Source organism: Alligator mississippiensis, chromosome 8 (genome assembly GCF_030867095.1).
Source record: "Alligator mississippiensis isolate rAllMis1 chromosome 8, rAllMis1, whole genome shotgun sequence".
NCBI classification, from domain to species: Eukaryota; Metazoa; Chordata; order Crocodylia; family Alligatoridae; genus Alligator; species Alligator mississippiensis.
Genome location: NC_081831.1, coordinates 74,995,025 through 76,148,457, shown reverse-complemented (window position 1 = coordinate 76,148,457; position 1,153,433 = coordinate 74,995,025). Strand labels below are relative to the sequence as shown.

Genomic DNA, 1,153,433 nt, shown 5'->3' with positions numbered 1-1,153,433 from the left:
CGCAATCCGGACAGCTTTCCACAATGGGGAACATCAGTGCACAAAGTATAAGATCAGGCTCATTATACAGATACATACAAATCCGGCTGTTGACTGCAGAATCCCTGTATCGCCTTCAAATTCACTTTCTGCTTTTGCTGCCTGTTAAAAAAAATTATTGCCAAAGTAGAAATCTTACCTTACTCTTGGGAATGCTCTTACTCAAGTCAATGGGACAATTGGTTTAAATGCGAAGACTATCATCAAATTACCAGAGTGGGAGTATCTGTTTATTCAAGATTTGTATCATGCCCAACACTGTGCAGAGCCATATACTGAGACAGACAAGTAATATTAGTCTTGGAGTGCCTCTATGTATGTCCAGTTTGAATTAAACATTTCCAGAATCCAGGGCAAAGTACATTTAAGCCTGAGTGTTTAAGCAGCTAATAAAAGCATTAGGTGTTTCTTCTATAACAGTAGACTGAGCATAATATGGATGCAAAACGCTATATATAGTAGCCACGGTTTGTTCTCAAGTCAACAGGCAAGTAGTTTAAATATTAAGTCTTATTTAACTTTGATGGTCTCAGCAGAATTTCATATATCCACTACAAACAGCTGTCATATGGTCTGATTCTAATTAAGTGAGCAATTCTATCGGGTGCTTATTTTGTTATTAGTGACACGAAGGGGCAAAATACAATTTAACTTTTAAATGTTAGGACAAATTTGCTCGCTGCCACAAGAATTAAGAACTCTCAAAACTGCAGATTTAGCAGAACTAGCTTTAAACATTTGCCAATTTTAGTGCACTTTAACATTAGCATATGAATGCTTTGAAAGCAAGAAAACCACTAACGATTTTACATCCCAGAAAAATGTTCTGAAGTTCTTTTCATTCAATGCACTAAATTTTGTTGAATGACTTCATTAATGTTTGCACAGCACTTTAAAAATTGCTATACAAGTGCTAAGCCTTATTATTAAAAAGAAAAATTCAAACTTTATTTCTTGCATAAATAAATTTACAACTTAAAATAGCCCAAGTTATCACTCTCTTTAGTACTCCAGGTGCAATAATACTTTATCTGGTGTAATTTATCTGGTGGATAAATGCCCTACACTTTTCACATATACCTGGTATTTTTGGGTACCAGTCATTCTTTCTCTTCCCCATTTACCATCTTATGGCCCAGTCCTACAGATTTACACATAATTAATTTTGCTAAGCCAAGGGATCAGCTTCCCTTTACTTACATGGAATTGTTCACATCAGTAAAGTTGCTTGTAGGTGTCTTTTCAGGATTGGGTACTGAGTGTCCAATGTAACGAACCTCTTCTCTTCCCCATTTACCATCTTAAGATGGTAAACTTAGCTTTAAGATTAAAACTTAGCTTTAGAGCTGAAGTAAAAAAAATGAGGGCCCCCCCCCCAAAATATTGTCTTGAACCCAAAAAGCTATTTTTAATATACTGAAGACTCAGTTATCTATTAAAAAATCCAATAACATTGTCAGCCAGCCTTAGGTATGGTACGTGAAGCTTGCTTACCCATCTATTATCTATGTACTGATTACAGAATTCAATTGTTTTTATTTTAAAACTCCTATGATTCACGTTAAAAACTTCCTAATTGTAAAATATTTAAACAAAATTGATTTCCAGAGTGTGAATTGTTTCCAAAATTGTACACAAAACCGTTCTGTGGGCCAATCCAAAGCTTACAGAAGGCAAGAGCTGTTTTATCCAATGCCCACTTATATCAGCATAAAATTCTTTGTATTTAATTAAACAATACTCCAACAAGTTCAATAAGCTTGCCTAAGCAAGCCTCTACAATTCTAAGACTGTAAATCTACAGACCTTAGAGTCTTGCACAGCTCTATTACTGTAGTATTAGAGCACTTCCCGTCATTAATTCATTTATCTTCACCAAACCCTTGTGAAGTAAAGGAAACCTCCTTATCCCCATGCTAAAGCACAGAGAGAGTAAAGCCCCGAACCTGAAAGGTTATTATGTACCTAAACCCTATGGAAGGAAATGGGGGTTAGAAGTGTAAGTAGCTTTAAAAATCTAGGCCTAAATTGCTTACTTAAGACCACAGGGAAAAAAAGCCTGTGATGGAGCAGAGAACTGAACCTCGTGCTCACCAGTCCTGGATGAGCACCCTGAACACTGGATCCTTCCTCCGTTCCTTTTTTTTTTTTAATTTAATCTTGCAGGCTAAAAAAATCCTCCTATAATCTCATCCGTGATAGCTACCTTCCACTGAAGTCAAACTGAAACAGAGTTTGGCACCTCCTGATTTATGCATGTCAAATTATTCAGATTTTACCAAAAATTACTTTTTTCAGTTCACTGCAGAAAAAAAAAAAAAAAAAAAAATCAACAAAGAACACTTCTGCATTACCTACCTGGCATAAAGCCCCAGGAATTTTTATACAAAGAAACTTCAAAAATGAGCTGTTTTTTTTTCTACATGCCTTCTACCTTTCAGTTCCACTGTGAAAAACCCAGGAATGAAAAAGGGGGGAAAAAAAATCTTTTTTCTGCCCTCCAGTGTCAACCCGCTTTAATGGTCTGTCATTACCAAGCTCTCTCAACATTAGCAGTCAGCCTTGAGATTAAAAAAAAATACAGTTTATCACAGAAACATTGACCTAACAAAGTGTCTCTCAGGAAAAATTCACCTGCAGTGTGGAGGAAATGTGTGGGCTTATACAGAAAGAAATCTGTGCTTTCCCGGCATCTAGCTGTGGGCACTGGATAGCTCTAAAATGCAGGCAATTCTCAGAGAAATTACATATTCAGAAAGCTTCAAATGCATATGCATGTACCAGTCTGATTTCTCCCCCTCCCCCTATCTTAAGCAAGGGAAAATCTTACATAAAAAGGAAAGTTAGATTTGGACTATTATGCACAAATGGTTTGCAGTGCTGTATTTTCATTGCATCCCACATGAGCCACCTTTTCATTATTATTTCCTGTAAGGAGAAAAGAAAGAAAAAAAAGCTTTTTTGGGTGCAATACCAGAAGGAGCTCACAAAAGAAGGCGTTTCTCAACTATGCTTGAGTTGCTGAGTTTCAAATCAGGCTTTTGACATGAAAATCCCCTTCCTCCTGCACCAGAACAATAATGAAATGCATTACCAAGCTGGTTTCTTACACAGATGTGTAAAGAAGTCAGTTGTGATTATATGATCCTTATGCTGGCCATAACTGTAGAGCCAAGAGACCATTAGCTAGTGAATAATAGCTGGAGCACAGTAGTGTTTCATCCACGTACCCCACTTTCAACCCGCAAAGCACCCTCCGTACTCTGGACTGGGGAGAGCATTCAGAAAAAAACCCCACTCATTCAGCAGCTGTACAAGTTTATTTCCACCATTAAATGCCATCACTCTAAACCCATTTTAAGCGTAGTTCACTGTGCATTTTAGACTTGCAAATTTCTCCATCACCCTAATTCCTATTCGCCCCCTGAACATTGCTATCTCGCGCCTTCCTTTGGCAAGCACTGGCCCAGCTGTTCCTTCCTGCATTTACTACGTCTCCCCCTCATCAAAAATTGAAAACGTATCAGCTGCTATGATCTTCCTGAGCAAGGAGAGCGGTAAATGAGATCCAATTTATATATTTATTGTGTGCCTTTGCATCTGGAAAGCAGTCGGCAATTTTCGAGCAAATTGAGTTCCCCAAGCATTAATACATACAGAGAAGTGTCACTCCACAAAATCAAAATCCACAGTGTAAGCTACAGTGCAGGTAACATGTGCTGTAATTGAGAAGATATGTCTTGTGTTGCAAAATCCATAGCACACTAAGGACCATCATAATCTTTGAGGGAATAATTGTTTCACTGCAGGAAGTTCCTTTCATGCAACTCTTTAGCACGACACATTTTAAACTCACCTGTCTTAAAATGTCCACAGCAAAATGCTCATCGAGTAAGAAGTATTTGCATCTCATACATCTAGCCTGTACAATTCCCATTTTTTTTCCAATTGAGACAGATGGAAGTTGTGTAACGTTAACGTTGCTCAGTTTTGATTGTGTCTAGTTAAAAGAAGATAGCAAGAAAATATTGGTAATATGAAACATTTTTAATGGATGAGGGTCACTGTGGGCTTGTAGTGGAAAACATTTGCTAGTTTGCCATGGGTAGCCCATCACTTACAGCCATGAAGAAAAAATGCTAGGGGTGAATAAAATTTTCTGGCTTCCTATCTTTAAATACGTCTATGTGGTGGCAGTGACAAAGACTCGTCTGTCTAGCAACATGGTCAACCAGGCTCCTAGGAGCTCTCGCAGGTAAAGTAAAATATTTGGGCCATGTTTTCAGCTGCTATAAATTGGCAGATCTCTGTTAACTTCAGTGCAGCTACAGCCATTCACGTAACTTAAAGAACTCCCCTCCTCATCAAAAACTTATCACGATAGTGTCTGAGTTCACCCTGGGATCAGCACATTCTCAAAAATAGGCTAGGTGCAAATTTGAAGTAGGGCTGGTGGGAAATTCCTGATGGAAGTGGTTTTCTAGCAAAAACACCTTTTTGATTAAACCAAATATTTCTCATGAATTCATATCAATGTCCATGGCATTACCCTTGGAATTTTCTCATTAAATAATATGTAGGGGGGGAAAAATCTCTCAGAAAATTTTTGACATTTCTGTTCAAAATGATTCTTTCTGCATACACACAGCACTTCATGATCTGTTTTTCCCCATATTTGTGGTTGGCTAAACTTCACAAGATTTCAACATCTCACCTATGAGCTATACACAGGCATGAAGAGACAGATATTGTCAGTCACTGTCAACACAGGCAACAGTTATATTATATCAGTACCTGGATCAAGCAAATGTTCCTCAAGGCAGGAATATTCCTGCTACCATGATCTCATCTCCTAGACTGCCCACCCCCCTGCCTACTGAGTCCTCATTTTTTTGTTTGTTTTTTTTTGTTTTTTTAGAGAAAACAACCTTCCTTCCTGCAAGCCAAGTGCAGGAAGAATTAAGAACTGACATTTATCCCTGAGATGCTCATCAGTGGCCTGGCAACTCATGACAACTCTTCGCCTCTGATGCAATGGTACTATTCAACGAGACCCCAATAAGGATAAAGCTCGTCTGAGGGAGATAGGGCCAGTCTGAGACTGCACAGAAAATGCTTCCAGGAACTGAAGACCACCACAAATCTCCCCACCTTCCATATGCACTTATTTGACACAATCTTCTTTTACATAAATATATAGCAAGATGTATATTTTAAAAGCCTACCAAAAGAAGACACTCTGCTACATATCCTCATCCCCAGTAAAGAGCATGAGAGAAGACCAATCAGCTGGCAACTGATTTAATCATCCTAGTTAATCCCCCATTAGACTATGCTCAGATACTACAGGGATAAACACAGTGTAAGAACTAGAACACAAGAGCTACAGCCTGCCCTGTAGGGCTGTGCAAAACAGCTATGTTTCGTTTTGGTTTTGGATTCGGTCGTTTCGGAGGATAGTGATTCGTTTCGGATCACTGTTCTGTTTCTATTTGGCCAAATCTGTTTCAGAGTTTTGGCACCGATTCGGAGATTCAGATTGTCCAGGGAGAGGCAGGCACAGCTGGGCAGCTGCAGGTTCTCCTGCAGCTCCTCCAGCTATGCCTGCCTCTGCCACGGCGGGGAGAGCTGCAAGAGCAGCCCCATGGCTTCCTGCCTGGCTCCAGCCCCTGCCCAGCCCCAGCCTCCTGGCACTCTAAAAGGAGGGCTGTGGGGCTGTGCCAGACTATTGCCCATTGGAGCCTCCAAAACATTTCCAAACCTTTTTGGATGGCTTCATTTCATTTCAGGGATGTTTCAGAGCCTTCCGTTTCATTTTGGATTTGGTGTTTTGAGCACCAAAATGGGCCAAAACACCTTCGAAATGAAATGGCTGGCAAAATTTCACACAGCCCTACTGCCCTGTTATCTTTTACCCACCACATCCGTTCTCAATGGTGGCCGAAAGAAGAACAACGATGGCCTCAAGTTGCAGCAAGGGAAGTTTAGGTTAGATATTATGAAAAAAACCTCTCATGAGGAGGGTAGTGAAGCACTGGAACAAGTTACCCAGAGAGATGGTGGAATCACCATCCTTGGAGGTTTTTTAGACCCAGCTAGACAAAGCCTTGACCTGGATGATGTAGTTGGGGCTGGTCCTGCTTTGAACAGGGGGTTGGACTAGATGTGACCTCCTGAGGTCCCTTCAACCCTCATGTTCTGTGATTCTATAGGACAGGGCAGAGCTACCAACCTGTGGCACGGGGGCTACAAGTGGTACACAACAGATTGGGGAGGGGATAGGCAAACACAGCAGCAGACAGGGGAGGGAGTATAAAGAGTAGTTGATCAGGCAGGGGACAGGGGGCAGGGAGCAGAAAGCAAAGCAACAGATCAGGCACAAGGCAGGGCAGCAGAACAGGCAGGAGCACAGGGCAGAAAGCAGCAGGTGAGGCAGTGCAAGGGAATCTGAGTGGCACTCAGGAAAACAGCAGTGCTTAATTCATGGCACGCCTGCCAAAAAAGCTTGGCCTCCACTGGAACAGAACTTGAAACCTCCTCCTTCTCCTCCTCCTGTCAAAGCACAAGGGAAACAGAATACCCATGTATTTCATGAGGCAAGCTAGTCTGGCAGACTTCTGTTGGCTATAAAAAAGTCAGGATTGCTTCAGTTCAGGGAAATTTTTGCACCATGAACACAGTGCCTTATACTATTTCTTTGTTATGCCTGCATTTAATGTCACACTTGCCTGTTTCTTAGTTTAATGAATAATGTGTTATGTGTTTTCAGTTCCCGCTTACCAACAACCCATACTAAAAACCAACCACTTTTTTCTCCCCTTTTTTTTTTAATTTTATGCTTTGCAAAACATTGAGACTATTTAACTAATGCCAAGATTTTTCACATGTAGTGAATTTTCCTCACAAAATACCTATATCCCAGTCTCACAGTGAAAACCAAATTTGCATAAGAACTTGCTCAGCTGCTAAGTGTTGTCTGATTTTCTATTGCATCGCTCAACATTTATTTGAAAGCTATGAGATTAAGTTATCCTGAATTTTAACCTAGGGGTTTGTTCACTAATGTTTCTAAGCTTGAGAGTAATTAAATATGACACAAGGTGATATCAGGTTATATTAGCTTCAATGAACTACAATATCCACAAAAAATGCATTTGTTCATTTTTAATGGCAACCCTTTGTCAAGCTTTTTGGTACCTTATATGTAACATCATGGCTTATATCAACAGATTTGAAGAAACAATGTCAAATTTACACACTGCCGCAACCCCTTGAGTTCACCTGTGCTACACAGGAAAGCATCCTGACCTATGGCATGCTGCAACAACTAGGAATCAACATTTATCAAGTTACCTCTTCATTTATTTCCTCTTCTGAGTAAAGGGAAACACTGGTATTTCTCATGCCGAAGGGTTTGTGACGTGGGTAAATGCTGATGTTTTAATGGTGAGCAGTGTATAAAACTTTTGTCTTAAACCTAATCCTTCATATTACACTACTGAACCAAATCACAAATTACCAACAGGGAATGTTCTTGGAGGTGACAGCAACAGGCAACAACCTACACACTTTTTTTGCAAGAAACATGCTAAAAGTGAGTGTGGAGGTTACGGGTCCCAGACACGAATAAGAATCTTTCTTTAATAAATGACTAGCTGGATCTCTCATTGCTCAGTCTTGCTGACAAGATGCTCTAGCGCACAGTGCAGTAGGTCTTAGGGGGCACTGGCCTGAACATTTTTCACCTTTCCATTCAAAATCATGTTTTTTTACCCATTTATATGCTTTCCTCGCCATTGCTAAGGGCCATTCCTTGAAAATGTGGAACGTTTCTTTAAAATACTTTAGACCTGCTCTAAACCAAAATCAAATAGGTGTTCATTGGTCTTTTGCCAATACTTTCATGTCTGAAAGTTGATAACATTTTCTTTTACTGGGATTAAGAAATTAATTTCTGTATGCCATTGGCCCTTCGGGTGACCCCGGCAAGTCACCTCATTGTGTCCCAGTTTATCTCCTTTGTAAGTGAGTTGAGACCTATAAAAAAGCTACGTAACAGCTAGTAATTGGTATTATCATCTCCTCCAAATGTTAAGTCCTGCCCTGAGAGATCGGACAAACTCTTCCAGCTGTTTCCCCATCTAGTTTAACTATTAGGAGCTCTGACTGAAATGAGAAAGCCACTGTGATGAGTACAGAACAAGCACATAGTGAATGAGAGTCCTTTCCCCAAAGAACAGACCTTCTAACCTAGCAAATGATGGGAAGAGAGATCAGACTTGCCCTAGGCCATGTAACATGGGGGGGGGGGGGGGAGGGGGAGACTACCAACCAAAACACTGTGTACCTGCTGGCTGGCATCACTCTGCCTGGCATCGGAAGAGCAGTGGCCATCAGGACAGAAAAATCAAAACAACTGAAGATGTGAGACACCTGCTGTACAACCATCCCAGAGCACACAAGCACCTGAAGTCACGCAGGAGCTTCCTCACCAGCACCCCACCTCTTGTGTGACCCATGAAGATACGACTACAGATGTGGAACGCAAGGCTGAAGAAAATACCAGACAGTGAAAAAATGTACATTCCAGCAGCCGTGTCCTTACCACCTGGGGCTGATGAACCATGGGAAAGGTGGTGATGTCCCATGTGCACATTCCAAAGAACTAATGAAGAAGCGGGGTTGTACCATTGATCCGGCCACCTGAGACTGTGGCATGGAGCCTCAGACTATGCAACACCTGGTGCAATGCCCGCTGCCCCAGGGCAAAAGTACAATGAAAGCTCTTGCAAAATACAATAAAACAAGCACAAGCACGTGTAACAAAGTGGTCAAATGTGGTGTACAGACATGAGAAGTAATAGTGGGAGAGCTGAAAAAAATTCCAGACCAGTTCCCCTAATCAGAGTTCCACCAGAGCATGCTTACCAGTGTAAGAAAACGATCCCTGCTTAATGGAAGTTCAACAAGGACAAAAGAAATCTTTTACCTTTGAAAGAGAAATTGTTTGGGAAAGTATAAGACTATTTCCAGGTGCATACAAGTCTGCTAAATGTAACTACTTTCCTTCTCCTCCACCTCAAACTGCGATTCATACATATCACAATCCAGTATTTTGGTAAAGATTATTTCCCTAAGATTTTGTTCATTTTTTTTAAATATACACACAAAATTTAAACTGTGCTTTACTAAGTCCACAGAGCATAAATGTGCGGCTTTAGTCAAGGACTAAGGAGACATAAACGCTAACTTGTTAGGGAAAGAACAGCATTTTAGTGAGTCCTGCTTTCTGCATGTGCTTCAGTTTTCCCTATGAATATTTGGAAGTGAATATCTGCATGCAATAATGACCATTAATACAACACCTGCAAAAACACTTTTCAAAATCTGCTAATGAGTATTCCATCCAGATGGGTTTCGAAAGAATAACTAGCAACTAGAAGATCTTGTTTTTTCTCTTGGGAAAGTGTCTAATAAGCTAAACCACCAGTAGAGCTAACTTTTAAATGGTTGCCTTTCTTCCCACACAGTATACAGGAGAGATCAGATCATTGTTACAGGGCCTTCATTAATTGGTCTTATGTACCGTCTTATTTCATGAATTAAAGGTAATAACTGAAGTTGAAGATTAAAGGTTAAGTATGTGAGTATCTTACAAATCATTCCTGCTGTTTTAGTGAATATATTTATCTGGATTTCTACAGCCATATAATATAGGGACTTATCTAGAGACTTGAATGAGCTATGAAAATAAGAACACAAGTAAATGACAGTTTGTTCTGCACCACACAGTAGACTTGAACCCAACTATAAAGAACTCAAGTCCCCTCTCACCACAGAGACCTCACAGAAATCCCAAATAGTCAATAGACAAAAGACATTTCAGACCAGCCATAGAGTTTATTGCAAGGACAATCCCCTCCTACCAGCACCCTATTTCTTAACTTGAGGGGGTTTCAGTTCCTGTGTATTCATGGTCACACCAATGCAGCATGGCACTAACAGAGGAAAGACAGAGTAACATTGAGAAGACAGTGCCGCACCCTTCCATCCTCCACATGGATTAACAGAGCGGTTGGGCCAAGGTTCATAAAACTGATGGATCTATGCTCTAGTTTTGCAGATCACCCCTCTGGATGCCACCAGGCTGGAAGGCTTTAAACAGCACATCCTCTGTTTCTATGGAATCCTATTAAAACCCAGGAATAGAGTGAAGGGAGAAGGGCAATGTTAGTCGGGGCATGTTTTATTTCCTGGAGGATGGTCACAAGAATCTTGCAATGGCGAGCAGTTAACATATTCATCTGGATTTCTACCATTTAGAGAGTTTAGACTGGACATTAGGAAGAACTTCTTCACAGTTCGAGTGGCCAAGGTCTGGAACGGGCTCCCAAGGGAGGTGGTGCTCTCCCCTACCCTGGGGGTCTTCAAGAGGAGGTTAGATAGACATCTAGCTGGGGTCATCTAGACCCAGCACTCTTTCCTGCTTATGCAGGGGGTCGGACTCGATGATCTATTGAGGTCCCTTCCAACCCTAACATCTATGAATCTATGAATCATTTTACCCTACACGTGCTAAAATGCACAAAGCCAGATGCATAGAATTTAATGCTCTTTGTGGAACCTATATGCCATGATGATCCGTGCAGTTAGGATGGCTTCTTTGTCTGGTTAGGGATAACGATGATCCTGCCTCAGGCAGGGGGTTGGTTAGATGACCATTGGAGGTCCCTTCCAGCCCTACTTTTCTATGATTCTTTGGTTGCGAGCACTACCTGTGAACCCTGCACCAAGGGTATTAAACTATTTCACCTGAGCTGGATGGAAAAAAAAAGGAACAGCAACCTTCACTGAAAATGCCCTGTTGTTTTACCCAGGACAAGAGCAATGACAGGTTCATTACTGATTGCTGCATGTCACAGGAGGAGAAATAAAGAAGAAAGGACAGTCCCTATCCCAAGTGCATAAATAAGAAAAGATAGATTCTCTCTCTAAAACAGAACAAACATACACATTTAATACAACTCAATATTAAGCTCATAATAGATTTTGAAGAAAGGGCATGCATTTATGAGAACAGGTATGCCTGCAAAATGACTTTACGCCTTTTTGTGGGGAAAGGGATGTTTTAAGTGCCTTATTCTTTATTGTGTTGAAATTCACCTACTTTCATAGGATGCTATTTGTATGCCTATTTATCAGGTTTATAAATGGAGAGAATATAGCTTGTTTCTCTTGCATTAAGAAATAAGCATCCTTAGAGAGAACACATTTGCTCAAAGCACATTAATTATTTAAAATTTGTCTTAAACAAACAAACAAAAAAATTAAAAAACTCTTTATTCCCTGCAGGTGTGGCAGTTAGTGTGAGGGAATCCATTTCAAGCTAAATCAATGTTACCATGTGCTTCCCTCGAGCCAAAGCAGCTACTCTTAGATCCATTTTTATTTCAAATGCACTGGAGTCTCCCTGTTTACTGCAAATCTGTCATGCGAAGGGTTGTGCACAAAGACACCAGCCAGGGGGGAGGAGCTGGGTTGGCAGGGATATATATATATATATATATTTTTTTTTTAGATTGTTATTTTGGTACAGGAAAACCTTTTTCATCTTTAGCTGCTTATTTAGGGTTTGGGTTTGACTTGACCATGCACAATGACCATATGAAGCTGGCTTTGGGAAAGCCACATAGCAAGGGAACGTTTCCATGCCATTCAGTAACTGTCTGTTCCCAAGGGCTGCAGTGAAACTAATGGAAATCTGTATGTTGCAAAGGATGCTGGTCCCCGATTGGTGAAACTGCAGTATTACAGATGCAGGATTGGGGCCTGTTTCTTTTCTGCAGCTGAGATTTACTTGACACACTTTCGGGAAGGGGCCACCATACAGCCAATTATAGCTCCGTAATTCCTTAGCCCAACTCCAAAGTTACAGGACAGACTAGAGAAGCTGAAGGCTGAAGGGATGCTCTAACTTATACCAACCATCAGTGGCTTGTGTACGACAACCTACTACCAAGGGGTAGCTACAGCATGCAGCGTTCCAGTAATATTGCTCAACTCTCAGCCTCCCCATTTTACAGCTGCCAGCATTGAGGCTGGGTTAGAAGCTATCAGCATCTGAAGCTCGCTCACTTCAGATGTCCACATTCCAGGGAAATCTCTGGCTGGGCAGATGCAAGGCTGCCTGAGTATCACGGGGCTAGGAATCTGACTCTAGACTTGACTGTCTGTCCTATTACAATATTAAATCCAACAAAAAGCAGCCTCATTACCATGCAAGTGCGTCATTCTGAACTGTATTGAAAAGTTTCATTAAGTGTGTGCTAATTTCACTGATCTTTTTTCAGCACTCAGGAAGAACATTAGCTCTCTGAACAAAAAGTTCCTCTCCGTCCAAAAAAGCATATTTAAAAGGAAGCACTCTAGGCTGAAACTCGTGCAATATCGTCACAAGCACGAAGGCGGCAGACCACAGAAGGTCCAAAAAACTAACTGAGAAGAATCAGGGGAGAAATTAAATATCTTGCAGTGCTTGCATGCATCTCTGTGCAGGTTTCAGATCTCCAGAGTTGTCATTAGGCCACGAGTGCCTGGTGCCTCCTGAATCTGGGGGGGCACCCACAGATGTCACCGACCCTGTCAAGGGGGACACCAGCCTTACCGACAGCATCAGTGTTGGCCATCGGGGGGGCACATGCAGCCCCTACCAGTTGCCTATGCATTAGGCAGAGATTCCCCGTGACACAATGTTGAAGCTTAGCCAACTCTTGCCAAAACTAGAAAACTCCTTTTTCAGCGTAACTAGAAAGAAGGTGCTTTCAATGCTGATCCAGATATAAAGATGAGGTTGCCAGGTAAAAAATCTCTAAGGCAAAGTTACCAGTCACATGGGTCTTAAGATAGCAGGGATGGTTGAGACAAGGTTAAGATGTTGTCAATCATTTTTATTCACCAACACAACATGATGCTCTGTGCAACAACAGAGGCCCAGGAATATCATCACTGGAAAGATAAAAGTGAATTAGGTAAAGGGTCAAAAATACAAGGGGTGAAATTATTCCTGTTCTCCAAACAGGAGCAAAACCATGCATGGGCTTGATGCTGATCATTGTATCAGGGTAAATTTGCCCATGGAAACAACAAGGTGGAGTAATCCTGTACTTAATCTACACTATTACACTTCAACACACACTTTGTTTATTGGGAAGCATTGGTCCTCTAACAACTAACCTTCCCCTGACACAAGATCTCATTGCTGAAATTTGGTTCACGGTGAGCTCAGTAGCATTATTACCTATTATGTGTCATTATTATTGGCCCAAAAGACATGTGTTCCACCACATAATATGTTTTCATTATTGATTTGGTTATCGATTCTTTTCCTTTCCAGTCTTGCCAATGCATTTTGAGTGTTGGAAAAAGAAGGAGCCTGCAGGGGTTAGTCCTTCATTAAATATTCAGTTAGAAAACAGGTAGTGTGATATAATTCACAAGCAAGAAAAAACAGTCCCTGCAAATCAAATTAAAATGGCTTCCTTGTGTCTACTTTACCTCTCAAGATTCAGGGCTGTATGAACAATTAGCAAGCTGTTGAGTGGAAAAGCAGTTATTTTATTTTAATTGTTGATGTGTTACATCATGATTGCACATGATGCATTAAAAATTAAAAAGAAAAACAAAATCATTTGCAAAGTTAACGCATCACTGAAAAGAACCACTGCTCTTTGCCAATTATTTTTGAGAAATGAAGCAGGAAGAAATGGATAATTCTCTCCATCGTTTTCACAGTTCTGAGTTTTTCTGGTGTCCGATGAATATTGTAAAAAAGATGTTTAACATGAACTTACATTTATATTATGAAATCCTAGATGGATAAAAGTACCAGTATTTAGAAGCAACTAAGGAAAGCAATGTTACTTAGCAAAGGAAGACAACATTTCTGTTGACACTTACACTCTCCAGAGACAAATTTTCAATCAAAGCAAGATATTGATCTATAATAAAGTATTCTTCCTTAATTAGATTTCTTTTATCTACATAATACATGTCAAAGCACTTCTTAGGAGAAATAACTATCTGCCTTTCTAACCCTTACTTTGGTGAGCATGCTTCGTTACTTCCTGTTAATTCAATCTCTATCTGATTTGCAATTCTTTTGTCAGCCTCATATAAGTTAGAAAGGTTTCTGGGGACACTCATGTTGGCAATTATGATTAAGTGAAGGAATCTCAGTGAAAAACCAGGGAGAAATGCATTTAATTTGCATTAACAACTTCACTGCCAGAATTATCATCAAGAAGGTTTACTGTATTTGGAAACTGTAAATAGATGAACAGGCCCAACTAGTGGGAATTATTCAGCCCAAGCAAGAGTTTACATCCTGGCCTGTACAACCAGCGCATGAACAACTGAAAGGTATGACATGAGAATATGTCAGTACAACAACTATTCCTGAATAAACACAGCATTTGGTTTATGAAAAATAGACTTGTCACCTGATCCAAAATGCACTGAAGCCAACAGATCATCTTCAGTGGACTCTGCCTCAGGGCCCTGTTGCAGAAGGAAAGAATAAGATATTCCTTGCACATGGCAGGAGCACAGTTTGAGAATGCTAAACACTATGGCCAGATTTTTAGAGGAGATGGGTATTTTTATGACTATTACTAATTCTTGTTCTCTGCATATTAAGTGCAAAGTAAACGACTCTACTAGAGGGGAAAGAGAATATATGTTATGTTATAGCAAATGTGACAGTCATTATGGTGCTGTAATTAAAAAGATAAATATTAATAGCCTAGGCCATCTCCTCCTATAGAAAACCCCCATGAGAGGCAGCTTTGAAAGAGAATGCCTTGGTGAAGATCCTCTAGCTAACAGATATGCTCCCTGTATTTGTCCTCCCTCTTTGAAGGGAAATATTCCTTCCCCGCAGAAAAAGCCCATTTGGGCTCAGGTGTTGAAGCAGTCCCAGACAGCACCCAGCACTCAGTGTATGCCGATTTGCTCTGCAGGGTCAATTAGCTCACCTCCTCTCCCCGTGCCGAGCCCTGTGCTTTTGCAGCTATCCTGCTACAAGTGCCAAAAATAGTGCACTTAAAAATAGCCCGGATGCCTCTGTAGTACACTGCAGTCTGCAATACAGACATATCCTCTGTGTCCTTCATATCTAGCTCTAGAAAGGATGACCACAGCTCAGATTTAAATCTGCTTGACCTGAAACACACAAACCTCATGCCGTAATTTTGGCAATTTTTGTTTTCGTTTTTTATGGGGTGTTTTTAATGAGCTTTCTGCCCTACAGCTCCTTCCAACTATTTGCATAATGCCCATGGCCCTAAACACCTTCCTTTTCTATCATACAATTTCTTCTTCTACTTCATAACAGACAATAGAAAGCTGTTAATGGAAAAAATAGGAGAGCATAACTTGGACCATTTTAGAAACTTACATTCCTGATTAGTATGATTTTAGCAAGAAGCTTAGCATATTGATTTTCTAATTGAATTAATGAAGGAAAATAGGATTTATTAAATAAGACTGTCATTTAACCATGTCAGAAAATTACTTTTGTGTGCATTCTGACATTGTTCTATCTTTTTTTATCATGAGCCATGTCTATCATGACTCTCAGACTTCTAGCCCCAATTAGGAAATTTTGAAATAAAGTGTATAGATTTTAGACTGAGAGAGCGATTTTTCAGTCTATGCTGTGGCAGCAAAAGAGCTTTCAGTCTGTAGTACTCTTATTTATTATTAGACTGATAAGCTCTTCCAGTTCTTCAACCAGTATGGTGTTAGAGCTAGGATGGTTTGGAGATGTTGGTCTATAAGGAAATACAATGACTGAGTACGATGCAAGTAGAAAAGACCTCACATTGTGCTACAAAATTAGACAGAAATGCTGTAAATGGTAAAGTTTAAATTCACTTTCATAATATACCATAAACAACCCTTTAGCAGTACTTAATAGTCCTCAATGATTCAATGTCTAGTTGGGAGGAGGCATCAAATGGGCTTCTCCAGTCATCTGACCTGGCTCCGGTATTGTTCAGCATCAACATTAATGATCTGAACAATGGGATTGAGTGCACACTGAGCAAATTTGCAGATGACACCCCATTTGGTAGAACTGTGGACACTCCAGAGGGCAGAGCTCAGATCCAGAATGACCTGGATAGACTGGAGAAAGGGGTCCACAATGAACAAGGTGAGATTCAACAAGGTCAAGTGCAAAGTCCTGCATGCACAAATACAGACTAGAAAATGATTGGTTAGGCTCCAGGACTACAAAGAAGGACCTGATGGTTTCAGCAGACCATAAACTGAATATGAGCCAACTATGGACTCTGGTCACAAAAAAGCCAACAGCATACTGGGTTGGGTGTATTAACAGGAGTGTAATTTGCAAATCAAGAGAAAGGATTCTTCTGCTCTATTCAGCACTGGCGAGGCCTCTCCTGGAGTCCTGTGCCTGGTTTTGGGCCCCACACTTCAAGAAAGATGTGGACAGTTTGGAAAGAGTCCAGAGTAGGGCAACAGAAATAACTAGGAGCCTGGAAGGCAAGAATTATGAGGACAGGCTGAAAGAACTAGTTATTCAGTCTGTAGAAGAGAAGACTGAAGGGGCATGTGGTAACAGTCTTCACATACCTTAAGGGTGATTATAGAAAGGATGGAGATAACAGGTTTTTCCCTGTGGCTGTAGGGAACAGGACTAGGAGCAATGCCCTCAAGCTTTATCCGGAGAAATGTAGGGTGGAGAGCAGAAGGAACTTTCTGACTATGCAGTAGGGTCCCTAGAGAAGTTGTGAATTCTCCATGCTTGGAAACTTTCAAAAGCAGGTTAGACAGACATTTGACCAAGATGGTTTAGTCAGGAATGACCCTGTCTTGAGCAGGTGGCTGGACTAGATGACTTTGTGAAGTCCCTTCCAGCCCTACTTTCCTGTACTCCTGTGTTTAGGCTTACTTTGTACCACTGATTACACAGTCATCAAGAAAAGAAAAAAGCTGTTGCTGATACAAAAATGAGTTGATGGGAGGGGAAAAAAAATGTTTCAGACTTGGAGGTGAATATGCCCAAGCCTTAAATTTCTAAGTCTGGGTTACAACCACCTTGATCAGTTATTTCCATACATTAGCAGTGGCATAGGTCAGCCTTCCATGCTACAGTTCAATTTTTCCTTTTTACACAGCAATTAAAAACTATTATCATCATAAGAGTTGGTTAGTAGCCTAAATGAAAGTCAGACGATTGTCCTGTCACTCCCCCACCACAAAAAAACCATCTCTACACCCCAATAGCTGTAGTTTTTGAGAGTCTCAGGGGGAAAAAAAATGTTACCAACAGGAAGAACTTACCAGACTAATAAAGAATAAAAGCACCGCAGTTCAACAGATTTTTCCATGCTGCACCATTTACTGGAAAAGCTATGAGCATGATGGTGGGGCAGTGGGAAATACTCCTGCCTTAACTCTGTGGCTAGAGTGAAGCTCTCTTCCACGACTCAATCTGCACTGCTTATAAGCAACGAAATTACGCACCATTATAGTAACACTACGCATGTTAGTAAACCTCTCAGCTTACTAGAGCTACTTACTTTGCATTCCCTGCTGGTCATGGCTCTCTCCCTTCATTATTGGTATGTCTATGATTTGTACATCAAGTGAAAGAGCTCAGAAATCAGTCGGGAATTCAAGGACAACTTGACTCTGATAAGGTCCTGAAGGAATTAAAGGACATTTTGTCCATGCCTGTTAGAACTGAGATTGCATGAAGTGGAAAAAGTTAAAGCAGAGTCTTGTTAAGTTATAGCCCATGGCTCATTATCTTCCATACAACAGAATCTTGCAAAATAGAAGGGCCTGAAGTCACTTGCCCTTACACTTAGAATGGCAAAAAAACCTCCCAATATCTGGGCCTTCTGGCCAGTAGCAAATAATTTACATTTCCCAGTGCCTTCTCACTAATTTTACCTTTGTATGTACATCTTGGACACGGGTGTGACGTGTATTCTGTCCAAGTTTGCAGATGATACTAAATTGTGGGGTGAAGTGCACCCTCCGGAGGGTAGGGAATGATTGCAGGCAGACCTGGACAGGTTAGAAAGGTGGGCAGCACACAACAGGATTCAGTACAACAAGGACAAGTACAGAGTGCTGCACTTAGGGCACAACAATATGCAGCACACCTACTGGGTGGGGAGTGACCTTCTCAGCAGCACAGAAGCGGAAAGGGATCTCAGAGTCATAGTGCACTCCAAGATGAACATGAGTCGTCAGTGTGATGAAATCATCAGCACAGCTAACCACACTTTACCATGCATCAGCAGATGCATGACAAATAGATCCAAGGAGGTGATACTTCCCCTCTGTGTGGGATTGGTCAGACCGCAGTTAGAGTACTGCGTCCAGTTTTGGGTGCTGTACTTCAAGAATGATGTTGATAGACTCGAGAGGGTCCAGAGGGGGGGCCACTCGTATGGTCAGGGGCTTCCAGGACAAGCCCTATAAGGAGAGGCTGAGGGACCTGGACCTCTTCTGCCTCCGCAAGAGAAGGCTAAGAGGTGATCTTGTGACCACCTACAAATTCACTGGGGGGCACAGCAAGGGATCGAAGGTGCTCTGTTCAGCAAGGTGCCTCTTGGGGTAACAAGGAACAATGGTCACAAACTGACAGAGAGCAGATTTAGGCTAGATATCAGGGAAAACTTCTTCACAGTAAGGCTGGCCAAAATTTGGAATGAGCTTCCAAGGGAGGTGGTGCTCTCCCCTAGCTTGGGGGTCTTTAAGAGAAGGCTGGATAGGCATCTGGCTGGGGTCATCTGACCCCAGCACTCTTTCCTGCCCGGGCAGGGGGTCGGACTCGATGATCTGTTGAGGTCCCTTCCGACCCTAGTATCTATGAATCTCCCAGACTTCAATGGTGTTATTAACAATTTACATCAGTACTAGTGAGGTAGTAATCCAGCAATTCCCTTGAATACGTGCAGAAAATTAACCTAATATAGTGGGGCAAGGAGAAATCTAACTAGTTCAGTGACATGTGGCCAGGTAGAAAAAGGACAAACATCTAAACAGAAATGCTTTAGACATTTGATTTAAAATAAAAGGGTTCCTATAACGCACTTCTAGAGTGTCTCCACATAAATGAGAAACAGAAGCACGGTGACAAAAGGAGGATAGCACAATGGACAAATGATTAGTTGATATACTTCATGGGACAACTGATAAGAGCTAAATATGAAACACATTTATGGGCTATTTACAAAAGATAAAAGAAATGGAGAAGACAGTAAAGTTGGGCTACGTTGGAAGATGTGGATTTGAAGCACTTTCATAGAGGACGTTCAAGGAACTCTGAGTAGAATTATTGTCTAAAATAAAATTAATGGTAAGAAATGGAGTATGAATTTGCTGTAGGCTACTTGCTCAAAGGGAAATTTGAGGATGAAATGATCATAGAAATCATAAAAGATCTGTGAAAAGAACAAGTCAGTCCCAATGAGAGCTTTAACTTGTAAGTGGGAGGAATTAAGTGACCTACATGCTGGGGGGAAATATTTACATGCTGTTTCCCTTCACTATATATTAAAGAGTTAATTACCCGAGACTGTCATTTTATGCAACACAAAAGACATGATCAGCACTAAACAGATAAAAAATATCATTTAAGGAATAGGAGCTATAACCTAATTAGGTAAGGCCTAATTGAAAAACAATAATGCTAGACTTCATCAGTGAACATTTTAGAATGGTCTTAAAATGCTGCCTGAAGCAAAGCAGCATAAAGCAACACAGGCAAAAAGGACAGAGAGAAATATGGAAGTGCTCAAAAATAAAAATAACCATTGCCTAACGGTTAATGGTAGCATCCAGCTACAAATGCAGTGGCTATTAAATGGCCAGTGTGGACAAAATACAAGTATTCAAGTGTAAGAAGGTCATGAATATGGGGCACTAAAAAGATTAGAGAATTAAAATATGACTATTAAAAAAAAATTAGAAAAGGAGAATGAGAGGTGAATCCAACACCTCCTACAGCCTCAGCTGATTTATGCTTTTTGCATTCAAGTAGCTATGCCTAAAACATAGGGGGCTCCTATACACATGCAGGGAGGCTGCTCCGACACACTAATTACAGCACGTCAGAGCAGACTCGATTAATTGAGTCTGTTGGAGTATGGTAATTACCACACCAGTAGACTCCAGCATCACACGTATCAGGATCCCCATGCTGAAAAATGGCAGCGGGGCGCTGTAAACTGCAGCTCGTTTAGAAAGCTTTAGTTCAAGTGCCCCTGCCACCATTTTTCGGTGCAGAGGCGCTGATGCACGTGACACTGGGCACTTTAATTAGCATGGCTCTCAGAGCTGCACTAATTAAAACGCCCTCTCCTGCCTTCAAGAGCACGTCTATAAACACCCAAGAAGTGTACACATCTTCCAAATGGGTAAAACATATGCGATTAAGTGTTTAGTCGTGACATGGCTTGTTTTTGACATGGCATAAAAATGGCTACTGGAACACAAAGGGAGTGTATGCAACCTATAAGGTAGCTACAAGAGGCAGAAAGGAGCCCACCCATCATGTGAAAACGCCCCGCAGTTCTGAGAGGCATGGACTCCAACACAAGAGGCAAATACATAGGCAGCTTCACATTACTGCTGCTGCAAAATTTTCCCAGGTTTAAATCTGCTTGGTCCCTTTCTCCTCTCCCAACTAATGACAAATGCTACTGAGATTGAGAGCACCTGGCAGACAGATGCCCTTAGGGTGGCTTTCACACCTCCTTTGCAGGTTTAGTACAGACATGCCCGAAATATCTTGCTTTAGCAATGGGTCTAAAAAGATTGCCTCACATATTCAGACTTGGACACACTGCAGCTATAACACCAGTATTAGAAGCTGGTCATGAAAATGTCATGCTAAGTACTGATGCCAAGAACTATTTAGACAGAGCAATGTCCGCTCTTCGGATCTCTGGGCACCTATACATGAGCTGGACGTCTGCTCCAACACGTGCTAATTAGTACACATCAGAGCAGATTCGATTAATAGAGTCTGCTGGAGCATGCTAAATATCGCGCTCTGGCAGCCTTGTCGTCACGTGTATTCAGTGTCCCTGCACTTCAAAATGGCAGTGGGGGCGCTTTAACTAAAGCTTATTGAATGAGCTTTAGTTAAAGCGTCCCCACCACCATTTTGAAGTACAGGATGCTGAATACATGCGACGCCGTAGGCATTTTAATTAAAGGGGTTCTTGGAGCCGCACTAATTACAGTGCCTCTCCCCTGCCCTCCTGACCCTGGAGCATGTGTATAGACACCCTGTTAAACAGGCACATTTTTGCCAAACCTCAACAAATGCATATTTCACCTAAGTCCTTCAAAAAGGGTGTTAAGACCAGGACCACACACTTGCCATACACTGAAAGAAGAGTTCATGAGCCTTTGAGGAAAATCTGAAACCATTAAATTCAATTCACCATTTTAGTAGCCAGAAATTAACTGAGTAGCCAGAGGCTCCACAAACAATTCTGAAGGACAGCCAGATATCCTGGAGCAGGAGTGCTAAATGCTGGTGTATTTTAAAAAGGTCTGAAATGGGGCAAAGCTTCAAACTTGGCTTTGAGTCTCATCTGGACTCAAATCAGAATTTCCCCAAGGTTCAGGATGTTGTCACACCAGATTTTGGTTTGGGCCCCACATAAAACCCATAGAAAAGTAAGTTGGAAGGGACCTCAGGAGATCACATTTAGTCCCCGAGGACAAGGAGTAATGTCCCAGTCCTAGCCAGAAGACAGCTACCCCCTGGCCCAATGCTCCTTGCCAGCCCCTGGACTACCACCCAAGGGTAGCCTAGAGCTCCCCCTGGGGGTAGCAGGGGCCCACTACTACACGGCCCCAGGAAGTGGGAGCAGCTTGCTGCCATTAGCAGCAAATCTGCTCCTGCTTCCCTGCATGTGTAGACACCTGCCCTGGAGTGTTTACTCATGATTAAACTGCTCCTGGATCTAATGCACATGTAGACACACCCAGTCATAAACAAGAGATATGTATGCGAAGGCTGCCAGGTTTAATTTACCTGAACTATAGCAAAGCCTTTAACTCTGATCTGCAAGGTCAGTATGCTACATGAATTGAGTTATTTGAATGGATTAAGAACTCATTTCATTGTCAAAAACAGTGTACTTCTCACTGCTGGTGATAATAATTCTGGATGGAAGACTTTTTAACAAATCTATCTGGAATAAGCTATTGCCTCTGTAACTTTGAAAAATTGCTACTATGCAAATGTATCAAGACCGGTACTTTACCAATAATGCACTCCCTGTGAAAGCAATGCAGTTAGCAGCATCGCTTGTCAAAATATGTATTTAAACAATAGATGGCACTGGTTTGTAATGTCATCAATTCATTTTTGAAGGACCTAAATACAATTTTTGCCAATGAAGTGAAATAGCTGAAAAGGAGCTGTTATGGTCCAGTGGAAAGAAAATCAACTCTCACTCCACAGGACCAACGACAATCTCTCACAGCAGCTATCACATATTTCTGAGAGGTTTCCTTTCTTCATCTTGCCCTTTTCCTCTAAGCATAAAATAAAACAAAGAAAAACCATACATCAAAACACGATGTGTGTCTAACATACTCAACCAACAAATGAAACGTAATTCAAGGTTAAAAAAACCACCTGTTCTTATCCTTTTTTATTATTACTTCTTTATCATACAATGGTAATATGGCCATCATTACCATGGTAAATGATGTGACTTAGAATGGGCAGGTCAGTGGGACCTTCAGTATGCCCCACCTACCTTTGGGGATTGGAGAAATATGACACTTCTCCAATCCCACCACCATTTCTTTTATACTTGTATGGTACAGTTCTTGCCACACAGATGCACATAACCTTGTTTGCGTGCCATGTCTTTACTCCTGCTGTCTCCAGATTAGATTGCCTATTTTTAAAATGATATTTAGGCCTATGAGGAAAAAGTTGTTATTCAGAATCCTAATCTTAGAATTCCAGTGAATTTACCATATTTACCCAAATCCAAGGTGGGTTAGAATTTAAGATGATCCTGCAATTATTAGATTCTAGACACAGAAAATTATAAAATTTTCTCAAAGCACATGCCGCTCCACCATGTGACCACTACACTGCCACACAAGCCACCCTGGCCCCAGCCCAGAGCAGGTAACAACTGCAGTGCCAGCTCCAGATGCAGCTCTGGCTTTGGCCAGAGCCCACAGCAGCCGCTTACTCTGGCTCAGTGCTAGAAACCAAGATGAATGTTTTTTACCTTCCCTAACCCCATGCTGAATAGGAAAAAAACCCTCATCTTAGATCTGAGTAAATATGGTACTTCTGGGTTTACTCTGTTGTAAAAAAAGCAGAATCAAGTTCCTGGATTTGAAGGAGCTTGTAAACCGATTTTAAACTTTGCCGTGTTTTCAATATAATTTTGCATTCCAAACTATAATATTAATGAGACGTGTATACGGTGCCCTTTCTTGCTAATCCTTCCTAAAGGTGCCACTCTTATCTGTTCCTAATGCCTCTCAATGCAGCACTATGAAACCACCAACATAATTACTTTTTTTCAGTCAAAACTTCTCCAACCTCCTTAATCCCATTCTGAAATCATGATTAATTATCTATTGAGTCAATTTCAGATATAACTTTCCATCTAATAGATTTCCTAGCATCTATGGAGCAGATTCCAACACAAATTCATTTTTTAGTTATATTTAAAATATTTAGCTCTTGGCGGAATAAGGTGTTACATGCAATTTTACATTTTTCACACATATTGAATCCAGTATAAAACAATTATGCTTTTGAAAAATTTGCAAATGGCTGTTAAACCAACAGGTTATGCAGCGTGAGTGGTTACTTAAACTGTTGATAGGTTATTTATTCCATGCCTACCTTTATTTTCAAAGCTTTACATTATGTGACAGTCCTCCAATTCACAAATTTAGCTAGCATTGAAAAAGGAAGGTTGTGAGTTTAGAAGTACAGAATAGGAGGAGACATACAAGTACCATACCATATTTACTATATATAAGGTATACTTTCTAACCACTAGGAAGTCACTCTCATGGTTTTACATGGTGATAACTGCAGAACAAGAACCTAAATAAACTGCTAGACCAAGGCTGTCTGACTTTAAAGCTGCTGGTGGATGGAAGCTGTGCAGGCAATGCTAGCAGGGGCTACAAGTATGCCCTACTGCACTGTGTGCATGGGCGCTCCCCCATGCTCTCCCTACTGTTCTGTGCCGTGTCAGTCTCCACACTCAGCTCCCCAGGCCGAGGCTCCCCCAGCACCATGCCACACCACTCCATGGGGAATAGGCAGGAAACCAGAGCAGGAGAAGGGGAGGTGGAGCCCTAGATGAGAGCTTGTGGGGGGGTTAAAATTCAGAGAGAAGAAAAAGCAGAATTGGATCCCAAGAATGCCCTGGTGCCATGACCCCATCAGGGTACACCGACTATAAGCCAAGAGAGACGTGGGGACCTTTGAGAATCAGTCCTTCTTGGTGCTAGTGTCACTTACAATTGAACGGATGCCTTGGCAAAGTCAGATTGCTCATATCATCTCCATGAAGCAGATCAATGAGAGCTAAGCATGTGTTACTTAACATGATCTGGAAATATTCCTCCCACAAAAAAGTTGTTATTTTGCTACAATACAATCACACTTAGCATATGTTTTACTGCTTGCATGTATAGACACTCACATTTTAAAAGCAATTAACACATCCTAAGGCTAAATACAGAGGGCCAAAAAGCCCAAGGCTGAAACAATTCAATCTTCGCAGGTTAGTCTAAGCCGCATAGATTGAACCGATAAGCAAGTGAACAGAGTTTCACTTGTGATTCCAGAAATGCAGCCACATGTCTGCCCAGGCCAGAAGCTGAAGGTGCTAGAGCACGCCTCTTTGCTAGGATGGAGCAGACAGCTTAGGCCAAGGCTAGCCCATCCCTCCCACCCCGTAAGAGGAGGGGGTTGCAGGGGAGGTGCAAAGCATGCTGGGATGCTGGAGGACTATGAGTTAATAATTTGGAGGGCATCTGGGACAGAAGTTCAATAAACTGATTTAACCTAAATCAGTGAAGTCTGGTACTACATCCATCCAGGTTTATCTTAAACCGGTTCCAGGCATTTGGAAAGCAGTTTATGTGCACTGAACTTCTGTTGTGTTACAGATGTGAACTGGTTTCTGATCACTTATACCAGTTTATGTGTAATTTCTGTCCCTAGCCTTAGTGTGCAATATGGCCATTAGGCTAAGTTATGCGGGTTGTTTTGTAAACAGCGTAGTTTAGATCAGTAGTGAACAGAACATACCTTCACCCTTTGATGAGAGGGGCAAATCTGAAACTGGGTTCTGCCATTTTTTAACCAGTCTATGTGTGCTAAACTTCTGTTCTGTTATGGGTATAGATTGGCTTCTGATCACTTATTCTGGTAAAGGTGTAATGTCTGTACCTGGCCTTAGTCACTAGCAGACTTGTTCATGGCTCAGGAGCATGCCACCATCTCCACTGCTGTTACACCTGCAAACTAGCTACAACATGGGAACAACTCTGGGAAAAAACATGGATCTTTTTCACTGAATCATACCTAGAACTCTGAGCACAAGGTCACCTATTTATTTTAATTGAACTCCACCTTGACTTCAGATAGAGGAGAGAAAGAACGAATTTCAACAACTTTCTCCATCACTGAAATTTGGAGCTTCAACTGCAAGCTAAGGGTGTTGCTCAATTATGTACCTTTGAACACAAGGGCCCAAATCTTTTTTTCTGCCTGGTAGCCATTTAAGAGACATGTAGGCATCTAAGCATCTAAGTGCAAGTATGTGCCACTCAAAAAAATCCTTAACAGCCATTAACATGTCAGCTTTTGTTCTTCTTAACTTTAAGGCTAATTCACAAAAAGCCTCAAGGAGGAAAACCCACCTATTTTTTTCATGACTATTTTTTCAGGGATTTAAGCAAAGTAGACTAGGATTACACTTAGACAGCAAATAGACAGAATTGAATCTGGCCCTGTATATAAACTGTGCTGTTGAGAAGATAAATAGTTAGATTCACTAAGGTATTTAAACACCTAATGATGCAGTTAAGTGCCTACTGGGATTTTTTTTTTAAAAAAGCAAGTTAGGCAACTCACTTGAAGGGAAAGTCTTCTGTAAATCTGACCCAAACAGAGTATTAATGTCTTTCCTCAGTCCATCTCCTCACAATGGGTCTCAGTGGCTGCATTTCATTAGGAGACTCATGCATATTTAGTTTTATACAGAATTTATAATATACTAACCACTTGCCTGGCAGTATAATTATATTGTGAGCTCTTACCAGATATAAATTTTTACCTCTTATGAGCTTCTAAGAGATTATTTTTATTGCAGTATTCTAGACAAAATTCAAACAATATCACAGCGGACGTTCCTGGGTTGGATAATATGATCAGCTCTAATTCCATTTAAACAGGACTCATTAACAGGAACAGGTTTTTATTTTTTTTTTAAATATATTTGAATGTTCTGATGATAAAGCTCATCTTTTTAGTTTTCTATTGAGTACTTTCAACAAGTTCTCTCATTTATGGTAATCTTTCCTCCAACATGCAAGGGATGGATTTACAGTGCTTTGTTCGAGAAGAATAAATATAACAGTCTTGTCCTTTACAAGTCAACTTAATCCATCTGAAGCTGACACTCTGGAACAACTCATAAAATACCTTGTCAGTGTATATCTTATCACCCTAGAAGTAAAGTGCTGATGGTATTTTATCTAACAGACAATTGGCTGCCTTTGTTAATTAAGCCACAGGTGTTTCCAAGGAAAGACTCTTCAAATTTTAAAAGTGCTTTCATTTTTTCTAAATTAAGCGAGTGCGGGGGGTTAGAAATGTATATTCACTAGTGGGGACTTTCCATCACATGTTATTTTCTAAAATTGCCAATGTACCTTCATGGGCTATTGGCTAAATTCAATTCTCATTTCCATTGGAATAAGACTGGAGTACCTCCATTGATTTCAGCAGAGCCGCTTCATATTTATCCCAGTGTGCCTGACATCCGGGTGTGGAAAGCAGTGTGCTTTATTTTAGATTGTAGATTTCCCATCCCCGACTACAAATATCTCCGTTTCAAATTCACAGAACCAAGGAAGGAAAATAAGGTACTTTTTAACTATACACTTCCCAGAAAACATAAAAACAGCTTCAAAGGTGAAAGTCTGCTCTCAAGTGCCCATGACTTACAATAAAGTCTATGAGCTGAATTCTGCTCTCACTGGTACATGTTTAGAAAGACTTCATAACATTAAGTAGAGTTATTACAGGCTTGCATCAGTGCATGAGGGCAGAAAGTAGAAAACAACCCACTTCATACCTTCAACTACCATTTAACTGGCAACGTGTTTTTCTGGAGAGGAAAAAAGGGATGCATCATGTGAAGGTAACTTTGAAAGAAAGTTAGTACTAGTTCCAGCTGCATTCCTATTACATTATTAGAGTATCTTTCAAAGTGGTTAACTCTTCAAAAATGTGTCCATCTCTGTTTGATAGCAAACAGAAATCCAAACAGAAGTCGAGGCCCTCTTTCAACAGACTCCCCTGCCCTTCTCACGTCTGAGCCAGCCTGTGGACAGATCTGGAGCAAAAATGAATAATAATAAATAGAATTAACAATTGATTTTCAAGTTATTTCAAGGAAAAAGCTGCCATTTGAAGGAAAGAAGAGGGAGGAGCTCTCACCTAAGCCAGTAAGAGGCTTCTAAAAAAAACAGGGGGGGTAAAAATCTGTAAAATGAAGTTAATAGTCATGATCCAAAATATATATTATTGCTTTAATTTTTAACAGATGGCTTTGTGAGTCACTGCTCATCCTGGTAAAGGTTAATATTAACATTTGGATTTTTTTTAAACATATGTTATTATTTTTCCAATTAACTTTTAAAATTATATTGAAAGCATTTCATACTGATAGGCTATCATTCATATGAAGAAGAGTATGTCAGCATACAAAAGCAAGGAACCACACATTATCTAGATAACTCTCACGTTAAATTGTTAACTGTGCAGTCAAAAGTACCTAATGCTTTAAAAGGCAATAGGATCTATTAAACCAAGTCCCATTGACTCTGAAGTCATGTAAAAATCCTATATCAAGTATTTATTTCATATTGGGTACATCCACATGTTCATTAATGCACCATAATTACAGCACATTAAGTTTTAGTACATGTAATCACTTAATGCGCTGTAATCGGTGCTACTGAGGAATAGCACTGGGGCACACTTTTTTGTGACACTAATGCATGGTAAACTAATTCTACTGCACATTAGCATGGTTTTTGCCTGCTGCACCAATGTGCAGTACAATAGTCTACTGCGCCTTTAGCACCCTGTATAGATGCACCTGCTGTGAAGCAATGAGTCTTCTGAATTCATTTCTCACCTTTACATACAGGCCAAGTACAGACAATCAAAAAGCCCAAGGCTGAATCCATTCAATCTTTGCAGGTTAGTTGAAACTGTGTCAACTGGATTGATAAGCAAGTGAACACACATTCATTTTGATTCTGGAAGCACAGCCACATGCCTGCAGTGGCCCAGGCCAAAAGCTGGGAGTGTTGAGCATGCCTCCCTTCTGGGATGGAGCAGACAGCTGGAGCCAAGGCTAGCCTGCCCACCCTCAGGAGTGGAGGGGGGCTTGCAGGGGAAGTGCAGAGCATTCTGGGATGCTGGGGGGACTGTGAGTTGACTTGGATCTGGAAGGGATCTGGGACAGAAGTGCAATAAACTGATTTAACCTAAATCAGTTTTAAGTAAGTTTGGTACTACATCCATCCAGGTTTATCTTAAACCAGTTTTGGTCATTTTGAAAGCAGTTTGTGCACACTGATCTTCTGTTGCATTACAGATTTTAGCCCATTTCCCATCACTTATACTGGTTTATGTGCAATTTCTGTCCCTCGCCACGAACACCAACATGCTTCTTTTTGAGTTAAGGTACAAAGTTATTTGAAACCTCTGGGGAAAAATGTCTGTCTGCATGGAATATTTCAGCCTAAAAATACAAGTTCATTATTAAGTTAAAAGTGTCGGGGGGCGGGGGGGGGGGGGGGGGGCAGCGCTAAGGAATGGAAACTTTTCTGCAATCCTAACTATGACTTAGATTTTATTGGATTTCTCAGATTCTGTGGACAAAAGTCAGGAAAAAAAATTAGATTTTATGCCTTAAATAGTACCTCATCCTTTCCTTCCTAACAATACTTCAAATTTCCACTAAATGCTTCATTTAAAGGCCCACAGCACCAGGGAATGTTAATTCAGCCTCACAACATTTGAGAGGCTGCTATAGTTGTCTTCCTTTATTGATGAAAAAAAATAGAGAGGTTAAGTGAATTGTCCAGGCTGAAAACCTATAGTTCCTGTCACTAGCCTCAGTTTCTAGATCAAGCAGGTAACTGTTATTTAGTTGTGGCTCCTATCAATAGAAATTGCCATAAAATTGCTTTTCTCTTTCCAAGGTTTCTTATTTCCATTGTCAACAGGGCAGAAAAGAAAGCACTAGGAACAATTTTATTTCTCCCCTTTCCCTTTGCCTTCCTTAAGTGCTGAATAACTAAAAAATAAAAATAAAAGGTTTGGGTCCTAACTCAAGTTTTCTTTGTTAAGAAAATTACTTCCTACCTGCTGATTCTAATCAAAAAGCTGTGAAACATTTCAATAGCTGTGTCCAGTTGGTAAGTGGTAAATAGAATTGTAAACAGGTTTAGTACTGGATGGGCATGTCTACACCAGACACTTAATGCGCAGTAGCCTAATAACATGGCGCAGCAGTGTGCCGGGCAAAAATCATGCTAACATGCTACTGTACAATAGTATTAGGCTACTGCGCAGTAAGTGTTACTAAAAAACTGTGCTCTGGTGCTACTGTGCAGTATTCCTGTGCATTTAGTTAGTACTTCATTAAGCAAGTACTAAACTAAATGCACAGTAACTACTGCTCATTAATGAACATGTAGACGTGCCCAATGAGAAACAGGAGTCACAAGCCAAATGCTCTAAAGTGGTGATGAGCATATAATGCAGGGAAATGAAAGAGTAATATTGGCTTGTCCCCACTCATGTATTTAACACTACAGCACTGCCACAGCTCCTGTCTTCAGTTCTCATTTCATGTTTTCATAACTTTAACACAGACTCATTAAGCATCATATTGGAGAAGAGAAATAACTTGATAGCAACACTTTAGAAAACAGATGAATCTAGATCAATACTGCAATCAAAATGACAAATTATTCCCCCACTCATCTTTAATTACTGCTGTTTAGCTCAGGTACCTCATTTCATATCCTAAGGTGTGGCACAAAGCTAAAATCTGCCACCACTCTGGTGCCATGCAATTATTTTTCAATTCTGGTTTTTTTTTTCCCTCCTGCTAAAGGGACTTACTTGCCTTAGTATTTTTCAATTTCTTATCAGAGTAATGATGCAAGAATCTGATAAATGTTAATTTAGCAGCCTTCTGTGCATATTAAGTGCTCATAAAGCAAAATCTGTCACCAAACAAATCCCCTGAAACCTGTTAAATTTAGGGATATTAAAAATATGCACTTTTCAAATGCTATGCCCTATTTCAAAAGTTCAGTATTTTTTTTCCTCCTCTACTACCTGATGACATTTTGGTAGGGAAAAAAAATCCTTCAAAGAACAGGCTTCATGTTGTGAATTATAAGCAGTACATAGTCAAATACTGTCCCAACTAACAAACAACCATAAAAATGTTCAGAGCGCTTCATCCAGTTCTTGCTTTTTTGTGTAGCAATCATCAGATAATGAAGGAATACGATGGGGCACATAAACAAGGCCTGTGTGGTTTGGGGTTTTATTTTTTTTTTACTTTTTGATTTAATTATAAATCTGTTAAATACTTCCAGGATAGCAGTAGAATGGCTAGGAGTAAAGCTTTCTCCATTAAATATCAACACCATATATTTTGTATAATATTATGAATGGTAGACAGTTTCTCCTTCCCTTTTGAATAATATATTCCCTGCTTATTCAGTACTACTACCACGTGCTGTAATGAGAAAGGTTTTAACAAAGCATAAGAGACTCATTTTGTATAGTGGGTAAGATCCTTAGTGGATATACGTCAGTGCAACTCTTCTGCTAAGAATCTGGCCCAAAGAAAGACTGCGGTATTTACCATTCCATTATCGAACGGATTAGCCTGGCTAAGAGTCCAAACAGACAGAAAAGGAAGCACAGACATGGCATCATTTTTCTGAGCCAATAACTCCACTGGACGTGGCAATTGTTGTGTCGATTCATAGCGGGAAACATTATAGCTCACGGAAAACAAAATCTAAGTTATCCACACCAAACTGCAAATGCTTTCTATTAGTATAGATAACAACATCGAGGAGAAAACCTTACTGAGAGCTTTGAAGCAGTATGTCAACTCTAACTACCGATAAGCCTTATCTTAGCCACACTGCCACTTACATTAATATTAGCATGCAGAACCTATTTTAGTATAATCCCAGTCTATTAAAGACCCTCTTTGTGATAATGGGCATGTCAGAAGGACCCACTCATTTGGGAACCAAGAGTTCAAGACTAAGTGTCTGCATCGGGAACCAAGACAAGCTGCAGTCAGATTTAAATTGTATTTATAAAATGAAGACACACCTGCTCAGGAAGCACCTGCTGGCAAGAATATAAGAGCTGCCACTTACTGGGTCAGACCCTAGGTCCATGTAGCTCAGTATCTTGTCTCTCAGTGGCAGAGAGTGGATGTGATAGGGAGCATAAATGGGCCATGTCAGAGTTTTCTACCCTTTACCCCTCTTCCCACTCTGTCTTCCAGAATTCACAGGTTTAGTGGCCCTGTTTCAGAGACTGCGCCTCTACCTATCATCTTCAATATCTACTGATGGATGTTTCCCCCCATGAATTTATCCAGTCCCTTTTTGGACCAAGCTAACCTACCAGCCTCCACAACACCCTGTGGCAATGAGTCTCCCAAGTTCATTACATGCTAAGGGAAAAAGAACTTCCTCCTGTTGGTTGTAAACCCATCATCTATCAAACGCATGTTAGGTTCCTGGTTCTAGTATGTGAGAGACAGTATGATAAATCCCTATTTACCTTCTATTCACCATATATTAGTCAATAAACCTACAACCTACTCAGCAGATGCAAAAGGTAGAAATGTATGCAACATTTTCTCACTTAGGTCATGGAAGGAAGCACATCCATGTTGGATACAAAAGTTAATGTTTCTTAGATTTCCTTTTGATTTTCCTTAGATTTTCCTTTTCATGGAACTGGGACAGGCTCTTCCCTCCATCTTTTTTTTTGTCTCATGGATTTTAATGTGTGGTTGTATCACTGGCCATCATTCCCATTACCGTTACATGACAGCCTTGGAAATCAAATCTACTCGTGCACTGCTGCTTGGACTCAGTTTATCTGCTGAGAAGGACAGCTTCAGTTTGAAGAATCAGCACAACTGCTAGCTCTCCAGCCCACACAGCTGGGATAGCATGGTAGCAAACAGATAAGGCTGCGTTCCCCTCTGACCTCATGTAATCATTGCTGTGATGCAGTTTACACACAAGAAAACTGTATTAACCTCCAAAGTAAGGTTACTAGAACACATTTCCTAACACAATCACTGAAAGTCAGGAAAACTACCAGTTATGCCAGTCTGATTAGCAGATCGGCTTCAAATCACATGCCTCAAAATCTGCCCATCACATTACTTCAATGCACTAGGACACTTCCCATCTGTAACCAATATGTTTCCAACATACAGCAATACACAGTGAAAATATTCTTCTCTCCAGAGTCAGTCTTAATGCAGAAAATTTTAGGTGATGGCAACAGATTACAGATTTCTAAGACCAAAGTTGTGCTGTTGTTAAGTCTGAGGTTCAGTTTCCAGGGTTAAAGCTATGTCATTGCATGTAGGATACTGAGCTGGCGGGGAGACGCAGGCCTCTGCCAGGAAGATGCAGGGTAGGACCAGGGTTCTGGAAGGGACAACCGAGTCAGGCTCTATCGTAGAGGTGATATGAAGGAAGCAGGATTGTGGCAGATGGCTAGGATGTAGACTGCGGACCTACCACAGATGCATGGGGACAGCCTGGGAGGAAGCACAACTATAATAGGATAGAGGCAGAGCTGAGGCAATGGGTGAATACAGGGCTTAAAACAGGACACGTCACACGGGAAAGCAAGACAGTGGCAAGAACAAATAAGATCATGTGGGGAGATGGGACAGTTCTCCCCAGATCCTCTCTCTCGGGATCATGGACCAAACAAAGACTTCACTGGACATTCCTCTAAGGCAGATGTTGAACTGGGGTCTTAGAAGAGAAGCCTCCCTCCCCAAAAGGGGAATCAAAACACTAACATTTTATTCACTACCAATCCTGCCCAACAACTGAAAGATCAAAAAACCCGAGCCTGCGCTGTAGCAAACTCAGTCACCGAAATGCCAATTACTGTCTGCAGCACTCGTCTTACTGAAGATTTGCCATATTACACATTGAGCTCATGCAAAGCTGAGGATATGAAATTTCTGACAGACAGCAGAAGACCACTGGATCTGGCTAAGCAGGGACTCTGCTGTCATTCTCCCAAACGTCTGCTTCTGAAACCTGCAATGCTGAGACGTGAGAGAAGAATTCAGCTAGAGTAAAATAACTTCTTAGCAGTAAAGACCTTAACATACGATTAAAATTATCCTGCTTGGGTTGGAAGTACTGTGTATGAATAATTGGACTGGTGATCAAGCAGTAAAGTCAAAGTTAAAGGGAGTAACATAATGATATTCTAGTTTAGGTCCAACTCGGACCTCAGAGGGAATCTTAAAAACACAAGTTACCTGTTCAGACTGAGCATTTCTTATTTATTGTCTCCAGACCACTTCTTTAAGAAGTGTTAGTATATTGCTATTCAAATTATTGCAATATAGTGAACACGTTATTGAAAGCTTTGAAGTAGTATGGTAACAATGAACTTTATGTAAGCTATGTTGTCGCATACGTTGACAAGAAGCCAACACAATATAAATTGCACTCGTGTGTTCAAAGTCTAGTTCTCAAATTATGTCAAGCAGACAAACTGCATCAATGACAATGTTCTTGTCATATGCATATAATCATTTTAATGAATGATAAGTTTCCAAGTATGAAAATACTGAGCAAAATTACTCTGACAAACTTGTTTAACAAAACTGCAACCAGTGGGATACAAATCAGGGTAGATATTACTGCTTAAATGTTAATTTAAGTTTATAGCATTAATTGAATTTGGCGTACAATTGAGTTTGGTGTACAACAAAGGAGGTTTGGCCATAATTGCATGAATCTTGTGGGCTGTTTTTGTTAAATCAGATAAACAGTTTTTCCAAGTATAGCCTTTCCTGTAGTGATATACTGTTCCTCACTTATATCTGAATTATTGAAAATTGTTTGATTCCACATGCATACAGATTAGTTGTTTGGGACTTTTGTATTCAAACTGCATTTTTGGTAAGTTTGTTACTGATCAGAAGTGGGGGAAAAGGCAAAGAAATTAACCAGCTCTTAGTGAAAAATGCTTCTAAAAGATAGGAGGCAATGCACTGATCAAAAGGATGAAAGCAGATCAAAGATAAATACAGGGCTCTGAGTGCAAGGGTAAGAGGGATGGGGGCTCAGGTGATATTCTCCTCAATCCTTCCAGTCAAGGGAAAGGGCCTGGGCAGGAGCTGTTGAAGAGGGACTCCTGACCATAACCCCCTTTCCCAAGCATGTGCACTTTGACAAGAGGATTTCAAAACATTTGCACTTTCCACCTCGAGAACATCATTGACCTATTAATGCCTTTGGGACTTGTGCAATGCATATCATTCTCAGTGGGAAAACTGCCTGAGACAGCGTTATCTGATAGATGGAATGCCATATGCAAAGTGAGAGTAATGAGTGCAGAGGCAGATGAGATGTGTGCACCGCATTATGATTGGTGTATGTTTGGAGTGACACTGATCGGTGTGATATAAAAGGTATGTGAGAGATAGGTACAGTCTTCATGAGATGATTCCATTGCAACTTTGAGTGAAATTGTGCATCTGGGTGAGAGAGCATGATTCGTGTGGCGTTGTCTGTCATATGTTGACTGGAGAACGTCATGAGTCTGAGGGAGTGGTGGATTATCGGTACTGTGGAGTGATTGGTGGGTAGATTTGGCTACCGAGGAGACTTCCCTTACGAAGAGGTGATCAACCACCTATTGAGGTGGCAGCACCTGGCAGCACAATTTGGGGAGGAGATGAGCAGCCAACAGTGGTAAAAGAACAGGTCATGGACTACTTAGAAAAGCTAGACACATACAAGTCCATGGGGCTGGAAGGGATGCATCTGAGGGTGCTGAGGGAGTTGGCTGATGTGATTGCAGAACCACTGGCCATCATCTTTGAATACTCATGGTATCTGGGAGAGGTCCCAAATGACTGGAAAAGGGCACATATAGTGCCCATATTTCAGAAAGGGAAAAGGAAGATCCAGGGAACTAAAAACCAGTCAGCCTCACCTCAGTTGCTAGAAAAATCATGGAGCAGATCTTCAAGGAATCCATTTCTAAGCACCTGGAGGAGAAGAAGGTGATTAGGAGAAGTTAGCATGGATTCACCAGGGCCAAGTTATGCCTGACCAACCTGATTGCCTTCTATAAGGAGATGACTGGCTCTGGGGATGCAGGAAGACTGGTGGATGTGGTGTACCTTGATTTTAGCAAGGCTTTTGATACGGTTTCCCACAACATTCTCACACGCAAGCTAACAAAGTATGGGTTGTATGAATGGACTATAAGGTGGATAGAAAACTCACTGTATCATCAGGCTCAGAGGGTAGTAATCAATGGCTCAGTGTCTACTTGGCAGCCGGTATCAAGTGGAGTGCCCCAGGGGTCGGTTCTGGGGCTGGTTTTGTTCAATATCTTCATCAATGACCTGGAAGATGGCACAGAGTGCACCCTCAGCACATCTCTAGATGACACCAAGCTAGGGGAAGTAGTAGACAGACTGAAGGGTAGGATTAGGATTCAGGGAGACCTAGACAAATCGGAGGATTGGACCAAAAGAAATCTCATGAGGTTCAACAAGGATAAGTGCAAAGTCCTGTACTTATGGCAAAACAATCCCATGCACCAGTAAAGACTGGAGGGAGGCAGGGCTCACTGCCTGGGCAGCAGCTCTGCAGAAAAGGACCTGGGGGGGTACAGCGGACAATAAGCTGAATATAAGCCAACAGTGTGACCTTCTTGCCAAGAAGGTGAATAGCATCCTGGGCTGCATTGGTAGAAGCATTGCCAGCAGATAGAGGGAAATGATTCTTCCCCTCTATTCAGCACTGGTGAGGCCACATCTGGAGTCCTGCGTCCAGTTGTGGGGCCCCCACTACAGAAAGGATGTAGACAAATTGGATCGAGTCCAATGGAGGCCGAAGGAAATAATTAGGGGGTTGAGCACATAACTTATGAGGAGAGGCTGAGGGAACTGGGCTTATTTGCTTTGCAGAAGAGAAGACAGAGAGGATAATTACCTGAAATGTGGTTCCCAAGAGGGTAGAGCTGGACTTTTCTCAGTGGTGGCAGATGATAGCAAGTCATCTGCCACCACAGAGCAATAGGCACAAGTTACAAGAAGGGAAGTTTAGGTTAGATATCAGGAAGACATTTCTCATTAGGAGGGTAGTAAAACACTGGAAAAGGCTTCCCAGAGAGGTGTTGGAATCACCATTCTTAGAGGTTTTCAAGACCCAGCTAGACAAAGCCTTGGCTGGGATGTTCTAGTCGGGGCTGGTCCTGCTTTGAGCAGGGGGTTGGTCTAGATGTGACGTCCCGAGGTCCCTTCCAACCCCCATTTTCTATGTTTCAATCATTCTACGATGCTACTCAACTCAAAACCCATTATTCTTTTATATGTCACTGCATTATCATCATATCTGCAATACGCCTTTAAAAGTTTTAATATTTTTATGGAGGCCACCGAAGAGAACAAGATGTAAAAACATTTACAAAGTGTATTAATTTAAATAAATGGCTATTATTCCATAACTGATAATTTTGGACCTAGGACAAAAGCAATTAAGTCTATTTTGTATTGCCGATTCTTCTTTGCCCTTAAAATTTTTATTTTCTTCCAGCTGTTAAAAATTATGTTCCCATAATACAGGGATTAATTGCCACATTTCATAATTAGCAGACGCGGATGATATTTATAGCACCATTACAGTACACAGCCCTATGTATGATATGGTCTTTTACAACTTTTCTTTCTTCATTATAGCCACAGATTGCTCCCTTTCAGGCCTTCAGCTGGCCTCAATGTTACTTCTGTGACTGGACAGACTGGGTAAATCAAGACACAAAGACAAGAAAGATGAAAAATAGTGGTCGGGTACTTTCTGAGTAAGAACACCAAGAAAGGGAGAAAGGAGTGTATGTTTACAACGATAAACCCCACATATAATGAAGTTCAGCCGCTCTAAGCAGCAATGATTTAAGGGTCGCACTCTGAGCTGTCATGCAGTGTGACAGGGCAATTAGGTGCAGCATCAGCCTTCAGCGATAGGATACAGAAAAAGGAGAGATAATGGGTAAATGCGAGAAGCAACGTGTTTGAAAAACATGCATGTCTTCACTGAGCAGGACTACAGCTAGCCAAGCAACAGGATGCATGTATTATGTCTGTGCTCATTCCTATCTCAGTTAGACTTGGCCAGGATGTAGCGTTCTTACTGATTTCAAAAGACATAACTGTGAAGGGAGTAAAGGAAAACCCCAAAATGGCAAATATAATTCCCTGCACTTTAGAAGAGGATAATGCTTTCCAAATGAGAGATTGTGGACAAGTGGCTTGTATTTCATGTCCTCTCCTTCAGTTTGGAAAGGGAGGAACCAGCCTTCTTTTCCAAGAGAAGGGTCTTAAATTTCAACACTGCTTCTTTCCCTTTATCAGGCTAAGAACCCACCCAGCTTCCTCCTCTTGGTCAAATATAGCCCCTACCTGGGGACACATCACTAACTAAGAATGACTTCCACAAGCTCACGAGAAAGAGAGTTCTTCCACAGGTTTTAGGTGTTGTAAGGGTAAAGCTGGAATACATTTCCCTTTCTTAGCCTTACTGGTTAGAGCGTTTACAGTTTCCAAGTTGTTTTGGGACTTGGATCCGGATTTTTGTAAGGTTCAGATCCAGCATTTTAGCCATCTCTGCCTATCTAGGGCTCCTCATCAATGTGAGATCTGAGAGCTAGCCATAATGCAATTCCTGGAGCCTATGAACCTTTGGTTTTTAGAAAACAGTGCTCACGGGACTGTACAACCAGCAGTTCTCACTGCAGCATCTGGTCTGATTGTTTGTACTGTAATTTCTTGTGTTTTGTTTGGACTGCTATGTAACATGCTCACCTATAACATAATGCAGGGCAAATAACAATCTTATAGGTCACATTTGCTTTAGTCACCTAAGATATTTGGATCCTGCTTTCTGTTGGTCATTCATAGCTTTGCTAGTTAACTTGATTAACTCCAGGTGGTGTCTGGAGTAATTTTTTGGTTTTGTTTTCTCTTCTTTCAGTTTTGCAGCATGTCTAACAAACACTAGGCTAAAAATATAAGCAGAGCAGCATGACAATAAAGTGAATCACGTGAGATTAACACCTAACTTGCTTTTCCTCTGGTGCATTTCAACTGCCAAACCATAGGACGTACGGGTTTATAATCACAGAGGAAGGAGCAGACCCCCATAGTGCTAGTAGAACTTTGCAAAGAAATTAACTTTCCTCCCATGCCAGTAGACAATACTCTCTGTGAACTTTGGTTGTGGTCTTGGATAAAGAAATCATGTGCTGCAGAAGTACAGGCTTCTTGTTCCTAAACAGAACATGCATATAATGACTATGAAGTTTTTGCACTTAGGGTGCTGCAAGAAGGCACAGCATTTTTAACTGATCTCTTCTGAGGACTCCTGTCCGTCCTAGTATGTCTACATGGTTCAGTGCAATCCTGCCACCATTTAAGTACCAAAAACTGTATAACCACATTACGGCAGTCCTCTGCCAGGACTTATTAGCTTTACTAAGATTGTGGCTCTGCTACACCCAGTACTTCAAGGTAGCCTATTTCTTCCGAGATATACTTTCCCCACTGATCCCATCACGTCCCCTAATCCCCGGTACCCACCACTGTCTTACCTTTATCCTTAACTCTCATTCTTTGTCTCTGTCACCATACCCGCCTGTTTTAGTTTCTCTCAACTTGCAATCATGCCCACTTTGCCCGTATAAATTGGTTAGCTAGATTTAGACGTGTGCACAATAATGTGATCATAAACATGCCAACAGATACTGTCACAGACACAGAAATAGAAACCCTTTTAAAACCAGCTGGCTCTCATTTTCTGTATTGTGTATTTACCAGAGAACTTCTCTTTGCCTTTGCATTAAAAAAACCAAACTTTTCTTTAAACAAAAAACCCTTTGAAATAATTGATCATGAATCTGCAATGGTCTTGGAATAGGGACTACTGATAGCATGCATCCCTGAAGTAGAGAACCATGTGAAAACATGAATGAAGTCTTTGCTGATGCCTACAATTGGTCCAGTAAAAAGTTATCACCAAAATTCCTTTATCTCACATGCGTTTCCGGGACCATCACTGCTACAATACTCCAGCCATCCTACAACAGGTCAGTGATTTGCGCAGCCAATGAAAAGTCTTTATCTTTCCATGGAGGATAATATTCAAACCCATTTTTTATCTTCCGTAAATCATTAGGCTTGGTGGACTAAGCTGAAAGGTTTTTGCCCTAAAGCGCTATGGTAAATTCATAATAAAACAATACTCTTTTATAGTGTCTTCAATCCAAGAAACACAAAGTACTTTTTTTGCAGCCATGATATTAGGAAGGATAAATAGAGCTAGCAAATTGCAGGAAGATTCCACGCTCAAAGGGTTATTTTTACCTCCAGACATCATTAGTTTCCTGAAATCAAATTCAGAATCATCTAGTTTTGGTAGAAAGAAATGCAAATATGCCCAATAAAAAGTTCTCCAGCAAGTCCTGCTAAACTTCTGTTAGCTTTTATGACTAAGAAAAGCTTGAAAGTTTCCAAACACGGCTGATTAGTGCTAAATGTGTTTAATGCTTTGCCTTTGATCTCTTGGTGATCTTGAATGATCAATTAATGTTAATGACACATCGAACTCATCCAGATGACTGAAAGCTGAACCTCCTCATATCTCAGGTTCAGTTTCACCACTGACATCCATCTCACGTATTCCTTTGCAACTGTGCAAAGTGGTTGTAGAAATGACCATTTTGGCAATGAATGGTGAGTCAGGGTCCTTACATTCACACTTGCAGAAAGACGCAATCAATGTTCCTCTCACCTCCACATGCACATACAAATTTTTGCCTATTATGGACATAGCAACTGTCATTCCAGATTAGACCAATGACATCTCTAGTGCCTTGATGCTGAACACTAACAATGGCCAATATTTAACATTTCACAGAAAGATAGGTTGTAATATCTAACCTCACATAGTCAATCACACCATCCTATAGTAGGAAGTAAATTTTAAACTCAATCATGACAGACTCACAGATTATGCCCTATAGCATGAGATTTAATAATCCTTGCAATTTTTCATTTATTTTAAAGGTCAATGCTATTTTATTCCAATATATTCACAACCCCTTTTCAATTTACCTAAGCCATTAGCCCAATAACATCAAGTGCCAGTGAGTTTGAAAGGTTAAGTATACACTGTAATTTTTAAGTGTTTACTGTAATCCATTTTACATCTGTTGTTTTTAACTTGATAAAAGTTTCCTGTGTTTGCATACTGAGAAAATCTGTTACATTCACTGCTTTGTTTTTCTTGATCAATAGCTCCTCTCTTTTTCTCTTCTAGCACCTAAATAGATCCTGTGGCCTGATTTTCAAAAGTCAGCAATTTTGAATTAATTTTTAGTTCATCGCACTGGACATCTTAAAAGGTACCTAACTTTCAAAGGCAGATGCTCAGCATTTTTTTGAACATCAAAACTACTTAAGGCATTTCAGATCTGTTACCCACAAATTAGGGCACAGAAGTCACGAATCATTTGAAAATCTTGATGGTGGTCTTTTAATCTCTATGGAAATGAGATGCTCTCTCACGCAATACTACTCATTTTTCCTGTTCTTTCCTGAAACTTTTCTAATTTTGCTGTACTTTACTGACAGACTTGTAAAACAGACATGTTCATGGACATGTACATCTTCAAAGATGGATACGTACATTTTCAATGTCATGCCAACATAAGTCTATCCATAGCATTGCCAACCAGTCCCAACGGTTAGTTATTATCACAACTTTATCCTGTAATAATTATTCTCTATAGCACCTTCATTTTCTTTGCTCTCAGTTGATGCTGGTGGATTGAGTTCATCTACCCAGAGATGAATGGCAGTAGCACTAACAACAAATCAGAGCTTATAAATCATGACTCTGAGTGACACACAGGAATAGACTGATGGAGGCTCTTCCTCTGCTGCTGCCTATATGATACCTGCTCTATCAGACAAGGATGGTCAGACAAATAGCTTCCACGAGCGCTACCAGCTTGGAATTGAACACTCTGGTAGCATTTGAACATACAGTATCGAAAACCTAAAGCATCAGTAGCATCAGTTATTCCATTTTGAAATCACGCAGTAAGGATATATTTTAATTTAAAAGATTTTAGATACGTGCAACATTCAGGGTAGTTAAAATCTGGGTTTCCGTTTTGTTCTTGGCTCTACTGCCTCATTAAGAAATGTGATAAAGGGTTTTTGAAGGCACAAAAAGGCCTGGAGACATGGGGTTCCCTGACTGGGTGGGCGGGAGCTAGGGTCAGGATCCGTGGGGCTGCGCCCAAGCGTGGGGGTTCTCCTGGGCTCAGTGGCAGGTGTGTGTGTACGTCATTGGATGCTTTGTGACAGGGTGTGGGGGCCCAGGTCCTAGGACTTGTGCAGGAGACACACAGACACCTCCCCTGCCCCTGCCGCCTGCCTGCGGCTGACAAATGGCCAGAGACGGGAGGAGTACTGGAGGGGGGGCGAGATGGTGCATGCATGCTTGGCCCAGGGAACACACAGGGGCAGGGCCTCCTGGGCACTTGGCTGGAGCAGCCAAATAGAGACTGAGCACTAGCACACCTCCCTGCAAAGGGTAGGGGATTGTGGGAAGTTGCAAAGGAGGCTGGGATGCTGAAGGACAGAGATTTAATTTGAATCAATAGTTGATCTGGCATAGCAGTTTAATTCACTGATCTAACCTAAATCAATTATACTTAAGTGCACATCGAACCAGATCTATTTTAGATGGGGATCCATCATTTTTAGACCAGTCTGTGCATGCTGAATTTTTGTACTGTTACAGGTTTAGAACAATTCTCCATCATTTAGACCCATTTGTGTGTAATGTCTATATCTGGGCTATAAAATATCAATTACTTTAATTACAGAATAGCTAAAAAAAAGGGTTTGTATCCATTTTGTGTGAACTACTCCAAGAGATGTGTGGGGCATGAGTGAAGTTGGCATTTGTTTGTAACAGAAAAAAAAATCATTTCTACTGCTTGGGTTGAAACAAGTGACTAACAGCGATAGAATGCCCTAAGCAACGGGTAGGATTCTTTGAAAATTTTAATAAAAGAATAGATAAAGGCAACCTGGTGGGCATAATTTACTTAAGTATTCAAAAGGCTTTGATAAGGTCCTTTCAGAAGAAATTATTCAAGGAAATAAATAACTATGGGATAAGACGCAAAATCATAGCACAGATCAAAATCTAGTGAAAATATGGGAAATATAGAGCTACAGCAAGTGGCAGGAGCAGAAAAGTTAATAGTGAATGAATCTTTCTTGAAGTATTATTCAATATATATATGCCAGTGATTTACAGATGGACATAATAGTGATTTGGCTGCTAGTGACATTACATTGGGCAAGTCACAGTTCAGAGTGCAAGAGAAATTGGTAAAAATGCATCTAAGCTCTGCCCAGGATCCCACTGAAATACTGAACAAATGAAGAACAGGACTAGGGTTAAGGCAGTCAATTAACTATTGTTTCTGCCCATTTGAACACCAGCACAACACTTCTGGTATGTGTGTATATGTACAATATACTATATATATACACACCGAGGAAGAGTTCAAGTGCATTATGGATGTCATCATCACATATATCATGATGATGACATCCATAATAGACTTGGGCTCTCCTGCTCCTATTTAAAAGATTTTAGATACATCAAACATTCAGGGTACTTAAGATCTGGGTTTCAGTTTTGTTCTTGGCCTCATTAAGAAGTGTGACATAGGACTTTTGAAAGCACAAAAAGGCCTGGAGACCCTGACTGGGTAGGCAGGTGTGTGGGACCTGGGGGGTTCATGTGATTTGGTCTTTTTTTATTTACTGAATTATAGAAAGCAGAAGGATGAAAACCTTGCGTCTACAGATAATATTACTCCACTTCGTACACAGCGATCGGTGCAAATGAGATCAATATCATCATCTAAAAATGCCTGGGAGATCTCTCAACTGCAGTTAAGATTGTCACAAAATTATAAGCAGTTCTACAGAGGTATAAAGCACGTGGGCTACAAGTACACACAGTTGTGCTCTTCAGACAAGCTTTCCAAACAAGCAATCAGAGACCTCTTCATTTATTAGGAATAAAAATGCGCATTCAAATAAATCCTAATGGACCATACCTACCAGTTGTGTGATCCCTCTAGTAGCTGGTGGAGGAGATGGCAGCTGTGATGGCCACCCATTGGAGCTCACACTTTACTCAGGCAGCAGAATCCCGTGGTTTGGGAACTCACCATCTGCTAGGTTGTATTTGGCCACAGCCCACTGAAAAGCAGCACATAATAAATGTCGCCATTAATAACAAAGCATTTCATTTCCATTCGCCAGATACGTTTCCCCAATGATTCTCTAAAACAAATTCCCTATTTGCTTTTCTCTCTCTACTGGAGATGAAGAGTGTAGATAATCTCTCCCAGAGTCCTCTGAAGTTATGCATTTACATATGTAGCAACCCTTACTCATTTTCAGTTTAGTGACTCAAGAGTCTTACAACTTTTTCCCCCCCATCACCAATTAAAAAAAAATTCTTCTACAGCATTTCACAGGCTGTTCTTAGACTCTTTTTTTTTTTTTTGTCAGCACATTAAAGATTTTGCAATGTTTGAGGTTGACAAGTATGAGTACCCAGATCGTTTACATTGCTGTCGAGGTATTCATAATAAAAGGTTGAAATAAAAACTCAGAGGCAATAACATAATTTTATCACTGGGCTGAACTTATACAAATGGAAATCAAGGCCTGGGGAACATTTTTAATGATAATGAGCAGAATAAATTATTCAAATCAATGCAAAAACACTTGTGGAGTATGTTTAAAGGAGGGGAACGTTTGATTGTCATTTTGACCCTTTAATGGTCAAACCATGTGGAAAACCACAGGAAAAACATCCAATAAGATACCATGCAATGAAAATACAGGTTTGAAAGGGGAAATATTTTTGTGGTTTCCTGCCTTTAAGATATATTTAATATTGAATGAAACCTGTAATTTAACATAGGACTTACAAACATTTAATCTTCATGAGGCTTCCCAGCCTCCTTCAGTCTTACTCTTACACAACATAATAATGGAAAGCTATTGAGAAGTCTAAATTCCACTTTATGACCGTTAGATTTCAGTTCAACTCATCTTCACCTGATGATTCAGATAAATGTATCCCATGGTCCTCACCCCACCCAATCCCCTTCGCAATTCTCCTTTTCCATGCCTTCTTTTCTTTCTTTTATTTTTATATATGAATGACTTCTATTGAGTCCTTGCAGACAAGACTCTTAACACTTCTTAAGTGTTAGGGACAGAGCTAACTTCTGTAATTTAGTAGTTTCTGTAATTTAAAGCTTGAAATAGTATCCAGAAACAGTGGCATGAAACACACAGAACATTTTCACTGTACTCACTGTAACTTCAGGACATTTACTGGATTGCACAGTGTGGCAGAAATGCCACCGTCTGTGTCTCTCTCCGGAGATCTGTCCCAGTCAGCTTGGGACACTGGGGTCGAATTCCTAAGGGAGGGGGGATTTCCCTCCCTGCCTACGTGACAAAAGGCTGGTGCCACGGCTGTGGTCCCTCTGGTCACCTGAGTGGGAGGGAAAAGCCCCTGGCTCATCTGCCCAGGTAACCAGTGATGCTTTTTAAATTGGTTGGCTAGTTGCCAACACTGCTGGCTTCTATTGGACTGGGCTGCTGAGGTCAGAAAGGCTATACAAGGGCCTGGTCCAAGAAAAAGAGAGAAAAGCTATTTTACCAGCATGGCACAAGCATCAGGACACAGGGAGAGAGTGTGATCCAACTGAAACACTCTCTCTGGAAATCTCTGAGCCAGATCTCTACCACCTTCTGGATGATACTTGTAAGTATTTCTAGAGAGCTAGTCAGCTCACAGTGATGCATTTGCATATCAAACAACTACCTTAGCCAGACTGTTTTGCTCAATGGTAATCCCTTGATAGTGCTCTACCTCTTACCCTATTCTAACCCTACCCTTTGTAACCAATAAAGTTCTCCTTTGTGACTGGTGTAGGAGACTTATTGAGGGGCGGGTTTAATTATGCCTAGGAGGCCTCTTAGGTCTGCGGACTAAGGGAGACTATCCTTTTTGGCCCCCCGACTTAGAGAGGAGCCCCAAGTTCTTGTATTGGGTCAAGTACCTGTAGGACTATTAGGCCTGTGTTTCCCTGAGTACACAGAACCTAGAAGGTCCCCTCTCGGGGTGGTGGCAGCACACGTTACCTCCGGACTCTGCGGTGAGGTTTGAAAGGGGGTCTGCCAGGGCTTAGGCGCCCCTGGGGAAACGCATGGAGTCCGGTAGGTGGACGGGCATAGTGAGGTGGGAGGCACAATGCAGGAGCTCCCCCTACTGGCCCGCCACACACAGGAACGTGGGTGACATGTTCTAGAGGCAAATCACCAAGAAGCAAGGAAGAAGCAAAAGCATCTGTTTCCCAATAGTAACAATGCGCATCATGAATATGTTAATTAAACCTCTCCTAATGCCTCCACAGAGGAAGCTTTCTGTTTATCGATCTCATGCCCCTTGCAAGGAATGGAGGACTATCAGCTGCCTTCGAGACACCATTCTTCTTCTCGTCATCCCCCTCAACAAGAGGAGAACCCACGCAGGGAAAAGATCACAGATTAAACATCACAAGGTGAGGCTGCGGGAAAAGTCAAGCGAAAAAGGCAATGGAAGTAGTCTTGCTTTGTTTTACTTTTATCAGAAAAATCTGTTTTGCTGGATCTGAAATGGTCATAAAAGCACCCAGATGTTGAAAAAAATTCTCATGGAAAAGAATTAGACTAAACATTTTTGTTTAAAAAAAAAAAAGAACTGCAAAAAAATTCCTTTAAAATTGAAACAGCCTTCAGAGTTTTAATTTTTTCTTCCATGTTATTCATATTTGCAATTCACAGTGCATAGGATGCATACCTACCATTATCATATCAGGGAATGGCATAATTAAGCTGAAATATTCTATATATCTATACAGACAGACAGACAGACAGACAGACAGACATTTCCTCCTCAAATCACTGAAGGGAGTAGCTATGTCATTTTGATTGGAACATCTTATCCTCTTTTCGAGATCAACAAATCTGCTGTTTATATGGTAGAGGCACAGCTTGCTGCATGTAAAAAGGTCTTCCACGTCAGAAAAGAAGGGGTGATATTGCTGATGCAATGGGAAGTCTGGGTTTCAACAAACTCTAGCCACATACAACACTCACATGTGCTAGGAGTGGAAACTGGGTAGGGCCAGGGGCACACCTTCCCACAGCATGCTATGGGGCTTCCCAAGGAAGTGTAATGCAGCTCCAGAATACACTTGTAGAAATCTGCTTCACCTCTGGTTCTTGATAATGGCATTATTTGGCACATGCCTTCCTTTGCAACTGATACAAAGGACAAAAGTTAGGTGCACTTATGTTATTTTTACATAAATCTGCCTACCTCTTTTCACTCAAGCAGTAGAGATTCCCAACCTCAATATTGCTACAACTTCTTATATTGCAAAAAAAAAAAAAAGTTACTCTGAACCGAGACTCAGACCAAATGTCTAGTATACAATGAGATAAGTGGGCTGCCTCAAGTTAGCAATATGCCTGTTTAACCCTCATAGCAAGTTTAGCTAATCAGTCTCTACGATTGTAATGGACAGATCTAAAACACAAAAAACCCCACAAAAAAACAAAAAAGGAGGGGAAATTAAATGCTGAGAATATTATTGAAGAAAAGCCACCTGAAAAATGTTTGAATTGGTATGAAAGCAACTCACGGACATTTTATTCTAATGTGCCCTGACAGGGAATGAAGGAAACACCATACATTTCAGAATAGACAACATACAGAATAGACAAATTCAAAAATAAAACTACACTCACAATCTTTACAGATGCAGCAAAGCATACACTGTTTACACAGGTGCAAAACAGTACTAAAGGAGAATTGGTGCATCCTGCACTTACAACAGAGGGGCATATTGGTAGAGAATCAGGCCTGATGCACTTATCATCATATTTAAGAGGGTATTTCCATGCATCTCACAACACTGTGGTGGTCTTGGGTGACAGGGATCTCATTCACCTGGGGGAATTCAGCACTGCCCTGAAAGCGCTCATCCAGGTGCTCCACATACCACCAATCTTCTATAGTGAGCTATACTTTGCCCTTCAGTTTCATTCAAGGATCCTTATCCCAGACCCTCGATTTCCCTAATCAACATAAAACTAAACTATTAGTCACTGTTAGGTTTTTTAAATTGAAAGGTCATACACTAAACGAAACATGAACAGAAGAGTTTCAGCTCTCACCTCAATAAAAACGAACCAGTAGCATTCTCATTAAGCAAAAGAGGTTTTCATTGGAAACCTTAGAGACAGTCAGAAGAAATACTTAAAGTTGGCCTCTTTTCATGATTTCTCTTGGGATTTAAGGCAACCTGTGAAAGCCAGATGCTCTAATTAGCACAGCAACCTACAGGTTTGCTTGCAAAAAAAAATTATTTTTTTTTTTTTAACTTCAATCTTTCATTTCTCAATAAAAGTATATTCCCCAAACAAAAGAGAATATGGGAACAAAGGAGCATGAGCAGAGCTTATTTCAAAAAGCTTCAGTTTGGAAGAGACAAAAAATAGTTTAATCTGTATTAATGATCTGAATAAAAGGTCTGGTTGGAATATTAAGACAATTACAGAGACGAGAGATATCTTACTAGCAATTTTAAAATTCAAGCTATATAGCCATGTAGCATTAGAATGGGAAAACTTTCTGAACACTTCAAACTGATTTGGGTTTCTTACATAGATATTTGAAAGTTTGGGAGTGCTCAAGTCAAGTCAATGATACCCTCCCAAAATGGTTTGGACGTACCAGCTTTGTCCTGGGCTCACAAAGCAATTCCATTAACTAGAAGAATGGGTCAGATGATTTGGGAAACAATAGCAACACTGGTGTTTTAGCTAAATAAGAAAAGGAGAATAATATGCCAGGAGCTTCTTCAAATGCTAGGGGGAGTCAGAGATTTATTTCTGTTGTGGTTAAAAATAACTTCGGAGACTGCAGTAACAGAGAAATCAAAAGAAAAAACCACTTTCTTTTCCATGTTATTTGTTTTATAAATTGGGTAGCACTTAGTGCACAGCCAGCCTCTCTGTTCCACTGGCGAGCTGCACTTCCGGCCTCAGATTCTTGCCTCTGGGCAGGCAATGGAAGCCATCCGCGCGGCTCAGTCGGCCTTTGCTCAAGGAGAGTCTTGGGTGGGATGGAAATGCTAGACCACCCACTCCCTCACCTCTGCTAGTTAGGGCAGGTCTTAGGCCAAGCCCAGGACTAAAGCTGTCCATGACACTGGGGTCCAAGAAGGTGGCTTGAACCCAGCTAGGCACACCGCCGGCCCCCTCGTGGCCTCCAAATCTAATTCTAGCTGATGCTCAGCAGAGTGAAATGGTACACAAAACCGTAACCTTTATTTTGTAAACGTAGGTGCTGTTTTTCATGAGAAGAGTTAATTTGCCGAAAGAATGCTAATTCTGGCTGGAAAAAAAATGAAAACTGAAAAATTAAACCCTATTCTACCCATTAAGTACCTATATGGGGCAAGTATGACTATTTCAAAGAAACGTTACTACAAAAAGTGGGTTGGTCTTTCTTTTCCTCATTGCTTTGTGTGACTGCTTTAAAGCTTAAATGATGGCACCTAACACAACTAGATGCGTTGGCAGGTTTTCAGGGAACAGGAGCGCACCCCTAAGCAGTGGAAGAGGATCTGATTTGATGTCCTCAGGAAATGTAACATGGTACGTGGAGCCATTTACCTCAAGGACACAATTTCATATTTAGTCCTGGTCAATGCTATCTGATGGCTGGAAAGAGATCAAGGAAATCTCTTACCTCTGAATTTGGTCCCTCTAGAGAGCCTTGAAGTCCACTGAGGAAGGAGTATGAAGAAGATCTCTATATCACTGTCTATAGCACGTGACAGTATTTGTTCTGTGGTTAGCCATATACAGCAGTCAATAGAGCACTGTACTGAAAGACAAGTTAAAGGAAAGATCCATTCCCTTTCAACACGTAAATAATACTTAATAAAGAAATGATGTCTCTCAAACTCTAACTCTATCAGGCCCAACATCCTTCAAACCCAGCACAGGTATTACAGACCCTCCCATTAGTCATAGACATGTAGAAACAATAGACAAATCCTGTGTAGGAAGACAATGTTACACTTCGATTGAACATAAAGGTTATGACCTGTTAAAACCAGGATGCAATTAGCCTTGTAAATGTATAGATGCAACTTTCCACATCCTTCCTGAAAAGACATGCACCAGCTTTAGAAAGCTTATAGAAGAACATCAAGGAGTCTATTGATAAAACATAGAAAATAAAACCACAAATAAAACCATCTGTGGCAAGATGCCTGCAAACTGCTTGACAATGATCAGTCAATATTAATCAATCTCTTGCACTGCTACTCTTTCCTGCTTCTGTCTTCTTGTTGTCATATACCTGTTCTCTCATCTTCCTCTATTAACTCTGAAAATAATACTTAATACAGGGTCACTGAAGTGAATGGAAATATGTCCATGGGAACAGCTTCTACACTGACCTTTAACTTTGAATGCAGCTGGAAATGCACCCCACAATAATAAATGAAATCAAAGATATGCCAGACAATTATAATCTCTTTAAATCAAGGTGCTTCTCAAACCAGAAGCATCTGAAAATGCAAACATACACACACACGGTTGATATCTATGAAGGCCATGATTTTGAAAACCAGCCACCCATTTAACGCCCATAATTCTGTGGATGAAATTGCTTGCAAATGCCAAGGCTATCAGATGTCCGTCTACCTGACTGAGACGGGTAACTAAATCATTCATTGTAAATGCAAAATGGGAGGCCCGATCTAAAAATTAGGAGCTAGCACCATCAACTCTCTTAGATTCACATCCCCAGAAATTAACAGGGGTTGCCAGCATGGTCTTAGCCCAGCATCTAACCTTTGCTGAAAGGCAGGATGTGACATGAGTAACCGAGTAATATGAAAGCAGTTGTAAACATCTTTAGATAGGTACCTTTAAAAAAACCAAAAGAGGACAATACCACCGATACCACTTATGAAGATAAAGGAATTGATAGGTTTTATGAATTCCTTCCTTCCTTCTGATGATGATCATCTGGAAAGCCAGATGATCACCTTACAGATCGTTAATGGCATTTGATGCCCTCCTGTTCCAGTCCGCAACTGTCCACGTACGGACAGAAATCAGAAGTTGACTGCTAACTACCCAGGTTCAATTCCCCTGCTCTACAGCTAATGGTTGAACAGCACAAACACATTACTGAAGTAATTCATTAGTGCTCTCCCTTCTCCTCTCAGGAAGGGACACCCACACACCTGTTGTATTTCCCTAATAAATGTGAACACTACTGGCCAGCTGGGAAAAACAGGATACACCTTTCTATGTCTATAGATGCCAGACAAGTACAGGGCACTACATACTAGTGGTTTTTTGTTTGGTTTTTTTTTTAAAGAATCACTGCAGTCTCTTATTCTCATCGTTCCTCTTCCATGGCCTCTTTCACCTTCTGTGTATGGTACTGAAGTTAATGTTAAGGCATGTGACAAACTCAAGCTATCATTTTCAAGGAAGCAATTCCAGTTCTGATCTTATGAGCTACTTAAGGCCCATCTAAATCCCACTGAAGTCCAAAGAAGCATCCACTGAGTTCACTCAGGCCATAAATATATTCACCTGCAGTAAACTACCAATACATGAAGGTATAGGGGCTCTAGCGATCTGTGAAATTTGCAGGTTTAATGCACCTCGCTGTGCTGATAAGATCTACCTGATGATGAGATCTCATTATACAGGGGTTAATGGAATACTAGAAATTGCAACGCTCTCATTTCCTTATTGATCTTTTCCCCCCTGAGCTTTCCAGCAAGCGCTTACAAGAATGTCAAGTTTTCCTGTTTGCTAAACTAATTACCTACTTCTTATCCTTTATATTTTCGAAGCGTCTGGTGGTTGCTGCTGTTGCTTTGTTTTGTTATTTTTAAGCAACATGTTTTAATGTAAAAAGGTAAAATGACAAAGAAAGGGCCAACTTGGAACAACTCTTCCAAAACAATGCAAACAAGGTTATACTTGGCATGTTTTATTTAAGAAGGCTGGTGCCTCTAGAGCCATACCTATCACTATTGGTCTAGACCCATCTCTTCTCTTAAAAAAACAACTGTGTTCACTGCAAAGATTGTAAAAGATATAGCCAGATAAAATGTTCCTTAGAGAAAACTTCTAAACTGAAGTGAAAACTTCAGAATTTTTTTTATCAGTTGTAATAAGTGTTTACAAGACTGTAAATAGATTGAGTTTTTTAAATTATTGTAAGCCAAGATAAAAGTGATACATTATATTTATTTTTCATCAGTACTCTAAAATATTAAGCATAACTGACATGAAACTCAGAAGAGAAATTAGAGATACTTTAATCATTCATCATTTTCATAGTTCATAATTTAATAACATACCAAAATGTTTATTATTTTAAAAGGGTCGAAAATGTGGGTCTTTTTTTTTTTTTTGTGCCAAACCTAGAAAAACATCCTTCTGATAAAATCTGCTACATTTATCTCTCCTGTATAATTTAACTAATTTATTTATTATTAAAGATAGTTGTGCACATACACATTTCTTGCAGGATGTGTGTTTCATGATGCAGGAAACAAACGTCGTCATTGGGATTATTTGATTAGACGTTTTGAGATTTATATGAATAACTTGTAAATTATGTACAATAATTCCCAATTAGTACATCCCAATTACAATCTATACTGACCCTAAAGAACTATCTTCACAGAAATAGGGATCAGTGTATGAAATAATCTAAAGTATGTATTCCATTTTGTATGCACCACGACTGGAACTATGAACCAATACACCTGATCATCCAACTATTTCCACACTGGCCCAGCCTACTCAAATTATCCAACCTCTGATACAATCTCTCTCGGAAGTTTAAAAAACAGGATTTTGTCTTTATTTCCATTTTTGGACAAGAGGTAGTATCTAATCTACAGCACTAAGGCGAATGTACCCAAGCATCTGGCCCCATGAGCTGGATGAGTGGCACGGGGTCAGTCTGGAGGTGTGATCCTCAGTGGGGATCCCTTTTCACTATTGCCTCAGTTCCTCTTAATACCCCAAGATTGACCCCAGTCTGTATGGAGAATGCTTTGGCATGTCAGTTTAGGGACAATATTGTTTCTTCCATATAAAACGGAAGAGGCCTAGAGGGAACCAGTATGTTCCAATTAAAATATGTTTCAAGGCCATGCTATTTAAAGTTCTCTGGTCTAGTGTATAACATTTCCTCTAATCACATTCTTGTAAATAGATTACCTCTCACTCAAACAGTGCACCCTGCATCATATTTGCAGCCTGGAGCTCATCAAAAACAACATAAATGATTTAACCCTTCCATAAATCATTCAGAATTTATCAGTGTCTCACAGAGAGATGAGAACCATTGACCAAGGAACTCACCATCCAAAAATTAATTTTTTCAGAAGTTTGCTTTGTGTCCCACGGACAGTAATGAAAAAGAGAGAGAAAATAAAGAAAGAGTCCATGCACCCGAGAGAAAAGGAAGCTTGCTTAAGAAATCAAAATAAAATTAGTGGAAGGCAGCTTTACCAACATTGCTTGCTATTATCATCCAATATATTTTTGAAGATAAATAGCAAGAAATTACTGGTAGAAGAAAGAGAGAAAGAGAAACAAAAAAACCTCAGAAACAGATTAAAAGGAGGTTGGTCACAGCAATGCACAAAAAACAAAAACAGTGGGATACAATTACTGAATGCACACTGAAGGTTAAAAGACAGTACGGTAACTAAAATTGGCAGACGGGAACATGCTTAGCTTCATTACAGGGAAAATGTAGTTAACTATGATGGCTTTGCTTGTCCAGCTAAATTCATCGGCAAACCACGTACTGAAATATTAATCTGACAACTCAACATGGGGGAATGAGTCCAACAAGCTGACCTCTGGCATTCAATAACCCAGCCAAGATCCAGCAGTGATACAGAAGACCCTCAGGTGCCAAATTCTCACGACTCGCTTACCACCTGCTAAAGAGAAGACAAGTCATGTCCTCGGCATGTGCTGAATCCTGAACCACAATTTTCTGTCTGCTTCTGTGTTGTGGAAACTATATTCTGAGAAAAACAACTCTTTGATGGCACAGAGTGAAAAACCGGGTTCAGAGAAAGCTCCCACAGCTTAAGGAAAAGAAACTATTTAGCAGATGATTAAACCCTGTACATTGTAAGAAGGCAGATACTAATACTAGACAGCTATAGCTCTTAGAAAGTAGAAATGATTCTGTTACAGGATATGATGAAACATGGTAAAATGTGGCAATGCTTCGACAGCGTCCATGCCTGGTGGGAGTGCTAAAGGCTTTATTGCAGGGGTGGACAAAATGCGGCCCGCGGGCCAGGTGCGACCCACCAGGCCATTCTATTCAGCCTGCAGGGCCCCTAAAATATTTAGAAAATTAATAGTCATCTGCCCCTGGCTGCCTGTCATGTGGCCCTCGATGGCTTGCCAAAACTCAGTAAGCAGCCCTCTGCCCAAAATAATTGCCTCCCCCTGCTCTATTAGTACCTCCTCAGTAAGAGCTTTGGGTGCCTATAGACATGCTCATTCGCGTTCATGTTAGAACACTTCAGCGTCATCACACCATCATGTGTAGTGTTGCCAGCATCACCTCACCATCATATAAAGCCCCCACACATTTCAAAATGTCTATGGGGGTGCTTTAGCTAAACCTCTTTGAATGAGCTTTAGATAAAGTGTCCTGCAGCCATTTTGAAACATGCAGAGGCTTAATACACATGATGGTGAACCATTTTAATTAGAGTGGCTGTCCAGAAGCCACTCTAATTAAAATGTACCCACACTTCCAAACATGTGTATAGGCAGGCAGCCCGTGTGACTTATTTGCAGTCAGATCTAGGTGTAAATGTGGGGCAAAAGAGGGCTTTTGTTTCTCTTTACCTGCTGGCCTCCATTTTGCATGAAGAAAGCTGAATTCTAGGTTTTCCATATCACCATACCTCCTGCAAGTGGTTCCTCAGAAACCAGCTTTTTCCTGCTGGAAATGACTGATGGCACTTGCTTTGTCACATAGTAAAACTTGTTTTACAAATGGTTCACTATTCATTTCTAAATAGATTTTTTAAAGTTTGCACTCCATCTTGACCTTGAGTATTTCTCCTTCTCGGGAAAAAGGGAATTGGCAAAGTACTCAATGTTTTTATGCACATCAGTAAATAAGTTCCATAGTGCAGGATAGTTTCTTCTTGTTTTCAAAGTACATTGGTATTTCCCTTAGCATATTTTCTTTTGATTGTCAATTATTCTTACTGTTCAATTTTTCCAGCTTCTTTGTCACATTATCAGTCAAATTTCAACAATAAATATTTGCAACACCACCGTTTCTATTGATAGGTCTAATTTATCTTAATAATGGAAAACCCTATTGGATCCAGTAAATGCATTGCATGCTGAACCAAGAGGAGATAAAACTAACAGCATGAGCACTTCATATCATTGCCAGTCGATGGTTATTGCTTTATGTGGAGACACCCTGCTGCTTAGCCAGTTCCCTGCTCTGTCAGTGCCTGTGCAACTGAATTGAGGAAGATGACAGCATGAATTAGTCAGAAGAAAATGAGCACTGCTCTGTGATTTGGTCTAGGGAAATGGTTGAAACTAGAGTTTCATCTATTATACACCACAGCTAGTCATCGAATGCTTTGCGTGGATGAAAGTAGCTGTCAGAAGAATGCAACCTGGAGGTGGTTGTGGCCTGACTGGTCATAATAGGGAGACAGATGAAATGTCCTCAATCTGGATACCATACTTTGATCTCACTCTTGTCTTCATGCATACTTCAGTGCTGTCCCTTATATCCTGGTTCATTCCCAATCTCTGGCACACAAAATAGCTGTGCTTTCCCATTCATTGCTTTCCAGAAAGCTCACAGTGCCCAGCAAAATATGCAGAAGTAATTCCCAGATTAGACCCACCATTTGATTAAAGATGCTAAGCCCTGCTAGTGCACTCAATACTGCAAGAGTGCAGAAGGCAGGTAAAGATCCTGCAACCAAAGATAATGCACAATAGTTCAGACACAAAAAGCACTACAAAAAATGCAGGTTGACAAGGAGAAAAAAATGTCATATTCTAAGAGGCAGCCACAACCTAGGCACATTCAGATCTCCTAAAACCATAAGCAAATCGAATTACTTGAGGGGCATATTTCTTTTCACCTCTAAACTTAGAAAATAACCTGTTCATGACATCTGCCATTATTTTGCTGCTAATTCAGATATCATCCATTTTATCTCACTGACACAGGTGGAGATTCAGCAAAGACACTAGAGGCTATTGAGATGCTGCGACAAGATGGAAGAATCAGCTGAAGAAGAGAAAGTTGGTGACTGTAGATTTTTCTTTTAAGTTTCTTATTTTATGTTATTAAGTAACTGTCTTCCAGAAAGAGGTACTGGCACGGCCACGTTGCACCATTCAGCCATGAAACGTTTCCCCACAACCACTGGGTTAGAACTCAAATCTACCTACTTCAGAAGTCCACAGGACTAAAGGAGGTGTTCACCATATGTTCACGATAGAAAGCCTCAGGCAAACAACTGAGCAGTTGGTAATCTGTTTAGCTAATTCTTTACAATACCTCTTGCAATGCATTCAGTTCTTTCAATGGAGTAGTGTTTTCATCACACTTCCCACTCACCCCCACTTACTAGAGGACCTAGCTAGGATAAATGACTTAGTTGTAATTCAATAACTACATTGGAGTGGGCTCGCAAACCAAAACACCAGCTCCAATTACTATTATTTCTATACACACCTTTTCCCAAAAAAACCCAGACCCCCCAAAATTGGGGTGCATGTAGTATGCAGAGAAGCTAATTTTCTGCCCAGAATAGAAGTGCTGTGGTTTGCTTCCTGCTTTACAGTGCAGCAGCTGTGGTTTTACTGTTCAGGCAACTGAGGGAGCCAATTGACTTAATGCCTCATTATTGTTCACTCTACAGGGGTTAATGAACATCTTTTGTAATAGTCTTGATGTTCCACTAATCAAACTAACCTTTCTTTGGGCAATTTTGCTGTCTGCTAGCTGTTTCTAATCTATTTCATAGTCTTTAGCTCAGAGCTCTCTTCAGCTTTTTTTTAATCATAGATCGGCCTGTGGAGACCAGTCTTCAGCAGCAGCTAGGGATTCAGCTTTAGTTATGAAGAAAAGGGTGGTTGAGTCATGTGAAGATTGGGCTCTGTCTCTCGTCTATGCACCCGTAGCTCTGGAAAAAAATGTTTTCTCTTTATTCTGCCCTTCAAAAACAAGGTATAGATTATATTTGGGGGTGTATCCCCATTGGACCCAGCGACTTTCACTGCACAAACATTTTTGCATAGCTGGGCTGGTTAGAACATGCCAGTTTCTATAGTCAATGGCACACAATAGTGTGATGTGACCACTGGGAAGAGCCTGAGAGCAGATATGGAGCTTAAGCTCAAGACCCTTTATGCTACCAAAATGCCAGGCTTGGAAACCCAAGAAGCAGAATAGAAAGGATGAGGCTCAACTGGGAGGCAGTAAAGGCATGGCCGCTGAAGTTAATGGCAAAAACCCCAATTGCTGAAACAGGCTCAGATTCCATCCCAGGATCTGCCTCTTTGCTTTAGGGGACAGGAAAATTAGTTCTGAAACTTCTTCCCTCCTTTTCCTCCTGTGCTCCAGACACAAAATGATCAAATCTCATAGCCAGACAAAATTAACTCAGGTAGCATCTCCCGTAGGCACGTCAGCCAGAATGAAATATTCAGATGGAGTTAGTCACTCTCTTACCCTACTGCAACAGTTGCAAATACGAAAAATGAAAGGATACCACACAAAAGGAAAAGAGCATAAAACAGCCCTTTTTAAATATAGGCCCAAATTCCTAAGTGATGTAAATCAGAAAATCTCTATGGATTTAATTAGCACTACATTGATTCAAACTACTTGGAAAAAAAAAAAAAAAGATCTCACCAGCTGTTTCTTTTTGGGAACTATTTCCTCCCTCTCTCAGATCAACAATGACCTTTTGTCCTTTAAAGGACATTGCCCAACCCTTACAATTCATTCTACTAGGACCTAGGACTCTAATACACTCAGTTTTCAGCAATTTCACACAAGCAAGTTTCACTCAATTTCCCTTTCGTCAGGAGAAATTAGATTTAATCATTCGGTTCCTCTCAAGTTGTGCTCTTCAAAAAACATTTCAAATTTTTAAACACATGCCAGCATCCAGAGGCTTAGAGCTTGTCACTATTTCATACAAAATTTCCTCGGAATCACCGGACAGCTAAATAAGCTCTTCCTTCCTCGGGTGCGGAGGGCTATCATGCTGAAGGTTTGACATATCCATTTGACTGCAAAACTGTGCTGTTTATTTGTTTCTTTCTAAAGTAAAACAACAAGGAACGCAACTTCCAATTGCACTTCAACTTCTTCATTAGAAATTATGAAACATCCCCACGGCATGAGAGATTATTTACTCAGTTGGGATATGGGGTTTTTTTTTTAAGCCTGCTGACAAAATAAACCTCTGCTTCTGAACCGTGTGGCACAGCTTGCATAAAACACTGCAAAGGAAGAGCAAGCTAAGAATAAGCTAAGAATAAATCATCCAGGTTTGGAACCATTTCCTAGCTTATAGTCTCCAAATGTATTTTTAGGTTGAATGCCTGCTTTGGGAACCTTTCTGAATAATGAAATGCACAGTCGTTGCCAGAGATAGAGCACTGTTGCTAACAGATCTCTTCTGGGGTATCGAGGCAACACTGTACGACACAGTAAATCCTGCAGAGACGTCCATACACACCAACTTTATAAGCAGAGTAGATGCACCAAGGGCAGGTTACGTCTACGCAGCACAACACAGAGATACGTAAACTGGCAGTGAATGAGCTAGCCTGGATACCGGGAGCAGCATACAGCCACATTAGTCTGAGCAGAGCACCATGGTAATGAGGCCCTGGAGAGCACTGTGCTAATACCTTTCTGCTGCTTACAGGACCTGAGCTAGCTCAAGCATTTTTGCCTGGCAATTCATTGTACCATGTGAACATTTCTCAGTGGGACAACTCCTAGCACTTACAGACTTAATACATTAAGTCTGCAGAATCAGAGCCCATTTACCTGGCCATACGATGTGATGGGATAAACATGCATGATGAATTTCTCTCCCTCTCTTGGCCTGCAACTCTTTTCTATTTTTTTTGCATTTGTTCTTAAGTCACTTTATTCACAAGCAACAAACTTCAGAAACTGGAAAATAAAGTCACACAGGGAGCAAAACTTTAAACAAACAGCAGCACGAGAACAATGCACCTGAAAGGAAAATACAATAAAAGAATTCAGAAAGGTTCAGTCAAGGCTGTCTAGACTGTATAGCATAGGTTGCCATTAACTCACTGCTGAGACGGTTGAAAAATATCTGAACTTCTAGAAACTTTATAGAAACAACACAAGCCATATTTCTATTATTGTTTTAATGCTTAGAGATCAGATTTAAGTTGTATAAAACCAATAAAGTCTATGGATCTAAAGCCATTTACACCAGATGATCATCTGGTCCTAATGTTTCTCTTTTTCACTTCTCTCAGTCTCCTGCTGCTTTCATTCACACAGGACCAGTCAATAAGCAAGAAAGCCTTCAGGGATACATTTTCAAAGCATTGATTGAATATGCACACTGATATCTGTAGGCGCGTAACTTTTCTGTGAACCCAGGAATGATGCCTCCTTTTCAAAGCCCTATGGACACATGCTGGCAAACAGAAAATTTGGTGGGTGGGGAGCAGGGTGGGGACAGGGAAGATGGGAAATATATGCTTGGTTTGGGTGCTTGCTTGTACATATGTACATAGATGCACACATGTGCATGCGCATACACAAACGCACACACACACTGGGCTCATCTACACATTCATTAATGTGCTGTTGTTTGTGCACATTACCTGTAATAAGTTTAGTACCTGCAATCAGCACACAGCTTATTAATGATATTAATGCGCACTAGACTAATTCTAGTCTTAGCACATTAGAATGGCTTTTGCCGTGACATGCTAACGCGCAGTAGAATTAGCCTACTGCGCAATTAGTGCCTCACATAGATGTGCCCACTCTTCTGGGAAGCTACAACTTTACACAGGGACATGTTATTGCCCATTTATGAGCCCGTAGCATCCTCGGCCCTCTGCAGTAGGCTTGTAGCTCACATACAGCTTCACTCAGCATCTACACATGCAAAAAGCATGGAACCTGGAGTTGAAATAGGGAAGGTCTAATCCTAGAGTTGAAATAGGAAAGGCCTGTGTACCTGGGAGGGAAGGAAATAAGGGCTGAATCTTCTTTTCTGTCCCATTTTAAAAATAAAGCAGTTTTCCTAGGTGACTTAGTGAAGTTTCCCCAAGCCCTCACATTTGTGAAGTTTCCTGCTCTGCAAGATGTAGATAACAGGGGCCCTGTCATTTTCCCAGCCTACTCCGTACAATTCACCATGTAATATGGTAAAACAAGCATAATTCCATGGGAAAGGTGTGTGGGACATGCAAGAATGCTATTTTTGACGCTGAAAAACAGCACTTAAGAGCCTAACACAAAGTCCAGCAAAGGCAACAGCCACGGTAGTCTAGTTAAGGGGAGATTCAAACCTGCCCCATCCTATGGGGAGCAGAGGTAGACGCTACGTTTCAGAAAGGTGCTGCATGGCCACACAGCTCGATGCTGAATGCAGAATGGGAGAGGTGAGTGTTCAGTCCCTTTAAAAAACTAAGGGCACCTTTATTCAGGGCCTAACGATGGGTCTGGATGGCTAACTTCAGGCATCCCAGTTGGAAAAGTTGGCCACATTTAAACTAAGCATCACATGCATCCTCCTTTTAGACCATTTACAAGGGATTCCCCAACACCAGACTCTTCCCCACTCGCAGCCCCTCCAGAAAAGCGTTGCGGCTGTTTAGGAGCTGAACACACGAAAAACAAACCGGCACACAATTGTAAGATCATGTCGCCTGTTTGGGTACTGTACAAAACCTGCTGTTTCTCCAGTGCCAAAAATTATTTCCAACCTCAGATGAAAGGCTTTTTTGAGACAGCGTGATCACACTGGTACTGCTTTTGGACAGCTGATATGCATTTTCATCAAGGAACTATTTAAAAGGCTTTGTGTCTCTTTCTATATCGAAGGATGTGACCTTTGATGACAAGTAACTGTAATTACATTTGTTAACCTGACTTCAGAGCTAAACAAAGGAGATATTCATGATAAATTCTCCACTGCCAAACAAACCATACAATATGTCATTAGCAAACGCAAAACTGGGACTAGTTAAACAGTACAAACTCTTTGGAAAGAGTGCTGAGCTTTCCAAATCACAGCAGCTTGCATCTTTTGTACTGTGCATCAGTAATTTGTGGGCCTGGTGTTTTCCCTGGCAGCTGCCATATGGACAGAGCAACACATGGAAGGTGCAGGACAGAGTGAGGTTGAAGGAATGAGCTTCTTCCACCAGAGCTCAACTTCCCAAAAGCAAAGACAAAGTCCCCCGAGGCAGAGAAGGTGGCAATGCCTTTCTGCAGCTGAGGAACTCCAGCCGCTGAAAAGTAGGAATGGTTTCCCCAAAGGATTCTTCAACACTGGCTTCCAAAAGAGCCACTGGTATAAACAGAGACAAAACACACGATGTCTTGAATTATGAGCTCTCCCACCCCCAGCCCTACCTGATACTTGTTATGGGGGCAACAGCCACGGACACTTTGGAGCGATCAACTCCCTATGCTCATTTTATGCCCATGATGGTTTCAGACTGAGACTTCAAATGAATAGGTATCTGATTCTGTTTCGAAGCAGCAGAAACAATCTGGGAAAGAAAGGGACAGGGATAGACACATATTGTGAGCAGGGCCCTCATTCTTATTAATTTATGTAGATTAAATAAAGGAATAACAAAAGGCAGAGAATTCTTAAAAATAGATATAAGAGTGAGGCCTAGTGGCCCCCTTACTTGGTGCCTAGCTTTCTTTATTCTCTCCTTTTCCAGCTCTCCATAAACTGTAAGCTCCTCTCAGCAAGGACTGCCCTGAATATCTGCAAAGTTTAAGTATGCTGGGGCCAAAAACAAACATTAATATAAATTTATACTGGTCCTAATAACAATCCAAAGATTGTATTATTACTGAGTTATCATATGCAAGTTCCCTCACAAGAAAGCCTGCTCTGGCTTTCTCAAAGCCCTACACAACACAGTCCTTCGAAAAATATGACCTGCACTAGCAAACTGACTGCAAGTTAAGCTAGCAAGAGGTTTTTCAGTATGTTCTGAGAAAGGGAAATAAGATTAAAGGCCTCTTTTCAGGGAAGAGAACTGCATTATTTCAGAAAGTGATCACATACTGAACGGTGCGTTCGTGCTAGAGGGAAAATTTTGCCGGCGCACGGGACGCAGCGAGGCAAGATGTTTAGGCAAATGAGCCATTCGTTGAAAAATAAGAGTTTTGTGGGGAGTGGGCAGGAATCTATTTGTGAAAAAAAAATCAGGGAAAAGAATGGAAAATAATAATTTCAACACAACTGAAACAGTACACTTTAGACATGGGGTGTTTACTTTCTACATTTCCAAATGCAGCTTTGACTCTGCGTTTCAGGCTGAGCAACAAAAAACTGATTTCCTCTTTTCTTCATTTTGTCTTCTATTTCACTTCTATTCGACCTGCAATTTTCTTCCGATTTTTTCAGCTGGGCTGCTGCAGACAGAAATACAGGATTTGCTTACCTCTAGTCCAGAAATGCAAAGGTAATGACTGGTGTTTCACAAACGGGATCCCCCTCCCTTCATTGATTCCCTTATTTTGCGGGGGCAGAAATTCCACACTCGCAGACACCGCTATCTAGCTTTAGTCCAAAAGCTACACATTTACATACCAAGATAACAGTTCGGATATTTGGGCCTATACTGTAAGCTCCCAGGTGTCGCACACATCCAGCTTCCCCTTAGCCTCACCATCTGGGGATTTACGAATCCTGGTCAGAATATGATCTCTGCTTTCTTAAAAAATACTTAGCTCATGCATAATCCAAACACTAAACATGCCCTCTCACTAGAAGCAGGTTTTCCGGGGGAAAGGGCAGAAAGTACATAACTTAGCCAGAAGAAGGAAGCAGGCAAGCAAGCAAAGGGGAGAAGAGAGTCTTTATTTACTTCCTTTTCCATTTGATTATTTTATATTTTTCTCACTTTGCTGTTTTGTACCCAGACAGAGAATACCGTCCTCCTGAGAGGTGCTGGAGCATTCGAGCTCCACAGAACAAGAGCCTAGCGACCTCCCACACATGCCTCCACGACCACTACCCTCGACACTTCCCGAGATGGGTACATCTCTCCGAGTTCCCCTGCCAGTTGAAGGTCTGGGCAGCAATCTCCACAAAAAAGGACAAGTCTCCTGCTGCCCTGCTTCGGATTTCTACATTGCTCGCGTAACTCAATTATGAGCGTGCTGCAGGTGCCCCTTTGTGCCAATTCAGTGAAGATCCACATTATTACAGCCCCCAGCTACTATGCCAACAGTTCTTTGCATCAAGCTGCAGGAGCACATTTCAGTCTAGAGGTCCCCGGTTCAGTTCCCCTTGTGTCGGCACAAAAGGCAGTCATCACACTTGAAGCCAACAGTATCAGCGCTGTTTAAAAAATGTTAAGGCAGAGACAAACCTAAGAAAATGAGCAGTCACTCCATGGGTGTGATTTCAGAAAGCCAAGAACACCATAACGTGATGGTCAATGTCTAGGACTTTCTAACACACAATAATTTCCAATCCATTATTAGGAGCAGCGGTAACACCAATGTAGAAAAAGTGTGGAGAATCACTGGGAATGTTCCTGCCCTGTTGTCCAGTGCTGGTCTGATTATGGATAACATCACCGTGGTAAAATGCTAGTCCCTTGTCTCAACAAGATTTACTGCCGTGGTGTTGGATCAGGAGCAGCGCAAGGGGAAGACAAAATTAAGAGAGGCTGCAGAAACAGAGCAGGGGGCCGAGTCCATCAGTCCCAGCCGGGGAAGCGGCAGTGGAGAAGCAAGAGCAGTCCGTGGTAGTTACGAGTTCCCTGTTGTTCTCCAGTTTTCGTGCTTGGAGAGTGCGAGCCCATTCATTCGGAGTCTGCTGAGAGCTATGAATGAGCCACGCACTAGATGTTGCTGATAAAGCAGAGCAAAGCCTCTGCCTGGGATAAACCGTTTTTCTTCAGCCTTGCACTGAAACAGAAGAGTTCCTGGCACTAAGTCAGCATGCATTTTGAAAAGGGGCATCGTTTTCATAGCGCAGCTCTGACCTTCCAAATTTCAACATGTTTCTCTAATTAAGCTCTTCATCCCTCTGATTCAAACAGCTGTTGACAGCTTCTGCAAATGGATTTGTCCCCTAAAGATGTTCACAGCTCTGCCAGATACGTAAGGGAAGAACAAGATTTTCACTCTGCACAACTGTGCCTTTTCTTCTCTCCAGTTTTGTACTATACCTTGCTTTCTCATTTGACTATAGAATGGAAAATGTGGGAACTATGATATCTTACCTTTCAGTCTTTTCTTGATATAGATTAGACAATACAATAGAGCCAGGCAGATATTTAGCACCAAATACCCAACAGCACATATAGTCAGTGCCGATACTGTCTGCCTGCTGTTCTCTCCAAGGATCTGGATTTTCCATTTGCCATGAAAAAATGCAAAAAAAATGTGGATTTTCTTCTTTAAAGGAGGAAAAAACCCAGAAGCCATGGGTTTCCTCTTACAGACTGTCAGCGTTCCAGCCTGCAAGGGGCTGCTGGGCGCTGGGGGGTTGGGATGCAGGGGGGGCCATGTGCATGTGTGCATGTGCACACATGCACATGGCAGCAAGGCAGCAGTGGAGACCAGCTCCCACACCTTCCTTCAGGTAAGTCTCTGGGGGTGGAGCACAAGCAGCACATCAGGGGGTGCAGAAGAGCACAGGGGACATGTTGGGGGGTTGGGGGGGACACATGATTTTTGCGCCAGATTTTTGCGCCCACAGTGGGATGCGCAGGGCCTGCCCAGAGCTGGTTTGGCCTGGCTGCAGCCCCACATCCCCCTCCTGTGGGTGCAGAAGTTTGGGGGAGCACATGCCCCCCCACCCCCAATGTACTGCCTGTGTCCCCCCACCCCGTTGCCTGTGCCCCCTGCCTCCCCCAATGTATTGCCTGTGCCCACACCCAGCAAATTCCCCATATACCCACCCCCTTCTTCACACACTGAGGTGCTTGGGGCAGGAGTGAGGGGCACCAACAGGGTAAGGGGGCTGTGGGACAGGAGCGAGGAGCACCAGCAGGGCTGGCAGGGGCTGTGGTTTGGGAGTGAGGAGCAATGGCATGGGCAGGGACAGGGCACTGGCATATCAGAGCTGCTGAGTACCACAAAGCAGCAAGGGGGACAAACCTGCATCCTGGTGGGTGATGGGGCCAGGGAGAGCTCTGATTTTCCATGATTAAAAAAAAACCCAAAATCAAACACCAAAATTTATAGGTATTTAGAATTTATTTTATTATAATGATTGAGGCACTGAGACTTCCAAATTGCTTTAAATTTAAAATGTTGTGTTCAACTGATACCTATCTATAAAATGGTGTTTCATTTCAAATCAAAGAAAAACATGGACTTTGGAGTTTTTTAATCAGAGAATTTGCAATTTGTTTATCAAAGTATTTGTGATTTTTAAAACAGAGAAAACCAGGATCCCTGATACCTTTCAACAATAGTGTTAAAATAAGCAATGGATTTTTCCACCTATATGATGCCAATTTATATTTAGTCCAGGTTAATGGCTAACTGTTTTGACCCTCACCCAGTTGCCTCTGTGCCCTGTGAACATGCTCAATGGCAGACACTGATGTTTGCTATTATACAAATGGTGTGATACCAGCTAACATGGACCTTCTGCATTTTCATTTTAGTCACAAATTAGCACCTGCTAGTCAAATATGTGAATCCTTTAGTAAACTGCAAATTAATCATCACAACTGCAACAGGGGCTCTAATTTGTGCTCACTAAATACTGTTAAAAGTACCTCTTGATAAATCAAGATTTTTAATATCAATGTACTATTGATGTTTTCATTTTAACATCAATGATAACATATTTTAATGGCTATTAGAGTCTCATGTCTAGACACTGCTTAACTACAAGGTAACTAGAGCAGAAGAGATGAGTCTTCTCACAGTGGGATCTTTATTAGTTCCCATATTCCTCAAAATTTGAGAAAAATTGTGTTGCCTTTCACATTACACACACACTTGTTCATTTGCTCCTGGTGGAGAATTGCTTGTTATTCTGTACAAAGCTGATTTATCAGAAATGGGTTAAATTACCAAGAAAGGAACTAAGAGGTTCATTGGTTTAAAGGCTTTCTTGTTAACTTTCACTTAGCGAGTCCTGGATTCACATCTCATTTTACTGTCTCTTTTTAACCACTATTCCCCAAACTGCCACAATCTGATAGTCGTCAGTCTCAGCTCAAGAGAGGAGCAGAGATGTTTAAATCGGGACCAAAATATTTTGATCGTATTGTCTGGGAAAGCTTGTAAGGCACTTGCCTGTCTCAAGCCAAGGTTAAGGAACCAAAACTTGACCCAAGAAGGTGTTCAGCTGGATTTAAAAAGCCACCTTGATGGTCTCCTGATTCTGACCAAATCAGGCAGTGCAAATTCGAGAAGGCTAAAGAATGGAAGGCAATAGTTTTTGAGCTGTTATGTCATCTTGGCAACAGCTGGAGTTTTCATTTTTGGAAAGGAAACACTAGAAGCATCTACACAAGATGCTAAAGGTGCAGTAGAGCATTAGGGGTGGTGGGCAAAACCCGTGATAACGCACTAATGCACGGTAGAATTAGGCTACTGCACATTAGCATCACAAAAAAGCATGCACCAGCACTAACGCTCAGTAGAACCGATTACAGAGCATTAGGTTAGTACCTGGTACTAAACTTAATGCACTGTAATTAAGACACATTGATGAACATGTAGATGTGCCCACTTAGAGGCTCATTGAGCCATTTTTCAGCTACCTGGCAGCAAAGAAGCTATCACCAACAGACAAAAAAGAGCAAGGGTCTGAGAGCGTTTGAAATACTCACTCCATCTTGTTACTGCTCGGTTTGGGGTTGAGGGGAGGGCAATGTTTCCTTTATCTAGCTCGCACAATGGTTTTATAAAATACATCAGCAATCACATGTCTCAGCTACAGTGTCTTTGTCTGGAAATGTCCATGTTTTCTTTCTAAAAGCATAAATTGATGGTAATGAATACACCAAGAATATCATAGAGATGCCAGAGACATTGAGTTAGATTTCTAACCTAAAGTCATAGAAAGAACAACAAAAGGAACAGTAGTTAATGTCACTGTAACTAACCAAGGATTTCAAATTTTATTAAAGGTCTTTATTTCTCAGTCAGCAGATGGGCACTCAACTGATGGAGCACAGTCATACCTCCGAGGCTCACTTGTAACATTACTGCCCATTCAAATGGCCTACAGTGACTGCCCTTTAGATTTAAACCATTAACCTTCCCTCTGTGAACTAAAATACCTAGTTTACTAGCAAGAGCCGACTCTCAAACATCTCCAATGTTGTCCACCCACTAGAAGGGAACAAACCACATTTGGCTACTACGTGACATGCTCATGCATTATCATAACCTTACTGATTTCCACTGCCGGTAAAAACATCAATTGCAGAAGATGTACAAAAGTTCTGCTTATCAGTAAAGGAAACCGTGTGTCAATCACAACAGTTTTTATAATGGTAACGGCTCTTCATTTACATTGAAAATTGAAGTGCTGGTACCATAAACCTTTTACCATGCTGAATCCTTCCAGTATATAAACAGACTCGTCTTTTTTGTTATCCTGAGCCAGCACAAAAATCAGTATTCCTCCTTCAACTCCCAAGTTCTCATTTCAAGGCAGAAAGTAAAGACCTTGTTTCCCTCTTCCAATGTTCGGACTCATCTTAGCCGAAACGCTTAGAGCAAAATCAACTGACAATATCTGAGATCTCTCTGATGAATGCACAATGACCAGCAAGCTGCCTGTACTCTATTGTTATACAATCTTTCCTCCCACACCATTTATTTGTCTCATCTATCTTGCGCCAACCTAGAGGGTGAACTCTTGAGTGGGTGGCCCATCTTTTAACTCCAGTGCCTAACACAATCGGATACTGTGCTTGACTGGCGCTTGGAGATATGGCTACATTGCCAATAATAAAGAGGAGGAGGAAGAGGTAGGCAAGATGCTGCTCAAAGCTCAAACATAGGAGAGAACTGACCAAATTTCAGCAAGGTTATGATGCCCGGCAATAACAAGAATGAGTGCACTAAACATTATGTAAAACTAACCATGATATTTAAATGCAATACAACGCAGTGGAATAACAACACGGAAAACACACAAATCCTCTGAAACATTTATAGCAAACATTATTGCAGCTTCTAGTGGGATGAATGAGCTCAAGTCTCTTGTGAGAGCCCATTAACAGGAGATGAAAGCCACATCTATTCAGGGAGACCTCATCAATAAGTAAGTAGGAAATTGTTCTGATTCATCATTTAATCATAACCATGCCCCACCATACTACAAGTGGGCCCTTTTCTTTGCACCATATAACAACATTACCAGAGCTTCTTGCTGAGGGCTGAGTCACTGACTGATTTAGAGAGGTCTTCACAACGTAGCTAAAGCACTTCAAAAAGCAGAAAATAAACCGCAAGCTTTCAGAACACGACCACTCGGGTCCCCTGGGAATCAAAGCGGGACTTGGAACAAACGATGGTAGCAGAAAGAAATATAAAATGGTCTCGTGTGCTTATATCGCCATTTGGATAAGTCTCATAGTCGCACCGTGGAAAAGATAACTTAATGTCAGCAATGTGTCATGGACACACAAGAAAAAGCAGAGCCATATTCATAGAAATGCAGGCTGTTCTCTTCTTTTTTTTTTTTTTTTAAACTGCCTAATAACCTAACTGTAACAGAGCTCTCTCTCAATGTTGGAGAGCGCTTAACAGTTACTTAATGTAAAAAGACACCAAAAGTAAAGGAATTTTATAACGTTAGGATTTAGGCAAATTTTTAAGTCTCATTCAGCCAGATGGTGCAGTCAGTTCAAATGTGCAGTGCAACTTTGGAAGAATATTCTTCTTCTGACAGAAGTATTGTAATACAAAGAACAAATCCAGGCATGTATGTTTGCTTTCCACGCGCTCTCTCCAGTGCTTTAACGATGATGAATTCAACATTCTTCTGTGCAGTGCTTTATGAGCTGATTAAAGTAACACAACTGCTGAAAATGAGGAAATAAAAGCCAATATAAAATGCAATATCTTGCTGGTTTTTTATTAAGTTGTAATGCACTGGTAGCTCAAGTTGATGTAAAATTTCCTAGCATTGGGAGATTCTACGTTTTAATTTAATACTCTGTACATTACTGGTGCTGAGGTACTGAATTTCATTTTGGTGGAGGACAAAATCTAAGCTCCTTTAAGGGATACATTAATGACAAAATTAATGATGAAATAAATTATACTTGTGTCTCCAGCCTGGATGATACAAAAGCACCTCACTGATCCCCATTTTGGCATGCATATGGTTAATTAACAACCTTTTTTTCATGGAGGTTTTTATTAACCTGTAGATATCCTTTTTTGCCTGGCCTGACCTCATATCTATCTAGGCAGTAATGTGATCCTTGACACAGATGTACCCCTGTATCCCATAATCATTCACAATGCCCATAAATTAGAAAACATTATGCCTGTATATGAACATAGATTAAAAGACTTGCCCACGGTTACACAGGAAGTACATGGCTGGACTAGGAATTCAATCCATATCAAGAATTCAGTCCAAATATTATGCATCCATTGTATCATATTTTCTCTATAGCAAAATCTTGACCCCATATATTCAAAATCTTCCTGAACTTCCTCACACAAAAAGAAGGGATGGTTGCAGAAGTAAGGTGCTACTTGGCGTGAGTAGGGTTATTGCATTCTGTACCATGAACTGTCATACAAGCCATCCCATTGATTTCAGTAGCATTCATGTGATTAAGAGTTTGCATTGGACCCCACTGCAGATCTGTCTTCTTCTAGATTTAATCATAACAAACATAGGTGCAGAAAATCATTTGTGCAATTGTTATTCATTAGAGAAAGCTTGCGAGCTTTAAAGATTCAGAGAGATCTTCCTAATGATTTAATACCTCCAAACGAGTTCCCATCAACATTAGCTGAATGAGTTCTGTTCTATAATTACTTTTGGTTTGATAAAGATTTCTATTTACAGACCTAGGCTTACCAGACCTCAGCTTCAGATCTGGACTAAGTAAATCTTCATCCAGGCTTTCTGACATCCACAATTAATTACATTAACAAATCTAGCCAATTTCATTCAAACAACGTGAAATCGATTCCACATATAAATGCATTTTCTTTTTCCAGGAGACTGACAATGCAAACACTCTCTCAATGCAACCACTTTATCAGTGAATGGAACGATCATCTACAATTCACTGCTCTGTTTGATAAATGATTACACTTACTACAAACAGAGGTGAGAATTAATAAAACTTAATTATACAGGAAAGAGACAGATAATCCTTAGCCTTTAAAGGAACTAAAGACTTTGTAGGAGGGCCAGTTTTTACCCTGGTGTAAACTGGCATAAATCCACTGACTACCTTGAATTTTGAGACAGAGTGTTAGCCATAGGAAATCAGGGTCTAAAAATCTGAAATTCTGGAAAAGGAACAGCCACAGTAGCCATGGGAGGCTTGTCAAAGTGAAATCATGTCACTTTTCCAAGGGTCCTTCTCCACCTACAGTGTAATAGTGATACTTCCCCAACCACTGGCTTTCTCCTCACTGTTGCATCAATTTAGCAGGCTTGCCAGAGTAAGTTGCATATATTATAGTGGTCTCACCTGCTTTTGATTTCCAAGCTTCATGACTGTATTTGCCTTAACTGAACTCTCATTCCTGGCAGAAATTTTGGAGGAAGGATGATCACTTTGCACATGATAGCAACATTCACTGCACACAATGCTGGGATTGTCCTTCTCCCGCTCTAACCATGGATCTTTGTCTTGATACCCACCTTAGATGCATTGTGGGTCTGTCTCCTATTAGACTTTCCTTCTCGAATACCTTATGAAGCATCAATTTCTCCTGGTTTGAATATTGCAGGTCTAAATTGCCTTACATCATCTCTTAAATGGAGCATCACAAAGCTCCATCACCGACTGTTCAAACCCTCAGGAGCGCTTCATTGCTAGATTCAGTCTTGCAAGATCACTTAGGTATCTCCCAGCCCTTCTTTCTCCACTCACTCTGCTCTCTGTCTCATTTGTCTGTCATCTTACACCTTAACTTCCACTGATACTTCAAAGTATGATTGAATTCCTCTATGATCAAAATGTCCTGGGGGTAAAATGTCCTCTTTGTTGCACATCTCCAATTTCAGAGTCATTTCCTCTGGTTCCGATTTTAAACCCTGCTACCAATATACCCTGTATTTACCTCAACCCCAGACCTCCCTTTGCCTTTCACATCTCTCTTGTCTGCAGCTGTGCTTCACATCTCCTCTAAGATTTGCACTTCCCTTGGCTCTCAATCTCCTACAGCTTCCCTTAAAAATTAACCACTTCCTTTCTTTAGTATAAATTAATGTACATGTACTCTCTGAAATTTTAAACTCGAGTCCTGGATCCAACTCCTTTCCTCTCCACTATGCCCTACAAAGGCTTCCTATCCATTATTGAACATTTTCAAATTGCCATCATGACTTTCAAATGTCTCCATAGAGTAGAACATCACCTTCTCTCAATTAAGGTCAATTCACATACCTCCTCTCTACTTCAGTCTTGGATGGCCTACCCCTCGCACTTTTTTCCTTGACATACTTTGCTGCTGCTTCATTTATTTTTTATATTTTATTCATTTTATTGTCTAAAATACAGGGAGCTCTTTCCTCTCTCTCTCTCTCTCATAAGCCACTTCCTCACTTTAAACCTTGTCTTAAACCTTCCTTTTCTCTTTAGCTTATGATTGATTATCTCTGTAGAGGATTTGGTAGGTATTCGGGACACTATGAAAAGAAAAGGTATTGTACCTTAATACCACAACCTTCAAAATGCCCACATTAAGATAAACCCTATCTGTCACTGATAAAATCCTTTGTTAATGTCTCTTTCATCTTTTTTCTCTCTCCATGTCATTAGAGTATAAGCTACATAGGCAAAACACATCATTCAACTTATTCAGCACAAAAGCATAATCTGAATAAAAGAAAGAGGCTATTGGCCACGTGATCCATCATGGTTTTTTCACTTTAATAAAAAAAAAAAAGATTGGTTCTCAATGCCTCCAACTCAGAAAAGGTGATTTAAACAGATAATTGAAAGGCTTTATAGATTTGTTTGGGTTTATTTGCTCCTGATAATGACTAAATTTCCTCCTAAAAGGTAAAGCGCACTATTAATATTCCTTCAGTAGATGAAAGATTTTATGTGCACGATTCCTACAGACCTCTAAAATCTCACTATGTAGTTTAATTTCCCTTCAACAATATTTCTTTGCCATTCATGTTCAGCAGCTGCACAGGATATTACTGTTAATATGTATGCAAAGAATGCTTGGGGTGCTTTGATGGAATACATGCCAAACAGGATGCCAAGTCTATTAGGGAGAATGAACCACTGCCATGCTTCCATTCCTCTCTCTAATAAGGTTGACCTCTCATTAGACTACGAATTCCAGCTGGACCAACTGCAGGTCCAATTCCTTTTGTTGGGAAAGCAGGTATGTAGCACAGCTAGGTTGTTATAACACAGCCCTATCTGTGGTCCCTTCAAGACACCTTCCCCCCCACACATACCCCTGCCATACAAGTCACAAATTACAGAGGAAAGCAGAAATCATTCATGTAGAATAGCAAATAATAAATAGGGAACATGCACCAAAATGTAAAGACCATGTCCCCAGATCCCAAACTATTACGAGGAACAGGTTCTGAATGCTGTAAATTTAGGATGAGCAGAAGGTAGCATTTAGAGTATGACTGTCTCCTCTCACCTTTAGTTTTTCCTGCTTGCTTAGCAAGTCCACATACAGGTCATGAGCAGGGTTCAACCTAGGACATTGTGGGCACATCTACACTTGCACTAATGCACTTTAGTTAACACTCATTAAATCTAGTACCTCCATTGTGGGGTACTAGGAAAATGCACATTAGCCTGTCGAGCATTAATTAAATAGTATGGGCACCTATACATGAGCACCAAGGCTGCTCCAATGCACTGAAATTCCAGTATGTCGCAGCAGACTCGATTAATCAAGTCTGCCGGAGCGTGGCAATTGCCGCGCTCCACCGGCCTCCTGTGTCTCAAGTATCAGTGTCCCCGCATTTCATAATAGTGGTAGGGGTGTTTGCACTAAAGCTCATCACATGAGCTTTAGTTCAAATCCCCCACCACCATTTTAAAGTGCAGGGTTGCTGATACACAAGATGTGGCGCTTTAATTAGAGTGGCTCTTGGAGCCCCTGTAATTAAAGCGCTGTCCCCCACCCCCAGAGCATGTGTAAAAGTGCCCCATGGTTTTTAAGTTATGCTTAATGTGCATTAGCCTATTTTAATGCACATTAACTAAACAGCATGGGGTTTTTTTAGTGATGCTGTAATGCTCATTAAAAGAGGCTAATGTACTTTAAAGTGCATGTGTAGATGCCTCCTCTGTGCTCTGTTTTTAGTTCATGCAATCCCATTCAGAGGTAAAGCTCACTTAGCTAGATGGGAATAAGTAGGATGGACCACCAGCCCTCCATGAAAACCCCAGATTTGTAATACAAGAACACAAATGGCTAAAGTATGGAGTGCTGTTGTTTCTATCAGCCACTTTGCTCTACCCAACCTGTCTCAGAAAGTGAGAAGAGCAAAGGGGTTCTCATCAAACAAAAGTGTCATGGAAGACTGTACAAATTAATACATAATGCATAGCAAAAACCTTTTCCCTTGTTCCTTCTCCCAGTGGTCACTGGCCTATATAATTGTTTCCTGCTGTCTCTCTTGTGTGAAATAAAATCCTGGAGGAGGAATATCTATATGCAGGTGCAGCACAAGTAGAATTAATGAAATTATTTCTTTCTTTACGCAGAGAATAGATTGCATTTCAGCTGGCAAATTTGTGCCAGCCTCTAGCTGTGCATATTTATATTAAACACTCATCATATTTTTCACCCTTTGCTCCTGACCTTCAGAGTAACGAACTGTGGCTTAAATGGGTGGGAAACATGAAGGATCATCAGTTAAGTATAACAGAGTCCCTACAGGTTTAAACTAATGAGATTTCTTCTCCAACTTCTTGGGAGAGCAGTCACTTGCGAGCCAAAAGAGGCAGACCAGCCTGGGTTTTCTGTATACGTTATTTAGCACTGTTCATTTATCATAAGTTCACAATCACCCCTGGCTGTATATTTGCTTATTAAGGTTGAAGCACACATTTACATGTAAAGTAAAACTGGCACACCCAGCTGTTTTTATTTGCACAGCCAGGGGAAGAAAGAAGGAAAACTTATTTTCCTTCCATCTATCATCAGACATCAAATGTTCATTCTAATCACCATGTAAGGCCACACACACAAATGTAACGTGAACAATTGCCTTCTGCACCACAGAAATCCTCCACACCTCAATGTGGTAGGCAGGGGGCTTCTTCACAGAGATCCTGAGCAAAAGCCAAAAGAAATCCACTTTCTGCTGTGCGGAGTCCCCATAGCACAGAGGAACTGTATATGGCACGTGGAGGGCAGCCCTGTGCCACTGGCATAACATAAGCTAAGCACAGAGCCATTTGTTCCCATCATGAGTTTCAGGTCAACAATTAGACTTGATACAGCTGTGATAAAAGCCCAGACGTTTCACATAGCTATGGGAATCACCTTGATTTCCCAAAACACACAAAAGATTTAAATTCAACTTAGTTTGATGGATGCAAATAATTTCATGAAGATATGCGGGTTAGAGTGTCTCATGTCAGTGGAATCTGTTTACCCTGCCTGTGACAGCCCTTGGGCTCTACCCCTAGCAGGCAGTCCTGCCAATGTGCATTTAACCCATAAATTCACCTTAAATGATCAAATCAGAACCAGAAGGTATAGCTGAAAACAAGACAGATTTGTTTTCTTCTGTGGAAGGAAGCTGGAATGGGGTGCTACTAATTTGTTAGGAAGTACTAGCAGCAACTACACCCAGTCTCTACCTGCTTGTAGAGTACCACTAGACAAACAAATGTATTTGGCTCTCTCAACTAAGTTTAACAACCTGAATTTGTCCACAGTGCTTGTGTACAACAGTGATAGGCAGGCTAAAAATAGCCAAGGTAGGCAGGGGGTAGATAGTTGGAAAAGCTATTAAATAATTGGAAAGAACAGTTATTGTTCATTGATTCCTAAGAAGCAATTCTATTATACACAGTTTCCTTCTTCCTATGAGCATGCAGACCTGTGGAAAAGAGCTCTAGAAGCCACAATTTAGAATTGTTCATCATTTTAACAACAGTTAAAGGGAAAAGAAAGAGCACACACAAGAGATTGTGCACTTTTATTTTCAGGTCGCAGGTTATGACCCTGCTCCATTCAGCATTCTGAAAAAAACGGTCCTTTGCTTTATTAAAAGGTAAGACATTCAAATTTAAACCCATTACAAATGGTGTTGTGCTTTATGAACATTTAGCCACGCAGATGATTTTCAAGACATTAAGCACTTTGTTAACGTTCTTGTCAAGTTGAGGATTCACGGCAGATTTTTGATTTGTTTAAACTCTATTGGCATTTAAGCCAATATGGCAGAGTGACAGACAGACAGCCTGTCTTCATGCACTATAATGGTTTTTACAATAATGGAGGAGCCGATAGGGTGGAAAGGTTGAGACAACAGCTCCAAAACAATTAATACCATTGGGCATGAACAATTCAGTGCCCTAAATGTGATCAAATAATTCTGGAAAAGACTTATTCTGTAGAGTCTCATGTCCATGCCAGGAGGATCCAATGTTATATCAAAAACAGCATTCTGAAGTGCTGGAAGATGCACCATGTCTTGCAGTCTATTTGTTAAGGTCTCCATTTCACCCAAAGCAAATTCTTTTCAAAATTAAAAATAGGAAGCTTGATGTTTCCTGCTAGATACTCTGTTGTTAATTAGTATCTAAACTGACATTATTATAATAGCTTATAATTATGTATTAACATGGACCTATTTGTCTGCAAGGGCACTTTGTCAATGTATTCATGGAGAAGCAGTCACCAAGCAGGGGGACAGAACTCAAAGCTCTGGAGAGCCTGCTCTAGAAAACTGGATTATCCTTTAAAAAAATAATCTCTCCAAAGCAGAAAATAAGGGAAGAGGATTTGCAAGTGTGAAATTTCAAATAAAACAAGTGTGCAATTCGCACATGTACAATGTAAACATATTTGTGAAGCCCTCTCAGCCTCCAGCAGTGGGAATGCGTTTTATGTAGTCGTCCTGCACATCAAAGAAAAGAACATTTCTAACAAAGTGAGAAGAAAATGTGTAAGGGTCTAGACTGGTTATTGTCACAACCCAAGGGTGTGATTTTTGTTTGTGTGCGCTTCGGCACTGCTAAATTATTTCCCGCCACTCGTAGCTTTCTTTGCAGGGTGCATCTAGGTTGCACAAGAGAAATGCACGGTGCAAAGAGTTCCCACCATTCGTATGCGGATTTGTGTCCCGCTATTGGCCAGTTCTAAATTATTCCCACGTGGTGGCTAGCGATTGGCTTGCTAGCCGTATAAGAGGCTTGAGCGGTTTCCGCCCAAGTTGGAGGACTCCACGACTATCAGGAGGAAGAGAACTTCACGTCTCGTGAAGATCTCTAAGCGCTGCAGAGCCTATTGGACCCAGCGTGTATATCAAGAAGGCTACAGGGGTCTGATCAGCCTCTCACCTCTCCCCGTCGCCGCCTGATCAATCGATGTACCTTTCCCTGCGCGCAAATTCCACGAAGCCTAGCAAACTTCATGTGAGTGTATCCAGAGCTCTGTCCAAGTCGAGTGAAACTGCAATGTAAGTGAAGTTTTCCTGGAAGTTTTCCAGCCTGCACTGCGACCATCTTCGGTGTAAGTAAACAATCTTAAATCAACCGCTAAGCTTCCATGCCTAATTCTAGCGCACCGCCTGCCTTCCCCGACCCGGCATGTCCGGGCTGCTGGCCACAGCCCGCCGCGTGAAAAAAGGGCCTCGGACCGCTCCCAGCCCGCACTTGGCGACAAGGATGGGATCAGGGGAAAGCACACTGGAGCTAGAATTAGTTAAGAACTGCCCTTGGCTCAGTGGAAAACGCCAAGTAGAAATCTTTATGGAACTGGAGGCAAATATCGCTTACCACCAGGCGGGCGGAATGGGTGAGAGATTTATCAGCGGACGTCTTTCGCTGAAGGGAGAAGAGGGAGCTTCCAAAGACGGAGCCCAGAAAGAGAGGGAAGTGTATTTTCACCCCGCGGCATTCGGGTGTATAATGAGTGATGAGCGGGTCCTGTTCAGGCCCCTCGACACTGTGTCACTCGCCAGAGTCAACCCGGCAGGCGCAGTAAACCCAACCCTCACCCGGGAGTGTGCCCATTGCCTAAGATATGCTCGGGAGAGTGAAGAACCGGTGCCGATCGGCCGGTTCTCCCCCTTCATGCTGGCGTCTAGATTAAGGGGTCGCGAGCTTCCATCCAAGCTCCGCGAAGATCTAGAGATGGAGGAACATGCCGCGGATGAGTGGGCGGCCCTACAATACGACAAGAGGGGAGTGTTAACTGCAACTTTTTGCACTGTAACCGATCTAATGCAAAAGAATTTAAGTTTGAAAGCCCAGCTGCGTATGGCCGTTCAAGCGCTCAAAGAAGAGGCTGCGAAAAAGAATCCTGAAATGCCACGACAAGATGGTACCAAGCAAGAGGGAGACCGCGTGGAAGAACCGGAAGAGAAGGGTGGAGCTTCGGAGAAACCCGCGAGAGTTGGGTCAGTGACCCCGCCCACCGACGCAGCGTCGCTTCCGGCGACCACGCCTTCTTGCCGATAAAAGGGAGAATTGAGCGGAGGAGTGCATCCACCCCTCCTGCCTGAAGCAATAACAGCAGCAGTGACTCCCGCAGCAGCAGTTCAGCCTACAACAACAACTAACCGAGTTGTTACTGCCTACTATGCTCGCACCAGAACTGAACTACAGGATTTGTGCAGAGAATCAAGAATCCAACCCGAAGAAACTTTAGCGGTATGGTTGGGACGTTTGGTCATGGAACTTGGATCCGACCTGCTGAACCAGGAAGAAGCAAGCTTCTTAGTCAGACAAGCTTCGTGGAGTAGAGGACATGTCACTGACATCGACATGATAGCAGTTAACGTCCACTGGCCTATTCCACTGCCAGTGCTTGTTGCAGGACTGATCGGTCAGAAAGCCCACGTATGGCATGATGGACGGACAGAACATACCGGCGCAGAACATCTCATGCTAGCAATCATCGAGTCTCGTACTGTGCCTGGAACCCCAGAGCATGTACGCTGGGACTGACATCACTCCAGCAAATAAAACCGTGGCCTCACCGTCATCTCATAGATTTCATAGACATTAGGGCTGGAAGGGACCTCGGAAGATCATCGAGTCCAGCCCCCCGCCCAAAGGGCAGGACGTCAGCTGGGGTCATAGGATCCCAGCAAGATAAGCATCCAGTTTCATCTTGAAGGTGTTCAATGAAGGCGCTTGAACAACCTCCGGCGGCAGGCTGTTCCAGACCTTGGGGGCTCGGACAGTAAAGAAATTCTTCCTTATGTCCAGCCTGAAACGATCTTGTAGTAGTTTGTGACCATTCGTCCTCGTCATCCCTTGGGGCGCTCTGGTGAACAAACGTTCCCCCAGATACTGGTGGTCACCCCTGATAAACTTGTAGGTGACCATCAGATCACCCCTGAGCCTGCGCTTTTCCAGGCTAAAGAGCCCCAGGGCTCTCAGCCTGTCATCGTAGGGTCTGCTTCCCTGACCCCTGATCATGCGCGTGGCTCTTCTCTGGACTCTCTCAAGCTTCTCCACATCCTTTTTGAATTGTGGAGCCCAAAACTGGACGCAGTACTCCAGCTGCGGCCTCACTAAGGCCGAGTACAGGGGGAGAATGACGTCCTGGGATTTGCTTGAGAAGCATCTATGGATGCAAGCCAGCGTTTTGGTCGCTTTACTAGCCGCAGCATCGCATTGCAGGCTCATGTTCATCTTGTGGTCAATGATGACCCCCAAGTCTCTTTCTTCCATAGTGCTAACCAACATAGCACTGCCGAGCCTATAAGGATGCTGCGGGTTTTTCTTCCCAAGGTGGAGAACCTTGCATTTATCGGCGTTGAACACCATCAGATTCTCATCCGCCCACTTGCTGAGCCTGTCCAAGTCAGCCTGGATCACCCGCCTGTCTTCTGGCGTGGATGCTTTGCCCCAAAGTTTGGTGTCATCGGCGAACTTGGCCAGTCCGCTTCTGACTCCAGTGTCCACATCGTTAATGAAGATGTTGAACAGTATGGGTCCAAGGACAGAGCCCTGGGGGACCCCACTGGTCACAGGACACCACGATGAGTGACTTCCATCAATTACTACCCTCTGGGTCCGACCCCGGAGCCAATTTTCCAGCCAGTGGATCGTGGGGGACCCAAGGCAACAATTGGCCAGTTTCTCCAAGAGACGATCATGGGACACCAGATCGAAGGCTTTTTTGAAGTCAAGATAATCTCATCTCCCTTGTCCAGGTGATAGGTCACCTGGTCGTAGAAGGAAATGAGATTGGTCAAGCAAGACCTACCCGCAACAAACCCGTGCTGGCTATCCCTTAAGATGTTGGCGTCCGCCAGTCCATTAAGGATGGCCTCCTTAATAAACTTTTCTAAGATCTTCCCCGGGATAGAAGTCAGGCTGATGGGCCTATAGTTAGCTGGATCCACTTTCCTCCCTTTCTTGAAGATAGGCACCACTTTGGCCTTCTCCCAGTCTTTAGGCACTACACCAGAGCGCCAAGAGTTTTCAAAGATCCGCGCTAGAGGCTGGGCTATGATGCTCGCCAGCTCCTTGAGTACCCTGGGGTGAAGATTGTCAGGGCCGGCTGACTTGAAGGTATCCAGCTTCTCAAGATGTTCTCTACGAGATCCTGGAACCGTTCCAGTGACCGTTCACAGCTTAGACAGTTGTCTTGAGGTTTATGGGTGAAAGAACATCGTCGTCCTCTGGATTCTGCTTAACCCAATTGTGAACCAACCCGTGAGTAACCTCCTTCATCAGTTGTCCCGACTGCGTATCCTGGTGGAGCCAAGATTATCCAGCGATCGGGAACGTTGACACCCGACCGAGATTCAAGGCACAAGACATCACGAATCCGATCTCCCATCATTGCCACAGAGAACACCAGAGGAGCAATATATGTTTGGATTTCTCCTACAGCGTTCTGGACTCAATAAGCGGCAACTTCGGATTTTAGGGGATGCAGGCCAATGGCAACTGGCCTATGAGTTAGGTTTCCATTACCTAGAAGAACTAGACGACGGCTCCTTGACGATTTCATCTAGTTGAGTGTGCAAGAGAGGGTAGTTTGAAGTAGCAAATATTTGTATTATATGTTTTAGAAATAATAGTATAGTTCCATGGAAATTTTGTAAATATTTTGAGATACGTTAACTTATTTTTTTTTGAGAGTTTTGTTTACAGATCCGGAATTCAGAGTGTGTGGTGAAGAGAAGCCCCAAGAAGGATAACATCATCGAGGAGTGAGGGCTTGACACGCGACTTCGCCATGACGCCCACTGAAGCCCTGATCGTGCAGTTTTTTGTTATGAATCCGATTATGTGTATATGTATTTGTGTTGGTTATTATTTGATTCGATCCCTAGAGGATGAACTTCTTATGTTAGCGAATGTTGTGTTTACCCATTTAGTTCAGCGACCCATAATAAGAGCTCTTGATCACTCGAGTGACGAGCGTGCAGCATAATTCAGCAGTGCCTTCAGCAAGGGGGGATGTCACAACCCAAGGGTGTGACTTTTGTTTGTGTGCGCTTCAGCACTGCTAAATTATTTCCCGCCACTCGTAGCTTTCTTTGCAGGGTGCATTTCTAGGTTGCACAAGAGAAATGCACGGTGCAAAGAGTTCCCACCATTCGTATGCGGATTTGTGTCCCGCTATTGGCCAGTTCTAAATTATTCCCACGTGGCGGCTAGCGATTGGCTTGCTAGCCATATAAGAGGCTTGAGCGGTTTCCGCCCAAGTTGGAGGACTCCACGACTATCAGGAGGAAGAGAACTTCACGTCTCGTGAAGATCTCTAAGTGCTGCAGAGCCTATTGGACCCAGCGTGTATATCAAGAAGGCTACAGGGGTCTGATCAGCCTCTCGCCTCTCCCAGTCGCCACCTGATCCCTCGACGTACCCTTCCCTGCGCGCAAGTTCCACGAAGCCTAGCAAACTTCATGTGAGTGTATCCAGAGCTCTGTCCAAGTCGAGTGAAACTGCAACGTAAGTGAAGTTTTCCTGGAAGTTTTCCAGCCTGCACCGCGACCATCTTCGGTGTAAGTAAACAATCTTAAATCAACCGCTAAGCTTCCATGCCTAATTCTAGCGCACCACCTGCCTTCCCCGACCCGGCATGTCCGGGCTGCTGGCCACAGCCCGCAGCGCGAAAAAAGGGCCTCGGACTGCTCCCAGCCCGCACAGTTATGAGCAGAGAAAACACTGGGGAAAACGCAAGGAGGGGGGAAATTAGGTTTGCCTCAATTACATATTTCTTTAATTTGGGAAGGTTTTGAAAGACTGCGACAAAATCCGTCAGACCAGGTGCGTGAAAGTTGGACTTTCATAGAACAGCATTTTCGTGAGGACATGCCTCCAAAGACAATGTCAGACTTGCCTCAAGGGAGTACATCTTGACTCTACCGGATCAATTAAGTTCTTTTGTCACCGACAAAATCCAGCCGTTCAATGGCTGCACGCATCTCCGTATACGGGATAGGAAACAGCAGAACAGTTAACCAATAAAAAAAGACTAGGTACAGAGCAGAGTCCAATCTTCACTCCAGCTACATACCACACAGCAGCCCTTGGTTATGAAAGCTTAGAAAAAATCTCCAGAAAATGGTAACCTCCAGAAACCTCAAAACTAACCAAAATAACCTTGTTATTATACTTTTACCTTACTTTTAAAAAATAAAAAAGCCGGCATCATATTCTTTTACTAGGTTTTAAGGTCAATACCTTACAGAAAAATGGGACAAGTATTAGATAAGGGAGAAAAATGCATTTGTTTTGATGTATATGAATGATAAACAGCACTTAGGCTCTAGGTTCCTATTTCAAGATACTTAAAATACAGACCTTACTATTAATTCCACCGCCATTAGAACTCCTTCTCCATGGCCGTAAATAACTCTGAAAATAATCAAAAGGAAACAACATAATGATTCACCAGATATTAAGTACTCTTGCACTCACCATTACCTAAAAGCCTGCAAATAAAACAGCTATGCACTCAGATGCTCCCCAACAGAGAGACCTGGAAATTTGCAGGATGCTCTTCTAGCTGCAACCTACAATATTTACTCATCCAAGCTGTCACCAGCTCTGCTGAAAATACCATTTAATTAGCACTAAATTCTCCAAGACTGCAGATTTAAATACTGCAGAGCGACTCCAGAACGGGTGTTATTTATTTAACTGAAAAGGTTTAATTGGTTTTTTAAGAGCTTCAAACTCTCGCATTTCAAAAAGTTCCCCATAATCAAAATTAATACAATTGTACAGATAATGTCCCTTGGCAATCAAAGAGAAATGTTCCAATATATTCACCTGTTTAAATGAAGGGGGATGAAAAGATAGAGCAAGAAAGCTGAAGTCTCCTTAACCTAAGAGCAAGTCCTTAAAATTAGCAGTGGTTTTCAAATTCTCCCATAGAAGACCTTCAGATACAACTCTAGCACTGAGGCCAGCACCATCATCCACTGAATTTGAGTCTAATGTCTCCATGAGTGGGTAATATCTAATGCATTACAGGCTTCTGGGGAGTCCAGAATGAAACAGCATACATGCTGATAGAAACCTGCCTTCATATCCCTGTCTCCTGGTTTCTGTATTAAATCAATCTGCAAAGTGACTGCACTTCCTAAAGCATGAGTCCAGCCCTGAAGAGGAGGTTTTCAGCAGTGTGACAAGCATCCTTCTGGAAACATGTTTTTGACCACCTCAAAGTCTTCTAATAGCATCATAACAACTCATTCAGCAAGCTTTTTTTTTACTGCTGAGAGATGCTCCTGCTGGGATAGGAACTGAAGACAAGTGACTATAATAGCAGGTGTTTGAACTAAAGAAGAATCCAAAATAACTATGAACACAAATGGTTTTCAGATACTAATGGGCAAGATTGCCACAGCTCATGGAGACTTGTAGACTTTTGTTTTATGTGGTACAACTTCAGTCTTTAAAATATACTTGATTCCTCTTTCTGTGGAGTAACGCAGAAGTTTCTGTGGTCCCGTCTTCAAAAGATGTCAATATTAGATGCTTAGGACTAAGTCTGGCACATGTGGCCTAATACATCCTTGCAAGGTATCTCCTGCTAACTTTTATAGCTGGAAACTGATATAAACCTGTCAGAGCTAGATTTTAGACCTCTGCCCAGACTTTGTCTTTTGTTTTATTTTGTTTTTTAACTGAAATGTATTTGTATATTCTTGTTACAGATATGAGCACCCAGTGTCTCTTCACAGCCCACTAAGCTTCTGGCTCCATCAACACCCTGTGGCAATGGGTTCAGCATGAGCTGTAATGAATTCACAGCAAAAGGCCAACAGCCCCAGGTTCAGGGATGCAGGAACTATCAGCCTCATCATATTCTAAAAATATAGTTAAAAGGAATCCCCAGTAGTTTCAGCAGTGTTTTGTGCAGCAAAAATAGCATTTCCATATGGCAAATGTATCTGCTTTCATCGCCTAAAGAGTCTCTATGGAGGAGCTACCTTGCAACTGGGACTTTGGTTTGGGTTACAATAAGATCAGGCAAATAAAGTGTCCAAGAGTATATTAGCATTTACACTCATGAGCTTTGACTGCCTTCATGCCTATTTATACTTGTCCCTGAGAAATGAGCCAACTAGAGGAAATATTTGTTGAAATTGCAAAAATCTTTAAGAGATTCTGTTGAATAGTACCTGGAATTCATAACGTGGTTAATCCCAAACCACAGCCCAAGTCTGAAGTTACAGGCCTCCAGCGGGGAAGAGCACCTGCCCGTTTGTCCGACCAAAACTTGTCACATTTCACATATCCATTATCCCACTGCACCGCACAATGTACAGATCAAAAATCCTTTACAGAGGGTATTCAGATCATCATTTTGAATGGGGACTACGCTGAAAGGACTTGAGATCTTTTCATGAACATAAAAAGGTGAAATTCAGCACATAAATCATTCATTAGAAATTACTCACTCGGCTCATTAAAGCTGATAAAAGTAGCCCATGTCGTAAAGCCATTTGAACCAATTTTAATAGACCATACTGTCCTTATAGATTTGAGCCTTACAAGTACATTAACTTGGCTGCACAAAGCTCACACAACCACATCAGAGAAATCCATTATATTCATACTCATCATTACACTTCTGCTAACAAACAGTACATTATGGCAGGGAAGGTCAATACCATCATCCAACACAAGGGGAAAAGCAGGGTTCCCCCTAATTTGCTAAGACATTACATTGTTGGTGTTCCCTTACCCTCTAAGGTCCTTGGTTAGGTTAATGTCTCTTGAAAGAGTTTCTGAACCATCATCTTTGGTGGTTCTGCTCATTACCTGCACTTCCAAATATATGAAAAATAAGGTTATTCATACCATGATAATTAAATACTAATGATACTTTAAAGAAAATTTACTGTTAGACAAATCTAAGAACCTGGATTTATTTAGAAAGATATTTGGGAGAGATGTTGTAAGCTATATTGTTAGTCCAGGAAGCTTCAGCTGGTATACAACTGACTTCAATTGGGCAATGCCAATTGGGACAGATCCACAAACATCCTGGGCTTATTCACAGAATCATAGACAATGACTGTTGGAAGGGACCTCAGGAGGTCACATCTAGTCCAACCCCCTGCTCAAAGCGGGACCAGCCCCAGCTAGATCATTCTAGCCAGGGCTTTGTCACACCAGGTCTTAAAAATCTCTAAGGATGCAGATTACACTGCCTCTATAGGTAACCGGTTCCAGTCCATCAGCACCCTCCTAGTTCTTCTTTCATAGGTCATTTTAGGATTACAACATTCATAGATTAATGTCTAAATTTGACAACTATTCAACTGCTTCGGGGGTAGCTTCATGGATTGATTTTAGATGGCCATTAAATGATCTAACTGGGCAATCGTTTATGATGTGTTGTACCATCTGGAAAATTGCACCACAGTCGCAACCCAGACTCTCTTTGATTCTCCATTTATGAAGCAGGTGTTCACATTTTCCATGAAGTGTCCAGATGAGATTCCCTCCTAGTGAGAAAGCTTTTCCAAATATCCAGCCTAAACCTCCCTGGCTGCAACTTGAGACTGTTGCTCCTTATTCTATCATCTGCCACCACTGGGAACAGATCCTCTTTGGAAGCATCCTGCAGGCAGTTGAGGGCTGCTATTAAATCCCCTCCCAGTCTTCTCTTCGCCAAACTAAATAAACCCAGTTCCCTTAGCCTCTCTTTATAAGTCATGTGCCCCAGCCCCTGAATCATTTTTGTTGCTCTCCACTGGACTCTCTCCAGCTTGTCCACATCCTTTCTACAGTGTAGGCCGAAAGCTGGACACAGTACTGTAGATGTGGCGTCACCAGTGCAGAATAGAGCAGAATAATTATTTCCCTCAATATGCTGGCAACACTCCTACTAATGCAGCCTAGTATGCTGTTAGCCTTCCTGGCAACAAGGGCACATTTTTGGCTCATATACATCTTATTGTCCACTGCACCCCCCAGCTCCTTTTCTGCAGAGCTGCTGCTTAGCCATTTAGTCTCCAGCCTGTACCGGTGCATGGGATTGTTCTGTCCTAAGTGCAGGACTATGCACTTGCCCTTGTTGAACCTCTTGAGATGTCTTTTGGCCCAAAATGTTTTCTCCAGCTTGTCTAGGTCTCACTGAATCCTATCGTTACCCTCCAGTATATCTACTACACCCCCCCCAGCTTGGTGTCATCCGCAAACTTGCTGAGGGTGCACTCCATTCCATCTCCCAGACTGTTATTGAAGATATTAAACAAAACCGGCCTGAGGACTGACCCATGGGCACCCCACTCAACCTACGGGGTGTTCCCTCAACCCACTCAATATAGGATCCCTTACACTGTCCAGCTATTTGACTGTTATGCTTTATTTTGCATTACTCAAACTGTTTCCATTTTCACCGTGCTGAAGGTGTTCTGCTGACAATGAGCAGATTATGCTAGGCAAAGCCAAAGCATGAGGTTTTCTTATTCTAATCAACAGGAAACACTGAATAATTCAAAACAATCCCTACCAAGCACCTTCCTATAACCTGGAAAGGCAAAGAGTAGTCCTCCATCGTGGACAGCAACACACATGTCCATATTGTTCAATGCTCAGTCACCAAAGCAATGACTGCTATGGAAAAGCAAAGACTATCCCAGCTTGGGTCTAGCAAGCTGAGCACAGATTATTTCAGATATTGGTAAACCATCACATGACACAAACAAAGTATGTCCAAATCCAACAAAGCTCAAGTGGACTGGTAGGACAGGTCATGATGGCAAAAAAAAAAAAAAAAATCTATAGGTGTGCTGGCGATTCCCTCTCCCTAGGTGCAGCCCCTTGCATTTGTCCTTGTTGAACTCTCTCTAACTACATGGTAGAATGATAGGTACAACCCTGGCCCAAATGAAGCCTCTCAGGTGGAGTGGGTGTTCTGCCACTGATTTCAGAAGGGAAGGTCCTTCCCTATGTATTCAAGTTCAAAGCAGGCAAATAAAAGTGCCATTTAGTCAGTACAATGAAGAAAAAAAAAATCACAAGCTTCTTTTGAAACTGGACCAATTCCAACACTTTCTTCCAACTTTCTTCCAACTTCAGCTAGTAGCAAATTTAGGGGGGCTTTTGGTTTGTTTTCTGAGGTATATATACAAGCATTTTACTAAAGTAGGAATTATCAAGAGTGGGCGCACCTATACATGCATTAATGCACCATTGCTACTGAGCATTAAGTTTAGTAATATGAAGTATTATATAATACTAATATAAGGTATTACCTTCTATTACATACAATACTTTATATCATACCTTATTATATATTATACCTTATATATATATATTATACATTATACCTTACAATACCTTATATTATATACAATACCTTAATCAATATAAGGTATTATATAAATGTGCAGTAGCCAGTGCTAAAGCACAGTAGCAACAGTGCATGGTCTTTCTGTGACACTTAATATGTGCAGTAGACTAAATCTACCAAGTATTAGCACAGTTTTGCTATGACATGCAATAGAATTAGTCTACTGTGCATTAAGCATCTCGTATAAACGTGCCCAGTGAGATATGTCAGAAATAAAGCACATGGACCTGAAATCTGTGCTAGAAAGCTGCTAGTAAATGAAAATGAAGTGTTCAGTGTCTGGAAGAAAGTAAGGGGCATATTCTGATCATTTCACAGTATTCATCTGTAGGTCAGGGTCCAATGAGGAGTGGAAAATCTGTTTGCAAGGTACTTGGTGTAAATAGTACAATGGTCATATTCTAATTATAAAGACTGTGATTTGAGTTTTGCTTCAACCATCTAGGTCCAGACCAAATATTACTCCTGGAATGGGAAATTTTGCAAAGTTACCATTTCTTAAAACTGCATTTCTTTTTAGCAAGACTGATAATTGTCATAAAATATCTCTTCCTGTGAAACAAAGAATATTATATGAATGGACACAAAGTAAAGCTATTGTCTTGACAGAGGAAAATGAAAGGAGAATTGAGAAAATGATATGACATTTCCACCGATACAAAAACCACCTATTGTGGCAATAAATTAAAAAATAAGTAATGCACAAGTGCTCGTGTGCTGTGATTTTGTAAATGCACAATCCAAATCAATTATGTTCTGTGCACTTCAGATGCATTCACATTTGGCTGATTCACAAAAGTTTACATTATTGTAGATGGCTCAATTTAAGTCCTTAACATCCTGTAAAATGCAAAAAAGACAAGAAAGCCATTTAGAGAGAGAAAAACATGTTGGCTGCTGACAGACTTGAAAAATAAAACCAAAACAGCACTTTACCAGATGAGGAAGCATGTTAGTTTGACCCGTATCCGCAGCATTTGTTTAGACCCGGTGATTCAACGCGGCTTTTTGGCACTTTTATCTAAAGCTGATTCAATCAGCTTTAGATAAAAGCGCCAAAAAGCCCAAATGAAGCACGCTATCTATACAGACTTGGGTGAGTTGGGTCAAACTAATGCAATGCCTGTTCTGAGCGTGCACTAAGTTCAGGGCAGAGATGTGCCGAGCTTAACGTGCAGCACCGTTTGGTTTTCTTTTTGATGTCTGTAAGCAACCGTTCAGATTATTTGACCTAATTCTTGAATAAAGTTGAACCTATTGAAAAGCACATGAAGGATGGTGTCCTGTTTCATTAAAATGTTGCAAAACCTAGTCACCAAGGACTTTTGAATGCCTCTATGCAAGGCCCTAAAGAATGCATAATCAAGACAAGACAAATACCAGGAAAGACAAATATATAGTCTGGGGAGGAAAAGTCCAATCTTTGTTGTGGCAGCAGAGCCCTGGCCCCTTCCCTGCTATCTGCTCCAAGATGCATGTGCACCCGCTGCCAGCAATGAGCCAGGCCGGGGGCTCTACAGACCCTGGTGCAGCCGTTTGCAGCCTCCTGGCTGCCTGCCACAGCTGGCCCAGGCTCTGGGTATTCCCCTGCTGCCTGCCATGGACCTCAGGTGGCTTGCAGAAGGCATAAGGAAGGCGGCAGGCAGCTGTACTGGAGTCCACCAAGCCCTGGCCCAGCACTTTGCTGGCAGCAGATGCACGTGCACTTTGAGATGGAGGACAGGGAAGGAGCCAGGATGTGCTGCCACAACAAAGATGAGGCCTCTTGCAGCTTCCTGAGGCATGCATGCCAAGCAAAATGGCTTTGCATGCCACACACTGGCACACGTGCCAGGGGTTGCCTACCCCATAGTTTCACAGTAGCTAAGGTGAGGAGGGACCTGAACAGATCATCTAGCCTGACCCCCTGCCACAGGCAGGAATGAATGCTGGGTTCGCAAGACCCCAGACAGGTGATCATCCAACCTCCTCTTGAATTTGCCCAAGGTAGGGGCGAGGACCACTTCCCTGGGAAGCTGGTTCCAGATTTTGGCCACCCTCATTGTAAAATATTATCTTCTGGTCTCTAACCTAAACCTATTCTCCATCAGCTTATTACCATTGACCCCAATATAGACAATATTTAGTTTATTGGTCTATTCTTAAACAACCACACACGCACACAAATCTGGAGTTAAAGAGAATGCAAATCAATATACTCTATGTTTAAAAGAATGGATGAGACATGAAGATTTGAAGACCTTAATTCTAATGATGAAGTATAGAATCTAAAATATAAATACAAGCAGTATTAAAACTGCACGTGTTTATTAATGTATTTATAACCATGACTATAGAGAACATTTGCCCTTTTCAGATTAGACTTGAGAGAACTGCAACCATATTCAACATTTTTTTCACACTTATTTAGTGTAGAAAGAATGGTTATCTAGCGGAATGCTCTTCTCTTGTCTTGTTTAATGATGTGCACATATGAAAAACCATTACACAACCATTAAGGGAAATGAATAAAGGGATATTTTTCATCAATATTACTGACCCTACATTCTTCCGTCTTCAAACAGCTCTTAAGTCCTGGAGGGGTTGGATTATATGCAGCTTTTCATCTCTTGTTTCTCTCAATCACAGCTGGAAATATTTGCTGGATCATCAAAGAAATTGGAGTGTTCTGTTTGATCATCCATTATGCCCCACCATTTGACAGTTAGTCAGGGTTTCAGAACAAAACATACACCCAGTGAACAAAAAAAGAAATGCAAACTCAGAACCACAGTTATTTTTACTTCGTGCATCTCCATTAATAATGTTTGATCAAAGGAGAGGAAGAGCAAAGGTGGAAATGCTTAGGGTACATTTTTTTAAAGAAAGATAGCCTTTTCAAAAGTTAAATCAGCTATTTTATTTTTTTTATAATTTTCTTGGCTGGTATTTAGCCATCAGACCTTGGGCTTCTTCAGAAAAGAAAAAAACCTGTTCTTTAGCATCTTGAAACTGGCAGAATGTGATAATTTACAGAAGCTAAGTTATTGCAATGCAATATAAGTTGGGTTCCCAAAGGGCATAATTAGAAATAGGGTAGTAATTAGAGTTATGACAACAACCAGTTGGCATTTTTGTAGTGATACTTATGGAACTGAAAAAGCGGGAACGTGCTTTCCAGAAACAGTCAGCACAAGCAGTTTCCAAACCGATGGCTTCAAAGGAATTACTGTGGATCTACACTAGTGAAAGTGTAGAGAACAGAGTTCAGCTCATTAAGAGGATGATGCGAGGATGCCTTGGGAAAAGATATGGCACGCCTATAAAAAGCACTCAAGGGCAGCATATGCAATAATCTTTGGTGGCCAGAAGAGATGCATTGCATAATTACTGAAAATACAGATGGGGTCCAAAGCATAAATGATTTGTGGTAATTTGTGACATGGATGCCCAAGGGGATGGGATTTGATGACTCAGCAGGCCCCTTTCATCACTATGTTCTTCTAAGAAATTACAATCTGGTCCCAACTGGCCAAAGTATAGGCATGTTCCCATACAGGATTTAGGATTATCTTGTTATAGATAGGGGGTGTGCAATTAGGCCTGACCCAGATCTGAGCCAAGGTTCCAGGGTGTTCAGACTCCAAGTTTCGGTTGAGGCAAATCCCTAACCAAAATCATTTTTTTGCCTAGGAAACAGGCTCAAAAAGCATCATCAACAAACCAATAATAGATTAGCTTTGTTACAACTAATTAAATTAATGGTGCTGGTCCTCCCTGAGTCAGAACTTCTAATAGTGTAAATCATCATAGCTTTGAATTTAATTTTCTCTTTATTTCCCCTCTAGCTATGGCCCCCGAATAGTATATACTTAGTCAATCAACATGCCAGTGCTTCTGCATTTACTTGTGAATGGCAAATAGCAATAGAGCTAGAACCACAATGCACTTGGTCAGGCAGCAGAAGAGAAAACACACAATGGACATAAATAGAGAGAGAACCAGAGGGATGAGAGAAAATAATTCATCCGCACTGTTTGGAACTGAACGACATCATTTGCCTGCACTAAGCACTTCACTATTGTTTGTGGTTTAACCTAAAGATGCTTAAAATCCCTGTTTTCCTCTAATGTCGCATATACAAATGTTCATATAATGCACCAATTCTTTGCTTAGCCAAGATTAAGTGAAGTGATTGATGATACTGACTCCTAATGTGTTTGTTTCCATGAAACGTTTTATAGTCTTCGAAGACAGCTTTATTTATAATGCATTCAAGCTATGTCAGCTTTTTTTCCCTATCGACTCTCACTACTAGGTATGACAGGCAATCAGAGGCAAGTGCTTTTGATGTCATTTATGCTTACCATGGGAGATTCTACACTGTGCTGCACAGTGTTATCAAAACAATGAAAGTAAAGCTTTTCTAAAGAGGATACACTAAGCTATTAACTTAGAGTAACAACTCCATAAATACCGATATCTAACTTTCCATTCAGGCTCTTAAGGGTATCTATAATTCCTATTTATTTAGACAGGAAATATGACACTTAATAGGAACCCCATTAGAAGCTGTGAGTAACTTTGAAGATACTCATTTCTGAACTGATATCATCCTTGCCCTCGCACACATTGCCAAGTGTTGTTTTCCAAATATCTGGCACCAACTTTAGTCCTGGCATAACCGTTTAAAGGACATTCAGTGACTGGATTCATTCTCTGTGTCCTGTACGTTGTTTCAGCCAAGATTTGGATCTTAACCATACGTCTCAATGTCAGCACTTGTACCTGGTATGAACAGAAAGTACCATGGCCGGGTCACACAGACACAAGGTAGGCACCGTGTTTGTAGGGCTCTCCACTGAAGTCAATTTTGATCTATGCAGGAGAATAAAAGGAGTCCTCCCATACAGCTTGTATTGTGGGATGTAAGCTTAAATTGGTAGGTGTCACACTTGATGGGAGGCCATCTTTGGCCATTGTATAGCCTGAAGAATAACAGCTAGAAAGCATAGAGACCTCTGAATGTGTTCACTTTATCTAATCCTTTCCTTTTGTACAAATGCTATTAAAAACATTTCCTCTGCTCTATCCTTTCCTGTAAAGATGGTCTCCACCCTGGAAGACTTCACAAACAAGCTAGAAGTGGCACTACAGCTTGTATTGTAGGTCCAAAAAATTCCCAGCCAACTCCAGTTTTGGCAAGTTTGGCATAAACAAAATGTTCTGTGCATTTTTTTTAAGCAGGCATGAATATTTTTCATGAACATTCACTGCCTCACAACTAGAGGGACAAATATTCACAAAAAAAAGGTTCATGCACAGTGTAAGCAGGCCTAAGGATATAGTGAGTCTGAAAATGATCCTATGGCAGCATCCAGGACTGTGTAAAGGGGGCTGCAGAAGAGCTGCGGGGATGGGCTCACCCCTGCCCCAAGCTTTCCCCCATCCCCAATGGGCATTCACTCCCCACAGTGAGAGCAGAAGTGGGGGACTTGAAGTCCTCCAGGTAGGTAAGAAGTTTACTCCCCTCTTCACCCTCTGTTCCCCTTTGTGTTCAGCTGAGATCCTGGTTTTCTCTGATTAAAAAAAAACCCCAATTTTTCAATTTAAAAAATGAACCCAAAAATCCCCGTTTTTCCAGGATCAAAATGAAACATCACTAATGTGTGTGTGTGTGTGTGTGTGTAACAGTGTTTCATTTTAATCACAGAAAAGTGAGGTTTTGGGGTTACTTTTTTCATCCAAAAATTGGGTTTTTTTTTTTTTTTTTAAACCAGAGAAAACCATGATCCCTGGCGTTCAGCAACACTTGACCTCCTCCTTATTTCCCCCTCCCGCTTCCTTACCTGCCACTGCCACTGGCCCAGGATGCATGGGGGAACTGCTCCAGCCAAGCTGCACAGAGAGCTGGGGTTGGGTGGTGACAGCTGTGGCAGTGGTGGTGGCAGCAGGTGGGTTCCCATCCCTGCTTCCTGCTCCGAGGCTGGTAAGGAAACACCCGGGAGGAAATGGAGCCGGTAGGAGGAATCCACCCACTGCTGTTGCTGTCCCTAGCTGAGTCCAGCTCCAAAAAGGGCCCAGGTGGAGCAGGGCAGGAGCAGCTGTAGAGTCCCTTCTTCCTCCCTGCAGCAGTGGGAGTCAAGAGAGTGGGAAAATGGGAGGGGATGAGACATGCCATGGAGAGGAAAGGGAAGTGGGAATTCTTTCTTCACAAATTTAGGAAAAGTCCTATCCTTGCAATGTCAGCTGAAAGCACAAGGTACATCCGTGCCTCTGCGCCCCCTCCTAATCTGCCCTTCCGCAGAGGCTAGAAGTGATCAGAGACTGGGATAGCCATCCTACAAAAAGTAGACCCCTCATAGGTAGGCCTTTATAAAATCAGACTGGACAACAGTAAGGGTCTGAGCAACAGGCTGATCTTCTGCGCTTCTGGCTGGCTTAGAAGGCCTAACCCTGACTCTGGTGTTTGATCTTGGTTTCCAGCCTCTGACTTCGAACAGCCACCAAAAACAGTTCAGAGTTGTAGACAAATTTGAGCATGTAAATGAAATATTGAAGAGTGTAAGATGTCTCACAGTGGTGAAAAATCTCTAAAAGATAGTGGAGGGGGTTTTGGGAAGGCGAGTACCAAGCATCTGAAATAGAAATGATAGGTAAAAGTACAGTGCAAGGAATAATAAGGTTAGCATTTATGATTTAGATTTAGTTTCAAATTTCATCACAGTTTTTTTGTCTTTGTAAAAGCAAATCATTTAATGGGAAAACTTTTCCTATTTAATTTTTAAACCATTTTACTTCATATTCCTCATTACACTTCATCAGTGGAATCCTTTGTACTAAACTGCGTTAACATACATAAGGGGAAATGTTTTGAATAGCTGAAGAAGATTAAGGAAAGAGTTTAATACAACGGTACGGTATTAAAACACAAAGTACATTCACATAAAACAGGTTGATAAACTAACAATGTGATTTTGGTAATAAGCCAATAGGGTATAGATACTTCCTCCAGGGTGCCATTTATTTTGTATTACTCCAGTTAAACATTTCCTGATAATTATGTATTGTTCCTTTTTTTTTTTTTTAAAGATATTACAATGCATAAATTATTTGATCATTTGTTAGGCACTGGAAAATAACATAGCTTCTCAAAGGGAATTGAGAAGACTGCCTTGAATATTTATTAATATAATTTCATACAGCACTTTCAAATTTAAAAATGTAATTAGTGCAGAACACTGAAAAGAATAAAACAATTATGGCCCAAACAAGTTAAGATTGGTAAACGATAGAAAGTGGCAAACACCCACAATTCAAAGTTGCCATTAAGAAGCCCAAACCAGATACAATATATTTAGACTACTGTAGGGAAGCTGTCTTAGTACTGGTTGATATTTTGGTTAATATGCCCGTATTATTTAGTAGCAAAACATAATTAAATGAATTAAGACCTGGCTGACAACATACCCAAAGCAGTAGATGAAAATCATCATCAAATAGGACATTTCCAGTGGGGTCCTTAAAAAAAAAAAAAAAATTAGCGCTATGCCTAATGTCATTTAATATCTTCATTAATAATGTGTAAATAACTATAAAAGCACTGGTGATATATATTTTTGAAGATGACAAATCACTGAAAGAGTGGTAAATAATAAAGACAACAGGGCTGTCATTAAAGGCCCCTGCTACATGTTACATATATTATGCAATTTAGTGCTTAATGGCATAATAAATTTAGACGGGCCACATATGCGAAGTAAGACCAGCAACAAGTGCAAATTAATTATCGCACAATAAAAATGACAGCCCAGCTACAAAAAGAGCCAACCAGCTATGAAGTTATGAAGTTAGTGCTTGAAAATATTCATATAGAGCATTACTCATTTGGTAACACAGGCTTGTTCGCAAAAAAAGAGGTGGGGGGGTGCTTTAATACAGCTAAATGCAAAGGCATACGTTTAGGAACAAGAAAGTCAAGCCATGTTTGTAGAATGGAAACTGGATTTTGGAAAGAATCTAGGAGATGCAGAGGGCAAGCAAGTCACTCCAACTGTCCAAATGTGATACTACTGTAGAAAGGATTAATATATTCCTTGTGTGAATAAGAATCATTTTTATCTATTATAAAGCACTGGGAAGTCCTAGACTGAGCACAGTATTCTAGCATGATGAACAAAAAGTTTCTAAATGGGAGGACACAAAAGAGCCAGCAAAATTATCTAAGGATTGAATAAAGTACTTTATAATGGGAAATGCAGGGTATGGACATGTGATCAGTTTACCACTAGACAGAGGCTTTACCACGTGCCAGCTGCCCTGTGGCATCTGCTTGTGTACAGAAACTTACACAGAAAGAAAGTTGTTAAAATGTTTCCTGCAGTTTAAATAAAATATATGATTTTAAAAATCCCCTTTATTTTGTACGGCAGTTATAGATATGAGTGAAATTTGATTGTACAAAGGAAACACAGTGAAACTTTTAAGAAGTATAAATACCTGCAGGAAAATTATAGGTTTTATTCACTTCTTTGTACAAGCAACGGGCGCCAATTTCTCCTCCGTTCTTGCTTATCATATCTCCTCACCAGTGCAAACCGTTGCTACCAATAGCAACATAATAATATAGTCAAAGGTGTTCTTTGTACTAAGCAAATGGAAAGCGTCTTCATTGCTGAATCAGATACAGAGAAAAGAAGATGGGAGTGAACATTATTCAGGGAAAATGGTCAAGCCAATTCCTGGTTTGATGAGTTTTTTAAATCACCTCTTTCACTTGCAAATTTTCAGTAACCGGTGCTTCCAGAGTTGACCATTTAGCATGTGTTCATATTAACATGCCACTTGGCACAGTAATAGCATTTACATAATAGTCTCTTAAGCATCATCTGTTTCCATCTGCCTTGGATAGTTATTTCTGCTTTACTTGAGTGTCAATGAGTTCAGTCAGCCCATAAAATACAACTCTATATATCTTTGTAGGGCCTGAAACAGATATACACTTCTGCGAGTATTTGTAAGGTGGAATTACTATGCAAAATACCTTTCTGCAAACAGCTGTCAGCTCACAGCTGAAATTACAGGCTGCAGCTAAAGATTTCTTCCATTTTCTCTATTTTCTGATTTCCAGGTATTTAATAAATATGCAGTACCACAGTTTAATATAGCCATTTACCAAGAAGAGAAAGTTGGATTTAAATATCTCAAATAGACTGAGCTTTATGAATATGAGTCAGGCTTTATGAATACAAGTCCTGGAACACAGGAGCAAATGTACATGCAACTAGACACATACAGCAGCAGCAGGTTTGATGCCTATCAGCATGGATTGCTTTTCTTTTTCCTAATGTAGCTTGAGTCCTTGCAAAGTATCACTGTGCCTGAAAGCAGCCAGAAAAGCTCATATTTCATCAAGCCTCTTGAAATTAAGCTAATACACTAAAAGGAGTCCTTTTCTCCACAGGATATGAAGGCTACTGGCATTGTGATTGAAAGGCAGTTGATGTTTTTAAAGCACTTACGGATATTGAGTTCCTCCAAGTGAACTGTTTTGCACATTGTCTTAATCTTTCAGTTTGTGAAGATGGATGAAAGAGTGAGGATTCAGCAGCTGCACAGATTACTGGTCATGTTCACTCCACTCCGGCTTTTGAGCAGTTGTCATAAGCTGGCACTTAACTTTCGTTGCAAAAAAAGGAGAGTCCCAGCAGCGCCACAAAAGCCTGCTGTTGCGAGGCTCTTGCCACTTTGGAGAAGTTCAGTGGAGCAGTCAATTCTCACGGCAACGTGTACTTACAGGTTTCCAACCATTTGTCCTTTAAAAGATACGCATCCTCTGAATTGATCATGACATTTCTTAGGTATTGACATTTTACACCTTTTCCTCGTTATGCTGCGAGCACCTCAACTATTTTGGGTTTGAGTAAGTGAGGCACAAATCAGTGTTAAATGGCATGCATTACTCCCAAAATCTGCTGACCGTCACCTGCAGCTTTTTCACAGCTTAGAAACTATTTTACTAGCCCTGAGTTGGCTGCTATAATGTCTTCCCTTAAGCAGGTCTTGAATAATTTTTCTAAAACATTACTCCATTTCTTATAAAGAACTATGCCACCAGACAAGCATCTAAACACAAGAGCTGTGTTACAATAACAGGCTTTGAGTATTCCCGTTAACTGTACCCTTTCATGTACCCAAGAGCAAAGCTGATCTCATTTACAAAGGTAAATCTGAAGCACAACCATTGAGGACCCATGAAAGTACTCACAAGTAATATATAAGAATCTGGCCTGAAATAATGAAATATTAAAGAGAAAAAGCTACAGTATTTTGTATCACTAATGAGTCATGGCCTCTGTAGCTCTTTAGAAACCATGGAAATCATCATTTCAACTGTTCAGTCCTGAATTTAGACTAGACCTACCCCACTGCAGCATCAACTACCAACACTAGTGATGGTCTCCTTTCTGCTGGATGCCATAAAATTCCTTTAAGTGGTTTTCATTTGGGACTTTTCAGCTGGTATGGTACAAACGGGATTCCCCCAGTTTCCCCCATGCACAAAATCCAATTTAAACAATTACAGCCAGTCCATAACCCAACTTCCATTTTTCTTAGGCTGAGTTTCATGTCCAAATCTCGTATGAGGTTGCTGAGGCTAAATTTCCAATTCCTGAATATTGAATTTGAGTAAAGAGCACAGGCACAAGCCCACAAGAGAGTCTCTGAATAGCTTTCTCTCTTCCTATATGTCATCATAACACCTGCCAACTAGGCAGGCAAGCTTCTTTGGGTAGATGTGATATCTTTTATTAGACCAACCGAGTAGTTGAAACTTTTTTCCAACTTCTCACCTGAATACTAGCCAGATTAGGATATTTTATTACAGACCTTGCCATGACAGCCCCATCACAGCAGCAGGAGGTGGGAAGTTGGGCAGAGAGGGGAGGGGGGCAAAGTCAGTTATCTATCCAAACTACCTGTGCTGATCAGGCTGTTTTTGATGTCTTCATTTTACAACTCATCTGACAGAAGGTAATAAATACAAAATACTGCATTACCAAATTTCAATTTAAATCTCAAGCATCTAATGACTTTTCACAAGGTGCTCAAACTAATAGTCTATAATTTATAACATCATTAAAATTTCCTGATTGTAATTAATTACCCATCAATAAAGTCCTTAGACTTCACTGAACTGCTAATAACGTGGACAGCATTTCATTATGGAGCTCACATGCCGTACTTTTTATTTTTAAAACATACAAACAAAAATTAGCCTCCAAATTTATGTTCCGATCTCAGTGATTTCAAGTCAGCACTTTCCTTATACAAGACATGAAGACTCGGAGCTCTTATTAAGTAGCCGGTTTGTCTTAAATCATTGTCATAAACACCTAGATGACAAATGGAAAACTAAGGCTCAAAGATAACTCTTCGCACAGAATTTAAATTATGCTTTAACTGCCTTGAAAGAATGTGATTTTTTCCTTGAGAACATTTCACAAAAAATAAATGTTTCATTTTCCTCAACATTTTTACTTGACAAGTTTTCACTGAAAAACAATAAAACAAAACCATAGTTTTCATTCCCCCCCCCAAAATAGATTTTATTCCTTGTTTGGGAAGTTATTTCCACTTCACTGAAGGTGCAGTTCCTGCAATTTTTTTGCAAGCTTTCTTAAAAAGTGAATAATAGTACAGTACACACTTCGGTTTGAGTTTGCATTAGTCACGTTGAGATGCATAGACAGAAATTTCCTGTTTAATGAGTGGGTGAGGGGAGAGGCTGGATGGTCTTAAAATAGGGAATTTCATGCTGCTGAGAATTCATTTTCTGCAGTCTGCCTTTAAACCTCCTATTCCAAAATGCTGTGCATCACAGAACACGCAGTGATATTAAATATTTCATATCTCTTTTTATTTCAGTGCATCTCATACACTGGATACAAGCCATCCCAGTCACTCTTACTGTTTCTAAGGTGGGACATTTTTCTCGTACCTTAGGAGTCAGTGAATGGGTGAAGTCCACTACTTTCCATCAAAATTATCTTTGTTCAAAAGACACAGAGTGGAGAGATGGTTATTTTTTTCCTTCCCTTAGTTGGTTAGTTCTCCCCATTCTGAAAAAATAGAAGAGAAAAAACATTTTGCAAGTCAATTCCAGATTTTCTAGTACATCATATAAAGCAAACCACAAGTCAGCATGTTCTCTTGCTGTATACTCTGCAGAGTATAGTCTATCTCCAACCGGGTTACAACAAATTGTATACTATGCAATGTCTATGTGTTTTCATCTATAACCAAATCACATTTTGTACCACAGAAAATTGTTTTTTCAAAATGTCCCTATTGCTAAGCACCCTTCCTAGCCAAAAATCAAACATGGCCAAGAAATACATGCAAGTATCTCCAAAAGTTACTGGTGAATGGTAGCCTTTGTCTTAATTCTTTTTATGCAACACCCCCATTAAAGCTACCATTTCTGATTGCAGAAATGTCTTCACTATTTTATGAAAAGCAAACACAGACCTCCAGCAAAGTGGATGCTGTTACAGTGTCTGAACAATACTGTGAAAATATCACAGCTTTTGTAGCAAAGGCAAATCAGAAACCATAGGAACATTTAATTCAGTAGTAACGTACTAAAAAGCTACTTGGCAAGGAATCCAGGGCAGCAAAGGAGTTAAATTTGTACCACTATAACACAAGTGAAAAAAAAACAGTAAACAGGTTTTACTTAAAAGGGTAAAAAATCTGAATGATGGCTGATTGCTGGTCATTCATTCACTTCTCTGTCTCAGGTGTTAAAGCTTGAACCGTTTTTAACTTCTGTTTCTGTAACAGGGTGGACAGTTTGTCTGTGTCTAACCTTGCTGCTAAGCCAATATTGCTGCACCCATTGCTGACACCCATCGTCAGCAGTAGGTCATTTCCCCAGATAAGTCCTTGTTTTGTCCAAGCCGATTTGCTCATACTTAGGAGCGACGTGGCACAGTGAATGCAGGGCTGACATCATCTCTCTAGGCGTTTCTAGCAGCATTAGGTTAAAAACTTAACACTTCTTGATTAGGCTCCTTATTCAAGATAGCAGCAGTCAAGAAGGGATCCATGTACAAATCGTGGTTGTTACACTTTAGACATCATAAAATGGCACATGCCTTTTGCTGGCTTGCAAAGACAATTAAAGAAAAGGGAAGCCATAAATGTAGCATGGATTTTCCCCTCCTTTCCCATCTGCAATATATTCAACTAGAACTTTTTCTCTGAGAAAATTCAAAGGACAAAGGCTTTGAAAAATGAGCCCTGAGCTCAGCCCGTGGTAGCAGTGTCAATGCCTCCTGTGATATAATCTTGTTTCTATGTAGACGGCTGATTCCATTGGGAAGGTTTATTTCATTGCCACTTATTATTAAAAAAGCACAAATGCAAATGGAGTAAAATATGTTACCCCACCTTCCCAGAGACAAAGCAGCTCTTAGAAAGCAATCTCAAGGTCAAGAGTGAAGCTTCTTTAAGATATATGAGGTCAAAAATACGTACATTGCAGGTCCCAAAAACATAGAGCAATAACAAGATGGAAATGCTAATTAGTGTTCAGGCGGACGGCCAGGATTTTTATTGACTTCAATAGATGGAGCTATTTATTGCTCCAGTAATTCCAGGGTAATCTCAATATTTAGACAGCTCAGGAAGTCAACTGACAGCTATTTAACCCTCAATTTCTCTCTTAAAGCAGCAGATTTTATCTGTGTGTAGGAATGCTGGGATGATGCAGCTGGCTCTCCATGCTGCCATCTATCATGCATACTTCCCCTTCTGTCTGGGACACTGACCCTAGCCACCAGTGACGGTCGGGTGTTGAAGAAGGCTGACTCACTACCCACCACATCCCTTAGGATTGTGCAACTCATCACCAACTACAGCTCTCATCTGGCACTTCCTGCCATCTGCCACTCCAGATCTCACAGAGCTCTGCTTTTTCCAGCTCACTTTCCTAGCCAGCCAGGTCACTCCTCGCAGGTTTTCAAAGTCAAACACCCCTATATAAAGCGGAGAAATTCCCAGATAACGTTGGTCCTTGATACCACTCCCCTTCTCAGAGTAACAAGACCCAGGGCTTCATCCTGCAGTCCCCAGCAAAACTCAAGGAAACCAAACTTAAATAACTTTCATTGACCTCTGAGCTTCCAATCCACCCTGAGCTCCCCTAGTTCTTCCATATTGCCAGGGTACCACCTTGCAGATAAGTTATCTGACACCTCCTGGTGCAGACAGAAAGTACTGACTGTGCCTAAGGAGGCTCTCATTAACCCTGCCAGCATGTATACGGCCCAAATATGCAAAAAACTGACTGGTGCAACCTGAAAGAAGTTCCCTGGGTTTGATAGGGAGTATTTTTTTTAGTGGATATGTGCTCTGTAGGCATCATTAAGTCATGGTCAAGATTTGCCCAACATCTATCTTGGCAATTGCTTGGTTTCACTAGCAACACTTAAACCTTTTAAACCCTTTTAAAAGAAGATTCACTTTACAGATTGTATTTATATTTGAGTCACCAATCCCACATGCAAAATAGAAAGCAACGCCCCTACACTATAGAATAGCATTTACTTCAGAAAAGTGATTTGGAGAGAAGGAAAGAAATCCCTTAGTTGTTAACATGCTCTGAGTAAGGACGCCGATAGAAAGCTATAGTGATAAGAGTGGTACAGATGTAGAATCAATGCGTTCTACAATGAAGGCAATGAAAATGGATCAGGGCCTGGGGCACTTGACTTCTGAGGAGAGACTAAGAGAACTGGGCTTATTTCATCCAGAGAAGAGAAGACCAAAGTGGGATTTAATAGCAGCCTTCAACTCCCTGAAGGGGTGTTCAAAAGAGGATAGAGCTGGACCGTTCTTAGTGGTGGCAGATGGTAGAACAAGGAGCAATGGGCTCAAGTTGCAGCAAGGGAAGTTTAGGTTAGGTATTAGGAAAAACCTCTCTCACTAGGATGGCAGTAAAACACTGGAATGGGTTACCCAGAGAGGTTGTGGACTCTCCATCCTTCAAGGTTTTTAAGGCTTAGCTTGACAAAGCCCTGGCTGGAATCATCTAATTGGGGATGGTCCTGCGCTGAACAGTAGGTTGGACTAGATGACCTGCTGAGGTCCCTTCCAACCCTAATTTTCTATGATTCACGAAAATAGATCAAATATGAGTTATGCCAATCTTTCCACAAGAAGGCATCCACAGCCAATTTCCCATTGCACCAGGAGTTTCAAAGAGTAACTCATGAGTTTGGAATTGGGAGCTTAGCCAGTTCTTAAGACACTGGCTTGCTTTTTGTCTTAAAAGCAGAAATCTTTTTCACATGTGTTGTTTTAAATGAATAGTTTTCATTGGATTATAAAACACCAAGACCAAACTGGCTTTGAGTCTCATATCCCCTCAGCTGGAGATGGAACTTTTGATTGAAAGCCTCAACATGAAGGATTTGTGTGTGTTTGGAGAAGAATTAACATCCACAAAGATATACTGCTCTGGTTCTGAAAACAGCATTACATCCTCAGACTATAAATTAAAATTTGCTTTTGTCATTAATCTGCTTGTTTGAGAGCCTGTGCAGTTTCAGATTCAACTGGGAATGCAAAGTAACCTGGGAAGGAAGTGAATGGGTACATTTACAAGGATGAACTAACCCAACAGCCCAAAACCTTTTTATTGCTCTTAGGAAAACCCCTATCCCAGGGGTTTCATAGCATTCTACCACCAAAACCTCATAAAGCTGTACAACTACTTCCTTTCTCTCTCTGTTAGAAGGGTTAATTAAGTACCATGTTATTGCAACTTTTACCAGTACAGTCATGGAAGGTCAAGATAGGTATTCTGCCTAATGCACCACTAAAACTATAAATCGCACTTGGCCAAGCGATACACAGCCCCTTCCTTATTATCTACTAGGGCTGTGCAAAGCTTCAGTTGCTGATTTGATTCGGAGGAGATTTGGCTTGATTTGGTGGCCAAATCTCCGAATCTGCATTGAATCAGCAGACCCATTAATCTCTCCGAAATGAATTAGAAGCCTCCGAATTGATTCAGAGAGATGCAATGATTCGGCCATAGACACAGCTGTATTTGTTTTTTCTGCGTACCTAGAAATACCAGGCATGGCTTGTGAAAGCTGAAATGGTGAGGCAGATGGAACGTCCCACAGTAGCATGGGGCGGTCCCCCATGCACTTGGCAGTGGATCCAGAAGTGGACCAAAAGTACTTCTGGGTCTCCCCCCACCCCTGGCTCAGTGACTGGTGCCTCATGGGTCTGGGGGGGCACCCAAGGTCCCCCTGTGGCTAATTGCTCAGCAGGCAGGTCCCCACGTACTTGGTGGCAGACCCAGGAGTGGACCAGAAGTACTTCCAGTCTACTTCTGGGTCTGCTGCCAAACACACAGAGGTCCCCCCCGCGCTCCCGTGGGGCGCTCCATCTGCCCCATCATGTCAGCATTCACAAGCCATGCTGGGACCTTGAGGTATGTAGAAAAAACATATAAAGCTGTGTCTATGGCCAAATCACTGGTTCTCCAAATCATAATTGAATCTTCAGATTCGGCTGAATCGAATTGGGACAGTGATCCGAATCAGCGAGTTGAATCCCCAAATTGGGCCGAATTCAAATCCAAATCAAATACCAACCACTTCACACATCCCTATTATCCATGTATCCTATAACTTTTCATCTCTTCCCGTAGTCCCTGGTATCTGTAAGCAGGTTTTGTCATCTCTCAAGTCTTGCTCGGTTTCCTGCTCTACAGCCCCCTGCCTTCACAGCCTTAAAATAAGCTGTCTCCCAAAGCTGCTCAAAGCTGTTGTACCAAAACTTTTCTAGACTAAAAATGGGTTTAGAATGGAAAGAAAACAAAACAAAAAACAAACTTCTGATTTTACAGCAAAGTAATGCATTACCATAAGTCAAAAAACCTAGTCTTCCCAAATATTACAATAAAAAGTCAAACTCAACACCCTACACATTTTATTTTTCTCCTTCCTTTTCCTCTCTCTCTTCCTCAGTTTTCTTAACATTGGTGACTTGGGATTTTTTGCCACAAGATATTTATGTGGTAAAGTTGATACAGCTATGCTATTTTAAAAGAAAATATACTATATGTTTCAGGAGCAACACCGGCCCATTTTCAATGTGTTGCTAACTAAATGTATAGTATGCAATATAATTCATGAAAGAACCAATTTGGGGTCCAAAGAAACACCATAGTGGCTTTTAAAAAAATAACTTTACCCTGGAAAGTTTTGAGATGGCTTAAACAGCCACATTTGAATCCTCATTTCAAAATCTCCAAATCAGACTGTTCGGATCCAGGTTTCAGTTTGATCAGGTAAAAAAGTGGTTAGTTATAAATGTAGGTGTGAATTTCAAATCTTGTGCAACTTCTAAGGTTTTGTAACTCCTAAGGTCTTCAGATCCAAGTTCCTAGCATAGTATCATTGTTACTTAAAACCTTCACCGAGTTACCCAACTAAAAGGAGCACCTGATAACTGACATTTACACAACACTTTTGATCGATCCAGATATTCTGAAGTTCTAACATGTGCTACAAGAAGCCTGAATCACCATTACAATAACTGATTATAAATACAAATCTACAATTTTTTCATATGCAGATGCTCACAAACACAAAGACAGAAACACGAGCAGCAATTATATATGCACAAACAGCCATATCGCTGATCAAATAGAGTGAGCTGAACTAAAACAAGAAGATGCACTTGGAAAAACCCTGCATGCTATATTCTCCTTTAAAGTTTGAAATTTCTCTCCGGTCCTTTTGAAATACCTGGCTTTGTCTATAGTCACTTCATCCATCACTGAAATCTAGACCCGTGGTGAGATGGAAAGTTTTAAATCATGTATAGCACTGCCCAAGACGTACAGAAAGTGAAAAATATGCCTCCCTAGTTTGAATAAGGTTTTAGGTCAACAATAAATGAAATTCCCAATTAGAAATGAACCAGGGCTCCAGAGTGATGCACTTTACATAAAATGAAGTGATTTGGATTATTAATAAAGGGGGGAAAAAAAGAAGGGACAGATAGATGAGGAAAAATGGCCTTGAGAACAACAAACGGGTACTCAAGAGAACAGTGAAGAAATGCTTATTATATCCAATTCACCTAAACACAAAAAAGTCCCTGAAAGCTAAAAACATCAAATGATGTCCCTTTACTTCATTACTGCTCGTTATGATAATATGCTTTGGTTTTAATAGGTAAAAGAATGCATTGCTTGGTAAATGTTTATTTGTGTCACTTTCCAATTAGAAATGAAGTGTAGGATTAAGCCATCATAATCATCATCAATGACTTCTCCATACAAATGACTTAATTACATTGCCTGAAGCTGACTTTGTAGAGTGGTTGCTGAAGTGTGCAAAGGCTTCCTCAGAAACACAGGGCTTGAAGATACTGCAAGGTTTTCTTTTTCCTACATTATGAAGGATAGAGATGCCATTGTGAACAACACTAAAATGCAATGAGGATGTACTGATGTATTGTCTTTCCCTTTGGGAATGACATACCATGCAGAAATAAGTTGTCAGATTTGCACTTAGGGCACCGACAAAAGTGATTTTTTGTTGCATGATCAACCCCCCTGAAAGTACTCTACAGCCATGCCCTGGCAGAAGTACATGGCTACATAACGCTTTAAAAGTGCCCCATCACATTATAAATAAACCCTCATATAATGAGGGTTCAGATGAAGGTGCTCCAACGTGGAGCACCTTCATTAACTTCTGTCAGTTCTGGGCATGAGCAGGAACAGCCTGCCCTGGTGCTATCTGAAGGATGGGAGGGGGAGAAGGCAGGGGAAGGAAGCTGCAGATGGGGTTTGCCCAGCCTGCGTTGGAGTGGGGAGCAAGTGGATTGGAGCCCCTTCGCTCCTGGGGAAGGAGGCTTTGTGTGAAGCACCATGAGCTGCAGCAGGGATCTGCATGTCTCTCAGTGCCCTCAGTGAGTTCAAAACCCCCCTGGGTTGGTAAAACATATACACTTGCAAAACATTAGGTGCTAGTAAATACACCTAAACTTTAATTAACATAATCAGAGTTCCACACAAACCACTCATTGTGGTAATTCGTCCAGTATAAGCAGCTAGCACTATTTCCCTAAAATCGTCTGTGAAGAAGAAATAAAATAAAATCATAGGTAAATAATATGAGCAGACATCAATATATGAGAACCAAAAGGAGCATTAAGGGTCCTAGTTAAGCATTTAGGATATCCAACCCAATTTTGAGCAGGTCAAGGACTACAGTTGCTTAAAGAAAGAGTCTCTCTCAGTTTTATGCATTTTATTCGACTTTATTAAATAAATAAAAGCTGGAAAATATATCACCCAACCTAAGATACTACTAATGATATTAAAATGCACTAAAAATAAAAGCAATACAACTCTCAAATCAAGAAATTTGTATTGATTATGGATTAGAATTAAGTCATTCTATGAGTCAAATCAACTTAATATTAAAAGAAACGGTCAATCTTCACAAATCCTAGGAAGGGATCTAATGAAGTGACAGTCTCTTTGCTTATCATTTTTTTTAAACTAAAATCCATCTAATCTGTAAATTAGAGCTAATGAAATAATTTGATATAGATTTCAAACTGCAGTTGAACATCTAAGCCACTATTTTGATGATTTAGATATCAATTGCTATGTGATGGTTTATACTAATAACTTTTCACCAAAGGAGATGATACAATAAATTACACTATTAAAGTCCTAAAAATTAAAACTTTTATATGCAAATTGTAGTAAATAAGAGCAGTCAAACTTTTGCTTTGACAACCCTTGTATACCACAGTTTAGTAGGGCTGTGCAAAGCTTTGGGTGCCGATTTGATTCGGCGACCTAATCTCCAAATCCAAATTGAATTGGGAGACCAATAAAAAGGTCCTAATCAGTTCAAAGCCTCTGAATCAATTTGGAAAAGATTTGGAGAAAGATTCGGAGATTCAGGCTGTCCCTCCTTGCCGCCACAGGGAGCTGGACCCAGGCTCCATGCTGGTAAGTAGGGGGAAGGGACCAGGGAGGAGCCCCTCTAGGCCTCATCCCCTGCCTGCTCCCCCAGCCCTCCTGAAAAGCCCCGACCCCTGCCCGCTCTCCCAGCCCTGTCAATGGCTGCCCCATCTGGCCCCAGTCTCCTGGTGCATAAAAATGACCCACACTCACCGGCCGCTACAGCGGCCATTGGGGCTTCTGGAGGCTCATGGCACAGCCCCCCCACACAGCATGGGGCAGTGGGAGCACTGGGGATTGTCCTCCTGCCTGGCAGGAGCTGGTGAGTGAGGGGCTTTTTTTTATTTTAATTCAATTTTAATTCAATTTTAATTAAAATTAAAATTACTTTTAAATTACTTTTATTTGTATTTATTTATTTATTTATTTTTTAAAGAGCCAGGATGCTGGGGCCAGGTGGGGCAATCATTGATGGGGCTAGGAGAGCGGGCAGGGGGTGAGGCCTATTTGATTCAGAGATTTGGCAGCAGCCAACTCTCTGAATCAGATTTAGCCAAATCGATTCGGGACAGTGATTCAAATCACCAAATTGAATCACTGTCCCCCAAATTGGCCAAATCCGAACCCGATGTGAATACCAGCTGCTTCACACAGGCCTACAGTTTAGATACACTGTCTAAACCTGGTAAACATTCTTCCTCATGCTTTCCTCACATGGACTTTATGGTGCGGTGATGTATAGATGCATGCACTGAAATTCCAAAAAAAACCGTGAAAAGCTTGTGATGTTTTTTAGCCAAGTAAAATGAGAGAGAAAAATAAGATGTTAAAGATAATGAGGATTTATAAATCATTTTGTTTCTCTCAGTCTTCCGAACTATCATGGGATAAAAACTGGAACTGGAGTCCAGCTGCTAGCAGCTGGGTTTTTGGGGGGTTTTTTTTTAAAGCTACAGGGAGGTTAGCCAAAGTCTACCACAGCCTGTTGGCTGATGTCCTGACAACTGCTCCCCAATGTGGTTAGTTCTGCATATTCAGGAATCAGGTGGGTGGTGGACCCAAGAGGTGAGGCTTCCCAACTAATTAGGTGTAATACTGACCTTGCAATTATGCAACTTGTTCCAATCTGGTTTGCTAAATTCATCCTTAGCAACTATATGAAATCTCCTGCTTAAGTTAGCCACTTGAAAATAACAGTGTTTGGGTACCAGAGATACCTTGAAGAAGCTGATAAGTTTTGCTGGGAAGAACAGTTTCCTGTCCAATTCTACTTGGAAAGTCCCTAATTCTCCTATTCTCCATCCATATAAACCTAAGGCCTTTCATCATTTTTCCTCTAAAAGGAAAATGTATACCACCTGTGACTGGCCAATAACCTGGCACATAGATCATTCATCTGGGATTTTCTATACTCAGGATGAAATCCTTACTCTGAAGTACGTTTACACATTCTTCTGTTTTCACCACATATTCCATGCTGGATCCAACAGCCCTTTTCCAACGAACATTTAATCCAAACTGGACCATTCCCCAAAGTTCCAGTTTTGTTGGATCGGCATTTTCTTGCGACAGTTTGCCAGAAAATTCCTGACCAGCTCTACTGACATGGTCTCATCGGGATAAAGCAGTTCTTGAGATGACATTATATCAACAATTTATAGACAGTTTGTTCCATAAATCCTATAAAGATTATCAATTGAAAGGAGTCTAACAACAACCAGCTACTCAGCATTCATCCATCAGCTAAATTAAAAATAAGTTTGGACATCTGATGACACATCATCATTCTTCTCACAAACCAGACAATTTAGAGTCATCTTCCTGCTTTATAACCAAGCTATAAGTCAAACAGCTTTTCTCTGAAAACTTCTTGAGAGAGAGAGAAATCATTTAAAAATATTTCAGGCTCTCTAAATTAAAGTTTATCTGTATATCCATGTTCACTATTTTCACGTATTTCATAGTCAATAAATAAAATATCAAAAGAATCCATCTTGGCAAGAAAGGCTGGATTCCTTTGCAATTGATTAGTTGTGTCTAAAGTATTAATTCATTGCTTGGGGTTTTTTTTCAAACTGAGAATGAAAATAGCACACAATTGCTAGTCTGGATATCGATGCTGAGCTGCTTAACAGCCTGAGTCTTGCTGGTATAGAATTAGACTCACATTTACTAAGATACCTGGTGCATCCAGCAGGATACTTCACTTCCACAGAGGTTGGTGTTAGGGTTTACAAGAGATAGCATACTTGCACCCCAAACCATGTAAGAAGTTTCCAGGAACTGCATGCAATAAAGCACAAACAGCCTTAGCCACCCAACAACTCGTGAACAGCATATTATTCGGGTACATGGGAAAGTACCGGTGGTACAAAGCCATTCCCAAATGCCCCAATTCCAAAAGAAATGATAGACATTTAGGGTTGGAAGGGACCTCAGGAGGTCATCTAGTCCAACCCCTTACTCAAAGCAGGACCAGCCCCAACTAGATCATCCCAGTCAAGGCTTGTTCTAGCTCAGTCTTAAAAATCTCCAAGGATGGAGAATCCACCACCTCTCTGGTTAACCTGTTCCAGTGTTTTACTACCTTGCTGGTGAGAAAATTCTTCCTAATATCTAACCTAACTTTCCCTTGCTGTCACTTGAGCCCATTGCTCCTTGTTCTGTCATCTGCCACCACCGAGAACAGTCCAGCTCCATCCTCTTTTGAACCCCCCCCTTCAGGGAGGGGAAGGCTGCTATTAAATCCCCCCTCAGTCGCCTCTTCCCTAGACTAAATAAGTCTGGTTCCCCCAGGCTCTCCTCAGAAGCCATGTGCCCCAGCCCCCTGAACCATTTTCACTGCCCTCCACTGGACTCTCTCCAATTTGTCCACATCCTTCCTGTAGCAGGGGCCCCAAAACTGAACACAGGACTCTAGATGGGACCCCAATGCTGAATAGAGGGGAATAATCACTTCCTTTAGCCTACTGGCAACACTCCTACCAGTGCAGTCCAGGATGTCGTTAGCCTTCTTGGCACCAAGGGCACACTGTTGGCTCACATTCAGCTTATTGCCCACTCCAGTCCCCACAATGACCATAGAATGATCCACTACTCAATGGTTTGCCAATTAAGCCACAGCAATTAAACAAAGGCTGCTGGGATTTGCTTTTTCAGCAGACCTCATAGTGTGTGTCAGGGGGTGGAGGAGATGGGGAGGGGGGAAGAGCAGGGAAAAAAGGAAACAATCAACTAATAAAAAACACACCACACCAAGGAGCTCCTAGCTGGATTGGGAAAATGGCAGCCTAACTTGACACTGTTCCCATAACCTATGAGACAAGCAATGAGACATTTCGCCTTAAAGGACTTGGTCAGATTAAGGAACCCTTGAGTTTGATAGTTACCAGGGATCTACAGCTAAACAGAGAGCAATAAGAAATGGAAGATCCTGCAAGGTTTCAGCTCAGAAACTGTTACCTGAGCATCTCTTGCAAATTAAGGGAAACTATTCTTCTACTCTATTTAACACTATTCAGCACTGCATCCAGTTTTTGGCTCCATACTTCAAGAAATATGTGGACAGATTAGAAACAATCCATCAGAGAAAGATAAAAATGACCAGAGGCCTGGGATGCATAATTTATGAGGAAAGGCTGAAACAGCTAAGTTTATTGAGTGTGGAGAAGACTGAGGAGGGATTTGATAATAGTCTTCAAAGTACTTGAAGGGTGCTTAGAGAGAATAGAGATGAGCTTTGCTCTGTGGCTGTAGGACATGCTGCAATGGCCTCAAGCTGCAGCAGAGGAAATTTGGGTTGGAGATGAGGAGGAACTTCTCCGACTATGAGGGTGGCCAAGCATTGGAATAGGCGACCTAGAGACGTTGTGGACTCTCCATCCCTGGAAATATTCAAGATGTCAGCTAGACTGGGCTGGGACAATGTAATCACGGAGGATCCTGCATGGAGCAAGGGGCTGGGCAAGACCTCATGAGGTCTCTTCCAGCACTAGTTTCCTCAAGATCCTAAGGTCTGCATCCACGTTCAGATCCAGCCACCCACTGGAAAATAAAGGGGCGACTTAAGTCTAGCACACAGCTCCATACCTTCCTGGGTCAGCACATGGTTACAAAGTCTAATGGCTGTTTACTTGCTCGCACAACATAAGTAAATGTTCAAACCAGTAACAGCAGATTTTCTGCCCAACCGAGCACTTCCGCTTCCCTTTGATACCAGAACAGGAGGCAGCATGATCAGGCACTAGTTGGGAGTCCAGATACTTGGATTCTGTTTCCAATTCTGTTCTCATTCTACTGCATACTTTCGGTTAGGTTACATCACATCACTTCTCAGTACCTTTCTTTCTCTCCTCCTGCCCTTTGCTTTCTCTATTCAGATCACAAGCTGTTTAGGCATGGGAATTTTTCCAATTGTGTGCATTTTATAATGCCTAGCACATAAGGCAAGACACCACTCCTGTAATAGAAAATTAATAACCAGAGAGCCAGGCCCACAGAGTCTTACTTTGGGTGTGGATTTAAGTGAAATCCTGGAAAAGTAGTAAAAAATAAAAATAAAGGCTAGTTTCAAAACATGCACACTAGGGGAAATGCATCACAGTTAATTTCAGCAAGACAAGATCCTCCACATTATGAATGGCGAGAGAAATACAGCAAGACGTTTAAATATCAGGACCTAATCCAATGCTCCAGTAAACCAGGATATATCAGGAATCAGTGCACCAAAGCCAGCAGAGTTATTAGGGTAAAAGAATAAAGGTCCTTAGAGAGATCAGTTCAATTCACTTAATCCAAGTGATGCTCGCAAGCAACTGACTGCATGTAATACTTGAAGCAAGATGACTACAGTGGAAGCAAAAGAAAACTGCAAAGAAAACAGGAATTCTACCAATAACATAAAAAGACGACAACTTTAAATATGAGAAGGACCAAGGGACTGCCTGTGACCTATAACCATATGCATTTAACGGCAGTAATGAAATAGGTCTTAAGGGGCTCACTGCTGTAAGTAGAGCCCTCTCTGGTAAACTCCTAAGTACCAAGATTGACTGCATAATGGCCCCTTTCTCTGGCAGCAGGCTCAGGCAATAACTCTGAGTGAGGAAAATAACAAAGGGGAATAAAAGGACATCTGCCATGTAAAAACAGGGCAGAATAATAAATCCCACCATCTGAATCTAATGTGGAAGGAGGAAAAGACGATAAGACTGTCAAGATGTTGAGAGTATGAATTAAATTAGATACGTGAGGTTCTAAAAAAAAAAACCCCCCCAAAAAAAAAACCACCTACTACACTAGAAGTAAGTATTAAAGCTGGCCATGTTAGTGCAATATAAATTGAGATTCCTTCACCCACTATCATTTTGACTTAATATTTAATGGATTTAGAGGGCTAAACATTTTTTCAGCCTGGATGTTTAATGGTGGGATTCCAAGTCCCTCTTCTGGCATTTAACACCACAAAGATCCTATGGCTTAGACCATGGCTAGTTGGAAGGAAACCCCAGAGATATGGAGCTATAGGCAAATCAGAAGGGCCTGAAAAGGCCAGGAGGTGTGGGCACAAATGGGTACAGGAGGCAGCCAGGAGGTGTGGGTATCAATGCAGCCTTCAGAAGGCAAGAGCAACTGTTTTGGGACTTCTCTAACAGCAGACCAGATTTAGCTAATAAATGGACATGACATTATCGTTCTTTTTAGGGAGGCAGAAAGTTTAGATGCAACACCTGGAGTGTCTGTCTGTTTTAGACCCGACGAATTGTGCCTTTCCCCAGCGTCTCCTGGTGTATCCTTCCCGGCAGCCACGAAAAAGGCAGGGAGTTATTGCCTCGCCCCTCATAAGCATCCAGTGTCACTGAAAGTGCAGTAAGACATTTTGTTTATCCCTGAACCTGCCAAGGGTCTGTTTCCCTTCTAAGTTTGATCCTGCACTACTAAAGTCATTTGCTATATGCCTAAACAGTAGCTGGATCAAACTCAGAAGAGCCATGAGCAGACTGTTTTGGAGTACAAAGCCTGAGACTGACTTGTGCACTTTGATTGCCTGTGCACTCCCCACCGCCCCTCATTATCTGGGTGACAAATCCAATGGCTCGCACCCCCACCGAGCTTGACTGTGAATGTCTTTCGCTATTCAGTAACTTGAGATTGGATCCTGCACTTTTCCTGTACTGCTACTGCCTAAAATCGCACAGACCATGTCAAAGCACATTTCCTTCTCTGCTGTCTCAGGGATTTCATTTGAATGAACAACCCTGCCCTCAATTTAAAAAAAAATCTGCCTGTATGCATAGCCCACTTATTTATGCCCACTGCCCCTTGGTGTCTTATACAGCTGCAGGGTGTTTGCACTAACTTTATGGAGAAGCAATAACGTTCTCCGAGACTCCGAAGTTCTGCCTCTCCTTATGTTATTCTTGGGACATGTTAGTCTGCTACAGTACAGCAGATTTGGCTAGACAGCTGGATGGACAGGAAACTGCATGGAGTGCTTTATCAGCCACCTACCAGTCTCTGGATGGCAGTTGCTATTATAAGTAGTATATTTGGTGACAGTGCAAAAGTAAGGGGCACAGTTCCAGTGAACATGCACAGCACAGACAGGAGGAGACAACGGGCATTTTGCATCCAGGGTGTTTGCCTAATTCAGGCATGTCAGACATATGGCCCATCTGTCAGATCTGGTCCATGAAGCCATGTGATCCAGCCTGAATAGCCCAACTCATTGGTCCTGGGCCCGCATGCTGAATGTAATGTGCGAGCTTGACCTGGTGCCGTGCACCCTACACACAGCACAGGGGGCCAGTCTGAGGTTCATGCTTTGTGCAGCACACCCCCAATCAGCCTGCGCACTGGCTTTTCTTGTCAACACCACGGACTTGGCTACTTACCTTCAGTTCCCATGACCTCATGCTTACTGGTTCCCGTGAGCAAGTCCCATCTAGCTCAGGACCAGCCTTCCCCTTATACCCTTTACAATAAGTACTGTCCTTTCTCTTTCTCCATATACAGTCCCCTGCTCTTGAGACTCTCCTCTCTCAGAGGTCTCCGGTGGGTTTCCCACAGGGCCCATCCCCTCTCTTAAAGTTCCTTACAATCCCAGGGTGTTTGCAGCCCCACTCCAGTCTCATTGGGGCTGCAATAGAGGCAGGGCTTCTGTGACACCTGTGCCATCTTTGCTGACTGCCCAGAGTGCTACACTCGTCGCCAAACCCCCTTTGTTGGCAACCCTTGCCACAGTGTTTTGGGCTTCCTGCAACCTTCCCCCAGGGGTGTGGTTTTGTGTAGAGTCTTCTTTTTCTAGGTCCCGATCTTCCCCCCACTCAGTCTCGATCTCACCTCTTAGAAGGACTCTGTGTCTCCTTTTGCTGCTATGGAGCTGTGGCTGGCCACACCTTAGCCTCTTGGCCTCTAACTGCAGGATTTGGCTCTTTAAGGCCACTACCTCCACCTCTCTCAAGCCTCATACTGGGTGGTAAGTCTTTTAGCTCCTTTCTCAGGCCTTGAGTTACCTGTTGGTGCCTAGCCTCCAGGTCCCCAGACTTTAGGTCGAGCCATTCTAGTAAAAGTGATCTTCAGTACTTCCACTTCCCGTGTCTTTCTGGCACCCTGGACCGGCAGCCCCAAATGGAAGCATCCCCAGATGAATTCCAAACAAGTTTCGGAGGCCCCTGTCACATGTTACTTTAATGGCATAATGGGAACTGACTCCCAATCCCAGCAATCACCCCTCCCCCCATACCACACGCAAATGGCAAGAGCTTTGATTCTGGGATCAGACATTCGATCCCAATTGCTCCATTACTACTTTCCAGCACAGAAGAAACTTTACCTGCAATTGAAAGTCCTCAGTGAGGGAAGGTCAACCCCTAATTATCAAAATACATATAACCGTTGCACTTTCAAAGCTCCTACTTTTGCTCACGTTCAGTAGGGACCTCTGACTGACTACAGAAGTACTGGCTTGCGGAAAGCAAATCCAGGCAGCTGCATTACGACACGTTGAAAACTTTAATTGGTGGAGCTCCAGTTGCCAGCTTCACATGCTAAGAGGTCATCTGCTAACATGAGTGATGAAGTTCTCAGGAGTTACAAGGGGGCTTTAATGGTGCGATCCATTGGAGAGAGATAACTGGCATGAAAGGTGCTAACTGAAGTTTGCATTGTGTTTTTAAATAGTGAGAAGGAAACTGAATCCCTTTAGCGACCCCCAAAGCCTAGGAAAATTGTATTTATATAAGAAGGGTAAGAGTAGCAAACACATACGAAACTGGACTGTTTTTGCTCTTGCATATATTAACGAAGTTTAATGCTATAATTCACAACTAGCTGTAGCAGCGAAGAAAGTAACACTAACTCCCACAATGCTTTATGGGAAAAGTTTAAGATGACATGATGGTGAAATGCATGAGTTCCACTTACTTTTGCTGAGACTAGGTACATCATGGTTATGAAGTTTGTTAGCATAGACCCAGGCACTGCCTGCTAAATAGGCATGCAGAGCGCTGAGTCATCCAAGAAATTTTGCCTGCGGTTGCCCTAATACAAAAGATTAGTGATGCATATTGATACTCCCACCCTCAAATTATATTACAGTGACAACATGAAGAATGTTCACTTTTAAGCAACCCACAAAGCAGGACCTCTCTAAAGTAATGAGACCAGATGGAAACTTTTTTCATTCAGTTTACCTAAACAGAAAACTTATTAGGATAAAGCCAAACCGATCAAAATAGACTAATGTTCTGTTTTCTATGTTTTACAGGTACAGCTCACACCTAATAGAATAAAAGAAAGTCCTCCAAACTAACTATATAAACTAGGGTCTACACTGAAGCTAGAAAAAACTTTTGCTACAATAACTTCCCAGACTGATTTACATAGCCAATAAACTTGAGTTTACCAGCGTGTCTGAAGTGGTTGGCACCATGAATGATTTCTTCGGAAGATGTATATAACAGCTTCATATATTTCATATTATATGTGTCAACAAAAAAGAATTAGGGGCAAAATTATTTTTATATAGGGTTTTTGCTCAACGGAGACAAGTACATTCAAGGGAATCAAAATTTCAATAAACAATTCTGAGCACAAAAAAAAGATTATGAGAAACGTAATGTTTAAATTCAACAATGCAACTAAGTTATCCATGTCTAATCAATATACATCTGTGTAAAAGTAAAATGTGTGCATATACCAAGACAGAGAGAAATAGACACTTCATATTACAGTCCTACTTTGATACCTATTCTTCAGGATTTCTAATATCAAGTGATTTCTGGTTGTCACACAGAAAAAGATTCATTTGTAAAGAACAGCAAGTGATAGTTCAAATGTAAAACAGCGTAATATTTTAAAGTAAAATGTTTCCTTTTAGACTATATGAAAACACTTGGTAACCAGTTTGTCTTTAATGGGCATGCAGAGAATGTTTTTCAGAGAAAATCTGCAACGTGATATTCAACTGAACACTATGTGATTTTCTATCATTACTGAAGAACTACACCCCTGCATGATAATTGCATGAAATGTCTCTCCTTTGACCTCTTAAACTAGGCATTAGTCACCATAGCTTTCCATTTTGAGATGCTCATTACACTCTGCTCATGAACTACTTGGATTTTGAACTACTCTATTGGGTATCCATCTTTCTTGTTAATTTGATCTCCACGCGTATGGTACCCAGTATTGTAAAAGGTGAAGATCTTTATTCTCCACTGACTTGTACCTGCTGCAAACCTTCCCCTCTACATAAAGGGAGTAGAAATATACAGGCCTGATCCCACTACATTTTATACCTCTTGTATACATGTGTTAATAACTGCAAAGGGGCAAGATAGCAGGCAGTCAGCCTAACAGTTGGTTTCAGTGGGACAGACGGTCCATTCTAACTCCATCCTTGAGGTTAACTTAAATCTTTTAATTCATCAGTGGAGTTTTGGATAAGAAGCAGAACAAGAGTGCACCAGACATGGGCAGAAGATAGGAACATATACAGTATTAATCAAGGCACAAATATTAGGAAAGGGGTCCCACTGAATTCACTGGAATTGCTCTTGGTGATTAAAGTGGTGTAGTACACAAAGGAGGCATAAAGTGCTTTACTGCATGCCGTTGTTCCCACATCTTACTTTAAGCCACGTAAATGTAGACCAGGAGGGGCATGTGCAGCCATTTGCCATTCCTGGGAGCCTCGCAGGGAAACTCAGTGTGGAGAGGGAAGGGCTTGGCGGGTTTGGGGGGCGATGTTAAGAGAGGGGTTAGAGGATTAAAAATAGTCCAGTCAGGGTCATAGAAGTGGGGCAGGGGGGGATAGCACAGCTTCAGGACTATGCTGCTAACATGTGCAGATGTTCACAAGATCAGGTTAACCCAACCTTGATTTAAGTTAGTGCACCTCCTCAAGTGAATTAACTTAGATCAGATGCACCATTCTGGGGTGATTTAAGCCCACCAGACGCCTGCACAATTAGTCATTTAGATTGACCTAACCCTGGTTAGGTTGACCTAAATGTAACGCCTGCACATACCCAAAAGAATAACAAATGAGGGTTGGAGAAGAACCAAAGGAATCTAAGCATGTGGAAATGCAGCTAGGGAACTGGAAAATCAGTTTTGTTCAGAGCCTGAATGAAGGTTTGCTGAGAATGAGTGGGTATTGATGATTATTATGGAGGCTAAAGCAGCAGATGTGACAGCAGTTGTCCTCTATGCACTGTTTTCATCTAATGTTTTGCCAGTTTTTAACAGTGTTTGTATAATTGAGATACGTCCCGATACAAATGAAGATCTAAGAGGGTGATAATTTCCTGGTATAGTCCAACACAGAACTCACTAAGCATTTCTGAAATACTTTTCTTGATATGGCAAGCATCATCACCCAAAATACTAGTGGGATTAGAAGCAAAGGGTAGGTTGAAAAAAAAAAAAAAAAAAAAAAATCAGCAGAGAGCGCTATGGTGATGAGACTGAAGGTACCCCCCAGAAAATCCCAGCTCTTACTTTTCACTTGGTTTTGGACTACAGAAAAACGATAGAACAATTTTTTTTTTTCTATTACAAAGAACTCAGAAAGACCGCAAGTCAGGATGCTTTTAACACTATGGATTCCTATATGAAATCTCTGGGTTTCTTGTACGACTCATGTTTGCCAATCTAACAGTGGTAATTGCATGGCACCCCACAGCACCCTTGAAAGGACCTCAAGGCATCTCAGGGTGTGGTCGCTCTGGGTGTGAATCACTGAAATAGATCCATATCAGTCATTTAAAATACTGCAGATCCTCAAGCAAAGATTATATTAACTCTCAATTTCATTTTTGCAAGCAAGTGGTAGGGCCAGAAACCATCTCAGCAGCACAGGATGCTCCATTCCAGAACTCATCTTTTTTGTATACTCTTGCATTACATATATGCTCATAACCATCCCCAATCCCCTCTGCCAGGGACACTTTCAGAAGGTTTGAACCCAGAACCATCAACAGAGGTACACATACCTGAGCTAGTCCCAAACTGCTGCTCTCTAAGAAACAATTAGCAAGCGGCAGCAATACAGTATTATCCTTCAGCCAATCGATTGGCATTTGATGCAGTGCTATACAAATGACCAATAAAATGTATATGATAGTCATCCCTCTTTTTTTTTTTGCTGCATTACTGCCAGCAAAGCCACATTCCTGCTCCCCGCAGAAAGCTACATTCTCCCTAGGACGTAACTTTATATTTGACTGTATCATGACTATTTCCCTTGAGCATCCTTGTTCCCATACAAGGTGATGCTGGAATACATTCATATTCCTGTGTAGCCAAGCAAACTCCATCTCAGTTGAGTTCAGTTTATCTCCTGTCCTTATCCCATGATTCCTCTTCTTCACCCCAATCGACAGAGCAAGACCCTACTTCTCCCATTGTGATACAGAAACAGGCACTTCCTCTCTATGCCAAGTAGATGAAGAATATCTCAGGCCTCTCCTTGTTTGCTTTCTCCACCCAAAAGCTTTTAAGCATACAACCACTCCTCGCCTCAAATCCTTTGTGCCATCATTGCAGCTACTTCATCTTCCTGGAGACATCCACACCTCCCCCGCAGCTGGTGGGACCAGCATTAAAAAGGTCTGGGGTAGACTGCATCTCCCAGTAAGGAGAGGAGAGAAGGGAATGACTCCACCCAGACATCCATGTAGGTCTCCTCCTCCCAGCCGCTGCACTTCCTTGATGTCTTCTACGCACGCATCAAGTATTTGCCATCGCTCTTTGATAAATTCCCTTTAAATCTAACACCAAAAAGGGTTAAGGCCAAACTGAAGGTAACAGCAGAAGAAATAATCTTTAAAAAAAAAAAAAAATCAAATGGCAACAAGAGAGTGGGAGATGCCAAGTCCCTCTAATAAGGATAACCCACCTAGGATTCATAATGGGCTAAGAACACGAGGCTCATTTAAAAACTACTGCCTTGTGCTTCAACATACTAAGCTTGCCTAGAAAAACTTGGAAGCTGCTGCTGCATATTGAGATCCCCAATAATCTTAAAGTGGAAACCCAAAAACTCATCTGAACTATGATCTATGCTTGGGAGCAGCAATACAGCCCCATGGCTCTCAACAGAGCCAAGCCAGGGTAGATGCACAGAGGACTTGACCCAAAAACTCCATTCATCTTCCCCCTCCGCCCAGCTGCATTTTCTTGTTTATTTTCCATGCCCAGGAATCATTCAGCTTAGTTTCATCCTATGGTTTTACTGTCACTCCTAGACAAAGCAATCTGATTTTGCTGTTTCTGGACCCCGGGCCCTCCTGCCCCTCCCCCCCCTCCCCTCGTCAGCAATAAATCAAACTCTCTCTTAAAATATTAGCCACATCCCCTTAGAACAAAACCAGAGTCCCTAGGGCATGTTGCAGCTAGTGTAATCTCAGGAACAGCCACAGCCCATCAGCTGGGAGAACGATTTTCTTCACCGACATTCTTTGACAATTTAGATCTTCTGTCCTGCCTACGAGCTAGCAGAACTGAACTGCCCTTTCAGTGGGCTGGAACAAGAAGTGCAGTCTATGTGGAAATGACCGGGGGGGGATTAGTACATTTAGCATAGGCAGTCCCATCCACCAGTTGTGGTTTATACTGAAAATGGAGTCAAAGAGCACTGCTGGCATTTTGAATTAAGAAACTTAATTAAACATCACTTTACCAATTTACTATTAGGAGTAAACATGGCTCCTCCAAAAGTATAGTAAAATGTCCCACAATACAGAAAAGGTATTTGTGATTCACTGTCACAGTCAATGCAAGCCATGGTCTTTTGGAAATTATATAAGAGAAAAGGACAAATTTGAGCCCAGTAAAGAAGGCAGCACTCTCCCATTGTATTTGCAACCACTTTTACCACAGTGAATTTGGTCCAATGTATTATTTTATCAGTTCCAAACCAAAAATGATGAAAGACAATGGAAGCAGAAGGGTTCCTCATTAGCTCAAGCCCTCCAGGGACTTGAATTCATCCTTCTTTTGTTTTTTAGTTCTCGATTGTGTCACTTCATTCTCCAAGGTAATGAGTGAAATGTGGTAGATGTGCTTGGCTGAGGGCTGGAGATATTATTGATAACATTAGCTCAGCGGTGCTCCACTCATCCAGCCCAGTGATTCAGATGAGCGGAGTGCAGGATCTGTCTGTGGGCCTGACCCAGCCCATGGAGCTGCTTCATTTGGGCCGTAGAGCTCCCCATGGCAATTAACACTGCTGCCACTCACCCTGCCTCTGAACTCTCTCACTAGGAAGGTAGTAAAGCACTGGAACAGGTTACCCAGAGAGGTTGCAGAACCTCCATCCTTGTAGGGTTTTACAACCCAGCTAGATAAAGCCTTGGCTGGGATGATCTAGTTGGGGACGGCCCTACTTTGAGCAGTGGGTTTGACTATATGTGACCTCCTGAGCTCCCTTCCAACCCTCATTTTCTATGATTCTAGGGGTAGGAAATCTTTTCTGTCTACACACCAGAATGACTCGCGCTGGGTCAGAGGCAGGCAGGCAGGCGCTAAGACCTGGCTCCCACCAGCGCTTGTCCCCAAAGTAGCACAGAAAGAGTGTGTGCAGTCAAAGCCTCCCACCCCTAAATGCTGTCAATGCCCCACATCCTCAGGCTGAACTAAGTGGTCCCAGGGATGGATCCAGCCTGTAGGCCAAAGATTATCTACACCACATAATGGAGTTCAGCCTAGAGATACCTGAACTCTGGGTAAATTAGCTAGCATAGAGCCACGTGCTATCACAACCAGTATGCTTCTGGTGCCCAAGGTAACCTGTTCATAGATAACTCAATATTTCTATTCTACACCGGTGTATATATACCCTGAACTACACAGAGCGAGCTGGAAAGTCACTGACTACATCATCATATTATCTCTGTACATGAGTGTTAAGGCCATCTTCAGATTTATACAGAATGATGAAAAAAACCCACAAATGTATCCTGAGGTACAAAATCCATCAGACAGCGAGGAAGAGGGAAGTCCAATCTGCATAGGTGCTTTCTGTACAGCCTAGAGCTAGAAGGAGAGCCATTATGAAACAATGGATCAGATTAATCAGAAAGGAACCAAGGAGATGTGATAAATTAAATACAAATGATCTGTGCCTCTAATTAGACTGAGCAATTAGATTGCATTAATAGAATTGAACACCTCAACAGGCCATTCCCGATTCTACCTTGACCAAGTCATAGAATTCAAGAAACTTCTCAAGAAAAAGGGAAGACAGATGTGAGGATAACAGAGCCTAATCATATAACCTCTGCCCAACACTATAGAAAGACTCCTCTTGACTCAGACTCCCGCATTTTGTAGAAGTCCAGGGGTTCCATCGTCTGGAATATCAAAACTGTCTTGGTTTCAAATGAGATTCCAAAATTGGTCCAAGCTGAAATAACGCTAACCAAATAATGCGCATAGAGATTTATTATCCTAATTTAAATCAGCACAGGGCAATTTCAAATCAAATCTTTAGGGTTAATGAATAATATAGGATTGCAATATACCAACTTACTGCATTAGCCATGGCTTCAAAAAATCTAGCAAATACCTGAAAGGTTAATTTACACAGCAACACACAAAATAAAATGAAAAGGTGGCTTCTTCTTTCCAGATATTAATATAAAAATGCACACATTATTTTTAAGCAGAAACGTAAACACCAATGTTGTGGTTATTGTTAGCAAAACGAGCATGATGAGTCTCCTGTTGGCAGCCCCAGGTCAGCGTCAGTAATTTTCCAGAATCACTGGGCCTGTGTAGATGAAACAGGGGGCCCTAAATTGAAGCAGTGGGGTTTTTAAAACACCACTTCAATTTAGAGACTTTTAAACCCCCACGTTGTGTGCCCACACCCGAAGTTACCTGCCTCTCCAGCAGCAGAGAGGGGAGGGCGAGCTGCCAGCAGGCAGAGCAGTCCCTGGGCTGCGGGGTGGGCTGGTGCTTCCCTCCATGGCAGCGGTGCCCTCGCCCAACAGGTGGCACCCACAGGCACCCAGCTCAGGTGGTCCCAGGGGCCACCGCAGCCACGGAGGGAAGCACCAGACCCCCACGCAGCTCAGGCAGGCAGGCTCGGGGGGGGGGGGGGGGAGGGGAGATCTTGGGTGGAGCCTGCCTTCCTGGGCTGCTGCCAGGCTGCCTGCACAGGCTTCCTGCAGAGCCCCCAAGCTGCATGAAGTCTGATGCTTCACTCTGTGGCTGTAGGGCAGCAAACTAAAACTCCTCAACCTAGTTTTAGTTTACTGCACCCCAAGTCATTTAAGGCGCATTACGCCTCCAAATTTGCTACAGTGGCTGGAATTACTGCGCAATATGCCACTGATGCACGCAAACACCAACACCATTAACGAGGTGCAAAAGCATTTAACCCTCTTTAAAGTGTTGCACACACATGCCCTTCATTTCGTCTACACACAGCCAGTGAGAGCCATCAAGTGATCTTAAAATCCTGTAGTTGAAAAGACCACCTATTCCAAACCCCTTCAGACATGCAGGACACACCGGACCTTCAACTGAAAATCCCTAGTGAAAGAGATTCCACAACTTCACGAGGAAGTTCTTCCTGATATTTAATTTAACAGTTTAAAATGCTTTGTTGCAGACTCAACCCACAACTCCATGTCCTGCCCTCTGAAAAAAGGAAGAACGGTTGTTCTCCTTCTTCTTTATGGAAGTCTTCCAAATATTTGAAATCCCGTACCCCCTCAAACCCATTCTCTCCAAACTATACCCACTTAGTGCTTGCAACCTCTCCTGATATGGCTGCATTCCAATTCCATTATCATCTGTTACTCGTCTCTGGATCCTCTCCAGTTTCTCTACATCCATCTTAAAATGTGGAGCCCAGAACCGCACACAATTCTCTCGCTGCAGTCTACCTAGCAGCAAGTAGAGTAGGACCAGCATTTCCAAAGTTTTTAGATACAAGTCTTCTCTTAAGGTAGCCCCAAACTGCGTTTGCTTAAATTTGTGCTTTGAGGTTACAGAACCCTGGCCTTCTCTTTTATCTTTTAAAGGTAAGCTAAGAAAGTGTATATATAAATACATTGCTGCAACATTAGAGAGAAACCCTTCCTTTCTGAAAGGCAGGTGATGCAAAGGTGAAGGCTGAATGTGCAGTTTTCCCCTGGATCGTTTGAGAAGTCAGTTTTCTGATGCAAGAAATCTGTTGGCATCATTCTGTATGCTGCAAATCGGCCTTACACCTCAGGGACAGTATTGCTGAAAGCTTTTTCTGCCTGTGGGCGTGCCCCTATACTGGGCACCGGGACTTTCTAGCAAGGGAACGCTTTGCTGATTTATTTCAGCTGAAGATCAAGCCCAGCATACCTAGGAAGCAACAGTCCCTGTATTTATTCCTAGAAACAGATGTCCATAAGTTAAACATTTCTGGTAAAGTAAGAACTCATTTCAAGAGCAGTTTAACACATGCTTTCCAACAAACATAAAACAGATTATGTTATTTACTTCCCATTCGCTCACTGTTCTTTCCTAGGACCCTGTGTTTGCATTTCATTCACATAACTATTAAACCAATTACCCTTACCTAATCCACCAAAGCCCTGCCATACCACCAATTAGCAACATACAATAACGAGAAATCGTCACATTGTTGCAAATCTATTGCCTTGTTATCTAAACAAGCAAATGCTGTAAAACAGATTTATTTTTCTGTAAACCTATCAACATGATTTCCATTCAACACCCCTAACATATAAAATGTTATACAATCCACCAGGGCCCCAACTGGAATGGCAGTGTTCATGAAAATAAACACGTGCTGTGCAGAGCTATTATAAAAGCTAGCTTGCACAGAGTTAGATACTTTTACAGTTTAATAGAGCATCTAACGCTTCATCTCAAGCTCCAAGGATATCGTGAAATCCATGGTAGACGATGTTGTCACATCTTTCATTTGATCACACAAGCAAAACACATTAAAATGCCCTTTGTTTCCCCAGATCTTATTCAAATTGTGAGAAGGCATGTCAGGGCTGTAACACAGAGTAACCTTAAAACAAATGCTTTTGATCTATTCTAGTTGCATTGCTGCCATAGTATCTGGTTGAGTCCCTAATCCAGGCTGGTGAGAACTAGTTCACCACTTCTAGTACAGAAGTCCTCCTTGTTAAATGCCTCAGGCCAAGTACGGACATTACACTTTTACCAGTATAAGTGATCCGAAACCAGTCCATACCCACAACAGAACAGAACACATTTATTTGCGCAAAAATACAAATATATTCAAGGGGAGAAAAGCCACTCACTAATGATAGTGAATCTGCTGCTTCAGTATTTAGTTTTATACTAATTACAAAAAGCCCCTTTACGGTCATTTTGCATTATTTTTTTCTCCTTTATTAAGACTGAAAACAAATTGTAATTTTCTCCGTTGACAGCAAGGATTCTGTATCACTTTTCTTTTTAGGCCAGGTCTCTAATGAAAGTGTAAACCGAGAACATATGCTTGTTTTCAAATAGAATATTATTTCTAACAGACACATTTCGCAAACTAATCAAATGTAAATCATATTACAGTGCCCAGAATAAATTTGCTAAATAAATGCATTAGTAAGAATGAAATCATGCATAGGATAAAGAATAATTTCTCATTGCAAGACCCATAACAGAGGCAGCACTGGTTTTACTTCTAGATGACATATAGGTGCTTAGTAGGGGTGTGCAAAGCAGGCCCTATTCAATTCAGATTCGGCCCAAGTCAAGGACGGTGATTTGATTCGGATCACTGTCCCCAATTCGATTCAGCTAAATCTGAATCTGAAGATTCAATCTGGATTGTGGGGGGGTGGGGGGGCAGAATTAAAAAAAAAAATTTTTTTTTAAATCAACAATTTGGACATAGACACAGCTTTAAAAGATTTTTCTATATACCTTGAGGTAGCAAGCGTGGCTGGTGATCGCTGCGATGCTGGGGTGCATTGAGCATCCCTCAGGAGTGGTGGGGGGGCAGCCCTCCACATGCTCAGCAGCAAACCCCTCCCCCTCCCCCAACCCAGAAACACCAGTCACCGAGCTGGAAGGGCGCCGGGGGGAGGCCTCTGCACACTCCCCAGTAGAGCCAGAAGTGCTTGTGGTCCACTTCTGGGCCTGCTGCCAAGCGTGCTGGGGAGCCCCCCACACTTCTGTGGGACACTCCATGCACCCTAGCATCGCAGCATTCATGAGCCACCTGCTACTTAGAGGTATGTAGAAAAAACATTTAAAGCTGTCTCTATGTCTGAATCTTCGAATCTTTGCGAATCTCTGTGAACTGATTTGGAGGGTTCTGATTTGATTCGGAGATATTAAAGGGTCCTTCAATTCGATTCAGATTTGGAAATTCAGCCACTGAATCAGGCCAAATCAAATTAGGGACCAAAGCTTTGCACTCCCCTAGTGCTTAAGAAAGGAAGTGTAGCCAGGGAATACAAAATAATGCACAATTGCAGAGATGAAGGGGTGCTAAGTTTTCACATTAGAATTAAGGCTCTCAAATGAGTGCATATGCATTTACAATGGGGGAAAAAATGATTAAAGGAGCATTAAGTATGTATCCAAATACATTTCTGTGAGGATGATTCTAATGAAAAATGACTTCATATGAGTGGTAACCAGTGGAGAAAATGAAGAATATTGTATCTTTTCTAAGGGTCCATCAAGACGCATGTAATGTTAACATTGCAGGGGATTAACTAACCAGGGACAGGACAAGGGGAAAATAAAAGAAAGGTAAATTCCAAGGGAAAAAACAGACTTGTATTTTGTAAAACTCATGTTTTTGGTTATAAATAAAATTTCATTTTTGTAGATTGTTAAGGAAAATCTTCCTGCTAAAAATAATATCACAGCATGCAGTCTGGTCAGTTCAATATGTCCTGAAAGACTAAGTAAAGCATCCATTTAACTATTACATTTTCTCTACTTATCTTAATAAGGCGTCCTATTCAAAGTTTGACTTTGAGCTGGTCAGTATTTAGATATTAAACTAGTTTGTTCAGAAGGGGAGAAGAAATCCCTATTTGCTTTGTTGATATTTAATAATACCATCTTTATATCCTTATTTTACAAGCTGCCATGTGCCCTTGACTCCTAATAAGACAGAATCAGATCCATAATGATAACCTTTTCTTATGGTAGCACAGGTCTTAAGAAATGTAGCCCTAATTCAGGATTTGTGTCTTTTCTTTCTCTCTCCAGGGTAGTAAACATTCCCTGAGTTTGCTCTAGAATTGGCTGTTTATGGGGGAAAGAAAATAAAACTTTGGGAGGGACAGTACTGGCAAATTTTAAACTATACATTGCTTCCCATCATATCTCTTTCCTGTCATGTCATAGCAAGCAAATCTTCAGGAATTTGGGCTCTTTTGTTATTTACTGAGAAGAAGATGGTGCTTTGACTGTGTCGAAAACATTGCAGGCGTTTCTAAACCTTTGAAAACCGTAGACAAGATCAGAACAAAAAGATACACTGTGAAGATCTAAAGAACCCATCTCCAGAAAGTTATCTGTCTCCGCTGTGACAGGAGGCATTTGCTTTCCTATAATAACCTATTCCCAAGGACAAAAAAGATCATACCCAAAAACTAGATATAATTGTTAAAGCTGATACTGTGAAGAGAAAGAAGTGTGATTCCATTTCCACTAGCAAGACACAGTATTGTTCAAACCAAGAGGGAATGAAAGTGCTGCACTGAGTTCTCAGGGAGGGGGGTCACCTGGCAGTGCATCCAAGTTAGCATTTTATTGCCGATCTCAACTACTGCTCAGTGGGCACGTCCACACATTCGTTAATGCACCTTAGATACTGCGCATTTACTTTAGTACTTCCTTAATAAAGTACTAACTAAATACACTGTACCTAACGTTACTGCGCAGTAGCACCAGCGCACGGTTATTCAGTGATGCTTACTGCGCATTAGCCTATAACATCATGCAGTAGCTATTAGCACAGTTTCTGCCATGACGCACTACTACGCAGTGCAATTAGCCTAATGCACGGTAAGCATCTCGTGTAGACGTGCCCTGCGAGTAGCTATTTGTGAACCTACCCAAATAAACAAACAAGCAAACACACAAATTTATCACTGTCTTTCTCTGTTAGGCTCATACATAAATGAAGTTAACAGCCTTCCCCAACTGCAAATCCACGTGGAACAGATGCCGTCTCAGTTTGCGTCTTGTACAATAGCGCTGCCCCTAATCAAGGAAAAAACAATCATAACAGCAGCAGTACTAAATCACAGTCTTTGGCTGCCCTCTCTCTATACCTGTCAGGTCAAGACCAAGCTGATTGACTCCAACGTATTTTTTATTGCTGAAGAACTCAATCAAGCAATTTAGTTGGTAAGGTCATGGTCATCCCAGAATATTGTTGTGTGAGCAGGGATTTCCAGCTTTCAAGGAGTATTTCCTCAAGTACCTGTATGAAAGACACTTCTCACTAAAATGTTATATCTAGTTTTGCACTCAGACTGGGGTTACAAGAGTGAGAAAAACAAGTAAATACTTGAGTAAAAGACCAACACTTCAATCCACTCTAAATCAGGTCCCTTTGTGCTGGAAATTTTGAAGATATAAATAAGTTTGTACTTAGAGCAACTCTGAACCCTAAACTTAGGTCATGTATTCATCTTGTGTGTGTAGGAAACTAACTTGTGGGGACAGCCAGGTAGTATGACTTCTAAGCAGGCTAAATTAAAGTACAAATCATTGAAGACATAAAATTTCACCAGCTCTCAGCAGCTGAAAAGAGAGAGAGAGCAGGAGTCAGCATCTCACTACAGTAATGCAAGCAAAAGATACAAAACCAAGCCAGAAATCTAAGTCCAAACCTTCCAGAGCGGCCTGGTCTGAACTTTTAGTTCTTCCTTTTGGCAAAAAGGGGTAGATGTAAAGTTTGGCCCCTTGCTTCTTCCATCTCAACGATGGTTGAATATGGGGAGCTGGTTCATCCTCACTTTCAGCAGTATTGTATATATGGATGCCATCATAGCTCTCCGATGCAAGCAACAACATCAGAAAATGTGGGCACCCTTGATTTATCTAGGCAAAAATCCAGATGGCAAGCATCTAATATTTAAGGCAGCAAATATTAAGCCCTGAGTGATGGCTTACCAGAGGATAAAGAAGGATCAGAAAACAACACTACTTCTTCTCGGCAACAGCCACACAGAGCAGCCGAGGTGAGAGAAACTCTCAAAGTTTTAAATTAAGTTTCGAAAGAGAGAGTTGCCATACAACAAAAAGGCGACGACAAAGAGATGGCCCAGGCACTGCAGAGGCGTGCTGCTTGCAATGAAGTAAGCATGATTGATCATGTTGTCATTCCAGAGTAGACTGCTCAGCAATAACTGTTTTTATGAGTGAAATATCATTGACTGATTACGCTGCGGAGAAAAAACATTGCTTAAAAACCAGGGTGGGGGGGGCCGGGAGTAAAATGGGTGGATATCATAGTCAAAGCAAGCTGTCATTTGGGGATAAATAAAAACCACTACTTTTAAGACTAAGGTGGCACGGAATTGTCTCATTTCAATTAAAAAAAAAAATCATTTTCCTTCCCCCCCGCACCTCCCAATAACATTAGCAAAACGTGGCAAAACGATTGCCAGTCAATAGCATGCATCATCTTCACTGGACTGGGTTAACAAATGTTCTAATAATTCATGTTCATCCAAAAGTTTACGGTGCTGTCTGAAAGAAAGGGACCAGATTTAAAGGCAGCCCTGTTTCTATGCCCATCCATCCTTGATCCCTCTGCCGAGACTTCCACTAAAAGAGCCAATTCAAGGATGCTCCATCCACCAAGAACAAAACTGAGCTCACCAGTTCAGCTTCACACTGAACAGCTCGCAGATGCTAGCATGCTAGCTCCTCTTGGTCACTGCTGACAGGGGGCTAGAATTTAACCTGTGGCCTCCAGCTGAGACACCCAGGGTTGTAAGCAGCATGCCCAAAATCCAGGCCCTCCTCCAGCTGTTTCTTTCTCATTCTCAATGGCTTTCGTTTGTATATTATGCCCCACTATAAAAACGGATGTTAAATCAAAGGAAAACTCCATAAATAACAGTCCCAGATTCTCCACAGATTCATGGCCAACTAGAGTCACCTGGAACTGGAAGTGGTCTACACCAGGGGTTCTCAATTCTCGGACCACGGCAGGTCGGCTGCTGGTCTGCAGCTGGACTAGAAGTGGCCATGGACCGGCAACCTGCAGCCCTCCAGAGCCAGGTGGAGAGGCTGTGGCTCTTCCACAGAGCCCACGGCAGTCCAGGGTTTGGCCCATCCCCTGCCCAGGGGGTGGAGGTATCCTTACCCGTCTTCCAGCCAGAAATTCCAGCCATGGTCAGTTGCGACTGCTGGTCCATGGTTTGCTGGGTCATGACATAAAAACTTTGTGAACTCCTGGTCTACACCGTTCTCAGTACAAGTAAATGTAGTCCCTTAACAGGAAGCACTGAACAGGCTAATTAGCTGACCGATGCCCTGGAAGCCAAACTAATTAAAGGTCAGCTGATCTGGAATCTATTTTCCCAACCTGGCCTCACATTTCAGAGACTATTTGGGGACTGGATCACTGCCTCAACATTCAGGAATGTCCAGGAAGATTCAGGATTTAAATGGAAGAAGCAGTAGTCAACATAGAGAACACAGATTTGGTACAGAAAAATTTACAAAGCAGCTGAGAAATCTGGCCCCATGGACAAGTTCCCTTTGATTCTTTCCTCACATCTATATGTGTTTACCACAGTACTACTGTCATTATAAATGTATCATTCATTTCCTTAAGCTTAAAAGCTGCCGGTATGATTCCCTTCAAATCCAGTCCATCCACGCAGAAGGCCAATGCTTCCTATTTAATGTCACCTTGGCCTTTAGATAGTCAAATACCAGTGTCAAATGGGGATGAAAGGCTTTTCACTCAGGCACTAGTAAAAATGACCAGGTGCAGTGCAAAGATAAACTGAGGCCTAAAACTTGCATATGCTTAAAATAAGGTAAGCCTCTAATTGTTCGGTCCTGTCCTCTCTTGTCCCTTATAAACAAATCTCTAACTTTCAAATAGTTAATCTATGTTTTTTACTATAAAACCGTTTTACTTGCAATTCCAATGAAGGATGATTAGATTACAACATCACCGTGTCCTTATAATGGCCGTTCAATTAACATTTTATTTCTGCCCATGAAATATATGAGAAGAATAAAACTTCAGTTAAAGGGTGACTACGCAATAACCTTTCTTCTGCTCCAGGACATTCCAGAAACCTTGAGGAAAAATGGAGAATACTGTTTGCGACTGCAGATACCGCTAGGTGTTCTGAATAATTGAATGACGTACTGCCCACCTATTGCTAAAGCAGGCCTACAGGAACAAAAGGTTCTTGCAATGAAAGATTCTTCCAGACCAACGTATGCAGTTCACAAACCGCCGCGTTAAACAGTTAAATGCAAGTTAGGATGTGTGAAGTAATAGCTTGGGATGGCACGGTACAGTCTCTCTACAAAACCCACAAGGAAGATGAGTGAAATATTAGAATTGAAACGCCTCAACCATCTTCGCCTTATTGCCAATGTCACCTTTGATTGAAACCTGTTTTCCCAGAGTGTGCCATTTCTTTTTCAGCTGTCATACCAAGGTCAGTATTAACATTTTATGAAGGAATTTTCTCGTAGCCATAAATGCTATGTAACCTGCCTCTTCAGAATGGAAGTTATTGTCTTATTGGCATTGATGTGCCATGACCTCTTCACTCTTAGAAAACGAGCAAAGATCGAGAAGATGCTGTCAAAAAGTTATTACCTTGATGCCCTCCTACATTCATGGCTGATAGCATCTCATGGGTAGGAGGAGTGTATATATGCCTTTGGCATTAACACCCTGATCTCTGCAGAAGTCTCCCTCTATTTGTCACATCATGTTGCATCATACTTACTGCCATTCTCGGCCATCTTCCAAGTCTCTGCTAAAAACTGATGTGACAGAATTACAAATTGTGAGTCCAAAAAACTGGCTTTACACATTACACCACAATAAAAACACATCAGGATCCAGCTATTTAAACCACTGGCTACAATAATTTTAATTAAGATGCACCGGTGTAGACATGTGTTATCATGCTATTCTATTCTCTTTCCACCTGGAGGCAAAAATGGGGAACAAACCCAGGCCACTTGATTAAGTAGTATAATTACCCAATTACTACAGTAATATCCAAAAGTATCCTAACAAGTTTGGGCTCTATTAAGCTAGAGGCTGCATGACACAGAGTAGAAGTATTTGCCCAGATGAATGGACAATCTAAATAAGAAGTGGGCAAAATGACAGATTCAGCCTGTGGTGGACTCCATTTCCCAGCAGCCCTTGCTTATGTCACTGCAGTTGATTTCCATGGAGACTCCAAGAGGGGTAGGGCTGTAGTTTCCATGGAGATCAGCCCCACCAGTGCTTGTAAGGCATGCAGCTGGATAGGGAGCTACTATGGGGCTGGGCCCAGGGTTTTTTGCAGATGATAGCATCTGGGAGCCAGGATAGAGCCACTATCTACACCCCAGGTGGGGGCTGAAGACAGCAGATTGCAGCTCTGCCATGGCTCAGAAGTACTTTTTTTCAGAAGTAATTCCTGCTGCAAAGTAATCCAGTTGGCTATTTTTTTAATACTTAATTGCCACATCATCATCCAGATGAACCATTTACAAGGAAATGGATATATCCTAATTTTCCACATGCAGAAGCCCCACTAATTCTCCAAAAATGGTACCCTTTTACCTGTCCCTTAGCAACTGTTATTTTTGCATACATGTCCAAATTAATTACTCAAGTCTTCTTTTTTATTACTCTAAGAGGCAGATTATGCATACACATACATACACACTCATATTTATTTACATACACCCCTATATACCTACATATATACCTATATACATATATATGTTTCATACCTGACTCATCATCAACTCGTCAGTGAAGTCAGAGTGTTTTTGAGGGCACTCAGCATGTGTCAGGAACAGTTTACTACCTTCTTTCTTTAAGCCTCACAGCAAAAAATGAATGCAAAGAGTCCAGCATAAAATACACAAATATTAGAAAGCAAGCCCTATTTCCAGGGTAGTTTCTAGCCCTTCCACATCACCGCTCTGATGATGGAAGGGTTCTAAAAAAAGTAACCGGATCCCCTCAGCTAGATTTCTCCAGGGAATCTAGCACAGCATTAATATGGCATTCCCTCCAGCATGAACCATTGCAGGGATGGACAGGATGTGATGTGTGGTCCTCTCGGTATTCTAGGATGAGCAGCCTATGGGTTGTGTAGGAGAGACAGAATAGGATTACAGACTTCTGAGTAGAGCCATGAACAAGGGTCAGCTCCAACTGGGAATGAGAGATCTGGAGCTAAGATTGTAGCTTCATTTTGTTCACGTTGTCAGAATATTTTGGCAACTACAAGGCAATCACCTCCCTCTTTACCTTCAGGATCCCTGTATGGACTCTGCTCACACCAAGCTCTGAGAGCAACAGTGTAGATTGCTTCTAATGTATTTTTGCAGATGGCCACATTTCCTCTTCCACAGTTAGTATGGGGCTAGCATGGCTCAGTAAGCAGTAGATATATTGTTTCTGGATGACTCCCTTAACTGGTGGATGCCAGCCTTTGCAGACATAAATAAAGCTTTCATTTGAAATGATTTTTACTCTTATAAAACATAAGAGGAAGCCTAATTGGGTCCCTAGCAGTGTGAGACAGCAACTAGGGAGTTATACGGACTATAAATTTTGTACATTGAGTAAGACATATAAAATGTATACATCTCCCTATTAGGCCTCTGGCAGCTTCTCCAATATATGACGGGATGGGCAATAATGTTGGTAAATAGTATTTTACCTAAGCAACCTACTGGCTGTTTGCTCAGAAAGGCTTAAACTAGGCTATTGTTATAAGCAGGGTGTTTGGGTTTGTAGTTGAATCAAATTTAAGGGGTTCAGGATACAATTTAGTGGCTTCAAAAGTTCCCAAGTAGGCCTTGAGGTCAGTCCAAAATGATGGAAATCTCATAAGATTTAGAATATATTTTGACCACAATATCAGGACTAGTTGGATCTTCTCTGTAACAAGGGGTTATTGCATTCAGACCTGAACTGTTACCTCCCACTTAAGATGCCATATGTTGTTTCATGTTTGACCTCTCTGAAAAATCCTTTAGCAAGCGGTCATCAGGCTTTATTGCCAAATTAATAATAAAGTTGCATGACCTTGAGTCCTGCATGTTGGAAGGACTCTCATTCATAGCATGTTCCTTATGAACTATTACTGACCCTGGGGAGGAGTAAACAAAATGGGAATCAATGATGTCAAGAAGACAAAGGTGAAAAAGAATATGGTTCATTAACTAGAGAGGCTCTGTTGCTAACGTATAAGCTATGGCTGCACATAAAATATTGCACTTCACATTAAGCATTCAGATTAAAGGAATAAACCTGGGCATCTACAACTGCCACAAGTGAGTCCATAAAAACAAAGATGACACTGTTCAAATCCTTTAACCTCACCCAACTGGCTGCTTGTTCTAATCCATGCCCATTCCCTGCAGAAACACCTACTGCTCTTGACCCATACAAACATACAGTATGCCTTGAGGAACTTTACAAGACAGAGGAGGGTGGGACAAAGGAAGTAGTCTCATGCCCTTTATACCAAAGGTAAATGGTGAACAGAGGTGAAAACTCCTTGTTCTGCAAAGATATTTAGTTACCCAACAACTATTCATTATAGTTCATTGAAAGCACTGAATACCATTTGGAGATCTAAGCCAAAGACATTAAAACCCAGCTGCAGAAAGGGACTTGGACATCACCAAATGGAGCGTTCCATGTCTGACTTGTGGAGATCTCTCCCTCACAGTGGATTCCAGAACCCCGAAACAGATGTCTAGGCTTCCCATGAGCAGAAAAGGGGTGAGGTGAGGTCAAGCAGAAGGTAGACCAGACTAGCACCTTTGGGCATCTCTACATGTGCTATGCAATGGAGTGGGGCACTTTAATTAGAGTGGCTCTGAGAGCCGCTGTAATGAAAGCGCCCGCAGCATCATGTATCTTCAGCATCCCATGCTTTAAAGTGGCAGCATGGATGCTTTAAAGCTCATTCAACAAGCTTTAGTTAAAGCGCCCCACCGCCATTTTGAAGCACAGCGATGCTAAATGCACGATCCAGAAGCTGCTGGTGTATGTTCATTAGACCACTCCAGCAGACTTAATTAATTGAATCTCCTCCAATGCGTGCTAATTAGCACGCATCAGAGCAGAGGTCTGTCACACATATAAGTGTCCTTGAAGACTAACAATGTTCCACCTTCCCCTGACTTCTGCATATATAGTGATATGGAGAGAGTTCATCACCTCAAAAAGGAACAGACAAAACTTCAAAGCACTGATGAGGACATGGTCTACGCTAGTGAGTGAGAGGAAATTCTTATCCCACATCTTAGACCTGACCTCCCTGCACCGTAAGCACCTTCCTTAAGGCAGCTCCCTCTACTCTGGATTCACAGTCCATAAGCCATTCCAGAGGGACGGTCTCAACACACCCCATCTCAAAAATAGCTGGAGGAAAAGGCAAGTTTGGTGATCCCTTCTACACCACAGTATACTGATGAGCCAGAACATGGCAGGCCAAGGTTCGATCTCTTCTGCTACCTGAGAAGATTCAAACCCACATCCTGGGCGAGTGCGTGAACCATTAGGCAGATTCTGGGATGGGGCGACTCTCCCTTCTGCTGACAAGCTGCATTGGGCATAAGTGAATTAGATTCAGTGGGCTGGAAAAAGGGAGAAAGTATGATTGATTGGACTGGATTGAACTGGAAAGAGGAGTCATGAATTCCAGTCCCTGCACCCCAAAGTACTTCCATATTTCAGTCAATGATTACACCAGCATATCTGTGGCAGCATCAAGCTCATCAGAGATTAACTATACACTTAAGTTTCTCCCACACTGATCTCCATGGTGCCATAGCTACACTGCATTGTGAAATGCAGTAGAAGCATTGTTAGGCGATTAAAAACTAGCTTGGGTTTAAAAACTAGCATAGGGCATTCCTGTCTCAAAGGAAATTAGTAAAGTTTTGAGCAACTTAAAAAAAATTGTATAAAAGTTACATTTCATTGTTTAGTTCAGTAGGAGCTATAAACTGCCAGTGTTGCAAGAGTATCTGAGAAAGCATTGGCAAATAGTAAGTTTAAACCAACAGGAATGTGTTAAAGATCTAGCAGTCTTAGGCTTCATTCTACTCCTTGTTAGGCTCCAAGGCTTCAAATGAGTTAAATCTGGATTTATAACAGTCACAGTGTAATTAAGAGCAGCATATATGCTTCTGAACTCCAGCCATGGCTTGGTGTCTTACCCATAAGGGGCACTAATAACATATTCTGTTTCTTAAAAGCACATACAAATTTAGCAGATGAAGCTCAGTGCTTTGTAGAAAGGCTACAGCTCATATAATCCTATTAAAACTCAACCTTCAGGTACATTCTGTCAAAAGCCATCATTTTTAAGTACAATTTATCAAGTATGTGAATGTGTTGCAGCTTCATTTTCTCCAAGAACCTGATTAGCTGGTATTCCCGGCCAGTTTGTGCATGCCATTATATAATAGTTCAAATAACACTAGAGCTCTTTCCAAGGACACTCAGTTTTCCAGTCTTATAAAGAAATTCTTATTATCTACATATCATGGGAAGTGTCTTCCTATTAGGCCTCCTTAGTAACTTAGGAAACACTAGGCTTTTTGTTAAAATAGGTTGATAAAAACATTAATTGCTGCACTTCAACTTGAGGATCCCAACCTGTAGCCCGTATCACTGGTAGAAACAACTTGTCAGTGTATCTGTCAAATATACTTCACAGTTAGACAAACAGAAAGCTAACCATGGCTTGCTTAATCAAAAAATAAATGGTTTTTCCTTTGTGTTGGTAAGAGCTATTAAAATAGGCTACAGGAAAGGAATGAAAAATGCCAAGGGCAATGATTACTGTTGTAATTTATGTTTGGAACTAAGGTATTGCGCAAAGAAAGGGAAGCGGAAAGGGATCTCGGAGTCATAGTGGACTCCAAGATGAACATGAGTCGTCAGCGTGATGAAATCATCAGCACAGCTAACTGCACTTTATCATGCATTAGCAGATGCATGACAAATAGATCCAAGGAGGTGATACTTCCCCTCTATGCAGACTGGTTTAAAAATGGCAGAGCCCGATCTAAGATTTCTCCACCAGTACCAAAGGGGAGATGTGTATTCTACTACCAATCTGCTAGCATAATTAGTGGTTCACTACCAATCTCAACTACACCACTTATAAAATACCAAGCATCTTAGAGCGATTCCACCTCTGGTTTTTTGAATGTCTGTACCTAGCCTTAACATCACTTGCAGATGAACATAGAAAGCCAAATCCTGCATCCTTTCTTATCTTAATGGTAAAACTTCCATTGAAAACAAAATGTGGCTAATTTCACACAAGGGGTTGGAGAATTTGGTCCCAAGTGCTTTGCCTGAACAAGTATAAACAAAGATTGCAAGGATTCTCCCGACCCCCCCACCCCCACGCGCATCCCAAGGTTATAAATATATTACATGTCTAAAAAGTAATGGTGGCTGTTAAAGGGAAAAAATGAGCAAAACTGTTAGTTTTCAGAAGGTTCAAAAATAAACTCCTTTGAAATCTGGCAGATTTAAATATACGTATGTACATAGTTTTGAAAGCTACACTGATACCAGGAAAAAGAGCATTAATAAGAAATAGATTTGATATTTTAAGAGTGGAAATGTTTTGCCAAGATTTAGTTTGCTCTTTCATAGAAATGCTATTCATTTTCTTTACCTCTATTTAAAATCATTCTGCCGGAGCATTCTCATGCTTCAGATCTACTTAAAATGCTCAGCAAATCTATTTCCCACCAATGTTTCTGCCAATCCCTGCTGGATACTATTTCCAAAAGTCCTCTATCCACTCCTCCTCCTCAAGTAGTACACTACAAGTTTTGTTTCCTCCTGGTTTATAAGCTTTCATAAGCCTTGAGTTTAAAATAAAGCCAAAGAAACTCAGTTCTATAGATCAATGTGTTTTTCTGACAACCTAAATCCTATCTCTGTGATGTTCTCATTGTTTTTCTTTCCCCCCCTTGGATTCTGAAGCTCTGGAAAAGAGCTTAAACCAATAGTCCATCTACCTCAGTTTATCAACCCTGTACCCTACTCCTGCCCATCATTATCTCTAGGTCTTAGTTATTTCCTCCTGTCTTCTGAAGCACCAGAAACTGCAGGATGACTTGCAATTAGTACTTGCAATCAGATATCTGATGGCAGAGTAGGATTTTTTTTTTTTTTTTTTTTTGCAGATAAAACTAGCTTCCTGATTACAAATAGAAGTTAAACTGTATATATTCCACTTTCCTGCTGACCTCCATAACCACTTATGAGGAGAAAAGCTCTATCCATTTTCTCCTTCTCCTACACTGAATGCCTACACTCAGGTCTTGGGCAACACGGCAGCCACACTGCCATGCTCAGGCTCTTCCAACACAAAGAGCCTGACTGTGGCACCTGGACGTGTGCTTAAAGTTGGGTGTGCATAGTGAGTGTGCACGACGTTTCCTCGGGGTGGTGCCAGACTCGGCAGAAAGCCAGTACAGAAACAGCTTTCACATTCATTTTTAGCATTTATCACACATTGTGCAAAAGGCTTACTATAGCTTTCAAGTTACTGTATGCTTTAAGAGAGCAATGGTAAAACCAAATTCTTAATAAATACGTTATGATCTTATAAATAATCTTGGCATCAGACTTCTTCAATTTGAGTGGCTCCCTACGCTTTGGGCATAATTAGTTACAAAAAACAGAAAAAAAGATGGCTCCACTACTAAATGAATCAAGAGGTCACTAACTACATAGAGATGTTATATGTTACCAGAATTGCAAATAAGATTTACAGGGAATAACAGATGGATACTTGCAGGAGAGCTGAAAGTTGGCTTAAACTGAAGCTCTCCCTAACTTCCAAGTGCTTGACATTGCAAACTTACTTGTGCTCTTTTAATAAATCTTTTTGGTGTGCAATTATATTCAAACTGGCCCTAGCTATCTCTGCTTTCATCTCCTTTTGTTTCTCCTAATTGGGTTAGTTATGGCTGTATGTCAAAATCAGCTGAAACAGTGTATGTATATTCCACTACGTTTCATTTGAACTTGTGAAATGAAACCTATGTAAAGGTACACCAATGTGGCATGCGCTCATTTAGGGGCTCCCCAACAAACTGACAACACTGTCTCGTGTTTCTCACTGTACATACACATTATTCCACATACTGACTCGGAACTGAAGGCTGAGATTTCAAAACTGCTTGTGCAACTTGGATGTTTAATTCGCATTCATTTCAAATGTGTTTAGCCTCTGTTTAGCTTTCCAAGTCTCACGCTAAACTCTTCAGCTCTGTTACACAAAGGCACCTTCGTACTGTCACTTGCTACTTCCAATGAAGTTGTCAGAGGAAAAAAGGTTGTCTTATTATTGCCCTATTAAAAAAAAATCAGTGGAGTTACTCTCATAAGCAAGTTAAGCAAGCTTTGGCCAAGGAGTTGCTTGTTCAGTCCAAATTAAGTGACACTGTTGAAATTTATATTGAAATTGATACAATTTTTTTTTTTATGAAGGGTATAAAGAAAAACAGTATAAAATTTAAAACTCCAGGGAATTCTCTTAAGTGTTGAGAGATATTGATTTGAGATGACAATAGAGATAGTAGATCACAGACATACCCAACAACTGAGCCAAATACTCTTTCTGATCTATTTTACTAGAGGAGCCTGGAAGGCATGTGAAAAGAATTTCAAGTATATGTATCATTAAAAGTATTATGCTAGCAGATGGCTCCTGTTCAAAAGTTGGCTGCAACTCTCAAAACTGCAAACATACAAGAAGTCAGGCCATTACATCCTTGTTATAGCCCAGTTTAAATTAGCATTTATTGCACGCATTTGCTCTAATGTCCATATTAACGGTGCAAAAAAAAAAAAAAAAAAAAAAAATGTTGCTTTATCCACTGTACTCGTGGCCTATTTGTGTCAAAGTCTACAACTTCTTGAGCTGAGCTATGAAAGTCATGTCAAATTTATTCCCTGCATAATTATCACTCTTTAGAAAATACTTATTAGAATTGTCTTAGAAAGATGCAATACAGATAAAATGGCTGTAATTCATGGACCAGACAAAATATTCAAAACAATTAGAAATTAAAGCAACACTTCCTTGCTCTCTTATTTTTGTATAAATGGAAAACTATGGAGCTCTGCTCCACACAAGAGTGGACAGCAGTGGTAACATTGAATTAAATGCATCAAAAAAAGGAATGTGTTGTGAAAAATTGGATGGTTCCTGGTGAGATCCCAGTGGACATGTGTGTATTTATAAAAACATGACATATTATGCTGACACACCTGATGGCATATTTCTCAAAACTAAATTATTCTCTCACCTCAGAATGCTTCTTTTCCAGCCACAATGTAAGTCATAAGCACAACCAGGTGGAGAAGATCACATTCGTGAAGTTTGGGTTGTTTCTTTTCTAAAAACAACAGCAATATTTCATTTTTATATACTGTTTTCTGCTCTGACTCTTCAATAAAGACAGTGTCCAGTTTCTTGGAACTGGAACCCCAGAGGCTGATCCTCATGTTCAAAGACATGAATAAAACTGGTCCTGGTCCTAGAGGAAACATCTTTCTCCCCTCAACTTCCTCCCCAAGGATACATCTATCTGGCTGAAACAATGAAACTGAGAAGTAGGGGTAGGCTTTATATAACAGCATGAAGTCATCCTTTTCTTCCATCCTTTTTCTTACCCTTCATTTCATCCTGGCTAGAAGTAAAAGAAGTCACCAGATTCTGTAGGGTTTTTATTGAATGATATTCATTGAAGGAAACAGGCATTTCTGAATGGCTTTAGTCTAGATAAGAAGCCTGATCCTACTGTTTGAAGTTAAAGGGAATCTTGCTATTGACTTCAATGGGAACCGAATTGGGCCACGAAGCTATCAGAAGTATAGCAAAAATAACATAATTACATGTATTCAACTGAGCACAATTTCACAAGTATCCAATTACTGCTTAAAACAATGTTCAACATGCATGGCAGTGTGCCATTGAATGCATCTGCCATTAGAAGCATAACAGTGGTTTGGTTTCTTATTTCCTTTCTATATTGTTGTTTTCAGCTATGCCAGATGAAAACTGGCATAACAATTATTTGGAGTGCACTGCTATATTACCTTGTCAGTTTTAAACATCAATCCACAAGACAACCAGCCATCAAAATTTACTAACGATCTCACAGGGAAAATAAAAAAAATAAAAAAAAATCAATGTAAAAAGCAAAGTTTAGGGGGAAAAAAACACCAAAACTAAAGAACACGAACATCAGAATTAATCGCTGGCCTATACATGGGCAAAATATAAAGTACTCTGAGACCTATCCAACTCCTTTCCTTTCCAAATATTGTCCTTCCCTGATTTCATTCTCCCGAAATAGCACTTCTGCCACTGAAATATAAAATTATGCTTAAATGCACCCCAGGATAAAAAAAGTTAATCAGCAGCATAAGAAATGATTAGCATATGATGAGATATATTCAGAATATTCTGTAACCACATAGTGCTTTGCAATGGGTAATTTTAAAAACTCACTATTAGTCACTTGCTAGTGATTGCAATATTGCAATTCTAAGTGTAGGCAAATTCTTCAATACAGGAACAAGTCCAAACACTTGCACTAATGTAGGTCACTTGCTGATGCTGCCTATTACACATGTATCCTGGGACCCAGGATATCAAAACTATACACTAAAAGCAAACTTGTACATTTTCATTTAAAAATACATATTTCAATGTGATATATTTCATTCTTTTGCAAAAATGCTCTGAAGTCTACAGATAAAAGTGTTATGTATGAGTTAGGTATTATTATTATTATAAATAAATCACAAAACTTTTACTTCAGAATTTCCTTCAATTTTTTTCCCTATTTCTCACGTGTATTTTGACAGAAGCTGGGAATTTAAAATGTTTGTGACACTTTTAAATAAATCAAAAGAAAATATGTTTTCAGTTATACAGCAGGGAAGCAGGTGTTTATCTTTTGGTCTCTTCTGCTTAGGTCATTGGTACCTCAGCTGGAAACGGATTCAAATAGCAATGTTTTTCAGACTGAAAAAACTAAAACAGAAAGGTGAATTGTATCACCTGGGGAGACTATTCTGGTCTCTACCCTTTCGATTTTGGGAAGCATAGCCAGAAATAAAATGTTGTGAAATGGACCAAAGAAAATTGAAGATGGTAAGAAGAAAATAAAAGAAGTCGTATGGACTTCTTTGACCTATAGGACTATGGAACAATCTCGAAAGAAGAAGTTGCAGATGCAGCAATACTTACTTCATTTAAAACAAGACTGGACAAAACACTCATGAATTATGGAGATGCTATTAGGGATGCCACACAGTTAAGGGCTGCCCTGAGAGCTGCTGCTTTTACGGGAAGTTAAATCTTCTTTCTGAAGAAAAATCATGTGCTTTTACACCAAACCTATATCACTTTATCTTAGGGCTTGTCTTAAACTAAACAGCCTAAAACACAAAAGTCTTTTGTGACCAGCATTGTGCCTTTGGACACAACGGCTGACGGGGTCAACTGAGGTTATGGAAGGAAAGATTATGTGTAATCAGGTGTCCTGAATGGACCTGGAACCGCAGGAGGACCTACTCAAAGGGACTAATCTAAAGTGGCCAACATAGTTACACCTGAATCACCTGCATACACAAACTGGAAGATCAAAAACAAACATGATCAAATGGGGCTAACTAATGACATGAATACATGCGAGTGTGAAGTGCAGACTACGGAGCACCTGCTTGTTTGCCGACTCCTTGATGAGACCGGTCCGAAGAAAGACCTTGCTGTAGCAACAGAAAGAGCCATTGCTTGTGAGTGATTCTGGAAAAAACATCTCATTTATGCCAAGGACACATGAAGATGAAATAGTAGTAGTAGTGTTGGTCTTCATAGGGTAGTTATTGCACAGTAAGCTAGAGTATTTACAATGTACTAGCTTGTTTGCACCAATTCAAATGTGCATCTCAAGTCAAAGTTACATCACATATACTACAAAGTATGTCTGCATGGGGATCTAGCACAGACTGTCTACCGCACTGCAAATTAACGTGTAAGTTTACTGTTCTCATTTACTGTCGCCTTCCCATTAAAAGACAAAAGCAAGAGAAAAACGCAGAATTTCCCTTCTGCTGGAAATCACAAAATTGCCAACGTTAATTTTGTTCCGGATCAAATTGGAACAATGCTGAAATCTCCTACAGAAAGAATTGGTTTTTTTAAACCAAGTTTTTGGTCGATCCAAAACAATTTGTTTCAATAAAATGATGCTTTCTAACAAGTAGAAAATTCTTAACCAGCTCTATTAGTGAAAGATTTTGGGGGGAACCTTAGGATTCAGTCCATTCAGCCTTTGGCAGATGGGAAATAAAAGTCATTCCTGCTAGGCAAGTTAGACTTGGTTTTTTTTTCCCAAAAAATCTCTTCAGCTGCCATATGGCTTACTTCTAATAGTCAGACACAGGCTAGGTTTTTGCTTCTTAAGAATAATTATCACAATTAGTAGCTTTACTTGTTCTAGCAATTTTCATTTATACTAGAGAATGGAAATTGCTAAATAAAATTTCAAAACCAGAACTGGTTTACGATGCTGACAGTGATGAACTGAAGTACGCACCTATTGTATTCCAAAACTCTCAAAAGCACACCCATGTTGTTGAGTTGGACAACAAATGATTTTTTTCCCTGCAAAACACTGATAATTATGTCAAGAAAACATCCTGTACACACACAGGTTCATTAAAAAAATTCTGGGTGCAAACCTGAATATTTTTTCAAAATTTAAAATTTTGTAATAAACACGGTTTTCAACAAAACCCCATTTTTCCCGGATAAAACAAAATAGCCGAGCCCCCCTCCCTACTTTCCCCCCTGCCACCTTCAAAGTGATTCAATTTATGTGCAACCTCAAATTTTTAGGAAGCAATAGGACAGTCCTGCAGGGAAAAGAAAGTCATGTCTGTCAATAAGACGCGTTAATTTGGTGTGAGGTCAGAGTCAGGGCTGTATCCGAGTGAAACTGAGAAGCTTCCTGTATGTATCCTGACCTGATTTATGAAAGCTAGCACAGGCTGTATTTGGAGTTTTGAAGTTTGGGTGTTAAAGGGATGCGAATTGAGTTTGGCTTGGATTCTGTTGGCCTTACCTGTTACTATTCTTGATGCTTAATGATTCTCTTCCTTAATTCATTTAGGAAACCTTAATAAACATATGTTAGCAACATTCTTTGTGTGGGAATATACAAAAGAGAGAGAGAGTGAGTGTCTATTTGATGAGACAAAATGATCGATCTCCTTCCCACCTTGTTTGTTTGATTTTTTATTAAACAAAGACTTGATTAATAAAGTGAATAAGAACTGATGTCCAAAGCAAAGAGACCAATAACAAAGTGAGCTTGTCTTTCTCCCACTCTAGTAAAAAAATGCAAGGTCCTCAGTTGGTAGAAAAAGATCTAGATCTGTTGATTTTAAGCAGCTTACATCAGCTAAGCTTCTATCTCCAAATATTTAATTGTCAAATTCCATTTTTAATATTGTTTGGGCCTCATTTAAGAGAATACCTCTGAATCGGTATGCCTTGCTAGCCCATCTCTTGGTCATCTCTCTCATTTGCTTCCTGGTGGTTTTCGTCTTCCTCCACCATCTAGCACCCAAGATGCTTGAAGCCAGGGGTCATAGGCAATGCATGGGGGGACACAGAAGGGCATGTGCCCCCCCCCATGAGATTGGCGGCCACTGAAGCTGCCGGCAGCTTCTGCAGGTGATTGCCGCCCATACCCACCCCCCCACCCTTGCTGCTGATGTGGCCGACGGCAGCTGCAGAGAGTCCTCACTTGCTGCCGTGGTGCCCCCTAGTCGCTGGAAGCACCAGTCATTCATGCCAGGGGTTATGCCAATGTATATAAATTGAGGTCCTAGCTTAATGCAGCTTTCAGAGTATCATCACTGCTTTGCTGCTGCTTACAGGGAACTACAAGACACTGACTCGCGGCATTTTCTAAATGACAAAGGAGCCTTTGTTTGCAGGCCTGCTGGTGTGAATTCAATGAAGCTGTCCTGCACAAAGAAAGGAGACTATTCAAAAGGTGATCGCCAAGTAGGAGCTAGGAAGAAGATTTGATTAATCAGTCAGAGAACAAGTAATCAGGAATGCCAAACACCTTGTTTTACAAGCATATCAACTCCAGGCATACAGGCAAGGGACCTTTTAGAGATGCTGGCTTTTCTTATTAAACCGATATGAATTCAAAAATATTCCCCAGTAAAAGTTCATCTATTAAATGGCACTTGCATGTAAATATTGTGAAATGCTAATGCTAATTCATTTAAAAGAAACTAGGACATCAGCAGCTACTAGTTCCACATAACTTTGTTCTGTCAAGACATGAAACACCTATGCTAATAGAAAAGATGATGTATGTTATATACTAATGTTACTAAGTCCTATTCACAGGAAATGCCATCTCGCTAGGCAAAACACATCCATCACAGCATTGTTGACTACCTTGCACATATAAATGAAACACAACAAGAATCACATTAGAAAAACATTATTAAAGTCGCAAACTCCAGTATGATAAATACTATGCAAATACCTTAACCGGCAGACTTTCCTCTCTTTTCCTGAAATCCTTTGCCTCATTCACCATATATTTTGTCACTGGGTGACAACGATTTGTTGACAGCAGAAAAACAGCAGAAAAATCAGGAACCTGTGGCTCCATGTTCCAGAAGGAAGCATGACATAATGGGCACTAATTTGTCTTCCAGTATAACTCTTATGCTCCAAATGTGTGCCTAATTTACTAATTTAGCCCTGAAAAGGGAGATGTTTATCACTGCATTCAGAAAAGCAAAGAGGAATTACTATAGTTCTCCAATGCTGGGTATATTCCCTGCCAGGAATCGGTTTTCAACAAGATTCTAGAGATCAAGAAAGATGAGAAGAGCATGACTGTGGTTAGAAGTAGCATATTCTTGTACTCCCATGATAACATGCAAGTTTGACAGCTAAAAATACCATAACTAGGCCAAAACTGAACCGCTTTCATGTGGTCTGACCTAGTGCAAAGTCATCACCATCCTATGTGTAGTACTTAACATCTACTTCATTACAGTATGACAGACTTCATAGTATTTCAGCTATAAGTGCAATATATGTTCATCCAGTTGGCTCACTGGATTTTAGGATTCCTCAATCCCAGACATATCTTCTCCAATACACCCAGAACTATGGCACATCATAAAAAGTAGCTGATCTCTTGTAATAGGTGACTCTTTCTCCTTTCAAGTTGAAAACTTTTATAGTTTTTAAATGATGTGATTATCTAGCATTTCTTTTTCCAACCTTGTTCCAGCGTTTTGTTTTATGTCTGTTGACTAAGCACCACATTAAGAGGACCTCATAAATGATAGAACCACTACATAAAGTCAAATTTTATTTGAGCCTAAGTTTTATCGAAAATTCAAAAGACCTTTAATAGTTTCATGGTCACATACTTCAGCAGCTTTTGTTTCTTACAATAATTTACAACCCAGACATAACTAGGAAGTACTGGAAAATTGCACAAAATGCAGATCTGATTATAAAATCTTCATTCATTTATATACATTTTGGCTGCTTTTTCTATCCACCATACTGTAGTTAAAAAAAAAAACAAACCATAACATTTCCACCTGAGAAGAATTTGAGTTAATGTTTTTTTCTTAAAATCTCTGCATAAGATTAAAGCAAAAAATAGAAGAAACATTTCCTTGAAAATGAGGTGCTTATGAACAAAATGTATGTAATGCCAAGGCAGCAGAAAAGAAAAAGGCCAAAAATAACCCTATCTCCAAGAATCACAGAGCCTTGACCCTAGCAGATGATTCTCATTTAGTTATTCAGAGGAAGCCTCATCATTTGCAAGGTCCTTGCCAAGATGTCACAGGATATACAGCTCCCTTGCCATGGATGCATAATTACAACAACAACAATGAACTTCAGGAATTAATTTGAGAACTGTGCAAGAGATCCTAGAAACAAGGGTTTTTTTTTCTGGTGATCTCTTAAATTGAACCGCCCATACATCTGGGAAAGATGTTACACAAGCTTTTGTGCACAAAGCATCCTTTTCAGTTGGTCCAATAAAAGATATCACCAAAAAATCTGTTCCTCTCACACATTTCTTTCACAACCGTGGCTAAAAGACCACTCCAACCCCAGTACTCCTAGCAACCTCCTAAGTCAGGTGATGAACGACTACAGAAATCAACCCAAGACAGTGTTGGACTTAAGCCTAAGGAGCCTAGACCCAGATTTGTTCATGTCATAAGACTTTTGGCGTTAAGATTCAATTTGTGATTTCCATAGAAAAATAGGTGCCAGTCATGCAGATCAATCTAAATGCAAACTTTTCCCCAAAGGAACCAGGATTTTGGTTTGGGCTTATATTGATTTAAACAAATTCCGAAGTCTTTGTTCAAGGTTGACTCCGAGTGAGGTCAAGGGAGATTTGGGCTGTCCGAGGCTATGGTACTTCCCATTAAGCTACAAGTATAACAGTACCCAAGACCTTAATACCAGAACAAGTACTATATTAAACTCAATGTATGAGCTTTGAATATAATAAAATTTTCCCTATCTCTCCTTAATCAGCCATAGTATTATGTAATAGCAGTAAAGCTTTAGCTGAATGATTTCTAAAAACCATGAGCAAATTAAATTTCACAAGCAAGTTGCTTAGAAGTCCAAGACTTGTATTGAAGTAAAGTTTCATTCTTGCTCAGTCAAAAAGACCAATTTCATCATCTGCATTGCTTCCAGACACCATTTTCATTTATATTTACTAAAACAAAAAGCTATATATAAATGCAGGCAAACTTCCCCTTCCATCCAAAGAGACCTGTGGAAAATAGATGGAGCCTAAACACCACCCACACCACAAATCTGGTGTCTCTATTTTCCTTGCTTTCTTCCTTGCAGATGGGCCAGTTCCCATACATGTTCATGGGTTCTGAAAGTCACTATCCTAAAACTTTAAATCAAAGAAAGAGAAAGGGCTATAGCAGACTTCAAACTGTAATAAAAGGAAAATGTAAAAATAATTTAAGAACAATTATTCTAAGTGCAGTTGTGGCTTTTCTCTTGTCCTACAATATTCAAAGGAGAAAAAGTAAGAGGTCTAAAATCAACTGAAAGTCAACAAGATTTGGCAGCTGTTAGGTCCCTATGAATATGTCTATAGCATACCTCCAACACATCACGGCTAAGTATAGACAGTCAAAAAGCCTAAGGCTGAATTGATTTAATCTTCACAGGTTGTTTTAAGCTGTATAGATTCAATCAATAAGCAAGTGAACAGAAATGCAGCCAGATGCCTGCAGTGGCCCAAGCCAAAAGCCAGGGGGCACTAGAGCATGTCTCCCTGCTTGGCTGGAGCAGACAGCTTGGACAAAGGGTAGCCCATCCACCCTGGGGGTGGCGGGGACTGTTGCAGCGGAGATGCAAAGTATCCTGGGATTGGGGGGTGGGGGGGACTGAGAGTTAACTTGAATCTGGAGGGGATCTGGGACAGAAGTCCAATAAACCAATTTAAAAATAAATCACTGAAGTCTAATACTACACCCATCAATGTTTATCTTAAACCAGCTGGCCATTTTGAAAGTGGTTTATGCACAATGAACTTCTGTTATGTTACAGATTTGAACCAGTTTACATGTAATTTCTGTCCCTAGCACAGAGGACATATGGTTCCAGTTATATCCCAGCTACCTTCTCACACTTGCACATGCCAAATCTGGATATGTAGTGGAGAATATACACTGGGGTATCCCTGCTGGCCAGTCATAAATTGCACCTCCCTGAATGCATCTGGAGGGCAACCACAAGCAGATCCCTGAGCAGCTTCACCATCCCATTCATGGTCTGCCATGTGTGAGTAGCAGCAGACAAGCAGGGAGTGTTGAGCACCATCTCCTCCAAGACACACCCAGAAAACAATGTGCAAATACCCCCTGAAACAGCCCTGGTGTTCAGGGAACACGTGGCACTCAGTGGGACAGAGATTCCACATGTTTTCAAAGTTCTACTGCTCCCAAGTTGCGAGTCTCCCATTGGCCTCAGAGATGCAAGATCAATGGGAAAGACCCAAAAAGGAAGTCAGCAGCCAGTCATTCTCAGCACAAAAGAGCCACTGGAAGCATGACAACTATAACAACTGTACTAATCTGATTTTTCCAACAAGCTGGAGCAGGGGCTATCACTTGTTGGACACAAAATACTGGGTAATTCACCATCTGATAAATGTTTGACTGGCATGATCCCATTGCTGTTGTTCCTGCTTTTTGTTTTTGCCAAGAATAGCCCATAACTTGGGCTTCTGAAATATGAAAAGTATAAGCATTTTTTATTCACTCCTCATGATAAAGTTTCTTGGGAGCACAGATAGTCTCATTTAATGATTCGGTAGAGATAGGGGAAGTATGTATGATGCAAATTTGTTAAATATTTAGCATCTTCTTTTAACCAAATCAGACTGTACAAGCTTGAAAGCTTCTGTATTATAATACCCTATTGAATGACCTTTTATATTTATTCTCTGGAAACCGTGCATTAGACTTAATAACCATACTCTCTCATTATCATTTATTCTGACCTAAAGACTAATTTTGCAGTCTGCAGGGGAAAACTTTTCCTGATAATTAGTTCTCCTTGGTTGTAGTCCAAGAGAAATGACAAATTTCACCTTGTTTCAGATGCCTCCTGATAACAGTTCAAGCCAGCTGAAAAAGCATACATAATTTTAATGTGCAGAATTGTTTCTCCTGCAGTTGCCCCACAATTCCCACCCCCATTCATTTTCATTCTTCTCTCCTTTGGTAGCTTTGGTCAGAGAACCATCAGTCAGGTCTTCTCCCCCTTTTTTTTCTGGACAAACTCTGAGTTTGATTGGTAACATAATAAAATGTACCAAGTCTTTAAGACCTCACACGCCATCTCCAATATTACACAGAAGAAGGCTCAGAGCATTCATACCCTTATCATGTTACTCAAGAAGTAATTTTTAAAGGTAACACCAAAAATGCGCACACGTGCTTGGGTGCTCAGCTACATGTCAAATCCTTTACAGGCACACCACCAGGAGCAGGATTGAGCCTACAAATTCAGCAGAATTCCCCATTTTCTTCAAGGGCAGAGGTACAGAACCCCATCCTAGGAAAATACACATGCAAAACAGGAGAATAATGCATAAATGCTTGATTAATTTGGGGGGGGGGGGGTGCCCACAGCAAAGGGTTCTCTACAATTGTTATAGGTACATTTGAAACACTGCCTCATTTGCTAAATGCCATTAACTAAATGTGCTAAAGATAAAAAGACCTCCTTGAAGTGACTAACACAAGCAGAATGCAATTCATACACACGAGGAAGACACGAACGTATGCACAACTCACATCAAGTTGTGCAATTCATACATACGAGCAAGAGACTTGAACATATGCACAACTCCCATTTGTGACCCACATGAGACAATTCACATGCTTAAAAGTGGCCATGTTTTCAATGTTCCTGCTAAATTAGAAGCTGTATGCCATAGCCTCAAACATTCAGAGAAAATGCTAGCGCACAGGGGTGAACATACAAGTAAAGATCAATAGATCATAACAGGGATCTTAGAGTTTGTGACAAAAAGCAATGGCAATGTACTCTTTAGGAGAATCAAACATTTTGTTTCTAGTTGAAAGTTATCATTCTCTTTTGACTAATGTGCAATTCCGACTACCAAAATTTGAAGGAGAAAGACTACTCTAATAATGTTTTCAGAAGTAGATCACAAAGTGTAGTGCTCTCAGATCTAGGATAAAGAATCCATAAACATAAACCCCCAAAGGAAAAGGAAAAAAAAAAAATCTATTGGTAGTGATCAGAAAAGAGATTAATGAACAAATCCACAGAAGACTTTGTTGTCTGAATTCAATCCCTTTCTAAAGGGATTGTTACTTTATGTTACTGTATGTAATTTCAGATATGATATGCCAGTATACAGAGCCTGGTAATGTGAGCGTGGAGACCCGCTATCCTTTTATCCCTGTTTTAAAGCCAAAAAAACAATATCCACATAGATTGTTAAAAAGATACATTCATACATATTCATAAAGTACTTTTTTTCTGTTGAAGCTACCATAAAAACCCAGAAATCATCATCAATTTGTTTGACAAAAAAATGTGATGATACTTTGCTGAGGCTACACTTTTCTTCCCATTTATTGAGATACGTAAAGGCTATGCATCACAGAAGTCTTGTGAGTGGGGGATAATCAGGTTGAGGTGATGCTCCTAGGGAAGTGGTCCTCGCTCCTACCTTGAGTATATTCAAAAAGAGGTTGGATGAACACCTGTCTGGGGTCATGTGATCCCAGCGTGTGCTCCAACCAGTGGCGGGGGATTAGACTAGATGATCTATTCAGGTCCCTTCTGACCCCTAACTACTATGAAACTATGCCCGTGTCCAGATCATGGGTGGTGCCAAGATACTTTGTGTTGAGTTTTCATGTTGAAGAAAGAATCCATTATACGTAGCTAATTACAAGGACACAGCTTGAGCAAACATTGTCTGCTTTCACTCATTTTTCTGATACTATTGGAGCCCAGTGAGGCCAGGCAGTGTGCTTAGCACCAATTCTTGCATTGAAGTCCCCGAGCAGGAGGATTTTCTCATTTGGTGAAATATTACTGATTAAGGCACGAAGCTCATCATAGAAGCAATCCTTTGATTTGGATGAAGTGGTGAGAGCTACAGCGTATGCACATAAGAGACTGAGAGGACCAGAGGCAGTAATGAGCCAAAGCACCATTAATCTTTGTTTGGGAGTTGCATTGCAAACAGCAGTTTATTTTTTACTGCAAAGCCAACACCACGCTCTTTGATTTCTTAAGGCTGTTTACCACACCAGAAAAAGGCATAGTTCTTTTCTTTCAGGCAGCCAGTGTCTGGTAGTCTGGTCTCCTGGAGAACAGCAATATTAATATTCAGTCTCCGCAGTTCTGCATTGATGACTGGAGTTTTGCCTGCGTCGTGAACAGTTTGGAGGTCATTGGATATACCTGGGTTCCAATCTTTAGGATTGAAAGATTTTTCCTCGCATTTTTTGTAGTAGATGGTGGTGCATGATAGAAATCTGTTTCCAAGTTGATTCTCTAAGCTCCAAGCACCCATTGAAGCAGTAGGTTATAGTAGGAAGACACCTTATTGGCTGGGGACTGCCCAGCTTGAGGGGGGCGGTAGTTTTCCAATGAGGTGCAATGATTTCTCCCCACCATCAGAGATAACCCCTGGCACCTGGATCTATGCCAATTGATCCATGGCTTATTACCAGTAACTGTTGACTCCCTTTTGTTTCAACACATTGGCAAAGCCTGGAGTAACATCTCCAGGGCACAAAAGCCTGGGCATTTTCTAGGTCATCAAGAGTTACCCAAATGTCAGAATCACCCTTTTGGCTTTGCCGGTTTATCCATTGGAAAGGTAGAACTAATACGGGGAATGTTGTAGGAGCTGCCAGGAAGAAGACTGAATAATTGCATAACTGCCTTAGGAGCTCCACTGCAGATTCTTTCAGGGTTTACTCCCTTAGCCTTCATCTCTCCCGAGGCAATCCACAAGGTAGTGGTTGTGGTTATTGTCATCATCTTCCATCAGCTTTGCCATTTGGAAATATCCTCTTCTGCCACAGCTGCCATTGTGGTAACCAGAGGGCAGCTTTTAATAACGAGAACTGTCCCCCTCTACTAAGTTCAGCCCGCTGATGAAAGCAATTGTCCAAGCTGTGGCACATGGAGCCATTAGTAAGAGTGGGATACAAGTGAGGACCAGTAATCCAAAACCACTTTAACAGGTGTTGCCTTTTGAGAAACAAACGTTCCACCCCTCCTCAAACACCCCACGTGCCCCAAACCCCAAACACCCTGGCAGAGCATTTGTTAATCATTCAGAAGCAGGACTGCAAAGTCTCATGGATCACTTTTCTTGTGCTTGTGAGGATTTCGGTCTGACCATTAGCCTAAAGAAGATAATAGTCATGGGTCAACAAGTTGACCACCCTCCTAAAGTTAGAATAAATGATGAAAGCCTGGAAATGGTTGAAAAATTCACTTACTTGGGCTCCACTGTCTCTCAAAATCTTGGCTGGGAAGCTAAAATTAATGCTTGCATTGGAAAGACAAGCAACTCCCCATGGCTACACTTCAAAAGAGTTGGAAAAACAGAGTGCCCACTCAATCGACAAAGATGTCCACTTACTATACTTTCATACTTAGCTCTCTATTGTTCAGCAGTGACACATGGATTCCTTATTTAGAGGAAGAAAGAAAACTGAATAGTTTCCATCTTCAATGTCTCTGCCGTATTCTGGGCCTAACATGGCATGACAAAATCTCCAGCTTTGCTCTTCTGGAATGGGCCAAGGTACCCAGTATGTTCATGCTCCTGAGACAAAGATGCCTCCATTGGTTAGGACATGTGAATCATATGAGCGCTGGCCAAATCCCCAAGGATATACTCTATGGTGAGCTGGCCACTGGCATACATCAACTTGGATGACCCAAACTCTGTTTTGTTGACATCAGCAACAAAAACCTTCACAAGTTGTGCACTGATGCCCAACACTGGGCATCAATTTCTTTGGACCGCTGCAAGTGGAAAGCCACTGTGAAACAGGGCATACACTGCTTTGAGATAAAGAGGGTCACCAATGAGATAAAAAAGAGGTGTCAGAGGCAGGCAAGACAAAACGGTACTTGGCACACCAATGCAAGCTCAACTGAGTCCATATGTGCATCTTGGTGGAGGGTCTGCTTGTCACGCATCAGACTCCTCAGCCACTCAAGCTGTGGTGGTACCCAGTAACCCACCAAAGGCGTAATCTCCATGGTCTCCTGACATCAATGCATGCCAATGATGAATAAAAGGATATGCAATGTGGAAGTAACGTGTGTAACAGCAGGTGGAACCATGGAGCAGTCTGCAGAGTTATGAATTAGGACTGCAAGGCCCAGACACCCCCAGAGACTGGGAGGCCAAAAAATATATAAGGAAGAGGAAATTTGAAGCTGGAGTAAGGGGAAGAGAGAAGACCATGTGCACATGGAACCTGGTCAGCCCTACACAGAGGAGCTCACAGTGGAGCTGGAGATCTCTATCAGCCAGGACTGTGAACTAAAGGAGCTGAACTCTGATTTAGGAGCAGCTGCAGGCTACTAAAGACTCTAGGGAGTAAAAACTTGTTTGGAGACACCTTCCGGAGGTATGGGGTGAAATTAAGGTGCTGAGTATATATTACCACAGTGCTGATGTTTCTTTACCTTTTACCTGGTCCTTCCCTTTGGCCCGTTGGCTTGTGACTCTCACTCCTATGATTTTCTGTATAAAAGTGAGAACTCCCCCTTGTTTCTTCTGCCAGTTTCTGGGGTTGCAGGGTTGGCACAGATGTTTACAGTAGCTTAATGGCACATTTTCTTCACTTGTTTGACAATTTGATGTTCCAGAATTCATGCTGGTTTTTCAAAGTAAAATCTACCACAAACTGACCTTCACATCAGCTTTTCAATACGGTAGATGTTTCCAAATGGATTACTGAATAACACCAATAGAGTAGACAAGTTCTTGATTGACAGTAGAGATGAAAATGAATCTGCAGCAAAGTAATTTACTCAAGAAAATCAGCCTTTTTCTATTTCCCTCTGTTTTTTCAATTTTTTTTTAATTCAACTTTTTCCTCTACAGATAGAGCGCTCAGGCTTTGTCCAAAGAACCATTCCAAGAAAGTGAATGAGAAGGCTACTGCAATATTTGATCCCTGGTTGCAGAGTTCAGATGTAATGCTCTCTCATATCACTCACACCAAGGAATTGAGAGTTTTTGTGCAGTCTTGGTCAAAAGCATGGGCAAATCACTACACCCCAAAATACACCACTTTCTAGAAAAGTACAACATTCAACTTGAAGGCAGTCACACAAGCAGCACAGAACTCAATATTTACAAAAGCGAAACAAGGTTGAAGAGACTGTGAGTTTATCTTTACATGAGTGAAACACAGGGGAAAGGAATTGAAAAAACTCGCATCTAAAACATTGCAGTTGGCCCCATTGGATGGATGGACATTATGGGTGAAATCCGGACTTCACTGAAACTAAAGTCAGTTTTGCCACTGACTTCAAAGGGGTCACAAAAATCTATGCTTTCAATGCTATTTAGTTTCCTGTCTTTCAACATCATCTTGATAGATTACCGTGAATCATTTTAAGACACCAAAGCTAGGGACACAAATGACACAAACTGGTATAAGTGATCAGAAATTGGTTTGAACCTGTAACAGAAAAGAAGTTCAGGGGACATAGACCAGTTTCAAACTGGCTGAAACTAGTTTAAATAGACCTGGATGGATGTAGTATCAGACTTCACTGATTTAGGTTAAACTAGTCTATGGAACTTCCATCCCACATCCCCTCTGAACTCAAGTTACTTCTCAGTCCCCCAGCATGCCTTGCGCCTCTCCTGCCTACCCCCAATCACAGGGGGGTTGGCTTGCCTTTGCCCCACTATCTGCTTTCCCCCCACCAGGGTGTCACAGAGCTGAAGAAGCAAAGACCCTGCTCCCCAGCCTAGATGGTGGAGGGCACTGGCACCAGGAAGGGGATGGGGGCGGGGGAAAACAGAGCCTCCCACCCTGCCCTCCCCAGCTGGGTGCTATGCAGCATGGGGGCCCCACAGCAGGGGGGTTTCCCCTGTAGCCTGGCTTTCCTCCCTGCAGCCAAGCTGAGATCTGCACAGTGTGGTGCTTTCCTCCCCCCACAGCCCAGCTAGGGGATCACCCCAGCCCTGCCCCCATGCTAAACCCATCCTCTTAGCTGTGGGGGGCAGGGGTACGAGTGGGGTAACAGAGCCCTCCCACCCCACCCACATCCCCCCCAGCTAGGGTCTGCACAGGACGGGGGGGATCCCCTGCACTGGGGGCTTTTCATCTGGTGCCTGACTTTCCTCCTGACTATTGCCTAGCTGGGCCGCGGTGAGCAAAACCAGGCTATGGAGGAAAAGCCTTCACTGCAGGGCCACCTGCACTGTGCAGACCCTAAGTGGGAGGGCTCTGGCTGGGGGGGGGGTCTTCTGTTCCCTTCCTCCCACCCCTGCTCCCCCCCGGGACTGCCATGGCTACCAACTCTGGAAGCCGAGGGCTCAGTGCAGGGGAAGGTCTGTGGTGCCAGCAGAGGATTAGGGTCATGTGTCTGACAGCCATCTGGGGATAGTCCCGTTCAGCTATGCTCAGCTGCCAAGCTGGATGTGTGCAGGAGCACGCCCCTGGCCAGTAGAGGCATTTGCTTTCTTCCCCCACAAAGACGAATGTGTGTTAAGTTTGCTCACGATCCAATTTTCATAGCTTAGAGAGACCCACAAAGGTTGGATCAATTCTGCCTTGGGCTGTTTGGCTGTACTTAGCCGAGAAGGCTTCCACTTCAAAATGGGTGATATCCCTGTCAAATATGCAAAATAGATTATATATACACAAGACAGATCAGAGCGGTACATTATGAACATTGGCTATAACCGGTTATTTTCATGTTAATCACACTATATAATTCAGTTAAAAGGACTAAATAAAATATTAAGTTGCATCATGTTCTGGGTTTGCAAAGAGCAATTTGAAATACAAGCCTAGTGATGTGGCTATCAACAAGTTAATGGACAAGGAAGGTTGGGAGGGAACAAGATATTTTTGAGTTTACTTCCCTGGAACAGAATGTCAAGAAATTAAAATCAGATTAGAAAAGCTGTGACAATGTTTCCACCTGGTGGAGACAGATGATAATTAGCAGCTACTCTCAGCCGTCCAGCTTTCATGTGCAGAGCCAGACAATTAATGGTAACGAGGAATTTCTTTTCATTGAGACGGCAAGGTCATATAACTGCACATTTTAGGAGGGGGAATACATCCATTTCTTCAGAGTACAAGGGGCAAACTAGAAATTGCTGGTCCTCTTGCATATTCATCATGACCTGGGAGGAGACGGTCTCTTCAGTGGTACTATGAAGCGGTCTCCCAGACAGACCAAGCGTATGCAAGTCACCACATTGTGCATAATAGGACACCTGGAAAACATTATAAAACTGACTCATACACACATGGGTCTCCTTCCTACTCAAGGACCTTAGGAAGTAAAATGGACAGTCAACTAAGAATCCTGACCCAACCAGCAAGAAAAACATTTACATGTGGTTATGGTCATGTTGTCACCAAAGTTATAGCTTCATTCCTCTTGCCCTGATGAATGAAAGGTTCTCCAAGAGATCTAAAAGAATCATGGAGAACTCTAACGCTGCCATGAAAGTGATGGTTTGGGAATCCCAAAGTCAAATACTGCAATATCATCCTGTTCCAGAGTCTAGGAATATAATGGCATCACAAAGTGACATTTTGTGAAAAGGAAATACCACCACCACCAGCAACCCACCCACCTCAAACCAAACCTTTTCACAGTACAAAAGTAGCCATTGCCTAAAGTCACAGGGATCAATTTGTTTGGAACCAACTGGGAAGACCCCAGAATCTGTCTGTAAAATCCACTTAAACCCTTTTTTACCACACCTTTTAAGACTGGGAGATCTCCCCTACTGCTACTCCAAATGGAGAATACATTATACCCGTCTTCTGTTGTATCCTCTTGCACATTATTTCCAGATAACAAACTGCACTAACGATAAGCAATTTAGTTTACTAAAGAGACTGTTCTATAGGGCAATTGTGGATTTTAAGACTGCTATTTCTCACTGAATTGTACATGTTTAAGGCACTCAGCAGACTTTGGAAAGGCAACTACAAACAAAAAAAAATAGTCCACTTAACGTATGGATCCAAGATTCATTAAATCTTCAGCTGCATGTACTGAAGGTTCAACAGGACTAATATCTTGTATTACTTATCACAGTTACGTTAAATCAAGGCACTGGAAATGTAGAGAACCTAGCTGAGCGAACGTGCAAAATCCACAAAAACAGGCAAGACAGTTTGCCCCCAAATTGCTGAAAGGCTTGTACAAGATGTCAGGACTGGACTGAGACAGAGAGAGAGAGAGAATATACCACCACACACTGAAACCTGTGTGTGATCGCTTGGGCTTTACGTGCTGCACGGCCTGTCGGGCGCGTAGCCCCTCCCCTCGACTCGCCTGCCATGACTTGGATGTTAAACTATCAAGAGAGGGGGGTTTCAGTGGAGATCTTCCCAGGAGGGCCTCCCGACAGACAGCAGTACTCACAGTTGCTTGGCGCGATGTTCCACGGGGCTCCACCTTCCCTACACCCCATCCACTCGCAAATACGGGTGGATATCCGTAAATGGTGATTTTCGGCCCTGTAAGATGGCCCGTGGCCTGCCTTCCCTAATCTCTTTGCTTTTACCCATTTTGGGGGTTTTTTTCCCCCTCAGAAGAAATATTCCCCTGAGGAGGAGAGGGCTGTGGAGCCGTCTCCTTTACCCCTGCCTCCTCTAGGGGGCTCAAATGCCTCCTCTGCCCTGCTGCCTGCAGGGAACTTAAAGGTTTCCTCTGGCTCATCTTTAGCGGGGAGCTGGAGAGCTTCCCCTGCTCTGCCTCCTGCAGGGGGCTCAAAGGTTTCCCCTGCGCTGCCTGCGGGAGCCACGCAGGCTGTCTCGCTCCCTTTCCGCGCCAGAGCTGCAGCACGCCTAGCGTGCTGTCCACCAGCACTCTCTCTCTCTGGCTCTCTGCCCACCCTGGTTCCGGCGGGGCTTTTAAATTTTCCCGCAGCTGCCTGTACGGCCACCATGATTGGTCTGCCTGTTCCCCGCACAGGAAACAGCTGATTAAACAGCCAGCATAATGCCAGTTCAAGCTGCTGTGGCCGCGGTCCTGGCTCCTGCTCTGGCTGCCCTGTGTGAGGTAAGTTATCTCCGCTGGGGATCTGTTTCTGGGGTTTGGGGCCCGCAGAAATTACCCTCTCCCCTTCAGGAGCCTGTGGTGGTACCTTGCCGCCACACTATGACTGAAGAAGAGCCGCAGAGAGCAGCTCTCACTTCCCGACTCAAGCTCCTTTGATTTCCTTCTCTAACGTTCTGGTGCAGAGAATAACAAATCAAACATGTATAGAAAAAAATTTAGCCAATTACTTTATTCTCAGTTTATGTCCATGCTTCATTCACCCACAGACACTGACACTTATTCTTTAGTATTTGAAAATGTTTGTCTGCTTTATGCAAACAGATTTCAGCTTCTGGGTTGTTACCAAATTATTTGCTTCAGCTATTTCTTGTGTGGGGCTTGTGTCAGGTCATCTAACTAATCTGGCATTGTTTCTGCTCCTGGACTGGATGGCAAACTTTTTACAAAGAGAAATATTCAGAGCACAAATTACACCAGCCACATATCCACTTGCAAGTTAAAAGAATGCCTCCACGCAAAGAGCCATTTCCAAACCTCTGTGCAAACAAAACCCCGTTCCCAGAAATGTTCCTGGAGAAGCAAACACGAGGAGGGATAAGGACAGCAGATTCAAAAAAGAATTCGGAATTTGCCAAGCTATTTGAATAATCTTCCCATCTATTTACCCAGCTCTGTTGCAGAGCCTGGACCACAGGACAGCGAGTATCAGTACCCAAGTGATAAGGTGTCTAAAAGAGCAGCAGTGATGACACCTGACTGACTTTTGAATCCAAAAAAAAGCTTAACTAATTGGCTTAGTATAATCTAAAAGGAATAAAGAATCAGAAATACTAAGTGCCTTGGGGTCAATCAAATCATCCAGCAGAGGATGAGTTTGGACTAGCGACCACCCCACACTTGTCAGAATGAATCCATGCTCATCACTGCATTGAGCTTCTCCTGAGATGCCGGACCTTTTTACCCGTATACCTCCCATTCAACAGCTTCACTACTTTAGTGAACATTAACCTTCTGGACATGCTGCAAGCAAACTCCAGCTCTCTATCTGCATCTACACAAGCAGCGGATTGTGAAGATGTTACTGCACAGTCATTTAGTACTTGCATAAGCATGAGCAAGTGCTATCCCTGTACCATTTTTTGCACATACAACTGTGCAGAAGCAATGAGATTGCCTCCATGCCCACCTGTGCCAAGTGTGCTAGAGTTTGATGATGATTAGAAAGAATAGGCGTTTATAGATGTGCCCCGCCTATGGGGGAAGGGGAAGCTTTAATTAGCGCGGCTCTTAGAGTTGCACTAATGAAAAGATTCTGGAGTGTCACATGTATCAGCGTGAACATTTATCACTGAAAAATGAACTTTAGTTTAAATTTAGCTCAAATGAACTTTAGTTTAAAGAGCCCCGCTGCCATTTCTCAGCATGGGGACACTGATGCACATGATGCTGGAGTACAGCAGTTTCCGTGCTTCAGGAGACTTGATTAATCAAGTCTGCTCCAGTGCACTGGAATTGCAGCACATGGGAACAGCCGCCCTGCACGTGTATAGGAGCCCATGAATGCTTTATTTGAACCTGTGTAAATTCTCCGAGGCATAGGGCAAGTTTTAAAATGCTCTAAAGAGACAAGGGTACCACTTTTCACTTTTACACTGAATTGGCATTTTCAATTCTGTGAGGTTATGTCAAAACTATTACCTTTGTTTTGATGTGTAGTTTCGGAAACATGCAAGGATATTTGGCCCATAAATGAATTGGCTATCTCCTAGGACACATTTACGTGCCTTGTAAAAACAACAATAAAGCATGAAGACCCCAATCTAACGAAGCCAATGGTGCTTTGCCATTAACTGACAAGGCACAGGTTGGAGTACCGGAAGACACTTAAGAAAAATCTAACCTGCCACAACACCTCAGTCAGGGAACAATCAAAAGGAAAAACACAAGGGTCTGAAGGATCTGCTCCAACCAATTAGATAAATAGGAGACAGACAGGGAGTCAATGCACAAACAAGGCTCCCAAGTGATCAAGAAGTTATCTGAACCCAATAGCACTTGTACTATGGCTTCCAAGCTGTGAGAAAGGAGCGCGCATCATGGATCCCACCCAAATTTAACTTCGTCATTCCTGAGAGAGAAATATATATTGTGCGCGCATGCTGAATACCCAACCTAACGTATCTTGGATAATTAAAGGCAAGATTACCGAGTGTAAGCGATTGCTTTGTCAACCGAAGCCTGTGGTAGATATTTGCAACAATTCCCCCTTACATTTATTGAAAAGCTTTGCAGATATAGTAAATCTGACTTGCTGTGCAAAAACGTTTCCTTTTCTGAACTTTACACATTGTCAAACAAGTTAAAAATCTAAAATCTGAAAATGTAAAGGAGGGGAAAAAGTAAAAAGCAAGTTGTTCCTGTCATACACAGTAGGACTTTCACTTATCTGAAACTGCTACGTGATCTTCAGCAACTGAACTGAAGCAATATCCTGCTGCTAGTGTCACCAATGCTGTACTTAAAAGTCCCAAAGCCTCCTCTGATGTAACCAAGCTATGACAGCACCCACTTAACAGCCATCTACCAAAAAAGAGACCTATGCAATGGCTCTCTCTTCCTCTTGGAACCTATCATCAAAAAGCAGCATATAATCCCAGACTTTGCTGGCAGTATGTTGGTATCTGAACCCCCTTGGCAGCATCTTCTCAGATCTCTGCAGCAAAAGACATCAAAGAAAACCTTGGGGCATGATCCTACAAAACACTTCCACGCATACTTAACTTCACTAGTACTTCAATGGATGTACTCACAGAAGCAATGTTAGTTGTGTTAGAAGGGGTTTCCAGTATAGGGATCCCAGTGGGAAAAAAAAAACCCCAAAAGGTTGGTTGAAAGGAGACCATATTTTTTCCACAAAAATGCAGATGTACTCTTCCCAGGTTTGAAAAGGAACAACAGTTTCATCTCCTAAAACTATTAAAACCATTTTTTTTGGTATTTTCATTTAAAGATTTTCATTTAGTCTCTTCTCTTCCATATTACTTTATTTCTCCAGATTTCTTATTTCAATTTTTGCTACTAAAATATGAAGAGAAGCAGGAGAAATAAGAAAAAAAAAAAAATCACATTTTCTTCTCACCAAAATTCCCCTCAAAATTAAAAAAACAACAACAATAAAACACACATGTAAAAATAAAGGGCTTTCTGTCAAAAAAAAAAAGTTGAAAATAAAATATTTTAGCCCACAGTAGAAAACATTTGATTTATTTTTATAGAAGGACCTGTTGATGAGAAGGGCATGTCAACTGATGACACTTTTTATTAGAGTAGGAGTCCCAATCAGTCAAACCACCTCTCCCATGAAAGGGGCTGTTGAATAGGACATCTTAAAGACTGCGGGACCAAGCTGACCTAGTCCAACTCAGAGCAGACTAGAAGCCTAGCTTGGGTCGTTGATTGACGGACACAAAGGTTTTAAAACAACCTGGTTGCTATTAAGAACAAAGGGACACAAACGGGTGACACAATACCAAATAAAGTCCAGAGAGTGTGAGGAGACCACAGCAGAAATCCTTCAGAGGCTGCTCCCAATGGCAACACGGCGCTGCGCTGCAATATTGCAAAGCAACGGCTCTTACTCGCACTCACTCATGCATAAGATAGATACAGGCTGCCTACAGACGTGCTCATTTGCATTCTAATTAAAACTCTCCTATGTCACATCACTCATGTATTAAGCCCCTCCCCCCCAACTTTTCAAAATGTCCGTGGGGGCACTTTAACTAAGCCTCATCGAATGAACTTTAGATCAAGCATCTTTTTGAAACACACGGGGGCTCAATACACATGAAGGTAAGCCGTTTTAATTAGAACAGCTGTCCGGGAACTGCTCTAATTAAAACGCCACCCCCAAGCACATGTATAAGCAGGGACAGACACTAACGGAACAAGGATAGACACGACTTATACTCGCACCTCACAATACTCACTCAAGACAGAAGGCAAAATGCTACTTAGGGAGAGAGATCCTTGCTCAACTGATCCCCAAGTAGTACTGGGATCTTCTCGGGTTTGCTCAGACACAAAGACAAGTGCAGCAAAAAGACTCTCAGACACAACCACAACAACCGCCACCGCAACAACCACAACTCCACAATCCACCACACCAAATCCACAAAGCCAACTCACACCACAGCTCCCAGACCCAAAGCCCAAACAGGGTGCTCTTGTGACTCACTTTTATAGGGCAAAATTTTGCACAACCAACCCACTTCTCTCTTACAAGCAAAAAAAATTACGCACAATCACCCCACTCCTGGTAACCAATCATCTGTCTCTTGCTGTCAAACAATCTGTCAGTCACTCCTTGATACATTTATTTACTCTTCATTACTCACATCAATCATGCCACACTTTCCTGCCAAACTCGCATTAACACTGTGCATGCTCAACTCTCAAAAATAGGCCAAAAGGTGGAATTGTTCAGGCCTTCCAGAAAAATGCAAACTCTGGGCTAACTGTGCGTGCCTTACATAAATGGACTAATATCCAGAAACATAAATGCAATTCATGAACTGTAACTAAAACCTGAAGCATACAGACCTAAGGTTAGGCTTTGCTAAGCAAAAACAAGCTAATTTAATTGACTCCGAATCTGTGTGGCAATGGTGCCATCTAGATAAGAATGAAATATTATGGATTAAAATAGGTTTCCCTTATTTATGAAAGTGATTCCAGATGAATAAGGGTAGCAGGAGCATAAAATATTTAATTCACCCCCCAAGAGTAGGAATTAATCTAGGAAACAATCCTTGATATTTCTTAAGAATATAAATACACACACACACACACTTTGTTAAAAGAACTTAATTAAAATAACATGGACAAACACTCAAAAGTTAGAAAATTTCTAACCTCAATTTAGTCTCCTGTATATATGCATTATGACAATCTTTAATAATACAATCATATATTGGTTTTTTTGACTGATTGAACACACACACACGCTCAAATAATAGTCATCCATTTAGCACTGTCACTCAGAGAAGACAATTTAAATCAGGTCCCTGCCAAGGTCTCTCCTGGGCATAGTTCTGTTGAATATATTCATTAACAATTTGAATGAGGGAATAGAAAGCACACTTAAAAACTGTGGTTAATATACAGCTGAGAGGGGTTACCAGGACTCTGTAGGACAGGGTTTGACTCCAAATTGATCTAAATAAATTGGACAAATTGTCAATAAGATGGATAAAAACAAGTACAAACCGCTACACTTAGGAAGGGAAAATTAAGTGTAAACACAAATGTAAAATTTGGAGCAACTGGGGAGACATCAGTAGTACAGGAAAGAATCTGGGAGGTATGGTGGACTACAACCGGAAGACAAGTCAACAATATGAGAAGGAGATAGATAGTACATGTTCAGTTTGGTCAGTGCTAGAGGCTGTGAGACTGGCGTATGCTCAACAAGAAGGGAATTTCCAAAACTCCAGTAACACTTAGCTGAGTACATATGACTTGATTTTTCACAGGTTTATAATCCAGCCAAATCTACGTGGTTTTTCAGAGGGATGAGAGAAGGCGCACCTCCGATTCAAAGCCTGTATACCCTTGACAATTTGTTAGGCCTTACACCAAAAAATGAGATACTAGCACATGTGAAAGAAGAGGCCTCAGGCATTTAACATGAGTAAAATAATGCATTCTTCTATAGTCTCATTCTTAGAAACTGAATAATTTGGGCTGAATTTTGCCTAAACACTTTTGAGACAAATATTCTCCATGGAAAATGTCAGCCCCAAGCAGTTAATTTGCAGTTATGACCAAATAAAAATGGGTTCTTACAATGGGACCTGTCAGGCAACCTTAAAATAGGATACATTATGAGCATTGGCTATAACAAATTTCAAACTTTACTAACTTTGAAAAGCATGAGAAGGTGCCCAGCACATGAAACGTATTGCTAAGTTCTCCTGTCTGGCTTATACCGTACCTTCTCTTTAAAATGTTACTGTAGCACAATCACATCAAAACAAGATGGTACCATCAAAGCGACAGTAAGTCAGTGATAGTCACTGGATGCAACTTGTAGTTGTATGAAGGTTTTGGCATGTGAACTGGTGGGAAACTCGCCTATGAATATAGCTCATTCCTCATCAGGTATCATGTCAATTGCTGAAAGGAATGATTATTGTTAAATAAAATGCACACGCTTTTATGGTTATACTAAGTTACCATCCCTGTAGTTTATACCATTGAATTTGTTCAGCCTCTGTCAAGTAAAAGATCTCTTTCAAATCCATTTTATATTTGATTTGTATTGCTGCTGCCATCTCAGCCAAAGCCTGCTCACAAGGTGCACAGAGTTTGCTTTTTAAGCCAAACAAGCTAAAATACAATTCTGGGTCTAGCCTGTTGAGCATCTGCCACAAAGGGTTCACTCCTGACTAATTTATGTGTTACATAGATAAGGAACATAAGTCTCAAAAGGGACCTCTTGGTTCATCTAGTCCACACTCAGCACAGGCAACTCAGTCAAAAAAAAAAACAAACAACCCTTCATAAACTTGTTGAGGTTCCAACTCAAAATCACTTTGGTTTCTTGATTCCCCACTACTCCTGCTGAAACACCATCACCTACCCACCCCCTAGGAATTTCAGTCCAAAGAGGTGGTAAGAAGGGAGTAGAAATTTGAGAAGTCAACCACAGGCTTGTCTGCACCACTGAGCTCTACTGGCATCGCTTCGTCAGCTAAGAGTATAAGTCGCTCCTGATGTAGGCAAAGCAATGCCAGCACAACAGTGTTTGTTCTGGATTAATTTACTTTATTTTGGGAGGGAGCATATCTATGCCTACAGGAAATACCCTCCTGTCACCATATGAATATCTCCACAAATGGGCTCTGCCATGACAGCTAAGCCAAGGCAGCCATATTGGCAGCAGTTATGCGCCATAGATGTGTCCTTACAATCTATGCAGCGGTTGTGGTTTGACAGACATACTAGGAGCTCATAACTGTCCAGCTTAATTTCTGATTGGAAAAAACTGTCACATGGGCTACAAAGCCTACCTGGATTTCGTGGTTGTTTCATATCTGTCTTTTATATTTCATTTTTCAAGACTGGCCCTGGTTAAATGACAATTGTTACCTTACAAATCCACTTTACTTGCAAGGGGGAAAAAATCCCCACATAGATGCTGTTGATATAAAGAACACTTTACAGCTGAAATAAGTTTCACAGATCACCACTAGCAAAAAAATCCATTTTACTTTGTTCAGAGACAAATAGAACCTTTTAATTTCTCTTGTATTTCACATGTAAGACCAATGCTGACTCTCTCTTCCCCTCCCCCTAGTCACCTCTTCAAAAAGAACAGCCCAAATTCAACAAATTCAGTCAAAGGGTAAGCAATTTTAAAATTAATTTAGCTCTACATATTGCTCATTATCATCTCAACCAGTGGTGCTCAACCTTTTTGGCTGGCAGGCCAAATGGGCAGTATTCAATCCCGCTGTCGGTTGGATCAGCCAGTGGGCCCAATCCAGTGCCCAGGGTGAACATGGAAAGGCCACATCTGGCCACAAAGAAGGCAACAGCCTTTATGTAGACGTGCAGGGAAGGGGGCTTGGCCCAGGCCCACAGAGGGGAAGGGGCATGACCTGGCCCCTACCCAGCCCCAGGGGGTGAGGAGGGGAAGAGTGGCCTAACCCCATGTATGGAGGGGGTGTGACCCAGCCCCAAACCAGCTACACAAGGAGAGGAGGCATGGCCCAGCCTTGCGGGAGGGAAAGGTTGTGAGCCGGTCCCACCTAGAAGGTGAGTTGGAGAAGCGGGGTGCGTAAGCCTTCAACCAGCTGCACAGGGGGAGAGGATGTGTCCTGGCCCCAACCCAGTTAAGAAAAGGGGAAGGGGCATAGCCTGGCCCTGATCTACCCATGTCGGGGAAGAGCCATGGCCTGGCTTTGACCTGCCCCCCCCCGGGGCTTGGGGTTTTGGAAACAGGGAGTAGTGGCAGTACTGCCACTGCTCCTCTGCTATCAAATTTCCCAACCCTTAGGGAGCCCCATAGACTGGATTCCAAGGGTCTCTGAACCACATTTGGCCCACAGGCCGGAGGATGAGCACCCTGATCTAAACTAGTGAAAACAACAGAAAGGGGAACTGGTAAACTTACTAAATGGGTACTGTGATTCAGTCTTTCACAAGTCCCATGGGACGCCCCTGCCCATTATGGGACAGGGACGCCTGAGTAAGGGTGGTTCCTTGCCCTCCATCAATGCTGATCTCATGAAGGAACACCTTGAGAGGCTGGACACCTTCAAATCAGTTGGCCCTGACAATTTACACCCCAGAGTACTCAAGGAGCTGGCCTGCATCATAGCTCAGCCCCTGGTGCTCCTAGCAGTCTGGTGAAGTGCCCAATGATTGGAAGAAAGCCAATGTGGTGCCTATCTTCAAGAAAGGGAGGAAAGTGGATCTGGCAAACTACAGGCCCATCAGCCTGACCTCTATCCCAGGGAAGGTCTTAGAAAAGATTATCAAAGAGGCCATCCTTAATGGACTGCCCAATGGCAACACCCTGAGGGATAGCCAGCATGGGTTTGTTGCAAGTAGGTCGTGCTTGACCAATCTCAGTTCCTTTTACGACCAGGTGACCTATCACCTAGACAAGGGGGAAGAGATTGATGTCATATATCTTGACTTCAGAAAAGCCTTTGATCTGGTATCCCAGCATCACCTCTTGGCAAAACTGGCCAACTGCGGCCTCGGATCCGCCATGATCCGCTGCCTGGGAAATTGGCTCCGTGGTCGGATTCAGAGGGTGGTGGTTGACAGAAGTCAATCATCATGGTGCCCTGTCTTTGGACTTATATTGTCCTTGGACCTATATGGTTCAACCTCTTCATTAACGATGTGGACATTAGTGTCAGAGGCGGACTGGCCAAGTACACCAATGATACCAAACTCTGGGGTAAAGCATCCACACCTGAGGAAAGGAGGGTGATCCAGGCTGACCTCAACAGGCTTAGGAAATGGGTGGATGAGAACCTGATGGTGTTTAACACTGAAAAATGCAAGGTTCTCCACCTTGGGAGGAAAAACCTGCAGCATCCTTATAGGCTTGGCAGTGCTATGCTAGCTAGCACTACTGATGAGAGGGACTTGGGGGTCAGGATTGATCACAAGATGAACATGAGCCTTCAATGTGATGCTGCAGCTAGTAAAGCAAGCAAAACCCTAGCTTGCATCCATAGAAGCTTCTCAAGCAAATCCCGGCACGTCATTCTCCCGTTGTACTCAGCCTTGGTGAGGCTGCAGCTGGAGTACTACATCCAGGTTTGGGCTCCACAATTCAAAAAGGGTGCGGAGAAGCTTGAGAGAGTCCAGAGAAGAGCCACGCGAATTATCAGAGGTAAGGAAAACAGACCTTACAACAACAGGCTGAGAGCCATGGGGCTCTTCAGCTTGGAAAAGTGCAGGCTCAGGGGTGATCGGGTGGCCACCTATAAGTTTATCAGGGGTGCTCACCAGAGCGCCCCAAGGGATGACAAGGTTGAATGGTTATAAACTCCTGCAAGACCGTTTCAGGCTGGACATAAGGAAGAACTTCTTTACTGTCCGATCCCCCACAGTCTGAAATAGCCTGTCGCTGGAGGTGGTTCAAGCACCTACTTAGAACACCTTCAAGAGAAACCTGGATGATTTTCTTGCTGGGATCGTATGACCCCAGCTGACTTCCTGCCCCTGGGGCAGGGGGCTGGATTCGATGATCTTCCAAAGCCCCTTCCAGCCCTAATGTCTATGAAATCTATAAATGCACTTTACGTTTGCTTGGATACATAACACTCTGGTCAAACTCTGTTTATTTTTTCTTACATATTATTGACCAATTTTCAGTAGTCCTGGCATCTCTGCCCCTGTCTAAAACAGAGAAAAGACTGCCTGGTCAAACGCGAAAATAATGATACACCTGATACAACCAGAGATCATATTTACTGCAGAAATGCTCTATTAAGTTAAGTGTTCTGCACATAGTAATTTCTTCCTCCTTTCCCTGGGCTACTGCATGCAGGTCTAGTCAATCTTATGAAACTACAGAGGTAATATATATTTCTCATTTTCCTTGAGTGATGGTGTGTGACTTTGCTTTCAGTTCAGCTGGAGACAAAACGCGCATAAGCTTTAAAAGAGAGACCGACAGAGCAGCAGCAAACACGGTGACCAAAAGAGCAGAAGCCAAAAAAGTCATTTCTGGGATCAATTGAGCATATAGGTAACCTGTTCCCTTTTGTTATCAGTCTATTCAGCCAAATTTGCTCTATGCCTTTACAATAATACTGTAGAAAAGGCTTCATGAAGAGAGATCAGGTGTCATAGAAAGCAAGAGTCACCAAGAAAGGCATTTATTGTAATGCAACATAAAGGTAGTATTCAGTCGAAAGTGCTTGAGGCTTTTTAGCGGAGTAGAAGTTAGAAACACCCCTGTGTTTCTATCTGTGCTAAATAACCCAGCATTGTATATCACTAAAATTTATACCAGGGCTGTCCAATTTCTGAGTGCCAGGAGCTGCAGGTCCTCCTGGCCGCATGCCACGGGGGCTCTTCCTTGCTCCGTGCCGCACTGAAGCTCCCCCACCTCAGAAGCCCCCTCTCCAGCCATACAGGAAGCGATCTCCACTGCACCGTACCGGATCCACCACGTCACGCAGTCCCTAAGCGCTGCAAGCCATGCCATCCCACCCTGTGTGCAGGGCTGGGGCAGGCAGCAGAAGCTGAAGGAGAGAAGGAAGGGATCCCAGAGACCACAGAGGCAGCAGCATGAGAGGGTGGTGTGGAGAGCAGCACCCAAACAGGGCATCTGGAGACTGCAGGTCAACCTCTCCAGGGCTGAATGAGGCCCACCAGTTGAACAGCCCTGATTTACAAAATCCCAAACTCTAGACAGCTCTAAGCACGGCACTACCCCATTGTATGCTATACTGTCCCGACAAGACCAAGAGACCTTATGACTCATTTGAACCATTTACAAGTGAAAAATCCTCAGCCCCACCCATCAATTATGAGCTTCAGCTTCCAAATTATGGACCTGCTTCCAAACTGTGGGATCACAAAACTCACTCCAGTGCCAGAGGGAAGCAGAACTGCACTGAGACTGCACTGCCCTTAGCACTGAATTGAAATGCAAGGCTCGGAGCCCATTCCTCAGCTTTTGAGAAATAACCCACGGCCTGATCAATGCATAGCAACTCAGTGTGATTTTATGAGAAGAGATTAGTTTCCACTATAATTAAGAGGTTTCTTGGACAAAACAGCCCACTTTGATAATGAGAAGAAACCTTGAAGCCACCTTGAAGACTATAGCATTTAGAAGTGAGAATGCAGTAATCTGCTCCTGGTCCTGAAGTGTTTCACAGGAAGCAGTATCCTTAAGTCGAAAGAAGTTTAAATGAGCTAAGGGAGCAGTAAATGCACAATAAAAATGGCAAAACAGACCATCACTGGTAATCATTTCAATACTAGAGGGTTAATCTTGAGGTTAAATGAGGAGCCCAGTGGTAAACCAAACATAATTTAGATTAGAATTTCCATAGGGAGAGCGTTTTTTCTTACAAACTTAATATCATACTAGTAACGAGCTGTAATAAGGGCTAAAACAAGTAAGTAAACTCATCAGATAAAATCAACATTTAAACAACTTAAAGCTCTCAAATGTATTCATGAGAGGAATCTTTAGCTACTGCAAAAAATCCAGCCTTAATGTACATTGCTTGAGTGCCTTAAAAATTACTTATTAAGCTATCAATTGTTAGAGCACCTCTGCCAGGCCTGTGACTGTGCACGTAACACAGCAGTCAGTGCAAACTAGACAAAGATGGGCTACAAATAGTTTTTGTCTCACAAATGCTTGAGATTTCAAAAATGTTTCCCATTCTGCATCAAAAGAAACCCAATGCCCTTTGCAGTTGGTTTTTGGGGTTTTTTAGACAAAACATACAGGCCTCACCAACCCAAAAGAGCCAATGGTCTGGGGGTGAGAGGTAGAAGACAGAGGGACACAGTCATTGGCCTCAATCAGACTGAAATACATCCTCTCCTCAGGTCACCCATACAAGGATGTCATGCACACACTAAGCATATGGACAAAAATATATTATTCGTATGCAAACATATCTGTGCAGACACCAGATAAATACAGCATTATACATCATAATACATACACGTATAATTCCTTACTGGAGGTTCACCATATAGTTTTTTTGCAGCTGTTTCAACGTAAGCTTTCACATCAATAAAGTTGCTCTCTGTAGTTCTTTACGACCCTTTTTTGGCCATTAAAATCAAAAATAAGAAACCTGGAAAATAGAAAGGTAGTGGTATGCCCCACAGTTGCAAGCACCAGCTTTAGTACTAGTGAGAACTAGGATGCGAGAACTGGGATGTTCATTCTGGCAACATGAAGGGGGGTTTTTTGGGGGAGGTTGGGGGGGGGTTATATGCTGACCAAAACAAGGCCTGGAAACCCCAAACACTTGCACTGGGCTTTTCAGTTTTGTTCATGCCTGTACCATGCCTAAAAATGACCCAGCTATTATCGTGCACCAGTTGCCCATGGATGCTAGTATCTAGGCTGGTTTATGGACAATAAACCTGGCTGAGCTTTTGTTACTAAAAATCAAAACCTGTGGTCTTTTTCTTGGAATAACGAGCTCATTAGGGGCACAGCATGATAGACTTGTCTCCTGACAAATATACATACAGACCATTCAAACTGAGGAAGCCAGATGGACTGGGAATACCTAACCCCCAAACACCACTTAAGGAGTCAGAAACCAACACGGATGGAGTCTCAGTGGTGACCGCTGCCTCGGAGGTGTTGAGTGCACTCGAGCCCTGTTCCTTTGGATGAAAGTTAAGAAGGGTGCATATGTCACGCACCACAGGGGGACTTCATTACTTGTACTAAAGCCAAGGCTGTTGTGATGGGAGTATGTGAAATTTGCACTAATTGATTTTAAAATTAATCACTTCATTTAAAATCTATTCAGGCTGGTGTAAATGAGCATTTATCATGCTGGCAACCCCTGTGCATGTAGAAAGTTTCCACTAGTGGCAATTAGTATATGAACTGGCTAAGGATCACTGCTCAGGAGGCTTTTAAAGAGATTGATGCCCTTCTCATGGAATCAAAATGTCATGCATCGTTAAAAAATTAACACAGACTGATAGACATTTTTAATGAAGAGCTAAACTGGAAACACATTTCTAAAATGCTCAGCTCTGCTGATCATCTTCATATGTAATGACAAAGAATGTTAATGAAGGAGCAGATTTTGATGGAACAGTGCTGCTCCGTATTTGACCTTTAATGGTAGCTGTAATAGAAATACTAATATAGCCCTGTGTAGACCAATTATCCAGTGAATACTACAAAAGCATTTCCATTGTGATGAAGAGATCAAATTAACAGGGAAAATTAAAGAAAAAAACCTCACAATCCAGCAAACCTGGATGTAAAGAATCTGGGGTAGGAAAATGCACCAGAGCAATGAACAATGTCATAGTGAAGAGCAGCGCAACTGTAGAGAAAGACTGCAAAGAGCTCTAGGAACAGGAATGGATGCTGGCCCTCATCTTGGCACAAGATCAGTGTTTTCAAAAGCGAATCTGTTTTCAATGAGATGAAGTCTCATTTCAGTAGAGTCAAAAGGCAGTGTCGCTTTTATTAATACAGAAAGGCATCCAAGGAGGAACTTTTCTGTTACATTGGCTGCTCCGAAATACTTTGATGGAGCTGAGTACAAAAGGATTTGTATTTATCCCCAATGCTCTCAGGCAGCGGTGGGCTTTTCTCCTTATTTTAAACTTTCTGTTCCCAGCAGCTGTGCTCCTAAAAACACTGTTACGGTTGGCAGACTCCATCCCACACTGGAAGCAGTAAAGAGAAGTCCATGCCAACAGCTAACTGGCAGAGAGGAATAATTGGTATTGTCATCCAATCAGTGCTTTTGCAAGGAAGTTTGGCACCCAGGACAAAGTTTGGCACCCAGCCCTGCAAGAGCAGCCCGCCCTTGCCCTGTGCACAGATCTGGGGGCACACCCCCCACCCATGCTTGCCCGGCAGTGCACGCAGCAGCGGGAGCCACCCTTCCCCCATCCCCACACCCCCCAAACGAACCACTCGCATCTCCATCCTGCACCCTGCCCTGGCTGGGCAGCACCTATTGGTGCTCCTTCACTTCAGCACCCAGGGCAGTCACCCCACTCACCCTCCCGCACCCTTGCTACAGCCCTGCATCCAGTGCCTTGCTACACACATTATGAAGAAGCAATTAAAATGCTTCCATTTTAAGGAAGCACCACTTAAGGCTTGAGGGAGCAGATGCGGGGCAGATAGCTTAAGACAGTGATTTTCAACCAGGGTGCCACAGCACTTTGGGGTGCCTTCAACCAGGGTGCCTTTCAAGGGGGTGGTAGGATGACATTGCTGGGCATGTAAGCATGATTCACATGATAAACCCAGAAATTTCAAATAGGAATCCATAGTGTCCAAAACATTCTGCCCTTTAGTGGTCTCAGTTCTTTGCAACAGAAGGATTGCTACTATTTTTCAGTAGTAAAAACAAAAACACAAAAAAAACCCAAAAACCCCAGAAAACAAAAGAGCTGGTATTTTCCAAAGGGGGCCTTGAATCTATCCAGTTTTAAAAGGTTGAGAAACACTGGCTTAACAAGACACACGGAAAGTCTGTGCCCTACTGAGAGCCGTAAACCTGGGCTAATCCCCCGTTTCGTTCTTCCTTGCTGGTATCCTATATCAGATGCAGTAATGAATGCCATCAATAATCCTCCAGAGCTTCCATGACTCCAAATACCATGATAAACCCAAAACCAACTTGGAGGGTATAGATCAAAGCTGGACAACTGTTTCCAAATTACTTATCCTATTTGCAAATTAGCAAGTCTCTTCCTCCCTTCCCCTCTTCCCTCCTCCCCCACCACAGTTAGCTCAGTATTCACAATATTTTTAATCATATTCCTATCAGATTGTATTCGTTACTAGCTCTTCAAGCCACGTGATTAGCTACATTTCTTACATTGTATTGTTTTTGTTCCTTGACTGGATAACAAAGAAGACATTTATAAAATCATTTCAAGTTCAAATCTCCATTAAAATACACATTCAGATAAATGGGAGCGAGATTATTCCTTTCCAAAACAATTCTCCTGGACAAAAGAAACACAGATAGGTATGAAACCTCTAATGGATCATGAATACAATGTAGCAAGTTGACGGGTTTAATTTATTTGAATTATAATTTGTTTCCTAGAATACTTGCCCTGCTCAACTATAGACCAGCCCTCCATTTCTTGAGGTATAACATTCCAAGGAAAGAAAAGAGAGAAATATTTTTCCCCCCCACTCATAGCTTTGAAATATCTTGGCATGCTACCCATTAACTTTTTGTGAGATCATGCTCAAAAATAAGAAAAGTGAAACATTAAAGACAATTCCCTTGAAGGGAGTTAAAAAGATTGCTTAGTGAAAAAAATAACATTTTTTTTCTGTTATGTCTGCTTGGGGGGGGGGGGGTTAGGGAGGAAGGGGAGTAACGATTTAAGGCAGTGTGGGAGGCCAAGTTTTTAGGCAGGAGGGCCAAAAGTTAGCCCTGCAGCCTTCCCAAGTGCCTTGATCCCCTTCCTCTGCCCCATCTGCTGCTGTGCTTTCTGCTCCCTGTTCTGTGCTCCCTGCCTGATCTGCTGCTCTGCTTTCTGTCCTATGTGCTGCCTGCCCCCTTCCTGATCTTCCACGTGCCCCACAGGATGCCCATGCTACTCATGGCTCATGTACTGCTGGCTGGCCAGCCCTGATTTAAGGCATGCAACATAAGAACCAACACCGCTGTCTTCAGTTACGCTAGAAACTCTGCAGTACCCTATATTCATTTATGAATGAGCGCCAGGGGCGCTCTCTTTTACAGTTTGCTTTTGCTAACTCTTTTCACCCCCCAGGCAAAATTCAGCTGCTACAAGGATCTGCTTGTGCAAGTGTGAAATGCCTGTCGATGTCTCTGCAGCACAAGGGCAACACATTCGATAGGTCGCTCTTGCTTTTTGGAAGATCCGTGCTGGCAGATGTAGCTGTTGGCAGCCTTTTCGTCTTCATCTTTTCAGTTTACTACATGTATACTTATTGATAGGTCTCTGAGAAACAAGGAAGGCATAACTGTTTCATAAAAGAGAGGGCTAAAAATAAATGTCACCCCCTCCCCTTAGTTTTTTTTGCATGGGACTGAAATTTTTCTGAAGAGATTCTCTCAAGCAATTTTTAATGTCTTTCCATAAATGTGTTTTGGCAGTGGTGCCCCTTAAGAAGGTATATATGCTGTTGCTTTAAATCCACAGCAGAAAGCAAGGCACTCAAGGGATTAGTGAAAGATCTAGGAAGCAGCTCTACAGTAAAGCAACAAAAAATACAGTAGCTTTAAGGGCAGAAACATTTCCCTTAGTGTCAAGGTAAGAGCGATTAATTCTTTACTACTGTCATATGAAACCATCCACAGTAATTTCTCCTATTATCAATTAGATGGTGTTTTTACAGATGCTGTCCTCCACTGCTATGTCTTTTAGCAATATCACAGGCTAATCTGATTTTCCACACATCTTCTGTCCTTTTGCAAAGAGGCAGAAATAGCCTTTCAAATACAAGCCCTGTGCTGGTTTCTATAATGCATTACAGGTAGGAATGAAGAACTTGTAAGGGTCATTAAGTTCAGTCCCCTACCATTGTTAATCAACATGTCTCACAGTCTCTTTCAGAAACAGATGGAGATCTGTTTTAAAAGAAGTTTCCTTCTAAATGGGTAGCTATATCTCCCTATTCTTTACGAGAGCTTTGGTAGCATAAGAGTCATGTTGTAGCCCTGCTGGTCCAGAACATATGTGAGAGGCAAGGATTACTTTGCATATCTAATGGTACATGCAGATGTTCCTGGGACCTGATCTATGATCACACAGCTTACTTTAAGCCATGTGATCACAGATTAGGTCCCACGTGCAGAGGCAGACATCTGCCGGTGCCAGGAGCCACGCCAGGGATGACATCTAAGCTGGGATGGGGCAGCAGCAGGCAGGATGGGGGTGGGGGCAAGCAGATCTGCCAGGGGGGTCCCCGTCCAGAGGCAAGGGGTAACAGGGGCTAAAAATAGCCCAGTCAGGGTAGGAAAGTGCAACCCTGGGATCGGGACAAATGGCTGGGCTTTCCCCACCCTGGAGCTGCACATTCAGTATACCAAGTTAACCGTGCCCAATCTAGCTTAGTACACCTCACTTAGGTGAACCAAGTTAGATGGGGCTGGCCATTTTTTGCTTGATCTAACTGCTCTGAAGGTTAGGGTGGCCATCGTAGAGGACAGTCTAGATGTCCTCTATTGATACAAAACCTGATGCACCTTTATGTCCTCTACTTTTCTCTTGAAGAGAAAAATAGAGGACATAAAAGCATCGGGTTTCATATCAATAGAGCACAAAGGACAGAGTAGCAGAAAACCAGAATGTCCTCCATGATGGCCACCCTACTGAAGGTACGAACCGATTGGCACCCTAGTTAGGCTGATGTTAGTGTAACCTCTACATGTACCTTAAGAAACTTCCACACAGGAACAGTGAGAATGACTCTAATCCCTTTAAGCCTTGATCTCCCAGTAATCAGCATCTTCATTTCTGCCAGTTGTGGGTGCAGACAGAAGTGACATTTTTTGAGCAATCTAGCCCCTGAAAGTGCTCTTACAGCCATAACTTAACACAAGTTAATGGCTGCAGAGCACTTTTTAAATGGCCTAGCACACAAAAAAATGAACCCTGGTTAAATCAGGTATTACGTTATGAGACCCAAAAGCAGAACATCATAGGAAACGTGTGTTCCCTCCAGGGTTAACTTTTTATGGGATCGATTATTTGTCAGGGGGAGGTAGAGGGAAGGGGAGAGAGGGAGCCAGCATGGAGCTCCCGTGATTTGAATGGGGAAGGATAGAAGGAGCCAGCACAGAGCTCCCAAATGGTTTGACTGGCCAGAGCTGAGGGGGAGGTGGGAAGAGAGGGAAATTGGGCCCCCTCACCTCATGGGCCTGACCCAGCTCCCCCCAATACTCCAGCAAGTAGAGCTGGGGGGGGCACAAGGGAAGCAGGCCCCATTCCCCTTTCCCCCCAGCTCTGGCCATTCAAATGAGCTGGGAGCTCCATTCTGGCTGCTCCTGGCTACTGAATGGCCAGAGCTGGGGAGTTGGAGGGGGGGGGAGATGGGGAAAGGGGCAGATCGGCAGCCTCCTCAGAGGCTGCTGGAGTCCCCCTGCCTGCTGGCCAGGGTTGGAGCATTCTGGCTTCAGCCCCACCCCCCCAACATCCAACAGGCAAAAGTCTGCTGAGTCAGGGAGGGGGCTCTAACACATGGTGCTTTATGTAAAGCGCTGTGAGTTAGAGTGGGGCCTTAACAGCTCTCGGTGCCCTGTGTGTCTGCTACTCCTGAGAATTTTTCACTATGCTGTACCTGGCTTCCTGTGATCAGAGACCTGACAAAGAAGATCTTGCACTGAGAAGCTTGTCTAACTTTACCCCAACAATATAGTTGGTACAAAAAAAAGATATCACCCTAAGACATCCTTGCCCCTCACCAGACTTTTGGAGCAGCCAAAGAAGTGCTTGTCCTTAAAGAATCCTTCCCACCCTTCAATCACTACTGGTGCTTATTCACAGAAGGAAAAGCTATTAGCTCTATACCCGAATACTGGAACATGGGGCCTTTCCTTTAAAGGACGGCCTAGAACATAGGGTGCATCATTATTTCTGCAAAACTGGCAATTTTAGTGTAATCTGGATTATCCATAGAAGTCAGAAGAACACACATGCACATGTTTATATATTAAAAATAAAAAAGAAGGATGTGGCAATATGGATCTTTGAAGTGAATATTTACATATGAAGCTGCTATACTCCCAACTCCAGTGTGTAAGCACCTAAAGTAGAAAAAAAAACTTTTAAAATGGTGTCTTTATTTGGCTATATAAAGGCAGTAAACTACGCCATGGTCCCTTTAAATCCAGCGACTCAGTTATTCAGAAGTAAAAATAAAAAATGCAAAACTGTACTAGTCCTAAAATTATTCAGGTATGTAGGTGGTAAACAAAATAATGAACTGCCCAACAAAAAGCCTTAAAGCTAAAATCTAATCATCAATATAGACATTTTAAATTCTTACATCTATTGAATTGCAGATAACAGATCACTACCAAAGATTCAAATTTAGCATTCTTTAGCGAGGCAAGCAAAGAATGATAACAATTTGAATGGACAGTGTCATTTCACTGATACTTTTCACTTGCTTAAAGTTTAGGACCTGACTGCAATAAATGAAGGTTCTCCGTGCCTCCTGCCTTTCTTTCACCATTTTTAATTGTATTTATTTTTCACTGCACCCACCAGTTTCATTCTATATTTCATGGTGACTTGCTTTTTAATTAACCTGGCTTCTCACCACAGCATACAAGGCTCACATACACAGTCAAGTAGAATCAATTGAAATGTGTCTATGTGTATGGCATTTAGTAAACTTTCCTGGAATAGCTCTAATATGTATGTGGATCCTTTTTAAAAGATATGCAAAGAAACCCCTGTTCAGTGGCTGTCCTATCATTTGCAGTGTGGAAATAGGTATCTAAGTTACAGAAGGTGCAATTAGTGCACCTTCTCAGAAACTGCATTAGAAAATATTTAATTTGAAAAAGAAAGACTAGTTTAGGATGGTACTGTGCGGGCCGGGTCAGGCCCCGGGCCCTTTTCGTCGCTCTGCACGCAGGCTGTGGCCGGCAGCCCGGGCAGGCCGGGTCGGAGAGGGCGGGCGCCGAGCTAGAATTAGGCACAGACACGTAACGGTTGATTTTAAGATTGTTTACTTACACCGAGATGGTCGCAGTGCAGGCTGAGAACTTGCTTGAGTTGCGGTTACAACAGAAAACACGAACACACGTGGAGTTTGCCAGGCTCCACGCAGACAGAACTCGAACAATCACGTGGAGTTTGCTAGGCTCCACGTAGACAGAACTCCGCATGTCCAGGACAAGCACGCATAAAACTCGTCAATACGTCTTATAGTAGGCTCCGTTCGAAGACGGGAAGAGGTGGGCGGTGGATCAGGCCGCCAAACTCCTCTGAGCAACACACAGGGTTTCTATTACCCTGCCGCGCACACCCAGAGTCCCCACGAGATGGATGCGGAGTCCTCTTCGGCTTGGGCGGAAACTGCTCAAGCCTCTTATACGGCTAGCAGGCCAATCGCTAGCCACCACATGGGAATAATTTAGCACTAGCCAATTGCGGGGCACAAATTTGCATACGAAGAGCGGGAACTCCTTTGCACCGTGCATTTCTGTGTTGCAAAGGGAAATGCACCCTGCAAAGATCGCTGCAAAGTGGCGGGAACTCTCTCCCTTGCACGCGGGTTCTCTGCGCAGCAGAACTCCTCCGTGCAATGAAATTGTAAACCCACCGGGATAATTCTTAGTGCCGAAGCACACACAAAAAGTCAGACCTTTGGGTCATGACAGGTACTAGATGGACTAGTTTCTTATGATGGAAATTAGAGAGGTCTTTGGTGCAGACACCTTCTCCCCACAAACATTTGTTTAGCTGGTATCATTTCACTAGTCAGGTAAATAGTTTATACGAAACATTTCTATACAAGGCTTCAACAAAACCCTTGCTAACTGAAACTTAGAACGTCAGCATCTTCTTCAAGCACTTAAGCATTTATGCTATACTCAAGCATTTAAGTGATACCTGTAAAAACCAATGGAACAATGTGCTTAAAGTTAAGCACATGCTGAACTACCAGCATATCTGCTGTCTTACAGGGCTGAGCCCTGTCTAACTTCACACGTGGGATTTGGCAAGAGGCAGGGGGAATTCAACGTGAGAACAAATAATAATACCAATAGTCACTAGGGATCAATCTTGTCAGCTACAAACAGCCTATTGATAAGGGAAGAAAGAAGGCTCTCCCATGAAAACATATCACTCCAGGTCTGATAAGAGGCACACTGACTTTTCATTCTCTGCTCCTTCCCTCCTGAAACAAAACCTTACATCAGGAAAAGATTTAAAAACAAGATGTGATCGTTTTCATTCACCTGCCTGATGTATTCTGGTTACGTGAACCTTGATCTAGCATTCCTTACATTTCAGTTGCAGTAGTCAACGGATATCTAGCTTCAAAAAAGACAGAGAGAGAGGTAGCAGAGGCAATTTTTTTCTTATGAGCCCAGGTACAATACAGACAGCGACGAGAGATCAAGCTGTGCATAATTATACTATATTTATATCGTTTGTGGTATGCTTTCTTTGCATATAATATGATGTATATAGCATGCCCATTATAAATAGTCTTGCAATTGGCTTCTTCTTACACACAGATGCACACAGTCACTGTAATTGAGACTTCCAAGAGGAAATCTTATATCATTCAGTCGGATCATTCTTGTAGTCAGATCATTCAGGCTCCTCACATAGATAATAGAGGGAAGCAAAGGCCAGCAGGAAAGCCTATTTTAAAAAAATAGTTCACTCTTGCTGCATTTGTGAAGAATAAGCATATGGCATTTTAACAGCATGATGCACAAAGCACATTCTTCTATTAAAATCCCACTTGAGATGGGAACAAAGATGGTCACCACAGAAGGCTCTTTGCAGCTGTTGTTAAAAAGTACCTACTTAAAACTGGAGAGAAGGGTCAGCACTAAAAATAGCTGACCTATTTGGCTGCAGCCAAAATAGCCCATGGGTAGCTGTATCTAACCTAAAAAAAAAATGATGCTTCAGTATCCCACCTAATCGTCATAACAGAGGATTGAATGGAATCATTTAAAAGGAAACAAAAAATAAAGACAAGAGGGAAAGCACTCGTCCTTGTGCAGACCGTGTATACGATTCTTATTCATGCTGTAAAGTCACAGGGAGAAACTCACAAATTAAAACTGAGATCATTCAAAACTTAATGCTGCAGCTAGTGACTACTGAATATAAGCATTCACTCCAAAGAAAAACAAATCACCTAACTATCTTCATTCCCATGAATTTTCTGCTCAATTACCATATTATCCCATACAACACTCCCCCAAATACAATATAACTTTGGTTTTGGAAGGGAGAATTGACATTAACGGTTTAAGAACAATCTTCAGACCAGCCATTACTAACCCTGGAGTAGGCAGCATGTGACCAGCAACAGCATTCAATGGACCTGCATGTAGCCTGTAGGCAAACTGCCAACAGAAGGTAATACTATTACTTAATGAACAGTTCACTCAGCTCTACCCGTTGTAACCCTTGAGAGCTGCAGGTCTAGGCTCCTTTTCTGTCTCCCTTCTGGGTTGCTTGAGACAGATTTATGAAGGGGCATTGATATATCATAACGAACTAAATAATGCAACTGAGTTTATTCCACTGTAAATTGTCCCTATGTGGTAATCAATGATCATATCAGAGTAGCAATGGTTACCTCATTACAACTATGCCAGTCAAACTCCACAGACAGATTAGCTCTAAGTGCACCCAGCTCAAATATGGTCAGCTTTCTCCTTTCCCTTCCAAACAAATTACACAATTCTTTCACTTGGGGTATGTGCAACAGATGCTTTTTTGCCATTTAAAGTGCTTTATTGACATGACTTAACAGAAGTACATGGCTTTACAGCACTTTAAAAATGGATACAGTGCTTTAAATTTAACCCTTGTTAAATGAGGAATTAAATCTGAAATACTGTATAACCTCCAGACAAATTTCGAACTTGTGAAGTCCCAGGAGGCTGCAGAGCATCTCCTGTCTCCAAGCCGGGAAACAGCAGGGAGGCTCAGAGGCCCCCCACCTAACACTGAACTTCTGTCATGTTTAAGAGCACTGTAACTTTGTAGTACTATAAAAAGTGGTCTAAATTACAGCCCTATAAAATATGCATGGAGCACTTCTGTACACACCTTGTTGACCAGGAATTGGCTAGAGCAAACTGGTGTACATCCATCATTCATTACCTCGCATATACAACTAGGTCTGGAGTACCAGCAGCTCCTGCCTTTAGGAACCTCTGTTAGAAGACTCCACTGAACGTAGTGGGGCCTCATGCAGGATGTCTGTCCATATAAAGTGGTTTGTAGGATAGAAGACCTTAGTGTTTAAAGAGACAGGGTGACACTCATTTTGATCCTAAAACTAAGCTTTTCTTTTCTTTTTTTTTACCCTTGTCATCAAAGCAAATTCTTGCAAATTAAACACTCTCTTGATAGGCATGTAAAGTGTTCCATTCATCTTCATCATGAGCAATTGGCTCCCACTATCAAAATTCCTGGCAACAACAGATGCCAACCGCATAACAGCATTCTATATATAAAGGGCTTAGTCCAACTGTATGCATGTCTGTCTGTCCATCCATAATGCTTTTGGAGCACTCTGATTGGCTGCCGAGACAACCAATCATAATGCTTACTGAAACAACCAATCAGAGTGCTCCACAGGGAATGGTAGGGACAGAGTGGGACAGTGGAGCACCGCCATGACAGCAGGGACAGAGGGGATGGAGTGGGGGGGGCAAGGCCAGAGTTTCTGGCCTCGCCCCCCCCCACCCCAGCCCAGCCTTGTTCTTTGGAGGTGGCAGCAGCGCGGGGTGTTGGCAGAGGGGGACAGAGGGGATGGCAGGGCAAGGTTCCCACCCCCCCCCCCCGCTTCTGGGAGGCAGCGGTGGTACAGAGCAGTGGGTGGTGATGGCAGCCACCACATGCAAGGTTACCCCCCCGGCCCTGCTTTGTCCCCAGAGTAGCAGCAGCACAGGGCAGTGGGTGCAAGCTTCCCCCCTCCGTGTCCAGGAAGCTTGCATGCAGTGGCCACCACCAACACCCACTGCCCCGTGCTACCACTGCTCCGGGGGTGAAGCAGGGCCGGATGCAGAGTGACAGCAGCATGGGGTGGTGGGCGGTGATGGTAGCCACCACATGCAAGCTTACCCCCCTCCCCCATGTTCCTGAGAGGTGCAGGGCTGGATGCAGAATGGGGGGGTGGCACGTGGCTGAACATGGAGTGACAACAGCAGGAGGCGGTGGCAGCCACCACGTACAATCTCCTCCCCACCACACCCCACCCCACTTCTGTGAGGTGGCAGCAGTGCGGGGTGATGGATGGCAGCGCTCTGTCATCCCTCTCCCCCCATCATTCTCGACAGGAAATTTGCTTGTTCCTTTATAAAGGCATTCTGTAACCAGGACATCCACTGGAACCAAACCAGTACTGAGAGAGGCAGTTTTGGGGTACATGATGATTACTAATCTGATTTGGCCATTTCATACAGCTGGGGGGAAAGGGGGCAAGGGAGACAAAAATCAAAAATTTCAATCCATTGTTTTCAGCCTTCCTCACTGCCTAAATTTCACAGGCCTGTAATAAAGTTTTCATGTTAAAATGTTTGTAGAAGCTGTCTGCTCTAGTTCCAATCAGGAAACTTTGATTGAAAGTTCCATTTTGCCTCAGTACAGAGAAAAAAAAGTCAAACTCAGCATAATAGAATCGAGAGAAAGTTTTCCATGCTGCCAACACATATATCCTTCCTCATCTGATAATAAACATTGTTAACTTTATGTCACTTTCTATTAGAAAATTAATGCAGTGGATTCATTTAAATTGAGAAACTACAACATACTATTAATTGAGTTGATGGGTGGATTTTGCTCTTGGACAGTGAACAAGAATTTAAACCTGTTAATATGGAGTACCTCTATAAGCAGGCAAGCAGAAAGGTCCTGAATTCTTCACTATTGGGCAATTATAATTTTAACTCAAAATCAGTCATATTAATAAGTAGTTCTGTCTTGCAATATTCTTCCATTTGAAAAGGAAACACTTCGAACTTTTGTGGGGGGAGAGGGGGAAAGAATAGAAAGCCATCAGAGGTCATACTGGACAGTAAAGCTGTACAAGTTGCTCGTATAATACATACTGCTCCACCACTTCCTAGAGAAGCTCAAGAACTCCATGGCCCTCACTTAGTAACACATGCAGGGTTACAGATTACGCTTAGACCATTCCTAATATGTGGATGCTTAAGACCTCAGCATCCACATATTAGAGGTTATTAACTCATGCTAAGTGCCCTTTGAGCGTCTCCAAGTTATGCCATTTCAGGGGAGGGTTAACTGTGCTGTGCTACCTAGCTCATGTTAGGGTAACTTCAGCCTGCTCCATGGTAATAAACTGCAGTCCTCCAGCACCCCAGGATCCACAACCCCCAGCATCCGTTCCCTCCCAAACAGAAATAGAGCCCAAATGCACTGGCTGCTAGTCATGCCCCTACTTGCCAGCACTTTAGTGACAAGTCAGAGCTGTGAAAGAAAGGAATGGCATTAACTCTTAACATGCAACTGCTCACAGCATGTTCTACCTTGAACATGGCTTAACATTAGACAGGTTTAGCATGGCCATAGTGTAACATGCAACTTCATCCTCATCATCACACATTCTCATTAGATAACATGGCGGTTCCAGCTCTCATTGCTGCATCATTCAAACCAAACTGTTATGCCTCTAAAATGCAAATTCCCATGCAAATCCTTGCTTGTTTTAATGGACCTCATGTAAGATATCAGCCTATCAATCCAAACACGTGGAAGAAGAGGCGGCAGAAAATGAAGACTGCTTCATTAGTTTTTAATTTTACATCTCTTTGAACATAAACATGCTCAAATCGGATTTATCATTTTTACCACTTTATGTTTCCTTGTAATTATTACAATTCATAACAGTGCTTGCCTTTGCCAACAGCATGAAGGTTTAATTCCATAGAGAAAATGCTAGCTCGAAGGCTGATGTGGACATATTTTTGATGGTGACAATAACGTTTTGCTCAACAGAACACGTTTAAGAGTATAATTTTGTTTGGCTACAAGCAAAATATATCACATCAGCACAGAAAAATATCTTCTTTCAGCTTGGTAAGTTGAGAAACACCTGGTATCACAGCCTTTTCTATGACACCTGGAAAACAGCACAAAGGTACAGTACAGGAGTTAGTCTCAGAAAGGCTCAGAGCTGGTCTAAGGACTGACTTTTGGGCTCTCAAAGCCTACAACCAATCACCAAAAGCTAATGATAAAAAAAATTCAATAATGCAAATCCAAGCATTCAAAAATCATGAGTCAGCCCCTTCCACCCTCAAAACCATGAGATTTAAAAATAATAAATTTGCCTTCTAGAATTGCAATATCCTGGGTTTGCATTTTCAATTATTTTTTCCATACCCATGAGCACTAGAAATTTAAATTTAAAAAGGAGGAGGAAAAAGGGGGGTAAAAAAAGGAAGGTGGGCTTTTTGAGATAATTTCAATATCTGGGGCTATAAGAAAAGTACCATAGAAAACAAAGCTAGGGATAAAATCATTGCGTGTTGGCAGTAATGGAAACAGCAAGATTAAACTGAGGTGGGGCTGGGGGAGGGGGGTGGGGTGTTAAATTAGTTTGTAACACTTTTCTTAGTTTTCAGCACACAGATCTTAGTTAACTTGAAAACAAACATTGAAATGGTCTGATGATGAGAGTCTGTCACTGTCCCTAAGGATCACAGGTTGTGCATGGCCTCTGCCCTGCAACCATCTATGCTAATCTCTGGACCTTGTGCAACCCCCAGCCACAGCCTTAAGAAGTAACTGGCTAGGGAGCCCTGACCTACATCCTTCCACAGCCTCATCACCCTTCTATCCGAAAATTTCATAAGCATTAAGGACTTTATCCTAGCAACCTATGTAGTAGGGCAGTATTTATTTTGTCTCCATTTCACAGTCTGTTGCATAGGGGTAGGTGACTTGTCCAAACTCAGAGATGTCAGCTGAATTCCAGAAACTCATCACCATGCTTGCCAGATGGTGGAAGGGGGCCCACAGGCTTAACTGTCTGCTGCAGCTGAGCAAGCCCATCTGCTGATCAGCCTTTAGCCACAAGAACAGGCAAATGCAAGAAGCAGAAAGGTCTAGTGACCAGAGTGCCAGGGACTGGCATTTAGTTTAGGTACAAAGAAATTAACTCATGTGCTCTACCACTACTCCTCTGAAGTGGAGGTAATAACACTATATAACTCACATGGTGATGGTGATGATAAATAATTAATGTCTCTATTGTGACCAAATTTATTAAACTCTTATGCTAGTGGGGGCCCGGAACCCAGGTCACCAACTTACCTGAAGAACTTACCCTTGAAGAGCCTTGTAGTCAAACTTCAACACAAAGAGCACGGTTTCCCTTTCCTGCGACATGAGCCCAACTAGAGAGACTTCCTATTTTAATTCAAGTTAATACCTGGATGTTCCCCCTCATCCTGCCATTGTTTATGGAGTTCTAATTATTACACACAACCATGTCCCAGTTTAATCCATTTTCTGCACGGAGACTTATTTCTCGTGTATGTAGAGCCTGGCCTAAAGATCACTGAGATCAATACAAAAAGCTCCCATTGGCTTTGATTGGCTTCAGACTGGGGACTAATGATGAAGTTCTATCCTGAGTTACATCTATGTCACAAACAAGGACAGACTATTGGACCACAGTACCCATACTTATAAATATGTATATACATGTCACTTTAATATTTATATATTTGTCATCTAAAATATTTATAACTGCATTCATGCATATTATATATAAATTGGTGAAGTTTATAATGCAAATAATTGTTTATTAAATATTTACTGTATATTAATATTTTATTAACTTTACTGTACACACAGTATGCGTACAACATGCATAAGATGAAGAACTGAAGTCCCTCTTAACAGTGGTTTTCAACCTGTTGTCCACAGACCTCTGGGCCAGCAGACTATGTCCAAGGAGTCCATGAAAGATGATTACACTCAATCAAAAGTATGTGAATACCCACACTTACAATTCAAAGGGGTCCACACCTCTATTCAATTTTTTTTAGGGGTCTGTAAAAGAAAAAATTGTTGAAAACCACTACTTTAAAAGATTACCATTAGCACTGTCAGTAGACAGCATTCAAAAGGATCGCTTTGACCTGTGAAGGATCTTTTCAAGATCTTACTGGTTTCCTAGAATAAGGCCTATAAGGAGATTATACAACTAAGCATAAAGGACCAAACTACCTATGGGCATAACTGCACAGAAGACAGTGAAATGACATGAAAGAGAATTCAACTCATCAGCAGGAATTACCAGCTCATGCTGATTTCAAAGGAATCAAAAGGTATGAAACATCAGTGGTGGAAGCTCTAGTATTTTACTTTGAACATGTTTGAAACCTCATTTTTTAAACACCAATAGGGTTTTCCCCAAAGAATACCAGGAGACATGGATGAAAACATCTCTACATTTTGAAAAGTTTCTCAAATCCAGGAGACGCTTGCTTTTGAACACAATTTGGAACAACTGCACCAAGCAATGTTAGTTGTGAGGAGTAGAAGATGCAACTCTCTCTAAAGAAATTTAGTCAAGTGCTATTTAAAAAACCCTTACAATTTGTCAAAATCATTATTTGCTAATAATTTCATCCCTTATCAGTCAACATAAAGATTCATGTAGTCACCAAACAATTATTTACCATTTCTTTCCCTTCCACCTGAATAGAATACGTTTCCTTTTCTTCCTCACCAAAATATTCCTCAATATGGTATCAAAATGCTGTAGTTTGCTTCGCTTTCTGTGTTGCCATAATTTACAATAAAGCTCAATTTTGCTGCTATGTTCAGAAAACTACAATATTTAGTGAATTCCCTCAATGACTATGCTAGCAGAAGACCTTGTCCTGTATTTGCATTTATTAAAGCCCTTGGAATAATGGATTTTCTATTAACTGCCAACATTATTTTGGCTATAGACTTCCAGGAACAGAAGATTTTCAGTTCAGCAAAGTATTCTCCAACTTCAGATCTTTTTTTCACGCTTACGTCTTTCATAGCTTTCACAGATGTTTAGGGTCGGAAGGGACCTCAGTAGATCATCTTTGCTTCTATAGAATATGTTCATAAAAGTATGAGAGCTCGTGCCATACCCTGTGGATGAAATCTAGATTTGAAAAAAAGAAAAAACAAGACCATGTCTCCCCACAAATATTACAAGCTTTAAAACTTCACCCAGCAGTAACATCCAGAACGCGTGAAGCCAAATGCCAAAATCAGGATGAAAAAATTGCGTTGCCTTTTAACAAAGAGATTTTTAGGTCCTCTTCATAATCAGTCTCTAAGAACAAAGCCCAAGGACTGTATAAACTCTGTTGCATCCCACCAGACCAATACTTATATCCCATTAGGTGACTATAATCTGTACCCATGTCAGATTCAAATCAACTGTGCATTTCTGGGTCTTAAAAGAAGCTGTAAAAATAAAACACAGAGAAACATCAAAGATTGTCCCCTCAGCTCCTTTTCTTAGTATTACCTTCTTGGGCCGCCACATTTAAATGAGGTTGGGTGAAGATGCACAAGTGGCCATTGTTTGACAGCTCACAGAAGTGGCCTCAGATAACTATGAACACATTCTCCAGCTGGCTTCAGTTAATCCCTAACTCAGAGTCCTCTAACGACAACCCATAAAATAAGAAAGTTAATGCCAGAAGGATGCACAGTACAAATGCATTCCTCGTTTATATTTTTATGACAACTTGATATATCGGCAGCATGTTTATACCAAAGGGCTGTATGAAAAACAACACCCCTTATGGCACTGAACTTTACCAAGAGCATGGATTCATAACCTTTTAGTGCTGATTAATGTTCATAATAAACTCTAATTTTAGCATAGAATGTGCTATATTCCATAACATGGCAATTCTGTTTACAGGTTTAAAACACTTCCGTGTCCGTGTCTTTTACTCTTCCTGACTTGTGTGAAGGGGAACGAGGTAGTAAGCCTCTCTGCACCCAATATCTGAAACAAGTGTTCTGGTTTTGTTGCCTTGTAATTAAGTGATTGCCAGGGTGGGGGGATTAAAAAATTGTGTTGCCTTTTAACAAAGAGATATTCAGGTCCTCTTCATAATCAGTCCCTAAGACTGGACTGTATAAACTCCGCTGGCATCCCACCAGAGCAATACTTATATCCCATTCCTGGCTAGAGATAAAATGCTGTTAGCTAAAAAGGCTAAAAAGTGTGTGTACATCACTCAGATTTCATATGTTGGCCGTGTGGTTTTATCACTCTCCAGGGGCTAAATAGCCATGTGACCTCCACTTCCAAGCTGAAACCTGGACCTTTGGCTCAGTAAGGAGACTCCAAGGGTATTTATACACATGCTCCAGGAGTGGGGGGAGAGGGCACCTTAATTAGAGCAACTCCAAGTGCTGCTCTAATTAAAGCACCCGGAGTGTCTAGTCTATCAGCATCCCCGTACTTAAAAATGGCAGCAGGGTCACTTTAACTAAAGCTTGTTCAGTGACCTTTAGTTAAGGCATCCCCGGCGCCATTTTTCAGTGCATGGACCAGAGCTGATCCAAGCAGGGTGTGGGGCCCGGGGCAAATCAGCCCATGTGGGGCCATGCCCCTGCTCTGATCTGGACCCCAGACCCAAAGAAGTTGCTGCTGCCAATGGTGGCAGCGGCACGAGCAGTGGGAGGGAAGTAGCAAGTGGCTGGATGTGGAGCCACCACTCCACCCAGCTCCGCAGGGCCCCCCAAAGCGCGGGGCGCAGGGCGGTTGCCCCGATTCACCACCCGCTAGGGACAGCCCTGGCAGGGACGCTGATATACAAGACTTCATAGATTTCATAGACATTAGGGCTAGAAGGGACCTCGGAAAATCATCCAGTCCAGCCCCCTGCCCCAGGGGCAGGAAGTCAGCTGGGGTCATAGGATCCCAGCAGGGTAAGCATCCAATTTTCTCTTGAAGGCGTTCAAAGTAGGTGCTTGAACCACCTCTGATGGCAGGCTATTCCAGACCTTGGGGGCTCGGACAGTAAAGAAATTCTTCTTCATGTCCAGCCCGAAATGGTCTTGCGGGAGTTTATAACCATTCTACCTTGTTGTCCCTTGGGGTGCTTGGTGAACAAACGTTCCCCCAGATCCTGGTGGACATCCCTTATAAACTTATAGGTGGCCATCAGATCACCCCTGAGCCTGTGCTTTTCCAGGCTGAAGAGCCCCAGGGCTCTCAGCCTGTCGTCGTAAGGTCTGTTTTCCTGACCTCTGATCGTGTGCGTGGCTCTCCTCTGGACTCTCTCAAGCTTCTCCACATCCGTTTTGAATTGTGGACCCCAAAACTGGATGCAGTACTCCAGCTGCAGCCTCACCAAGGCTGAGTACAACGGAAGAATGATGTCCTGGGATTTACTTGAAAAGCATCTATGGATGCAAGCCAGTGTTTTGCTTGCTTTACTAGCTGCAGCATCACACTGAAGGCTCATGTTCATCTTGTGGTCAGTCATGACCCCCAAGTCCCTTTCATCCATAGTGCTAGCCAGCATACCACTGCCGAGCCTATAAGCATGTTGCAGGTTTTTCCTCCCAAGGTGGAGAACCTTTCATTTTTCAGTGTTGAACACCATCAGGTTCTCATCTGCCCATTTCATGAGCCTATCAAGGTCAGCCTGGATCACCCTCCTGTCCTCAGGTGTGGATGGTTTACCCCAGAGTTTGGTATCATCGGTGAACTTGGCCAGTCTGCTTCCAACTCCAATGTCCACATCATTGATGGAGATGTTGAAAAACACAGGTCCAAGGACAGAGCCTTGTGGGACCCCACTGGTCACAGGGCACCATGACAATTGACTTCTGTCAACCACCACCCTCTGGGTCCGACCTGGCGCTGGAGCCTGCTGGAGCATGGCAATTACTGCACTCCAGCAGACTCAATTAATTGAGCCTGCTCCAAAGCACTGTAATTACAGCACATTAGAGCAGCCTTGCTACTCGTATATAGGCACCCTAAGGCAGCAGGAGCTAATTTTTCTGACATGCATGACACAAGGTAGACCCCCTGCCGAGCATCCTTCCAATCCACGATTCATTGCTCCAATCCTACTCTATCTTCCACTGTTCTCCCCGCTGGATCTGCCATGTGCCACACAAAGTGGCTGCACATGCCAACTTGTGGCATGTGTGCTGCAGGTCAGCTATTCCTAGTCTTCCTGCTCGAAGGCTCTTTTGCTACAGCTTGCTTCCTGACCTCTGTTCCAGTGCCGACAGAGTATGCCTTGCCCTGCCCACTCAGGAACATCAGACACCAACCATTCAGCAGAGCCATACGAACAGCCAAGATGGCCTGTGTTCCCCTTTTAACCTCAGTGCTGCTCTGGGGCTCTCGGGGCCTTTCCAGGCCACCTACTCCGACTAACTGCCAGTCTCTAGTGTGCCCAGAGGAAGTAAATGAGCACACAACAGACTTACTTTGTCAGCAGCACTCGGAGTTGGGAGGGAAGCTAGAAAGATAGCCCTTAGCAGTCCCAACATCCAGTCTCTATAGATACTACTCAGGGATATCTTCAGAAGATACTAGTCCGTGGGGCCCAAGTTGTTTAATTTAAAATGTCTCAAACTTGCAGAATCCAAGACAGGGTTCCCACGGAGCCCAGGTTAGATTCTTTAAGGGGAAGTGGGACAGGCTCAGATGCCCATAGGCGATGCGTATGTAAGGGGGGCACCACTCTGTGCTGCTGCTGCTGGATGCTCACTCCAGTCAGGCTGCAGCCCTGCGCCTGCACCCAGCCCTCAGCACAGAAATCTGGGGTAATGTGCCCCCTCCTGACACATCGCCAGTGCAGATGCCCTAAAGCTTCTGAGTGAAACTGGGGGGGGGGGGGGAAACGACAAAACACAGAGGTTATTGCTGACAGGTCTTACAGTTTAAGCCTGTTTGAAGGGCAGAAACAAAAAGGGCTTCATCTTTTTGAAGTATCACGGAGCTCTTGGGCACTGGGCCATGCTGCAATTTCCAGCATCGCTCGGTTTGCTTTTTTGTTTTTCACATGCAATTGGAGACTGGCTCTCACCGTCATATGTAAAATCTAACTGCAAATTTTCAGGTGTCACTAACCTCCTGGGTGGCCCCAGTTCAGGAAAGCCTGTGATCACATACTTGGCTGTGAGTACCTGTAGCAATGGGACTACTGCATCTGCTTGGATTTAAGCACATACAGGTTTCCCTTGATTTATGCAGGTTCTTTATATACAAATTCACTCTTATGTGATGAGCCTATTTAGACCCATAATTCATTATATGCAAGGCAGATTCACTCTTATGCGATCAGCATAGATGCCCCCCCACAAGCAGGTAAGTCTCTGGGGGGAGTAAAAAGGTGCTGTGGCTCCACTCACCCCAGCCCCGGCTGCAGCCGACGCCAGCTGCCTGCATCAGGGGACGGCGCAGCCCAGGAGCAGATGCAAGTGGGGACAGGCAGAGCATGGTGCAGCCCTGTGGCTGCTGGCGCTGGCCGCTCCCGTGGCTGCTGCAGCTGGGACTAGGGTGAGTGCCACTCTGTTCCCTCTACTTTGCTGCCTTGTGCAGCCCTGGGGCAGCACCCCGCCCCTTCCCTAGTTCCAGCCTCACTCTCTCCCTCCCTCCTTCCCCACCATAAGAACCTATCCTTATTTGTTGCATTGTAAAGTGGGTTCACTTTATGCAAACTCAATTTATGCACCGTTCTCTGGGAACACATGTACAGCATAAATTGAGGGAAACCTGTACTTAGGTACTAAACAGCAGCCTTCATCATTTCAGGTACCTGTTTTCAAGTTTCACGCTGAGCCCTGTGAATCTTGCCCGTGCCCCAGTTATTGAACTACAGGGGTGGCTGCATTATATCTGAATGAAGTATCTGTAAAAATCTGAAATTAAAGGCCCCACGTTAATGCAACCGATACAAGACACAAAAGGAAAGTGTCAAGCTCCATCCATTGCACCTTCAGCTGTAGTGTCTGTAGGCCTTCTGGACTCTTCACTCTTTCCCTTGCTAATTATCGCAAGAAGTACGAGGAGTTTTACACGACCAACAGCCAAGGTCAAACCCTACACTGGGAAGGTTCATGACCTTGCCATTACTGACCCTGCCAGGTCAGTTCCAGCCATACACGTTAAGCATCTCCAATGACCGGAGGATACGCATATTGTATTACAAGGGCTTCTTTTGTCATTTCACCGGGAAACATTTTAAATTGAATCTCTCGCCTTCATTTCTTCCCTCAGAGAGTTCTTGAACAGCCCTTGTTTAAACTGAGGTAGGAGATTAATGAGGACACCCAGGGCTCTCATGCCTGCCTAGCCATTAGTTTTGATAGATGAATGTTATTATACCTGTCCATGCTTAATTGTTTTCTACTCTGGCTACCTATAAGCTCATTAGGAAATGACTGCTGCTTCTCACTTCCACATGAATGATATAATCCTGATTACAGGGTTGCAGACAATGGAGGAAGGAGGGTTCTTTCTAAAGTATACCTACTGAAGTTTATTGTGCCTCCCGCAGCGACTGCCTCCATGGAAAATGTTAAGTAATACCAAAGATGTAGTTATCTCCCAAAGTGAAGTGCAGCGGGTGTTGCCTCACAGGTGGGTATTTGATTCACACTTGTTCTTTCAAACATGCCAGTCTCAGACCCAAAATCATTTAAAAATGTATTGCTCTGGGGAGAGAGAGTACTGTCAGGAAAGGCTAGAAACAAGGCAGCTTTGATGGCATGTACCACCTATTGGAGACCGTTCTTTCAGAAATGACATTAAGTCACAGACAGAAGGCAGGGTGACAGGTATTCCTGGTGCACTCTTCGAATTGCTCAAACAATCCCATTGAGGAAAAGCAAGCTTTCAAGAATAGATGCAAGGGGCAGGTGAAGAGAGTATGAAATCTGTCCCTTAACAACCAGTATATATTGTACTTAATACAATGGGAATTCAAAAGAAAAAAAAAACCTGTTCCATTTACTGTGTAAAAATAGAACAGGTGAATGAGGGCCACACACAAAAAAAAAAAAACAGGACAAAAAGCAAGGAGTATGCTTAGCCAAATTGACTTGCCTTAATGAAATTATGATTGCAGATGAAATAACGTTGCACAAAAATGCTCAGCTGCTTCATTTTTCAACCCGTTCTTTCACGGCTCAAAAATCCATTGCAAAAATCAATCATGTTTCAGATCCGTTCTTTTCATAGCAAGTGTATTATTCATGAAGTAATAGACAGTGTAGAGAAGGCGACATGTAAAAGTTAGGAATCTCAAAAGCTCTGGTGCATCCACCTCAACTCCCATGTATTAGCGGTGGAGCAATGTAATCAGAGGTGCAGAAAACACTGCGCCCTTAATACTGCTAAAATTCAAAGCAGTCCTGCTACCCACAATTATAAGCCCCCACTGGCAAGGTAAAAACCTCCAAGGGATAAGATACTAGTCCACGGCTTATGATGAACAGCAGATTAAGGTTCATGTTTAAATTTAATTTCAAAATCTGGTTTTCGCATAGCCTGTAATGGTGAAATTGCAGGAAAGCAGACTGATAACCACCTACCATCTGTGGGAGTTTTGACACTTTTTTGACTTTGAAATAGCCCTGCTTAACAAGACACTTTCCCACCAGTCTCCGTACAGTCCTGAGTGCAGCTAATGTATAATGGACACAAGAAATGAGGTCTATAACAAAAGCTAAAATCTTCCTCAGCTGGGTGCCTAAGCCCTGGCTTGAAAGTGCTGTTCTTGAAGTTTAAATAGATAGAGCCTCTATGGATTTAATCTAGCTGATTAACACTAACAGTGACCTCTAAAGAACTCTCAAGTCATTTACTAATCCACAGGAGAATTTATATACACGAGTACAACTGACCTATCGCATTATTGAGAGCTACTTGACTACAATCCCCGTACACTGATCAGAGAATAAATGCTGCGTGAAGTACAAAAAGACATAGCAGCAGCCAAATGGGGCCAGAAGACAACATGATAGTGAAGGGCAACAACAAGGTTTTCCATCCCCGGTGCGCCTCACTCTCACTCTGCGCTCTCCTGCGACTCAATAGGAAAGCTGAATCACTTAGCGATGTTTTGCAGTGGTTCATTTATATGCAGATTCTATCACGATTGTAATACCTAGTATAGCCTGAAAAAGAATAACGCGTTGTACTGCTTTTCATTACACACATTCCTAGAGACATGTTGCCTTGAGAAGAAAAACACAGAAGAAAGAGAGAGTGAGGAAGAAGAGACTTGCTTGAGATGCTCTTTACAGCAAGGTCATTTTTGTTGCTCTGCAAAAAATACTTTTCCTCTCGTTCTGGAATGCCAGCATTGCTGCAGACACCTCTACAGAAACAGAAAATCTGCCGCTACACAAGACGTCCGGCTCTTCCGGCTCTCTCGGCTACTACAAAGTTATCTCTTGAATTCCTAAGGAAACACCAAAGCAGGGCTGTGAAACTCACCCGGGACTCCAAGCCAGATGACAATTGCTGGGCTCCCCACCGACCAGATCCAGCCCAGGGCAGAGGCAGCTGCTGTGGCTACCACAGCTGCAGTAGGTCCAGAGGTGGCAAGCTCACCACCGATAGCTATGAGCAATGGGGCCAAAGGGCCCCAAAGTCCATGGCAGGCCACACTGCCCTACTTCCAGTAGTCCCCTGGGATGGACAGAGTGGATCTACAAGCCAGATCTGGCTCACGGACCATATGTTTGACACTCCTGCACTAGAGGACTAGTTTTTCAGAGCGGCTTGAAGCCCAGTTACCGTGATTACCTGATTTTCCATGAAACTCCCCAGTTATCAGGGAGTCCAGACAAGCACAATGAGCACGCTTCCCAAACCAAGTCCAGGAGAGCTCAGCAACGTGCTGAATTTTTTAAAAATCAGGCCAATTGCTGTGTACCTGCTGAGGTCTTGGAACATGCCAAATGTCCAAACATCCATTCTTTTCTCAGTCAGCTTTGACTTTGATGGCTTGGTCATATGTGGAGAATGGGTGATGGCCATATACCCAAGGATCTCTTGTTTGGAGAACACCTTATGGAAAGAAAAATACGCAGGTATCCTTACCTCCATTTCAAAGATGTTTGCAAGAGTGATATAAAGTCAATGAATATTCAGTCAAACTACTGGAAGAAGATCACTGAGGATCGAAGTGCCTGGAAACAGTCTATCAAGCATGGAATGAAGGCCTTTGAGGAAAGAAGAACCCAGCATACAGAGGAAAGAAAAACCCTGCACCACATTCAGGACTGTTTGATATGAACTTCACATGTGATAATGCAGAAGGGACTGTCATTCAAGAATTGGGCTCTACAGCCACGCTTGCAGATGTTCAACAAGATGCCTCAGTTTGTGCAAATCTATTGTCACATGAGACAGACAGATGCCTATCCATCTATTTACCTACCTACCAACCTGGGGGCCGAACTCCTCTAAAAACGTGTCCCCGTGTGCTGTGAACCTTGGGGAGAGAAAAAGGCAAGACGGTAGGTAATAGTACTCTTTCAACTACTTTCAACATAACACAGTACTGTTAAGCAAAACAGACCAGGGACAGACTATTTTAGACTGTCAGTAATGCTTTGAGCAAAAATTGTCCTACACGGGAAAGACAAAGTTTTAAATGCCTTTTAAAACTCCATAATCCAACTAACCTGTAACCTTCCCATGAAAGATCAACATTACAGTGCTTATGTTCATCCATGTGAATCTATGTAGTTAGTCACAAGTAACTGACAAAGAACAGAGCAGTCATCCGCTTTTGCTCATGAGATGACACTAATACATCCCTGGTCAAATTATCTGCTTGTGCAGAAGGTCAACAGAATAAGAGCAGCAAAGCATTTTATTCTTGCTCTTTACAGGTGGTTGACTTCTAAATAAAGACACAGACACAGACACATGCCTGCAATGCTCCTTTTGCTGTCTCTTAGCCTTTTTTTAAAGGCTTTGGTACATATAGTCCTCATAGCCCTGAACAGTTACTGAACCATCCTATTCCACACTACATAATTCTTGGGCACAACCCGTCTTTGATTGATACACTAAGCTTCAATGTCTTACAGAGTGAGTCCGGTTTTTTGTGGTTAACTGAAAGACAGATTACATGATATAAAGCAGAATATTTCACAGGGTGCATTTAATCAATGAGTCCTTTAGCTTTTATAGTCACCCTGGTCACAATAGCAGATGACCTTGGCATTTTTACTTCTCAAAATCAAAAGTATGCATTTCTTAACATTCTTTTTTCTTCAATCTTCTAACTCGAAATCCTACCATCCCAGAGTTGTATTTTTATTTGCCAGTTACCTCAAAGAGATTACAATAAGTGATGTACGTATATATATGATCGATATGCCTGTAAGGAGATGGAATTCATATTGATCTTCAGTCATGCAGCACATATGGCTTCTTGTCATAATCCTTTTGCCATAAACACAAGCATTGCTCCTACAAGCTGGATGTTTTTTCTCATTACTGTTACATTGGACCATTCTGTCTTCTCAGCTTTCAGGTCACTATTCTGAAAAGCAATTCACCTTTGTTTCCATGCTTTTCAGAAGAGAAGTAGCACTCAGCATCATACCGAAACAGCAGCAAGATACAGCTTGCTTCCATGGCCAGAAGGGCACTGCTTCCTAAAGTAACATTATTACATTCTTCCCAACATTTTTAATATGTAGTCCGGTGTCTAATAATAAGACATTGGCCCTTAGAGTCCAATTTTCTCCCATTACTATCAAGACAGGCTATGAGTGATCTTGCTTGCTCACCTGCTTCGAACAAATAACTAAACCAGTGGTAATATGCAGTTGCCCAAACTTTTAATAAAGCATTTCTTTCCTTTGCAATGCTAGGTGTTCTCAACCCTCTTCATTTCTCTACTCTCAAATGCTGACATACAAAGATTTTTTCATGTGAACATGTATATCACACATTACATGGATGAAAAATGTTAGCAAGCTGCTACAGTGCGTTCAAATCCCAGCTAATTTGTTCGCAGTTTATGATCATCGTTTGAAAGAAGCGAAGAGATCTGATGCTCCTGACTTGAGCTATTTGGGAAATTTTCAGCTGAAACTTTTTTTCCAATCAGAAAATGCCAGTTTGTTACAACCGAATTTTTTGTACAAAATTTTGCATTGGGAGAGGTTTCTCTGGCTTGCATTCAAATCCCCGGTCTGAATCGAGTCTCCTACACCTCCGGCATATGTAGGTTAATCATGCCTCTGAGGTAGATATTTCTGTCTCCCTCTTCCTTCAAAAACCTTTGAAAAGTCTTGGTTTCATCCTGAAACCAAAGAAAAGCTTTGAAAAAAAACTTGAAGCTTTCGCTGGTTGGGAAAGCAGTTTCCCACCCACCTCTTCCTTCAGATTATGTGCCATCAAATGCTCTGATGTGCAGTAATAGTGCTTGAAGTACTATTCTTAGCTGTATCAAGTGGGATGAGTGCTGAACGTTGAGAAAAATGCATTAGCTTATTTGTTTCATCATGTTTGCAGAAAGGGTTGTGTTTTTGTCTCCTCCTAAATGATTCCTCTCTGGATGGGGATTTAGTGTCTCATCTATATTAGTAGTCATACCCCGCACTGAAGCTGACGCACTTACACGGACAGCTTTACTTCCAATCATTCTGATTCTCATAGACTTACCATATCTTGTAAAATCGACCAGTAATGAGATTTTGTTTGCTGTGAATCAGATGGAGGCTTTCAGCCTGCAATAATTAACATCTACATATGGGTTTATGGGTCAAGGCATTTCCAGCAGTCTCTGATCCTACATCAACCTTGACTCTTTGTGATCTTTTGCAAATAAATTAGTGTCCTGATGGGTATGTCCCATACTCACTGAACAGCTAAAACAGTACCTACCAAAATCTCTACTTTCAAATAAAAAACTTCTGATAAAATGGAACTGGTAGCTACCTATGCAAAATGACTTAGCACTCGGTTTTAAAAAAATCAAAGTATTCTTGTAAGAAACGATATAAACTGTCAATCCTCCGGATCATGGTGTACGTACAAGAGGTCTAGGATCATCACACCAAGACTTTGACATGTACACTTAGGCAAGCATATGGAGGAGTAGAGGCTGCTCATGACCTACCATTCCCCGTTTAGACCATTGAGACAGAATCCAAAGGCCAGACCAAGTTCAGATGTTCAGTGCCTCAAAGGTCATAGCTTTTATCAGAGAGCAACAGATAAGAACTGCTGCTGACAGCTTAACACCACAGCGAGGTGCATTTCTTTCAAGATAATGCCCCTTAGCCTTTCTCCAACCAAAGAGTACCCACAAGGCAGTGGGGGCTAGGGTTTTTGAAGTGCCCTATACATATCTTACTCTGGGGACTGCAACACTGATATTTTATAGACGCTACCGTGCCACAAGTAGCCCCACCAGGTTGCCACAAGGCCCTCCAGTCACGCGCAGTTTATGGACATACCCTATACGGTCTCATAAGATCATACACCGATCAAATGGAGACTCAAGGTAAAATATACACGTTCTACCACGTGCCTGTGCCCAATACAAAAGCCAACCCAGGTAGTGTTAGGACCTTAAATCTGTTACCTTCTTGTGGCTGCTCATCCACAGAAGCAAAATGAGTTCTCTCTCATTGACTTACCCTTATATTAGCACCAATTTTCACCAGATAGCATTCAAGCCATGCAGCAGGGTCACTTGCAGTGTTACTCACCTTTTCAAACAGAGGAGGAGTGGGGTCAAAGATATGGCCTGCGAGCTAGATCTGGCCCCCAGTGCTGGGCACAGGTGGGGCCTGAGCAGGACCTTCTCCTACCCCCCACATGCTGGATCCAGTGCCCACAGAGACTGGTCTAGGACTGCGCTGTATGTGGCAACCACTCCAGCCAACCTGAGGCAGGCACTGCATACAGCATGGGTCCCAGAGCAAGTGCTAGGTCCACTGGATCATCCAGATCAGGCACTGGCATGATGGGGGCTCCATGGGTCCCCTGCGTGCTAGAGCCAATGCCTATTCCAACTGGTCTGGGGCTGTGCCGCATATAGCACCTGCTCCAGCCAGTCCAGGATCCAAGCTGCGCATGGCATCTATCCTGTAGGACAGGGGAATTGGTCCATGGGTCTGATCCAGCCCATGGGGCCATACCTGCACCATTCATCTGGCTCATGAACCAGTTCTGGGCCACAGGCCAGGTGACACCCCTGATTGAGAATATAGGCCCACCTGTTGTTCTTTTTAGTATCAGGTAGCAGGGGATTTTGAGACCTGAACCAAAGGCCAAGGTATGAGCATCACCATTTCTGCATGCTTCTGTGTCGTCCAACTCCAGTCCAGATCAACATTTCATAGGTAATAGCACCTACCAGACTGCTATCTATCCTCTCTTCAATGGTCCTATCTGATATGCTCATCTAACAGCCTCTTGAACCTGCTGCCCCCATGTGCAAATATTTTGATGAAGCCTTATTAGATTGATTAACAAATTTTAGACTGGGTAAGGATTCACTAGTAAAATTCCAGTGCAGTTATTAACTCTTGATTCATAAATGCTCGCTTTGGAAGTGTAAAGACTAACGTTATGTCTCCATAGTTGACTGACTTTCAAATAGTACATACAGTGGCACACACTTTCCTCACAAAATAAAACGTCTATCTATTACATACCATAATAGAGTCTGACCTACTTCCTAAGTACGCTTCCAAATACTGCTGCTGTGGCCTATTTGCATATAAACTTCTCCTATCAACAGCAATTAAGCAAGAGTCCTTTGAAATATCATGTAATAACCTAGCAATAATAATGAAAGCGGCACTGTTGTTAATGTGAGATGGTAACACTGAGACAAAGACTTAATGGAATTGCTTATGAGAAAGAAACTCAAGAAAAGGCCTTTAGGAATTTAGATAATGATTGAGAGGGGAATTTCAGAAGTTTTTCTTCAATGAAATTTTCTCTTTCTGCTTTGCTGTGCTTGGAAAATGAACGTAATAGGGCTTAATAATAGCTTCACTTTGTAGTTACAAATGTGCAGAATATTTTTCTAAGTACACTGCCTTCTGTGCTACTACATTCAGTTCCTTTTGGGTGCAGATGATGGGTGAATAAAGGGAGGTTAGCTACAGCTCCCTCTTCCCAGAGCTAGCTTTATTCAGTGATGGCAGAATTTAGAGTACCCCATAGGCTGCTCCACTCTCTTCACCTAATTATGACTCTCAAGGAATCATCTCTCAGGTGGGTATATAATGCCACCCCAGCCTCCTAAGCCAGGAGGTACACAGGAACATGCCACATAAACTTGCTAGACAGGATGTATTCCTCCCCAGGACAAGGGGCATGGACATTTTCTCCTAACCTTTCATTACTGTAGCTGGCAGCTTCATCATATCCTTACTCCTATGCTAAAACTTGCATTGACTGCAATATGCAGGATCAACCCTTTAGATACAATTGGCAGCTACCTGTGGCAAAATGAATAGCTAAACTGCAAAGAAGGACTCTTAGCCTGGCTTAACACCTTACTTATTGTAATAGTCAGAGCACAAGTCCTAAATAAGGAACTCTTGACATTTAAGCCTTTGTATTACTCTACAGTAATGCAGTTTAGAGGGGGAAAAATATTGCTATGGCAACAAATTATTGCTGCTCTCCTTTAAAAGGAATGTCTATTGATTTTTTACTCCGATACAGAATCTTCTTACACATCATAAAAGTGAAAGGGAAAAGGTGATACTTCACAGCATTACCAGAGTCTCTGACTTCCTAATTCAATTGAATTTTTAAAGCTTTTACAGCAGAAAATAAAACTAAGGCCCCATCAGCATGCTTACTTTTCTTAGAGCCCAAACCATTTGAAGATGAGTGATAAATTAATATTTGGGGACTTTATCAGAAATGCAAAATATTAAAAGGTGGGGAAAGGCCTCCAACCTAATGGCACACACCAGCTTTTTCCTAACCTGGAAGGATTGTGAAAAAAAACGGGAAAGCAGGTCCCCAAGATCCCATGTCCTATTCTCCAGGTCCTTCCACAAAAAGGCAGCAAAGAAAGCAGCCTTGTAGGATTCCTTTAGCTTATGGCATTTCTTTGGCTGATGCACGAGGCATCAGAAACCAGCCAGAAAGATGTGGCCAGAGTGCATGACTTGCCAGTAGTTCCTCCAAGGTAATGGTCGGTCCAAGAATAATTTTGCTCAGCTCTACCTGCTTACGTGCTTGAACTGGTCACCAAGACTGAGGAAGGAAGTGCGAATCCCATCCCTGCATCAAGGGCAAGAACAGAACCCAAACTGTAGAGCAAATCTGAGAAGTTTCACAACCTGTTTGATATATGTTCTTCTTTCTATCCCAGTTATTCATCCGGATTTCATCCCTGATCTCAGAACCATCCCTACCTCCTTGATACAGTAGCTTGAAGAGAAAAATAAAGAAAGCCATTGAGTAAAAAAGCTGCCAGAGGAACGGAGCAGCAGAAGGGTAAGAGGGAAGACACTGTTTCTCTTAGCTTCATTTGAGAGAGGCCCAAGAGGGTGCTGAAAATAGCTGCAGAATCAGAAAGTGCTTAGAAGTGTGGAGCACAGTCATGTAATTTCATCTCTGTGAGCTCAGGGAAATGCAATGAAATCATGGCAACCTTTCAGAAACCATTCTTTACAGAAATGGCCAGGCAGGAAGCAAGACACTTTCCCTGCTCAGTTCTGAGGGACTCCAAGAGAATTATGCAAACTAAATCCACCTCCCTAAATGTGCACTGCTGAGTTATAAAACGAAAAATGCTACTTCTCATACTAGACTCCAGCCCACCTCCCAGGCTCCTCTACACCCTCCTTCCACTTCTGATCATTGTGCCTGGAAAATACATTGTGATCAAAGTCTTACCGGTATTTTACTTTATGCACCCAAGCGGCATTTCTCCAGCTGCCTAACCACCATTTTGCACCTTTACCCCCAGTTTGCAATCCTATTCTACATACAGTGTGGATGCAGTGTGGTTGCATAAGCATCCACAAAGCTGCTGAGCATGGACAGTAAGGTGAGCATGGAGTGAGCAGGCATGCAGGTCCAGATCCACAAAACTGGGCATAAGTCCTGAAACTGTGGCCCAGGAAAAATGGAGAAGGCAGGGTGGGGAGAGGTGGGAGTGGGAAGGGATGGCAGCCTCTCCAGTATTTTAGCCCACTGGTTAGGGCACTCGAACTATCCTTCATCCTCTGCTGACATCGTCACCATTCACAGATTTCCATATTAATGAATTATTTAGTCAGATTCTCTGAGGGCAAATGAACCCTTTGGATGCTGCTTCACGAGCCATATCTGCGGAAATGCTGTCCTTCTCTTGAGCAAATCTCAAAGGTGGTTTCCGCTTCCTGTGACTTCCGCAAACCAACGTTCCTTCTTTTGTTTTTCCCTTGTAAACGTGCAAAGAGACCCTTAGCTCTCTAATACTGCAAATAAAAGCTTAAATAGAGCAATATGCAGTGGGCAAAGTTAAGCGCTTGCATAAACCTGTATAGGACGGCAACCTGGGTGTTACTCTTTCCAGGACTGTATCTTTAGATTTTAGCCCCGTGATCCCAATAAAAGAATTTCCCCCTTTTTATAGCACTAAAAGAGTACTCTGTCACTGTGCTGAATCAGGACACTGCCTCTCTGCAAACATTATAGATGAGTGTTATATATTACTAGTTGTTTGAGGATGATCAGGATCTATCTAGGTCATAAAGTAGCCATTTCCTTTACCCTTTTAAAAAACTCATCAGCCGACAGAGCTAGTGTACAAAAACATAAATAACAAGCCCTGAAAGCACTGGAATTGCAGCGATCGCCATTTCGAATGTCATCGTTTGCTACCTGTCACCACCCTGCGTGTTTGTCAAACGCAGGAGATAATTGTGCAACATCTACAGGAAAATGCTGGCTTTTAATAGCAACTAAGATAAAAGCATGAAGTCAACAAGGAAAAAAAAAAAAACCTGATAAATCATGCAAATACGAACTCCAGACCAAAATCTAAGCAGCCAAGCAAAATCTACCGTTGATCCAATGTAGCAAAACAAACTTCCGAACAAGCGTTTAGAAGACGAGCTGAGGCGGAAATGCAAGCCTCCCATATGCTATATTTATTGCATTCAATTAATTTTTGCAAGGCTTTCAATGGAGCTCTCTTCTATTATGATGATTATTACACTGTACTTGACAGAAGAGACAGCTGTGAGAATCACAAAAAAAACAACCCAAAAAAACAAAAAAAAGTATTCGCTAACATCACTCTTGGCAACAAACGGCTGCATCTAATGAAAAAAAAAATTCTCTCTAAAGAAAAATACATTTCAACTAACTTTGGTTTCAGCTTGTTTCCATCACGTCAGTCACTTGAGAGAGGAGGCTGTGAGGAGCCTCTGAGGCCAGAGGGACCATTTTCAAACTCGAATATAGACCCATAGGGACTTCCCCATAATGAAAGCAACAAGCAGACTTAGGAACACCAACAGGAACAAAAGCATCAATCTTTCACTGGCTACCGCCCAGCACATCCACACAATTTCATCATGATCTTCAAATACACATATTTCAGGCAGAGTTTCAACAAGTCAGCACCTCCCCATGCCCTACTGGCCTTCTACCCACTTAATCCTTCAAGGAGGGAGGAGCAGAGGCACATTTTGGAGGCACTGCTGCAGGTGGCTAATTAGCTCCGGCTCTCAGCACAGCTAATGAGTTCATTTGCATTCACCAGACTCTGCACACCTAATTAGTCCAGGCCTGTGCCACATTCACATGGTCACACTGCTTCTGGGTCAGCCTCAGCCGACAGAGGAAGACCTGCCTGGTGCCAATCCAGGCCCAATTGTTCCTCAGGGACTCAGTCGTGAAATTTGGGACTGTTCCAGATCATTCAACATAGCTGGTGGCTTTAGCACTGTGTCCTGACACAGCAGCTATAGACACCTTCACCCCATGGGAAGATACTCATCAGAGAGTGCCTCTGGCTTTGCCTTTTCTGCTAAATATCCATGAGCAGTTCTACTGTAAAATCCTAATGGAGACAGGGCAGTAGAGATTTCCTGCAAGGTCAAGTTTGGGTGGGGGCACAGCGTTGCCTTCACCTAACAGCCCCATGGTAAAAATCACAGGTGCCTCACCCTCAAGAGGCCTTTGCAGTAAGAGGAGTGGCATGCATTAGCTCCTACACTGAAAAGAAAAGTAAAACCATCATTAACAAGGCACAGCTCAAGACAGCTCTCTGGACCCAGTGCCAGGAAAAGCAAGACAGATACCAGGGGTGTTTCTAGAGTCAGCTACCCCCAGCTTGGTTCAACACCAGACAGGCCTGATCCTACAGAAGGATTAGGAAGTCCTACACATAACACCTTTCCAGAAGCTGTAAGAGGAGCCTCACAGGAGAAGGAGATCCCCATTGTAAGACATATCCCCTTGCACTGCTGAACTGGTCACTCTCACCTGAGGCAAATCCACTGGCAGAGGAGTTGTGGGGTCCCTTTGATTCAGGGGTGCAGGAGCTGCTGAGCACACCCTCCCACCATTTGCAAGCAAAGCAGGGCTGGTGGCATCCTGCTGCTTTATAGCCGCACGCAGCACCCCACGGTGGCAGGATTGCAGTGGTGCACGTTTCCTCTGAAGCAGGGCAAATCTGCTCTGAGGCTCTGAAAAGGGGCTTGGAGCAGCAATTGCTAAACAAGCTAAATTGTGTTGTGAAGCATTGTGGCCAGCCCCAGGGCCCTCCAGAGTTAAAAGCATGAGCTTTTTCAGCTGGAAACAAAGAGCTAAACTTTGGAATTGGGGACTGTAACAAATTCATATCTTCTGTGGCTTGGACTTGAAAGGTGGTTCAGCTAGATCCCAACGTGTTCAAACATCAGAAGGCAAAACAGGAAATGAGTTGAAAGCTTCCAAGATGCACAGCAGGAGCTCCAAAGCAAAGGGGTGGGAACAGACCGACTCCATCTACTGGAGATGAAGGCAGACGGCTCTAGAGGGTGCCCAGCACCTTTTGAAGCTGAATGGCTGAAAGCTCTAGGGCCCAGAAGCACCTTGCCAGCATCGCTTTCCAGAAAAGGAGATTTTAGCCACCAGATCTTGTTGTTTCATTAGATCTTTTTTTTTTCCTTTTCTTAATCCCGGATGGGGGAAGGAAGGAGAAAGTATTTGAAAGACTGTACAAATGGAATGAACTATTAGTGCTCATTACCAAAATTATACATTTCATGTCTAGGCGTACAGCACCGTAGATAGCACTTTTTCTTACTTGTACAAAACAACATTTTCTTTTTCAACTGCCTTTTAGCAATGGGTATAATCATAATCCCTAGTGACATATGCAGTGATAGCAACTGACTACTTGCTCTCTCTCCAGCACTTTATTTCCAGAGATGCTGAGTTTAATTAGCTCCACAGTATTCAAAGGAGCAAGCGGGTCACCTTAATGTCAAATCTCTAGTAGTCATCTTCTTTTTTCCTCTCCCCTTTTTATTTTTCTTAGTGTTTTCCTTTTGTCCTGGATTCTGTGAGCGAGTTCCTTAGTGTCAGATCTCTCTGCTGTGGTACGTTACTGAAGCACCGCACTCTAGCTAAGGGGGCAAAATAGATTTGTGAACTGTAATGTTCGTAGTGTGAGAGGATGGGAATTTCAGAGACATTCAATGCTCAGAATGAATGCCACCAGCATTATCTGGCCAGAGATTGTTCTTACATATTATAAATACTGCAAAATATTGAGACAGTCAAAGACAAGTAGTAGTCTATTTTTGGCTAGACGTCATCATCTGGAGAGGCGGCCCAACTCTTTTCTCTTTCCCACCCACCAGTTTCTCCTTTCTATTTTGGGAAACAAAAAAAAACTCTGTAACAAATGGAAAGATCTGTCATGGGCCCAACATGCCAATATAACGCCCAGGGACACTGCCAAGCCCAATAGCCTTCAAAAAAGACCTGGTCAAAGTTTGGGTTCGCAGGGAAGCATGTACATATGATGCTGATGTGTCCAGCATAGGGTGTTTCTATAAGGTTGAATAGTTGCCTGTTCCTAAAAGCAGAACAGGCAGGCCAAGAGGATAGCACAGGCTGTCACATCCCAACTACACAGCAGTATATTGCACTGTTCAGTTGGAGACAGAATCCAATACCAGCGCTAAGAGCTGGAATAATTGATTCTCTCCCCACCTCTGCTGTCTGATCGGGTGCAGGTCCTTGAGTTTCCTCTCCTACCCCTTGTCTTTTAGAAATAGCTGCCAATCTCTTTAGGCAGATCTCTACCACAGAGATATTTCAACCCAGGTCCGAAGCCAGGGACTCTAGGTATTAGCATAATGTAAAGAACAAAGGCTGCATTTGGAAAGTTTACATTTCAAACTCTCTTTCTGCTGCTGGAAAAAGGATGTTTTAGGAAAGTTTCTGCAGTGACCCCCTTAGCTTTGTCAGGGTCCCTTTTGATTGCAGTATTCTTTAAGCATAATTACATACCATATAACACATATCCTACATATTTCGGATCTGCTTATTATCACAGTCATCTCATTAGCACAGAATTGTGTTCAAATGAATTGGATATATTTGGGTTTATAACAAGAGCTGTTCAATGGATGCAAAGTCTAAGTAGTTTCTTGTTTAATTAAAGCCAGTGCACTCCTCGTGAATGATGCTGGATTGACAGCCTCAGAGATAAAAGACTGGACTCTCAGCTACTGTAGATCAATGTGATTCTGTTGGTTTCAACATATGTGCCCCAATTCGTGCCAGCTAACTCAATAGCCTGGGTTTCTCCACCGGTCCACAAGACAGCTACAATATGGGCAAAGACAAATTTAAGTCTCTCTCGCAATGTCCTATCTGACGCCCTTCTGTAGACCCTAGGAAAGAAACTTGCTTTCACACAGCACATAGCCTGACCTTCAGTTCTGAATAATGTGCTCTGAACCAACTGCTTCAGAATTTCCTGGGTTTGTAACCTACCTTTTGCTTTCCACAACCTGAGGGAAGTTTAAAATGCCCTATATTCATTGCACTCCTTTCAAATGAGTAACATCTTTTCCTATGAAGAAGTACTTGTTACCATTTTCCCTGTACCTAAGCACTTCATTAGGCCTTTTGGGACCCACAGAATGTAGGGCATAAAATGTTACTTTAAAAAAATGAAAATATTAGCTAAAAACATGTAAACCTAAATGAGCATTCTATATTATCTGATAAGGCCAATCACAGGCCTGTGCTATGTGTGAGTTGTCATCTTTGATCATTACTGTTTTCCCGGATCCTTCCAGTTAACATTGGCTGGTGTGACGTATAAGAACAATCCACTGGAAAGTTTGGGATGTTAGTCTCTTTCTTTCTGTGTGCATTCAGATGTACAAAGGAAATTAGTTGTTATAACATATGCAGGCTTTGGGCTGTTTCGCTTAAACCCTAGGAAATCATACCTTTGAGCTTCCCTTGGTTTGCAGTCAAAGGTAGGACTACACCGCGGTTGCAGAGAGCTGTCACTCTGCCAAGAAAATAAGCCCTGCCAAGAAAGTAAGCCCTGCCTGCCCTCTTCTGCTGGTGAATCCTGGAAATGATGTGGTGAGAAAGCACACTTCTCCTGAAGTGTGCTTACTTTGGACAATGACAATGGGAACAACTGCACTGCACTCACAGGGCGCCTCCAAATGAGCCCGGTCGTGCGGTGTTCTCCATGCTGCAAGGGTGTGCTGCCCAAGCGTGTGCTGAACCGGGGTTTTTTTTCCATAGGGTCAATATCCAGGGGTCAAAGAAAACTGTGGGGGGAAAAACCCGGAGCAATGCATGCTGGGCCAGTGCATGCTGCTGAAAAGTGGGGCCAGGGCATCCAGAGCCATGCTCTGCTGCCAGCCAGGCTCCATGCAGCAGAATTGCTGTGGCTGCAGCCCTGGGAAGCCCCCAGAACCCCAGGTAAGTCTGCTGAGGCCAACCCAGTGCTAGCCCCAGCCTCCCCTACCCCACCTGGGGCAACTTGCCGCATGCCAAAGTGCACGTGGCATAGGCATTCCCCTGGGACAAGTAGCAGTGGTACAAGGTGCACCACTACTACTGGTCCCCAGGGAACCAAACATCCACGCACGTCTGGACATGTTCACAAAGTCAAACAGCAGAGTAAATGGTCCAAACTGAGCTCCATGCTGCTGCAACTAGCCAGGTACCGAGAACCAAGCTATTTAGGTGAAAACTGCATCTCTACACTAACTTGTGACCATGCAGTAGAAAAACCCTTAGCCGAAACAGAGATGTAGAAGTCACTTTAGGAAGGAACCTTCCTATAGCTAAATAAATAAAATTACCATTTATACAGGAAAACAGGCCCCATTCTTCTCCCATTTGAGCTGATGGAAATTTTGCCATTGACTTCCAGCAGAGAAAAGACTAGACCCTGTACATCCTCAGTTCTGAATATCACAGTGTGCTCATTTCATCAGATACAGGCAACTGAAGTGTGCAGTTTCAAAACATAGATAAGTACATTGTTGAAATCTTGCAATCAGGTTCAACAACAGCTCATTGTTTCTTGTTTAGGGTTAGGCAACAATTGGAAAGCATTATGCAACATTTGAACTTTACAACTTCCTACCATTTTAACAATGATGCTCTGGGTTTTGTGTACTGAGCATTTTCCTCTAGACACAATTTACTGCCCCATTTTTTGTAATTTCAGGCTTTTTTCTGCTTTGTTGAAGAACAACATTTGGGGATTATTTTTATAAAGGGAAGGATGTGTCTCACTGACTTGTCAAGATTCTCTTTCTTTCCCTTACTCTTTATTTCTGTAGTATGTATAAAGCAAGCAATAGGTGGCATCCAGACCCACTGGCAGGTAAATGATCCTCTGTTAACTGTTGTCTAAGAATAGTGCACCCGGCACTCAACTGTGTAACCCCTTCAAAGGTGTAGGTTGCAGCTGTGCTGGTCTAAGGACATAGGCAGACAAGGTTCTTTGGGTAAATCCAATATCTTTTGTTAGAGCAACTTAAATTGTTGGGAAAACTATTCTTTTCAAGCTTTCAGGTACAAATACCCTTCATTAGGCTGAGGGAGCATTTGCAGTTGGTCAGTGCTCTTCCTGGATGGAATAGTAAAAAAGCCAAAAGCCAGTATGTATGCAAGAAAGCCAGTCAGTGAAAATGTAAATTAAGATAGCCAAGGGGTGAGAGATAGGTGGGTGGGAAGGAAGGGAGTGAATATAGCTGTTAAATGATAGAGAGGTTACCTGGGGACTCAGATGTTAGGCAGGTTATAATGTGTCATAAATCCAATGTCCTTATTTAGTCCATGATTTTTTGTATCCAGTAGGTTGATGAAGTGAAGTTCATAGGCTCATCTGTGAAAGGTGTTTTGTAAATTCCTGCCTGTGTAACCCCATTCAAGGCATTTGTGAAATGAAAGAGAACTGTCCCTATTAGTTTTACAGCACAAGTTGTCTACCTAATAAAAACAGTAAGGCTAGGGACAGACATTACAGATAAACTGGTTTAAGTGATCAGAAACTGGTTTAAACCTGTAACAGAACCTATGTTCAGTGCACATAAACCAGTTTGAAAATGGCTGAAAACCGTTTGAAATAAACCTGGTTGAATGTAGTATCAGACTTAACTGTTTTCGGTCAAACCAGTTTATGCAAAGTCTGTTCCAGACCCCTGAGAAGCAAATGCAAGTAAAGGAATTGCACTCACTTCCATTCATAAAAGTACAGTAAGTGTGCTCTAAACATCCAAGCCACTCCGTTATTTATCAGATTAGCACAGCGTGGCTGCCTTTATCAAAGGGCTAATGTGGGTTAGTGGTTTGCCCTTGAGATTGAGATTCATCTCTAGCCTGGACCTTTTTATGACACTTAATGAAATTACTGAAATCTCACATAACAGCATGCATATAACTTTCCATATGGGATAAGAGAAAAGGTTCTCGTTTGGGACGGGTCATGGTGAATCCCAGTGATTTTAGAGCATGGTAGAGAAGAGGATTCCTCCCACCCTGCGTTAAATTCAGCAGCAGGAAGACAGCGATAGGAAGCGTTTTGGGGGGAGAGCACATGTGTGTGCTTTAGGTAAGATAGGTGAATAGTTAATATGGATGATAGGATATTAATTGTATGTGCTCTATGAGTATCCTTGGAGCACAGAGAGGGGAAGCAGGCAGAGAGCTCTGCCCTGACAGATCACCCGTGTCTGTTTTATCTGCAAGTGCTCTGAGTCAGGGACTCTCTCCTTATTTGTTTGCACAGTGCCTCACACAACACTTCCCAGCTTCATTTACAGACTGGCAATGCAAAGAAGAATAATGCTCCACAGAGCCATTACTTAACGGTTACAGCCTGAGCTATTTCAGATGTAACTCCAGCTGAGACCAATATTAGCGCACATCAGTGGAAAGAGAATGAAGGTAAATATCTCACTTATAGAGGCTTTCATTGCTCCAAGGCCAGATGAAACTATGATGATCTCCGAGTCTGACCTCCAATGGGAAATAGTTCATAAAATTTCTTCTCCCGATTCCTGTACTTAAGGCTATTAAATCTCTTAATCAAAATTCAGTGATGCAGGATCCACCATATTTGTGGTTAAATCATTCAAACCAGTTACTTGCCCTCAATTTACCAGGCAGACTGAGCCAATGTTGGAAAAGAAAAAAAAGAATTTAGGACTTTGGAGTCTATTAACAGAGTGGGGAATAAACAGTACAAGCCTCTGGATCTTGAGTAAAGGTGTTAATTTGGTAAATTATCCCAAAGTGTCACACCCAGGAGAGTTAAAAGAAGAGAAAAATTGCAAGAAATAAATGAAAATCATTCTTTAACCTTTTTCCTTCTTCCTAACAGACTCTTCTTGCCATTTGAATGGAACAAAGACAAAAGAAGATGCATAGCATTAGAGAGACCAAATGATTAAGAAATGTAAATCTTGGGGACAAAAGACAAGACTGAACAAATGACTTTGCCTGATAATTTCAGGTCACTTCAATCACAGCTATGTGTTTTGGCTTAGCTCCTGGTTCTAGGACTTCTTTTGCACAAGTAGCCGAAGTAGGTTTCTATCTGCCATCAAGATGTTGAAGGACTGAGGTTTTAAGTTGATACCATTAATTATCCACAGTAAACAAATATAGATCAGTATCTCCACTATACATGCACAAGTGCAGGTCTGAATCTCCTGGACTTTTATATTCCAGCTATAGATTTCCATTCTAGATCATCAGACATATTCACAAATAGTTGTACAATTGCCATAGAGAATAAGTGTTCTTACCCTGCCTTTTTTTCAGTAGGAAACTTATGAACACTTTTGGCATCTATATGTCAAAGCAGATGGCAGATATATTTTTTTCCCTTACACTTGTAACTTTTATCAGTAGAAGAATTCGACTCCATTTGGAAGGTACAAAACATGGCATTTCCTCAAGCAAAATTTCCAAGGTGCCCAACAGATCAACTTCTTCCATGAACCAAAGTATAAGGGGATACATCTACAGATGGTATAAATTGTTCTCTGGGTGTTTCCCCATTGCTGCTAATGGAACAATGTGCCCCTGATAACAGTTGAGAATTTGGCCTGGAAAGTCTAACTGAGATGGGAGAAAAGGGAAGGAGGCAGCTAAGCCAAGCAGAAGAGGAACTGAATAGAAAAATATAAGATAAATGTTCACAACAATTTAGGAAAACAATGCTCCTCATGGAGATTCAAATGTAAAAATTCCTATAGGAAGGGTATGCGGCTGACTGAATAAATCATCAGAAGTACGGCATATCTAACTAAATGCACATCAGAGTGGATTTAAATCAGATGTCGATCACACAGTGATTTTTAGACATATAAAGCTATTGTGAATGTTAAAAAAAAAAGGAGAGAGAGAATTCAGTGATCTTGGTAGAGCCATGAAAAAAATACTAACACCACATGACTGAATTCACAACCATTCTGCTTTACACTGAAGAAACAGATTAGATGACTTTTTTCCTTATAAACCACTATTAGTGCTGAATTTATGCAATAATCTCAAATGATTGGGACCGCTACACCCATTACAGAAATAATTGTCTTGGAACACATTATGAAAAGAGATAAGACATATATATATATATATATATATATATATATATATATATATATATGTACCTATAATGTGTACAGCTCAAAGAAGATCTGTGATGTTTTAAAATGGAGCTAAGTACTTAAAGCATTTGAATCATATATTCCTTTTTCTTTTCTCCTGCTCTTTTAGTAGCATAAAGCCATTTTGAAAGAGGAGTGCATTTTAAAATGGCGTGGAGTCTTCAGCAGGTTAGGGTTAGGACACTCAGGACATGAATGACTGTTAACATATCTACTGTTATAATACGTCATTCTCTTAGCCTCAACACTAAGTCACAGAAAACAGCAAACAGGAGGAGTTTTGCATTGTTTTCCTGGGAGTTGACCTGTCTTTTGTTGTTTCCCTGGGACTTGAGAAAGGTAGAATATGGTCACACATCAGGAGGTCATCTAGTCCAACCCCCTAAGCATACTGAGCTACCTAATGGGTGGAAAAGGGTCAGGCCCTAGGCATCTCTCCACCTGTCTCACCTGAGATGCTAAATCCACTAGGCACTCACAGAGCATGCCCAGCTGAACCTTGCTCAGTTGTTGAATGAAAGGCCATGGATATTTATCTTCAGGAGAGCATTCAGAGCCATGAATTCCAAGGGGAGGAAAGTATCATAGAAAAATTGGGCTGGAAGGGACATCAGAAGGTCATGTCATCCAACCTCTTTCTCATCCCTAGATCCCAGACAAGTGTTTGTTTAACCTGTTTTTAAAAACTACCTTAAGAACTATCGGGAACTATGCCCAAAGATCAAAAAACACCTTAATTTGTAAGCCTCCCTTTATTGTGCAGTAGCATGCCTAAGATCCAGAGTAAGGGCAGATCTCAAAAACATGCCTGTCCTCAGCATTTATATGGTGGCTCTCAACAGCTCCTTGCTCAGGGTGACAGCTAATCAAAGGTATTTCACTCTCCCTATATATTATACTGGGAGCTCAAGTGCCAAATACAGACCTATGCTTCCTGCTCCAGAGGTCAGGCACCTAAGGTTTAGGTGGTACAAGACTCATGGTGGTCGTGTCTAACTCTTGGGGATATCAACCTAAGTACCTACATGGAGAACAAAGCATTGATAGTGGGATCTTCCAGTTAGCAGATAAAAGGTACGATATAGCAATATCCACCGGCTGCAGATTGAAGCCAGACTAGTTCAGACCCAAATTAAGGTAAAACATTTTAACAGGGATGGTACCGGACCAAAAAAAAACCAAGATCCCAAGACCGTGATGCATTTAGCATAATTTTAAAATCAGGAGTGGGTTGTTTTTTATTCTATCAAAAAAGTTCTGGGTCAAACAAGAGCAAATTCAGAAAATTCCTATTGCTGGTGTTATCTGAGGGGGTCAGACGAGATGACCACAGTCATCCCTTCTGGCCTCATATCTAGGACTCTTCACTTGAAATTATACTATGGACCCACCTCAGGTCTCCATTGCCAGAGTACACTTCTGCTGTGGTTTTGAGGGCTGCAGCACTATAATGACATTTGACTCAGTATAATCCTGCTTCTATGCCATGAGGCAGGAGTGGAGCTGAGGATGAATTTTGACAAATGATTCAGGAGACTGACAATGCTCAGAAATAATGTTTAACGTCTAGTGGCCCAATCTGGCTCCTATTAGTCACTGGAAAGCTTTCCCTTTGAGTTCTGTTGGAGGTAGCGCTGTTACAGATCCAGAGCATAAGCTGTAGTTTTGCTCAAGACTCATGCTAGAGGCAACCCAGCTGTAAATGGGTGTCTGCTCATTTGGGCTGGGGGTTGAAGACTGCTAGAAGTCACATTGTCATTTGGGTGCCATCAGCTGTAAAAACTGGCATGCTTTAACCATGCTAGCCTGATGGGCTGCATGGCCACTCGTGGCTGAAGCTGGTAGGGCTTACGGCTGTTGTCATCTGTTGACTGCTTGGTGGCCTATGTTACACTCCTAGGAACAACACTCCCAAGTTTGCCCCACCTGCTTGCTCACTCATTCCTGCCCAGCATGCACCAGGTCCCAAACACGAGGCTTCAAATGGCTCTGAGCACACATCAGTAAGCATGCCCAAGACTAAGGACCTAAGAGCAGCCCTAGGCAGGTACTCACTAGCCTCCTAAGCCAGCAATGCTGCCCCATTTTCAAGAGCTGGTGCATACGGAGGGGGAAGGAGCGTGCTCCAGGGCAGCACTGCCAGGACTGGCATCGAGGCAGTTTTGACATGCTCTAAATCATGCTTTGGGCATGCTGGAAAGGATGCAGGGGCAGCGGTCACATAAGCTCAGCTCTATACGTTTCATGGTTAAACAAAAGATTCTGTTTCTTGGGGCCTGTCAATCTCTCATACCTCTCTCAGCCCTCAATTAAAAAAGAAAATCGATTCTTTGCATGCCTCCAGGTGCAAAAGCCCACACAATTTTTTTTCACAGAATTGAGTTCCAGAGCAGTTAAATAAGAAGGATATGAAGGAAAACTACCATATTAAACATGATTTAACGCTCTCCCACACTTCTGCTTCTCCTCCTACTCTACAATCTCCCAACCCCACTTTCCAGGTCCCAAACTATGGTTGCTTATACAATGGGAATGGCAAACTGGGCTAACATCTAAAAATGTGGGTTTTTTTCAAATGGGGAACAGCATTGCAAATAAATTTATTTTTCTCAAAGCATCCCTCCCTGAACATGTTATAAAGGGCATAGAAGCAGTCACCATCTCCTTCAAATCGCTGCAAAACTCTCACCTGTACCACATCATCAGTGAAAAAGACATTGATTGAAACTGGGCTATAAAAGCCAGAGTGAAGCATCCCCAGTGGATAGAGCATTGGACGGGGTCAAAGGAGCCCTAGGTTCTGGTTCTGCATCCATCCCCAGATGACACTTCATCTCACTGTGCCTCATTTTCCCTATCCATGAAACACTTCTTCATCCTGATGTCATGGTAGGGAGATCTACTGATAAAAATGATATAGAAAGAACCCGATATCATTATTATATTTTGTTAAGTAACAAAACCACCAAGACATTCTCTTAACACCATCAAATAACCACGCTTGTAGATGTACTTTTGCCCCTGCATTATTCCCTTTCCCCTTTACTGGTTGCTGCTGCTCACTGTTTCATACCTAAAATTAGTCTGTAAGAACTATGGGCCAAAGAGTATACTTTCTGTATGTCCAGAGAGCACATTAAATATTTTTGAGCCTTGCATAGACTATTACATACTAAAATCATTTTAAGGCTGCCAAATCATGCACTCAAAAGTTAAGATGTGACAGAAGTAGGCCAATGGTCCCCTTTTGTGTATATGTTATAAGGAGGTCTTGACTGACATCAGGCAAGAAGCCTGCTCCAGAGACATGAGCTGGAAGCCTGCTCTGGGCTTCTGCTGTAGGTTGCCATCAATCATTTCAAGTGCTTTGAGATCTTTCAGCATGAAAGGAAATATGTACAAGTTATTAATGAGCCCTGTAATTTCTCATTAAATGAAACAGCAGAATCCGTGATTGTCCATTCCGGTATGATACATAGCACTCGATTCACAGAAAGCTTGAATACTTTCCAAAACAATGGTGCCTTGTCTACCCTTAATGTGAACTTCCATCTTCATTAAAGGCCTGAACCAACCAAACAAGTTAATGGGAGTCTTTCCATGGACATCAATAGCTATCAGGCCAGACCCTAAACGCAGTTACTCTGTCTCATGAATGTGGCACCATGGATAAAAGGCGCTGCTAATCCTTTTCCAGGTGGAAGGATAAATCTTGACGTTCAGGCAGTGATTCAGTGTAGGCCCTATGCCTCTGCCATCCCTGGTGCAAGAGTTGCTTTATGGCCAAGAAGAGAACAAGTTAATGGGAAAGTATATTGCCGTACGCCAAAGAACACTGCTCTGTCAAGAAAATGATAGTACTTAGCTTTCAGGTGTTGCCTAAGTAAGTGAGTTTTTAAATTGCATAGAAGAGGAAAAATCTTCCACTCGGGAACCCATAATAAGGGACTCTCTACATGTCATTTTGTAAAATGCCTATTGTATCAATAATTGGCTTGATTCAAAATAATCTACGAGTTCACTCCAGCACTTCTCTGGATAGTTTTTGGACACAAATCATCTAGGGAAACCACATTCTTAGGACACGCTATATGCATCAGTTCACTCAGCATTTCACCGTACTTAATAACTCTGTCCTCCTAACTTTCATGTTCCTTGATAGATTAAGCCAATTCTCTTACAGATACCTATATTGCTTCTAAAACTCCATCTGAATATTGCCTTAAAGTCACATCTACCCAACCACCAGTGACTTCAAAAAATACTCAGCTCCCTTTGGGAATAAGCACTGGACTGAAATCCATGGTGTCAAACAACAGAATGGAAATTCTTATATGGCTATTGAATAATTTAATAAATCAAATATCCCTATCCAATATTTGTCCATGAACTTGACTCACCAATTTTAGACATCAGATCATTTTCTTTTCTGTTAATTTTGCCCAATCAGGTACATCTCATCAATTGTATTTCTGTTTTATTCAGGCTTTTGTATGCAGTCTGCACTCCATCCCAGTGCAGAAGGCCACTTCAGCATGCTGAATAGGTCCACCAATTTTCTGTTTGGGTGCTCATAGTTGACTGTATGGTTTGGCACCTGGCTGAATCAGATCTTCTGTCAGTATTCCTTCAATATATCTACAAAGTGTTTTTCCTTTTTTTTTTTTTTTATCATGTCAGAATAATTTTGACACTAGAGTACCCAGGCCCAGCTTTCCCCATTTTGCAGCTAGGAGCTAACACTAATTTTCAATTTTAGCATGCAGCTGAATGCCAAATAATTGGAAATGCAATCCAGCCAAAGCTGCAAAAGAAACCAAACAATAACTAGGAGGAGGAGAGGGGAAGAGATACAAGAATTAGACCTGATTTGGTATTTGCAGCAGATGTTCCCAATTTAAACCAATATTAGTAGTAAGTCAACCTCCACCTTGTACAATTGAAAATACTAATTGGTACCTTCCTTATTATAAATCATTAAAAAAATGAATTTGTCATCACAGAGTGTTATCCAAAATCACAGAACCTGCTTTGATTGTAAAGCAGCAGAGGAATTCCAGTCGAGTTTTCTACCAAGACATTTTGATTATTCAGTCTATTCCGGGAGGAACACAGCTTTTCTTGTATAGGGTTTTTTTTCCTTTTCCCTCTAAAATGATTAAGTGGCTCAGTGCTCTCTAGGGTCTGACCCTGTCGCTCGCTCCAATCAAACAGGCCCCTGCACATTCAAGGAACTGCAGTGAGTACAATGCTGCACGTCCCTCCTGAGTTCATTTCGAGATGGGGGTCTTGGTAGACTTCTGACATCTAGTCAAACAAAGGCATGACACCCCAGCCCTTGCAAAGGGAAATGATTTTCATTTTTCTGTGCTTCCTTTTTTGGCAGCAAAGGGGAGAAGGGTCTTTGAACAGGCAATTAGACATTGAACATCAGAGTAAAAAAACCTACCTATTCTGAAACTTTTGCTGGCTTTTCAAACTGAACTCAGATGAAATCTTCACCCGTGTTAGATGTCCAGGTCAGCCCTCCTACACAGCCTTCACATTTGTGTCCCCCATCAACCCATTCTCCCTTTCTGCATCTTGTCCCTCTCCATTCTCAATGCTGCTAAAAGTCTGAGTGATCTGTCTACTCTGCCTAGAGATTACCTGCCAGGCCCCTTTTACTGGTATTTAAAGTATACAGGGCTCTGGGGCTGAATGGGAAGAACTCTGATCTCCCATGATTAACTTCCACAGTAGTTAAGAGCCTCTACTAAATTGGGCCATTTGCTACTTTAAGTTTCCCATGTGCCTTAAGCTAGCTCTGCTTACAGGTTCTTGTGATGTGACAGTAACAGGGAGAGAGGTTTATCTGTTTTTCTACTTCTTTAAATGTTTTCAAATTAAGCTTTTTGTCCTCAGGCATCAATAGTATAGGATGCATAGGAGCTACTTCATTTCCTGACTCTGTTTCTCTTCAGGCTCATTGGCCCAGCTCCCTAGGGTGAATCTCAGAATATAGAGCTGATGGGCACTTATCAGCTAATAGAATTTGGAGACAGAATATACACGTATTTCTGAAATATAATCTCCATATAAACCTCTTACAGCTTTCAACATCATTTATGTTGACTGACATTTTTTCCCCATGCTGTATGTTTCACAAATAAATCACTGTGTAGGTTGTTAAGATGGGAGTATAAGTGCTATCATTTAATGCTGGAGGTGCACTTCAAGGTAGGTGCTTATTCCAAGAAAGGAAGCACTGAATTGTAAGGCTGCTTGTTAGCCAGTTCCAAAAGAGGTTGAAGGGATGACAATGCTATTTGCTACCTTCCCTAAAACTAGGCAGAATTTCCAATTCCTTCCACTGTTAATTCCCCAAACCTACCTTTTTCCCCTCCTCCTGCAGAGAGTTTATGGATCAGACTGGCCCTACTAAGCACATAAACCAACTCCCACAAACTTCAGTGAAGTCAAGAATTTGATGCACCTGTTCCACATGTTCTTGTAGTAACCTTGTTGGCTACATATACAGCTGGAATGGAGTCAGGTAAATGATGCACCAGCTACTAACGACCATCCCATCACTTTTTTTATTGTACTCCCATTGCTAGAACAACCTACACAACACAGACGTGCCCCTGTCACTGGTCATTCCTCCTTGTTGGCTGCCCATTTGCTGTTGATCCTCTTGAGCATAGGATTGCCTTCATTTCAAAATTATTTCCAACATGCCTTTGTAAGCTTGGCCCTTTAAAAGTCAAGCAGGAAGAATGGAAGTTTCCCTGAAACAGTCAAACTAAAATCAGCTGCTGATTTTTCATCTTTTCTCAAAAGCCAGTAGTTTTAAGTTCTCCAGTTTCTCTTTCTGAAGAGCTAGCATATGCTTATTGGAAAGTTAGAGTAGCTACTACAATCCTGTAATTTTTAAGATAGAAAATGTGATGTTCTTTGTTTTGTGCTATGCCATAACACGTATCAGTATCCATTCCACTGCACAAGGTGTTTTACTGTTGACATCTCCCTGTCACACATGCAGGACAACCTGAGGCTTAGTATCCTTTTCAGGCCTTCTTCTGGAGCCTCATCTGGCCCTCCTGGTTGGGCTGCATCCCTTCCTGTTTCCCATCCCTACTAATACCCCTTCCCACCAGCATTTGGCAGCAACAAGAAAGACCTTCCTGGGAGCCTGTGACTAGCAGCTGATTAAAGTGACCACAAGCAAATATCCAGTCATCCAGAGTTACAGAGAAATCACCAACAAGTCTGGCCTTACCTAAACTGGTGCTTTCTGTGCAAGCGTGCTGCTCAGAGAGACAAACCACGCTACTGGAGCTTCGTGACAAAACTGCAGGAGTTGTTAACATCCAAGTGATTGTTACTAATTAAATTGGAGCATTTTATAATTGAACCTAACTCCTCCACCCCCAAGCCCTTGAACCCCCAAGGTGTCGTAGGGGCTCTGGAGATGCAAAGAACGTGCCTTCACAGACCAGCCCACATCACCTGTCCATGACAGCAATGACCAAGCAGGATAAATGAACTGGTTGAGGTCAAGGGCATGCCAGTGACTGCACAGTATAGACTAGCCAACATACTTCATATCAAGGAAGTATTGGCCAATCGGCCAACAAGCCACCGGTTGCATAAGCTGCACAAGTACTTTACCAGGTTTAACCCCTCTGCTTTCTAGGAAGGCCACTTTTAAACAGATTGCAGCTTACAAAACCTAGATACCAACCCATAACACTTTTACCTGTCAAAAATGTCTTTGTTAGTGTGAGTTATAAAGGGACTCTACTGGAGCAAAGCCGTGGTGGAAAACCCATTAACTTCCAAAGATCTAAGTGTTCAAAATTGAGTCAAGCTCTGGTAACCAAAATTGTGTGTGTGTGTGTGTCTGTGTGTGTGTATATATATATATATATATATATATATGTATATATATGTGTGTGTGTGTGTGTGTGTGTGTGTGTATATGTATATATATGAGGAGTCCTCCTAAATGTCTCATAGGAAGCCTGTGGGTTTGGGTTTTTCCAGGGGGGTTCTTTTTGCTGGGTTTTTTTTTTGTTTGTTTTGGGGGTTTTTTTTCATAAGTGATCTGAAAAGGCTATGAATTCAGATTACACAGTGTAAAATATACTAGGACAGCTCCTCCGCTGAGGTGAATCCCTCAGGTCAGTGGAGCTGTGCTGACTGACTCCAGCAGACTGCAGATTTCTTCAGTTGCTTAGCAATGGCTTCCTCCACACGAGTAGCTGTCATGCACCGTGCTTCCTCCGTCTGTTCCAGTCACCCGCCATTAACCCGTCCCGTAGTCAGGCAGTTCAGGAGCTGGAGCCAAGCATTTGGAAGGACTGAGACGAGACTGGGTACTTCTGGCAACATCCACAATTAGACATAATAAAGAATAGGTGTTCATGCTGTAAGGCATACACAACCACAAACTTGCTAGAAAGAATCGTCTTCGATGAAGAGTGTGGTCCCTGAATACTTTTCCAAAGGGTTCTGCTGACACATCTGGTACTGGCAAATTGCAGAGACAGGATACTGGACTAGCCAAGCGTCTCACTTGATCTGCTGTGGCAGTTCCTGTGGATCTACTTCCTACGTCTACAGCGTATCTTGGGTACCGTTGCTCATAATTTGGTCATTTGCCCTTGCTGGAGGATCCCTTGTGGGGAGAGATGTGTAATAGCTTCAGTTATAATAGATGCTCAACAACAATGCCGGCTCTAAGCAAACATCATTTTAACCGTGCTAGAAATTAAAAATAACTAGAGAAATATTGTGACAGATGGCATCCCTCGTGCTGCCTTAACATTTGGGCATGTTCTGTTTAATGCTACTTTCATCCTCCCAATTCAGAACAGCAAATCCAATTAAACTAAGCATTTTGTATTGTTTCCGACAGTGTTTCTTTGGTTTGTTCCTCTTAAATGAGGGGACCAGTGTATATTTAGTGCCCAGTTTGGGGGAGGAATCGGGTGCTGGGGAAGTCACATGCCATACACAGATGTAACGAAGGCGGCATTGCCGTGGTGTGAACAATCGCTGAAGGCATAACATGTAGTCTGGATTCTGTACTTTCTCAGCCTTGTGCCTCTTGAGGAAATGCAGTGAGTTGTGCCAAATATGTACTCTAATGCGGCTAATGATTTCCAGGGAGAAAAAGATAGAAGTCACTGAATTTATTGCTTTTTCTTTTTCTCTTTCCCTCCCCACCCCCACAAACAGGCTTTCACCTATGAAACCGTGTCCTTCAGCTTGATTTGAAGAAGGCTGCCTTTTCCGTTCGGGATTGCACCAATGTTTGCTATCAAAACTCCTGTCTTAGAGTACCTTAGACTCCTCACTTGGGTCTTCTGGGCCATTCTTCTGTTTTATGTCACAAGATTCCAGTGGAAATAGTTTAAATCACTGCTCCCTCCCCTCTCCTCATTGCCCTCGGGTCAAGCCAACTTGAAAGCTGCTGTTCCAAGAAGGAGAGCAATATAATACGCCTATGTTCCAGTGCGTGTGTGCATGCACAGATGTGCTCTCACACTCTCCAACACATGTGATTTCCCCAATCATGGAGTCAATGCTTCCTTTTGGAAATATCTGTGCTTGGAACTCATGGCTGATGTAACTTGTGTTACCTTGGGCATGTATCTCCGGACTGAATGGTTTGGCAGTGATTATAAAGGAATTAAAACTTTCACTCTAGACGTGAGCTCTTCAAAGTCTTTCTAGATCATGGCTCTTTGGGTGAATTCATTCTCAGCCCTGTTACCAGAAAGTGATAGCTGAAGGGAACAGCCTGCACGTCCATAGTGTTAACAAGGCTGGAGTACGAGAGACAGCAGCAGAAGGACAGTAGAAGAGCAGTGACCAGGGGGGCAGCAGCAGTGGGCCATAAGAGACAATATCACCTCCGTCCCTCACAGATACCACCACAGCTATACTACCCGGTACCTCTGACTGTAAGTTAGCTGTGTAGACTTGGAAGTTACACAGATGGACCGAGCTGGCAGGACAGGGCAGACTAGGGAGGTGCCTGCTGCTGCTGCCACATCTGGACCCAGTTTTCCAAGGCTTGTCAGTTTTCTCCAACAGTATTTGTAAAAGGAGGAAAGAAAACCTTCTGGACAGCTGCCACTGGTGTCTGAAGTCTGAATCATTACAAACTTGTGCCCAAATGGTGGGCTGAACTCGTGTCATCTTCAGATACTGGTCATTGCACTCAAGGATGAGTTGGGCATACCTGGCAAACCTCATCCAGGGAAATCTCCATTTCTGTCCTTATCTAAAGGTAATATCTACCTTTCTCCATATGGAAAAAAAACATTTTTTTCCTAAAGTGGGACTAGCTTTGCTTTCCATTCCATCCTCTGCCTTTTAAATAGGTCCCAGAGTAGCACTGGAAGACTCTGGGGATAGGTGTTTACCGCTCTCATTCCCATTTGCCAACTCAGCTGACAATCCAATTTGAAAACCCAACTGTATAACCCTGACTCTGGGTAATGAGCCCTTACTATTGTAATTAGTCCCTTTTGTAATTAGATGTCAGTGGGTTACTTGTGGGAATAAGTGCTCACAGTGGAGACACAGATCCACATCTGGGGCCCGATCATGAAAGTTTCACCTATCCCCTAGCCTAACAAGACAGTCCTAGTTGTGATTCCTAGGTAGAGTCACTGTTTCTCTGCCACATGTTGCCTATAGATAAGGTAAAGGAAATATTTGCACAGAATATAATGAGGTTCTGTGATCAGTACAATGCCATAAGTGAGGCAACAAGCCATTGCTGGATTCCTCACAATCAGCCTGTGGGAATTGCAGGCATTAGAAGTTTTGTGACCCAGCTTCATGTCTTCTCAAAACAGACAGCAGCATTTTACCTTGAGATAACTGCTGTGTTCTCTATACAAAGTGACATCTGAAGACATGTGAAGGATTCTGGAAGGTTTTACATCTTTACCTCTGCCTTTCCCCCAGGAGAGTGAAGTTTCATTTGGTCCCAAATAAGACAGTGCTGAAAAATGAATAAGTATATAAAAGTACAACAGCTGTTTGACAAAGGATGAAAATAAATAAAACTTACATCTGAAACTCAGACTTCAGTGCCATAGATGTGTTCTACATGCTTGAAACAGAACTAGGAAGGATGCGGTTTGAGTAAGCTTCCTTGGATCGTTAAAGGAAAGATAAATGCTATTGATAACACTGAAACCAGGGACTAAAACAAGGTGGGTTGTATTTCATAGGCATTCTCCTTGCCACTTCTCTTTTTTGCTAGGTAGTATAATGCACAAACTTGTGCCATGTATTCCATAATGGGCCAATGTACAAGCCTTGGCTGCAAAACACTTTACTGCTACATGGTAAAAATCAAATAAGGAGAAAAAGACACCTTTTAAAAGAGGTTCTCTTAGAAGTGCTCCCATGCTACTACTAGGGGAATTCTTATTCTCTAGATTTCTGAAACACTGGGTAACATTTCACATGGCCAATACAATTTCATTCTGTCAAATCAAATGAAAACTCAGCCCAGGGAAATCTAAAAATACAAGGTTCTCCCCTAGATAGAAGTGGAGTATTCTTGAATGTCGATGAGCTGCTTTCTCAAACCTGGCAGGCTTTAATTTCAATAGCTTGTTCCCTAAGGACGGCAGTTTTTGTGAAAAACTTTGGGTATGTTATTGATTTTTGTGTTCACCTTTTGATGACTGCTTTTGCTGCATATTTTGGCAGGTCAGGGATTCAGGAATTTCTGCTGATTTGTGTTTCTAGAAGTACTGTAGTGTCTCTAATTTTTGTAAATACTTGCAATGCAACCTATTTGTAACAGCACGCTGTATGAACAGATAAAAATCAATGTGCGTAGACTGGCTTCCAAACCTGGACCTCCTCTGGGTCTGGCTCTGTGGATGTAGGGAGAACAGTGGAATTGATAGAATTTAATTTTTTAGCAAGGCTTATGATATAGTCCCCCACAACATTCTCACAAGCAAACTAAGGAAGTATGGGTTGGATGAGTGGACTATAAAGTGGATAGAAAATGGGCTGGATTGTCAGGCAAAAAGGGTAGTAATTAATGGCTTAATGTCTAGTTGGCAGCCAGCATCAAATGGAGTGCCCCAGGGGTCGGTTCTGGGACCAGTGTTGTGCAATATCTACATCAATGACCTGGAAGATGGCATAGAGTGCACCCTCAGCAAGTTTGCAGATGATGCCACGCTAGGGGGAGTAGTAGATACATTAGAGGGTAAGGCTAGGATTCAGAGACCTAGACAAATTTGAAGGATTGGACCAAAACAATCATAGAAAATTAGGGTTAGAAGGGACCTTCGGAGGTCTCCAACTCCCAAAGGCATAGGCTGCCTATGGCACCTGGGATTCCCAGGTGGTCTCCCATTAAAGTACTAGCCAGGCCCAGAACTGCTTGGCTTCCAATATCAGATGGGATTGGGCACATTTTAGTCAGGGCATGCCATAGATTTCCTCATAAGAAATCTCATGAGGTTCAATAAAGACAAGTGCAAAGTCCTGCACTTAGAATGAAACAATCCCATGCACCGGGACAGGCTGGGGACAAACTGGCTAAGCAGCAGCTCTGCAGAAAAGGACCTGGGGGTTACAGCGGACAGTAAGCTGAAGATGAGCCAGGAGTGTGTCCTTGTTGCAAAGAAGGCTATCGGCATCCTGGGCTGGATTTAGTAGGTGCATAGGTCTCTAGCTAACCTAAGTGGAGTAGAACATTTCTTCTTCTATAAGCTCCTGAGACTCTGGAGGTACATCCAGATGAGCACTCATGTGCAGTGTGCGGTACCACACACGCAGGCATTCCCCATGCTGCAAATTAGCAGCATGGGGGGGGGGGGGGGAGGATTGACACTGGGAGACTCCACCATCATGTGGCAGCAGTGTGCACCACCCAAAACCGGAGCCCTGGCCAGAGCCACACTGGCTGCCGGCCAGACTCCCTGCTGCCAGATCACTGCCGCTGGAACACCAGGAGGCCCCCAAAATCCCAGGTAAGGCTGCTGGAGCCAGCCCGGGTGCGGCCGCAGCCTCCCCTACCCCACATGGGACAACATGCCACAGGCCAGATTGCGCATACACAGGCGTTCCCCAGGGACAAGTAGCACATATTGTGCTGCTGATCTTTGTCCTCAGGGAAACACATGTGCATGCTTGTCTGGAGGTGTCCAGGGTGTTTAACATCATGTGGGTAATATAGAGAAATAGAGAAGTAAGGCTGGAAGGGACCTCCAGACATTATCTAGTCCAACCCCCAGCCTGGGGCAGGATCATTACCATCCCATGCAAACCATAATCTAAACTCTACATAAACTAAATCCTGCATAAAACCATCAACCTTGACACAATATAGACCTAACAAGCTAATCTACCACAGGAAAGCAGAAGAACGACAGCAGCCAAAGCCATGCTTTTATACAATGTTGTCAATATATGTTAAAGAGATCACAGGTAGATGGCTATGCCCCCCACAAAAGAGAAAGGCAACTTCCCCTCACCCCCAGTCTGTACTAATTTGACCATGGGGTGAAACCTCAAATAAGGCAATCAGTCTGACACTGAGCACAGGGACAAGACCCTGCAGCCAGGAACCTCTGCCCTGGGTCCCAACAGAAGCATTGGCACATCCCAGTCAGAGTCCCCACTTTGGCTGTAGCCAACACCCAGGGCCTCTGAGGAAGGCTTTAAAACACCCTGACACGTAGCAGAAAGGGAGGAAGAGTGGGGCAGGGACAACCAGCAAATCCCAAAAGCATGGGAAATCCTCACAGTAGAACCATAGGCATCACTATACCTAGATCATCCCCAACCTCTTCTTGAATACCTCCAGTTCCGGAGAGTCCACAACTTCCCTGGGCATCTATTCTACCCTTCTAACAGTGAAGTTTTTTGGGATCTCTGCTAGCAGAAAAGGTAGAGAGGGGCTTGAGCAGGAGCAATATGCTAGTTCCTGCCCACAGGATCAGCACAATTCCCCTTGGTTTTCATTTTCAGCCCATGGGAGCTCTTCCTATACAAAGACCCACAAGACTGAGCACAGAGATGGCTAAAACTCACCTAGAGATTGCTAGATAACTGAATCAAATAAAAGAAAAACAGCATAATACTGACTCTCTGAATGTACTGCATTCTGCAAAACATAATTTTCTTTGAGCAAAAAGGATCAATGTAAAAAAATTAGGAGAAATGGTTAAAATTAAGAGAAAGTGTTAACAACAGAAGAATAATTAAGACATAAGACAAGAAATTGTCTGTTGGACATGCACAATAATGTTTTCTTTTTCTTTATTTTAATGGAGTTATCCAGAGAATTCTGCAAAATCTAAAAGACTTTTCTGGTAACCAGAACTAATGTGTGACAGGTTTTGTTTTTTTCAGAGGCCTCAGCTTTCATTAAAGATCCAGCTCAGGAATGTTTCCCCAGTTCCTTTTTAACTGCATTTCCTTTATTGTTGCTGAAACATTTTGAAGCATCATGCTTAATTATTGGGGCTGCTTATGCACTGCACAGCTACCCCTATTACAAATAATTGTCAAAGCTGTCAGCTTCCCCATCCAATTTACTAGAAACAAAAACATCCAGGTGAATTAGAACTTCAAATATCTGAGTAATTGTCTCTTTGAAATGTGTTCTTATAAAGTAGATGGAGAATTTTGTTCTATACTCTAGGCTACAATCTAAATGCATATATTGTTGTATTTGACTCCTGTCACAGTGATTGGATTCAAAGTATCATCCTGTACCTGGTGTTTATATACTGCAATAAACTCCACAGCCATAAAAAATTGGAGATGCAATTAAAAACGGGTTTATATGCATAGTCCCTCAAACCGTTTCCTTCCTGGAGGATGAAATTTACAAATAACCTTGATTGATGGGTATGAAAGGTAGGATTGTTAAGTTAGCATACCAGCCCTTTCGAAGCAGAAGGAAAATATTCATTAATGAAGCAGAACACGTTGAGTTATCACTCTAATAATACTATTGAAGCACTAGACTGGCCATACCTAAAGCAAATCTCCTAGAACTGCTGATAGGATTTGCCTTTATGGAGGAGTTACTCACCATCAAACCAGGGTGGGACTTCATAGCGTTCTAGATACTCGACATGCACTCCCATGTGGACAGTCTTGAGGCTTACGAGCAGAGTTTACCTTTTGTTTACTATGCACTAACTCCTGAGAAACCTCTCCTGATGAAAGTTTCCTCAAAATCGGTATCTTCCTGCCTCAAATGTTTTAACAACCACACACTGCACACATGTTTTTATCAGAGAACGCTGTGACTGGTTTCAGTGGGAGTGCTGCAGCATATTTATAGGATCACATCAAGCACGTGACTCACTGTATTTAGATTTCTATGTAAAATTTGACCAGAAGCAAGGCTGAAACAGAACACTTGTAAATGACTATCTATTTTTTTTCCATTTTTAATGGAGAGATACAATAGTCAAAGCAAGTGGAGGGGATAAAAATTGTAGCCTGTAAGAGTGGGAATTCACCCTAACTGTACTAAAAAAGAGGGAGAGTTCAGGTTAAAAAGGAAGGGACTAGGACAAAGTAAGGAACACAGTATTACCTTTTCTGGTTCTCAAAATGTGATCAGGTTGTTTCTTTTGGAACTGTTATTGGACCACAGAAACAAAGTTCCATAATAGCAATCGTGTTTTCATTTATGTGATGGCACCGGGCAAAAACTGATTTGGTTTCATGTCACTGCTTTGTTCTCTTCAATTTTAATTGTGCTCTTGGTAATTGTGGGTTAGATTTTCCAACTGTGGTGAGTTGTAGGGTCAGGGAAGGGTTACCCTAGCTCTTGGTGGTCACATCTTTCTCTGAAATGGTGGCTGAAAACATCTGCGAGGCATGGATGTGGGTGTTGAAGTGGATGGAGCCCACAGTTAGCTAAGGTGATGAGCACAAACTCTTCTCTCCATGTGGTTAGAGGCTGAAGCCTCCCCTCTCATACTGGTGCCCTAGTTATGCCTCTGGGAGGGTAAGTATTAGAGTGACCAACTAGGGGGGTAACTATTAGAGTGACCAACACTCTACAACCTACACCCCTGTAAGTATTAGAGTGGCACTCAGGAGGGGGACAGAGCTTAACTTGTAGCACGCTTGCCGAAACAGGTTGGCCACCATTTCTTTGAAGTATGGGATATCACAGGGAAATGAGGTTACTTGGACTAGATAATGGGGGATAATCCCACAATAGCCTAAGGCCAGAACAAGAGCTGCATTGTGAAACAATGGTTTATGTTAGTGAGCGTTTACTCCCATGAGTTAAAGAAGTCCTCTTGTTAAACTCAATGAGCCCAACATGAGGTGATATAGAAGATTCTCCATTTGCTGTCCGGAGTATGGCCTGTTATAACATGGGATCCATATCCAATTACAGAAAAGCAGCATGGGCCCATTAAGGGAAGAGTTTTGCAAAAGTAGCCCGCAAGCCTGGGCTTAATAAACAGCCTTCCAGTTAGGCTAGTTGATAAGTCACTTGACTGAGTGTGGGCAGGGCTTGAATGCCATATAAGCCTGGACCTGAGCCAAGTCATGCAAGCCACTGGATGAAGAGTTTCTGGCTAGGAAGATGGTAGGGGCTGACTTTAGTGCTGCTCTAAGGGCTGCCAGCAGAATACTGGTGCCTTATGGAGGAACACAGCCCAGGTAAGAAGTAGCCTTGCTGCAAGATAGCAAGCTATTGTTGGCATTTGCTATATCTAGAGCGGGTTACATTTATGTTACAGCCAGTGTGCTTGTTTTCTTTGTTACAGTTGACTACTGGTGGTTTGGGTGGGACTAGAAAGGGTGGCGGTTTCTGGAGGTCTTATTAAAGCCTGAGGGCCATGTAGCTGCCTTGAGCCCTGCCAGGGGTCAGGGTCCAGGCAAAGGCAGGGCCAGGAAGCCCAGCATTGCCTGTGAGGGGCAGAAACAGGGCTAGAGAGCCCACAGCTCAGGAGGAGCAGAGCTAAGAGCCTAAGTGGGGCAGAAACAGGCTTAGAGAGTCTGCAGCTTGGAGCTGGGCCAAGATATGGACCAAGGGCCCACATCCTGAGGTGGGAAAAGACAAGAGCGCAAGAAGGTAAGACAAGGACTGGCCTGATGCAGTGGGTCTAGGCTAAAGGGACTAGCTAGAGCAGAGGGACAGAGACCAGGAAGACTGAGGTCGCAACAAGGGGGTGGAGGTCTGAGCTGACCTGTTGGTTTGGGGTGAAGTGCCCACTGAAATGGTGATTGGAAACATCTGCGAGGCATGGGCATGGGTGTTGGGGTGGATGGAGCCCACGTAGTTAGCTAAGGTGATGAGCACAAACATCTATGTTCATGAGTGTGAGAGCAGGCATGGGACTCTCTGGGGCAGCTTCCCTCTTCCAGCTGGCAGGGCGGCATGCAGGGCAGTGGGCAAGATGGCAAATGCCCCCTTGTCCCTCCTCCCCTCCAGGTCTCTCTGCCAATCAGCGCCAAGGGGCACAGCTGCTGCGATATACCTGCAAAATCACTTCTGTCCACTGTGAGCAGACTGTGAAAAACCTTTTGTCTCACTGCAGTTTGGGTAGGTCCCTACTCACTGGGAGTGTTAAGTTGAAAAGAGCTAATTATTGGTTATACCACTTTTAGTTCGGTTTTTTTCCCTTTAAAAACAAACTTTTCTGTGACTTATTAGAAATGGAGCCTTCTACAGTAAGTCTGCAAATGCTCTTCCTAAATCTGTCGTCTTGGGCACAATGTACAACTAGCTATTTTTATGTATAAAGGATGCTTCAGCCGACTTACCCTTTGGATGAATGAATGCCTTGTTCTTCTGCATGGGAACTTTTTTTAAAAAGCCTATGTGTATATCTGTTTCATATATTTCACCATATTGTCACTGCTCATTATACATTAAATGCTTTCAAATTCTATGCATATAAATATTTTTACATTCAGCTTTATTTTTAAGGGTTCAGAGGAAAGGACCACTGGCAGTTATTTCATTATCTAACCTAATTTCTTTAAAATGAGCTCTCTCTCTCGCGCGCACGCTCTCTCTCCCTTTGTGAAAGTGACTCCTTTCCAGCACTGTTACAATGAGTACAACGTGAGCTAGAAATGCTTAAGATATCCCATGAATATAAATCGAACAATGGATATTCATTTGAGTCAAAGTGCTGCTCTAACTCTGGTATCTATCTAGATATTTCTAAAGTACCTTTTGCCCTATTATCAGCTTCTCAAGCCTCAGAAGTACATGAAGCACAATGACATTACCAGTGAAAAAGAAAAGATGTAGCTAGCAGATATAGTAAAGGATTGCAGGATAAACTCAGCAGGCATAAGCAAGTGCAAATCTAATAGATGTGTGTCTACCTCAGGTTTAAAAAATAAAGTCTTATCCAGGATCCTACATGAACAATGTATCCTCAAAATCTTCCATATTAAGCTTAAAGTGACAGTTCAAACTTTTAAGACCTATTGTTTCAGGCAGACATCCTTCATGCTTTGTTCATATTTGCAGCTACAAGAGCCCCAAACACAGAGCTACAGGACTTGTTCCTAATCCAGGGGACAAGATTGCCCTATGTGCATTACAGATGGTATAATTTCAGAATTTAACAACTGGAAATGGAGTGTGTGGTGGGGGGCAAGTAAGCCAAGGGCTGGGCATTAGAGCTGCTTAACAAATAGTTTGCTTAGGGGTTTGGTTAGGTGGTGGGGATTGTTTGGGGGTTAGGAAGGCAGAAGAAAAGAAACCTTATGGAAAACCTGAATTTTGGGGGTGAAAACCACAAACTGAATGTTTAACAAAAAACAAAAATCCCCACATTTTTGACTGAAATGCAACATCTTGGATACTGAGGGCGCCATTTTTTCTACAGCCTGGTCTCCTGACTAGACAACATCTCCTAATGAGGATCTTGGTCTGCCCTCTTGATGAACCACTGTTCTGCATCATAGGAGATGTGATCTGGATGGGGAGAAAGTAGTCTTGGTGATCCAGTAGGGTGTTGTGGCAGCATTTCCAAAGACAGATTCAACTTTGGGGGTATGTCCAGTTTTCCAATGAAAAGTCACAATTTTAACAACAGCAAAAAAAGGTAAATGGGTAACCCACGTTTCTGAGGAGGGATTTTCAAGAAAACTTTTTCCTACCAAGCAAAGTAGTCTTCCTTGTGCTCCAGTGACTTACTGTGAGGAGCAAATATGCACAGGGAGTATCTACACGAGATGCAACTACACAGTAACAATGAGCTACTGTGTGCACTAGCTCATTGCTACCGCACAGTCGCATTGCCGGGCACTAACTGTGAGGTGACAATACTGCACAGTAGTAATGAGCTACTGCACAGTAGCATCGAAAAAAAGAACATGCGGTGATGGTACTGCTCAGTAATGCCAGTTACTGCCCAGTCATTTAATACTTGCTTAGGCAAGTACTAAATGATTCAACAGTAACAACTGTGCAGTCCACCACTCATGTAGACACAGCCACAATAAACTCTTTCGGAGTATCACAGACGCTGCTCCCATGGAGTTAAGTACAGCACTGTATGGACTAATATAGCACAGTTTCACAGAAGAAATAAAGAGACTCCAAATACATGCATGCAAACTGACTGTTTTTACCCTATAGGCGAGGCTATTTTTGCCATAGGTTACCATACCATAGGCTTTCAGCAGCATACTGCACAGTTTCCTTTCGGCGTAGGAAGCCAATTTCCTTCAAAATGAACAGGAATTATGAACATACACCAAAGGGAAGGCAAGGGGGAAACATGCTGTATCTAGATAATGTCTTGCAAAATTAGTGCTACCAGCTCTGCATACGTCGAATGGAGTTGCTCATAACAGCTGCCTATGGCCAGACTGTTCTCTTTAATCATAATACACATATAGGCAATCAATCAAGAATTAATCTTACTGTTGTTCACCAGAATTCCAGAAAAACCTAGTGGCACCCAAGACCTTCAATTCAGGACTGTCTGTACCGTGCCTAACACAAGAAGGCTTGAGTTATGATGATGACCTTTTATGATATAAAGATATGAAATGGAAAACACACATTGCCTACAAATTTCTAAATGTGTTTGGCGATAATTTGAAATGGTCTAGAAAATTAATAAACTGGATGGAGACCTAGGTATTTGATAATGATGAGCAAGGCATTTTAACAGTGAGAAGTTCTTCTAACTATCTGATTTAGCCTCTACTTACTGCATTTTTAAGGCTTAGATGTGATTTTTGCCGAATGAGATTGGGATTCAATAGAGAGAAGGCTAAATACAATACTTGTTAATTAAAACAATCACATAAAGAGCTTCCATATACCAATTTCTTTTTTCTCTTGATTTCCTGGCAACTCGAATCCAGCTCATAGACCACAATTTATGGAGCTTAATCAGTTGAAAATGTTCCTTAGTAAAAACAATTCCAAGAAATGTCTTGGTTACCTCCCAGCCTTTTAATGTGCAACTTTGAGTGCTTGTAGCTTGATCCTTTAAGCTTCAGTCACTGATTTTAGAATACTATCATTTTCATCAAACTTTGACACTTCAGAGAATCTGCCAACAGTAATAAGGAATTTCAATATCAGTACTCTGTTTTTACTTGTAGAACTGCTTGAATTCTTTTTCATATTCAATTTTCAACACAATAGTTTAGCCCAAAAAAAGTTTTAGTATTGTCAAATTTTAATTTTGATTTGAATCTCTTATTTTTTATGAGGCAAAAAAATGAATCTTCTTCTATTTGGGCACATCTACACATGCAGATTTACTGCACAGCAACCAAAATTACTGCACAGTGCAGGCACACGTCTACACATGCAAGTAAATACTGTGATTTATGCCAACTTGAGTGTAAATTTGATACCTGAATTATGCAGGTATCAAAATTATGCCCGATTAGTTACTGCGCAGTAACGCACGTGTAGACGCCTTATTGCACAGTAACATTGTGTGTGTGTGTGTGTGTGTGTGTGGACAGACTTGGGACTAACTTTAGTCCCAAGTCAGTCTACACACAGCATTAATGTGCTTTAACACCTGCATGTGTAGATGCCGGCCTATTCCTGCTTACTGCACAATAAATTTAAGTCAATGTAAATGCACATAGAGGCACACCCTTTGGGTAGGAAAAATACCTTCTTCCCTCTTCTACTTCCTTACTTCCTTCATCACTACTTTTCTCTTTTTATTATAACAGCCTCTGTAACATTGTACATGTTTTCAGACAAAATTATTTTAAAAAAAATTCATGCTGAAGCTGGTATTGGGGAAAATAAGCTAATAAATTAACTCCCAAAATAACTCAGATTATAGCAGCCAGACCCATATACAGCCCAATAGTTACAGACCAACCAATTTAGCAAGAGAACAATGGACACAAGTAGAGCTTTTTGGAAATTCTATCCTTCCCCCCCAAATAAATCTAATTATTGAAAGAAAAATGAAAACATTTCTCTGAATTTAAAAAAAATCTATTTGGAAATATAACTGAGGTGTCTCACTGAATGCTTTTCATGCCTCAATCTTGCCTGGTCTGGACTCAGAACTAGACTATATCTCCCATGATGCAACAGTCTTCCCTTGCTAATGCTGCATCAAGGAATTCCCCTGGCCTTGAAGAGTATTGGAGGTGTAGGATGGGTAGGGAGCTGGTGTTTAGGAATGGAAGGAGTTTGCCTGCATTGATCTTGCTTGTAAGAAAAGTCACAACGTCCCATTGGAAGCAGATGCCCTGCAAGAAATTGTCAACCATATTTTCCATTGGAAAACAGTTTAGGCTAAAAAATATCCCTGCATTAGCCAATAGGACAAATTCTCAATGGAAGCCTAAATGTAACTCAAAAAACTGTTCCCTTCCAAAATACAGCCTTGTATTGAGTAGGAAGATACTTTGAAGAGGACTTCTGGCAAAGTGGTATGGTTCAGCTTCCATTGTAAACAGTGGGTTTAATTGTATTAATTTTATTAGCTACAGTGGGTGCAGGATCAGACCTTCTGTCAGCAAGGGAGATTCAGATATATAGAATTCAATGACAGTAGTGTTTTCACCTGGCATTTTTAAGATAAGACAACTAGGTGATGCAATTCAAATTTCACTCGGTCAACTGCTTGTCACTAATCCTTCCTGCTGCTTGTATGGATGTTTCTTAAAATGTGCAACTAATTTGTTCATTAATATGTGTCATGATTAGCAAACAAGTAGCCTAGAGGTAGTCTAGGCAGTGGGCATCATTCTCCAGGAGGGTGGGGAGAGAAACCACACATCATGTAAGTGAATACCATCTGGTATACAAAACCCTTTTACAGTTCACCACAGTCATTGTATAACTCCAACAGAAGTCATAAAAGTGTCTTTGAGCTATTATGATTTTCAGTGTATTAACATGAATCTTCACTGGGCACTCCATAAAGTAAAATAATGGGAGCTATATCTCCGTGGCTATCTGGGAACACTATGATAAGGGAACATGTCCTTATTTCCATTCGGTATAAAACTGTCATCCTATACTAGCTATCACAGTAGACAGTACACTAGGAATTGGCAGACCTCAGATCAGGGATAGAAAGCACATTCTGTAGACGGGTTATTGCTGACAACACAAGGAGAATAAATTAGAGTCAGGAATAAACGAAGACATTAAAGCCCCCATGGCACCATCTTAAAAGAATTTAATATTTGGAGATATTTCAATTTCTAATGTTTGTACATGCCATTTATAATCCAGACTGTGTAATATGCAGGAGACAAATGAGGTGTAATTTTCATGCTAATTACACTGGATGCATTTATCCCTTTGTCATATTTATTTTATATGGTATCTTTTAAATTATAAAGAGACAATGATATTAAAACACACAAATTACATTTTACCATTTTATTTTTGTTTTCAGCATTACTTCTGCTTTTTTTTCGCACTAATTCCCAGAAGACGTTTCATTATTTTACCTCAGCTCTCAAATGACAGAGATTTATTCCCCAGGATTTAGCCCAAAGGGCTTTATTCACCCTTTTGCCCTAGCAGACCTCTGAGTGAAATCTACAGGTGCCCCAAGTAAGGGAGGGTGGGGAGCCTGATGGCATGATTCTAATCTCACTTACAGTGGGCTACATCCTGAGCATCTTCTATGAAATCAAACATCAATGTAAAAGTGGTGTGAGCAAGACCAGAGTCGGGACCACAGACTTCAACTGCCAGTGTCCGTACAGCTTTGTAAGATGTTGAGTGATTATATCATTCCCTTGGATGCCATATGCTGCTGACGCAGGTTAAAAGCTTAGATTAAACCCTCGGAGCAGCTCCTGAGTTAGCATATACTTTCACTCATCTTAATAATGTGTTTCATAAAGGGAACCAAGATGAAAAATGCTGTTTGATTTATTTATCAATGTTCTTTATTTCAGGTTGCTCAAATAATTATTTCATACAATCATAGAATCATAGAAGTAGGGTCAGAAGGGACCTTGTAGATCTTCAGGTCCGACCCCCTGCCTGGGCAGGAAGAAAACTGGGCTCAAATGACCCCAGTCAGGTAGGCATCAAGCTGCTTCTTAAAGACCCCCAGGGTAGGAGCCAGCACCACTTCCATTGGAAGTTGGTTCCAGATCCTAGCTGCCCTGACTGTGAAGTAGTTCTTGCAGATGTCTAATCTAAACCTACTCTCCTACAACTTGTGGCCGTTATTCCTTGTTATCCCGGGGGGCGCTAGGGGAAACAAGGTCTCCCCCAAACCCTTCTGGTCCCCCCTAGTGAGTTTATAGATGGTCACCAGGTTCCCTCTCAGCCTTCTCTTGTGAAGGCTGAACAGGTTCAGGTCCCATAGCCTCTCATTGTAGGGTCTGCCCTGCTGTCCCCATATCATGCGGGTGGCCCTCCTCTGGACCCTCTCAATGTTGTCCACATCCCTCTTGAAGTGGGGTGCCCAGAACTAGACACATTACTCCAGCTGTGGCCTGACCAGTGTCACATAGAGAGGGAGGATCACCTCCTTGGACCTACTTGAGATGCACCTGTGGATACACGATAAGGTCCGGTTAGCCCTGCCAACCGTGACCTCGCATTGTCGGCCCATGTTCATCTTGGAGTCAATGATGATTTGCTTTTGGATTTACTATATTTACTTAAATACAAGCATTTTCCCCCTCAAACCCACATTCCAGGTCAGCAAAACCATCCATGTTGAAAAGCACCTGATTGGTATCTCCCAAACCACAAGAAAAAAAATTTCAACTACCAACAATCACACCTTGGCTAGATCTCATAGGCTCCAACACTCAATACAGCCCATTTGAATAAGATATATGGTAGTAACTATCCCCAATGCTCTTGGTCCCCCTCAGCACTAATTCTTTAACAAGTCATGGTGAGCTACTACACTAAATACGTTGGCTTCCTCTTCAGACCCATAGCTGAGCTGTACCTTTCTTTTCCATTTCCAATGATTCCTGTTTCATCACCAGCCTTAAATGTCTGGCAAGCATAATCAAATGTAGCCGCAAACAGTTCACCCAGAATCCCTCTGTTGCCCCTCTCTTAGCCTGTTGCATATGATTAGCGTGGCCATGTCCTCCATAAGGTGAACCCAGACCAGGTTGCCCTGCCCCTCACTTACATATAATTTTTTTGGAGAATCCCAGGACTTGACAAGAACATGTGGTTCCAGTCATAATTAACACATGGGTACTTTGTGAAGGGTAACTGGAGTGCACACATATACTGAGCAGTGCTGAGCTGTGGGGTTACCATGGCTTGAAATGCTGTTGATTCTGCTGAGGCCCAGCCCAATGAACAGTATGATAAATTATGAGCATTTTCACTATAGACTAATAATATCATGCACTGTTTGTATATAATTAGGTATACATGTGCTACTTAAAAGTGTGTTTATGGAGTACCTGTGCTACAACTTGCAGCAGTTTAAAAAAAAGTGCAATGCATCAATTCTAGATTAACTAAAATTATGGGTACCCATAGTAATTTTCATACATGTAAATTGCTACAGGCATGTTTATTTCCAAGTTATTATTTCCAGATTTCCTTTCACTTCTATGTGCCCAGGGAGATCAAAGTCTGACTGTAAAGGTGAGAGAAAGGACTGCAAGGGGAAGAAATTGGCGAGTCAGTGAACAAGGAAGCCATCTGATCTCTTCTCCCCCCCAACATTTATTTTGCCTGGTGTAGCAGTGGGAGGGTGACAAATTCAAGGCAAACCTTCAATAATTAGATTCAATATATGGGAAACTATAACAAATTTATACATTTTCCATATATAGAATCGAATTGTTGGGGGGGGTCATCTTATATTCAAGTAAGTATGATATTAAATATGCCCGTCATTTTTTGATGCCAGTGTTCTGGCACTTTGTCTCTGGACAAATTCACATTGAACTGAAGTGACATCATGTTAGGCTGAAAAGAACCTTGTCATGGAGAATCTAGGCAGGCAAGGTTCTTTGGGTAGCTGCGATATATTTCATTACACCAACTAAATAGATGGAAAAAGTTCTTTGCAAGCTTTCAGGCACAAACACCCTTCCTCAGGCATAGGAAGCACCGTAGAGAATCTATCTTTACAGTCTGCTTCCACAGGAATCACATGCATCTTTTAGCATCCCCAACAAGTGGGTAGATTCAGACTCTGTCAAACCAATAGGGGAACAAATTCCAGGGTGGGAAAACAGGGTTTTCTTCATGGCAGATCTCAGATGCTGGAATAGAGCATAGAGACAGAATAACTGTTTTAATCTCTGAAGCTCTAGGTGATTTGGGTCCTGGCTACTATGATCAACACATGGTGCAGATGTACTGTCCATAAAGAAATGCAGCCATGTAAACAGAAAGCTTCTGTGCACAAAATCATGACCTAAAAATAAATGTCCAATAAGGCTGTAACATGGGCATCTAGTTAGTCATTGAGGTTGATAAACTATGCCAATTGACAACAGCAAGGATCTGTCCCAATGTGATGGAAGATTTTTGCCCCTATAGAACCACTTGTCCCCTTGCATGTTGCTAGGAACTTCCCCTTCTTAGCTCTACCTTAAGTAGACCAGTTGAGGAAGTCCCAGTCTCCACTGACACAAGGGATTTTAACAGACTGTGTTGCCTTCAGTAACTCTGCCTTATTTTCCCCTTCCCACAATGTGCACACTATTGTCCTGGCATTTTTTGAAGTTATCAATATCCCCCTTTCTAGCAGGACTGGTACAACATGCAGGGGAATGATGCTTCATTCAATATCTTCATGAATGTGGTTCTTCAAAGGTATTGCTTCAAAATCCAGCAGTGAAGGATCTGAGTCATTGGATTAAATTAGACCATTTCTCCCAGGATTTACTCATGCTCTTATGATCAGTGTTCACATCCATGTTTCTCGGCATATATGTATTATGCCAGTGTCATGTAAACCTTCATACATGTTCCTACAAGGCCAGTGGCACAACTAACAAATATCATACCTGAGATGCAACATATTTGGGACAGCCTATATCAAGTAACACCTCTCAGTACCAAGAGCTCAAATGAGCTGTAATACATGGATAGCGTTAGCTCTTGATGCATCTTATACAGTACTTCCCACATTTGTTTTCCCTCCCATTTGGTAGCAGATTTCAATTATATATATCATCCCTGCCAGCTGTCTTGTACTTATGACTGTGGTGACTTGCTCAACTAACCAGCGAACTCTAAACAGATGTTGTGCATGAAGCAGGAACCACTGCACTTGACATATATCACATGCCAGACAGTGGGGCAAAATGACTCAACTTGACGTGGGGAGGAAATTGTGTCTGACATGTCCTTCAATTCAATGAGTAGGATGTCACTTCTGGCCCATATCTTCATCTGATCCATCTAATGTTATTTGACAGGACATGCATCTGACTGCTAGTGTTGAGTGCCAAGTTATATACACATAGTATAATGAAAGATGCAGTGGCTGTGTAATGGGGACAGCAGGACCTCAGCCGTGGACCCTGAAATATATTATCTAAATTATGTACCAGGTTTTCGGGGCACGTGTACTATTTAGTTCTGACATTTTTTATAAATACGTCCAAAACCATCTGTGAGCACATTTTTTAGAGAAAATTGCCAGTGGGCAACCGATTTTTCTCCCCCCTACTCTCCCCTTCCTCCTCCATCATAGATCTACCTCCAGTGGTGCTGCTTACAGCTGGCCAGACAAAGAACATTGTTCCAGGTAGCAACAGTATAAGGAGCGTATGAGATGCAAACAAGCCACAGTGTGCGATCCAAGGAGAATGCTGAGCTAACCAGGTTTCTACACAAGGCCAGGCATAATTTTAAAACCTCACCTTGTAACTAGGCTCCCTATAGATAGGACCTGATTTAAATCAGGATTTTGCATTTTTTGTAAAAATCACAAAATTAAGTGATTTTCATGAAAAATGCTATTTGTAACAAAATGCCATGATATGGCTGCTTGCTAGGAAGTTCCCATTCCCCAGGCACCGGCAAAAGCCTAGCAGCCCAGGGGAGAAGGGAAAGGGTCACAAAAGGAACAGGGAAAAAACAGAGCTTGGGGATGGGTAGGGGAAGGGCTGTTTGCAGGTCCTCCAGGTGGAAAACTAGAGCGTGCAGGTGCCTGGGGTCTGCCTTGACAGATGGCCCTGGCACTGGGTTGGAAAGGGGCTCTTCTGGGTGAGAAAAGTAGGACACTGGGAGTTAGGGGCCAAGAGGAGAAAACACAGCTTTCTATGAAATACTAGTGCTCCAAATTGTGGGCCCAGCTCACTAATATTGTGGCCCGATCAAGGCAGGGGCCAGTTTTCATGCCCAGGGGGCAGGTTAAGGGCTCCACATGAAAAAGCAAACAGTCCCTCCCCTACCCAGTGCCAGGAGCATCTGACAAGGCAGTCCCCAGGTGCCTCCTACCCCCATGCCCCATTTTTTTTGCCTGGAGGAGCAAACAGCCCCTCCTGTACCCAGCACCAGAGTCATCTGCCAAGGCAGCCCCAGCGAGGTGAGGGGGGGAGAGGGGGCATACATGGGCTTTTCAGCAGCAATCAGAGGCTTTGGGAGCAAGGTCTCTGCTGCTGCAGTTAAACCTGGACCTCAACCTGCCCCCTTGGCCAATCAGGGGTGTGGGGAGGAGTGCCATGATCTGGGTGCAAAAATGGTGACCCCTGCTGTGATCAGGCCACAGTATTAGTGAGCTGGGTCTGCAATTTAAACCAGGCCTTACGTATAGACATGATGGTTCACATTCTAATTAGAATACTCCAGTATTGCCTCATTGCCACGTGTATTAAGCCTCCCCATGTTTCAAAATGGCTATGGGGATGCTTTAAATAAACTTCATCAAATGAGCTTTAGCTAAAGTGTCCCACAGCCATTTTAAAATGTGGGGAGTGGCTTAATACACATGATGATGAAGTGTTTTAATTAGAGTGGCTCTCCAGGAGCTGCTCTAATTAAAACGTGCCCCTCCCCACCACCTCCACCAAGGCAGCCTAGGGGCCTTGTTACACCTTACATTGTGAGCCACACAAATGTTGATGAGCATTACTGCTAACTCGAGTTTGGAGCAGTCACACCCTTGATCTAGAAATCTTCTCTGACCATCCCCCACCTGCACAGCTATGACATGCCACTAGAGACCTGGTGAGCAGGGGTAGGGCTAGGAGCTATAGTTGTGAGTTGCTGCTACAGGGTTGGTGAGCCAGGACAGACTTCTATTGCTGCTCTATGCATGGGGGTGTGAGACATCCTGGGATACTGGAGGACTTCAATTTGGGTGGCACATCTATGGGGAGTGGCCCACCTTAATGGAATAGGATCTGAGTAGTGCAGAGCAGAGATAATCCTGCCCTGGAGTGGTGTAACTTTATACTTGCATTAATTTACTTTTACTAATACACATTAACTGTAGTACCTCAGATAATAAACTAATGTATATTAGGCTGCGCTAATGTGCAGTAGCACAAGCTCATGCTTTTTTAATGACAATGCACAGTAGACTATTCTACTGCACATTAGCAAGTTAGCAAGGTTTTTTATGCACTGCTTTAATGAACAGTAGAATAGGCTACTGCACATTAAAGTGCACATGTAGACATGCCACTGGGTGCTTAAAACCATTTTATGGTGTTAATGTGTGAATAGTCTAGGAGTTCAGAGCTCCAAGGACTGCTCAAAATTACAAGGCCCTAAAATAAACAAGATTTTTTCTACTCCGGGTCAGCCTTCTGAATGTGTGTAATCTCTGCCCTGATTCAGCACAGTCCTCCAACATATGTTAAACTTCAAGCAATTAGGCAGTCTCATTGGAGTCAGTAAAACTTGCATCCTTAAAATTAAACTGTTGGTGTAAATGCTTTGCTGGATCTGGGTCTCAGTGACATTTTAAAATATAGTTTCCTTGCTTCCTCCCAACCCTTCAGCCTGCAGATTGGTGAAGTATACCATTTTATTTCACTACATAAGAATTAACATTTTGGCCAAGGGAAAATTTCAAAATACTTACCGACTTTATCAGCGCTTCTCTCTTTTGAATCAGATTATAGGTCACAAATGGCCTATAACAAAAAGAGAGGCTGGGGGAGGAGGTCTTGTGCAGTGTGCTTAAGATCATTTGTATTCAGGTATTGACATTTTCCCAAAAGCTTTAATTATCAGGTATCCCCAAGACAAATGCAGTGGAGTGCCGGAGGCAGATTTACAATGCTAACAGGAATTATTATTGGCAGTGCTGACAGTATACATGCAGGCAGGAGTCCAGTAGGTGCGGAAGATTCTCTTCTGTGGAATTACCCATGCTCTGAAGTGAATCAAAGTTTCATTCTTGATCCCAGCTCTGCAGCAAAGCAGTTTGTGCAGGAGTAAAGTTTGATCTTGTAGGTGAACTTTGAGTAATGAGAACTAGATGCTGGTCCTCTCCTGTTAGCTACAAAGTAATGACACTATGAAGGAACCACAACATCCCTAAAGCCAGGAGATAGCTAAAAACAAAGGGCAATGCCACCTAGTTCTAGAGTCTGGGGTGTGGGGTTTAGGGCTGTGTGGCTTAGGTCTTTTGTAACTACATAAACAACACTCTTCCATTAAATAAGAAGAGGTTAGCTTTCTTACTTGGTGTGTTATGTTAATCACTTCTTGACCTTACTGGGAGAACAAGTCAGCCCACTGGAAGCACAGCAGTGGTCACGTCTACTCATGCACATTTACTGCACAGTAACTAAAACTACTGTGCAATACGGGCACGCATCTACACGTGCATGCCCAGACTGCATAGTAAATATGGCAACTTATGCTGACTTGAGTGTAAATTTGATAAGTGCATCATGCAGGTATCCAATTTATGCCCAATTAGTTAGTGTGTAGTAATGCACATGTAGATGCCTTACTGTGCAGTAACACTGTGTATGTGAACTGACTTGTCCTAAGTCAGTCCACACACAGCATTAACACACTTTAATGCCTGCACATGTAGATGCTGGCCTTTTCCTGCTTACTGCACAGTAACTTACTGCGCAGTAAATTTAAGCTGGTATATATGCACATGTAGACACACCCAGCATGCATCTAAAATCCTGCAGAATTGGAGTACTTCCTAATCAATGGCAGTTATCCAAAATATGCCAAGAATACATGCCCTTGTGATATCATAGGAATCTAACTGTTGTCCTTAAAAAGCATTTGCCTACAAAACTATGAGGACAAGTACAGCAAAACATGCAGGAGAGGAACCGTTTCTCAACAGGAAATGGCACCAAGGGAGTAGCAGCCAACGTTCAGCCATGCTGGTCACCACCTAGTGCAAATGAATCTACCAACTGTTTGTATCTGTCACCTTTGCTGTGCAATGTCTGAAACAACAAAGTGGTCCTGAGGTGGTGTGCAATGCCTTTTCTCTACTGTTAAAATTTGGTTTTGAATAGATGTCAGGTAGTTACTGAAACATTGACAAAGATTAGAAATCACCTTTTCACAGGTGTATTTCTGCTAGTTGGGAGACTGCTAATTCAGTAACATAGAAAAATGAAAGGCTGAAAACTCTCCAAGTTATATGATCTATTTTATCTGCTAGGTTGGATCATGTACTTAAAAACTACTTTTTTATTATATCATACAAAAAAGCCCAAACTGTTAGACTATGTACTGAAGGCATGACACAAGCTTCATCAAAAAGATTAAATTCAATAAAGGCAATGCAAAGTGCTACACTTGGGAAATAACTGACTCTGGTGATCAGGACACTTGGAATGGGAGAGTTCCTTGCACCAATAAATATTTATTTATATGAAGCAGAGCAGCTTTGACAGCAAATATTGAGTCATTCATATACAACACTTTATAGCTCTGTGTTGTGGGTAGTCACCACAGGCAGGATCTCAGTTCAACTCTGCTCCATCACACCCAGTGGAGTGCTTTACACAGTGGGCTATTAGGTAAAAGAGAGAATACCATCTTTTCCTGTAGCTATAGTTTGTGCAAAACTCCGATCTGCAAGATCTGCTTTGAGAAGGAATCCTGGGTCAGACCCCCAGATAAAACAGGTGAAGGAAGGGCCAGTGGGATTTAAGAACCAGGATTTTCAGTGCAGTCACAATTAAAGTAGTTCTGCATATCCAGTACAGGAATGTAGGTGCCTAGGGGACTTTACTGGTTGATACTTAGCACCCCTCTACACATTACATTTATGTCACAATGAATCTGTTAATTATGGCATAAATGGCAATGGTGCTACATGTGCATCCAATAAAAGGAGCCATAAAATGGCAAACCAACCATAACAATATTCCACATATAACATTTTTATGGATGGGTTGTATGGGGCCTTCACTTGAATGTGTACCATGTATTCCCAACCCCAGCCCTGGCCCAGACCCCAAACAACCTAGGGTCCTGAACAAGCCTCATTGTGGTCCCAGGGCTGCGACTGACAATTAGCCCTGGCTCATGCTGGGCTATGGGCACTTGGCTTTTAACGTACCAGTGCTGGGGGAGCCTGGGATCATGATCAAGTAAAAAGGACTCAATTGGGATCTAATTCCTGATTCCCAAAATTGTGTCTTCTGCCACACAGGGGTTGGAATCAATTGCAATGGTTGTGATCAGGGATCAGATCCCATAGTGCCTTTTAAATGAACATGTGTCAGGGCCCTTATACACATAGTGAATTTAGCTACCTCCTGAGATAGGTGGAAGTTGAGTGCCATGGGTTTTCAACATCTAAATTTTAGAGTTAGATGCCCAAAGCCCTTTATGACTTACCAAAGGTCATAAAAATATAACAGTAGCAGAACCAGGAATGCAATTCTGGATCCCGACATCCAGCCCCATCCTTTTCTGTCCATCAGACAGTTCCCCTTGCCTAAGTCCAGGATAAGCTTGACTTGTAGCTATTTATGGGATGAAACAGAAAACCTTAATTATAATGAATATTTCACTAGAGTGGAAAATTGCTTTTAACTGGAAAAAAACCTGGAAGTGATTTTTTACTGTGGGTCACTGAAATGTCACCAAACTCCTGCTAATTCACACCAGGGAGATACCATGGCATCTACAGTAAAACAGAATGCTTCGATGCCCTTTATGTCAGCAGTCAAGGGAAGCCTTGGAGCAGGGTACTTGTTGGTGTTATAATGGCTCCAGGGCTCTCTTTGGACAGAAGCCTTGTATGTTTTTTTTCCTGAATCCACCCGCCTGCCCCCCCTCTTTGTTTTTACTTGCCAAAAGGATTGTGATATTGTTACCAAGACTTTTCAGTGCTCCCTAAGGAAAGTAGATGATAGGGCCCCGGTAATTTATTCTGGATCAACTGCCAACTTTTGTGTTGGAGAATTTTTTTAAGCCCTCACTAATAACAATTGCCAAAAGCATTGGAAAAAAAAAAACCCAAACCACTTAAAAAACCATCACTTTGCGCCAAAGGTTTTTTTAGATGAAAATATATATTTTGTTGATTTTAGTGTTCCCAAATGTTTCAACTACCTGAAAACATTGTTTAGCTTAAATATTCAAAAAAACAGTGAGATAAATAAATGCTGAAATCTGACAAATATAAAACTTAAGAAATCTAGTGGTGACTGCTGAATAGCCCCCACTCTAAAACATAGGCCAGTGGCATGTACATCTTAAATCAGTAAGCAATAGTATGATAAATGCAGCAGATTGCTCTTCCTTCTGTGGTTCGAATCCTGCAAAACACTTGTTCACTGGGATTACACATGTGCACAAGAGTTTACAGGCTCAAGCATAGTTCATCATTGAACTAGTGCTCTAATTGCCTCTGAAGTCAGGCAATTAGGAAATGGCCAGCTATTGTATGACAGCTTGTTCTTGCATTCATGGCTTGCGTGTTGGCTACAGCCAAGGCTGGGGACTCTGACAGGGGTGTGCCAATTCTCCAGCTAGGAGCAAAGCTGGAGTTTCCAGGCTAGAGGGTCTGGCCCTTCCACTCAGAGTCAGACTAACTGTCATATTTGGGATCAGGAAGGAATTTTATCCCATGGTCAGATTAGCACAGACTGGGGGTGGCAGTTACCTTCCTCTGTAGTGGCGGCCTCTACCTGGGACGTCTTGAGCATATATTGACAACATTGAATGGAAGCAGGATGTTGGCTGCCATGATTCCCCTCCTTTACCTGTAGCAGGTTAGGGTGTTAGGTCTATGTTGTATCAGAGTTGATAGTAGTCTTACACAGAGTTTAGATTATGGTTAGATTAGATCCTGCCTCAGGCAGGGGTTTGGACTAGATGACCTCAGGAGGTCTCTTCCAACCCAACTTCTCTATGATTCCATGACTTTTGTAAGATCTCCCTACAGAAGCATGTGCTGCAATTGCCCGTGGTCATACTTTGCTTCGTGGTAGCTTTGTATTAAAAACCTTCTTGTCACCTTGATGCTCCTTTTTCTTCTTTTTTCTTTTCTTTCTTCTTTTTTTTTTTTAGCAAGAATGTTCTTTCACTTTATATAAGGTCCACTATCAGTGCTGGGGACATGGGTGCCTAAAATATTGGAATGTATTCTATGCTCTGTCCTTGTTTCCTTGTTTATACCTATGCAAAAGAAAATGTTACTAAATGAGAGCAGCATGTGGTCATAGTTTTCCTTGGAAACCAATATCATATCCATTGAAGGCCAAATCTTGCTCACTTCAATCACTCAGCTGATAGGGCATGTAGGATTGGGATCTGGCTACTTACAAAGTAGATGTCGAACTCCACTGACATACATCTGCAACAATGAATGTTTGGGTCTGTTCCAGGTTACTAAGCATTCATCCCCCATTCCATAACAGCTCCAAGAATCAAGCGACTGTGGGTGAAATGGCATCTTTTATTTCAACTGCAGTTGTTTGTCTGCATCCTCTGGGTATACTTCTTTTAAAGCCTCAGTGATTTGATTGCTTAATGGGATTCCCTGTGTGACTAAAGCTTTGCAGGTCAGGACCTTTATTTACATATGAAGAAACAAGTCCAGTATTTTATGCTTGAAAATTCCTTGCTCTCTTCATTCAAAAATGTGCAGTCCTGGCTAAAAATGTGCAAGTCAGTTTTCATCCCTGTGGGACTGTTATTGCTGAGTGACTATTAATATTCAATAGTGTAGGCTATTTGGAAAATAAGACAGTGTATTGTGTGAGACCTAACATTTTTACTAAGGCATATTTTAAAAGCAAGAGCAATTGTCTGACTTGCTAGAATACATTTTGCTCTTTTTCCTAGTTTTGTGCCAAGTGTGTATGATTGGGAACATGGATGGTCTATCTCATGAGAAGAGACTAAAAGAGTTGGGCTTACTTAATAAAAGGTGATAGGAGATATGATTGCTATCTGTAAGTACATTACGGAGAACAAGTACAGCAAAGAAGGAGAAGAACTATTTAAGCTAAAAGGCTATGTTGATACAAGAACAAATGGGTATAAACTGGCCATTGATAAATTTAGGCTGCAAATTAAGGAATGGCTCCTAACCATTAGAGCAGGGCTGCACACAGTAAATCCAGCGGGGAGAACAGCAGCAGACAGGGCAGGCAGGAGAGAGGAGAACAATGGATTGGGGAGGGGAGGGGAGGGAAGGGGACAGGACGGGATCGGAGTGGCGGACTTACTTTGTAGAAAGTCTCCCAAAAAGTTTGGCCCCTACCGCACTGGAGCAATCAGGTTCAGGAATGACCTTCCCATGGAAAATTGGGGGGGCAGGCAAAACCTAACTTCTTTTAAAATTAAGCTCAACAGGTTTATGAAAGGGATTATGTGATGTGATACCTGCAATAGCAGAAGACTGGATCTGATCATCTAGGCGGTCCCTTTCAGTCTTATTTGTTTTTTGGAACGGTACTTGGCTCTTCCCAAGCTAGTTTGTTTTCAGCCATGTACCCTGCAGGTATACTCAATCTAAACGTCAGAAATAAAAACATTCAGTGCCAAAACATTAATCATCAATATCCCTGCTCTATGTTTCCTACTGAATATTTATAGAAGATGACTTGGCATTTTAAATAATGTTCCATTAGTCCTAATAGGGTCAACAATGTTCATGCGCATAGTTAATAACACTATCCTCTGCAGAGGCCCAGCACAAGGCCTATATACAACGGAAATCCCACTCGAGGTCTAGTCTGAGGATTTAAACAAGGCTTCCATGTTGCATAGGTTTGAACCATGCCTCTTTGCAGGGATGAATTCAGCTCTAATGGTATGTCTGCAATGCAACTGGATGTATGATTGTAGAATATATGATCTAGCTAGAGACTATGTATAGATTGGCCTGTAATTCCAAGGATGTAGTACACGTATCCATGTTCCATTGGAATCTGTATGTACTTCTTGAAGCAACCATGGTTTTCCCCTTTCTTTCTCATTAAACATAACCACTTGGCATTCTTAGACTGGAGAGAGGCATGGTAGGAACAAGCAGCACAAACATGGAGACCTCTGCAGACAGGACCGCCACTGCATCTCAGTCCTGACCTGTCCAGCACCAAGGTCCAGCACCAAGGTCCAAAAGGCTCATCAGCAGAAACTGGCATGCCTAACAGACAAGCTTCATGGAGGAGTAGAACAATGTGAACAAACAAATCCACTGAGAGATCAAAGGGAGGCCACTAAGCTCTTCTTCAGCTTTTGTCATGATGTCAAGACATAACTCTCAGAATGTGAGATGCTAGCCAGCTGTGTTAGAATCATAGGAAATTAGGGTTGGGAGGGACCTCAGGAGGTCACCTAGTCCAACCCCCTGCTCAAGGCAGGACCATCTCCAACTATATCATCCCAGCCAAGGCTTTGTCTAGCTGGTTCTTAAAAACTTCCAAGGATGCAGATCCCACAATATCTCTGGGTAACCTGTTCCAGTGCTTTACAACCCTCCTAGTGAGAAAGAACCTCCTAATTTCCTTGGAAGTTCTTCCTAATTAACTTTTCCAAAGTTACCTTGATTATACTCTCCACCATGGCTTCTCAGAGACCCAGTTCCTTAACCCTATGCTATTTGCCTGTATCTCTGGTCCTAGAACTCAGCAGTCCATGAGCCTCCAGTTTTAGATGCATTTTTTTCTGACAAGCCAATATCTCTTGACCAGCATGAATAAAGTCATGTGAGCACAGATGGGTGACTTTGAAAACAAGTTTCAAACTTGAGCTTAGCTCACAAGGATAAAGTAACAATTTAAAATCCCATAGCTTTGGCAGGTTTGGAACAGAGCCTCCTCACAGGCACTGACGCATTTTGCTTAGGGCATTCAAATGAGGAAGTTTTGAATCAAAAGCCAAAAGATAATTTTAAAAAATACTGGATCTCAGGCAAGTATGCAGGCTTTATTGGGTTTTTTAAAAAAGCTATATACCCTTGCAAACCTAAATGTGATGTTATTTTCAGCATCATTGGAGAAGACCGCCCCCAAAATATGTCTGTTTCACTGCATATTTAATAAAAATTATAGGATATTTAACCCATGCTGCAAGCTTTGATGTAGATCCAGTGGAAACTGTGATTATTTATATATTACATTAAAAAGACCAGGCATCATGTTGTAAAAACTGTCTGCTCACAGCTGCTTCTTGGGTGCAGCATCTTTGGGCAATGCAAGCTGACCATCCTACGCGAATGATCCCTTAACATCTTTGCAAATGTAACAAGGTTTTCATGAACGACCATCTTAAATTATTATACATGCTTTCATGGGGATTTTCTTTTATTTTTTGTTTTTTAATAACAGTAAAACACGATGACAAATATAAAACTGAATCTAATGTCTTGTGTCATCTCTTTAGAGTCATGGTTAAACTGGACAGTTTAAGACCACCTGAGGTGAGTCAGCTCTGACAACCTACCTATAAGAGGTGAATCAATCTAATTGTTCTGTCAATGCCAATGTGTCTTATGATAATGCTGGAGAGCTTTGGTATTAAATTCTGTTATAATATGTTGGCAAGCCCTCTGGCTCTAAAGAAAGAAAGAAAGAAGGTTTTTACTGCTGACAGTGAATGCATCCAGCCTGCAGAGGTTGAATTTCTGAATGCTCCTGGTCTGCAACAGATTCACCTGCTGGGGTACAAGTTGCACTCCCCTACAACCCAAATGCAGCTGTATCAGAGTAGGGATTCAATCCCTGAGGAGGGAGGGTGCTTGCAAACACAGATAAGCTCTGCAGTGTTGCCTGAACTGGCACCATGCTGCTCTGCCTTAGCCCTCTAGTGTAGTTTTGAACTCTCCTAGAGGACAAAGACTACTTCCCTCCTCTTTGTTGTATCTGCCACCAGTGAGGATGTAATTGCAAGAAATTTTAGCTCTGATTAAGCCAAATCAGCACAAGAAAGGACAACAGCAGCATTTTCATTGCTGGTTTCATTAAGACCCATGGAAATTAAGCTATTTTAATGGCACTTTGTATCATAGCGCATATGTTGTGATGCTTGTTCAGTCATGCCTCAGTAGCTATTGGAGAGCTAGTACTCAGTTTATTGTGTAAAACCCAGGTTTTATACAGTAACTTAGCTTTTGTTCTGAAGATCTAAGCCCTGTGGTCTGAAACCCCTGTGGAGAAAGGAACTTGCTGCTAATCCCGACTGGTCAACAAGAAGAAGAGTGCCTCAGTACTGCTTCAGAACACTTGTTGAAGAGGGGCTCCAAAAGGGACAGGATATAGAGTCATTCTGTCTTTCTCTTTGGATCAATGAATCTTTAAGTATTTCATACAAAGGCATCAGCAACAGGAGAGATTAGGACTGTGCATTCCCAAAAGACTTTATTGTTCGGTGGTTAGGTTAGGGCATTTCCCTGGGAGGTGTTAGCTAATGGTTCAAATTCCATCAGGTTCAAGGTAGACCTTGAACCAGGGCTTTCTAGATGGCACTACTGGTTAAAAGGCCATGTTTCCATCTCTTCCTCTCTTGTGAATCTTGCCCCTTGCATCTTGTACTTTTATCATAAGTTCCCGAAAAGCAAAGTTCCCTCATTTGACCTAAAATGACACTTTTCTTTTGGTTTTTTTAATGAGAAAAGCTGAAGAATTTTTCATTTGGGTTAGATTATCCTGAAATTTATTTTCAATTTTTCAGTTGGGCCACCAAGCCAAAAAATCAATTATTCACGCAGATTTAATAACTACTTCAGAAAGGGGCTGGTGGCTTAATTAAATAATAATTGCATAGTGATCTGAAGACTCCAGAAATGCTGAGTTAGTAGCACTTATAGTCACTTCTCCTTTATTGTCTTGTCACTTCGCTGACAATAATTTATACACTGAAGGCTGCTAAGGGCATAAACACCTTGAGCTCCCCCACGCTCAACCCCAGTTATCAAGGGAGATGTAATCAAAGAAACATGCAACATAAAACAGCCACTGTTCTGACTGTAAAACTGCTAGATCCACCCATGCCAACACAGCAGCCGGTCCTATTAATGCCCTTCGGTAGGAGTCATCGGAGGTGCTGAGCTCTGGTCCTCTAAATCTGAAAACCAAAGCTTCTACTGCTTGAGCTAAGCTGTTAGCTTGGCATTATTCACAGATTCAGACCTCTATGCCTGACCTAGCTATTTAAGAAGTATGAAGGGTCACAGCTTGTTATCTGGTTTTATACTTAGTGCATTGCAGCTAGTGAGATTTCTGCCATCAGACTTGGATACAATCAGGATACAGCCTCTAATAGGTGCTGAATATCATGGAGCTGTCCCTAGGCATTGTATATACAACACTTGGTCTTTTATGAAGGTTACACTACTGGAACGCCAATTGGGATCAGGTAGCTCTTTCCACTTCTGGTAAAATATTCTGCTTAGTGGTTTCCATGCCACGTTCTTTGATGCTACCCAATCTCTCTCTTTTGCCAGTTTATCATACCTTCTTTCCATTTCTGGTGACTAACAACAGGGGTGCTCAACCTATGGCCTGCAGGGCAGATGCGGTGTGTAGAGGTGAGTCATCCAGACTGCAGGGCTCATCACAGGTCCTGAAATTTGCAGCAGGGGAGTGGTGGCACCTTTAATTGCCCTAGTGGAGCCCAGAGCTACAGCAATTAGCTAATGCTGCCACTGCTCCACCACTGCCAAATTTCCAGACCTATGGAGAGCCCCATGGACTGATGACACAGCCATGTGTGCTGGATCACCTTGAGTTGAATTGATCAGGAAATATTGCAGGAGTGGATTCATTATGTGATTATAAGTCATCTATTCTTGAGTTTTAAACAGAAGAAAAGAAACAGTGGTTTTCAGCTGCTGAGAACTGAATAATATTTGGTATTTTAATGCCAAAATCTGGGTTGTTTTTGGTGAAAAACCAAAGCATTTTGACAAATTATTGTTCTCAAAGAGCATACCATGGCAGAAAAAGGTATTTTCTAGCCAAAAGAGGTTGGGGGGGGGGGGGGGGGAATGCTTTAACAAGAAAGCAAAACTTCTTTACAGCTAGGGTGTCTAGACTGTGAAATAAACTCCCCCACAGAGGTGGTGCTGTCACCTACCCTGGAAATCTTCAAGAGGAGACTGGAAGGTCACCTTGCTGGGGTCACCTGACCCCAGTTATCTTTCCTGCCTAGAGCAGGGGGGCTAGACCCAATGATGTTGCGAGGTCCCTTCCAGCCCCTAACAATCTATGAATCTATGAATTTTCTGTTTCCATCCCCAGTGTTTTACTGCAGAGGACTTCCCTTTTAAGAACGATTAAAAAAAAAGGGGGGGCTATGCAATGAGTGGCTTTACAAAGAGCGGCAAAATTGCCCTTCACTTTTCACAATGCATGCTTTATACCTGGATTCTGCAGTGATAAATGCTTCAGAAATGTTCCTATGTTGATGTGATTGCTTCAGACAGGTAACAAAGCAATTGTCCAAAGACTATAAAAAGTTACAATTTAGTTGCTAGTTGCCATTTAATTATAGAATTCTACAAGAGACAGCAAAAATTCTCCAAGAGCCAGCAAAAACCGAGCACGAGGAAAGCTAATGAGGACAAAAGAGGGTTCCACTTTTAAAAGTTGTGCTACTTGGGCATAGATTAAATAGTATAACTGCTACATCCTTGTAGCATCCTTCCATCTCTATGGAAAAGGAGATGCTTCATTTCATCCAGTCAAAACAACAAGAAAGTAGATACTATGTTGGATTAGGCAGAAACTCGAATAGAATCTCAACACTGTCCCTATATAGCTGTCACTGTCACACAGAAAGGCGAATTATATATATAACTGCAGATCATTCTTTACTTTTACATCCTGGTAAATGGGAATGTTATTCTTTGATAGTAGATAGCCATGTTGGAAGGCAGGGTAGATTATTTGCACCTTACAGAGTAACCAAAGTAGATACATATCTACTTATCACTTCAGATGAAGTGAGCTTCAGCTCATGAAAGCTTGTATAAATCTATCCTGTGTTCTTTGACATCCCAAATTTATCACAAATTGCTATCAATAAAGCTTATGTTCTTTCCCTGGAGCATTTTATGGTTGCATGAATCCTTACATAGATCTATCCTTTCCGGGTATAAACAGAAAATCCTAGCTTTTGCTATGGACCAGGATCCGAAGCAAAATTCTGTTTAGATTAGTCCTTACTTGGGCAAGTAGCACCATAACAACAGGAGGAGCTGGCAGGATCAAACTAATAAAAATGATCCCTAAATGGTCAGGAATGTGAAGAGATGCAGAATTCGATAAGAGCTATCATAAGGGGCTGCAGAGAGCTGGGCAAATATTTGATTTTCTTGGTTGGTTGGTTTGTTTGTTTGCCTGGTTGAATCAAAAGAAAAGAAATAAAAGTCAAATCAGTTTGGCCTGAATTAAATATTGTGTTTCACATGAAAGGTTTTTGTGCTTCAGGTTTGTGTCTGTCATTTTAAACCTTGCACATTGGCTGTTGACATGTCTCTAAACAAAGGTGTCGTTTCAAAATAAAAAATATGAAACGTCAATTATTTCCAAAAAAAATTTCAGCCAAACGTCTGCACTGAATTTGGCCTGAACTCTTTGAGTTTCAGTCACCCCAGATCTCCACTTTATTTGCTCTAAATAAACTGCTGAAATAATTTCCCCTAGGTCTAATACAAGACAGATAAACAGGATGCTGTGAGATCATGGTGCCTTTTGCATTGGCTCAGCAGTAACAGATCAAGACTGCAATGTGTGTATGAAGTGGGAGTCAGGGCAGAGAAAGCAGAGCAAGTGTGATGTGATTTAGTCCTCGACAGATGTCTGGCTGACAGGGGCACAGTGCATTCAGAGGAAGGCAAATGTAATAATTGACCCTGGATGAGAGTTGCAGAATCAGCCTTGCTAAGTGAATCCCTTTTTTTTGTTGACAGTATTTTTAGAGGCTGAAAAGCTGACCAAGTGTAGCTACCATATGCTGAGCAAAAGAAAGTACAGGGTCAAAAATAACCCCAAGACACTAAATATTGTACTAACCATGTATATTCATCTCATCAAAGTGCAAACACAGGCACCTTCTTTTTATTCACTCAGTGCCTGCAAGCAACTTTGCTTCATTCAGTCCTACCTAATTTCAAGTCAGTCTGGATTGACTTTCCAGTAGGCATCTAGGCCCCAGTACAGCAAACACTCATGCATGTGCTAAACTCAGTTACCTTAAATACAGTGACTACAATAGAAATAGTATTAAAAGGAACATTAAGGATGTGGGAAGTTGTAAGGTGGGAGGGAGAAGGAGAAATGTAGTCCATGATATCTTCTGTCTAGCCAAAAAAAACGTCAGCTGTTCTGCCTGATACTTTTGAGGGTTAACCTGTAGTGAGCTAACCAAACAAGTTCCCCAACTGAGCCTTATAGATTCCTGTATGAAACTGCTGGTGGAATACCACTTTACACTGGGGTTCAGCTGAAGAGCAGATATAGTATTTTGCTATGGCCTGAGAGGTGTAGGTTTGAACCTGGCTCAGGCCAAAGGTTACCACCAATCTACCCATCTAGTCTTTGGGGAGTCAAAGACAGTTGAATGTGATGCTGTCACATCACTCCCTGGTGAGTGCTGGCTTTGGAAATGGTTGTGCTGTAATCCTGCTAGCTCAATGGTCAGGTGTTATGCCTGGGAGAACCCTTGACTTTGTGGGGTGCAGGTGAGCACAGTTACAAGCTGGGCATCTGAATCAAATCAGCGCTTGAACTAGCTAAGCCGTTCTTTCCAACAAAATGCAGCAGTGTGAGTGCACACTTGGGAGTGAGCAGATGGCTACCACTCCAGTTCTTCACCATGTAGCCCATTCAGTTGTGCTGCATGAAGCAAGACAGTAATAGAGACAGACTAGGCTCCACCAACAAAATCTTTCAGGAGTTCAGGTGTGTCTAGATTTGGATCTGCATTTTGCAAATTGTTTCCCTGTTTAGAAGAGGCTATGCCAAACTTCTGGATCTCACCACTCCAACATGCTGAACTCTTTGAAATCCTGATCCTCATGTGATGGCTTGGCTTGGTTTGGCTTGGCTTTTGGCGGTCCTTGTCTCTAGTAATAATTAGATAATGAGAACCAGACATCTGCATCCCAAACCCAACACTTTCCTTCAGTCTTTCCAGTTCCTGAATTCAAACCTCAAAGCTTGTGACTTTCTACCTAAAGAACTTTTCCCCAAACTTTGCATCTGAACCCCTAATTCAGTTCAAACAGGAATCCGATCGAAACTTGGCAGTTCAATCCCATCTCTAAACTGGGAGATCTATTGTTTAGAAGGCTGGGAAAGCAGGCAACCAAGATCCAGCACTAACTTGGCTTTCCTAGGTAGATTCTCATAGACATTAGGGGCTGGAAGGGACCTCATGAGATCATTGAGTCCAGCCCCAAATGAGTCAGCATTGAAAGAGGCCACAGGAACTTATATTCTGATCCCTTGCACAGGGACACATTTTGCAACTTAAACCATCCAGCTTTGTCATGAAACCCTCCAATGAAGGAGATTCCACAACAACAAGTCCTTCTTGAGATTTAATCTGAATTGCTTTGCTGTAGTTTAAATGTGCTGCTTTGTGTCCTTCTCTCTAGCAAGAATATGTCTCTTTGTGGCAAGAGAAAGCAATTTTTCTCTCTCTCCTTTATGCCACCCTTTCAAGTATTTGAAAACAGCTATAATGTTTTACAATATCTCCTTTTCTCCAAAGCACACGTTTCTCCTTCTTCCTATGGTTTGCTTTCCAAACCCTTTATAACCTTCACTGCTTGTCTCTGGATCCTCATTGGTTTTCTTTGCATCTTAAAATATGATCCCCAAAACTAGATGCAGGACTCCAGCTGAGGCCTAACCAGCACTGATTAAACTAATAATCACTTACACCTCCTGTGTCTTGCACCAAAAACTTCTGTTAATGGAGCCCAACATCATATTTTCTTTTTTTTTTTTTTTTTTGCTTCAGCATCACATTGCATGCTGAATTGCTGTGTTTGTGACCCATAATAATTCCCCAAACCTTCTCAGCAGTACTACTACCACGCCAGTTATCTCTAATCCTATCTGTGTGCATTCAATATATTTTTGCTTTCTGGGTGCCACACCTTACATTTGTCTCTGTTGAATTTCATTTCCAATTTGATCACTAACCTCTCTATATATCTGTATCCAAGTCACTAGTAAAAATGTTAAACAACAGCAGACCTGGGATAAACCTGTGTGGAATCCTCCTTGGGACCTCGTGCCAGTCTGACATCGATCTGTTACTAGTTTACATTTTTCATGTGGTTATTCAATCAATTAGATAAAATAACCATTAGGTGGATATACATATAGCCCACATTTCTCCAGCTTTCTTGTGAGGATGTCACAAGGGACTATATCTGCAGCCTTACTGAAACCAGTTACATTATATCCATCATATTCCTCTCATCCACCAAATTCTCCTGCCAAAGAAAGAAATCAGGTTGGTTTGGCATAATTTGTTCCTGACAAACCTACACTGAATGCTAACAGTCATCTTTTTATCCTCCAGATATTTACAAACTGATTATTATAAAATTTGTTCTCGTAACCTAACCAAGCATTTAAGTCAGGCTGACTGGTCTATAATTCCCCAGGTCCTGATTTATTTATTTTTTTAAATGACCACTATCCCCTAAAATCACTGACTGTTTGAGAAGTTTTAATAATGGAAAAGTCATCCTGTCAAGTCAATATTATAGAGGGGAGAAGGGGGGAAAAAGATGTTTACTTAGCAATTTGGTGGAAATACTGTTTTCCCAGAGATTACAAAAATCTCCTGCCTCCAAACCAGAAAATTTGAGCAACATTTTTTAATATTGAAGGAAAATGCAAGTTGTATGAGCTAACAATAAGAACAAATTTGGAATATATTCAAAATCTAAAAGCACTGATGGGTAGAAGATAGTGAGTTGTGTTTTATGCAGAGTTCTGAGGAAAAGGCCGGGAGGTGAATTTCTTTAGACAGAGTTGAAGAAACACCAAATTTTAGCATCATCTGAAACACAAACGAACTGCTGGGTCTGAAAGGAAGAGAAGGAAAGAACACAAAACTCCTGGACACTGGACACTGATTTGTGTGAAAGAGAGCACTGTTGATAGAAAATAAGGATCTGTCTTTACATATATTTTAGGGAATTGGATACATTGTTTAAATGTTAGATTTATTAGATAAGTTGGATTAATCAATACAATTTTTTTTACACAAAAATAATTGGCGCTGTTAGCTCTTCCCTGGGAACCTCACCTCTCATTCATGAGTTTGTGAATATTACTCCCAGTGGCTCTGAGATTTCTTCAGCCAGTTTCTTCCGTGCCCAGAGGTGAAGCCCATCAGGCCCTGCTGACTTAAACTCTTATATTTGTCAAGCATTCTCTGATGTGCTCTTTGCTTTTCATCATCTTTGTAAAATTCCTTTCTTTGTTTCTAATAGTTTTGCTAATTGGTCTTCTCTAAGACCCACATCTTCCCTGGGCTTACATCTGTTGTTGTCTGTACCATTTCTTGCCAGCTATGGCTCATTTTTCAACTTTGCTTTCTTGACTTCTTAGGAAATACATTCATGCTGTTCCATTTTTCAGCACTGGCTACTTTCTAGTCCTTAGAAAGATGCATTTCCTTCTGTCTTGTGTATGCACCGCTCTTGATTTTCAGATCATTACAAATTGCCTTGTGTAGCCACATTGGCCTCTTGCAGATTTTATTGTTCCACTGTTACAATAGCTCCATGTTGAGCCTCCAACATCATGTCCTTAAGGAACTGCTGGCACACCTGGTTTCATTTTTCTTTTAAATTGTTCATTTGTGGAACTTCACCTACTGTCTTTCTGAGTCACTTCAAAATCTGCCATTTTGAAGATAAGCATCTATGAGTTTTTGGTGGTATAGATTTGGTTGGCGGTTCTTCAAAAACTGGACTGAAGTAGGGTGATTCCCCCAGGCCCCTTGGGTATTAGTGCCAATGTCCAAAGAAGCCCCCACATCTTTTTAAGATGAATAATGACCTGAAAAATCATAATTGGGGAGGCTGCAGGAACACTGCAGCATGTGACTTATAAAGACACTGATAATTTTCTTTCCCTGGGACTTCTTCTGGCTTTGTGACAGAAGCAATGAACTTAAAATGGAGTGAAGGGAGTGAGGGGGATTGATAAAAAGGATATTTCATTTGCTTCAATGAAAGGTCAAGGATTTTCAGGGTGACATTGAAAAACTTTCCAGACTCTTGACAAACTCTCTGGGGTGTCTGCAGTCTTTATATGACCATATTAATAATCTGGATGATGGTTCTGCTAGTTTTTTTTAAAGGCCAGTAATTGCTGATGTAGACCTATTCATTCTCATTTGCATGCTTGTTTCTTGGTGAGGTACCTTTTTTGCCTACATCCAGACATAGCTATCATATTTGAACTCTGCTGCACATAATCATTAACTATTCTCTTCTCCTCTGAGGATTGGGCTGATATTGCTTATGCCAAACTGAAAATTTAGAACTGCTGGGTACGTTTCACAAGAGCTCCATCTGGTGTCTTGTGTTCCTCTCCTTTTGCTTTCTGCATGTTGTGCAGGGAATAAAATGACTACATTGGCTTCAGATTATTGAAGAAACGATTGTCCATGTATAGGGGCAGAGGATTCACTGGTGTAAATTACTGTAGCTCCACTAAGTGGAGCTACAGTAATTTATACATGCTAAGGAGCTGACTCGTGATGTGTATGCCCGTATGTGTATATATGTGCATGCATGCATTCATGCGTGCATGCATATGTACTGCAGCATTCATGAGCTCTGGTTAAAGACCAGGACCCATTGTGATAGGGGCTGTGTAAAAGCAACTTCTGGTGGAGCTTAGACTCTAAGTTGAGAGAGGATGGGAAAGACTCAAACCAGTGCTTATACAGTAGTTGGCACAAACACAACAGGAGACACAAAGAACTACCCAAGAAGGAAAAATTTTCTCTCTCTCTCTCTCTCTCTCTTCTCTCTCTCTTATACACATGTGCATATATGTGTGTAAATGCATATGCATGCATATAAATGAAATTAGAAATTGTAAAATTTGCCTGTTGTAGGGGAAGTGCCATTGGAGCACAATTACAGGTTCGTCTTTTGTGCTTTTATCTATGCTTAGGCACTTTAAAAAGACATTGGATAGGTGTTTAAATAAGGTATTTACCAGGTGTCACTGCAGCAGCCTGAAACCAGCTGCCACTTTCTCTGCCAAGCTAGTAAGGGAATCCTTAGTGACATGACAGAGGAAACAGGCCTTCATTAGTCTCTGAAAATATTAGCTTTGAAATGATCTTCTGCTTTCTTTTCCTAATGTAGCAGCTTAATCACAGGCCAGCTTTACAAGTTGCTTTGGGATGGTTAGGGTATTTTTCATCAGCTGTTTTCAGGTTATCAGGAGATTAAAACAAATCTTGGGGTTTTTAATGATGAAAACCTTTACATCCCTTCTTTGCCCTCCCCAGCCATCACACATGCTCTGAACTCTCCCATAGTTCCTATGTATAGAAGTGAATGTTCCTCAGACATTCTGAAAGGAATTCACCTTTGGGTATTGCAAGCTGGGGTCCAAAAGCAACACTTGTGTATAATGTATATGCATGTGTGTGTGTCTAGATATATATAAAATCCATCAGAATCTTCTGTGCCTTATGCTTATATTGTTTATATAAGCAATATAGATAATATAGTGAAAGGTGATGTATGTCCCAATTTCAGAAAGCACTTAAATACGAAAAATACAAAAAAGCACTTAAAATGAACTGCATAGTTTAAATGAATTGCATAAGTAGAGGATAACTCACTATGGTAGTTGATAGCCCTATTTCACATACCTAGAGTTAATCATACGCTTATATTATTTCCAAGATAGTGAAAAAGGTGAAGGAAAACCTGCAAATAACTTGGGGACTTACTCTTTCTATTTCTTTGAAGAGGTGAAGTGCCATATGAAATATTCTGATGATTTTATCTGCAGCTGATTGCAAAAACTGGGGAACTGAAAAGCTGTGGAATAAACAGAAAATCAGTGTCAGAGACAGTGAATACTACCTTAGGCATCTTGGAAATCAGCAGGAAGGTTCACCCTGCACTCTTAAAGCCAGATAATACCAATAATCTATTTAGCAGGTAGGTTCATTGAAGGCTGGATTTACGCTGGTGTAGCTGAAAATGGTCTTTGGCTTACATAGCCAAAGTATTGGCTAATCGTTCCATCCTAAATGCACTGTTAGGTTTTGGTAGGTTTTTTTTCTTTCAATAAAATCTGAAGAAGCCTTTACAAAATCAGAGAAAACTAGTGTAGAAAGGAAATTCAAGAGGTGTTCTAGTCCAACCCAGTAGGTAGAATTATCTCCGCCTAAACCATCTCAGACAAGTCTTTGTCCAACCTGTGCTTAGAAGAGGCTGAATGTCCCTTTTCACTACTCTATTTCAGTGTTTAATTGCCTTCGTGGTTTGAAAGTTCTTGCTAATATGCAACCTAAATCTCTCTTGTTGCAAGTTAAGACTATTACTTCTTGCCCTGTGCTCTTGCCCTATTCCCTGTGCACACAGAGAATAGTGGATCATCATCCTCATTATAACAACACTTTCTGTATTTGAAGAATGTTATCAAATACCCCACAGTCTCTCTCTTCTCCAGACTAAATAACCCCAATTCTTCCAACCTGTCCTTGTCTATCAGGTTTTTCAGGCCTCTAATAGTTTCTGTTCCTTTCCAGTAGACTTTTTCTCATTTGTTCACATCCTTTTTCAAGTACAGTGCCTCAACTAACCATAGGACTCCAGGAAAGACAATGTGCATATGACACATAGGATACATCCCAATATGCTATTAGGTTCTTAAACTCAATGAGTCAACTGCGTTATATTGATTTTGTTAGTGTTCCACTATCGCCCCCCGGTCCTTTTCTGCAGTGCTCCGGCCGAGCCACTCATTCCCTAATTTGTATTTGTACATTTAACTATTCCATCCTAAGTGCAGTGGTCCATAGTGAATTTCATTTGATTTATTTCAGATGTTCCCTTATATGAATCTGTATTTAAAATGCTCACAAAGTTTACTTTCTAGAAAAAAAAAAGATTTTTAATAACATTTACTGGTGTAAAAACTATATGATAGGCAAAAACGTTGATTTTCTTCACCTCAAATGTGCAGTAAGTAAAGATCTCAAATTGTGCTCCAAAAGATGAAGAAATTATATATTTGAAGGATTTCTTTGGCAGAAGAAAAACTCTGTTGTAAAGTTTCTTATAAAATGTTCTTAGGATCCTGTGGGAAATAAAGTAAGAGAGTATGCTGGGAAGGAGGGGGAAAAAAGGAGGAAAGCACATTTCTTCTTCAAATGTATGTCACTATTTTATTCCAATCTACAGAGGCCGCTCACCATTTGATATCATGTCATAAACCCTATTCAAGGGGAGAGAGCACCCCCAAGAGGATCAGTTTTGAACTGATAGAAGGTTGTCAATTAACATTCAGTGGAAGTATAGCATTAGATCAGTGTAAGGAAACAGCTAATGATTTAGCTCTGCCACTTCTGAAAATGAAAATCACCTTGGTGTGAATAATGACGGTTCCTAGGTAGAACAGTAACATTGTTTAGGTAGCTAACATTTTAATGCATTTCCTACAGCTGCCTACAGCATCAGTGCATATTTGTCATTGTGCATCTTGCAGAAAACACACAGGGAGGGGTAGATCCCATTTCATTCATTAGACATTTAAGTGGCATTTAGCCTAAGCGTCTTAGTGCCATCCTTCTCCATCTTATTCAAATCCATGAAAAATTATTAACATGCCCTGTTTTGTTGTGTGTCATTGTCCCAGCCTGTAACAGGACAGTGCCTGAGAGCCACCATGATGCCCCTAGTGGCCCTTCTTCTCCTGCCCAGCTCCTGCTCCAGCCTTCCAGGCTCTCACCCTTTCTTTCCTGCCAAGCCTTGATGTTGAAAGATAGGGAGGGGAGGCTGGGCTTGGAGGCTGGTGAGCCTATGATATTTGCTCTTGCTCTCTCTTTTCCTCCCTTTTCCTATCCACAAACTATACACCCCAGAGCTAGACCCATTCTGGTAGTCTTGTTTTTTCCCTGGGCACTGCTTCCCGCAGTAAGCTTCCCTGCAGGGCCTGGACATATAGGAAGGCCTGGGAGTCCACACTTTCAGTCACACATACCCCTTCCACCCAGCCACACTTGTGGTTTTTACTGTCTTAATTAAGGGTCATCCTGTGCTCCTGCCACTCTGTCCTCTGCAAGTGACAGGATCCCCTGGCTCCCTCGTGCAGGTTTCCTCTGCCTGGACCTGGTGCTTCAATCCCCAGTCCTCTCCCAAATGTCTTTCCCAGTCTTCCTCTCTTGGATGCCATCTGCCCAGGCCACTTTGGCACATGTTCTGGGTGTACTGATTGAGTCTTCCTCCCCCTTCCTCATGTCTGAGTAACAGGGTCCCCTGTCACTCTGCTCTTAAACTGAGTCCCAAGAATCAGCAAGGAAGAGAACTGGACCGCAGTTTAATGCTGTATTTGGACCAGTCACTAGTCTGCTGTTTCCCTACCATGAAATGGATATCCAGTCCTAGGGGTAGTAGAGCCTGCCCACCTAGGAAAAGCGGGGAGAATGTCCTTTCTAGGGGTAACATAACCATTCCCATTAAATCATTAAGGCAATGTCAAAGCAAGTAGCTGTAATGGTTGTAGGCCCTGTTTCTTGGAGAGTATCAAAACCCAGCTGGCCCTTCAGAATGGTAAGTCCTGATTTTAGCACATGTCTCCATTGCAGTGAACATACCCAACTTAGTTTTAAATCCACTAACTCAAATGCCAGTGCTAGTGTAGCCACAGCAGTATGAAATGCAGCATAGCCTCACTGCTGTACGAGCCCTGCTTCTCAAGCGGGTTTTGCATTCTGAGTCAAGCACCATGCTACTACTGCTAGGATATGTCCACACTGCTTCCTGGGATGCTCCAAGCATACACTGCCTACTCATTCCTGTTCCACATATGTCAAACCCAGAAACGAGGTGTTGAAGCCATGCTAAGGGCACTGCCTACTGCCTACTGCCGCTTTGGGGATCTTGGTCTCCAATGTGCTTAAGGGGATGCAAGTGAAGCAATGTAAACCTCTCTCTTAGACTGCTCATAGCACCCAAACTAGGCAGTTTAGCAGTAGTGGCATCTCTCAGCACTACGCTGCAATAAAAGCAGTAAGCAAATCTGAAGTGAAAAAATCATAAAAGTCCATCTGAGACAGGGAGAGGTGGGAGGCCAAAAACCTAGAGGATATATGCAAAGGGACAGAGACACAGTCGGTTCAGGGACTGGCAAGCCTCTTTTTTTATATTCACAATTATTGGGGCTGCTACAGTATAGAAGACAAGCCCTGAGTCCATGTTACAGCCACGTACTGCCACATGAGATGCATATACCCTGCACTGGCCTCTGTTCCAGTTAGAGAGTAGTTAGCAGTGGAGCCTAGAGAAATGATCAGGGTCTTGGGGGACGCTCTCCATACAACTGACATGCTGAGGCCAGTGCTGTTTCCCTGAGCAGGGCGGAGAGACGAATGGATTTTTAACCGTTTCCTCAAAGAAATACCTTTGGGCAGGCTGTAGGTGACCCAGTTCATGCCCAGAGCAGAACTGCATGTGCAGCATCTTCTGCTGCAGAGGGAGTGGGGCTACAGGAAGCTTGTGAAACAGAGGGCAGTGGTTTAGCCTGAGTGGTACATATTTTGGTGGATTTCCACACTTTCTCCGCTGGCTGGACCAACATATCTTGATACCCAAGAACCTCAGTGCTTCAGGAGGTTGACGCAACATTGTCAACAGGAAATGATGTCCACTCAATATTTCTGCAGGCAAATGCAGTAAGCAAAAAATAGCAAAATGCAATGATATGAACCAGGTCTTTCAGATACGGTGGTACAGATAAGGCAGGGTGCTCAGGCACTGTAAGTCAGCATGGCTCTGCTGACTCTAGTTTAGAAGAGCTAAACATCTCGCCCTTACTGGCTTCCTTTCTGTTCTAGTCTGGTAGCAATATTGTGATTGCCCATTAGAGTCAATAAGCCAGATTCCAGTGATAGTCCTTGTAAGTGGCCAGCTGTCCGGTTCTGCCGTCTACATCCCAGAATTCTTCTGAAATTCCAGACGGAAGAAGAGCTTGCAGCTGCTCAGATCAGCAAGCCACTTAGTGCTTAAAATCTTTTTGCATTACAGGTCAGGGGAACTCTTTAGTCAGCTTTTTTATTCCTTACCTCTAAACCAGCACAGTAAAGATTTCAAAACATGTCACTCAGCACCAGAAACAAGCTGCTGACCTGACTAGTTACATTTAAATCTGGGTCTTCATGAACAGAGTATCCAACAGACTTCTTAATTTGTTATGCCACCTTGTTGGCTTCCAGTTCTGAGCTGTATTTAGCAACAAGGCCGAACAATTTTGCTGCCACTCTTATTATCTATCATGTAGTACTGTACTAGCTCCAATTAATGGTAGTTTGCAGATAGCATATATGTTTTAAATAAAAGCAGCTAACACTCCACAGAGAAAGGAAAAATAGTCTTGTGTTTAAGATACCAAGGAGTTGTGAGAAATGGGTTCTACGACTCATTCTGCTACATACTTCTTGGACAAAATACTCCAAAGACTTAAAAAAAAGCCATTGATTATGGTTGTATCAATTGAGGTGTTCAAATGTGGAGGCCTATGTAATCCTTACTGATGCTGAACACAAATAACTAGTGGAAGCAAGAACTACTGGTACTCAAAGCTTCTGGAAAGCTCAAGTTGGGTGCCCAAAAATGGTGACTGCTTTTTGAAACATGGCTGGTAGCATGCATGTGTGTGTGTTCCTTACAGATCTGCCAGACTTAACCCATTACCGATGAGGGGGGTTGTGACTCCTGATTTTTGTGTCTTGGCACTTGAGCTCCAGGTCTAGCAGTTCATGGCTTTAGGTCTAGTGGCTCCTGCTCAGTCCACCATGTTGGCCAGAGCATGTCACATCTTTGCCTCACCTTGCTGTACACTGTGCCTTGAAAGCACAATCAAGCCTGTTTGTCGACAGTTTCAAGTAGGGCCCCTTTGTCCTCTGCCAGTTGCCTGTCTTCTTCCAACACCCTCCCGTTTCCTCCCTCACATCTCTTCACCAGACCCCACCTGTTTGTTGGCCTCCTACCCTTTCCTTCTATATTACCTCTCCCATCACTTCTCTTTCTATTAGCTTATCTCTTCACCACTGAAACACCAGCTCTCCTCCCCCAAAACTATAAAACTAGCCGATTATTAACCACTATTATATTATTCATTCTGCTTTTGTCTTTTCTATCCAATTTCCCTACCCTGTGTGTCTATCTTGTCTCTTTAAATTGCAAGACCTTATGGGGTAAGAGGCTATCTACCGTTCTGGGTTTGTTCTGCCGCTAGCACAGGGAGGACAGAGCATTCTTGGACAGTCCCGAGGCATTACTGAAATAAACATGATTAATAATAATAGCCCAAAATGAGAGGCACAGAGAAGATGATAGCTGTAAAACTAAAAGAACAAAAGGAAGGCTAAATTTATTTGAGAGGAAGTTTTAAAGGCATTTGCGACATATTTCTTTAAAAGGGGAAAAGGGCAGAATGGACTATTAAAGGCCTGCATGAAAATTGCAGCTGTATTGTACTTTCGGCAAAGAATTCAAAAGGAGTTAGAAAAAAGAAGCTGAGTGGGAAGGGGAGAAGAGGGGCTGTGCTATAAAAATCAACATATTGGTTGGCTATTTGAAACTCCTTACAGATGTTCAGGACTTAATCTACTACTGATGAATCCTATTTTTTTATAATTGCAATTCATTTTTTAAAAATAGAAACATCAATCTGTCTTCCAGAAAAAAAAAAAAGCCAGAAGAGACAACTCACAATATTAATCTTTAATCTTCCTTTCAACACAAAGGTCACTCTTCAGGGCAGATTTTTTTTTAAATGATTGATATGCAGCAGAAATGCTTCACAATTAGCAAAATGCATATTTTAACTCCTCTTCATCTAAGCAGATGCAAATAAAACCAGGGGAAGAATATGACTAATCGGAGCATTACTTCGTATGTTATAAAATTAGTGGCCCAAAAGTGGCCTAAATGCTGTGGTATCGACTCCAAGCATTCAGTGCCTGATGCAGGCTTCAATGAAAGCAAACATCCAAACTCCATGTACTGTGCATTGGGAGCATCTGGTAATAAGGGAAGGATCATTTGAAACTGGATAACTGGGGAGCTGCATGAGCTAAGCAGTAGTGGAGTGTAGACATGGGGGGAAAGGAAGGGCTTTAGGCACAAAAGCAGCTGCTCTAAGCAGAGAAGTGTCTCCTTTTGGCTCCTAAGCCTTGAATAGTTTTCTAGACTAAGGACACTAAAATAGTCCATAGCTTTGTTGCTTGAGTACCTACTTGAGATTTGGAAACCAAGATACAAATACCTGGTCTCAAGAACACATTCAACACCCACGTTCCAAGTGCTCATGGATTTTTTATGACAAATATCAGTTATTCCTGCTAATATCTACCCAGTTTAGATAAATACATGTCATCTGCTTTCAGAAACATATACACAGACAGTGATGTACCCTAAAAGGCAGACATTCACACTTAGAAAACCATAGGCTACTTTCTAAAATTGGGAAATGAACTAGAAGTTATAAGTGGCCCACTTGATGCGTAGCGAACCAAGTGCATTCTGCTCTACGGCAGCTGATATTCTTAAATATTCTTCCAGAGTAACTCCATGGAAAGTGTAGGTCTGTGGAGTAAAAGCAACCATGGACGAGGTTTTGCCCAGAAGAAATGGCTCAAATAACCCAATCAATTACTGTGGGGCAAGGGGAGGATTTGGGAGGCACAGATTCTTGGTCAGCTTCTAGACGTCCAATTAAATGCATAGATTGTGCAACAGATACATAAAGTGTCATTAATAAAGGTGGGCATACTTTCTCCATCAAAGATATTTCCTCTCTCTTATAAATGCTTTCCTTAACCAAGCGGAGCCAGCTTTGCTTTGTTGTAACTTACCACGGCTCTTTCTATCTCAACCCAGTGCTCTGAAAATAGTGTCTTTCCATGGTCCATGAAGGGTCACAGAGCGTTGTATTTGCAGCCCACCAAAGCACTACAACCCAACCCAAAACACCATCTTCCTCTCCTCATCTCCTAGGGCTTTGTTACCTGTTGATTTTAGGTGGCTCAGAGAGGTCTTAACCTCTGGACTGTCCACATATTAAGACGTGAACTAATTTTAACCATAGTTTACGTGTCTTAAAGTTACATCGCTCCAGGGCAGATTTATCTCTGATCCATGTTACCCAGCCCATGATGGGTCCCATGAGTAAGTAGCCACTCCCCAGAAATACGCCACCCAAGTTTCAGTCCTCTAACATCCCAGGATGCAATGTCCCTTCTCCTCACACTCCTGTTCTGCATGGACAACTCACAGCTGTAGCTCCTAGACAGGCCCCTGCTCAGCAGCCCTCTAGCAGCAAATCACAGCTGTGTAGGTCAGGGCCAGTCAGAGAAGATGTTCAGCCTGAACGTGTAACTACTCTAAACTCAAACTAACATTAAAGTTCATCAACATTTGAAAAGCTTAAGGTGCAACATGTAACAAGGCCCTTGTATACTGAACAGGAGGGGTAGCAGAAAATATAATGAAATAATGAGACTCTCCAAAGAGCAGAACCCCAAAAGCATTGACAACAGCTGAGATAAAGGCAGTCTACAAATGTATCACGAATTGTCTAAAAGTTAGTGGCATCAAACAAACCGCCGTAATATAAACTGTTGTAAAAAAAAAGGACAGAATTGGGGGTGGGGGGGTACGGTTTACAAAAGAGTACATGATTAGACTTAAAGAATACATTCCCAGTTTAGTTAAGTTTACTTTAGTTTAATTTAGTTCAGTGTGGATTCAACACCAGCAATAAAGGCTGACTACAATAATGTCATTAACATTATAACCAATCATATTACCATATTTTTACCACAGGAGACAAGACGATGTTGTTTATAATCTCTAACATATATTGAATAAAATGTTCAATAAGATCATTCCAAACATGTTTCCTCTGGTAGCTATTTTATTACATTTCCTACAGATGATGCAATATTCAATTATCTTTCTTGTTATTATCATTATAGCCTCTGGTTCAGAAGCCAAAATCACCATTTACTGGAAGGAAAGATCACCTTTTATTTTTCTTTCATAATCCTAACAGGATTAAAAACTTTTCATGACAAACTCAAAGCAAAAGGGACACAATGAAAAATTCCCAGATGCACTGAATTTTCCAGTTTTCAGTAAATCTGTAATTAATTGTGCTTAAGTCAATCCGTCCTTTATGTAACAATACTGCCAAGCAATGGGTATTGTTAGTCTATCAAAAAAGGGAAAACCATTTTCAATATTGCGTCCGCAAAAGGTATAATTAGTTTGTTTAATGTGAGTTAAGGATTTAAAGGCTCATGACATGGTTTTGAGAGAAATGCAAAAAGCAAATTGAATAATCACCCGTTAATTACATGCTTTCACCCAGTTGATAGGAATTTCTTCATCTGAAAACCATGGGATGATAGAAAAGAGAATTTTTGTAAGTTACTTTTTGTTTAGGTTTTAAAGCTTTTTTAAAATATTTATTTTATTGGCTGGCCATACTAAAATATTAAACCTGATTTTTTTTTAACTTTGTCTAGCAGGAATTAGTCAAAACAAAGGCTAGAAAACTTCAAGAAAATAAAGTTATGGTTTTATTGGAAAGTTAAAAGAGGATATCCACTGTTTGTGAACAAGCAGTATTGTCTGATAGAGATTACCCACTGTTCTTATGCTCAGGAATGGAATACTGATTTTCAATCCAAACGTTTGTGATTTACATGTCAACAGTTTTGAGAAGAGAAATGCTATGTTTTATCTAACTCAGATAAGATACAATCAACATCACAGTTGTAGGGATCTCAAATATTGACTAACATGCGTCTCTCTGATAATAGCTACTGAAAAACTCTGTAATGACTTTCCACAATATGCTTAGATTACCAGGCCAATAAATTAGGGTTCAAATGTTTTAGGATAAATCACATCTTTTGATCTGTAGAAACTCAAGTAGAGTTGTCTGGGGTTTTTCTTACTTTCATTGAAATCATAAAGCTTTCACTGACATCTACAGGAATAGGATTTGTCCATTAGAATTATCACCAATTAAAGCACTAAATGGTTTGCATGTTGTGTACTTTGGGTTTTTGCTAGTCATTGAGTGAGTAGGAAAATGAGTCTTTCTATTATATCTGGACAGAACAAGAAAGGCACTGTTTCACTAGCTGCCCACTTCTACACAAAACTGAAAATTGTGAGGAGGGATTCTAACACCACCTCCTAGGGAGGACAAGATATGAGAACAGACACATCAATAGCATTTTCTTGCCTGTCATTCTAACTTCCTAAGTCATTTTCATTTTAACATATATCCCCAGCACTCTCCTAATAGATTCTTCTTCTCAGCTATGGTGCATTCTTTCTTTATTTTTAGGGTGCTTATAGCTATTTTCCCCCTCAGTAAATACTGTCTCTGAATTATACTTATTAAACCACAAGTTTAAGGTTGCAAACTGTCATGAAAGCAAACAAAGCCAAAGACTATGTCAAGTATAGCTGATCAGTATATAGTCACATACAACAAGGCTTAATAGGCCCATTGATATATTGCCCTGTTGGTCCCATACTGCTCACATTAAACACAGTGGCAAAACTCCCATGGACTTCATTGAGTATAATCTGTTGCTGTTGTCTGATATTCATAAACCATAGCACCTAATCAGACTTGTTCAATATACTATATCCTAGACCAGTGTTTTTCAACCTTTTTCCATTTGCAGACTCCTAAAAATTTCAAACGGAGGTGCAGACCCCTTCACATACTTTTGATTGATCATAGTCATCTTTTTTGCAGACCTCTTAGACAAGGGTCCACAGACCATGGGTTGAAAACCACTGTCCTAGACCAATGTGAAGACACGGTCCCTGTTCAAAGAGCTCACAATTTGAGAAAGCCTTTTACATGATGCATTTTCCAAACCCAACTGGCCACGTTAAGAGCAAAATATTAATCTTGTTTTAATTTTGTGGGTTGTCAACATTTAATCTTATTCTTTCTCCCTTATCATCAACCTGGAGGTCTCCTCTCCACTTCTCCTCTCCTCCTCTTCATCTCCTCTCCACTTCTAACCCTCCCACCTGCTCTGGTGATTCCATTCTGTCCCAGTTCCCTGTTATGATGTCCCCTATATTCACCTCCTTCACCATCCTTTTCAACTTCACATTGCTCTCCAACTCCTCCTTCTCTTAAAATAACCATATCCCAGTAGTTCTTATTTTCAGTAAGGTGCCCCCAGCCATACTTGCCACTTTACCTCTGTCCTATTTCCATCTTCCATGTCTCTCTAACTTACCTAGGTAAATTCTTAGCCTTTACTTCATTGGCATGATTTCACCCACTGTGCATAAAATTTACAACTGGTATATAGAATTGCTTTCCTCTGTGCCTGTCCATAATCCTGTCCTTCCTGACACACACAAATGCCTTCCAGAAGGGTCTCCAATGACCACTTCAAAGCCAAATCTCAAAGCCTCTGCTCTAGTCTCAGTGTTCGTGACATCTGTGCCACTTTTGATACTGCAGATCATTCTTCTTTGACTGCCATTTTATCCTCACCGAGATTAACTCCAATCAACTTAAGGCACCTTATTTTAAGTCTACTTAGTACGGGATACCTTTTTTGTCACCCTAATTTTATCAAATCCAGAGAAGAACTTTCTATCTTCTCTCCCCAAACTACATAACGCCTTGGTTGTTACTGCCAACAACAATCATCCTCCAAATCACTTGGACCCATAGCCTCAGGATTATATTTGACTCAACTCAAAGAATAACATAAATAGGAGCACAATTGATTAGCAGTAATACTTCATCCCATCTAAAACCTTTTTCTGTCTTCAGCTATCCAGTCTCACCATCCTTTCTCTGGCCAGGAAAATAAATAAGCCCTCTTTTATGTTCTTATGTAGTGCTTACAGATGGGCAAAAAGTGTTGACTATTTTTTTGCTTGACTAAGTGACATAACTAAAGTAGCTGTTATTCTTTACAGCTTGTTCTTTTCATAAAGCACAAAGCAAAGTCCAAAATAGTCTCAGCTCATGTAAATTTGTAAAATGTACTGCATTTATAATGTTTGGAAGCTACTCTACATGAAACTGTCAGATTACTTCATTAAGAACCAATTCCTTCACAAGTTAAAATGCCTATCATCATATTGTCATATAAGAACAACTGGTCCCCTGTGATGCTGATTGATAGATGTGTCTCTTCCTTGGAAGTGTTACATAATAGCTGCACACACATTTTCTTTTTATCACTACAGGCTTTTTCCCTGAAGTAAGTTACTTCCTTCTGCTAACTGCAGACTTATTTCTCACTGTTCATCAGCTCCCTTTCTGTCAATATCAGAACCTGGTTTAATAACAGTATGGCAGAAACCTCTGACCTATAAAAATTTTTCAATTTCTAGGTGATTTACTGTGAATATTGTGGTCTTTTGTAATTGATTCCCCAGGTCTGCCCTCCTTTCATATGGCTTTAGGAGCAAGCGCTATCATCAAAGGTTTAATTCCAAATTCCCCAACCAGAGCAATGCCCAGTCTACCCAGTTGGGATAAATGCATATCATCCACATTCAGAAACAAAGGCACACAGTGGCATACCCCAAAAGAGAGGGATTCACACTTAGAAAACCCTCAAACTTATATCTGGGGCAGGATGTTATTATGTGCTCCATGGTTTGGTCAGGCTTTCCACAGTCATAGCCAAGGTAGGTTTTTAGGCACCACTTGAACATTAGGTGGCCACACAAGCCATGTCTGCCCTGTGTGTGTGTTAGAGGTTCAGTAGAGAGCAAGTATTGTTTCCTAAACTCTGTACTGTAGATATGTCCTTTGAAATTTGAATCAAAACTGATTATATAGGTGATTACTTTTTTGCTCCGTCATGCACTTGTGAAGGTGCATGCTTAGGCTCCGAAGAGTAATTGCACCAGAACAGTGGTATATACTGGTGGTGAAATCCTGGCCTCACTAGCAGTACTCCCAATTTCTTCAATGAACTGAAGATTTCAGTGCTACGGATTTCAGTGCTGAGGATTTCAGTGCTATGAAGATATTAAGCTTAACATACTGATGAACATAACCTGAGACTTCTTTAAGGAGCAATACAAGCCTTGAAGTCACCATAGGATTTTGCATGGGTGCAGCCTACTCGCACGAAACCTTATACTGGACCTTGGAGCAAATGTAGTGGTTAAGACAGGTGATTAATTGGCATTTCAACTAGTGTGGAAGCATAAGAACTCTGCATGGGTGTCTATTTTTCTAGCAGATCCCCTAAGAACCATGGTTTTGCTTCTTCCGTGTTCCAAATTTGTCCTCCAGCCAGCCCCAGGAGATGCCCCGCCCAGTGAGGTAGCAGGTGATCATCAGGATCTATAGTGCTTATAACATAAACCTGTTTATTTTCATCCTTTCTGAAAAATATGCTACATACAAAGAGAAAAATGATCCATTTAGTGAATGACACCTCTTTAACATACAAATCAATGATCATGTCTGACATCAAAATCTTGGAGGACTGCCAAGGCTTTTGTTAAAGTGTGAATTGCTAATCCAACACCAATGTTTTGACAATGATTTTAACAAAAACAAAAGATGTTGTATAAAGCAGGGGGACAAACAAGTTTTGCTGCAGCATATGGTAACCTCAAGCTAGACGACTCTGAAGTTCTCTCCGTCACATTCACTTTCTTTTTTTGTTCTTTCTCTACATAAATACAAACATTTTCCAACACAGCTAGCATGTTGAAAATGTTGTTCTGCTTTTTGAATGGGTGTTGCAAATTTCAGATGCTAGATTTTTATTAATGATAACTTCTATTGGAAACAATTCTGTTCCTTTACATAAGTGAAGAAGTAGATGCCAAATATACAAAAAAGGAATCCAGGAGAGATGGATATGACAAATCCCATAAATATGCAATACTTATAGTGCACTCAAAATGTGTTAAATAATTTTTCTCTATAACCAAGGTACATTCCAGGATCCCATTATGCTCAGGGATTGGAATCACAGAAATATAATAAAGAATTGTGTTGCAGCAACTTTGAAAACTATTAAAAAAACAAAATCCTCAACACACACAGTTTTGCAAGTGCAAGAATTTTTGCAAACATATGAGTGAATTTGGTAATGCAGCTAAGCTTGAAAATCAAGTATTTGGAAATCTGCATTCTTTTATATATGGATGAAAACTTAAAGGCTATTTCTGAGTCTTTTTAAGGTACAGTATTACTCTTTCTGAAGTTATTTGTTGTTTCAGCAACTTTAACTTGGTTGCATGGTGAGGCGCCCCCTGCCAGCCTGGCAATAACTGGTGTGGCAGCATGGAGTTGTGCCCTTCCATTGCTGCCAGGCAGGCAGGCAGGGGGTGTCTTGCCATGATGGCATGGCTGGCACAGGGCTTCCAGGGATTGGGGCGGCAGTGGCAGACCTGAGTATCCCTGCCCTGCTCCATCCCCCTACACAGGGTCCTGCCTGCTGGACCTCAGAAGACCCTGGGGGGAGGACAGCATGGCAGGGAGCCCCAAGCCGCACAACAGGCAGCCCACACCTTTCCTCCACACACCACAGGCTACACTCAGCTCCACTCCAGCCACTGAGTGGCAGCCAGGGCTCTGGCACTGTTGGCTGGCTACAGCTGGTGCCCACAGAGCAGGAAGTGAGCAGGATGATCCTATAGTCCTAGCAGCTGGGAACTGTATCTGACAGGGCTGGGGAGGGGCAGAGGGTTATGGGTTGAGAGTGAGGGGTACCAGCAGGAGTGGGGGTGGGAGTCTGTGGGTCGGGAGTGAGGGACACTAGGAGAGACAAGGGGCTGTGGGTCATGAGTGATGGGCACGAGCAGGTCTGGGGGTGGGGGGCTGTGGCTTAGGAGTGTGAGGCAACAGCATGGGCAGGGACAGGGCACTAGCATATCAAGGCTGCTGTGCACCACAAAGCAGCAGGGATGGCAACCACAGCTGAACCTGCATCCTGGTGAGGGAAGGGGGCACATGGTGCCACGCCGCTGTCAAAGCAGCAGCAGCAAGGTGCACAGCCAGGGAGCAGGCAGAGCCCGGCCCATCACTGCATCTGTCCTTGCCCCATGCAGAGATCTGGGGCCACGTGCCCTGGCCCTTAGCTCCCCGACACCGCGTCTCTGGAGAAGCCGCCAGGCTGTGCTGGGCTCTTCCCAGGGCAGGGCAGGGCAGGGCAGGTGCATGGGTCCTGGGGCCTGTGTGTGTGTGTGTGTGTGTGTGTGTGTGTGTGTGTGTGTGTGTGTTCCTGGCAGGGAGAGTATGTTTGTGTGTGTATCCATGTGCAGAGAGTGAGTGAGAGTAGAGTGCACACCTGTCTGTGTGCACGCCTGTGTGTTTGTATGTTTGGCCATAACAAGACGGGGGGCGGGGAGCAGAGAAAAGAGTGGGGCATGTACCCCCCACCCCCAGCCTGGCAGGGTCCTCCCAGGCTCCCTTGCCAGAACCAAGAGGGGAAGGGGCCCTGCCCCTCCCCTGCAGCACAGATTCAATGGGGGGAGGGGGCCTCCAATTTTGTGTTTGCCCAGAGCCCCAGTACACGTTAAGCTGCCTCTGGCCATGGGGTCAGATGCAGAGCAGTGGCGGGGGAGTGCAGAGGGGGTATGGGGCCAGACACAGAGCAGCAGAAGTGGGGGTGGTTGGTATGAGGCCAGGTGTGGAGTGGTGGTAGCACGGGACAGTGGGTGGCAGTGGTGGCTGTCATGTGCAAGCTCCCCCACCAGTTCCTGGGAGGCATTTGTGGCATGGGGCAGTAAGTGCTGGTGCTCTGTCCCTGCACCCCTCCCCACCCCCATCATTCTTCACAGGCAATTAATTGGCTAGTTAAAATATATTGTAATAACAATAGTGCTTTATAAATATTTCAATGTACTGTAGCAAAAAAAAGAATGGCAGCAGACCTTACTAGGAGTTGCTATAAGTTAATTTGGGCCAAGTGCCTCAAAAGTTATTAGTTCTAAATTTGTCTAGAGCTGATAATTTAAGCCATTTGTATTGTGTGTATGTTCCAAACTGCAGAAAGATGTATTACCTATTCTGGAACAAAACGATATTTTCACATTTCTGTGTATTACCTTGCACTGTAATATTGTAATGGTGCATGTTACAAGACAAATTGTCCTTGGGGGTCCTCTTGTGGTAAGACTTAATTATTGCACTTAAAGTCTGGATTAGGAGTTCATGATCCACTTTTTCAAACTTTGCTATGTAGCTTGTGAGGCTGCAGAAAAGGAAAGTTAATGCTAAATATTTTTGAAAACCATAAAAACACTGATGAGGAAAATATGAGGAAATAATATATCAAAATACCCACCGTGCATAAAAGTCTGTGAATGAACATATGACTGCAATGTCAACAGTGGTGTTTCCTGAAAACAGAACAATATGGATCTAAAAATATATTAGCCTTTGCTGAAAATAAAACAGAAATCAGGACAGAAATATAAAATATAGTTTGATTGCTGCTTTGATTCTTTGTACTAGTACTTTATACTGAGCACATCTACACATGCACTTGATCCAGGATCAGTTTACTCACTAGTAAACTGCTCACAAGTAAACTCTCCCAGGCAGGCATCTACACATGCAGAGAAGTAAAAGCAACATGCTGCTAATGGTTGCAAACTGCTCCTGCTTCCAGGATCCCTGCAATGGGCCCCTGCTGCCACCAGAGGGAGTACTAGGCTACCCCTGTGGGTGCTAGCCCAGGGGCTGGCAGGGAGCACGCTGTCTTCTGGCTGGGGCTGGGACATTACACCCTGCCCCCAGGGGCTGCTGCTGCCCGGGTGGGGACAATGTCCTCCTTCCTCAGCAGCAGGGAGCTCATGGCCCCAGCCCCCTGACCAAGGGCAGGGGACTTGGAAAGAGCTTCAGGTGAGAGGCAAATCCCAGGCCCTTGCCCCAATCCACTGGTGGGACAGCTAGCAGCTCTTTCAACCCATGCAGCTCTTTCCAAGCCCTGTGCCTCGATCACCTGATTGGGGCATGGGGCTGGGACCTGCCCCAACCAGGACAGTTCCCAGCCCCACCTCTGAATTGCAGGAATGGGTTCCTCAGCATCTTCCCTGCTCAGCTCCGCAATCATGGAGCTGGGCAGGGAACAGGATCCCTAGCCCCCACCAGCAGGGAGCTCGTGACTGCAGGGCTGGTGCTGGAAGATCCTTATCTCCCAACCCAAGCTCTACGGTCACAGGACCCAGGCTTGGAGACCCTCATCTCCCAACATGAACTCCATGACAGTAGGGCCAGCACTTATCTCCCAGCCTGAGCTCTGCAGTCACAAGGCTCAGACTGGGAATGGGAGATGAGGATCTCCCAGTACCGGCCCCATGCCCACGGAGCTGGTGCTGGGAGATAAAGGTCTTCTGGGCCCCTGCTCCCCAATGGTGAAGCAGGGGCTGTAAGACAAGGATCTCCTAGCCCCCATTCCCCAATCGTGATCTCAGAATGGGGGGCCTGGAGCTCTCTGCTGCCGGGGCAGGGGGACATAGTCCCTGCCCGGGCTCTGGTGATGAAGCCTGCCCCAGCAGCAGGCAGTTCCCAGGGACAAGGAGCAATCTCCCACGCCTTGGTGGCCAGCTGACTGAGAGCAGATTTGCTCCTGGTCAGCCATCTACATGAGCGCTACTGCACCATTACTAATTGAAAGTAAATTTGCTATTTGCATTTGCAGGTAGCAAATTTACTTGCAATTAGCAAGGTTTACTGTGCAGTAAACATGTGTACATGTAGATGTACATGCTTATTGCTCAGTAAACGATGCTACTGCACAGTAAGCTGTCTTGTGAAGACGCGCCTACTGTTTACTGCCACAATACTGGATCTCATTACTGTCTCCTGTAACAATGTAGTAGAGTAGCACAAGTCTTCCTGATTATAAGTGCTTGTAAAGGTGAAAGACCTTTGAAGGACGTTCATAGTTATAAAACCTATTATATTAATCCCACAGTATTAACCATCATAGTTAATACAAATAAATTTAAGGCCATATAAAGATAGCAACATATAAAACCTTTCAAACTATAGGACCTTTACTACCTGACATGCCTGGGAGTTTTTCTATGGATCACAGACAAAGTTATGTGATCTATCCAGATTATTCAACTAAAAGTGCAATATGTTCAAGACTGGCAATATTCAGTCTCATTAAACCTACATATCAGATGGAGATGGAGTATCTTGTTTTATGCACAGCAGAAGGCAGTATTAATATTTGTGCTTTATGATATCTCACTTGGTGGATCTTAAATCATATTTATCCAAATAACAACCCTCAACTTACCTTCCACTCCACATGCATTTATGCAAAAGGAACGTTTATGTCATGATCAATGACTCAATGATTTTAAACCCAGACTTAAGTGACACCAGCAATATAATTTTGCACTATATAAAATTTTCAAAACTAAAATTAAGAGTATAATAAACATAACTGTGGCAAGATGAAGAAATGTTGCTATGTTCTCAAGACTGAGCACAGCTCTAGAAGTTAGAAGCTCTTCATTTCAGTTTTGGCTTTGCCAATGACTGCGTAGTTCTGAATAAATCACATAAGACTTTTTCAAAACCCATTGAAGAAAATGGGGAGATTACAATAGACTTTGGATCAGCCCTCTAAACTCTCCTGTCTGCTCTGATGAATGAACTTGGGCCTTTGTGTATCAGTCCCCTCCAGTGACTTAATTAGGGCGGGAGGGCGCAAAAAAAAATGGCTGCAGCTGCAGCAGGGCAATCACACTAGTGAAAGTCACAGTTTCCCCTGTGCCCCAGGTGCCCTGCCACATGATTTCCCTCTGATCCCCTCTTCTCTAAATGGAGACAAGAATGTTTGCCTCACAGGAATTGTGAAGGATTAATCAAGGCTTGTTTGTAAAGCCTTCTGAAGAGAGAAAACATTATTTTTGTCTTAGATGTTAGTAAACAGCCTTATTACAGGTCATATCTAAAACAGGAAAGAGTAAAACATATGGAAGAACCCTCAATAAGAAAAAGGGAAGATGGTTTAGAATATTTCACCTACTTACAGAACTGGAGCACCATCTGGACTGGAATGTCGTCAGCCCTATTTGTAAATGCTACATAGATAACTGAACTCTTCATGTCAATATCATCCTTTCCATTAAGAAAAAATAAATGAATAATTAACTCGTGCAAATGTGTATTTTAATAAAGGAATGCTAGCTATTAGTCTAGAGAGGAATCCAATTTGTGACACCAATATGCTTCTCCTGCTGGTGAAATAACACAGGACGCATCTACACATGCAATTAATGTGACGCGATAAACTTCAGAGCAGTTTGTACCAGAATACACTGTTCCCAGGTGCAGTGTCTACACATGCGCCCAGGACAGCAGCATTCTGAGCCAGGGCAGAGCAGCCATGGGCTGCCAGTAGTCTTGGGGAATCAGCCCCCAGCTCCAGGTGGCAGCATCAAGTGGTGGAGGGGCTGCCTGGGGAAAAAAAGTGGAGAAACTGTGGAGCCCTGTGGCTGACCCCCTGAATCTGTTGCCAGCCTGGGGTTGCTCCGCCCCAGCTCAAAGTGCTGCTGTCCCAGTCACCATCCATATGTATGTTGCAGTGCAATAGATGTCAGGGACAGTACTATCTTATGACAGAATTAATTTACTGCACCCTAATACTGGTGCTAATATAGACAGTGACACTTTACTGTGGAGCCAATTAGTCAACTCCCCAGTAAAGTGCACACATAGATGCACCCACAGAGATTTACGGTATTTAAGCTCCAGGAGATTGAAGTATTTGTAGAGTTGCATGAGAAACAAGTAAAAACCCATGAGTAGGAGATGAAACCAAATAATATCAAACTGGTAAAACTGGATGTGATAATTTTGAGAGAAAAAAATCATACTCAGCACCAACATTAAAAACAATAAGAGAAAACATTGGAATCTGGAAATAACAATCCAGAAATAACAATAAAGATTCTGTATGATCCATTATTCACAGAAATATACAACTAAAACAGATGAGAAGGAAGCAACACAGTGAAAGAATTGTTTCACAAGGAAACAGTATCCTGATGGCGTGTCAGAGTTAAGGCCTGAAAACAGTCACCAGTGCATACTCCAGGGCATTTCTTATAAGATAAAAACATTTTCTTGAATTGCTGAATTCAATAACCTCATGCAGTTTAGACTCCTACTGTCATTTCTTTTGTCTTTCATCTCTAAAGCTGACGACTATCTTGAATTATAGCTGCAAAGTGAACAGAAGTGGTAAATCCAATAGGTTTTTCCTAAAAAGCCACTAGGATTACATTATACTCTAGAAGACCAAGAACAAGTGGTAGAAAGAAATGTTTATACAATAGCAGAATGTGTGGCAAAATAACCCTCTACTTAGCGTATACAAAAAAGAAACAGGGAAACAGTTAACACAGAAAGCAACAAGAATGCCAGGTTTAACTAAAGTAGTCAAAACTGTAGTACAAAACTCTTGCATAGTGATTGCAAGCTTTACTCCTGTAGTTTTACTATAATGTAGAATATTACTTGTGTCATATAGAGGACATACGATATTTGTTTGTTATACTTAGGGTGGTTATTGCTTTTGGTTTTTTGTGATGATTATACCTTTATTATTCCTCACCTATAGAACTACAAAAGTAGTATATTGTAGCACAATTTTGTCAGGTATTATCTCAAGTGGTTTCATGTAACTTGGGTGGAATACCAAATTGAATAGATTTAGATGAATCTATCTGATTCTGTTGGTTTACTTTGGTCCCAAATTCTAGTAACAGGGTGATGCTTGCTAGTCTTCTCTCGTGAGGTTAGTATTGTTGTGAGAATATGGAGAATACTTTTTTGCCATAGTTTGAAATATGGACTTATCTTTCCCAGGTGGTTGTTTAAATGAAGGTTGCATACTAATGTTTTCAGTATTGTGGTATGATAGAACTTCCAGCTGCCACTGGGTAATGGATTACCAACATCATCAATTTTTTTTTTCTATTTTTCCATGGCTTAGAGATCATAACTGCTTCTTCCAGATGCTTTGTTACCGTATTGTATGCCCTTATCACTTCATGATTAGATCAGGGCAAAGCACTTCTCTTGGGACAACATTTTAAACTAGCAAAAAGTATCTGAAGTTGGGTCAAAGTACGGCAGGTGTCTTAACAGATAGTGGACCTTTCCATAGCTGTGCTCAGCAAAGGTATGCCACCTTTAATCTTCTGCAGAAAGCTCTCAAGTTCCAGACTTATTTTCCACCTTGGTCTCAAACTACAGGAAATGCTTCTAGGTTAACATCTTTACTCAAAGAAAGGCTTGGTAAAGGCTTGCATTTACATGTAATGCAGGGTACTGTCAGGGTTTAATTTAATCTCTAATGATTAATTTCTGGTTTGAGAGTATGGAGAAGCTGTAGACTTTATCTTTCATTGAGGGTGTCTACACGATTGCACAGTTGTTACTGCGCAGTCATTTAGTACTTGCATAACCAAGTACTAAATTACTGGGCAGTAACCAGCATTACTGAGCAGCAGCATCCCAGCATGGTTGCCTAGCGACTCTTACTGCACAATAGCTCTTTACTACTGTGTGTGCAGTAGCATCATGTCATGGTTCATGCCCAGTGATGCTACCGTGCAGGAGTAATGAGGTATTGCACAATAAGCATCTCATGTAGACGTGGCCATTATGTTTTAGTTTTAATCATGTCAGAGGTTCCTAGAGCCCAAGAAGGGAGTTATTTGCATGCCTATGTATCTAGAAAAGAAAAGAAAATGAGTGGGATCAGTACGTAGTTAGGTGATGTAAGGGATGTGTGGGTGCTGCAAAAAATGGTGTTTGAGTCAATATATGGTTTTCATCCTTTTCTGAATGAATGCAGTAGAAGGGTGTTAAGGACAGTGCTGCTGATGTTAGTGGTTTTGTAAATGAACTGTTAAATCAAGGTGTTGTCTACGTGTTATCGTTAAAAATCTTCGTCCAATTTCTACCTAAATAGTTGTTTGCAGTAGTAGTTTTACATTGCCACGGAGGTAGCCAGACCTATAGGAAGAAAGGAATAAATACCTCACTGTGGTTCTACAAGATAGTGTGGATCCTGCCTTAGGAATGCCTGTACACCATGAACACAAAATTGTATATCTTCACACAAGTGTCTGTTAGAACCACACATGCATCCTGTATTGCCTTGTGCCTCTGTGAAAGGGTATAAAAAAGGCTGCAACCTTCCCTCAGTTCTCTCTTGATGAAGAGCTTGTGGTAGCCAAAGACCCCCGAAGAAGGGATTGATTATTGGATCAGCGCAGAGCCCTTTCTTATACCTTACATAATGTAACCATTTCTTCTTCTTCAAGTGCATGCGACTGTGGATCTGACAAACAGCATCCCCTTAGGGTAGCAGGAATGAATTCAGCTGCATCATTCAAACAGTGAGTATAGTACTCCTGTACTTGCCACATGACCCACTCATTAAGTCCAAGGAACAGCTCCTAATAAAGGTTGTTGGCTTGCTACATGTTGATGTTTTTACACATCTCCCATATTGGCACACTCCTGGCCAAGACTGGCTGAGGCCAGGCAAAGAAAGATTCCTGCACTCCAGTGGAGAAAGTCCTGATACTCAAGTTGGAGAGCTAAATTAGGCAGCTTCTAAACAGCAAAATTTGTTGTGTTCCTCTACTTTGAAATTCCCTGAAAAAAGATGTCTTCACCTTCAGGACATCCAGTTATGGATATAAACAGAAAGGAAGACAACCTGAATTGTTTAATCTTCCCAATATAATAAGGTAAAATCTTAGAAATAGATCTCTGAGGACATATTCTGATCCACAATCATTAGGAGCTCTAGGAGCTGCTCTTAGAAGTCAGAAAAAAGCCAAGTGTAATGCTTTAGGGTTAAAAACCATCATGGCATTGGTTTTGGGCAACTCACTGTTTTTTCCACTAAATTGCCTGCCTGGACGACATTGATATTCAGAAAAATAGTGAGTTAGACACTTGCCAAGTCTCATCTCAGTGCCACAGGCAGTAAGAGGGAACCATAAAGTGTTTAATAGCCATGTGCCCTTGCATGGAAGCACCACATGACAGAGTGCACATGCACAGCCCTGATGGATGCCCCTACCAGGAAAAAAAAATCTCTGAGCTTTAACACACATGGCACACTTGTACTTACTGTGAAATCCTCACTGACACATACTCAAAGAAGAAACATTTGTCAAGCCTAAAACTATTATACCAGTATATCATTAAGCCTAACTTCCACACACAAGCCTTTAATAAAAATCTTTCCTGAAAAAAATTGGCACTGTTACTAATCTTTTACATACGTTACACTTTTTATTTGCATTTCTGATGAACAATTGAACTGATGAATGGTTTTGCTTTATCAGGTATATAGCATCTTGTCAACAGGATTAGGAACCTTTTAAAATTTAGCTAACAGCACTTTTTTTCCCAAAATGATGGCCATCATCTCATAAACAGGTTGTTACAAAATTACCTCTCCCAGGTTTGATCTGGGCATATGAAGGATGGGGAGAAGTTCTTTTAGACTACAATGTGAGGATGATGGGAAAGGTATGTGGGTATTCTTTTTGACTAGTTTGGATACTCAAGACAAATAGCATCTCAGCTCATTCCCAACTTAGAGGAAAGGAATGAGAAGGGACTTTTCTCATATATTCCAGGAATACTTAAGATATTTCATTTGAGACTACACTGATGAACAAAGACCTTTGGACAAGTTCCCAAAAGTAACCCAACTCATTTCTTTTGATGAGACAGAAGGGTATTCCAAATGTGCCATGCCAGGAACTCACTCCCACAAGTAGGTCTGTGTGAAATTTCACCGAGTGTTTCATTTCGAAGCTGTTTCAATGTGTTTCGAGCTCAGAACAGCAAAATCGAAATGAAACAAAAAGCATTGAAACAACTTCGAACAAAATGAGGGCACTCGAAACATTTCAAAAGTGGTGGTGGAAGGCAGGGGAGACCCGGGGCTGCGTTCCGATCGATTCCACCAGCCTCATGGAGCTCAGACCAGTGGTGGGAGGCAGGGAGAGAGCTGCGCTCCACCTCCCGTCACTGGGCTGAGCTCCATGAGGTTGATGGAGCTGATCAGAGCGCAGCCCTGGCAGCAGGAGACGTGCAGACCCAGAGCTGTACTTCACCTCCCGGCTGAGCTATGTGGGGCTGGCAGAGCCCATCGGAGCGCAGCCCAGTGGCAGGAGACAGGCAGAGCTGGGGCTGAACTCCAGTAGGCTCCGCCAGCCCCACAGAGTGCAGCCTGGCAGCAGGAGGCATGCAGACCCAGGGCTGTGCTCCGCCTCCTGGCAGAGCTGCATGGGGCTGGCAGAGCCGATCGGAGTGCAGCCTGGCGGCAGGAGACGGGCAGAGCCAGGGCTGCACTCCAATCGGCTCCGCCAGCCCCATGGAGTACAGCCTAGCGGCGGGAGGTGGGCAGGGCCAGGGCTGTGCTCCGCCTCCTTCTGCTTGACTGAGCTTCATGGAGTCCGGCATTGGGCATAGGCTGCACCCAGTGCAGTCCCAGGTGGCAGCGGCAGCTTCATGTAATCCAGCGCAGATCCGGAGGCCTGCACCCCCGGGAGGAGTCCGGCACAGCCCCGTAGCCCTCCTGGGGGTGTGAGCCTCCAGATCTGCATGCCGGATGACAGGAGAGTGCTGCTGCCAGTAAGTGTCACAAATTTTGCTTTCAAGACTTTAAGGTGCAGTTTCTGAGAAACCTTTACACCTATCTCCTTGAAACTTGGCAGGTTTCATGCCCTCAGAAAGGGCTACGATCCCTACAATTTGCATCTGAATCAGGCAATAAATTACAATGATTTAGGAATTTTCATGATTTCCCATTATAGCCTATGGGTAAAACGCTGAAACAAGTCAAAACAGCGAAACAGTTTTGACAAAATGAAACAGGACATTGCTTCGAAATGAAACAAAACAAATGGAAACACTGTCCCGGCGAAACAGACATCGAAACAAAATAACGGTGTTTCGCACAGCCCTACCCACACGGTGTAAAGCACTTCTGTGAGCATCACCAAGCCCACAACAAATGTCAGACAAGAATCCTTGGCTCCTTGCAGAATCAAGTCCAAAATCTGGATTAGATAGATGAGCTAGAAGTTTGGTGAAGTCTATGAAATAACTTAAAAAATTGAAGATATTTATAGTACTACCACTGAATTTTAAGTAATATGCTATGGTGACATTGAATCATTAGTATATTTTGCTTGTTTTCTAATGTCTGGATGTGTTTTACTTCAAAATAATAATTTTCACTTATAAACAAAAAGAATCTTTTACATAACCATTGTAATGAGGATTTTTGATTGTGTCACTACCTATTTCTAACGAGTGCACTGAAGGGGGATATGAAGCAGCCTGAATTTGGAAGCTGTTTTTCATTAAGTGCTCTTTTATTGGGAACATCATATTTCAAAAGTGACAGACAAGTAGGGGACAGTTCAAAGGAGAGGGACAAAATGGTAAATAATTTGGCAAATAAGATCTCAGAGAAAAGGTTAAGAGACTTAATCTGGAGAAAATAAAACTACAGAGGCATAACTGCTTGCAAATATGCAAATTGGAGTAATAAAGCAGACAGGGATTAAATACTGACTAGGCAATGGGGGCAGAATTAAAAGTAATGAAATTAAGCCATAACAAGAAATTTTTAGGTTAAGCATTAGTGATGATTAGAAAAACTATACCGTAGCTTCCAGCTCAAGAAAAGTTGTGAAATTATTATTACTTGAAATCAGTCAGAACTGAACTAATAACCCATATATCCTGTATGTCATAGAAATAATAGAATGAAAACTTCAATGATACAAGAAAATAGATAATTACTGGCAAATGGTAATATTGTTTAGACCTACCTAAATTAGAAGAATTGTTCCATGTCTGATTGTCATATCCCCAGCCCAAGGGCTGGATCCATTCTGCCTGATATATTTTCTACCCATTGTACTTCTGAAGAAAACACAGGCAAAACAAGCCTAACTAATGCAATGTTGCCCTTGAGTAGGCAAGAAAACCTGAGACAACAAATCAGAAGTATATATACAATGCTCCAGTAAACATCCTAGGTTGTGAACTTGGAGGACGGAGTTAAGCACTAACAATGCAAAAAGTGCTGTACCTCAGGAGACAGTATCTAGTATTTCAAAAAACTTCAGTTTCTCTCTGAAGCCAGATTCTTTGGAGTCCAATACCAGGAACTGTTTCAATTTTTCCTTTTTGCCCACCCACACTCAAGAATCAGAAAGCCTGTGATCTAAAGTCAGGATTTTTTTTTCAACTCTTTTTTTTTTTTCAAAGTTAAGCTTCTATGCTATGATTCCCATTCTTTAAAGCAAATCAATTCTACCACAGCTTTGTTTAAACGGGGTTCTGCGGGGCATTTTTTTCCAAAAAAAAGTCATTGTAATTAATGCTTTTTTTTTAAATCCAGCATAACCTAACAGATCAAGAAAAGCAGTGGCATGCTTTCCTGTTTTAATCTCTTCCTTCCTTTGCCTATGCTTGGCACTAGATAGATTTCTAAATATATTATGTTTACTAAACTCTAGTCTGTTTCATAGGTTGTCTTCACTATACCAACTCATCTTTCAGTGCTGTCATATGTTTCCATATAAATTACATTCACTGATAATCCACTCAAGAGTTCTTGTGATATTTGTCCCAACACCTAGAAGATACTTGTGCTATTTTTTAGTTTAATTTTTATGCATCTCACTGGAAATTGCTAAATGGAAAATGTGAATTAAAATATACAGTATAAAGGGTAGCTTTAACATATGCAAACATTAAAACAAGAAAAGGAGTCCATGGAATTCCGTTTTATACATTCATTTACTGGGTAATGAAGTATACATATCCTGCTGTACAATACAAATACCTATGCTCTTTCCTGAGCAAAGATGATCAACTGGATTTACTGGTGGTTTATTAGACTTCATCTTCAACGTTCTCTTTTCACAGTCTTACTATCTGAGTCTCAACTGGAATACAGGTAGGATGTGTTCATGACACTTCAACGGTAAATAAACTAACTTTCATGATCATTCAGTATTTACAGATGAAGGCACTCGTTCCCAAATACCAGAATTCACACAAATCCACTTTGTGTGAACAAAAACTAGAAACAGAAATTCTGATGGAAAAGAAATGAGGAAAACAATGCTGCCAGATCAAACTAAACATTAGAGTCAGAAAAAGTATCCACAGACATTTCTGCAACTTCCCAGCTATGACCTGGGAATACTGTATCATTCCCTGTTAGACTGCTAGGAACAGGTATCAGCTGTGGCACTCTACCTCACTAGCCTTGCAAGACTAATGAATTTGGCCTGCTTAGATGCGAAACGGGGAGTTTTCCTCTCTCAAACAAAATGGACTTCAGAGCATCTGACAAAGCAGGCTTACAAAAGCTCATGCCTCTCTAAATGAGTTACTTCAAAATACCACGTTGCCCTAATTTCTGCCTAACTTCAGACTAACGCAGCTAACTACCTCTCTAGGACAGTGGTTTTCAACTTGTGGTCCATGGACCCCTGGGGGTCTGCAGACTGTGTAAGGGGTCCATGAAAGATGCTTATGATCAATCAAAAGGATGTGAATACCCACACTTACAATTCAAAGGGGTCCGCACCTCCGTTTGAAACTTCCAAAGGGGTCCACACCTCCATTTGAAATTGTAGGGGTCTGCAAATGGAAAAAAAAGTTCAAAACCACTGCTCTAGGAGAAGATAGCATGTGACCATATAATAGAATACTGCATCATGATACTTATGCACAAGGGGCTCAAACTAAAGGTGCACAGGTAACCTTAATTTTGGTATTTCCTATATTGCAAGTGCTTGATTTTGCATTTATAACATTTTGATATGATTTGTTTACAGTTGGCCTACATCATCAAGGTATCTTGTGGCTAACATTACATAGCTCTGATTTAGTGAATCATAAGCATCTGTTTTACTTTTAATTTTCAATACATAAAATAGTAAATCCTAGTCAGTGGCTAAGTTGTAAGGAGCAGACTTTCCCAACCTGTTCTAAAATAAACCCACACATCAAGTACTATAAAAAAGTGCTCCTTCCTGATTGCTGCTATCCCTTTCTGCCCTGTAGTTCTGCAGAGAGAATCAATCTTAATAAAAAGTATATAGATCAGGTTTCAACCCCTTTCTGCATGCAGATGTGGTGCACAAAACATATTTAAATATAGCACAACCTATTTTTTTGAAGTTCTGTAGCTTGCACTATTTAAAACCAACTGGCATGAACATGACATCTGCATCTGGAATGGATTTTAGCATGGGATGCCCATGCAGTCAACCTCACTCTCTCACCTTCCTTCACCTGAAACCCTTGGGCAAAACAGGGCCAAGACAGCTAGAGAATGGTCAGCTGCAGTTCTTTAGGAAACATATACCTCCCAATGAATCAAGACCTAAATTGTAATCAGGGCTTGTGGACAGAGGTGATATCTTTTATTAGACCAACTGTCTAATAAAAGATATCATTTCCTCTAGACCAATATAGCTACAACCTGGATACCTAACCAAACTGTGGCATCTCCTTCGCTGCTGTTCTTCAAAGAGGCTGAGCAGGCCTGTCTGGGATATTTTAGGAATAACGTGGCTCACATCTGAGCAAAAGGTTGGGCTGATCACCCGTGACATCCCTCCACATCTTATAGTTTTCTGATAACACCAGCTTTCTAGACAGCTTGGCTACTGGATTTACCCAGATGACTGCTGGAGGGCCAGGAGGTGGGGCAGAGAGACAGCCTTTTGGTTAGGAATCAACCACGTTCCTCAAGACTAATTCCCTGGCATCCCCCAAGGCTGCACAACTCACCCATGGTTCCTAACAGCCCTAGTTAAATTAGATGCTATTACTATATATATATATATATATATATATAGATACATATATATATACATACATACATGTATATATATACGTACATGTATATATAAAAACAGAACTTAAAGCTCTTTTAAAAAATGGAAATGTGTTATCAAAACTGGGAGGCTACCAAGCTACTACCTGCCATCACAAACTGCAGGAGCAACCGTCCTTCACATCTACCTGCATTCAGAGACATGAGCTTTCATAGGCTATAGCTTGCCTTGTCAGATGCTAGAAAGTCCATTCCATCTAGGAGAGGAAAACTCAGTTTCAAAACTAACCCCTATATAGAAAATGCAACCGGTGACACAGTGGGGTGGATATATAAGAAATGAGGGAAGGAATATAAGAGCTTCCCATGAGGGAAAGAATACTAGAACTTAAATATAATACAATTTTATTCCTATTTAATTTTATTCCTAACCCCTCAGGATTGCTGTGCTCAGGCAAAGTAAATAAATAAATAAATAAATAAAAAGATGCCCCTAACATTGTCTCACCTAGCACTGCCCATTCCCCTGCTCTCTCCCTCTCCTCGTTTTCTGTATCCTAATTTCTCTCTTCATGCTGTTTCCTGCAAGGCCTTTCACAGCATGGTGAAGCGAGCTGGGGTCCACAAAAGCATGTGCTCTCTCCCTCTATGTATAGATATATAGATCTCCATGCGATTACGTCTTCCGACTGACTTCAGGTCCCGAGTTTATTACAGAACAGTCTGTAAATACCGATCAAATTCCTCTTCATCATTTACAATGGCAAAACTTACATAGCTGAAGCCAAAAATGCAGTTTTCCCCAAACTTTTCACTGGACCCAGAGTGAGGTATCCCCTCGCTGCGAGCCGGCAAGGTTCTTGGGAAAGATGATCTTTTATTTGACCAACTAAATAGTTGTAAAAATTGCTCGTTGCAAGCTTTCGGGCGTAAACGCCCTTCTTCAGGCACGCAGAGTCACCTCACCGCCGTGCGTGCAGCAGTGTACTTCAAAAAAAGCTCCAGCTGGCAACATGTTTTGCACTTGAAACACTAAGTCTCCTCTGTCCTGTCGCTCCTGACCCTCGTGGCCTGTCTGGCACCTAAATAATATTTCTAAATGATGTATTGTGATTTGATTTCCCTTGACATAAAGAATAACACAGTTGAAATAAAAGAGGTCTGACTTCAGACGAGTGCGTGACACCCTGTTTACACCTCAGCCTAGCACGTGTCACCCCGTGTGTATCTCAGACTAGTGCATGTGACACCTGTGTGTACAGACTAGTGCGTGACACTTGTGTGTGCCTGACTAGTGTGTGACACCGTGTATACCTCAGATTAGCGCGCGACACCCGTGTGTACCTTATTCTAGCGCATATGACACCTGTGACTAGGACATGCAACACTCATGTCTACCTCAGACTAGCACATGTGACACCTGTGTGTGCCTCAGACTAGCATGACACCCGTGTATACCTCTAACTAGCACGTGACACCTCTGCATATACCTCAGACTAGTGACACTTGCGTGTACCTCAGACTAGCGCACGTGAGACCTGTGTGTACCTGACTAGTGACACCCATGCGTGCCTCAGACTAGCACGTGACACCTCTGTGTATACCTCAGACAAGTGTGTGACACCCATGTGTACCTCAGACTAGCGCACGAGACCTCTGTGTGTACCTGACTAGTGTGTGACACCCATGCATACCTCAGACTAGCACGTGACACCTCTGTGTATACCTCAGACAAGTGTGTGACACCCGTGTGTACCTCAGACTAGCGCACGAGACCTCTGTGTGTACCTGATTAGTGTGTGACACCCATGCATACCTCAGACTAGCACGTGACACCTCTGGGTATACCTCAGACAAGTGTGTGACACCCGTGTGTACCTCAGACTAGCGCACATGAGACCTCTGTGTGTACCTGACTAGTGTGTGACACCCATGCATACCTCAGACTAGCACGTGACACCTCTGGGTATACCTCAGACTAGTGTGTGACACCCGTGTGTACCTCAGAGTAACACGAGACACCTCTGTGTGTACCTGACTAGTGTCTGTGACACCCCAGCGTGTACCTCAGACGAGCACACGTGACCCCCCGACACCCCAGCTCGGAGCTGCTAGCAAACCCCCCTCCCCCACCGCCAGGCCGCACACCCGCCGCCATGGCAACCCGTCTCCCCGGGTCACCGCCCCCTCTTCAGGCCCCGCCCGCTCCTGATTGGCCGCTCCGCGCGCTCTCCCATTGGCTACCAGCGCGGTCACTCACCAGCGGGACGGGCGGTGGCGGAGGGCGGGGCTTCACCCAGCGCTCGCCGGGTTAGGTTGCACCTTCCCCTCACACGCCCCCCCTCCCCTCTTCCCCTCCCTCCCGCCGTTAACAGGGAGCGGCCCTCCCTCTCGGTCACGTGACGCGGGTCGAATGTTTACCTTCGAGGCGGGCGCCCCCCGCCCCTCCCCCCCCGCGCGCCCGTGACCGTTTCGCTTTCATTTCCGGGCAGCCGCGGGCCGGGGCCGGAGCCGGGAGCCGCCCCTCCCCCCCACACACACCCCGCGGAGGCGGCGCCGGGCCCGACGCGACATGGAGGAGCTGGTGGTGGAGGTGCGGGGCTCCAACGGGGCCTTCTACAAGGTACCGCTCCGCCTATTGTCGGCCGGGCCCGGGCGAGGCCTGCGGGGCCCGTGGGGTGGGCCGCGGCCTAGGCCTAGTCCCGCGTGAGGCCTGCTGGGCACGTGCGCCCTGTGGGGGGGGGGAGGGAGGGAGAAGGAAGAAGGGAAAAGGAAGGGGGAGGGGGCTTTTTTTTGTTGTTGTTAGAAAAATCCCCCCCTCCCCCCTCCAAAAAAAAAAGTTCCCTTGGGTGGATGCTAAGGGGGATTTGCCTCCCTATTTAAACCCCTGAGAAGCCCCCAAAATGTCCATCCTCCCCTGGGGAAAGGGGCGGGTGGGTTGGGGGAGTCGGGGTGGGGAGGGAAATCTCCCGGTTTTAGGGCTGCGAGTTAATGAGCACACGAGGGTTTTTTTTATTTGTTTTAGGGTTAATGACTGCACGAGGGTTTTTTTTATTTTGTTTATTTCTTTTTCTTTTTAGGGTTAATGAGCAGATGAGGTTTTGGGGGGTTTTTTTAAATTTTTTTTAGGGGTGCAGAAAGTGAAGTTTGCGAGGGGTTCGCGCCCCGACGCGCTCGTGAACGGTCGTTTCGAGCGCTGGTCAGATTCGGGCTTCGAAAGCAGACAGGGTTCGGGATCAGGTCTCATTAAATAGCGGGGGGATTTTTCTCAGGGAGTTTTCGGGGTCGAAAGTTGAGGGGTTTCCTAAAAAAGCACGAAGCGTGTTCTTGGCGTGAACAGCTAGCGCCGGGATAGAAAGTTTGGGACGTGCGGACTTCACGTGGGTTTGTCCGGTTCGTGTCCTCTGAGAATCGGCGAATTAAAAACGCGCGATTTCTACTTTTCCATTTTGCTGGTTGAAACCTACAAGTCTTCCTGTTAATTTCACTGGGCGGTTTAAATCATGAGCTGAGTTTGTTGTGTTGGTAAGTATGAAAGCTTAGTTAGCCCATCCAGGTTTATTCATCTTTTGGCTAGAATATTCTTCTTCTTTCCTTTTTACGTTTTGGAGTACGTTATAGTTTGGTTTGGTGAAGAAATAAAAATGTAAAGGTTAAATAAGGGGTGGGGGGTTGGAAATGGCAAATAGGTCTCAGCCGTCCTCCAAAGGTGGCTCAGCAGAAGCATCACATATGCTATAACAAAATCAATCAGTTCTCTAGATTTAAAAAAAAAATGTTTTAAAAGTTTTAAGCATCTATAACCAAAATTCATAGTTGATCCATTCAGGTGAATAGTTTTCTTTTCATTATAATACCTGAGCACTGCACAAATATGAATGCATGTGCCTGGTTCGGTGTAACATGAGCCAGTATTATTCTTATCTTGGTGATTAGGAAACTGAGGCACAGAATGAACTGTACTGGCCGGCATCGCGCAAAGTTTGCAGCAGGGACAAATTCTGGACCTGAGCTTCAGTTACATGACTGAAGGGTAAACTGAAACATTTCTGTAGGCAATATCTTAGATGGATGCTTTTAGAATCATAAGAGTGTAAAAATACTCTTTATCCAATTTTATTTAATGGTGTGTTTATCTCTAGCCTTTGTTGTAAGGGCTTCACTTTCTTTACTTGCATCAAGGTGTAACAGCGGTATATATCTGTAGAATTTCAGTAAGGATCTTGAGAGTCTATTAAGGCAGTTTTGCAGTATGAACTTTAAATGCATGTCCCCGCTGCCTCTGGACTGCTACACTGCAAAGGGGATGTAATATCTCAGGGATGTAGTATCTCTGGCATGTCTATTGGCACATGTCCAAAGCCACACCAAGTGCCACATTACATCTGTTTCAGGACATAACACGCACGCGGAGCCTGTGTCCTGTGTTTCGCTGCTGCGCATCTTGTTGGTGTAGTTTAGCTGTATGCCCTTACAGTTGGTACTGTAAAATGGCCTTCATCCCGCTTTTAAGAACTGTAGCAAAATTCTGTGAATGTGTGCTGCTACTGTATTTTGGTGTAGTGTATGGGCAGCACAAGATGAAGCTCCACAAAAGGGGATTCATCTTGACCTGGCCACCTAACTTCTGCATTAGGCATCTCAGTCCAAAATTTAAATCCTTCAAATTCTGCCACAAAACTCTTCCATAACCCTTAAGGAGTATAAAAAATCTAGGCAACTAAAGTTCTGGTTTTTCCTGTACCCAGCAGCACCTCAGTCTTGACAGTACTTGACAGTTCTGAGCTTGACTTGTGTCTAACCATCATTGGGGTTAGTGGACAGAGGTGCTTCTTGGCAGCCTGTGATTTAGTTAGGTTCTTGACCCCTCCCAAGAAGGTGGGATTTAAGACCTCCTATCCTCAGCACTTCCTGTCACCCTGTTTCAGGTACTTCCCTGCTAAGTGTTCTAATGTATCTCCCTTCCGAGGTACCTAACTTTCCTCGGGTTCCTGTTAAGACCCCAGATGCCAAATACTACAAGGCACTTAAGTGCCTAACAGACTCTGCAAATGCTCATTTACCATGCTTAAGTCCCTTCTGGATCTAGCACTTCCTGGCATGAGTTGGGGGTGATCACATTACTCATGAATGGCAAAGCCACAAAGCGATATTCAGGTCATCCCAAATAACTGGGAGGACTACTGTCACATAGTAATAGTACTTTTATGTATTGTCTGTTATAAAGACAAATGTTTTAGAAACATTCTAGGGAGCTTTCCAAAACTCCTGGTAGTTTTTCTTCTTCTACCAGAATCTAAAATTGTGTTGATACCATGACTGATTGCATTAGTGGAGGGAAAAGAAAAATAAATCTAGAAAGAATTTTGATTGTACAGTGACTTTTGAAATGTAGCTGTCATCTGTTCACCCTGCCTCTGCTGCTGCTACTGTAATATAAATCTCAGTTATCTAAAACAGCTTTTATAATCTTAATATCACAAATTTAAGACTGCATGATACAGGGGTTCTGGTTTTCTCTGTTTAAAACTCACAAATTCTCTGATAATCTCAAATTCTGTGGTTAAATTCCTCAATTAAAATGAAACACGACCATATATATCTGTTGATCTATAGATAGATATAGATCAATTGAACACAATGTTTTATTGATATATTTACAATCTTAAGGCAGTTTGGCAGCCTACCAGTGCATCAGTCACTGTAATAAAATGCAGTCTAAGTACCTATAAATTTTGATGTTTGATTTGGGGTTTTTTATTATGGAAAATTAGAGTTCCCCATGCCCTCTTAGCTCACCAGGATGCAGGTCCGGGGTTCCCACCCACAGTCCTGCTGCTGCCCCTCGCTCCCTACCCATAGCTCCCCCCACCCCCTCCAGCTGTGCCGGAGGAGTTCCCCAGCTGCCAGAGCTACGGGACCTGGGTCCGCTGCCCCCTGCAGCAGCACCTGAGCCCTGGCTGTTGCCTGCAGGAGGTGGTGGCTGCTGTGGTGGAGCGGAGTGCAGAGCCCACCTCCCCTTTCTCCATGAGCGGACTGGAACCCATGTTGGGGTGGATATGGGCTGCCTGTTGCAGGCTCAGGGCTCCCCACCTTGCTCCTATCCCCTGGGTCCTCCGGTGCTCCTTGGGCGGGACCCGGCATGGCAGGGAAGCTCAGTGCCACTGCTGGGAGCTCCATGCCACCATGGTGAGGTGCTGTCTGCCTGCCCAACAGGAGTGAGTGGTACAACTCCATGTTGTTGCCTCTGCTGCTGCCGGGCAGGCAGGGGGTGCTTCGCCAGGGTGGTGCGGGACTTGAAGTGACAAGGAGCTTCCCCACCCAGCCCCACTCTGCCCTGCCACGCTGGGTCCTTCCTGCTGGGCTGCAGAGGCCATGGGGGAAAGACCACATGGAGGGCAATTTGAGCCTGCAGTGGGCAGCCCACCCCTGCCTTGCACTAGATCTGGGGAGCATGTGGCCCTCCTGGGAGTCAGCTCCGCTGCCTGCTGCACAATCCACCCATGGCTCCATCCCACTCCCCGCCAGGACCCTGCAGCTGCACATTCTGGCCCTGGGCCACAAACCCCATGCACTGCCCCAGCTAGGCAGCAGCCTCAGCTCTGCCCAACTCCCTCCTTCTTTCCCTCCCTCCCTCCCTCCCTCCCTCTTGAGGCCTCAGTCCTGCTCCCCACCAGACTTACCTGCTGGAGCTGCTCTCCAGGCTGCCTGGCAGCGATGTGCATGTGTAAGCGCACATGTGCCCGTGGCATCCTCTGCCTGACTGCCCTTCTCCCGCTCCCCCCTAGCCCCTTACAAGCTGGAATTCTGCCACCCTGCAGAGAGCTCACTGCAAAAGTGCAAAATCTGCGTGTTTCTCCATTAAAATGAAAAATCCACGTTTTTCTCGGTTAAAAGGGGAAATCTGTGGGTTTTTCTATTTTTCCATGGGAAATGGAAACCCGCATCCCTGCTGATAAATAATATGTTTCTAGCAATGGCAGTGAGCTAAAGTGATCTGGCCTGATGTTTCAGAATTGCTGAGCATGCTCAGTCCATCTTTATGGTTAGGATGCTTGTTCTTAATTCTGCTTGTTCCTAAGAACTGTAACTTGCTTCTCCTGGGTCTCGTATTGTCATCCAAAACAGTTTAACTTTCGATAAAAAAAATTATGAACTTCAGGAGTGTTTGAAATTCATCCTTTTTTTTTTTTTTGTAGCCCAGCCTGAATCTATTTGGAACTTTAAGTTAATTAACATAATGAAGGTAAAACTGCCAGAAGTGAGAGGGAAACATCATAATACACCATACAAGTATCATTAATATATGTACTGTACAGTTTGTTTTCCACTTTTCAGAGGAATACTGGGGTAAAATTAAAATTTAGGATTCTCATTTGTTGGGATGTCATGAATCAGAATTTATATCTAATACTAGGAAATACTGTGGGTAGTAACCACATGACTTGCAACCTGATACACCAACGAATTGATGCAACTTGTCTAAAATGACTGTCAGTCTTTTATGAAGGAAAATGCATAACCAGCTCAGTATAATGGCAATAGTTTCATGAGGGGAATTGATGGTCAGAAGAAGAGGAAAAAGTGTAAAGATGCTCCCATTAATAGAATAAGAAATTATTTCTCTTTAGTTTAGTAGTACGTTTTAGAATAGTACTTTAGGATTTTCCTTTTTAAACATGCATGCAAGCAGTTACCATGGAGCATCTTATGCATGATAAATCCCTGCCCCTTTTCGCCTCTCAGTAACTTGTTTGTGTGCTCATGCCAATACAGCTACTAATGAACTCTCTGAAACCGGTGCTACACAGGTACATCAAATTTATTGTTCCCCTTTTAGATAGGAGGAAATTCACATAGGCTAAGTGACTTGCCACAGACCATTTACAAAGTTATTGACACAAATGAGATCTGGAAATAAGGAGGTGTTACTTCATCTCATCAGTTTCCAGGACCATGATGTCTATCTAAAAATATATTTTGACTACAAATGAAATAAGAAAATTATCAGAGTTAAGTCTTTTTTACTAGATAGTCTTAAAGCACACTGTAAAACTGTAACTAATCTCGTTTTCTCACAGTGTTGTTCTCTAGATGTAAAACTTCTTAATACAACCATGTTCATTAGAAAGTCCAGTAAAAGATACTATGTAACAAATCTTGCTTATGTGATACGGACATAAAAGTAGGTTTCCCTTTTTCCTGAAGTAGGTTTATTCCAAGACTTGTGCTATAAGAACAAAGTAGTTGCCTAACAATACTTGGAGTATACCGTGCACTTTGGGTATAAGTTAGAAAATGCTGTATACAGTTATTTAAGGGGAGCAGTCAGTGGGGTTAACTGAATACCTTTCATGTCCGATATGCTAGTATTTTCACTAACCAGTACCTCCAGTACCAACAGCATATTCTTTGCGTTGATCACCTGCCTGCCTGTCTCTGGAAGTCATTTTTTGACCCTACATCCACTTGTAGTGGAAATCTTTCTTTCTTCCTGTATACAATTTGTTGAAATATGCTGCTGCTTTCCATCCAAAAAGCTAAATTGTTTGTCCGTTATCCCTTTGGCATTATGGATACTTCATTTGTCTCCATCCAGACTGCTACCTTTGAAATAATCCATCCTTCTTGTTTGTTCTGTTCACCTCTCACCCTTCAGAATCTGTCCCCACTGCATTCTATAACGGTTTCTTTGTTTGCTTTCAGGATCCTGCTTAGTTCATGCCCATCAAATCATCAACTTTGTCATCTTTTATGTTTATCTCCATCCCATCCATCCTTCTAATGGTACCACCTTGGACATCTCCTTTATTTCATTGTATGTGATAAAAGTATACTGCGCTGACTTTTTCACATGCTGCACAACTTTTGGTATTGTAAAATGTAGTAGAGGCTGGTCTCTTTCACATGCTAAAGATTTTTGTGCTCTCTGGCAATATAGCAGCAAGGGTAAAAAAAACTATTTGTTGTGCTCAAAACCTCTGGAAATTTTTAATTTTTTCGGATAGCATCTTCTTTCAGTCTAAACGTTACTTTGTTTGTTCCTCTCATTCTTTTTATCAAACATCATTATTTTAACCCTCTATCCAAATAGATTACTATAGTAGGAACTGCTCCCAGGTTTCGTTGTCAACTCATCCACCCCCAGGTATTTTTTCATGCATTTATCTTGCCTAGTCCTCCATCCCTTACTTATGACCTTGAGACCTGACGTGCCTCTGCACCTTTATATTTCCTTCCTTCTTTTCATCTTTTTTTGCAGTTTTTTGATCTCTAAGAAGACTGGGAAATCCCTACATTGTTCTTAGAAAGAAAGTCTACTCTTCTTTCTCTACTCTTCTACTCTGTACTTACTCAAATCCAAAATGAGGGTTGTTTTTTTTCCCCTTGGTCGACAGAGGGAAATTGGGTCTTGTCTTGGGTTTGAGTACCAGCACGGCAGCTTGGCCCTGAGGTCAGAGCTGGGGCTGCTCTGTGGCTTGGAGACATGGGATCAGCAGCACTGCAGTGAGAATGGGTCAGGGGCTGGGACTAGGGATTAGGATGGGACAGTAGTATGAGTTGGGGATTGGGAGGGAGATGGGGCAGCAGTGTGTGTTAAGGATCGGGCAGCAGTGCATGCTGCTGATGAATTGGAAGCATGGGTCAGGGAATGGCTCAGAAGCACAGATTGGAAGAAACTCTAGCAGTGTGTTGGGGGATGGTGCAGCAGCACAAAGTGGGAATCAAGCAACAGCAAGGGTTGGGGATTGGGTGGGGGGGGCAGGTGGCAGGGGAGATGCAGGTCAGGCATAGGCGGACAGACTGGGGGCAAATTTAAGATGAGCCTCCAATAAAAGATGCTGTATCTGGAAAGTTATAACCAATTTATAGTTTTCCTTGTGTAAAATCTAATTATTCCAGTGTTGTCTTAAATTCAAAGTCATCTTGGAATCAGGTAAATATGGTGGTGTTTTGTTAGACCATGACTTTACCCTCACTGACCTCTGGACCTGGGCTTATGTGCCAGTGGATCTGGCTTTGCATTTTAAATGCCTTGTCACTTCTGAGCAAAACAGATATGTGCACGTGAACATGAGCAGGCTAATATGCCAAGTACATTTCAACGAATTCTGGCATTATGGGCAGAAAACTTGTACATATATCACATATCTTCACTGAAGTTCACCATTTTATCCTGCATCTTTCTCTTTGTAAGTACCATAATAGAGGAAAATATAGCAGTGAATGCTATTGTAAAAATAAATTATTGATTCCTATGACTGATGCTAACTCTGTAGTGTTCAACTTCCCTGGCTCCCCTTGGTTGGAACTGGACCCAACTCTAGCAACTGAGTGAGCAACGTAAGGGAGCCTGGGGCCTAGCATAGTCATTACTAGCCCTACCGCTGCCAAAATACGTCCCCATAGGAGTCCATTCCCCTGAATTCAGTGGTGGTCTCCCCTTCCAAGTACCTGGCCCCTGGAAGAGCCCTATTGGCTATATTGCACACTTCCATAGACCATATTTTTTTTACTTTCCTGCTCTTGCTTAATATGAACTGAATTGAATATGTTACATTAGTTTCAAGATTGCCTGCTGTTGTGCAGGTACAATCAACATTTAATTTTATACCAGCTTCAGGACTAGTTTTCTCTTTTGGACTGTCTGTCAAAGAAAAGGAAAATGGCAAAAGATATGAGGCATGTATTGTGTAAACCTCTGCACTTCTTGCTTCATTGAACATCATAGCAAGAACAGTCAAATTTATTGCCACTCCTCATTAGTGTTCCTTAATTAAATTATTTTTCTTTTGAGGCTCCAGTTACTTTGAAGACCTGCCCTATAGGAAAATCGGGATTTTTAACTGGGCATACCCATGCAACCATCAGAAGAATGGATGTAAAATTTGTGGTTATATTCAGCATACCTGGAGAAGCTGGGCAACATTTTTTCCTCGGTGATCGTAACTATGGCAAAGGATTTCCATGTGACCTGCCAGAACTTTGGTTTAAAGGATGACACAAAGAAAAGATCACATTCCACCAGAGATTATTCTTCTATTTTCGCTGTTTGTGTAATTTCTTTTCCCAAGAAATGCATGCGATAAAGAATCCTGAGTTAGTCTTCAGTTTAGGTACCCTGTTTCTGTGTTTCCCTTTCTGATAACACTTGGTCCATTTCAGCCAGGAGATGGTGGAATTAACACGCATACTTATTGTATCTCTGTAGTGAGTAGGATTCCAACCCAAGGACTAGAACATCAGTGCTAGGTGCTGTACAGTGGAGAACAAAAATGTGACATTGCCCAAAGAGCTAGCAGTTTTTAAAATGTTAGTAGGTATTCAGTTTGGAGGTAAGAACTGGCTCTACTCGGTATCATCACCCAGATCTATCCCAGTTCTACCCCAGGCCTTTCACATCTTAGACTACGTTCAAGGCTACAGCGATATGTGGCACTGCAGCTAGGAGGAAAGTTTGAAAAGACAAGTGATGGTGGTAGAAGGAATCTAAATGCAATTTGGAAGAAGTGGAGACTTCTGAGTTTTGATGTTGATGTGGAAACTTCATTTTGAGGTGAAGAGAAAAAGGCTGAGGAGGCAAGGGTATGAGGACAGGTGTAAAAGGCCTTGCTTGGACTGCTTACAGTCAAAACTGTAGAAGATAATTCTGTATAATGTGGTTGACATTCTACGTTCTCTTAGTATTCTATACCGTTCTTTTTAAGTAGTGAATAGAAAAGAGTACAGGCATGATTGAAGCTTTGTTTATGCCTATCTCCATGTTGGCACCCATGAACCAGATGTCATGGACTTTGTGACTTTTGCCTATTTTAAAGTGAAACATTGTTAAGTAGAGGACAGTTGATTTGAGACCTGATTTAGTTTTTTCATTTTCAGCAACAATATTATGGAAAAAGAAGTCCCTGTTCCCCCCCCCCCCTTTTTTTTTTAAACCAAATATCTGTAGTGTCTATAATTCTATTAATTCTTCTCCTACAGGCATTTGTTAAGGATGTGCATGAAGACTCCATAACAGTTGCATTTGAAAACAAGTAAGTGTAGCGCTGATACTGGCTTTGTACAGACTTTAGATCTCGAACCCTATGGGTGACTTATTAACACAGGAATAACAGTATCTTTTAAAGCCTATTTTGTAGTACCTAAAAATGAACACTTAAAATACAGTCTGTCATTATGCCATGGCTTTTTAGAATAAGAGCTGTTGTAAAGAAAAGCTATGGTAAACAAACCTTTTTGTAAAGGTAAAAATAGACATTGCCTAGATATTACAAGCATGATTCACAAGATAAACCCAGAGATTTCAAATAGGAATCTATAGTTTTAAAAACAGTGACCTGTTGTGGTCATTCAGAGTTCTTTGTAACAGAAGAATTGTTCTATTTTCCTGTAATCAAAGAATGAATGAAAACTAAGAGCTGGCCTTTTCTGAGGGGCCTCAAGTCTAAAAAGGTTAAGAACCACTGCCTTAGTGATATTTTAATTCTGTTAATTTTACACATATAACTGCATCCTAAAGAGGTCTTTCTGCTGTATTTTCGTTGTAGATTGTATTAATTTAAAGTTCTTGAAGTTTTTTTATAAGCTTTTGGTAAAAAGCTTCGATGGGAGCGAACTGGTGGAAGACACTTATGGTCATACCTTCAAAAAGAAAGTGAAAGTGCTTGAATCATTCTGCGTGTTTTTGTTTTGTAGCTGGCAGCCAGAGAGACAAATTCCATTCCATGATGTGAGGTTTCCTCCACCTACAGGTTATAATAAAGATATAAATGAAAGTGATGAAGTAGAGGTATGTATTCTGTTTTAAACAGTCCACTTTTTAGAAGGGGACAGATGTGGATGGGGGGGAGAAGTGTGTCACCTAAGTAGCTGGAAAAAAAAATTGCAGTGTGGCGTTCTTGTTCTTGATGTGCCTTCTTACTGATTCCAAGCACTGCACATAATGTTGACTATGGTTTAAAGAGCTTATTTAGACAGTTGTAAGCCACATCTGGGATGTTTTAGGGATTAGTGTGTTACAGTTGTTTCCCTGCTCTCATGGAGCCCTGTTTGTGTTATCAGCTGGCTTGTAAAACAGTGCTTAATTCCTTTCCAAGTCTACATTAATCAAGGAACCTGCTATTGTGATGCTGGCAGAACGTTCAGATCATTTTAGCAAGAACTGGTGTAGTTGATGTATAGGTCTTGTAGTTTATGTAGGAGCTATAGGTTAATAAAACTTGAAGATAAATGAGCAGCTCTATAATAAGTACACTTCGAATGTAGCTGTAAGATAACATTTGCTAATTAGAAATATCCCATTATCCATGATGTTATACCTGCCAGTTCCGTTGGTCTGCGTGCTCACAAGGGATTTTCAGACTTTTCCATAGGTCTGGGGGTGGAGGAACTACCTGTAAGTTGTCTATCTTCCTCATATCCCCAGTTAATTGATGTGAACTAAAGAGATACGGCCATGTGGATTATGGAAACAAAATAACCACGTAGCTGTGGGGCCAAGTGACAAAATTATTGATGCAGTGGGGTGAAGCGTGAATTCACCTGTGGCTGCTGGAGCACAGGATGATTTAATTGGGAGGTTTGGGGTGGGAAGTTGGATCCCTTTTTAACATTATGTAATATTTATGCAAAATTATCTGATTCTACACAATATAAAACTGTTGTTCTTTACAAGATATTGGCAGGGATGGAATGGGCCAGTAGTATATTTTTAAGGGCGAGGGAAGCTTTTGGAGGCACTTAGAGCAATGGTCAGCAGGAGCTAGGCACCTAATTCTTTGTGTCTTTGAAGCCAGAGTTAATAATTGGCTGATTCAAATATAGTTCCATTACTTTGTTTTTCTTTTTGCCAAATGTTAATTAAAAATATAATAATTATGGTCATTGTTTTGATTCGAAGCATTAAAATTGAAAAATAAGATACTCCTTCCTTAAGGTTGCCCATGCTTAATTTTTGCTGGTATATCAAGTATAGCTTATTGCCATTTAGTAAATAGGCTATACTGACAAAACCACACTTTTTTGTTAGTTTGTGTTCCTGCATCAAATCTTTGGCTGTATAACTTTGTTGATTGGAAGTAAGATGTCATCTTCTTTTAAACAAAGTTGGGCCAGCAAAACATTTGAATGTAGCTGTGACTTTACCTGTTTCTGTTGTGTTAAAGAGTCTTTGTGTCAGTCTGACTCCATACCATTGTGCGCTTATGGTATCCCTTCAGTACTTGCACAGAGTCAGGAAAGTTACAGATGAAACCATTTAGCGTGCCTGGAATGCTAAATTATTGCATCTTCCAGAGTATGTCTGAAATTTTATATTTCATGTGGTATTTGAATACGTACTTTGGGCCAAATCCCATTCCACTTACTAGACATTTAAGGGCATTTTTTTAAAAAGTGGAGGCTTGAAAAAGCTTTAGTTAAAGTGCCCCTGCCACCATTTTGAAGCATGGAGGCACTGGTACAGGAGATATGGAGGCTGGCTGGAGTGCGCTAATTAACACACTCCAGCAGACTCAATTAACCTACAGATTAATCGAGTCTGCTCCTTCACACTGTGATTACAGAGCATTGGAGCAGCCTCCCCACATGTGTACAGGCACCCTTAGCATCTAAGTATTATCCCTTTCCACTGTGCTTGAGTGCTTGAAAACGCATTACTTTTATAATCCCCCCTTTATCTCCACCTTCAGACTAAGTCCCAAAAAGGAGAATGATGCATTTTTGCCCCCCACCATCAACTTTTTCCATTAATTGTTTCACAGGACTCATGTAGACTGAAGAGAGTCTCACTTAAACACCTTATGGGTGGAATGGGATATGGCCTCTTGCTTCACATTTTATTGAACCTGTATAATTCAGATTTTCCAGTTAAGTCATAGTATCAGTCTATTTTGGTTTTTATGATGTGTTTTTATGTTAATCCTACACAGGTTTCCTCATTAATTTAATCCAGTTCTTATTTTAAATGTTGCACAACACACCTTTTTTGTTTAGGTTTATTCCAGAGCCAACGAAAAAGAACCATGTTGCTGGTGGCTAGCTAAAGTGAGAATGATAAAGGGTGAGGTAGGAATATACTACATATTTCATTTTTCTTTCATAAATATGTTCCCTCTTGCAACCATTTCAGCATTGGATTTGAAGGTGTTTTTCTTTATTTTTTTCAAGTAATTTTTAAGACTATTTCAGCGTTAGAAAGCTTGATCAGGTCCCTCTTAATTACCGTAGACTCTTACCTGGCAATACAAGAAGTGCAGGTTTTTTGCACAATTTAAAAAATGCTTTACACACAACACAATCATAGCATAATTCTTTTTCTTGTCATTAAACATATGGCTTGGATGATTTTATTGTTTTTATATCAGTTTTATGTAATAGAATATGCAGCCTGTGATGCTACATACAATGAAATTGTCACAATTGAGCGTTTAAGATCTGTGAATCCCAACAAACCTGCAACAAAAGATACTTTTCACAAGATCAAACTGGAAGTGCCAGAAGATTTAAGGCAAATGTAAGTACAGACTTTTCTGGGTTTTTTTATTTTGCAGTATTGCTTTTAATATTTCTTTTTGGAACTAGGGAAAGAAAGTGTAAATACATTTGTTGTTTTGAAATGTGTATTTTAATGTTTACTGAGTGAAAGTGCAGAATATATAGACGTCATTAACAATACAGTTTAGATGCAGAAAAGGCAAATTTCTTTGAAATGGTAGTATAAACCTGAAGAATTTAACAGATTTTTCTGGGGTTTTCACAGTCCTAGACAATGTAAAACTGGGTCTTCTATTGACTCTTTGTTTGTGACCATGCTGTTTACAGATCCAAGTAGATAAAACAGATGAACCTCATGAGACCTTTAATATAATTTTTATCAACAAAAAACATGAAGATACATGCTTACTTTTTCAAGTTTCATTAATAAGCAGAGTATATGACACCTGGCTGTGAAATTGTAACATGTGGATTGTATTTTTTTATAATAGATGAAGAATAGACATATTTGTGCAGTGATCTCTGACATGAGAGAAACTATTTTATTTGTGGCTTTCTACTACAAAACAGATGTGTCAGTTACCTGAATGTTTTGGAAACCGTTATCCAAAAGTGTTGGTTGATACTGATTTTTTGGCCGGGGAAGGGGTGGAGTGTTTTTTTTTTGCTGTATCATTTTAAAAAGTAACCTTGTACAGGATTGGAGAAAATATCTTACAGATGCTGTTTGACAACACACCCCAAACTTCAGAATTGTTGATTTAGAATATTCTTTAATGGCTAACTTGAGACATCAGTTTCTGGTGGCCTTATGGTGTTATAGGTCTGAAAGGAAAAAATAACAGATCCTGAATCTTGCTCTGGGCTCTTTTCATCTAGCTTAAAGGCTAAATATACGGTTTTGTTACTTCTTACCTGTTTCTTGTAAAATGAAGTGCTTTTTCATTTTTGAACAGCCAGTATATTGTGTGCAATGTATTGCTTAAATCGTTTACTCACAAATCAAATCATTTAATCACAGCTGGTGAATCAAATTTTTATCTGAGTGCCCCTAGATATAATACGAGGTACATAAATACCTTTACTGATTAGTTGTTCTTTATATTTCATTAAATAGTTACCATAATGCAGGAAAAACTACACTTACAATAACCTAAATGAAGAAAAATTAGTAAATATTTTTTTCACATTAATGTTTTAAAGTTCCTCTACTAGGAGGAGGGAATGGTTAAAAAAAAATTAAATCAGTGTTACAGAAATAACTTCTTTAATAGTGAATGGTGGGGGAACTGTGGAAAGCTCCTTGTGAGAAATTGTGTCAGTTTATTCCAGTGCAGTAAATAGAGGGGAGACACCATGAAAACTTTCCTTTTCTTCCCCAGTATTTTATAGGTTGTTAAAGTCTAAATTTTAATTACAGAAATATGGTCACATGACTATTAAGCAGGACTGTTCAAAACAAAAAAATGACATGTGGAAGAAAATGCTGAAATCATGGCACCCTAAGACATGTTGAGGGTTATAGCAGTACTTTGTAGAAGTCATGATCAACAAAGTAACATTAGTAAGGTTTGGGGTGAAGGTGCATTGAAGTAGGTGTTTAATGTGTGTCTTTTAATTCTGTAAGAAATAATCTGGAATTAATAATTCTTTAATTTTCTTTAATAAAACAAATGTTTCTACTGTCAGCTAAGTAGAAATTTATCTTCTGTTTTGTTGTCATTTCATGATAAAACAATAGCCTTTGTAATACTTCATTTAGCACGCTTTCCCTCTTTTGAAAAGAAATCTTTGACAGTAAAAATGGCAAATGGTTCTTCTTAATTTTGCTCAGCATCTGCATAAACTAGTATGTGTTATATCACATATCTGGGGGGAAAAACAAAGACCTGGAATAGCTGTTTTAAAAAACGTTCTATGTTTCTTTCAGAAAGAGATGGTCCCTTTTCTCATTGTTTCTCCTCTTCGTTCTTGAAAGACTATGACCTTTGCAGAAGAAAGGAGTTTATCCCCTTTAGTAACTTAAATCCTTTATTAAAGAAGCTTCTTACCATGTTTTCTCGTATACAAAGCACCCTGGAGTATAATACCCACCTTGTTCTTGAAAGGCAGAATGAAGAAAAATATTTTTCCAGAGTTATGGCTGTATAGAGTAGGGACAAAGCCTAATCTTCAATTGACCCACCCTCCTTTTCCTGGTTAGGCTGTGGAATAGGAAGAGAAAATCCAGGAGCAGCTAACAGATAGCAAAATTGCCTTAAGAAAGGTTAGCTTGATTAGTGGAACATCAAGACTATTAAAAAGGAGAGGAGAGTGTTAACACCTGTGAAGTGGAGAACACTGAGCTGTTAAGTCAGCTGACTCTATTAGCTGCCTAAATAGGAATACCACAGCTGAGACATTATGGAGCAGGAATCAAAGTAAGGGTGCATCTGTTCTGCATTGGAAATCAGCTTCCTCTTTTAAAACATGCACTCCAATTTTGAGGGGAAAATTTGCATGTTGTGCACAAGAAAATCTGGTATTCTAATTATTCCTTCTGAAGGTGCTAATTCTGTTTATCCTATCTACTCGTTCCAGCTGAATTAAGGTTTGCAGATAGCAGCTTTTGTAGGCATACTAAATTAATATGTGAAGAAAATATTTTACCATTAACTACCAAAGCTGATGAATTTCATGGATGATCTACAAATGGGTCAAACGTTCCGTAAATATGTAATATTTTTATTCTTAGGTGTGCCAAAGAATCTGCTCATAAGGACTTCAAAAAGGCAGTTGGAGCATTTTCTGTAACATATGATTCTGAAAATCATCAGCTCATCATTTTGGTAAATAATACAGTGGATACAATTAAATAAGTATTAGTCCTGTTTTGAAATGTGCATTTGTCACATTTTCTTCTCTTTTTATGTAGTCAATTAATGATGTTACAACAAAGCGAGCGAATATGCTTATCGATATGCACTTTCGAAGTCTTCGTACCAAGTTATCTCTGATATTGAGGAATGAAGAAGCTAGTAAACAGCTGGAGGTATGTTACTTATCTGCCTCGGATAAACCTACCTATTGTCTTAATCACTTGTGTGTATTTATAGTTGGCGGGATTCTCTTTTTATTTCTTATTTTTTTTAAGTGAAGGTAGTGTCATTAAATACTGATGATATTTGCAGTCTCTGAAAGAGGAGTTCACCCTTTGTATCTTAATATTTTAAAATATGACTCTCCTCCAGTTTCTGTGGAGTCAGCAGGATGAAGTATAAGCATACATGTATGAGCATTTGTTTTATAGGGTGACCGTGACATAACACCACTAGTTGAAGAAAACCTAGACATTTGATAATTTTAATAAACTTGTTTTTAAAACAAGTGGGAAAGGTTATGGTATGATGTTAACATGGATTAGTGCTAGTAGAAGAAGAAACAGGTTTTCATGAAGAATTTTTAAAACGTTGAAAGTGAGAGGTTATAACACTAAAATAGAAATTCCTAATTTAGAGGGTGGCATGACAGAAAGCACAGTGATGAATAGGAGAAGGAATTAAAGGAAGTGGTGAACCACAATTTGATTGGCAGTTAACCTCTGATTAAAAGGTCGGTTTTGAATGGTAGGAAGCTTATTTTTGCTTGCACGTAGAAAAAAAGTGGGCTAAGGAATATGTACATCACAGTAGAGTAGTACGAAATAGTTTTCTTATCTATAAACAGTGGTTGTAAAGAGAGAACGTGGAGATAAAATAACGAGCTAAAGCGACAGTGTTATTACAATTTGACATTTTGTACTGGCACTTCTTTCTATTAGAACCTAGTGTGATTTGTTTTTCTAGTTTTCTTAGCTTAAAATGGGGTGAATCTTGGCTCTTACGAAACATTGTAGTGCATGTCCTCACAACTCATGGGATACAGGTGAATTTATAAGAAGGTACCTCTTGAGTTACACCTCACAAATCAAGAAAGCAAAGTAGCAGTATGATTTTAAGAGCACTAGGAGAAGGACAATTTCCACTTCTCCTGGCTGGCACTTTTTTCTGAATTGTGGTTCTTCACAATAATGGTCTGCTTCCCTCTCTTCCTTGCCTGTGCAAATATCCTGCTCCAGGAGAAGTGACATCTCCTGAAGCACTGCTTGCTCAGCTCAACTACCTGGCTGGGATCGTTAAAAATAATACCCCCTTCCCTTCTTGCTAGTTGCCCAGTATGAGCATAGATAACCAGCTATTGTTGTCCTTCAACTCCCACCATAAAAACTGGCCATTGTTTTTGCTGTGACTCTGAGTCTTCAGTTACCACTACAGTTTTAGTTGCATTGCCTTAAAGGCTAAGTACAGACAGTCAAAAGGCCCGCGGCTGAATCGATTCAGTCTTTGCAGGTGAGTCTAAGCCAGTGGTCTCCGACCTTTTTAAGTAGGAGATCACCTTTTGGCATTTAAAAGCAACCCAAGATCTATTGTGCGCAGCCGCCCTCTTTCTCCCTGCCCAACATATAACTCTGGGGGAGGGGCAATTGAGGCAGAGGGAGGAAAAAGTTATTTGGGGGCGTGCCTCCCCAGTAGGTAAGTCCCACCTGGCCCGCGCCCCACTCAACTTATCCCTGTTCCTGCCTCTGCAGCACTGTCCCTCACTGCGGGAGCCTCAATCTAGCCCCTGCCTCTTCCCTCCCCCACAGACTGACCTGCTGGGCTGAAGCACATGTGTGCGTGCACATGGGCATTCAGCCCCTTACCCCAGCCTCAGATCGACTCCCAAGAGGCTCTGACAACTACCGCAGTAGGCTCCAAGATCCACTGGCTGGTGACCACTGGTCTAAACCGCACAGATTAAATTGAAACAGAAGTGAACAGACATTACCTTTGATTCTGGAAATGCAGCCACATGCCTGCAGTGGCTCAGGCCAGAAGCTGGGGAGCGCTAGAGCATGGCTCTCTGGCTGTGTGTTCACTTCTTCCTGCTGCCCCTGAGGTCTCTGGGATTTGCAGTCCAGAATTACAGCAGCAGGCCTCTGCAGGGTTGCTTATTACTTCCTCTTCCTGCTTCTAGGTGCCTCTGGGATTTGCAGTCCACAGTTGCAGCTAGAAGTATGTTTGAGCAAGGAAAGGGTTATTTAACTCCTCTCCCTGACCCCAAACCAACTGGCATCTGCCTGGACCAGGGCATTCTCCTCCCCTCCTCCTTCCCCCTCCCCTCCCCCTGTAGACTGGGCTGAATCCCCAACCAGTCTTGCTTCCCACCCCCCCAACCCCTTGTCAGGTAGCCCTTGCTGCTCCATCTAGAGAGCAGAGGGGTGGAGCCAGCCCTGCTCTCTGGAGCAGACAGCCCAGCCCAGCCCAGCCCAGCCAGGGCTGGAAAGCATGCTGGGTTGCTGTGATTTAATTTGAACCAGGAAAGGGTCTGGGACAGAAGTTTCATTAAGCTTATCTTAAACCACTTTCAACCATTTTGAAACTGTTTTACGTGTGCTAAGCTTCTGTTCTGTTACAGGTTTAAACCAGTTTCTGATCACTTAAACTAGTTTATGTGTAACTTCTGTCCCTAGCCATAGAAAAGTGGGGGGGGAGTGAGAGTATAGTGACTCTGCCACTAGCCACTACCTGAGTGAACAATCGCTAACTTTTTTCCCCCGTGCTCCAGTAGGGTGCACTTCAGTGGGTTATTTCTTCTCTTGATGTTCTAGGTGGAAAAAAGTTGTATTAATTATAATTTCTTTCCTGGTACTCAAAAATCACCTGCCAAATAAATGGCAGACAATTACTTCCTGCCATTCAGTAACTTATCTAGCCAATGCAGAGAAAGTATGGCAAGGGTGACCAGCCTGCAGCATGAGCGCTTCAAGTGGCATGGGTAGCCTCCACATGTGGTAGTTGGCAGATTAGGGAGACAGGATAGGGTAGGAAACAGAAAGCAGGGCAGCAGGTTGGGCAGGGAAAAGGGTTTGGAGTGGCTCCACACTTGAGGAAGGTGTAGGGCTAATTTGACCCCCACTGATGTATGGCAACTCAAAATGTTATATAGTTTCCAAACATATTGGTACGTAAGTATTATATTCCTCAAATACAAACTTGCAGAAATCAATATTTATAAATAAATAAATTTATTTTACTGAAGGGTGACCTTTTGTTCTCAAAAGAAATACGTCTTTTGAGGTTATCATTCTTCATTCACCTGACTTCAAAATTTGGGGAAGGCTTTTGTCAATGTGTGTGGTTTAAGGCTTTAGACACAGCCCCACACAACATTTTCAAGTAAACGGGAAATGTGGGCTAGATAAAATTAATATTAGGTGGGTATATCATGGGTTATTTAACCAATAACAAATAAACTATTTTAAGTGGATCAAGGTCACATTAGCAAGAGGTGTTTAGACTGTTCTGTTTCAGTTTTTTGTTAATAACTTGGCTACAGGATCAAGTTCACACACAAGCAGAACTAAGAAGTTGCAAAGACTTCTTGGAGGATACAAGTAAAATTCAAATGGATCTTGATAAATTGGGGAACTGGCCTATAGATGACAAAAATATAAGTAAAGACAAATGCAGGTTGTTACCTTTAGGGAAGAGAGACTGAATATACATCCATATCATAAAGGGGATAACTTCATTCCCAAGAAGGGTTTGAGCATTATGGTGGGTCATAAATTGAGCTGGAGTTACCTCTGTGGTGCTGTTGCAAAACAGAAAAAGCACCCAACAGATATCGTTTGAGGCTACATTAATAGGTGTACTCTGTACAAGGTATCAGAGGTGCTAGTACCACCTTGCTCAGTGCTAATTGGGCCTCAGTGGAGACTCGTGTACAGTTCTGGAGCTCCTCATTTTAAGGAGGTAGAGAAATTGAGAAGGGATCCAAAGACAAGAGACAAATATGATGAAGTGGTTAGAATGCAAACTGTATGAGGAAAAGTGGAAAGAACTAGGTATGTGAGTCTAGAGAAAGAGATTAGAGGGGGTAGGGAGCAAGATAGCATTTTTCAAACATTTGGAAGGCTGCCTTAAAACAGGGAGAGTAACTGTTCTTTCTTTTCATGTGAGGCAGGAAACTAAGAGTAGATTTAAATTGCCACCAATTCAATTTAATGCAAGTCTCTGGAACTGCCAAACTATAATAAACACATGAAAATGGCACAGCCTGCCCAGGGATGCTATAGAGTCTCCTCCCTGGAGGGTTTCAGGAAGAGCCTGGTTAGGCATCTATCTGGGATAGATGGCACTATTCCTAAACCTTAGATCAGTGATTCTCAACCTTTTTCACATCAGGACCCATTAGTATAATTTTCAGCTGGGCATGACCCACAACGCCCTGGCCCTGGTCCACACAGTCTCCAGGTTGCAATCCATGACCCTTGAGGTCGCTTCCTGTGATTCTTTGCATTTGGGAGGGGGCATTTTGGTTTTTGTTGCTGTTTTTGTTTTGTTTTGCCCGTGTGGGCTTGGAAATCTCTCTAGTTTAGAGAAGAACTGCCCTGGAAAAATGGGAGGATGTCCTAGGTACCTGACTGAGGACTGTGTCACTTAAATGACTGTAAATTCCATAAGACTTATTCCATAAAGGTTACTGTTTTTTTGCCTTTTTTTTCTTTTATTTTAGAGCTCGAGGCAGCTTGCATCACGATTTCATGAACAGTTTGTTGTACGTGAAGACCTAATGGGTCTGGCCATTGGCACTCATGGTGCTAATATTCAGCAAGCCAGAAAAGTACCTGGTGTGACTGCTATTGATCTTGATGAAGACACCTGTACATTCCATATTTATGGAGAGGTAGGCTTCCAAATAAGACTCGAGCAGCCTGTAAAATGTACCTAGTTTTATCCAAAAATAGTGCATTTCCCTTATGTCTCTTTATTTCTTAGGACCAAGATGCAGTAAAAAAGGCTAGAAGCTACCTAGAATTTGCTGAAGATGTCATACAAGTCCCAAGAAATTTAGTAGGTATGTTGGTTTTGGTGTGTAACTCTGAAATGATGGAAACAGCATTTTTTTTTTTTTTTTTTTTTTTTTTACCTTTGAGGAGCAATTCAATTAAAAGGGGAAAGCCTGTTCTCATTTTAGTATTTTGTGAGAATGGGCTTCAAATTATTTTAGAATTTGTCCACTCTCTGAAATATTTTGGTAGCAATATTCATTAGAAAACATAGCTGCAGTGAGGAACTGGATCCTTAATATCTTACTCATAAAATACAATAATTTACCCTGCCCAAACGGTAAGAAGCTACTGGTCAAAATGGCTAATGGCCAGAACATAGCATGGTTCTTTCAGAAACATCCTACTAACTGCAATTATTTAAAAAAAAAAAAATAAGAATAAATACAGTTAAACTCACTATTTATTTATATCATGTACTCAGTTGTCATCTTTAATGCGGTTTGACGCTTGTTTTGGTATACTGAAAGTAGACAGAGAAGACTAGTAAAAGCAGGATAGATACTAGTTTAAGCAAATGATGTAACTGATGTATTGTGGGAAAGTAGATTCTGCTATACAGAAGATTGATGAAATTACACACAAGTATTATTTTTATAAAGGCAGATATATTAGTAGCATGTTTAATAGATGTTCAAAGAGTGAAATTGATTTTTGAAGTGCTTTCTCAGCTTTCATACATGTACTTCTTTTTGAGCATGGTGCTTTTCTGTGGAGTTGATTTGAATATAGTAAAATTACTCTGAATTTTTCTCAGCTGTATGTTTTGTGGATGCTATGTAGAAATAGTAGATTTTTGGATTTAGCTGGGTTTTTAATTCGTTTTTGCTTCATGTATTTGGAACTTGAAGAATAAAAAACATGAAAAAATTCTGTATTTGATACAAACATTTATTTTCATTTTTGGAACCATAAAAATAATACCAGTGTCGTTTTTCCTACTGTCTTTTAAAAACATACTTTGAAAACAGACATATTTTGCCAAACACAATCAAAATGGAACTCCCCGTCTCCCCCTGAGGATTTAATTGGCAGTACTTTCACAACAGTATATATTTATAGCATGTAATATAACTGACTATATTATTTTCAATATGAACAAGTTAACAAATGTACAATCACATAAACATTTTTAAATTATTTACACACAGAATACAAAAATGGGAAGCTGAGTATTCAGGACGGGTCACTTCAAACAAGATCTTTAGACTTAAGTAGCATTATCTTTGTAGATTTAAGTCACAGCCATATTATGCAAATCAAGGGATTTTGTGATTGAATTTCCTTTGTTCTCTTCTAGGACTAGTTGAGAGAGTTCTGTTTGTTTTTCTATGTATAAATATATTTTTAACTTGAATAACTTAATACTATTTATCTTATTTCTGTTGGTGCTTTGGAGTGGTTACCTCTTGAAGTCTCAGATCAAGTGTAATATATAGGTTTACTTAGACATTTTAGTTTGTAGCTATTTGTGTTATGAACTTTTGGATCACTTGTCACGTCCCTTTTATTAAACCATACTATTATAGTATGGTAGTACTTTCAGGATGTGGGGGAAAAAGCCTAAAGGTGCAATGTTCTGTGTGTTCTTTCTGTAGGAAAAGTAATAGGAAAAAATGGAAAACTGATACAGGAGATAGTGGACAAATCGGGTGTTGTGAGAGTGAGAATTGAGGCTGAAAATGATAAGAATATTCCACAAGAAGAGGTATGTTCATAGTAAATGTGATCAGTGTATGTGTTAATTGGTGATCATGTTTTAAGTGCACCAGTAAAAAAAAAAAAATCTTCCTGAGAGTAAGACGGTGCACTCAATGTTCTGATCAAATTATTTTTTCCATACTAGAGCAGGGGATCGGCAACATACAGCCCACAGGCCAGATTTGGCCCCCCAAGCTTGTTTAAGTGGCCTGCCAAGCTCCAGGCCCCTGCAGACTGCAAGGAGCATCCTGAAGTTCAGAGCGCTTCTGGACATGCAGGGGAGGTATGGCAGCGGCGCAGTCCATTCTGCACCATGTGCCATGCTGCTGCAGCAGCAGGGACTGGGACAGGGCGCCAGCACGTCCCCAACCAGCCTGGCATGTGGTGCAAAACGGCTTCGGGATGCATGGGGGAACCAGGACCGCCGCGTGCTGGGTTGGTCAGAGATATGCTAGCACCTCTGTCCCAGTCCCTGCTGCTGCTGCTTTAGCTGCAGCCTGGTGCATGGTACAGGATGGACCACATGGCTGGGGCCATTGGTCCTCCATGCATTCTGAAGCCATTTTACACCATGCCCTCAGCTTTACAGGGACATGGCAGCACCTCTGTCGTAGTCTCTGCTGCTGCAGGTGCTGCCCAGCATGTGGTGCAGAATGTGCCATGCAACTGCCACAGCTCGTTCACACATTCAGAAGTGTGCTGTGTTTTGGGACGCTCCTTGTTTGTTGCTGGGTCCTGGGGCTTGGTGGGTCATGCACTAGTGAGCAGCTGCAACAGCAGGGACTGGAACGAGCTCCAGCATGTCCCCAACCAGACTGGGACTGGCAGAACAGTCAGGTAATATCCATGTGGGGCTGTGCTCGTAGATCGCAGCAGGTGGGATGCTTTGCAAATAGGAACCTTTTGCTGGGGTTTTGGGTGCAGGGTGGGACCTGCCTTCAATCAATGTACGAGCAAGAGCTACCTGCCCCCAACTCCCCTTTGGTGTGCATGGCTAGGGATGTTTCTCTATAGTGATAGGGGTGGCTCTTGTAGGTGCTCTATGAGTCTTTCCCGCTGCTGAAAAATGGCAGGAAGCTGGCATGAGTCCAGTAGTCCTTGTACATGTGCTTAATGAAGGAGCCACCTGCTGTCCAATTTCTGTTAAATATCGCCCCCATAATAAATTATACACTCCAGCCCTCCTTGTGACTGGGCTGTGTTAATCTGAAAGGTTGCTGACAACTGTACTAGTCTCCAAAAGGAAAATTTCATCTGATACCAGTACAGGTTTTTATGACGTGCTGCTGTTAGTAACCTTTTGTGTAAATCTTGTTTTTCAGCTAATATAGAAGTACACCTTTTCAAAAATATTTTTATTCCTCTTAAGTAGCGTTAATACTGTTCTAGGAAATTAGCAGTAAGTTGTAAAATACTCTGTACTCTATTTTTGTATTCATTAACTATTTGCTTTAAATTTGGTATCTTTTCCCCAATTATACATTTTATTATTTTTGATGAAGCAGTAAAGAGGTTGGTTGCATTTTTATTACATCCTTTTTCCAGGTACTATATTTTAAGTTCATAATAGAATAATGAATGAATCTGTAGCTTAAAAATTTTGGTTATCTTGTTGTTGCGTGTGTCAGGTTTGCCTAAGAAGAGTATGTAAAAGGTTGTTCAAAACTAAAGGACTGTGTTGACCTGGTATAGGGTTTCAATTAAGCCTGGAACTACTTAACTGAAAATTGCACTTCCTCTCCTGTTTTTACAAAGGAAATTTAAATCACAAAAACACCTTTTTTTTTTTTTTTCCTTTATCTGACAATTTCTACATAATTTCCAAAGTTAACATCAAGAGATTTTCATGGTTACATTTTAAGAAAAGTTTAAACTGCCTTTTATTTATCCAGAAGTTCATGTATCTACCAGGCAAGGAGTCTTCACTACTTTGAATTAGATGCGAGTTATGTACATATACTTTAACTTTCTGGAAGGCCATGATGGATACCTGCACACTGAGATTGTTATGCAAAATAACATTAAGCTAATTTCCAAACTCCTATAATAGTGTATTTTAGGCACAAACAAATCGGTACAATAGTGAATGGTTTTGAACTATGTTCGAAGGCTGTACAAATGCTGTTTTCTCCAAATGTAAGTTGTCAAAGGTCATATTCTATGGATATAGCAAAACCATTTTTAAAAGTCTTTAACCAAAAAATAATACATTGCATGCAGCAGAAAATAGGAGACTTAGGCTGTTATATAAAGATAGAGTTACAGTCTTTAATTATTTCACTTCTGTATTTTAAATGGTGGGATTTCCTTACTTTCTTTTATTTTGGTTAACTTCAGCTGTAAATTTTCTGAGTTGCTTATTATTTAAATCAGGGGCACGCAACCTTTTTTGACGGTGGGCTTCAGTGACCTACCGAAGTCAGAGTGGCAGGTGCTAGGGCCTGTGCACCACGTCCCCACAGCAGCACAGGGAGAGCACCCACAGCTGGCGGGTCACATACAGCAGTTCCGTATAGACTGTAGGTTGCTGACCCCTGATTCTAAGTTATGTTGTTTGGAGAATTATGAGCACTCAGTTCATTAGTTGTGACTATAGTCTGAGCTTTGTCTGAATGAAGGATCTTGTTTGCCTTTTAACTACCATATTAACCTCAATCCAAAATTACTTTGAATTTTTAAGGTGCCCCTCCTCCCATAATTAGATTCTATACGTGGAAAATGTATACGTTTTGTTAAAGTATTTCAGATATAGAATCTAATTATGCGGGGGTCATCTTAAATTTGTGTCTTGCCAAACAGCAAGGGGAAAGGGAGCACGGGGGTGACTGCAGAAAATGGGAAGGCACTGGGGGAACCAAGTGGCCTGACCATTGCCCCCTGCTGCCTGTTCCCCAAGGGCCAAAGCTGCCCCACTGCTGCCACTGCAGCATGGCCAGGTGGGGTCTGGAGTGACCATATGCTTGGTAGCCTGAGGTGGGGAGGGGATTTGCAGAGTGCAGTGAGCTGAGGTAGTGGGGGAGAGGGGGCAGCAGTGCTGACCCTGAGCCTAGGTTGGGGTAGGAGTTGGAACTAGAGGAGCTGCCGCCCCCCTGCTCTGCATTTATACGTGAATCCAAGACAAGGGGCCATTTTCCTCATAGTGGAGGGAAAGGGGGTTGTCTTAGATGTCAGTAAATATGGTATCTTTTTCATGCTCCACCCCTGCACTGTAAATTGAAGCAAGTAGGGAAAAATCATGTATGTGGAAGGTCACTGCATGACTGAAAAGTTGTGTATCATTAGAGGGAACATTTTTGCTAATGATTCCTTTTATGTAATTAGAAAAGTATGAATTGACTACCAAAACACAAGTTAGCTGTGTAATATTCTTAATAAAAATTTTTTAGCTAGGCACAAAACCTATTTATCACCTTTATTTTTCCTGTTGTTGAACACAAGGTGATTTTTATTTTCCTCTTACAAAGCAAAATTCACCATTAGCGGAATTTATGAGGTTATAGTTTAAAATAGCTGCAAGGAAATAATTGTGGGTTTTATTTTTATCTCTATCCATATTATATTGGATTGTCCAGTCCGCGGCAAATAAAATTATACTATAATTGGGTCAAGTAATTGCCCACCCTGTTACCAAAATTGTTCCTGGGTTTTCTAGTCCTGCTTTAATATTAATTGGGCTCACTTTGCTGTATAAATGTTTATAGAATATATCATTGCTTTTCAGGGAATGGTACCATTTGTGTTCGTGGGAACCAAGGACAGCATCACTAACGCAACTGTGCTTTTGGATTATCACCTTAATTATTTAAAGGTGAGGAAAATATACTGCCATGAAAGCTTTTGTAATAATACTGGTTAAGGAAGTTTAAATCATGCTTTTTTTGAATTAGTGTTGTTAAGTATTTGAAAATAAAAACTTAAACTTTGAATGTTCTCAGCAAATAAAATTTACTTGAATTCTTTTAGTCGGTTATATAAAAATGTATCTTGATTTGCTTGAGTGTTTGGGTTTTGCTTCTCTTAGATCTTCTTTTACCTCTCAACTACTCATGCAAGTTAAGGAAACCAGCTTGTTGAGGGGTTACCTTAATCATATACTGAGTAAACATGTATCAGTGTCTAGTTTCCTAAGAAGCTTCTTTAATTTTTATAGCCATATTGAAGGTCACACAGCAGCTGACTGCAGATAGTACTACACTGACACAAGTGGTTTGCCCAGTGTACGTGCCATTTTTTCCATATAACTTGGATTGTGTAAGTGGAAAAAGATAAAGCAACTAAAAGAGGGGACAGCAAGAATGTGAAATAGGTGCAAAAAAGAATAAAATATTTGGAACTGATAACCAGATTATAGTTGATGCATTTTTTGGGACCAATGTTTGACAAATTTGATATAATTGTGGCTAATTATTTTAATTAATAATATAGCTGAAATTAAAGATTAAGTAGTGGATGTAATCAAGGATATAATCCTTGTTCTTTTTAGAATGATAGTTGATAATGTCACAGTGTTCACCTCAGTATACTGGAGTTGCTACCTAACAGAGTAATGGTGTCATGGCTAGAAGTCTGGCTGTGGAACAAATGGCAATAAGTGATTTTAAATAGCATGTCTCGTTTGCATTCAAGTTAGGTGCCTCATGATTTGTTGTTACTAATCCTGTTAAATCCATTCTTTTAAAGGATGAAGGAAGAGGTGTAAAATATAGCCTCCAAAGGCACAAAACATAAGATTAAAAACAGTGAATAGAATACATTGTAATAGATAAAGTGAAAACAGAATTTCCTTCACACTTTTCTCATATAGATGCCATTAGTACCACTGCATTTTGTGAACTTTGTAAAGCAGTGCACACTTGGACCATAAAGATCCCTCTTACAGCTTTGAACTTTCAGCATCAAGGGTATGAGTCCGGTGGTCCGAATACCTTCAGTTCCTCCTTTCCTTTAGTCAGCTGCAGACATGATCTCCTTACAGAGCAAAGTTTAAGTTTGTTTCTGATTCTTCCCATTTTAAATGTTTTGCAGTTTAGCTTTAGATGTTGTTTTAGTTTTGCAACTTCATAACGTCTCCTCTAGTCTGCAGCACTGGGTTGTCATTTTAAGAGTAAAACAGAAGGTAGCACGCAAGTTGTTTCTTTAATAGTCCATCTGCTTGGCCATAGCCCTTCCTCTCGTTGCCCTGATGCTCTGCCTTTGGTGGGAGGACTAGAGACAGGCAGCAAAAATTCATTTATTTCATTGTCAATGCACTTACAACTTACTCTGGTGAGAGGATAATGGCTTTTATTAATCTTCTGTTCTTCTCTTTGAAACCATGAACAACTAGATACTGATCCATACTGAACAGGAAGTATTATTGGTTCCCTTTCTTTTGGCTTCCTTGTCACTTTATACAACAAGCACAATAAGACTACAGCTCTGAGCTTGCTGGTATAAACCATATAACCAACTAAATGAATTCAAGTACATTTTGTTTGAATTTGTTTGAATTTCGTTAGAGGGAACACTTTTGCTAATGATTCCTTTTACATCGTTAGAAAAGTGTGTCTTGACTACCAAAACACAAGTTAGCTAGAATAAATGTTATCTAGCCTGACATAGTAATGTCTCCAGAAATAGTAGTTAGAAGTCATGCAAGTAAACATTTAAGGGTTTAGCATTACTTTCCACGCTCTTCAGTCTGCAGTCATAAAAGCTGGTTGTGAATGAACTTCCTCCTTGTTTACTGTGCAACTTGTGAGTCACTGGCAAAGTACTTGCTGTACTAGATGAGCAGTTTGAATAGCCTGCTTATGCCTTTCTATCTAAAAATTTTTCAGAATATTATGTTCAAATTCAGGGAAATGCAGAGAATCAAAAGGTAGTGTATTAGGTTGGTCAGTATTAAGCAGTATCAAAAATTAAAGGTTTTGCAAGCTGTCTTGCTTCTGGAATAAGAGCCTCAGATCCTAAAATTTGGGACAGGACTGACTTTGTAAAAAATCAGTTCTGTTACCCAGAAATCACTTCCTTTCCATCATGTGTAGTGCATGTTGTCACATTAAATCCAAATCTGTTTGAAATGTATTGCATTAAGAAAAATGAAAATTAAGTTACTATCCAAACATTAGGAACAAATGAATATGCTCATCTCTAATTACCAAAGGTGTCAATGTTTGAAGGTTTGATGCATTTGCTATAGACTAGAGGCAGGTAGCCTTTTCCAACTGCAGGCTAGATGACCTATCCTGGGTTGGAGGAAGGTGGGCGCTAGGACCTAATCTAGCCACCGCCATGTTTGTCCATGGTGGCACAGGATGAGCACTCAGCAGAAACCTGCCCTCAGCCACTGAAAGCCACTGGAGCTTCAAGTCCATGGGCCAAATGTGGCCAATGGGTCATAGGTTGCCTGACCCTTGCTATAGACAAATCAGTCAACAGATTTTGACTAATTACAAACTGTGTTCCCAAAGCCAAACCGCTCCTCTTGTCTTTTAATATTACCCTTGGCAAAAATATTTCAAAGATGAGAAAACTTTGTAGTAGGTTTCCACATTTAGTTAGAGAGGTGGTTAGCAGTGGTTTTTTTTTCTAAAGTCAGGCAGAAGGTTGAGCAAGGCAGCACAGAGGCATGAGCTTTCATAGACAACAACCCATTGTATAGTATGTCTCTGAACCAGTTACAGCAAGGTGTCACCTTAGAGCAGGGGTGGGCAAATTGCGGCCCAGGGGCCGGATGTTGCCTGCCAGGCCATTCTGTCTGGCCCACGGGGCCCCTAAAAATGTAGAAAATAATTATTTATCTGCCCCGGCTGCCTATCATGCAGCCCTCGATGGCTTGCCAAAACTCAGTAAGTGGCCCTCCACCCGAAATAATTGCCTGCCCCTGCCTTGGAGACTACTTCCTGCCTGTAGTAGTAGTAATTGAATAAAGACTCTTCTTATGCCTGACAAAGTTGTGTTTGTGCCCAAAAGGTTACAAAGAATAATTTTTCCAACTATTTAGTTGGTCTCATTAAAAAATATTGCATCTACCCAAAGAACCTCATCTGCCTATATTCTTAGACCAATATGGCTACAACCAACAAACCTAATGGTTAACGATAGTAATTTTTCCTATTTTTTTTTTTGTTTTTATTAGGAGGTGGACCAACTACGTTTGGAAAGATTGCAAATTGATGAGCAACTCCGACAGATTGGAGCTACTTCTAGACCACCACCAAATCGTACTGATAAAGAAAAAGGGTATATGACTGATGATGGTCCAGGACTTGGACGGGGTAGTCGACCCTATAGAAACAGAGGACACAGCAGACGTGGTCCAGGCTATGCTTCAGGTAGGGATCAGGAGTATTCCTGTAATGTAAGACTGACCTGCTGGATAATCTTTTAACAATTAGTGCTTTGAGCTTTGAATGTTGCAGGGAAGGGATAGTTCAGCTGATATTAACCACAGGGTTTTTAGTATTTGTATATTATCCAGTGTCTTGTGTGGGGGAACCTGAGATTTAGTTTTCAGATGTCCTCAGACATATGACTCTTGTCTGCCTCCCAATGTCTGTGGGAAGAAAAAAGAGTAAGCAAATGGACTTGAAAAACTGAAGTAACATGCACACTGTCAAGAATTTGCATGCAACTCGTTCACTGCCAGATGTGTTCACTAGTACTGTCAGTCTGTTTTTACCAAAACTGAGAGTGCTACTTCTATGACCCAACTTATACTTACTTATGGTGGGACAAGGCTCCTATATTTTTTTAAAGTTCACCTATTGCAACTTTGTTTTGTTCATTTTTTTTCCATTGCACCAAAAACAGACCATCTATGTTTCTTTTACCTTGTTTGGTAGGAACCAACTCTGAAGCATCAAACGCTTCTGAAACAGAATCTGATCATAGGGATGAGCTTAGTGATTGGTCATTAGCCCCAGCAGAAGAAGAACGGGACAATTACCTTCGCAGAGGAGATGGGCGAAGACGTGGAGGTGGTGCACGAGGCCAAGGGGGCAGGGGTCGTGGAGGTTTCAAAGGTAATTTAATATTGAGTTTTTAAAGAGAGGAAATTCAGTGTTAGATTCTTGATTCAAGTAGTTTTCTGTATTGACTGTTTCATTTTTATATTATGTTCCCAAGATGGTGAGATTTGACACACTTGGGTGCAAAATAAATAAGTATAAAATAAATTAGTTTTACTAGACCAGTTAACTTATATAAATCAAACTGTTGCTATACCTTACCCTTGTTAATTGTTAAGTGGTAATAATAGTATAGTGATTGCTTTTATATCCATCTTCCTTGACTTCTTAGTTCATATGTTGGAGCAATCTGAGATATACAACCTTGATTGAGGATTTGGTGCATTCTTAATTCAATGTTTGTAAATTGCTTTGAAGGGGAAAAGTGTTAACTATTAAATTGCTTTTTCCAACTTTATCTGAGGTTAGAGAGAATACTCGCCACTCAAATATATGCCAGAATACTAATAATCCAAGAGGAAAGATGCATCATGGATCGTAAATTGTATTCCCACATACTGGTTATGGACCATATATCACGTTTCAGTCATGTGTTCCCCATACCAGCTGTATGGCTTCACTCTTTCATCTGGTTTAGTAGGAACTCCATTGAATCGGTCACCTTCCTAATATAGCTCATAGACTATACCTTTCCCTCTAAGTCTAATTCAGCCGCATCAAAGCCAGTGGAAAACTTCCAGTTGACTTTGGGGGGCTTTGGATTATACACGAAGTCAGAGCAAGTTGTCCTGCCCATTGCTACAGCACAGTACCTACCATAGCACAATTATTGCTTCATAAATCCCTTTACCCATCTCCTACTCTATCATGTGATGCCAGTATGTAGTGTTGTAATTTATTAATGCCAGTGATTCTCAACCTTTTTAGACTCAAGGCACCCCTCCCCAGTCACAAGGCATTCCTTCATAAATGTTGTGAATTGAATGACATCTCATTTCAAAAAAGGAATGTATTTATCACAATGCTTACCTCCTTGCAGTGGTGGTGGGTCCAGGCAGGGAGAGGCTGAGCCTGCCCTTACTTGTTTATCTGCCAAATTTAGTGATGTTCTCTAGAAAGGGTAATGCTGAATTTAGAAAATACAGAAGCCATTCACAGAAAAGTCTAAATATATAATGCCCTCTTTATATATATATTTGTAAGAGAAATATCTCGACTCTTTAGCACCCTCCCATAGATTGTCTCTTGTCCTTCCCAGTATTTTTTCTGTGTGCTGTACTGTGGCCCACCAGGAGTCATTGAACCACTGATCATTCATACCATAAATAGCAGTTTATAGCACTGTAACTGCTGTTATGTTATGTAACTAAAGATTTACTTCTTAAGCTAAAACATCTCCATAGTGAATGTATACATTTAACTTGGGTAGAGAAATACAAATAAGTTCTGAAGAGTAACCGCTGCTTACAGGAAATGACAGGATTTCTTCTTACAGGAAACGACGAACAGTCTCGAACAGATAACCGTCAGCGTAACTCTAGAGATACTAAAGGGAGAACAGCAGATGGATCACTTCAGGTAAATTTTCTTTTTAGATATGTGCACTATCTAAATATCATAGAAGCACCATTTACCAATATCAGCCAGTTCTAAACTTCAGGTAACACTCACTTCCACTGAACGATCAGTGGATTCCCTGTTCTCAAATCAAGTTTATAAGAATGTCATCTTTTTTTATCTTGCAAGTTGATATGGAGGCAACTTGAGCTTATATTTTACTGTGTAAATATACAGTCTTGTCATATATTTAGAAAATTTAAAACGTTTACAATCTCTTAGCCCTTTAGAATATTAATGAATTTGATAAAGGTGTCTTTAAAGATGAGAGAGAAACTTGATCCGTGAACGTAGCTCATACTGGCCACATCTCCTGCATTGTCCTAAATTATGACTAAGCCTGACCATTACTTGAGTTGTGACCCTGTGGTTGGGGTCTTGTCTCGTTCAGTGATAATTTCAATTAGTTTTTAATCCTTTTTTTTCCCAGGTTTTTTTAGTACCTCTTCCACTTACCACAGAGGTGGTTAGCCATGCTATCCTAAAGTCAGGTAGAAAGTGGGACACGGGTAGCGCCTTAGCCATAACTGGTCCTGAGAGGCAACAACATCCTTTGTCAGATTCTGTGAATGCACTGAAGTAGGCTATTGCCTATGAGAGCTCCTGCCTCTTGGAACCGGTTAGTCTCTAAGGTGCCAGCTTGCCCTACCTTTCTCTGCTGAGTGCAAGGACAGACATTATTTGTAGTATGATATACCCTCTTATGATCATTTTGTGTAGTGTTATACAGCTGTTTGAGCTCTTTGTAGTGTTATAAAATGAGACATCTTTTACAGAGGAACTTCTTGGTAGGACTGTATTTTGTAACAAGGTGTGATGCCTCTACAGTTACTTATAGCATGACACAAGTCTCTAGGACCCTTGGCATCCCCCAGAGTGCTTACTGCCACTTAAGCCTGGCCGTAACTGGAGGAAAAGATGAGCTATTGCTGTTTCCTCCCACTTGGCAAAATGGAAAGCCACTGCATGGAGAATTTGAGACCACACTTTTGTTCTTTCAAATACCTTCCAAGGAAAGGGAGTATCCGAGTCTTGAGCGAGGCGAAGAGCTTTTCTGGAGTTAATGCCCAAAACTGGAGGTGCTGTTTGGATGATGACATACTGTCTCCTACGTGTACCTGAGGATATACAAGCTTTATTTGCAAAATTTTGATACAGCTACACAATTTACAAATGCATTTCTTTTCCTCAGTAATACTTGTCAAGAAGATAAATTGAGATAAACCGAAAAAATGTTCAGTCGGGAGAAACTAACTTTTTTATCAGCATATCAGGAATTTTTACTATGCTGAGAACTCTTACTAGTCATAATGCTGGGGAATCCTGTATACTGGCTGATCAGGAGGTAGATAATTTGTAACATTTCAAATAGCATGCCAAGAATGGCCTGAAGGGTTTACAACTATCACAGTAAAAATCTTACATTTAAGATGCTTCTGTAAAATTCTTCTTGACCACTTAGAAAGCCACATAAATCTTCTAGATGGATTAAATAAAATCTTGGCAGTGTGTGGCCAGTTAGATTATGTAATGTTGACTGCCAAAAATAGTTCATTATATTATCTTCAATCATGAAACCTGAAATAATTTTAAAATCTTACTGACTTTCCAGTATACACAGTTTTAATTTCACTTCTTCCTTATTTAGCAGTAAAACTCCAGCACACTTGAGTTTTACTTTCTGGTTCTCCTGCACTAATAGAATGCTTTGCAGTGTTTGGTTTCCCAGTGATAGATTGAATGTGGACTTTTAAAAACAGCAGATGATGGATTTTAAAAATAACCAAAGGCCATTTTAGTTCATGTCTTTTCAAATCTAGCTCCCTTTTTAAATACAACCTGAAAGGTAAGGCCCAAACTACCAGAGATTCTCCCTTTTAAAATTGTTAATCTGGGGAATATTTAATGGGTATGCTTTATATAACTCTGACTTGTTTCAGATCAGAATTGACTGCAATAATGAAAGGAGTGTCCACACTAAAACATTACAGAATACCTCCAGTGAAGGTAGTCGGATGCGCACGGGTAAAGATCGTAATCCGAAGAAAGAGAAATCGGACAGCGGGGATGGTCAGCAACCATTGGTGAATGGAGTACCCTAAACTGCATAATACTTAAAGTCATATTTCCTATACTGTTTCAGTAATTCTTATTCCACGTTAGAGAAACTTGTTAGGCCAAAGACGAATAGCAGGCAAGATGGCGCAGGGCATGAAGTGAACATAAAAGTTCTGTTAGCCTTTTTTAACATCACCAGTATGCAGTTGTTTTCAGAATAAGAAGTTATTCAAATATTTGCATAAAAATATCTGAATTTCTGAAAAATGCTTTCAAGTACGTATTGCACTTCAAACAATGAAAGATTCTTTTTTGTTTGTTTTAAAAATACTGAGCTGTGCATTGGTATACTTTCTGTTCAGTTGTACCATTTTAATGCATCGGGTCAAAATCACTGCTCAATTTCAATTTTCAGAATAAATAGTGTTTGCAGTAATCAAATTGGGCTTCTGTTTTCAATCTAACTTACAAGTTCTTCATAAAATGTTATGTTGTTTTATGTCCTGTGTCAGTTCACGTTTTGGTCCACTTTTTCAGTATTTTAGTGGACCCTGAAATATGTGTGATGTAACAATTGTCATTTTCATTAGCAAAAAAGTTGTATGATCTGTGCCTTTTTTATATCTTGGCAGGTAGGAATACTATATTTGGATGCAGAAATCAGGGAAGATGAGTTGGAAACACTAAATGTAAAATATATGTAGCAAACCTTGTCAGACATTAGTACTTTATAGAAGAGTGCATGCTTTCCATAATTTTTTCCTTACATAAACATCTGGTTAGGCAGTTATAAGAATAGGAAATTTATTTTGCACTGAAGATTTGGCAGATAGTGTTATTGAGACAAGGGTGTAATTTTTTTTTCTTCGTAGTCAGTACAGAAGTTTTTTAAAAAACCTTTCCATTTGTGGAAAACTAAAAAATTCATCGTTACTGAGGGAACAAATGTAACTTGTTCACAAGATAGTAGTGTGTGCCTGCTATTTGGCCAGATGACCAGTTAAAAATGCTAACCTGTTTCATCTTCCCACGTGTTTAAAAGTTTAATTTTGGGGCTTATCTCAGGGGAGATAGGAAGAAACTTACCATGTGTGATACCCTGTAAGGTGCAGGTGTAGTGTAGCTAGGTAACATTGGAGGCAGGATAAATTCATCATAATTTTTGAGGTACAAGCTCTGATTCAGAAGCTAGTTGAAAGGTGTTGCAGAACTTGTTACGAAGTACAATAGTACACCAGGAGAGAGGGGGTAGAATTTAGAATTGTACTTTTTTTTTCTTTTATTTCTGATCATGAATTGAAATTTATTGGGCAGAACTGTGTGAGGACCTTCATTTTAATCCATTTTATTAAAATTACTCCAATAGGAGAGCCACTGATTATGTACAGAACTGTACAAACCTGACCTTGCCTCTGATGTATTTTGTGAGTTTTGTTTCTTTGCTTTTTTTCCTTTGTTTTTTTTTTTCCTTGCATACAAGTGAGCATATAAAAATGGCAACAAACTGCACATGATATAACAAATATAAAAATGTCTTAAAGTATTGCCAAACATTAATGTTGATTTCTAGTTATTTATTTTGGGAATGTATAGTATTTGAAAACAGAAATTGGTACCTTGCACACATCATCTGTAAGCTGTTTGGTTTAAAATACTGTAGATAATTAACCAAGGTAGACTGACCTTGTAATGTAACTGCTCTTGGGCAATATTCTCTGTACATATTAGCTACAACAGATTGGATTTTATGTTGACATTTGTTTGGTTATAGTGCAATATATTTTGTATGCAAGCAGTTTCAATAAAGTTTGATCTTCCTCTGCTAATTGATGTTGATGCAATCCTTATAAACGATTGCTTTTTTTAAAAAAGTCAACTTATGGCAAGTAGAACTTATATTTCTCTGTTAAACTTTAACTGTAGTTATTGTTTATTTCCATATGTTGTAGAAAGCATTACCAGATTTCAAGTTTGGCGATAATGCTAAGAATATGAAACCTCACTGGTGAAACGGTACAATACATGCTGAGCTATTACACTATATGCACTATATTTTTTACACTCAATAGTTGAATTCAATAAGGTGCTAACTAGGATTTATGTGAAATTGCTAGTTACTAATTACTAAAATTGCAGTTTGATAGGTTAATTACATTCCATTTTCAAGTGCATTTTGGGGGTAATGACATTTTACAGTATTTCTGTGTGCTGAAGTTGAACATGTATCCCTTTCGATTCAAATTCCACTGTTTTAAATGTTAGCAAGTTTCAAAAACATAAATTGTAAATCTAAATGTAAAATTTTATTTTGAAAAAATCATGCGTTGTTACAAAGCTTGAAAGTGCAACAGATGTCTGATGCTTGGGTTCAGATCCTACTGGTAACTTATAAAATATGGTCTAATGAATTAAAATTATTTTAAAAAAATAAAGGTTTTTTTTTTAAGATTGAAAGGTATTTGTGAATGATGATTAGGATTTAAGTTCCTAGGATTAAACACAAATTCTGTAAAGTAACAAAACATCTATGAAACCAGGGAGAAAAGTTCCCCCAACTCTTGCTTCTTTCTCAGTATTTTTCTTTTTGGTTTAGGGGAGATTTGAAAAGGGTTGTCAGGGTTATCATTAAGCCTCTCCAAGGTATTGGATAGAGAAGCAGAAGACTGGGCAGATGTTTTAGTTATAGCAGATTCCTAACCTAGTAAAACAGGAAATAATGCTACTCCAGCTTAGTATTTTTGCTCGCAAGAATCAAATATTCAAGGTGAGCTTCTGTTCCTGCCCAGTTTGCATCTGTGCTCCAAGAGATTATATTTAATGCCTTTGTCAGCAAGCCATGAATGGGATCTAAATACAGAGAGTGTAATATGATTATTAGCATAGATGCCTCATCATTCATAGAAATTATCTTGAAAGACTAACTTATTCCCTGATTCAGCACACTATGCAGCTCTCCAGTGTCAAGTCTGGGATGAAACTAGATTAATCATTCCAGCAAGTATTCTGAAGTACACCAGGAACCTTTATTTAGCTTTGCAAAATCCATCTTCTTTATCAGGCATGAATTAAAATTGGCTTACAAAAGTTTTACACTTAATTTTTTTAAGTTACTGACGGGCTCCATAACAACAGCAAGGCTAGGACTGATTTATTAGAAGAGTTGCTCAAAGAACTATTCCTTTAAAAATAAAATAAACATTGGGTCGTTTCATGCATTAAAGAAACAAGATTCAGCATAAAATTTCTGAAATATCTGATCAGTGATAAAGGATTTATTTTCTTAGTCTACATTAGAAATTAGAATTTAGTTTTAAAATTACTAGTAGGATAGCATTTTTCCCTGGCTTCAGTCACAACCAGGAAAGTCAGGACGTTCAGAAAGCTTTACTATTTTAATGGTGTTAGGACTAAATTAGCTTAATATTGTTCAAATCTGTGTATGGCATTAAGACCAGAGGTCTGTCCAACTGAGCTCAAAATTCGTCCGAGTGGGTCTGTGATTTACAGTACGTAAGGTTCAGGTATCTTGCAAATATCAGAATGTGCTCTCTCAGTATGGCCTTTGAATCAAACACCCAGTTCAGAGGTGGAACCTTGCCTTCACTTTCAATTAATATTTTTCAGATCTGTCTTCTCGAGGGCTACCTCTCTACTCGTGTGTCTTCTAGAAACACTGATGTGGTCAGTTCTTGGAGGAGATAAAAACATGATAATGGAAGTGGTGGCTCTTTGAATTTATTGTCTGTATAGATGCACGCTTATCTCCAACATCTCTCACGGTTTCAGATGCGTACAAAGGCTTTCCTGAACATTTGGAAAGAAATACAAAGCAAATGGCTGTCTTCTGCTTTGTAACGTTTCAATCCTGTGTGCAACAGGTATCCAGGGGATGCAGCTTTCTGTGGGCACTGATAGACATGGCGGGAAAGAGCGCCTTACCAGAAGCAGCAGCAGATTACTTTGACCCAGTTCTGCAGTATCTGTAGATTGGGGGCTTCTGCAGGGCTTTTTGGTGCTTATATGTAGGCTGGTTCAATCAACTGTTAGATAAAAACCCCACTAAAGTGCCTGATCTGTACAGGCATTGGGAAAGTTGCGTCCAACTAATGCATGAGGGCCAGAAATAAAGTAAAGCGCCATTTTTGTTCTTTTCCACATCTGCAAATAGCCTGTGAAAGTGGGTTATTACAGAGGCTTTGCACACTGCACTCTTCCAGAGTATGGAACACATCTGGCTCTGGATTTGACTCTGTAGGTTGAGTTGGGGATGTCTTTGTCTCCAGCAAAGGCTAAAGCCACTATCAAATGTGGCTTGCTCCAGCAGTTTCCTCTTCCAGAGCCTGCAAATGCTCCTCTGAAGTACACTTAGTTAAAAATCTTGCTTTATCCTTTCTCTAGGCAAAAAAGAAGAGCCAGCTGTAGCTGGGTTCTGCAAAAACAGCATCATTGTTAAGATGTGCATGACGTAAGGCTGGTGAATTTAGCTTCAGTCATCAGTAAAGAACCTACAATAAAATGAGGAAGATTCGAGAGCCTAGAATAAAAAACAAAATGATCAACACAGCTAAGAAGTAAGCAAGCAGAAAGCATAGGGGTGACAGTTATTTATTAAATCTTTGTGTCTTTGTACCAAGATTCATAGATCTCTTGCAGTGGGTTCTTCGCCTGTTTACAGGTTGGTGGCACACTCAGTCTTGTCACATGACAAGAGGGGAAGGCTCTGTTACCTGAAGTTGCCTCCAGGTTTTTCTCTCTCATGACAAGTCACCTACCTAGCCTGATCTGTGGATTTTCTTCAGAAATCTTTGTGTCTTTTAGACAAAGGAGTTTAGCTTAATATGTTTAATTCCCAGCTCTGTGTTGTATTTGATTTCTGGGGAGACTGTGCCCTCAGCACCACTCCCGAGTTGATTATAGCTTCTTGCTATCGTCTTCCACATTTGTGCTAACACCAGTTCCCTGCCTTTGTCTAATTTTTAGTATCTTCCACCCTAACATCAGCACTTTTTTACAATAGATTCCTGGAAGTTGTCATATTTGTACCTAAGAATATAACCAAATAAGTCATCACCTTTTACAAAACTATACTTAACTTCAGTAACGTATAACATGACCTTTACAGTATGGGGAAGGGGTCCAAGTCATCTATTCTTCCCTCCTAACTTGTTTGTTGGGTAGATCTATAGCTTAGGATGAAGCTTCCCTCACAGGCCAGACTGGTGAGGGATGACTTGATTACCTGCCCCTATCTAGGAAAGAAGCCAGACAGAATTGAGAAAGCTGGGCCAGCAACTGCTCTCCCCCAGCTCTGTCCTGAGTATGAATCCAGAACATGCCTGAACCGCTTGTACTAGGACCTGCCCTCTGGTTGGTGACCTCCACTACCATGTTTTACTCCTTCCCTGCAGCTCACGGATGGAACCTATGAAAAAAGGAGGATACTACCAGCACCCGAGTTTGTAGTAAGTCTAATTGCCACCTCTGTCACAGCCGCCAAGGGTTGCTCCCATCCCAAGCTGAGGTTTCCAAGAGGGGAGACCTGTTTGAACCTGGTGATCCCCATGAAATAGGGCTGCTGAGGAGGCCAGTCCTGAACTCCAGGCCCATCCCTTTGAGCCAAAGGGACCTATGTGGAGGGAGACATATCTGCCTTCTCAGGGCAATTGGAGTAGCATCAGCTGAATTCAGTTGAAGGTTACAAGGAGATATGGGGAGGGAGAGGGTGGAGGTCTGCAAACCGAAGCCCACTGCTATCTGAAGTGTTTCAGACACCTACTACAATGTACATCACAACTGGATCCATGATGGAAATTATTACAGGGAGCAGCAGGTCAACTACGGTAAGTCTGGCTGTTTCAGCAAGTGGGGAAATGGGAATCTCCCTTTTATCCTATTCTACTAGTGCTACCTATCCAAAGCTAGCCAAGTTATTTGTGTTCTAAATCATTGGGGGAAAAACTCCATGTAGTTGCATTTTCTTTCAAGATGACATCTGGTTAGAAATTGTGGTACGCCAGTGGGGAATGACCTTTTTGGCAGACCTTTGGGGGATGCCAGGGCTGGAAAACCCCTAATTTAGGCCCCTGGCGGATGTTACAGGTAAGTGATTAATCTGTTAATCACACCATAAATAACCCTGCCACATGTTCAAGGAATTAATGACATGACCAAATGGGAAACGCACCAAAAAATGTTCTACAGATGTGTATCGTTTTTGTGGCTGATTTCCTTCGCACCTTAAATGAAATGTAGGGCAGGATAACAAGAGCCAGCTCAAAGCTCAGGTGCGTCTGTAACCAGCTCTAGTGTATTCTCAGGGTTAACTGTCTATCTGAGCCCTAGGACCGCAGGTGTCTCAAAATGGTCTTAGGACCCTGGGCTTCACTTCCCGAGGATCCTGGGCTCTCCATGTGCTGACTAATAGTAATGACACCATTGGGATTTGATCCTGATGTGAATGTGTAGCCTGGCAGGAGGAGCAATTGTTGGGATTGGGCATCAGATCCCATTGTGCAGTTAAATAAATGTGCGCCAGGGCCTTAGTCTCTGCTCTCCTGGTGACCCTTTTTTTGTGGAGGAGGAAGAGGGTACATCCATGAGACACATCCCAAGCATCTTGTTCATTATGACCTATTCCACGGCTAATAGAGATTCCTATTGTGATGACTGTTGTTGTCTCCCTATCCTATATCACTTGCTATGCTGTCTTTCTGCTGTGCATGAGCTGCTTGACTGGGAGATCTCTAGGCACCATCTGCTTGCACCTCTTATAATGACTTGCGAGAAGGTTTGATGGGAAGAAAAGATCAGTATTGTGGGGAAATGCGGGACCTGCTTTCACCCTTTCCTGACTCTGCCTTTTCTTTTGTTTTCCCTTCTCTGTCTGCTCTGCAGTTTGCATTATATTTTGTGAAATATATTCAGACCCTTGATTCCCTTTAACGAATCCTGTGGCATGTCCCAAAGGAAATGATTTCACACAAAAGTCTTAGTGAAGGTTTTTACTGAGAAGCAAAAAAAAAAAAAGTCCACAAACATTTTTAATCTCTTCTGTAGTACCCCATAGAAAAAATCCATCCCATTACTCAATGGTTTTTGTAATCCTTTAGAGCAGAGCACTTGTTATATAGGGCTTCTGTGCTGAGGGTACAAACAGATTAAATGTCAGCTCCCTTTTCTGTGTGTTTGTACAGCAGTTAATACAATAGGATTCAGGTCTGGGAGCCTCTAGAAGCTACCACAACCCACATGATAAAAAGTGAGATTGTTAAAAGTCTGTCTCGTTATCCCAGCATGCTTTAATCTTGTTTTGAAAAAGATCTATCTGAATAGAAGAAAACAAGTAGCTTAGCCAACTCAGCTGTCGCATCCTGCAGAACAGTCGTGATGAAACTTTGGTGAAAACCAGTTGCATCCCAAGTGGCTAAGCACCGTGGGACCTTAAAAGACTAAAGAGGATGATTAGGGTCTCATTTTATAGCTGTGCGAGAGAGAGCGAGCGTATTCTTGGACTACATGGGCATGTGGTCTGACCCGGGTGGCAGCATGTTATACTTTCATCCAAAGCACCACACATTCTGAATGGATGTGAACAGGTGTCTGGTCCTGCAACTAACTCTGGATGCTAAACCTGAACTAAAACCTTTGCCAAGGTTTTCAAGAAGTGGCTAGTGATTGATTGAGTTTCTCAGTTTTTCAGTTCCCAACTTGAGACATTTGAAGTAGGTTTGTGTTCAGAAACTGTTAAGCAAGTTCCTGACTATGGGTATCCCTTTTAAGTGTCTCGCATTGAGCACTCCCAAGTTAAGGCATCCAGAACCATTAATCACTCCTGAAAAAAAAATAACTACCAGGTCTTGGGGTTTTGTTTTTTAATGGAGGAGGATCTTGCTGGATTCTTCCATCATGCACAGTCCAATTCCCTATGCCCTATTTGCTACAAAAAGACAAAATCAAAGAAATCAAGAAAAGCTATTGAGGTAGTGTTACTTAAATGCATCTATAACTCTGTCTTTGATTTTAATGTAGTAATGATGCAGCTGGCAACCGGCAATCAGTTCTTGGGGAGCGGCATCTTTTTGTTGTATCATATCATCAGCCCAAGTGAGTACTGCAAAGAAAAAAAAGTTTTTAATAGCAGCAAGCGATTTTACTGTTAAATATATCTACCCATCAGCATTGTTTTGGCTGCAATACAGAATGTGCTATTGACATTATGCAGCCTCATTTGAAATAAGTGAGTGCCGCACATATTAAATTTAGAAACATTCAGATTTCTCTCCACAAATTGTAATTTCTTTTGTGTATCTGACCAGGCTTTTGGTAGGAATCAGCTGTCTCCCATCTGGCATCATATCTCACTCTTTTTTTACTTTGTTTAGAAGGGATTTTTTTCCACTTCAAGGAAATAACGATAGTGTTTCTATTCTACAGTTTGCCTCGGCCCGTTATTTGGGTGAAATCAGGAGTACCACAAAGTCTGTTAAGAACATGATGAACACTGTATAGCGTATAGAACAGAAGCTTTAGCAAGAGATCTGGCAAGCTGAATTGTAAAGGGACATGTGGCTTGAATACAAGCAAACATTTTAGTTGTAGTGGTCTTAAGCATGAACATGCAGTTTATGGTGCTGCAGACCCATCTACAGCACTGCAAACTGCACGCACTGCACGTGTAGGCATTCACTGCACTTCTAATTTGCAGCACAGCAGGGGTTTTTGATACTGGGAGATCTTGGTGTCAAAAAAACCGGGGGCAGAAAGAAGTGAGGTACGCACCACCCAAACCTGGAGCCTGGCTGGCCAGAGCCACATTCCAGCTGCCAGCCAGGCTCCGGGCACCTGGATTACCTCACTGGAGCCTCTGGAGGCTCCCAAATATGTGTCACTGCTATTTGTCCCTGTGGAAATGTATGTGCATGCTCATCTGCACACGACCCTTAAAAGGAAACACGGTAGAGCCTGTTCCTCCTAGGGGAATCCCATACTTCTATGAAGTAATAGCCCATCCTGGACAATCCCAGTGCATTCCAGGAGCAATTTGAGCAGACTACCAATGCTCTGGAGAAAGAGTTGTTAATTACTTTCATAAACTCTTGCTAAGTTCAGTATCCTGTCATGCTGTAGTCATTGCTACTAGCCTGGGCAATTCACTCTTTATTTGAAGAAGTCCTGGGCTTGACTCCAGGACTGTCAGCATTAAAAGCAGTAATCCCAGCTCCTTGACTTCAAGGAGTAAATCCATATACTAGTAGCAGTGATAGGATCTTGTCATTATGGACCAGCCACTGGAGTGTGACATATACCAAAAGTATTGAACCAAAAGATTGGAGTTTTCGATGAAATGGCAGCAGTTTTCCTTGAAAAATGATCGTTAGCCAGCCAACATTTCAAGAATATCTACTGCTAATATTTCAGCTCTGAGGTGCTGGAGCTCACTCCTGTATCAAATGATGAGTCCAGGTGGTTCCTCTCATTTGTCTCTTAGGTTTTATCCCTTCTCCCTTTTGAGCCTTCTGTTGGTGATGGTCTTATTCTTATGTAAGGTGAACTTCTTCTTTACCCATTATTAGTCCTCTTGTACCAAGAGAAGGGACAGTCTTTTGGTGAAGGCACTGCCCAGAATAATCTAGGTTCACTTCCAGGCTACAAATTGCCTGCACAACCTTAAGTCACTCAATCAAAGAAGGGGCTGGTGTTATTCCTATCTCTTATTCCTGTCTGTCTTGGCTACTTAGAGCGTGAACTCTTTGGGGCAGAAACGTGTTACTACATGTCATTACCGTGTCTGTTGCAGAGAGATCTTGATCTCAGCTGAGGCTTTGGAGTGCTGTTATATAAATGATGAAAAGGAAATACATCTTTATTCATATGGTACATGTTTCAAGAAGTCTACAGCTTGTGTATGAACAATAACGCTCTTGGTCTTGACAATTTCCAGTTGAAAGGATTCTTTAATATAATTTAAATTTCACAGCTATAGTTCTTTGCTCATTTGGTTCATGAAGCAAATTTAAGTAATATAATTGAATACAACAGAAAAAGACATTTATACTTAACCCTGCTAGCCATCAGTAGACAAAATTCATAATGACTATAAATGCCGTCGTAATGAAAGATAATCAGTATGAAAATGTCATTGCATTTAATTAATTATGGATATTTTGATGATAATGAGCTAATCATTATGAGCTTTCAGGTTTTGCATCACCAACTCAGCATGTTTTAAAAAGAAGTGAAGTGGCACCCAGCAAACCTAAAATGAAACTAGAAGATATATCAGAAGCTCTGTTAAATTTCTTCAACCCAGTGAGTAAGTGTTGCTGTGATCACTGAATGCTGAGAAGAGAGATTATCTGAAACCTTCAACCCAATACCATAAGACTTTGTTAAAATGTCACTTAGCAGGTTGCATTATATTATTTCCACATAACATTTTATTCACATTTGGAACAAAGGCACATTTGTTTCCGCTGCAGTAATGCCCCCTAACAAAGTCCTTCATCTTAAGTGACGTGTTATCCTCAGCCAGTTTATGCCGGACACTTTCAAAGCAATAGGGGAAAGAAAATAGTGGTGTGATACAGCCATGAGTTTTGCTATAGACACGGAAAGCATGATAATTGATACGACACGGTCTGATTCTGCATTCTTCATGCATCCAATACTGTTTTGATCCCACCAGGGGATGTTAAGGTATGTGAACAATGTAGGATGTGAAGGGGATGTGCAGAATGCAAGACTAGTTCCATGATGACATCAGAAAGTCATGGGGGAAGTGAAGTGACACTAGATGCATAGGTCCTCGGACGGTGTAAACCTGCATAAACTGTTAAAGTTGATGAAGCTAAACCAATTTATACCTGCTGAAGATTCATGAACAGGATAAGCAAGTATCTGGCATCATTAAGTGCCTGATTTCCCCCAGGGTTTAATTGACTTGGACCTTTACCATTAAACTGAATGTGTGCATGATCGAAGGGGTGATAAAATGGACTATGGCTGGAACCAAATAATCTCCCAGAATCGTAGGGAAAATGTTGTATAAATAAGGGGAAGGGGGTGCATTTGTACTATTAAACTTTAATAGAGATGATCCAAATAATAATTAAATAGCAATATTTTAATTATATTTCACTATTACCTTAGGTTCTTGTTACTGCCGTTGCAAAATTACTACCTTTTAAATACAAGCAATGAGTGGTTAACACTGAGACAGACAGGTGCAGCATGCCACCATCAGTTAGTTAAAATGTGTAGGATTTTTAATTTTCTTTTATTTGAGAAGCTGTCCACTCAGCAAACTAAATTTGTTTTCCCCATTATTTTTCAAATCTGTTAAAATTAGGAAAAACTCAGCTAAATGCTACTTAGATTATATTTTTCTGAATAGCTTATTAATATGGTTATTAGTGAAACAGCAGCAGCAGTTTAAAAATGTCTCATCTCACATGATCTTGGCTTTTCCTTTAGCTTTAGTATGGAGTTATTGTTCCACATCCAAAAATTAATCACTTAAGAAAATGAATGACATTTTTTGGGCAATGTGCCCTATCAAAACATAATGAATAAGTTGAAATGATAAGTTTTCTGTGTGTCAAGACATTGTTATATAACGGTTTGATTGAGCATTGTTCAAAGAACTGAAACATTCTGGTTTTTTGTAAGCTTGTCGCCCTAAAGAAGATCAAGCATTAGTTGCGTGCCCTGCAGGAGAGAATATTAACAAGACGACATGCCTGGAAAATAAATGCTGTCATTCCTCCAAAGGGAGGAGTGCCCTGAGTTGCTACATCCCACTCCAAGATGGTAAGTGTGCTTGTTCTGTAAATTGCTAAGAATCCTTTTAGCCAAATGTTTCATCTGGTCAAAACCTGGGATTTTCTGTTCAGTTTCTTCCCTTAGTTTTTCAGTGTACCATTCTCATCCATGTAGTGCAGCACTTATTGTAGTATTTGCATATAATGTAATATAAAAGACAATCGCTTCTGCCAAGCAATCTCAATTACTTGGGAAGCTTGGCAAAAGCAGGCAATGAGCATTTCAGTACAATTGAACATAAGGTCATATATCTAGGAACAAAGAAGGCAGGCCCTATTTGTAGGCTAGTGGAATCTGTCCAGGAAAGCAGTGACTTTTAAAATGATTTGGGAAATTATGGTGAATAATCAGCTAAACCTGAGCTCCCATTGAGATATTGTGGCCAAGAAGACTACTGTGCTCATTGGGTACTTAAAGTAGGCAATATAATTACAGTAAGTAAATTATATTACCACTTGGCAGTAGATGACCATTACCAGCATAGAGCATCCAGTTCTGGTCTGCTCTTCAAGAATGATTTTTTGAGTGTCTCAATTTTTCCAACATGACAAGTACTATGTTATACTATATCTGTTTTCATTCTGCAGAGCTTTCAGTGGCGCACTGGGCCAACGGGAAAAAAATCTTGCCAAACCCCAAATTTAAATGTATAAAATAAGCTATAAAAAATAACTTGATAGGCCAAATCTTCAACTGATATAAACCAGCATACTTCTTCCATGGTAATCCACTAGTTTACAGAGGCTTAAAATATTGCTTCATCTTTCCATTAAACCCAAAAGAAATGTTCATAAGTTAATATATTTCTCATTTGATTTCCACTTATTTGAAGACATCATCACTGTAGTAATCATAACAATGGAAACAGCAAATCAAACGTAGGGCCAAATTCCAAAACCTTTACTCCAAGTGTGTAACACCACCCTCCATTATTTTCCATTGGTATCATGGGAGTATCCTTGAGTTAAGTAATGTTCTAAATGAATCACACTGTCAGACCCTGTCTATTTGCTAGGGGCAAGACAAATTCATAAAGCCTTTAAAAGCCAACTCATAGAATGAGTTTTATTATGTTGTGTAAAAAGACATTTAGCCACAGCAGAGAGAAACTGTGTAGTGAATTATAGCTCTCCCACTCAGTTTAGGACATGCACTCAAATAAATGTTAAAATTAAATATGCTTATTCAGCTGCAACTGCTTGATTCCTCATTTCATTTAAGCTTTTATTGTTTGGAAGTAAACATCAAGGGCCTACTATTTTACCAAATTATCTGCTTATAGATTAATTAGCTACTTGAATGCTCCAGGATGTACAACATATGTCCAAAGAAAATGCACACACTTATTGCCCTGGGAGCACATGCTGTGTGCATCATAACAATCTGTTGACAAAATACAAGCGCTTAGCAGACATTTGACTCAGGGCACTCACATTTCTATAAGATGGTCTTTGGCTGCATACAACACATGCTTGGCCCTGGGAGTGTTGCCATTGACTTTAATGGGAACAAGATCAAGCCTTTAAAACAATGCTACAGAAGTTCCAGACATCAATATTGCAACATTGAAAGGTAATTTCTAGCCAAAGTAGACCTGAGCTGGAAGTTGCTTTAAGTTTCGAGGCCAATTAATGGTTTTACATATCCCAATTTTGGGGGCACCTTTAAAGGCACCTGATTGTCATGCTCTGGGTATACCTGGCCACTAATGACTTTTGAAAATTGAAGCCTGCATCTGACCTTAGTCAAGTAAGTATCTGGGCAGTCTGGATTCAGATCAGATTCCAAACCTGATCTTTCTGACCGGTGCCCATTTCCAACATCTGCATATTCTGTTCACCCTGTAGCAGGATTAGTTACACACCTAGCTTGCTCAATAGCTGTTCTCTCTATCAGCAAAGGAGGCTCCAATTTAGCTCTCTAGATCATGCATCATTAATGCAGCCTTGCATCAAACCAACAGCACCCCAACAGACACTGCGACTGTTTGGCCTTGGATTTGGAGGAGTGGTTATTTTTGGATGCCTTCCACTTTGCTGCTGTACTTATTTGCAGAGAAGGTAAGAAATTACTACTTCATGCCAAACTGGATACATGCCACATTATTGAAATAATTTGGAAGTATGGGCGGTTAGACAAATTTAAAAGTGATGAGAGGAAATACAACAGAAAGAAAGCAAAGGTCTATTATGTAAACATCAAAAATGGTGGGGTTAATTTGACTTGGAAAGAGGTCAGGTATCAAGTTCAGGCTTCTCTTCCAAAGACCAGCTATATATCATCAGGACCTAATCCTGTAATTGTCCTTCCTTGGAGGAACCTGCCTGTCATTTTGGAGATTCATTGACAAAAAGCAGCTCCAAGCAGGCACAGAGGTCAGCCTGATGACCTCAGGCTCCTGTTGAAATACAAGCCTAAGCTACACTGACCAAAACTGAGTTTTGCCGTAGGCAGGTGTGCTGGCATGTTGAAACCCGGTTTTAGATGGGTTTGGTCTCCCGACCCACCTTTGGTTTAGCAATCAGTCCCCTCTCCCAACTGTATAGGCTCAACTATAGGTGTTAACTATTAAAAGCATCTTGCCCTTGTTCTCCTTTTTCATCTGTGAGTAAAGGGGCAACAACCACTACCAGTCATGAACAACAGAGGTATCAAAAAGTACTAGAAAAAAAAATAAAACAGCCCACCACTTAGTCCCCTTGCAATGCTTCAGGGTATCTCTGTTGCTACAAATGTAATGCCAGGTGAAGTTGTATGATGGTATAACTAGCAACATTCACTTAGGCTGCCCAAAATGCTACCTCCTCGCCAGAATCTTAGATCCAAAGGAAAGTGTATAACACCAGTAAAAGTGAAGGAAAAATAAATACTTCCCACAGGTAACAGTGCTTCTTATCAATTTATGATATACAGGGGAAGAGAGGGAAATGAGGACTAGCCCTCTACTTGCCCAGCTCTCAACTTGCTGGTAGAGGGAAAACAATTTTTTTACTTTCATCACAGTCAAAAGGCATGGTGAAATTCTTGCTCAGGAAATCTGAGAAGAAAAGAACGAAGAAGCAAAATTGACTTGAAGAGGGACACAAACAGAAACCTAGCGCAGGATAGAATAAAGCAGAAATTGTATCATGAGATCCATGACAGGAGGGAAAGCTAATAAAAAGACTGGAGAAAAGAGCGACACATAATGAGAGTGGCTAAGAACAAAAGTGGAGGAAAAATTGTGTCTAAAGCTACCAAATACTTCTGTTGAAATGTATGAAACCTTAAAGCTATCTGAATATTAGTAAGTCACTGCTTTGCAGTGTTGATACTACTGTGTGTGTGTGTGTGTGTACATATATATGTGTGTGTTTACATGTATGTGTCCATGCATACATACACACACACGTCATGATAATGGGGATAGAGCAAGGTACACAACGTCAGTCATCATTAAACTAACATTTAGCATCATTTTGATTTATTTTCCTAGGATGGAAATTACTGAATAGCTAATCCTACAGGTAACACTAGTAGCTCAGTGACAGAACTGCTACTGCCATTTTTTCTTTACAAGAGTGTTTCTGAGGTGTCTGAGTTGGTGAACTAAAAAGATGGCAAAAGAAGTGCCCGTGCTACACGCACACATACGCGCGCTCTGCTAATATTGCTTCTCGCCAGATGGCTATTTGCAATAGAGTTCCACATTCAGACAAATCCTGCTGTGCAAAATGCCACATTGCAACTTCCACGACATTCAGCAGCTGATGTTCAGAATGCAGATCGCCAGCCTGAGCAGTCAGTGACTCTGAAAACAGGAGGCAAAGAATTAGCATGAAATTATCATCAAAAAATTTCTGGAAAATGAATTAATGTTGGTTCGTTTTGAGAGACTTCCCATTAATGTTTAAATGCTCATCTTTGTGGGGGTTTTTTCATTATACAGTGCAACTAGGAATATTGCTGTTGTGCTATGAGTTTCTTTTTAATGCGGTGATTAACCAGATGCTAAATGGTTTTAATTTCCAGCATCATATATTTGAGTTCTAGGAAAGAAACAAGCCCATAACATAGTAACTTTGAGGGAGTTTTGCTAGTTTAAGGAAGCTCTTGATAGAGGATGTGGTTTTGCAAAACTTTCTTCTAATGTCCTTAACCTTGGTAGTGGGGAAAGAAGGTCTCTTGCTTCTGTTGTCTCAGTGACCTGGTTGGGCAGTTGTCAGTTTGTTCCTGCAAGTCATATTCAAGCCCCTTGGGGAAAATGTTAGAGCTACAAGCAGTGGCTTCTACTTCCTCTGTCAAGACTCTTGGACCTTTGTACAGTGCATTCACTCTGGGCATCCCATCCCTGACCTCAGATTCATAAATGTTAGGGTCGGAAGGGTCCTCGATACATCATCAAGTCCGACCCCCAAAGTATGTGTCCCTAGACCAAACATCTTTAATAATCAACTTGAATGCAAAATTGCAGAACAAGACATCTTCTACCGACTGGACTGTGTTAAACCATAGTTTAAACAGGGACTATGGATTCTTAACTCATTACCTGGCCTACCTGTTACCTCTGGTGTTCCTCCAGGTGTTAACTGCTTTGTTCATCTCAACTGCTCTGATCGACCCACTTTACTACCTCTCCTAGCAGTGTCCCCTCCCGCTGTCCCTTCCCCTCCTGTATATAATCTTTTCTTCCTACAAGTCTATATAAGAAAATAGGTTCTTGTCTACGGAAGTTTATTGCTTTGAGTGGTCTCTGAGTCACTGTCCTACCTCCTTCCTGGACTCACACAATACACTTTTCCTCTAAGCCTCTTATAAGCTTCCCATAGAGTGCATAGAGAGTGAGCTCCTGCAGAGGTGAACTATTTACCACGCAGGGGTTTTGCAGGAGTTATGCACCCACCACACTGCATCTACCTCAAACTCTGCAACCCACACTGCAGATCTGCATCCATGGATCTCACAGCCCACAGGTAGAGGGAAAGAGCAAGATTAACATCTCACACTTTTTCCTTCTTGAGGCACAGGTCCAGTTCTTGTTCAGCTTGCCAGTTCACTGGCTCTTTTGCAAGATCCTACCTTCTCTCAGAACCACCAAGCAGTTGGGCATGGCTAGAAGTGCTTGCTTGTCTACTCCAAAAATGCCCTGGACTGGAGATAGCAGAAGTTGTTCTCAGCTACCATAGTTGCAGTGGTTCTTGAGGAGTTACTTCAGGAGCCAGAGACCACTAAGTGGAAATGTACTTTGGTTGCTGGCCATGCCATCCTATTTGGGGAGGGGAGACATGCAGATCCTAGATAATTAATCAAGCAGAGTTAATGAGAATCTTCTTTTTAATTATTTTTTTTTCCTCTTCTCTTTTTTTGCTCCCATTTTATCAGTCTCTTCTGGATGGACTGTGCACCCATATCTTTGGAATTAAACTTCTGGACTCATTTTGCTCCACCTGATTCAAAATTAAGCAACAGCAATTTGATCATCCTAGTTTAAAGAAACTTATAATAACTTAAGTAATTGATGTAGATGACTCTGAGATGAGACTGGTAAGAGACTCAGCTAGTATAAAGCAGAGAAGTCCTTTAGGTGAAAACCTATGAGAGGGGAAGTCTTATCCATGTGCTTTTCCAAACCTGAAACACCTTCAAACTCTAGTGGAAGGTCTAGAAATGAACTTTTGGCTCCACTGAATCAGTAAGAGTTTTGCCATTCCCTTTGTGGAGCCAGGATTTCATCCTAGATCTCTATAATCTTTGTCCAAGTTCCTTCTTTGGAAAGCACCCAATTTCAGCTACAGATTTAATATCTTACAGTTCTTGTACCAACCCTCTACGAAGACCAAACAAAGAAGTGGAGGAAATTGTGAAGAAGCAGAGAGAGAGGCGTAAAAACATTGGTAGTTTTTTACTGAATTTGCTTAAAGAAGATGCAGAGGATCACAAGAGCAAGAAAAAAGGTAGCGAGTTGACCTCATTTAGTAGTTAAGCTAAATGATGGTTTGTTTAGAGTACTCTGTGATTCTTTTTGCTTAATATTATTAACTAGGCACATAGATGATATCCAGCTAGTAATAAACATGGACAACAGGCCTCTGGTCCAGTAGACCACACTTTCCAAATCACCCCCGTTATTTGGCATGGGAGAGAAGCTGGATCTGCAAGGTCAGAAGGGAAAAATCCTTTCTGACCCCTCAAGATAAAGATTAATTTTAGAGCAAATCCATGGCTACTAACGAAGCCCTGAGTCTGCAGTAACTCGTAGTACTCCTTCAGGTAGATGTGTGCACTGTTGGACTTATTGGTCTGCCCCCATTCTTCCTAGTCAGCAGTGACATAATAAGTACTTTCTGTGCCCTAGGCAGCCACGGCAGCAGGGTCCAGGTGGGCAGCGTCAGCCACCACCCCTCTAAATCAGTGCCCCACAGCCCCCACTCCCTTGTTATACTACTGCTGGTCAAGTGCACCTCTGCGTTTCATGGGTGCATGCATGGCACAGAGAACTGAAAAGTCAGGTTTAGCTGCTCGCCAGAGGTGAACTAAATTTTGCCACCTTTACTCAACAGTCTGGAGAACCTTACTCCTTAAGTAACTCCAGTAAAACGTAAAGGACTGCTTGCATCATGCTACTCACCAGGGATGTAATGGTGTCAGAATTGCCCAGAGCATCACCTGCTCGGATGAAATCTGGGATGGAGCCACACTCCAGCTCTAAGACTGAAATAAAACTAATGTCCTATATCCAGGACTTGCCCCATGTCTGGATGTTATGTTGACACAGGCTTCTGTTACACATGGTGTTTGGGGCTGCATCTCCTGTATGTCTGAGTGCATGCGGGTGCTCTTGGCACTATACAATTTAGCCCCATGGCCCTGCTGTTACCTGAGCACGAGGGTGCCAAAACATGGTCTCTCCATTTAACGGTGCAGTACAGTGGTTTTCAACCTGTGGTCCGCAGAACCGGGGGGGGTGCGTTGCAGACTATGTCTAAGGGGTTTGAAAAAGATGACTATGATCAATCAAAAGTATGTGGATACCCATGCTTACAAGTCAAAGGGGTCTGCACCTCCAGTTGACATTTCCATCTCCATTCAAAGTCTTTGAGGGATTTGCAAATGAAAACACATTGCAAACCACTGGTGTGGTAAGAGAGGTACTACCACAGCCATCAGACAATGAAAACGCACACCGAGGCAAGCAATGGCTTGTAGCAGTGCAGATTGTAGAATGCTTCCTGAGCTCTGCCTTTACAGCCTGTTTTATCATTCTTCCTCCTTCATAGGAAAACTACCTGCTGATCTTTAACAGCATGGACAAAACGAAGATGCCAGGATCACCTGAGTGTTCAAAAAGGATGGGTTGGGGGGGGGTTTGGTATTGGGCTTCTGTAGTATCAGCATCCGGTGATAACTCTGTGTTGACTTTTTGCACCAGAAATTCTTTGTATTTGGTAACCATACAGCATTATCAGATTACCAACCTCTCTCTCATTTAAGTATTGCCTTGAAGAGGCACCCTTAATCCTAAAAAGGCATACGCTGTCGGTGGCAATTCCTCAATGCTAAAAACAGTCTTTTATTAATAAACTATAGAGTCCTCTTGCCTTTATGTGGCAAGTAAGGGTCCCAAGGAAGTGGCTCTTCCAGCTAAGAGATCAGCTGTATTAAAATGTTGCCTTGATTGGGAAGTGGTGGCTGCCATTCATTAAACTGGCTGCCAGCATGACAACCTACTTAAACTCATTCTGATTGTTGTAGATACTGTAGTAGTAATGAGGATCATCCCAGTAGTTATATTTAAATAGAGGATTAAAGCAATTATATTTATAAGGACTAAGGTCTGGCTAGACAAAGCCTTGTCTGGGATGATGTAGTTGGGGCTGGTCGTGCTTTGAGCAGGGTGTGTTGGACTAGTTGTGACCTCCTGAGGTCCCTCCCAACCCTCATTTTCTACGATTCTGTGACTACAGCAGAGATGTTAAAATTTAATTGTAAACCCTTCTCACAATAGAAAATGATGGTCATTCAATGGTGATGCAAGTATTGGTCCTGTTTCTGGATATTTACATCATTTGGTTTGTGTACGGTACCATAGTTGCCAAGATTTTGGTTCTTTTTCAGAAGGAGGCTGAACAGTTTTCTTTTTACCTCTCTGTTTCTACTGGTGATTCTTAGAGACTCTGAATGCTCACTGATTCCTCAGATTATGAAATCACAGCCATCATGTGAGTGGGCACTTCATGAATAGGTGTAATATAGTGGTGGGATGGAGTACACATCTGGGTTGCTTTAGTAAGGAAATACGGCCTGCTGAAATGATCAGGGATCTTACTACTGATTGTGTACAGCTATGAACAAGACCTTTAAAACATGATGTTGCACGACTGCTGGTACCAGGTGTGTTACTGTTGTCAGAGATGTTTTTAGGTGTTAAATAGGGAAAGAAAGGAGCCTAGTTTTGGTGTCGCATAGGGGAGCTGGGGCGGAGGGGGATAGGGGAGGGATGGAGGGAATGACTGAACCAGACTCTGTTTGCGTTTTAGATCTGACTTCTCCATAGTGTGCATGCTGTTGCTGGACGCTGTTTACATGAATTGTGATGTATGCCTCTGGGTAGCTTGACCAAGATAAAGAACAATCCCTTAGTACCTGAATTTAGGGTCACTGTCGTAGTGAAAAAGTATATGTGACAAATCCTGGTGGCTGGTGGTGATAATGGAATACAGATCTGCACTGTGGAGAAAGTCAGGCTTTCATTTGGTGCTTTGCGATTTTCATTTGAAGGGTGATAAACTCCTTTTGTTTAGATATCATTGACAGCACGACTGCTTTCCACGTCGCACAACATTTTGACAAAGAGAGACATGCTGGTAAAACAACTGTATTTAACAGCAAAACAAGCAGCACAGCTGCAATATGTCTGGCAGCACCACAGTAAAATTGATGTAAGCAAAAAATATGGTCCATTGCCAGGCACTACAAGGAACAGGAACATGGCAGAGCTGAACTTCTCTCTCTCTCTGGACTACAGTCTGGAGCACATTGGCTAGGATGGCCAGGAGAAGATGTACCAGTCCAACCTGTGGGGTCCTCATTGTGGGGAGGTGCACAAGGCCTCCATAAATTCTGCGCAGTTCTTGCTGTCTTGGCTCCCTGCCATGGTAGAGATATTCCCCCACTGCTTCCAGTGTCTCATCTGTTCTGACACTTGGCTGCCTGTAAGTAGCCTATTCCAAGCCAGTGAGGACATTTAGTTGCAGAGCTTCCACTGAAATAGTCCTTGGTCAGTGTTCATTATCAGCTCCATGGCCCTTATGTTCCCTGGACACTCTTTGCTGGTAGGGTACAGTGTAACAACTCCACTGCCTCCATTTCTCTCCAAGTCTTTCAGCTATTCCATCACACTTCCAAGCATCTTGTAAGTCAAGAAGTGCGCAATACAAGGTAGGCGGTACAAGTTTCACCTATTCCAGGTGACCCAGATTCCTAATGAAGCATAAGGAAATGATCTCTGGCCCTGCCAGGCTCTGTCCTCTGCAAACTCTGATTACAGTTACCATATGTCCAGGTTTTCCCAGACCTGTCCTCGTTTTAGGTCCTCCTATCTATGTCTGGATGTTTTTTTAAAATATCAACAGATGTCTGAGATTTTGCTCTGCTCAGTATTGACCTTTTTCCCAGCACTTCCCAGTTCGTCCTAGCAAGGAGCTGCTTGGGGCTGGGAGGAGTGGGTGGAGGGCAATTGGAGGCAGGGAGCATCATGTGCATTGGTGCATACACATGCACGTGGCCAGCATGCAGCCAAGCCGAGTGGTGGGAGCAGCCCCAGCAGCTGGATGCAGGGAAGTATATGGGGGGGGAAGGGGTTGGAGGGCCAGGGCCTGGGGACTGTGGCAGGGTGTGTGTGTGTGTGTGTGTGTGTGTGTGTGGAGGGAATAGGTGGGGGGGGGGGCGGATGCCTGCTGGTGCTGGGGCAAACTGTCTGGGCACTGGGGCTGCAGCAGGGCAGGAGAGGTTCCTGCTCCTTCAGCAGCAGAAGGGGTGGGTGGACTCTTTGTGGGCAACAATGAGCTGTGTGGCTGAGCCAGTGGCACTGGGGCCAGTACCTCTGCTTGCAGGAGCAGGGCCGCTGGGAGATGCTGCAGGGTTGGAGGGAGCAGGAGGCTGAGGGTTGGGAGTGAGGGGCACTGGGGGGTCAGGAGCATGGGGCACAGGCAATGCCAGGGGGCTGCAGGTCAGGAGTGAGGGGTATCAGCAGGGACAGGGGGGCTGTGGGTTGGGAGTGAGGGGTATCAGCAGGGACAGGGGGGCTGTGGGTTGGGAGTGAGGGGCACCAGCATGGTTTGGGGGGCAGGGTACTGTGGGTTGGGAATGAGGGGCATATGACTGCCCCCCCAATCATATTACCCCTCCCCACAACAGGTATCCTCTTTTTGGAAACTGGAAATATAGTAACCCTATCTTCGATCCTCTCAATCTCTGCAGAACACAGAGGAAATAACTGCTGCTGCCCTGCCTGGGCTTGAGACAACCTCAGTTGGCCATTGGCAGTCAAATGAGACCAATGTCCTGCCAAGCCTGTCCCCTTCCTTGGCTCCCGCAGTCAGAGCTTGAGGTCCTCTCCTTTTCTTTCAGCCTCTCAACTGAGGGTGTACAGCCCCAAACTGTACTCCAAGCATAATATAGAGCTAACTAACTCAGTTAGAAGCTGCAACACTAGCAGGGAGCTCTGTGCTGGCTAGATGCTTCCAGCAGTTAGAGCCAACTCAGGTGTCTCTGCACTGCACTGCAGTGTGCCATGTGGACATACCCTGAGCTGGTCTCCCCTTGCTTAGCTCCTCTCTTTGGATAGTTGCCTCTGGCATTGCAGGGCAATTAACAGCAGCTCATTAACTCTTTTGTATACCCGTTTGAGGGCTAAGCCCCTCAATGCAGGCTGTCTCTTCAGTTCTCTAGACTATACTCCCTCTCTGGGATACGAGAAGGAAGTCCCCCTGCACACCCTTACTTTTTTTGTCCTTAAATTGCTTACACTCTGACAGCATCTTGAGTTACAGGGTGGCTGTTGCTTTCTGCTTGTTGATGGTTTGCTGTGTACAGTGGGGAGTAACTTTCCACCTTTATATCAGTACAGATTGCGACACCTTTCCCAAGTCCACCTGTTTCCAAGTTGATAAAATGATTTCTATAGATTTGTATCTAAGCCTCCTTCCTGTTAATTATATCATGTACACGGGTAGTCCTCTGGGACATGCCCACACTTACACAAGCTATAATATCTTTATTTAGAAAATCATTTTCTCCTCACTTGTGACTGCTTTGCAAGTTTTAGCTTCTAGTAACTAGCAAGATGTTTTACAGAAAGCATGCTGATGTCACATGCCTTTCCTGTCTCCTAATTTGGGGATCCATTATCCCACTTTCCTCCCCAGTGCAAGGAAGAGTTCCTAGTAGTCTAAGAGTAGTAAGTGCTACACTTGTTTGGAAATGTATCTGCAAAATCTGGTTCTCTATTTCAAACAGCTCCATTATGCAAAGGGTCTTTCTATGCCTGTTGTAAAATTGCCTTGGCCTGATTTTGACTTTATCATCTTAAAATGTCTTGGTTCTCTAGATCCCTCTGTACATCCCAGAACTGTTGGTAATAATATCAGTTTACCTGCAGTCACAGCTACTCGTAACTGTAGCATGCCCTTCTTCCAGAATTGGTAGGTGCAAAACTGTGTGGCTAAACCAGCCTGCTTTCTCTGTGCTTTCTCCTTAAAGAACTGGGTACAGCTCAGGTCAGCAGCAAAGACTATACTTGAAGCATGTACATTGACTAGAAATGTTTCCTTTCTCCCTTCAAGACATTTTCCTCTGACCTTTCTGTGGCGGTTTGTGTCAGAAACTGTACAGTGTCAGGTGTGCAATTCCCCAAATACAGTTTTGTACGTCACCCCCCAAGAGCAGAGCTTTAGTCATGTGACTTTACAAGCATTCAATAATGCCTTTGGTGTTAAAATTAAGCACCACGAGATGGCACTGTAGGAAAACCTTTTTTTCAGGGTTTTAGTTTTTCAGGGTCCAGTGCTAGTCTTGAGCAATTGCTGCTGCTCTGTTTTTTTAAACTTCTTTATTGATTTTTTACCTTTTACAGTGTGGTTCATCAAGTCACAAGAAGGCAGATATTGTACAGTAGAGCAATGGTCACTCAGTAAAAAAGACAACATAATACAGTATATGATGACAAGGCTTTAGAAGCCTTACAACTTATACAAACCTTTGCTTGTGGTTTCAAGTCTGCCCTGGGCTCTGCTGGATTAAAAAAAAAAATGAAACAAATTCAAAGACTAAATAAATAGACAGCTAAGTAAGCTATCTATCTTCAGAGTAGCCAACTCTAATCAGCACTCTTCATTTTATAATGTTGAGAAAAGGTTTAGAGCAAAGTAGCATCACTCTGTCACATGATAAGCAACTATGTCAGGTCTTGCAAATATTGATTTTTTTTTTATCAAGTTCCAGCTCCTGGAGTCAGGAGACTCTCACATCTTAAAACATAGGAAAGCACAATTCCCAGCCCTCAGAGTTGCGAAAATAACTTGCAAAACAAACTGTAAAGGCTCAAAAATATAGTGACAAATAAAAAGACTCCCCACCCACCCCCCAGGTCATTATTTTTAAGACATCTTATGATTTGGGGGGGGCTGAGACATTTTTCTTAGCTTATTGCACCAACTTGGATTGCTTGCAAGTTTAGAAAAATCAGATATGGTAGAAGAACACAGTAACTGGCACAACATAAGCTGGAAAAATATTTCCTGTGCCTTTGTTTTAATGAAAGGGATACAAGTTTGGACTGTTATCAGCCCCTTGATCTTTTCCTGGTGCAGGTGGAGATCACTATAGAGGTGAGATGCTCAGGCCCCCTGGAAGTGAAGTGTTTCATGTTCCTCTGCAATGAGCACTCTGGCAAGTGCAGGGATAGTTTTTAGCATCAAATTCTAGAGGTGGTCAATAATGTCAAGCTGCCATTGGCTACAGGGACTCTCCTAATGCAGAGACCTAAGAGAGGTGGGAAATGCAGATGTCCTCATGGTCCATGCGGGGTGTGAAGAAATGTAATAGGGGGAAGATGTTAAGGTAAAGGATCTGAGTGATCATGTCCTCCAGTCCCATACCAGTCTGCTTCAATTCAGTCCCACCCTCTCTCTTCCTCAATGTTGTCGTTAGTCCTAACTCTGTTTAAAATGCCGATAACTGACACACCGTGACAAAATATAATTAAAAAGAAATACATAAACAAACCCAGCCTGGATCCAACCTCATTTGCACAAATGGTTTGGCTGCTTGCACTGCCTGTCATGCTAAACTGGAAAATGCAAGAATTTGGGACTATTATTTCCTGCAGAAGCTTGGCCTCTTTATTGAAAATAGTTCTGACCCTTGAACCCTGGATCCAAGCACTGCCATAATATGATCAGCAGCTGAATGTCATGATGAGGGTTTGTGTGTACACATCACCTTTTGTGTGCACACTCCCCCACTGTATAGGTGCAATCTCATCTCACATGTCCACTTAAATATCCATTCACTTTTGCTCTGGGTATAACATTTGCCCACTAAATGATGAATAAGTGCAAGAGACTACAAATTCATGCTAAAAAAACCCACATCTTCCTTTGGCCCCATGTCCTATTGGAGGGATGCTTCCTTGAAGGATTTCAGTCTCCTCTTATTGTCCCCTTGGTAACTTGTGAAAAGGCAGGAGAACTAAACTGGACCCATGATTTGATCGAATATGTTATTTTCATGTTTCTTTCTTCCATGGCTCCTTTATATCCACCCTGTATGTCACTTCCAGCACTGGATGGCATAAGAATTAATTTGCAATTAACAAATCTGAAAATGCAAATGCTTTTGTTAAAGTGCATTCTGCAGCTGTGATGGAATCTTTAAAATGCTTTTGATAATTAAACCATCTCTGCAGTTCACCTTTAAAAGAAGGTGATGCTAATTTAAAAAATATCCCTCTTCATTAACTGGTTGCTGCTTTGATTGGCTTATTTGTATATTAATCCCAAATTTGGACAGATAGTACAGCTTCAGTTAATCAACAGGAAAAAAAAATCAGCTAAGTGTTGAAATAAAACACTATTTAGAGATGGAAAAATCAAAAGAAATTAAACTGGGAAAGATTTTGACTTTTTCATTTTTTCTCAGGTTTTCTAGCTGACAGCTATTTGCCAAATTTGACCTGAATTTGCAAATAGTTTTGAGTGACTGAAAACTGCCTTTTTTTTTTTTGATAAACTATTTATTAAAAAAACCCCCAGCATTTCCCAGCTTAGGTTACAGGCGTCTATCACCTTTCAGGATACAGACTTTCATTTTTATTACCCAACACAGAAACAATCATTTATAACAATACATATGAATTGCTGCCTACTTCCTAAGACTCCAAGAGTATGTAAGCACCATACTAGCAGCCTGTTCTGGCAAGGCTGTTTCCACCCATCTACTACACCTTGCTCTCTCCAAACCTAGAAATACAACCTCAGTCTTCAGTTGCTAGGTTGACCCTGGGGCAGCCTGAGTGATATATAGATAGCCATGTTTGAATCACATGAGCAAGAGCAAGGATCTGGGGCAAGCTCAGGAGCATCACAGCTGGACCATGCTGCCACTGTGTAGACAGACCCCAATTTTTTCAAGCCATTTGTGGCTTGATTAAATTCTGCCATCCTTTTGTTAATTCTTTGCTCCATTAGTTGTGAAAGAAGTTGTGTGGCTTGGTTGCTTACATCACACAGCATTATTTCTGTTCCTTAATTGAATGAGCAGAACTTGTATCATCAGGTGCCTGGTGTGTGAACATTTACAAAAAGAAAGCAAGTGTTTAAGTCCAGTGTTTGATTGATTGTTCATAGAGAGCAACCAAAAAGGAGCAGGCCAGAGGGAAGTCATTTAAAAAAAAAATAAAACAAGCACAATTAAAGGGGAGAAAACATTTGCAGTGTTCAGCCACCTCTAATATTAAGACTGGTGACATTTGCTCCCATACTTCCTCCTTCACAAGCCCTCAGGCAGCTCCAGAAACTGCAGATTACAAAGCCTGATGTGATCTGCTACCTCCTTGGTAGTACACCCAAGACTTTAGTTTTCCTGCAATGTTGTTTGTGAAAATTGAGTTGTCCTCTGTGCTCTCCTGTGAGATGTCTTTTTTTTTTCTCCCCCAAGACCCCAATTGGTGCTACTAACAATTTGGCCTGTTTTTCAGATTGATATTGCAAGCCCTCCTGTAATCATACCGCAAGTAAAGGAACATTCCTAATCAGATCTCCATGTTTCCTCCTGCACAGACAGGAAAGCAAACAGCTCCAGGCTTTAAACACAGCTGCAGAGTCTGTGTATTCCTTCCCTGTGGTCCCTGTGACCACTGGGATTGCTGACAAGTTGGGGGGGGGAAAGATCAGAGAAGCACAGAATGGGGGTACCCAGCTCCTAGTCACTTGTGCAGAAGAACATGTCACCCACTCTCTATGTAGGAAGGTGAGGCCAGTAATCATGCATCTACTGGCTACCACCCCACTTATGTTATGTCCTCTGAGTCTTACTGCAGATCTTCCATGTCCCTTCACAAAAAACATGCCTGCCCATCCATGTGATACCTCCCCAGAAATCTGGCCATTGCTCCTCCCACTCTTCCCAGCCTGCCAATAAGCCAGACAAACTGTATAGAAAAAGTGAAGCATAATTCTGCAGTAGTTGCATCCTTGCAGTGCCCCAGGGTTGTTTTGTAGGGGTCATTTACTTCTCTTCTTGCAAGCCTTGTCTGCTGTGACCAGGGGTGCTCAAGTCATTCTGTGATGTGGATGGAAACTCTGTGGACGGCTGCCCCAGAAATGATGAGGGTGTTGCTTTGATTCGTATAAAAAGTCCTGCTGCATCCTTTTCCCCTGATTTCCCGGTATCTGATTTTAAGCATGTGAAGCTAAAGGTATTCAATATTCTACCAACTGTAGATCATCAGCAGAGATGAAATGAAATGGAATGAATAAAGCAATCTTACTTTAGAGAAGCAGTCTGATCTGAAACATATGCCTGCCCTGCCACTTAACATAGAGTCCTTGCTCATTCTCCAGTACTGATTCTTATTGACTCTTCAAGCTTTTTCCATTTTCTTAGTCAATGTACTAAATCTAGTAGTTGCACTTAAGATCTAAAACCTGAATGAGGAAGGCAAGACTCAAACAGTATAGATAGTGTTCTGAGTTAAGGACCTGTACTCAGCTGGAAAGTCTGCACCAGTCAAGCTAGGCTTACTACACTGGTGTGGACTATTTGCTGGAGTAACTCCTGCCTCTTTAAGCCTCATTGTGCACAGGGGCAACCAGGGGACCTGCAGTCTGGCTGCCCCCGTGCAGTCAGTACTAATGCAGCCAACACCTAGGAAACTCTGATGGTGAGGTTGTGCCAGGTTGTGGTAGCATCAGTGCAAGGCAGTCTGCTGAATTAAATGTAAACTGATAAACAAATGGCTAATTGCATGAAGAAGTGATGGGCATAGAGGGGGCAGAGGGTGAGAAAATGACCTTCTGTGGAGGGTGTAACTGAAGCTGAAAAATATATAGGCCAGCCACCTTATTGGGGATTTCTGAGTAAGCCCCACTCACCCTACCCACATCTACTGCTGGGGTTAAGACAATGGGATAGTTATGAAAGTAAGCCATGGAAAATGTGGCTCACACTCCCACAGAGGCAAGAACCGAGATGCTGCCTGCATAGGAAAGCCAAAAGTCTGTGGTCCTAGGAGCAAGGAGCCTTTGCCTAAAATGGAAATGCACGTGACTCCTTCCTGCATCGATAATGCCAAGGTGGCCTGCCCCTTCTGAGGCAGGGGGCCCTGGGCCAGGCAGGTCTGCTGTGAGGTGGAGCCCTTTAAGAAGGCATAGGTGGGATGATCAAACCCAGGTGATTGATGAACACCCAGTTTCTATCAAGTCTCAAAGCTCTGTGTGAGAAAGGTGCATCCTGTATAAAGGGGCTGTAGGTGCACAGGGGAGGAAGCACCAGATGCGGGGAAAGCCCCTGGGTGGGGGGGGGGAAGGAAAGTAGATGTTGACTTGATGTTGATCTGTGTTGTTTTGGGGTTTGCTAATGACTGTCTGTGCACCCATAAAAGGCAGCTAAATCATCCTTCTTGTGCTGCGAGGGGAGGCCAGAAGCTTTAACAACAAGCTTTTTCATGTGCAATGAGCAAGGCATCTTCTTTTCTTTATTGCTGTTATGGTACTTTCATCCAAAAGGATCCCAAAGTGTTATGGTGGGGGGAGCTTGTTCCACCTGCTGAAATATAGCTCCTTCAAAAATGGACTGCATCAGCTAATTGGCTTGCTTTACAGCTATAGCAGGAGAGAGAGAAAAATCAGGCTCAGAGCACTAAGGAAAACATCCTTATGAAAATCGTAAGAGGTGGTTTAATGATCATACAGAATGAGGCAGAACCTTGTTTGGGGGGTTTTTTTTAATTATTATTAAGGTCACACTTAAAAGGCTGTCACCATGTACAATAAGATCTGATCATTCCTTTCACCAGACTAGTGAAAAAGCCAGACCATGGAATTAATCATAACTAGCTACTGCTGCTAGTTAGCTAGCAAAAGGTTAAAAGCAAGCTCAATTTTACTGGTTAAAAATGCTACCAGAGTAGCATTTGCTCAAATGGTTGTTTTACACATGCAGTGGCGTCATCCAGTTTAAATCCTGCTGTGCTTCTTTGCCAACAACTGCTAGTGAACATTTGCCCACCTTCCCTGCTGCTGAGCAGTATCAGGATTAGATGCAGGGAGGCAAGCAGGCTTACAACTTCATCTGTTGGCACCACAGGAATGCAGGAGCAGAACAGCATGTCAGTAGGAAAAACTTTCAAAATCATCAATTTTCAGGTCTTACCTTGAAATGGCTAGCTTCTGGGCTGGGGAAGGGGAGGAGGGCTTGGGGAGCTTTCCCGAACCACAAAGCCCTTTTCCAATAAAGACATCTCAGGTATTTTATTTATTATTCATCCTGGGCAAGTGCGTGGATGGAATTTCTGCAACGCGGCACCAGGAAATAAAAGCTAAAAACGGATTTTGATTTTGGAGCAGAGCTGGTTCCTGTTTAGGTATTTCTTGCAACACTTTAAAATGACTAATAATTTTCCAGGAATAAGTATCCTTGTACCCCTAGCAAAGGAAGCCATGATTTCCATCTCCCTGGGGGGGTGGGGGGAGTGGAAATCTCTTTAATGACATGGATGTGGAGGAATTTTCTTTTGAGAAAGGCGACTGCTTGAGAAACAAAGAGCTGGTGGTTCTGAGCACGTGTGTCAGCTTCCATAAACACTTGGAAGTAGGTTAGAGCCAAAATCCAAGCTAGGAGCATAGACCCAGAGTTGGGCCTTTTATTGGATAAATGGTAAATTTATTAAGAACTGAAAATTTGGAGAAAGTGGAATCATTTGGGTCCAAATAGGGCAATGCCTTAAGTGGGAATAAAAAAAAAAAAAAAAGAGAAGTTTTGAAATATGAAGTTTTTCAAACCAAAAAGTTTCATTTTGAGGCTTTCAAAATGCAACTTCTCAATCTTGCATTTCAAAGCAGAAAATTCCATTTAAAAATCCTCTAAATTAAAAAGAGACATGAGAGAGAGAGAGAACATGTTTTAAAAGTATACTGTAAATCATTTTGGAATTAAATCTTGCTTTGAGGTTAACTGAATGTTTTGGGTTAACTGCAAGCTGAGTGTTTCAGTTTTATCATTTCCCTGAAAAATATCCAAACTTTCCATTTCAGTTAAACCCAAACCAATCTTTTCCTCACTTTTTTATCTCATTTTTTCCCCATTGAGATGAACCAAAAACCCAGAACTGAACAAGACATGGTCCAGTGCCCCACAGTACAGGACACGCTACTTTTCCAGTTCACACCATACCTCCACCTCATCCAGAGAAGCGACTTTGAAAATGAGCGGTACGTAATGCGTTCCATTTTCACACGTGCAAATCATTTCTGATACTATATTTGTTTAGCAAAAACACATTAAAATAGCAGTAGGTCATTATTACATTATCTGAATAAACAGTTTGTATTTTCTGGGGAGACCATTGGGGTCATCACCTGTGAAGAGGCGAGCTGTCTCTGGAAGCAGAGATGGGAATAAATTGCCCTGGTCACGGCAGGACGAGGGTGCTAAGCATCTTGCACAACAAAGTTTAGTTCGGAAAGAGGTGCAGTATGGGATACGTGTCTGAAAATAGCTACACTTGGCTATACAAACCTAGGGATCACCTATCTCCTCTTTTTCTGAGATGCCATGTGGGCAGAATTCGCAGCCTCGGGAACATGAGAGATGTAGGACAACCAAGTGCTAAGGAAGTTTTGATCTTCGCAGATGGGGCGATTGGCAGGGGTGGCAGTACTTCCTGCTGGTGTTTTCAATCAGCCGAGTGCGGAGGTTGGAGAGGAAAATGCATCCTTTTCTCTCCCAGCCTCCTAACCCTTCCCAGCCAGGTATCCTCCTTTATACATGTGGCCAGCGCCCCAGTTATTCGCTTTAAAGTGTGGTCCCCTTTCTAGAGATGATGTCTTGCCCCTGAGAGCTGTTATCCTCTGCCCATTGCAGCCCTTTCTCCAGCAAAGCCAGAGTGCACCATCAAGCCATGCACTCAAGCTGCCTATTGGGCCCATAAGCAGCCTACAAAGCAGTCAAATCTTTACAGATTAAAAACTCTCAACTAGGTCGTGACAAAAGAGACTAACAGCTCCAAAGCAGCCATTATGGTCTATAGTGTCAATAACACACATTAAAGAGCCCCTAACCACATATTTACACAATAGACCTAATGGCTCCAAATGAGCTGTTATGGCCTATCAGTTAAACAATATGCATAGTAAAGAAGGCACAGGCTAGGCCCAGAGGAGTTACTTTGATCTGCTGTGGCAATTTTCATATTCTGTTATCTCAATAAAATATCCTACTTAAAAAAACCAAAAAAAAAAAACCACACACCTTGTTTTCCTATTTGTTTTATTCAGTAGACAGCAAGCAAAGTAAAAGGCAAGTACTTGAAGGTATATTAAGAATCTGCCAAGCCCACGCAAACCTGAACGTTCAAAGTCAAGCCTAAAACTCTATCCTTCGCTCATTGTGTTGTGCCAAGGTATTTACAGCACACATGGCAAGTGGGATTCCCACAAATGTGCTGTCATTTAAAGCTGTAGTTAACGAGTGTACAGGTAGGTGAATCCATAACTCTGAATTTCCCCTCTTTTATGTATTTAGGCCAGGGTATTTACAGTTACTTTAACGTCGTCTTCTGCAGTTTAATTTTATCTCTCTATGCGGCGGGGTACTTACTCGCACATAGACATCCGGCTCATATTGCTTCCTTGTGACTCATTAGTCGTCTCCTATGAGTCGGGTATATGATTTACTCCTTCCCCCCCCCACCCTTTATCTACCATAGAAGCAAATTCACTTGATTTAGTTATTGAGAGTATAGCAGTCTGATCACAAAGAAGAAAAAAAAATGGGTGGATCATCCTAATCCACAGCACTTTTTGTTGACAAAAAGCTTTACAAACCTTATCTGAGCAATAAGGGAGCTTTGGTTTCTTCCTTCCTGGAAAGCAGTGATGGTGCTGCAATGATTAGCAGTGCAGGGCCCAGTCCATTGCCCTTCCAGTCTTGTAGTGCTTTGTTCTGGGAGAATCTGAGATACTTTAGAGTGAATATAGTTCCCATGGAAATGAAAGGATGGCTCTTGGCACCCGCCAGATAATATGCAGGCAGGGATCATACACTAGTCTTGACCTAGTTATTCCTAGTTTCAGTGAGTTTATGGCTAGGACACCCTGGTAGATCACCTAATCTAATTTACTGCCTAACTCAGGCCATTACATATCACTTATGACCAATAATTAGCCCAATGATGTCATTTAACCTAAAGCTCTTCAGTTCTAGAGACCACTGCGTGTGCTAGGGCCAGAGAAGAGAGGCCTGGGTAAAGATAGTGGCCCTTAGAAAGCTTGTAGGTATGTGACCATGTTGGCTGGAGTGAAGTGGAACACAATGAGGCATGTGGAGCTGAGTGAGGGACAATGCACAGCTGAATCTGATGTAAAAGGCTATTGTAATCAAGCCTTGGTTTAGGGATGGATGTGGGCTGCAATCTGGTGAACCCAGCTGGAAGTAATCAGCACTAAGAGGACCCAGAGCCAGGTAACTTCAGTCCCACCTGTGGGAAGCAGGAGAAGCAACCCCAACTCCTTTATCCAGCCCAGCTCCTCTTGCAGAGCTTTCCTGACCTTTTGTCTCCCGTAGAACTAGCTGCTTGTCCTAGCCCTGCATCTCACCCCAGGGAAAGAGGAGCAACCTCTGCAGCATGGACTGGCCCCTTCTCCAAGAAAACCTCAACAAAGGAGGTAAATATGAGGTGAAGACAAGCCTCTTGTAGGGTTCTGCACTTCCTGCAGGGTTCCTGGTGGTGAGCGGGTACAAAGTGAATCAGCCCCTTCAGGGTACAAGGCAGAGGCTGGTGGGGTGATAATGAGCTCTCCTGAGAGATCTGTTTGTGTAGGGACTGGGAGATGAGCACAGACCCCAACAACGGGGCAGAGTTGCGGTGAGAAACCCTTGGTAGATGGGGTGGGGAAGGTGCAGGGTGTTCTTGCTTCTACATCAGGGGTTTGGGAAGTGGGATCCCACATGCAGGCATATGTATGGGGCAAGGCTTCTCCCTAAAATGTGGGGATGCAACCATGTGGGTGCTCAGTGTTGCAAGGTTTGGCCTCTCCTGCTGAAACAGTATGGTTGGATCCCTGGTTTTGACAAACGGGTCTGCAGCACCTCTGCTGTGTTCATTTGTGACCCTATTCTTCCTGCTGTGTGCGCTTGGGCCTCCAAAAATGTCTCCTGAAGAGGATGATTTGACTCTGGGGATGCAGCAAATATCAGAAGTGATTTTTAATTGACAGATTTGATGCATTGTTTTGGGGTATTTCAAAGTCCTAGTGTGGCCAGTTCCTTTCTCTAGTGACTAAGCTGCTATTGAAGGCTCGGCAGTCTGTTTGTGCTTCCAGTTCGTTCGGACCGGCCCGTTAGCCAAAGCCAGCCCCAGGTACTCAAGCCTTTAGAGCAGAGGCTCTAGATTCAATCCCTCCAGCGAACTCAATCAGGGACTTCACTTCGGTTGTATGCCCTGTGATGTGCACATGCCCCAAACCTCCGTGGAAGTGAATTCTTGCTGTCAGTGTTTTCATGACTTTAAAGCTGCTTCTCAACAAAGCATCCAAATTACTGCAAATGGGGGGTTTGGATTTAGATCCAAACTATTTATGACCTGACACTGACATTGTAAACCACTTATGAAACATTTATTCACAAGTTTGATTATAAAAAATAAAAAAACCCACAAAAACCAAAAAACCCATATGCCATTTACAAAAGAAATAACTTATGGAACCATCAAATTTTATACTGGGGGGGGGGAAGGTTTGAAAACAAGACCACAAATGACAAAACGTACTATTTAGAGCCCAGATGGCGGCATAAAATAAATAGCCATTTCCTCAGTGGAAGCATAGGCAATTTGGCTGTGTGAAGCTGCAATTCCAGCAGAGATCCTTGAAACAGATGTTGATATTGCTTGTGCATCAAAACTTTAGGAAAAAGCAAGATGTTCAGGTAGCATGGATGTACAATAACTGACAACCTTAGATGCCTTTATCTGTATGAGAGAGACTTATATTTAAAGCCAAAACATGCCTTTTGGAGCTCAGAACAAACAACTTTCTGCTTTCATGCTATGATGCAGAAATATGATGTGCTATGATACGTCTGTCTGCAGTAGTCAAGAAATAGCTGTATTTTGCTTTTTAAAAATGATCCCGCTGCTCTACCATTTAGGGCGAGAGGAGAAAAAGGGAGAACTTGAAGAAAAAAATCTTAATCTTTCTCCATACAACAGAGAAACAGGAACTAATTCTATTCAGATCTTTTACATCTTCTCTTAACTAAAATATATTGGACAATTTTAACCTCTTTTTTTTAAGAACATCCAACTAAAGTCACTTACTGAACAACCATGGACTAGCTTCTGACATGGTTGGTTGGTTAATAGTACCCATGGCTATTTGGGTACAACTCGTCCCAGGCAAGCTGTTGGCTTTGGCCGGCCATGGGAAATTTGGATTCCAAAGGTAATTTCTGAGACAATTATAGGAAGCAAACGCGTGCAATTTCTGCATGGAAGAGATTCTCTCCACACAGCAAGCAACAGGAGTGTCAATTCTTAAACTGCTATGCCCTAAATTCTGCTTTGGTTTTTAAAAGATGCGCATAATTTACCCTAAATCAGTCTTTTGGTTCATTTGACAGCAGGAAGGTGCGTTGCATCCTGTTTGAGCTTGTATGTCATTTAGTCAGTCACTCCAGTAACAACGTATTGAGGTTTGCAGAGATTAGGCTCACAGCCGTCATTTCGGAATAGCCCTTAGGTAGTTAGAGAGCTCCCCAGGGAGGTGAGGGGTAGGTGGCCCTGCTCCGTACCCCACAGCGGGTCCTTGGAGTTAATTCTGACAGGGTCAGCCTTCATTCATTCATTCCTGCTTCCCCGTTACTATGTGACCTTCTTTGGGATGATGCCTGTAACCCTCACGGTAGCTACAGGAGAAAAGCTTTTGCAGGAGGCACATGGTATCTGTCCTGTTGGCTCTGTCTCACTCCAGACCTTCCAAGATCTAGCACAAGTCTCGGGCAATCCATGATTGCTGAGAATGAAGCCCATGAGCAGTTCCCTAAGAGTATAGATCTGGCTTTATTTTCCTCCATTGAAAAATGATCATTTAAAAAAAATTTCCAAGTGCAGTTTTGCTGAGTCTCATAACCCTTGAATGGAGGCATTTGAGTAGGGCATGGGGTTGACCTATAGCAACATGGCACAGATTTATTATTATTTTGTTGTTACTTCTGTGTATTCAGTGGCTTGCAGTAATTTTGTGCACCCGTCTAAATTACATAATGCTGTTTGAAAATGATTAATAGAGCAAAACCCCCTTCCCTGAAACCTGCCAATTTATTTAATTGCTTTAACAGTCTACGCAGAGCATTTTTGCCCTTACACTCTGCTAGCTAAAAGCATTGAGCTGTACATGGGTACCAGCGATCCCACTGTCTGCTGGATGAAATCATAACTGCTCCTGTTTCATGCACCCTGTAACTGCAACTGTTCTCCCTTAAATGCAAGGAGCAGAAGCTTGTGATGTGCAAGGATGCCCCAGTCCAGTTCTGAGTGATCCTGTTATCCAGCCCGGTAGCAACCATCACCCCCCAAAAGGTCACAGTTTGATAGACTATTTAAAACGTCTCTAGTTTTGGGAGGCCTCAATACCTCGTGGCTAGAATCGGGGAATGGGAGTCAAGAATTGTAACCTGTGGTCCTGAATCATTAACTTGTTCACTGTGAGATGTTGGCTGAGTTGCCAGACCCCTGTCTTGCTTTCGGAAGGAAGTTGAGATCTTTCCGTGAAAGGCGAGTATATGTATTTTATCCAAGAAAAGCCTCGAGGAACTTGCTTTCTCTTTTTGATGGTAAATAACACTGGCCCTAATGCTGTGCTGTACTGATCTTCTAATGCACACCTAAGCCAGCTGAGTCAACTGGCTAAATACCATACATCCTAGTATTAATTTCAATGATCTTGACACTCCTGTATCACAGTGTTACACTTTTATACTCCCCTGTCAGCAGGTAGTAAATGTGACAGTGTTGTCAGCCTTCACCCAGCCAAGGCCTTCTCTCACAGAAGTGTATTTAATAATGTCACTCCTCCACAGGGTTGGCTTTTATATATGCAGTACATCACCCTGCTGGTGACTGGAGTTATCAGTGTTATCAATTAGTAATAATAATATTAACTAATTAGTTCTGGTGATGTGGGTTTCTCCTTTCAGAAAAATCCTTTTGTATTGATTTAAGGTAAAAACAGATTGGGACAACCAGACCCAGGATAAACCCAGGCTTAGATGCATCAGAACAGGCTTGGGAGAATCCTTTACCGGGGCATCTTGAATGGCAATTAACTTGGATGAGCTATGATTGTCCTGGGACAAAGTGTTATCTGAGATACTTCACAGCTACTTAAAGTGGGACAATGGGCCTGTAGGATCCCAGGAGAAAAGGCTTTGCCCTAGGAGAAATCCCACATCTGTTTTTTTTTTTTTACCCTGGGATCATGAAATCTGAAGATACAGCCTATTTTCTCAGGAGGCTTGCACCATGTCACCACTCACCCTGGGAGCACCTCTTAACGCTAGCCCCCACAGAACGAGGAGACTATAAAATCAAAGCAAAATGAATTTATTTGATAAAGATAAGTAGATAAAACCATAGAAAATAAAGTGGGAGAGAAGTAAATTCTCAGTCCCATCCACAGCTGTTGTTTTAACAGAATTGCCTTTCCTCCCGAGAAGAACAGATGCTCCAGGGCCTCAAACTGCCTCAGTCCAGTCAGTGGCTCCAAAGCAGGGGCAAGACCTCCTTTAAAAGACTTGAGCCCTAATGAAATATGGCAGGACCCTTCCAGGATGATCTGCATACACGTGGGAAACTGAAGCGTACCTGACATTGTCTACTAGAGGTGTCACGGGCCTGAGCCTTAGCCGGCAGGGAGCTTGGCCATTTTGTGTATACAGGTATTCAGGTTGTAGCCGTATTGGTCTAGAGCAGCGGTTCTGAACTGGGGGTACATGAGATATATATTTCATACATTGTCTAACACAGGTCGAAGGGCCTAAAAAAGTAATTTCCCACTGGAAGGGGGTACGTGAAGTCTCACTCTGAGTCCAAGGGGTACATCAACTGAAAAAGGTTCAGAACCGCTGGTCTAGAGGCAAAAGGAATTGGGAATCATGGTAGAGGTAATATCTTTTATTATATCAACTAGATTTTTGCAATTCTTGTTTTTATTTTTGCAAAATTCTAGCTGGTCTAATAAAAGAGATCACCTCTCCCACAAGCTCTGATTCCTTTTGTGCATATAGCTGTCTTTCAGGCTGCACTTGTGTACCTCCAGTCTGCTCCAGGGCCAACACATGTACACCTGCTTTTCTGGCATTAATGAGCATTAGAGTAAAAGTGTGCGTGTGGTTTATGCTCCAGGAGTGGCTGAAAATCAGGCTTCTGGATGCAATGCCTCTCATTTTCCTATTGGGCCTGGACATAAAAGTGGATGTGTTTTTATGCTTATAACTAACTAGTAACAGGCACAATCATAGTACTTAGATGCTGATGCAACTCTTTGAGTTGTTGGGTTGGGGTTTTTTTTGGCTGTTTGTTTTTGGGGGGGGTGGGGGGAGGTTGCTGAATTTACTCAGCTTTATGTATAAGGAAAATTCAGTTTTCCCTCAATGCATCACACACTGATATGCCTAGATTTTCTACCTATAAAATGGGGATAATGATACCCCATGATCTCACAGAGGTATTGAAAAAAATAATTTGAGTGCGTTAAGTACTTGGATACTACAGTGATGAGCACCGTAGAAAAGCCCACAAGGAAATAATCATGCCATCTTCAGAGTAGGTTTTGAACAGTATGCAATAAATGGGCCTGGGACTGCGTATGGAGCAAGGAGGAGAAAAAATATTGAACTGCTGCTCATTAAGTGAACGCTGTCCATCCACTGAACTGTGTGTGGCCGGGGTCCTGTGGGAGAAAAATAGTATGTGATCATGTAATTAAAGGCTGTGTCATAATAGATGCACACAAGGAGGCCAAATTCAGGTTGCACAGGGAACCTTAATTCTGTCATTTCTTAGAATTTTCAGTGCTTGGCTTTGCTGTCTTGATTTTTTTAACTGTATGTGTGAGAGAGAGGGGAAGGGCCAGTTATGAAGGTTTGGGGTTTTTTTAAGCAAACTGAAAAAGCAGAAGCTCCATGATAAGAAGTTGTCTTGAAATGAATATGCCACAGTATCGGTTCACCACAGAGGCTCTTGAGCTCCTAGAGTAACTACTAGTAGTAGGTTGTCATCCTCAGGACTACAGTGGGGGGATATCTGATGCACAGAGGGGTGCTACGGCATGGGACACCCAGACTCCAGTCCAGGCTCCGGAGGGGAGTAGACTTTAGTGGACACCGTCTCATCTCCAGACTGTCCCTTCTCATGCCTTGCAACAACCAGCTCCTTTTTCCACACTTCAGGTGCCTGCAACTTGCAGTCTGTTTTCTCATCCATAGTCCCAGTCCATATCTATTACATGGTCTCTCAAGTCCTCTCCAGCTCCTCGCCTAGACAGTCCCAGTTCCCTCCTCCTGGCTCCTCAACTGATTTCTCTAATATCTGATCTCCCGGCCTCTCCCGGCCACCTTCTCTGTCCACGTTTGGTTCCAGTTCTAATCTTTCTTCTCAGCTAGGTTGGCTGTCTCATTCCCACCTTTGGTCTTATTCCTGTCTCTTTGCCCAGACCTCCTTTTTCTGCATTAAATATGTGCCCTCCCTGACCATCTTTCACGCCCCAGTCTTTTTTCACTGTGAAGGAGTTTCCACTCTCCTGGAAACCTCCAATCTTCCCAAGTTGCTCTACACCGATTCTGTCCCTACAGTTATTATCTCTGCTGCATTAAGTTCAGGCCATTATTTCCTCCTCATGCTGCGTACCCAGATAGGGAAGACTTGAGAGCCCAGGACAGTGTGATTAGAGAAGTGGAGGGGGCTTCTAGGCAATTGAATCTGATCTGCATCTGCAGGCAAGCATTAACTAGGAATTCTGAAAATCACCTTCTGCAACGTCTACACACCCTAGTCCTAAAGCATATTCAGAAAAGAGTAAAGCCTACCATGCCCCACAGGTAAAAAGTGAGGGAGACGGAGTCATCATCAGTGCAATGACAGGAGTATTTTGGGACCTGGACCTGGATCTTGACCCAGCAGGGCCAGCAGTCATTATTGCAAGGAAAATCCTGCTCAACCCTTGCCTTTAGCATATTGAATGCAGAGTCTTCAGAGAATAAAAGGTCTAGCATGTTTCTATTGATACAAGTTGTGCTTTCTTTCAAAAGTTTATAACGGGGCTATATTAGTTAGCCAGATTCTTTGCCAGGACAACGTAACCTTTGGGACGGGAACTTATTTTACCTTCTTGACAGATTTTAAAAACTGTTTCAAAATATAAGTATCTTAGAGCTTTAGTGCTGGCAAAATTCTTTATTCTTCCCATTTTTTAATTAAATTAAAATGAAATTAAAAAAAAGGAAGAAAAAGATTAGCCTGGGATAGGTATGACATGGGAAATTTCAACTCAAAGGGTTAACATTTTGCCAAGTTACCAGCATTTGAAAACAAGATGTGAAAATGGGTAGTGTCAGGCAACATTAATAATAGCTGGTACCATCCACCATATTGTACCAGCTATTATTTTTAGATAGAGGGCTGAAAGGCCAAAATAAGAGGCAAATGTATGTGATCATCTTTTACATTTTAATAGGCCACATTAATGAGGCTGGCATGCTTTTGCAAATGCGTTTAATTTATTCTTTTGATTAAAAAGTGGAAGCGTCTCAGCACAAACCATATTATTTCTGCATTTCATACTTCTCCACTACATAAAGCCAATTCATACTGATAGAAACCAGCAATTCTAAAATTATTGTTTACGCTGCGCACAATTTCAGCAAAACTCATTGTAGATTTACTTCATAATTGGTTTACTCTGGTTTCCCTATCGGACTTAGTGAGCTTGACTCGAAATTGGGGAAATTATCTGGATGTAACTATTTCAACTTTTTTCTTGTTTTGTTTGTTTCTGTAGGAAGAAAAAAAATAGCTTCCTATACTAGAGAGAGAAAATGAATTATTTCCTTTTTTTTTTTTTTGTTCGGTTTCATGCAAGAAGATCTTTTGCAGCACGCTGTTTTGATTCACCACCAGTGCTTTGGCTAGCCGACAACGTTGTGGGTAGCCTTTTATTTATTTATTTATATTTTTACCCAATGGAGCACATTTGGGAAGGAGGACATACTGTGACAGCTTCTCTTTCATGCCAGGTTCTGTAATTAGTATCCTCCTCCTACTTAATATTTTATCAAAATAGTGAGTAAATAGTGTTTTTGTAGCCAACGCTGCATTCATGGATGTGACAGGGAATCAATATAAATAAATGAGAATGTAGTTGCTCCTTTGGATAAACTCTTATTTTTATTTTTTTTATCCTTATTTACTTCACCATTAAATGATGAAATTCTCTCCAGACCAGTGGTTTCCAAAAGCTTCCCGCATTATTAAAGCTCCTGTGAGCCCTGTGATAAGGCTAAAATCCTCCCGGCGTTCACCCCAAGAACCTCGGCTGGACCCGAAGGCGTTCTGTCTTCCCCGCTGCGCTGGAAGTGGTTGCAGCCTGCTGCTCCTTCCACGTTTTCTCCCTTTCTTGTGAGAAGAAGAGCATAACCTACATAGTCACCGATCTGTCTCTTCATCCAGCCCCTATTTTGGCCAGCTCCCAAGTCTCCTCTGAAGCTTTTCTAGGGAGCTGGAAGAAAAGGGGAGATGAGAGGTGTGGGCTGCAAGAATCCTGCCTCCTATTTGCAAGATTACAAATGTCCTGCTTCCTCTGCTCATTTGCTCCCCCATATACAGCCAGAGGGATGAAGAGAATATGACCATAAGGGCTTTTAAGTGGCATGGTTGGCCTCAGTATTTTATGCTGGCCAGAAGTGGACTGCTGCACGGGTCACAGTCTTTTATGCTGCCCAGCATAAAAGACTGTGTGACCCATGCAGCAGTCCACTCCTGGCCAACTTCTTTTGCTTGCCCCTGTTGGCTGGCTGGCTGGCTGGCTGGCTGGTTGGGTGGGTGGTTGCTAGAGGAAAGGACAACTTTAATTCTGGAAAGGCAGGATAAGGCCCGGCGCATCTTGTTGACTAAGTAGAGCAGATGGGAAGCATATAGCTTTGCCCTTCTCAGCAGGTTAGAATCTGGCTGCTTGTAGATGAGATTTAATGTGGCTGCGAATAGATGCGAGAGAGGTATTTGCTCAAACCCAGAGTTTACAAGATTATTTGTTTTACTATTAAATCGGCCCGATGCTGTATTTTTTTTTTTTCTTTTTTCTTTTACCACTGCTGTAGCTACGAGTCCTGCTCTGAGGGACCGTGTTTGGAAGTGCACTCCTGCTCCCTCCTCCCCATTGGCATTATGTCTCCCAGTTTTACTAATACAGAGCCTCTCTCGGGTGAGAAAATAAATTACTAAAATATAAAGGATGACCAGAGAGAACCCATCAAAGCAGCGTCCAGAACTCTGAGTGGCAACGCTATCTTACAAGCCCTATAAATGCTCGGTGTCATCCCGTGCACATCTCCCTGGGATTTTGCATTTATTTCTTCATACATTATACACCAACATGGGTAGCAAAATATGAAAAAGAGGAGACAGAGCAGAGATTAGGGGGCTGAAAACATTTTCACAGCAGTATCTTGTCAGCTTTCCAGCACACTCTGACTTATCGAGATCCAAACACTCACAGCTGGTGCATATTTTAATGCCAAATGACTGGCATGGCTGAAATTGGAATTCACAGTCTCTCGATGCGCCTTACCAGCGCATTTAGTCAGCACATTGCTTTGTGCAACTCTTTTAAAGTTTAAGTTACATTTCAATGAGGGCATTTTTACGGAGGCGCTGTGAACTTGCACGGAAGAGTGTGTGGCTCCGTGCGCCAAGTGGCTGTGTGTCTGATTAAAATTAGAAGTAAAACAACATGAAAAACCCTGCTAATTTACTGCCCTAAAATTGTCAATTAGAGATGTGCCAAACAGTCTGGCAGCGTTTCCCGCTCCTCCAAAATGTGGGATACCCGTGCCAACTCCAGAGCAGAGGAAATATTTTGTCTACTCTATCCAATAATTGGTCACATAATAATTGGATAGTAAATTTCCCCAACCTGAAACATTTTTGCCAGTATTAGGAACAATGCCTGGATAGCAGTGGTTGTTTTTAAAATTTCCCAGACAATGCATCATTTCCTCTGTGCTGCTATCTCCGGCGCATTGCTGTCTAACTGACGCTTAGTTACACATTGTCAGGCTTCTTGAATGCCAGTTAAAACTGCTCACTGCATAATGATACAGTCTGGGAAATTTTAAACACCTATCCACTTCTTATGAATCCAGGCCTTCTAGAAAGAAGAGTTTGGAAAAGAGGATGCTTTTAACAGGAGAGGGCCAGCTCCTTAGCGGAGCGAAATCCCAGTCATCCAATTAAGTTCAGGGGACTGATGCTAATTTAAGACTGAGCCCCGTGCACCCCGAACGATGGTGGGAGTCATCGGCTGCTTGGGAGGCATGCAAGTCGGGGAGCTTGCGAGGGGATACCAAATTGAATTCAATGGATGTGATGGTTGCCTCTGCTCTGGGGTCTTGACATCCGCTTTAAAGAAGTAAGGTGGGATCAGGAGGCTGTAACAGCTCATTATCCCCCTGGGAAGGAAGTGTCTCTCCATAGGAAGTGAGGGATGCAGTAAGACAGCTGTTTGAGGGCCTCCCAGCTGTGGTGGAGCAAGGATATGGGTGGGAAGGGGCCACAGATGATGTGCAGTGGAGACTTGGTACGGTGATATAGCCAAGCGGGGACAGGCTTCCACTACTGAGGCCAGACCCCAGAGCAGAGATGGAGTAGCCCAAGCTTAAAGCCAGGAGAGCCTGTCCCGATGACTAGGAGATGTCTTGAGAAACTCGGCACAGAATCCCCTGAACTGAATTTGGGGGCGCTAAGAGCCATCCGTGTCATCCTTGTGCACTGCCAAGGCCTTAGAAAGATTTCTGGAAGCAACCCAAACCTATACATCTTTAAACAATTGATACGCTGGATTAATGTGGTGTTTTGATACCAGTGATGAACAAGGCAGCCAATATGAATTTGTCAGAATTCCTATTAAAACCCTCATTTGGAGGGATTTATTCTCCATCTGCTGGTAGCCATTTTTCATCCCAGATCATATTATTTTTTATATTAAATGACTGAACAGCTGGACATAAGAGATGGGCAAAGTATTCTGCAGTTTATTATCAGACTTGTGGGTTTTTGGGGTGTGTTTGTTGTTTTTTTTTGGTTTTTTTTTTTAATGTTCATCTAGCAGCTGACTAAAGGAGAAATATGGGTTTGGGGGGGGGGGGGAATATCAGAGCAGAAAAGGTAAACCACTTGGCTGCATCAAGAAACTGGGGATGGGACAGAGTTTGGTTTGATACAGGGCAGCAAAGTGACCAACTGGTGAAAGGAGGCGAGTTTTGAACAGTAACAGAAAGACGATGAAACCGCTGAATGGGCAAGGAGCGCCATGGGAGGAAATTTAGCAAGTATGCTTAGTGCAAGAGTGACTCTTTGGGAGCTTACTCGGGGTGCTTGACATACAAGCTACACAGCCAGTCCATTTTTTTGATGTTTTTACCTGATCTGATCAACCAGAGATTGTTCGAGGTCTGTCCCTTCTGAGCCCCAAATGCCCAGGTTTTGACATGTAAATGCAAAACATTAGGCTGCTCAATAAGTGACCTGGGCTTTGCCTTTGAAATGTGTGAGAACTTTGCCGCTGACCTCGGTGGAAGCAAGAGCAGCTTTATATACTGTTATGATTGAACATCTCGCACAGGTACCATATGGAAAAGAAAATATAGATGCCATAGCAGGTAGTGCATAACCCACATTACAGGCTTCTGCCGCTGGTCTCTAGGATGGCAGAACAATTAGTTAAAATACCAAATGGTGATATTAAACTAGCAGATCATCATGAATTTGACCTTTTGTGATTTTTTTTTTTTAATTATTATTTTTATTTGTTTAATTTTTTTTGGAGGTTGGAAAGCTGTAATAGCACAAGGAGAAAAATCTGCATGTATTTGGTCTAGAATCAATAGTGCGTTTCATGCAAATCTTGGAGCCCTATTGCCTATATCATTTTGTCTGAATGCCTACAAGGTGTACTGGATCAGACCTATGTGAAAGATCCTGGTCTGGCAACATGTCTAGGCGATGAGTTCCCTGGAATCAAGACTGGGCCTGTGAACTACTTAAGACAGCATGCCATGCATCGGGTCAAGTGTCATACTATTAAATTAAATAATCTCTTGGCTTCGGCATTTATGCTTAGTCTCCATACTTTGATCCATGCTGGCTTCATAAAGTTTCCATCTCCGGGCTGATTCACAGGCTTGGTATATTCCAAATATAGATATTAACATTTCTGTAGTACTGTAGCTATTTAATTAGCTTTAACATAATTTATTACCAGTAGAGAGCAGTCTGAGATTAGAATTAATATCAGGCATTGCTTAAGAAAAGTATTATATTTGCACCACAAATACATTACACGGTGCAAAATTAAAGTGATTGATTTTAAGCAAGCACAATATGTACTTGTAAAAGTAGCTTATTTTGGCAATTGATTCTCTAAAGAGCAAACGTTTAATACTTGTATTTGAATGTAACCTAGAGACTTAAAAAAAAATAAAACAAGGCAGTGTTCTCTAGATATAATTTAATTTGAAAAGGTTTGAATACTGGAGGTGATATTTAATCTTGCATTTTCCCCTTATGTCTTGCTTTAAAACAGCATCTGTTGTAAATAATGTTTACAATGCATGGCATTTACTTTATTTCCAAGCTTGAATCTGAGGGGGGAAAATATATATATATATAAAACATGCTTTAATGTTGATTTAACAGCAAGAGCTGTATTATATTGTTGCCTTTGTTTCAGTTCACTTAAATTATTTTTATTAATATTCAGATTATAAACATAAAGCCTGTTTTCCATCACAAGCTCCATGCAGAACATATCATTCATATTGCTGAAAGACATGGTAAATACAAATCATCGCACAAAACCAATAAGCTGAAGTATTGATTTTCAATTGCATCCTGTTTAGAATGCATTAATCTACATATTAAAAGAACAGCTTTCAAATACAGCAGTCTTACACTTGTGTCCATCTTATGTTTTTCATAATAGTTGTCCCTCGTCACTAATGACTCTAATCTTTTTATGTTTGACGCTTTCAAATCCCATTTTTCTTTTTTCTGTTTCATCCTGCAACATAGTCATACTGTTGGGTTTATTATAAACCTAACTAATGGTAGCGGTTAATAATCTCATAATAACTTCACTACAGGATCCAATAGATAGATTGGCCAAGAGGGAGAAATCCCAGTTAAAACCCAAACACCTCTAATAGTAATAGGAACAAGTAATGGCTTTGTTTAGTTTATAGTAGGGAAAAAGTTTATAGCTACTAAGGGAAAGTGGGCTCCAGTTTGATTGAGTGGGGGGCAGTGGGTGGGATAGTTTCCCTTCTTCATAGTTCAAGTGACTGGAAATGCATCTGGGTAGGTAAATTAGCTTAGCCAGTCCTACATCACTGGGCACATCTACACGTGCCCCTGACTGCACACTGCAGTCATTTAGTAGTTGCTTAAAACAAGTACTAAATGCACTGTAACAGCCATTACTGTGCAGTCCCGGCAGTGCGCGGGTCGTTTCCGATCCTACTGCGCAGTAGCTTCGGCATTGTGATTGTGCCCCTCAATGCTATGTAGAGTGTCATGTAAATGCGCCCACTGAGTCCTACACATACTTTTGTGTACCTGGGATCTCAGCCCACAGGTCTCGGTGCTGAGACATTAAGCGTTCTTCCCCAGTAAACTCAGTCGCGTGAGACCTCGCCTGCTCCTTTGGGGGGAATTGCGAGTGGGGCATTGGAGGCCTTTCCACACTTTCAAATAAGCTTGCATCCTCCCAGCAAAAGAGGCAGGTTCCAATTTAAGCTGAAGCCCAGCTTGTGTTTGACCCCATCCCATCTGCCAAGCATTGGGTTCAAAGAGCCTGCACTCATGGGAAGTGTTTGTGTGTGGATGGTGGTCAGGTTTGAGAAAAACACGCAGAAGCGTAGGCTAAAGTTACAGTGTAGACGTACCCTAGAGGCCAAGTAAATGAGAGCGAGAGCATGTACTGCATGCTCTTTCATTAGCATATGAACAATCAATAGGGCCTGACCTTCCACCAATCTGTCTCGCATCTAGAGGCTTTTAAGACCTTTCCTACAGAGGTTTGTTTCAAATTTTATTTGGCACCAGGAGACCAACACAGGTTTGAAGGAATATGTTTCTGCCCAAGTCTAGTTACTGATCCCGACCACTTCTCTAAAATGGAGTCATTTAGCTTGAAAAACGGTGGCAGATTTGCAAATGTGGGGCCTGGTTACACTACTAAAAATCCCCTTTATGCCACTGTGGCAGGGCAAAGGGGTCTTAAAGTAAGCAAGTTAAAGTATTTTTATGGTGCTGTGGTGATGTAGAGAGGATAGGAGTCTGCTTCGCACTAGGTTAAATACTCATGGCACTGGGGACTTCTCTATACGAGAGTATGTTAATACATCAGGAAATGAGTAGCACATGTCAGAGCCACTTATTGTTGAGGAAGGATCCCCTCCTTTTTGATTTTTCTCTAGCAATGTGCACCCAGGAAATTTAAATTTGGGGTGCGGAGGAAGGTTAATAAAATACTGAGGGAGCACAGTTCACATAAAGGACAACCCAGATATTAGGGGTCCTATTAGAAATGGGCCCAAACTGAAATGCTAAGCTTGATTAGCACTGGGTTTTGGGAAAAATTCGGTCCCAGAGGAATAGCTCATGGCTTGGCCTCGTTTCTCTTTCCCGTGGCACTTCAATACAGTACTGTTGCACCCATATCCAGCTGTCTGCTTGGTTTTAATGTTAAATTAGTAGGGTTATAAATATCTGCTTGGCCTAGCATTGTACTTTTGGTGGCAAAGCATCTCTTTGCAAAGAGACAATGTGGCAGAGGTACTGAGACTGAAAAAAAAACTTTAATTTTGTACTTCTTGACACATTTGAATTTTAACTGTGTGTCCTTAACCTTGCCCTAATGTGCTTATTTGCATTTAATTAGAAATTAGTTTGATAGGGGAACTCTTACCACTTCCTAACAGTGTATCCTTGATGTACTCTGTATTTTTAAAAGAGGATTAACTAGATAATTACCAACCACTTTTGCTGCCAGGTTTTCTTTCTTTCTTTCTTTCTTTTTTTTTTTTTTATATATGAAACCATTTTCCTGTTGAAGAGCTCTTGAATGATATAAATAACTAAGCCAGAGACCAAGCTGGCAGAAGCATATCCGAGTCTTTATCGCAGAACAGAAGCTGTCACTTCTTGGGTGCAGTTCACTTGTTTCTTTCACGTATTTCTTGCTCTAGCGTCAGCCAAGCCTCATCCCTTGAGATCTTGTGGTTGCTGTTTTTCTCAGTGCTTCCATATCTCGGGTTCCAGGGTTAGTTTTAAGTTGTTGGATTTTTTTTTTTCTTTTCTTTTCTTTGCCCCACTGTCTTGTTGCATTGCAGACTCCCCATCATATAGTGAAGCGGGATGTCATGGAGCTATGGTCCAGACCAGCTGTGGAAATATCCCAGCTCGCTGTGTGTGGGGGAATTGGTCATTTAAAGACAAAAAGCTTTCCATGATGGCATAACACATACATGCGTTAGAAGCTAAAAGTAAACGTTACGTTGCCCAAGAGGAAATGAAAGCTCAAGAATATCCATATTATTAATCACTCCTTGTATTATTTCTCTATGTGACGAAAATAGTCTTTCTGTTGCTGTGCTTGGGTATTTACATTTACAGAAAAGCAAAGGCTTGTTTTAGCCCATAGCCTTCTAACGGTCTTGCCTCTTTAATAGCTATCATGTACTCAAGATACCTGTATGAAGGCCTAGCCCTGATGCCCAGAGGTTCGGCGGTAATGTCTCAGGCAACAAAGAACAACGTTTATAAGAGGAATTTGCTTTGTAGTGCTTGTGTGAATGGGTTCGGAAATGTGTTTTTATTGCCTTAAAGTCCTACTGTTTTATACGTAGTCTCTCAAGTATTTTGAGCAGGGATTATTTTCCATGTCTGTCTGTATAGCACTTAGCTGACCCTTACCCACTATTGTGTTATTAGGCAAGCCACACTACAAAAAAAGAAATAATTTAATAATGATATGTGTATTAAATGCAATTTATACTGATGCTCTAGCATTGGTATTTAATTATTGGTGCATCATTTTTATATTAATTTGCAAGACACCCAGTACCACTGCCTCTTAGCAAGCTGGGAAAAGTGAGATGACGCTCTTTCTGTCCCTTAGTCGGCATCTCCCAAAAGAAATCTAAGCAATTGAATAAACACTAAAATAATATCAGTAAATAGCATGCTATCACATAATAAAGGGTGGTGTAATATAATGCATATGCAAAAGGAAAGAGTTAAGGTTTGGTTTTTTTCCTGGCTTTTGCATGCGCCATGTTCTCTTAGCTTAGCATGCTTTTGTGTGAGACCTCGCACATCATGAAAAATGTTGATTTACAGTGGAAACTGCTGTACTCAACACTTGAAACAACCATACCGGTTTTGGAGATGTAGGCTTGACCCATCTCAGATTTGGAGAACAATGATTTTCCTTGCAAGCTGAGGGTCAAGTACACACCTCAGGATTTTTTTGTTCTCCCTTTTCTGTATCACGGGTCTGCTGGAGGCCTGTGTTCAAGACACTAACAATGCGCTCCCTTACGCTACAGGTGTGAAGGGGAGCAGAGGAGTAGGCAAACCAGCTGCCCGGGTCCTAAAGCTTGCGGGGGTTATGGCTGCATGCCGCGTGAGCTGGCAATGCCTCTTCAGATAAAGAGCCCGTTTAAGGACTCGCTTGCTTTGGAGGAACGTAGCAGGATGAGAGGAAGAGCAGCTGCTACATGTGGCACGCTGTCCTGGCAACACGAAACGTTTCTGGGAAGAACTATGCTGGAGTCATTGCAGCAGTAATGTGCCGTATGGCTTCTATCCCTTTCAAAGAAGGCCAGTGTCTTTCTCCTTCAGACACTGTCATCTGCTGGCCATCGGGGTTTGCTGTCCATTATAGAAGCCCATCTGCCTCTATCTTCCCCCACATCTATCTTCTCTTGGCCTACTGATAATTTCCCCACCTTGCATGTTACTGTTTCTCTAAAGCTGCCCTCCCATGCCCCCTCCCACACCTACTTGCTCTTTCCGAAGAGTCGTTCCCAATGATGGATAGAAACAAGAGGCCGCCTGAGGATGGCTACCTCTTCCATTTTACTGCCAAGAACTAGGGCTTCTTACTCGCTGACCTTGGAGCAGCTTTATTTCCCGTCTCGGACAGCTGATGGTGATTGGCATACGTGTGAGAGGGCAGAGGAGAAGGGCAGACAAAAAAGAATAAATATTTCAGCTCTCATCGAGGGATTCAAAACAAGAACACAAGGAACCTAAGTCACCTATGCTGGTTGGCAAGTCTCCAAATAGCTACCCATGGAGGTGTGATTGCTCCGTATTACTCGCTGTGGGTCGGAGTCACAGGGTGACAGAGCTTGCAGTCAGATGCCTGGGGCTTCCTCTTTCCACAAAAACTGCAGGGAAAGAAACAAGTTTTTTCAAACCAGAAAATTACAGGGTTTTTTGGTTTTGGGGTTTTTTTGTTTTCTTTTTCCTATGAGCTTATCTTAAAATGTTACTTCTATCGGTATCAATGGAGAGGCTTGAGTAAATTATGGCCATTTCCAAGAGCGTGCACTTATCCAAAGGGGTTCAGCTTCACTTTTTCATCGAGTCCCTGCTGACAAAACTGCACTGTATAATGTCAACGTGTCAATCACCGGGCACTTTGCAGGGTGAGGAAACCAGCTCCGAGAGGAACTGGAGTAGGATTTTTCAAATATGAGCAGCCTTGAAACAATCCGCTAGACTCGTTAAGATTTTCACTTGGTCACCTTCCTTTACTCCTCGTACTTAACTCTGCACCAACGTGTGTTATTTAACAACTTGGAATCGCAACTTGTTTTTCTCATTGCTATTTATATTATGCTCGTCTTGATGACCTCCACAACCTCAAGGTGCTGTGACAATGTTTAAGTGATCCTTACAGGGAGCGATCCCTTTTAGACTGGTGCTTGACCAGGTGAGAGCTGTGCTGGGTAAGTGATTTGTCGAAGGCCGCACAGTGATATTACAGCTTTGACTAGCTCTTGGATTGCTCAGCTCATTAGGCAGCGCTGCCAGCCCTCTTGTGTAGTCCACTATCTGGCCCTTGCCCCTGCGATGTGTAGAGTTCAGTGCAATCTTTTGACTCCTGTGTGTGGGGGGGGGGGGGGGAAATACTGTCTAAATCCTTCTTCCCAGCACTTGGTTTCAACTTCTTTATCTTTTCCTCTTGACATCCCTTTGTATTACTGTGACTGTGGGCATCTCCCTCTGCTCTCATGAAAATATACGTGTCGTGCACCAGAAGTCCTTGGTGCCACACCATAGAAACACAGAGAGAGACTCTGCCTTAGAAAGCTAACTCACTCCTTTTGCCTTTGTTGCTTTTAGCCCTGACCAGTAGCCTGGTCTACCCCATCCATTTATTTGGATTATTTCTTCTTTATACCTCTGAGTCCATTTCAAAGAGTGGCAGAAAAGCAAAGCTCTCGCTAGCAGTGGCTCTCTGTAATAATGGCCAACAGGTAGCCACCATCACCCTCCCTTTTGTGAGCTTCAGTCCCTCACCTCTGGATTTAAAAGCATACCACGGTACAAGGGCTCAGACTAAATTCCTGAATCGGAAGATGAGCTAGGCTGTACCTGTGTCTGTTCCAAGTATGAAAAGTTTATTTGAATCAGTTAAACTGACTTCTTTTGAAATGTGAGAAGCCTTTATGTTGGTCATGAGATAGTCTCTTCTCTTCACAGCTAAATTTTTTTTTTTTTAACCTACTCTTATTCTGAGCGCTGTATGCAGAACCCTTTCGAGAACAATTATATGCTATCTAAGGTAACATGACAAATACTGGATATAATAACTGGCAACTTATGAAAAGCATGAATGCCTCCTTTCTTGGTGTCTTGTATTTCTTCGAGCAGCTTTAAATCCTGATGGGTTTCTTCATTGTCACTGCACATTAAGCTCAAACCTGTGGGGATTTTTTCCATAAAACCTTTTAACTCTTTCTAGATAAGTCTTAACAGTCATTTCCGTCCAATTATTTTCCTGTTACTACTGAAGATATCCCTCCCCCAGCTCACAACTCCCCTATGGCTCTTGGTAACTCATGGTTTTTTCCCTGGCCCTTGAACATGATGACGCCTTTTCTCGCTGCATGAGTTGAAACCATTCGTCCTCGTTCGAATCTTCTCCAACGATTTGCACTATCTCTGATTCCCATTCATAATGAGGGCAAGTCTCCTTTAAATTCCAAGTCTCCAGCTACCCGTGACTGCTGCAATGGAGTCACAATTATGTTGAAGGTAGTGGCCTTTGCCATTGTGTGATAGCTGTTTTGCAAGGTGGATTCTTGTCTGCTAGGCAGAGATCACCTCCTGGTTTGTTTAAGTCATTAGATGACAGTGCTGGGACTGCTGTTTGCCTTACTTTTCTGTTATACGTATTAAAAAAATTAAATAAAAAAAAACCAACCCCAAGGGTCAGAACATAACGACTTAATCTCGCTGTCTAGATGTTTATTATGCTTAATCATGGATGTGACAAGGGTTTTTAACTATTAAAGGAAAACCTAACAGTGCTCCTCTTGTCAAATGCACATACTTGAATCTGTTTAAAATCTAGCATGCCTTATTGCTAAAAGTAGGCAGAGTCTGACAGCAGAGAGAACTTCTGTATACACTTAATTTAACCAATTACTACTTTCCCAGTGCTGTCCATGAGAAGAGCTTCCAGCGCTTTGAGTCCTAATTAATTAAGCCTCTCAGCATTCCTGTGAGAGACAGAAACTTTTTTCCCCCCTAGATTGGGAAACTAGAGCCCAGAGATGTTAAACAAATGGGTGGAGATTACAGAGTGAAGTGGTGGCAGAAAAGGGAATTGAGCCCGGATAGTTTAGCTCGCCACCCAAGTTTAGCCTGAACCGTGATCTGCCAGGCGCTGCCTCTGCTTAAGAACATAAATGTCATGCTAGGTCAGGCCAATGACCGATCTAGTCCCTTGGAGTTAGGGATGACATCTGCCAGGCTTGATGGGTCTTTACGTGACCAAGGAGCCTGATTTCTGGATGCACACACTCTTTGGCAATGGGGGCATGTGATTGTGCAGGGGAATGGGATTCACAGCCCCGGGTTGGTCTCCTTCTCCTTACTCTGCCACCACTGCTCCTCCTCAGTATCGAGTCATTGGGCCTCAAGGTGGCATGTGTCTTAGTGGACCAGGAAGGTTGTTGGCCTGCAGCTTTCCTCCACCTGCTCCGCCATTGAGGGCTTCTTGGACCATTCTTTGTCTAGAACCTCCCCCTTGACCCTTACCACCAGGAGTGGCCCTACCAGAAGCGTGAGCTCCAGACGGCATCGCTCTTGGGGTTGTTGGAACATGCAAGCCTCTCCACCACAACAAGGTGACGATCCTCGGAAGGGTCTAGTCTGGTATCCTATCTACAACAGTGCCAGTAGTAGATATTACAGAAGGAGGACAGGGCATGTATAGAGTAATCCATCCCTGTCATTTCCCTGGCATCAACCATCATTGATTAAAAGTTATCAGAATACACATCACCCACTTTCTATTTAGTTTGAATTTGCTTCTCATTCAGTTAGTCTATAAGGTGTATCTCTACCCTGCCTTTATCAAAGAGAAATAAGGCTGGAAGGGCCTCCAGAGGTCATCTAGGCATCTTCTCTTATTGTCACTTTTGCTGTTTACCTATGTATCTACTCCATGGGGCTTCCCACAGATTAGAATGGGACATGGTCCCTTGCCCAAGAAGTTGACAACCCAGGCTTAAGGATGTTGGGGAGAGAGGAGGGAGAACATAAAATACAAGAGGTAATCTTGCAAGGTCAAAGTGAAGGTGGACATGAAATCAGCTGGCTCTATGCAGGCACAGCAGCTGTCATGGGGGGGGGTTTGCCAATAGGGGGCCTAGCAATTGGGCATAGCGCACTTCATGCCAAAGAGTGTCATGTACGCATGACTCTTCTGCCACAATTTTCTGACAAAAGATAGAGCCAAATTCTATTTGGCACTTGCACAGGCTTGCAATTTTGGGAAGGTGAGATGGAAAGTGGTTTAAAGAGACTCCCCGCCTTTCATTAAAAGATGGCCAGGACTGCAACTCCATTGCTTGGGGGGCTGCTACTGAGATGGTCCTTATAGGGGAGCATGGTGTTGTGTTAAATACACTGCATGACTCGTTGCAGGTAAGGACTGTCCTATTTGAAACTGTCACAAAGTATAATGGAAAATTGGTATTTAAACTGGACCCTCCTGCTTTCACAATGTTACCTCCCTGCAAGGACTGTGGTGCCCGAGTGGTTTGGGTATACTGCTATGTACACAGTCGCGAGTTCAAGATGTGCACTGAAGGTTACACTGGCTGATGTTGGTGTAAAGGGGTCATTTTGTCTGCCCCAGCCTAAATGGCCCATTAGGGCAGCTTGGCTAAGATACTCCTGATGTTTCCTTAGGGAACAGTGCACAAATGACTGATGGGAATAGTATTGTGTCTAGCTGCTTTTGACCCTCCAGCTCAAAAGACCAGGTGCCTATTTACAACTGGGGTGACTCCAGAGAAACCTAGAGTAAAATTTGAACATGCACTTCTGGATCTCTCAGGAGACATCTTAATCATTCTGCCAATGTGTCCCATAGAGGGAAGCAAGGGTATGTACAGGGCTTTTTAAAAACATCCAGCTCAATACTCCCTAATTGATTTAAGTGATGATTTTTTTTTTTTTTTGCCTGGTAGGTAAGATATTCACTGAACAACCTTTGTTTAAAACTTTAATCAAAGTTTGGCTGGAATAGTTTTCCTTTTGTTACTTCCTTCTGTTTGTATCAACCTCCTAAATGCCCCTTGGGTTTCAGCCTTTGCTTAGGTCTCCTGGAAATTCTTGATGTTGAGTGGCAGGTTTTCAAGTCATCATCTGGGCAGTCTCTGCCAGGACAGGAGTCAATCAAACAAAATTAAAGCCTGATTAAATTCAAATGCAGATATTCAAGAATTAGTTATGTAAAGTCCAATTCCTTCTTGACAACTGAATAAGTATGAGGAAGTAGAATTTCTCTGCACAAAGATGGTAAAAATAAAAAGGTGTGGGGGGGGCTGTTCTTCTCTTGTCTCAAGAAACACAAAAGCTTAAGTGATAGCACTTCTGGCTTACTTCTAATTAAAAAAAAATCAGGTTCTTTTTATTGTATCATGACTATCAAAGAAAGTAGGTTCTCTAGATTCTAGTGGTGACTTTAGGCATCCACATTTGAGAACTTCACTAAACAATTTTCTCCTGTTTTGGTCATCTTGGTAAGCGTTGGGGGGGGGGGGGAAGAAAATGTGAATTGGGATTGGGTTTGCCCTCAAAAATAACATTTCTGTGGCTATCACCTCTTTGATGACATATAAGGTCAGCGATCATGTTGTCTTTACTGTTTGCAGTCATTTTTTGTATCAGTTGGATCCCCTTCAATACGAGGTTTAACGTGCTTTCCGTGTATTCTTCCATCCAGCCTGGCAATTCTTCTGGTACTCTTTCCCAGCAGGGATTAGGTTCTCCAAGTTTTCCCTCTACCAATATATTGCTTTGTACTTTTTGTGAGCTTAGTTAACTCGCCAGACTCTTCTTTATGGCTGTTTATTTTGGTGTCAGCCCGATCCAGATGGAGCTTGCTTTTCTATAGCTCTGCTGTCCAACACAGCTAATTTCTCAGCCACAGTCTCTAACCTCTTTTTCAACTGAGGTTATAGATTTTTGCAGTCAGCCCATCCTGCTGTGACGTGCCAATATGTTTTCTCCCAAGGAATCTTCTGGCTTGTCCTCCTGCCTTGCTGCATGTCTGCATCTGCAAAAGATGATGCAGGAGAATAATTTGGTGGTCCAAAGACCTGTACCTGGAGTCAAATAAACACCCATTTGCATCCTTTTCTTTTTCCCCGTATCAAAGGTGCAGATTATGTTTATGCCACACCTAGTTTGCTCCGTCTGCTCTTCAGCTACATCGTGAGGAAATTAAGTTTTCATAGATATTTAATTGCAGATGCTTGGCCTTGTCCCCTCTCATTTGTTAAGTTCTAACCTCCAGCCCTTCCCACATACTTGTACCATCGAACACAAGGTGAAAAATGACCTCCTGTTATGACCTCTGTCAGCCACCCCTCCCCAGTCAGAAATGGTTTGATTTCCTTGCTGATGGTGGGTTGTTGTTTTTTTTTAATCAGTGAAGGCTTGTTGCAAAAGATTTCTGAAAGACATTGGGGTCAATGAACAAGATAGTGGATTAGGTCTTGAGGACACCTGATGTCTCTTCCCAGCTCTGACACTGCCCTTTCACCTAATGTTTTTCCCTTACTCCTGGTTTATATTTTAAACCAAGACTTTTTCTTACTACATGTTTGTACGTCATCTAACACAAGGGAGCCTTAACCTCAATGAGGGGCCTCTCCGCACTGAAGAGTACTCACGGTTTGCATGAAGCACTGCTTGGGGGGAGCACAAATGGGTGCGCTCCATTGGGACTTTTAGCTGTAGTGGTCTCGCTGAGGACTGCGTTGCCTGGATCGGGACGAGGGGGGTCGAGGCAACCTGTGAGCCAGGCTTTGTGCGGGGGCTGATGTGTGAAATAAGTGCTGGCCAAGGTGCTGAAGCTGCGGCCTAATGCGGAGAACGTGTGAACGTGCGCTCTTATCCGTGACACAAAGTTAATGGCTAGCACACATCTCTTCCCCACCCCGCCTCGGCCCCAAGGTAAGGGCCTTAAAACCAAATTGTTCGAAAACATTTCTAGAGCGGTTAAAATGTTGGAGTCAGGAGGTCTACCATGAAACACTGAGCAAGAGGCCCACGGCTGAGAAATCTGTCTTCGTCAACTATTGGGGATCTTGAAAGTTTTCAAAGCAGCCCATTTCCCCTCTGAGGGAATAGGAGCATTGGTGCCCAGGTGGCATTGGGTGTGATATGTGGCATTGAAAGGGGGATAAGAGGCAGCGTGCTCTTTACTTCCTGCATATGCCAAGGAGATGTGGGAAGCTAATTGTGACAGAGTCATGGTTCATCTCCTGATCCTTTCCTGAATGACCCAATTATGCCTTACTTGGGGGAGACCTCAAGGAGCCTTTGTGAAGATGTATCTGGTGAAAAGACAATATTCTTGCCTAGATTCAGCCCCTTTTCACTGACCTGATTTCTTTCTGACAGTCACAGGAAGTGCTCAGTGAGCACTTGTGGTACGTTCCTAGCCCGTTAGGAATAATGCTAATTTTTTCATGGGATACATCATTTCTCTTTAAGATACTGAAATTTACCTTTTTCTTGCTTTCTCAAGATGACTTTTTCTCTGGCTGAGGACCGATTCAATGATATTGTTCCTTGAAAATCTTTCTAATTTTTTTTTGGGGGGGGGGAATTGGGGGGGTTGGTTTTTTGGTTGCGGGGGGAGGTTTGCAGACTTGACTCTACCATGACACACTCTTTTTTGCAGACTTGACTTTGGAATGACAGAATCCTGTTTAAAAGAGTAAATTTTTAGGACTTTCTAGACACAAATAGATGTTAGAAGATGTCACCCATACAGCCTTTCTGTAGCTTGTGTAATGGACCTATTCTGTTTTTTATGGAGCGCTATTGAATTTATGAGTCTCTTTTTTTGTTCAAATATCAGGTGACTATATAAAAATCCTTAAGTAGCTATTCATTGAAGTCACCAAGTCTAATCCTTTGGCTAATTGATTAAATAGCTCTACCATTGTATATGATTGGAGTGCAGTAATGTTAATAAGAGCTTGTAAATGTTTAAGCACACACAAAAATCCACAGCCCCTTTTGAAGTAGGAAACCAGAATCATTAAGTCAACGGGACTTATTGAAGGATCAATAAGTCAAAATACAAGTCAGAAAAATATTGACCTACAACTCTGAATTTGCTTTCTAAATAATTGTGCATTTTTTCAGAAGGTTGAAAATAAATTTAGTAGTGTCAGTAGATTACCTCTGTACACCAACTTTATTGATATTATTACACCTGTTACAGAAGCTTCCTTTAAAGCACAAAATAGTGAAATGACCTTCTTCTGTCAGTGAATCAGTAGCATAGGACCCAGGTGTCTTGGTTCTTCAACCGCCCTCTTTACTAATTATGTTACTTCATAATGAGGAACAAATCTGAGAGCTGTAATTTCATGCAGCCTAGCTGATAATGGTCATTTCTTGATGAGTTTATTTATTCATCTACTCTTTTGTCATTTCATTTATGGTTATGCTTATTTGTAAAAATGAGAAAATCAATAGAGTATGGGGGGTGCGGAAGAAATCGCTTGCAAGTACTACAATAAAAGTATTACAGGGTGGAGAACTCCAGGGATGAAAGCAGATAAATGCTCAATGATCAGTCTAAAGGCAAAATTTGAATGATTCTTTGACTTCCTGGGTAGACAAAACTTCTTGGCTGGCGTCATCTAGTTGGGGCTGGTCGTGCTTTGAGCAGGGGGTTGGACTAGATGTGACCTCCTGAGGTCCCTTCCAAACCTGATTGTCTATGATTCTGTGACTCGCTAGGTATTTTTCTGTAGTATTTATAAAGAGTCTGACATATGGCTGCTTAAAGAGCAGATATCCTGATATAAAGAGAACTTTACAGTTGCCATGAATTTCTACACCTTCTGATGGTGGAGCACAGCAGTCCCTGGTGAAAACTGGAGGACTGATTCTGTGCAAGCACATGGCAGCAGTGGGGGGGTCCTTTGTTAGCTCGTTTGGACATGGAAGTTATCCACCATTTTTGGAAAACCCCTGCTCAGCCATGGCGGCTGCTTTTTAGTTCTTTCAGCTAGAAGAGAAGAGAGCTGGTTATGATTTCTGAAGGAGGCCTGAGGCCATCATGCATTTACACTTGCAGAACTGCAATTTCTGTTTATTGCAACTGCCTCTAATCACTGGAGGAGCAAACAGTCCCTTCATTGAACAACTCACAATCACAGTGGATGAGAGGTAGCAAAAAAGAGGGAGAGATGACTGAGAGTGCAGCCTCCACTTCTATATCAACCTTGGGCTATGCCCAGGGATCAGGCCCTGCCCAGTAGCTCCCAGTTCCAGAAGTGGGGCAGGGGATGATTACCCCAACACTGCTCTCATCATTGGATGTGCACTCAGCCTGGCTCTTGGGCAGCTACATCACCGCATTTTGGGGAGCTGGCACAGAGAACCTGAATGAGCGGGTTCCTGGGTGCAGCCTGGAGGCAGCGTAGACCTATCTGGAGGATGGTTGGCAAAGATAGGTAGCTCCCTGAACTGGTTTGTACTTTGTTCTGATGTTTTAAATCTTTCCATGGGTTGTGCTGGGTGGGGATGAACAGAGAGGGGTCGGTGACAGTGAAACGGGGCCAGGAAGAACTAGTAGCAAGCATGGAGGGAGGCAGGAGCTTCCAGTGTGAACACTGTCCGAACAGTCGGACCTCCTTAAAGCCACAAGGCCCTGCCTGAACTGCTTGTGCAGCTGCTCTCCTGGCTTCAGTCTCTGGCTCGTTCCTCCATCTACTTCTCTTCCCCAGGCCCATCTGGAACAGTTGGTGGGTCTTGAGAGGAGGAGTCTCCTCTGCTTTGATCAGAGGCACAGAAGGGTCCCCAGCTGTGTCCCAGTTTAACCTCTCCCCTCATGCTACAGTCTTCAGTTAAGCTGTGAGGATGATAATTCCCCCTCTGGCTGGTGTCGCCCTTCATGTTCCTGCCGTGAAAGGTGAAAGCTGGGTGCTAGATGTGTATAGCCATTTCCTTTTGAAGCAGGTGGCATGCGATGAGCAAACTTACCCCGCTGGAGGGGGTTTTCTTTCTTCTTAGCTCCTTTCTCCTCATTATTTGTGCTTGGCTTTTATATAATAAACTGTTACCAGTTTATGGATTGGATCGAAGAGGCTGTTTATTTTGATTGCTTATGCGCCCTGATTCCACAGTTGAATGAAGCTCCAGCTTTCCACAACATTTAAATTGGATTTTTATTTGATAGCTAAATAGTATAGAGGTTTGCTTTCTTCATCGGCTACTCCTGGCTGGTTGTGCGGGGCAAGACTGCCACTTGGAGTGACCCAGGTTGAAGAACTGGCTTCAGCAACTTGTATGAAGTTTGTCGGGTGATTGCAACGCCAAAGATTAGTCTAAGCTCATGATTGCACTTTGCTATCTCTGACTGCAATGCTGTATCCCCAAACAGCCCTCCGGGTTTATGCAAATTAGAATAAGGTGCAGTAGCTGCAGCGAAGAAATGTAGACGGCAATAATACTCTTGTTATAAACAAAGAGTTCTTTACAAAGCCATTTTGTCTCATTGTAGGCTATGCCATGAAAGCACTTGCCAGTTCCTGAGAGAGACTCAGTGTTTTGCTGTCTACTTTACACAGCGCTCAGTCTGCACAAAGACTTGGGTGTCGACAGAAGGGGAATCTCTTGTTTCATTGAAAAGCGCATGAATTTGGGATCAACCAAATCACAGGGGGCTGGATATCGAACGTAATGCTGAATATAAGTTCTGTTTACTCTGTGGATCTGGATATATGTTGGGCAATACCTATTTTTGCTCTTAATCTGGTCAGATCCCTCATAGCTAAGAAAAGGAGTTTTCCATAGGATGATGGAGAGATTCCAGGGTGGAAAATATTCCTGTATTGAAACTTGAGAGAGATTGTCATCCCATCTCTTTTCCAAACTTATATAAATCAAAGCCTACTGTTGCTGCTTTCTCTCCCCCCAAAGCCTGAGGAAGAAATTCTCCTGATGACGTCTCTGCACCAATTAGTCGATATGCAGAAGCACAAGGAAGCAAACCTGTTCTTTCTGTTTCCTTGGTGTTTTCACCCTTTTCCCTCCCCTCCATGACTCATCTTCCTTTATTATTATTTTTTTTTTTTTTTTTTAAAAGCTCCTCTCAACTCATGGTGACCTTGAAGTCTCTGTTGGGGAAAAGCTACTTTGTTTTGCATCCTAAACCACAGTAAGTGTCAGCTAGTCTCAACAGCATGAAAACCAAATATATACAAGAAATTGGCTATTACTTGGATGTGTCCACAACGGAATAGCTAGGTGTATGGTAATTGAAATTGGTATATATGAATGCCCTAATGGGGAACTCGACCTCGCTTTGTAGTTGCCAGGTACTATTTCAGATCATAGTTTTTCCACATTACGATATTAGTTTTGATAACCATGCAGAGACAGATGGCATTTTGTCCGCTTTCCAAAGCAGAGAAATAATTTGCTGAGCTGTAGCTAGTGTAATGAGAAGCCATGTAAGTTGAAGATGAGGTAAAACCAAAGCATCTGTCAGTCCTTGTGTGCCAGTTTTGAGATGCTGCAGACAAACTAATATTTCCAACAAAAAAAAAAAAAATGGTAGAGATAGAGATTTGTGGAAAAGATGGGGTTTGATAACAATGCCACAGCAGATGTCATAGAGTCCGTGCTTGATTTTTTTTTTTTATTTAATTTTTATTTTTTTAGTACTGCTCTGTGCCTTTCTGGGAGAGGTTTGCTCTGCACAGCTTGTATGGAGTATATTCATGATAAAATTGTATTTTTCAGGAAACAAGAAATTGGAAAATTTGTAGCTAATCTGTTATTGTCACCCTTTATCCTGCTTCCTTAGTTGCTGTGGCAGAAGGGTATGTTCTTATTTGATTCCTTTCATGTCGGACAGGACTATCTTACATATTGTACATAATATACTTTTTTTTAAGAGCTATCTATTAAAGCACAATGCAAAATTTGAGGTTGCTTGCATTATCCAATATTGCATTTTTCCCATGTGTGTCATGGAAAATGTATAATTATATTTTACCTGTTCAAAGAAGTCCTTCTCTTACCCTTAATGCTGTTCTTTTTCATCTTCTTTGATGAGGGAGAACAATGTTTCATAAGTTCCCCTTTAAGAGTGTGGTATGTTTTAAAAAAAAATATATATATAATATTTTATTATATATAAATATAATATATATATACATAAAATTGTGTGTGTGTGTATGTATGCTTCTTGAGTAATAGATGCTGTTGCCTCCGTAGAAGAAGTTGCTGTCTGGGATAAAAATGATCCCTGGCATGCACGTCTCCTTGAATATCTCTTGTTACCTGTGCATAATGTTATGGTTAGCCAGATATATTCTGCCCAGAACATTATGTGTAGTTAGGTGTATGTAGCAAAACACTGATGGCAAAAACAGGATCAAATTGTGAACTGTTGCTTATAGGCTCCAGGTTCTTCCTGCTTTGGTTGTCCTTCAGGAGCACTTGTGCAGATGATGTTTTCTTGGCCACTGGAGTTGGGACAGTTGAGAACGCAGGTGTGGCCGGTGCTTGTCATGCTGCCTTACCCGGAAAATGAGTAGCCACCTTCTGCTGTAGCTGAAGCTTGTATGTAAGGCTCAAGGGTAGCCAAAAACTGTAAGGGTCTGGATTTGAGATGGAGAAGACAGCTGCCAAACTATGCAGTGGTCACACTTGAGAGAGAAGGACGCAATCTATTGGCTAGCAAGATGCAGTGCAGGTTGCGGTCACTTGTGTTCACCCGGAAACCAGGACTAGGTAAAAGAAAGACCTGGAGATTATAACCCACTTCAGCCATCAGTTGGCAGGCGCTCTGGGCTGAGGGAGGAGCCCTGAACCTTGCCAGGATACTTCCCTCTGCCAACCGGCACCACCTTATCCAGACTGAGCCTGAACCCGCCATGCTTTCATCCAGGTCTGTATTTCTGCCAGACGCTGCAAGAGCAAGGACATTTTTCACGCAGTGAATTTGATTCACTGACTTTCTTCCCTTTTTTATGGCTTCTGAAAGGGTATTTAAAACACTTTGTTACTGACTAAAACGAGCACATTTCAGACACTCATCATTCTCTCTTAACTCTATTATCCTAATAAAGAAAGAGCTGCTGTTTTCCAAACTCCACAGCCTTTCTTGGTACAGTAATATCCGGTGCTGCTTATAAATTGCTGGCGCATTGTACGTTCTGCATACTCTATTGTTTTTATTGTGGTTTAATCTTTACAAGTGTGAAACTCTTATCTCGCATTGTGTTGAATGATAATCCAAACTGCTTTTGGAGGACTGTTTGGATTGTAAATATTAGTATATAGAAAACCCACTAATGTGTAAAAATAAATAAATCAAATACATAAAGTAAACACATCTGAGCCAGGGAGAGAGGAAAAATAGCAGCCAGCTTTTTTTATTGCAGCCTCCACGCAAGAAAATCTGGCTCATCTCTCGGCCTTTTATTTTGCCTGAATGTTCATTCATTCAGCTTATCATTTAAAAGAGCCTTGGCTTTAGCGATGCTTCGCCCAGGCACTCTGCACAAAAGTCTCCACTTGATAAAAGCACCATTGATAGCAGGCTGGGGATGTTATCAGTCGGGGGAGTTTTTGCATGAAGCAGTTTAAGATTGTTTGTCTACCGTTCCAGCACACAGCTGTTTAGAAAACTCATGCCTCCCGCAGTATTTCTGGATTTCTCTGAGCTTAGTTCATTCTCTTTTCATGTATGTGACACAGTTCAACACAAATAAATCTACTTGCGAGCACCAGAATACAAGAAGATATCGTGTATACTGATGGTAGCGGCTCCAGTGCAGTGTATGCCCTCTGCCTCCCAGAGCAATAATGGATTTAGCGATCATGTTTATGCATTTCAGGTCACGGTGTGACGGTTGATTATTGCCCTGATTGTGCAGGTGTTGTGGGGACTGAGGGTGTGGACAGACCACATGATTACACCAAGAAATTTATCCTGCATTTTACTTTGCTGAATGTTTATTCCATAGTAAGGAGCAGCAGACACAGGGGAGGTTCTCCTAGATGCCTGCAGTAGGTCCTAATTAACCTTTCATGTTACTCTTCACATCCCTTGCTAGCTGCAACTCCAATTGCGCTTTGGCCTTCCTGACTTCATCCCTGCGTGCCCGAGCAATGCTCTTATGTTCTTCCCTAGATATTTGTCCAAGTTTCCACTTCTTACAAGCTTCCTTTTTGCGATTTTAGTTTACTGAGGAGTTCCCTGCTAAGCCAAGCTGATCTTCTGCCAGACTCGCTAGTCTTCTTGTGCATCCAGATGGTTTGTTCCTGCGCTCTCAGTAAGGCTGCCTTAAAGTACACCCAGCTCTCCTGGACACCTCTCCCCCTGTCTGGCTTCCCAGGGGATCCTGCCCATGAGTGCCCTGAGTAAGTTGAAGTCCAGAGGCCTTACTCTGCTGCTCTCCATCCTTCCTTCCCTCAGGATCCTGAACTCAATCCTCTCGTGGTCACTGCTGCCCAAATTGCCATCCACTACTACATTCCCCACCAATTCTCCCCTGTTTGTGAGCAGCAGGTCAACAAGAGCACGGCGCCTAGTTGCCCACTCCAGCACTTGCACCAGGGTGTTGTCTCCAATATTCTCCAAAACCTGGATTGCATGTGCACTGCTGTATTGCCCTCCCAGCAGATGTCGGGGGATTGAAGTCCCCCCATGAGAACCAAGGCCTGTGATTTGCAAATCTTCTCCTCATCCATCACTTCCTCCTGGTCTGGTGGTCTATAGCAGACCCCCTCCCCCCCTATAACCCTTGTTGCTCTCCCCTCTGACCCTAACCCAGAGCCTCTCAACAGGCCTATCTCCAGCTTCATACCGGAGCTCTGAGCAATCGTATGGCTCTTTTACATGAAGTGCAACTCCTCCTCCTCTTCTCCCCTGTCTGTCCCTCCTGAACAGTTTGTACCCATCCATGATGGTGCTCCAGTGCCCTATGCTGCTACCTTGCAGCACAGGGGGGCTGGGTTTGCATTGACCCCCAGATCTCCTGGGGTCAAAAAACCCATGCCAAAGAAAAGCAGGGTGGCAGTGCACACCACCAAAAACCAGAGCCATGCTCCAGTTGCTGGCCAGGCTCCCTGCTGCAAGACTGCCGCAGCTGCAGCTCCCTGAGGCCCCCAGGTAAGGCTGCTGGAGCCAGCACAGTTGCTACCCCCTGCCTCCCCTACCCCACATGGGGTAACCTGCCACGAAGCAGAGCACACGTGGCACAGGCATTTCCCAGGAACAAGTAGCAGTGATGCAAGGTGTGCTGCTGCTGCTGCTTGTCCCCAGGGAAACAAATGGCTGCACTCGCCTGGAGACAGCCTCAGCGTGCTCTCATCTGGACACAGTCTCCTTCCTCACAGAAGGACCACATCTAGAGTTCCTCTGCCTGTAAGGTCAATGGCACTGTTATTTATTGGCATTTTCATAATGCCTACAAGTCACAGCCAAGGGCCAGGGCTTTCCTGGGAGTGGAGGCTGCACAGCCAGAATGGAAATTTGGCCATGACTTGAAGAGCTTATAGTCTAAGCCAAGTGTATACAGAAAGACAAACCTGGAGGCGCAAAGAAATGCTGAGATGATAGGCAACTACATGATAATGCTTTCAGTACTGTTCTTTAGGACTTAAAACATAGGGTGGGCTGCAGGCATGAACAATAGTGTGATGGATGGGAGATTGTATTGGGATGGAGGAACTGGAGGTGCAGTACCCGGGTTGGTTCCTGACTTCCTGACCTTGAACAAGTCACTGATTTTGTCCTTTTGCCACCTCTTTTTTTTTTATCTGGAGATCAGGGATTTTGCTTTCCTATCTTACTAGGCTGGTGTGTGAAGATAAAAATACATGAATGATTTTAAGGTGTATGGATATCGTGGTGAAGAGGGCCGGGTACGTACCCTGTAGCAGGACACGAAGGTGCCTGCTACTGAGAGAGCCCGGAAGGCTCCTCAGGTGCGGGTTGCCAGGGCAACGGGAGGCAGCAAACACCCCACACCTGCCAGCGGTCAGCTGGCTATAAGGGGCAAGGCCTGGCTCTTATGAGGGGGGAGCTGAGGCCAGAGGCAGTTCCCTACCGGCAGCCAGGACAGAAGGAGCTCCCTGCCAGCAGCCAGAGAGAGAGAAGCTTCTGGAGCAACGATGTGAGGAGAAGCCTGACTGCAGGTACCGCTAGCAGAGTGAAGGGGAGCAGCTCCAAGATGTCCGAGCAATGTCGTTACAGCCAGGTGGCTTATGTTTAAGTTGTAGCCAGGACGCTTGAGTTTCTGTATCGTTTTGTTGTTTAACACCGGTGGTTTGGGTGAGGCTATAAGGGGATGGAGGAGGCCTCATAGGGGACTCACAGTAGAGTGAGGACACCAGCCCCAGTGAGGGCACAGAGTTCGGGGGTACAGACCCCAGCTCCAAAACAGAGCCCGGTGAGGGGGTGGCACTGCAGAGGGAAGAGCCCAGCGAGTGTGCGGAGAGCCCCAGTGAGAAGGGCAGCAGTACAGAGAAGGCCCTCGTGAGAAGAGCGGTGTACAGAGAAGGCCTGCAAGGCTTAGATATGCAGGACACCCGGAGCAGGAGAACCGTGGCCAAGTGGAGGAGAGGTAGCCTCCCTATAAAAACACAAATATCATCAAAGTCGTGGCGGGCGAGAATAGGAGGGTGCAAGTCCGAAGCTTGGCACAGTAGAGGAGGCGGCAAGGGCTAGCACGGAGACCCTGCCGTCCCTCCTGTTACATACCCAAACAGAATATATTGGTATCTAGAAATTCCTGACGTCTCCAAGTCTTCAGGTCATAGTCCCTTCGAAGGAATTATTTGAAGACACAAAGGGAATATCAGTAAAAAATACCTATGTTCCAGTAGACAGCATCTCTTATCAGGATGGGGCTTGCAAATTTACAGATAAATGATTAGATATTTTGTGAGGTCTGAAGATAGCGACACAAAGATATCTTGCATTTGGTATCATTAACAATGGTCTGAGTAACAAGCTAATTTAATTTTGTTCTGTTTCTCCAACTGCTTGGCTTTAACACTGAACAGTAATTTATGCTTACATCGGTAGCATTTCATAGATTAAATTTGTTAGAATAGTATTATGGTGAGCTAGTTGTTCACTGCCAGCTACAAGTAGATTTAATCCTTTTCTTGAACTCTTTGTTATTTTTCTGCATGTTCTCCACTGACCCCTGTTTGCTAATGATACATTTTATTAGTGCCAGTTAGAATAAATTGGTCTGTTAGGTTTAGAGCAAAGATGTTAATGGTGTTTTCAACCTTAACACAATGAATATCATGCAAATTGCCATTCATGCACTTCAGGATGCAAGGCCACTACCGTTTTTGCAATTGGTGCAATTTGGGAGTTTTGCACAATATTTTATTAGAATTCTGTTGATAAATACGTTTTCATCGCCACCATGCAGCGGATGGCGTCTTTCGTTCCCAGGAGTCTGCTCCGCTTATTCACGAGTTTTCTTTTAAAAGGTGATAGTTATGCACTCCATTTTTTCTTCCCTTACTTGCGAGTCACTGATATCAATATGAATAACGTGAGCAAGATTTTTGCCCCCTCTCTTCAAACGTTACTTCAGGAACAGTTATTCTCGTAGGAACATTTCTACAGTTCATTTAAATCCATTTACTTCAATGGAGCTATATACATTTACACCAGTGGAGGATCTGGCCCACTAGTCCTACCCTTTGCACGTCGATCTTCTGAGGTTTACAGTAAAATGATGCAACCTCTGTAAAAAAATAAATAAATAAAATAAAATAATAATGATCTATATTTTTAGTCATTAAATTTGTTGTAACAAAATAGGACAGAAATATTTGAAAAAAATTTCATTTGCTAAAGGAAGGATGGTGCGGGAAGTCTAAAGGAGCTCTCTTAGGCACTTTAAGGATGTAATCAATAAAGTCATTCATAAGGCAGAGCAATAATTCAATTCTTGTTTACCAAGAGGGAAAATACAAACCAGCTTTTTATAACTGAAGTGGTTTGTGTCTAGAAATTCAGATAATCTGCTCTCAAATTCTCCAGACAGAAAGAAGCCCAAAGCAGATTTGTCAGGGCTCCTAACCCAGAGCACATCTGGGCCGCGTCCTAACTTCTACTGAACTTGACTCGTGCTGGTTTTTAATTGTAGTTTTGGCAGTAACCGGCCTTTTTAATAAGGAATAATTTCTGGTTTTGATCAATTTTGTAACAGTTGTTACATCATGTAATATATTATCTCTAAATTCCTGCCTTTAAGGACCAATTTACAGTAGAGGATCTCAGTGCCCTGAAAGTCCAAGGCTATTTGGGGACATGTCCCAAATATTAATTTCTGAGTTTTAAGAATGTCCTGTATTAGTCTGAATCCAGTGCCAGACACTCTGGCTTGGACCTATCTCTGATTTTTATGGTCCTTTAACATAAAGAAGTTTTCAGAGGCATTTATAGGTAGCTCATAAAAGGCCAGGAGAAGACAAAGATCCTTATTATAAAAGAATGGCATAATGTCAGCCTGAATATAAACATTGAGAGCTTTTGCTAACAAGAGCTACTAGACGAATAGTTCTATAATCTACAAAATTATAGAGGACCATCAGGTAGGGCGGGCATGATTTTATCCTAATTTACACTCCAGGAATCTCAATGGGGAAAGCTTAAAATGGAGTTGAACGGGATCCGGGTTGAATTTGGCAAAAAAAAAAAAGAAAAATGTGTGCATTCTGAATATAAATTTGTTTGTCTCTTTTTTTTTTTTTTTTTTTTTTTTAATCGGTTACTGCTTTGATGGAAAAAACTAAGTATACTGGGCCAAATCACCAGCTGGCTCAACTTGAATAATAACATTGAACAGTTCTTTTGGAGTTTAATGTAGTGGTGCTGACTTGCTTGTGGGGATACCTGATCTTTAAGTTACAATGCCATTGTTCAAAGCATTTTAACAGTTATTTTTTTCCAGGTGTGGCTTATGGCTTCTACCCCAAATGTACATGGCTGAGAAGTTGGCTCCATCTCAACTGACATCTGTGGATATGTCCTTCTGGGAACTGTGTCAGGTAGGAGCATCCTGCTGCTTGTATCTCCCCTCGGCTCTCACATTTTATGTTTAAGACCACGATCTTGCAGCCCTGCCACTCCAGATGCCATTCTTGGATTTCAAAGTTAATCCAGGCCTGAGCAATTGTGTAGGTGTGGACTGTGTTTTGTTCTGGGATGAGACTGTAGCCCCTGCTACATAAAGGTTGCTGCACATGCAGTACTAGATCTCTGGCATCATATTTGCTCTCATGCCCATCTGTCAGAGTGGCATCATGCCCACTTCCAAGGTACTATGCCAGTTTCCACAAGGCACAGGTGCCAACCAAACATAGATTTAGTAAGATATCCTGCAGAAGATCCTCCTGGTAGCAAGTAATGCCAAATTAGGCCCACATGCTTCATTATGAGGGATCACATCTGTTGAGGCTTGTGGGCCTTATACCATCAATTACTGCTTTTATCTTCTCTTTCATTTCCCTGAATGCCTTAGTGAATAGAGAATTAAATTTATGAACCAATGAAAGGCCTTGAGTAAAATCAGGATTTTATTTTATTTTTTTTTTGGTGGTCTCTCCATTGAAATCTCAAATTTCAAGTGGCTGCAGTGTATATCTCACTGTTATGGACAGACTTCTAGCACCCTGAAAATTCACAGGGCCACTGCAAACAATAGAGATATCTATCCTTAAATGAATTGTCTTGATACCTGCTGGACCCCAAATCATGTTATGCTCTGGAATCATCATCTAGGAGGAAGAGATGGCATTTGTAGTAAGTGGTAGTCTTAATTTTCTGTCCTCGGGTCCTTCATTCTCTCCAGGGGCTTTTCATTGCAGCGTATAAGCGATCGCAGCCACCAGGCAGCCGGTCGCCTCTGCATCCATTTCACATTTTGAAATGCAGTGTTTAGCGGGCGACTACGTGCATGCGATGGTAGTAAAAGCAGATAATCTTCCTCTCTCGGAGGAGCTGCGGATGCATATGGAGACGGGTGTGGGTACACCACATTTTTCGGGTAAAGACCTGAATGGTTGGGAAAGTTTCAATACCAAAACTACAGCTGCAATTAGCTGTGCCTGCATGGACAGCTAATGAGGTGCTGCTGCCAATGATGGTTTCTGGGGATTTGTGAAGGAGCATAAGGAAGTAAGGAAAGTTGATGGGAAATAGGGCCAATTCCTATTTCCACGTTAGAAAAGTCTCCCCCAGAATCCTTAGCTTCCTTCTTGCATTTAAGTGAGGGTAGAAAAATAGCAAAAGCCATTTTTCAAAAGGCAGGCTACAACCCCCTGTGTATTTTTGCCGTGATGTGTATGGCAATCATTACTTCTGATGGGAATAATTTGAGACACGAATTTGGATCTCAAATGTCCCAGACTGAGGGGAGTAAGGCCCGGAGCATTTGTTTAGACCAGTCTTTAGAAATTAGAGAGAGATCTGAATATTGTAATGCTGGTGATTGCTGTTAATATTGTACACCTCACTAACATGGTTCCACTCATCAGTTCTCAGTTGCTTGTGTCTCGGTCTCGGTCTCAGCTCAGGAACTGTTTGCTGGCAGTGTTAGAAACCTGAAAAGAGCAGTAGTCCAATTCCTCTAGACACGTGGCTGCAAGGGTGGCTCATTAGACTTCATTTGGACCATAAGGAAAACTAAGGGGAAACTAGGGTCTGCAGCAGACTGATCCTGAGGCATGAACCCCTATGAGAAACCAGACGGGGGAGTTCAGTTAGGCTAGGGCTATATATATATATATATATATATATATATATATATATATATATATATATATATATATATATATATATATATAAATGTGTGTGTGTATATGTATATATATATAATTCCAAATTAATAAGATATAGACAGATGCACTAATTAATTTGGAATTGCTTTTGGTTAATAAAACTTGAATTTTTATGATTTCGTTGAGTGAATCTGGTATCTTTTATTAGACCAACTTAAATAGCTGGGGGGGGAAATTTTAGCAAGCTTTTTTTTTCCAATTTTTTTTCCCCCCAACTATTTGAGTTGGTCTAATAAAAGATATCAGATTTTCACAAAGAACTTTGTCTGCCTGTGTCCTTACACCAACACAGCTGCAACCTACACCCCTGTATGATTTTAATTTGATTTGGAATTTTTATTTTATTAAAAATTGTGCCCCTCAGGAGCAATTTTATTTTATTTTACTTTTTTTTGTCTGCGTATGGGGTTTCTTCTGTTTTTTAGCATCTGGTTGGGATTCCACTGGCTAACTACACCCATTTTAAAATGCGAGTCATCCAAGAAGAAAAGAGGAGCTTGCACTGTAGCAGCACACCATAAGTATTGACCAGTTCCTCATGACTATGTAGGCATTACTCATTCTTTAACTGCCAGAAAAGACCAAGTTTTTTACATTACAGGCATCCTGGCAACATGGAGGCCAACGGGACCACAGGCTTGGTGGTCTACTCGGTAGCTTGTGATACTTTCTCTGCCTGATGCATTCTTGTGTTTCTCCTTGTAGCACACTAAAGGGTGCCTGCTGGTTTAGGGATGAGGCTGCCTGGCTAAAGAGCCCTCTTCAGTCTGCAGGGCTCTCCAGCTGCGGGCTGCTGGGGTAACGGCCTAAGGAGGGAATGGGGAACAGAGTTACATGATGGGCTGGTGGCAGGGTTTTGGCCCAGATAAGCTACAGCTGGGGTCACCAAGGACAAAACCTGGCAGCCACCAGAGAGAGAGCAAGCTCCTGCAAGTGGAAGTGGTTGGAGAACCAATGCTGTCTGCTTTGTTCCCCAGGGCAGTGGCACTTACCTAGGAACCTCCCAGGTACTTATGCTGGAGAGATTGCAGGAGAGAAGGGGCATAGTACTTGTCTTGTAGATGATGGGCAACTTACAGCCTGGAGGCTTTTGGTTTGTGTTTCTGTTTGCATCCGGAGGACTGGGATGAGGCTAAAAGGAGAGGTTTGGACACCTCATTTTGTGCCCTAGAGCCAGAGGGGTTTGGATGCAAGGGTACAGGGAGGCCCTAGAGCCAGAGGGGCTCAGGGATGGTAGATAGGCTTGCACTTAGGCTGGAGGGGCAGTCCAGCCCCGGCTGGGGAAAGAGAAGGATCCCCCAGGTGAGTTGCAGCAGAACCTGGAAGCAAAAAGGGGAGCCCTGGTGAGCAAAGGCTGAGAGTTTTCCTCCCTACTTTTTTCTCCCTGCATAGGACCCAGAAGGGATAAAGGGTTGCTGTTCAGGGCCAACTTGGTTGTGAATGCCTGGAGAGGTGGTAGTTTTTGGTGGAAGGTGGTTGCTTGAATTTTTGTTTTTGTCCAGAAGACTGGAAGTGACTCTGAAGGGAGGTGGAGTTCACGTTGTAGGTGCCTTAGAGTGCCCTGGGTGTTTTCACCCCTTGTGGGCAAGGGTCATCCACTAAGGCTGGGAGACCCAGAGGGCCCAGAGCCTGATGGTGGAGCCTAATTTCCAGCTGTGCGGCTGCTACCAAAGAGCTGAGGCCAGGCTAAGTGGGCCTAGGTCCAAAGGGAGCAGCTAGAGCAAATTAGGCCCCAGCCAGGAGGGTCAGGACCTGGACAAGTGTGAAAGGGGAAGCCAAGTGCCTCAAAAAAATCCCCCTTCCGCTCCAAGTCTCAGGATACCTCCTGCATAATTAATTCCCTGAATGCCTGGCAGATGAGAGAGACATCAGAAGCCCAGAGGAACTAGTGAGTGGAGGGGCAAGACAAGCTAGCCGGCCACTGGGGTGTATGACCTCCCGATAGGGCTAGGCCTGCCACAGGCTCTTTCTTAGGTGTTGTTTCCGCTGCTTTTTTAATCTGCCGGCAATCTCCTCTCAGGATATGTCTAATCGGGATATGTGTGTAGTTTTAATTTCCTTAAATTGAATGATTGTAAGTACTTCTTGGGCAGTAATCTGAAGAGCACAATCCATCTAGAATGACAGAATCTACATGCGACTCTCTCTGGAGTGGCTAACGTGACTATAGACCTGTTTGCTTCAAAACCAAACATTTGTGGAGTGTCCAGACTTAGTATTTCCCATCAGGTGAGGGGATTCAAATGAGTTGGTGAACAATGAGCTTGAGTTGCAACAGCAGTAAAAACACTAGTCTGTCTTCAGAGTCGGAAGGTGTTGGTTGTTCCCGATTCAACCCGTAAGTCCGCTAGAAAATAAAATGCAGCTTTCCACCCTCCTGCCTACACAGTGTCTGCCAACTAGCACGTGGGGGCACAGTTTGAGTTCCAGACTCTGATCTTTCAAGTGGTATTGCATTATGTGAACAGTGATTCATGCTCCTTTTGTCAGACGGGCAAATCAGGCTCAACGTATTCCAATAATATAAAGCATTGTAAATGTTATGGTGTTTATTCCATGCTTATATCATTAAGTGAAACATTTTTTTAAATCCTGGTGATTCCTGCAGATTGAATTTTATTTTCATAATGATACAAATATTGATATCTGAACATTCTGTTATTTATGCATCGTTAGGTATTTTCCTCGCAGCCTCTTCCCGTGCCTTTCCATTTAAACCTGGAAAACATATGCTGCAGTACACTTCACCTATTTATTCTTTAAGAGTTAAAATAATAAAAACAGCACAGTGGGGTCTTGTCCATAAACAATGGCAACGTTGCTCTAAATTCAATACTATTTCTGTTTTTATTATGTGATCGCTTTTTTTGTTGTTAATCACTTGCCCTACTTAATTCATTCATTATACTCAAAAGCTTTGAGATTAAACCCCCAGGCAGGATAGCTTCATATGAATCCTTTCTCTTTTTTTATCTGTTCCAAGTTAGATTAAGCCTAGGTCCTGTTTAATGAGGTGCCACTTGCTGGCTTTTCATGCAGAAAAAAATCCTCCTACTCTGTGGTATGTATATACCATATAAATTATAAAATATTTTAGATTTTTCTGAATTTCTGACTAACGCATCCTGCAGAAAACACTATTACTACAAGTTCCCTGGGATCTGGGGAGCTAAGTATCTTTCATGTGATGTTTTTTTTTCCCTTAGGTTTCTGTAAAAGATGTATCTTGTTTTTAGTTTATTTCATTTTATAGGAAGATAGTTTTTTTTCATGTGGTATTGTGTGTATTATTCTGCATAGTAGATAATGCTGTCCTAATATCTACAAATTGTAGCAGCAATACTGCGATGGCACTGATAGCATTTTTATTTGTCCACATGGCCTCACTTCAGGAAGGTCATGCCAAGAATGGCTGTATCCACCCTATAATGTCAAAGCTGTGCCCCAAGTCGGTCTTTGGGCCACACCAGTTCATATAATCATTAGCACTCAGACTACTCACATAGACCTGGAATCGCGTGTAGTTTCCTTTGACTCTTCAGCCCAAAAAGCATGATGTCATGGGAGCCACATTCAATTCACTGGAATGGAAACGACTGCTAAGTGGTTGTTTCAAAACCTTGCATATGTCAAAGATAAAATTCCCTTTGAAAATCAGTGGTATAATTTCTCTAGGTGGTAAGACAACATGGGACTGATGGTCTAGATTCCTTGCTTACCAGTTCCCAATCATAGGACTCTAAAAGCATCTTCTTTTGGTAGTGAGCAGTCTTATAGTTGAATGCTTCCACTATAAAATGCAATATAATTCAATGATTTGACTTGGTGTCATCTGGTTAGCACTTTTGTCACTATATGGTGTTTTCTACTACAATAACTGTCCATTCTTATAGGTTTTTTTTATTATTGTAACTCCAAGGTATTGTATTCTCTGAGTTCGGTTTTCATTCACAAGGGTCTTAAGAGGACATTACATCTAGAACTGGGCAGGAAATGCGTTTTCCCATTGTAACTTTTCACAAATTACAAAATTTTCCCATTCTGCATTGGGATAAAATGGGGGGGGGGGGGGGAGGGCACGGGTCTGTCTTTCTACAATGAGCCTGAGTTCATGGCACTTCACATGGCATATGGGAGATCCAGATGCAAGTTCTCCGGTCTTTCTGATTCCGATCGGGGGCCTAAGCATGGACCTTGGGTCTTCCATATCTTACATGAGTGCTCTGACCCCCAGAGCATTGTCCTTTCTGAGGCGGGCCTCTCAGTCTTTCGTGTTTCAGTTGCTCCACTTCGCATGATTTAAATATTTATGGACTCATTGGCTTGAACCTGGTTTTCTAACATCCCTGATAATTGCCCTACTGATCAGGCAATAGAAAATCAGGCTATAGAGGTATGATCTCTCTGATACGCTGAACGTTTAATTGTTGATGAAACCATTCTGTGTGTTAACAGGAGAGGCTCAGGGAAACCTGACCTGTCCTGCATGATGGCTAGGGATCCTAGCTGGGATGTATGAAATTCAAATTCAAGTTCCCTTCTACCTGATTTCGACCAGGCCTTGACCTTGGTTTCCCACATCCAGAGGATGACCAGCCAGTCAACTTTTCTGGAAGCCTCTTTCTCCTGGTTGGTGTTGACCTGAAATCCCATCCTGGGTTGAGAAACCTTTTCCAAGAAAATTCTATCAAAATGGCCATGTTGCCATGGCATGTTTCGATTCTGACAAACTGGTGTTTTCTGATGGAAATTTTTTTTTTGCTGAGGAAACTTTTGTCCACCTGTCATCACTGTTTGTATTTCCATGCTGTGGTCAGTATTTAGACAAGTGCTGCACATGATCTACCTGCCTGAAAACAGGGCCTGTATCTATTTTATGCATATCCATGGCACACAACTAAGAAAAAAACACAGAAGCTCTTAAGAATTCTGTTGAAAGCAAGCTAGTGGCTTTGGTTAAGGATGAGAGCTTTGCCCTGAGCTGCATGAAGCCATCTTGCACAAGATGTCTGTAAAACTGTTCAATTTTGTTGTAGACTGTAAATGTGCACCTACCTCTCAAAAATAGGGAGCTAATGGCACTGTCATGTTGCACATCCACATTCTGATTTAGTGGACCTGTGCCAGGCCTAAAGCTCTCTGGAGCAGAGGTGCTAGTTATAATGAACTGTGCTGGGTGATGCCATGGTTTTATGCCATGTGAATGAGGATTAGCTGGAGCCACTTTCAGTTGTTAGAAAGTCAGAATTTAAACATGCTGATCTCAAACCAGGGCATCTGATGTTCAAAACCTTCCAGTACACACTCAGTTACACAGATATGCAAGAACTTGGCCATTGGTCATTCTTTTAACACAGCTGTGTATTGAATTGTTGCAAACTATTTGCAAAAGCTCTCCTGAGGATCTATACATGCATGAAAAATGTGGCTTGTTTCTCTATTCGCTGCTTAGACATCTCTGTTCTGGCATATTTCTTGATGTGGTGTTTAATGGTGACAAACACTGGTTGAAAAGATATTTTATAGCCAACGATGTAACCAATGGATAAAAAGGGAGTCTAACTTCGTGACATGCTTATAAGCAGACTGTGATAGCCATGAATTTGTTTGAAAGCATTCAGCAGTTGGGGGGGGGGAGGGGGGGATTTATTTATTTATTTGGTACTAAAAGAAATGAATTAATGGGCAACCACAAACATTTGTCTAACATTAGTCTTCGCTATTGGAGCTACATTGGCTATTTGGGATTGGTCAAGTAATTCATGTTGCTGCTGTTGTGAATTGGAATAGTATATGATCATTTTTAGAGCAAATAACCATGACTTTAAAAATAAGTGTCAACATGTGACCTCCTAAAGACATTTATGTCAGTACCATCAGCTTCAGTAAGCAAACTCATTAAAGATCTGAGTGTGTATTCACAGGAAGATTATTTTGTACTATTATCCTAGCTCTACTTGTGATGGTAGGAAGAGGAAAAAATACTTCAAAGCATCACTGAGAAAAATTGGTATTTTTTTTCCTTAAATTGCGGTCCAAGTTAGTTCTGAAGATGAGAGGGAGGAAAAATAAACTTTTTAATTATATTATAAATGTTCAAATTTTAAGGATCATATTGAAACCATGCATCTGGGAGACCAAAGTCAAGGTTGTGAAAAGGCAAATAGTATCTTCAGCTTACCTTGCACAAATGGGTGCCCAGTTAATTTGAGTAGAACTTTGCATTTCTTATTGTGGTGCCCTAAGAAAATGAATATGAAGAGAGCTTGTGCCCACCCGATGGTTCTTGAGAGAATTTTTCTCAAGGAAGGGGAGAGAGTGAGTTTAGGGTTTATTCTGCTCTTTTTTTGAGGTCTGCTATGATCAGCCATGATGATCAAATCAGAAAAAAGTGACTTAATATGGGAAGGGGGCTGCCGAAGTGACAAATGTCTAAGAGGACCAAAATTGCCATTTCTCCCGGGATGAGCAAGATGTCAAATGGTTGGCTGTGTTCCTTGTTCTTCAAATGTTTTATGGTATTGCTCCTGGAGCATGCACATTGTGATAATGTAACATGGCCCAACCTAGGTCAAGTTTGGGTAACATATGATTTCTTACAATAGCTGTGCTGCTTAAAAGAAAGAAGGGTACTAATGAGAGGACACCATGGTCTGTAAGCTCCTGCACCTACTGCATCTCCAACACACCTCTACTTCCTGAATCATCAGGAAGATTTGCATTGCTGTCCTTGCGCTCCTCTTTCCCCCTTACCCCCCACCAAATCCACTGGCTTTCTTACTGCCCAACATACATGGCATCTCCTATAGATAATGACACAGTCTGCTAGTTCAATACCAATAACAAAGGAATTGCATTGCTTTCAGTTCTCTGTATTGGTGGCACTTCACAGTGGGCTTCCTCCCCCACTACCAGCTTTAGAGAAGAGATCGGCAGCTTTTCAACTGCATAGTGTGATGTTATCAAATATTTTGAACTGTAATCTTGCAATTACTATTAATGTTGCATTAAAAGATTATTTAATGAAGGAGATCATGCAGAGAACAAGCATTATAATGGCTCCAAGCAGGCTGCCTCCTACATACCTGGAAAAATTCCCTACTGTTACAGAGGGAGGAAGAACAGTTAGTGCCATTTCTAAACAATAGGCTTCACTATAGATCTGTTAAGACCTGTTGCTTTTGGCAACAGAAAAGTGACTAAAGGCATGAATTTAAATTTAAAAGTGGTGCTTGGTGATTAAAGACAAGCTTGATAGAATATTCTAGGGGTTTTAGTGTGTTTAATTATTATTCCAAGATGGCTTCTAAGTGGTGGGCTGTGGAATAGTCCTCTGCTCCACATCTCCTTCAGCCTATCAACCACACTGTGGGGCTTGGCTTTGCGCTTGGCTAAACCCAGGCTAATCAAGAGTTTTATATCAGTTTAGAACTTGTCTAAGGAGCAGCAGAATCAGTCCCTTTGTTGTGTTTTGGTGGTTAAACTCAAATTGCTTGATTTGTTAAATGTATACCTCTCTCTTACCTGTGTGTTTCATTGGCAGGAACCTAACGTAGGGTCTGTCACCGTAGTTTCTGAAGCAATGACTGTGTGCCTTTCCCATGGTCCTTTTGCTCCGTTTCCTTTTTTGGAAGGCACAGAAAGGAGCAAACAAAATGAAGTATGACACTATCGGTATAGGCCCAAATCCAGAAAAGTATCATCTGCACTGAGAAGCTCTGCCACAGGACTCCCAAAATTTGGCCCATAGTAAAGAGCGTGTTTAATTCGTGGAGCAGGAATTAGAGACTGCAATTTATTTCAAAACATGATGCAAAAGAAAGATGATGTTCGCTGTGAAAGATGAGCCAGCCTCATCAAACAACAATAAGGCTACTGGGGACAGAGGTGTACAGTTCTAAGTACTGGAGTCGGCATACATACTGAATGCTAGTTTTTCTTAAATTGTGATAAAGTAGATGTGCAAGACGATTAATATGGCCTTTGCCTTGGAAATGGTCTTCCGCCGAGGCTGAGAATTGGGTATTGGCCACATTTGAGGCCATGCCACCAGGCTGTGATTATTCTTTTTGCAGCTTGCTATGGTAATGCAGTAGCAGATTTGGATCATCGAAACTTGCTTATTGCTGTGATCTGGGATGGTACATTGGGTTTTCTTAAAGGATGATTTGAGGCATGCAGCATGCCTACAGTAACAATCTGGTTGAGAATATGCATACCCAGTCCTTTTCATCCTGCATTGGCGTTTATTGGTGCATCAATAAGTGGGACCTACTTACTCCTCTTCATGTTGAAGAGGACATAGCCACTAAGGCAATTCGGGATATTTGGGTATCCTGATCATTGGGTACCCTATCCTGACCTGGTACTTTAAATTTGGAGCCAGCTCTTCAACATGAAATGCAGAATAGCAAATATTGTACCTTTTTAGTTTCTGCCTATCGAGTGTTCTACCTTTCTACATGAGAAGGCTCCTGGGTTGGGTTTGGTTTTTATAACTTCTTCCTACCTTGCACTAGGCTGTATCTGTTGTATCTATGTTTGCAATTGTAAGACTCCTCGGCTTCAATCCTACAATGAATTCCTGCCAGGTGCTTCCTACTGTGCTTCATGCAGCTCCATGGACCTCCTACTGGTTATTGATCATGGCTGTACTGCAAGCTCACTGAAAACTCTGGTATTTTACTGGCATGTATCTTTTTGGATTGGGGAAGTATCCTTACTCTCCTTAGCGACTATGTGCTATTTAAACAACATTCTATTATTAACCACCAGAAAATCCCACATCTGACACAACTAATTGTTTGACTGGGGATTTAAACTAATTGGAGATCATATGCATTTCTTTATGCACATTTAAAGTTCAGTGTTTTCATCCAATTTATTAAACAATAAGCCTATTTTCATCTCATCGTTATTTGCGGTTGTATTTGCAAGTTATGAATAATTAGGAATAATATTTGAAACAAAGGCCTTTTGGGCTGTATGAATCGAGAGGAGAAAGTTCCTCGTGAAATTTTATATGAGTGGAACTGTCAATGAAAAGATGTGCGCCCAACACATGAATTATTTAGGAAGAAAAGGTAATGAATTTAGCTTTACGGCACCTTTGTGAAATAAAGTGGTACAATTAGAATAATTTTACACAGGAGGAGATGGTGTTCTAGGAGTGAAGCCATCCACCCTACCTGTCCAACTAATAGGAAGCATCATTCAGGTGCTCAGCTCTTTTCCCACTGGCTTGCTTTGGATAAAGAGTCCAGAACAATTCAGAACCTCCTTGCATAAGTAATCTGAAAGACCGGGTTGGCTATCCTGCTACAGCTAGGGTTTTCCATAATCTCTATATTCCTCTGGCAGAAACAAATTGTCAACAAAGACAGAGGCTCACGAGCACAAGAGATAGATATTTTCTCCTGTGACGGGCCAAGACTGTGGAACACATTGCCATAGGTGGCAAGAAAGACCATGGGCCTCAGTGTGCAGAGACTAAAAACTGATTTTTGACTTAGCCTTTCTTCAATAATTTATTCACCATGAACAACTCACACCTGTACATGCCCTTTCTCTCTCTGGCACCACGTACACCTAAACAAGCCATTATTCTTGCAGGTGTGAAAGGTGAAATAAGTTTCTCATCGTTTCTGTTTTGTAAGAAGGTGCTAGCACACCACAGCGATAAAGGTCAAGTAAATATGTAGGGAGATGGACGGTTGCCCATAAAGCCGATGACAGAGCTAAGGGATAGGATTTTGGTCACTTGATTCCCAGCACCCCACAAGACCTTTTACGGGAAACTCGGATAAAGCCCAACACTTAAAAACCCAATTCAGTCCAGCCACTTACGCGCTCCTCAATTTACAAATTTTCCACTTCTGTTTTCCTTACTACTCGGGCGTTGTTACTATAGTAACTAATGTCATGATCATTCCCTGTTTGTTTGTTTGTTTGTTTTTTGGTTGTTTTTTTTTGCTCTTAGTAGCATTATCAGTGAGTTAGTTGCATTACCTCATGCATGTTATTTTTATCCTTAATTTATTTTTTTTACCAAACCTTGTTTTAAATTTTGTGACAGAAAAGCAGTGGGCGTGCTGGACAGCTTGGAGATTTATATGGGTGTATGAAAAATCACACTTTGCCAATATTTTCACTGATTAGGAATAAGCAATAAAATGATGAATACTACTTATTAGTTGAGCAATATCCTTTTAAATGCCATGCATTTACTATGAAACTAATTTAGATATAGACAGAAAGTAGCCCATTATAGATATTTAATTTTTGCAAAAATTGACTGAAATCCATTTTCACACTAATACATCTACTCATTCTTCTTTATAGAGGAGAAGCAAAAATAGTCTTCCTTCCATTTCTGCACCAAAAATATTTTAATTTAACTGCATTAAATTCTAATTCAGCTATAAAAGAGAGAAGTTTGCAATTAGACCATATGGGTGCAGAGATGATCAGCCCAATTTTCATTATTATCTACTATTTATAAGTGGTATGTCTTAGTAATGTTTATTACTGGCTACCAAATACTACTTAATTACACAATTCAAATAATGTTTTATTTGAAACATAAATCAAAAGTTTGTGTTCAGACAATGTTTTTAGTCCATTTTCATTATTTAATCCATAATTTGTGGGTGTCCTATGTCTGACAAAGAGGCTTTGTCCTTGTTTTTACTTAAGAGTTCAGCAGCTGAGATGCATAACTTCGAGTTATCACTGAGAGTTATGTGCGGCAAAATGGATTTGCTGACGTGCAAAACAATGTACTTTATGCACAAAAGCCTTTAGCATAATTTTAAATTCAGGAACGTTACAAAAGAAATCTAGTTTTGTGTTTGTGTGTTCTTACTTCTTATACATTGAAGCTTAATGCAATGATTACAGTTATTACATTAGAATCGTTAAAGCATCAATAAGCCTAATAATTGATATGGTAACACAGAGTGCTTGAATGCTTTAAGTTTTTATGCATGATGCAAAAGCGAGAGCTGTTAAAGTTTAGCTATATGTGATTTCTTTATTTTTTTTCTCTTCCACCCCCCAACCCCCCTTTCTCCTTTTCACATAAGACAAAAGTGGATAAGATGATATGGGCAGAATATGGGTTTATTTAGTTCAATCAGTTACTGTTATAACAGCCTTAATAATGCTAGCTGTCTGCACCAGTTATTTTGGGTCCTAAAAACAAGTGTACTTGTAACATAACATGGATTTAAGTTCAAATTGGGCCTCTACACTGTATAGTGACACTTGTTATACTAAAGTAACAGAATTAAAGACTTGAAATATTGTCCTGGGTTTGTGAGTTTTATATGCTTCTCTTTGTGAAAAAGGTAATCGTTCTGGCTTTGCAGCCAACTGCTTTGAATTCAATCTCGTGGTGAATGTCTTCCTGTCTGTAAAACTGAGGAGATAATTCTTCGTTTGCATCAGCAGCTCTTTTTTACTAACTGGAGTCAATCTAAGACTCCCATAATCATCATTGGGCATCGGACTGGGTTTTTAGAGTGGCTGGCAATTAGAGCTTGTTGGAACCTGGAATTTTTTCAAATTTTGCAATTTTTGTTTTTCCTACCTGAATTGGAATAAAACTTGGAAATTTTGAAATTTCCCAATGGAAAGGGAGCTTCTGCAACTTTGCTTTGAAAATTAGAAGAGCCTTCTCTCTCAGACTGAAACATTCTGACAAACAGTTTTTCTGTTTTAAAAGAAGGAAGTAATGAAATCAATATTTGACAAATTGTTTGCCAAAAGCAAAATATACTCAAATTTGTAAATGGGAAATTGTGATATGAAAAATTTCAGCCAGTTCTATTTCCCTTCTCTCACGTATGAGTGCAAGTAGTGAATTATTCCAAGTTGGAGATGGACTGTTCTTGGTGATGGCAGACAACAGAACAAGGTACAATGGTCTCAAGTTGCAGCAAGGGAAGTTGAGGTTGGATATTAGGAAAAACTTTTTCACTAGGAGGGTATGAAGCACTGGAATGGGTTATCTAAAGAAGTCGTGGAGTTTTTTAAGACCCAGCTTCATGGGATCCCCCAGCGGCCAATCACCGACTCCGGAAGCACCAGTGGCAAACCAGAAGTGCTGCTGGAAAAACCGGAAGTGCCACTGGTGCTTCTCTGGGCGGGCGCCAGCTGGTGGGGACCAATTTCGGGGGGGGGGGGTATGTGCCCCCCCCCATATCCCCCTTATGCATCACTTATGCCTAGCTTGACAAAGCCCTGGCTGGGATGATCTAGTTGGAGATGGTCCTGCTTTGAGCAGGGAGTTAGGTTAGATGTGACCTCCTGAGATCCCTTCCCACCCTTACTTTCTGTGATTCTAAGTTGAGGAATTTTAATTCAAGTCACTAACATTTTTAGAAAAAATACCTCTTTTTGTTTTTTCCCCTTTGCAGGGGGCACAACCCCAGTAGCCTCTAAGATGTCTTGCATATTTCCAACTGCTTCTTCTTTATAACTTCTTTACTCTCTATCATTGGCATTTATTTTAATCTAAGTAGCATCTTGCCCCTTTTTACATTGCTGAATAAAATTGTGCACAATAAAGCAAGAAATCTGAATAGCCAGACAGAAGACTGAGTATTTATTATAGTAAATAGCTTATTTGTCCCTTTCGCAGTAAGATAATTTTATCCTGTGAGGCTTTTGTGCTTTGTGAAATGTCACCACTTAAATTGTGACATGATTTCCCACAAGGACAAGTTGAAAGGGCCTCTCCTGAAACATTGCTTAGCAATGTAACCTACACATTTTGTCTGTAAACTAAACTGATTTTATTACACTTATAAACTGGATGACTACTTGCACAATGGAGGTGGTTCACTTATTCTATTCTATTTTTGCTATGAGGGTCGGTGCAAGATGCAACAGGGCTCTTCATTTTTGATCTTGACATTTATTTTAAGTCATTTGGCCATTTCTTGAAAGCACGTTCTCTGTCATCAGCATTTACGTAGCATGGGCTTAAATGTACCTTACTTTCAGCTGCCTCTTTGTAGTGATATACATCCCATTGAAATAGAAAGTACCGTATGTGCCATTTGTTACCTTGAACTGAACAATATCGAAGCCCTCATGAAGTTTAATTGTGCCTTGGATCCTGCCTGTGCACCTGTAAAATTCTCCAGTTTTAAACATAAAAGATTATGGAACGTTCTTGTTGGCATTAATGTTTTGTTACTGAAATGGAAAAAGAGTGGGTTTTCCAAGGCCGAAATACAATGTACAGAAGTGTGTGCATGAGCGCAACTTTTTATAGATCTTTAATTGCATAATTATAGAGTTGTTTAAAAATCATTTTGGTGCAGGCACCCCCCGCTTAGCATTCCTAATTGGTTCCTGAAAAAACGAGCGTTAAGCTAAATGAGCGTTAAGTGAAACCGAAAGTATTTGACCCAAGATGGCAACCACGAGCATTATAATGAAACTCGCTGAGCGCCAAGTGAAATTGGGTATCAATTTCAAATGAACGTTATAGCAAAACGGCGCTAAGGGAAACGGCGTTAAGCAGGGATTGGCTGTACATGTAATGAGTCACAAATAAATCAATAGAAAGGTCATTAATAACTTACCAGAATGAATTGACTTGTGAATGCATTCATTTAAGAAATAAATAGAAAGCTTTCTAGGAACATTTCTGAGGTGGGTTGGTAACATCTGTTGACCTCTTTCTGGGTGAAGGTCCACATTACCTGACCCTGTACTATCCCCATTGCAGTTGCTGCAACTTGCCAGCTTTGTTGGCTGTCGCAACAAAACACTCAAAGCCTGATTAATAGGGGACACTCTGTTTATCAGGGCACCCCTCGGGGTTACCAGAAACAATGGCCACAAACTGAAAGAGAACGGATTTAGATTAGACATAAGGAAGAAACTCTTTACAGTAAGGGCTGGCAAAATATGGAATGGGCTTCCAAGGGAGGTGGTGCTTTCCCCTACCCTGAAGGTGTTGAAGAGGCATCTGGCTGGGGTTACTTTAACCCCAGTGCTCTTTCCTACCTGGAGCAGGGGGTCAGGCCCGATTTAATCTACCAGGTCCCATCCAACCCTAGAAATCTATGAATAGGCTGGAGAAACCAAGCTACTTACTTATTATGAAGTGGATGAAGTTCTTGTTCTGTTGTTTAAAAATCTGTAAGTTTTTTCACATGGAAAACATTTCATTCAGTATTCCCAGACCTTGCTTAAGGCATGCTGAAGGGGGAATGTGGAGAGGCGAGCACTGCTGTTAGCTGTGCTTCTGGGGGAAAATGGACCCATTTGCAAGACAATTGCAGTCCATCAGAGTTTTTTCCATTTCCTATAACTGGACTGGGATCAAGCCAGTAATGAAGTACAATGAGTGGCTGTCAGTCATATTTGCAAAGGACATGTGTGGACTAATAAGTTGCAAGAAGCACATGGTTCATATTGGCTTTAGTTTGCCGTTAGTATAAACAAATGACAGTGGCATTTGTCCCTGATACTAAATGAAGAAGGAATGAACCTGCTTTTGCTGATTTTCTTTCTTTTTAACTTGACAACAGAGTAACTGAATAATGGCCTGTTAATCATTGCATGAAAAAGACATGATTACTTGGTTGTACTAATTGTGGTGCTATCACTTGGCTTAATTTTTTCGTGTCAGATAATGGAGAAAAGTGTTATTTTTATAAATCTGTGATGTTTGTTTTCTGTTGTTCCTCACTTGAAAGCCTAGCAACTTGTTTTCTCTTGCATCTGATAAAAAAAGCAGAAATAGCTTTTGCATAAGCTACGGAAATATGTTTAAATAGATTAATAAAATAGCTCAGAGTGAAATTTTCCCAAGAACAGAGTAACATGTTTGCTTTTAGAGTAATACAGATCTACAGCATTGAAACACACCCCAGTTGGTTCAGGTCAATATATTAAAATCGGCTCTAGATGTGCCTTTAGGAATCTATTTTCAAGTGCATTGGTTCCAGTAGAAAGACATACTGGCCCAGTTTCTGGGGTGCACTTTGGCGCTTTGTGCTGCTTGGCTGAGGCTAGCTGGTCCAAAAACCAATTTGGCAGGTTACCCTTAACACAGTGATGGTGTAGGAACCATTATGTTGGGACTACTTTATGTTCAGCTCCTACACTTGGCATAGGGGATGTCCAAGGGGAAATAAAGAGCCAGCTGAGCCTTCCCTTCATCTTGCTGATCACTGGCAGCTGCTTTTGGCAACCAAAGCAATTTAAGATGCTGCCAGGGGACTGGTTTGGTATGCAGTGCCTTGTGCCCCTTCTCCTTTTATGCACTCCCTAGCTCCATTGCTTGATCTGGACCACTGTTTTCAGAATATATAATGACTTTAAATGTGATAGACTGGGTCCCAAAAAACTAAACTTGAAATGGGTTGATCTCAGTAGAAATGGGCTACTCTCAGTAGCATCAATTCTGTAAAGAGAATTAGCTAGAAGAAAAAAATCCTAAACTACTACATACCTACTCATAAGCTGCAATATTGTATAAAAAACGTCAGTACTGTTGTCAGCATGAACAGCATTACCCAAGCTAAAGAAGAGGAGTCAACAGAAGCACAGTTAGACGGGGCATTTAGCTCCGACACATGCCTCTACTTTATTTTTTCTTCTGCAACATTGCATCTTTAGTGACTTTTTCCTTCCCCTAGCAATGTTTGCTTCATGTCTCTTGTATCGCCAACCATGTTTGTTGTTTCCTTCCTCTGCTGTATCTTCTAGAATAAGAGTGAAACTATGATTACAGCCCCAAAAGAGATTTCCCTTCAGTACCTTAAGTAAATAAAAGTTTGTCTGACATGCTGTTACTGTTTACTGTTTCGGTTATTAAATATTAAGCCGTGGTGCCCACCTCATTAATTTTATAGGGATTTATTTATATATTTCCACACTCTTCGAAGTACCCTTAGCTGCAGCTCTATAATGCTCCATGATTATTATGATTTCAGAAGTCTAGCGTTTAGTTGCACACCTCCGTCCCAAAAACAAATACTTGGGCAAATACTAACCCTCTAGCTTCAAATGGGATGCATATTCAGAATCAGATGTGCATTTTTTGGTTGTCATAGCCTGTACTTTTCCATGGGGGCATATTTTCTAGGATACAGATTTGCAGAATGAAATAAGCTATGAACATAGTTTGTTTGTTTTTTCCCTATAAAGTGATTTTTTTTTTCTATTATTTCATATAATGGTATGCAACTTTAGGTAGTGTTTAACAGAGATTAGAAGTATAAAAGCAAAATGACAAAAATCACTGTTTTCGGTAAGACCCAATAGGCTAATGCTCCCAGCCGAATGGTGGAACCATCCACAGCATCGGGTTCAATGAAGTTAGGAAGGGCCTTCAGAAAGCAGTGTAGGGGAAGACTGGTGGACTAGAGCACATAATGTACAGGGGAATTATGGATGGGATTTTCAAAAATAACCAGTTCCCATTGAAAGTCACTGGGATTTGTTTTAAATCACTTAGTGTTTTTTGACGATCCCGCTAGATACCCATAACATCCATACACGCATTGTATGCAAGCCTCTGGTTGTTTCAGCAGATCCTCAGCCTCACATTCCCACCTACCTGCAGACCTCTTAAGATAAGTGTATTGATCAGTGTATGGTTATGGAGAATGTGTAATTTAATCGTTTTATTATATTTTTGTTACTGATTTCACCTCTAACCTTATAATGGCACTGGCCATCTCGGGAACGTGAGGTACTGGATGAAATATGATCATCTTTCTTTATAATGTTCAATTTTAGCTTTTCCAGGAAGGACATTTTCTGTTAGTGAATGAACTAATAATTTTGTGTCTCGTGCTGCTCTCACATTTATCAATGCACTTACATGATGGGCCAGATCTTTAGAAGCCTGCACCTGATTTTCATTTGCAGAATATATGTGGACATGCAAGCACAATTGCATTCATATGGAAATAAGGATTTCCACATGCAGGTGTCTGTATGCAGGTGTCCATATGCACATACAGTTACCAATTTTGTGCATGCATATATTTGTATGCACAATTTGGGTACTGAGTACTGAAAATTAAGCCTGTATTTAAAAATAATTGCATCAATTGCTATCCTCTAAATTGCAGTCTCCCGTTTTTCTTTCTTTCATTGTATGCCATTAGTTATTTCCTGCTCATGTGTAGGTGGATTTTTATGGGTTCACTTGTGGTAAAAGAGGTACCGCTGTTCTTCTTTACTTTTTTCCCTTGCATTTCTTCTTCTATTCTCTTCTTGAATTTATATTATTTATTGGTTGTTTTTTTTTTTCCTGCCGGGGGTCTGGAATCTGTGCGCAGAACAGCAGTGATAATGCCACTTTACTCGAGCTGCAAATCTACTGTTGAATGCAATTGTAGGCCCCTTATTTTAAAGGGAAACCAAAAATTCTGTTCCAAAAACCACCCCTAAAATAGAAAGGATAGAGGGCAGCGACATCTTGGCTTAATTCTCCTTTCAATGACACCCATAGTAAGACTCCCATAAAAAAGAAACCTTAGTGGAACTCCACTCTGGCAGTGAACAAAGGCTGTGAAATGCATCATATTTTAAGCAAGCGAATTGATGTTGCAGAGTATGACAATCTAAAAAAAAAAAAAAAAAAAAAAAAAAAAACTGTTGGTATAATTATATTAAGATACCTCAGGAAGTGTCACGCACTTTGCCAGTCTGAATTTTAAACTGTTGATTTATACTAATAAAGATTCAAGAGTTTGTAATTTGTTTATTTATTTAAATCGCATGCAGTCCGTGTTTCCAACTAATTGAAAAGTATACTTGTGATACAGAAAGTATTTAATTTGGGCAGGCAAGCTACGAGACTTCCAAATAAAGATGATGAATTGCAAATTCCCAATCTTAATCCCCGTAGGTTGACAGTTACCCCTTTAAAAGCAGCACTTGAGTGATATACTGTAGCTGGTAATAGCACACAGCTGCAGTGTAGGAAATCCCATTGCTATTTTGCAAAGCTTTTATTTTGCCTCGTTCGTTTATTTTTTCAAAACGATATTTTCCTCCTTTAGAATCAGAACTTCTGGCCATTGTGACCAGAGCAAATTTTTAACAAACTATAGCCTGTTCATTTGCAACCCCTTGCGCACACAGTGCATGATTTACTAGGGGTCAGGCAGAATTTGCTTCTCTGGTGCGTGTTATTTTGTGTGTAAGTGTATTTGTAATTGCTTAACCTTTTCTTCCTCAGTATGTAAAAGGACACCTCTCTCTCTTAAGCATTCTAGCATTCGGAATACCAGATCAGATGCAGAGAGGCAGTTCCTGTCTTTAATGTATAAAACATATGTCCAACAATAACAAAAAAAAAATATATCTGTGCCAGAGGAAGCTGCCTATAGTGAAGCAGTAATTTGTGTGTCTGCACATTATTCTGTGTCTCTGCTCATATTAACCCTGGTATACAGTAAATTGTGTTACCATGGCAGCCCTTACATGGAAAGTTTATACACTGGGTAGCGTATTTCTACGAACCACCAATAGGGAATATGCGTGTACCGGCAAATGTAGAAGGGTGTCGTTTTTTCTCGGCAGGAACAAGGCTTTGTACTTAAGGATGGGGAAAAATGGGTGGCAGAAAAGAAGCAATGGTTCCCATATATGTCCCATATTTAAAAAGGGAAAAAATGGTATATTGTAGTCCTGTTTTGAGCAGAGTTTAAATTGAAGTTATAACTGATTCTTATAATGACCATGTTTCATGTAAAGTTTATATGGGAGGTTTTACTGGCTTCCCTGCCTGTATTGGGGACTCCTTGCTCCGTCCAAAAGCCAAGCTTATTATAGGCATGGTGGTTATCATGACCTATGCTTAAGGCCCTCCTGTACTCCCCTTTCTAAGGCCTTAGTTTTGGTTATTTACAACTTGGCCAAACCGTACCAATTTGGCCTGAAATTTTTCACGTAGATGTTTTCCTTAAGCTACCCAAAATGTATTGGATGTGAAGCAAAGGGGCTCATCCATTTCTGAGGATGAGAGTAGGAAGAGCCACGTTATTTAGCTCATGGTATAAAACATATCAGTTTTTACTGCACAGCTCTAGGATTTCCCTAGTTTGGAACAGAGATGTGAAATCCTGAAAAGAAACTGCTGCCATTTCCCAAATAGCAACACGAAGTTAAATGAATTGGATTTTAAGAAATGGCAGTAATGGAAGGACAATGTGTCATTGTTTTATTGTACAAAAACTGAAGTTGTGCAGGGTGAATTTAAGGTCAGCACTTTGGGTGAGTCATCAGTGGTTTAGAGGGGAAAAAAAGATAAGACTGATGCACCCAGGGAGCATAGGCTTTTCTCTTTGGTTGAAGTTTAATGGAGAAACGGTGCTCTTGTCAGCTAGTATACTACATAATAATGTTAACACTACTACAAACAGGTTGTGGTTTATTGCTTCAATTTCTTATGTACTGGCAAGTGAATTAACAAGATTGATGCATTGGGATCTTAGATCTCAGTCAAATTAGGTGACTAAGAGGGTGATGAAAAAACACTTGTTCTTTGAAGGAGCATAACTCCATCAGAAACTTGTTACATCCTAGCATCAGACCATTTGATGAGCTGCTGATTTAACAGCACACTTAGCAGGCAGTAGTTACATTGATAGGGGCAACTACTTAATCAGACCTTTAAAGATATTACATTCTGAGTGATTTAAAGGGATATTGTGCCTTAGCAAATGTGCCATGTGTATGAATATGGCCCATAAGAAATGAATACAAGAACGTATATGCAAATGTCATCCATGCTGTCGATATCTTGTCAGTTTTGGTTTAAGTATATTTTAGGAGGTGCAAAAGAAATGCTGGCATTTGGAGAGTGATGCTTACATATTTGGTAATCAGAAAAGAGTAAGAAAAATAGATTAACAGCTATATATAACATTATTGACATGCTGTAGAAGAATAAAGAGAATAAAAGTGTTATCATAAAATATAGAGGAGCAGATTTGTTTCCAAAGGCACAAATGGAAGTTGAAATACTAATTCCCATCGACTGATGGCCTTCTGCAGCCTGGAAAATTTCCCGTGTCTCTACTGATACACTCGGGAACACCACCTACGTTTCTGTATACATCTTATTGTATAACTGGCTTACAAAGTAAATCCTATATACTCTCCTAAATCCAAATGAGCAGATTGAGCGTAAGGGGGGTCTTTCACTGTTTGGGACAAAATATGGTACCTGACCAATGGCTGATGAGAACCAGCTTGGAAATGGCTTTCCTGAAGTGTCATAGAGAGTATGTCAAGTGACAAACAGGAAAAAAAGAGAAATCCTTGTAAAGTATTTAAAATCTTTGATGTCTGGATGTCAGGAAACAATTGAGATCCAGAAGCCTTTGTGTCCAAGTCACTGGTTCAAGACCAGTTTGAATCAGGATTTTAAGGCACCACCGTTCTTTGGGTGTTACTGATGTTTTATTGGGCATTGGCTACAAGTGCCTGCATCTCCCAGTTTGCAGCTCCCCCAACAAGTGCCTTGTCTAATATCATGCTTTATTCTGCTATTTTGTCATCAGTCCCAGCAGAAGGATTCAAAAAGAGAGAATGATTGACATAATGTGACGTGTCCTCTCTTCCCTAGGGTTGATACTTTCCAATAAGACTTGGTCACCATCGTGAAACAACATGGTGTAGCCCCTAACTATAACATGCTACGTGTGTCCTGAAGATGAATATAGAATTAAGAGTGTCCAGGTTGTGACTGTTTGAAACCTTTCCCTAGCACTGAATTCATTAACTTTTTTAATTGATCACATCTGTAAGGCCCATCACATTGAGCACAAAAATAAAGGGATAAAAATAAAAACAGGCTTTGCCTAGGGTGTGGGGGCTATTCATTTTGTTGAAGAGAAAATGAGGCTAGGCAGAGTCATTAGGAGGGCTTCTTATGAAAGCAGAAGTTGCTTGGGAAATTACAGTGCCATTGACTAGAATACATTGAGTACAAAAGGGAGATATAATAAGAGAAAAAGCAGTTATGCACCTAAGCCCTGAAAAGTAACATTACATCCATCCTGAGAGGTAATCATTCCTGTCATTACTAAGCTGTATGATCACTCAGACCTAGCATAGTAGAAATCCAGGAGCTCAACACATCAGTCAGGTAGATTTTCATAACTCTCTGCTTATACGGTTGAGCTGAGCCACAGAAGTGGCTGAAAAAAAACATATAGAGGTATTGAGGCAGTCGGTCATCCTGATGGTTTCCAGCTAACCTTGTAAGTAATGACTTGTAGGCTGCCTTAATTGAAATAAATTAAATTTTCTTTTCATTATTGCTTTACAAAGTCACTTAAAACTGCAGTGTTCTTGCTCTGGAACTGACCTACTCTTATGTGCAGTGGTGAACTTCAAAACTGAAATGTTCAGGATCATGCGATATATGTGAATACATACTTCCGGCTCCACTTACCGCTCCTCTCTCTGTTAATTGCTGTGGTTGTATATTACGGTGTTTATATAACTGATTTCGCTCCCTTGCTTTATTTAATCGGTGCAGATGCACACTACCATAGTTAGGGACCTAGTTGATTCACAATTTTATGGATTTTGTAGAGAGCGTGAAATCGGGCCTTGTCCATCAAATTGGGTAATGCTCACAAATTGCATCAACCCCCCCCCCCCACCCCAAAACCTTACTAAAATAAAATGCAGCGGGAACGGGCAATCCTCCTGGCTGCAGAGGCTCAGCCGCACAACCCGCCGCATGGGAAGGGGATGCCAGCACAAAGGGGAGAAGCTAAGATGGCTGCTGCCACTGTCTCTCACTGCTATTGGCTGAGGGGGCTGCCTCGTGTGGCCCCACCCCTCTCCAATCAGCAGTGAGTGGGGGGGACTGCAAGACAGACAGTCCTGTTGGCCAGTCAGTGGCGAAGGGCAGGACAGTACGACGGACAACCATCTCGACCAATCGGCGGTCAGGAGCAGGGCCACCGGGGCCCCTCAGCCAATTGGAGGCATGGGGGAAACCCCACTGTGATAAGCCCATGAAAATGGCGGCTGGTCCTATGATCTGCCTGCAAAATCATCTGTCTGCCTCCTTGCCGTGGGTCGGTCCCTAGCCATAGTGGACTGGTATTAGAAGTCATATTGAAACCCACGGCTCTGGAGATGAATACAAACTGAATGTAATGCACAAAGTCCATTGGGCCTTCCTTCTGCCCTTGCACACGCTAGTGACTGTCTTAAAAGCTAGGAATCAGGGGACTCATTGCTACCAAAAGCCAGTGAGGGTAATAATTTAGGAAGGTTCAAAAAGAAACTGGACTTTTTTTGCTTGGGAGAGTGGATGTAACCTCAGTGAAATAAGTGGGTGCAACAGGAGCCCTTCATTTAGGTTAAATGTAAACTTTAGACCAGTGGACCAGAGGAGAATGAAGGTCATGAGGAAAGGAAAGCCTGTTTCTCATCTTCTTTACCCCTTGCCTGCTTTCCTTCAAGATCATGGCCTATTTGATTCACAGTTGGGATGTTCTTTTGATAATTTTCCAGTGTAGCAAAGGATAACTGATTAAGGAAAGAGTTCCAATTCCCTGCCTGGAAAGTGCAGTTAGTTTTTTATTTGTGTTCAGCTGCAATCATAATGCCGTTATATGCATTATGAACACGTGAACAACCTGCCATGGAGTAAAAAGGGTGAGGCTTAACCATGTGCTAGCTGCTCCAATGCAACCACCTATGCACTTGCTTTTACCTTGTGGTAATTGCTACCGTCATTATTAGGTCTCTCTTTCATTGAGGGCTAAGCTAATATGGTTTAGTATCCACTTACCACAAATAAAGATGTACATGCACACACATAGTCATTAGAAAAGCTGACCCCCTGGCAAAGCCCCAAGCCCTTTTCCAATTTTGTTTGTATGTGGACACCCTAAGTCTCTTCCTATCTTGCATCTGTGAACCAACCTGAGAAATCAGAAAAAAAATCAAAACCTGTTTGTAATATTTTAAGTTTGAACAAATTTAAGAATATCAAAAGATTCTATATAGGATAAAACATGGGCAATTCCTGCCAAATAGGCAATCTTGGAGAACGGAGATGGAAAATTGTAATGTGTCAGCTAAAAGACTCAAATTAAGGCAAAGAAATAAGGAAACTAAATGGTGGTGGAAGCCGACTTTAGCAAGGGATTGAACATTTGTTCCCAGAGGATATGGAGACTTTACCAGAAAGGAGCCATTATGATGATCTCATCTGACCTGTTGCATAACACATTTCATGCACAGAATGTCATCTTTTTATTTTCCTGTACCAAACCCCAGCTTCAGCTAGAGCAGATATTTTAGAAAACAGTCTATTTTTAAAGACAGCAAGTGGCAGTGTCCACTGCATCCTTAGGCAAGTTGTTGCAATGGGTGTTTTAAAAAAAAAAAAAAAAAAAAGGCAGTGTACCTCATTCCTCATGTCTCATAAATTTATCTAGCTTCTGTCTCTAGTTATAGGGGCTTGTTACATCTTTGTCTGCTAACTTAAGAAGGGCCTACTAATGAGAAATCCTTTCTTGCATACATTACATTTCCTTTTGTTTCTCTTGGATAAATTAAACTGAGTTTCCTTAATCATTGTCAGATAGGGTTTCCAGACCCTGAGTCACTCTCACAAAACCATTTCTGGGTCCTCTCCTGTTGACCAACAGCTCTTTATTTAAAGTTACAGACTAAATATTTAGAAAATTTAACTCAACCCCCAAACTGTCAGAAGGGCAATTTACTGGTTTCCTAATCCTGTGACTCTAAATGTATGTTTGTTTGTTTTAAGTGAAGACCCAGTTGTGTCTCAGAAAGAGAATACAGCTCATTCAAGACTTGCATACCAGCAAGACAAAGAGGGGATTTCAATTTTTCACTCACTTCCTCTGAAAGAGGAAGAGAAATATACTGAGAACTACACCACCAGAAATGTAGGTGTAGGTGGCTCTGGGAAAGGAAATTCATGACTGCATTGGGTGTCTGAGCTCACTGTGTCAAGCCTGAGGAGAGCTAGGTGGCTCTGGTTATGCCTGTATTACTTATGGTTCAATTGTTCAACACTGGAGCTCAGGACGGACACCTAGCTCCCAAACTGGGTATCTACCTTACCATCATGCTGCATATATACCAATCTGCTCAAGGGATTTAGATGGAAGAACAATTTGAGCTTTCCCATACAGACTTCAGTGCGAGAGAACCAGCAAACCGTTCTTCCTCGGTTCTGGGCACGGGAGGATGCAGACCTCGAGGTGCTGAGGGAACTTTATAGTGAAAACAGATTTCATGGGTCTAAAGGCATAAGTGAGGGCTTGAGGTTTGTGCTTGTGGACTAAGTTTCACTAAAGTCCCATTTCAAATGCAAGTCCTTTTGTGAATCTGGGTCTGAGGAAATAAAAGGCAGGAAATGGGAGCTGCTATGTCGTGCTCAAAATAAGTCCAGATTGCAAACATAGAAACTTCGGTTTGGAGTTAGGCCAACGTTGGGGTTAGATGCGATAAGAAAACACATGTCTGTGGGGACTGCAAATCAACAGGCGGGGGCTGAGTAAAATGAGAGCAAAGTGAAGAAGAACCAGAGAGTAAAGAGGAACCTAGGACTTAAAGCTATCTCCTTTCTGAGGAACTTTGCCAGCAGTTTCTGCAAGTGCAGCCTCTAAAGCCGAGCTCTGAGGATGTCCTGTTTTCTTTAATTTGGTAACAATTTGGGGTTCTTTTTAGGCACAATGAATGTTGGAGATCATCACATGGCACTGAAATTGTTCACATGTGGGCTGTTCCATGCTTTTCTTTCTACAGCTGCTTTCTACCGCCGTGGCTAATTAGATACAGCCATGGAATGTCTGTCTTCTGTACTGTGCATTAATATTCTGGTTCATGGATTTTGTAAACTCCATTTCCCATTGAGGTCACAACCCACGTTTCTCACCTAGTTGGCAGGAAGGGGCTCTAATCTAGCCAAAAATGCCCAAGAGAATTTTTCTGTTGGAGGAAATCTTCATCCCATGTGCCCTCCTGGGCTGCTATCTGACATCTTGCATCTCCCATTATCTGACATCTCCCATTAGGGCTGGGAGTGTCCCTGAGATTCAGGGAGCAAGAAATCCCTGAGAGTCCCATTCCCCTCAGTCTGATTAATCCAAAATGCTGGAGAGGACCTGCTGGAGAGAGAGGGATATCTTAAATATCACCTGGGACTAAACACTTAATTCTTGAAGGAGCTCAGGGGTTATGTCATACTGGGGGACATTGTAGTATGGGCTCGGCGCTTCTGGTCAGAAAAGTGCAGAGCCCTCAGATTATAATGTCCTTACTCATGTTGGATGGTATCTTTACTCATAGGAATTACTCATCCTTACTTATGTTGACACTCGTTATATCCTTACTTGTGTTGACACCACCAGTTGTCTCTTGACGTCAATGGAAGTCTTCCTAGAGCAGGGGCAGGCAATTATTTTGGGTGGAGGGCCACTTACTGAGTTTTGGCAAGCCATCAAGGACCGCATGACAGCCAGCCAGGGGCACATAAATATTAATTTTTAAAAAATTTTAGGGGCCCTGCAGGCTGGATAGAATGGCCTGGCAGGCCGCATTTTGCCCACCCCTGTCCTAGAGTGAGACAGTGCTCAGATCGCAGGCCTCTGGGGCAGGGTTTGCAAAATGCCTATAAGTGCTGGGAAATACAAAGCATATTCAACACAACTTGAATCTGGTTTTAGAGAGGAGGAGCAGTGGATGCCCCCAAAAAGCAGCAAAAAACCCCCTAAACTGGCCCCAGGAAGGTTTGTTACAGAGCGAGAGGAAGGAATGTAAAATAGGAGGATCAGAAGGAGCAGATCAGGGCTCCTGGTCTTTTCTGCCCGCTATGGTAACTGGTGGAGGAAGGAGCAGTGTTCCTGGGATCGTGTTCTGGGACTCGTGAAGGAAGAGCGGTCTCATCACTGGTCGTATATAGAGGGAAAGAATAAAAAAGAGCCTGCACTTTGGCCCCCTGAAGCTGCTCCCCTTTGGATGACAGACAGGTCATATCTACACTTTGTGGACAATCGTTTTAGAAACGCTCTAAAATTAATGATCGTCCATTAGTGTCCTAGTCTTCCATGTGAGAAACTCCCTGCACTATTTTTATATCAGTACAGGTTCTTCATCAGTCAAGTTCTACATCCTGGTGGAAAGGGAAGGGTCACCGGGGAGAAGAAGTGGTTATCCTATCCATCTCCACATGCACGATACATTTGTTTTCTTTGCTCTGGGCCTCCACAGCTCTTTTTAAAATACCTCTCTTTGCTTTGTCCTCTTCTCCCCCATGCCATGCTCCATCACCACATTGGCACAGTCTATCACAGCTGCAATGACAGCCACCAAAATTGTGGAGCTCTCCCCTTCCTATCCTGATTTACATTAAATACATCTCTGCAGCCCATGGAGTAAAACAGCTGGGCTGTCTGAGAGATTTAACCATCACCAGCAGGTTTGATCCTTCAAATAAAATATGGCAGCTATCTGTGCCAGTGATCTGCTGACGCATTTTATCATTACAATGTGCATTTCCTGTTCTGATAACAGCAGCATTGCAATTGCCACGGTACCACTGAGGGTGACGAAAACAATTCATTTCCATCCTTGCTAGGTTGGCGGAGCTGGGTTTTTTTCTGTACCGTGAACTATAAGAAGGTTAATTGGCTTGTGGGTATCTTAAAGAGATGACAAATCTTCAAACCAGATATCCTTTTGTTTCCAAATGCTTTTCACAGGCTTGACTTTGAAGTAACACCTGCTTACTTTTCTGACGTACTGTATTTTATAGTCTAAGAAAACACCTCTTCCCAAAGCCACCAGGGGAGGTTTAAACAACTGGGTAATAGAAAGAAGAGGTCGTAAGGTAAATGCTTAACCAGGGGTATTTAAAAAAAATACAGAAGTGTGCATGTGTGGTATCATTAGGAACTGTTTGAGTCCATTTCAGGTTTTTCTTATTTTATTTTTTTTTCAATGACTGCACACATCATTATATTTGTGACCAAGCACTTGGGAGCAAGAACAACTGATCCCATCCATAGGTAGGGAAGTGTCAGTTGCAGCCCTGGCTCACAAAAGTACAAGATGGAAATTCATTTTACAAGCAATTAAAGGAACTTCTGGAGTTCCCACACATGCTCTGCAATTTGGCAGCGCAGAGGAATCTGAGAGATCTTAATGTTAGTGCTGAAAGATTGTAAAATCATGCCTTGCGATGTAGAAAATGGAAGTTCCTTCGAAACCTGCATTAATGAGCTCATTTTACTAAACTTCATTAAACCAGCCATATAATCTGTGCAAACTTAGGCTGCTTCTCAATTACGTGAGACTGGAGTGAGCTATGAAGAGTTAGAAATCATTGGCCAAGCCTGAGTGTGGTATGACAGAGTCTGAACAACTGCAGAGGTCCTGTTTTTTAATTATCATTTGATTCGAACATCCAGGCCAAGAACTGTTAGACCAGGGATCTGGCAAGTTTATTCTAGATTGATTAGAGGTTCAACATGCGTGTGTTGTGGAAGTGACAAACGTTAAAAAAAAATGTTCAAGTGCAAGTTTAATGCTTTGCTCTACGCTAGTCATAATCTATAGCAGGGGTGGGCAAAATGTGGCCCACGGGCTATTCTATCCGGCCTGCGGGGTCCCTAAAAAATTTTAAAAATTAATATTTATCTGCCCTGGTCTGCCTGCCATGCAGCCCTCGATGACTTACCAAAACTCAGTAAGCGGCCCTCCCCCCAAAATAATTGCCCGCCCCTGATCTATAGTCTACAAGACACTGGGCATATTTACATATGTGCTTTAATGCTCCTTAGCCTATTTTAATACACATTTTAAAGCCTCACAAAAAGATCTCTTTAGCTAATGCACTTTAAAATAAGCTAATGCACATTTTTTCTAGTACCTCACAATAGAGAGTGCCTATACATGAGCACAGAGGCTGCTCTGGCTCACTGGAAGTCCAGTGTCAGAGCAGATTCAATTTGATTAAGCAAGTCTGTTGGAGCACGGCAATTGCTGTGCTCTAGCAGCCTCCTGTGTCACGTGTATCAGCATCCCCACACTTAAAAATGGAGGTGGGGGTGCTTTCTTTTTAGTTCAAACACCCCTGCTCCCCTTTGAAGTGTGGAGCCGCTGATACAGGAGATACAGCAGCGCTTTAATTAGAGCGGCTCTTGGAGCCATTCTAATTAAAGCATGCCCCCCCCCCCCAAGCATGTGTAAAAGTGTCTGAAGGTACTAGATTGAATGTGCATTACCGAAAGCACATTAATTGAACGTGTAGATGTGTCCTGGCGCTTTGCAAGCATAACGGTACAAAGGAATATTCCCTCCAGCTCTCCTAAATCAGCTTAGTAAAGGGACAGACCCATGCTGCTGCCTGTATTTCTTAGGCATATGAGAAGCTGGCCAGCAAACGCATCACTGGAACGGCAGTCAACCGTTTTTACAAAACTGAATACTTGATTTCTTTGAACCCTTTGTAGTTTGAGGTCTCAATTGCATGTCTTCGGCTAGGCCTGAGTAGGGGTCAGCGCACAGCTGGGCAGCTCCATGAATAGAATAGGAACTGCTACTCGCACACCATGCCTCTCTGGTTACTCTCTTGCTCCAGGGAAGTAACCTGTTTCAAGCACTTTACATGCCACCCTGTACTTTCTCCCAAATACTCCATCTCTGCTGCTCTCCCAGCATGTTTAACTGGAATGGAGCCTGTTTGGGGCATTTGAGGAAGGCAGGGTCAAAAAAACCTCATGGAGATTTCCTCCCCTGCTCCCCTTTGTATTGTAACTTGGGCTGGCCAGGAATTTGTTTTCAAAGAATGAATGTAAGGAAGGTTGATCTGGGTGAATCCCCAATTGGCAATACTTTTGGCAGATTGAGGTTTTTTTGAAGCAGAATGACTTTTCATTTGGAAAATGTCATTAAATTTAGACTAAACGTAGGGAAGTGGATTGAAATCAAAGAAACATATTTTGCTTGACCCTAGCTGAACATTTGATTTTTTTTTTTTTTTTTTGGATGACTGGCTTTGAACCTTTTTGAGTATTCATTTTATTTTTATTTTATTTTATTTTTGGCCTGATCCAGGATAGGAAGTGTTTTGCTATTTCAAACTTTCCATGGGAGAGGGAACCCATTTCAACCAGTTGTAGTCCATGACGTGGGTAATCCCTACATTGGAAGAAAGGGGTGCGTATAGTCCCTTCTCTATCTGTGCACATCTGCAGGGTAAACCACAATCTTGAATTACTTTGAATGAGTCTTTAATTACCTGCTAATTTTAAAACTAGATTTTTTTTTTTTTTTTTTTTTTTTAAATCACTAGTCACAAATGTCTGTTTGTCAGAAGTAGATGCAGTTTGCCTACCTGCTGTTGGTCTTAGTGTGTCAATCTGTCCTGTTGCATCAACCCTCTGGTCTTCTTCTAATCCTGTTCCATGCTGCCCCATTTGCCCTGTGGAAGGCAGCACGCTATAACAATTTAAAACCAAGGTATCAAAGCTGGCTGAGCTTTCAGTGGTGGGGAGGAAGCAATCTAAATGACAAAATTGTAGATCTGGGATACCACAAGAGCTTTCCTGCCAAACCTGATGGAAATCATGCATATGCATGAAGGAAGACATTGGTTAGATTTCTCCCCCCGGCCCTGACCCCCCCCATCATATCTTACTCCAAGATTCATAAATCAGACTTAAAAGGGGCTTGCGTACAATGCTTGTATGGGTGTTATGGGTATCTATTTTGAGGGCCTAATTTAAGGATCCAGGGGTGGAAATATCAGAGTGTACTGAGCATCCATCCTTTGAAAAGACAGGCTTCATATGGTGCCTCCAGCTCTTCTGATGTAAAGAGGTGCTGAAGGCTAGCTGGCAATTCATACTTGCAATGGAAACAAGTGCTACAGATCAATTAAAACACTGCTGGGAAGCCCGGATGCCAGGTTTCATAGTTTCATAGTTGGTAGGGTCGGAAGGGACCTGAGCAGATCAAGTCCAACCCCCTGCCATGGTTCAGGGCTGCCAAGCCAGTTGAACAACATGTTTAAGAGAAAAACTTGAAAGAACCAGCCTCTATAATAAAGAACTAGGAGAAGAGAAGACTAAGGGGGGATTTGATAGCAGTCTTCAAATACCTGGAAGGCAATTACAGAGAGGGGGGAGATGGGCTTTTATCCATGACTGTAAGGGGCAAGTCTCGGAGCAATGGCCTTAAGCTTCAGAAGGGGAAATTTAGATTGGAGATTAGGAGAAACTTTATGAGGATGGTCAAGGACTGCAGTGGGCTACCTCGAGAGCTTGTGGGCTCTCCATCCTTGGAAGATTTCAAGAGCAGCTTGGGGATGGCTTAGGGATGATCCTGCTTTGAGCAGTGGGCTGGACTAGATGACCTTGTGAGGTCCCTTCCAGCCCTACTGTCCTATGCTCCCCTTGTAGGCTCATTGTACGCTATAGCGTGTATGGCTTTACACCATGTTATTGAAACGGAGGCAGAAGGGTATGGATTGTTTTTTCTGATGCAAATGCTTAAACATGAGCCGGGGTCATGTAGGTGCATTTGGTATATCTGTTTTGCTTGCATTTAACATAATTTGTTCTAAGCAGCTTCAGCTCCAAAGGAAGGGTCATATCTGTAAATGAGACTTGATTAAGTTAGGAAGAATAGGAAAAAAGCAGCATTTTAGGCCCAGTGAGAAAACTTAACACAGTGCTGTGCAGGTCCACAAGATGCATAACATTGCCTTTAAGTAATAAAGACAGTGACAGCAACACTGACTTTTAAAATGCCATCATGCAACAGCTGTAAAAGTAAAGGAGGGGGAGCCCACAATATTGTATGTGGAAGTCTAGTTTCCTTTGTAGTCTGGCCCCTTTGCTCTACTCCGTTTTTTTAGGAGCCATGGAGAGCATGTTTGGGAGTGGCGAGGAGTGTGTGCACTGGTAGGTTTGCACAAGAGGCTTTCATAAGAGCTGCTCTAACTTGTGTCCTTACCAAAACTGAAGCTGGCATCCACTGACCCAGCAGATCAGGGAGCGGTGACCAACTTCTTGGTGCTGCACATCCTGAAAACAATTTGCCCAAGGCAAGATTTGTCTCTTGTGATGGTGCTAGTCCATCAGCTTAAGAGATGAGAAAAGTCTTAAGTGGGATTGCTTGTGGTAGGAAAATACGAGAGGAGGGTAGACTGAATTGGGCTGTATGATGTTGTGCCATTTTCTGCAATATAAAATGGATGTTAAATTGCTCTCTGTAAAATAAAACTATCGACAACTGGTAATAGTCCAGGTGAGAAGACCTACTTAAAAATACATCCAGATTATTAGCACAAACCCTCCTCCACACATGACTCTATTAAAGGAAAAGCAATAGTAAATGCAATGGCAACAGCATAACAGGAACAATTGTAATGGTGTAACTAAGGACTGAGGGTGACTAAAATCTGAGCTCTTCTGGGGCAAGTACAGAGCTTGAGAAGGCCTAGTAAAACATTAAAAAGCAACAGGAAAGATCATCTTCCAATTTTTCCCCATTTCCTGCTGAAGTAAACTATTTTATTGTATCAGAAGCACTTGGTTGGAGAAGTTTGCATACGGAGAGGTGGAAGAGCCAGTGCAGCAATTTATTTTGAAGCCCAAAAAGTGCATTTTTCCAGGCAGTGACACTCAAAGGCTTGCATTAATAAGCCATTAAAACACTTCGTGGGTGGCTTGTGACCCATTAATGCACTCTGTCATGTCCTTTGTGCATAAATGGTTCATCTCGCCAAAGAGTCTAAAGTTTTTTGTTCAATATAAATCCAACTTTCTCCCCCTTCCTTTTTATTTTTTAACTTGAGTGTGCTGTCCTTTTGTCCACCTTCATTTTTGGATCATTTGATTATCTTTAGGGGGAAAAAACCCAAGAAAAGGCTTAAATTACTGTACCAGTGGAATATGAGTCAGCGTTTAGAAAATTCTGTTCCAGTCGAAAGATTTAAATGAAATGCTTTCCCTGAGGCCAGAGGACTTTAAATGATAGGTCAGTTTTCAAGATGAGTCATTGGGGTTTGGAAAAGGCTAACCAAAGAACAATCAAATCATGCTGCCGACGCAGAAGTATGCTCACAGTGATAACCATTTGGGGTTTAGAAATAACAAATATATTTTTTTAATATCCAACATTCCCCCGCCCCCCCAGAGGGCCATATTAATAAATCATAGAAACAGGATCTTTTTGGTAACTTTGTGTTTCCCCCTCCCCGCAAAAAGCTGTGACTTGGTATATCGCCACCCGTATAAGACCTCATCCCTTTCTGTATGCATCAGTCCTTCTTTTCCCCTAATCAATATGAGCCACATCCAGCAGAAATACAATTTCTTGAGGAGCTGGCTACGGTCGCTTTGTTCCTTATCATGCATGGAGCACGATCCTACTTCAAAGAGACGAGAACTTTTCCTTCCTCAACCACAAATTGCAGTCCTGCAGCTTCCTCTTCAACATCGATGAAGGCTCACTTTCTCGCAGCAACGATCTGTGGATGTTGGCAAATGTTTCGGGGCACGTCAAGGGCCTTCATAACAGATGACTTGTGACCGCCAACATGGACTGAAACCAAGGGGAGGAGGAACTGGGAAGGAACCTTACTTTGAAGTTACGGGCCAGTTGAAACCCTCGCATCCAAAACAAAACTCAGGCTGAGCTCACAGGCGTTGTCTAGCTGGGGTTGTTTCCTCCCTGGACTGTTGTCTAGATCAGCATTTCTCAACCCATGGGTCGTGACCCAGAAGTGGGCCACAAGAACATATGCAAGCATTGCAAACCAATTTGTAAAGATGAATCAACACATTTTAAAAATGGATTCTCCTTTTAAAGGAGGAACATGTGGGAAACCGTGGCTTTTCCCTTGCAGGCTGGCAGAGATCCAGCTTGCAAGGGGCTGCCTGGGGGCCCCCCATGTCCCCAAGCAGTGCCCCCCATGTCCCACCCCCAATGTGGGGGATTGGGAACAAGGGGCACTGGGTCAGGACTGGCCATCAATGTTTACAAATGGGTCCTGGCCCAAAAAAGGTTGAGAACCACTGGTCGAGATGAACTTCTGTGCAAACATTTTCTATTCTCGCTGAAAAAGCTTGCAATTGCTGGGGACCCTCGCATCAAATCCTTCCCTAGATTTTAAAACCCATGATTGCCCTTCCTTTAGGATTATGAAAGCTTGGCTTAGGGTTAGCAAATGAATGCACTGCTCTGGTAAGGGGTGATGCTGATGGACTTGAAAAGAGACTGTAACCCATTTCAGCATGGCCAGAAGGATCCTGGTGGGGAGGTAGAGATTAAAGGAGGATGAGTACTGAATCAAGCTCAGCATGCCCCAAGAAAAATGAAAGTTTCCTGGGGAGTCAGTGGGATGAACAGGGCTCTTTACCTTGTGAACCTAATTTTGAGACTCCTTCCTGCTAGCCTATTTCTGTTTGAAGAGTAACTCCGCAGTTAATTTTAGTCTGCTGTTTTTTCTTTGTTGCTTTACTTTCACTAGCATTGCTGAGAAACCTACTCCTCTAATAAACAATAGCTCAGCAAGCCTTGCATTGTCTGTCAGCAAATCTTTTAGTGCCATCCGGTTCATTTCCAAGACTCCAGTTTCTCATTTTGGTTTATTATTACATTTTACTGTTCTACAAGACGATGTAGGTAATTTTGCCGGTCCCTTAGCTAACGACAAATTCTGTTTTAGCTTATTAATCATGTTGAAATTGTCATAGATGTGTTGCACTATTTTGTTCAGAAATAAACCTTTAAGTAGAGATTTGCACACAGTGGTTCCGGGCTGCCCTGTGGCAACAATTAAAATATAGCACTGTTTGATTATATAATTGAAATTGCTTCTATTTGATGAGCTTGGATTCTTTCCATAAACATAGCCCATCTTTTAGACGAACGCAGCCTTTGTGCTGCAGTTGTGCAGTGAGAACATTAATGAAGACATTGCCGTAGGCGTGAAAATTCAGGGTAGTTTCAACACACAGGTAACAAAAACATCTACTCTAGTGCTCGTAAATGGAAAAAATATATGTTTTGTTTGCAATTAGATGCCTGTGCAGGAATTTTAGGAATTAAGGGCTAGATTCACTTAATTACTTGGTCTCTTCACCCCCTAGCTTTTATTTCTCTGTGGTTTTTAAATATTAAGTGACACTGAAAACCAGATTTCTCCCCATTTCCCCCCTCCTACAGGTAAGTAAATTAGCTGTTAGGCTGTAAAGTCACATTCACTCTTGTGTGCTATCTCTAATGAATATTGAATTATTCCATGCAAAAGGCCCTAGCTACCGTCTGATGGTTCAGGCACTCCCCTGGGAGATAGGGATTTGAACCCATCTCTTCTTCGAGCAAAGAAGGGAATTGAGCCCGGGTGGGTGTCTTGGGTAAATTTTCTAACCACTCGTCTAACCCAGGTGGGTGTCTTGGGTAAATTGTGACTTAGGTAAATTGTCTAAGCACTTAGTTGTAGGGTAAAATGAGATGTTCCCATCATCGTGTTTTGTATGCCGCTCCTCCTTTGGGCGTGCTGTGAGCATGCCTCCTGGATTAGGCCTTGCAGGCCAAAGGGCAAGGGAACAGCTAGTTTATCAAGCCTGATAGGGTTTAAATATGAGGCAGGCTCTGAGCTGCACTATCAAGACTCTGGTGCTTCTTGGCATACCCCACAGCAATACTTTTTGTGTCTTAGGAACATCACTGGTGAAAACAAGCCCCTATGGACTTTAATCACCTGTAGACATGGCCCGCAGTTAAGTGTTTGGCTTTGGGGGGGTCTAATTCTGAAATTAGATAGCAGTTAAGCACTTAAGTCCCATCTAAGACCTTTTGGGCAACATTGACAAATTGGAGCCAGCACTGAGTGAGCTCTGAAGCTATGAGTAGGTGGGACAACTAGAAAACAATGGGTTACTCAGTGGATGTGATTTGCAGTGAAGTGGAGCTTATCCTGCGAAGGAAACTTAACACAGTGCTACATATGACCTGTGAACACATGAACGATATAAAACAATTTGACAATAAAATCAGTCTGTGTTTTTTATGGTTCTGTCAAATTATATTTGATATACAGGTGGAGCCTGCTCAATGCAAAGATATTCACAGAAGCCCAACCCCTCATGGAGATTAGGAGTTACTTTAAATGGAAGTAGCAGGGAAGCAGCGAGTCCCAAAATTTCCATTGTTTTGAGGAGTTTATGAAAAGTTCCAGTAGAATTACACTGTAATTCACAGCATACAAAGCATGACATTTAATTAAAGCATTGATTAATGAATTTATGATTTAGTAGTGAATTGATGCAAACAGCAAAGCTAAAATGTAATGAATTAAAAACCAGCACTGTATGAATGAAATTCAATCTAAGTTAAAATCTAATGAATTAAAATGTCAGGGCCATTCTTTTAAAATTAGAATTCAATAGTTTAAAATCACTTAATCATTTTTTATAATTATTATAGGACACGCAAGGGGTCAAAATCCAAAAAGCAGGGCCATAATTTGGATATTGTAAATAGTTGAATTAGCAAGGCAGGCTGAGGCTCATCTCTTCGACTACACATTAACCACCTTCAGAATTATTAATTCTCTTGTTTAGATAAAATATGCTAATCATCCAGGCAAGACAGTTTTCAAAGGAGCAGGTGACTGGTCCTAGGAAGAGTGGATTAATTGGTGCATAATCCTTGTCGCCTGTCATCCAATATACTTCAGGGCAGAATTTCAATTTCAAATTGTTGTTGTAAGGTTTAGAGCTAAATATTTGAATTCAGCCATTTCAGGCTTGATTCTGCAAGTGGTTCAACAGTCAGTTGGATGAAGTCCTTACTCCTTGGGGGCCGAACTGAGCTCTTTGCCCTGTGCAGGCTTTCTCCATCCTCTTTTTGGTTACAGGATGCCACACACCAATGTTGTCCTAGCAGAAGACTTTTCTTTAAGTGTTGTTCTCTGGATAATGTGATGATTTTTTTTTTTTTTTTTTTTTTTTTTTTTTTTTTTTTTTTGGACAAAATTTGTTATTGTTGCTGCTGAGGTTTTTAGTGAATAATAGCTAACCAGGAAAATAATCTGATTGGTTTATAGATACCATATGGTATAAGCAGTATTAATCTCCTACAGAGGAAACCAGTAAAACCAGAGAGCACAAATACTATACCTTGACATTTTAATCTTTATAGAACCAGTCATCAACAATTTACATATCTAGGAGTTGCTTGCGATATAGTGCAGCTTATAAATGTATCGCAGGATCATAGGAATTAGAGATGGAAAAGAGCTGTTATCCTCGTGCCAAGAAAGGATGGTTCCCTACGTTATACTTCAAGCGTGAGGCCCTGTTGGCCCATTCTGAATGACTTGATATTGATGTGAGAGTAATTTTTCCTCTTAGCCAGAACGGTGCTCTATTATCAATAGAATAGATTATATTTCTGCCAATAGGAGAGCCTCCTGCTGAAAAGCTAAGTAAAACCCTATATGTTCTTTTAGGAAGAAAAACAACTTAATTATAAGCCTAGAAAATTACCATAGAATAATTAATAAGCCTGGTATTTACACTTATGCAAGTGCTTATATTAAATAAAATACAATATTAAATTAAAATCGGCTATACTTATTTCGGTTACTATAATAGCCACCTTTTTTTTTTTTTTTTTTTTTCACCATCTCTTGTGGGACCTCTCCAACATCTGTTTGAAGAAATGAGACAAAATCAACCCACAGTTTCTGCATGATCAAATTGTAGATCTCCAGTAAGTTCTTGGGCTCCATCCAAAACAACGCTAGCTCCAATTTTTCCAGTTTTCCTTGTGCTGGGAAGTCAACCACCCATGTTATTACTGGGAAACATGACCCCGTGCTATGTTCCCTTGCTGAGGTCTTTGAGTCAATAATCCCAGCAGTGCCTCAGCTTTTTAGAAGTCCTGTTTTCTTCTTTCAACACGCTTTATTCTAGATCTGGTGCCAAAAGTTATAATAGGTTAGAAAAGTGCCAGAGTTACAATAATTAATGCTCAGCGAGCATCAGAAAGGATATAAAACTCGTGCTTTGGGGTTTAAAACAATTCCCAGCTATTAAGGAATAAGATGGAGGGGGGAGAGGGTGAAAAGGGACAAATGGGTTTTTGTTTTCTTTTTTCTGCTTTTTAAAATGTACCCAATTTGTGCTTTCTTGCACCTTCATCTGAAGCATCTGCTAGTGGACACTGTTGGCAACTATGTAAACCAGGATGCTGAGCCATTCCAGCAACTTGTTTGTTCAAAAACAATTTTTTTTTAAATCAAAATCAAATTAAAGATCAAGTTTTCAATAGTTTAACAGCTTAACTAATGACTTAGCTACTCAAATTAATTCTGGTCAAAAGCAAACACTAATTGGCACATACATGGGTCCATATCCCTGCAGGCATAAATCAGTATCGGCTTAATTAGAACCAGTTGGCCTAATTTTCTCCGCTTAAGCACATGGTCATCTTTTATTAAGATTTAAGATGTTGCCTACCCCCGCGGCCCAGTTGTGTGAGAGTCTATGTTGTCCTGTTCGGAGAGGTTTCATTCGCAACCATTTTGCCTTCAGAAGTAAGATACGGATTTAATGTCCACATTACTGTTTCTAGCTATGAAGCCCCAAATGATGTTTCAATTAAAACACCACCTTTATACATAAGTTGAACATGTATCTGCTCCACTTTGCACTATTTCCTTTCTGGTGTGGCATTTTGCTGCACCTCCCACCCCATCCCTCTCAGACCAAGCATGTGTGAATGTGGTCTCGGCTCAGACTACCAAAAGTCCCCTCCGTCTTGAATTTAGGGGGTGGGTTAATATCGTTGGAAAAGATTTTGTTTGATTTAGAGGGGGAGCTCCAGCTGTTTTTCAGCAGCGAGAAAGAGGCTGCGACCCTCTGAGATTTTGGCTGCAGAGTGAAATTTCCTCTTCATATAGGAAACCACAGGAGAGACCACTTCTATAATACTTCCATTCAAATGAATTCAGGTATTCCAATAATGCTATGGTCTCCAGTAAATGCATCAAATAAACCTGTCATAGACTTTTCCCTTGGATGTCTAGATACTGTGTTCTTTCACTGCTCACCCATGTAATGTAGCATAAAACAGTAAAGGCCGTGCAAGGTTGCACTTCTGTGGTGTAGTCTCCGTGGCTTGGCCTAGAACAAGACAGTGGTTTCACTGTGTCCTCGGGCTGGTGTTTCAAGCCCTCTCTTGCTTAGTTAGCAAATGGCATCAAAAGCAACTTGGCATGAAATGGTTGGATAATTTCTTGGGTCCTGTGCCTCTCAAAGAGGACATACTTTAAAATATGATGCAGTCAACATTAGAACGACATCATTCACGAATTCGATTTGTAAGGTAAGTTTTACTGCATAGAAAAGGCAAAAGTAATAAGGAATAACCAGAAGCCAAACCATTATAACTGCCTAACAACACTTTTTGGCTGGTGGAGAAGGGTTTGCTGCAGAGAAAGATAAAAGACAAAAAATCAATAGCATTTAAAGATCTTTACTTGGAAACCTCCTGTTTGAGAAGGCAGCGGGCCTGCTCATGCTGTGTGCTAGAAACCAGTGTGAACCTCATGGCTCCCTTTTTGTTCTAAGGCTCAGGGCTGATCCCCCCGCTTTTCCCTTCAGGGTCTAAGAAGCGTGGTCTTCACCTCTGCCCAGCCTCCCCGGTGTCAACCCCGAATGTATCGTACTTTTTAATACGCCAAAGTTTAGATGACAATGGGCAACTGTACTGAATTCTGCATCCCAGAAGGACATCTTCATCCTTTTGTTTGCAGCTCACCCTCACAATGTAGCATGATAGATTCAAGCTCTCAAGATATTTTAGACAAAACAGAGATGAAACCCTAATGCACTGGTGAATTTTAAAGGCATCTCAGCGATACCATGGTCCCACTTTAGATCTGACATCCAGTAGCTTTAAAAAGTTAGGATTAGTTTGGAGTGGCAGATTTCTCATTCAGCTATGGTGTATCCTGTATCACTTCTGATATCGTTCCCCCTTTTAAGCAACTCAGAAACACAAGACCCAGTTTAAAGGATAAAGTTAGTTGATTCTTTCCCTATTCCCAGTGACCCAAATTCATTTCTAATGGGCAAAAGGGATTGGATCCACTGTGTGTGTGAGTCTCATTAACTCCAGTGGAGTTGGATGGGGGTGGCTTGGGCACTAAGGTGCACGGTTGAGAGCCCGGAGGTCACAGGGAGGCCTGTCAGATTTGAGTGAAATCTGTGAATACCGTTAAATGCCTTGTCACGAGGACACGGAAAAGGAAAGAAGTGGAGTTGGATGAGGGCTGGATTTCACACCTTCTGTTGTGCTAGCTCTTCTCTGAGTAGCAATATATTGCTTTACACTGACATGGCTTTTAATGACAAGAGGCATCATTAATTTACACACCTATAATGTCTTTCATTTGGGAGTGTCACTGGAAAGCACTTCAGAAACATCAATTGATAGCTACAGACACTTATTAATATGAATTTACATACAGGCACCTTCCTCTTGGTAAAGTTTCATACATCTGTAGAAAACCATATAGCCTGCATGTACTTAACTGAAAGAAATTCAGCACTGTATTGGTGTAAATCCATATTCAGGAAGCATTGGCCAACCACATATTTGAGCATTAATTTTGCATACAGGAAAAGAGATTTTCCTTTTTGATTATGTAAGTTACTGTAGCGGAGAGAGAGTATACACAGTCTGAGCAAGCCGTAGTATTTATTATTGTGAAATGGGCGGGAGAAATGGAGTGACTTCATGGGTCGATAAGAATTCAGAGCAATGGCTTCATTGTATTATAATTCATTGCTCAGGACATGTAAGCCTTATATCTTAATAATATACAGATGCTTAAAAATAACCATTTTAGGATTATTAAATATATTATCACAATCGGACGCTTCTGCATGCGAACTATTGTGAATTAAATCACACCTAGTTGGGCGGATGGCTGTTAGCCTTCGGCCTCATGTTTAACCACATGCTCGCTTGAATTAATGCACTGTAATTCTCAGCCTGTCATATCTTATTGCTTAGCCATACCACTGGTCTGCTCCTATAGCTGATTGAGCTTATATCATCCAGTAGAAGAATAGCCTTGCTCTCAGGCCCACCACATCTAATATTATGTCAGCCACCCGAGAGAGAGATGGAGAACTCTCCTTGATATCAGTTGTGCTATACCTATAATGCTACGTCCATCTGCATCATCTTGATTTAGCTTCAGTGGTAAACATGCAAGTTATGCGAGTTAGATCTGCTTGGCGGTTCAACTCACAACTGTTGAGTGTTCATGAGTCGGGGTTGTCAAGCTGTGCCCCAAAACTTCTTGAAGACAACAGAAAGAGCCCGGAGTTTGCATCAAGCCCTCTGAGTGGTTATGAAGTACAGGGTGAGTCAACCAAAAAAGTCAAGGATATAAAAGAGAGAAGCTTGATAGGTGTGGTAATAAATCTAAATAAATAAATGAAGGTTGCTGCAAGACACCGAGGTAGTAGTTTTGCTGAGCTGTGTTGGAAGAAAGCCCTGATATTCTGCCAAGGCAAGGGAACAGCTGTGAAATGCTGGGGTGTGGATATACAGCGGTAATCTGTTTTAACCCTGCATATAATGATATAATGCAGCACCCGGCCCATGCTCAGTTAGTGGTAAAACACTTTCAGAGGGTGCCACACAGACACTAAATATGCGTAACCCACTTCTTGCTTTCCAGAATAATTGAGTTAAGTCCATACTGATTCTTCTGTCCATACGAACTACAAACCCCAGAAGATCTTGGACTTTTCTTTCAGGCTTGGAGGCCTTTAAGTGTTCTTTCTGCTGCATAATTTTAAGTTCATAAGCTAACCTTTTCTGGTCTGGGATACTCATTTTAAGTTCCTACATCCACATTTTCAAGTGCCTAAATATAGTTTGAGACCATTTTTAGAAAGACTGGCTATACCCGGACCCGTTCATGTTAATGGGAGCTGAAATGGATTCCCCCTTTTGGAAGATTAGGCCTGGGTCTTTTTTACACATGCATGTGCCACCGCATAGGGTGCTTTGCAAAGTACCCAGCGCCGCGATGCATGCAGTTGTATAAGCGGCGAAAAGTGCATCCGTGTGCAGAAAATGGTGGCAGTGCGCTTTTGAATTAAAACACCTCAAAGGTGTGTGTCAGCTCGCGGGCGGAGAGGACTTGATTAATTAAGTCTGCTCCGATGCAATGGACCTCCGGTGTGTCACAGAGGTGAAAAGTATGTGTACACACGCCTGTTTAAGAATTTATATAGGTTTTAGGAGTTGCATATTAGACATTTGGGTTTGAAAAACTACTTTGTTGGCTTTGTTTGAATGCATGTTTGAACTCATTTAGCATCCATCGACAAAAGCCTGAGACCCATCCGTTTGCCGTGTGTATGTACACGTATGCAGCTTCAGTATTTCTATTTACTGGGTGAAGCAACTGAATGGCTCTGAGCTGAGTGAGATTCTGTACGTGATTTGAAGAAATCTATGTTTAATTTAATAGGTCATGTATCTGTCTCAATGGGGATTACAATATCTAGTTTAAAGTGATGTATAGTACCAGGCTTATTATGTAGTTTTTATTTTTAGCAAGGAATTGGATTTAACAGTTGACATTGCTGGTTAAGTATGAAATACATCAGACTTACTACTCAGGCTGGCCGCTGGCTGTCCTAGGTGAACTAGTTTTACAAGCAACATGGGGACTCCCGTTTTGGGAGCATAGTTAGGGGCATTGTGAAGTGACGGGCTGCAGGGGTAAAATTGCGTACGGTGAGCTTTCAGCCTGGCTGATTTATGGAGCAGCATTGACGGTGAAGTTAAAAAGCCGACTGGAGGAAGGGCTGATCATTGCACTGGGAGGAAAGTATGGAGCAAAACAGGGTGAAAGGTGTCAAGAGTGAACAACTGCCTGTGCTCGAATGCTGTGGATATGAATGCCTTTAGTGCTCCACTTCATGTTTGACATTAGCTAGCAGTGTTAGTGGAGGGGCCACTACAAACGAGCACTACAGAAAATATAAGCAAAGGTTTAGGTTTTTTTATTTTGGGGGTTTTTTTGAGGGGTGGAAGGGTTGGAAGTTAAGAACGGCACAACCATTTCGGAAGTAGAGAGGGTTTTAGTTTGAGGATTGGTTTAAAAAAAAATAATAATTCAATGATTTGGGCCTACACATTGTGCAAACGCTAACATATATAACCCCAAGATGCTATCGCTGCTACCCTTAGCTTCCCTTATCTACACGCCCCTACTACTTTTATGTTCATCTGCTGCATCAGGCTTCCCGTCAGGTGGGAGCAGTGCTTGTGCAAGGCTTGCAGGAAAAAGGAAGTTCATCCCAGCAAATGGAGATTAAATCACCGCTGCTCCTGACATAGCTACGTTAACCAGATAGGATTGTGAAGAGGGGTGTTCCTGGACCTGCATAGCTGAAGCCCCCAGTGTTAATTAAATTAGACATACAGTGAGGAGGCCCTAGTGTTAATTAAATTAGACTGGAGAAACCACATTTCTGTACACCTCGTTTTGTTGGTGAAGCTGGTTTTACTGTGGTGGTACAAAGTGCACCTTTGCTTTCATAATTGTGTTCATATTGGAAGTAGAGTATAGTATACTGATATCCCTCCAGGTAAAAGGCTTCCAGTGTAGACGTAACCTTGGTTATTGAGATTAATTTTGGATTTTTTTTTTATCTTAACTCATTTATATCTAGTTGCAAAATCAATATCTCATGACCAGAGGTACAGCTATAAAAATTCCAATAAATCCATCCTAAAGTGCAATTCTGCTCTAGCAAATGATGCTGTAACATTGTCTTCCCATTCATTGCCTCTCAGCGACTCCAGACCATGTTTGCTCAGCTTACACCTGAAATGCGTTCTTTCTGACTCGCAGCCGTGGAAACCCAACCTGAGCTCTTGTGGTCCAATTGGGTTCTTTCCTTCTCATACCTCTTAACTCACAAAAACGAGTTTGCAAGTCAGACTATGTCCTCACTTGCACTGAAAGCTGGTGTGGTTGCACAGATGCAGTGCATGATGTAACATAGAGGCAATGGGTTTATTCACAGGTGTAACCAGAGGCATAATTTGGTCTTCAGGTTCTTAATTGCTGGTTATGATCTGTGAGAAAAAGCAAAACTGTTTTGATTGTCAGAGCTCAGACTGAGTTTTCAGGTTTGGCAGTTAGATTTTTTTTTTAACCTGTGCAAAGCATACATGTGATGTGGATTTGCTGAGACACGACAAATAAGGAACCCCACAATGCTATTTTCACAGAATCACTTTTCAAAGAAGAACTTCACTTGAACAAAATTGATAGTGGAGATGACTTTAATCCCGTTTGTTCCTTCTTCCTCAATGCGTGAACCTCTGTCCTGACAGCTAAAGCCTTGTCCTGAACCCTGCATCATCTGTCTTTTCGGCAGCAAATTGGTTATTTCTGAAGGTAAGGTTAGTGGCATATTGAGACTGCTAAGCAGGAGATGTCCAGGAAAGTTTAATTGGCTCCCCACAGGTCCTATACTTTCAATATCGCTTTTGTAATAAATCCAAAACATCACTTGTTAAATAACCCAAGACCTTTCTTGTAATCACACAGGATTACATTAGGACATTAAATCAGACATAATTGGACTGTCCCATTTAGACATAATTTTAAGGTAAAAATAAAAAAAAAATCAGACAGAAGTGTATTATATGTAATGAGAAATTTATTGCAGTTCCAAAAATATCTTCACTAAAAGTATAAAAGAATTTATGGGGTAATTTTTTTTTACTGGAAATAAAAAGGACTAACTAAAGTGTTTTAATCTGCAATGACTGAAGTAAGCACTTTTTTTTTTCTTGCACAAAGAGTTTGCTTTTACTAACGGTAATTAGATCTTAAGCCATGTGTGGGAGAAAATATGGAAAGCTTCTGGTCTTTGTTGGTCTCGTTATCAATTTTAAATTGCACTTTTCCCTGAATTGGCATCGACATAACTTCATTGGCTTGGATAGTGTAACATATATAATCAGTCTCACAGCTGATTCTCAAACTGATGAATTCAGAGCGAAACTGGAATAGGTTGAATTGGGATAAATACAAAGCATCTTCAATCCTTTTTTTGGAAAGCGTTATTATCGACAGGCTAATACTACCATTGCCAGGGCTTTGGGCAAAGGAGGGACTCTGAGGAAGAGTTGCAGAGCGTCAGCATTGCCTCTTCCCAGGCAATGCATATATCTTGTCTTTGCTCAGAGAGGGTTTTCAAAAGGCTTCCTATCCTGAAGCTGCGAAAAGAATTGGGGGCAAGGAAACTATGCGTGGCCAGGCACGCTTCCTGCCACACTGCAACCCCTGTCGTCCTTCCCTTGCCAAGTCACATTATGTGGGTGTATATAGGATGTGGGTAGGTGAAGAAATCTATACAGGATGCAAACAACTGTTTCACATCAATGGTATGTCTTTGAGCAGTTATTACTGGGCACTCTCATATACTAATACAGCTTCAGCCTGCAAGTTTGGAGGGGGGAAATAGCTGCAAAAGTACTGGATTTTGTCATGGGTTCCCATTGTGTTGTACAGGGTCAGATATCCTGAACCTGTACTGCATTCATTCATGCACCTAAGCTTTTATTTAAAATGCAATAAGAAGTATAAATGCAACTGGAATTTTTATCCCCCAGCAAATGTTCCATGGCTTTGGCCCTTTTTGTGCTAAGACCTACTAAAGTGTGTATATACTGTATAAAAAAAAAAAAAAAATCAAGTGCAGTTCACAGAGTTTGGTTTTCATTTCTTGTGCTAGCACTTTCTGAGATACCCTGGTTGTACTTTAAATCATACAAAGTTTAACCAGGTTCAGAATTTACTTAGTGGTGTTCTTTCATCCATATTTTATTGTCTGAAGTTTCTAAATGAATACGTTTCATATTTATGGCACAGAGGACTTTAGCAACCTTATGCTATTATCATTTGCTTTAGCTTGACATAAATCAGGAGCCAAACCTTACAGAAAAGTGTGAGGGGAAACAGGGTTTTTTTGTGTGTATTTAAATAGTTTGGCTCATACTGTTTGAGGCTCTTCATGACTTTTGCTTTAAAAATATCCTTCCAGCTTCATTAAACTGTCTTTGGCAGGCAGCAACTTATTTTGCACATGCACACACGCACGCGCACACACATACACACGTATTAATTTTAATTTGGACTATTTCCCTTCAGTCTCTGATAATCAAGATTTCTGTCTGGGGGAATGAATTGTTGAAAAGAAGTAAGAGGCCATGAGGCTTTAAACCCAGTGTTCGGGTTCATCTACTAAGAAATTAGATAAATCAAGTTCAGGTTTAAAAAGGAAAGCAAATTACCCTTGGGTCTTCACACAGTGGATCAGAACTGACTTGACATCTTTAATTGTATTGCAGGTTTTTGCCCTTCTAAAGAGAAATGAAGCACTTCTCTACCACAACCAGGTAGAGAGGTGACAATGAGGTTATCAGGCAAGCTAGAATTGTTGCAACAGCTCCTTAAATACATTGAATCACATAGATGGGACCTGGTGATAATGAGATGTACTTGTATAAATAGATTAACACCCAGCCAGCCAGTAACAATCATAGTTGGCCACTCCCTGGTTGTAATTTTCAGTCCGTAGTGAAGGGGGACAGGAAGAGCAGGAGAAAAAAATGACTTCCAGCAACATGGAAAGCAGGAAGCTGTGTAGTCTTGTAAGCCTTGAACAAAAAAGTGGTGTTTTCTAGATGGCATGTCACCATCTCTCTGTACTCTCTTAGATCTACGTTAGAGAGAGATGGATTCCAGTATTGTAAGTCTTAATATGCTAAGTGTCCAGAGAAGAGACCATCTTTTGAGTATTCCAGAAACATCAGCGATGCAACAAATGGATGTGGTTTCATTGTTCCCAACTCTCCTATGATCAAGGTCCCATAAACAGATTACAAATTTTGGCTTCCAGATGGGGAGTTGGTTTTTGTTCTTACTGAATTGTTTCATATCAAAATGTTTAACTAATCATAGGTGTCAGAAGGCCAGGGCTAATGGGGTTCAGCCCTCCCAAATGCACTGCCTCTGGAGCTCTGCAATGCCACATGCATCTCGCCACTGGGTGGGCAGGGGTGCAGCACAGCCCAGCAGCAGCAGGACACACATGGCATCCTGTCACTCCGGGGGCAACTGCAGTGGTGCACCGAGCCCAGTGCACAGTGGCAGTGGATAGGGGGGGATGTGCCCCCTGGGCCTCCACCAGGGTGCACACAGTGGCAGGAGTCCCTCCACCCCTCCCACACCCGTGGGTGAGCCGCCCAGGCTCTGATTGTCGCATCATCCCGCCCGGCTGGGACCCCATTCACCCCAGCCTGTGTCCTGCTCCCTCCCTCATTGTGGGGGCCTCGATCTACCACCCCCACCCCTTCCCCCACAGACTTACCTGCTGGGCGGGTGCATGCTTGTGCCCATGTGCATGCTCAGCTCCACCCAAATAATTTTTTCTACCTCTGCCTATGTAACTAATAGACTCCACGCATACATCTCTGTAGATTTTCTTTATGCCTATTATAGCCACTTACTCTGTAATAGCCATGCTGAGAGAGAAGAATATGACAGAGAAGAGAAGAACATGAGTCTAGATGAAAGGGTGTTTATTAGGGCTGTACAAAGCTTAGGTCCCTGATTTGATTTGGTGGAGATTTGGCCCAATTCAGTGGTCTAATCTCTGAATCTGAATTGAATCAGAGAACCTTTTAATCTCTCCAAATTGAATTGGAACCCTCTGAATAGATTCAGAGAAATTTGGAAAGATTTGGTGATTCGGACATAGAGACAGCTTTAAATGTTTTTTCTACATACCTTTAGGTAGCAGGGGCTTGTGAGTGCTGCAGTGCTGGGGTGCATGAAGTGTCCCACAGAAGGGTTGGGGGGCTCCCCAGTGTGCTCAGCAGCAGACCTGGAAGTGGACCAGAAGCACTTCCAGTCCACTTCTGGGTCCGCTGGAGAGCGCATGCAGGGCCCCCCCCCCCATGCCTCCCGGCTCGGCGATTGGTCCCTGGGTCTGGGGAGGCACCCGGGGTCCCCCTGTGGCCAATTGCTGAGCCAGGGTATGCGGCGGGGCGGGCCCTGGCATGCTCGGCAGCGGACCCGGAAGTGGACCAGAAGTGCTTCCGGTCCACTTCTGGGTTCACCACCGAGCACGCAGGAGCGGGGACATGCTCCTGTGAGATATTCCATCCCCCCCAGCATCACAGCCATACCTGGTACCCCAAGGTATGTAGAAAAAAACATTTAAAGCTGTGTCTATGGCCGAATCGCCAATTCTCTGAATCTGCATTGAACCTTCAGCTTCATATTCAACCAAATAGAGTTGGGGACAGTGATCCAAATAGACTCACTGTCCCAGATTCAGGCCGAGCCAAATCGAATATGCCCGTTTCACACACCCCTAGTGTTTATAATCACTAGACACAGGCTATTACATTTGGATACCAAAACTCACCTTATCTTTCAACTTTTTAAAGTGAATTAACCTAGCCACCAGCTGGCAATAGTTTTGGAGAGTAGACCAGAATTGTTTCTGCATTCAACTGCTCAAAGGAATTTAAAAAGCAGAATTTAAAAGTGTTTGTGTGTACAGTTCAACAGAAATATAAAGTGCCCTCTCAGTTCTGTGGCTGAAGCTTGGCTGAAATGCAGGTAAATTGCCAGTGTTTGTGTGTGGTTATTGCTATGCATTGTATCTTTGACAGCTCACTACCAGAGCCTTCTAAAGTTTCAATTACCTCCTTATTAGACACCTGTGTAAAGTGTCTCATCTGGCAACTGACAGAGTGTATCTACACTCTTAGAGTATATTTTTGCAGTCATCTAGAGCAAATTTATAGATATGATTCATTTGCTAGTTCAGTTGGTCACAGTGCTCTATTATGATGTATATTATTGATTGAAGCAATGAAAATGTCTCTGGTAACAACTCATTTGTTTTGGGTCTAAGGGAAGAAGAAACCAGTACACAGAGTATAAACCCATATTTCTGTGTGCACACCAAGAATATCCAAGAAAAATCAGGAGTAATTGTGTAACTTACGGTGGTTTAGACAGTTCCTCTCAAAAGACGACATAGTCCTCCAGCATCACTTCTCCCCCCTGCTCCCCCCCCCCCCCCAAAATATATTGTGTCCCTTGTTGGACTCTGCTGTTCCAGCAGAGAGCAGAGACGCCCCCGCCATCAATCCCCACGTTACGTTACAAGCAAATACTGGCTGGTCATGGACAGTTTGGCTCAGCCAATCTGGGTTGCCCTATGCACTGCTGCTATCTGTCACCAGGCAGAATAAGGGAGACTACAAGGCATGCTGAGACGTGTGCACAGCCCTACCACCCAGCTGCACAGTGTCATCACTGGAAGCTCTTCACTCTTCAGGGCCCCAGCGTACAAATATCCGTACATGCAATCCTGGGCATGTTTTGTACCAGGAGAACAAAGCTGGGAGAATTCTTCCAGATTATTTGAATGTGTGTACACAGCCATTTTCCACCTACTTACACCTTAGGATAATCATAAGCTTGTAAACAAGCTATGACTGGGTCCCTCACCAGCTAGTGGTGCGGTGCTTTAATACCACCTACTTCCAGCTGCTATCCTAGAATAACTGATTTTTTGTCTGCTCTGGATGCTGGAATGATTTACATATATAATCAGCATATATTATCAGTGTAAATTATCCCAGTGTTAATGTGTTGTGTGTCCTGGCCCTAAATTTTTTACCTTACTTATGATCATAGGACGCATGCTGTTCAAGTACACAATAAAAGGAAACCGAATCGTCCAAAAGCTACAATCCACAGGGCTTAGAGATCCCAAGCATAGCAACAGTGTCCAAGCAGAACCAGCAGTTTCTAAACCCCTTAAATATCTCAAGGAAGATCTGGATAAAATTAGACTTCAGAGAAGTAGGAATCAAAGCAGTTTCATTGGTGCTAGTGGGAACTTTAGGTAGTAATCTACAGCTCAGGAGAACAATGTCTCAAACATTTGTGGTCCATCCACTGACACACTTTAACACAGAAATTCTGGGAGATTAACTTAACGGTCTGCAGTAATATCTTAACACTAGTAAGAAACCCAAGATAGTATCAACAGGCCAGCAGTGGCACCATGGAAGGATGCACAAGTAGTTTCAGCTTGAACTTTAGATGCTGATCTCTGACCATAATGACTGGGTACAGTAGGAAAAGTTTTCTCATCATACTGAGCGGACCTCTTGACTACAAAAATAAACACAGATATAGCTGTTATGCCTACTGTGGAGCTGGAGTGCTACTGTCTTTGGAAGGAACAGACCCCTGTACAGATTCACATGGAAACATGTGAATCAATGCTATGCCCGCAATCCACACAAAAGTCTATTCCTATGGCAACAAGCAGCAACAAAGATGGCTCCCACACTGTGCAACAGGATAATGAATAAAACAACAAAGTGCCAACCAGTAGGTGAGACCTGCAGTATCACAGATAATAAATTGGAGAAAGAGAGAGCGGGAGTGTGCAGCTTGAATGGCAGATACCAATATCAGAACGAATAGCAGATGTGGATACTTTGTGGGCTGTGGATAAAGGGCCAAATTCTGCCTGCCTCACTCATGATCAGAAAGAGTAGCGGACAACAGAGTCAGAGGCATGAAAGATGTACCCCCTTGTGCCTTCATGGAAGTAATGCTTGCCCGAATGATACTCGCCTGCGATCAAAGAGTTCTGAAATTCATGCCATAAGCATGATGGACGCAGAAGGCTGGTGGGGGGAAAAAAAGGACAATTTGGGACATTCTTTTTACCTGTTGTCTAAAGTATCTTCAAACGGCTGAGGTTTTTTTTTTTCTTTCTCTATTCAGAGATACCTTTGAATAGCATCTTCTTTTTAAAGTAAAATGGTCTTCTTGTCACCATTTAGGGCTATATCCTTCTTGCAAGTGCTGTCTTTGGCTTCAAAGTGATAAGGAAGAAAATAATGTTTGTTCTTATTGTATGTTTGGTGCTTCCTGCATGTTCTGTATTATTGGTGGCGAGATTGCTCTTTTTTGTTTTCGAGTGTAATGTGTATTCACACACGTAGAATATGAAAGCTACTAGATGTCTTCCTTTTTCACTACTTAATGGCACTTCTGCTTTCAAACTCCCCATCAGACTGTAGGATACATGTTCTTCATGGAACACTTGAGTTAGTGATTTTTCTCTGGCAATGGAAAGAATGTTATAATTGTGCGACAAAATTCAGATGGGAAAGAAATACTTCACAAAAGCATGAATTAAACATCTAATTACAAGTGTTAAATCTAATTTGAATTTTGTTTAAAACACTGAAGACAAAAAAAAAAAAAAAAAAGCAGCATTCTGCATGGAGAATATAATAGGATTAAGACCTAGTTAGGTACAAGCATATAACTGATGTGATGAGTTCAAGAAACTGTTTATTTATAAAATAAAAAAGGCAGGCTTTTTGGATACTGGAGGTGTGATTTATGAGATATTTGTAGTAGTAACTGTTTATGAAACAAAATCTAGAGGATTTGAATCGTGCTAAGGCTGCATGTAGAGCAACCACATTTTAATTATCAGTAGCTTCCTTCCTGCTACTCAGCAGATGATACATTGATATGTGATTCCCTGATCACACCTTTGATTTTTGAGCTGTAGGTTTGTAAATAGTTGTCACATGGTCTGATATAATCAAACTGATGGTTTGAAGTGCAGGTTTTGGGGATATTAATTTGCCCTTTCTATCCCGTATCTACTAAACAATGTATTAAGATACCGGCTCTTTTATCAGGTGAAATTCCAAAACGCAGGCACAGAAGTCTGGGAGGTTTGCTTCCCCCTGTCCCATGTACTGTAATTTTAGTAGGGTATTATTTTTGAATAATTTTTCCATGTTGCATATTTACTTAAATAGTACCAGTGTATAGTGTATGACCCAGGATTATCCTTTCTTATCCTATTATGTAGCTGTACAGGCTAATATTTGCTATGTAAATACAAAATGCACTGGAACAGTTTAATGGCTTAGGCCATTTTATACAGTTGTGAAGAAAAAGCTCTTCACCTAATTATAATTTAAATTCAAAATGTAGTAAAAAAATATTAAAATTTATCTGTACTAACAAAGTTTTGCTTAAAGTGAAAGCAACCTGTTTTCCTTGCCTCCCTCAAGGTGGGCTGTATTCTGTCAGAAGTTTATGCAGACATACCTTCTTTAAAGGGCTCTGAGCACTGGACCTTTGCACGGTGCCTTTGGTTGTCCTTGTTCTGGGTTTCCCCATAGCTTGCAAAGACCTGGAGGTCTTTCTTGGGACACCAGAGAGAGACACGGTGAGGCAGGCAGTACCAACCTAGATTCTGCTGCTAGTGGGTAAGTACAAACAGTCAAAAAGCCCAAGGCTGAATTGATTTTATCTTCACAGGCTAAGCTAAGCTGCATAGATTGAACCGAGAATCAAGTGAACAGACATTCATTTTTTCATTCGGGAAATGCAGCCACGTGCCTGCAGTGGCCCAGGCCAGAAGCTGGGGGGGGCACTAGAGCACACCTCCCTGCTTGGCGAGATGAGACTGCTTGGGCCAAGGCTAGCCTACCCACCCTCCTGGTGGGGGATTGCAGGGGGAGGTGCAAAGCATTCTGGGATGTGGGGAGACTGTGAATTAACTTGAGTCTGGAGGGAATCTGGGACAGAAGTTCAATAAACCAATTTAACCTAAATCAGTTCAGTCTGATACTACATCCATTCAGGTTTATCTTAAACTGGTTTTGGAACGTCTGTTGTGTTACAGATTTGAACAAGTTTCTGCTCACTTATACAGGTCTATGCATAATTCCTGTCCCAAACCAGTGTGTTCATTTTACACCAGTTTAAATGGAACTGTGGATGTGATCCTGTTTTCATCTGTCATATTTGAGTTCAGCATCTGGCCTCGTAATATATTTTCAAGTGTATGCCTTGACTCTGCAATGGCCCTTATGCACAGGTTACTGCTGAAATAACTGATGCTTCTTGTGGGAACAATCTCTATGAAAAGCTGTGCCTGACTTTAAGGACATGTGCATGAATGACGTGTGCCCCGGCGGCTGGGGGGCCACGGTGGTGGCGGGAGTGCAGCAGCGGTAAGTGGCAAGCTCCTGCAGACAGTGCCGGCGCCATCAGTGGTGTTGGGGTGGGTGGCGAGCACCACCATCGACACTGTTGGCAGCGCCTTTTCGTAGGGGGTGCACCCCCATGCTCAGGGGGTGCACGTGCACCCGTGTGCACCCCCTACGCGTCGCCAGTGGCTATGTATATGCTAACACTCATTTTGTAGTATTTATGTGTAATCCACTTCTGTGGTAGGAAAGTTTCACCCCACGATTTTACAAAGCTTTTATTTTATTTCTTAGAATTTTGAAGGCTTTAATCATTTCATTGCTAAAATACTGGGTAATTTGGTCTATGCATCTAAGGGTAGAAAGAGGAGCAATTCAAGGTTATCATGGAAATGCGACATGCATTTTGCTTCTATTTGACTGAAGTCACCATTATAGATACTTTTGACTTTTAAGAAATCAGTCTAAATTAGGACATACGCACCTTATAGCTTAAGTACTGAGAAAGCTCTTACAATGGTTTTTACATGGTCTGCAGGTACTAAAACCCAGTGGGCCAAATTCTCGGGTTTATGCTTTGCATGTCTGTGAAAAGTGAGTGAAACTACATAGTGGAACAGTTCTGCCCCAGTTGTTTTTTTTTCCTCCAAGAGAGAGCACTGCAGCTGCTGATAGCTGAGTGTACCAGTGTGTGTGTTCAGGAATCGAGCAGAACAATACATGCATTTCAATAAGTATGCCCCCCTTTCTTCCCAGAATCCCACATCGTCTTCAGTTCTGTCTCTGGATGGAACAATTAGCATGCACGGCTTCTGGGAAGCTCTGAGCACCTGGATTATGGGTGCACCTGACACTGCAAAAGACGCTTTCTCTGAGGTCAGGATGACATTTGGAGCTTTACTTACGATGTTCTTGTAAGTTTGACTCCGCATAGGGAATAGAAAATAAAATAAGTTTAACAAGTGTGAGTAATGCATGTGAAACCCCTCAACTGATTTGATTTGGTATTATAAAAATGTGTTGGTCGGTAGCTGGAAATCAACATCCAGCCCTTAGATTTCAAGAGGATAGGATTGTGTTCTAAGAAAAATCAATGAAATATTTAAGGAGAAAAAAGTAATTGTGCTTCTTTGATTTAGAGTTTGATAGCAATTGAAAATACATTTCTGGATTCCTTAAAGCCCACACAATTTCTCATTCACTGCCAAAAAAAGTCTCATTATTCCTAAACACAAGAACAGAATAAAGTGGATAGTCATTTATTCAATATATTATTGTGCAGTAATGTTGTAAAATAAGAAGTTTAGGGGACTTGCAAATACAAAGCATTGAAGCATACCAACAGCAATATTAATTTGCCACTGAGCAGATAGATCTGAGTATAGGTTGGCAGATTGAACAGAAAGAAATAGCAGGTTGGATAACAAAGAACAGCAGCTTAGCAATATATATATAGTCGCAGAGAAGTGGCTGAAATTAATCAAAACATGAAACTGTGAAGGCTAAGGGGGCATATCTTGAAGGAGGAGGGAAGAGGGAGGATATAAAACTAGAACTAAATAAAATGGGAAATAAAGAGTCTGAGGAAGCCAGGGGATTTCTAGAAAAGGGATATTAACACCAAGAATCAAAAGAATGCAAATCTATTCAGTCTAGAAATCTGTTCAATTTGGATATTTATTTTCCCTGTTTCAATACACTGGGGACAGGACCCAATTTACTGACTGGCCAGAATCAGAAGTTTTCTGGGAGTGCGTGTGCATGTTTCTACTCGGGGCCCATGTGCAAATAAACAGGTTTCACACGTGCCCATCAAAAAGAAAGCAGCTCTGCTCCTGTGTGGCCACCTGCATCTGTGTGTGTGTGTGTGTGTGTGTATGTATGTATGTGTGTGTATATGGGTGTGTGTGTGTGTATGGGGGGGGGTGTGTGTGTGTATATGTATATGTGTATATATATATATGTGTGTGTGTGTGTGTGTGTGTGTGTATATATGTGTATATATATATATATATATATATATATATATATATATATACATACACACATAGAATGTAAACTTAAGACAGGGCAGTGCTCACACTACAATATATATCCACACACACGCGCGTATATGTGTGTATGTGTGGATATATATTGCAGTGTGAGCAATGCCCTGTCTTAAGTTTACAGTGGAAGCCCTTATTAAGCTGTATAGCTGATCAGATCTTTGTTTGGGTAGATAGTACGTCCTGTTTCTCAGATAATGTTAATGGCAGGGCTTGCAGAATAATTATGCACATCCTCTCCCTTTTTTTCCCCTGCTTATCCCAAAGCACGGAGGCCTGGACAAGATAAGATTTTGGTAATGGTTCTGAAACGAGATGAAGATTGGCTATGCTGAATTCCCTGGCTTATCGCTAGGATTTGATTAAGAAAATCCATGATTTAAGTTTAACGCAACCCCCTTTTAAAATTGCTTTAAATTTAAATGTGTGAAATATTTGGAAGAACCGTAAGTGACCAAATGTGCAAAAATGAACATGAGCTGACACCAGTGATGAATTCAGGCCAATGTGCTTTAACTTGCGATAGCAAAGACAGAAATGTAGGACTACAGTTAAGTTCTGTAGAGAACAGTGTTAATATTTTTTGTAAGCAGGGCACTCGTTTTGCTAAGAGCTTTGTACTGTATTAGAGTTTTAATTTCACCTTAAAGTCTCATTTATCATTAAGAAAAACATAAGCGAGTTTAATTTTACTGGTAATAGTTTTTGCTGGGACATATACTGCTGGAATTGCAATAGCCAAATCATTATAATTTTAAAGAGTGAACTTCCCCCATGCTTGTATTTCAATGGTGGAAGACAAAGGTTAGGAGATGATCTCTGTTCTGTTGGCCACACTTTGTATTGGGAACACTGTGAGGATGTTGGCTGTTAATATATTTGCAATTGAGAATGCATTGATCGAGAAGCAGGGCTGGAAAGGGCCTTACAGAGGTCATCCAGTTCAACCCCGTGTCTGATGTAGGATCATGCCTATCCAAACCATCCCATACAAGCCGTAATCTTAACTCTATATAAGACTGCCGTCAACCCCGATTAGAGGGAGAGCAAAACATTTGAACTATGAAAACTGTACTGGAAGGCCCTTCCCACAGAGCATCAATCAAGAAAAACACGATGTGATATAACAGCTCCAGAATTTAAAGACAGATTTGGAAATAGGCCATAAAATTCAGGGCAGGATCACACAAGGAAAAGAATCTAAGGCATTGTCGTGCTTGGGGTGTCTCAGGCAGGATGGTGTAGGCATTAGCAAAAACTTAAAAATTCTCAAATGCCATGTTTCTTTTATTATAGCCTTCCTTGCTAAGCTCACAGGGGTCCTACCTTAGGGAGGTTTAAATTTAGATTATGCATATCTTGAGCACTTCACTGACTTGGGAAGACCAGCAGTTCATTGAATCTGGCGGTGGTTTGGTGGCACTGGTTAGACTAGTTACATTACTCTGCAAGCTAGCTGTCCAGAGAAGAACTCGCTCTGCTGTAGAACAAGGGGAAAAAATGGGTGTTTCTGAAAGTTTTAACTCTCTGCACAGGATTGTGTCATGTGGCTGGACCTTATTTCATGACTGGGGTGTTCCTGGGACATCTCACTCATGCATCTATCCAGAGAGTAACCAGACTAGATGTCTGTCAATGTAACAGAGAGCAGAATTTTGCCTAGTTATTCAACCACGGGCATCATTTCAGTGATTTCACACAGATTACGAGACTATAGAATTACATATTTTATCTATTTTTTTTTTTTTGCTTTAAATTGAATTGAATAGATCTTGTATATCATGTGAGTCATGAAGCTAAACCTTTATAACCTTGCATTAGTGAGATGCCTCAAAACTCGAATCCAGCTGATTTAGTTGTTCACGGAAGCTTATCTTTTTCTTGTAAAATAAAAATATCTTTAATACATATTGGATACTTAGTATCCGAACACCAGGATACTTAGTATCTGAACGCCACGACATTCATATATATTCAGCCTGAGGAAAGAAGGCAACTTAGGTGTCAGAGAGGGTATAGAAGTTAATTTACATATGGGGGCACCAAACAAGCCGGTGACTAGCTTGTTTGACTCACAGAGTCAATCTTTGAAAAGAGAGGTAGAGTTTGGATCTTAGCAAGAATTTCCTTCCTAAATTATTGAGATAGGGAGCAGATTACTCATGCAAGATATTGCTGTAGAAACTACATTGACTTCACTGGGATTTCTACGCTCACTATTTTCAGGATCAGATACCTAGGTGATGGGCATATAAGAATTCACATAAGACTATGGGAAAAAATAATAGCAGGTAGGAAATAGGTGAGAATAGGCGAGTAGATCTCTCCTTTTTGAATTTCATGTCTTCTTGAAATACTGTGCACTTTTGTAGGACCCACTTCCCTAACACGCCTGCTTGACTGTGAAGACACTGTAGCAATATTTATGCCCTGTATTAAAAACTGTATTAAAAAAAACTTTCAGTTATTTGAAGGCAGAATACTTTACAGTATTTCCACTTCCCCAGACCATGCTAGTGAGAATTGGAGATGGTTCACTCTGTTTAGCAGCTCAGTCTCTTTTAGGCTCTTCTTAAAATGGATTAGATACTGAGGGAAGCCTCATGTGTCACTGGCTGATGAGAGAGTAAAGGCTTTCCAAAATGCTAACATCTGCTCTAGGGCTCCTTAGCCTGTGAGATGCGGAGTCACTCTAGAGTGGTGCTGAGCCTGCTTCAGTGGGGTTAGGATCGTGCCTTCCACGGCAGGGGAGTTGTTCAGCACCTCACGTTTATGGCAAGGCAGAAAATGAATGCTTTGCTATGAATCACATGGCCCCAAATCAGGATGGCACAAAATAGTGGTACTTAAAGGATACTTAAAGGGACTTGATGGGGAGTACATAATGCCAGTAATGGAATAAAGCTTAATCAACTGGAGGAGTTTTGCATTTATGTAACAAAATAATCTTGAAAATTGTCAAAATATTTGGTTAAAGTGAGAACATGGCCCATTAGCAGCAGGGGAAAAAAGGCTTAGTTTGTTAATTAAATCCCAAATTGTGTTTTTGCATAAAAAGATTTAGCTTCCTCTTTCTTTCTTTTGCTTTAACCCCGAGTTATCTGGAACTGCTGAACCGCATCACAAAAAGAGGCTCCTTTTTTTTTTTGATCCTCATAATTTCCTGTTTGAATGGCTAGAGGCATGCAATATGTCTCCATATTCAGTCCTTTGGCACTGTATGAAGTGCTAGCATGTTCATTAGCTCTTGGAGCAGTGTAGACAACCTAGCCACTTGACAAAGCTGCCAAGGATTAGTGGTTAGTGTAAAAAATGTCACATTGTCATTTACTGGTTAATGCCAGATAGGTGGATATAGGCATAAGGCCTAAATTGATGATGGCAGAAGGATGGAGGTCTCCATACGTACAACCTGTGGCGTACTCTGGTTCTGCTAGTTTAAAGGGGAAGGCAAGTACTGCTTGTGTGACTGCTCCTTTGCGTGATTTAAGAGAACTACTGAAGATGGTTAACTGGGGCACCTGTGTGTGTAGAGAGAGACGTCCTGAGGCCCACATAGCTAGTAGATATTGCATGCAGATGTGATCACGATTTACTGAGTGAAGTCATGGCGAACAAATGGCCAATTTTTAGCCCATTGCTTGTATGAAGCAGGTAATAAAACTGCTTGCAGTATTGTAAGTTGATCTGATAAGTGTTTTGATGTTGTGTTGTTTTGTTTTATGGCGCTGGTTCAAGTTGTTCGTTAGGAATGGGTATACTAGAAGCCATGTTCAGTGGCAAAGGTTTGAAATCCTGAACTGGCTATACTGCTTATGGAAAAATCAGTTCCCTTCTTCATCTGCTTAGCTTGTCAGCCATCATCTGGACTTTTCTGTGTATGTGTTTGGGTGTAACCTATAACAGTAGGTCTCAACCTCCGGCCTGCCAAGCTGCGATTTCCCACAGGCCCCGAAATTTGGTGGCAGGGAAGCAGTGGCAGTCAGGGGTAACCACCCTGGGTGTCAATAGGGGTGGACAGCAAAACAAACGGCTTCAGTTGCAGTTGTGTGGTTGTGATCTCAGCAGAAGCAGCAACCAGCAGATGCTTCTGCCCGAGTGCAGCAGCTTCTCCACGTACCTGGCCACTATGCTGCTAGTACCAGTGTTAATTCCTGCTCCCTTGCTGCCAAATTTCCAAGCTCTGGGGAGCCCCACGGCCTGGATGATGTGAACTTGTGCTGTGCATTGTGCTGTCATGTTTTGGGGCTGAGCCAGCACATGGCTGGATCCAGGCACACAGGGCCAAGCCAGTCCCACACTGGATCTAGCCCATGGACCAGCCCCTTGCCCCTCCCCTGGCCTGCAGGGCTAGAAGATTGAGCACCACTGATCCATAATATCTCTTTAAACATTTTTGTAATTATTACTTTCCTGCAGCAGTAAAATAAAAAAAGGTAATGTTAAATATCTGTGCTGGTTCAGCATACTGTTTAAGCATTGTGCAGCGAACAATAGGAATATGCAGTAATGACATAGCAGTGCTTGTCTGATGAATGGTTAAATACTACTTGACATCTTTTGACGCTAGAAGTTGTATGTTCCTTATGACAGGGAACGGTAGACGTGATGTTGTGAAAACAATGGGTAGATTTGCATTTGGCAATAAGGGATTGGTTTGGAATAATGCTTTGTCTTAATGAATACAGTGGAGTTATTAAAACTAAACATTTCGAGCAATGAAAGTGGTGAATGTAACTGTGCATTATCATCAGCTGTGTCAATAGATTCATCATTTAAGAAGTCAAAGAATTAAATCATGCAGAAAGAAGCTTTAAAAGTCAATCAAAATTAATTAATAAATTATAAATCAATCAATAATGCCCCAAAAAGTCTTGTAATGACCTCATTTACTCTGTTTAAGCATAAACAAGATAATCAGCTACATTTCCTGTCTAGAGATAAGATCTTTGCCAATTAACTTAGGACTTAATTAAGTCTCTAAGGTACTGAACTTTAGATGCATCACATAGTGTGCTTTAATATTATTATTACTTATCACAATAGCTCTAGTGCCTTCTTGATTTATTGTTGTTATTATATTACTATTACATTTACACTTACGATGCTATTAAAAACAAAGCCTTCAGTACTAAATTAAAGTTAATGCTAGATGAAAAGGACAGTGGCATTAAATAAAAGCTGAATTAAAAACACAAGTTAAGTTTATATTTGAAACCCTCCCAAATAGCTTTCTTTCTTTTGCTGAAGGTATCAACACAAGATCTTGCAGAACTTTTCTTTGTGTGTCGGGTGGTATCAATTATCCACCGCCCCACTCATTGCTCCTTGGGTCTTGTCATCAGATATTGGTTTTGCCAGCCCTTAGTCTTGAACCATTTTAAAGTTTCAGGGAAGCCATGGTACAAAGTAACAAAATTAGTCCCTCTTTCATATTTGTCTCTCTAGTAACATAACTGGACAAGCAATGGTCTCAAGTTGCAGCCAGGGAAGTTTAGGTTAGATATTAGGAAAAATTCTCTCTAGGAGGGTTACCCAGAGAAGCGGTGGAATATCCATCTTTGGAGGTTTTTAACACCTGGCTAGACAAAGCCTTGGGTGAGATGATAACGTTGGAGACAGTCCTCTTTTGAGCAAGGGTCTGGACTAGCCCTCCTGAGGTCCCTTCCAACCCTAATTTTCTATGATTCTATGATTGCAAAAGGTCTCAGTTTTTCTTACGATGTCCCAACAATTTCCTTCCGGACACTTGAAATGTCCCAGTATTTTTTTTTTAATCTCTTTCCTCTATATTAATAGGTAGGAACCCTTTTTTCCAAGATTCACTGGTTAAAAACTGTTGTGTTTGCTAGGAACAGACAGTCCAGTGGAAGCAGTGCTCAGGGTGCTGACCAGCAGAGTGAAGTGAGAGCACCACTGAAGGTGAACAGATGCACACTTAAAGCTGTTCCTTTGCTCAACATTAGTTGTTGAGTGGCTTATGACAAATTTGCTCAGAATGGTAAATATCTAGACCTCTCCACTACAAAGACTATAGAAAGGTGTAGTCTGTTCTCCTTTTGGAAGGCATTACAGTTTTCGCCTGGTTCACAATAGCCAAGGACAGCACCCTCAAGGGATACCTTACCACTTGAACAAATGGGCTACTAAAGTCAGTAGGGATTTTAGCACTGGTTTTATTCAAACCAGGATTGAATAAATAGTGACCTCTTCCTTTTGAATGAGAGAATCATTTTCAATGAAAAAACACAACAAAACATAACCCTCTTGATGTCCACTTTTCAGAAATAATATAAGGGCTCCATAAAATGCTTCAAATATGACAGCTCGATGGTAGTTGGACGTAGAACATAAAGGTTGAAATTTAAGAAAGAATCAGACTATGCTGAGAAGTTTCTGATAGGGTGGTTACCTTTCCTTAATCTTATTCTTGCTCTTAAATCTCACTGTCTAAAAATAAGTAGTGTTGTGCATCTGTGGCTTCACGTATGTGCATGATGGCAGTTTCTGTGGTGAGGTTATCCTGTGCTAAACTACATTTGCTGTATGCATCTAACCAGCTCACTTGCTTTCTGCCCTCTGAGCCTATCTCAGCTGGGAGTACAACTAATATCCCCAGCTTCTCAAATCTCTCACAAAGTTGCTATTTAAAATATTTTGTCACCTAAATGTGGAATTTCACTTCAAAATCACGTTGGTCTAAAGCGAAGCATGGACAAAATACACTTCTAAACTAGTCCGAAGAGTAAGTTTTACAATATTTCTCAACCAGAGCTAGGAATGGGGGCTTTATACTAAGGACTTAGACAAGGAAGCTAATTCAGTTAAGAAGAGGCAGACAGTAAATTTAAGACGGATGAGCTATTTCTTCCAAAATGGCTTAAATTAATTTTGAAATGAATTTTTCTTCTTCCAGATTGACATTGCCCATACAGGGAAATAACTGGGAATAGCTTTTTCCAAAATAACACCAAGGCCAGGTACAGACACTTTTACTGGTATAAGTGATTGGAAACTGGTCTATACCCATCTGAGACCAGCACACAAAATCAGTCTACACCTGTAATGGAACAGGAGTTTGGCACATGTAGGCTGGTTTAAAAATAACTGGTGTAAGATTTGCACCTCTACCCCGCCGCAAAACCAAAGAGCAAATGTGTATTCTGTTCACTACTGACCTAATTATGCTGCTTACAGAAAACCACATAACTTCTATTAATTCTGTCTTGGGCTTTTTGAATGTCTGTACATAGCCCACATGTAGACAAGTATCAATTGAGTGCTAAATATCTGCCCAGACCTTGACTTATGACTGTGGCTTCTGTCCCTGATAAAATGTGGAGTAGTTGGCCCTAAAATTGCAATCTGTTGTTTTTTGTTTTTTTTAAGGCTATTTTTTCCTTTATAACTTCTTTTTCTTCTAAGACTTGTAATGTTTGATTCAAAGGGACATGGTGGCATTATGCCGGGAGGTCTGCCTTCTATTCCCTTGCAGGAGGAGAATGAGTTATGATAGGGGTGGGCAATTATTTCAGGCAGAGGGCTGTTTACTGAGTTTTGGCATGCCATCAAGGGCCGCATGACAGGCAGCCAGGGGCAGATCAATATTAATTTTCTAAATTTTTTAAGGGCCCCGTGGGCCGGATAGACTGGACTGGCAGGCTGCATCCGGCTCGTGGGCCGTATTTTGCCCACCCCTGAGTTATGAGGATCTTCCCTTAGTATGCCATTCCTTCATGGCACTGCTCTATTCAGAAATCATAGGGCATTCCTTGCAAAGCAGCGTGATGATGGGTACATATCTGTTTTGCTTTGTGTTTGCAACCCAGTCAGCAGCAGCAGGATCACGAGTAGTTTCCCTTTAGTGTTGCACAGAGAGACATGTGCCTCTCAACCCACCAAGAACCAAATGTGGGACACTGGAAAAAAAGCTTAAACAGGGGACACAAAGGTAGGCATTTTTAGAACAATAGCAATTCCTTCCTTCTGTGGTCTGAGTTTCTTCCTCTAACCCCAGTTTAATGATGCTTTGTCTCACAATTCTCAGTGATAAATCCCAGGCTGTATTTCTGGGACCATGAGGAGTGGTGATGCTCAAAACTGTTGGGGGGGAGGTGGAGGAGGAGGAGGAGGAGAGTGGACACTAAGGTGCATGATTATCAGTTGAAAGATCACAAGTTCGTAGGTTCGCTTCCAACGCATCCGTGAATTCTTCCAAATACCTTGTCCCACAAGCACATGAAGAAGGAAGAAAGGAAAGACCCATTGGGCCAACTCTCTACTGGACATCTTACCTAGCTTTGCCTCCTTGTCCTGTGAGCTACGTAGTATTACTCTCACTTTGCCTTGGCTGCTTGATTTAGCATTTTTAAAAATGCTTTCCTAGTACCAGTTGCTAATTTCCAAGTGATACTTTGATCTCATTCTTGTAACTATTACTGTTGGGAAACATGCCTTGAGGAACAACTAATAGCAAGATCAGCTGGGTCAGTTTAGCCATGGGCCTCCAACCATCTTCTAATGGTCTCTTCCCTTTTGTTCTTCCATAACACTGAAAATAGTCACTATGTTATAATCCAGTCAATTGTGAGAGATTAGAGCAGGAGTGGGCAACTATTTGGGCTGAAGGGCCACTTAATGAGTTCTGGTGAGCTGTTGAGGGCCACACAGATAAAATTACTGGTGTTTAATAACACCTATACTTAAAAAATGTTGTGGCATTTATAGTATACAGGATCCTTCATGTCATTTCCACACTTAATCAAAATAACAATACTTTATTAACATACTAACAAACGTGATACAGGTCTACCCAAAACTTATCTGTGGGCCAGACAGAATCAATTGGTGGGCCACATACAGGCCATGAGCTGCATTTGCCCACCCCTGGATTAAAGGGGGTTGCCTTTTCCACTAGAATGAGATGGTCAATCTCTTCAAACCTGTTTGTGATGATTTGAATACGCCCAGTGGCTTTGTGGGTCTGATCCATGGTTCAACTGATGTCTAGGGAAAGACTTGAATTGATCTAAATCAATTCATTTAATCAATGGATCAAAGTCCATTTAATCAATCATGGCATATTAACAGTTTGCTTAATATGGGCAAGAATACAGGTGCATACCTCTGTAGTATCCCTCAATGGGTGCATCTACATGTTCATTAAAGCACTTTTTCTAATGCACGTTATATTTAGTGCCTCTAATGTGAGGTACTAAATAAATGCACATTTGCCCACTAATGCACAGTAGCCTATTTTTACTGAGCATTAGCACATTAGCATGGTTTTTGATGTGATGCTTTAATACACAGTAAAATAGACTACTGTGCATTAAAGCGCACATGTAGACATGCCCACTGTTTGTAATACCTGCCAGTATTATCTTGTTCCCCCATCCTGGCTGGCACCAGTAATATCAAAATTCCTGAGCAACGGCACAACAATTACTTCAGAGGCTACAACAGAACAAGCGTTGGACAAGAGATTAACCTTAACCCATGTTAGATTTGGTGAGAAGAGAACCCGCAGCGACAGTGGTTGTAACAAGAGTGCAGGCTAGTAGCTATTAGCAGCCTTTTTATTACCTTTGAAAGATTGACCCACATGAGTAGCTGGTAACTCAAACAGGAGAGATGAAACTTCAAAGAGATAAACTGTTACTGGGGGGAAAAAACATGAAATGTGTGACATACTTCAATGATGAGATTATCTTGGCAGTTTGTGAATGATACAGTGAAGCTCAGACACTACAGACAGTGTTATTCTACAGGCTGTGATATAGGCACCCATGTTGAGCCCATACATATCACAGGATCTATCACCAGTAATGTATCAGACTGAAGCCTACTATTGCTAAAAAGCAATCTGACAGCAATGGCAGGCATGGAGGTAAGTTGCAGCAGTGTTGGCAACTTTTTTCTTGCTTCCTGACACACAGTGTGGATATAGTATGGCAGGGCTGGAGGGTTGGTGTTCAATTCCCTGCTATCCTACATCTTGTGGAGTGGCTTGCACCAGTGTAAAGTGATTGCAAAATGAACTCCGGTTTTAAAAACCCACTTTGCAATGACAGAAGTAACTATGCGAGTTACAGGGCAATGGTCGATGGACCCTTTGTCTGTAAAACACATCGGATGTTAATGTGGACACAAGCATTTTCAGAAACAAAACAAAAAAAGATCGTTTGCTTGAAAGCTCCATTAGAAAACTCCTTGTATTTCATTATTAATTTAACAAAAACAATCTCTTAATATTCCTTTTTGTTTCTATTCAGTAGATGTGATTCACCCCCACCCCTCCCCCCCAACACCAAATTCCCCAGGCTGCATTAGCACCTTGTGTTTAATTCTCTCATGTTAATGTTGCTTGGCCATTTTCAAGATAAACTAACCCTATCTTTTTTTGGATAAACACTGTGTGCTTTCCATGAATCCCCTGTTATTCCTAAACTTGCTATGAAGTGATTTATGGGTGACTCCATAACTGAAATCCAGCACATGTAGCTATTGGCACAATATTTCACAGTTCTGTTTCTTCTCTGGAAAATATATTGGCGTTTAGTGTTCAGAGTAGCGAGACAAGGGACGCTGGTTCGAGCCAGGTACAGAAGAGGTAAGCAAGAACTCAGTGTTCAAATTTATGTGCTGAATGTACGTCACTTCAAGCGTTAGCTCTCCATAATACAGAGTTTGCCAGTTGGGCCAATTTTTTCATCAGTTTTATAATGAGAACAAATAATTTAGTCTTCATTCATTTCCATTCTGATGGCTTCTCAGGCAAGGCATTTTCTGGTACTGAATGGCAGAATCCCTGCCATTTCCATGTGATATTAATCTTTAGGAAAGAAGGCCTAGGCTTGACTCGCAAGGGAAACAGTCATAGATTTATAGATGTTAGGGGCTGGAAGGGACCTCTCGAGATAATCAGGTCCAGCCCCCTGTGCTTGGGTAGGAAAGATGCTGGGGTCAGAGGTGCGTCCAAGGTATGTGTCCAGACACTGTTTGAAGATATCCAGAGTAGGTGATTGTACCACCTCTGGGGGGAGTCTGTTCCAGACCCAGGACACTTGAGTTGTCGAGAAGTTTTGCCTTATGTCCAAGCAGTCTTCTAGCAATTTATGACTGTTAGTCCTAGTTTTCCCTTGGGGAGCCCTGGATGAACACCTTGCCGGGGTCGTTTGACCCCAGTACTCTTTCCTGCCATGGCAGGGGGGCAGATTGATGATCTGCTCAGGTCTCTTCTGACCCTACAAACTATGAAACTATTATAAGCTGCCACCAAGTCCCCCCTGAGTCTTCTCTTCTCCAGGCTGTACAGACCAGGGCTGTGCAAAGCTTCGCTCACTGATTCGATTCAGTGAAGATTCAGCTGCCGAATCTCCAAATCTGAATCAAATCAGGAGACCCTTTAATCTCTCCAAATCAAATCGGAAGCCTCCAAATCAATTCGGAGAGATTCGGAAAGATACGGTGATTCGGACATAGACGCAGCTTTAAATGTTTTTCCACATACCTCAAGGTACCAGGTGGCTCGTGAATGCTGTCGTGGCGGGATAGATGGAGCATCCCACAGCAGCATGGGGGGCTCCCCAGCACTCCCGGCAGCAGACCCGGAAGTGGCCCTTCTGGTCATCTCAGTGTGGACGCAAGTTTAGCAGTATGAACCCTCTCATTCAAGGGGCTTTCTACCTTTGAAATCTAAAGATGCCAATTGAAATCTCAACATCTGTGTTAGCTACCCAAGTCATGCATCTATCCCCGATCCCTAATACTGTCTGCTTCCTTCTACATGACAAATGTTCTGGCTATTCCTTTTTTTGCTATTAAATCCTCAGTTTCTTTCTTCCTTCACAACTTGTACAGTGCATTTCTAAACTCTGGATACAAAAAAAGTATGCCTTATTGAAACTTTAGAGACAGAATAAAATAAACTAAATTTAACATTGCTATAAATAACACGAGGGGTACCATGCAACGGTTTGATTTATCTTTGGTTTATCATAGCTAATATGCCCCTCGGTGTCTATGAATGCTTAGCTCTTCTGCTTAATAAAATTCCCTCCAGCCCTAAACTGTTCAGCTGCTATAGGATGAACTATTCAAAGTCGGGCCAAATGATATCAGAAATTAAGGTTATCTAAAGTAAATAATTCCCCTTCACGTCTCTAGAAGTCTTTAAAGGATTTGGGCGCACGTAAAATAGAGATTAGCATAGTACATATTGTTATCGGAGAGTAGAGTCAAGCAATCAATCTTGGATTCATCTCTGGAGTGCACTAGCATTTCCTTGCACATGGGTGCTTTTCGGAAAGCTAGTAAATTACCTGTTTAGAGAGATTAAGTGAGTCGGTGTAGTAACCTGCAAACTTTAATTTAAAGGGTCAAAAGCCTTTTTCTCTTTTTTTTTCCCCCCTCCACTGAAATTAAAAACTGCAGTAGCATAACATTTTTTGTACTACTGCTCTCTCTTCAGTAAAATATACTTTATTACTATTTGGAGGCTTTATCCCTTTACGACAACCAGTACCAAGAGTAATATTACACCAATAACTTGGTTTGCTAAGTATTAATACACGGGAAATTATGCTAAGAGCACTGTGTGAGTTTAATTGCAATTCACACTTCAATATTTTGATGCAGCTGTAAAAATCCAGAATGAGAAGCATTACAATTCTATTAGATACTAATAAATTGTGTTGTGGAGGAGAATATGAGCTATTCTTGCTATAATGAGGAACATTGCACTTTCCATCTCTGTGTTTTGATCTTGTATGTGTGTGATTTTCATAGGAAGATTCAATCAAGGTCCTGTAGGATGAGGCAGAAGTGAATGCAAAGAGTTATATATTTTTATTTCTAATAATCAGAAACAAAGTGAAAATAAAGTAAATCATCTCACTCATGAAGTGCCTTTATCAAACACTTCATTTCCTTTATATGAAATATAAGATACTACTGAATGGATCTTACCGGGTTTTTAATTTTTTTCCCCTTTCTGGGGCTTATGCTTTTCTGATGTGGATGTGTCTAATAAAATCGCATTATGAAAAATATTCAGAGATTCACTGCTTTTCATTTCTTCCTAATGGGAGTGATATTTTTTACTATAAGGACATTTCTCTGCCACCTTTGTTCATAAAAGTGGATTGCATAGCAGAAATAATGCCTCAGTATAGGCAAAATATTGCAGGCCTTACATCAATTAGTCTCATTTGACTCCAATGGGGCTAATCACGTACACAAGGCCAGCAGTTTCAGATTCTAGATCCTCATACCTATATGAGGGCATTAGAAGTTAAATACCGTATATGAGCTGAGATGCTGACTGAATGAATCTGCTGTAAATTGTATTATTCCTATTGTTAATTACTTGTAACCCAGAGAATCCAACCAGGATTGGAGACCCATTTTGATAGACACTAGGCGCGTCTACACATGCATTTGATCTGAGATCAGTTGACTTGCAAGTAAACTATTTGTGAGTAAATGCTCCCAGGCAGGCATCCACACATGCAGGGACAGGGCAACAGATTTGCTGCTTGGAGCAGCAAACTTGTGCCACTTCCTGCAGCCCTGCAATGGGCCCCTGTTGCCACCAGGGAGAGGCCTTCCACCACCCACCCAGGAACACCCTTTTCCCTGTGCAAACTGTTTACAATGTGGTTTGTGTGCTGTCCTGGGGTTAGGGGCCACAAGGTGGGGGCACCTAAGAGGCAGAGCCTAGGGATAGGTGGCCAGTACCCTGACCTCTGGCCATTCCCCCATTGGTGTGCATGCTGGGGGGACTCACCCAGGGGCGACGGCAGCAAGTGGTCCCCCAGTGTAGGCGGCTCCTTGTCCAGCACCTGGCATCCAGAGCCAGCGTGCAATCCTGGCCCTGCTGCAAGCAGCTCTGGCTCTGCACCTGCCTGCAGCTGGAGCAAGCAGTGGGAACAGGCCCAGGCAATGGGGCTGGGTGGAGGGGGGACCTGGGGCAGGGTCCGAGGCAAGGACTCCTGGCTGGTGGAGGCAGTGCTGGACCTCCATTCAGGCCCATGTGGGGGCCTGCTTTTGGGTGCCAGGCGGGGCTAGGGTTGGGGGCGAGGCAGTGGGTAGCACAAAGGCGATCACCAGGGCCAAGATAGTACCCCGACCAGGCAGTCATCCTCTGTGGTCTTCGCTGCCTTGCCCAGGACTATGGTCTGCTCCCACAGGGCCTCCATCTGTTCACACTCCAGGGCCAGGAGCTGCACCCAGAACTCCTGGTCTGCCTGGTCCCATGCCTCCACTCACCGGTCCTGAGCCTCCTTGTGCTGGTCTCGTATATCCTTGCAGGCTACGTCCTCCACTCACCAGGCCCGTGCACCCGCCAGATGGTCCTCCAATGCCATCACCAACCAGTCCAGGAGGGGGGTGCGGTTCTGGGTCCTCCTTCTGAAGAGCTGGTACACCTGCAGGGCACCAGCTGTAGGCGGTGGTGACCCTGAGGCTGAATCCACATCCTAGCTGCCAACTGTGGCCTCTCCCCTGAATGCAGCTGCAGGGCCTTCAGAGCCATGAGAAAGATGATGTTTGTGAGAGTAAACTACACTACTGCACAGTAAAGCGTCTCATGTAGATGCGCCCACTGTGTGAGTTGCTATCTATTTCTAGATATAAATATATAGACATGGATATAAACATACTGCATGTATAAAATATAGGTCCCTGGCAGATGTTATACTCAGTGCAACTAACCTGTTAATTCTCCCATAAACGTTAATGCTGCCACACGTTCAGAGAATTAATAGTTCAAGAAAGTGGGAAACCAGTCACATACATTCTGTAAAATATGTGTAACTTTTTTGTGGCTGGTTTCAGTTGTGCCTTATACGTATGCCTTGCATGTGGCAGAGGAGCCCCTCAACAGCCTTGCTCCCTGATGTCAGGGTCCCCATGCCCTGGGACCTTTAGAAACTGTGCGCATAGCCTGGCTGGCTGCAGTTTTCTGACACCTGTGGCACACAGTGATCTGGGGATTGGGGAAACTCTCCCTGATCCCTACATCCCACTGCATTGGGACCTTAAAAAATACAAATGTAGCCGGAATGCACATAAGGCTTTCTGACATTCCAGTTCATGAAGCTCAAATCAGCCTCAGTGTGCTTATGGGGTGGAGACTGACAATCGGCTGATTTTTGGTCCCAACCCTGGGACCTCATTGGGTCACACCAGGCTGCAGGCACCTGGCTTTCACTTTGCCAGTACAGGGGGAGCCTGGGAATATGGTAAGGCAAGTAGTAATGGCACAATTGGGATCTGATCTCTAATCCCAAAATTGCACTTCCTGCTATGGATGTGTGGCGTGGGAAGTGACACAACTGTTAGGACAGAGGTGGGCAAAATGCTGCCCATGGGCCAGATGTGGCCTGCCAGGCCATTCTATCTGACCCATGAGGCCCCTTAAAAAAATTTAGAAAATAATAGTTATCTGCCCCTGGCTCCTGTCACGTGGCCCTTGATGACCTGCCAAGACTCAGAAAGCGGCCCTCCCCCCAAAATAATTGCCCACCCCTGTTTTAGGATCACATCTTGTTGCACCATTAAATGAATGTATGCCAGGGGCCATATGGTCATGTCTATTATATAAAGGATATGATCATATATTATATATGAAAAAATGGGAAGTTTCTTGAAGTAGGGATCCTCTCTGTGTGTGTATATGCAAAGCATGCATGCATACACACAGGTAGTGATCCCTACCTCAGGAAACTTCCAGTGTACATAGACAAGTAACAGATTAAAGAGCAGAAGGGAATATGCAAATACATGCACTTTTTATATATGTTGCACATCCTGAAACACACACACACACACACAGTGTATGCTTTTATGAATTGAACAGCAACTGAAAGAAAATTAAGATGAGAAGCACTCAAAGAAGTTAGAAAGTAGTCCTGGGAAGTGGGAGAATCACTGTGTGACTTTGATCAAATCACTCAGCCTACTCTGGGTTTCAGTTTTCCTAGGGGCCTTATTAGGATTAACTATTTAATAGTAACTAATAGAATGCAAAGTACAAATTATTTATAATTATCAACGCTTTGGTGTCCCATTGTTATTGATGATGTTGACACAAGACTTAATGAAATAGCTCGTAAAGAAACAGGTCACATAATCAACTCATGATAGTTGATGTAGCACCATTGAAGTCAATGGTGTTCTGCTTGTTAACAGGAGCTGATGATCTGGTTCCATATGCTCAGCACACCTAGAAGAAAATAGATGCTAATAAATGTTTTAAATTAATTTTACTTTGAATGAAAGTGGATTATGAAAGAATGAAGGCCTAAGGGTTATAGCAAGACAAATTGCTGCCTATTAATTTGTATTTTTCTCAGAAATAGATATTCTCTGAGCATGCCACTATGCCTTCTACCAGCAGTATTTATCTGGTCTTTCTGGTTTCAGTCCCAGAACCCATGGAGTCCTTCCATTGGCTTCAGTGGACTTTGAATAAAGGACGTTTTGCAGAACTACTGATCTGCAGTTCAATTGTGATTTCAGTGGAAGTTTTGCCTGACTGTGTCCTTAGACATTTTCCTGCTATGTGCATCATTGGATACCCCAATACAATTTATTTCTGTTCTTGACACTTTTTTCCTTATACAGCCACTGCTCTTTATTTGATGCTTTGTGTTACCCACATCCCTTTGTGTTTTACAGGACTAATTGTGTGATTTTTGTCACCAAACTCATCCATGCATCTTGAACAAGCAACTTAGTCATGGATCTTCTCAATTAAAATGTTCAAATACTGATTAACTACCTAACTAATGGTAGAAACTTCAGTTGAAATAATTCAGTAACGAGACAAGCGTTCATTGTCTTGCAGAGGAAAACATATATCTCTTGACTCATAAATTAGATGGCCATATGTATTATGATCAATATTTTAGCAAGACTGCATTTAATTCTGTCATTCTTGAGTAATGCAGAATTACCTTAATATATGAAAGTGAGTTATGACACATTTCACTGGACTGAGTTCTAGGAAATCTTATTGAAATCTTTATCTATACACCCACTGTATAAAGAGTTGCTGACTCCAGTTTTCTAGTCCTGAAAAGTATCTATCTTTAATTATTAAGGAGAAATCAGATACAGGCAAGTAAAACCAACTAAAACTGTATCTCTAAGGACATATCCCCAAGAGCAGGAATGTGCATTTTTCCAGGGGCAAAAGTAGTGGCACGTTGTGTGCCGCTGCTACCTATCCCCAGGGAACACCCGTGCATGCGCTCTCTGGCGCATGGCAAGTTGCCCAGTGTTGGGTAGGGGAGACTGGGCTGGCCCCAGAGTCTTACCTGAGGTCCTGGGGGCTTCCAGGGGCTGCAGCTGTGGGAATCCTGCAGCAGGGAGCCTGGCCAGAAGCCTGGTATGGCTCTGGTCAACCAAGCTCCGGTTTTGGGCAGTGCATGCTGCTGCCACGTGCTCTACCCTTTTTTTTTAGCTGCAGGCTTTTCTAACACTGGGCTCTCCTGGTGTCAAAAAACCCCCTATGCTACAAATCAGCAGTGTGGGGAACACCTGCATGTGCAGGGTGTACAGTGTGAGGTACCACAGACAGCTCTGCAGTGCTGCATACTGCATGTTCCCACTCATCTGGACATGCCCTAAACTGCTGTATTGTGGGCTAGGAGAAATGACCTGGATTATCCTGAAGTCTCTCAAATTAAGATTTGTTTATATGTATAGATTGAGCAACAGCTACCAGAACTGCTAACTCGGGCTACATAAAGAAGTAGTACATTTGACAAGCATATCCTCGTTTAAATAGTAGCTTTCTGAAAGATAACTGCCTTATTCATACTAAAATGAACACCTAACTCTTTAGGTAAACTTCTCAAGCTTTTGAACTAGCTGCTTTAGGAAATGATGATAATAAGCTTAGTCAAAGGACTTCCTCATTTAAGTCAAACTTTTAAAAAACTCCAGTTACAGCGAATACCCAGACCATGGACTTCTGACAAGGATTTTTAATTACCTAAAGTTCCTAAAATCTGGTATAAGCACCCACGTTTTTGTTTTGTAAGTTCATGGTAACTTCAGGTGCCTAGAGTTAGGTTTATAAATCCATATTAAGGACATCTACTCTGAAATTTGTCCTCTTGTTTTATGGCTTTTGGCAAGTTTATGTAGATTTTACAGAGATCAGCAGACATTTCTTTGCTCTATTCCAAAAAAAAATAAAATCTCCCTATACATGGGATGCTAATTTTTCCATAGTTGAGTAATCAGTTGATTACATTGATCTGCAGTTGGCTTTTTCTTCCTTACAACTGATCTGCCACCCACTTTTAAAGCTGCAACTAAGGTGATAGATACTGTTCTATATTTTCAATATCCTTGGGCTATAGTTGGCTGTTTTGCTGTTGACTAGTCTCTTTTTTCTTTGTGTCTAGTAAGTGCCTAGGACTAATTTACAAACATGGCCATTGACACAGTGGCTTTTTCTTTACCTTGATGTTTAGTGCTTAAATGATGGTTTGTGGGTTGTTTTGATTTGGGGGGGGGGGGGTGGAGGGGGGAATAAGGGAAATTGTTTCTTTTCTATGTTTAAGAGAGACCCTAGCATTCATGAACATCTAGACTGAGATTTTATTAGAAAGAAGTTTGGTCAACCTCAGTAGAGAAGAAAAAATAAAAAGCAGTGGGAACTATCAACAGAACGGTCTGTGAGCAGCTATATCTTATGCTTTTTTTTTTTCAAGCAGCTCCTTAAATAGGTTGATGTTGGTTTCCATAATAAGCAGTGACATGGTTTTGGCCACCTTTTATCAAGAGCAATGTTTCTGTCTCTAGCAGTGGGGATTAAAGGCTTCTCAGATGCTAGATGTTCCAGCACTGTAGTCAGCCGATGGCTTGCTTTCATTGCTTGATAATTCTAGCCTGGTCCAGATACATTTCTTGCATTTCCCCTGTTTTATATAAGACTGATGTCAGAGAGATCAATTATAATCTTCTCGTTACAGTTGCGTAAATACTCATCTGCTTTTCAATTCCTTGCCAAGCGTGTCTATTTCACTCAAAAAGTGAAATTCTCCCTTTGTCAATATCACTTCCCTTAGGTAGGACACCGTTAATAATCTGCTGTAGGTAACAGGGAAAAAAAATCATATTAACTAGTTTTCTTGAAAGATAACAGGCATTTAAAGATATTTTCAGAAATTAGGTCAATTTAAATCAGCTCAGCAAGTTATGGTATAACATTTCTACTCAATCATTCTTAATTAGGTAGCCCTTATTAGGTTACATTTTTAGAAGTCTGGACAGTGGCTCACAATTTTTCCCCATATCACAGTCTCATTCAAGTGGGTATCTGTTGCTTTCACAAAATGGTATGACATCGCTTAGCACTATGTTCTGGTTCTGTTTAAAAAGCAGGGTATTAATGAGCTGTGGGGATGAGCTTCTGTGGCATTTTCCCACGGTGCTTACTTCTAGTCCAGGGGATCATTCTCCTCCTCTTTCAAGTACTGAATTTAACCAAAGTCACCTAGAGCCAGATCCTTGAAGGTCTGTAGGTATGTACCAGAGTCTCTGGACTCTATTTTTTTAGAAACAAGTTTCTGCTTTAACAAAGATGGGAAGTGCCCCAGTTTCTCCCAGATCATCATCACTAGTGCTCTTCCTATGTACCAAGTACAGAGACAATCCTACACATCTCTTAGGTCTTGCAGAGACACAGGAGAAAAGGCCACTGTTGGGATTATATTTTTTATCGTTGCATTCGAGCCAGTGAAAGTTTCTGGAACTGGATCAATCGAGATTAGTTATCAAGTTAGAAAGTCCTCAGGTATCCAGGTTGTAGCCATACTGGTCTAGAGGAAAAGGCAATCAGGACTCATAGTAGAGATATCTTTTATTAGGCCAGCAAGAATTTTGCAAAAAAATTAGAAAGTCCTGAGCAGTCAGACGCTCAGATAAGCAGTTCTCACCCCTATATATATTACTGCATTATAGTAGCAGGTATGGAGGGGGGCAGTTTTCAAGCATAGTTCGGCACCATTTATAAAAGCTCTGCTGGTCCTCTGATGTCTAAGCCCTATTGGCTTGCAATGAGAATTTGGGTCCTGCAGTGAATCCCAGCCCCACTAAATTCAAAGTGTGCTATGTCATGGGTTTTACTGGGGCCAGTATTTCACCTGCAAGTGCCTGTGCCCTCCTTTGAAAACCCTGCTCTGTGTGAGGGCCTAGTCAGAGCCCCTTCATGCTCTCAAGGAGCTTTAACACATCTCTCCATTCCCCCCATGGACTGCTTTTCCCATTGCTCCCTACCCTCACGAAGGGTAAAAGTCTGAGTCTCCTTCTCCTGATTCTTTTACCAGGCCTCTAGTCAGTGCGTGGTATGAACCCTCGAGACGCTGCCTTCAGTGCTACAGCCCTTTCACAACTCACCTGGCCCCTTTCCCAGAAAAGCAAGACACGGTCATTTAAGCTACTTGCCAGGAAAAAGGCTGGATAATTCTCAGTCTAACTATTTGTTTGGGATACCGGTTCTCACTTTATGAAATAAATACGCCAGGCGTTCATTTCTTGAATGAAAAGAAATGATGGTAAGGGTCTGCTATTGTTTTCTGCAGAACCGTCACAGCGCCTTCCAAGCCATTCAACTGAGCATCTCACATACTCTCTGAGCCGAACGCTGCTGTCATACTGGGCATGTACCCGTCTCACCATGCCTTCTAGTCTTTTGGATGGACTGAATGCCACAGGGACGCTTAATGTGCAGAAGACTAATTCTACTGTGCATTAGCACGGCGGGCAAAAACCATGCTAATGCACAGTAGGCTTAGTCTAATGCACATTTATAGTCACAAAAAAAGCATTCATTTGTGCTAATGTGCAGCAGCGCCAATTATGGCACATGAAGTTGGTCCCTGTTCTTACAGGTACTAAACTTAATGCGCCGTAATTACGGTGCATTAATGAATGTGTAGATAGTCTCTTTATCCCCCTTCTGGAGCTGGCTCCAAGTATGGTCTTCTCTTTTCAGTATTGCCTCTTATCTTTGACTTGGTCCAGAAAAGATTGTTTTAAAACTTCTCTTGGGAAGTTACAGTATGTCTGCCAAAGAGTGTAAAGAAGCACAGATATTTGAAATGTTTTATATATATTGCAATATTTTTTTATGTCCTTGAAGAATAAGTGTTACAGATTTGAAAATCTTTATCCTTCCAGAATGTTGTTATTTTCTTCCGTCTGAGCTAAAGCCCCTTTGCTGAAATGTATTTGAATACTGGATGACCTCTTGCACTGTACGCATGAATTATTTTGAACTTTCATGTCTTGCTTGTACTATCTGGCTTTTATTTTATTTTTTTTAACTGCCCTTCATTTCTTACAGCATCCTTTGTCTAATATTGGATATCTGTAGTTATATGATGAACATGGTTAGGTTATATTGCTTTGGTTGATCTAGAATGGCTATCGAGTAGGTACTCGCACAATATATTTGTTAGCAAGTTTGACTTCAGTCTTGCCTCTCTGATAGATTCACATTTGTGAGCCATCAGAAACATGAAAATATATATTAGAAGAAGACAGGAGAGGATATATAATTCTGACATAGGGGAATCATACAGTTGAAGCTAAAATTATGAATACAATAGTACAATCTTAGTAAAGCAATGCAAGTAACGTGAAGGTGAAATACCTGACAAAAGAGGGTCTCTCTCCTTTCCAGGCCAGACAGTATTCTTGCCATTTCCTTTGTAAAAAGGAAAGTCTGTTGGCTCTTACGTTTCTGCGAAATGCATTAGTGAACATCGTCATAAAGATCGCTGAAGGGAAGACAACATTTCAGCCACTAATGTTTATCTCTACTCTGGAAAAGTCTAATATCCTCTGAAAATAAGAGCCGTCATGTCAGAAGATGTTTTTTCACCTTGACTTTGAATTTCAATTTCCTGGATATTTTTATATTTAAAATACGGTAATATACCTTTATTATAAATGTGTTATATAGTCATATACAAAAAATAGATTTTGTTCTATAAAAATTAAACACAATTATATGATGATGTACATTTAAAATATGTCTTTTTTGTCTTTATGTTTTTGTATTTAGTTGGGTTTGGTTTCACGTGCAAGTAGGAGGTGGTCCTACAATTGGTTAAAAAGCCGCCACATGGATTGCTGCTGTATGCCAGGCCAGAAAGCAAGTTGGAGCTATGATGGGGCTTTAAGTGATCAGTTTGGTTAAAGGAACGGATGATAACAGATGGCTTGGTGCTTAGTTGCTCACTTCAGCCATTGTTTACAAGTAGATGATAGGCACGAAATACAATTTTGTTCTTTCAAATATGCAAAGAGTTAACCTGCCCATTTAAAACCCACAAAACACCCTTGATAGCACAGGGAAAAGAGAAGGATCGGCGAACAAGTTGTAGTCGTCCAGAAGTTGCATTTTCGACTCAAATGTCTATAATTGAAAGTTTAAATGAGTTTTCCTTGCTTTTAAAAATTACAGCTATGCTTGGCGTTTGTACCGTCGCACATCAGGATGGCCACTAGCATTCTTGCTAAAGTCCCCCATCTCGCCTGAGTTTTCTGTTTGATCTGCATCCTTTACAATCTTATTTTCTCAATTAGCTACTTATGACATTTGGCTCAGGCATCATTGAGAAACCAACTGCTTGTGAGGATTTGAGCTGATAGCACAGAGGAAAAGGATACTACAACCCCAACATATGTAGCCACCCAGAGGCCCTATGTCCGGTGCCATGCAGTGTCACAATGAACTAGCTCAGGTACTAAAAACAATATAGTCACGTTAGCACAGTGTTCTGCCTAGGGCCTAGCCTAAATAAGTCCTGCTGAGAAGCAGGGAGTATATGAAAGTTATGAAAGAAGTGGGGATATGTTTATGGAGGGGATATGGAAAGGGGAGTTCTGACACTGCAGTAGAGGTGATGGCTTGAGTTCTGCTTCCTGTCCCCAAGTTTGCAGAGGAGAACAGAGGGCGTTTGGTTTTTTCCCATGCTTCTGGGCTTTGCTGGTTGCCACATAAAGCTGGGATCATTTTTTTTTTTTCCTCTGCCTGTTGCTACAGGTGTCATGGCTTGGATTTTTTTTCCCCTTCCTTAGAAACAATGGGTGTTGGCTACTGCCAAGGCTGGGGATTTTGACTGAGGTATGTCAATGCTCCTGCTAGCGCTAAAACCTGGAGCGTTGGTGGATAGAGGGTCTTGCCACTCCATTCGGAGTCAGACCAATCACTATATTTGGGATCATGAAGGAATTTTATCCCATGGTCAGATTGGTACAGACTGTGGGGGTTTTGCCTTCCTCTGTAATGAGGGACATGACCCTCTTCTTCGGATCTCCTTAAGTGCATTTGAACAACTTTGGCAGTAGCACCTTGGCAGACCTTGTCCTCCGGCTCTACCTGTGCCAGGTTTGGGTGTCCTCCGGCTCTACCTGTGCCAGGTTTGGGTGTTTTGGGGGCAATATACCTTGCAGCTGTGTGACGGGGTTGATCGTGTAGTTTTAGATGAATAAGCTAAGTAAGCACGTGTATCAGAGGGCTTAGATGGGGCTGATCCTGCTTCAAGCAGGGTGTTGGTATAGATCAGTGGTTCTCAACCTTTTTTGTACCAGGACCCATTTGCAAACATAGATGGCCAGTCCCAGCCCATTGCCTCACTCTTGACCCACTGCCCCCCACCTGTAGGCCCCAGCCCCCCCAGCGTGTGGAGCAGGGGGAGTGTGTGTGGGGCATGGGAGGGAGGCCAAGAAACCCCTTGCAGGCTGGATCTCTGCCAGCCTGCAAGGGAAAAGCCACAGTTTCCCACATTTTTCTCTTTTAAAGGGGAATCCATTTTTAAAGTTTGTTTGAGACCCTTCCACATATTCTTTTGACCCACTTTTGGGTTGTGGCCCATGAGTTGAGAAACACTGGAATAGATGACTTCCTGTGGTCCCTTTCAGCCCTGATTCTGTGGTACAAGCCTGGGCTGAATGTTGCACTAATATAGCTATACGATTTCCAGTATAACTTGAGTATTGAGCGAGTTGGGAATTTCTGCCTGGCACTGAATTGAGTTGTGCAGACATACTCTCAGTTGGCCCCATTGCTCTCTTGTAAATGTTAGAACTGTAAAAAAAACCCAACATTTATACATTTCACACTCTTCTGGTTTTGGCAGCCTCTAATATTATTTTACTGGGCTATCCACACCTCACATGATTTTGGCAAAGTTGCATAGGTTTGCTGATTGTATCTTGACTCTTCTGTGGTTTTCCTGAAGTCGGTTTTGGATACTTGTGGTGGGACTTGCATGAATTTGACACCTTGCTACTTTTAAGGGCCAGCTTAGAAAAAGTTACATCTGCATTTTTCTAATGCCTACCAAATCCTATAGAAAAGAGCGCGGATTTTGAGAACATTGCTCCTGGCCACAGTAAGAAAACTTTGCCAGAAAGTTTTTGGAAGTGGTATGGTCTTGAATGATTCACATCTCAAACATCGGAGCATCAAATAGAACCAGAAAATAGTTATGCTCCGTTAAATAAACCACATTGTGAATTATTACAGGCTTCACGTAAAAATGACAAAAAAATAAAGGTTGCCTCTGTGTGTGTGTGTGTGTGTGTGTGTGTGTGTGTGTGTGTGTGTGTGTGTGTGTGTATGTGCTTGTGCGCGTGCATGCATGCGTACACATGTGTGCACAGTCTAGTGATGACCTGCTCTCCGCAGCTAAAATTCCTATTAAATTCCAAGTGGAAATTTCAATGAGGGCGGACGTGCAACATGGGGCCTTATGCAGCACATACGTTTGATTTGTTTATTTCTTCTGAGCCACTGTTTAAGGTAAAATGTGACTTAAAAATATAAATTGCCTGGTTTCATTGACCCACATTTAGCCAACTTGCGCTGTTCTTGGGTTTATGTTAATATTTACATTAATAAACCATAGGTTAAATTATCTGTATGCTTTATCTAAGATGACTTAAACTCTTGGTTTATATAAACTTACATGGTGATTAGTTCAATATAAATGAGACACCAAATGAGAAAATCAATCATTTCCCTACCGAGAAGTATGAATTCCCTGAGCTTCATTTTTCATGTTCAAGTTGCTCGTCCCTTTCTTTTCCCCTTCATAAAACCAAGTGTCGTCAATGTGTGCGTTCAAAATAGGACTGGTTACACATTTTCCATTAGGAAATATTTCAAGAGAAAATAAGGTTTTTTGAGTCAATGCAGTTTTTCATGGGGAAAAAAAGTCTACTTTCTGTGGAAAACCTTGATTATTTTTTTTCATGATGTGGTCAAACACATTTGGTGCATCCTGGAAAATTCAGTTTTGTTTCCTCCCGCCCCCATTATCCTCTTTGGGCAAGATTACCTTGTTCGACCTCTTCTCCTGTGACACGCTATTGCTACAGGGTCCTATAGTGCATGAACATAGCAGAGACCTTGGTTCATTATGGGAGGCAAAGTCCATCCATTCATTCCTATCTATATAGGCATGAGAGACGTGAACAACAGCTCCCACAAAGCACTACGGCAACCTTTCCAGATGGAAACATTTCAGCCAAAATGTAGGGGTATGCAACCGTACGCACATGATGATTATTTTTTTCTACTTGCTCAACTCAACAGTGCTTTCCTAGACCTGGTAATGAAGCAGAGCACCTGGTAACTTAAATGCCCTTCAGTGTACTTTTGATTGGAGAGGTAGTTGTAGAAGGGCTTTGTTAGCCCTTGCCACTTAGCCTAACGCAGAATCTCAGTCTATGCAATGTAGGAGTTGTCACTAAGGTGAGCAGTTTCAATGAAATTCCCACTTTACCCACTTAGTGCAATATTTTGATCCCGAATCAGGCTAAACAAAAAAAAAAGGGACCGTGTTTCTGGCAGTTCATTCTCAAATAACGGATGACACTGCAGGTGACAAGGAGCTTATGGCTCTTAACTTCCCTTGCAAGTTGATTGCGTGTTCAGGATGGAGCTACTGCAATCAAAGATGTCTCTGGAAAAGCTTAAGGGAAGAATAAGGAGGCTGGGGGGTAGAAAAAGAGCCATCCTCTTCCTCCTCCTGCCCCTGACAAAGGACAGATTTTTTTTTTTTCCTAGTCCTGTCTCCTGCTCCCTGACTTCAGTCTAGCTCTTACTCTTACTCTTCAGTTACTTCTTCCACAGCCTCATCCCCCACCTCACTGCAGCTGTGTGCACATTTACATACAGACAGTCCCTCAGTCAGGAAGGGCAACCAGGAATTCCTCTCCTTACTGGACCTGCCTCTCCCCCTTCCTCGCGGTTTATAACCCCGTTACCTGCTGCCAAACCCGAAGAGACAGAAATGGAAGAAACGGTGTAGGATGGGGAGCTACCAGGAGTCCTCCCTTCCATGCAGGTCAACCTCCAGCCACTGGAAGATGCCAGTATTGTGCAGCAGGAATGAGGAGGAACGAATACCTGAGCTGAAATGGGCCCCAGTTTTTGGGGGAGAACCTGGGACTGTGGTACAGGAGGAGCATCAGGCTGGACCCTGCAGTCTGGTAGCTGGCTGGGGAGGGAAAAGCGGCCAAGTAGGCAAGGGAACACTCCCAACAGGGCTCTAAGAGATGCTCTTATATCCAGCCTCTTCCGTGGTGGCTGTTAGAGCCGTTGTGCTCAGCAGTTTCACTTTCTGTGCTGTCTCCAGCCCTAGTAAAGGAATCTGCTGTTATTATGATGTGTGCCACTGTTTGTAGGAACCTGCTGAGGACTGAGCCCGGTGTTCGCCTCAGAGGCAGTGCTTGTTTGAGGTTCACGGAGAATGCTGCTAGACCTCTCGAGGGGACTAGCAGCAGCAGCCTGGCCTGAGGTTGGTTGCACTCTGAATCATCTCGGTGCTGCCTGCCTTTGTTGTTCTGTGCAGCTGCTTTCAGTCTCCACGAGAGCTAGAGTTTGCAGGAGATCTGTCCACACAGACCAGGACTTTGGCTCTTTGTCTCCCAGAAGCCTGTGTTCCCTCCTAAGCACCCCTCGTTCTGCTGCCATCAGCCTGCCCGGGCCTCAGAAGCGCCAAGGGATGCTGGGCACGGAGGGGCTGAAGCTGCTCGAACAAACAGGTCTGCCCCCGGTGACAAGTAAAACTCCACCCTGCTAAACCTGCAGCACGGTATCTGATGGGTACATCTACACATGTGCATTTACTAAGCAGTAACTGAAATTACTGCACGGTACAGGCACGTGTCTGCACGTACATGCCTATACGGCGCAGTAAGTATGGTAGCGTAAGCCAACTTGAATGTAAATTTGATACATGCATCATGCAGGTATCAAATTTACACCAGATTAGTTACTGAGCAGTAATGCATGTGTAGACTCCTTACTGCGCAGTAACACGGTGTGTGTGACCTGACTTGGGACTACATTTAGTGGACAGATTCCCTGCAAACGAACTTTAGTCCCAAGTCAGTCCACATACAGCATTAGTGCACTTTAATGCCTGCATGTGTATACAGCAGCCTGTTTTCACTTACTGAGCAGTAATTTATGCATGCATTTATGATGGCTTAAATTTACTGCACAGTAATTTACTGCACAGTAAATTTAAGCCAGCGTAAACACATGTATAGACATGCTCACTGAGAAGTAAAATTTGAGGTGTGGACAAACAACTTGGGAGAGATGTTAGACATACTTTTGGATATAAAATGCCCTTCCTTAGGTCAGAATGACTCATAGCTGTGGCATTATTAATGGAGGTGAGCCCCAAAGATGAGCTATTCCCTACCGATGCCAACAAAAAGGCTGGTTCAGGAACTAGCCTTCTAGTGCACTGTAGAGAGGCTGGCAATTCTTATAGTTTCAAGAGGTAAAAGTGTAGCCCCAAGGGGGGACAGGTTGTCTTTTATATTGACCTTAATAGGAGTGACAGGGTGGCCTGCTGGCACTGGATTTTCTTCTCCCTGTCTTTGATACAATCCCTTTTGAAAGCCTTCTTAGAGACTATTATATGTTGAGTTTCTAAAGAAACTTGAAGGAAGTGCTGGCCCCTGTGCCTGGGAAGTGTTTTCAACCTGCTGCGCAATAATTCTGTTCCCAAATGCACTCTCTTTAATAGCAGGTCAAACCTTGCTATTTGAATAGAGCGGAGTCAAGATGTTACCAGCTCTCACCCATCTTGTGTTACTTGAGGTTTTTGCACACCTTGGATTCTTGTGATTAGGTGATATTGTTCGCATTCGTTTAAAAAAACAAAGTTTTGGCCCATGTCGTTGTGAAGGAAAGCTTTGAAAAAGCTGGTACAGCTACACCTTTGTGCAGCTAGCAAGCTCAAAAAGCAGAGGACAAAAGAGCCCCCAATTTGTCATTTGAAAAAAAAAAATCCCATGATTTTTTAATACAGTCTCTCAATTTCTTTTTTCTGAGTCCTGAGTCATAGTTTTTGAAAGGCTGGTACTGGCAGGGAAGTGCCTGGTTGCAAGGAGGGAACAGACAGGCACATCAGAAGGAACTTTTGCATTCACCTGCTGGCCCGCAGCCAGGGAGAGAAACTGCCCTGTTTTTGGGGGTTTTGTTTTGTTTTTTTTTTTTACAGAGTATAACTGTAATTCAAAGTCAGGCACACCAGTTTTGCTTCAGTACCTTCTTTTGAAAGGCCAGCATGATGGCAAGGAACTGAAAGCTCAGCCTTTAGACAGCCCTAAATATGATTCAGAAGGCCCAGGTAACAGCAGAAGCCTTGAGGAAACCAATCTGCAACTCCTGTTTTCTCTTGGTCTGCTCGTGTCTTAATTTGCTAACCCTGAGGTCAAGCCTTATCTCTCACTGATTCTCGTGGGTCAAGGTCAAGCTCTCAGTTCCTTTTATTTCTCAAGGCAATAAATGGTCTGGGTCGGCCTCGCACTGCAAGACCGTGAGTACTATTGATAGGTTTGCACCTTGATACATTGTCTACTGTAAAGGGAGGCTGCTTCAGGGCTGGACAGAAGACCCTGGAAATGGCCTTTATCTGGAATTAAGGACCACTCCAGATGTCACCACTACTCAGTCCAGAACAGCCCATAAGCACTCGAATAATGTAAGGATGTAAGTCATTCTTCTGAGAATAGGGGCACAACTGCATGTTTATTTGGCCTTGCCTTCCTAAGTACCAGCTGAAAGAAAACCCCGTTAGCAAAGTACCCCAGGAGTAAAAATGAAGGACCCCCCCCACACACGATAGATGTGAATCCCTGTCGGATGTAGGTTGTAGCCATGTTGGTCTAAGGACGTAGGCAAACAAGGTTCTTTGGGTAAATACGATATCTTTTCTTAAACCAACTCAAGTAGTTGGAAAAATTCTTCTTAGCAAGCTTTCAGGTACAAACACCCTTTGTCAGACTGAGGAAGCATCTACAGATGGTCTGGGAGGCATTTGGATAGGCTGCTGATGGGCAGAGTATATGAACCAGCAGATGCCTCGCAGGGTTTATTGAAAAGAAGATCCAATCGGAGCATAAAACTCCTGTTCTCCTCTTGCTGGGTGAGACAGGTGAGTGGGGGCATTGGTGTGGGAATTGTCTCCAGTGGGATGTGTAGGGGAGAGAAGGGCTCTTTTCCAGGCCGGTTATCCCACAGGTGAATCTAGCATGCCGCCTCCTGTTAGCTAACCGTTAGGAGTGCAGAAAAGACTCCTGCTCCGGTCACAGACCACCTGGCTGGACCAAAATCCCAGAATTGGAAAAGTGGGTGAAAAGTCTGTCTTCCATGTCAGTTTTTAAGCAGTGCCTGGTTTTGTCTCAGCCCCCACCTGCCCATTAATACTTGTCCAGCTCCCTGAGTCGGGCTAGCCCAGTGCCTCACCAGTGCCTCCCCTGGACTACTTCACGACTTGTTTCCAGGTTTGCAGGAGCCTCATTACAGGGAACCTCTTTTCCCCTCTCTCAGAGACCAGCTGGGACACTCTGGAATTAGACCTTATTTTTATTTTTTATTTTACGTATCCCAGGCCAAATTAGCCAAAACTAATCCCAAATCCAAGAGTCCAGAACCATAAGTGGCCCTTCTCCCAGCAGACATCCTCCACCCCCATCTGGGGCTTCAGATGTTCCCAAAACCTTTGGCAGGCATCCTACTTGCAGGCCCAAGCCCGGAGGCTTGGTTTGGATGCCCCTGAGTTTTGCTTGCCCTCAGCCCTAAGGCCTCAGGGGCAAGCCAGGGAGAAATCTCCCATTTCATAGATTTCATAGCCTTCAGGGCTGGAAGGGACCTCAGAAGATCATCCATAAAGTGGGCTTAAAGCCAAGACCTTTCCAGTCCAGCAGCTAAGTGGGAGGTTTACTATACATTACCTGAGCCACGCTACTATACATACCATGCTAGGTGTGCAGCCTTCCCCAGTGTAGCTAGGAAGACGGCCTCCGTAGTGGCAGCGTTTCCCTCGCCCAGCAAGCACAGACTACACTTGATCTGAGCCTTCAAGAGGCTGCAGATGCTGCAATGCCTGGAGCTCTCCTGCGCGCTTTGCACCCCCTTTTCTCTTGCACAAAACTTCCCGGAGAGGGGTGCGGGGCGGGGGGGAGGAAAGTGCCTTCACGAGAGAGAGCATAAAGCCTGCCAAGAGCCAACAGGCCCCTGCCCTCTGCAGCCACCAACCTCCCCTCCTTCAACAGCTGATTTCACCAGAGGAGGAGCCCAGAGGCTGTCAGGACTGGTGTTGTTCGGCTCTGCCAGATCCTGGAGATGATAATGTGCTGGCTCCATGTCGTGGCTTCTGGCTGCCCAGGCTCCTCCCCTTGTGCTGTGTGTGATGCTGATGCTGCTGCTGCTGTTGCTGCTGTGCCTGCCTCTCCCAGCCAGGCAGCCAGCTCGGCTGCTGGCGGCGGCCGGAGCGAGCGGCGGCGGCGGCGCCTCTCCTCCCGCGGCGGGAGCCTCCAGCCCGGCTCGGGGCAGGGGGGACAAGTCACCTAATGCAATCCCTGCACTTCTAGCCGGGCTGGGGAGGGCAGGGGCACCCCTTCTTCGAGTCTCATCGTTATGGATCTATTCGACTTTTTCAGAGACTGGGACTTAGAGCAGCAGTGGTAGGTTTTAATTTTGGTGTGCTTTTTTTTTTTTTTGGTGCTTCCATCTTCTTCCCTCTCCCCCTTTGTTCCGTGGAGGGGGGGGAGGACCAAGCTCCTCTGCCTTGAAACCCCGCTTTTGGGGTGGAGGTGGCGGGGGAGGGATGTGCCACGCGTGTCCATCCTGGGCATGGACTTTCTCCGCTTGATGCGAGTTTCCACCGGAGCCACCAGCCCCCGCGAGGCATCGCCGGGCACGGATGCTGGGGAAGGGAGTCAGCCCCCCTGCTGCACCGCCTGGCCAGGCAGGGACCCTGCCATCCGGGGGTGAAGTTTGAGAGCCGGGGGGTGGGGGTGCAAAGCTTTGGAAAGGGGGTTGTAACAACCATCAGAAGCAGGAGAGAGACGGCAAGATGCGGTGTTTGCCCAGGATCGGGGCTGCAGTGATGAGCCGGTGACTGGTGTCAGTCCCTTCATTAGCCGCGATTGTCATTGGGGGGGTCTGGTATGTTTGGAGTTGCATGTGTCAAGTCGCATGTTGCAAGATGTTTCAAGTTGCAGGTTTCAAATGAATGTTTCAAGTTGCGAGCATTGATGGGTGTGTGGTTGCCTTGGGCTGGGGTGGGGGGGTTGTGTTGTCTTGGGTTTTTTTTGCTGTTATAGACAAGGTAAAGCCTCGTTGAAGTTAGGCTTGGAAGTGGCAAGATCAAGTCGCCAGGATCTTATCACGCCAGATCTGACACTTGGGGGTGCGGGGAGCAAAAGTAGGACTTGAGGGTTTTATGGCTTTGCACCTGGGAAGGATGGACGGGAGATGTGGCTGAAATATTGTGAACTTGTTGCCAAAAAAGTGGGGGGGGGGGATGCTGAGGCATTTTGCAAAGGGGGGGGCGGAGTAGCAAAAAGTTGGTCTGGGGGCAGGTCTTGAACTTGTGTGGCTTGGCATGGGCTGGTAATAAAGCGGCGTTTGCTTGTTCTGGTGCAGTTCATCTTTCATTGTACTTCTCGGGCTAGCAATTGGTGGTGATTTTTTTTTTTCCATGTGTGGAAGACTTCAGCTATTGATGACGGGGTTCTTAAATGTCTGTGCGGTTGGCAAACAAGGAAAAAAGAATCGGATCCTGTATGTTTTGTCAGTCCTAATCTCTAAATGCCACCCAGATTATATAAAAGTGTGCATGTGCACTGCTTATTTTGCAGAAGGCTTCACTTTACTTTGCTGATAATTTAAGCAATGCCTGTGCAAAAAGATCATGTATTTAGTTAATAACTATGATTTTGCCAAACATACTGTAGCTGCTCTGGTTGCAAATCCAAGATAATCAGAACCCAAATACCTGTCAGGTTCTATTTTATAGCAGTTTAGAGGAAATCCTTGGAACAATAAATTACACTGTATCAATATTCATCTGTAAGAGGCCGTTTTGGATTTCCTGATGTGTTTTATCAGCTCTGCATAAACCTTTGCCTTACAGGTTTTAATAACCACGCTGTTGTTATTTAAAAGTAATAATCACAATAAAATTAGGGCTCAATTAAATATTATGCTTCTGCACACTATCTTTACTCTGCTACACTAATTTATTTTCCAGACAACTGATAAGCACTGTATTACTATTCAAATAGTATTTGCATACAATTTGCTTAATTTATGGTGTGGGTAACATCATTAATTTAATAGAAGCTGTTACAACTGAATATGTGGGTGTAGTTCAGATACTAAGCACATTACAGGTATTGAGTTTTAACATATGTTTAATTACTTATTCTTATCTGACTATAGTCTTACATACATTTTGTGTTGTGTATCACAAAGAGCAAAGTACTTGTGCCTCTGTTTTTGTATAAAATATTTGTATATTGCTGCTTGTTCTGCAAATGTCATTCACTTGGTTTCTTACAGTGAAAATTATTGTTTTAAAGGAAATCTAATGTTCTTGGCTCATTGGATCCTAAAACATGTTTTACTCTTATGATTGTGTTTGTTTCTAAGCAGTCGCTATCTAGAGAAACTCAGTGTATTATAGATAATATACTGTGCATGTATGTATATGTACATGCCTATATGCACACACAAACACATGTGCATGCACGCACACACATTTTTTACACACACACACACACGCAGAGTAATTGGTTCATTATTATGCATAAATGTGCACAGTGGTTTGTGTGTGTGTGGGTACACACAACTTATATACACATACATAATTATATTAACAGTATTGTGCATTTGAAATTGTATGTTATTGCATGTCTTAGTCATGCAAATAGTTCTTTTGCATGAGTAAGGAAAGTGTAACTGGCCCATCAGTATATTATTTACAACTTGTACACCACATAGCTGTGCCCAGTGACATATAGAAAAAGTTCTGTACATACATACAGTAAGCTACCTACCTAATATGTATATACTAGAAAAAGACATTATTGTATGTGTGTTCATATATTCTGAAGTCATGCTTCTCCTTCACTGTAGTTTTTTAAGTTTGCTTTTCCTAAAGATATATTTAATAAACATTTATAAGGCAAATAGGGACCTAGTCTTGCATTCCTGAGACCTCTAAAGCTTCCATTGATCTCAGTTAGAGTTCTGAGTCCAAAAGAAAGCAAATTTAGGCCTACAGTTTGTGTATGTTATCTAGGTACACAAGCTAAAATGACAAATATGACAAAAACAGTAGCTTTAATGCGTGAAATATAGAGATTGACAGTAGTTTAAACAAGCCTGTTACCAAGTAGCATGTATGGACAGTGCAAAGGTGATTCTTATGCCTATCCTCTTTGCAAAAGCAACTTCCACAAGGATTTGGGGAAGCCCAGAAAATGCCATTTTTTATTGTTCCTCTCTGGGAGGTATGTCTCTGTGTGGGCTTCGCTTCGCCTGTTCTATTAGGATGTCAAAGCTGTAACGTTTGCTGCCACTGGACATGTTTTTAAAGTTATTTGTAGCATAATCAGGGGGAGCTTTACCTGGATACAAACTCCAGAATTGGGGGGTTTCATTTTTGATGATTAGGAGTAATTGCAGTAGCCCAGAAGTTAGGGATTTCAGGGCAGTTTACAACTGTTGCAGCGTGTCTTATTTTTTTTCAAATAGGGACCCCTAAATTAGCGAGATGTGCACTGGAAGGGCATAGATGTCCCAGAGGACATATTGCAGATCTCAGATACTGCAAAGGATACTTTAGCTGGGTCTAAACTCTGGCCTAGATTAAAGCTAAAGTCCACTAAGATTCCTGGATGAGTAGGCAACATTCACCTGGGTTTGCATTTACTAGGAGGCATTCAATGAGGGGAAAAGGAAGGGAGATGGGTATAGCGAAAAGCTCGAACGCCTGTGTGTACCAAGGAGACCACTTGCTGTTAAAAATCAAATTTCATCTTTTAAATCACTTTCCATGCTTGTCTGTGGTAACCAAGTAAATGAAATCTTGAACTATCCTGGGACCATGTGGCTAGATTTGAACCTGCTTACTGAAGAAGGTGATGCCATTAATCAACATCTAGGAAACAAAAACCCCAGCATCCCTTCCCCCTCCCCCCATCCCCCCTACAACTCCAGAATATATAGCCCTTCCATAATACAATCAAAAAAGCAAAGAAATACATTGATGATATTATATTTATTGTCATTGCTATTAATACTTGTGAAGTCTTGGAAAAACTAGCAATGGAAGGGGAGAAAGCATTCTAGCAGGAAAATGCACGGCCAGGTATATAAAATAAAACCCGGCAAAGGGATATAAAATCGGCAGGTAACTGCGTGGTCCTGATAAGGGAAGACTTCACGCTGCAGAGAAATGAACCTCTTGTTTTTACCTTTTTGTATAAGATGTATTGCAAGTAGCCTAATTACAGCAAAACCAGCAAACTGCCAGTTATACAGGAAGAGGCTTAAACTCACTAAACTGTTATATAAATAGCAAGTTCAAAGGTCTGTTTGTGGCTGACAAAGCTGAGAACAGGCCATCTGCGGGCCAGGTTTCTCTCCTGTATGAATGCAAAAACATACTGCATGCCACAGCAGCATGCACTTTTAACATATTTCCTCAACCTGGAGGGGGTGATCCTGCTCTCCAGACAAAGGTGAACTGTTTCAGTTCCAGGCTGTGTTCCCCCCCCCCCGCTTTTTTTTTTTGCCATGTGCTGCTGCAGAAGACCTTCTCAGTTACTGTTCTTTACACAGAGGTCTTTAATAGCTTGTTAAATGAAAAGTCTTCTGAACGTTGAAACAGTGTTGTGTTTCTGATGGGAATGTGTGAAATGGAGTAGATAGACCCTTTGTGAATTGGGGTGAATTTTATGGGAGTCTGAACAGAAAAAATTTAAATACTGAATGGAATGTGCAGGCTTTGATTTTTTTTTTCCCCCTCCTCTCTCTTTCTCTCCCCCCCCTTCTTCTATTAAAAAAAAATACAAAGTTGAACTGCAGTTATGTTTTGGATTATTGTTGCAGGCATCCCAAAGTAATTACTTGGAAATGTTTTGTTTCTGATTTGCTTTTAAAATGCAAGGAGACGAAGGCTGGAGCTGTTGGTTGGTGGGTGAAGGGGATTAGAAGCTGTCAAAACAAGCAGCTGAGAGAGACCAAAATATGCCTGGGGCCAAATCCTGCCCTCAAGTACATCCTGACTTCCTAAATTTTGTCCTGGTTTATAAGTGTAAATCAGAGGAGAGTTCCGGCCTTTGTGAACATTAAGCTTGTATCCATTTGATGAGGCAAAATGATGATCTTATGTAAGAAATCAGTTTAACAACATCTGAATTGTTTAGCTAATGATTCATTCAAGAATTTAATGACTTTTTAAAATATACAAATCAGAAGGGAGAATAGCCCTTCAGACATGATTCAGCCATTGCAAAGCCAAAAAGAACTCCAAAGCTTTTAAACACTTTGTGTATGTATGCAGATTATATTGTTAGGGTTTGGGGTTGGGGCTGCTTCTTCTTTTTTTTTTTTTTTTAAATAAAGATGACTTTATAAGCCTTTCTAATGGGATCAGTCAAATAGAGTCTCTTCCTGCTGTTGCTGTGACAAGAATGTCACTTGAACCTGAAATTTAAATAAATCATTTGATTGGAAAATATGACATTTAGCGAAGTATTCATTTAAATAAATACACAGTATGATCTATAAAATATAAACTGACATTCTCAGTCTCTCTCTCTCTCTCTTTTTTTTTTTGACATCTCAGGACTGTTACGTTACAGTTCAGTCTTTTGGGTAGTGTATTGGTTGCAGTTCTTTCATCTAATAGGACAGGTTTTGTTCTCGTTTAAGTGAATAGTGAAACTCTCATCAACCTATAGGTGGGACAGGAATTTGGCCCTAGGCTTAACAACTGCACTTGAGTGCTAAGTCAACAAGGTGAATGAACATGGGCTTAACTTTAAGCACATGAGTAATTCTACTGAACTTATGCGCTTAAAATAAGGCATGTGTAAGAGCCTGAGTCGCAGCCTTGGGGATGCTCAGGCCAGTTCCACTGGCAGATGAAAGATCCACTTTTTTTGTTTGACACTTACTGAAGGAAACTGCTGGGTTTGGCTTGGTAGTAATTCTTTGCTTGAGTTATATTCCTTGTTGTCCACAATTGCACAAATGATTGGCAGTCAGAAACAATACAAATGTTAAAACTGTAAATTGAACAGCTTTTTACAACAGAATGACTTAGAATGGCTACAACAACCTAGTCACATGAGTGCTAAAATCTGGGAATTTGATACAGATTATAAATGTCTAGATATAGGCTTTGAAAGACTGGTTTGATTTATATGTGACTTCATTACAGTACTATAATTTCTATCTGCACAGCATTTTGGGATTCAGGGTTTAAGTCCTCATTAGATGTGTATAGTCAACACTGGAACCGCCCTGGGACTGCTGGAGGCAATGGAGGGACTCCCAACTGGATTAGACTTTATTATTCCCAAGAATCAGACTTTAGGAAATGTGGAGCAACTTTCTAGGGCCCAGGTTTAGGAAGATACTTCAGTGTGAGCCTGGCTCCAGATATGTGAGAAGCCCCCTTGAAAAAAATGCTGAAGTTTCTGCAATGCAAATTTATAACATTAGCACCCCCCCCCAACCCCTCTTCTCTTGGTTGTTGTTTCAAAAGTACTGGTTATAAAACCAAACCAGCACAAACCCTTTGAGAGCAGGCTTCCAGGAATGATGAAAAATAGAAATCTGAATGTCTTAAAAATTTCTGCATGTTCAATGAAGGAGGGAAAGTTAATTCAGTAGCATGTTAAATTAGGCTAACCTCCTACTCCCAAACTTCTTAGAAAATAGTTATAGTTTCAAAGCAGTGACCTGAAGAGAAAGGTGCTTTAAACCATATCTTATTCAAAAATGGTCTGCATTGGTGCCAGGCAATCAAAACAGTTGTTTAAATTGTCTTAATATCTCCTGGCTACGGAGCCTCTGACCCTAATGATCTACTGACTAATGGGGAAATCTGGAGATAAAAGGATGACATAAAATAGGAGGAAGAATGGTAACACGGGATCACGTGTCAGCAGGATTTTAAATGCCGTTTCAAACAACATCTAATGCTAGGGTGAGCTAACTAAAGCTTCTTACCAGGAGTAAAAAAACACCAAATTGTTAGGCCTGAGTTTCTTAACCAAGTTGGTGAGTAATTATGCAGAGTCTGCTCTGGAAAACAGTGTGACGGTGCAACAGTCTACAAACACTTCAAGCTATAGCATTTAACACTGCAAATTGCCCACCGATGTCCATGGTTTTTTGTTAATTGTGCTCGGTAAACAGGCTCACAGGGCTGGGCTCCTCGGGCTGCAAAGCAATGTGGCATTGAGATAAGGGAGGGAACCCAAACTTCTTCCAGTGAACTTCCCAACTAGTAGGAACTGTGTTTTTATCTTGACGAGGCTATTTTTCAAACTCCGCCAGAGCAGCTCCACACCATAAATTATTATGACTGTTAAACAAAGGTCTGGCCACTAGCCCCTTCTTCTGTAAAACTTGACATCACATTTTTAATGAGATTTTATATACGTGATCAAAGCACGACAAGCTGCGCTCTACCAAAAGGCAGAAGTGCTCTCCCTTGTTGAATAATCTTCCCTATATGGGACTCGAGCCGCTGGTCCGCGTGTCGTATTTTAAAAATCACCTGGGAGTCTGTATTACGCGTGATTTGAAACTGAATAGATTGATACCGTCCTCCATCCCGCATAAAATATAGGATCCGATTTCTGGCACGGATGATACAGAGTATGGGAAAGCACCAGGCACTGTACACGGCATAGCCACCCTGCTTAATGAGTAGCAAAGGTCAGTGATTCAAACAGAGCCTGACTTAGGTGCTGCAACGGTTGCTGGCAGTTATATTGAGGTGTGAATATGCCACTCTAATTATATGCGTTTAAAAGGGACAAGCGTTAAAACCAGCAAAGGAGAGGGAACAAGATAGAGAACTGTGTTTAAAAACCATTCAATTGTTCCTCTGGAAAACATTATAGCAATTTATATATATGGATGTGGGTGTACGTGGTACTGCAAAGTAAACTCCCTGGTGCTCTGGTGCTTTCAACACTAGCTTAACCTGTTAACATTCACTGCTGATCACAGTGCTTATTACTTGTGGAAGGCATCACTTCACCCAGGAGGGAGTGGGTTCAGGATCAAGCCCTCTCTTACTAGTTTCCTCAGGGGTCATTCAAACTACAGACAATGCCCAAATGACAGGGTGTAGGCCTTACCGGGTTGGTAATCTAAAGCAGGAGCGAGTCCTGAATGCCAGGTTAGGAGGGTACAAAACCCAGCACCGGGTAGGAAGACTAGCAGCATCATGACCGACCGTGTGAACCGTTTCTGACGTGAAACGTTGTTTAGGCTCAAGACGGTCTCCTCTCTAGCCCCACTTCAGAAATAAAGGCCCCCAACCCAAGCTGACAGTTTGAGCACTGGCTGTGTTTGGTTTTATTTGGCACAGCAATTGTACTTGTAGATTGTCTGGTTAGACAGCTTGGCTAATGTAGGGCTTTGTTATTTTGTTCTGGTTAGTAAAACAGTAGGGAAAGCAAATACACAACTTGACAATCAAATTCATTTAAAGATAAAACAGGAAACAAAGTCTACTGAGGTGGTAGTTTGCCATTGATTTAAGAGACTTCTGCCACGAGCGGAATGGAGATTTGACAATAATGTGGCTGTTGTGTATTTCTTTGCTGCTTTCATGGATCTTTTATATAGATAGATAGATATAGATAGATCTCTCTCTCTATAAGATAGATATATATATATAACTGGAAATGGGATACTCAAGATTTCCAGAGCGAAGCAGAGATTAAAATGTTGATTTTGGAGATACCGGTTAAACGGACTTGATTTCTAGAGCATGAGTGTTCAGTCCTTCTAGAAATTTGGCCCAGCCTCCTCCCCTTGAGATGTTTCAAATTGCATACACAAAACCCGGTGCAACCAAAATCAGTGGTCACTTAAGAATCTTCCCTGCTATTTTTAATACTGTGAAAGGCAAGGATTTTTATTTTTTTTACCAGCTGCATAGTTGGAATAGAGTTAGACAAGCTTTTGATTGCAAGAGATTCTTCCTTAGGTTTAGAAAGCTTGTCTAATGCTATCCCAACCATGCAGTCGGTCCAATAAAAGATATCACCCTAAGAAATCCTTACTTCCCACATCATTCTTGGCCCCATAATTCTTCCCACATAATTCATGGCTACATCACTCTAATGCTACCATTTTTAGTACTAGGATTTTTTTTTTTCCAGTTTCTGAATGTGGAACATTAAAGAATATTTTTCCTGGCATATCCTGTGAGAAGTTATGATGAGGAACGAGTTTGGCCATCTGTAGGTGTTTTAAGAACAGCACTGGTAGATCCAGATCAAGTTTCCGTGGGCGTCATTCAGTTGATTGTGGGGTGAGTGGATGGGGCCCTTGAGCTGGTGGTGGGTGGGAAGGTATACTGTGCAAATGCTATGTTGAAGGTTTTCATTGATCTCTGTGTGACTGGACAATGGAAACTGGAGCTTATATTTACTCCCAAAGCTGCCCTTTGATTTTCATGGCTTTTATGTTTCAGGGTACTCTTCAAGGCCCATTTGTTTGAACTGGCCTTTGAAAAGGAGTAGGTGAATTGAGACATTGATGGATGTTTGGGGATGGCAGTGTTTGAGGATGTGCTGTGGGCTGGTGGGGAGGATGAGCTGATCATCTTGCATTCTGCTTTTGTCATTTAAATAATTGGCAGGGGGCTCAAGAGTTTCTAGGAGGATGTTTTGTATGTACGCTGAATCTAAATTTAGATCTCTCTCTCTCTCTCTCTCTCTCTCTCTCTCTCCCTGTGTGTGGGGACAGATATTGGTGAATGTGGCCTGGGTTCTGTTTCTGACCCTAACACCAACCAGCTTTGTGACCTTGGGAACAAGGCTTTTTCTTTCTGCCTGATTTTCCTCATCTCTAAAATGGGATACTATTTGCCACCTTTATGGGGCACTTGAAGACCAATGGATAAGAAGTGCAATGGAAAGGCAAAGTGTACTGGTGTTTTTGGCTTGGATGTTCAGTTTGTCATTTTTATGCAAGACATTTATGAGGCATTTCTGGGTGTATGTCCTTGTAGGGGTGTGCTTCATTCTAGTTTTCCTCTCCAGAGCAGGCTTCCTACAATTGCATCGTGTACAGTGTTAGAAAATCTGTTGATATCAATGATCCCTGATGCGTCTGCTGCAGCGAGATGTTACACTTTGAGGCAATGATCCTTGGTGCATTTACTGCATTGAGATGTTACACTTCGCGGGTATGTGAAGGGTGGCTTTTGACTAGGACTGTAGACCAGGAAGCAGGAACCCTGGGCGATTTAATAACCTTGGGGCCTGAGATCTTGCTTCAAAATGGGACTAATAATACCTAGATCTCTGCACTAGTGGATCCTAAAGTTCCTTTATAACACAGGCCAATTCCATTACCACTAATTTTGCAACTAGGGAAACTGAGGCACAGAGGGAGGACGTGACCTGCTCAAGGTCACCCAGGAGGGCAGTGGTGGAGCAATCAATAGACGATAGGTCTACTGAGTTCCAGCCCAGTAGGCCATGCTGATACATTGTACCTCCTGCCTGCACAGCCATGTCACCAGGGCACATATATAAAGTAGGAGCCTACAGTGGCAGGAACATATAGTTACCTACACCAGCTATCAGCGGCAATGCAGGCTAGGAGCACGTGCATAAGGAAGACCATGCAGCGTATGTAATACAAGTGTGGCCTATATCTTTTGACCAGTTCTAAACTGGACAGCAAAGGGCTACCGTAGCTGTTGACCAGTATGCCCAGGAATATTATAACCACACTTTTTCAGTAGCATTGTCATTTTCTGAGCCAGTTGCCTTTCCAAGAGACTGCTGTTTTGTTGGCTAACCTAGGGCATGGGTTTTCCTCACATATATTATTAAGCTAAACATATTTTCTATTTATACCACAGGAGGACGTGAATTACTGCATTGTATTTAGCAAGCACTAGGAAGAATGTGTCTTTATAATATAAAGAATATAGAAACTGCACTTTATGTACCGCACACACGTACAGGATTAGGGAGGCTTCCCCTACAAGATTCTAGGAAGCAGGTGATTCTCTGGTCTTTGGATGGGGTACAGACCCAGGAGTAAGCAGGTTTTCAAATACATGATTTTATAGTTTGGTTCTGAAGCTGAAAGCTAAGATGGGCTTTTAGCGAATGAGATGCATGTGGCAGAACCAAATATTATAGCTTTAAGGCAATTGGAGAGACCCATAGCAGTAGAACAGTCGTTTCCCCAGTCCCTGGTTATAACTGGATTTGGATCAGTGGAGTTATGGTAAGGGACTAATTCAAAGGCCATTGATCCTGGCTTCATTGGACTTTGGATCAGACCCCAAAATTATAGGCACTGTTGAATCCCTCCCATGGGACAATCAGATCCCCGGCACTCTCCTTCCTGTTCCTGCATCCTCACCTTACTTGACACAGTTGAAAGCTTTCTTGCCTTGAAAGAGAGTTCCTAAAAGGCCCCAGTACTGGTGGCTATATGGCCATTTCCCCATTTGTGCCATTTTCATTCAGCCCTTCTCTCACTGAGAATTTCCTATTTTATACCTGCATAAGTTCCTGGGTCAGAGGTGAGAAGGCAGTCCTACAGTAGAGGTGTCTGAATCCTCCCCGTTCCCATCTCACCCCCACGCACATCCTCAGGTGGGAATTAGAAGAGCTGCACGCGGCAGGGTCCCCTTGTTACCCAGATAGAGGCACAGTTAGACCCTGTTGTTAGAGGTTGCAGCAGTGATGCACAGTGATAGGCACGAGAAAGGAAAAATATCTTTTAGGTCATCAGACCTCTCAGGTCGTTGTTTGTAGTCATGATTGTGCAGCACCTAGCACTGTCGGCTACTAAGCCATGAGTAGATAGGCAACCGTTGATTCTCTGGATCTGTAAGAGGCCTAGTCTGGTGCCTGCCGAATCAAGCCCGTAGTTGCTATAATAAGGCATCAGGGCAAACCGGCTAACATAATAAATATCAGTTCATTTGACTATCACTTCACTAGGGCCTCACTCATTACCCTGGCAAAACTCCCACTGTAGTACGCCAGGAATTTTGTCCACGTAAGGGCTGTGGAGGACTCCCATAGTCCATCACAAGCGCAGAGGCAGCCAACAAACCGGACTGGATCCTGCATAAATTATGCAGCTAGAACAAGCACAGCAATCGTATAGCTGAAAAAATATATTAGAGCTCCATCAGTAACCCTGCACTCCAAATGATTCTTTATTGTAAATCCATAAATGAAGTGCATTTTGTCAGCTGCATTGCAGTCAATACATCAGAATTATTCTAGATTTTATAACAATCCTCACTTATGTAGACTTGCACCACCTGAATGTCAATTCAGCTGCAAATGATAAAAGGTCTCTCATAAAAATATTGAGGCAGCCCGGAGTGTTTGGTTAAGATTAACATCTTTCTAAGTAATTATAATGTAATGTCAATACGCACTCTAATGTCTACAGAAAGAAAAGGACATAAATGATACAGTTCTGTTGTACCAGTCCTTTGTAAACAATTAACTGTTACTCATATATCTGAAGCAAAGGATAGAGAATTGATAAACCTATTCCAAAGGGCTTGAAAAGTTAAAGTGAATTCTAAATGTAGATTAGTAGCAAACGATGACAGCCAAGCCAGCATTACCTCAGTTGATTAATTTATAAGGATACTGGTCAATGATTTTAACCAACAGCTATGCATAGTAGAATCCTAATGGGATCTGTCTGTTAAGATTACATAAAGTAAAGCATTTGATTTATTTCATAGTTTTCTAAAGCTCCACTTTAACTTCATACAAATAATGCATTAGTCACACTGGATAAAATGGTGTATTGAATAAAGTTGTGATTTTGTCTGCTTCTCATAATCTGATTTTTATAAAGGATTAAATCTGTTTTAGTAGTTTATTCATATCATAAAAGAGATTGTTGGTGGAATGAAATCTTTACATCTGCCACTTTCTCTCTCATTAGAAAAGACAGTAACATAAAGTTCCTCGTTTCCTTCCAGTTTGCTTTATCCCCAAGTGTGTCTAAGTGTCTACATTGCCTGTACATTTGTGTATTATAAAGGCTGCATGTTCTCAAACCTGTGGTTAAGGTTATACCACAATTTCCAGTTTCGGGGATTTATATCTCCTGGAGATGGTAAAAATTCGTTTCAGACTAAAACCTGGCAAGGAAAGTATGCACCCAGCAATGAATGAGGGATGCGTGTGTGTAGTCTTTCAAAACAGTATTTTTGACATTTGCTAACTTGCCCACCGCTCTCTGCCCATTGCAAGGGATGCCTTTGTCTAGAACTGAATAGGAAGTGCTTAAAAACAATCCCGTTCTGCAGCAGGATGAACCCAAAAGTTTTTAGAATCTCTTTTTCCAAAGGGAGACACAGACACAGACCTTCCTCTTCCCAGAGCAGCCTGTACCTCGTTAATTAGGGCAAATTCGTGGAATGTGGGAGACCCTGGGGTATGTCAGCAGCCTTGTCTGATTCAGAGCTAAACTGGGATTTTTCACTTCCTATGGAAAAGTGTTAGTTTCGACAACATTTTTTTCTGACTAAAAACCTTTTTGTCAGAGAATTCTTGATCAGCTGTAGATCTGTTGCGTCTCCTCTCCATTTTGTCCAAAGTTTTAATTAGGACCTCGTAAAAAGTGAAGACGTGACACTAGTCAGCCATGTCATGTTTTTGCTGATTGTCTCATCAAAGATGAGCTAATTAGAAGTTGTCTTTCCAAGATCATTGCTCAGAGGTTCTTTATCACTCATCTCCATTGACTTCTTGTAACGCCCAATGTCAAAGTTTCAAGTTTAAGTGTTTTAAGAAGCTGAAATATTAAAAGAGATGACAGACTGTTTTTCTTTAAATGGTATTTGTTGAGCTCAAATTACTAGGATAAGGAAATTCGTTTTTTTTTTTTTTCCTTCAAGGCATGCCTCTATGACCTTTAATCGACAATATGGACAGGATTAGTGTGTTTATGTGTGTCCTCTCACTCATTTTAACAGGTTTAAGTATAGACATATGCATACAGGTATTTATAGAATAAACCTGTCGTATGCACAAATACAAATTTGCATGTGCGTACCAGATGATTGGCATATGTGAAGTTGAAATGTCGCACTTGTGTATATGTGTAATAAGGAGGAGGATAGGGTTTAAGAGGTATGAAGGAGATGTAATGTAGTGGTATACATTTTTATCACAAGGCCACTTACAAGAAAAAGAAAGCTCTGGTTCAGAAGATATTCAAGAACTTGCATACATTTAAGTATGAATATTCCCATTTATTTCAATGGCAATGCTCCACATTCTTGAAATTAAGCATATGCTGAAGTTCCTTCCTGAACTAGGGCCAAACAGGACAAGACTGTTTGGGCAAGGTGTATTACCTGTGTGAGCTTAAAAGTAAATTCTCAGTCATGACTTAATTGTCTGGCTGCTGTCCAAAATCACACTCTTTAATTTAAATGGCTTGGGTTTTTTGTTTTTATTAAAGAAAGTACTTGATGGAGAGTTATTGATATCCAGTGCAGTTCTGCTGAAGGAATGTTAGTATATTTAACTGTGCATTTTATTGCTTAAAAAAACAACAACCATGCATCCAATGATGCTGCTATTATGACTGGTTGGGAGTAGTTTTCACTGACCCCTTAAAAAGTTAACCTTTTGTAGGCCCATCATATGCATGTCCCACACTTTTAGAGCTACTCTTCTCTTCATGTCTTATTTAATCCTATAAAACACTGGTTCTCAAACTTTTGGGACCCATACCTTCAACTCTCAAATTTTATCACGCACTCCAACTTTTAATTAGAAATACGATGCAGTCCATAGACCAGGTACTGGCCACTTCTCCCCGGCACTGGTGGTCTGCCACTCTCAGCTTGGGAGCCATTGCTACACAGCTTACAGTCAGATTCTGCCAGGACTTTTCCTGGAGCAAAGTGCTGTGTGCTGCATTTTGATTGGCTGCAGAGTTGTGGCTTCAGCTTACCTTTAAGCACATCTGGAATCGGATTGGTTATTTTGATCCAAAATATGCAGTTAGCATATTTACCGATATAAAAGAGGGTTTTCTGGCAGAGAGACCTGGTCTGAAGCAGAATCCCCAGTGAAATTGGTAGAGTGGTCTACCCTCAAGACTCTCAGTGCAAGACTGGGCCTCAGTCTGGATTGAAACTGTATGGCTAGGGACAGACATTACACATACACATGTTTAAGTGATCAGAAACTGGTTTAAACCTGTAACAGATCAAATGTTCAGTGCACATAAAGCAGTTGGAAAATGGCTGAAACTGGTTTGAGCTAAACCTGGTTGAATGTAGTACCAGGGTCAAACTGGTTTATGCAGTGTCTGTCCCAGACCCCTTCCTAGTTGGAGTTAAATCAGTTCTCCAGCAATCTCAGTTGCTTTGCAACCCTGGGCAGGGCTCTTCTCCCTGGGTGCAGCTCTGGCAGAGACAGCAGGTACAGCGGCGTATGCCTGGCTTCTTCCTGGCTCCCCTTCCCCTCTGCCTTACACAGACACCTCTCAGTATTAGCTAGCAGACCATGTGCTGGCTATGGTCCGTGCTGTGGGAGACAGGACAAAGGCAGACAGGCTTAGGACTTTTTGGAGCTAATCAGCAGGTAGCTAGTAATATCCCTCTGTTCCTTCCTTGGAAAAACGTATTTAAGAAGAGCTTGAACTAATGAGTGAGGCTGTGTTTTGTCTGATGGGCTGATAAGTGCTAACAACTCTCTGTGCAACTCCCTGCTTTGTAACTCAGTGATCTGTTATCAACAGTGGTGGGGATGGGGGTCTCCCTAATCAGAGCGTCCTGCTGGGGCCTGGCCACGCCCCCCTCAGCTCAGCAGTGTAGAAGGGAAGGGAGGGCTGCTCTAGCTCCCCCACAGCTTCTAGCCTGAGCTACTGCAGGCATGTGCCTGCATTTCTTCAATCCATAGGGGTTGTCTGTATGGTTATAAACTGGTTCAGCCTAGCCAGGTTAGACTAACCTGCATAGACTGAGCCAATTCAGGCTCAGGTTTTTTGAATGTCTGTCCCAGCCTATAACACTGGCCGATCTCTGGTTCCAACCAGACATTTTGAACCCAAGGCTTGATGGAAGTCACTTATTTCTATTTTATCAGTTTGCCTTTTGCCTGGCTTGGCTATCTTCTCTGAGACTGTGGCTCTGTTGATCAGTAGTGGCAACGCTGAGTCATGGCAGAGTCACTTTTGTTCTAAGTTTGTTTTTGCTGAAACTCAGAAGAAACATTTTGCTAGTGATGTGTCTTCTTAGTTAGTAAATCACTGGGATATGGAACATTTCTAAAAAGGACAGGTTTGTTCACTGAACAGTAGGTATTCCCACAGCTCCAAAAGTCGGGGCCAAATATGATGTGTGTGAGAGTTGGTTTTGCTCCTCAAGTTTCTATTTCCAGCTGTTGAATGAACAGTACCTTAATTTTCCAGTAAACGGAGCTACCCTTTATAGCAGTTTTACATAAATGAATTTAAGTACTTTATTTAATATTTATGGTCTTGCATGAAAAATATGTAGTCATAGAACGAGGCCTAGAAGTAGTAAGATGAGATGAACGTCTCAGGCAATGCAAGGCATACCTGTTCTGTGCACCCAGAGGTTTTAGATTCCAGGGCTGTCAATCTATAATGTTATGTACCATGTTCATTTAAAAATGTTTATATATTGCAAAACTATTTAGCTATAAAAATGTTTGAGAAGTAAGACAACATATATGCAGTAACATAAGGGTATGAGGCAGGTGGTAATTATGTACACTTAGCTTCTATCCAATAGTATAAATTACTGTCAAAACCATTATATTGCAATATAATGTGGACTAAGAAATTCCAGTGGTTAGGTCACAAATTATTTTCTGTGCTTGGCCCTAGGTAACGGCCATTGCAACAAATACAGTTTGAAGTATTTAAATATGAAATAACAGGGCCGGTTTCTGTTTTTTGTGAGGAGTAACTATCGGAGGGATACACAGACAACAGCCTTTTTATGGGAGATTTATTGTATTTTATTTGGCAGCTGCTTGTCCTAACAGGAATTCTTCAGTGGCATTTACTGTATTTCACGCTGGTAGCAGGGAGAGCCAGAGCAGATTTTGAGCGCTTTTACTCGCTTTCCTCATTTTGAACACGAAAAGAAAATATCGCTCTATTAATTACTGTTCTGTCTTATTGGCAAAAAGAAAGAGATCCTGTGATACGAAATTACTAAAAGAAGAAAGGTTTCAGTTTTCTCATTAGCACAGGATATTTTGCATCTGTTGTGGCTTGTGAATGCATTGTCAGCACTTAAATAATAATAATGACTCAGTAATGAATAATAAAAGCAACAAATAGCCATATGAGAGTGCATGCATCCAGGCACCCTCCTGTGTTTGTCAGGAGGTTTGGAGGTCCCTCCAAATGAGCTGTTCCAGTGTGCCCATTCACATTTTCTTAGATCACTGCACAGCCCTCAGATTCATTTCATTGCTGGCATGGATGGGTTATGTACAAGCACTTTTGTCCTTGGGTGTCAGCACTATAATGTTAACGTTCTCACTTGAAATGGAAAATGTACATTTTTTCCACTTAAATACATCTAAGCCTTCCCCCCCCCTTTTGGTGAATAGAGTCTTAAGTATTTCATTGTTCTGAATTCATGAAAACATCAAAGCTCTGAATTTTCCTGCCACAGTCTTTCAGGCGTGTTCTTGTAAAAGTAGCCTGAAAGCACCTTCGCTAGTTCAGCTCGGTTTGTAGCAAATTTCCCCCACTTGTATAGAGTCTACTACAAAAACCCCACATTAAAGTAATGTTAGGAGTCTGTCATAAGCATACAAAAGCAAAGGAATCCAAAGTTAAGGCCCCAAATCCAAATAGACAGTCAATTCATAATGCTGTCTGTCATGTCTGTGTATTAAGGCACTAGTCTGTACAACAAGCTATGCCATGCCATGCATAGATTTTATATTTCTGTAAGGACAGTGTCTGGCTGGATATGAAAGCTTAACTCTGCTTTTTGCGTTTTCATGGGACACCGTATAGACAAATGATGTGCTCTCCATTGTTAAAGGAGCAGCTGGATTTGCTATGTATCTCAACATACTGTATAGCAGGATTGGTTTCTTCTGACAATTTATTCTTAGGGAAGAGGGGAAGGGGGGATATCAATCATCAAGTTGCTTTTGAGTTGCAATTTATTTGTAATTCCAACTTGTGTTTAACTTTGTGGCCCAGAGAAAAGCAGGCCGCTTTCTGGAGAGGTGTCAAATAATTAAAATGCGAGTTTAATTTTAGGTGCTCAGGTTTTGAAAACTAGTGTCGGAGCCTGCCTTCCTGTAGTTATCTCTAGCTACCGAACATCTTGATTGTAAAATGTAGAATTTCACATGCCATAAAATAGCACTAAAATCTAGAGAAACTAAAAAAAGACTTGTTTACCAAAAATTGTCCTTATTGATTCATAGTGGTTCTCGCTTTATGAAGTCAGCATGTGCAAATGGGCACTTTTATAGCTCGCGTAGGACAAAGCGAAGCAAATAAGATTTGTTTTATGTTAGTTAAAATTATTCCTTGGTCCAACGATCCTTCATGATAATGGCCCAAGCAGAATAATTTGTGTGTGTTTAAAAACAAAACAAGACAGACACACACAAAAAAAAAAAATAAAGCAAAAACCACTATGACAAAGAAAACCTTTGTGCTTGTCCTCAAGTAAAACAGTTTAGCTGTGGATAAAGCCAACAGAAATTGGTAAAGCAAGTAGTTTATCAGCACATGACCCGTAAAGTACTTAAAGTGATCTGTGAATGGAAGCTACCCTAAGTCTGCTTCTTGTCACAGTAATTTGTCCGGCTTAAGGGGGAAGTGGGTAGTAAAAGAATAAATAGATCGCCAGGTAAGATCAGATAGACGTCTCTGGCGGGTAACGGCAGCACTACAACAAAGCTCTTCCTTGACACTATTTCTGTTGCTGCTGCTGCTGTTAATAAGTGTGTTAATTATTAGGAACCTGATAAGGCTTATATTAATTATCGGAACTAAATGTAAATTCTGGTTAAGCAGAGAAGAGTTTAACAGACTTGACAGGTGCTGGTTTGCCTTAGCTACTGTTTTAGTGTAAAAATGTATTCTAAAATATTTTTTTTTAATCATTTTTGCCATGTTTAACCCTTGAATCTGATTTAGGGACGTTTCTTTTAAAGTATTGTTTAAATAAAGAAACACAACGTTTCTCATCATCATCATCTTGTGGAATATCGGGGCGAGGGGGGTATGTGAAAATGTTATCAGGTAGTGTTATCAGTCAAATCCAATACATACCCCTAGCATTTCCACTGGATTAAAAAAATAAAACTAATACCCATGTGTCTGGACCAGTATTTGGAAGTTGTGCATGTGTGTTACTGTAGTAATATGTCAATGCTTTGTACCAGGAACAGCCATTTACCGTATTTTGCACAGTGCCTGTCACTGGGAGGCCCAGCCTAGTTGACCTACAGGTCCTACTGCAATCTGAACATGAAATAATAAATTAGCAGTGGTAAAAAAAATGAGTGGTCAGTCTATGATAACAATGATTGGTTTGAACTGGCTATACGATTAAAGCAGACTTCTTGATTTTTAGCCATAATCCTACTGTGCCATAGGGACAAGTTATTTAAACTACCTTTTTCATCAGCTTCCCCACGTACAAAATGGATACCATGTTGGTGAATCTCTGTGGATGTTGTAGGGGGGTTAGGTTGTAGCCGTGTTGGTCTAAGGACATAGGTAGGCAAGGTTCCTTGGGTGAATTTGATATCTTTTATTAGACCAACCCAAATAGTGGATGTTGTAAGCATTCATGAATACATGTTGAGGTCCTTGAATGAAAGGTGTTATATCAGTGAAAAATAATATTCTTAAAGTCTTATTTGTGACACAAGGCCATGTGTCTGGGTTATTGGAAAAGAAAAGATTATTTCTCTTTAAGTGCCAAATGATTACAGAGTATGGATATGTGAAATCAGAATAGCATACCTCGAGGAATAAAAGGCACAAATAATCTTTAGTAATGTTGGTGTATTTATAGTATACTTTATGGATTATATAATTAGGCATTGCCATTAGTGCACATGACCTCTCCATTTAATTGGCAGAAGAACTGTCAGACATGCTGCTGCAAGAGCCATCCTTTTTTTTTTTTTCATTTGTGTCAGCGATATTTTTATCACTTTTTTTTTTTATGGTTTTAATTTTTGTCAATGAATTTAAAGTCCATGAAGGCACTGGGCTGACAGTTGCGGAAAGTGAAGCTCTCTGTTTATATAGCACAGGGGTGAGCAAAATGCGGCCTGCCAGGCCATTTTATCTGGTCCATGGGGCCCTTAAAAAATTTAGAAAATTAATATTTATCTGCCCCTGGCTGCCTGTCATGGGGCCCTCATTGGCTTGCCAAACTCAGTAAGCGACCCTTCACCCAAAATAATTGCCTGCCCTGATATAGCGGATATGCTATGGCAGGGCAAGATGCTTCTGCCGTTCTCCAGACTCAACACCATAGGGTATTTTTAAAGAGTGGAGAGAGTTTCTTTTAGTCATCTTTCTAGTCGTATATGCTACCTGTTAATGCTTTCCATCCTCTGGTCAGGGGACAAACACCAAAGTCTCAGAGGTCCCTTCACCCAGGAGACCTGGTGTCAAGGCAAAGTTTTGAAGACCTGTGTGTTCAAAATGTGAAGTTTTGAAGACCTTGGCTCTAGCACAAAGCTTAGCTTTGCAGGCTTTCCCTTGATACTGCTGTTCAGAGGAGGTTTGCAAGGAAAGGAAAGGCTGGGGGAAGGATAGTGCATGCATCAGTCATTGCATCTTGCATGAGTAGGGTATGGGGAACATGTGTGAAGAAGGTTATTTTAATCCCAACTAGCCTTGTTCCTATCAGGCCTGGTTTTCCGTTGCTGGAAATCACGGCCAGGGCACCTGCCAAGCTGATCAGACCGCAGACTAGAGTAAGGACCCGAGGCTTAGCATTCAACAGTTGTCCTCTTAACCCAGGCGTCCGTCCAGAATACGAAATCTGAATCTTGCTAGGTACAAGCTGGTTCTTAACACGCTTTTACAGCTTGGGGATAGCACAACACACCCTTAAAATCCTTCAAAGGATAATGCTATCTAAACCCAGCTCTTCCTTATCTTGGACAAGGTTAGAGTAACACCCTGAGCCTTACTTGGAGGCTCACATCGTTTTTCTGAAAGTGAGAGACAAAAATAGCTTAACACTTTCTGTGTTGTGTGCGCCACCTGTTCCAATGAAAAGAGGAAGCCCTACTGGCTTATAATGGACACGAAACTGTCTGCCCTGCTCTGAGAGCTACAGGTGCAAATTGCTCCCTATTTTTAAATATGCAAGCTAACACAGTGGCTGTTGAGAAATGAGAATGCAGATGAACTCCTTTGCACTGGGAGGGTGAATATTTCTCTGGCTTCTCCCTTTTCTATCAGCGCATGGTAATTACTAGACATTACACTTTATTTTGCATTGCAAAAGCATCTTGTGCTTTTACTACCATACACTTTTCTGTCAAAACCATCATGCATTATGTCTACAAAGTAAAAAATTTATTTGAGAGGAAAATTACAATTGCTTCCTGCCTGGGGAACATGCTTCGGGGCTTTTTTTCAGTTTTGTGTTCACTAATTTACTGTTTGTTCTAGAGCGGCAGTGAGTGGGAGTTAAACTTTAAATGCACATTTGGCTCTTTAAAAAGACATTTAGTGTACAATTACTGCTGTTTACCATCTTATAATTGTTGTGTGTATAGGCTTAGTCAGGCTTAGGAAGATGGGTATCTGTAATCTTCGAGGGCTAGGACTCCCCGTCCTAGTTTTTACAGAAGAGGAACTAATTGTAGATATGGAGATAGATATAGAGATAATGTAATGTTTTGTATGTTTGGTGCTCTGATATCTCACTGATTAATGTGGTATACATGCCTGGATAGATAGAGAAGTAAATGAAGACTCCACACATGGTGGTGTGAAGTCAGGGATTTCCATCCCGGGGACAACATGCAGATACAGATTCCTTGGATCTAGAGTTGCCACCATAATTTTCTGTGATGACATCAGGGCATAGTCCTGAAAATGTTGAGGTCCATTGTTTTGCTTGCAGTTTTATCCATTGAGTAGAATTGTATGCCATGACTCATGGAAGTGGAACTAGCCAAGTGCCAAATGCAGCCACCCATCATCCAAAACAAATGGGGGCAGAAGTGGGATCCCATCCAGTGATCTATCTCTGCGCTGAAGTCCCCTGACCTGTCCTTCTCCATGGAGAGAGTGGACAAATCCCATGAGTAGCACATGGGTAGGGAAACATAGCATTTCCTAAATTGCTTGGGGAACAAGTTATACAGTAGAAAGTTGGAAACTATAAGCTTTGCATTTAGACAGGAGATTGGTCAGTGGCAGTGGAAATAAAAGGAATTTTGAGTTTTCCAACCCAGGGCAGTTCAAAGTATGTGGCTGAATGCCATTTTACTTTGTCAAAACTGGGGTGGGGATAAAACATAAATATATCATTATTAATCTGGTAATAGAAGTGACAGACACACAACCTTTGGGTGAATGTGTCTATCTACGGCAACAGCATTCATCTTTAGCTAAAGTAATATGTAGACATAAAATGTGCATATGTATATATATATGTATAATGCATACGTAAAATGTAACATCATTTCCAAATGTATGCCGTACTAAATGGCAGTTGCACCAGGATCTCGCAACATTTTGAAGAGATGAATGAAACAAGCATCACAGCACAGGTTCAGGTCAGGTAGGAATTAATGTTTCTATTTCATGTCCGAGGGCACAGAAAAGTTCAGATTTCCGGGATTTGGCCAAGTCAATAGCTCGGCTCTCTGCTTTGTCTATACTTTCTTCATAAATAAATAAATTGTAAAAAAAAAAAACAAAAAACAAAAAACCCCCTAAGTTTTCACCTTTATTCAGTAATTTAAAAATAGCCCTAGAAAATGTATCATCAATTGTCTGAGCTGATTTTGCATTGAACTTCAGTAGAAACAAAGACATCGGTGAGAAAACAAAATGTAATTGAAGCCTTTCATCTAACACACACAACTAGAAATATAGTAGTGCTTGAGAGGCATGAGAGTCAATTAGTTCAGAGCATGATAAGCTGAAAAAACATCCTCCCCCTCTAATTCCAAGACTTATCTTTGTTTGACCCATAGAAATGGAAAGATATACACACCAGACCTGTGGTTAAAAGCATTGCTATGTTTTTTAAACAGTGAAATCTCACATTGTGTTTCAAGATATTCACATCCAAGTTTCTGCTTTCAAACCTAATGAATGTTTTCAGCTCAGTTCTTAAAGCACTGTTTTTGGATTATAGACAGACACATTGGAGAAACAAATCTACCCGAGGAAGGCTGCTGAGAAAATGTAGTTATCATTCAGAAAATAGTGAAAATAGTCTGAAACTATTAATACACATTATACTTATTTTTCTTTTTTAGTTTTTAAACACAGAATACAAAAGAACAGCTTTTCCTTTCCTTCTTAGTAGATGAAAATAGTTATGTGAGCCCTTTCCCTCTTTTCTTCTGCATGTTTTCTTTTTAATTTTATTTCAATAAAAAAGGCGAATGCTTCCCCGATCGGGGGAGGCAAGCGCTGGCAGTACTGTGTGTTGGTTATTTTTATAGCTGCCATTTCACGGCTGCTGTTGTAAGACTCAAGCCGTACTATTTCAGTTTTTTAAAATAAATATTTGCATGTGTTCAGTCTTGGTTGAAATCCACTCCACCTCCATGGAGCTTGATTCGTATCTCTCTAAAGTCAGTGGAAGTCTTTTAACTGACTTCAGTAGCCTATCGATCAAACCCGCTCCGTGTGGGTGGAGTGGAGAGGGGTCAGGGAGATTAAATCCACCCCTCCTAAACAGAGGCCAGAGCTGAAGCCTGTTGCACTGCCCTCCTCCTCCCCTTCCTGCTACTCTGTCCTAGCTGCTCTGTCATTGCAAGAGTCATTGAGGTGTCTCTGTCTGCAGAAATGCTGTTCTTCATCACGGGTGAATTTTTCCAATGACATTAAAAGAATCCTCTCCTGTATGCCACTGGCACGCTCGCCTACTCCGTGCTTTTCAGTGGTTTAAGGGAATTTAGCTGTACAAGTTTTTTCTGTTATTTGAAATTTAATCCTTATGTACTAACTGGAAGCACATGCCAAAATCTATGATTTATTCAACATGCACCCTTAAAAATCTATGGCAAACAGAGTAATTAATTAACTTAGTCTAACCCCTAGAGCTGGTCAAATACCAAACACCTATTTTCTTGAAAAGTCGAACAGTTGAGTTTTGTTTGTTTTGACATATTTGAAAGGGGCCTTTTTAATTTTTTTAAATTATACTTGTCTTTTTATGAAGTTTTTTTTTTCATGAAGGCTTTTTTTTTCCACCCCAAATATAACTTTTCAGCAGTATCAACGCTGTGAAACATTTCTTTTTTGAAACAGGGTGGTTCCTTTCCCCACCCTCCCACCCCCAAACAAAGCTTGGGATTGAGAATATCCCAAGCTACTGTCATAAGCATCACGATTATTGTGTTTGTTCACCTGACTATATTTCCATAAAAACGTCCGTTTCCACGCAATCCACAATAGAAATGCTGCGGCGCTCAAGTGTCTTCATGCGAGTGTCTCCCAAGGCACTTTACAATCTGTAAAGTTAACATCAGAAATGCAGCACATAAAACTCCTTAAGACAATTCTTTTCTTTTTCTTTTTTAATGCTGAATAAAACATCTGAACTGTTAAGTTTGGATTGAAATGGCCCAGCAGTTGGTGCCTTATTTTTCTTTCAGTGCAAAATGTGTTTGAAACAAATGGCTGAGCTGAATAAAAGCTCTGTAAATAATATGAGTTCAAATGATATTCATGAAGGCCAAACTCTGCCATTCTCCAGGAGGAAGTCTAGGCATGCACAAAGTTCAGCTCTGTTAATTAGGAGGGAGCAACGCTCGGCAGTGAGTCAGAACAATTTTATAAATCCAAATGCTGCGAAAGGGGACTCTCGTCAACCTCAAAATTATATTTGTTTTATAATCACTGGGTAAAAGAGCTATGCCTTTCTCTCCTAGTCCAACCCAGTCTGATAGTACCCCAAAGCTGCAACCGCCCGATAGTTGTTTGCAAGCCAATGCAGAATAACTTGACTTTCTGAGCAGCTCCCAGCGTCAGCATCACAAATACCACCACCACAACTGGCACTAATTAACACCCTTGTTGGATGCCTCAGCAGAAGAGGCCTGGCTTGGAGTCTGAGCTCCCTTTCCAAAACTTGCACGGTTGCTGAGCCTTGAGTCTGTCTCTGTTCTGTGATTAAAAAGGTACTTTATTTCACTGACTTGCCACGACGCTGATTCATATCTTGAAACCCCAGGGTCTGCTTTCCCCTTCCTGTCCCACCTTCAGATCTGGTGGGAGATAACATACTGTTAATATTTGATACTGTTTGGCAGTCAATGGGTGAGCGAGTGAGTTGTATTGTAGAAGACAGGGTTGATTGGATTTCCAGGTGTTTCTTGTAATATTAAAATAAATAAATTTAGAGAATTGAAACACCAGCAGCAAAAAATGCAGCCAACTGATAGCAATGGAATACATAAGAGAGGAAAAAACGGATTATGTCGTCTCAGAAACAGCCAACAGATGTTCAGGGCGGGTTAGGAAAACAACATGATCAACGGTATGAAAGCTGCCGACAGATCTAAACAAACCCACAAAATAGATACAATTCTAGAATCAGCCTAAAAATGAATAGATCGTTACAGTCTTTGGTCTCTGGTCTCCGATAAAATAGGATTGAAACTTCTCAGAAAGCGAATTGAGACTGAGGTAGGATAGCAACAGCCCTTTCAGGTACCCCTGCCAGCAAAGGTAAACTGGAAATAGGGCAAAAATGAAGAGGATATTCCTTAGCTAGGGAGGGGACTTGAAGGAAGGGCTTAACTGTTGACCTCTTAACTGAACAAACATATTCTTAGGAGTTGGGAAACGCACTTAGCATATACTTTAAAATAGGCGTGCTACCTTTTGATGAAGCTAAGCTGGAAGGAAGTCCAAACACACGGTGAGGCATGCATATACGGTGACCTGCTTCACCTTTGATGGCTGCGGCTGACTTTTTCATCAAAGAAAAAAGTAAAGACTTAAGGAAACCAAATCCCTATTTGATAATGTTTGGGAATGAGCAGTTCTTGAACTACCAGCTTTGGATCACAGCTGTACAATCCAAGGTTCGAAGCGGTGTGATTGCTTGACTTACTACCCCCCTCTCTTCGGGCACCAGAAAAATAGCTTGTTCTGCCAGACCCAAGGGCAGGCCTTCGTGAAGATACGGGATATTACAGGCCCGATCTTGTTCTCACTGAAGTCAATAACAACACTCCCACTGACATCAATGAGATCAGGAGCAAGCCCTGTGTGATGTATTTAATGGTCTGAGGCCTTTTCACTGCCGCTTCAAATTGTTTCCTCACCTTAAGTGCCACTTAATGGGCCAGATGCTCCCCCTTGAATTCCACTGCATGGAGGGGAGTAGAAGAATAACAGGCTTGAAGACAGGTAGAGAGAAAGGAGAGCTTCCTACTTGCAGGACTCTCTCTGCATTAGCAATGGCACAGGTAGATTTCTGGATGTGATTAGCAGAAAGAAAGGATCAGGACATGCCGTGTGTGACGAGGACCCCCCTGCACTAAGTACAGGCAGTCAAAAAACCCGAGGCTGAATCGATTCAATCTTCGCAGGTTATTTAGCTGCGTAGATTGAACTGACAAACAAGTGAACAGACATTCACTTTTGATTCTGGAAATGTCCTGCATGCCTACAGGGGCCCAGGCCAGAAGCAGGTGGGGGAGGGCTAGAGAGCGCCTCCCTGCTCAGCTGGAGCAGACAGCTTGGGCCCAGGCTAGGCCACCCACCCTGCGAGGAGGGGTTTGCTGGGGAGGTGCAAAGCATCCTGGGATGCTGGGGGACTGAGTTTAAATTGAATCTGGAGGGCATCTGGGACAGAAGTTTAATAAACTGATCTAACTTTAATCATTTAAGTCTGTTGCTACATCCATCCAGGTTTATCTTAAATCAGTTTTGTCCATTTTGAAAGTGGTTTATATGCACTGAACTTCTGTTGTGTTATAGATCTGAACCAGTTTCAGATCACTTATACCAGTTTGTGTGTAATTTCTGTCCCTAGTCCTGGTGAGCAGGTTAAACTGTAATACGACCTTACAGAAGTTAATGGTGTTCTCGCCAACATTGCCACACTCTGGCTTTAGCCTCTGTGGTTTGGAGCCACTGGTAGTGTTGCTCTTGAGGGGGCCATTTATTTCTGCCAGGGAAAAAGTAAGGCCCCTTACCAGTAGCACAAAGGGAATAACCCTCTGAATGCTGCATTCCCAGGAAGACTTTCACCAGGACTTTCCCCCCCGCACCGCCCCAAATCTGGGAGATCAGGAAATGAAGGGATGTGAGGATGCAAGATGATTATTATGATGCAGGATGGGGTGCCTCACTTGAACACTGGGGATCTGTCAGGAAGCTGGTAGGGCAGCTGCTTTAATCCTACAGAAGCATGTGTTTTCTGACCAGCCCTAAGCCTTTCATATGCATTGAAAGCATCACTTTATAAAAGAGCACAACTTCACCAAATAAGTGTCGTCTGGTTAAGTAAATTTAGGTTTTAATGAGACACCTAGACTATTGCTTTTTTTTTTTTTTTTTTGCAGTACCACTGGAAAACCACCAAATTCAAATTTAGATTTAGAGTGATGAGAGGCACAATGTACAGAGTGGTGCCGGTGTTTTGCTTTGGATTTTATTTATTTTTTTATAAATCTTCCTTCCCCCTTCCCCCCCCTTTTTTTGGTAAGCCGCTAAGTCACGCTGACAGTGACTCCCAAAAATATCATTTAAGCACGTTCAGATTGCTATGAGACCTATACTGTCATGCCTTTTTTAGATTCCAATAAACCATATAAAAATGCTAATTATTGAGTCTACATTAATTTGTATAAATTATGCAAATTGAGTAGCAATTAAGCACTACTGTGGTTTAGGTGGATCCCATGCTATATTTAAACTTAATGTTGGACTGACATGGATTTTATTCACTAAAATAAATTGTTTTATTGTGGAGTGTTTACAAAGCAATTGATGATGGTAATTGGTTGTAGGCGACACTATTGTGCACTCTGTAAAGATTTATTTAACAATATGTACTGCAATGGAAAAACCCAGAAATAAGGTCAGTGAACTTGATATGGCGTTTTATTCGGGACAAAAAATTGCATTAAAGTGACAAATGCATGCCTAGAAATGGCAATACTTGAGAAATCTTTCTGTATAATTCTATAGGTAGGTATTTTAACAGGCATTTAAAACATCAAACACCGTATTACAAAAACCCACCATTTATTTTCAGTTTCCTGCCACCAGGTTTATGATAGTCATAAGCTGGTCAATTGACCGATCAAATATTGTCATTTGACTGGTCAGTTAACTACGTATTTTTTGGCTGGTCAAAACTTACAGCAATTTTATAAAAACAACCCCTACATTTTATCGTTTTCTTGACAGAAATACGATTTTTTTAACTGGTTTTGACACATTTCTTGTGCTTTTTCTAGGTATCATTTGGATGTGTTGGCATTTTTTGTTACCATTCCTGACCGCTATTTGACTGGCCAAGCAACCAAACTTTTTTGGACTGGTCAAATACCCAACCCTAGTTTATGAGGCGACAGATCATGCAGGGGCCCAATCATGCAGTATCAGGACCTAATTTAATATGAGCCTCAGTGCACCCATTTTTAATTTTGATTCACTTTGCAACATTCTTTCATTGCCCGCTGCTTTCGTGTAGTTAGAGCCGTGTAGTATTACTCTTGCTCTGCGTTGCTGAGCAGAATCGAGCACTTGACATCTGCTTCTAGAAAGAATCCAGATCCAGTTTTTCAAATGCAAAGGTTAAACACTTTGACACAGGGTAATTATAAAAGGAAAATGAATCTTTTCTTGGATCAAAAATTATCGTGTAAAAGAGTGCGTAAATTATGGTGCACAAGTTAAGTAATAGCTTTTCTACTGAAATCTGGAATTACTATGATGAAGGAGATAGTGTCAAACTGCGGTAATTTATTTCATTTTAGTTTCTCAGATCTGCAGTGAATTTAGGAAATTCAAATTTATAGCAAGTGGTCTTTCTAGGAATTTCTCTGAAAGAAAGGGAATACTTTATGAGACTTCCATTGGGGTCATATTTATACCATTATTGTAACTAGTGCTTTCAGTTAAAAGTTTGAACAGATGATTTGTTTTACTGGCTTCTTTAAATGGATTTTGCAAACTCTTTTAAATAGCACTTTTTTTTTTGTTTAACTTAAATCAGTAGACTTCAGTATTTGAATAGTAAAATGATGATGAGTGTCACACGGCAATTTTTAATAAATTGTAAATCTTCCTAAAGACTGCTCCTTTTACTCCGTTAATTTTTTTTAAACGGTGTGGTTTTAAAATAAAACTTGAAGTCAGTGGGTTTTCTTGCAGACCATACTTAATTGTGGTCTTTGTTATTGCACTGATGTTGCTGGAGCCAGATTTTAGGTTTCCCTGGAAAGAGAGTTGAGGTTTTCAAATAATAGTTGTCTTTTTGAGAGCTTAAGTCACATTAACTGCAATGGGTCAATTTTATCCCCAGTAGAGGATGGTTATGAATTGGTCATAAATGCAATTCACCTTCCAGTCAAAACACTTCACATAGAAAGCTATTGTTGGTGCTGAAAAGTATACACTCAGGCTTGCTGCAAATCAAAACCTGAGGTGTGACATCTTTTTTTGTGCATGTTTAAAGAACGGAGTGAGAAGACTATATATCTGCTATATCCAAACCCTCTCTTCTGTAAACAGAGAAGCTATTTTCTAACCTCTTAGGGGATGTTTCTGGTCAAAGATAATGCAGACGGGTCCCTTGCAGATACACACACACATGAGCTATCATGAAGACTTTTTTTTTTTTCACTCATTAAAGGCAATATTTGTGTTTCAGCTTATTGTGGCATAAATATCATTCAGCAAAACTAGCTGAAGGAATTGTTTAAAATACAAAAGATATTTTGAACTGGCCTAATTGTCTGCTGAACAGCCAGTAACTTTGGGAATTGTTCTCCGCATGAATTCTAGATACAGATTGGGATGTTGTCACATTTGTTTAGAACAGATTAAGCCAACAGGAGAAAAAAAAAAGGGATCTTTGCCCATTTTCACTGAGCAGTGAAGTTTGAATATACAGCTTGCAATGGAAACTATTTTTCCAAAGCCTTTGAGGGCTGTTTCTCAGTCTAGTGTAAACAATTTATTGTTGAAGTCCTAGAATATTTGCATTTTAATTAAGGACAATTTTAATTAAATACAAAACTTTAATCAGAAAAGCAGAGTTTAGGCAGATAGTGTGCTTGCATACTAATCAGGCCTCTCTGAGGGGACCTGAACTCTGTGTAAATCTAGTTTGGGGGTAAATTAAAAAGAAAAGTGGCAAATGCATCTTTCCTGAGTAACTCACCTGAAAGTTGTGTTCTTCCTCTGGCATCTTTGCCTTGCAAAGAGATACTCTTCCTATAGGTATTTAGTGGGAGGGAAAGAAACAGAAGCTTACACAGCTGCAATGAGTGTACAGTGAGTTGACCTGAACTGGTAAGGGTAAGTTTAAACATAGGTGACACATGGGAGCATGGGGGGCCCTTGCCCCCCCCCGAAGCACTGGTGACCCCCCTGACGGCAGCGAGTGCTCTGGTGCTGGTAGGGGGGCACGGAGAGTGCTTGTGTCCCTGCTAAAATTGGCTCCACTTGGTGACTGGCTGCTGGGGGCCCCCCCCCCCAATCGACACTGCTGGCTGTTGGGGGACCCCCCCCCCGGTCATGCCTCACTGGTGCCGCCCCAGACTTGGGAGGCACCAATGACCCATGAGTTTAAATGCACCCCTTAGAACTGGAACGGTTGAATGTTTGGGGTGGGAGGGGTGTTTGCTTTTTCTCTCTCTTTTTTTTTTGTTTAAGTCTTTATTGAGTCTGTTGGTAATTTGAGAAATATACAGGCTTGACAAACTCCCTCCTCCCCCCGTACATTTTGGTAATGAAAAACAGAATAGAATATTAGTGGAAATGTTCCCAGAAATTACACCCTGATTTTCATCCAGGATTAGTTGAAATCAAGTTGAGAAAAAAGGTGACCTGAAACTGGTTTGCTAAAATGCTGGAGAATCCAAATCCTGCAACCGTAGTAATGATGGTGATAATGATACAGATGCACGTAAAAGGCCATAGTATATGTACAGGCCAGAATGTACATACCTGGGTTGGGTGAGACTAGGAGTTTGCACTAGATCAGAGTTGGAGGCCTGTGGAGGCTCCCACCTGGCTACTGTTGCCCTTGTGACACCGGTCTCAGTGCCCATCCTTCCTCCTCCAACACCTCCTGCATTGTTGGGGGGGAGGGGTGTGATAGTGTGAGGAGCAGTGCCAGGGAAGCCTGCAGACAGGTAGCTGAAGGTGAGATGGGCACCATGAATGGCGAAGTGGGAGATGGGAGGTGTCCATAGGTGGTTTGCAGCCTGGATGGTCCTGTGATCCCTGCTTGTGTGACCCATCCGGGCATGTGGCCCCTGGCAAGAAGTTGGATAGTCCTGTACTAGAAGACTGTATAGTTCTTGGCTGTCCTTCAGATCTGCAACCCAGATTAAAATCAGGGCCCCATTATAATATGTGCATGTGATAAACATATTATCTTGGCCACAAAGAGCTTAGTATAAGTGAATAAGGAGATCCAGTGAGGGAACAGGCTCACTTTGATGCAAGTAGATTAGTGGTTTTCAACCTTTTTCATTTGTGAACCCATAAAAATTTTTGAATGGAGATGTGGACTCCTTTGAATTGTAAGTGTGGGTATTCACATACTTTTGATTGATTGTAGTCATCTTTCACAGACCCCTTAAACATAGTCTTTGGACCCCTAGGGATTTGTGGACCACAAGTTGAAAACCACTAAAGTAGACCATAAGACCAGGAACTGGGAGAAATTCCTTTAACAGTCAGGCATGAACTATTCTGTGTTTCAAAATATGACGATAGAAAATTTTGTCCCAGGTTTTCTCCATAAATTTGTTGGATTTAGTACATTCCAATGCCATTCAGATTCCTCACGTCTTGCACTAATATTTATGCTTCGGGCAATGGAGAAGCTTTTCTTCTTTTTGGCATGTTACAATAAAGAGAGGCCCCCTAAAACATTGAATGGTGATGATTGTAAAGGAGGAGCCAGCAGCTGTTTAATGGGCATCCAGTGTGGCAGCATCAGCAGGAGTATCTAAATGAATAATTACCTTGAGGCAATTTTTTTTTTTTTTTTTTTTTTTTTTTTTTGATACCATGAAACCAGCCAGCAAATGTGTCATGTGTGTTGATAGATGCTGACTTCCTTTTACGGTAGAACATATAGAGGGTTCAGGCTGATGTGGTTTGAAAGAAAAAATGCAAGAAGCAACTTTCTCTAGGCAAGTAGAGAAATTTGGACGTTTATCTTGCTGAGATCCTTTGACCCCTTCCTGCCCCTGGGGCAGGGGGCTGGACTCGATGATCTCCCGAGGTCCCTTCCAGCCCTAATGTCTATGAAATCTATGAAGTATTTTGGGTACATTCCTTCAGTGGCAAAGTTCCCTTGTACGGTCAAGAAAAGGGAAATCTTATTGTCTATGTTGATAAACCTCCTGCAGAAATATTGTTGGCCAAACTACACCAAGGCAGAAGGGCTTTACAGATACTCAGGCTAGATCCAAGGGGATGCAGGGCTGCGGATGCAGCCCTCTTTTAGTAGACCATACTGTGGGGGCAATAGCCAGAAGCAAATAAGAATTTCCCCTTTCCTTTCTCTCTGTGCTCAGCAGCACTTCCCCTTCCCTCCCCATCCACTGCTACCGCTGTCTCTGGCTGTCCTAGGAGCAAGAACGGGGGGATGAGGAGAGCTCCAGAGCCACTCCTGCCCACTTCAACTGGGCTCAGCCAGGGACAGTGGCCGTAGCAGCTGGGTCTCTCCTCCCTGCTCAGTTCCCTGTCTTCCTTAATAGCCCAAGAGCAGATGCAGAGGAAGGAAACGGGCCCACTGCTGCTGCTATCTCTAGCCAAGCTGAGCTCCATGTACAGACCAGTTTGGAGTAGGCAGGAACAACTCTGCAATCTGCCTCTTCCGTTTCCCCCCACTACTCCACCCAGCCACCTTGGGCCAGCTGGGGACAGCCACAGCGGTGGGTATTGGAGGGAGGAATGGAAGCGGAGGAGGGAACATGTTGCTGAGCATGGAGGGGAAGTGAAGGGGAAGGGACGATACATGCTGACTTGAGAGACCTGAAGTCCCTGCTGCTGCTTCTGAAGCATGGTCTGCCCACCCCGGTTTGAAAGGTGAGGAAGCTGGGTAGTCATCCCCCTTTCTGAAATCCTGGATCCACCCATGTAAATACCAGTGGTTATCTTTGCTGGGCAGCTTGATGCCTAGGTGTTTAGCATCCCGCCTGGGAAAACAAAGGCGCATATGAAATAAAAAAAGTGGAATGAGAAGCGTGACCTGAAAGCAACTCAAGCCCGTAGGAGTCTTTTCCTTAATATCAACAGGCTTCAGCGTGTCAGAGGAAAGATGAAAAGGTAAAATCTCAAAGTTAGGTAGCTGGTTGAAAACACAAGCTCAAGACTTAAGGTTTGTTAGATTCCTTAGAGGCTGGACTCGTATTTTGGCTCTCCAGGGCAAGTGCTGCTCTCATTATGTTGCATCTTTAGCGCTACAAACCCAGTCTCTTTTGGAACCTTTAGCAGTGCCATATTGCAAACCGTTAGTAATAATGTTAATAGGAGAATTCCTCTGTGGCATTGGCAACGTGTAGGGGGTGCACACGGGTGCACGTTCACCCTCTAAGATTGGCCATGCACCCCCTGGAAACCCAGCCCCAAAACCGGAAGCACAAGCAGAAGTGCACTTCCGGTTTCGCCTCTGGCTCGGCAATCGGCTGCTGGGGTACCCTCCCCACATCGTTGATCGGTGGTGGGGGACCCCCATGTCAGCGATCTGGTGTCTCCCCAGACTCAGGAGGCACCAGTCACCCATGCTCTGTGCTGTTCTTCCATTTTTGAAGGGCTCCATTATGAAGAAATCTCATTCGAGTCAAGTTGCGCGCGCAGAAATTCAGAGCACAGAATCCTTTCAGCACCTTGTTAGAAGACTTTGAATCCAGTTGCAACTTAGTTCCAGTGGGACATCACCATCATGGTCTAATCAAAATGGATTGCACAGCATCTGCAAAAAATATTTGCACTTAATCCAACGTTACTCACAAGATTGACAAAACAGTTTATATATAACCTTAGCTCACAGGAAAAAATGATGCATATAAATAATATTTTAAGTTAATAATGTGTTTAAACCTCGTTATTCCCAGCTGCTTCAAATTTATGCTGTCGGAAGAATGAATTCAACCAACAACTGTAAAGTAAATGTCCAGCACCTCATGCATTCATAAAATTTCCATGGCAAATTATTATCAGAAGCAATTTGTTTACCACTTTGTGAGACTGACTCGGATAAAAGTGGGATTGAGAACCAGCTCAGAGTGAGCAGTTTTTCATGCAAAATTCTGCTTTTGGATTGGCGACCTCAGTTCCAGCGTTCTCTAGTTCTGCATGACCATAACTGTTTTTGGCATCATGAAATATTATGGAACTGAATATTGGGGCCAAGATCTGCCATGTGCCGCGGAGAGCATCATTTTGCCTGGGGCTGTTTGCACTTTTCCTTGTACTTGCAAAGGGCCAAATGTTGCTCGTGGTTACGTGTGTGCAACCCGGCCATCAGCTGTCACCTGTAATTTAGCCAAATATAACTAAGAGCCTGCACAATGGGGAATCAACTACAGATGAAAAAGCTGAAAATGTTGTTATTTGTATATTAGATGTTGCCAAATATATTGCATTTTGCCAAACATATTGTAATATTTGTATATTAGATGTTGCCATGTTTAATCACTTTTCTTAAAAAGGCTTTTATAGTTCTGTGATACAAAAGATGTGTAATGAGAAAAAAATTAACATCATGTAAAGAGTTTAAATCTCTTTTGGGTAGTAAATGCCTTCAACATACCTTAACAAGCTTAATTTCTATTTATATACATAGTTTTCAGAGTCAGGTTGAGATCTTGAATAGATGTAGCTTAATTTGTGATGTTATTTATTTTAGGGGACTTGGATTCCCTTATGCTACATCCAAATTTAGCCCGTTCTGTTTTAATTGGTTTAATGAGAATCTTTTCACTGCAGATAGATGCACCTGAAAACAGAAAGGTCCTTAGTTACTTAAATAGCCCAGTTTGTGAAATGGCATAGAGGCTGAACAGGGAGAAGGTGACATGACTGTGCTGAGTTTGAGCTAATCTGACAGTTCGATCTCACGCGGGGATGGATTATTTTTATTGTTTTGATTGGTGGATCAATATAGCGTGAGAAAAAAAACAACCTTGCCTTTATTTTGTCTCCTTTTTGACTGGCTCTAGTTGTCTCATCAGCATAAAATCTGTTCCCCAGTTAAATAGCATTTCATATACTCCTGATATGCTGCTTGTTTGGAACAAAAAATCTAAGACACAGGATCTTGTATTGATTGTGCTGCTAATTCTGCCTCATAGCAAAGACTGGCAGAAGGCAGGTAGCTGAATTGTATTTAACTGGTTTTATTGTGATGTGACTAAGATGGATGTGACATGGGCCTCTATTATTCGTTGGAGAGTGTGGACACTAATGAAGCCATTAGCTGAGCTAAGGCAAGTGAAGAAAATAGGGAAATTACCATTATTCTGAAGCCATTAAGTTGTAATCTGCCACTTTCTCTCCTTACTCAAAAAGGCATCTTCTTTTTAAGGCCTCCCTGACTGTCCTTTAAAGATTCATTAATTCATTAACTTTCCAAAGGAGATGGAGGAAACACAATTGAAATTTTAATCAGCATGGCGTGTCATATTATTAACATTTTGAATGTATCTGCATTCACTGTTGGACCACATCAGGTTAAGGTTAAATAAACGACATTACAGCAAATAATGTTCTGTTTCATACCATAAAACATAAAATGTTGAGGACAGAAATTGGTTTCATGGTTAAATTAAATTATGATACAGTGCTCACATGATAAATTCTGTTGTTCAAATTTACAATCTTTGGAGGAAGTGTGACTACAAACCTCTTGTTATTAACATTAATATTTTCAAAATACTTGGAATCTGATTTATTTAGTGCTAAATGGATGCACATATCACTGCAGAACTTTTGTGTGTGTGCGCGTCTGTTTTGATTATATAATAATTTCTGATCAATGCTTTTATTTTATCCCTTATAAAATGACTGTCTTATTTTAATGCCTTTGTTCTAATGGGGTCATTCAAACATTATCTGTAATTACAGCTGCCAAAATACGCCTTTTGCTGTTTCTGTTATTTAGATACTGTAGAGTGTTATTAATATTGACAGCGAGCCATATCCTTTTTAATTTACTCTCACAGTTCTTCTTTTTCACCTCTGGTATACTACTTGCTTGAGTTAGGCAAGGTTTTAGCCTATAATATTCAAAGTGTTTGAAATGGGCAAGAAAAAAAATGATTTTTTTTTTCCTCGCCAATTAAAAATAGCCTTACCCTATAAAAGTGGTTGCAAGTTCAAAGTGGCATGTAGAAACTGTGTGTCCAATTCCAGTGAAACTATTTTTTTTTTCCAGAAAGTTCCTGCATGCCACTCGGAAAGTGTCCCTTATAAACCTTATCGTAAATGATTCCTTCGGTGCCGTGTCCTTTCGCAAAAGAGGTAATAGAGCCTATGAAGTTACACATCAAGACAGCGGTTGATGACAACAGTATGCCTAGTACAATGTGATGCTGTGGCTAGTAAAGAGACCAAAACGCTGGCTTGCATCCATAGATGCTTCTCAAGCAAATCCCGGGACGTCATTCTCCCCCTGTACTTGGCCTTAGTGAGGCCGCAGCTGGAGTACTGCGTCCAGTTTTGGGCTCCACAATTCAAAAAGGATGTGGAGAAGCTTGAGAGAGTCCAGAGAAGAGCCATGCGCATGATCAGGGGTCAGGGAAGCAGACCCTACGATGACAGGCTGAGAGCCCTGGGGCTCTTTAGCCTGGAAAAGCGCAGGCTCAGGGGTGATCTGATGGCCACCTACAAGTTTATCAGGGGTGACCACCAGTATCTGGGGGAACGTTTGTTCACCAGAGCGCCCCAAGGGATGACGAGGTCGAATGGTCACAAACTGCTACAAGATCGTTTCAGGCTGGACATAAGGAAGAATTTCTTTACTGTCTGAGCCCCCAAGGTCTGGAACAGCCTGCCACCGGAGGTCTTTCAAGCGCCTTCATTGAACACCTTCAAGATGAAACTGGATGCTTATCTTGCTGGGATCCTATGACCCCAGCTGACTTCCTGCCCTTTGGGCGGGGGGCTGGACTCGATGATCTTCCGAGGTCCCTTCCAGCCCTAATGTCTATGAAATCTATGAAATCAGTAGACCTAGAGACACTAGCTGCACCCATTCCAGATTCACTGCCGAGCCCAAACTAAACATATTTTTTGCTTTTCTGTTTTATCAAGGTGTTTTCTCCTTGATCAACACAGGCAGGAAAATGGTTTTGATTTGCCAACTGAGTACTATGCTAGCTATGTCCCAGTACTGCTAACCTTGAGCATTCAAACCTCCTGAATCATGAGGCCCTCTGAAATCATGAGATTTGAAAACACTTGAGTTTTGTTTTTGTCTTTTTTTTTTTTGAGATATTAGGTTGTATTCGGGTCATTTTTTTTGCGATCTACTAAGCTTGATCTTAGTCGGGAAGCCAAAAAGGAGTAATATGCCGTGTGGGGTTACTAGTGCAGTGTAGCAGTTACCCTGTATCCCCGTTCTACTGGTATTTCATTGGTGCCAGATAGATTCATATTGAATATAGCCTGTAAAGTGTTTTGGTTATTTTCTGAATGGACAGTGATATAGTTTGCAACTCTAGAGAATGTGACTGATTTATCACATTATTTCGGGGAGACTTTACAACAATTTTCTGGGTAGGATAGGCACGCAAAAATATTTTTAATGAACTACGGCTACTGCAAATGAACTAAGGGTAAAGTTACATAATTACATGTTATATTTAGAGTGTGCTAAATCTATGGAATATTAAGTGGTGTTAAAGTTAGAATATGCTGTGGACAGTTGCATGTTAAGGATTGATACCGTTTCTTGACTGCACAACTCTGACTTGCCAGTAGAGAGCTGGTGAGCAGGGCCATGGCTAGAAGCCAGGACACCTGGGTTCTATCTCTGTACTGGGAGGGGAAGAGAGCTGGAACCAGTGCATCATGGGAAACTGAAGGACTGCAAATTGTTCTTTTTATCTCCACAGAACAGACTGAAGTTACCCTAACCCAAGCTTGGTATCACATGCCAAGGTTTCAGGCAAGGCTTTGTTACTTTGAGATGCTTAGAACAAGTTAATGATTTTGAACATGAGAACGCTCACATTTTAAGTGCCCTTAGCAGGGTCTAAGTGAAACTTGTGACTTCACCCTAGTATACCATTTATTCATACAAATGAACTAAACATGATTTACTTGTGAAAACTTTTGGAAATCTCACACGTGCACTATTTTTGAAGGTCCCACAAAATTAATTTTATTCTGTAACAGGTAGATTCAATGGGAAAATGCAAATACCATTGTAATTCAGGGGGCAGTTTGTGATGGATTAGTCACAGGCCCAGCTGCTTGATTATGCTCTGCTAAAAGATTAATTTGATTGGCAATCTGCATGGTCACAGTTGCAGAGCCCCATGTATTCTGTATGCCCGGGGCAGCATAATTTGCCACATATTTCAACCCTTGGCTACAGGATTGTGCTCAAGAATTTTAATTTCAATTTACAAATATGCCTAGATCTTGTGGCTATGAACTTCACTTTAAACACCCAACTCAAGTGTAAACAGATGTTCTGGAGTGTACCGACTTAGCTGCTCTGGGAAGTTTGAGCTCCCTTTTGCCTCACTGGTCTGTTTGCTTTTGATACCTCTGTCTAAGTCATGGTTTTGCAGATTTTGCAGAAACTGTGAAATCCAGGGTTGGACTGAAATGTGACATATTTTGTGCAAATTTGAGGCGGGAGCAAAATGCATTTTCTGATCAGCTTTGTTTGCAAATTCATATATTTAAGTCAAGCTGTGTTTGTTCTGTGTTTATAATTTTGGGTTTATTAAAAGTTTCAGTGTGGGACAGCCTAGCGGTTAGATTTTTTTTTTTTCTTTTAGATGAAGAGGTGAGGGTCCACAAGTGGGTGTAAGGTCTTTGAATTGTTTCAGGAACAGGGTTCAAGTATATGCAGCAGTGTGACAAAAAGGCATGGAAAGGGGCCATAAATAGCTAGGCAGGCTGGAATTGGTGTCAGGCAGGGGAAAAAAAACGGTGGGAGGCCTCTGTTTTCACTGAGTCTGGTGAGTCTTAAATGCCTCAATCTATTCCCCAAATCTGTTCTGCTTTGCATGAAGTTGTAGTTTTGGGAGCTATTTTCATTTGGTTACAGCTTTTTTTGTGTGTCCTTGTGTGGTGTCACAGCATCTTTTAAGCAGCAATATCACAAAGTCTGTGTGGCTTGATATTTGTACTTGTGCGAGGCAGGCAGACTGTGTGTAAATCTGGGGCTCTCTTGGTTTTTTTCCTCCTTTTTCCTGTGATAGTGTCAGTTTGATATATCACCTTTCATGTTGTGTTTGTACTTTAGGTCAGGAAACTTCTGAGTTGTGTGTATCATCAGCATTGTAAATACAGAGTAACCTTTGCACCTTAGTGTGGTGTCTTGCAGTAGATGTGTCAAAAAAAAAACAACCCTCTTCACTGTTCTTCCAGAGTATTATGTTTATAGTGATGCAATTAGTGGCACAATGGAGGGATAGTAGTGCTAGCATTGCTAGTTATATTTCTTTATATAAATAGTGGCATCTATATTATCAAGTGCCACTAACAGTCCTTAATGGTGGCATATCAGGTAACTTGATTTGAATAGGGTTTGTAAATCTTGCTGCTTCCAAGATTTTGAGCTTTATGGAAGATATGCACCTAAAATGCCGACATAGTCCAGAGGGTAAATTGTCACTGGAACTCTTTCAGGACAACATGGGACACCAAGTTTTTCCCACAGGGCCTTGGGACAGTGGCTGTGTTTGAGAATGAAGGAGTTTCTCCCCCTTCCGGCACCTTTGTATTTCTCTATTTAATATGTCAGGTATCCAGGTTGCAGCCGTACTGGTCTAGAAGAAAAGGCAATCAGGACTCGTAGTAGAGATGATATCTTTTATTAGACCAACATGATGTTTGCAAAAAAAAATTCTTTAAAAGCTTGCAATTAAATAATCTTTTTTTACAAACATCTTGTTGGTCTAATAAAAGATACCATCTCTACTACGAGTCCTGATTGCCTTCTATTTAAAACGCGCACACATATGTATTTCTCTGTTTAATATGCACATGTACACACACAGATATTGTATGTATCATTAAGATGATTGATTTCTGCAAGTAATTCAAAGGACTAAGCTTTCCTTAGGCTTCCTTACAGACATTACAAGTGTATCAATATTAAAGGATACTGATACAAGTTGTTATAATGCAATGACATCTGCATAATTTGGTACTGCTACAAGGGTAGCAAAACTTCTCCAGCAATTATCATTTCTTCATTCTGGGTCAAAGTTAGGGCAGTTTAGCTCCACTTGTGTCAAGACAGTATCGGGCAGGCTTAACAGTTAAATTGTTACGGCTGATGTGCACTCCCAATCCCATTTTAAACCAGCTATAGCGTCTGTTTGCCCATACCCTGAGGATAGTCATTCAATATTGAGCAGTTCTCTAAATCTTAGATTTCAGAATTGGGTAGCCTGTACTTCCTATGCTGTTGTTGTGATGGGCTATATATGATCTTCTAATATGAAGTTATCCAAATATGCCTAAATTTAAGCTTAGCTTTTGCCCCTGTGCAGGAAATGGCTTGTTTTCACTCTTTTCTGACATAGTTCAGCTCATTAATTTTGTCACAGCTGCAGTGCCATAGCAAGCATGACTCAATTGATTCCATTTTACACATGCAAGATAGTTTTGTGGCTAGTTAAATATTTAGGACTACATCTTTGCCTTTCAGAAAAAGGATAGCTCAGAAGTAGGTGAATAACTGCACATTACAGAAGGAGAGCAACATAAACGGTATAGTGCTTGCTTTCATTGATGGATTGGCGTGCCACTTGGATTTTGGACAACATTTCCATGGTTATGCTAGTGGCAAGCAGGGCCAATATTTCAGCCAGACCTGTTGTAATGCGGATTGGTTGACCATATGCTCTCTTAAGCTAAGTACAGACAGTCAAAAAGCCCGAGGCTGAATTGATTCAATCTTTGCAGGTTGGTCTAAGCTGCGTAGATTCAACCAACAAGTAAATGAGCAGAGATTCACTTTCGATTCAGGAAATGCAGCCACATGCCTGCAGTGGCCCAGGCCAGAAGCAGGAGGGGCGCTAGAGCATACCTCCTTACTCGGCTGGAGCAGACAGCTTGAGCCAAGACTAGACTGCCCACCCTGGGGGGGAGGGGTTGTGGAGGAGGTGCAAAGCATCCTGGGATGCTGGGGGACTGTGAGTTAGCTTGAATCTGGAGGGGATCTGGCAGAGAAGTTCAATAAACTGATTTAACCTAAATCAGGTAAGTGTGATACTACATCCACCCAGGTTTATCTTAAACTGGTTTCAGTCATATTGAAGGCAGTTTATGTGCACTCAGCTACTGCTGTGTTACAGATTTGAACCAGTTTCTGACCCCTTATACCAGGTTATGTGTAATTTCTGCCCCTAGCATTTCAGCTCTCCATTTTTAAATCAGCATTCTGGCTATTTTTCTATTGAAGTTATCAGTGATCAGAGGAGAGCTTCATGCCTTAGTTTTTTACTGAGAACTGTAGGCCCAACATCCTGGCCAACAATATGCTGTATTTTTAATATTCCCATACATTTCTCATATCTCATGCTGGAATCAGAAATGACAAAGAGAAGCTTTGGGATGAAATTTATGTTGCAGTTATAGAGTTCAGCTGCAGATGAAGTCAAGCTTCAGGAATGGGCATGGGTAAATTTAATCCTATGGAGTGTGGAAGGTTATGAAAGGTTTTACTTGCTCACAGATCCATTTATTTGTCTTTTTATCTTCCATTCTGTGCACAACTAGCACACACTTTGTAGTAGATCTGCAAAATGCATTGTATACAATGCAGAATGGATTCCGCGTGATAGTATTTATCTAATGTAATGAAAATAATAAACCATCCCTCATGCCCTACGTATTGTATCTCAGTCCCTGACTTCCCCAGGGACCTAAGAAAAAGGATGAACTTTGTAACTGATCTTATTAACAAATTTTGGTCCTGTTGTTTCAAAGTGGAGATCAAGTTTCAGCATTCCAGATTCTTCATGGAAAATTCCTTGCCACCAGTCTTTGGCTTTTTGAGCATCTTGTCTAATCATAATTATCATAATTTTCCCTCAGGATAACAGTGGTATTTTGAGTAGGCTGGGTCCAAAACACTAAAGACTTACTAAATCAAATCCAACAGGTAAAACTCCATTTATAATTATTATAAGTCTTCCTAGTCCATATGAAGTATCAAATCTGACTTGCCTTGGTAATAGTGAATTCACATCAACCCAGTATCCCTTCTGCCTTAGGATCTCATAGTTACAGAGAGGTCTTAACAATGCTTTTAGTCAAAACCTCACTGCCATGAGTTTCATTTGTGGGAGATGGTTCACCTGTTGGCTTATTGCAGCAAGACAATGAATATATTGAACTTGTGTAATGCCCTTTTGGATGATTACAGGATCTCGGCAGAACAAGGATTTAGCCCGGACATTGTTGTTCGTTCATCAAGTACTTGGATTGTTTGCTTGGCTTTTGCACAGTATGAACGAACCCATTCAAGATCACAACTCAACTCTAATATCCTAATAGGCTTAAAATTATGGAATGCTTATGTATAAGCACCTCGTTACATGCCACTAATTTATCACTGTTTAGATATTAAAGTAAGAATGACACACAGTTGATTTGTGAGCTAGACTTCCCTGACATGTTTACTAGTCCTCATCTAGTAGTCCTGTTGACTTCAGCATATAATATATTATATAAGTTGTGCTGCTTTTAAAAGGATGCAGCTATCCTGCTGACTTCAGTAGGAGTCCTCACCCACATAGAGCACAGGATTTAGTTCTATATCTATTATAAATCCCACTATTTGTTAAGAAAAGACCTGCGGATTTTGTTCAATGATAGTTAAGTCTCCCTAGAAGCAAAAATCAGCTAAACAAAATTTGTGCAAATGTGCAGGATTAAGTTTTCCAAAATCAATTTTTAATTATTGTTTAATTGACTTCAGTTATAAAACAGAACCTCCCCCCCCCCCCCAAAAAAAAAAAAAAAAGGAAAAGAAATCAGAGATATCCTTTACATGGAGCTTATAGGCCATTTTTGTCAAAAATTAAATTATTAAAATGCCAAAATTCTCTCCTGGGAAATCCTGTATGACAAGCACAACCCTTTGTTGAGGCCTTGTTGGGAATGTTTGATAGTCATGCTTTATTTTTGATGCTCCATGAACAAATTTCTTTGTACAATCATTTTTGTCTTTTCCTAGCACTTGTTTTTTTTATCAGCTAGCATAAGAAAATTATACTCCTGGTTTTATAAACTCCCTTTAAATTCTAAGGCAATATATTTAATTGCTTATTATGTATTTGTAAGTAGTTGGTTTCCTCTAAGAATTGGCTAAAGATTTTCCTCACACAGTTCTATGACTCAAAGATTGTCCTTTAGCTAGCAAATATTGATTTGCTTTTGTTTAGCCCCTATGGAGTGCACCTTATCTCCAAGACTGGGTTTTGTTACGATGAGAGTTGACAGAATTCAGATTTAGTCAGGTGAAGTCTGTCAGGGTCAGTAAAAATGTTAAAGAATCACTGTAACAAAATATGATATTAATCTTGTGGGTTTTTTTCTTTGTAAACAAAGGCAGCGTTTTAAGGATTTAGAGTTTCGTCTTTCGGTTGGTCTTGCTAATTGCACAAGCCGTATAGTACGGCATTTGTCTCCTATGAATCTAAATACTTCAGTACTTTAGGTCAAAAATAATTACTAATCTGCACTCCCTAGAAGGAAGGATAGGAGTGGAGTTGAAGAGAACCTTTTACAAACGTTCAAGTATGCTATTGTTAATACAGGGAATTGTCCTCTATTGTGCAGTAAGCACTATTTCACCAGAAAACTCTCTGACCATCTGCAAAGAAATATGTGGGTTTCTTTATATTTCAACATATTATTAGCAGAGCTATTAGATGTTTATTTAACAACTCTAGTATGGCATTGATTAAAGCACCACTGGAGTAGGCCCTCACTGAGTTACGTGTTGTTGTCTGTGCCCAAAGAGCTTCCAATCTGAAAGAAGAGTTTCTGCTATTGTGCCAGTTTATTCATAGATTCATAGATTGTCGAGTTGGAAGGGACCCCAAAGGATCATCGTGGCTGACCCCCTGCCCTGGGGAGGAAAAGGACCAAGGTCAGATGATCCCAGCCAGGGTTATCCTCTTGAAGACCTCCAAGTTAGGTGATAGCACCACCTCTCTTGGCAGCCCGTTCTAGATTCTGGCCACCCTTACTGTGAAAAATTTCTTTCTAATGTCTAACCTGAATCTACTCTCCACTAGTTTGTGCCGATTTATTCCTAGTTACTCCTAGGGGTGCCCTGGTAAATAGCGCATCTCCAACTCTGTGTTGTCCTCCCTTGATAAACCTATAGGCTGCTACAAGGTCTGCCCTCAGACATCTCTTGTGAAGGCTGAAGAGATCCAGATCCCTCAGGGGTTGTCAACCAGGGGTGCGCATACCTAGAGTAACTTGCAGTATTGGGTTGATGAAGTGCTCAGCATTAGGCCTGTACCAAGCTTCGGTCATTAATTCGATTCGGCAGAGATTCGGCCTGATTTGGCAGCTGAATCTCCAAATCCAAATTGACTCAGGAGACTCTTTAATCTCTCCAGATCAAATCAGAACCCTCTGAATTGATTTGGAGAGATTTGATGATTTGGACACAGACACAGCTTTAAATGGTTTTCTACATACCTCAAGGTACCAGGCAGCTCGTTAACACTGAGATGGTGGGTCAGGTGTAGCATCCCATGGGAGCCAAAGGTGGGGTTTCTGCACGCTCAACAGATCCAGAAGTGGACCAGAAGCCCCCTGGCTTGGCAACTGGTGCCTCCTGAGTCTGGGGGGCACCCGGGGTCCCCCTGCAGCCAATTGCTGAGCTGGGGGGCATAAGGGGGGCCCCCATGCACTTAGCAGTGGACCCAAAACTGGTCCATTTCCAGGTCTGCTGCCGAGCACACGGGGGCGGGGGGCCATGCGCCTGCGGGTCCCCCGCACTCCTATGGGACACTCCATCCACCCCAGCCTCTCAGCATTCACAAGCCCCCCTCCTCCATCCTTCTAGTAGCAATACTTAAAGTCACATTGCATGATAAGAACTCTGAAGGGCCCGGCCGGTGCCCCTCCCTCCCAGGCTGGCACCCGGGGGTCATGGCCTCCCCTCCTGTCGGTCTACCACTGGATACTTTACAACTGTCAGCTGTCTCCCACCACATCCTTCACCTCTTTGGAGTTTAATTAACCCTTGAGCTGCTAAAAACTGAAATATATGAATGTGAGTTAACAGGCGTGGAGTCAGTAGCTGAAAACCTGACTTAGCAAAATCTTCAGGGCTAAATTCTGTTTGTCGTTATGCCTGTGAAATCCTGGGGCTTTTTAGGGTTACGCAGGTATAATTGACGGTGGCTTCTGGCCTTCTGGATTACTTATTTCCCTTATTTTATGTCGCTAAAGGCTTTCTTTGGTCAACTGAGGACACTATGCCCTTGATCATCATCCATTTTCTCAACATTTTTAGGACACTGGCTTTAAATGCCCTGTGTCAGCAGCTTCCTTACTATCATTGTACCTCAGAGAATTATCCTACCAAGAATATCCGTGGACTCTACAAGCATGGCTTGTGGATGCTGTGTGAGTGACCTGCCCTTATTAAAAGTGCTCAGTAATCACTACTCATCATATGAAACTCTACTGCTGAAAAGTATTACCAGCCTTTGGTGTACTAGAATATTTTATTCCCTTTAAAGATATTTTGTGTACATGGTCATTTGGAAATAGTGGTTTGAATTTCTGCACAGATGAGTTGGGAAGGTTCCAAAACTTGTGGCCTGAACTGTAGGGGCACTGATTTATCTTGAATATTAGACCATTTGATTCAATCCCCTATTGACCGTTTGAGTGGTTACTCTTTGAAAACTTTTGGAACTTCCTCTGTCAGCACCCACTTTACTGGGATATGTGGTGAATATCTAAGTTTGTACTTATTTCCTGTTGTGTCAGGAAAATATTGGGGGGGGCAGGGGGGGGGGGGTCCAAATGTCTATACCCGTCTTTTATTTTTAGAATATGGAGTGCTTATGAAGCTCATCATATTTTGTGGCCATAGCATGAATGTGTGTGGTGCTATCTGTTGTTTAACACCAAGAAGAGATTCCTGATTGGAAAAAGATAACTTGACTTTGTGCTGAAATAGCTTTAGGTTTCATTACATCACTTAGGATAAAAGGTCTACCGGATCTGGTTCCTCTCAGAGACCGTTTTTTTCTGAAGATGTCTCATTCCAATTCTTCGAATGTTACAGAATGTAGTGCTTGTTTTTATAGTGACTGATATTATTATATTTCTCTGTTTGTTTAAAAAACATGTCAGTTGCTTTTTGAAGTAGCAAAATACAAATAGTAGATTCAGAGAATCTACAAATGTCTACCAGCTGAAGGGGGAGGACGAGTCGTGGTGGGATTTGCTGTTTTCTACAGTAAATAAGCTTTGTTTGCTACATATACTGAATTTTTTTTCAGGGGCTTTTTTTTGTTGTTTGTTTGCTTGCTTCTTTAAAAGAAATGGATTATTTACTACCAACTAAAAGTTTTGCACTAGTCAAAGAAAGCACATCCGTAACTTGCCCTGATATTTTCCCTTTAAAAGTGTGTTGGTGCCAGTTGCATTCAATATAGCGAAGCAGTATAGCTATATTGGACAGAAGAGTATTGAGATGTTAGATTATAGTACTTAAAAGTAAACAGTGTCTTGTTGGCGACAATACAGTCAAAGACATTACAGGATGGAGCTATTCCATAGGTGAATTTTGTGTTCTCAGTGGATTGGTTGTTTCACTTCGTAAGGTTAACACTTCACAATGTCATTCTGGTAACTGACTCTGCCGATACAGTACTACCGTAGTGGATATGGAGGGGCGGTAGGGGAAAAAAAATATATATTTGAACAATTACGTTTTCCCGAATAGGTTACAGATATTTTTTTCTTCCTTGTGGTCCTGTGAAATACCTCTTGTAAATGTATTCCATGTTGTGTGTGCACTACCTGACCGTTTTTTTTTTCCAATCTTTTTTCCTAGAATTCACTAAGCTTACATGTATCTCTTCGTATAAATACCAATAATGCTTTAATTTATGGATGTTTGCTGTTGGGCTTTGTTTAAATGAGTTCCATCCAAAAGGAATTAGAGCCTTCTACTCTCGCAGAAATGAATAAACCGCATGAGGTGAATTTTCATACAACCCATTTCAAACCTGGAGTTTTCAGGGTATAATTTAGACATTGCTTCGGTGGTTTATGACCATATAAAGTGTAGGTGTGTAGGTAGGAGGTTAGATAGATGTACTTGTAAATGGCTAGAAGCAGGAAGGCTGAGTATGATCTCCAGCAGTGCGTATTTCAGCTCACAGTTTCACATCTCTATCCTAAGGCATTAGATGCTACTAATTCTCCAAAAGCCAAAGATTTGTTTTACAGACGAAATTCTGATTTGATTAAGATATTGCTTCCAGACCTAATGTTCCTTTAACAAATCATGCCTATGTACATGACTGGAAATAAACTGCATGTTATCTGAGCAAAAAAAACCCAGAGTGCCTCATGATTTGGAACGATCCTAGAGAAGCAGCATTTAGTATAATGACAGTACACTTAGATTAATTATAGCACGGCTCGCAGGCACCACCATATAGTTACAGTTGTGTCAGCACTTTTGCTATTAACCCTGTGTTGCATGCCTTTACAATATGGCTCTCAAAATACGTTCTGGGTTAAATTTAGGTTCTGTTCTATATACCTGGTTTCAGTCAAGGACCAAATTTTATTTCTCTGTTTGGAGCTATTGCAAGCATGTAATTGTAAAAAGAAAGCATGTGTTTAATATTCTTTTATTTTGTTTTCTGCTCTGCCTCACGTTTGATTGAACATTGAATTTAGGCCTAGGGTTTTGGCATATCATCCTCTTTTTTTTTTTGTTTTGTTTTTGATGCTCTGAAATAAAACAGTTGCGATGTTTGACCTTGAATATGAAGCGCCTACTTTCCCCGAGGATTTGTACTAGGCATGGGTACAGTTTAAATTTGACCAACTATGTATTTATGCAATTAGATATAATGGTTCTGAAAAATTGCTCAGGTCTGAAATACATGTCAAACGTTTCTTTAAAGTCTCGTTTATACGAAAGACTGGAAATACTCTGAGAAGCGATTACAGTTAATCATGTAAACAATACAGCATGGTTTTTAAAATACCGTTGAAAACAGGCTCGTGGAATTGACAGTGAAATTAAGGAACTTTTCAATCTCTTCCTCAAAGCGCTCTTAAATCCCACTTCATCCTTGGTGAGATGGTGATAAATGCTGGGCAAATAAACTTATTTTGTACCTTCAACGTTTTATTAAATAGAAATGTACAAATAAAAGAGCTTTTGCAGATCAGCTCATTATTTCACCGGCTCCTATTCTCTTTTATTCTTTTTTCTCTTTTCTACTTTGCACTGCTAGATTGTATTTTACTTTTTTCCAAGTGGTGCTGGCGAGTGGCTCTTATCAAGAACAAATGATGCCATAAATCGGGGCCAAAATCAATGCTGCTCTGGGGCTGTGAGAATGAGATGCAGTTATGTGGGCCCAAGTACTTTACCTGTCTCTAAAGCCAAGAGCTAGTGACCTGGGTGGTTTTTTTTTTAACAAACCTTGTCTTCTCATTTATTGGAGAATATATATATATAGCTACTTGGTCTCAGACCTGCGTGGCTAGTATTAAACTCCTGTTTTAATTTGATTTTTTTTCCCAACAGTGGAGTTGATAGGCTAGAAAGCTGTTTGCACTCATAGTGAAGTCACCATTTCTGAAGAAAGTTTCCTGAGAAATGCTGAAAGGCAGTGTTCTCCCCCACCCACCTTTAACAACCATAAAAATAATTGGGTCAAGTGACACCCTTGAAAGGAGCCTTCTCAGTTATCTAGCAATTTGCTATCTTAATTCCTTCCTGCTTGGACACATGCACATAACAGATGCAGACAGAACTGGATGCACAAACATTAGACCCTGATCCTTTCATTAATGGGAGTTTTTCTGCACAAGTGCAGCAGGATCACGTTCTTAATGTCATGGCTGGCCCTTTCCAGCAGCAGTTATTGCTCTCCTCCTCAATGATAGGTGTTAGTGTAAACAAGGAGTGATTTGTGTACCTGGAATAGAGCCATATACATTATGCCTAATATAAAATGAGAGGGCTGATGTAAGTGCCTCTTGGACATATCTTTCATTACCCTTTACACTTCTCTTCCATAATAGCATCCCGAGGAACCAAACACATACTATATGCATGGTTTTATTATAGTGCTTTGCCTTGGGCCCTTAACTTCTTTAGCTGGTCATTACCTGACCAGTAAAGACCTCTAAACGGGTCATTAATGCTTAAGTAATAAACTGTTTCACAAGACTATCTAGTATAGAACCTCTTTCATCATTTTTACAGTTACTGTTTTATAGATAAATCAATGGCCAACAACTGGATATTCTTGTTTTGCTACATAATCTCGTAAGAGCAGCCATAGCAAATATGCAGCGATTCCATGTTGTTGCATTTCATAAAGCTAGAGATGCTCTCTCTTGGGCTACTTAGGACCTGGAGTTTTGTACAGGATAAAATTGGGGAGGAGGGGAGAGAGCTCCATTCAACCGCATCAATAAGGAATAGTGGTTTCTTAAGAAAATATTTTTTTCCTCATGTTCAGTTCTTACTGGGTAATATTTAACTTTGGCCATATTAGAAGCCACTATGCCTCCGTGTTACTGGAGCAGTGGCACAGAGATGATGTACCTACCTTCTCTTCCAAAATGGTCAGTTATTAATCTAAGCCATATAGTTTTATATGCTGTGCATATGCTGCTTTTGTTAGTCGAGCATGCCTTAAAATATTGTGTTGAAAATATTTACTTCTAATCACTGTCAGTTAGCATTGGATTGTGACTTTATATGACAAAAATTATATATTTGATTTAAAAAAGCACATACTTTAAGTAGATGCGTACAATTAACTTCATTGGCATGATGTTTTTGATAACCTTGTGTCTTTTGTATTAGGTTCATTACCCTACATTGTAGAGGTGCGCTGATATATCGGTCCATATTGGATCGGTACCAATAAAAGGAAAACTGACATTATCAGCAATCGGCTTTTTTTTGGCCAGTGTAGCCAATAATGTCACTGATAAATGCCAAATGCATGCATGTAGCCACAGCATGCACATGGCCAGGAAAGCAGTCTGGTAGCATGGACAGAAGCGTCTGGCTGGTAAGTCTGTGGGGGGGAAGGGGCATGGGGGAGGGAAGGAATGGGGGTTCAGATTAAGGTCCCCAAGGTGAGGGAGGGAGTGGGGCTGGGGCTGGGACAGGGGCAGGTGCTGCCCAGCTGGGGTAGGACACGAGACAGAGCCCCTGGTGCCTCATCTGGGGTCACAGGGGTGGGGGCAGTGGCAAGTGAGGTTGTCTCCATGTTGCTGTGAGCACCCCTGGGGGAGTCATGGGTGGCATGTGCACCCTGGATTTATGCTCAGGGTGAGGGTGGGCTGCCAACTGCGGGCTCAGGGCCAGGGGCTGTGTTGGTCTCTTCCCGATGGGTCATGCTGAGCCACAGCTGTGCTCAGGGTGGGTAGAGGTGGGGCAGGCAGTGGCGGCACTGGGAGGGGAGCTACAAGGTGGGCTACAGCCACCCCAAAATTTGCTATAGCACCCCCGCTCCCAGCATCACCACCACTACCTGCCCCAAGTGCAGCCCCGGCCCAAGCTCCCTACCAGGAAGAGGCTGGTGCAGCTCCTGGCCCTGAGCCTGCAGTGGGCAGCCCACTCTCACCCCATGCACAAATCAGAGGGTCATGTTCCTCCCCATGCCTCCCCTGGAGGTGTGCACAGTGGTGGGGAGCTGCCGCTCCTCCCCACCCCCATATCCCCTGGAGGAGCTGCCCATGGCTGTGTCTGGTGCCCTGCCCCAGCTGGGTAGCACCTGCTCCTGTCCCAGTCCCATTCCCTCCTCACTGCAGGGTCCTTGATCTGCCTCCCCATGCCCCTTCCCTCCCCCATGCCTCTTCCCTCACAGACCTACCAGCCAGACACTGCTCTCTAAGGTGCTGGCTGCATATCAGATCAGAATCAGCTGATATGTCTGGTTAATAATCGGTCATCGGTATCGGCCAAAAAAACTTGTATTGGTGCACCCCTAGTATACTGTGCATCAGGAGCATAATGCATCCCTTATTGAGGACTGGAACGCCAGAAAAATCTCAACTAAGCCTTATTTTGAGAAGTTCAGTGGAACCCACGCCTTTCAGGGGCTTGTATACAGAGGTAAATTTCTTTCTATCTTGCAGGGCTAATTATTTTTTATTGATGGTGAAAGAGGTGGATTGGAGAAAAATAGTTGTAATGCAAGACAGAGAAGAAAATATCCTGCCACTTCAAAATTTTCCAGAAGATGAAGAGCTCACTAAACATTTCCTGGCAAACCTGAGAAAATATGAAAATGCTCGAAGTTAGCATTTGCCTACAGTTGCTCTCTTGCTGAATAGAAACTTTTCAGGACTCCCCTTGACTAACATATCCTGAAAAATAGGTTTTTGAACATGCAGTAGTTCAGAGCTCTCTCCCCGGAGAGCAGAAAGGAAAATGCATACTAGGTACCATACAATTTTTGGCAGATCACTGGGGATTGGAGATTTCAATCCTTGTTAATATCAGCATAGCATTGATTGACTGCTGAGCATTGAAATAACCAATCCAGTCATATACATCCTCATGTCAGCCTCTGAGAGGTGTCAATCTGAACTGATCCTCTTTTTGCACTAATGCACGATGTATCCGAAGAGGAGTGAAATTTTGCTGATGAAAATGTTTTTGCAGCCACGGACTGTTTGTAGCTATTTTTTTTAATTTGGAAAAGTAGAGCACACTTCCTACAAATCATGGCCTTTGTGAGATTTTCTGACAACTTATTAAAACAACGGATTATGCTTAGAGTGATTTGTGCCTATAAATACTTAATAGCTACTAATGGATTTATCTAGGTGGGAAACTCTAAAAATATATGATAATCATTGGAGGATTGATCAGTGGCATTTTAAAGTAATCGGTATTGCCTGGCTTCCCGTTTGACGTGTTCCAGCTAATTTGGAGGAATTGTGACAATCTCACCTCGCTACCATTTTTCCCCACGCTTACCTAATGTTTCAAAACCAGCTAGCTGGCCTGTCCATCTTTATTTCTGTTTCATCATTCCTTATAGTAGTTCAGGAAGTAGCTGGCAAATTTCAGCCACAATGAATTGCATTCAAAATTGGATGAAAATGTTATTGAAAGGACAGCAGGTATAGTTTTGGAGCAGAAACTCTGCTTATTGGGACCATAGCCTGTTGTCAATAGCTCTAAGGTTGGAGCTACCATCTTGACTATTGCTCAAAACAAATGTAGTGAACAAGTAAACTATATCTAAAAGTATGATACAAAAGCTGCTGCATTTCTACAATAAACTATTGAAAAATAGGTTTTTTTAAAGAGGGTCATTTGAGTGAATTTCTTCACCTAATCCCAACAGGGCACTGAGCTGAATTAATTCCTGCACATCATTGGTACTAGAAACAAAAAGGTGATAATTTGAATGATTGCTTATTGTGATGCGGGGGGGAGATCATCTATTGACTCACAGTTAAATTAGGTTTGAATTTAACCCTGTCTAATTCAACATATAACTATTATACAGATCCTGGTCTCTCCAGCAGTGCTTTCATTCTTATGCAGATAAAGCATTGAAAAAGTAGTGTAGGTTTAATATTTAATAAATGCATACCAGTTTACAGATCACAGATCTACGGCTGTCTTATTTTCCTCTCGCTGATAAGCAAACAGTGCCAATGGGATAACAGCAGTACTGGGGTCTGTTGTTGAACTACACACCTAGTCCACAGTCACTGGACCAAATCCAGGCTTGATGTTAGTCCAGAAAGGCACAGGGAATGAATTTGCACCCCAGGCTGCAATTGCATAATATAACCAGCCTAACTTTGACTTTATTTAATATAATTCATTGTCTACAGTAAATAATTGATCAGTATGTGTGCCTGTGTGAAACTTTCCAAGGGCAAATAAGATGTTCTTATGAAACAGTTATTTGTGAGTATTAAACAGTATTGCCATTATGACTTTTAACCATCCCCTGGATGTAAGATGGGTAGCATGTAGGCAAGATGTGATTTTCCTGGTGCTCCCATAGAAGAGAGTAGGGGACCCGAAACAATACAATCTTTGTCTTGCCACTGCTGTTTCTGGCCAATGTAGCTTTTGTTAGCCTATTGAATGTAAAGATTTTCTTTTCTAATTTTTTAAGTCAAACCTCTGTTAGAGAAATCTCTCATGGCTCAACAGCTATTAGGTTTTATATGTCTGAGTGCAAGTATGTTTGCCTAGTGATTACAACAAGGCAGATACAATATTTACAAGCCTTAGCAACTCCTTTGCAAATGCAGTCCCTGGAGAAGGACACAATAACAAAGCAAGCAAACATTACAGTTATCTAAAGACTAAGAAGTGCAGGCATCAGGGCAGTGACTCACTATGTGGTTGGAGCCCTGGAGTTTTACAGTAATTTATGGGGACACTGATGAGACGGATTTCATTTAAATACTGTAACTGCTGAAATATTTCTAAGTTAGAAAGCCAACTAGTGGTTAAGTAAATATCCTTTTGACCCCTTTTAACTCTTGTGATGTACCGTTGTTTAAAGTATTTACTTTGAAATGCTTGAGTCATAAAATGACCCAGGAGAGATGAGTTGACCACAGATACTTAATGCACAGGATTGTGTTGCTTTAAAATTAAACCCATTTCCATTTTTTGTCCAGCCTATTGTTCTTTAATTGGTTAAATGAGGCTATAAATGGAGAGCTGCCTAAAAAAAAATAAAGAAAGAAAAATCATACGGTATTGCAAAAAGCATTAGGGGAAAAATTTAAAGAACAGAGATTCCTTCTTGTTTCTATAGAAACCAATAGTGATCAGGAAGGGAGAGGATTTCTTTCAAGTGTACATTTTAGCAAGGCTAGCTCAGCAGCTCAACACACTGGAGGGCTAGTGTAAAAAACCCACTAGCAGCTTGAGATACTGTGTTCATGCCCCTATGATACCAGTTGGATTGAGGATAGCATATAGCTGTGAGTTTCTGGGTCATAGGGCATTGGGTGAAGAGAGCTCTCTCCGCACTGCCACTTCTCCCTGGGGAGTTGAAACCTGGAGGGAGGGCTTCCAAGCAACTGAGCATTTCTGAGACAGAGAAACCAGCTGGAACAGGAGCTTGCATGAATCAGATGTTAAAAAAGCGGGGGGGGGGGGGAGGGTAGTGAAAGAAAAAAATTAAACAAGGGAAAAAGCTCTAGCCTCTGATGTCAAAAATGTCTCTAAATATGCTAATGGCCATTAGTAATTAATAATCTCCTTTGGTTTCATCATGGCCAGCGCAATCCAAGGTTCTAGTCATGAAGCACGGTTGTGGCTTTTGAACCTAGGCATGATTATTTTCTTCCCGATATATAATGTCAACTCCCTTCCATAACAGAATTAGGCCCTTAATTATGTCCTGTTTTCCTGATATCACATGCACATTACAGTAAAGATAAAGCCAGGTTAAACTCACATTTTAAGGCAACCCTAAGTCATGATCAATACCGCATCTTTCATATAATTGCAGGATTCCTCTAAATGAAGTGCAGGTCAAATGCAGTGTCGGAAATAAAGCAGTTTACAATTTGCCGCACCCTGACAGGTCTAAGAAGTGACTGAGGAAGATCTGCTAACTGGCAAAGCCACCTTTGCTTGACATTTGCTTTGCATGTAAACAATACAGCACCACACATTGGCATGTGAATGTATTAGTTGGTGGTGATCCAAATCATGGTCTGAATGTAGATGGTATTTCTTTCTGTTTTATAAATACATACTCTTGATAACAAGGGGACATTTACTGCAATCTTGCTCGGCGGCTGTCAGCGCAGAATGAATCATTTTGAAACATAAACCTCCTCAGATCTCCAAAATATCAAGAAAAACATAAAACATAAGGGAAAAGGATTATAAAATACAAGTAAGAAGGTTCTTAGCATATTTAGTAGCCTATAGGCTGTAAACACTGTAGATTATCATTAATGAAACGCTCTGCCAAGTACACGAGACACTTCGGCAGCAGCTGTTAAGCAAGCACTGTTCAAAGGTGTGTAATCCCTTGAATGCTCCACATTGTGACATTGTACTTCTTCCTATTAGAAATCAGATAATTGCTTTGTATCTTCTGTTACTTTTTTTTTTTTTTTTTTTTAACTCAGTCACACTCTCCTTACTGCCAAAGGGCCTTATTCTGCAGTAATTATTTAGGGAAGCTGTCATTAAGGTCAACAAGCAGGGCTGCAATCTCTATTATGTTGCTGTAAATTTGGAGTAATATAATTTATGCCAATGGTGTTACCTGGGATTGACGGTAGCGTAACGGAGAACAGAATCCTGCCCGACAGGACACCAGCATGAGTAAAGACTGCAAGTCAAGGCTTACATTTTAAAAGTGAGTTTTCCTTTAGCCTAACTAAAGGCAGGGAACCAGGGCACCAGCTTCAGGTATCAATTTTTAAATTTTTTTCTTTGGGTGTGAAAACAGCATCTGTTGTCATCGCTGGCCCAGCCTCCCCTGCTGCCCAGGGTGCAGAAATGGTGCGTTACCCCTTTGCTTTCAAGTTAATTTGGGTGTTGGTTGAACAACATACTTGTTGTGGTCCTTCCTCACCTAGAGACACTGAACTTTGCTATTCAAATCTGGAAGGAAGGGGGCTTTGCTGCGGACATCAGCCTCCAAAATATCAGGCCCTCTAGGACAGCTTCTAAGGCTGTGCTGTGTAACCATTTGCAGAAGGAAATTTGGTTATTCTGGCAACTGTTTTGGTTTTTTTTGTGTGTTTTAATGTCCTGAACTCTGAACAGTACAGAAATAGCAAGCCACAGCCATAGTAATTGTGAGCTCCCCTGAGCGTTGTGGGCTATTATGGTTGAACTGAGAGACGAGCTTATCTTGCACTTTTGGAATTCCTCATAACCCCACAACAAAGCACTATTGATTTTTCTGAGGCTGGGAGGTGAAGGGAATTGAAGGAGGTCAGGTGTAAATGTTCTAAGTTTGTTGAACAGCGAGCGCAAATGCTACCTAGTCTAGAACCTCGGCCGGGTCAAATTTCCCGAATTGCGTGACCCCGAATAGCGAGTTTGTCGTTTTGTCTCCTTGAATGCATCGTGTGGCAATGCTGGATTATTTAGGCCAGCCAAGTTGCCTGCCTTGGTAAATTCAGGTTGGAACCGCCGCCTCTTTTTAACAAGTGCTAACACCACGGTGTGTTGGCAGCGACTTTCCTCGTGCGAGATCTGGATCCAGAATGCCGGAGGCGACCTCACTGCAAATATCAATGCAGGCGGAGAGCAGAATATATGGTTCATTCTGAATGGTGCAGGATTTCGGAGACAATTGCTGTCTGAATATTTACAATTATATTGTGTCACATGGCAGAAGCAGAGGTTTGTGAGGTTTTCCCCACCCCCCGCCCCGACTGGCCCCCGACTGGTCATGGGCAGGAGTGTATATAGCTTGGAGTTACTATATAAAACCATGGCTATATAGGTGATAGAATCATAGAAAATTAGCATTTGAAGGGACCTCAAGACGTCACATCTAGGCCAACCGCCTGCTCAAAGCAGGACCACCTTCCACTAGACCATCCCAGCCAAGGCTTTGTCAAGCTGGGTCTTAAAGCCCTCTAAGGATGGAGAGTCCACAACCTCTTTGGGTAACCTGTTCCAGTGCTTTGCTACCCTCCTCATGAGAGAGTTTTTCCTAATATCCAACCTCAACTTCCCTTGCTGCAACTTGAGACCATACTTGTATAATACTTGTATGAGAGTGTGTCTGTGTGTGATTTTATATACATGTAAAGGAAATTCCTTTTCTTTTATTGTAACATTGTGTTTTCAAAGGTGACTAGCTGTTTCTTTTCTAGGCAGGAGCGATATTATGAAATGCCAGTCAGCAAGAATTATTAGAAAAAAGAATGGCCCATGAGGCAAACGAACAAATGCTTCTTTCTTTCCTTTTTTTTTTTTCTCATTTCCCTAAAAAATACATTACCAATGAACCAGGGACCATCTTCAGGCAAGTTTTTAGGTTGTGGATTAGATAGAAAAACCATTTCCTTGTTTTAGTGAGAGGCAGTATTCATTAAAGAGAGGACTTCAGGAGCATTTGTAAGGGAAAAGATCTTCCAGCAAAACTGTAAATTGGGCAGTGCTGTGAATAAAGTGGCTAACTCACTGATCCTCCTAGCAAAGTAATACCAATTAAAAAGGCATCCTTAACCAACAGAAAGTATAAGTATACTGATCTGAGTAGCTGAGAGGAAGACATGCATGAAACAATATTATCATTCTAAAGCGTCACTAACAGCTTCAGAGGAAGGTTTCCTAAGTTCCTTTGTCCTTAAGAAGCCTCAATATATGCAAAGTACCTCCCATCAAACCTTTCATAGCATAGATCTGAATTTTAAGACATAGCCAGAGTAGCATTGCAAGAATTCTGAATTTCAGATGAATTTGCTAATACCAAGTGATAAGCACTATGCGTTTCTAACATGTCCCTTTAGCTGAAGTGCCAAGCGATCAGTAAAAATAGGTAATTACATATTATACGCTCTTCTTGGTCAAACCTGACTCTCACCCTGTCTTCCTATTTTCTGTAATGGCAACTGCATCGAGGACAATAATGGCATGTCTATTCCTCTGTGTCATGGCTGTATTATGTTGCAGCTCTACTGTCCACTCCTTTGTAATTCAGGAAAAAGCAAATAACAGTTGCATCAGTATTGTCTTAATTTTAGATCTCCTTGACATGACAGAGGAATCAGCATATGAATTGTATAAGGGAACCTTAGAAATGCTCCTTTAAAAGGCTTCCAACAGTGGAATTCTTCACATGTCCCATTCTCCCCGACATTTCCTGTTGAGTTAGGTTTCGAGGGTGTTGCATTTCTTTAGAATGCAGAATGCCTAGGAATCTGCCAAACTCTGGCCTCCTTACAAGCACTTCTACACTGGAAGGCAAAATAGTATGTGATTAACTTTAGATTTATACAGATTTTAGCTGTGTCAAAGGCATACTGTAATGCAGGAATTGTGGAGGAAGCTGTGGTAACTGTTTCTTTTCTTACAGAGCAGTAGCTTGTTCAATAACCAGAGACGGGCAATTATTTTGGGTGGAGGGCCACTTACTGAGTTTTGGGAAGCTATCGAGGGCCACATGACAGGCAGCCAGCGGCAGATGAATATTAATTTTCTAAATTTTTTACGAGTCCTGCGGGCCAGATAGACTGCCCTGGCGGGCCACATCCACATTTTGCCCACCCCTGAGTTAGACTCTACCAGTTGAGGCAATGGTGACCAAGACACTGGGGGTCACCTCGTATGCTTAGCAGAAAAAAATGCCACAGGATCCTTCCTTTCCCGTCAGACTAAATCTCACACTGAGATGAAAGACCCAAGCTGTAAACCACAAGCTGACCTGATAGACCTACAAACTGAGACTTAGCATCATTCCTCATATTTTCAAGGAAAACAAGACTTGACTAATTGCTCGGAGTTTCACCATGTTGAAACTCAGGACTCCATTGTCCATTTGACTTAACATGAATTAAGACTCACCAGTCCTATGATAAACCCAATCAACTATCATGTATAATCCTGATTGTCTGTTTTGGAGGAACTGAAAAGGCCCACCTCAGCGGAGAGCTGCTTTTTGTAGCTGAAACGAGTAAGTGCTGTCATTCACTCTCCCGAGACTACGTAACTGTTGCGTTCTAATTAAAAGATTGCTCCAATACAAGATATGTAAAATTCCTTTATTCTAGTAGGAGAGGTACTAAAATTAGTTTGCTGAAAACTGGAGTACCGATTATTTCAGTGGGAGAGGACATACAGCTTTGAAGTGAAACTGGAAATGCCCCCTGGAAAAAATTAAAATATTGTTATATTAGGGTATAATTATTATTTTTTTTTTAAAGAATCTCTTGGCAAGAATAAATTTTCTGTGAAAGGGGAGGGAAAAGGCAATACATTCTTACTAATTTTCCCCTCTTTCTTCAGTGTTTAATTTAGTAAAGCAGAGTCATAAACGCTGCTAAACAGTCAAAAAATTAAATGTTGTTGTATAATTTATGGTGGTTACAGGATACATGAGAGTGCACTTTAATTAGCAAATTGCATGTTTATTTTATTTGCTTAGCATATAATTTAGATTGGATAAATGCGTTTTGACTGGCTATGGCACCTTGGTATCCTCGTTCAGTATAATTTTTAATCACATTGTTTTGGAATTTTATTGCAACATTATGCAGTTGATATAATGGAGCGGAATTAAATATGTTCAGTTCACACCTTGCTCTTGAGGAAATTACTTTTTATCTGTATTTGGATGGAGCACTTCGTATGGTAAGTGAGAACTTGGGAGCAATAAAGAATGCACACTGGGTGCTACAGCTGCAATGTGAATAATAAATAATAATAATGATGATGATGGTGATGGTGGTGGTTGTTGTGTGTGCCCTCTTGGTAAAAATATGGCTGAGAAAAGCAGAAAAGAAATTGTGAAAATTGGTGGCCTGAATTGTTGTTGTTATTTATAGTGACTTGATACTCCAGGTAAATTTGGGAGGGGACAAGTGTGCTTGGTGCTGTATGTACAAAGAATGAAAGAACATGCCTCATCCACTGAGTTTACCAGCCAAACAGACAGCATAAACAGAAGCTAGGCAGAGTAACACAAGTGAGAAGAGGGTAGGTAGCTTGCACAAAGTCACAGCCCGGGTCAATGCCAGAACCACAAACAGGTTCCATATCTCCTGGTTCCCAGTTCAGCACCCTCTCCCGGTATCATGTATCCTTGGTAATATTCTGCATAATGGCTTTCTACAAATAAAATGGTATGTATGTGAGTGGTGCCAGGTTAAAAATATGCTTGCTTAAAAATTTTAAAGAGCAGTTCTGCCGTGATCCTGGCGGTTACCTGTACCTGCAACTGAAATATTGGGGGGAGGGGAATGGAATATTTTGAATTTGGTCATCTTGTGCATTTACCACATATTGTGTACGGTTGCTCCAGCGTGCTTTGCATTAAGCAGGCTTTGAATCTGGTCTACAGTTGTGGTTTGGGGGTTTTTTCCTCCTGGTTCACATGCATTTTTCTACACAGCAATGAAAGAGAGAAAAAAAAATGAAAAGTAGGAAAATGGTTGTAAAGGTGCAAGAATGTTAGATGGACATGGTGAAGGCTTAATGACTTAAGATGGACTTAATTTATGAAACTGCTTTCAAGTCTTTCTCAACTGAACTGGTTTTGGGTTGACCACAGCTCCTTGGCTAGGGACAGACATTACACATAAACTGGTTTAAGTAATCAGAAACTAGTTTAAACCTGGAACAGAACAGATTTTCAGTGCACCTAAACCGGTTGAAAATGGCTGAAACCAGTTTGAGATAAACCTGGCTGAATATAGTATCAGACTTAACTGATTTGGGTCAAACCGGTTTATGCAATGTCTGTCCCAGGCCCCTTGCTGGTTTAAGTTAAATCAGACTCCCCCAGCATCCTGGCATGCTCTCTGGGCTGGGTGGGGCTTTCTGCTTCACAGCAGGGCTGGCCCCTTCCCTCTGCTCCCTGGCTGCAGCTTCAGCAGAGACTTTCAGGCACAGCAACATCTTCCTGGTTTCCTCCTGCTTTTTCCCTGCTCTCCCCCTCCCCTCATCACTCCCTGCTAAACAGGGATCCCCCATCCCCTCTGCCTTACACAGATACCTCAGTATTAGCTAGCAGACCACATGCTGGCTCTGGTCCGTGCTGTGGCAGACCACAGTGTTGACTTGGGGCTTTTTGGAGCTAATCAACAGCTCAGCTGGTAATGTCCCTCCGTTCCTTCTTTGTTTAAGAAGAGTTTGAACTAATGAGAGAAGCTGTTTGTTTTCTGATGGGGTGATAAATGCTGATAACAGAGCTGATAAATGCTCTGTCATCATTCAAGGAGGGTGGGAACCCCTCCTTATTCCTGCCGGGGCCTGGCCATACCCCCCTCAGCTCAGCCCTGTGCAAGAGATGGGAGGGCTGCTCTAGTACTCCCCAGCATCCAGCTTGAGCTGCTGCAGGTATGTTCTTGCATGTCTGGGTTGTCTGTGCAGTTACAAAGTGGTTCAGCCTAGCCAGGTTAGACTAACCTGCAAAGATTGAATCAATTCAGGCTCAGGCTTTTTGAATGTCTGTCCCCTAGCCTGTATGTTCTAGTAATGTCACTAAATCAGACGATACATGTATGTATATATTAGTGCTTATAAATATTAGCTACAGGTTTGAATTGGAATACAGGGGCGGCCCTCATGTTTAAGAACAAATTTGGATTCACCTTCACAACCAAATCTCAACTCCATACTGTGGGCTCATCTCTAATACTGGGAGGATTCCCTTATGGTCAGTCCTATTGAATTTAATAAGTATGAATCCAGGGGGAAGTTCTGGAAGAAAAATAAAATAGTCTTTCATGAAAATTCTTTCTAAAGCTGTAGAAATTAATAACGGATAATAACCTAGCTATAAGATCCCAAAGAAGCTAGAGATTTGTATAGAATTCTGTGCTGTAGTTTGGCTTAAAAAAATTCTGTGGAAAGGTTATTGCTCTGTGTTACATGCTATAGGTTTTCTCCATAAGGGTTGTTTGAGTATTACATATATGCCAGTTTTGACATCTCAAGTGACTCCGTGTCGCGAAGATTGATGCTGGGCCAGATTATACTTTCAGTCATGCAGGTGTAAATCTGCGGTAATGCTATTGTCTTGCTCCCTTTGAGGGCAGAATCTGGCCCACTTGCTTTTCTTCTCTGTATCTGAGTAATTGGCCCTGTAATGTGCCCTTGTTGCTCTGTTATATGATTGGCACTGATCGTTTAGCTGTGACAGGAAGCCAGCGGTGGTATGTATTGCTTGAACACAGACATCCCATACTTCGTTACAGTGTGCTTTGATAACGTTACCTCTGAAGACTGTTTGTGGTTATTAAAATATACAGAGATCAACAGATATGGCAAACAAACGCTTAGTCATAGCATATGTGAGAAATTTGATTTAATGTAAATTTAACAATTTGAGACTACATCCTTTAGAAAAACACTGGAATTTAATCCCTGATGGATGCAAGCTAGATGGTTCTGTTTAAAATAGGATTATATCAGGATGATCAACAGAGACTATAATTAAAGCATCTTTTGAAGACTGTCGTAATACAAAAACCAAAGGGAAAAGATTTAGTTTTACTCATGTACTAAAGTGTTTAAATAATATTTATGGACCCTGTCATGTAGCTATCATAGCGCTGTAAGGAAATATCTGTGGTATTTAGAGGCAGCCATGCAGTCCTTTAAATATCTGTATCGCTCCATAAAGGCAGGCTGTGTTTCCCAGCATTCCTTATGGAACGCAGGAAGAATGGCATGGACCTTTTGAATAATTAATATGGTTTTCAGAGCAGTAGTCATGGAAACCCAGGCAGTGTCACATATATGGATTTCAGGAATTAGGCACATTTTGAATCATACATTTAGCCAAAAAGGGATGATTTAGTCCTCAAGCTTGGTGGGGAAAAAAATCTCAGTCTCTTGTTTTCACTGAGATGATATTAAAAAAACCAAAACTTATTAATTATTGGATCCAGATAAAATTCAGATGGTTACAAATTGAAGTGCTAGTTGCACTGGCTGCCCTAAGTCATTTTTAGATGTCTTATTTTTTTATTTTGCCATCGCAGACATGTGAGGATATTAGGATAGAGGATTTTAAACTGTATTACCAATTGCTATTCACTTAGAGGACCAAAGCTTTACCACTAAGTTGCTAGGCCCATTGTATTAGGCCACTTGTGTGGGTTTTCTTTTTTTTTTTTTTTTTTAACTGTTTCAAAAAATGTCTCTTCTGGATCAATATCGTCATTACCTTGGGTGTGTATGTGGAAGAAGTCAACCAGGCAGCAGTGAAAAGCTATCATCCAGTCCTCAGTAATATCGTACGTGTAAAGAATAAAAATACATGGAAGTTATTTATAGACCATAAACCCTCTGGTTTCATAAACCATTTTATACTATTATTTGTCCAAGTCTACACAGTCCCTGCCGAGTTCACAGCGCACTGGAAAGTCTCTGTTCTTTATTTCTTGGCTGTTTGAATAGAGAAGTTAATTAGAAATGCACTTAGCAATTTATGGACATGAAAAGGCCACTTGGCCCAATAAGCCTTCCCCTCTTTGCTTCTTTCTCATCCTTGTTTTGTTTTGTCGCTCCTATCCTTCGGTCTCGTCGCTCCTAATAAAAACATCAGCCTGTTTCATAAACTCACTGAGACTTTGCAGCGATGATATGACTTTGCAGATATTATACTATGGTCATGACATGATCCTTACATTTTGTGGGCCAGATTCTCCCTTTTGTCGTGCATTTGTGCCTCCGTTGAAGCCAATGGGAGTTTCACAGCTAAAACTGAGAGCAGATGTTGGGCCATTATTTCCGTATTTGAGATTGCGCCCGTTGCTTTTTTTGAGCTACCCGTGACCATGGCTTCTTTTTGTCTCTCTGTGAAATATTTAAACTGTTCCTACTAGGAAATGAAGTACTTACAGTCGTTTCAAAGTTATCTCTTCCCTGGCTGGAATAAATTCAACTGCTTTGGCCTTTCTTGACAACAAATCTTCTTAAAAACCTTGAACCACCTTGGGTGCCTTCTGTCGCACCCACTCTCTAGTATAAATATCTTACCTATGAGGTGATTAAAACTAAGGACAGGAGTGTAGTGGTGAGGCGCTTATTACAGAAATGATCTCGCTTCCTGTGATTTGTATTCAAGCCCTCTCTTGATGCATCTCTGTGTCCTTGTTGCTTTTTTCTTTTTACTGCAGCCATACACAGAATGAATGGCTTCAGAGATTTTTCTACACTAAGCTCTAAATGTCTTTCTGGTCACTCAGAGCACTGTATGACTGATCCATTTAATATGTACTCCCTCTCTCCTGGTTTGTAACTCTCCCCCACACCCCCAATCAAGTTGTCCATCTATAGACCTTAAACCACACTTTCCATTTAGTGGCCCAATTATCTATCTGAGTGCAGTGCCTCTGGCTCTGAATTGTTCCACATTCATTACTTTCCATGGGTCAGATTCTCTGATCTGGCTCAGCTGCATTCATCACAAGATCAAAAGGGGAAAATAAGGCAAAGGTAGGTTTGCAGTGTGCTGACAGTTGAACAATGGGACAGGCTTCTGGCTCAAATTGGGTGGCGTGAAATCATCTCTAAATTGTGCTGGATCGCCTGTGCGCTGGGACTTCCCAATCCCACTGTGCCAGGGGTTCTGTAGCACCCAAGGAGCTCCTTCTATCTCTGAAATGGGCTAGATCTCCCTGCTGGGAGGAGATCAGTGTAAAGCTGCCCGAATAAACCAACTATTTAGTGGATCTAATAAAAGATACCACATTTACCCAAAGAACCTTGTCTGACAAACCAAAACATCTGACCTTCTTTCTCCAGTTCCACTGACTATGGTTGAAAGCACGGACTTGTTTTTAATTTCCAGCATATATCTATATAGATATAGGCAGTCCTCGGACTTACAACGCAATTGGTTCCTGAAAAAAAATTTCAAGTCAAAATGTTGTAACTCGGAACTGATTTTCCAATAGGAAACAATGTTATAAATGGGGGATTCGTTCCTGAACCAAGGCCCAATACCCTGTTTTCACCAAAAATAACTAAGACGTTTGTACTCGATCAATTATAGATGAGTAATATAGCTACAACAATGTATTTATACTGTAAATAGCAATCATGTTGACTTGGAAGGACTTTTTGAGATGACTGCTGGACTTCTTGAAGGGCTCTTGATTGGACTTTTTGAAGGGTTCTTGGCTTGAGTCATCTCAGGAGTCTTAGCTGCAGGTTTTTCTGGGGTCTTCATCTTGTTCACTGCTGTGGTGTCACATCAGATCAAGCATTGCAAAGTTGAAAATGACATCAGAAAGTTGAAACAGGGTGTCAATTTATAAACGTTGTAAGTGCGAAATGTAACTTGAAACGTAAGTCGAGGACTGCCTACATATCTATAGATATATGTTCTGGAAATGAATACTATAACAAATCCATGTTTTCAAACATGGTCAATATTCTTATATAATAAAGGGCTTAGTCCATCTGTCCGTAACGCTCTTGGAGCACTCTGATTGATTGGTTACTGAAACAACCAATCCGAGTGTGGAGCGCTACCATGATGGCAGGGATGAAGGGGATGGAGTTGGGGGGGGGGGGCAAGATCAGCGCCCTTGGCCTCACTCCCCTGGCCCTGCTCCTTGGAGGCGGCCTCATCGCAGGGTGCTGGTGGAGGGGGACAGAGGGGACAGCAGGGCAAGCTTCCTGCCCTGCTCCTGGGAGGTGGCAGCAGTGCAGGGTGGTGGGTGGCAGCACTCCACCCTTTCCTGCCCCGCCCCCCGTCATCCCTGACAGGCAATTCACTAGTGTGTATATGTATGTATGTATGTATGTATATGTATATATTGCTGGAGATTGCAAACATTTGTTGAAAAGTAGAGTTCTATGACAGGCAAACCAAATCCCAGGGCCTGCCAACCATATATATAGTCCGGAAATGAATAACAGATCCATGTTTTCAAACATAGTCAATAGAACCAGAGAAAAGTCAGATGCTTTGATGGGGCAGCGGTGCGGGTGCTGGGAACTGGCCCACTCATTTCCGATGGATCGATGTCCATCCTTAGGAAATGAGTGGGCCAGTTCACATAATGATCTACACATCTGGATGTCTGTTGTTACCCTACCTGAATTATCAAGGGCTTTTTGGTATTTCTGTCAGTCCATGAGACCATCCCCTCCTTACACAGTTAGTGCTCTACTTAATTGCCATGGAGTTTTTGTGGGAGCTGGCTAGATTGACTTAATGGCTATGCGTGCTGCTGGAGCAATGCAGAAAGCTTGACGAAGGCCGAGGAATCGGATCCCATATTATATTTATGTTCAAAATAGTTGAGTGCAAGGAGAAAACCAGCCTCTCATGACAACTACTGTGCTGACTCTAGGAAAGAGGGGGAGGGGACCTCTAATACTGAATTCACTTGGCTCTGTCTTGTTCTTGTTCCCTTTCAAATGGGGACTTGATCTTTCACACACAGTCCCCTTTCCTCCATTGTGGTCTTTCTCTTCCAGTCTCCTGCCCCTTTCTACCAGAGAGCAGAAGCCAGTGAGGAATACTGTGTGCACCTGCTGTAGTGTCAGAAACTGGAGAACTGGGTAGTCAGCTGACACACCTGCCGTTTTACAGGGACCCGCACCTGGACTGTGCAACACTTTATTGACAATTATTCATACCCAACCTAAATCAGTTGTAACTAAAACAGTAACGACATTTATCCTGCATGTGTTGCCTTAAGGTTGCTGAGTGGGAAAAACTGTGGCAAAGGTTTCTCTGAAATGTCTTGCAGTCCCGTCTGAGTCACACGTGCATTTGGGTTTATCAGCTTAGCATTCTGGGGCACTGTGGTGGGACAAGTACTTACTATTCCCCCCAGGTATTAGTAAAATAATACTTATTACTTATTCTCGGTGCTCGATTCTTAGTTATACTAAGGATACTTTACATCACTGGCAGCATAAAGGTTTCTTAGAGGTCATAAATGATATTTATACTGACTTCACAGGTTCTCTGCACTGCCAGATTGGTGCAAAGTAGCCTTACCCCACAGGAGGATGGAAAGCTTTGTCCCCAGGATAAGAGTGGTAACAGAGGGCTTTACAGTACATCAAATAGGACACCATAGATTTTTCTTTACTCTCTATCTGGGCAATAGAGCCACTGAACCACGGTCCCGCATCAGCAGTGAAGGCAGCTCTCAAATACTGGGTATCTAATATTGCAAATAAACTTTTTATGAAGTGCAGATCACCATTTCATTTTTATACCCAGGTTCATAGATTAGTCTGTGCACAACATCACTGTTTTTGTGCCAATTCCTTTGTGCTGCTTATTATTAAGGCATGTAAACGAGTGCCTCTTCACAGCAAGTGGCTGCTTCTCTAAGGTTCCTGGACATCATTTTCAGTTGCCTTAGCCTTATAGCTCACCTCCTTACAGCTAGCCTATGCAGTAATCATTGGGTATATAATGCTTTAAAGCAGGGGTGTTAAGCTCACCTGCACCCCTGGGCTGGATCTGGACCTCAGAGAGCAGGCCAGCTGTGCACCCGGTTGTGGTGACAGGGGGAGCAGCAATGCAGGTTTGAACTCAGCTATCATTCATGCCCCCTGCCCATTGCTGACATGCGCCCTTAGCTGGGCTCCATAGCTGAAAATGTGGTGGTGGGCCCTATTTCCAGTCTCTCTGAGAACTGCACAGGCCAGATGACACCGGCCGTAGGTTTGCAACCCCTGCTTAAAGCCATTTTAAAACATTGCCACTGCTGGCTCTCCAAAAACCCAGTTGCTGGCTTTATTCCCCAGAGTTGGTTGGCAGGCCCTGGGACTTGGCTTGCCTGTCACAGAGCTCTACTTTTCACCAAATGTTTGCAGCAGCTGACGTTGCTCTCCCACCTGGGTGTCTCCATCTCGTTACACTGGAACCTGTCAGGCAGCTGCATGTAAATCAGGCTTTCACCCTCTGGTTTTCTCAGCCAATTAGAATTACTAACAGTGCCAGTCAAGCCGGATGACGATGCTGAAAGCTCACCATTGTCCTGGTTGCACTGGCAGAGCCGCAGTGCTACCCCAAGTGCAGTGTTTTACAATGCGATCTGTATTTTGTCAAGGAAACTCTTTGTGCCCCTCTGTGAGCTGTCACCTGTTTGCTCGTAGCCACTGTGTCCTCCCTGATTTCTGCCACCTATTGATGGAAATCCCCGTTCTACTTCTTCAGCTATCCAATCTCTCTGAAAACATCATTGGCTTTGTAGACTTGGGCATTTTTCTTTTTTTAGATTGACACGTTACAATAACAGCAGGCCAAGTCACAGGTGGAAGGCGCCTCACAGCCCATCTTCTATCAGTATTTGCATGAATATTGTCAATTAAAATAACCTTGTGAAGTCCATTCGGTTCTTTTAGGTCTCGTGCGTGACACTTGGGTCCCCAAGAAGAGAACAGAGCAGAAAAGAGGTATTACACAGGCATACGACAAGCACGGGGCAGTAGGATGGCGGTCAATACTGCTAAGAAAATGATAAGAAATCCTACTCATAGGCTGTAAAAATTCCTAGTCGTTCTGGCATAGTGCTGCTGCAAGATGCATGTTCACAGTAGTTGATATCCTTAAAGGGATCCCTGTAGCTAACAGAGGAAGCGTGATCACAAGCTTTGGTTCAGGGGAAAAATTGGCAGAAAAAAAAAGAGGTTATAATGATTATACCAACGGGAAGAGAAAGATCAATGAATATGACTTCCACAGGACTGGATAGATGGGGGAATGAAACTAGCATTGTTTTTAAGTATACCCACTGTCGCTTGCTGTGCGAGTTTAACCGCTGAAGTCTTATCAAATCCCAGCTTTGGTTGGACTTTTCATCTTTACAATTTGCCACTTGGCACCCAAAGAGCAAACCCAGGAGCAAATTATTTGTGTAGGTCACTTTGGTTTGGGGCCCAGCAGCCTTGATCCAGCCACACTCGCCCTGAGCGGGGCTTGAACAGCCACTCTTCCAGAATTCGTCTCGTCAAACTTCCTCTTGGATCCCAGTCTCCTCTTAGATGTGTCGCACACGCAAAATCGGGGAGGAAATTGAGTAGTACGTCCCCTTTCTTTTTCTGTGAAATCCTGCTTGGAGGCGAGTGCAGAAGTATGAAAACTTAACACATTTTAGCAGAAAGATGACGTGTTTGTTTGGGCAGCTTGGTGTTCAACGTCTGTTTTCATCATCTGTCCAGGGTTGTTAAAATGGGCTGAAACAAAGGTAGATTAAAGCGGTTCGAGGCACAGCTGATCTGTCTTTTAATACATTGTCAGTAGAAGAGCCTGCCTGAATGCTGCAACATGCTTTAGATCTTGGGCCCATCAGCTCACAGTGGAAATCGGGTGAACCATTGTACCTCATAGAGCGCAAGAAACGGAAACCATGGATCTTTGCCACAAATCTACATGGCGCGTGGCCAGTTAAGAGCTGAAATAGGTTGGTATTAGCGGCAGGGAAGTCTGAAAACGCTCTAATCATACCTATCCCAGCAGGGCTCTTAGTGCAATGACAAGACAATCATCTTGACAGACTTTGAGAACTTTCCCTCTTTAAACACACACACACATAGGGGAAAAAGAGAGAGGGTGGGGGGGTGGAAAAGGGCATTAGCTCTGCTGATGTGGCTTCTTTAATTTGCTGTCAGTGATGCCACTGATGTTAATTCTGGCAGGGTTAATTATGAGAAATTAAAAAGCCGCTCGGAACAGACTGTACCCTTCGTACTCCAATAAAGAGGCAGCTCTGGCGTGAGAAAATTTCTTCATTAATATACATCCCCAAAGGGCTACTGCATGCAGCTTTCTGAATATGAATCATAAACTCTCAGGGACCCTGCAGGAAACAGGGGAGATAGGATTCAGAAGAGATTGACTATGTTACTTTTAGTGCTTCAGGAAAACGATGCTCAGGCTGGCAGGAAATCACCATGCTGGTGACATTTGGGAAGAAGAATTTATTAATTTGCATGTTGGCATGTTACAAGCTTTGAAATATGTTTTTAAATACATTATGTGCAGACGTCGCCGGATCCGTGTGCTGTGTGTCAGGCTGTAATACATGCAGCTGCTAACATGTAGCTTAGCATAAGCATTGTAATTGTTTACCATTGTTATTTTGTAAAAACAGCTTTAGGGCATGCATTTATTTCTCAGGAAAATTTCACCAGCTTCTCACAAAGTAGACACCACATACCCTTAACCTAATACATTATCCTAAACAGCAATCCTGTTATGCCAGATACATTGCAGCAAGTAAACTGAGAAGAATACCACATACAAATAGTACAGCTGTAAGAAATAAACTGGGAAAAAATGTGTCCCAGTACAATAATCCGTAATTTATATTAGTGTAACTTGGCAAAGTCACATTACCAAGCAAATCAAAGTGCAAATGGAGCCAGATAAAACAGTGAAATACCTCAGTGGCATTCACTTTCAGCAGAACTAAAGCTCTATTGTTAAAAAATTATGCACTTAGGCCATTCACAGCGTAACTCTCAGATGTTGCCGAGCGCTGGTGCAATTCTGAAACCCCCCTCCCAGGAAAGATATTGCAGTCTGCAAGTCATTATTGCAAAGGAAGCAGTTTAACAAAGTTAATTTACAGCATGCAAGCCTGCAAGCAGGATGGAGAAGAGCTGCTATAAAAGCCCGTCTTTTTCCTCCTGTAATACATCGTGCAGCACCTTTCATTCAAGGTTCTCAACAGGCTTTACACACATTAATTAATTTAGCCTCATAACCGCTATGGTGCATGAATATTACAGTGAAACTTGTCAGTAGTGATCATTCAGCAGACTGACAAAAATCAGTTGCTTATTGAGACGGTCGTCTAATGAAAGTGGAAGAGAAGGGTATTTATAACATTTGAATGCACTTGAGAATGATTTCTGGAGAGAAGTAGTTGCCTAGACTGATTGCTCTTTTTGTGCAGGTTTCACAGTATTATTTTTATTATTATCATCATCATCATCACTTTATAGATACATAAACAGAGCCATAGAGGGATTAGTGGATGAGCTCCAGGCCACCGTGTAGTTGCCACTGTAACATAATCACCATGTGGGATGCTACCACAACACCATTATTAGTTGGAAATAGCAGTCAGGGGTCCTGCTTCTTAGTTTCTTATTATGGTAATTAAAATCCCAGTCCTCCCCTGCACAGCTATACAGCAGATTCCAGAACTAAGATGGGCAACCGGGCATATGCTTGAAAATGGACATTTTGTTTGCCACTGAAAAATGACTTTCATATTTCTAATAGTAGAGGTGCCTTTGTTTTCCCCAGTTTTAATCCCTGCCTCCCGCTTCTCAATAGAAGGGTGGGTTTTATCCCCCTTGCACTCTTCCAAAATTCACGCTGTCGCCAGCTCGGCCTTCACGGCCAGAAACCCACTTATCAGTGCTAAGGATGAACTTCCAGGCTCGTTGAGTCGTTGGAATCCTTCAATAACAAACATCACATTTCAGCAAGATTTCTAATTACCTTTTTTACCGTTTTTTCATAATGCCCTGTTGCTATTGGAATGACTCTCGTGGCATAAGCAGAAATAACACTAGGCTGTAAATCTATCGACTGAAGCAGTGGTAGGAAGAAAAAATGAAGAAGGGGGAGCAGGTCACTTTTATAATTAGTGTAATACATCAACATGCTAGCAAGCTGAACTGGAAGAAGTTGTTAGAAATGGAGATTTGATTGAAAGTGAAAGTTCATCTACATGTCTTCTCTTCTACTTTCTCTCTGCTGTCGTACTCTCCCGTCTGGCATCTCGTGGGCTAACTATTCCTTTTCAGTTTGAGGCTGCAGCCCGCTCGGGGGTCGTGCCTGGGAATGGATTGGGCTTTTCTGTACCGTTCAGCAAGGTGACTGCTTTCTAGTATTCATTTTACGTAGCTGCGCGTTGTTCATCATATGACATCGAGCAGCTATTCCTGAAACGCGGAAGCAACTGATTGAAACTTGGCTCTGCCAGCCTGCCCTGGCCACCTCCCTTTCAGCTGGGAGAAGCTGACCTTGTCGTGCAGTGCCAGCTGCCCCCAAACATACGTGATGGTGATGATATGATAGTGTTCAGCATCAGGGAGGGGAAAAGGAGCACGTGAAACGGTCATCGTCCGTGAGAACAGTGTGTGACCCTTATGAACTAGCACCATTGTGCCTGGGAACGACGGCCCTGCCACCGTTTCCAAATCTCCCTTGATTTCCAGCAATCTGTCTGAAACATCAGCACACTATTTAGGTGAAGAGCACGAAAACCCTGTGTTTTCCCCTGGATTTTTCATCTAAAATGCAGCTCACTCACAACTTGTTACTGCCTAAAGAGAATGCTAACACTGCCACATTTCCTCATTAGCTTCGCATAAGACAGACTCCAGTGTCACAGCTGATGGAGCCTTTATGAGCCTTTTAGCCAAATGACTGATGTTTCCCTCGTTATGTCAGATCTGAGGGCACTGCTGGCATCTTTCTTTATTCGCTGTCTAACACCATCAATCGAGCAGCTGCCATGCACCCATGATCAGGCTGATTATTAAAATGTGCTCAGGAGGCTGCCGACACCAATTTTCTTTCATCTGAAGAGGCCAATATACACTGGCTCAAGCCGACAGTTATGTACAAGGAATATTTAGTGCAGCAGGTGAGACGAGCGCTGGATCCAGGCGATCTGGATTTGGTCCATTGGGAGTAACATTAAGATGTTACAGAGGGGATTGTGATTTGTCGTCTTCAAGAAAACCTCCGCTCTCCATCTACCAGGGAAGGTTTGTTTGCTTTAGGATAGATTCCCTCTCTTTGCACCCCCTGGCCCTTGACATCCTCCAGCCTATGAATGGTCACAGCCGCTGACGATCTCATTTAATACGAGCGCTGCTGAAAAAGGACTCTGGGCTGGGTGGTCAGCTGTACGGCTGTTTATAATATCAGTTTTCCTCTTCTGCCTCTTTCTTCACCAGGATGGCAGTCTCCTTCAAAGGGAAATGGCCCTCACCTCCCTTCTTGCACTAATAATCAGAAACCTTCTGCAAACAGTGTAGTTCAGCACCTGGGGCTGACCTGCCATGTCTAGAATTGATCACTAGCTCAATCTCAGCTGGAGAGTCTCTACCGAAAACAGACACGATCTCACCGCCCGTTCGGGTCGACGTTGTGAAGGTACAGCCCGAAACGTCCGTATTGCCCTGGTTCCACGAACCGACTCCTTAATCTTGAGGATCTATCTGAGTAATGAGTAAAAGCTGCCTATCGTTTTACACCTGCCACTTGGATGATGGTATTTTTTTTTTTTTTTAACTAATTTGTGTGTAATACTTTAAAAAGACGGACAGGCTCTTTGGGTGAATCCAGTGTCTTTTATTAGACCGACTCAACTAGCTGGAACAATTCTTCTTAGAACTTTTTGTCCAACTGAGTTGGTCTAATAAATGATTTCTGATTTACCCAAAGGACCTTGTCTGCCTATGTCCTTAGATCTGGAGTGGGCAAAACGCGGCCCGCAGGCCAGATCCGGCCCACAGGGCCCTTATAAAATTTAGAAAATTAATATTTATCTGCCCCTGGCTACCCGTCATGCAGCCCTCAATGGCTTGCCAAAACTCAGTAAGCAGCCCTCCGCCTGAAATAATTGCCCACCCCGGCTTAGATCAACATGGCTACAATCTACACCCGATACTTAAAAAAGTACATTTTAAACCAATTTTTAATTGCCTGGCACCGTTTTGTTCTATCTGTTTTTGTGGATGTTTGTATTTAAATGAGAATGTCCTAGATGGGCACATCCAAACACGTTATAGGTGGCTGCATATAGAAGCATACAGCCGTACAGAGATGTACCTAGTGGCGTATCTAGGGACCCATGACTTGGGTCTGGTGAGGGAAATAAGGAGGATTATAGGCTGAATGTCTTCTCAGCTTTGGTGAAAGGATTTAATCCTCTTTAAGGGATGTGCACACCCTCACAGCCACTCCTTCCCTGCACACATGACCACAGAGTAAATAAGGCTCAACTTGACTTTCCACCAAGTCCTTGGTCCTTGGAGGAGAGATGTATCTGCACAAGAGCAGATCTGTTCCCATCTTAGCCATTCCCTTGACCTGCCCCTGTCCCATTCCTACCCCTGCTTTCTTGTTAGTAAGCACATTGCGAGCTCCCAAAAGATGGATTCAGTCTTTCCAAGAGTGTATGCACATCCATTCCCACCCCGAGTCCTCCTTCTCCGCCCTCAGCAAGTCACGCTGGTAGTACTATATGGCCAAAAAGCTAACAGCCAAATTTGCCCCAAGATAAAAAATGCTACCTGCTCTCCCATTTTGCAGGAACCATGAAGCTCTTCTGATCTGGATAGCATCTCTCCTTTTCCTACAGTAAATGCAAAATAAAAAAAAAATAAAAAAACCCACAGTATATACTACATATATTTTCCATAATTCATGTTTCACTATTTACCTTTCCATATGTTTCCAGTAAATAAAAATACAAGAGTGTATTCATGTACTGGCTGTATTCCCTGGTGGGGGCTTGCACAGACCCCATGACATTCGAACCCACTGCTAAACTCTCAGTACTGCTAATTAGGTACACAGCACTGCAAAGCAGTTAACACTTTTATTGTCTGTCTCAAGTTAACACCCAAGGGGTTACTTCTCTTGAAGAGCCCCTCTCCTTAGAGGAAGAGGCTAGAAACACTAGAAAGGACCAGATGAGAGTGACTGAATTATCAAGATGCTGAGAGTGAAGCCCCAGTTACTTTGAAACAGATTCTGTTCCTCGTGTACCAGTAGGATTTGCTATGAGAGTTGGTGTAGGGACTTGTCATAAAGAAGACAATCACAAAAAGGAAGATGTTTGATTATGTTCTTAAATCTCCAAACAGCCGTGGTTTGGTATTGCCTTGATGGTAGTAATTCTTGTGTGTGTGTTGAAAGTTCAAAGAACATGGTCCTGGCTAGTTTTAAAACGCTCGTTCTCTGAGCGCGACAAAATCAACACAGACCTTCTAATAGCATGTTATCCTATGGTATTAAATGAATACATTTTTCATGGCCCACCTGCTAGTGTAACTAATTAACAGCCATTCTCATTAATTACATTGATCAGGATCATAAAATAATTTCAAATTGCTGAACATGATCAGCAGGAGTAAAATGGTTTCACTTTAATCCCTTAATGATTTTTTCATGATTAATCAAACAAAATATATGTAGTTATTTGATTCATTTTTTTCTTCTTCGAACTGCAACTCAGGGCAATTATAGTAGACATAAAGTTGATGCAAACAGAACTACATTTCATCCGGTAGCTAATTAAGCAATAAGGCATGAAGGGGTGGGGTGTGTGTGATTATCATGAGATAATCACCCCCCTAAGGAGTCCTAAAGCAAAAGGTACACTGGAGGACCTCTGATCCCATAGGAATTTGATTATCTTACCACATACCCTGCAGTCACCTTGTTGCTAATAGGAACATCTTTTAGATTTTATACAGAAATAAATTAAGAGGAAAAAATGATCATGCTTTGATGAGAGAAATGGTCAGCAGCAGTTTGTTTCATCTCTTGGGGCCACCAAATAGACAGCATTTACATCTTTCAATAGCCAGTCCTTGCACTGTCTCAATATACAGTACGCTGATGAGTTATTTAGGACTTTACTGTCATCTGTTCTGATACTCTGTGTGTGTGCGTGCGTGCGTGCGTGCGTGTGCGCGCGTGCACATGTGACTGGGTATAGTCCCATTTGGTGAGCAAACAGGATGTGGATTACCTCCACATTAGCCTTAGATAACTGATAGGCAAAGTCAAAATGCAAGGTAACGTGCTTGAAATAACGTACCTAGTTGTGTTTAAGCCTCCAGGGGAGCCTGTGCATTCATGCAGGCATACAAACATGGTCTCCAAAATTGATCATAAATTAATTGATTAAAAAATGTTGAGTAACTTGAAAATGGACCTAATTAGCATAGGGAGTTGTTAACAGCTTTTTGGATGGTCACAGAATGTATCTATTGTACAGCTGGCCAGATGTAGATGGCACGCTTGTAGATGGATATTTGCGTGCTTGTATGTTTGTGTGATATTTTTGACTGTGTGCCTGGACAATAAATGTATCATACGCATATAGAGTAAATAATATCTAGTATGTATGTAACAAATAAATCAGGCATGTGAAGCCAGAGAAGGGACCCTTTTGAGGTCCTGACATAGTGGTTTTATAAACCAACCGGTGCACTGATAGTGCTATAATTGGGATAACTTCCCATGTATTAATCTGTCTGGCATCTGATAAATGCTAGTAATTTAAGAGTTAAATTCTTCAAAAAATAGGCATAATAATAATTATAATAATTAATGTTTTTGCAGCCGGTGCTTCCAGGGTTGGCAGTCGGCCGCTGATGCCCCCCAAGACTCAGGAGACACCAGTCACCAGGGCTGTCCCGGGGGGGGGGGGTACAAATCAGGGCAACTGCCCCAGGCCCATGCTTTGGGAGGCCCCGTGGAGCTGGATAGAGTGACCACAGTGACTCCATGCTGTTGCTGGGTTCACGGCAACCCAGCTGCTGAGCACCTGCCGCTGAATGTGTTGCATCCAGCTGCTCAGCACCCGCCCTCCAATGCCAAATCCACCGCAGCCTTTCTCGCGCCTGGGGGCAGGGCCCTCCACAGGCTGATTTGCCCTGGGCCCCAGGCTCTGCACCCTGCTCAGGTCATCTCTGCCGGTCGCCCATGAGTGAGGGGAAGTGGGAGAGCAGCCCGCAGGCTCTGGAGCTGCAGCCAAGGAGCAGAGGAGAGGAGCCAGTCCTGCTGTGGAGCAGAGAGCCCTGCTCAGCCCAGAGAGCATGCTGGGATGCTGGAGGAGTCTGATGCATCTTAAACCAGCAAGGGGACGGGGTCAGACATTACATAAACAGGTTTGACCCAAATCAGTTGAGTCTGATACTACGTTCAACCACGTTTATCTTAAACCGGTTTCAGCCATTTGCAAACTGGTTTATGTGCACTGAGCATCTGTTCTGTCCCAGGCTTAAACCAGTTTCTGATCACTTAAACCATTTTATATGTAATGTCTGTCCCTAACCCTAGAGAGAGCTAGGAAGGAGGCGTATTAGGAATGCTTTGTGCTCCAGCTCTCCCTAGTTTTTGTGGACCATTGCTGGTTCACACATATGAGAGCAGCCTCTATGCTGCTCTAAACTGCGTATAGGTCCGAGGTGGACATAACGTACCCAACTCATCAGTCTCCACCACCCATGCCCTGCTATACCAAGAAGAAAATGGGTGTTGCAAAGCACTTGGTTATCAGTCAGAAGTTATAATGCATATTCTATTAAATATAACTGGTCCCATTAATATAATAACTGGGTCAAACTAACATTGTGCTCTATTTTTTTTTCCTTTTTCTGATTGAATAGCCAGCAACTGGATTTACTGTGGCTTACCCAGCAACAGAAATATAACTGCATGACAGGCTATGTTAATGCTTTCTGTGTGGTCATAAAGATCCACAGTATTTAACCTAGTTTTGTAGGAAATAACTAGATTTAGATCAATCACAGTCATTTTATATGAGAGAGAGAATATTAACTCAGTCTTGAAATGCGATTAATTCCAATTTGCTGTTTGAAAAGATAAGCGATACTCAGAATCCCGTTAATTAGAAAATTTGGAGGTTTCCATTTTACTTCATCCACCATTTTTAATGAAATAAGTTTGTCTTTTGCTTCTTATTATGACTGATGCCTGGCTCAACATGCCACAGGCTTCCTGAAGGAAAAGTAGTCTGTACTTGTTGTGACCCCGTGAAATGAAGATAAATTGTCTCATGCAGGATACATTACGGACTTTATGACATGCATAAATATACAATAGAGTGTATCCTTTCCATAAAAATGTTCTTAGATTTCTAATATTGTGTTTTTAATGCAGTTTTGTTAACAGGATGACAAATTGTAAAAATATGTAGGTATAAAAATTGAATCCCAGACCTTGTGTGCTGTTCATTCAACTGTCAGCAATTGCTGCTTCTTAAAGAACAATCTGACTTTGACCTTGCTAAATATTCATTTCATTCTCTACCATCGCTTGATTAAGTCAGGCAACTTTCTTTTGGTGTAGCTGTAGTTGGCATGAGTCTGACTGCCACGTGGAAACACTTTCTTGGTCAAGGTTAGGAAGGAGCAAGACCTCGTTAAAAACTAAACAAGCACAGGAGTTAGGAGATTTGCATGATCTAGAAACACTGATTTCTTATGAGAACTGCTGGTTTCACATCTTATCTTTAGTGCACAGCAGTTGTCAGGCTTGCATTATGTATCAAGAGGAGGAAATGTCAGTTATTAACTTAGTACTATAAGTGGCATAGCTGGGAATGCAAAAGGACCTTTAGACAAAAAAAAAACCAGCAAAAAAAAAAAAGGGAAATGAAATTTAGGTGTATGTTATAATTGGCATTAGTGTGTTTATTGAGAGCATTTGGCGTGTAGGTTTTGTTGCACGTGTACTCCTCAACTCAGCTAATAATTAAAGCAACAGCAACCACAAAAACAATAATAATCCTCAGGGTAAAAAAAAAAACGTAACTGTAATGTGAGCACAGTGTATGTGTTTGAGTATATCAGGTTTTCTGCTGCAAAGTTACTCAGCCGTCACATCTATAGGCCAAAATTAAAATCAGCGCTGCTAACAAATTATATTGCGTTGTAATGACAGTGATAGATTTTGTTTCTATAGCTGCGAAGTTGACCCTGAAGAAGTGTAAATTGGCGTATCTCTGACTGAAGTTAATTTGATCATTCTGGTGTCCACCAGGCCAGGTCTGACCCTTTAGCTCTCAGATTCCTTTGGAAAATAAATACGAGAGCCAGTTGTATGCATTTTTGCAGTCATATTACTTAACTGGCATTACTTGACAGGGATGTGTAGTATAGGAACGCTTATACCTGTAAATATCCAGGTGTCTTGATCTGGTGAAGTAAGCAGCAGTCAGACTTGATAAATGTCTTGCATGGAGTTTAGCAACACAATGAGCCTCTGTATAGATATCCCACATGGTATCAATTGAAGCTCCATTTAAGACCTAATCGTTGGCCCATACAAGCAGAGGAAAGCTTGGCTAGACAGATGGAAAGAGCTGCTTTAAGAAGGGATCAGAAAAGGCATTGCTACTCGGCTGGCCTAAATCCACTAATCTGATGTTATTATTAGCGATAAGGAGCAGCGACCAGGATAAAATCTCATTCTCTGCAAATGTCATTTAAATAGGACTCTGATATTTTCCAGTCAAGTAGACAGGCTTTAGTCAAATAGTGAGCACTTTATTTGTAAATGCAGGAGGAAAAGAAAAGCTTTAGTTCAGCAAGTTCTTAAGATGTCAGCTTACCAGTATTGATTAATCGTTCAGCAGTGGCAGCTGCTTCTTTATTAAAAGCGTAGCTCTCCATACAAAAGATATCAGATGTAGGAAATGTTTGTTGACAATTCACCTTTTCTCACCATGTGGCAAGAGCTCAGGCTGCTACACGTTCCCCAGGTTTCTGGCCCTGCAACTCAGAAAATTCCCGTGGAGGAATGTATTCGTTCTTCTCTACAAGATAGGCGCTGGCAGCAAAACGCCACTGGAGATCGAGCTGCATTTGCAATGGGCCCATTGCTTTAGTTTAACTATTTAGGATGAATTCTGGATGCCCGGTGCCATTCATAAAGATTAGTATGTTTTGCACCTGGTCCGTTTTGAACACAGTCCAGTGGGTCTAATTTGATTTATGCATAAGAGTAAAGCTGGTCTCTGCCTCAAGCAAAGAAACCAAGGACCCTAAGTGCATTATTACTCACCTGTCTTTTGGGTCTTGTGGATCCTTTGGGTTTCACCTGTTCCCATACTAAATGGCCAGTGCAATAATTCATCATGCCACACAGATGTCCTTGGATGTAGATATGTGGCATGTGAGAAACACAAACCACCCCGCTGGCCTACAGTTTTTTTTCAGAGTCAGATGCCCTTGTAGACCCAAATTTCTCACTAGCATCAGAAAGTACTTTCCGTCTAACCTGGGCATCCCTGGGATTGTAATAATGAATAACTTTCTTCATGATCGCAACACAGTCAATAAACAAATATTCCTCGGGAAACCCGAATCCTCTCTCTGATCCTGCTCAGGCTGGTGTTTCCTTTACGGGCTTTCTCTTCTAAGCTGAACTCGCCACTTGCCATTTTCATAGCCCGTTCCTAAGAAGCGAAGTAGTTGGTCAGATGCCCCGTTTATACTCTAGCCTGTAACATGTTGATGGCTTTGACCATACTAGGAGATTAAGAAATTTAGTTCAAATCACCTTCCTTTAGTAAAGCATGAGTACGGAAGTGTAGATAAAATTGTTATATACTCAAGTTTGTGATTTGTGATCATCAAAAAAAAAAAAAAAAAGACACAAGCCCTCCAGGCCAAATTTTGAACTGGAGCAAATCGGTGTACTGGCAACGTATCTATTTTTAGTAGTGGAGACGTTAATATGATGAAAATTGAAGCTGGCCTGTATCATAGCCAGATTGGGGTGAGCCAGTTGGAATACAATAGGGGCTGATCCAAACCTTCTCCCTAACTCAGGGATCTAGTGAGACTTTCCCAAGTCACCAAATTATTTAAAAATCCCTCTTTCCGTATTATTTACATATATATGCATTTCTCAGTACTGCACCTCACGCTGTAGCACTTCCTGGATGGTCCAGCTTATTCCAAGGACAGCGATTTTGTTCCTTTTTCTAGCCCATTAAACAGCAGAAAATACTTGGGATCAAAGGGAGCAGCCACTTCTCGAAATCTGCCAATTCCAGGTTATAGCTTCAAGAAGGCTTTACTCAGATGAGCACCCGAAACTCTTTTCTGAGCTTTTTTAGAGGTATTCAACCTTCACTTTTTGTCTAAGCCATTTCAAGTAGCGAGAGAAACGTGTGTCCCATGTCCCTTCAATTGGTGCAATTGCAAATTTCCATGAGGATTTTTTAGTTTCTTTATTCCTTCAGTGTTCCAAAAAAGAAACTGTCCTTGGCAAGCCTGCACATTCATGTCATATGGCCAGACCAGATTTTACTTTTCTTCTGGTGTTATTGAGACAGTATCATTTAATTATTTTTTTAAAACTGCCTGCAGGGTGTGGTTTGAGTTTTAGGTGTGCTGAATTTGTAATTTATGGAGTCATGCAGCGGTAAATTCACCCATTGACCTCAGTTCACCCAGACGGAGTATTTATAGTTAAGAACCCAACCGGGGAAATCTGGTGGATTAATGTACGTTGCCATGCTTTGTCAGGCTTCTCCTTTCCTTTGGAAATCAAGATTAATTTCTAATGGGTGTTCGGAGAATGACGCACTCTCCATTCACTCACTTCATATGCTCACTTGCTACCATGTATACAGCGAGACCTTGCTTTATAATTAAAAAAAAAAAAAGAAAGACAATAAAAAAGTAATATAAAACTAAGTGTAAACACAATGGCTAATTATTGATACTATGCTAAATGCAGGAAGGCCCTTACTTGAATTAACATTTCTTTATTTGTTACCATGGCTCTTTGAAAGCTGGCAGTAATGCTCATGAAAGGCAAGTTCTTTTGTTACTCGCTTGGCTTGACTTCACGGGTCTCACATTTGTGTCCAAAGTACTACCACTCTTCCACTTGGGTGCTTTCAAGCAGAAACTACTACCTACTTTCTGCGTTGGGCGTGCGCTGTTGGCAAACAGGTGTGGCAGAGATAACTCTTTTTCACCTGCTTTATTTCAGGTTTGATACTGGACCCCGCCAATGGAAAACAATACAAAAAGTACTTAGCCCCATGTTGCCTCTTTGAAACTTAGAAAAGTCTATTCAGGTGTATGAAACGGGAAAGCAAAGAGAATTAATGCGAATCTCCATCTTGAACTGTAGATGAGAATAAAGGCCTAACGGCTGAGTTAGTGGAGTCCACAAGGCAGAAGAGCATTCACTGCATTGTATGATCTTGACCTGACTGAGAAAAAGGAATTGCTGTCCCGACCTCCACACTAACATGTAGAGCCAGGTCCTGCCCTATTCCAGGCAGACGCCTCCCGTCGACATGAAAGACATGCAGTTATGTGTAACCGAGGGCAGATTTTGCCTACGTTGTTAGAAGGAGTTAGGCGTGTTTCTCAGCTTAATTCTGTAACCCTATTTTTAATCCTGAATTATACCACTGGTACATGAAGGCTGCTGTAAATTGTAAAAGAATGGGCCTCCCTTATGCAAACAGTTCATTTAAAAAAAAGGTCTGCAAAAAAATAAAAGGGGAGAATGAACAAACGCATGTCCCCTGTGGCACACCAAAGCAACATATGAGATCCCCGCACTGCTCTGTACAAAAAGTCAACGTGTATAGGCTAATTTAAGCTAGCTGTTAGGGTTAGCCATACTGGGGCAAATAAAAGGGAAGAGTAAGGCAGGCCATGTTGCCTTTCGCTGGTTTGGAAATATAGCACAAAAGCAATTCTGGTATATCAGAGTAGAGGAAAACTGCATTTAAGAGGGCATCATATGCAATGGTTAGTGATATGCTACATGCATTTTAGGTGTTAAGATCATTTCACTTTTGAATGTTTGGTTTATGCCACTTACTGCCTTCTTCAGGTGAGCGTTCATAGGATCATAGGACAATTGTTAAAATGTCTCTGTTTTTGATTCCTCCCTTTGACCCACATCCAGGGAGTGTGTTTATAGAGCTGGCTGATCACGATCCTAGAAATAGTTGCTACCAATCACATAACAAGTGTTTGCTAGCGTGAGTAGTCCCATAATGCCCAATTGTAAGGAGCTGCAGGCCTGGATGCTAGATGAGAAACGAAAAGGGATTCTTCGCAAGCATGACAGCATTGATGATTTTTGAAGCATCTTTAAAACTAGTTCCTAAATCAGACCTGGAGTATGCTTAAAAGGTTTGGTTAACTCCCAGGGACTATGGGAATGCAGATTTGGGGTTGTATCTATGAAATAAAAATAAAAATAGATGCTAGTCTTAAGTTGCCTCATTGAGCAAAAATGAATTTTAAATTACACATGCCCGAGGCTTTACCTGACTTGCCGTGGGCAAGGCAGATCCACAGACCATGGCACTCCACACAGAACTGAGCTCGTAACAAAACATTGCTTTGGGAATAGCTGAACCCCTGCACTTTGTAAAGCTTTGCCTTGCTGCTGAAAAAATATTACCACTTGATTTCCCAGTCCCCCCCCCTCCCCTCCTTCCTGCATTTTTCTTCACAGTCATGCTCAAGTTAATGCAGAGTTGAACACAAGGCTGAACTTCCACTCTGGCTGAAAGCAGTGCTCTGCTAATGCCATCAATGAATCTGAAGCTATGAGCCAGATTAATGGAAATGAGATGTTCCACTTTTCCACCAGCCCCATAAGTGATTCCCTGCCTGGCAGGGTGAGTGCAGAGGAGACTTGCTTTTGCCAGTGGTAATTATAAAATCTGAACAGACCGGCAGCACTTGAAAATATCAGCATCCAGAATCAACAGAATCAAAATACCGGATGACTTCTGCACATCCTACTTTTATTTTATTGGAGCTTTTTTATTGATGCCATTTAAAAAAAAAAGAAAATTAAAAAAAAAAAGATGTATTATTTTTTTTAATCTGTGGTCCTAAAAGGAAGGAGGTTGCAGGGGAGAAGGAAAAATGTTCTTTATCCTTTTAAACTGTCTTCTCTCACTTGAATTTCAAATCCTAAGTGCCCTGGCTTCTTGGGAAAGATTCTGCAGGCATTCCTCGTTTGATTAGTCACATTAGCTGCAGTGGGATTTTTTATATGAGTGATGGTTACAGGATCAGACCCTTCCTGTCTGCGTCTTGGTACGGGGCATATTTTCTCTGGGTGATGTTGAATGCATAATCTGACACACAAAGTTGCATATTTTTAAAATTTACAAAATTCGGTAAAACAAAGATCTGGAGGGATTTGGTTGAAAAGTTCTGAAAGCAGGAATAATAAAAATAACCCATCCCAAAATGTATGTTGAACAGAAATGAAACATTTAGATTTTTCTCGTTGTGCCTTTAGGGGGCTGTAGTAGGGATGGAATACATAATGTATTGACAGGAGATATATATTCCACTTGTGAATAAAGCTCTGAATCCTCTTGGCTTCACTGTTTCTGATTCATCAAGTCTTTCCTCACTGGAGAGATAAATATGGCATTCACTCCAACCCATTTAGCCCATTATTCATTTATATAAAGCAGGACCAATTAAGACATCCTTTTGTGTATTTGCACATTCTACATATGGAGAGAAAGAGAGTTAAAAATATCTGCTGCAGCAAATGTGACAGGATGCTCCGTGAATACTGAATATGCTATTCCCCCAACTCCTCTGAACACTACACGGATGTTTAGGAGCTGTTGCAGTATACAAATAGTAGTTTATTTGTTGGGTTTTTTTATTTGTCCCATTTCTGATTTCTAAGATTCATGGGCTCACCCACACACTTGCCATTCACGGTGTAGATTCCACAAGAAAATGAAATGCTAAAAAGTGTGCATTTTCCCATTTTCATAACCACCTGCTACAGAGTAAACAGTGCCTAGACACAGTGCTTTGTGGATGCATAGAAGCAGTAGTGACCAAATGGTCTTGGAGGCAGGTGCGTTAATCCTGGGAGCCGGGAGCTATGCAAGGCACTTTAGATCTCTCTAATGTATCAGTATGAATTATTTTATTAGTACCATTTCCTGTGTCTTTCGGAGGGTATGTTTTGACTTTTTTCTCAATCTTTCTGACAGCTTGAGAAAAGAATAAAGCTAGAGAGAGAGAGAAGGAACAGGGAAAAAAAATTGCAATTGAAGTCTCAAGGAAAAAAGCCAAAATATACATTTTCAGTTCCAAAAATATTTCAGAGTGGTATAAGTCTCTGTTGGCTTAAGTGTTTCTTGGTATTAAATGCTGATTGTATGTGTCTTGAGGAGTAAATCAGCATGTTCATACAAAAATCTCAATCCCTAAGACACAATAGCATGTGGTTGCCACTAAAGATTTGCTGTCGAAATAGATAAGAAAAGTTCTTCTGAATTACGATATAGGGTTTTGTATTGAAAAGCTTTGTTTTGCATTAGAAGGCAGTCTGTGGCATTGTGAAGTGATCAAGTGTTGTGCAGCATAATACTTTCTGAATGGGAGGGAAATGTGGTAAGACACAAACCAGTTAGACAGTATTTTCCCAGCAGCAAAATAATATTTAACTATCACGTTGCCCTCAGAAAGGAGTTACAGCTCAGCACCGACGTCAAGGTTTCCATTCCTTCCTGAGGGATGCTCAGCCATGGGCAGAGATTTGTCCTAAGACACCCACATACAGCTTGACAGTGGGGCAGTGGCATCGCCGAACAGTAGGGGTGTGCGAACTGGGCCCTATTTGATTCGGATTCGGATTCGGCCCAAATTAGGGACAGTGATTTGATTAATTGATTTGGATCACTGTCCCTGATTCGATTCAGTCGTATCCGAATCTAAAGATTTGATGCTAATTCAGAGAATCAGCAATTTGGACATAGATGCAGCTTTAAATGTTTTTTCTACATACCTCTAGGTGGCTCGTGAATGCTGCAATGCTGGGGCGGATGGAGCGTCCCACAGGAGTGCAGGGGGTGGGGGGGGCCCTCCACGTGCTCGGTGGCAAACTCGGAAGTGGACCAGAAGTAGTTCCAGTCCACTTCCAGATCCACTGGGGAGTGCATGGGGGGAGGCCCCGCACCCCCCCAGCTCAGCAATCGGCTGCAGGGGGACCCCGGGTGCCCCCCCAGACCCAGGAGGCACCAGTTACTGAGCCAGGGGGGTCGGCCCTTGCGCGCTCCCTGGCGGTCCTGGAAGTGGACCTGAAGTGCTTCTGGTCCACTTCCAGGTCTGCTGTTGAGCACGCTGGGGACCACCCTGTGTTCCTGTGCGACACACTCCATGCGCCCCACCGTTGCAGCATTCCTGAGCCGCCTGCTACCTGGAGGTATGGAGAAAAAACATTTAAAGCTGTCTTTATGTCCGAATCGCCGAATCTTTCCAAATCGATTTGATTCAGAGAAATTAAAGGGTCATCTGATTCGATTCAGATCCAGAGATTCAGCCACCGAATCAGGCCAAATCTCTGCCAAATTGAATCAGGGACTGAAGCTTTGCACAGCCCTCCTGTACAGGTAGAATATCTGCAGTGGCCCCAAGCCATCAGATAGGGGACATTTAGGACCTCCCAGGGCTGTTTGGTACCCTGTATTGCTTATAGGCTGAGAGAATGGCCATGGTCTTAAGTGGTTGCTGTACAGTCTGTAATACAAGCCCCTCTTTGGATTCTCTCTCCTTCTCCCCACCCCTCTGCAGAGCGCGGGACTTGCTGAGACTTGTACAACCTAGTCTGCGGCTGCATGTGTGCAAAGTTGGCTCTTGTGTGAGTAACTCCCTGGAAGAAGTTTGAATGTTCCCTCTGAGCCTTTGAACAATTTCCCTCTTTCAGTACAATGGATAGTATCACTTATGAATATGACAGAATGCACTCTCTTGCCAGACCTCTTTAAAATGTGCAGCCTCGGAGGTCCAATAAATCTGTTTTTTCATAAGTTAATTTTATATATTTTTGAATAAAGATTTTTACACAGCACCACAGGTGCGTAAGCAGATTATTCCACGGTTTTATTTTTAAACCGGCATGAGTAACTATATTTTACTTTGGGAACATAAAATTGCGTGGCACCTTCAGACGGCTAATCAAGTGCATAGATGGTTTGTAAACGGATCTGGCAGGGCCTGGTCTCTCCTGGGGCAAGCCCACAGTGCTTTCTCTGGATATCCATGGGAACTTCACATGCAGCACGAGCTGCGAGTGCCTTCCCCTCAGTGGGCATGTCTACACAAGATCTTTGCTGCGGAGATGACTATTTAGCTCCGCAGTAAAATGTCACCATCTACACACGTGGTGCAATTAGGATGGAGTAAACAATTTAACTCCGCTGAAGGGTAGCACTGCCAGACACAAGTTATTTACTCTGCTGTGATGCACACATAGCTGCTGATGGGGTTGACCGGAGCACGAGGGTACCTGCTGGCTAGCCCCACACTGAAGCACCCTCGTGCCCCAGCCAGCCCCTCCACAGCACGTCGAGCCAGGTCGGAGCAGCCCTGGTCTGGCAGGCTGATCCCTGGGCCCCTTGCCAGCATGCTGCAGTCCCGGGCGCACATGTAAATGCTGCACCTGGGAGCAATAAACTCCGGTTTGAACTGTGCCAGAGTTTATTCGGCCGCATTACTTGCATGTGTAGACTTGCCCAGTGTATAGTTAATTTTTTTTTTTTAAATAATTTTGGCAAAACTAATACTAGTGTGACAGTTACAAGCATTGTGAATTCATAGCTTTGAAATCATAATGAGCGATTCTGATTTCCTGCATAACGCAGGCCCCAGAGCACGTCACACAGTGATCCATGCATCACATGTGTGATCTCTGCTTACATCCAGCACATCTTTCAGAAAGGCCTTGAGTCCTCATTTAGGAATAGCATGTGATGGAGAATCCCGTGCATCCTTTGTTACCTGGCTCTAAGGGGTCAGTTGTTTTCACTGTTGAAAATTTGTACTTTGTTTCTTGTCTGAGTTTAATTAGCTTCAGCTTCCCATCACTGGCTCTCCTTACACTTTTTTCTATGGGATGAAAGAACCATCTATAAGACCACGATTGAGTTACGTCTTAACCTTTTCTTTGATGAATTATATGGATTGATCTCATTATTAGGTAGTCTCTCCACTCCTGGTGTTGCAGTTGTGTGAAGATTCAGTGCATCCCTGAATTTGGCCTGTTTTGATCTATTTATGGCTGTGATCTGCTATCTCTTATGATCTGCTTATTATATCTCTAACCTGTTATTGTGTCTGATCTCTTAGATCTGTTTGCATCTTGAGACACAGATGCGTATGAGTATATATTTATATGCCAAACAAACATTTTAAGTATATCAATGTATATTTAGTACAAGCCATACTTGATTCTTTCAGGGCATCGCTGAGGCCTGAATGTTTTTGATTACACTTTCAGTGGTTGATAATGAGCAATTGAGTTAAACAGAGAAGCACTTTTTAAAAATTTTGCAACTAATTTATAATTTCTTGATTTATTTAAAATCTTGACTTAATTTAAAGAAAATGTATAATGTTCTTGATTTATCTTCTTGTTTACATGAAGCTTTAATTCTTCAAGGATCAGAAGTGCATGACGAAACCTGAAGAAGTTAGAATTTATTTATTTATTTTTTTAAGTTCAGTCCTTTGTCCTTTGGTTTACATGACCTGGAAGTAAAAGTATGCAATTGGATTTAATAAAACATAGGCTGCTGTGTGTGGGAGCTCTCGCAAGGCTTTTTCAGAGAGTAAATGTTTACCATTACCACAGGTAATGTGCTTCATTTGCTTTTCTAAGAAATTACTTTGATATTAAGAAAGGCTCCTGGGATGGACCGGGGATTTGAACACATGCAGGATATTTCATTTTATTTCCAAACAGAACACGTTCTTGTTCATTTCAATGGTCACAAGCAATTGAGGACATCAAACCAGTCTTAATAATCTCAACGTTATTTCTCACACTAACGCTCGGAGAGTTTGTGCGGCCACAGCAACGTTTTCGAGCTCCTGCGCGTTGTGCTTACAGAAGAGCTGATGATTCAGTTTAACATTTCCCTTAAACATTCCTCCATATTTAAATGCCGCTCTTCCCTCTCACTATCTCTGCATTTTCAGTGCAAACGCTTTTTCTTACATGAAATGAATGAAATCATCAGTGGTATCTTTACCGTAACAGGAAACTCCCTAGAGCCCTTGTCTGAACAGCAGTGTCCACTGGGAGTAATAGCAGATAGGTGCACTGAGGGTGAAAAATAGACCCTTTCAGTGCCTCTGAATAATCAGTAATGATTCAGTGAAAATACCTACATAAAAATAAAATACGTAGTATCTTTTTTATAAGCTAAATGACTCTTACACCTTTTTTATGAGATTTTGAAACATACTCTGAATGCCTGGAAAAGAAAACTAAGGCCTTTGTGTATTTAGGGGCCTAACTCGGTGTTCATTGAAGTTAATGGAAAAACTTCCATTCATTTCAAGGGGAGTTGGATCAGGTCTTTGAAGGCAGAATATGATCTTTTAAGCCTTAATTGAGCTGCTTGTGGTGTAGGGTTTTTATGACCACAAATCACAAATTAGCATGAGACGCTTCCCTTGTAGCCAGTAAAAAGGATGATGGAATAGTGGAAGATGTACATATTCCTGGCTCCTTAAAAGCAGTTGCAATTTTGTTTCCCATGTTGCATCAGGGAAAGAATACCACATTAGATTTAATATTATGTGCATAAGCCTTTCCTCGCTTTCTTGTTTTAAAACAATATATTTTCAACATGGAGATCACATGCCCTACTCCTGGATTTTGCATGCACACCCCCACATGCGCACACACTCCTTGTCCTTATTTATACAACATTTTTTCCTTAAAAGTTGATCACCACTGTTAGATGTGGCGCAGCCTTGCTGATAGTAGCAGTGGTGACACATGCTTAAGAAAAAAAGTCTCTATCCACACCTATTCTGTAATCTGACTCTACATCTCTCCAAATCAGGAGAAGGAACAACTGGTCCTTTCTTGTGTTTAATATCTGTGCCTGGCTACGTGTTGATAATTGATGGGTACAGTTGGATAAATGCCTTTCACTCCCCTTACATGTGACACCAAACAATGTTGGTTTTTTTCCTCTTCATTATTTTAACCATTTTTCACGTTTATTTTGGCAGCCAAGCTCAATTTGAGGGCAGAATTTGCGGGATGGCTTTTCTATGCGTACATAAATTGATTTAGTTTATGAATGTGTCTGTGTGAGACAGAAACTGTCATTTCAACAGGTATGAACCCCCTCCCCCCCCCCAATGGGCCTTGCTGTACGCAGAAGACTAGCACGTAAATCCATTGTTGTTATTAAGCATTCATACCGAACGCGGGGTTTGCAATTAAAAAAAAAAATCTATTTTGTTTCCAATCTATCAGGGACAAGTTGTATATAAGCAATCTCTTGTAGTTTGTGAATGAGGGATTATATTTTTGAGCTGCTTAATGACCGTGCTTATCAGTAACTTAACTGACAGGATAGGTAAGCTGTAATACTGCACATTTTATAGTGCTGTATAAATAATGATAGTATTTCCAGGTCTTACAAATTACGATTATTACCGAACTTCTGATTGTTCCATCTTCTCAGCCTTTTCCCTGGGAAGCCCTTATTGCTGTTGTAGGCATCTCTGCATGCTTCCTTACCAGCCTGCTGCTATCCAATAGGGTTCTGTCAGTGTTCACTGGATTAGCAAGATAATTTGCTTTCTTGGCATGTTTGCCTTGTCCGTAGGGACACGCGGCTCAAAAGAAGAGAGACCTAACCTGGTGCATCAAGACACAGAAACTAGTAACTATCATTAGTTCTGAGATCTAACCTCCAGGCACTGAACTGCATGGTCCTCAAGAATAGTAAGATTGATGCGTCTGTTGCTAGCTTAACATGCCAGCCTAGCCTGCTTCCAAACTGAGTTGTAGCATTATTATCCTTCAGTGACAGATATGTGCAGCGATGGTGATCTTTGACCTGCATGAAATAAGTCAAAGGAACAAAGGGAAACTTCAAAGACCGTGAGCGTGCCCAACACTTTTAAGCTTACGCGAACAATATACCGTTAGCATCCGTCTTATTGAGATTAAACCTTTTCATCTGCATGCTAGCGTGCCATTATAATTCCAAGATAGAGTATCTGTTTCATTTGCCTGGTCGTGTTCTTTCTTTCGTCCGTCTGTCATTTTGAAATCGGGCCAGGTATTTTGATTCTCCTTCGGCATCCCGAATACAGGACGCTGTGATTTATCACACAAATGTATGCTGCACGTGTGACTAGAGCAGTCAGGGACCCATTTGTGAAAGTGCAGGGTCCGAGACCTTTCCGCAAGCTGCAAGATGATCTTACAAATCTAGACTGATGATTGGGAGGCTGAATTACGGTGTTTTCTGAAGTAGGAAGACAACAAACAGCACGAAAAACAAAGCAAACGCCTGCCATAATGTACTTGGTTCATTTATTTGATACCATGAGGATAGTTTTGTTTTTAATTATTTACGACGATCCATTTATTAGTAAAGACTCGGTACAATATTTTGTAACAGTAATGAAATCTGAGCAATACAGGACCTCTCTTCATTTATTCCATGTGTCATGCACAGTTGGTGTTATGCTGTTTTTCTTTATGATATATATAAAAGGCTGGAAATCGTGATGTGTGCTGCTCTTACTTCCTCCCCCCCCCCCCCCAATAAAATAAAATAAGGGGTTTTATGCTTGTTTTGCACATAAAAAAGTCATTGTAGGTAAACAGAGCCTTTATTAAAAACTCAACCATTAAAGCGGTTTTGTGTTTGTAGAAAACATTTTGGAGTCTCCCCATGTTCTCTTGCAAAACCGTGGAAGATGACACTTAACCTACCAGCGGTTTCCTTGGTTAAAAAAAAAACCCGAAAAAACAAGCCAGCAAAAATCTTTCAGGTGACTTGACTCATGCAGAAGAACGAAACAGGGCACAAACCCAATTAAAAGAAAAAGCCAACAACTCTGCAGGCTTCCTGTAAAATCTCTATGTGCAAATTATGACATGTGCAAGTCAGTAAGGGTCTACTGTAATTCAGGTCTAGTGTCATGGCTTTTTTTTGCACCAGTGACCTATTTGAGCAATAGCTATTGAAGCAGAGGGCACTTCCTGAGGAATTAATGATCAGATGGGAGGAGCTGATAACCCAAAGTACAACTAAGGGCCATCTATCCCAGTCCATCATTAGTTTTCTGAAAAATGCCCTGTGCCAAGGTCACTATTGCTATTACCAACTCTTTCCTTAAATAAAAGGCAGAAGGAGCAGAAACACTGACAGTATGCATTTTTAATGGATATCAAATAGTATGCATATATTTTATCTATGTTCACTTGGGGAAGTGACAAGATGACATACTACACAAAGCTTAAGAAACTGATAAATAGTAAAATACAGAGCATTTATAAAGAATTAGTGCCTCTTTACTCACCAGTCATATTCCTTGGATAATTCTCAGCCTTGTAGTCCTGTAATAATTTTAAATTTGCAGAATGCGGCGAATGAAGCGTTAATTGTTACAGTGCTGTATTACAGCTGGGCAAGGCAAAACTTGCGAATTAATGAAACGTAATGTAGCTTTGAGTGTTCCCGTTTGTTATAAAACATATTTTGTGCAAGGACAACATACAGGAGCGATCCAACAGCAGAACACGGAGGGTAGATCTCTAGGTAATTTGCACCAAAGGGAAGAATCCGGTCACTTGTTTGTGGTTATGTAGTAAGAGGTTATAACAAGAGACCGAGTTGATTCCCAGCTCTTCAAGTGATTCTGTCAGTGTCCATGAGGAAGTCGTTTGCTCCGTGCCTCAGTTTCCCCATCTGTAAAATATGTGGATAATTCTACTGGAATGGATTTTAGTTGCAGAGTACATAGAGATGATTATTAGCTGCCAGGAAATGTCCTCCTTTCCTTTCAGTAGTTGTTATAGCCTGTGAAAATCTTTACACGCAGTTAAGATCTGAATTACTGGTTAATGTAGCTAACCAAAGATTCTCCTTGCTTTTGGCCTTAAAGATGGATAAAAGTTTCACAGAGATGTTGTCTCTTCTCCTCCCATAGGAAAAGTCTTCTCCAGCTGATTTCAGTGACTTAGTGTAGATAATATCTAACTCAAAGCCTGCGTCTACACAAACGGCGGACTGCACAGTAACAACGGCTTATGCAAGTACTAATACAGAAGCAAATACTGAGTTACCGTGCAGTAGCATCCCTGCACAGTTTTTTTCAGATGCTACTGCACGGTAGCATCATGTCACGGTTCGTGCCCACCAACGGTACTGCGCAGTAGCGTCTCATGTAGACGTGCCCAAAGATGCACAACGTAAGGAAGGACCTGTTGATCAGAGGTGGCTACAGATTCCCATGACTTGCTACGGGTGGTTGAGCTCAGCTCAATAAATTGTAGTACAGTGAATTAATGGGATGATTTGGCAAAACACACTTTATTCAGAAAACCACTTAGCCAGCTTCTGTGCACAACTGTGAAGAGCGTGGCTTGCATGACTCGCTCTGCAAGGTTCATTCAAAAATACCCTTAAGCACTTTATCCTGTCAGTACTCCTTATTGTCAGCAAATAGTAGCATACCCATTTTTCTTATGGGTAAGTAGAGATAAGAGAGATGGAGCAGCTTAGTTATGGTCAGAGGGAAAAACAATGATAGGAAGGGGGAAAGAAACTAGGAGTATTTTTAGCGTGCAGTCCTCCATGCATGCTGTCAAGCCAGTGTGAACTCCTCTATATTTTAAGCTGGCACAATAATGCAAGTCTAAAAAATGGCAAAGTAGAGCTACTTCTTTTGACTGCTGCTTAATGTATTTAAATACCTGGCCTTCTATTGTAAAATGATTCATTTGACCATAACTGAATGACCTCACTGGAGCAGAAATCATCAATTAAAATGTTGAAATCATCAAAATAAGTAAAGGAAGATGTGAAATGCAGCTTTACATGTGCAGTCACAGGGCTGGTAGCTAATGATATGCAAATTGCCATAAAGGCTGTTACTCCAAGACATTGACACTTTCCCTGGCTGACATAACAGCTGCACTGCGCTGAAAAGCTAAATTCAGTCTCTTCAGATCAATTGTGGAGGGCTTTAGCTGGCACCTCTTGGTACGCTAAGGAGTCAGCCTTATTGTAACCTTCTTTTCTGACAGTTTGGGCTACATTATCAAGAGAGATGAGCCATATTAGTGTGAAAGTTGATCCTTTTTGGTAGCTATTGTACTCAAGTGGAGTAGATGGGAATAAAACACTGATTTTAGACTTGTTTTATTTTGTTCCTTTCTTCTCTTTTATTATACGTAATGTCATAATGTCTGATGTGAATAATTCTGCTCTCAGAAGGCCAATCGAGACCTGTCAGAGCCCTTGGTTTTATCTTTTGGTTCTTGCCTGACTATAGGTGGGTGTTATGTGCCTATAAAATCAAGTCTGTAGGATTGTTTGTCTGAACAGCTGTTACACTGGTTTTAGAGCTGTAATTATTCTCTATTTATGTCTGGTTCCTTGAAACTGGCATTTAAAGAATGACAGGTTCTGTGGTTAATACTCAAAAATATTTTTTTGAGTCACATACACTATGTTAACTTCATGTGAGGAGGAGTGAAATATCAAAAAATCAGGGAAACCTTTCTGGGCTGACAACATCACACCCATATTTTAGAATTTCAGTGTAGCAATGCAAGACTTTCAAGTGGAAAATTGTTAATTTACTGTAATGAATTGAAACGTGAAAAAACAAATATTTAGTTAATTGCTTCATAAATCTGTCTGTTACTATCAGTAGAATTAAATTGATAAACAGTTCTTTAAAATTAATTTCCACATGGCAATATGCAAATTATTTTTTTTTATTATTCAAACCCAATTAGGTGTTTCTAAGAAAGAAAATGTAAATTTGTATTTTAGTTGCATTAACTAGCGTATGTGACACAACACACTTGTCTTACAGTGGATGATGAGGAAAGCCAATCTTTTGCTGCTTTTAAAAGGGGTGCCACTAGAAGGCACTGTATTTGCTGTCTGAAAAGAGAAGTCCTTAAAGGCATTCTTATTATTATATTATGTCACTTATTATCAGGTGCCACTGTGGCTCAGCTCATAGCTTTTGGGTCAGAAGATCATGAACAGTAACTTTAAAAGTCACATAAGTTCCTGGGCTCATTGCCAGGGTTGAAAACTCATTGAAATGCTAAAGGGATGATGCCCTGTTAGAGGCACTATTTTTCAGAGGAAGCGCTAAGCTGACACACCTAATGCATAAACCCCGTATCTGTTTAGATGGGAGTTTTTAATGAGAGCAGAGGTTGCTCAGCAACTCTGTGCTCAGGCCTACACTTGATTGCACAGGCACTGCACTACCAGTTTCAGGCCATTACTGTAAAGCACATTGGGGTTATCCATGTAGGAAAGGTACTATAAAACTAAATTTGGTTATGCTCTAATCACCTAATGTCCTTACTACTTGCAAAGTATCAGCTGTTTGAAGTAAGTGAGGTGTTCCACAAAATAAAATAATTGAATGGACAGAGGAGCGCTCCATCCTGCTAGAAAACATAATGTGAACATACTTAGAAATCACTCTCACTGGCATTTGGTAGAAGAAAAGTGGGCATGTCTACATGAGCACATTTACTGCGCAGTAACGAGTATTACTGAGCAGCACGGGCACGCGCCGATACATGCACGCCTGTAGTGCACAGTAAATATGGTGACTTAGGCTGATTTGAGTGTAAATTTGATACTTGCATCCTGCAGGCATCAAACTTCCGCCTGATTAGTTACTGCGCAGTAACGCATGTGTAGACGTCTTACTGCACAGTAACTTTAGTCTACTTTAGTCCCAAGTCAGTCCACACACCATGTTAATGCACTCAAATGCCTGCACGTGTAGACACCAGCCTATTCCTGCTTATTGCACAATAAATTTAAGTTGATGTAAATGCACTTGTAGACATGCCCTGAGAGAACATGGCCTGTTGTCGATGGCACGGTATTTTAGATATTTACAGAGATGCTTCCTTCTTGTGAAGTACCAGCTGTCAGATGTACTTAAAAGTCTTCTTGCTTGTTGTCAGGTCAAAGTCTACTGGTGAAAATGGCCATCATTTGTAAGTGGCCTTACAGTGACGTTGGGGGACCGGGAGTCAGAACTCCCACAGCTGTCACTTGCCTAATGCTTGACCATGGGCGTGTTACTTTCCTCCCTCTGCCTTAGTTTCTTGAAAATAGTATCAACTACTTCCCAGGGCTATTGAGAGCCATAATTTGTTCCTGTTTGTGAAATGCTTGGGGTCATAAAATGGAAAGATGTCTAGAAGGCCAAAGGGCTACTATTAGGAGCACTGACCTAAGCACTATGGGAACTTTGTCGGAAAGCGATTGTAAACAGGTTCCTATTTAGCTTTAATAATAATTTAATAATCAAAAGAAGAAGTGGTAATGTTTAATATTTAAACAAATTCACATTAAAATTCTTCTCATGTTAAGCCAGCATTAAAGCAGGATGGAAGCTGGTTTGCATTTTCATACACTGATACTTTCTTTTTTTTTTTTTTCGTTTTTTTGTTTTTGAAAATAATGCAATGTGTTAGGGAGTTGGCCAGGCTCCAGTAAATGTGACTCAACTTACTAACATTGCATTGGAATATTTGCATTTTACATAGTATAATATTTCTGTTAGATAAATGGTTGAGAGCAGGGAATTTAAAGTAGGACACATTTCTATTGAATAACACGTTATCTTTATGTTATGTAAATAAGAATATTATTAGTCTGCTGATTGACAGCAAGAAGGACAAAATATTGTTATGAAGGATGTGCAGTGTAAGCAATTAACTCTGCAATATGTAATAATTCAAGGCATTAATTCTGGCTGTGGAAAATCCATTGCCATTGTTCATGCCCAAGGGTCTGATTCTGAGTCACCTTCTGGGCACACAAGAGAGTAGGAGTAGTTTGGCCTACCTGTCCATTACACATTACTCAATGAATCAAGGAAGTTAAGAGTAAAAATGCCTACCAAGTCCAGCTGATGAAGAAACCTGAACCTACTTCTGAACTTGCACCAATGTTTTTGAACCAGTGGTTTTTACTGTGCACAAAAGTGTGCATTTGACTGTACCAGAGTTTGCATATTCTTGGTGCATGCAAAACCATGGTTGAAAATGTATTTCCATTAGGATATTTCTCAATAAGACTTCTCCTTGCAAGAACTTTCATTCTAGAGCAGTGACCCAGACCTAGGATTTGCAGATTAAGAATCTGCTGTTCTATCAATTACTCTATCCTCCAGGCTCTGCTCCACCCACGGGTGGATAATAGTGAGAGTTATTTTGTTGCTGATGAATATTTCATACTTCTGTAGTATCATCCATCTGAAGACCTCCATTTTACCTGCAGTTATAGTGACTAAGCCTTGCAGCGTGAACATGAGATAGGAAAGATCCAGAGCCTATCGAGACTACCTCATCTGACTTGTACACGCAAGTCAAATACCATTATCTACAGTAAAATTGAGCATTTTTTTTCAAAGCACAGGGGAAGTGTTCAGGCAAGGAAGTCAAGGAAAATGTCAGGCCCAGTTATGTAGGCAAAATATGATTATTTTATTTGGAAATTGGATTTAACGTCGTGCCACAATTGAATCTTTTATTAATGCATATAGGCAGGACCTTGGGTTTTTGTTTCACTCAAACGAAGACATTTTTTATTAGTGCATTTGTCCCACCATCCTTCTGAGGCACTAGTTCAGCACTAACAAAAAGAAAAGGGTGACAGGTATTGAGTTAACGCCATCCCTTAAGCAGCGCATGGTAGGAGCAGATGTTTATTTTTTTTAAGCACCGTTGTAACAACCCTTGCTTGGCTTTCAAAATTGCAGGATTTCACAGCGCCAAGCCATAAGTCACGTGACATCACTCCCTTATGTTACTGGTTATTCTCTGTTGTCCCATTTCTCAGATTAATTACTTCATTGTGCTTCAGATGTGGATGAGGAAGATGTGAAGATTTTTGCTGTCACGCATTGCCAATATTAATTTAGATCATGTTCCTGTGGAAGATATGCTGTCCTCAGCCATTTTATGATGTCATGTAACAAACACATGAATACCGACTTTCTTATCTAGAAAACCGCATAGATGATCAAAAATTTCTTCATGTCATTCCATATGCCACTTCTTTAATACACACATACACACACATGTGCCTGCACAGAGTTCATATATGTGCCAGTGGTGCCAGTGCAGTTGGTGTTGGCATGTCTCAGACGCACATGCTCTGCTACAAGCTACAGTCTCTTTTTACTTCCCATATTTATCCCTAGTATAGTGCCAATTACTGCAGTTGAATTGTACCAGGAGTGATGTCTAGCTGTAAGTAATGGAGCTACTTGAATAAAGTTTCTGAGACCTGGATCCAAAGAAGGCTTAGGATGGGATGAAATGATGCCTGTTTTTCACAGTCCGATGTCTTGCAAATGTTGGCCTCCAATTGCCTAGATCAGCAGTTCCCTGAGAGATTTTCTTCACTGGTATTTCTGACACTCATTAGATCAGTTGTTATCATGAGATTTTTATAATTGAGGAAAAAAAAAAAGGATCCTCTGTGTTAGGGGTAGGATCTGAGGTGGAAGGAACATCATAGCAGCCCTCTTGGGCCCAAGAATTTGTAACTAAGCTTTCAAGCCGTTTCAGATGTGACGTTGTGGTTTTTAACCCTTGAAGAAAGAGCGACTTGTAATTAACTTATAAATCCTCGTACAAACGGTTCACATTTTCTAACTATTGTATTAAATATGCTTGCAAATGCTACGGCAAGCACAAGCTGATTCTTGAGATGAAATACATTTTTCATAAAATATGGGATCAGGCAGGGAGAGCAGCATCAGATAGGCAGAAGAGAGCAGTGGAGCAGGCAGGGGGACGGGATTGGTGTGACTCTTGCGGAGTGGGCAGGACTGACTTTGTGGCATGCCTGCAAGAAAGCTGGCCCCCGCAGCACTAACTAGTTAGTACCAGCATGTCACTGTTGCCATCTGCTGGATGCACTCTGATACCTACCCTTGTGTCTGTAATCCCATCACCATTAAATGTCTGGTCGTTGCCTGACCCTCAGTGAATTTAATGGTGACCCGCCCTCCCTCCCCAACCCCCGGTGTTGATGGAAGTTAAATTGATCCTCTAGAGAGGACATAAACTCTAATATACCTAATAAGCCCTTCTGCTGCTTCAGCTAAAGGTTGTCTTCTCGTGCTTTGTATTAAGATCCCCTTTATAAAAGGTTGATAAATGCTTAATAGACATTTATAGGCACATTATAAACATGAAGAATTGTATGTATTATGGACTCTTGTGCGCACATCAGTAGAAGATGCTAACAATGGTTCTGAGTCTTAGTTGTAAGCAACCTGATGTCTTGTTGATTTTATAGCAATCAATGAACTATTTATCACAACAGATATTCATAGATTTCATAGATTTCTAGAGTCGGAAGGGACCTGGTAGATCATCCATCATTGATGTATTCTTTATAAATGATACCATAGTTGATAAAGCATGACGACAGCTCCTTTCGCTCAAGTGCCTCTGTTCTTCTGTGCAGGAACCGGGACATCCTCCCCACCCCCACCCCCCAGGATTCTGGACGTAATCAGGAGAGACACAGTCAGGAGCAAGTTAGGGAACTTCTGGAGGGGCTGGACATGTTCAAATCAGTAGGTCCAGACGCTCTCCTCCCCAGGGTGCTGAGGGAATTGGCAGGAGTCATCACAGGGCCCCTGGCACGGCTTTACGAGCACTCATGGTGCTCTGGCCAGGTGTCAGAAGAAGGCCAATGTGGTCCCTCCCATCTTTAAAAAAGGGAGGAGGTAGGACCCAGGCCTGTTAGTCTTACTTTGGTCCTAAGGAAGCTGTATGAGACAGTTATCCAGGAGCACATCTGTGATGGGCCAGCAGTGGGGGGATGATGCTCGGGAGTAACCAGCATGGGTTCATTAGGGGCAGGTCCTGTCAGACCAACCTGATTGCCTTCTAGGTTCCAGGGGTGGGCGGATGTGAATAGGATGGGATTCAGTACTGACAAGTGCAGGGTGCTGCACTTGGACAGTAGGAACCAGCCACATACCTATAGGCTGGGGAATTCCCTTCTCAAATGCACAGTGGCAGAAAGAGATCTTGGAGTCGTTATCGACTCGAACATGAACACGGGCCGCCAATGCAAGGATGCAGTCAGTAAGGCCAACTGCACCTTGTCGTGTATCCACAGATGCATCATAAGCAGGGCCAAGGAGGTGATCCTCCCCCTCTACGCGACACTGGTCAGGCTGCAGTTGGAGTACTGCGTCCAGTTCTGGGTGTCGCACTTCAGGAGGGATGTGGCCAGCATGGAGAGGGTCCAGAGGAGGGCCACCCACATGATCAGGGGGTAACAGGGCAAAACCTACGAGGAGAGGCTACGGGACCTGAACCTGTTCAGACTTCACAAGAGAAGGCTGAGAGGGGATCTAGTGGACATCTATAAACTTACCAGAGGGGAATGAGAGAAACCCTATTCCCGCAAGCACCTCCCCGAGTAACAAGGAATAATGGCCATAATTTGCTAGAGAGTAGGTTCAGACTAGACATCCAAAGGCACTACTTCACAGTCAGGGTGGCCAGGATCTGGAACCAGCTTCCAAGGGAAGTGGTGCTGGCTCCTACCCTGGGGGTCTTTAAGAGGAGGCTTGATAATTACTTAGCTGGGATCATATGAGTTTAAAGTTACCAGGGGTCATGTGAGCCCAGTATTCATTCCTGCCCAGGGCAGGGGGCCAGATTTGATGATCTGCTCAGGTCCCTTCTGACCCTGCATCTATGAACCTATGAGGGAGACCTAAAATTTTGAAGCAGAAGCCTTGTAGGATCTTTCTCTGTTGATGACCCCAATGTCTTGTGTTAACATAAAACGGTTACAGCTCTCACAAGTTGCTACTGCCTATGTGAGACGGACAATATATTTTATAGCAGCACTGAATAAAGGATGCATATTTGCTTGAATTTGAAATGAGGGAGCCCTTCATTTGATCATCTCTTTCCTTTCCAGTAGATATCACTACAATAAATGGAAGCAATTATGTAGGGTTTCAACTGAGATAGGAATAATTTATTGGGAGATAATTCCTTTAGCCAAGAAGTGTTCTAAATAACAATAAATTAAATTATATTAGACTTTTAACATTGTTTGCCAACATATTGGGGGCTTTGGATCAATGTGGATCTCTCTACTACTTACAAAGGCCTATGTGTATTTCTCCTTCAGCCGAAAATTGATGAATGAAAGCAAAAGTAATCCTATTACACTGTTAATTTACCTGCATTGTTGTTCTTGAGCACATTTGAAGTTTAAGAGCATGTGGTTAAAAAGCCACACAGCATGTGGAATATGCTTGAGTGAGTAGAGGTACCTGGCAGTAAATGAGTGAATTTATTAGAGCAATAGAAGATTGCATGTTTCTGATAAAAATGTTTCATCATTTGAGTCTGCTGATTCATCTAGCTCCAAGAGCATATGTTAATCACTGATTGTTTTATATTGAAATGCTCACTTTAATTCCTGCTAGCCAGAGATTGTTTGGCATTGTTTTAAGGAAATATCAGTAAAACAAGGAGTTTTCTTTGGTGGGGGGGAAACAGTGCGTAAGTATGTACAAAGATTTGAGTGGCAGTATTAATTAGATTTTTTGACTAATTATGAAACATATTGGTAGTAGTCAAAAATGACAATTAAAAAAATATGATTCAGCTTGCATTTATCAACATAGTCCTTGAATGTTAAATACTAACTGATTATTGTGGGGTTTTTTGCCTGCATTTCCATCCTTTTAAAATATCTTTTAAGATATCTTTCATCTTTTAAAATGCTGTTAGCATCTAAATATAGAAATTCTGGGCACATATAAAAACTGTTCTAATTAATAGAGTTGAGATATATTTAGACTTAAAAATAAAAAAACCAGTAGTGTTTATTTTTCAGAAAATCTTTTACTATAATACATGGTTATTATGCTTGTGAAATATGCAAATATATGGTATTAATATATTCACAAGTATACGCTGAAATGGTACCATACGATGTTTGCTGTAAATGTATATTAAGGAGAATATACAAAACACAGCAAAACACATTTTGTATTATGCATCCAAAATATACAAATGCATTGAAGGCTGCTGTTAATATGCATTTGAAGTATAATGGCAGCTAAGAAGCCGTTAGGATATATGCTCTGAATGCATATGAATTGTAATACAGAACTTAGCTAAGCCTTAATAGGTTCGTTGTTACAATGTCATTTCTGAAGATCATCGCATCCCAAAACAGATCCATACAACACACTGGCTGGGAAAAAAAAAAATCAAAGTCACATTTTTGTAATCTCACAAAAGCAAGGAAATTTGGCCTGAAACTCCATCTTTTTCCTATCCCCCCACAGTGGTTGCAGTCCCCTTTAGAGTCCTAGCAGCCCCCCCAAATCTAACACAGCTTCTTAATCCAAATCCTTTATCCTGCACGCATTTTATTTAGTGCCAGGTCCCTTTAATGAATGTAACGTGTACATAATTGTGTTGCCCCTTACCAGTGTGGTATGGTAAGCGATAACTAGTACACTGAATTTCAAGCTTTTCGGGGACAGTTTCTAGGAGTTCCTTAAAAGGTATCAGTTTACAACAAAATATTGGCTTAATGTTCTCTTATTAGATTTATTTACCTATCAGGTAAACTCTGCAAGACATACAGCATTTGGGGAAACTCTTTTACTTAACAAATATTTTAGTGGGTACTTGCCTTTCAATTGGTTTCACAATTTCAGTCCTACTTGAATCATTTATTTTTTTTCTTGGGGTTTCATTTTCTTTTTGATGAGGTATTTTTCAGTGTTTATCTTGCTGTTCCCCATATAGCAACTGTGAGATGACAAGAGGATTGTAATAGTGACCCCAAATATACCTTGAACACAAATCGTTAACCAAATTACAATCGCTGATGTCATTTCCATGTGTCGCCTTTCAGACAATAAATGTGTTTTTTTAATTTGCCTTTTAAACATCCGTAATGGTGTCCCCAAGCACTTTAGTAAAGCAGAAATGGTTAATTATTGGCGACTAAGGATATCCAAATATACTGGTCTGTAGCTGGCATATAAATATTTCTGACAGCGCTTCTCTCTTGGAGAGAAAATTGTGCAAATTGCAGTTATTATCATTTTTAATAAATAAGTCTTATCTTGACTCCATTCATTTTTTTTCACCCCTATGCACTAGTGTTCAACAACCATATTTTCAGTGGGACCATTTCTATTACAGAGTGATTGAGCTCTGATTTACACATCAATTACCCAACTTCATGGAGATTTTCATGCTCCCCTAGCTTACATCAATGAAGCATAACTGCGTAAGCGCTTTATTTCATACCAGTTTTTGATAAGTCAGACTGATAACTAATCATATCGAGAGACAATGTGCTGCGATACAGGAAACAATAAATGCCCCCTTCGAAACATCATCTCTTCTTTAAGCTCTTGCCATTCGTGAACCTATCTTTGCTATCCATCCCCCCAGAATCTGTTCCTCCCAAATCTATATTAAGGAAAAGTTTGGGACTATATAATGCCGAAATGGGCAGACTGAGCTAAAATATTTTTTTTTCTAAGCGCTTAGGAAAAAAATAAACTTCAACAAAATGAATAATGTGAGAAATATAAGCCATTCCTTTAACCTCACAGTTTAAATTTCCATAAATTGCCTATGGGTCTCTTGGGTGTTATTTTGTACAGAGACTTTAATCTCCTGTATTTTGTATCAAACATGCTGCAGTAAGTGGCATTGTCTTTAATGCAAATCATTAAGAGATTTCCCTCCATAAATGTAGATAACTGATGACCATCTTGAGTGTTTCCCTAACTGTTGAACGTCAAAGATGGAATATTTTATATTTCTTGAAAACATGTGATCTTGAAGTGTTAGAGAAGTTCAGTGATAGATATTTTCACTGCTCGTGCTGTGAGAATTACCACATTAAATAATTACATGTGAAATATACGTGATAAATTGTGTAGATTTTTAATTGGCATAACTAGTGTGGTTTGATTGGTTTCTGTTAAGCAGCAAGATTAGCAAAACAATATAATCTGGGGTAGTGAGAGTTGGTGATTAACGGGAGAAGAGGTTTGCTATTTTAATTGTAATTTTGCTCATGAAATGTATCTTTTTAAAGTGAAGCAATGGCTTTTGATGTACAAAGGAGGTGTATTTAACTAGCTGCTATTTTGGTTTAAAGGACTGCGTTTGTAATAACCTCATTTTTTTTAGCTTGGTGTTCATGTTAAAAATTGGAATGAAAATAAAGACCCTTATTTCCACTTATTTAGCTATAAATTGGGAAAAACCCTTGGGAAATTCACAGCATTACACCGGTGTGACAGATCATCAGGGTCTACTGAGCAGCCCTTTTTTTTTTGCCAGACCTCATACAATTTTGGGAAACTCCAATTTTATGTTGGAGCAAACTCTCCTGGAATCAACGGCACTGCACTGAAATAAATTTGGAGGAACTCGGTGGTGAATCTGGCCTTCCATTATACCACTGTGACTCATGCACCGGTTATTCGTGACTAACTGGTGGTATAATTTAGCCTAATTCCCATGTCAGAACTCATCAGACTGCAAAAGTTCTTTGGCTTATATTTTTTCCTTGCCCGGAAAAGTGATTGCCAATGCTCTCACCCCAGTCCAACAAAACTTATGTTTAAGAATTGGAAATTGTCCTGTTGCCTTCATCTGAGCTATTAAAAGGCTGAAAGTCTTCAATTGTATTCTGACTCCATTTTCAAGGAAGACCGAACTTTAGGGATAGGTCAACTTACCTCCACAATAACCAAAGTACGTTATGTTGATATCTTGAAGACAAAATTAGGAAGTAGCAGCCTTGAGAAAGGACTTTCAATGTTTAAACGGTATTACTTTGCCTTTGTTTTACCTCGGTTTATTTCTAGATAGTTTCCATTATTCTTTATCAATATTTTTAAAGGGGAATACAAAATCTAGTAAAATAAATTACATCGATAAGCCAAGAGGTAGGTTAATATATAGCTGTAATGTGTCTTGTTAGATATGTACATTGCTTTGTGTATGGATACATAGCAACTGCTAATTTCTTAATGGGTGGTATTCTCTGTCACTCATTTGTCCTTGATTGGGTTCTCTCTGACTGTGTAGATATACATCTTATAGACTAATCAACTAAGATATATATATTCCAGCTCTTTTCTTCTTTCCAAATCTGGCTTCTGCTCTACCACCATTGCTAATGGTCTTTGCTTGCTAAGTCAAAGATTGTTCTGTTCTAATTCTTCTTGGTAGCATTGCTGCATTTGACAGTTAATCACTCTCTTCTTTGCCTTCTTTTTGCATGTCACTGACCGCTCATCCAAGTCTTGAACTCTTTTAGATTCCTCTTTTCTTCAGTGTTTTGATGTCTTTCAGGGTCTTGTCTTCATTTCCCTCCTATTCTCTTTGTAAAACTGTTATTTAAGAGATCTCTTCCACTGCCATGATGTTAACTACCACAGCTCTGTCAAAAATTCTCAAACCATAGCATCTCAAACTTTAGCCTCCAGCCTAATCTTGCCTCTTCAGCTATGTCTGGGACACATTCCTATATATTGTGTAGGAAACCTATATATATGTTGAAAAGGTGCAGCTCTTTACCTTACCCAAAACCTTCTCCTTTACCTCCTTTGACTTTGACAGTTGATGACTCCAACGCTATTTCTAAAGTTTTCAGTCTTCTTGTTACCTTCTCCCTTCATGTCCAATGTCTTTCTAATTCACATCAGTCATTCTCTCTTTTATCACCCAAAAACATCTCTTACTATCTACCCCCCAAACTAATACTTTTATCACCTTTTGCCTTCACATTGTAACTTTTTCCTTTCAGCCAACTTCTCCCTCTACTTGGTTTTAGTTATTGCAGCACCATCGAGTTCAGGAAGGAAATGTGTTATACTGTTTGCAAAGCAACATTTAGGTGGGCAATGCTCTATGAATTAGTAGTACTAGTAGGAATAGTAAAAGTACTAATAATCACAGGCTTGTCCCATACTGCAAATTCCTTATTTTTTGTCTTGCAGAACAATGTGTCTATAGACTGAAAAGTCTTGGAGGTTACTTAGTTGCATAGTTATGTGACTAGTCCTTTGGTGAAATTGTGTTCCTGTGCTAATTCCAGTTCGGCACATGCATTTATGAGGATTCTGCTTTGTTGGCTCTTACTCGCTTGACAATTTGGCCAAAGCTTGCTGAAGTATGTGCATATGTAAATATATATACATATATTTACTCTAGGATATAATCAGCTGCAAATATGCATCTAATTAACTAAAGCTATTAGCAATTTTTTAAAGGGTCATTGCTATATACATAGTTAACACCAATTAACATGCTACTGTGTCAGCGTTACCATCTTATCTAGCAACGTAGCAATGTTGCACAGTGAATACAGCTGGAGTAACCTAGAAGAATGAGAGATGGATGCATGGTAGTCAGATTTTTGAAGCTTAAGAGCCAAATTTTGTTTGATATATGCATGTGGCTTGACTTAATGTCAGATAGGAAACAATAAATAATAATATTTCTGTCGAAGTCACCAATATTAAGTGGCTTACATGATAGGAGGTACCATATACTGTTTGTTTATAGGATTTTTATTACTTGCAGTTGTATTGCATTGGAACCTTGTTTGCTTACTAGCATAATAAATTAATTGGAATAAGCAAGCAAATACGCAGAGTCATAAAATTAATAATAAAAGTGATATAATTGTTATAATAGTACCACTACTAATAATAATAGGAGTAGCAACATCTAATGCCCCTCCAACACCAAGTGGTGGACATTACTTTTCCTCTAATCCCCTTTTGAAAAGAGTCTGCCACTGAGCTGAGTTTTGAAACCTCAGGACTTTAAGGATTGCTAAATCTTATCAAGATTAATGCAAATAGATTAAGGGAGTTCTGACATTGGTAGTGGTATCTAGAAGAAAGTATAGGCTAAAACCTTGCAAGCAAAGAAAATGGCTCTCATCTGATTGCATAGAGAGTTTACAAATAATACCCTCCTCATTTTCCGATGCACCATGAACTTAAGCTTGAATAAAGTGTCACTCTTTGGCTCAGGGAAAGTGTGTAATCTGTATGCATTGTAAAGTATGTGGTTTTCTATAGTTTATGCGCAAGGCCCGGTGAGTTCTGGCCAGAAGAACACATTTATAGAGGAAGAAGTCATTAACTTAGATGGATAAGCAACCATTTCCTACTGTGGAGATATTTTACATACAGGGGTTTCTTAAAGTTTTTATGTCATAGTGGGAGAGGAAAATTCAAAATTAACATTTTTTTAACATAATACCTAGAATGGTAGTGTGTGGAAGAAATACAGATAGTTCCAAATTACATAGAAGGAAGGAGTTTGCTTATGGACCTGCTGATGTCATAAAATGTACTAGCACATTTTGAATAGTTTGTGAACATCACCATGGCCCCTGGGAATGAGCTTCAGCCTTATGCTTGTTTCTTGGGTAAATGAAACATCTACTAGAAGAGAAGCATTTTGGTATGCTTCATCAAAAAGTACTGACTTACCTTCAGAGCTAATATAGCCAATATGTTAGTTATTGTGTTTTAACTTGGGTTCAAATTAGTATCGTTTTATGACTTTTGTGTTTGTAGCACAGTAATGCAGCCACTGTAAAGTGCAGTACATCCTCTTACTCATAAGGCTTTATAAAGCAAACTGTCTTTGGGAAGCCACCTTTGCTATTATTTCAGATAAGACGTAGTGGTCTGATTTTGTTCGGTTTCTGAACCATTTGCATGCTTGAGCAAAGAGCCAGACGGCATTTAGCTATCTAAGCCTGAATTAATAATGTATTCACACATTAAGGGAGAATTTTTGGCACCGTTGAAGTCAATTTTAAAACTCTGGTTGACTTGGATGGGGGTGGAATTGCACCCTGAAGCTCTAACAAGACTATGCCCAGGGGTTATCATCGCACTCAGCTGGTAAAGAACCTGTGCTCTTACTTGAACAACTAATCCTTACTTGAGCGAATCATTCCGGTAAGTGGGATGGCACTGCTTCTTTATGGACCGATTACTCACATGGAGTCGCACCCTGCTGCCATTGAGGCCATTGCTATTGACTTTGAACCCAGCGTGTCTTTGAGGATTGGATGGCACGGCTCTTAGAAATGAATGCTGTTGAAGCAGTCATGCAATTTTAGGACTGTTGAAGCCAGCCAAAATACATTCTATAGCCCTTCGAGGAGGGTGGGTGGTAGAAAGTTGTGGTCCTAATGCTGTGGGTCCAGGATCATGCCTTTAGGCCTGACCCTGAGGGGCAGCTTAAAGTGCAAAACCCCAAGTATTATTCCTTCCTTGCTTTAGGAGTGGGTGAGGGGTGGTATCATACTGGTGGTCCATACCAGCGGGGGGGTGATGTGGGAGGGAGAAGCGTACTACCAGTTGCAAATTATGACGCCCTCTGCCGCTGACTCAGCTGCATCGTCCAAGAGGGTTGTGGGAAGAGATGGAAGCGAGGTCCTGTACTCGCTCGTAGGAATCGTACTGGGGAGTTGCAGGTATATAGCACGCATGGACCCAAGTCTAGATACTCTTTCAGGGCATCCTTCTTATGCACCTGCGTGGACACGTTGTCCGAGTAACAGTGCGGCCTGTTATCTGTAATAACAGTTTGGCAGGTGGCTTTAATTTACCGTAATTTCCTGCCTGTCCCCTCCCAATACATGAAATAATAGACTTTCTGAAAAAAAATGCAGTCGTCAGGATGACTGTAGTCACATACTATTGCTTTATGTTGGCAAATGCTTCCAAGACAGTGATCTCATTATGTTAGGCAGATACAATATTATGTATTGTAAAAGGAAGGAAATAAAATGCTTTTGCTTTTGAGTTTCCAACCTGAAAATGCCAGTGGAAATCTAGCTGAGCTGAGCCCCAGCGACTCAGGTGGCTTTACATTCTGTTTATAAACCATTCTCGAGCCTTTATTCAGGCCGAGTGTGAATGATCTTGAAATGCTCAAAGCCATTATTAATTCATATTTCTGATTTTAAGAATTGCTTTGTGGCATTAGTCTTCTTTTTTTTTTTTTCCCTCCCTGTATGAAAACAAGTATGTGAGGCTAAGGATACATGAAATCATCAGGAGACAGACATATGCTTTCCTGCGGTGTCTGCAGGGTTTGCAGGTTCAAACACAACCTGCCTGAATCATAAGAACTTTAATTGAGTAGATAAAGAGGTCCTCATAATTATAAACTGCAGTAGGTATAACAAGAGGCTAAATACATAGCTGTGGTTTTAATTAGCTGGTGCTTCAAATTAGTAATTGTGGTTTCACTCAGAAATCAGTGACTTTATACACTGTTAAAGCCTCATCACTGTGCAGTTCATTCCTCATTATATCTCTCCGTGTGAAGCTTTCAATACAACATCATGCTGAGCTAAAAAGGCAAAAGTTGTAGATATTTGGTTATCTTCCAAGTGCAGTAGAGCTCTATGGAGATTAAATTCATTCTCACTAGAGATACGAGAATTAACTGTTCTTTGTTACCTATGTGGGGATATATGTGTGTGTGTGTGTGTGTGTGTGTGTGTGTGTGTGTGTGTGTGTGTGTGTGTGTGTGCATGAATTTACATGCACGTGGGTGGGTGTGCAATGCACGTACCTAGATCTAGAAAATGTAGCACTCACACATTGCTTACAACAGATACCATCAACGTGCATACTCAATTTGCTATTCAAATTGTCATCTGGAATTTGGTAGCTAATTAACTGACACAAAATAGAGCCAAAAGCCTAATAACAAATCAAATATGGGTTGAAAGCACAGAAGTGTCCTTAATGCTTGTCACATGAGGGGCTGTCAGTGCAAGTTCAAGCATGCATCCTTTTTTTTCCTCCCTTCTTCTCCTCCCCCCCCCCCCTCCTTTTCTTCCTTCAGGGTTTTAATTATAGCTTTTCTCTCAGAGGAGCAGGAGGTAGTTTGCAAAGCCAAGAGACCAAAGTACTTCATGAGCGAAGTAAATGTGATCTCTCAGCTTGTCACCCAGGTCTGGCAGGTGCAGAAAGTGAAGTGACATACAGATAACTGACATCTTGCGATCGCTGCTTGGAGGTGATAGACCTTCTTTGTGTGTTTGGTGGTGTGTCGAATGACCTGTTGCTGAAGCAAACTAATCGAAAGCCTTTCTGGGACAGCGCAACAGTGCACACTTTTTTTTTTTTTTTTTTTTTAAGTACTCCTTCTGCCCACAACCAAACTTGACACAACTTTTTTAACAAGCGCGAGGGGTTGAATTAGCTACTGTAACCCTCACCGCTGAATTGTGAGTGTTGAGACACATGCAAGTGGTACACATGAAACATAGTGAAGATGCCACCATGCCCAGTTACCTCCAGGTATGCTTTCTGCACCTAGATGCGTTCGGCCTCTGCCTGCGTGCCCGTGAGTATGCATGTGCGTATTCATATAAACAGCATGAATTGGTTATGGGACTCCTCACATACGCGCAGACACACGTGCATGCTGTATTGACATTTTTGCTGCAAAGAGTACCACGAATCTGAAAACGGAAGTTGTGTGTGTGGGTGTCATTTCCCAATGACTTGTTCTCAGAACCCGTTAGTGCGATATTTTTACCCCAAATTTACATTTGCAAAAGCGGATGGATGCATTTCTTCCAGAGTTAGCCAGTAGAGCTATCTGGTTTCTAAATTTTAATCACACGTGGCCATATGGCCCCTTTTTAGTGAGCCGCCTTTTAGTACTTCCTTTTGGAAGTAAATATTAATTACTTCCTTTTGGAAGTACTGAAAGATGGCGCAGTAACAGCCCATACTGCGCTGCGGTGGCTGCACGTGGTTATTTTTGGCTGCTGCATCACTGTACCAGTGCACTATAATGAGGGAGTACATAGTGATGGCAAAGTAGCGGTGGCATCACGGTTTTTGCCAATAGGCACTACAGCACCGCAGCATCTTGTGTAGGCACGCCCAATGAATAGTTACATGATTTATGGGATAAATTATTTATTCTGTGTTTGTCTCACCCTCTTTTCCAGTCACTATGAGCAAGACCGGAGTGCACTTAAAAGGAAGGAATGGGAGCGACGAAATCAAGAAGTCCAGCAAGATGAAGATCTCTTTGCTTCAGGTTTTAATCTCTTTGGGGAACCCTATAAGGTAAATTGCTCTAAGAGACTTTACACTTAGACGCAATCTTCCAATATTAATTAAGCCTTGTTTCACCCCCAGAAGAAGGGAAGTATTAGGGCTGCCTTCATCTACAGGTATATAGGACTTTATATATTCTGCAGATATAACTATTGTCCAAACAAATCATTTGAAGCACAGTCAAGTAACATGACCACCGGCTCCTAGTAGGTTAGTGGCAAACTCAGGAATTGAATCTAAGACTGTGGATCCTTCCTTCTTTCCCTGAACACCTAGCACATCCTCTCGATAAATATTTAGGCAATTTATAATTCTCCAAATAGATCTGTACTTCAGTTTCCCTAACTGCAAAACTGACATTTCGTCTCCTTTGTATTTTAAGAAAAAAATATACCTGGGTTGTTCAAACCAAAATCTCTTCCATAAATAATGAGTCTATAAGCTCTCCTTTGCAATCATAACTGTCCAAAAAAATCTTCAGGGAAAATATCTGAATCCTTTGGGGAGCATAACAAGGGTATCAAAGAGCCTTATGACAGGACTTATTCTCTCTAAGGAGCTTTGCTGCCTGAGATTTTCATCACCGAGGGATGTCCCCCTTTATGATTTCTGCTGCTTTGGTTTTCAGTGAGGCATTGCCTGAAGAATTCATCAGAATGTAAATTTACTTTCCTCTTTCTCCTCCCAATCAGTGACATCCATTGAAAGGCGACCACTTCATCTTTCCATTTCCCATTGTTAGCCACTGTAGGGAGGATGAGGGATCTTTGAAAATCACCAGAAAGGGAGGAGAAAAGACCAACAAATGGCTATTAATAATTATAGGCTAGGAGACTTACACAATCATATAAGGGCTATATGGTAGAAGCTTTCATTAAGCAGTTTTCTGGTTAAAACTTAATCAATGTGCTATTATATTTAATTATAATATTTTAAAATGTGTTCCTGATTTTATTTAAATGTGTGTCCATTTACATACGTACATACATACATAATAAAGGACTAAATTCATAGGTTTCATAGACATTGGAGACTCAGACAGTAAAGTTTTTCCTTATCTGCCACCTCTTTTATAAGGATAGTGGCAGCTATGAACAGCAGACTTCAGTGATCTCTGCTATGGAAAGCAGATGAAACCTTGTAGAAATAAAAAAATGAATATATTATACACTAGCTCTATATGCTGTTACCTTGCAAACTAGTTGATCTTTCTTTTGGACTTTATAACTAGTGGTTAATTCCAGTGGAATTATGTGTCTAGTAGCTCATCCAGAGTTGGGACATTGATTAAAGTCTGAAATAAATATCCCAAATTTTACCAAGTCAGTTGATATTTCAAGTGTGGGGAGTATAGAGTAGCTCATTTGAATGAGCCTCTTTAAAATGTTACAAATGACCTTGAGTCATTTCTGGGTACTACAGTATCCTTTTCCATTCTCGTGGTTACCTCTCAGAGGATGCTTCTACACAAGACATTTACTGTAGAGCTGACTAATTAGATCCACAGTTAAGTCTCAGCGGGTGCGTCTACACGTGCCCCAATGACACTGTTGTTACTGCGCCGTCATTTAGTACTTCCTTTTAGAAACAAAAGGAAGTACTAAATGACAGCGCAGTAACAGCCTGTACTGCGCCATGCCAGTGGAGCACGGTCATTTTTAGCCATAGCATCCCACTACAGCGAGGGAGTGTATTGCTACGGTGACATAGCTGCAGCATCATGGTTTGTGCCCACTGACACTACATCACCATAGCGCATTGCTACGGTGATGTAGTGTCTCGTATAGACGCTCCCAGTGGCTACATGTACGGCCCTATTAGGCCACAGGAAACTAATAAATGCCACCATCGAATAAAACAGGTCAACACAAGTACTATCCTATGGCGGTGTTGTTTAGTGCGCCATAATACATGTCTAGATGCTAGCAGGGTTGGCTGGGACATGAAGGTGCTACAGTGCGGGGGCTGCCTGCCAGCCAGCCCCTCTGCAGCATGCTGAACCAGGTCAGAGCAGCCCCAAGCTTGACCTATATACACTGCACCCAGGAAGCAATAAACTCCCTGTGTGAACTATGCCGGAGTTTCTTGTGTCACACTAATATCACGTGTAGACATGCCCAGAGATAGCTAACAAGGTCCCCAATCCAGCAAACACTTATGCAGAGGCTGACTGGGGGACTATACAAATGCGTACAATTAAGCATGCACATACATGGTTGCAGAATCATGGCTAAGGTATGTAAAATTTCATCCATGAATTGGCCAGGAACATATAAATATATAGGGAAAGACGAATAATGTTACAATGTGCAGAGACATGGTTAGGCACTTTAATTTCTTCAGTTGTCTGCATAGAGCAGTGTTTTATACATTGTACCACTTAGTGGAAGAAGTCATCTGAAACTCTTGGCTGCGCTTGATATGATAAAGCAAACAAAAGGTATTTTCAGTCCTGTTAAAGATAATACCATGTTTAACCTAACTTAGAGGTTTGGCTTCCTGATTACTCACCTTGGAAGTATTTTTGCCTCTCAATATTCTCCACTCAAGTAGTTAAATCCATATTATAGATTGGTCTTAAGACCTCCTATTGGAGCTCATGGAACAAAACAGAAAGAACTTCAAGCTCATTTCAAAATGTAAAGAGGGCACTTTTGGCATTTAATAAGGATGCACAAGTAAGAGAATACAGGCTTATGATGATGCTGTTTTGTTCATGGAATTTGTGGAGGCAGTACATTCAGGATATCCTGAATATAGGGATGCATGATACATTTGCTACATAATAAATTGTTCTTAATGTGGAGTAAAAATGGAGTGGACACATGATACAGAGCCTTTGTAGTAAATCGCTCAAATTCAAAGTAAAGTCTGCATTTGAAAAATATGCATTAACTTCAGTATGTGGACAAGTTACTATATAGAATATGTGGTGTGTCCAGTGTCTTAGTTGATTGCAAACTGGGATAACAGTTTGCTCGGTGTGAAGCATGCAGTGTCTGGGTGCTGTAATGGCACCAATTGCAGGCAGCCAGCTAGCTGAGGAGACTGAGTTGTGCGTCTGCTCCTTGCAAAGTAAAAACTCATGTAAATTATTCTTCAGTAATCACGTCATGTGTCTGTGCCCAGAATCTCTTACATGGGTAACCCTCATAGACAGGGATGTAAAATAAATGCCAGCCTGTTTTCTCAATGATAAAGAGTATTGTTGAGCCACAAATCTCCAAATAGATTCTCATTATCATTAAGTTCAATCATTTTCATTTTAAACCTTCCTTCCCTTTATTGACCTGGAAGCTGTGTGTTTGGTGAAGAATTTACCCAAAGTTAAACTAACAAACAAAATAATGAAAAACTTTGGTCTAAGGGAATATTAAAATGTATATGCTTTAAAACCGCTAATAATATCTATTATGTCATTCAAATGATAACACAGAGGTTAACACTTCTAATTTATTCCGTCATTTTGATATTTGTGTTTATTTGTGCAGACAAACTGAGCACACAAAACCTGCCTTTAAATAGCTGCATTTCCTATAATTGTTCTTAAAGGGAATTACTTACTAAAATATTCACAATCACATTCACATTGAACTCTTGAATACACCCTTTTTAGAAGTGAATAAAATGTGCCTTATGATATTACCAAAAGGATAACTGTGGGTACAAATTCAGCTGAAAAACTGAGTATGAAAGTAACAGTTTCATCTGTCTTAAATCCACAAAAAAATAAGAGGATTAAAGCCTGAATATGTGTTTTTATAATTCCATCTCTGTTTCTACCCATTTTGTCTTCATGTTTATATCAGGAGAAATTAAGGGCAAAGTTGTAGCCTGATATTTCCTTCATAGGATTACATGTTGCTAAGAGCCTAATCTCAGTTGCATTACAGTCAGGGGAAAGTTTCCTGTTGACAGATTAGGAGTTAGATCTGGTTCTCACTGGATGAATTGTCATTTGTCTTCTTGAGGAAGTATAAAAAGTAAATTCTGGGCCTGGCCTTAAAACAATGATAAATGCAGTGTCTGCCCACTTTAAGGTCTTTTTCTGTTACCAGGTATAAGCACGTCTACGTGTTATATCTCTTATGCAATTACCTTGTTACTTGCACAGAACATTTAGGCCGGCTACACTGCAAACTGACTATGGTGCCTTAAAAAGGCCCAACCAGCTATAAAGGTATTACTCGAAAATGTGTAATAACTTTAGAGCTGGTTTCTCTCCAGCTTTAATTTGCATGTGTAGGCAGTCTGCAGCTGCTGCGATCTGGTGGGGAGCTCAATGCAGCCTGGGCCTGGGAGATCATGGCAGCACCCCTCATGGCTGCTAGGACTCAGTCCCAGCTGTCCCAGCTGCTTGTGGTCCCTGCATTGGGAGCATCATCAGCAAAAGTGCGATTGTACGGATCACCCAGTAGATCCCAGGGCATCTTTACTTGGACATGTGAAGGGGGCTTAAGAGTCAGGCCTTGTGTTTCCTTCCAGCAAGGTAGCACAGGCCCCCAATTTGCTTTGTTGGTCACTCTATTTGGACTTACTGGTCAACGGTTGAACTTGCTGAAGTTGCCTTCAGCGATTTAACCCATATGCCAGTGATGTATGCAGGAAGCAAAAACTTTAGTGAAAGGATTTCTTTCCTTTTTCATCAGGTCGGACCAGTCTCTGTGACACCATGTAAATCTGGAGCAACTAAATCTGAAGCTACTCCATATTCACTCTGGTGTCGCTGGCTTTAGAACATGGCATGCTTTCTAACCTGAACTTTGTTCCTATAGCAATGCCTAAGAAGGGGCAGAAGGAGGAGAAAGAGAAAGTATCTATCAAGGATGGGTAGAACGGCTCTATTGTAAGCAACGGTGTCATATCCTCAGCTGATATAAATTACCAAATCAGTCTAGTTAATGAAGGGATGCTTCTTATCATAAGCTGAAAAGCTAGCCTATTAATTTCCAGGAGAACCAGGGAAGAAGGTAGAGAGAGGAGGGAGATGGAGGTAAGGAGAAGAGATCACAGGAAATGGAAGGCATCTGTTTCCTTCTCTTTGGTCCCCTGTGCTAGAAACTTATTTGCAAATCTACCATCCTCTAGTCACGATGGGCTTTTTTACACACGTAGGCACCACAGCGCGGGGCACTTTGAAAAGCTCCCGGCACCGTGGCGCTTGCAGGTGGATAAGTGGCGAAATGCACATCAGTGGCACACTTTTGAACTAAAACACACAGGAGGTGCTGTAGTGCAAAAGTGCATCGCCACTGTTTTCTGTGCGCTGACACGCATTTTGCCACTTATACACCTGCACACGGCGCAGCACAGGTCACCTCAGCTCGCAGCAATTAATCACATCTGCTCCAAAGTGGCATATCTCCAGCGCATTGCAGGGAAAAAAAGTATGTGTATGTATGCCCTATATCAGTAAGCCAGAAATGAAGGTTTTGCAATGGAGGTTGCTGCTCTGCGTGGGTGGAAGAGAAAACAGAAAAGCAGCTCCCATCAGTAGCTGCCAGCTGTTTGAGAATGCCCTAAAGTTTGTAAGATTAAGGGAAAGGTGGATTAATGAGCAAGAGATCAATTTAATTGCAGTTTATTGCCTGGCTCTGGCTCTGCCATTTATCACATGGGTTTTACCATGACTTGGGTACCACAGTGCAGGTGGTGTATCTGTCTCAATCTCTGCCTAATTATTATGTGCACTTATCTACCTACCATATCTATTTAAAACAATAAAATATATAATGTTGTAAAAGCTCTTGGTAGATATACTTTATATCTACTGAGCACACGTATATGTACCTATGTGTATGCATATATGAATTTTCGGACCTTTTGATTGCCAGCGTTTCATGCAGGAAATAATGCTTTCAAATATGTGGTGCCACCTACCACCATTTTGGACAGCAAGGATAATGAGCCTCATGCTATCCATTGCCAGGTATGGCAGAAGTAGGCTAAGAGCTGTCTCCTTCAAATCCTGGCCCATCCTATTGCTGATTCATTTGGAGTAGATGATATCTCAGTCTCAGGTGATCTGGTTTGGAGACACTTGAAACAGTGATGTCAGAACTTTTCTGGCAGGGGCAGCAATTTTACTAGTTAATTGTTGATGCCTTTTACTGGTTTGAATTAATATATAGACTCAGCTATAATGAGTCTCTCATAAAAGAACTGGATGGGAAATAGTCTGTACTTTTTCAAAGGATTTGCCTAGGAAGAGTTCAGCTTGAGAACTGGGACACTAAAGCATGATCCTCTAAAGGGAGCCTTTACAGAATGTTACATTTTTTTATATATTTTTTTTTAGGATAACCCCTCCACAGTGTTCAAGCTTAGCATAAAAGATCTCAGCCCTGAGTCCGTGGAGATTAGTTATATCGAGGTATGAGGCAGCGAATGAATTATGAATCCTCAAGTTTCATACAAATTATCACAAGAAGTCATGTAAATTGGGCGTATGTTTGAATGCATTAGTTCTTTTCTTTGTAGAAGGAGAATGAGATAGCTAGCTAGCGAATTAGCCTTCCGATAAGATTTTATTACTGTTTATTTTCAAAGCAAAGAACCAAACAGAGGAAAGGTGTGCACTTCCTAAATTAAGGGGAGGCCAGAATGAGGGGGAACGCCGCTCATTGTGAGTCACAAGCCAGAACATGAACTTATATCTCAAAATACTTGGAAAATGTATTCCCTTGACGGTGGGGAAACTGTGATTCAACTTGCTGTTCAGAAAATAAAGACTGTAGCGGTTTTAGTTTAAGAAAGCAACCAATTACCCAGAACAGGAAGTGAGAACCTGTCCCCATCCTGCAGGTAACATATAATGGCTACCTGGATTTCATTTGTGTTGAGTTTGTAGTAAGGCTTGGCAAGAATACTCAGCTTTAAACAAAAAAGCTAAATCTGTTTAGCAAAAAAGAAAGGAAGAAAGCAAAGAAAGAAAGCCATACTGATATTTTTATGATTTAACAGTAGATTATACCCAGATTATACCTATGTATCACCTTGACCCCAGTGAGGTTACATCATAGGCAGAATTTAGCCTTATATGTGCCTCATATATATGAATTAAAGGTATGTCAACTGACAGTGGATATACATTTAATTTTAAGTATTTTTTTTTTTTGTTCTGAAAGCCTGATCCAGATCCATTCAGGTCAATTCTAATCTTTACATTGATTTCTGTAAGCATTGCTTCAGGGTCTTAGAGATTTTAAAATAGACTGAGGATTCCTATATTAATTATCTCTGCTTTTCAGGAAAGGCTCATTTTCCCCCCGCCACTAATACTCTCAGAAACGAACCGCAAATAATAATTCCACACATTTATATCATATCTTTCATTCCAAAGATGTAAGCATTTTCCATAAAACAGTGCTAATATGAACTGAAATGACATTTAGCATTATATGACGTACAGAAAAATACCTGAGAGACTTTGATAAAAATGATTGAAAATCTGTGTACTAAAATTAAAATATTGATTCCCCCCCTAACGGCATAGAGAAGATGCCCTTTTATGCATTGCCATGATGTTCAAATGTTACAGTGCAGGAATATGTTCCTAGTACATTTTTTACGTTTCCCCTGAGCTTTATGGGACAGTGCGTTAAATGCAAATTGAAAGACTAACCCAAACTTAGAGGAAAGGCGGCGTGGTCAGAAAAGTGGCCCTTTCGCATGTGCTATAGTGCAAGGAGTTAAAATGTTTGGGAGGGAAGGAGAGAACAGAACAAGTATGTAAGTGTTTAAAGCTCGCATCGTAATTCCTGCCGTGCCCTTAAGCACAATGGAATCTCCTTGTTTTAAATTTGGGGGTTGAACAGAGAGCCTGGTTTTGGCTGCTGCCCAAATGGCTCATTGTGCAACTCAGTTGAAGGAGACTGCTCATATACAAAGAGCTTATTCTTGGCTTAGCTAGAATATAATTTTTGCCACTAAAATGACCAACCTAGGGACTTAGTGGATGAAAGTGATTCACAGTCCCACACAACTGTAACCATTAACTATGTCTGTGTAGGAGCACCGGCGAAAAATGTATACAGACAAAAACAACACTGAACGGTTAATTTTTAAATCGCTGCCTCAGTGCAGTGATAATATAAGTTACAATCCCTGAAAGTGAGCAAAAGGAAATTTGCATTGATTATCTTCTTTCCCAACGGTTTCTGCTGCATGAGAAGAACTAAACGAGAGGAGGAAACTTTTTGCAATATTCCTCTCATCTCTAGGCTAGTTCAGCATTGGAAATTTAAGCCGATATTCCAAGAGAAACCCACTTGTAGGGTTTCTTTCATCATTCACGCTTTTTCTTGGCATTTGAAGAAATGGGAGACTTAACATAAAGTATGAGCACACATTGGGAGATAGGAAATATAAAGCTCCAATCCTGCCACATATATTGTGGCTTCAAACTGAATTTACAGATTGTAGAAATTTACCATATGCTTGAACAGAAACCATAGTTTGGAAAGCGCTGTTTTTACCCCTTGAGTGTTATAAAGCGATGAACGTATACAGAGAATAGGTTGTTTAATGCAGTGGTGGTGCTTTCAATGTAACATAAAGGCCCAGAAGAGGACGGGTATGTTGGCTGTGGCCTAAGATGACTTTTTTTAAAACAAAAAGAGAAAAAAATTAGCAGTATATCAGTTATTCCCTTTGTGCTTATTTGCATAGGTTTTTTTTATATATAGCAGCGGAAAAAGTACTTCAAAAGGAAAAAATGATAGCGGTCAGGTTTGCTTGCTTCAAACTGCAGTCGCTGTTAACTGCCTGATTCACAGACATGTACAACACACTCTTAGACAACAGAGGCGTCCTGGTACTTCAAACTTCAGTAGTCATCGGTATTTATATCTTTCTTGATGCAACATCTTTGGAAGGCTCTTTTAGTGGTATGGTACTTCACTAGTCGGAAATGTACATTTTCTAGGTCTCAGCTATTAGGGACCCAGGGCCCGACTGAGCCTTCAGTGGGGAAGAAATTCAGATTACACCACAGATCATTTTGGTCCATTAGAGTTAATGAAGTTGTAGGCCAGCTGCCAGGTATATTAGAATTATGGGTCAAGGAGATGGTATCAAAATAGCATATTTAAATAAAATGCTTGATTGCAATTCAAATACTCCTTGACCAGTAATTGTACATCCACATTTTGCAGGATATAAAATGTGCAAGCCCGCCGTATCAGAGATAAAATCAGGCGATGTTGCTTATAGCATCATAACTGATGTAATTTAAACCTTTCTCTGAGAGCATATTTAAGAAAACAGGAAGCAGTATACAACTGTTACTCATGCAAGCCTGTTCCAAGAGGTTCTCTGAACACAGTTATTGATGGGTTTTTCTTACATAACATATGCAAAATGTAATTGAAATTAAATTAAATGTCAGCATGACACCATTAAACAGCTAACATTTGCCATCTTTTTCAAGACAACTATTCCAAGCAGAAACTTTACAGCCACAGGATTCACTCACCCTTTTCCTTACGTTTTTGTCATTTTAGACAAACAAAGGTGATGCCCTTGCAAACCGTGTCCAGAACACGCTGGGAAACTATGATGAAATGAAGGACTTGTTAACCAACCATTCCAACCAGAGCCACCTTGTAGGAATCCCAAAGAATTCGGTACCACAGACTCCCATTGATAAAAATGAACAGAGCTTTTTTCCAGAACAAAGAAACAGGATGATCCCATCTCACCAGATCAGTGGTCACTCGTCAACATCAATGCCACCTCCTTCGTCCCTGTCATCCAATTCTGCTTTGCTACACGGTCACCAGAGCAGCAGGAAATCCAGGACAGACTGGTCACGTGGTGGTCACAACTCTAATGCTGCACAGCCAAGCCAAGCCAGTAGCCAACAGAGTAGGTCAAAGCATAGCTCTTCACATGACCAGCCTCAAAGCCGGTATGAAGACCCCTACAGTTGTCAGAGCGAGCAGCATAAAAGTGGAGGAGCTGAAGAAGCAAACCCTGCTGCTTCATCATCACATTCACGGAGGCATAATCATTCAAAGTCAACGAGTAGCGAACACACTTATAAAGAAAACAGTCATTCAAAGTCACCAACAGAACTTGAATTTGTAGCACATGGTCCTGGATCTCCACTTCCTTCTACATCCTTGTTATCTGCAACCAATGGTCTTTCAACCCAGAATTTCCCACCAGGACTGCACTGTAAAACTAGCATGGTCCAACAAAAGCCCACAGCATATGTGAGACCTATGGATGGTCAGGACCAAGTACCGAATGACTCGCCTGAACTCAAACCTCCAGTAGAAATTGAGAGTGGATATGGAAACCAATCATTTGGAACGCTGTTGGAAGGAAAAGCTAATGTACCCAGTTCTAAGAATAAACTACCAAAGCTCCCTCAAGCTAGTGAAGTAAGTACTTTCAAGCAATTTCTTTGGTGGTGTCCCATGAGTATTTATCATACTGCGCATTTGTTACTGAAATATGCAATTCCTTTTCTCAGAATAATGCCATAAATACACCCCTTTCCTTGAATATGCATAGTTCCATATTCCCTTTTGATTTCTGTGACAACCTTAGTAAGTTATATTAAGCGAAGCTTTAATACTCTACCATGCAACGCTAACGTTGGTTGATTCCCAGTAATATTAAAGGACTGGCTCCTCAGGTGGCTTAAATCCGTGAATACCAGCACAGTTTCTGGCTACATAATTCTGGTATCTCTGTGTTCATCCTCGTAGTTCCAAGTTTTGCCTACCTGCGTAGAAGTTAATCCGACTTGAGTGCCGTCATGCGCTTTTCCAAGACCCCCTCCCCCCCCCCAACCAAAAAACCCACTCCTTAAAATGCCTTGACCATCTTAATGCCAGTGATTCTGAATGGACAATGATAAGAGGTACATTTTCAGAGTTTGTTTCTCAATCCCATTGACTTTAATGGAGTTAATGTGGCTTAAGGTCTGAGCAACACTTGTGTAAATGTATCCCGTTAAATCTTTATGGATTTTTCAATAGCACTTAGCATTGGGATTCACTTCCAATTCCTGGCACCAAGAGCTGAAGTTGTTGAGTTTTGTGTCTCTGGTCAGCACGACAGTCCTGTGATTAGAAGTTATAGTTAGCTGCTATTTGTGTCCTGAACCTTTTCTGCACAGCTGTTTTGCAAGGGGTCCATCTGAAACATTTATATTTTATCATGTATTTCTTATTCAGACTTGCTGTAAAGCAGTAACCATTGCAAGGTAGGTTTATAGACTGTGTATGAACAGAGTTGCAATATGGGTTTTTCATAGCTTTCTGTTTCCCCCGTGATATTTCCCTGCTTGGTAATATTTTAATACCAGAAATGAGGAATGATACACTCTTAAACCACTTTATTGCAAAAGGTCAGCTTTTTCTATTGGAATAATTGTTTCAAGCCAATAATTTGTTTGACTATTTAAAAACTTGATGTTATTTATTAACATTCCAGGCAGCAACAAAGACTGATGTGTTTTGCAGTAGAGCTTGGAATAATTTTCTGGGAACTGCATCTGAAAACAGTAAAAGGCCTATTTATATCAAGTGGAAGCTGAGAGTTGCTTGCAGATGGTGTTTTATTAGAAAATGTATTTGTTAATAAATGTAGCTTTGTACAAGATTACTTTACAGATGTTTCTGTTTATTTTTACCTTAGGTTAAAAATCTGCTGATGTAGATAGCTTCAGACTCTGTTGCGATGTGTCGCTAGTATTGTTTGGCAAGTAAATAATTGCATGCAAATGAAATAATGATGTTGCAAAGGCAAATACATTTATTCACTTTTGCCATCTATTAAAACAACAATGAGTCAATAGACACGCTTTGAAGTGCAGCATTAATATGAAGTACTACTTCTGCTGCAGAACATGAGTCTGGTATCAGCTGTAAAGTTTGCCTGCCTTTTCCCTGTACCTTCAACATGGAGGGTAAAATCCTGGCCCTATTGAATCCAATAGGAGATTCACCAATGATTTCCGCGGGGGAGGATTTTACCCAGAATCCTCTCTGCACAGCTTGAAATATATCTGATGAGAACCGTATATGTTTGTTTTGGTTAATGGAAAAGCTGGTAGTTACCCAGATGAAAAATTATGTTGTGAATTTGTGGCTGTAGCTGCTTTGGTTTATATCCTGTGTAGTGAAAAGTATATGTGTATAATTAACTTCATTTATGATGAGATAAATAGTAAACTCGAGTCTCTTTAGCAGTGACTGCAGATAATAATCTTAAAATAGTCTGTGTGTTATAAAAGCGAAGAATGAGTTGCAGATGGAAAGAAGCCATGAAGCCGTGTTGAAGGAAGGAATGGCTTTCTACTCCTATTGAGAACATCTGACAAGCCTCAAAGCTGTGGGCCGTATGCAAGCAAAACTCCTCTGGGTTTCAGGGGTTGTTTTTCTTATGTCAGGATGGCAAACTTTGTCCCTCTGTGTTTTTCCACAGATGTGCATCATGAATTTGATTTACCTTACATTTGGCAATAAAACTCTTTCCAATCCAACATTATAGATAACTGGTTTAGTTTAAGCTTAATCAGAACTGACAGTGCACACCTGTGAAACCCATAACCTTTTCAGAATGACTGCAGAGAGTGGCTCTGTTGTAATTTTTATACAATTGATGTGGAGGCTTATGATCCTTTGGTGGTGCTTATCAATTTATGAACCTTCCCTAGCCACCTCCAGCAGTAGTGATCTGCTTGAAACAATTTCACTTTTGCTCCACAGGGTTGCCTTCTAATATCCTTCCAGGTGGTGGTGGGACTGATCTCCTGCGACCCACTGGCTGGAGAGTTGCATTTTTGGACACTTCTCCTCATTGGCTTTGTGGTTCGCGTACGTGCTTTAAGCAGGATTTTCAAGCTCGTCTCATCCTAGCTGGTCCATTTGCATACCAAGATGGCACACCCAAGCTTTCGGGTGCTCCCGACATTGTGCACCTGAAAATCAGATGTAAGCGAACAGCTTTGTATGGGCAGGTATGGCATGCTGGCAGTTGCAGGAGCTGGCTGCATGAATTGGTGCGTGCAGATCGGAGGTTTTGATTCGACCAGGTGTTTGCTGCCCACAACTCTGTAGCGAAATCCTCGAAGCATGCAGATTTAAAGGGTGGGCAGGGGCCACGTTGGAAACACGGCTCAGTTTATCATAGCTTTTAGGAAGTGGAGCACATTGGAGAAATTCTGCCACGCGTGAGGAAGTGATCAATTTTATAACACGTTTCGTATCACCTGGGATGTTGCTCTAGGGTCCGTGCATAGCCGCCGAGTCCTGTTCTGCCCTCAGATGCACCCGAGACGTACTCAACTCCGGTAACGGTAGCAAAGAAGTTGTTTGCTCATTGCTGAAGTCCACTGTGCATCCGCCATATCATTTGGGGATCTACTTACTATTAATGGATCCTTTAGGTTCTCTTTTTTCCCACCCCGCCTCTGGGAGCATAGACCCAACGTCTTAGTTTTTTATTACATCTGGGATTTTCTAACTGTTAAGGTAAAGAACCTTAGTGTGTCAGTATTTTGAACTGCACGCTACCTACAGCAAATAGTCTTGCCAACCCTAACCATCCCGAAGTTATGAGTCAGGCCTCCCAAAATCCTGAGATTGCCTTACAAATAAGGCTATTATTAAAAAATCCAATTAATGTAGGTTTTAATTTGCCTCTTGTTGTTTAAAGGTTCAAACTTCCTAGCAATTTTTGAGTGCTAGAAGCATCGTTTTTCATGTCATCTGTGTTTTAGAGGTCGTCATATGACTCCAAGTATTGGCCTTGCAGAAAAGTCATCAAATATTGTGATACTTGTGGTAGAGAGTTGATAGGACCGATGGTTAGTCGAAGCATAAAATCAGTAATAAGCTTCACGGCACCAGCATTTTTTTTTTTTACCAGGTCTTTCATTGCAGTTCTGATCTCTTTCTTTCCATGCTTATACACATCTGTTAATTTTTGAGCTGGCATGTAACATTCGGTAACCAGTGATGAGCCTGGGCTGCCATACAGAGCATTTTTACTGCATAGAGAGTTCCACCTACTTAAGCGGTATGATGGTACATGATGATACCTTAACTCTAAACGCGAGTTATGTGGCTAAATCCTAGGCATTTCTTTGAAAACGTAGGGGTTAGAGACCACTGCAACAGCTGATCCTCTCTTTGCTGTGTTCAAATCCCAAATCTTAATATTCCTATGTCTATTTAAACCTTTAGGAATCAGGTGCTTGCAAATTATATCATATTGTCTAACTTAGCAGGAGGCAGCTGAGAGAGAGTCCATGCCTTTCAGTTTGAGCTTGAACAGAAATTATTAAATGCCTTGACTAAAGCAAGGGGTTTCCGGTTTGCAGAAACATCAGAGCAGATTCCAGTTAAGTTCCTGAAAAATGTAATGTGTGCTGGTAGAGAACAATGCACGGGTTTCCAATAATTGTTTAGGACCAAATAAATCAAGGGCAATGAAGATAATTTTTACTTATAAGACAGAGTTCTCTGGAACTGCTGAATGGCTGACCTAATGTTCCTGCAAAGGCGAAAACAGTCAGATACTGAATTTCTCCTGAAAATGCAGAGCTATGAACACATCCAAAAGGCCTGTAACACCCATGTCACCACCCACTTAAGTAATGAAAGATGGAGAACTTCTATTTTCACATTACTTCTAGGAAAATATTTTGACGGGTTCACTATAGAGCAAAGTGATAAGCTTTTGTTATATGTGTTTCAAATCATCCTGTTATCGCTGCATGTATTGATTAGCTTAGTACTTTCTGAGCTAGCTATAAAAAAGGCTGCTCTCTTTCTGCATTAAAGAGCAAGAAAAATTGACAGGTAGATAACAATATTGATTGAACCCAAATAGTAAATGCAGGAAGCTTTATATATGACTTATAAAACTCTTTATGGGAAGCAAAGCCGGTTTAGTATGGTTTTTTTTTAATTGAATGGAGGGCAAAAGTCTTTAGTTAACTAACTTCACCTTCCATCCCCTTGGAAATGCATGGGGCTTTGTTTGCCAAATGCAGCAAATTACTGTATTTGTAGGCAAGTTGCCTCTTCCAAATGCAGGTTTTCCCTCTCCCCCAAAAGTTTGGGGTCTGTAGAGGAATGGGCTGAATAGAGCATTAGGCTGAAATCCCCTTGCTTGGTTCATATTTCAAAAGTCTGAGGCCACAAACCCAACCAAAAGAGCAGTATTTCTTGCAGTATTACAGGTTACAGCCATGTGTTTTGCATTTGTAAATACTGTGAGAAGTAATGTTCTTGTGATATTTCTAAATGAAGAACATATGACACCACCCCTTTTTTTGTGGCCTTTTCTGGCTTTGTAAAACTATTGTCCTACTACTCAGACTCTCATTAACAGGGCAGTTTTTGGAGGGGGTAGCCTTTTTGGGGTGTCCTGGTTTCAGTAAAATACCCAAAGATAACCATTTAGGGCTCAATTCCTCAATGTTAGGAGTTTTCCGTTTAACTTCAATGGATGCAGAATCATGCCCATGAAATAAAGCCAGGAAAACAGATCTAAATAAGATCAAGTGAAGTGCTCCAGGGGTCAGTCCTGGGGCCGTTTTTGTTCAATATCGTTATTAATGATTTGGAAGATGGGATGGATTGCACCTTCACCAAGCTGGGGGGAGCAGTAGATATGCTGGAGGGTAGGGTTAGGATTCAGAGAAACCTAGATATATTGGAGGATTGGACCAAAAGAAATGTCATGAGGTTCAACAAGGACAAGTGCAAAGTCCTGCACAGAAGAATCCCATGCACTGATACAGACTTGGGACAAACTAAGCAGCAGCTCTGCAGAAAAGGACCTGTGGGTGACAGTGGACAATAAGATGGATATGAGCTAACAGTGTGCCCTTGTTGCCAAGAAGGCTAACAGCATCCTGGACTGCATTAATAGGTGTGTTGCCAACAGATGGAGGGAAGTGATTATTCCTCTCTGTTCATCACTGGTGAGGCCACATCTGGAGTCCTGTATCCAGTTTTGGGCCCCCCACTACAGAAAGGATGTGGACAAGTTGGAAAGAGATCAATGGAGGGCAGCGAAAATGGTTCGGGGGCTGGGGCACATGACCTTTGAGGAGAGGCTGAGGGAACTGGGCTTATTTAGCCTGCAGAAGAGAAGACTGAGGGGGGATTTGATAGCAGCCTTTAATTACCTGAAGGGGGGTTACAAAGAGGATGGAGATGAACTGTTTTCAGTGGTGGCGGAGCACTGGAAGGGGTTACCTAGAGCAGTGCTGCAATCTCCATCCTTGGAGGTTTTTAAGGCCTGGCTTGACAAAGCCCTAGCTGGAACAATCTAATTGGGACCAGTCCTGCTTTGAGCAGGGGGTTGGACTAGACGTGACCTCCAGGGGTCCCTTCCAACCTTCATTTTCTATGATTCTAAGATTATAGACCTCTAAATCCATAATTATAGGGGGCAATGGTGATTTATTGTTGTTGTTGTTGTTGTTTTTTCCCTATTTCATTACCTTGACTGGTAGGAGTGGAAGTAGAAATGCTAGCATCCTTTAAGATCACCACTTTTTGTAAGATGCCAAGGCTAAGCAAGTGTTGAATAATGGATTTCCAGACTTTCCTAGGTACCCATTTTTTAATTAAATGGCTGCGCTCATCATCTCACGAGGTCCCTTCCAGCCCTAAACTTCTATAAACCGGTGTGAAATAGCTGTTGGTCCCAATTCAATTGTGAGCAATTCTGTTCTTTAAGTTGTGTAGCCAGAAGTGGCAGAAGGGGAAAGGGACTGGAGAGCTTCAGGTAGAGAAAGTTCTTAGGTGTTAGACACATTTTTTTTTTCTTTTGGCATATGGTCAAGAAAGAGGCTGTGCACAGATTGGAAGACATCAACAAATGACTAAAGATTGCTAACAGTCAGTAGTGCTAGGGTCAGTTCATAGGTCAATGTTAGGTTTCCCTGTCACTTTGATTACTAAATGCCCTGCCATTTACGTATAATATGCTTATTATGCTAATAAGCATACATATTTTGTGAAGTATATTTTGATTCCTGGAGAAAGACGTTATATAAATGCAAAGCATTATGCACCCATGGCAGTCTCCATAGTTAAGGATGAATCTCTTATTCCACTAGAAAGCCAGATTATTGACTTCCCCCCGCCCTTTAACTTAAGAAAAATGTAACCAAGGTCAATAGAAATGGAATTAATTGCTCAGGTCAGATCTTGATCCCCTTTTCTGTGCTGAGTAGTAACCACTCCCTTTGAAGTCAAGATGCTGACCTAAAACTGGTATAACCAGCTCCATCACAGTTGTTCCTGTTTTGCTAGCATAGGGAATAAATGGGGAGCTGGCATGTCAGAAGTATGGCAGGATCCCATACCATGCCAGACAATCCACAGTTGATGGACTGGTTCTTGCTGGGACTGGTCCAGCTGGTGAAACACAACTTGGATCCTGCTGCAAAATGGGAATACTTCCAGAAAGCATGACTTGGATTACACAGTACCTATATCTGTAAACTTGAAAACCAAAGCATACAAGCAGAGCATTTTTAAACATGTTTAGATACAGTTTTGACATGTTTGAACTTTTATTGGGAGAGATGCTCGCTCTTGCCCAAACTTTGCTCACAAATGAATGTATGGTTCCTATTGAAGACAATGGGAGCTCCACAGACTACCTGATGTCAGCGTTTGGCCTTTTGCAGAATGGTGTCGATGTAAATCTGTGAAGTGTTTCCTATGCATTGTTAAATGTTACTTTATCCAACTCAAACCTTTGAAAATAACACATGGAGAGCTTCAAAAATGCTACTGTACATATTTGCTGCCCTTTCCATTCATTACTTTCTGGTATTTTTTCTGTTTATCGTTATTTCCTTCCTTTGCAGAGAGCACAGGTATAAGACTAAGGCTGAAGGCTGCAAATAGCCTGGGAACACAAAAGGCTCATAGTTGTAAAAGTCCCACAGAAAGTCATTCACACTTTTTTTGTGTCCGTAATGACTGCCATCACAAGTTATCTCCAGGACTTTCCAGACTAAGACTGTGAGTTTTTTTGAGCTGAAGGTGTAACTCCATTGACTGCTAAATCATCCTCCGTGGACCTGTTACCAATGGGGGTTTATAAAGTGCTGAATACACACTGCTGCAGGTGTATGACGCACACCTGAAGAATGTGCCTATACTGGGGATAGGCCTTGCCAGTAAACTTGCATGTGCTCATCCCTTTGCATGCCTGTAGTGCCCACTTATGGGAGTACTTCAGGCATTTTCCATGCTTACTTGGGGGATATGCAAAATGGTAGTGACACTTTAAACCATTTGAGCCACATGCTGAGCCATATGTATAACAGCTTCAAGTATAAAAATCAGAAGAGGGTCTTGTTTGAGTATTTCCAGGTTTATAGCCATAGTTACCCCACTATTAAGCTGGTTGTCTCTGATCCAAGTATGGAAAAGCACTTAGGGGCTGCAGGTGAAAACATCAGATGGGAATACTTTAATAAAAAAAAAAAAACAGAGGGGAAGAAAGTTGAACATATAACTTGGCACTTCTCCATGAACTGCAGATATAGGTTAAAGTTATTTAGTTGGCAGGCTTTTGCAAGTGTATTAGCAATGTTGGAAAAAACTAATTTCTGTATTTTGGCTTGTGCAGTAAAGAAATTCTTCCCACATAAATATGTTCATTTCACCTTCTGGGAAGCAAAGAAAGGAAACTGTAGCTGCAGTCTGTTATTTAATCTTCCTGAAATTAGCATTTGGTGCTTAGGAAGATTGAAAGATTTAATGCCAATGCCTTCCTCAAAAGAAAGAAATGACATACCACATATGTTTTAGCACTGGTTAGACTGTTAAATGGAATTAATCAAAATCCATGTTAAAATATTTCCATGTGTTAATTAGCAACGGTTTGGAGCATTAAAATACATATTGGCTTGGGAATAAATTAGTGAAGAAATATCAGATTTAGTTTGTGGGCTTTTAATTACAACATAATACATTGTGTGTTTTAGATAGGTAGATATAAATATGTTCCAATGCAATGCAATAAAACTGTGCATTTAAAAACTGTAATAAAGCAAACAAATAGCGGACTTAGTTACTGCAGAGAAAATAATGCCATTTCCCATTCATTAAAGAAAAAAAAATCATTATTTCATGTACAAGAGCAAGAGGAAAAGGCTAAGAGGAGGCAAAAGTGTGAAGCCAAAAGGAGATTTTATCATTTTCTCTTTGAAAACCATGATATTGCACTATCTAGCAATTAGCAAAACCAGCTTTCCTGTTGTGAAGGCACACGTTTGCCTTATATATTCCTGCAGCAATATTTATATCATTTATTTGTATTTTACATGTATATTTATATGAGAGTCTTGAGAGTAGAAGAATAACATAAATGAGTTAAATATGTAAATAGGATCAATTAATTCTGCTGAAAATGCCTATATAGGGGCCTTTCTGTACAGGCTTCTCTCCCATTCTAAGGTGAAGTGCGGTCATTATGGCATTATTCCATATCCTTCCTACGTCCTTAATGGATAAGTACAGACAGTCAAAAAGCCCAAGGCTGAATTGATTCAGTCTTCACAGGTTAGTCTAAGCTGCATAGATTGAACAGATAAGGAAGTGAACAGACACTCACTTTTGATTCTGGAAATGCAGCCACACTCCTGCAGTGGCTCAGGCCAGAAGCTGGAGGGCGCTAGAGCACGCCTCCCTGCTCAGCTGGAGCAGACAGCTTGGGTCAGGGCTAGCTGTCTGCCTTGCAAGGCCGGGTTTGTGGGGAAGGTGCAAATCATCCTGGGATGCTGGGGATCTAAGTTAAATTGAACCTGGAGGGGATCTGGGACAGAAGTTCAATAAAGCCATTTAGCCTAAATCAGTTCAGTCTGATACTACATCCATCCGGGTTTATCTTAAACCAGTTTTGGCCATTTTGAAAGCAGTTTATGTGCACTGACCTTCTGTTGTATTACAGATTGGAACAGATTTCTGATCCCGTATACCAATGTATGTGTAATTTCTGTCCCAAGTCAATGAGTACAGAGCCAGAGATGTCATAGAAGGAGTTGTCTATGCTGAATTGCTAGCAACGCTGTTCATTATTTTCAGGCTTCCTCTGAGTCAGAGAGAGAATGGAGAACCTAGAGTTGGTAGAAGGGTACAGGTACAGTTCCTCAAGGTGGACAGTCATGTGGCTCCATCTGCTGTCTGTGGAGTTTGGAGGATCAGCTCTCCTGTTTCTTGGGTGGTAGGAAAGAAGGAATGGACAATGCTGTGCGCCCCCATCCCTAGAGGCAAATACTTTGTAGGATTTGCAAAGGGAATCCCACGATGGCTTTTCTCCTGTGATATCTTCCATAAGAGATGGGAATGATTCTTCCAGTATGCTGAAGGAGCTGAGATTGGTTTTAGTTTTGCCTCTTAAATTCATCAATAGAGTAACCATCTGTAAAAGAAAGAGAGGGTAGTGAAGGGTGAGGGTGATGCATGTAGATGCCATCACTTTCCAAACTAATGTTCTTCTCTCTTTGCACTTGGACTTGTAAACATCCCAGAGAGAAGTCAGCGATACTAAGTGTAAGCTTCGATCCCCATTAATATTGCCAGTCTAAACATATTTTTGTTAGAATAGCGCATGCTGCTTTCCCTTACACGCATCTGCAAAATAATTTCACATCGTTATGTCCCCCAGATGTGTAAACTCATTGGGTTATATTTCATTCAACTGCAAGCTGTGACACTTAAATCCACAAGACAAGCAGGCAATTACTTCTGCTGTTTGTAAATTTCCAGGCACCCATTTACATTTGCCTGTATTTTAAGCATAAATGTTGAGAGCATTATTTTCCTAAATATGTAAATGCTTTTTAAAAACACAAACAGACGCACACTTTAATAAGCTCAGAAAATCTCTCCGGTTCTCAGACCACCTGCTGGATTCAGTATTTTCCATTTCTGTTGAGTGGAATTTTCCCTGAGTCCGGACTACAGGGCTTGGATCTGTGCCGATATCAGCCTGTTGGTCTGAATCCAGGAAGGTGCCGAGAACCCCAGTTCCCATTTCGGTGGGAATGGAGGACGTTTAGTCCCTTAAAGAATTGAGAGCTAGTGTTTGCACTTGTGTCTGCTAGTCACCGTTATAACTGGATTTGTTGGGTGCCTTTTGGGCTGCTTGTCATTTTCTCGGTTTCCTCCTGACGTGAAACTTCACATTGCACGTGGCACAAAGAGAAAGGAAAGATCGCATTCTTTGCGTACGTGCCTACCCAGATGTGGCACAACTTTAGTTCCAGAAACATGAAACAAGTCCTTTTTATCTAAAAAATATATACATCTTCTAGGAGCCATTTGTTACAGAACAACTCAGAAATTACTGAATATTAGCTCAACAAACCAAAATGAGGTTTTTTTTTCTTTTGCCGTAAATGATTTATGTTGATATTCCACCTGAGATAAAAAGTTACTTACTGCGCACTGGATGAAACAGAACTGTGTTCATAAAGTATCTGCTAAGAACACAAGGAAGTCTATTTAAATCCTATTAAAGTTCTACTTATAATTGCTATTGCGTTTTCCCCTCAGTACAGTGTTAAATTAATTCTTGCCTGTTCTTTAAAACTTAAAAGACATCTGATCCAAATTTTCAGCATATAAAATAATGCAGATTGGGAAAAGAACAAGAGTACATCCCTACTGTGTGAAGATGTGATTGTAAAACACAGGCAGGTTAGAACTGGGAGATGACTGCTTGAGATCCAGATTGTACGTCCCTTAGTGTCATGAACATTGCTCCACAAATAGTCCCATTGATTCAAATTGAGGAGCCTGGCACCGCTGAACATGGATATAAGTGAAGAAATGGGGCTCTAAATGATCCACCTAAACAAGACTTATTTAGGCCCAGAGGCAGGAATAAGGCATAAAAGAACCATAGACAATTCCTACCTATTAGATGGGAAGAAATTAAAATGTGCAAATGCAGCTTTTGTAAATACATCATATAAAATCTATCCACACCTGCATGTCATCAAGAAAATTGTGTGCTACAGTTTTAATATATTTTAATATATTGAGTATGCTTAATCTGTTTTGTTGATAATGCCTTTTTTTTTTTTTTTTTTGGCTTTTATTAATATTCTGAACACAAAATACACTTTAAGCCCTTAGCAGCCAGAATCAGAATTCTTGTGAGGCCGCCCCATTTACATAAAATTTCCATCCCAATTTTTTCAGGCCCCAGGGGTTCAGATAAAATGTAGGCTTTGGATAAGCAACCAAGCTTTGGGGTGGTTCGCCAAACTGGATCTCGGAAGTTTCCTCATTACTTCAAAATACTGACTTTGCTCTCTCATAAGAGCACATTCGAAATGACTTAAGGATGCAGCTTAGACAAAAAGACTTGCCACCTCTTGACTTTATCTAGGAAATAGTTCATGGCTATTATTTCAGGAGCATTCCTGTCCAGGGTGGAAAGAGAAGGCAGAGAGCTGTTGCTCCTGTTTGACAAAGGCACGGGCAGTGGGGTCGTACCAATGCTATAAGAAGTCGCACAAGAAAGAAGACTCCTTTGTGTGCTCATGCAGAAGCAACGAGAATGTGGTCCTTAGCTTTAATGAGAGAGAAATGCAACGGAGGCAGCTTCCTCAAGCCAAGTCCACAGCAAGGGGGGCTGCTTTTACTATATGGTGCAGGAGATTTTCCACAACACACTATCCATGCAATGTAGGGTCAGGCACACTCCAGCTCCCTGAAGGACCGCAAGAAACAGAGGCATATACAGATTGAAGGATTTCCCTTTCATTAGCCACAATAAATATGTTTGTTCAAGAACAAATAGCTGCTGGAATAAGAAGACACGCAGGCCTCGTGCTGAATAAAAGCCTATTTGTGTCGAATACATAGGAGAAACTGTTCACAAGCATCCATCCCTTTGTAAAGAGTCTCATAACGCAGCCAAGTTTATGGGAAGCTTGACTATGTAAGCGCTATTTGTATTTCAGCCCTTTCCAGTTAGCAACCATGGGTCGCTACATGGAAGTGCAAATGCAACTCCCTGGGCCCTGACCTGGTGAAGAGGAGGACAGCCATGGCTTGTATGCTGCCGCTGGATGCGGTCCTTTTAAGAGGATAGGGTTTCCACAGGGCTGGGGACCAAAGAGGAGATAACCTGGAGCTCCTCTGTGAAGCAAGCTCTCCATAAAAAATCTGCAGGCTGCAGCAATTCTGTCCTGATAGTACACCGTTGTGCAATGAAGGGGCCTTTCGTATGGAACCACCAGCAGGTATTCCAGGAGCTTTCCTGCCATGATGTAACAGAGGTGGGACACAGATCTGCCTGAAGGGGAGGCATCAATCTCAGCATTTATACCGTGTAGAGGCTGGGTTCTCACCTGCCTTTATTGCAGTGGACAGAGACAAAGCCCAGGCTCACAGCAGCATGAAGGCACCTCTGCAAGTTGCAACGGGGCTGGCATCTGGGGACTGAACTCGGATCCAGTGCTGAAAAGTCCAGTGGAGCTGTTAATAGGTTTTCATCCCATGGCTTGAGTAACCTGGAGGATTAGGAATATGCTGACCAGTGGGTTACAGAAACACACAGCAACTCCTAGGCCCTATTCACATTTCTCCAGGAAAAGGGCTGTTGTTCTCTTAAAGAAGTACAGGTCATTGAGTGGAGGTTTTTGGGGGGTTGTGTTTTTTTTTATTATTATTTTCACATTTGCACACCAGGTTCTTAAATGGTTTGGAGAAAGGCCTAGCAATAAGGTGAAGCCACCGTGCAGCCTTCAGACCTTGCACTTCCACAAACGATGGCTTTCTTTTAGTTTCTGTGGCTTGGGGGTAGGAGTTTTTTTAACATATATGTGTGTGTGTGTGTTTAATATAAAACACATGTGTAAGTGCACATATGCTTAGAATAAAGAGACGTTCCCTGCCACAACGCTACAATTTTACAATAGATCAAATGTGTGACTGAAGTAGAAAGGAATTACATATTTTATTACCTCCTCTCCTGTGACATAAAACCATGTGCAGGCTCTTGCTGCATCTGGTTTCTGATTTTGGCCCTTAGTACAGACAAGTATCATGGCCTTTACAGTTGTCTTTTCTAGTTCTCTGCAACACTCCCTTCATAAGTGAGGCTCCAGGGAGTTCTTTTTAAACTTGTGTAAGCAACGAGCGCTCTCTGCTCTGTTCATAGCTGAAATGTGCTGGCAGTGTTTGTTTGCCTTCATCGAACGGGACTGTGCAATTATTTTTAAAATTTCTCTTTGTTCCTACAGCAACTTGCATTCTCAAATCCTCTTGGAAAGAAGCAAAAGTAGCTTTTGCCTGTGATGCCCAACTGCATTTATGTTACATGCTTCCCAATCCACAACATTCCCTTGCCCAGAAGTATGACTCAGGGTTAAGGGATAAGACTGAGCCCGAGTCGGAAATCTGAGCAGGTGGAACTGCAGGGCATTTATACGCATACTTGTTTTCCAGCGACACGCCAGAGATGCACTACTTTGGAGCAGACTTGATTAATTGAGTCTGCTCCGCATGCACGCTGAAGCGAACTGCACCGTACCATGTGCAGTTGTATTAGAGTCTGTGGCTTGGGGGTAGGAGTTTTTTTAACATATATGTGCATGTGTATGTGTGTTTAATATAAAACACACGTGTAAGTGCACATAAGTGGCACGTTAGCGCGCAGAAAATGGCAGCGGTGTGCTTTTGAAGTAAAGCACCTCCGAGGTGTTTTAATGCCGATGCGCACTTCACCACTTATACAACTGCACGCGTTGCAGCGCCGGGTGCTTTTCAAAGTGCCCGCCGCTGTGATGCGTGCATGTGTAAAAATGCCCGTAAGGATCTGATCTGTTTAGTGGTGTTATAGCAAGCTTGTGTTGTAGTTGTTCCAGATGAATGCATAGAGGTCAGAGAAGGAAGGTTTGGTTCACTGACATCAGAGGGTGGTAGAGGGAGGACAGGTAACAAAAAGTACACTGGTTTTGGTGCTAGCTGAGGAAGAGCAGGAGATCACTTATCCTAAGGGCAGAAAAGGAGTGTGGTCAGAGCACCCATGCACACAGCCAAGAAAGATTGAGGCTAGGTAAAGTGGATAGGGCAGGGATGAATAAAGTATCCAGGAAAGGGAGAAATGAGGCATGGAAACTTCTGAGAAGGAACAGGCTTGTTGTTGACCCCAGATGCAAGCTGCTAGGTTTTAGTGACTGCTCGTCTCTAGTCGTAGCACGTGGAGGTAGCAAGATCAGTGCCTACGGAGACGCTGAAAAGCTGGAAAGTGTTCCCTTGATTAGCTTTTCTGCCACCCTTAGTTTCCAAGACTTTCCTATACCATAAATGTTGAGGAGGGATGGTGGAGTGATTAGCATCAATTACATTATTATTTTAAATAGTTTTTCATTGTTTAACTAAGGATGCTACTGCATGCATGATGTTAGGTACAGCTGAACTCTGCTGAGACCGACCCTGCATGTGACATCTGCCTAGATCTCCTTTCCTCGTCCATCCAGTCATGCATCACATATGCTTCAGAAACCATCCAAAGTCCTACTCAGCCAGGTTAGCAGAATACCTGGCATTCACTGAAGATGAGGATGGGGAAGAGGGTGCATGATTATGTGTTGAGTTAATGAGACCTGATACAACAACTTCCAGACACTCTCAATTAATAGCTGAGCCAATCCCAAATACTAAAGAGTCGTGATTCTCCCTTCATTTCATTGTGTACTGCTGTATTGAGCACAGAGTTTTGCATCTATAGGAAGACTGTGCCTCATCCTTGTTGCAAAGCAACAACAACCACTGATTGACCATCACTGTGCAGCGTGTTGAGGATACAGTAGTGTATTTGGGGATGTATTTTTCCCATCTTGAACAACCCAAGAACTGCACATGGTTTGGACAGTCCATAAGATTTTGAGGCTTTGAGGGCTGGAGAATTAAGAGAGGAGGGATTGTGTGTGTGTGTGTGTGTGTGTGTGTGTGCGCACGTACACACACATATATGTGTATGTGTGTGTATGCATACATATGTATATATGTATTTATGTGTCTGTGTTTGTGTGTGGGTATACATATATACACACACATACATGCGCACACACTCACACATACATATATATACACATACATTGCTTTTATATGCATGTGTGAGGATGGAGAAATATACATAAAATGTATTTCTCCATCCCCACACATGCATATAAAAAAACACCTGGAATTAAGCAGAATATGCACACTGCTCTCTGCTGAACTCTGGCGGTCTCTGGGTTCCGGTTTAATTGTCCTTGAATTTATTTTTTTTAACGTTGGCATTTTAGTGAGACTATTATGCAAGCCTCTTCTTGGATCACCATTGACACAAGGCTCTTAAAGCTAGAGCATGCTAGCATAACATGCTTGCTCAACAAGTGCTATTCATAACCAGCAGGTTTAACCCCACGACAGTATGCAATAATAATTACAAATGACATTGTCCATGGCACTCTGACTGAGATACTGTATTGAAACAATCGAAACACCAGGCAAGAAGAAAAATGGAGTAAAAGAGACTTTTTGAAAACATTTTTGTGAAGATCTCCTACTTAAAAACAAAATATGTAGCTAAAACGAATTATTTCAAGATCCAATACACTGGCATTTGAGTTTCTTTGTTAAAGGGAGAGATCAATGTATTTTCTCCATTAGAATCAATTTGTACTTCTGTGAAAGTCAATGAAATTTTTGCCATTGACTTCAACGGGAACAGGATTTGGCCCTTTATAATTAAGATTCATTGATCAATAGCACTGCTTTTCTGGTCTTGCCCATCACATCTATAGATTGCACGCAGTATGCCAAATCAGTAGAGCCAGGTACAGAGCAAGTCTTCCTCAGAGCATTTCTTTGCTGGTTTTTTTCTTTTTTATGGGCCCAATCCCAAATGCAGCTGTCAAAAGAAGGCATTTCACTAACTTCAATGCTCTTTGCACCAAGGCGTATAAAAATAAAGTAACTCACAGAAATTAAAAGGTATCAATGAAGACTACAGGTAGATTGGATTGGAAGTAGTTTTTGTACCATCTTCTTGTGCAGTGCTTCAGAACAGCACAACTCGTACTGCAACCAGCTCCAGGGAAAATAAATGGAGAACCTTACAAATACTATAGCTGCTTCAGTCTCCATACATAATAAACCCAGCTTCTGTAAATAACTCATTTTATCTGTCAAACATTGTAGGCACATATGCCACATTAACTGTCACTGGGGTCGTAAATAAACAATGTATCTGTCTACACGTTACTTACGTCTGGGAAAAAGCATGAGCATGCGAGAAAAATTTTAATTGTAAAATATATTTTATTAGCATTTCTATGTTAATTATTTTCAAATGCATTTAATCTTAAAAGCACACTTCAACAGAAGATACAAAAAGCAATGAAGAGCAATTTTCAGTGAATTGTGTTTCTAGTATATGTTTCTTGGATTGGTTTCTGTTCTCAATTGCTTGACTGTAACCCAGGGCAAAATTTGAATTCATCTCTTCTTCCTTATTAAGGAGGAAGACTTGGTGGATATACTCTGGAGCCAAGGCGGTGTCTTCAACACATGTTTAAATAAAACATAACTTCATAACCAGACCTTGCTCTAAATGACATTTGTTCATCTGAGCTGGCTCCATGGGAGTAAATGGTATTTCTTTGCGTTTCATCTGGTGTAATTTAGGTTCTATTTTAGCAGCGTGGAGCCAGCTGGCATGAGCCATGCTGATTTACATCAGTTTAAGATCCGACCAGCAGACACTGCTTTTATAATTTATTCTCACTCTTGCTATTTTGCAACTGCTTGACACTGGAACTTTTCTTTCCGATATCCTAGAATAGGGTGCCCTCCATATTCGGTGCATTTGAAGTTCATACCACATCCCCTTAGCAGAAGCCTCTAACTTGGAAGCCGGCTTTTTCAGTTATCGAGACACAGAGTTAATTCTAGGTTGTCTCATCCATAGGCCGTGTTGTTACCTAACAATACAATTTCTGCTGATATTGCCTTCGCTAGGAATAATTTGTTTCTTGATATAATCTTTAAAACCTCTAGATTTTCCCCATATCTAAGTTCTCTATAATTTCAGTGCAGGATCTCAATGTGGGTGGTTGATGTAACAGTTTGTTATGAATAACACTCTTGATGTACGATGGATTAAAATTAACTGCAGGTGTTACCAGAGGAAAAAGTGACAGTGTACCTTGTATTTGTATTGTTACGGAATATAGTCGTCTCCATTTTTAGAAAGCTTATTATTTGCTAACTGTGGTGGCAAGTCGGACTACAGGGGAAAAAACCAAACCAAACCCTTGTGAAGTTCCCCTGGCTGGTTAAACGGTGGCAGAAGTCTCTTCTCTAAGCTAATGAGCCAATAACTTTAGCATGTCATATGTTAGTGTCATTAATATTTAATGATAGTACTGGGCCTAATGGATAGTACTGGAGAATGATAGTACTGGGCCAAATTCGCCTTTTTTGGATACTTGTGCGCAGCTCCTGATGACCTCCAAATGGGCAGAATTTGACACTGTGAGCAACTACTTTCCTGCTGGAATTGTCCCCCAGCAAAGGCAATGTCTAATGTAAATTTAATCTTTGGGCGTAATAGAAATCAGCCCTGTCACAGGATCAATGTCTCTTGCCTTGCTAAGAAATGCATAAGTTTCCTCTTGGCATGTATGTAGCAGGAAGCCTTTATGTGCAACAGTGTTTGTTCCCTTTGACATTGTCTGTTAAATGTCTGATAAGTTGTTTTTAACAACTATTCCAACACCCACGATATTCAGAGTGGCATGTCGGAAAGCGTATATGAGGTATAAGGAGCGCTCGTTGCTATGCTGGGTTTAAACAGCGTAACTAGAAGGAGGATTCCAAAGCAGACACCTCTTGTTAACAGCATTTCCATAGGTGCTTAAGTTCAAATTAACAGTGCTAAAACCCAAATTAGAGTCAAATCTGATGTGAGCCAATTTACTCTGCACAACAATCAGGGGCAATGAAAAGTGTTCTGCTAGATTGCTGCTTAAATCGGATCACTGTAGCTCCCTCAGTGGGAAAGCAGTGCAGAATAACAATGGCCGGCGGCTAAATGTAATTTAATTATTAGGCTTGCACATTGGTTAGTTCTTGTATTGTTTAAAAGGAAACATTTTCAGCCAGGTGTACAATGTCTGGCCAGGGTTAGAAATCGTTATAAAAAGCTGGAGGAATAATAGACTGATGATCTAACATGCTCACATTTAAATTAAGCGAGGGCTGATTGTTGAATGTTGAACTCTAGCAAAGGGTGGGGAGTTCATTTCCATCGGGGGTTGACATTTTGTCCTTCTTTGTATATTGCATTGTTAGTGGTATAATGCATGCAGCAATATGAAGGCTAGGTGATGAAAAGCCTGAAGTCTAAGAGGTTGAAAGTAAAGCTTCCTTGCGGTGGAGATATCTGTTGTTTCATACAGCAGCTTTTCTGGTTGAAATCACATGGCGGATTTGACAACTTCCACTTAATATTAGTGAGCCAAACACAAATGTGAATAATAAGATGTCAGTCTATCGTTAGCTTTCTTTTTCCTGCTAAAGTTCCTTAGGACTGAAAAATCTTCTGGATTGCTGAGCAGAAAGTATCACCATCACTACTCTTCACACAGATTTTCCTGGTAGTGGCCATCCTTTGCATTATAACAACAGTCCAGATTACTTCACTTTTTGACATTCAATTGCTTCATAGGGTGAGAGGAGACATTTGTATGTTGTTGGCAGAATAATTCAACAGCTCCCTTTTTTAGGCCATTTGCGGAAGTGATGACGCATTTGAGAAGTCAGGTATGTTGAAAGCCAGGGTCCTTACTGCTAGCATTGAACTGGCATCTGCTTAACTTGCAGAAGGTTACATTTTAATGCATGACTCACATGAAATATGAATCACATTCAGGAACAATATGAAGTCACTCCCCAAGGTGGACATACCATTGCACTCGAAAAATATGAACTCTTGTATGGTGTCATTCTGGCCACCAGCAATCCCACATGTTGCCCCACCACACTCAGAGCAATTCAGTCATGCCAAGAGCAGCCGTGGTGCAGGAATTCTGCGCGCGATCTGCTGCCCGGTCAAGGGCTGCATGAATGAGCGTACGCTGAGTCTTGCTCTCGAATCTGTGACTCATGCCAGCCAGTGGATTCTGTGGTTTTTAGAAACAAAGGAGTTGGATAACCCTTTCTTGAATGGAGGCTTCTTCCGACCACCAATACACTGCACCAGCCCAGTTGCATTTTAAAATTAAAGGGTGACGTTTCTGTGCTTAGTTTTTTATCCAGGGCCAGATTTTAAAGCTCTTTAGATGCCTTAAAGATGCACGTGGCCGTCTGATTCCTGTTGCTTTTAATCCCATTGAGACAATGGGAGTTAGAGAGCTAGTCGTTTTGGAAAATCCCAGTAGGCTTGTTTAGCCTTGAAAATCTGGCCCTCAATCTTTCCTCTAATACAGTCCTGTTTGACTCGGTAGGAGTGTCCCTGAATAGTACTGATGTGGCTGCAATGCATTATGTTTCGAGGACTAGGTATTTGGTGCCTGTGAAAGGCACTGCATTAAGATGAATAGAAGCAGCAAGTGCCTCTTGTATAATAGAGAACCGATCCTCTGCTGTTATTTCCATGTCTGCTTAGTTAAGGATTAAAAACTAACCTTGGTAGGGACTGAGAAGAATACCTAGTGAAGTCCAGGGGCTAAATGCTGATCTTAGTTGTGCCTTTGAATTATCTCAGTTGAAACCAGAGGAATCATTCCAGATCTACATGGTATATCTGAGACCAGAACATAACTCATAGTCCAATAATAATAATTCACATTCCCAACTACTTGCTTGTAATAGTGGGGGAAATACTCAGCTTTCAGTACCAAAACCCTAGATGCCTTTCACCTGAATTAAGAAAATCCCTCTGTTGCTATTGGTGGTATTGGTAACTTAGATACTCTGCAGGCCATTGGTTGAAGGACAATATAATTAGTAACGCTTGCTCAGGATTGCTCTTCTATTCAGTAAAGAGTCGCATCCCATATTTGCTCCAGCCAGTACCGTGCACAATTCAGTGCGGTTTACTTTGGGTATGTTCTCCAAGGCTTTGTCATTCTCAGTTTCACTTGTTCTCTGATGAATTCATAAAAAAAAATCATGAACATAAAGTCTTGCTGCTGAACTTGTAGTTTGTGCCCCAGTAATAGTGCCCACTGCAAATCTGCCTCTTGCTGGCCTTCGTGCCAAGAATACCAGATGCGGTTAGATTCATGTGTGAAAGGGTTTACTTTACCAGCAGGGACTCGGGCAACAGACCGAACTGCATTATTTTCTATATCTTTGTAATGTAATGGTGAGTCCCTGTGAGATGCAGGGTCTAGTCTGAAAGGACCCAATTAGCACCCACTGCAAGTTGCCAAAATTCAGCCTAACTTTAATGAGTCTGGAAAACTTTACTTTTAAAAGCCTGGCTTTTGTGGCTGATGCTCATGCATGTGCAAACACTGGCTTTGGAAAAGTAAACACTAACTGGATACCAGGCTGTTAGGAAAGTCGCGGTTCTCAATTACAGTTCATTTTGTGCCGAAGGTAGAATAAGCTTGAAAGACCCTCTTTTTTTTCAATGTTTGTTCACTCAATGGACACATAAAACTCATGTTTGCCTGCATGGTCTATTTACTTTTTAGGTCACATTTGACACATGTATATGTTATTTAGATTGTGTAACTGTTCAACTTGTTACTGGTTTCAGGAAATTCCTTGTAGACCTTTGTTGTTGCAATTCAATTAATGGTCAAATAATAATGTATTTGTCCCAGCAAATGTATCCTTATTATGGCAATGAGAGATCTACAGGGAAGACTTTTTTTTTTTAGATGATTCTTAAAAAAAAGCCAAGTATTTCAAATGCCTAAACCAGCTGTCACACCTTAACATTTCAGGTCCCCGGATTGCTAAGTTTCTTCTCACAGTGGCAGGAAAGATCTGTCTTTTACAAGTATTTGCAGAAAGCAAGTCAATATTATTGAAACCCATACTTAAACACAATGATTTCTCAGGTTAAAAACGAATAGAGCATTTCCAAGATGATAATGTTGCACTATGTATATGTAAAATCTATAGGTGTTCTTGATGAATAACAATGCAATCTGACAGCGAAGAATCAACACAGAAAAATTAGGTCACAGCAGCTTGCTTGCTCTTTACACTGTCATGCTTGATTGGTTATTCTCATCACCCTTTGTTTAAAATCATTTCAGAATTAATTGGCGTTCATTAACGCAAGTCTTTGTAGCAGAATTGCAGAAACAGTCATTAATGTAGCTAATAAACATAAAAAAGAAAAAAGGATCCTATTACCAGGTCCCTACAGGCTGTTAACTAACATTTTGAATAAGAATACATAAACATAAATTAAACATTTTTACAAACTGCTAAGAATGTGGGAATTTAGCATGGTGGTCTGTAGCATGGCTTTGAACAAATTTGTTAGAGTATGTAATTTTTTTTTTTTTAAACATTTTTACTATAAAGATGAAGTCTCTGATTACATTAGAGGTTTCTACTGTAGCCTTGGAGAGCTCTGTAAGAATGTGCTAGTATGGTAGATCTAACCTCTATTCCTGATCTTTCCATTGCAGTTGCATTCAGTGAGGGTTTTATCTGAGGAACTTGTAGCGCTTTGAGCCATATTGAAGGGCGCCAAGAATAAAACGTCTAAGTTTGGGGTATGAGCAGGACAGGTACTTCCTTGGCTACCATGGGTAGTGGCATAACTAGGGTGACCAGGGGGCACCAACCTGGCAGAGAGAATGGGGCTAGAAAAAATCACCTTTTGCTGCCACCGCACAACTGTGACAGCAGTGGCAAACAGAAGTTGCCTCTGCCCCCGTACATGGCAGCTGCCCCAAGTGCCCAGCCGCATTGTTATATCTCTGACCATGGGAGAAAAAGTCTCGTCTTTTCTTTGTAGGCATAAAGGCTGGTCATTTCCTTTACCTGGAGGCTGTACCATGTATGTTCCATGTTCGACTGAGTTCATTAAGGCAGCACTAAAAAAACTTGCCCGTAGGTTTGTTGTGCATTGGTTTCTTTGTTTAGACAGTTTTCGCAGTTCCCTGGAACAGTTTTCTCAGGCACTGCTCTATATATTCTTGAAGTACACAGGAATTGGTTCATCCTTCAGGTTTCTTCCCAGGTCCGAGATTCATATCCTTTTAAAAATGACTGATTGCAATTATAACACAGTTGCAAAACTCAGCTCTTCTCCATGCAAACACTGGGGGTGGGGGGTTTGTGTGTACATATGGGGCTACACCAAGCTCTTGGGTCAGGGGCGATATCTTTTATTAGAACAACTACCTACATATAGGGCTCAAAGTTTTGGGGCTGAACATAGCTGGCAGTGAATGGGCGTGCAATGGAGAAGAGGGCATCTTCGTCAGATCCCCTTGTGCTCCTGTGCTGGGGCCAGTCAAGGTCCCTTCAGGAAATTCAAGCACCACTCATTGCTCCTAATTCCTTGCATTGTTGTAATCCAAAGTAGGCCTTTACCCCACACCGCCGCATGAAAGGGGAGCCCTTTCAATGGTGATCAGTGTAATGCTGAATTGGACAAGCTATGGGAACCTCCAAAAGAAATTCTAGTTGCTACAGTCAAAAATGATGTATGACGGTCCCCAACTATTCCTGGGATCACCAAAACCCATGGGGTTCCCCCTGTGATTCCTGGGATCACCAAACCCATTAGCCTTTGAGGTGATTTTGGAGCCTCAGTTTGACAAAAAAAAGGGGGCTCTCGCCTTGGGAATTTTCCTCCAAAGTGCTTTGGTCCAGCCAGATTTTCAAAATCCAACCTCCCTTTATGCACCTGCCAGTTACTGGCACAAACGATTTTTGGCATAAGCTTGCGGGATGCCTGAGTACCCAGCTTGACAGCTTTGCCAAACCACCAGACAAAGAAACCTTAGGAATAAGTGAAAGCACGTGCCAAATGATACCTCCAGTTGTTCCATCCTGAAATTTTGTGGATGCAGGAATGGAGCCCTGGTGAGAGAGAGTCCGAAATGGTGCTCTTTCTATTAAATTTTACTTACATCTTTAGTACTTTAGAAGGGGAATTTATGGATGTTCTCTCCAATGTATTTACTTGGTTTATTTCTAGGGAACTATAGTTTCTCAACACCCTCGCCTTATGCACTTTTAACTTCAGATAAATGCACAGTCCCCATACAAATGTAATTTTGGCATACACTGGTAGTTAGAAAACATTTCAAATAAAAAGAAGATAAATGTGCTGCTTTGTGTGTTTGATTCTCAGCACACAATGTGTTTCTACTTTGACATGCACACAAACATGCGCGCAGACCACTGATCCCCACAAGTTACTTTTTATAGTATGTGATTCAAACAATTCACTGTAAATAAGAAAGACTGGTAAAGAGACAAAGAAATATGTCTAGCTCTAACAATTAAAATATAATAACAGAAAGGCTAAAAATTGTTTTAGTTTAACTTTTGTTTATTGACTAGAACATATAAATGGCTTTAGGCACTGCTAAACAATAAAAAAAGTGTCCCACTATTGGGTCTTTTATCCATTTTAATTTATTTTTGATGCTGCATGCAGTTTCTGAATATCTTTTGTGGGTTGTAATAAAATAGCCGCAGTGCAATTTTGCATGTATGTCAAGCGGTGCGTGACCTGATATGCAAATTTAATACCAAGGTGCCAAAACTGAATTCATAATGTTTCACATCTACAGAGCTGTTTAAGGCAGTTTAGAAATCAATGAATATGTAATATGAAGGTGATAAGACCTAAATAAAAACCCTATTTATCTACTATGAAAAGTATTTATACACAGAATATTTAGCACAAGCAGAAAATGGACAGAGTTTCCAATTATATGGGTTGCATAAACAAATGTTAAACCATGTGCTCAGAATAGATAATAACATAACTAGTCCTTTGCATTATACTTTAAACTTCAGAAATGTTTACAGATGTGTCCATCTTAGTGTGTATATATATATATAAACTGAAATCCTAAGCTAAAGCAGCTTTTGAAGAAAACCTCTTTGAGGTCTCTTATTTATTTTTAATTTACAGTATATGGGGTGCTTCATTATAGGTTTCTGTTACAGGTTTTCAGGTTATTACAGATCAGTGAAATAAGATACACTTTTATGAAGTCTTGTAGTTTATGGTAAAATAAAGGACATAAATTTAACTGGTAATAAATAAGAATCAAATGGTTTCCATCTGCTTATTTTTAAGAGTAAAGAAGATCTAATTTTTGAAGTGCTTGCACTTTGAGATCTCTTTCCAATTTGATGAGCTGGTTATTTCTATTGGCTTGCTGAAGAGTTACTCTAATAAAAATCTCAGGAGTTGACCAAATTTTACTGTTTTAGCCGATTGGCCTTTCACTCCATATACTCTGAATAGAGATGGACTTGGAATCAAGGCCTTGATTGATGGTAATCAATCCATGCTATATCACAGTGAAAATATACACCATGTCCCGTGAGAGAGAGTGAGAGAATATGTGTGTTTGTGCAGGCTGCATTGGTTTATAGCACCCCTGCCAGTCAGCACAGAGAGACATTTATATCCCTTGGCTTAGAAGAAGCTGCTGCAATAATGACTAACAGTATATAGAGCAATCAAGAAAAATGTAGGGGTGCTGTAGGATTTGAAAAACATCCATCATGCCATCTGTGTGCCACTGGTACTTGGAAGAGATCAGCATTCACCTAGCTAGAGGCCAAGCTCCATCATGACAAGAGTCAGAACACAAGACTGACAGGTGAAATAATGATTCTAAATAGACGCCGATTGACCTTTGCACTTGTTCAGTGGCTAAGAAACTGTTGAGAACTCAGCCATTGGAAGTACATTCTAGTTACCTATAAGTTGACCTAAATCTGACCCTGGGATAGTTGTCCACCGTTGAAAACTGCTTGGCTTGTTGGCTTAGGCTAGGGACAGAAATTACACATATATTGGTATAAGTTATCGGAAACTGGTTCAAATCTGTAACACAACAGAAGTTCAGTACACGTAAACTGCTTTCAGAATGGCTGAAACCAGTTTAAAATAAACCTGAGTGGGTGTAATATCAGACTGAAGTGATTAAGGATAAATAGGTTTATTGAACTCACAGGCCCCCACCATCCCAGGATGCTTTGCACCTCTCCACAACGCTTCGCCCACAAGGTGGGTGGGCTAGCCTGGGCCCAAACTGTCTGCTCCGGCTGGGCAGGGAGGCATGCTCTACTGCCCCCCTGCTTCTGTCCTGGGCCCTTGCAGGCATGTGGCTGGATTCCTGGAATCAAAAGTGAATGTCTGTTCACTTGCTTATCAGTTCAATCTACGCATCTTAGACTAATCTGCAAAGACTGAATCTGTTCAGCCTTGGGCTTTTTGAGTCTGTATTTAGCCTTAACATCTTGAACCCCATGAACGACTTCAGGTGTGAATGAGATTTTAATACCATGTCTCTCTGGTCAGATGTGGAGGTGGGCATTAATGCCCTTGCTGCCCAGGACTGTCTACCACCTCTGAAATTACTGCCTCCCTCGGAGAAATGAATAATGGTTCATTTTTGTTTGTGCATGAGAGACTGCCTGCATTGCTTCTGCAGGTGCTAGACCTGTTCATTTTTATAAAGTTTTCTTTGGTCAGTGCCATTATTTATTACGAAGAGATTGAATGCAAAATCGTAGTCAGGCTTAGAGTGAGTGGTGCATTTATTGGGCCTAGAATTCATGAACAAAATCAAAGTTTGCAAAATATAGGTTGAATATCTCTCCCAACTGAGAGGACCATTCCAGGAAATTTCTTTGAAGGAAGCCTTGTGGAATTTCCCTTTCCTACAGATTTCCTGGTAAGGGATTTTTCTTTGAAAGAGGTAAGTGTTGAGAGGTTCCCCTCACAGAGTTTTTTCTGGCACTGTTCCCCACAGTTAGGAGATGGTTGCAGTCAAGGTACCCTTTGACCCTTTGATGAAGCTTTGATCCTACCTGCAGGGACACTTGCAGGTCCACTGGTCTCTTTCTGCTCTAGCACAGTTTAAGGAGATATGACACTTTGGCTTTGGTCCTTTTAGAGTTGTTGAGTATTGGCTGCGTTGGGGACATAGAGGGTAATAATTAGAACTAGTTAAATATTTGTTGTTGGAAAATGCCCTTTACTCAAAATGCAAGCAAAGCATTTTGACATAATCAGTGTTTTGGGTTTTAAAAAATATATATTTATCTTGCATGGGCTTTTTTTGGAACATTTATTACTAATTTTATTATTATTGAAAATAAAATGTGCACGCACAAAATAATTTCATTTTTCAGAAAATGCTGGGGGTTTCTTTCAGTTTGGACATATATTTATTTTTTTTAATCCTGAAGGACAGACATTCTGGTTTCTGCCTAGGACTAGTGATTACACAGCATGGAGCTGAAAAACGTGAAGTCTAGTATTTTCACGTGGAAATCCACGCGCAGAGCTCAAGACAGTATTACAGTGAGATTTTTCTTTGCTCCATTTTCTGCCACCCCAGCGTTCACTTTGTTTTGCCCCAGTGGTGCTGGCGTGGAAGGATTGGGGGGATGCTCAGCTTTTCCTGTGAAACTTCAAAGGTCTGTATGCTCAGGGTTCTCCTCCATAAGTTGGACCCCTTACTTATGCCATCTGATATCTGGAGCAAAGTGTCTGCCATCCTGCATGTTTGTTCTTTGAGGGCAGAGCAAAAAGATTTAGCTTCCAATGCAGGTGAAAGCTTCCTTCCATTGCTACACCCTGCCCCCGCAGCCAAGGGGAGGGGGAAGAGTTGTGCATTTAACCAAGCAAGTCATGTGGCTTTCTGCAAACCCCTAAGCAGCTGCATTGTGTGTGGCTTCAGGTTTCACAATGAGTTTTATCCAGCTCTTGTTGGTCCTGCAGTTACTCAACACCTTGTCAAGACCTCTATACAGCTTGTTTCTGCCCTTAAAAACTACTAGAAGCATCTCTCTGTAATTTTTTTTTATCATAAAAAGCGATCTTTCTTCATATTAGCATTAACTTGAATGACAAAGCGGCCCAAGCTGGGAAATCTACCCTCAAAAAACCTATTTTAAGTGTAATTTATGCAGTGGCTCTGAGGTTTGTCTGTTTGTTCCATTATTCAGCTAATATCCAGGCTCAGAATAAAAAAGGACCAATGCATCTCTTTGGAAGGTATTCCTTAAAGTGGAAATTATTCATGTTGTGCTTCCCCTTGTATTTATTATAGGGGCAATTTTGCTGCTCTACAAAATGTTTATTTGTGATAATTGTATTAATGTAAAATGCTGTGAGTATTTAAAACCTAATTTCCTTGGCAGCTTAAACATCCTTATTTGTGATTCTTGTCTCTTTTTTAATCTGTCTCTCTCTGTGAAATCTGCCATTTTCACCATGACCAACCCATGAAATGTGTCATCTCCGTCTTTGTGATTTGCATGGGGTCTTATTTATGATTAGCAAACCACGTTCACAAGTGTGCATTTGTACAGTCGCCGCTGGAACACCGATGCTCTGTGATTTGACTCCTTTGGCCCAGTGCAAGGTAGAGTAATTCGTGCGCACAGAGTTGTGATATTATCTTGACGCTTGCATATTCTAGGTTTCACTTTATTTTAAGTGTGTGGTGAGACTGGATTCATTTGCTCTTCCGAGAAAAGTGCTTATCATAATGGATTCATGTAGTGTCCATGTGGCTGTCACATGTACCTTTTTATACACATCCTTCTGTAATCCTGCTTCCATTCTGCGTTAATTTAGCATTAGTTAATGGACTCCACATAAAGGTTGGTCATTTTTTATCTTAATTCCCCAACTATCGCTGAGTTTCAAACTGTTAAGTTGTAGATGAGAACATCAATGTTACTAGCAGCACTTTTGAAAAATTAACAAAATGATGTTGCTCTTCAGTGTATTGATTCCATTTACTGCTATACAAACTACCATGCAAAACAGTAAGGGGGTGGGGGCAGCTAGCTATGAAAATGAAATATGCTGTTGGAAGAGCAGATGCATCTGATTGCATGTAGTAGTTGGAGGTCATTGCTCAGGGTAAGTAGTATAGAGGCCCCAGGGATGGGCACAATGCAAAAACCTGATAAACAAGGAAAGCAGTTTGGTCCATGAAGTGCTCAATCTTATAAATCCCCTCAACATGTGGGATGACATCCCAGCTCCATTGAAGTCATTGGAAGTGTTGTAGTTTACTTCAATGAAGCCTGGATTTTGCCCGGAAGTTAACAAGACCCCTAACGTGATTGAGGGCCCGATTGAAACCCGTTTCCCTGGAAAGTTTCCATTAACTTCAGTGAACTCAGGCCCTGCTTGACTCCTCCAGCAATCAGAGATATCAGGGATCTGATATGACAGCCAGTGCAAAGAGAAGTACAACAGTGACTATATTAGCTCCAGTTGTTTATTATCCTGTATTTATTACCCAGGCAAAGTGGCCTTAGCCAATAAGACTGGTGATGAATTTTCATAGGGCATTTTAAACAAAAGTGGCTTCATGTCAAATTTATGCTGGAAAGGTCAACATTAGTTTACATCAAAGGCTTGGGTTGTTGAGAAACAATAACATAAGGTCATAATTTCAGCCGCTTTGAAGAGCGGCAATGAACTGTTTGCTAGAGATTCGATCTTGGGTAAACAGGCCCCTCTAGGCTCACTTGGAAAAGCTTGCAAACTCGCTGAAGCTCTTTGCCCATTAGGTTCAGGATGAAAAGCAAGCCTGAAAGCTGCCAATGTTTATGTACTACATTTGATTCCCTTTTTCATCCAGGAGTAAAACCAATCAAGGAGAGACAGAAAACCTTGTGAGAGCAGGGGGAAAAATAGTAGACGACAAACTGGCTTGACTTTTAGACCCCGGCGTAACCTATCCTTGCAACTGCGTCGGTTCAGCTGAAAACTACAATATTTTATGTTCTTTAAAGTAGTCTCCAAACTTTGGGATAGAATCGCGTGTCCCATGCAACCCTTTGCATTGCCCCTGGCATTACCTCTAGTTTAACATCTGGGTATTCTCCAGCTGTTGGTAAGTCCTGTGGTGGCACATGGAAGGCATAATCAATGGCTATGCCCGTGTCCACTCCCAGCCCCAGAGTGACAGAGCTGGGAGGAGGCCTGGTACTGTGCTCTGCGGCCTGCCCCTTGGGGCTTGTTATCAGCTGGTATAGTAGAGGGCAGCCTCTAGACTCCTGCTTGCAATCTTTCTCCTGGAGGGAAAGGCTTGCGGTGTACTTTGCTTCACATTATTTCTCCTTTAATTCCATTGCACCCAATTAGGCTAAACACTGTAGAGATTACACAACTGGAGCATGCTGCCTCCCGTTAGGAATGAGTGGATAAAGAAACTCTCTTCTCTTCCAGAATCAGTGAAATGGTCAAGCGCCATCTCCTTATCCTGATATCTAACAAGTCCTCTCCCTCCAGACTCCCTTAGAGCCCATGCCGATGGTAAAAGGAGCTTCTCTATCACAGATATTGCACTTGTCTATGTGCCTTTCTGAATCCATGCCCCCTGTGCATTAAACAATTAGAGGAACATAACTTTCATGCTTTCACACACATGGAAGCTATAATGCCTCATTACGGGTATAGGAGTCCAGTGATTCACGTGCAGAATGAGATTGCCTAATTTTGTACAATTTGGGGCAGCAGCATAGCTTTGAAAAATTGAGAAACACCTTTTTTGTTTGACTGAGCGGAGGTCCTTTCTTTAACTCTGAATGAACTTTATGTGCTTTGTTTTCTTGGGGTGAAATATGAGGCCTCGGGGACTTACCATAGCTTCAGAGTCCCTTAGGATCAAGTGACAAGACCTTATATTGGGAATACCCTGCAATTATCCAAATCCTGCGAGTACTGTTACTTGCAGCTCTGGTTTTTAGTCTAACATTATTAGCGGTACTAATTTTTAGTTTCTTCACATATTTCTATTCATTGTCCCACAGTGATGTGCTAATTAGAGCAACTGAATGCTACAAATGAGTCTGTGTTTGTGAGTTTGCAGGGACTAGAGCCTAATCATTTTCTCTCGCACCATAAAGATGTCATGAGATAACATATAAAGTTATGCTTTGGGAAACAGAACAGGGGAGATAAAGATGCTGGGTGTTCTGACTTCATGCCTCTACTCTATTTTATTCCAGACTGGACTTGCCACTATGTAAGATGCGTGATGAGCCCCTAATTTGTTGATTTGTACATTTTCCATGCCCAAGAGGTTGAAACTTATTATAAAAATTTGCTAAATGGTCTCCAAACTGTTAAGGGTTCCCCAACAAAAAAAAAATCATTACAAATATCAGTGCTGTTATGCGGACAAGGCAATAAACTGAGTCTGCTGTAGTCTGCCAGTGAACAGTGGCAATCTACAGCAAATAGTTCCAAGAAATCAGCATGCTTAGCATGCTTCCTGCAAACCACCTCATGGATGCCCAACCGTGGACTCCACCAGCTATAAGAAGTAAGTCCTAGGGGCAAGAACATTTCAACTGATAAGGGAATTTGAGGAATTTGCTTCCTGAGACAACCAGGTTGCAGGGCTTTTACAATAGAAGCCAATGCCTTTACTTGCTCTGACAAGGGAATTAGGACCAGAGCGGAGCACCAAGCACCCCTGTTGTGTGTTCTTGAAGGTCACCCCTGGAATTATATTCTACCCTAAGCCTGTATATTTGAGAGACGTGTCGTGCAATATTAAATATACAGGTGAAAACCTCTGGAAACTCACACTAAAACCCTCCCAATACGCTTCTGAAGACTGTATTAATGGCACTCCATAGTGAGAATCCAGTAGCATGAGTTTGTTGGGGGGGAGGGTTGTTTTTTTTTTTAATACGGAGGTCAATATGTTCTGGAACAGGAGAGGAATTCCTATTCCATGTGGCTTTGGGAACTTCAAGTCGTCTGAGGTGTGGCCTTCACCCCCAGCTTCGCAAAGGGATACATATTGGCATGCTCAAGTCAAGTCAAGTTAGTCCCAAAGCGGCTGCGACCACTGGGGCACCTTAGATGCTGTGCATCGATGGTGATTCTTCGGGCAAAGTGACCTGGTGGCGCACATCTCCTCTCCAGGTATGGATGGCCGTTGGTTCACAGGGAACTCATCTGCACTTTGACAGGTCTTGTTTTTAGTCCTGCTGGGTGTCCTCACACCCTCCTCACCCAGGTTAGCCCAGGTGGGGGCACTGGGTTAGTTGCCGACAATCTGCCCATGGAATAAGCTGTGCTGGTTTACATGGTACCAAATAGTAGACCAAGAGAGGTCTGGTCCAACAGGCATTAGCCTGCTGGATCCACCAAATTAATCAGCGCGAGGAAAACTCAATAGTACACTAGATAGTGAGACCATAAAGGAGAGAATTTTCTTTTAAAAAATGTTTTTAGTAAATATACCACTCCTTGCTTCAGTCTCATTTCCCTTTGGCAGCAGAAGAAAAATGATCAGAGCTCCAAAACAGTAACACTTTTTCTTCAATGCTGGCAAATGCCATTTTTGAACCGGATTTGTTAGGCCTGCGGGATAATTCTGTGTTATGCTCCTGTCTGGACCAGTGAGATGTAGGATTCATGCAGTCTCCAGCTAGTTTTAATTCCTCAAGCTAGATCCACGGTACAATTTACACATGGATAAATAAGGTAGGAGGCTTGGAAGATCGTGCGTAGTCACTTTGGGTTTTTTTGGCCCTGTGAAGGAAGTCCACTGCTCTGCTGCTTTATGTGCACATTTTTCTCGGTGACTTGTAAACCCAGCAAGTTAATGAAAACAACTTGCATCATCTGTCCCGAAGGCTGTGGGGTTTTGTGATAACGAGGGGCCTGATGCTGTAAACCTTTGAACTCCTTTTGAATTCAGCAGGGCTGCCTGCAGGAGTGAGGCTTGTTCACAATAGTAAGGGTTTCCAGAATCAATCTTTAAGTCACTCTGACTTAAAACTAATGGCATTGCCTGGCTCACAGCTCTTCCTTCCAATGGCACTTTAAAGTATATTTATGAATTTACAGTAATGAAGGGACAGCCTCTGTCATCTCCTGGAGAGAAAGATACAGCCTAACACAAAGGGTGGAAGAATCTGGCCTCCAAAATGACTAGCGCTAATGTCTTGTTAATTGGAGGTATGTGTGTCTAACATAATGGGACATGACAGCTTATCTACATAGTAATTTGAGTTCAGAATTTTTTAACAGAGATTTGATCTAATGACTAAAAAAAAACCATGCAGGCTGGCTTCAGAGCCATTCGGTTCGGTATGTGAGGAGGTTTGCCTTAATTAAACACAGTTAGTCCATGCTTGAATGTCATATCTGACCAGCAGCAGGTACCAAAAGAATAATATTTTCAGGTCCACTTAAGGACGGAGCAAAGTCATTGTGTCAGAGAGGGGAGGTACAGATCTCAAATGCTCTTCTCAAAGTTAGTAGCAAAATTCTTGTTCATTGTCAGGGGTACAGTGACCTGCCCTCCCCACCCACTGCTCTTTTGTGTATTCCTAAATTCTGATTAAAATTGTCCCAAATCTGTTCTTTAACATTTCTTCAATAGATCCATGATGATGTATGCCAGAGCATGTCAAAATAATTGCGTGGGGGACTATTCTGGGTTAAGGAGAATCATATTTAATGTTACTAATTTTCACATTATTTCACCCATAAAAATCTTTCTAGCAGCAAAAGTTTTATTGCACTGTATTTCAGAGTCTCTAATTTATTCATGGGATAAATGTTTCATATAATGAATTTTCTAGCAAATGTATTCTGAAGCTCATGTATAAGCAGGACCACTGTAAAACTGTGCAGTTTTGTTAAAAGAGATGGATTTCCCTTCATTCCCACTGAAAACTTTGGAGGGCAAACCCTGCAGCTTTCTGCTCTTGCAGATGATGTTTCTTTTTTTAATTAAGGGATTGCAGATCTTTAGTGGTTTTATAGAAGATGCAAGTTAGATTTTGAGTCATGTCATCTACATGCCCAGTCCTTCCTGTTCACGAGATGTTGTAAAGTCTTATATTTTTCTGAATGGTGACATTAAGTCTAATGTTAGGGTTTGCACTTCTCCTTCTGAACCATTTTTTATTCCCAGGTCTCACTTTTTGTCCCCTGGATGGCCAGTTTTCTTTGGATGGATCACAACAGCACAGTTCACATTTAGGCACTGTATGGTGGTGATCAGGGAGTTCTAAAAATTAATTCCTATTTTTTTCCCTATGTAAGGCACATCACTTGTCTAGCAAACCAATGCCTTGAGGGTTCAGACCCCAAAAAAAGTATGAGGGCACTGATCCTACTTCTCTGTCCTGATACTGCAGTGCCTCTTTGGTAGGAGATTACTTACCGTTTCTTAAAATCACAGGTATAGGAGGTAACCTAGTTGTGCAGAAGAGTACATGGGGCATAAAAGCAGTTTGTGAACTGTGCAAAATCTGTTAGTGCCTTTGGATATTCGTTCTCTGGGTCCATGGAGAGCTGCTTGGCCTTAGAGCACCCTCTGCCAGGTAATCCAAGGATGGAAACCCTTACTAATAATGTTCTAATAACAGAACAAGAGTCTCACCAGCCTCAAATGGAGACCATAGCCACAGATTTCTTACCCCTGGTGACACCATAGAGAAATCCTCCTTGCATGAGATTTTGAGTGTGATCAGCTGTACAGAAGACACCTTGAACCCATCGCTGGTCACACTGGCGGTAGGTTTGTAAATAAAACTGATCTTGAATAACAACATTAAAAGTGTCACATGTTCTCAAGCTGCATAAGTTCGAGGGGCAAAAAAGTCGCTGTGGCTCGACTGAGTATTAATAGCTTAAAGTAATGCAAATGTGCCGTTATTACTGCACCATCATTTAGTACTCCCTTTAGGAAGTTATAACAGCTGTTACTGCGCCGTGCCGGTGGCGCTCAGTTATTTTTAGCCAGTACGCTGTGGTAGCAATGTGCTAAAGTGAGGGAGTGCATCATAACTGTGGTGTTGTGGTTTTTGCCCACCGATGCTATGTCGCTGTAGTGTGTTGCTATGATGACGTAGCATCTTGTGTAGATACGCCTTGTATTAAAAAATGCACAATGGCCACTGTTAAAGTCATCATTGAAGAACATTTATCCTGTCAGAAAGTCTGAAAGCCCTCACATTTCTTACTGTAAGCATATAAAATACCGCAGCAACTCAATTCTTGGTAAACACTAACTATTTCTTGGTGAATGCAACAATAAAACATCTGGGACTAGATTCTAAACTGGGGTAAATGTACAGTAGTCCTTTGACATTGGTGGATCTACGTGGGTTTATGCTTCCTGAGAGTCTAGACCTTGACATTTCCTATCAGGAACAAAACTGCAGCATATTCATCCATATGGAAAAAGACAAAGGTATAAAAGTATTCAGAGTAAAAAGAATAAGTCGTTCCATTTTGTGCCTAGTCGAAGTGGATATTTGTAACCCAATGGGCCTAATCTCTCTCTGGCATTTCTGTGGGGTTTCTTCTTAGGTAAATGAGTTAATCTTACCCCATTCCAGGTTTCTGCTTTAATATCCTTTTTCAGACTATGGAAATCTTAGGATGCAAATCTTTGAATGGCCAGATGTGTAGAAGTAGGTATTAAACTGCTACAATCTAATTGATATATGCTGCCATCATTTTTGACCCAGGTAATAGCACAGCTAAAACAATTTCAAGTGGGTCGAAACATCCCTGGAGTACTTACTGCAGTGATATAAAAATCTTGAAGCAATGTGTCTTAAGTCCTGTAAATCATGTTAGACTTAATGAAACCTTCTGCAAGAACATTCCATATCTATGATGCATTTAACTGCGGCGTGTTGACGTTTTGTATCTGTCTTCAAGAAATATGTAAACTTTTGATGAAATGGAGTAGTCAAAGAAGGATGAAAAATATGGACTGCAGGTTGGTTTTTTTAATGGTTCATTTTTGTATAAAGCCTGATGATTATAAAAAAAAAAAAAAAAAAAGATTCCTACAATTTTATAGATTCCATACCGCTGTTTTGATTTTCTTTTTTTTTTTTTTTTTTTTTTTTTTGCCCAGAAGGATTTTTTCCTTTATGAAAAATCTGAGATGCATCCATTGCGTACACTATATTTGTTTCAGCTGGTTTGATACACTTGAGTTGGACCAACTTCATCCTCGTGTTGCTTCAGTACATAAAATTTATCTGGCTTATATTTACCAGCGAGCTATAAATGTTGTTCTTTGCAAGGGAAGTTACTAGATAATCCTAACAGAAAGATAACAGGTGAAACTGCAGAACATGTGGGGATATATTCTTCCTTCTGTAAGCACACGTAAATTCTTTTGACATTAATGGGAGCTGCATGCACATGGCAGAAATAGCCTAGCCTCCACAATAAAAGTTATGCAATATGAGCAGGTTAAAATGCCACTTCACCCCTTTTGTAACTCTTCTCCTTCCCTCTCTCTGTCCGTAATGTCTCTTCTTTCCTCCCCAGCAACATACATAGGGCCAATCCCTCCTCTGCTGTCCGTCCTTGGCTGATCTTTTAAAAAAAAATTTTTTTGCCTGATTACTGCCAGCAAATGGACACAGTTTGCTTTGTTACTCCAGTGTCAATCTAGGGCAAATGCATGTATTAATTCACTCCAGATTTACCATGAAGAAACAAAGAGGGAACTTTTTGTTCAGATTTCCATTTGCACCTGAAAAGTCAGCCTAAAACCCCTCGGCTGCGTCCAGATGAGCACAGATGTTGCGGTATGTGGTGCTGCAGGCCCATCCGCAGCGCCACACACCGCATGTGCAGGTGTTTCCCATATTGCTACCTTGCGGCATGGGGGGTGGAGGGGGGGGCATTGACCCCAGGAAATCCCAGGGTCAAAAAACCCATGCTGAAAAAAAGTAGGGTGGTGCGCATGGCAGCAGCACATGCCGCCCCAAACTGGCACCTGGCTGGCCAGAGCGATGCTGGCTGTCGGCCAGGCTTCCTGCCACAGCTGCAGCCCTGGAAGCCCCCCAGGACCCCGGGCAAGGCTGCTGGGGACAGCACAGTTGCTGGTGCCAGCCTCCCCTACCCCACCCTGGGTAACCTGCCATGCGCCAGAGCTCACGTGGCACGAGCGTTCCCCAGGGAAACAAACGTCCGCGCTCATCTGGACACACCCATAAAGGCCCAAATCTGCAGATGTGCGGGGTGACTCTGGGTGCCTCCATTTTGGGTGGGCTGTGGAAATCAAGACACATGGCAAAAGGGCAGGTTGAATTTCTGAAGGCAGATGTTCACGTATTTCTTGAGATGGAGATGTACGCAATCACAAGTCATCGTAGCATTTTCCTCCATGCGCAGCCTTACCCAAGCCAGGCCAGAGCCTGGGATTACTAACCCTGAATTCCTAACAATCACGAGTCAGGTTACCAAAAATAATAATAGAAAGATCTGCTTGGCCAATGTTCAGGACATTTTAAACAATGCTAGAGGTTTGGTTCTTAATGCTTCATTTTCTGGGCCTTGAAGGTTCACATTTTCATTCCATAACGACATGAGCTAGAAGTGCTTTTAATACCTGGGAGCATCATGTAATCAAATGACTCCTGGAGCTGTGGCTTCACGATAACACCTGCTGTTGCAAAACTGGAGAGAAGGATGGCAAGTTGGCAGCGCTTCTGTCCCTAGCTGGGGAAAATCAATACTGATCTGCAGCAGTCAATAGTACAGCTTTGACTTCTGCCAGCCCCTTTCAAATAATTATTGTCACTATTTAAAAACATATGGGGCCTAATTCTGCTATCCTCATTGGCAGGAAGGAAGTTGCACTTTACTTCATAAATAAGTCAATTGGTTTCTTCAAAACAGGTGGCAGAATTAGACTTTTTTTTTTTTACATTTTTACTGTAGTATACACATCACAGGAAGTTGTTCAAATGTTACTATTTCCTGAGCTTCTCTGAATGGAGCTGGTATATATAGAGTGGGAAGTCAAGGTGGGAAAGGGATGAAGAGACGGTTCTGTTTAATGCAAACAAAGATTTCAAATATAAGGCTTCCCAGGGCTATAAATCTTAAGCTTCATAAAAACAGATCTTCTGGCGCCGAACTCCAGACTTGCAGTTGGTACTTCGCTGTCTCACTGAATCGTGTCTTTTTAAACCCTCTGGAAACATTAAACCAATGGTCCACATAACTCTGACTTCTCGTCAAGGAAAACTTTCCTCTGGAGTTCTGTCTGTAGACTTTGAACGCTGCCCTGGCGCTCTGCCTTCTCCATCCTGGGAGGGTCAGAAATGAGAAGCAAAAACAGCTTCGTTAGGAACATGAGAAATCGCATCAGAGAGACCTACTGACATACTTGATAAGGACTCAGAAATAACTGATAGCTTCTACCCATCAACGCTTTCCGAAGCTGCTCCTGAACTCCTCCTTCATGTGGGCCACATATCCATGCCATAATTCACATCATTCTTAATCAAGTCAGGGGGTTAATAGAAACCTCAGGACACTAATATTAAATCAGGGAGGATAGCGATGTAAAAGATCGAACTGGCTTTCTAATCCATCCACTTGCCAATGAGGAATTTTTCTCTATAATATATCTGCTGGTGCTTTTCCTAGCTGCACCTGTTGCCGTTCTGGTCTCTCTGAGGTCACCTCCTCAGTTGCTGACCCTTGTTGCTGTTTCCTTGGACCACTGTTACCCCACAGTAAATTATCTTAAACCATACTCACTTACCTAAAGTGAAATATGGGCAAGTTATTGTGGTTTGGCCTCCCCTTACTATAGGGTGGAGCAGACAGATAAAAGAGGTGTAGTGCGTTCAGTTGAACTGCAATCAGTTTGCTCCTTTTAAAAAATGGTATAATGGTTTCATCTGTCCAGACCCTTAGACCAAATTCTGAGCCATATAATACTCAATATGCCAACCATATTTACCCAGTTGTCTTCTTGAGTTTGGGTACCTGCAGTTCTTCCCATCAGGAGCATGTGACAGCAATCAAACAGTAAATACAGTAACCCGGCAGCCTTTTAAATAACAAAGTGCTGTTATTTTAACAGTAGGATCAAAGTCTTTATAGATAAGGGCTGTCCGTCTTACCTAAAGACTTATTAACCTCTACTAGCAATTAAGGCTTGTCTAGCACCTCCCGATATCTCTGTGAGAGTTGGGGTGTGCATTTAGTTCCCCCAAATAATTCCCTGTTGTCTCTTGAATGTTCTGTGAAGGTATAAAACCATGACTTTCTGGAAACCATCTCTATTCTGGGCTTTGGAGACTGATGGTCCCCTAACTGTCCTCCTGTGTTTGCTGAATGGCAGCTCATTCTTTGTGCCTTCCTGATTATTTTTTCCTTTGGGATGCTTATTGAACTCAACCAATATATCGATAGAGTAAGCATCCCAATACAAGAACCAGGTCTCAATACAAAATGCAGCAGTGCCAGTCCCTTCACACCCTTTCAGTACTCTCAGGTTTATGCGCAGAAATATACACCTCGATGTCACGTGTCTGATGGGTGCTGAGGTCTTGTGGAAAATCCAGCTTCATGTGTTAGCTCTTAGTGTGCATGCTGCATACTTTAAAAAAGTCGGGTGTATACGGCAAGCATAGAGGCCCAACATTATGAAGTGCTCTATATGCTGCCATATATTTTGTAAATTGTACCCTTTGTGGTAAAGGCAGCGACTGCTCTGACAGCAGGTGCATCTAGCTTTCTTGCTGACTATCCAAAGCTGCAAAGGAGCAGCCTCTGTATTTGGCAGCTTCTGGTTCAATGCAAAGAGAGGATGTTGCGGAGGTAGCCAACCGAGTGTGGGAAATGTGTAGGTGACCCAGCATAATCTGTATCTGACAGAAATGGGGTGGGAGGGGAGGGCTTTCTGAATGAGCTGGAGCATTGGAGGATCTTTGTTTCCACATGGGCCCCTATGCTGCTGATAGATAAGGTGGCACTTGACACTTGCTTGCTGTTGGACAGCTGTATTTATTCATTAATAATGGGTACTTACAAAAGCTACCCAGCAAGCTACTCCAAGCACTCCCTTCTGTCCATCGTCACCTCTCTCTTCCTTGCATCTGAGCCAGATTTTTAGAGGGGGGCTCAAATAGCAAAGGCACCCTTCTGTATTTTGGAAGGGAATCGGAATCTGCCTAATCATCCTAATAGAGGGGGGAAATATATCTCCAACACATTAGGGACAGAGATAATGTCTTTCTCAAAACAGAGCAGCATAGCTTGCTCCTCCCTCACTTCAAAACCACGGCAGAATATAATCACAGACTGAAACAGTAATCCTTCCTCAAATCCATGCCAAAGGAAGTCTCTCGCACTCAAGCACTGTAAACACTAGCCCTCTTATCCCAGCCCTCTCTCTACCCCTCCTTCGCAATCTCTGTCCTCTTCTCTGCTTACAGTATCCATCTTTATCTCTTCTCTTCCTCTACTCCCACTCCATGGTATTATTCATCTGGCCACTATCACATTACACTCAATAAATGAACAAGATCTAATGCAAAAAAAACAAAAAAACAAAAAAAAAACCAACAAAAAATGAAAAAAGAACCAAAAAACCTGCTTTAATTTGTGTGCATTTAACTCTTTTTCTTATTTTATCAGAATCTTTATGTTGTAGGAAAGATTTGTTCCTGTACTGTGTTTGCTGAAATATATTTAAGAAAGGGGTGTGTGTGTGTGTGTGTGTATATATATATATATATATATATATATATATATATATATATATATATAAAATTAGGATATAATATTCTTCTTGTGTTTGAGGGTGTTCTGTAAGTGTTGTCTATTCTGGCCAACCCCTACCCCTCCACCCACTGAAAACTAATATTTACACAAGGAAAACCAGGACTGAATGAAAAATCAAGTTTTATGGAAGAAACTAAGGTGAAGAAATGCTAAATATGATGCCCCCACTGTGAAACGAAGCCAGCATCAGACCTTGAAACAGAACCCAGCAGTCCTGAATGCAGTGCTTGCCCCAATAAGTAGGTGCATTGTCTCCCCTAATGGAAGGAAATGTATGTGAGGGAGGAGTTAGTTAAAAACTGAGTCATGTGGCTGCCCTTCTGGGTTGCTGGCCCGAAGGTTGTCAAATGAATACTGTTTTCCTTGAATGAATTTTGTATTTGGCACACAGTTCAATATCCACCTATATGTCAGAACTAGCCAAGTGCCCATCAGGAATAACGGGAGGGGGTGGAGGTGGCACCCACCACCCCATGCTGCCGCCGCCTCCCAGAAGCAGAGTTGAGAGGGAAGCTTGCCCCAGTGTCCCCCTCAGCTAGCACCCAATGGTGCTGTGCACCTCCAGGGAGCAGGACCGGGGCGGGCAAGACCCCTGCTTCATCCCCTCTGTCCCCACCGTCAAGGTGGTGCTCAACCTCACTGCTGCCACCCGTCTGGAATGCTCTTGGAGCACTCTGATTGGTTGTTTCAGTAACCAATCAGAGTGCTCCAAGAGCGTTACAGACAAACAGACAGACCAAGCCCTTTATTATATTAGAATCTTGACAAAGCTTCCCCCGGGACATTCCCTGGGCTCCAGCATGGTGGAACCAGGGGCATTAAGCACTGTCTCGTCTCTGGCTTTTCTGGCACATTGCTTGAGCACCAAGTTTATCCCCTTCCTTAAAAAAGGACCTTGCGTTCCTGCTGGGCCAAGACCCCTGGACCAGGGCTGAACACTCAAGATAACCCAGGAACATAAGCAGTCTCTTTCCTACATCTCCAACTTAGTAGGCATTCGGGTTAACAGGTCTTATTCCAGGGGGGTTTCCATGTGAACATCAAAATATATGAGCTTGGCACAGTGCCGTGCTGTGGCCTGACTCGAGCACTGAAAGCAGACTAGCTACATTATCATGGCGCAGTGTCTGGGCTAATGCACCGAGGCTAAACAGGACTAATTCTGCTTCTGATACTCAAGCTAGCTATCTTTGCAGGGACAGCATTGTGTCATATAGAAATACCCCAAGTATAGTGATCTTCTCTGGGGCTGAGTACAGACAGCCAAAAAGCCCAAGGCTGAATCGATTCAGTCTTTGCAGGTTAGTCTAAACTGCACAAATTGAATTGAAACAGAAATAAACAGATATTTACCTCTGGTTCAGGAAATGCAGCCACCTGCCTGCAGTATGCGGTGCCAGAAGCTGGGGGGCACCGGCTCTCTGGCTGTGTGTTCACTTCTTCCTGCTGCCCCTGGGGTGTCTGGGATGTGCAGTCCAGAATTGTACCAGCAGGACTCTGCAGGGTTGCTCATCACTTCCTTTTCCTGCTTCCAGGTGCCTCTGCGATTTGTAGTCCACAGTTGTAGCCAGCAGTAAGTTTGAGCAGGGGAAGGGGTGTTTAACCCCCATCTCTGGTCTCAGACTTCAGCTGGGGTTTGCCTAGAGGGGGCAGCCCCCCCCCAGACTGACGTGCATCCTCAGCTGGACTTGCTCCCCTCATCCCCTTGTCAGCCAGCCCTCACTGCTCCATCTAGAGAGCAGAGGGGCAGGGCCAGCCCTACTCTCTGGAGCAGACAGCACAGCCCAGCCCAGGGCTGTAAAGCATGCTGGGATGCTGAAGGACTGTGATTTAACTTGGATCAGGAAGGGGTCTGGGACAGAAGTTTCATAAACCAGTTTGACCCAAATCAGGCAAGTCTGATACTACCTTCAACCAGGTTTATCTTAAACCAGTTTCAGCCATTTTGAAACTGGTCTACATGCACTGAACTTCTGTTCTATTGCAGGATTAAACCAGTTTCTGATCACTTAAACCGGTTTATGTGTAACTTCTGTCCTTAGCCTTGCCAGCTCTCTGTCATCACCACTTGAGATTTTATCCCAAAATGGATGTAAAAAGACAGGAGAGCAAACAGCTGAGCACCACATTCAAAATGGAGTATGCAGTCTGACACAGGCACAGAGAATCCTATCCATCTAAAACAGTGACTAAGCTGCAAACAACCAGCCTCCCCAAGTGGTCAGACAGAACCTGTGTTGAATTAAATACATAGTTTGCCAGTAATGGTTTCAGAGAGGGGCCTGTTTTATCAGAAATGTTTTGGCAAACGGGTATCTGCCACTCCTGATGCTTCCTTATAAAAGAATATTTATTAATATTGGCCAGAATCAGGGCAGTATTTTAAGCGAGGCTAATTTGTGCCCAAGCAAACGTGCATCAGAGCAGGTCAGACTTCAAAGTCCAAATAGTCCGAATCTTTGCACAATTGTGAGTGATTAACTTCTGCAGGCCAAACACGTAGGAGGCTTAAAAACAACACGAAGCGCAGTTAGCATGAGGTCATTTACAGAAGGACATTAAACTTTGCAACTGGTACAGCTACCGCACAACTTTGCTGGAAACCCTAAAACAAATCACCCGAGCGCTGGCTATTTGTGTCTGAGAATAATAACCGTTCCATTTAGTTTTATAATGCAAACTGACAGCTGGAGGAGACTCGGTCCATTGCCGAGTCCCAAAATCAACAAGTTTGTCTCCTGACACACGCAGGGCTGGGAAAATGCTCATTTCAGATCAGTAAACAGCTATCGCTGTAAAATTCGGATCCTTCTGCTAAATCTGCCCCTCTGATTGCCTGCGTTCGCTTTCCTTTCTTTTAATTCACTATCTCCTAAATTATAATCATTGAGAACACATTAGGAGTGAGATGGGGAATGGAAAAAGCTAAGTAGACAATCACCTTGTAAACATCTTGTGATAGTGCTGGCTATTAAACAGGAACGTTCAGTACCAACTGAGGCACAGGCAAGCTTATCCAAGCAAATCAATGCAAGTTAATCTTTCAGTGTCAGCTGGCTGAGTTTTGGACTAGTGATGAATGCCTTGACTGGAAAGATGAAATGCTGGAATGCCAGGCAGTGCTCTGACAGCTACAGATGGTGCCAATTACTGCCAGTAGAGCCTGTCCTGCTGTGAGCCCAAGATGTCTGATTTGTGGTCACAGAAAAATGAAAAAGAGGTTTCCCAGCTGGCCCTGTCACCTGTCCTATATTGCGCCGTAGCAAAAAATCGTATTCATGTTTTAAAATCAGATTTCTTTGTATATTTATGCTAATGACACCGCTATGCTAATTACCGGACATATGCCTTGCAAAGATGCAGACTCTCTCAGAAATGAAAGCTTTCCTTTCTGCTGATTAAAGTAAACTTTACCAATTACACAAAAATGGGAATGAAATGCAACATTGGGTGAGGGGGGGGATCAGCAATGTTAATGGCACGTGGAGACATTTTGTGTTTTATTTCACTCTGTAAAGCGGAGGGGGATGTACAAACCGTATGTCAGGGCTGGATCCGGCGCGTGGTCTCCCCTTTCTGAACAATGCTGAGTTCAGATGTTAATATTAGTCTTTGTTTTTCTGTGTGTACTCTAGCCTTGCCTTGTTTGTTTTCCTGCCCTCTCGCCTTCCACCTTTACAGGAGCTATACAAATTGTCATTTATTGCACTTTCACATTATTTCCTGCCTCTGTGATATTTAAAAGGATTAGTCTAGACATCTGTGATCTGTAATTGGCTTTTTCCATGAAAGGGGGATCAGCTGTAAGAACTTAAGCAACCCAGACTTATTTGACTTGTGATACTTGAAAGCCTTCTGGACAGAGCACCTTTGGAACAGTGATTTAATGCCAGGTTTCTCAGCGTGCAAGCGTGGCTTCATCCAGCTTTTCACTAGTGCTGTCGTCATCGAATCCGCAGTTATTTTATTAATGGGCCCTACTTTTATTTATTAAAGTATGTTTTGAACTAGCTAGTCTCAGCTCTGATTTGCCTCAGTAGTTATGTGCTGGAAGTTGTACTCCATAGAAAACTCATGCCCTGAGAGACATTTCTAGTCTGATTTTATTTATATATTAAATTAACGATAGAATGGCAATTATCCTTATTGGAGCATGAAATAAAAATCTGCCTCTTTTTTTTCTCTGTACTTGGAATTAGTTTTCCAGTATTGCCTAATTGTTCAGCACTAGTAGGTTTTGGGGGCACTGTTTTCCATTTTATTAGCCCCAGCCTTTGCTAATGGGGCTATTTTGCCCTTATTTCAAACAAAAATGTTTAGCAAATGTTAGAATCCATTTAACAATAGTAGTAAATCAGTAGACAAATTGCACTATAAAAATAACTCTTAGAACAGCTGTGAAATGGAGTGGGCCAAAGTACCTCCAGGGACCTGGCTTGAATCGCGGCGGGCGCGTCTACACGAGATGCTACGTGATGAGCTACAGCGACGTTGCATTGGTGGGCACGAACCCTGGCACTGCCAATACTGCACAGAAGCACCGGGAATGACCCGTGCAGCGCTGGGACTGTGCAAATGCCTGCGCAATAACAACTGTGCAGCTGGGCGCACGCGTAGATGCACTCGGTCAAGAGCAAAATGTGTTTGGTGGTTTCAGATAAGCAATTGGTTGCCAGAAGCCCACCTAATAATTTCACCACGTAACTTGGGAGAATTGGCAATGTGAACTCCGAAATGGCCACGAATGCTAAAGGGTATCCTTGCAAGAGGATGAATTTCATACCGAGGCAGTAGTCAGTGAAGATAAAATGAGAAATAGGAAGAAGTCTGGCTTCCCAACTTTTATGTTAGCATCTTTCGTCAAATGCTGAACAAGTGTAAGACGGCTGAGATATCTGGGATTTTGCTAACATCTTTCTATATGTCTTTAGTTTTCTGACCAGTGGAATTACAGTCGTTTGTTAGGGTTGGTATTTTATGAGGATTGCTTTAATAATGTGTACGTGAAGAAAGATATAAACTCTAATATAAATTGGCAGAGCCACATGAAAAACTGAGTCGGGAGGACCCACAGGTTCTTTTCCAGGTACAGCTTTAAAACCTCAACTGTGGATGCTTCTAGCCATAGGGATTATAGATTTGATAACGTAAAATGAAATTGTCTCTTAAGTGCCTTTTTTATCAGTAAAGCAAAGGCGGCAAAGTAGAAAAATGCTGCATGTGAGGCTTAATCCTGCAGCTCCTCCATGCACACATTACCGGTTGGTGTCCACTCTACTGTGGTGTAGCAGCGGGATTGTGGTCAAGGTTTTAGGAATTGTTACACAACCAATTTTAGCAGCATGTGACAGTTGTGTCTCACTATTTGAAAAAGCAAGCAGCTCGCAGCCGTTGTGTTTGTGACCCATCTCCCTTCCCCCCCACCCAAAATCACATAACACGTAAAGCCGAATATTTTGGCTTTGCTACCACGGGTCGCAGCTTCTTGAGCAGAAATATTTCTGTTGTCTTCTAAACCACTTTTCATTTCCTGGCTGTTGAGAGAGGAAGGACAAACCAAGTGAAAGCCACAGCAGTGGGCCCCCCGAGTGCAGCGTTTTTGGGGGCAGATACATTGCTTTATGTAACATTAAACCTGGGGAGATACTTAACCACTTTGCCTCAGTTCAGCATGTCTAATACTTGGCACAAATCAGTGTATTTGTGTTTCATTCAGCTTGGCTCATGGCCAGCGTGGAGACTCTATTTTCATTTTTAAATTTCACTTGGCAGATCCTTAAAGTCACTGGAGAACTTTGCCTGGGTAATAAAAAGCAACTTTTTTATTGAAAACTAATTATTTTTTCAGCCTCATGTGCCAGCTGTTTAAAAATGTTGTGGTCACGTTAGCGCATACTTAAATGACAGAGTCCCAGAAAAATGCAGATCCTATTGTGAAATGTTCCTACCAGCAGCTAATAAGCCACTTCTTTTCTGCCACCTCCAAACTTGTTAAAATACATGGATAGGTTTTCAGAAATAATTAGGTTTCTATGAACTTTAAATGCCCAAATACCGATATAAAACATCTGACAGGAAGGCTTAAGGCCTGAAGAGCCAGGTAAGTGCTCCATAGGATTTTCAAGTGTGCCTTAGCTCTTTTGTCCTGAATAATGATTGATTTTTTCAAGTGAGTCTTGGTGCCTCATTCCTAATCAATAGCTATAAGGGCCCAGGTGCTTTTGAAAGCCCCACTGTTCCTAGGGAGAACTCCTTTAGGCACCAGGATATGGGGGAAAATCTTGCCTGGCAAGACCTTTATGATCCTCTATTGTGGTTTTTTTGCATAGTCCAAGCTACAGAATTTCACCAAGTAACATAGACAGGGCCAGATTTCCCTGTCCATCAAAAGGGGAGAGAGGAGCCAAAACTTTAGACTCCTGATAATTGTCTTTTTGGATGGGAAGATGTTTGGGTTTCTGGGAAGAGACGGCAGTGCTCCCATTCCCATAGAAATCGGGGAACAGGAGCGGGAGGAATCCAGCCTGCCCCAAAGCAGGGCTACTCAAGCTCCCAGGCCTCTCTAAAATCACAGGGTTCGTAGGAACTACCCTTCGTTGTCTGAATCCCCTAGTGCAGACCAAGGGGACTCTATTGCAGTCAGTGTTTCACTTGATAGAGATAGCTCCCCTGCTCCTTATGAGGTTTCCCCCAAAGTCCCCTGCAGGCTCTGATCTTCGCAGAGCCCCACAACTCCTTCAAGTTGGGGTTAGCCATGTTTTAACTTGCAACGTGCCTGGTTGAATTCCCGGGGTGCTGGTTAAGATGGCAGTCCTTGCATATGTGCAACATGCAGCCCAATAAGCCCCTGGCCTTAGCTGGGGCCTGCCTCACGGAGGCGATATACTACCTTATTTAGTAGTTCTTATTTAACTAAGAATAAGATAAAGAATAGTAGTAACTCTTGTTACTAAATAAGTAACTTCACTTAGAATAAGATAAATCGCAGTAGTACTAAATAAGTAACTCTTGTTAGTAGTAGTACTAAATAAGTAGCTACTTATTTAGTAGCAAGAGTGTATATAATGTGTGTGCATGCAATACATATGACAAAACAGAGGAGAGGGGGGACGTGGAAATCCTATTGGATGAAGTTTTGAGAAGGGACTCGAGACTTCTTTTTTCTTTGCTGCCCCCTTAAGACCTCCAAGGGCTCCTGGGATAACGGGAGTTGTAGTCCCTGTGTGCAGCTGCTGTTGCAGCTTTCTTTCATTCACACTTCCTGTGTGACCCGGCTTCCCCTCCAGAGGAAGGATGTCTTACAACACTTGAGACTTCATCAGTCTCAGTGCCAGTATTTGCACAGCATTTGGCCTGCCAGATGCTGATTCAAATTAAGGATGGGTGTGAGCCAAAACCCGGGGTTCAAACACCTTCCAACTTTGGGAAAGTTTGCGTCCTAACTTTATGGCTCAGTTTCATCCCTGCTTCGTTTCAGTCTTACCTAGTTACAGCTTGTTATGCCCTTGTGCAATCAGGAGCAGCAAGGAGATGTAATGGGAACAGAGTGGGTGGATAGTCCATTGGAGAATGGTAAAATGTTGATTGGCTAGAGGTATGTTCACTTGCTTTGGTCAATTTATTGAATGTATAAAAAAGATTATTTCAGGGGTAAAAACATATCCATAGGTTTTTATGTTCTACTTTTGTTCATGTCTTCCATATAAAAGCGTGCCTATTACCTGCTATGCTTGATTTGTTCCCATAAGTAACATACATATAAGTATATTTTTAATACATCTATATAGGCACTAAAGTGAAATGACATGCAGTAACTTGTAAAATCATCTAAAGATGTTGCCGGACATGTAATACCATATATGCTCATCTCTTCTTTATAACTCGTGTAATCGCTCCTTTTTAGTACACTTGGATTGCATCTGAATTCAATTTTCTTCTCTAATTCTTTTCAAATAGATATAATATCCATTTTACATATTTTCCTCATTTTAAGTATAAGCATTAGGGTATATATTCATGTCTCAAATTTACTTGCCATACAATGTCATCCTAGTTTGTATTTAAATAGCAATGGGTGTAAGTAAAAACGATAGGTTCCTAAACGAAACAAAGTAAATGACAGCTCTTTTTTCAGCCTGTGAATTTCCAGTTGATTTCTGTAGGCATGGGATGGGTCAGAACAATGCAGCTAAAAATGCGATTTTTTTTTTTCAAAAAAAAAAATGTGATAGTGGCTGACTTAATGTGCAGTCTGACATTTTCTCCCAGGAAAGAGAGAAGAAGCAGATGAGCCAGTTTAAGGTGAAAAAGGGAAGAAACAAAAAGTACATCCTAATGAGACATTTACAAATTGTTCTGCACAGAGAGTGCCACATTACGCTAGCACTTTGTCACTGTAAATATTGCAGATGTTGTTCCTAGGAGTTTGTCCTAAGGCATTATTAGAACAAAAGATACCAACATAAAGTAAAATCTCTTTACAAAAGAAATAAGGTATGAGTAAGGAATTCAGGATCCCCCCACCCTTTAAAAAAAATAGTTGGTAGGATATAAAAATAATTGCTGTAGCAGTATGCTCCATGCACACATCACTGGTATGTTCAAGGAGAGTTTGGCTTTCAGGCTGGCGAGGTTTGCCCACAACACTGCAGGGATGAAACATGGAAGTCTGGCAGGGATGAAACCAGTGTTAGGTGCTAGCTGCAAACCCGATGATGCTACTTTCCATTGCACGCCGCTGCCTTCAACCGCAGGGGAATGCCAACAAATCCATCCCGGGATTTCCTCGGTAGCTCTTCCAAAGCAATGGGCTCTTTCTGATGAGTTGACTGACAGGCAGCTGGAGTGAGGTCAGCGAGGGAAAGCCACACATTCAATACACACTTCTACCTGCACAGTACTGATAGCTTGCACACCCCTGAGGCAGGCGGCTACTGTTGCCGTCTCACAGCCGAGTCTGTTGATCTTGTCCAGAGGAAGTTTTCATATACTCCTTGTCAAATAGCTGAGGCCTGTCACTGAATGCAAACAAGCCCTCCTGAATATCTTCACTGAGCAGACAGGGGCGTATCTGCATCATATGAACTCCACCAGGCTGACCTCAGTGAAGGGGTCTCTCAGTCAGCTGGGGTGTTATTAAAGATGCAACAGGCTCAAGTGGGACCTAAGGCAGAAGAGAGAAGCAGCAAGCAAGATTTCACATAAGCAGGGAAGACTCTTGCTTGCCAGAGACCAAATCTTTAAAGAAAAACATGCCTCCAGCTTGGGAATTGTGGCCTGTGATGCCAAATCATGCCGCTCTCCGTGTGCGCGCTGTTAATAAGCTTATTTCATTTAGTTCCCATTCTAGGAGATATATAGGTTTGCATCTAAAGGAGAGTGACTATAAAGGCGAACTTGGCAATGGGAGCAGTTGAGCTCCTCCCAACTATTTCTGGCTTCCCGTTGAATCCCATCTTAAACTTTCATTGTTATTTAATGGGGGGGATGGCAAAGGAAACAGGATCATCTTTGTTAGGTATCTATATGATACCTAGCAAAATGAGATCTTATTTCAGCTCTCGGTTTTTTAAAGCATAAAAGCAATAATGATAGTTATACAAAATCGTAGTTGCTTGAATTCTTTTGGGTAGGGGCTGCCAGGAATGGCTTGCATACATATTTTATTTCAAAGCCAAAGTGGCACTAACAGGTTTTGCTGTTGTTCCTGCTCTGGATCGAGCAATTTTTTTGTGCTCGTTTCTTTTGCGATAGTTTTCATTTCGAGCAACATAGGTGTGTTTCGGAAGTGAGTTTCTGGAGGTCAGGAATCTGGAATTGTTTGCCTGTAAGAGTCAACTGACTGCCTGACATTGGGGAAAATACTTAAACCACTCCGAGTGAGCGTATCAATCTCCAGAACTGTACAATGCCTCCTTCACAGCGGTGCTTGGCTACTTCGTTCGTGCTGGTGAAATTCTTGAGATATTGCAGTAGCTCTGCAACGCGATGGACTGAGCACCATGGCACTGAAGTCCACAGCAAATCTTTCTCTTGCATTCATCATCATCAGCAGGGCAGTTCCTGCAAAGAAAAGTATGTTTCTGCTCTTGTTACCTGGCTGTGGGTTTTTGGTTTGGGGTTTTTGTATTTGAGTGCTGCCACATTCAAGATGTGTGTGTGTGCCCTCTCCAACACCCACGAATATAATTCATGCTGGTGACTTTCAGTTTTGCCGAGCACAAAAAATGGTTTAATTTACAGTGTAGTTGGTAAAATGCTAATTCATGTTGGGACAAGCTGTCACCTGGTCCTGGGGAGAAGGTGTAACCTGCAAAGAAAAAGCCTTCCTGGAACTTCTAGCAAAAATCAATACCAGATGCAACTATTATTTAAAACAACGTTCAAATCCATTACGAGCGCGATTTTCTAACATTAGCAATTTCCAATAGTACAACCTGAAAAAAGCACATATACTCTTACTCAGGGGTTGTCAGCCGGGGGTATGTGTATCCCCAGGGATACTTGAGAAGTCTCCAGGGGGTACATGTGGGCGGGTAGGGACAGAGCGCTGCCACGCACCATCTCGCAGTGCCACACCGGCATTGCCTGGCCAGCCAGATGCGGGGTGCAGGAAAAGCTTGCCCATGGCACACCCCCCTGGCCCCGCACTCTGCATTTGGCTGTGCACCAACCTCCCCCACCCCCTCCGGTCCGCATCCGGTCGCTGGGGGTACATTGATCCATGTCCGGCTGCCAGGGGTACGCTGATCCAAAATAGCTGGTCCAAAAAACCCCTGCTCTAATTAACTCGTAGGAAAGAGGACTAAAAGAAACAGCAACCTGTGAAAACTTGGCTTAAAGAATTGGAGGTACAATAGCAAGGGCAACAAATAATAAATGGTTACTCCATTTAAAATACATTGGACCCTTGCGCAAATAATACATAAAGATAGAGTCAAATACAAGCAACATTAATGGCGTAGGATTCCTTAGTACACATCAAGAAATCAAAGTGACAATAGAAATGTTTCAGGGTAATTTAACCTCTTGGGGGGGGGGGGGGGGGTTTGTGGTGCCTTATAACATAAGAGATTGTTAGAAATTATACCCAGGATAAGCGACCTGAAGTCTTTGTATGCACTGGATCATACTTTTAGTGAGAGGCAGTCTGTGTTACAGTAAGGAAAGAGTTACTTCGGAAAAAAACAGATGTCTTCCAGCTATGATCAACCGATGTGTGGTTCACAAGGTTTAGCACTCCTAACTTGACTTCCACTGATGACTTGTGAATATGTTACTGAGCTGAGCTCTTTCCTCTATGTGTGAGTTCTTATTAAATTTAGTTTTCATTTTTAAAGACCCTTAATTACACATTTGTGATACTAAATGGCTTTGATACACAGGTACAGACTCAACCCTACGCAATTAAAAGTAAAATACTTTTACTGGATATTTAGCAGATTTTGTTTTAATCTGTAGATGTTTATGTGGCTAAAAGTCAGCCTTATGGTGAAGACCCATGAACATGCTACTGTGAGATGAAAGGGGTTGTGGGGGGGAAACTAATTTCATGTTAGTGGCTCTGTGGTATGCTAATCCACAAGAGTCTGCCTGTCTTTCATTGAGGGGTGAGCCACTATTAGTTATATTTAATTTACTGCTGGGTAAGAGCATGCACGTGAGCAGTCATTGTGAAGCAGTGGAGGTACAGCAAAGCCCCAACATTTCTCAGCCTTACAGAGACTGTTCCCACGCCCATACTCTCAAACTGTTCTCCCCAAAACTGAATTAAGACTTGCACAAAAGACAAAGAGGTGCGGGTTAAAGTTGGCGCTTTTGGATTAACTATGACATCCAGCTCCATGCTTTGCAAAAAGCTGAGCAAATCCGCTGTCTTTTTTTTCCTGAAAACACTATTAATTACTGAATAAAACAGTTATTGGTCCCCTGTTCACCAATCTAAACCTGTAAGAATTGGCACAGGGTTGTAGAATCAACATTTTTAAAATGTTAACTTTGAAAACCCCCTGTTTTTAACAATCTAAATATATTTCTATTTTACATGCCTCTAAACAGTTTTTAATAGCTGTGGAAATAGACCTTTAAATGTCATGATGTCTTTAAAAGCTACAGGTTACGTCATCTGGCACATTAAGTAGAGGTATAGATAACATTAAACATATGAACCTTATAATGGTTATACAAATATGTACAAATGCTGTAGATCAGGATCACACAGAAGGTAGATCTTATCTCCAGTCCACAATTTACCGTAGATCTGGTAAAATTGTTACTCACCAGAGGAACAGTAAATAATTCCTGAGGTTATCTGTTACATGGATCTGCTCTGAGGTCATCTGTACAGATGTGTGGGTTTGTATGCTTTCTCTTGTAATTCAGTGACTGCATCTCTGTAGCCCCAGTCCTGGGTAGTCTTAAAGCCTTCTGAAAAGGTGCTAGGAAATTTGTAGGGTGAGACTCAGTCTTAGTCAATGGAAATTTTGATTCATCAGTTCTCCCCTGTCTCAAAGAAATTATAAAGCCAACACTTAAGCATCTAGAAGAGTTGTACGCTAATTAGTGTCACTTTTTTGGCACTCTGTCAAGGTAGCCCTAGAAATGTTAACAGCCTTGGTGAAAATGAACAGATTCAAGACGCATATCCAGGTTCTGAGCGAACCAGTGCATTTTTGTTCTAGTGCGCTTTTTAACATTTTAACTAAACGCTGTAAAAACGATATGTGCACATATTAAAAACAAGTAATAAAGTACAGGCCAGCCAACATTTGGGCGAAAGTCTCATTAGCTCACAAGCTACTAAGTCAAGTCCCACCTGATCTTTGGATCACCGAGCTGGCTTGCTCTAGTGCAGCACAATGTAGAACAAGCAGTATGAAAGAACATTGATTTTAATAATTGTTTAGTGCTGGTACATTGTAGCATGTGTATGCCCATAAGAGAGAAGATGTCTCATCTTTAAAATTCACCGCTGCAAGCGGGTCTCTTTTGCTCTGAGAAGTCGTACTATATAGCTGCCACTCTTTTCCTGGCTTTTATTCCAAATCTAAATAAAGCTCAAAATTGATCTCTTTGGACTCGTTCTGCGCTGCTGACGTCGTGTCCATCTGCTCATTCCCCTTTTTCAGCTTTGGCCATTGCCCTGTGACTATTCTCTTGGTTGTGTTGATACCGTTATGGGAAGCCATGCTCTGACTTGTGCTGCCACATCTATCTGGAACGTGATCCCCCAACCTCCCTTGGGCTTCTGAGAAACATCCTGTCTCTGAATTTCACCTTCAAAGCAGCCATGTCTGTCTCTTTCTCTCTGATGTGTTCGTGATACTACAGCTCATGGATGTTATATACTAATAAATTGTATTGTATAGTAATGTTCTAACGGGAGCTGCTGCTTGAATGAGGGGCTTCCCAAGGAGCAGCACTATTTGCTGAGCAGATGTTACTCCATTCTGAATTACAGAAGCTATTTAATGTCCTTCAAAATCATCGTGGGGGCAGTAGATGGAAATAAAAAAAGCTTCAGCAGAGATACAACAGCTGGAGAATTTTTTCCCCCCTCTGTATTATGAATAGTAGCTATTACAGATGTTTAAAAACGTCCAAGGTGATGTTCATGAGATGAGATCTACAGATTTCTGCACCACATGAAGCCATGCATCCACCTCCTGCCCCCTGCCGAGCTCTTCAGCAGTAAAATCAGCCAGATCATAATGCCAGTGGAAAGGCGGGAGGATGATCCCTGTAGAGAGCATCAAAATCAGAAGAGGAAACACCATTCCATTCACTCCTCAGGGTCTGGTGCCAGAGGTCCCACAATGGGCAATTTTATTTTTAATAGACATAAAATTCTCATCAGTGCCTGTGGATAATAGGTTGGGTTATTTAACAGATACAGCTGCAGAGCTTCTCTTTGCTTACCATGTATATTAAAGAAAACAAAACTCTTTCTCTACCTGACGTGGATCAAAGGAAATGCAATTTAAATTATGTTTACTCTAAAAAAACCTCTTAAAAAATTTAAGGCTGCATAGCTGATTGGCGGCATTCTGCCAGTCAGATACCAAATGCCTACCTGAGAAATCAGTAGTAGTCGGAGGGAGTTGTGAACCTCTACTTCGGAAGAATTCAGTACTTCCTGCCCAGCACCACCTTATGGAGAAGAAGCAGGGAGAAGTGTAAAACAATACGAAGCTGGTAACTAGAAGGGAAGTTGACCTATAAGAATACTGCTAGACCTAGTTAACCAGCACATTTATGCAGCAGGCTAAACTTAAAGAGGTTAAATCACACCATGCCCAAGAAACCCACAAAACAATGGGCATGTCTACACGTGCATTTACTTCAGCTTAAATATACTGTGCAGTAAGTGGGAATAGGCCGGCATCTACACGTGCAGGCAACCTGGGACTAAATTTAGACCCAGGACAGAGCAGCCTACCGTGTGCCCCTGTGGCTACCAGTGCCAGCTCCAGTCTCTGGTGACATGGCTGCCAGCACTTGGAACTAACTTGAGATCCAAGTTGAAGCCAGAGCTACCTGCCAGCCCTTGGGATTAACTTTAGTCCCAAATTGAAGCCAGGACAGGTGGCCAGCCAGGAGCCCTGGGACTGGACTCAGACTGCCCCCCTCATGGCTGCCAGACCCAGCAAGGAGGCCTCCTGGGTTACTGGGCAGTAATGCATCTCCATGTGCGTTACTGTGCAGTAACTAATTGGGCATAAATTTGATACCTGCATGATGCAGGTATCAAATTTACGCTCAAGTTGACCTAAGTCTCCATATTTACTGCACAGCATGGGCACGCATGTGTTGACACATGCCCATACTGCACAGTAATTTTGGTTACTGTGCAGTAAACGTGCATGTGTAGATGTGCCCAATGAGTCCGTAAACCAAACTCAAATCTCCTCCTGTCCATCCCAGCAAATGACAAGTGTGTGTATTCTACCTTATTTATAATGTATGGAAATCAAAGTGAAGCCCTCTTATACCATCTGTAGTATGGAGAACTGTTTGGCTTTTGCATCTCAGTTGTCTGCAGAGTCTCTAGGCAGAGCTGTGCCTTCTATGGTGCAATGGATTATTAAAAGAAAAAATAACTTACAGACGTTATCACAGCATACCTTGTCAATTAGAGAAAGGTAGAGTAATAGTAATATAAGAAATATCCATTTCAGAAGCAGCTAAAGTGTCAAAAGAAATGGCTGCTTTATTAGCAAGAGTTTGATGATACTACAACCACTCAAGGAGAATATTCATCTACTTTAGATCTATTCTTAATTAATTCTTGAATACTTGACAGGCTTTTTCATTTCAAATTCTGTTTTCCGCCTTTGAGTATCTGTCCTTGTTTGTACGTTGGTAGTTAATTTTCTTATGGCTATAGCCTAACCTTTCTTTTTCAAAGTTAATACTTTATATCACTACTTCTCTGCTTTGACACACAAAGGTTTGATTTGTGTGATTTGATAGGAGGGAAATAAGGAGATAGTATGGGCTACAAAACTAATAATAGCAATTCTGCTACAATATCATTCATTACAGCAAATCAGGCTATATGTCCAGATCATCTTAGAAGAGACAAGAAAGGTTCACCAAAAAAAATCCCACCCTATGTTGAATCTTTATTCAAGGGTTCTGCTCTCTAGAGATGATGAGGGAACTAGGTTGGATAGACCAAGCAGTAGGCCCGATTAACCCTTTTCTGAAGTTAGAAAAAATCATGAGTACCAGTTTCTCCCTATTGTTATTTTTTTACCTTTCATGTATCTCTCAGAAGTGCTTCACAGGCCTTGTGTCCTTGGAACAGACTTCCTGAATTCAGGTCTTTCTTTAAAACCCTCTCGTTCCATGAAGCTTAGTAAAAGTACCCCATTATTGTGACAAAAATCTGAAGGCCAAAAGAAAAATATCTCAAAGTGATTTCCTCCAGACCGTCCACTGTATTTACACTAAGGCAATAGATCAGAAGCAGTTCAAAGATCCTTGCCTCTGGCCATGCAAGTCAAGGGCAAACCACGAATACCCTGTAATTCTGATTTCTAGTTTCCTGCTGTAGCCGTGGACAAGATCCCTCCCATTCAATGACTGGACCTCAGATTGGTCAGTGGTTTGGCAAGATTGCAGTACCCTCTGTAGCCAAAAAGAAGCTGGACCTCTCGTTCAGAATGGAGTGTGGACTTTAACTTTTTCTGCCTCCTTTCATCTCTTCACATCATTAGTATAATTTTTACTACTCATAGGGCACAACCACACTTGACGCTATGTTGCTGTAATGATGCGCTATGGCAACATAGCAACCATGTGCACCTACATATGACCAGGTACTTTGCCGTAGCAACACACTCCCTCGTTATAGCGCACCGCTAAAATAACTGCGTGCCTGACGTACAGTGCAGTAGGGGCTGCTACTGCACCATGCTTTAGTACTTCCTTTTGGCAAGTAGCAATGATGGCTCAGTAACAATGTTGCCATACGGGCATGTGTACATGCGCTCGTAGTGTAAGATAGGCTGCAAACAGACGTCATCTTTATGCCACCGTAAATATTTTTATGGTGGCACAGAGCAGAAGCAAATGGATACCTGTGCACTTTGCCACACTACAAATGCCCACATTTGTGTCCACGACAGTAGGTGGAGAAATTTGGGCTGCTATTTTGTGATGGATGTCTGTTTGTTTTAAGGCAGGAAAGCATGGGCAGCCTGGGGCTGTCCACACTCTCTAGTTGCCCCAGGCAGGTGCTCATGGGGCTCCAGGGCCCCAATCTGGTGTACCCTGGGGATTCCTCTACGGGAGTTGCCTACAGGAGAATCCTGGGGCATCTAGAATCAGGTCCCTGAAGCCCTGGGAATGCCTTCCTGGGTTTCCCCATTTACAGAGGTGCACCCTGAGTGTCATCCTACAGCGTCAAAACCCCAAAGCCCTGGGAGCGGCAGGGGCCTCATCCTGCTGGACAACGGGCGACATCTATTTCACTCAACGAAGTAGATCAGCTATACTGGATCCTAGCATGATCCGCTTCATTTGGCAATGTTTGTTTACTGCCATACTGTTTTATACAAGATAGGATATCCCAGTCTATGCATAGACACCTTGAAAACCTTGAATAGAAGTTATTACATGCCTGCAAAATAATGGCACTACTATTCTCAGCTCACTACCAAGCACATGGCTCCCTATACTTTTACTAGGAGTCGCACATGCCCGTAAGTGGGAGGGAGATAGATCCCTTAAACTATGAGTCATAAGTACTACCGACAAGCAAGGCTACATAATCTTCTGCATCAGGGTATGCCCAAAGTCCCAGTTCTCTTCCATATCTGCAGCGACTAGAATTGATGGAGTGTGCTTATTTCAGGCTTAAACAATCACAACTTAGTCGGGCTTAAAGTTTGGCTTTCCAAGCTTGGAGTATGTACTGCTGAATCAACACTATAAAAGGGGAGCATTTGATTTTGTGATTTGTACTTCCAAATACGGAAATTTCCCTAATAATTCTCACCGAGACTCCCAGCTTGTTGTTTATGGCTTTTGCTGTCATTTTCATTAACGACAAATTGTTCAATATGATGCTAAACTGAGCTATATTAGATCAGCTAGAAATCTTTGTAGGCTCTCAAAACATGGGCATTACATATTCAAAACAGGACCTAATGTTTCAGAGATTCATATTCTACTATAATTATATGGTTCAATGCAAGTGATTATATCTCTTCTTCAGTATCGGACTGAAAAGTTTTGGTTTGCTGGCTTCCTCATAATTTACTGCCTAGGCATAATAGGCCAGTCTTGCAGAAAAAAAGATGATAAATGACGCTGGCAAGGATTCATAGATTTATTAAATTTCTATCAAACAGTGCAACAAAAAAAATCTGCTTAAGTTAGAAATGGGCTCAAATTTTTTAATCAAAATTCATGAGTCCTGATGCTTGGTTCAGTAGGTCCAAGGAAGGCTTGAATTGAAGACTGATTAAAGAAAATAAAAGGCTTATTTGAAGTAATTTTTCAATGACGGCTTTTAATTGGATGTTAAATCAAATTCTTATCTGCTTTTCTGCAGATAGCACATTATATAAAATACAGTTAGTGGCACTACCACTGTAACTGATACACTGAATAACAATTGACTTCTCACTTTACACCAAGAGGATAGAAGGACTGCAGTTGTCAACCTGTCAAAAATTAAGTATGTAAATTAATGCTTAAATATATGAATATGAATATGATTTACAGGAGGCTCTGAGTGCTGTTGGGAAAAATACTGATCCCCCCCTCCCTGCCTCTCTACCCCTCAAGGTTAGCAATTACTTGCTGACCTTTATAAATTTGGTGTAAATCTCCTTTCTTTTTTCTGGAGTATTTTTCCAGCAATTTAGATCAGAGCCGAGTGGGCACTTTTCCATACCTAAAATTATCTGTCATATACCTTGCTTATCTTACTTATATCTATCACATTTCCCATATTTTTAACCAGTTCTTTGCCAAAGACAGCACAAAGGCTGTGAAATCTTGTATTTGCTTTCTGTGGAATAGAGTTTGTGTTGAAGCTAAAATTTTAGTGGAATATGCATTTCACAATATGTTACTATTCACCTAGACTAATCAGGACCATTAAAGAAAAAGAAAAATACGTTATAGAATGTATTGGATCAGGATGGAGGAGAAAAATGAAACCCAGTGTGTTTTAAGTTTAAAATAGACCGTCTCTTGTCCAAAAGAAGATTTGTATATGTGTAGGTTTTCTCTATTGGAGTTTGTATCCTGCACAGCATAATCACTGTGTTGAGTCTTAAGGTTATTTGTACCATTGGAACATATGTATAACTCTCATGAATTCCCTTACCTATATCTTCATGGAAGGGTTTTCAATTGATGGTGGAAATATAACTCCATATTTGGAGATCCTCACGAGATTTGACCCTCTGATTAAATTCAGACAAAAAAAATACCTCTCCTCCCAAATCTGCACCAGAAGTTTATCTGAACAATTAAACGTCGCAATATGTGCCAACACATTTTTGCAAAGAGGTGGACTTCAGGACTGCGGTATGGAGCTGAACTACTGACGTTCTAGTCACTAAATAGCTATGTGGCCTTTCAGCCCATACGGATGGCTGTTTCCAATGCTGAAGAAACTGGGCACTTCCTAATTTCTGGGGCTTGTCTTAATGCATTATGTGGTAATGGAAGGCACGTGATAGAAATATCACGTGCTAAAATAAGGTTAAACAATCTTACCCTCTTCCCCAGCCTGTTGAACAGGCCCCCTGAGTCATGACAAGCCATCTTCGAAAGATTCTGAAATTTGGTTTGGATAACCATTCAGAAATTCAGGCTCTTCAAAGCTTTGAAGTCGTGTATTAGTAATGCCTCAGAGACTGTTAGAGTTTGAATGGCTCTAGGGCTTGTAAGGGTCCTTCATACTTTCCCGAGTGGAATTATATCACCCTACTTGAACTGACTATGGCCCTAGAGTGCCATAATCTGCTTTCCTGTATACCCGCAAAACACTGGAGAAACTTCTCCGAGGGCAATGGCTTTCCTATTGGTTTGTAGCCATATAACAGAGAAGAATCTGACTGAGTACTTCAGGATATCACAGTTATTTCCATGAAAATAAACTAAACAGGTTACTGATTGTGCACTTATGTCATAACAGAGAAATCTGATTTTATTGGAGAATCAAAGAGGAAGAGACACTGGGGTTGAGAGAAAAGGGTCCTTCAAAATGCAGATGGTCTTAACAGTTATTTATCCATGATTTGGCAGACAATCTAAAAGCACATGCTTAACTTGAAGTGCTGTACTGAATTAGGGCCTTAAATAATACAGAAGAAATACCGTTTTGTCCCCATTGTAAGTTGCATCTGGGTTTATCAACCTTTTCTCTTTCTTCCTGTTTAACGTTTGCACCAAGCAAGTTTGAACATCCTAGTGTGAGACGTGCAAGTTCCTTTTAGCTGCCTATACATGTAAAATGGGTTCCCCATCACGTTTCTGGCAGTCTTCCCAAATTTTACTTTAAATTCCAGTCCAGGCTCTCAGCTAGTGTAAATGGAGTTGTACCAGTTTATACCAAATGGGGCTCTGGCTCTTTAAGAGAAGCAATACCAAACACTCATCAATGGAATAATACTATTAGCTCGCCGTCTCAGGATCGTGTTTACATGAAATCCTCTAAATACGCATATGTGTAAATCATGTTACTTGGGAAGAGTGAACGATGTCAGAGTAGAGCTGTTTTGGGGCGCGTGAAATGTTTCACTTAATCTGTGTGGTAGCAAAATTCATCTTCCTGCTCAAGCTGTATTATCTGGTAAATACCCCAATGATCACTGGCAACGCTTCATGTTTTTTTCTTCAACGGCTTGGAAGAAAATAGTATGTTGCTCAACCAGATATGGTTCTAATTATAGTGTTTGCATTATACTGTTTTAATTGTCCTCTTAAATGTATTTTTTGACATCCTGCCAAGAACTTCTCAATGATTTCTTCATTGAATAGAGGACTTTTAGTCATCCACTACATTTCTTAAGGCCATAATTTTCAACAGCATTAAAATCCACTTTTTCTTCCTTGCGTCGTGCTGCAGTTAATACCATTTGTCTCAAGAACAATTGCCCTGTCCCATTTACCTGGGAAGCATAGCCTCTCTCTCTTCCTGCTCTCAATGGTAGAGATGGAGAAGTTAGGGAACGAGTGACTCCACCATCCCTCGTCGCCGGCGCGTACCTCAGGGAAGTGGTGGCAATGTAGTTTTTGCCCTTGGGGTACAAGAGATTTAATGAGTAGGAAATCCATAAAATTCAGTCATTTCCACATTTTTCATATTATGCATAATTTGCTTTTTATTTTTTTTTTGGAAGTCATATAAGATGTTCTTTATTTCTTGCTTTATACAAAGAGCTGCCTCAGGGTAATGCTAGTTTGAATTCTCCAGAAGAAACTCTGAGTGGTAATGGTTTTGATAGTTGCTTTAGCTCTGCGGCGGCTTTCTAGCTCATGTTTTTTGCACCGAATATGACACACTATGGGGTAAATCTGAAGTGCGGTTATAAATTGTCGGAAGAGATGCAAGCAATAAGAATGGATTTAAGAGGTAACTCAATGTCATTCTAGGGCAAGAGGTAACATTATGGAGTCAGATAGATAGATTGGAGGTCATTCAAACATTATTGACTTTTGTGGGTCCAAAATGCCTCTTTTTGGGTTCCAAAAATACTTGCATGAAGTTGAGGTATATGTCATTAAGGCAGGTCTGGTTCTCACCTTACTGATGCTGGTATAAAACCAGAGTAACCCTGAAATTAGATGTTATCCTCTGGGATTGTGCCCTTGGAAGTGAGCTAGAATCTGGGCCTTTGTTTATAATTCCAGGATAAAGAAGAGCAGTTGTTTGGACTGAAATGAGATGCTTCTCATTGGGTAGAGCGGATGCAGTTTTTTAGTGGTAGATCCACAAGGGGTTCTGTACAACTGAGATTTTTGCTTTAAATTGTATGGAAGAGTGGAAGCATTTGCAGAATTTTTATTTCCAAAAGTTTATCTCTCTATCTATCTTCTCAGAATATATATATATATATATATATATATATATATATATATATATTTTCAGGATGAGGAAAAATATACTTGGCTAATTTGAAGCACAGGTGTTGAGTTGCTCGACTGAATTCAGCAGAACTGAAGTCCCCAAGTACTTGTCAAAGCAGGGACTAAGGATTTGGAAAGCAACTCTATTTGGGACAGTAAGTAAGCACAGGCTTAGATGCTTTCCTGAACTACAGCCTTATTTGGGAGACCGTCTTCTGTACTAGGCAATCCCAGTGAGCTTTCTAATTGTAATGGATATCCTGCCATCAAGTCATCTTTGCAGTCTTGGCTCCACAGCTGAAGCTAGAAAGCAAGCTAGAGTATCTTGCTCCCATTATTTTCTCTGAATGGTATTTTCTGAAGGCTACAAAGATACCCCAGCTAAGATTAATATCTTAAAACCTACGTTACACCAGTATTACTCATATATTTCTGCTAATCAATCACTGGTTCAATAATTTTATCCCAGGGTCTCTAGGAAAACATATGGAGGTGAACAATATTATTCCTCAACAAACAGATCCGTTTTGCATCATGTTCAGTAACACTTATTTATTAGAAAAAATTGCACCCAGCCTGTGTAGGTATGTGTATCCTTTCTGCACCCCCATAAAATGCCATTCCCCTGGCCTGAATATATCCACCACACTAATTGAAAAAATAAATAAATAAAATAATATCGTGCTACTTCCACGCTACCAGTAGAATGCCTATTACATTAAATTTATAGCCCTAAAAAGATCTATTATTTTTTGATAATTGAAGGACTGCTAGGGTGCTGTTATAAAATATTCACATAAACACACCCATGCACACACGTTACTATGAATTTTCCTCATTTTGATCATTGCTAAAATTCATTAATGACAGCCCACTTCGATGTAAATACAGCCAGCTTTTGCCAGTAGCAGTGCCATCCTAGAGGTTTACTCCAACCACGGGTTTGCCTCGTTGTCATTTGCTGTTAAAGACGTATCCCTTTTGAAGCAGTGGTATCCTCTGTCCATAGCTAATTATGATATTACATTGCAGAGGAATGTTTCCATTTTCTGAAACTGCCCTAATCTGAGTCTTTGGTCTGACACATCAGATTAGCTGAGATTTAAACCAATGACCTCCTAGCTCTGGATAATGTCACGTTGGTTCCTACACAGAGTAGCAGGGCTGTCCCTGTTCAGGTTACATGAAATCACAAGCTGATGAGAGGTGACGGGCTCTATAGCAGCTTTGAATCACATGTTGTTTGATTTCTGCCTCTCTAGGCCAAATTCCTCCAGATAAAAGGTACAGAAGGTCACCTCGTGTGTCCAGAAACACGGAGCTGAGATCACAGCACGGCTCCGGTGACATATTTTTCTTTTGGCAAGTGAAACAGTGGATTTTTCTTTTCTTTTCTTTTTTGTAAATGGAAAAAAACCTAAAGAGGAGAAAACTGTTTAAAACAAACAAAAAGCGCATATGTTGGTGCACGCATGTGCATCTATGCAATAATCCTCTCCTCTGCCCAGAATGAAGGGTGCTGGACAAAAATATTTCCCACTGTTAGTTTTTCAAGGCCGTAGCATAGTAAGCTGGCACAGCAAACGTCTTCTGGAGACAATGGCCAGTCAGAAGTATTTAAGTGCCAGCTTGGTGTCTTGACATGCTTGGAAGTCAGCCTTTAAGACAGCAGTTGGTGCAGATCAAGTTGGAAGTCTAAATGTCAGTGAGTGGTAAGTGTCTAAATCTTGATTTCTCAAGTCATTAGGTTGTTTATTTGAGTTGTTGCCCCCTGAGGTGGTCCGAAATGTCAGAAGAAAGCTATTCAAAGAGCTCTCGCACCGTTGAGCTACTTGATAATGGTTCATATTGCGTTATCTCGGCTGCACTTACAGTTTTACACGGGCCATTCTTTATTGTTGTTAGTAATAGCAACATGACGATGATGATGATGATGATAACATAGTGTTATTGTTTATTATTAATAAACTAAGGAAGCTCTCATTATTTAACTTCATCACAACACCAATAGGCTTTCTATTCTGAAAGCCATGAACAGACATGAACTCACTCATCCTCACAGCGCTTTCATGAGGCAGGGAGTTGGGTAGGCATGACACTCGCTCTTTATAAATAGGGAAATAGAGACCCAGGGCAGTCAAATCACCCATGCAAAATCCAGAATGAGCCGCTGGCCGTGTAGGGATAAATGCTCAGGAGACGCTGGCTTCCAGCCGCAGTTTCTGCTCAATAGTCCGCACTGCCTCTGCATGATAAAGCTGTCTCGTCTTGGGAAAAAAATTCCTGGCCTGTCTCCCCCCCTGCCAGTTCACTACTTTCACCTGAGAGTCTCTAAACCAAAGCAGGGATGCCTGCACGTGAGATGCACTTTCTGTCATTATGTGGAGACATCCTTCCCTCCTGCACATTTGCTGAGGATGTGAAACCTGCTTGCTTCATGTCACTCCTCTTGCTTAAAGGGTTTTGGCAGTATTGCTGCTAATAAGACGATTTGGTCGTCAAGATGAAATGGAAATGAGCAGTTCCACATTGAGGAGCTCGTTGAAGAGACAAAGGGCCTCATTCTCCTCTCATTTCAACCAGCCAAAGGCCCCAGTTCCAGAAAGTACTTAAGCATGTGCTTATTTCTGCTTCTGTGTCTGACAGCACCTAAGCACGGGGTTAAAACCCTCCTAAGCTCATGCTGCAAGTTAAACATCTGAAAGGACTGCCCAGGATAGGGATGCTTTCCTGCTCTGGGGCCAGAACCAACTGACTGATGTCTGATGGCTTGACTGATGTGTACCCACCCTCCCACTGCTTTCAAACCATAAGCATTGCCAGATGCACTTTTACAAATGAATTATTTACAGGGAGGTGACGTGGGCTGGGCAGTGCATGCCCCCAGCCTATGCTAAAGCTGTCACTGTTGCTACCACTGGTGCAACTCCCAAGGGAAATCAGGGGGGAATTGTGGGTCCCAGTTGTTGCATAGCAGGGCTCTTGCGGGTGATCATAGGCCTGAATTTGCCTTATGGGAGCATTTCCAGGAGTGCCAAGCAAAGCATGACACTGCTGTGATGAATCTATGGATCATTGAATGTGCTGCAGTGTGTGTGTGTGTGTGTGTGTGTGTGTGTGTGTGCGCGCGCGCACACGCACAGCATACACGTGTCACTGTACTGAATCTATGAATGTGCTGCAGCATGTGTGTGCGCACGTGCACACGCACAGCATACATGTGTCACTGTACTGAATCTATGAATGTGCTGCAGCGTGTGCACACGCACATGCATACGTGTGTCACTGCACTGACTCATGATAAATACAGTAGCATTACATATCCTCTGTAATACCTACCTTGCCTTCTACCTTGGAAACCTCATAACATTCATTTGCCTAATGAGAAAAGTCTCTATAGACTCCCAAATATCTTAGCTTCCAGACAGTCGGGCAGATAGCAGCGAGAGAGATGTTTGTGCTGTTCCATGTAAGTTTTATATATAATTATCTTCCTCTCCATGTTTAATCTTTTATTCTGCCTACAGGGTATCATCCAGTATTTTCATTGTGCTCAGGTTCGAAGCCCATAAAGGTCATGTTTTCTTAGGAGCAAAGGGAGCAATTAGGGCCACAGGTTTTATTTCATTTTATAAAAGTTCACATCTTTTAATATTCAAGTAATAATTACTGTAATCTCTAAATTAGTTAGCTAAAATATTAATTCATTTGGCACGGGCCTGGAGTACATTGTCATAACAGTGCCTGACAGACCTAGCAGAGATCCTGTACTTACCTTTTTAAATACCACCAAATTTTTTCATTGTTGTGATAAAATACAGATGTGGCTTAGAACGAAACTTGCCTAGTGAGCAGAAATAGAATATATAATTAGAACAAGGAGGGCTTAAATCAAATTAATCTTCATCTGACAGGAACATTTACATTTACATCACTGAGTGCAAAGTCATAGCCAAAATTGAAATTAGAAACAGATAATTATGATAAGAGAGGACACTTATGCTGACTTTTCTCATGCATAATTGGAAGGCATACAAAATGCACTGCTTGTTATAATTAGAATTAGCATTAAAAATATGCCACTTTTGATGAATGCTAGTTTGTTGCAATAAAAAGTTGCCTAAATACTTTTGATGATAGAAGTGTAAGTTTGTTTTTGGTTAGACGATCATAAAGAGGGCCAATGGTTTAACAGCTATTAAAAAAATAATAATGGAAATGGACTGAGCAACCATTCTGTACAGCATATTCCAGCTCTCTAAGTATGTACCATTTCTGACTGATGCGACGCTGGGCCTAACCTGTGTGTCTGTTTATCAGTTTGCCAGTGTATTAAGGACCACTTTCTTGGCACCCAAGTATTTGTACCTGGAGGGCCCAATTCTGTGCTGTGCTGAATGCCCTCTACTTCTCTGGAAGCGAGAAAGAAGGGTGTGAGCCCCTTGTAGGAATGGGCCCATCCAAAACAAGTGCAGACCAAAATTATCTTCCCGTTATTTATAGAATATGCATCTTCAGTGCGTTTTGCATGCACTAATTAGAGCCTGGTCCCACCCCACTTATGTCCATGAGAGCATTGTCACTGGCTTTAATGCATGCAGGATCGGCTCTTCCGACAGACAACAGAGGTAAGTAATTAGTATCAACACCTTTTAGAGGAGACAACGATAGAAAGGATTTGCCTGCAGCCACAAAGGGTGTCAATATCCGATCAAGAAAGAGCTGTCAGGCATTCCTAATTACTTGGTTCTCAGTTGTATGCACACAGTCTGCTAGACCATCCTTCCCTGTAATGTATGCTTGCCAAGGAAATAAGGCACTGCAAAATGAGAGGGCTAAATCTTCTGCTCATGTAAAGCAGTGCAAGTCCACTGTCCTCTACGAAGCTCCAGAGACTTTTGCCATCTGAGAATCCAGACCGGTGCAAGTAAAGCACTAGACGCACACATGCTTATCATTTTGGAAACCAGCAAGATCATCTCACTCAGCTGTAGAAAATCCAGATGTTTGGATGGTTATATTTCAAAAGGAGAGCGGATGGAAACGGATTGATGATTAGCAACCCTCCTGGAGCTAGAGCGAGCCATTGCCATAGCGTTGAGGCTTAAGAAAAGAGCTGGGACGTGGAACTATGGCTATTGGATGGTTGCTCGCGGTCTCTGAGAAGTTCCTCCTTTGGTGTTCACTTACAAATTTTATTAATGAACAAAAGAAAGGAAGAAACTGATCCAGAGGGTCTCTGGGAATTCACCAGCATGATAGCTTAGCGTGCTGTCAGAAAGGAGCTTGTCAGATGATTCTATTGTACGAGGGTGTGATTTCTACTAACATGTAGGATTATGGAAGTGATTCATGTATTGTGTGCTGTTGAAAAGAAGGGTAATTTAAGGTAGCAGAGAGGATTTTCAATGCCAAAACAATAATGATAATTCATCCTGTGGCAAGGAATTGTTATGACACGTTTTCTATTATTAATCTGGTTAGAGGGTCTAGGTTAAATGACTGCAGTCGATTAAAAGATATATAGATAGGAAAGCTCTATATATTTATTACCTGCTTAAAGGAAAGGAAATTTATTTGAGAAAATTACATCATGGAAGAGAGCACAATGGTGATTTAATGAGCTGTCCTCATACGGACATCCCAGAATTATTATTTTTTTAACATAAAAACAACCTATCCCCAGCTCCGAATGAGAAGTGAGTTTTTCAGGTTTGCTGTAACAAAAACAACCACCGCTGCCCAACCTGAGCCACAGCATCTCCAAGGGCTGGTCCTGCAGACAACGTGCATGAGTGAGTAGCTTTACGCTTGTGAGCCCCCCCAGATTAAGTCACGGAGAACAAAGATACTCAGTGTAAGTAGCTGCAGAGAGAGGCTGCTGAAGATCTGTGCTCTCAGCAGTTTTAAAATCCACATTGCTCCGGGAAGGAGCCTGGCATTTTACCGATGCCACAAAGAGCGTTTGTTCAAGGGGGTGAAGTGCGTAGAGGGTCAGCACGGGATTCATACATTACCAACATCTCGCCTCACCCCTCAAAACGTGGCTTCAGTCGGACTGAGGTACAGCGTAGACCTTGTGCTGACTCTGCATACAACCAAATTCCCTGCTCGTGGGCATGCTTATTTGTCCAGAGCCTAGAAAAATCAACACATGCTTCCCTGCATAGCATATGAGGGCTGACACACAGCTGGTCTTTCCTAGCTACGAATTCCCCTAGCATGGGGAACATGTCCCTGATTCAGCCCTTCGCCCCATCTATTTGGCTCCAGGGGTGGGAATCCTGGAGGAAGCACGGCCAGGGTGGGTCTGGCATGGGCTCAGGAAGCTGGTTGGTGAATAGTTGAGCAGACCCAGGGAAGCCAAGCTCTGATTGAAGGAGGGAGGAAGCCATAATCCAGTTCCTTGCTTCCTACCACCCTATGAGAAGCAGCCAGCCATCTGAGCCAAGAGGGTGACAAAGTTTTGAGTGAGCCTTGAGTACTTGGCAGACATTATGCAACGTTTTTAACTGTATACAGAGAAACAATGATGAGGAAAAATATACATAGACATTTTATGAAGCCGCAGCCTAGTTACATAAGACAAATGGCACTATAAATATGGTCTGACTCTAGCAAAAGAGGTCATTGGGCAGGATGGCCCATTGAGTTCCTATTTTTCCTGAACATGAGCCTCTCAAGGCTGTTGGCTCTTTAAATTAACCTTGCCAGTGTCCCATATTTTAAGGTGGTCTGTTTAAAAAAAAAAAAAAAAAAAAGGAAGAAGAAGCTGCCCAGTGAGGTGTTTTTAAATGTAACATTGCTACAGGGCCAGATTTTAAAACTAAAAATACCATTTTTCATCCCTGCCCAGGTCTGCTGTGCTTCACACTATATGGCAAACTGGTGTGAATGCATGACTTTTTAACAGTAGTATAGGACAAATATCAGTTAGGTTAATTTAATATCCAACAACTTAGACTCTTTCCCTCAAGGCAAAATTATATGGAGCTTTGTTGCCATATTTTGCAAATCAAATTAAGGACTCTACATTAATAGATTTTGGAATGAGGTGCTGTATGGAGCTGACATATTTGATACTTGGCACTAGTGTCTCTGTGGACTAAAGGGCTGTCTTATTAGGGAAATTTAAAATTCCACCTCTCCTGCAGGAAAGAAGCAATTTTAGAGAGGAATGCAAGGTCAACACTTCAGTTGCTGTAAATCGGCATAGCTCCATTGAAGTCAGGAGCGCTGTTCCAATTTACATCTGATAAAGGATCTATCACTCTGTGTTCACTAAAATTCACCTTGCAAGGCAGGAAATCCCATGTAGGACAAGTGGAATTTGAAGGGTCTGGGACTGTAGGCTACTTAATAAATATTAGCAAGCCACAGGAGAATTGTTGTTACAAGCTAGTAGGGCTGTGCAAAGCTTTGGTTGCTGATTTGATTCAGAGGAGATTCGGCCTGATTCAGTGGCTGAATCTCCAAATCTGAATTGAATTAGGAGACCCATTAATCTCTCTGAATCAGATTGGAAGCCTCCAATTCAGAGAGATTCGACGATTCGGCCATAGACACAGCTTATATGTTTTTTCTATGTACTTTGAGGTACCAGGCACAGTTTGTGAACACTGAGGTGGTGGGGTGGATGAAGTGTCCTATGGGAGCATGGAGGGTTCCCCCGCGCACTATGTGGCGAACCCGGAAGTGGACCAGAAGTGTGTGCAAGGGACTCCCTCACCTCTGGCTCAGCGACTGGTGCCTCCTCAGTCTGGGGTGGTACCCAGGGTCCCCCTGTGACTGATTGCTGAGCTGGGTGGGTGCAGAGGGGTCCGCCGCGAAGCATGCGGGGACCCTCCCCCCGCACTCCCGTGGGACACTCCATCCGCCCCACCATCTCAGCATTCAGAAGGCACACCTGGTACCTCGAGGTATGTAGAAGAAATATATAGAGCTGTGTCTATGGCCGAATTGCTGATTCTCCAAATCAGAATCAAATCTTCAGACTCAGCTGAATCGAATCGGGACAGTGATCCAAATCAGCTAATTGAATCACTGCCCCCAAACTGGGCCAAATCCAAATCGAATACTCCCTGCTTTGCACACCCCAGCAAGCTAGTCAGAATACCCTCCAATGGGATGATCCAGCTATTCATATCACTTGGTGTTTAGCACATGAAGCAGTGACAATGACTTGTCCTAAGGGCTCCTTCCCTACTAACATTCACCACTGTAAATCAGGAGCATTGCTACTGACATACAACACCAGCTTTTCAATTAACAGACAGAATAACTTTTCACTGAATGCTGGTGCCATTTGCAGTATTATGGATCTTGGTGAGAGAGAGACAATAGTCCAGCGCTTGGCTGTCACCAGGAGTGTGGGCAAGTAACGTTAAAGCCCATGCCCCGCCTTATTAAGACAAGGGACTTTGAACCGTAGCCTCCTGCAGTCCAGGTGAGTGCTTGAACCGGAAGATTCTTGGCCATGCCAAGGTGGTTGTGAAAAAGTGAGTTTCTCTTTGTCATGAACATTTTTTAAGGTCTTGATTTCATCCTTTGATACATAACAAGAAAATTTTAGGAAGCTGCTAATGCTTCCAGGGGACAGAAAAACCATGTCTTTCCCAGCTGTGCATGAGAGTCAAATTAACAAATTTTAAAGGCTTAGGACAATCGATAGCAATCAGGGTTCCTTTAGAAAAAAAAGTCTTTTTTGGTTAGATGCTACCCATTGGTTCATAACACTTTCTGGAAGGATTTTCCTTTAAGGAAAAAAAATGTTTCTAGGAGAATATTGTGGACCTTACTGCATCTCCAATGTGCATTAAAGGAAAGAGGAAATGGAATGACAGTGTTTGTAGTGTAATGCATGCAATAAATATGTTGTCCTAGAAGTGTGTGTGTGTGTGTGTGAAATATACACCTCTAAATGGAAACCATATATGTTTCATCGCCTTAGTCTATGGTTGTGCATTATTTCTGTTAAATAAATTGTTGCATTTCCTTCAGGAAAACGATTCTTTCTCCAGGTTAGTTAGGGTTTGCCCAGCGTTCTCACCTCTATAATAATTATGAAGGTGACTTACTCCCATAAGTATCATATCTAGCATGGCACCTGATGTGTCTTACAAATTAAGATAGATAAGTGGGTAGTTTATCTCCACAGATATCTCTGCAGACTGATTTTATGTTATTGGCCAATACTTCAATTTTTTTTTCCTGGACTGGGTAGGAGACATCTCAGTGGCTTTTGTAGCAAGAAGCTGGTTAATGCAAAACAAGTGCATGTGGGAGATGAGGTTAATCCTCGAAACATGAGCTATGCTCTCTTCTAGCTCGTGCACACAGGTTTGTAGCTAACCTCCTGAAATGAATTTGGTCTGAGCTCTGACTCAACAAGAAGGCTGTAACATCACTAGCAGGCTACATGTTTCCCTAAATGACTGTTATTTTTAGAACAGTTAAAAGGCAGCTAGGCCATTTGAACAATATAAAGGAATATGAAGTATCATAGAGACGCATAAAATATGACAGATAAGCAGTAGAAAAGGGTGTCTAGGTTGCATTAGCTGTAATATCTTCTGCTCTCAAGGTTGAATATGATTGTACAATGTTGTCCTTATTGAATAGCATAGTGTCTTTTTCCCCACTATAAGAAACCCAGTTAAAATAAAATGTCACTGCCATTTCGGCATTGACAGAAGAATTGAATTTTGAGGGCCAGATCCTCTCCTCATTTGCACAAAATCTCCATCAGTGTAACTCCAGTAGTTTAAATTCAGTGACTCTTGATTTACATTGCTGTCATTTAGATGGCAGTCAGGGCTTACACCTCATTCAGGGGCCAGATTGTTCACTGGGAGCAATTGGCAGAGCTCTACCGAAGCGAATGGAGCGACTACATTTGTTTGTGCCAGCTTGAAAATTTGACTCCCTGAGTACAGCCTGTTTCTACAAAAAGACTGATGCAATCTTCGGGCCTGTAGTGAAGTTATAGGAAAGCTCCTTACAAGCCGTCAGTGTTTCTGCTTCCATTTTGAAGTCGATCATAAACAAATATTTAATCTGCATACTTGTGAGTCTGATTCTGGGCTCGGTCACATTAGGAGCACCCCACCCCCCCAATGCTGTATAAGTCTGTGATTTGCTCTAGTACATAATGACAACTTTTATTTTTGCCGGGGGCACCTAAGATGATGGACATGTGGAAAGTTTTATGCATTTCAGGTGACAGATCACTTCCCGAGGGGGGCCAGGACCCTCCGGCCCCCACGTATTCGGCACCTCTGCTCTAATAGGAAAGAAAGCAGTCAGGCCCAGTATATGGGAGAACAAGGAGTTTGATACTGTGCTTTAGCATGTAGCATAAAGCAGAATGATTTCAAGCCACTTGTTTCAATGAGTGCAGAAGGTGAAAGATTCTCTTAACTAGTTAAACAGCGTTCTCCAAATATTAGAGGTACTTACTTCAATGTGGAGTGGATTACATCAATCAAATTACTCAGAATTGAGTTCCAGTCAGCCAAAGTTGCATACTAATTTAATCCTTCCTTATACCCTAGAGTTAGTATTGACTCAAAAACTTTACTGGATAGTTTGTCAAGAAGACTCTATTCCATTGCAGCAAAAGGAGACATATAAGATTCCTGTTGCAGGCCGTTGATGAACTAGGCTAGATCCTAAGATGGATCATTGCCTTCAGTGGAGCCAGGCCAGTTTTTCCTAGCTGAAAATCTGGAACCTTCTTCAAGAAAATGGCGAGGCCGAAATGCTGGGAAACAGCCAGTGAAGGAGAATCGATGCAGTGCCGCTTGTACCTTCTGCTGCTCCCTTTCTGCTTTATTTGCTGTTTTGTCCTTGCCACGTTGGGTTGTTTTATTCTGATATAAGGAGGCTGGCAAATGTTGTGAGTATGCAGCCATGTGGAGTAAATAGGGCTGCATGGCAGCTACAAGTGTAAAAGCGGGAACAGAAAGGACAGCTTTAAAGTTTATTGGAAAAAGACACCTGCAGAATTCATGCTAGATTGGCCATAGCCATGAGACTGCTGGCCCTACAAATGTGTTTTTTGACCCATAATAGGCTACAGCTTGATTTAATAGGTCACATTTCACTGCCTTTATGGACATCCTTACATCTTCTTTTCAGGGTAATTATCTTTACACACATCTGATGTGGCAATGTAATTGACTCCTGCTTTTGTACAGTTATAGGTTAATGAACCAAACTGATAATTTTTTTTTAAGGATAAATCACTCATGTATTGTTTTTTAAATGAAGTTGCAGACGGATGTTTAGAAAGCTGCCTTGGGGTTATTCTGAACTCCCAGCTGACGGGCAGCTGATTTCCGAGCCTCTGTGCAGCGCAGTGCACAGAAACAGGAATGCTCGTAGACTCCCGGGAGCTCAGCTTTCTAGCAGGCCTGGCTTGCTAAAGCTCAACTGAAGTCAATAAAGCTAAGCCAATTTACCACAGCTGTATTTCTGGCTCATAGAACGCGTGCGGAAATGCAGACGCTTAGGGATGTAGACCTCGCTATTTAAAAGCAATAAGAACATTCATGATGAAAAGCATAGCTTTTTAGCCAAAAGCCAGGGCTTCCCCCCAAATTGTGTGCTGACATGAGTTCACATTATTTTAAAAGTGAAAAAATACACCTGTCCAAAAGTGGACCAGTTTTACTCCAAAGGGATTTAGATTTTTTTAAAATGGACTTTGGGTGTTTCTTAGACCTGTTATGTAGCTAGTAGGTCACTATTTTGAAGACGTGTGTGAGCAGCTGAGATATTAAAGCAGGAAGGGCCAAGATTGCAAGGACACTTTGCAGGGGGCTTTTTACTGCATACTACATAGCCTAATTGCACATTTACGTTGTAGCCTGAGGGATTCTGGGAGACCCCTTCCATGCGGGAGGGGAGGAAATCCAATCTATTGAAAAACAAAAAGCAACCTGTATTCTGCATCCTTCCTCGTTCAGATGAAATGTAAACCCGTGACCCTCTCAGGAAATCTCCTCTGGCCTAAGTTTCAGTGATCTGGGCTGTTCCTACCTGAGGTGATAACATTCAAGCCTATCTGACTTCCCCCTGGAGTTTCGGTTGAATGTGCCATTCTTCCTCACTTCAACACTTTAGCAGCATTCCTACTTCCAAATCCTAAGGTGCAGAGCTCTGTGCCCATGGGTGACTGGTGCCTCCTGAATCTGGGGAGGGAAGGGCACAATTTGTGGGTGGGCCAAAAGCCCCATATCCACTCCCATGCAGGCGAGGGAGGTGGGCAGTGCTCTGGTTGGCCGGAGCACTCTCTGACTCTCTGGGCTCCAGTGCACTGTCAGGGAGGGTGGGGCTAGGTAGAGAAGCAGAGCATGGTCCCCGTACAATTGGGCCGGCAGGGATCCTCTCTGCACCTGGCCCCATCCTCAGTGGTGCCGATTTGGGGTGCATCAACAGGGCCCCCAGGACTTTTGGGGGCCAATCTTGGAGGGGGGTATGCACCCCCCCATGCCTCCCCTACCAGTTGCCTGTATCTGTGCCCATGCTGGGAGCCCCTGAAGTCAAGGGAAATGATCACTGAGGCTGTGCAAGAATATAGCATGGGTTGCAGTGCAGAATCAGGCCATGGGCTGTTGTGCAACGTTGCTTTGGCCTGGTAAAAGAGTGGCTGCACACCTGCTTGGAGCAGTATTATTTGCCCTTTAGAGGTAACGAAGCAGGGGAATTTTTGGCTAAGGGCATGCTCTTGCAGAGAGTTACTCACATGAACAGGTCCATTAACTTCGATGAGACTGTGCACAAAAGGATGGCTGTTGAGAGTAAGGATCCTGCTGAGAGTCCTAATTAATGTGTGAATGCATGAAAGGTGCTGTGGAAGTGCCATCTTTTTATTATTACAGAGGTGTTAGTCTATTCTAGTAGAGGTGTTGCTACTGCTTTACCCCTAATGATTTGCTTTATTATTTATTAATAAGTACCTGATGCACAAACTGGGAACACCGTGCCATTTTCTCCACTGGACTTTTCACTGCTTTGCACCAGCCTGCAGGTAAAAAGGGCTGTAAAATCCTGCAATTCACCCAGGTGGGGGCTAGCATGCAGAATGCAGCCAGCAAAGTAGCCCTGTCAGCCCTCTAGTGTCCAATGCAAGGTAGCAGTGACCAGAAGCCGTTGTGCTCCAGCGGTTCCTGGCAGCGAAGGCATGCAGCCTATTTTTGACCAGCCTTAACGTTCAGCATGAGTCCCTGTTCTGTTCTAGGATTATAGTAGCAAGTGGTTCATTTGCAGCTTTTGAACATGGGGCCAAATGTTTATTGGGTGCCCTGAGAACAAGGGCAAGAAACAGTCCACCAATCTTAAACCCAAAGATTTGAATACATGTGGGTAAGGACTTCAGCCTCATCCCTCTAAATTCATGGGCTACCTCTGACCACCCTCCTGCAAAGTGCCTGGTTAAGGAACTATTGTAAAAATTAGAACTTGAAAATATTCCTAAGGAAAGGATTTTAATGCAAATTGGGCCATGTTCTGCCAGTCTCCTTCCCCCCATTACTTCATCAGCAAGTCCAACTCTGTAGGTGGACACTGAGATAAGTGAATACCTACACATGTGTGAACAGCCCCACTGGGTTCAAAGGAGCTACTCACTTGTGTAAGTATTTGAAGGATCAGGGGCACAGAATTCCCTCAGATATTTGGCCTGAGTCTGTGCTTGACTGCAGGATTTGGCCTGTTGTTTTTAAATATCACAGTAATCACCGCAGTTTAATATTGCTGTGATGTTATCCTGAAAGGCAACTGGGAATTAGCATACTGTATTTCATTATTTCATGACTTTTATATATTCATATTTAGACTGAACAGTGTTAAAAAGAATATTTTATTTCATTATGCAATTTTTAGCGAGCTTATTATCAGTAATATGTTTAGCATAAAATTTATTAGTGACATGCCCTTTAATTTAGCCTGTCTAATTGGTGCTAATTTAGTTAGATTGCATTAAATTACACCCTTTAATGTAGCAGTGTGTGGGTCAAGGAATCCATTCCAACAGGTTAGGTAATTTTTCATGCAGCTGAACAGTAAAACATGGTATTGAGGTAGCTGAAAAATGCAATCGTGTTCCAAAATAATAGTTTCCCTAGATATTATTATTATTATTGGGAAACAGGATTTCTGCTAGAAGTGGTCTTGCTTTAAAGACTGGTAGAGTTCATTTTCCATCCAAAGTCATGTCCCCACTTGAAAAAACCTGAGACGCAGCGAGGGAATTAAAATCATTCCTCTTAAGTAAACTGGAATTAGTAAGAGCAATCTTCATTTCAGCCCTCATTCCTTGTTTATCATGTTCAACAGACAGATAACAGTGAAAAATATATTGTCCTTTTTTTTTTTATCTGAGTTTCTGCTTTCTACCCCATTAGAATGACTTTGGTCAGACGGTTGAGTGGAGAGTAATTGATTTGCTCTCAGCAGTGTACAAAGAAGCAATCTGAGGCTGGCAAAACAAAAAAAGAGACAAAAAAAAAAAAAAAAAGACCCTGACCTGTAACTGCCATCGATCTCTGGTGGTAGGAGCAGGACTCCTGGGGGTGGATCCTCAGCTGGCATGAATTGTCATAGCTCCCTGGAGACGGATGGAGCTTCAAGTCAGAGGAACGGTGACAGCCGATCCTAACTGAGGTTTTGCCCCTGGATTCTAGTCCTGACTCTGTATGCAACCTTGAGAAAACCACCTGTCCTCCCTGTTCCTCAGGCTGGAGGAGCCTCCATTCTCCATAGCAAGGATCTCAGGTTGTATGTGCTTTAAAGCTTTTCCAGTCCAAGCATAAGGCGGCAAGCCCAGTAAGGAATCAGGATGTGTTTTAGTATACTGTAGAGCCCTTACTTACTTCAAGAATTCTGCTTTACTCCTCTGTACACCATGGCTAGGGACAGACATTCAGAAAGCCTGAATTGATTCAATCTTTGCAGGTTAGTCTAACCTGGCCAGGCTGAGTCCTAGAAATGTGGGCATATGCCTGCAGTGGCTCAGGCTAGAAGCCAGGGGCCGCTAGAGCAGCCCTCCTTTCCCTTCTACAATTCTGAGCTAAGGGGGGACATGGCCAGGCCCCTGGAGAACACTGCGATTAGGGAGGGATTCTCCCCCTCCCCCCAACCAGCCCAGCAGGGAATTGATAACACAGTGGTTATCACCCCTAACGCAGTGTTTATCACCCCATTAAGAAAACAACAGAGGGACATTACCAGCTACCTGTTGATTCTGCCTTTGTCCCGTCTGCCACAGCATGGACCGTAGCCAGCACATGGTCTGCTAGCTAATGCTGAGAGGTGTCTGTGTAAGGCAGAGGGGACAGAGGGAAGCCAGGCAGATGCTGCAAGTCTCTGCTGGAGTTCCAGCCAGGGAGCAGAGGGGAGGGGCCAGCTTTGCTGTGGAACAGAAAGCCCCACCCAGCCCAGAGAGCATGCTGGGATGCTGGGGGAGTCTGATTGAATTTAAACCAGCAAGGGGTCTGGGACAGACATTGCAGACATTGTTTGACCCAAATCAGTTAAGTCTGATACTACATTCAACCAAGTTTATCTCAAACCAGTTTCAGTCATTTTCAAACTGGTTTATATACACTGAACACCCATTCTGTTACAGGTTTAAACCAGTTTCTTATCACTTAAACCGGTTTATGTGTAATGTCTGTCCCTAACCCATGTTGGAATGATCTAAACCAAAGCAAAACAACATTCAAGACCTTCAGATTTTATCTCCTTGGATGATAGTGTTAATCCTAGTTATGTAGAGATCGAGCTGTCCAAGCCGTATGAGATCAGTGGACCTTGGATGAATCATCCTGCTGCTGCTTTATTTTCCGATGCCTTGGATCGAGTATTTGAGGCTGCACTACTTTTAAAAATATGCCTTGCTTCATAATGGTTCGCTGACACCATTAGCATGATTCAGAGATTGATTCATATGATTGTTAGATTCAGCTGCTTGTTTGCTGCCATCCTGATGTGTTGTGACGGTGGCGGTATCCCCAGCAAAGTAGCTGTGTTGTTGATCAGCCTGCTTTTCACAGCTTCATTGTAATGTTTCTTTTCCTGTTTAGATTTACACAGTCATTTTTCCCATTTAATTTACGAGACACTATGTGCCCCTGAAGGTTAATTGACTGACTGTATAGGAACATTAAGTTGTTTATTCACCTACTGGCCTATACTGTGAGAAGGCAGCTGCAATTTTCCCCTCTGGCACCCAGCACAGAGCTGACCTGGAGGGATGGTACTGATAATAATTATGTCGTCTTACTAGGTACGAAGTCCTGGGAAGGTTTTTGGCAACAGAAATAATTGATTGTACCAAAATATCAACATGAATTTTCTAACCAAGCCTGCTGATTATCAAGGGGATGGGAGAGGGGGAGAGGGAGGGGGCAGGAATGGGACACCAAAGGCCACTGGGTCTGCTTAGAAACCCGTTGAAGTCAACGGAAAAAACTCCCATCAGGCCCATTAAGAGCTGGTTTCTGAGAATTAATCTTGGAGTAACAAAAATAGCTCCTTTTAAGAACAGGTTCCAGAGCTTGAATTGAAACATATTTGATCTTGGACAAGATCTGCGATCAACTTTGCCATAGCCAATCCAGCTGTAAAACTGGTTGAAAAGGGAGCAGCAGCTCAGTGAAAATATCCTGCTGTCTTTGAGCTTCAATATTATGTTTTGGGTAAATACATATTAAAAAAAGAACAAGTGGCAAAGCAGCTCTGATAAGAAGATGCATCAATGATGCTGTAATTAGAACCAACATAATTCAACAATAATAAAGTATTTATTTTACTGTGATGACAACAGTTGTTTATTCTTGAAAGCTATATAAAGAAGCAGACTATCCATGTTGGAAAGAATACAGCAGCTGCCTAAAACAAGTTTCTTAAATCTTTGCCTAGAGGCACAATTCATTCTCGACAATGCAGCACATAGATGACAAAATGGGAGAATATGCTAATCCATCAGGGTCACGACAGTGTGATGGTCCTGTGCTTTGGAGTGCTTACCTGGCTTTTAATAAAAATGTAGCTAAGGACTAGTGTGATAGCAAACAGGAAAGCAACCTCATGACACCGCTATACTTCAGATTGGTCTGCAAACCACTATCATAGCACTCCTGCTATTCACAAGCACTATTCTGGAAGTGCAGCATTCAAAGCATTCGTGTGGTCAGAGAGAACAGAGACTATTAAAAAGATGATGTTTATTTACTGGCTCTTGATTGAGAACTTTAAATATCCCCGTACACTATCAAGGAAAACCCACCCAGTTATTCATAGATGCATAGATTGTAAGGCCGGAAGGGACCTCCGAAGATCATTGGGTCCAGCCCCCTGCACCAGGCAGGAAAGACAACTGGGGACAGGTAACCCCAGCAAGATGACCGTCCAGTCTCCTCTTGAAGATTTCCAGGGTAGGTGACTGCACCACCTCTGGAAGGAGCTTATTCCACAGTCTGGACACCCTGACTGTAAAGAAGTTTGTCCTAATGTTGAGCCTGAATCAGTCTTCCAGGAGTTTGTGGTCATTATTCCTGGTTTTCCCCAAGGATGCCCTGGTGAACAGTTGCTCACCAAGCCCTTGAGGTACTCCCCTAGTGTAGCGGTATTCAAATGGTATAGAATTAAATATGCAGTTAATTAAGTCTTGTGAACAGTTTTGTTAGGAGGAAGTCATCAACGGTGCAACAAAGCTGGTAATCAAAGGGATTCAGGACATCGAAGGCAGTGTTATGAGAGTTGCCCAACTGCAACCATCTCAAGAAGCTTGCCTTGAAAGGAATGGCCTAACGTGAGAAAAAGGTGTCTTAGAGTTATTCCCAGGGTCAAGAGAGGCCTTCTTCACCGGAGGAGAGACGTGGGTCTCTTTCCAGACACTGCTCCATGGCGGCCCCAGCACTCTCCAGACATATCTTGGCCCGAGCAAATGAAAAAGATTTGTGATTCAGAATAAAAACAGGACTGGTCCAAATGTTTGGCATGTTTGAAATTCACAAAAAAAAAAAGACGGTTTGAGGTCAAACAAAATGTTTCATTTTGACCAAAGCAAAATATTTCATTAATTTAATTTTTGAAAACCAAGCTCTTTTTTTTTTTTTAATGAAATATTTAATCTAGAAAATAGCAAACCTGGCTGCTGCAAATTCCTTTGGCGTTTTAAAAAAATTCCAAACGCAATGGTGAGCAAAATGGCCCTCTATCTGCAAAACGTTTCGTTGCTGCTTAAACTTCATTTTCACTGTTAAAAATCAGAAGCATTTGTGCAATAATAAGCCTTGCCTTCAGCCAGCAGAAACCGTTCTGATCATGTAGTCTGATCTTATGCCTAACACAGGCCAGGGCATTGCATGTAGTCATATCTCCATCCAGTCCCTAGGTAGTGTTCTTTGTCCCTCGTTACTGTCCGTTAGCCTCATTCCTTCCTTCTTATCATGCTCCCTCTCCCAGTAGTGATCTTCCTTCCTCCAGCTACTTTGCTTTCCCTCTTCCCTTCAGCAGCACTGTGTTCTCACCCTGTCAGCCCACGCAGGCATTGTGAATGATCTCTGGCCATATGGGGGCATACTATTTATGCTTAAAGTATTGCTAGTAGCAGTGCCAGGCCTGCCCGCTGCTCTGATCAACATGACGTGTGCTACTTGGTGCCAGAGCCATCCTTGCCAGCATTTCAAAACAATGAATAAGGATGGCTGAAGAGAAGAATGAGCATGGGCTTTAATCCTCGGGTCCAGGAAAGCTCTGAGCAAGGCAGGCAGAGGAGCTTAATTCTCCATATGGTGTCATAGAAACAAGGGTCTCCTTCTTCTTAGGAGGGGGAAATAGGCACCAACCCTCACCTCAGCTGTATTCCCTCCTCCCCCTGGCCCCTGCAGACAGACACATCAGGAATCTGGAGATCCCCAGGAGAGGCAGAGACTGGCAGCGAACATATCAAGAGGGGCCACCATTTCCATCTGTGCCCAACCTCGCATTTCTGGGCTTCCTTCTCACAAAAAGAGACCGATCTGGGACATCTTTGATCAGTTCTGCATCTATCCAAGCCACTTGCATGGCCACCATCACTGTTGGATACGAGTGGCTTGCGGTCTCCAATGAGCCACACAATAAATCACTCCAGCGCATCAGTGCTTCTGTGATATCTTAATCCTGTTTTGAAGATGCCAAAGCCTGTTTTTAATCGATCCCAAAAAAGGGCTAGTGGTTTCCACCTGCCAAAGTGAAACCTCCATGTTCCCACCTGGAGGAGCGAATAGGACACAAGTAAAGAAGGATGCCAAAGCCGGCATTTCGGGAGGTCTGTACACATTGAAGCCCCCATCGAATCTGCCTCACTATGGGCCCTTCTTCTTTAGAAGCCCAGTCCCCGTGTGTGATCAGTTCCCTGGTGGTCCGGGTTGTTGTGTGGGGTGGGAAGGATTCACCCAAAGGAAGACTAGGTCAGAGCAGACGAGTCCCATGGAGGATAGTGGGTGGGTTAACATCATTGTGAGGCTTTAATAGCATATTTTCTTTGTCAATTTATGTCACAGACACGCACACAATAATAGTTTAAATCCAGCTAGTTAGGTAACGCCCAGAAGCTATCATTGCACTAACGTATTCATAGTGCCGCATCAATTGCTGTAAATCACAGAGATATAGATAGGCTGTAGTTGTCATGTTCTTTGTGATTAAAAGATGTAGAATCTCTAATCACTACAATGAGAGAGACCGTCATCAATAAAGGGAATCTCAAGCTGGAGAGCTGTATTGATCTATGCAGACAAATTTGCAAACTCTATTTCTCAGTTCTTGCACACTTTAAGCAGCGTAACATGGCCTTTAAAGATATGCCATCAGCATCACTGCCCTGCCCGCCCCCCCAGGGTTGGAGGAATAAATTAATGTTTACATTGACTTGAGTCAGACTCGCTAGCACGGAGAGGCTGGGGGGATGCTAATTTAGTAGCTGTAGGTTTGTCAGGGGAAGTGTTTTGCATGGGTAGATGGAACTTGCAAAGCAGGGCAGGGTGTTTTTCTCCAAATGATGTATGCACACTTCTAGAGGCAGCACCTCCGGACAGCAGTGGGGCATGCGATGTGCAGACTGCAGTCCTGATTTGCTTCATTGGCGGAACGCCGGCAGCTGCCCCGTACAAGCACCTGGCAGTATCTGCTCGAGATAGTGGGTAAGGCCAGCTATGGAGAAGACAGCACATGTCTGGAAATGCGTTGCCAGCAATGTGGGAGGGACTCGTAGAGAGCCACAGACGGATATAAAGCCAACTCCATTACCAAAGAGGGTGGCAACGATACTACTGGGTTGCCTCCGTTCTAGAGGGAGGATCATCTTGGGCATAACCACAGATTACATACCTCTGCACCTCAGCTACACCCTACCTGTCACCTCCAGAATATTTCATTGTATGTCTAGCATGCTCCTTCCCTTTAAAAAAAAAAATTACAGCCTGAAATGCATAAAATATTTATATTCAAACTGTGGGATTGTAGGCAAAAATGAATATTAAATGACCAAGTATGGTAAAGATGGAAGTATTGCCTCAATGTCCAAGATGGCTGGGGAAGTTTTTTCTGTTTGTTTGTTTTCCCTTAAGACTTTCCGGGGCACAAAGTAGCAGGGATTTATGTGAAATTTTATTAATACAGAGCATATGGCTTTGAAAGCTTATATACGTCTACTCCTTTCAACTCACAATCACACAGTCCTCTGTGTGTGCATGTGTGTATATGAACTGTGTGTGTGTGTTTAATGGAACATTCTTTGTATAGAAATACTGTACCTTCATGTTGCAGTTTCCCTGGTTTTCACTACTCTCTTCTTTATGCTTGGGTGGTCATATTTTGAAATTTCCCCAGGACCAGTTTTTCATGCAGTCACGTTTCTCATCACATCTGAAGGATGTTGTGCTTCGCATGGTAATTAGGTCCTCTTTGTTTCATCTGCTGAACTGCTCTCAGTTACTTCCTGCAGCATACTTGCGACTGGAGGCTAGTGCTGTAACGTTAGAGCATCGTGGATCCTCTAGGAGTAAACAGCTTCATTTTTTTTTCTTTTTACTTGTTTTCTTAATCCTGTTTAAGCCGGGTACAGTTACATTGTTTTCTTAGAGCCATGTCATTCATGGGAATCCTTCTGTGATCAGTTTGTGTGGTAAGGCGGTCTATAGGGGTGTAATCTTAGTGGAGGTTTACATATGTATTTGCACACACGCATATATAGTTATATATACAGTTTATACATCAAACTATATAAATACAAACACACATTTTAACTGGTCCCCTAGAGCTTGAAAACTCCAGTGGCCCAGATGGGAATGTGTGTGCCATCAAGTGCTGCACAACCTGCGCCTGCCGGTTACTTGGCTCCTATGTTTTTGGCTGGGGTGCTGTGGAGGATACAGTGATGTGAGCCCAGTCCCATGCTCCCCATGTTCAAGAGCTGGGAAGAGGGCTGTCCGGCTTCCAGTGTAAGTCTGAACTGTGAGCACTGGGAAGTAGAGAACTGCTGCGATGCTGTGCCCTCCAACCATTCCTCCAATGTTAGCTGTACACTAGCCCTTAAGGCCCCCTGTAGAAGAGGTATTTTAAGGGGCCAGTTCAGAGCTGCTTCAAGTCTTGTTCACATTGCCACAGCGCCTCAGCACACTCAGGATCGGGTTTTGCGATTGAGGCACAAACCTTGCCAACGTGAACTCTGTGTAAACGAATGCACTGTCCTTGTCCTGACTGCCGATGCTCAGCTTGAGTCTCAGTGCTCGCGAGACTGCCCGACCCACAGCAGAATGACACTGAACCAGAATCCTGTCAGATTTTGCTAGGCGGTTCCAGCCCCGTGGGCAGCCATGAAACTGACAAGGATCGGGTCAATTTCACGCGCTCTCCTTTGGCAAAACTGAGGACCAGGAGTGGCTTTCACCGACCCCATGCACTGGGGAAGGTAGTGTCAGGTGCAGGGAGTAGGAATCCCCAAATATAGAGATGAGGGCAGACCCTAGAAAGGCCTTTCACCTTCCCCCAGGGTTTCCAAAACGTGATCTGCAAGGTAACCAGTCCACAGATGGCATCTTTGGAGTGCTTTCGATTAAAAGTTTGTCAGCGGCGTGTTGGGATTCATGAGCGTGTTCATAGAGGGCTATTGTGACAAAAAGTTTGGCACCCAGAGCTTTACCCTTTTTTGGAGCAGCATGGATGTGGAAACAGCAGAGGCATAGCTGGGCAGCTCCATGCCTTGGGCAGTCCTGTAATGCCCAGGGCAGTGCCAGCTGCCATAGTGCTGATCAGGGCCGTGTGATGAGCTGCCAGTGCAGTCATAGCTATTTTTGCACCCCCTCAAAGGCAGTGTCTGGGGTTGCTGCCCCAGTTGCCCCCCTTTATTACAATACAGGGAAGCAGTGAGGTATTCACCTTCACTTGTCTTTTCAGGAAGTCCTGGATTGGCTTCTTGCAAAATGCCAGAGGTGGAATGGTGAAAAGCTATAAGCTGTGAAGTTGATATGAAGGATGGAGCCTACAACCAGGGTTCAGAAAGAGCATTATGGCAAGGGTGGGTGAGGCAACACGGATAGTTTTCACCCTAGACAGTCCTGGTTCTCAAACTGATAGGTGATGGGCAAACACTGTGTGTTTGCCAAACGTGGCAAGCCAAACGTGAGCGCACACATCGCTGACTGAGAGAGAGATAAATATATCAGTGATGTAAAGCAAACACATTACTGAAATAGGGAATTCCAGCTAGTTGTCTAATGTCTATCTATTTTTGTGCTGCAATTAATAATGCCATTACTGTGATTAGAATGATTGGATATTCCTTTAAGTGGTCTCTAGTTTAGGGCTTCGGCTGATTTTTTTTTTTTTTTTTCCTTCTTGTTTGTGTGTTTTGCAAACATATTAAGAAAGTCTCCCAACTAATATGACAAAATGTCAAGTAAAATCCTGTCTCCTAAAGGACTGATGAGATCATATGCATATGACTGTGTGTTATCTTACAGTGACACATGGAATTAAGTCTTGGAGCTTTATCACCTGAGAAGGCATCATTATGCCAACAGTTTCTCCCCGTCAGCCATTCAAAACATGACAGCTTTCCCCCTTCAGCCAATTAAAACAAGACTATTTTTTTTTGGTACCAGCCAATCAAAATTTGGCGGTTTGTTCATTTCTCAGAGTTTCTTCATTTCATTTTATGCAGTTTTCTAGGCTAATTTGCAAACATCAATTTAGTCACATTGGAAATGAGACCTCCTCATTCCCCAAGGAATCTGCAGTCCCCATGAACTCTAGGCTTCTGGGTTGCTGATAGAAGGAAAACTGACCCTTTCCATCATCCTGATGAAGCAGCCGAATGCGAGCACGTCAGATATGAGGGGACTCCTAGAACCGAGCAGTACTTTCCATAACAATGCCTATTTGGTGACACTGAAACATTTTGCCAACATTTGTCCTTGTCACCACATTTTAAAAATTCTGAGAAATTATAAAAACACGGTAAGTGCCAAGGGCAGCATTTTCAAAATGAAACATTTCAACTTTCCCATTTGCAATGGTTCTTGATTTCAAAATTCCCTTCACTCTTTGAAAACTAGGGGGGGGAGGATTTGAAAACTAATGAGGATAATTCTGTTTTGTCAGAACAAAACATTCCTATTGATCAGAAAATCTGCAAAATTTTGATTTATTGAAAAGTCAAGGAAAATTACAGGTTTGTTCCAGTTCTCCCCCCCACACCAGCAATTAAACAATGTACCTTCTACTTTTACCTAGTATGTCTCAGGAGACTGACTCCCAGGCCTGTGATCAGATAACCAGGCTAGTATACAAGCCTAGTAATTGGTTGTGCCAGTAGCAGTAGAAGTATGTGATGATGCATTTCCTCACCCTTCAGTCCTACGTTTTCAGTGGGAATGTGGGTTGACCCAGGAGTTGCAGAGCCAACGCAGGAAGGTGGTCTCCAGGTCCTTGGCATCATAAAGCTAACTTCATCCCTAGACTGCCTACGAGGATGGTGCTTGGTGCTGCAGCATTATAATTGGAAAGTGGGAGTGTACGGTATGAGAGGAGACTGTCCCTCATTAACTCTTTTTGGTTTTATGTTTTCTCTCTGTTCAGTTTTTGTCAGCCTGGGCAGAGATACGTGCCTAATGTCATCTGCCTTCTTTTGGTTTCGTTCGACTCAAAGAGACCACCTGTGTCCCTCGACCTCCGATAGCAGTAGGACTGGTAGCATCTGCCAGTCCCTAGTAACTTTATGACTGCAGACATGATGTATGCTTCAAACCTTAGAAGTTTTGCGATAAAGGGATAAACAGTGTCTTGCTTGGGGAGCCGGAGCCTGTAGGGACCACATCACTGCATCCAATGGCGCTGACTCGGGGGAGGGTGAAAAAAGTAGTAGCTGCTGCCAGAGCTGCACAATCGTGCCAGAGGCAGGGCGGCACCTGGAAGTCACTGCTGCCTCCACGATTTGCAGCTCCCCGGGCACCCGGCTGACCCAGAATCATGAACCCCACTTGTCTTGCGTTCCCAGCCACATACAGGCTGGCTGTTTGTCGTACAGCCAAGACCAGGGCTTTGCTTTCCTCACTCAAGCCTTCAAAATGGGACTTAAATGGGATTTAAGTGCTGCATAAGCCTTGTCTCATCACTGTGTACAAGAGTGAGATTCCCCCAGAAAGAATAGCTTCTTGAAGGGTGTCAGCTCTGGAATAAGCTACCTTGTGTTTTTTGATATTTAGCTGCTTGTTCAATAAAGGCAATTCCTTTAAAGGGAGCCCCCATGGATGACAGAGGCATGCTGACAATAAGCTTATTGGCTTGTTAGGTCAGCCAGCAAACTGATGCTGCGAGTCCCTTAGTGTTTAAGAACAAAGGCAAAACGTTTCTGGGAGCTTGTTGCTTTGCAAGGATGTGATGTGAGGCATAAGGCTGCAAACTCATCCCCAAGCTGCACTTTTTCCCCCTGAAATGCTCAGTATGTCAGGCCTGATTTCAGTTATAAAAAGGAAATAATAGGGAAAAAAGGTCAGACCATTTACTGGGGATTGACATTTACGGCTAGTCAGGAATCTCCATTTGTGTACAGCTTTGTATGTGCACGTCACTCCTCTGTAACTCCTTCCTCCTGGAGATCTCAAAGCACCTCCATGCATTAAACCCTAAGGACCCCACCTGCCCTGGTAAGGCTCGTCCTTTTTTATAGGTGGAGCAAGGTCGCAGTGGCTCTGAGAGGTTAATTGATTTGTGTAAGGCCACATCAGAGCCAGGTCTTGGGGTCCCGCACCCCTGCCCGTTCCTACGGCTCCAGAATTACTTGTCTATTTTAATAAATGATCATTTGTCCAATTATTAGGCATAAAATATTTTTTAAAGAAAATAGTGTTTTATATTTCCTCTGTAAAATGTTTATAATAGGGCTTATTGTCCCATTGATGCCACTGGTAACATTGGGAGTTACGGTTTGGACCAATGGCAGGATATGTGGGTTGAGCACAGTATTGTATGGTAGCTCCACAGCCATAGCTCAGTATGAGGTATCTGAAGTGTGGGTGCTACTTGGGATGGGGGCCACAAGTGGAATGACTGATAAAGGTCTGTATTACATGCAGGAATTAAAATGAGTGACAATCTATAGCGGTGTGGGTTGTAGCCGTGTTGGTCTAAGGACATAAGCAGACATGGTTCTTTGGGTACATCCAGTATCTTTTATTTAACCAACTAAAATAGTTGGAAAAATTCTTCTTTGTGGTACAAACGCCCTTCTTCAGGCTGAGGAAGTCTGCAGTTGGAGCACAGAGCAACTGCAGACTTCCTCAGCCTGAAGAAGAGTGTTTATACCCAAAAGCTTGCAGAGGAGAATTTTTCCAACCATTTTATTTGGGCTAATAAAAGATATAGGATTTGCCCAAAGAACGTTGTCTGCCAATCTATAGGACATTACATGTTTCTTGGCCATAAATTTGAAGAAGAAAAGGAATGAGGGGAGAAGGAATAGCCACATAAGTAGACAGTCATGTACACGCGCACACACACGTGCACATGCAAGTCTTAAACAAATGCAGCTGGCAGTGCCTCAGACAGGGGTTTGAACACAGAAGTACTGACTTAGAGATACAAATACTGCCAAGCAAATGCCTTCCGAAGGTGAAGAAAGATGACTAATATCTTTGTGACACCCCTCCGGTATTCTATTATCCTGATTTTTCCGAGCTGCGTTTCTTATAGGTGAGATCTGTGATCCATAATAGTTGCCAGTTGTCTACTTGCCTTAACAGTGAACTGAGAAACAAGATCACTTCTTCTCAATGAAACACGGCGCTCGCCCACATAATACAGTCTTTGGGGTAAACCTTCAGTTGCGGTGCTTGGCAGCGTAACTGTTCAGCTCCCATTAACATTAATGGGAATCGCATGGCTAAATCCCCACGTGTCATGCTGAATATTTACCTCTTATTGTCCCTGTTTTCATATTACCATTTTCTTTCCATTGCTCATACATCATTGCAGTGTTATTCTCAGTGCCTTGAATTAAGGGGCTAATATTCTGGCATTAGGGATTTAAGAAACTGCGCACAGATAGGGATGGAGTATAATTTATAGAGGAGATAAAACTGTAATCTTGAAAATGTTGATAGAATAGCATATCATTGTATAATAGGTGCTAGATGCCATTTAAAAAGAAAGGCCTTTGTAGCATCCGGATAAGATGCCGAGCGTTGTTTTTCAGGCTCGCCAGTAAAATGAAGAAAGAAGACAGTTAGGATTTAATGAAACATGTCGTACAAGCGCACTTAAATGCTTGCTTAGATAGTTTAGAGATTAGTGCCGTAATAATAAATTGTTGTTTATAAGGGACGTCCTGCCCGAAGACCTCTGGGCAATGTAAAAAAAAAAGGAACAAAGGATTTACTGGGAATTGTCTCATTCTGATGGTGATGTTATTTCCAATTCAGAAGTCCCCTTTGCTTTTATGACAGTCTGTTTGTGAAGAGAACAGGCCTTCAACTGATCCTTTAGATTCGTGAATGACTCTTGATAGCGTAATACATATGGGTAGGTTTATTTATCTTGAGTTTGGAGCTTTTACGGATTCCAGCTATACGTCTTCTCTACAAATCTTGTTTTTCTGCTTATGGCATCAGTCAGAATAAATGGAGGCAGTGGAATCTGCCAAGGCGGCTGTAGGGAATTTCCCTGAAGTGTCCCCCGTCTCCTAATATATCAGTGTCTCTTCTTGTCTGTTTTTGATGGGGTCCAGCAGCAGGTCAACATCCTTAGGTAAAGAAAGGCTTCCTGAAGTGAGCAGCAGTCACCGAAAGTAAATTAATGGAAGTCGGCATCTGCTGATCTCTTTGACAATAAGGAATTTTCCCTGCCAACATTTAGAAACCATTGGAAATGGTCTCCATTGGAAACCAGATTTCGACTTTCTGCCCTGGGCTGCCAAAAGTATTTCAGCAGAAAATGCTAAAGTAAGTTGAACTTTGAATTATCATTTCAATGACTGTCTAGTAAAATGGAGTAATGCTCTGGCACTGCACCTGTGAGGCTTTGGCTTGCATCTTGCAGGATAAAAATCTGTCTGCTTTGGCAGCTGAAAAGGTCACAAGTGAGATGATGTCAGGTGGTTTTAGCCCAATCCAGATTCTCGATTAGGAGGTAGATGCTGAAGTGGTTTGTTGCTGGATATCGTTGCCGAATCAGGTCACACCAGCTTTTATAAATACATTTTTATTTAGATGCAATCAACCAAATTAAGCTCAGACTGTCGCATTCTTCAGCTCAGCTCAAACTTTGCTTACGGAGCTGGAATAAAAAATGAGCCAAATGCAGTTTGCATTGTGTGATCCTCTTAGAGCTTTCAGCAGTTTCCTACTTTCGTAAACTTGATTGATGCCAGTCGAGTTGATGCTGGTTGACCCAGGTATGATGGTAAACGGATTCTGGCCCAGAAAGTCTGAAGTTCATCATAAAAATACACTCAGGTATTCAAACACAGTTGTCACTTGTATATTTTAAAATCTGTTTTACTTCTGAATTTTGATTAGGTGAAAGTTTAAGATAAGAGCGTACCTTTTTGTTAAATTGTGTAGATCAGGGAAAGGATCACTTTAATTCACTTGTCCCAACTGCTTCAGGTGGACATCCTGACTGTTCTTTAGGGTTCAGTTTAAAGAAGACAGATATTTCTATAATGTTCCTACTTCTTTGAATATGTGTACATATATGCATATGGACATAGGTTCATATAAATATTTCTCCTTGCGACTTCCTCCCAAAAAACCAGATTGTGCTGGCAGACATTACGGTTGGCATAACTGGTAATCTCTGTTTATATACCGTGTGATAGAACACATCCGGGAGACTGGAAAGCTGGTTAATAGAGTTGCAAAGCCCTTTCCCTGCCTTTCTTTTTCCTCAGTATCACTTCACATGAACATGCCTTGTCTGTGCCAGAAGGCCTTGGTGATCCCCTTCGGCGTTTGCTTGCAGATTTTCTTTGCACGTGCAAAAAAGTACAAGTTTGAAAATCAGCTGTTATGGTCAGGTGCATAAATTACCTTGTTTTAGTCAATGCTCTCTTGCAGCCTTTTAAATAAGCAGCCACATATGTCAGGTCCAGCACCAAGATGCATCTTTGTTTTATTGATTCCCTTTTCCTTTCAAAATGTCTTTTTTTTTTTTTTTTTAAGGGTAGATAAACCCCAGGTTTCACGTGACTGTGATGCAATGCAAGGCCTGATGGGACCGTACATATATTGTAAAGATTAATTGGCATGCAGTTAGGCCTCATAAAGCATGGTATGCCATGCATTATCCTCTCTTTTGCCTTCCATTTACAATGCGGTATCATTCACATCGTGGCATCGACTGAAAACGAGCCCAAGCAGCAGGCTGAGCCTCCAGAGCGACTTGGCCTTGGGAGAGCAGAAAGATTCAGCTGGGCCTTAATTATGGGGCAGACGTAGCAGGGTCTTGTCTTTCTCTCGTAACTGGATAGGAATGGCCCCTGGGGCCCTTAAAACCACAGAAATATCTTTTATTTGTTCTATTGATTTTTCTGCCAACACAAAATAGGTAGCGCGTTGTCATATTTTCAGCTAAAAGCGATGGAATTCAACTCCCGTTTTAAGAAACAATTTCCTCCATGCAAAGCTCTGGGATTTTTTTTTTGATTTTTTTTTTTTTTTGAATGAAGCTGGGTGGGAAGATGATGTGGTAGCAAGGCTGATAACGAAGTCAGAGAGGCTAAATGCTGTGATTGAGAACCATTATTTATAACTGAACAAAGTGGTAATTTTGCAACTATCACATCTCAAATATGTGACCATTTTCTTGTAATAAAACTATTACGCTGTAACTGTTTACTTATCACGAGACCATTATGTGATTGATGACCTGAAAATGGAGGTTATCTTTCAATTCATTTGAAATGCAAACTGACTAGAAAATCTATAGCTATTGTAGCATATTTTTAAGCAAAATCAGGCACCTACATTGACCTCCTATTTACATTTCTTTGAGAAGAGAAATCACATAAAAGCTATCAAGAAACACATTTCACAGCAGGCAAATTAATTGGTTTTACTGTATTTGAATGGAGGGTTTGTCAAATAAAACATGCCATGACAGTTAATAGTGTCATTTAGAAGCAGAAAATTATTGGCTTATTTGTTATTGGATAAAAGGAAGGCAAACACTTTGTATTAGGAAGTTTTAATGTGTTTAAAATCCTCATTAGGGATTTATGGACATTCTTGCTTAGCATAGCGCCTCATTAATTTGAGGCTAAACAGTTACTTCTGTGTTTCAATTCCAGTGGTTTTTTTCCCCCCCTTTTCTTTAATTAGATCTCGCATTAGAGTTTGGTCTCTACACCAGTGGAGATGTAGAATTAATTAATGTGATTTATAAATCTAATGGAAGTGAGTTATTCTTAGATATCTTTTTATTTTAGTGAGCAGTTAAACCGCACGTACCGTAAGTGCACAAAGATCTGAGAGATTTCAGAAGCTTAATAAAAGTATGTGGCTTCTGCATTGAATACATTTAGCAATGGCCCTGGCATTAATAAACCAAAGCATTTTAATAAGAAATGTAAGTAACAGGGGAGCGGTAAAGATCCCGTTCAAATTCACATTTTCTTTGTTATAAGTTATATACTGTCCAAAATGTGCTATTTCACCTCCACATACGTGAGGTAATAGTGTCATCCAGTGGCAGTTGAGATAATCATATGTTTTAGTATTTAATAAGGGCACCACCACGCTCTCTAGATAGGTGGAATTAGGATTAATTTCTCATAAATATGCAAACAGCTCCATTGTTTTCACATCCCTTGTATCGGTCTTTCTTTTTATCAGCAATTTTTTCTTGTATTGTCAGCTATTAAAAATATTTGCAAGATACGTGTGTCAACATGGGCACCTAGCCATTAATAGTTAAATTGTAGATGTTTCCAAAAGATGATTTTGTTTCCTCAGCATGCAGGCCCCATGTTTTTTGCCCTTTGACTTGTGGCTTTCTATTATAAGAAGGCAGTTGGAAAATGCAATTTGCAAGTCACGACTATGGTGAAGAGACATACGAAAATGACTAATTTGCTGCAACCTTCAAGCAATTAATTTGGGTCCCTGCATTGTCCCTGCAGCTGCGTCTTTGCAAACTGCTATAAAAAAAACTAGGAAGTGTTCTTTTAATGAGGATATTCATACCTGCTCAACAGCAAACAAACAGGCTAAACCTTGCCTTGTATTCATGTGGCTATATTTAAGATGTATCAATACAAAAGATGGTTTGTGTTGAAAAAAAAAATCAAATAATATAAAATTAAAAACAAAAATTCATAACTTTGAATACACTCGGTCAAATAGTGTTTAAGTTGCATTGATGCAGCTTCAGCAACATCAGTAGAGGTTTCTCCGCTGTCATAAAGAGCGCCATCTGATCCATAATATCCCTGGGTATTTCACTGGAACTTTACACGCATGAGCCCCGCTTTTGATTTCACTCATATTGGTCTGTAGCAGGAGTAAGTTAGTTGAAGTCAGTGAACCCACGTGAGTACAAAGAGGATGGAAATGAGATCAGAATCCAAGTTGCATCAGATTGAGCCATTTTACTTTGCTAGAAGTAAGGCCTCAGAAAAAGGTCGAATTTGTCCCCAGACCTACACGGACTTTAATGGCCACGTTCTCCTCTCGCTTACGGCACTTTTACGTTCATGTAAAAATTCATTTACTGAAGTCCCAACTTCCGCACTGTTATATTTGTTTTCCAGCACTATAAGGGGAGAAACAGACCCTGAATCTTTACATTTGGCACACTGCGTGTCTCGCACTGCTGGGGGGGTCACAGAGTCTGTTAGTCGGGCTTTATCATTTAAAAAGTACAAGTGCAGCAGTCATCTTAGTTTGATATGCCTTTTATTATCAGCTGGTAACAGCTTTTTATCTTCAAAGGCAAAGTGAAAATACAGGAGAATGGGTTAAATGAGTGATTATGGTGCATATAAATATATAATTGATTATCAGTATTACTGTTATCCTGTGAAGGAGCATAAGCACTTATTTCAATGTTTGTGTGTTTACATGCTATACCGCTTACCAGGGCTAACTTTTGCAGTCATTTTTTATTTGCAAGCAAAAATAACTTGTGTTCCAGGAAGTAGAAGTTTTTGGTCAGAACAAAACCACAAGATTGCAAATGCGCCTTTGTTTGACTCTGAGCAGTGTGATGGTCCGTTTGATAATCAGATATGATTGTAGAAATGATCTTCCAAAACTATGCCATTCAGTTTCCATCGATAAATTGTAATTCCTTCTGATTCTGTTCTCTCTTGTTATTCTACTTAGTTGATAGAGACAGTGATTGGAGATGAGTATGTCATTGCTTCTGTGTGAAAAATTAAAGCTATCCTTGGCTGGTAGCTTGAATTTCTGGTGAAGAGACCTTTTGAAGAGACCACTGAAGTTAGCAGGCATCTTTCTAACAACTGCAGTGGCCCTTGAATCAGGTCATAAAATTGCTTTGCTCCCTAATTCATATGAAGTGAGAGAAGAGGCCAGATGCTTCTCTGAGTTCCACTGACACAACCCATTGGCCTCAGTCAAGTTTGCACCAACTTAACTAACTATAGAACTTGGTTCAATAATTGGCATTGCTCAGATTTTAGTGACCTTGGATATTTGGCATAACTTTTCCAGGACATAGGCTGCTGTCTATGTTCGGATTTCAGGTATGACTTTAATTGCATTTTTTTTTTTAATATTTATTTTTATGTAGGTTTCTCACTGACTTTTAAATACGCTTCAGGGAGTTTTAAGGGGTGAAATAATGTGTAGCCTAGTCTTTCATGGTATTTAGGTTCCTGGGTGGCAGAGGCACAATAAGAAACCAGCATATTTGTTTTATTTGGGACCCATAAATGACTCCTTGGGAAGTTAATAACCCCGAAAAATATAAACACTTATTTAAATACCAAGAGGGTCAGCTTTATTTGGATTTAGTAGAATACCACCATATTTGGCTCCATTCAGTTGCCGCAGACCCCAGATATACAGTCCTGTTACACATTGGTGCTGACCTCATGGAGATCAGATATACAAAAAGGAAATAATTATTCAGATTATTTATTCAAATAAATAATAAACCATCATTATTCAGTTCTTGCTCTTTTGCTGTACCTATTCGTACCTGTTTGCACTAAAGGGAATAAGGGAAGGCCAGGAAAGTCCCAGCTCTTCAATTTAGCCTAGCATCTATTTCAGGCACCTTTAACAGGAATGATCCTTTCAGAATCAAAATGTTAATGACATAAGGAAATATATGGAAGGACTAAATTGTAAAGCAACCTGGGATGATTAGTACAGTGGACTCTGTGCAGTAGTATTAAATTCACCATTCATAAATGTAAAGCAATCCATGTCTGGAGAAGAAATATCTACAGACACTAATTGAAGGACAGACTATCTGAAAGAGGCTTAGGGATAGCAGTAGAGAGAAAGCAACTGTGAACTTGCTGTGCAATACCATTATGGAACGAAGGAAATCCAAGATTTATGTTGCGTTATGTTTTATATTATATCATGCATGTTTTCAGTTCTGTATAGGAAGATGGTCTTCATTGCGCTGCAGCTGGAATACTGTGTCTGGTCCTCTGAGTTTAGTGAAGATACGGTAAAACTGGATAAAGTACAAGTACAAAGAGAAACAACAAAATGCTACTGTGCCTGGAGGGCATGACATAAGAAATGTACTATTTATCAGTAATGACCCCTACTTCTGCCAGTCTGTCTTCATCGCTATGTAATTTTCTTGCTACATAACCAGATGGGTGTTTTTGGCTGAAAGCTGTTTGTTAACCAATCCATCATACTGGCACCTTGGAAGGATACGGTTGGATGTGCGCTTAGCGTTGGATTCCCCTCCTTACCAGATGAAACTCTGTTCTCTCCACCATGTCTGGGAGCTGTGCTGTTCTTAGTACCGACTGACCCACTTTCCATCACAATATTTATCAACCTAGAAGTGCCCTCCATTTGTAAGGGGTGTTGCAGGAACTGAAGGCATTCTTCAACTTAGGCTTTTCCTTTACAGTCCCCGTGTCACTACTGATTTGCTAGAGTTTTCCTCTTCTCATCCTGCTGTGCATGCTAGAATTGATCAATCAAGGGCCAAGCAAAGATCTTCTCATGCCAGCAAGTGAGAAATCAATTTGTGCCCAAAAGAGTAAACAGCAACATGAGTTACGTCTCTCTGGAGTCCAAATAGGTTCCTCTATAAAGGATCTAGCATCAGAAGTGGAGCTGTTGACATACAGTAGGTATTCAAGCACACGTGCCTAGAGTGGGATACTGTACTCATTTACTTTTTGAATGCTAGATGTTATTCAAAAGACAAGAGAACTATTTATGAGCAGTTGATCCTGATGAAAAGAAAGTGCTATACTTCAGTCCCAGCAGAAAGATTATCCACTGCATGATGGTGGTCACCAAACTTGCATCTGAATTTGCAAGACTGTGTGCTTTCTGGTCTCCCAGCAACGTGGTGGAAGTTGTTGCTGGTCTTATTCCAAGTCAAAATCCCAAATATTGGCATTTCCAAAAAGTTGCCAGAATCCCACGTCAATAAACACTGATTTGATGTAGTTGATTGGGAGTGGGCACATTACAGAGTTTTTTCCATGTAGAGCAAACAAAACCTGAGCTCATGCAGGTTATAAATTGTTCTGAAGTCGAGTGGAGCCAAAGAACTGATGAGTGAATAAATGGCAGGTTAGATGAGCATTACTCATCAGAGTTTGTAAGAGTTCACCCACTGTCATTTGATCTGCGTAACGTTAAGTCTCCTTCTCCTTGATTCCTGTTTCCCTCCCCTCTTTGCATCCTGTTCCCCCACAGTTTAACCTTGTGCCATCCAAGTTGAACATTAAACCCTTTGGGGCCACATCATCTAGGTTCTGTCTTCCACTTGTGAGGCTGAAATGTGAAGAGACCCTTATGTATTAGTTTGTTTAAAGTGGAATATTTTGGCCATCTGACCTTTCTTTCTTTCTTTTTTTTTTTTTGGCTGGAAGCAATCTTTTAAAGTAAACACAAAGTCTTTTGACGCAAAGGAGGTTTGCCAGATTAAAATGAAATTGGAAAATGAAGTTCAGTGTACCATGTAACTGTTGTGAAATCTTTTTGTTTTGATTGAAGTTACATTACCTCAGGACTTATGTCTGCAGCTTATGTAATATTAACTGTTCTTCAATCAGAAGTTCATGAATACACTTCAGACTGAGAAAAGAGCTTATGGTAGGAACTGCGAGCAGTCGGTCTTTACTGAAACATAATTCCTGGGATCTCTGTCCTGCTAAGTCAGGGCATGTTGTTCACAGAGTTGGCATGGTTCAGAAAGTGTCTACAAATCGGAGCCCAAAGGCTTGAAGTTTCTTTTTTTTTTAAAAGATTATGGAACAAAAAAAAAAAAAAAATCACTTGGCAGAGCCCAAACCATTTGATTTTCATTAGATTGGGAGTGCAGTAGTACTTCATATGGGACATCCAGTCTTGATTAAACTCCTGGATGAATGCGGCAGTTTATTAATGCAACTTCGAACACTAATTTGTTAGCGCACTAATGCTGGTGGCGGCTCTGAATACTGCGTTTGCTATATGTCGCTCCGCCCTGATGAATCTTTGCTTGGATCCTGCAACATGCCGTGGTGGGCCAGGTACACATGTTAGTTGAGTGCAAGTGTTTATGGGCAATTAACTTGCAATTTCTGATTCACACGTTGAAAGATCTTTTTTGCTCAGGACAGACTAAGCTCCTGGTAGATCTGTGCTTTTCTAGTACCTTGGCACGTGGCGCGGCAGTATGAATGTAGAAAAATGGTCTCGTTTCTTTAGAAATCCATTAATAGTAATGTACTGAAAGACGCTTACATTGATCTTCTCTGTGATATCCATGTTGTAATAATTATTCTTTTAATGTTTTGCATTAATCTAAATGTTTTCTACTCTGTGCCAGCTCCTGCTTGGGTCTCTCTGTATGACAATCACAGCACTTTGACATCTTGTATTACCTTAATACCAACAATTCAAAACAAAGCAGTGCCAAAGGGAACAGAAGTCCTGTCAGGTCATTAAAACCTCCTTTGCCATTAGCACAATTAAATGGATGCATAATCATTTAAAGTTATTAGCAAGTGTTGCCAGCAGAGCCTGGTTGAGATCACATAATATCTAGTGGGTTTTATTAAACTAATATTGCCTATTTATTATTATTGCTGAAGCATTGGCAGCTTACACGATGCTATGTGTTAGGAGGGCTGTGTCAAACGGGAGAAGTACCGCGTGCCCCTGCAGACTAGCCGTAGAGCGGCACAGAATAGACCTCACAATGCAGTGCAATGCAAATCATAATTGGGGCTGGCCAGGTGGGTTTAAATGGAGAGAGGGCTTTTGTGTACCGGAGTTCAGAGGCCATTTATGGTACATTGAAAAAGAAACTGAATAAAGATCAGCTAAGATTGTAGAAGAGAGCAAGAAAATAAAAACCTAGTCCAAGTGAAAGGAAGAGGAGTAGGAGGAGAGGAGAGGTGTGTAACAGTGTGAAGTCCTGGAATTTTAAAATTATGATGTAAAAAAAAAAAAAGGGGGAAAATAGGATTGAAATTAAAGTCAATTAAGAACCGGACAGATGCATACAAGATGGCAGCTCTTGGAGTAGATTAAGCAAGCAGAATTACTCTGGACTCCTGCCAGGGTTACTGAGAGCTGAATGTATCCTGTTCACATTTGGGTGTTTCTTGACCAAGATATTGAAAAACTGGAGAACCTGTTCAGAACAGAGCAGCCGCATGATGAGGGAATGACTTATCAGGACAGAGTTCAACGTACAGTAAACATGAGAAGTAACGGGAGGAGTAATGTCGTCAAAATATACCAATATACAAATAGGTAAAGAACACAAGGAAAGCCATGAATTAATGATAGGATAAGTAGCTGTATGTAGATGAAAATAACATTTGCAAAGTTCAGCCTGGTAAAAATGCCCAGAGTTCAACAAAATATGGATTAGTGTTTCAGAAGAAGTGGTAAAATTCCTGTTGCCTCCGAATACAAGAGCTAGATTGGACAACTAGATTGGGCGCATGTGTGGGTGCACACAGAGCACAGAGTAATTACTCTTAAGATCCTGAGAGGTGTAGGTGGTACAATTAATTTCCGGTATTTAAAGTATTTGTGTTATTTCCTATGCTTAGAGTGAGGAATGGCAAGTTTGCATACTAGCCGTATTACGCCCGAGTAATATTTAAAGAACTGTGTTGCTAAGTGGATAGATTTAAGGGCACCCAGTCTGTGTGTAGCTGTATTGTATCTTTTCGAGAGAGATGGAAGATCTCTCAAACCTCTCAAGATAGATGCCTATGTGCTTTTCAGTCTTTAGAGGATACTTAACCTGTAACAGGCCAATGAAGTGAGACGACAGAATCGGCAACCTCTCTTATAATCTAACCAGTGTTTTACTACAATACATGTTTAAGCTTTAAGAGTTGTCTGGGCTGTTAGCGTATTAAACTGTAGGATAAGATGCTTGATGATAACAGTTTACTGTAAACTGTTATCACTTCTGCCCTAAACGGCAGCATGCTGTAAGTTAAACCATTCTTTGTGTTCTCGCAGAACTGTATATTGGAAAATGGTGCCATCTTCATCATTTCAAAAAGTTTCCAACAACTTCAATGCCAGATCTGATCTGTGAAGACACCAGTGTCCCATCATCTTTTCAAAGTACCATTTGTAATATAAAGAGTACAAAAATAATCTTGAAGAAATGGGTCTTTCTAATGATGTATTCTGATAAAATGGGGAAATTCTGTTAATAATCATCATTGGATGCAGCCTACTTGAAATAAAAATGTATTGGCTTGTGAGGTGTGGTTTAACAGATCTGTTTAGTTCGTAGTTACTAATAATCACCAAACTTTACATTATCTGACTGACTAAATGCTGCTTCTTGTTTTTGTTTTTTTTTTAATCTAGGTTGGCCTTCCCAATGACTCCAGCTGTGTGGAAGAAATATTACGGGTGAGTTTACTCATTTGTTCTGTGTCCTTTCATAATTATAGTACTATTATCTCATCTGGATAAACTGTATGGATTTCAGAATATTGTAGCTAAGTAAGAATATAGTGGTTGCTACCAATTAGAGAGACACTGCAAAGTTTGTTAGGCCCCAAATAATACTTACTATAGGGCCAGCCCTGCAAACTCTCAGTTCTAGCAGTGCTCCTTATTTTTCCTTATCATTAGGCCTGACTACCTGTGCCTTTGTTACCCCTCCAAGTGTTGCCGCTTGAGGCCTTTTTCCGTCTCCTATTCTGGGGTGGGATCCTGCAGTTCCCCCACCTGAAGCTCCTCCTGCCTACTGACTCATCCCATATGGTAGCTGTGATGGCTTAGTAGGGTTTCGTGTGTTTGAGGCCTTTAAGACATTCCTTTGGCCATCATGGTGAGTCCTTGGATACACTGACTTAAAACAGCCTTTTCAAATCAAATTATGGTTTGACCTTAACGGCAGGGAAATGACATAACAAGAAAAAGGTTTTACACCTTCTACATGCATGTCTATCTTACCTAATGCTCAGAGCGACTTGTTAATACAAATAACCCACCCTTCAGCAACCAGGAAATCTGTCTGCACCTCCCAGCTCTCAACTGTCTGCCTCCGATGCTTCAAGAACTCAAGATCGTAGCCCCTCCAACATTCGGTCTGTTCATTCCCCATTTGATGACCCTCTGTTGGGAGGTCAGGGACCCAACTGCGTATCTTAGTACTGTGGAGATAAAACCTCAAAGCAATTGACACCTAAATTGCTCCTTTAAGTCTCAGTGAGTAAAGGAGTATCAGAAATGTTTCCATCTTTGTGCAAACTTTTCCATCTTTGTGCAAACTAATGCATGCCTGAAGGAACCGCTAGCAATGAGATAGAGGGACGTAGACTAGCTAACAGTATAGCCTTTTCCTCCATGTTTCGGGGGGGTTGGTTGTAGTCATGTTGGTCTAAGGACATAGGCAGGCAAGGTTTTTTGGGTAAATGTGATGTCTTTTATTAAACCAACTAAAGAGTGGGGAAAATTGTTCTTTGCAAGCTTTCGGGAACAAACACCCTTCTGTCTAGAGAAGGGTGTTTGTTCCCGAAAGCTTGCAAAGAACAATTTTCCCCACTCTTTAGTTGGTCTAATAAAAGATAGCGATATCACATTTACTCAAAAACCCTTGTCTGCCTATAGCCTTTTCCCCTTTACAGTCCCAACGATGCCAATAAGAGTATTCAAGTAGGACTAGATTTTTCTGTGAATGTGGTATCTTTGGATGGAGTTAATGTCATTCTTCAATGGGCCTCTGTAAATAAATCAGTGCAGCAGATGAGCGTTTGTGTGCAGTCCCGTGATAACAAACTTGTATGTGTGGGCACACATATGCACACACCGTCGAGTAATAAATACAAGGAAGGAAATAAAATGTAGTTCCAAAGGGCATATTATGTAAAGAAGAAGAGTGATGGACAGAAAAAAAAACCCAATGTTGGCTCCATTATGAAAAATACTTTGTGTTCTTTTTAAATGTATTTCCCCATCTGTTTTGTTTATGTACTTCAATTATGTTTGTTAGCATAGTAGGAAGGAATTATTTTCTGGTGGGAAAGCAGTTATTTTCAGTAAACAGCATTCGAAAGAAGTGTGATGTAACTTATTTCCAGGGATCAATCATCCAGGTGACAGTTTTAATGCACAAACTGCACTGTATAATCACCTCCCATAAAAGTGAAGGCACTAGTCTAATCAAGGGAGCCTGATCCTTTCCACTGACTTTAATGGGCTCTGAATCAAAGGTATAGGCCCTTGAGTGGCAATGTCATGTGGAATATAAGTCTGCTCTTATTTCTTGAGTTGGTCTATACAGATCAGTGGGGCTACTCCACCTGAACAAGTTGCAGAAGCTGGCCATACACTATTAAGACCGAGGAAACTTCAGGCACTGCCCTAAGGAATAGTAGCTCTTGTTGCTTAAGGGCAAGTAGCTGGGTATTCAGGAGGTGGACTGACCAAAAAAGTCTCAGCTTGTGCTTCAAGCACAAAGGTTTCAGAGTCAGTTTAGTAAGGTGCTTTGGTGCATGCATGATTTTAGGTATCTGAATAATCCCAATGACTGTAATCTGGCCTTTATTTATTATATAAAATAAACTCAAGGGAAACTGAGGAAGGGAGGGGGTAAGTAAAAGCTATTTTATTAGCCACTGGATTAGCCTCATGCAGTATGCATACAATCTTGCCATTGTATTAACTTCATGCAGCATGTTACATTTTGCAGGCTAGACAAATAAGGGGAAAGAACAGATTTTTTTTTTTTTTTTTTTTTTTTTTTTTTTTACTAAAGATCTCTAAAATGTCATCCTCCGCTCCAGCAGCAGTCCACGATCCACACTTCTTTCCCTCAGACTCGGTCCAAAGGGCTCCTGTTTCCAGGGAAGCTCTGGATGACTACTGTGGGTGAGAAGGAGACTCTGTAGCATCTAGGGAGACCTGGAGCCAATTCCTTGCTCTGCCACTTAACCATTAGGCCCAGATCCTCAGAAGCATTTAGGCCCCGTCACTCCCATTCAAGCACTTAGATGCCGCTCTGTGACTCAGTTCCTCATTTTATAAAATGGGAGTATCAATACTTCCCTCCCTCTCCAAGTTGTAAAGACAAGTGCATTATTGGGAGGTGCACCAATTTTTACAGCAGTGCGTGTTATGGAAGTACCCAGGGTAGATAGTGGTATAATAGAGTGCAATTTGACCAATTGCAGGAGCGTACAAATAACTCTGAAGCAAATTGGCCATATTTTGCTCTCGGCTGCCTGGCTGTAGCTCGCACAAAAGGAGTTTCCTGCAGGGAACAGATAACTGGATTTGGCTTCCAATATTTGTCCATACCCTGCTTCGGATACACAGGTGTAAAGCCAGAATGGCACCATTGCTACGACTGCTTAGTAAACTGGCCATTTGTGCTTGGAGAGGAGTGGGACTTGAATGCTGCTGACGTGCATTGGCTAACCGTAAGGATGCTCGCTCACAGGCTGCCAGTAACATGCCCGTTTCCTGCCTGTTTTCTCATTGTCTCTGGAGAGCATTTTTTTTCCTCCAGTATTTATTTTTTTTAATAAGGAAACTAAGCAACATAACTCAGTTTTGCCCCTAAGAAAGTCACAATAACTCTTGGGTTTTGTTTAACACACAATTTTACATGCAACAGAGCAGGAAGCTAAGATCCATTGGTGCCTATACACAAGCATGGAGGCTGATCTGACGCACTGTAATTACAGCATGTCAGAGCAGACTCGGTTACTCGAGTCTGCTGGAGTGTGGTAATTACCTACAGTGTCTCATGGATAGCGTCTCCATGCTTAAAAATGGTGGCAGGGCCCTCATTCAATGAGCTTTAGTTAAAGCACCCACACCACCATTTTTAAGCATGGGGATGCTGATACATGAAGTGCTTCAGGCACTTTAATTAGAGCAGTTCTAGGAGCTGCTCTAATTAAGGCATGTTCCCCCCCTCCCCCCCCACAGCATCTGTATAAACACCCCATGACATCTGATTTTACAGAGTTCGTTCTTCAACTGAACGTAATTAATGCTTTTGTAAACTTAAGAGTTTGGGGATTCTTAATAGATGCTTAAAACGTGAAAATGGTGTTTAATTGAGTTTGTGGGCAAATGAGGGAAAAGGTCCTTAGTCCATTCTGACTTCTGAGTCTGAGAGAGAATTTCTGAGACACAAAATTTCACGGTGTTTCAGATTTCCTGAAACACTTAGCCACTTATGTCATCATGTGTAAGTGGCTGGAGAACTGCTCATGATACCATAACTAAAGGTTAATGGTAGACCAGTCTCCTGTTGATTTTGCTTTTTTTAACCAGCGTGGCTGAGAAGGTTGTTTAAAAAAAAAAAAAAAAAAGGTCAGTCCTAAAACTAAAGCCACATTGTAAAAGTAATACATTATATTTGCATTTATCCAGGTTCCCAGCACGGTAAATAGAGGGAGATAGTATTAAATAGGATATCCTCTGTTCCAAAACGTTGCTTACTCTTTATAGCCCACCTGATAGCTGTGAAAGAACAAATCAAATGAAATTCAAACAAACAAAATGTTTTCCCTACTTTATTCTCATTTTATTAACCTGGATTTAAATTAACCTGCCTCTTACTAGGCACAGCGGTTGAAAAATGAATTCATTAAAATATCGTGACACAAATGGAGGGGGAAAAAATAAGCATTGACATTTTAAATCAGCATTCGGGATTTACTGCTAGTGTCACTTAAGCCTCTGTGATTTACTGTTGTTCCTATTTATTATTTGTTTTGCTGTTACATTGTGCTCGGCCTGAGTGTGCAACAAAACAGTTCCCATCTAAAAAGAGCTTAGATCTGCACTGGGGGAGATGCTCCTGATTTACACCGCGGTAGCCGAGAGGAGAATCGGGTCCGCCAAGCTTTGTCTTCCAGCACTTTGACTTTTCGAGTTTACCCAATATACTTTTGAAATCAGTTCCAAGTATCGTGACGGGAAGGCAGTGGCTTCTTTCATTTACATGCGTGTAAATCTGTAGTAACACCCTTGACTTCAGTGTCTCATCCTGTTACCTTTGGCATGTCTGATGCCACTAGACATTTCCAGTACTTGCATAATTGGAACGCGGTGACTTAGACGGCCGCTTCCCCGTGCACACCTGCCTAAGGCTAACCGCAATCCCACTAACATACATGTGTAGTGGGACAAATACCATCCTGATTCCTGGTTAGCTCCTGAGCATCTCTTGGAGGCATGCATGCGTGGCTGTTATACTCCTGCAGAATACTGCAAGAGTCTCCTTTAGTCTGCTTTAGGTCTGCCCTAGAGAAGCTAACAGGCTCTGCAGGGACTGGAGTCAATTTAAATCTGTACTCACTGTAAGGATTACTCCACCCATGAAGAAACGCAGCCACCTCTGGAATGAAACAGGTCACAGCACAGAACAACATTACACCAGGGCTTAAAACAGGAAAAGATGGATACTTAATTCCAAGGAAATTCCACAAGGAATACCAGGCAGGCTGACTGTTAATTGCTTAAATGGAAATTGAGGGCCAGGTCTTCAACTGGTGCAAATTGGAGAAGCCCAAATGAAGTCAGGATCTAGCCCAGTGTGCCTAAAATAATCGTTTCCATGTTGCTGAACTGCTCTTTTTTGAATTAAGTTGGCTTTTAAATGTCTCCCTCGTAGAGGGAAAGAACTCCTCTCTTAGATGTCTATTCCATTGTTGCACCGTGTCAAGTAACTAGATGTACTTCAGATATTATGTGGACAGCTGCAATATTAATTAAAAGCTTTCTAGTCTAGGAGCAAAACAAATCTGAAATATAATTTAGATTGTAATTAGTATAAAAATGACTGGAGTTAAATGAGCAAAGTCTATAATTTATACTGTCTTTTATTCTTCTGATGACTAGCTCCCATCTAATGACATTGGAGAATATGTAAATTGATCAGCAGGTGAAAATGCCCTTGACTGGGTAAATTATGTGTAGTATTACCTTTCTCATGCCAATTGAAAGCACTAATGGATTTAATATGTATCATCCATAGCTGAGGTGAGCTGTTCACCGAGCAAAATTAGCCTGTAACAGATATAGCCCATTATTTTGCCCCTCAGTAATTGTTTTCTCTTCTAAAACACAAACCAATGTTGAAGAACGATGCTAAACCTAATTATAATAATTGTAATTTGAAAAATACAGGTACGCTGTCCACTGTGGTTACAGATGCACTTAGTAGCTGACAAGCAGTTTAAATATTTTCATGTGGAATCTGGGGGTTTGCTGGGGAGGACATGATGTGAATTTAAAACGATTATACAGACGTCATTGGACAAGTGAATAACGAGCTGACTGGCCTAGTAAATCATGTGAACCTGTCAAATGTGGGAACACGTTGGGGAGGAGATGATGTCAAATAACAGTAACTTAGCAACCTAGCATTTAGCTGTCCAGAGAATGAGTAAGAGTAGCCACTTTTAAATAGCTGAGTAAATAAATGAATCCCTATATGTCTTAGGTGTGCTATAAAAATAGCCCTGCACCGTATGTTTTGTGTCAAGCTGCTTCTTTCTCCTGGATAAGGTGATTTATTATTTCTATTGAAATGAAAAAAGGGATTGAAAAGCTAACCCACGTGTGAATGTGTATCTGTGCCCTTTGTACCTTGTCTGCCGTGCTGACTCTGGAAGCATTCATTGAACTGGCAATAGCCTGCTTTGAAAACTACAGTGTATTACAACTCCATTTTTTTTTTCCTTTAGACCTTGTTTATGTACAACAAAGAGTTTTATGGGTAAAAATAATCAATTTTTCAGAAATTCTGAAAACATTATATTGTCAGCTTCAAGAAGGGCATTTTCTCAGTGGAGGCAGAGCCAATTTCTGCTCCTGCCTCAGGATGAATCAAGAGTAAGCGCCATCCACCTCATTTGAATTCCCTCCTGTACCCTAGCATGCATCTGGGGAAGCTCTGCTTTCAGTTGTTGTGGTTACTTCAGACGCTGTCGTGCCCCCTCCTCCCCAAATTATACTGGGGTAAGGAGAGCAGCATTCAACCCTATGGCTGTTGAATCAGTAAGAGCCTCCTGCCTGAAGCTGAGCCCAGAATTTGACCCTGTAATAGGATTCTTCACATCTGTAATTGCCATTATGGCCAGCATATTTGTCCATGCTAGAAGCATTCCTCTTCGTGTTGGCTGGCTGCAGTCTGAGTCTGGTGGTAAAAATGCCGAAGTAACTCAGGCAGACAAGGTTCTTTGGGTGAATCTGATATCTTTTATTGGACCAACTTAAATAGTTGCGGGGGGTGGAGGGGGAATTAGCAAGCTTTTGGGTTTGCTAAAAATTTTTTTTTTCCAATTATTTAAGTTGGTCTAATAAAAGATATCAGGTGCACCCAAAGAACCGTGTCTGCCTATGTCCTGAGACCACCATGGCTACAATCTACACCCCTGGAGTAATTCAGGTTAGCGTCGGTAAAGTCAACAGAATTACCTGGGCCAATTTTTGTTGTGTAGCCATCACACCAGTACGCTGTGGTCCCATTTTGCAGTTGAATGCAGCCAGAGGGAGACAATGGTGCCATGTTAGGACCCTCCCAAGGCAATAAATGGACCTCCCAAGGCAATAAAGACTAGCCTGGGATGCTGGAAGTTATATCTGACTGCACCAGACCATTTCCCCTGGCAGCTGGGGCACATTGCAGCATACTAGCCATGCCCCCTTACAGGGGGAGTGCTCCCAGCATGCCTGACCCTGTTGCTAGACTGCTGGACTGTTCTCAGCGGTGGCAGATGACAGAACAAGGAGCAACGGTCTCAAGTTGCATTGAGAGAAGTTTAGGTTGGATATTAGGAAAAATTTCCTCACTAGGAGGGTAGTAAAGCAGTGGAACAGGTTACCCAGAGAGGTGGTGGAAGCTCCATCCTTGGAGGTTTTCAAAACCCGGCTAGACAAAGCTCTGGTCAGGATGATCTAGTTGGGGTTGGTCCTGCTTTGAGCAGGGGGTTGGCCATGATGACCTGAGGTCCCTTCCCACCCTAACTTCCTATGACTCTATGACTCCATCCTACTAGACTTTAGAGGATTCCCCAATGTACAGGATACCACCCTGAGTCAGTCTGGTGACAGCCGTATAGTATAAGCATCTTGCTTCCAGTTGAGCCCTGCAGCAGCATGGAGCTCCGTGGAGAAGCAAGTATTTTTTTTAGTTTCTCAGGTGAGCGTCACACGGCCTGTGCTGATCTCCACTCACCTGCAGTTACACGGAGAAGACCTAATGGAGTGGAGCGGATGGGCAGGTCTGGCTTACCACGTGCCTAGCTGATGTAGGGTGCTCAGTGAGAATGGCAGTAGTCTCCGCTCACCTAACAGGGATGTAGATGACAATAAAAGGTTACGTCCCCATCAGTATAGGCAGGTGAGATCTGATTCGGGCCCACAATAATTTTCACAGGGAGATTTGTTTGCATAATTGAAAATTATTAAACAGATTACTTGGTGATACGCTTTGAAATGTCAAGACTGATAATTGCCCACGTCTCATCCCGCCTCTCTACACTGTAACAATGGGAAAGAGTACACAGAAAGACAGAGGGAGATTTCACTGTACCTGTTTCCGAAACACTGTTTGACTCTTGTTTTCTTATCTCCTTGAACATCATATTTTAACATATATTTTGTGGTGCCAAATTGAATTTTTGCCCATTTCAGTAATATTATTTAATTCCACTGTCATTGCCAAGATTTAATATTGCTGCTAAAATTACTATAAAGTAAATTGGCAGCATCATGTTGAACACGGCATTGACTAGAGTTTGGCCATATGTTACCGCCTTGGAAGAGAACAAGAGGATTCTTATTTCTCAAATGAATGAAAATGTGCTAATTCTGTCCCATTTCCTGTTCTCTTCACCATGCCTTTGATACAAAAGGAGCCACTTTTCTGCTTTTTTTTCTCTTTATAATCACCTCAGGAGTGATTTAACTTGGATTTTAATGCCTTGCATGCTACACATCCCTGCTCCCATTCAGTACACTCAGCATCATGACAAAGATTGTAAGAAAAACAGAAAGCGGCACAAAAGAAGATGGTAAGACTGCAATTAGGGATGGGAAAACTGACTTGGGTGAAATAAGAACCAACCTGAGCCTTTACACAGATTTCTAACTGAACTCAAACTATGCATTTTCATAGTGTTTGAAAAAGTTTAAGTTACTGTATAGATTGGATTTTTGAAATGCCACTTACTTTCCTAGTTCCCGAAACAACTGGAAGGAAAAGCTAAAATACTGTGGGAAAGTCCATTGATGGGGCTTTTTACAGTTGAGTGAAAACCGGAAGTGTACGGTAAAACTGCACAGCCATCTGACTCGCAGGCCAGATTTGGGGAGCCAGGGGGCATGAGTCTCCTTTTTTCCATCCACATAAATAAGGTATAGCTTGCTCAGATTCAATAGTTAGACTGACAACAGGAAGAGAAGAATCTGACCCAAAGGATTTGGAAGTTCAGATAAACTTTGAACCGTTGTGTGCTTATATGAACCAGGAAGAACCAGGCTTCTGAATGCGAAGAAGTTTGACCATCACGAATTGTAATGTTATGGTCCTTCGCTAAAGCTATACCAAGTGCCCTCTGTCGAGTGCCTCAGGGACTGAATAAATATATACCATGAAAAACACTTACAGGAGCCTTTGAACATACTTTACATGCCTATCATGAGGTACCAGATCCCCAAATGACACGTAACAACAAGTTGTGTCATATAATATATTCTAAAAAAGCTACTGAAGGCTGGAAGGCTGTATTATAAATACGAAAAGAAAAAAATGAAGACCAAAAAAAAAAAAATCAAGTACTATTTTAAAACATAGGTAGTGGAATTTTTCTCTGTTCTCCGATTAATCATTTATGTTATTCTATCTTGTCCTGTCACAATGAAACATTGCAAATATGGGCATGAGTATTTAAACTGCTAGCAATGTTACCTTCCATTTAAGTAGATTAATAATGTGTACTCTACATAACAAATTGCCTTAGGCAGAGAAGGAAGACATTGAAAACATATTAAAATTGAGTTAGGGTTTCTGAAATCAGTATTTGCTTTAAAACAATTACGGTGGGAAACGAGAGAACCTACAGCATTGCCTGTAAGATCCCTATCTTACCAAACAGGGCCGTTCTTTCTCAGCCTTCGTGGCAAGGACAGCGGGTTTAAAACAGAGCAGCGGTGATCGGTGAAAGCCAGGGCTGGCATCGAGCTTGTAACTTAATGCACCTTCCAGAATCTTATCCCTAAATGTGCTTTATAGTCAGAGCTCCTATGATGGGATCTAGGAAGCATTATTTACGATGCGGCCCATAGTTCATTATCATGCAAGAGGAAAGCTATGTCTTGCCTTTTTGCAAGCACCACCAGAAGAGCAGTATGGACCTATCTGTTCCTCCACATTACCCTATCTAAGCTTCTTTCAGACCTTCAGGTACCTACAGTAATAGATCCCTTAGTAGATCCCCACCTAAGGAGATCTCTGGCTAGAATTTAGTGCCTCCCAATGCTTTCCTGCAGTCCCACAAGACAGAAAGGATGGAGTTTGCAGATCTGTTATCCTAGGCAATAATGGCCTTACAATTTTAAAACTCAGAAGAAATCGGTAAGTTAGATGGGAAAACCAAAAGTTCAATTTGCAAGGAGCAGCAGGGCTTCACCTCTTTAAAAAAAAAAAGCCTTTGAAGAGACCCCCCTATTCCTATAACTCTCCCCTTGGATCTTGCATAAAGGGGGAACCTCCTGGAACCCATTCAAAGGAAGTATTTTCCCTAGGCCATCCCCAAATCTGAACGTAAGCTGCATGCATCCATCTCAAAGCTTGTTATTACTAGGGGTCTACCCAACTCAAGGAGGCAGACAGCTGATTTTGCAGGGAGACAGCGGAGCTGGCCACCATTTTTGTGGGCTGATCATGGCGCCCCTACCTCCCCCTCCCCACACACCTCTGATGGGCTGAGGGGCCCCAGGGACCACATCTGAAGCTAGAGTCAAATAAATCCCATTTTATGTCACACTGGTCAGTGTTATAAGAGAGGGAGGGGAGTATTCAACTAATACCAAGAGGCTCAAGAACTTCTGTGTCTGTGTTTGCAAATGTGCCCTGTTCAAATATGACCCCATCTCATCTTCTCTAGACAGGGACACAGACATCACAGCTCAGGAGGCTTTCCTCCCATGAGACCCCCTGGACAAGAGACTCTTCATTTGACTTCCCTATGCTTTTCCAAAGCAATCCTGATTTGGGTAGGCACTCTAGCAGCAGTCATCTCCCAAAAACAAGAAGTTCCCCAGTTTAGGGCCCATCTTCATAGCAATGGGCTTGATCTTGGCCTCTATCTCATCTTTAAATCTAGATTATTCTGCCTGAGGCTTCCACACTCATATGATCCTTCAGAAAGTGTCCTTATACTTCCCATCCATCCAATCAGTTTGTCTTTGGGGTCAGCCGCTTGCCCACCCACTAGTGATGGGCATGCTTTGTTCTGCCCCCTTTACTTTGTGAACACCTCTTATAATAGATATACAGACTCGTCAGAGATATTTGTTAGCAAGAGATGGCTAAAATTTCCTGCCTTCATCTTCCTGTGTGACCTTGAGATTCCACTTCGCCCCTCAATGCCTTCGTCTGTAAGATGGGGAAATTAGTGCCCACTCTTTCTGCAGGGGTTCTGGGGGGATAAATCCATTATTGGCAAAATGCATTGAGATCCTCAGCTGGAAGGTTTACATAAGTGAAAAGAATTATTGGTGCTATATTATAACTGTACAAAGGCAAGACTCAGTCAGACATTTAAAATTATGCTACGCAGTTTGGGTTATCCATCTCTGTGAAGGATTTCTTACATTTCCTTAAAGAAAGCATGTCATTGCATTTAATGTTCTGAGAACCCTTATGAACTTCCAATCTATTTTAGCCACATATCTCAAATTGTGCTTATAATTATGTTTTTTATTGAATATGTAAGTTCCTTTCAATTCCTTAATACAGTACACGTTTCTTAATATGCATTTGAGAAGAATGCACGCTCCATGGATGGAGAGACACTTTTGAGCTTTTCAATTGTCACATTAAAATTGTCACATTTGTTTAATTAGCCTGTAGATCCTGCCACATTGATTTATGTCAGCCGTATAACAATCTCTGTAGGTAGCTGGCAAATCCCTGACCAGAATGATTTCTTTCTTTCTTTCTTTCTTTCTTTAAAAAGAGCCAAGGTCTGTCTGTCTTTCTTTCTTTCTTTCTTTCTTTCTTTGTTTCTTTCTTTCTTTCTTTTTCAAGGAATTTCTTACTTTCAATTTAAAGGCAGTCGTACAAAAGCCCTAGCTAGCTGGAGCCAGCTGGAGGAAATGTTGGACTGTAGCATTAGAAAGAAATATGTTTTTATTAGCTCAGAGTGTTAAACCTTTGGGTGACAATTGTTCAGTGCCAAGAGATAAAAATTGATTACACACACGAATCTGAAGCCCAGGCCTGAGTGATACACATTTTTATGTTTGTTTGACATTCTCCGTGCACTATTTATTTTACCTGATACCAGTAACATAGTGTTACCCACTGGCGCCTCTACGGTTAAGATGCTACTCACTGTCGGTCCTAGACACCCCCCTATTTTTAGCAGTTTACAACTCCTCTGTAAAAAGTGGCTCCGGGCCTCATCTTCCTTACAGAGGTGTTGTGCGCACACACAGAAAAATGATCCCTTTTCCCTTTTTCAGGAATGAAACAAGTACAGTATGAACATATGCTGGTTTAGGAAGCTTATATGAATAGCCTGCAGGATGAAGGTGAACTGAGAGGAAAAAGGATTGGGTCCTAGAAGACTTCCCTGCTGTTCCCTATGCGTAGCTGGTTTAGTGGGTAACTTGGGATATGCCTCTTCTGCTCTTTTCCCTGTCTGTAAAATGGGCATAAAGCTATGACACTGACTTCCTTTGTTAAATAGCTCTGAGATCTACTGATGAAACGTGGTATGAAAGTGGATGGTATTATTATGGTCCCTTTTGGCTTTGAAAACTTAAGACTCAAGCCATACGATCTTAAATCAAGTGCAATATTGTTGGCATCCCTTGCCCTTAATAAAAATGGTTCTGAACCTCCAAAAAGATTTGAGTTTGGTGTGAAAGAAGGTAAAAATTCAGAGAAGTGGGTAAACTGATTGAACTGAACCAGTTAGTTCATGCCTACCTGGAACAGTATTTGGCTTTTCTAAACCGTAGCTTCAGAGCCCTAGCTCTGTCAGCAAGAGGGCTGCATTGCCAGTTTATCCAGAAAAAGAGATTATACAGATCACTTAAATACAAATTTAAGTGCTCAGATTTATTCATAGAGCAGTCCCTTGTTTTTCCTAAGCTCAAAATAACAAGAGAACAGACTTTAAGCAGAGAGTGGTTCACTGGAGGCCTTTTTCCATGAAAATAGTTATCACTTTTTTTTCCCCCCTTCAGCATTTGAGCCTTTGTTACTTTTAAAAGAAGTTGTCATGATCTCCTCATTACCATTTTTCTTAATGTGATAAGTGTAAACTACAAGAAAGCGCTCATGTTTGAAAGGATACAGCAACCCTTAGAAATATTATACTAACTGCTTGTGTTCTCCTTTGAAAAGGCTCAGACTGGGGATTTCACTAAATGTATCATTGTCTCCTTTTGCAGTAGCGTTGTCATTTTATAGTGTCTTTCACTTATAACACGAGTTATCCTTCAAAAAGAAAGCTGTGTTACTGCATCTAGCCTTTGTATCTCTCCAGCAAAGTGAGATCAACAACTCCCTTTGGTAATTGCTGGAACATGATAATAAATTGCATGTTGTACGGGAAAAAAAATACTCTTTGGCAGGTTTATTCCAGTTCCACTTTGTATGATAACTGGTAATTGTCACTGCTTGACACTTGCTGAAGTTATGAATAACACAAGCTGCTTAGAGCTAACTAGAGGAGTAGCCATGGTAGTGCCGGGTGGTCTTTACTTGCTTGGGCATCTCTCCAGGTTACTGGTCTGACCTCGGAGAGACCATTGCTAATGAGTAGTCTGCTATTGCTTTTTGACCAGATGGAGGCAACAAAGACCATGAATGCCATAGTCTTGTAATGCAGAGACATTTTGAAGTTACGGTGCTCCAGACCTTTTACATTTTAGCTTTGTGGGATGTTAGGCCCTATTCACTGGCTTTACTGTAAAAATAAATACAGTGTTTTGAGACAGCATTGATAAGGACCTGCCAGTTTCTTTCTGCCTTGTTGCTGTAAGCTTGTCAGTTAGATATTACCGGCTGGAGAGGTGGTTATGGAATTGGCTGTTTGGGAATGGGACAATGGAACAAGGTCATTAAAAAGAGAAAAAGCAGACCTGATGTATGCCAGTCTGAATGTACTGGTGACAAATTTAAGGGGCTAAGGATCGCCAAGTCTCATTCAGTTTAATGGAAGTTGAGAGTGCGGGCTCCCTCGCAGGATTAGGCTCATACGCTCTGACAGATTTAATTGTCAAATGGAGTAGCAAATGCAAATCCTAGACAATGTAAGCCTTGCCACCTGAAAACCTCTAGACTCACAGTGAGATCAAACCAAACCTCCGTGCCAGTCAAGTTGTTTCAGTTTGGTTTCCCTTTCTCTTTACCTTGGCTTAACTCGTCAGAGCCAATGTGCCAAAAAAAGTATTTGCTGCATTAAAATATCTCCTGCAACCTAGATTCATTTTTCTGTTGCCATTGGATTCGCAGCAGTTAATCCAATGCCAGCATTGCAATGATGTACAAGACCTATACCGAGAGACGGAGGTAAGAAAGGGCTTGCTTCACAGAGTGAATAAGAAGTGGAAAACCTCAAATAAAAGGATTTAATGTTGAGAGGATTACATCTGCAAATTTCTTTTCAAATGCCAGCTGGTAAGGTTGGGCGTTAGGTGGCTGCTTGGGTCTGCCTGTAATGAAAAAGGATGGGGGGCTGGATCCTGCGAGGGGCTGCGTACCTCCAGTTCCTACGGCAGGAACAGACCCTTTCATTAACCTTAGGTAAACAGTCTGAACATTTGAACTCCTGGAACATTTACATTAGAGAAAACTCAGCCTTCAACAGCTGGAGTTTGCAGCATTTCTAATCCAGCGATCGGACACCAATTGTCAGACTTCTCTGGCCACCCAGGACTTGCTGAGCCAGCACTATAGTGCACATTGCGCTGTTGGCCACCCAGGGCTTCAAAGGGAAAGGATTTGGTTCTTTATTATTTATTCACTCAGCTCTGACAATGTGCTGGGCACTGTACCAGACACAAAATACACAGGAACCGAAGAATGGCCATAGCGGGTCAGACCAAAGGTCCATCCAGTCCAGCATTGAGCCTCTGACAGTGACAGTAGTCGATGCTTTAGTGGAAGAGTATAAAAACCAGGGCATGTGAAGAGGGCAGTTAACAGCCGTTGTAGTTATCAGTGAATCAGCCCTTTCTGTAGAGAACGGGACCGTCTCAAATGTGCGGCATTCGAGGGACCCCAAGTGCTTTGTATGCATTGTATGAGAAAGGAGCCCGCGGTCGGCACTTGTGTTGAGACCGAAAGGTGCCTTAGGGAGAGCAAATGTTAGTCGCAGAGATCTAACCTGGAAGGGAAAGAACCAGACAAAACATATAGCTTCTAACAAGGCAGGGTTAGGCTAAAAGAGACTCTCCGAGTGGCTTTTCTTGGGCACATCTAAGAGGTTCTCAGGTTTCAGCGGAGCCAGCTCATCAGAAGTCTCTGCTCATTTAAAAAAAAAAGGATTTGCTACGTTTGCAAACCTATGAAGGGACCATCATATTCTAGCACGACTCGGGTAGCAAGAAAAAAACGAAGAGCTGGCAATAGACTGGTCTGGAAAGGAAAAAATACCTAGCTTTCGTAAAGCCTTTCAGCGTACATCATAAAGCACTGTATGCACTAGGTTGGTATTTGGAATCCCATTTTAATGAAAGCAAACCATGGTTTAGACCAAAACAATTTGGGTTTCAACTTGAATAAAACATACACCGTCATGTGTTAATCTCACCTATATGCTAAATCAGCTGAAAGATGCTTCTGTCTTACGAATAAAGCTAATGTCTTACTGGCACAAGTTGAAGCTTTTAAATCCTCGAGGATTTGGCTGAACTCCTCTTCAGCACATTGTAAGGATGTGGATTATAAACTGGCTACACTGGGCCCAGGGCTTAGTTCACAGAGTTGAACTAAATGTTTCGGCACTAATTCTAGCTGTTATGCAGTTTAGTTTTGCCCATTATTGAATTTGGAGATGCTCCTTTCACTGATTCAGTGTCTGCGCTCTAGAAATTAAATGCGTTTTATAATGAATTACATAGTTAGGTCATGTCATGTGACTACACAACTAGCCATTGGGTTTTATATGATGAAAATGAATTGATTGCATCTGGTACTGCAAAGGAAGTGGTGTCATTTCTCATATAAATGTATGCAGGGCGATGCCTCGGGGTACGCACAGTCTTGTTTTCGAACTGTAAATTGTAATTATGCTGTCTTCTTGGTGCGATCCCTAAAGTTTGGGGATTTCAAGGAAGAGAACAGGCAATTCAAGACATGCTTTTTTGCTTGGGTAGCTCAGGATGGATGGAACAAATTACCAGATTCCCTTAAACAACTGCCAGCACCGAATAGTTTAAAAAAGCGGTTGCTTATTTACTTGAAGGAACACTGCCAATGTTTTTTAAATTGCAGAGATGAAATTATACGTTGGGATTAGTAACTTTTTAAAGAATTAGCTTTTTATTGCTTATGGGGCTTTTGTTTATATTACGCTGTTCTATTGTCTGGATGTTATGTTGAATATAACAGTTCAGTGCGTACTTTCCTGTCTCCTGGGACCCTCATGAAAATTAGATGTACCATCCCAGGAGATTATTCCAAGCAAGTATCATTCTGAGTAAATACAATAAATGGCATATGACTGTGCCTCTCAGTGGGGATGTGAAGCTGTCGAGCATAGGAGACATTGCGTTGCTGCGCTATCAGCAGCACGGCTCCAGGACTGTGCATTAGGCAACAGGGTCATTAGTTGAGTCACCGGGAGCGAGACAAAGACGATCTGTTTTTGGAGCAGGTTGGGTACCAAGTGCCTGAAAAGGACTGCAAAAGCGATTGGAGACCTACGTGGACAGCTTGTCATCATATAACTCTTGTGGACGGACTTTGGACGGGACTTTAAACGTCTTGGCTCAGGGTCCCAATGAAGCTCCAACTATTGGAAATTCAGATGAGATGTAATGTGGGGGTTGAGGGGGACATCTGATTTCTGTAGGAGTCTGGATATTTTTCTCTGTTGTAACCAGTGGTGGCTGCTATCAGAGACAGGATGGGTCTGATTGAATCTAGGAGGTCTTGTGTTTCTGCCCCAGCAGTTGAATCCAGCGAGCAGAATGATTCTCTCTACATGTGAATAGTTTGTACAGCACAGCATCCCAAACTTGCAGGGCCTTGTTTGAGTGGGGAGGATGTACCATTGCCTGTACATACATGGGAGAAGTGGGGCCACCTCGGCAGCAGTGCCTTTTCCCTGAGATGAGACCCTGTAGATGTCTCTTTGTGGAAAGTCTACAAGGCGTTGGTTGGCCAAAGGAGATTGGATCAATGATCCAGTAGTTTTGGTAGCCCCACCCCTGGCTCACTTGCACTTGGAAGCCCAGGAGGGAGTTAATGCTAGTGAACAAGACCATGACAGCATGGTCCAAGCAGAACAGTTGTGATTTGTGTGAATCTTAGCTCCTCTACACCTCTGCTTCCATGATGCATCAGTCTTGGGAGTCATCATTCCTCTAAAGCCCCATAATCCCTTCTGGCTGTGCAGAGTTTTCCAAGTCAACTTTCCAATATAATTCATCATGAAGCTCTACCTGGTCAGGTAGGCTGTCTGCTTCTGCTTCTGAGAGGTGCTCACTCCCCTCCTATGTTTGTCATGTAAATAACCTAAATAAAGCAGAAGCGGAGACGTGGAGCGATAGACCTTTAATATAATCTCACATAGGAGTCACTTCTCTTTCAGGAAGAGTCCTGATTTAAGACTTCTGGCCCCAACAAAAATTCCCAATAGAGCCAGAGGACGTTTTGCCTGAGTCAGGAGTATAAGGTTAGACCCAGCATCAGAGCATTGCTCTCTGTCTATTCTCATTCTGTTCTTAACATAGGATTTCTAATCAAATTCCAGAGTGAGTTTTGTGATGTAGACCGAAGCTGCTTTCTGGAATGGATCAGAGCTGCTAAATTGTTATATATAGTAGCTTCATTATTTTTTTTTTTCTCCAAACAGTCTCTTGAGCTGAGATACCTTCTCAGTGTAATAGAACATTGTTTTTCTTCACATACACAAGATTTGTTAGAGCAATAAACACATCAGTCATGATTTGCTATTTTTTATTGTCTCCTAAATGCTCTAAGCAAAGAATATCAGTGTATTTTAGTTATAAAAGCTACAATGTAAGGAAAATAGATTGGAAAATCAGAGGTAGAAGGGAGCCAAAGAATAAATGGGAGCTCAATAGAAAGAGAAAAAATGTTCATATCGCTACTACTCCTTTCTGTAGTTGGTTCCCAAATGTTAGGAAAACAGGAAAGGAAAACATATGCTGTAATGTTTATAGCCAACCCCTGTTAGCTTCTAAAACAATTTCTATATTCATTTTCACTGAATATGCATTTTTGTCAGTCCTTTTTGCTCTGCAAATATGGAAAGGTAAAGCAAGCCAATTAGTATGGGAGGATATGGAACACATCCCATTCACCAACTGAGCCAGGGGAACTTATTTGTTGTCATGGAGAAAAACCACAAGGTGAATGCTCTGGCTGTGTGTGTGTGTGTGTGTGTGTGTGTGTGTGTGTGTGTGTGTGTGAATATATATATATAATGGTCAGGGTTGCTCTTATTTATAGCATAAAATCCAGACTTTTGAACAAGAAGTTTGGGGTTGTGTACTCTGTATTTTGGAATTATCCTTCATTTTGTTTGAGAAGATTTTGTTACAGTTACAATATAAATTCTTCCCTAGGATGGCGAAGGCATCGTTGTAAATGCAGCCGTGTTCCTCTTACTTATAATGTGGGCCAGTCAGATGCCAGCAATGCTTAAATTTGTTGAAGCATTTGCATAAGTAAGCTGTTTTCTGTGTTAGTGCCTTTATGGAGGAATCTGGTTTTCCCTGTTAGGCTATCACTACAGTTATTCTGTTAGCTATTATGTCCCCTCTTGCTAGGACTCCCTTAAAAGATAGGAACAGCATAACCCAGTGCATAGCTCTGAACTTTATTGATTATGTCTCTAAGACAGGGGTGGGCAAAATGTGGCCTGTGGGCTGGATGCGGCCTGCCAGGCCATTCTAGCCAGCCCACAGGGCTCCTAAAAATCTAGAAAATGAATATTTATCTGCCCCCAGCTGCCTGTCATGCGGCCCTCAATGGCTTGCCAAAACTCGGTAAGCGGCCCTCCACCTGATATAATTGCCTGCCTCTGCTCTAACACATAAGGGGATATACCTGAGCACTCACACCAACTAGTTGCCTGTTAATTTCATATGGAATATTTTGCATGAATAATTTTAAAACCCCTTTATTTCTGTGCGTTTCTATTAGTTTTGCACTCCAGGGTGCATTGCTTTTTATCCCTGCAGTAGCCTTTTCCTTCTAGATAAGGCTGGCTGAGATGCTTTTTGAGTTCAGCATGCATAGCACACACAGAATTTAGCTGCCCTTCATGTGTTACTAAACTGACTGGCTTCCCAGCAGAGAGAAGATGAGCAGCTCTGTGCAAATGCCAAAACCAGAAAAATGCAGAGAAACAAGTCATATTTTTTCCTGTGATGGAAAGGGTTAAAACACATTGTTCGTTGTCCTCAAAAACAGTGGATCAATTGTGACAAGAGTCCAAAAAGTCATAGACTTGTACAAACTTAGAGCTGGAAGGGACCTGAAAGTCAATTAATAGACTTTAGAATAGAGGTGGGAAATTATTTGGGGTAGAGGGCCGCTTACTGAATTTTGGCAAGCCATTGAGGGCCTCATAACAGGGAGCCAGAGGCAGCTAAACATTAATTTTCTAAAATGTTTAGGGGCCCCACGGGCCAGATAGAACGACCTGGCGGGCCTCCTTTTGCCCACCCCTGCATTAGAAAAAGTTTTTAGTGTGCTATAGTGGTCTATTAAGGCAGACTCTTCAAGTCTAGAATATGCTCTATTCATCCTTTATTAACCCTTTTAACCCCCCTTTATTATAAACTGTTTGTAATCTTCATCTGAAGTGTGACCAAGAAATCAGAGGAAATTTATAACAACAGGTTGCATGAAGGCAATAGCATAGCCTTGGATGGGTACCAACCTTGGGTACCAACTTGGAGAGGGCACAAGAATGACAGCTGCCGTCCCCAGCCTGGCTGGGAACAGAACCTGCTCGGGACGTCTCTGCGCAAAGGAGCTAAAGGGACCGTTGTGTGAGGAAAGTTGGACATGCAGCATCTCCCAGCAGCTGCCACAACTCTTCTGCAGCAGTAATCCCAGAGTAGCTTTATCACAGGGATCATGCTGCACAGAGCACCGTCTCCTACCTCCTCCTAAATTAGCCGTGGGCCAGGCACTGCATGGAATGGCAGAAGCAGAGCTTTCATCAGCTCTTGGCTGGGGTCTGGCGGGGGAGACCAAATTGCTGCTTTCCCAGTCTGCTGTTCTGTAGATCTGGCATTCATGCGGCAGAGGAGCATTTGGCCCACGGTTTTGCCATGGAAGTCGTTCCCATGGGACGTTAAGAAACCCCGCAGCTTTGAGAAATTTACAGTTTGATTGCAGAAGGTGCTGTAAAATGCATTGCAGAGAGGGAAGCTGCCTCGGCAGGGACAGAGACTAGATGACATAGCAGCATTTTTTCCGTCGCAGTTTCTGCTGTGCTTGATCAGCATTCTTGCTTGAATTAAAACACACACACACACACACACACACACACACACACACACACACACGCTTTTGAACAAGGCAGAAATCAGGGAAAAATTGAAATACGGAAATGCACCTTGAAAGCGGACCTTACTAGGAGGGGCTGGTTCTGGCAAGCTGTTTTACCATCTGCCCCTTTCTGCTGTGCTTCAGACTGCAAGCTTTCTACAATTTTCTCTTTTCCACTGATACCCAGATTTGGCCTGTATCTCCGCAGTTTTTAAACAATTTGGTCAGAAAAGCTATGTTCCTGGTGTTTCATTAGACTTCTTCTGCATGTGTGCTTCTTAGTTACTTACCTGGGGGCTTTTACAGCTAGAGAAAAAAGCAGACCGAGCTGAAGAAATGAGCGTGCCTAGCCCTAATAAATAAAACACATGGAGTCAATTAAAACAATGTTTAAATCATTTTCAGAAAGGAGGACGCTTGATGTTACTACATCAGTGGACCACAGTGACTTCTAAGCCAACAAGCTAGGCAGGTTTATGTTCCCATTTAATTTTCAGGTCTATAAAAAAATATGCATACTTACCGTAGCCGTCATATGCCCAGTCCATCAGTTAACATGATTTTGGAATTATTCGAAGTCCAAACCATGTGAAAATAAATCCTAACTTGATTTTGTGGGCTTACTTTGTTTCTATTAAATTCCACTTTAAAACATTTCATATGCTCAGTTTTATTATCGTTACTTCCAGGAATTTCTAAATGCTTCCAAATTTGGATTTATTACTTTTTTTTTAACTTCCCCTGGAAAAAAAAATAGTGCAGTTCCCTGCCTACTTCCCACAAGGGCGTATATTGTTGACATGGACAGTTAGCGCTTACCTCAACATGAACACACGTGCTATGCCAATACATTGTTCTGGGTAGTCGGGTCCTTTCAGACTGTGTTTTATGTCAGACGAAGTATTGGGGCGGGGGAACCTCCAAGGGAATGCAAAGTATCATGAAGCATTGTCACGTGGTGGTGATGCATCAGTGAGGGATGTTCTTTCCTCCGAGACCCTTATTTTGCAAAGGTGCATTTGCTTGCCTCTACTCCCATGAGTAGTCCGACTGAGTTGGGACTGCTTATGACCATCGCTAAACAGATGCATAAACCATTACAGGGTCATGGCTAATTGGATAGGCAGCGGTTCACCATGATGAATGGAGAATGTCACTTGTTACCTGACCATTGGGAAGTGCCTAACCCTGGGGGTGGCATTTGTAGTTGGTTTCCACAGCTTCCTTACCAGTCCAGAGGGAATAGGCTAACTCGAGTTCACTTCATCAGATGACTTACTTCATCTTAACCTCTCTGCTGCATGACGTGTCATCTGTGGGGGGATAATCAGAGAAGTGAAACTTTACAGATTCCTTCCACAATGAAAGTATCTGCCACTGATTGCAACCACTGTTTTACTGGGCTTGACCAATGCCCCCGTCTTCCCCCCAAACTGCTTCTTGTCAGCGGTTCAGATCTTTAACCTTTGGACAAGGACTGCATCTTTTTAACTTGCAGAGCATCAGCTCAGGCTGCAGTTTGCAAGATTTGCTATGCTCGGTCTTGGCCTTTGGGCAGAGTACCCTCACTGGTCTAACGCAGCCAGCACCTTGGCATGCAAAACTTACTAAATTAGACCCTCCTTTTCTCTTTGTTTTTCTTATCTCATCAAAGACTTCCTACCGAGCTTTGTATGTAAAGAAAAACAACCGAGACAAAGATGTAACAGATCGCCAGAGACATGTGTTCCTGCCTGTCTGAATATTCATCGAATTAAAAACAAAGATAAGAGAGACTGGAGCAGCATCTACCATGAAATACAGTCATTACAAGAGCATTTACAAGCTTTGCCTAAAACAACACTTTCTGCAGTATCTGTGTCTGGCTTAATTTTAATTTTCTGAGCTTGGGCCAAAACTTGCACTCAGTGAAGTCAGTAGGAAGACGTATCATTGCCTTCGGTATCGGGCTTTTGGTGTTTAAAAACAAACACATGCTCTTTTTTGTTTTACGGCCTGTGCTAGTGAGCCCCAGAGAGATTTCCTTTGCGGGTATTTTGAACATGATAAAAATGTAGCACACCGTTTTGGGGGGGGGGGGGGGTTTCTGCTTAGAGAGGAAGGGTTGCCTAATAGTTGTGCTCTCGGTGAAAGACCTGAGTTCAATTCCCCTCCAAGGCACTGGATTCCTTAAGACACTTAGTCTTTTTAGACTTTGGTTTCCCATTCAGACAGCAGGGAGAGCAGTCCTTCCCACCTTGTGCGGGCGTTGTGAAGATATATGCACTGGAAATTGCAAGGCGTCCCAGCATCGTGGGGACAGGAACCATTACATGATAGATGGGCAGCCTGGCCATGGGAGCAGAGCACCCTGGAGGCCTGCTGGATGCCATCCAACCTCAGCGTTGGACAAGGCTGAAATGAGCACCTGCAAGGCTCATTGGTTGAAGCATGTTGTCATTGCTGCCTGAGAGGATGTTGCCCAATGTGTAATTAGGGAGTTTATCCACCAGATAAGACATAGTGATGCCGTTGAAGGAGACCTGTTCCTTGCCATCTCAAAACAGATCTGAGAAGTTGCCTTTATAGAGGGGTGCAAGGTTGCACGGGGTAATTTTCTTTCTGTCTCACTTTTAAATGAATGAGGTCTCCGATGTTTTTCCTTCCCTAGGAGATGACCCATTCCTGGCCTCCTCCTCTAACTGCTATTCACACACCTGGCAAGGCTGAGCAGACCAAGTTTTCCATCCCGAGCAAGGTACAGGTAGGTTATCAGCAGCAACCTGATCTTCCTTCTCCTCTGCTGGAGTGCTCTTCTCTGGAGCTTTTATTTCTCTTTGCTGGAGCTGCAAACTCCAGGTCAACCCATTGTGGTGGACAGGGACAGGGCTGCTCTCCAGACCCGCAGAACTTATTTAGAGAAAGGGGAATTATATTTAGATTTGCATAACTGTCATTGTCCAACAAACGGCATCCATTTGATTCATATGTGTATATGGAAGATACTGGCCAAATGAGATTTGATCTCCTTGTAGTGGCTGAAATGCTTTCCAGCCAAAACACCCGGTCCATCAATTCGAGAAGCATCAGGGTAACGCATGCAGATCCAGACGTCCCAAATTCAGCACCTGTAAATCACTTGATGTCACTGAAGTTTCAGCTGTCTTAATGGCCATAGCAGAAGCGCTCCCGTCGTGGCCTTGTCAGATTGTAACGAATCTGTGAATTTTGCTTAATACCTGTCATCAACAACCTCAGACAGGACACGAAGAGAAGAAGAAGAAGAAGTAGTCACTGAAGTGATGACGCTAGGATTTAAGCTGTTGTGGGCCACTGGTGCTTGGAGTCGAGCTTTCCTAGGGCAGAAAATTACATTATTATAACATGGGGCTTTAGTCTTCTCCCTGGGGCTGGACTAAGTAAAGACGTTTCTAAAAGCTCTGCTGCCTTGAATCTAATAGAAACTGCCCCTTTTGCTCAAACAGTCGTGTATCCATTCTAATAATTTGGCTAGTAGTTGCCCACCCCTAGACACCTTCCCCTTACTTTGCAGCTCGCATGAAATGAGTATGACTATTGGTCTTTAACAAGACAAGTCAAAGTGTAGAACAAAGCCTAACAAAACCTCTTTGCTCATGCTCTCGTAGTGACAGCGCCAACACAAATTCAGTGCCGAAGCACTAAGGTCTTCGGACAGTTTCATGTGTGGGTATAGCTCCTAACTATGCAAAATATTGTATTCATTTATACTGCTCTTAAACTCTACGATTACTCAATATAGCCTTCATTCCTCTCCAGTTAGTGCAGTTTGGTTGTACCATTTCACACACTCGTCTATGCCAGTAACGGAATAATTTAGGCCTATGGGAAGTTGTATCTTTTTAATTTGCAACAGTACTAAATTTAATGCACGTGTTTTAATAGGTCCTGCAAAAACTGGCTCATGTACTGCACACCTTCAGTAGCTTCAGTGACAGAAATGTAATGGCAGGCCCAGGGTTACTAGAGATTTGTTTCCCTTTTTTATTTTTGTAATTCCTCTTTGAGGTTATGGTAGATTAAAAAGAAAAATTAAAGTCTACATCCAGTCTAATCATTTTTAGGCAGGTTGAATGTTGGATCTAAAATTCTTGACCATATCGCTTTAATATGAACTATAAATTAGGTTTTTAAAAATTATACTTTAGGATATAGGTGAGCACATAAATGTCTCTGGGTTAGTTAGTTTTACTGTAAAAAATATAGCAGCAGAGTCCCTACTCAGAACAGTCCACTAAATCAATTATAGTTTTAGACACAACATGAGGACTATGCAGCCCTATAAACCTAAGGCAGGCCTTATTATAGGTCCTCATCTTGCATAAAAAATGTAAGTATCCCCATAGGAAAAATATCTGAAATAATTCAATAGAAAAAAGGATCTTATCACAACAATTTATCCCTCTGACATTCGCATGTAAAGTGCCATGTTTACTCTTAAGGCATGATTTACTTCACAAGGGACTGACTAGCTGTGCAGCACAATATTAGGAACTAATAATGCCCTAAGAGGAAGTATAGGGAGGGTTTTAATGACTTTAACATCCTACAGCTTCTAATGCTTTTAACAAAGTAAGACCTGGCTGGGGGACTGGCTTGTAAATAATACCTTAATTTAAAAATATCAAAATCTATTAAGTTCTGCTTGGGATGAAGGCTGAGTTGGCATCAGGTTATATCTTACTGTGGATTGAAAAACCAAGGGAAGCATCAAGCAAGGAAAATCAGGAATGCAGCTTGAAGTTATTGCAAGCGAACAAGAAGTCTGTTGTTAGCAAAGGACCGTGGGCCAGTCTGAAACTGGTGCGATTCTGTTGCCTGCATATGAGCGACACCAGTTTACACCGATTGAAAATCCAGCTCCTGTGTCTTTGCCAGTCGTGACTGACAAGATCTGGAGGATCAGTGTCGGCTAATGACATCTTTAAGCAAGCACAGTCCGAAAGAAATGACACAAAAAGGGGGGGGGGGGAGGCAAAAAGTAAGGATGCTAAAAATTCTGTTAATTCTAAGGGCCATGTTCTACCCATTCAAATGCATCCCATTATCTTAAATGGGAACCACATGCACACATCTATGGGCAAGACTAAAAAGCCACATCATCAGCTGGTGTCAATCAGCATGGTGACTCCACAATGGGACCAAGTTAATTTACACCAGCTGAGGATCTGGCCCTCTGGCCCTAAAGTAGGCTCCGAACTGAGCAGTGAAAATGCCCCAGCAGTGGCTTTCCTTCTGTATAGGTAATGTGAGCTTTAGGCTAATGCCAGTGTTGTCATCTCAGAAGATGCATGCTCTCGTGTGATCCCCTGCTTGTTTATGTAATGCTAGTGCCTTTAGTCTAACAAGGAGAGATGCATCCACCTTCCTCTTCAACTCATTTAACTAATGCTGACATCTTGTGTGTTTTTGTTGTAGGATTCCCAGCATCTGACCTCAGGATACAATGTACAAAGTAAGTCTTTATTGTTCTTAGTCTGAACAGTCAGCCTTTTTTTTTTTTTTTTTTTTTTTAACTACTTAACATCATTAAAACAAAGGATGAAAAAATTAATTTCTGTGATGCTAATGCAGATCAGTTCCATTTTTTTTTTTATTACACATTATGCATTGTGGCATGTTGGGAAACCAAGTATAATTAGATGGGCTGAAAAGCTTTGGGCACATTTTTATTTTTACTGTAATCTTCTGACATTTGGAAATGTGTTTCCTTTGTTTGCAGAGTGGAATGAGCCAGCAGGAAAGGTGGCAACCAAATCAGTGCCACAGAAGTCGTAAGTATTGGCGCTTCCAACTTTAAATTTTCTTTTCAATGTATATTAAGGAATAAGCCTCCATCTCCTAAGGGACCTGAGACTAGCTCACTCCATCATCTTGCTCTGGTATTGTGGTGTTCTCAGCAGAGTTTAAAAATTAGCCATAAACCAGTTTTATGTCATCAGTACTTATTACTGTTTCCTCTTTAATGCATTAACTAACAGCGGTATGTACAAAAGATGAGCTTTTACTAAGCAAAAATAACACCAGTTTTATTTGTACAGCTTGCCAGAAGGAAATCAGTCATGTTTCTCTCATCAGATATAAGCTTCTTACCGTAAAAATGAAGTCTAATAAACAGATGATGATGCAAGATGTTAACATTTATTTAATAAAGGAAAGTAAAATGCATGTGAAAGACTTGTCTAACCTGGCATTGAAAGACTAGATCTTGCATTCTGTACAGTCTGGAACAATTGGCAGTCAAGGACTTCAAGAAAATGATGAATGCTATTACAGTTGTTGTTTCACATATGAATTTTTTAATGTGTTCAAAAAAGCTGAGGCCTGGGTCTGATTTTAAATCAGAGTTGTATCATTTTTAACTATTGCTGTGTTGTTAAAATTGCACCATGCAAAGTTTCACTGATCTAAATACAATCTGCATAACCCTCTGTCTCTCTCCCAAATGACATCTAGCCAAGTCAGTTAACCTTGGTAACTTAAATCAATATAAGTCAGGTTATATAAACTTAAAAGTGTCTACCTAAAGGTTTTCAATTGGTTCATGTAAACCAGGGCAACTTTTTGTATGGACACGGCTTCAGTGGAGTTAAGTAACTTGCCCAGGGTCTGGTGATAAATCGTTGGCAAAGCTAAGACTGGACTTTAAGTGCTGTACTCCATTGTACCCATTACCTGACACTAATGGCCCCAGCTCCAACCCTCTGGAAATCGAATCATGGAGCTGCTCTACATGACTAAAGTTTCTTGCTTGAATAGGGTTTTGTAATAGGGGGCTCAAACACTGACTCTCTCAATTTAATTGGATAAGTCTTTTGGATGTATGGAAAAGTTCCAAAAACATGTCACCCTTTACATTTTAATGGGAATTAGAAAGTGTTGCTAATGGTAACAAATTGGCTCACATGAGTAAGATACGTTTCCAAAATTAGTTCTTCCTTTTTCTTACTCCTATTTCTGGTAACGATCATCTGATGTTGTTAAAAATAACCTAGTCAACCAGGTCCACTGATCCTGATACCAGCAGGAGAAATTCATGTTCCAGAACCTCCTAAGTGATGCAAAGTGTATATCCAACACCTTCTCTAGTAAAACATAAAAAATATTATTGCATCTTAAAATGGTTTTTTCTCCTAAAGCAAGTGTGTTTGGATTCCACAGTGAAAAATATTTTGGCGAGTATACCATAAAATACAATATTTCAATAGTTTGTAACCAACAGTAATAGACTTGTCAATCATGGTTTATAGTTATAAGCTGAATTTCAAAAGAACAGTGCTTCAGAGCTCAGTGGTATATAGTGCATTTAATGGGACCAAAGCTCTCTATAGGAAGCCTGATATAAAACTCGAAGACACTGAGTACATTTTATGAACCAGTTGCTCTCTGTTCTGCTGCTTGATCTGAAGTTCCAGTACTATCAATCAGATTTCTGCTGGAATGAACTGCCTTCTTATGGTAGGTGATGGATTTTACACATGACAGATCAGAGCTGCAATAAAGCTACTTTTATTTTTAGCTTCCAAATGAAGATCAGCTAAGCCGTTACTATCACTTTTTCCCTTTTGCAGCAGAGAAATTGTTAAGGCAGCTTCCAAGCATTTCCATAGGGCTTTGGGAGGGTTATTGGTGAGGAGGCAATCTACTGCGTGACTTAATGTACACGGCCAATTCCTGCCCTGAGATCTGCATGCACAGTTCCCACCATCCCACTACGGGGATGGCTTTGCATATATACCCGAGGCAAAAAAATAAGCGTAATGGAAGTGCAACAGCTCATGGGTGAGGGGAAAAAAACGGTGGTACTAACAAGTAGTCCTGGGTAGATGGCGTGATTCAAATAAATATTGGTGGATCCTACTATCCTGTTTTAATAGAACAATATCAAAGATATCATGGTTTTACTGAATAGGACTCTGATTCTGTGATACCCATGGCACCACGGGTACTGGATATCCTGACAAAATCCTGTTTATGCTGGCATCATTCATCAATACACCACAATCTTAACTCTGCCCGCACAAGCTTTCTAGCTTCTGCCACCCATTCCAGTGTGCCCCGTGAATGTTGATCTCAGTGGCCGTGTCCACATGAGTGTGGATATTCATTTCCCCAGGGACAAAAAGCAGTGGCACACTGCTGCTACTTGTCCACGGGGAACACCTGTGCCATATGCCCTCTGGCATGTGCCAGGTTACCCTGGAGTGGTGGGGGTAAGGGAGGCTGGGGCCAGCACTGAGTTGGCCCCAAAAGCCTTACCTGGAGTCCTAGGGACGTCCAGGGCTGCAGCAGGGTTGATCCTGCCGTTGGCAGCCAGAGTATGGCTCCAGCCAAACAGACTCCAGTTTTAGGTGGTGCACTCTGCCCCTGCGTGCACTGCCCTGGGGTTTTTTTGCACACTTTTTATGACCCCAGGGTCAAAAAAATACCCTATGTTGCTACCTTGCAGTGTGGAGAACAGCTGAATATATGGTATGTGGCGTTGCAGATGTGTCTGCGGCACCACATACTGCATGGCTGCTTTCATGTGTACGCAGCCAGTGGGGTCAGATGTTTCCCTCAATGGGATCAATTCTTTCAGACGATATGCAGATTTGTCCATTTTTTGCTGTTGCCTGTTAGTAGCATCTCTGAACTAACAATTTTTTTGGATGAAATCAGTGATTCTTTAATATTTTTTTAATGCTTATGCGTACTTAGTTGAGCATAGACTTCCCATTCACTGCACTGATGGTGGGAATCTCATCCGTTCTATCAGTTCTGCATGTGATCTTTGATGGGAATTGGAGCACCTTTGCCCCTATCCTTTCTATTACTGTGCTGTATTGTTGCAGTTTAAAAAGACCCCTTTTCCATGCAGCGGCAAAATGTTGCATCATGCTTTTGTTAAGCTTTGACTGCACCCTGCTATACTCTTGCCCTAATAGACAAGGCTCTCAATGTGTTACAGTCGTTTCAGAGTTGAGGTGTGTGAGCCTGACATCTTTGCTGGATCAGAATTAAGGTTTCTGAATGTGGCCTCTGGTGTACGGCAGTTGTGAGAGTAACAAGATGTGTGCCTCTAGGTGGAAAAATAAGAGCAATGTACTGACAGGTGGCTTAACTTTCTATTTCCTTGCTTGTGTGGATTTGTATCAGGTATGTGACTGTTAACCTAAATTGTTTCCCAGCAAAGTATTTTGTATATGAACTTCCACTTTTTGTAACGTTTAAATATATAGGAAAGTCATAGGGAATTAGGTCTGGAAAGGACCTCAGGAGGTCATCTAATCCTGCTCAAGGCAGGATCATCCCTAGCTAAACCATCCCAGCCAAGGGTCTGTTTAACCTGCTCTTGAAAATTTCTGGGGATGGAGAGTCCACAACTTCTCTAGGCAGCCTGTCCCAATGCTTGACTACCTTCATAGTCAGAAAGTTCCCCCCTAATCTCCAATCTATATTTTCTCTGCTGCAGTTTGAGGCCATTGTGTCTAGTCCTGTCCCCAGTGGCACAGAGAATAAATAATCTATATGGAGCTCTCTTACCTAATTCCTGAGAGAAACCACCGAGAGGCACCTCTCACTCTGCAAGCATCCTCCACCTGGCTGTCCTTGCCAGGGGCATGAAGGTTGCAAAGCCAGACTGGGCCCTGGGTGGAAGCCAGCAGTCAGTGGCTGCACCTGGACAGAGCCTGTACAGGTACAGTCAGAGAAAAAGCTGGCAGTGGCAGGGGCTTTGGCATTGCTACGTCTTCCAGGCATCCTGTTGAATCTCCTGCTCACTACTCCTTCCTCTTGTGCTGCTACTTCCTAGACAAATTCCCTCGTCTTCCTTTGCCTGCTACCGCTGGTGCTGTTGCATATAATTTGACCCTCTTCACAGCTTTGGCATCAATAGAGTTCTGGTAAGGGGAGGCCATGCCAGGACTTCAAGGATCAATCTTGTAAAGACACACAAACATGTGAATAGTTGCATTGAAGTGATGCTTTTATTTCAATCCATACAATTTATATACGAAAGATGAATATAAGAATATGTATGTTCTCTATACCCTTCTGTGTGTGCACTATGTATATCCATAGTGCAAGTGTGTGTACACACACGCACACATATATACATACATATGTATATGTGTGTACAGATAATTATAAGGATATGTCTGTTCTCTATACCCTTCTGTTTGCAGATATATAGCTATGTCTATATCCATAGTGCAGGCATGTGTGTATGTGTGTATACACACACACATACATATTGCTCAGCAAGGTATTATAGCCAAAACCAATACACTTGGCATATGGAAAATCCTAGCTTTCTTTTTTGTCTGGTCCACAATAACACCGCATTGATGAGATACAGAACAGCCAGTTTACAACAAGTCTACTCTTATTAGCTTGTTTGAGGCATAGTAAGCAGAAACAGATAAGGTGCAACCAATTGAACTGAGAAGGATTTTCTGTCAACATCCATGAATTCAAGGGTACATAGTCAGCTCTTGACTTAGGTTTCTGTTATATAATTACCATTGAGAGTATGTCATCCTCAAACATCCAGTTCTTTTGTTCTGTTTGGTTGTTAGCACTTGGCCTGTGTCCAGTTGGAAACCGCCCAGAACCTTTTTAATCAAGCACATCCTGTGTTCTAAGTCATACAGCAGAGTACTCTTGGGTAGTTTCCATAAAAGCCCAGCTAAAAAAAAGAATGTAATCATAATGGTATTCTTTCCTTGTCATAAAATGACTTCCTATACTTACTGTATTAACGCAGTATTAAAAGGTCCTTCTCATGGGTTCATTGAACTACCGGAAGCCATTAAAGACTTGGAACAGCAAAGTTTTATGGATCAGACAAAAACAACTTATTTTATCTTTATAGGATTTTTGTGACCCATCATCCTTATGATATACAGCCTATGCAGGGCCTTAAAGACTAGCCAAATGCAGAGACACCCTGCCCCACAAAATTGCAGGAGATGAAAAATGTCTTGCACTGTTTCAGTAAACACTTTTCAGCAGCCGTTTTACCATTGACTTCAAACAAGTCACAGGTTTCACCCTGTGGCTTCAAACAAGTTGCAGTAAATACCAGTGCTTCCTAATCCTACAGTTTATCATCATACTTGATGGAAGCATGTCTAAAAATGGAAATGTGCCTTTTGATATCAAACTACTCTTCGTAAGTGTCTAATGGCTTTTTGGAAGTTCTCCATCGTGTCAGGGACAGCCACCTGGGAGCACAGAAAACAAAATTTGGCAGCGTGTTCAAGCTATGAATTAAAGGTAATTCACAGTTTGAAATGAATCAGCATGAGGTCCTTATGAAGAGTAATCAGACATCAAGAGGATTTTACACCAAGGATTGTATATTGGATAATGCGACAACAGGCAATATTGGTATTCAGAACATTCAATTCAAGAAGCGCTGATGAATGCTTAACCTTGAAAGGTATCACTGCTAAAACCTGGGATCCATTCATTTCTGATCTAGGATTTCCAGTTCAATTGCACTTACTGGAAACTTGTGAAGTTTATCTCCACCTAGAGTAAGGCAAATATTTGTATTTATGTCCCCCCCACGTCATATCTGAGCTTCAGTCTTAATCCAATTAGAATATCATATGTTTAAAAATAACCCCTGAAATTCTAGCATTTCTAAACTAAAGCTCTTGATCCATCATATTAAAGCATGAGACTGTCAAATTACCCCACAGTGCTGATAGTCTGATTTATTTTACAGTATATGTTCATTTTCACTTAGTAAGTGGGGCATGCTTTAATCATTAGACTAACTACTGACTGTTTGTTAACCTTAGGAAGTTCCAAAGATATTCCCTCTGGGTAAATTGGGAAAGTCATGAATACAAGGGGCTTACACTGCCACGTACAAATTATGATAAGTGAAACAACAGTGGCATGTAATTGGAACACCATTAATCTCCAGAGAGTTCCAGTGAAGGCCCAAGTAGAAAAAGGAAACAAAAAATAGGTCTGTTTTGACTAGATGTCATTCGTCTCTCATATTTACTGTCTCATTTTGTTAATGAGGAGTTTATTTTGCATCCTTTTGCTAAAGTAAGTTCTTGAATGTTGTCTTCCGTGATTCAGGGCAATGATAATGATCAGTCAACATTGCTGCTTTTTGTTCATCACTGCCAGGGGCTTCTTCTTTTGAGCATAGTGAGTAATTGGGTCTAAAGCAAACAAGGTTGGAGTAACCGTACAAAGTGTTTCGTATGGCCCCTTTGCCTAGAGAGGCTAGCTTGCGAAACGTTTCAGCTTCTATTAAATGTGGTAGAACATAGCACGATAATTAAAAACACTGTATCCCAGAAGATAAGCCCATTATTCAAAATAATTTTTAAATTAGACTTTTAATTTGTTTTCATTATTCAGACAGCTCACATGCAGTTTAACCTCCCTGCCAAAATAAAATATTTGCTACTACATTCTTTTTTTTTTCTCCCATGATCTCCTCTTGACAAGTTTATAAATCACTTTAAAAGATTGTGAGAACAGAGGAAATTAATTTTCTTATATTTTGCTGATCAACGTTAAATACTTTTTTCTTGAATCTTACAGACACGCGTAATTACTGCCCTAAGAAACAAGTGACCAGCTGAACTTTTGCTAGTCAATATCTGGAACATGTATCAGCTTTGGAAGATTAGCATTTCCTCTGATCTTGTATTAGTCACCGGTACAAATTCAGCATTACTGCCTACTGGTATCTGAAGTGCCCTGTACTGAAAACAGCTTATAACACTGTGCATGGTACCTAGAAAAATGCTGGCCCATGTTAGCTGCAGTGCACTAAGTGAATACATGACACAAATGACATGCTTAGACCTGTGATAAGTAAAGGGTATTTCCTTCTCCCAGCCATATCAATGTCCTTTCTGGTATTAGTAATGCTGTTGACCTGCCACAGGTTATCTTGTGTTTTAAAGAGTGTGGCCACAGACGGCCAGTAACGCTGCAGAGCGTTGTGCTTCTATAGCACAAGGCCAGTTTCAAGCTGACCTTCTGGTTTACATTTCGGTGGGCCGGAACTGCTTCTCAACCTCAACCTCACTTCAAACATGGCTTTTGAGCAACACATGTGCTGTATAAATCTGAGAGGGGGATGTTGTGTTCAGGGCAGGAGAACGGAGGCCAGTCCAGCCAGCATGCATCTTCCACAGGCTCTGCTCCAAGCTGTTTCCTGTTCCTTTCCCACTGGATCTCTATCTTTGATGTTCTGCCTTTTCTGTTCCCTACCGCTTGGACCTCCAACCTGGGCCACTTATCTCTGGCCTGCCTTCCAGTGCACAGTCCAACCATTTTGGCCTGTTCGTTTATGCCATACTCCGTCTGGCCCCGGTCCTTTTCCCCTCTTGCACACCTTACTGCAGGGGCAGGCAATTATTTTGGGTAGAGGGCCGCTTGCTGAGGTTTGGCAAGCCATCAAGGGCCACATAACAGGCAGCCCAGGGCAGATAAATATACATTTTCTAAATGTTTTAGCAGCCCTGCGGGGCAAATAGAATGGCCTGGCAGGCTGCATCCAGCCCCTGAGCTGCATTTTGCCCACCGCTGCCTTACTGTGCCATATTTAAGGTAAGCTAAGTGCATAGTCCCCCAGAATTTCTGCCTCCTGGCAGCACTGCACGCTCAAAAAGATATGCGCTGTAAACCTAAAAGCATCATAGATTTTGGTAGGAAATCTGGCATTCAAACTATTGGCAAGGGCTTGAAATGATCCATTAGCATCCTGAGTAACCCAGACACCTGTCCTACTATCACCTCTTAATACTGCACATCTTTCCTCTGACTCCCAGCGACACTCCCAAGCATCCCTTACCGTTTCCTTAGCTTTTAAATTGCTGTCAAATCCTTTGGGCTGACGATTCAAAAGGATGCCAGAGTCTGTCTGTTGTCTGGCCAGAGAGCTTATTTTTTAAGATTAAACAAAGTTCTCACGTCACCCCGTGGGATGAGGGTCTGATGCCCGTAGTACCCTCGGCTACTAACAACCAGTGGGACAAAACATTTTAAGCGTGCCTCAACTCCAAATATTACCTCCCAGACTGACTACGCATTTCCCCTCTGGCACATTGGTTTGTACTCTTCCAAATTCCAAGAGAAAGGGCAACTTTGCTTTCAATGTTTTCTTGCACCTGGGGAAAAAAACTATTCATTTGGGTCTTTCCTAACACCATCCAGGACTTCCTGAAAATAATATCAAATCCTGGGGAAGCAGAATGAGCAGCCAGTTTCTTTATTACAGTATATGCACCTGTATTTCTTTATGAGACATGCACACTGGATATATTTCAGCTGGATTGTGAGCGACTGGCAAAAACGAAGGCTTTGTCTAAGTTCTACCGTCGCATTTTTTTTGGAACAACAAACAAAATGGGTCGTTAGTTGGGGCTCGCAAGAAATGTTGTCGCTACCTGAAAATAGTGGCATTTGCCCTGCCCATCATTTATATAAAATGAAAGTTGTTGTTTCATTAAAAAAGAAATGCTGCACAAAAGAGCTTGGCAGGACTCGAAGATGTGGGCGAGTTTACCGCATAGGCCTCACAGCGACAAGATGGACTGAAATGCAACTCTTGAGCTCATTGGGCTCATGCACGGCAGTAAATATCTGCACGGCTGGAAATTGTTTGCCTGCCGTCAACTGGAGAAGCCATTTGTTGGCTTTTGCGGTATTGCTTGCCAGCGGCATGCACTCACGTCCGTTTTAGAGCTGCATCTGAGCCAGTCCTCGGCCTATACGAGGAAAAGCAAATGAGCAGTCACCATCTTTGATTGAAGATGCATTTAAATCGTTCCAGACAAATTTGAAAGCTTATACAAATCAGATCTTTTCCAAGCCTGGCTGTATTCTAGAATGGGATTTTTTTTTTATTATTTTTTATTTTTTTGGGTTAAACCTTTATCTCGGCTCCTTTTTGTGGCTCTTTATTCTGAGATTGAAGAGGAACTGAAACTGGTGACCTGTCTTGACCTTTGGTACTGGATTAAAATTCCAAGTTGCTACCATGGCAACAGTACCTTGAAAATTAGATCCTGACAGAAGCACTAAGAAACTTAAAACTGCAACTGCTGCACTGAACTCTGAAGAAAGGTTGCTTACAATTGTCAGTGACAGGCTCTTAATTGAAATAATCTGCCTTTCCCTTTACGAGAAAAGGGGTGGGGGGGGGGGAGAAATAGAAGAACAAAAAGATTATGTCTCGTTAGAATTTTTTTAAGTGAAAAAATCTGCTGCGATTCACACTAAAGCACACACTGCAGCATGAAATTCAAATTGGCTTCAGCTCAATGTATACTGAATTCAGGGGGCTCTTACAGTCGAGGTGGCAGTGAGCTAAGATACATGTTAAGGACAACTTCAGACATGCTCTCATAAAGGTCTAAACCACACAAACCAGACTAGTACCAAAGGCCAGACAGTGGCGGGTGTTAAATCACAGGTTAGCTTTTCTTTTCTTCTCTTTTCTTTTTTATATCTATTCTTCTTTAACCCTGCAGTAGAGATCAAAAGAGACATTGCAAATGTTGTGTCTGATTCCCAGTATCCATGCAATTATCTGTTCTGTAACTGCAAGGGGATAAACATAAGCCAGATAGCACTATTTCAGATCAAGTGCGATAAAAGTTACTCATTTTCCAATCTAATCAATGCAACCGTCAGACAGAGATAATAGTATAACTCTGCTGCAGAGGGAGGTTAAGTTGGCTTTTTTCCCACAAAGAGTAGAGCGCAGTTGAATCGTGAAGAGAAAAGACTCTGAGAGTTGCAGGAGGGACCTTCTGCTTTTCTTATCTCCATGTCGCCTAGGGGCAAAAAAATGAAGTGTCATACATTAGTAATGATTCTGAGGGACGTGTCAAACTCAGAGAGAATCTGCAACCCAGATTACCAAAACGCATTTCCCCTATTCTAAAATGGGACCAAAAAGATTTCTAAACGGAGAGAGTAAGGGACAAGGATCAGCTAGTCACTCATAACAGCCACAAAGCCAGTTTCATTGCATAACACGTACAATTAACCTAATATACTTCAGGCCAAAGAATACAGAAAATCTTCCTATGAAGTTTGCCAAACACTGCTGGTTGCAGCCAACTGAAAAGAGCTCATAACTTTTGTCAAACTTTAACCATTTGGGTAAAAAAAATGCATGCCATGTCTACTCCAGGATGAATTACAGGGAGAATCTCAGCCAGAACTGCTCAGACACATGGCAAAATAAAGGCAAGGAGAAACATTGCTGTGGCAGTGATGAAATTTGGGCAACGTTTTCTTTGGCAAGTTCCAGCACCTCCCTGCTTTGGAGCAGGACTTCAAATTTAGCAAGGGGTGGCCCTTGTGTCAAGAATAGGCCTCCACGTTGACTAGCTGCTTTTTATCTCCATGCATAAGATCTTCCCTGAGATGTCTCTAAGCTACTGGTTTCCTATCAAGATGTGAAGGTTCATCTCAGCAACCAGGTCTACTGTGGCCATTGATAGCAAAGGCTTCACCAAATTTCTGCTGCATAACTTGCACCTTGTTGGGTAGCTGGTAGAGGCTCACTCACGACTTCACTCTTTAGTGCTGCTGTCATTACCTTTGGACAACAGAGGTTCTGGGTAGACACCATGGTAATAACTAGGTATATGGGGCTTCCCATGGATTCTTTGCTTGGTGTCCCTTTTTGGTTTTATATTCTGAATCCATGACCTCGCCCCAGTCCCCATTTTATTCTTTCACTAATTCCCCCAGAGTTTAGTGGTCTGTCTTTTTGCCGCAGAGGTGGGGTTTTCTTTTTTTGGCAGGCTTTGTCAGTCCTTCTGGGACATCAACTAGACCTCAGCACTGAATGAAGCTGATGAAGGAATGAATTGCATAAATAGAAGCTACATCATCTTGCACAACCACACACAGAAGGCCAAATTAATGTTGTACAGGCATCCTTAATTCTTTCATTTCCTAACTTTTGAGTACTTGAGTACTAATAATGTTCCTTTTGTATAGTTTGATGCCTGTAGCCTGCATCAAAGGTGTTCTTTATACTGTACCTAAGACTTCTTGGGATTTTACCTACTGGCATTGTTATAGTCCTGCCCCTTGTGAGTAACTATTTCTACTGAACTGGGGACACCAAAGGTGCCTCCACAGCCATTTACCTTGCCACAGAATAGAAGGGGCTTGTTTTTTTCCCATTCTTGTCTCCTGTGTAGGCAAGAGCCGCTGGGCCCACCTCTGATGGGAGGGATGAATTTAGGTGCTGTAGAAGCTACTAAATCTGGCATCTACCAGCCCTTTTTTTGCAAAGTTTTGAGAAATGCTGGCACACTTCACCTCCTGAGGATTTTGAGCTGCAAAAGTAAGGAAACGGGGCAAGATGGCTTTGTCTCCTCTGCCCCATGAGACATCCCTATGTTCAACAGAGCTATTGCTATGCTTTTGTCATTCTTTGTGGGAAAACCAATCATAGTGCTTTCCATATCTTACTGGAAATGAATGACACAGGACCAAGTCTTTCTGCCAGATAAAGAGAGGCGGCAATCTGTAGCAGTTAGCTGTTTACTGTATCATCCTCGAAAACTAAGTACCCTTCGGTGATTATCATTAAATGTTATTATTTGCTATTATTAGCACAGGGGTGGGCAATTATTTTGGGCTTACTGAGTTTTGGCAAGCCATTGACAGGCAGCCAGGGGCAGATAAATATTAATTTTCTAAATGTTTTAGGGCCCCCCCGAAATAGCTTAATATCTCTAGTAACAGCAGGGTGCATAGAATGGCCCGGCAGGCCGCATCTGACCCACGGGCCGCATTTTGCCCACCACTACCTCAGCATCACTATATGACCATACTGCTGAAAGAAGAGTATGCTCCTATGGCTAGGACTTGGCAAACGGAAGTCAGGAGATATGGATTATACCCCTAGCTGAGACAGATTTGCTACGTGTTGAGGCTTGTCTATGCAATAAATTACCTGTGCCAGGCAGGGGTGTCCTTAACATGCTGTCACGCTCTGTGTGAAGGCTGCTGCCTAAACAAAAGCCTCAGTTCTCCTCATCTGGAAAACAGAAGAGTTGGAAAATAACCCAACCCTTTGTAGGGCACTTTCATCTGGACATGCAAAGCCCATGAACATGCTAAGTACTATTATTATGACATCATCAACGGTGGGAGGAGCTATATACCTGCAACCAGGAAGTAAAGGAGCAGTTAGTGAAATGGCAAGAACAGAAGGCTATCGAAAAGGTAAATATTTTAAGATGATGATGTCCAAATTAGCATAAAGATATGGATGCTGAATACCAGATAAAGGAGGCATCGTAATTGCACAGGTGGATATTGTAGTCACAGGTTAGATTACAGATCTCATATATAGCTCAATGAAAATGTACAAACTGTGGACAGATGGTATTAAATGACAGAAGAAATAGCTGTGCAATATCGTAATATCTCTGCTAACAGCAAAATAACATGCTTAAATGCATTAAAAAAGTCCATAGGGCTATATTTGCTATTTGGGTACATCTGTAAATCATGTGAGGGGTTTGGGGGGCTTTTTTCAGTTTTAATGGCACTCCGCTGCTAACGTATGATTTATTATTGTGTAAGTATAAGAATCATAGGAATCTTTATAAATATGCATATACAAAAAATATCAAATGATATTTATTTTAGCACCCTGGGCAAGTTTTAGAGATATGGGGGCAGTAATACCATCCATTATCGAGGGCAAGGAAATATTAGGCTAGAGCAGGTTACATTGAAATAACACTTTTATCATATTAATAAAACATGGAGTTGTTCTACTTTTTAGAGTTCAATGTTGACTCGATGCACAGCAGAAAAGTAAGGTAGATGGGCATTTTTCTAACAAAGAAAAACAAAAGCCACTGAATATTGTTCACATTCTCCAAGGCAGAAACTTCAGAAGTGGTAGAGAGTTAAATATAGGCCGTTCATTTGAAAATTCACAGTGCCAAATTCATCGGGCAACTTCATGTGTCTAATAATTGTGCAGTCAAAGATGAATTTGGCCAATGCTGTTGCAGATACAGGCTACTGTTATCTTTTCCTAGAAAGACATCACTAATTCTGCCTTTAATTACCGTCAGACTGGACTATGGAGCCCTTGAGCATATCACAATAAACTAGTCCTTTGCCAGGAGGGAAGGTAAAGAAACATTTAAATAGGTTTTCAAAATACGAATGAACTCTCTGAAGATGCACTATTGTGGTTCATGCTGTATATCAAAATATATAAGCATGTAGTTGTAACAATGGCTTTGTAAACACATTACTGAGCAAACTATGAAAAATAATCCACCAAGGTGCTGTTTCCCTAACTCATAAGCACTAAGTTAAAAGACTAGTGCCATAAAGCAGATATGTGCTGTTAAAAAATAGTTGCTTTTTTTTTGTGAGATTATTTTGTTTTAAGCCCAATGGATGAATCCTTTTTTATTTCTTTTTTTACCTGAAATTGTGTGTTTTTAGGGGAAAATTAACTCTTCTCTGAAAATAGTACAAGGTAGACCACTGAGAGAGTATGGATGGGAGTGCCTGCTTACACGCACATGCACGCGCATAGTGCAGCACTTCCATTGTTGTGATCCCAGTGGAACAGAGAGGGCTTGTCTACACGAGACATTTACTACAGACCTGACTAATTAGATTTGCAGTAAAATGTCACCATCTACACATACGGTGCTAATAAAACAGAGTAAACTAATTAACCCTGCCATAGCTAGGGACCTACCAAATTCCCGGCAGAAGTGGCCTGCACAAGGGCTCCTTTAATCTTGATGGTTCCCCTGTGCCCCCCACACCGCTGATTGGTGTAGGGGGGCCGCTGCTCACCGCTCGCTCCTGATCAGCAGGAAGGCAAAAATCATAGTTTTAATTAGGGTACCATTTTTGCCACCCACCGCTGATTGGCCAAGGGGCCCTGCCAGCCACGCTGTTTGTTCCTGACCGGCGGGGAGGCAAAATCAGCACCATATTTAAACCACGGTTTTCACCTCCCTGCTGATCAGGAGTAGGGGGAAGGGGCAGGGGCATGTGCGGCAGAGCTCACCCAGGCAGTGCGGTCTGCGGTTGCCCATGTGGTGCTCCGCACTTCGAAGAGTTGCTCCTTTCACGCCAGTCTACACGAGCCCACTTTGTAGCTGCCTCCTCCAAAGTACATAAGTTGCTGATGGAGCCCACAGGTTGTGACTAGCTCATATTTTATCCCCCGTCCACCCCAGGCAATTGATTAAGAGACATAGAGGGGCTCTTAAGTTTAGCTTGATACAAATGCTTCTGTGTAGAGGTCTTATCCCACACTCTTAAAAAAAAAAAAAAATTGACCCAACATCCAGCAAATAAGGTACAACTGAGCATGGTATTATTCAGGAGTACTTGATTATTCGTAGGGTAAGCGTTATGTCTGCTACCTGTATGCAAGATCATTCATTAGCATAACAAAATGGTGCAGACTAGGGAGACTGAGCTTTAGCAAGCAGTTGTTCACATGTAATAACTATTTAAAAAAAAATCTGATAGGTAGAATTACTGCACGTGCAGGCTACAGAACACAGGTCATGCATCATATCTTTAAAAAAAAAGCATAAAACAAACACAATAAATCTGTTAAATCATAATGGCTCCCAATCGTAACAAATTTGCAGATTAAAGCTCATTGAATACACATTTAAATGATAGATGATAATGGCTGGGAAAGAGCCATTATGATCTATTTCATCAATAATCCACATTTTTTTGCCTTGTAACTACACCAAGGATGAGCATAATAGATACCGCCTGATGAAAAAAAATACTTTGTTTATGAAAGAGAATCAGAAACAAGAAATTCTCAGATTAGCAAATTTAAATGGCTGTTGCTGTTTGTTTATATTGTTTATGCATGACAGATTTTCCTCATTATTAATATTAATCATTTCTGGCACCCTGGCCTCTATGAAGAGAATAGAGTGAGCATCCCTGGTGCAGCTCAGACTCCTGTTGATTTCACTGCGAGTTTTGGGTGGATAATGCGTGCAGAATTGGAAACATACAGCTTTATCCTGCCAAGTGCTCAGCACTTGATTTCCACTCCAGTGAAGTATCTTGTACGATTCCCCATTCAAAGAGCCATGGCACAATTCCATTTGACTTTAATGACTGCATGATCAGCTCGATGGTCGGCACCATGTTGTTTTGTAATGCCAATTAATACTAAATGGAAAGGGATTGCTCTAGCATCTTCTCCTCACTTATATACCTATACATTCAAATCTTTCTCACTGCTACCGTACAAGTAAATTTGATTGGAAATTTACAGTTTATTTACAGCTAAATTCTTTGGATTGGAATTCAATATTTCAATATACACAGCAACCAAGAGCTCAGTCTGCGACCAGTATGAAACATATGAAGATGCATTTGCACGGCAGTGTAGCTGGATAAGTAGAATGATATATCATGAAGAAGGGCAGCTGTATAGAGGTAGGCACAATCCTGTAGCATTTGTTTATATAAAGTGCCACTGAAGTCAATGGGGCCACTAATATTAATGTAGAAGAGTAAGGCCCGGTGTAAAGGTGATAGCTCCAAATTATTGCCACCCATCTTTTGTGTTCTGCTAACATACCGTTGCAAGTTGCTACTAAGTGGGAATCATACAGTGGACAGAAATGGTGGTATGTCCTTTGGGACTGGAGCAACAAGCCCTCGACATTAAAGCTGGGTTCTAGGAACTAGATCCCCTTCTTAAAAAATTGCTTCATTGCTCCTAGCTCTAATGTTCTTTCAAATACAAAAGTCCCATGGATTCTGGTCTGAATTACCAGACCATCTGAAATTCATTAGCGACCTAGAAGCTTAGTTCTAGGTCACTGAGAAGCAGATCATCAAAGGTGTTTGAATACCTGCTTCCTACTGAAATCTTGCATAGTTAGAGACCCAAATGAACATTATGGGCACCTATGCATGTGCCCGATGCCTGCTCCAATGCATTCTAATGAGGACACTCCAGCAGTCTTAGCTCCATGTGTATTCAGTGACCCCGTGTTTCAAAACAGCAGCAGGGGTGCTTTAAAGCTCGACAAACGAGCTTCAGTTAAAGCACCCCCGCTGCCATTTTGAAGTGTGGAACGCTGAATACTCATGATGCTGCAGGCATTTTCATTAGAGCGGCTCCCAAGAGCTGCTCTAATTAACGTGCCTCCTCCCTCCGACCCTGGAGCACATGTAAAGACAGTACCTTTAAGGATCTGGGCCTCAAGCACTTTTGAAGTCCCACCCCTTGCTCTGGGTAGACAGCCATCAGCATCTCAAGAGAGATGCTAGATGTTGTATGCAAAAAGGTTTCAAAGATAAAATCCAGGAAATTCAAAGAGCCCACATGAGAACAGTGGTCTCACACCTTGGTCTCTTCTTCAACCTGTTTGGGCCGTTTCAGTAGCACAGAAGACCTGTAAACTGAGCATTTCTTAGGTAGGAGGTGAACGGGGCATGCCAGGAAGGAAGGGATATGGCTGGCATGCTTGGATGATTCCCAGCCAGTGCAGCACCCTCTTAGTTGCCATAAGTTACTTTATGGGCCAGTCCAGCCCACATTGCTGCTGGGGTGAGAGGGCTATAGCTCAACCAGCCTGGAGGATCAAGACCCTAGATTTTAATGTGGCTTAAAGAATCTATTTTATACTTCCAAGGAGACTGGTTACTTGGTATTTGCAGTTCTTTTATACAAGTAAAATTCCTATTGACTTTCTTGGCAAAAGAGTGCAGAATTGGGTCCTTGTTTTGATAATCCAGTTGCTTCATGTGTGGGCTATGCCGAGTTTTCAAATTAGTGCAGTCACTGAGGTTCTGCCGTAAATAGGCCTACAATTTTAAAACCTCTCGTTAAATATTCCTGTTGGCAAAGTTTGGCTCGTAGATGCTCTCCAGGGGGTTAATTCTGAGTCAAAGTGTTACAAAAACGGATCTATTTTTAGGTCTTTTTTTTCCATAATAAGATTTTTCTCAGATGATTTACCACAATAAATGGGTCCTTTTAAATTTGAAAGGAAAAGTTCAATTCCAGGTTCAGATGTAGCCTGCAGGCGCCGTGGTGGAAGATTCTTGTATGCATTCTGGAGTGATTATTGACAGAGTTTAACTTTATTGACCTTGTTCTCCTAAATCCTGACAAATTTTTTAAACATGCTCCTTAAATTCGCTAAGGAGCGCTGCAGATTTTCGTTAATTCTGGAGCTTTGTCTATTATTGCTTATTCACTTCTTGGTACCCTCTCGTCAGGCCCAGTCCCATATTGACCATGCCTCTATGGTATTTCTATTTTTTTTCATGCTAACTCAAATAGGTGTATTTCTCCTCTTCTGTATGTCTCTGCTTAGCATCTCCCTGGCAACTACGATCTATTTGTTGATTTAGGCACTTTTGTGCTACCCTATCCAGGCAGTATAACTTCCACACGGTAAATAAAATAAGTTTCTTCTCGTCACCTTTATGGGTTTGCCAATGGTTGCAATGGAAACAGATGGCAGGTTTACTTTGGTATTGATGTGGTGAGGAAAGCTTTAAACTTTTCCCTCTTCTGCTTCTTCAAGGAAGCTTGTGCCTCTCTGGTTTTCTTAGTACCCGGAGTGTCATGTTGTATCTCGTTGGGTGGCTGACTTCTCCTACTGCCGAACTTGCATACCAGTGCGGTAGAAACCATATTTGACTCCAGAAAGAAAACACTGAATACCTAAGCCTTGCACAGCATTCTGCATTGATAACTGACTGCTATGTATCAAATAAACCAAGTACAGTATGTGCTTAAGTGCTTTTTTATTACACACTGCTGAGATTGTTAATAGCAGCCACATTCCAGAGCATGTTGTTGGCTTGAAAGCAATTGGAAATCAGGCAATACGTCTTTCTACAGATAGCAAATCATTCTGAAAATGAGAGAGACAACTGGTTCTTCCTTATTTAATGTTTCCTTCTTTTATAGACACACTGTATTGTGCTATTATACAGTATGCCTGGGAAAATACTTGGGCATTCTCGGGTTTCACTTGCTAAAGGTGTGCCCAAAAAAGGAGTGAGTTTTTTTTAAGCTTCAAGTGACCGCACATGTACATCAAGTTTTAATTCTGATTTGTGCACGCATGAAAGACCATATGAAATGGATTTGGGGCTGGAAGAAAAAAGCTGTTTTCTACGAAAAAGTTCTAAAGAAGGGGGGACAAGATTGAAACATTTTGAGAACAGTTATTACATGAGCAACAAAATGAAAATAAATATATAATTTAAGAAAGAAAATAGATATTTTGATTTGCACTTCCTACTTCCCATTGCGTTTTACCCCTTAGTTTCCCTTTTGCCTCTGCATGGCAGGAGGAGGAGAAATGGAAAGAAGATTAGAATGGGAGCCATAATAAAGTCCTAAAATAACTAAAAGAATAAATATCCCTAGAACCAGAAAATATTCCAGTGGTTGAAACGGAAAATTAAAATCTTCACAGAAAACGTTAGATTTGCTCAAAACATTTTTGTTCAAAAATATTTCCGAGATCTGGCTGAAAGCGTTCCACATTTATAAAACATTATTTTCTCTTTGTTACATTTTCCCTCTTCCTTTCTGTAGTGCTATGGGATATGAAAAATAATATACGTGTATCTCTTTATGCAGCTATTTTTATATGCATGTCTCTGAAGGGGCGATGTATGTAATAATTGCAGAATCATGTGATAAATGAATTTAATATGAGGCTTTGACTGTTTCATCTGAACTCTGCCTGCTAATTTATCACTGAGGCTTATTCCAAATCTCTGAGCATATTCAAGCAGCTCCTGGGTTTTGGTTTTGGTTTGTTTTTAAAATCAACCTACCTGAAAAATATTTCCTCTTCCTTCTTGCAAACATGAAATTTCTTCCCTAAATTGTACCATGCAACACATTTAAACAAATTCAGCATAATATAGGCAGGGCTCATAACACAACTTGTTGTTTGCAGCACACTCCATTAGAAATCCTGGTTCTCATTTACTTACAACTTTGCCAACATTGGGTGGGAGTTTTCTATGCCAGGTGTCTGCCTCAGGCATGACTTTTCTGGAAGATTTCAGCCAAATAAAATGTCAGGCATTTCTCAGAGTTAGGACTGGGGGAAAAAATACTGTCTTAAGTCACGTTTAAAAACTTGAGTTTTTTTCTGTGGTAGCAGTTGCAGTAGTTCATTTACGGCTTTCTCCAAAACAATATGGTAAAATAAGCGATAAAAATGCATCTAGTAAAAAGTATATGTAAGAAAATAACAATATTTGTGTATGTTTGTTGTATATAATAAAATAACTTTTTTTTTTTGTGAAAAGTGGCAGCTCTTCCAAGTTTAAGAGCAAGGGCATTTCTGTTGAGGGGTGGCCTTTGGGTCAGAAATATAGCATTTACCTTCCACCTTGAAAATCACTTAATGTGAACTTTTGAGTAACCTCAGTTTGCACATACTCAGTAGAGACTTTTTAGAATTCGTGGAAGACTGCACGATACTTGGGGTGACCAATGACCCGAATTGGCTGGGACAGTCCCGGATTTTGGACACCAGTCCTGGCATCATTTGTGCATGGGGTAGGATGGCATGGGCTTCCCAGGCTTCCCCCCTGCTGCCCTTCTTCGGGTCCTCTGCAGCCTGGCGGGTGCAACCCAACGCTGCAGGGAACTGTAGGACTGCGCAGGGATCTCCTTGCCTCTGATGAAAATTAAAATGAGCGTCCCAGGCATGGGGACCTGGGTGGGAAGGTGCAGCAGCAGGAGCTGTAAATAGGAAGCCCTAGCAGACAGCAAAATTGCCCTAATAGGTTAGCTTGCTTAGTGTAATGACCATTAAAAGGGGAGTATTAACACCTGTGATGAAAACCATGGGTCATTAATGGGCCATTGACTCCTTAGATGCCTGAATAGCAGGGAGTTGGGTTTTTCATTTCCCACGGGGAAACAGAGAAAAACACGGATTTTCCCCTTTACTAGAGGAAAATGTGGTTTTCACATTTTGACAGAGAAACCCATGGATATTTCGGGTTGGCAGCGAGGTCTGTGCAAGCGGGCGGATTTCCAGCCTGCAAGAGGCTGGGGGGAGCGGGAGGAGGGTGGTCAGGCAGGGAGCACCATGTGAATGTATATGCACGTGACCGCCAGGCAGCCTGGAGAGCAGCTCCCATAGGTGGGGGGGTGGAGGGATTGAGGCCCCCATAGGGAGGGAGGGAAAGACTTGGGCAGGGATGGGGCTAGGGATCAGGCTGCTGCCCAGCTGGGTGGTGCATTGGGCTTTGGGCCTAGGACCGCAATGCACAGCCACTGGGCCCTGGCAAGGAGCAGGATGGGGCCATGGGCAGCTCATCCAGGGGCCAGGAGGGTAGAGCCAGCTCCCCACTGCTGCGCACACTCCCAGGGGGGCAGAGAGGACCCATACCCCCCAGATCTGTGCATGGGGTGGGGTGGCATGGGCTGCCCTGGCTCCCACCCTGCTGCCCTTCCCCAGGTCCTCTGCAGCCTGACGGGTGCAACCCAGTGCTGCAGGGAACTGTAGGTCTGCGCAGGGATCTCCTTACCGCTGTGAATTCTGCACTGCCCTGGCAAGGTGTCCCTTGCACATGTGGCTGCAGCGAGGGGCACAACCCTGCACTGCCACCCTGCTGCTGCCGCGTAGGCAGGGGATGCCTTGCCAGGGCAGCACAGGACTCAGAGCAGCAAGGAGATCCCTGCGCAGACCTGGGGTCAGGGGGCTATAGACCCAGGTCCCTGGCGCCATAGCCCTGGGAGCTGGGGTCCCCCTCTGGCAGGGCTGGCAGGGCAAGGGGCTGTGGGTGGGGGGAGCAAGGTGCACCAGTAGGGTTGGGGGGACTATGGGAGGGAGTGAGGGGCACCAGCAGGGCCAGGGGGCTGTGGAGGGAGTGAGGGCCCTTTCATTTTAATCACAGATTTTCTGGGTTTTATCAGAGAACTTGCAATTTTCTTTATCAGGGAATTTGCGATTTTTTGTCAGGGAAAACCAGGATCTTTGCTGAATAGTAATTCCTGCCCCCACCTGTGCCTCCAGCAGCAGAGGCGGACGGGGGGGCAGTATCCAAGAGTTCGTCTTGTCCCATGGGGTCACCCTGACTATACTGGGCACATTCCAGCCAGAAGATGAGCAGGATTTTCCCTAAAATGGCAAATCTGGGCTCCTGTCCTTCATTTAGGTCTAGGCACCCACAGCGAGAGCAAGTAGACTTCTTCTCAGCTCTCAGCATTCCTCCAGCTTAGCCCAGGCAGCCCAGAGAAGGTAACTGCCTGCTCCAGTGCAGAAGCACATACGCTTTATGATGCACTTTTTACATCAGGACATTTATTTTTTTTCCACCCAGCCCTGGCCTTATTCAGTGCACAGGAACGATCTGTTTTTTGGGGGTGATGGAAGCACTTATAACAACGGCATCTGCATGTTAATGTTCATTAACTCATGCTAAATGCCTTCTGAGTGTCTCAAAATTATACCATTTCAGGCAAGGGTTACCTTTGGGCCATGCTACCTTGCTCGTGTTAAGGTAACTTCAGTCTCCTCCACAGAGATAGAGCAAGCAATTTGCAGTCCTCCAGCATCCCAGGATGTATTTCTTCCAGCACCTCCCCCACAGCAGGGCTAGAGCCCAGGTGTCCTGGCTTGTAGCCATGCCCTTGCTTGCCAGCTCTCTAGTGGCACATCAGAGCCGTACAGGCAAGACAGCTGACTTAGCCCTGACTAGATATTCCTCAGCTTCTCAAGAATGACGTTTCTTAACCTTGGAAAATAATGATTTTTTAATGTGTGTTTGTGTGCATGTATTTAATAGTTGGCTATACAACAGATGTTAATCAAGTCACTTAGTGCACAAGTGGAAGATGCTGACACAATAGAGATGAGTATGGGATAGAAAAGGTCTGTATAGAATAAAGGTAGACACCAACAGAAGAAGGATGAGCCTGTGGTTAAGACACTAGTTGGAGTCTCTCGTAAGACTTTGGGCAAATCACTTAATCTGTTCATCCCAGTTCCCAGCATGCATCAGGAAATACTACCATTTTCCTCCTTGTACTTTTTTTTGGATGTTCAGACTGGAGCAAACTGGACTTTCTCCTATTATGTGTTTGTACAACGGGGCCTCAATCTGTATGTGTCCTCTGGGCACTCAAAGACCAATAATCTACCTGAGTCTAGTGACCTATTGGGCAACTGTGCTTAATGCAGGCTTCTGTAGCCAACAGCACACAAGGGATGGCACAGCCCTCCTCCCATCCAGCTGCCTTTGACTACCCAGCATGAATGACCACATGCATGCCTCTTTACAGATGGATCAACTGGGGTCCGCTTTTGACATGAGGCCAGAGCAAGGCTCAAACTCACACCACTGGAGCTGTAGCAAGACATCTTAACTCATTTGCAACTATATCTCCACCCTTTGCCACTTCTGTATGATAAAAAAAATACTGAAGTAGAGTTATGCATAGAGAAAAGGAGACAGAAATGCAGAATTCTTTAGGATGTTTGAAGAAAAAAGGATCTATTGAAAACATTTTCATTAGATTCCTACAATAATTTCAGTATATCTTCTATACCATGGTAGGTTTCTATTTTTTAAAAATGAGTTGAACCTCTATTAAAGGCTATAGGCTTTTCATATCAGATGTTTTAGCATACATTTGAGATGACCACATTACTCCAGAGTAGTGAACTCACAAAATGAGTTATGCGGGCAACCCCAAGCGAGCGTCCATAAAACTTTTATACCGCATTGCATCATCATGGAATTTGTTTATGCCACATATTTTATAGAAAAAACCTGTATTTTAGAATATATTAGAAGGTTTATAAAAATTTTTACTAGTGCTATTTTTCATATCCTTCTAGCACCAGGCTGAGCTAACCCCTGGAGTCCCAAAGCAGAAGAGGAAAATTATGATAAATATATTTTAGAAACCTCTAAAAATAAATTAGGGGTCAGATTCTAACCCCTTTTCTATGTTTTCTCATGTTCCTCCATGAGAACCCCATAGGTTTCAGCAGTTGAGCCACGTATGCAATGATACCAGGCACGGAGTCGGACTAAACCAGCTTTTCCCATCCACAATCATAATGCCATTTTAAAAACCCAACATTGCACACTCTTTTGTTGCTAGAAATAAATGTTTCATCCCATAAGAAAAAGGATTTCTTACACTGATGATGATCAGTAGCAGCAGCCCCTTGTTCACATAGCTGGAGTGCAGGTGCCAAGAAGCAGCAGCCAACAGTTTAAAAGGCAAGAGAGAGAAAAAAGTTTTCCAATGGGGGCTGCCTCTCCAGTTCATTTGAAGGGTAGTGTCTTGGCGGGACAGATGTGTGAATATAAACCTATATTCCTCGTCACTAATTAGGGACCACGTAGCAGGACGGTGTGGAAGAAAATGTAGATCTCCACCTACTCTAATGATGTAGCGGATATAATGCCTCCCTCTCCATGATTTGGGCCTGTTGGCTGTCCATGACTTCCTGTTGTCATGAGAAATATTTTTCCCTACGCACTTATGTCCTATATCCACATCAGCATAGTTGTGGTACATTGTAAGAGAGAGTTTTTGTATCATACCCTATAACACAACTGTTGTGTTAATTTTATCATAATGTTCACCAACCCTAGTTGGCTCGTGTTGCTATCAGTAGCAAAAACTCCAGTTGACTTAATTCAAGGCAGGATTGGGCCATAACTGGACTTTCCTTCTCTTAATAAAAATACCTGTGCAAATGAAACGCCTCTGTTAACGAAGGATTGCTGACTTCCAGCTGTACACCTAGGCCGACTGTCCACAAATTCAACTTCTCCTTTCATTTCCTTGGTCCTGTTGAATAGGAAGCAGCTATCAAACTGCATTTATGTTCATTGAAACCACTTGATTAATTGACTGTTCTTTGAACCCTTGGGACCTGAGGTTGAAATATAGCTCAGATGTAAGTGGCAGAAGCCCTTGCAATGGGCTGGGGCTATAAAAGAGCACCAGTGAACTGTCAGTGGGCAGTCCAGGTTCAGGTTCATGTTTATCCATGTGGAACGCACTAAAAGCAAAGACAGATGTCCAGCTTATCTCACATAGTCAATAGTAATAATATGTACGGAGGCTTCTCACTGTGAGCTGAGCCTACTCCTGCTGTCACTATGTCTTTATGCGTCTTTAGGGAGAAAACCTGGAAGGCAGAGAGAAAAAAAAAGTAAGTGTTGCCAGCAATCCCTGTAGGCTATCTGAGGAGTGGATGTGTAAAGCATTTCTTTCTGCATAAACATTTAGAAATCAGGCTCTTGTAAGTCAGGGAACCACCAAATGTGGTGTGAAGAGGCAGATGAAGCCTGCCTTCTGGCGTGCCGGCATTTGGTGATTGATGCTGAATGCAGAAAGGCTCCCCCCCCACCGCCCTCCTTCCCATTTTCAAACCGCATCTTAATACAAATCAGGTGAAAAATAAATTGAAAAAGAGCAAGCCTGAGATTACAGATGTGCCAACTTCATATTGTTCAGTTTAGCCGAGGTCATGCTCAACCCATCAAGTTCACATCATTTAGTATATGGCCACTGAGGTAATATTCAAGCAAAAGAAAAGCGGTTGGAATACTGATTTGCCCGTCCTTTGCCAGCTGGCTTCATTCAGATGTACAAAGCACGTTGGCTTCAGGTATGCAAGGAACGCTAGCTCTGCAAGGACTACCGTTTCTAAAAGGATATTCAGTTCCAAACCGCTTCTTCGGGCTCCAAGGCTTTGACTGCAGATTGATAGTAAAGAGGAAATACCTCTTCTAAGTTGCTGTCTCTTATTCTGAATTTTAAAATTTTAAAAGCCACATTAATGATGATGCACTTAATTTAGCTGTAAGAATTTGCCAAATGAAGAAGAGATTTGCGTCCCAGCCTGCGGCTTAGGAAAAAGTTGAATTTCCTAAGAAAGCCAGCACGTAGAGTTACTGGAATCTGTTTCTCGTCCATGCTAGTGATGTTGCCATGCAGGTTCCCTGCAAACAGGTATAGATTTATGTAGATTAATTTGGTATAGTACAGTGAATTGCCACAATGATATATATTTTAGAATTACTTCCTAGCACAGGCTAATGGCTGGAATCAAATAAAACATAAAAGTAGATTTATATAGATTGCTGTATAAATCAGATAAAGCTTTATGTTACCTACCATTGGTAATGGAAGCTTTCCCTGCAAATAATATAGAAGTTGTTCATGTAATATTTTCATTATTTCTAGTGTGAGTAATGCGGAAGAAAAAAGAGACAGAAAAAAAAAAAAAGAAAAGGAAAGGGAAAAGAAAAGAAACAAACAAGTCTGTTGGGCTTAGCCACCATTAAACATCATTACCCATAATTTTACCTGACAGGCTCTCTCATCTGATGATGGGTGAAATGGCAGAAAAGTAGACTGAACAATTGCATAAACTCAAATGAAATATGCCCTTGTATTATAAGTGTGCACAGTTCAGTCAGTTAAAATAGAGCAATTTATTATGCTTTAGCAGCTAGAGCTTAATCTGGTTTTAAATAGACTTAGTTTTTCAACTTCGCACAGAGACTTAACTGACTTGAGGAGATGCATGACATTTCACTACATGGGGGCTGATACAAATTGGATAATCTGAAATAACTTTATTAGAGCACTGGAGAAAATAATGTGCTTTTACAGGAAGAGTGGATGGCCCTTTAAGAAACAATGGCTATGTTTTCTTTTGCTGCAAAATCAGGAGCATAGAGTTCAGGAAGGAGATGAGAAAAATACAGACTGAAGAGAATTCATGATTGTGTAACACGCAGTGAAGCTGCAATACCCTGCTACCGGGGGCGGGAGAAGAGGGGGAGGCTGCGAAAATTTACATAAAGTATAGGGAACTCCACCGGCTGTCAACCTTCATAGGACTCTTTAAATCAGGTCCTAAAAAATTATCAAATGATGTGAGCAAAATTCTATCTTACCTGCATTAGAAACCCACTGTGCTCTTGGTAAGTGGTTTGATTCATTTGCTCTTTGCAATGTCTTTTGCAGTCCTTCATTGCATTTGATTTTCCGGTGTAATGTTCTGCATTTCCATTATTTCTTTAACTTTGCACCTGCAGCTCTTAGTGCAGAGCATCCTCAAATATTGGCAACTTATAGATTTCAGCTTACCTGGTTTGCAGTGGAAACAGGTAATAAGACATAAATTAGCATTTGCATGCACCCTTTATTGCCAGCAGCAGTACCAGGTATAAGCACTTGTAGGTGCAATTTTGCACTGGCATAATAAAGGCCATTAAAGAGGGAAGCTATATAAGAACATTGAATTGGAAGGGGGTCTCCTGGCCCATTAAGTCAAGTTCTCGGCACATGGAAGCAGTCATTTATGGGAGAAATCCCCTAAATTACCACTTCAAATCATGAAATGCAAAATACCACACACCTTATAAAATGCCATAGGTAAAAACAGGGAAGACGAGAGAACTGTCGATGCTTTGCCACTATAATTATAGGGAGGTAGTTGGTTAACACCCTAGGAAAAGGACCCTGCCTCATGCTACAGAAAAAGGCAAAAATCCCACCACTCCATGCCAATCTGATCCAGGGGAATAATTCCTTTCTGACCCCCGACATTTGCAATTGGTGTGATTCTGAGTAGAAGAGCAAGACCGTCTAGCCAAGAAGCTCCAAGTACTCTAAGTACTGACAGGACCATAAGTGCACCCCAGACTTATATATAGTTTATTCAGCACATTTTCTTTTTCCCCTTGCCTTTTTTTTTCCGGTAAATGGAACAAGGAATTGACAATGAATTCTCTGTCTAATCAGCAATGGGACTCTAGAGAGCTCAGGCTATGCTAACAATGGAGCAAGGGAACCTTTCACCTTCAGGTTACCAGTTCAAATTCAAGGCAGATTTGTAGTGAACAAAAGTCATTACTGTCTTAGAGCAGTTCAGTAGCCTACGCTAAATGAATCAAACGTCTCAGCCAGAGTCTAATGGACATTTGGGCCAAATCACAGAAACTACACTCTTAATTGGTATTCCAGAAGAGTGTGGTAGCACAGAGGCCAAGGATTGAATGGGGATAAAGACTGAATTTGCCCTTTTATTTAGAGCATGGTGGAAGCCCATTGACGGTGGATTTTAGGAAGCTTACTCTACTAATGACCATGCTACTTGCATTGCATGAATAAAAAGAAGACAGAGCTCTGCACAATCCAGCATCTCTCTACAACTCTAAATAGAGTTTATTTAAAAGTATAGTTGGTAACAATAGCTTCTGAGCTGTCTGAAACATTGTGCTTTCTTGAGAAAAGGAGAGACCAATATATATTTTATTTGGGTAACCTGAAAGCAAAACCTGACCAGTACAAAGTCTTCACAGTCACCTCAAAGTGAGACTCGAACAACCTCTTCATGCCTCTTGGGAACCTCACATACTTCACAGACTGGTATTTCATGCATCAGGCCTGTCTGAACTGTCTCCCACTCAATGGTGCCATCCACTACAGCCACTGAGACAAGAGGTGCCAGAGGTGTAGCCATGGGAGTGAGACCCTACCCCATGTCCTGTGCAGCTGCAAGCCCCGTACAAGAACATGCCAACTGCATCATCATGGCAACTGCATCATCATGGCAACTGCATCACAGGACTGGGTGGTGAAAGCCGTCTCTGTGTCAGTCAAGATAATAGCCATGAACCATACCATCCCAGGTTGCCACAGCCAGCTGGTCTCAGACATTGTTGTAACAGATGAGGACAACAAAAGGATCCTGATGATTGATGTGACCATCCCCTTTGAGGACCAGTGGCAGGCTTTCACTGAAGCCCAGGAGCAAAAGCTGTTGTAATATAGGCCGCTGGCTGATACTGTAAGGGAGAGAAGATAGGATGTGATGGTGCAGGTGCTGATTGTTGGGTCACTTGAAGTCTGGGACCCAAACAACAGGAGCATCATGTGAGTCTTTAGAGTACCCTGCTGCTTAAAAACTGATGAGGCACAAAACTGATGAGACACAAAACTGATGAGGCACCTCATGATATCTAGTACCACCCAATGGCCAAGAGACAAGTAAGCCGAGCATATCACTAGCCATCTAAATTATGAAAATACCTGACCAAGACCACCTACCAGAAACAAAAGTGTAAGGATGAACTGACCACCCCTCCCCAGCTCTCCCTCCACTCTACACAGACCACAGACTCCCAAAGACTGTTAATGTATTCCCCACCCCAGCAATTGTATACAGGATGCTAAAACAATTGTCTAAGAACATCTTCCCGCCTTACAACTCTGTACTCTTCAATTAGCATGTGCAGGGTCTTACCTCTCTTCCTGTCAAAGCATGGCATTGGGGCTTCTTAACCCCTCTAGCCCCTTTAGGCTGTGTCAACATACACCAAGTGTGTACCCATATAGCTACCATGCATATGGGGTTTTATATACTCTTTCAACTCTACAAAACCATGTCAATGATCATATTTTTTTAACATTTTCTAATAAAATTTTAAAGTCCCACGTCTGCCTTCATTACATTTCCACTGAAATCAATGGAAAATAACTGCGCATGGTTGAGACCAGCACCGTAGATAACATGCAAATAGATTTTGCTTTGGAGTGTTTAAAATTAGTGGTTTTTTTCACGCTCGGCATTTGAAAATACAAATAGTTTCTGTTTTAGCATTGTAAGAAGAGTAGGACAATGGAATGAGCTGCCTAGGGAATGTCCTTCATTGGAGTCTTTGAAGAAGAGGCTAAATAGACATCTGTCAGAAATGTTTTAGGATCAGCAAATCATGCATTTGCACAGCAGGGTGGAAACACGGTCCCCTCCTGCCCTATTGTTTTTTCCTGAGATAATCATGTCTTATCAATATCTAACCACCCAAAATTGTGATTACAAAAACATCTGTACCTATAAATCAAGTGGTAGGGTGTATAGGCTGTAGCCATGTTGGCCTAAGGACATAGGCAGACAAGGTTCTTTGGGTAAATCTGGTATCTTTTCTTAGACCAACCAAAATTGTTGAGAAAACTCTTCTTTGTGAGCTTTTGGGAACAAGCGCCCTTCTTCAGGCTTCAAGTGGTGGGGCCACTTAACTGCACATTATTACAGGCACAACATTACAAAGAGCCACATAGACGCCCTATAGGAAAAGTCCCCCTAAAATTGTACCTTGCAAACTCTTTTTGACTGGAGCTCTAGGCCTGTAACGGTGAAACAACAAATGTTCAGTTTGAATACCTAGGCGCCTGTAATTTGGGAGTGTTTAATTGTCAACAAGGGAAGACATCCAGGCTCTTAATTCATCAGCATCTGTCCTTATAAAATTGTATTGAGAAGGAGCAATGAGTAGTCTGATGAAAGCTTTAATTTACTTGTGACTTATTGTTTCCACAAGGAGTTGTAGTAGATCAATTTGAGAACAATTACTAGGTGAATAAAAAGTGAGAGAGAAAAAAAAATCAAACACAGCTTTAGGATATAAGTAAAAACTGGTAATATAAAATCAATCAAAATATTTATTTTGCTGCTGAATCCAAAGTATTACTGACAAGCAAGGGCTGTATTTTTAAGCACCACTGCTGTTTAGGTTTTCCCAGAATATATAACTGAACATGTCTTATGGCCATCTTGTTTTCATGTAGTATTTCATCCTCTGGCTTTGTGGGGGAACTTTATGCCAAGAGAAGTCACTGGAGACTGAGTGACAGATCAGGTTGTTGTCCCACATTCCCTTTCTACTAAATCACAGTTTTCTTTAGATGGAAGGTGGCTATTGTGAAGCTGTCAAACTGAGGAAAGTTAAATGGGCTGAAGTGAAGGCTCGTGTTAACAATAGCAGCTATCTCTGTCAAATGAAAGCTCAGCAGACAGTTACAAGGCAATTCGGCACTGATGGGTGGTCGATTAAAAACAACAAAAGGCAAGATGAATGAAAGGGGAAAATCCCTATTACTTTGTGGTAGGAGCAAGGGGAAAACCAAACCCCCCCCCCCCCCCAAAAACCCCACCCAACTCCATGGCAGGTTGAAGAGGCTTGTAGTTAGCGTGACCTTCATAATCTTGGATATGGCACAATACAGCTGACAAGATTATTTTCCCTTGAAGCAGCACCGAGGTGTTTTCATTGGCAATAATCTGGAAGAATAAAATGAATGCAGAGTTCAAGGCAATTGAAGAATTCGTGATTCTGATAACACCTGGGAACAGAGTGCCACCAGGAAAAATAGTGAGGCTTTCCTCTTAAAAAAAATATGTATGACTTGATCATTTTTACAGTGTCATATCTGAGATTTTGAAGGTTACACTATAGACAACCAGAAGAGGATTAGAGGGAAATTATCTCTGAGCTCAAGGGAGTGCCAATTTAAATTGGATTTGAGATATAACATTTGCATTACCTTAGGAGATGAAAGGTAGCATTGTGCCCTGATAGCTACCCAACTACCTAACCATATGTATCAACTGGATTAGTCTGAAGATTAATAGCCCATACACTAAATGCAGTGTGGATCGTGCAATTTACTTTTAATGGGACTGATCCTGCTGAATTTAATGTCAAAACTCAGTGGGAGCAAGACTAGTCTCATGGTTCATACATTGAACTTAAGTTAAATATATGCTCTTTGTTCAACCGAAGGCAATTTTTTTTTGAATGATTGAGTTTTCAACTGCAGGTATGTAGGTGGGGGAGATGTCAAAGTTATGCAAAATAATGAATGTTATAAAGAAGCTAGGTCAGACGCTTCTAGCTACCTTGGCTAGGACTTTCAAAGGAATTAGATATTCGGAGCCTAGTTGCAATCCAATAAGAAGCAAGTGCCTAACCCCCTTAGACTCCCAGTCCCTTTCTCCAAGACAAATACAAGAACACTTTCAATGAAAAGGAGAAGTTGGAAATATAAGATGGCAGTTCCTAAACATTAACTGGGTAATTTCATGATTTCAAGCCTAATTAATAATAGTATTCACCTATACCCTGGTAGAGAGAATTTGGTATCCTTTTTGGAATTTTACATACTTTTATTATAACTATTCATTTTCCATTAGCACATAGGTGCCTTAGTCATGGACCAAGACTCTACTGTGTCAGATCCTGTGTAAATGGGAAACAAAAAAAATCTTATAATTTAGGTATAAGTCCTTACACAGATACAAGGGAAGGATACCAGGAAACAATGAGACAATACCATGGCAGATTCTTTCATCCAAATGTATGTATCATTCGATTGTAGCGTTTTTCTTTTTCTGCACTTTTTCGCGCATCGTGTTTTTGATCAGGTAACTAAATTGATTTCAGCACATGGCGAAACCAGTCTTACAGAATTATTTCCTTTCTCGTAAAGGGCGGACAGAGTCGCACGTAACATATTTGGGAATGGTTGGGGGCAAAGCCTTAAAACAGGAAGTCACTGACGATCTTTTGAGGTTCTTTTGCAGATCACAGAAATTACAATATAGGTCATGCTCCCACTGGGATCAAAACCATGGTCATGTCTTGCAGGATTAGTTATGAATAATTTAGGCAGCAACAGAGCTTACACATATCTTTGTTGTAACCTTTTAAACTAATAGCCAAAGATGCCGTTCCTGACTCCTCCTTGCGTTTCGCTTTCTTGACGTTTCGTATCCCATTGGAGAGGGTTCTGCTAAAAACAATTTAGCTTTTAATGCAGGAGTCACCTCAGGCTTCTTAAGGAATATTTAGAACAGAGACTGTTTGTGTGTGTGATTGTGTGTGTAGGGAAACGTTGAATTTTTCAGAGTTGTCCCATAGGAAGAGAGAGAGAAAATAATTTGCCATTATGAATTTCAGGTCAAAATGTGGTTTTACCATGTGCTATAATTTCGAAGGTAAACAAGCTTTCAGCAAAGCTAACTATATCAGGAGACTTGTTTAACATGCACAGAAGGCACTGTTAAATTATTTCAGTGCCATAATTCAAAATGCTGAGGAAAATTCTCCTGTATTACAGCCAGTGTAAGATTGGGTCTGTAGCCAAGTACATCAACATAAATGTTGAACTGTCTGGGGAAATACAAGCCTCATACTGTTACTTAGGGGAAAATGTGCGCAGACATGGTGGAGCCCCTTATGAAACAATCCTCATTTTGTTAAACAATAGGATCAAATTTTCAATCAGGTTATCAAGCATATTGCAGCCTTAGAGCTTGCCAAACAAAGTGAAGTACCAGTATGAAGGCTGATATATTTTTACAGAATTAATGATGTATGAAACATGGAAGTGGAAACAGATACATTTTCATTTTATCCTCTGATTTTTTTTTTTTTCTTTTTTACATTATGAGTGAAAGGAAATGCTTGGAAGTATTTGCAATTATTCCTATCTGTTTATCTCAGAGTAATTACAAGAGCAAACGGTGTCATGCGTGGCGTTTGGATGCCAGCCTGAAAACAATTGCCCGAGTGAGCAAGGGCTTCTTGAGCGAGCAAGTGTTTTCAAGATCACTCCTGGCACTTGTTTTCCACTGTGCATATGTGATACATTATGAATAATCCAGCTATGGAAATCATTTAAATATTTTATTCCTCTGTTCTTTTTAGTTATATGGACTGTGTGTGGTCTCACTCTCTATGTGTATGTGCGCGTACGTATTAGTCCTCTTTTACGTTTAAAAACGTGACCCATGATGTGCCTGCTTAAACAGGAAAGGTTGCACTGCCGTAACGAAGATCTACTTATCTACACAAAGATAATGTGCTGCGCTAGGGGAGTTTGTTGGTCTCTGGATGGCTGGGCCTTTCTTTCTTGCCTTTGTTTTAGGTCTCATCCTTACTCTAATCTTTCTGCACATGCATGCAGCCTGGGACCCTCTTTCTGCCGGGTTTCTGCCACAGCGCAGAAGTTTTCCTAATACAGGTATACAATTCCCCAGGCAGGCTGAACACCTGAGTCGCTTCTCATCCCCTGCCGCACCCACTCGCCCAATTCCCAGAGTGCTGGTCCCCTTAATGGGAGTCCCATTGAAGAGCTGCTCTTAGCAATCTGCTTGGGAATTGCACCTCCCATTTGAATTTCCTTTTTGAATACATTGTTGGCTGTAATATTTGAAAACCCAGCCTGGGACGTGAATGCTAGCATTGTAAACAAGCACCCCCAGGGAAGCTGTAAGCCCCTGCCCTGCAGCCCTACACTTGCCTCCAAAGTGAAATGTTGCTTCATCATCTCACCTTTTCACTGAGAAAGACCTTGCCTGAGCAGCCTGCATCGAACACCTTGAGTCTCCCCCCTGGACAGGAAATGGTTGCTTATGTAGCTTTATGGAGTGGTTGTCCATTAGCACCGAAATGAAGCATCCAGACCTCCTTATTGGGTTACAGGACAGCTCGTCCCCAACAATTCATTCTGGAGGACAAATTGTCCCCGGTGATTCAGCAACCCAACAGCTTGAGATTGCTGTCAGAGAGTCTTTATTTATTTTCATACCTTTACTCATCATGAATTAGTTATGGTGCAATCACAGTGAATTATTTAAAATACACGACTCTAAAAAAGCTCAAGTGTAAGCAGTATTTCTCGGGGAAACTGGTGAGATTTTCTTTGGATTTGATTTCTGCCAAGAACTTGTGCTTTCTGCGGGGCGATGGGGGAGTCTAGCAAGGTTGGGAGGCTTTTTGAGTATCTCTTGAACTTCTTCCCGAGTTGGTAAGATTGGATCATGGTAGCAAGTCTATAATTCGAGTACCCTGTCTTTCGAATTTCAGTTGTTTCTTTTCTACCCAAAGGGAAGATTCTGCTTTTTCTCGGGAACAGAAGAGACCCCTCTCCACCTCCTCCTCCCTTCCCTTCAGAGTTACACTGGCACAAGGGCATATCCCACATAAAAAGATATGTATGTATTTAGTTTTCTGTGGGTACTTTTCTTTTTATAAGCCTTCCCCACTCTTGTTCTCTCTCTTTTCCACTTTTCACCTTCCTTTTTATGAAGACTTTTTATCTCTTCCCTTTCTGCTGGCTTTGTCGCAGTGTGCCTGAGCTGAGCGTGACCCTAATATCATCCAAGTTTGCCTTAAAATTACAAAACACTGAGCTCAGTGGCTCAGTGGTATTAGGGAGGAATGAGTTTGCGTTCCCTGCTTAAGTGACAAAGGCTCAACAAAAAGTTCACTGGAAGGGAGCACGCATGACACAATTGTGCTATGAACTCACTTCAGGTGCTGCCTCCGTGCCGATGGAAGAAAAGTTGAGCGCTGTCCTTCTGGAGAACTGTTTTCTTTTCCTTCCATCTCCTGGGAACAAGCGTGTCGTGGCCATGAACTCCATTTGAAGGACTCACAGAGGGAAGGAGAGTATACAGAGTGCATGGGTTAGTCGTGGTCAAGGGCCAGGTACAGATATTACACTTCTACCAGTATAAGTGATTGGAAACCAGTCTATACCCATAACAGAACAGAAGTTCAGGAACATATAGACTGGTTTAAAAATGGCAGGACCCGGTCTAAGAGTTGCCCCTTCCCACCACTAAACGGTGAACGTGTGTTCTCTTTGCTACTGATTTAAACTGCGCCACTTACAGAAAACTGCGTTTTTTTTAATGTCTTTACCTAGCCAAGGGGTTATCTTGTGTTACAACTACAAAGAATTTAAAGAGTGAACTGGGGTCAGATTGCCAGTTCTTGGGTTGCTGGGGATGAGCCATCACCTAGCCACTGCCAGGCATTTACTTGACAAGCTGGGCTCTGCAACCATGGCCAGGATGTTCCCTTGGACATGCACCATTGAGTGTTCACACTGTCCTCTGACCATAGTTGAGGCATTTATACTCTGACAATATTAGAGGCATGCAGAGCCTATTTATATTTTCTGCTTTGTGGCAAGTGCAACATAAACTAGCATGTCTGAACTTGGGTAGGATGGGGCCAGAGGATGGACACTGGCCCCAACATCTTCCACCTTTACTAACAAGGCAGTGCAGCTCCATAGTTTGGAGCTGACAGTGGTCTCCTCTGCAGCCTTGTCCCATACTGCCAGGTAGATTTCTCCTCCTGTTTAAGATGTGATATTCCCTAGCGCAGGCTCTGGATGGATAGGATACATTTCACCCTGTGTCTCCTTTCTACAGTGCTGTAAGATCTGATGAGAGCGGGTGCTGTAGGAACTCGGTGTTGTTTTTCTTATTAATACTGAAGAGCCTAAGTCTTTCTCTGCTACATTTAACATTTCTAAATGTCATAAACAGTATTTTAAAATTAGTTGCAAATGGCAGAAACCGGTTTGCATTCCCTTTAAGAAGAGTTCAGACTTGCAAGAAATGTGTCAGTCTAAAAGATATTAATGAATGCGCAGAAGCTGCTTCCATTCCAAACCAGGTTACTGAAGCTTAAGATTTAGCAGACACAACTCATTTCCAATATACAGAAACAAAGGAACCCAGCTCTTCAGATATGAGATTAGTCGATCTAAGGGGAAAACAGCACACACAGAGAGATTTGTGAATGTCATGTTGGTACTGACAGCTCATCAAACAGCTCCTTGAAGGACTCACTTTGTTACCAGATTAAAAATGGAATAAAATAAAAGATAAAAGAATATAATCAATGAATAAAATTAATATACTTCTACGCATGCTATGGAGCATTGGATAGACGAGCCTGTCTTACTTTATTTGTTCTCCATAGAGCTACTCATTTTAATATCTTTGCTGGGGTGTTGTGTTTTTTTTTTTTAACGTCACCTTAGAAAGTTTCTATGGAATTATCAATCATTTTTAACGGAGTGCTAAGTTTCCAAAGCCTTTGTGGGTAAATATGCCAACAGAAGGCCTGTTTATCAGACAAAAGACTGATGCTCTGCTGAGGGGAGAGATTTAATCAAATAAGGCTGCAGTTAGGAGGTATTTTTAATTTAGAAAACAATGGAGATGAGCACCTGTCACAAACTACATTCTGGAGTACATACTGCCTTTGACAGGTAGTATCTGCCAGAATGAGAGCAGTGAACGTTATGAATCAAGGTGCATAGAGGTATTTAGAAACATTGTGCACTGGAGAAACTTTCCCTATTTAGCTGAGCTAGAGCTGACACCACCTGGGAGCAAACTGCGATCCTTCCTGCTCCCTAGACACGTGCAATTCCAAGATTGACCCTAATCACTTGTGGGCTCAATTTTATCAGAGCCCTAAACAAACACGGTATGCTCATTTTTATTACTATAAACTGTTGATATCATCATGCCTAGTCAGAAAACTGAGATTTTTTTGATTTTTTTTTTTTGCGGGGGGGGGGGGGGGGGAGCTTTTAATCCCACATCATAACTTTTCTTCACTGTTCTTTGGATCTTTCTTTGCATGCGCCTCCTTTCTTTTTGTTGTCTTGTCGGTGTTTCATATTTGGGCCGGACCAGAGGGGTGCAGCAGTGCAGATACTTGTCCCTTCTGTGGATGCCACTGCTGTCCCCGGCTGGCCTGGGCACGGGGAACCCCAGAGCTGCTCCTGCTTTAGTTCAGCCACAGGCTGCAGAGAGCAGCTGGGCAGGGACCCAGGCAAGTTCATCCTTCCAGCACCTGCTCTCCTGGCCAGCGGGCGATGTGGATGAGGGGGGTGGAGGTGCGGACAGGGGGCATGGGGGGATGTGGGAGGTGGTCGGAGCTGGAAGGAACCCAGCCCCCCACAGCCACCACCCCTGAGTTCAAGTTGGGCAGGAGCGGCTTTGGGTCTCCTCTCATACCCTGGGTCAGCCTGGAGTAGCAGTGGCAGCAGCAAGTATGTCCCTCCCGCCCTTCGTACACTGCTTAGCCCCTGCAGCCAGCCCAGGGTTTCCAGCCATGCCTTGCTCCGTGGTTGACAGGCGATGGGTTGCAACCCCACTTTAGGATCGGCCCATGAGCCCAGCTAGACTCACGGGTGGGTGCTGGCACAAGTTTCCATTTAGAGATGCTTGCGTGGAAGCCTTGGGATCGTGTTCAAGCTCTTTAGAGATGAGCTTGGAAATGAGATCGTATTCTCTAATATGGTCAAAAGCCAGGAGCGTAAAGCACGCAGGTAAAAACCTCTCATCGGCTTCTCTTTTCCCCTTCCCTGAGTTCTCATGCCGGTCTCTTGCTTCCCCTCCAAGTTTAATGAAAAGCGAAACACCGGTCAACAAAGCAGTAGTTCTAACGCACTTAGTCGCAACTTAATATTTTAGTTGCCTTGAAGAGCTTTTTCTACACGGAGATTAATGGATGGCTAGATAAAGGGAATTCTTCTACTGAAAGAATTCGTTCTGCTTAATCCTTTTGAAATTAGGAGATGATATGGAGAGATGAGTAATGAAGTGCACTCTCTGATTGTGAGGTACCTAATAGATAACCACAGGGGTTACTTCTCTCTCACCAGCTGTAATTACACTAATTACTGATATGGTGCCAGAAACACTAAGGCAGACTGAGTGTGACAAAACAAAATGGAGTGTTTCATAGCAAGTCATATTTCTCCATCAGCTGGACTAGGGGGAGGCTGACCATGTTCGAGGGCTAATGTGTTTGATCTCCTGCAGGAGGGAAGAGGCCAACTAGCCCCGCTGCTTGTATCATTTCCTTTTGGCTATTTTACCAGGCTTCACTGCCGTTACTTAATGGGGGAGATACTTGACAGATTGTCCAGGCTGAAAGGTGGGGGCTTAACCCATTCCTAGCTTTTTTCTGGTGGGAGCGGTACCATTGAGGCCAATGAATTCGCTCCAGTGAGTGAAGGCTGCTCACGTGAGTCAAGGGTTTCAGGCGCAAGTCTGTGATCAACGATGAGGATGGACAGGGAGAAAATAGCAGAGGTGGAGAAGGAAAAATTAATAAAATATCTTTAAATATGTATAAAACTGCTGAACAAGTGGCCATGAATATCAGGTTAAATGGTGCTTGTGAATTCCATTTAATCTTTGGAGATGTTGTTTTACCATAACTTTTAGAATATCTCAGAGGAAATATTTTAAAGATGACTTGCACATTTCAGCAGGAGAATGAATATGAAATTTCAAGATTTATAGAAGGGATGTTTTAAAACAAAGATCCTGTTGGGGTTTTTCTTTTTTCTTCTTTGGAATTACTCTACCATTTGTTTTCATTTCCCCAGCCTTTTTGTCCACTGTATTATGAACTTCTCTTGGGAAATCTATTGTTAGATGTTTTCACGCACACAATCCCCCCTCCTTGATAAATGATAAAATTGGGCTTCAGTGTGTGCAACACAGTCTTGAAATTCATCTGAATTCTATTATTCAGTTTGTCATTTGCATGATAACTTGAGTTACCACTCTCTGAGAAGTATTATATAATACAGAGAAATGCATCAGGAAAATGAAAAACAAGTTCAGCATAATGTCCACAGGGTAAAAACAGTTTAGATGATGTTGAATTGATGGGCTCACTTCAGTGAAAGTTCAGAGGTGGAAGAGGCTACATCTTAGAGCTAGTCAGTATTCAGATGGACAGTGACCTCCCCAGTGATCTATTCCAGAAAACATTAAACCGTAGCGTTAACAAGGGCTTCATAACACATGGTGGTTATGTGCTACTTTTTTTTTTTACCTTTAAAGACATGGATTTGATTCTTGCCTGTTCAGGATTTAAGTCTTATTTAAACATCACAAGTGAAATTTGGTACGACATGCTGAGTTCTCTCTTTAATATTGAACGGGGCAACTAGACGCAGTAGTCTAGCCTGTGCCACCTGAATCTAAAACCCACAGCACTCCCAGTTAAATCATCCATTTGTATCAGTGGAAGGAAAGCGCAGTTTTCTTTTGAAGACTTATAAGCCATTTGTATAGCACCTGTACCTGCTACCACTTTTCCAAATAACCGTTTTCCTGTGCTTTTCACGTCACTGCGTGCGATCTCTTTACCTTTTCTCTTTTGACATATTCAAACCCTAGATGTTACGCAGTCTCAAGGGACAAGCCCAAGGGCATAGGGTCCAAAATGCGGTCTCCCAACTGGGTCTGCAAGCACACGTCTTGCAAAGTAAAGGTCTATTGGAAGAATCCTGGATTTCTGCAGATGGGGGCCAACTTTTTTTGGCAGGCGTGCTATGCCAATCCCCTTCCCCTGCCTGATCTGCTGCTCTGCATTCTGCTCCCAGCCCTGTGCTCCCTGCCTGATCTGCTGCTTTGCTCTCTGCTTCTTACCCTGTCTGCACCCGTGCTGCATGTCCCCTCACCGATCTGCCTCATGCCACACACAAAGACTACTCAAGCCATGTGTGGCATCAGTCCCACAGGTTGCCTACTCCTGTTCTAGGTCCTTCAGCGAGAACAAGAACCTTGTATGTAGAAACTTTAATAATACTAATGCACCAGTCATGCGTGGCATAGCATGTATGTTATTTGCTTGATTCGTACGCATATGCTACTCCGACCCTTGTTTGCCGATATAAGATTTCAATTAATACACTTTTTGTACAGTGCTAACCTTCTACGCGGCCTAGTTACCCGGTGCCTGGTTCTTCTTCCAGTCTTTGCTCCATCTAAGTGGAGCTCAGGGCTATGGAGCTTGGAGCTGAGGGTGAGGAAGGAGGACATCCCCTAGAGCCTGATCTTATTTAGGAAGTGTTCCAAGTACCTCCTGCTCGATAAAGATTTCTCACCATAACTGGAATAAGTTTGCACTTTAAAAACAATATCCCCCAAACACAACTTTGTAGAAGCAGAGCATGGAGGAAAGCACACTGAAGTCCAGGAGACTGTAAGGAAAAGCACACTGAAGTCCGTGAAGTCCACTGAGGATCTACATCTCATTTCCCTATAAAACATTTAGACACTTCACTGAGGAGTGTTGTAGAAAACTAAAAAATAAACTAAATGGCATAGGTCCCAGTTCAAAACCTATGGAAGGGAATGAAAAGGCTTCCATTGATTTCTTTGGGATTTGGAGCAAGTCCAAGAATGGATAAATAAATAGTGTTTTTGGCTTGCCAACTATGATAATATCCTTTTGGGGAATTCTGAAGCTCCTAGTAAAATAATGTATAGAATTACTGAAAGTGAGGTACCTGATACTTATCCTGTCCTGTGGATACACATTATTTCACCTCTTCCAATCAAACACTCATTTTGCTCATTTGCTAGGCCTCAAACTGACAAGTGTGATGTATGGAAAGCATTTATTGAAGTAAAAGAGAGGTTTACAATGGGGATGCCTTAGGATCAGCTCTCCTGCTGTATTCATCCAAGTTCAATGACAGCTTAGAGGTCTTAGATGGAGTTACTGTCCCTGTTCCATGATAGGTTTTATTTTCTTTCTTGCACATCAGCAGCCTGTTATTTCATGGCTTCCACAAATGTTGAAAACAGTTTGTTCCTTTCTACCTGAGCATGTAAAAACTATTGGAATGTGGTAAAGGGACTCCGTAAGTCATGCATTTGCAACGGGGCCTGGATGCAGAAGGGACTGTGGTTTGGAACATGACTTCCCTGTTGAAAGAAGTTGAAGACTGGTGGGACTCCGAAAATATTTTGACAACATCTGCCACTAAAAGCATAGAGCAGAAAGGTTGTTCTGTTTGGCAAGGCTGCTATTTTGTCAGCACACACTTATTTCTCATTCAGGCTGGAAAATGCATGGAATATGGGAATGGGGGGGGGGAGGAATCCACAAAGGTCTGCCTTACCCAACCTAAATCATGACCCTTCCAAAACTATGTTGAGTTCAGTTCACTTTCAGTCCCTATCATTAAGCTTCTAGGCATCCTCACAAGCATTGGGGGTGAACCTTTTCGGCAGGCCTCCTATGAACTGACACACTCTCCCTGAGTGCCACTCCAATTCCCTTTTCTGCTGCTCTGCCCCCCTGCTGCTCTGCTTTCTGCTTCCTGCCCCGTCTTTCACCCTGCTCCCTCCTGGATGCCCCATGGGCCCCACACAGAGGCTGTCCATACCACTTGTGCAGGTTGCCCACCCCTGACCTAAAGCTTGGTGCGAGTTGCTGCCTCTGGTAACAGTAAATGTGTATGTGTGTGGTCCTCACAAACTCATGCTTCCAAAACCTTTACTGTATCCCTGTGTCCATCTAGCTTTCTGACATAGGAACAGTCCAGCTGGGAACAGGTTTGTCCCTGCAATCAGCAGGTGTCCTAGGCAGTCAGAGAATTGCACCTCTCGATACCACGGGTAAAAGCATCCCTTTGTCACCACATAACAATTCTGCAGTAAATTCACATTCCAAATTATAAACCCCTGAAAAAGAATAATGAATATGCTGACACGGTCTTAACTGTTGCGGTATAAATGGCATGGCTCTAATAATGAAATCAAAAATCCTTCTTAATCCCACTCTTTCCCTAAAGTGGTGTTATGCATTAGGCATGGATGAAAAGACAAACACGTACATGTATATTCAATAATAATGTCGGCTAGGTCAGAGACGAATAGGAAATGAAATGAATTCATAACACCTCCAGAGATAGCTCTCTGATACAGGCAGTTTTCTTTTTGATTTACCCTCATTGACTGTGTTCATTGTAACTTTAATACATCTACCAAATTGTCCTTTATTAAATGTTGCCCTGATATTACTAACAAATTCGAGCTGCAGTCTCCAGTCATGTGTTCTCGAGGTTAACAGCTGCACGGCACAGTGCTGTATAGATCATATGCATATTTACAGGGATCTCACATTCAAGAGGACCTAATTTCATGTTCAAACCATACAAACGGTGCTTGAAAGTGCTGCAGACACAGAGCTCTTCTGTGTCAGGGCTTTGAGGGTACAGTGCATTACTTCTCTAGGCATGATGATAGTGAAACAATTACCTTGGATTAAGGTGGCTGGCAATCTTGAAAAGTCCTTATTGGGCTTTGAGTGTGATCAGATGCCACCTGCTTATAAATGAGAGTTAATAGAAACATTAAGTGTGCAAGCCACCATGACCCGTATCTCCAGAATATTAAGCACGTTTAAAAATAGCTGAAGACCATCTAAGTCCTTTGCTTTCTGGAAAAATATTACCCTTTCTAACCAATATCCTCCGGGAGCAGGTTATCTGAACTCTTGAACGTTCCACTTTCATTTGTGCCTACTGTATATTTTTGAATTTATTCCCTCACTTCTCCCTCTACTGTATATTTATTGTGGGTGCGTTATTCGGTTTCTCTTTAATTATTCCATCTGCCACTTAAGGGCGATGCGTTTTTCAGGCTGTGTAGTTTAGTTGCTTAACCTTTGAGTGGGGTAACTGAATGCGGTGACGTATTCCTCATTTAGTACAACAGACTGAAAAGAATTATGTACTCCAAGTGATAAACTTGGAACTGCTAAAGAAGGACCAAAATCCAATTTTTTTCCTCTCTCCAGTCTTCTAAACATCTATTAGTCTCATGAAAGGAACTCATAAATCCTGAAAATTTAGTTTATCTGTAACCAGCTCCAACAGTTGTCCTTCCTACTAATCATATTTTATATCTATTTTATACTTTTCAATATTCAATAAACATGCCTTGTGCTTACTGCACTTGTTATAAAGTGTATGCTGTAGACACTTTCTAAAAACCATTATTAATCGACCACTTTATACGATGGCTTGGGTAGTGTCGTAGAGGAACTCATTTATCTTTTTACGCTTGCTTCTTTGTTCTTTCCATTTGTCTAATATGGAGTTTCCTTTTTTTCTTTTGGTTCATTTCTATCACAATATGTCAAGAAGGGATTTAATATGTAACAAAATGGAAAAAAAAAACAAAACGCCTGCAGTGGCTAGAAAGAAAAAAACCCTTCAGGCTTAATTCATGAAAAGATCACTTGCATTATTTCTTCTTAGATCTGTGCTTTTTTTTTTTTTTTAATAATATGGACTGCATTATCTAGAAGTGCTTCTTTAAAGAGACAGATATTTTACATATTAAAGTGAGATGTCAGTATAAGGAGGAGTTTAGGCCTGAATTAAAGTTAAAAATGATGTGGCCTCATATGAGGCTGGGCTGACTTTGTCTGCAAAGTATATAATGAACCTTGCTGATAACAGTTTAGGCTTTGGATAGATTAAGGTTCAGCGATAGGTTGTGAATGTGGCATTACTTGCTGTGCCAGAGAAACAAATGAATGTGTCTGCTAGAGATAAACAACATAAAAAGTTCCCGTTCATCACCAAAACCCAGACCTCTAAAGATTAATATTTACTGGAGATTTCTTAGTTTTAGAAGACTCAGTATCCATACCTTGGTCTTAGTTTTTATGGGTTCACATTTTACAGGGAAGCATCTGCCATTTATCAAGAGGTTAATGACTAGTAGTTTCATGTCCAGATACTTTGTAACCACTGAGCTGCCCGACAACAGAGGTCACTAGAAGACTGATGACTTACAAACCCGTTAAAGTTCTCCTTGCTCTTTCCCATTTTCAGAGCACCAGCAGGGTTGGACCTGGCTGATATTTGACCACTGGGAATACTGTCCCCACTAGAATTCCTTAATACCAGTAGACTATCGTGATTTACTGGTCAGCTGCCAACAAAAAAAATACCATCCTCACAGAACACACATTGATTGTTACAGTTATTTAAAGACTACCAGTAAAAATTCATAGACTCCAGTCTCCATCAAAACAAAAAGGAGTCAGTAATTGCAATTTGGGAGTCACCGACAACGACTAAAAGAGAGAAAGGAAGCTTGTTAGTTTTAATGGATGCCACAACAGCGCTCATATACACAGGGTGTGTCTACACATGCATTTAAGCATGCCTACATTTAATGTGCATTAGTTTAATGCTCAATACGTGACTTTAGGCAAGTGTCTACATGTGCAGGCACATTAACACTGTCTGTGGACTGACATGGGACTGAAGTTAGTCCAAGTCAGTCCACACACACAGTGTTAATACGCTTTAACATGTCTACACGTGCATTAGTACACTTTAACTATTCGTGCCTAAATTGGATCCGTTGTTGGGCATGATTAGCCCCAAAACATCATTTTTAAAGCACATTAAGGCACCTTAAATATAGGCTAATGTACCTTAAAGAATCTCATGTAGGTGCACCCACAGATTCCTTATTTCATCCTCTAGTGGTAAACGGATTTGGCCTTGAGAAGGGATTGGGTAAAGGTAAAAATGGTCCTAAAAGAAGCAGCTCACTGTGATCCAATCACAAGTGTGGATATATGGAATCTGGTTAGGAGCCTTTGTCTGTTCTTGTTTCTGTGGTCATTTATATTGTAAGAGAATGAAGAATCTGGAGGATTGGAGAACCAAGTAAAAAGGGCTAGGGGTTGGATTCAGCCTTTAATTTATAAAATGATGTAATTTATAAATGAAATCTAATGTTTGGTTGTCTCTATCTCTCTTTTAGAATGCTTGAAGATGATCTGAAACTCAGCAGTGACGAAGATGACAATGAACAGGTAAAATATCTGACGTGCATATGGCATACATTTTGGGAAATGCATTTTCATCTATTGAATGTGAATGTATATTGCTTTATTATATTCCTATCAAATCAGTTTCTGTGCGGGTTCCTACATCTGTTATCATAGGCTTTGTCTACACATATAGCTATATAGTTAGTCTCTTACATCGGTACTTTCTCACTCCACAGAGCAATGCCTTCTTCTGAACTCGGAGTGCCTTGTTCCAGTTTTGTTTAATCCACTGTAAAAGTGGATTAAGTGTTTTCCTTTAAATCCCCACCTTACTGTAATCCAAATTCACTTCAAAGTGTAAAAAAAGCTCTTAGATTTAGGTTTATTTCACCAGTTAATGGTTCTGACCCCGCTCCTTGCACTCAGCTTTCACGCTATTTACTATTTCCTGGGACTATCTTCTAGTTGCTTTGCACTGTCAGTGCAAAGGGGTCAAGAAGGGTGAAAGCAGTGAGAAATCAGGTCCCTAACTTCCATTCCAGTCAGTATGCAATGGGCTTGGAATCTGTGTCACCAACCCAAACTGAAAAACCAGTGATATATACCCATTTGTGAGAGGTAAAGCTTCAGGACTGAGCTGTGAATCAATAGCAGACATCTCTGAGTCGATGTAGGACATTAATGAAAAATCATTTGCAGAAAAGTTGCTGATGCCATTGTCCTTCCTTCTATTTTGCATTATAAATATTTACAGTCATTGCTGAGAAATCAAATAGCTAGAATTCATTTGTTCTACACGTTCATTAAGAAAGACTCAGGGTCTATGCTGAAATTTTTCCCTGGTGTAACTTCATGGCAGACAGCAGAAAAATTTGCCTCTGTATCTTTTAAAGAAAAACAGCAAAACAGAGTAGCAATGCCAATACCAGCCAGTTTTCATGTTTCTGTAATAGTCATGATGTGTAATGGGAAGCCTTGTGCACATTCTTATTTTCTTCCTCAAAAGGGCATTATTCCAATACTCAGATCATCACTAGGACTATGAAAAAAAAGAATGATATTGATGTCCATAAGGATGTCTCCTTAGTTACAGTCTGACAAATGTTAGCTGGATGTTCTCATTTATTTGTCAAATCACCTGAATTCTCCCCTCTATCCTGCTTCTCCTTCTCTTTATGGATATGCCATGAAATATTTACATTCTAATGTCAGTTGACTCCTGGATCATAAAAGTCATCATTGCTTAACGCAGTATCCAGGTGCCATGCACTCAGATCACAAGTCAAAAGATTGAACACCTACATTTCTGCAATGCAGAGTTCTATAACTTTGTGTAGCATGTCAGAATAACCAGTTTACTGTTTTATTGGAAATGTCAGTTGAGGAAAATTGGCCAAAGAATAACTTAAAATGTAACAGTGAGAATGAGAGGCCCAATATGATCTCTTTGCAAATAACATTACCAGATCAAAAACACAGTATTGACCAGCGGCCTGGCACTTGGGGCCTGGTTCATTTTTCACACTGGTTTTATCTGTTTTTTATTACATTCAGCAGAATTACTTATATTGGTATAAGTGAGTACACAGTCAGGCTCAGTGGGCACATCTACACATACATTTACTCCAGCCTAGATTTACTGTGCAATAAAATACTCTGGAGTAAGGGTTTTTGGGTAGGTGTCTACACATCCAGGGATTAGGGAACAAATTTTCTCCCAGTTCCCTGCAGCCCTGCAATGGGCCCCTGAGGGCACTGGGGGAAGCTCCAGGCTCCCCATGGGTGCTAGTCCAGGGTTTGGCAGGGAGCATGAAGACAGGAGACAGCTGTCTTCTTGCCCCAGGGGCTGCCTGCTGCTGGGGCAAGGAAAAGGTCCCCGTGCCCCAACAGTAGGAAGCTCCTGGCCTTTGCTCCCCCCAATCAGGGGTATAGGGCTTGGAAAGAACTGCAGGGGAGAGGTAGGTCCCAGCTCCCTGCCCCAATCTGCCAGTGGGGCAGCTAGCAACTAGCTCACTGCTTGCTTCCCCACAGGCTGATTGGGGTGGGGGGCTGGACCTACCCCACCCCTGCAGCTCTTTCCAAGCCTCGTGCCTTGATCACCCAATTGTGACATGGGGCTGGTACCTGCTCCTGACTGGGACAATTCCTAGCCAGCCCCAGGCTGCGCGGGGAAGTCTGCATGTGCAGTCTGGAGCTGGCTGGGGACTGCTCGAAACAGGACAGTCCCCAGCCACCTCCAGGCTGTATGTGCTTTGCTGTGCAGCCTGGGTCTGGCTGAGAAATGTCTTGGTCAGGTGCAGGTCCCAGTCAGCTCCCAGGCTGGGTGGGGAACTGTCCCCATGCAGGAAGCAGGCTCCCAGCCCCCACTCCACAACTGCGGAGCAGGGGCTAGAAGCTCCCTGCTGCCAGGGCAGGAGGACATTGTCCCCACCCTGGCATTCAGGGTGGGAGCTTCCCCCTCCCAGTTCCATAGGGCTAGGGGTGATGAAAACAAGCTCCCCAGCCTGTTCCACCCCCAGCCCTGTGCTTGTGGAGCTGGGTGAGGAGAAGGACCCCGGGTACCCACCATCAAGGCGGTCCCAGTGCTGGCTCCGCAGTCACAAGGCCACTGCTGGGAGCTGCTTATCTCCCAGCCTGGGCTCCACAGTCATGGGGCTTGGGCTGGGAGACCCTTACCTCCCAGATGGAGCACCACAGTTGCAGGGCTGAGACTGAGAGAGAAGGGTTTTCCAGCCCAAGCCCAACAACCACAGAGCTCAGGCTGGGAAATAAGCATCTCCCAGCAGTGGCCCCATGGCTGTGGAGCTGCTTCTGGGAGATAAGGGTCCCCCAGCCACCCACTCCTCAATAGTGATGGCGGAGCAGGGACTGGGAGATCAGGATCTCCCAACCCCCACTCCCCAATTGTGATCTCGGAGCAGGAGGCTTGAAGCTCTCTGCTGCCAGGGCAGGGGGATATAGTCCCCTCCCAGGCTCCTGTGGCAGAGCCCATCCCAGCAGCAGGCAGCTCCTGGGAGCAGGAGTGATCCCCTGGTGGATGGCTGATTGGGAGCACGTTTTGCTCCTGGTCAGACATATACATGAGTGCTACAGTGCCTTTACTAACCCCAAGTATATTTGCTACTTGCATTTGCAGGTTGCAAATGAACTTGGGATTGGGGAAGTTTACTGCAAAGTAAGCATGTGCACATGTAGATGCACATGGTTACTTCGCAGTAAACTTCGCTAATGCAAAGTAAACATCTTGGGTAGATATGCCCTGCAATAAGTAGGAAAGGGCCAAATCTGAAGCCTACAGAAGTCAATGGAAATGGAAGTCCGTGTATTGATTCACCAGACTTAATTCCAGTCACAAAGATGTGGATTATGAAAGCTCCGACACTATATTAAGTCCAAGGATTACTTTCTAGCAACACAAATTTCACAGGAAAAAAGGGAATTAGTAAAGGTAGGAAGCAGCATTCTTATGGTTTCCTAAGTTTTTGCTGTAGGGATTTCCTTTTTAGCAATGTGATCTTTCTCCCACACCGAGCAATTAGAATCAATTCAAACCTCCTGTACTCTCCCAAGCATCTTTTTTTTTAAAAAACCAAACAAACAGGTGTTTTGTCTGCACATTTAGATACTCCAAACCTGAACACTTTCGATCAGGTATGAAACATAAATTATCGCAAGAGGAAGAACCTCTGAAATGCCCATCGTTTCAAGGGGTGGTACTCTTTTCCTAGATGCCCAGCCATTGCATGGTTGTGCCACTTCTATTTACAGCAAAAGCAGAGAATCATGAAGTAGAGGGCATAGAAAGCATTACGTTATTTTACATTTAAAAAAAAGGAATCCTACCACATTTTGTTTCCTGCATTAATCACTTCTGTGTATCCCTCACTTTTTATTTTTGTCACATGTTGCGTCCCATATTTGGGCATCTGCTAGTTGAGAAATATAGCTCTGATGCACCAGTCAGTCATTACACTGGCATTTTTTCCATACCTCAGCAACTACAACTCATGTCTCTTTAAAAAAAAGAGAGAGCCAGACAGAGAAAAAAGAGGCGAAAGAAGTAGATCAGGCATACAGGTCAGATGCATAAACATCAACAAAGCAATTACAATGGTTTTCAATACAAACCATTATTTCCTGAAACATATAAAATGCTCATTCATGAGAGCTGGAATGAGGCAATTATAATATACAAATTATAAGATACCAACTGTTCAGCTGTGGGGCCCAGAGTTACACAAATACATTTTTCAACATAAGATTTTACAGTCAAATGACCATCATAATTCAGAGATATATATGTGCATATTGTAAGTGGAAGAGAAAAGATTAAAATCTCAGCTTGAAAACAGTTTAGCAATTTGTGCAAAATCTCTGAATTTTGTTTCTTCTCTCTTTTTTAACTTTCCAATTACGTACCCGGTCCCCCAAAATTACCATTATTGTACTTCATAAAGCTTGATGTGCATACCAAACACAAGATTAAGGGTGCAAACTCTTCCCTTTGCTGATGTTTTTAATTGAAGGTAAATAATTATACAATATATTCTTCCTTCTGTTTTAAGGAAATGTAGTCCTTGAGAAGGGGAGTGGATTAGCATCACTGGAGACAGTAATTATATTGTTGTCTATTAATAAATAGTCCTCGTGCCCTGCAATTGTAGACAGATGAAACTCCCATTAAAATCCAGGATGATCTTAGCTTCAGCAGCACTGATCCACTCAAGTGCCTCTCCTCTAACTTGTAGTGACCACCTGAGCCATGGGAAGGGCAGTCAAGTTCTCAGCAATTAGTGCCCCTTTGGCAATGGTGGTGGTTGAGATCTGGGGACACAAAATTGTGAGTATTTAGTTCCCCCGGTCCCGTGAACCAGCACATGTATTTTGAATCTATCATATAACTACAAGAGCCCCACACTTATAGCTAGACTTTCTTCCTGCTTTCTCCAGGTGTTAATCAAATTCTTGCCTTTATATTTTCTGGGAGGCACCGGTTGAACACGGGCTCCCAGTGCAATGCTGTAGCTAATAGGCTGAACCAATTCTTGGATGTATAAGCAAAGAAATACCAAGTAAGAATCAGGAGATGGGATTACCTCTAATCACAACATTATTGAGACCATTATTGAATATTGTGTCCAGTCTAGCCTCCTTGCTTCAAAAAGGATGCTGAAGAAGTGGAAAGAGTTCAGAGCATTTTCTCACACACACACACACATATATATATATGCCATATACAGGGAAGGGACTTGCAGGGGCGGATCCAGAGGGATCCAGCATCATTGTCACATACCCCTTGGGCTGTGCATTGCAGGCGCAATGTGCTCTCATTGCTCACCAGCATGTCAATGGATCTCCACCTGTGCTGGGATCTCTCTGAGCTCACTAGCTGGTCGGTGCGGGGTGTGCCCAGAGTCCCTGCTTTCAAGCAGCTCTGGAACCTGTTCCGGTTTGCTTTTCCCCTCCTCTCCTTCCGCCTCTCCCTTAAGTCAGCAGCAGAGGAAAACAGGGGATGAGCGGTGGCAGCAGCAGCAGTGGCAGTGACACTGAGCCCCTGGTTTCGTGGAGCCCACAGAGCCCCATGCCAAACAGCCAATGTGTTCATAGAGCTCACAGCACAGGAGCTGTGCTGACATCCCGCTGAGCTCCGAGACCTCACTGGCATCCAAGAGCACCTCCCAACTCCTTCGTCCGCGTGGCATGCACACAAAGTTTTCTCCTCTGCTCACCCACCAAAGGGAGGTGTGGCTGCACCCCCATCACCACGATCCTGGATCCACCCGTGGAGACTTATGTGATCCTAGATTCTACTCCTTAGTCTAGCAAAAAAAATAGGGTGTAATAAGATCCAGTGGAGACAAATTCATACCAGAATTAAGGTGCACATTTTTATTAGTGAGGGCATTTAATCATGGAAACAACCTTTCTGGAAAGCAGGACCAGCCCTAGAAATTGTGGGGCTCCAGAGCAAATGCAAAGCCCGGGACCCCTTTAATGCCAAATGGATGGTAGCCTGGCAGCCAGATTTTGCCGTGACAAAAAATATCACAAAACAATAATGTATATTTTAACCACAGAAGTGTTCAGACATATTTTTAACTAAGTGTGCCAACTGTTCAAATGCAGTTCTGTCTCCGAGTTTGAAAAACAAATTCTCATGTCTGGTTGCCATGTGAGGGCCCCACAAAAATGACTGCCTTCCTTGTCCCACCCTCGCCCCAGCCATACTACGGACAGGGTGGTTTCTCTATCCCTCCTGATCTTGAAGAGGGATCTCAAAGATGTGCTGTGCAGTTGTGGTCTCGACACAGGAATTACGGAGCAAGGCTCTTTGGCCTGTTTTACCCAGGAGGTTATACAAGGTGATGATGATGGGCTTTTCATAACGGACATCAAAATCTATGCATCTGTGGGCTAAATTGACTGCTGTGACAGCATGAAGCAAGAACAAGTTGCTCCCAGCCAGGTGCGGGATCTGTCACGTTGCTCTGCTAGCAAAGGTTTGAGAGACCTTAGTTGTCTCCTAAATCTCCTGCTAAGACTTCATGGGATGCAGCAGCCTCAGTGCAGACACCTTCGAAATGGGCATGTGACACATGCGGTGTGCCCTGTATACATAAATGCTGATTCTTCTGCTTTTCATTGCGGGTGATTTGGGACTAAAGGAACACAGAAAATGAGGGGTTAGATCTGGAATCAATTTTCATTTACAGCTGAGAGGCAGTTATTGATGCTGCGCTCACAGTTCAATAAAAGATCTAAAGATATAGACCTTGTGTTTCTCTTTCAATATAAGCAGCATAATCAGTCTCAAATGTTTTTACAAAGAAAATTGTATTGACAGTTTTATTAAAATTGCTGTCTTTAAAGTTTTAAGTTCTCCACAATTTGACCTAGTTCGATGTTTTTAATATGCACGCTGACCAACCCAATAGATCTTTATGGCACATATTCGTAACATCAGGTAAACAGCTGGTTAATGTATTGTTTGACTTGCAGCATTGTATTTTGCAGAAGCACTGGGTGGATTTTAAACTTTTCCACTGCTGTCACTAAAGAGACTTTGGGTGCAGGCATTACGATACATACAGAGCTCCTAACACCCAATAGTTTTAGATTTGGCTGAAAGATGTAACTATAAGGATGACAGACATGTTTATTAGTAAACCCTGGCTCGAGAAGGCATTTCAGGGCCGCTAATGTTAACATTTTATAAGGGAGAATGGAGCCGCCAGATGACTTTATTATTATAAATTGGGAAGAATCGTGGAGATTTTTAATTAGTAACTAGACTCAGCTAGAAGAGCTTAGATAAAACACAGGTTAGTATTTTTGTTCTTTAAAGCATCTCTGTATAATTCAAATTAGCTTTGAGCTCAAAGACATCCAAATGAGTGGTGCCTGGATACAGTATTTTAAGTAGCTGTAGTATACCCAATTTTCTTTAACCAGCTCTTCTTTGTTCTTCTGCCTAAGGAATAGTCCTCTTAACCTCTGAAACGTGCACTTAATTTAAAGCACATTGCTGGAGATCTGTGTATTTTTGAAGCAAAGAAACTTTGATACCAGTTACAGACCTGCTCCATTATTTTGAGTATTTTATGTGTATAGGATTTTTGGCAGAACAAATCCACAAAACGTTTTCATCTTTTCTATTTGTTTTTTTCTCCTACCCTTAATGATTACCTTTTGCAAGCGCCTGTCTCTGGTAACCATACATACACAAGATATCCCCTATTTAAGCCATGTTTCTGATCTCGGTTTTATATTTTATCCCAACCCTCTTTCTCTGCTAGGTTAGTATTAGGTAATTGCATGCAAAATGAATTACTTTGTAGCTGAGAGTCTCAAAATGCTGTCAACTGTAGGCTGAGCTTCTGATTCTTGTAAGGTACACTGAACTTTTAGGGCATTTATTCAAGTTGAATTCAAAGAGACTTTTTTTCCTTGAAGATTTTATTTTTTAATGTAAACGATAAAATATGGTTTGATCACGTAAGCACCACTGGTTTCAAGTGATACAGTGACCATGCTAGGTGCAACAATAGATACCCTTTCCTATTGTAATTTATCCGGGGGGGGGGGGGGGGGTTAGCTAGATCCTGAGCCAGTTGTTTACCTCCCCAAGGTTTCTCTACATTTCCATTTACTTTGTTATCAGCAGAAAGGCTGAGGAACAGCTCTTCAGTAATGACATCAATACTGCACACACAGCAAGAGAGGTCATCTTGTCAAAGCTATAGAAAAATCAGATGGATTAGGATGAAACTAGGTGCAAAATAACTTTGATAGAGTCTTTTAATGTAAACAGTTTATCTGTCATTGGGTTTCATTGAAATCCCAGGCAGCGTGATGCAGCATGGGTTGTTGCCACAGCAGAACATGTTGTGATGAAGGGCGAACGTTGCCGTGTTTAGGATCTACGGTCACATTTTATAATGTTTTCATTCCGCTTTTAATGGAAACAGGAGTTATTAGGACATTGCAGGCATTCCCCCACCTTTTCATCGTAAGGCTAAAAAAATCCTCTCGCGGAAACGTCTCCTATTGATACCCCAGGCTATTGCCGCGTGGTACTCAAAATATTTGATTCCATACAAGACTCGTAAAACAGCCGTGTATCGTACATAGAGCACACGATGAAATGCTTCAGCTTAATTAAACTAATTTTGGGTTAGAAGAGATTCTGCATCAGACATTAAGAAGATAATGCAGACAGTAAGACGTGGATTCGTGGCCTAGTATTTCTGTTTATTTTGCTATCCGCTGGAGCTCTCAGTAACGCCTGTGGAGATTTTTGCATTAAGTATGTCATGATTATGTGCATACGCAATGTCACATCACGGGGATACATGGATCCCAGCACTTTTAACTCTTTCAGATCCACAGGATTTCATTTCATCTGTTCAGTACACATCATTGGAAAGCAAGCCAAGGGTTTTATATAGCCCTCGGGGCACTGGGGTCGTACTGTACAGGGCTGCGTTGAGAATTGACAGAACGTAATTTGCCCTCGAAGGTGCCAGTTGTGGCCCTCAAACAGGGTTTCTGGACACACGCCGCACATAGCAGCGTGGCAGCTGAAAGAGAGAGCCATTTCAATCAGAGGACGCTGCACTGCCTTTCCCACATCCAGTTGGGCGGGTATCTGACAGCAGATCAGCGTCTGAAACGATCCTCAGCTTCACCAAACACAGGGAAAAAAATAGGGAAAGCAAAGCAAAAATGCTTGGCAGCAAGACAGTCCTAGCAAAGACTGATAAATGCAGTTCTGCAGAGGCTCTCTCCCCAGCTTCCCCACAAACACGATGCACTTAATATGATCCTCGGGGCACTCTTAACCAGGGGCCTCCCATTTGTTCTTCTTTCATGCCGCTAGTCTGAAGGGACTAGGTACTGTCAGTCACACTAGAGACATCATATGGGCAGAGAGGCAGAAAATACAGCCCTGCCAACCCCTCCATTAATCCAAAGCCATAATTGTTGATGGAGTAGGACAGGGCCAGCCTGTTTCTCAGCTCAGGTACAAGGGCCAGGCTTTGGGGCTCTGCCAGAATTCATGGGTATGTCTACACATGCACTTTAATGTGCATTAGCCTACTTTAATGCGCATTAAATTATCACTTTTGTGAATGCACATTAAAATAAGCTAACGCACCCTTTTCTAGTACCTCACCACGGAGGTACTAAATTTAATGCGCATTACCAAAAGTGCATTGATGAATGTGTACACGCGCCTCATGAGTAGACAGTCTAGCTCTCAGTTTCAAGACTAGTTTTCCAAGAGGTGTTTGTCTATCTGCAGTCTTACAACAACTTGCCTCTTGTAAACATAGGTAAAAACGTATTGCTTCACTGCATCTCACCACGTCATGTCAGATATATGGAAGGCCTATATTTTCATGCAGGGAGTGAGCAATACCTGACCCTCCTGTCTTGTAAAAAAAACTTATAGTCTGCGGTATCTCTGGGTCATCTCAGTATTCACCTTGCTAATCTGACCACACAGGAAACATTTATCTCCTTTTTCCCCTCAGAAGGAGAGTGTGATTTTTATCGTGCAGGCTTTGTGAGGCACTTTGGTAGAGAAATTGTCCTGCTTTCTTAAACCCGCCATCCCTGCAGGGCAAATCGTTCATAAGAGTCCAGAAAGTCATCTGTGAACTTCAAAGCTTCGATTCACTGCAGGGCTTTTGCAAAAGTGGAAGACAGTGCACCTGCTGGTTCAGAAACATGGGGAGTTGCCGAGGCTTGAGGTGGATGGGCCCAGAAGTGTTCCGCACAGTCCTAGGTTTGGCTAATGTAGCTGGAAGAAAGGGTAGAAGGTGTTAACATGGTACATACAGTCAAATGAAAATCAGTCATCTGTGTAGCCTGGCCTTAACATACTCTCTAACACGTACATTGTATAGACTGTCATTTACATGCCATAGTAAGAATTCTGGTTCATCAGAAAATCCAAGAAATCAGGCAAAACTACTGTGCATAATTTTTACAGCTCCGTCGTTTAGTAACTAGCCAAATGAACCAGTGATCTGAGCAGCCAAGGGCAGCAGAGAAGTTTCTGATGTGTGTTTGCTTCCATCTTTCTAGTACGTGTTTGCAGTGGATTACCTAGTCAATATATATTAAAATCCCTAAACCCTTACATTCCATGTAGGAAATAAATGAGCAAAGTGAACAATAGCAATATCATCTCACATCTTCCCCAGCACTGCCAGTGCTGTTACTCTTTGACTCTGCCCTTTTGCTTCTCTAGTCTGGGGAACTATTCATTGATTTAGAGGAGGAAAGAGATGAGGGACAGGTTGGACTCCCTGAGGAATGAGATAAAGGCCTTTGCCACAAAGGGGAATCTAAGTGCATAAATTGCAAGTGAACAGGGGTAAGAGAGGCTGCTTCTGATATATCTGTCTACACTTCTTCCTTTCACTGTGACAGAGGAAATTTTAACCCATGTGAGCTTTGTCGAAGTCATAGCAGTAATTAGTACGACTTTGCACTTTCAGAGCACTTGTCATCTGAGGATCTCAAAGCACTTTAAGAATACTAGTTGGCAAAACCTCCCTACACCCCTTGTCATATAGATCTAAGGGCCTTGTTACACTGTAAATGGAGAGCAGCACAAATGTTGATGGGTGTCGGTGCCACCTTGGGTTTGGAGCAGTCACACTTCAGGCCAGCAGGAGCCTGGGTGAAAGGTAAGAATCACCCCCACTCTGTTCCAGGCTTCCCCCATGCCATGGGGTTCTTCCCCCATCTCCCCTCCCCACCCCATTTACTTGTAGATGCCTGCCCTGTCTATCCCAGAGAAGCAGGCAGGGAAGGGTTAATCTGCCTGCCTAGGCCTCAGTTGCTACTGCTGCAGCATGGGCAGCCACAGGTAAATGGGGGGGAAGGGGGAGGGAGTCAGGGGTGCAATCAGCAAGTGATCTGGAGTGCTGGGAGGGGGCAATATGTCTGATCCGGGCTAGTGGGGAAAGGGAAGGCTGGTGGTGTGTTTACACCAAGGTGCAACCTGTAGAGGTGTATGAAATGGGCTGTATTCAATTTGGATTTGGATTCAGCCCGAATCAGGGGCAGTGATTCAATTAGTTGATTCGGATCACTGTCCCTGATTCGATTTGGCCGAATCTGAATCTGAGGATTCGATGCTGATTTGGAGAATCAGCAATCCGGCCGTAGACATAGCTTTAAATGTTTTTTCTACATACCGCGAGGTACCAGGCATGGCTCATGAACACTGCAATGCTGGGGCAGATGGAGTATCCCACAGGAGTGCAGGGGGCCCCCCTGCGTGCTCGATGGAGAACTCGAAAGTGGACCGGTAGTACTTCCAGTCCATTTCTGGGTCTGCTGCTGAGTGCACAGGGCCCCCCCCCCCCCCCGGATCAGGGATCAGCTGTGGGGGACCCGCAGGTTCCCCTCAGACCCAGGAGGCATCAGTCACTGAGCCGGGGGGGGGGGGGGAGACGGGGGCAGGGGCCTTGCAGTTCCCGGAGGACCCAGAAGTGGACTGGAAATGCTTCTGGTCCTCTTCTAGGTCTGCTGCCGAGCACACTGGGGAGCCCTCTATGCTCCTGTGGGACACTCCATGCACCCCAGCATCTCAGCATCGACGAGCCCCCTGGTACCTTGAGGTATGTAGAAAAAACATTTAAAGCTGTGTCTATGTCCAAATCTCTGAATTTTTCCAAATCTCTCCGAATCAATTCGGAGGGTTCCAGTTTGGTTCGGAGAGATGAATGGGTCTCCTGATTCGATTTGGATTCAGAGATTTGGCCATCAAATTGCGCCAAATCTCCACTGAATCGAATCAGGGACCGAATCTAGCTGGTAATATCCCTCTGTTGTTTTCTTAATGGGGTGATAAACACTGAGTTAAGGGTGATAAACACTGTTATCAATTCCTGCTGAGCTGGTCGAGGTGCCAGGGGGAACCCCTCCTTAATCAAAACATCCTGTCAAGGCCTGTCCACATACTCCTCAGCTCAGTACTATGAAAGGGAAGGGAGGGCTGCTCTAGCAGCCCCTGGCTTCTAGCCTGAACCACTGCAGGCATATGCCTGCATCTCTGGGGTGTCTGTGCAGTTATGAAGTGATTTAGCCTAGCCAGATTAGACTAACCTGCAAAGATTGAATCAATTCAGACTCAGGCTTTTTGAATGTCTGTCCCTAGCCAAGGGGATCAGTGTCACTACTGGAAATGCAGTTGTTACAGAAAAGAAGGGACTGGGAAATAGCCAGCACTCTCTTCCCCTTTGTGCCATGAATTCCCTACCAGGATTGTCTAATGAGCAGAAGGAATCCTTCCCTGGAGTGGTGTAACTTTGAGCCGCCTCGTGAGTGCTCAAAACTAGTTTCAGGTGTTAATGGGCAGATAATCTAGGTGTTAAGGTCTTCAGGCGCCAATCAAAATCACTGTGTAACAAAACTCTAAGACAGATACAAAGTATTGTTCTCCATGTATTAGAGCAGAGAAACTGAGGTATTCACACATTCTGTGAGTTGTCTTATTTCCATACAATGAGACAGTGGTGAAAACTCGGTTTATCCTTTCCTTCTTGGGGAAGCTCTTGGAGATATTTTTGTTTGATCCTTTCTAATTATTCCTTGCCTTTCTGTCTGTATGTTTCCTTTGCCATGTCATTATTTTTTCCGTGTCTGGTTTTGTAGTTAACACAGGGAGCTAGAAGTCAAGATGACTGCAGACAAAGGTGTGTGCATGATGGGCAATTTTGAAAGTTAAAAAAAAAATCTCTCAGGGTCATATTGAAAAGGAAATGTTTGCAAATATTTAGCAAATCCCAAAGCTGACAGACATTTTGTTTTGCATCAAACTTTTCTTTTGATTTCAACTGTTTTAAAACATGTTCTTTAATGCACTTAGAGGAAATTTGAAACAAAGTTATTTCAAATTTAAAAATTGAAAATAGGTTTTGAAACTGTCAAAAAATGCAGTCCCTCCAGGATTGATTGGTTGATTGATGGATTGACTTTTCTTCTTTCCAATATCAACTATATGGTGAAACCAAAACAGCTGCACAGTGATACTTTTTGCTGAGAAAAGTCTCCCTGTAAAAAACCCTTTTGCCTGGAGTTTTATTTTTAGTTCTGCAAAAGAATTCCTGAGTAACCTCAGAAATCTTTAACCATCTGTGCCTCATCTGCACAATGGGCATAAACACTGTCTACAGAAATATTTTGAGAATCAATGAATATTTCTAAGGAACCTTGAGAACCTCTCAAAAGAAGGTGCTAGAAAAGGACTAATTATTATTATCTACATTTCTTCTGTCACACTGCACGATCTCTATAGTTAGGAGCCAGATTTCTCACTATAACAAGCTTTCCTCAGCAAATGACATTCCATACAGCTTTGAAAAATACCATCATAGACTGGAGAAGACAGTACCCCTGGGCTGCTTGGATTTAGCATGTGTTGAACAATCCTGATGGGACATAGATAAGTACTTGGCATGCTACTGTGTTACATTGCTGTTAGTCCCTAAACTAGCTTGGATATATCTACAGAAGCAGCAATCATAACTTTGAATTACAGTGTAGACGTGGCCTCAAGTCTATTCTTTTTATTTGGGGCCTGTGATGAAGAATGAGACAGGGTTATGTTTTGCATTGTGCCTTTCCATCATTCTCCTAAGTAAATGTAGGAGTTTGGGGGGCAATGCTGACCCTTGCCAACAGGGCCCAAATTCATTTTTGGTATACCTCGGTTAAGACAGTGAAGTCCATAAGGGATGGAGGTGGCCCACAGTCTGCAGATATATGGGCTCTTTTCACATGTTAAGAAGCTGCAAATTTTACCTGACACCTCCTAAAACAGGAGTTTCCAACTTCATGGAGTTCCACCATATTCTCAAACCGCCCCTTGTTAAACTAGAAGAGTTATTGTAGTGCTCAAAGCTGTGACGGTACACAGTACCCATGGTCCATCTAGGGTAGAGTGCGATGGAAAGTCTACGTACTATTCTGATTTTCAGATACCACACATGTGATGACTTGATCCTCTACAAAACTGACCTCAACCAGTCCATTCTTCTAAGTGTCATTGGAAAGCAAATGTAGACTACTTATGAAAATATTCTGGGAAGAGGGAATAGGTCTTCTGGCTCCCTTTTTTTTAATTTGGTCATAGACTCAATGACACTGGGCCTTCCATCCTCAGGGTGAGGCTGACCTAGAACACCACACACAGAATCTCAAATACAAGGTTGCCAACTTCATGTCAGAGACAATTAGGAAAAAAGAAATAGAATCTCCTCCATTGACATTAGGGGACAGGTAGAGGAGACTGTAACCAAAGCATTAAAAAAATCAACAGAGATCCATCAGCCGTCAAGGCTTGGTGCTGTGATTCCCAATACAATTGTCCTGAGCTTTCTTTTGCTTCCTTCATGCGCATTATATTCTTTTCAACCCTATGCCAACTGGATAACCACAGGACCAGAGCAGGGTATGGTACTATCTTTTACCATCTTATATATAAATCAGGGAGTTAGGCTAACATCCAGGAAGCATATTAATTTGCAGAGACACTGACTGAATCTTCATTAAAGAAGAGAGGGACATAGTTAGCTGTGTTAATCTGAAATCAAGTAGAAATCAGGGTAGACATGTACCTTATAAATTAACCAAAGCCTATGTCTATATCTGTTTATATACACACACATAGTCACACCCTTTGTTTAGTCTATAAAGTGCACATCTACTCTGCCTTCTACTTAACCTTCTTTAAAGTCAATTAAAAGATTTATATTATCATGTAAATTTGATCACAAATGATACTTGGCAGGACAAGAGGAGAGTATGGTTACAGACCTGAATGAACAGACTTGCATGAGATAGCTTAGGTGCTCACTCTTTAGAGCAGAACTTTTAAAGGTTGGAGGATTTCTGTGTTTAAACACCTTGTCTGTCCATCAGAAGGATAGACTTTGCAGTTGGGAGAGATGCTAGACAAGCTTTCAAACACAAAATGCCCTTCTTCATGTCATCAGAAGATGAGCCTGGGAACAAAAGTTTACAACGTTAGTGGACACCAAAAATAATGCACTATATGTCTCGACACATTTCCCACGGTAACATTGATCAAATAAAAGATAGTACCTAAAACATTTTGCATATATTCTCTAGACCATCATGGCTGTGACAACACTGCAACACAACAGAAAGACAGGTCTGTTGACTGATACCCATAAGCAGAGAGAGGTAGTAAGCTGTATTAGTCAGAAGTCAGCCAGAAGGCGGCCAGAAGCCAGATATAAAGGTGCATTATTTACTCTGCCATCTGACTAATATCCATAAAACACTCACAGTTTTGCCCATAACACACTCCAGGGAGGGAATTCATGGCACAAAGTTGAACAGAGTGCTGGCTATTTCCCAGTCCCTTCTTTTGTATAACAATTACATTTCCAGTAGTGACACTGATCCCCTTGGCTAGGGACAAACATTCAAAAAGCCTGAGCCTGAATTGATTCAATCTTTACAGGTTAGTCTAACCTGGCTAGGCTGAGTCACTTCATAACTGCACAGACATCCCAGAGATGTGGGCACATGCCTGCAGTGGTTCAGGCTAGAAGCCAGGGGCTGCTAGAGCAGCCTTCCCTTCCCTTCTACAGTGCTGAGCTGAGGGGGGTGTGGCCAGGCCCTGGCAGGAGGTTTTGATTAAGGAGGGGTTCCCCCCACCACCACCCCAACTACCTCAGCAGTGAATTGATAACAGTGTTATCACCCCATTAAGAAAACAACAGAGGGACATTACCAGCTACCTGTCGATTCTGCCTTTATCCTGCCTGACACCATGGACTGGAGCCAGCATGTGGTCTGCTGGCTAATGCTGAGAGGTGTCTGCAAGCCAGAAGGGATGGGTAGAGGTGGAAGCAGGGACGCCTGCAGTCTGTGCCAAGCTCCAGCAAGGAAGCAAAGAGGAGGAGCCAACCCTGCTGTGGAGCAGAGAGCCCCGCCCAGCCCAGAGGGGATGATGGGGGTGTCTGATTAAACTTAAACCAGCAAGGATGCTGTGTGTGAACTCTTTCTTTCAGTTCTTTATTACCAGTCTATGATACTCTGATCCAGAGGTTAGGTAACTAGGTTTAGCTGCCCTAAATGCTGTGGAAAACCCTCTCCCTTCTCCTTTCAAAAGAATTTCCAGTGATGAAGGTGCTGCCAGCTGCTATTGCCCTTCATCAGCTCTTCCAGTTCATCTTCTCTTTTCTTCCCGTCGACCTTTCGGAGCAGCTGTGAAGAGGGAATTTTTGAGAGATGGTATATATCTAGGACCATAATCATAAAAAATTAAAAGCAAATTGCAAATTAAGGGGGCATAACTCTCTAGTTCAGTCCAGTCTCCATTTTCTAATTATCTTAAATTATTTTAATGTACATTTTCAAACTCAAAATTAGCAGCAATACCATGATGTAATTCTCATAATGCCTATTGAATTACATTACACTGGTTCATTTTCATTCCAGTCTTTTGCAGTTTGATCTTCCACTCAGAACCCATGTATCATGATTTGGGAACCTCCTACCCTTTCTATTTATAGATAGTTATTTTAATACATGGGATTCAGGAATCATTATGGCTTTCAAAACCTGTTTCTTCTATGTAAAGGCCCAGAAATAGAAGTTCACAAAATAACTCTTAAAAAAAAAAACCTGTTTGCCTTTGAAATCTTTTAAATTAATAATCAAAGGCTCACATCACCTCTAAAACAAATCAAACTTAGTCATGAAGATGTGAAACAGGAATTATTAACTCTGTAGCAAAGCTGATGGAGGCTCAATGAGATCATTTTGTTCAAAGATTAAAGGTGATGAGCACTGAAGTAATTGAGGAGGATGACTATGAACACATCTGACTAGAGCTGTTAAATTCAGTAATGATCAAAAGTTAATTATCAAAGCAGAGAGAACTACTCAACATAGACAATTTGAGTCAATAGCTAAGCAACCCAGAGAAAAGTAATCTGAAGGAAGTATTTCCCCATAATGAAGTTATATAAAAGACTTACATTTCAAAGAAACCTGCCTAAAACAAGATTGCATTCTTCCTGATCAGAGAAAAATAATTAGCTCTAATTGACAGACCTACTGCACACACAATATTTTCAAACAATATGTTTCTGCATCAAAGCTTAATATGTATAGTTACTCAATGTCACTTTGATTTCTCTCTTCCTTATCTTCTGCTATGGAGCCAGACACATGATATTGCAACACACGTGCTTTAGAAATGACAACACGTACAAGGGAGAACAGAGGCACTGGGCTAGATCCCGTAGTGCTTACTCAGAAGTCCTGATGTCTAAGTGTGCACGGTGCTTAGTCCTCTCCGCTCCCGGGAGGTGGCAGAATAAATGAAGTTAACATAAGAAGAGCCCAGCTGCTCCTGGATCCAGACCCAGACTCTGCTTTCCAAGAAGTGTGAGAGATACTGCACACACGTGCATGACTGTGTACATGTACTCCCCCCAACACACACCCCATTACTGCTTTGCTTCTTAACATTTGTAGTTAGTAACGTGCCATAAGGAAACAGTAGCATTAGACAGCACCACAATCTTCCCAGTCAAACAGAGCAAATGTAGCCCTCTCCCCTTTGCCAAGTATCCGTACGAGGAAAGGCCACCCCTAGTTATCCAGCGCACAACTTTGACTCTGCTCTTTAATATTCTTTACTTCTGCTATTACCAGCAAAATCTTTTATTATTTTATTTTATTATTCTTTTGATGTTTCTCTCCTCTTTGTGAAATATCTTCAGCTTCTCTAATCTTCCTTATAATCAATTGAGTTTAGTTCCCCATTTTGCACTTTCTCTATAGATAATTTTCTGCTTTAATTTTTTGCATTAAAAGAGATCTCATTATTATTTACTTCTGACTCAAACATGTTCCACTAATTCGCTCTCTCTTATCTCATACCTGTCTTCTAAATTACATACTTGGAATCAATTGTGTGTGTGTAATGGTTTTAAATAATTTGATGAGTAGCCTGCGTGTGAGATTTGGGTTAAAGTTATACACAGCTGAACGCAGAAATGTTAGACAAGCTCTGAGTTACCTGGAGCAGTCACGAGATGTGTTATGCTGCAGGCAAACAAAAGTATTGTTTCGTCACGATAAAAGAAGCTTACAGACCTTTCTTAAATAGTTTTAGTTCCTCAGGAGGAGAGGATAGACTTATCTTTAATTCAGGATGCCGCACCGAGGTCAGTGCTCCACTGACGATCCCCTCGGTTATAACACTCAGTTTTAAGCTTTTAAATATTAAACTGCCCACCACCCCCCTTTTTATGATTATTGTTAATAAGTTTATGCTGTTGCTTATATTAATTTATTTCATTATTAAAAACGAGCAACACCAGTTATTTCACAGTGTGCTTTTTGCCTCTGAACCTGTGCACATCAAATCAGTAGAGTGTGAATATGGATGTTGGAAGGTGTCTCTGGAATATAGAAAGGCTCACACCGTCTAAGTGATGAGGCAAGGGAGATGCACAGAGATTTCTTAAGAAGACGGAGTTTGGGTATGCAACCAGAAATGTAGCAAATCCTGAATTTTGAGTCCTTCAATTAGTGACCCAGCCATCATTTTGCCCTTGTTCTCTTGTATTTCAGTTACCTGTGCCCTCATCATTTTCATTTCAATATCTAAACAGAAAAATAATACTTGCATGCCCTCAACCAATCACATCAAATGTAATTCAGCTGTAAAAGAAACAGCATCAACATCCCTCTTCACAAAACTATGACAGAACTACTGCTTCTCCCGTGTCACCAACCTCAATGCCATCTCTCCAACGAAAACCCATTGTTTTTCATGTCGTGGGATTAAACCCGCAGTTTCCAACTGATATGAATGAAAGCGCACGTGCCAAAATCCTGGGAAGAAAGTATGCAACATTTCTGGCCCTGCAGAAACATCTCGTAAGGAAGACAGCACTCACAAGCTTTTTAGCCCATTTTTGCAGGGTCCGTAAGTTCATTTCAGAGGTTAGGCAGTTTAGTTAGAAGGATCTAATCCTTTGAGGGCTTAGCTAACATTTGGCACGCCACCAGCATTGGTAGTTTTTACTCAAAAATCCATTTTTTTTCTGTTCCTTAGTGAACCGAAGGTTACCTTTTCTCACCGAACCTGCTAACCCCTGTACACAGTCGCCAGCCCTTCTCATTTTATTTGGTTTCCTAAAATCCATTAATATGCAATTAAGCACCAGTGCTTTGTTTGGTGGAATGGGCTTATGGTTGTGTCACCTTGAATCTGCCTCTCTCTACTCCAGAAAATGTAATCTCCCTAGTCATTTGAATAGGTTCCCACATTTAAATCTGTAATAGCCTAGTTTTGCACACACTAAGAAAGGATCCGACAACGCCAGCTTGGTCTTGAAGTCACATTTCCAGCCCCTTTGTATTAAAATATTATTTACGTAGTCTGTGAAAGTCGGAGGGAATGCAGGCTTGGTTCAGATTACATAATTACGCCAGAGAAGTGTGTGTGTGTGTGTGTGTGTGTGTGTGTGTATATATATATATATATATATATATATAAAATCACCATTAAAATCTCAAACAGCTTAAACAGTTTGATAGACTCTAGCCATTCTGCCATCAGTGCCCCCAGCTGTGTTGCTTAGCAACATTTTAATTCAAGAAGAATCGAAGGAGATGAAATCCCCGTGGAGAGGGAAACAGAAATAAGAGGGCCGTTGACAGATGATCTGAGTTGTTTCTTCTAATATACTGTGAAGATCACTGGCTCTTTTCATGAATGATAAATGGACTGTACACAGATCAATGGGTTCAGCAATAAACTGGAACCAGGCTCCATGTCTGAGGCGGTACAGGCCGAGAGGCCCCGAGATTTACTCATTTAGATGATTTGGAGTGTGTTTTCTCAAAGGTTTCACAAGAGGAAATTGATCTGAACATTTGGTCATCCCTTGCCCTTTTCTGTTGTTGGCTAATAAAAATTGTTTTGGAAATAGAATCCGTTCGTGCCTTTATTTTTTTCCTGTTGTTCTTGTTCTAGGTGTAGGCAGCAAGGTTATGACAATATGACCGGACCTCAAGATGGAAAATACAGAACTCGTTCTGAATGAACATCTCCTAAACACTTGCAGCCATTAAAAGTAAAGCCCGTAGAGATCTCAGTGATAGAGTATTTTAAGACTTATAACATTCATGCCGTGAAAGAGTTTAGCCATTGCCATATTTACTCTGGTGCCTATTTAACTATGACTGCCTGCTTTGGTTTGCTCATTCCCTTCCTGTAGTTTTTGGGGGTTTTTTAGTTTGGCTCCAGGAAAAATTGTGCTTAGTAATGTTGCTTAATTTTCTTTTTCCTCTTCTATTTATAGGCTGCCGAAAAGACAAAACCAAGGAACATTCCTGTAAAGTAAGTTACTTTTATATCCGTTAGAAATTCAGCTTTAATGAACTTCATGCAAAGAACCACAAAAAAGGCCTGCTGTCGGCAATAAAATAAACACGGGATCTCAAGTCCCTCCATAATCGTAGCCATGAAAACGTCCCCTGTTCAGCAAGGACAGGTTTTGATTTGTCATGTGTTCCTAATGATTGTATGCCCCGAGTTTCATCCCGTTTACATAAATTAATATGTGCCCTCTATGAATAGCTGCCAAATAATATCATAATCATATTCAATATGTAGTCCTCCTAGCCTTGGGGGGATTGCACATGTTAGAAAGATTACATTTCTTAATTGCAATCCTTGGGAAGGTCTGACAGAGGGGGAAATAACTGAGAGTGTGCCAAATCATTTCTAGACACATGGGAATATTTTGCACCTATGTATCAGGGCTTTGCCATCCTGTTGAATAAGAGCGTTCTCTTTTTCTGTCCCTCTCTCTCGTACACGCACACATATGCATACCAAAATGTTTCTGCTTCTTGCAGTTGCAATATATGATGGGTGAGCAAGTTACCAGAGACCAATTTCCAGAGCATTTTATGAGATTTTCTTAAATCTTAAGGCACTAGTCAGAACGTTCTGCACTCTCGTTGAATTAAGAAAGTTGCTATAAAGATACCCTAGTTCTCGGGGAAAAAAAGAGGTTTTCAATTAAGGGTAATAACAATCAGTAGTTGCTTTTCTCAGCTTAAACAACATACACTCCAGCTTCAGTGCTCTCCAGTGACAAAAGCAGATGATCCCTGTATTTTGACTAAGTCCCTAGGAGTTGTATGATCCGGTCGTAGCCAATGAAAATTCTCTTATTTTCATAGTACTTTGCTGATTATGAGGGCTTTTGGAAAACAGAATGACCTTATTCCAAGCGGCTGTTGGATTTCTAGAGACAAGCTCTGGAAGCGCTCATGAATGGCTGTGCTTTGGGATAGAACGAGACGCCTTCGGCCCTGAGTCTCTCTTACGTGCCACCTGGAATAGTAATTTAGCAAGTGCAAAATTTGTGTGAACACTGATCAGAAGAGGTATACAATGTGTGAGGCAGCCTCTGTTTATGTTTAATTTCATCTGATGAAAATAAAGAATAGATACTAAGGGGGACTCGATCACTAAGGCGGCATCGTCCAGTTCATCGTAAATTGAAATGCATCCCAAACTGGATTGAAAGTCCATGCTATCTAATGGTCATATGATAGATTGTGTAATGGAAGTCAGTGAGTTCAGCTGCCGTGGGATCAGGGAAAGGATCGCGAGGCTCCCACATGATATAATTATTAATTCATTAATTTATAAAAAAGATACTACGCCGGAGCTTCTGCTGGTATCAGTGGGACAACGTCACTGAGTGGTACTGCTCCAGTTTACCCTAGCAGAGAATCAGACCCTTCCTTAATGAAGTATGTTACTGTGATGTACAAACTACTCCTTGAAACTATTTCTTTCCATGTTCTAAATTAAATCACTGCTTTCCAGGACCTGAAAAATATAGCAACATTTTGGGATGGAAAAAGGCCAGATGGCCAGTCTAGCTCTCTCCACCTACATGTGTATATCTCACCCTGTCATGTTTTCCCCAACTGCTTGTTTAACTTGCCTTTGAATATGTTCATGGCTGCAGCTTCAATTAGTACCCTAGGGAGTCCATTATACATATTAATTACACTCCGCATATAGAAGAGCTCGAAGATCTGCCTAGTATTTTTCAATGAAACGTTAGTCCTTAACGTACCTGTATATGGCAGTGTTTTTGCCCTAAAACAGTACCTCTGAGGGCAAGAATAAAAATGGTGTCCTTAAGATAACTGTAATAGATATAGGTTGTATTAGTATAAGCGTGGCAGCTACACTTAGCACAGCAGAGACTTGTCTAGCTTTTAATGCTGTCGCTTCTGTAGCTTTCAAATGTCAAAGAGAATTTCACTTGAATTTTAATGTTCTTCAGCTACACAAAATAAAGTTAGTAGCTTCCATTCTCACAAGGGCTGAAAGCTGTGCAGCTTCCTTCTACCATATGTGACTTATCACATACATTTTTAAGAACACATTTCTGTTATTAAGACATATGTGATAGTACACTTCTTCAAATGTGAATTGCTTTTGGCTAAAAGCCATGCACTAATAAGTTGGGTTGAATCTAACTGCGGTTGACATCTGTTGCGCTATATGTGTGTGTATATATATATATATAAAAATTGTGTGTGTGTATATATATATATATACACACATACATACATACATACATATGTATGTATATGTGTATGTTTATGTATGTGTATATATATGTTTAGGTATGTGTGTGTATAAACACACATATATATACATACATACATATACATACACATATACATAGATATGTATGTATGTATGTATATATAAAGTGTGTGTGTGTGTGTGTGTGTGTGTATAAAATATAAAAAGTATGGGTGTATACATATACCTATACCTATATATAGCTATAGGTATATACACATATATAATACTATACTATATATATATATGCAGCTGTATGTATATGAATGTATGTAAAAAATATTTCCCGTTGTCATTAGTGTAAAAAAATTTCCCTGATTTTATATTTTACAGACATCATTTCTATTTCCCAGAACCAGATTCAGAAATCATTCATTTTTAAATATCACATTTTAAGAATGTCTAAGATTGAGGCCTGGTATTTGGTGTTTAGGAGATTTGTGATGAAGAATTGCCAGGAAGTTATGTGCTTCTTTATAGTCACTTGCATTATCGATGTTGTTCTTTTCATATTCAGTAACATGGGCACCACTGGTAGAATTCAGAAGCATTTTTTACGCAGTAAAACATGGATCAATGTGGAAGTTGGCTGCCCCCATAAATTCTACCACATCCATTTCATGTTCTTGATCTTTCTGAGAGAAGCAACAGACCCCCTTCCCTCCTTCCGCCTCCCACCCTGAAGTCTGATAGGCATGTCAAGGTTCTTGCTTGTGTTCAGAGGCGTTTAACAAACTGGAGTGAACACCTTCAGTGGCTAAGTGTGCGCAGGTGGTAGCCATGTTTAGTCCACTGGAATATTTTCTCCCTCTTGAATAGCCTACAAGAAGCTTTCAGTCAGGCATGTTGCATACAGAAAAGTGCTGTGTGGAAGCAGAGTACATCAAGAGGAACTCATCTTTATGCATTCGTAGCATCATCCAGCACCTTTCTATAAATAAGCATACTGAAAATATATGAAAAGAAGCCACTGTGCCTGCATAATTGATTTTTTTTTTCCAGTGGAAACAGTGTAGCTACTGTTTAAAACACCAAAAATGCCTCTTTTATCTAGACCAGTTATCCACATGGCCATATTAATGTAATATTTGAGCACCTCTCAGTGTTGAATATACTCATCTTTCAATAGGAAAAGGACTGTTTTTGCCATTTAAACAAATATAGAGGCTGTGTCACTCATCCAGTCTTACAAATAAAGCCAGTATCCTAAAAACTGTATGAGGCATAAAAGGTCTCTGTAACATCTTCCTTTTAAGAATCTTTTAAGTTCCAAAACTCGTGGCGCTCCAGAGTGGTCCCTAAGCACTGGAAGAGGGCCAATGTTGTGCCCATCTTCAAGAAGGGGAAGAGGGAGGACCCAGGTAACTATAGGCCAATTAGCCTAACTTCTATCCCAGGGAAAATCCTGGAAAAAATCATTAAGGAGTCTATCTGTGACAGGCTTGCAGAAGGTAGGATTCTGAATGACAGCCAGCATGGCTTCATCATGGGCAGATCTTGTCTTACCAACCTCATATGCTTTTACGATCAGGTAACTTGCCACCTGGTTAAGAGAGAAGAGGTTGACATTGTATACCTTGACTTCCAAAAAGCCTTTGATCTGGTATCCCACGATGTGCTCATGAGAAAATCAGAGGATTGTGGGCTTAACTGCGAGACAGCTAGATGGGTAGGAAGCTGGCTGCGGGAAAGGACCTAGAGAGTCCTAATGGATCTGTGTCGTCTTGGCGAAGTGGGCAGCAGTGTCCCACAGGGGTCAGTGCTTGGTCCAGTACTTTTCAACATCTTTATTAGTGATTTGGATGTGGGGGTGAAGAGCTCACTGGCCAAGTTCGCAGACAACACCAAGTTATGGGGAAGTGTGGTCACACTCGAAGATAGGTTGCAGACCAAGACAGGCTGGCAAGTTGGGAAGACCGGAACCAAATGAAGTTCAGTGTTGTGAAATGTAAAGTGCTCCATCTGGGGACGAGCAACCCTCAACACACCTACAGGCGCGGCAGCACCAAACTGACCAGCCCCACGAACAAAAGGGACCTGGGGGTAATAATAGACCACTGTATGAACGTGAGCTGGCAGCCCAATGCTGTTGCCAGCAGGGCAAATAATACTCTGGCATGCATCAGTCGGTGCATCTCCAGCAAAACCAAGGAACTGATTCTTCTGCTTTACTCAGCACTGGTGAGACCCCAGCTGGCGCACTGCATCCAGTTCTCGGCACTGCACTTTAACAAGGATGTGGGAAAGCTTGAGCGAGTCCAGAGAAGAGCCACCCGTCTGATCAGAGACTTGTTCAGCAAGCTATATGAGAAAAGGCTGAAGGACCTGGGACTCTTCAGCCTGAAAAAGAGAAGGCTGAGAGGGGACTTGATAGCAGCTTACCAGTACATCAGGGGAGTACATCAAGGCTCGGTGAACAACTGTTCACCAGGGCATCCAAGGGGAAAACTAGGAGTAGTGGCTAGAAAATCCTGGAAGGCTGTTTCAGGCTCAACATTAGGAAAAACTTCTTCATAGTCAGGGTGTCCAGACTGTGGAATAAGCTCCCTCCAGAGATGGTGCAATCACCTACCCTGGAAATCTTCAAAAGGAGACTGGACGGTCACCTTGCTGGGGGCACCTGACCCCAGCTTTCTTTCCTGCCTGGTGCAGGGGGCTGGACCTGATAATCTTCCAAGGTCCCTTCAAGCCTTACAATCTATGAATCGCAAAGTATTTAACAAATGCCAATGCACTAAAACTCATTCCATCCTTGTTGAATATGCAGGTGTTGGCATCCCAATATTCGGATGCGGAAACAAGAACCACAGCAGCTTAAGTGACTTTTCCAAAGTCGATGGATGATTTCTAGTTTTAAAAGGAGGTTATTCAAGAACCTTTGTTAAATTGGGATACATTCACAGCAGATAGGGTTCTGGTTTATGTGCTGTGCTAGGATGAAGGAGGATGCTCTGGAGGATCCTACTAACAATCAGCAGGGTTTATTATGACTCCAAGCCCAGCTTGCCCAATGGTCAAGATGGAGGTTCTGTTTGGAGAGCTTGCTTCCAGATTAATTTGTGGCCCACTCCAATGCAAGGAGGATATTCCAGATTGTAGAGCAATTCTTGGTCAAGTCACCTGTCTTGGTTCAAGAGATTCCCTTACTAAAGGAAAAGGAGCCTGCCAAGTAAAAACTGATAGCCTGCTAACCTGGTGGGTCCCCAGAGATCCATGCATGATCTGTGTAGCAGTCCGCCTTTCTCTTATAAGATGGCTGTGATAGAAAGGATTTCCATCGCCAGCACCACTTAAAGCAAGATCATTTCCGTGCTGGCAATTCTATAGTGAGGTAATGTAGACCCAAGTCTAAGCTCTGTGAGGTTGAAGAGGTGAGGATGGACAGCTTTTTATTCCTTCCACATGGAAGGGTGAAGTCAGCATCCATTACTGCCCCTCTTCCCATGGATTGGGTATGATCTTACCCTAAGCAAGCACTTCAGAATATGATAGAGATTTCTGGGACAATGTGGGCATATGAAGAGGTCACCTGGCTAAGGTTTCTTGTTGAAAGCTACAGATAGAAGTTTTTGTAAAAGATAAACTAAGATTATGAAATAAAAAATGTAAGCTTATCATGGAAAGCCACACATTACCATAACCCATTACCATACAGTATGGTAGCCAGATCATTTCAATGAATATTTCCCCCAGGTTAGAAAGTCTTGCATTTGTCTTTGACTTCTTTCTGTGTTCTTTATCCTAACCCTTCTGTGGTCCAATTATAAATCTTCAATTGAAAGCCAGCAAAGAAACTTTTCCCTAAACACTTGCATAAATTCAATTATGTTCTAATCTTAATGTTGTCCAGATACTCAGGCTTACGATACATGCAGTGCTAAGGTCCCATTGCTTTCAAAGGTTTCATGTATTTTCAAAATCGGTTGCTTTCCATCCTTACCAAGCCCTGCTTGAGCTTGTTAATCAAAAAGCTGGTGGTCTTTATTGTTCTTTCTTGTCCACAAAAGTTCATGTTCTAATGTCAAGGTGTCTGACTTCTTGGTGTGATTTTCTTTTCCAACCAATACACCATAATGCAAATTGCAGTACAGTAAAATGTGATCTGTAGGCGTATTAACTGGCCTCTCATTTGCCAATGCAGTGATATATTGTGTAGTCCTTTCATATTCTCTTACATATGGCATGGGAGTGGCTGTGGACTACACTTAAAAAATATTTTTGTTTTACCAGTTGACATAGCACCTCCTGTTTTCCCCCAAACAGACCTAACAGAACATGGGAAGGGTCTGAGCTCTTGGCAAGTCAGGCAGAGCTAGTACATTTTCCAATTGACTCACAAAGGTGAAGGGCAAGCAGGTCAGGCTCACTGGTTCAGTTAGTGAACACTGTATTTAGAGTTTCTTGGTAACCAGAAACAGATCTTTGTGCACCAGTATAGACCAATGGGCTGTGCTTTGCTCAGTTGACTCAGGCACACAGCAACCAATATGGGTCGAAGAACAATGGTACCTACATTTATAGATTGCTGAGCTCTTGCACTAAAGGAAGTTCCTGTCCTTTATTTAACAAAAATGAAAAAGGAAGAAAAAGGCAAACAATGTTCAGAATAAAATAGTTTTCCATTTAGCAACCACAGAGCGGGAAATGGGCCAAGTGCTATTGTTATAGTAGGTCTAATAGAAGCAGGTTCCTAAAAAAAACAAACCATTTTTAGGAAATTTATAATCAGGCAATTAAAAAGTAAAAAGATACCAGAATCACTCACCTTTCCAGTAAAGTTTTGGAGTAGTTGGCTCAGCCCTACTGTTACTTTGAGTTTCCTGCTTTTATTCTTTAGACTCTACTCCCATCTAGTTACTAAATTGGCAAATGCCAATACAATCCCTAAGCTGTCTGCCCACATTCATCTCTTTAAGAATCCATTCTTAAAATATTTAAGGATATTTTACATCCAGCATGTGAAGGTGCTCAGATCCCCAGTAATAAAAACTCAAACAAGATGCAGTGGCTTAGCAATTAGAGAAAGAGATCAGTAGACCGTGGTCCTGCTGGTTAGTCTGTTTAGAGCCAAAGAACCTAGGAAGTGCCGATGGGCCATCTAGCCCAGTATCCTGTCTCCAAGCGTGACAGGAATGGATGTTTTAGAAGAGCATATGAGCAGCATATATCTAGAGTGGCCTAGTCCTTGTTGCATACCCTCCCTGGCATCTGCCATCATTGGTTTCAAGAAACACCTCAACAGGGACTGAGTCCTAGCAATAGCCTGCAGGTCTATCTTCACCACTTTCACAATGTTCTCCAAGAGGGATGCTCCCAAGCCCACTCCACCCACCCATTTGCAATGACACAAGCCAAACCTGGAGATGGGGCAGTGAAGTTACTCTAGAGGCATCTCATCCTGCTGCTGTCAACCATATGAGAGCCACTGTCTTAAGGGTAGCTACAGAGAGACCCGCCAAAGTGGCCTCACTACATTTTCAGGATACACACATGCTTCATGTGAACAGGAGCGGGCAGGCAGGGTGTGCAGGGAGCATTCCTTCCCAAGACCACCGTGAAATGGGACATCTCTTTGAAAACTGTTCCAGCCAGTATCAGCATGTTCATGAACTCATCAAGCTATACAAAAGAAAAGGACAAGTAGGTAAACTGCTTGAAACAAGTAGTCAAGGCACTACTCGTGCACTTCGATCCAAGCCTCTCTTACACACTCCACTCATTACAGAACGGGACCCAACTCATTTCTTCATGAAAAGCAACATGGTCTCCTCTTGGTTTCTGGGGGCTTGCACAGAGGGGGTGGCAGTTTTCATCAGCGGAGTGTGAACTCCGAAAATGTTGCAAAGGATTATTTTACTCTTACAAGTTAAAGGTTAGCATTGGGAATGGATTATGAGACGCTACTTTTAAACTGTTTGCAAAGAAATGCACATATTAAATCCTTTTTGATTATCTCATGCTAATCCCCAAATACTGATTTTTATGTAAATTTTGACTCTGGCAAAGCTCCTACAATTCAGCAATCCCCATGTGGCTTTATCTGAGCTCGATTGTTCCTTTAGATCTTTTTTCCTCCTTGCGGTACCTTTTGCTTTAGTCCAAAGTCATTGTGGCAGTTGAAAGATATAGCACTTCCGACATAAAATATTAACTCGATGTAATATTTTACCTTTATTTTCAGAATTTGTTCCTCTGGCATATCTTGTTAGATATATTTTTATCAGTCCAAAATGTAACCACAATAGGGCTATTTTTATATCTAGGCAAATGATGCATGATTACGGCTGGCAGGACCCAAAACAGTAAATCAGTCCTGTTCCAACCACAAGATGTATTCAAAGTCTGTAGCCTGTGGTAATAAGTTATAATTTAGTTGACTAGCATTTTGTTTGGACTTAAAACTGTACAAATGAGTCACACTGGCTAAGACCCGAAATATAAAACAGTTTGCACTTTACTAAGGTTTTCAGCTACCAGCACAACAGGTACCTAGAGAGAGCACGCATTTTTCAGATGAACGCAATGAATTTTTATAGTGAAATACTTCCGACTTGATTGCATAATTTATAGTTGCTGGTTAAATTACCTCACGTCTTGTGTAGTGCACAGTATTTGCTTACAAGACAATGAGATGAACAGAGTCTGAGAGCTCATTCATCTAATCTGTTTTGAATCTGATCTCATATCATCAATACTGAACACTGTTAGCCTTATTCAGCTACAAGGAGACCTGCAGCTCCCAGCCTGTGGGATATTAGATAGTAGCATCCAGGCTCCCAGCTAGAGCATCCAGGCTAGTGGCTAGAGCTGGATGCAGTTTTTTGGTCAGATATTTTATTTACCGAAAAATGTCAATTTGGTTAGATAGCAACTACCCATGGATTCAAGGCATTGAATTATTTTGGCCAATAAAATAAAATAAACCCTTAAAAAAAAATTCTAGAGTCTAAATGTTTCATTTTTGTACATTTTTAAATAAAAATGGTTTAATTACTCCTTTTGAAACTTTTTTCAAGATTAAACTTAATGTTAAAAAAAAGGTTTTTTAAAAAGAAACCCAAACAAACCAAAAAGGTCTCATTTCCAGTCAAATGAAACAGTTAATTCCACCTGAGATGTGTTTTTCCCCCAATCCTCTTCCCTTTCCTCCCCCAAAGAGGATGGGAGGTCACTTCACGTGAACGTGGGTTGGTTTTTTTTCAGTTTGGTTTCATCCAGTGGGCTTAAAAATTAGTTATTTCTACAAATCTACTAGTAACCAGGAGAGGCCAAGGGCAGGGTAGTGAAACATCTTATGGACTAATTGAATCAGAGCTACATGAACTTTTGTGAGCAAGGCTCACTTCATTAGATGCTCTCACAGTCTTGCTGATCACATTGCAAATAGACAGGGTTTGGTCTAGCACCTTAGTAACAAATTAGTATTCAGTCCTATAAGGCACAATGGGCCCTAAATTCCAAAAGATCTATTCAGAGCCAACCCTAGGCAGGTGCGGGGCCTGGAGCAAATCAGCCATGCGGGGCGCCCTTAATACTGCGCGGGGCCGTGGTACCCCCGCAAATGGTGGGGGAGAAGGATCTCCATTCTTCTTCCATGGCGCGGGGCTGAGGCTACAGCTCCAGCCAGGCCCGGAGGGAGGGGCCGCAGCTGCTCCACCCAGCTCCGCAGGGCACCCAAAGCACTGAGCCCGGGACAGTCACCCCGATTCACCCTACCCTACGGATGGCCCTGGATATATAGCTCTGTCCTGAAACTATTTACCGAGTTGTGGGCTTGCTACCGTGAGTGGTACTGGTTTCAGTGGAACTGCCCAGGGTAGTACCCAACACCTTTTGTCTTTCAAATGCTCACACTAGGAAGTGCTACTCGCTAGTTTAGATAGGTAGGTGGGCAAAGAGCTAGAACAGAACATGTATACTTAGGGCAGCTGGTATAAATGCTGGCCAAGATTATTATATTTAAATTACTTATGCTTAATTTGAGCACCGTTGTTCATTGCTGCAGTAAATCACAGATGTTTTCCATCTACCTGTATTTTTTTTCCCCCAAAACACATGCTAAAAAACAGTGGTTTTGCATTCAGTTAAAAGTCTTAAACAAAACAACCAATACCAAATTGCTGAAGAGAGGGCCAGATCCCCAGCTGGTGTAAGCAGTGTAGCTGACTGACAGCCAGCTAAGGATCCAGCCTTTCCAGGGCACACTCCTCCTCTCCTGCCAGTCCTTTCCCCTTCAGAGCACCACTGGCTAAGCAATTAGTCTGATCTGAGCGATTCCTGATTTACACCAGAAGGAGAGAGAGAGGCAGATCAATTTTCATGGCTGCTGCTGGGTTGTGGCATATTTAATTCTTTTCCTATGAATACACTGAAGTGTTTCAGAGTAAAAATGGCCTTCAATGTCATAGCATTTTATGTGTCCATGAGCCAAGTGCCTGTTATGCAGCAAATGCAACCTACTTTGGCAGTAATTTAAGTGACTCAAAAGAAAACCTAGATCAATTCCATGCACCTATTTTTCAGTGCAAATAAAAAAAATAATCTTTTTGATACTAAATGAGAGACACGGCAAAAAAAAAAATTCCCAGTCATTTAGGATCGATGAATACAAAAGAAAGGCAAAAACTAGATAATGTTTCAGGAAATAACACTGCTACAAGGTTAATTTTGCCTAGTACAACATTTCCTAGTATTGAATTGCCTGATATACTCCCTCAGGGATTGCTCCTGCGCTTGCAATAATCGAGGCTGATTTTATTGGAAAATCACCTCTGGATGAGAGGCATACTCTAGAGGAAACTTTGTATGGGTACAAATAGGTTTTTGGTGCCAGTGCCATGTTGCCCGGGCCAGCACAGTTATAGTTCCCAATCTGTCTGTGCATTCAAGCAGCAAATTCATTAGCAACCCTTCTGGCAGGATAGAAAAATAGACATATTAGGGAAATTTACTTTGAATTGTTTTCGGGACTTGTTGGATAACAGTTCAGTAATCGAATTGCGTCTCCTAACAAGAGCATTAAATATTTTTATTAATAGTGGCAGGGAGGCTGCAGATATTACTTTAAGGGTGGTTAGTGCAAACCACTTTTACATAATACTATATGACTAGCAAAGATCAGGGATGAAAGAAGGGATTAGCATATGAGGGGCGGGAGCGGGGGGTGCTTGTGATGTCGAAGCTGATTTTACTTTCTGTTGTGTGTTGAGGTCTTATTGAGTCATGTAACTCTCACATTACAGATGTAATGCTTATTCAAGTATTGCCTCATCCATCAGACCCTGCCAGCTTGTTGGCTCTTTAATTATAGAAGTGGGCTATATCTTGACAGCACTGTGCACTAACTAAGGGACCTACGTTCAGATATACACACTGGCTTCCAGGCCCTGTCAAGTGGAAACCGAGCATATTGTAAACAGAGCGCATTTAGCCTCCAGCTGGGAGGAGGGACACCCAGAGAACCCATGCAGGAGGGCTCTCGCCTGACCTTGAAATGACTTTGCCTGCATAGAGGCTGGAGAAGCATTAGGAAAAGACTGATTCGTACAGACAGGTGAGTGGGAAAGAAAATCAAAGGGATTGTCAAGCCACACGAAGGCAACAGCAACAAAAAAATCTTCATAAAGAGATCGGCGAGAGTTGTCATACTCCGGGCCGATACCAAGCCCTCAGCAATCAAGCTCCTCTGACCACACACGGACAGGAAAGGGAGAAAAGAAGCTACACTAGAAAATTTTACGTGAAATCTCTGCCTTATGCCAGTATCGCAGTGAAGCATCAAGGTGCTCTAATGCATGATGTGAATTATCCCAAGAGGGAAAAAATTAAATTAGATAAAACTCTAGGAATCAAGGTAGGCAAAAATCAGGACTGTAGAATTCATGTACGCTGTTTGCTAATTCCTCTTGCCTTGATTATTGTTATTTCACTGTGATGAGTACAGGCATCCCTACTATCAATCATAGTAAGCTATTTAGACACAGAAATAAGTGGCATATGGCTTAGCACTTTTGGGTCTAGCAATCAAGTAGCAACCTTCTGCAATGCAACTGTAGTTCAGTTCCCAATGGGCATCACTTTGATGATTAGATATATTGAGTTCCTTGTGTCATTCAAAGACAGCAGAATTTCATACAAGTTGGTGTTAGCTTCCTCTCACTTCATTTCAATTTTCAATAACCAGTGTCATCACATGTAACAGTTTCTTCATAATGGAACTTCATGTCGAATCAGATTTGTCTTCCAAGTGAAAGAGCATTGTGAGAAGTCTTGTAAAATACTGATCCCTGGGAAAAAAATTTGTAGCATAGGAAAATGGGGAGAAAATATTTTTTCAAGGGTCTTAGGTCCCTGGTCCAAGTCAAAATCACTGAAGAATACTCAGGAAAAAAAGATTTAGCATTCCACTTGGGGGTGATATTGGCACTCTGCACAGGAATGACCCAGAAGCTTGCTGGAGTCATTATTGTGCTAAGTAATAAATAGAAAATATTTGTGTACTCACAGTTTGAACTGAAGCAACCCCATTAAGAGGTAAATTATCAGCCTGTGAAGCTACAACAGAGAAGACTTCGGCCCTTAAATGTTAATCTGCCCATTTCTACCTTGGTATTTTGCCACGTTAAATATTGTTGTATTTCCATGGGCACATCTACATGTGTGCTTTAATGCACAGTAGACTATTTTACTGTGCATTAAAGCATCATGTAAAAACATGACATTACACTAATGTGCCTACATGTGTGCTTTAATGCGCAGTAGACTATTTTACTGTGCATTAAAGCATCATGTAAAAACATGACATTACACTAATGTGCAGTAAAATAGTCTACTGCACATTAAGCATCACTTTAGAACTGTGCAAATGTGCTACTGTATATTAGGGCAGCCTGATGTGCATTAATTTAATACCTCACCTTGGAGGTACTAAATTTAATGTGCATTAGAAAAGGTGCATTAATGCACATGCAGACATGCCCTGTGGAAACCACAGGCCTGCCTGAATCTAGTGGCCCATTGAGGTCTCGTGGTTAAGATGTGCCACTGTAGCCAGTTCACCCAAGGGTGTGATGAGGGTAATATGTCCAACTGCCTTTGATTTTCCAACCTGAATTAGCTGGTAACCATTTACAGGTAGGCTGGCTGGGGGGCAATGTTTGGCCCGAGTCTGGAGCAGAGCTTCATATAGCAAGATAAATTAGCCACTCCACCAATACACTGCATTGTGCTTCAGGAGCAAGGTGTGAATGCAATGGGAAGTGGAAAGCTCCACATTTGCTTCACCACATCCATAATACTCTGTCTTCCCTGATCTCTTCTTCTGTACTCCCTGCTACATGCTTTGGACTTCTTCTGTTGTATCCTGTCCTCCACATGGCCAATGTTCCCCCTTCTACCCATCAACCCTGCTTCAATGCAGACTTTTCTGCCAGCCCCTGCTGCTAGTCACCTCTCTCATGAGCTGGCATTTACACGGTTATCCTTCCTACCATTAACAACCAAGAGACTGATGTAAAGGGAAAGGCTGGAGCTCATTCCTAAAAGAGAAGTAGCAACCAGGAGACGCTGAGAAGAAGGGACAGGTTTTAAAAGCACAAAACTGGCTTTAAAAAGCCCAACTTCTTGATAGGTACATGTTCAGATATGGGGAGCTCAGGTAGTCCTAATGGAGATGCAGCAGGAAATGAAGGGGTAGCAGGTATCAAGGGAAGGAGGGAAGCTACGGAGCTAGCTAGGAGGATGTGCTCCATCCCGGGACCCCATGGGAAAAGCACAAAGGAAGCAGGGACATCACCACAGCTGGTAGGGGAAGAGGTTGCTGATAAAGCAGTGGGGAGCCAATGAAAAAAGGAGTGATCCAAGGGAAGAGGCCAGGTTTGGAAGAGAAGCTAAAGTGAGACAAGCGCTAAATCTGCCAGACAAGAAATAGATCCCAGCTCAATTAATGTCTATACAGTATGAATTCCTGTTTGACTTAATAATTAAAGGGATCTTGGTGTTGTCTAGTTTACCTACTGTCCTGGACAACTCACGTGCCTGATGGACCCTCCCTAGATCCAGCCATTGCTGGTTGGCTTTCCATTTTTTAACTTGCCACAAAAGCTGAAGGCTTCCCTATTGTCCTCTCTTTTCTGCCGGCAAGATCAAGGATAATGCTGATATTATTAGTGCAGTTGCTACCTATGGCCAGGGCCGTGGGTCACTCTTATATCAAGAGTGACCCCATATGAGAACTGCCATGCCCTGATGATGGCAGAGGTCTTCCCACATACCCCCATTCTGCTTAAACATTTGCACTGGGAACCTTATTAGGGGCACTTAGCACATGTTGTACCTGAGCTGTAGTAAGCTTTCCCAAGCTGTATTAAAAGGTAGAACATGTTCTAAGCAGCCCCATGGTAATGCTCACTACAATCTCAGCCTGGTCGGGCTATGCCCTTCACCCAGAAACCAACCCCGGCACTGGGCTCTATAGCTCACATGCCTGCCGATGAGGATGTGCCACCCCCATGCCCAGAGCCCATGACCTCCCAGCACTGCCCAGCCCAGGAGCATCTGTCCCTGGCACACCGGGGTGAGCAAGATCTCTGTTGCTGGTGGAGGGAGATGCAGGGAGCCGAGCCTAGAAGTACAGATCCATACTTGGAGCTGAGCCTGGGAGAGGGTGCCATTCCTGCCATTGTATCCATACCTGCCGCTGGATCAGTGGGGCCACAGGCAGCCTTGAATTGGCTCCAGTGTGGTGCCAGAGCTGGGACTGGCTATGAGCTGATTATTGGTCCTAGCCCTAACATCACAAGGGAGTCTTGAACTGGCCCCAGTTCTCCCCAGTCTAGAAATATTCTGCCTGTGGAAAGTCATTGACTTTGCTACAATATGATTTCACTTAGCACATGTTTTACTGCTTGAATGCATGGACGCTCACATTTTATGTGCAGTTAACATGTCCTAAGTGCAATGTGTGACATGTCCTCATGACACTCATAGAAAAGAGCATCAAATATAGTCAGAGCCTTCCATCTCTCCCACACAACTCGTGGCAGATAAATGACAGTGGAAACATTGCTTTGAAAAATAAAGTCTGCATCGTAGTGCTTTTGATGAGGTATTGCGAGCAATTCTGCAATTAGCCCAAACACCCTGGAAGAGAAGTGATTGCATACAAATGTGTCACGGCTCTCTGAGCATCACCCTTGCTGAACAGGAAGGCAGGAGGGCTCTGTGTGCCACGTAGCCAAGGCTACCCAGCCCAAGATTTTATTTCTTGGCAGTTTCCTACAATTTTGTGAAATATTTTTTAATGTGACAAAGTCACTTCAATTACACAGTCATTATAAGTTTTGCCAAGGTTGACTATGGATCGTTTTGTGTTCATTAGAGCACAAAATTAGAATTTTCATTGCAGCAACTGTAAATAGTGTCTACTCAAAGGAGGCGAGCTTTTTTTTCCCTCGTAAAATCTCAGATAAACTGGGGACCTTCATGTTATAATATTTTAATTTTTTTAAAGTGCTTTCTGTGGTACAGTTGGATTTTTTGCAACCCCCGCGCCCTGATATGTTTCTTGTGGGTTGGAGGCTGAATAAACGATTTTCTTCAAACCGATGACGTTGCTACTCGGTGCATGAACTAGCAGGTGCAGTCAACATTTTCCTTAGACTGAATATATTATTTCTCCAACTTCTTCCACATTAGCTGGTTCAGTGCCTGTTACTTTAGACCCATTCGAGTTTGGAAAAGCCATAAATGTTCTTTAGGAAGGTGTCCCTATTCAGGAAAGCGCTTAAGCATGCGCTTAAGTCCCATCGAGCCCCATTAATCATGTGCTTAAGTCATTTCCTGAGTCAGAGCCTCTGTAATAGACCCTGGCGCTGAAGATAGATTGGGCTCAATTTTGCTCCTCTTGCTGATATGAATAAGGAGGAACTGCATAAAAGGCACCAGAGTTACACACATGCACACGCCAGTGAAGATCCAGAAAAGCTGCTTGGTTGGAGGAGGGGTTTGTTTGTTCATTTGTTTTGCTCGATCTTTTCATTTGCATTTGGATTCATTTCACCTTGTCATTGCTAACTTAACTCCCGGTGCAAAGCACATATAGCACACATCAGTTGGATACGTCATAAGACATTAAAGCAATATTCCTCATATTCCACGTGAGCTCTCACGATCCTCTTCTTTTCATCTCTTGGAATTAGGTAGTTTGTGCGAGTCGCAAGCAGTAAGTGAAGAGGGCGAGTATTGAGAAAGAAAGTGAACTCTAAAGGGCTTTTCTGTTGCATTTCAAATATTTGCAAATATTTTGCTGCCTCTCCCCTAGAAATATCGAAACTGTGTGCGCTTCATGTTTAGCCATCGGGGTGCCCACTCGTAACATTTTTTAGCTATCACATGCCAGGATAATATCATTTTGAGTAAGATATGTCAGTGAGTGCACCAGTGGCTTTATCAGCATAACCCTCTTAGCCAAACCTGGAGCCACTCTGAATGTGGAAAGCAAACATAAAGCAAAAGGGACAGCTCTTCTTTTTAAAGAATCATTTTTACCATTATTATTTACAACTTGCCTTGAGTTTGCATCCAGTGAATGGGCACCACAAAAAAAGCTAAGTTAACATATGATGGAACATGCTTCCTTTATGTAGTAAGACATTTATACATTAATGTTGTTATATGTATGTGACAATACATACCCTGTGATATATTTTGTTGAGTGAATGTAATTGCAGCATTACATGACCTCATTGGGATGTGATGATGTTATTAAGCCTTTGAAGAGCGAGTGTGAGCATGCGTGTGTGTGGATACACAAGTGTTAGAGTGCCGAGTTTAGCAAGTTGTGAGTTAGTGAAGTTTTACTGTCTACAGCACAGGATTTTGCTCTTAGCTGTATGTAAAGCTTTGATTCTGTAACTGTTCCAAACCCTATAATTTTAGACTGGCTGGTATAAATTAGCAAGCTAAAAATCTAAATACATGTGTCTAAAATGCCTCTCAAAAGAAATAACAAGATGAACACACACGGTGAAATATGAGTAATGTGTATAAAATATCTATATGTGTTTCTGCACACAGGTTAAATATAAGTCAGGGAAGGCAAAGAAAAGCCCTTAACTTTTTTTTAATATATCCAGATTGTTTGCTCGCTAGAATTCTCCATTTTATTTTTTTTTTTATAACTTCAAGGGCATTTGGTCTGTAAAGAAATTGGTGACACCAAGCATTCATTCACCATCGAATGCAATCATTTCTGAATTCAAACAGTGGCTCGCTTGCATTAATGTGTTCAGTGGTCTGGTGGAAATCAGGAAAACGATGAGGCAGGGTAAAGGGGGAAGGCAGGCTTTCGACATTTATTTATTCTGGAGAAATGGTGCCCATTAATCTATCATGAAAATGTAGAATTAGCAGGGAAAGAACCGCAGTTGAGAATTTGGCAGTTGCTAGCAGGCACAGATGGTCTTGCAGTGTTTTAAGATTTTCCAGTCTTTTGATACTGATACCAACGTTAAAAAAATAGTCCTTGTGTTCCTAATGTTTATCTAGAATATCCATAGAAAAATAGTTGTGTGTATTTTGGATTTGTTCAGTCTCCTCTCAGCGTATTTACATAAAGTTTTTAACCTTAAATGATTTTTTTTTTTTTTGGTGCTGTGCCTACTTTCATTTGTTTTAAGAAGCACAATTACAATGGGGTTTGCTACAGTGTAAAAAGGCAGCAGTTGGACTGGAGAGCCAGACAGAGAGTCAAGGAAGGTAGACTCCAATAATTGTTAATTATTTGAAGTGTTAAGCGGTGTTTGTGGATTGGTAGTCAGAAATAAGTTGCTGTCATATCTATAATAATAATTAAAGATTGTGTGTAGTTTATGGGACTGGCTCCCAGCATGGTGATCTCGGGAACCGGGCGAGTAGTACCCTCTTTTCTGCTATAGTAGGCTCCTGGTTCATTATATAATTGTCTAGTGGAAAAATGCAAGGCCAGACCCTCAGGTGGTGTGACTTACCAAAGCAAGCAAAGGATCATCACTTATCAGAAGCATTTCCTGATGAGTCTAAAGCAAACGTAGTCCGCTGACAGATGTCCAGTTGACGTGTAGCATGGCAGGAGGCACAATTGCTGGGATCACCAATCAGATCCCATTTAATCACATTGGGGAGCCTGGGTTCCATGCTCTCCTGTGGCTTGGGGGGCTGATCAGCTGACCAGTACTCCCAGCTATGGGAACACACTGGAGCCAAGGGCTCCAAGGCTGGGAGCACCAGTCAGCTGATCAGTGCTGGCCACACATTCAGTTTAAGGCATGATGGGAACTAGCCACAAAGTTATCACCAGGGATCCGAGAGATCCTTTTGTCACCGAAAAACGCGGATTTGTGTTTTTACAGAGAATCTTTAGAACCACTGGAAAAGAAAAAACTTGCTGAAAATAAAATGCTGGCACCCCAGTGGGAGCCAACAGTTCTCATGGCCCCTGCGGCAGCCTTGGGGAAGAAGCCAGCACACAGGGAAGCAGGCAAGGTACACCCCCCCATCCCTGCACCACTGGTTGCTCGACGGGGGTGCCGGGCATGCAGCCCTGCTCCTCTCTGCCAGTCAGCAGTGAGGGGCAGGGTCAAAGAAATGGCAGCCCTCTTGGCCGATCAGCAGCAAGGGTTGGGGATGCCACTGGGGCCTCTTGGCCTATTTGGGGGGGGAGGGGTCACCGCAGAAAAAATCAGATTATTATGGTTTTTAGCAGAGAATTTTGGGGGGTTTCAACAGAAAAATAGGATCCCCAGTTATCACAAATTTTGTGTAAAAATGTGGCTTATTCCCTTTTTTATCACTCTGTTAATTGAAGGAACATGCAGCCAAGTTACTACTAATGACATGGTTTAACTGGTTAATCGCATCTTGAGTGTAACATCTGCCAGGGGCCTTATTCTCAGAGTATTTGTAGATATTTTGGGGTGTTTCTGTAGACAAAGTCACGGTCTTGGCAGATGCAATGCCTATCCCTTTCTCAAGGATTTCCCCGGAGAAGAAAGTTGATCTCACGGTTAGAACATTAGGATCTACTTGTGGCTTCGCTACAGACTTTCTCTATATTTGGGCAAGTCACTGACTCTCTTTCAGTCTTGGTTGCCCTTCTGTAAAATGGGAAGAATGGTAACTCCTTTGTTTGCTTTGTTCATTAAGTTTGTGGGCTCTGCTAAGCAGGGATCGTCTCTTCCTAAGTTCTGCATTTGGGGTATCAACTATATTCCTACAATAAAAACACTATGATAGCAAGGGTGAGGATGTCGGCAAAGTATGTTACCAGCAATGGATTCCATTCAAAAATCATAGATTCATAGATTCATAGATTCATAGATGTTAGGGTCGGAAGGGACCTCAATAGATCATCAAATCCGACCCCCTGCATAAGCAGGAAAGAGTGCTGGGTCTAGATGAGCCCAGCTAGATACTCGTCTAACCTCCTCTTGAAGACCCCCAGGGTAGGGGAGAGCACCACCTCCCTTGGGAGCCCGTTCCAGACCTTGGCCACTCGAACTGTGAAGAAGTTCTTCCTAATGTCCAGTCTAAATCTGCTCTCTGCTAGCTTGTGGCCATTGTTTCTTGTAACCCCCGGGGGCGCCTTGGTGAATAAATCCTCACCAATTCCCTTCTGTGCCCCCGTGATGAACTTATAGGCAGCCACAAGGTCGCCTCTCAACCTTCTCTTGCGGAGGCTGAAGAGGTCCAGTTTCTCTAGTCTCTCCTCGTAGGGCTTGGTCTGCAGGCCCTTGACCATACGAGTTGCCCTTCTCTGGACCCTCTCCAGGTTATCCGCATCCTTCTTGAAGTGTGGCGCCCAGAATTGCACGCAGTACTCCAACTGCGGTCTGACCAACGCCCTATAGAGGGGAAGTATCACCTCCTTGGACCTATTTGTCATGCATCTGCTGATGCACGATAAAGTGCCATTGGCTTTTCTGATGGCTTCGTCACACTGCCGGCTCATGTTCAACTTGGAGTCCACTAGGACTCCAAGATCCCTTTCCACCTCTGTGCCACCCAGCAGGTCATTCCCTAGGCTGTAGGTGTGCTGGACATTTTTCCTCCCTAGGTGCAGCACTTTGCATTTCTCCTTGTTGAACTGCATCCTGTTGTTTTCTGCCCACTTGTCCAACCTATCCAGGTCTGCCTGCAGCTGTTCCCTGCCCTCCGGCGTGTCCACTTCTCCCCATAGCTTTGTGTCATCTGCAAACTTGGACAGAGTACATTTCACTCCCTCATCCAAGTCGCTGATGAAGACATTAAAGAGTATCGGTCCATCATCAGCCCTTTTAAAATCGTAAAACAGCCACATGTCTTTCAGAGTTGGTCGGTGGAGTTTATTGAGGGAAGGAACTTTTCAACATTTTTTGTGCAAAGACAGTTTTCATTCACAGACCACAGAAATGTGTAAAAATCAGCACAGCACATTTCAGCATCCCACAGCAGCAATTAAAGGCTCTGCCATTCTAATGGTCTCTCTGCTAACCTAATGCATATGAGTCCCATAAACTATTGCCTGTTGTACATTTTTTTGCACCGCTCACTATTCTTTTCTCTTGCACTTCTGTGCACATGGGTGCACGCTTTCCCATTGTGCCCTGAAAATAGTGCAGGGTAAGATGCAAAAATTTCACCCCACTCTACCTGACATTTCCACAAATGGAGCAGATCTTAGAAAACCAATAGGGGGCATGCAAAAAAAAAAAAAAAAAAAGACAGTAGTAGCCAAAAGCAAGAGGAGTCAGCTGCTCTGTGGGACCAAAAAACGAGCATACACCAAGAATGTTGCTGTGTGAGTTAGGCTGACCCTGGTCAGCTTTAACTTGCGTTATCCTCACTTATCCCAGAGATCGCTAGAGGAATTTCTTCATTTGTTTAATATCAACAAGCAATTTGTTCAGACTTCACTCAACAGTCATATGCAATCAGATCATCATTCATGCACATATTCCAAAACTCACTCACTCACTTCAAGAATAAAACAGGGCATATAGGAATGTATACAGATAAAATGCAATCACTTTTGTCATAGATTCAAGTGCATTTGTTTTCCTTTCTTGGCAGAAGTCAAACGATCTTTATATATATATATATATATATATATATATATATATATTTTAAATTCAAATGGGCTTTTAATAGCTGCTCTAGATCCTGGTTACCCATTTCCTAATGGGAGCCCATGTTGAGTTGTATGTATAATACTGCTGGCATTTTTGGTGTTCTTGCTCTACCCCTCACGTTCCAAAGCAAATAGTCCTAGGCTTGATCTCTCAGGCTCTTTCAGGAGGATATTTGGTTTTTTCTCTTGTTCCTGGCTGAAGAATGGAAAAACAACTGTAAATGTTGTGGCAGAATCCTGGTTCCCTATGTACTTTTCTTCCTCTTTTACTCAGCCATGTGTTTCAATCCACTAATTTCAGTGAAAATTATCCAAAGGAATGACCATAGCAATACTAATAATGCTGTCTTAAGGACACGTTTTACTGCTGAGAAAGAGTTCTGTTGTGTTTTTACATACATCTGCCTTGAAGATGGCTACAAGTTGACTCCAAATCGTAAGCCCCCTATGATGACTGGAACAGTGTAGGGACCAGTGCAAACTTATAGCCTCAAACCCCATACATCTTCTGGGGACATATGCAGAGGATTATTCCCCTCCCAACCCCCATATGGGAAGGCCAGAGCGGAGAAGAAAAGTTCACATACATTTTTACGTGTCTCAATGCAGGTTTTGTCCTTGTGCATGGAAATGCATATGTGCATTCGCAGTGCTAATGGCACATGCAAGTATAGGCATATAGATGGGCAGGGTTAATTTTCATACCAACATTTGTCATCCTTTTTTAATGTTGCTCTTAATAAATCCAAATGTTAAGCAGGGACGGCATAAATGGGGCACCCAGATCTGCATATGAGCATCTACATTCATCCAGCTGGCGTTTGGACCTGAATTTGGAACTCATGTGGAACCCAAATCTGAGGCAGGCTCATTAACTTATGCACTCGAGTATCCCTCTGTATCTGCTTTTGTAAGGGTAAGAGTAACTGAGTGGCTCAACTGCAGTGTTTTTGGGTTTTGTCACCATAATTCAATTTAATGTAAACAGTCCACGACAATTAGAAATGCAGCACATGGAGTATTCTGTACTGAAATGTGTCGTATAAGGCACTAACCCACTTTAGAGAGGCAAACCCCATCAAGAAGATGGGGTTATTGAAAGTATTGGATCTGTTCTTCATAAGCTTTACACTTTGTTCATATACTAGACTGTATCTTAAATATAAACCTATCATCAGGTTTAGCAAATCAATACCGTAAGAGTGTGAAATGGTCCCCAGAAATCTCCAGAATGCCATTTCACAGTAAAAGCAATTGAAAAAGAAGCTGCAGTGGAATATCTTATGAGATAGCCATTTAGATCACAAAAGGATCATAAAAGTCAGAAGCAGTTTGTTTGAAGCAAGGTTCATAATATAACCATACAGGGCTTGCTGGGAAGAAAGAGGAAAATTGCAAACCAATTTGTGGTTATGGCTTTTTCTGTCAATTCTACTGGGATTTAAAACTTGTAAAAGGTAGAAACTTCTGCCATCTTACATTGCTCAACTAGGAAGTGATAACTATAATCATAGCCACTAAACAAACACCAATTATTGGAAGCCAATAAAGTCTTTATTAACTTCAAAGCAATTAGTGCTTCATGAGTCCATTTACTGCTGAACAAGAAGGTGTCATACAATAGCATTCATCATTGATAATCTGGGCATCATTCAAGGATTGCTCGAATATTTTTTCCAGAATATTTTTGTGAATGAGAGCTTAATACTTTCCAGTTGTGCCTGATTAAAAGATAAACAACAGAATTAAAGCAAAAATTCTCTGTGCATTTGGCATGCTCTCATTTTTCGTATAATATATGATACACAGCCATCCATCTTTTTTTAAAGCCCGTTCTTTTTCAATACAGAGAGCTCTAAAAAATAGGCATAGAAAATTCCAACTGAATCAGTATTTCATAAAATGGAAAATATCTTAAATAACCCTATGAATTTTGTCATTGTAATATTCAGCACTAGAATTGTCTTGTGCACATTCTGAAAATGAATATATGAGCTTTACTTTTCAATGGGAAAAAAACAGATTTCCTGGCTAGGTAGAATGTCTTGGGTCAGTTTTAAATGAATCTCTCCAACAATTGGGAGCCTAATTAGATTATATTTGCAAGTCCTTTAAAAAAATCTCAATGATTCATGGTTGATTACAAGCTAATATGGAGCCAGTCTACCTTCTTTTTTTTTTTCATGCTAAGCAATAAAAATAGTTTCTGGTTTCTCCTCTGCTAACATTTCTCTTTAAAGAGCAGCACTGCTTTAATAAAGATATAGGAAATGAAATCCTAGCTATGTTACCCTCAATCAGATTACTTGGGACAAATGAAAAGTAATACTGTCTCCTTTAATACCATTAGAAGAACTGATATTGCAGCTTTCTTTTGAGGTCACAATGTAGTGATGATTAAAGACTGGGCATAATTCACCCTTTGGTGACATTTGTGGACTTCTGCCACGAGAGGAACACCGGCAGTAAGTAGTTTGTGTCTGGACAGGGCCACGAGCATGTGTAAACCCCAATATCCAAGTGCACTTACTATGACTTTGTCAACTTTGTCAACAGGTTACAGCCCTAACGCCAGCAAAATTAGCCATGGGCCAATTGTCGTTGTGTACACGCAGGTGTAGGCAAGCAGCATGACAGCTTGCGTGCTCTTTTCCCCCCGTTATTCTCAAGTGATGTAACATAGGGCCCGAAGGCAGTAGAAGTGAATTAGAGCAGCCGGCAGGCTGCTGCTGTATAGTGGAGAAGAGAAAGGCCCCGCACGCATTTGTTCCCCGATCCAATAAACAGGAGCCCGTGCTCTGCCTCTCCGAAGCTGTGACTCGTGTAGACGAGGGTCTGGTCTGTAAAGTGCTAACAAGATATTTCAAGTTCTTCCGTATTCCTGACCTGCCTGTTTTGAACAGCTTGCTTCATTCATATCGTTTGCCGCCCCTACTGGAAAAGTTATTGTGCTGTTTTACCAGTTTCTGCTTGGGAACGTGAGAGTGGTATGTCTTCCCTCGAAATTATCCGGTGGCACCTGCTCTCTTTTCCGTGCTCTGTATATTTTCATGAGTGAAACAATGAGGGGGAAAAAATGCAAGCCTGAACATCCATTATAATCCATTTATCAGAGAGGGACCATTATAAACAGTATTTCACCAATTAATTAGTGACTTTATTCATTATATAAGCACAAATCATGCTAAACCAGCTTCTGTTAATTTGCATGATTTACACCATTTTTATCATCTGGTACAACTAATGCAGTTGAAATAAATTTTTTGATGTGGCTCAGAAAGACAAAGGCAAATTATATCCTCCTCTCCCTGCCCCCTGAGTGTTAATGAGGTGGAGGCAGAATAGCATCTCTCCCACTCTGTACAATAGCCCTTCTTATGGGCTGAAAACAATCCTTAATCATAAAATGTCATTAGGAACCACTGTGTCCTGCTTGGCCAGTAACTAAAATACTGTCCTTGTCCAAGACCATGGTTCAGCTCCATGGTTGCTTATTAAATCACCCCACAACCAAATAGCAGTGTCCCACAACTAGGCAGTGGATGCTAGACTAATTAAAATGCATGCTTGGTCCAGGCCAGGTAGGAGCTATTCACAATCAAAATTAGAAATTGTCCGGAAATTATACTGTGCCCAGAATGGGCACAGAGTCAGCACACACTTCGGGGCCCAATTCGTAGCTGGTGTAAATCAGTGCAGCTCCATTGACTTCGTTAGCACTGCAGCAGTTTACACCAATGAAGGATCTGGCCCCTGAGTCAAATTCTCTCCTGCCACAACGGCACTGATCTCTTTGGGGTGACACCGGGAAGCAATCTGGCTGCACGGCACCGTAGAGATCTGTCAGAAAGCTGACAGATGAGCCGCAAGGGGCTGACAGCTGAAACTATGTGGTGTAAGACATAGAGAGGGAGGAAGATGGACAGTTCACTGCTTTGGGGTAAGAGGTAAATGAATTTTCCAAGATGTAAGATTTTTCTAATCCTGCCTATTTAATACATTGTACACAAAAAAAAGTTCTAGCTTAGGCAGCTAAGCTTATCACTGTATTAGGCTGTTTGTATAGGACCAGACTCTGCTCTGCATCACAAGGATGTAAATCCAGACTAATCCCTCTGCAGTCCAGAAAATAGTTATTGTATTTTTAAAAAGGATCTGGTGGGCTCATAAAGAAAGCACATTGATGCCAGATTTGAAGCAGAGGTTGGAAGAAGATTCCTGTTCAGCACTGTTGGATCTGTTGTTCTGGGAAATATGTGTATCCATTCATGCAGCATTGTCACACACACAGAAATTGTTCCACTGTAAACGACCCAATGTGCTTTAAGTATATTGTCCTCCAGAGCACCGGCTCCATTACAGCTGTATAAAAGTGTCTTATAAGAGTCTACCTATTTCTGAAGAAGCTCTACTGGTATAAGCGATCTTTGTTGTGCTGTAACTGCAGAATAGGTGGTATGCCAATTTATTTCCACAATTTATGTCCTCATAAAAATCACTCCAGTAGCCAAAATAATTACGCCAGTACAGCTCTTAGGTGGAGAAGGCCCTGTCAGTGTATGTGGGAACATGCAGAGCTTCAAGAATTTCTAACATGGGATGAAAAATTGAAATCTGATTTTTTTGGGGGGTGTGGGGAGTGATGGGTAGAGAAGGGAAGATTCATAGATTGCAAGGGGCTGGAAGGGACCTTGGAAGACCATCGGGTCCAGCCCCCTGCACCAAGCAGGGAAGACCAGTGGGGTCAGTTGACCCCACGAGGTGACCTCCAGTCTCCTCTTGAAGATATCCAGGGTAGGCGATTGCACCACCTCTGGAGGGAGCTTATTTCATAGTCTGGACACACTAACTCTGAAGAAGATTTTCCTAATGTTGATCCTGAAATGGTCTTCCAGGAGTTTGTTTCTATTGCTCCTGGTTTTCCCCAAGGATACCCTGGTGAGCAGTTGTTCACCGAGCCCTTGATGTACACCCCTGATATAGAAGAATCACCTCCTTGGTTTTGCTGGAGATGCACCAATTGATGCAAAGTGATAGAAGAAAACTTGTAAGCAACTTTCATTTAGGCTCATCAAGGCATATTAGTTTTCTCTGAGAGAGAACCATTTTAACATTCCTCACATTGAAAAGTTTGGCTAGACTGACCCAGAGGCTCATTCAGCTCCACCCACATTGTGTGGTGGGATATGTCTTCCTCCGCAGAACCCAGCTCCTAAGAACCAACAGGAACCTGAATTAGAGCTCCTACAAGGACATGAGTTAAGGAAATCCTGGTTTTCTTCTTTGGGTTTTTGTTTGTTTGGGGCTTTGGGGTCAGTTTGGGGGGGGGGGGGGGTTGACAAATTCAGAATAATATTGTTTTCTGTCAAAAAGTCATTCTGGCGGAAATCTGGGACCAGCTCTGTTGTGTCGTCAGCCGCGATTGCAACCTTTAGGCTTCGACTCTGTAGGGGAGCAGCCCTGCCCCAGCACTGTTAGGGTACGCTGCTTCCCAGGGAAGGTGAGTAAGCCTGGCCTGCATGCATCCCCAAGGATAGGCACCATTGTCTTTAGTGGACAGCCCATGCAAAGTATAAGAGGAAGTCTCTTTAGGCCCCTCCAGTTGCCCACGTGCATAAGGGCCAGATAGAATGGCTTTGGGAATTACCCTTTTAAGCAGCTTAGTGTCCTAGCCATGGGAGGTAAGAGGAGCACTGCAAAGGATCATGGTCTGCTAAGCGGAGCAATTGGCATCATATGCCTGAATGAGGAGAAGCCGTTGGGACGTCACGACAAACTGAAGATGGGAGATAGACACCTGTTTTGCAGACTTTGAGCCCTGAGTGATTGCTGAACACCACAATCAGGATCTTTTATTTGCCTTGAGATAAGAACGAAGAGAAGAGACTTTGGCAGTACGGATCCTTGTGATCTCCCTTTCCCACGTAATCAGAGGCAGCTCTGCAACTGAATATTTCACAATAATCGCCGCATTTTCAATAGAGATAATATAAAGGCAAATATCAAGGCCTCTGGCTGACAAAAGCAGAATACAGAAGGAAAATATGAAAATAGCAACTTACTCCAGCAATAAAGAGAGTATATTTTATACTGTAGTTTTTCTTTTTGTTAAATCATGACTTTCTAGTAAATGACATCCCAGAAGATATTTATCAAAGCAGGAAAGCACTAGAAAGGAGCACCCTGCATTCACTTTAATATTTCTCCTTTTCTTCTGACATTTTCTTGCCTAGAGATCTAATTCCATTAAATATGTACATTTTTTGACTGGAAGACTTCTTCATGTATCTTTCAGATGAATCTTAAAAGTACATAAGGTCTGTAGGGCAGCTTTTTTTAAGTGCAAATGAGGCACACAGTAGAATATTGTCTATGAGGCTTTTCAAATTATTTATATTCCTGCAGTGCTTTACCTTTCTTTTTCTGTGATAATGATAAGGAAAAAAGTGAGACTCCGATGCACCTTCTGTGGAGCACTGTCAAACAACATTAGTCATATTTAATATCTGACATACAGAAACTTACTTTGGCTGATCTCCATTTTTATTGGATTTATTAGTAGCTGTCATGTCTGTAACTTTGTAGGATCCACGTGGCACAAGGAAGTGTTACAAATTGTGAAGGCCTCAGATTGTTCGGTGAAATGCCCCATTTTCACATTCACAAATGTTTATATAATATTCCTTCAGTAGGCCTCTATGGACAAGTGAATCTATTCTAGGAATAATGATAGTTCAGCATATTTAAAGGCTATGTTGGCCTTCAGCCACAGCACCTCGTGCTAGTCTCCCATAACCTCCACAAGCTGGAGTTCGGTCAGATCGTTACTTGAATAAACTTACTCTGTAGGTCACCAAAGCGCTGCGGGAAGTGATGCAGGTTCCTCCTAAGCTGGCTGCCTTCCGCGAGGCAGTGTAGGACCAATGCACCGGTATTGTATTAAAGTGCTGGGCTCCTACCTGTCCCATTTCAGGTGAGATATTGAAACCATGGCTTGACCCTTTGCAGTCGTAATGATTTCATTGCTCTCTCATGCATGAGAGAATGGGAGTGATAACCCTGGTGTCCAGGACAAAAGTCATGCTTCTTAATTTCCACATATGGTTTCAATGGCATGTCTGACCATTTTACTGCTGCTATTGCTTTCCGCACCTTTGCCTCTGATCATCTCATCCTCTCTACGGGGACCGCTCCCGTTGGCTTCCTGTCTTTTAAGTGCACCAGTTTCCAATAGCTCATCCTTGCAGACATAAAGCATGCACCACAGGGCTCATGCTCTTTAATTTGGGCTCTGTAAATTTCTCTCTCCCTTCTCAATTTGGGGAATAGAGGAACGGCAGGTACTGAGACAGAGGTCTTAAGGACCCAAGTCTGCTACTTCTTACCACGTGGAATAGTGTCCCCACCAGCAGTACTCTTGCAGAATAAGGTGTTGGTCAGAATGAGGAAAGGGATTGTAAAACTGCGCTCTTAAGCCTCTGTGGGCACTGGCAAGTCATTAAACAGAGTCCATCTGTGCTGCCTCGTCTCCAGCTGCTTCTCTACCCTGCTTCTCGTCTTCCTGCAGTGCTCCCTACAGTCCTCCTAATCCTTGTGCCTTGCTGTTTCATATATTCTCTCATCCCATCCCAAATGCCAGGGGTCCTTTCTCAGAGTTCACTTATGCTTTTCCTCCTTAAAATGTCCTCCCCTCCCCCAAAGCCACCATTTGCACGCGGACCTCTCTCTTGACTTCTTTTTGGGAATCTAAAGGAAATCCAGTGGGAACCATTATTTCCACTCTGCTTACTTCACCTGACATCTCGAGTCTTGTCCGTCTCATCATACCTACCACAGAATTGGGCGTTGAGCCAGACCTCTGCATTGGATGTAACTTTATGTCGGTGGAGTTACAGTCCTTTAAGGCTGGGGAGTGGAGCAGTTGTTCCCTTACTCCCTCTGTTAAAGGTCTGATCATCTCAGCAGTGACTAGTTAGTGAAAAGCTCCTGCCTCTCCTGAGCAGGTGTTCCCTAAGCCAAGCACGCTTTCAGTCTGCTGAAAAGCCCTTTTCCTTCACATTTGTAGTGACTGGGTAGATGGAAAAATTAATCACCGGGATTCAATCTGAACAAAATGCAGGAAAAACCAACATTGCATCTACATTCAGGTTCCCGCAGTACGTCACCCAGAGCTTGCATTGAGCCTCTTTCAAGCATTTATGTTTGGTTAGCTTAGCAGGTGTAGGATCTAAACCTCATCCACAGGCACCACTAACTCAAAATAACTCAAACAAATATGTGAACATAATCTGGGCCCCCAGTAGAAAACTGAAAGCACACACAAATGCTGTATGTAGCCGCTTGGTGGCTCGGTCCTATTTCAGCTCTGCGGCAGATTTGGAGCCGAAAAGTCCTGTATAATATCCATCTGCACCTTTTCCAACAAAACCTCTGCTTGTTTCACATCCTAATACATGTGGCTTTTGTTCCTATGTTCATTCGCAGTTAAGATGAAGGCAGGCTAACTACCTCTCTCTAGCCAGTTATAATAAATTTGCCCAAACCTTCAGGTCCTAGAGTGTTTTTTGGAGTAGTGGGTGCCCCCCCACCCCTTTTTTTATTTTGCCTGGCTAATTGGTCCCAAGTCTGGAAAGAAACACAACTGCTCCTTTTTTTACTCAATTCCTTCCAGCTTCCTGGCTGCAACAAGGATCTGCCACTCAGTTTGAAAGTCAGACCCTGTGAATAGGGTTGTTCCCTCACTGCCAACTCAAACCCTTTTTGGAAGTTAGTAGGTTCTTCGTCTGCAAATGGGGCTGTCTTCAGTGTTTATTATGAGTGCTTTAGGTGGTAGATAAGTCCAAAAAGCAATGAGGACCTCGCCTGTGAGATCTGTTTGGACCTCCAGACTCTGCACATGCTTGTTCATTCACCTAGGTGAGGGTTTGGCCAACTCTATAGTGCAGCATTGCATACTTTCATGCTCTGCACCTGAAGTTGGCTTTCAGCCTGTAGCAGCATCTGCTTCAGTAAGAGGTTTAAATCCAGGGAGCGAGCCATTTCCTTTAAAACCTGTGTCCGCTGCAGCAGGTTTTGATGTGTCAGCCCGCCAAGCAGATGTTGGATGCTATCAGTCTTTGTGCCGTTCAAGGAGCTCTGTTGTGGGCCAGCCTCCGAGTTGTGTTGCGTTATGAAATCGTCCACCAGCCTGATGAGTTTGAAAGTGGTCTCCATTGATTTTTTGCTTGCACGGCAGTTGGTATCTGAAAAGCTGGCTTTAGGAGTTGAGCACTGAGACAGTAGAAACATAGCTCCCATGTTTCCTTTCTGCAGGCTGCCTGGCTCTAATCCATGCACAGACACACACACGTGCATGCACGCACTCCATTCCCAGGTGTTTCTGATAACATCGCTGCTGATAAGTACTTGCAGTACATCAACAAATAAAGGCATGAAGTAAATAATCACTGTCAGCAATAATATATAGTCGAGACAGCACCTTTTGAAATATGCAGAGGTGAGAATCTGCAATCCCTTGAAGAATCAGGACCAATGCGCACACTGCCATATGGTGATGTACACCTATGGGATCTAATGGGAAGACCATCAGCAGTTTTTCATTTGCACTCGGCTAACAGGATGCAAGGAGCACGCATCTCTTCATGTCTTCCATGCAAAACATCTAAAGACAATAGGTGGGACATCAGCAAGATGAAGAAATGGCCAAACCCCAATGAGAAAACACAAATTGATGCTAGGTAGGGAGGGAAAAAAAAAATTAAACTGTATTTTGTATTTGACAGTCCACCTCAGGATACTCCTGCAGAGTGGGAATAATATGAGCAGTGAGAAGTGGTTTCTTATTTTCTCACCAGGTATACCCTGCCTGAATCCTGTCAAGGAAAAAAAAAAAAAGACACTCTTTTAAAGCCTTTCTTGTCCCCATTACATTGGATAATTGTTATATCCGTGTTTTCTTTTGTTGGTGTTTCCACCATCGATAGCAGCCTGAGGGGAAAGGGATGGGGAAATATGTTGCCTCTGCAAAATTGTTGCAGGAAGAATAGCCAGAACGTAAATGATACTGTTTTGGCTTCAAAAGGGTAAGCAGGTGTCTTAGGAGTCCCAAATGAGCTATGTGCAAGCTTGTACAAACAACCTCCGAATCACGCCTGTTTGTTATTCACACAAACAGAGTTTAAACCATCTGAATTCCACAGTTCCCAGAATTCAGATGGTGCACAATGGCCCATAATGAACAGCACCTGTGCTTACCTCAATTACTATACAGTGCCGAACAACAGCAAGAGGGGCTTTCAAGGGGTTGGGTTTTTTTCAGTAATAGATTTCGTTATGTCTTTCATAATTGGGTGCTAAAGCTCAAAATTTCATTTTGCAACTTGTTCATAAAATTTGTATGAAAAAGTCTGGCATTTATTCAAAAGAAATACTCTATGAAGAAGAAATTGCACAACAGCCAACTGCTGGTAACTAAGCAGCCAAATTACAGTCCAAGTGCTTGGCAAATACACCATCTTTTTTATTATTTCAGTAATTGAATTTCTGTTAAAGCGTGGAGCATAATTTAACATCAGGAATTTATTTATAATACAATAGTGTTTCAGTAATAAATGCATTATTATTGTCACTTTTAATGGAGTCTTATGTATTCCCTCAGAGACTGTGTGGCAGACTCTGAGACAGCCACTGCATCAGTGTTGTTTGTAGACAATTGAATTAATTGGAGACAGGGTCATTAACTCGACCTGAATACCTCTGATTGCTTCTGTAAATAAGGTTAGAGAGCAAATGGCTAATCTTTGTTGTCATTATAGATTCTTTTTACATTTTCACACTGCCTTGTATATTAAGATCATTTTGCTAAGCAGCTTTTCAAGCTGTCGTCGTATTTACAGTATTGTCTTGCATGGCATACAACCATAATTGTATCAGACTTACATTTCATTTCCCATATCTATATAAAACATGATACTAGAGAGAGACCTATGTTGAATTGCAGCTCGTAAAAACCATTGGACCAACAAATTAATAAAGCAAAATGAATAAACTGTAGTATTAAAAAATAATCAAATCACAAAACAAAAGTTGATTTTGTTTGCTCTTACAAATGCACTACAATGTACTCAGGGAAAGAATTAGAGCAAGACGCATACCCCAAAGATACACTCACAAAACACTTGCTCCATCCTTCCCTCCTCAGGGAGAAATTCCCATTGAAATCAGTGGGAGCTTTTCCTAAATAAAGAGTGCAAGACAATGTCCTGGCACAGAAAAAAAAACCCTTCCATAACCTAGCGTCAGACTCTTCTCCTAAAGCAATGGCATTTCTCCTTGCTGGGCTTTGGCTTTCATTAAGTGCTGCAAAAACCCCATTCAAGGGAAGAAAGAAAATACATGTACAATTCCACTGTTAATTTTTTATTCATCTATCATTTGTCTCCATTGACGGGAGTGATTAGCTTCAGACACATTTTGTAAACATGGTTATGATGTAGCAATTAATGAAATCTCTTTGAATTTTTCCCTTTAGTTTTCTTGCTTTAGTAATTATTCATACTGTGGAACAAGTTGTTATACTGCCTATCCAGCATTCTGTTTCCTCCTTTATTTTTTTTTATGAAACCACTCTAGAAGATGTATCCCTTATAAATGAGTCACACAAAAGAATCGTGTGAGTCATATATATGTGTGACTTGCAAGGAAATCGTTGACAGCAGGCGACATTGTGGCAAGGAAACAACTATAATAATTGTGACAAGATCTCCGCTGGGAGGTAGATAAATATAACAGCACTTCTGCAGTTGGGTAAACTGAGGTTACAGGCAAACATGCATTTTAGCCACTTTCAAACAGGAGGGGTAACTGCTTCTTAGGAGCACGCATCAGGTATTACAGTCTACTGTATGCTTGCACGATCCGGTAGTACCATATTTCTTTGCATACAAAATGTGCCTGAATAAAATACGAACCTTGTTTTTGAAAGGCAGAATGAAGGGAAAAAAATCATCCAGAGTTATGCTTGTACAGATTAGGGACGGAGCCGAATCTTCAATTGACTCTCTCTCCTCTCCCTGCTTAGGCTGTGAAACAGGAGTGCAATCTTGTGATAGCAAAATTGTCCTAGGAAAGGTGAGCTGGATTAGTGGAAAATCAAGGCTATTAAAAAAGAAGAGATGGTTATTAACACCTGTGGAGTAGAGGACAATGAGCCATTAAGTCACCTGACTCCCTCAGCTGCCTGAATAGTAATACCACAGTTGAGCAGGAATCAAAGCAGGGTGCTTCTGTCCTCAGCAGAAAATCTCCTCCCCCCTTAACACACTCCAGTTTTGGAGGCAAACCCGTGTGTTGTGTTTAAGAAAATATGGTAATCACCCTACCATTGCTAAATCACCCTTCTTTTGACCCTGAATGACATAGGGTTACATTTGGAGTAGCTGGTTGCACTTGTACCTTTACAGAATCATGCAGACCTAGCAATTACATTGAAACAGCTAATATTGGCATCCTTTGATACTTACACAGTTGTTACATCTGTGCATACCTTGAGACATAAAGCATTTAAGGTCAACCTTTGCCAACCGAATAGCTCTATGCTAGGCACCTAAATAGGCATCTGTTGAAGACGATTGATTTTCAGAGGAACTGAACACCTTCAACGCCAAATATAATCAATGGGAGCTCTATGTGCCCAGCATCTCTGAAAATCAGGCCAGTTGTTTTGGTAGCTAACTATGGATTTTCTAAATGTATGTTCACATTAAACTCCAGATCCAGCCAAGTGTGGGATCTCAAGTTCATCTGTAACCTATATGATACGTCATGCTTTGCAATTCCAGATTCAGAAATAACGATTTATCACTTCAAAACTGCCCTGCACATCTTTCCGCTTCCAGCCTTTGCACACGAAATGCCCTTTCATGGTGTCAGTGCAAAGAATCATGTTCCCTGTGAGCTGGTTTCTCCAAACATCACATTTTGCCCTTGAAAAGCATGTGTTGAATGGCATTCTGCTTTATCATTCCTCTCTGCACCTAACCGAGCCCATGATCTTTGTCCTCCTTTTCCCCTATCCTCCTTTGCATAACTCATTTATATAAGAAACATCATCTGAAGGTTATTTCATTAACTACAATAGAAAAGGAAATGAAACATTGGATATAGGGCATGTCTACAGGCTGATCAATGTGCCGAAGTTACTATGCATTAAGTTTAGTACTTGGTTAACCAAGTACTAAATCAGTGTGCAGTAACTTGCACTACTGCGCAGTAATGCCAGTGCATGGCTATTTAGTGTTGCTTACTGCACGGTAGCCTAATATTACCGTGCAGTAGCATATTAGCATGAGTTTTGCCTGGCAGTTATTGGGCTACTGCACAGTTAGCATCTCACGTAGACATGCCCAGAGAGTAATAACATGTCCCAGTGGTTTGAAAGCATCTGGTAATGCTTCTGCAATCCTCATGGAGAGTAACAGAGAATACAGACTTTGTAGAATTAGTGCCTATGGCCACAAACAAAAATTTGCTTTAAGATTAAGGTTACTGCACTTCTGTGTACACCTATAATCTGTCTCCCTCAGCCCAGTTTCCTTAGGCTTTACAGAAAACCTTAGCTCACCTGGGTTGTCCTTATTGTCCAACTGAGAAGTCCAGGGTGCAAAACCTTTCCAGGTCAGGAACCCAAACTAGGGTTCTCCTCCCTATGTGTTTCCACCACAATTTCTTCCTTGCCCATCTGAACACCCTGGTATAGGACTGCTCTCTTCCAGTCAACTCCACTTTGACAATTTGCACTTGCATCTTCTAGAAAGTGTTGCTCTTTTGCCCAGCTCTTGATCATTGAGCCTCGGCTTCATTTTGTTGTGCTCTGTGCACCATCCCAAAGACAGTAAAAATGTGAGCGAGTACTGTGTAAGTTTGCTCAAAAAGAAACAAATACATACTTTTATACTTTTCCCCCATTTCTCCTGCTGGCAAAATAACACGCCATCCCTGACTTTTGTCATTAACAGGCAAGAGAGCTCCAGAGCTCATATAACAGGCAATTAACCACCATACTACTCTAGAGTATTAGAGAGTGACGCTGCCTGGGCAGATGTGTGAAAAACACATTTGCACCTAACCAAAGGCATGATTATCAAGTTGAAAATAATAAGAAGTTTGAGAGAGAACAGATCATGCTTATTTTCTCCCATCCCCTTGGAGGGTCTAGATCTCTGGGACATTTGCCTGCCTACCAAACGTCATCATCAATGCAATAGCCGTTCAGCAGTTCCAGGCAAAAATTCATCGTCGTGATTTAGATGAATTCACTTCTGATGGATCATGGGGAAAGATTGCCAGAATTCAGAAGGAAAATAGGTTAATTGGAGGGTCTAATGACAAAGGTCAATACGGATCAAATTTAGCTTAATCCTTCAGGTTGACCCAGATCCCATATTTTATTCAGATGTGTTGGAAATGTATATTTTCAGGCTGTCAGCATCCTAATGACAAAACCCACTGCCCTGAGTATTGCAAACCAGGCAATCTTCTCGCTCTCCTGATTGGCTCTTTGGGGAATTTGTGCGTTTCTTTCCAGGTCAGATTTGAACTGACTTTTTATTCCTACCGGAGGGATGGCATTCCTGTTTCTTTCAATCTGGTTTAAAAAAGCAGTCATTGTTACCGTTAGCATAGTGTACATCCGCAACACTTCTGCTGTATTAAGACTGTTTTACTCCTGGCAGGCAGAATTAGTCTTTGCCATGTAAAACCAAGGGGAGCTGGGGTTCGATTCAAACCGGCTCCCAGTGTCCGTATGGGAAGTGAGGTCCCTTTCCTTGAATCTCTTCATTTGACCTCCTTCAAAGGGCCCATGGAAAATGAAGGGCCGTTAAAGGTACAGGCAACCCGGTCTCAGAATCAGGCAGGATCGGACCCTTCAATTGGTCTTGATGAGAATGGCAAATATCAGCCAGAAGGCAAGATTTCCACTCAGATAAGGTTACAGGATTAGAGATCCCGTATTTCCTTTGCTGTCATTCAAAATAACGGGCATAGAAAATTCTGTTTAAAATAGCTGAGCCTTTTGACTTAAAGGGTTTTCATGTAGAAGATTTAAGATGTCAGGTTTAAACATGACACTGATAGTATTAGGCAAAGGATAGGAGCAGATTCTTATAGTAACTGTCATTTTTTCTGACTGTTTATTAATAGTCTTTTGTGATTTATAGTGAATGTTGGGAAGGATATTCAGGCCCATTTATCACTGGAGGAAACACCCTCTTGTTCTTAATGTGTATGTATGTCATAATTAGCAGTGGATGCAGCTAAAAGATTTAATGCTGTCTTTAGCATAAGGTCCTTCAAGATGATATTTAATCCAAAATAGATTGAATACTTTTTTCATCAATCAAGCGATTTATTACGCAACTGTTAAAAATCATCAGCTATAAAAGTAGCTCATATTAGGCAAAATACAGACTCCAAATTGATTAGAAGTTAATATGAAATATGGAGGAAATTTAGTTTTTCACTCCAACTGGAATTTTTCATTCCATTTTTAATTAAACCGTAAGGACAACTCCTTTGTTTCAACATTTGCTTTTATTAATATTTCACCAGACAGATCTCTCCTTGTTCAGAGACTAATTCACTTGTCTTGGAAATATTGTATGTGTCTACATCTGAGAAGGGCTCTGATTCTGGGCCACATATTCATCATTTGCACAGAAATACTTCTTTTAAAAATTGGGTTTCAGAGTGATTGCTCATTATTATTATTATTGATGATTCATTAGCTGTTATTAGCAGAAATACTAATGAAGTTCAAGGTCTGTTTCTGTTTTCATTAATAACTTTGTCCATGTATCGACCCCCCCATTATCATAATATTGATATGTTTAACAATCAGAATAATATCTGTTATTGCATAGCTCTTCTCTGAAGTTGGGCATACAAATCTCCCCATCTCATGGGCAAGGGACAGACATTAAGTTGGAAAGAGATTTGCTGAAAGTCAGCCAAGAGGGCAGTGGAGATGTAGGGGTTGGCCCCCCTCCTCTCTCTCTCTCTCTTTTTTCTGAAGTCTTCAACCAGTGCTGTAATCACATGAGCATCCTTCTTCCTGGGGGGATAATAATACAGTCATGTTTAGGGAGACATGGAGTTATTTATGCCTTAATCACTTATGCCAATAGTGCTTTGTCTGGTTCTCTGCTGCTTTGCTCCTCCAGTGGTCCATACTGGACTCCAAAGACACCTGCAGGCAGGAGTGCATATGTCTGATTTTGGGAGCGTATTTATGCTTTCTTTGCACTGCCTCAACTCAGCCCTAATTGTGGCCATTTTTTTGAACACGTACGCATGGCTCTGCCCTCCCTGCCTCCCTCCCCTTCTAATCCATGGAGTAGCTAGGACTCACTTTGGTCTCTGCACAATTTACAGCAGTCTCAGGATTTTCTATGTGGTAGCGGGTATAACCTACAAAAGGCTCCTAACCCAACTAGAATCTATTGGAGCACAGCATTATACCAGCATGGTGACCCTGTGTAGCATCAGATGATGAGCAGATACTCAGATGACTTCTTGAACTGCCTTTTGCCACCAGGGCAGCCTGAAAAGGCCATATCCTCTGATTTACGGGGGGCTCTGTGCTATGAGACAATGAAGAATTAAGGTTCAGGTCCACAAAAGTACTTAGGGGCCTAACTCCCAGTGATTTCATGATGACTTCAGTGTCAAAATGCCCGGGGCATCCAGACCTTAGTTTCTATCTAGATCCAATTTCTGTTTTTAAAAATATTTTGATGATTTGGAATAGTTTCTGTCTCGCAAACTTGACTTTCTCAAACTTTCTGGTCATTTTCAGTTGGATAACAGTTTTAAAAAAGCCCTTAAAAAAAGAGATTCCCTCACTTTTTCCCACTCTTCAAAAACTGGTTTTTTCCCTTAGCGAAAATAGAAAAGGAATACAAAATGGCCGGGAAAGGTCCAAATATTCAATAGCTGAAAAAAGGAACATCCAAAATGTTGACTTTCCAAAACAGAAAGTGAGACACGGTTTTAAGACAAATGACAATTTGGGATTTGTTTCAAAATGGCAATTCAAGATTTTTTTCCCGGTTGTCCAAAATCGCCATTTTTCAAGGAAAGCTTTGTTTTCACCAAAACCACATTTTCTAATAGGAAATTGCTTCAGTTGGAAAAAGTTGATCAACATGGCCCTGGGTTGAGACTGTATAGTTTGGATTTTTAATTACTTAAATGAAAACTTTAGGAGGCAGTACACAAATACAAAACCACTCTCATGCTTTTTCATAGATGCTTAGTTACAATATATCCTTGGCTTCCAGTTCTGTTTCAGTTGAGCTCTAGGACCAGGTCCAGACCAAGCACAGACGTTTGGTTCCCTGGGGACAAGTGCCGGCGGCACACCTTGTGCCACCTCTGCTTGTCCCCAGAGATCACCCATGCCTCGTGCGGTTTGGTGCGCGCCAAGTTACTGTGGGGGAGGTTGGGGTCTGCATGGTGCTGGCCCCAGCAGCCTTACCTTGGGTCCCAGGGGGCTTCCCAGGGCTGCAGCAGTGGTGATCTTGCCAGATGAAGCCTGGCTGGCAGTCACAGCACAGCTCCAGGAAGCTTGCTCCACTTTTTTACCGGCGTGTGCTGCTCCAATTTTTTTTCCCAGGGGTTTTTTTCACCCCTGGATATCCAGGGGGTCAAAAAACCCACAGGGAAAAAAATGGAGTAGTGCACAAACAGGCAGTGCACCCTTGCAGCATACAGAACACCTGATGGTGCAGGTGCTGAACCCAGCTTCCCCTCCCCTACCTGGGACAACTTGCTGCTGCTATTTGTCCCCAGATAAACATGTGTGCGCTCATCTGGATGTCCCCTTTGAGTTCATCTTCAAAGACGTCTGTGCTTGCTTGCTTCGTGGGTTGACACAACAAGCACAGGGTTATGCAGGTGGTCCGTGGAAGAAGCATGCAAAAAAGGGTGTCTGGAAGCAGGTAGGAGGGAAACTTTTTTGTTGGGAGTGTCTTGCAGCCTTCATCCACTCCCCCACCTCTCCCATTGATCTGGGTGTGTATTGGTGCATGTGGGAATACGGGCACAGACGAACTTTGAGACACACTTTTACAAACACGTCTGCAGCGCCACATACCGCATGGCCGTGCTCATCTGGATGTGCCCTATGGGGTCAGTAAGAAAACATATTCATGATTGTTGATTTTCTGTGCTAAACACTGATATAGTAGAGTGAACATTTTGCCACTGTGTGTCTGTTTCAAAAGAGGAAACAAAGGTATTTTTTTCACAATTGTGCTTGGATTCTTCATTGAAATAAGTCTAACTAAAATGAAAATAAGTGGCTACTTAAATACTGTGCATGCACTTTAAATAATTAATTAGTAGGGTATGTACCTCCTGGTATATGCAGAGAAAACACAGCAAATGCTGAAGGATACAGTTCTGGGTTTTCATCTGTAAAAGAGAAATCAACTTCTAAGCATCAATGCTAACATCCAGCTAGATTCAGTGTCAGTTCATGGGATAATATTAGTATAACAAAATGGTACCCGTGGCATCAAACTGGGCCCTTTAGGATCTCATGACAAGGAACAGAATTCCTGCTCTGCCACATCTCAACAAAAGAGTAGCACTTCAGGGAACAGTACAGATAATATCCATTGACGTGTGAAACCGCTGGCTGGGTTTCTGCATATTGAGAAGACTTACATATTATACTCTCAGGATGATATCGTGCCCTCAAAACTGCTTCCTACTTCTGAGGTTAGGGGGAGTTGGATATACAACTCAAGAATATGGTATGTCTTTTAATATGCAAAATTCAAGTATGTGCAAGAAATACAGAGTCCAGGGGGGATCCATTACAATACCAACAGTTGGAAGCTGTTTCATGCTTACCATTAAGACAGTGTCATTGAAATCCCCTCTCTTATGCTATTTGTTTGTAATTTCCCTGGTAATTTGATGTGTTGTACCTGGAGTTTAATATACATGTGATTAAGAGTCAAAACTCATCACAGACCTAGACTAAAATGAGCCGTAAGGTCATGATAAGATCCAGCAGCTGGAGCATCACCCTGGTTCAAGTCATATTGCAGAAGTATATACCCAGTTCCACCTAAGATTTGTGGCTAATGTAATTCTTTATTGGAAGGCTTTGACCTTGTTACGGATTCTTGGCAGCTTTTCCCCACTCTATTCATTACTAATGCAAGCTGTCAATCACTTTAGTTCTGCTTTGACATAGATTGTGGCTCACAGGAGTTAGTTCTGTCATTCTTTTTATTTCTTTCATCTTTACTATCCTTTTTTATGGTCTTTAAAGCTGAAAGTACAAAAGGTTTGTATGTATATGAATACAAAAAAAAAAAAAAGCTGTTTCAAGAACTCCATCCATCTTGTTCTAAACAGTCTTTGATTAAAACAGTTGCTTTAGAACGCCGTAAAATGAGAATGTGGCTTTTTACGCTCAACATCTTGTAAATTACCTTCCCCCTCCAAATAAATCACAACTCATATTTGCATTACACTGCCGAGAAGTGATACCGGCTGATCAGCTGCCGCATCCGGAATAGCACATTATAGATGCCGTCCTCCGTCATGTGTTCTGGCTTGACACCACCGTCCTCAGTGATGTCTTATTTTGCGCTGTTTGCTGAAGCAACAATTTCCACACCTTATTTCATTCCACTGGGTCTGGACCCCGATGAATACTTTAAAAAGGGCTCGATACGGGTTTCAATTCCTGTGTCAACCTGATCTGTGAAAGTTGAGCTATGAGTCCAACAAGCCTGTGGATAAATAATTTAATACAAACCTATGAGAAGGCGGCAAAGAAATCACTCAGAGCGAGCCTTCCTTTAAAAAGAAACCTAATGGCAGCCATATATAAATTTGGAGGTATAGAGGTGAACAATTCATTATACAAGTCATGACAGCTCCTCCTCAAATTAGAAGAGAATATTACTTCCTGATAATGGTGCGAGAATAGAAATGGCATCAAACTTCGTTACTGAGTCGTTACGGTGTTACGTTCTGACACTGAATATTAATCTGTAAGGTGCCTCTCTTTCATCTGCTGGAATAATGTAAGAAACCTTTGGTTAACATTTGCGCAGAATTCAAGTGCATGCATAACCCCTATTTAAAGTCTTTGAGGGTTGTGTGGTTGTTCACTACAAGCAGGCTCTTTCAGCGGAGGGACCGGTGCAAATTGTTCACACTGGTTACAGTACTTTACTCTTTGAGATTTTCCAAATAGGAGTTCATAAGGAGTAGGATAGCACTCCTACTGAGTAAGACTATCACAAGCTGGCCTACCCGTATCAACTGGAATAGAAACACGGCTGAATTCAGAGCATAAGTGATCCTTCTTGCCCCCAAAAGCCTGCAGTCTAAAAGGCCAATTCAAACAAAGGATGGGGGAAGTAGGACAATCCCTATTTTATAGGTGGGTAACTGAGACTGAGATATTGCCTTCTCCTGCATCCAGTCCAGCCTGAACCCCCAAAACATCATCTCTATCAGATCTGCAGTCTCCTTTGCCATACTTCTTTTGAGTGAGCTTTGTGTACGATTAGAGAGCACCCCTTCTTGTGAAAATACATTGCCAGCATTGATAAACTGTTGACTCACTGGTCAATCCCCATGTACATTTTCCCACTGCCCAACAGTGCTCTGCTTTCTTAAACATTTACATTTTGATTTCCACATGGTGTGATTGAACAAGTGGTCAATTCATCATTCCTGTGGGATTCTTAAAAAAAAAAAAAAAAAAAAAAGGAAGACTTCTGATGAATAAGCCCATTGTTGGCAGGTACAGTCAATTAGCTAAATTCTCTTCCCAGCAATTAACGTTACTAACCCTAATTGGTGAAAAGTTTTGGCAGATGCCTTGGAAGTTGTTGCTGATTTCTGTCCTTTGAGGAGTTTCCCTGTAGAAGTGTGAAATTATACAGTAGATTTTTTCAAGAGGTATTTACAGAGCAAAGAGTTGATTATTTAACATATTAGAGGCTAATGATTCTTAATATCACACATTATCTTTGTTCTAACTACCAGGTTTAGTCTCAAAATCTGTTTATTAAAATATTAGAGTAAATGATGCGTTGAAAATAATGTAATAATAGTCTGGTGAAAAAAGCTTGTGTAAATTGCACATCAGGCCTTCATTTTCTAGGCAGCCTCATAAGCCAGGCGCACAAGAACGCCACATCTGTTTTCAGAGGCTTCTCAAACATGAATGAGTGATTTATGAAAACAGATGAAGTGGAAGTAAGAATTGAAATTTTAGCAGATCACCCACAGGAGCAAGTCAGTGAGAAAGAAAGACTGGGTGTCGTTACATGCTTGCTGTAATGCTCAGGATGGAACCTGGTCTTGAGCCCGGCTGTAGGCGGACAACTCCCATGGAGGCCAGCTCAGCAAGCCTCTGGTTCACATCCCCCAGATCGATATGTGCATTTGCTGTCTCATATTTTGCACTTATAGAAACATTCTTAAGTAACAAAGCATGTAGTGTACAAGTTTGTCTTAAAGTTCGTCTGTGCCAGCATTTCCGCATGCACCAATAAAAATCCAGATCATTAGGGAAGGGGAAGTGGATGAAGGCTGCAAAACACTCTCAACAAAAAAGTTTCCCTCCTACCTGCTTCCAGACACCCTTTTTGCATGCTTCTTCCATGGACCACCTGCATAACACTGTGCTTGTCATGTCAACCCACGAAGCAAGCAAGCACAGATGTCTTTGAAGATGAACTCAAAGGGGACATCCAGATGAGCGTACACATGTGTTTCCCTGGGGACAAACAGCAGTAGCAAGTTGTCCCGGGTGAGATAGGAGAGGCTGGGGGACAGCACCTGGGTGGCTCCAGCAGCCTTACCTGGAGTCCTAGGGGCCTCCCAGGGCTTCAGCCGTGGCAATTTGGGCATGCAAAGTATGGCTTCGGCCAGCCAGGCTCCAGTTTAAGGCGGCACATGCTACCGCCACATGTGCCACCCCATTTTTTTCTGCCACCAGGATATCCTGCTGTCAAAAAACCCCACCATGCTGCAAATTAGCGGTACAACAAGCGCCTGCATGTAAGGCAAATGAGGTTTGTGATACCTTCTGCAAACCAAACGTGCACACTCTTCTGCACGCACTTCAAGGGGCTGTTTCTTCTCTTCTTTATATAATAGAGGTCACAGGGTTGCTACTCTCATTTACACCCATGCATGGGTGGATCTAGGATTTTGAAAAGGGGGGTGCAGATGGTGTGGGGCATCATCACATGTCACATGATGTATATTTGTCCCCAATTGAAGAGAAACTAGAAGCTTTAGTAAAATCCTAGGGGCCTAGTGCTATATTATTCAGCTTAAAATCAAAGCAAAAACAAATATAACTTTATTGGAATGTGCACAAATTTTCTAGATAATATATTCGTTTTAAAAAACACAAGAAACCAGGCACAAATGGTCAAAATAGTCAAACATACTGTTTCATGAGTCCTGTAGTCATTATAGTTAAATGGATGTTTCTTACTCAGATTCGTAAAGCAACATCTAGTCTTCTTGAGCATGTCGACAGTGCCTCCACCCCAAGCTGTTAATTTTAAAGCTTGGGTAGAACAGGAATCAAAGGAGATGCAGCTACCACCCCTCCACCCTGCTAGCCAGATCCTCCCCTGCACCTGTGTAAATGGGGAATCCGGTCCAAATTCTCCATTAGCTAGGAGTTTACCAAGAGTTTGTGTGGTGTTAAAGAAGAGTCCTTATAGCAGTGCACTGCCACTGTCGTTGCTCCGAGCAGGGGCAGTTTGCATGCGGCTGCTGTGTAGGACTGCGCCAGCTTGCAGAGTACTGGGGTAGGAACATGTGGTAAAACGAAGCGGGGGACCAGTTTGGCTCTCCCCACCTACTGGTCAGGAAGGGTCACGATTGGGACTCAGGAGCTTCTGGTATGTCTTTTTAGCCTGGAAGCCCTTTGGCTCATGAACTTTACTGAGCTATCTACTTCCATAGTGCCTTTCATAGCAGATCCCTAGACACAGCCGGGGTCTCTCATCACAACTAATAATCATTTCTTGTTTAAGTATTGTTAACCCAGGCAGGATTTCACTCTGTGGTGCATTCATCATCATCATTAGTAGTATCGTCGTCATCATCATCATCATCAAACATTTTTTTCACATATTCAGGGAAAATGTAACTGCTCCTCTCCTGGTGGGAATATAGAATTCAAGAGCTTCGAATCCTAGTGTTTTCTACACCTTTTAATTGTTCAGCAGCTGGTTTTTGATGGTAGCATTGTTTAAATTAGTTTCAGATATTGCTCTTGCTAGCATCCTTAGCCTGAAACTTTGCAGCCAGGTAAAAACTTGCTTTACGACTCTTCTATAATTACAAACCCCAATCTGTGTAATCCTTACTTACATGAGGAAAGGTCCATTGGCTTGCATCAGTAAGTGTTATTGCATGAGTATGTGTTTGCCAAATCAGGCCCATAATCTATACAGAAAAGCACTCTCTAATTCTAAGCTTAGCATGAAAAAAGTGGCTTTTGGGGAGAGTTCATATCAATGGATATGCTTATGCTACAAATAATTAAATAAATAAATCAAGATGTTATAATCTCTCCATTAAACTCATCTTCCCCTTGGAAATGAAGATTTTTTTCCCTGCATACTTGTGTGTGAGAAGTCCGTATACTTTCTTCTGTTCCGCTGAACAGCATTATTGGAGGTTGATTGTGCATGTAGCTATATGCAAGATGCTCTTTATCTTTAGCTTCATGAGATATTAGGAAAGGCATTTCAGGCCTTATCTGATTGTGTGGCAATGCATACAAACAGGGTTACTCTGCAACTCAAGCTACATGATGAAAAGTGAATGCTTCTACTTTAAAAATCTAGATTGGCAACGATGTCTTAGCATGAAGCCGTCTGGTGTAGCCAAGGCATAATTTTATTATCCTAGATGAAAGACAAATATGACCTCATTGTGTTGTATGAAAAACATTATTTTGATTCTGTCTGGTTCCTGCAAGCTTGCTGAGCTATGTTATTCAGTAATGTTTGGCATATGATAACTTATCTGAGACTGGTGCACAACAAGAAAGAAAATAAGGCCAGGTTGAGGCTGACATGTATTTCCATGGTTTTGTTCTTAGTCTTTGAGCTTTTTGTCAGGCAGTTACAGTCCTTCCCTAGATGTTTTATATAAGCAAATACTGGCTGCAGCACTTATTCGCTTCCAGAGCACTTCAAAGATTGGGTTGTACTTAAATACCTGAATGATCTGAGCTCTTGTCTCTGAGAAAGAGGTCTCTCTCTCTCTCGTTCTGATCCATTGCGTGCGATGAAACCCATTATATCAGATATGTTGATCTCAGAGTGGACACAGGAGCCCTAACAGAGCATTTGCAGAGGAAGTCATGTTTAGGAAGAAATACAGAGTTTACATATGGCTTCATCTTTAAAACTAGCTCCCCATTAGAACTGCTCAGAGAATGGTATTGTCGTCTTGCAGGGAGTTTTGACATTTTCATGTTTAATTTTTATTTAAGATGGAGGTAAGCTCTTGACAAGCCTTTGAAATAGTGGAATTCATTATGAAACAAAAGGTTCCAATTCAGAAAACCCGAAACAAAATACTTTGACATTCCCTAACAAAACTTTTTTATCCTGGAATCATCTCAATTCAATATTTTCACATTTTGGGCTTCATTTTGTTACAGGAAACAGAGACATCTGATTTTTCAGAGTCAATGTTAGGATTGTCTAGGATTTCCCCCCTTTTTCTCCTCTTTAAACAGCAAAAGAAAGAAACTTTTCCCCATTCCTTTCCAGTAGAAATGAAGCCAAAAGATAAAATGTGAGATGAGATGGAAACACTCTTCTTTCATTGTCACGGTTTGCCAACAGGACAAAGTTGGCAAATGTTAACAAGGATTTAGACTGTCGGGGAAAAAAATCTTCTTTACTACACTTCCAATTTCTCAACTTTTCCAGGAAGAAAAAATAAAAAATAGTGCAGAATGAATTCCCTATCCCATAACACACACACACACACGCGCACACACACCCTCTCTCTCTCTCTCTCTCTCTCTCTCTCTCTCTCTCTCCTGGAAAAAAAAGAAGAAAGGAAAAAATGCCAAATATCAAAACGAATGTGAAAAGCTGAACCCTTTTGTTTCCACAAATTGAAAACAAAAACTGTCAAATATAATTTGTTGTTTTAACAACATCAAAACTGTTGAAATCCCTCTGCTCTTGCAAAGATTTATATTTTAAGTTATCTGGGGTTTTTTTTCCCAGCACGTTTAGCTAATTCTAGTATTAATTCAGTGGTCTGAAAGGTCCCTTTTTAAATAATGCATATAACGAGCGACAAAGTTAGTGGTGTGTTACAGCTCCCCAAATGGCTAGCTTTGTTTCAATAATGCACCATAAAGCACCCAGATGTTCTGTTAATGGGAACTAGATGTGTTTATAAATATTAAAAATGTATGAAATCAGCCAGACCAGCATTATGTGATCAGACATTCATTTTTCATTTTTAAAACCATCACTCTTAAAACTCAGTTCAAGAAAGGAATTTAGCACAGGCTTACATTTAAGCCTGTGTTTAAGTCCCATTGGGTGCATCCACACATGCACTTTCCTGTGTATTAGATTAATTTAATGCACAGTAAAACATCACTGTCTACATGTGCACAGCAGTTACTTTGCAGTAGATTAATTTAAAGCACATTTTGCTAATACTGAGAGATGCAGGTTCTAGAAAACAGTGATTTAAACTAATGTGCCAAAGTGCATGCTTAGATGCTGACTGGGAGCTGCTGCAAATTGCTCCCAGTCAACCCAGGTAGCTGAAGACCACAACTGCTGCCTGGCTAAGCCCTGAGCTCTTGTGGGGGGAGAAAGGGGAGCTATCATGGCAGTTCCCAGCTGTCCGGGGGCAGCTCCAAGCCATGTGGAGCCTGGGGTTAGCTAACCCTGTGCTCTGCATGGCTCAGAGCTGCCTCCAGAATTGGGGACAGCTCCCCCCACCCCCCGAGAGCCCAGGCCTGACCCCCTGTGCCCCCTGCCAGCTCAGGGCTGGCACCTGGGGGAGCCTGGAGCTCCTGTGGCTGCTGCAGGGGGGCAGAGCAGGGCAGGAGCAACCCTGAACTAGGCTGCTTCTTTTGGGCTCAATTGGCTCCTGACCCAGGTGCAAATGTAGACATGCACCCAGGAGCAGCTTAATGCACCTGAATTTACTGTGCAGTAAATGTAGGCGCATTAATTAATTGCACGTGCAGACACACCCACTGACTTAGGTAGAACCCAGAGCCTTTTCTCAATAGGGATGCTTTCCTGAAGGGCAGCTACAGTGAGAATAGTTTAATGCTAATACCTGGGTCAGTGACATGCAAGCAAGAATTCATTAATATTGCAATAAATTCAGGATGTCTTTGGCATCCGATGCTTGCCATTATACTGAAAACCGTGTGCTCAAATGTTAACGGGCACATCAAGGATAGATGATCAGATCCTTCTGTTCCAAAAGCATCAGTGTCTACCCCTAGAGCTAAGGGAGCATCTACATTAACTATTAAATTAGGAACTTCAGTGCACATCTGGACAGTTCTGATTCCTTTCAGGGATGTGTAGTGGTACACAGAGAGAGAGAGAGAGAGAGAGCAGGTTATTACAATGGTCATGAAATTATCAGTCTCATTAGACTTGAAACCTGTTTATTAGAAAATCATTTACAATGTTTTTCTTCCCTACTGGTGCAGAACACTTCTTATTTACACAGATCACTTTAGGGGTAGCATTTAATATTTAGCTTTCACATCTGAGGATCATGTTCTGTTTGGAAGATAAATACAAGGTTTCGTGTTTCTTGAAGCAGGCCATGTTGTGAGGGAATGAGTCCATGTCCAGCTGTGGTGGGTTGGGAAGGGCCTTGCATGGCCTAGAGAGATGATTACTTTCCCAGCCACAGTGTGAGGCATGGCTTTTCAATGGCTGAGTACAATGGGTGAAGAGTGCAAGTAACTTAAAATGAAGGAAATATTAAGGACTGCCATTAGCAATATTTTTGGTGACCTTAGAGGAGCAGGATAAGACTCACTGTTCGTTTGGCCCTTGTCCTTCCAAGTATGTTGGCTACTATATCTCGGAGGTCATTGGCAACACATAGGGGGCGCACGTGGGTGCACATGTACCCCCTGAGATCAGCCGCGTACCCAGTGGAAGCGCCAGCCGTGAAACTGGAAGTGCACTTCCTGGGTCAGCGATTGCCGGTGGGGGAATCTCCTCAGCTGGCAATCAGCCACTGGGGGACCCACCTCCCCCTGTTGACAATAGGCTGCTGGGGGACTCCCCCCATTGGCAATCTGGTGCCCCCCCCCAGACTCGGGAGGTACCAGTCATCCATGTTAGAGGTGACAGTTCCTTGGCACTTGTCTCGTGAACTTGTTTGGTTGGGTAGGGAAGAGCACGTACATAAGTGGTTGGAGATCTCCTCAGGGAAAAAACACGGAGCAGAAGGGCAGATAGTTAAGAGAGGAGGAAAAAAATGGTTATAACTCACAGAAAACTCCTTGGCTATGGAGGATGATTCAATACAGGACACACATCCTATGATATATTAAGGTGAAGTATTGAATATCCAGAAAGGAGTACTAGCAAATGGTGTCAATTTTCAAACACTTTGCTTTGTCAGCTTCACAAATTTAAAATCAATCATCAGACAGTCTCTGTATAGATCAGTTGAACAGACATAAAACCCAACGGTTATCTCACTGGTGAAAATCTTAAAATTAAAAACGAGTTTATAAAGACGTTGATTGGCAGACTTCCATAATACTAAAAGATGGGGTCCTACAACTGATCAGTGTAAAAAGAAATGCCAGAAGAGGTAACAGGGTAGCAGCTGATCCATCTGTCTTGGGGACAACGAAATAGCTTCTATGGAAATTTTCATTTGCAGTAAGAGCTCCATGTTCTTATTGAATTGTCACAAACACATGAAAAGCCAGCTACACTTAAAGAATCACTGGACAACCTCTGGAGAGTGATCATAAATATCTAACTTTTGTATAACAAAACCTAGATTAAAGGTTCATTTGGTGTTAAAAATAGCATTTGTCAAAATTATTTTTTAAAGTCTTTGGTTCACTGTTATTTGCCTAATATCCTTCATTTAGCCATAAATGATGCATGTACCAAAAATGAAGTTTTTGCATTTCATAGTTTCATAGTAGCTAGGGTGAGGAGGGACCTGAACAGATCATCTATCCTGACCCCCTGCCACAGGCAGGAATGAATGCTGGGCTCACAAGACCCCAAACAGGTGATCATCCAACCTCCTCTTGAATTTGCCCAAGGTAGGGGCAAGGACCACTTCCCTGGGAAGTTGGTTCCAGATTTTGGCCACCCTAACTGTAAAATATTGCCTTCTGATCTCTTACCTAAACCTATTCTCCATCAGCTTATGACCATTGTTCCTCCTCACCCCAGGTGGTGCTGGGGAGAGAAGGGGAAAAAACCTATTTGAAAAGAGAAAAAACCTATTTGCTGTTGATCTCCCCTGATGAGCTTGTAGGCAGCCACCAGGTCCCCCCTGAGCCTCCTCTTGCTGAGGCTGAACAGGTTCAGGTTCTTCGGATCCTGCTAATTTCTATTAGCAGATTATTAAAATATGCCTGTTTCATATTTGCAGCTATCAGACCAATATGCTCAGGTTTGTGACACTGAACTATTCCTCACGGGATGATGACGATGGTATTGTTTCTATTAACTGCATCAGCAGTGTGTCCCACCATGCAGAAGTGTAGAGCATTCACAAACTGGAGGCAGATCCTCTAGTTCCATCTCAGCTAAATACCCATTTACATACTACGTCAACCATATGTGAATGGGAGTTTTGGGGAGTGGCACGACCAAGGGCACCAACATAGATTTTTTCCCCCCTAGGTTAGAAGACTAAAATAGAAAAATAGGGGCCTAATAATCTAAGACAAATGGCTGTTTTCTGCCCGGCAGCGGGCTTCCTTTGCAGACCGCGCACGGCACGGGCTTGGCGCATTCCAGCGGAGGCTCCGGGAGCTCCAGTGAATCCGAGAGCAGCTCCGAGTCGGACTCCGACAGCGAGAGCAGCTCCAGCGACAGCGAGTGTAACGAAGAGTCACGCAACGCGACTCCAGAGGTAAAGCTACAGACCCATCCCCCTTTTCCGCATCCTTCCCAGCATGCCCTTAGCTCATTGTCCCCTTAATTCGCTGACCCCTTCATTGTCATAGAAAGCACAATCTTTTTATCCTTCAGAGAAACAGGCGAGTCGTGTTCAGTTTGCTGTTATTTACTCGCTTCCCCTCCTGTGCCATCAAATGTATGACCCACATACTCATTTTAGCTTTTGGGAAAACCTCCTGGCCTACATTTGAATTACTCTAGAGAAATATTTAGATTTTTGCCTAGTAGCAGGGAAGATTTTATTGACACAGTATTCATCTGGGATGAGGGAAAAGCAGCACGACAAAAATGATATCTTTAGGGACCTGCTTAACTTTTTAGTTGTATTAAATTTCTCCAGGGCCACATTGTAAACCAGATAAGGAAGCCTAATTAACCATAAATAGTCCATAAATACTACAGTAAAACTAGCAGTAACCACTGGTTGACTGAAATAAAAGGCTGTGTTCAAAATGTAATTCTCATCTAAATTAGAAAGCATTGCTCCTCTAAGATCGGTTCCCTTTTGTTCCTCAACCTGCAGCCTGAGCCTCCCTCCACAAACAAATGGCAGCTGGATAAATGGCTGAATAAAGTGAATCCCCATAACAAGGCCATCATCAACAACCAAAATGAGACTCATAGCGATAACAGTTCTCAGTCGCAGAGCAACCAACAGGCGGAAGGGCAAAACAAAGGGAAGCTTAATAGCCTGCCCCAGACTGATTCCAAAGACAGGGCGATCCTTAGTCCCATCCGGGAGAAAGCCAAACCACGAGTTGCTCAGAAAACCCCAGAGGCAAAGAGTTCCAAGCAGAAGTCACCAGCTCATAATGAGCCAACGTCACAAAGGACTACGGGGAAAAAGCAACCCAAAAAGGTAGAAAGGACTTCCAGTGTAGAAGAGTATAACTGGCCCAAACCAAATAATACCAGCACCACTCCCAAAGAAAAAGATACCCAGGAACCTGCAGAACAGCAGAAGGTTCGGACAAAAGCATCCGTCGGAAAGACAGCTCCCCGAAAAGAACCACGAATGAGCACCGGGCTCACTTCCGAGAAGAAAAAGTATCGAGGCCCCAGCAAAATCGTCCCGAAGTCTCGTGAATTTATTGAAACCGATTCCTCTACTTCTGACTCCAATACAGACCAGGAAGAGAGTTTGCAGGCTAAAATATTACCTGCTTGCAGCGGGCCTGCCAATGGCATCAAAGTGAAAGACTCTGGGAGTAACATCCTCAGTGTCAGCAGTTTAACTAGCAACGGCAGCAACACATCAATAGACCAGACGAGCAATGATTTAGAGGAGCAGCTGTTTTCACCTATCCCAATCGTGCAAAATGAACTTCTGTCCCCGCTGAGGGAATACGAAGAGCTCAAATCCCTCTGGGTGAAAATAGACCTTAGCTTATTGTCTAGAATACCTGGACAAGAGCCCTTTGAGACCGCATCAGTGAAAACTGAACCGAGAGAGGCAAACGTGAAACACAGGCGACCATCTCGAGAATCCCCTACCCCGGCTGCGGTGGAAAAACCTTCTACGAAATCCAAAAGGAAGCACAAGGTAAGCAATTTTCTAGTCCAAAGGAGAATACCCTGTTTCTTTATGTTAGTGCAGAGGGTACCAAAGTCACTAGAGCTTCCCCGATTCGCCCTTCTTCAAACCTGCCCCAAGCATCTCAGCAGTGATCTAACAGAAAACTCAGTGCTATGGCAAGATGTCATATTATTCCAATTTTATTGTTTTTACAAAAGATGCGACACTGCATTTACTAGCGTATCACAAATTATCATCATAAACTATTTAAAGCCAACCTCTAGCTATCAAAATCAATCTGTGATATATCTTTGATGTTTTCCCATTGTAGCTGCTCACTCGCCTATTAATTTCCAGTGTTCAATAATCTACAGTGGGCCTTCCAATACCGACTAGTGCAAATTGCTCGGGTTTGCCTGCATCCAGAAAATGTGATGTCTGTTTGGATGGCAGGTTTTTATTGTCTGAAGAATTGGGGCCTATTCACCACTGGTTTAAATGAGAAGAGCCTCGTTAAAGTCAATGGAGTTGTACTTGCCTATGTTCCTGGTAAACATAGTCTGTAAAATATAGTGTTGTTCTGTAAGCAAATGAGGTTTATAGAAGTATCATTTGCTTAACTAGATGTTCTCTCTTTGCAACTCTCTGAGAAACAGAATGTATATCAACTTAGGGGACTATGTTTTATCATGTGTTTTATATTATTGATGCCCAAGGGTATCCTATCTTTTGGGATATGACAGTATGCATCAAACTAAATGTGTTTCCAGAAAAGAAACTGAGGATTTTTATCATAAATGAATATTTGCAGTGTTTTTTTCCAGCTGAAATGGCTATTCCCTGGTCTCTTAGAGGGGAGACATTGTTTCATATTTTATACCCCAAATTTTATAAATCATTGCAAATGTGACTCCAACCATCATTTCTATTGGCCCCCTGAACTGTATTAAAATGCTGATTTAGAGCAGTCTGAAGACAGAGGGAGAGAGCTAATACAAGACAAAGGTCTAAAGCCCTTGCTCCTCTGAGTAGTCACACTGCCTTCAGATTGAATTCAGTGGGAATAATCACCTGAGTAAGGTGAACAGTAACTCATACCGCTCGTTTCTACTTTACACCAATCATTTACATTTACACAGAAAAAAATGTATGACTGATGTGTGTGGGTGCACCTGCATGCACACATACACACACACCCACGTGCATAGTTATGTTGAGGCTTATGGTAATCATTTCATTGGTAATTTCCTGGGGTTTAAGTTTCAGAGGAGGAGTCCTGGCTAAAAGAAGAATACAGTATTGGTATCTAAAGATAATGGGATATGTAAAAGAGAGACCTTCATCACCTCGTTAGATGGGGCATTGAATCAAGGACTGGCATAGTGAAAGGGAACTCACTCTCAGATGTTAGGGTACTGCACTAGAATAAAAATATTCAGGTAAGTATTCAAATAGGCTTTTTCTTTTCCTTTCTTAGGGCTGTACGTTCATCATTAGCTTTGCTCACAGTGACACTAGAAAATCAAGCCAACTAGAATGACTTTTGGGTGCGGGCATGCTACACCTAGTTAAAACATGACTTGAAATAAGCAGTTCAGGGTTTTTAAGTGATTTTATTAGAACCATTTATTTTAAGCAATTGTTGGGTTTGAGAGCAAGTAGGCAGTTATAATATGCTTTACCTATAACATCTTGGTTCAGACCCTGGGATCATGCAGCAGAGGATCTTGTGTGTGTTAATGGCCATCACCGTGGGGCTCCGCTGTGGAGTCTGTAACTCGGGAGGAATCGTTCTTCGTGAAAGTCAACTTGTTGACTTCACGTAAATCATAAGTAAACGCAGTTCAGTATTTTGTGGGATCAGGTCATTACATCTTGATTATTAATTAAATAACAGTAGTGTACAGAAAATAGCCATGAGAATGTGGGGACTTAGCTCTTTAATATCTAGCCATGTGAGGAACTATGCAAGTTCAAGCAAAACAGAAACCACTGTGCCCCGTATTTGCAGTGCGGTTGAGTCCGTTTAGCTCTGATTTCAGGCAGCTCTCACATCGGTATTGTAACTTCCTTCTAATTGTTGGTGCTGTAGAGGAAATACACTGAGTTTCCTGAGCTGCTCCTAACAGGAAGGCGTAGCGGTGCTCCATTTCTCAAGCTATCCATTTTTTGTTAAAGCAGTCTGAAAGCTCAGATACTTATGGAGAAAGCAAGAAGCAGCGCCTGGAGGAAACCTCAGCTTCCTGCCTACTTCCACCTTGTATCTCTCCAATACCCAACCACAGATTAAGCAGCACTAAAGAGTAAGTTTTTTTTTTCCTCTTTAGCATTAAGATTTGACTTTCTGATAGTGTTCTCTGCTATCTTTGGCTGCGGGACTGCATGATGAAGGGTGGGTATTGCTCATTGGCATGGTATCATTGTTTGCGTAAGCTGTACTATGGATCCAGTTTTCCTGAATGGACCGGAGTTACCATATGGCTGGATTGCAATATCACCCAGGCACTGAAATATTGATACATATCCTTCCAGCTGGGCCCAAGCTGCTCTGATTAGCTCCAGCCTTTGTATTCAGACGGTCCCTCAAGAAGCGCTCTATATACGAAAGTACAGGTCTTGTAGAATTTGTTTGAAAATATTGCTTCTACCAATGCCAAATCTTGATTTTGCTTAGAAAAGCAGTGGTTTTGCTTTTAGTTTCAGTGGGATCACAATTTGGCCGTTATACAAAGCTAGGAGCAATAGTTGGTAAAGGTTTCAGACATGAATATTGCTTTCTTTTGTAGAGCGCATACATGCATAGCCTTATTTTCTCTCTGAAGTATTGTGCTTCTCAGAGGTGGCTATATTGCTTCAGTAAACAGGCACCCCATAAATAACATTTATTACTATCATAATCGCCAGATTAACAATTTATAAATACAGATAGGTCCTGATTCTCTTCTCTCATCAGTATGGCACTTTTATTTCCTTCAGAGGAGCCACATCTGATTTACGCTTGAGTGAGCAAAGAATCAAGCCCAGGAAGTGCATGTTCTTGTGGGGAAAGTATCACAGTCACTTTTAAATATGTAAAAATGGTCAGAAATGGATGGGCATGCAGTTTAAATCTATACAGAATTCTGCAGATTATAGTCTTATTTTCACTGGTATTACTCCCTGTGACCTGTTATTGTCTTAATCTAGATATGAAGGTAATAGTCCCTGAAAATATAGTCTGATCCTCTATATGATAAAACTGGAAACAGCTGAGAGTTGCAGGTCGTGGTGTGGTTTGTAACATGCATTTAATAAGCATCATGATGGGTGTTGCCTGATTGTCATTCCTGGGAATACAGTGTGCTGAGATGTATTGCAGAGGGAATAAAAAATTATCCATCCCCAACACCTCCACAATCCATTAAAAAAATCTTTCTATTCCTGTCTTCAACAAGCCCTCCGGATCCACCCCCAACCTGATGTTTCTTAATTTGAGCTTGTTTTCCAGGTCATTAATTTGATTCCTTAGAGCTTTCAAGCCTTTGGTATTCTCTGTTAAAATATAATTGTGTCCATCAATAGTTATTTCCATATGTTAGCTTTTTCTCTCGCCTGCCTCAAGTTGTGAACAAAAAAAATTCTGACTTCTCCACTGAGGTGATTGAGACCTGGATCGTATCACATTTGTTTTAATATCTTCTGAATTCACATTAAACAAATCCAATATTGTTTGCTAATTTGGGTCTGCAGTTCCCAGTGACAGACAGCTGAATGTAGGGCAGCCCATTTCTCAAAGATTAGGGAACTGAAAGTGTGATAGCAAATATCTGGACAGCCCCATCTTATTTTTAAAAATGTCTCACTTATTCAAAACCAGGGGAAAGAAATAGCATTGTAGTGGCAAAACATTAAGGCTGCTTACAGATGTTAACACCCCCCACCCCCCCCCGCCCTCCCCAAAACGGCGCTTTACTTTAAATTTGACACGCTCCCCGTCTGAGCACAGCACGTGCCCAAAAGAGGCATCGCATTAGTTGGACCTGGCTCATTTGCTTGAATCAGCTATTAGGTAAAAGCACCAAAAAGCCCCACTGAAGTGCCCGATCTATACAGATGCTGCAGAGCCGGGTCCAACTAACACGATGCCTCTTCCCATAAAGCGCTTTTTATATTTTAACATTTATAAGCAGCCATAAAGACAAGCATAGTCATTTCAGTCATGAATTTTCTTCTCAATGGTTCAGTATTTGAATTCAGTAGAACCTTGCTAGTCTGGTACTTAATGAGTGAGAACTACTGTGAAATAGCGAATGAAGCCCCGATCCTGAGGACCCCCATGACCTTAAGTCGATCCTGCATATGTCCAAGGGTCCACCCCTGCAGAGATGGCTGAAGATTGTGATCTGTGGGCCAGTTTTTAAAGATACTGAGACCCCCTAAAAGATGCAAGTAGGACTCTACTGGGGCTTTCAGAAACACCTAGAAACTTAACTCTCATTGAAATCAATGAGCTACATGCCTATATGCTTTCTGTACCATCTAAATACCTTTCAAAATCTGGCACTAAGTGAGTAGAAACAAGAGGATAAGCAAGGACACTGTCTCAGATTAGTTTTAGAGGGCTACATGTGTCAGTGTATAGGTCATTATAGATATAATTTGCACATATTTCCAAAACATGAACAAGTTCGAAAACTGCAGGGGAAAGCAGGGTATTTATTTGTATGTTCAAATGATGTGTTGTGAACCTAATGGCAATCTGCACACACAAATTTAAACACACATAATCTGGCCATTTAGTTATAGTAACAGCATTATCCATTAGGCTTCTTTCTGTTTGTATCTTCCATTAAACAAGGGTCAGCAACGTTTCCTGGCAGTGGGCTGGAATAACTCAACTTGTTTCCAAGTTGGCCACTACTGCCACTGCTTCTCTCCACCCCCGCCGTTCTGTGCCACCCATCCATGGCATAGCAAGGGCAAAGCTCACAGCCGCTGCCCAGTGTGGGATAGGCAACCTCCCCCAGCCCTGAACGCCTCCAAAACCCTTGCTCTGTGGGTCAGATCAAATGACTGTGCAAGCCAGGTCCAGCCCATGAGCCATAGGTTGCCGACCCCTGCTATAAAGTATCCTGGGCTTCTTTCTTTTCCCAAATCTAAACCAAGATATTACACATATAATGATTTTAAACAATTATAACTTAACGTTAATAATTTCTAAGACTGCATCGTGCTAGTGAATGCATTGTGATATGTCAGGTACAAACATTTGTTTTACTAGGATATCTCCCTAAGAGCGTTCAGTTAAACTTGGGCAGGAACAGTTTATACACCGCAGTTCTGAATGCAGTTTCAAGCTGCCTAAAACTATGTGCAAAATGGGGTTGAATTCAGCACATATCTTCAGCCTTCTCTTATTTCAGAAGTGTCAAACCCATCCAGCCTAGCAGGCCCCAGATTGGGCCCACAAATCAGTCCCGCATTTGCTGGCTCCAGTCCCACTTGCCACAAGCAGTAGGTGCTGGCCCTGGACCCACGTGTGGTGCTCAGAGCCGGGGCAGGTCTAGGGCTCACACTGCATATGATGCATGGGACCAGTCTGGGGCATGCACTTGTGATACCCATGCCAGACTAGCCCTGTCTGTTGGATCTGAGACCCAGAGACAACACTGCAGGCTGCATGATAGAGCTCCATGAGCCAGATCTTTGACATCCCTGCTAGATTTCCTCCCCATGTTTTGTCCTCAGGAAAACAGAAACAAAGAGGAAAGAGAATAGGTGGTTTCAAAACTTAATAAGTATTGCATTCCTACACAGTGGTATCTCCAGTGGGCCTATGTGCCTCGTTTCTACAGATTGCTTTGGACATTAAGCACATGCAGCATTTTATTTTTTTTAGATCCGCTACCTGTTTCACAGTAAGAAAATTGTTATTTATTTATTCACTTGCAAAAGCAATTTTGCAGGTGTAATTAATTACACATGCAGGTGATGGCAATTAACGTCTAACTGCTTGTTCGGTGGACACAGTCCAATCTGGTAAGACAACTAGTTCCCCACATTTCAACATGCATAACAGCACTAGTAGTTATTCACATGTGCAAAATGGGAGTCTGGTTTGACAATGAGGCCCATAGAGTTAAGTATGCATATTCTCGTACAGGGAATTTCCTGTCTTAAGCAAATATTTTAGAGTATCTCTGAGATTTCCTGTTCACTTTTGTTTGACCTTTAGTGAAAGAGGCATCTGTACTAGGCAACATCCACTTGCTGATCCCTTGGGTGGTCACAACAGCTTTCAATGTGGCGTTTTTCACAATAAAACTAGCCTAATACCTCTGTGACAATGACTTCAGCTTCATTCAGTTGCTGCTATACGGTCCAACCTAGTGTGAGAGTGGCCTTTCCCCACTAACCCCCTGCAGAAAATCGGATATACCATCAATGCGAAGCATTTTGTTGGGGACACAGTGAGTGGACAGAAGAGAAAGCCAAATGACTAATATAGACAATGGCTTTGTCTCACTAATAGGCCAGAGATACTATAGCACACCAGAAGGAATGGATAAATAAAGGGTCAAGAATGGCAGCTTGAAATTCGAGAGTAGATGAAATTCTCCGTCTTTTAACACTGACCCTCTTGTTCTTGCTTCCTCCCCTAAAATAAACCAGGCTGAAAAAGACAGATGTGGAGACTTCTAATTTCTTGATAATTGGCCTTCTCAGATACAAAGATTAAACCCTGGAGCCAAAAGACCGTCAGTTCTGCTTGTATTTTTGCATGCATTTTTACTGCATTTATCCCTGGATTATAAATATAGTTTAACTAACAATCACATCAGCAAATTAAATCGTGGAGTCTGGGTAATTATTGCAATAAATTCATTCAAAATTAGCGATTACCGCAATGAAAGACCAGTTTGTTAGCCCATTAACGGCCCAAAGCAAACTGACAATCTGGTTAACTGCTGGTTACAATTGATTTCATGGAGGCTGTTGTTACCATCAATGGTTTGGTGTAAATCTAATGCAGATAATATTGCTGCAAAAATGATCGGTGCAGTTCCTCTGAAAACCGATTTGGATTGAGAGGGCAACAAACAAGCAAAATGGCGAGCGTTACTATGGCCTGGGACCATGATCATTCACAAGCTGCACAATGACCCTTTGAGGTCAGGGAGCCGACAGGGAAGGCTTTGAATGAGGGCTGTCAGGAGACAGTAATGTATGATGTCTACCCCAGTCTTCCCTGGGAGTTCCCCATCGCTCTTGGAACGTGGTTGTTTTCATTTGGTCATACTCAGTTGGCAAACGTGTTTTCTGACTAAGATAGCATCCATCACCTTGTCATTGTAAGGCCAGATGTATACTGTGTTTATGAAGGTTTGAAGATATGGAAAAGACTTTTCAATGGGATATTTTTGTGGCATTTCAGTTGCACTGAAAATGTCTTCAAATAGCAAATGGCAATAAAATATCTTTGTTGACACAACAGGGTTTTATCTGGAAATATTAGCTTGATTTTATATTACCGAAACTGACACAAAGGCCAGAATTAGGGAATGCCTGAAACAAAGATGATAATCATTAAAATTGGTAACATTGTGCAACCCAGCCAGATGGAAATAAGAAACCGGTATTGAATGTTAGCGGACTGAGAAATCAACAGGCTTGCATTGCTTGTTCTTCTTTGATTTGTGGCTCTGAAGTATTGTAAATCTATAATTCCTGACACTGACTAAAACCAACTAAGAGGGAAGTATAAATTCTTGTTGACTTAATTTGTTATTGAAAATTTTAGTCAATAATCATCAAAAGTAAATGGCTGTGTAGTGCAATATCAGTTGTCTAAGGAAAGATTAAAATTCAAGTAATCTTCATTGACCGGACTAGGGCAGTAACTAAAATAAAAATCTATGACCAAATTAACATGTTAAACAGTCAAGTTTTGTTTTTCTTTTTTTTTTTTAACATCATGGTCACAGTTTGTATGCTACTGACCGTTTCTCCATAGAAGACAATGTTGTTGTTCGTCTTGTAAAAATCAAATTTATTTTCTAGACTAGATTCATTCATTAACCTGCATTTGCTCAAGGACTTTTGTCAACTCCCCTGTCTCAGTTTTATGTAGCAACCTTCATTGTTTTTTCTCTAGAGGTCAAATAATTACTTGCTTGTTATGGTTGTGGTTAGTGTAGTGTAGTTGGTATAAACCGTTTTGCTCGTTCACACGCTAAGGGTAGGCAAAGGAGCCCAGAAAAGGCACTGAAGAAAATGTTTCACTTTAGGCACAAAAATAGCTTTATTTGAGGACCTTTTCCCATGTACAAAGTTCTTCCTTTCCTTGATGATGAGGCCTACTTTGAGTGCAGATTCAAGTCAGTGTTTAAAGTGCTCAGAACTTGTCCAAGTAGAGTTAAAGCAGTCCCCCAAGCAGAAGACCTTTGTAGCCCAAAAAAGCTAGACCCTCACTGGCCTCGTCGTTTTATTCCTACAACGTAAGGATTGTCACACCGGCATGAGAACTGAACGTAGCTTCCAGACACATAATATGAAGGATTTGGTGATATAGCGAATTTAAAAATATACCCAAAGGCTTGTAACACCATTCCCCTCTGTGTCCAAGGAGCAGCACTAACTCCGTTAAAAAGGCGGCTAAGAAAAGAGAAGAGAAGCTGTTCCCTCCTCCGCTCTCCCCGCTGTTGGATGAGCCAGTACACAGGCGGCACAGCAGTGACAACTCCTTCAACCAAGAGAGTAACGTCACAAACTCCTTGCAGACCAGCAGCTCTTCCTCTTCTACATCCAAACACAGAAAGAATGAAAGCAAATCCTCTGCTAACCCCAAAGGACTCTGTGTAAGTAACTGATCGGAGTTGCTGAAAGTGAACAAGATAAAACAAAAGTAACTAAGCTTTGTTCTGTTTGATTTTTTTTTTTCTCCAATATCTTTTTCAAATCCCCCTGTAACCCCACTGAAGAGAGGCTAGGAGCGGAGCGCTGGGGAGCTGTACACTAGCAACCCTTGCAAGTTCCATTTTTAGATCAGCCTTAAGCGTCTATTTGACACTGGGTATAACTGACTACAGCACCTGGTCCCTGAGCTTTATTGAGCTGCTTTTCCAGCAACGGGCTGTCTGCATTTAGTCCTCCTATCTCTGTCGCTTTTACCACACATGTATTAGAAAAAAAATGCTTTAATCAATTTGGTGCAAGTGTCGTATATTTAATGGATTCGGTGTAATGTTCGTATAGTTCATTTGAATAATATCCCCCCGAATTCGCCATTGAGCACTGTAGCTAAACTAGCTACCACACATTGAACTAAGCATGCAGCAAAAAGCCATTTAAAAAAGACCAGCCTGTATGATACTCAGCACCAGCATATTGTAGCATTTACATTTCTACTGGAAGGTGCCTCCTTAATTATATTTTTCTCGTTTCCCTCCATCCACTTCAGTCCTACTTCCGTTTTCTTTAATTTTGCCCCTACCAAATCCAGGGCTTCCTTACTGGTGGGTTTCACATAAGGCTTAAAACACTACAGACTAGTCAAGCCCTCATATCTGGGCTCTGAAACCATCAGCCAATCAGGCTTGGTCACAACCAGTCCTCTGTCCTCCACACGACTGACCACACTTAGCGTGTATCAGGCTCACGTGGACTAATCAGGGTCCTTTTGTGCCTACTTTCCCCATATCCCATCAGTTAGGTCTATGAACGCTTGGCTTCTCTCCTCTCACAAGCTTGCACACTTCCAGCTCCTATCAGTGAGGTTAGTTTGTGTAGTTCATAAACTTTCAACAATAATGTGAATAACCACTAAAAAAAAATACCCGAATTCCAACGTTCTTTTAAAAATCTCCCCTGTTGGATCAGTCCTCCTTAGGGACCAGCTATAGACACTGGTCAACAATGAAAAGGTTGTCTGCTAAGGAAACATTTTTTAAAAACTTATTAAAAATGTATGAAGAGACAGCAAGCAAAAAATACACAGGAAATTCGGTGAGCATTAAAAAGCAGCCCAGTGAGAAGCTTCACACTGATTGACTACCTACATCAGTGATTTTCAACTAGGGTGCCATGGTCCCTTGATGTGCCTTGAGATCTTTTCAAGGGTGCCACAGGGCCCCACATAATGTTAGCTGTTAGATGTGCAAACATGATTCTCACAAGATAAAGCCAGAGATTTCAAATAGGAATCCTATAGCGTTAAAAATATTCGGACCTGTTGTGGTCTTTCTGAGTTCTTTGCAACAGAATAGCTCTGTTATATTTCTGTATCCAAAAAAGAAAGAGAGTGAAAACAGCTGGAATTTTCTGAGGGGGTGCTTTGAGGCTACAAGGTTGAGAACCATTGACCTACATTACGGGAAATAGGAAAATTATGCCTCATTTCAAGCTAATTTTAGAAAGCAGCCCTAATATGGAATTACAAGCAGGTCTTCTCTCAAATACAAGTTTTGAATTTTAACCAGCACAAGAGTGGGCATGTTAGGTCTAAATTTTTGCAGTTTCCCATATCATAGAAGGTCTCCAACTTCATGCCATAAAAACGAAACATCCAAGTTGTAGTGTATAAGTGACAATAGCCACGTGGAATTATTCTCTCAATCTTATTACTTTGTGATATTATTGTGTTCCTAAAAGCCATGAGAGTAATTTATGTTCCTTCCACCAATATCAGTGCCAAATGAACTGCTTATGTCAGTAAATAAAAGGTGCTGTGTTAACACTAGGAACTCTTCCCTCTTTGGTTCCAGTTTCTCTAGTCAGATTTATGTGTGACTTATCCAGTGAAATATTTACCGTCTAAAACTTCTCAAAGTTTATTGGTTAGTCTATAATTTAGTTCATCTGATTATAAACTGAGTTTAAATACAGTAGACCCCCAGTTTACGCGAGTATTGTGTTCCAGGGGAATTTCGTGTAAGTCTAATTTGCATAAGTAGGGACGACATTTCCCATAGGAAATAATAGAATAGTGAGGGGTTGCAAACCCCAGACATACCATAGTCATAGCTTTTTCCCCCTTTTCTCAGTGGAATCGCCTTTAGGAGGTGCATCTAGCGTCTCACCTATGCATCTTGAGATGCTGCTACCATAATGGCGGCACAGCTCCGCTTGATTCTGCCTGCAGATCTTGTGAGGCATTCACGTATATACTCAAATCTCACGAGCGTTCGCGTATATACATGAATGACGTGCATCTCGAGGGGCATTCTCAAGTCCGGACCCTAATAAAAAAAAATCACGTAAATGCGAGACACGTAAGTTGGAATCATGTAAATCGGGGTCTACTGTATTGAAAGCAACTGTTGTAGTATGTAGCTCTAGCTTTACTCAATCCAGGATACCATTCCTAATTCCTTATCTTCACACTCCTCCATGCACTTAAAAAATGCCTCTTGCAAGTCATGCTCTGTAGCATCCATGCTGATCTTAGACCTTTCGGAAAACATGTCAGTGAGGTCATGCATGTTAGCAATATGTAATCACGGTGCTTAATTTGTTCCAGTGGGTTTGCCTCAGAAGGTAAACTATGGTGATATGTGTGGTATCTGGAGTGTAAATGGGTACTTGAATTTTAGTGTCAAGCAATATCAATCCTGCCTTTCCTTGTTTCGTTTCAATGCTTGTCATTCATTAAAGGTGCCTCTATCCAGCTTAAAGAACTAACAGAAGTCCTTTCCCACAGGAGGAAGAATCACACAATAGACCAGCAACAAACACACTCCCAGACACCAGCCATCTAGAAACAGACATCTGGTGTGCAATGCCTCCATTGTCCAATGGGAATTCTGAGTCAAGAAGACCTAAAATAACATTTGATGATGCGTATGTAGTAACAAACAGCCCAGTCACATCTGATGGGATTTTATGTAGATGTCCAGTAGATGCCTTTGTTGAATGTGACACAAACTTTTGGGATCTTCACGCAAGTGAAATTCCCATTTGGTTCAATGGGAACTCTTACCTTGAGATAAGGACAGCAGTGGGCCCTTGGCAGAGATATTCCTACTTGATGCTGCGTACGGTTTTACCCTTTACAAATGAATTGTTGTCACTGATTAATGAAGATTCTTTTGAGAAATGTTTTCAGATCATAAATGTTGAATTCCAGGGTAATTCTTCTCTAATTTTTTATTTTAGCTCTTCTAATGGAAACTTATTATAGTTAATTGGTTTGAATTATTTTTCCTTTTCTTCTGTTCAGCACACATTAATGGCCCCTCTGGGCTGCTGTTCTCTGCAGCCAGCTATTTTACATTCTGCTCACCTATCGCAGCTTTACCTTCAGTAGCTCATCCTAATATCAGAATGAGATTTAAGCAAATAATTGGGCAAATATGCCTGAATTGTTCTTAGAAGCAGTTGGCACTTGTTTCAGGTGATGTTTGTCCAACTGCTTGACATGAAAGACCTGAAGGAATTATCTTTGTCTTTTATAGGCTTCACAATGCAGACTATTACATGCAAGAGGCTAAGAAGCTAAAGCACAAAGCGGATGCACTGGTAGGTTATCAAATATTTTTTTTTGTCCTTCTAGTCTATTATTGAATTATGTGTCTCAGACAAAGTTACACATTGTGGACCTTATTTGGAGCCCACCAAAGCCCAAAAGGCACCTTTCTGTTGACTTCCATGAGCCTTGGACCAGGCTGCATATAAATGCAGAGTAAATTCAAGGCTGAGCATGGTGAATTTCCCAATGCTGTGCACAGATAACCAAGGTAGCTGTGAGTTGTGTACTGGAAACCACAGTAGTGTGTGTCTCTGCCAAAGTTAAGTAGCCCTGCTGGGCGAAGGGTTTAGAGGGTTTAGCATAGGCAGACGGCCTCACTTCAGTGGCTGTACTGCTTCAGGTACCTGAGTTAGCCCTTTCTCAGAGTCTCTGGTGCCCCTGTACTTCATTCCCCTGTGCCATGTTGGCATCCCCGCATTTTCCAACCCCAGGAAGGTGGCCTAAAAGCACATGCCAGCTGTTGCTGTGTGGGAGATGGGATTTTGAGATTTCTAATTTGGAGACATTGCAAACTGCTCTGGGACAGAGACTCTGAAAACACATTCATTTCACAGTCCATTTTCACAAAATGACGTGACAAAGAGACGTAATGTTTCATTTTAATTTCAACCTTCCAAATGTTGCATTGTACTATAATATTTTAATATAGTATAGACTGGAAATAACAAGAAGTCAGACTCTTTTAACACTATCAAAACTTTTTTTTTCCCTTTTCTGAACAAAATGAAGTTCCCGTAAAATTCACCCAATCTGTCGAACCATTTTGACTTAATCGTGTCTTCTGATGGATGATGGTTTCATCAAGGTTTCTCTAACTAGCACTCCTGCCGAGCCTGAAATGCCCACAATATAAAGCTTTCACTGTAATACAGTGTTTGGGTGTCTATAGACGTGCTCTAATTAGAACATGTTAGAGCAGGCTCTGTTAATTAGAACACTCCAGCGTGCCTCACCTTCATGTGTATAAGCCCCCACACATTTCAAAATGGTTGCATGGGCACTTTAAAGCTCATTCAACAAGCTTTAGACAAAGCACGCTTGCAGGCATTTTGAAATGCACAGAGGCTTATACACATGACAGTGAGGCTTTTTTATTAGAGTGGCTTTCTGGGAGCCATTGTAATTAAACCCACCATCCCAACTTCCGAGTACATGTATAGTCACCCTTTGATCCTGTCTGCCACTGCATGTAGCACAGCAGCTCCTTTAGGACGCCTTAGTGGTACTTGACTCGTTTCTTTAGAACAAGATCTTTGTATCATACAGTTGAGCACGATCTCTCAATTTACTCACACAAATTATACGCAAGTTCAAATAACAGGATTGCAGGGACTATTTTTACCCTTTTTAAGGTCATTTTTTTGCCTGTAAAACATGTTATTTGGCATCCAGGAATCTACCTTTCATGCTTGCAAAATAAGCCTGGCAAACCAAAAAAAGAAAATAAATAGAGAGAGAAATCGTAGTCTGGAAATGCTGCTGCTCTTGCTGCAAGTGGCAAGAAGGACTAGGGGCCTGAGTCCACCAGTTTCAGTCGGCTTTGTTCCTCTTCCCGATTCAGGGGCATTAAGGGGCCCGGTGTGTTTTTCACAGGGCTCAGGCTCTGGTTGTTGCCAACCTCTCCTGACTGTCACTGAGCTAGAAGTCATACCTCCTGACGTGCCCATTTAGAGAAGGTGGCCCCTGCTGATTGCTTAAGACTGACTCAGTAGAGCATATTCAGTCACAATGCTGACATCTATACACAGGGAAAGCTTGCAGAAGCAGACTGACAACACCTCCTGCAGCTGATTGACCTTTAAGGAAAACACACATGGTTCTGGCATAAGCCTGCCTGCTCAACGCTAGCAAATATTTACAGGCTCAAGCTTATGATGGTCTCAACATGCTATGTCAATCCACTTTTCTCCACAGTCTGATTCACTCAGAAAGTGTTGACCTGTCTTCCATCTTCTTACCTTTGACTATGCCCTACAGAATTAGGGGTGTTGCTCAAGCAGAACTAACATGAAAAGGCATTGCACATCATGTTGCCAGCAGGCAGGTCTTTGCTGTCACATGTAGTTTGACACCCCAAGTGCTCTTACTGGAATGCCAAGCCAGCCACTGGGATATAACTTGTTGGCAGCTACAAATGCCCATGAACTCTGTGTCTTGCCTTTTCTTTCCATTATTTAGGCTTTACATGTTTTTTCTCCCGGTACACTTGCACACACATTATCTCCAAGTGACACACGTACCATGCAAAATGTGGTGTTGCTTGTCCTATAGAACCAATTACTTCTGGTTGCTTGGGGCTGACGCAACAAAGCATGCAAAATGGAAAGATCTGTTGTAGTGACAAGGAGGCTAATGCGCATGGTCCCCACCAGCGGCAAGCGGTTTTAACCAGATACGTGGTAGCAGTGTTTCTGGGCTTGCACCAAGAAGGGATTTCTGGCAAAAGTGAGGGCATTTGGAGTATCATGGAGTGCCCCAATATAAGCATATCATTGCCTGGAACAACAGCAAGGGATCAACTAACTACAGATTGGGAAGACTATCTTTGGGACAAGACTATCATTGGAACAACTGGCTGCAGTCAGTAAGCAAGAGACTGTGGAGACCTTATTCTGCCTTCATATATACCCCTGCAAAGGCAGTGGATTTCCACAGCCTTCATTTCAGTCGCCCTGCATTTAGATTGGTATATGTGAGATCAGAATCATGTCCCCTGACTTTATCACCATTAATTTGCTAAAATCACTTTATAGCTAGATTCATTTTCTATATTATATGGAAAATGAAGACCTGAAACAAGGTTTTGGTCTAGATGAATTCTGGGAACTGATTTGTGGTATACAGAGAGGCTCAGATGGGTTGCCATCCGTTCATGACTATATGAAGAATACTGTAGGATGAGCAAACAAACAAAATGTATTTTGTTACCAGGCTGAATTTTGCACAATTAGGATGATAGGGTAGAAAGCAGCATTAAAACTTCTACGACCATCCCCTGTGTGGAACATTTCTGGTGCAGAGAGCTAGTAATGGTAGGCACAGGGTAAAATACACCAGTATCTTTTACCGTTGTAGAGCTCTACGAATACATTGTTATAGGAGACTGCGATTTTGTGAATGGAAAACATATGCAGATGCATCAAAAATATTTTGATAGAGACATACATAGACGTTTTAAACAGGCCTGTGCTATATTGGTTCTTTTACATTAAGTGCAGTATTACATCCAGCTATCAACCATTGAAAACGTTAAATACTATTATGAAATACTTACTATAAAAGTGTCATAAAAATATTCATTCCGCATAAAAAAGAAATCAGTATTTCTCAGTCAGCTTAATCACAACCGTTATCAGGGCTACAACCTTTTGCAATAAAATTCTAGTAAAATAAAATATTTAGCAGTGCTCTATTTTTTACCTTTTCTCCTGTTTCAGTGTAACCTAAGTGAGGAGACTTCTTTTTTTTTTTTCTGTCACCAGTCACAATGGAGCATCACGTTTATTCCATGACAAGTGGCAGGAATTTGTTACTTTAATTCTTGCACAGCAGTGTTCAGACTTAGTCCTGTGTATTGAAGGGGCAAAATGGAATTGCTAAAGTATGCACCAACTCTCATCCTCTGCTGGTGTATATTGGTGCAGTTCCATTGAAGTCATCAGACCGATGCTGATTTACATGGATCTAGCCCAATGTTATGTTAAACCTGGCTTAAATTTATTAAAATATTCATCCTTAGCGTCAGTGTTGCTTTGTATTACATTGTGATCTATCTACCTGGAAATAAAAGCCAAAGCATCTTCTTGATGGTGTCATTCCTATTTCAGTTGGAGAAGTTCGGTAAAGCAGTGAATTATGCTGATGCTGCCCTCTCCTTCATTGAGTGCGGGAATGCTATGGAGCGAGATCCATTAGAAGCTAAATCTCCCTACACCATGTACTCAGAGACTGTGGAACTCATCAGGTTAATGTCCTTTCTGTGATCATTTTCATAATCTCATTTCAGTCATAATTAGAACCTGCTATGTTTTAAAAAATATCATTTCAACATATTAATGATTTGTCCAAGGCATCTTCATCTCAGAAGTCATCATAATTAGTTCTTGCCATTTTATTAATGTCATGGAAAATTTATAATTGATGGACACTGCTTTTATAAATTATCCCCTTTAGAGGTTATAATGTGAGTGTTATAATTTGCAATATTCATAAAATTAAAATTGAAATGTAGTGGGTGGAAGTAAAGTATAGTAATTTCAGTTTGGCAATGACACTTGTCTTTTAAAAGGTGTAGTTTTATAATTCAAAACATTAAAGCGAGTCTATCAGGATTTCTATTTCAAACCCTGTTTTCCAGAGGTTTATAACTTGGCTGTAAAAAATTGTTCCAGGCTGGAACTTGGCATATAAGGTCACAGCCAAAGAGCAAGTTTTTTGCATGTATTTTATATACTATGTGTGTGTGTGTGTATATATATATATATATATATATATATATATCGTTTTTTAATGTTAAAGGAATGTACAGTGACTAAGGTCCACTGAATTCATTTTTAATACAATTTTGCACACTCCTATTCCAGAATATAAATGACAGCCTTTGGCTAATGTTAAGACGCCTGAGTTAGTTTTTGAAAATCAGCTCTTAGTTTCTATAGCTGCCTTATAGTATGGAGTCCATAGCGTGGTCTGCTGAAGAATTAGTGGGCCAAATCTTGCTCACTTGACTCACACACATAATAATCCCACTGAAATAAGTAGGACAAGATTTACTGTTGAGTAAAGCTAAGAGGATTTTGCCCTGACTCTCCTCTTGCCTACACCAGTTTTATCCTCACATATTACCAGTGATGCCAGTGCAGCCATTCCTGATCTACACCAGTGAAAGGAGCAGTGCAAAGTGTTTACTTTTTCTAGGGCATATTTTTATGGGAGAGATCCCAGTGTGTCAGATTAGCTATTAGAGTCTATCAAAAAATAATGCGTGTTTTACATTTTGAATAAGTAGGTATTTACATAATAAAATGTATCAGATCTGAAGGAGCTGTTACTGCCAGGTAAATAATAAGCATGTTAAATATTTAAAAATATGTATTTACATATTACACTTGTGAGAAAGAAAGAGATTACACGGCAAGTAGGATGTTCACACAACACTGAGGATCTAAGTAAAACTCTCAAGGGCCCTGAAATTAAGAACGCCTGCCTCTTCCTCCATCTCGATTGTGCCTAAATTTTGCGGGGTGCCTTACTATGTTGTCCTATGGGCTAGAGGACATAAGCACAACATGATAGGGAAGGGTATAGGGCAGAATTTCCTTTTCTTTAAACCCTGTGAGCATTATTTCATGTGTAAGAAATATTGTTTTGGAGAAGCAAAGCCGCATGGTCCTGTCTGTCTATCTAATTCACACTAGTGTTTAGGGCAGTGCTTCTCACCCAGGGTGCAATGGCACCCTGCTGTGCCTTGAGATCCTTGCAGGGGTGCTACAGGGTGCCAGACCCTTCTAGCACTGTTAGGTTTACAAACATGACTCACAAGATAAGAGAGTTCAAACAGAAATCCATAGTTGTGTCTTTCTGAGTTCTTTGCAACAGAAAAAATGGCTATATATAGGCAAAAAAGGCATAAAAACTAAGCTGGCTTTTCCAAGCGGTGTCTCGAGCCTATGAAGGGGTACCTTGAGTGTAAAAAGGTTGAGAACCACTGCTTTAGGGGTACAATCCTATGCTTATTGAAGTCCCTGGCAACCCCCCTGTTAATTTTAATGACGCAGGATCAGAGGATACTCTGCACAAGTAAATTATTAACGCTTCATGCTGATGGCCATAGTGGATGCTCCTGATCTTAATCCTTTCCTCGTTCTGAGTGTCACCAACTTCCTTACCATAAAAGAAGAGTCTCCGCAGGCTGCTGGCGTTCATATCCATTTTTAAAGCTGCACCCCTGTTAAGATTGGGTTAAGTCAGGAATCGCTGAATGAAGTACTGTGACCTGGGCAATCTGCAAGGTTAGACTAGATGGTCTAATGGTCCCTTTGATCCTTCAGATATATGAATCCATGAATGATAAACCATTGCACACGGAAGATGACTAAACTCTACTCGCTTGCCCATGGTTTCAATTACTCTGAAACTCATCAATTCCTCAGCTGGATTTCTTTAAAAATAGGGGGTGTTGGGGAGTACTGCACCAGTGCATATTAATCACTTAATAGTATAATATCAGTTTGGATAGGCACAGGGCCTGATTTTCAAAAACTGTTGCACAGCCAGCAATTAAGTGCCTAAATTGTGTGCATGGTTATCCTGACTGCCCAAGTAAATCAAGTGACTGCACAGGTAAATGGCAGGTAGCTTCTCAGCTGGCTGTTTGCACTTGCAAATACACAATTTGTATATGCCACCTTGGGACTGAGTGTGCAAATTAAATGCAAAATAGTGCACCTGTGTTTTTTTAAAAACACGGCCCTTAATGTTGCCATGTTACCAAAAAAAATAAAAGGCTATTTATGACTTTCCTCACCACTCTCATGGGAGATAGATAGACCCCCATTCTCTCCAGCCCATTAATTAAACCTGCTCTGAGACGTGCGTATCCGCAGCAGACGTTTATTTGTGGAAACAAGTGGAGCATCTCAACAACTCAGGATGTCAGAGGCCTGGCTGCCAAAGGCATTTAGAGTAATTGTTACACCCCAATCCCTATCTTAGCGCTGCGACTCCTGAAGAGAAGCACATCTTGGTGTTTGACCAGCTTCATTCAGTGTGACTAGAGGTAAAACTCCAATGCAGAGGGAGATAAGGTGCTCTCCGGTGCTGTGCTGGAGAGCCGCACATGGATCTGATGGGAGGGTAGCGCACGGCAAGCAGGATAAGAGCAGAACAGCCTGCCTGCACTCCATTACCTCCTTGCAAATGAGAACTCATCAAGACTGCCCGGATACCTTAAAACTTTCTTACGCAACGCTGAACCCTATTACTTATTCTAACACAAGTACCTGTGAAATTGCATTAAGGTTCAGAACAATGATTTTATGCGATGAATTGATTTTCAAGAGACTAAACGCAGGGAATAGAGTGTGCTCAGTTAAAGTAAAAAAAAAAAAAGAGGAGGGGTGGAGAGGGAGAATAAGAATACTCAATCATCCAAATGTTGGACGGCAGCAATTAAACAGCACAGGAACACAAAATATACAAGCATCATAAATTAATGGACCTGAGAACTTAAAAAGCTGTGAACATGACCTTTCCTTTATTTAATACCCTTTTCTTGCATAAAACATTTTAAAGACTTTCCAGAGGCATTTATGAGTGGGATTTGGGAGGTATTCTTCAACCTCCATAGTCTTAGATATAAAACCAAGCTCTCTCTCTCTCTCTATATATATAGTACAAACAGGCCTGAGCCTTCAGACTTTGGGCCAACGCTTGTTGCAAGTAAAGACGGCGCTCACCTCGGTTTATGGGCTGTAATAGCGTTAACACTCTCAAAAACATGTCACCTCATTGGCCCAGAAAGTGGCTCAATGATTTACTCTACTCTCCAAACTTTAAGTGTTGCTTTCTGTTGAATCCCATCAGCATAGAGCATTGTGGTCAGTATTTATTGTCGTTTTAGAAGTATATCCGTCTGCGGCAGTTATTGCTCAAAAGTGTCACCAATTTTCCTTGAAGCATCTTAACACCCAATTTCCTCTCTCCTCACTTTTCTTACAAGGTATGCAATGAGACTTAAGAATTTCACAGGTTCATCTGCCACAGAAGGAGACAAGAAGTTGGCAGTTTTATGGTGAGTCCCATTGCAACCATGTAGAAGCCACTAAAATCCTGAAGGGGGACTTTAAAAGTACTGAATTACTTAAGCAGCTTACACAAGATCATTATTCTTGTTTTCCATTAAACTATTAAAGGATAACTAATGGATTTCTTCAGCAGCTGACTAAACATTTATTCTTCTAATTTATACTGTTATCAAGATGGGATTTTAATGCTCTTGCCCAGTGTTTTTATTTTTTTATTTTTCTCCATTTGCTTATGTTTCACAATCTAACCTTAGAACAGAAACTGCAAAATATAGATCAGCATTTTTTTTTTTATTTTTTTTTTACAGTTTATAGGTTTCATTAAGCAATGGAATTAACATAATCCTTTCCTAATTACCACAGCTACCGATGCTTATCACTTCTCTACTTGAGAATGTTTAAACTAAAGAAGGACCACGCTATGAAGTACTCCAGATCTCTGATGGAATATTTTAAGGTAATCTCTGTTCTGTTTAACTTGTGTTCACACAGAATGAGATTCACCCCAGCCTTAAGGATTCATTGCACCATTTATCCTCTTCAATGGGAGATGTGGTCAGGATGACTATAAGGAGAGGACAAAAGTTGTTTCTCTTTTTTATTTAAAAAAAAAAAAAAGTTTTCTGACCAACTAGCTCCAATCTCAGTTTCGCTCCTCCTGCCTTTGAGGAAGCCCATGCAACCTTAACGGTGTTTCTCCTGATTCAGGGCCTGATTGAAAGCTCTTGAAGTCTTTGGACATTTTTGTCTTGACTTCAATGAGCCGTTCATCTGGTCTTGCATAGGTGCAAGTCACATCAAAAAAAGTCCCAATGTTTACTGGCTCAGGATCTTCCACGAGATGCATGCCACTTACTTTGGCCTCAACCCAGGCCACTGTCTCTTTAAAGGTGGCTAGGACCGAAATCATATGACAGTTTACATTCAACTGTAGGCACTGATTTTTTAAATTTATTTCTTAAAAACAAAAAAGACTTGGGGCCTGATTCTCTTTTATGAGGAGGCCACTTTGCATGACAGTAGTTGCATTCAGGACATTTAAAATGGATGTATACATAGCAGTGTTGAGAATCAGGTCCAGATTTTGAGAAGCAGTTAAAAAAAAAAATATCGTGCTTTTTTCAGGACTTAAGATCAAATCCCACAAAAGAAACAGCTCAGGTTGTGAATGCTACTGTGTATGTAAGGAGGACTAATGTAAATTGTATACCAGAAACAGGCCTGAAGTATATGCAATTTAAATGTTCAGGATCTCTTTATCTGAAAGGTCTAGGTGAATTACATTTAAGAAAGGAAAATGTTAATGAAAATGTTAGTGTTGTACTGCTACATAGGACATAAGTGCTCTTAGTCTTCTGTATACATCAATGACAAGCCAGAATGCCAGGGCTTTCAACAGGTTAGTGCGGGGAATGTGAAGCCTTTTATAAAACGAAGGTGGATGTTAAGCAGATCTGTTGTCTACGCTGATGTTTTGCACGGTTTTCAAGGTGAAAGGCAACTTTCAAGGTCTAAAACAGAGCTGAATGGGAATTTTTTGACAGCATTTTTTTCATCTGATAACAATATTTTGGCAAAATGAACTGCAACATTTAAAACGTAAAGCAAAATATCTGGGGAGGATTTTGGAGACTTACAGTTTTTGTCCTAGGAAAAAAATCTTGGAAAGTAGCACAAGATGGAAACACTGTCTTTCACCCAGCTCCCATCTGCAGCTCCCCCGTGACAGTCAGGATTGCTAATGTCAAAGCTGCTCTTTCATGGTTTGAAGATCTTCCAGATTGCTTAAAAGATCCCTTTGCACACCCCGTCTAATGCAAACCGTTCCCTCCAGCGTTCGGTTTTTAACTGGGAAGCAACTGAACTGTGCAGAGAACATGCAGGCAAAGCCAGTGTCACCTACTAGATGGTGCAATCTGCTTTGATCCATGTGTTTTGGAAGTTATAGTTGCAGTGTAAGTCCAGAGAAAGAGTTGGCTTCTCTTTCCAGCTACCACTGGCACTCTCTATGATCTTGGGCAGGCACTTAACTTCTCTGTGCCTCGCTGAAGCACTCTTTGAGTGTAAAGCCTGTGTTAAACTAGCCAAGTGGACATGCTAATAATAACACTTCACAAGGATGTTGCAACATTTAATTGAATTATCATCATGCACTTCGAAACCTTTGCAGCAAAAGTGTTGTGCAGAGTGGTCGCTCTTAGAAACTGGCCACTTGCCTTAGATAACCAAGACCCTCATTTTATCACTTGTAAGGGGAACTGGCAGTAATTGGTACTCTCCTATCTTGAACAAGGCTGGCAAAATCTGGACCTTATCATTTGCTTGTTCTGTTTTTTGTTAGCGTAGTATCTTGTGCAAAGTGCTGTCCAAACACCAAAGGGGAGATGGATAAGAAAAGTGTGTGTGTGTGTGTGTGTGTGTGTGTGTGCGCGCGCGCGCACACACACATACACACGCATATGCACTGTATAAAAGCAAGAGGATTTGGTTACATCCCCGCAATAAGATTTTCTTTCCGTCTTTCTTTATAGGCACTTGCCTATAATATATAGGATCCCATCAACACCAAGCTTCTTTTTCTATTGAAAAACTCAACAATCCCCCTGAAGGTGAAAGGCCTGCTGCACTTTGTAGAGCTTATTTTGCAGAATACATTTTAGATAAGGATAATTAAGCCACTTCTTTATGAACTGCAACTGATTTTGCTGGAGCTGTTGTATATCTGATATTTCATCAAGTGACTTTCATGCTCCTGATTGGATCCTACCAATTATCCAGCCAACTATTTTATTATGAGACTATTATGTCGGGCTGATATTCTGTATGCACTGTGGCTTCTAAAACAAGAAGTGCCAAGTGTTGCTGTAATCAATATTAATGCACTTTAAATCAGACTCGCATCTTCTGAACAAGGAAAGAATCATCTCCTTTATTTGCTTCTTGGTTTTGTTTCTTACAGAACACTTCAAAAGCCTCGCAGGTCCCCTCCCCTTGGGGTGGCAATGGAAAGTGAGTATTTGCTGCTACCTACCTCTGCCAAGGGCATGAGTGATTAGTAGAGGGGGGAGTGTTTTGTTAACCATCAGCTCTTGGATTATGCGTCCGTCTTCCATAAGTCATGTTTCAGTCATGTAGAAAGTCTGAAAAGCTGATATGAGCTGCTACCAAATTCTCTGTTGAAGCTGAATGAGGGTGATAAAAATATCTGTTAATTAGATAGCAAGTACCATGTCATTTCAGGAAGTCAAAGTAAAGTTAACCTCCATTGCAATGATTTTTCAATGATTCGTTCAGTAACGAAAGACCAATGAATGTTTCATTGATATACAGTAAGTGTGGTTTAATAAAACTGAAGGCATAATAGTGGTGAAAATGGGAAGGCACTTAATCAACCAATTATCTGAGCCTTTATACTAATGCTAACCTCCCCCCCACACCTCAAATATAAAATCACAATAATCTAATTATTATCCTATGTTCAGTGAAGGCACGTTACCATTGCACCCTTACTGTAGCACATGATGTAATATTGTACCTGATGAGCATGCCTGCGCCTTGTCCACAGAGCTCCCGGGAGCACTGCCGGAAAGCACGGCCCACCCACCAATTCCCACGTCCCCTGAACCAGCCCTGAAAATGAGGCGACAAAGCTGCCCTGGAGGTGCTTTGCTGCACTTTCAAAATATCTATCTTTCAAAATATCTGTCTATCTATCTTCAGTGTGCCTGAGCACGTGGATGGAGCATGCTTCTCCAGGGCACTAGGACATATGTCCTTCTTGCTGCCATCCCAGTGCTACCCGTGCAAGGGCAGACAGTGCTTCTTCCTTCACCTCCTTCCCCATTTTTACTTAACATCCAGCCAAATCCAAATCATGCCCATCAGTCCATTCTGTTTCAGGTGATTCGTGAGCAGAAAGGTCCAAAGACCCAAACCCACAATCACTCAAGTCAAGGGGAAAGAAATGTAGCCTTCAGCAGGCTTTGAATCAGGCCCTAAGTAAATGCCAAATAAAAATGAACATGTTGTGCTTGTCTGTGTAAGAGGGACTCATTTTTACATAACACTCCTAGATGAGGTGCTACCACAGGGTCTTTGATGTGTACCTGTATGCTGGCTCAGACCAGTCCAAGTGGGAGCTTATTAAACACAGCTAGGGTTAGCAGATGAAAGGGAACATTCCCAGCGTTTCCAAGACTTCAGAAAGGAAAGCTGTCCATGCTGTCCTTCGAGTGTGAGTTTCTCAGAGCTGGGACCGTCCTGAAATACTTGAAAAGCCCCCAAGTATTGGATGCTGCCAAAATCAAAAGTCAAAGATATGCCCAGGCCGAACAGCAAATCAGGCTGACAGGGTTAAGGCCACCGGTTTAGAAGCACGCAAGGGAGTGATGGAGCCAGCACCGCTTCCAGCTTTTGGCCTCCCAGCCATAACAACAGGTTCCCGCATGCAGCTGAGCTGACTGGGGGACGTTATCAGTGCGAGTCCCGAACAGGGCTTGAACCATGGGCCCGTTGAGCCACAGCAAGATGCCTTGACCTGATGTCCAGCTCTCGGGTAGCTGTCACTTCTAATTTGATACTGAAGCTAGCTCCGGAGATATGTAGGCAAAAGTGCATCTGCTGCATAAGAGCCTCTTTCTTCCTTTTATTCCAAGACAGAAGCTTACCGCACGCAATAGCAATTAAGAAGAGGCAGGCAGGTATCACTGTGTGTTCACATGCTTCTGTGCTGCTCCCTGGGGGCTCCGATCCTAGGCAGGAGCTAGGCAGGTCTTTCTCTTACGCTGAGTTCAAATGAATTGGGAGCCCGCCAGAGCTGTTATGATCAGCATTAAAACTCCTTTGTCACCTGAAGTGTCGAATCCAAAGCCATGAAAACCTCCACCTGGCCTACTGGAAATTCAGGCCACGTTGGCTGACAGCATTGTCAACCTCTGCAAAGTTGGCCTGAATTCCAAGCTGGCAATGAAACAAATTTCGCCTGGTTTCATTACAGAAATTTTTTCCCACCTCTAGCTGCAATAAGCGCAAGATAGAGAGATTTAATAGACTCACCACCGTAATAATGGCAGTGCGCCTTTCCCTGCACAACAGGGTAAATCCAATGAACAGCACACTTTATTTGGCAGAAGTGCGTCAGCTTGTAAGTGGCTCTAGCAAAACACTCTCGGTCCCCTCGGATACTACAAGATTGTTAACTGCTCCCAGACCTAATCAAGTAGAGTTCAGATCTTCTGTATGTTAAAAAAACACTGCGGTGGTGTCAAATCACCAGTATGTTTGGAGACTCACAAATAAAACATTCCTGCTGCAGGATACACTTTGATAGAACATATCGGCCGGGTGAACAGCTACTAACTGCCGAAGTGATGGGGAACACTGTTTCCATGGGGCGGATATAGGGGACCCCGTTGCTGATAATGCAGCTGGAGAAGGACGCTGGGCTATTTTCATTCCATTTAGAAAATGCAGTATAATGAGTGCTGCTGTTCAACTCTTCACCCCACGCTTGTGGGGCAAAACGGCCCTCTGGCTCCAGACCTGCATAGCAGCTAGCCGGTACAGGAGATGTAATGTGTTTGCCTCGTGTCCCTGTCCCCACACACAAGTGGTGGGTGAAGTCTGTCTCTCTCTCTTTCCCTGCTTTGCCTTTAGAGGACTGATCCAGCATCTGTTAAAGCCAGTATGAGTCTTTCCATTGAGTTCCCCGAGTGTTGGATCTGGCCTCTAATGAGGCCGAACATGAGCAGAGCGATCTCTATAGCACTCCCCACAGCTGGAGCAACAATAGCTGCCTGCCTGGGGGGGAACAGGATGTGAACCCCTCTCCCAGCACAGGGTCTGGCACCTTTCCTCCATTCTGGGTGCCAGAAGCAATTTAGCCCTGGCTTTGAAGTGCATTGTGCGGCCATGCCGTGCATTTGCTTAGGGAAGTGGTTCCAAATGGGGGCGAGAGGGGAGAGTTTTGGACCCCTTAATCTTGTTCATAGAAACCAGTTTTCAAAGAGAATAGCTGCGAGGGAGCATTCAGCGCCACGTGGCTCTAAACATGTGAGATTGCAGTGGGTGACCTCCTTGCTGCCTGTAGCTGCAGGTGATTCCTAATTGCCGGTGTTAGAATTAAAAGAAAATCTATATTAGAACATTAGTGCTGCACTAAGTAGCTAACTTAAAACACTGCTCTTTATAAAGCAGTGTGCAGATGAACTGTTGGCAATTAGAAACAAATCTCCATAGCAAGTCTTAAAGAATCCTATAGAGATATTCATAATCCTACAGTACCCCGAGCTCCTAATACTGCTCTGCAGGGTGCTCTTAAGAATTGCACTTTGCTTATTGTGGTGACTGTATTTGTAGCAAACTGTCATTGTGGTTTCCACAAAATGCTTTGATAATAAGCCAATATTGCACATTGAGTGTTTTCTAACTACCATAGCAGCTTCTGGCAGCAGGTAGAAAAATCGTTACAGCTATGAGATACTTCTTTCTCTGAAAGGTTGCTATATTTTTATGATAAAGATATATATATATTTTTAAATAACAGGTTCATTTGTACGGAGAATTAAATCCCTTTTTATTTTCAATCAGCCGCAGTTTATAACCTCTCCTCTCTTGTAAAACAGGAGCTCGTAACGGCACGTCTTCTCTGGACTGGGTGCAGATTTGATTTTAAGTGTGTTCAGGAGAGAGATGAAATTATATGGGAGCGGGAGTAATTTGCCTTTCGTTCTTACAGGAGCACAGAAACTCCATCTCCCATGTCTCTCAGCCCATCCCCAGCCAGTTCTGGTGGGAGCAGCACAGGCCCCGCTGGGTCGTCCTCAGCAGGAACCATCACCATCCCCCAGCGCATCCACCATATGGCTGCCAGCCACGTCAACATCACCAACAACGTATTGCGGAGTTACGAGCACTGGGACATGGCCGACAAGCTGACTAAAGAGAACAAAGGTGCCTTGTTCACTTTCTGCTTTTCAGGAGTTTGATAAATGACTTGTGTGTGCGCGTGTTTAGTTTTCATGGGGGAACTGAACCCAGGACCACCTGAGCTAAGAGTATAACCTCTCCGGCATGAACCATCAGACTCCAAATCCACCTGCTGGCAAGTGTAGAAAACTCATCTCTTCTTTTTTAGCAAGCACAGAGGGAGGGCATGTAGCGCACACTGAACAGTGGGTTAGGAGAGCAGCTGGCAACTAATTTAACAAAGATGAGCCCCAAGTGATGACTGCCTTTGCGTCTGCACATTTATTCCCGGTTTCAGCCTCTCGTGGAGTACGGAAGTTATTTTCCAACTCCAGTTGTCATCCCGCTTAAGGCTATTAAAATGCTTGCTAAGGTAATAGGTGAATGTTGTGAGATGTTACGATTATGCAGTGAGACCGATTATAACATAGGCATGGAAAAATAGCGACCTTAGCTTGCCAGCAATCGGCCTGTGATTCAGTTTATTTATTCATAACAACATAGCATAAGTTTTTGCCATGGCTGACTCAGAGAAATGTTGGCAAGCAGTTCTTGGCTGGTCTATATTGACTGTAACGGAGGTGAACGGATGTGATTAAAGGTCAGATTTGGCTCACTGCTTGCAAGCCATTGACCGTCTCCATGATGATGCTATCTGTCAACTTCAGTCTTGCCCCTACCAAATTATTGGCAAAGCTCCCTTTGTTTTCAGTTAAACAGGGTTGTGTTCGGGATCTGTTCTTTGTCTTGGATCATGAGATCCCATAAAGCTGCATGTGCAAATTGATCCTATTCCCATTCAAATCAATAGCAAATTTCCTCTGGTTTTTGAGAGACTGAAATCAAGTCTTTGGAGTGTTTCATATTTGAATGCTAGCTAGCGAGGGCTTGTTCCTGAATCAGGGACAGCAATTGTAAATGGCACATCAAACGCCTCCCAACTATCTCTAGTCTTATTACACATTGGATAAATTAACCACAGTGTTATAGGTTTTCTTTTTTCCCCATAATCACATCCATTGTCACACTGCATTAAAGTATTCCTTTTCAAATGTACTGCAGAATTTTGCAGTGGTAATGCAGAAGGGTGCTCTGATAGGAGAATGAGATGGCGATAATCTTGTAATTAGCTCTGTGTGTTGTGGAGTTGTTAAATGTTCTGCTTGATATTGAATCAAAATAGCTCAGGCATCCAGCCAAAAGACAGAATATGTACCCAGCAAGTGCTGTTATCAGTCCCGGAGCCAGTTAGAGAAAAAAGCTGCTGAATCTCATTCTGCATTTCTTTGCCCCGCACTCTTTGTTCTTCCTTTAGTCTACATTCAAATGAGCCCAGATCTACAAAGCACGATATGTGTAATCCACATTTATATAAGGAGACACATGGACATTGGTGGGGCTTGTTGCATGCATATAGGTGATTCATGTGAGCAAGAGATTTAATGCAAGCCCCATTCCTGCATTTTACCCCTTTTTCACAGTTTGCAGCCTTCTTGCAGTGGCTTGTAGTGCTGTTTTTACTTCAGTGTTGGAAACCATTCGAGAGAGAGCTCAGGTTTTCCTGCGCTCTGTAGTAGTGTGTCCTTTCAATTCTGGTCCAAGGCACATATTTTCTAATTCAATATTAGCTTTAAAGCAAGCACTTGAACACCATTAAATGGTATCTTGAAAAAAATGTACTGGGTAGCAGAAAAAGATAATGCACCGCATTAAACTGGAAGCAACATCCATGTGCTGGGACTAATTACCCTGTCACTCACTGGAGCCAATTAGCATGCCTAAACAGATATGGCTGCACTGCTTCTAGATCAAGAGGCAACTCTTGATCTAGATCTGCTTCTGGATCTGCACTTGAGGGCACTGCTCCAGAGCCCCGGCTGGATGAGTCCCTGATTGAATTCTCAGCATCAGGAGGGAGTTAGGCCATGTTGGGCTCTTCCTGTTTAAAAACAGAAAAAGGAGGACACCCATAGCAAACGCTAGGGACACTTTCTGTCAAGCTGCATTACTTAGTCCCTGCCCCAGCTCTCATCCTGTTTCTGGTGGGTCCTTCACAGGGCAGGTTGCCAGCTGCGCTGTCAAACTCTCAGCTGACAGTTCTGGAATCAGATGTTTTTAATCTTAAGTATATGCCCTTTTAAATCCTTTGCAGTATTTTTCCCCAGATGGTGGAAGCTCATCATATCTATTTAGGGCTGCTTGGTACAGTAAATTTCAGTCTAATGTTCTCTCAGAAACAGGTTTAATTAGTTGTTTCGGTGTTTGTGGCATCCTAGATAAATGTTTTCGGACTGGGAAACTGCAATTAGGCTTTAAGTAAAGTTTCTGACGTTTGAAGCAATTATTATTATTTATTGGAACATAGAATTAAATCACTGGAGCACCAGCAAGGCTGGGTTATTTCACTCCTAATTCTATTGATTTCACATGGGAGAGGAAAAAAACATAGGAAGGAAGATTAAAGAACCTGCTGGTGGCTGTTTCTTGACATGACTGGTGCTATCCCTCAGCTTTTCTCATGTTTGCCTTAAGCCATATCACTTTATGCTGTGACACAGTCATATCTCACAAACTGACCAAGGTCAGCCTGGGTCAGTACTTGGATAGAAGACCTCGAAGCAGCATTCAGATGCTGCAGGAAGCACTGGAGGTGACTCTGCAGCCAGCAGAACCATTGCCCCAGCACAATGTTAAGTGGCCCGAAGCTGAGACGGTAGCTGTGTTAGATGAGATGAGAACGCAAGGTCTTGACCACATCTTATTGTGATTATTACATACTCATTGTCTGACTAGAGGCTCCCTACTGAGATCACAATCTCATTCTCTTAGGCAAGAATCCCATACTGAGAGAAGCTTGAAGAGCTGATGGTCTTCACCGATAAGACAGACAATAGAGGCCAGAAAAGACTGGGGGGAAATCCAGACCCACTGAAGTCCATGCAAGGATTCCTTTTGACTTTGATAGGGTCAGGATTTCATCCAGGGATTTGCAAAGTCACAGAGAGAAGCTGCCTGTTGCCCCTTGCTTGGGATAAGAGGTTTCTTGGCCTCCTGCATGCAATTACAGATGGCCAGTAAGCCCACTTTGACATTTTTGGGTGAGTGGAGAGCAGAGCAGTGACGGCCTTTGTGGGACATTTGTTACTTCTTTCTCAGCACAGTGTTGCGCTGTCTAGTCCTCCTGTATCCTTCTTGGAAAACTGCCTCTTGCCTTCCAGGGGTTTGGGTTGTAGCCGTGTTGGTCTGAGGACATGGGCAGACAAGGTTCCTTGGGTGAATTTGATATCTTTTATTAGACCAACCCAAATGGTTGGAGAATAGTTATTAAGCAAGCTTTCGGGTTCAAAAACCCTTCGTCAGGCTAAGGAAGCTTCAGCAGTTGGTGTGTGCTCTTCCCATCTCCTGAGTGCCTTCATCCTGCCACACTCCCCCTGCCCTTCCTTGTCTGGGGGCCCACAATTACCAAAGCCATTTAGATATATAGTGCACTGGTTCTTGACAGCTTTTGGTCATGGATCCTGGTTCTGGCATTGCAACCCAACCTCCAGTTGACTCGCAACTCCTCATGATCCCATGTCCTTCCACGCCCTTTTGCAGTAACTGAATTTCTCTGGGAGGGGTGAGCTGCCTTGGTTGGGCGCTGTGATCTAAGAAGTGGCTGTGGCTCGACCTTCTCCTTTCTTAGTTCTTTGCTCTGCTGCTGCTGAAGGAGGAATTGTGGGGAGCTGAACCAATGAAGGGTGCTGTGACCCCACCAAAAAAGAAACTTCTGTAGCCTCAACTGTGGCCCCTAGTGACCAGGAGACAATACTGCATGGTAATCACTGCTCGTTCCTAGCTGTTTAGGTTGTACACATATCAAACTAGGACTCTGATAATCTTTGATTTTCTGCCTTGTGAACTGAGTCAAAACAAGAGCATTGGCAAACACCTGTAGCAATATCCTGATGAACTTCCAGCCTAAGTCAGTACATGCTGTCTGTCGAAAGTGTCAATCCGTGGTTTCAGTGACACCGGCTGTTCTTCCCCTCCTGCCTTATAAACAATATAATGTTACTGGTTAGTAAGTGCTACAGTCTGACTCCAGACGTGACTGCATTTCAGCAATGAGCACAATATATTTGAGATGCCCCAGCAGAAAACCAAGATACAACTGCATTATATAATATTTAAGACAAAAATTGGTAGCTTGTAATATAATGTTTTCGTTTGCATTTATTACACAGTTTATATTTACTGGGTGATGTATAATAGCCTGCTTACAACATGTTTCAGTTTCCTTTGCTTAAATATTGTAATGTGATAACATCCAAGGGGAACACATTGCTAGCGTGCCAAAATACAATATTCTTATTTGACTGTCTATGGCCATGTGTAGACGAAACGGTGGGTTACTTCACTCTAAATTGAAGTGGTGGCTTTTTAAAAACACTACTTCAATTTCGGGTGAGGTAAACCCCCGTAACGTGTACACCCATGTCTTACCTGCCTCTCTGGTGGCAGGGAAGGGAGGATGAGCTCCCAGCAGGCGGAGCAGTCCCTGGGCAGTGGGGAAGGGCTGATGCTTCCCTTCATGGCAGCAGAGCCCCCTCCCTCCCCACCCCCAGGTACCCGGCTCGGGCCATCCCAGGTGGCACTGCAGCCACAGAGGGAAGGACTAGGTCCCCGCACAACTTGTGCAAGCAGACAGCCTCCAGGCCAGGGCAGAAATCAGGCTCACCGCTTTTTTTTTTTTCCTCCTTCAGTGGAGCCTGTCTTCCCGGGTTGCTGCCAGGCTGCCTGCATGGGCGGCCTGCACAGGCCCTGAGCTGCACAGAGCCTGGTGCTTCGCTCCACAGCTGTAGGGCAGCAAACTAAAACTCCTTGGAGGTGTTTTAGTTTGCTGCATCCCAAAGTCATTTAAGGCGCATTATGCCACCAAATGTGCTACAGCGGCTGGAATTAATGCGCAATATGCTGCCAACGCATGACAACACCATCACCATTAAAGCAGTACAAAAGCATTTAACCCACTTTGAAATGTCATACACACATGCCCCTCATTTTGTCTACACACGCCCTATGGCGTTCTAAAACCAAGTCTTTTTGTATTATTCCACTTAGTCCAGTGTCTGTCCATATGGACTGTGGAAGAGTTTGCATGATGGGTTACTAGATGTATATCATTTAACAGTGAGAATAATTCACCACTGGAATAACTTACCTAGTAGGATCTCTAGTATTTGCAGTCTCCAAGACAAGACTGGTCATCTTTCTAAAATATTTATTAATGCTTAAACAGAAGCAGCGGGCTTTACCCTGGCATTATTGGAGGAGCTTTTTTATACTATGCAGGAGGTCAGACTAGGTGACCGTAACAGTCTTTTCTGGCTTTTAAGTCTGTAGAGGGTGGTAATTTAAGAGTTGCTCTTGAAATTGCACACTCAGAGTTATGCGCTTTAAAGAGCTCACTAATAGCTTGGTAGCCAGGATGTGGTTAACATATTTTTGCGCGGTTACCCAAAACAATGACTCCCCTTTCCTGTGTTGCAGAATTCTTTGTAGACCTGGACTCAGTGATGGGACCGTTAACGCAGCACAGCAGTATGACCAACCTGGTGCGTTACGTTCGACAAGGACTTCACTGGCTCCGCACTGAGGCGCACTTGTTGTAGTGACTGCCGCCCGACTCATAACATCCCCATCGTTCTACCTCTACCAGCGCACAGACGATCACTGGTGGAACTCCACTCATTTCTGGAACTTTATTCATGTAACTTCATTTTTATTGCCTTTTTTGATATCCTATCTATTGGAAGTAGAAGTCATCATAAATGGAACTTATGACTGAAGAGCAGTATGTGTTGTACCATCTAATCATTTTCGACAGTTTTCTATGCCTTGCGTCTCCTGGATCCTGCCATCCTTATGTGCTTTATGGAATGGTACATCCCCTGCAGTATTGTTTTAAGTCCACACTGCCTTCAAGTGAAAACAAAAAAGCACTTTGAGAAGATATGGATTCCTGAGAAATAGTACAAAACGTCTTAAACATTTTAGGGTATATACAAAAAACCCCTTCTGATACAAATTGGTAGAAGTTATAGCTATTCACTCAAAATTGTCCTCCGAACTTGAACCAAGCTGTACACTGGTTAGTTCATTACCTGACACAGTTCACTGCTAAAATGTCATACTATCTGTAGGCCTGATCTCTAAAAGATAACTTTAAACTTCTTACAGGTAAGAAATTAGTGTAAGATCACCAAAGGTGTTAGGAGGTAACAGATTGGAACAATGCCTCGCTAAAGAAAGACGCCACTCTATGCAAGGAGGTTTTGATATTTCATTCTAACTTTATTGTTGGCTTAAGTAGGCAGCAAAATGCAGTTTTTAAGCAATTTCAAGCATTAGATTTCATAGTCTCTGTCACCATCCACGTACTAAATCTGTGACTTTTCTTTCCATTCTACTGTTTGATCTCAAACAAATGTTCATCCCATACTTTCCTTGGCAAAACAATCTCCTCTTGCATAGTGACTCAGCAAAAGCACATTTTAACAGGAGCGCTACACTCTAAATAAACGTTGATATTGTATGTAAAACGCATTAATGTGTATTGTAGACTCTAGATGAGATTCACTAGAAATTTACCTAACTGGCTATTGTTGAGGCATTTCTAATGCTGTGTGGCATTAATTTACACCAGCTTGGTTGATTTCAGAGCATTAGAAGCAGACAGTGAGTATGTCTACACGTGCGCATTTACTGCGCAGCAACCGAAATTACTGCACAGTATGGGCACGCATCTGTATGTGCACGCCTATACTGCACAGTAAATATGGTGACTTATACCGACTTGAGGATAAATTTGATACCTGCATCATGCATCAAATTTACATCTGATCAAATTACACCTGCATCAAATTACATCCAATTAGTTACTGCACAGTAATGCACGTGTAGATGCCTTACTGCGCAGTAACACTATGTGCGTGGACTAACTTGGGACTAACTTTAATCCCTAGTCAGACCACACACAGCGTTAATGCACTTTAACGCCTGCACATGTATATGCCAGCCTGTTCCCACTTACTGCACAGTAAATTTAAGCCAGTGTAAATGCACGTACTTCAGTCTACCAGTTCTCCAAATTGCCCCTTTTTTAAGCTCTTTTACTGTTTACCCATGCTGTTATATTTTGGACAATTCCTTTAGTGCACGCATAATCATGAGACAATTCCAATAGCATTTTAAAGCAATCGTGAATAAATTAGACCATTTCACTCACTCTCTTTTTTTTTTTTTCTTTATAAACTGCACTGTTCTTGTGGCGACACTGCGAGAAGCAATGGTGCATGAAATAAAACAAAATGAATTTATATCAATAATTCACAAGACTTTAAATGGTCTCCTATCATTTTTGATGTAATGCCTGCATACCTTACCAAGCTGTAAATTTCATTCATATAAACAAAAAGAAATGGCAATGTAAATATCATCCTATGTCACATCTCATTGAAATAACCCAATATGTGTATTAAATACCATCCAGACATTAGTTAATTGTAATTACCTTCTGATATATAATCCTTTATATCCTTTAATCTAGTGAGTTATTGGATTCCACTCACTGGGTTGTGACCAGATAAATAGAACAAATTTGCATTTAAAAGGTTCAGCCTATTACAGTTTTTAAAGCAGGTCTTGCATATTTGCAATAAGAACAGTTTTAATGATCAGGCCTAGACCCATTGTATATTAGCTCCTATTAATAAGTACCTTTTAAAAATTCTGTAACTCAGTTTCTTTCCCACAACTAGGTCTTGTCAGTGAGGCCAAAATGAGAAATACATCATTAGATAAATCATTCTGCTAGGGCAGTCTGTGAAGACATTTCCAGAACATCCACTTTCTGGATGACCCGACTGTCCCTGTTCTTACAGTAGTCAATGTACCCTTATCTGTTTTTTGAGGGTTTCAGTAACATGACTGAAACATGAATCCAATAGCATTTATCACACTGATTCTGGCCCCTTTTGCTAATGAAAAAAAAAGCCATGATAGCAAGAGCTATTCATCTGTTTCAAAGAAGGGGAATTTCAGAAAAACACTGCACTTTTACAATAGATTAGTCTGGTTGTTTCTGAGAACTCGACTGAAGTATTGATGGTCTGGTGGTGACCTGAGTTTTCCATTCTCTTTGCGAGGCCTGGCCAGTTGGATCGACTGATTGTTCTGTCTAATTAGGTGCATTATCCTCCCTTGTTAGTTTAATGTAGACTGAAACCCTAGACCACCATGAACTTATGAAGGATGGATACGTCTTGAAATACAATCTTCAGAGACAAGACTGGTCAAAGAGTTAGCTACAGTCAGTATATTATATTTCCCTATTGCTAGTAGTAAATAGACTCCTATCTCAAAATGTACCCTATATATTTGCAAATCTTTTGCCTAGACAGCTTAAAGACTTAGCCCACCTGATTGTGCATCCCATGACTTAGATTGAAATGTATGCTGAATCAATGGCACGATTATAATAAGTCCAGCAGTCAAGCCTAGGATCACAAGCCAACTTACTATTTAGCGGTCTTGTTTCAAAAGCGGCTTAGAAGTAAATTAAAAATGGAGAGTGAATTACCTTCTTATCCCTGGGGATGATGCTTCTTTTGGGTTAGTTATTAAGGATTATTGCACTTTTTACAGGCACTATATTCATCACATTTCAAATGCCAATGTGTCATCTTCATGGAATAATTCTCCTCTTTAAACTATTATTTCAAGCAGAGTTAATTGAATGAGATTCTGGGGGGGGAAACATTTTGATCCCTGAGCAATCAGAATTGGACATTTTTTTATCTAACCCTTTCAGAATTGCTACCTGCAGACATTCAAAAATCATGAATCAGGCCCTAAAAAAAAAAAAAATCATGAGCTGGCCTTCAAAAAAAAAACCATAGCTCTATTTAATATTACTTTTGAGGATTCTTTTATTTGCCATTTGTTTTCTTATCCCAGAGGCTGCGCTCAAGTCATGTCTTTGAGCTTTCCTTCATAACCATGGAAGTTACTTTTTTAATATCTCATGCAAATCTTCCGATTCCCATGACTGGGCTTTCAGACAGACACCAAATATCACGAGGCTCAGGATCAAACTACCAGGTCCGACAGCACTGCCCTCTCAGTCTGATGCTAAGTTATGTTCCACAAATTTAGAGCAATATCCAAGTTTTGTGGTTAAGGCTAATGGGCTAAAAGTGAACATTTTGGAGATCCATTAGTACAAGATAATAGTGTAGCATGTACTTGAGGAAGACCATTATGAACCACTAAATGTCAAGGGCTTCAACTGGTCCTAAATAAAACTTATGAACTGATTCAGGAGGAATGCTCCCTCTGAGAGCAGAATATAGCTGTAGCCACTGAAGGTCACAGCACTAGATGTTCTTGGGAGGAAAGCGTGGGAGACCCGTGGTATGCCTCGTACGGTCCATGTTCCCTCAATCACGAGTCTCTGAGGCAGAGCCTGTACTCCTGACTCAGACAGTCTCCCTTGGGGCTTTTTCACCTTTGTTTCTGGTTTAGCTTGTTGCTTAGTGTTGCTAGTGTTTGGGAACATTTGTCCTGATGTGTTTCTCTGTGTTTAATTTGGCTCGCAACTTGTTACGCGGCCTTGGGACCTTTAATCACTTAATAATCTCTATGTGGAAATATTGATTGTTTTATTTATAGATGTCCTCATTCAAAAGATAGGACAGGTCTGCTGCCTTGGTGCATTTCTTTAAAAAGACTTAAGGTCAAGAACTTGGGTGCCTTCTTATGAAACAAAGTAATCGGTGTCCTATTTTAGGACATGAGAAGCTAAAGGTGGACCATTAGCTAAAATCAATTTCTATGGCACTTTTCAATTCACAGATTTTATGACAGTCCTCTATTTAAACTTTCTGGGCTACTGACTTGCTTTCAGGTACTTTGAAAGGAATATTTTTGTAATTTTTGGTGCGTACCCAGTAACATTTTTTTTCTTCATTTCAGAGAATGTAACTAAAATTGCTGATAGGCTTTGTTATAAGAATAGGCTCTTCAGTGGATTAGGGCTTGAGTCCCAATCTACATATTTACTTTGAGATGGAAGACAAGCTCATCCATAAACAGTATTGTAGTGGGTGTTTGCCTGTGGGTGTTGAGACAGTCAGTTTGCTGCCGGGCAGAAAGTTGGTACGTGGTACTTCCTAGCATAGAGAAGAGAGAGGGAGTGATGCTGTTTTTATCAGGACATGAATGTGTTTGTTCTTCAGCAGTAGATGTGTGAGTTTGTGTGTGTCCAGAGAGAGAGAGAGATTCCCGTTCATATTATCTGCAGCGTCCTCTTGTCACAAGCACCGGTGCAAACAAACTGAACTGCCACAAAAAGTAATTCCATTTCTAACGGTTCGTTCGTAACCCACTGAATGGCAAAACTGTTACAAGACGGTGGCAGGCTCCGTATGAGTACTCCATCAACCCCCCTAGGAAGTATTTGCCATTCATGCTCCACCCATGACAGCCCAGTGTCTGTCCGATGGACGCTTTTAAAGATAGCAAAAAATAAAATAAAATTGCATGATAATAAAGTTATTTTGAACATATTACATTTGTATCATATAATGAAAAAGTCCTCCCTCTTGCAGGCTATGGAGGAGCTGTAGGCACAAAACTATTTGAATCCAAGGGCTAAAATGATCCTCACAGATTCCAACATATTGGACCCAAGCTCTGTGCAATAGTAGATCCTGCATCCATCCCCACCCCTTACACTTTGTTCTGTAGGCAGTAGCAGGCATGAATCCAGCTCAAAGCCACCCTCACTGCCCTCTGCTAATGGAACTATTCACCTCTTTGGCTTGCAGCTTGGGAGCTCCTGTAGGTATGGAGATGGGAGCTATTTTGGCCCTGAAAGCCTAATTCTATAGGTGTTCTGTATGTAGAACAGGGGTGGGCAAAATGGCAGCTCTGGCCAGTGGCCGGAGTCCATTTCCCAGCAGCCCCTGCCCGCGTGGCTAGGACCAGTTTTCATGGAGACCCCAGCAGCAGCTGCACTGATAGCACAAGGCCAGGGTTCCCATGGAGAATGGCCCCAGCAGCACTGGCAGGGTGCAGAGCTGCTCCAGAGTCAGGCGGGGATCTTGCAGCGGTGACGTGGTCCAGAACCAGGGCAGAGCCACGATCTGCAGCCTGCATGCTCCAGAGGCAGCGGGTCATGGCTCTACCCTGACTCCTTGCAGCGGTGACAGCACACTCCAGAGCCAGGGCGGAGCCATGATCCACTGCCTGCACGCCCCTGCCTGGAGCAGGCAGGCTGCAGATCACAGCTCTGCCCTGGCTCTGGATCATGCTGTCACTGCCACAAGATCCCAGCCCGGCTCCCCAACAGCTCCCCACCCTGCCGCATGCCCTGCCAGCAGAGAGGGGCCGGGGGGGGAGCTTGGGGGAGCTGTAACCCCTCCCAGAGGTGCCGTTGCCCACCCCATACAGGCGGCAGCTGAGCTCACCCCACTCCTGCCCGCAGCACAGGCCTCCCTTTGGCCACTCCATCAGGAAGAGGCTGGTGCCACTGCTGCCTGCCAGCACTGCTGGGGGCGGTTTCCATGGAAACCCCGGCCCTGTGCTATCTCAGCGTGGCTCCTGCTGGGGTCGCCATGGAAACCAGCCCCAGCCACACGGGCAGGGGGTGCCGGGAAATGGGAGTCCACTGCCAGCTGGATCCAGCTTGTGGGCCAGACTTTGCCAGCCCCTGATGTAGAAGCTCCATGCAATCCATTGTATCTAGAATTTCAATGACCACATTGCAATGCTGTATGGGACAAAACCTGTTTGCTTACCTCTTGCTGAGTCCCACTCATGTCAGTGGTATAAATCCTGTGAGCCGGATGGATGGGACGTGTGTGAAATGGTCAGGGACTTCGGTTCTACTGCCCTGTAAGCAGAGTCCCACTATATGTCGGTTCTCTTGGACCTGATCCCGCTCAGTCGCATCAGTTTGATTGGATTGGATTCTGTTATATAGCACTACTCCTGATTTACCCAGCATAAGTTAGAGAGATGAGTTTAACTGGGCAAACATTTAGGGAATGGTTCCTTATACATGTTCAGAATCAAGCACTGCTCTAACCCTAGGGCAACTCTACATTAACTCTGCTGTTTTCAGTGGAATTAATTGGGAGAGATTCTGTGCCCTTTTCACACTGATGTAGAGCTGGTCTTCAGTTGAGTAACACTGGGGTCGCTGAGCCCAGGTCTTGGCTCATGAGGCCTGATCCCCAACTGAGTGAAACCAATTATTTCAGTGGAATTGCACCCATTTGCATTTGGGTGAGGCTGGGCGCCACAGAGTTCAGTGAAGTTTCTCTTGATTCACACTGCTTTCTGAGATGACTTGATCTGTGAACAGACCATCCATTTATTCAGCCTTTGCTCAGGTGAAGTAACTTTTGACTTCAGTAGTACATGGCTGGGAGTAAGAGTTTCAAGGAGCTGACGCATTTATCCCTAAATTTTTCTATTGAGTTAGATAGTTGGCAACAGCAGACATCCTGTATATATGACAGGGGTAAAAAAGAAGTTCCTTGGTATAGGTCTGCTGACATTAGCAGAGTTGACCCGATATACACAGACTGAGGATCTAACCCATATACCCAAACTTTTTTTGTCCCAAATATATCTCTATGCAGATGAACTCCCAAAGCTTTATTGTAATGCCTCTTCTTTTCTGCCCAGGCAACTTAAACAATTGATGTACAGTAATCGGTATGGTAAGGGAATACTATGCTATGCAAAGTCATGGAATCTAGAGTACTTTGTAAAACTGCTTTAGACTGTGGGGTCTGGAAAAGTATCATCAGAAACAAATAGCTCTTGCTGTCCTGCACTTACCTGATGTAGAGTAAATGTTCACTCTGCACTTCCAAACTGAGATTTGTACACGTAGTGCGATTGAAAATTGTAGGGTTCTAAAAACTAGGGACCAGATCCTCTACTGGCATTCATCAGTGTTTTGCCCATTGATGTCTGTGCTGAAATACTGGTCCCATGTATCCTCAGACTGTGTTGTATGAACTAAAGCAGCTTTATAAGTATATAAACTCAAGCTCATTACTAATAGCTGAACACTTTGGATGAAGCATCCAAACTCCCTGCTAACAGAGTTGGAGGGCAATTTTTGCCTGCTTTCTAGTGTTGCATATGTCCCCTTTGTAGCTAAAAGGCATTTTGCAATTTAATTTTCTCTCATTTTAAATATTTACTGGCATCAGCATTAGCTTGCACAGAAAAACAGCATCTAAATTCCAATGTGTCATAAATGCTTTCAGTATAAAGATGGAAACTGCTACTCTTGCTCAGAGACATTGCGGAGGGCTGATGTGTATTTTCTAAGCCAAATGGTTTTTGTACTTTAAAAGTCATTGAAAATAAGTATTTGGGACCCAGTTCTGCCTCTCTCACCCTGAATGTCTTCATCTAGTTTGTCTCATTGAAATCAGTGGGACTAACTACATGCAGAGTAAATTACGGCTCAGCATACAGATGGCAGAATTGGACACTAAATAAGTTACTTGGATGCAATCAGGAGTTTAATTTTAGCCATATGTGTCATGTGAGGACACTTAGAAACAATATGTACATTTTATCCAAGCTGACAGTCCCTGCAATTCCATAGGCTATTGTATATTTTATTCCTGTGTGTATTTTGACATCTCTGGATTGCATATCTTCCACTAAATCTTAACTGTCCTCTTTCTTTCTTTCTTTTTTTTAAGTCAATGCTCAAGAGGTCTAAGACGTATCATTGCAGTGTGAAAACTGGTGTAGAGATCTGGCTATTTTTTGTTTTAATTTTCAGTTCTCCTTTGATCTGTGTTTTAGAATCACACTCCCATTCTTTTAAAGTTGCTTTTTGATTTCTGACAGCCCGGACCCGTGACATGTTTATACCAGTAACCTCCATAGTTACACTCGGCATCGGGCTCATGACACCTGGTGCAGAGTTACTCCAGGAATAAACCTCCATGGTATTTTTGCAGTATATAGGGGTGGCCGTTTGTTGAATACCCACTGACCTACTCCTCTACCAATAGTGGTGAAATGTTGTAATATCACCAACTGCAGCAGCTGTCCTGGGATAACGGTTTGTCTGTTCACTCCAGATCCTGGTGTATTTTACAACAGTATAAAAACAGCTGTAAATCACACTGGTGTAGGCCTGTTGTGTGTCCAGGCCCTGAAAAACGCAATATAATAACTAAAATAACCAGGAAAAGTAATAATAGCAAACTAAAGGGATGTTTGCTCTTTTTAGTTGTCTTGTTTTATATCTAGCGGTGTTTGGAATAGTCTAGATAAATGTGTAGTCTCTCACTTACCGTCTCCAACCGTGGCAAAAGCTTTTGTTTTGTTTTTGTTTTTTGTGTAGGAAAATAACCAAAATATCGGGAAAATTTATATATGCTTTCTTCTGGTTACTGGAAATAAAGATAATATGGTGACCTCATGGTCTTCCAACCAAAGTCGGATTTAATTTCTACGTTGATGTGCAACTTTAGCCATTGAAATTAGATTGCAGTTTACTAACTACCCCTTTAGCTTGCATTCTTACTTTTTATTTACTATTGAAGTAGCCTTTTTGTGTGTGTGTATGCAAATATCATATCCATAATCATTGCAATTCCACAAGGTGTCTTTGTTCTGAACAAGCATGTTATTCTTGTAAAGTTTTAAGTATAAGTTAAGATGTTTTGTACAGACCAAGGTAACTGTTAAAATGTCAAGCAATTACTGAAATGTTGTATAGTTAAAGGTTTGATTTCTTTTGCTTTATATGTATAAAATTGTATCCTGCCTGTTTTGCTTTGTGTTTCCAATGTGTTGCACAATTATGCATTTTGTTTACATTTTGTTCCTTCTCAAAACAAAAAAAAAACAACCCAGTAATACTTTATGTACAAACATTTTAAATGTACTTTTGTTGTTTTTAAACACAATGTCTCTGTATAAATAATATTGGTTGAACTGGTACATTTGTGTCTCTCATAGAGGGATTAATTATACTGCCAGTGCATTTGAATTATTTAAAAAAAAGTAAAATAAAATTTTTATGAAAATGTAACCCATTTTATAGCTATAAATTATTCCACATTCAGCTCATTCTCATCCCAGGGTACAATAAGGATGTTATGGTAAGTACTGTTTGTGGGAGAGTTTTCATCGGTTTTAATTTTTAACGATGCATTGGAGTCATTATGGAGAGCTAAAACAACTCAGTGTTGTGAGATTACATTTTGCTGATGCCACTCAGGAGGTGATGAGATAAAGAGTTTGTCTCATTCCCCTAGCTGTCCCCATTCGCAAGAGGAGCATGAGATCTTTGCCCAACCCCGTGCTAAACTGCTAAGAAGCCAATCTGCAAAGGAATAGCTTTGGCAACCAACCTATGACTTAAGCTAAAACCTGCTGGCCCCCTGCAAAAGGGGGGGCATTTCACAGAATCATAGAAAATGAGGGTTGGAAGGGACCTCAAGAGATCACATCTAGTCCAACCCCCTGCTCAAAGCAGGACCAGCCCCAACTAGATCATCCCAGCTGGGGCTTAAACACCTCCAAGGATGGAGCTTCCACCACCTTTCTGGGTAACCTGTTCCAGTGCTTTACTACCCTCCTCATGAGAAAGTTTTTCCTAACATCTAACCTAACCTAAACTTCCCTTGCTGCAACTTGAAACCGTTGTACTTTGTTCTGTCATTTCATTCCAGCAACTCCCTGGGGCCTAATTGAAGACAGAACCAGAAACCCGGTATTTTCCACCAACATCCCTAAACAGCTACAATTCAGCGCCAAGAATATCAGCTCCGAAGAGATGAGAAGCTCTCAAAAGATGCCTCCCTCGAAACACGAAGTCTGTGCCTCGTGCCAGAGCTGAGCACCCGCTGCAGGCCAATACAGGCAAAGTAAGGTGAGCACAGCCACCCGGAAAAGAATTACAGGGCTAAAAAAAAGTCCACGGTCCACCTGGTTTACAAGGTTAACATATCCCGCTGAAAACACAGGGCCAGATTAACCCGAATTGTCTGGTGCCTTTGTACCACCCTGGCAACACGAAGTAGGCATCAAGGCAGCTTATCCAATCAGTTCAACTGGGTTATCGGTTTATCAGCTTCATTGATCAGCTCGGTGCTGCTTGGGTATCCACACAGCATTGCCTAAACTCTGAAAGCCCTAGGCTGGCATTCGCTAGAAAAAACCTAGGATGGATTTTCTGGAATGCCACTTGCTGAGCTATGCCAAAGCTGTGGTGGAAGATCGCAAAAGGGATTTTAGTGGTAAAGATAACTGTCTGTTGGGATCATAAGTGCTGAGCGAACTGGGGAAGGAGTGTCTATTGCCTCTTATCATCCACAAAAAAAAAGTCAGCCATGATCTGTTTGGTCAGCTCAGAAATGAGCATAAGAACTGACTCTAGACTAGGCGGCTCCTGTCATTCTCTGCATGTACAGACTTGTAATTGGCTGTGAAGTGCTCTGTAATACTTGCCTATGAATGATGAATGACTCCACATCGACCTAAGTTGCATTTCATCGTCGGTGCCAGTGCACAACTCTGGCTGGGAAGGCAAGGGCCCACTAAAAAATGCAGAAGTATTCAGCCAGCTGCTACCCACATGCAGCCCAGTGATAGCAACAGATTGTGGGCCCCATCCTGAATTGGTACTGGGCCCCAGGGGGAACTCAGGACCTAGCGTAACATTTGTGTGCTGCTAAAGGAACCAGTGTACATAGAAGGGAGGGTTTCCTTCAATTAGTTTTGCATTAATTATACCAGAATTAAGAGTGCCTCTCTGCTGGTGAAGAAAACCTGGCTTGTCTTAGTCTCATATTCTAGAGCCATCGTGTATCACTAGTGCACTCACAGGGACTGATCCTAATGTCTCCGATTTCAGGGCACTTTTGGTTGGGCCTACAATGCCCAAGGATAATTGGATTACTGACTCTGCATTGAAAATGACATTTAGGCAAATTGTCATTGCCCATGGCCAACTAGTGTGTCTAATTAATCAGGGGCCTTGTCCTGAGGGCTGCGGAGCATCCAAATTCCCACTGGCTTCAATGACAGCGATGGATGTGCCACAGTGCCAGCAGTGTTGTACTTTGGTACGGTTTGGCACTTGCAGCTGGGCCCCCCACACACGTGGTGCAGACATTCCCCAAGGGCCAATTCCTGGTGTGCCCAAGTCCCACTTAAACTTCCAACTCTACCTCCGTGTCATTTGATGCAGGTTTTAAACCCTATTTCCACCCAAACAAAGCTGCTTTTGAGTTTTCAAGCATGCTTAGAAGGCTTCACTCCGGTTGTATGTGCTCTGTGTTGGGAGTAGATTCACCCAGCAAGGTGTGCAATTGTGTGCCGGTCCCTGAAAATGTAGGCAAAGTGGACAAAGAATACGACTGCTGCCTAGTGGAGCAGAAAGGCCCTTTCACCTTTGAATGGAACAAGAAACCCATGTCATAGACAGCACAGAGGGGGCTTGAACCTGCACGGTTTATTCCTAACAACGTGCCAACAACTAGGAACTGGCTGGGGTGGCCTCTGGCCTCCCTCTTAAAACTGTCCCACTGGGCAGCCATAAGGGGAAGGTAGGCAGGGATGGGAACAAAGGCAACCAGAGTATGGTTCAGACACTGATCTAACTCGTGAATGCCCTGGATTCTGTGCCTTGCCCTGCAGCTGAGGTAAAGGCTGTTCTAGCTGTAGTTATCCATTTTATCCCATGACTATTAAATGCAAGAATATACAGTGCCTTTTCACTACATGTGTAGAGCCCAGACCTCTTTTCTGCTAGCACAGCATCCAGCCCACTGAGCAACATTGTACTAGGGCCTATTCCTAGTCTATCATTTCTTCCCTTCTTCACTGCCGTGCAAACCAACTCCAAGTGGAAAGCTGGAGGGTTTTCTGGGCCTGGTCACTATAGGCATTTGCTGGGAGTGCAAGGTCAAACCCCAGCGGGGCAAGTGCCCTAACCAAGGCTCTTGGGCCAAAAGTTAGGAGGGTTGCCCTCTTCCTCTTCTGTCACAGTGGCTAACCATTGTTCCTCCTTGACCACACACTTTGCCAAACACACCTACTCCACCAGCAAGCACATGCAGTCATGATGGGGCCATCTAAGCATGCTCAACAGGGTAAGTGCAGCTGCACAGGTGGAAATAGGATTTCAAATCTGCATGAGTGACAGACAAAAAATGCCACTTGTGGATGCAGTGGCTACACTTAGATGCAGATACAGGAGTTAGACATGTAAAAGTGAAGTAGGATTTAACCCTTAGGGGCTTTGGAAGTGTGGGCTGGGCCTAACACACCCTGGCTGCCTATACACGTGCTCATTGGCATTCTAATTAAAATGCATTGGAGCAGACTCTATTAATCGAGTCTGCTCCAGACTCTAATTAGAAAGCTCCAGCATTGCTGCAGCGTCAGGTGTGTTAAGCCCCTGTGCATTTTTAAATGGCTGCAGGACACTTTATCTAAACCTTGTCAAAGGAGGTTTAGATAAAGCACCCCAAAGCCATTTTTAAACACATGGGGGCTTAATACACATGACGGTGAAGCGTTTTAATTAGAGTGGCTGCCTGGGAGCCTCTCTGATTAAAACGCCTCCCCCCCACCCACCTCCAAGCACATGTATAGGCAACCCCCAAGTTCAAACCCAGCTTAGGGATGGATTGTCAGTGAAACCTCAGGCAAGACATTCACCCACTCATGTAAAATGAGAATCCCACATTTCTACTCCACAGGGCTAACATGAGGCCAAAAGCCATGTGTAAGGTGCTCCAGTCCCAAATGGACAGAGGCATAACTCGCTATTTTGGCAGAGGTGGCCAAGCTCTTTTCACCCTGATTGTTGTTCTTGCTACCTGGGTCCCCAATGGCTACCATTCTGGTGCCCCTCCTCCCCCAAATCAGCATCGGGACCTGGTGCCCTGCTCAATCCATCCTAAGCACACTACTAGGAAGTAGCTAAAGGCTAGCTATGTCGTTAGACAGAATGAGATGCCATAATGGTTTTTCAGCCAACAAAGAAGGCTCATCTGTACATGCAAAGTCAGGGAGTTACACTTGTGACAATTTTGGCCCATTGCAAGAAGCTAGTAAAGCCAGTTGCAGCGAGTAAGGTGTGAGATACAGGCAGAGCTGCCAGTGTAATGCGCACAGCGCTTGTTGCTCACCCTGAAAGGCCCATCCTCCCCTTTCATTAACCCAAGGAGCTGGTGCATAGAAAGCATTCCTTAAATCATCTCACTAACGTGCGACTATCCTCTGTCCCCTTTGAGTGGGCTAAAAAGAAAATATGACCGTGTTAGAGCCAGGCAGTGGAGAGAAATTTCCCTTAGTCACATTTCAAAGTCCCTTTAAATATCTTTTTATCCTTTTGATTAAAAAGGAATGTGTGTGGGGATTTTTCAGTGCTGTTTCCCTCATACTGTGCTTATGACGTTGGAAGGACATTACTGTAGCTAATGTAAATGTGTCAAGCACACAGACCATGTGTGATGCTAATGTTAAATAGATGCTCAAGGTCATATGAGAAAGGTCCCAGTTGAAAACTTATATGTCAGGTCTGTAGACTGTCCTCCTCTCCCAGTTATGAGCCACGGTCTCATCTGCCTAGGGGGTGTCACAAAGCCACCCAAGTGGTACTAAGGGATGGACCTACTAGCTTAGAAGGAGAATTAGGTTGAGAAAGAAGGCAAAAAGTCCTAATGGCTTTTCCCACCTCTTGAAATCCCTGGAAAGTTCTGGCAGTAATTGTCCCATTCATTTTTCCATCTCATTCTACGTCTTTGGGAGGGGCCATTCCCCCTTTCTTCCTGCACACGTCTCAGATTTGGGTAGGCAACTGGTTTGGGATCAGCTATGACATTTCAGGATATATATTCTGCTATAAAGGTTCAAGGTTTGAGCCTAGATTCACCTGCAGCTGGTGATTTATTTTCCCGTGGGGTGAGGATGTTGGCTGCAAAGCAGTGTTTGAGTTAATTGCCAGTTTGAAATATTTCAAATTTTCCGATTTTTTTTTTTTTTTTTTTTAAAGCAGTCAGAAAATATTCTGGGGTAAAAATAATGATAGTTCTTCCCCACTTTTGTTTCCTTACCCAGTTCTGTGCCAGTCAGATTGGTGTTGAAAAGCACAAGAGAAAGTGCTTCACAAAAATCTGAAATCAGTGCTGGAGCATCCGTTAACTCTGAGTTCTTTCTAGCTTTCCACCCATTTATCCTATGGCCATTGTTGACTAGGGCCGACTACTGCTCTGTCACATCCTTAAAACTATGGAAGTTAAGGGGGTTTACTTTGCATTTCAAGCAAAATTCACTCCTTGCTATGTGCCAGCCAAAATGTCCATGAATCCATGAAGTGCCACTTATGCACTCCATTTGGGCTAAGGTGAGAGACCAAGTGCCCCCCCCTGCCCCCAGGGTGAATTTGCTTTTTGTTACGATAGTGCAAGGAAGAAAGTCTGCACCAGGTTTTGGCAACTCCATATTCTCTGCCTATCAAGCAGGAACTAAATAAAAAGGCTCTTATTGTGCTTCAAGCCGTTCATTTAACAGCAATCACCTATGTGTTCAGGATGTGCTGGCAGGGAATTATCTGCAATGGGAAGCTGCTTGCCAATGAGTGTTATAAAAGCTTGTTGGCTTTAGCTGTACCTAAAAACAGATGCACATCAATCAGCTAAGTGTAACAATCAGACCCAGGATGTGTTTACCGGTGTGGGTGTTGAGTAACCGCCACCCCCATGCAGCAACCTCGCTCCATATGGATGAGAAGCAGAGGAAATAGTTTCACTTATCACCTCCAGAGCTGAACTGCTAGAAATGTCCTGTTTCGGCACAAGTGGTGCATGGGGACCTGCCCGGGTCTTAGGCAGGTAGGTAAGTTTGAGCCGTAACACCATTGTGAGGGAAGGTAAGCTGGGCGCTCTTGCTAAAAGTCTCTACCGCTGAATGTTTGAAGGCTGGATACAAAGAGTTTTGTCTCTTGGCTGCAGAATTCAACTCCTCTACTGGTCCGTAAGAGCCAGCGTTGACCAACTTTAACAAAAGCCATACCTCTTTCCTTCACCTAATTCCTGACTGGACAGTTGGACCACATCATGGGAAAAGTGTTACCTCTATAGAAAGAAGCCAGTGCCTAACCAATAAACCTGCTAGCATCTGAGATAGACTCATTCTCATCAGTTGAGACATCAGTAGGCAAAGAGCATGCAGTTCTTTGCTCCCTGCAATGTTAGGCAAACCTCAAGCAACTGCATGGATCTGAAATTCAGTGCAAGATGGAGAATGGGTCCTAACCTGACAACGCAGCAGATGCAGGAATCCTTTCAAAGCAGGTTTCTTCAGGCCCTTGGAGCTGGAGCACTCTGATCTTCCAGCGCCAGGAGAAGTGCACTCTCCTACCCCTCTGTAAGCAAACTGGTGCTTGCCCTCGGTCGCCAGTTCCTGGAATAGTCAGGAGAGAATTTTGTTTTGATCAGGACAAAGGACTTTGTCTCTATATATGGTATTATGGAGATTGAAATGACAAAGTTAAAAAAAAAAATCCTCAGCCTTGTCAAAATGAAGTGCTTTAATAACACTGTTCAGTTATTTCCCAAACTGTTTGCTTCACCATTTTAATTTCACGAGGAATTTTTACTTTTTTCTCCTGACTTGGGTCAATGAGAAATAAATTGGCAGCATTTCCCTTAGAGCAGATATTCAGCTCTTCCTTGGGCCCTGATGATGTCATTAAGCTAGTTTTTTCAGGTCTTTCTCTAAATATTCTTTCAAGCTCCACCCGCTTACCCACTTCCTTCACAGCATCTTCATTGCTTCATCTACTTCTTCGTTCTGCATCCTTGCTCCCTACTTCCCTCTCTCTCTCTTTCAGTGCCTGTTCCTTTTCTCTTGCCAATGGCCAATCCCCTCACAACTGAACACAACCCCAATGTTACACAAAGAAAACAACCAGGCACAACACAATGGCAAACACATGGCACTGACAGGTCCCTGGCAAAGTACCACACCGCTCACTCCATTTGTGCCTTATACCTGGTCTCTTCTATACTTCCCCTGTAAACCCTTTGGCTAGGGAAAGAAAGTACGCATAAACCGGTATGAGTGATCGAAAACCGATTTAACCCTGTAACACGCCCTGAAGTTCAGAGCGCATAAGCCACTTTCAAAATGACCGAAACCAATTTAAGATAAACCTGGATGGATATACTATCAGACTTAACTGATTTAGGTTAAATCAGTTTATTGCACTTCTGTCCCAGATCCCCTCCAGATTCAAGTGGACTCACAGTCCCCCAGCATCCCAGGATGCTTTGCATCTCCCTCACAGCCCCCCCCATTTGCAGGGTGGGCAGTCTAGCCTTGGCCCAAGCTGTCTGCTCCAGCCAAGCAGGGAGACATGCTCTAGCCTGACTTGGACCACGGCAGGCACATGGCTGCATTTCTGGAATCAAAAATGAATGTCTGTTCTCTTGCTTATTAGTTCAATCTATGCAGCTTAGATTAACTTGCAAAGACGGAAACAATTCAGCCTCGGGCTTTTTGACCGTCTGTATTTAGCCTTCAGATGGAGGGCCAGTCTCTGACTCCATATGGATTCTGTGCCCATTGCAGTCAGGCTCCAATCTCTGTTAAATCTTCACTTGCTACCATAGTACAAACAGCACAGAGGAATTTGGGAAAACCCTGTGTGTTCCCATGCCTTGCACAGCCGGCGTTTGTCCCTGCAAAGCTTCTGTTTCCATTAAAAAGGATTGCAGGATATAACCAAAAGCACAGTCAGTCTCTTCAAATCTGGCCACATCAGGTTTTCCTTCCTCCTGTTTTCTCTTTCTCCCCCACTTTCACCCATGCCCGATGAAGACTTCAGCAGCTGAAAGACAGTAGTTGCTTTCTCCAACAACACTGCTTCACCCACAAGGGCGGTGTGATAAAAGCCTTTCCCTTTTAAGGGACATGCTTATGCTCATCTAAGAGTGATAGATTTGAAGCAGAAATTTCTAGGAGAAATATGATGGCACAAGGTCAGGCTAGAAGATGATAATGGTCCCTTCTGGCCTGAAAAAATAATCTATGAAAGTATCAATCTTTTCAGCTGGCCCTTCGCTGTGTCTTTGGAAGCAATGAGCCCGATTCCAGGCATGACTCTGACCTCCCTCACAACGGCAGCACTGGGCAGCCGTGCAAGCGGAAGTAAAATCCTCATTTTGGTTACACTAGCATAAAAGCAACTACTCAGGTTTTACATGGGACTAAGAAACATCTGGCTCTCATAGCATCCCGCTGGCAGCACCAGACTCCCCTGGTTCATGGAAACACAACCTCAGCCTCTCAAGGTGGCATTTTGATCACAATCACCTCTAAATCAATGGGGGTGGGAGTCAACCCTTTTATCATAAAGAACCACAGGGCTGCCCACAAATCTCCCACTGACCAGAACAGGACTCCCAAAGCATCGGCAGTCACTAGCTCAAAGCCCTGGTATCTAATCGGCAGCGCCAGGCCCATCAGCCTACAAAGTTGGCGTTCTCTTGTGTGTCTCGGCGCGTAATTTATTGCCCTGAAAATTCCTACTTTTCCTTTTTTTTTTTTATTAGTTATATTGTGTTTGTTAGCATAATCATTTCTCGGCGAGAACGTCAATAAATGCTGGAGACAGCAGCAACAACAACAACAAAAAGCCCAACTGCTAAATAATTCCTAGAATGAGTTGTCAGAAACCTTTTATTTACTGATTCCGCGCATTTCATTTATTTCTGGCAGTGAGCCAACCTTCCTGACAGCTAAGATTTATTGATTTAATTGCCTAGGGTAACCATGCAATAAAATCATCTCAAAGATAAATTTTCATGGCACTGCGCAGCATTGAAGTAATTTTTCAAGTGCTATGGCTATATTTCTGCAGGTTACAGGTGCAAAATTTGCTTAAAGCAGAAATGTCTCATTATTGTAACCCCAGTGCATCAGCACAGTCCCTTTTGTGGAAATCTTCCCTCTCGCTCTCTTTTTTAAAGAGGGACAATGCAGGTCTCTCAGAGAAGAAATGATATTTTCTTAATTGGTTCATATATTCAATGCCCAGGAGAAAGTGAAGCTTCAGTTTAATTAGGAGTGGGCTTAGAGGTTATTTACAGTGTTATACAGAATCATTTGTTTCCAGCTGCGAGATGCTTTTTAATGCTGGAGCCTCACACGGTAGATGATTGCCATTTGTGACATTATAGTTTATTGAATCTTTAGATCTTTTTATTTACACTGTTAAAGGGCTCATTATAGCTCGGAACAACGAGTAAATGAAAAACTCTGATTAATTCCCAGGTTAATGGAAACATTTCTGAAGTCAGGGATAACATAAACTTTTAACAATGAGAAATATTTTCTTATCTCTTATGATTTATTTTTCAGGAGGGGTTTTTCGTTTGTTTGGTTTTGGTTTGGGTTTTTTGCTTTGATTGCAGTATTTAATAGCTTATTACTCTTGCAGCCTAGGAACTTTGCTCTCCAGACCCAAGCATTTTATTTTTGGTTCTGATGCCATGAGATACTTCAGCTTGTGTTTCCTATCATCCGGCCAAAGAAAGGCCAAAGGTGCTATTAGTGCAGACACTAAAGCTGCAGAAGGGAGCACTGCTGTGAACTGATATGCAGACCGGAACCAGTGTAGTGCATATTAGAGCTGTGCAAACCTTTGGTAGCCAGTTTGATTTGGAGGAGATTCAGCCCAATTCGGTGGCTGAACCTCCAAAGCTGAATCAAATTGGGAGACCAGTTAAAAGGTCTGAATCAAATCAGAAGCTTCCAAATCAATTCAGAAAAGATCCGGCGCCGATTTGGAGAATCAGCCATAGACTAAGCAGGCAGCAGTCCTCACCACGCTAGACACAGCTGCCCCAGCTGGTAAGTCTGTTGTGGTGGGGGCTGGGAAGGGGCATGGGGGGGTCAGATCAACACCCCCACAGCAAGGGAGGGACTGGGGCTGGAACAAGCTGCCCAGCTGGAGCAGGGGCAGCTGGCCTCAGGGAGGGAGGCTCCCGCCACTGTGCACCGACCGCCACGTGCCACCAGTCCTGGAGGGCATGGGAGCAGGCATGTGCCCCCAGATCTGTGCAGGGCAGGCTGGGCCAGGCTGTACTCCGGGAGGCTAGCCCCAGCTGCCCGCCACCAGGCTGTACTCCATGGGACGGGTGGAGACATGGCTGCGTTGGGTGGCTAGACCCAGCCGCAGCCCAGAGTGCAGCTCTGGCTCTGCCTGCCCCACAGAGCCATAAAAATTTCCCATAGCCCCTGCTGCCAGCCCCTCCCCAATCCAGGTATATGCACCCACCGCCATGCCCTGCCACTCACTGCTCGCCCAGCTGGGGCAAAGCTGAGGCTTGTCTGGGAGGCATGGGGAGGCTGGGCGAGCAATGGGAGAGCGTAGCCCCCACTCCCAGTGCCTTCTGCCCCCGATCCAGAGCACAGCCCAACCTGCCCCGCACAGATCTGGGGGCACACACCTGCTCCCATGCCTTACCTGGACCAGTGGCACGCAGTGGCAGGATCCTTCCTCCCTGAGTCCCACACCCCCCGCCCCAGCTGGGCAGCTTGTCCCTACCCCAATCCCTCCCTCACTGTAGGGGCATTGGTCTTCCCCCCACCCATGCCCCTTCTCTCCCCCCTCCGCCCACCACAACAGACTTACCAGCTGGAGGCAGCTGTGTCCAGCATGGTGAGGACTGCTGCCTGTTTAGTCTATGGCCAAATCAGCACCGAATCTTCAGATCTGAATCAGCCAAATCGAATCGGGACAGTGATTCAAATCACCGAATCAAATCACTGTCCCTCCGAATCAGCCAAATCCAAATCCGAAGCACATCCTTGCCACTTTGCACAGGCCTAGTGCATATGTGCTATGTGGGGCAGCCAGAGACACAGAGGTGCAAGATGATTCACTGGTTTGCATGTGTGATCCCTTCTCCCACCACAGACTTATGTGATGTTTGAGGAACAATTTAGGGCTGGATCCAAAGAGGACACAAAGCACCTGAAGTGTAACTCAGATGCAATGTTGGGCTCTGTCTCGAAAGGGGCCTGATCTGTTAGACATGCTCAGAGTGTGCCTGACACACACGCACGACATCAAGTTTGGCATAAAAGGCAGCAGCCATGACCCTTTCTATTCAAAAAGACGGCCAGGGAAACTTGCTAACTACGTCCTATCCTAGTGGTCAGAGCACTTGACTAGTGACAGGAGTATAATAAAAGGGAATTTACCTCTCTACTTATCAGGAGAGAGCCCTCATCATCAGGGGCCTGGGAAGAGAAATCCATTGTAGACGATGAGATAGTAATGTGGACCTCATCAATACTCAAGACACATACAGACGGAGACTGCTAAGTTCCTGCTGAGGATACTCCCTGTCCCTACAGCAGAGTTGTCCCTTTACAGAGACCATTTTTCCCCAGCATGTTTTTCTGGGCCTGGGCCTTTAAAGTTATCAGAGCCAAGCAGCAGCAGCAGCCGTCCTGCAGGCTAATTGTACCTGGCTGCTGCTTGCTGCATCTTCCTCACCTGGCATGTACCTGTTACGCTTTCTCTTCTGGACTGCTGAAGCAGCACATGCTCACAATAATGTACTGCCTGCACTGTCTGCAATATCTAGCTGTTCCCAGGAGCCACAGCAGAAAGGAAAAAGGCTGGCTGGCATGGAGAATAAACTGCCTCAGCTTAGCCTGGGACCTGGTGGCTCCCCCAGGTCAAATTGGCAAGGGTGGCAAGGCAACATGAACTGCCAGGATTACGACATGCCTGGACACCGGCTGCATGGAGGCATCTCATCAACAAGGTGCCTTTCTGGAGCACTGCACTCCATTTTTCAAGCTGCACGTGCAAAAGCTCTGCTCTGTCATGGGTAAGCAGAACTTACTCAGCAAAAGCACCAGATTCAAGAGCCCTGGACAGAGGTGACCTTGGGTTTGCACATCAGAGTGAGTCTTGCATGATTTACTCCATGTATCCAGCACGAACAGGCTTTCTCTTAACATCACATTGGATGTCTTCATTCTTAATCTACTTATTTTTAATTAACTTATTTATTCTGATCATTGCGATAATCATTTTTTAAAAAATCGTGCCTTATTTGTCCATCTTGGCCTTACATTTATCCAGCGATTGTTTTATCTGCAATTTTGCTCACAAAGGCATTGAACTCCATCTATAATTCACCAGGAATATGCTACCTCAGACAACTTCCCCTTATCAACAAAAGGCATCACTTGTTTTCTTGGCAAATCACCAATAAGGATATACCGAATACCAACTCCTTGGCCCCTTCTATTAAATGATCTCCTTTTTGCAGAGCAGTATGTCAGTGTGACTGCTTCTGATTGTTCAACCATGTGCTGCCAAGACTAAACCCTTGCCCAATGGTTACCAGTACCTGTTTTCCATAATACTATAACAAATTGGTGTCCATGATGGAAATGTATGAATGGTCTAGTTGTTACTGTGCTGCACAGCATGGCCACTTGAAGTGTTTTGGTACCCGCATAACTAGAACACAGCTCTGACTTGCAACTAGAGGGCTGGCAAGAGGGGCATGGCTAGGAGCCAGGACACCTGGGCTCTATTCCTGCTGGAGGGGAGCTAGGAGCAATGCAGTCTGGGATGCTGAAGGATTGCAATTTGCTCATTTTACCTTTGTGGTGCAGACTGAAGTTACCCTGACATGAGCTAAGCAGCACAGCCCAGAGTTAACCCTCCCCTGAAATGACATAACTTTGGGACATAACTTTGAGACACTCAGAGGGCGCTTAGCACAAGGTAATAGCCTTTAATGTGTGGTCACTGGGATTTTAAGTGCCCTTAATATGGTCTAAATGTAAGGTGTAACTTCACCCTATGGTTCAGAAACGCAAGTGGAAGACTGTGCAAAACAAGCAACTTCTGATTCATGCTGCCATTAAAAATATGAAATTGGTTTACTAGATTATTTTCCTATTGTGAAAAACCAGCTAGAAATTGTAAATGCACTCTGATGGCATGACTGTGCCTCTGATGCAATGAAACAACGATTCCAAAGCGCAGCACCTTTGTACTTCCAATTTAACCTCTTTGACTTCTAACCCTCCCATTTCAGCCTTTCGTTCAGTGAAAACCTGAGGTGGTTTAGATGCATTTGAACAAGTATTACAGCAAAGAGAGAACCTGGAATCCAGCATGTCAGTAAAGGTAGAACTATTTATAGAGAAACAATGTCAGCAAATGATAAACCTGTGAGTAAATTGGATGAAAGCCCAGAGCTTTGTACTGGTTTGGAGAGCTTGAGCTGATCCAAACAGCAACAAACATGATAAGTAATCACAGTGCACAAAGATGGTCAGCCCTGCCAAACAGGGGCCTGAAGAGAAAGCAAAAACTGTTCCAGGGTTGGGAAGGCAGGAAAAGAGAGAGAGAGAAAAAAGGAATGTTTTCAAGTGTTATATCCAATCTTATTTAGAGGTGAAATGTAGCAATGAAGACTTGTCTATAATAATAAACAGTTCCAGCACACTAGATAATGGGCACATCTATACATGCATTAATGCACTTTTCCTAATGTGCATTAAATTGAGTACCTCTGGGAGCCTATACACAAGTGCAGAGGCTGCTCCGACACGCTGGAATTCCAGTGCATCAGAGCAGGCTTAATTCACAGAGTCTGCTGTGACATGGCAGTTGTCGTGCTCCAGCAACCTCCTGCGTCTTGTGTATCACCATATCCCGGCTTAAAAATGGTAGTGGGGGCACTTGAACTAAACCTGGTTGAACAAGCTTTAGTTGAAGCACCGCCCCACTGCTATTTTTAAGTGCAGAGCTGCTGATACAGGAAATGCAGCAGAGCTTTAATTAAAGTGGCTCATGGAGCTGCTCTAATTAAAGCCCTGCCCTGCCCCCCGGGCCTCAGAACACATGTAAAAGTGCCCTCCAATGTGAGGTACTAAATGAATGTGCACTAGGCTGCCTTAATGTGCAGTAGTGCAAGCACACACTTAGTAGGTGATCCTTAATGCGCAGTAGCCTATTTTGCTGCATATTAATGTAATAGCATGCATTTTACCTTCTGCTTTAATGCGCAGTAAAATAGGCTACTGCGCATTAAAGTGCACATGTAGACATGCCCAAAGAGACCTAGACAGAGGTTTTCATTCATAGAGCTCAGAGCTCTTTACAAAGGAAGGCAAGTATGATTGTCACCACTTTACAGAAGTTTTGCACACTAAAAAACATCAATTCCTGATAGACATTGACTAAAAAATCCTCAACAAAGCAATTTCCTCTTGGAAAATCCTATTTTTTTGGAAACCAAATTTTTTAATGAAATTGTATCAATTTCAAGGACATGCCCCAGGACAGGAAATATTTTTCTAAATGAAAACATTTTCAGAATCTCTGTTAGCTTGGTGAATTTGGAAACTATGTATTTCCATCCTGAATTGGAACAGAAGCACATTTTGAAGGACTACTTATGTAAACCTACCAGCGGTCACGTTAGTGCACTGCTAACAAGAACAACTAATGGTGTTTTGGTCCCAGTGTGGATATGTCCAGTGTGTCCTGAACACAAAGTAAACAAGAAGGAGAAAGATTTTTATATATATATAGGTCTATAAATAAATATATAGGTCTATAAACCATGTTATGACCTCAACCAATACACACTGTGTGCATATGCATTGCATAAACATCCTCAAAAAGCTCATTTTTAAACAATCAGTATTACAAACTGTTCCAAGGCACTTGTACTTTATTAACATTGAGAATGTGTCCTTCGATATAAACTCTTCTATGAATGATTCAGATGAATTAGCCCAGGAAAATCTTGCTGAGTTGGAAAGCGCTGAATTGGAAGCAGTGCAGTCAATGAATAATGAAAGTAAACCATCATTCTGAAGTATGACTAATGGTGACATGGCCTGTCTAGAAGAACAAATAACCAAAAGACATACTACTTGGCCCCAAAACCGGGCTTAACATTTCTGAAATGACTTCACTGCTGTATGAAGAATATCAACAAAACAGGAAACCCTGCCAACTTGTGGACTAGAAGTACAACTAGGAGAATTTCACTTGTCCACAAGAGAGATAGATGACTCACTTTATAAAGGAGCAGGACTTATTACTCTTAGAGGCTGTATTAATAGAGCCATCCAAAATCAGCTGTGGAACAGAGCTTTCAACAGCGCCAAAGATTCTGAATTGAAATATGGGTGGAGAAACTTGAATCTGCAATGTAAAATGCTGCTGCAAAGCGATTACATTGCAAGGCACCTAAGACACCTTTTATCAAAGCCTGACTTGACACAGCATCAAGATAGCTTAATGCTTAGGACTGAATGTCAATCCATGACTTACATTTATCATTCAGCAGGGAGGATGAGATTTAGGTAGGGGAGGAGAAAATGCTAAACTAGGGCATTTAAACGGAGTGGCTTGGGGGTGGCTGAGGGACACTTCCTGCCATCTGTGGAAGTGATGAAATAGCCCCAGCTGGGAAAAATGCCATTTTTTTGGTTTAGAGTTGTCAGTTGTAGCTTTCTTGATTATGGCTAACCAATGCCTTGACTAACAAATAGCTAACAAATGTTCAGATGCGTATTTTAGCCACAAATGACCCATGAGTTTGTGCTCCCCAGGACCGACGCTGGTAATTCTCTGACTGTAGGAAGGCAGGCAGCCATCTTAAAGCACCACATGGCACTGAACTCTGCAACCCACCTGCTTCAATATTGCAGGGTGCTGAGAGCAACATTACCCCAGTGCAATACCCTTGTCATTGGCTGCCCCTTGAATGAAGGATCCACACCTCTACGCACGAATGCTGCGTGTCCCCACCACCCATACATGCCGCTGGCAGTGGCAGCAGGAGCCAGTGGTGATCGTGGACTGCCCGCAGACACCACCAGTGGTGTCGACAGTGAAGGGGTGGGGGGTTGGCAAGCGGTGACCGCCCGCAGGTGCCCCCAGCAGTGTCAGAGGTGCCTTTTCATAGGGGGTGCACCTGCATTCACCCCCTACCTATCGCCAATGCCTCTACAGTTGTCCAGATGACTTCCCGGTTGTCTATGGGACCAACTTCCCACAACAGCCACCTCCCATGGGACAACAGAGCGCCCAGCTTCAGGGGTCCAGGTTGTAGCCGTATTGGTCTAGAGGCAAAAGCAATGAGGACTTGTGTTAGAGATGATATCTTTTATTAGACCAACTAGCTTTTTTGCAAAAATAATTCTTTACTGTAAACTTTCAGGCATAACCACCCTTCTTCAAGCACAGGAGAAAAGATTGTTAAAGTTCTCCTGGGTAGCAACGAAAAGTCATATTTCACAGGAGAGTTGAAGGTGGTAAAATCCCTTTTGGAACAGATGTACGGGCATCCGCGTCACTGAATATGGCAGCTATGACAACGATTTTTTTCTCTAATCTTGAGAACGACTGATGTAGGGCATGATATGTTGCAGCTATTCAGGATTAGACAACTCTGGAGAAACAAAAGGCCACAGAGATTCTGGGACTGCAGCTGCAGAGACATACTGGGGCTGGATTGATATTTTTCAACATATCCAAAGAAGGCAGCTTAGATCCAATTAAGGTCTGTCATTTATCGCACCTTTTCTGCCTGAACTGCAGTAAAGCAACACTGATATTTGAGTAAATGTCACTGATAAGGGGGGATTGATTTTCAATCCAGGCACACTATTTTGAAAATATAATAATGTTTTGCTTTTTGGAAGGATAGCAATTTGCATCTGTGCAGTAATACCATTAACATCTTCTTATATGTCTCTCAAGGATCCTGGAAGAAGTGGATAAGTATAATTGCCCCCGTGGTATAAATGAGGAAGCTGAAGGTCAAGCAATTTGCCAAGGGTCACATCGGGAGTCACAGACAGAGCTGGAAAAAGAGCCCAGATCAGCTAGCCCCCAACTCGGTGCCTTATTCACTGGACTCCGCTGATTGCTTGAACCAGCTGGATAATAGCAATGTTGCATTCTTCGCTTTCTGCTGTGCAGCCCTACTGAAGTGAATGAAGTTGCTTGGTAAATGGATATGGTGCTATTATTCCCCCGTTAAAAAGTGTGGAGTGCACTGGAGGTAAACAAAGCCTCGTGTTTGATCTGCCTTTCTTCTCACAACTGTCTAATTACCTCCCGAGCCCAAGGGCTGTATGAGGCAAAAGTGGGAGCTGAATGAAAGAAAACTGCTTTAAATGAGCTAAATATACCTATTAGGGTGGGAAAAAAAAGCAAATTTCCCTGAAAGGCTTGTGCATCAATTAAACCTTTCAGTAGGGAGATCTCACTTGTGCTGCAGGCATCAGTATTGGCTGTATTACATGACTCTATTTACTCCTTTAATTAATATAAATGAGCAGTTACCATAGCAATTACTACATTTTATGATGTACATAAAGTTTCTGATACAGTTTAAAGCTAGGGTCAATATTTCAAGTCAAGCTTGGCTCAGCATTTATCACACATCCCTTCCTGAAAAGGCCTGATGCAGGGAGGTTGACCCTCTATAACTTAAGCAAGTTATAGGGTGATTTGTGATGGGCCTGAGTGTTTGAACACCAGATCCTGGCTGGGCACCAGCTCTAAAGCTAAAGAAATAATGAAATGAAATGAATGGGAGAGGGATGAACGTTAGAGAAGAGGTCTAGAGGCCAGGCTCTGATCCCGTTCACACTGCTGTAAAGCCGTTGACTTCAGGGAAGTTATTCTGGGTTTATAGCGGGGGGGGGTCAGAAATCAGCCTGTCTCCCCAAAATATATTGGCTCCAAAGAGGTGCAGAGGGCTGTACATGGCTCCCACTGCAGGACTGGATTTGTATCTTCACTTCTCACCCCCTCTCCATTGTGCTGGAGGAGAGCGTGGACTTGCACAAACAAGTGGGATTGGAGGATCAGTCCCGCTATTTTATTAAATGAGCACATAAAATACAAACCCGGCTGTTTGCATCAGTTCAGCCTGTCTATTAAAAGCAAGGCATTTTCTCGTGCTCATGGTTGATTTTTAAGGCCCATCTGTGTAGTCACTTAAACTCCTTCTTCTGCCTTCCCCATCTTGATCCACTGCATAGACAGGAAAGGAGGAGATTGGCCTTTGGTCTGAAGGGTATAAAATGTTCCTTGACTTCTACTCAAGGACAGGTGTGTGTGTACTTTGTCTTTTTGCACTACTTTTACACTGAAATCCTGTGGGTTTCCTAATTCACCTCTGTGAGAAAACAAATCAACGCCATTAGTTCAAGTGTTGCGAGGTGTGCAGGGGATATAGTTTTTGCTAAACTAGGCTGTGCAAATGTTACAACAGATCACCCGACTGTGTAGCAAAATGCATTTGAAGCCCAGATTTCAGGAAACAGTCTCCAGAATTTGTAGAGATCTATCAAATCTGAATGTGCTCTTCAAAACAAGGATCTCTGGTTTCCCCCGGTGTTTTTCTTTATTTGGGGTTTGTGGGGGGTTTTGGTTCCAAAAATAATTAAAAGTGACAATACAGAAAAAGATGACGCTTTTGGCTTGATAGGTAAAATAAATATAAGGCTGGCATCAGGGTGAAGATCCCTCTCGTACAACGCAACAGGTAGCTCTACTGATAGAGAACCCTGTTCCATTATTGATTAGCTTTTAAGTTCTTGTTACATATTAGATTAGGATCACTGTATGCATCGGGAATGAATAGCCCAGTTACAGTCTAAAAGAGCTCAGCTCAGAAAGGTTTAGCATTCGGATACTATAAAGGGAAGCTTAAGGAAATTACAGGGTGTGTTAAAGCTTTAAAAATAGATATTTATATTTTTGGTGCATTTCCTATCACGATGATAGGAAAAAATTCCTCCCAAATCAAGCAGAGAGTTATTTTTAGGCCTTGTCAAATTATTTGAATCACTGGCTTTTTTTAAACTCATGAGTTAGAATTATTTTTTTTTTAGTGCCTAAAAGATACTGGGTCAGATCGCTGCTGGGGATTACAGTGGTCACCAGGTTCAATAAACACAGGCATAGGTGAGTGAGAAGAACACCACATTTTAGTCATGGAGCAGTAAGCAAACCCTGCAGACCCTATGTCTGTCTCTCATTGACTGGCTCCTTAACTGATGGACCATCTCCCAATTCCTAGCCTAAGTAAGGGAGTGTCTCCAAACTACAACTTCTGTCACCACAAGGATCCAGCCCAGTCTGAAGTTCACCACTGACTTATTCCAGTTTTAGCATACCATAACTCCCCTGATTGGCATAACATAAAGGAGGTTCGCTGTGGACTTACAGTCACCGCAGACAACTTTCAAGAGGCAGAATCCCATTGAAATAGGCAGTGGACTGATTCACAGTGCTGGATTGAATTCTCCTTTGACTGCACAGATTTATAGATTAAAGGCCAGAAGAGACATTTGCAATCACCAAGTTGACCTCCGTGTATAACACAGGCCAGGGGACTTCCCTGAATTCATTCTCATTTGAACAAGGGAGATCTTATCGATAGCCCATTGTGATCAATGGAAATTGTACACCCACAGCAGGGAGCCATCAACTCTGCATTCAAACAGAAATTGCCACCTGAAATGGCCTTTTCAAATTAATTAGATCCTATTTCCAAAGGTCTGTCCACCAGTATATCAGGCCTATGTATACCTTGCAAATGAACTCTCACTTTCTCTTCTCAAATTAGCACATAACATGCCTTTGCTGCCATTTGATAAGCACATCCTCCCATTTAAATGCCTGCTGATGAGTAATGCAATTCATATGCGGTGAAGGGAACACAAAGTTCAGTGGAATTGCTGTCAGCACATTTTAAGTCAGGCTCCCAGGCTTCCTCTGAGTGATGATGTAGGATCAGTTAGAACAAGCGTAGGTGACTGGATCAGATGTATCACAGTACACAGGCAAACAATATTTACACACAAAAACCCATGCTATTTGTAACAAAGGCTAAAGAACAACCAGGTCCCCATCAGCTGCTTTGCCCCACTCTGGCAGCTTAAATATAGCTGTGCTATGTATGGTGTGAGGAACATGATGTGCAGGGCATGAGGTACACCCTGCAAGATGCAGAGCTTAATCCTGGAGATCACATCAGAGCCAGGGTGGAAAGGAGGTACGGCTATGGCAGGCTATTGCTAGCTGGGGTAGGCACGAGCGACCCTTAGACTGCTGTACTGTTTGGCTGGGACAGCATGGACCTCAGCCCAGAATCAGATACTCCTAATTTTGTGGTCCGATCCTGTCCCCTCCCCTACCCCTTACCCCCAGCTACAGAGATGAAATTGTTGGCACAGATTACTCCCTTTAAACCCAATAGGTATTAAGTCTTTCAGTCACATGGCAGAAGCAAAGCGACTGGTGAAGTGCTTCTAAATTTATTCCCTGACTAGACGTGGAATGACATTGGTTTCATTAAAACTAATTTAAAAACCTGTGTGAACTGGGAAAGCAATTTAAACCTGCCTTATGCTGCTTTTGCTTAACTTGACTCCTTATCAAATTATACCAAGTCAGCATATACCAGGTTTCAATCAATTTAAGAGCACCCACCAAAGCATTGGCACGGGTTTAACTCTGCTAATTTAATAGTACACCCATTTCTTGAACTCATGAAGATGTGCAGGTAGACATAGCGTGGCACGGCTGATGCTATTTCTATCTAAAGACTGCAGTGCAGTGGGGAGATATCCAACCTAGATGAATAGCAGGACAAATTAGCTCACATGCAGCTGCATTCTTCTGCAGCTAGCTCCTAGTACCCAAGTCAACTCAATTATCTCACTCTCTACATTACAGTGCAGTTTTCGGGATAGAAAACTGCCCTGAGTGCAGAACTGTCCTGAGTGCAGAATTTATTCTTGGCTGATGCAGTGATCACTATGCTAGTTGAAAAGAACTAAATAAGGACTGGAGTTAGAGTGGGTTGAGCATTTCTGATGACACATTTTTGTAGGAAAATTACTTGAAACTTATTTGAAAGGGACCTGGGGGTAATAATAGACCACAATATGAACACGAGCCAGCAGTGCAACCCTGTAGCCAGCAGGGCCAACAATGCTGTGGCATGCATCAATTGGTGCATTGCCAGCAAAGGCAAGGAGGTGATTCTTCCACTCTACTCAGCACTGGTGAGACCGCAACTGGAGTACTGCATCCAGTTCTGGGCACCGCACTTTAAGAAGGACATGGACAAGGTTGAGCAAGTCCGAAGAAGAGCCAGCCACCCATATGATCAGAGTCTTACACAGCAAGCATTACGAGGAAAGACTGAGGGATCTGGGACTTTTCAACCTGAAGAAAAGAAGGCTGAGAAGGGACCTGGTAGCAACTTACTGCTACATCAGGGGCGTACATCAAGCACTCAGTGAGCAACTGGTCCCCAGGGCACCCGAGGGAAAAACTAGGAGTAATGGTCACAAACTCCTGGAAGACTGTTTCAATTTTTCCTAATGTTGAGCCTACTTCACAACTAGGGTGTCCAGACTGTGGAATAAGCTCCCTCCAGAGGTGGTGCAATCGCCTACCCTGCAAATCTTCAAGAGGAGACTGGACGGGCACCTTGCTGGGGTCAACTGACCCCCTATTATCTTTCCTGCCTGGTGCAGGGGGCTGGACCCGATGATCTTCTAAGGTCCCTTCTGGCCTTACAATCTATCGATCTATGAAACCGTCTCTTTACATGGGATTTTTTATGCAAATTTCTTGACTCAAATATTTTAAATGAAGCCATTTCAAATCATCCCAAAGTTCTGTTTAAAAGCTTTCAGAAGAACAATATTCTGAGTTTTCTTATTCAAAATGACTGCGTTTTTTTAATGTACGCCCTCTAATTATGGAGGGTTGTGAGTACATTTTAAAATGGTCAAAACTGAACACTTAGATGAATTCAAATTTATACTTTTTCAGGTTGTTTTGATTCCCTAACATTTTCAATATTTTGATTTTCACTCTCTCTTTCCTTTTCTTTTCTTTTTTTTTTTGGTATTTTAATCTGAGATAGAGAAAAATTTCAGTCTCAAAAATGTTCACATATTAGGAAGAACTATCCCCTCCCTAGCTCTAACTAGGATGAGGTTGGAACGACCAGATCTCAGACAATTTGGCATCCTGCGATATCTGTGTATAATGCAATCAGTATTGCATGTCAACACTTCCATTTCAACTAATCACCCAAGCTATTTTCATAAGAAACAAAACTGCAACTTCCTTTTGTTTCTAAACTAAAGTTGCCAGCCTCCATTAGCATATAAATTTTAAAAAAATCAATCCAACTTTCCCTCCAATTTGCCAAATTAATCATTCCTCTTTGCAAGTTGATCTCCCATATGAAGCCAGTGTTGACAACATTTCTAGCAGAGCATGAAAAAGGTCATCAGAAATAGATTTCCTGGGCCTTTAAATTGCTCTGAGGGCAGATGCTCACCATTACCTTCTCGAGTGCATAGATATGATCAAAGGCAAAATGCAGAACCAGGTGAGAGAGTAGTTTAACTCTAAAATCCTTGCCCCAAGAACCCAGGGACAAGAGTCATTAAAGAATCTAGGCGCATGATTATTTCTTCCTTTTGTAAAAAATAAATGAACTCTTCCGACAGCGCCGCCATCCTGATAAGTTCATATTCTTTGGTACTCTAGCCCACTGTTTCCCAACCTTTTCCAGCCCAACGTACACTTACATCAAGACAATTTTTTCCATGGCACACCTGTTATGGCATTCCCCATCCCCATACACACAAGCTCATGGTGTGGCAAAACACCATGGCACAGCTGTTCAGAGGCTCACGAACTGCACATCCCACAGCCAGCACATGCACAGTAGATGAATTGCTTTCTGCTTGGCGGATCCTCTCTCTCCCCCACAGCCAACACGTGCGTGAGTTTTCTGTGAATCTCATTGACGCGGCTTATTTGTCAGCGCTAGGCAGCTGGAGAACTTTCTTCTCGTTATTCCAAAATTCTTGCGACACGCCGGGGAGCTTTTCACGGCACACCAGTTGAAAAGCACTGCTCTAACTGACGGGGGGCCAGATTTCTCTCTTTCCTAAGCAATCTAACTCCCCACAAGGAAACGATTCAAATACCTCTTTTCTCCATGCCCACTTAACCAATGTAGGCTCAAAACTACATGCTCCACACCACAACCTATTTAACATCCATGGGACTTGATCCTGTAAGCCCCAAGGTACTGAGCACATGGGTCTAAATCCAATGAAGTATTTAAGTGTATGATTATCTAGGACTTGGACACATGCTTAAAGTCAGACTTGCATTTTGTTGGAGAAGGCCAGAGTGCTCCATCCCTCACAAAGCTAAGTCCATGTTAGGAGACTGTGATCACATTGATCATGGATACCTGTTCCTCCTGACCAAAAATCAATAAGGCGTCTTATCAGAACAGCAGGACAATTCACTTAATGACTGATGTGTAGATTTGGTTGTGCATGGGGAAAAAGTACAGTGCATAACTGCAGGCCTACACTAGAGATGGACATATGGACCAGCTCTCCAACACCATCAAGGTGGAAGGCTCTTGGGTCCGAAGTTTTCGTTTGCCTTGTTATAGACATAGGGTGTTTATAGATGTGCTCCTGGAGTGGGAGGTGCTTTAATTAGAGAAGCTCCAAGAATCACTAATTAAAGCGCCCAGAGCGTCACGTGTATCACTATCCTCACGCTGAAAAATGACAGCGGGGAAGCTTTAACTAAAGCAAGTCGAACAAGCTTTAGAGCTCCCCTGCTGCCATTTTCCAGCACGGGGACACTGATGCACATGACGCTGGAGTCTGCTGGAGCGCAGCAGTTACCACACTCCAGCAGACTCAATTAATCGAGTACCGGTTTTAACTAAAGCTCATTCAATTAATCAAGTCTGCTCCGATGCACTATAATTACAGAGCATCAAAGCCACTTTGCTGCATGTCTATAGGTGCCCATAGAGTGTATTTGGGGATGGAGGGGGCAAGAAAAACCCTCAGTATTGGCCTAACTCCAGCCTGTCTGTCCCAAGAGTGATGCAAAGCAGCTGGTGAGAGCCTGCGACTGGCCCATGCTTTAGCCTATGTCTCCAGAACCTGCAAAGCACACCTGCTGGTGGGATCCCACCACTTGCTCCATCATCCAGCAATTTAGTTAGTTGCTCAGGATTTTTTGAATGAAAGATGTATTTATTTAAGCTAAACAGAAGTTGATTTCTTTTAGCAAACGGAACATTTACAGGCACACAGACTGAGCTGACAAATGCATAATGGATGTTGTGTGCTCTCATTACAGCCCTGTTCCTTTGACAGCCTACATGGCCCATCATCTACATTAAATAATTTTCTTTAATTAAGCACATGCCTTATCAGGACATGCACAATACTTATCTGTCTAAGTGAGTAGTTATTAAGGAGATAGTATGTACTTTGTATCTAATTGTGCACTTTGGATCCTGTAAGTGGGACTGGAACTCTTTTGAGAGAAAAAAATAACCCTCGTTTTTTTTATTATTATCTGATACTTTAAAATGTTTCATCGCTTCTCCTCACCTTGATGAAAACAGAGCAATTACACCAGCTTTCATCCATTTCTCTGAAAGGCGCCTGGAAATATACTGCTTTCGGGAATAAAACGTTAATTGTTAAAAAAAAAAAAAATACTTCAAGGCATTTTTGAGAGGCACTCTCACATATTGCTGAAATTACATGCAATGTGCCAAAATTTGCATAACAAATGTGACAAGATGGTTACTTAAGAGACTGAAACAGAAGGAATAAAATATATATCGATACCTCAGTTCTCATTAATTATTATTCTGAATGAATAGTAAAGCCAGTAGCATGGGGGTGCCAGAGACAGTGAAAGGGAAATATATTATTGTGCATTTAAAAACCCTTAAAAGGTATAATAATAATTAAGAAATTATTACGCTACTGATCTTTTTAGTAGCAGAGCAACCACCTGTTCACTTTTTTGTTTTGTTAATCACCTATTTTTCTTCTTCCTTAGTGCAGCCATGTAAAGATCATTGAAAGGAAAGCTACAAAAATAGAAACAGTGAAAAAGAACTCGAGTTAGGCAGGGGGGAAAAAAATGCATTAAAATGCATAATTTTAATTAAGAATCACATGTGGAAAGAAAGTAATAATTTTAAGACTGGTTTATAGCTAACTATAATTTTACTTCAAACAATAGCAATGGAGACTAGTGATTATTATTATTGATTTTGTTAATTTGCTCCAAATTTATAGCCCTAGCCAGTTTTGTCTTCTCAGCGCTTCCAAAAATATTGTCGTTCTGGAAATGTATTTAAAGCAGCATGCTGTGGGGTTTGTTCAGCATTATATTCATTGGGGAACTTCGCTGCCGCAAGAGTTCTTATTTCATTTGGGCAACAGATCAATGGAAATGGCTCTACAGGCTTCAGCGGGCATTGGATCAGGCCCTGGGTGTCAGCAACACATGTCTACTGGCAGTATCCCCTTTGCCACAGTCTTACTAAGCAAGAATGCTTCAGTCTTCCCGTTTCAGGAGCTATTGCAAGTCAATATATAGTTGATGCCAGACACACATCCAACTCTTAAATTACACTGCCACGTGCACATGAGTATTGCATGACCCCCAACTGCTCTCGTCTTTTCTTGCCTGCCTCCTGATGCAAATGAAAATACACGGGTGGGTATCCTAGTGCTGGGACTGATCCCATCCACATCACTGTGGCAAGGTACAGGCCTTGATGGAGTCACTGGTTCAATTACCACCCACCCACCTCCTCCTCCATTGGTCCATGGGACTCCTACGTAGTCCCGTGGAGTTTTACCTCCACATTAACTTTTCTTTTTTTTTCCCCTTTTACTTTCTTTCCTTCAGCCCCACACGGGGGCCATGCCCCATCTGACCTCCTCTAGTTGAGTTTGGCCAAAGCACTGTGTCTTCATCTTCTGCTTATCCACTGGCTCCTCACAAACCAGAACATCTGTGTAGTCATTCTCATCCCTATTCCCATCTTTTATTTTTCTTTCTTCCCTTGTCTACATCCTTTGTCATGGACTTGCAGACCTGCCTACTTCTCTACCCCAGGTGCTGGTTTGCCTGGAGAAAGATTTTACAAATAAATAGATGCATGGCCATTTTGCCTATGTGTTCAACACTCCTAAAGCACTGGGAGAGATCAAGGGCTCTTTCTAAGAGGCAGATCCAGCTCCCACCTCAATAGAGATGGAAGGCCCTTGGCAGTGAGACTGATGTGGGATCCACAAACCCAAGGGATAGGTATCCCTCTGTGAAGCTCTCTGTTTGATGCGTGTTCCCAACAGTCTTACCAGGTGTATGTGGAGGAGGAAAAAGAGGATGAGACACCAATGGACGGAGCAAGGCAGCAATGATACATCCCCCATTGCTCCTCACAAGGGTCCTTCAACTGCAGTTTCTCTAGGAAGAGCTCAGAGCTCTGTAGCCAATTCCACAACCCATTAGGAAACATTTTTCTTCCCAGCCCTGGCCCCAGCATTTGATCCTACTTCCTGCCTAGGACCACCAGTCAGGATGTGAACAGTGCACTGGAGGAGGACTGACCACAAATGCCATTTTATTTCTCTAGAAGAACTCCATGATCCTCAGCAAAAGTTCACACCAAGTGCTGCAGTTTGCAGCACCGGGACCATGCAATCCCCCTCCCATCCCCCACAGCCCTTCCCTGGCAACAGAGCTTCATTATATCTATTCCCATGCACTGCAGGAATCCTGATGTTTAAAAAAGATCATTGAATTAAAAAAAAATCATTTTAAAAGGGGAAAATAAGGCTCTCCCTGGCGGTATTATTTCTAAGTCATGTTTTACACTGCCATTAATATACTTCTGGAATGCATGAGAGCTCTTGGCACCCAAGGCAGGTAATAATAGCCTATTAAAAGACACCATGTCTGTTTCCTAATGTTCTATCAAAGGTTCATTGAAGAAAATAGCCATCTGACTACTTTCATCAAGCTTTAAGGAATTCCATAAAAAATGAAATATGCTTTCCTCATAATTGCTTTTGTCCAGGATTTATGGCACTACGTGTAATGTCTAAACCATGTGCTTTCCGAATTAGGCTCAGATTTAAGGGCGGGGCAGCGGAACAAGGACGTGCCCCATAAGCAAGGAGAGGGAACATGGAGCTGTTGGAAGAGGTTGAAATCCCTGTGCACAAAGGGCCATGTCAACTGCTGGTGGAAAGGGCACAACCCCACTGATGGCCGTGGCCCTCCACCTGTATTCGCTAGGGGTGATTGTGGGTTGCAGAGGGCCTAAGTGACTCCCTGAGTGTGATTAAGCTGGTGATGGGGTGGTCTAGTGCACTCTACACTCCCTGCTTTTGTCCACTTCTCTGGTGTAGTGCCTATGCCAGGAGTGGGCTGATGCCAGGCAGGTCCTTCACTCTCCTAGCAGAGTAATTTAATATTAGCCCAAGACATTAGGTCACACCTCAAGCCTAGCATGAAGGGAATGGAAAGATGGCACCCATCTTTTCACATCCTTACTGTCCTGTGGAGATGCGGAACTCAGTTAAGAGTCCGGTTTCTTTATTTACCAAATGCAGACCCAATGGAGTTTAGTAAGATGTGATCCCTACCAATGCACCGAGCGCATTTGCAGCTGGGACTCGAAAAGCTGCCCAAGTTCACTTCGGATAATGTAAGCACGGGTTGCTGCAGCATCACCAGGCTTCTGGGTACATCCTTTGCTAGAGCGGGTGAGCCCTTCAGCTGCACAGTTTGCTGCCACCACCGATACTTCAGCAGGTCCTGCTGAAGGAGTTGTTCCTTCTCTGGTCCGTACACTAACTTTCCATGGTCCATGAATCCCCTTCCCCTCCCATGTTCCCCTGTGAGGATTTCTGCACCTCGTGCACAGCCCACTAGAAAGAAATTGTAAAATTCTCATTAATTATGGAGGGAGCAGAATCAGACAACACTTGATGCCACTTAACTCCTCCTTGCCAGCTCATCCACTGATGCGTATGATCCCACCTTCAGTCATTATTGTTGCTCTGCCCATTTCTTGCAAGACAAAGGCCTAGCCCCCTCAGCCTTCATTCAAAGGCATCTCTCGAGTGAAGGGAAGACTGCTGAGCCATTTCAGATCGAATTCCAGCTCTGCCACTGACTAACCGTGTGACCTTCAGGGTCCTTAACTTTGTCTGCACTTCTTTTCCTTCATTTCTAAAACCAAAATGATGGTTCCTGGCCTAGATTCATTATGGTTTATGATGGTTTATGGTTTATGATAGTACAGGGATGAACACTATTTCAATGCCTATAAATGTGCCTGGATCGTTTTATGTAATAAGACGATCAGTGTGCAGCCATAATTAACTGAAAATTAATTATCAAAACATATTTAGTGCAGTTTCATGATTATGCAATATATAAACAATCTCCAAACCCTCTAGAATATCACACATGCATGTCCTCGCACTATTAATCTTGTAACGTCAGATAGTCCAGGGTCAGGAAAAGCAAAAATAGGGATGGCTGTAGACCAGAGGCCAGGGGATGGTGACACAGCAATAAGTGTCCTGCTATTGCTCCAGAAGACACGAGTGCAAAGCCTCACTCTGAAACCTAGGCCAAAGGCCAACCCAGCCATAAATAGGTATCTTGTGATTCAGGGGGTCAAAGCTCAACCCCATCGCTCCCTTACAGGCCTGTAGGCTATAGAAACGGGTGGGTCTTAGCCATGCTAGCCTGATGAGCCATTTGGCTTGAACTGACTGCAGCGGAGGGCCGTGTGGCCCTGGTTGTGCAATTTCCCGTGGTGCACAACATGGTGTCCATCTCAGGCTGCCATCATGAGATTTGGCCTCATTGCACAAGTCCCACTCCCAAGACACAGTCCAGTCTCCTTGCTCAACCATTCCTAGATGATCTCTGCTGGCGCACCATATCTGTGCGTCTCTTCTTCCCCAACGGCACTCAATCCCAGCCTTCCTCCCTAGGCTCCTCATCCAATCCCTTTCGTCCCCGCCTTGTCTTTTTATCTCCCTCCAGTCCCCCCTCGCCCTTTATCCAGTGCGTGCAATTCTCCTGGGAAAATCTGACATTACCCCTATATTCCTGGGAACATGCTGCATTGCTCTGTGGGAAGGCTGCCTTGCCATTTTGAAGAAGTGAGGGGATGGTGGCTCTGCAATCTGGTCAGCAGTTCAAGTTATGAGAGGCTTTCAGAGTCTCACTGAGGAGGAAACCTGGGAGATTTTAGCTGCTAAAATCTAAGGAATCCTTCCTGAGCCTATACGTGAAGAACAGGATTTGTCTAAGGCTTGTCTTTGGCATATTTGGGTAGACATTTCACTGGGATGTAAAAAGAGCATTCCCCTGACTCAAAGGGCATCTGCTTGCTAAATTATAAGTCTTTGCTGCAAACAGGACTAGCAGGGTAAGAGCTATTCAAAGAAAAATCTCCAGAATGTTTTAACATGAGCATTTTCCTCATTGAAACAGCTGAAACATTTTGCCTCAAATCTCAAGGAGCAGCTTGAGGCAGGTGCCTGCCATGCATAAGTTTTAGCCCGAAAAATTGAAATTTGGCAGTGACAAGCAATTGAGAACAGGACTATATTACAGGAAGTATTGGGCCACTTTTGGACTAGGCAGAGCCCCCAGTCCCACCGGAAATATTGTGCTGATAGTGTTCATTCAGCTTCCTCTTTTTTTTTACCTAATTTTATTGAGAAGGCTTTATGTAAAGTGTTGCCATCATGTTTAAATTGAGAACTGTAAAGTTATTTCAGCCTCGGGGTTACTACAGTAAATTGTAGGCACTCACCTAATGCATTCGCTTATGCATATTTGACATGTTGGTGATTAATTAATATTAATGACAGAATCACAACAAACGTACTTTGGGCTAGAAATCATGCATAACCCGGGTTCCTATCACCGGGAAACTAAGGAAGCTTTAATTGATAACCCAGTTTTAATATCCATCAGTCACGTATTCTGTAGGAGGAACAGAGCAATGTTCCCTATAATCATCCTAGAGGAGATAGAAAGCTTGTTCTACTAAACATCAAAGAAGATTAGGCAGCAAAAACCTGGTAGTAAAGTAGCAATTATGTGCTTTTTTTTTTTTTTTTAATTCTGTGCACCTGCTTCATCAAAATAATAGGCATCTTTTAGTAAAATAACCTGAAAATTCAGTTCACTGACTTTCAATTATCTGGTGCTGAGAAATGCAGCGGGAGAAATGGTAAAAAGGTGACAGCAGACAAAGAAAAAGAGGCAGGGGAAACTGAGAAAAGACTGAAGGCCTCTGAATTGGTGGGTTATAAATACACTACACCTACGGCCGATTATGGAAAGGGGAAGCTTTTGATGAGCAAGGACTGCGTGATGGCATGACCAACTCAACATCTGGTGTAGTTCCTTTGACTGCAATCCACAGCCTACAACAAAGACAAGTATGCCCCATTGCTTTTCCCTGGACATGAGAGATCCCGTTCTGAAGTCCTTGCTCAGGCAAGATGGGGTGTCCGGACTGGGTCTCCAGCAAACACACCATTTCAAAAACTCCTTTCCGCCCGCTGTGCAAAACCCCAAACTCCAGGTGTCAGATTATTATTAGAAGTGAGCCTGGAGCCAAGCCACAGGCCTGGGCATGCCTGCACTTTGGGAGTGAGGGGCAAGGGCAAGATCAGGACTCAGTCCTCATACTGATTTGGGAGCGGGTCCTCACCTCTAAAAAGAATGGGTCCAGACACTGGGGGATGGATGGGGTTTGCAACCTGGATCGCACTTGGCTGCTTCAGCTGCTTTTTTGTAATGATGTGATTTGTCAGATGTGCTAAGTGGGTTGGTTAAACAAACAGCTGGGTGCTAAACTAACTGAATTAGGGCCAAGATCCTGTTTCCTGGGGTTTAAATAGGAGTGTTGCCATTGTCTTCAGTGAGAGCAAGAGCAGCAGGTTATTGGAGAACACTTAAAGCAGCTGGTGATGGGCTCCAACCTTTTACGATCCCTTGTTCTGACCTGTCTACAAAGCACTTCAGGGCTCTTAGCAGAGAAGAGTGGCCATGCTGTTATCAGACTCGTTACGGGGCAAAGCCCTCCCCAGGCTCTGGACAGAATCAGCGAGAGGTTTTCCTTCCACATAAGGTTTCCTGTCTTAACTGCATCACACACACTCACATACATTGCATTCCTGTCTCTATAGCACGTACTCAGCACCTCTCTGATCCAATCCTGTTGAGGGCAGTCAGAAATGATCACCATGTTTACGGGTGGATATTTTGCCTTTGATCTTCCAGTTGATTATGGTACCCCGGGTCTCTCGCGGCTTTGCCAGTCTCCTCTTATGAAAACAGAGGCAGTGTGCGCACACACCAGCCTCCCCTCCATCCTTCACACTTTTTTTCCTCCATCTGTCATCATGACTGTCTTATTTTGTGAGTTTCCACATAAAAAAAAAAATTGTCACAGATATTTTAGAGTTCTGGTCCTGGATAACTGAAATCAGTGAAAACTTTCCCCTGGACTTAATCTGGAGTGGCTTCAGCTTATATGACCTTATTTCTGACTAGGAAGGTGGTCAACCACTGGAACGGGTTACCTTGAGAGGTGATCAAATCTCCATCCTTAAGGCCCGGATAGACAAAGCCCTGGTTGGGATGATCTAGTTGGGGCTGGTCCTGCTTTAAGCAGGAGTTGGACTAGATGTGACCTCCTGAGGTCCCTGCCAACCCTCATCTTCTATGGTTCTATGATTTTCTACCAATTTATAGACCCAGTCTGACTAGTTGATAGCTAAATAGATGCAAGGGGCAAGGATTTTTTAGGGCGATATGTTTTATTGGTTGTGATAACTAGAGACAACATATCTTAACCCAGGATAAGCAAGAATCCCTAATAAGGGTTGAACCTTTCTAGTAGCACACTCCTGTATGACAAGTACAGTAAGTAGCAGCAATTCCATTGTAATTAAATAGGAATTATTGTGTTAGTTCCAAATGAACCTTTGCAATGTTACCATTAGTTACCAATACAGCCCTTATTTTACTTCATTAGGATTATTGGTAATAAATGGTAGTAATTGAATTGTAATTAAATAGGAATTAAAATATGATTTCCTAATGAACTACAGCAGAGCAATCATTACTTCAATACACATTAATGGCTGCTCATTTAGGAATACAGATGACGTATTTTTAATGAATTGATACAAATTATTATGAATACATGGCCCGAGTCGGAAAAACTTTTCATGAGAGTAGCTACTGTTGCTAGGGGTCAATGATATGAGCTAGGAGTACTCCAGAAAGTCAGAGCTTGCTGGGTGGGGCCTGAGAATATCAATTGTTAGCACCGTTGATGTCAGGGATGAGTTATACCTTTCTGTGATAAAAGTCTATTTTTAGAGATGTGCAGTTGATTGACAAGTGCCAGGCAAACTGTTGAATGGCAGGTCTACTGATAGATGGCAAGTGGCCTAGAGTCGCACAGAAATGGATGTGGTTGAGGACGCTCAGTACCCCACAGAACTGGAGCCTTAGGACACATACAGATGATTGCTGCACCTGGTCTTCATTTATGCAGCTCGCTGTAAGCCATGTGAACATAGACCAAGAATAGCGCATGCGCCTTTTGGCCAGTCCCATGAAAAATAATGCAAGAGCCAGGGTCACCCTTTTGTACTCTCTCTGCTGGCTTCCAATTAATTGAAGCAGAGGGTGGAGGCTTTTTGGGTGCCGATACACATGTTCTGATACGTTCTAATTAGAACCCGTCGGAGCAGACTCGATGAATTGAGTCCGAAGCGCTGTTCCAATTCGAATGCTCCAGCGTGCGTCACCATCACATGTATTAAGCATCCTGCATTTCAAAATGGCCACAGGAGTGATTTAACTAAAACTCATTGAATGAGCTGTAATTAAAGCACCCCCCATGGCCATTTTGAAATGTGGGACACTTAATATATGTGATACTGTTGTGTTTTAATTAGGATGGCTGTCCGGGAGCCACTCTAATTAAAATGCCTCCCACCACTCCAGAGCACATGTATACACACCCTTTGTTTCTAGATCAGCCCCAGAGTAGAGATACATTAAAGTTACCACCTGCTAGCTACCTGACTCTGCATATAGCTCCTGGTGAATAGGAACATACAACTCCCGAGCCATTGAGTCCACTCCTGCATTTGCAGGCAATCGCTGGCACAAGGATTCCCCTCAAACAGTAGCATAACTATGGGTGAGTAAGTCAGGCACCAACCATAGGAGACAATTTAGAGGGGGTGCCAGAATGGCGTTCCTCAGGAAGCCTGTGCTCATCATTAGCTCAACCATTGCTAGTGTCACTTTATTGCCAGATCTTTTAAACCCATAAAAGTGTTTCTGCTGTACTCGGTTACATGGAGTATTTTTTAAATACAGTTTCTAGGGTCATAATAGTGGACTTCTCCAGTTCTCCACACTGGTGTCAACTGGAATCTTATTCAGGTAAGTCCCAGAGGTTTGGGCCCATAACCATTTCCTTAGTACGGAGATTCCCTGAAGGAACAGCAGCCCCATCTAACAACATAGGCCCAATTCCCTTTGCCAGATGCAAAGTTCCCACAAACTTGATCATCTATGTATGGTTTTTTTTCCCTTTTTCTTTGCTCCCTAGAATCTTCTTAATTCATTTTGACTCGTATACATCATAGGCACTGTATAGTGCCACTCAATCTAATTTCTATTACCCTCAAAAAAAAAATTATATATATATATATATATAAAAAAATAAAAGTGTATGTATAAAAGTGTGTGTGTACACACACACACACACACACACACACTGTAATTCACACATCAGGCCCTTGGGAAGCCCACCTTGAACTCAACATGTGCTGCCTATGCTGAGTTACAGGGATGCAAAGGAAATTCAGAATCAAAATGTGGATAGATAATGTGGGGGTGTAGGTTGTAGCCATGTTGAGCTAAGGACCTAGGCGGACAAGGTTCCTTGGGTGAATTTGATATCTTTTATTAGACCAACCCAAATAGATAATGTGAGCACCAGAGTCACACATAGGTGCCCTCTGCTGGCTTCCAGTGAATAGGAGGAGTGGGTGTTCATGCGAGGGTGGCCTGTTTCTTGGAGGTGTTTCTTATACCAAATTTAAATCACAGAGATTGAATGGGGCAAGCAAACTCACTTTTTCAATTTTGTTACCTAATCAAAACTCCGAAACATTCTAGTGTTGGAAAGTGTTCACATATCATCCACTTTCCATATCCAATGCTGACAAAACAATAAGGCAGAAATAACATAAGTCGTGAGAAAACTAGTCTGTCTCATAAATCTTCACAGGAAAGTGGCTGCTGTTTTATGTTATTGCAGTGTGTTGTTTCCGATGAAGTGATTACTGTTAGATGTATTTTTAAATTGCTTTTGGTATTTTTAAAAATACATGACTTTGAGGGTGATAGAAATGAGGTTGAGTGGCACTAGACAGTGCCTGCGATATGATTAACTTTTTCCCAGATCATCTAGTACTGAAATTAAGGTTATTGACTAACACCGCTCTTGTCAACTTTCACCTGTTGAGAAACGACTCATTTGAGTCTGTAAAATATATGCAACCTCATGGATCTGCCTACACCTTAGTCTTGCTTCAGATGACATGGATTGGTTTTGGCATTAAGCTCTCTGATTAATAGTAGCTTGTATTATTTTCTAAATGCGTACGGATGTGTTTCGGCAATAAGGGTCTGTAATGCAGGGCATCGAGTTTCATCCTATCTTGATTCAGGAAGTCTTGTTCCCATCCTTGCGAGTAAAGGATAGCCGTGTCTGTTTACGAGTCCAACCAAGGCACGTGTGCACAGAAAGGCTGGGCTAGATTTGCTCAGCTGCAAATCCATGTTAATCTTTTCCAGGTGAGATAAAGTGCATTTGGAAGATGTTCAATGCTCTGAATGTCAGATGACAGATTTGTTGAGGACTCTACAGGACTTTTCAAGTCCAGTTCAGTTTTCTACCTGTCACAGTTTTACTAATATGCTGATGAACTCGCCTTGTCCTTTGCCTCAAAGCATTCTTATTAGTTCTAAGTGATCGATAGACGTAAAAACATCCTGGCCCCATACCACATCCTTCTTATTAGAGTGTATTGCAATGTTATTGAACTCAAGGGTTAAGTTTATTCTAGGCAGAAGCAGACTCAATAGAAGCAAAAGGAAAATGAATTAGAGAAAAATCAACAGGCAGCAAAGAAAAAACCCCCCCTAAATTATATTTCATACACACACACATGCACACACACTGATTTGGCTGGGAGGGCAGAAAACGTAGCCAAAACTAGGATGTTATTATTCTAAACAATACATCAATCCATTGATTAATTTTACACTTTTTTCCTTATGAACCTGGTCTGGGGCCATGAATACTGCTATGGAAGGAAGAATGTAGCCAAAAAGGAACTCTTAAAAAATTGGCAGTCATTTCAAGGCAATGTGTCTGGCCAGCAGGAAGGAGATGGCTCCTCCAGGGAAGTCTACAGAGCTGTAAAATCATTTGTGAACTGGCCCTGCTCAGTTTATAAGGTGTGTGACTGAGTTAAAGGGAAGTCTCTTGCACAAATTTGTGGCTTGTAAATCAAATGATAAAGGTAGTCACAAGTATCATTTTTCCAAAAGGGCATTACAAGATTGGCAAAAGAATGACTGTATTTCCTCACTAATACTGTTAGGTTCAGAAACTGTTTCCATCCATTACTGACTTGAACAGGGAGGGGGTACTGACTACAAATGGTTCTTCACCCTGTTTGGTCCAGCCATTCGGCTTTATTGTATGGAAAACAAGGGTGGCAATGAGAGGGAAGGAGGATAAAGCACCTTGGTTTAGTTTCATCCTTGGGCTAGCAGGAGCAAACTGAAAATGATGGCATTACATCCCTTTACACCAAAGCTGGTTTGTCCTGTTGCTTCAAGAAAAGGAGACAGTGCTGCTCTCTGCTTTCCTGTGAACACCTTAGCGAAGCAATAGCCAACTGCAACCCATTGAGCATGTCTACATGAGACGCTTAATGTGCAGTAGCCTAATTACACGGTGCAGTAGCCTGTCATGGCACAGACGGTGCTAAAATGCTACTATTCATTAATGTGCAATAGTTACTGCACATTACTTAGTACTTCAGTAAGAAAGTCCGAAATTAAATGCACAGTAACAATTGCACATTAATGAACATGTAGATGCGCCCATTATTTACCAGTTACCTGCTGTCTACTGCCTAAAAGGTGTTCACCAAAACGCATCTTCTCTCTGGCTTAATTCTTCTCAATTTCTGTTAAAGAAAACAGGCATTGCTTCTGCGGCTTAAAACGTTAAAGAACAACTTGAACAACGATCCAAAGATCTGCCAAAGAGGAGCTAACAACGACCTTAAGTGTAGGAGGCTCTACACAAGATTTCATGGTAGCTGGGAGGATTCTGCCTTTAACATGCAGACTCCCTCTCCACCTAACAGGTCACAGGGCTTAAATAGAAAACAGGGCTGGAAGCGGGTTCTTCTCTCTGCCGACTCAGTCAAATCAAAGTGATCCTAGTCAAACTAGTCAACTTAGGGCCTGATGTTTCAGAATGGGTGAGGATACACAACCTCAACTGACTAGCCATGAGTTTAATCAGTCCTTGGTGTAGTAAAGATTCCCCAACTCTCAGGGCTCATATCCCATTTCAGTGTTGCTAATCATTCCCAGCACCCATGACTATGAAGTGCTTTTTTTATCACTTTACCATTCAAGTCTTATTTTAAATATGGTTCAGCATCTTAGGAGCAAGGCTAGTGTGGGAGGAGGGGGCAGGGCTCTGCAGCGTGTTATAAACAAGTGACGCTTCTTTTCAAAGGACTCGCTATCGGGATAACTTCTGAGTTAATGTTTGGAAATAACTCTGAAATGATGACTTGCACAGATTTGTTTTCTTAGTGCAGCAATTAACTTCATGACTACTGCCTGGCTGCAGTACCTTCTGCCATGTCTGACACATTCAATTAATTATTCACTTTAGTTCCCAATAACTGCAGAGTTATAGCTGGGGCAATGTAGCTGCGGAGTATCTAAAATAAAATTTTAAATGGGGTTTGGGGGCTTTTACTGTTCCCTTACCAAAGAAAGGCTGTGAAATGTTAACTAGAGCTGAAAGTTTTCCTACCAATCCGCTGAGGTCAGCACCCTGCAGAGTTGGCCCCCTGCCTTGTGAAAGGTTACCTACTCCATGCTATGCCATGAAAAACTCTATAAGGTCATGAGATTTCCATAGGAAGTAGAGAGCGGAGGTGCCTACTGAATATATATTCACCTCCATCACATTAATGCTTCCATGATTCAGAACTTGGGACCCTGAGTCTATTTCTGAAATTGGATCTCTCAGGGGGCAGCAAAAAGCTGAAATTGTTTGACTCCATTCTTCCCAACCTTAAACCCATGAATATAAATAGGTCTCCTATGCAAAAGGTCTTTTCAGGGAGGGGTGGGGGGAAGAGAAAGAAACCTAATAAATACTCCATTAATTTCAAAAGTATATTATGTAAAATTTGGCATGAAATCTTTATCTTGCATAAACGTGAAGGTCACTTATTTGTTCATTAAATTCTCCTCCAACTACATCATTATGCTCATAGTTTTTCTTATACTTAATGTAGTAAGCTCCTGCCAAACTCATTAGACATCAGCTGATAAATGGATTTGAACTCACAATCTGTTAAATATCACACAGGCACATTAGAGCAATATTTCCATGGCTTAGAGACCGTATACATTTAAATCTTCCCAGAGAGCGTTTTGAGGATTTTTGATCCAGTGCAGCGGACTCAACACATAATTCAAGCACGCTTGCTGTAAAAATTTACAGGCTAAGATCTTAGTATCACTAGTCATAAATCAAAGCTGTGCACTTATAAATGTGGAAGTAGCAGAACTGTGTGTTTGTGTATAAACATAAGCTCAGACTAGTTGTCATGCAATGCTGGGATGCAGAATAACGTTGGAAGATTAAATGTTGCATATCTATTTTCTCTCCTATGTTGAAATTCACACACGTAACGACACGATGCCATTTCCAACTTGGCCACGTCTCTGTAAAAGAACATTTCTAGAGCTGGCCTGAATTCTCACCATCGTGTCAACTGCTTCAATTATGCTTTTAAATGAAACATGGACAGAAGGGAACGCGGGGCATGTTTGTGGCATATTTTATGTTTTACTTACTCGCTGCTCTTTATTGTAATTTCCCCCAACTGATGCAAAACTGCTTATAAAGCACTGGGCTGATAATTTGCAGGATCTCCTGCTGCTCTGTTTGTTATAAAGCTACTTGTGTCTCCGGGAGAGTCTTTCTTCCGTTTGGATTTATGAGCCTAATGAACCACTGTTATTCTCCATCAAAGGAGCCAGTGATGCTGTGACATTATAGCAGGAAGATTTGAAAACTTATGAGAAAGCACTTGAAACAAACTGCTGTTCTTAATAAGAACCTCTTGGCTTCGCTATGGCCTGAGGATGAGCTAAATGAGCTAACAAAAGGTGGCACAAACGGAACAAGTTGTGTCCCAAGCCAAGTCTCTAGGGTATCGCCATGGACAACTCCTCAGCTGGTGGCGATATGATGACGGCTGACACCAGCTCGGGGTATGGCTGCGTCCTACCGACAGAACTGATAGTTCTGCATTCAAGAGATAAGTTAGGGGTCTGAATTATTTTTCTCAATTATTTACCTAATTAGACTTTTTGGAAATAATAGATGCCTTAAGGCACGAAGCAACTCAACACAATTAATGACACCGTAAAAACAAAACCTCCGCAATACTGAGATCACTTCTGCAAGAACTCGACTGGCTAGCCAGACGAGAAACAGAAAACTTCCTCCATCACATATGAGGCTTTTTCCTCAGTCAGAGACTCTCTCAGGCAGGTTGCTTTGTGCCATAAACTCTTTCAGACCAAGGAGGTGGGAGGAGAGCAAGTCCCAACCCCTGCTGGGCAACACCTGCTGCGCGCACCCCCATCTGTATAAGGATCTTTGCTGACCATGCCTCTAGCAGTATGGCACAGGGAAAAATGCAGGACCTCAATAAACCACTCCAGGACTATTGAAGATTTTGTTGGTCAAGCTGACACCTTAAACTCCATCTGGAAACTAATGGACAGCCTGTGCAGATCCTGGCTTCCCAAGAGGAGGTCTGGTCACTCCATGCATCGCACGAAGGTAGAGAGAATTCAGATGAGATGTGGGCCTCACTGGGCCAGACATTATTGCATAAACTATAGTGAGAAACAGCTTCGGGATACAAAATTTACAACCCAAAACAGACAAGGCTGACAGCGGGGAGAAAAAGGAGATAGAGGTGAAGTAACTTGCTCTAAGTCACATAGCAAGTCAGTGACAGAACCAGCATGAAACCCCAAGATCCCGGAGACAGTGTCCTACTAGGTTACTCTGCCTCCCAAGTAAGGGTGCTGATGGAGGCTGCCAAAAGTTACTCAAAGGTGAGTTAAATACTAACTACACAAGGGATAAGGTTTCACAGTCTCCCAATAAATTCCTCATCATCTGACTTCTTCTGAGTGCAAACATGCCTCTTGATCTCATGACAAAGGCTACCACGACACAGTACAACACAATGGCACATGCACTACTGTGTGATGCAGTCAGGTCGACCATTTGATGCAATAATCCAGTAATAGTAGTGGGCCACGGGTGGCTACAGGCTACACACTGCTCTCAAATTCTCAAGCTTCACTTATAAAAAAAGGTATTCAAAAGTCCCAACTACAATTGGTTAAAAGCAATAAGCATGCAAATCATTTTAAAACAAACTTTAATTAATTTCAGCATATGTTTCACTTAGGCTGATTAGTCAAATCTGATTTTCTCAAAAGAAACAATAAACATCTGCTAATGATGATTTACATATTACTGCTCACATGTACTGCAGTGTGTTTGATGGCAAGGGAAGTTCCAGACAACACAGGAAACAGGTGTTTGGACGTGATATCTACCCCCCAGCCTAGTTTCATCAGGTACTGAAAGCAACACAAATAATAATAATAGAAAAGCAACACATGCTTTGCTAGACACTTTGCTAAACTGGCTAGATACGTAGTTAAAAAAATTGTATGACTGAATTGTCTTGTAAGAGCCGTGCAGTTAGTAATGGATAGCATCCAGCACTGCCGCATCTAAATGCTATGGTGATTACAGTCATGAGAAATTGAAGATTTACTAATACAAAAATCCTTTTGAACAGTTTCTATCATAACGTAGTTGAAAAATCACACAGATAGTGTAAGAGAGGAATGGCATGTCAGAGAAGAAGCTGCCCCACTAAGGCCCTTCATCCAACCTGGCAGTCACAAACCACAGATTATATGAAGTAGATGGGAAGATGCTCCCAGCAGGGGACCAAAAGTGATCCTAGCTTCTTAGTGAATCCTGGTTCACTGATCCACCAGAACTCACAAAAGCAGGAGGAAGATAATCCCCAAATATATACATTAATATTGATATTCAACTAGTCAGTTAAATTTTACAATAGCAATGTTCTCCTGTAATAATACTTGCTTATTAAAGTAAGGCTGCAAACAGACATTGCCTTTGTGCCAGCATAAAAAGTTTTTATAGCAGCACGAGACCTGAGCAAACAAGCAGCTTTGCCTCTTGTCATGCCACAAATACCCAAAAATGTGACTGCAACAATTGCTAGTAATGGTTCATGCGCCTTTTTGCAGTGGATGGATCTTCATTTATGGTGCGAGAGTTCAGGCAGCCCAGGGCTTCTCGCACTCTCCAGCTGCTCCAGGCAGACACTCGGGGGGCTTCAAGGGCCTGGGCCTATGGGACAGCAGCCTTGGATGCCTGGCTTCGAGTAGCAGCACACGTCTGCAGGCATGAAGCAGGGAGGCATGCATCCACAAGCATGGAGTTAGTCCATGGGCTTCCCCACTTCATGAACATAGATGTGCACCCCTGGTCAGACCAGGCACCCAGGCCCATCCTTCTACAGGATCAGGCACCTAAATCCCAGGAGCACCTGGCAACATCAGTCTCTGCCCATCTTTCAGACCAGCTCTGCGAGCACCACTGATCCCACCATAAAAATGATGTCTGCTTGTCACCTAAGAGCACTGCCATATCTGCTGCTCTCATCACCATAAGATCGGGCTACATCCTAGGCCACACGTGGCTAAGCATTGTGGTGCCTGTTTGGTACCTCTCCAACTACTATAGTCCACAGCCCCAGAGCTAGGCACCATGAATGGGGAAAGTTACACTGAGCAGGGAACCATGTAAGCGAGCCAACAGGAAATGCAAAGCAAGGGGATGGGTCTTAAAACCCCTCTGTGACTAACCAGGATTGATGAAGCAGGATCATCTCCCAGAGACTGGCATCTATTCAGGCCTTTCTTACAGAATGGAGGAGGACACAGCCTCACCTTTATCCAGGATAAAGAGCTCCCCTTCGTAAGAGGAATGCCCCAGGCACCAGGTGTAGGGCTCTTCACGGGTTCTTTTGAAGCTGTTCTACGTTCAACAAATGAGTGCCGTAGTCATGAAGCTCCTTCTACCTCCACGGCCCAATGAATACTTAACGATCCTGTGGCAGAAGGCCACCTTTGTTTCCCCCCAAAAACTCTGCTCTGTGACAATTTGATTAGGATGGGCCCAGCAGAGGAGACATACCTTTACCCTATCTCTTAGGTAACCTGAGCTGGGTACATTCCTGAGGGAGGGGGGGAAACCCGCTCCTTCTGCCTACCTGACTAGTATCGCACACCTGGGTGAGGGGCTTCCCTCCTGGTGGGCTAGAGTCTGCCCGGCAACTAGTGATGTATTTCAAATTGGATGGCTGACAGCCAACAGGTGCTGGCCTCCATTGGACCAGGTAAATGAGGTCACAAGGGCTATATAAGTTAAGGACTGCCCAGGAGGATGGGCAGCAGCCATGAGGGTTCCTCAGGAACAAAGAAGAGCTGGACCATCTGTAACTTGCTCTCTCTCTCAAAACTCATGATCAAGGAACCGCCTGCTTCCAGAGGGAATCTCCAACAGCCTCTGGATGACACTTGTGAGTAAGCTAACTGAGATCCAACTAGATATATAGCTTGCAGTAACTCAGATGTGTGATCAACGGCTACCCAGCCAGGGGAGTTTGCTCCATGCGATTTCTCTTGATATTGCTCTACCCTGTACCCTATTGTAACCCTACCCTGTGTAGGAGACTTATTGGGAGTGGGTCTAGATTATGCCTTGGGGTCCCCTTGGTTCGGCTGACTAAGGGAGACCACTACTTGTGCTTCTGACTGAGGGAAGCATCCCAACTTGTTGAAGGGACTCAAGTACCCTTGAGGGCTACTAGGCCTGTGTTTCCCAGGATGCACAGAGCCAGAATTAGTCCATAGCCCTGGGTGGTGGCAGTGTTAGCCCCAGGCTAGTGGGTGTGCTCCAGGAAGGGGGTCGGCCAGACGTGAGGCACCCCCAGGGAGGCACTCAGAGCCTGGAAGGTGGTGGAGCGCAGTGAGGTGGGTGGCTCAACACAGGAGCACCCCCTACTGGCCCGCCACACATCCCATGCAACCCCTAAAATGTTTCAACAAGAAAGACTGCTCCAGAAGAATCTGTAGCCTGGTGGCAGGGTGCTCTCCTTCAGGTACAAATCCCAAGCAGCAGAGGATGATTAAATGCTACATTAAGCCATTGGATAAAAGGGAACATTTCCTCTGGTCATTGTGTTTTGTATGGGGAACATCCCAGTAGATGTGATGTGCCCTTAGCTCAAGCCTCAGAGACAAAAGAAAGCTGGCTTGGTAAATCCTGATAGGGCTCAGGTCTGAGCTAAGTGCCCACCAGTTCAAGATTGGCAAAACTTGAGCCATGACTACCAAGTTTAGTGCAGGAGTGCATAGAAATAGCCAAGAGAGCTCTGGTACTTCACTGAAGTACCAGGAGCAGCGCTGTGTATACAGACAGAGGAGCCGAGTATGTGGGGGGCACCTCTCCGAGGACCCCAGCCCCCCTTGGGAAGAAGGCCATCACCTGAAATGTGTCAAACTTTCCACACATCCATCATCTTAGGCCACCCTGGCAAAAATAGCTGGCACCTACGTATACAGACATACCTTGTGGTGCTTCTGAGCTTGACTGAAGGCAACTTTAAGTAACTAAAGAACATTGGCACTGAAAATGTGTAACCCCATGGACATTAGGCACAGATGGGATCAGGTGGAAGGTTTTGAGTAACTACATTTTCAGATGGATTCATCTTCTAGCTCAGGTGCTCAAGTCCTTTTGTGGAACTTGCTCATAATGTAAAATACCAAAACCATGTAGTACTTTTCCATTAGCCAGGCTGAAAATAAAATAGGATTAATATTCTTACTGTGTCAAATCCAGATTAACATGATAATAGTCGCTCCAAGGAAATTTATTAGCACTACAAACCGATATATAATAATCCTGGATAAGAAGAAAAAATGCTTGCTAAGGCACTGTATGGTTATTGCACACCAAGGTAGCAAAAGGCTGTATTGCAAGAATCATAATATCAATGGTAGAAGACACATGGCTCCATTATGTGGCATGGGAGAAGGGAGGGGTAAAGAACGGCTTTGTCCAGGTGCTGCTTTAAATATTTTGGAGTAGTTCATAAAAGTGCTTCCAAAGTGTCAGTGTTCTTACACCCACTGTTCTTGGCACCTTTTGCTCCTGAATGCACAAGCTTGGCTCCATGAACTCCTAAATATTTTAAACAAGCTTAATCCTCCAAATAATAATGAAATGCACACTGCACTAGATGGGTGCATTTATCTGAGACTCACTTATTTACAAGCAACTAAAACATGAAATTAGCTAGTCCCACAAGGCAACTTAGTACCTCCCAGCCCTTCTGCTTTAATAAATCACACCAATCAAGAGGGTGCCACATTTATTTTCCGCATCTTCATATTTTGCATGAACAGTCATTTTCCATTTAATGCCAGTGATGATCCTCTGGAGACATCTCTGTGTGATCCTAGGATTGCCAGCTTCTGTGGGACTGAGTATATGCACGTTGGCAGGCTCTAGGAGCTTTGCAGGCTGTAATTCTGTGAATATTTCAGAAGCAGGCTGCCCTACTCAGCAATGCTTCTATTGTATGGGCATATAATATAAGTGATACCAGTAGGGTTGCCAAGTCTTCACTTATTTCCTCGATGTTAATAGTCCAACACTGCAAATAGACAGCAGAGATGGATCTGAAACACCAGCTCCTAGTGTTTATGCAGACTATGCATAGGTATAGGTTACATCAATGACCAAACAGCTAGATAGATAGTAGGGTTGTGTGGAATTCCACCGGTTGTTTTGATTCGACACTGCTTTGACTAATTTTGAGCTCGAAACAATGAGATCGAATCAAAATGAAGGGCTTCAAAACAGCCTCAAAACAAAATGAGGCTAGTTGAAACATTTTGAAATATTTCAAGTTTCAAAGCCAGCAGCGAGAGACTGGGGAGAACCAGGGCTGCGCTCCCAGCACCAACCAGAAGTGCAGCCCTGGATCTCCCCATCTCCCACTGCCAGAAGCCGATAACAGCACAGGGGAAGGAACTGAGCCTGGGCTCAGTTCCCCACCCCAACACTGCAATCTGGCAGGGGGCACTGCGATCCAGCAGGGGCAGGGCTGGAGAGTCAGCCCAACTGGGCTTATTCCCCGCAACCCCCCCCCCGCCCCCCCCCCCCCCCCGGTGCTGCGATCAGGTGCAGGTGCAGAGAGTCAGCCCAACTGGGCTCACTCCACCCCGCACCTGATCTCAGTGCAGGGGGAAGTGAACCCAGCTGGGCTGACTCTCCATTCCCCCCCCCCGCCCAATCTAGCATGGGTGATGGGAAGTCAACTCAGCTGCGCTGACTCCCCACCCCCAGCAAAACGTTGAAACAGCATCAAAACAGCCTTTCAGTTTTGATGGAACAGAACAGCCTGTTTCGAATCGAAATGAAATTCCAAACAGAACGGTGTTCCTTTGAACCATCAAAACTGAAGGCGAAATGGAACGGTGCCATTTTGCACAGCCCTAATACATAGCTATCTATCCCAGAGTCATTTCTGTGATGTTGTTCCTGGGCAAACTATCATTGCAAAATCTTGTGCTCTCAAAAATGTATTTGGTCCTCAGAAATATTTTTATTGGCCCCAGAGCTGTTACCATTGGCAAGGCAGTGCTAAGGAGACTGCCCCCAAGCCCTTCCTTCACTTTGGTGACAAAATCTTAACCGGGGACTCCCCAAGACTCCCCATCACCACATGACTGGTTTGTCCTTGACCTGGCATTCCCTCTTGGAGCACCAAGGTGTTCAGAGAGCAATCAATATTGATAGATGAGATGTCTCTGATACAATGGGACTCAGAATTATTGATGGCCTTTCTTTCTAACGCCAGCATTGCTTCCAGAAGTGGCACCAGTGTGTCAGGCAGCACTGATTAGCAAATGACATGACCCTATAAACCTTAGAAAGGGAACTACAGGGACAATGAGCGGGTAATGAATCCAGTGATGTGAGCTCAGAACTGGAAACCAGAAACTTCCAAGTTGCAAAAGCACCTTCAATACAGATTCCCTGCATGACCATGAGTCCCTCCATCTGCAAACCAGGCCTCACAGTGACCCTGTGAGGCCTTAAAGATTTTTTTTATTTTTTTTTTATGCAAAATACTCTGAGGATGATAATCAACATATGCCTTGTGTGCTAAGATCTTTTCTTTTCTGACATGGTGCTTACCATCTTTTCATATTACTTCTCTATTTTACCACTTGCCTAGAGACCTTGGTGTATTTCTGGAGACATCTGCACCTGCCCTCATATACCTCATTAGCCCCAGTCAGCTGCCATCCCCACTTCAGTCCCAGAACTACAATTTGTCTTGATTCACAGGCAATGAAAAATGATTAGTTAATTGATTTAAAACAACTTGAAGAATACAACATGATGCTCTATAATGAAATCAGTCATGGGGAAATCGAGAAGGATCTGTTTCCTCAAATGCTGTGGGAAAAAAGGGTAAATAGGTTTTAGTACATTTATTTCCCTCTTTAAGGTGCTAAGATTTAGTAAGAACAGCAGAATCCCATGGAAATATATTGGATGACAAGTTAGAAAAGCTCAAAGTAACAATTCAAACATTTTATCAGTAGTTTTTGTTTTCCAAACCAAGACCCTGCATAGTTTTCACTAAACAACGAAAATGTGCAAACCGGTTCCTTTTGTCCAATGGTATTCACTATGCCTGGCAGTATTCAACACACCTGCCTTTGGTACTAGCCCCCAAACTATGTTTTATCTCAAACAACAACTCATCCAGAAGGATATGTGAAAGGAGTGAGAAGTATTGTAGTAAGAAACTAGGAAACCACTAGCAGTGCGGATAGCAAAGCCAACACTGCCTAGTATGGGAATGGCCACCAGCATGGAAATGCACCCAAATGGTCCCAAGAATACTAGAGAAGCACACAATACTAGGTTTTAATGGCTGGCTTGTTGGAAGGAGCACATAGCATCTTCTTTCTAGAGGTGTCCTGCTCACAGTTAGTGCCGCATATCCATTCCTCCCGAACCCATAGCTCCTAACTGTAGGTGTCCAACCAATTCCTGAGCAAACATGTTGTGATGCTGCTTCTTCCATGTTTCCTGGGTGAGTACATGACCCCCAACATGTATATAACATATACATACACACACACACGCGCGCATGCGTTGAGGGTGATATACACACCCAGGAAATATGGAAGAAGCATATGTATATTATATGTGTATATATATACACATACACACACACACTATTGAGAGACTGCACTGAGAATGGAATATGCCCAGCAGCAAGTCTTTCATCACTTGCCCTAAATTACACAGTTGGTCTGCGGCATGGCAGAAAACAGAACTCCATTTTCAAGTTTCAGGGCTGTGTTTTAACCTCAAGACCATCCTTCCTCTCCTAGCTTCTTCCCCTGAAGACTTGAGTCACTTCATTGGGTTCTTTTCAGGTCAAGTACTTTCCACTCGTGTTAACCTTGATTCCTCTCTTTAAACAAAAGCCAGGATCAACGAGTACCTTATTGTGGAGTCAGTCCTTGAGAGTCACCTCCCTGACCGCATTATGTCCAGTAGAACTCCTAGAAAAACAGGTCACAAAGCATTTGTTTGGCTGTACACACACACAGTAGGAAGTAAGAAATGCTTTTAGCAACAGTTAACATTTTCAAGACAATATGTCAGCCAATGCCAACCTTTGATAAGAAGGTTGGAAGAAAGGTTACATGAAGTTAACCTAAATAGCTTAGAGAAAGAGAAAGAAGTGTTGTAGGTAATTAATACTTGAAAGGAAATAATGTAAAGGAAAGGAAAGACTTATTTGAGGTTGGCCAAGTGCAATGTACTACAAGAGGTAATGGCTTTAAATTAAAGAAGGGCAAGCTTAGATTAGATAACAGGGGGGGGAAAAAACTTCCTAACAGTAATTTAGCAATTTAACAGTGTGAGGAGAGCAATTGCAGAGGCATTATCAATGGAAAGGTTCCAAAAGATATTGGAAAGTACTTTCAAATGGCAAGTACATGGGATAAACTATGCTAGATGCTGGGGATTTAATGGCCCATAATGACCATCCCAGACCCAAAGTTTATGATCCTACGACTTAGACAGCCAGGCTTGTCACCTCTACCTCCATGTGGTTTAGTAGTTATCATTTCCTCACACATGCACATAGCTTTGTGACACGGATAGTGGATTGTAGAGTCACAGAATAGCTCTTTGAGGGACTGTGGGCTCAGTTCTCCTCTCACTTATACACCATGTATAAACCTCATAAACATAATTCCCTGTACAGTAAATTTCTGAAGAGGCGAGGGCCACACTTCAAAAGTCTAAGAAGTTGTAAAGGTCTTTTTGCAGCTGTTGACTTGACTGTGAAGCCTTTTTTGACCACAGGTCATAAACGTCTCAAAATGGGAATGACTAGACCTTCCAACAACACAGCAGCAACTACTATTTTTACGAGTATATTTGCCACAATCTTTATAATTCTGAGAGACTGAGGCATTATTTCCTTCCTCAGTTATATTTTTTTCTGCTAAGCCGACAGGATCATCTGTCAACCTATTCATTGTTTGCAAGGGCAGTGGTTGAACTGAATTTCAAAAAGGTTTGATGCCTCATAACTCCGAGCAGAGAGAAGAAAATACAAAATGGGGCACAATCTGAAGGAGGAAATGGCAAATCTGATCTATTATGCCCACCACATCAGGATTTGCAGAAGCAGTGTTTAAGTCTGATTAGGACCATATCTCCAATAGGTTTTCACAGAATCATTTGTTCTTCATAAGCATTTCACTTCCCACGCCCAGAAACCCTACAAAGAATTGTCTCAGAGAAGTAAGGGGTCTTCAACATCCCCAACTGTGAAGTGGTGACTTCCTTAAAGAAAGGTTATGTTCATACTCAGTGGATTTGCATACACCAGTGATGCTCAACCAGGGTGCTGTGGACTGCCATGAAGTATTAGCACTGTTAGGTGTGCAAACATCATCTACAAGATAAACCCAAAGATCTCAAATAGGAATTCATAGGGTTAAAAGCATTCTGACCTATTGTGGTCGGAGTTCTTGGCAACAAAGAATTGCTCTATTATTTTTCTGTAGTCAAAAATCAAGTGAAAACTAAGAGCTGACATTGTCCTTGAATCTAGTGAGGGGTACCTTGAATCTACAAAGGCTGAAAACCATTGGCACAGAAGACAAGTCAATGCAAAATCTGGTTCAGAGTGGGTTCATCCCAGGTCCTCAAACATACTAAGGTATCTAATTGCTGTGGATGTATTTGCAGGCTGGGTCTTAGCATATTAGAAAAAGGATCATGGGAGTTAGGACTTCCGGATGCCATTCCCATCTTTACCACTAAATAACTTGTACAGAGTCACACAGAGAGTTATTGAATGTTTGTAAAAATGGGGTTTATAATAATATTTACTTCACAGTAGGCACATCTACACGAGACGCTGACTGCATGTAGCTGATTAATACTGTGCAGTGGCGCGTCACAGCACCAAGAGTGCTAGCAGTACCATAGCAAGGAAGTTTGATGCCCAGGGCAAGACTGAAAAACACTGCCCCAAACTTTAATCATTTTAAAAATAATAATTTTAATTGTGTGCCAATATAAGGAAAATATTACATTTATTACCATATATACAAAAATTACAATTCAAAAACATAATTTCTGGGCTGGTTTGGGAGGCCATGTCTTTGTGGGGAGCAGGAGGTGGGTTATACCACCATTACACTGGGCTCTACTAGGCCATGAGTGGACCATACCAATGCCAGTTGCAGGGGTGGGGAGCATGGGCTTTACTAATGTGGGTGCATGACCCTACCAATGTGGAGGAGGGAGGGAGGCAGCGCCACGCAAGTGCTGCTGGGAAGCGAGCAGGTTGTACCAATGGCAAGGGTTGGGGCAGCAGGCTGTACCAAGCCAGATGCTGGGGGCGGGGGCGGCAAACCCCTCTGGGCACCCCCTAGTACGGGGCAGGGGAGAGGCATAGCAGCTTGTGAGGAGCCCTTGGCACAGGGGGAGAGGCGAGTGTCCCACACAGTGTGTGCCATGGGTGGCTTCCCCCACTGCTGCCACCTCTCCTACCCTGCCTCCCCCTCCCGCCAGGGCCCATGGGAGCTGCTGGGCCGCTCACTCCCAGCTTGCTAGCATGATATCAACTCGCACCTTGCCTGTTGGCATCCCTTCGCTTCAGCACCTGGGGCAGTCACACCACTCACCCCTCCCTTGCTATGGTACCAAGTGCCAATATGTTACTGCGCAGTATCATTAGGCTACTGTGCAGCAGTGTCACTTAAAAGGCTTTCACCGGCATTTTAGTACTTGCTTATACAAGTACTAAATAAATGTAGTAACCACCGTCTCGTGTAGACGCACCCAATAGGGTCATAAGCATAAATTAACAGACTTTGGGGGCTTGAGACAGAATTGGGATGTCTATACTGCAGAATGCAGCACAGTGTAAAGATGCCCAGGCTGCCTTAGGTACTGGAAGTAGTCCAGCTGTGGCAGCATAAAGCATCACAGGGGCTTTCTCTTGCCACCTCTCCGAAATGGTACATCTCATTTACTTTGTCACATGAGACATCTTTTTGCTGTTAGCCAGGCACAAAAACCAGGACTCCCAATGCCCACAAGTCCTCCGCTGCCTAGCGAGTAGCGGTATGGTACCATGCAAGCAAAATATGTTCTGTCCTCATGTTGTGGTTCTTGGTGTGGAACGGGAGACGGTGAGGGGGCGTTATTTTATGTGATAGCCTCAAGAGTGGCAAGAAGGTAGTGTGGACGTGCCCCGAGTTTCCATTATATTTCTTACGTGAAGGAATAACATGTTCATAAAACTAATCACTCACACCAATCTTCCAGGATATTAACTGACTTTCTGTTAATGATCTTTTTGTTATTTATTCATGCTTTTTCCAGGACTGATCCCAGATGCTAAATGCCTCAGAGCACACTAATTCCAAGGAACATTCAATAAAACATTGAATAATTGCATTTCAATCTGATTACTGCTCTGTCCCACAACAAAACCAACACACTGCTCCTCAGCAAACCCACTGGGACCATCAGCCCCCAATATATCAACCTAACTCTGCCATTAAAACACATAAACAATGATGTCATGCCTGCTTTTTCAAGGCCCGGCTCAATTCCCACTGAAGTCAAAAAGATTTTTTTCCTCTTGACAGTGTTGGGAGCTGGAACAGACCCTTCCCGCCTAGCATGAGTGTGGGAGTGGCAAAATCTGCCTTGCTACTTTGCCCGATCCTGCAATACAGTGTGTTGGGAAGGGAGGGAAGTGTCCTGGCACCTGCAATAAGTCCCAATGACTTCCACCAGAGTCCCAGTGGGTGTTGAGCGTCAGTGTGCCAGAGTGCATCATAGGGGCCTTGCAATAAAATAATCACAAATAGAGGAAAGCACAGCAACACCCTTCTCTTTAGAGGGAATTAAATGTGAATGTACACACACAGCATTACATTTTGCTCTCACAACTACACAAGACTTTGCTAACTTTACCAATTGTGGCTCCCAGGTGTCTGGGGAGCAGACCTGCTCCCAGGCTTTTGAACCATTCAGGAATCCTAACACTTTCTTTCCAGATTGGGTTTTTACAAGGCTTTTATTAATACTACACATTTCTTGGGTGACTAAAAATCACTCGGTCCCTAGCCTGCTCTTACAATACACAGGAGTATATTATTAATGGCCCAGTAAAACAATATACAGCCTGTTGTATCTTAATTCAATAGTCAGTAATGACCAACTTACAGAAATCATTTCAGACCTATGGGTTTTCTAAGACCTTTTGAAGGTAATGGCAGTAAAATATGCATATATTAATGTTAGTGGTGGAAGGCAGAATATAGTGGCAGTATAAGCAATAATACAGTACTGTATAATAAAAATTGAAAACTATTTTCCCTAAGTGTAAATATAAAATACCTCTGGGGGACATATCTAAAGGAAGAGTGTTTCTCTAACACATAGTTAAACTCCAAATTATATTTTTCAAAGCTATCCAACTATAGTCTAATAAATAACCCATAAAATAAAACAACATTTTACAAGGAAGACTCGTACTGTATTTCAAGCTTTTTGCCATTCTTAAAATCATTATTTAATGCGGACAGTTTTAGTCACAAAATTTCAAGAGTTTATTCAATATCTTTTATGCGCTTTACAAGGTTATTAGAGAATTTATTTTCTCTTTCCCTTACAGATTGGAAGGTGGGCAGTGATATATGAGCTTTCACATTTTATTTATTCACCAAACTGTTCCAGATGTGATCCCATCATTTATCCACTGACACATCAAACCTGCTGCGTGACCTTTACAGTGACCTCTTTACAACATTTGCTTTCATGCTCTTAAAGTTATAGCAGCTTAGCAGGGTTTGCTTCGGTGGGAAGACAAGAGAACTGATTTTTTTTTTTGGTTCTATAGTTTAAAAAGAATAAAAAAATAATTCCTTTCCTACAATATGAAATCTAAGTCCAGGTGGTAAACTAACCAGTGGAGTTCAGTTCCCAGAAATGACTCAATTACATGTTAGCCCAACCAGTATTTCACTCCATAGGCTTTGTATGTACTAGGTTTGTATGGGCTAAATTTAGCAGGCACTAAATCTTTCCACCATCCTTTGTGATTTGTCACAGTAATAAGCATTCTTTGGGTGATATACCTTTCATTTGTGATGTGCTGTTAAGTGGGATGAGGTTGCAGCGGGGTTTGGCCTTTGGGGGGAAAATAATACTAATAAGAATTATAGTGTATCCAAAGTTTTCAATGCATGCTTAGCTGAAAGGATTCTTCTTCATTAAAATCCTAATTTTATGCAAAAAGGAGAAATCCTCTTTCTTCGTGTCCTGGGATATCAGCTGGCAGTAGAAAAGCACAAACCTTTGCCAACTTCCTTGTTGCCCTCGTCGGCAAAGAATTCACTCTTTCAATCATAGATTGAAAGAGTGAATTCTTGCCGATCCCCAAACTGTCTTTGAGTTTCTGAAAGTCTGAATAACTTTTCCCCCAGAATTTTTCGGTTTCCTGGACTTCCTGATTTTGCCTGGTGTAGAAGCAGAGATACGCCCTTTCCATACCACACCATACTGATGGTACAAAGCACTAGACAGAATCACCACTGAGTACCAACACCAAAAAAGCCTCTTCTCATGATACTTCTAACCTAAGGCTTCAGCCCTGCAAGATGCAGAGAGGTGCTGAACCCCTTCAGACTACAGAGAACCAAATCCTCTGGTCGTCACTTCAATCTGGCTCACTGGCAAATGAGTCAGTGGGAATTTTCCTAAGTAAATAATGGGTAAAAATGGGAAAAGGCAGCATCAAAACTACAAGACTTGCCCAGCTGTTTCCAGTGGGAGCTGAGACTATTCATAATCAAGAGGTATTGCTCACCATCTCGTAAGGCCAGGTCCCAGTTTTGCAACTTCTAGAGGACAAAATAGTTCAGATACATTTTGGAAAGTCACCAGCTCTTTCAGACCCTTAGCCAAACCAAAATCCAAACTATGAAACGACTAGGAACCCTCACATTTCTCTATTTCTTCTCATCTTTCCACCCCATATCACAATGACATGATTAATAGCTGAGGGACATTGGCTCTGTTCAGGGGCCTCCAGTGCTGTTTTTGGTAGAAGAACAAAGGAAGGAGCTGAGCATCCCGCCTTACCCAGAGCTCACGGTCCCAGCTATCTTCAGAGATTTGCATCAGCCCTCAGACCTCCAAATGCCAGACGCTGCACCAGCCGATGGATCGATTTGATGCATTATCTGCGTTTACTCAAGAGGAAAGGTAACGAGACTACAGTAGGACACAAGCTCGAGTCCTATTATGATCATTCAAGGACAGCAATATCATGCAGCAAAATATGCACTCTTATGCTTAACTTTTAGCATAAAAATAAATTTCATTGACGTTAAATGGAAGCACAAACCAAAGTGCTCGACTGCCCTGGAATCTACAAGAATTATTCTCAATGCAGAAAACAAATTTAAAGTCCTGCTAAGTTTTTCTCCACAAATTTCTGAAGCCCTGAAAGCAATGACCAGATTCCAGAGCAGGTTCCAAAACAGCCTCCCAGGCTACTAGCTCATCAATAATGGAGGACAGAAGTTAAAACACAAAACAAAACACCTCACATGTTCATTGCATCAGTTTAGCTGATTAAAAACAAAAACAAAAACAAAAAAAAGCAAGTAGTTAACTTGATTTGCTTCATTCAAGGCATCACGGCCAAAGTGAAAATGGTACAAACAGCAAGTCACAAAGTGTTGGCAAGAGAAAATTATTAGAAGGTTTGGAAGTGCAGCCACAAGTGTTATGTGCTCATATAAAATGTCAGTCATATGATTCATACTCCAAGAAATAAAAGGGGTACCTAGTTTTGACCACTTCACTTGATCACAAACCTTGGCGTTTGCTGGAGCCAGAGTGTCACTAAATTAAGAACTGAAAGATTTTAACTAAATCCCATGAACAAAATGCAAGTGAGCTCCTCGGATCACTTTCCCTTGCCGATTCCTCCTGGTAGAGGAAATGCAACTGTTGTGTTTAGAAAGCCACAAATTTGCAAGGTTCTGGGCCTAAGCTGGCAGGAAGACCAGGCTCCGAGATGTTTGTAATTGAAAAGGACACGATGTAATGAAGTAATTTCCCTGTCCCTATTCTCCATGTTTATCAGAGGCCTGTCTGCTGTGGAGGAAGGCTGACAGGGTAATCTGAGCCTTAGCAGAAAACCTGCTTTTTCTCCAAAGTTATTTAGATTTCCATGAGTACTGGCAGAATTTTGGAAGGCATCCAGGCAAATGAAGGAATTGGGCTGCTCTGAAACGATCATACAGGAACTTTAAAAATTGAACTGATTTATGCTTTGTAATGTTTTCAATACTGTATAAATTAAGTTTGAGTTCCTAGACTGTTTTTTAAGAAGATATTTTATATATTATGAGCCATGGAAGGTCCAGAGAAAAATCTTATTGTATAGTAATTCTACCTCTCCCAGAAGAAGTGCTAGACTCTGCATATCTAATGCGTTCAAAGGAAGAATATGGAAAACGCATTGCTTCGGAGCATCAAAGAGCGGACGAGAATACCTTAAGGTCCTGACAGCTGTTTAGAGGTGGCTAATATCTCACTGTGCTGTAAAATATATTAGCAATAGAAAGTTTATATGTTCTGTTGACCACTGAATAGGCTGCAGAGTTGAGCGCGGGAACCCTGCAGGCATCCAAAGTTTAGCACCCAGAAAGTGAAAAGTTAAATTGGAGAGAGAGTTGTTCAAAACCACCTTTTTCAGTTTTTCAATCCGTACCCACATGCAGATGGCTAAGGCCTGATTTCTCCTACAAACGTCCTAGCTTATTGTCAATGCTAGGCAGAGATGGATGTTCTCAGCAAGTCCTCCAACATCAATAAGACGCTCTGTGCTTTTTAAGGTCTTCTGATAAACAATTAGGCTTTTAAAGTAGCAACAATTTGCACATCTGACAAACAAAAATGTTTATCCATGATGTCTTGCTCACAGCTGAAGGGAGATACAGCTGTAAGAAGCTAAATCTATTTTCCTCCCTTAGTCATCCCTGGACACAAACTCAACTGGCAATCCAAGGGCTAAGTCACAGTTGATACTTGGCTTGATTAACAACAGGCCTCCTTGGGGTTTTGAATCATGTCTCTGGTTCAAAGGCCAGCAGTGGCCAAAAGGCCATTACCATCCAGCCATCTACCTATTCCTGCTACTGGTATGCCCCAGTGCCAAAAGCAGGTCTAAGACAATGTGAGGTCTTCTGTATTTGCAGAGGTCTCTCTCTCTTTCAAAGTGCTGGACTCTGATGAGAAGTATCAGGAATCGAAGACCTAGAATTACCCTTTAGAAATATGAAAAATAGGTGCTTAGAAGAAGATTGGTTTCTACCAGAGCTCACTAAGAATAATCAGGAAATGAGCAGAAACTGATGGAGACTGAAAAGAGGCACTAGAGGCTAAGTGAAGTGTTCAAATGAAAGATATACTGACTGCTGAACCTCCCTTTGAGAATGTGGGAAAGTCACTTAGGTGAAGAGCTATTTAACAGAGATCAGGAAAAAACGAGACTCTTTTGATAAACAGAGGTGTATCTTTAGACGTAGCATCAGTTTCATTTGGCAGCTGTCGCAGGTGGGAATCAATCGCTCTTGATCCACTGCTGCAGAGTGCTGCCCTTCCTTCTTTATATTTTGCGTTGCTCGTGCCAATAATTGCAAGTATTACCATATTTTTCCTGCATAATCCATTACTTCCAGAGCCTTTGCATGCACAAAGCTATTTGCGCACACAATTGCATCCTATGCCATTCCAAATGCAAATTGAGTAATTAGATGCCCCTGTTTGACACAAGTGTCTTGTTGTGCTTGGGGGAAAAAATAATCTATGCATGTAAATTTATAGGCCAAGTTGAAATCGTGAAGCCCATTGAAGATATTTTCTTCTTTATGCTGTCTCTGTTGTGTGCCCCTCATGCTATGAAATTATCATAGGCCTTTGAGTCTTAACCATATGGCAACCCCTACCCACCTTCCTGGATATAATCCAACAATCCCACCTCTTCAAGCTACCAATGTTTTAAAAAAATACATCACCAAAACTTGCACCTCCTCCTCTCTCAAAATTTACATTTTCCCCCCTAAATGTCTAGGGCCCCAGAAAGCTAGGAATGAGTACCAAGCAAGAAGCACCTTTTCTAGTTAGGAAAATTTACAGCTTTAAAGTATAGCCCTCCTCTGGGCTCTCCAGGGCTAAAAATAGGGGTTTTAACCCATTTGAGATGGACACTTCCTAGGGGATTTTCAAAAGTCTAGAGAGGGTCCCTGCAATTTTAGCATACAGTCAAAATGACATTTTCAGCCAATACTTTCCACTGTGAAGTGTTTTTTTTTTCCATTGCAATATTCTGCATACCTTAAAGTAGCGTCCCTGTATCTTAGCACAGCAAGAGAACTTAGAGGTCTTGGGATATTACTTGAAAACGGTGCACCAAGAGGAAATTGTGCAATCAATTCCACGAGAATGCCTCCCTCAGCAATAAACACTGCCTGTGCCAAATAAATGGGTGATGTGCGTCATAAATTTCCTTTTCCTGTCAGAGCAGCCACAAGAAATGGATGAAGTTATACACATTTGTATAAAAATAAAAATGTGTTATTTGCTCTGCAGTAAACGGGACGTTCCAACCAGCGAGGAGTGCACTGCACGTCCGCTCGGGCTCCTGCAACGTAATGCCCAAGCTCAGCACCACTAACTCATTTTTCCTTTTAAATAATGTAGAAATATGCACACCTATTCAGTTTTGCTTCATAGTGATCCAATGTGAAAATTGACACTCCTAGCGTAGGTTTTCAGAAACGGTGACAGGATGCCCCATTTTTGGATGTCTCATTGCAATCATCAAAAAGAGACCTTACAAGAGCAGGTACATAGCAACTGTCTGACAAGCAAATCAATCTAATGTGTGTCAAGTCAGGTGCCCTAAAATTGAGGGCCGCAAAAAGACTAGGTACCAGGCCTGAACATTTAGGCCGGGTCTTTCTTCTGATCAAATCTTTAGCTGATATTCCCTCCTCCCTCCCCCACCTGGAAGAGTTTGTGACAAGAAGAATTATTTTGCATTTTCAGAAATGCAAAATAAAGCCAGATTTCAGAAATGCAAAATAAAGCCAGATATTTTGCATTTTTCAGAAATGCAAAATAAAGCCAGATTTCATCAATGCAACGTAAAGCCAGACTCTTCCACCCGAAGTCTCTCTGGCTTCTCCTCATCTGGGGTGAAATTGCCAAAGTGCTGACCTTGATGCATAGGCAGACAAGGTTCTTTGGGTGAATCTGATATCTTTTATTAGACCAATTTAAATAGTTGGAAAACAATTCTTAAGCAAGCTCTCAGGTTCAAAAACCCTTGAAAGGAACCCAAAAGCTTGCTTAATAATTGTTTTCCAACTATTTAAGTTGGTGTAATAAAAGATATCAGATTCACCCAAAGAACCTTGTCTGCCTATGTCCTTAGACCAACACGGCTACAGCCTACACCCCTGGAACTTGATGCAAAGACTGCAACTGAACTGTGATAATTTACCCCAGCTGAGGCCTGGGCCCACTCTAACAGTAGTGATATGCTGGAGTATCCCACTCCAAGACTGAGTCCAGTACCTCCAAGGTACCTTGGCCATTCAGTGGCTTTACTAGGGGGGTAAGGTGCTACTCAGTGCGAGGAAGATGGCACAATCTGACCTATAGGGCAGACGTATGTTACTAATTTACCTTGCCAAGAAGCATCTTGCTGAAAGAGGCTGTGCTGCTCCATGCGCTCTACTTCCTAACATTGCTGTAACCACCTTGGTAAGGAACGGCAGGCAGCCAAAGTAGGCCACTTCCCGTCTGGGAAGACACAGATGCGTGGTTCAGCTTGGTACCACCAGCGGCACTAAATTAGGGGAATAGATATGGCCAAAGCATCCAGTCACGCTAGAGGAACAGCGACCTTTGGATTTTTTTTTTGCCCATTTTTGCCACGGGCAAGAAGTTTTAGCATCTCTCCACAGGCTGTCCTGGGCATTGGCGTGGAATGACACAGAGTCTTCCTCTACGCCCATTCAGTCTCTCGTCTCACATCCACCCTCCTGAAATAACTCTTCCTTCCCAACTGCTTCCATAGGATTCCTGGCTCAATTGAAGGAAAGGGAAAAAAGGAGAGAGAGAAAGCTGTCAACACTGATATATTACAAATACAATTCAAGCAGCTGTTATTTGGGTTTTATTTTTAGGCATCTTTTTTTTTTTTTTCCCCTTCAGCCTGATCTCAGATTTCTATAATATTATTCTTTCTTCTAGGTCAAACAACAGCTGTTGTATAAAAAGGAAAATAAACTAATTTGCATTGTCAAGTTTACGTCTTCCCATTTAGATCTCGCCACAGTCATTTTGTTCTTCCCCCATAAGGAATGGTTTTGGTCCACTCTGTGCTACTCCATGGATTACAGACTCCTTAAGATGATCTTGGCATGATTTTAGAGTCAGTCACTGAGCAGGCCTTAATAAGATAAGCCCCAACAGCCACACGGCAGGGTTTACAGTGCATCATGAACCTTACAGTGCCACACCGCAAAGGGTGTAAGTTGGCAGAGCTCAGTTATCTTAATAGAGCTACAGCCGCTTACCCCAGCTAAGGATCAGGGCCTTGCTGATTGATTATGTAAGGTTTGTGGGTACTGTTAAGCAACCATCTTTCTGCCCCAAATCTTGTTAGTTTAACAGGAGGGGAAAGTAAATTAAATAGACTTAAAAAAAATAAAAAGCAATCTTAAGTTCCTATGGCTGGGCCTGATCTCTGCAGCAAAATCAAAGCCATTTAACTCAAGGCAGGCCCTCCAGTTCTTGCTCCTGGCATTGTGCCTTGCATTGTGGGTACAATTAAGCCTCTTGCTTCTTCCGCAGAGGATAGGACTAGGAAAAAAAAAAAACCAAAACAAAACAACATGTCAAGGCACAGGGCCAGATGCTCATCTGTTGTAAATCAGCGTAGCTCCATTAAAGTCAACGGAGTTATGTTGATAGATCCCTGCCAAAAAGCAGGTCTCCTGTGGCCTTTCATATAGCATACACCATTACTGCTGCCCTCTCTCCTGACGAGAGCCAGAGAGGATGGAGAAAGAGAAAGGTGTAGGAGTCATCCAGATTCATAACCATTTGTAAGCTAAGATGATGTTCTCAGGTTTGGCCTCCTCCAAGATGGCCATTGAGAGGACAGGTTCATCACAGGGAGCACTGCAGAAGGCATTGCGTTGCCCTGCTCAGCAGGACAGATGCGACAAGCAGGAATTCAATGGGTTTCTGGTCAGAGCTTATGTTTTTCTATGTTTTATATCTGATCACTGGATGCATATTTTTCTCCTTTGCCGCTGCTGCATTTCAAGCAATAAAGAGGATTAGAGCTGTAATAATTTGCCTCCACGTCTTTCATAAAAACCCGGACTTTTCTGTCAAGCTTTGCTCTAAGAAAATAACAATTACACACACAAAAGCCTGTGCTGGTACATCATAAGGTAAAAAGATGCTCTCCATATGGTCACATTTGTTTTTGGGTAAATATGCGTGTTCCCTGTAATTCTACTTAAGTGCCAGGATATGATGGATTTCCACACCAGATTTTTTTTTTCCTGTGCACAGTCTGAAAGCCTTCATGCATAGAAAAGAATGCACAATGTGAATAATGTGTACAGAACTGATTTTCCTCCCGATCTGGACTCTTGATATATTTTTAACTAGCAACAAAGAGGTTATTTCTTGATTATCAGAACACATAAATCGTTGGACAAAGGTCCATGGTTCGTTTCTACACGGAGGAAGAAACTTGAGAATGGTGCAGAGTCCTCTCTTATTTGAAAATGGCATACCATATTTCCTCATATATAACAAGCACTTTCCCCCAAAAAACAGCTGTTGGGAATTAGTGTGTATTGTATGTGAGAAATATAGTAAGAGCAGTTTCACCTGGTTACAAGGCAAAAGTAAAAGTAAAGGCTTTGTGGGAGTCACCGAACAATGAACAGGCCCGGCTCTCAGCTGCTGCTACTCAGTCATTTAGTACAAGGAAATAACCTTTTTTATTTTTTCCATATTCTGCCTTTCAAAAAAGCTGTGGGTTTTATTCCAGAGCATGTTGTATGCAAAAAAAGGGTATAATCAAGAGGACAAAACCACTCAGATGTCAGGATGCCATACTTGAGTTAACTCATTCCCCTAAACTGATGTGATCGCCTTCAATTCAAGACCAGCCAAAGGATCTTAGGGCACTTGTACACATGATGGAGGTTTAATCCCCAAGGTTTTATTCTATGTCCCCTAAATTGAAACAATGGGTTTTTAATTTTAACCCACCATTCCAATTTTTCCATCAAGTTATAGTGAGGGACCCAAGCCGTTTTTTTTTGTTTTGGGGGGGGTTTTTGGGGGGGGGGGGTTGGTGTGCGTGTCAGAGCCTGTCCATGGCAGGTGGGGTGGGGGGCACGGACTGCCGACAGGCTGAGCAGCCCCCAAGCTTCAGGGGACCCCAGTCCTTCCCTCCAAGGCAGTGGCACCCCCCGGGGCCACCCAAGCAGGCTGCCAGCAGGTTGGGGCTGCCCCAGCCAGCTTGGGGTCAGGGGAGAGTTGGATCAGGCTGCGGAAGAAGCGGGCAGACTCTGCCAAAAAAAAGATCAGGCGCTTCACCACTTCTGCCTTCATCAGGCACCTGCTGAAGGCAGAAACAGTGAGAGTCCTGATCCTTTTTTCTGCAGAGCCTGCCCAGCCCTCCCACAGCTGGGGAGGTGTGCTAACAGCTGCAATGCATTGTTGCAAACTAAACTACATCCAGATGTTTAGTTTGCAGTGATGCAAAGTCATTTAAACCCCCCAGAACTCTTGAACATGTACAGTGCAATGCCATTAAGCCACACAAAGTACATGTTCATGTACATTTTTCATGGTGTCACATATCCAAGCATCCCTAGTGCCACAGGCAGCAGCACGTCTCAAAGGATACTGTAATAGTTGCTTCTCTCAACACCGTTTGCTTTCTGAGACAAAACTGACATATTTAGGTCCGTGTTGCTTTTCACATGGAGATCCCTTCTCCCACTCCCACCCCGGAAGTGCAGAATGCCTTAATCCTTTGAACCACCTCCCCAAGGCATCGCTACCATCGGTGCAAACAATAACAGGGCATATTTCAAGGGGCAGCGCCCAGGTCCACACGGGCTGGGGGACAGCCTGACACTGATGTAGGGAGAGAGTGTTGCAAGAACAGGACTTCTTACAGCTGTTTGGCTAGTTCCCATTTCCCTCAAAAATACAACCACAAGGAGGGATGTCCCCGAGGAGTGCAAAATGGAGCACATCCTCCTAACACTAACGGTATCACTTCAGTGATATGCTCAGATTGTTTTTGCCTTTGACACGCTACTTTAAAACCCTAAATTTTGAGGCGACAAGAGCAGGTTTGGCAAGTTCAAAGACCTGGATAATTCCTCAGCAATAAGGTTTGCAATTTTTTTTTTGTTAAACAGCTCCTTGCTCATTGTGCAGAGCAGTCTTTTGATTTCCCTGTCAGCTAATAGCGACAACAAACACCATTTCAGTGAAAATTAATTGCTATGATTAATGCTGCCGAGTTACTTGTTGATGGTAATGAACCAAGTTAAAGGTGCGTAAAAATCTAAAACACTCCTGCTTTTTCCCTGGGCTTTAACTCCTCAGTCACTAGCCAACAGCACATCTGTCAAAGGCCAGGCCTGGGACTGAGGAGAGAGAGGAGCAGGAGAAGTGGGTATTGTGACAGTTTGTCACCTGCATGTCTTACCCGGCACAATCATGTATGGTGACCGTCTCAGGACAATGATTGACAAGCTTCCCGCAATCCTAGGGAAAGCTAAATGAAATGGTCTCTTGTGTGTTGCAAATGAACTCTGCTCTCAGGGACGGCAGCGCAGATTCAGAGCGACTTAATGGAGTTACTGTGCTTGCACTCGAATGAAAACAAAAAGAAGAATTTGGCCTGGTGTTTCCTTTTTAGTAAAACAATTTACTTCTGTAAGCTCTTCCGATTGTGAAAGCAAAGCCACTTCTAAGCAGTTCCTGCTGTTGGGCTTGGGAAGCATTTCGTGTCCCGTCTCCCGACTGGTGGGCTCCTTCTCGTATAAAATAATGCCTTTAGATGGATACTTTTTTTTTTTTTTTAATCCAGGTGAACCGATTGCCACACTCCTGAGGCTGCAGAGCTCAGGCATTACTGCAACTTGCCATCTACTCGCTGGGGACAGGCCTCCCCTAGCACCGAGAAGGCTCAAAGGAGACAAGGTGACCTTCGGATCTCCTCATTTCCCTTACGGGAAGGCACAGGGGGAAGTGATCCATCAGGGAAAGACGAGCCAAAAAAGGGGGAAGAGGAAAGCAGAGAAGGAAGGAGGAGAGTCTCGAAAGAAAGAAAGAAATGGTGAGGAGCACATAAGGGAGTGAGAAAAAAAAAGGGACAAACTCTAGAAGGAAAAAAAAAATAGAGCTGCCTTCAGGATTCCTAACCTCTCTCAGAGCTTAAAGCAATAGTCTTTGTGCCTCTTGGATTTCCTCTCTGTATGATGAATGAACAGAGTCGGCAGAAACCTGCAGAGGATAAACCCAGAGCTATAACCTCTGTCCACATGTTGGATTTCTTGAGGGCTGCTTTGTGTTGCCTTACGCGGCAACATGTTGCGGTACAATAGCCAACGGGGCTCACGCTATTCCAGATGGAATCTAATGCCTTTTACAGTAACAGACCCATCACTTCTTTTGTTTTATAGCCTGTCCCTCTTGCTAATGCAGCTTTGTACCCTGCTTGCCCCTTTTACAACAGCTGGGATCTGGGCCGATGGCTGCAATGATTTTTCCACCAGAACCACTCCCCCGCCCCACACACGCACACCAAATCCCTCTCTTAATCCCTCTGTTGAATGCTTGCTCTGTTTAGCACATATTCCCCAGCCAGGTTCCCTGCTCCCTGATTAATGACTTTATATTCCTCCACCCTGAACTACATTTTGCCAGCCACTTAAGGCAGGGATGTCAAACTCATCAGGCCTTGCAGGCCAGATGAATGGCGCAGGGCTGGTCCATGGGCTGGATCTTTGACCCTCCTGACCTAAAAGACCCAAGCCCTGGTGAATTATCTTGAATTGTGCCTGGTTGTTCCCTTTGTGCCGTGACCAAGGTGAATTAGCTTGAATTGTGCGTGGTCGTTCCCTTTGCGCCGTGACCAAGGTGAATTAGCTTGAATTGTGCGTGGTCATTCCCTTTGCGCCGTGACCAACCGTGAAACTGGAGGTTTGGGGCCTGATTCAGATCTCATTTATCTCAGTATAAATCTGGAGCAACTCCACCAGACTTAGAAGAATTGTTCCAGATTTTTAGCAGAAGGAACTGAAAGAAGAATCCAGCTCGCTTTGTCAGGACCCTTATTCAAGCAATAGATACAAGGCAGCAAGTGAGGCAGAGGTCCTCAAATAGCCCCTCGGACGTCTTCCCCTCCTGCATCTCTAAGATTTCCATCCATGGCTATTGTTTCATACTGCCCTTGGCTTTCAATCTAAAGCCTTCTAATCCCTCCCCTTCCTTTACCTTTTGCCTTCACTGTTAATCTCTCATGTGCAACTTTGTGCAATGCTCTTTGAAACTCTAAGCGCGCTGCTGAATTTCCCTTATCTACCCTGGCAGTAATATCTTCAAAGGACTCCTGCAGGTTAGTTAAGTATGACCTCCTCTAGCTTCAAGCTCAGCTTCCCAGAGAGCCCTTCACTGCATTGCTAGAGATGAGAGGAAGAGCATCGGGAAGACGGGGACAAGGAGCAGCATCAGTGCCATCCTGAAACCAGCAGCTGAGAGATCTGCCTGTTCAACCCTGGCAACTTCTTAAAGTTACACTTTCCAGATAGCTTCGCTGTCTTCTGATGAAGAACCTGGCTTTGTATGGATCCACGGGAAACCTTTGCCATGTCAACTGACTGCTCTGACCCAGAAAGTAGAAGTCAAAGCTTTCCAGATAGCATGGAGTTGGAGTGCAAGCTGAATGCCTTCTTGTGCCTTCGGTCATCATCCCCCCCAAAATGCATAGCTGTAGGCTGGTCATTTCTAATGCTTTGTCCCCTTCATCCATGGATTTATTTTAACTCATAGACTGTCCAAGGCAGCATCAATGAACTCTTCCACTCACCTCCCAAGTGCATCAATCATCTCCATCATTTCTCCCTGGGGCAGGAACTCCTTCTGCTCTGGATGTGTACAGCACAATAGCGGGTCCTTGGCACAATAATATAAACAGCAACGATATTGGCTGACACTCATAAGCCTTCTGGGTAAGCCCCTAGCTGCCCAGGTGGCAGGACGATATTTAAAAGGGGTATGGGTGTATCCATCGGTTTTCAGAAGCTTGTGGTTAGAACTAGTTTGGGCTCTACCTTGGTTATTACCATTGAGGACTAGCAACCAGACCTAGCAGACAACGGGCTGGGCATTGAAATTTGGTTGCACTGGTGTTCCTAAAATAGGGCCACATGTCCCATGGCTGCGATGTGGGTGTGCAGGACTGGGACATGCGGAGAGCTGGTGCGAGTGTACTTCGCCCAGACGGCAGGTGCAGTAACTGCTCCTGCAGTGCAGAGGAGCTGCACCTATGTACCCAGGGACATACCGCGGCAGGAGGAGGTGGGGCTGTGGCATAGCTCCTCTCAGGTATTTATTTTCAAAGGTGTAGCAAGCTCTTTCAGCGCCCAGGCCTGGGTGGAAGCTCAGTGAAGGCAGCTCCTACTGCTGTCACTGCTGCTGTAGCAGGGTAGGCTTGGATGGCTGCAGCCCCATGGCGCAGGATATCTGGAAGCTGCCCCTGGCGCCCCATTCTCCACTCCCCAATATGCCATTGGGTTGCAGGGCTGCACCTGCTGTAGCTCCCCAGGGTGGGGGACACACTGTTCAGCTTGCACCCTGTTCCCACATACACAGCTGGGTATGGGGCTGCATCTATGGTTGAGCAGCACAGGCCTCCCCTGCCATGACAAAGACTTCTGGGTTGGGGGGGTTACATTTTGGCACCCCCTCAAAAATCAGTGCCCAGGGCTGCCCCATTCATCCCCGCTCTGTTATGTTACTGCTTGTTTGATTGCAGTTGACATTTCCTTTAGACTCAGATTTATCTTCCCTGCTCCTAGTCAACTTGTGCTTGGAACCCAGAATCCAAACCGTGTCCCAGGCACGAATCACGAGTTCTGTGTTCCCGACCATCAGCCGGACTTGCTCGCACACCCTGGAGCCCCTCCCCACCACAGTGCATCCAGAAGCCTTTGAGATCAGTGTTACCATGTGCCAAGTCTGTATTTTAATTCCACTTCCACTTGCAAGAAGCAAAATTTCCCTTTGCTCCACACTGTCTGCTCCCTCGCAGTGCACCTTGCTGTGTTTCCATTCACACATCATATCTTGCTGGTTTCTCATTTACATCACAATGCGCCGCATTGCTGTTTACACTGAGCTGCACAAAGGTATGTTTTACATCTCACTGTGGTGTGATCATTAACATCACACTGCTGGCCCCAGGGAGCTCCATGACTGTACTCAGACCCATCTGTCCTGTGTTCCCAGCAGGGGATCCCCTCCGGGCCTGCATATTTGGCAGGAGACAATTCGAAAGGTGCAAAATACTATATGTCAGACAGAATGTGGTACCTTAAATGATGATCTATTATAGGAACCTGTCTATTGCTTTGTATATTACTTATTTAAAGAGACAGTCTATTCAGACACCAAGATGCAGGACATGTTCTGTCAGCTTGAAAGCTGGTAGCTACCCTTCAAGCCACTCTGAAGCGTTCTCAGGCAACAGAGGCAGCAAGAAAATAAGGTACACCAGCTAGAGCAATATGTTTGAATGGGCTTTGCTGTGTTCATTATAGTGATATAGGTTTGCATTTTGCAAAAATTACAAGTTCCCTCCACAGTGACTGGGTCGGCACACAGAGCACGTGGAATCGGGTGGTAAAGCCTACAGCTTAACACACAGAGCAACGCAACAAAATTACTCCAGACATTGTCCATTTTGGGGTGGAAAGGAAGGGATAACCAAACCGATTCAACAGCTGAACAACCACGTTCCACAGGCATTTCCCATGCGGGACCCGCCTTGCCCGTTCCAGGTGGGAATGGGATATGCAAGGACAGATGAACACAGACAACATTGGTACATGAATGGAAGGTTTTCTGAGGGTTCCAGTTGCTGCAGGGATGGGATTTAAGATGAAGAAAGTTAGGAATAATCTGAGTCTGACATCTGCTCTCACATTGCTATAACATGTAGGGCTAAAAGTACCAGTCCTTGGTTACAAACACACACACAGCTCTCACATATGTTATTCCTTCAGGTACATTAGACCACATTTTTCAAGCTCACATTTTATAGGTCCATCGGCTGAAATGCTAAAACCTGCAGCTCTTTGCCTCTAAGTGCAAGAGCAGAATTCAGCTTACTTTCTGCCCTCCACACATCTGCACGTGGGAGAGCGATACCTTGATCTGCACTGCTGGGAAATGCATCTCTGTCTTGCTAGTTACAGACTCATCCCCGTCACATCACACAGCAGGAGTTCAAAAGTTCAGCTTGAGCTTGAAAATTATTGGGTTCTATTAACAGGAGGCTACAAAGAGGAGAGAAAGAGGAAGAAAAATGCTAGTGGGAGAATAGATACCACATTCTGCACTTTATGATGCCCCATTTGCTACTCCCAAGCTGTACTGGGTGCAAGAACAAGACTGGATTTATCCACTGATAAATCAAGGCATTACCTGTGCCAGGCTGGCTTTGGGTAGGGTCTTCCAGGCTGTGATGTACAACACAGGCTAACCCTTAGCTGGGAAAATAAAGAATCATGGCTGTTCTTCTGATGAATTTTGGACAGGAAGAAACATAGGTATAAATTATGGACAACTGGCAGAAGAAGGTTGTTTAGGGAACCTGGCCAAGATTTTCAAAGTGACTAGTGTCTTTGGATGCCCAGCTTGAAACATGTGGCAAAGCCCGATTTCCCAAGGGTGGATGTCTACGAAGATCAGGGGGTCAAGAAGGCCAACCAGAAACTAAGCACTAGTCCCTTTTGAAAAACCTTGGCCCCTGTGAACCCTAAAACTAGGCTGTGAGCTGCAGTCTTGGCCTCAGTCACATTGGGGGTGTCTACACAAGCTGCTTACTGTGCATTGGCCTAATAACACTGCACAGTAGCGTGTCACGGCAAAAACCGTGCTAATAGCCTACTGTGCAGTGTTATTAGGCTAATGCGCAGTAAGCATCACTAAATAACTGTGCACCGGTGCTACTGTGTAGTAACGTTAGGTACTGTGCATTTAGTTAGTGCTTTATTAAGGAAGTACTAAACTAAATGCACAGTATCTAAGGCACATTAATGAACGCATAGACATGCCCAGTGTGACCCAATCACCCCTTCATGAGTCAAGTCAGGTGTCCTATGAGGAAGTAGCTCCCTAACCCCTATCACCCACCACTGGCCATGAGGTCTACAAACAGAGGCAAAAGATGCACACAACCTTCCCCCCCTTGTATCCTTTATTTCTGCATCAAAGCAGAAAAGGACAATTCCACTCTATGTCCCTTCTTCTCTGCAAGTTGAGTTAAATATCTGTGGCACCAGTTGCAATAAAAATACGGGGGAAAAAATGTAGCAACCCATGGTTAAAATAAAAATCTCTCTGGATTTTAGTCTTCAGGTCCCTTTGCCTCCTCTGCCCCTGTCCCCAGGTAACATAGCAATAGAAATCAGGACTCGTAGTAGGGACGATATCTTTTATTAGACCAACTTTTTTTGCAAAAATCTTGTTGGTCTAATAAAAGATATCATCTCTACAACAAGTCGCGATTGCTTCTTCCTCTAGACCAATACGGCTACAACCTGGATACCCGACACATAGCAACAGAACACGCACTTGTGAAGTATCCCTCATCCAAATACTTTACTACTACTGTGCATGAAATAAGTCAGTAACTGCTGCAGACAAGCGGGAAAATTAAAAGCGTGGTTCCTTGTAATCATTCTTTACATCTGCTCTATGAGCCCAATATAATGCCCGATAAAATTAATAGAAACACTCCCAGTAAATTCACTGACCACTGAATCATGTCTCAAGGGGTTTATTACATGAGTAACAGATGCATATTATTTTTTGCAGGACCAGCCTGTGAAGTCCACATTCATTACCTTAACTAGTCCTATCAACATTTGGAACATAAAAGAACAGCCATGCCCAATGGGTCCAATGGCCAGTCAGCCAGGGATTGGCAAGTAATTATTCATTTTGATCAGGTGACCTCTTATACAACAGGATGACTATGGAGTCTCCCAGTAAGAATGTAAGGACTTTAAGTACTTAATTACTTTAAGTACTTAAGTAATTCTCTTCCACAGGACTCAGAGTTTTTGCTTAATGCCATCTACATGAGCATTTATAGAACACAGCTTGGCTGGCTATGCTACCTAGAGCAATACCCTCCAGGATTATGCGGAGCAGTGGCTAACATTAGCTAAACCACTGTTCAGTTTAATATAATCATATACTGAGAGAAACATTTCCGATGGGAAATAAAAATACTGGACGCTCAAATGTTAATTTTCTAAATTCTTTGGGTTTATCTTCAAATACTGTTTAACAATTTTTTTTTTAAATGAAAACAGTATTGTTACAAGAGAAAAAAAAATCACCTCCCCCGACAGAGATTTTACCAAATCCTGTATGCAGTGTAGTCTCAGTAGAGAATCCAAGTTTAATATATGTGTAAGAAGAAAGTAAGTAATGACCAGCTATCCCAACGTTTATACTCCCCTTGTTTCCTTTATTCACCTGAGCCGTTGTGGTTAGTTATGCATATAACCATATTTCCTTCCTGGCTGTATTCCAGCGGATAGAAACACCCCGCCTGCATTCAGTGGGAACAGGATTGGACCCATAGACACTCTGGGCAGAATAGGGCCCGATGCATCCATATATTTATCCTCAGCCCCCATGACATGAATAAGCCTCACCACTGCTACCTAAGGATGCAGGTTTCCTCTTAAATCATTAAAGCTTCTCAGTTTCATCAGTGAAATGATAAAAACTGGATCCCTTTCACCAAAGCAGGCTTTTAAACGTCTCGGTATACCCATTTAGCAAATCTCTGCTCCCGGTGATTAGGACCATAGCTCAACACGACCGGCTGTCCACAGGACTGGAGCAGATTCCAGCCCTGCAGGGAAGAAGCTGTTTGCAACCAGCAGGGTTTTCCTTGCGCTGTAACATTTAGGATTTGGTCTGTATGCGAGCACTAGGAGAACCTAAGGGACCCAGGGCTGCGGGAGCGCTGTGGGTCTACCGAGGAGATGGGTGGAATTGGCAGAGGGGAGCACCATCTGCTGCCAAAATGCTGACACTGCAGCAGGTAGCATGAGCCACAATTCGAGTCAAACCTTTCTGCTCTGGGATCTGCGGGATTCCCAACTACTTTTGCATTTTATTTCCATGCAAGAGCAGATCTGATTAGTTATTTATGCTGAATTTCTGCTAGGCCTGTTTAAAGAGCCTTTAAAATCCCTTTCAAAAGTTGATCGTTAACACTGTAAATAAATAGCATCAATTACACAGTAAATGTGATATAACTAACTTAGCAGTATTAAAATGTGGATGTTCCTGTTGTTCACATAAACGCCTAATCCTTTTCTGAATCCTACTAATCTCCTGGCCTCAATTAAAGCTTGTAACAATATGCAGGCTAGGTTAATCATGTGCATTGTTTTAAAAACCCTGATGGCCTTAATCAATTTTAAATGTCTTGCCTCTCAGTCTCATTGAATGTCCCCTTGAGGAAGGGTAAACAGGAAAACCTAGTTACAAGCATTACAGAATTCATTTTTCCTACATTTTAATATTGAGCACATTCCTCTGGTCTCCTCCCTAAAACTAATCTATTCTTTGCAATTTCTTTTCACATGGAAGCATTTCCTGAAGTCTTGAATGGAGGTTTCATCCTATTGATCCCATTCTCACTACTGCTCATGAATGTAGTAACATACTTCATCCTTCCCTAGCTGAATATTTTCAATTGCAAGCCTTATGTCTCCCACATGATCTGCTTAGATGTGCAGACTTTTCTTCCTTGCATTTATCTGAGTGATGTTATCATTGTTGCACCATTACCCCAGCATCCTGTAAGCACCATTTTAAGTTTAATGCGGGGATAGTTTCTCCTTTTATGTAGTAAGAAAAATGACCTGGTTATGTTACTTTGCATGCGGTTTTTATTTGGACAGCATTAATTTGCAGCTCAACACTGACATAAAATCTAACAGTAAAGCTAATAGTTGATTATATAAGAGAAAGAAAAAAAAAAGTCCTGGAAAGGTGGCAAACAAACAGATGGATGAAGAACAGCTTGACTCATTCAGACTAGTTCTCTCAGGTTGTAGTCCACAAATCATTTGAGCAAGCCACGCAAGCTAAAAAGTCCAGATTGCTGTAAGTATCATGAGTCGTGACAGCAACTTCGCACCAGTTCTCACTCCAAAATTAGATGTCAACCTACGTGCGATGGAACTGAGACGTTTCAGACAAATAGGAAATACAGGTAGCAGTTCCAAAGACGGCTAAAGGCACCCAATTCCCTTTAAAATCGATGAAAGTCAGGAACCCATCTATCTTCACGGTGGTTTTTAGAACGGTGTAACGGATTAACACCTGGATTTTATGCAGCCAGCCTTATATGGTGAAGAGAAACAAGATGCTACGCAAAAGAAGAATAGGGATTTGAATCCTAAAGCACTACAAAATAACGCTTTCCTTTGCGTAGCTCAGGCCACAAGGATCTCATCGCCATACCAAATACCTTAAGTGCCTTCTCGCACTGCAGCAAGATGAGGTCCAAGCTGGTATGTGCTTTCACAATATAAATAAAGGTGGCACGCTGACCTCTGTTTATAGACTGGCTCACCAGCACATCTGACTTATTTGTACAGGAGCTGATTTATCCCATCTAGCACCAATTAACCCGCATGTTACATTTCCTGTTTACTTGTCTTGCCTGTACAGCTTCATGATGACACTGCATAACCCATGTACCTTCTGGAGGACCCCAGGTACATGCTGTGCCCCTAGCTGCCTACTGAATTATGCTCCTCGGGGAATTCTCTGCAAGACGCAGAAAACAAAGGAAGGAAGCTTGAAGTAATAGGAAATTACCGTCAAAAAAATCCTTGAGAAGTATTGAAAAGGGGACAGAGTAACATGTTCAAAAGTAGGGAAATGACTCTGGAGCCTCTAAGCTAGAAGACAAAAGGACTTTGGCATTTAACATGACAACTAGGTGCCTAAATCCAATTCCTGCATGTATTAACGCATTGTTACACATTCAATTTATGCAGCACTTGGAGCTCTTTTAACCAGTGCCGTAGCAAGGAAGTTTGGCACTCGGGGCAAGCCTGCAGCAGCAGCCTGCCCTCATCTCACGCACAAATCTGGGGGGCACACGCCCCACCTCATACTTGCCCAGGGTGCATGAAGTGACAGGAGCCACCCCCTTTTCCCATGCCCTGCAGGACAAGCCACTCATGGCTCCATTGCACTGCACTGGCTGAGCAGCACCTGCCTCCCCAGCCCCCTTCCTCCCTCACCAGGGGGTCTCTATCTGCTCCCCCCCAGACCCCTTCCCTCCCCAACAGACTCACCAGCCGGACACTGCTCTCCAAGCTGCTGGGCTGGCCGTGTGCACGTTGTGGCTGTGTGCATACACGCAGCATTTATCGGCCACATCAGCCAAAATTTTTAAATGTTTATAACAAAATATCAATTGACAACTCACCTGTTGGTATCCCTTCACTTTGGTGCCCAGAGCAGTTGCCCCGCTCGCCCTTCCCTTGCTACGGTACTGCTCTTAACCACTGGATTGCCCACACACGAGATGCCTGCAGACATGCGGGGACGCTACTCTGAAACACTGCAATTCCAGCATGTTGGAGCAGACTCGACAGATCGAGTCTGTTAATTAGTGCGCTCCAGCAGCCTCTGCATCCCATGTATTCAGCGTCCTAGTGCTTCAAAATGACGACAGAGGCGCTTTAACTAAACCTCATTCAATGAACTATAATTAATGTGCCACTGCTGCCATTTTGAAGTGTGGAGCACTGAGTACGCATGACGTCTGTGGGCACTTTAATTAGACTGGCTCTCAGAGCCAGTCTAATTAAAAGCCTCTCCTACCCCTGGAGCACATGTAAAGATGCCCATTAACACCTGAGACTAGTTTTACACACATTTAGGCATCTTAAAAAGTTACTCCACTCCAGGGTAGATTCCTCTCTGACCCGTGTTACCCAGTTCATGTTCTGACCCGTGTTACCCAGTTCATGCCCATTAATGTGTGGCCATTCCCCACAGATAAGCCACCTAAGTTGCAATCCTCCAGCATCCCAGGATGCACTGTCCCTTCCCCAACCCTCCTGTTCTGTGTGGACAAACTTCCCACCCCCTGAACTCTATGGCCCAGGGGGAGGTTCTGGCACCAAGCCAACTCCACTGCCCACCCCCAGGAGCGTGACCTTCCCACCCCAGGGATGCAACCCCATGCAAACAGGTCTGTAGTGGAAACTACAGCAATAGCTCCTAGTCAGGCCTAGAAGCTCCAGCACTGGACATTTTTCACTGCAGGTTAGACAAGCACTTGGCTGGGATGGGGTAGACAGCAACTTTCTTACTATCAGCCAAGGGCTGGAGTAGAAATCCCTTCCATCCCCATTTTGTATGATTCCAGCAGCTCAGGGGTACATATCACCCAAGTCCTGCCTTTGAGCAGAGCTACTTAGCTTATGCAAAGCACATGTTAACACAGCTACTCTGCTTCCAGTTTGGGCACTCGGGTGTGCAAAACTCACTCAGGTGTGTCTGTATGGTACCCTCTTGCACAGTATAGATACATGCTGAAATACTTTTAAAACTTTGCTTCTTCAATTTTTTTTAAATGTTCATCTGTAGTCATGCAAGACTCTTTGGTCTGAATAAGGAGCATAAGGTCCAGGCAGGACAACTGCACCTTGCTTTTTCTTGGTTGTGAAGAACACTTCTCACTACTCCTCCTAGGGCATCTTTGTGAGGCCCCGTTCTCAATGAAAGAGCTGCTTTCCACATGCAGAAGAGTTGCTTCCAAGCCTTTGAAGGCTCATCATTTTCTGCAGAGCACGGTCTTTTAAAACCTAGTTTGCATTTTGTTTAAGGCTCAAACCTTTGAACTTGTGAAGAAACCCCGGAGCAGATGAACCGATGCAACATTGTCTTCCTGACCCTACAGACACACAAAAAAAACCCAACAAAAAACCTTAAAAAACTTGCCCCTTCCCACAAATAATCTCCAAACTTGAAAAAGTCAAGTTCATTTTGTGCAATGACTTTACTTCACCTCACTTACCAGCTACACTACAAAACTGTCAATTAGTTTGTTTAAATCACCTACCTTTACTTAACTGGCCTCAACTAGTAGTTACTTTCTCCTAAAGAAGTCTGGCCTGTTCAGATGACATTCTTACCTGGCTCTCACCATATTCTTGAAACGTTTGAATGCTGTGTCTAGCAGCTCATGTTCTGTTAAAAAGGATGGTCTCACCAAGGACTTGAAAGACCAGGATTCACTTCCCCACTCCACAACAGACTTTCTGGAGGTAAGTCAAATAGGGCAGTGCTATTATTCTCATTTTACAAATGGAGACCTGAAGTACACAGGGGCAAAGGCCAGACTTTTACCTGTTAAGCCCCTACCTGCTTTTGAAACTCCCATCTGTTTGCACCTTTAGCCATGTCAATACGTGTAAAGTTTGGCCTTCTCTCACAGGGCAGCTAGGAGGAGAAATACATGAAAGACTGAGAACCTCAGTAACAAGGATTTCTTCACTGATATGCCTATTATTGTACATGTGGCAGTGCACTGTGTGTGCCTGCCACTTTAAGGGCCTGGAGCTGGCAGCCTCCAGGTGCCTGATTAGGGCAGCCATTTTAGAGGCAAGGGCTGCCTATATAAACAAGGCAGTTTGGCTGCAGGAGGCCAGGCAGCAACATTGCCTGGCCGAAGGGCTGCTGAGAATGACCTGGAGGAAAGGGGGAGCTGCAAGGGGATGATAAGGAGGGTCCTGGTCCTGGTCCTGGTCCTGGTCCTGGTCCTGGTCCTGGTCCTGGTCCTGGTCCTGGTCCTGGGCATGACCTGAAACTGCACCCTGCCGGGAGTGGGTGGTCTGGTGGGGCTCTCAGTGGCGCGGGAGCCCCCAGGAAATGCCAGGCCAGTTACCACCCCGGTGAAAGGCGGGTCGGGGCGCCTTAACCCCTAGCTCCCACCACCGGGTGGGTAACCCTGCGTATGTGGAGGGGCCCAGAGGATGGACCCCGAGAGAGTGAATGATTACCAGGTGTGATACTGTGGTGACCCCGGGAAAAAGGGGGTAGTAGTGCGATGAGCCCGAAGAGAGAGTGAGGGGCTAGAGACCCAGCCCAAAGGGGATAGTACCCCCGACTGGCCCATGCTGGGGCCAGGACCAGAGAGGGTCAAAAGGGCCAGGGGCCCACCGCGAGGGACACCCAAGAGCCAGGGGCCTGGGGTCCTGACTGGCCTGGAGGTGGGCCAGTGCCAGTTAGCCGAAGGTCCCCGGGGGACCACACCCGAGAGGGGAAAATGGCTTTGGGAGGGCTAGTAGCCCAGATGAAGGCGGAGAGGCCGCCTGATCAGGAGGGATCATAGAGGGGTCCTGTTTAGAAGATTCTGGGACCCAGCGTGGGGGCCAGAAGAGATGAACACCGAGATGCCATCTGCGAGGCTTGGGCTGCGGTATTAGGGGAGGCTGGAGCCGCAGAGCGCCCCCTGGCATCGGGGCATTAAAATGGGTAACCTCCCACTTAATTAACATCATAATTGAACTAATTATCATAAAAGGTGTGGCGGGCGAGATAGGCGGGCGGTTGCCCAGAAACAGGAGGGCGGGCCACGAAGAGCTCGGCCCCAGGAGGCTCCCTGTCATGGTGACAGGCGGGCAGGCCAGGAGGAGCTCGGCCCCAGGAGGCCCCCTGTCACAGTACACTACAGTCATGAAAATGAGAACTTTCATTTGCTGAAATTTAAAAACCTTCTAATGGTTGCTTTGTTGAACATATATCCCTAGCAAAGTGTGGGTTCTGAATGGGACCATTTTGCAATGGTTATTACTAAGTCCATTTTGTGGACAGAAAGAAGGATCTTCCTTTCCTCGGTTCTTCCAAAGAACAAACGACTTTCCCCATTTTCTTCAAAACACTAACACCTTTAAATGGCTACAAATTCTGCACAAGGAAATGAAGGATTTCAGTGTTCCTGGACAACTTTCAGGTGTTGCATTTACCTTAGTTTGACTCCTTTGCATTAACATTACAAGGATGCTCCCACCGATATTTAAAATTAAAATAAGTGAATGTTTCTCATTTCAAGTGTGATGCTCATCTCCCGAGGCAACCAGAATTAATACTGTTTAAAACTAGCATGCCCTTTGGAAGTGGATTTCATGCAAGTCTGAGTTAAATCAGTCACTGGGGTTCATTCCACATTCCTTGCACATCCCTTATCCCCAGACACCGGCCTGTGCTGGAGCTGTGCGGAGTGTAATGTCCCAAGGACCATCTCTGTGGCATTCAGCCATCAACGAAAAGGCTGCCCCCCAAAAATCCAGCAGGGTTTTAGACTGAACGGAGCACATTTCAGAATTATCAGCTCCACGTTGTGTCATACTTGCACACTGTACACAACAAATGAGCCAAATTAAGCTAGATTTCCAATTCTGTCTAAATGGCCAGGCAAGGGAGAAAGAAGGGATTAGAGTCCACTTTAGACCATTTTAGGAGGCGCTGGAGTTTTGGTCCAGGTATGAGCCAGCAGGGCTAGCTCCTACTTACTCCTTTCTGGGAACAAATGAGAAGAAAGCACAAAGAAAAAAGATGAAGTCCAGCTTCCACTTGCTTGAAAACATAGCCATGTTAGAACAGGACCTGGGAGTCAGCTGCAAGGGGAAAGCAGGGAGGTCTGGTCGCTCAGCAGGGGTGGATCCAGAGGGGGCGCACTCCCCGTTTCAGATTGAACCATGCCATGGGAGCTTTTGTGGACTTTTTTCAAGTCCCCAAAGCACATAAGAATCTCCCCCTATGCCCTGCTCAAAGGCATGTCCCTCCTCTCCCACACCCACCACCTGCCACGGCTTGTCTCTCCCACACTGTCCCCAGGGCAGGGGAAGGTTCAAAGTGACTCCTGTCCATTTCAGTTGGGCTGCACAGGGATTGGGCTCATCTTGAAACAGGGGACAGTGACAGCAGAGATGGGCAGGGAGGATTCCCCCTCCCTGTGCCTCTTCCCGGGGGTTCCCCCTCCCCGTGTCCCCCCAACCCCATCACTGCTGTTGCTCTTGCTGAGCTCAACCCCAACAGCCCAGCTGGAGGGGTCAGGAGCAGCTTTGAAGTTTCCCCACCCCTGGACAACAGGAAAGCAGCAGTGGCAGGTGGGAGAGTGGGGGGAAGGGGTGGGAAGGGGACATACCTTGAGCACAGGGGGAAGGCAGGGATGCTTACCTACTCTGGGGACTTGAAGAGACTCCCCCAAAGACTTCCACAGTGCACTCTGGCCACACCAGTGGGTTGTGGAAGAGGAATCTGAGAGCTCAGGTACAGACACCCCTGCAGCACGGTGGCAACTCCCACACCTCCCTTTGCCAAATCCTAAATCCAGGAAGAACACGAACCAACTACAGATGCTTCCTTAACTTGAGAAAGGGTATTTGGACTTGAAAGCTTGCAAAAAATAATTTTTCCAACTATTTCAGTTGGTCTAATAAAAGATATCAGATTTATCCAAAGAACCTTGTCCGCCTATGTCCTTAGACCAACATGGCTACAACCAATACCCCTGTCTCCAAGTCCCAGTACCTTCTGAAACCACTCCTTTGTTGTACTTAAGGCTTCAGGAACAACCCCGTAACCAGGGCCTAACCTATAGCTGGGCACAAACTACCTAGTCTGAGGCCCAGAATGTCAAAAAAGCATGGTTCTCAACCTCCCAATCTGGGTCTCAGGGCCAGGGGCTGAAAAGCCTCTCCATAACCAAGCACACAAGGCTAGGATTGAACACATAAGCAGACTGCCTGTCCCTAATGCTGAAAAACTGCATCTCAGTTGAAGGAGGCTATTTTTTTGTTAAAAAGTTAGTGCTTGGTTCAAATGCCAGATATGCCATTTGTTCTCCATCCTTGGTTTTTGTTCTGATTGGCTACGTCCTCCCGGCGCCTAGGAAAACTTCCCTGTCGCTATAAAAGGAGCAGAGCGTTTGTACACCAGCCGCGTTCCACATTGTAGGAAGGAGACAGATGTCACCACACAACAGATAAACTCATGAGGTAAGGCTCATGAAGAAGAACAATACATTCATAATACAATTATGGCAGCATGGGAAGAAGCCTGATAAGCTAAATAGCCTTAACTTGCTCCCCAAGTTCTAAGTGGTGATGTGTTCACTAGTTTAACTTTCTACCAAGATTACAGTAGTGTGACATTGGAGCCTATGAATTTAGATAGCTCATTGGTTGTGGGAGACTAAACACATACTGGTATCAAGTATGTTTTCAGATCCTTCAAACATGAGGAGAATTCAGGTAGAGTATCATATGTTACTGCCACCCGGAGTCTCTGACACATCTCTGAATTTCTATTACAGCTTTTATACATAACTTTCAGACTTCATTAATTCAGGCGGAATTATGATTCGTCTTTCACTTCTTTTTTTTTTTTTTTTAAAAGGTTATGTATGACAAAAAAATTATGCTTTCAATTTGTAAAACCAAATACCTACGTGGGACCTGTCGACACCAACATAAGCTCCAAACAATCACACTGATAGGGTTAATTGGCATTTTAAAATAAACCGCTGCCTCCAGATTGATTTGTTTTTTTTCTCTTTACACAACATTACTGCGTTTCTCTATAATTATTCAATGCTAAGTTCATGGTTTTGAAGCAGACGACCGCAGTCTTAGGAAATGGTGTTTGATTTGTTGCCATAGAAACATCTTGCTGTAGATGTACTCTAATCCCATGACAACTCTGTCTCTTAAGAACCATTTTTTCTGACATAATAAAAATCTGATCAAGGTCAGATTTAATAACAATCTCAGTTCCCAGACTTTATTTCGTATTAGGTTTAGGAGAGTTATTTTTTCTCCAAAGGGATTCTCTGGAAACTTTGTTTGTTTTCTTAGCTGGATTAGAGTTTACACCTTAAAATACATAAACCTGGCGCGGTGTCATACGAATTTACAGTGCACCTTTTGTTATCGCATAATTGCTTCATTAAAAGAAAGTTACCTATAATGGTTCATATTGTCTTGACGGATGTTAACATTTTACCGAGCATTGTTCTTGCTAATACATACATTTGGGATAGCAATAAAGCTTATCACTTTCCAACAAATGGTGTTTACAATATTAACAAATGCCAATGTAGTTTAACTTCCATTTTGTACCATCATGCTTTCCTAAACCTGTTTTCCATGCAGACGTTCAAATCAGCAAGACGGGGGTTATATGGGGATGCTTTGCATATTCCACCCAAGCAGAGCCCTTGGTTTTTATCAGAAAATCAAGTAAACCCCAAAAGGGCCACTTTACAAAGGGAACGTACCAACACCTCCAGTATGAATGCTGGGATCTGTTTTCATGCCAGCCCATGTGGGATGTACATCAATAGGAGTTGTACATCCATTAAGAGTCTGGGGAGTTTAACTACTGGGTAGGACAAGAGCCTCAGCTGATATAAATGGCCATAACTCACTTCATCTAAGGGCATTTAGGGCCAGATTTGCAAAGGTATTTAGGCACCACCTCTTGGGGATTTGTACCTTTTTCCCCCCACTTCCTGGCCATATGCTCCAACTAGAAGACTGTGAGCTTGGCATTGCCCAGGGCTCTCTAGGGTCCCTTCCACCACTGAGCCACCCCCCAACCTCTGGCTTCTTCTTCTCCTTTTGCCCCTACTTCTCTGCCTCCCACGGCTGCTCAGTGAGCTAGCTTCAAGAGTAGGGCTAGAGAGTGAACTGGACTAGGAAGCAGGAGACTGTTTTAAACCTCTCCTAAGTGAAGAGTTCCTAGAACCTAGTTCTCCTGCTCCCCGTGCAAGTGCCTTAGCCGTCTGTCACACTGTCAGACGAAAAGGTGAGATTGCCCTCTTCCTCTAGCATCAAACACCCACAACCAGGCTTTTTGTGGGACTAATGTTTTCAGACTTACCTAGTGTGCACTGGCAATTTTATTCCACCCAGGGGCCTAGGCAACAATAGGGCAGCCTACTGAGCATCCTTAGAAAGGAAGCACAGGGCGAGCGTAGCAACATGAAACCTAAACTGTGCAGAAGGACCCAAAATTTCCATTATGCAGCTCTAAGTGCCACTTTTCATGCCATGAAAAGGTGAAGAGGATTTAGTCTAATAATCACCTTGTTGCTCCAAGAGGTGGATTCATGAAGGCAAGATGGAGGCACATGAGTAAGCTACTGGGGAAGCCATGGTATAAAGAAAGCAACATTTTATATATCCAGCACTATCAGTCTGGAGCTTCATCATGAGTTCTAACTACCAAAGAATATGCGTATGGGTCTTAATACTGTCATTCTATAATTAACTCATTCTGCCAACATGAATAATGATCCTGAAATGCCTTAATACATTGCATCATAATTTGTACTACAGATACAGTAGTTGGCTATATTTCATTGCATTCCCCCAGGCATAATGTTATATAATTAAGCTTTGCATCTTGCAAACCATCCAGCAATGGACACCCCCAAAAACTGGAGACTAGACTAGCTGGAATATTGACCCATTATGGAACGGGGCTGTCACTCTCATTAACATCATCATCAGTTTGCGTTTCCATGACATTTAGATGTCTGTCATCACCGACTGTGTTAGGCCCTTTACAAAACACAGAACAAAAAGTGCCTGTCTCAAAAAGACCTTTGTCCCAGCACACCAGGAGGTTAACTATGGTCAAACTTGGGTAGGCAACACAGCGAGAGAGAATGGTGAAGGAGAACAAGCACTGCCATCATATCCACATCTAAATGAATCGTGGCAAGCATCCTCCAGCTCAAAAGAAAAGCTGCAGTGTCAGGCGCCACAACTGACAGAGCTAGAGGCAGTACGGGGTGCGTTATTCATGAGTGCAAGAAAGACACACCCAACCTATGCAGTGTAAAGCTTCTTGTGAAGAACCACAGGTGATGCATCAAAAAGCCCCCACCTGACTATAACTTCTATGAGGACTCCAGTCATGGATCTGATTGTCATTACCTTAGTCACTGCGCACACATGCACATATACATGTGTGTGTGTGTGCATGCACACACAATCAAGGTTAATCCTGCAACTAGATGTGTGTGGACAAATCCCTGCAGTTACGTGCATCCAGTATGCTTCATGCACACATCTTCATGCTCCCACAACAAACAAATAGGCTTTGCGATCAGCTCTGCCAGATGCCTAGGCCAGGCTCCAAGGAGAACCAAATTCCAGCTACAGAGAATGCTCCACCCATCCAGCTAATAGATGAGATGACTCTAGATGGGTACAAGTGCTTTGATATTTAGCGTGGAGTCTGAGGAGAGATGTTCTAGCTGTCTTAGTGTGGTATGAGAGCTCCACTGCTATTACTGATGTTGCAGTGGTGCCTACAGACCTAATTGGAGACCACAATACTGAGCGTGAAATGTCAAGTACAAACAGCAATCAAAGTCTCATCCTCAAGGAGCTCATAATATATATACTGTGAGATATAAACCCTATCTCCCCCTTCCCACCCCAATCCCACCAAAAAATGAGGTCACCTGAAGTGGACAACCTTAAAACATTATTATTTGGTCTCCTTTGGCTGAAGGCAGGGTAGATTTGCACCTCAAAGACTAACTAAATCAGAGGTGTATAGCATGAGCTTTTGTGAGCCTGAGCTCATTTTGGTCATCCTCGTATATAAGCAATGCAACATAACCGCCAACCTCACCATGTGGCATCTCTTTCTGTTGAGAGTGGTGATGCATACTTGTTGAGAAGTGTGGACCAACTATGGAATCGCCCACTATATATTTAGCACAGGCTTTGCCAAGTCCAGAAGCTGATTCTGCGTTAAGTGTAATTACAGCCTATTTTTTCCTTGTTAATTCCCCATAAAATCTTGAATCTTCCCAGTCAAACATTGTATCTTAATCTTCAAACACAAAACATAAGACACCAAGTCAAGATGTCATTGGACCATAGGCCATTACTTCCATTTTGAAGGAATCTAAATCCTTCCAAATTTTATTAAGTCATTTTTACTCACATTTAGCCACAGAAGAAGAGCATACAGAGTACCCTATGTAAGTGTATAGTCTCCGGACTGGCCAAAAGACTAAGCATTTACCAGAATGCAATGCCTGATACCATTCAAAAATGATTAGAAATAATTCTGTTTCATAGTGCATGGCTGATTTAATTCCTCATTTTTATGTTTTTAAGCATCTCTACATTGACTAGGTGGCACTAGGAAAGAGCCCCACAGGTAAGCTGCTGTCAGCATAATCCATGCAGGAGGATACCCACGGCAGAGCCCCACCTCATTGACCAAGTGTGGAGGTTTAAAATATGTTATTCAATTTGGACAAAATGTTTTAGATTCAAATTTTCAGACTCAGATATTATATATATATTGGCAGATATTAAATTTCCAAGTCCTATTCTGCTTCTCGGTAAGTCACTAACAGTATTATATCAGAAACAGAACTAACTTAATACACTAATGAAACTTCATTGTCATTTCAATTGCTCAGAGCTCTGGGATGCGCACGGAATTGCTCTCTTCATTTCACACGGTTTTGCTTCAAATTACAATTTTGGCAGGATGTTAGGATGCATGTTAACGTGATACAACACGAAAATCACCACCAGTTGCAAAAGTGGGCTCCCATACCCCTCTGATGCTTGGAAACCAAAGGAAGAGAAGTAAGTGGTAAATTTACAACTGTTATTTGTAGAGAAGTGGGGGAACAAACCAAAAAAATATGACTAACCGATAGACAGAATTTAACACTAAACCTCCTGAACTAGGTGTGTGATCACAACTCCCTCCAGTGGTTGAAGTGATGGCAGCAACCTGCTGCTTTCTCACCGCTAAGAGAGTTCTTGATTCAAGCGGAAAAACTGTGGCTTATGGCTCCATCCCAGGTGGTAACCGAGATATCTGTGTGTATGCAGGTGAGTTTTGTTACAAGTATAGTAGTACTAAGACTCATAACCAGTATGACAAGTATACAAGTATACCAGTATACAAGTATAGTAGTACTAAGACTCATGACCAGCAGGTCAACTAAGGAGTAATAGGATCATACATGCCTGATCAGGTCTGACCTTCGACATAGAAGACACTGAAGATCTCTGCACATACTGGGAGGAAGATGCTCACGCAGAATGTGTTATTATTATAGGTTATTACCAGTACAGCTACTCGTGGAGTATTTTGTTATTTTCAACAGGAATTTGTGATGCAGCTTCATTTGGCATGCCGTCAAGATGTGAATAAAAAAAGAAAACAAGATTAGAGTGGATTGGTAAAAAAGAAAGCCTTCCCTCCAGGCCATGATGCTGACTCTTTATTTTTGGAATCAAGGAAGTTTTTTGGTTTGGGGGTGGGTTGTAAAACTGAAAGTCAAGGAAAGCAGAGGTTATTGTCCAAGTTCCACTTAATCTAAACACAATCTTCCATTGGAGCAAAGGTTGGGATGGAAACATTTGAACAGCTCTAATTCAAACATAAAAAGCCAACCGGTCTAGGCTGATGTTTATTAAAATATGCAAAAATGTAACCTTGTGTTTATAATATGAAATTATAGCACTCCACCAAGAACTCTTTCCCAAGGATAGCAGGCAACTTAAGATTGTTGAGCACATTTCGTATGTGGTACAATATCGGGCTAGGTCCAGCAAACAGACTGATTTTTCTACCTGCTCACATACATAATAGAATACAAGTTCTTGCACATATTCACAATGCCATGGAAGCTTTAGTATTTCTATTTTTTTGCTCTGTAGATTTAAGATGACCTTTAAGAAGAATGGTATGTTCAGCATGTAGGCACTGGAATCTATAGATATACCCATCCAGCTTATTTCTGCTAATAGCTAAAATATATTGAATATGTGACATTTACACACAGAAGTGAAATATAGAAACTTACAACTGTACTTGCTTATGTTAACTGTGGAGAGCAAGACAAGAAGAAAGAAAAGGTTGAAATTACACACAGGCATACTTCTCACACATATACACACACACACGTGTGTGCATGCGCACACAGACACAAAGACAGCTTGCAGGACTGTGAGGTATGCCTTGCCCTACTTAGCACATTGTAAAACATTACAAAAGCTGTGAAAGGGGTTACTGAAGGTCTTACCTGAGCCATATCAATGGTGCATTTAGAGACTGTTGAAATCCCTCCAAGTCAGCATGTAGCTCATGAGAAGCTTTCGCTAGACAAGATCCCTCATTAGCCAAAGGATCTTAAACGTTCAAATGTGTCACCATGGGGCAAATGCTGACTTTACATCAGCTAAGAGTGTGGCCTGCGTGTTTTGCAATTTGATAGCGCTTCTCTTAGAACTCCCTCTTGCAAGAAAAACATTTTTTATATATGAAAATAAGTTTAAGCTGTTAAAACAGCTTTAAATCACAAAGGAGTGCTGCAGCTTTTTCTTTTACGAATGGTATTACAGAGCCGGACAATTTCTATCCTTTTTGTGCCTGTACTCAGAACAATGAGCTAGTCTCAGAAGGCTCCATGCAGATAAATGCACAAAACTTTGGGGTGAACGTATCTGTCTGAATCTATGAAACCTGCAGAAGGGAACTGGAAAACTTGGATGAGACTCATCCAATTCATGCATTTATCCGATGCGTGCATGCAAGCCCCATGGCTCACAGAGATTTTAGTGGTAGCCTTGTGCTCATTCTCCATTGGCATGGAGAACTACAGTGAGAGCAGCTCTTCGTGGCATTTGCTACACTTTCAATTCCAAAGAATGGGAAATAACAAGGAATCTTATTCCAGCATTTTGGCATTTCTATTTCTAGTCCGAGCCAAAAACTCCAAGTGGAAACAACTTTGCAGGCTGTGTTAGAACCTTATCCCTAATTCAGGTCTGGTTACCAAAAAGGGCCATGTATTTAGGAATGGCTTTATAAGTATAACAATCAAGCAAAAAGCCATCTCTAGCCTAAAGAACAAAGATGGCCCCTTGGCTTTTCATAAATAATGTGCAAGACAGAGGACTGGCAAAAACAGTTCCTTCCTCCCCACAGATGTACGCACCGGTTACACAATTGCTTTCCTCCCCCAACAGAAGTGCATTAGATTTACAGAGGGATGGTGCTAGATACCTTTGCAGGTCTCTGGTGTCCAGTGAAATGGAGACCAGGTAATCTGGAGAACAGTGGGGGATACTAGTGTTTTGGGAGGAGAAAAACGAAGAACATAGGAATCATGGGGTGACCCCCTGATTAACAAAGCCCAAATTTGCATTCAAATTCAGCTGGGGGAGAGGGAGTATTGTTGGATCCCCATATGTTGCTAGATAATTGTGCAGCAGCAGTGGCCAGAAATGCTTCGTTCCATCTGCCTCTGTGCGACAGGGAGGGTAAGTCAGAAATTGAGCAGGCAAAGTTGAAGTCTATTTTTTAAAAGAATACATAAAACACTCTAGATCATGGCACTAAATTCTGCCCATGGCTACATGGAGAAAGCCAGTTATATCAACTAGAGCTGGTCAAACCATTTCCAACAAAACCGGTGGATTCTTTAAAATAAAAAATGGCATTTTTTCAAAAAAATTAAAATAGGTTAACAGATACATATTGGAGTTCTACCATTTTTTTCATAACACTTTTTACATAAAAAAGTTATGGCTCTTGACAAACAAATGCACACGTTTATGCATGCATGTATGCACGCACGCACAGTCCTTTTGGTTCCGATTTAAGGACGGTTTCAATGCCAATTTTAATTAAAATGCAAAACACTAAAAGGGATCTATTTTGAACTTACAAAATATTTAAAATTTCCTTTTACACTTTTTTTTTTAATATTCTTCTTTTACTGGATCTGCCATCAATTGACGCAATAGGATCTTGATTAAAATGCATTCATTTTAGAGCCGTAAGAGTCTGAGTTCAATTTCTAGCCTTGCTTCTGATCTCTTGGTCCTTCAAGGGGCTCCACCTCTGTGTGCCTCAGGTCCTCTCCCTGCCAAATGGGACAAGGACGCTTCTCACACCCCTGCGTAGATACTCTGGGGTCTACAAATGAAATGCACTATCTAGTCATTGCTATCAGTCACACCCAAGTAACTGAAAGCAAATTTGGCTCATCTCCCAAATTAGAATTTGAACATACATATGTAGCAACAAACAATCAGGCAGAGAAACCTGGTTTCATCAGAATAATGTGTAATTAAAATGTGTTCATTACTCATTCATGGAATAAAATGATGATGATTAGTTGACATACATCTAACTTTTCCTCTATGGCTGTGTTTTGTTTGTCAAGTCAACTGGTCCTCTTTCTGCGACTCAGAGGAATCTTTGATAATTCGCATGTGAAATTAAAGGCATCTTATTTATTCAGTTATTTATTATTCTCTGTAAAATGAGTTAGGAATTTGTCCCTGTGAATAATGCTAGCCATAATAGTTAATTTACTCCTATTCATTGGCAGTAATAAAAATGTACAAGGGGATGCAGAAACATTATTATTTCTTGCTTGAAGTGCAATTTCATGTGGTGAGAAAAACATGCTAATATGCTGCAAAGTGCTACAGGAATTTAGTTCTCAAAGGAATGGCGGTATTAAATGTATTCTGACAAGAAGGGGCTTCGGAAGGGAAACATTTATCTTCATAAAGTCATTAAATTTACTGAGCAGCATCGCATTCTTACTGCAATCTGCTCACTCCATTAAAGGCAGAGCTGTGGAACGATCTCAGCTGTGTTAGGCGCCTCTACATTTTTGAAAATAGTAATAACAAGGGAAAGGAGGTCGGAGGAGGGGAAAATAATATATCCTTTAAAAAAAAAAAAAAACCCTCTGTGTTAAAAAGCGAAGAAGAAGAAGAATACAGTGAGCGTCACTCAAAAAGAATTAGGGTTTAGCTGCTCTCTGCCTCTGCAATGAAATGTATTAAATGGTAACTTTGGAAGATTGCACCTTGAAACAGTGAAATGAGGAATAATGGCTTTGAAGACATCGACAACATGCCGCTGACATAGCAGGGATTCACTCGAGATAGAGGACTGGGAAGAGCAGCTTTGTGCATCTCTACTTGTTCCATAACTACAGTATTATATTCAAATACATTCTGCCAAGACGGGAGTGGGACAGCAAGAAAAACTCCTGAAAATGGAGATGTTCTGGTCTCTGGGTTTCCGCCCCCCGCCCCACATAACTGATAGTACAGTCAGGGGGTCTGTTCTGTTTACATTTTTATTTTGCTTTTTACATGGTAGATGGGTTGAAAGTCAAAATGCAGAAAAGCTACAGTATATTACCTGTGCCCTATTTCACAGCCGTAAATCACATGGGGCTTGCAATGAGTTCAGTGGTGGGCTCCAGAGCAGAAGTCACAACTAGCCCATATTGGGGGCAATGACCTATGGAGAGGGGCAAGAAAAGGTGGGCAGATTCCTCCCATTAATCCCTGCAGGTGGAAGAAGGAGTTCCCTTGTTACGCCCTTTCTGAGGGTGCAGTTCACCATCCCCAGCTGTCCTGTGGTCCAGTATGGACAAAACCCTAGCAGCAATGTGGCTAGGCAAAAGGTACCTCACACCTCAGAAAGTGTATGGACCATCTTTCCACTCCAGGGAACACGAGACGTGCAACTATGCTGGGCACAGGGATATGGCGTGTACCCCCTCCTCTTGCACCCTGGCACTCAGGCAACCTCTGACCTCCTGGCGGGCACCACGCACAGGCAGAAGTCTCACTATAAATACAGATTCATACTATTTCATACCTAAAAAAAAGCCTTCCATATTGGTATTGTCCAGCTTCAGGGCAGGGCACTGCACAGAAGTGTTAGCACAAGATAAAGAGGAGTAGGACACGGAGAATGAATTATGCTGCCTGAAGACCAACACGCTCCTGCCTAGTAGGAACAGAAATAAATAGATAAAATAGACACATGCTGGTAGCCAGTTTCTCCTCCATCACCCCTACTTCTTACCATACACTTTTGAGTAAGGATCTAGTGTGAAAAGGAGCTTGAAACATTGCTCCACTCATCACAAAGCACAATGATCAGTGTCCCTGCCACTGAATACATGCACAGCTTCTGCTTTCCTGCGCCCTGCCCCACACATGGATTTGCAGCTGTCAGGATTGAGGAAGGAGTCTACATCACATGGTAAAAAGGATGGAGCTGGCAAAACCGTACTCGACACAAGTGTGCCGTGTTTCCTGGGATGCTTTGTTTGAAACCAAATCTACCGGAAGTCAATGTCAAATGAGTTACAAAGTCCTCTGGCAAGTCCATAACCTCACAAAGATTTTCTGACCTCTACTGCTGAGGGTCTTATTAACAAGCTCTGCAGACAGCGTTTAAGAGATCCCTCTTTTGCCAAGGAACTCCTAAAGAATCTGCGCTGTTCACAGACAGGCATTTTAGCGACTTGTTCCTGCGGTCAAGAGACACCAGTCTTGCAATATATGACCACCTGTGCTGAGTTTCTCTTAAAATAAGGAAGGGAGCATGGAAGACATTGGAAGCATGACAAGTATTCCTCTTTCCTGGTGCTTCTGTTGCCTCATCCACATCTTTCCCATTTGGAAAATTAATTTAGAGCATGCTTCTGCCTCAAGCGCTCTGAAAACCTTTGAACTTTCAAAAATGCAAAGCTGCCCAACTGCTTGCTAAGAGTGCCTACAATCATCGGGGTGAAAGCATCTCTAGCTGAGAGCCACAGCTATCAATCTCTTGGGCACAAAATGCCTTCTTCCCTCAGACCCACTTCAAAGAGCACCACAATTCTCAGATGCTGGTTTTCAGATGGCCAGGGATCCTGGTCCTCTCCGTTTAAAAATTGCAAATTTTCTGATTTAAAAATCTGATTTAACAAATTCACATATATATCAATAAAACATTGCATTCAGCTGGAACTGTGCCAGCCTGCAAGGGGAATCCATGGTTTCCCATATTTTTCTCTTTTCATGGATTTCCCCCTTTAAAAAGAGAAAATGCGCGTTTTAAAGGAGAAAATCCATTTTTCCACAGGAAATGGAAAACTCAGATTCCTGCAGATTACTCAAAACAGGAGATTTAAAAGACAAACAAACTGGTGACCCAAGACCTGGTGACTGATTACATCTAATGCAAGACACTGTTTCTTGCAAGAACGCTTCAGCAGCGCAAAGGAGGCGATAAGAAACTTCGCCCCCTCTTCAGGCCCCCAGACCATCAGAAACCAAACATGAGATCCAAGCACCATCCACCATGGCTACTCCTAGATTTGGTTGATCATTTCCACAGAGGAGGAGGAGCAACGTTCTTCACTGTCCTAATAATTAGAATAGAAAAGACTAATCATTACACTCGCTTTAAATTGATTTAGATGTATCATATACATGGCACTACTGGAATCGCCGAGAGATTTCCAGACGTCCGCTCATGAAGAAAGATCATCTTGTTGACTAATGTCGCGGCGCACCTCGCTGCCCCGCTCCTAGAGAGGGGAAAACTGCCAGAGGAGAAGCTCTGGCAGTGCATAAGGAGCCCTAGTGGAGATTAGGGAGTACAGGTGTGGGTTGCCAGGGCAACTAATGAGAACCAGCTGCCTGTAGGAGGCAGGGCCTGGCCCTTATAAAGCCCAGGGCTGAAGCCAGGCTAGCAGCTTCCTGCTAGCAGCCAGAGGGGCAGGAGCTCATGGAGTAGGGATGCGAGAAGCAGCGAGACTCACAAGTACACGTGAGTCTCGTGTACTTGTGTCTCTGCTTATGGCAGCTCGGGACTCTTGAGCCGTGGTGTTGAGTTATAGCCAGGTGGCTTATATTAAGTTATAGCCTAGGGGCTTGTTTTGCGTTGTTGCTGTCATGTTTGGGTGAGGCTATTAGGGGTTGGAGGAGGCCTCATCGGGGACTCACAAGGGAGTGTGAGGGCCCCGGTGCCAGTAAGGGCGCAACTTACGGGGTGCGTAGACCCCAGCCCCAGAGAGGGGCGTTTTGAGAAGCCCAGCGTGGGCACAGCCAGCCCCAGAGAGGGGGTGGCATTATTATTGGGGAGCCTGGTGCGGGCGTGTAGAGTCCCAGAGAAAGGGGGGACTATAGAGAAGCCCCAGCGCGGGCATGGTGAGCCCCGAAGAGGGGGAGCGCCTTATTGAGGAGCCCGAGACGGGCGTAGTGAGCCCAGTTGAAGGCTAGCACTGCAGAAAACCCAAGAGAAGGGCAGGGTGCTGTGGTGGACCTCAGGAAAAGGGGTTAGCAGCACGGTGCGCCCAAGAGAAGGATAGGGTGCTGCGGTGGTCCCCCAGGAAAAGGGGATAGCAGTACAGCGTCTGGAAAAGGGGAAGCAGCACGGTGGGCCTAAAAGACTGGGGGCTCGATATAGAGACCCAAAGCGGGCACGGGTCCCTAGTGGGACAACACTTTTAGAAAAGGCCCACAGTGGGCACCGGGAGCCCTAAAGAGAGGGCAGGATTAGAGGAAGAGCCCCAGTGAGGGGCAGTGTAGTATGTAAGAAGCCCGAGAGCGGGCTAGATTACAAAAGAGGCCCGGGAAGACAGGCAGGTAGTTTGGCAGTCCAACGTCAGGTACATCTGCGAGGCTTGGGGTGTGGTATTAGGGGTTGGTAGGAGCCACGCGTAGCCCATAAGGCTAGGGTGTCCCAAGGCACCCATGGGTGCAGGATAAGACCCATGAGGGGTCCAGGAGTTTACATGCCCAAGGAGACGCAAGGCAGCCTCCTGAACCTACTGAACATCAAAGAAATGGCGGGCGAGAATAGAGGGTGCCCTTGGGCCGAATTGGCACGGAGAGAGGGCCTTAAGGAGATCACGGCCCTCCTAGAGGACTCCGCCATGACAACTAACAAAAGCAAACCAAGAAATAATCAATACCTGCCTTCAAGCCCTGAAGGATGCGACAGTCCATCAGTTTTCAGTAAATGATCCCAGATGGTCTGCTGCATTCCCTTTCTGTGGAGGTATTGACAACCAAATGCCATCAGCACTGGGCATCTACTGATTTCTGTATCTAGTTGCTCTAAAATATCTTTTTTGATGCCTATAAATCACAGTTGCATCCATCTTTCTGTTAGGAGCCAAGCCAATGCTCCAGATTAATACATCTCCACATCTTGAGACAGTTTAGATTTGGGTTGGGGGTATAGGTTGCAGCCGTGTCGGTCTCAGGACATAGGCAGACAAGGTTCTTTGGGTAAATCTGATATCCTTAATTAAACTAACTCAGCTAGGTACGAAGACGATCTGTACCTGAAAGCTTGCCAAGAAGAATTTTTCCAGCTGTTTGAGTTAGTCTAATAGGAGGCACTGGATTTACCCAAAGAAACTGGTCTGGATTTGGATTGGAACTTGGTGGCTCGGTCCGACCCGAGGCGAATACCCTGGGCAGGGCTTCTCTAGCATGCTGAAGACGCGTACCATTATATCACTTCCCAATACACTTGCAGTGAGTTGCAACCTTGCTATAACACAGAAGAAGGGGGGAAAAATTTACATCAGGAAACCACAGACTTCCCTAATGGGTTACAGTGCATAATTGAGTATAAAGAATAGTTATTGCTTGAACTACAGTTGAACTGAGATTTCCAGCTTCCAAGCAAATATTCAGTGGCTGCTGTTAAGCTATAATAATAATTTCTAATTGTGTGGGTTTTAAGTGAAAACAGAAAGGAGTGTTATTTGACTGGTCATTGCAAAGTGTTCTCTGCAGTGCCAGTGGGTCAACAGAACAGCCCATGGAAATCACAGGTCTCGTACCTGAACAGTCCTCACAGAAGCTGGGAACTAATGAGCCAATGCCATAGTAGAAGCATGCTCATTACACAATTACGGAGACAGTACTCAACACCACAAGATTGTCACACACCTTGCTAATGAACCATGTTTTACACACATTTAATTAATTAATTATGGCTGAAGTCACTCACTGCTAGCCAGCAATTGCTTTGCTAGACACAAACCTGACCATCTTACAAATATAATGCTAGAGCGCTAACAAGTTATTAAGTGAGACTGCATGTTGCCAGGAATTTTAAAGGAATCAAGTAATAAGAGATCAAATATCACAAAGAGGGGATTTTAATCCCAGCAGATAATTAATTACACCTCCTGCATCACCACTTTTTCTATATACTTTGCATGGGGGGGGGAAGCTTTCTAATCGAGATAATTTGATCCTACCATAGAAAGCTTTTAAAAGTGATAATAGCACCCCTTACATATGTCAAGAATGATTAGTATTTGCGCTGTGGTTCTGCTTCAGGCTCGTGATCCAGAATAGCGTACCCATGCATTAGAAACCCCTGCACAAACCTAAAGCAAGCAACAGCCCCTTGCCCCAACCAGTTCACACTCTTCCAGTTTACAACAGAGGAGGAAGGCAGGGCACAAGGCATGAGGAAGGGAAGGTCATGCAGCAGCTTTGTAGCAGAGCCAGTTGCCCATCTCTTTCATGGGCCACGTTCATTATGAGACATGCACTGCTCTGGCAGGCTGCAGTGCCAATGGAGAAAAGGACAGTATGAAGAGCTGCCAGCACATGCTGCCAAAGGCAGGTGGAAAGGCATCCCTTTACTGGAGCTATCCCTGGACTTTGTTACTAGCACTCGAGTCACTCCATAAAGGATGGAGAAACAGAACCTCCTCCTCATGCCAGCAGTGCTGTTGATCCCAGATTTTAGTACCCATTTAGTCATTATTGTTGTCCATAGAAGAATTTAAGCTCACCTTCCCGCTTTTTTTTTTTTTTTCCAAGCATACAAAATGGAAAGTTACATTCAAAACAGCTAGGTTGAAAGAACATCACTTAGGCTGAAAAGAGTCAACCATTTGAAAATTGGGAAGTGCCAGATTTGGAATAACTCATGCAACCTTTGTTCTGCCCCTTGCACAAATGTGTCACAGCTATGACAGGTTCACATGGGGGTTTTTTCCCATGAGACCCATGTCTTGGAGATGGAAGCTCAAAGAAGCAGGTTGAAGTTTCCGTGGGCAGCTACAGGCCTGGTGTTCCCTCGCTTGATGTTGCACCCCAAGTGCCATTCTCCTAAAATAGGGCTTTTGGGGGTGTGCATAATACAAATACCTGCAACATGATGGATACACAGGTTTACTATAGTCTCAGGTAATGCAAGATGACCATAACTCCTTACACAATCCTATAAAGTATCCAAAGAAACTGGATGAAACCATACTTATCCGTATCTGAATTAAGTTTGCACTAAATTTAAAGTTTCTTATTTCATTCAAGTATTCATACCCGCATCTCCCTTACCCAATTTCTTCCATTACTTCCCAGTTTCTCCTACCCCTCTAAGCTTAGATTCTCTTAGCTTCCTACAGTCCATCATTAGTTAATTCGCACTGACTTTTAACATTTGTAAGCTACTTAATTGGTTTGTCACACACCTATTTCCTCTTCATTCTACTTCCAATTTTATTTTCCTACATTTTGACCTCCTTCCTCCAATTTATTTTCCTCCTACCTAAACTATGATTTTTATTGATGCTGAATGCAGCCCTCAGGCCAAAAATAATAGTCATCCAAAAACCAAGTGACCGCATTCCTTCAGTTTTTAACAGTTTCATTTCAGAGGAAAGCATTTCTATTTGGCTAAATTTCCTTTTCTGTATTTCTAGCTACTGAAGAAGCTGCACATACAATAAATATTTAATAGGAAATCCCCTCCAGCTGAATTCAGGCCCCATAGCATCTCATTACCGTGTCTTGGAATAGCATCCTTATTGTCACTTGCTTAATTATGCTAAGAAAGAGTTGAATTGTGTGGCTGTTGGGATCCAAAAGTGATTAAATTCACTTGGCAAGATTTTGGATATCTCATTATGATCCTCATTTAGCACTTCTAATGGAGTTAATTTTTTTTAACAATACTGATTTGGGAAAACTTGCTCAGTGTTGCAAACATTGTCCTAACTTTGAGAACTTTCTGCCATGCAAGGAAAATACAGCAAAGTTTAAAAGGCATTTCACCCACTAGCATGCCAGCTCTCTTTTTTGATCCACAGTTACCCCTTAGAGAAAATAAAACTGAAACTCCTTGGTATGTATGCATCATTTCTAATGGATTTTGGATGCACCCTGTGCACTAACACTTGCTGCATACACCTTTCAGTGCTAATGATCACAAATGACAGCTGGTTCCTAAGCAATCTTCATGACAATTGTTCTCCCACTGTTTTTGAGAGTTTGTTCCCGACACTTCAGGTGGAAGCAATGGGAAGCTAAAATGCTGTATTTTCTTGGATGGTCTGTACAGGATCCACTTTGTAGGGATGAAATTTGTGTCCTGTGCAATAAACCCGCACCAGGTCTGTGCACCACCCGAGTCCAAATTAAGACTTCAGATGAGAAATCAGGTACTCAGCTGCACAGGGAGTTAATTCTACCCTCCACGATCAGATGCAGAGATCAGATCCATTAAAAACACTGCACAGGATGCTGCCAGCACTCACGCACAGCTCGACTTAGTATAGCGAAAGCATCACAACAGCACAGTATGACAGACTCTCATGGGAAGTCTGCATGGCAGTCACAGAAACAACATGCTGTTCATACACTTTGATTTGCCCAAACCCCCCCCCCCCCCAAACCACAAACCTACACACTCCGACAGTATAATCCAATCTGCTGGCTTCTTTGGAATAAGGTACACACACACAAAAAAGTCTCTTCTCATTGAATTTACAGGGATAGTCCTAACTCAGTGCGGGGGGGGGGGGGGAATAATGATCAAATAGGTCTCCCTCACACACTTAGATATGAAAAATATATCCACAGTCTCAGATATGTTCACTAAAAAATGATCATTTTAAATGGCAGGAATAAGGAATGCACATCCCAGGTGTTCACTTACTAAAAGACCCCAGAAACAGTTCCCTATTAAACAACCTTAGCTGCCTTTATTACCAGCCAAACCACTAAGCTGCCTCCGCTTTGACTCTCAGAAATTTACCCCAAAAGGTAGGCATCTAGACAAACACTGGAGCAGTGCTGCTGTAATAGCAGTACTTCACAAGCATGAGATCCTCTCAAGGCAGGTAAATAAAATATTATACATGCAGACAACTGCAGTGGAGAGAGGCTAAATGGAAAGATATCAGCAGGCCCTGAATCAGAAATCAGGAACTTCAGACTTAAAAGCCAACACGCCTTCCTGTGAACCGCACCGTTTCTTCCGAAAGAGAATCTATACCTGATTACGTGAAGCAACACCTATAGCTCTGCTATTATAATTTGCATCCTGGTAGCTTTTACAAGCCCCAAGCGTGAAGCAAAAACCTCATTGCACCATGTGCTGGACAAAGAGAACAAAAAGAGAGTTCTTCCCCTCAAAAGGTCAATCCTCTAAATTACAAAAATCTTTGCTAACTAACTTCACACTTCTCCTATTGACCTCAATGGTAGAACCTCTAGGTATTTCTGTAGATGCAGAATCTGGGACTAAATCCCCAACTGGAAAAGCATATGACACTATAATACACTTTGCCTTCAAGTTACACCCAAATATTCACATAAAGAAGAGTCACTCTTATCTTTCCAGAAGTCAGATATCTTTTTTTACCTTCCTGTTCCTCCAGTGAGGTTTCCTTCCCTTGGAGGACTGCTGAAGTAGACATTCTTTTTCCATGTTAAAAAAACCCCCAACCCTGGGCTAAGTCCTTAGCAGGTGCAGATTGATGAAGCCCTAGTGAAGGCAGTGGAATTATGCCAATTTGCAACAGCTGAAGGTCTGGCACATTTTCTTAGAGCACTGTGATTACCATGCAAAGATTTTCCCTCGATGGTGTGTCAGGGCCAAAGGTATCCTTAGATATTGTGAGAGCTCTAGATCCTGATTATTTTTAGCATTTATACCTGGCCTTCCAAACTGTTTGCAAATTCAAATCCCCCCTCTCCTGTATGATTTCTTTAAAGTTTATTCATACAAAACCAAAATGGCACGGTAAAACTAAAAGCCTCCAAGCCGCTACCCGACCCAAGATTTGTGGTTCTCTCGAGTGTAGTTTTTTAGTGTCTCTGTTCAAGCTGGTATAGGAGATTGACTTTTAAGGTTGATGGTATTGATCCTATTCACAGCCCTATCCTCATTTATCATGATTCTTTAATCAATAGTCTAGCTACTTAAGATACTGGGAGTTTGGGTCCTTATTTATCTAGATGACATTTTGATAGTGCCTATCTCCTCAGAGGCTCCTGTCTTTTAGGTCAGCACTTCATTTCACCCAGTCTCTCCCCACGGTGCGGTAGCAATGGAAAGAAATTAGTGTCACTCCTCCAAGGGTATGTTTGGTCTCGCAGGTTTTCGTGTGCTCTGTATCAGAGGGTGAGATCAGGGCTCAGGCTCCTCAGTGGTTTTTTGTCATCATCATCAGCGCTTCTCCTCCTCAGCTGGTGAAAATCAGCATGGTTTCATTGGAGCCAGGACAATTATCAGCACCTGAGGATCTAGTCTCAGCTACCTCTCCATTTCATTGGGTCATCTCTGCCTTTTGCAGCTGCCCAGGTCCACTCAAAGGTGATCCTAAGGTTACCAGCCCCCTACACCCCTTTTCCTGACCTTTTCTGCCCTAAGAAGCAAAAGCAGCATTACAAGGTAGCGGGCATCCTCTCTTCAGCAAGAGGCCAAAACTTTCCCAAGTTAGGCAGCTTGCCCAGGGCATGCCGTTCTCTGCATGGCTTTCGAATAAATGTTCTTGAATCCTCACACTCCCTCATCCATATATTTTCAGGCAGCCAGACTACTGGAAATCCACAGCTAGGTATTTAAGCACGAATTTCTCCATCCAATGGTTCATTTTAAATAATAATTCTTGTTCACTTTAGCCCTCCATTTTAGGAAAAGGAAACCTCTAGCTGATATTTGGCTCTGTTTGTGAAATGCTTGTGTGACAGCCGACAGGTAGTAGGAGACGGCTGCATCCCAGGGTAAATGCGAACAGAGGTTAGAGCGAGGCACGCATGATGGGAAGTCTTGAACAAGATGGGTTTAGTTCAGCGTCCTGTGGCTATAAACGGCAGCAGAATCTGGCCTGAAGGTTAGCATCAGAAAGAAAGAGCCCTTCATCATCAACGCTTTGCCTCTGCCTTCCCTAATGCTGCCTAAGCAGTTCTCCCTGATTGATCTCATGTACTGCTCTGTCAGCAATGCCTGGTCCAAAGCTTTTCTTGAGGTCAGAGAGAAATAGGGCAGCCTCCTACAAAGGACCCACAGCCCTTCAAGTCCTAAATAACCCTTGAGAGTTGCAGATTTTTTTTTCCTGAGACAGAGGGCTAAATTATGGCTCGTTGAACTCAATGCAGTTGAATGCAGAGCGTAGAGAGAGCTCAGCGCTGGGCTCAGTCCTATGGCTTACAGTCAACTCTTTCTATGTGAAGTATATATAATTCTGGACATTTCCTTTGAATGAAGGAGCTGCCTAGTGTGGCTTTTAGGAATAATTATAATGTACAGGTTTCTTTTTGTTAAAGAAAGGATCGTCTATATATCCAGTCACAGCACCAAAGTCTACTTAGTGTTAGACCGACGTAAATTTGAAATATCCCATCTGATGCTGTCAAAGCCAATGGAGTTATTCAAGATTTACTTTGGTGTCGCAAGAGAAGAATTTGACTCTCTGTTTGCAGCTCCCCACAAATGCCCAGACTACAGTTCAACACAAGCAGCAAAGCCTATGATTTCTTTAGCCCTCCAACAGGCAAGTTGTGGGCTGTGCTTCGTGTGCAAACAATGATCCTGGAGAGTCATTTGGACTTGTATTAAACTGCACTAAGTAGAACTGAAGCTGCGTGAGGTGGTATGTGCAATCTAAAATGAGGGCTGTGAAAACGCACCCGTTTGTGCCTGGAGAAGACTAGGGTTTGAAGCATCTATGAAATCCTAACCGGTCCCACCAAGCCACCAGTTTTTCTACACGACATCAAAATGTCCATGTGGTGCTAGTCTGCCACGTTGCTCTCCTGCCTCTGCAGTTGCTATTTTCTGCATCTTAGGTTGCTCACTCAGTCCCCCCACTAGCTTATGTTGCACCATTCCCCTTTCCCACTCTCAGCAATTAGGGCATCTCCAGCTCACTGAATAGAGCAACATTAGCAGAGCATGGGCATGGGTAGGAGGAAATGTGGCCCATCAACCTGCATTCATCCCTAGAGCAATTTTTTTTAACTTGGTATTTTCTCCATTGCCCTACAGAAATAAGCAAATGAATCTGTTCCTAATATCCATCCTCCCTATAAAACTATCCTCCAGCCCACTGCAATCCTCTATGGGTGAAATTCATCTCTATGCATAGGCCAGGTCTAAGCATACAAACCCCTCAAGTCCACCCTCAAAGTAGGCTTAATTGTGCTTTCCATGGGCCATAGGCCCTATACTGGCCCTCAAGAGAGAAGATGGGATTTTACCCTGTCTGCTTTTCCATGCAAAGTTCTTCCAGAAACCAGAGTTAAAAACAAAGCTGCTCCCTGCCACATTAAAAAGTGTCTTGCTGTAGCTTAGATCTTGGAGGTGGCGTACGTGATGCAGTGTGACAGTTGCTTTCGTAACTGCTTTGTATTGTAGGAGTCAAGTGATGCATCTTCAACACGCGTGGGAAAGGATTTACACATTCCTTTTTTTGTTGTTGTTGTCATTTTTAATACACACATGCACACACACACACACACACATATACAATACAGCTGTGTTCAAATCTAGCCATATCTTTGTTCACCAAAATCATCTCCCTTTGGCATGGCAGCATCCTACAGGCACGCAGCTTAGAGCAGAAAAAGCTTATTAAATGATGAAGATGTGCTGTTTACAAAAATTAAGATGTGCACCATGTGTTTTGGGAGGAATTAAATTTTTTCAAGAGCCACATTGAAGTATGCTGAATAATTTTAAAATACTAAATCAAGGCCTTAATTACTATGTCTCTAATCTCATACAGTCACACTTCACTTTGAGGCAATTTGTGATTAAATAATAATACTTTAAGGCAAATAACAACACTTGGCACTTTTATAGTGCCTTTTGCCTAATTAGTTTGGGATTAGTTGGTTAACATTGGGTATGGAGCTTTGAAGATATAAAGTGCTATACAAGTGTTAAGTATCATCATTACCAAAGGATCTCAAAGCACATTACTATTAGTCAATTAAGCCACACAGCAGTGTTATGCAGGTAAATATTATTATATCTCTTTGTATACAAGTGAGCTCAGAAGAGCTAAGGACACTTCCTAAGTGGTGCCTGGATTCTGCAAACATTTATGTACACACCCCACATTGGCACTACTTTGGCCAAACTCATTGGCTAGTCACCACTGTAGGGTATGTGGTGAGCATTTGCTACGCCAATCCATGGATCCCTAAAATTGGAGGTTTATATCCAGGGTGGCTGGAATCACAGTGGAGACTAAATGAGTGGCCTGCAACAGGAGCTGATGGTGCTCAGCATTTTGGAGAATCACATCATCGTTTAGCAGAGCAGGTGTGGATGTTGGGACCCCACCACAGTTACCCCAGTTAGAAAAGAAGCACCTAAATTATTTGGCCAAATGCTTGCAGAGTGAAATTGCGGAGGAGTGAAAAGCAAACATCCTGTCTTCTTAACCCAATGGCTGTCCTGGCAAAGATGGGCACAGAACATCCTGAGACTTGACTCACTGCCATGGAGCATGCCCACCCAGCCCGCTCTTCCACCATGCTCCCAGGAGCACTGCCGTTCAACCTGCTCAGTTCCACAAACTGAGATTGTCATGACCCAAAGGGTATGATTTTGCGTGTGCTTCGGCACTGCAGAATTCTTTCCCGCCACATGGAGCTTTCTTTGCACGGTGCAATTCTCAGTTGCATAGAGAAAACCCCGGTGCAAAGGAGTTCCCGCCACCCGTATGTAAATTTGTTTCCCACTATTGGCTGTTTCTAAATTATTCCCATGTGGCGGCTAGCGATTGGCTTGCTAGCCGTATAAGAGGCTTGAGCAGTTTCCGCCCAAGGAGGAGGAGGAAAACTTCACATCCATCTCGTGAAGAACTCTAAGCGCTGTGGAGCCTAACAAACTCCGCGTGTGCCTTAAAGGAGGATACAGGGGCCTGATCAACCTCTAGCCTCTCCCTGTCACCGCCTGATCCCTCGACGTACCCTTCCCTGCGCACTTTCGGTCGGTCCACAGAGCCTAGCAAACTTCGTGTGTGTGTATCCAGAGCTCTATCCGGGTTGTTTCAAGAGGCTCGGGTTTTCTGCAGGTCTTGTTCGAGTTTTGTTTTCGTTTTGTAACTGCAACTCAAGAAAGTTTTCCTGCCTGCACCGCGACCACCTATGGTGTAAGTAAAATAATCTTTAATCAACCTCTACGCGTCAGTGCCTAATTCTAGTTCGCCATGCTGACCTTTTCCCCAGCCCACGTGCCCAGGCTGCTGGCCACAGCCCCTCGGCCCCGACAGAGATGAGCCTAGACCAGGGGTAGGCAAAATGGTAAATCCAGCTGGTGGAGACCCCAGGAGCAGTAGAGCTGTGACAGTGCGGGGCCACGGTTTCATGGAGACCGGCCCAAGTAGTGCTGGCAGGGTGTGCAGCTGGGCAGGGAGCTGCTCCAGGGCCGGGGCCAGGGCCAGGATTTGGTGGTGGTGACAGCATGGTCCAGAACAGGGGCAGAGCCTCAATCCACTGCCTGCACACCCCGCCAAGGCAGAGCCGCAATCTGCTGCCTGCATGCCTGTCACAGGCCAGCTGGGCACTGTGAGTGTATCAATTTTATCACAGGCCAACTGGGCTGTTTGATTCAGTTTTGGATCGAGGAGGCAAAAGTTGGGAGTGGAATAAAGGCAAATTTATTATAGCTTACACACACACAACAGTTAACAGAAAGATAAATGCCATAAGCAGATAAGGCAGTATAAAAGAGTTAACAGTAAAATAATAATAACAGATAATAATAACAGATAGATAGATCAATCTGTCACAGGCCAACTGGGCACTGCGAGGGTGTTAGCCACACTGGGCTGTTCAAAACAACAAATAGACGGACATGGGTTGGCAACTTATTGATAGTCCCTCAATGCCAGGTGCGGGCCAAGTGATTCCAGCAAAGTCAGGCATCTCTGATGATCGACGCTGTTAGAGGGATTACCGGGGAAGGTCCCTTGCTCAGGATCCGATCCTCACTCACACCGGGAGTCTGGGGTCCGGGTGTGGGACAGAAATGACTGTTCTGTTCCCTCCTTCCTACTGGTCATCTGATGCATGTGTTTTTTATACCTAGTCTTATGTTAATCTGTTGGCCTCAGGGCCACACACAATATTGCCCTATAGCTGTTACCGTATGGGATTGAAAGGTGTTAAAATTATCATAAAAGGTTACTACCCAGACTCAGGTTTATCCAATAAGCAAATTATGATGCAGCACCTTTAGGTTTGAAGTTGACATCGCTCCGCCTAAATCCCAACCCCTTTTAGGCTTCAGTTGAATATGCTTTCTTGGGATACGCTTTCCTGGAATGTGGTTGGGTGTGCCTAGCAGTTAGATCCAGGTTTTATCGCTAAGGCTGAACCCTGAGCAACAAACCGTTAGGCCAGCTAATCTCACAGCTACAGCTTTGCCTCTGGGGCCCAGCCAGTTCCATGAACAGTTAATTTATCAGTTTGGTTAAACTTATGACAGACAAGTTACATTTGCAGTTTACAAACTTACAAGTTTATATTAACTAATATTACCTATTTAGGCAAAATACCAAATGCCTCCAAGAAGCACACATTATTGCTTATTAATCCCTCTGGTTCTGGCTATCACACATGCCCCTGCCCCAGGCGCGCGGGCAGCGGATCGTAGCTCTGCCCCAGCTCCAGCCCACACTGCCACCACTGCAAGATTCCTACCCCAGGCCCGGGGCAGCTCCTTGCCCAGCCGCGTGCCCTGCCAGCGCTGCTTGAGCTGGTCTCCATGGAAATGCTGGCCCCACACTGTCACAGCCCTGCCGCTCCTGGGGTCTCCATGGAAACCAGCCACAGCGACACGGGCAGGGGCTGCTGGGAAATGGAGTCCACCGTGGGTCCGATCTGGCCCATAGGCCGGACTTTGCCCACCACTAGCCTAGACCATGTCTGTGGACTCAGGTGAGCAAGGTATGGGCTGGCCCCATCCAACCCAAGCCCCAGTGTTGCAGACAAGCCCAGAAAACCCCATTTCCTTTTCATTTTTTTATCAGGTTGTTCCCTACAGACAAATACAGAGAAACAGGCAAACTAGATATAAGCAGCTGTTACTAAAGCAAAGAAAGGAAACTTCTCCCCCTCTTAGCTCTTCCATTATGAAAACATAAATCAGAAAGAAGCAGCTATGGCATCTTCATTCTATTTATAATTAATATTGTACCTGAAGCAGTCACCTGCAGAAGTGAGAAGTATGAAAGGATTTCAACTTACTTTGATAATTAAGGGTATTTAGTGTCCTTTAAACATAAAGTTTAAAAAAGAGGAAATCCACAATCTGCCTGAATGTTCTTAGTTCAACAAAGTCTTTGAGTTGACAGCTAATAATTAATTAACAATGAATGGTGTCTTTCAGCCTGTCATAGTGATTGGCACTATCATCTTCTGAAAAGTGAAAGATTTGTTAATGTGGCAGACTACAGTCTGGGAAACATTAAAGCTTCACAATTCCCATTGCTTTCAGCTAAATGTTTGACATGACAGGTTAGATCACTTAAAAAGAAGAGGAGGTGAAGAGAACAGCAGCAACCTCTGCTGGCAAAAGCATTGCTTCCCACCAGAACCAGTTATTTAACAAAAGGAAGATAGAAGATGTTAGGCTCAATAGAGTTGACTCACTTCTCCTACCAGTCGTCCATGGGCACAGCTACGTGGACTTAAATGGAGTGACTCCCGATATCCATTGGCAAAATCACACCCCATACATAGAAGTGATATTCACAAACTCAACCCTGGGAGGAAGTGAAATGGTACTGGGTGATCTTTTCTCAGCTCATTGTGGCATCGTGCTAAGCATGCAGTGGCATGGTGGTGCCTACACTACTCATGGCACAGCTGCATGGTAGGTCACATCAGAAGGAAGGCATCCAGCTCCTCTCTCCGGGCCTTTCCCCTACATGTTGCTGTCACCACACTCCTGTTCATCAGTGGTTCTCTCTGATTTCAGCTCACAGCTCATTTTTTCTCTTCTTGTCTTCATTAGCTGCTTCCCCTGCCCTCAGTGGCTTCAGCTTCCATGTCGATGACCTATCGGACCCTTTCGTTGCACAGTTCCTCTGCCTCACATCTTCATTTGACCGGCAGCCCTGGTTCTACTCAGCAGCAAGACCTTTTATTTGTCGCGGTCTTCATCCTGTACTGCTTTGTCTGGGATCTCTCTGGTGCTGAGCTCCCCCAATCTAATCATCACCTGTTCCCTTTCAGAATCACCCATCCTCCAGCCCAGGGTCATGTGGTCTTTCAAGTTATATTATGACTTTGAGTACATTGGTACGAGTGACTTTCTGGCTGCTCTCTGCCCTTTCCCCTTTTTCTTCCATCCATATAGTTCTTAACCCTCCTCCATCCTCAATTTTTTTCCCTCTCTCCCACTACAAGATCTACCCAGCCGGCCCTCAGCCCATGGTCACCTCCATGTCCAAAGCCTCTGCTCATACCCTTTCACAGGACCATCTCTGGCTGATATCTTTCTTGGGACCATGCTGACTTTCTCCCATTTAAGTCTAGTCAGTCATCTCATGAGATAAATGTCTCTATTTCAACTGAATTGAATTGAATCTCACCTCTGCAGTCCCAGCCAGTTTTTCAACACCTTTGACTCAAACCTTCTCCTCTTCCTTCCCCCACTTCTCTCTTCACATAGGATCCCTCCAACTTCTTTCCCATCTCTCTCTGTTTTACCTTCCTCCCAAGCCTTCCCCTCCTACAGCTCTCCGCCTTTCCCCTGGAGTGGACATAGGAGTTTCTCTGTCCTTCTCCAACCCTTCCACCTCCCCCAGTAGCCCCATCCCATCCCCCTGTTGTCTGCTTTTATCCTCCTCAGGCTCTCACTCCTCTCTGACTCTTTCCCCTCACAATACCAGCCTCCTCTAGTCTCCCCACTCCTAAAAAAGCCACCATTGCCTATCCCGCCCGCCCACCTCCCCGTAAGTGCCCACCTCTAAACCACATGTAAATCTTGTGGGTTCTTTCTGAATAATGTGTCTAAGATATAGTTTTTCTTATTCATCCACACAGCTAAAATCCCTGTCATCTCGCATCTGGACATCCTTCTGTCTTGTCCTAACAAGTGCTACCTTGACTCATACATACCCCTTCAAAATGCTGTTGCATTATGCTAGCTCATCTCCCTGATCCCATCACCTATCTCTATACAGCTCTCTCCCTTCTCTACTACAGAAACATAAACTACTCTTCTTCACATTCGGCACCTTCATGGCCTACCCACCCTACCTGCCATCAGTCTTTCATCTTCAAGTCATCTATCCCTGCCTTGCTTGGCCCACTGCACCAGCCCCATCACCTAGAGGTTACATTTGAAACAAGTATCCTGGTGTCTTCCCTTGGGCTGCTCCTCAAGCTTGTTAGGAGTTCACAGTATCATAGTATCATAGTGCTTAGGGTCGGAAGGGACCTAAACAGATCATCAGGTCCAGCCCCCTGCCCCGGGCAGGAAGGTTTCTTGTAAAGACAAGCAGAATTGATTGGTTCTGTGCCCCCATGGGACACATCAAAGCCCTCCCATGCCAGCCAATCACCCTGACCTGTGCCCACCAAGCAGACTGGGATGTGTGTTTTGGGACCCATGGCTGGGTGCCTTCCGCAGTGCTGTCTGTCTGCAGTGAAAGCAGCTGGCCTGCGAACACTTGTCCACTGCTCAACCGGTAGGGTTTCCAGCTTCTCAAACTAAACTGCTAACCTTCCCCTGGTTCATTTGAATGCTTGCACACACTCTTAGATTATAAGTCCTTTGGGCAAGGCATTGTCTTTGGTGTGTACAGGACTAGTCCAGACCTAAGGCTCCCAGGCACTATGGTTATATAACACCTTGGAACAAGCATAGATGAAGTATGTAGAGTCCATGTCACTAAGAAGTCCTCCTGCTCTGTGACTAAACTGGCTGTGGGGTCAGACCCGGAGAGTACTAATAGATGGATCTGTGTCAGCCTGGTGGATGGTAGCCAGTGGGGTCCCCCAGGGTTTGGTACTTGGACCAGTGCTTTTCAACATCTTCATCAACAATCTGGATGCAGGAGTGAAAAGCACACTGGCAAAGTTGGCCAATGACACTAAGCTGTAGGGAAGAGCAGCCATGTATCAAGGTAGGCTGATGATCCAGGCAGACCTAGACAGATTAGTTAGATGGGCAGACCCGAAAGAAGATGCTGTTCAACACTGAGAAGTGTAAAGTGCTCCGTCTGGGGAGGAAAAATCTGCAACGAACTTACAGGCTTGGTGGTGCTACACTGCCTAGCACCACTTCCAAAAGGGACCTGGGGGTCATAATTGACCATAAAATGAATATGAGCCACCAGTGTGATACCACAGTTAGCAGAGCAAACAATACTCTGGCATGCATCAACTGATGCATCTCAAGCAAAACTAAGGAAGTGATTCTCCCGCTCTACTCAGCATTGGTGAGGCCGCAGCTGGAGGACTGCATCCAGTTCTGGGCGCTGCACTTCAAGAAGGATGTGGAGAAGCTTGAGAGAGTCCAGGGAAGAGCCACTCATATGATAAGAGGCCTGAAGAGCAAGCCATATGAGGAAAGGCTGACAGATACGGGACTGTTCAGCCTAGAAAAGAGAAGACTTCAGGGGGATTTGGTGGCAGCTTACAAATATATCAGGGGTGAGCGTCAGGGGCTAAGTGAACAACTATTCACCAAAGTGACCCAAGGGAAAACCAGGAGCAACAGTCATAAGCTCCTAGAAGAAGGTTTCAGACTGGATATAAGGAAAAACTTCTTCGTGGTTCGTGTGACCAGACTCTGGAACAGACTCCCAGCGAAGATGCTGCAGGCACCAACCCTGCAGGTCTTCAGAAGAAGACTGGACGCACACCTTGCCGGGGTGATTTGACCCCCGCAGTCTTTCCTGCCCAGAGCAGGGGGGCTGGACCTGATGATCTCACAAGGTCCCTTCCAGCCCTAAACTTCTGTGACTCTGTAAACTTAACTCAAAAAGACATTGCTTTGTATGGCTTAAGACTGGCTGGCTTAAGACAATCACAGTGATGGAAGGATTTCAGACTGTGACTTACAGGTGCATGTGGTCTAGCATCTAGGCTTTTGTGGGACTCATATAAGTAAAGACTGCTGAATAAAGGACATAATTAACATATTTTACACAAGACAATGAGATGATAACAATTATTCGCTACAGCTTTTTTCCCCCCATCCAATCCCCAGCCTTCATGCCAGCCTACGCTGCAGATAAATATTTTATTCTATAGAGCCAGAATGTTCATTATGTAAGTGACATGACAAAAAGAAAGCATCAACTGCCATCGCACAGATACTAATGTACCTGGTTAATGTAGTTATAATATGTCATTGCAAAACATCTTGCCAGCATTTTGTAATTAGAACAGAAAAGCTATTGCAGCAGCAAAGACAACGCACTGAGTAGAGACAAATCTCTCATGTAAGATAATATTTCAAAGCAAGTATAGACATTCGGGCAGTAAGTAAAGTCTTGATAACCTTGCCCAAAGTGGCTCAATACCCTTAAATGCTCTCTTTGGCTCAATAAAGTGCCCTCTTTCACTCTAAAATAGCACTATTCAGATGTTTATAAGTGACACTGGCCAATCTGAAGGGCCACATCATTTGTCAAGGGATAGAAAACAAAAAAAGAAAAACATCTCTCTCCATAGGGTCAACAGGATAGTACTTATTTCTTTGAAACAAAGAGTCTTCTAAACGGCTGAGAGATTTGTCAAACCAGGACATCATGCGATATATTAAACAACCAGAATGGGAGAACTTATTATTAGACATTAAAACAGAAAGCTGTAAGTCTACAAATAAGAAGGCGACTGTGTACTTGACTTGGTAAATTCTCAGTTAATGAGAAATCAAACATGAAAGACAAATATTTAATCTGGAGTAAATTTAGTCATTTAAATCATGACCATTCGCAGTGCTGTTGACTTACACTTCCTAATACACAGCAAAAGGGCAACTCCTGGGATATAAAAAATTGCCTGGTTAATGCTCAGAAATATGTCATGGTTATTTAAACACGAATCCTCAGAAGAACAGAAGGAATTTTTGGAATTTTTGCAAGGACTTTATATTAACTAAGGGCAGGATTACTTGTTTCCAATCTAGCCCATAACAGGCAGCCCAGTGTTAAGCAAACTTGGAAGAAAATGCAAAAAGGACCAAAGCAAGGACCAAACCCAGGCCTCCCTTCTCTCAGATGAGTGCCCTAATTGCAGGGTTAGAAACATGCCCTGTCACCCTCCATCTCCCTGGCTGTGTCTACACGAGCATCTGACTGCGCAGTTGTTATTGTGCAGTCATTTAGTACTTTCTTAAGCAAGTCCGAAATGATTGCACACTGACTGGCGTTACTCGACAGTCCCATCACTGCACGGTGATTTTTACTTGCTACGGCATTGTGGTTCGTGGCCGGCAATGCTATGTTCCCATAGCAACAAGCTACTGCACCGTAGCTCATTGCTCCGGTGATGTAGCATCTCATGCAGATGTGCCCCCATCCCTTGAATTTTGAGTTCTTGTTTGCAAGGAGCCACTTCAACAGCAAGGGTGGACAGTAACATGGTCTCTATTCCAAGACAGGTTCCAACCAGGGCACTTTCCCAAGAGGTGGGAGATGTGGGTTTTACCCTCTCCTCCCCACTTCTGTCCCCCAAAACTGCAGAGAGCAAGAAACCCCAGTTTTTTTCACATCCTGAGTGATCTATAACCCCTGAGCTACTGTACAAAACATGGGCACCTCCCTAGATAGCTCAATACCCAGTCATTTGATCCCTCTCCATCTGATTAGCAGTTCTTGTGGGCAGCTGACACAGCTGTCCCCTCATCAGGCTGCCTGTTGTGAATCCCACTCTGAGGCTCTTAACTCTGTCCAGTTAGATCCTCAGCCTAACTCGAGGTAGCTTCTGGGAGCAAGGTGCTGAAAATGAAGCAATGTCTGTTGGACATCTAGCCTTTGGTCTTTGTATCGACCATAGGACAAGGATCTCCTGAGTCCTCAAGTCTATGAAGCCCCAAGAAAAAAAAAAGCAGGTGCCTATGTCACAGATGGGAAATAAACAATAATTTGCATCGGCAAATATTGCTGAAATACTTCCTTTAAAAAAAATTGCCTTTTTAACTTATAATATATAAGGCTTTGCCAGGGTAGAACCTCCCCGAGTTCCCAAAATATCCGAAAGATTGTGTAGACAGGAGAGAGTGGGACATATTCATCTCACGAGGAGGAAACATTTGGATTTCATGCCATCTTACCATCGTTGTCCTATCAGTGTTCACCCCATCCGAAGAAACCTTGATACAGGGAAATGTCACAGGGTCAAGTCTTGCCTTGGAACCAAACAAACCCAAGAGGTAAAAAGCATGCCAAATGTATTTCTCTTTTGTACTGTTATGGGCTTTGATTTATACACGTTCCTTTGATCCAGTGTTAAAGCAACTCATCACGGCACTAAAGAACTCCAGACCTGGTCATGATCTGCAATAACTGTTCAATGTGTACTCAGAAACAAAGCTCTTTCTTCTTCTTTCTCATATGCATATGTGGCTTTACTTGGCGCTCCCGTGTTATTCCCTCTCCTCCAGTACAACTTGCTGTATATCAGTTACTGCAATCAATGTTGGTGCTAGAGGATAAAACAAAGACAAGAAAACCAGCCCCAAAACTCTAGGAGGGCTGGCTGGCGCTGTGAGCACATATTGAATAACAGTAGCAATATACTGGTATTTATTGTAACCTGCCAGTGGCTAGAACAGCTGAACAGTCCCTGCTATACGTGTATTTTTAATGTTTTATGACTTGAAGAACGAGGCTGAGGAGACTATGCAGAGGATTCCACAAGGAAAATGCAACACGGGGGCCTCCAACAAAGCATTAGGATGTGGCCGTTGGAGATATCTCCCTGCTGGGACCCCCTCCACGCTAGGTGCTTTAAACATTTCAACTGCTCTTCCTATGAGGAAGCCACTTGTTTTCTTTGCAGTTATTTTTTTTTTAATCTAACATGTAAGTGTCTCCATAGCAGCCAAAAGTTAATCTTTAATTGATGAATGCAAAAGCTTAGACAAACCACAAATGCACTATTCAGCATGTCAGCTTACTAAGGAAGTTGTGGTTCTATCAGCTTTCCACACCACATGCAGCTGCAACATTGGCTTATATTACTAATCACTTGCAGTATTTGTGTCTTGGGTTGTAACAGATGGTGTTTGTGAGACATGCAAGCGCTTCAGATAGCCAAACAGTACAGCAGCTGAGATAAGAAAAAAAAATCACTCAAAACAAAATACCCATCCTTACCACATAGGTTGAAATGTGAATGGGATGTAAATTATCCCTCCGCTCTACACAGGCATTAGATGTACAAAGTCTTCACCCTAAGTAGGAGCAGTCTCTATCTTCCATGTGTTGTTATACTACTACATCAGTGTGTGCTAATAGCCCCGGAACTAAATTCAGACAAATCACAGTGGTGGAAAGCAAAGCTTTTCGACCCCTTGGGGGTAGACTCTTCTCATTTACACTGGGGTGAGTCAGATGCAACTCTCTGTCATGACAGCATCATGGAGGTCATCAAAAGAGAGAAGGGTGCTTAGCTCCAACCTACTAAGGACCTTGAGAATCAGTTCCAGGAATTTGTTGAATGGGACTAATGAACGGATGGGACTAATGAATGAATACTCCATTCTAGTGGAGTACTTGTACTTAGGTAAGTTGTTCTGCAGCTGGGTTGCCGTGTCCTGGACAAGATGGAGATATTGACTGGCCTATGCTTTCACAGATAACCATGGCCATGCTGTCCTTCTCAGTGTGCAATCCAGCCTTTAACCACAAAAAACACTTCTGGTGCCTCTTGCTTACTGGATCTATAGCACCACTGCGGGAGGTAGGAGTTAAGTATTCTGTACCAGTTTGGTGACCAACGGGCAAACACCCCAAATGGAGAGCTCTGAGTGATACCACCTGGTCCTCCCTCTTTCTTTCCCAATACAATCAACTCCTCTGCACTAAAGATCAACATCAAACACAGGTTTTCCATCCATGTCCTGATCTTGCTTAGAGACTGGAATAATTGGGGGATGGTGCTGCTTAGTTCAGATGTGGGGGTGTGGTCTACCTCTACATACTGCTGGGATGAAGACACACGGTGACTCAGAAGCTCCCCCGATAGTCTTGCTTTTGTTCAATAAGATGATAAGAAGCTAGAGCCCTGCAGGTTTCAAGAAGCAATCAAGATTTTTTAGGGCTGCACTGAAAAGAAGGAGTAGAAATATCTGAATGATTTTCTACACCTCCCAAATCCCACCCCACCCTTCCTCACCAGGTAAGTCAACAGCATCCCAAAGTGCTGTTACATAACATGATAACACAAATATGAATAACTGTCTGATGCCTATAGTTAAAAGGAGAGCATACTGCAACAGAATTGAGGATTTGGATGAAATATGGTTTTTATCATTAAATTTCAGGGAGAGCAAAAAAAGGATTTTTATTTATTTATTTATTTATTTATTTTAGAAATAGAAATAAATTTTAGGAAAATAAATTATTTTTAACAATAAAATAAATATATCCTTTATTTTCAATTTGAACAATGAAATATGTTGGAAGTTTTGAGAAGACTTATTATTTTTAGCCATAACTCGAAATAGCAGCATTGCTATGAATTCAAAGATGTTGTGCACAGATGAGATCGCTTCTAGCTCCCCACTCCTAGTTAGCTCGAAAAAGCAGTTGGTGTTTTCTTGGTTTGTTTTTGTTTTTTTGGGGGGTTTTTCTTTTACAAACTCCTCTGCCACTGAACTAACCACTATTTTTAATTTTACAGTGATAGTCATGCTGCCTTTGCTTTTAAAGCTGTCTAGTTTTGTTGAAATTATGGTGATATTTAAACACAATACTGGCCTGAACAGCGCTCTCCAAGGGCTTACATGACCTTATCAGACAGGGTCACTGACATTTATTACAAATAGACCTTCAATGGGATTTTCTGAGTTGTCACACTACCAGACTCCATATCCTGAAAACCACGGGCATTTTGCCATTGCTGTCAAGAGGAGCATGATTGGACCCAGAGATTAAGCACGAGGAAGGCTGCGCATCAATGTGAACTTCTGTTTATTGCAGAAGATGTGGATGAAATAAAGTGAATGATTAAAGTATGACGAGGTGTGTTTTACTGGGCCAATAATAAATGGTGTGTGCACTTTGTGAGCCACAAGGCCAAAGGTATAAGACTTTCAGGCACCTACCGATATTAATGTCCTAGCAAAACATGCCTTGTCACGTCTCTGGAGTATAGTAAACCAGGACCACCTCTCCTGACAGACAACACCTGCCATTCTCTGACCTGCCCAGGGCCTTGGAGGCTGTTCTGAGCTTTTCTTCTTGAAAGAGCCATCCTCGTTTTTCTCTTCTCCCATCCACTTCCATGAGGGTTCAGGCTCTTTGCAGGCTCTCTGCAAGAGAAACTCAGTCCGCCATGGGATCAGGCTCAAAATGAAGACGTATTAAAAGCACAGCCTGTACGAAATGAAAAGGTAACAAGGGGTCAAATTCAGGTGGACCGTGCTGTCCTCTGGGCCATGCAGTCAGCTGGGACTCCACAAACCCGTATTCTCTACCAGCCTCTGCCACTGGCCTGCTGCGTAGTGTTGGGCCAGTCACTTCCCCTACTTGTACCAGTAATCCTCCCATATTTTATGCCACATATTTCTCCCTTGCGTGCCATTATTGTCATCTTATCACCTTCCTGGGACCTACCTGTCTCCTCCACAGAAGGTGATATAGCCAGCAGGCAGGGGTATGAGAAGCAGGACTCGCTCGGCCAGGCAGGCAGGGAGGCGAGCATTACGTGATGAAGTTCTGCTGGTGGCTTTAATTGTCAAGTCTCTGGTCTGTCCCCAGTATGGGGCCCTCACAATCCCTGGCCCTCTCTGCCACCCCCTGCTCCTCAGAATGATGATGATGATGATGGGCGATCACTCACGAACGAGTACGATCATCTTCCAAGGATCTTAATAGCAGGTGGCTCCATCGCCCAACTCTAGATCCACGTCTTGTCGCGGTGAGGCCAGGTGTTTCCAGGAGGGATGGGCACCGTGTTGCTGCGTTGGATGTTCGGATGTTCCTTTCGCCTGCTCCTCTTTTCCTCTTCTGACTGTCGACGAGCTGTTTCAAAGCGTTGAGGTCCCTCCCAAAGAGCCTTCCTCCATGTTGGTCGGTCCTGAGCAAGGGTCTCCCAAGCATTGATGTCGATGTTACATGTTTGCCTTCAGGGTGTCTTTGAAGCGGTTTCTTTGTCCTCCACTACTTTGTTGACCTTCTGTCACCTTGTACTCCTCAGAATACAGCAAACCCCATGTTGCAAATATATTCACCGCACATCATTCACTAACTTCCAGTCCCACTGGGCCTGGTTGAACCATCACTCTGCCTGGTTGGAGTCACACCCTACTGCATAATCTGCTACATATATTGTCTGTGATATAATAGTTTTCTCACAGGGCAACTGGGTCTGGACCACAAAGTTTTCTGCCTCTCTGCCACACAGTTATAAAACTTGCCACCTGTTTCTGTCCTTGGAGTATCTTCCATCCTTCCAGTACACAGCTCTAATCCCCTTTCACTGCCCTGTTCACTGGCTCCTGGAGGTGAAGGGGAATAAATGCAGAAAATCATGAGTTGGGCCCCAAGTTATGAGACTGGCTTTAAAGCTCCGAGGGATTTTCTTTTCTTATTAGTTACTTAATGAATGCATGTTAGGTTCTGTTTATTTGCCTCCTGCCTCCCGAGACTTCAGAGTCACTTCACATTTTAACCTTTCCACTGCAACCACGAAAGCTAAAAACTTACTTTTGTTCTTTAAATAAATCGATAAATAAAGTGGTGTTTCCCAGGATCCCTTCCACCGAGGATTTAAGACAACAGCAAATGTATCTAGACATGGTGGAATCACAGGAGTGCATTAGAAGCATGCCCATAATATTCAGCAGTTTTTGAGAAAGCCCCAAATTGTTCGTAGGAAGTTTCTCCTTCCCTGCTCCAATGGAAACATAGCCCAACTTCCACGGGAGCTCTGCATGTCCCCGAGGACAACACCTTGTCAATCAAACATGCCACCTCCTCTGCTACGATTAGCAAACAATTCAAATAGGGTGCCCCTGGCCATGGGACACGCTAACACCTGATATCTCTGCATGTGATAATGCACCCATCGCAGCTGTCAACCAGGGGATTATGGCGCAGATTGAATCTAAGGCTGCTTGGCCTAAAAACAGGACTCTCTTTCACCTCAGCTAAAGGGCTACTTTCCCAATCTGGCAACTGCAGTAGATTTATCAGTCTCTTATGTAGCCAAGCCATAGACAAAAGTTCGGTGCCATGGTTTTCACCCCTTGCGAATATTATTAAGCCATTTTGAATCTTTGAGCTTTTATTCATTTTTTAGCAAGGCAAGTTTTCCAGCAAAACTGGTTTTAGTTTTGCCCCAGTTCCAGTGAAGACAACAAGGAGCTCAGACTTAGGCTTACTATCATTTCACATTAAAAGAGAAAATTGCTTACATGCAACAGATCCACTGAAAAGCGCATGCATTCATGAGCAAGTTCTTTCTTCTCTTCCTGCCCTGATAAGTATATTGTTGATAGAAATAAAATATCAGCCTCTACTTGTACACATACCCGAGATCTTGTAAGTCATTACAACGTGTTTTTGAGATTTGCCACTTCACTGCTCTATAAAAAGCTTCCTGAAAAAGTATTAACAGATGGCCTCTTACTCTCTGAGACTGTTAGCAACACACCAGATGGCAACCTGAAAGAGAAAATCCAACTTCCATTTTCAAAACTGAAAGAAATGTGACAATATCTTCACAATAAATATACAGCATGAAGGTAGCAATACATGGTGCATTTGAAGAAAACTGGATTGCTTTATTTAAACACTGAACCTAGCCTTCATTTTGTAACACATTGCTGAATATTTCATATCAAATGCTGGAAGTAATTTCTGATGCAAGTAGAAAGTTGGTTTTAAATGAGCAACAGATTTATGAGTTGCAAGGCTAGGCTAAGAGGAAGAATATGAAACAATGGCCCGTGGGACTAATGCTTTGCCTAGTGGATCCTGTGTATCGGGGGGGGGTTCAAGGACTAGTCAGTGGAGCGCAGCATTTGGCATAATGTTACCTATATCAGACTAAAGTTCAACTGCCATGTTTTTATGATAGCAAAGTAATAACTGCTCCAACTAAGTATCTTACTAACTTTCCTGTTCACCAGCTGAATGAAAGTTTAGGCTATGTGCACCCATGGCTGGATACCTCTGCTAAGAAGAAGCAGGGCAACATTAGTGAATGCTCCATCCAGAAATCTCCATCGCAACATAGAGAAGGCAGAAGGTGTTGGCACCTTGAATCTAATGTGGAGAATATTCTTCTTGCCTAAATAGGAAGAACCAAGAGTTTACTGAGAGGTCATTAAAATAGGTCATGGCTACCTGCGTACAATGTCTCTGCTACTATCTGACTGCAGAATCTGTACACAGCTGGTCCAAGCCAACATTTTTTTGTTACTTTGCCCTTTCCCTCCCATTTCTGCCTTGGTGTCTTGATGCTCTTCGGGGTAGGGACTGTCATGTACAAGGAGCCAATTTCTGATATTCTTCTAGAGAGAAAGCAATGCAGGAAGTCCCACTGACACAACAGGACCCTGTGGAATAAGGATATCGCTGCAGTCCAAAATGAGACATTTCTGCCAAGGCCCCTATCTGCTATCACACAATAAAGGCTAAATGCCTCCAAAAATAACTCATTGTTAGGGCCCAGTCCCATTTCCAATGGCAAAACTCGCAACCACAGCTCACGGGTGACAATGCCGAGAACATCGTGCTCCTTTCTCCCGGTTAAACTCATGCTTAACTATCACATAACTTGGAGGTCTTCAAGAGGAGGATTGATAGACACCTGGCTGGGGTCATCTGACCTCGGTCCTCTTTTCTGCCAGGGGCAGGGGGTCGGACACGATGATCCTTTGTGGTCCCTTCCAACTCTACAATCGATGAATCTATGAATCTTAACTATTTAATTTCCTGTAGGCACAAGCAATCTCAGAGGGTTTCATGGGGTAAAGGTTTGCTGTGAGCTGTGTGTTGGGCATGGTACAGTTTGTGCTTGTATTTGACAAAGTATAAAGAAGACATTTAAGGGAAGGATCAATATTTTCCTACTATCTAATAACAAACTTGCACTGTGGTTCCAAGCTGATTTACCCTTCAAAAGTAGGATATTTGAAGAGCCTACAACAAACGTCTCCCTCCTGAAATCTCTACTGCTCTGTCCCTAGAGAAGCTGAATTGGCAGTGTAAATATGTACATTGCTCTCTAGTTAAAAAATCAGGGCTATGTTGTGTCATCAGGTTTTAAGCAGAATTCCCTACTCAAGTCAATACACCACGGGCAGAAAATGGCCTGTGGAACAAATGATAAAGTTACAAATTATACAATTGTTCTATCATATCCAAAAAAAGAAACTGTTGCCACAAAGTGCTATTTATTATTAATAACATCAAATATTTATAATGATGCCAGATGTATGAAAATTGTCACAGGAAGAGTTTTCCTCTCTGCTTTCTAATTGGCAGGAAGCCACATTTCACAGGCTATAAACAATAAAATAATTCTGTGGAGATAAGAGAATAATGGGACAAGCGCTGAGCCTCCAACTTTCTGCATAAGCCTAAGGTAGCAAGCAGTAAAAGTCAGACGGAGCGGTCTAAAGGAGCACACATAATCCGTTGCCCAGTGAAGTCAATGAAAAGATTCCCACTGATTTCATCTGGGCCTGCCGCAAGCCCCATTTGCTTTCCAATTCAAATCATAGTACACGTTGTAGTATCATATCTCCTCTCAGCTTTTGTCCAATCAAGTGATGGACCAGCATCATGCAGAAGTCCTAATGATTAATCCACAAAAGAGTAGGGGAAAAAGCAATGCCGTGAAGTTACCCACTGTTATACTGTTTTAAATGTTAAGTGCTTAGATCAGCGGTTCCCAATCTGTGGTCCGAGTACCACAAGTGGTACGCATTAACAGATTTATTATAATGAATTTATATGACAAAAAAATTGTTAGTGGTACTTAAGATTGTATTGCTTTAAATTGGTGATGTGCAATGTGTCAGAGTTTGGGAACTGCTGGTTTAGACGAATGGCTCCACCATAGCGTCAAGTGAGAATGTCTGAAAGAGTCTTTATGTACTTGGCAAGTAATGCCAAGTCGCAGGATACTAAACTTCTGGGAACAGGAGGAGTTTCATGTTCATTCATTTCCTACTGTTAAGGCCCTGATCTTCCTACATACTGGACTCCAGCTAAGTACTCATCACCCTCCAGAATCAATCCAGTCTGCTTGCTTTTCTGAGTAGCCATATACTAATGGCTACGCAGAACCACACTAGGGTTATCATCTTCACCCTTCTCTCTCACTCCTTGCAAACCAGATAGGACAGTTCAGCCATTTACACTACTACGAAGCAGGCAGACATCACTGAAACCCTCCTTCCATTCTTGCCATTTAAAATGCCAGTGGTCTGCATTGAACTATTTCAGAGCATTGCATGAGGGGTGTGGTCGTTCCTTGCACCCCTGGAAGAGGAAAGACAGCCATAAAGCAGCTATAAATGATAGTCACAAACTCTGAACCACAATGTAAATTGGTGCCTGTTTCATCTTCCACCCAGCAGCATCTCAGACCTATCTAGTCACATCCTGGCTAATCAGGGAATGATTATTTAAACATTGCTGATCTCTCTTGTCCTGTAAAAGCAAAAGAAAAGAAAGAATGGCCTCATTCCCTATCTGTAGAGTCAGGGGGATAATACATCTATAAACTTGCCAAGGGGGACCAGCAGGCTATGGAAGAGTCCCTGTTCCCCCAAGCACTACTGGGAGTAACGAGGAATAACAGCCATAAGTTGGTGGAGAGTAGATTCAGGCTGGACATCAGGAGGCACTACTTCACAGTCAGGGGCAGCTAGGATCTGGAACCAACTTCCAAAGGAAGTGGTCCTCGCCCCTACCCTGGGGGTCTTCAAAAGGAGGCTAGACAGACACCTAGCCGAGGTCATTTGACCCCAGCATCCTTTCCTGCCATGGCAGGGGGTCGGCGTCGCAGAGCGCTGAGGTGCCCTGCTCCTAGAGGGCAGAAACTGCTAGAGAAAGAGCCCTAGCAGGGAATAAGGAGCACAGCTGTGGGTTACCAGGGCAACTGGAGGCAGCAAACGCCCCACACCTGCCAGCGGTCAGCTGGCTGTAAGGGGCAAGGCCTGGCTCTTATAAAGCCCAGGAGCTGAGGCCAGGGTAGTTCCCTGCCAGTAGTCAGAGAGAGAGCAGCTCCTGGAGCAACGATGTGAGGAGAAGCCTGACTGCAGGTACCGCTAGCAGAGTGAAGGGGAGCAGCTCCAAGATGTCTGAGCAATGTTGTTACAGCCAGGTGGCTTATGTTTAGGTTATAGCCAAGAGGCTCAAGTTTCTGTTTGGTTTTGATGTTACACTGGTGGTTTGGGTGAGGCTATAAGGGGCTGGAGGAGGCCTCATAGGGGACCCACAGTAGCGTGGGGACCCCAACCCCAGTAAAGGCACGGCGTATGGGGTGCATAGACCCCAGCCCCAGGGGGGGCACTATTGAGAAGCCCTAGTGCGGGCGTGGCGAGCCCCAGAGGGGGGGCACTATTGAGAAGGCCCAAAGAGAGGACAGCAGTGTTGAGAAGGCCCCAGAGAAGGGGGCAACAGTACAGAGAAGGCTCCAGAGAGAGGGCAGTGCTACGAAGAGGACCCCAGAGAGTGCGAGTGTATTTGTGACAGACCAACTTCTATTCCAACTGCGAGGTTTGGGGCGTGGTATAAGGGGTGGTTGGAGCCACACACAGCCCAGAAGGCTAGGGTGCCCGGGAAGCACCCATCATACAGTGGGACCCATGAGGGGCCCGGGAGTCCACGGGGACAGAAGTCACCACGAACCGTGTCCAAGAAGACATAAGGTAGCCTCCCAAACTTATTTAAACAGCAAAAACGTGGCAGGCGAGAATTAGAGGGTGCCCTTGGGCCGACTTGTCATGGAGAGAGAGGGCCTTAAGGAGATCACGGCCCTCCGGTAGGACCCCGCCTGTGACAGTCGGACTTGATGATCTGACTAGGTCCCTTCCGACCCTACCAACTATAAAACTACGAATACCACTTCCATCTGCCTCAATCTTTTAAATGTAGGTAGGGCTGCCCCCTTATTGTATATTTGAACAATACCTGGTTTAGCAGGGCCTGGATCTCAGCTGAGGGGATCTGCAGCAGTCACTGAAATACAAATTTTATACTACTACTACTGATGATAATGATGATAATAAAGCAGGATGAAGAGTTCTCCAGTTCAAAGATATTTGTATGCCAAATAGCACATCTCAGACCAGGGTCCCTCATTCTCCAATTGAGTGAATCCATTTAGGCTATATCTATCTGTTGTCCTAATCCCATTAGCTTCAATGTAGTTGTTCCGGTGAAGAACTTGACTTCCTGTCCTCTCCTGTTGATCCCTACGGTCTTGTCCAAATTAACCCACTGCAATATTTTTGATGAAAAATGTGTAATTTTGCAAACCTATTTCTCTAAATTCCTGTTTTGTTAAAGGCTAGCGCCATTCATACGTCAAGGATAATTATCAGTTCTCTCAGATGTCCAAATTATTTTATTCTTAGAAACTGAGGATCCGAATCCCCATTCACTTATACTGATCTCAATCTGGAGAAATTCCACCGAGGTAAAACTATCCTGAGGGTAGAAAACACACCTAATATTTAAGACTCACATCAGTTGATTGTCAGAAAGTCTAGGCCTGGGTTTTTTCACATAGCAAAAATCAAGGCAAGAGGATGCTGGGAAACCAGTAATTTCCCCTTTATACAGAATGAGAGCAGAGCTCTCAAAAGTGCAGCATTCAAAATCAGAATCAGCATTTTCGCTAGAGACAAATGCACTAATCATGGTCACGAACACAGCTGAACTAGGCGTCTCAGCAAAACCACTCAGTAATGGCATTAGTCATGATAAAGGAAATGAATATTTTGGGGCTAGAAAACAATGAAGGGAATACAAACAGGATCTTTTGTGCCACACTTGTATCGAAGGATGATTCAGAGCAGAGGTCAGGACAGCTCACTTCTACAATAACAGCATAATGCCTGACAGCATGTCCACGTCTCTGGGAAAAGAACGAGCTGCTCCATTGATTGTTTTCTAATTGTCAAGATAAGCCTTTCCTCTATCATTTAACTTGGAATAATTTAGTACAATGGACATAAAAGAAACTGTGGTGCTATTAAGGAAATAATAAGGATTCTATTCTATTAAAAATAAATTGAAATAAATCTCTATTATACTCCGTAACATTCCTAAAATTATATTTTATTGGGCAATGGACAATCTATTACATACCCAGTGAAGATGTAAGGACATGACAAATTCCACTCTAAGCACATTTGTAAAGCAATCTGCTTTTAACCACCTTTGCTTCATACATGGATCTTTTTTCCAAGTGCTTTAACTGTCACTGTATAAAGATAGAAAGTGCTAATGCAACTAGAAAAATATTATCTTTATAGATTTAGCAATAAAAAGGAGGGCTTTTTTTACAAATCCATTTATTATTTTTAAACCTATATGTCATATGGAAATGTACCACTTAAGAGTTATTCAAGAACATGAAATCCATACAGTAGTAATAATCCCTCTTCTTTTTCAACATTTACAGGCAATGTTTTCATCTCGCACACCTGTGTTATAAAAAAAAAAAATAGACGGTGCAAATGCTTAGCTTCCCTTGGGCACATGCAAACGTTTCAGGGAGAATCTCCACTCCATGAATTATATAATTAATGGCAAATCAACCATATTAAAAGTCTTTACATCAGATGTGGAATAAGACTGAGATGCTTAATTGCAGCGACTATTCCTTCCTGTATCCTTCTCTCTCTGACATGTTCTTTGATGTCTTAGCGACCTCTAGTTGAGGAGCTCAGGAACTACATTATACCCATTTTACCCTGTACTCAGAAGACATTTCAAGAGTTATCACAAAAAGTTCCTAACACAGAATTGAAACACTCGGTGACTTTCATCTGCTTGCTCCTATAGCCATCGACCAAAGTCCAGAGATGCTAATCCAAGGCAGAGATAGTTAAACAAAGCACATCTCTGTTACACGTGTCTATGTGTTTTTCGCAATCTGTTCGTTTGTTTTAATGTTTTGGGCAGTCATTTCTGGGACCAAAATGAAATGAGATGTGGTGATCTCGCACTCCAGGGAAGGAGAAATATGATGAGAAAACCATAAGTGTCCTTTATCTCAGACTCATAAATGGTTTTCAAGGGTGAGGGGAAACCGTATGAAAGCCGTGAACATGGAAATTCAAAATGCAGAGATAGTCACAAACCTTTGCTTTTCTGAAGAACACCAACACAGATTTTTCCTGACTACAGCAACTCACTCGAATAATTTAAGGGAGTCCAAGTTTACAGATGTTTTACTGACGAGAAGTCTGACTTTGAATGCTTTCCTACAATGGTCAGAGAAAGTCTGACTTTGAATGCTTTCCTACAATGGTCAGAGAATCGCAGGATTGGAAGGAAGCTGGAGGTCCGTCTAGTCCAATCCCCCGAATAGATGCAGAATACTCTGTTCTTAAAACAGGCCAGACAGATGCCAATCCAACCTCTTCTTGAAAGCCTCTAGTGAAGGAGATGCACAGTTTCTCTGTTCCATTGTCCTACGATTCGTAACATTTGATCTGAATCCTCCATGGTCAAGCTGTGGCTCTAGGCACACTCCAGAGGTGTGCAGATGATGGAGCAGAATATCATTCTTAAAGGGGTTTCTACAGTGGGGTCTTATCCTGGTGCTTGTCCATGCAGAGAGCAAGCGGTGGTGGTGGTTGGGGTGGGCAGACCCTAGCTGTGGTCCCCCAGGGGAAGTGGGGGTAGAGGGGGGAATAACCCCCTTCCTGCCCCCTCTGCCACGGGGCCATGCTGGCTGGCATCTGGCTGCATCCAGCCCCGCCACTGCAGCAGTGAGGGGGGAGAGCCTGGTGATCCCAGCCTGGGTCCATGCCGGTGGGACAGAGAGGAGGGCAATAAACCCCCTCCCTGCCCAGTTCACTCCAAGCTACTGCTGGGGCTGGCCACATCCCCACTGCTGGAGAAGCCAGCAGAGACATGCAGGTCTGTGCTGGTGGGACTGGGAGGTGGGAATAAACCTCTTCCCTGCCCTCTTCCTGGGGGCCAGAGTCTGGCCAGACCCCCACCCCGCCTATCCCTGCTCAGGCAGCCATGGGGCCAGCCCTGCTGTGCTGGAGCAGGAAGCCCAGCCCAGAGAGCATGCTGGGATGCTGGAGGACACTGGTTTAACTTAAATCAGGAAGGGGTCTGGGACAGAAGTAGCATAAACCAGTTTGAGCTCAATCAGTTAAGTCAGCTACTACATTCAACCAGGCTCATCTCAAACCGGTTTTGGTCATTTTGAAACTGGTTTATGTGCACTGAACTTCTGTTCTGGTACAGGTCTAAACCAGTTTCTGATCGCTTAAACCATTTTGTATGTCACTTTATGTCCCTAGCCAGTCTGCCATGATGTCCCAGTACAGACAGATGCCTGCCCCATTGACAGTAGTGAAATGCAGACAGTGACTTGCAGGACCCTAGCTGGTTCAGGGGAACCAACTGGCAGCAGCTGAATGTTTCCACCTGGGATCCCAGACAAGAAACGCTCTAAAGGTTTTTTTTATTATTATTTAAATTGGCCCAATTTGGACTTGTGCACACTGAGGCCTGTTCTAGCCCAGGTGAATCACTTTGGTGCTGCAATTTGCTACACAGCTCTACCCTTCTCTACGATTCTTTCCATTTAAAAATTCCCAGGAGTAGACCCTTGGCATCATTCACTCCTGAAGTATCAGGCACCAGCGGGCTGGCATGGGGCGAGGTCATGTAAAATCCTCTCTCAGTTTCCCCATTTTACATCGTGGAACTTCTGAATTATTCCGGAGACAGATCAGGGCTGGACCCCCATAGCACCAGTGAGAGCTTACCAGAGCTGTTACGGTTTGGCAGAGTACTTATGTTAGAGCATAAATACAGAGGAGTGTACTGTTTTCAGGAACAAGCCACCCCCAAAACAGACAAGGTTTATCAAATTATTTAAATGCAAAGATAATTTTTAAACACATCTTCTCAGTGCAAACTTTCCCTTCTCCAAAACAAATAGCTTTAATCTGTGCTAATCGTATTTCCGCAAAGAGAAATTAAAGGCAGCAAGGAGAAAATGATTATACTATCAGGTTTAATCAGCCAATCTATTTGTTTTTAACACCCCTGACCTTGATGTTGTTTAGTAAAACAAGGTATCCGAATTTTCCAGCAGAGCACATAAAAGGCAAGCGCGAGTATCCCAGGGCTGCATGTAATAAGAGCTCCTGAAGCAATGGGTCACATCCTTCTTGCTGTGAAAGATGTGAGAGAGGGCTTGAGCAAAGGAAATCATTTCCTGCAGCAGCAGATCAAACTAACTTTGAAAAAAAAAAAAAAAAGGAGAGTATTAGGATAAAACATAAGATTAGTCAGGGAAAGGTATTACACCTTATACCTGCCAAATATTGTCTTTCGGGAATTAACTGTCCTCATTTCATTACTGGGGGAATATTTCTGCTCAGGCGCTCTTCTTGAAGGCAGGAACAGCAGAAGCAGAGATCAAAACCAACTTTTTTAAGGCATGTGATTAATACTTTCCCTTTTATTAGGCAATTTGTTGGGAGAATAAGCACTGCTCAGAATTCACAGCAGCTCTCCTGGCTCTCACAGTCAGAGGGAGCATTTCTTTGACTCAGCAGGGGTTGCGTAGCCCTGCTTTTCAGGGCCGAGGAAAGGAAGTATCATTAGAATAGCAGCATCAGGGGTGAGCCTCCAGGGCAGAGCAACAAAGCATGACAGGGGGTGGAGAAGAAAAGCTTACTGCTCTATTTTCAGAGAAGACGACTCATTGTCTGCCTGTCTTTTTTTTTTTTCAATTGGGCCTCAGTTCTGTACGGTTCAGCATCGGCTCTACAGAGGCTTGTATCTCTTGTTATGTAGGAAGCTCATTCCCAGAGCTTCGGCCGAGGGAGGACACGCTGGCAGTCAGCGCGCCGAAATTGGAATCAGTTTTCTGTTCGCTTCCAGCCTCTACACACAATTTCTGGGTGAGCTTGAGCACATCCCTCACCCTCACTTGGTCTTAACTCCCTACCGGGAAAATGAGGACATGAATGTTCCCTGCTTCCCAATTTTTGTCCATTTATGTCAGTGAGCCCTTCGAGGCAGGGATTGCTCAGACACAACCTAGCAGTTCAGTTGCAACCCCTTGTAATATAAATAATAATTAATAGATCTGGTCAGCCTATGGCATTTTCCTTCCAGGGAAAATCCCAATGGCTTGACACTCCTTTTCACCCTAACTTAAGGAGGGGGAGGGTCAACATGTTAAAGTTTTGCACAGAAAGAAAATTATGAAAAAATATTGTTTCGGAAATGTTGAACTGACCCGCTGGAAAAGGTTTCGTTTCATTCTGAAGGCACAACAGCTTTGTTTGATAAAGGTCAATGATTTTTTATTTTTTTACTTTATCGTTTTGATAAGTAATTGCACTATAATTTAGAATGCCTATAAAACATGGTAATTAAAAAGTATAGAAAAGTATAAAAATGAAATGATACAAAAATAAACTGTGCAAGCTTTTAGATATTTCCTCAACATTTCTAGCAAGATTGCACAATTTTCTTTTTTATCACATCTTCTTTTTCTGACATGAAACTGTTCCTCAGTCAGCTCTAATACTCTGTACATAAAATATACAGGCCTCTTTCTTTAGATTTGCAGACAAGCTCTGCTGTCAGTCACCCTCCCAAGCCTACTTCAAAGATGAACTGGGGAAGTCTGGGCCAAATTCTGCTCCCTTTTATGCTGCACGCTACCCAACTAGGTCTAGTGGGGGTGCACGGTACATGAGGGAGGAAACCAGATGACAAAAAAGCTTTGAACCCTCTGCCACCAAGCATGGAGTTTCCCCCTACACATCAAGTATGTTTGAACTACAAAAATCAAATATTACATTTCCACCACTGGTGCTGATGCATCGGATATAGCTAATTTATTTGCACTTACATAAGGCATAAAGTGGGTGCTTTCAACCCAGTATACAAGAAGCAGAAGTTAACGGTTCTCTCTCTTTTAAAACAGCATCAAGTCAGACCAAAAGCAGAGCAAGAATTTCCAATGCAACAATAATGGTGAATTTAACATAATCAGGGTACAACTAATCCAGAGGTACATTTTCAGCATTGCATCAAAGGTGAATTCGGGAAACTTGTGTACTCAGTGGCTATCCATCTCTTGAGCAGTTGGCAAGACACACAGGACTGAAAAAAGAGAGATAAGGACAAGTATAGGGAAACTTGATTCCTTACTGCTTTGTGTCTGGTCTACACCTAGCTATACTGAGTATCTCCCTTTCCAGTCTTGCTCTCTTCAGATTTCTTTGTATTTTCTTGCTGGATCCTAACCCTTTATATGATGACTTTATAATGGCGTCCTTTGTTCATTGCATCTTGCTGTTCCTTTTCTCTTTGCTGCTGGGTTCTAACTATTATCCCCTACCTGTGCACAACAGCATGTGCAAAAATATCATAAACTTTGCTATTTCCTCTTGCCTACTCAAAGCTTCGTTACAGTTCATCTTGGAACCACCATACACAGTTGGATAAAAATGCTCTGCTACTACTAGGCATTGAACCCCGTGCTAATGATTGAGGGCAGACTCCTCATATGGTGGATCTTGACACTGGCAGTCTATCTTCTTTCATAAGCAGAACTCCCATTGGCTTCAAAGAGAGATCCGTGCATGTAGGGAGAGTAGGATGCTGGAGTCAAGATCCACCAGGCAGATCTAAGAATAGAAGAATTTCCATGAGCTTGGAAACTGGCTCAGATATGCATGTAGAAAGTTTTGATCCTTCACTCAGAGTTATCTTAATGTGGTTACAAGTTTCTGATGCAAAAAGTAAGAAGAACTATATTCTAGAAAACCCTGGGCATCAGGAAACCCGGCTACTGAGAAGGACATTTTATTCTTTACTTAACAGTCGCATTTAAGTGCAGTGGTAAATCCCTTAAAGGACGGGATTACATTATATGGATGTATATGGATTATATGGATTACTAGCTGTGCCCCAAAGAGCAGAGGTATGAACTGAGATCCTTGTGCAAGTGCTGACCTCAGCCATTATTCAGTGGCTTTAGTCAAGAGGACACTGCCCAACCAGAAAGATGAGAAGTTACAGATCAGGAGGAAAGAAACTCTGCCTTTTATACACAGCAGATCTAGGCAGTGGGTCTCTGCTGTAGAGAAAGCATTCTAGTACGGGGCTCCGCTCAGCAAATATAGCAGAATAATATATGGTGGCTTCCCAGCCACACATAAGGTGCATAAGTTAACGTACAAGGCAGCATCCAACTGAAATCTGGGCCTGCAGCTGCCTCTGCCAATTCATCTACTAAATGCCATGAAGTCTGCAATGCCCATGAATAAGCAGTAACTCAAAAGATACCCACATACACAACAAAAAACACAGCAATAATCCAAAAGAGGGATTCTGCACTGCTGTGAGGCACTGCATGTGGCCTGGGTTCAAATTATACTCTTTGAGGGGGTCTGTAAAAAAGAAATTGGGCTGTCCATCACAATGGCCTAATAAAATCTGAGGACCCCCTCCTCCAAGTTATGATTTTCAAATCTTACAGGGGGGCTCTTATCTCTTATGGGGGGTCTCAGCCCCCCAACCTCCCCCATAATTTGAACCCTGCATGTGGCAGCAGCATTTCAATCTGCTCCAGTGTGCACAGCACGTCCAAAATGAGACCTAACCCAGCTTTTTGCAAGCTGTGAACATCCAAACAGGACAGTGCAAAGGCCCAAATCCACAGCCACCTCCACTCCTTCAGTAGTCTAGGTCAGTGTTTCTCAACCCATGGGTCGCGACCCAAAAGTGAGTTGTAAGAATATAGGAAAATGAACATTTAAAAATGGATCAACAAACTTTTAAAATGCATTCTCCTTTAAAGGAGAAAAATGTGGGAAACCCTGTGTTTTCCCTTGCAGGCTGGCAGAGTCCAAGCTGGCATGGGGCTGTTTGAGGCCCCCCCATTCCCCCCCACACTGGGGCCTGGGGGCAGCAGGTCGGGAGTGAGGTGCACTGGGTTGGGACTGGCTATCGATGTTTGCAAATGGGTCCTGGTCCAAAAAAGGTTGAGAACCACTGGTCTAGATATCGTACCTCTCTGCACTAGAAACAATGTCATGAATTACGACCGACTGAAGAATGGCTGCTTAGGGACCCTGGTTTTAATCCCATCGTCTAATCTTTCCCCTACATTAGCTTATTAACTGAGGCCTGTTTATTGACTCTGCTGCGTGCCAAGTGCTTACAGCGGCTACTCCAAGGTCCCCAGCGTAGCCTCTCCATACATGTAGCACAGGTAACAAATTCCTGCTGATGCAGCAGCATGCTGCTCTTCCAGCTGTTCTGGTGCCACCGTGAAAAAAGGGTCAGCATTGGCATCTCATTTATTTTGTGATGCTTGGCTTGCATCCTCTCTCCCTCTCAAGAGAATGGAGCTGTTTGCAGGAGTACTTTATTTTTATTGCTCATGTTAAGTTCTTTTGTTCTTCAGTGGAGGCAGATTGACCGCACACAGCCCACACTTCCAGGGCAGCAACATTTCTGCCTGCCATGGGAAATCTGCTCTGAAAATTTCTTAACAAAATTGAATCTCACAACAGCACAAAAGCTGGTCGCTAGTGCAGCATATTGTTGATTGGTTGAGATGTCCTAGCAGGAGCCACTGTACCTACTCTGTTACAAGCATAGCACATTGATTGCCGTGTTTCCCTGTAGCTTCAGCGACATCTCAGCGTTCAAGAATGTGCTTCAGTAAGCATGGGGGTGGTGGCCTTGATTCAAAGGCTGTGAAGGGCAGTTGTGTTTTGTCTCTCCTGAAAGCACTGCTAGGCTTTGATTAAAGGAGGCTAGGGGTAGGACATAGCCAGTCTCTCTCTCTCTCAAACAAATGGAAGGGCTTTTTCAAAAGTCTCACCACCCATTACCATCACACTAGGCTCTAGTCTACGTGTGTGAAATGCAACTACCCAAAGGCCCTCCACCAGAAGTCGGCAACCTCTTTTGGTTCGAATGGCCCACCCCGGGCAGAGACAGATGAAGGCAGGCACTAGGACTCTGCTGCAGCTGCTATTTGTCCCCATGGGTGCATGGGGAAAGCAGCTGCAGACAGCACTTGTCCACAGAAGGTTCCCCCACCACTCGAGTCCCACGTCTGTGGATGAGATCCAAAGGTCCTGCGAGCTGGATCCAGCCCATGAGCCATAGCTTGCCAACCCCTGCCCTAGATAGTCTGAAGATCATTTTGTATCTTGACACTGAAGTACCTCCAGTCTGCAATTGTTACCCACCCCTAAGCATGTGTCATAGGCCCCGACCTTGAAAGACTGGAGTTGAACAGTGCCAACTCTGCATATTATGTATAACCTCAACACACCCACTTCCGTTGTGCAACCCATTGCATTGGTAGCATTGCAACATCTCCCAGAATGCATTACTCCAGAAAGGCAAACTGGGAATCGCGGGAACTGAAATAATTTAGAGCAGCAGATGGGTAGACAAAAGACAAACCAACCAGCTCAGCAGGCAGACAGAGCAACTGGTTTGTCCTGAACAGACTGCTTGCCTGGTTCAGTTACCCGCAGCTCAGTCCTTTGCCACCTGCGAGGCCAAGCTGCAGAGCCCTCCCTTCCTGCTGACTCCAGTGGCAGCCCCGGCCCAAAGCACCTCACAGCACCTGAAGGGATCAAGCCCCAAATGGCATCCTTGTGCCCCAGCCCTGGTTATAACCACTGCCAAGGGAGAGATATGGTGGCATCAACTGGAACCTGCTATTGCTAAACAAAGGGAGCAAGGTCCAGGAAAAGTCTCCCATCTTTACACTCTTCCCAGGACCACTTGCCTTCCCTTTCAGGTGCTCGAGGATCCAGGGCAGAGGGCACAATACCAGGATTAGAGTCCTCCCCACTCCTCTGAACCTCCATGAGGTTGATCTACACAACTCGCCATCTCCTCCTTTCTCAGCAACCTTCCCCACTGACCTCTTCTACACAGAGCGACCCCGGGGGTAGCCAACAACCACCCCCTAAGGCCCATACAAGCATGCAAGAAGCTGCTGGTACATCACACCTCCAAAGAGCTGCTCTGTCCTTCACTAGCGTGAGGATGGGACCATGCACGACGGAAAGGAGAGGGGTTTCAAAGAGAATCTAAAAAGGAGAAGGTCCCATAAGCTGAGTCACTGAAGGGTAAAGTGCGCAGGTCATTCAGCGTTAAAGTGACTACCAGGGATCTGGGTTTTCCATTTGCCATGGCAAAATGTGGATTTTCTCATCTTAAGGAGGAAAAACGTAGATTTTCTCCTTTAAAGGAGAAAAACATGGGAAACGGTGGGTTTCCCCTTGCAGGCTGGCAGAGCTCCAGCCTGCAAAGGGCTGGGGGGGGGGGGAAGGGGGGCTTGGGACCTGGGGCTGGCATGCGTGGCCACAGGGCCCAGGCGGGGAGGGGGACAGAGCCACGGGCAGCTTGTAGAGAGAGTGAGGGCCAGGGGCTGGCTCCCCGCCACTGCATGCACTCCTGGGGGGAGAATGGAGGAGCATGTGCCACCCAGATTTGTGCACGGGGTAGGGGTGGGGATGGGCTGCCCACTGCAGGCTTGGGCTCCTCACCCTGATGCCCTTCCCTGGGGCCTCTGCAGCCCAGCAGGTGGGACCTGGCGCAGCATGGCAGAGCGGGGCAGGGAAGCTCAATGTTGCTGCCACTAGGAGCCCCATGCCACCATGCCCATGCACTTGCACTACCCACCCACGTGGCAGTGGGGGGGGTGGCAGCATGGTAGCTACCCCCACCTCGCCCAAGGCCACAGCAGGCAGCCTGCACCCACCTCCCCCATGGGCTCTGCTCCGGCCATGCCAACCATGGGAGAGGCGGAGCTGGGCTCCATGCTCTGCTCCAACACAGCAGCCGCCACCTCCCACAGGTGGCAGCCAGGGCTCAGGCGCTGCTGTGGGGGGCAGGGGGCTGCAGACCCGGGTCCCTGGCCCCGTAGCCCTGGCAGCTGGGGGGCCCCTCTGGCAGGGCTGGGAGGGGCAGAGGGCTGTGGGTGGGGAGTGAGGGCACCAGCAGGGCTGGGGGACTTTGGGTCATGAGTGAGGGGCAATGGCATGGGCACAGCCAGGGTACCAGCATATCAGGGCTGCTCGCTTAGTGCAAAAAAAAAAAAAAAAAGAAAGAAAGAAAGAAAAATCACTTTCCCAGTATTAGATTTTTCGTTAGAGGAAATCCTGTCAGAGATGCAATTAGTCCCACATACAGGCTAACAGTCTGCCCGAGCCGTTCGGAATTAAACAGCTCCTCAGCTGGTGTGTAAATTGGCATGTCTACATTGAAGTCTAAGCAGCCACATCAGTTTACACAAGGTGAGGCTGTAGCTCTACATGCATAAATGAAAGGCAAGTATTTTTACATCAGGAACAAGACTGAAGCAGCAGAGCGCACAGAGCAGATGCAGGAAGCTGAAACAAGTGACAAGGGTTTAATACGAGAAACTTATTCTCCTAATTGCGGCGTTTCTTTGAGTCATGAAATAACTGCTGTTCTCTAATGGAGAACAAAATTTGAGAGGGGGGTATTTCCACCTGATTTGGACTTAAAATGATACATGGATTTCCAGTGAAACATGCCAATAGGTTCTCTCTCATATTAAAGTCAATCAGCCTATGAGGAACGCCGGCTCAGACAGCGCGAACCAGCTCCAACAGCCTTGACACCCGTCTGTCATGGGATAACTCACTTAGGAAGGGGGCGAGGATCTAGCACTAAGATTTACTCTACCCTGCACAGCTCTTGCTGCTTTAACCATGATGGCAGAGCTACAGAGGCAGAAACCCTAGCATACACACAGCTCCGACACAGAAACCCCAGCGTATACACAATTTGTCAGCTACTCTGAATGACAGAAACTGTGCTGGCAAAAGCCTTTGTCTGCCAGCAAGTGTCCCTGCTAGCAGAGACATGCCAGTACTTTGACTATGGGGTGTCTGATCGCTTCCCACCCTAGCCAACTTATTTCTGCCACCTGAACTTTGTAGTGAATGGTCCTCTAGGTTGATCACCTGTCGGGAGCATCCCTTATTTACCGGAGAGCAGCAGAATAAAAGCTAATGCCCTCCGGCACAGAACTGGGATCTTCCAAGTTCAGGCTGCTATTCGGTGCAGTCTGTTAGAAGCACATAACTCAAATTACCACCGTCGCATTCACACGCTGACTGAAGTGCATCTCGTAGCTGTTATCTCACAGTACAGATAAGTCTAGACATAATTCACAGTGGAACAGTGCCTCTCAGAGGAACAGCAGACGCTTTCAACAACATTGACCTCCGTCTATTTAGCAATATGAAAACGCTCGTATCACTGCGATTCAAGGCAGCTCCTGCCACTCCAATATCTTTGGGTTACTGTGCACCGCACAGGACTAAACCAAAGGCAGCAATACCCACAAGTGCCAGCGTCAAAACTCCCATTAGTGCCTAACTGGGGGCTCTACATGCCTGCCACTAGGCATGTGCACATCTCCACAAGTCCTGTGCTGAGCTGCTCAGCACCCACACACCCCAGCAGGATTCACGGATTAGGCATTCCTCCACCCACCTCATCTTTGGGGCCATACACTCCTGCCAGATCAGCCTCACACACAACCCACACAGGAGGTGGTGACTAGAGGCCGATACTGCTGAGCAGGGGGGGTAGAGTAGAGCATCCCCATCTCGCACCCCTTCAGAGACGGCTTTGCTCCCTCCCCACACCACCGGAGACAGCCGTCCAGTGTGTGGCAGGGCACTGGGTGTGCCTGCCACTTTAAGGGCCTGGAGCTGGCAGCCACCAGGTGCCTGACGAGGGCAGCCATTTTGGAGGCAAGGGCTGCCTATATAAACAGGGCAGTTTGGCTGCTGGAGGCCAGGCAGCAACATTGCCTGGCCGGAGGGCTGCTGAGAACAACCCGGAGGGAAGGGAGGAGCTGCAGGGGATGGTCAGGAGGCTCCTGGTCCTGGGCATGACCTAAAACTGCACCCTGCCGGGAGTGGGTGGCCTGGTGGGGCTCTCAGTGGCGTGGGAGCCCCCAGGAAATGCCAGGCCAGTGACCACCCCGGTGAAAGGCGGGTTGGGGCGCCTTAACCCCTTGCCCCCACCACTGGGTGGGTAACCCTGTTTGTTTGAGGGGCCCAGAGGGCAGACCCTGGGAGAGAGTGAGGGGCTAGAGACCGAGCCCGAACAACAGAGCACCCTCGACTGGCCCATGCTGGGGCCAGGACCAGGAGGGTCAAAAGGGCCAGGGGCCCACCGCAAGGGAGGCCCAAGAGCCGGGGGCCTGGGGTCCCGACTGGCCTGGAGGTGGGCCAGGGCTAGTAGCCGAAGGTCCCGAGGGGACCGAGAGGGGAAAATGGCTTCGGGGGGCTAGGTAGCCCGGATGAAGGCGGAGAGGCCGCCTGATTGGAGAGATCATGAGGGGTCCTGGTTGGATGATTCTGGGGCCCAGTGTGCGGGCCGGAGAGGATATGAACACCAAGATGTCATCTGCGAGGCTTGGGCTGCGGTACTGGGGAGGATAGGAGCTTCAGAGAGCACCCCCTGGCATCGGGGCACTAAAATGGGCAACCTCCTGCTTGAGTGACATCTGTTAATGAATCAATTTACATCAAGGCATGGCGGACGAGAAGGCGGGCGGTTGGTCCAAGGACAGGTGGGCGGGCCACGGAGATCAGCCCCGAGGAGGCCCCCCCGTTACACAGTGGTTAGAGCATCACACAGAGGACCCTTCCTGCTGCCTGATTTGGAACTGAGGCTTGAACCAACATCCCTCCCAGGAGAGTACCCCAATCATCAGGTATAGGCTATTCTGCAGTAAAACTCTGCTGTTGAAGACCTGCCACTTTTATAAAATAGCCATTGGAGCAGGGACTGAAATCCACATCTCCCCAGGTGAGCACCAGAGTCTCAACTCTCATCACATGGCTGCTTTGTGTAAGGAAGAACTCACCTGTCTTCGGCCCCCAACTGCAGAGGCCATGGTTGTTAATCTGAAACAGTGGGAAATACTCAGCTCCTAATGAGGATGGAGTTTCGGCCTGGCCCAACCCTCAACTTAACATCTCCTACCTGACTGCTGTGGACAGCTCCTTGCTCAGTTTGCTGGCTTTCGAGAATGCCAGTCGTGAGCATCCTGTTCCTTGTGCACATTTATGCAGGGTGCGGACTTATTTCTGGGCTATGGATTCCACACAGGGTGCCTGTGACCAAGGTGTTGCAGCACTGAACCTAATTCCCCTTTGTGGCTTTAGTCTTTGGGCCTCTATAAAGTAGGCAAAGGCCTATGTCAAATGACAACAATAGTTTTGAAGATGTGCAGTTTCCAGAGCTGTAGCAACAAGACAAAAAAAAAAAAATCAACAGCACAAGGATAACCTGCAGCCTTTGCCAGCATGCAGAAGCATGTGTGAGAGACTGAGGCAGGCAAATTATATTTAAGATCTGTTGATATCTTCTCTTCCTAAATATAGTTACTTATCCTTGGGCTAATGCTGCCCTAAGCCTTCTCTAGATTGGCACCGTCTACCTCAGTGAAAGCCAACATTTCTGGCAGGGTTGTTGGTTATAGCCGTGTCTAAGGACGTAGGAAGGCAAGTTTCTTTGGGTAGATGTGGTATCTTTTATTAGACCAACTAAATAGTTGGAAAAAACTTTTTGGGCAGGCAGGTCACAAATTAGCCCCATACCTTCCAAGTGCCACTTTGATCTCCTTCCTCTGCCCAGTCTGCTGCTCTGCTTTCTGCTCCCTGCCTGACCTCCACTCTGCTTCCTGCTTCCTGCCCTATTGGCTACTGTGCTGCCTGTCCCCTCCCCAGTCTGCCAGGTGCCACAGCCAGATGCTGTCTATGCCACTTGTACCATAGGTCGGCCACCCCTGGTTTAGCTAATCTAACAGCCTTTTCTGCCCAAGGAAGCAGGTATGGGAAAAAGATAGGGGGAGTAAAGGATAAAAGGGCATGCTCAGTGGTGCTCAACCAGCCCCCAGGCCAGATTTGGCCTACAAGGCTATATCATCCAGCCCATGGGTCCAGAACGTCAAGTGGTGGAGCCGGGACAGCATTAATTTTCTGCTCCCCTGCCACCCAATTTCCAGACTCGCCCAGATCTGGTGCGCAAGACCAAGCCAGTACACTGGATCATGCCTACAGACCAACCCTTTGCTCCAACTCTATGCTGGATCAATCTTGTGAACCAATCCCACATGCAGGAAGAAGTCTGAGAATCACTCAGCTATGTCATACACTCTTGAAAACCCCCAGATAGGAAAATGGTGGGATTTCTTTGAGAATAACTACCATCTCCCTTTCTCCACCACGAGAGAGCCCCTGTGGCAATTTTTGGCATTGAAGGGGAATAACAAAGCAGAGTTGAGGAAAAGGGGGGGCTGGTCTCTGCTGTACCCCCGTGCAGCGATCTGGAGGGACTTGTTGTGCAAGGTAAGAATGCCGAGGTGGATCTCTCTAAACAACTTTCAGTGCAAAGTTTGACGAAGGTACCAGAGAGGACCACCAATACTCTTGGTGCTCTGCTGGTATGAGGGATGTGGGTATAATCCAAAATCTTCAAGAGTCAAAATTAAAGCCCTCCCATCCTCAGTCATATTTTCATCATTTCCAACTCACATGGAAACACATTTGCCCTGGAGGCATCCAGAGACAGCAAAACAAACAAGCCAAGAGCTAGCATCTTCAATGGTGCCCAAGTGATGTGGGATCCTATATGTATCTGAAAGCTAGTGGAGCTTTGAGCCTAAGTCACTTTGCAAAATAATCCAGCGGGGCTTCAAAAGTCATTTACATTAAAACATGTCCTGGACTTTTTAAAAGGAGATGTTTTATAATTACATTAGCAACAAAAAGTATGACATACAATGCAATGACCTTTTCGTTCTGGGGAATTAGTCTACAAGCAGGTGAACTACACTCCATAACTTCTCGCTACACTCTTGGTAGGTTAACTGCTACGCCTCAAGTTTGTTCCCATGTAAAAACAGAGACTACTTATAAGATCTGGCTTTATTTCTGATTTTACACAAGTCCTCCAAGCTCATTTGTACACACAAGTATTTGTTCTGCTACATTTCAAGCCACCCCTTTTGACAAGACCATCTGCCTTTCTTTTTCATGTGGGACAGTGTCAGACAGCACTTCTGAGGGTTATACATGCACCACACTATGTACTTGCTCACCGTTGTACAGCTCTCATTTGAAAAGCACTATGTATGTGCATGCATATATATGCTGCTTGTTGCACCAACTTTTCTGAACCCAGGCAGTTCAGAAGTCCCAGAATGCTGTAAGAAGACAACAGCAACAGCTCCTGGTTTGGTACAGATTGGGTTTTAATGCATTCAGTTGCTTTGTGTACAATAAAGTTTTATATAAAGAAAACACTGTTACTTCAGCAACAAAAGCATGCACATAGCAGCACTCTTAGATCTAGCGCCTCAAGAATGCCAGAATTTTTTTCAAGACGTTACTGTGAAGGCTATTGTTATATATGTTATGGTCCTCACCGGGATCAGTACCCACCATGTACAGCTCTCTGGCATGGATATCCTGAAAGTTGGCCCTAAAAGTACTGGGATTAAACCCCACCCACACAGTGTACCGATAGTCAACCGTCCGCATGGAATACCCCATTATTTTTATGTCTTTTAGCTTTGGTTTATCAGAGTTCCACTGAGGGGTGTCTGCAGGTCGTGGATACTGGCAGAAAGCAATGGGCTCTTCCTGGTCATCTTGGTAATAGTCAGAGTCATCGCCACCATAGTCACCCTTCTCTTCCATGGGAGCAAAATAGCGAACAATGCTTTTCCCCTCAGAACAGAGGGCAACATCAAATGAAGTTTCAGGGCACAAAGGGGGAATCCGCAGGCCTGCAAGTTCAGCGAGCGTTGGGAAAAGAGACACTAGCTCAACTATTTTTTTGGTTCGCCCTAAAAACAAAAACATCAGAAGGACAAAGTTAGAAAATCATACAGGCCAAAAAGATATGGGCAAAACATCTTCGAAGCGTATCCTGATGAGCTGCTATACTCTCTCAATTTTACTTTTGCATTTGATTCGCAGGATGACAAGGCTGGAGCTATTTCAATTCATGCAGATAATTCAGAGGAACTACGTCCACATAGCAGCCTGTATCATACAGCATCAGGAAGACACTAGGTTTTGATCCTTCTGTTCCTCAAATGCTCCACGCCTTCCAGATTTGATCATTCACTCCTCTGAGAAAGAACAAAGCAACTGCGATGTCAACTGCTTCACTGCACTGAACTGAACAAATTTTGCTTTTGTTGCCATCACACTAGGTATCAGCACAACTGCAAGAAGAATGGCAGCCACCACTGCTGCAGAACCAACACAGGCCATTCATTATAAGAGGTAGGTGTTTAACAGGACACCTGACCTAAACAATACAAAAAAGAAGCTCCCGTTGTACTGATGCAGATCTTTATCCATTTCCACCAAATCAGATCTGAGGCCAAGACTGGTGTTCACAATTTAATTTTATATCAGCATTACCTGCAAGCACCGCTGCCATCAAGGCAGACCTCAAAGCACTCTCTAAAGCCAAACAGAAGATGGGAGAGTCATTGCAGTTTGACTCAGATCTGCAGTGCAAACATATTCACACCAGCAATTCCCCCTGCTCTCTGGATCCTAGACTTGGCCAGCAGAGCCGGATGTGTGTTTTGCAACAGAAAACAACCTCTGATGCACCCTGCTGTGCACAGAAGACAGCATGAGCAATGCTGATGCCTGGGCATTAACGTCTACATTAGATTTTCCTAGTCACTGAAGACTAAGCTGAGAACATAGGTCAGGTTCATGCCTGTCTCTAGCACTGCAAGCTAAAAAAATTGTAAGGAACCCTCCAGCTTCTGAGTATCAGCACCTGGGCTTAGCCATACTTCAGCAAGAGGTAGCCTCTAGCAGGGCTGCTCCCAAGAAGCCTCAAGCCTGCTGATCCCATCAGTCAATGGCAAGTGTGGTCTTTCAATTAAGATCACAGCAATGCAGAGCTTGAAGTGGCCCCTGGAGAACGTTTACTCCAAGCCCCTGCACTAAGGAAGGTCGAAGGATGCCTCGACCATGTTTATCAAGCTTGTTTTCTAAAAATCTCCAATTTAGGCAATTCCTCTACATCCCTAGGTTAGGCTGTCCAAAAAGCACCCTGGTTCTGCAATGGATGGGATTGAAACTCAGGTCACCTACGTGAGAAGCATGGATTCTACCACTAAATTACCAACGCTCATGTTATGGGACTGCAGTGAACAAGGTTATACAAAGGTTAAAAATTTACCTTGAGGTATCAAGTTTGAAACATGAGTGAAGGGATCAAGATAAGGGAACTGTCTCCCTCCAGGGTTAGCAAAGGAAGATGTCTTTCCTGGTACATAAAACATCAATGGCACCTGGGTAGCAACATCAAAGTTGCTGTACTTCGCCCATTCACCATGTTCGCCAAGAGACCATCCTAGACAGCAGAAAAAAGATTGAATGAAGATAACATCTTAGTGATTATTTCCTTTAACAATCAGTTAAGTGGCCAGATTTACCCACAGTGCTTAAGGTCACTAGTACATTGTTAAGTTAAAATTAACTATTAAATACCAGTGTTGTTATGGATAAATGCAGATGTCTCTAAACTACAAATGCTCTTCCTTTCCTTACTCCCCCCAGCCCCCAAGTAGAATCAAGAAGTGGGCATTCAAGTGTCAAACAAAGCACAGCGCAGGAATTCGGGCACATCAACTTGCATGCACAAGTCTCCACACCGCTCCTTTTAGGCATTACACAGCTGGCCACTTTGGAAGTCCAACACGTCGGCGCAAACTTGATTCATCGAGTCTTGTGTTTTGCGTACCAGCATCCCCGCACTTAAAAATGCTGTCAGGTGCACCTGAACTAAAGCTAGTCGAACGAGCTTTACTGCAACCACTCTCACCATTGTTTTAAAGTGCACGGATGCTGAGACATGGTAACGCTAATTAGAGCAGTTCTCGGAGCTGCTCCAATTAAAGCGCCTCCCTCCCACCCCCACATCACATGTAAAAGTGCCCATTAATTCCAAATACATGCATTTACATAGGGGTTTAATACCCACTTTAGCAATTCATTCAGATTAGCTGTCTCAAATGTCTCTAAACAAGCCCTTCCCATGCCAGTTAACCGAGGTACGATATTCTCCTATAGGAAGGCCCCTTGGACCATTTTGCTTGTTACTATAGATGCAAGAGGCAGGTTTCAGTGAAACCATACTGGGTCAGACCAGTGGTCCATCTAGCTCAGTAGCCAGAGCAGATGCTTCAGAGGGCAAGCATGAGGAGGGTGTATCTAGAGTGATCTATCCCCTGTTCATTACTCTCTCTGGCATCTACCATCCTTGGTTTAAAGACGTCAGAGGACTCTTCTGTTTAAAAGCTATTAATAGATCTACCATCTATGAATGTGTCTAGTCCCTTTTTTTGAATCTGGCTCTATCAGCCTCAAGCAAACTGCAAACAGTTAAATGGTTCTCTCCCTATGCCTCCGAGGTATTTTTCCTCACTGACACAAATTAAAGTGACACCCATAGCACCACCAGCTACTGTGGGCATGGGCCCTGCAACATGGATTGCAGCCACATTGCTGAAACGCTGGCTTCAACATTTTGTAGGCAACCACCACAAGCATAGGAGTTTCTCCTTTCTCCATTCCTGAAGCCTGTCAGCAGAGCTCCATGTTACACAACTGTGGAAGTGACTCATGTCCGACTGCGCAACTCAGAAAAGAGGAGTTTGCACTTTGCCCAAGAAACACTTGATTACTTACCATGATCAGCAGTAAATACCACAATCGTTTTCCTAGAGAGCTTAAGATCATCCAAAGCATTCAACAGCAGGCCAACCTGTGTATCTAGATAAGAAACTGCTGCAAAATAGCTCTGACGTATCAGCCGCTGCAAGTTATATGAAACAAGGAAAAGCAGGTCATTTCAACTGTCGTGGCACCCCTTGGGTCTGTCCTAATCAAAAAGGTGTGCAGCCTTTTCAGAGGAAAGGTTTATTGTCAAGCATCTGCCCATAATCCAGGCTCCAAACTGAATGTAACCTAGGAGGCCACCTAGAAATGGCTCAGCATGCTAGCGGGAGCTCTGTAGAAGTCCAATGCCAGTTTTGCCAGAAGGTACCCTACACCTGGTCCTAAAAGAGGCAGGGCTGATGACAAAAGGCAGAACAGTTTGCTGCCAAGAGGTGTCTATATTTTTTGTTAAGTACTGAATGCACCTCCACTGTGTTTCACAGCCCAAACCATGATACTAACAGGAAAAAAAATAACAGGCCACACATTGTCCAGCACCCAACAGTGATGGCATCTGACAGATTTCATGATTTTGTTCTAGCTGAGGCTGGCCTAGACGTCTTGTGGTGGCAGTGCAAGCTAGTCAGGCAAGGCATACAGACTGCCAAAGGTACTGCGCACTGAAAGCATCCAAAACCTTTAAGAACTGCCTAGTGCTACTTTGCATGTAATCTCCCGAGGGAAGCGCCATTTCAATGAGTTGCATCAGCTGCTTACCTGAAAGTCTTCTGGAACTGGCCCATAAGGGAAGCTTATGTTTAATGCCTGGACATCCTCCCTTTCCCTGATGTCTGTCCAAGGGTTATATGCCACAGGTGGTAATTCTTCAGGCACCCATGGGTCTGGGGCTAAAGTGATATTTTCCAGGGGGTACAACTTGAGAAATTCCTTCACAAAGCAAAGCAAACATACAAAGAAAATGAAGGAGAATGGCACCTTGAACACCAGAGCTGATTGTAAAGGTACAGCCTGTAATGCAGTAATAACACTCTCAGTATTATGGCATTTTTCTATTTCTATATTTTCTATTTTTCTATTGCGATTTCTATAACCAAATGGACCACCTCTAGTTTGCTTTTATAGCACCCTGGGTGTAGAGGGCTCGCTCCTTAAAAACGTTATTGTTACCTGTATTACTAGAGCAGGTAGGAGTGAGCTATGATCCAGGACCCCAAGCTTTATTTTCAATTCAGGGTCACTTAAAATGAAAACCAAGAGTTATGCCCTTTTTGGCTTCTCCAGACTTAACACACACACACACACCCAACAAAAAATCCCTGATTTTTTCCCTACAAGTAGTGGTCCATTTTTGCCTTAGTTAATTTGCTTTAAGCCTGAAGTCTTTCTATTCCTGCTTTTCTTTGAAGACTCCAAGTGCCCATAAAGAACTGGTAGGATTACAGGCGATATTGTGAAAACAAAACCCAATTAGTGGAGAAGAGAGCTAGTAGTTTTTATTTAAGCTGTTTTAAACTTTATCACTACTATCGTTGCAACTCAGAATGCCTGAGAAAGCTCTAAGAAAGCCACACTTTTGTTGAAAGAGTCATTAAAGGATGAAAGAAAGCTCAGAATCAACGTGAGACAAGACAGCCATCCCTCTGCCTCCAAGACCTTCTTCACATTATGCATCATGATACAGCTGCCACTTCGCCTCCCCACATCTCCATCAGGTTTATTACTGATGAAGACAACCTCCTTAGTGTAAAGCTACCCGGGGTAAAGATTTTAACGTGCACTAATGTATTTCCTGTTAAAGTCTGAAGATATGATGTTGTACTAAGCTCTTTGGTATAGCACAGATTACACTATGCAAAATCAAATTGGAAAACAGAGCCTTCTGGCATAGGTAATGAAGCCAAATTTTCTCAAAATACTAGGGCCCAATTCCTCTCTCTCTGAGATCAGTAGAAATGTTGACATCAACACACACAGGGTGGGAAGATCAGGGTCACAGTCAAAAGGCTCTCTATCTGCCCACGTCAAATCAGGCTCACTGCACAATACCGTTCAGTGGATACACATTGACTACAGGTAGTTAAACCAAACCCTTCATCTGGCACTTCAAAATGTTCTGGGCTTTGACTCTAGTTACTGGTAGCAGCAGCAGCTCTCGGCTTCACAGTAAAAGGATGTTTTTCACATCACTTTACAGTAACAGTATAACCATGATATTTGTAGTAGTTTTTAAAGCTGACGAATTCAGATTTAAAATCCCATCCCCCATAAATCCCAGTGACCCTGTTTAATCCAAGCATTCTTACTTGAGGATATCTCAGTGGGATGTGTGGTTTGTGATAACCAACAGCCAGGAAAAATTTGCGTTTCTTTTTTTTCATGACGTTCAATAAGCGAACGGCCTCTTCAGTGCTCTGGATATCAGGCAAGGTGCCCTCAGGTACTTCTGCCACATCCACAGGGCAAACTAAGTTGGCATGAAGCTTTCCATCTTTCCCTTTGCAAGTCTGGAAAAAGAAGAAAGATTTAAACTGCTTTTTTTTTTACACAGGTCACAGAAGATCAATTCATTTCTGATTCTACCCACAGCCTAAACTGCAAATTGAATTCAATGTGGAAATTAGCAGTTTGTAATAGAAATATAAAAGTTTTGCGTTGTTCTAGGTGAGCTGATCAAGACCACTTAGAAAAACAGGCAACTCTTCTCCCCACTGAGAAGCAGAATTTCATCTCTAGAGCGGGTCTGAAAATGTAGTATAGTCATATGCACAATCACATGATTTCTAGGACAAACAGGTGCTCTGTTATTTTTTTGGCCCATTTGCTCCCTCCAAGCCCAAGAACCCCTAGAGAGGCACGCTGGAAGCAACTGCATGACTTGCTAGTGCCTGGGCAAGTACTAGTACTGATTACAATAAGGGGTTCAGAAGAGAAAGCAGGCTTGGCAGGTCTTTTGCACATACACTAAATGGGTGTTAGGAGAAGCAAGTGGCAGCAGCAAGTCCCGAATGCCCTTCAAGCCAATATTTTGGCAAAATAAATTGCAGAATAGAACAGAAAAGGGATGGATGTTACCAAATGGTTACTGCAAATACTACCGTGTTGGACATATTTATAAAATATTATACTGATTTTTTTGTTCCACACTTAACAGAACTGTAACATCCTCAGAAGTTGAATGAGATGGAAAATTCTGATACTGAGATGATCTAAATTTAATTATCATGGTTACATTGGGTTTCAGCCTTTCAATTTTGTGCCAGCTGACTGAGGAAGCAAAAGGGTCTAAGATCCAGACACCAACATTAGTTTTACACTATGGGCCAGAATTTGAACACAAACATATCCGTAACCATCCTGCCCCGCGAGCCGCATAAATAAAACCCACCATGCAACAAGTGACAGGTTCTGAAATCAAGACGCTTTAGGATTCGTATCCAGTAGAGTAGTCTCAAGCCAGCTGATCACATTTTTTACCACCTAGAGAACTGGCTAAGGAAACTGCAGGATCCAACAGCGGTAGTTTTGAGAGAAAGGATTCCATAGCCAACAAAAATTAAGAACCCCACTCTGATAAGAATTCAGGCCTCTCGGAAATCCCACAAATTCACATATTTGCAGGATTAATTATAGTAACTTTCCTTAATCAAAAAAATCCTTTCGGGAGGGAGTCAACAAGAAGCGAGTTGGAGCAATGATTTTCCTTTCCACCGCTCTGATCCACTACATTATGTTCTTAATGAATCTGAGTCACATTAGCAAGAGTGTATATTGCTAAAAAAAAGTCCACAAAACACAACTTAATTATAGACATAATGCAGTGAAACTGCTCATTTACCTTAGTGTTTTCATATTTTTCAGTAGAGGGATGAAAAGGGGGGATGGACCAACTGTATGGATAGTCATCATTATAATTGGATGAAATCCCTAGAAAAAAAGAAGTATGGGCAAAGCATCAGAAATGTCCCTGTACACCGCTCTAGCAGGAGACACAGGTGCTTGAACTGTTTTGCTAAAAAAAACCACGCACTTCCATTAAAATTGCCAGTTTATGGGACTAAGAGAGTGAGCGTTCAAAAACTAAAGGGTCAAACTATCCAATTTAGGTAATAATCCTCAAATATGCCTTGCTACAGGGAAAGAGAAACTCAGAAATTTTAAGCAGAACTATGAACAACAGCAGTCAACATATATATATATATATATATATATATATATATAATTAAATGTACTAACACCAGGATCTGAATTAAAATGCCAAATCAAATACCGTTTTGTGGTTAAGTGCAAACAGTATCACAAACAATCTTGTATTTCTACTGCATTATCTTCTACTCCTTAGTATTCTTTAGTCAACTGTTTTCCTTGGTAGCTTGAGGACTTTACTGAAACACACAATACTCCTGTCCCTATACAGTTCACATGCTGTTATATATTGAATGTGTATTAAAAATTATTACAGAACACACTGTACCGGGATGGAAAACTTTTCCTACAGACATGGTTGTGTAGCCATTCTGCTTAAAATACTGGGGTATTGTGGAGTAGTTTCCTGCATGCACTCTCCAATAAGAATAGAAGTCATAAAGCCTGGTGGTGTCAGGTCTGCGCCCAGTAAGAAAGGACACTCTGCTCGGAGCACATACGGCTTGCTAGAAAGGGAGAGAGAGAGAGAGAAAGAGAGAAGATGAATCAATGCTTATTACAAAGCTGAGCACATCTGCAGTGCTCTCAAGCCACTTCTGAAGTGCAATCAAGCCATTTTGGTGTGATTAGACAAAATATTCAGGGACTGGTAGAATCAGACTGAAAATGCTTAACATTGCTCCTAGGTGAGAGCCTGGGAACATTACTTTGCCTATCACTTAGACATTTCTGCTCTCCAATGGCAAGCGATGCATACTTTTTTCTTGATCTCAAACTAACAGAATCCTGAAAAGAAGCCGGAGCTTTGGTTGTGCAGATAATAATGCAAACTGTGTGACGTTAAACGAATGCAGTTCATTTGAAAACTGACAATATGCAGTTGCAGAGTTAGACACCGGTGGCAAATGGGTTCAGCTGACATAACCATCAAATCAAGCTGATCTGGGTACAAAGGACACATTAATGGAGGAGTCCAAAGACCCGACCAATTCTGTCTCATTTTTCAGAGTCTCATTTAGCTCCATTTCAATGCCCAAATTACCCAGTCAACACTGGGTTTCTGACCTCCTGGAGAAGTCAGGACAGGGAATGCAGCCATTGGGCATCTATACCCATGCTCCAGGGTGGGGGGGCACTTTAAATAGAGCGGCCCAAAGCACCCACAGCATCATGTGTGTTCAGCATCCTGCACTTCAAAATGGCAGTGGGGGCACTTTAACGAAAGCTCGTTCAACAAGCTTGCAAGTGCCCCCGCTGCCATTTTGAAATGTGGGGACACTCAATACATGCAAGACACAGAGGCCGCTGGAGCACGCTAATTAGCACACTCCAGCAGGCTCGCAGCAGGCTCGATTATAATCTACATAATTGACTGGACCCAATGATCTACAAGGTCCCTTCCAGCCCCTAACAATCTATGAATCTATGAATAATCTATGATGAATTGAACCTGCTTCAATGCGTGCTAATTACTATGTATTGGAGACCAAAGGTCCATCCTGTGTGGCCCAAAGTGCTAAAGAATAATCCCAGTAAAAAGGAAGCACTAGACTTCAAAATACTCAAGAATAAGAGCCGCAAGCTATGTCGTCCTCTGCTAAAAGTGAGCTGGACAATGGAACAGATTTACAAGGACAGGATAGGACTCTGCTCATAAGATGAAAAAAATATAAATACAAGATAAGCTTTTACAAAATACTTTTGTAGTGGAAAGCAGAGAACTACTGCTGGACGCAATGGCTTTTAACAGCATATCATTGCTGATAATGAAATGGTCTAGGTAATATTACATTATCCTGAGCACTGTTGAATTAATTGCACATTCAGCAGGACCCATCCTCATTCCTGTCCTTATCCTAGCAAAGAAAAACCATGCACTATATAGTTCATCCCAGCTAACCTTTCAATCCTCAAAGCACTTTAAAATGTCATAAGTGGCTGTTATTTCAATATTTTCCCCTCCATTTTCCATAATCAAATCAGGAAATATTTTCCACATATATAATCCCTACTTTTTTTTTTATTTACTTCAATTACGTACTTGTGCGTAAGCATTTTGGAACACAACGCTTTGAAAGGCAAGCTGATCGATGTTTGGAGATTTTACAAGGTTGTCTCCATAACAGCCTAAAGTGGGACGCAGATCATCCACCACTATGAAGAGGACGTTCTTGCCACCTACGCGGAAGAGAGAATTACCAGGCATTAATTTAAGCACTGATAAATAAAAGCTAAGGGGAGACTGGAACTTCTCTATATAGACTATGAATGGGCTAAAACAGAACAAAACAGGAGTCTCCAACATCTTTGGAGGATAACTTTTTTTTTTGGTGTTAATCCTTTGAAGATCTAAGAATTCCCAGGCTCCAGTTGCAGTCTAGCCGCAACCCCATCAGAGATCATAAATAGGCATGTTTTAGGTACCCGAAAGGACCTTTATCAAAAGGCTCCAGGAAATAACCTATAAAACAAAAAAAAGGGGAAGGGCTCAAGTGTTAAATAAGAGCAGAGACGATCCGGTTTCACCAGCAGAGATGTGGGTTTTCCAGGAAATTTTGAATTGGAAAATTTGCCAGAAAATTTTCCAATGCCCTAAATAGAGCATAATCTGATTTAGCATGGTTACTCAACTGATATTTAGTAAACCAAACTAAAAAAGTACTACCATGTTAATTTTATGTCCCAAAGCCACAAGTATTGGAACTGAAATATTTGATTAGGGAAAAAATAAATACAGCACACATAACGTGGTTTAAATGTTATATTCAAACAAATTCAAAGCTTTATGTAGAAAGAAATTATTTTTATTGCAATACTTGTAAAAATGTAGAGACAATACACAATAGCATGTACGTCCCTTACATTATTTGTTTAAATATAAGGGGAAAAAAAAAACAAAGGCACTGAAAACTGTTGACACTAATTTTAGCACGCCCAAAGGCCTGGGCGTGCATGATATACTGTGCTTTGGTTTTGATTTGACCTGCACAGCCAATTAGGTGAATTCCTAACTTGATTTTTGGTTTGGATTATTATAGGAGTGTATTTACCCTTCTGTTTACAAACCAATAAAACATAGATGTACTCTCTCACACACTTCCTAGGGATAATCACCTGAAAAACATTCATTACAACTTTGAAACTGCCAAGTTTGCCTAATATTGTGTTGGCATCCATTCATGATTACTATTGGACCCCTTTTCTCTTCCCACCCCCCACAGCCGGTCTCTCACCCACTGACTCCTCGATTTATATCTTCACTGACTGCCTGTCCTGCATGCAGACCAGCCCAGCCTCTGGCTTCTTTACTACTCCTTCCATCCAGGAAGAGCACACACCAACTGCAGAGACTTTCTCAGCCTGATGAAGGGTTTTTAAACCCGAAAGCTTGCTAAAACATTTTTTTCCAACTATTTAAGATGGTCTTATAAAAGATACCAGATTCACCCAAAGAACCTTGCCCTACTATAGTATCGGCACCCCTTCCCCATCACTATCATACCGGCACCCCTTCCCGATCACTATTGTTCCGGCACCCCTTCTCGATCACTATCATACCGGCACCCCTTCCCCAATCACTGTAGCATTGGCACCCCTTCCCTGATCACTATAGCATCGGCACCCCTTCCCCAATCATTATCGTACCGGCACCCCTTCACAATCACTATAGCATTGGCACCCCTTCCCCTATCACTATCGTTCTGGCATCCCTTCCCGATCACTATAGCATTGGCATCCCTTCCCGATCACAATATCACTAGCACCCCTTCCCCAATCACTATACTACCATTACTAATGAATGTCATGAAACAATGAATTTGTAGAAACGGAAAACTCCCCACGGAAAAACAAAGCGCTGGAAAAGTTTCCATTTTGGAAAATATCCCACAGAAAATGTTCCACCCCACCTCTCTGCCAGCGCAGCGCAGCGCAGCGCAGCGCGGGTACCGCCCCCGCTATCTAACCCCATCCGCAAGGCACCTTTAAAACTACAAAACAAGGCGTTAAAAAACAAGAATTAGAAAACAAGAATAAAAAAAAAAACAAGACTAAAGACTAAAAAAACAGCAGTAGAAAACAAGAATTAGAAAACAATAAAAAACAGGACTAAAGACTAAAAAAACAAAGCAGTAGAAAACAAGAATTAGAAAACAATAAAAAAAACAAGACTAAAGACTAAAAAAAAGCAGTAGAAAACAAGAATTAGAAAACAATAAAAAACAGGACTAAAGACTAAAAAAACAAAGCAGTAGAAAACAAGAATTAGAAAACAATAAAAAAACAAGACTAAAGACTAAAAAAACAAAGCAGTAGAAAACAAGAATTAGAAAACAATAAAAAAACAAGACTAAAGACTAAAAAAACAAAGCAGTAGAAAACAAGAATTAGAAAACAATAAAAAAACAAGACTAAAGACTAAAAAAACAGCAGTAGAAAACAAGAATTAGAAAACAATAAAAAAACAAGACTAAAGACTAAAAAAAAAAGCAGTAGAAAACAAGAATTAGAAAACAATAAAAAACAGGACTAAAGACTAAAAAAACAAAGCAGTAGAAAACAAGAATTAGAAAACAATAAAAAACAGGACTAAAGACTAAAAAAACAAAGCAGTAGAAAACAAGAATTAGAAAACAATGAAAAAAAACAAGACTAAAGACTAAAAAAAGAAGACTAAAAAAAAAAACAAGCATTAGAAAACAAGGCATTTAAAATTAAAAAATCCTTTTTTTTTAGGGGGGGAAAGAGAAGAACTAGCTAAGTTCTGGAACTAGCTATTTGCACGGCCGAGGGCAGCCTCGCTGCGGGCCCCAGCTTTGCACGCAGCATTTGAATGCGGCCCGGGCAGGGGTGGGAGGCCGCCGGGCCCTGGATGCAGCGGCGCGGGCGCCGGGGCCATTCGCGGCGCGGGTGCGGGTGCGGGCTCCGCTCCGCTCCGCGCCTTGCCGCGCCCCGCGCGGGTTCCCGGGCTGCAGACACGGAAGGCCCTGCTCCGCTCCGCTCCGCTCTGCCCGGCCTGGCCCGGCCCTGCCCTGCCCAGCCCGACAAGAAGCGGCGAGCCGCGCCCATCCCCTTTGCCGGCGAGCCGAGGCGGTGCGTGCCCGGCCCTCTCGCCCCGCACCTCGCAGCGCGCCCAGCAGCAGCGCGGCGCAGCACAGCCCGAGCCAGCGCCCGCACCGCATCGCACCGCATCGGGGGAGGAGCCGCGGCGGCTGCAGGATGCCTTAAAGGGCCCCGGGGGATGCCCTCAGCACCAGGGCACCCTGGACAGCCCCCTCGCAGCGCCCAGGGCTTGTCTTCCACCGCACCAAACCCTGGGAGCGGGCAGGGTGCGGGGGGCAACCAGGACACCCGGCTCGCTCGCCTGAATGCGCCTACGCCGCCGCGCCGTGATGGCAAAATGTGGCCTAGGGGAATCGCTGACATAAATAAACACCGCGCAGAGTTTAAAGCAACCAGGAGGTCCTAGTAGAGGTGGCGACATCTGGAAAAATCTTTCTGGCACAAAAATCTTGTTGGTTTAATAAAAGATATCGCCTCTACTAGGAGCCCCGGTTGCTTTTTCCCCTAGACCGATACGGCTTAAGGCCTGCGTGGAAAGCCGGGCCCCAGTTCAGGCTGCCCACATCCGAGAAGTCCCTTCGGATGCATGTGCCCTGCAAATGCATGTTGGCAGAGCGCGCGGTCTCTTTGGGCTCGAAGGAAAGCTGGATACCAGAGTTGTCAGGCTCTCACTTTATAGCTGGTTGGCTCTTTTTAGAGCTGGGCAGGCTTTTTTATCCCGTGATAATGACTTTGCACGGGTCCCGTCTAAACTGATCGTGCGATTAACCAGTTAACCAGTTCATTGTGAGATAATGGCTTTCCACATGCAGCCGGTCTTTGCACCTGTAGCTGGTCGAAATTTATTGTGCGATTCACCAGTTAATTGCATACCATATCTAATGTGTAGTAGAGGTCTTGTACTTCCCACATCATGAAATCCCAGTTGACCAGGAAGGAGTTTCACAGTGGGATCTGGCGCTTGGAAACATCCTACAGAGTCACAACACAGAGCTAAGGATATCAGCACTGCTTCCAAGAAGCCCCGAGGCTTCACCTGCCACGGCACAGTCCCAAGGTGCCACCCCTTTGGACAAAAAATTCATCTAACAAATTGTGCTTGCTTCCTGTTGCTTAGCAGTCCTGGCTGAAATACTTCCTTATTCACAAACGTACAGCTGACATAGTGCAAGCATTGCAAAATGCAGGTGTCCAACCAAGCAACAAATCAGCTTGAATCAAATGAGATCTCATGAAGCTGCAGCAAATCCAGGAGGAATCTGCACCTGGCTGCTTGCTTTGAGAGAGATTTGGCAGGCTCAGATAGGCAAGCAAAACAGCCCAGGTTGGTTTTGCTGCTGCTTGGTTTGATTTAGCAAAACTATATTACTGCAGACAGGTTTGCATCTGGGTCCTGTTTCACATAAGCACCCAAGCCCATGCAGGGTTTGACTGGGTGGTTGTGGTTTGGGCCAATCTTTTGGAAAAGAAAAACTGGTCCAATTCACTCCTGCTGCCAGAGCTCAGGCTATGAGGCTCCAAGAGTGGGAAATCTGCCCCCAAGGGAAGGCTGCAGTGACATTGGCTGTGCGCTGCTCCGCTCGCAGGATGAGGATGTGGAGGATACTAGCACCTTTCAGCTCCCTTGGGTGTTTTTTTCTTCAGCGTAATTGCAACTGCAAGGGAAGAAATAAGCCCAGGCTGCAAAATACACACTTCTGAGTGGGAACTCTTATGCTAGGACAGGGGTGGACAAAATTACATTGTACCAAGCCATTGTACCCAGCCCGCAGGGCCCCTAAAAAATTTAGAAGACTAATATTTATCTGCCTTGGGCTGCCTGTCATGCAGCCCTCGATGGCTTGCCAAACTTAATAAATGGCCCTCTGCCCAAAATAATTGTCCACCCCTGTGCTAGGACCATGGTCTTCTTAACAAGGGTGCTAGAGGCACAGCTTTGCCTTCTCTTACCCATGCCTATCACAAGATGGCACTCTTGCCCTGAGAAGGCTCCTCTGAGACTGGATTAATTTATAACCTGCTGCTGGTAGGTGCAAGGTTCCTCCAATAATGTAATCCAATGCACCTAAGAAAGGCTTGGGTTTGCTTATTAATCCTCAGATGTTGCTTCTTGGGTTGCACATGTGCTTGCCCTCAACAGTAAAGTTCTCCACCCAACCAAAGAACAATAATTGCTTCTGAAAGAAGCCAAAATCCAGCCTTCCCTGACTGGAGTAATAACGGGTAAATCAGGAAGCAAAAATAGGAAGCCATCAGGTAGGTCTCTTATGGGACAAGGTAGAGCAGCAAGTCTCCACCAGGGTGTTGGAGCACCCTGGGGTGCTACAGGAAGTGAGAGAAGATAAGCAGATAAAGGCAGGCTCGGGCTCAGGCTCCAGGCATGAGAAGAGAAGCAGGTAAAGGTCCTTCCCGCCCAGCCATTCCCTTACCCCGGCTGCCTATCAAAGGAAGCCACTATAATGAATACCTTTGTTACTGAAGTGGGGTGTTGCCTACTTTACAAAAGTTATGGTGCAAATCTATCCTACCTTCTAAGTAGGATGAGTCATAGGGCTACTTCCTTAGTCTGCTTGATGAGGTTACTATATGGTTTTCAAGGGATAAATTTACCCTGGATTTTAGGGTAAGTAGCAGCAGGGCTGTATGGCAAGCGCCAGCTTCATTTTGAGCAGACAGCGAAGTCAATTTGATCTTAGGCAAATAGTAAACCTGTTGTGTGTCTACATGCCTAGTCTGCTCAGGGAAAGGGCAGGGGCAGAAAGGCGCTTGTGTGGAGGTAGAGGTCAAGGGCTGGAGTAGACGCCTCTAGAAAGAGGGGTTTTGCAGGAAAAGGCTTCCCTAGGTAGGGTCCAATGCAAGGCCCTATTGCCCCAGGGAGCAGTGTATTCCCAGCACAAACAGCAACAGGATGTGATGAAGGAGCAATACCTATCTTTATAGTGTGAGTAGATCTGGACCCTAGCCAGTCTTAATTCACCCAGCATTCTCCAGCCTTTTACAGCAACGCTTCAGTGGGAGAGGGAATATTTAATGTTATTCTGACAATTATTTCCTCCTCACGCAAATGGAAACCTTGGGGAATGAGGAACTCAAGTGCATTAAAATTAATATTTAAAGAAGCTGTCTTGGAGGCATATTTCATTTTAATCTAAGATTTTTTAATAAGGGCTACAGCCAGTTAACATTTACATTAGAGTTTTTAAACATAAATACACATTTCTGGGTCACTTTGACAGCCAGCAAGTCTGAGCTTGATGAAAGTTGTTAGCCAGAACGCACGTTGTGTGTGGCAGGCAGCGTGCAAGGTTGTATTATCAGCCAGAGCTTTTTAATGCTTACCACATAATTTCTGCCTGGGTCCTCTGAGAGACAGGAACTGAACTGTTTGGGTTAGCTCAGTCATTTGACTACGCCTAGGCTATTTTCTAATGCGCGTGTTTGGAAGCTGATCTCTCTTTCTAACTTGGTGCGTTTTATGCAAGGAATTTTTCCCCTGGCATTTAAGCATTTGATAGCGATTAACTGTTTAACCAACAGGGTTGTATTTGAAGCTGGACCCTAGCAAAGCCACAAGTCTGTGGAAAACTAGAGGGCTGATAAAAATGGCCAGCAGAGGTCACAGAAGTTCTGCTAATTTTCTAACAATCTCTTTAAGTTGGTACAACTTTTGCTTTAAAAACAGGAAGGTTGGATGGAACCGACAACAGGAAGTGTGGCGTACGTTTACTTGTAGGGAGTTTACATTTACCATTTGCATTCCTGTACAACATACAAGGTCGTATTATTTATACCACTAGGCTTGATTGTTTTTAGAACCAGACTTCAGAAAATGTCAGCTAGGGGACAGATCTGTATCTGCATGAAATGGATCAGTTATCTGAACAGATTTTCCATTTGTACCATCTATGACCATGATTTTAGTCCTTCTCTGCTAACAGATCTCATTTACATCAATACATTCTAGCTTATACAATTAAAGTGGTAACAGTGCCGTTTTGAATATTAGGCCAAAGTACATACCTGGTATAATTTACATTGTTTTTCACAGTAATGAATTGCACCAGGGTTCAGAGCAGACAGATGAGCAACTATCCCAGGGCAGCTGCATGCAGTAGGCTCCGTCACTGTGACTTCCTACTAAGCTGCAAGAGGGCAGGAAAGAAGATCCTGTTTGCTTGGAATAAGATGCAGACACACACCACCACGCTGGTATAACTTCTGACAGCAGCATCTGCTCCCTGATTTTTCCTGGGGTAATTCTACACCAGCCCTGTGTCACTTATACTGGCGTAGGGTGGCATATAGTATTATGCCACCTCCTTTTTTACACCACTGTAATGACCAATTACAATAGTATCAACATGTCAAGTACCCAGAATCTTTTTTCTCCAACCCATAATGCAAAAGCCTTCCATTAATTTATAGGAGTTTTGCAGTAAGACCATGTGGCATTTGAAAAGCAAATGAATATCTTGCTCTGAAATGTGCAGTGACCGCAGAGAATGCTTGACAAGAGGATGGCACATATTCTGAACTCTGCTCCTTATGAATTGTGAGACTCATAATATTTCTGATACTCCATACAAGAGATGAGTGGTGCATGGAGTAATAGCCTTATAAATCACAAAGGGACCAATGATCTGCTCAGGTCCCTTCCGACCCTACCAACTATGAAACTATGAATACCACCACTCCCTGAGGTTTTTATTTCCTTCATGAAGGGATATGTATATCAGTGCACAAAATTAGCATTATAAGACTCTGTTTTTCAGTTTTTTCTTCCCATCTAAGTGGCTACTCCGGTAGTTATGCAAACTGATTCAGATTTTTTATCTAAAAGTTTTAGCATGGAAAATAGCTAACTTGCTGAAATGAGGCATCTTGTGAACATTTCTTTTAATCCCCCATTCTAAAAAGAAAAAAAAAAACATAAAAAAAATCAGCCATAGTTCACCTGACAGAAATATTTCAGGGTTTGGTTGCACAGAACTAAAAGGTTTTTTAAAAAGTTTAGGAAATAATGTGACAAACTGAAATGATCTCTTTTTTGCATTACATTTTCACCGACACGGGAAACTGGGAGGTTGTTTTTTATTGAGCTGTTATTGCTTGCCTTTTTATTTTATAAACCAGGATATGAACAAACAAACCTGGAAACTATCCTAAAACTGTGAAAACATGTATGCATGTGCTTTTCAGTGAGTTCATGGCTGCTATCAGAACCTCTTGCTAAAGAACTTGATGCCCTGGGATTGTTCTCTGGGATGTACAATTTAAAAAAAAAGACTATCTGAACCAATGCATATATTTTTCCTTCTAAATTCTTACTTACAGTAATCCTGTTTTTCCTCTTTGTGTGTATTACTGCTTTGGAATTATCTGATTGAAAATGTAAGTGTCCTAGAAAGATGATATCTTACACAGGCCACATCAGGCACTAGTCATTTATGGACATAATTCACTATTTGATCAGTTTTAAGCTAATTATTATTTTCTCCACCAGTACAGCTCACTGGTAGTAGCAACAGACATAGTGTAAATAAGTTGCCATTATTGCAAGGAAATGGGGGAAGCACGCAAGCAATACATTCTCAAATGAAATTTTCTCTCATTTTCATCTAGAGTTTTGATGGAGAATTATTCTACTGAACATGCATCTAATTAACTACCATAGAGCTTGATTCTCATGAATGCAAATGTGTTAAGTGGTGCTTGTTATGGATTTCCCAGTTTGCCTAATATGATTATATCAAAGAGTATTTAGCAATCAACTGCAGTTCAATCCACTACAAGAACAAATTATCTGGCTACTGGAACTCTTTAACAGAGCGGTTCTGATGCTCGAGTAGGAATGGAATGATGCGGCCTATTGATTGCAGATGCTGCAATCAACAGAGACCTGCCCACAGGTTATTCCATCCTCGGAGAGTGGAAGCGGACTACAAAATTACAGCCAGCATTCATTTTACCCTAGGTGCATAAGAATGTAAAAACTGTTCTTTACTGGGTCACAGACTATAGGTTCATTTACTCAGTATCTTGAGTAATGGCAGAGAGAGTATATGCCAAAGGGGAGGGTAAAAGGAGCACACCCAGAATTTTCCACCCCATGATCCTCTCCCATTGTAATTTCCAGTGTTCAGAGGTTTAGGATGATCTGACATACAGAAGCTGCACCCCTCCCTATCTGACATGTTCAATCCTTTTCTTCAATCCTCTTGTGAACTGGTTTAAGCCACCAGTTTCCCCAGCATCTCCTGGCAATGAGTTCCATAAATTAATTACAAGCTATCAAATCTGAATAGGGGACTTTTCAATTATCATATTCCACTCATTTCTTTTTTTTCTAATGATGTGAAACTAAAGCATGTGATGAAGTGAGCTGTGACTCATGAAAGCTTATAAATCTCTGATTTAGTTTGTCTTTTAAGATATACATCTACCCTGACTCTAGAGTAACATGGCTAACTAGTACTCTCTTAAAGCTCCTGAGAAGCTTTGGCTTGACTGTACTGATGCCAAAAGTTTTCTATGGGTATGTCCATGCTACAATCACTGTGAGCATAGATATACCCAAGCTGGCTTTAAACTGGAAAAGCAAGACAAGTATTCAAGCAGCTAGCTCACACTAAATCCTACACCAGTGGTTCTCAACCTTTTTAAACTCAAGACACCCCTTAGAAAATGTCAGCTCTTACTTTCACTTCTTTTTTGACCATGGAAAAATAATAGTGCAATTCTTCTCTTGAAAAACACTCAATTTGACCTGCTGTGTTTGTTTTTGACACTGTAAATGAAATCTCTCAGAGTTTATCTTGTGGATCATGTGTAGGTATTTTCTCATCGAATTGTTAGTATTACATGGCACCCTTAAAGGATCTCATGGGACACAAAGTGCTGCTGATTGAGAATTACAGCCCTGTGCACTTGGGTAGATTACTTAAAGGCTAGTTTAGCTAGGTCTACACTACAATGTGATTGCAAGTTACTACAGTATAGATGAAGCCCAAAACCACAGAGCAGATGCAGCATAGATAACTGTAATATAAGCTTCTTCTGGATGTGTTTCTAGTGTGCCTCATCCCTTCCAGTTCTGCACTGGAGGATCAACTTATGAGTGGGGAAAGCGTATAGTTTTCCTTGTTCCTAAAGGGCCTAAATCCAAAGTCCATTGTAGCCTGGTTTAGAGACGGCCAATGAAGGCACTGTGGGGTGTTGGGATTTTATAACAATAAGAGCGATACACCTGCAATTGGCCTGAAAACCAAATCATTTCAGAAAGCCCAACATCAACTCCACAAAATAAGTCTATGCTGGCAGGAACCAAGCTCAAATCTAACCCTTGCCTGCACGACGGACTTTTTGTAAAAGCAACCTTCCCATCATAGCTCGGTTAACATCGCTGCAAGCCCTAGTGTAAATAAAGCTCCGATAGGCACCAAACTTTTTTTAAAGACATCCTGGGGAAGCTTGTACTATAGTTACATATGCTGTACTTGCTCTGTGGTTTTGGGGCTTGACTCCCCTGAGAAGATTTCCATATCATGTTGTCGAAGACTCCAACGGGGCCATGCCTCCACTAGCAGTCTCACATTTATTAACACCAAAGAAGCCTCCCCTATGCTAGCAATGGCTGCCCAGCACCAATAAGCTCACAGACTACAAAACACTAACACGAGCCACAGCCAAAACCATTAAATAAGTACTTTCCTAGCCAGGAGAGTGGTCACATGCACACTTCCTACAGAGACTATTCTCAAATAGCCATTGGCAGTCATGGGAATTAACTAGCTAAAAAGTTAAAGAAATGGCTAACTTTTAACTCAAGCTAGTTACATTTTTCAGCTGTCAACTTTTAACTTTAACTAGTTAAAAAAAGCTTAACTTTAACTTTTTTTAAAGTATAACTTAAAAGTAAAAAAATAAATGAAATCCGGCTTTCCCAGATTTTTTCCTGACACAGCCACTCTCTAGGCCTTACATGGAACAACATTTCTTTATTGAAACTCTAGGACTTCTTGTTTGAGAGACAGGGAGTAGTGTGCCTTCCTATGAGATATGGTCTCTTAAGGACTACAAGTCCCAGAGTTCCTTGGTTCATGCTGGCATTTTCTGTGCATTTGCAGAAGTTGGCTGGAGGAGAGGGAACAAGCACAAGCAAGCAGAGACATTGATCCCAGTAAGAATGGGAGCAAGTAGTGAGGGTGAAGATCAGCAGATCAGTCAGCAGATGCTGACTTTTTAAATTTTAATGAAGATCCAAACCAGGGCCCAAGAAGTTGAGCCATGAACGGCGCATACCCCCAGCGGCCGGAGAGGCACGGCTGTGCCGGTGGGAGCACGCTGGCGGTGGCAGGAGTCCAGTGGCAGTGAGCAGGGAGCTCCCACAGATGCCACCAGCACTGTCGGCAGCAGGGGGGTGACAACCACCCACAGGCGCTGCTGGCAGCATCGGTGGTGGCCAGGAGCGATCGTGGACCACCTGCAGATGCTGCTGGCAGTGCCAGCAGTGGCAGGGTGGCAAGTGGCAACCACCCACAGGCACCGCTGACAGTGTTGGCGACGCCTTTTTGCAGGGGGTGCACCGCCATGCGTACGGGGTGCACACGCACCCATGTGCATCCCCTACATGTCGCCCCTGAATTGAGCATAACTTCTCATCTGCGAGAAACTTACCTGAGATGTCACCTACTATGAAAGGACTATTCATCTGTTGAAACACAAGCATTCCCTCATCTGCTCATGTAGAGCGATAATTCAGTAATGGGGGCTTAGTTTTGCAAGACAGAAGAGGAAAATGGAAATGCAGCTTTTGCTGAAGTTCACTACACATGTTTAAACCGTTTCTGCTATGCAACTAAACATTCGTTTTCTCATTTAAACTGATTTTCTCATTTCAGTCTAATTTTGATTTTCAGACACTTTCATTATTTCTAATTCAGATGCATTTCATACCCTTTTGTTACCTTTTGAGCAATAAAAATTGTAACAACAGAGGTTTTCTGTGGAAACAGCTTTCATTTGTCACCTGGCTATGAATATCTCTGTTATTCTGGTATACCTATATGATGCATTGACTTTTACAAAGTACTTCACATGGAGAGGGTGAGGAGGATCTAACAGTACATAGGTACTGGTAAATTGTTACTGGGAAAACTGTATGACAAGTCTAACATTGTTTTCAGGTAAAGCGGGGTGAGTTCTGAGTAAATTAGTGTGCTTCTCTGGGCTTTCGGAAAAGAAACCCACTCACTGCATTTGAAAATGAAAAATGATGCTAAGAGGCAGTTGGCTGTGTTTCACGCATTTCTCACGAATCAACTTAACTTTGAACTAGTTACTTTCTTTTTAACTTACCTTTTAACTAGTTGAAAGTGGAAATATTTAACTTTTAACTTAAATCAAAATAATTTTAAAGGCTGCTAACTTTTAACTTTAACTAGTTACATTTTTTCATAAACTTTTCCCATGACTGGCAGTTGGGAAGCTGCACTTTCTAATGTTCACCAGAATAAATTGCACTTGGTTTAGAATAAAAAAGTAATGAATTCCTGCATATATATTCATATGTATGGGTATGTATACATGCACATAACTTTTATTTTAGTCAAATACAATGGGAAGGTTCTGGATACAATGCACACCATTTTTGTTGTGTCTGGAAGACTTTCTTCTTCCAACCAAGGGTTTTTATCCCTTGTATGCTACAACTTCATTCTGCATGGGTCCACTGCACTTCCATCCCAGACCCTTACATGGAGATCCCAGCCGCACAGTCCAGTTTTTTGTGAGCAAGAAAGATTAGACTGTGTACCAATATATTGTGCCCCCGACCATGGCACCCACTGGCTTCAATACAAGCTGTGTTCACCTTGAAGCAATAACTCCACACAGCACATCTGGCAAATCTAAAGAATAGAGAGGGCATGTTTCCACAAGCAACTGGCTGGCACTGTGGATCAGTTCCCTTAGCAGTTCTCAAAGAAGCATGTTGTAATGACCCATTTGAAAAAACTTGTCATAGCTGCATGGTCTTGGTCATCACTGATTTCTCCAAAAAGGCAGAACCAAAGCAAGAAAAATGATCTAAACTGCTGCTATCAAGAGCTGCCACTTGGCAGGAATCTCTTAAGTTCAGCTGATACAAAGAGCAGCCTGTTTTTTCCTTTTCGATTTACAGACTCAAAATTTGCATGCCACGAAAAAAGCTGAGTGCAGAGTGATAAACAGGAAAGAAACCCTTGTACGCCACCTCAGCACTCCGAACTTCATCCTTCTCTGGTCCGTTTGGTGATAAGCTCAAAAGCGTGTTATGGATTCAAGCAGGTCTGTACAGTTGCTTATTTAAAGGCACAGAAAAACTATGTCCTTTTCAAGACGAAATGTGTATGGGCTGCATCTAACCTTGCCAAAAGATACACTCAGACCAGAAAGGCAGTAGGTGTAGAATTGGCTAAAGGAAATGCTCCCACGTGCAGCCAGCGTGGTGTCAACGTGTGGGGTGCGCTGCTCTGGCTGGATTTTTCCAGAGGACTACACTGGAAATGTATAGCCATTAATAGAGCCAGCACACGAACAAGCCAAAATAAGAACATAACTCATGTGATGCAAGCTTCAGGTAATAAGCAAATCGCCAGCTGGCCATTGGAGGGAATTCCTGTCAATTCTGCAAATGTCTTGGAGCCACATCTTGCAGGGCTGAAATGAAGAAGAACTTTGCTCCTTCAAAAGCTGCAGGTCAAGCCTTCTGTGGGGTCTGGCGATGGAGCCACCATGCTCTGAAGCAGATGCTGAGCAACACCGGAGGCCAGGGAAGAGCCCGGTTAGGAAGTGTGTGAGCTGTTATATTTTAGATTGTGAGGAGCACAACCTGCAAACGGCAGAGCAGCCTTGGTAATGAGATACATTACCTTCTACCAGGCATAACTGAGCTCCCTAGAAATGTAGCATAAAAAACAAATTGGCGGTACTGAGCAGCAAGTGTCCAGTCCTTTCTTTTCTACTTCAAAGCTAGTGTCCGTCAGAAAATGCAAGTGGGGTCTTCCATCTGTAAGAGCTGACGAGTAGTTTTTATACTCTAAGTGTATCAAAGCTTGGCAGGACTGTCCACCTTATTAAGTTTAGCTCTCTAGCAGATACCAAAAGCACCACATCAGTTATATTTGCACATATCTGCTCTTTGTCATTAGCTTTCTTATAATAAAATGATATGATACTATGGCAACTGCCTTCCCATAACACAAAAGTTCCCCAGGAACTAAACACTAAAAAATAAGCGTAGGCTTTAGACAGCATATTCCTAATTCAAAGACACTCATTTTAGCATCTCCTGTAGTCATGGCTAAATCGAATCTCACAGGGTTGATCTCTGTAATCCCTCTCTCGTTATTCTAAGCAAACTGCCTCCTAGAACGAGCTTGTCAAGCCATGTTTGTCACCAGAGTTGTTTCTAAAGAAATGAAATGATAGATGGTGACTTCAGAGCCCTGGGCAAGGGACGGACTACTGTTTGCCCCACCAGAAAAGCAGTATGACTCAAAGGAACACCCCACAATTTCTCCCCGGCTTCGTGGCTCCTCCCTGGGCATTAGCTATGATAAATTAGACACTTCCAGCACCAGCTCAGCTGGGCTGTACTGAGCAGGGAGGGGGTGGATTGTGAAACCAAAGCTCCTCCTGTTCCTACATCCACCTGTTCCACGAAAGGAGTAAATACATGTCTGCAGACTGGGTAACCCACACCGAGATCTCATTTTTTTCTGCTTCTCCCCTGTGAAAGCCATGCTACACACTAAGCCTGTAAACGGCTCGATAGTCTTATGAATGAAAGCGCTGAGATTGTCAGTGTAACACAAACAGTAAACTTTACAGGGTACATTAAATAGACTGACTCTGCGACTGGAACAAACTGTGTCACCTTGCCTTACTGAATTCTTTAATGCAGGTCACTAGTACGAGCCACCAGAATATTTAAATAGTCACCAACTTGTAGCTCTCTCATTTTATTTTCTGGTTTCATAACCCCTGCCAATTCTGGGGCATATTTGGACCAGAATATTCATTGCACTGCAGCTGCAACCCCCCCCCCGCCCAAAACTTGACCTCCATTTATTGGTAGCAGTGAAATCTACATGACCCTACATTGCTCTCGTTACAGCTGCCTCAGCAGAAGGAAGCATAAGCTCATCAGTATTCAAGCATTGCTAACCAAGAGGTCACTTTTCCCTCTGTTAAGCAAGTCTCCATTTCAAACATTAAAACCTTCCAATTAGGAATTTATGACAAGGACACTGAAGTACACAAGACTGGTTTGTTCAGGTGAAGGCAATGTCTTCTGCAGTGGCACTCTCCCCACGAAGCACGAGAAGAGTCATTCTCAGGAAAAAAGCCAATTCTCTCTCTGCAAATCTGACATGCAAAATAACTACCATGGGGCAGATAAAAACTTTGCCCGAGCAGGACAGATTAACAACTGCCCAAAATAGCAGGGCTTGGCCTAATGGAAATTTCTAGGGCCTGTTATGCTTAAACATTGTTTAGTAAAACTTGTAATCACATCTGATTAGAGGGTGCAGCAATGAAGCTAATGAAGGGGTTGGAACAGGAACCGAAATGGTGAACTTTGCCTCTTTCCTGCCCCCATGTTTTCTCTGGTGGAGAAATTCTCCTAGTGGCTGATATTTTCCTGCACAGCTGTACCAGCTCAAACTATTAACGGCCCAAGCAATGACTGCACACACCAATAATATCTTAAATCAAGGCCACCTTGCAAAACTCAAAACCTCATAACATATCAAGGATAGCGCTATAATACAATCCAGGAGACATTCAGAAACTGGCAACATCTCTCTCGGATGATTGTACAATGCAATAATTTGCACGAGGCCTAGCTGAGGAAAGAGAAGTTTTTAAGTTACTACTGTGCATGGAGGTACAACTCCGAAAAGGGTTCCTTTCCTGTCTAATCTTCATACTCTGCCTCTTATAACAGTGATAGGCAGCATTCAGGGCTGAGTGCTTTGTGCTGAACTCGCTCAGCTCTCACAGCTGAGGCAGCCGGGTAAGATCCTGCAAGACCGTGAATGCCATCAGTTCCTGTTGAGACGAGACACTCGGCAAGGCTCTGGTAAGGTGCTTGGCAGTGCCATGCAGAATTGGATTGGGTGAATTAATTGGATTGGATTAAAGCAATCATTCCTTTTCAGCCATCCTACTCCCAGAAATTGTCTTAGGCGCATAGCCCAATAGGTTTGTATAATAAACTGCATATTTGTTCTCTTCTGTGTCAGTGTACCCAATACCCCTTTACTGGGATCAAGCAGGGTATGATGGGGCAACTAGTCCTAGATGGGGCGTAACCAGTATTGCCCAGGCAAAGAGAGGGAGACATGGATGTGGGGGTGGGAAAGCATCTTGAGTTTGGATGACGAGGGAAAATGGGAACCAGTAGGGAAAAGAAGTGTGAGGGTGACTGGAGATCTAGGTGTGGGAAGGGACAGAGAGCCAGATCAGATATGGAACCATGAAGAAAGGAGCTAGGACTAGCAGGGCAAGGGTATGAGAAGTTGGTGTGAAAAGCCTGAGGAGTGGAGACTGGGACTAGCGCAGTGAAGCAAATAGGACTGAGACAGAGAGCCAAGCATGGGGAAGGAGCATAACAGGGCTAGGCTGGAGGGGAATGGGAAGAAAAGTGTATCCAGGAGAGCACAGGCCACTCCATAGCCTGAAATCCAAGATTTCTGCGTCTCGCCACTCCTCTGCTGTCAATAAATGACTGTCAAACCCACTGGCAGGTGGCCCGCAAAGACGATGACCATCTGCTGTTCTTATCACTCTATCAGCTCGAGGAACAGAGGTCCATGCAGCGGATGGTATTGCATGAGGAAATGTCTGCCTTTTCCAGTCTGAGCTATTCAAAACCTAGCTCCCCCACAAAAATATGGTATAAAGATGCTAAGGTCGTGAAGCCAGATGCTGAAAAGTTAAGAAATACCAAAATTAAAGCTGCCTGTGCAGATTCATTATGATAGTCTGTAATTACATGATCCAATATTGGTTTTCCCGAGGATTCCTCCTTTAGTCCATTCTACATAGTCTTCAAGCCCTGCTCTTCTGAGCTTTTCTCTGGGGGTTTCAACTTTGGAGTCCAAGTGCTCCAAACTACACTTGGCAACAAGTACATATTATTTTATAGATTTTCACCTACCCCATGAGATGAGAGGTATTGTTACACCCATTTACAGTTGGGAAACTAAGGCACACAGAGATCAAGATGAAGAGAACTACTAAATGTGGGTGTCCAATTTGAGGCCCCCAAAGTATGTACCCTTATATTGTGCTTTTTATGTTCAACGGTCAGCTCCTGTTGGTATGGGCTGCAGTTATGAGCACTTGGCCCATCTGCAAATCAGACCCAGGATTTCAAACAAGGTTAACCAGAATGTGGGGGACCCCACAGTAAGAGACCATCGAGGCAGGTTTGGCTTAAGTGGTCGGCCCAGCATCAAAGAGACTCTGTAGCAGATGGAGGGATAGAGTTAAGTTCCCTAGGGAGAGGTTGGTGATATTTTCTAGTAGCAGGCCACAATGACCCAGCTTGGATCTGAGGTAGGCTGGTGCTACAACCTGGCCACTGCCACCGCTCATCCACACACTGCTATTCCTCATGACCTGAAGCCCCCAACTCCATGGGCTGTAGGTTGCTGCCCCCTACCCTAGGGCAACATTCAGCTGCCTCAAGCTTGGGACTTTCTTTCCTTACATTTCCACCTCATTCACAATACACCTTTCAACTTGTGGGAGAGAGGAAATGGGTGCTTTAGAGCAAGTATCCTTCACTGCACAATCTTAATTGACTGAAGCTGGGGTCCTGTGGAAGAAATAGCATATGACCACGGAAGTGCAGAGCTTATCATAATGCTTGTGCACGAGGGGACAAACTAAGGTTGCCTTTCTGTTTCCTAATTTTGAGTGCTTGAATTTGCACCAGTAATATTGTTCTTATAACGCAGGCATTGTGTGGGCATACACATGGGAACACACATCACATATTGGATCAAAACCCCGCATGTCGGCTGTTGCTTTGGAAAGCTGACAGCTCAGAACAGCCACATGCACATGATCAGCATTCTTGGTCGCCTGCAGTGCTAGAACTTGGCAATACGGCACTCCTTTCTGGATCGCAGGTGAAAGCTTTCTGCCTCCTTGTCACTCACTTTAAACAAGCAATTTCTGTAAGATCTGCAAACGGATAGTGCTCCCGACTGAAACATAGATAAAACACCTCATCTTGAATTGCATTTTAGAAGTCTCGTGTGCTTTTGTCCCTTCACTCTCCTATTCAGTTTGGTTAACAATTGGCTTCACATTTCACCTGTGCATTGGTAAAAGTGTCATGCTTCACTCTAACACCCAGACAACATCCTTTTCTAGCAACAAGGTTTAAGCCATGTTTCCCTCTTAAAGGATGCCATGTAGCAGACAAACAGTTAATATCTTGACTCTGTTCCTGGAATATACTGCGGGAAGGGCTCCCATACAATTATGCCATAACTAGGGACCTACTGAACTCAAGGTGGCCAATTTCACAGGGAAAAGGAGGGCCTGGAAGCCATTTTTGTGGATGGAACACAATGGGCGCCCCATGCTTTTGATTGACCTGGTGGCCCTGCCCCTCACCGCTAATTGGCTGCAAGGGCTGTCCATCATATGGCTCCGCCCATTACTGCTGATTGGCTGTGAAGGCTGTCTGTCATGTGGCCCCAACCCCCACCACCAATTGGCAGAGGCGGCAGTCATCTTGGGCACCCATCATGCAAGCACCCCCCCTACCCCCTCCCCCCAATCTAGTGGGCTGCACAGCTGGGCCACAACACAGTGCAGACTGCTGGCTCCCTCTGGGGAGCCAGTGTTTAATTTTCAGTAAGTTTTCTTCTTTTTTTTTCCCCCACAGATTTTGCAGGGAATGTCGGATTTTGCAAAATCGGTGAAATTGCAATTTTGGTAGATCCCTAGCCATAACGCCCAATTCCTCACTGCCTTGCATCTTGGGGTCATTTAAATGCGACCATTACAGAATGCTGGTGCTTTAAGTACGTTCTGAACTGATGCACTAGACTGTAGTGAAAACATTATTTAAAGTCATCAGAATAATATTTGTGTAGCTCCATATTAAAAAGCGAGAGAGAAGAGGTTGTTGTTGGATTTGGTAACATACCAGCAGTGACTTTAGCTCTGAAGAACGTGAAGGTTTGAAATAATGAATTGGACATTTCTGAACAGCGTAAGATTGCATTAAGTATCTAAGACTTAGACAGCAATGAGAGTGCCATTTAAAAGACAGTAGAAATTTACAACAATCATATCCAAATGTAAATTGCAATACAAGCATAAATGGTACTGTAATTGAACTGGATACTAAACTGACTGTTAATGACTCCTATATATCAGTGAGGAAAACATCAATCATACAAATAATCTCTTTGCTTTGAGCTAAAGGGATTGTCGTGTTAATAAATCCAAGGGTGAATTTTACAGCAGAAACATTCTAATCTCATTTTTATACTCGCTATTTTATCTGTACAGTCAGTCTAAGATGCAGCAATTAAAGAAGAATAATGACTCAGATCTGCAGTATTTTTATTATTTATACCACTCAATGCTGTTTGTTTTCCTTGTATTAGATTGCCACTAGCAAGCTTTATATGGTTTGACATTAGAGGCTACAATTAAGATTTTTTTTCCTATTTAGAAACATGCCACTTCTGTTGCAAACTAATATTTTCTGAAGAGAAACATCAATAATTTCTTAAACACCAAACAGCTTGTGGCGTTTTGCCATTTCAGAAGCCATTCTCATTTAGCTCTAGTCACTGAAAAACAAACTTAACAACAAGACAGAAAATCTGCACGTGGGTTATCCTGTGTTCAGAATTTAGGTGATTATTTCTTTGGGCAATTAATTAAATTACAATAAAAGTGTGTAGAAAGAAAAAAAATTAAATCAACACTGAACTAACTTTAGCAGCCAGAGTCTTTAAGAAATCTGATACACAAGCAGATTACAAGAAGCCACAAAAGTGAGCTAGGATAAAATCTCATGTAGTTCTAGGATTTTCTTAAATGCTTGGGGTTTTTTAAATGACCCAGTAAATTCCACCTGAAATATTTATCTTTAGACTGTGACCCAAACTGGCCAATTAAGACTGACCTGCATCATCCAATCAATGGGACTGGGACTGAATCTTGATCTCACTAAGGTCAATGAGGATATTGTCTTTGATGGGTGGGATCAGTATTGGGCCTTCTGCCTCCAAATGAACATAAAGCATTGATACAAAGCAATCTTAAAGCTAGTCTGATCAGCCAGCTGGGGAATCCTCTGGTCGGCCGAAATCTCCCAGAGAGCTAGTGTTATCTGTCCAGAATGTTACGGCCACCCCAAATATTACAGCACTATCTCAGATGGATGCTGATTCAACTCACGTAGGGAGATGGCCCAAGTCTTGAACCAGCATTTGAGCTGCTTTACAGGTTAGGCAACTGGAAGTAAGAGCAATGTTATGGACTGAGTTTTACTGCCTGTGCTTCCAGATTGGATTGTATATACAAGGGACCTAATTTGATGCTCCCCTTTCCGATGCCATTTTAACTACAGTGCTTCCAGATGACCCCGAGGGAAGTTGTAGTCTCCCTAATGGACTGCTGTATCAAATAAATGTTGGGCTATTGTCATAATATTTTATATATAGCCATTGAGAGAGTGTGTCTAGTGCCCTCACCTCCAGCTCCCCTCCATACAGTTCACAAGAATTTGCAGTTTACCTGCAACAGAAAAAAGTAGGAGGAAATGTAGATAGGATACTGGGGGCAGACGTTTTGGACAGGTGTTCAGGTGCACCAGGTTTTCATTCTTAGGTCATGGCTGAGCCAGAAGAAAGAGGTTCTTCACCTGCATGGCATTACTGGCAAAGTCTCTGTTAACTGCTTTCATCTGGGTGATGAACCAAATCCCTCATATTACAAGGTGGTATCTGATAAGCAACAAAGAAAACTGGTGGAAGGTTAAAAAAAAATTGAAGCCCCTCTAATAAACTGGATACTGAGACATCTTGCCAGATGAGTAACTCGTACATTCTCTAGACACCACTCGGCAGAAGAGTCTTTGGGATTTGTGGTACTTCCTTTCCACTGTATAATATGATCCATATCACAAATTACAAAGACTGCATTTCAGTTTCTTCATTATAAACTAATATTTATTTAGTGCTCTAATATTGAAATCTTACTTCATAACCCAGCCTTAATATAGACAAAAACTTGCACTGAAGTGCTACAGTAATACAAGCACGGAAAATTCACAGCTGGTCTGTGCAGATTTAGCTACACAGCTCTCCATGCATTACATGGAGTGCTAAATACTACAAAAATCAAATACTGCATTGCACAAAGTATTGGAATCCTTATTATAATTTACAGCCAGATTTCAAACTTGATGAAATGCAAGTGTCACCTGTGAGAGAGCCTTATATGTGCACACAAGTATCTTATTTATATGGGTAAAATTACAGGCCAGATTAAAAATTTAGCACTAAATCCTTTAGGTGATACAAGTTCTTTCCTGTATTGCCTGGTCTCTTAAAAAATTACTCATCAGTGCCTCAGCATCTGCATTAAAGCCTCCTCTATTTCAATGTCAAACCCTGAAAAACCTGACTTCTTTTACTGGTTTGGTGTTTTTTTCCTTTTGCCCTGTCATATATCAAATATTACATGCCTAGACACACAGCCTTCATGACTATACTGTCTATCATGCACAACAGCCAATTATTACTCACACATTTTCCTGCCATTATTATTGCTTAAATATGCAGTAGGTTTCAGCCACCCAACAATGACGTGCCATTCAGAAAATCTATCAAACAGACAGCCTAGATTTTAGGGCGTTTAAGAATGTACAAATGCTGCCTATATCCAAAGAAAAGTAACTTTAGTAAATCAGAAGCCTATCCTATTGGCACCGTCCGTCTTTGCCTTTGCATATTTCATTCAATCCAAGATGAAGCACATTTGAGCTTAAAACAGAGTAAGGACAAAACTAGATCACTTACAGGATGAACAATTAGGCACTGAGCATTATGCTGGTCCAGTACTCGGTGCACATTTCAAAGTCTACCACCAGGCTTGAAAGTCCCAAGAGAACCCAAAGAATTGGGTGGACATAAGGCAGAGCTGCTTAACCCTACCCTAGATTCTCTTTGCCATTTAAGAAGTGGATCTCAAATTTTTATACATCAGAGAAAGGATCCCACCATTCTATAAATCTAAACTATAGCTAGACAGCCCTGCTTATTTATGACCATACAACCTTATATTCAGGTGACTTCAACTGTCAACATCAAGATTGGGGATACTACGTTAACAGTAGCAACCGAGACAATCTTTGTCTCTGCGCAAGCCTGAATGATATAAACTTCATATGTGAACCAAAGGAGCCACCTACTTTCCATTCTTGACATTGGAACATTCAGACAAACCCAGATCTTGCTTGGCAAAGGGTGACTCAAGTAAAATACCGAAAAGAAAAGTACTTGACAAGTTTCCATCATCTCAGCACAAACCCTCACTCATCAGCACTGGCAACATGATTTTTCAGCCCACACTATCCGGACCAGCTCCAAAATGGAAGTTTTGGAAGGCAGATTGTCAGAAATACCCAACACTGACCAGCATGAGAGCAAACTAGTTAGAGGATCCATCAGAAACCAACATTCATCAAGGCTACGATATAGTTACAAACTGCCTTATTAAAATAGCCGAAGGCTATAGAAGCTATAGAAGCCATGAGGTGCTATGCTGGTACAAGCAGTGCAAACAGCTCTTTAACATCATCAAGTAATGCAATGAACCTGCAACCATAAAAAGAAGTACAGAACAGCTGGCTACCACACTGAACAATATCAAAAAGGAGAGATGGCTTATTGCTGTAGAAGAATTGGATATAACCCACTTGAGCAGATAAGCATGATGCACCATTAACCACTTTACAGGCAAAGGCACCAGAAAATGATATTACCTTGTGTCAGCAAACTCCATCCCCAAAATACTGTGCAACAACAGCCAAGCAAGCAACGCACAGAAATGATTAGACACTTGACTTGTAAACAACTTAAATCACACTGCCCCCACCTTAATTTAATGAACCCCATATCTGACAATGAATTCGACACACCTATTAAAGTGATCAAGACTGGCCAGGCTGCTGGACCAGATATCAAATTCTGGGAATATTTTACTAAGCTCAGAACCACAATAAAAAGATGGCTTCGGAAATTCATGTATAAATGTCTAGAAAGTGACAGACTTCCAAAAATCTGGAGAAAAGCTGATGTCATTGCTACCCTGAAACCCAATAAACTACCAGAAGATCCAAAGAGCTACTGACCCCGCTCGCTACTCTGTGTACATACGAACTAATGGGATGCATCCAGACGAGCATGCACGTGCCTCTTGCAGCATCTCAAAGCAGTTTCAGATGCCACAAGAGGCACACTGGGAACAAAAAAAGTTCCCTGCGCTGCATATTTGCAGTGCAGGCTCAAAATTTGATACCTGGAAATCCAGGTATCAAAAAAAAACCCTTACAGAAAAATGTGGGGCAAAGCAACTGGGAAGCCGGTCCTCCATGCTGAACGGACCCAAACTGGCCCAGCCTAGTAACGCATGGCTTTGGACAGGACCAGGAGATCTGTGTGCTAGTGAACCAGGCTGGGTCCGTTCAGCACAGAGCCCGTCAAGTAACACCGGCCTGCAGCCAGGCCACGGCACAGCTGGCTGCTGCAGCCAGCACTGCCAGGGGTGGGTAGGAGAGCTGAACAGACTGAGATCTGAGATCTGAACACTTCATAAGATGCACATCTTGGACAGATCGCTGTGTGAATACGGTGTCCAGCAAGCAGCACAGCACTGAATTGAAAGCAGCAATCTTTACAAATGCCCAGACGGGATGGAGGGAATGCACACATTTAGTGCTAATACCAGACAGTGGCTCACAGATTTGGAAGCTGATATTTGATGCCATACAAAAGAGAGTCGGACACAAGAACCATCTTATTTGTGCCCCAGGTCTCCCTATAACATTCCCCTCACAGCTGTAATACCCAGATATGGCACCTGTGGGACGTAGACACACCACCACCAGAAGAGTTGAGAAGGTCTTAGAAATCCCTGTCTTCCAGACAAAGGTATTGCACAGAGATTGTACTACCTTCTCCCCATTAAGGCTAGGTTGAAACGATGTCCAAAAATTTAGACTACAACTGCCTTTGCTGCATCTGCTGATGGTTAAGGTAGCTAATCATGGGTTTCCAAAACCACAATAGGTAAAGACGAATAAAACATACCAGGACATTAGAAGAGGCAGTCATGAAGTGCACAGGCTGGCAGAGTAACAAACAATTATCAGCACATTCTCTCTTGGCAGCAATTCATTTTCCCTTTGGGCTCTCTGTGTTGAAGGTAAAATATGTGTCATCCCCTACAGGAAACATCTCTTGATTATTTCACTTTAAAAACCATATTTTTGAAAGCTAGGAAAACAGAATAAGTATTGCCCCCCGGCCTCAAAACAAATGTACACTGAAAAGATAAAAGGAGGTTGCTTTAACAATAGAGCATATCCTGAATAAACCCGAGTGGTTCCATTAGCTCAGAATACAGTTGTTACCAAGATAACAGCACTGAAGTTGTTACTATTAAACCAGAGTGTTTAACGAGCCCATATAAATCTGGGCTGTAAATGTTAGCTGTATTTCACCTGCATCCCAGGCACCCCTGGTTTCCTCTTGCACAAGGAGAAACTCTGTGCCCACTGTCTCAGCTCCTCATTGCAATCGATGGCAATTTTTCATTGGGAAACTAAAACAAAGATAGTCCCAGGGGCTGAAAGGCTGCCATTTTTTTTTACCAAGATGACACCTTTGTTCTGGGCAAATATGGAGAATGGTAAGGAAGCAAAGTAGCGACTGGAAATGGAGCTCAATCCTACTTCTACAAGGTAATGAACTCCACCTGACTCTGGAAGGAGTAGGACTGTAGCTGGAGTCAGAAACCATACAGCATCCATGTGTTCTCACTGGTTCGAACCAATCTATTTTAGCATAATCTTACCCCCATAAGCCCCTCTTCCCCATTTATGTTAATGCTCACATCACCCCGAAAGCAGGAGTCCTTGCTTCTTGGCATATTAGAAGAACCATTGATTTTTCTAAAATATACATGCATCAGCCGTGAGCCATGTTTCAGATCTAAAACTGACATTTGATAAATCTCTTCCCCCACCAGTAAATCAAAGAAACAAACCAAGGGAAGCCTGGAATTGGTTTTTGCAGTCCTTGCCCTAGCCTCTCCCCTCTCTCTTTCCCCATCTTTGGTAGAAGATGAAGAGGAAGGGAGAATGGCCAGTCTCAACCTTGAAACTTGTATTTCTAGCTCTGTTCCCAACATAACCCTTCTCCACACCTCATATTGTATCCTGTGGTAATAATACTCCCCAAAGGAGACAGCTGTATCCTTCTGCTCCAGAGCACCTCATGTGAGAGACAGCTTTTAAAAAATATATATTTATCATCTTGCAGTTATAGTGGTGGTAAATATCTGGATGAGAATCATTTGCAGAGATCCTCAGTGAGAAAACACTTGCAAATTTATTCCATATGCATTTTAACGCCAAAACAATAGTTCAGTTCAAAACTAGTTGTCCTTCACCTAGAGGACCTCACCTGTAAGGGTCAGCCCTTCCAGGGCCTTTCCTCGCCTTAGTTTGTAATGCGGGGCCTACTGCTGCTGCTTTAACCAGTGCTATGGGGTCCAATAAGCCCCCTTCCTGCCCCCTCAGGGGACCATGCCAGGCTGGCATCTGGCCATGATGCCAACCCTGCTCCCACTAGGCCATGATGCCAGCCCTGCTCTCTAGATCAGACAGCACAACCCAGGCCAGGGCTGCAGAGCATGCTGGGATGCTGGGGGACTCTGATTTAACTTAAACCAGGAAGGGATCTGGGACAGAAGTTCCATAAACCAGTTTGAACTCGATCTGTTAAGTCTGATACTATATTCAACCAGGTTTATCTTAAACCAGTTTCAGCCATTTCAAAACTGGTTTAAGTGCACTGGACTTCTGTTACAGGTTTAAACCAGTTTCTGGTCACTTAAACTGGTTTATGTGCAACTTCTGCCCCAGCCTTAAGGGTGCAAGCAGCCTGTAGGGTGGCTTGCAGGTGGCAGAGGGGGGCTATTGAAGGACTCACCTGGCCAGAAGGGCTCAGGCTTGAGCTATATGAGCCCAGAGCCGGCACCAGTCAGTTAGTATCTCCCCAGCATCCATGAAGTCAGGAGCTCCTGAAGGGACCTGGATTATGCTGAATGACCCTGCAGGCCTGGGAATTGAGGCTCAATAAGGAGTCCAGCAGCTTAGGAAAGGCTGAGACCTGGACCAGAGAGTCCACAAGCCCCGAGAGGGCTAAGCCAGACTAGAGGGTCCAAGAGCCTGGAACAGGGGCTGGATGTGGGACCAAGGGGTCCAAGAGCTGGGAGGGAAACTATGTAGGTGACAAGGGGGCCCGAGGGAGCCATGTGTACAAATAGTTAACCTTGAAGAGAGAGAACACCCATGAGGCTTGGGACATGGTATAGGGGAGGAAATGGAGCCATGCACTGAGCCCTTAAGGCTACAGATGCATTGGAGGGACATAGATAGGTGTGTAGCCCTTGAAGCTACAGGCCAGCTGAGAGGGGCTACTGAGCTTAAGGCTTGAATCAAGATGGCTGAGGGTCCAGGAGGGACCCAGGAATACTACAAGTGGACTAAGGTTCACTCTAAGGCCTCCCTTAGTTAATCTATAATAAGAACAAGATGAGGCAGGACAGCAATTAAGAGAGGGCCATAGTGAAGACTGAGCTGGCCAGGGGGCATCACGGCCGCCCCTGTGGCTCAAGCCTGCTACAGATATATCAAGAAGACAGAGTATGACTGCACAAACAGGCTGCTTGTATGTTAACATTTTGGTAGTGAGAACAGTATTTTGGGACATTTGTGCTTCAGCCACCTTCATCTTGAGATGAAGAAGAAACCATGGGGTCCAGACTAGACATCAGGAGGCGCTACTTCACAATCAGGGCAGCTAGGATCTGGAACCAACTTCCAAGAGAAGTAGTGCTGGCTCCTACCCTGGGGGTCTTTAAGAGGAGGTTAGATGAACACCTGGCTGGGGTCATTTGACCCCAGTACTTTTTCCTGCCATGGCAGGGGGTCGGACTTGATGATCTGCTCCGATCCCTTCCAACCCTACCAACTATGAAACTATGAAAAATGTATGAATATTCCCAATTCACGCTGCAATTTTCACCTTGTCGCAGGGCACCTCGGTGCTCTGCTCCTAGAGGGGAGAAACTGCCAGGGAGCGAGAGAGAGAGCCCTGGCATGTCATAACGAGCCCAGCTGAGGGCTGCCAGGGTAACAAGCACAGCTGCAGGTTGCCGGAGCAACTAAGGGGAGCCAGCTGCCTGTAGGGGGCAGGGCCTGGCCCTTATAAAGCCCAGGGCTGAGGCCAGGCTGGCAGTTCTCTGCCAGCAGCCGGAGAGGCAGGAGCTCCCTCGGCCGAGAGATGGGTAGAAGCCCAATGGCCAGTACAGCTCATGAGAGCTCCGAAGGTTGGAGTAATGGTGCTATGTTATAGCCAGGCGGCTTACTTTGTAGTGGCTAGGTGCCATAGGTTTTAGTTGTAGCCAGGAGGCTTGCAGTATGTTTTGTGGTTGTTTATTACACCGGAGGCTTGGGTGAGGCTGTAGGGGTTGGAGGAAACCTCATAGGGACCCCAGAGGGGTGGGGCCCCAGCGCCTGAGTGAGGGCGCAGTACTTTAAGGGGGAACCCCAGTGGTATGGGGACCCCAGCGCCAGTGAGGGCGCAGCGCCAGTGCAGGTGCAACTTACAGTAAGGAGCGCAACCAGTGGGTTGTGGGCGGGGAATAGAGACCCTGGGTTGTGTGCGGGGTACGTAGACCCCAACCCCAGAGTGGGGCAGCATTGAGAAGCCCAAGGTGGGCACGGCGAGCCCCAAAGAGGGGGAGCGCCATGTTGGACTATTGAGAAGCTCAAGGTGGGCACGGTGAGTCCCAAAGAGGGGGAGCGCCATATTGGACTATTGAGAAGCCCAAGGTGGGCACGGTGAGCCCCAAGGACGGGGAGAGCCACATTGGACTATTGAGAAGCCCTAGCGTGGGCACGGTGAGCCCCGAAGGGGGGGAGCGCCATATTAGGAAGCCCAGGACGGGCGCAGCAGACGCCAGCAAGGGCATCACTTGCAGGGTGCATAGACCCCCAGCCCCCAAGGAGGGGCGATTACTGAGGAGCCCGAGAGGGGTGTAGTAGACTCGGGTGAAGGCTTGCACTGCAGGAAAACCCAGGACTAGGGCAAGGTGCTGCAGTTGTCCCCGGCAAAAGGGGATAGCAGCGTGGTGAGCCCGTACCAGAGAGGGTAGTACTTTCGGGTGGGCCCGAAAGACCGGTGTCTTGACAGGAAGTCCCAGAGTGGACAGGAGTCCCAGTGAGGGACATCGTGTTAGAGAGAGCCCAGGAAGGGGCACTAGTGTAGACACATACGGGGAAGGCCCACGAGTGGGCTAGATTATAGAAGAAGGGCCCGGGAAGCGGGTGTGTAGACACACCAACATCTACTACATCAGCGAGGCTTGGGGCGTGGTATTAGGGGTGGTAGGAGCCACACGCAGCCCATAAGGCTAGGGTGCCTGGGGAGCACCTGTCATACCAGGAGACCACAGGAGTCCAGGAACACATGGGGACAGAGGTCCTGAGTAGCCGTGCCCAGGGAGTCGTAGGCAGCCTCCCGAACCTACTGAACATCAAAGATGTGGCGGGAGAGAATAAGAGGGTGCCTTGGGCCGGCCTTGACACGGAGCGAGGGACCTCGAGGAGATCACGGCCCTCCTAGAGGACTCTGCCATGACACACCTCCTTAAATGTCCCCCCCTAAATTCCCTACAGTCATACAGTTAGGGCACCCAGCATGCTTTCATGAATAAGAACGTAGCCCAGTGTAATGTAATGCTAAAGATACAAATGCATCAATAATTCATAGTTTCATAGCTTCATAGATGTAAGGTAAGAAAGAACCTAAGTAGATCATCAAGTCCGACTCCCTGTCCTGGGCAGGAATGAATACTGGGCTCACATGACCCCTGGTAGGTTTGAGCTCATATGACCCCAGCTAAGTCATTATCAAGCCTCCTCTTAAAGACCCCCAAGGTAGAAGCCAGCACCACTTCCCTTGGAAGTTGGTTCCAAGTTGGTTAATTATCTTAACACATCCAATTAAACAGAACAGCAGCTTCCTCCAAACAAGGTTGAATGGAGTAGGAATCTCACACTAGGCTCTATTCACTCTTCTCCATTCTTCCTTTCTCAGTTCCAGCTTTACTTCCCCTGGAAGTATTTGACACTCTGTTTTATCACCCATAAAAAGAGTCCTTGGGGCTCTTTCCATATCCATTCAAACAATTATTATGGTTTTCTTAACAACAATGCAATTGATGTCTTCCCCTCTGAAACCTGGCAATCTCCTCTTTGCGATGGTCCACAACTCAAGTGACTTCCGCACAATATGGCAGCAGACTGAACTCAGTCAAAACAATAAGGTTAGCATTAGGGACATTTAAACCCATTCCATCCTACTTATGCTAACTGTCTGACTCAGTCTAGCATGTTTTCTTCCTGAAACTGAGATTCCCTAAAGCAGCTAAAGTGAATTTTGCCCTTTTTTCCTACTTTCTTTTACCAAGGTCCAAGCATTTATTTACTAGATTGATACCCCCCCCTATCCAAAAAGCTTAGAGTGGCTTACACTGAGTAAATGGTCATATAGATCCAGTTTCACCTACCTCTTTCAGAAGTCACGTCTACTTGGAATGGGCCAAAAACATACATGAAAGTTCAGTGACTTCAGATCAGAACTTATTCATTGAACCATAAAAGGCAAAACTGAAATTACTTATGATGGATACACAGAAATAGTATATCAGGCCCTCAGTTTCTTCTGTTTTAGATTTTTGAAAGATTTCCGTAGCAATGTGAACATGACATTTTTTGTCACCTCCAAACTAGATAGCTCTATCAGATGGTCCTTGTGGAACTAAAACAAATCTAGATCATTCAGAAACTACAGCTACAGCAGACCACAGCTGCTCAATTGCTCTGACACCGCATTTTCTCATGAGAAAGAGACACGCATGCACCTGTCTGGACCATTTCCAGGTCTATCTGGAGCAGTTATTTTAAGTTACAAACCCCTAAACAAATTAAGTCTTCAGTTTCTCTAAAACTTCACTCACCTGCAGTGTTTTGGCAACTGAGAGCCACTGAGATGCCCATGGTGACAGCCCCTTGATACATCCTGCCAGTGGGCTCCAATCTAGCACATAAGCAAGTGAATAACCCAACTGATATTTACCATGTACTTCTGATTAGCGACAAAAGAGGCCTTAAACCTGTTGCACCATTTTTGGTCTTACTCCAGTATAACCTCTAAAATGGCACTTCTCAACCTTGTGGGTTGTGACCCAAAAGTGGGTTGCAAGATAATATGAAAGAGCTGCGAACAAACTTTAAAAATGGAACAACAACATTTTAAAGGAGAAAAATATGGGAAACCTGCTTTTCCCTTGAAGGCCGGCAGAGATCCAGCCTGTGAGGGGCTGCTGGGGGTGGGCGGGGGCCATGCCCCACACACCCACTCCCAACCCCACAACACACTGCAAGGGGCAGCAGGTCGGGATTGAGGGGCACTGGGTCAGGACTGGCCATCGATGTTTACAAATGGGTCCTGGTCCAAAAAAGTTTGAGAACCACTGCACCTTTATAGAAAATGGTTGGAGGGATAATACATCATAGCAATGATGGGGAAATCTAGCATATGGAAAACCAAGAGTACAGCAATGTACTCCATTCACACAATCAGCAAGGACCATTAGATGCAGGTGTGACTACACCTGTCAGCAGAACCCAACACGCCTGGCTACTACTGAGCATTGCTAGAAAGCTTTTTAGAGCAGCAAGAAAAATGACAGGCTCAAAATACAGGTTAAGGAAAAAAGAGCGCTCAGGATTTAACCATTACTCCCCAGAGTAACTCCTTGCTGTCTCCCATCACCCAGGAAAGGAACAGCTCCCAGAGCAAAAAAAAAAAAAATAGAGGACCTGGGCTGGGAAAAGCAAAGCCACTACTTAAATTTAACTCTTCCTGTCTTGGAAGTGAAGATAACTACTCACAGTGTGCAAATATTACTGAAATGCAGTTTCGATGCAGAGCAGAGGAGGGTCTGGGCAGGGAGCAGCCCTGGGCAGGGAGCTGCGAGCATCCCCGGGGACGCACCCGGGTCTCACCAGGCTCTGCTCCCTTCTGCCCCAACCCCTGCCCCTCACCTGGCCAGCCGGGGCTCTCCACCCGCATCACAGGTAGTCGTGGTCCACATCCCTGCAGATGTACCAGAGGGTCACATAGAGGATGAGTGCGATGGCAAAGAGGAACAGAGCCACAAAGACAGCTTTGGCTATGGGAGACACTGGAGCCTGCATCTCCCTGGGCGCTCCCTGAGCATCCTTGGGGCAAAACTTGCAGGGAGCCCAAAATCAGCCGGCCCCTGCCCCAGGAGCAAGCTTGCAGGGAGCCTGAAAGCAGGCAGCACCTGTGCAGCCCCCCAGAGCCACCTGCAAGCCAGGGTCTGCCCAGCTCCATCCTGGGCTGCTGCAGCCCTCCCTCCTGTTCTCTCCTGCAGCGGCTGCCTCTGCTGCTCACCCAGGGATCGGAGGCGTTTTGCAAGCATAGAAAATCCCAGCACTCGTGTTCTCAGCCAGGCTGGCCCCCCTGCTCCCGAAGGGTGCTGCAGCTCCCTGGGAAAAAGGAGGGGGGTGCTGGTGTCTGTGTTCAGATCCATGCTCTTCCCAGATTCAGAGCCTGAGGGCCAAAGCCTGGGCTAGACAGATGAAGGTGGCAAGGCTGGCTAGCAGCTTCCTTTCCTGAGCTCTGTTTCTAGCACGTTTTCTGCATCTTGCCACTTCTTTTCAAACAACCTATCTCTCGTGGGGACTCCTCACCTCATGGGCAGGTGGCCGAGTGTTATGAGTGCAGAAGATGTCTCTCCTGCTTCATTCTTTGAGCCTTTCGTGAATAGTCTCAGGTGCAGGGAGGCCCTTACATTATTCACAGTTCTCCAGTTCGAATCATTCCTGGTGAATGTTACCTTGGCTTTGGTTTCTGATAGGACCTGTGGGCATGTCCTCAGTAAACTCTGTGCTGCCAGGTTGCTTTGTGCTTTGCCATAGAGCTTTTCATTTCATTTTGTCTTGCCCCACTGTCTTGTGCATGACCCAGCTCCTTCCAACAGCTGGAACACACTACTTCTGCAAAAGCATGTGACATTTCCAGTCGTTTTTACTTAATACCTTAATACTTAATACCTTCCCCTTTAGATCAAACCTGATCTTGGCGTGTGTTCACGCACCTTTGGAAACAGGCACAGACACTGTCTCATTAACAATGGTGGTCAACCTCAGCTCCCCCTTCTCCCAACCTGTTGCTTTCTTGGGTTTCTCCCTCTGCTGTTGTTGCTCTTTGCATCCCAATTTCCCCATCTTTTCTTTCCCCTTGTGTTCCACTGTTTTTCCATTCTCCTTTTCCACATTCTTTTTCTGTCTTGCTCACTTGCATATCCTGTCACACACCAGACTAACCTGTCCCTGTCTCACCTCTTCCATCAAGGCTGTTCTCATTTTCTCTATCTGCTTCATTTTCTCCAGACACATTCTGTTTCCTGTCTGCACTGACTGACATCATCCAAGTTGACTAGATACTGCAGAAATCCAGACCTCCTGATGTGTGGTTGAATGTCTTGGCAATAGCATTAATCCATGTCAACAACAGGTGTAAGGAGGACAGAGTAATGGATGGCATCTGCAATTTTCCTGTATATGATACAACATCTTTAAGCAAATCCATATTAGGTGATGAATGCTGTCAATAGCTACATACACTTATGGCTTTCAGTGACATTAAATCATAACAACGCACCATCACAGCATCCTGAAGATAGATCCTTTGCTGGTGCTAATTAGCTTACTCATTAACAACACCTGAAGATTGGGGTGAGAGTGATTTTTTTCCCCTCTGTCACTTGCAACAAATGACAGTTTAAAATAGGAACGTACTTTTAAATTACTTATACTGTAATCATGGTTAGTAGGGCTGTGCAAAATTTTGACCACCGTTTTGTTTCAACGCTGTTTTGACTCATTTTGAGGTCAAAACAGCAAAATTGAAATGAAACAAAGGCCATTGAAATAGCCTCGAAACAAAACAAGGCTAGTCAAAACATTTCGAAAGTCAAAACATTTTGACCACAGCGCTGGGGATGGGAAGTCAGTCCAGCTGGGCTGACTTCCCATCCCCAGTGCAGGATCCGGCAGGGGGCCATCCCCCGTGCTAGATTGCAGGCCTCGCTAGATTGCAGGGGGGTGGGAAAGCTGCTTTCCCACCCCCCTGCGATCTACCACTGGGGATGGAGAGCCAACCCAGCTGGGCTGCTTTCCTGCTCCCTGTGATCTAGTGCCGGGGATGGAGAGGCAGCCCAAATGGTATGCTTTCCTGACCCCCATGATCTAGCACAGGGGATGACGAGGCAGCCCACCTGGGCTGCATCCCCGCCCTTCCCCCCCCCCTCCCCGCTTGAGATCTAGCAGCTGGGCTGTCTCCTTGCCCTAGGCGCAATCTGGGGTGTCAGCCCCACTGGGCTGACTTCCCACCCACGCCTGGTGTTGGGAAGTCAGCCCAGCTGGGCTGAGTTCCTTTCCCCAGCCCCATGGTCCCATGAAGCTGTCAAAACAGGGTCAAAACCGCCTCACTGTTTCAACGAAGCGAAACAGCGAGGCTGTATTGACTCAAAATTATATTTGATACAAAACACTGTTCCATCCAGACCTCGAAACCAAAGCTGGAACAGAATAGTGCCATTTCGCACAGCCCTAATGGTTAGCTAGGAGCCATGGAAAGTGCTCAGAGCTTTTAAGGCCAGACAGAGATCTTATATCCTCTGGTCTGGCCTCCTGCAAAACAAACTAAAGAATTTTGTCCAGTCACTTCTGCATTGAGCCTTTTAACTTGTGTTTAATGATGAAAGGATATTTTCCAAAAAACTTCCAGTCTTGAGTTTAGAAAATACATAACATCCCTTGATAATTTGTTCCAGTGGTTAATCCCTCTCACTCTGAATTCTAAATTGAATTTGTCTGGCTTTAACTTCCAGCCATGGATTCTGGTTATGCCTTTCTCTGGTAGGATACAGCCTGATAGTACCTACTATTTCCTTTCTGGAAAAGTATTTATACAAGATCAGCAAGAGACTTGGTCACCTTCTATGACATACAAAACAGACCAAACTATTTATATCTTTCACTGTCAGGTATGTTTTCCAGCCTTTCAATCACTTATATGAGGCCTCTCCCATACGCACCTTCTCCAGTCCTTTCTTTTTTTTTTAAATATAGCACCAGACCTAGATTTTAGGTTTGATCTGACTAACATCTTTTATGAAGGTAAAATCATCTACTTAATTATAACTGCAGATCACCTTAATGATACATCCAAGTTTCACAATAGGAATTGACATTCCATTGTTGTCTATGGTGACCCCTCCTTAAAACTAACACAAATAACTATGTCTCTCTCCTTCCTTCTCTCCTTGCTGCTCATAAGGTCCCCATTCTATAGGTATAGCCAACACTATTCCTAAACTTTGCATTTGGCTGTATAAAAAGTAAACTGTTTTTGAATGGACTCAATTAAACAAGCAAGCCAGGTCACTCTCTTGAACTCTCTAATATTCATTTTGGCCCAGTGAAGGGAGTGCATGGGTTGCAACTTTAACTTATTAGCTAATGGTTTTTGCATTGAATTATCCTGTGTTGGCTTCAATAGAAGCTGCTAGTTATTTAAAACTTTTGAAAAGCAAGTGACTTTATTTTGGTATCCTGATACAGATTTCAGATACTAACTTAAGGCATTTGGTTTTGAAGAGTCGTGTTCCATGACTGATTACGGCGTATTTCTATAGCTCCTTAGTGGGAAAATCATGGAATTTTGGAAGTCAGTAGGAAAGCAACTGTAAAACGATATCCATGTAGCTAGGTAACATCAATATTGTGCAGTTACATTGACCATTGCTCCATAGATTATATGCAAAGTTGAACCTAGTAGTTCATACTTAGGAAAAACACACAACAAATAATGAATGACAACAATTTATTTCCCCAAAGTGGGTTAGATATGTCTTAAGGACTATTCATCTTTTAATCATGGGTACACACAGATTTAAGTCATTCACCACAGGAAAAAATTATGATGAGCAAATTGAAGTATAAAGAACTTATTTGAACACCTATGAACTTTTAACTCTTCCTTTGGGACAGTGGGTAGTTAAACCAGCACGTACAGGCTCCTCCAAGGCTCCACATCAAGAGACACTTATTGAATGGAAGGACCATAGCAGTCATGTATGAGTGAATTGCTCCAGGAACAAAATGCTCAAACTGCAGTTCTCAGCCTTTTTAGACTAGAGGAACCTCCAGATGGACTTGAGGCACCCCTCAGAAAATGCCAGCTCTTAATTTTCACTCTTCTTCTGCCTACAGAAAAATAATACAGCAGTTTTTCTGTTGCAAATAATTCAGAAAGAAGAAAGACCACCAGTATAGATTTCTATTTGAATCTCTAGGTTTATTGTGTGCATCGTGCCCTGCCATGCTCGTAGAGAATCACTTGCCTTTATGCTCTTAGGGCCTGCTTTCACTGGTAAGTCTGCCTGATGGTAAGAAATGCTTGCAGGTTCAGGCCCATGCACAGTATAAAAAATGCAATGCAAGCTCAACACAATGCATGCTGAACTCTGCCATCAAGGACCTGAAGAGTTAAGGAATGTAAAAATTAACTGACAATGAATACTGCATTCTAACAAACTTCTAATTGATCACATGGGACAACATCTTCAGAAAAGCCCAGGACCAGATTTGCAAGTGTTCGGTACACACAACTGGGACCGGATTTTCAAAGAGCTTAGCATCAGCAAACCAAGCTTTTCAAGAATCTGTTTGCTTTTCTTCTCTAACTGGTAACTGAGTTCTTTTGAAAATCCAGCCCCCCGGCACAGAGCACAACATTGTCTCAGTAGTGTTTGCGTGCCTAAAAGTGCATGTGCACACACACAGTGTTTATTATTACTTTTAAAAAAGCACAACAGAGGAACTAGACTGGTTGGTTCATTTATAAGATCTGATCTTAAATGTACAAGAAAATATTCCGAGTCTAAAATAAACATTCTTGACACAGCCCCGACCGACATTAAAAGGCAAGAAAGCTTTTCTTTCTCTCTCTGCTGCAGTAAGGCTCTTGACAGACATATTTGCATCTGAACAGCCAGCTTTCGCCCGCCAGCTATTTTGAGGAAGCCAGCCATGCACAAATGTTTAAGCTTGCAAAAGAATCAGACAGAGACCTCAAGACTTGAAGGCCCTGCTATACGTTCAAATGAAAGCTGGATAGAAACCAGCTATAGAGTTGTTACACAGTTCCCAGCACTAACTTTACAGCTAGCGGACTCTTCTTATAGCTGGAGAGTCATTTTTATCCTGTAATAATGACTTTGCATACATGGCTGGTCTAAATTTATTGCATGACTATTATTTATTGCATAACCAGTTCATTGTGCAATGATCACTTTGCATTTGCGACCCCTATTTGCACCTGTGGCTGGTCTACATTTATTGCACAATTCACCAGTCAATTGCATAATATACGCAATGTGTAGCAAGGATCTCAAGAGGAGCAGATTGCATCCTGCACCACATTTTCCTTTCATAAAAGTAGCTTGATAAACCCCAGGCCCTCAGCACCGGCTGGAAGAGCCTGGACCGATTCCCAAGCACCTGCAAACAGCTTCTGCAAATACTTTTTTTGAGTTTTTGGCAAAAAATGTCAGTTTTTTGTTTAGTTATCGTCCACGTTATAGTTATCTTCCATGTCTCGGGGGTGCAGGTTGTAGCCGCGTTGATCTAAGGACATAGGCAGACAAGGCTTTGGGTAAATCCAATATCTTTTCTTAGAGCGACTGAAATAGTTGGAAAAATTCATATTTTTTAAAATTAGACTTTTCCCAACTATGTCAGTTGGATAAGAAAAGACACCGGATTTACCCAAAGACCCTTGCCTGCCAGGTTTAGTTAACAAGGCCAGGCTGAACCTCACTAACACTGAGGCCACTAGGCGAGGCCCACAGGAGGTGCATGGTGCACGGCTCTCTCTGGCCCCCGCACCACGCATGCGCAACTCCCTTTCCGCGCAACTCCCTTCCAACCCCACCCCGTCAGGGCACAAGCCTTCAGCGCGCATGCGCCTCGCGCGCCTGGGTTGTTTACCCCGCCAGTGGGCGGGCCTGGCAGCGAGAGCGGTTGGATGACGACACTTCCGGACATGCGCTGTGGGCCCGCGGCGGTGTGGGGCGGAGGAGCGCGGGTGGCTGCGCTATGCATGCCCTGTAGCGAGCGGCGGGGCGTGGGGTCGGGCCGCCATGAACCTGCGGGGCTTGTTCCAGGATTTCAATCCCAGGTGAGGCGGCGCGGCGCAGCCCAGCCCGGCCCGGCCCGGCCGGGGGGAGGGGGCGGGTGGATGACGGGAGCTTCCGGTTCCTTCCCCCTCTCCCACCCCCTCACGGCTCCTGGGGGGGGGCTTCGCGCCAGCTTCTGCGGTGGGGGGACACAGTCCTTTCAAGCAGAGAGCGGCACCCAGACTGGTGGCAGAGGTCTCTATGAACCCAGCTAGACATTTGCAACAACAAAAATTTGCAAATAATTTTTTTTTTTTTTTTGCAAAGTCTAATTTTCTGTATTTGCAAGTTTTTGGGGGTTTTTTGCAAATATCTACAGGCAACCCCTGCTTAGCGCTGTTTCGCTATACCGCTCGTTTTACGTTGGTACCCGATTCCACTTGGCGCTTGGCAAGGTTCGTTATGGCGCTCGCCGCCGTGGGTCATCCCAAACTTGCAGGTTTGCTTCACACTCGGTTTATCAGGACCCAACTGCGAGCGCTAAGCGGGGGTGCGCTTGGTAGCCGTGTTGGTCAGAGACAAGAAAACCTGCAAATAACTAGAACCGCTGGTTGCACAATGATACCTTTTATTTGACCAACTGGGAAACAGCAAGAAAATTGTCCTTTTCTGCAAGCTTTCGGGATCAAAGTCCCTTAGTCAGGGTCTGGGAAAAGTATAGGTGGTACAAGGTGGTAAAAAAGTCCCCATAGGTAGGAAATAAACTTCATTTCTGCACAGAGGGAGGTGGAGATGGAAGGGCATCTGTGAGTGTCTTTGTGAGCTGTGCTGGATAGCTCTTGGATGTGTAGATCGGGGACGGTTTCTTCCCTGGAGGTGTCAGATGGCAGGCAGGGAGGGAGAAAACCTTTCTTGTTGTTCTGCAATGAAGTTTAAAATCCAAAATTGGCTAAAATTTGGCATCTTCCATGGTTTGCTTAGCGCTATTTTGCTCTAACGCTCGTTTTAAACTGATACCTGATTTCACTTAGCGCTCAGCAAGTTTCACTATAACGCTCGCGGTCACCATCTTGGGTTGTCCAATACTTGAGGTTTCGTTTAACGCTCATTACGCTTAACGCTCGGTTTTTCAGGAACCAATTAAGAGCGCGAAGTGGGGGTTGCCTGTAGTTGGTGTAATAAAAGATATCGCCTCTGCTGAGAGTTTTTGCTTCCTTTTGCCTCTAGATCAGTGGTTCCTAATCTTCTTAGACCGCGGACCAACACACTGCAGACCAGAAGTGACCGGCATGTGGCAGACTGGCAGCCAGCCCTTTTTTATACTTAGCATTAGACAAGGTTGGCATGCCGGTCACTTCTGGACTTCTATTCGGGCAGCCAACCCTTTGTGGCCTGGTACCAGAACCTCTGTTTTAGACCAGTATGGCTACAACCTGGGAACCTGACAAAATAGAGGGAGAGATTTCAGGTCGGTATCCATAGTGTCAAAAACCATTGTGAGCTACTGGAGTCTTTCTTAGTTCTTTGCAGCAGGAGAATTGTTCTGTTGTTTTTCTGTCATCAAAAAAGCGGTGAAAACGTAAGGGCTGGCGTTTCTGAGGGGTGCCTTAAGCCTAAGAAGATTGAGAACCACTGCTGTAGACCTTTTCCTCACTATTTGAGGATTCGTAGGCTCTAGACTTAGTAGATGATCTGGCCTGATTTTTCTGTACAATCCAATGCATAGAATTTTACTCGGATATCCCTGGATGTATGCAACTAAAGCATGCCTTGCAGACAGACAGACAGCAGTCTGGAAAATATTTTTCTTCCCTTTTTAAAGAAAGCTTCTTTTTATTCTTTGAAACCTAGACTATCTTGTTGGCACCTGGTAATATTCAACTGCTTTACAGTTCAGGGAGTTTGGGGGAGAGATCTCCGCCCCCTCCCCCCCCCCACTCTGCCCCCAAAAAGGCCAAATGTCAAATTTAAATAACTTCTCCTTTCTGGTCTGAGGTTTAAGCTAGAAAAAAGACTATCCTGAACATTTTAGCACATGTTAAATGTACCAAATGTTAAAGGCAATACCTCGAGCATGAGACGCTTCTGAAGTGTTAAAATCTAGTAGCATTATACCGTTTAAATCGTGGAGGAGACCAAGTGTGAGTGAGAGTCCACTCGAGATAATTGGCGGTGCGCAATCTGTCAGAGTTTGGGAACTGCTGCTCTAGAGTGTAGCCCCAGTGTGGGTGCGGGATTTCTGCAGCATCGGCCCCTGAGGTAGGAATTATTAGACGAAGCAGGAGAGTGAGGTGAATAGTTTCACCTTTGCCCTGTGTTCCTGGATTTGCTATTGCTGGATGTCTTAAGGCAGTTTGGTCAAAGTCATATAGGACAGGACGGCATCCTGGAAGTTCTGAAGAACAGGGTTTATTAAGAATGGCTAATCACAGGCTTTAATTGATTACAGTCATACTTTTAACAAACTGTACTTGATTGCCTAGAAAAAAAATAATGCAAAATGATAAATGCTTCAGGCAGTATACTCCTGCAAAGAGGCTAAAACAAATTAACTGCAGATGCACTATGTCAAATGCTGCTGAGACAGGAAAAGAGCTTTTATGCAGTTTGAGTTGTTTTGTGGTAGAGGGTTTTTTTGGTGAAACATAATTTGAAGCATAATTGAAAGTAGCCTAACTAAGCAATTTAGGAGTTCAGGTTGCCACTTTGTATGCTTCCCACCCTAAATGTTTTGATCTTCTGATAAACCTTTGTCACCCCTGCATGGTAGTGTTTTGTTTATTTTTTAACTGGGGAGAGGGGAAATGTATCTGGAAGTAACCTGTAAATATTTTTAATAACATACGTTTAGAAAGTCATACCTGGACTTTTTAGTCAGCATCATAATGTATTTTGGTACCTTCAGGTAGCCTCAGCAAATATACCACAGAACACTGACACAGTCAAATTGTTTTCTGCTATTAAAAATGAACTGAGGCATTTGTGCTGAGGAGAGACAAAACAGCATTGTTACCTAAACCAGGAGGTGCTGATCTTGTGAATGTTTCTTTTATTAGGATATTATGATAATGAAGAAGGGTGGCTTATTAGGTTATTTTGTATAACTACATTGTGACTTCACTGCTGGACTAGTCATTTAATCTCTGTTCTTTAGTTTACCAAGCTGTAAAATACATATAATCATTTACTCATAGAGGTGGTGTTGAAGCCTAATTATGTGTTACAGAGCACCTTGAGATCCTGAGGTGAAAAGTGCTTTCAGTACACATTATTTTTGTCTTTTGTACAGTAGCAAATGAATTCTTTGTGTCATTATTTTGCCTGTCTTATAGTATAATGACAGATTGCTGTGTCATTGTATTCTAAGCACGTGAGAATAGCTTTAGCTTGAATAGTTCATAAAATGTGCTGGCAAAACGATTTTTAAAATTCAAGGTACCATTGTATTTATTTTACATTAAAATCTTTAAAAATAATTGGGACTGCAATATCCTTGCATGATTAGTGAGTAACATTCAAGGTTCTGTATATGGATTACAATGAGGAGTTCACAGATAAAGATTTTCTTGGTTGGTACTAGTAGCTGATGATTAACCTACCATATTGGCTGATGCCAATCCAATAACCAATATTTAGTAATAGTGCAAGGCATTTTAAACTGCTGACATAAACCATTTTTTTTGTTTGCTTTGCATTTGTAACATACACGCCTCCTGCCTGCTCCAGCCCTTGATGAGGAACAGTGACTGCCTTACTCCCGCGCACGTTGCCCCCTTGCCCATGGCTCCTACCCACAGCCCCACTCCCCGTGCACCCACGCTGCTGTCTTGGGCAAACAGGGCAGACCCTCATGTGGACAGCTGTACTGGGTGCATTTGGAGCCCTAGAGCAGCCGAGCTTCTGCAGATACTGGGGAGAAGCCACTTTTGCAAAGGTGCCTGGTGCCTGGCAGAGCACAGTGCCCCTCGTGTGGCACCTTACCTCACCCATGTGCAGCCTGACGTCTGCAGCAGCCCTGGCGCACAGGCCCCTGCTGTGTATGTGGCATTGCCGTGGCAGGAGTAGCAGGAGCCAGTAACAGCCCCTTTGTTGCTGAGCGTGATGCCCTGTGACCACTCCCCAGCGCCCCCTCCCGCCGCTCACCAGGACCTGTAGTCTGCCATGGGCTCGGGTGGGCAGCAGGACACAGGGACCGGACTGTACTTACCAGGCTGCTTCGTGCACACAGCTGTAATTATCGGCTGCAACGAGGGAAAAAATCCAATAGCCAATAACATCATAGTTTCATAGTAGCTAGGGTCAGGAGGGACCTGAACAGATCATCTAAACTGACCCCCTGCCACAGGCAGGAATGAATGCTGGGCTCACAAGACCCCAAACAGGTGATCATCCAACCTCCTCTTGAATTTGCCCAAGGTAGGGGCGAGGACCACTTACTTCCCTGGGAAGTTGGTTCCAGATTTTGGCCACCCTAACTGTAAAATATTGCCTTCTGATCTCTAACCTAAACCTATTCTCCATCAGCTTACAACTGTTGTTCCTTGTCACCCCAGGTGGTGCTGGGGAGAAAAGGGCTCTGCCTGTTTGCTGTTGATCCCCCTGATGAGCTTGTAGGCAGCCACCAGGTCCCCCCTCAGCCTCCTCTTGCTGAGGCTGAACAGGTTCAGGTCCTTCAGTCTCTCCTCATATTTCTCCTTTTATTGGTACCAATCCAATAACAAAACCAGTATATTAATGCACTCCTAATTACAATTATTACTTCTTGATTTATACTGTACATGGTGTATTTTCCAAAAATGTAATTTGTTGAATTTCAGAACATTGTCTATTTAAGTAGGGTATATTCAAGAGCTATATTGCAGGAGAAGTACATTTGTATCCTGGACATTTGCCTTACAAACATGCTTTTGATGGATTCCTTTGAAGCAATGGCTTTAGTGATGGGTGAGGTGGCATAGAGTAATGCATTTCAAGATAAATAAATCTCATCATGAAAAGTGATTTGACTGTTTATAGGCTGTTGGTTGTAGCTGTGTTGGTCTAAGGACGTAGGCAGACACAGTTCTTTGGGTAGATGTAATGTCTTTTATTAGACTAACTAAATAAATTGAAAGAAATGTAACAGCCATAGTTTTTTGCTGTGTTAAGCAACAGTCTGATTCAAAATTGCTATGTACAGTGCAAACAAAGCAAGTGTTGACTAAACTGGGTGTCCTTTGCTTGACAAACATTTTGGTAAAGAATCTACCTTAACTTCTGAGTTGTTTATCTTTCTCTTTTTTAATAGCAAATTCCTTATCTATGCCTGTCTGCTGCTATTCTCAGTTTTGCTTTCACTCCGTTTGGATGACAAAATACAATGGAGTTACTGGGCCGTCTTTGCTCCGATATGGCTATGGAAGCTAATGGTTATAGTTGGTGCCTCAGTAGGAACTGGGGTATGGGCACGAAACCCACAGTATCGGTAAGTTTAGAACTCTTATTTTCCAAGTAAAATAAAGAAATGCCTATCCTTATTGAATGAGCCTCTTAAGCACTTTTTGATAACTTATTAAATTAGTTATATTAAAAACATAGCCTGCTTGGTGCTGTTTAAAAGTAATCACTTTAGTACACAGGTCTTGGAAACACAGCTTTTGCCTCCCTGAACACTTTCATTCTCAATAACAATTTCCTGCAAACTGCAGAGATACTATCTAGACACATTAGATTAAAACCTCGTGGGTTTATCTCTAGCTTTTGTACTTATTTCAGTATAATGATTTTTAAAATTTATTCCAGTTAAACAAGTGCATCCTTCTCCTGTGGACCCAGTAATAGCTCTAAAGGTGCTTATTGCAGCATAATTTATTTCTGTATAATCCAGGGGTGTCAGATTTATTTGGCCTGTGGGCCAGATCTGGCCCGTAGGGCTCCTTTACAGGCCAGATTTGGACACACCTCTGGCAGTGAGGTGAGCAGTGGCAGCGTAACACACCTGGCTGTCTGAGCCACTGTCTTGGCTCAGAGAGCCACAGGGGTTAACACCACTGTTGCTTGTCCTGCCAAAATGAATCCCGCACGGTAGGAATCCATACCTGGGATGGACTTGTTACAGTCACCGAAACAACAAGTCCCTGGTGGGAATCCATACCTGGGATTTTGGCAGCAGGGCAAGCAATGGCCTCTGTGTCAGGTCAGGAACCTATGAGGGTTAATGTTGCCACTTGCCATTGCTGAAATCCTACGCCTCCCAGGCTCAAGCAACCTATTTTGACATCCTGGTATATCCTAACATAAGCATCCCTGTAAATATTATGGGGTTACACATGTTTAACTGGATTTCATTTTCTATTTATTTCAGTAAATTGATTTAGAAAAATTCTTCTTGCCTAGGGGTGTCAGACTTACTGGTCCATGCCCTGACCAGCATGGGGCTGATCTGTCATGTATGGCACGCAAGTCCAGGGGTAGTTCCATGGACTGGGTCTGGCCCTTGGGCCATATCTTTGACACCCATTCTAGATCATGCTTAAGTATGTCTGCTGTCCTTGGAAGAAGCTCAGCTGGATGAGTACGTGCCTTTGCTTGTTGTTTTCAAACGTCAGTTGTCAAGTACCAGATTTCCTGTTTTATTAAAAGATGAAAAGGTAGAATTTGTCTAAATTGAGATCTTGATCTTGCAGATGGCAGTAGATAGGCTAACCATTTTAGCATCACCCAGCCTGTTGATCTCCATTGACTCGGCACAGGTTGTGCATGCCTACAATTTAAGATTGAGACCCATGTATTGTGTAAGGTTCCCCCTAGATAAAGAAAGTTGTCAACGCAAAAAAAGGTTTTCTTCCTTCCTACAGTGCTGCCTAACTAAACTTTCTCCCTTGGTGTTGATACCACCCTAGTTTGTTAAAAGTTAATGAATTGTAATTGCATGTATTGATAAAATGCAACCAGTTGTTTTGAAAAGCCTCGAGTAATAAACTAGTTGCTTTCAATATGGTTCCTCTAATACCAAAGTAATACACATAATATTACTAGTATAGCGCTGAAAGGACTGTATAGGAATATATTTGTAAGTAGTTTTGTGTTTTTTTTTTTGTTTTGGAGTACTAAACTTTCTAATATAAAAAATATTCTTATATTGCAGCCCTACTTGTGAATGTCATAAACCATATTAATTCAGATGTGTGTTTTCATGAGAAGCACTCCTACCTTGATATCTTAAGCACTCCTACCTTGATATCTTAAATGTGAACTATTACAAGCAAACCAGTAGATTCACAATAACAAATTTTCATTTCATTACTTTTAAGCCAGGCTCACAGTTATCTTTGTCACATTTTCCAAATTGATCTTCAGGACTCATAAAGCCGAGAATAAGACCAAAGACAATAATTTGTATTTATTCCTTTAATGTGGTGCCAGTTAGAGGATATGAGAAAAAAATTGAGTGCCATTATGCCAATATAACAGTAATTTGCAGACATCATTTTACTTAATATGTATAATAGTGAAAATGATTGCTATCTCTCTGGCATATAAAGATCACATTGTGTGGGACTGTATAATTTGATTTATATCTGTGTCTTTTTATCTAATTTAAGAAAACATGTCCCTAATTTTTTCATAACACCTTTTGATCTTGAAATATAATTGAATGAATTATTTCTATGTTGAAAATGTGTTATGTAAGTTCAAGATGATCTCACTGAGACCAGAAGTAGTCAGTATACCAATAGTTCATACATTTAGAAACCATCCTGTCAAGGAGTAGTTCTATCTGTAAAAGAGAAAATGCATATTTTATTATTTAAAAAAAAAAAAGTGCAATAGCCCACTCCTTATTCTGCTAAGAGAGGTTTGGGGCTGGTCAAAAACAGAGTGTGTTTTTTTTCTTGGAGGATGCTGATTTAACAGACACGGCACACTCCATAAGAACTTACTGATTCAGTTGGAAGCTTTGATAAAAACCAGGCAGGCGGGCTGGCCTGCATGCTTTCCTGCCAGCCCATCCTCCTGCAAACTGTCCAGGGAGCAAGCTGAAAAAATCTGTCTTGGTTCTCTGAAAAGTGTGTCAAGAATTTGCTCTTGTGGAAATTTTTGAATTTGTGTTTTGATTTGGCTTTAAAGGTTTTTTGTTTGTTTTGTTTTATTTGAAGTTTCAAAAGAGAGCACTTCTGTTCCAAAAAATGATATCGAAATGTTGGCCATCATTTTGTATAATATCAAGTGTCTACATGGCGTGGGATAGACTCAGATTATTTTAAAAATGTTTTGGAATGTTTGCATGAGTGTGTTTGTTATACAGCTGTGTGGATTTTGATTGCTCTCATATCCCTCTTTAGAGCAGAAGGAGAAACGTGTGTGGAGTTCAAAGCTATGTTAATTGCGGTAGGCATCCACCTGCTGCTGCTGATGTTTGAAGTTCTGGTGTGTGACAGGATCGAGAGAGGAACTCATTTCTGGCTTCTGGTCTTCATGCCATTATTCTTTGTATCTCCAGTGTCAGTTGCAGCATGTGTCTGGGGCTTCCGACATGACAGATCTCTCGAGGTAATACTGTATATTCATAGTAGCATTTATTGACTCTGTATGGTAGAAAACTTTTTTTTCTATACTGAGCACTCTGAAGAGTGATTTATCTGTCAGAGTCCATTGATGACCAGTGTTGAAAACCCAGGGATAGAAATCCTTTCAACGTCAATTTTTCCTAATTAAGTTATCTTTGACTAAGAATGTATTAAATTGTGTCATGTTCTAAACCTGTCATTATCCTTAACTATCCTAAAAAGCAGTGCACTACAGAAGGGTTTGACTTAAGAACTAATTTTGGACACTTAAAGTGAGTTTAGTGCCTACCTGTTTTCAGAAGATTGATAACAATTGGTAGGCATGTTATGATATTTAAAACACTATTGTTAGATGAGGTGCCTAGGCATTTTGTAATGTGCGGGTATACTGAGTTCAGCACATTCCGGAGAAGCAAGAATGGTATGGAAGTGTCTGTCTGGGTAACTTATGAATTATAATTTTGGATGCCTAGAAAACTGCTGATATTAAAACATTTTCAAATGGAGTTTGTCTGATTTCTGTTTCTAGCACTTCTTAACATGCAGTCTGTGTGGAAGTAATTCTTTTCTAGCAGGTACTTGATTACCAGATGATTTACAAGACAGTAGCACAGCCAATAAATATTAGTAAAGAAAAAATGTAATCCCCTCACTCCTAAAAGGGCACAGATCTCTCTCTCAAAGGGAACATAAGTTACACGTCTAGACCTCCAACTCATTTTTCCACTCCTTCTTGCTTTTTTCATGCTGTTTTGCTTTCCTTCCATTTTCCCTCAAGTTTTACCTTTTCTGTTTGCCCTCATTAAATGAAGTTCTTCACGTGCAGATCACACTTCGTATGTCTTTACTGCAGCAACTTTTGTAATGTTGACTAAAATACAAGAGTTGTTTAACTGTAGTTATTATAAAATAGATACTTTGTGAGTAGTCTAAGCCAATATGAAATAGCATATATTGTCTAATCTCTGGGCAATACTGACATCTCAAAGGTACTTTAGATATTTGCATCTTAATTTTAAAAGAGAAAATTATTTCCTTTATTTTTTATTTTCCTTCTTAAATGCCAGGGTTCTCACTGCGTCAGAGTTAATTTTTCTGGTCCCCTAAACTTCTAGCTGCTGTGGTAGGTCAGTAAACTTTGGGAAATAATGTTGCTAACTCAGATGACATTTCATTTTTTACCCCTTTTTTTAGCTAATCACAGCTGTGTTAATTTTCAGTACCACTTAGTGTTAATTTTAAAATACAAATTTTATTTCTGCTGAAGGCTGAAATAGTGGTGAATGGAAAGCTAAAAAGCTCTCATTGATTTTTATTTTTTTTTTAAATGCAACTAGTATTTATTATATTTGTGTGGCATGTTGAAGATGTCATTATTTTAATTACACAACAAACTGTATATAACATGTGAATATCCAGTCTACTCAGTGCTGCTTATACCATTTCATTTTATATAGGACTGTGATTCAGGGCAGACCTACTTAGTTTCAGTTTCACGTTCTGGCTGCCCTGCACTAGCAAAATGTAATGTTTGACCGACAGTTAAGTACTAAAGGGAATGTCATAGTGAAAAAAAAGGCAAAAACAAACTTTAATTAAAAGTAGTTGTTGAAAGCATAAACTTATAAATATAATTAAATAAATAAAATAAAATTATATTTCTAATCTGATAAAATAGTGTTCTTCTGACTTCCAGTGTTCAAAACTGCTAATATTTTTAACTGAGAGGGAGTAAAAATGATTAAATACAAAGACATACAATCCATTTTGATTTTTTTCCCCGTCTTCAGTTTATAACAGTTAAAACTAAAATAGGTATTGTATAATAGGAAGGACAGATGACTAATATTATATAGCTGTATGCTAGACTAAGTTGTGTTCACCGTTTAAGCACTATATGCTGAGCCATAAGTGTTCTGTCTTATATTTTGGGCTGTGTGTTTATTAATAGTGCTCAGAGGTGACTAATGTATCTGTTTTATTTCTAGCTGGAAATCTTGTGCTCTGTCAATATTCTCCAATTCATATTTATTGCACTCAGGCTAGACGAGATCATCAGATGGCCATGGCTTGTACGTAAATTTAATTTTATTTTATATCATCACTTTTAAATGTGGAGTCTTTATGGAAACCTTGAATGTGCTCAGCTCAGGTGTGATCTCATTTCTGTTGATTTGCTTATCCCATAATTTTTCACCAAATGGCTAGTTCAGGAAACCTACGGAGATAGTTTACTTTCGTCAGAGGACAACTTTTCAGTCAAGGGGAGTAAGATGGTGTTGTCACCATGTACAGTCAATCTCTGATCAAATGTTAAGGAAATAACATAGAAGGAAAATTGCTGATCAGATAGTAAGACCATGACATGGATGGGAAATGCTTGTATAGAAACAGTATTGTAGTAAATACTGGGAGATTTTTGCTTTCTCAGCTAGTATCCACAAAAATCAAGTTACTCTATAGAGTTAATCTTAAAATATACTGAAGTCTGAAACTTCAAAATGGCCCTAAAGGATACAAAATCTATTTTTTATATGTGGACTTAGTGTGAATAGATGTCAAAGTTAATGTGGTAGTATGGCCACGTGCCCTTCTTGCTCTGGACCTAGACTCAAGAATGAACCTGAAAAGGATTAAGAACCTTGTTTAGCAAAGGGATCTTGCAGAGAGCCCCCATTCATAGTGTCTAGTCCCTTTTTGTTGAAACGGAATTAGTTTGAAGTGATTTTAAATTGTTTCAGCTAATTTTGTTAAAGATCCAGTCTAGATCGGTTTTAAGAAGCTTATCTGCTAAACAAAGAAATGTGATACAGTACTTAGTATGGTGCATGGTTCATGAAGCTTTCTTATTAAAGAAGTAATATTAAAGGCAAAGTATTGCAGACCTGCAACAAATTGCTTGAATCCACTTGGCAGTCTTGCTAAAAATTGCCCCCAAACTAATACAATAATTTACCCAGGAGGAAAAATAGTTCAGACCTTCTTTCTCTTACAGGTTGTCTGCGTTCCTCTGTGGATCTTGATGTCGTTTCTATGTCTGGTCGTGCTCTATTACATTGTTTGGTCTGTCCTGTTCTTGCGGTCAATGGATGTGATTGCTGAGCAAAGGCGAACGCACATAACGATGGCAATCAGTTGGATGACAATCGTTGTTCCATTACTCACGTTTGAAGTAGGCAAATATTTTATCTCCTATGTTTGAATTACAGTGAGAAATTGAAGTTGCTTTATTAATCAGTTTCCTACATTTGCCCATTTTTTTATGTAATTAAAGATGCTTTTTAACTTTATAGAGGGAGAGAGAGATTTTAAGAAATATGGATTTTTGTTAGGTAAAAAGACATCATAATTCACACAGGCATTGGAAAGATCTTCTATTTCATATCTAGGCTATGAATAATGTACTTGTAGAAGTGTACTTAACAGATAAATTGTGTTAAAGGTCTGAGATGAGAGGAGCTCTGCATAGGTGCAACGGTCTACTTGTACAAACTAACTGAGTAAATTGAGACTCGGAGTTTAAGATTATGTTTGTATTGCAATCAAATTGATATCACTCTTTTCCCATTAGATTTTACTTGTGCACAGACTGGATGGACATAATGCATTTTCATTTATACCCATATTTGTCCCACTTTGGCTGTCTTTGATAACATTAATGGCAACAACCTTTGGACAGAAAGGAGGAAATCACTGTAAGTATCCAAAAATATGCAGTATTAGATTTTTAAAAGCTTATACTATCCTCAAATGTTGAACATCAGAATGTAGTGCATTTCTGGAAAGGCTCAGTAAAAATACTTGTTATACAAATACTTCTAGAAAGAAAAAGGACTAGAAAAAAGGTAGAATGTTTAAAACAGTTTTAAGTACTCTATTCTGAAAATTTTGCAGTAGGGATTTTATGTAGGGGCCTTTCAGTGGAGTGTAAGGTGGTATGCCTTGCACTTGTGTTGGAGGTATTTTGCAGCATTTATTTGTACTATGTGTTTATAGACTATGAACACTGTGGGCTCTTTCATGTTGAAAGGAACCAAATGCAGTGTTTTATTATAGTAAAATTCTGCCTAGCCGTGAATACATTAATAGTTGTTTTTAGATTGCAGGCAGCTTTCATGTTCAGCTGTCATACAGGACATGTCTTTGCTGCAACTGCAGAAGAAATAGCACTAAGAAATTTTCAGTGCTTAAATGATCTTTTCACTATCATTGATGGTTAAACCCAATTTAGCTCCACTACAAGGAATATCTTAGCTTCATGGTGTCTTCCAATGTGTATGAAGCAGGCCTTATTAGGCTTTACACATGAAAACCTTGAAGCGTGCAACAACCTGATGGTGTATTTGGGGGCAGCTGCAACATTGATTGAAGTCACCAGAACTTAAGGCAGGGTGGTGCTATGGAGACTGAACCAGTTAGTTTCTTTCGTGCCACACTGCTCTGTCTTCCTTGGTTTCAACCTAACATGGCTAACTACCTTCCTGCTGATTAAAGTGCAGCAGTATCTGACTCTTTAATAAGGCTGTATGCTGTTGCTGCACATTCATGTTCTGCAGCGCCTAATGAAGGTGAACGAATATGACATGATACTGTACCATTCAACCCAGATAGTTCCAATAGGTTTAAGTTAAATGCATCCTTGAAATATGGCCGCTGAACACCATATGTGATATCACCCTTCAAGAATAACATAGGGTCTCCAATAGCCAGCAGGCAGGATTTTAGCTTAATATAAAGGAGGGGAGGCTTCAGTGGAAGCATTGCCTCACACTAGGTTTTGGCATTATTAGTTCATGGAAGAGTGTCATGCATTGGCTAACCAACACCAGTTACTTGAACAATTTAAAATGTTGTATACCTGTGCATTAAAATATGTGATTGTAGATGAGGTGGATATACCTCTGGTAGCTACATTAACAGTGAAGATACTAGACTCTGCTTTCAGCATTCACTGTTGTTGCTAGCTTAAGTCTTTTGAAGACCATCAGTACCTGTTTTGCCAACCTGGGCTGAAACCTGTGCTATTGCATGTGTGCTGCTATTGTTGTCTATGTTGTGAGATTTAACGTAGCAGTATATTTCCACCTCTGATCTAAGTGCACCTTAAATGCTGAACAGCTATGCCTTTTTGGCTCCCTCTCACTCCACATACTGATCTAGCCTGACCCTTTATAACCTATATTATCTGATGGGATCTTGCTTCATGGTACTATGGCTGCAAGCTAATAATACAACTTGAATTTGCAGTACTATGCATTATACATACTATATCATGTAAGCAACCTTTTGTAAAGCAGCGCTTATTGTTATTTATTTATAGGAAAGCATTCTGTATGAATATTTAAATATAATTTAATGAGAGCTTAATTAAAAGAAGAGATTGCTTAATGGTATTATTTGATAAAAAATTTGCTATCCTTCAGGAGTGAAATCTAAACCTCTTACAACTTTTCAGGGTGGTTTGGAATTCGCAAAGACTTCTGTCAATTCCTGCTTGAAATTTTCCCATTCTTAAGAGAGTATGGAAATATTTCTTATGATCTGCATCATGAAGATAATGAGGAAGCAGAAGAAACACCTGTTCCAGAGCCTCCAAAAATTGCACCAATGTTTCGGAAAAAGACTGGAGTGGTCATCACCCAGAGTCCTGGGAAATACGTTATTCCACCTCCCAAGATAAACATTGACATGCCAGATTAAGGTCATTTCAAAGGTGAATTGATACCACCCCCATGAAACTGGAACTGGGAATCAGCAGCCAAACATATTTCATCTCATGCCTTGTTTGAATTTCTTTTAAGGATAGATATTTGTGGATTAGTAGCTTGTACTAAAGCGATTGAAGATTTTTTTTAAATATTGTTTTGAAAGCTTTTCATGTTTGCTCAAAATCTCGTGGAAGTTAATCAAAATGGGAACAGTAATTGCAGTAAGGTTAACAGAAGGAAACAATCTTTGTCTAAAAATGCACCTATGAAGTCATTACTGAAGATACAACCCCCAATTCAGAAATGGGGAAAGCAAATGTAGCAAAATGGGCATTGAAAACTTGTAATTCCGTGGTCTGATCTCTCGTAAGTCGCATTCAGACTTTCCTACCCTCATTTAAGGCTTCTAAACATTGGGTTCCCAGTGTTATGGTGGGTTTTGAATGTGTTGTTGTTTTGTTTTTTTAATCCATGAAGATAGGTGATTGTCTAAATTGTGAACCTTTTTATTGGATTGGTTACAAACCTGCCTGTATAGTATTTATATAAACACTTTAGCTTTGTAATATATTTGGTTCAAAGTCTAGTTCTGTACAGTATAAATATTATGTAAAAATATTTTTTTAAAAAGCCTGTATGAACTGCATATGCTAATACAGAAGATTGTCTTTCAAGTCTTAAATGTACACTTGGCTTCATTTCTGTTGACGTACAGTAGGCATGCAGTAGAACATTATTAGCATGTCTTTACCTTTCATTACATATTCAGACAAGATCACTATCTAACACCACAGGCACAGGAGTGTGGCACTTCTTACACAAGACTTGAAGGCTTTTGTTTTATATAGAAATGTGTAACAGCTTATGTTATTTTGAGTTAGTAATGTAAATTATTATGTAAATAACCAGAACTTTTGCACTGGCTTGGGGGTAAATGTTAACATTGTGTTGCTTTTCTAGTTCTGTATTCAAATTTTACTGTTAAGCAGCACATTTTTTCATCATTCTCCCCTTCAGCTGTTCAATAAAATATTTTCTTCTGCATTTTGTGCCAAACTATACTTTGTTTAAGCATTCAGCATTTGTTGGTTATACCCACACCCATTGGGTTAGCTGTCGTAAATATATCCGTGCCAAGTTGCCAAAACTGTTTTATGCCCTGTGGGGGAGTAGTGACTTATCCCTGAATGGTTTTTTTTTTTCTTTCTTTCTTCATTATGGGGATTTTGTTTGGTTTTTTGTTTTTGTTGGGGTTTCGTTTTTGGTTTTTGTTGGGTTTATTTGGGGTGGGAGGAGGGGAATATGGAAGTAACCAGTTCAATATGATTCTCTTTTCCTATTATCTAAATGGGGTTGTAAGGCACTGCCTAGGCCCCATACTATACAAACTATTCTACTCTCATCCTACCTGCGACTTGTGATGAGGCACCACTTATTTTTCTCGAACACTTTCTACTTTGAGAAGAAGCTGCAATGAAAGCAGCTCCTGCTTCTACTCCACAGGAGCAGAGCAACAGACTGGAGGAGTGAAAAGCAGACTGAATTACTTCATTCCCCAGGAGAGAGAATGGATCAGAAGTCCATGATGCAGTAGGCAGCATCCATGCCTTTTGCTTTCGCTGGGAGAAGTGCTGAGATGTAGTTCTACCATCAAGCTGTGCCTCTCCCTAACAGTCCCCAGCATTTTACACAGACCAACTTGTTAAGGAGCAAAAATCTGCTCCTGCCAGAGAGCCCTGGGGGGGTGGTTTTGGCCGCTGTTTTACAGGAACTTGCAAAGTGTCGCATCGGATTGTTTAAATGTGAGTGAAATCCTTAATTTCTTGGAGTCAGCATCCGATTAGCGTAAAAGGCACTGGTGGGTGATTCTAAAGACTTGGCAATTGAACTTCTACCTTTGTTTCCAACAGCAGCAGCACTGCAAGCTTTTTTCCTTCCTGTTATAGAGTGACTGCTTCTGGAGGATGACTAAATGCCAAACGCTGTCCTATTACTTCATGTTTCAGCTGCACTGAAACAAAGACTTGTAGATCTAAAAGCACTATGCATTTAATAACTTGTCTGGCCATTATCGGCTCATTTTGCTAGGAAACTGTCATTGTTTTATGATGTCACAGCCATACATGTTGTTATCATTATGATGTTCTAGAACTTTTCTTTGAAGTTCATTGACAGCTAGCATCACTTTTATATACTTGCTGTCTAGCAGCATGAAGCTGAACTGATACTATGGAAAAAAGTAGTCTAAGCGAGAAGGGAGGATTTGAAATGGACTTTTCTATAGCAGAAACTGCATATGTTTTGGCTCAGGATGAAAAGGTCAATTCCGCAATCTCTGTTTCTTCTGCCACTCCACTGTGCATTAAAACCGCAGCTGGTGACTCTCCTTTGAGGTCTATATTAGAAGAAAATACTTTTCAAGCTTTGAATGATGGGCCATGGATAAAAAGACAGCGTCTTAATGTCTGTGACGACGGCCCCACTGAAGATAATGATTTTTTATCCCTCACCTTTCCAAACAAACTCTGGAAAATTGTTGAGAGTGATCAGTTTAAATCAATTTGGTGGGATCATGGTGGAAATTGTGTTGTGATTGATGAAGAGCTCTTTAAAAAGGAGGTGCTAGAAAGGAGAGGACCTTTGCGAATTTTTGAAACTGATTGCATGAAAAGTTTCATTCGTCAGCTTAATCTCTATGGATTTAGCAAAATGCGGCAAGATTTTCAAAGGTCTGCATCACTTGCTGAATTTCTAGCAGAAGAAAAAGCAGCTTCTGCCTTAAGCAAGGTAAAGTATGAATATAGTTTGTCCAAGCCACAGATGTCCCTTGCTTCTAAAATAATCAAATGGGTTTTGCATGTCAAAATAAAAGGCTTTGTTCTAAGTTAATCATCGTGATGCAAAGAATCAAGGATGCGGATGTGATGGACGCTCTGATTTTATCCATCATTCATTTCACAAATTATTCTGTATCAGAGTTCTCAAATTAATGACTGTTATTCACTTTAACACAAAAATGATCTTTTAGTTTGCTTTTGCTCTTCCTTAAGCCATGGCAACAAAAATATCCTCTCGCTTCATTCTTACTTCCACTTATTACCAGATCTAACTGCTTTTGCTTTCTTGTGCCCTGGGAAATGTATGTGGCCAAAAAGTTTCTTAAGGAAAAATGACTTTCATATGTTAATCACTGAAAATTAATGGGATTTTCACTCCTAGTGCACTTCGATGTTTATAGTTAAAATAGTCTTGAAGTTAGACCTGTAAAAGGAATATTACATTAAAGGTTCTTTTATGTTCCTAATAATCCTTAAATTCAGTACAACTGAGTGTTTTTTAAAATACCTTTTACCTTTTCCACTTTGCATTTTATTTGGCTTCTATAATCCAGGTTTTCTGGTTTTGTCTGCAACGTTGAATTTAGTCCTTGGAGTGTTTTAAAGTTAGGGAACTTTCACTTTTGAGTTCTACTTCCAATTGTTTTGTACAATCTTTTATGCAGCCTTCATGTAGGATCTAAAAACCATGCCAGTGTCCTTTGTAATATTATTGTCTATCTCATAATGCGATTGACTTGTGTTTTCCTTACTTCCTTGCAGGGCGGTAATTAAATCTTTCTCCTTGCTTTTATCTAGTTACAGTTCTACCATAACCCAAATTTTAAGAGAGGCTTTCCAAATCTGTTGGTAAGGTGCAAGAGAAGAGTTGGCATTAGAAATACACCAGCAGTTGCTTTTTCATTGGATCAAGAGTTCAATGAGACCTGCTTTAGGAACGAGGGAACAAGTCCAGATGTTATGTCCGCCTTGGGAAGTGCTGCCATGGAGGAGAATGACTTGCTTGCACCTGCTCCAAAGGAAGCCATGCAGGTACCTGTGTTAAGGAAGTCTACATCAAATAAAGGACTTGTCAGAGCAACTACCCAACTCAAAAGTGGATTCACTTCTTCAGCTGCAGCTTCACTGAGGCCGTCCGAACATGCTACATCAGAAGACGGTGATAAGTTAAATCAGTTGGCTCCGTTCCATTTATTGCAACACAACAGCCATAGCCAAACCAGCAGCCAGGATATGGATTCCACTGCAACCACATCTGCTACTTCTTTATATCATGTCATACCTCCTGTCCCAAACAGTCCTTTTGGACCTTTTAGAGGGCCTCCTGGTTTCCCAACCACATATCCAGATTTATCAGCGATGCAGGCTCACTGGGCTAGTTTGCTACCATTTTGTAACCCATGGTTCTCAATGCCCATGATTGCAGCAGCCTCCGCTCTTCCAATGTCAAGATCTTCTCATCACCGTGCTCCATCATACCATCACTGCCCTAACTGCAACTGCACATCTAATAATGCACCTCCTGGCAAAGGGACTGGACCCAAGCCTACTGATTATACAGGATATCACCGCTAAAGCAATGATTTTAACATTTCATATTCCAGGGGAATAAAGTCTGAAAAATCTGCAGTGCAATTACCTGAAGAATAAATCTTCTCCATTTCTCCTATCTTGTTTATCTAATGTAATTCCAAATTTATTTTGTATTTTATCAACCAGGAACTATTTAACCAAAAGTTATTGGTCTGCTTTAGGGATTTCTAATAATTAGCAAGCTTGGATTTTTAAGGAAGAGAGCATAACAGTGGGTAACGGTCTTTCTAAAGATGCTTTGTATGCTCATCCCTCACCTCTTGCTAGTGGGGAGAAGGGGTATGTTCAACGAAGCTCAGGAGGGCTATATCTCTCTTCTGTTAAGGAGGTGTTGTTATATGAAGGGCTGTGTGAGTGTGGGTGCGTGAGATGTGTACATGCTATATGGAAGAAAGTTTCCTTCACCTTGTTACTGAGGCAATGATCTGTGATAAGATCATTCACTAAGGCTTCATTCAGAGACCAAGGCTTTGACCTGAGGATTTAAGCTAGACCTCAGCCACATGATACCCTTCCTTCTCACAGTGTAATAACTCATTATTTTGCAATAGCAGATTTGTAACACATGCTCTGTTGGATGACCCACATTTTCAAGTGATTCATGTTAACTATCATAAGACTATAAACTTCATGCTAAGCATGTATTATTACTACAGAGTCTGGTACGGTCTCTGAGAGCACGCCTAAATCAGATCCAAGAGAAGGGAACTATAAATTCAACAGACCAAAACCAGAAAAGATTGGTCACATTCATTTTCACTGAGCAGCAGGTGAGTGCTTGTTAAGAGGGAAAGAACATAATGGGGAAAAATTTAGGAATGACTTAACCACATGATATCACCTTCACTCAGGTCATTTTGAAAAGATGCTGCTGTTCACGGATTCTTTGGTGAGGAGAACCACATTTTCAGTTAAGTATTACAGTACTTGAATTCCTTCGTATTTCGATTTGGAATATTTGATGTTAACTAGGGGCCATTTTGTTCCGGTTTTTTGGAAAGATTGTGACCATGGGGCCTGTGCCCATTGCAATTAATGTTGGAAGTTTGTGCCCCAATTGACTAGAGAGAGATTAAATTATGTTTAAAGGAATATTTATTAAAAACCTTCAAGAAGCAGAGTGGAATGATTATTGGAGTTTAGCAGGGCCATCTTGATATGCTAATGGTGGTTCTTTTCCTTGTTACGCAGGAAACTAGGTTTTACTTCCCTGTCCTGGTCACGCAGTCTGTAGCCCAAATGTGCATTAAACTGCTGTAGCATTAAACAAGGATTCCTCAGCATTTGGGGAGATCTAAAGGGAATTGTTGAATGCAAACAAATTTCATATGCTGATTATAGGTTTTTGTAATATGCATCACTGGTACCTAAATGCTTACCAGGGACATTTGGTTAAGTCTTCCTATCTTCCAATTTAGTTGTGGTCCAGTCGATCAGTCTTTTCTCAGACAATCACCATGGTCCTCCACAACAGGGTCACTTGCATCAGCTGCACAGAATTGGTCCATTTGCATGCAATGCCTGTTAAAAAAACAAAATCCCTCTGTGGTGTGCAGTGTCTTGTAAAACAGATTAGAGCTGGAAGAGATTTTGTGCTGTGGGCAGCACATGAATGCAGCTGTGTGGCAGTCGACATGCTTAATCATACAGGAGATGATTGTAGTCAACTTGAATATTTACATTTTATATGAAATGACAAACTACCATGACATTAAGGAATGTGAAATACCTTGCAATTGTATAGGCAATTTAATCAAAGAATAAGCACACAATTGCTCGTTAAGTCCTATGTCCAGCAGTTTTCAGTCATAGACAAGTGCCTGCTGGCATTTATATTTACAATTTCTGTGAGTGTCTTTTCTGAGTATCATTGTGTGTATATAATTCACTTAGTCTTCCAATGGGACTAGTTATCTGGAGCTTTTCTGCAGCACAAACCTAAGTAAATCTGTCCTAGAAGCCTATCTCCTCCTGTTTCTTTCCCAAAATGTGAATTACAACTCAAGAATAATGAGGTTCACCTGAGAGTCCCATGCTTAGGTAAATGAGAAGTCAATCAAAGATGCAGCTGTAATGGGTTTTTACCAGCTGGGGGATAGACTTGTAAAAATGGTTGTGGGCTGTGTACACATTGGTAGCCTTGGTGCAGGTTTTAGCCTATAGAAAAAATTAAGAACAGAGTTTGGGTCTATTTGAGACCTCTTCAAGGAGTAAATATCTATAGATCTTTTCCTTGGCTGAATACCTGGCACATATATCAACAATTCATGCTGAGAATGCAGCATTAATTACTGGTATAATGGTTACAAACATTAACAAAAATGAGGGGATCTTCCAATGAAATGGAAATGTTCAAAAAGCAGCAAACAGGGCTTTGAGATGGTCTTCAAAGGAGTCTTCTACCTTATTTCCAAAATGGTTCAATCTAGGCAGTTTTCTTTTGTAAAGGACAAGGGCAATTTGACTGTCCTTGAGGCAAATTCTTGGCCTCCTTGATAAGACAGCCAGTATCTTAACTGTCTATGTCATAAGGATTCCTGCAAGTTGGAGTAAGATGCTCAAACTCATTGCATAGGCCAATAAAGAGCTACTCAGTGCTACTCTGTTGCTACCATCTGTCATAGTAATGCTAACAAGCAGTTAGCATTACTATGCTAAATCCTTTAGCTCTGCTTATATCACAGCTGTGTGTGTGTATACAGCTCAAGACGGGGGTTACTTTATTATAATTGTGTTCATTTTATGCTGTTATATTTTTGAAAGGGATCCTCTTGTGATGTAATGCCAATGTTATGTGCTCGCTATTGTGATGGTTTTGAATGCTTATACAAATCATAGCATAGTACCCAGGGGTGTTTTAACTTTCATGATCTAAGAAAGGTTTATAGATATGTGACAGTCAAATGTAGGTAAGAAATTTGTGCTAAGGAACAGTGTTTGAAAAAAATTAAATAATTAAAAATATTGCCAGTCATCTGATTGCTGTACTGCCTTGAAGTCCTTCACCAGTATTTCAAGTTTGGCTTGTAATTTTGCTGTAAAATAGGTATTTCTATCCATTAAATTAAATTGTTTTCCCCATTTCAATTTTAAAGAGTGATGAGTATCATCTCCAGGGAAATAAAAATGATGAGGGATAGTCTGATGAAGTCATTCTAAAGTAAATGCTGGTACCAGCACACAATTTATTTATTTTAGAGAAGGTGAAAATATGGTCTCTGAAATCCTGTGTGTATGTAAAGGTTTTTACTAATCAACTGAAACTGAATTTCTTGTCAGGATCATGTTTGCTAGATCCAGCTGTATTTCTGGTAGATACAGAAGGGACCTCTGTTGGGTGATGTTTTGCTATGACATTCCAGTATGCAAAATAAACTCATTAAGTTTCTATTCCTTTTTAATAAAATGGATGTAGTTTCTGGGCCTGATCCTGTGATGCCTCGAGACCCTCATGTTCTCCGTGGATTTTGTTAGGTGTGGGCAGCACCAGCACCTCTCAGTCCCTCACATCAGCCTAATGCTAGCAGCAGCCGCCAGATACTTTTGAAAATCCAATTCACCAAACGACTTAGGAGTGAGAAGGGGCATTCTACCTCTTTTTCTGCAGTACTGCTTCCTAGAGCACTAGGAGATTGGGCATTTCACCCATTCCCAAAGCTTCTTGGGAAGATAAGAGGCATCTCCCATTATTCTCCTCTTCCCCAGAACATCTGGTTTGTGCAAGAGTGGAGGTGTCTGGAAATCTAAAGCCTGCAGGCACCCCAGGATCCCTTTCTGCAGTCCTTTTGTCCCTGCCTCTCTGCCATTCCCACTATTCCTACGTAGCAGCAACACCTTTATGCACATTTGAGCATCCTGCAACCTACTGAATAGCAGCAGTGAACATGATCACACTCAGGAATGTTTTTGACAAAGCTAGAAGCAACACCAAAGGTAGTCGAGATATTTGGCTACAGATATGGGAAGATGCTGCTGCACCTGTTTACTTTGTGCTGGCATTTGAAAGACTTTTTTTTTCCTTCAACTTGTAAAACAAAAAGCTTAGAAATGCATAAATTGATAGTTCAAGCTTCTGCATTTGCCAGGTTTCCAGGAAGGTATAATGAATGCAGGTATAAGGTAAGTAACAGAGAGTGATTCAAGTGTCGTTAACATAAATGGGAATCATATACAGACACCAAACAGAACTTAAAAGGATGCTGAGATTGGAAAAGATGTTCATTAAAATACAGCTATTCTGGTACTGATATACTTTTAAACAATTTGTTTCTTCTGTTACAGTTTATCATCAAGTATTTGGAGCCTTTTTATTTAGTTGCTGATAATGAGTAGAAAGGTCCAAGCCACATAGATTCATAGATGTTAGGGTCGGAAGGGACCTCAATAGATCATCGAGTCCGACCCCCTGCATAGGCAGGAAAGAGTGCTGGGTCTAGATGACCCCAGCCAGATGCATATCCAACCTCCTCTTGAAGACCCCCAGGGTAGGGGAGAGCACCACCTCCCTTGGGAGCCCGTTCCAGACCTTGGCCACTAACTGTGAAGAAGTTCTTCCTAATGTCCAATCTAAATCTCCTCTCTGCTAGCTTGTGGCCATTATTTCTTATAACCCCCAGGGGCACCTTGGTGAATAAATACTCACCGATTCCCTTCTGTGCCCCCGTGATGAACTTATAGGCAGCCACAAGGTTGCCTCTCCTCTTTCTCTTGCGGAGGCTGAAAAGGTCCAGTTTCTCCAGTCTCTCCTCGTAGGCCTTGGTCTGCAGGCCCTTGACCATACGAGTGGCCCTTCTCTGGACCCTCTCCAGGTTATCCGCATCCCTCTTGAAGTGCGGCGCCCAGAATTGCACGCAGTACTCCAACTGCGGTCTGACCAGCGCCCGATAGAGGGGAAGTATCACCTCCTTGGACCTATTCGTCATGCATCTGCTGATGCACGATAGTGCCATTGGCTTTTTTGATGGCTTCGTCACACTGCCGGCTCATGTTCATCTTGGAGTCCACTAGGACTCCAAGATCCCTTTCCACTTCTGTTCCACCCAGCAGGTCATTCCCTAGGCTGTAGGTGTGCTGGACATTTTTCCTCCCTAGGTGCAGCACTTTGCATTTCTCCTTGTTGAACTGCATTCTGTTGTTTTCTGCCCACTTGTCTAACCTGTCCAGGTCTGCTTGCAGACATGTTTTACTGTAGATCAAGAGCTCAACATCCCTGACATAAAAGCCATGGATATACCACACACTCTGCAATGTGCATCAATGTGTTACACTGCTGCCATGCCAACTGATTTGCCTTCCTGTCCCCAGCAACACAGTTCACAAAAGTTTTCCATTTTGCAGGAACTGAGAGCAAGCCCCTGCCAAGTAAAAACTCACCTAGCGGCCTTGATGGGAAGAAAATCACAAGAAAGAAAAATAATGGACTTTGAAGCCATGACCAGCTGCTGTGTTCATATAAACAAACTTGACATCCTATTTCCTGGACCTTCCCAGAAATGGGAAGCTGATAGCAAATTAAAAGATCACCCAGTGGTCATAGCAGGAGAAGTTTAAAAAAACCAAAAGGTTAAGAACTGTGAAGTCAAGAAGGGCAAGATGCATCGTCTTCATCCGTACAAACATGCTAGTTGTCACCTAGAGAAGAGCAATGATATTGGTCCCAATGTTGCACTGAGTTATCATCATCTCTTGACTCCCAATCCCATGCAAAGATTACCTCTCATAACTGGGATGTCTGGTGGTCAGGACACACACCCACATTTAGCAGCAATGAATGCCTACCAGTTTGCCCTACTGCTGTTCTCTCATCCATGGTTTCCTATGCCATCACCATTTGCCCTTTCTATGCCTGGGAATGTCATTCACCACCACAACACATCCCCATGTTATCATTACTGCCAGTGTTTTTGCTGCCTTAGGAGCTGGAGATGCTCAAAATGAAATTTAAACTAAGATCTTTGATGTATGAAAAAAAAATTGCAGGGACACATGCAATAAATCCTCTTAATACACATTTCCACTGTGTATCATTTGGGATACTGCTAAAAATGTAAGTCTCCAGACATTTAACTTTCTCAGGTTTTTCTTCCTCCCCCTTACCTTTCCATTTCTTTTGTTCTGTGACCTTTTAATTAAATATAGTACTCTGAAAATGGGTCTGTTGGTTCCGGCACTGTCCAAAAAAAGAGCAAACAGCTAGCTCTGTCCTTCATTAAAGTGTATTGATGAAATACGTTACACTAAATTATACCAAAGCTACACAAATGGGCTTTTTGAATAGCTTTAAACTGAAAGGAGTTAAAGATTTGAACATTTGCCTTTTTTGGATAGTAAAGTCATGCTGTCCTCATATAAATATTTTACCATCGTTTTGTCAAACAATTCCCTGAGAAAAACCCTTAGTAAGATATTGAGTATGCAATATAGTAGATTAGTTACCACTTACTTGCAAGCCAGTTTCCTTTCCAAGCACAGAAGAGAGCTTAGGTGTAAAATACTGACCATCGGCATATGGGCTCTAAACCTAACTCGAGCAAGGGCTTGTTGTGTGGCTTTGGCAAGTCTCTCTCTCCTCCACTTAATTTTTGCATGAGTTAAAATTAAACTAACGATACCTCTCTCTCAGTGTGGGAGTGACACTTAATTAATAATGTTTTACAAACATGTTGAGATCCTTTGAGGAACAAGATGCAATAAAGACTATGGATTGTGAGCTGGTAGGATTCAAAGGTTATTACAGACAGATTGAAATTAAATGTGGTGCAGCTCTGCTAATGAAAGATTTCATCGTAAGTGTTATAGGAAAAAAAAAACAATGTATGTGCTGACCAGAGGATCATCTTGCCTCCGATTGAGGATGCTATGGATATGCTGAGATGCTAGACACAGCTATTCTATCTTATTCGGTGAAACAAGTGAATCTCCTGCTGAAGCACAAATAACTTTATCATAGATGACCACTGAATAAACCATGGCACACATGGATTATTGACAGTGATGTATGATGGCTTTTTGATGACTTCTAGTGAGATGTAAAAAGATTGCTAAATATATCATTTAACAAAGGCAAGGGTTTCTTTTATTGGACCAACTGCATAGCTGGGATAGTTAGACAAGCTTTTGAAGGTAAGGCATTGTTCATTAGTTTCAACATGCCTTCTGGAGGCACACACGGGACAGATCTATCTGGTGGCAGTGGCATCTGCCTCCAGGCTGCCACCGTGGTGGAATCAAGCTGCTCAGCATACACCTGTTTTCTGGAGGCACGTTGGATCCAAACTGAGAAGACCTGAGAAGCGGTGCACCTAGTTGCATAATGTAAATGCAGACGGGTGCAATTTTCTCCAGCTTTCTCAGTTTAATCCTGACACAACTCCTGAGAAGAGGCATGAACAGAGTAGTTCCACATGCCCTGCGCACCTCTGTGTCTGAGTGACACCATGCAGGGTTGGACCAGCAAGGGCCGTGGCAAGAGCACACACTCCTACCACAACTTTCTGATCTGCAGGAGGTGTGAGGCTCAGTTCCACCTGGCCATGGGAGCAGTAGCAGTGAGGTGAATATAATGTAATTATAATGATCTAATCAGTTCATAACATATTTGCATTAGATTTAAAATGGAGTGCTGCTGAATTTTGAAAAGTTTTGGAGGAGTGCCTTGAGTCTAAAAAGGCTGAGAAACGTTAGTCTGAGAAAATATAATTCACACCCATATGCATTCCCCTTCTGAACATGGCCAGGCTACCACATCTGGGATTACAGGAGACAACCAAAGCGGTGGAAATCCATAGGGGGTGCATGTTGTGGTGGGAGAAACCTCCCTAAGGTCCGTTGTCTAGCTGTAATTTGATTAACAGACAACGCGGGTAAAGAAAAACAGCTGTTTATTTGCTCGAGCAAAGACCATAAAGCCAGCAAAAGGCAAAATGGCCCCCCCTCAAGGGTGAGGCGATCTTTTATACTTCTTACAACAAAGCAAGACTATATGGTTAACAAAAAGCAATACTTGGGGCGGTGCTCTACAAATCTTTGTAACAGCATATTTCTATTAAGCTGAACTAGCACTTTTTAAAAGCTAAAAGTTAAGTAACAGTAACATTATGTTAGCAAAACCTTACACAGTAGAAGATACTTCTCAAGGACACAACCAGTAAGCTCAAACAATGGTTTCTCTGTCTTATCTTACTTCTAGCTGTAGCTGATTTTTTTTAGCGCACAGACACAGATTCACTTTTTAACTCAGAAAATGCTTGGTGCAGTTAAAATGATTACTTGACACAAGCAAAGGCCTAGCTATCATTCTGCCTTGTGGTCAGCTGCATTACTAGGCCACAGGTCATGCCTTGTATTCAGCTGTAAAGCTAATACTTCTTAATAATCCAAATTATTGTAAACCTAACAGTATGCTATCAGAAAACTATTCTATTTCAGGGTAATAACAAACTTGCGCACTACAATGTGCACCCCCTGAGAGCGCTGGTGCACCCCCTGACAGGCCACACTCCCCGCTTAGGCGACGAGCAGGGGGGAGGTACAAGTGCCGGTGCCCCCCCCCGTGAGTGCCAGCCAGGGGGTGGGAGCACCAGAGGAAGCACCATGGCCTCTTCTGGGAGTGCTGCGGCCGCTTCCCAGTTGGAGAGATCGGCCACGGAGGACCTCCCCCATCGCTGACTGGTCACTGGGGGGGCACATGCCCCCCCTGACTAAGGTGGCACCAGTTGCCCAAGAACCAAAGTATAACCCCTTCAGCATGCAAGGGAGCTGCCAGTAAAGCATGCTTTCTGAAGTGCCCTGGGCTCTGATAGTAATTCCCCCTCAGATCCATAATAGCCCTAGTTTGTGGACCCCCTGGGCACACCAGAAAGCAGAACTATTGGCACAGATTGGTCTGTGGTGTTAGGTCTATGTGGGAGGAGGGGAGTTGGATGGTTGGCAAGCTGTTTGATCATATTTTGCTGGTATAATTTAAGGCAGGATTCTCCCAAGCCTTGGGTAAACACCTTATTTGTACAAATCTAAAGAAACAGTAATACATCGGGCTCTATACATTTTATTTTTTACTGAGTAGGTAATTTATCCTGCTGTAATACCAAGCGACTATAGAATCGATGGCATCACTGCAATAACAAACGCCATGTATGTCATAGGCAAGACGTCGCTTCACGGCTCCAGCGGTCCACAATTCCCACATGTGTCGTAATGGGGGCTTTAGCTGTCTTTAAGAACTGCTGAACTGAGTGCCTGAACATTATACTTCCAGGTTTGACTTGCTCCTATATATCATTTAAATTCCTATTACAAAAAAAAATGTGCAATGGCAGTAGCTCTGATTTCTGCTGATAAAAAATGTTTGGTCCTGAAAAATCTAATAAAAGGTTTTCATCGTTTCCTTTAATCCTGGATCAGAAGGCATTACAAGAGGACTTCTTAGAAGACTTCTTAGAAGACCCTGCTTATGAACCAGAGCAAGGAGAACTCAGCTCCCTCAAAAAGCTTCATTTCCACAGCTACAAAAAAAGCATGGCAGCAACAGGAGAAAAGAATGAGCTGCTTTCGTTCTCATTTCCTACAAAACTGCGGCGGATAGTGGAAAGTGATGAGGTCAAGTCCATTATTTGGAACGATAATGGAGACCGTATCATTATCAATGAAGCATGCTTTCAAAGACAGATTCTGAACAGAACAGGTGTCTTGGAGATTTTTGAGACTAATAGCACGAAAAGCTTCATCCGACAGCTCTACCCTTGTGGATTCAGCAAAATACATAAAGACATCACTTGCCATCATTCTCAAGCACAGAAAAACAGAGCTAGAGGAAGAATACTGGTAACAAAAATCAAAATCTATTTAAAATAATTTCCTTGCTTTACATAAAGGACCAGATCCTCAGGCCTTGGCCGTTTGGCTGCCATGCTTTCAGCTCTCTCTGCTCTCTCCCAATGCTTGTTGTCTCAGGCATTGAGTCGTATAACATAACACAGAGATACACAAAGACGGCTCTGCACGATTATGAATTATCCATGAAGAGCTGTTTCAGTAGCCTGGGGTGCAGGGAGATCAAAGCCACACCATTTCCCTGGCTATATCCCTCGTGCCTGACAAGGAAAAGGGGCTAGTACATAGTGTGGCACTGGAGCCACGTCACTGGCTTTGCACCGCACAAGGATTCCCAGACGGGGGACATCTCAGGAGTGTCCTGAAGCAGAATTTACAGCTGCTTTTTACTGCAGAAGCGGTGTTGCGGATCTCAGCCCAAATATCTTCTGTAACAGCGATAAGTACCAAGTGATTTAAAGGCCTCTTCAAGGAAGGATGTTTAAGAGGAGTGTATTTACAATAAACTCCTCTAGAAAAATCAAAAGGTAAATGTAATTACTCAATGGACCCATTGATTGTTTCATCTGAAAGAGAGAACTCAAGTCAGCCTTTGCCAGAAAAGGCTTATTAGGAAGGATGTAAAGACCTAAAAAGCTAAAAGAACCAAAATCTAAAAGGAATGATTGTGTATGTGGAGCAGAAAGAGCATAACCATCTTCAAGACACAACAATACATAGATAACAAACACGGCAGACAATTATTTGTAGAGTAAAATTAGGAGCAATAGGATTGCTGAGGGAACAAAGCATTTGTAGTGAGATTGGGAAATGGCATTCATCTAACTGCTTGGGACATGTCAAATTGAACTGAGAAATACTCTAGCAAAAGTACTGTATAGAAAACCCTGCACTGCTTCAGGAAGATGGACTTCGATGCATCATTAGGTCTTTTCCTTCGCCAGCTACTCCAACTTAATTTACATGTTTAAAAATGACGACTCAGCGAAATAAACTAGAAAAACCCTCCAACTCTTACAAGGTGACAACAGTATATACATATCTTAATATTCTTTACTTAAGCCAAACTCCTATTAACGTCAATGGGAGTTTGATTCAAGTAGGAAACATAGCATCAAGCCAATAGTTCTTTTTTATGAGAGCGAGAAAATGTAAGGCTTAGCACGACAGAGTTCAGGCAACAAAACATTTTATGACAAGGTACCTCCCATTTTTTTTTCACAAAATAAAAAATTCTATCTTTTTTTTGTATGTGAAGATAAAAAAAAATGCTTGGGATTTTGTTGCACTTGTACCACAACTCGTATTTCAGGAGAGGCTACCCTTCCCTCACTCAGAGAATGAAGAGAAAAGCCACCATCAAAAGTAATAAGAAGCCCAGTCCTGTCAATGGTAATTTGAAGAGAAGAAAGCCTCCAAAGAAATATATTGTTTTTCAGGATTCAGAAGACAGACCCAACCACTTACCAACACCTTTGCTACAAGAAACAACAAGTAGCGAACTGCAGATGGAGTCAATCAATATTAAAAATAGCAAGCTACCACATTTCTACCCAGTACCTGAATGATGGCCTTTGGGAAATGTGGCTGAGAACTCAACACAAAACGGCGTTTGTAGACAGCAAATAAATCTGCCTGTGGATCCTAGATCTGCCAGCTCATGTTATCCTTTCTTTCCTCTGACTTCAGAAAGTGGACTCGAACCCTCAGTGGGACACCAGCATTTACCTTCTACTCATCAAGACTCTGCATTCATGAATGCTCAGGTTACTACTTCAATGTCTTGTTGGAGCCCCTGGTTTTCATGACAGCTTCAACTGTCCCTTTGACAGAAGCTGTCAAGCAACGTTTTCCTTCACCAGGTCAGCCAAGCCCTTTTGATAGGGTAGCTTGTCATATTTTATGCTTTAAAGTTGCACCTGTTTATAGAGCGGTGAATTATAGCATTGTTTACAGTTTTCTTTTATATTCAGCCTAAAGTTCTGTATAGCCTCATTGTTATCTGCACTTTTCATTTTGCTGGTGTTTGCAGTATCAGCTGGCCTTGTTTCTTGCAAGCGGCTTGTGGCCTTGAGTTTGCTCGCATGATGTTTCTTTCCTTTGTCTATCACTGTGAGACGTTTTTTCTAACACAACATAGTAATAGTTTTGTTACTAGCTCAGATTAACTGAATTTGGCACTAGCCAGTTGAATCAGAGGGTTGAAATGATTGGATATGTTAATAAAAGGTGATAAAGGAGACCAATGAACAATGCTTAACACCCTTTGCTTCAGGAACTGAGTGTTCATCATTTCTGTGAAGCAAAGTAATATCTGGGATTGGGTGAGATCATTGTACTAAGTGTTTTTCTGTCTCTGAATATAGAAACTGCTGAGATAATACTTGTTGTACTAATAAAGTTAGACTTTGATTTTAGGACACTGAGTTATCTGTGTTCATATTTCACGTTCCATTTAAGGGTTAATTGTGCTTTAACGATTCCCAAGCACTATCTGCTGGTCGGTGGTGCAAACACTTTGTGCAACTGGTATGGTGACTCTGGGCCTCCTCTCAAGAGTGTAGGAGCTCAAATTGTGCCAAGCCCCTGTGCCTGATGATTCCCATTTCAGACTGATCCAGATCACGGTGTCTTAAAATATACCATTTACTGGGGAAAATATCTGAGGAACTGGAATATTTCTTTATTCTTTTGCTTTATGTTTTTTAAGCAGGCAGCGTAAGTAAGGCCGAGCCAGAGGTGCTTAAAAACCCACCCACCAAATGTAAAACTGAGTCAAGCAGTAGCATTTTAACAACTGTTTAAGGCAAAAATATATATATATAAGCCTCAATTCTAGCACTCAGCACCTTGTGATTGGGTCCCATCTCTATAAATCCCATCCTGCAGTCTGAGTTGCAATAAAATGTCATCTAATTACCTGGATTATTTTACAGTCACTAGAGCTGTACAACTATTCTAAAATAACCATGGAGCATTTCAGAATGAGTTCCTTTTTTAATTCTGTATTCACACCAGTAATTTTCCAGTAAGTCTGCTCCCAGGGTAATATTTTCAGTTCACTTAAGTACCAGAACAGATATTGAGAAAGTGAATTGAGTTCAGGAAAGAGAAACAAGTGTGATTAACTGCTGCGGGGGTTGACTGATCTGGAGCTATAAAAGACTTGTATCAAAAGTGTACTAAGCAAAAACAGAAGGGAAGGAGGAAAGGATAATGTTTGAAGGATGTAAAATTCTAGGATGGAGAATTATTTAATGAGAATCTAGGAGGGAAATTAGAATAGGATGAAGTTTAAAACAGGGCATATGTAAACTGAATATCAGGGGAAAAAAATCTGAAAGGGAGACAGCTGCAACAGTTTTCCAGCTGAGTCAGCGAGAACCCTGTAGCTTTGGACACATGAAACTCTGGATAAATATTAAAAAATGAACTCTAGGCAAGAGTGGCCTGGCCACTGAGATGATCAGCTGGATATATAAATCAGTCATTTTAATGATAAAAAAATTAATAGTATGCACCTATATCTAAAAGGTTTACATCAGTAGAGATCCAAATTGTGTTGCAAAACAGTCAGTATTATTACCCCCGCTTTACAGATGAAGACATTTAGACCCAGGCAGGGAAATGACTTGTCGAGAGTCACCAAGCAGGCCACTGATGCAACTGGAAATAGAGCCAATGTCTTCTGAGTCCCCATCCACCTTTCCAAAGCTTCATTGGGAATTGTATGGTAATGGGATGCTCCCCAAGCTTTCTCTTGTCTTCAGATGTACTTAAAATTTCACAGAGGTGATAGGAACTACATTTAGTCTGTAATTCTGTCATGTGAAGTATCCCCATTTGTATTCACTGTTAATTTCCCCCACTTTATAAAAAATTTAAGTAAAAGCTGCTCCTGTTAAGTGGCAGATAAAAATCCTTGAAAAATGGGCTTGTCTGCATTGTACTTTACTCAAATGCTCAATTGTTCTGCTGCAAACTGTGGGAAAAAGTGTTTAAAGCTGTGAGGTGGGCTTGACCCCTTTATTTTTTCAACATCTTCATCAATAACCTGAAAGATGGGATAGAGTGTGCCCTCAGCAAGTCTGCAGATGACACCAAACTTGGGGTAGTAGATACACTTGGGGAAGGCTAGAATTTGGAGGGTGCATCTACAAATGCATTCATGCGGTGTTGTTACGGCACATTAAATTTAGTACCTCTAATATGGGGTACTAACTACATGCGCAGTAGCAACAGCCCGTGGTCTTTTTGTGACGCTTAACGCACAGTAGAATTCTACTGCGCATTAGCAGTTTTTGCTGTGATGCGCCAATGCGCAATAGAATTAGTCCACTGTGCATTAAGCATCTCATGTAGACGCACCCAGAGAGACCATGACAAATTAAAGGATTAGCTCAAAAGAAATCTCATGAGGTTCAACAAGGACAAGTGCAAAGTCCTGCACTTAGGACAGAACAATCCCATGCACCGGTACAGGCTGGGGGCTGACTGGCTGGGCAGCAGCTCTGCAGAAAAGGACCTGGGGGTTACAATGGACAATAAGACGGATATGAGATAACAGTGTGCCCTTGTTGGGAAGAAGGCTAACAGCATCCTGGGCTGCATTGGTAGAAGCATTGCCAGCAAATTGAGAGAAGAAATTATTCTCCTCTATTCAGCACTGGTGAGGCCACATCTGGAGTAGTGTGTCCAGTTTTGGGCCCCCCACTACAGAAAGGATGTGGACAAATTGGAGAGTCCAGCAGAGAGCAATGAAAATGATTCGGGGGCTGGGGGGACACGATTTCTGAGATAAGGCTGAGGGAACTGGACTTATTTAGCCTGCAAAAGAGAGGACAGGGGTGGGGAGTGTTAATAGCAGCCTTCAATGAATTGATGAGAGAACAAGGAGCAATGGGCACCAGTTGCAACAAGGGAAGTTTAGATTACATATTAGGAAAATATTTATCACTAGGAGGGTGGTGAAGCACTGGAACAGGTTACCCAGAGAGGTTGCAGAATCTCCATCCTTGGAGGTTTTTATGATCCAGCTAGACCTAGCCTTGGCTGGGATGATGCGGTTGGGAATGTTCCTGCTTTGAGCAGGGGGCTGGACTAGATGCGACCTCCTGAGGTCCCTTCCAACCCTCATTTTCTATGATTTGTGGCGGTGACTTCTGCAATATCTGAATGGGATGTCATCTGAACTAAGGTAGAACTGGCCAGTTCTGCACCCTCAGTGGTAGTAGTGCAGAGGCAGCAGTCAGCAGAAACAGGGCAAGGCAGCCACAGGTTTGCTGCTACAGGGGAAGGTTTAAGAGGCAAAAAAAGGAGGTGACATGCCAAAAACTGATTTTGGGGGGGCAAAAGAAAGGAGGTAAGAGGATTAACCCTCTCTGACACCTTCCACCTGTAGCATCCTGTTACTATGGCTGCTGCCCCCAACCCTATCACCCCTGCTCTTCTGTCCCTGCTGCCAGAGCTGGAGCTACTGCATGGAAGGTGCAGGATATGTGTGCACCAGGGTGAGGGCACCCCCAGCTCCACTCCAGAGCCTTTGCCAAGCAAATCACACACCCATTGTTATGCTACTGCATTTGAATAATTTGAACAGCAATTTCTGTGGAGCATAGATCAAATGACATCACCAAACTGCCCTCCAAAATTCTCTTCCTACGCCTATTAATAGTGTATAAAGTCATGCAAAAGAGAACACAATCTTTTTAGTCTCAAGGTGGCTCTGCTTCCTAGTAAGTGAGATTCAGGATTTTAGCGTGCAGTCTTCATCTTCAAAGACTTTTGAAAGCACGAGGAGCAGAGCCTATGGGACCAGATGACCATGAGGGCTTGACCCGCGGGTACATTTTTAAGCCCTGACCCTTCATTATCTATGCTTTGTTCTCTGTCCATTCTGGTAGTACCAGGCACCACTGACAGCAGTTATCATAACTGTACCCAAAACAACAGGAGTTCAAGGGTTTGAAGCAGGTGATGAGATTGCTCAAAACACTATCAGAGCAGTAACGCTATGTCTGGTGACTTAGCGCGAGAGGCTGATCCTGTTCCTGTAATGCAAGTAGAGCTTCCACAGACTTTATTAAGAGTTTTGTCAAGGCAAAGAACCTGCAGGAGAAACCTCCTAATAGTTACCCAGAAAACAATACAGCAAAAAACATGAAGGGACAGCTGATTAGAAGAAGCCAGTGAGAGGGGAGTTGTTTTTTATTTTTAACGTTCTAAAACCTTGGATACAACTAAAGTAGAGCAGAGATCCAAAAATCAGAATGCCAAAATAGGCTCATTTAACACAGCAGGAGAGCCTAATGGCTCCAGTGGAGCATAATCAGAGCCCCACAAGCTTCATGCCAGCAATAGTGATGGGGGGCGTGTAATAATAATGCAGGAAACCATTAAGTTATGGATGAAGAGTGAGATAATCATGCTGTATGATGAAGTTTAGCATCGCAAGACAGGTGTGTAACTCTTAAGCTCCCGCTGGAACATCCTAAAGCATGATACTGAAATCTGTTCAATCTGGTCCCAAACTGACAAAAAGACAAGTAGTTGGCTAAAAACAACTTTCAGTAGTGTAGAGACGTCTTTAAAATTATTGGCATAAGGAGATCACAGGTAAGGAGGAAAGTTTTGATGAGCACAGAAGGAGCGAAACATGACTGGGTCCATGGTACGTAACAACTTCTTAATTAGAGCTAAATAAAGGACTACCAAAAGATGCAGATTGAGCATCTATGCCTTTCTAGCGATGGAGCTGTGAACCGTTCATGTACAAAAGACCTTACCACAACAGCCAAACATTTGCGATTGCAGCCAAGATACGTTTGACACAAACAGCAGCAAACTATTGGCATTCATTTCACTCTTACAAGCTCAGTCCAGCTGGCTGCCCTCCTTTCCTCTCTCACAAGACACAAATCCTCAGCAATTTGCTAGAGATTTCGGGGCATCTTCTCTGCTACTGCTTACAAAGTTGTAAACAAACAAAAAAATAAAGAAAGGAAAAAAAAATGGCAGTTGTGCTCCATTACGGTGGGAGTATGTTACTGTACCAAGGTAAGACATCACTGGAAAACAAAACATATTATTTGCAGCTATTGCCTTGGTGTATAGATTTTACCATCAGTTCTTATGAGCTATGGGAATAGTAATGGTTGAGCATTTGGTATAGCTACATCTTACTTTAAAGGACTGGTCACAGTCAGACAGGATTAAATGGGTCAGTGTTCTAAAGCAGTACGGCAATCTTTATTTTTAGGGAAAGTCCTGACCCTAAACAAACTCAACTAGCTAAATATCAAAGTGTCACCCAAAAGGCACGCTTAAGATTTCTGAATGGTAACAGCCACTTGACAAATGGATCCAACGGTATCTTACATAGCCTCCCTTTCGTGGCGGGGCACTACTGTTGGAGCCACAAAACTGCAAATCATCCAATCAGTCTCTTGCCAGCCTGCCCCCATGTACCTCCTATGCACCTGGAGACAGAGGACCTATATGTTTTACGATGACCAGGGGCAGCAGATGCCATTGTGCAGGCTCCACAGTTCAATTTAACTGATGAGGTTCTGCTCATCCCCAACACAGCGGTAAGAATAGGATAGGATTTGCCTCTTTGCTAATAAAATCTTAGTCTTTTAGGTTAGTCATAAGTTTTTACACTCACTTTAAAATTTATTTTAAAAATTACATTCCCATAATTTACTAATGTTTTCCATGTGTAATTTAAAAGCTTATACCTCTTTTATTATATTTTATACACACATCTCTAATGCCAAGCCTGTTCTCACCCTCCAAAGCACCTCTGTCATGTTATAAAGCAGGGGTGGGCAATTATTTGGGCCTGTGGGCCACACAGGGTGGCCCGCCCCCCGCCCCCTCCCAGCACAACAACTTACCAAAACTCTTTATGTGGGATGGCCGTGGGCAGGCGGGACCAATGTTTGGGAGCGGGACAGGCAGACGAGCCCAGGATTGCAGAGCTGGGTCGGGGGGTGGTAACAGTGCGGGGCCAGGGAAGAGCTGCAATCCACTGCCTGCACACCCCTGCGATGGGTGCTGGTTCTGTGGGCAGGGGCATACAGGGAGCAGATTGGGGCTCTGCCTCAGCCCCGTCCCCACACTGTCACTGCCCCAAGATCACAGATGCAGCCCCGGACACGGCTCCCCACAGAGCCACGAACCCATCCTGGCAGCCTGGCTGCACAGCCCCCCGCTGGTCTCCACAGAGACCCTGGGATGGAGGGACAGTGACACTGCGGGGCTGGGGCAAGCCCCGAGGCAGAGCTGCGATCCACCGCCTGCACGGCCCTGCTACAGAACTGGGGCTCTGTCCCAGTTCCGAGCTATTGCCGCCCTGCAATCCCAGGCTCTCCATGGAGGTTGGCCAGGACACACAGCCAGGCAGGAAGGATTGGTCAGGGGCCAGGTGGGGACCTGTGTCCAGCACTGGGGTCTTGGGACAGTGATAGAGCAGGGGTGGGGCAGAGCTGTGATCTGCTCCCTGCACCCCCCTGCTTGCCCATCACAGGGACATGTGGGCAGATCAGGGCTCTGTCCCAGGCCCCAGCCCCGCACTGTCACCATCCTAAGATCCCAGCATCTCCCCAGCCCCTCCTGCCTGTCTCACTCCTCACCGAGTTACAGCCCCATCCCAGCCACCCAGGAGAATACCCTGCCCTGTGGGTCATGCCACAGCCCAAGCTACCCCGTACAACTGTGCCAGGTGGGACTGCGGGATGTGCTGCAGGCTGGACAAAATCCCTCAGTAGGCCTGATCCAGCCCACAGGCTGTACTTTGCCCACTCCTGCTATAAACAGAAAATAAAACTATTATACTGCAAAGATGCATTTGATTATTACCCAAGTATTCCATTTCTACAGCCCTCCTGATTCCCATGAATGCAAGGCCTTTTATATTGTATTGCCCCACTAATGAAATGCAACCGTCATAAAGTTTTAGCACCATGAAGCACCACACAACCGTTTAGGACAAGAACTGAAAGAATACAATATAACAAACTGTAATGGGAATCTGAGTAAACTGGGATATGTAATTCAAACTAGATTTAAGCTAACTATAGCCAGAGGCTGTGCTATGTGAGTGTATTTGTGGTTTCTTGGTGCGTATGCTTACAACCAGTTGAGCAGAAACTTGTAATTTCAAAATGAGATTCACATCCTACAATAATAGTATCTTATTCTGAAACAGGCATCCTGAATTTTGAATTGGCCTTACTTAGATGCAAACACATACACGTGTGCTTTATTTACATGAGTCGTTCCACTGTAATAAAAAATGGATGCGAGTCAATGGAACTACTTGCATGCATAAATCTTTGTAGGACTAACAGGTAAATTTAAACAAACATGTTCAATGGCAGTGTCATTCTTCACCCTGAGTTTGTGTGTGTGGATTAGGACAGATACGTATCAAATCCAGAATGTCGGAAAATCATGTGCATTTACAATGATCAGGGTATGTGTAGACATACACAGTTAGTAAACAACAGACATTTTTGGTACTGGTCCTTATGCCGATTTCATTATTTTGCAGAAAAATAACAATTCCACACATTTTCTCTCTACTTCAACTAACTGCTTGGGAAGGGTTAAAGAAGTACCCTAAATCAGTCCCGTATACCCATGAAAAGCAGAATTGGTGAGGTTTGATACTGCAGTTTTATGCTCAGGAATCAACACACGTAGCCTAGGACAACTCCTTGTGTCCCAAAGGGAGTAGCTCCTCGGGGATGTCCACTTGCCACACGTCTTTGCCTCCTCGAGCAGGAATTGGTTCCAACAGCCATCTGGGATTTGAAATCACAGTCAGGTATTTCTGTTGCAGGTTAATCAGCACAGCTTTCTTTTCCATCTCCAAAGTCTCTTCAGGAGATGAGTTTTCAGGATACTTTGTTGTCTCTCCAATATCTACTAGCCCTGCATTATAAAAGCAAAGATGTGGTTGGTTTTCCTTCCAAAACCAAAGTTTTCCAACATAAATGCTCAACCAAATGAGCTTTAGTTAAAGCACCCCGCTGCCGTTTTGAAACACAGGATGCTGAATACACAAGACGCTCCAGGCATTTTAATTAGAGCGGCTCCTGAGAACCTCTCTAATTAAAACACCCTTTCCCCTTACCCCGCAGCACATGTAAAAAATGTCCTGTATTATTAAAACATCAACAAAAAGTAAAATGGTTACTAGATAGAAGATATTTTCATTGTTTTCAGGGGCTAAAAAGTATATATAAAAAGCCAAATAAGCTTTCATCTTCATCTCTTTTCACAATTTAGCATCTGACTTATGCTGGGGTTACAAATCCACATATCACCAAGTCCCTAAAAAATGTAGGCCCTTTTTGCTGTATGTGATAACAATTGCTTGTTTTTCAGGAAATAACTTTGAATATTCTAGAGATAACTGATGTGACAAAAGAATTGATTTAAACAAGAAGGTATTGCAGAATAGAAGTTAAATAAAAACTCCATGCACTTGGAATGTATCTACATGGAAAAAAATTAGCACCCCCTTTCTGCGTTACATTTGTGGCACATGCAATACATATGTGGACAAATCTCTGAATCAGCTTCTTGTCCCAGTGATTTTAGTGGGGGGTCTGCCACGTGCAACACATTACAGAATAGAGGAACAACTCCCAACTCTGCCTGCAAAACCTTACAGATGTGCATATAACCTAACTCACACAAACAACAGTCTTAAAATAAAAGGGACAAGCATAAAATCTTAATAGAACGAGGACCAACCTTTCTACTTGAGTTAGCTTTAAAATCAGTTCCAGTTTGGAAGAGTAAGCTGAATATTATTCTGTTTCTAGCAACATCATATTTGCCACGTAACTTTTAGTTGTTTAACTGATTTGACTGGTTGGTAGTAATGCAGAAAGATGACAAATGGATCTGAATATTAATAATACTAGCAGGTTGCACAGGCAGCACAGTTTTCTAGCAGCTGGAAAAACTGTTTTGACTTGAGTATATACGAGTAGAAAGAAACACAAGATTCTAGACTTCTATCTTTACTTAGTTTTCTATGTTAAATGCTTTTGTAAGCTCTGCAGTGCTTCACCAAAAATGATAAAGCTGTGAAATAACTGTCTAGAGACATGTTAAAAATGTATGCTTGAGAAAGTGTTTACAAATTGAAAACCTGCTTGAGGCTTCATAGAAAAAAAATGAACTCAAGACTGCTTACCCGCAATAACTCCTCTGCCAAATTTCTCCCCTTTATCTAACAACTCTGCAACTTGTGTAGGTGTCATATCAAGTCTATTCAAAAGGACCTCTTTCCATGTTTCATCCTCCCAGTCTTTAAAAGCTATGTGAATAGCAACAGTGCGGTTCTTGTAGTCTGCCAGCAATGGACGCCAACGAGTCTCTATTGTTTTGACTTTGTTCAAAACCAACCCAGCATAGGGTTGCCGGAAAGAAAGGCAGCCAAATCTCATCTTTCTTCAGTGCTGCACCTTTCACCTTGCATTGCTGTGACAACCTGATTAGTTAGGAAAAGAAAAATAATTAACACATCCTGATGTTGGGGGCTTGCCAAATCTACCTGTCAGTGGACACAGCAAGCTCCCTGCACAAGTGCCTTGAAAATGTTACAAAATGTTCCCGTTATTCAAACACCTGTATCTCTGAAATTCCTGATTTTCTGGATGGCAGCAGTGAATTTTTAAGCAATACTCAATTTGTCTTGAAACCCTGTGACCCAGGTTATGATCCAGAAGCTCTAAAGAAAATCAGGGCCTTGTTGTAAAGGCTCCTGTATTGAATGAGGGGCATCCTTGCCCTAAGAGATGGACAATCTCAACATTTACTGTGGAACAGATGAATGCAAGAAGCTAGATTTTTGGGGGGTGATATATTTTTGGGGGGGGACCAACTGTATAGCTGGGATAAAGCCAGAGAAACTTCTGGAGACAAAGCTTTCTTCTTCAGGTCATTCTGAGTGCAAAGCATTCTTCTTCAGGAAGAGAGGAATTACACAAATGAAAGTCTGCAGCTGAGCTAAGCACTGAACCCTAAGCACCTAAATCCTAGGTGAATGTTTTAAGCCTAAATTCCTCTCTAAATCTGATGTTATGCTAAGGCAAGTCTAGTCTACAACCTTTGGCTGGCACAGATGCTTCAGTGTCTGATGAAGTTGATTCGAGCTCATGAAAGCTTGTAATACATATATTACAACCTACACCTGTAATACATATATACATACATATGCAGAGAGAGAGAGCATGTGTGCAGGAGTCTGAGCAAGGCTCCCACTCCGTGTGTATGCATACTGTATACACTATACAGACTAAATATGATTTAGCCAGGCAGAAGCAGCCCTGGGCTAGCAATCTGACCCCGGGGCGCCCTGCCAGCTGGGGCTGCTCCAACCTGCCTCAACATACTGCGGTCCCAGCCGCACGTTCAAACAACATGCCTGGGAGCAATAAACTCTGGTGTGACAGGCACCGGAGTTTACTGTTTTGCATGGACGGCACGTGTAGACGTGCGCAGCATTGCCAGCACAGCTGCATCCAGCATTTTGCACAGGAGTTTTGTGGTTGATCAGAGGTTAATCACACCCCTGAGTGACAGCTGTAAGGCAGGGTTACATGTGCACACCTTTATAGACTAATTAAATAACAATATATCTATCTATCCGTCTAGATCTATCTTTCTATCTAGACACAGAGATAGATCGAGATGCACAGACGGACAGACAGACCTAGACGGATAATCTAGATAGGCAGACAGACCTAGACATCTACACACAGACACATACATACACACACAGGCCCCTATGCATGCGCGTGTGTATACGTACATGTGTGTACATACACACACACATACATGTGTATACATACACGTGTATATACACACACATATACATGTGTATATACACATGCGTACATACATACACACATGCGTACATACATACACACACACGCATGCGTATACATACACGTGTACATACACACACATGCATGCGTATACATACACACGTATACATACACACACACATATACATGTGTATACATACACGTGTACATACATGTGTATATATACACATGTATACACATGTATATGTGTATATATATAACCCATCGCTACACGATGCACTAGATAAGCTGAGATCACCTTAGTTGGCTACTACACGGTCTGACCTACCCGTATATAAAGCGCACATCCGTGCACTTACCCACAACCTACCGCCCGGCCCAGCACAGCTCGCTGCCTTGTTGTCTGCGCAGCCGCACCCGGTGACCCCGCCCCCCCGGACCGGGCCCCGCCCCCCGCGCGCTCGGGTGAGCCCCGCCCCCGCCCGACGCGCACTCGAGCGAAGCCCCGCCCCCGCCCCTTCCAGTACTTGGTCGAAGCCCCGTCCCCGCACTCGGTTGAAGCCCCGCCCCCGTCCAACGGGCGCTCGGGCGAAGCCCCGCCCCCTCCAACGGCCGTTTTTAGGCCGCGTCTCCCGGCCGCTTCTCCCCCGCTTGAGGCGAGGCGGGGCGGGGCGGGGCGGGGCGCGGGCGGCGGTGTCTGCGCTGGTCCCTCGCGGGGCGGCACCTGAGCAGGTGCGGCCGGGCGGGTGGCTGCGGAAGCGCACAACGAGCGCAGCCGGGTCCTGATCGCACCGCAGAAATGTCTCTCCAGCTATACAAAAAAAAAAAAAAAGAGCCAGTTTGCTCGGAAGCTCGTGCTTGGAAACGTGTCACCACTGAGGAGACGGGAGGGCTGAGGGGGTCGGAGCAGCAGGGGTTGCGAAGGGGATGGAGCTGGGCCGTGCTGGGGGGCGGGTGACGGGGCGAGGAGCAATGGGCTCCGGTTGCAGCGCGGGAGGTTAGGTTGGACGGCAGGAAAAACCCTCTCACCGGGAGGCTGGTGAACAAGGGGGTTCTGCAGAGAGGGGCTGCAGTCTCCATCCTTGGAGGCGTCTACACCCTGGGTAGACCAAGCTTTAGCCGGGATGATGGAGGTGTGGGCCGGTCCTGCTCAGAGCAAGGCGGGTTGGACAAAATGAGCTCCCTTCTGACCCTCATCTTCCATCACTGTCCGTTTGAACGCGTTGGGAGGCTCGAAGGAAAGCGAGGCAGGAGCAATCCTGCCCCGCCGGCTTCGAGGGCAGTGGGTAAAGGCAGGCCGCCGCTGGCCAAGGAGCAAACAACGGTCGTCTTAGTCTTGGTGATGAGAGAACGTGGGCTGGGAGAGGTAGCAAGGGTTGGGGACCCTTCAGTCTTCCCCCTGAGGGGGAAAAAAGAAAGAAAACCCCAAAGCATTTATTTATTTATATATTTATTTTGTTGCTCCAGGAGAGGAAGAGGGAAGGGTCAACAGACCACTGAGGGGTAGGACAAGAAAGGGAGCCCAAGGACCCCGCTCCGCATTCGGATGAAAGCTGGCTAGAAACCAGCCAGAGATGCGACACGCTTTCAAGCACAACCTCTGTAGCTGGAAACCCTCTTTTTTTAATCGCAGGGTCGCAACTTTGCACATGTGCAAACCTGAATGTATTGCACGATTAACCAGTCGGTTGTGTAATGTACATAACATGTAGTAGGGGCTATTGACACAGAAAATGGAAAATAATAAGGAAACGTGGAGCTGTTAGGTTCAGTGAAATTTAATTTCATTTGATCTTCCCTTTCATTGCGGTTGGCATGCATCTTGCAGCCGTGTCAAAGGCACGTTGTTGCAGGATGATATTGAGGTGAAATGCAAATACAGATATTCAGAAATAAGGTTTGGGAATTGTGCTGAATGTCCCTCGGAAGTAGGGTAGGTGGGAAGCACCCAGCATGTTTGTGAGTCTAAGGTGTGGTGAACTTTTCCCCTCCCTCTGGTCACCTGCTTTTGCTCTAAATGACACCTGTGTGTGCACTGGCCTGAAAGCTATTGGAAACCTCCGGGCATACTGTTGCCAAGTGTATTTGGTGCATATCTCTTTTGCAATAAAATAAAAATTTGGGAACAACTCAGCATAGTTTTAAAAAACAAAAATGTTATGGATAGTTTTGATTATCTAGTGTAGTCCAACGATAAGCTTGTAGTCCGCAATGTAAGAGATACACTGGGAGGTCTCACAGAATGGAAGTTGCTGAGTTACAGTAAATAGTAATTTGCAACCTGCACAAGGAGGGGAAAGTTTAAATAAATGCATGACACACCATATTTATTCTGTTCAACTGGGGCATGTAGCACATGTTTCTAAGACGTGTACTTTTTTTTTAGATGATGTGCCCTACACTTGGATGAAACATTGTCCTGCTCCTCCTCTGAGGAAGAGAAGTTAAAAGCAAAATAAAATTAAGGAGATCTTTCCAAGTTTTACTTAGTGCTGAAAAAGAAGAGAATGAAAGTGATCTGTCTATGCAAAGAGTTTGGGTTCAATCCAGTTCCTCTGATATATACAAAAGGAAATTAAAGAAGTGAGTGTCACTTTCTCTGTGTAGACAGACCCATGAATAAAAGGTAAGGTGTAGATAGTAACTAAATAATATTGGACAGCTTTTCTCTGCAAGCTCTTTGTGGAGCCTAGGAAGAGGAAGAAGAAAGGAATAAAAGTAACCATCATGAAAAATTAATGACTGTTTGCAAGCAAAAATAGAAGAGGGGAAAAGAAGGAAATAAAGGCAAGAAAAGAAGAAGAAGAAAGTGGCAAATGAGGGGAGAGAGAGAGAGAGAAGGAACCTAAAGTTATAGAGGCAAAATAAGGAGACATACACTACCATTATCATCATCTCTTGTGATTTCAGTTCCAAACTTCAGCCTTAGGAATTTCGCACATCCTGAAATTTCAAGATCATGTCTGAAACCTGTGACATTTCAAAGAAACTCTTAAAAATTACAACCAATTAGAGATTGCGGGGAGGGGAAGTACATTTGCTGGAAGTCAGATGAAGAGGAGCTGTCCTCCAATTATTTGAAGAAAAAAAAAAACAAACTCCTCCAGAAAGGCAGAGAAGTTCTAGACAGCAAAGGTAAGACCCTTGTGTTTTTGCAGACACTAGCTTCTCGCACTGCTCTAAATGATGCTGTTTGTTGTTGGCTACTACAAACAGTTCTTTCAGCGTTGTGGGCAGGTGGTGGCATCCTCTTGCTTTTCTGATGTAAGCTCTTCCGGTGGTTTTGTAGCAACTGCCTTTGCTATACATCTCAATACACTTGTAGTAGATTCTTTCATTCTAATTTAAGATAAACTACCCTGTAAAGTTTTAATTACTAAGACTACGTACTTATTTTCCCTCTTACCATTTTCTGGGTCTTGTACTGTTCTTCACTATCTGTTCTTTCTAGATATTTCTAGTGCTGTCCACAGTATTCCAAAAAGGAGAAAGTAATAGGTGACACAAAAATAAAAGTCACTGAGATTTTTAGAGGTTTATTATTTTAACTGTCCAGTGGCTTTAGTTTATGTCAGTCTTACATGGATAGTACAAAGGCCTGTTTAAATTTTATTACTTTACTTCTATTTGCTTCTGATATTTTTTTATTCCACTGTATAACAACTGCTGTTTACGTTTGGCTTGTCTCTGGCAGACTATGGCCCAAATGCTTTTCTTTGCTACATGAGCATAAATCTGAATTAATCCCTGCATAATTTACAGTGGGATTTGGTTTATGTATCATTTGTGTTTGTTTGCAGAAATATATTGCCTTGTTCCTGATATGGGCGGAGATTTTTCAAAGGTTTGAAGAAAAATTAGGTGCCAAACACCTACTGTCAAACAATTTTGAATACATGTTCAAATTTTAAGTAAAGACCTGGTTACAGCCATATACATTCTGTAAATATAACATAGAAATTGTCAGATCATTTTATCTAGCCTGGAGACTGTCTGATGGAAGACTGAAAAGTAATTCCACAATATGTATGCAATTAAATTTTTCACTGAGTTGTCTTGAGTAGGATTACTTGGTAGGTGCTAGTTTGTGAATCAGTTCAGGGTCAGGCCTTACTTGTGCAATGTTGATTATGGGAGAGGAAATTCTTTCTGGCCCTGGCAAACTATCAGTTTATACCTAGGAGCATGAGGTCAGATAATGCATATAATCATCTTGGCCACTATGGTAACTAAACATTAACGATAATCACAAAATTAGCTAATGCTTTTGTCTATCTTGACATAGCATCTGTCTTGATGACCTGCTGCAGCAGTGAATTCTGCAAATTGACTGTATACTGCATAAAGAAGTATATTTAATTGACTCTGGTTTTTTCCTTTCGAATGTCAACTTATCCTAATGTTATGGCAGAAGAGAAAAACAGAAAATACAATCACGCAGTAATTCTAGAATATATTGAAATAGAGCCTTCTGTGGAGCCAAAAGAGGTTGGTATATCATTTATAAGGTTCAGATATAATCTCAGCTAGATTGGCAGGTATTGCTTTGTTCCTTGTTGAATCTGCCTAGTAGAGATTTTACTGATTCAGTTCACATCAATACGTACGGGGCTATCTGAGGTCAAAATCAGGTCATACTTGGTAATTTATGCTTTTGATTTCAGAACTGGGTAAAGATGTACAGCAGGATGTGCCAGTGTGTGCAGTCAAAGTTGGGCTTTTAGTTGTTAACAAAAAAAAAATCATGAACACTCATTTTACCCAGTAGTCATCACATAAGATTAAGCATTTACCAGTTACCACAACAGTTTTCTAAGATTACATACTCTTTTCCCAGTGTTTATAATAGGAAATAATAATGACATCTGAATTACCTGGGTGGCATTACTCAGTATTCATTTTTCAGATAGTGATTTTTTCCAAAAAAGAAGCTGAAGTGGGGATTGTAAAAATCAGCAATTGACTTTTTAATGGAAATTCCTGTGTTAACACGTTTTAATGAACTTGTTTAAAATTTCAAAAATATCTACATAATTTAGGAGCCAGAGTCTCATTTTAGAAGTTGTTCAAGCTTACACCCACTGAAAGTTACCAGACACTTCTGAAGATTTTGCTTGTAGTTTTGGACTCTGTTCAAGAAAGCATTTAATCATGTTTAACTTTTAAACATTTGCATATGTGCCACTGACTTCATGTTGAAATTCTGTCCCAAATGGGCATTGTGTTCCTGAGTCAGTGTCTTGGAGAGAGGAGCTAGCTTTCAGGTGTCATTAAGCTCTTTTTTTTTAATCACGTGCTTATAACTCTTTTGTTGCCTTGCTGTGGTCCTGCCTTTATGTCTGTCCCCCAGCTCACATTTGACCGAAGCTGCAGGCTAGGTTCTATGGCTTGAATCAAATGATGCTGCTATTTGTAAAACGTAGTTTGTTATAGAAATAAGAAGACTTTACGCCGGCAAGTTCAGTATCCTCTTCAGTGCACTGAAAGGACAATTCAACAGGGAAATGGAAGGCCTGCTGCTATATGCAGCTGTCATAAGACATGGTCTTTTTTTCTATCCTAAACCTTGCAGTCAAACATTTCTAAATTCCTCTTCTAAATCTTGCATGTTTCACGTTTAAAAGTCATACTGGTGAAATCTCTAAATGAAGGTAGGCAAGTGTCATTTGAGATATGCAGCTTGCTGAAACTGGTTTCATCCAAAGGAGATTCCTTGTGCTTACATCACAGGAATTTGGGCTCTTATCAACTGAAGCAGTTAAAAAATTCTCTAGCATTTTACAGTGAAACCCTTCTTAAGCACCCAATCCAGGGACCAATTAAAATCATCTGCTACATTAATGTATTGTAAATAGCAAACATATTGATTTGGAAGGACTTCTTTGAAGTGACTTTGCTGGACTTTTTGATGGGCTCGTGGCTGGACTTTTTGAAGGGTTCTTGGCTGGAGTCTTCTGAGGAGTCTTGGCTGCAGGTTTTTCTGGAGTTCTTGTCTGCTTTTTTAAAGAAAGTGTCCAAGGAAGTTTGGACAGATGTTCTCCAGGGAGATGAGCGACGCAGCAAACTTGTTCGCTGGCACAGCATTGCATCGGATCAAGTGGTGTAAGTCAAAACTGGTGTTGTAAAGTTGAAACTCGTGTCAATTTGTAAACGTAAGTGCGAAATGTTGTAACTCGAAATGTTGTAAGTCGAGGACTGCCTGTATAAACTCTTCACAGAGCCTCTCAGGATTTTTCTGAAAATAAAAATATAGCACTAAAGCATGGTGTTTAAAAACTAAACTGGATCATGCAGAACTGCATTTCTTTAATTCACACATTTTATGAGAAATAATGTCTTATAATCAGTCTCAGGTCATGCCTTTTGTTTCTGTGAACAATTGTAACATTTCTACATTTTTGTTGGTGCAGGACAAACGTCAGAATATTTGACTGCTCCATTGCTCCTGGACTACTACTTTACAACATGCCCTCATGGTTTTTTTGTGTTTATTGTCCAATTTTTATCCAAGGATTTATTTTCTGTGTGTTGATACAATAAACGATGGTAGTTATCTCTGTATAAACTTGTACCTTTAGATCATGAACGGGAAGAGTTGTGTTTTGCTTCTTTTTTTTCCAAATGAGTAATGTGCAAGTTAAAGGAAGAATGTTAGTGTCAGCAGTTTTATATCTCCTTTCACTCAGTTTACTTCCTTTTTTAGGCTTAACATTAATTTGCCAGTACTACTCTTAATTTAATCAATCTAACATCACTTTGTATTGTATTTGTCTATATTCTGCACATTTTCATTAGATAATTTTCACTTAAGTGTTTTAACTTGTGCATCAGTATTAGTGTGGGTGGTGTCATTTGAAGATCAGTATTCTATAGTTATTTAATGAAATCGTACTTCCTGGTTTAGAATTAGCTCCATAATTCAAGTCAGAATATGTTATCACTCAATGGTGTTCCATCCAAAACAAAACAAATTATTACAGGGTGAATACTGCTTACATTTAAAAATAAATAGTTTGCTTTTGCTATTTAGGACCCCTCTTTGTGTTGCTTTCGTCTGATATTCAAGCAATTGTGTCTCACTTGCATAAAAGCCCACTGAGAATGGATTTTACACATTAAATTTGCTCTGGAAATGCTTGCGCATGCATATTTTTCCAAAAAAAATCCCCCCAAAAACCCCAGCTTTGTAGACGTAGCAGTGTGGAAGCAAGTATGGAACAGAAGAAGTATTCAAGGAATTAATGAAAGACCAGGCCAGTTGAATACAGGTTTGGTCATGCAGCAGCAGCCCCAGCATACCTCGTCTGACATATATTTGGCTTTTAATCTGATCATGTTAGCCCATTTGCTTTTCAAGATTGTATACATATTTAGTTAGGCACTGGAACATATGTCTGGGTATCTGTCTAGTCTACATCCACCCCACAGGTTATTTGGCTTGACAGCACATACAGCAGGAAAGAAAGAAAAACAGTACCACTGATGACATCTTCCAAGGAAGGGATTCAGATATGGCAGGGGTCAAACATATGGTTTGCAGGCCAGATCCAGTGTACAGAGCCACTCTGAGTGGCATGCCAGGCTACCAGCAGGCCACTGGAAGCTGCGGGGCATGGCCTGCTGCAGAATTTGGGGCCCTTTGGCCCTGCTAGCCATGGCCACTGGTGACAAGTTTGGCTTGCCACTGGTGACAAGTTTGGCTCACCACTGCCTCTTGCCACCTCCAGCCCTGCTGTGACTGCCACCTCTGAACCCACTATTGCCATACGCCGGGGTGGGCAAAATGTGGCCCATGGGCTGGATGCAGCCTGCCAGGCCATTCTATCTAGCCTGTGGGGCCCTAAAAAAATTAAGAAAATTAATATTTATCTGCCCCTGGCTGCCTGTCATGCAGCCCTTGATGGCTTGCCAAAACTCAGCAAGTGGCCCTCCACCCGAAATAATTGCCTGCCCCTGCCATATGCTTTGCTGCTTCCAGCCTACTCGCTGCTGTGGGGCCTCCCCCCACTGCCACTGCCAATGTATTGACCACAATGGCTGCCTTTGTGCTCTGGCTGGGGACAGCTGGGATCTAGTCTGTGAGACCAGGTAAGTTTAACACCCCTGAGCTATGGCAAACAAAACAGCACTAGAAAGGTCATTGGGCCTGTTTGTGCATGGGAGTGAGAATCCTAAATGTTTACTGTAGTCATTATGCTTTCTGTTACTTCTTTACAAATAATGAGTTCCACTGTAGTATCCTCATTCATCTCAGAATAACCTGGAAAAGCCTCATCCCCCCCAGTGAATCCCGTAATCCCTTCAACGTTACTTTGATATCAGAAACCTCATGCACCAGTTTGGTTGGACAACCTTCAGTGTATCTGCTGGGATAAAAAATGCCACTAATTGTCTGTCTTTCCCAGTCAGGTGAGAAAAACAGATTAGTAATTCTGTGTAGCAGCTCACTGTGGTCTGGGAATGGCAGAAATGCCAGGTTTTGATGAAGCTGTGCTAATGCTGATGTTACGATTTGCTTCTTGCATCTGCCTGGGGTCTCAACATGCCTTGTAGTCAAATTTCTGTTTTTTTGAAGCAGTGGCCATTGCTTTTTGTTGTGTAAAGCCAGTTAATGTGTTTTATTAGGAGGCAGTGCCTAACACAGGAAAGCAGTGTTCTCAGGTACTGTCACCAGAATCCTGGTAGGAAGCTAATTAAAGTGAGAGAAACATCTGACTGCACCTGACACGGTAAGGGCTGTGTGTATGTTCAAGTTGTCATTGTTTGTTTGCATCCAGAAGCATTTACAATGTGCTAGGTACTGTACAGATATAAAAGGAGGCGTGGTCTCTACTTAAGTGACTTTTTAATCTGAGAATTAATTAAAGAAAACTGTCATTCTTACAGACTTTCTTTTCTCTTCTAGAAGGTAAAGTCAAGCATTTTTTTCTCTGTAAATTACATGGTGAGGTTTCATGCAGTTAGGTATCTCTGATGCCACTACCCTATTCTTCCTCGGAGAGTTGTTTGTAGGACATCATGTGAGGTAAAAGAATGAACAAGAAAAGGTGGAAGGAAAAGGAGCCAAGCCAAGGTTAGGATTTTTGAAAATGACAGAGGATTTTGTATACCCAGCTGGAGTTATGCTAAAGTCCTAGGCACAATTTTCAGAAAGTGCTTCTCAGTCACCCCCTCTAAATCTCTGGCATTCAGAGGCTACCATGCTGAATGGTGCTATAAAAACCTAACAGAGAAAATGAGATTCCTAGTACCCAAAGCTGTCTTTGGTGGGAATCCTCTCTCACTAATTACCTTTGACATCTTGATGTCGTTATTTGTAACTACTGCAAGTATATTTTCCTGGCCAGAACTTTCATACTGGTTTATTTTATTAGCAAGCAGATAGAGAAGAAAAAGTTGTTCTGATTAAAGATGATCACAAAGCCAAACCTGTACTCTATGCCCTTAAACTCCAGTAACATTTGAATCTGGTTGTGACCAATGGTTTGGTAGTCTGCTGATGGTAAGTTAACTGAATTGATTTTGAAATTTGTATAGTCACTTCAAACAACTATGTTTCTTCATAAGTAGGAAATGCAAGGCAAATTTCTCTCTCACCCGCCCTACAGATCTACACATCTAGTATTTCTTCTCCTGCATACCACTGATAGCATTGCAGATCAACAGGGATAGCAAAATATTAAAGCTAAGATCCGCTAAAGGTAGATCTAAAAGCATTTTTAAATAATAGTAAGCAGTAAAAACTGTCATGAACCATTAATATTAGGGAAAATATATTTAACAGGATAGAAGATTTATGATAGACAGACTTTTGGATTTTGAGAATCTAAGTGTATCCACAGTATCTTAGATGCTACTTGTAGTTTTAACAGACCTGTGAAAGACAGGAAGCTAGTTAACATGTTGCCTTGCATTCCAATATATGAAAGCATCACCTTGATTGTTTTTGAGTTACCATATGTTTCACTAATACAGAATTAAAGATGGCACTGTAGTAAGTGTATGTTAACTTTCTCTGCTCAGTGGTTCAGTTCTGTACTTTTAGGGTGCTATAACAGAGAGTTCCTGTTTCTGAAGGTCAGAGGAAGGTCATAGAAACAGGCTGCAGACTAAGCTAGCTGATTTAGAAACAACTTGTGTAGCTCTCAGTAGCAATCTTTTTTTTTTTTTTTTTTTTGGTTGAGATACGTGGTTTCATGCTGAGGTAATCTGCAGGGGAAGGAGAGCTCATTACCATGAGCTCTCCTTCCCCTGCTGATTATTATGTCCTATTCCACAGACAAGTCTGAATGCAGTCTGCAGCTGCATAAGGTATTTTTAAAGATAAGGATGGATTAAGTCCCCTGCATGGCCATGGATCCACAGCCGGGGTTGATGACCTCTAAAATATTGAAAACTTGTTTTTTAATGTCTTTGAACTCCTGCCGTGGAGGGAGTAGTCTTACCACATCTAATTGATGCCCTCCCTCCTCCTCCTCAATTATTTTACCCTTCTTCAGCTGTCTTCTACTGCAAGGTGTTTCAGGAAGTGTTGAGAATGCAGCTGGAGCCATTTCTAATTACTGTAACGCTTCCAATAACTTCTAATAACTTCTCTAGCCTTAACATGAGCGCCCAAGTATATTATCATAATAGTGTCTACCATGTATGAAACTTGCTATCATTTTGGGTTTCCCCACTGACTTTTACTAGAATTGGCTCTGCACTTTTTGATTCAGCCACAATAGATGGCACCTAATGAAAGGGAAAATGTTTGAATTGCTTCAGTATCTTTGAACTAATTACAAAAAGAGAGACCTAATGAGGATTACAGGGAAAAAGATCAGAAGGCTCATATGACCCCATTCTGTACATTTTGAAGCTATCCCTGTATGGCCTTGGATGTTTCTAGTGCTACTTTTAATCTCACAACAAATACAACTTTGCAACAAAGTGGAAACAGAGATGTTACCTCTGCTGAATTCAATAGGAAATGTGCAAGCTCTTGCTCTTGCACTGCCTTTTCGGTGATTAGTCCTGTGCTAACTGGTTCTTTTTCTACAATATCAGCATGTTCTGTGTTAACGAAGGCAGCAAGACACTAGAGTATTTATATATAGGGAAGACGTCCATCAAGACCATGGGAATGTTGCCTTAGGAAAAGATTGTAGTTTGTAACTGACCAGGGCTGCTTATTTTACTCTTCAGCATCTAAAAAGTTCTGAAATGAAATGCAAGAGGCAATGACTTTTGTGGGTGCTATCTTTTACTGGACCAAATGCATGGTTGGGATAAAGTTAGACAAGATTTCAGATGCAAGGCATTCTTCATCTGGTCTCAGATGAAGACCCGATGAAGCATGCCTTTCATTTAAAACCTTTTCTAACTTTATCCTAGCCAGGCAGTTGGTCCAATAAAATATAGCACCCACAAAAATCCTTACCTGTCACATAAGTCCTGGCCATCCTGGCTATGAGATCAGTTTAGCACTACTGAAATGAAATAGGCATTTATACAACAAATTTCCATTTGTTTTCTTATAAATGTGACCTATGTGTTTAAAATTGTAATAAGTTGACTTAATGGTAAAAGTTAAGCTTATTACTGGTGGATTGCCTAATTGGTGACAAAGACTTTCTTCAATATCAGCTTTTTAAAACAAAATGCTTACCTCATTTCTATCTTGCTTATTCTAGTAAGAGTATATGTATTGTTCTTCTGTCTAATGCATTGGTTTAAATTTTACTCATTATTATATATAAATGTTCATAGTCTCACCATACATGGGGCTTTTTGTTTTTGTTTTTGTTTTTTTACATAGAATTCTATTAAAATCTCATAATGTTTTTAAGCACATTACCTCATTTTGTGCCTCCTTTTATTCTCAGACATCTATCATGTGTATATATACACGTGCACCATTCCAGGCAGGAATGATGGCTCCTACCGTGTTACTCACTCTTTGCAAATGCTCTGCACACACGTGTTTGTGATGAGGCAAAGTGACTAACATCATACTATACACTAGGGCTGTGCGAAGCTTCAGTCCCTGATTCGATTTGGCAGAGATTCAGCCTGATTCAGTGGCTGAATCTTGGAATCCTAATCGAATCAGAGGATCCTTTAATCTCTCCAAATCAATTCGGAGATTTGGAAAGATTCAGAGATTTGGACATAGAGACAGCTTTAAATGTTTTTTCTACATACCTTTGGTAGCAGGGGCTCGTGAGTGCTGCAACGGTGGGGTGCATGGAGTGCCCCACAGAAGCATGGGGGGCTCCCCAGTGCTTCAGCAGCAGACCCAGAAGTGGGCCAGAAGCACTTCCGGTCTGCCGGGTCTGCCAGGGAGCATGCAGGGGAGGGACCCCCCAGCTGAGTGACTGGTGCCTCCTGTGTCTGGGGGGAGGCGGTGCCCGGGGTCCCCCTATGGCTGATCGCCAAGCCGGAGAGGCATGGGGGGGCCTCCCAGCGTGCTCCCCAGCAAACCCAGAAGTGGACCGGAAGTACTTCTGGTCCACTTCCAAGTTCACTGCTGAGCACATGGAGGGCCCCCCCCTCCTGTGGTGTGCTCCATGTACCCCACCATCACAGCAATCATGAGCTGTGCCTGCTACTTCAAGGTATGTAGAAAAAAATTTTTAAAGCTGTGTCTGTCCAAATAGCTGATTCTATGAATCAGTATCATATCTTCAGATTTGGATTTGGCCAAATGGAATCAGGGACAGTGATCCAAATCAACGAATCAAATCACTACCCCTGATTTGGGCCGCATCCAAATCCGAACCGAATATGGCCCACTTCACACACCCCTGCTATACACATAATAGGTGTGTAATAGCAGGTGCTTCCATAAGTTGTTTTTTCCCCTTAAATTTATGCCATAATGTTCTATATTTTGCTAGGCATTCCTTTTACAAGATGCTCACTCACATTAGTGTAATCATAGGAAAGTAGGGCTGAAAGGAACCTCACAAGATTATCTAATCCAACCTTCTGCTCAAGGTAGGATCATCCCTGACTAAACCATTCCAGCCAAGTATCTGTCTTGCTCTTGAAAATTCCTAAGGATGGAGATTCCACAATTCCTTTAGGTAGCCTGTTCCAGTGCTTGACTGCCCTCCAAGTCCGAAAGTTCCTCCTAATATCCAACCTAAATTTCTCCTGCTGAAGCTTGAGGCTAGTGCTCCTGTCCTGTCCCCTACAGCCACAGCGAAAAACCCATCTCCATTCTCTCTGTAATTGCCCCCCTCTCTCTGAGTCTTGATAACAGCCTTCAAATACCTGAGGGGAAATTAACAATAATCAACAAACAGATTAAAACAAAATAATCCCCCAGTTTTGCATAAGAACCTGGACATTATTTTAGTTATCAAAGAGGCAATATTTTGGGTTGAGGCCTTATATCCTCTTTGTTGTGGATTTTCTTTATTAAAAGACCCTCTCTTTCCTGGTGTCAAAGGACTGAAACATAGCTCGTAGCTCCAAATCTTTCTGTGTGTATTTTTTTATTTCCCTCCAAACCTTCATATGTATTAAACAGTATTTTTATTAATTTATTTATACCATTGACCCAAAGTCTCAGTTTCATCAGTGCAGCCCCACTGACTTTTTCATTATGGTCTTCTCTTCAGGCTTCCCCTAGGTGGCACCAGGACATGTAGAACAAGACATGTAAACTTCTGAACAAGCCACTGCTAGTTAGTGGTAGTTGTATGTAGCTGATATGGGCATATTGAGTCATTTCTGCCCCTTGCATTCTCTTCTCCACCAAAGCCATTTTGTAAATGATCAAGTTTTTAACTGTGAATCAAGACAGAACTGGGATTCCCCAGTTAGATCAGAAGTGTCAGTGAAGTACATATCATCATTAGAATTACAAGCTAGTTAATTTATAATTAAGTACTTAGGTTTTCTATATAAATCCGCAAGGTAGCTAACATATTGTACTTGCTGCTTTGAACACACGGGAAAGAGGGCTTGGAAGCTATTACTGAGTTTGGGAAATAGCAAGCCAGCACCAGTTTATTTTACCAACCTAATAAAGCATCCTTGTAAATTTTCCTGCTGCCTTAGGTTATACCATTGTAGACAAGCATGTATGTATGTATTTATGCAATTTGTGTGCCACTTTTTCCAACAAAGATTTAGGGCAGCTCACAGTAAGAGGTCAGAATAATTGATAAAACAGGAAATCAATGAGAAAAATGGGCAACAAGAGAACAAAACTTTTTAAAAGCAGAACTAGAATAGTAGTGAAGAAAAATAGATCCCCCAATACCCATTCTGCTCCCTGAGTCCTGCCTCACTACGTGTCCAATTATATTGGCAGTGCATACCAATTTTTTTATAGCTGCTACATGTCACACTGATCTATATCTTCCTAATTCCATCAGCTAATTCATTTCCAGTTGCATGGGATGTATTTATTATTATTTATTAAGGTATTCCTACCTCTAGCCTTAACCACACAAAGATCAGGAGTCAACAAGTCACTTCAGCATCTCTTTACACAGGTCATAGTTATTAACCTTTTTTGGGAGGACTTCCTTTGATATATTCTAGCGGTTGCTTGCTTAGTTGGCAAAACCAAGGTAATGTAAATACAGGCAGTGCTGCCCCTACCCTTTGGAGCAGGGAGCCAGACACTCAACCCCTGCTCACAGCTGCTGATCAGGCAGCCAGTGATTGAGCATCTGTAATTTTTCTGCTGAGTGGACCTTTCCTGAGCTGTCTGTACATCCAGTAAAGGTGGGATCTAGAAAATGGAGCTTAACAGTCCCCCCGTAGCTGAAGGAAGCATGAAGGATTCCTTTGTTTGAAAATAATTGTTTCACTTGTATTGTGCACTCGTGCTGCAAGGCTGGAACAGCATGGTCATCTTCATAATCCTAAAACAGCAAACATCTGCAATGGCTCTGTTTTTTCCTTTTAAAAGGATATATAGAGAAGTCTGCAGCAAAGGAGACAATGTCTAGTGAGCCACCTTATATGTACTTTGAATGATATAAAGTTTCCTTTCACTTCTGTGTTGGTAAAACATGGAATAAAAAGGGAAATAGTCCTGAGAAAGTCTGTTTGCAGCCTTTCGTATCTGAATGCATGTGTCAGATAGTATAGAAAGTTACTGTCACTGTCTAGACATTATGAAACAAGAGACAGACACCACTGGGAATAGATCGTGATCAAGCCAACACCTCAATCAGTGTATTACCAAGAAGTGACATGCTGTTTTTTTAGGGTTTTAAATAGGAAATGCTGTTTGTCTGTAGCAGTTACTGTCCTTTCATGCTTCCCTATGGGACAGTGCAGAAGCCTACTTCAGAGGCAGTAATGCATCTGTTTTCTAAGAAATTTGGCATCAGAATAACAGCAGATGTTTTAGATAAAGACAGAAGAACTGCACTGCAATAATATGATTGTTTTCTTGCTGGGACTTGTACTGGCTGAGAGGCTGTCATAGCCACTCCCCAACAGCACAGATTTCTCAAGAATTTCCCTGTGCTATAATAGGAAGGATCAGATAATCACTATGCAATTTGCTTTTTGTAAACCTTCTGTAAAAGTGGCTCTTCTGTGCCAGATAAAGATTGGAAACACAACTGTGGCCTGATTCTTACCAGTTATCCTTGTAGAGTAAATCAGGAGTAATTCTACTGAAATCAACAGTTACCAGAACAACACATCAGAACTGGGTCCCAGAGCTCTGTACAGGAAGCACATCAGTGGAGCACTCAGATTTAATCTGACTATAACAGAAGTTTTCTATATAGGCAGTTTATTTTTTGCAATTTTTGCTAAGTAAAAATATGACTTGGTAATGGAAATATGACTTGGTAATGGAAACACGACACAAACAATGGAATAAGTATCAGCATTAAGACTCTAAACCTGTAGTTGAGCTGAGAACATGTGGACTGTCCTTGGTTTTAATAGGGCTCCTTGTGGAGTCCCATTAACTCAGCAGGAAGGCAGTGGTTTCTTTTTGGCTCATTTCCATATTCTGTAGTCCATTCCATTGTATCTAGCATAAAGGAGAACAAGACCAGTAATTTCTAATAAGTAGGGACCAACTGAATTCATGATTTTTGTGGATTTCACAGATTCTGTGAAATCTGGCATTGCCCTTGGGGAAAAAAAAAGCAAGCTTATGGAAAATAAAATGCTGGATCCCCAGACAGAGCCAGTAGCCCTTAGGGTGTTGTGGCAACCCACCTGGGCAGGGAAGGGGGAAATGGGGCTGCCAACTTCAAAGGCTATCAGCAAGATGGCTGCCACCCCACCCCTCACTGCTGATTGGCTGCAAGGGCTGCCTGTCATGTGGTCCTGCCCCTCTCTGCCAATTGTCAGCAAGGGGTGGGGCTGCATGTATAGGAGCCAACTTTGGTTTTTGTTGGTGGATGCTTGAAGACATTAACTCCCCCCCCACCCCAAAAAATGGTGCTATACTTTAAACTCAGCATGTTCCTGCACCAACCCCCGCACATACCAAGAAGAGGCAGCGCATTACTTCAACCAAGCTCTGCAGAATCTGTATAGATCGGGTGCTTTAAGGGGACTTTTTTGGCACTTTTATCTAATAGCCAATTGAATCAGATTAAATCAACTAAAAAGCTCTGCTGAAGTGCCTGATCTTTACAAATGCTGCAGAGCCAGGTATAAGTAATGGGCTACTTCTGGTAAAGTGCTTTTTCTTGGGATTTTTAATGTCTTGGTTATGGCTTGTGGGTGCTGAGCACCTGCTGTTCTTTTCTTGGTGGGTGCTTGAGCCCCGGAGAACCCACAGAGTTGATGCCCTTGCATCAATCATTGGCAAGGGGTGGGGTGCGTGACAGGCAGGCAGCCCTTGCAGCCAATCAGAAACAAGGGGTGGGGGCACTGGGGAGCCTCGGCCAATCAGAGGTATTGGGGGGGGAATCTGTTGCACTCCACCCATAAAATGGGCCCATGTTCTGTCCATGAAATCAGGGAGCAGCCCCTTTGAATTCAGTAAGTCCCTACTAATAAGCAATAGCATTCATGCAACTTTAGGTATATCTTGCATTCTTTTGAAAGGCAGTAGATCCTGGGCATGTCTACACGTGCAATTTATGCGACGCAATAAACTCCAGAGTTTATTGCTGTTTGAACATGCACCTGGGACTGCAGCACGCTGATCTGAGTCAGAGCAGCCCTGACTGGCAGAGGCCCTGTGGGGGTCAGCCTTCCAACTCAGTGCTCTTCCCCCTTGCTCTGTGCTGTGGAGGGTGTGGCTAGGGCACAAGGGTGCTTCAGTGCGGGGCCAGCCAGCGGGCAGCCTCCACACTGAAGCACCCTCATGCCCCAGCCAGCTGGAGCAGAGTCTACACATGTGCTGCTGCAGAGTTTTTTATTTTACAGAAGGACAGTACTTTATATTTGCAAGTACCATCCTGCTGTGGAGTAAATCAGTTTACTTCAGCCTAATAAGGGCGCATGTGTGGACACTGAGATGTTTACTGCACAGCTAATTAGTCTACTGAGCAGTAAAGTCTCATGTTGGCGTGCCCCTAGATTGTCTTTGTTACCCTTTGGGAAAAGTAGAAGACCAGTCCCACACTAGACGCATCCTTACTGCCTCTCTACTGTACTTAGGTTCCAATTGTCAGGGATAGAAAATGCCTGCTCAGCATCACATTCAGGTTCTCTTTCATGGCAGCATATAGCTTTGCTCTCCATTTAATAGTGTTTCTTAAACAGCAGATTTATACAATTGCCTGGCAAAGCAAACTCTTACCAAGTTACTTTCCTTCTCTGTTTTCCAAAAACATTATTCCTTAAGTTGAAATCCATTTTCAGAATGACAGTATTCTGCTCAAGCTGAAGTGTGAGGTTGCTTGCTGCTGTGGATCAGCATTCTGCTGGCTGGAAATGCATTGCTTACAGGCCATCTTTTATCATACTTCTAGTTTTATGAAGTTGGAGTAGGTCCTAAAAATGGGAAAAGTATGGCTCACTTTGTGTCCTTCTGGCTGCTAATGTGCTACGACAGGAGTTGGTAAATTATATTATTTTTTAAATGCAATTACATATTTCCAAGAGTAGAAGGGAGAATGGTTAACTGTGGTGGGAACATTTGAAGAGTAGGGGCTGAGTAGTGGGTGAGGAGGGGATTTAAAGGAACTGTCTCCTGTTACACTGGAGTCCTTACATTTAATGCAGAAAACTGCTGTCTGACACTGGCTGGGCAGGTGTTGAGTTGTAATCCTTGCTACTGCTAGTGGCTCTGCACACAGTTGTCTGTTCTAAAACAGCCTATTCTTTCATGTGTCCTCTCCCCCAGTCCCCACCTCTTGGTTACTTTTATGTTTATGGCTTGTCTCTCAGACTGACTGTCCCTAAATATCTTATCTTTACTGTGCATAAAGTGCCTTTTTCAATGGCCCTCCAGATTGTTTGAGAGCTTTAAGTGCTGCCTTAGTATAAATAATGCTGTTATGAAGGACCAGCAATATGTTTGTTTCAAAGTAAAGAGGAAGTAGGGGCTACTTGGCAAACAGACAATTCCAGAATGGGTTGGTCAAGGTCTCCTTTTTTAACTCAGAATTTGAACAGTGGAATTAAGCTGCTGGTATCTAGAGTTTCAGCTATTTATATTGCACTACAATGGTAACTGTTAAGTTTTCCATAAAATGTAAATTTGTGCACTACCAAAACTAATAAACTCAATTCTGCTGTTTCCTTTGCCTGCTGCCTATATCCCATCCGCACTTAGGCAGCTCATTTCATTTTTCAATGTTCCCATTTTTCTTACATTATCCTGTTATTTCTTCAATTCCATTGGTTTCCTGTAAGATTGAAAATGTTATTTTTTATGCCTAGGGTTATCAAAAGTTTGATTTCTTTTTATTCAAGGGAATTGATTCATGTGTATAAACCAGTGGGAGCCTTATATTTAATCTGTGATTTAACATTAACCCTTCTTTATACTACACGAATACCCGCCTTATGTTGCCTTTTTCAGTCATTCTTACTCTTATCTTTGTTTACCCAATAGAGAAATCTTTATTATCCGAAGTATTGAATATTTATGCAGTCAGCCTGTCTGAGGGAATTACCTACCCTTGGATATTAGCACAGCTGAGCCTAGTTTGAAGCCTGAACTTAAGTATCATTTATGATTTTGGTTTGTTACTATTAGTTTTACATTTTAGTACTTGTGTAACAATTTGCACTGGTACAGCACTTTTCCCTAAGGATACTGCTGTGCCTTTTGCAAATGTTAATAACTTAACATGTATCTACCTGCTAAAGATATTACCAGACTTATCTACAAGGTCCTTTCCAACCCTAGAAATCTATGACATCTATATTAGTGGATCTGTCTTACTGATGGGTGATCTAAATAGAAAGTGATCAAGGTTGCCATTTTAACTTGGATGTCCAAGTTTAGTCTGTCGGGAAGAAATTGAAGAGTGAGGGTACTTTAGCTTGCTTCATAGTGTTAGAGTGATGTGTTGCAGCCGTGACGGTGCAGAAATTATGTGACAGGCAAGGATTTCTGTGAGCAATATATTTTATTGGATCAACTGCATGGTTGGAGTAAAGTTAGACAAGATTTTGAATACATAATTCAAATGCATAAGCTGGCTGGGCAGTAATAAGAACCAAGGACTGAACACCAATATTGGTTTTTTTGTCACTATAAAAGATCTGATTCCTGATTTTTTTCCCCTTATACACAACAGGTATGAATGACTCCCCTTCCTTTTGATAGGTCTTGATCTCCCAAAATCAGCTGCTTTTCTTTTGCTTATTGTTTGTCTGCTATCCTTGGGAATATTCCTCCCTTCTCCATTTTCACAGCTCTACTTTAAGCTCTTTATATTCCCTGGGTTTGCTTGCTTGCCTCCTCAGACATGATGAAGAATGTCTTGCATTTGAAAGCTTGTCTAACTTTTATTCCAGCCATACAGTTGGCCCTATAAAAGATATCACCTACAAAAAACCTTGGCTTGCTTGAAAATCTGGATACCTTCATTTAGGTGCTTAACTTTGGAAATTTTTGTCTAAGTAACTTCCACAACAGTAATGACAGAGCCAGGACGAGAACCCAGAAGTCTTCATTCCCTGCCCACAATGCTAATTGCATGTTACCTCTTAATGAAATGTATTTTGTTTCCTTCATTGTTAGGCAGCACAAGGAGTGGTGCTACTTGAATAAATAAATAATAATAATCCTCTATGGCATTTGTACATCTGGCATACTTGAGTCTACAGGAGTGCATATAAAAATTATCAGTTAAATCTAAATTCAGTTAAATCTGTTTGGAGTCTGAATACTGAGATTCTATATATAAATAATTGAAACAACTTGAAGCCTGATATATCAATGTTGGCAGTGTTGAAGACAGTATAGGACTACAAGTACTGTTTAGTGCTTGTAGAAATGGCACAGTGCAAATGGAATTTAACAAAGCTTTGCAGCTCTGTATTCCCATATGTAATATATTTCCTTACTCAGTATTTAAATTATAAAGCCACAATGTTTCTTAATCCCTGGGGGCGGCAGAACCACAGTGGCTTGGAGGACTTGAGGGATGTGTTGGGTCTACAAAATTTACCTATATGCTGCTCATTTTATTCTTTCTTGCCACTCTGAAACTGCAGTGCATCTATCACAAGCTACTGAAAACACTGATAGGTGCCCTCTATGTGGTACAGACCTGGTTAAAGAAGCTCAATCTTCCTAGTATGCTACCTGCTGGGGTTGAACTCTGTTTATTTTGTTAAAAATGGCTTTTTCAGGTTTGGTAATATAACATTTTATTCTAATTTAAAATTTTTTGCCTGTAATTGCCAGTTACCACAGGCAGGTGGTAATTTTCTGTGCGGTTTCAAGAACAAAGGAATAAACAAATAGTTGCTAAGTACTGGTGTGTTTTCATTTACATGCTTCCCCACATCCAAACTGTAATTCTATAACACCACAATTTTCAGCCAAATTAGAAGCACAACAAACCATTGATTCTTTAATTTCCTTTTTAATTGTACTGCTGCAGGCATGTATATATCCTTTTTGGAATTGTGCTTTTTTACAGTAACAGAAAAACTATTAATAAATCTAATCATGCTACTAATACAAGGCATTATTACCTTTGTTCTCTTCAAAATCACTGGCAAAATTCCCTCTGATTTCTGTGGTGTATAGATCCATTAGTTTTTCTATTTCCTTACTCAAGAGTGGTTATTTAATTATTCATCTGAGCTGGTCTTAACATCCTTGTTAAGCAGAAGTTGAAATATGACCTAGGCTAGGTATAGCTATTACACATAAAACAGTAAAGGTGATCAGAACCCAGTCTAAACCTGTAACAGAACAAAAATTCAGTGCACATAGACCAGTTTAAAAAATGGCAGAACCCAGTCTAAGTTAGACCTTGATGGATGTAGTATGAGATTTAATTGGTTTAGGTTAGATTGGTCTATTGAACTTATGTATCATATCCCCTCCCGACTCAAGTTAGGTTTCAGTCCCCTGGCATCTCAGGTGCCTTTGTGGCTGCCCCGCTAACCCCTTTTCATAGGGTGGGTGGTCTAGACTCAGCCCACGCTCATCTGCTCCAGCCAGCCACCAAGCCAGCCCTGCCCTTGGACTGTCATAAAGCTGAGGCAGCAAAGCCTCTGCTCCCCAGCCCTGCATCCTGCCTGCACCTGTCAGCCGGGCTGGGTAATTGGGAGGGGAGCAGAGGCCCCTGCCTCAGCCCCATCCCCCCAGACAGAACAGCTTGTGGGGACTTCTCCTCTTCCTTACTGCTTGACCAGCACAGCTCCTCTCCACAGCCCTCCCCTTACTCGCCCCAGCTCTCCCTGGTAGAGGAAAGGAGAGGGGAAAACAGAGTCCCCTGCCCCTCCTCAGCCCCCTGCTGAGCCAGCACAGCTGGGGGGAGGGAGGGGGGAGGAGCTGCACAGCAGGGGTGTCCCTATTCCTTGCTGCCTGTTTCAGCATGGCAGGGAGCAGGGCTGTGGAGAGAAGCCATGCTTGCTAGACAGACCAGGCAGCGAGGAAGAGGGGAAGCCCCTGCTGCACAGGCCCATCCGTAACAAAATACACCCCTTGTACATCATGTGAGGTCTGAATTTCTTCACTTGTTTCCATATAAAATGCCAGAAAGGAAAAGTAAGTGCATACAAATATATTGTACTATGAAAAAAAACCCAATCCCAATAGCCTAAAAGTGCTGATGGCATTTTTGACACAAAGCAGCTATTCATATCCAAGTCAATCGTCTTATCACCGTGTTAAGGCAATGTAACAGACAGGAAACGTTAATTTTGCTCAAGAAATTCAAGTTATTAAATAGAACAGTAAGTAGCACGTATAGTTTGAAAGGACATCTCTGAACAAGAAAAGGAAAGAGGCTTGGGGTGCTAGAAGTCTCAGTGCAGTCGTGGCCATCTATACTAGCACTTCTCATTACTCAGGATTTTTAACAAGGAATACAACTGAAGTGGCTGATCCGAACACTGGGTTTTTGATTTAGCCTCTTTGCCTTAATGGGGGAAGAAAAAGTAATGAGAGTTGTCTTCTTTGGTAAAATTATTTGTTAAAACACTTAGATAAGAAGTGGTTTAGAAGTGGTTAAGCCTTATAATTCAGAGGTATTTATACCACAGTAGCTTGGTAGCGTAACTTTTCTGCTCTAGACTTAGGGTACTTGACAGGCTAATTTTCTCTGGAATTAGCTTGCTGATCTTGGCATGCACACATGGTCCTATCTTGAAGACCCACAGCATGGTAGATATTGTGAGATTTTTACAAAGGGGGTTAAACAAGTTACTGCTTATGGCCTAGTCATCATCATCAGCATTCCTTCACAACTGAGGATGATTGTCTTCCATGATTACCTTATCTGTGGGTCTGAAGCTGGCTGACAAAGCCAATCCGGATTCCACTGCAACTTGGGCATGTGTTTCCATGTGAGGCAGTTGGCTCTGGATTCTTGGTTTGGCTCATGACTTGCTGTTTCTGCCACTCCTGCTTTTCTGTTGCCTGTTGTCGTTGTGACGTTTCAAAGTACTGAGATGCTTGCAGCAGACTCTTACTCCATTTGGGGCGGTCCTGGGCAATAGTCTCTCATGAGTTGTTGACGTTGCATTCTTTCAAGTTGGCCTTGCGGACATCTTTGAAATGCTTTCTCTGTCCTCCTCTTGAGTGTATGTCTTAACTGAACTGGGAAAATAAAACTTGCTTTGAGAGTCTGGAGTGAGACAGCTGGATGATGTGGCCAGCCCAGCAAAGTTGATATTGGATGATCATCGCCTTGATGCTCATGGGGTTTGTTTGCAAGAGGACGCTAATGTTTGGTGCATCTGTCTTCCCAATGGATTTGAAGGATCTTCCACAGGCAGTGTTTGTGGTACTTCTCCAGTAACTTGAGATGTCTCCTGTACATTATCCATGTCTCAACCCTGTACAGTAAGGTAGGGATCATGACCACTTGATAAACCACGAGCTTGGTTTTTAATCTGATGTTGCGATCTTTCAACACCTATTTCCTCAGGCATCCAAATGCTGCACTTGCACATTTGAGGCAATGTTGGATGTCAGCATTCTGCAAGAGATGGTTTCCCAGGTAGGGGAAATACTTAGCTTTCTTCAGAGTCTTACATAAATCTGAATTACTGGAGTTGGGGACTGCTCATTAAGAGCTTGCTGATGGAGGACTTTAGCCTTCTGAATATTAAGCATCGGTCCCATTTTCTTGTATGCCTCAGTAAAGACATCAACAACTGCCTGAAGATCTACTTCTGAGTGAGCACACACTACAGCATCATCAGCATCCTGGAGCTTGTTGATTGAAGTTGAGGTAATGTTGGTTTTGGATCAGAATTAGCTGAGATTTAATAGCTTACTATCCACTCTGTAGGTTAGCTCCACTCCAACTGGAAGCTTGTTGGTGGCCAGATGTAGGATTGCAGTAAGGTATATTGAGAAGTGTTGGAGTGATGACACAGCCTTGCTTAACTCCCATCTTAACCTCAAAGGAATCTGTGATAAATCCATTACTGAGGACCATCCCTTGTATATTGACATGGAACAGGCAAAGAATGGTAACAAATTTTGGTGGGCATCCACGCCTCAGAAGGATTCTCCACAGTGCTTCTTGGTTGACAAAGTTGAAGGCTTTTGTGACATAAAAGAAGACCATATAGAGAGGTTAATGTCATTTCTGGCACTTTTCCTGCAGCTGGCGAGCAGTGAAGATCATGTCAGTTGTGCCTCTTGGTGACCTGAACCCATACAGAGATTCTAGGAGGAGCTCTTCAGCAAGTGGAAGGAGATGGTTCAGCAAGGTTCTTGGAATGAGCTTTCCTGTGGTGGACAGCAAGGTGATCCCTTTGCAATTTCTAGTCAAAATTGTCTCTTTTCTTGAAGATTGTTATGATGATGGTGTCCCTGATATCATCTGGAATTTTCTCATCATTCCACATCCTTAAGATGAGGGAATGGAGTGGTGATATAAGCTTCTCTCTCCCCTGCTTGACGACTTCAGCCTGGATTCCATCTGCTCCAAAAGCCTTCATCATCTGCTTGACGGCTTTCCTTACCTTGTCAAGAGTTGGAGGGATTTTGAGATCATTTCTGACTGGGTGTTGCAGGATGGATCAAGAACTCTCTCTTCAACAATACAGTCACAAATTGAGAAGGTCTTCAAAGTGCTCCTTCTAGTGGGTGTTGGTGGGCCCCCCTTTCCTTGATCAGGTCTCTTCCATTCTTAGTTCTCAAGAGGGTTGGTCCCCGAGTGCTCAGACTGTAAAGCTGCACATATCGTGGATGTCAGCAAGATGTTGAATCTCCTTCGCCTTGCCTTCCCATCTGTTCTTCATATTGTGGTTCCTCCTTTGGGCCTCTGCCTTGACTTGTTGGTGATTCTAGATGGCCTGATAATGACCGTTGCACATGCTGACCTGGTATCTTTTTAAAAGCTTAGTGCATGTTTCAAGATCAAAGGTAACATTGCCCAAAGTCTTTTATCATATACACCTGAAAGAATGGCAGGTAAGTAAAAAAAATAATTCCTGGGAAAACATCAGAAATCCCAGTCTGTGTTGAGCCAGATAAACAGTTAGATTCCATATGACATCTTTGCCCTCCTAAAAAGGAGAGAGACTACTGTTACACATGATACGTACACTTGCGGGCAACCAGAAGTTTAAAGGGCCACATTTTGACATGGGATAAACATACCTGTAGGTTCTGCAAACTGACAAGAGGCAGGCACATGACCTTCTAAATACAATGTAAAAAGAAAAATGCTTTAGAAACATACCAGAAAAGGGCAATGTATGTGGGGCTATTCCTCATCAACATGCATAACTCAGAGTGATATAACAGCAGCCTCCCAAACTGACAGCAGTGTGTTCAAAGGCTCTTAGTATTGTGAAGATTTCATGGCTAAGTGTTTTGTGGTGTTTAATTTTAGTTCAATTAAGTGAACCATGACAAGTAAGACCTGAAAAGAAACAGCCAAACCCCAAAACGTGCCTGGGGCAACTCAAAGGGAAGTATTATCAACACAAAGGGAAGCATTATTTTTTGTGTTCTTTTTACCTTTTATCTCCTTAGTATGCACCTGTGATGAACATCACAATGAACTTTCAGTAAATGCTAGAAACTGAATATACACATATTTTGTGTAATAACTTTGTGGTTTATTCCCTGGCTTATCACATCATTAATTGAATGAACGCGAGGCCAGGCCAGTGCTTAAGATGTGCTTCACCAATTAATCATGCCTGAAGTGTAATGTCTGTCAGGGCCCTGATAAGAAGAATTTAGAAGCCATGTTATGCAAAGAAAGTGGTACTGGGGGTTGGGAACTAAAGCACATAGATGAAATGGTTTTACCCGAGTCACAGGAAAAGCTAGTGCAGTATCATAACCTTAAACCCATCCTGGCTCATCGCTAGTTTGTGTGCAAACTTGTCATTTCTCATAGCTGCCTTAGTTTTATTCAGAAGACTACCTTTATCATGATTAATCTGATCTTCAGCAGGGTGTTTCTAAGCAAATAAGTTTGCTGTAAGATGTTGTCCAGGCCTGTGACTAAACTTTTACTACTTTCTCAGGATTTTCTATCACTCATCATGTCAATCCTTAGCTAGAACTGTTGTTTCTAAAAAACTGGGCTCTCTCTTGTTTGTAGGATGAACGTTATGAAACAAACGGCACGTGACTGTTGTAAATGTATTCATGTCAATGAAATATCCAAGAGGATGCTATATTGGAGATATGGATGTAATTTCCCCCTCTCACATTTACATCACTCAGTTGTTCTTAACAGACTTACTTTTGATTTATACCCTTGTAAGTTAGGGAAGAAACAGGTCCATAAAGGATAGGTCTTCAAGTCAAGTTATGTTATCTGTAACTATTACAGTCTGTTCCCTCCGAGATTGTTGGGCCAAATACTTGGATACAGTGCATGATCCATAATTGTTATCCAGTGTCTTTTCTGAAGTGAAGCTCTCAAATGGTATTCTCCAAGACATCAGACTGCTAACAGTCAAGATATATTGTTAAAATATGAACACTGTACTTTTTAAGATGATTTTCTTCTAGTCTATTGAGAAATTGACTCTGTAGAGTGAAATATCATCTGGAGAAATTCAGACCTGCTGTATGTCATCTGAAAATATCTTAGATGAATCCAACAAAAGGATTATTGCCACTTTTGCAGAAAGCTGTTAGGGAAAATTATTGATTACATTCCAAGAACCATCTAACTTTATCACAAGATACAGTGCTTGTTAAAAACATACTGTCAAGTTTTTTATAGCTTTCATTTTTTCTTTTTAATCTCCCCCTTTGAAGTTTCAAAATACAATTTTTTTCATTACTAATGTTGTCCTTTGCCATTTAATAAACACAGATTCTTCTCCATTTTTAATGCAACTGGAATTTTTAGCATGTGCACACCTGTCAGTGTTGTTGGCATAACCTGCAATTGTTTTATTTCTTAATTGGGGTTTCCACTGATGTCTTGCCAAGGTAACCCTTTCTTAATGTTTTTCCTGATGTCATCTGCCTTGACAGATACCAACAAAGACCTACAGAGTCGCAAAGACTACACTATGTAGTATATATTATTCACTAGTGCTAATTAATCTAATAAATTCTTTGTCTTAGTCAGAGAAAGGCACTAACAGATACTGTAGTCTGGCTGATTTTTACTTATGGAATAAGGTTGCTTATGGCTTTGTACTCATAAGGTGTTTGGTGGTAGTTTGTTGAGATACTATAGTGGAGTTTTTGGAAAAATATTTGCATGTGGATGCATATTACTTATTAGCCCAAGAAGCCACTTCCAGTCCTATGTTCCCATAATGCAGTTTTGAAGTTCCTCTCAGATAAAATACATTAAATGAAGATGCAGTTCTGAAAAAAATGCAGATACCCAAGCAGGAAAGAGCCAAATCTTCTATTGTAGTGATCTGGACTGGCTTTGTGCTGGCCACCTAGGGTGGCTATCAGCCACTCATTAAAATTACTTAACCTAGCTCTGACTTTAGTATGTGGATCTTGAAATCTTCTGATCAAGTTATATGAAATAAAGATAAAAAAATAATGCCTTTAGAACAAACAGTGTGAAAATTTGCCACAGCACATACTATTGCCCATTTATTCAGCTAAAGTTAGGAGCTAATGTGTAGTTGGCAGTGTCAATAATCATAGTCTTTATATTACCAACATAATCCCCCAAAATGTGCCATTTTGTCCTTCTTTATATTTGTACAACTGTTTGGCTTAATGAAATTTGTAACTTTGCAGTTGCCGTTAGGTATCTAAAGGTGTCATAAGAAAGTATGGTAAGAACAAAAGGGAAAAAAAAACCAGCCAGTCACCAGAAGAAGTGATACTGTTACTTCAGAAAAAATTCTGTCTTCCCAAGAATTTCTTGGTGTATTTTTGCCTATATTAGTGTTATATTCTCCATAAAACTGTGTAGAACATTGTATTGAGTGCACAGCCTACTGATGACATCTGCCCCTGACTTGAATTCAGCTGTTTACCTATACTTCAAGATTAAGCAAGCATTCACTGGGAAATTTAAAATTAAAATTTCTTGCAATTTATTAATATGGAAGAAGATAGGAATCCTCTTCAGAGATGTGCATTTCTCTGAAGGAAGAAGGAAACTGCAAAAATAAGGGGGGGGGGGGGGGGGGGGGAAGAGAAGCTGCCTAAAAGGAAACAACCACAATAACTTTGCCAGAGTTCAAACTCTCACGCCCACCCAACCAGCAACCTCACCCTTCCTCTTGCTTATTATATTCTACCTAAGAAGGCGTATGATAATGACCTTGATATAATTATGCTTGAAACTTCAGAATATCAAAGGAGCAGGAAGGAAGTAAATGAAACCTTGTTCCTGTTTTGTAATGAATTGTATACGTTCTAATTAGGAAGAGTGATTGATTTTTGTATACTGTGTAAAGTAAGTCTTGTTCTAGAACAAAACCAGGATGTCCATTCAGGTCAATAATCATTCTGATGCTCAACACTCCTAGCTAGCTATTTGTGAATTAATCACAACCTTGAAAGTCTAAGAGTCTTACAGTGAACTGAATGAAAAGCATATTAATTGACCAGTTCTTTCTAATTGCATCTGGATGAGCTCCACAACTTGACACTAGCAATTTGGAATGATGAAAAAGGTCCCTTTTAGAATGACCATTGGAGAACTAAATGTTATGGCTACAACATTGCGTCTGTTTAATTCTCAAGGAGAGCTCTTGCAGAAAGTCCAGCCGATTGCATATGACTAGGACAGAAGTGCCTCCAAGTTCTCTCTACTATGCAAACCACTTTGTCCTAGGGCAATGTTTGGCAACCTTTTCAGATTAGAGGCTGGTATGACCCAGCTTGGGTCAGAGGTAGGCAGGAGGAAGCTAGGATCCAGGTACCACCGTTGTTTCTCCCTGTGGGAGAAAACATAGGGAAAACTCTCACGGCCAAAATCCCTTATTGCCAAAGCCCCATATCCACAGGTCAGACCAAATGACTCCATAGGCCAGATCCAACCTGCAGACCATAGATTGCCAACCTGTGTTCTAGGGTATTTCTTCAATACTGTGCCTGAGTGCATGTGACAGGGGGCCATCCTGAGGCCAGTCTAATCATTGGCCCAGCTACCTGTCTAGGGCAGTCTGCTCACATGCTTCACCTTTGATGCAACTTTGGAAGTAGTTTATAGGAGGAAGGCTGCCCATTTAATGCCTGATGCCAAGGATGTAATACACAGCTTTGTAACATCCCTACACAGTGTCCCATGCCTTGCAGATGTCATCACTATATGGCTCCAACCCCACAATAGGCCTCACTATGTAATCGCTCTACTTAGGCCATCCTATGCGCAGCCCTTCAGGCAAACCCATGCAGACCCTACTCTACATGGCCCACGTACAGTCCTTCAGGCCTGCCCCTATGGGCCCTACTCTATGCAGCCTACTCACTCTCACACACCCCCTCACTAGGGCAACTAGGCCTTACACCCCTTGGGCCTGATGACATGCCTTGACCCTTGGCCTGTCTCCTCTACGGGGTAACCTACCAGGTCATCAGAGGTGAGGCTATACAGCGCCCCATACTTGCCTTTCACTAGGGAGGCAGTGGTGTGGCATTTCCTGAGGACCACCCTGCCACAGGCAGCCCCACAACACCATTCTAGCCTAGCAAGCTGTCATTTTAGGTCATTCCTCAGGACCAAGAACCACTACCATCCCTATAGTTTCTACCCTTGACCTCCAGGTGTTCTGGGAGAAACAGCTCCAGATGGGTAATGTTATTCCAGTGGCATCCCTATAGCAACTGCCCACTCAGCTCTGAGGGCCTGGGTTTATACTGAGGCTGCTTAGCCCCATCCTGCCATCCATTTGCCTTCTTGCAGTCCTGTGACCACCTTGTTAGGCCACACTACACCTGCTGGCTACTTCACAGCCTGCTTAAGCCTCTTTAAGTGGCAGGCATCAAAGGTGTTCTATCACAGTGTATAATAAAATGTAGCATGTCATTTTGTGTGCAATCTTTCCCTGTTTAAAGTTCTTCTGAGGTAATTAGCCCCATTTCTACAATGTACAGATCACTTTGTCCAAAGTTTTGAATGCCGTTGGTTCCTGTTGATGTTAGTAGCAGCTGAGGTTGCTCAGTACTTTGCAAGACCTGGTCTTGAAACTACTTTTATTAATACAATAATATAAAATGTATGTTCCTTATTTCTGACCATCTTTTTTGTGGAGGAATCAGTAGTTTGGCGATTTCCTCCCCTCTGCAAGGTAAAACACAACATTAAACAGTTTCCACTAATAAGGTTTTGTCAGGCCTCTGCACCAGGGCAAATTTCACTTGAAGATGAAGATTGAAAAATCTGCTTGCCAGATTGGGACACCAAGTTCTCATTAGTTTTAATAGGGCTTGAGCAATCTGTGTCTCAGGTAGTTTTAAACAACCAATATAAGACAGCAAGGTAGTATGTGTAAGCATAGTAATAAACTTAGCTTTTTCACAGTTGGATAGGTAAAAAATTGACTGATGGGGCGCACCCAGAGAGTAGTGGTGGACAGATCGTACTCAACCTGGCGAGATGGGAGCAGTGGGGTCCCCCAGGGCTCAGTCCTCAGGCCCGCACTGTTTAACATCTTCATCAGCGACTTGGACAAAGGGTTTGAAAGCACATTGTCCAAGTTTGCTGATGACACTAAGATGTGGGGCGAGGTGGGCACACTTGAAGGGAGAGAGAGGCTGCAACTAGATTTAGACAGACTACAGAAGTGGGCAGATGAGAATAAGACGGGATTCAACATAGACAAATGCAGCGTGCTGCACCTTGGGAGAAGGAATCCACAGCATACATACAGGCTGGGGAGTTCCCCTCTTGAAAGCACAGAGACGGAAAGGGATCCTGGAGTCATTATTGACTCCAGGATGAACATGAGCTTCCAATGCCAGACCGCAGCCAGCAAGGCCAGCCATACCTGTCATGCATCCAAAGGTGCATCTCAAGCCGGTCCAGAGAGGTGATGCTCCCCCTCTATGCGACTTTGGTCAGGCTGCAGTTGGAGTACTGTGTCCAGTACTGGGCACCGCACTTCAAAAGGAATGTGGCTAGCCTGGACAGGGTTCAGAGGAGGGCCACCTGCTTGGTGAAAGGGCAGCAGGACAGGTCCTATGAAGAGAGACTGAAGGACCTGAACCTATTTGGCCTCAGCAAAAGGAAGCTGAGGGAGGACCTGGTGGCTGCCTACAAGCTCATCAGCAAAAAGGAAGAGACCTATTCTCCCCAGCACCACCTGGGGTGATGAGGAACAATGGTAATAAGCTGATGGAGAATAGGTTTAGGTTAGAGATCAGAAGGCAATATTTTACAGTTAGGCTGGCTAGAATCTGTAACCAACTTCCCAGGGAAGTGGTCCTCACCCCTACCTTGGGTAAATTCAAAAAGAGGTTGGATGATCACCTGTTTGGGGTCTTGTGAACCCAGCATTCATTCCTGCCTGTGGCAGGAGGTCAAGTTAGATGATCCGTTTAGGTCCCTCCTGACCCTAGCTAGTATGAAACTATCGTTCATGCGAAAGAGAGTTGTATCTGTAAGTCTGATGTATCAAGCCGAACTGTGCATGGGGCAGGTCTCACACCAACTTATTTACCATACAGTCTCATTTAAGTGTAGCAAAATGACACACAGAAGTAAAAAAGGTTAGGATCTTACTCATAAGAATTTATTGTTTAGAAACTTAATATGACAAGCTCAGGCCCCACAGGTACCTGTCCCACCCTGCCTTTTTCTTTTACCTGCAATGCCTTTTATGGAAGTATTTATTCATTGTAGAAGGGAGGCTGCCCAGGGCCCCAGGTGAGCCTAGTCCTACTCAGCCTTGTCCTTTAGAGACACTCACCTATGCCCATTCTAGCTTCACTAGTACCCCTGGGCACCTGACACCTTATGGGCTATTCACAGCCTCCATCCATCCCTACAGCCATGTCTGTACTTCAGCAGTGTTATTCTAGATCCACGTGTCAGGTTGCACAGGCTTCAGCCCACTGGTTACTCTTTGCTGTAGACTGCCAGCCTAGGTCCACTTCCTCTGCCCAAGCTTTTGAGTCTCAGCCTTATCAGGCCTGTGATCCATCTCACGTGGCTTGGGCCCCCGTCTCTTGCTCTGGCCACTCCTTGGCCCTCAGGGTCCCTGATCCTGGGCCTGGCTTTTTACTTCTTGAACTTTCAGCCCCCTGTTCTTTGACCCCTAGGTAGGCTGCCCAAAGCAGAGTGCACTACCAGGCATCTCTTCATGGCCTTCAGACCTCCCCCAGTAGCCCATTCAGTTCTCTGGTTTAAGCCTTAAATCAAAACATAAGGCCACTGGCTACAACTAAAGTTTTCCCACACTGGGTCCAGACAAACTCCAGCTCAGTGGCTGTACCACAAGCTTCCCCCACACTGAATCATACTTCTTAGTGAACTATAAGCCCCTCACTTGCAGTTCACCAGGGCAGCTCAGTTATCAACCCATCCGTGTCCTACAACCATCTTACTCAGGAACCCTTCCTCCTGCTTCCTACAATACTAGACTACCTGCCTGATCTCAGGCACTGGCTTTATGTGCCTCCTAAGCCCTGCCCCTTCTGGTCAGGTGACTCTACAGCTGTACCCAGGGGGTTCCATTCTAGGCCTAATGACCAACCTGCCTGCCCTTGCTGCTGCTTAGCTGTGCTGTTTGCAGTTTTTTGCACCTGAGTAGCCTAAATGGCTGATCCCTGTGCATCTTTGCTGGCAGCTGGCATAAGTGCCTGGTCACTAGCTAGGCTACAACCTAAACCCCTGCCTGGTCACTAGCAGTTAGTCTCCCTTCTAGCCACCAGCCCTCCCTGAGCTAGCTCAGCCTGCTACAGTTTCTTTTTACAGTAACAGAAGCCCTTTGGCTCCCTGTTGCACAAACTTTGCCTCTGTCATTTAAGAACTTCATGCATGGGGTAGACATAGGCTGTTCAGTGACAGAACTGCAAGTGAAATGATTATCACGCTTGGAGACAGCAGGTTTGCTGGAAGCTTGTACTTTATCAACAGTCCCTTGGCTACAAATTTCTGGTTGTCCATGGTGTCAAAGAGACCATCAATGTTCTACTTAAAGAACTACAAGTACTTCAGGAAAAAAGCACTGCAGTTCCTGCTGAAGGGTAAGAACAGGAAGAGAATGAAATATTTTGTTTGTCCCTAAACTAGGGACCATATATCAAAGAAGAGTAGGAGGAAAAATTCGTCTGTGTTTGTTTGATCAATTTAGCATAGCTACATCAGTTCAAGAGCAACGTTGAGAAATATCTGCTATATTTTCCTTTCATTTGAATAGTTTTCTGTTAGACCCTCAAACATGTCCCTTTTCTAAATTGAAAGTTTAAACTCTAAACTGTCATTTCCATAGTAAAGCTCTGATGAACGCTGCCAACACAACATTAAGAAAATCGCACAGGAGGGATAACAGTTTTCAAAATCAATGTGTTTTGACCATATTTTATATCAGTAACTGAAGGTTAGGTTGGTTTTTTTTTCCAACATTGGTGAAAAAGGTATAGTAGTATCATGGTTTTATTCATTCCAATCACAGTATATTTTGCTGATGCTCTAATTCAGTTTAAGTTGCTGTTTCTGTTATAAACATGTACCTTAAAGATTTGTTTAGATGTTAAAATAAATTATTGGTTTATTGTTAGTGATTCCCAAAAGAAGTAGTTTCTGGAATCTTTAATGACAATCTCAGTACCTCAAGACATTTTAATTTTTTTTATTCTGTGAACAAAACTTGCATGCTAATTACTCCATAATGTGCATTAATTGATTGCTGAATGCCAAGCACAACTATTTTGTGTTTAATCTATATGCAAGGCTCAAAGTGCATTTAATAGTGTTAATTTATCAGGTAGCTGTTATGAGCTATTCCTTCAAAGGTGTACCAGAAATGCGGCCTTTGATAGAAACCATTTGATGAATATGCAAGAGGAATTCTCGCATTTTAATAGTCATAGATTCTTTGTGCAATGACTGATAAAGATGCATGATAACTACAGATTGGCCCAAGTTGCATTGTTTGGCGATGTTGAGTGTACAGTTTTTATTTTTCTCTTCTTTTTTTGTTTGCACTCATCACTTTATAATCTGTGTGCCTCCCAAGAGCATGTACGTATGTGTCTTTGCAAGTTTAAATATATGTATAGTCAATAATCTCGCTCTCATTTTGCAGCAGGTAGCAAAAAATGCTGAAGTACAATAAAGAGTGTATATGTGTGAGAAGAATTGATTATGAGAAAGTTAGGTCTAAGGAATGTGTTTTGCATTTACTACTTTTGATTGTGTTGAGTTTGGTCAATTTTAATCCTTTTGGCAGTGAGTTTTAAGTGTAGGTCCTGCAACAGCACAAGTGTTATTTTCTGTGTTTATAAATATTCCCAGCAGTTGCATAAGAATTTAATTTTTTATAATTGCAGGTTGGAGGTCAGAAGTATAGGTTTCACTGTGAGTACCTCTGTGACTGATAGGGTAGGGCATAGCTTTTTGGCTGTCTCAGCTATATGATCATTCAGTAACAATAAAGAGTCCAAAAATATGCACAAGCTATGAACCAGCATATTGAAAACAAATACCCAGTATAGTATTAGGAGCCAAATGCAGTACACAGAGTTGATTTGATAATAGCTGTGTACCTTACGCTGTCAGTAAAATTAATATCACGTCTCATAGGCTAGGGACCAAAATAACACATTAACTGGTATAAATGATTGGAAGCCAGTTCAAATCTGTAACACAACAGAAGTGCAATGCACATGAGCTGTTTTCAAATTGAATGAAACCTGTTTAAGACAAACCAGGATGGATATAGTATCAGTCTTAACTGATTTAGGTGAAATTAGTTTATTGAACTTCTGTTCCAGATCCCCTCCAAATTCATGTTAATTTACAGTCCCCCAGCATCCCAGGATGTTTTGCATCTCCCCCACATCTCCCCATGCCTTGCATGGTGGGCAGGCTAGCATTGGCCCAAGGAGGTGTGCTCTAGTGCCCCCCTCTGGCTTCTGACCTGAGCCACTGCAGGCTTGTGGCTGCATTTCTGGAATCAAAAGTTAATGTCTTTTCACTTGCTAATCAGTTCAATCTATGCAGCTTAGACTAACTTTCAGGCTCAGGCTTTTTCACTGCCTGTACTCGGTCATAATGCTGCTATGGACGATGTTGTAGAAGTGCAAAGTAGCAGTAGTAACAAATTTCCAAACACCTAACATTTGACAAAACAATTTAATATTAACCTCTTATCTGTCCTCAACCTTTCTCAAGGTGTTCTTTATATTATTGGAGGGAGCAGGGCTGTTTTGATTTATTTTTAATTGTAGGAAGTTTATTTTTGGGGGGGCCCTCTGCAAAAATTGCTATCAATATTTTTATGGAGATGGGTGTAATATGTTCATAGCTTTGAAATAAAATACAGGGGATTCCTATTTACTAAAATGCAAGCTGCTCTATTATATATAGAAAGTGCTTCTGTACATCAGAGAAACAAGAAGACCTTCAGTGGGCTGTTGTGCTGAACATTTAATAGATATTAAGAAGCATAGCACCAGCACTTCTGCCACATCACCCGTCGTTAAACAATAAATCATCTCGCTATGGCTGTCTAATGGGACATGCAGCAATGCTGATGGCGGCAGTCTGCGCCAGCACTGAAGTGGATTTGTCCAAAACGTATACCTACTATGGTGGCAGTTAGCAGTGATCAGCAGGAAATGATCAGGGTTGAGACCCAAGTTGACTACACAGAAGAGAGAAAGTACAAGACATTAGAACCGAATTTGGAAATGATAACGAGCTGCTTGTCTAGTTTCTTAAGTAGTCCCCATCATCTTGTTATCTGAATTCGACACAAACGTTAAATGGACATATTCTTGACCACCCAGTCTGTGAAAAAATATTATCCCAATTTTACAGAGAGCCAACTGAGGCATGGAGATATAACGTGCCTAACTTTCAGAAATGTTGAGAACCAGCAGTTGCCATTAAATTCAAAGGAGCTGTGGGTGCTCAAGAGCTTTGGAAAATTGGGCTGTTAATTACTTGGCAAGGTCAGATAGGAGCAGAACTAGAAATTAAACTCCAGTTTCTTGAATCCTAGAATAATGCCTTAAATCATGAGATTGTCCTTCCTCTCTTGTAACCAAAACCAGCCAAAAAAAAATGCAAAATAAAATATATATCTTGCATTTTGCTCCAAATTATTACAGGCTTGGGTTTTGGATGCTTTCCCTTTGCCAATCCTAGACAGTCTAGTTTCTGGAACTGAAAGGTAGAGCAACCCATGCAGATTATGAGTACCTGATGACAGAAGGGCTGCCTGTCCCCTCTGTAGTGCAACCTTGTGGGGCCAGCCACAATAGTTTGACCCACTATGTATAAAATTGAATAGCGCAGAAAAGCTGTATTAACTATTTAACAACAGAAGCACTCTTAGCATCTGTAACCCAAAATGCTTTACAGAGTTACTGAGAACAACTGAATGGCTTTCAAAGTGAGTAAAATATTCTGACAACTGAAGGAGGAGTCCAACAGTAAAAAACCAAGGAACCAAAAACTATTGTTCTGTCTGTGAGACTTGTGTAGCTTGTCCTATGTAGGAATCCACTTAAATGTGCAAATGTTGAATTTGTGAAGCTAATTAGCACATAAAAATCCAGCTGTAATAGTAATCAAAACTTGCTGGTTCAACAGACTATGGGATTTTTTTGAGTATTAACACATCCTGCACATATGGCCCCCAGTTGAGGATCTGGAGCTGCTCATATCAGCAAGTTAATACCAGGGGATTTAGCAGCAAGTTTTTATTGGTGCCAGTTGTGGAGCTGATATGTGGTCTGACTCTGACTAGCTCTTGCAAGGTTACTTGCCTCTGCAAGGAAGGCAAGACTCTGATGGGTGTTGCACCTATTATCCTTAGACAGAAACAAAGGCAGCTGTTTTAATAGACTGCTTGGCAGGGTTTGCGACTGGAGAAGCCTACAGCTGCTCAGTTCTGCCCTTATTAGATTGCTATAACTATAGCAACAAGAAAATTTTGCAATTTTAAGATGGCAGCTTAATTTACTACTGATATAGACTAATTGGTATTTATTCAATAGCAGCGTATCTTTCAATCATTTTCTTTATATTCTTGAGTAGAAAAGGCTAATTAGCCATATTAGCTTAAAGTTAGGTAGAATGCAGGACAGTGTGGCACTGTTTAGACTACCTCTTTAGAAAGGCATGGGCCTTCAGGGGCTAAAGCCTACTTTGATACCACACACCTCAAACCAGCCGGACTTAGACCCTGTTCTGACCTGCTACAAGATCAACCATGTGACAAGGATAACAGAATCCCATTTGTTGTAACCTATAGCCCTCAGCATGAACACTTTGGGCATGTTATTAATTACTTCTACCCCCTCCTGGAAAATGACATCATCCCCAGGTAGCCTTGCAGGCATGCCTGTCCTGGCTTACAGGCAGCCCCCCAAACTCAAACAACATCTCTCCAGCAACAGATTACCTAACTCCTGTTCTCACCAAGGCACTGCAAATCAGGTTGCACATTAACTCACTGAAAATGGTAGGGCACCAAATAAACAACCCAAGGTTTGAATCAAGAGGGGGGAAAAAAAGACAAGGAGGTTCACCACTTTGGGGGACATTGTACAACCGCTGAATTAACAACCACAGTAAACACTCTTAAAGACACCAAAGCTGCCAGCTTTGATGTTTGATATTCTCATAGAATAAATAAAATGCTTTGGAGCAATGACAAGGGCCTAGCTACTCCAACTCCAGTGGTACAATATGAATGTAACTACATATAAGTACCTAATATATAGCAGAGGCGATGGCAAAAACAAAGGATGCCCTACCTCAAAGGAGCATACTGGCACTTATACCATTTAACATCTATACCAATGATCAACCAATTTAGCCCAGGCACAAGAAGTTTTATTTATGCAGACGATTTGTGTACCATTGCCCAAACTTACCTACTCTGTGGCCTCAGAGTAGCTATTTGTAAACAGCAAAACTTAAAAAACTGACTTGAATGCAAAATTGTGGAACAGGAAATCACCGACACACAGGTTGGATTATGTTAAGTATGGTCTCAGCAAAGACTCTGGATTCTTATCCCATTGCCTGGACTAGCTTTTATAACCCCTTTGTCTCAGTAGGCTTTGTTTATTCTTTTTGATCCTGTCTATGCATCTTTCCCTGACTCAGCAGTACCCTCTCCTTCCCCCCCTTTTCCTATGCTATGTATTTAAATAACCATATTTCTCTCTGTTTAGTACCCCTGATCTCTGTAAGTCCATTCATGGCATCTGATGAAGTAGGCTGTAGCCTATGAAAGCTCATGCCTCTGTGAATGAGTTAGTCTCTCAGGTGCCACATTGCACTGCCTTCTTTATGTTCTTGTTTGTGTCAGGCTGAAAGCCAACATTAGGAGAAAGATTTTAGTATTTACTCTTTTAAAATGTACAAAACACTTTTTATTTAAGTTGTCTCCCAAGTAAAAACAGGGTATTCTGTAGGATTTATCCTATTAAGTGCCTTTTGCTGTGCCTTTTCTTTCATGATTTTAAAATCACAAGTTGCTTGTATCTTGGACCTGAAGATCAAAATAAATTATTTCAGTCATTATCACAAAGATCTCTTATTCTAATGTGGCTTCTTCTGGCTTGAAGTCTGAGGTCATCTTTCCTACTTCTGATGATCCCCTCTACATGATTGCTTGGAGCCACCTGCATAATTGGTATGTCAGGATGTGGCCAGGGTTGTGAATGGAGTCACGGGTGTTATCTAATGAGTGCATGGCACTTTGGTGGCCCCTTTGCAGAGGTTGCAGCTAGTGGAATTTAGAGAGCTCTGGTTTTAATTTAAGTTGCCTCTGTGGTCTAACCAGCATTGAGCAGGCAGGGATCATGTAAAAGCAAAAGTAACTTCCTCATTGCTGTAAATTCTGATAGTACAAGTTTTGAATCTTTCCAGTTCATTACCAGCATCTAACTAAGTAAGCTCATGCCTCTCTGAACCAGTCAGTCTCTAAGGTGACACCCTGCTCAAAGGTCTCTAAAATGTCACTTTTGCCTTGCTAACCAGAGCCAGTAAAAGGTAAGACCTCTGTGAAGGTAGCACCTTCTGTTTCTAGTAGACTATACAGAATGAGGAAAAGGAATATAAAACTACTTCCTATTCTGTTGGCCAGGATTGAGGCACGTGAATTTGATTGTTCAGAAAAGGAAGTAGAACTTCTGTGGTCAAATTAACAGAAAGAAGTAAGGATTTGAGATTTTAATTTTAGGTGTCCTTATTTGGAGATGTTGGTATTAACTTTAAGAATCCCTTTGGCAATCTGGAGCACATCTATTAGTTGTTCTTTAAAGATATACCTTTTTTGCTGGAGACAAGATAAAGTCCTCACCCTTTTCTTAATATTAGACCATGGAATTGTGTCAAATATACACCTGTCTTATGCTGCCATTCTCACCAAGCGTCCAAGAATTAATACGTGATCCGGGACACTAGAGAATATTAGTCAGTCAGTTCCCTCTGAAGTGAAATAATCATTCCTTCTGATTTGTGTTCTCACTCTCTGTTGGTGTATCTGAGTATCCTGTTAACTTTTTGTAATGCAGCCATATGATAGGCTAATGATTTCAAGGATTTTTTATAACCTCTAAATCCCTTCTCTTTTCAGAATTCCCTTTAATAATGGTTCCATATTTTGGGTTATTATTCCCAGACTTATTTTGCATTTTTATACTACATGCATTTTCTATTAATTGACCAGAAAGATCCAGGGATGAATAAAATTGTAGGGCAACTTATTATTTGCCATATCTTATATTTAAGGACCACCAGCCCATTTGGATAGAGCACTTTTTAACTCTGCTTGGACAATGGCTAAGTATACTCCTAACATGAATCATAAGCAGCCTCATGAATCACTCCCAAGCCACCTTGGTTAGCCTAAAACATCTCCCATGCATGCGACTCCTAACAAGTACCTTTGTAATCCTTTATTATTACTTTTATCCCAAAGTATATTATTGATATAGTGCCAAAAATGTGTGTGCCTGGGTGTTTTGTAATTATCATTTTTCTTCCAACAGGTAAGAAATTTTCCCTACCATAACATAATTTCATCCTTATTCTTTTTCCAGTTGAGAGAACACCTCGTTGCTGCCCTCTGTATACAGGACTTTCATGTTTTGTAGGCTATAGGTATGACCATGGTTTCTCCTCATTTTCTAATCTAGACTAATACACTTTCCTCATATTATTTTACTTGCTGCATTTCTTGAGATTCACTCCTTGAAGTTGTTAAAAAACGTGGCTGTTTGTGAATGGAGGAGAATTACAGTATTTGTCTTTCACCTATTGCTGTGATTCTGTGGTGCTGTAAACTCCCAGATGGCATTTTTTTGTGGCCATTGTACATGTATGTTAGTGTTTGTGGCCATTGTACATGTATGTGTTTCAGTGTTGTTGGCTAGATGTGTGTTGTTGCCTAGCCAGTATTTCTCTAGTTCTTCCTTTCTGTAGCTACTGGATTGGTCCTCACATCACTGAGGCATCCCTACACAGATGTTAATTTAGTTATGCATTTTATGTTCAATACTTTGCATTTACTATTTCTATATTTTAACAGCCACATACTCTATTTTAGTCCCATCTCTCTTATCCAAATCTTGTCTCATCCAGAAATTTAAGCAGTGTATAGGAGTGTTTCTTCTGTCTTCTATGTTAATGGAATTTACTGCACAGCTTTATGACTCCTTTTTGGATTATTTAGCCATTGGCTCTTTTCATCATTAATATAGTTTAACATGGGAGTGAGTAAGGATCCATTCACTTTGGTCAGAACAAACTTCAGCTCAGGAGCGTTGAAAGAACATGGTGGAAAGCTCAGTTGCAGGATTGCAGAGTGTTGTTAGAAAGACTAGTAAAAACAAAACTGTTAGTAAAATTTCTGAAACATACCCTCAGAGTCTTACAGAGCTCTGGTGTTTCTTCTTTATTGTTCTGCCTTATATTTTTCCATATGAGCCTTTGAGACATTAAGCTGTGACCGTTTCTCCTACTGAATATACTTTATGTTGAAAAATACAGGCTTGCTAACTGGTAGCTTCTGCACACCTGTTAAATATTCTATTGTAGCCCCAAGGTTTTTACAGAGATCCCTTATATGGG

General features: G+C 42.2%; 7 protein-coding genes, 4 long non-coding RNA genes and 1 pseudogene across 21 annotated transcripts; 6 read left to right on the top strand and 6 right to left on the bottom strand.

Annotated features, from left to right (window-relative positions):
* Nucleotides 1-96,471: 96,471 nt before the first annotated feature.
* On the bottom strand, nucleotides 96,472-205,561 carry LOC132252232 (uncharacterized). Of its 2 annotated transcripts, none has more exons than XR_009464131.1 (3): nucleotides 205,484-205,561; nucleotides 99,380-99,500; nucleotides 96,472-97,193 (listed from the first exon to the last, which is right to left on the bottom strand). It is a non-coding gene; the product is annotated as an uncharacterized LOC132252232 (long non-coding RNA). The 2 variants fall into 2 exon arrangements; XR_009464130.1 differs by lacking the exon at nucleotides 205,484-205,561 and adding an exon at nucleotides 140,441-140,524.
* Nucleotides 205,562-225,504: 19,943 nt separating this feature from the next.
* Nucleotides 225,505-225,624, bottom strand: LOC132252349 (5S ribosomal RNA; annotated as a pseudogene).
* A 65,910-nt stretch (nucleotides 225,625-291,534) lies between these two features.
* FMR1 (fragile X messenger ribonucleoprotein 1) lies at nucleotides 291,535-328,340 on the top strand. 3 transcript variants are annotated; one of them, XM_014601234.3, is made up of 16 exons: nucleotides 291,535-291,782; nucleotides 301,142-301,194; nucleotides 301,856-301,949; nucleotides 304,154-304,225; nucleotides 304,525-304,673; nucleotides 307,389-307,482; nucleotides 307,569-307,685; nucleotides 312,233-312,403; nucleotides 312,496-312,574; nucleotides 314,165-314,274; nucleotides 314,413-314,550; nucleotides 317,989-318,075; nucleotides 321,388-321,583; nucleotides 322,094-322,273; nucleotides 323,715-323,797; nucleotides 325,782-325,908. In XM_014601234.3, the coding sequence occupies exons 1-16, from the start codon at nucleotides 291,732-291,734 to the stop codon at nucleotides 325,785-325,787; spliced, it is 1,680 nt and encodes a 559-aa protein (XP_014456720.1). In that variant the 5' UTR covers nucleotides 291,535-291,731; the 3' UTR covers nucleotides 325,788-325,908. The 3 variants fall into 3 exon arrangements, with proteins under 3 accessions (XP_014456720.1, XP_006266989.1, XP_014456717.1); XM_006266927.4 differs by having other exon boundaries at nucleotides 291,537-291,782; nucleotides 325,777-328,340; XM_014601231.3 differs by lacking the exon at nucleotides 314,413-314,550 and having other exon boundaries at nucleotides 291,539-291,782; nucleotides 325,777-328,340.
* Nucleotides 328,341-332,601: 4,261 nt separating this feature from the next.
* Nucleotides 332,602-345,862, top strand: FMR1NB (FMR1 neighbor). Its single transcript, XM_059733125.1, has 7 exons — nucleotides 332,602-332,681; nucleotides 333,923-333,997; nucleotides 336,093-336,206; nucleotides 337,562-337,719; nucleotides 339,611-339,774; nucleotides 343,505-343,647; nucleotides 345,699-345,862. Exons 2-7 carry the CDS (start codon nucleotides 333,925-333,927, stop codon nucleotides 345,860-345,862), a joined length of 816 nt encoding a protein of 271 aa, XP_059589108.1. The 5' UTR covers nucleotides 332,602-332,681; nucleotides 333,923-333,924.
* Nucleotides 345,863-358,967: 13,105 nt separating this feature from the next.
* Nucleotides 358,968-889,134, top strand: AFF2 (ALF transcription elongation factor 2). Of its 4 annotated transcripts, none has more exons than XM_059732873.1 (22): nucleotides 358,968-359,136; nucleotides 394,526-394,622; nucleotides 592,656-592,776; nucleotides 602,271-603,155; nucleotides 702,720-702,764; nucleotides 725,969-726,061; nucleotides 728,755-728,791; nucleotides 729,059-729,110; nucleotides 773,613-773,664; nucleotides 794,505-794,542; nucleotides 845,009-845,171; nucleotides 845,742-846,761; nucleotides 848,913-849,037; nucleotides 855,340-855,571; nucleotides 858,412-858,551; nucleotides 859,166-859,229; nucleotides 863,067-863,203; nucleotides 866,960-867,031; nucleotides 867,408-867,501; nucleotides 870,004-870,053; nucleotides 873,781-873,995; nucleotides 879,543-889,134. In XM_059732873.1, exons 4-22 carry the CDS (start codon nucleotides 602,331-602,333, stop codon nucleotides 879,662-879,664), a joined length of 3,576 nt encoding a protein of 1,191 aa, XP_059588856.1. In that variant the 5' UTR covers nucleotides 358,968-359,136; nucleotides 394,526-394,622; nucleotides 592,656-592,776; nucleotides 602,271-602,330; the 3' UTR covers nucleotides 879,665-889,134. The 4 variants fall into 4 exon arrangements, with proteins under 4 accessions (XP_059588856.1, XP_059588857.1, XP_019348394.1 ...); XM_059732874.1 differs by lacking the exons at nucleotides 358,968-359,136; nucleotides 394,526-394,622 and adding exons at nucleotides 481,435-481,681; nucleotides 518,107-518,192; XM_019492849.2 differs by lacking the exons at nucleotides 358,968-359,136; nucleotides 394,526-394,622 and adding an exon at nucleotides 481,435-481,681 and having other exon boundaries at nucleotides 848,916-849,037.
* Nucleotides 889,135-933,009: 43,875 nt separating this feature from the next.
* Nucleotides 933,010-984,260, bottom strand: LOC132252231 (uncharacterized). Its single transcript, XR_009464129.1, has 3 exons — nucleotides 984,185-984,260; nucleotides 936,168-936,228; nucleotides 933,010-933,290 (listed from the first exon to the last, which is right to left on the bottom strand). It is a non-coding gene; the product is annotated as an uncharacterized LOC132252231 (long non-coding RNA).
* A 38,891-nt stretch (nucleotides 984,261-1,023,151) lies between these two features.
* Nucleotides 1,023,152-1,036,323, bottom strand: IDS (iduronate 2-sulfatase). Of its 2 annotated transcripts, XM_019492852.2 has the most exons (9): nucleotides 1,036,221-1,036,323; nucleotides 1,033,143-1,033,279; nucleotides 1,031,430-1,031,607; nucleotides 1,030,794-1,030,882; nucleotides 1,029,262-1,029,462; nucleotides 1,027,715-1,027,885; nucleotides 1,026,968-1,027,094; nucleotides 1,025,457-1,025,630; nucleotides 1,023,152-1,024,089 (listed from the first exon to the last, which is right to left on the bottom strand). In XM_019492852.2, the coding sequence occupies exons 1-9, from the start codon at nucleotides 1,036,279-1,036,281 to the stop codon at nucleotides 1,023,590-1,023,592; spliced, it is 1,638 nt and encodes a 545-aa protein (XP_019348397.1). In that variant the 5' UTR covers nucleotides 1,036,282-1,036,323; the 3' UTR covers nucleotides 1,023,152-1,023,589. The 2 variants fall into 2 exon arrangements, with proteins under 2 accessions (XP_019348397.1, XP_014456476.1); XM_014600990.3 differs by lacking the exon at nucleotides 1,036,221-1,036,323 and having other exon boundaries at nucleotides 1,033,143-1,034,320.
* Nucleotides 1,036,324-1,070,798: 34,475 nt separating this feature from the next.
* Nucleotides 1,070,799-1,086,122, top strand: TMEM185A (transmembrane protein 185A). Of its 2 annotated transcripts, none has more exons than XM_006269689.4 (7): nucleotides 1,070,799-1,070,883; nucleotides 1,076,109-1,076,285; nucleotides 1,079,146-1,079,353; nucleotides 1,081,359-1,081,442; nucleotides 1,082,366-1,082,542; nucleotides 1,082,942-1,083,065; nucleotides 1,084,826-1,086,122. In XM_006269689.4, exons 1-7 carry the CDS (start codon nucleotides 1,070,846-1,070,848, stop codon nucleotides 1,085,068-1,085,070), a joined length of 1,053 nt encoding a protein of 350 aa, XP_006269751.1. In that variant the 5' UTR covers nucleotides 1,070,799-1,070,845; the 3' UTR covers nucleotides 1,085,071-1,086,122. The 2 variants fall into 2 exon arrangements, with proteins under 2 accessions (XP_006269751.1, XP_019348323.2); XM_019492778.2 differs by lacking the exon at nucleotides 1,070,799-1,070,883 and adding an exon at nucleotides 1,071,068-1,071,276.
* Nucleotides 1,082,473-1,101,318, bottom strand: LOC109284418 (uncharacterized). 2 transcript variants are annotated; one of them, XR_002091870.2, is made up of 3 exons: nucleotides 1,100,900-1,101,318; nucleotides 1,090,888-1,091,029; nucleotides 1,082,473-1,082,562 (listed from the first exon to the last, which is right to left on the bottom strand). It is a non-coding gene; the product is annotated as an uncharacterized LOC109284418 (long non-coding RNA). The 2 variants fall into 2 exon arrangements; XR_002091871.2 differs by having other exon boundaries at nucleotides 1,101,068-1,101,318.
* Nucleotides 1,087,217-1,090,893, top strand: LOC102571880 (heat shock transcription factor, Y-linked). Its single transcript, XM_006269690.3, has 2 exons — nucleotides 1,087,217-1,087,865; nucleotides 1,088,714-1,090,893. Exons 1-2 carry the CDS (start codon nucleotides 1,087,308-1,087,310, stop codon nucleotides 1,089,488-1,089,490), a joined length of 1,335 nt encoding a protein of 444 aa, XP_006269752.2. The 5' UTR covers nucleotides 1,087,217-1,087,307; the 3' UTR covers nucleotides 1,089,491-1,090,893.
* Nucleotides 1,101,319-1,106,988: 5,670 nt separating the features above from the next.
* On the bottom strand, nucleotides 1,106,989-1,112,628 carry LOC102564219 (protein EOLA1). 2 transcript variants are annotated; one of them, XM_006271283.4, is made up of 3 exons: nucleotides 1,112,550-1,112,628; nucleotides 1,110,555-1,110,851; nucleotides 1,106,989-1,109,278 (listed from the first exon to the last, which is right to left on the bottom strand). In XM_006271283.4, exons 2-3 carry the CDS (start codon nucleotides 1,110,805-1,110,807, stop codon nucleotides 1,109,049-1,109,051), a joined length of 483 nt encoding a protein of 160 aa, XP_006271345.1. In that variant the 5' UTR covers nucleotides 1,110,808-1,110,851; nucleotides 1,112,550-1,112,628; the 3' UTR covers nucleotides 1,106,989-1,109,048. The 2 variants fall into 2 exon arrangements, with proteins under 2 accessions (XP_006271345.1, XP_014456468.1); XM_014600982.3 differs by having other exon boundaries at nucleotides 1,112,561-1,112,624.
* Nucleotides 1,112,629-1,112,732: 104 nt separating this feature from the next.
* On the top strand, nucleotides 1,112,733-1,119,215 carry LOC109284416 (uncharacterized). Its single transcript, XR_002091867.2, has 2 exons — nucleotides 1,112,733-1,112,922; nucleotides 1,114,577-1,119,215. It is a non-coding gene; the product is annotated as an uncharacterized LOC109284416 (long non-coding RNA).
* Nucleotides 1,119,216-1,153,433: the final 34,218 nt, after the last annotated feature.

Excerpts from the sequence above, each read along its gene's own strand:
- TMEM185A (XM_019492778.2), top strand. The coding sequence starts at position 1,071,083 with ATGAACCCAGCTAGACATTTGCAACAACAAAAATTTGCAAATAATTTT. Across the intron at positions 1,079,354-1,081,358 it reads GACATGACAGATCTCTCGAG|CTGGAAATCTTGTGCTCTGT; the intron begins GTAATACTGTAT and ends TTTTATTTCTAG. Across the intron at positions 1,083,066-1,084,825 it reads ACAGAAAGGAGGAAATCACT|GGTGGTTTGGAATTCGCAAA; the intron begins GTAAGTATCCAA and ends ACAACTTTTCAG.
- FMR1 (XM_006266927.4), top strand. The coding sequence starts at position 291,732 with ATGGAGGAGCTGGTGGTGGAGGTGCGGGGCTCCAACGGGGCCTTCTAC. Across the intron at positions 301,195-301,855 it reads ACAGTTGCATTTGAAAACAA|CTGGCAGCCAGAGAGACAAA; the intron begins GTAAGTGTAGCG and ends TTTGTTTTGTAG. Across the intron at positions 312,575-314,164 it reads AGTCCCAAGAAATTTAGTAG|GAAAAGTAATAGGAAAAAAT; the intron begins GTATGTTGGTTT and ends TTCTTTCTGTAG.
- IDS (XM_014600990.3), bottom strand. The coding sequence starts at position 1,033,406 with ATGTTGGAGACTCCTGTTTTGTTCTGTTTTAGCCCATTCATAGTCTAT. Across the intron at positions 1,031,608-1,033,142 it reads TCCAAAATGCTTACGCACAA|CAAGCCGTATGTGCTCCGAG; the intron begins GTACGTAATTGA and ends CTCCCTTTCTAG. Across the intron at positions 1,025,631-1,026,967 it reads GGTATTTACTGCTGATCATG|GATGGTCTCTTGGCGAACAT; the intron begins GTAAGTAATCAA and ends TCTGCTGTCTAG.
- FMR1NB (XM_059733125.1), top strand. The coding sequence starts at position 333,925 with ATGATGCAGCTGGCAACCGGCAATCAGTTCTTGGGGAGCGGCATCTTT. Across the intron at positions 336,207-337,561 it reads AAATTTCTTCAACCCAGTGA|CTTGTCGCCCTAAAGAAGAT; the intron begins GTAAGTGTTGCT and ends GTTTTTTGTAAG. Across the intron at positions 337,720-339,610 it reads ATGGTAAGTGTGCTTGTTCT|CAAAGGAGGCTCCAATTTAG; the intron begins GTAAATTGCTAA and ends TCTCTCTATCAG.
- LOC102571880 (XM_006269690.3), top strand. The coding sequence starts at position 1,087,308 with ATGGAAAAAAGTAGTCTAAGCGAGAAGGGAGGATTTGAAATGGACTTT. Across the intron at positions 1,087,866-1,088,713 it reads CAGCTTCTGCCTTAAGCAAG|TTACAGTTCTACCATAACCC; the intron begins GTAAAGTATGAA and ends GCTTTTATCTAG.
- LOC102564219 (XM_006271283.4), bottom strand. The coding sequence starts at position 1,110,807 with ATGAGATTTGGCTGCCTTTCTTTCCGGCAACCCTATGCTGGGTTGGTT. Across the intron at positions 1,109,279-1,110,554 it reads TGGCAGAGGAGTTATTGCGG|GGCTAGTAGATATTGGAGAG; the intron begins GTAAGCAGTCTT and ends TTTATAATGCAG.
- AFF2 (XM_019492848.2), top strand. The coding sequence starts at position 481,635 with ATGGATCTATTCGACTTTTTCAGAGACTGGGACTTAGAGCAGCAGTG. Across the intron at positions 481,682-592,655 it reads TGGGACTTAGAGCAGCAGTG|TCACTATGAGCAAGACCGGA; the intron begins GTAGGTTTTAAT and ends CCTCTTTTCCAG. Across the intron at positions 858,552-859,165 it reads AAAATAACATTTGATGATGC|GCTTCACAATGCAGACTATT; the intron begins GTATGTAGTAAC and ends TGTCTTTTATAG.